General features: G+C 40.7%; 15 protein-coding genes, 7 long non-coding RNA genes and 2 other non-coding genes across 121 annotated transcripts; 11 read left to right on the forward strand and 13 right to left on the reverse strand.

Annotated features, from left to right (window-relative positions):
* The first annotated feature begins 42,644 nt into the window (after positions 1–42,644).
* KLF7 (KLF transcription factor 7) lies at positions 42,645–106,559 on the forward strand. Of its 6 annotated transcripts, XR_015289159.1 has the most exons (6): positions 42,675–42,786; positions 43,066–43,319; positions 73,343–73,955; positions 94,338–94,461; positions 100,763–101,912; positions 103,280–106,559. XR_015289159.1 is itself a non-coding variant. In XM_086897340.1 (5 exons), exons 2-5 carry the CDS (start codon positions 43,218–43,220, stop codon positions 100,812–100,814), a joined length of 891 nt encoding a protein of 296 aa, XP_086753466.1. In that variant the 5' UTR covers positions 42,645–42,727; positions 43,066–43,217; the 3' UTR covers positions 100,815–102,468. The 6 variants fall into 6 exon arrangements, 3 of the variants coding, with proteins under 3 accessions (XP_086753466.1, XP_086753465.1, XP_023786628.2); XM_086897340.1 differs by lacking the exon at positions 103,280–106,559 and having other exon boundaries at positions 42,645–42,727; positions 100,763–102,468; XM_086897339.1 differs by lacking the exon at positions 103,280–106,559 and having other exon boundaries at positions 100,763–102,468.
* Positions 106,560–112,910: 6,351 nt separating this feature from the next.
* LOC147652216 (uncharacterized) lies at positions 112,911–120,248 on the forward strand. Its single transcript, XM_086897341.1, has 4 exons — positions 112,911–113,072; positions 113,196–113,468; positions 114,790–114,950; positions 120,133–120,248. Exons 1-3 carry the CDS (start codon positions 112,962–112,964, stop codon positions 114,814–114,816), a joined length of 411 nt encoding a protein of 136 aa, XP_086753467.1. The 5' UTR covers positions 112,911–112,961; the 3' UTR covers positions 114,817–114,950; positions 120,133–120,248.
* Positions 120,249–131,500: 11,252 nt separating this feature from the next.
* Positions 131,501–157,789, forward strand: LOC147652217 (uncharacterized). Its single transcript, XR_015289161.1, has 6 exons — positions 131,501–131,629; positions 134,342–134,462; positions 137,057–137,148; positions 149,814–149,962; positions 151,014–151,120; positions 157,706–157,789. It is a non-coding gene; the product is annotated as an uncharacterized LOC147652217 (long non-coding RNA).
* On the reverse strand, positions 136,130–160,086 carry CPO (carboxypeptidase O). The gene is made up of 12 exons (XM_023930861.2): positions 159,750–160,086; positions 153,367–153,481; positions 149,863–149,938; positions 149,321–149,445; positions 146,750–146,864; positions 145,602–145,703; positions 144,609–144,713; positions 143,999–144,109; positions 142,760–142,850; positions 141,976–142,178; positions 140,945–141,029; positions 136,130–139,735 (listed from the first exon to the last, which is right to left on the reverse strand). The coding sequence occupies exons 1-12, from the start codon at positions 159,949–159,951 to the stop codon at positions 139,467–139,469; spliced, it is 1,599 nt and encodes a 532-aa protein (XP_023786629.2). The 5' UTR covers positions 159,952–160,086; the 3' UTR covers positions 136,130–139,466.
* A 4,883-nt stretch (positions 160,087–164,969) lies between these two features.
* On the reverse strand, positions 164,970–175,672 carry FASTKD2 (FAST kinase domains 2). 5 transcript variants are annotated; one of them, XM_023930864.2, is made up of 12 exons: positions 175,458–175,672; positions 174,183–174,948; positions 173,677–173,780; positions 172,188–172,296; positions 170,724–170,847; positions 169,453–169,592; positions 168,999–169,171; positions 168,450–168,613; positions 167,739–167,957; positions 166,716–166,800; positions 165,573–165,687; positions 164,970–165,114 (listed from the first exon to the last, which is right to left on the reverse strand). In XM_023930864.2, exons 2-12 carry the CDS (start codon positions 174,840–174,842, stop codon positions 164,995–164,997), a joined length of 2,013 nt encoding a protein of 670 aa, XP_023786632.1. In that variant the 5' UTR covers positions 174,843–174,948; positions 175,458–175,672; the 3' UTR covers positions 164,970–164,994. The 5 variants fall into 5 exon arrangements, with proteins under 5 accessions (XP_023786632.1, XP_086753457.1, XP_086753456.1 ...); XM_086897331.1 differs by having other exon boundaries at positions 175,558–175,652; XM_086897330.1 differs by having other exon boundaries at positions 175,306–175,627.
* On the forward strand, positions 175,640–183,036 carry MDH1B (malate dehydrogenase 1B). Of its 7 annotated transcripts, none has more exons than XM_023930873.2 (9): positions 175,640–175,732; positions 176,130–176,242; positions 177,203–177,337; positions 177,487–177,629; positions 178,292–178,794; positions 179,732–179,873; positions 180,844–181,007; positions 182,116–182,255; positions 182,965–183,036. In XM_023930873.2, exons 1-9 carry the CDS (start codon positions 175,711–175,713, stop codon positions 183,019–183,021), a joined length of 1,419 nt encoding a protein of 472 aa, XP_023786641.2. In that variant the 5' UTR covers positions 175,640–175,710; the 3' UTR covers positions 183,022–183,036. The 7 variants fall into 7 exon arrangements, 5 of the variants coding, with proteins under 5 accessions (XP_023786641.2, XP_023786642.2, XP_023786649.2 ...); XM_023930874.2 differs by having other exon boundaries at positions 175,643–175,732; positions 177,206–177,337; XM_023930881.2 differs by having other exon boundaries at positions 175,711–175,909.
* A 3,774-nt stretch (positions 183,037–186,810) lies between these two features.
* Positions 186,811–209,529, forward strand: DYTN (dystrotelin). 6 transcript variants are annotated; one of them, XR_015289154.1, is made up of 16 exons: positions 186,811–188,860; positions 190,881–190,955; positions 191,905–192,106; positions 194,152–194,237; positions 194,804–194,892; positions 195,001–195,048; positions 195,575–195,646; positions 195,987–196,150; positions 197,012–197,123; positions 199,259–199,404; positions 200,987–201,155; positions 202,826–202,896; positions 204,949–205,108; positions 205,759–206,230; positions 206,760–207,274; positions 207,384–209,529. XR_015289154.1 is itself a non-coding variant. In XM_086897332.1 (16 exons), exons 1-15 carry the CDS (start codon positions 188,842–188,844, stop codon positions 206,861–206,863), a joined length of 1,989 nt encoding a protein of 662 aa, XP_086753458.1. In that variant the 5' UTR covers positions 186,811–188,841; the 3' UTR covers positions 206,864–206,906; positions 207,384–209,529. The 6 variants fall into 6 exon arrangements, 4 of the variants coding, with proteins under 4 accessions (XP_086753458.1, XP_086753459.1, XP_086753461.1 ...); XR_015289153.1 differs by having other exon boundaries at positions 206,760–207,479; positions 207,686–207,949; XM_086897332.1 differs by having other exon boundaries at positions 206,760–206,906.
* A 1,088-nt stretch (positions 209,530–210,617) lies between these two features.
* FAM237A (family with sequence similarity 237 member A) lies at positions 210,618–215,331 on the reverse strand. The gene is given in 2 exon segments (XM_023930883.2): positions 210,618–210,766; positions 214,805–215,331. Coding segments are annotated over 2 exon segments (627 nt in total). The 5' UTR covers positions 215,283–215,331.
* Positions 215,332–228,357: 13,026 nt separating this feature from the next.
* ADAM23 (ADAM metallopeptidase domain 23) lies at positions 228,358–295,565 on the reverse strand. 13 transcript variants are annotated; one of them, XM_086897318.1, is made up of 27 exons: positions 295,325–295,565; positions 294,064–294,290; positions 284,940–285,016; positions 274,750–274,813; positions 272,529–272,611; positions 271,791–271,854; positions 269,452–269,524; positions 268,878–268,951; positions 267,948–268,013; positions 265,422–265,493; positions 263,111–263,277; positions 261,097–261,181; positions 260,254–260,344; positions 258,618–258,666; positions 257,015–257,114; positions 255,086–255,157; positions 254,266–254,352; positions 254,033–254,113; positions 252,513–252,563; positions 251,974–252,037; positions 250,610–250,715; positions 249,048–249,167; positions 247,907–248,075; positions 245,984–246,095; positions 237,774–237,864; positions 235,559–235,613; positions 228,358–231,608 (listed from the first exon to the last, which is right to left on the reverse strand). In XM_086897318.1, exons 1-27 carry the CDS (start codon positions 295,476–295,478, stop codon positions 231,495–231,497), a joined length of 2,568 nt encoding a protein of 855 aa, XP_086753444.1. In that variant the 5' UTR covers positions 295,479–295,565; the 3' UTR covers positions 228,358–231,494. The 13 variants fall into 13 exon arrangements, 12 of the variants coding, with proteins under 12 accessions (XP_086753444.1, XP_023786201.1, XP_086753454.1 ...); XM_023930433.2 differs by lacking the exon at positions 295,325–295,565 and adding an exon at positions 295,114–295,307; XR_015289152.1 differs by lacking the exons at positions 235,559–235,613; positions 237,774–237,864 and adding an exon at positions 245,099–245,236.
* Positions 231,608–233,817, forward strand: LOC147652218 (uncharacterized). Its single transcript, XR_015289162.1, has 2 exons — positions 231,608–232,802; positions 233,452–233,817. It is a non-coding gene; the product is annotated as an uncharacterized LOC147652218 (long non-coding RNA).
* Positions 295,566–314,056: 18,491 nt separating the features above from the next.
* Positions 314,057–329,483, reverse strand: ZDBF2 (zinc finger DBF-type containing 2). Of its 7 annotated transcripts, none has more exons than XM_086897348.1 (9): positions 329,339–329,440; positions 327,811–327,917; positions 327,114–327,165; positions 326,938–326,996; positions 326,499–326,550; positions 325,835–325,940; positions 324,851–324,978; positions 320,914–323,491; positions 318,272–320,636 (listed from the first exon to the last, which is right to left on the reverse strand). In XM_086897348.1, the coding sequence occupies exons 7-9, from the start codon at positions 324,925–324,927 to the stop codon at positions 320,595–320,597; spliced, it is 2,697 nt and encodes an 898-aa protein (XP_086753474.1). In that variant the 5' UTR covers positions 324,928–324,978; positions 325,835–325,940; positions 326,499–326,550; positions 326,938–326,996; positions 327,114–327,165; positions 327,811–327,917; positions 329,339–329,440; the 3' UTR covers positions 318,272–320,594. The 7 variants fall into 7 exon arrangements, with proteins under 7 accessions (XP_086753468.1, XP_086753474.1, XP_086753473.1 ...); XM_086897347.1 differs by having other exon boundaries at positions 320,779–323,491; XM_086897342.1 differs by lacking the exons at positions 318,272–320,636; positions 326,938–326,996 and adding an exon at positions 314,057–315,509 and having other exon boundaries at positions 320,685–323,491; positions 329,339–329,478.
* A 6,462-nt stretch (positions 329,484–335,945) lies between these two features.
* Positions 335,946–353,545, forward strand: CMKLR2 (chemerin chemokine-like receptor 2). 12 transcript variants are annotated; one of them, XM_086897463.1, is made up of 5 exons: positions 336,447–336,532; positions 336,647–336,702; positions 337,488–337,547; positions 341,273–341,419; positions 351,938–353,545. In XM_086897463.1, the coding sequence occupies exon 5, from the start codon at positions 351,954–351,956 to the stop codon at positions 352,998–353,000; it is 1,047 nt and encodes a 348-aa protein (XP_086753589.1). In that variant the 5' UTR covers positions 336,447–336,532; positions 336,647–336,702; positions 337,488–337,547; positions 341,273–341,419; positions 351,938–351,953; the 3' UTR covers positions 353,001–353,545. The 12 variants fall into 12 exon arrangements, with proteins under 12 accessions (XP_086753586.1, XP_086753589.1, XP_086753585.1 ...); XM_086897459.1 differs by lacking the exons at positions 336,447–336,532; positions 336,647–336,702 and adding exons at positions 336,716–337,203; positions 339,201–339,288; XM_086897460.1 differs by having other exon boundaries at positions 335,946–337,203.
* Positions 353,546–357,427: 3,882 nt separating this feature from the next.
* EEF1B2 (eukaryotic translation elongation factor 1 beta 2) lies at positions 357,428–360,679 on the reverse strand. The gene is made up of 6 exons (XM_023930434.2): positions 360,553–360,679; positions 360,246–360,368; positions 359,382–359,505; positions 358,935–359,001; positions 358,146–358,271; positions 357,428–357,626 (listed from the first exon to the last, which is right to left on the reverse strand). The coding sequence occupies exons 1-6, from the start codon at positions 360,630–360,632 to the stop codon at positions 357,472–357,474; spliced, it is 675 nt and encodes a 224-aa protein (XP_023786202.2). The 5' UTR covers positions 360,633–360,679; the 3' UTR covers positions 357,428–357,471.
* On the reverse strand, positions 358,490–358,623 carry LOC111932353 (small nucleolar RNA SNORA41). The gene has a single exon (XR_002866107.2). It is a non-coding gene; the product is annotated as a small nucleolar RNA SNORA41 (small nucleolar RNA).
* LOC111932351 (small nucleolar RNA SNORD51) lies at positions 359,074–359,153 on the reverse strand. The gene has a single exon (XR_002866105.1). It is a non-coding gene; the product is annotated as a small nucleolar RNA SNORD51 (small nucleolar RNA).
* Positions 360,418–375,808, forward strand: NDUFS1 (NADH:ubiquinone oxidoreductase core subunit S1). 7 transcript variants are annotated; one of them, XM_086897497.1, is made up of 19 exons: positions 360,418–360,748; positions 361,757–361,824; positions 362,046–362,137; positions 363,557–363,664; positions 364,614–364,690; positions 364,778–364,859; positions 364,968–365,098; positions 365,807–365,992; positions 367,365–367,499; positions 367,886–368,000; positions 369,029–369,174; positions 369,651–369,779; positions 370,803–370,932; positions 371,423–371,583; positions 373,156–373,310; positions 373,874–374,049; positions 374,775–374,909; positions 375,107–375,179; positions 375,461–375,808. In XM_086897497.1, exons 2-19 carry the CDS (start codon positions 361,761–361,763, stop codon positions 375,550–375,552), a joined length of 2,187 nt encoding a protein of 728 aa, XP_086753623.1. In that variant the 5' UTR covers positions 360,418–360,748; positions 361,757–361,760; the 3' UTR covers positions 375,553–375,808. The 7 variants fall into 7 exon arrangements, with proteins under 7 accessions (XP_086753623.1, XP_086753617.1, XP_086753620.1 ...); XM_086897491.1 differs by having other exon boundaries at positions 360,706–361,290; XM_086897494.1 differs by having other exon boundaries at positions 360,719–360,859.
* A 9,276-nt stretch (positions 375,809–385,084) lies between these two features.
* Positions 385,085–444,790, forward strand: INO80D (INO80 complex subunit D). 33 transcript variants are annotated; one of them, XR_015289188.1, is made up of 14 exons: positions 385,150–385,507; positions 386,815–386,884; positions 394,571–394,666; positions 394,774–395,020; positions 401,196–401,944; positions 404,984–405,092; positions 411,083–411,307; positions 413,233–413,342; positions 415,209–415,342; positions 416,847–417,064; positions 417,444–417,601; positions 418,565–419,757; positions 443,940–444,071; positions 444,161–444,790. XR_015289188.1 is itself a non-coding variant. In XM_086897467.1 (13 exons), exons 4-12 carry the CDS (start codon positions 394,803–394,805, stop codon positions 419,731–419,733), a joined length of 3,090 nt encoding a protein of 1,029 aa, XP_086753593.1. In that variant the 5' UTR covers positions 385,085–385,507; positions 386,815–386,884; positions 394,571–394,666; positions 394,774–394,802; the 3' UTR covers positions 419,734–419,757; positions 430,299–431,641. The 33 variants fall into 33 exon arrangements, 25 of the variants coding, with proteins under 25 accessions (XP_086753593.1, XP_086753602.1, XP_023786665.1 ...); XR_015289187.1 differs by lacking the exons at positions 443,940–444,071; positions 444,161–444,790 and adding exons at positions 429,355–429,554; positions 430,299–431,641; XR_015289192.1 differs by lacking the exons at positions 385,150–385,507; positions 443,940–444,071; positions 444,161–444,790 and adding exons at positions 385,515–385,556; positions 429,355–429,554; positions 430,299–431,641.
* Positions 439,027–446,000, reverse strand: LOC147652219 (uncharacterized). Its single transcript, XR_015289195.1, has 2 exons — positions 443,735–446,000; positions 439,027–443,093 (listed from the first exon to the last, which is right to left on the reverse strand). It is a non-coding gene; the product is annotated as an uncharacterized LOC147652219 (long non-coding RNA).
* A 529-nt stretch (positions 446,001–446,529) lies between these two features.
* Positions 446,530–456,069, forward strand: LOC147652220 (uncharacterized). Its single transcript, XR_015289196.1, has 3 exons — positions 446,530–446,618; positions 448,797–448,962; positions 449,122–456,069. It is a non-coding gene; the product is annotated as an uncharacterized LOC147652220 (long non-coding RNA).
* A 10,808-nt stretch (positions 456,070–466,877) lies between these two features.
* Positions 466,878–555,935, reverse strand: NRP2 (neuropilin 2). 7 transcript variants are annotated; one of them, XM_086897500.1, is made up of 17 exons: positions 555,704–555,916; positions 543,860–544,037; positions 527,214–527,395; positions 522,753–522,983; positions 522,060–522,215; positions 520,024–520,193; positions 518,818–518,973; positions 510,266–510,410; positions 509,615–509,964; positions 508,350–508,494; positions 504,519–504,635; positions 501,835–501,987; positions 492,061–492,323; positions 489,936–490,032; positions 487,426–487,446; positions 470,956–471,024; positions 466,878–470,337 (listed from the first exon to the last, which is right to left on the reverse strand). In XM_086897500.1, the coding sequence occupies exons 1-17, from the start codon at positions 555,774–555,776 to the stop codon at positions 470,033–470,035; spliced, it is 2,811 nt and encodes a 936-aa protein (XP_086753626.1). In that variant the 5' UTR covers positions 555,777–555,916; the 3' UTR covers positions 466,878–470,032. The 7 variants fall into 7 exon arrangements, with proteins under 7 accessions (XP_086753626.1, XP_086753628.1, XP_086753627.1 ...); XM_086897502.1 differs by having other exon boundaries at positions 466,878–470,286; positions 555,704–555,913; XM_086897501.1 differs by having other exon boundaries at positions 466,878–470,286; positions 487,405–487,446; positions 555,704–555,913.
* An 18,388-nt stretch (positions 555,936–574,323) lies between these two features.
* LOC147652221 (uncharacterized) lies at positions 574,324–577,000 on the reverse strand. The gene is made up of 2 exons (XR_015289202.1): positions 576,755–577,000; positions 574,324–575,247 (listed from the first exon to the last, which is right to left on the reverse strand). It is a non-coding gene; the product is annotated as an uncharacterized LOC147652221 (long non-coding RNA).
* A 1,711-nt stretch (positions 577,001–578,711) lies between these two features.
* On the reverse strand, positions 578,712–970,844 carry PARD3B (par-3 family cell polarity regulator beta). 5 transcript variants are annotated; one of them, XM_086897516.1, is made up of 24 exons: positions 970,561–970,828; positions 945,192–945,293; positions 853,156–853,324; positions 837,663–837,769; positions 807,504–807,595; positions 797,394–797,480; positions 793,743–793,868; positions 788,816–789,171; positions 787,060–787,199; positions 786,137–786,265; positions 772,176–772,361; positions 766,057–766,227; positions 762,524–762,653; positions 756,829–756,928; positions 754,638–754,753; positions 746,790–746,810; positions 743,050–743,094; positions 714,699–714,905; positions 713,494–713,722; positions 673,669–673,779; positions 657,860–658,156; positions 628,227–628,362; positions 608,106–608,185; positions 578,712–581,969 (listed from the first exon to the last, which is right to left on the reverse strand). In XM_086897516.1, exons 1-24 carry the CDS (start codon positions 970,678–970,680, stop codon positions 581,615–581,617), a joined length of 3,612 nt encoding a protein of 1,203 aa, XP_086753642.1. In that variant the 5' UTR covers positions 970,681–970,828; the 3' UTR covers positions 578,712–581,614. The 5 variants fall into 5 exon arrangements, with proteins under 5 accessions (XP_086753642.1, XP_086753643.1, XP_086753644.1 ...); XM_086897517.1 differs by lacking the exon at positions 746,790–746,810 and having other exon boundaries at positions 970,561–970,844; XM_086897518.1 differs by lacking the exons at positions 743,050–743,094; positions 746,790–746,810.
* On the forward strand, positions 802,464–803,519 carry LOC147652222 (uncharacterized). Its single transcript, XR_015289203.1, has 2 exons — positions 802,464–802,643; positions 803,062–803,519. It is a non-coding gene; the product is annotated as an uncharacterized LOC147652222 (long non-coding RNA).
* Positions 905,485–914,124, reverse strand: LOC147652223 (uncharacterized). The gene is made up of 4 exons (XR_015289205.1): positions 914,024–914,124; positions 910,019–910,083; positions 909,702–909,770; positions 905,485–908,908 (listed from the first exon to the last, which is right to left on the reverse strand). It is a non-coding gene; the product is annotated as an uncharacterized LOC147652223 (long non-coding RNA).
* Positions 970,845–975,175: the final 4,331 nt, after the last annotated feature.

A 975,175-nucleotide genomic window follows, 5' to 3' on the forward strand; every position in this document is an offset into this window, starting at 1 on the left:
GGTAAGTAATGTCACTCAACGAGTCACAAATGGAAGCCATGTCGGCTGGCATTGCAAAATGGATCTATAACTGGCTTTTTGTCCCTCAATTTGACATGATTTAATTTGATTTCTGTGATTTATGGCTGGGAGGAGGATGCTTGCTGTTCCCCCATCTCCTGGATGCACCCAGGCTTGATGTCTTCTCCTCTTCTGAATACTCTGGCTTTTGGAGGTAATGAGTGTCTGAAAGGGCAGTGCACGTATTTTCTGCCTGAACTGATTTTTAAAGCAGTAACTGTGAGAGGGAATTTTTTAACCTGTCCTTGCTGACATCTCAGGATAACACGTATCACTCATGCCAGCCCTGAATTTGGAGATTATGGCAAAACTACATTTGTAAGAAAAATGAGTGAGGCATTTGGGATGAGTTATGGAGACCTGCAAGAATTTACCGCCACAACATGGAGCTGCCAGTGACAGTAGTGGCACCTGGTGCCTCCCCAGGCTGCTGCTGCTTGGAAGGCTCCTCTGCATGTTTATTTACTCACTTAGCTCTGACACAAAACCAGCCATGTCAGTGAGTTTCCGTGGGCTTCAGTGGGATCAAAGCTGTGACATACAACAATAAACTGTCTGTAAAATGTCACAAGCTGCTACTTGGGCAAAGAAAGAACTATCACTGATTTAGCAAGAGGTGTTGCATGCCAGTATCAAATACAATAAAATTCAAGATAATCGTGCACATAGAGTAGAGGGCCAACACATTCAGCTTTGTGGATGCAGTGTGTTAAGGTCCCTGCAGCCAGCTGAGGCACTCCTATTCTTGCTGCCAGTGCAGAGGCAACAGCCTCGATACACCACGTGCACCTGAAAGATGGGGCTCTTTGCAGCTCACCCCGACTAGAAGCCTGAGCATCAATGAAATCCATTCACTTTAACATCCCCTCTTCCCCTGTGCCTGTGCTGGCCACTGCAATCTCCCCTTCCCTGGAAAGCAGCAGCGAGCCCTTGGCTCCCAGCTACCAGGCCTGCAGGCTGTGTGTTGGTGTGGTGTGCAGGACAGGGGCCAACCCTGGGCACACAGGGGCTCTGCTCTCACCTGGGCACTGCTGTGCCACACACACTTACACATGTGCACACGGGTGCACGCAAGCACTGCTCCTCTGAACTGACCCCAGCTGGCAGCACTGGCACAGTAAATCCATGCTGCCAATCTGAAACCTCTCTTCCTGCTCACCAAATGCAGTGCTCTCCCTCTCTTGTGCTGTGACAGGGTGTGGACGTGAGCTGCTCACCAGCTGCGGGTCCCAGCAATGGCGGTTTTGGCACTCAAGGAGCTCCTGGAGCTGCTGGGGTGGAGGCGCCCCATGAAAGGAGAGATGATCATCCTTCATCTTGCTCATCCCACAGACACTCATGTCACTAGCTCTGTGAACAGCCCCAGGTAAGCTCCATTCTAACCTTGCCAGTCAGGATTTTAGGAAGAAAACATTCAAGGCTGTTGTTGTGCATCCTGTGTCCAGGCCACCCACCGGGCCCCCACACCACGCACCTGTAAAATCTGGGCAAAATTTACTGCTGACTTTGCAGTAGTAGGACAGACAGACTACTGCCATGACCCTGCTGGGTCATTTACAGCTTCCTGTTACCCTCTTTCCTTGCTACATTATTCTTGAGTCATGAATATATGTATTAACCACAGAATAGTCTTAAGCAAACATTTATCTTGCGGAGCAATGGCTGTTGTTAAAGACACTGGGGATGGATGTCTAGGAAAACAAGCCCATTTGAGCACAGCACTGGAAATGAGGACGTCCTCACAATAATTTCCTCCTTGGGTTAACAGTTTCCAAATAAGCAGGTGAAATGGTCTGAGGTGATTAAAGCAATAGAGAAGATTAGTTTTGTTATATGTAATCACCTTTGCTTCTCTTTTATGTGTGGAGTGATTTTCTCAGCAGGATGTGTTATCTATTTTAGGGAATGCTAGTCTTTTTGTTATTCCCTTTTTTTTTTTTTTTTTTTTAAATGTAAATCAGCTTTTAAATATTTTTGTGTCAATTTGATAGACTGTAATAGCAAGTCTGTTTGGTAGTAGATTCCCCCCTTCCCCAAGCACTTCTTTGCCTTTAATTGCCTTAATTGTTCTAATTTGAATAAATCTGGGATCACACCTTAGCTTGTGGAAATTTCCTGCAGATCTGCTGTGTTCTGCATGGAGTCACTCCTTCATATTTCTCTGTCAGTTCTCTTAGGTGGGATGGCAGGGGATGGGGGAAGGTGGAAAACCCACGTGGTGCCTGATCTTGGCAGTGAGAGGGTACAAATGCTCGTCTAGGTTGAGCTACATATTCATCTCAACTCTATTTCGCTCCTGCTCCTACAGTGAGTGGAAACATCCTGCTCCCCTGGCTGCCCCCATCTTCTCAAAGAGATGAAGTTTTGAGCTAAATCAGGCAAACCTCAAAACATACGTGCTTTTTTTTAGTGTTGCAACTTCTTCTCGGGGTATGTGCAGTGCTGGGGCACTAATTTCTGCAGGATTTCCTCTCCCGTGCCTCAAAGGAAGGCATGGATTTAAAGTGCTTATTTGAAGTGACACAAAGCAGTAGTGGCTTTTCTCACCAGTGCTTAGCTCTGGTGCTCCCAGCACTCTCCTCATTTTGGAGGGAGGATGCTCATAGGGGATGTTCTGTCTGAACCCCTGTGCTGCTCGTTGTCTTGGGAAGCTGCAGACCTCAAGCTGTTGCTCCACTTTGGATCACAGACAGAAAGAAGGAAAAGGTGTAATTTGGCATCCTTGTGCATTTTGTTGGTGAGCTGAGATAATTTTACCCTGACAAAAATACATATCTCCATCAATCCCTAGACTTTGGTGGGGCATCTTCACTGAAAGAGGCAACAAGAAGATAATGCCTCCATCAGTACGGGATGTGTTCATGCTGGCGTGTGAGCTGATACAGCCTGTCAGGTACATGACAGGGTGGAGAAGAGCCTGAGAAATTATTTCTCATAGATCACTTGGAAAACAGTCCCCAGAGCAGCCCAGATGAGAAGGGCTCCCTTGGGAGCACTGGGAAATGAGCATTCATCTGTCAGGGATGTCTTCAGGAGGTGGAGACAGCTGTGGGCCTCCTCCTGCACTCCCTGGCTCAGACAGGGGAACCTGCGGATGGTGACGGGTCCCTGCTCTGGGAAGCTCCAAAATCAGTGAGAAGCTAGAGAGGGGTATTATTTCCAAGGAAATTGTGCCCAGAAGGCACAGGGCAGCACAGAAGAGTCAGTCCTCCTTGCTGAGTCTGTCCCTGTGACACCCAACTCAAAAGCTGCTGGGACTGGGGGGAAGAGCTCTTTTGACTAGACTGCCATGGAGGCACTTGCCAGCTGTGGGGTCACTGCCTGCTTGCATAGAGCAGTTAAATGTTATTGGGAAGTAAAGAAGGAAAATTCTAGATGATTACCGTGGAGGAAAAAAGGTTACAGTAAAAAAAAGAATTAAGAGAAAAGTAACAAGTTGACCATTATTAGGGAGGGAGATGCAAAGAGATAATGGGGGGAACAAACATCTAGTACAGTATATTAGACTTGGGTGCGGATGTAAGTATAAAATGCTCCACAAGTCCTGTAATTGAGAAAATCCATCAAATGTCCTGACAGCTGTTCCAGCATTTCCAGAAGCGATAAAACTTGAATTTATTTCACTTCTGGAAAGGGGGCAGTATCACCTTCTGGCGGCTCTAATGAAATGCTATAAAATTTGAGGAAAAACTGTGCTGTAAAGTAATAAAAAAGGCCAGTCAGCATCGAGTTGTTTGCTGAAACACTGTGGTAAGGGACGTGGTGGGGCGGATCTGCTCCCACTGGTCACAGCACCCAAGCTGGGGGGATGGCCCCGTTCCCTGCAGCCACAGCGCTTGCAAGGGACCAAAGCAGAGCTGAGCACAGCTGGGTCTTGGCCCTGGTCAGGAGGCACAGAGGTTCCAGAATAACCATCAGCTTGTGCCAAGCTCAGGCAGGGCTGCAGAGGAGCTGGGAGAGGCTTGTGTGGCATCCCCCAGCAGCTGGGCCAGTTCCGGGCAGAGGAGGGCTGCAGAGTGCAAGCCCTAAGGAAATTTTCTTAATTTGAGTTTTTTATTAACTGAGTCATTTGGTGACAGGAGAGAAGGTCATTGCTGTTTAGCTTCTACGGTAGCTGCTAGGCAATAAGCTTGTTTTCCCATTTAATTCGTTAATTGAAACTAAATTTGTAATACAGTGTGTAAGTTATTTGAAGGCTCTTGAACTCTGTAATTTAACCTTAATTTGTTGGCAGGAGAGCACACCTTTTGCATACAGTTTTCTTTTTGGCTCACCATCATCTCTAACGTAATTGCTGAGACGGTTTTCTTCCATTGCCTAATTTCATGTAAATGCCGCAGGCACCTTGGGAGCCAGTGTTACTACCCCCAGCTGGCAAATACTAGGGATCTAGGTAATATATTTAAACAAGAGTGGGAGGAGACATCTAAAAATAGAAGGGAAGGAAGAGCAGCGCTCGCTGTGCAGAGGGACCCCTTTCCTCCTTCTCACCACTGTCGGGGCTGGGGCACAGGGGTGACCAGTCACACCTTGTCTTCCCTGGGTGACACAAGGGAAAAGTGGCCAGGAAAACAGACAAAGAGCCACCAACTTGCTGCCACTTAAAGGTTAGTAATTTAAAATCCTCCGTGCCAGATGAAAAGCTTTGGATGAGACCATAAGGATGACCTGGCTAACACATTCTGGTCCTTACGAGTGGTAAAGCACTGCTGGTTTCTGTTCTGTGAAACCCTGTGCCCAGGCACTGCAACCATGGTCAGTGCTGCATTTCCACCAGTGTCTCCCACTCTTGGATGCCTGCTGTGGCTGGTGGACCTTTTAGGGGGTAACTGGGACGACTGTATAGGATGAGAAGTCTGTACTTTGGGCAAGACTGTGGTTCCCAGTAGCTTGGCTGGAGGATGAATTGTAGGAGTAATGGGATTAGGAATCTGCTGGAGGGGGCTCAGGTAGAGGGAAGCATCTCATTGCCATTGTGCAGGAGGTGCAGCTGCTCCTGCTGCACAGCATACTGAGTATTTTACTCCACAAACCAGAAAATAAAGAAAGACAAAAAGGTGATTGGTGAAAGCAATATGAAATTCCTAAGTGGGCTTGTCCTTTCACACATGCACTGGTGTATATTGGCCAAATTGGAGAAGCTGAGCTCTGCTGATAACCTGTGTGCTTTATTCTGTGCTCTCAGCCAAAGTCCCTGCTGCTTACAGAGGTGTTGAAATGAGCATGTTGAATGATTGTCTTCAGCCCACCATGAGATTTCAGAGCCCTTTTCTCCCAGCAGGCTGCTCGTGGTCTCTGTTCTCTTGCTTGGCACTGTGTGCAGTGGGAACCAGAGGCATCCTGTGGTGTCTGACCAGGTGGCACAGACATTTCCTAGACTGCTTGCTGAAAAGAGCTTCTCCACAGTGAGTACTCTGAGGCAGCCCAGGACTCCTAGTAGGAATTACCTGAGTTAGGGAGAGGATTTCCCAAAGCTTAGGTGACAGTGTATTAGAGCTAGTATTAGCTGATACTAAAATAACCTCCAGCAGGGCAGAGCAAACCCCTTTGCAAGGAACAGTGCTGGCACTGCACGGGGGGGAAAGCCCAGCTCCTGCCCAGCCAGGGGAAGGATCCTTCTGATTAACCCAAAGTCCAGATTTCTACACGAGAGTTCCCATGGCAACCAGGCTGCATAGATTAAATATTTAAAAATATGGAAGTGATGCTGGTGTGAGAGGCGAATGAAGGAACTTTAGGGCAAGTGGTGTCCCTCTGTTCCATCCACATGGATGGTTTGTGGCACACACCATTGTCCTGCAGCCCAGCCACTGCTATCTCACCTGGCAAGGCTTCTCCAGGCTGGGAGCAGCCACTCTGCCCATCATCCTGCCCACCAGCATCGCTGTCCACACCCTCTTCAGGACAACCCCTCTCTCAAAATGATTTTCCACACCAAAAACTTCAGGACATGAGGCTGGCCCCTTTTGGCAGTTGCTTCCTTTGATACCAGTGCTCTTTAAAAAAGAAAGATGGAAAATGCAATTTAAATGTTGAACAAACCTTCCCCAAGCTTCTGCCCAATGAAACATCATTTGTAGAGAACTTCAAAGTGGTTGCCAATAATTTGGGGTGGGAGGGGAGCAAAGCAAAGAACACTGCTGATTTGCCTTCATTGTACAGCTGTTGGAAAGCAAATGCTCTGTGGGAAGTGATCAGTTTAATGATGTTTTGATGGAAAATTTCTAATCCATTAGAAAGGAGCGATGTACTTTGACCTTGTTTTGCTTCTGACATACTGTTTTACACAATGTGAGTGACTTAGGTGGCACTGGCCCTGCTCACTGCACTAAGATTATTCTCCCAGCTCCATCAGTACGCATCCTGTGGTAAACCAAAAAATACCACTTACAGCAACACAGGATCTTCACTGGGAGTTGCACATTTCAAGCTTAGCGTAGTCATGTCTTTTACCACTAGTCAACGGTAATTTATTGATCCAGCAACTGAGTAATAGTGGCAATACTGAAGGAAGGTGGTGCCAGCATTGGAGCATCCGCAGGGAGGTACAGATGGCCTCTCCAGACACAGCGGAGGTTTAACGGCACCACAGTTTCAGCTCCCGTCTTTGGAAAAGAGATATCTCATCTCTGAAATGACTGGAAAGTTAGGGAAGTTGAGTTTTTAATGGCACCCACCATACCTATATCCACTTTTAACATTTCAGCCTTGTCTCTAAGGTAAAGAAGAGTGAGACTCATTAGAGCCCTTTTCCTAATTAGCTGCTGCAAACAGATTTTATTTTATAAATGCCTGAATGTAAAGTTATTTGTGTACCTAATTTCTTTTTTATGTTACATTTATTTTTAAGTGTAATTCACAAAGGCTTCACATTTATAATTCTTTCAGGGGCATTACAACCAGCGATGCACATTTATTACAACCCCTTAATTTGCTGCATTTTATTTCCATATGCTTTTGAATTGCCTTTGAGCTTGTTTCATGCTCTTCCCATCGTTAAATTGTATTTTTTTATTGTACATAAATGGTAAATAATTGATACCTGCCATCTGGTGCTAATCATCCTGCCAGCCCTATGTCTCCACCCTGTCCTTTCATTTCTTGCTAGCTCTCCCCATCAGTTCTTCCCCTTTCTTTCCCAATTTTCTCTGCATCTTTGCTCCCTGGAGGTGCTTGCAGTGATGTGGTGCCAAGAAATGCACTGCCCTTCATCTCTGCTCAGTCCAAATACTCCTGACATCTTCCAGGGGAGGCAGTTTCCCTAGGGATACTCACTCTGCCATCCTTGCCCAAGCTCCCCTCGTCCTCATGGTCTGTCCAGTCCCATCACCCAGGGATTGCTGCAGACCCCTCAGTTGGAGCCACTCTGCCCCAGCAGTGCTGGGCTTTGCAAGGGATCTTGTGTGCTGCCCATGTGCCTCATTGCTTCCTTGCCAGCATTTCCTCCTGCATTGGACCCCTAAGAGATGAACACTGAACTGCTGGGCTGGGTTTCTCTCAGTGTAGACTGGGCTGGAAGAAAATCAGCCAGACATTAGAGATCAATGCCAGCAAACCTCCAGTGCTGGTGGCTTCAGAGAGAAGCAGCAAGCCAGCAGCCACGATGCTGTGACTACCTCCTGCCCTGTCACAAAGTTCCTCTGACTCCTGAGATTGCTCAGCAGTGAGTTACATGGGTTATGTACTCTAAAAATCACATTTGTGAAGTATCCAGTTGCCAAAGTAGGGAAAGCCCAGAGCTGCCAAAAACTAGAGTCCTTTCCATGAGCAAAGCCACTTCTTTGTCTTAGCCTGAATGAAATCTTTCTAGACATAAAAAAAAATCCAACTCCTTGTCAGCAGATTCTTGGGATGGAAAATGTCTGTCTAAATGGTTAACTGCTGGGAGTCCAGCAACCTTGTGAGTAACCAAAAGCAAGGCTTGAAGATGGGGAATACCTGGGAAAATTAGGAGCCACCATTATTGCCAGCCCAGCCGATAATAACAGCTGGTGCTGTGCAGATATGTGGCCATCCGTGCTGAGCTAATTGTTGATAAAATCCTAGGAGTTATAATTAGCCCCCGTGGGACTCCTCGTGCTGCTAAAATGAAGCACATGCATCCCTGTTTGCAGGGAAGAGCTGCAGGGCAGGGGGTGGCCCAGCACCCTCAGGGTATGGGGTGCAACCTGGCGGTGCAGACCCTGCCAGGCAGTGCTGCCCCCAAAGGAGGGAAGGCTGGGGTATTGGAGGGGATTGGAATAAAGAAACAATAGAAAAGAACCCACCTTTCCACACGATGGCCAAAATGGGCTGTTATAGGACCATCTTTCCCTTGCCAGAGTACAAGCCCTCCCACTGCTTCTACTGCTGCAGGACAAAAAGATTTTGGGATGCTGTACCTGAGCATCCATCTGTCCATCTGTGTGAGCTCTCCAAAGGGGAGGGCACTGCCAGCCCTGAGTCAGAGGCAACAGCCTCCGTCATGACCAGTGGTCCTAAAAGATGGAAAACTGGCTGAAGGCTAAAGGCATCACTCCTGAGGGATTGATGCCTGCAGTGTATTTAGTAAAGAACCAGGCTCCTTTCCATCCTGCCTGTATTTTAGTGCACAGGGAACAGCCCTACTGAATGTGCCTCGAGCAACTAACACCCAGAGAGACACAGATGGGCTTTACTCTGTCCTGAAACCTTATTTTTGGCAATCTCGCTTCACTGGGGGGACCAATCAATCAATAATTAAAACACAGGATAATTAAAATCTCATAAAAACCTTCTCTGGGTCCTCAAAGTGAAATATATCAGTGTTTCCACTAGCTACACTGCTTGTCCTGATTTTTTGACATCCCCCACACTTGGTGATCTGACCACAGTTTCTTGCTTCTATGGAGAGCAGGAGCTGACAGCCTCCAGGAGCACCAGTCGCCAGCGGCCCCCTCTGGGGCTCTGATGCATTTCCAGCAGTGGTTGCATCATTTGCAGTGTGGCTGTGTGCAAGGACATGCTCATGTGTGTGCATGCCAGCTTTTGTTTGGGAAACAGGGCAGTTTTAGCTGCTTACGTGTACCAGAAACTGCAAGCTCCGGGGCTCCTTGCAGCTCAGTGAAGCCCCCACCAGACCTGAGCAGAGTCACTGCAAGAGCACAAAGTGAAATCCCACCATGACAGAGGAAGACTAAAAGCATTTTATCTGTTTACTGCCAGGTAAAAGGTGACCATTCTAAGAGCTGAACTTGTAACATGGGCCATTTTCTAGGTGTTCATAAATCTAGTGATGAAAATAAAATGGCAGTTTTCCTACAGAAAGCATTGACCTTTTCCAGACATCTAAGGGTTAAAACACAACAAGCAGACTTAGAGCCCCGAAAGAAAGCCCCTCTGCCCAGGGAGCTTTCCTGGGCACATTCAGGGCTCTGACACACTCTAGCTAAATGGCATTCATTAGTTCAGAGGAATTTCTTTAGAGGAAAAAGCCCTGTACTGGAGCCAGGTGCTGCCAACGCGTGATTAATAGCAAGTGGTGGGGTCTGTGCTCGTCAGCTGAGCAGGGGGACGTGGGGGGATAGAAAGCTCTTTCCAAATGTCTTTGGCACAAGCCTCGGCAGCTCTTTCTAAGCTTTTCCTGAAACCTAGCTCACACGTGGGATTAAAAAATGCTGCTGCATCAACAGCTGTGCTTACGGGAGCAGGTGAGACGCAGCACTGACACTTCGAGGTTATCCAAGCAGGACAGTTCCTGAGCGTAGCTTCGCCTGGATGCTGACGCTGGCTGTCCCCGCATCCCCCAGGCACGCAGAGGAACAAGCTGCGGGCTGGGGAGCTGTCGCCCTCCTCCAGCCGCCCGGCCACGAGTGCTGCTGCGGGTCCCGCCGGGAGCGCGGCTCCCGGGGCCGGGCCGTGAGCCCTGCAGCCTCCGCATCTCTGCGGGCCACGGCAATCTGAAGAAACGGCTGTCATTGCCAGAGCTGCTGGTGCCCAGAGCTGGCACCGGGGCTGCTGCCGCGTCCAAATCCTCCCACGCCCCCGGCGAGGCTGCGAGGCTGGCACGGTACCCGGCGGCTTCGCGGCGCGCTCGCAGGGAGGGGGAGTGCGCCGGCTCACGGGCCTGAATTTTCTCACTTGTGTCTGATGGGCTAATTATTATTGATTGACGTTTTTGGAGGTTTTGGGGCACTTTGGGGAAGCGTAGAGTGTGGGAAGAGGAATATGTTGACAACTTTTTCACATAATCCTTTCCAGCCCCCTCATTTTTCAGTCAGCCGTGGAACGCGTCCAAATATCTGGGATTTTAATGAAACTAAAAGCAAGCGGACTTTCAAAAATCCCTTGAAAAATACAACAAACCACACACAAATTTCTGTTTCCTTCCTCTCCAGCTCCCATACCACAAGACTGGGGTGGATATCTGAGGAGGTTTGGCAGTGATCTAGGGAGGCTGCCCTGGCCCTTGCTCCCAGCCCCACAGCAGGGCAGCTGTCCTGCAGCCATGGCACTGCATGGCCACCCTACTTGGGTGATCATGTGGTGTTTGGTGAGAGCATCTTTCCCTCCTCCCATGGTCTGCCACCTGTGATAAGGACTATTTATGTGACAGTCCTGCTCACACCGACAACTGCGTGGCACCTTCAGTAGCGTTCTGAGGGAAGGTCCAGCACTCCTGTGTGCTGAGCTTAAGCTTAAGGAACATTTCAGGAGTTACAGCTGCTGCTGTGTATTTATCCTAAGCCCTGAGTGAAACCCCGCCGGGAGCTGCACCTCAGTACACGCTGCTCAGGATCCCCAGAGGGCTTCAAGCATGTTTGTCACAGGAAAAAAAGATAGCTCTCGATATTAATAACAGCCTACTTTAGCTTAACTGAACTGAAGCAAGCAATTTGCATGGCATGTGCTGTAACAAAGCAGTTAAAGCTGGTTACAAGAGACAAGCAGTCACAGGCGGCACACAGGAGCGCCGGCACGTGCAGCCTTCTGCCTCAGCTGCGGTAAATGCATTCATACAGGTTTAGCCACCGCTGCAGTAGGTAACTCTCCTACTGCATTGTGAACAGTGAAAACTGTTGTACAGTAAATAGCTAACCGGCAAGCTGGGTTTTAAACACATTTTCCTTGGAAATGGCAACCCAAACTGCCTGCATGGCTGGGAGCATTGCTGCTTCCTCGCTGCTGTGGCTGCTGGCGCCAGGCAGAGCCAGCATGGCGACGTCTCCAAAAGATGCTCCCGTTGCGTGCTAATACTGTGAAGGTACAATCCAGACACAGCTGGAGCTCTGGCTCCTACAAGATATTCAAACCTCAGCCTGAAAACACATATTCTTTCTATTTTCCCCGGGCAGCTTGCTTAGCCTTTAGGCTTCCTGGGTTTTGAATTGACTCTGCCTTTTGAGTGGGAGTTTTAAGAAAAAAAAACCCCAGCAGGTTGAAAGCAAAGGAGCCGGCTGTGCTGACTAACCTTTTTGATTTAAGGCAAATGTGGGGAATACTGAGGGGAGAAGCAAAGCCTGTGCTTTGTGAAGAGCGCAACAGCAGTCAGTGCAGCACGCGCTTAAAATGGATCCCGATGCCTGCTGTCCTCAGCTCAACATTATTAATGTTATTTAACCTAAACAGGACCGGACAGGAGGATTTTCCCCCAGTATGGATTAGTGAGTCAGGAGAAAAACGAAATTCAGCAGAAATCCTCTTACTCATTTTTATCAGGGATAGATTTTCACATCTGAATCTCAGCTGCCAATTTGCATGGATAATCTCAGATTAGTTTTAGTCCGTGGCTCATTTTTTTGTTTCCCCCCTAAATAAGCCCACTTTTGCAGTGACAAAAGAGGCGAACAATTCTTTAGAAGAACGGCTGTGACATCTAAATAACAATGATAAAAAAGTCCATCTAAAAGCAAGCAGCTCGGCACTTTCAGCTCCCCCCTCTTCGCTATGCATTATTCATGGTAGACAACAGGACCAAATGTGTATGCTCCCTGTGCAATTACCAGGAGAACATATTCAAAGACATATGCTAGTGCCTCTTAGTGAAAGGAGATGTGCAAGTACCCATTATTTACTAGGCACTGTTATAAAATCTGCAAGTTTGACTCCAAGGTTGCAGCTTAATTGACTCCCCCTGGTAGCTCTTGTCATCCATCTAATTCAAGCCATGTGAAAGCCTGGTTGTTGTTTTGTGTGTGTACAATACACTGGGCTGCTTTGGCACATGCTGGTGGAAAAAATGTGGTTTGCATCAATTAACCTTTTTTATAGCAAGGAGAGTGGCTGAATGACAGGGCTTCTGAGAAGTGTGTAAAACTTCAGCGTGTCACTCACAGCAAATCCTCACTGAGGTCATCCGTGTTATCATCATGGCTGCCTTTGGCCCCGCTTCCCCCAAGCACAGAAGCCTCGATAAGGATCATCTGCTTGGTTTATTGCCTTCTTGATCCAATAAATACATTTCCTGTGAGAAAACCCTTCTGTGGGATTTATTTAAATCAGCCTCCCCAAATTCATCTCTGCAAACTTCCTTCCTCTTCCTCCCACACTGTTTCTCTCTGCATGCCGTAAGCTTTAAGGATCTCTGCACTGATTCCTTTCCATATCCCCTTCCCAGGCAAGCAGTAACCTCTGTGGAAATAATTTTCCTCTAATCAGCCATAGCAGTCCAGCTCCTTTACTTCCCACAGCACATCCCACTACGATGCGTGCCCCTTTAGAAATGGTGCACTGAGGGCAGCGGGAGTGCCCAAAAAAGGAAGGACAGCATTGAACAAAGTTTTGGGAAGAGACTACAATACTGTTCCTTACTCAGTCAAATGAATGTAAGAATATGTATGGAAACCCTCATCCCAATTCTGAATAGGAACAAATTCAAATAAATAGGTGTGTTTTGGAGAGTATGTGTGGAATAGGCACATTTTCTTTTCAGAGCAGTCCCACTCTCTGCAGTGCTTTGGGAGGTGAAGCATCACTTCCAGCTTGCCGAGACTGGGAGGAGTGACAGAGCGGCGATCCGGTGTTCTTTCCACGCAAGCCCTTAATGTAGACATGCTGCAGCACCGCAAAAGGGAATTGACTTCACTGCAAATGAAGCAAGGCCTTAAGTGCTTTGTTGAACAGCAGCCGAGCTCTTTGGTAATGAACAACAGTGACAAAAGAAATAAAGGAGCAAGCCGTGATAGCCCGATGTGGCTGCAGTGGAGTAGCTGTTCCGATGGCTGCTGGCGTGAGATGACATGTGAGCACAATCTATCTCCACACGCTGCTGCAGTCTTTCACCAGAGGCTAGCTTAAAAACCTTGAAGACTTGGCAATTAAGAGGACCTCTAATTGAAATAGAACAACGGTAGCATTTTAATTGCCATGCAGCTCCCCTCCAGAGCATTGTGGTCTAGTAGAAATTCAAGGTTTTCACGAGGAGCTTTAAAAGCAGGTTTTAAAAATCATACAGAAACCACGTCATGTGTGTTTTGCCTCAAGAGCCATTTGACTCCTTGGGGAAGGGATTAGTTACTCCACAACACCAGGGCACCAGGGCCACACATCGGGGTAGAAAAGACACGTTGCTTCAGTGGGTGATACATACCCAGGAAACATTCTTGCTGGAGGACAGGGATGCCAGCTGCAAGTACCAGGCAATTTAAAATGCATTAAACCATGCACTGAAGCCCAGGTTGGAGCTTCCTTTAAAAAACCCACTGGCTGATAGTGGTTATCAGCTGGACAGAGACAGGGACAACTGATTGGTATTGGTGTCATGCAAACTGGGATGGTGGTATTCTGATGTGCCCTATGGGGATGTTGCAGAAGTTCAAATCACATTAAAAAAAACAAACCAAAAACAAAGAAACAGAAGTCTGGGTATTCCTTCTCATTACCTGTATTATCCTATTGTTTGCTAGCATTCACACAGGGCTCTTCAAGAAAGGAATATTCATTCCTCCCATAGCTGGGAAGAGAAACACTCCAGGTAGCACTAAGAGTGATAATAAATGGGATTGCAGCAGCAATCTCACCCCAGGGCAGAGTGTGGACAGGGACACTTCAGGGAATGAGGGAGATGCTGGAGGTGCTGGGAGCTCTGCCAGCTTCCCCTGTGGCAGGTGCCAGGGCCCGTGCTGGGCAGGAGCCGCTGGCAAGTGGATGTTGTAATATATTAATATACTTTTATAATTCCTTTCATTTCCAAGAGCCCCGAGACACACCGCAGCAGATAATCCTGCTGATTAGCCAAATCAAAGCTTTGTGAGCAAACCCCGCGCACTCTTTAGGGAGCTGTGCAACACGAAATCAATGTATTGAAAGAGCACTCTCCACAGCAAGTGCTGCTGATTCACAGCCCTCGCCTGCTTCCCATTTCAGAGTAAGTGACATCCAAGGAATGGTCGTGGTGTTGTTTTCCATTATTAATTATCTGCTGGTCCTGGTCTGGATGGCATTTGGGACGTGAAAGACACCATTCCTTTCCCAGGGAGATGAGAACCAATGCAGAGGGAAAATCCAGGCCAGGAGTGGAGGTTTCTGCTGTGTATCTCTGGGAGACACCCCACCTAGGCTGAAGCAGCAAATGCATGTTAGGAAGAAGTCTGTAAAAAACAGTGAGCAGGTGTCTGGCACAGCGAGGAGAGGAAACACAGAACAACAGATGAAGAATAAAGGTCTTTTCCTCTAACCAAAGCTGTATGAGGACTCTAAAACCAGTTAAAGCCAAACCCCTCACTGGGAGCTGGGCATTCACCGCTTGTTTTTCAGGAAACCCCAACGTCAGGTGCTCCCGCCTGCAGCTGGTTCCCAGTGCTCATTTTAAAACTAGATCTTGGTCCTCCTTGAGGGAAACAACAGTGCTGGGGGGAGCAGCACCCTGCAGGACCCCCTTTTCAGCCCCCCCTTTTCATCACACCTGGCGAGGCTACACCAGAACCCTTGTTTTTGTCCCCCCCTGCCCCTGGCAGCACCGAGGCAACCTGATGCTCCACCGCAGGAAGGACCTATTAGATAATTGACTGCATCCCCTGCCAAGGCAGCAGGTAGTCTCCTGACAGAGGCTGTAACAGATATTAAACATACTGCTCTTGATCTCAGCAAAAAAAGGCCACTGGAGTAATTTTTTCTTTAACCCACTAAGTAAAAGCTTTCTAGCTCATCTTAATAGGTTTTATCTGATGAAAACGGTACATTCATCATGGAAAGGCTTTTCTTTTTTTTTCTTCCCCATTAAACTTTCGAAGAAATGTTTTAATTTTTTTAAGCTGTCATTGATTTTTTGTAAGCAGAAATGGACATGTTGAAGCAGAAAAAAAATCCATTTCATTGTAAGCCAATTTTCATTTAGGGGAACATTTCAACATACAATTTCCAATTTGGTCTCGTCACATCCTCCTTGTCCTGCTGCTACACAGGTCAAAACATTACCAGAGATTGATAAAAGTGCAAAAATGTAAGCTTGTTTTAGCAGTAATTGGTACTTTTATATTTGTTTCCCGACAGTTTTGTCTAGCTGCTTTCCTCTTTTTCTGACAGCCCAAGAGAATAACACCCTCAGGTAGCTGCATGTTGATGCCAGGCCCATGATGGGGAGCTTTGTTTCTCTCCCGTTTCTAAACAGCCTCTTCAACCAGAAAATGGATTATCACCTGTATTCAGGTGAGCAGACACCAACACCACCGGCACACCAGCACACGTGATGACTACAAAGTAATTAATTTCTCTGTTAAAATCAATCCCCTTGCTGAAACACTGTCTGTCCCACACTCCCAAAAGCTTTGGTGACCTTGGAAGCCTTTCCCTGCTGTCACTTCCATCTGGGGTCATGGGGGATGAAAGCGTGGGGTGGGGGGCTTTTGGGGGTAGATCCCTGTCAGGGCCCTGTTCCCAGTGTCTCAGAAGCACAAGGTCACAAGCATGGTGAACCGCTCTGTACCTGGGTAACATCTTCTGCTGGGCTTCTGAATATCGCAACAGCCCCTTGGTGCTGCCAGCCCTGCAGCTTTGAGCCCTGTGCACCTTGTGGCCTCCTTAGCCCCAAATTATGTCCAGCCAGGGCCAATCCCCAGCAGCCAGAGCTTCCTGTTGCCAGCTCAGCACCTCTGCCTGCAGCCTCCGACATGTTTTGCAGCCGTGTCCGTTTGGTACCGACTGAAGGCAAAGAGGGAAAAGGTGAAAAGCAAGGAAACGGCTCCTGCATTGTTCATCTCCAAAGGAGGAGGGAAGCTGCTGCTACAGCCCGCAGGGGCACCATCTGTCGTGAGTCAGCAACCAGCCAGATTTACTGCCGATTGATTAAATTAACATTTGTTATAAGCCAGGGAAGGGAGGAAGGGGGGAAGAAATCCTCTTCGCTGCTCTTGAATTATTTATGCCCTGGAAGCCTCCATGCCATGCTCGGGGCAGGCAGCAGCGACATGAGCTGCAAGTCCCCGTGCAGAGGGACAGGCTGGGCTACTGCAGGTCCCCCTGACCTCTGACAAATTATAGCAGCACAGGTGGTATGAGGTGTGCAGGAGGTGCCATTCCAGAGGGTGTTTTCCTCCCGTTGTTCTGGCCACCAGCTCTGTTTTCCCAGTAATGGTGTGAGGGATGGTTGTCAACACCACCACACTCCTCATGCCTGCATTAAGTCTTTGTGGCCCGGTGAAAAAGCAAGGGCAGGTTTGTTTGGGCAGGACAGGCTGGGTGGCTTTGCTCCACACCCCTGGTAGGTGCGGGACAAAAAAACCAAGCTGAATTCCCACCAATTTGATGAGGTACTTTTTTCCTAGGTGCTGACAGTGATCTGAATGGAGTCAGCTGGGTGCTCTTGGGTCGCATTGAAAGCTGCCTCCACGTGGCTGAACTCAGGGTGGGCTCCTGCTGCTCTGCAGGGGCTGTCTGGACTTGCCATATGCCTGGCCAGGAGGGGGAAAAGACGTGGTGGAACTGCTGAGAGATGTATTACATGGGCCATACCTGAGCAGGATGGACCTGCCAGGAGAAAACATCTGTGCAAATTTGGACCCACAAGGTGCCAAGCCAGTGAGGACAGGGGCTGTGGGCCTTTTGTTCTTGTGGCTCAAGGTGGGTTTCAGAGCCGGGCAGCCCCAGCGCAAGGCCATAGCCCTGACCATCTCTCTGCAGAGCTGGCAGCCAGCCTGCCTGAGAAAGAAGGCAGCTCTTCTCTTCCTCCCACAGCCTAATAAGCTCTGTGCAAACATAGAAAGGATGTGTTTTCCTTCTGTCGGCTGACCTGTTGTACAGGGATGAAGGCCCTTGTGCCCCCACAGGGTGATGGGTGAGAAGTGTGCTCCCCACAGGGATTGGGACACAGTGAGGACAGGGGAGCTGAGGAAGGACAGGAAGAGTCACAAAGGGGTGAAGGCAGCAACCGGGATGACCATGGGAGCAGTGCCACCTCCTGTCCTCACCAAGCCTTCCTAAAGCCCAGTCACTGCCCAAGCCTTTGGAAGGCCTCACCCCACAGCCCATGCTGGCCTGTGAGTTCTCCTTGCACCCCCAATGACCTGCATGGCCTCCCCAGACCTCCCAAGTCCCAGGCTGCCACACAACTCCCTGGCAACAGCAGGGCAGTCAGCGTGCCTGTACCAGAGAATGAATTTAGGTATTTAAACTTGTTACAGTCAGCCATCAAATATTCATAGTAACAAATAAACGAGGAGAGGAGGGGCAAGCCTATTTTGCAAAAGGGCTGAAAAGGGAAATAACTTTTTACAGCCAGACCATTAAGTTATAAATCTGTATACATCCAGGATTTATTTACCATGTTCTCTGAATGTAAGCATGCCGAAGCTGCAGCGGCAAGCAAGGGCAGGAGGTGTGTGCTTTGTCCAGCCCTAGGATCAGAGTCAGAGAGGGTGGTAGGAGGAGTTGAGGCCAAGGAGGAGGGGAGGCTGGTGTTGGGGGTACAGGCAGAAGGCAGTGAGGAAATCAAAGAAAGGCATCCCTGCACATTGCTGCGCAGCCTGCAAGGGGACATGGCAAGGGTGCATGGCAGTGGGGGGTGGCGGAAGGACAGATGTCCACTGAGCTGGGGCTCTGGGCTGGTCTCTCCCTTCTCACTTGCCCTGCTGTTTCCAACTTCAGGATGGTATAGTCCTACCTGATGGGATTTAAGCTGAGGACTCTGGTTGCTACTGCAGCACAGATGAAGAAGATAGAAAACGCTGAGACGGAGTGCAGGCCACCATGCCCCTGCCCACAGCTTCCTAAAGAGCCATTGCCCACAGACCATTTCCCACCACTGTCACCTGGGAGGGAAAAGATCTTTCTTCCCAATGCCTGCTGCAAGAAGGAGCCCTTCCATCCTGGTTTGTAACGGTGCATATTGAAATGTTGCAGGGAAAAAGCCATGTTCTTGACATGAAGGGATAAAACATCGCACCAGGGAGGAGCTACATCTACTGGCACCAGCCAGAAGATGCCCAGGCAGTCTCTGCATCCCCACGGGGGTGGTTTGGGTTTCCAAGCAGCTGCTCAGCCTGAGCTCACACCCCGGTGCCTGGAGGGACACCGTCATGACCTGTTTCAGCAGAGTTCCTGTTACCAGGGAGAGGGCAGCAAGGAGGGAGCTGCCTGCTCCCTGCTCTCTGAGCCACTGGCAGGCACAGGTGCCCCAGCAGGTACACAGCAACCCCAGAAGTCACCAGCAGACTTTTCCCCATGACTGATAGAAAAAGGGGGAAGTGGTGTGGGAAGGCTGCTCTCTTGCCACACACCCCTTCCCCAGGGCCCTCTCCCCATCCTCACTTTGCCCCGATGGCAGTGCCCACCATAGAGGCACTGGTCAGTGCGGAAACCTTGCAACAAAGTGGGGACTTTGCAAGGCTTATTATGCACAAGGATTTTCCCTCAGCCAGGCCAGGATTTCCTAACCCTCCAAGGCCCATCCCTGTAAAGGTCAGGGCGTATCTCAGCAGCGCAGTGCATCCGGCACGGTGAGCGGATGTGGCTGGTGTGGATTCCTGGACAATGCTGCTTCGTGAAGCTCCAGGTCCCAGGGAGCAGAGCCGGCAGGGAGGGTCGGAGGCATGCCAGGCAGAGTTCAATCCATGATGAAGTTTCCAGTCATATTCTATTTTAATGTTGAGATCCTTCATTTGTTCAATTCTTAAAGGTGACCCACAAAGGAAAGTACAATTTGGGCCCATGCCCAGTGTTTGCTTCCCTGTGCTGAATAAAAAGACCTGGAAGTAGGTATTTTTATAAAGCTACTTTTTGGCATTAGAAATGTGCATCTTTGCTTTACCTCAATACCCTGGGGAGGCAAAAGGGCTCGCCTATGGTGTGGTTACAAAAATTATAATGATGTGAGCTGAGCTGCTGTGACGTGACTGGAGCAGGCTGTTTGCTGTCCAGTGTTTCTGTTTATTTTGTAATTAACGTCACTTAATTTCAATGACCAGCTGACATTTTGGATAAAAAGCCTTTGTTGAAGCCTCAGCATCTTGCCTCCCCCTCCTCTGGTACATTTTCCATAGGTTCATCTTCCATCTGCTTCAGCAAAACTTATTGACTGTCAGTTCCATTAGCTAAACCAGCAAATGGGAAACATCTTTAATAGCTTTTTCCCTCCAGGACTTTTGGTCATACAGAGAAGATACCTACAAGACAGAAACTCAAATAAGAAAAACCCAGTCTTAGGCCTCAGGGCCCCCCTGGCTGTGCAGGGCTCTTTGCTCTTCCACGAGCCGCAGGCAAAAGAGAGCACTGTCCTTCCATGAGCACTGCACAACAACCCCCTGCACCTCATTTTCAGGCAGAATTTATGGCTGTTCTGCCATCAGAGACTGCTCACATGAAGCCTGTACAACTTCATGCAGGCTTTTGTCTCGATCTGTGTGTGTGTCCTTGGGAGCTGTATCCCTATCACTCCTGCATGGACATCCCCACTACTCTCCTCTCACCTCTGCCTTCTTTCCAGAGCCACTGTTAAGAGCTGGGGTCACTTCTGTCCCTGGGTGTATGCCTATACAGTTTACAGCAAAAGCACTTAGGGAATATAACCGCTCACAGAAACCCAGTTCCCATGGGCTGACACCACTCTTTGATGCATTGAGGTTTTCCTTGCCACTGTCCCACCTTTTCCAGTCCTTGCTGCCAGGCCAAGGCTGCTGCCAGCTTGGGTAGAGCATGGTAGGCATGCTGGCAGGCGGCATGAGGGCAGTGGTGCAGGGCTGGGGACGCTGCTGCAGCTCTGCCTGTGCTGAGTCACACCCACTGGACACTCCTGCATATCCCTGCTGGGAAGGTACCAAGAGCATTAGCATTGCAAGCCCAATCTCTGCGAAATGAACCTGATTGTTGCAGTAGCTCCTGTTACAGCCCGTGGCTCCCTGCCCTGTGTCCTCCAGCCATCCGTGCTGGCCAGGTCAGGAAGCCTCCCTTTGGTGTGTAGTGCGTGCCTGATGTTCAAACCAACGTGCTTGGGTCTTCTCCAAAGAAAGCCCTCAGGCTTGGTCAGCTGCTGCCATAGCTTATTTACAGACTGCTGTTCTCCCTGCTGTGCTCCTGTCCCCCAGCAGTGATGGCTCCTGCCTTTTCTGCTCCATCTCATGGTACTGCCTCACTGCAGGCTTCTCTACATCTGTGCAAGGACCAGACAGACACCAAAGAAGCTTCAGCAACATCAGAGACTGGGAGGTTGGCCTTTTGTCAACCTTTGCAAGTGCAGGGGAGGCTGGGAGGGACTGGCCTGTGCCCCAGAAGGCTCACAGCCCACGAGCTCTCCTTTGCTTCAGCCACAGGCAAGTGATTTATGGTCTGAGCCTCCATTTCCTTGCCTGGGACCCAGAAAAGCATATTCCTCCCTCTCAAGGCTGCTGTGACGATGGCTGTGTTTAAAACTCGAGGCTCCTGGGCACTATAGCAACGTGGCCATACAAACACTTTGGGCTGAGCCACCCTTTGTTTGGCGTTTCTGGAGCTCTGCTATGACTGATGAGCTCTCATCAGACCAAAACCATCTCGAGCAGGCTCTGCCGGGGCCAGGCTGCTCTTGACGTCAGTAGGTTTTGGATCCAGGCCCGTCTTTCAGAGGAGGTGAAGCCAAAGCTGCTTTCAGATTGTGCTGCTTCTGCCGACAGTAGAGAGGACAGAGTGGGGTGCAGGCCCACACCGTGGCTGTGGCAGGATCCTCCAGGGATGGAGCTTGACCAAATCCCCTCACTTTAGCTGGCTGACCCTTCCCACCACCTTGCCCTCAAGAGCCTGAGGCTCCTGGTGTGGGCAGTAGAGCTGGCACAACCCCTGCCCTGAGAGCCCTGAGACACGGCTTCCTCTGCCCAGTTCCTCGAGCATCACCCATCAACCCTCCATGTCTTCCTTTTCCAGCAAGGTTTCCTGAGGGGACAAGGTTACTGCCACCAAACTCTGCTGACAGCTGGGGGACTGAGAAGCCACAGGACCAGTTCTGCTTGGCATTCACACTGTGGAAGACACTGGAGAGACAAATTGCAAGGTGCCATGATCCCAAAGATGTCTCTAAGGCTATACTGCAAATGCCAAATAACCAGCAGTTCAGGCTGTTCCAGAGGGCCTTCCCTTCCTGTTGGATATCTAAGTGTCTCTCCCACTCTGAGTCCTTATTACAGTGTCAGAGACAAGGAGAAGGTCTGCAGACAGAAAACAATCTACTGCCCATGGCGTCTCCTCCTCAGCTTGCCCTTCCTATGCCCCAGGGCTCCTGGCTCTGGCTCCTGCTCTCCTGTTTTTTGGTCTATACTGGGCCCTCTCTGGGCTCTCCCACACCCCCAGGCTCCTGGAGCTGCCAGGCCACCAGCCCATTTCCCCGGGCTGCCAGAGCAACAGAGGGTGTCTGGGGACCTACAAGGCACAAAGGAAGGGGACAGCAGGGGTGCCGTGGGACACCTGTCAGGATCATCCTGGACAGACGCACAGAGCCTTTGCTGATGCTCCAACCCCGCTGCTCCAGGTGCTCCGGATGAACTGGTGTTTGCCAATGGTGGTGCTCCTCTGGGCACGGCTTCCTAGCACCTGCTGCCCAGGCTGCTGGCTTTGGCTCTGGGCCTGCCCTGTGCCTGGGGTCCTGCTCCAGACTGGGGGTTGCTGAGCAGGATGGAGTGTAATTAACCGCAAAACTTCCTACTCCCCGGATTTGTTCAGCTCCGAAAGGACTCCCTGCTGCTGTTTCCAGGCACTTCATTTTCTCCTGGCTTCTTCTTGCTCACCTCCTTCCATCCCAGGGCTGCTCTTTGAATCCACCAAAGCCACTACACAGGTCTTACACTAATTTTAACAAAGGCTCTTGTTTACCCTGGGGATTTTGTTAGTGTCTCTGTCAAAGCTGCCTTTGAAAGCTTTGCTACTCATGCTCACTAATAATTTAGTGTTTGGCTTCTGCATGGCTTCCTACTGTTCTTCTGGCTCCACCAGTCTCCCTCCTGCTTCACTCATCTTTTTCCTCATGCAGGTTGGGAGCAGGAACCAGTTAATATTTGATTTCCCCTCTTGACTGCTGTGTCTGGGGATCAGCACAGCCACCCAGGGATGGGGCAGCAGCCCCCCTAGAGCTATTTGCAGCCCTCCCAGATGTCTGACTTTGCTGCCTTTGTGCCCCTTGATGCCTCATTGCCCCCTCGTCCCTCCCCACACCCACCCTCTCAAGGTCTGTTCTCCCTGTTGATAATCCATTATCTACATTTAATGCCTCACTAAAGTCCTCCCCTTTGTCTGACGGTGAAACCCCGACCAGATGTGAAGCTTCTTCTGTTACTAATGGCAAATCCTTTTGCAATAGCTGGTCAGAAAATGGGGAAATCTTTATAATTAAATAAAAATTGAATCACCAGGCTAATTTTCATTCTGTGGGTCACACCAAGGAGCAGTGGGTTTTTAGCACTACTTTTATCTTTTTACAGAAAATCACTCTTTAGAACTGTGGCTCAGAAGATGGGTTTGTGTTGTCGGTATGCACACCACTAGACATTTCCTTTGCTGTGCTGGTATAGTTATTATTGCTCTCATGGTCCACTCAGCTCTGAAAAAAGAAAAAAACCAAACCAGAAAGGGAACAAGAGGTGGAAGAAAAAAAAATGCAAATATTCTCTTATGTGTTCAGACTTCAGAAACCTGAGGCATTAGTAGCATTTCCAGAAGCAAGACTTCCCTCTGTGCCTGCTGAGCACACCCAGATGGATGCACAGATAGGCTCCAGGAAGGGGATGAAGTGTGTCTCAAAGGAAGGTCTCCAGTTAACCCTCAAACTGTGTTTTTATCATTTGGCATAATTTCCAGAGTCTTTCTGCAAACCTGCTTGCTGCTGTAAGGTGTTAGCTTGTCTCACAGTGCCATGCAAATGGCCACTAAAATGCAGCAGCGGCAGCTGCAGCGCAGCAGCAGAGCTTTGCAGCTCCAGCAGCAGAGCTGCAGTACCAACACAGCACAGGAGCCCCTGGGCAGAGCCCTGCCACAGTGGCCAGCATTCCATGGAGACCCACAAGCTGGGGGGTCGCAGATAAAATGTCAGCACGTGAGCCTTTCTGGCGAGCCGGCACTAGCACAGTGTTTTGGTCTTGCATTTGGGCTGCATGTGCTGGGATCTGCACTGGTTTTTTTGCTGAGACAGGTGGTAAGAGGAGATCCTGGACCACAGAAACTACAAGTATTGCCATCAAGCTGGGAGAGAATTGTCCTCCCGACCAAATGCTTATTCCCATTACTGCACATGTGCCTATCTATCTTTTCCTTCAGATGAAAGCACTCATTTTTGCGGCTAGTTAGAAATGCACTGACAAATGCCAGCCTGAAACGTTTCATCTCCTGCTCAATGAACTGTCGCTGAACCAAAAAATAAAAAAAAAATTCACAAGGACATGCTTGCACTACTGGTGGGTCTGCCCAGAGCCAGGATTTGAGAACTTCCCAAGCTCACTTACGACATGCTTCCAGCTGGGGGAAGTCTAGCTAGTTGTTAAGTTTCTGTCTAATTCAGAAAGAATTTTTGCTTTTAATTTCTGGATAGAGTGGCACATCCTGTGAACTGTAAAGCTCGTGTACCAGCAAAACTGTGTGAGACCTTTGGAGGTTCTTGTGTCCTGTCACTTGGAATAAAGAAGTTGGTGAACTCATCTGATACCCCAAACAGCTGAAACAATCAGCAACATATGCACAGCACAGACACACAAGGAAAACCAATGCTGCCTGAGAGATTCAGTGGGAGCTGGTGCAATGAAGGTGCTTGGCTGTGACTATGAAGATGTCCTGGGGCAAGAAGAGCAGGCAGACAGGAAAGCTGTGAGGAAGTGTGAGAGCAAGCTGGCAGAAGAGCCTGAATAGAGAATAGAGGGAGAGATGCAGAACCACACACCAGTAAAACCAGCCCTGGAGATGTGAGCAAAGACATTTTTCCCCATGTGATTTTTCCCAGGCACAAAGAAATATTTTTTTGTGAAGGTAGAGGTTGGCAGCAGAAGTGCTTCCTCTCACCATTGTTTTCCCTCTCCAAGGCCCAGAGCTTGCCAGGCACTGCCTTTTCTGTTCCCCACCATCACCAAGGAAAGGCAGGCATACATAAAATGACTGATTTCAGTGAAACCATGGTTCACTGAACCACCCAGCTAAAGGTGGTTTTGGCCCAGAAGGAAAAAAACCCTGAAAGGAAAAAAACCCTTGGTAACAGTGACAGCATCTTTGCCTGGCTTTTACTCTGAAGATGAAAGAAGTGGCAGTAAATGCAGTGATAGGAGCTACAGGACAGCCCTCCCTAGGCCTGCCATCCTTCAGTCCCCTCAGCATGGCCCACAGCTGGCTGTGTTTTGCCCTTAACAGCAAGGCTGGGGGATCTCACAGGGTGAGATGGGCACTGTTGGCTGCAGGATGCCAGCGGGAGATGTTCTTTGTTCCCCTTGCTTTTTTGCAGTTCCATGTTTGCTTGCTTTTTTTCCTGGAAACTTTTGCTGCTGAGATGCCCTCTCAGTCGGCAGGAGCAGAGCTATCCTGCACACAACAGTGCCACCAGCACAAGGCACGCACTGGGCATTGCTCCACCACTGCGGAGTGAAGAAAAATAGGTCAGGAAAGTAGGTTTGATGGAGCCAAGGACTGGACTTGTCACCTCAGTTGCCATTGGCATGGGAATTGAGAACTGCCAGAGCCAGCCAGCAAGTGGAACAGGCAGCATCCAGGATGCCAGGCAGAGCGGGGAGCCCCTGCCTTCCCAGAACATGGCACTGCATGCAGCCCCACTGCTGAGCTGTGGTGGCTGAATACCTCTGTGCTGAACTTGCCTGACTGATAACTGAAGCAAACTCCTGAGCCCAGGGAGAAGGTGCTAATTGCAAATACCTACTGCCTCTCTCAGAGTGGCAGGACAGCACTCCTCAGGCTGGTGTGTCACTGCCCAAGGGAAGGGTCTGCTGCTGGTCACTGACAGGAGAACAGGAATCACTGTATGGGGCCCCCGATAGTGCAATTTGCCCCATTAGCGAGTCAGACAATCAGCCACCACGCTGCTGCCTGCTGCTTTAGAAGGTGTGCTCCTTTGTTTAACACACTTTCTAATGGATGTGCTGCAGTCACCACAAGTGTTTCTGTGACGCCCCCTCCCAAGGTCCTCTGAACATTTGGGGACCCCAGTACTCTTGGCTCTGGGATGGGACTGGACTTTGCAGGTCAGAGCAGCAGGAAGGATTTATCACCAAGACAGATGGGATGGTTAGCACACAGCAACTTCCCGAGAACAGAAGTTACCTGCGACAAACCCCACATAAGGCAGAGAAGATTCAGGCCTTGTGATCTCCAAAGCAGCTCAGTGCAGACACAATGGTTGTATTTTGGCAAGCAGGGCCCTTCTGCCCGAGGTGGGGGTGGCGGCGGCAGTCAGCTCCAGAAAGACGGATGCAGTCAGTGCCTACAGAAACCCCTGTCACGGGCTGCCCCCCTGCCTGCAGCTGCCTGTGCAACTTTTTGGGGGCCGAAAGCAGTGTCGCTCCCTGCTCGCTCCTGGCTAATGGCTTTAATGCCGGTCAGCTTTAATGCTGCCTCGCTCCCACCCGCCGCTCATCATTTATTCACAGGCTGGAGCCCCCGAGCAGTGTCCTGCTGGGCACCACGCTGCAGGGGCTGATGTGGGGAGGCTGGCTGGCCACCGAGAAGGATGACATCATTTTTGTGTTGGGAGCCAGGCACGCAGGGCTGGGGGAAAGGCATAGCCCACTTATCTTCCGACGTACACCTACAATTTTCCCTTTCAATCTCCTTCCAATCTGGCTACTCCCACGTGAGTTACTAATATAGGACACGCAACGGGGCTTCTCCCTGCCTGGCCTATCCTCATCTATTTGACTAATTAGCTTGGTTTCGCTGGGGGGGGTGTGGGGGTAGAGAGGGGGAAAAGAGATGAAAGGGAGGGGGAAGCCTTGTCCAAAATCCACCCTTCTGCTCCATCTTCCCTAACCCCTACACTGGTCAAGCTGAGCACAGCTCTGCTAGTAGTGTCCATCAGGACCCACTGCAGTGCTCGGTAGCTCTAATGCCAACCCAGTGCCTTGCAAAACTGGGGGGCAACATTGGTCCCTTTCCACTCACCCTGCCAAAATACCTGCCTGCAGCAGCCTGCAGGTGCTGGGGTGATATTTCCTCTGCTCTGGGAAAATTACAGCCCCCAGCTGGCCATCAAGGCAGGGTAGAAAAAGAGAGGGGCAAAGAACAGAGGGGTACCAATTTGTTTTCCTCCTACCCCTCCTGCAGCTTTTCCCTGACACAGGTCTGAGACAATCAAGAGGTCTCAGGGACATGTCCCCCTGGGAGGGTGTCCCTGACCTCCCAGCACTGGGTCTCATCAGCACCAAAACTACCTGGAGCCGGACCTGTGGCATCTGAGAAGCTTTATGAGTTGTTCGGCAGGGAACGAGTGGTTAATTACCATGTGCCACTGCTGTTAACCTCTGCAAATAAGTCTAATTATCACAGATTAATGAACAGAGCACAGGCACATCCGAGGAGCTGTCACTGAGGGTCTTCCAGGGGCCACATTTCATTATTTTTCCAAATGTGGCTATCCTGTCTCTCACCCCGCCCCCCCTGCCGTGTATCCTACTGATGCTCCAGCTGGTCCCTGAGAGATGTGGCCCCACAACTCCTGCACCAGCACGGCAGTGGAGAGATCCCAGGAGGTGTGCCAGGGAGGCATAAAATCAGGGGACAGCTGCCAGGGCTCATCCCATAGACATCAGTGTGGCCCTGCAAGGGTGCTTGCACATCAGGGCCATCTCCTTGCCTGGTGTTACAGGGAGCCCATGATGTTTGGGTTGTGCCTACCCCAGAGGCACTAGCTTTTGTTGGGTAAATAATCCAATGAGATCCTCCTGTCTCATCTGGGAAAGAAAAAAAAAAACCAAACCAAAACCTAAAGCATATCATTAGCTCTTGTGGTTGCAGGGAAAAGCTCAAGTGAATCTCCCAGGCTGAGAAAGCAGACAAAGGGAAAACAGACCATGGTTATTGATTTTTGTTTCTAAAAGTCCACTCCTTCCCCACCACTGCCTTACAAGAGCCTGTGGCTGGGAAGAGGGAGGGTCCTGGCACCTGCTGTGGGATGGACAGCAGTGTGGGTAGATGGCAGGACACAGCTGTGGGACCAGGCTGAAGACGCCAGGAGTGGCAGAAGGCTGGGGAAGGTACATGATGTAGCCTCAAAGCGAGGAGCATTAATAAATGATCAGATTTTACGATCGTGACAGGAAAGCTTACACTTCCAGCATTAAAATAAATAATGAAACATATATTTTTTTATAGCTATTCTGGCTTATTTTCAGCACTTGCTGAATGGCTGATGCTTTCTTATGGTTGCTTACCCAGCACTCAAGAGCATCCTTTCAGATTTGGACCAATTAGCCCACACTCACCTTGACAAGCACTGCTACAACACAGGCACACGACTGCTGTACTGAGGCTCCTGTGCCAGCAAATCGATGGAGCCTGCTTTTGTTACCCTTAGGAAGCTGATAGCTCCATCTTCACGTGTCTGACACCAGGAAGGGTTTGCCAGTGGAGAAAGGAGATCCACACCTGGGCATGCGCTGCCTTTGCAGCCAGCATCTTACTGCCCCTGCAGAGGAACCCCGCTGGCCTTGACCGTGTTGGGATCGAACGTGTTCCATCACATCCCTCGTGGCAGCTTTGCAGCTGAGCAGCACAAATGTGTCCCAGCTTCGACATACTGTCACAAGGAGGAAACCAGCAGATGCAAAGGAAGCTGAATGGGCAAATGAATGTTAAAATAATTGGAGCCACCATTTCAGACTTGATGAATATGTTGCTCAAATTACAGCTCTGCCTTGAAAACAAAACAAAACAAAAGCCCTGATGAATGTAGCATTAATTTAATAATAGTGAAACTTGTAAATAATGTAATGCTCATCTAAATGGTTGCTCCTGCAATATCTCTTGAGAGGAGAGTAAGGGACTTTAAAATGTTGGGGCTGGGATGACACATGTTCTGTAAAATGTGATGTTTTATTCAACAGCTCCCCCAAGAGCTGGCAGGGCAGTGGGGTCAGGGCCGAGGCACTTGCAGGCAGCCCCCAGCCCTGCCACTGGCTGCACTAGTGCCCCCCTCCTCCTCACCAGTCCCTTGGGTTTCCCCAGCACTGTCCTTCCTTGTGCCTGGGTACTGGCAACTCCTCCAGGGCTCCCTCATCCTGGTGCCCATCTCTCCCATCCTGTGGACATCTGCGACATCCACACATCTCAGACTTCTCTCCTCTCTTAGCTGAAGCTTTCTGAAGCTTTTATTTAAATATTTCTCTTATCCTTCACCTTCCACTATGAAGCAGAATTAAATTCACAGAAAAGCAAAAAATGCAGTCCATGGCCAAGTCCATAAACACCATCAAACCCAGAGAAAATCAGAGCAGAGATACTCAGTTCCACTCTTTGTCCCTTCCATTTTTTTTTTTTCAGTTGCCCTTTTTATTTCTCTTTTACTGCTGTAAGAGCCTATTACCAGCATCTACAACTTCCTTTCACCAAGGACCTCTGGGTTTTTCCTTGCCTGCTTCCTCTGCTTTATTTATTGACATATTCAATAATTCAGAGAAATCTTATTTTAAATGCACGGGGCAGAACTCACCCCCAGGTTTAAAAAACAAATCCTGTCACATTTGGCAAACAGCTGCACACAGAAGGCAGACATCAAACATATATATATCCAAATATGTAAATTCAAAGAATCAATAGATATGGAGTATTCTTTATTTTAATTTTTCATCCAGAAATAAAAACTTATTGCTGTATTGATTTCCTTGCAGTAAGGATCATCCATGAGACGTGATAAGATTTCCTCCTGGATTGAAGGTCAGCCTGCTGCCATGAGGACTATTCTTACATGACCAAAAATGCTTGATCAAGAGCTGATTCGCAAGGCTGGGCTCTAACCTAGTGTGACCAGTCTTCCTCCTCCTCCTCAGCACAGGAGGCACCTCAGTGCCAGATACAGGAAGCACCACAGTGCTCCCCCAGCAAACACCTGGGGTCTGACCTGGTCCCACAGTGGCTGAGCCTGCAGATTGGCACCACCATTCATGTGTCCCCCAGCCTATACTGATGCCACACGCTAAATTTATTCTGCTCCAGTATGCTACTTGGAAGGTTCCCTCTCCTCTTTTATAGCCCACAGTACACTTATTTTTCACTTTCTGGTGCCCACCATGTTACACAACCTCAGAGTTGATCAGCACTCTCCAGCCAACACCCACCATCAAACTGCCCCGACTTGTTTGTACATAATTGAGAAATAGATGTAAATGTGCCAGGATGATTAAGATATACACAGGTGGTGTATGTCACCAGAAACAGGAAAAAAAGAGCGAGCATTCAGTGCATGTGAGAGAGCAGACCGTGCTGCTTCATACTGACTCATCCAGGACTGTTAGCATCCAGATGATGGCAAAGAGGCTGCCTTGCAAAACCACTGGGCTGTGCCTCTGGGATTTCTTCATGCATTATCATTTTCATCTTGCTGCTGTTGGCTATAAAATAAATGTGTACATCAATACAGTAGTGGAAAGAAAGAGTCTGTTTTGAAGAGATGTTGGCATTGTTTTCTAAATGTCAGCAGCTGAACAGCAGTGGGCTCTGTCACCTGCTACCGCTTCTATCACTTCCCGTCTATTAAAAATACATATTGACAATAGAAGCTCTGGCTAAAAAAAAAAGCCCCTCCCTCTCCAGAAGAAAAACCTTGCTCTGCTCTTCTTGGAAAATCTTTAAACATGTGCCCTGTGAAATGACCTTACACATCTTCTCCCCTCCTGTGAATGCCATTGAAGTAACCCTTTTAAACCAGGCAGTAAAAAGTGAGGCTCCTGTAAGTGGTTTAATAGCAGTGCTCCTTGCAGCCACAGCAGCAGTAAATGTCTGAGCTTTCTAAAATCCTGTATTTGTCCAGCCTGCCCCGCTCCGGGCCAGGCTGTGCCGTGCCAGCCTGTCAGTGCACACATCTGCACAGCACACAGCCCCTGACCCCTCCCCATGGGTGCTCTGTGCCCGTGCAGGTCAGAATCTGGGCAGATATGGAGGTGAATTATCACATCACCAAGGCACTGTGGATGGCACTGTTATTGTTTTACAATGGTATCAGTTTAAATTATTTTATCCTTTTTGGTAGGTAGATTAAGTTTTAATTGAAAATTATTTTTAAAAGCATTTATTTCCTTTCTAGTTAATACAGGAGAGAGAATTTAGAAGAGCATCCCATGAAAGCAAATGGGTTTCATTTCAGCAGTACCTGCCTAAAACCTCATTATTTGAATTTCTGTTCCTTCTTTACCGCTTTCCTTCATTGGGAGTCTTGAGGAAAGAAGGCCAGCGATGTTTACAGCATGCTGCCCACTGAGCAGTCCAGACTGTCACACATCTCTCAAGTTTACAGTGGACACACTGTAAAACATAATGGTCATGCCTGCAGTGTGCATCCTTTTATATCTCTACAGCAGGGAACTGGAAAGCAGCAAATCCCAATACCTTCACAGAAATCCCAAAAAAAGTACTTGGTTCAGGAACTTGAGCACATGAACACTGTCACATAAATGTCAATCACTCTAAATCCTAAACATTGGCCATTTGTAAACTATTTGACTGCAAGTCAAATTGTTTTATGGTTAGAGGAGCATTTAATACACGAGAAACAGTTTAAAGTTAGCATTTCATACTCAGAGTGATTAATGGCACCATATTGTATTTCAATTACTATGAGATACTTCCCCGTAATAAACGATGACAATAATATTCACATTAAGTCAATAAAAAGCATCTCTGAAGTGTGATGTATACATGCCATTACCACAGCCCAATGTGAAAGCATCATACAACCAGTTAGCAATGCTGATAACAGAATCCTCAGCAGCCAACCCAGATGTCTGTGCCAGGCAGAGGCACTGCCCTCTACCTTAGGAACCTGCACCACCTTCTCCATTGCTTCTGGGCACAGCCTCATAAACTCCAGCCTGGGAGCTGATCAGAAGCAAGCACAGACATCCTGCAGTCATTTCCTAAGCACTGCTACTGCTACACAACAGGTCACACCAAAGCCTTTCATCCTATCTTTCTTCTTCCACATGAAACCTCATTAACTGAAAAGGGAAATTATTTTTTCTCATACTCTTTTTAACCTGCTTGCTTGCTTTTTAATTGCTAGCTCTGATTTGAGAGCCCAAGAGCACACTGACTGAAAACAGGCGACTTCCACAGCAGCCTCACACCTAGAATATAGTTTCCCATCAGAAAGTGGAAAACTAAAAAAACCCCTCCAAACGAAAAACAAAAAACCAAATGAACAAGACAAACAAAAAAGCCCAAAAAACCCCACCAACAATAACAACAACAAAAAAAAGAGCAAAAAACCCAACAACCCCAAAAAACCTAAGAAAATATTTAGTTCCAATTAACATTGAATTGTTTTGCCTTGGCATTTAAACTTAATTTTGTTTAATTTGACTAAAATAAAAAGGCACTTGGTTTAGATGTCAAAACATGACAGCACATATTAAAAAACAGATATGATATGAAATAATATCTAGAAAAAGATAATGATAAATCACTAACTGTTTTTAACAGTGTGTTTATAGTTAGCAGAAAATGTAGTAAAATGAGAAGGTGGAAGTAAAAAAAAATTTTCATCATGGAAATCAAAGCAAGACATTTCACCATTATCAAAACAAGAGAAAAACCCAAATAATTCACTTTGACTTTCCGGTGGAAAATTATGTCCAGATTGGAAAATTCTCACAAAATGCTTCAATTAGAAAAAATGCTGCATGTTTTTCAGATGAAAATTCCCTTCTGCTGGGGACCTTCACAGCCACTGCCAGTGAAGGTCTCAGGAGAACAGGTATCTCTCATCACACCTGGCACCTTTGTCCTTCCAATTAAGGGTTTGCATCCCCTGCCTGAGACCTGCCTGTATACAATCCTCTGCTCAGTGGAGGCTCACCTTAACAGTCCACTTGTTTCTAAGGTAAAATATCAGCAAGTTTGTCTCCCCCTCTGTACAAAGCAAGGCTCACCCTTTGGTGCAACCCTGAGAAGCAATGAGCAATATACCGATAACAGTAGTATTTCATAAAACTACTACAAGGAATTTTAAAAAAACAATAAAAAAAGACAAAGGCGAGAGACAATGAGAAAAACATTTTTCTTTGTAGGTCAGCTTTAATGCACCTGGTATGAGGCTTGTAGGAGTGAGAAAATCTCGGAGGGAGTCATTATCTGTAGATCACTGCCCGGGCAGACCCTAATGGCCTCTCCCAAGCTGTTAGAGGCAATTATTTCAATACGTATTTGTCCTGCAGTGCATGGCAAGACACATGGCGGTGCCTGTCCAGCCTCCCTGCTGACCAAGTGGGGAGGACACGGCCCTGGGGCGGTGGGTCCTGAGGGGATTGCAGCCCCTGGCCAGAGGATGCTCTGGCTGTCAAGGACTGTGCCATGCCTGTTGCACAGGTGGGGTCTCACCCTGCAGGGCTTCCCAGGTGGATCTGAGGTGGCCAGTGTCCTTCTGAGACTGGGCAGCTGTAGCTGCCGCCCACAGTCACGTCCTTTCTGCAGTCCTGCATGGACGGTTCTCCACCAACACGCTCTGTGGAGCATTGCTGAGCTGTCCCACACCTCATACAGCCACAGCTCCACACTACAGACAGTGCTGTTTATAAATCCCTGACATTATCACCAGTGCCTTTTACTAAAACAAGTTAGGCCTGGCTAGAGCTCCCAGAACTGCCTCCTGGTGCTGCAGCAGCCAAGCTCTGCCCAGGTCCTGCCATGACACATGGGGTGACCACGCAGGCTAGGCTGGGGACCACAGCTGCACTGAAACCCTCCTAAAGTGCCAGCTTCTCTAGGGGCTCAGGGAATCTTCACCCACTTTCCTGCAGCCAACAAGAGCTGTGTCTGGGGCCAAGCACCATGTCAGCCCTAGGCATCAACTCATCACAGTAACAGCAACGCGATTTTATTAACTGTTTACTCTGCTCTGACGAAGAAAATAGCAGCTGCTTCAACAAGCCTCTATTAAGGAATTTCTTTCCAAAGATCTCTTTCATTTTCACTCCTAGACTTTCCTACCAGCTTGTTCAAAGCAGGAACAAAACATGCATGACAAATACAGAGGCCATAAGCCCTGACATACACTCTGTCTAAGCCTGGTTTAAAGTGGAAATTACCAGCAGAAAACAAAGAAAACTCCATAGTTTATCAGTCTTAATCCCATTAATGCTAATAATATTTACTAATATTTACTAATTATAATATGTAATTCTCTATGACACAAATCAAACTTGTACCGCTTAATGTACATCTGAGAGATGGAGGCAGATGTAGCAGTAAAACACAAGTTGAGTCTCCAGGTCAAACCAGGCCATGTCCTGAACACACCACCCCTTGCTTTTCAAGTTTCACATTATTCATTTCTTGAAACACATGTTTCTACTTAAGCCAATGGGAAATTTGCCATTGACTTCAAAGGGACCCAGAGAGAGCTCCTGCAGCAGTTGCCCTTCTTAAGGAGATGGGCTGTGCATCCCCAGTTTTGGCAAGGCAAGAGCAATCCTGCTGGCTTAGGAAATCACATTTAACAGCACAAGTGCTGGGTGAAACTTTTTTCAGTAATACTCTGCTAACCTTTATTATGGCAACTTAATGAAAACCACTCCTGAACTTGTGCAGAATTCAGCAAACAGGTTAATAAAAATTATGAAAAAGTGTATATACACATGCTATAGTGACTCTGCCCAGAAAGGGATTTGTTATGGTTTCTCAGCACACTCTGCAGCAGAACGACATGCTTGAAAAATGCAAGAGGGCAGAGGTTCAGACCCCACAGTTGGTCTCCCTGGGTGGCCCCTGGTGAACTGGAGGGTGGAGAAGCCAAAGGATGGAAAGTTTATGGCCAGTGCTTTTCCTTCTTATCCGAACACGAGAAGGGTCATTCGCCAACAGAGTTGGTACTGACAGCAAGGCCATGGCAGCATTGTATGTCACCCATGCTTGCCATGAAAGCCCTTGAGACACCCCTGTCAAAAACTCAGTGATGTCTTTGAGTGTTACCACAGAGAAAAACTGATGTCAGAGACTGAGGCAGCCACTGAGCTGGCTCACCTGCTTCCAAGAATCTGTAAGAATTTCTGGAGAGATGTCTCCCTCACCCTTTGCTCCTCCAAAGTTCTGCATCTCTGTCTCTCAACTCCTGGTTTTGGAAATCAGCAGGGATCCATCTGGCATGAAAGGCACCTGTCTTCTGCTTGGCAAAACTCTGGCAGGAATGATGAGACTCAGCATCTCTATGCCTGGCCACCCACAAACCAGCTCTCAAGGCAGAGTTTTGCAGAACAAGGCTCAGAGCTTTTTGGCTACCACTTTATCACCTGTATAACCTCTTGATTTCTTTCCTCAGAACAACTTCTCAGCTCAGCTTCTGCAGGCAACTTCCACTTCATAAAATTATTTCCCCCACTCCTCATAAAATAATCTCATAACATTCCCTGTGGCTTTACCAATAATAACACTTACGCACTGTCAGCAGGAATTACTATGGGTACAAAGGGCAGGGATGACAAACTGCTGGCCCCCTTCTGAGCACTGTCCCAGAAGAAAGGACAGGTCAACAGAGCTTCCTCAACTACCAAATCAAGTTGGGCAGCCAGGAGTCTTCTCCAGCCAGAGAGAACTCAGAGGGAATCAGGTATAATGGCCACTGTGCATTAATCTGCAATTTGACAGGATATGGGTTTCTGTCTGGGTTCTGATGATTTGTCACTTTGGACTAAGCTTTGTCTCTCATGCTTAACCCACAAACACTTGTGTTCTGCAACCAACACCCCAGGAATAATGGAGTGCTCTTGAAGTTACTGCCTTTGTTCCAGCAGACAGGTATCTGTCTCACCCAGCAGTATTCCACAGGCTGAATGAGTATGAGATAATCTGCCAAGTGCTGTTCATGCTATAGACAGAGCCATGTAGACCCTCAAGCGAAATCAAAGCCAAGAAACAAAGACTGTAGTGGGAGAGAAGCCCAAAGACTGACTCTCCCTCTTGAACAATATCTACTTTCCTTTCAGCAGTTCACAGTTGCCCAGCAGACAAGGACTGCGTCCCCAGGAGAGCTCATTTGTGAGGAATTTTTTTTTTACAGGTTATGTGTTGCAAGGCCTTGTTCAGAGGTCCCTCTTCAAGCAGGATGGGAATGCAGAGAGGGAGAAGCCCTGAAGATGCAGCTGCTGTTGGGATGGGAAGAGGCTGCCCAAGGAAAAAGATGCTTTCATCTTTTTTCATAACAGGAGTGAGATGCTCTTTAGAGGGGGAAATGCTGTGGTACCCAGGTGATGCTCCTGTGTCATGCCAGCAGAGCCAGCAAAGCCCAACTCATAAACCAGAGCAGAATTTGACTGCAGTATTTTTGTATGAATCCTGGCCACTGCTTTGCCAAGCCAGGTACTTTACCCTCCATGCACCTCTGCTGGGGAACATGACAAACTGGCCAGCAGGCGGGCAGCACGGGCTTGCTTCCCTGCACGCCAGCATTTCCTTATTAATTCACACATCCGCACTTGACTGTGAGAGCCACATCTTCAGCAGCTTCTCGTAAGGAAGAGGACTATAGGGAAGCCCCAAGAGGATGTGAAAACAGAACTGTGAGTCTTGCAGCTTCCAGCCAAAGACACGCTTTGCTCTTAATGCACTGCATCTCCTTCCTCTACAAAAGTCTATGGAGAAACCCCCAGTGATGCTGCTCCAAGCTCATTTCTAGAGAACCTTCTTCTTCCCACAGGCCCCATGTGCTGTGGGTGTTTTCTGCAGTGCCGCAGAAGAGCTGTGCACAGCAGGCCCCCTCTTGCTGTTTATGCTACCTCTGCTGTGATTTCAGCTCTTAACAGGGCTCTTTCTGGCTAGAGCCAAGTCAGACCAACATTTGTCCTGAGTAACGTGGGTAATAATACAAGCAGGTCCCCAGTTACCATCTACTGAATCATGCCAACGTTCTCATGTGTTACTGTAAGACTTCCTACAAACAACCAAAGTGTGATGTGACCCATTCATTAAAAGGGCACCAACTCAGAGATGCAGCACACAAGTGTGTCTGCTGACAGCTGCACAGCATCTCCCAAGGCTGCTGGGACCCCCAGTCCAGGCCACTCTCCAGCAGCACCACTGCACTGCAACAGCAGCCCAGAAGATCTACAGAGTGGACTTCTCACGTGGAAGCTGTAGGAGCCCAGCCTGAACTTGAGACTCAGAGGGCTTCCTTGCAGCTCATTATTATTTATTATTTGTACTGCAGAAGCACCTGAGAGCTTACTAATATGATCAGAGACTCTTTATGTCAGATGCTGAACACCAAAAGAATAGCAATGATAACTGCCCTTGCCAAGTGGTTCAGAAACATACAAATCACTTTGGGCAGAAAAGAGGACTTGAAAGACAGCAGAGAGAGTTGTTAGATCCAGATGGGTTCCAAGTTCTTGGTGGGACCCAAAAGAAATCATATTTCCTGCTGGTTTCAGTGGGGTTGCATCTCTCTGCCTTTGGAAGCTTTGCCCCACCATCATACATGCACAACCACAGTGCTCTTCTTCACTATGGTTTTATGTCCTGGCTTTGAAAACTGGGAAACAGAGATTGATCATAATGCAAACAGCTACAGCCGTAAGGTAAAGATTATTACAAGAAATACAAAAACCCTAGAGCACCTGAACAAACCACAGCACATGAAGGTTCCTTCTCCACAGTGGAAACTCAATCCTGCTACATGCTGCGCATGCTCGCTGCTTTTTCAGGAGAGTGGGACAAAAAAAAAATCCATGACAGATCTGGATCAGATGCATTCAACTATGATTTCTAAATTTTCCTTGAAGAATAAGGTGGGGCTATTTTTTGTTGTTTCTTTGGGTCTGTTTTGGGTTTTTCCCCCGCCTCTCCTCAGCCCAGAGAACTGGATGTTTCTGCTTCAGGATGGCATGTCATGTTTTCCCATCAAACATCTGTGTCTGGCCAGTGATCAACTTGCAAGTCCACTGAGACTTTTGAGTGCCCTAAGCTGTGATTTTGGGTTAGACCCATTCCATCTCCAACCCTGGAGAGTGCTCATTAGCTGCCCTGCAATTAAGCTCTTTACAATGTCCATGGGGCACTGATTTGAAAGAGAAGGTGCATGTTTTTTGGAAGGAGGGGAGGCACAGGAGCCTGCTGTGCCATATTCTTTTGTCTCCTTTTGCCGCTGAAGATCTGGGGAACAGCCTGTGACTCACTGGAGGCCAGGAGGCACCTCCATCCACTCACATCCAGCACAGAGATGCCACCACCCTGCTTCAGTGTGTCCTGTCCAGGCAGAGTCAAGTGCCACTAATAGCTGCAAGTTACAGCCATGCTGCTCCCCAGCATGGAGACCGGAAGAGAAATAACCTCTTCCCTGTGTCTTGGGCTGCATCTGCCAGAAGGAAGCATGAAATACTGAACAGTGCTCCATGTCACCGAAATGTTGCTGTGCAGGCATGGGGCCAACAGTATCAACCCTTCTCCAGGAACATGAGGTCTGAGGAGATGAGAGGTTGGGAAGGAGTGAGGCATCCAGCTGAAGGAGGAATGGGGGATTTCTGAGGCCTACAGAGAAGTGCTTCACTGTAGGAAAGGAAGTTGTCTCCCTTTTTGTTGCTTGTTAGGATTTTGTTTCTCATTAGATGTGGACATGGATACAGATGCACAGGCACATCAGAGTATCAGGAAGCAGCAATGCTGAACAGCAGGATCACCTTTGATCTCTTCTGCTGTGCCTCTGACAGCTACCTGGCCATAAACCACCACCACAAACCCTCCACTTCCCTGGCAGCAGCTTATGGAGCATCCACTTCTGGTGAGGCTGAACTGCAAATCCAAGCATGCTCCAGTGCATTTATCAGTACTTTTCTCCCTCTTGGATCTTTGCAAGGCTTTACAACCAACGGCAACCTCAACCCTACCAAACTGCAGGCACAACCTCTTTCTCTCCAGGAAGGACACAGCCTGAAGAATCAACACCTCTGAATGACCTTGTCACAGGCTCTAAGCACAGCAAAGTTGTATTAGCTCAGTCTGAGATGGAGGAAAGGAAGAGATGCAGCTGGCAGCCTAAACTCAAAAGTGATGGTAGAAGAAACTGCTAGCCTGGACACCCAGACCAATCTGTCCTAGCAGGAAAAGTGTTTTAGCACTTCTGTTGACTATGCAGAAGGCCATAGGGTTTACAATTGCATCATGAGTTATATACAGGGTAGCTGTTGAAACATCATTGGTACCAAAGAAGGTGTATTCAATGAAATGTTTACAGTATGAATTGATATGATTGCTTTATGGCATCTTGTTTCTGCCCAAGCCAATGCCAAGAAACACAAAATCAACATCCAAAAGTCCCCTGCAAATCAGCCTTCTCTAGTGAGTCCCCACTAAGCATCCCTTGCCATTGCTTCTGCAGCAGTGGGGACACAAATATCACAAGGGAAAGCAATCAGAGCAACCAAAATTGCGGTTCTGTGCACACCAGTACCTTGCAGGGACCCAGCAAAGTACTGGGAGTGACTCTGCACTCCTTACTTTGAGAGGGTAGAAAAGGTTGTTGCCAGAGGACCTATGTCAGACTCTGATAAATTCAAGCTTCTCAGAGAAAGTAGTGGAGACACCATTCCTCTTTCTCTTGAAGAGCAGAAGGAGCAGGGAAATATTTTTTTTTTTCTTTTCACAAGGATTAACTGTTCTCATTGCCCCTTAATGTAAAAAATATAACCACTTCCCCTTTCCAGGTGCCAAAGAGCTGGAGCTATAGCACAACCAGCCATGCCACTTCCCTGCATTTTTCTGACACTTCAGCAAGTCACAGGAATGATGAAGCCTTCTCCTCGTGCAAGCTATTTTCTTCACCTGTTATGGGACAGATCTGTGCTCTGGCTGAAATGCCCATCCCTACTCCCTGCAGGTTCAGTCTGCTCCATTTTTCTGAATTTTTGTGTAGTCCTCTATGTCCTTGAGCCCAGCTGTGTAGCAGTGGGGAGATATTGCTCCTCCTCCACATCTGATTGCGTTGCTCTCCGTGATGGGTGGCGTGGTTGGGCCAGAGTAGGGAAAGTGGCGATCTGCCAGGAGAAAGGTCAGTACAGCCTGGGAAAGGAGAGCTTGGCAGAAATCGACCTCCGTTACCTCCGGGTTAGCACAGGTAGATGCCACCTCCGGTGCTGGAATAACAGTTTTATACTCAGCGTACCACCACATTCTTTTTTTGTCTAGGCTTTTCTACTTCTGCCAAGTGACAACCCCATTCTGCTTTCTCAACTGACCTCCAAAGCAGAGTATCTGAGACAATAAAAATGCAATGTCTGCCTGGAAACCACCCAGGCAAGCGGCCAGATCTGTAGCCCAGCTCTTCACCTCAAGGCTCACAGCCAAAATCCTGCCCTCAGACACAATTCCTCCTGAAGCCAGCCAGAGAAGCAGAGCAGCACCTGCTCATCAGATCTGTCCACCAGTTACAGTGCAGCCTGGGCACAGTCTGGGCTCTTTGCTGGTGTAGAGCAGCTGAGCTCCACAACTGAGAACAACCTCCTTCATGAGGGTGGAAAGCTGGCAGTTCCTACAGGACATGCTTTCAGCAGAAAGTTCAGGATAAAGCAGACAACTAGAAATATTTTAATTTATTCAAATGAGAGCTACTCAGTGGCAAGCAGAGGTGACTATCAAGCAGAGGACTCCTGGGCTGCCTGTACATCAAGCTTTGCAGTAAATCAAAGCATAAGCAACCCACAGCTTGCACAGGTTAGAGGGGAGCTTGGACATCAAGCCACTAACACTTCTACATATTAAAATAGTAGCTGTGCTAAACAAGGTCAGAAATAAAGCACCAAAATGTTTTTCAGCTATGAGAATTACAAGAATTCAAAGACCAAAAGCTTAAGACATTTAGCTATTTAAGCAGCTGAGAGCATAAACCTTCACTGCTTGTGTCCTTTATTTCTCTGCCTAGGTCAGAAAAGCCTCTGCATATGCATTTGGCCTTGTTCTGACAAGCTGTTAAGTATAAATGCTTATAGACAGCTTTTTCTGAAGCAGGTATTTCTGTAACCCTCTCAGTACAAGAGTGCATTATGATACGCAAGTGCTGCTTCTTTCCACAGCCGACCACTTTTGTCAAGTTCTCTCTTCTACAGTCTCCAAAAGTTTTCCCTTCCCAAGGTGCCCAGGAAAGGTGTTGCTTTGCCAGATTGAGGCGTGCTTGGAATGGGTAACGATGGTCTGCAAGACCTCTCCAGCAGTGCTTGCTGCGCTAACCTTCCCTCTCATCTTCCCACTAACATATACATTTACACATTTATGGGTATATTTATGAGAAAGAGGAGTTTATTATTCATGTCCAGCCTCACACACAGCTTCTCCACTAAGCTAAAGATGGCAGGAATGGTCCTGTTTGAGACAACCTATGGCTCTCCAGGTGAAGGCTGGGGATGGCATCATTTTCACAAGCAGCTCACAGGAGACATTCAACTTCAAGGGAGCTGCCCCTGGACCATCCAGACCTGCAGCCTCAGGTCAGCACCTGAGCAACAGCTCCCGCAAGTCATCCTGCTGTGTCTTCAATGCAACCACAGAGTGTTTTTGTAGTGATGAGACCATTTATTTGAGAAAATTGCCTATGTCCAGCTCTGTCCTGATTACTGCAGTTCTTCAACAACTTCATTCGCTCTTTTACCTCTACGTTTTGACCCCACAGACGAGAGGGGCTGACTCTGCCTCATTCTTCTTCACAGCACCTACAAGAACTCGGGACTGGTGCAGCCATTATCTGGGCCTTCTGTAGAGGTTTATTCTGACAAGTCTTCTTCAAATACGGTTTTCAAAATTGTCAACACAGACCCAGTTTTGGAAAAGGCAATTTGTCTTCATTGCCAAGAAAGAAAACATACCATGAACTAATCAGCACTGGTGAATTCTACGGCCTCATAGTTTCACATCAGTCTGACTGGGACATCTGGGAAGAGATGTGTCTATGCTACTGACATTGCAACAATTAATTTATCAGCTGAGACCAGGCCCTGGCACACTCATCCAGGTGCAAAAGGAAGAGAAAAGAAAGAATAGACATCTTAGTCATGGCAAAGAAAGTGTGATGCAACTGCTCTACAAGGAGACAGTTTTGCAATCTGTGGCAGCATCTGCTTGCTCTGGTACCCAGTCCAACTTACAGTGCTGACAACCCAACATCAAAGGGCACCAGAGGGATGTTCATCCCGCAGCCTGGTGGCCAGATACAACCTTGGCAATGCAACCGATGGGACCATAGGGCCCTCTGAATTTGAGAGCAACAAAGAGAATATATTTCTTCTATTACTGGAAGCCCCTCCCCACCCCCATCATCTTCAAATGAGCAGTCAGTTCTGCAATCCTTCCAAAAGCAGAAATGCAACTCTGCCCAGTGCCAGAGAGATTTTGGGGAAGCTCTGCACCACACTAACCATTTAAGGTCAAACAGCTCATTAGCCAACCCAAACTAGCACTTAGAGAGGCCTCAGCCCACATCTCAGCCTGATTAAATGCCATGATAGATGCCTTAGTAAGTGCACGTGCATTTCTGGGGACGGCCTGGCTGGATTGGCACTCAGAAGCCGGGCTCCTGCGGTCCGCCCACACAGGCACCGTGCACGTGCTCCTGATGCCGGCGGCTCCGGCTCGGGGTGTATTCCCACTCCTACTCCTTTCCAACACCCTCATAAGCCGCACATCTTTCCCCGTTCATCTGCGACGGGTCTGGCTATCCTCAACCCCGGGGTACCGAGCGCTAGAGGCTAGGGGGAAGCAGAGGGGTGCACAGATTGCAGGAAAGGCGGGAAGGGGGGTCCGGCAGCCACCGCCTGCGGGGCAACCTCAGGCCGGGCCGCGGCTCGCCCGGCGCCCGCAACCCGAGCGCGGACACCCCGCGCCGCCCCTCAGCGCACCGCGCTCTGCCACCACCGCGCGCCTCACCGCCCTCTTATATAGCGCCCTAAAAATAGCTCGCCGCGCGCCGCCTCGCGAGCCTCGGGGAAGGGGCGGGAGTAGCGCTGCCGGCCAATCGCCGCCGGCGCCGGCACTGAGGCCCCGCCCCCCGCGCATCGAGCGGCGCCGCCATTGGGCCGCAGCGTGTTCAGGCGCGCGGCGGGCCCGCCCCTCCCGCCCCGCCGTTTACCCTACATGGCCACGCGCTGCCTGAGTGGGGCCGCGCGGCTGCGCGCGTGGGGGGGGGGGCCGGGCGGGGCTTGCTGAGGGAGGGTGAGAGGGAAGCGGGGAGGGAAGCGGCGTGAGGGGGGGCGGGATGTGGGATGTGGTGTCCCGAAAATAAAGAGGGGAGGGGGCGGCGGGGAGGGCGGTCGCGAGCGCGCATGGCCGCGGCGCGGGGCTGCGCGGAGCGCGGCGGGGACGTGCCCCGGTGCGGCGGCCGCGGGGTGCTCGGTGCGCGCCGGCGCCGCTCGTCCTCCTCGGCCCGGCCCCCGAACCTCGCTGTCCCTCCGCGCTGATCCTTTTTCTCTCTCTCTCTCTCTTTTTTTAAAGTGTGACTGAAACAAAACAAAGCCAAAGGGACGCTGGATCTATCATTGGTTGATTTTCCTCCTCCTTTTTTTTTTTATGACCAAAAACAACCCCCCACCCGAGCAAACAAACACACACAAAAGCAGAAAGAAAGGGTCTTGCTCAGCAGCAGCATGGATGTCTTGGCTAGTTATAGTATATTCCAGGAACTCCAGCTTGTCCACGACACCGGCTACTTCTCAGCTTTGCCATCCTTGGAGGAAAACTGGCAGCAGGTGAATCATTTAAATTACTCCTGTAAATCTCTTAAGCGCAGACAGTCGATGCATTGAGGCTGCATTTCTGACTTTATTTTATTTTTGTTCTTTAATTCAGGGTTGGGTGTTTTTGGTGGTTCTTTTTTTTTTTTTTTTTTTTTTTCCGCGTGGGTAGACCTTTAAATCTCTGTATTTTTTACCGTGACAAACTGAGCAGTCCATTCAAATCTGTCTGCCTTCAGTCCTTTCGAGCACACCCGACAGTACCTGAGATCCGGTGGCATCTTTAGGGTTTTGTTTTAATGATGACTACTATTTCTTTTATTTTTGAGTTTAGATTTATTTTTTTTTTGCTTTTGTTTTGTTCTTTTAAACAAACCTGCTCACTTCTAGCCAGTGCTGACAACTGGCAGCTGGTGGAAATGGAATAGATCATTCTTATTTTCAGGTAATTAGTATATGTCAATAAAAATCGTAGCTTAAGTCGGACGTGGAGGGTGGGCAGGTATGTGGAAGCATTAGCAAAAGCTTTAAGGCTAAGTTCAGTAACTAGGAATGTGACTTATTTTTCTTTTTTTTTTACCTTATTTTTTTCCCCCCCTTTTTTTCTTGGAGGATGAGTAGAAACGCACACTTCTTGCTATCTTGAAACAATGACGCCTTAGGCTGGTTCCAGTAAACCAGTATGTTTTGAGGCACTGTAGGGCTAATATGCAGACAGAATAAGGATAAAGATGGAAATCAAGTATTATAAATGCATTAAAATGATGACTGGTAGCATGAATACAAGTAAGACCAAGGGGAAGAGTAGGTTACAGAGAAGAGCTATATAAAATACACAGTTGTGAACTATAAATAGTTATCAGCTGGGATATTGAGGGAAAAGGAAAGACTGCATTTTTTATGTATGACCGAACGTTGTGAGGTAGTCCTGTTTCTTGATGTGATTTTCTGGTGGAGGTGATACACCCCATGAAATTCTGGAAACTGGTGTCTCTTTAAAAGAAAAAAAAAACATCTGCTGGTGGGTAGAAATAGTGGAGTGTGGCTGGGATGACATGTGGTGCTATTGCAGCGCACGGACCCGTGGCACTATCAGTGTGAGAATAACGAGCCACTGGATTTCATCTTGCCAGCCTTTACCTGAGTCTTGGTTAGTGTAAGGGTAGCTCATGTTAGGTCTCCAGTAAGTGACAGTTTTGGGATGTTCATTTCATTTTTCCTTAGAAGTGTGTAGGGGTAGGAATGTGGATGGCAGAGCTGGGGAGTATTCAGCCTGTAGCATTGTCAGCCAGCTGGACCTGGGCTGGATCTTCAAAGGTTTACCATAGTAAAATCATTTTGGCTTCAGCTTTGTGTGTGTGTGCACACAAAGCAGAGGTTTATTGTCAGCTACAGGATGAACACATTCAGGGTTTATTTTGCAAAATGACCGAACCAACTTTGCTTTATCCTCCAAGGGGGAGGGGATGCTTTTTTGTTATTAATATTCAGTGCACACATCCATGATGGTCACATCTGCTTTCCTTTTATATTTTTAACATGCTAATTAAAACTGAAGAGGTTAATATAATTTAATTTAAAAAAAAATATTTCATAGTATTGTTGTTGGATCGGTTGCATATTACTAACAGTCCAAACAGTCCAAAGCGACATAGTGTGTTGACATAGCCAGCATGCTTCAGGCAGTGCTGCGAGTGATACTCTGTCTCCTTCTGCCTTCTTTTATGTGTGGAAGAGAAGCAGTTTGTTTTATACAGTAGCATGTACCTACCCAATCCCACTGTTACCATTGCAGAATTTAAAGTCATGCTCCTGGTTAAACCCCACTGATTCTCCACGTATGCTTGAAAAGAGAAGGTATGAAAATAATTTGCTATGTTCTCCCTTATTTCCTCTCATATCCTGCAACCAGTGCCCAATGTTTCATAATGTATCCTGTATTTACAGTTTGTTCCCCTGTTGCTGCCTGGGCTCTCCTTGCAAACAACAGGCAGCAAAACTGATGTGTCAGTGGTGGGAGCAGCTGTGCAGAGACCATGCTGTTACACAAGCTTGGCAGACCCACTGACACAGAGACCCCATTTTGATTCTTCTAAATCACTTGCAATGTAATCAGGTCTTGGAGATTTACTTATTTTAGGCAAACTGTAGCAACTTGGAGGCAAAGAATATGTGTGTTTCTAAAGTATCCTTTAAAACTAAAGGCTGTAGTTGAGACTCCAGGGAAGAGAGCTGGCAGGGTAGTGACTGATCCCTATGGGATGTGTTATGAGTGGGAAACAGCAGCTTTAATTTTGAGTGAAAACACTTGAACAAGTCTTGCCTCTGCTCCAAAGATGTTACAGAGGCTCCAGGGCAGTGCTCCTCCCAGCAGCAAAGCAGTGCCCCAGGAGATTACTTCAGTCTCTTAAAAAGGCAGGGGTTGATGGGGAAAATAGATGTGTGGGTTAAGAACAAGCTTCTTTATCGTGTTGTGAGCTCCAGTTTTGTGATCAGCAGCTACTAGTGCGTGATGTGCAGAGGCTAGTCAGTGCCAGGTCCTGCTCTGAGAAACAATGTTTACTGTGATACCGTGGAAGATGCACCTGCCCCACTGAAAATCAGAACATGCCTTGGTGTGAAAGCATTGACACAGTTCTGTCTTCAGTTTCTCTTGAGCCTGGAAAACAGTCTGGTAGCTGCTGGCTGAGGAATATACAGCTGGGCCAGTTGCTCGTATTTCGGATTGTGAAACACCCATTACTCACAGAGGGCACTGACAGCACAGGCAGGTTGCTAAATGCTTGCACACAGTCAGCTGATCTCTCATTTTTCCTTCCCACAGCAAGAGGAACGTGAGCAAGTTTGGTATCTGTGCTTTTGACAATTAGTGTTGGAGCTGAATGAGTGCAACCCAGCAATATGTACAAAACAAACAGATTTTGTGTAGGAACAAATTATCTCCTTTTGTGTAGATTTCTGTTTTAAAAGGCAAAAATACAAAGAAACCCTTATTCCACCTTGGACATAGTTTGCATTGTGGAAGTGGAAATATCCAAAGTGGAAGCTGGAAATGAACCTGTGATGTGTTTGATTTTTTTTAAAAACACATGTTAGGAAGGGAGAGCTTGATTTTTAGGCAACAAAAGCTGAGCTCCTCTCTGAGCTTTGGGTGTGCTCCTTCAGGCAAAACACTTTTGAGGTCAGGAGGATTTTTCTTGGAGTGGGGACATCAGAATCTAATGAGTAATCAATAGGACAATTTCATCAGGAGAGAGAACTTTGTTTAGCTTTGCCAGCAATGTTGAGCCTCTGTGGCACTGAGGAGAGATTAAAGGAAGAGGTGGGCTGTGTGCATCGGGAAATGAGTCGTTTGCTCTAAGTCAGCTGGCTGGTACCTCGTGTTTCTGCCTGGTGCTTCATCCTGACTCTGATTGAACCGTCCTAGTTCTCTCTGTCCCTGCGAGCTGACTCTGCAGTTCAGGGCCAGGGCTGGGGGAGATTTCAGCACCTGCGTGGCTGCTGTGCTGCTGCAGGAGGACCTCTGGCCACATATGCCACTGCTCTGGGGTGGCTGTCTCATGTGGCATCCCTGAGATTGGAACCAGACTGCTGGGAGAGGCAGCACGAGGCTGAAGAGTGCCTCATTACTCTGCAGAGGAAGGAAGTGGGTAGGAGGCTGTTTTTGAGGGAGATAACTGAGGAGCATAGCCTGTGTAGCTGCACGTGGTTCCACTTTGTGTGCCAGGCTGCAGAGATGGGGAGAGCAGGGCTGAGAATTTTGAAGGGGTGAACATGGGACTTTACTCTGTTCTTCCTGCTGGGCCTTCACAATGTCATTTAGGGGGTCATTGAAAAATCAGGGTGGAGAAGACATCTTTTTTAATCAGAGAAGCCTTTTCCTAGGGGTGACATTTTCAACATCCCTATTGTCCTCCATAGGCCCCTTGATGGACGCAGAACTCACTGTCTTATTGTGAAGCAGGGGTCTGATCAGGAGATATTTTGGGGCTGTTTTCATATTCATGGAGAGCGTAGGGCAGTCTCTAGCATGGTAGTTCCCATAATGTCAGAATATGGGAGCACAAAGAGCAGGTGGATGCACAGAGTCATCATGTGTAGTTGTTGCAGCTGTATAAAACTAGCAGGGTTTAGGTGCCAAACCCTCATTTATTCTGGAGGAGATAGCCTTTCCCACATCTGTCAGCAGGCAGCACAGGTCTAATTGGCTGGCAGAAGTGGAAATGGCATTATATTGTTTGCTGATAACCATTGGCTGATAACATTTCCTTTTGCCTTGACTGACCCAGCTGCTCTCAGCTGCAGCAAACAATGATCCTTTCAAGAAAGATGCACATTTCCTGTAAAGCATAGGATGGAGGAAGCCTTTGTATTTCTGTTGATCCTTTCATATAGCCTTCTTTGCCTGTTTTTAATCAATTCTTCAGGCCTCAGTTTCCCTCTTTCTGAAGTGACTGACAACACCAATGTTAAGGCCTAATGGTTTTTGTGGAGCTCTGAAGGCTGAGTATTGACTCATTCTGGAAGGGGGCTTTGAGATTCCTGTGCTGTGTGAGAGCAGAGTATCCCAAGGTGACTAATCTAGCAGAATTTTTATATCTTAATGCTGACTTTTGCTTGGCAGATGGGGTCATTTTCAGGCCTATAGGAAAAATTTCCACTCCTACTGGAAAGGAATAAATCACACTGAAGAACATTCCTGCCTCCCCATCGTCTCCATTGTTCTAGTTTAATGGCATAGTTGGCCACTACATAAACTAAACCATCTCTTTTAATATTGCTATTTCATCTTGGTTCCAGTCACAGTGTAACACATTTCTTAAGTGCTTATAGTACATCATGCCTCTTGAGAATAACTTTCAGAAATGGTTGACTTCCAAGAACAGCCACATGTGTAATGCAGTGTATTTCAGACTCTGAACGCCACTCCATTTATACCTGCAGTCCCTCTGCTTGCTCTGTGGGCTGAAAGCATGCTCCTGTCACCTTACAGAAAAAAATGGACAAAGAGAGGAAAGATAAACTTGAAACTGCTGTCTCTATTGTTACATGATTTCTTAATTATAGAATCGATTGTTAAAAGTGATTATTTCTTGGCATTCTGAAAGCATAGAGTCTCACAATCCATGTTATAGATCTTAAAATAGCAGATTATGTGAATGACTTGTATCAAGTGATTTTGAAATGGGGTAAATACCTTTAAGCAATGCACAATCATAATGTGGGTACTCAGCTGGAAAATATTTTCTCTTACTTGCTTGGGATGCTTAAATCTACCCTCCCCCAAGCCGGTACATTCCTGTGTGTCCTACTGAATAGGCAGTGCATAAATTAGAGTGGGCTACATGAAAATCATGATACATAGCCAGTCTGCAGTGTGATAATTCCATGTTGGAATGGCAGGTTTTCAGTTCCAGATAGTAATTTCATACTTAAGCTCTCCAGGGTTGAGGCAAATGGTATCTTCTGGATATTGTTGGGGAATTTTTTGAGGCTTTGTCAAATGATTCTTCACTGAGAAATATCCAGTGTGTTGTTTCTCTATTCTGAGTTAGGAAACATTATAGGGAAGCAAGAAGGAAGCTGGCTGCTTCTCTTTGATTGTAGCTGCATGCGAACGACCTTGATTGCAGCTGTCCTAATGAAGCAAAGGGATTTTGCTCACTGACTGAGCAATACTGCTGTTTAGTACATTAAGCAATGGGTTAATAGTGGGTTGATCTCCTATCAAGTTTGTCACATTCTGCAAAGGGGAAGAAAAATTGTAGACTAATGATCATCATGCTCAAAACCTCAGTAAAAGTTACACCCAGGCATTGCAATTGATGGTGGTTTTCTTTCTTGATGCTAAACCTGAATTTTTTGAGAATTAATAAAGGTGTTTTCAAGAGTAGTGCTGAGTTCCTGTTTCTGCTTCCCTGGACTCTCAAGTGCCACCTGTCCATTTCCTACATCTACAATGGCCCCACCACTTCCAAACTCCTGGCAGCTCCAGGAGCTGGGAGTGCCATTTTTGTGATGTCTTTTAGACTGACGTTGCAGGAATTACTCACCTGAATTACTGAATTTCTTCTCCCCACATGTCCTTTTTGTACTATGGGTGCTTCTGTGTTGGTCAAAATTAGCGTGGATTCATTTGAACTACAGAGTTCAGCGGATTCTGTAGCAAGCAAACAAAACAAACCTGCCAGGAAAAGAGCCTCCTCCAAACATTGCCATTGTGAGTTAAAAAATCGTGCCTGGTTCCCAAGACACTGAGATTGTTTTTAAAGTCACAGACCTTTTATTTTTAATTTGATATTCTTTTATACTTTCTCTGCATTTGAGCCACTGAAGATTTGTTTTGTTGTCTTTCATTATCAAAAGAACACCAAACAATTTCAGATTTCTAATTCTTACTCGATTCCAGCAGCATTAAGAAAATGGAAGTACTGTGGCATTTATAGGTGTGTACATCAGGAGAAGCTCATGTATTGCTTTGGTCATCAGGCTGTGTTTACCATTCCTGTTCTGGCAGCAGCTGGTGAGGAAGACTGCTTCACTGCGCAGGTTGTTAGGCTGCCTCTGAGAGTAAGCTGCCTGTGAGTTCATGTTTCAGCCTTTATGCTCAAAGATAGTTAGACATCTTGGATTTAATCAGGACAAACCTCTGCTTTTCAGTTCTTCAGTTACAAGATGCGTTGGCAACTCCTGTGTTCTGATATGCTACAGTGGGGATTCCTGTTCTGGGTTTGTGGTGCTTGGGCACGGTGGCTGGGGCAGGGGAGGGTTGTGTGAGGCTGTGGGGACGTGGGCAGCCAGCCCCTCTGCAGCTGTGGGCCCAGCCACCAGAGAAGTCCTTGGCAGGGTGTGGTGTTGCCTCTGAAAAAAATCAAAAGAAGATTCTGAAAGGTAAGCTTAAATACCCCTTCCCAGAGGTCTGGGTTGTCTTTGTGACAACCTGTGCAGGGCACTGATTTGACCCTTCTGAAGTTTCTAAAAGGGGTTGGAGGAGGAGTTGAGTGTAGGAAGGTTGGGCAGAAGGCATTTAATTTTTTTTTCTTTTAATGGTTTAATATATCAACTCTGATTTATTAAGCTGCTGTGATGCTATTAATCCTTTTGAAGCAGGTACCCATCCACTCCCTGTTCTTGCTTGATCCTTTCCAATCCAAAGCATTTCCACTCAGTGCAACTGTATTCATTACATGTATTACTTTCTGGAGGACTGTTAGGAGTTGTGTAGTACATACAACACACAGCAAAGAGTCTGAGTCATTTATGTAAGACATTCATGTAATTTATGCTTGCTGAAGGCCCACCAACCATACTTACTTGTTATAGTAGTTTTGAGCATGATGCTTACAGGCGATGTGTCACATCTCCTAATCCTCTTGTTATTTCCCAGTATTGTGGACCTGAGTGCAAAGCTGGAGTTTAAATCATACATGGGGCCAACAGCTCCTACTCTGCAAAGGATAGAGAAGTAGACAGTGACACAGGCAAGCTTGGGAGACAGCGTGATTTATGGGAAAGGATGCAAAGGAGAAGGACACTGGCTTGTGAGAGGCTCTTCTGAGACATTCCAATTAGAATCTTGATTTATAAATCCTGCCCTTTAAACCTGTAGCCTCAGAAGGTCAGTTTTAAAGGGATGCTGACATAGGGTTGATGTTTGACCATAAATGACCTTTGTAAGGTAGCATATTCTGAAAGAAACTGCAATCAATGGAAGTATCTCCACCTGGATAATCCAAAAAGCCTTGGAAACAGGTTTGTGGTTTTTGGACAGGATCATCTGGCCCACCTTCTGCCTTTGCAGCTCTGTCACTGCAGCATTCTTCTGGTATAACTGAAGTGACTGGGAATCATAGTGAAAATAAGTGTTTATTTAGATTGTGCAGTGAGGAAAAAGGCATGTGTCAGGACAAGTAAATTGGATTTTAAAAATGCTTTCACTACTGCTAGGTGTTAGGCATTTGGTTTTAATCCTGCCTCTTGAGTGGGCAAAGTCCACTTCGATGCATAAGGAAAGTTCCTGGGTTTTGAACATTTGCAATTTCTGCTGACTTGCCTTCAGCCCAGGAGGGAAATCAGCATTGTGCTGAATTGCTTTGTGCTAGTGGGGGAGAAGTACGGGACTGCCTTTAATCGCCTGCCTTTGTTTTCCACCAGGGCTGGAAGGAAAACAAAGGTTCTAGTGATCAAAGGCCACGGTGAAAATTGTGCACTGCGTGGCAGAGTAGAAGGGGCATGAGAGGTACTCCCGTCTGCTTGCTTTTTACACCCAAAATGCACATCACAGCACTTAGGTGTGAGTCCCAGAATTGAGTCACTCCGTGTCTTGATTCAAGCCCTTACACATTACATCTTGGATGTGTGACATATTAGTGGATAGCATGTTGACTCAGAAATTAATATATATTCCAATAAAAGACTGGACAAGAATGTATTTCTTTCCTGAGAATGTTTGGTAGAAATCTTTCAGTGAGTTGTACTTCTTAGAATTTCCTGAAGGCCTGGCACTTTTCAGTGTGAGAGATTTAGTTTGGCTGACATCTTCTACTTTGTTGTCAATTTTAGCTTTTCATTTCAGGTCTTGTGCCCCTAAAAGTTGATTAATTTTTCCCAGTTATTAGCAATTTGGCTAGTCAAAGGTATCCAGACTTCATCCTGTAACTGTTGCACCTTTGGAGAACCGCATCCACAACACCGTGTGATGCCTGAGCAGTTTCTGGATACTTCTGGACTCTTACCTAAATGCCTGCTCTCCTTTCCTCAGAGAAGGGCCTGGCAAGAGAAAGGCCTGTTGATACACAAGATGAACAAAAGCAGTGCAGTCCCATGTGTTCCTTGTCTCCTTGCAGCTGTTGGTCTCTCCTCCTTTGCTCAGCATCGGTGCACTTGCCCTGCCTTGGCACCTCTGGCTTACTGCTGGATTCTGGATCTGAGGTGCCCCCCATCCCTGGGTGCAGGGTGGGCTGCGTAGCTCAGGAGCTTTGTTCTTTTCCTGTGGCTGTGCAGTGGTTTGAAGTGTGCCAGCCCTGCAGAGCTTGCTACCTGCTTCAAGCTGGTGAAAAATACTAAATAATTTTTGTTGGGGTTTTGGTTTTTTTTCCTTTCTTTTTGCCTTCCGTGTCAGCCTGGAAAATTTGTGCTGCTCTGAAGAAAGCAGTCTGCTCATCTGCAACCTACTACAGCTGTTGTGTGAGTAATTAAGTATGGAAAGGAGGAAGGCAGAGGGAAGAAGAAAGATGGGATCTAGTGTTTCATATGGAAAGCATCAGGCCAGAAGTGGCTTTGTTTCTGACACGTGGACGGTGGAGAGGCTGTATTTGCTGCACAATGGAAAATCGGTGCCAGTGGAAAAAGCCTCCCTCATTAGTGTCTAGATCAGATGGGGATGGACTTCAGAGTCTCTTGTTTTTATTTTTAAATTTGTCTGCATTTTAAGGTAATAAGAGAGAAGCAAAGAGCACTGGACTGATATGAGAATACAGCCACTTTGGGTGAAATAGCTCTTTTCTGGCTCCTCCTAATGTTGCTGTCCCAGATAATTCTGGTGGTATCACAGTCCTCCCCCAGTTGTTCATAAGCTATGCCAGCACCTCAGAGTGGTTGTGATCATCTGAAGGTTGCTGTACCTCAGATTCTTACCAAGGTATGTGTTTCTTCTATTTATTTTTGGGTTTTGATCTCTCAGAGTAGTGTTGAATTATGTTAGGCTTTCCTGCACAATTGAGGAAACTTAGAGCTTGGCTTTGGTGCTGAGAAAGGTAGTTTTGATGTAAGCAGAAGTCTCTGAAAGTTGGGGTTCTAAGAAACCTGTGAAAGGCGGGGGGGTGGGGGGGTGTGGTTGAAGTCAAATAGGGAGAATAAGGCATGTTTCTGTCTGGTCAGACCAGAGGAAGAAAGCACTTAGAGTTTTGGAGGTCTCCAGTATCTTGGAGGGCAAGGTAGGCTGCTTTAAGTGATGCAACTCAGTGAAAGCTTGTACGGTGCATTTCTTTCAGGGCTGAGAATTTCAGGATGTCACCTGGAGTAGTTTCCTACTTTCTACTGCAGGGAAACACTGTAGACTTCTCTTACTGGTACTTCTCTTACCTCTCCTGTGTTTTGAAAGTGCAAAGAAAGATTCTTGTAGGCAATCTTTGAAAACAGAAGAACTTGGTTGCACATGAGGAGATTTTTTAGAAGGAACGAGTCAGTTAAGGTCAGGGGAGCTTTGGTGCTTGTTACGTTGATTACAGGTCGAAACCTTACACACACAGGCTAAAACACCTGTCTCCAGTGCCTTCTGGATGAAGCTGTGTGCTTGAATAAAGTCCCCTCAGAATCTGGGGTGATTTGGGGTTTAAAAGGTGATATGAGGACCTTGGCACCACACTGTACTTCTGAGTTGGCTGCAAAGCTCATGCTTTCTTTTCAGGCAGCCTTGATTTTCTGTTCACTCAAGACAGCTTTCTGTTTTCTGGGAGTGATTCCTTTATTAGCCTTTCTTGGACGCTGGCAAGTAAGTTTCAGGGTGCCCAGTTTAAACACTTTTTACTGAGTATGCCTAACTTGTCTTGGGCTGAATTCTTGGGGTTTGTTTAAAATATGAATAAACCCCAGTAGTGTGATTCCAGTGCGGAGCTACTTTCTGGTGCGACAGACTTGTAGACAGGTGACTGTCTGGTTGACTTCCTAGCATTGTTTCTGAGTGCTGAGAAGAATGCCAGTAGGTGCACAGAGCTCTACAAAGGCTGCACTGAGATTTCTTTTTCTCACGTGAGAAGTACATTTCTTGTAAGAATACATTTGAGGGAGAGCAAGGGAAGCAAGGCGTGGGTGGTTTCTTACTCCCAAATACCTCTAGTGTATGTGATTCCAAGTCCTGAGTGCCCTAGCTGCACACTGAGTGGATGCTCTAGGTTAAAGGCTTCTCCTCACTGGGACTGTCTCATGAGAATTATGAGAGCTATGCCATATACCATTCAGTCAGTTTTGTTTGAGCAAGCTGTATCTCTGGTCAGGTGATGTTCCAATATGGTGTAAGGTGGGAATTCTGTCTCATTTCCATTTCTTTAAGTAGAAAAGGTCAAGGAGACTTTTGGCATTCAGTTCTGAATGGTTTTTCTCTTTGTAAATGGAAAGAATAGTATCCACATCACATTGGGGATTTCAGATCAGTCAGTGAGTGCAGATCTGCTGAAGTTACAGTGAATTTATGCTGGGCCAGTGTCCACAAAGTCACTCAACACCTTTCAGGAGAATAGTCTATACAAATCCCAGATCTTGTCAGGATGTGGACTAAATATCAGAATGTGGGCAGAAAACTGCATACCCATGTTAATGATTCGATTAAAACAATCTTGTTGCTCTATAGCTCTCATAAATGTATTTTCGCTGGTGTTGGGGAGGAGATATTCTCAAATGCTGTAAAGCAAGAGTACATTTTTAAAAATGTTGCACAACAGGCCACTGAGTTGTGCTGTAGCTATATTGACTTACTCTGTTTTATAGTGAGCATGGCCTTAGGCATCCTATAAATACCATTTCTCCCTCGACCTTCAGCTAATAAATAATGGAAACTGTACAGAAAGAAATTTTCTTTCCATGAAGGAATGAGAGGTCCTGAGCTGCCCTCTATAAAACTGAGGGTGAAGCATGATTTGTTTTCACTGGTTTTATAAATGAAGAAAATGTGGGTGTGGGAAGGAACTAGAAGATGTTTCTAAGAGCTAAATATGGCCTCCCCAACAGTGCAAGGTAGGATAATGTCTGGTGTAGGCACAGCTTCCCCCAGGACAGTCATACCCATCTGTGAAATGATGACAGGTGAGAGAGGTCTCTTGAAAGTCTCAATGCATGGATAGAAGCGAGGTTCCCATTCTGATTTACCCTCAGACTTTCATACCTAACAGCGGAAACCAACCTGAAAGCGGTTATAAATGGGTGTCATTCAAGGGAGCTTTTTGTGCACTTCAGTGAACCATGTCATCCAGAGGTGAGACTAAATTATCAGAGTGGCCTTTTTTGATATTAAAATCCATTTCTGTACAGAAGTCCTCTTTGAGGCCTTTTTGCTGTTTTACTGATGTTGAAATGCTGTAGTATAAACACAAGTCATGAAGGGTCCCTCTTTGTGCACATATGGATAGCCACACAGATTTCATTTTGAGAATCTGTCACATGTATATTGTGTGTCAGGTTGGAAACACATCTCAGAGGAGAGACCAGGTTCATGGAAGTGGGGTCTTCCTCTTCCTCTGGCTGGAATGCAATGTGAGTCTGTGTTGTGTTGTGTCATGTTATGTCATGGGGGAAAAGGACACATTTGCACTGCAGCTTGGTCTCTTAAGGTTAGGGAAGGGTCAGAGAAGACCTTGTGTTCAGCAAGTGGGTTTTCATAGCTGATTTTGAAGGCAAATGAGGTTCAAGAGCAGGGTGCACATGACGAAAAACATTTTTGGTCTCTGTTTTCATCCAGCAGCAATAAACTGCATATAAGCAGATTTGGCCCAGAAACAAACAAACAAATTCTGGAAATTGGCACTGTTAGATAATGAAATTCTGCCCAGGTGCCATTTCTTAATGTGTGCCTCAGTGGTGCTTTCCAGTGTCCTTTGAAATCCACCTGGTGTGAAGCCTTGTATTCCTTGGAAGCCTGTGCTCAAACCTAATTTAAGGGAGGAATATTTAACAAACTTGTCTTTTGCTGCCCAAGTCTTCTCCCTCCCATATTCTCTCTATTCTCCATGAGCAAGTCCGTTGCTCTGTTTGGATTCACTGTGTTCGTAGCTGCACAAAGCTGTGATGCTTTACCCCACCTTCATCTATATTACCTATTTCATGGATTTTTTAATCTAAATGTGAAATGAGACCCCTGCTCATTGACTGGAGATTAAAACTCTGACTGCAGAACAGATGCGATAAATAGTAATAAAGGTGTATGTCCCTTTGAGTTTTGTCATACTTTCCATATCTCTGTTCCCTCCAGTTTTCCTGTGTATCAGATGCTTAGAATGTGTCCTCAAAGCTATATTGGCCTTCTCTGTGTCTTATCTGTTCTAGAACTCTTGTCAGCCTTACTGGATCTCTGCTTTGTGTTAGGTGTGCATGTTGTGTTGCTGTTTCTTCCATAAATGCATTAATTTGTGTTTTTCCAAATTCAGTCTCAAGGATTTATTTCCTGCCACTATGTGGTTTTCTTTATAAACTGCCTCTTTCTGCTGGCATCACAGAAAAATGTAGTATTTCCTCCTTAAGCTCTTTTCCCTGCTTTTCTTCACAATCAGAGCTTTTTATGAGTTTCCTTAGTTTTCCAATTTGTTTTTATTAAGCATGTTTTTATAACAAGGGCTGTGATCCATCAGAGTAAAGGCAAACAAAAAAAAATGATGCCAAATTTGTGTTTGTTTGTTTAATGAAACAGACATTAAATAGGATGAAGTCAAATTGGTGTTGATGACTTGATGGTAGCTGGTTCTAAGTGCTGGCTTTTTACAGTGAGTCATGAAAGATCTCAGTATTTCAAAGAGCCTAAAAGCACAAATATAGCTGTGGGGTGGTATTAGTATTGGGAGAAGTTGTCAGGGCTGCTGTACATTGTTGACCTTGTTTTGGGAAAAAGTATCTGTATGCTGGTTAGTTAGTTAAACACCACTGGCTTTGTGGTTGATGGATGTGAAACAGTGTTTAACCTGGACCACAGTTAAAGAGTAAAGTCCTCTTGAATTTGGGCACCCACCCAGTACACCTCTACCCTTCTCTTTGCAGAATCACAGACTGGGTAAGATTAGAAGGGCCCACAATCTGTCATCTGGTTTAATCCTGGAACACATAGAACAGGATTGTGTCCAGGTGGTACTTGAATATCTCCAGTGAGGGAGACTCCACAACCTTGAGCTCCCTCAGCCTTTCCTGATAATAGAGATGCTCCAGCTCCTTAATGAACTTTGTTGTCATCCTCTGGACTTGCTCCAGGAGCTCCACGTCTCTCCTGAGCTGAGCAGCCCAGACCTGGACACAGCACTCCAGATGTGCCTCACCAGGGCTGAGCAGAGGAGCAGGATCACCTCCCTTGACCTGCTGGCAATGCTCTTCCTAACGCACCCCAGGATCCCATCGGCCTTCTTGGGCACAGGGGCTCACTGATGGCTCAGGAACAGCTTAATGTCCACCAGGATCCCCAGGTCCTTTTCCACAGAGCTGCTCCAGCAGGCAATCCCCAGCCTGTGCTGGTGCATGGGGCTGTTTCTCCCCAGGTGAAGTTCTTCTCAAGTTCAGGACCCTGCATTTGCCTTTGTTGAACTTCTGATTGTTCTTTGCTGCCCACCTCTCCAGCTTGTGAGGTCCTTTCAAGGGCTGCACAGCTCTTCAGAAAGGGAGTTGCTCCAATATGGACAGGAAGCAGCCTGCCTGAAATGCTATGTGGTCAGTAATGGGGTCCCTCTGTTGTCCCTCTGGAGGCTCCTCCACTCTCCACTATCCACTGTAGTGGCCTTGAGCAGTGTGGCTCCATGCACTGTAAAAGAGGATTTGCCAAAGCCCCTCACGTAGGGCAGAGGAGCCTGTCTGAGCCAGGGGAGGGATAGAAGGGGGACACACAAACCTCAGCTGCACTAGGCTATGAGGTGTTCTCCATTTGTAGGCTGGGACACCCTGAACTCTGGGCCTTCCTGCTGTGTTTGTCCATGAAAAGTGCTGCTTAACCATCTCTGCTCCTTTGAGTCAGCCTGAGCTGCTTGCATGACAAAGAAATATTTTCCTGGCGTTTCAGAAGATGGGTGATTCCCTTTCCTTCCTGTGCGGAGGGAAACTGCTGGCTCCATGCAGGGTCTGCTGGGGTTATAACAAAACAGTGGGGCCTCATCAAATAGCAGTGCAGCACACAGCTGGCTGCAGGCAGTGGGGCTCTCTGGGTTCTTGCTTCATTCTGCTTCTGTGAAAACTTCTCTCAGAAACTGTAATCTACCTCCCTCCTATTCAAAAAGCTCTTAAGCTGTGGGTATCTGTGAAAGATTTTTGTGTGGAACATGAGGCCTGTAAAAAAACAGGTCCTAAACCAAGAGCCAACCATTGCTAATGATTCTGGGGACCAGCATGTAAAAAGCCAAATGTTTTAACAGAAATTGAGGAGTGGAAACAAAGGACTGCTACAATGAGACATCACATGATACCATCCTTATGACTTGATCATGTGATTGCACTGTCTACATCCTGGGTGTATTTTTTCATCTAATGACTTCCCTGAAAGAGTTGAATATGCAGAAAATTCACTGTTCTCTCTGATGCTAATCAGAACAGAGGTTGAAGTTCAGAAATAAAATGTGAATGACAAAATAGTGGAAAAGCAGTTCTCTCTGCCTAACTCTTACTTCAGTACCAGAACTGTGCTGGCAAGTTTGAGCAGTCTGTAGCAGCAAAAATCCTTAGCAGTACCCCAATAAGTCGGAGAACCTGACACCTAGTCTTGGAAGCAAAACTTGCAAGTTGCCTTTTTGAAGATCAAATTTTCCAAGATCAACGACAGAGCTGTTTCAGCAGAGAAAAATACATGCCCTTTCATCCAAGATACGGAGGTTTAGAGCATTCAGATATCTGTTTGATTTGATGGTTGGGCTTTGAACAGATAGGATGCTTCACAGCCATTGTCCTCAGAAAGCAGAGAATCTGTAGCATGCCGATTTTATAGGCTGGGAAACTGGGACACCCAAGCTCTCAGTTGCTGGAGAGAGGAAGTCAAGAGCAGAGCTTGAAAACGATACCAGCTCCCTGATCTCCATTTTAATTAAATTATTTCTGTAATTGTCTTCCCTGGCAGTTTGACTGGTGGAATGTGGTCTAGCAGAGGAATTTTTGGCTGCAGAGTTTACAGGAGTATTTTTCTGGGCCAGATCCTTGCTCAATGTAAATTAAGATGACTCCACTAGCTACGATTATGGCCCCAGCTATTTACTCTTCCTTCTGAGAATCTGGCCCTGCTGTGCAGACAGTGGGCAGTGTCATATAATTTGTTCTTTTTAATTTTAGTCTGTCTAGACACTTCTGCAGCACCCCTTTCTGGAAGAACTTTGTGCCAGCAGCTCTGAAGCAGCACCACACTTCTCTGGTGAGAAAAGCTTACCAGACACAATGTGGAGGTGGGCTGGTGTGCTCAAACTCAGCATTTTTAACCTTCTTGGTATATGGTTTGGACTTGATGGTCTCAGTGTTTTTTGGTGGAGAGGTGGCAGAGGGAAAGAACAGCAGGTTTTCTTCCCAGTGAAGAGGGAGTGAGTCTGTCGTTTTCTGGTTTTGATGATGTGTTGTCCCATATGAGTGCTAGAGAAATGTGGCTGATGCAGATGCACCATTTCTGTGGTAGGGGTTTTTTTTCCGGCAGTGGGTGAGACCTGTCTCACCTTCTTGTAGGTAAGAAGGTCTTTCTTGTGATTTTAAGGGCTATTTGCCAATCTTTTGTTTATTATTAGTCAGTTGTTCCTCCCATGCCATTACTAACACTTAGTCTTTAGCTTCTCTGATATATTTTCTCCCAATCTGAGTTACCTGGCATATAGGGGTGATACCTCTCTAGCTTTCTGCAAATTTGTCACCAGGCACACACAGGACCTAGTTTTTACAGATTCTCAGATTTGTTGGCTGTGGTTAAGCAGGTGATAGGCTAGGATTGTTTTTCTTCACCTTCCCATTCTCTTGCCATTCCTGAATTACCAGGCCTGTCTGTAAATGTGTTTGTCAAGAGCCAAACACAGGCCATGATTCTGGCTGGGGCTCAGGAGCAGCAGCAAGATATATGTATGTATCTATATAGAGAGATATGCCTTTTTGCTACTAATATTTCTGTTTGAATCCAAATGTGCTTAATTGCTAATTCTCATAATATTTTTGAAAAAATTGCTAACCATTAAGTCCTGCCTCTGTTGTTAACCACCTACATTTGTGTCTATACCCAGCCCCCACAATGGAGGGTATTCATGGCTGCAGAAACAAAAGCCTGAAGATAGAGATCCTAAGTTGTTAAAAACAAAATTTATTTTTAAGGAACCCATAAAGCACATACTATTTCTAGGATTCCACCCGAGCTTGATCAATACTAGTGAAGCAGAAAAGCTAAAAAAGCAGCTCCCAAAAAAGCAGCTTCCATGAAAATGGGTAAGAGATTCTTTGTGCAGGCTTAATGATTTTGAGAGACGTTTCCCCTGTGAATTGTTGTAGGAGTTTTCACCCCTTCCCCCACTCTCAGCAGAGGCAAGAACATATGACTATCCTCATGTAAGGCAGTGCAGTGTTAATAATGCTGCTGTATTGATCAAATTGGGCTGCTTTCTCACCAGGGACATCTCGGAGGATTTATTCTGACTCCTAAGGCTGTGCCTCCTAAAGTGCATTTTCCAAGCCTTTCACTAGGCAAAGGGTGTGCTGTGCTTGTTGTCTAAGCCTGCAGGAGCAACATTTTCAAAAGATTTCATGGTGTCCCGTCATCCACTGCCTCTATCACTGCTTCTCACAGGGCTCCCACCTCACTCCCACTCACAGCTGGATGTGGCTCAAGTTCAAAATTGCATTATGGCAAGATCCAGTTGTTTGCCCTTGGAGAGCACCTGGAGGAGCAGCCACTGGTTGCTGGAATGTGGATAAACACAGGGTGCCAGGAACAGGAGAGGCTTCCTCTTTGCTTAGAAAGTGAGAACAACCTCTGTAAGAAAGCAGCACAGAAGGGAAAACATGTGCAGGATGGTTTTATTTTTCCTCCTGTGCCCTTAGCTGATATTCATGACCTTGTTAAAAAGATCAGACTGCTTCAGAGACTGCACGTGGTCATTTTTAAGTGTAGGGAGAAACCAAATGTGGCTTTTATTTTTCCATCTGATAAATTGCCAATTGTAGGTTTTACTTACAGAACACTCTGAGTAGTCTGAGAACACTATCACCTTGATATTATATTTATGAGTAAAAATGGTATGAGGCATAGAAAGCTCTTAGCTCACATGTAAAGAGGACTTTTAATGCAGTTTTTGCTTCCAGGAATGCATCATTACTTGTGGCAGAGAAGGGACACATTAGCAAGCTTGACAGGAGGACTAAAATGCCTAGGGGTACTCGGGGGCTTGGAGGAGCAATTTGATATCATGCTTCTTTGACAGGTGTCAGGAGCGTGGTGCTGGGTAGTGATGGGACATCTGCAGAGCAGGGAAGGGTTAGAGGCACTTGAAACAGAGGAAATCCCTTGAAGCTTGCTGTGGTGATGGTCAGAGCACCTTGGAGGTGCTCTGAATAGGGCCCACATGATCAGAATTGCTGCGAGGTATCCTGCTGGGGCTCAAGAGTGACAACCAGGTCACAAGTCATGCCAGGAAAATTATCCTGGATGCACAGGCTGCCAGTAGTGCTGACTATAGCTAAAGAAACACAGTTTGAGTGTGTGAGGGTCCCTCTCTGAGTCCCAGTTCCTGGACTGCAGGATCTGAAGCAGACCCATCCAGGAGCCTAGGCCACCACAAGGCATTAGGGCTTTCCCTTGAGCTGATGCCGTGCAGCTGCTTGGGAGGTGCAACTGCTTGGGAAGCTAAGCACTTGGGAAGGAGAGCTGGCTGGAGGTGAAGCAGCAGAGTACTCACAGGAATGTCCTTGCGAAGCAAAGACTCAGCCTGTGGCTGCCATAAAGGCTACCTTTGTATGTTTATAACCAAAATAAAATTGCAATTCCTGAAAGCTGTAATTTGTACTTGGAGGAACATAATGTTTATGTTTGCAGTTGCAGGGATTGTACCAAAGCATGGTGACAGAGATCTGCAGTGTTTGGGATGACAAGAGCTGGCTGCAGACCCCACCTTTGAAGGCTACTAAAAACCAGCTTTAGTTAAACAGTGTTAATGATAAACAAAATGCCAGGAAGGATTGGCTGTACCATGAGAGGACCCCTGTCCTGTAGTTGGAGAGGCTGTCCTTCCTTACTTCCCACCCATCCCCTTCCTGCAAGCCATGCCAAGGAATCTGGCCGTAGTCTTCCAAGCCATGACATTGGAGACTTCCATCACATCTCAGAAAGACAATAGAGGGAAGGAGTGATATAAAGCCAACCCATAAAGTCAGGCTTATCTTGGGAGATGCTGTATGGAAAAGGGAAACTGGGGAAAATAGGATACTTAAGGTAAACTAGCTACATTTTTAAAATATCTGAGTTGGAAATATGCCAGATAACATGTCCACTGCTGGGCTTATAATGACTACAATATGTTTCCTCTTTTCTTTGTTGGTAAGTGGGTTTTGTTTTCTTTTTGGAGCATGGTGGGGGACTGCAGTTCTCTGCAATGCATTTTCAGTACTGAACTGGAGCTTTTTGTCGTGGCTTAGTGGGTAATGCTGTAGTGCTGTGAACATGACATCTTCCAATTCCTGGCATCATCATTTGGGCCTTTTCCTCTTAGGGAAAGATGAAATGTTGAGTTTCATTAGGTTTGCTCAAGGAGGATACTTAAGGATGGGGCTGGAAAGCTGAAAGCCTCACAGAGAGCCTTTCAGCAGTGTGAGTACAGGCAGAAGGGATGCCAAGAGCCTTGCCAGTGGAGAGATGCCTTCCTACGGTATCACCTCTGCAAGTTGGTGCTGAGTGTTGTGCTCACTGATGCACCTGGAATTAATTTGGGAACCCTTCCAATTAATTTTAGGGGGAAAGGTGCCAACACAAATGAGTCAGGGTCTGGTGTTTTTCACAGTATTCTCCAATACATTTCCAAGGATATTTTGCTAGGAGAAACGGAAGGTTTAAAAGAGAACCTGAGAAGGGACAATGACTTGCCTTGACTATGAAGCTCCTGCCCACGTAAAGAGTGTTGCTGAGGAAATGCAGTGTGAATAAAGAAGGGGACAGTTGATAGGAAAAGAGAGCTTGAAAATTAGAGCCTCTCTGAGGTCCTGGAGGCAGACAGGTTTCTAAGAAGGGCTTAAACAGTTTCTGTCCCATCCTTGTCTTTCAGGAAGTGTAGACCTTCTCCTAACCTGTTACTTCTGATGCTTTGTCACAGCACTCAGCCTCTGCTTTTCAACAGCCTACTTAGGGTAACAAAATACCACCTTTTGGGTATCTCTGCATTGTAGTCTCTGTGGACTGCTGCAGTATGCAGGTCTTATGAAATTATGTCACAATGGCTTATCATATAGTGACAAAATACAGGCTTGTGCATAGAAACGTCTTGAATTAACCCTGGTGGTTTCTTGGATGCTGGGAAGTCATCCTATCTTCCAGGAATGCCAAAATATTGCATTCCTTCTAGACTATTTTCTGGCTGCTTTGCTATTAATAACTTTGTCCTGAAATAGCACTTTCATATTGCAGCATATTAAAATCATAACAACGGGGTGGGTGTCCACAGTCAACAGACTGAAGAAAGTGAGCCAGTGTGCGAGCTGTGGTTGTGTCAATTGGCTCACAGAGGTGTGCTGACTCTGAGCAGCTAGGGTCTGACCTGCTGAGCTTTCTCAAGTCAACAAATGGCAGGGCTCTTAACAGGATCTCCTGGCTTCCCATGCCATGTGCAGTCAGTACTGTACGGCCTGCTGGGAGCTGACATGAGGCTGATCTGTGATCCTCTCACAGGGAGTGAGCAGTGCTTTGTCCAGTTCTGACAGCGCACCTTGTGCTGCTAATGATATCCACAAAAAGCTGTGCCAGATCTCCTCTCTTTTTTTTTATCTAATGCATTTTGAGGATACAGATCTCAGATGCTGCTGAGCATTTGAGCCAATACTGGCAGGCTCTTAACCAATGTGCTCTCACAGATTGCTGTTAAAGAGGACCATGCTGCTTTTATCAGGGTGTGTAACAGCCTGAGTCCACTGCCTGTGAGATTTTGAGGCTGATCAAAATCCCTGGTGGCTAAGGGTTTTGGAACAAGAGCCTTGGCAGAACAGTGTAGAAATGAAGAGCAATGGAAAAACACCTTTGACTGTAACATAGCATCCTTTGGAAGGCACCTGGCTTTAAACGGAGATGCACATTTACTTGCAATGGGACATTCAAGCACGGAAGATGTTGTTTCTGTGCACAGATGATGGAAACTCCAGCCTAGAAGTGGCAGAATCAACTTTGTGAATACCTCATATAGATGACCCAAACTTTAATAAAAGAGAGATAGAGAAAAGAAACAAATCTAAGCATCAGGATGTCTGAGAGTTGTTTTTAAATTCTTCCTATTTTCCCATTTAGGTCACACTGTCCCTAATAAAGTAGACGAGATTTGAAATAGAAAATAACCATCTCCAGCCATCAAAAAACATGTTGAATTCCGTTTAATGTAAGCCGCAGAGTTAAGTGGTGCTAATCAAGAGCAGCATTTCATGGATTTTGAGTGTTGGCAAGGTCCCCAGCTGATGTAAACAGGAACCATGAAATCAGGGCTGCTCTGTGCTGATTTACCCCAACTGAGAATCTGGTTGTGCTTCCCATCACTTTGTTTCTAGATTTTTTTTTCTTGGTGCAACAGCAAAACTCAAGCCTGTTGTCTTCTCTTTTCCTTGCCCAGATTGGCATATTTATCACAGTAGCACATGCATCTTCTTGCTCTTGTAAGATAACAAATTGCCCAAATGATTAAAAAGAAATCAAAGAAAAAAAGCAGCAAATGGCTTTTTGTAAATGCACTTGGACAGTTGCTGTGCTCCAAATAAAGTCTAAACTTCAGCCAAACAGCCCACTGCCCCCCACATGGCTGGAGGCAGGCTTTGGTCCTATATGTTTATAATCGTTTAGAAATTGTATAAATGCTCTTTTACTCTTTTTTGTTCTGCCCTTATTCTACAACACATTCCCCTCCTGCTTCCTGTTTCCCAGACAGGTCCCCACCTCTTCCTCCCCACAGCCAAAAATAATACAAAAGGGAACATACAAAAGATTTTTTGAGCCCTGAGATGTGATAATGAATGGGCGTCATGTGCAGGGTAGACACTGTAGTCCCAGCACAAAAATGTTGATCATGCAAAGTCAGGATGAGGAACTGCACATTTTGAGTTAGGAATTCAGTGTTATGCATCCTCTAGTTTAATATGTTTTTAGGTTAGAGCAGATGAGATGACTCACAATCCAGGACTCTTACGAAGCGTTCCATATATTGAGTGTATTGATCACATCTCCAGGTTTGGTTTAATAAGCTAATTGTGACAGACTGTGCTTATGAATGCGCTGCTGCCTGAGAGTGCGCAAACACAACTGCTGTGTATGTTTGTGTCAGCTGTTGAGTAAGAAATGTTCAGATAGCTCTGGATCTTAATAAAATGTCTCTAAAGAATACATTTTTTCATTCATGAACCTAACCAGAGTAATTATAAGAGATCCAATTCTGCTATGTAACCCCCCCACCCCTGCAATACTTTCTAAGGATGAATCTTAATTGAAGATTCAGACCTAAAATATTGCTCTGCTTTGTACATTCCACAGTCGTCAGCATTTGTTCTTGCGTACCCATTTCCTCTGAAAAGTTTACCATGCTCTGGGGCATGCTTTGAACCTGATCCTTTGATTTCAGTGGGAGCTAGGACTGACAATTCAAGGAGCTAATTGTGCTTTTTTGCTGTTTATAAAGCAAAACCAAAGCTGCTTCCAAACTGGGCAACAACAGGTTAAATGCAGGCCTGATGAAGTTTGGAGAAAAGTTTGCAGTGAGGGCCACTAGCCAGCTCACTCAAAGCCATCCAAGGTTGTTATATAAATAAATGCTCTCTTCAGAAACATTTTGAAGCACTCTTACTTTATATATAATTTTTCAAATGGTCTTTGTGTGGCTACTTGCTGTCTTGACTGTATGGCAGCATGCAGGGTATGTAGTGGTGTACAAGCACACATGGCTTTTATTATATTTTGATACTAGCACAATGGACTGCTTGCACTTTTGAATTCTTGATTTGGCTATCCTTAATCCTTTGCTGACATTGATGCTATTTTTTGTTGTTGTGACTGGTCGCAGATATTTTTTCTGTCTTTATTAAACGGTCAAAAAATAACAAAAGCCCTCCAAAGCCCTGGTTCAGTGTTTGCAGATTTCTTTCATCCTTTTTTTTTCTTTCTATCTAGATGCCTATCAAATTCAGCCACGCTTAGCTGCAGCCCTTTGTTTGGTATCTCATAACCAGTGCACTGACATTCTCTATGCTTAAGGCCCAAATACCACAGATTTTTAGGGGAAAAAAATTGGCTTATCCGTTCGAAAGAATATTTGTTAGATAAAGATGTATTTCATTATCACCAAGTTAGGGAACAAAGCCTTATTTAAACTCCTTGGTTAGACTTACAGGTTCAGACTTTTTTCCTATTTGAGACATTCGTTACCACCATTTCTGCTGGGGAAAATTGGTAATTTATGGTAAAGTTGATTTTGATCTTTTGATCTTTAGAGTCTGATTAAAATCTTTGATAACCCTGGTTACATCGTACCCCCGAGCTACAGGAAAATGAATCATGTTTATATGGAAGTAGTGATTCTGTTCTTTATATTCACATTTTTACTTTAAAATTATCTTTGCTGAATGCAGTTGAGGCTTCTGATTTTAGCATTTCTAACACTCTGAAGAAGTGTAAGAGAAGATCCAGGGAGAAAGCCATCTGAATCATGGTAGGAGAGTTTATTGAGAGTGCTGTTGTGCATGAATAACAGTGAATGGGCTGGTTTGGCTAAATACACTTCCTTAACAGTTCATTCTTTGGGCTGAGACCAAGAGGGAAAATGGGCACAGGCCATTATTGTATTGAAGAAATTAGCAAACAGAGACTTTCATCCTGTGTAGGGGAGTCAAGAATTAATAGACTTGTCCATTTGAGATTGGTGGCTGGTGTGACCCATTCAGATGGTGTTAGGGAGGACTGGCCTGATGCCTCAGTTACCACAGGAAAACAAATCTTTGCATATCATATGATTATTCTTTGCCAGATGTGCCTGTCTCTGCTTTTTGCACTTGGCAAAAGCCTGTTTGTTGAGCATGCAAACTTCATTTCCATTGTATATACAAGGGATTAGGAACATGCCTACAAATGTTTACTGCAAGTTAGCTGTCAATAAGTATCTTATTGTTGTATGTGAAAAGTGTTTTTAGCTCTCTTTTTCCCAATGAACTATATAACACATAGGCAACATGTGCTGTCAGGTGACTAGTTTTGTCTTAAAACCTTTGCAATAGAAATTATTTGTTATTGCCTGAAGCTTTTTCTTATATATGTTCATTTCAGGCTGCAGTTTTCCATTTTTCCCAAGTGTATTTTGCAAAACTACTTATTTTAATACTAAAACTCTGTTTATTTTATTCTGTCCCAAATGTTAAGCTTCTGATGTGCTGCAGCTTTTTCATGACTAGCAACTGCCCAGTAAAAGTTGCCAAGAGGAAAAGCTGGAGGTTTTGGCAGCTGGGTGGGAACAGATGACAATCTTGGAATAGATGGGCAAGAGTATTGGGCTTTGTTGTTGTTGTTCAGGAAGTAATGAAGGCTTTTGGCAGTGGGAAGAAGATCCATCGTTCAAATCTTGTTTTAGGGTTAAGGATAAAAAAATAGCATGGCATTTCAGGGGAGGCATGTAAGTTTTGAATCTCATATTGCTCTTAACTTCAGGGCTGCCCCACGACATCCAGTTCAATTTCTGTCTGTGGTATCAGCAATGCTAGTGTCAGTGTCGCTCAGAGCTTTTGCTGTTCTGCTGCACAATGAAACACTGATACTGAGCACTGAACTTGGTGCCACTGTTGGCTGAGTGTGAGTGAATGGCGACAACACTGACCTTACTGTTATTGTTTTGGGTTGTCTTCAGTTGAAGACAGTTTCTCCTCCAATGCAGCCTTGAGATTTTCACTGTTTTTTAGAGATGAGGCCCTTTTTTTACATGCCAGTGGAAAGCAATGGGGTCATGATGGAAGCTGAAATTTAGCCTTCACTATTGCATGTGTAATTCTGCTTTGCTTGTGTAAATTACAAAGAGAATCCTTTCAAGTATTGTAAACAGACCTGGTAGATCAGACCTGCTTGTCAGCCACATTCAACATTTTCATTTTCTGTCACAGCCTGATCTAAGTATCCAACTTCCTAATTAGGTTTTGGATAACTTCCAAGTTCAGTGCTTGATGTCCAATTATATCTGCAGTAAAATGGCACTTAGAAGTAACTAGCACTTCCAGATAAGAACTTCTTATGATCTGCTAGAAAAATTCAGAATCAAGATATTATAAAATACTTCAGCATCAATAAAGCAGAGGAAGCCAATGAATATATTGATAAAGTGCCTTCCCTGCTGTTCTGTCCTCAAATTATTATAAGTGTTTGGGTTTTTTTTTTACCCATGGCAGAACCTTACTGTTCCAGGCAATATTGTCCTGTATTTACCTGTGCAAAGCATCCAGAAGTTTAATTGCCTTAAAGACTTCACAACATGGGCAGGTGCTTCTCAAGTGATCTGTTATTTTTCAAAAGTCTGTATGTATGGGTGAAATTCCAGTACATAACATGGCTGTCAACCAAAACTAGATCTTTGCATTTCATTGGAGCAAGTTTAGATTTATACCCTGAGAACTAGGATTATATTTTGGTTCATCAGGTAGAATTAGGTTTTCCAGAGCTGTCTGAACCTGAGCCTAGATAGCAAACTTGTGTCCCTGCAAAGGCTCCTGGCCTTTGGGCATGTCTTTCCCCTGTCATTCTCTAAAGGGGAGATACACTGCTTTGAGGCTTGGCACATTGATGATGGTGGTGGTTCCAGCTAGAACCTTCCTCCTGATTCCTCTCTGGGAGAGGGATGAAGTCAAACATCAGGATCATGAGTGGTGACTCCAGCTCCTTCATGTCTGGATTTTGAATGTTTTGGGTCAACTTTAACCTGGATAGCTGATAGACACCTTAAAATATAGACCCTGAACCAAATCAAGTATCTGCGGATCTAGGTGGGGATTGCAGAGTCTGAGGTTTGTCTTGTTGTTGCAGTTAGTGGCAAAACTGTCTTGATTTCTGCTGGCTGTAGAGTTAGATGAGTACTAAGCTCTGCTGAAAATGATACAGAAAGTATCACATCTCTGCTGTCAGAGGCACATGTTGGATTTTCCTTGTGTTTGATTTCATAGTGGTGAGCATACTCAATGTGTTTCATAAATAATCTTTTCTTTCAGTAAATGAGCTTTAGAGGTAAGAATCCAGCTAGATTAGAGGTCATACCTTTCTCAGTTGACAAATGTACCGAACACTGAATTTTCCTGGACAAGTGCTACTTCAAACTCTGAAAGGACTAACAAGAAGTAGGTCCTTACCAGACATAGAACAGCTCTACAGTGGCTGTCTTGTACTGTCTGAAGGATCTGGTACTGCACATGGAGGTGTCATGGTGTGTGGTTTACATGTATTCTGCCACTCCATGTGCCCCAGAGGACTTGGATGATAGAATAATATGGGGAGCAAAGAGATGTGTTGAGTTACTGGGAGTGAACACAGCATTTCTTGCAGGTGATGGAAATGTTCCTCTGCTGGGGAAGGGAGAACTGGGGAATTTTGCAATTGTATCTGAAACTGAAAAATCAGAGGAAGGCCTTGACAGACAGGATTGTCCACGTGCCAGACTGTTGTCCTTTTCTAACTGGCTTACTTCAAGTATGTAGGGTCTCACAAAGTCACATCCTATTATTTGTCTGCCATGAATCATCATTTCTTTTCACTGGTCAAATTGAGGACCAAGGTGTAAGGAGAATGGCCCTCATTAATCAGGACAGATGGGTTGAATTAATGGGTTACGCTTTCTTATACCTAGCCAGTGGAACTGGCTTGACAGCCAACAGCAGTCTAATGGATCTTCTTCTTTTGCTCCTGAAGGGAGCCATTTTCTTCTTCCCTTTTCAATTTTTAGAGTCTTTACTGCTGTGTATAGTACTGGCGCTGGATAAGAAAGTTTAATACCCACCATGTTGCCTGCAGTGTAGCAAGTGAAGGGTAGTGGGACTTTGTGTCACATGTGATATACTCCATCTGTTACACAAAGCTCCCTGTCTTGCACAAGTGGTGAGAAGCTGGATGTCCATCAGAACTTTGATAAGAGCATGACAAGAGCAGCTCACTCCTGTCTGAGATATACTTGAACTATTTTCTGACCAGGCTGCTGTGGGATATCTAGAGGGTAGACAGTGGTCAATATCCTGCTCCTCCCACAAACAAACCCCAAAACAAAACAACAGAATAACCCCAGTAGTTTTTTTATGTGCTCAGTGGCAAATAGCTTTGTGGGAATGGAGACCAGAGAACTTTCCTGCCCCTCCTGGTGGTTCACCAGCCTGGAGTGGGGACCTTGTTGGTCTCAGCCTGACTGATTTCTCCAAGTCAGAGCTCAAGACAAGGTGGTGGGCTTAGTTTGCCTAAAAATTTTCATGCCAGGGCAAGGAGTGAAGAAAGCAGGCTGGTTTCTAAACCCTTCCTCACCACTCCCTGGGAGATTTGGACCACAAGGAGAGAAGGTCGCATAAGGTACTTGGCATAAGCTGGGAAGTGCATATGGGGAAAGATGCTTTGTTTCTGCCACCAAGAAAAAGTGCAGCAGCAGGTAGGGCCCTGGCGGGAGGTAAGCGAAGGGCTGTGGCCATAACCCCTCGCCAGGCTTTGTCTGCCATGCAGATTAGGTTCAGGGCTTTTCTGGCTCAGCGTTGCTAGGCTCTTCCCTGCTATTGATGTGGTGGAGAGGCTGAGGGGGGTGGGTGGGAGGGACTGCATTACATTGTTTCTTTGAGTTGTTTTTGTCCCCCCTTCTATGGGGAGATGGGCTTGATCCACTGGTTTTGGATTTCAGAAGCAGAAGGCAAGACATGACCAGCTGGTGTCTTGAAATGGCACAGGTGCAGTGGCTGCGGGAGGGGGGAGCCAGGAATAATTACAGGTTTGTGAAGCATCAGGCTTTGCCTGAAAAGGGCTCATCGAGAAACTGCTCTTTATGGAAAATTAATGGTGAAGCTGGAAAAACTGTCAGGCCCACTATTGTTGTCATGGGGTAGTGATGCCTTAAAGGAGCAGCACCTCCTGCTCGCTTCCCTTCCATGGGCAGCCCAGAGCTGGCATGCAGCTTTCTGATCCCACTGCAATTGAAATTTCATGTCACTGTCATCAGATTTAATGGCCTTGAGTCCTTGTCTCCCTGCTGCTGCCCTCCCTCTCCCCCGTCCCCAACCTTTCCACCCCTAATTTGTGATTATGCTTGCTCTTTCCTTTGGAAGCCTTTTATTTTATTTGGCCCCTAAACTTGTTTCTGCCCCATTGCATGAAGGCTAAGTGGACCAGAAAGCCCAAATTACATGATGTGGAGAACGCAAAAGCATTACCTCTCCTGGTGGTGGGGGTTATTACTGAAAGACTGTGTGTCATGTTGGAAAGCTTCTCCCAAAACCCTTTAGGATTTATTTAGGGAGAGACCAGATTCCCTTCTAAAGCTGTTTCTCATAGTCCCAAAAATGCACCTTATAAAGAAAATGGAAAGGTTGCTTAAGGCAAGTACAATTAAGTGTCCCACTCCCAGGCCTGTGTGCAGATAGTCTCATACCTCTGAATATAACATACATGCTGAAGCATAGCATGTCTCACCTTCATATATTTTGTTCTGTTGCTTTTTGTCCACTTCTACAGCTCAGATCTCTAATCAGCAATTATTTAAAAAAGGAACAACAGTGTGGCAGATTTTGTTGTGAACTTGAAAGTCATCCCACCACGCAGTATCTGCAACCAGCAGTGCTGCTTCTTGGGAGCTTTGAAAGTAATCTCAAATGACCTGGCAGTTCCTAGAGAGCCATGAGTGGAGCCTCCTTACATTCCTGTTGGTGGGACCTTTATTCTCAGAAGGCAGAAGTCTTTCTCTCCCCTCTGGTCATATGAAGCTTTAATTTCTTAATCAGATGCTGGACTCGCCAGATTGAGATGCAGTTGGGTCACCAGCTCCCATAGATTAAAAAATTTTTACTAAAATCCCCTTCTTAATATTGGTAGAAGTGTTCTCTGAGGAATAGTTCTTAGAGGTTTCTAAAATGTATTAGTTAGAATGTCTCTTTCTCCAAACCTTGTGAAATCACAGTGGGTATTAAACCAGCTGTCCTTTCAAGCTGCAAGAAATGAAAAACAGTGCTAATAAACTCCATTAAAAGCTCCTGAAACTACAGCAAATGGTTCTCTATAAACAATAAAAGTTTATAATGTTGGCTGTGGAGGACACTGGGGCAGTGCTTTGGTAGCTGAAGGCTTTATTTGGGCAAGCTCAGGACACTTCATATTAAGGTACATTCATGTAGGAGGCTCATCCCATTCTTGTGCTGATGATCACTGCTGCGGAGGTGCAGGAGCACATTTTAATGTGGCAGCCTCTTTGACTGCAACTTCACCTACTTTTTAATAAAGAGGTGTGTGTATGTTTGTGTGCAAGTCTGGTGTCCTGTATATAGGAAGCTCCATTTGACCAGATGTGCCAAAACTCCCTCTAAAACTGATCCCTTTTTTTCTGTCACTTTTCCTTCTCTCAGGCCCTTTAAACAAGCTGTGGTCTCACTGGAAGCTTTTCTTCCTCCTATCTCAAAAAGCCACGCTTCAGATTTGTACTGTTTAAGGAAGATTGGGCCCCAGCCAACTGCACCAAGTTAAATTTGGAGAGAAAGTTAATGTTTGTGAAGGAAGAGGAAGCAGTTATTTGGAGAGGTGACTTTTTGTTTGTACGTGGCCAAATGATGAGTGTATTAGGATAGTTTCATATGGAAGTGATTGTCGGACAGATTACTTAAAGTTGAGAAGGCCCTAGTACTGTACAGACTCTAATGGAAATGTAGTGGATGCTTTCTGGTTGTTGCATCTTCATTTCTAGTGTAATATTTGCTGCCATATGTGGGTTTTCGCAGATTATCTCTGAGTAGCCTCAAACAAGTGCCAAATCCTCATGTCTCCCTAAGTGTGACCATCTCACGAGAAGATGTTGGTGTTGATGAGTGCTGTCTTGGAATGCCTCTGGACCATGTTCTCCTGCCCTCAGTGGCAGCTATGCTGTAATACCTCTCTAACAGAGGTTTCTCTCCCTCCCCTCTCCCTTTCCCTTCTGCAGACATGCCTGGAGTTGGAGCGATACCTTCAGACTGAACCGCGGAAGATCTCTGAGACCTTTGGTGAGGATTTGGACTGCTTCCTTCATGCCTCCTCAGCCCCAGATGCAGAGGACAATATACGACGGCTGGACCCCATCCTTTTGCCAGTGGAGACCAATACATGTGACAAAAGCGCCAACATGGACATTATCCTCTCCCGTGACAAACTGCTGTCTGAGACGTGCCTCAGCTCGCAGTCCACCAGCTCTTCCACAGAAGGCTACACAGCCGTCAACCAGGCCCAGCTCAATGCAGTGACCTCATTAACCCCCCCTTCCTCTCCGGAGCTCAGCCGCCACCTTGTAAAAACCCCACAGACTCTCTCAGCGGTGGATGGCACAGTGACGTTGAAACTGGTAGCCAAGAAAACTTCACTCAGCTCTGTGAAAGTGGGTGTAGCAACAGCGACTGCGGGGACAATAAAAAGCGGGCAAAGTGACAGTGAGCAAGGAGGTACAGGGACAGAAGCATCCCCAGAAAACAAGAAGAGGGTTCATCGCTGTCAATTTAATGGGTGCCGGAAAGTTTATACAAAGAGCTCCCATTTAAAGGCTCACCAGAGGACTCATACAGGTACTTATGTAGGATGCTTCTCTCATCTTGTCTTCCTGACACCTACCTGTAACCATCTCCTTTTATTCTCATTTAGAAAAAGCAAAAATCTCTTCTGAAAGTCCAAGATTCTGTCTATGAAACAGGGCAGTGGAAAACATGGTAGGCCAGCAAATGTATCCATTATTCAGTAGAACAGAGGAGTTCACCATCTACCATTAACCTGTTGGGATTTCATATGTCTTATGTGTCTTGATGCAGAGTAATTTTAGGATACCTAAGAGATGTAGATGTATCATTCATGTTAAAACTATGTGCGTGTCACTTTGGGTTTTTGGCACTCACTTCCCCAAGATGACTTTAAAAATGTAAGGTTTAGTCAAATGTTATTTTCTTCAAATAGAAAATAGCGTGGGTAGGTTTTTGGTGCCTTTTGTATGGGAGAAAGAGAAATGTGTTTCAGATTTTAGATATGTGGTTTAGGAATAATCTGTGCATGAGGCAGCGTGTGTAGATGCAGACGTGTAGGCACGCAGAGGCCTTACCTTCATATACACATACCCTTCAGATACTCATGATCTTGGACTTCTCCAGTGCTAAAATATAGTGAGAACAAATAAAAGAATGACATGGAGTTTGAATGAAATGGTGTAGTTAGAGAGGGAATAGGATGTATGGATAAATGTGAGGCTGTTATTTTGGGTAACATTTACAAATGCTGCATATATATATATATATATATATATATATATATATGTGTGTATGTGTGTAAGCTGGTTGAAGCATACTGAATTGGCTTAGGCTGGCTGTTCAGGTTCCCTCCTCTCATTTCTTCATAGTCCCCAGCAGCTTTTCAGCTGCTATTCATTGGCATTAATAGCTATGCAGTTCACACACGTTGCTGCTTTGTTCTAAGCTTCACACGTGATGAGAGATGATAAATTCCCATTAGCACTGTCTTATCATGTGATTATTCTTGTTTCCAGAGGGATTGCTGTAATCAGTTTTCTCAATTTTACTGTAAAATGTGTGGTCTCTTACAATAACTGCACAATTAGTTCACGATCTTATCATGCAGGCAGATTCCTAGAAGCAAGGTAGTTCTTGCAAGGTAGAAAATAACACGTTGGGCCATTGCAGTAAATCAGATAAATATGTGGGTTGTTAAGAGAGCTGCATCCATCACATACTGGGCAGCACTGTAAAAGTTACATGGTCTGAAGTATAAATCACAGTAAGACATAAAAGGCATTGATCTTTTTATATGGGCTTTCTAGTGCTTTTACTGGGGATAGCCACCTTGCCAGGAGTGACCTCACCTGTGATTCAGTGATTTGAAAGCCAGTGAAAGTAGTACAGAAATTTTAAAATCAGCATCAAGACGGTCAGAATGTTGGTTCCTTGTAGCACCAATGCCGCTGTGAGGGCTTGTCCCTGCTGGAGCTGGCCAGTGGGACATCCCAGCCAAGGCCTTCCAGCAGACAATGGAGCTTCCATGAAAGCACAAATGAAGAGTGTGAGAGCTATTGACCCAGTGATTTTGTCTGTTCGGATATAACCCCCATGTTCATCCTCAAGCTCAAAGTGATGGGTCTGACACTGCTTTTCCTGAAGTTAGTCAGGGATAGGACACAATAGCCTGGAAAGGGTGAACTTGTGAAGTTTTTCTGGTGTTGTCACTCAAATGGGATATGGACAAGGAGTTGCGAGGAGCACTTGCAAAAACTGTTAATCTCTCTGCATCTTTACCCTTTGGTGTCAAAATCTTGTAAGAGTTTGCATGCTTTTGAACTCAGCCTTAGGCCTGGTTGAATTTTCTGGGGCCAAAACCTTTCCCCTCTAACATTACCACGTGGAATGTTACATTTTAAAATTAATCCATGAAGAGAAACATTTCTCACTGGCCCTGTGATCTTTCTGTTGAATAGCCTTGGATTTTGTGTGGTGCCATGATGTGCTGAGCCTTCCCATCCACAGCAGTGCTTGATGTGGTGAGAAAGGCACATCTGCTTTGCTGGCAGATAGGGAAGACCTTTATCAAATGATGTGGCTGCAGCTGCCTGGGTGCGGAGCCCAGACCTGCCATTCCCAGCACTTCACCTGGTGGGATCAGTACTCCTCTGGTCTTGCCTGTTAAACCATCAGTGGTTTAAACATCCCTGAATTATGGGAGTGTTTCTGTTCCCATTCACCATGTCCTGAGCAGATAGCATAGGTTGTTAGGAAAGCAGGAAGGCAAAAAACAAGAGGGAATACAAACCTGGAATGATTATCTCTCCTGTTCTAACAGCTGCAAAACCACCCTGCCCCTGCCATGTCCTAGCTGTGCACAGTTTTGTAGAAGGCATGGTTTCTCTTTGTGATGAGGACTGAATACAGCCTTCTTGTTAAAACACATCTTTGATGCAGAACCTAGGAGCAGGAAACCTGTCTCTCATCTTTGTCTGTGGAAAGCAGGTAGTTTAAATACTTGTGAACATTTACATCCTGGGAGCAACCTGAGTAAATCAAGGGCAGCTTAGGCTTACCTAAACAGCTTATTTGAGTCTGGAGCACAAAGTCATTCAGAGCTCGTCGCACTGCTTACATGCTCGGTTCCCTAAAAACACACTGACCATTGGATGCCTTGAATGAGAGCTGGTACAATCAAGACATTTAATGGGTTCACACTGACCTCTTCAGTGGGGCTCCCCACAGGGATCTCCTGCCTCTGGTAAAAATATGGGACAGAGAGGAGTAGCTATGGATATTTGGGACTGAATTATAAATGTCAGGGCTGTGTGCTTTCCCATGCAGACTTCAGGGCATGGGACAAGGAGCCCTTTTCTCCATGGGTGCTTTGTTTTTTTCATGCCTGAACTGAATGTGCTGTGGGTTGCGAATGCACCCAGCAGTGCCAATGGCTAGTAGCCACTTGGCTTAGTCCGTGGCTGAGCCAGAGGGTCAGAAATGATTGCAAGATATTTTCCTTTGGCTGGTGGTTTGTTAGTGTGTCGTGCAAGAGCAGTCTGCCAGTGTGGGCTCTGTAAACGGGTGTGAGTGCCCCGACAGACAAAGAGCTCCCAGTGTGGGGTTCACAGGCAGAGAGGCAGATGTGGGCTGGTCACTCAGCTTGCACGTGCAAAGTCCACTTGCGGGATCAAAGGGATTTACTGCAGTGCATGAAAACAAGAAACCATGGGCTGGGGCGCGGGTGAGGGGTGGAAGGCAGCGGAAGGAGGTTGCATTCCTTTCCTTCATATGTAAGGCTGACCAGACAGACGCTGGCTGCTGTTCCTCGCTGCTGCGTGATGAGCCAGGCTGGGCTGCAGGCAATGCAGGCTGATAGCAGCTTGCTAGATTGGAAACAATCCTCTCTTGGGGTTTTACTTTGCTGGGAAGCCCAGGGACCCCCACATTACACTTGGGGCGTCTTCCACATTACTGTCCCACATCTCATCTGCAAGAGAATCAGAACAGCACTATAAGGCCCATCAGTGGTCGAAGTGGTTATGAAACCACCTTCTGGATGACCTTTGGAGAGGGAAAAACAATCATCTGTGTGGGAGAGAATTTAATCTGGAAGGGAAAGGGAAAAACACTGTCTGTATGGAAAGGGAAATGAAAATATTTGACTGAACTCAAAGCAATCTGGGGCATCTAAAGTTAAGGGTGTGTAAAGGACCTAAGAGCAGTGGTGGACTGACTGTTGGAGTGCAGCAAAGAAGCCCCTCAGGGAAGAAATAGCAGCTGGGCCTGTAACCAGGAGGAAAAGGTGAGCTGTAGGTTTGGAAAAACCACACTGCCAGTGTGAGGGTAAGGTAAAAACATCTAGAGAAGGAGCAACCAGGACTGGCATGGTAATTCAACCCTGGCACATTCTCTCACAGTTATTTGTGGAGCAGACATCAGTGCAAACAATGGTATTTTCTCTCTTTTAAGAGAGGAAAATTTTCATCCTGCCTTCACACATGCATGGAGATGAATTGTCAGTGTAATGGAGAGTGGAGAGGGAAAGAATTCCAATGAGCCAAACCCCATGTATAATCATCAGTACTTCCTAAATTAGAAAACAGGATATTGCTGGAGAGCGTCTGAATGCAAATAAGTCTAAGGGTGAGCTGGCCTGTGACCTATGGAAAGATTAGTCATGGGATGTGACTGTGTCTCCCAGATCAAAGACTGCTGGAGATTTCTATCTCCTGACAAAACCATTCCTATCAGCCTTCCTTGCAATAATGTGCAGGGGAAGGTATAAGATGGCATGGATACTTTCTGACTGGGCATGATGCATCACATAAAAACTGCCCAGGAAATCCTTAAGATTGGGACAGTGATAAAAAAATTACCTTTATGAGGTTCTGCTAGGATTTGCATTTTGTGAGTATCAGAAGATTTGCTTTTTTTTATTATTCTTTTTTTTTTATTTTTTTTTTTATTTTATTTTATTTTATTTTATCCATCCAAAACCAGGATTGGAATCAACTGAAGCTCAAGTCTGAGAAACAACAGTTGGGCACCTCACATCTATCTTTAGGTTTCTAAGGGCTAAACAAGTGGGAAATACCATTGTAAATAGATGTTGCTAGTCTACTTGAGATTTTGAGATAGCACTTCTTCAAGTGGGGTTTGTTTCACATTGCCAGGACATCTTATTTTAAATTATATAGTTCTTTGATCCAAAATGCTGGGTGAGAGTAACTGAAACAAACAAATCCATCCTACAGGAAAACGAAGTACTACATTTGCAGAAAAAAAGATGAGACACATGAGAGATTAGAAAGAGCATTAACCAACAGAAGGTTTTTGAGATGGCATATAAAATAATAGAGAAAAACTTTCCCCAAGTGTTGGAGATGAAAGAGAAAATATCTGGAAATTATTGGACGGGACAAAGCTGAGGAGACTAGGCTGGATGACAGATAAAGAAGATTAATACAAAGTAAAGGAATACAGAGAAAATAAGGATTCTGTGTCAGTGGCAGCACATGAATGGGAAGCTTCATTGCTGTATTGTTTTAGTGTAGTAGCATCTGTGAACAGAAAGCCAGTGAAGATAAGGAAAAAGCAAGTAGCCAAGCACAGCCCCAATTCTGCAGGATGCAAGACTGAATAATGACTTAGGGAAAAGCATTGGGGAGAACAGTATTGGTAGTATAGGAGAAAGCCAAAGCCCAAGATGTTTTGCAGTACAGAGACCCATAGCTTTGTGGTGAGTCCACAGCTCTGTGTGCAGGACTGAAACCTGCCAAGGGGACATGGAGAGACATAGAGGATCCTGAAGCTCCACTGGCAGCAGCTGAAGCAACAGATGAATACACTGCTGGAAATAAGAGCCAGGGAATTGAAGGAGGGAGGATATATGAAAGACCTTCATTTAGGGCTGCATTTTTTTGGGAGTTAGCCATTTGGAAAGATGTGTTTTTGTTGTGATGTTGGACTTTTTTAAAAGTTTTTTTTTGTGTAAAAACAGAATAAGTCTTTATCAAAGCTGATTAAAATAAGCCCAGTTTGATCCTGAGCTCCTTATAATTTTCTGATCTTGAAGCCTTTTAGCCATTTGGCAAGTTTGGAGGGGAGTGTTGTGATTTCATTGTGGAGAGTTACAGCCTCACTTCATTGTTACAGCAAGAGCTTAGACTTAGGAAATTATCTTTAAGAACCACCCAGTCAGCAGGAGGATGACCCCTGCCAAAAGCAGCCCTTGCCATTTAAAACACCAGTAGTGTTCATCCATAGCTTAGTTGTCAATACCTGGATTATCAGTCCTGTGTTTCTGCTCCATCATTTTCCAAATCAATAGCATGGGACAATCTTACTGTTTGGGTTTGAAAATGTAAATAGGTGTTATTTCTTTGTTTGTTTGCCATGTGAGACGATTTCTGGCACAAGGTAGACCTAGAAATTGATGTTTTCTGTCTGTTCAGCAGCTGAAGGAGGGCAAGTGCAGGTGCCTCCAAGTGTTAAAGCAGTCTGCCTTGGTAAGACACAGAGGAGCCTTCTTGAGTTTGTAATTTAGTGTTTTCTTTATACCCATCCATCCACTCCTGAGCCCCTGTGAATCACCCAACCAGTGGGCAAACGATAGAGATAACAAAGAGTCTCAAACAAAAACCCACCCATTTGTCTTCTGCCAGTTTCCCTTTGTGTTGTTGCTGTCCCACACTGGATAGAATTGGCAAGTTAACAACAAGAAGCTATGATTTTCATGTCCATTTGTCCAAAAACACTGTCATTTCTAAAGTATTTGAGGTCACGCCAGGGATGAATTGGAGATGTGTGCTCAGAAATGCTGTTTTAGGCTGAGGTGGGCATGACTGGGAGACCTAAAGTGCTCTGGGCAGGAAAAGCCAGGTGTACTACCTCTCATCTGAAAGGCAGGTGCTGGGTTAGAGGCTTTTCCTAAGCACAGTGTGGGTGTTTGAGTCTGGGTCATATCTGGGCAGGTAGTAGCCGGCAGCCTGGAGGGACCTCTCCTAATCCAGGGCCTGTCTTTCACACCCCATGTGGACACAGTCCCACATACCTACATACCAGCAGCAGCTACTTGAAAGCAGGAGCAGATGAACTACAGGGCTTCATGGAAGCTGACCTAAATACAGCAGAGGTGTCCATGCTTTTGCATAGGTGGTGGAGATCCCAAATAAAACCATGGGAAGAATGGCATAAGCAGAACCCACCTTATAGCAAAAACCATCCGCAGGTAGGGAGACCAGCCTGATGGGGATAGGGAATATGAGACACCTATTCAGTCCCATGCTGTCTGGCCCAGGTGTCTGTGAAGCTATTTTTGAAATAAGTTCTATTGTCTGACTCAGGTTCCATGTCACCACAGGACTTGCTTTTCAATGCCCAGGATGGTGTTCTGGGCAGTGGTGTGAGGCACGGGGTACATCTCCAGCCATCCAGTTGTTGTGTCCACCATTATCAGCATGTAGTGCCTGGCTTGGGGGGTTTGTGGGAGTGTGATGTAATTGATATGCCAGGCCTCTCATGTTTCAGCCATTGTCCCCTTATCACAAAGGCTTTATGCTTGGCCTGCTTGATTGCAGCCCATGTTTCACAGTTATGGATAAACTGGAAGACACTGCCTGTGCTTAAGTCCACCCCTAGATCATGAGCCCATCACATTGCATCTCTTCCCTGATGACCTGAGCTGTCATGGACCCACCATGCCAAAAAAAAATTCACCTTTATGTTGCCAGTCCAGATCCATCTGAGACACTTTCATCTTAGCAGCCCGATCCACCTGTTTGTTGTTGTAGCGTTCTTCAGTAGCCTGGTTCTTGGGTATGTGAGCATCTCCAAGGTGTACTTTTACAGCTAACTTCTCTACCTGTGGCAATGTCTTGCCACAATTCAGCAGCCTACATGGGTTTATCTCTGCACTGCCAATTAGTCTAGCCAGTCCCACAGAACATTTGACAGGAACAAAGGCATTAATATTCCTTGGCTACAAGTCATAGTCCATATTATTAATTCATTAACAATTATTCAGTCTTTTGGTTAAATTATTTCCTCCTTTTGCTCAGTCTTCTTTGTCTTTTGAGTTCTTGAATCAGTATGCCATGAGTCGATGGGTCATAATCTCCCTCTGCCAAAATTGCCCTTTCCCTAGTTTGATGAGCTGGCATTGTTTTTCCCTTGTAATCTGTTTTTATCTTGGTTGTTTTGTCAATGGTCTTTGGTTCCTCGGTTTAGAAGAGCTCTTTCATGTGGAAGTGGTAGAAAAGCCTCATGGTCCTGGGTGGCAGGCTGTTTTTTTCCTCCACCCTGTAGAATTATTTGAATCACCTCAAGGTGCTCTTTTCCCAGCAGTCTGTCCCTACTGAAGATGAGGACATCCATCACCTTCCCTGACCCTGAAGTTTCTTCAACATTTCTCCAGGTACAGAAGGCAATACAAGCCATCCTGAGCAGCCCCACAGGTTGCCAGGCTGTATGGAGCAACCAGGTCATGTCAAGGGGCAAGGTGGCTCCAAAACTGGCACAAAGGGTGGGACATGCTAGAGGCTGCACTCTCTGGGATAGTGGGTGTTTGCTTCAGTCACTCAGGAGCGATGTCCAGCCTCTCCCTGACCTGGTCCTGGGAATTGCAAAGGCCGGTGGTGCTGGTCCTTTCAGCAGTCATGCTCTTGGTGAGAACAGGCGGTTTCTTTGCACCCTCGGGAATGATGTCCATCCTGAACCTCACCCAGTCTTTGGGATTGCAAGGGTCGAGGCTGCTGGTCCATTCTTCAGCTGTATACGTGGCGGTGATGAAGGACAGAGACAGCCTGTGGAACACTATGGTCAGGAAGACCAACAGGATGAGCCTCATTCTGGTCTTTTGCAAGGATGACATCTTAACATGTGTGCTGCCTCGGCCTGCCATGCTGGTCGGAGTTCAGGCTGGGATGTTCCGGGCTGAGCAGCTGCCCAATTTCTCTGTTCCTGCACGTGTTGGCAATGTGACATCATGGGCTGCTGTCGCACAGGGCTCTGTGATGTCATGACATGTTTTCTGTCTTGCCAACAGGCAATGAAGGCCAAAATGGAGCTGGGAAGGACCTGGGTAGATGGATTTTGAAGCCTGTCCCACTGCTATGCCTGCTGGCAGGTGCTGAGCCCAGCAGTGGAGTGGCACTGTGTCCCACAGGATTTGCACTGTGAGCTGTGCCCAGACTCCATCCAAGCTGCATTCAGTGCTGTGCCCCAGCTGGGCAGCCATGATATGTTTTCACACAAAATCCTCTTGAGGGCAAAGTGACAACCCATGTTAAGAGGAAAGCAAAAAATTCATGCATTTTGACAAAAGATCTTAACCCCTCTTGAGCAGGGTCTTAGAAAAACTGACCTGTACAAGGAATAACAGATCACTCTCAACATACCATTGCCTTTCGCATGTGTTTAATAACCTTTTACCACCGCAGTGTCAGTTGAATACAGTCTACCATATAAAATTTCAAAGGGACTTACTCCCTTCATAACACATGCAGTGATTCAGATTCTCACTAAAGCAATAGGCAACGTATCTACACTCACCTTTGTGGATTTGCCACCCAGCACCCCTTTCTGCACAGAACTGTAAATAAATACATCAACTTTGTGTGTGGATCAACTTCTTGCACAGTGGGTGAAGCCACCTGTTTTCAAGACAATGACTGCAGAGCCAAAATCTTTCCACTGGTCAGCTTTAGACATTATAAGAAGGCTTAATAAGAAGCAAAGTCTTTAAAACACTGGAGGCTGGTTTGCAATCCCAGAAGTGCCCATTTGCAGATAAGCACACAAATGTTGTGTTAGGTAGATTTGTTCCTGAAGATGTCTGGCTTTCAAAACTCAGGACTGAAAGTTGCAGCTGCAAAAACTGAATGCTGAGAAAAACATTTGCAGGCATGCTAGCTAAGCTAATGATTGCAAACATGAGTTAGAAGATAAAAGCTGATGCCCAGCTGAGTTCTGAAAGAAAGGTATACTCAACTGTATGGTCCTGCACATTTGGGGACTTAGCAAGGATTTATTCCTTCCTTCTGTACATCTGGACACGCAGAGAGATCTTAATAGTTTACTTAATATAAACTTCCATTTGTACATCTTGTTGGTCACCTGTAAAGTTTGCAAAGCCTCTCCTTCTTCAGAGTGAAATTTTCCACATTTGTGGTTTTTTCCAGTATGGTGGTTGTTTGTTATTTTAGAAATTGGAGTATGTGTGTTGGATAGAGGCAGGGAGAAAAGAACTCTGTGCAGTGTAATAATTTCAGCTAAAAACTTGGCCCATGTAGTTGAAAATAATAGAAGACTTCTATCTGTGAATATCTGGGTAAAAATTAACTTGCATAGATTAAGTTATGCTCCGTTGTAAACTGACTTCCATATGAGTGATATTTTATCATTATTTCTTTGTGAGATCTATAGAATCCCAAAGGTGATTTTTTCTTGGGCTTTGTTTGGCTTTGAATGTGTGTCAGTAAACATGTTTCGTACAGAAAATCTCTTTATTTTTTATTTTTTTTCTCCCTGAAGACACAGTGTTACCCAGCAATGGAATGTTGTAATACATTTGTGTTCTTCTTTGGTTACTTACACTTACCTGGCAGCATGAATGATGTGGGTGGTTTCCAGCTGGTTGCATGTAACCCCCTTAGAGCTAAGAACAGGTAGTCCTTTGTTTCCTTTTTGGAAAAAGATTCCTTTTTTCCTGAATCCAGGTGGGGAAGCTTCCTAGCTGGTAAAATTAATTATCTTTACTTGTTGCCTTGTGCTTTTGAGATTAGTCTGCCTGGTTCACCAAGGGTTGCCCAGCAGCATTGCCAAGGCCTTTTTACTGAGCCCTGCTCAGTGTGGAGCATCAAGGCGCTCGTGTGCTGCTGGGTGCAGCCTGCCAGCTGTGCCCAAGGACAGAGAAAGCACCAGGAAGGGTGAGATCTCCTTCAAACGTGCCTGCCAGCATGGAGGTAGCTCTGCCTTGGCACCAGGACAGACTTCTTGCCTTCTTCTGGCAAGAGAACTTGCCAGTGTATTCTTTAAGCCCAAGCACATTATTTCCCTTTTGCATCTATCCCCAAATCAGATTCAGTATCTGAATGATTGAGATCCTGGATCTTTTTCCATTTTTGTTGTTGACAAAAATGGGAAATCAGAAGGAATGTATGTTCTTTCCCCCTCGTATTTTATTCCTATGCTGACTCTGCCAGTCTGCATTATTTTTTTGGTAATTCTTTTTCTGATTTTCTAGTGACTAAAGGGAGAAGATGGTAAATGCTGAAAAACACCAGCACTCTAATAGTTTGAATAAGCAAACCTCACATTTATTAGCAAAAATATGGAACAAAACCATTTAAAATGTTAGCGTCTGGAAAAGGGGAGTCTGTTCTCTTAATTTTTTTTGTCATTTCTGAACACGGTCCGTGATATATGCATCTCATATTTTTCCTGGCCTATTTGCCTTTATATATAGTCTGGAATTTCTCAGAAACTCTTGACCTAAACTGCAGGTTTCCAAGGGACACATCTTTCTTGCACTGCTCTGGATTATGTAAATATGCACCATATCCCTTAAAGGCTATCTCATTGTCTATCCTCTAAGATACCTTACAAAAAATAAAAGGAAGAGAACATGTTTCAGAGTGCTGGAAAAATCTGACCCAGTGAGCTGCTGAATTTTCCTTTATCATTTGTTCCTTCTGCTGCTGCTATGTTGCTTTGCATCTTTGAGCTTGCAGAGCTCTACAGAATCTGAAACTAGACGCCCTTATTAAAGGACATTTTTAAAAATTTCTTGCTGCTCCTCTGGGGACCGAAGTAATGGCAGCTTGAAGCAGCAGAGAATGTGTAATTAGGGCAAACAGCGATGCCTCGCCTGATCGGGAGAAACAGGAGGAGAGGAGGGGAAGCGCAACAGCCTGGCGTGCACAGGCTGTTACTAGGAGACCCCGGCACGAAATGCATGAGATGCGGGGTGCTAATGGGCCGGCCCCGCCGCCTGGGTACCAGCCCGACCTGCTGCACAGCTGCTTCAGCCTGCCCGTTGCCAAGCAACTCTTCCTTTCCTTTCCTTTCCTTTCCTTTCCTTTCCTTTCCTTTCCTTTCCTTTCCTTTCCTTTCCTTTCCTTTCCTTTCCTTTCCTTTCCTTTCCTTTCCTTTCCTTTCCTTTCCTTTCCTTTCCTTTCCTTTCCTTTCCTTTCCTTTCCTTTCCTTTCCTTTCCTTTCCTTTCCTTCCCCTTCCCCTTCCCCTTCCCCTTCCCCTTCCCCTTCCCCTTCCCCTTCCCCTTCCCCTTCCCCTTCCCCTTCCCCTTCCCCTTCCCCTTCCCCTTCCCCTTCCCCTTCCCCTTCCCCTTCCCCTTCCCCTTCCCCTTCCCCTTCCCCTTCCCCTTCCCCTTCCCCTTCCCCTTCCCCTTCCCCTTCCCCTTCCCCTTCCCCTTCCCCTTCCCCTTCCCCTTCCCCTCTTTTCTCTCTTTTTCCTTTTCCTCTCCCCTCCACACTCCCTAGTTCTGGAGCCTTACTTGGGTAGTTTTGCTGCTGGTGTTGCTGCTGGGTGCTTGCCTGTCCCTACTGCTCTGCTACTGTCCCTAAGGCCCGGCCCAGGGGAGGGTGTGCCAGCAATTAATGGGGCAGAAGCTGGGCTTGTGTGCTCAGGCTGGCACCAGCATCTGTCCCCCAGCCCTGCTCCACACCAGCCAGGAGGTTCCTTCAAAGAGGAGCTGTGGAGAGGGGTTTGAACCGGGAGCACATTGCAAAGGCTTTATCCCTCTCAATGGGAGCCTTGCACAGACCCAAAGAGATAAAGCCAGGTGTTCCTCCCCTCCTTCAGGGCTCAGTATGGATGGCAGTGTGTGCTTGTTAAATGCAGCCTCTTGAGTAGAAAATGGAACATTTCCATTTCTTTGAATGTTGCTACATGCTTTGCTTTTCTCTGCTTTTCAGCTAGGCAAGTGAGCTTTGTGGATGTGTGTTAGGTGCTTGTGTGTGCATAAGACATAATGCTGCAAAAATTGGTTTCTTTTGTGTCCTGAAAGGCTACATGCTGAAGACTGCTGCTGGCTTGATAGACAAGCCTTGGCAAGGCCCTTAGGAACTAATCCGGAGCTTTGAAGTTTGTAGAAAGACTGATTGGACATTGGGTCTGCTTCTTAACCTCTTTTTCCCCCATATCTAATATAGATATGATCAGAGTCACCTCTCTATAAGGGCACTGCTGACCTTTTTGGATGAAAGGAGCTGTACATCATTCATGGAAATGTACTGCTTTTACACTTGATCATCCCTGCCCTTCTAAAAATAGGTACAACCTTCTCACATTGTGTATTTCACAATCCTGTCACATTCCTCTTCTGCCCCATACTGTCTTCTGCCAGCTTTTCTCTTGTGCTTTGTCACCCTTTCAAAGGCTTTTCCATTTTTCCAGCAGGTGGCAAAGCTGAATAAAATGCCAATTTTAATTTTTTTCTTCACTTTTTTTTTGCATAGAAAACATTGGTGGGCCAGTTAAGCACTGACCATTGCCCCCTCCTTTGCATTCCTTTTAAATAATAAAAATATTAATTAGGCTTTCTATTCTCCAGCAAAAATCAATTAGGAGTATATTGAGGAATGAAAGACTCAGAAAAGTATCTGAAATTGATTTTTGTAATTAGTTTTACTGGTTGATGGGTTGCACGCACATACGCTTGGATATTAGCATTGATCTCCAGAGGATGTGTGTATTAAATAGCCTGCTCTTCCTTTTTGCTAAAGAAATGAACTTATTAATCTTAAAAAGAGGCTGATGTTGTTGTGCTCTGGACTGCAGCTGCTCACCAGCTTTTTTGTAACCTCAACAGCAGAGCCGCTGCCTGAGCCATGTCATGGTAACGTGCTGAATCTGGTGTGAAAGTGGGGAGCGGGTCTGGAGTAGCTCCTCTTCTGTGTCTCACATTTGACAAAGTGTGTATGTGTAATGAGGGAAGACAGGCACTGGTGTTAAGGAGAATTAAATCTCATATAGCATTTTACATAGGAAGAGAGGAGTGACCAGTAACATTTTCTGTTGCGCCATGTGCTGTGTGCTGATGTTAGGCTAATTAAAAGAATGATGGCTTGGCTTCATTGGTATGCCATGTATGTAGCTTGTAAAGCTCTTAGGGACCCTTGGAGATGAAGAGTGCTACATAAATATAAAATATTGGTAATGTGAAGTTCCACATTAGGCATCTCATTGTGCTGAGGCAGACTTTCATCATAAACTGCAGAGCAGCTAGGAATGCCTGCCTGGCATTTTTCTGCAAGGTGCTCTGGGGGGCTGCTTCTCCCCCCAAAAAAACTACACCAGCTACTGGCACTTCTGAGCGACTCATGTCTGCAGCAGCAGCATCCCCACAGGCACTGGCCTCTGAAGGATGCCTGGGTTCCTCCTGCAGTGACACTGCTGCTACTGCAATGGCATGGTCCCACTCACCAGCCCAGGAACAGTAGAACCCAAAAGGATTTCTCAGGAAGGGTAGCAAGAAAAATCATTAAAACACTCTTAGGCTAGCAAGGAGATTTATTGAAACACTCTTAAAAAGCACTACTTGATTCTTCAAACATTTCTTCATACATCTCAGACCCCCAGAGCTTCCTTATAGGAAAAATACAAGCAAGAAATCTTGCATTGAATTCTTTTTTCAGTTGTAATTTCACAGTTTGTCTAGTTTTCTGGGAACATCAGTCTTGAAACAAGTATTGCTGAAACTATCTTTCAATACATATTTTTAGACATTGAGACTTTTAGATCTAGTTTCATTTTAAATGGTTTTTAAATTACAGATTATAAAAAGGAAGGAAATATTTGTGTTTCAGTCAACTTTTTCTTGGATTTTGAAACTATATATAAAAAAATCTCAGTGGATTAGAACACGTGCTAAGTTTTTTCTGTTGTTTTCTTAAGCACACTTTCACGTGCTAGCTTTGTGTAGCTGTGTAATATTAAGCAGCTCTTCAAACATAGTGCAGCGAATGTCTGCTTTGAATGACCTTCAAAATATGCATAAAGACAGAATTTGGGGGTTTCCCCTCAGTTTCTTTAAACATTTTTGGCTAAATCACAAAGGCATGTCAAGGGACTAAAGGAGTCCCACGACACTACCACATTTTAGCACAGAGAAGTATCAGCAAGGATTTTGACTGTGATTCTCCTCTGAAGCCTCACTGCAGGACTGGGAGCTTAAACTACTTGATTGTTTTTTAAGTGCCCTGCAGGAGAGTGCTGGGGTAAGGAAATAGATATGGATGGATGGATGGATGGATGGATGGATGGATGGATGGTCATAATATCTTTGCTTTCAATTCCATAGAGATACAGGATGAAACTTGAGCCTAATGAACATTTTTCCAATGACTTGGATGGAGACAGGGTTTCACCCCATCATACTGGAGCTCTGTGATCCTTATTATGCACATCCCAAAATCTGGAGGGATTTCTTCTTAAAATCACTGGTGTTGAAATTTGGGAAATAGAGAGAAAATTTCTTCCTCTGTATTTCAAAATAAATGTTCCTAGCCTGCAGGACTGCAAAGAGAGGTTTAAAACCATTGCCCTAGGATATCTACAGAGCAGAAGGCAAATTGCATCTGAATATTATTGTTTTCTTCTTTAAAATCTCATTATTTCTGTAGAAGAGTGCACTCGTGACTTTTTAACCCTTGGTATTGACAGTAAATAATCCAACTATAAGAAGCATAATGTGCCCATTGTGTGCTGTGGTTTTGTGATTGTGTCCTCCGCTGATCTTGAGTAGGTACCTCTGTGTCCTGTAACTGTTTCTACTAATCACTCTGCTGAAACAGCCTCTCTGAGATGACATAGAAAACACTGCCTTACTTTTGGACAGAGAAATATGTCTGGGACCTAAAGGATACCTATGGGAGATAGGTGGTAAAGGGCAGGGGGTCTTGGGATCTTGAGAAGAGACAACATCCCCACGGGTGTGTTTTGTGAGGAAATACTTGTTGTGAAGGTTTGTACAAGAGTTTACAATTTAAATATGTGTTGGAGCAAAAACCTCATGTTCTCTGGTTTGTGCCTGGAGAGCAAAGATGCAGGTGCATGCAGCTGAGCTGCTTGCCTGGCCCCTTGCACCATCAAAGCAGAGAAATTGACCTCCAAGTCCAGTCTGCCTGGGTATGATGTGTCACAGTTCACCCATGCCTTTGCCTCCCCATTAAGTTGAAAAAGAATGCCATAGATGGTAGTGTCAGATGATGGCTTTCAATATCTAAAACTGCATGAGACAAAACTCACCAAGAATGCCCAAGGCTGGAAAATAGAAGAAGTTTCAAAGACCGTTACAGAACCAGCTCAGCTCATCATAAGCCTAGCATGTGTTTGCCACAGAAGTGTAAATGGGATTGTGTGCTCGGTTTTTTCATATTTCAAATGATAAATTTTTGGCTTTCAAGAGAAAGCTGTACTAATCATTTGTTTATTTTTGTAACTAGATGCCTAATATTTAGTCTTGTATTCATCTTAGTGACAAAAGGATTAGTGACCCAATTTCAGGGCTACTGGTGGATTTTTTGGTATGACTTATAATTTTAGCTTCACTATTGCATGTTTTCCATAAATTTTCAAAGGTCTTTGTCCTCCAGTTACCAGATTGGACCAGGCTGGATGAATATAGAGGATGGAGGGCCAGACTGTACTGAAAAGTGCTTTGGGGATATTTTTAGAGGAAGAGCTCAGTTGGGTCAGGTGCCATAAACAGAAGTGGAACAGAGAGCCTACTCCCCAAGCATCCCAGTATAAAATGTGCTCCGGGAACATGAAAAGGTTAAAATGAGGTATGGACCACAGGACAGAGCCATAGTGAAGAGAGGCTGCTTCACAGAAGCATGCAGTAACGATGGCCTGAAACCCTAAGGCACATCTGAAGGGCTAACAGCATTTCTGTAGGACTGTTTTGGTGATACAGCCCTTCTAGACCAGTAGGTTTCAGCACATAGCTCTGTGCACAAGCAGGTGTGTGCAGGCTGCTTCTCCAGGGTTCTCATCAGGCAACTCAGATGTTTGATGTGTTTCCTGCTGATGAAGTGACCCATTTTTGATGAGGCTTTGGTTGCTCCCATTCACCGTGCTTTGGGTCAGCCTGGCCAGAGTGTAGACATGGGGTTTTTCTCCTGTCCCAGGAGCTGCTGTGTGAGTGCACAGCTGGCGTGCATCACCTGCGGCCCAGCTCAGGCCACAGTACAAGGTTGTGACCAGCCAGAAATAATACCCTTCCAATGCACAGTGTGGTTGTTGGGTCTTGTGCACCCACTGTCTCACTGCAGCTCTCCTTCACTGTGCTGAACTGCTCCCTGATGCACGTGCTGCCCACAGAAACTACAGGTCAGTAAACCTGAAATCACTGGGTAGTGTCTCTGATTCCCAGGGGAAAAGGTAGAAACAGCTGAAAGCCAGTATTCCATGTTGCTTACAGATTTTCCATAAGCAAATTATACATTTTTTTCAACACAAGTGCTCATCTAGGAAAATTGCATCATTCACTGCTTGAAAGTGTCTGCACTGCTTCCAGGTGCATTTATGGATGTGTGGAATCTGAACCAGCCCCATGGCCTGGAGTAAGTTCTGAACTGAAAGAACTGAGAATTTAACTTGTTCCTAGGTATTGGCTTCTTTTTGGATGAGGACTGGCTCCTCCATTGAGTGTGTTTATATAAATGTGGATTTATGGATTTGTTTAAGGACTGCCCAGACCCTTGTGTTGAATAAAGGTGACTTAAGGAGTAGAGCCTCCTTCCAGGGTGTAGTTTGCAGGCACAAGTTTTAAGTGTAGTTTTTAATTTGAGAAATTAGAAAAAGAGTCAGTGTGGCACAACTCCGTGATGTTCCTATTTTTAATTGGATTTTGCAGCTCATAATTAATTTCTTAAAAAGAGGGAGATCCTGGCCCTGTAGGAGTGAGTAGGAGTTTTGCCATTGCTTTCAGCAGAGGAAGATTTCATCATGTATCTTTTTAGTCTCACTAATCCTCTGAATAAGAGAAGAGCAGCCTAACGCATGGAAAGGATCCTTCCCGTTTTTTCTCCCCGCTATTGCCAGCAGGGAGGTAGGAGGATCCTCCCTTCTTTTTCATTCCCATGCTTTCTACATATGTGCACCTTGGCAAGATACACTTCCATTTCAACTTCATGTCAGGTGAAAGCAGCCATTAAAGGAGCAGTTTGTTCTTAGTCTTCACATACAAGGAGAGGCAGATCTCTCTCCTCCTTCCCTCCTGTGTTTTTGAGTAGCTGCAGGAGGGCAGGAAATCTAACCTCTTTGAGGTCTCTGGGTCAAGGAGCTGTCTGACATGGCTTTAAAGGTCACCCTGCTCCTTTGCATTTACCTTGTGCACTGGGAGCACAGATGGCAGCGTGCAGTCTGAAGCACTGAGAGGTACTGTCTGACATTTTGCTGAACAGGGCTTGGGTTACAAAGGAAAAACAAAACTCAGCTCAGGGCTGTGCAAGGCCAGAGCCAGAACCTTAGGAGAGGAGCCCCTGCAGCAAGTTACCAAGATATGTGTCATTCTGTGGGTTTACCAGTAAACGTGCTTGGCTTTTCTGTCTTTTGTAACCTATATACAGCACTGTATATATTCAAAGCTCTTGGCAAGTTTTAACAAGCCAAACTCCACTTCAATTCTAGTAGCCTATATAGTTTCATGGAAAGCCCAGAATGCTTTTCCTTCACCCTTCTGCTCTGTAGATGACTGTACCCTTCAGATTAGCTGAGTAGTTGTCTTCTGCGTTTGCTTTGCAGAACGTGTGCTGCAAGGCAATTTCTCTGCCTGGCTGTCTCCACTCTAAGGTAGGCACTAGAGAGCGTCAGAGAACCAAGGAACTGTTTTATCATTGAGGCTTGTTTACTGACAACTTTTTAAAATAATGCATGAACTGTTCAGACAAAACTGGTGCTCCATCACAGGCACAGGACCAGGCATGAGAAATCCCGTTTTTCTGAGGAGAGCAGATGCTGTTTGCCAGATAGGGTGTAAAGAGCTGGGGGGAGACTGCTGCAACTGCAGCTCCAGTGCATGGAGCCAGCACTGGTGACAGTGTTTGAGGTACAGTTGAGTAACCAGCCCAGAAACAAGACCAGTGCCTTGCTCACTAAGAAGATTCTAACTTCTTATTTTCCTGAAGAAATCCTGTTTGAAGAATAAAGGAACAAGAGGTGAGTCTGCAGAGATGACCAAGCATCTAAGCGGAGTAGTGTTATTGGCTCAGTCCATTGTCCTGTTGGGCATTTTCCCATGGGGGACTGTGACTTGCACCAGGGTCATCCAGGCTGGCCTTTCTTCATTCAGGGACTGTGGGATAAATGGATATTTTGGTGTAGTCTTGCCAGCTGCTGCCCCCTCTTCTCAGCTTCATTCCAATGAATACTTTAATTGAACTACTAAGCCAAAGAAACTTCTCAGAGGCCAGTAAAATGGCTCAACTTCAGTTAAGGTCTCAGCCCATTCTGCTGTTCTGTCTGGGGCAGCAGAGCTGCCTGTGCAACAAGAAGTCTGCAGAAACTCACAAACCAAAGAAAAGCATTTTTAAATGTATTTTTCTGCAATTTTCTTTCCCTTTTCACTTTTCTTGCTTTTTTGCCTCTCCGGTTCATCATCATGATATACATAGGTCTCCTATAATCAGATTTCACTCTTCTGCTTGCTGAATAGACACACTAAATATTGCAGTCTGTGTCTCTGCATTGTCTGCTGTGGTCAAGTGATTGTTTCATGTAACTGGCCTAGAGGAGTCTTACATATTGCAGCCTTGGTGTGGCCTGTGGTGTGTTTTTTAAGATTACCTTCTTAGCAATTTTAAGAAAAAATAAATAAATAATAATCTGCTAGAAGCTTGGTAGTCAAAGTGATTTCTTGTCTGAATTTTATCTCAACTGACTGTATGGGGAAGAGTGACATGGAGTTGATATAGGAGGAGATGCACTGGAGCATTTGTTGTTGGGGGGAGATGTTAAATTTGAAGGCACACCAATGCATTGAGTAAGGAATAGGGAGTCATGACTTGGGTTTCTTCATCAGAAGATATTAATGACTCCACAGATGTTTCACCATGTCAGACTTTGATCTACAGGGACTGATGTGCACTAGAAGATAGTTAGATATGAAAATCTGTCATAGAATATCCTGAGTTGGAAGGGACCCACAAGAATTATTGAGTCAAACTCCTACCAGCAGACTAGAATCTCTCCTGTCTTACCACTACATCATTTCACTGCCTTCAGTGGTATTGTTAATATTTTGGGGCAGAATAACAGCTGATGAAGGTGTAGTAGGACTGAAGGACCAGCCGATTCAAAGAAGTAAAAATGTATCCGCTCACACTGGATGACCTGCCACGTAATTTCTTGGTCCTAGGAGTAAATTTTGTTGTGAGAAGCAAGTGAAAAAGATACAGTCCTTGGGAACAGCAGACATGAATGTTTGAAGGGAATAGATGTGAGGCTGGCCACACAAAGGGTAAATAGAGTCAGGGTAAAGTGTATGATGCAGTAGTGGTGGTCAGTCAGGGGTGGTGCACACCTGTACCATGTTCAGGTGTTAATACAGTCACTCAGGTACCACAGTAATACGTCTGGCAAGGATAGAGTGAGCTGAAAAGCTGTTTGAAGATCAAGCTTCACCACACAGCTGCTTAGGTATTTGAAAACATTCTTAGGGCTTCTTCAAAGGCCAGTTGGTTGGTTTTGTTAGAAACAAGATATAAGGTTGTGCAAGAATTTTAGCTGTGGTAAAATCTGGACTGGAACTATCCTCAGTACAATACATCACAAGCCCTAAATTATTTTCATCCCACACTGACCATGAATTGTGTGATGGGCTAACCTAACCAAATGGGTTAGAAGCAGAGTGGGAAGACACGGGGCTTTCAAGTTGAGTGTTCAGTAATGTTGCTGCCATGCTGACTGTTCTCTCCTCCCCTCTGCAGGTGAGAAGCCTTACAAGTGCTCGTGGGAAGGGTGCGAGTGGCGTTTTGCACGGAGTGACGAGCTCACGAGGCATTACAGAAAGCACACGGGTGCAAAGCCCTTTAAATGCAACCATTGTGACAGGTAATGCAGCTCCTAACGTGGCATTCAAGTGTGGACTTTTGTGGCTGGCATGGAGCAGATTAAATACCCAGAGACAAGAGACCAGGCTGCCAGCACAGAGGCCCCTTCTACCCCACTGCCTGGATCTCTGTACCATGGAGGGACCCTCTGCTCAGCCCCTGTCCTCTCTGCCTCAGCGGCCAGGCAGGCTGGCAGATGGGCAATTCTTCCTAAGCAGTCTAAGCTGTTTCCATCCCACAGCACAGAACAAAATGTGGGATCAGGTGTAGGGCTGACTGAACCCTGCTGGTGTCTGTTGTGGGCACAGGATTCAGTTCATAGGGCAGCTCTTGTTAATACTCTTAAAGCCGAGGAGACATCCAGAGGACCTTAGACCATTTCAGTGATGGACTTCACAAAGCATCTCCCCAGTTTTCTGTCTCTTGATCCTGTATAAACCTGCTGTGCTCCCAAAGGCAGAACTCCCTCTATTTGCTCTGCTTCAGGGACTATCCCAAGCACCACGGCTGGCTACCCACATTTTGGCAAGGTGGGCCTCACAAAAACATTGGTGTATGGCAGGAGGAATCACAGTTGTGTGGCTGTTGTGCCACAAGTGATCCAAATCTATAGGAAACCTCTGGGGAAACAGCATTTAATTTCTGTAATGATCGTGGTCTTCTCTTAGCACTGAGTCCAAGGCTCCTAAAGAAAAGACAACAAAGAGCACCATTTTCAAAAGCCTAAGAGTGATTTAGACACATTTTACTGTTCCAATTCATGGGATTGTTTTGTGTAAGATCAGTGATCTCTGCACATTCCTGCTAATTAGTGAATCTTTTCCTGCAGTTTTAAATCTCACTCTTGACATCTGTTTGAAGTGGGTAATACTCTGCACCTTCATTCCATGAGGGGCCAGATTTGAAAGGCTGACAGGTGCGCAGGGCCGAGGATCCTGAGGAGCCTGGTACGAAGCAGTGCTCTGGGCACGCAGAAGTGAGGTGTGAGCTGAGCACCCAGCAGCTCCCTGGGAGAGCCGCCCTTACGGCCGCTCACCACCATTCCATTGTACAGTCCTTGCTGCTTTAGCTGCTTCAATAAATACTGAGCTTCTCTGAAAAATCTGGTCATCCTCGCTCGGTGCTGAGTGTTTTTGAAAGCTGTGTTCTTTCCATTTAGAAACAAAACCAAAAGAATACCCTTCTCCACATCCCCAATCCCAATTGATAAGAAATCAGGGTGGAGAAAAAGCAATTACCCCTGTAATGACACTTGACAGCACTGACAGGATCGAACAATGAGCACTTCTCCCCCACTCACCCCCCCGGTTGAAGATTGGCAGTGCCCTGGGTGAAACCTGGATCCACTATTGAGTAATCAAATAATGTGCTTGCATCTGAACATGTTATCCAGCTAATCCTATTTATATATATTTTTAAAAGAGGCTTAAGAAAATTACCCATCTTTTTAATGCAGCACTAAGGTTCTCAACTGTGATAAGGAAACGTTTTGTAATACAATAAAGCCTCTAGGAAGCCTCTGGGTACACCAGACCAACAGAGAATATGCGTGGAGAGAGGATGTGTGGGACATAAACAAGGGACCCCATCCTTTTATGGGAAGGAAATTTGATCATTTTCACATCCTGCCTTTCCAAGAGCTTCATCTCCTTAAGTGCTCTTCTGCCCTTGCCTCCCCTCTTCCCGTCCCCCTTCCCCCTCGGAGGGCTTCCTCTTGGATTATCTTTTGTTTTATCCCTGGATCATCTTTTGTTTGCTCAGAATGACGGACAGGATAAGCCAAGTAGAGACCTCTGCAGTTCTGCTTTTGTTTAAGCACTTCTGTGAATGAGAACAATTATGTTCTCTGTTTTAAATATAGAGGCCTTTCTCTTTTCTTTCCTCTGAGTGGCCCCACAAACACACGCACACACACACATATACACACAGCCCCAGGGTTTCTGTGTCAGGACAAACAATATTTTTAGCAGAGATCTAAAGAAATACAGCCAGTATTTTCAACTCCTTGGTCTCTTTGTTAAGCGTTCGTTATTCTCCTTCTACATATTATCCCTTTCTACCTAGCTTTTCTCTTTGGCAGCAAACTCGGTCACTGCAGTCAAGAGATATATTCCTGTAATCATTTAATGCATTTTCTGCTCTTCTTCTGAATCTGTAGATGAAAAACATGGTTAACAAAATTTAGAGTGCCGAGGATTGTGCACTGTTAAACTCTATGCCCATACTGTTTGTGTGCGGTGATGGTGATAGGAGGCAGATTTGTCCTTACTCCCCCAGTTATTTGTTGCAAGGTTTTGGAGTGACTGTGCCTGTTCTTTTGCTCCACTTTGCCATCCTACTGTTTTTCATTCTTTTCTCATTCTCAGGCCCCTTTGCTACCAGCTATTGCAGAGGTCACCTCAAGCAAGCACTGAAACATGAGCCTAAAACTGCCTTTAGCCATTTAGGCAGACTTCTAAAGATGGGCATTCCTAAGCCAGGGTTCCAGATGGAGAACAAATTTTCTGTATTTGAACTGCTACCTTTATTGCACTCACCATTATTGACAGAAGCTGTGGCCACTCTCAGACATGCTGGCTTGTTAGGTTTTAAGGAGCTGATTGGCGCTGTTTTAACAGCACTGATGTAGCACAAATCCTATGTGTGTTGTTCGGAGCTGAAGGCTGTATCCTGGCAAACAGCATGGAAGGGGTGATTCAGATAGCAGAGGGGGATGTTGTTCACTGTCTGGCTGCAGTTCTCTTCCAAGACTGTTTTTAGATGTGTTTGTGTCTCTCACCTTCTGACCAATGTCAAAGGAGTATTAATGTTCTCTGTGTAGAAGTCAATTTTGTAACAAAAGAGATAAGAAGATGAGATTCTCTTCTGCTGTCCCAGCCCTATCCCAACACCATGCAGCCCACAGATCATGTTGTTATTCATTGCTGGCAAACTACCACTGCTTGGAGTAACATCAGGTGTACTGCAAATGGTGTGTGGCTTTGTGGCAGCAAGAGAGGAAGGAGAATCAGCTAAAGTGCTGTGGAAAGCACCCCAGAGAAGTCCTTAGTGCCTTCCAGATGCCAGTTATGCTGGTTATTAGCATTCCCCAGGAATTTTGGTCTTTAGACGTGCAGGCTGGGGTTGTTCCTCACAGTGCAAGCCCTCAGCACTTCAAGGGGAAGAGTTTGACAGGGTAGTGGCACTTGCTGATTCTCCAAAAATAGATGTTTTGGAGACAGCAGCTTAGTGCCACACTGTTGAGATGTATATTCCTCTCTGCATATGTGCACATGTGCACATGGTTTTCTTGTTGATAGCAAGCTAAGAGTGCACTTAGCTGGAATGAACACATCCCACAGTGGAAAATCCACAGCTGGTAGTAAAGGTGGCTGAGCAATACATTCTCTCTCATTGTACTTACCTTCCCTTTTTCTTCTTCAGAGGTTTCAGTGCCAAGCAGTATTGTGTTGCTAAGGAGATACAGGAAGAGAAAGGAAGGAATCATGTTTGGGAGCAGGGAATTTGTGTATCACACATCCCTGTATGACTTTTATAATTAGAGTGTTTTACTCTAGCATAAACTATTCTTTCTAGGGAGAGCTAGACTTGTGGAAGGATGATGGAGAAGGCTGTGATGGGCCCACGTGTGATGTGCAGAGCTGCTCTGGAATTGAAAGAGGTGTAGAGCCAGAGGGGCAGAGCAAAGTCTCGTGTCATGGGCAGGACTAGAGACCAGCAAGCCCCTGTTCCTTGATTTCTCAAGAGAGTAGTTTCCTTTCATAGCTTATCCTGTGAAGCCTCTTCCAATGCTATCTCTAGTCCCAGAAAGAAAAAAAAAAGTGTGTCCAGTAATCAATAGGCTTTTTGACAGTGTGATTTAGCTGCAAAAATTTTGTACAGACTGTTTTACAGTTGAAAATAAATATCCACATCCACCACCCTTACCAAGAGATAGAACTAACCAAATTAGCCAGCAGGAGAATGTCAAGAATTAGTATTGTACTATTTTATTAGCTATAAACTAGCAAATATGGTACCATTTTATTACCTATAAAAATATTATAGATGCTAATACGGTAGTTACTGATGTGAAACAATGTACTGAATCTATCATTTTAACAGATCTGGCTATGGTGTGACTCAGCATACACTTTCCTGGGTTAGCTCTATGAAAGAGACAATTGGAGAGGAAAAGCTGTGCTTGGGTGGGGGTCTTATGAGTAGTCCTAGACTGAAGTGCCAGCTGGTGCATGTCTTTTTGGCAGCCACTCAAGCTGTTGTTTTGTTTTGGCAGCCCTTGTAGCCAGAGCATGCTGCTTTCTCAGTTTAAGACTGATGAGAGAGACGTTGGTCCAGGGGTGTATTCTGTCACTCTGGGGCTAGAAAATTCTAGCTCTGCAGAGCCTGCTGTGTCAAAAGCACAGTGTCCATTGTCAGATTCATGTGTGTCTTGCTGTGCCTCATGTAGGACCTGGGAGGAATGCCTCCTCCATCCTATTTTGAAGTCTTTAATTTTTGCCATTCTGAAGGTATTAACTTCCTTGAAAGCCCTGCAAGTAGAGATGGCTTGAGCAGAACTATGCTCATTGCTCATTCACAGAAGTTGAGTAAATAACTTTTCTTGTGGAAGTTGTCTTGTTTTAAGGTTTCTTTGTCTTAAAAATGTACCTCTTGGTCACTCATCTCTGTGTAGATGCAGATCGATTACATGTGCAGTGGAATGCTTCAGCAGGACAGAAAAGGTTCCCTAACTATTTAAAATAGCTTAATTTTTATTGTTCTTCTCTTTCTCAGCCTTTCTCTGCTTAGGGTGTTTCTCCTTTGGGTATTTAGATTGACTGTTCTTCTTTTATCTATCAGTATTGTCTTTTCTGGGGGGTTCTTCAGTTTGTTCTTTGGCTTCTTCTTTCTGAAAATTACAAAACTCTCAACTACATCTTTTTTAAAAATACACTCGGTGCCCATATGTGAACTATGTTGATCCTCACAATAAGCCATTTGGATATTCTTCAGACCATTACTGGTGGCTTGTTTTATACTCTACTTCTGTGGAGCACTGAAAAGACATACCAGGCAAATCAGTTCTGCAAGTAGTTTTTTCTAGTGTTTTTGGAGCTTACCCAAGTTTACTCAAAAGCCACAGGTATGTGGGGGTTGGTGTGATATTTGTCATAAAGGTTTTTAAAATAAATAGGCCAGTATCTTGTGGCTTAAGGTGGAAAGAAGGTAAGCCAGAATTTGAACGCAACTTGAAAACCTCCTGATTTTAAATGCTCAACTGAAGTTTCTAGTAGAAGTTTGATTTCTGAGTGTGTCTAAGTCTTGCCACTGTGGCATTTTAGGTCTCCATTTTAGGGCTCTGGGGTAGGCAGCCAGAACCACTGCCTGTTTCTCCTGTGGTTTGCAGAGCCATATGTATCTTAAATGACACTGTGATAGTGGGTGTAATGTATTGGTACTTTCAATCCCATATCTAATGGGTAGGCAGTCTATCTCATCAGGATCCAGCTACATGTTCACAAAACATTCTATTTTATTATGAGATGGAAAAGTCGTGGATAAAGAACAGAAGCTGAAAGCCCAAGTCCTGGCTTTCTTTTTTTTTATCCCTGGTTTTACCTGTGATTTACAGCTTCCTTGCCTTCTCTGTCTTTCAATTGTCACTCTTACAAAATAGGCATAATATCTTCTGTCAACATCCTTCAGAGAGATAATACTCATCAGAATCCACATATTACCACCCAGATTCCTGGCTGAAAGGAAGGAAAAGATATGAAGCCTGATGGATTGTCAGCCTCCAAACTCTGAGGCAGTTTTCCTTCCAGTTTGGAGTTAGAAATGAGAATTCAGCTTTCAAAACTAGCAGCATTCTCTGGTGCTTTTTGCAAGGAGTGGGCACTTGAGAAAGCTGGTATTTTTAAAAATGGTGTTGCTGAGTACTTGAATAAAATGAATTTTTTTTTTTTTTTTAATATGCAAACACACACATACTAAATATTTGGTTTTATAGTACAGGTGCACAGATGAGCAGTCTTCCCTGATGTTTGACTCAGTGAAAGAAGCGAGAGGGAGAGAAATAGGGAAAGGATAAAAGTCGCTTCTTTAGCTGCTGAAGAGTCAGGATAGTTGCCTATCCATGGTCACAGAGGTCACATCAGTCCGTGGTCACATCAATCACACAGGCTTTGGTGGTGATCCATGGATAATCCAAGGAATGTCTTTAAACTGAGATCTTCTCCTATAGATAACAAGGAAGGACCAGAAACCCTGTTTTCCAAAATCCTGTATTTATTTTATTTCCTACTTGCTTTATGTTGCAGGTGTTTTTCCAGGTCGGATCACCTTGCCCTCCACATGAAGAGACACATCTAAATTTCAGTCATCTTGGCATGGATGTCATCCGGGCTAAGTGTTGTGAGATGAAAGTGGAACTGAAGTTACAACGTGCTACCTTAACACGAGAAGAGAACTTGATCCCATGTAATCCTCTGTACAGGGACCACACGCTCACAGTGTCATGCACCCAGTTATACTTCAATACCTACATCGGTTCTTTTATGCCTTGCCCCAGCTGGATGGGAGAAGATGCAGGCGAGGAAATGGTATAGAGGTGAAGTCAGTGAAAAAGAACAATTACTTACAGTACTTCATCCCTCTTGGATTTGTTTCCTGTTTTTGCCAATGGAAATCAAAGAAAACAGAGGAGGCTTCCCTGCAGGACGGCAGTAGGAGGGGCTTATCTAACTTGCTTCTCAGCGCAACTCAGTAGAAGAATATGTCGTCTTGAAGTTGCATATTTGTAGCACTAACTTTCTTTCTAAATAGATGGGGGGAAAACAATGACCTAGAAAACCAAATCCCAGTTTGGTAGCCAAAATTAACCTCTCAGTTTTTTTGTTCTTTCTCTGAGAATTCCTAATGTTCAGTGCATCAGACTTCTCACAGACACTTTGACCTGTCTTGGTTTTGGTTCTTCTTCCTAGAACTGAGCTATTGAGATCCTTTTAAGTCAATACCAGTGGCCTTAATGGCAGTAGACTGTGGAGTGACACTTGTGACACAAACATCCTCTTTTTGGCCTGAGTTTATGTAGACTTCACGGAGGATTATATTTTTGTTTGGTTGTTGGTGGGTTTTTTTGGTTTTTTTGTTTTGTCTTGTTTTGGGTTTTTTGGCTATTGCACAACATATGCACTAGGGACTCTGGAAGCTGCTGCCACAATGGCTAAGCAGCCAAGGGATAAACCCCTGAGATACAGCACCTAATATCTCTGTAAGCCTCACTTTATTGCCATAGCTAGGACTTCTTTTTTAATTTTTGAACAAAAAACTTTAAAAGCTTGTTTGGAAGCTTAAACCTTTTTTCTCTTTTCTCCACAAACAAGTGATCTTCAGAACTCCTTGTCTTCACCTGGATATCTGTCTGGGACTGGCCACACAGGCATGACTACAGGATTCCTTCGACATCATGTGAGCATATTAGCCACAACCCATGGTGATTTAGTGGTGAATTATGTTGTTTTTTCTTGCAGTTCTTCTATTAACCAATTTAAAACATTTGCCTTTTGTTTCTGTAAAGAGCATCTGCAGACGTTTTAATTTAAACCTATTTGTTGAGCATCTTACACACAAAAAAAACCCCCAAGCCAAAAATCCTACTCCAGTCTCCGAGTAGGAAATCAAGAACCTCTTCCAAGTACAATGGCTTCATTCAGCATTAGCCTGTTAAAGAAATTATCAAAGTCCTGCTTTTCTGTTTATCAAGTTGATGCTGTAGCCCACTCCTATATGAAAAAATGTAACCATGTGGGCGGGGAAGGAAGGGATTTTACATACAGCAGTGAGGCATTTGCAAATTGGAAATTGGATTGGTCTAAAGTATTACTAACCTAGAGGTCCATTTTTGGCCTACGGTGTGAACCATCAAGGAGAAGTGGAGGTCTCATGCTCACCCTTCCGTCATATTGATAATTTGATTTCTTTGGCTCAAAGTGGATTAAAGTCTTCATTACAAAAGGAAAAAAAACCCTAAAAAATGTATTGCTATAACTTGTATTTGAACCTATTTGGCACTGGCCCTGACTCCAAAGACTGCATTTAGGACCATAAAAATGGCCTATGCAAGCAGGCAGGTGGTCATTAGGTTGTATATTTTGTATATTCTTGGACCATCCCTACAAGATGTGTCTAGAAATGAAACAAAATAGCGCGTGGTCCACAAATGGTTGCTGCTCTTTTATAATGTATTAGCCAACTGCCCTTCTTTGACTGTTTTGACTCATTGACTGTTAAATATTTCCCTTAATTTATGTTTTGGGAGGTAAAATTGTACTCTAAGGGGAAAAATGAGCAAACAAGAAACTCAATAGATGTTTTTAAGAGCTGCCACCGGGATCCTTGGCACTTGAATTCTCAGCATTTTGCAACCTTTGGTTCCAGTGAGAGATTGAATTTATTCAAAAGATGCTGGTTTTCCTCACAGTTTTCACAAAACACTGTGACTGTCAACTGAACACTTTGGGGACAGGGGGGAAATACGATGTCTGGCCCATATGGCATGAAATATGGACCAAAATCTAACCATCTTTTAGGGACAATGATGTAATATTCATGTTAAGAGCATGAGAGAGAGTGAAAGTAAGTCAGAAAGAAAGAGAGAGAGAAGAAAAATTGAATTTATTCCAAAGATTTAAAACTAACTATACTCTATATGTGTATATATATATGCTTATATATATATATATGTATACATTTAAAAATTGCAGAGCACTGCTTGCTGACAATCTCGTATTTCTCTACTTCTGTATTTGCATACTTTTTATGGCCATTCCACCCAGCTGTTTCACTGGGACTGAGGGCCCTAGAATCCAATTTGTGTTGGAATATATAGAACATCCTGCCAGATCACAGAATCACAGAGTTTCCTGAGTTGTAAGGAACCCACAAGTATCATCAAGTCCAACTTCTGGCCCTGCCCAGGACACCCCAAGAATCCCACTATGTGCCTGAGTGTGTTGTCCAAATGCTCCTTGAGCTCTGGCAGGCTTGGGGCTGTGACCACTTCCCTGGGGAGCCTGTTCCAGTGTTCGACCACCTTCTGGGTCAAGAACTTTTTCCTGATGTCCAGCCTGAACCTCCCCTGACACAGCTCCATCCCATTCCCTTGGATCCTGTCACTGGTCATCAGAGAGTAGAGATTGGTGCTGCCCTTCTGCTGCCCCTCAGGAAGATGTCTAATGGGAAGTGAAACCTCAGCTATGTGAAACTGTAGACATCCAGTGAGTGCATTAAATTAAAAAAAAGTATAAGAGAATCCTAGAATCTCCTTACTGTAGTGTGCTAAGCTTTATGCTCTCAAATTCTCCACTACGATATTCATTGGCTGTGAACCTGCATAAATATTCTCCTTTGCCGTCTGAACACACCTGCCTTTAGATATGCTATCAGTAGTATACAAACCTTAATTACTAAGTGATTGTTTAAACACCAGACTCTATTTAAATTGGAAAAAGTCAAGCAAGACTGCTTTTTAGTTCCAGTTGCCATTTACAGTCTTGTTGGTATCTTATTTAAATATGCCAGAACAAGAGCCATGGGGAAAAAATGCTGAAATATCTCTTTATTTTGTTCAAAAGGCAGGCCTACATCTAAATCCTGGATCCAAATAGCCTAAAAAACATAGAAAAGAGAGGGGTTAAAAGGCAGATTTCAAATTTCTCAGGCTTTGTAGCAGGTCTTGAACTCTGAAGCCAAAATTTGAGCTTTAGAACCACCTCTTGTGTTTGAAAAGGGAGATATTTTTCAGCTGTATATATGGTGTACCCAGTCTTGACTTCAGTTTTTGGGCACTCATAAGCAAGTGTCTTTGTCCTTGCTAAAACTTTGAACCGTAACTTTGGTATTTTATAGAAGCAGTCTCCATTTTGGAAAGGCATAATGAGTGACACATTCCAGGATTGGTTTTTTTCCAATGACAAGTTTTGTTTCTTTGCAGATATTTTAAACTGTGCACTTCGAACTTGTGTAGTCTGCTATAGTTAGTTCCTTTCTGGGCCTGTGTCTCCTTGCTGAAGTTGTACAGTTGTCCTCTGTCTGTAAATTATGAGTAGAATCAGACTAAAGAGGAAAGGCTCTGTGTAAGGCTTCTTGAAAGCAAACCCATAAATTTGGTGACAGTTGAGGACTGAGTTATCCAGCTAGAAAGGAGAAGCTTTACATTGTTTCCTTTGATGTGAGATTTATGCCTATTTGCAAAAGAGAAGCCATTATAAGAAAGTCAGATTGTGGTTTCCAAGGCCATGGAACTATAGGATGAAAACAAATTGAGCTAAAAGTCTCAAAAACATAGTGCACACAGAGGAAGCAACTAAAACAAATGTGAATTTTTGTGATTAGCTAAATAGTATTTTGGATCAGAGAAGTCAATCATAGAATCATGCATGTGGAAAAGGGCCTCCAGAAGCCATCTTAGCCAATCTCCAACTAGAGCTGGTTGCTCACGGCCATATCCATCTCAGTTTTAAATATCCTCGAGAATGGAAATTCTGCAACCTCTCTGTGCAGCTGTTCCAATATTTAACTATTTTCACGGTAAAAAAAAAACAACAAAAATTCAAAAATCTGTGTGTCAAATAGGAATTTTCCATTTTCAAACCTGTTTTCAGTGCCTCTTCCACTGTGCACCTCCAAGAAGAGTCTGGATTCTTCTCTACAGTCTTGGTTAGGTATTTGGAGATAGCAATAACATCTACACTTACCCTTCTTTTGCTCAGGCTGAATCATGTCTCTCAGCCTCTCTTCATCCATCATGTGTTCCACTACCTTTGTAGTGACTCTCTGCTAGACTTGCTCCCATATGTCAATCACTTTCTTGTAATGGGGTGACCAAGACAGAATATTCCAGGTGTGCTTAGTTTGTGACAGTGTTGATAAAATTTGTTTAGTCTGGATTTTTCCATTATCTGAGACAAAATCAAGATTCCGTTTTGAAAACTGACTAATAAAAATAATTCAGGAAGCACTGTTATAAATAATTTTTAAATCAAATTTTCTGGATCTGTGGATAAAAATATGCTTATAGAAATGTACTTCTGTACTGACAGCTTGAGGGCTGGCTAGCAAAATTCTGTTTTTCTCAATATGATCACTGGTGGTTCACTTGGAACTAAAAAAAATATTGTTTCATTTGTACTGTATGAAATATGAAGACATATGATGCTGTATTTTAGTCACTTCTTACACTAAAACAGCACTTCAGTTCATCTTTGTTCTGTTTGGTTTTCCCCTTAGGAGATAAGGAGCAACATAAAATACCAGGTATATTTTATAGAGCTTAGTCTAAAAGTGGATGGAAGAATCCAGAGTATTTTTCATTATCTCTGAGTTGTTCTTTTTCAGTAGCTAGTACTCAGTCCAGACAATGACATTACCTAGCTAAACTGGCAACTGAAGTCAAATTCTAGATTCTTTCAGTGTCTTGGATGAGGCCCTGAGCAGTCTGATCTCACTAATCTTTCTTTAAACAAAGAGTTGCATGTTGGATTAGGTGACCTCTAGAAGTACCTTCCAATATTAATTTTTCTGTGTTTCTATGATTCATTTCACAGCTCCCACTGATTAAATATGTACTGGTTCTATTTCTTCATAGTCTTGTGCTGTTGAAACAGACTGTAGGGCAGATCTGTAGGCTTTTTTGCGAATTCTGAGAATTTCATCCTTGTTAAACTTTATGAGGTTTCCTCATGAAGGAGACCTAGAAGAAATTTTTAAAAACCCCAAACCCTTAGCAAACCCTTAGTTTGAAGCAGTATCATACCTTGATATGTGTCACAGCTGCAGGGACCAGACAGATATTACAGAAACAAGTTTGCTAGTCTGGAAGATCCATGTGATGTCTCAGAAATGGTTTCCAGGACCTGAAATCTAAGCCAACAGATTTCTACAAAGGTGAACTTTATTTTTCATTCATTTTTATTTTCCTCAGTCTTTTTGGAAATGCTGTTTTTCTTGGGGTAGCACATTTTCCCTTAATGTGGGAAACACTGACCGAACACAGATGGAGAAGAACTTGAATGCAAGAGGATCCCTCAATCCTTGCTTTCAGAATTGTTTTAACTTCAGGTATAAAAAAATTAACTCATTACTAGGGGGTATAGCTAAAATGGAGTTGATCAATGTGATTGTTACAGTGATTGAGTCTATCTTAGCTGTGACCTTTCTGATATCTACAGAATCGGTTTTCTCCCTCATTTTTATCTGAACCTAGACAATTTGGGGTTTGTATCTAATATAAAGGTTGCTCCTCCTATTTAACACACTTTGTCTGTATACAAAAGAGGTGGTAATTGGTACATTTGACAAAGCTGATTAAGTCCAACTTCCTTAAGTGTTTCCCTTCCTCTTCTCTTAATGTATGTCAAAATCTTTAAATTTAAAAAAATCAATAAGAGGAAAATTTTGTAAATAATTTAATGTTATGAGGCCAGCACTCAGTGGATCAAGGGCTTTTACTCTTGATTTCATTCAGGACTTGGCACATTCTGTCATTCCATCCAGTAGGACTGTTTTTGAGCTTTCATATCCGGGGTGATGCTCTAACCCAGAACTTCTAAAGTACTTTTTGCTGATTTCAGATAGAATTGCACTTGTAAAGATATCTACATACCAAGAAAAAACCCAGTGCTTGACAATAACTATTTAACTCTGTCTTGAAAAATGGAAATATTTTTCTCCCAAGATATTACAACTACTCATTGACAAGTCTTGCCTGTCTTTCATTAGCATTTAACCTACTATTCATGACTGATCTTTTCCAGATCAAACTTGGATAGTTTTCTTCCTTTTGTCACACTTGTGTCTCTTTTTATTAATAGTTATGGGATGACTACTGCAGTCTTTCTCCTCCACAGCTCTGCACAAGCTTCAGTAGCAAGACTTAGCATAGTAAGGACTGTAGGATCTGGCCTACCAGGTACTATGATCTGTGTTGTAAAGCTGAGAATTTCCTCCTCTCTTGGAGGAAGAGGTCTTGAGAATACTTGTGCTATATAAGTTATATATATAATGATATAGTTGTATATATAAATTATATACATAAAAATGTCAAAATGAGGAGTAGACTGCCTTTATCACCTCAAGAATGAGTTTCCCTACCTGAAAACTTTCAAATGCAGGCATCATTTTAGAAACAGGGTTTTATAGTTTTCCTTAATGGTTGTTGATTGCATTTTTGGTGTAATAATTGAAGTTGGAACTCTGCGATTTTCAAAATGAAAGCTTTGATGATTTTTTTTTAAGTGCTTTGATCCTAACTTCTATATACTGCCAGAAAACAGGTTCTCTACCCTGTCTCTGTGTGGGTGTGGATGTACAACAGTATACTGTATATACCTACACAGAAGAGCAAACCGAGCTACTGACTTACAGTTTGTAGTAGCCAACCGTGCCTATTGCTTTCATTTAGGGAGGGCACTTGCTGTTGCCACTGCATTTTAGGAATCATGTCAGCTCCTGTAAGAAAGTTTTCAACAGTGCTGGGAAATACATGTTGCTGTGTACTGTGAATGAGTAGGCTGCAAATTTGGGGATTGGGAGGGGAGGTGGGAAGGGTGGGGGATGAGGGCTTCGCATGTACACACTAAAGGGAACTAGAATGGACAGAAACATGGCAATTTTAGCCTTTATTGTTGGGCTTTCTGGGAAATTAAAAGTTAACACGCAGTCCCTGGAAGGCCTGATGGCTGAAGGGCTGATCTTTATGTTTTGCAACGTATGTTTTACCCATCACTTTGTATTTAAATCCCCAGACCTGTCAGATTCTGGAAGTAGATCAAAACACTGGTTTAAACACTACTTTGTTACCAAGGCCATGTCTCTACCAGGGAAGCTGCCCTACATTAGAGTCAGTCTAGCTAAATCCCTTTATAGCTGCACCTGTTGTGTGATTGCCTGGATCGTTTGCATTGGCATCCTGTGCAGTTAAGCTGACATGTAAGAAATGCTTCAATTAATTAAGATACCTCTACAGAAAGGTTCTTGCACCAGTTTAAGTACCTGGTTTTGAAATCACTGCATATAAACCAATAACAGCTTTTCTCTTAGAAACAAGGCCTTAGTTTTGCATATTTGCTTATCTAGTTGAAAAAATAATAATGCAGGCTGAGAATTTTATTTTTTTTTTCATTGCAAAGTGACCTGTTTTCCCTCTTGTTCTTTGAAACTTTTCTTGCTGTCTGCCACACATTAGATTTTTGTTTGGGGAATTTTTCTTTAATAACAACAAAATGCATGAATGCTCCCTATTTAAATAAAAAAACAACAAAAAAACCAAACAAAAACAACAAAAAAAAAACAACATTGCTTGAAGGACTTTCATTTTGCACTATAATTTTTCTTTTACCAGATGTGTCTGACAAGTGCATTTCAGAGATGCCCTCGGTCACGTTCTCTCAGGCCTACTCTGGTATTTCTAATATATCACAGAAGTACCCAATCTTGTAGCCCTCAGTTCTGCCTTTTTTTGACATTTTATTTTTTTTAAGCTTTTTATATATATATATATATATATAAATATATTACTTTGTCAGTTTTTTTGCTGTACAAAAAGTCTTAAGATTTAAAAATATTATTTGTATTATATGATGGTGGTATGTTAATGTTACAAAATTATTAATGAAGAAAAAATTTATTTTTGTTACTGGTCTGTTTCATAATTCTTTTTTAAATTGGTATATTGTAAGATATCTATGCAAAAATGTTATGTGACGCATTTTTATTTAAGAATGTAATATGTGTAATAAACAGTAGAATGTGTTTGGCCCGACAGTATTTAGTGTGCCTTGTACATCATTTCTTTATAAAAACTTCTGTGAAGAGTGAAATGGCTTTTGGAGTAGCAGTTAAGGCTATGGTTCTGTAAACAGTTATTGACATAAAAATACAACTTCTAAGTGTGCTTTAGCCCATGAGAAACATATTTCTGGATTTAAGTAATTTATTTTTAATGTATTTTGTAACAGTTCAAGTGTTGCTTATATTCATGCTGTGTCACATGTTGCTTTTGGAAAAGATGCTCAGGAAGGAAGTTCTTATTCTTAAAAGCTGACTGAATTTGGCTTGTAATCCTGCTTCTTTTGGAGTCAGTGATTTCTGTTATTTGATAGTTTACACTTGTTGGAGATTTTAGCCAGTATTATTTTTGTAAAAGACACAGAGAACAGTTGTGTTTTATTTTCCATGCCTAGCTTTACAACATTTGTCAGTCAGTGGTCAAAACAGGACTAGACTTTGAGGCTCCTGAGAGCTTGTGCTGTGCTCTAGTCCGTGTGTCATGCTGTCTCACAGGAGTGCAGCATTGTTCTCTTTCCCCGCCTCAGTCATTTAGTCTCCCTCGTTAATGTCTGCAAAATTGCAAGCACAATTGAATCCACCTGGATGCTCAAGTACTAAAAACGCATTTAGGCAGTAAAACCAGTTATTTTGAGCACAAATACTTCGCAGTGTCATGACATAAAATGAAATTACATTTTCAAGACAGGCCAATATCCCTTTAGGTTTTTCCTGCCTTGTGCTCACATACTGCATCAATCTCAGTGGGCATTGCAGCAGGACATTCTGTAGGGCCCATCTGATGCCAGCTGGCTGGGTTTCATTTCTGGGACAACATGCCTCACTTGCCCTGTTGGGGAACCTGCTGGTATTGTTTATGTCAGACAGACAGACGGTAGGATTCCCCTCCTGACTTCTGCATCTAGAAGTCAGATGATCACTCTAGCCTGCCTATACTCCCTCTGTAGCTAATGAAGAGAGACATATTCAGAGGTAACCCACTCCAGGGGATAAGTTGAAGGCAAAAGGAACTGGGGTGTTGTGAAGCATTTCTGAAAAACCATATGGTCAAGTTGGAAGACAATGAAGAAGTGATGCCCATGGCTGCTTTGGTCGCTCAGGTTGTACCAGGTGTTTAATGATGGATGTAATTTGGGTATATGTTAACAAACAGCTCTTGAGCACTGAAAAAGGGCTCAGCACAGGTCCAGATTTTTGGCTTGTGTTCCAAATGATCAAAACTGGACCATGTTCTGTCTGCTTCAATGTGACAGTGGTATCCTGGTGTCACAGAGTTTGAGTGATTGAGACAGTTGTCAGAGTTGAAAGAAGTGGTCTCTTTGTTGTGGATTGATTTGTATGATGTAAGTATGAATGGAGTTTGACAGAATTATTTCTGCAAATAGAATTTCCACATTATAGCTTTTTTCCTTGTAAAAACAAGGTCTAGGTTCCTTTACTTTCTCTCTTCCTTGAGAACTTCTGGAAGCTTTTAGCATCTCACCTACCTTGATCTGTCTGGTAGTTGCATATTACATGTCTGTACATCTAGACAAAGATACTTCTAGTGTAATTTAGTCCTTTGCTCTCCACCTGTGAGAGGGACATCCAAAGACTTCTGGAAGAACCTTCTGAAGGGCAGCACAGCCTGAAACCCAGCTAGAGGGATGATTATCAATTACAGGTAAGCATATAACCTGCTTGTTTTCCAGGAAGTTTCAGAAAATACAATGCTTTGCTATCAAACACATCCATTTAGAAGCAAGTAGCTTATTAGTCTGCAGGAATAGCTGTCAGACACTTCCCTGGGCTGGAGGAAAAGGCGTAAAGTGAATTAACTCCTCTTCGAAATTTTTCAGTAGCACACAGTCACACACCTTGGGCAACTCCTGCTGTTTGGTACAGTTTTTGGAGGAAAGAAAAATTAATTTACTCCTAGGGTTAAACTGTATATGAGTCTGTTGAGCTCATCTGATGCAAGCTCACCATGTGCAAACCAAGCATGACTTTTCAGACAAAGAGTCATAAAATAGGTTGGGTTGAAAGGGACCTTAAAGATCATCTGGTTCCAATCCCTCTGCCATGGGAAGGAAGGGATGTTACCCACTAGGTCAGGTTACTCAGAGCCCCATCCAGCCTGGTCTTGAACGCTGCCAGGGATGGGGCATCCAGACCTCCCAGGGCAACCTGTTCCAGTGTTTCACCACACTCGGAGTAAAGAATTCATAATACCTAATCTAAGCCTGCCCAGTTTTAGTTTAAAAGCATTACTGCTTGTCCTGTCACTATCTGCCCATATGAAAAGTCCCACCATGCTTTTTATGAAACCTGTTAAAGTACTAAAAGGCTGCAGTGAGGTCTGTCCCAATGCCTTCTCTTTCCCATGCTGAACAACCCCAGCTCTCTCAGGTTTTTCTCTGCTCTTTTTTTTAAAAAAATCCTTCTTTTTTATTATGGTTTTTGTTTTTGGCTTTACTTACCTTTTTCTATTTAGAGTAAACAAGAGCAACATTAAATGTGAATGAAAGCAAAGGTTTGCTGACTTATTTTACTGCTTTTTACAGATATTTATGATACTTCTGGGTTTAATTGGTTTTTTAAGATGTCAGTTTTGATATGAAATAAACAGTTTTTCATTAACAGTTTCTGATCACGTGGCTGGAAATCTTTCCAAAGGCCTAGTCACAAGCCATATCTACTGAGTGAGAGCTTGAGTGCCTCATCATATGCCTCTGTGGTACTGAGAGCTAATGAAGATTACTGGAACAATTACTTCCTGGGGCCTTCTGTGTCCATGGCTTGTCCATTGACTTCACTTTTCTGGAACTCTCTTGTCTGAAATCATAACAGTCACATCCTGTTTTCAGAGAGTCTTCCTCATGTACCCCTGTGCATGGCTTCAGATTCATTGTCTGCTTCTGTTCTGTCAGTTTAATATTCACTGATGAGAGGCAATAAAACTGAACAAGGCAAAGATGATGCAGCTAATTAGCCTTGAGGTTAAAATTCTTCTGGGCTTTGAATACTTTTCCAAACTCAAATTTACCTTTATCTGCTGAATTTCTGCTGGACTTTTTGGAGGTGCAGACTGAAGAAAAGTATCTCAAACAGGTAGAACAAGAATTCAACTTGAGATCCCCAAGTAACATAGAGTGTGGAAACTGGAAAGCAGAGTCCCATTCCAAGCAAATGTTTGCCTTCTGGTATGAAGATCTTATCTAGTATTTCTAATTTACTGAGGTAATCAGGAGGCCCTTCTCTCAGGATTCAGTCTAGCTGGTGTCATGAAACCTAGGACTAGTACTAAGCCCACAAGCAAAGAGAAGTGTAGTTAAGTTATGATACCATTTTAAAATAGTTTTAGAATATTCAGGAAGGATCTTTGAGAAATAGGAACTTTCCTGCCCTTCAACAGGTTTTTTACCCTTGAAAAATAAATACAAGTAGCTAAAATTCAGCAATGAGAACGTTTGGCCTTCTCAGGTGAATATTTTTTGGTCCCAAAAATAAATGTTAGTTTACACCTCTTTCCTGTGACCCTAAAAGAGTGTGGCTGGCTTATGGTGCAGAAGGAGCTGCTAGAAAGAAGATAATTTGGAATAAGAAGGAGGGCACAGCCCTCATGATCAAAGAACACCACCTGATGCTCTGGGAAACAGTGAGAGCTCCCAGCGTGTAACCTAAATACAGTTCATGAGTTGTGGCACAGAACGGAAGGACTCAGCTACAGATCTTTGTCTCCATGTAAGGTCACATAAGGAGCACCAAGGCGTCCCCTCAAACACCCTGCGATCCCAAGTAATGGTAATTAATAAACCTTAACTGGTTCCATTCTGCTTTTATTTTCTGATGCTTATCTTGCAAGCATTTCCCCAGATCATCTCAGCCCACTCATTTCTCTCCTTTTCCATCTTGTTACGCTGCCAGGTGACAGTTTCCCTTCCTAGCCCTGTGGAGAGCAGGGCCCACAGCGGGGCCCTCAGGCGCCTCACAGCCGAGGCCCTGAGGAGAGCCCAGAATGGCACCTGTCTCCCCTCAGCTGTCATGGCACAGCCGGCCTGTCCTGTCCTGCACCTTTTGGCATCGACTGTGGGAGCCAGCCCTGCTCAGGGCCTCAGCAGCAGGAGCATGGAAGTGGGGCCAGCAGCAGCAGGAGCATTGGGGTTGAAAGGAAGCACAGATGACATGTCCTCCCATCAGGTGGGTCTTTTCCCGGTGCATGGAAGCCATGCTGCCCTTTCCCTGTACAGTGATTCTGTCACCCCTCTTCTGCCACCCCCTACCTCACTCTTTTGAGTTCCCCCATTGCAAAGCTGTCCAGGTTTTTGTAGAGCCAGGAGGGGGTTTATTTTCACCAAAGAATTATAAAATGTAACCAAAGAATTATAAAAAGCCACACTTTTAGTGGTGGGCATTGCTGTTACCCCCTCGTCTGCTTTTCTATCAGCATTCCTAATGCTGGGTGCCTGCTCACCTGAGCCATGGTATGGATTGAACTCTGCCACCACCTAGGCATCCACAAGTCACATTTTCATTAGTAAACTCAACACAGAGCCACAGTCTGGTTGTCCCTAGTGTTAAATTGTTGGTATGGTCCTGTCAGACTCCCCCCGCAGCCTTGCCTGTGTAGTACCCAGAGCCAGTGGGTGCTCAAAGGCAGAGACGTGAGCACTGTTTTGGGAGATTGTGTGGGGAAAGACAAGAGATTTCAGTGGTGTGAACTGTAAGCTCTGCTGAGCAGGCAGCCCCAGGAGGCTCCAGGTGCATCTCCATGTCCACACGAGTACTGCCAACTCTGCCACAAAGCGCCATTTCCTCCAGCAGCTGCTCTTAGGCTCTCCTGACAGGCACAGCTGTCTGTGAGGAGAGCACCAGGAGATCACAGGAACTGTGTCACTGTGACCAGGTGTTGACCAAAATTCAGCAATCTGCGGTGGGAGAAGTAGCTGCCCTGCTTTCTGCAGCCCCTGACAGCTAGGCCACCTCAGCTTGGTGGCTCAGATGTCCAGCAGCAGCCAGGCTGGGCTGGCCTCCTCCTTCACTGCCACTGCCTGCACTGTGTATTACTGGCAGCAAGAGCCAGGCACATGCTCCAGAAGGAGGCTGACCCACAGCAGCGGGCAGGTGAAAAAAACATCCAGAAGCTGAGCAATTCTGTTCAGCCCCTGAGCAAAAGACCAGCCCCCTGGGTAGGTGCTGCCTGACAAACTTAAGGAGGGCAGCTTTTTCTTTGACATTAGTGGAGTTATGTTATATACAGATCAAGAGGAGAATGTGCCCCTAATTAATCAGGTATCACTTTCAGTGAGTCACTGTGTCAAAAAGATTTTGGCCAATTATCCTTCACTTTTCAGAAGTACCCTATTTCCACATACAGAATTACTTGCTTGAAAGCTGCTTAAACAGATGAAAAGCAGTCAGCAGCTCTAAGAAAACTGCTTGTATGTTTGTGTCAATTTAATAGAAAAATTTACACTCAGATTTAAATGCCTTATTATTTTTTTTTAATTTTTTTTTACAGAAGAGAAAGGGAGGAAGAGGACTATGAAGACAAAACATTCAAAGAAAACCTCAACTCAAGTTTGATTTTGAGTAGAGCAAGATGTTATGAGGCGCTGTATGAGGAACTGTACGAGGATGTGGAAGAGCCAGATTGTACCTACACTACTGCAGACATTTTAGGTAAATAGCATAAGTACAGAATGCCCATGGAATTCACTTGCTCCACGGCTCTAGCAGACACACAAAAATGTGTTAATATCTGTGCAGACATTTTGTCCAGCTGATTCTGCTGTGAAAGCCTAATGCTGGTTTCCTCTTTCTGTGGGGAGGATAGAGATGATACACTTAAAAGAAGTTCAAAAATTAACAATAAGCAGTGAGGAAAAGGTTTCTACTGACAGTGGGCAAGCCCAAGAGGATGGTTTAAAGTATAATTTTTTATTACTGAATTCTATGCAAAATCCAGTTTCTAGAAATTCACAGCCTAGTCTGCAGGGGACTTGAGTTGACTTTAATACCAAGTTGGGAGCAGCATCTCTCCTTGACCAAAACCAATTTCATGTAACTCTAGCCATTGATACAATACCCTCTGTTATAAGTACAGTGATTTTACATTAAGGCAGAGTAATTTATTTTTTCCTTGTGTTGATTTTTCTGAGAAGAATTTGTAAATAGTTTCAGAAAAATCTCTGGTTCCAGTAAAAGGATGTGACCCTCAGACTGTGCCATAATTTTTATTCATCTGATTTGGGTGCCAATTGTCTTACAGTATGATGGGACTGAAAACAAGGAGAGTCAGATGCCAAAACCACTTTATGCTTATGAAGTTTTTTTGTTTTGCTTTGTTTGGTGAAAAGTTATGGCTGGTGAAAACACTTGACAGTTCAAGGATGTTTATGATTCTTCCTTCACATGCCTTATGCCCCACAGCTGACCCAGAAGAACTATTTTTTAGTACTATTTGAGGACTAAACTACTTTCTGCACCACTTAAATTTAAGGCTTATTGACTGTAGCTGCTCTTAGCTATGCCAAGCTTCTCCAGCTGTGCAAGGGGATACACACCTATTAGGAACCAGACTGACATGTATTTTGTGTGCTAGCAGCTGTCAGAGTGAACAGCTAGTCCCCATCAGCACCATCACTGCTTTCTGTGTGAACCCACGTATGTGCACATGTATTTATACATTCTTAGGAATATTAAAGTTTTTATGTTCCCTCATTACCTTTCTGGTGGTACCACAATCCTTAAGAACATCCTCCTACCCCACCCCTATAGTTAAGCGATGTCAGGAGAGGAACAAAGCTCTTCTGAATGTAATACATGTGTGGTATTAAGAAACTTCGTGTGTCAAGTCAGATACTCCTGTGCCTCTGTAAACTTGTCACATTGGTCCAAATTCACAGTAGAATTCAATACCTAAATATCTTTATTGGTATTTGGAGTCTTTAGCCTCCCATTAACTTCCTAAACCAGGGATGATAGCATTCTTCTACCAGACAGGGGTACCTGCATTAAAGAAATTATCAGATTCCAAAGACACTGAGGCTACAGACTGATTTCCCATGTCTCACCTGTCTGCTAATTTGTTTACAACACCATGCCATTCCTGGTTTGTATTGCCTTCAATCAAGTTATATCCTGTTATACTTCTCCTTTCTTGTCTGCCAAAGGGCTGAAGTGATAGCTTCAGTGGCAGCACCAGGTAGGTGACCTACCAATACTGGAGCTGAAAGTATGGCTTGCCACAGTTTTCCCCCCTCCCTGCCTTGTCCTGTCTGCTGTGTTCTTTGTTGGGATTGTGTGATGCATTACTCGGGGCCTGTGTGTAATCTGGAAAGGACCAAACGTGCTTGTGAACTGGATGAGCTCTCTGTCTCAGTAGGACTTCTTGTCACACAGACATAAATATCAGGGTGCATATGTATTCAGTCTTGGCTGAGGCCATGCTGATGTGATACTGATAAATGTTTTGTGATGCCAGTGCACCTCTGCCCAATCATCTGGAAAGGAAGCAGTGCTAAGAATTCTGTCAAAGGTGGCTGTGCAGATCAAACATTTTGAGGGCAGGAAAAGTAAAACTAAGATTCTTTTTTTGTTTGGTAGAAATAGATATTTTTTGCTGTATCCTTGAATCTCTATTGCCATAAAAGACAAAAATGTACCATGGTTATGTAACACACTGTGCGTTAATACACTACAACCCACTTAAGAAAAAAAGAGGGTATGTATGGAAGAGATTGTATGTGATACATCTTTGGGAGTGCTTAAGGGCATAAATGCAAACTCCAGTCTCTTTCTTTGTTGAAGAATTGTAAGAGGGTAGGTGTTAAAGTTTGTGATCCATATGTATTTAAGAAAAGGAAAGGGACATTAGGGTATTTAGGTAGCAGTTATCCAGTCTGATGTTTATGGAAAGAGAGATTCCAAAGAGAGGAAGATGTTAAGTTCCAGTGTGGCTGAGCAGATAGATTCTTATGGATCACTCTTCAGGGCTGAATAGAGAAAGAAATTTCTTTTTCTGAAAAGTCATCTTAAGCCTGGTGTCTGAGCTAAAGACCACTAAAGCTATTAGGTAGGTTTTCAACTTAAGTAGCACTTAAACTCCAACCTTAATTCTCAGTCCTGAGTATGGAGATCTTTTGATTCTTACAAAACTTTCTGTATTTTGCCATACAACAAAAAGATTTTTTTTTTTTAAAAACACCAACAAAAGTGCTAAAAGACAGCAAACATAGTTTTAATATTTCTGTTGGGACCCATTCTTTTTGCCCCATAAGTAGCTGGCTTCTCCTGTGGCTCTGGTCTTCCACATAGTTCTGATTTTAATAACAGGAGGAGGTATATAGGGAACATAATGTTTTCTGACGGGGACCAGTCCATGCCTCAGCATTACAAATGTAGCAAATTAACAGCCTTCCTCAAGAACTGCTCCCTTGTCTGATGGCAGTTCAAAGTGCTTTATTTCCTACAAAACCACAGTTTATGAGCAATGTGCTGGTCAGATGCTACATGTACATTCATTTCAGTGATGGCAGTAGCGATGGAGACATTTTCCAAGCTTTACACAGACCTTTTCTTTCCATTTATTTTTTTAAAAAATGAATTATCAGTTCATCTTGAGTACTTATTTTTTCCTCATCTAACTGTCCCCATGTCCCTCCACACCCGTTAAGCTGTGTGAAGCCTTTCCAACGAGACCTAAAAGCATGTGATATCCTCTTGGATTCATGTTTCATGTGGAATCTCAAGCTGAGAGAGGCCTCAGGATAGAGCCCTTACTGACAGGGGGATGGCAAGGCAGTCAGGATTGTGTAGGCGTGCAGAACTGAGGAACCAGGCCTGCTCAATATGTTTTTAATGAAACTAATAAATACAGCCATTGAATGAATAGAGCTGATTGACATGGGGAGTTCCTGGTTCTCCCCTTCCATCTGCAGTCTTTTCAGTAGCAGAACAGAATAAAGAAGTTTAAAAGGAAACTGGGACATGCATTTTCAAAGAAATGTTATACAAAATTGAAGCAAAATCCTGGATAAAAGCAAAATTGTTCTTTTGCTACAAAAAGCCTAGTAAGGTTTTTTCCATGTTCTTTCCACAGAAAAGAATCAAACCCTCTCTCACAGTTTCCAGTGAGCCAATGGAAGGTTCAGTAATGGAATAGCTGAAAAAAAATTCAGAGTAGAAATTGTTTTTCATTATCATTTTCCTGACAGGGAAAAAATTGCTAGGTAAAATCAGCTGTCCCATTGCTTTTAAAAAAAAATTTAAAAGGGAAAATAAAAAAGAACAAAAAAAAGAAAAATAAAAAAAGAAATGTGAGCTTTTGAGCTTTGAAATGTCTTGATAATAAAGAGGGGCATTTATAAGGGAAAATGCAGCACTTATCTAATTATGGGAAGGGGTTTGTGGCCACACAGCTCAGATCTCATTGCAGGATCATGCAGGAATTGTCTACACTGGGTAGGATGTGAGTAGTCATGTTTTTGGGTAAAAGAGTGCCTCCATTTCTATATATCTTCCCCCCATTTGCATCTTAACTCTGTATCCAGTTCTAAAAGGTAGGAACAGGGATGATGGATGACATTGGGGAAAACTAAACTGAAATCACAGTGGTATATTCTGAAGCAGGGAGCTAAGCAGAGGAGCTGTTAAAAATAGGTAGAAGGCTAAAGGTAAGTAATATCAATGTCTGAATACCACAAGCTTAAAAATAATAACAGATGAAGGCAGAGTGTTATGACCATGGAAGGAGAACTTGATGTAATAGGTGTTCCTGGAGAATGAGGGAGCGTTAAAATAAAAGGGAATATTGGAACACTTCTTATAATCTCAGGAGTGAGGACACATTAGATTGTGGAGAGAAGGGTAGGAAGAAGACTCTGCAGCTGCCAGACACTTCTATATAAATAAGATTTTAGTAGATGAAGAAAACCAGATGGTAAAAATAGTTATCTATTAATGCTGACAAGAAGCAATTGAAGTTAGGAGTAAATAAAAGGGACCATGGCATTACTGAGCAACCTCCTCTGTGTAAACAGCATGATAAAGAGTAGCTTGCAAATATTCAAATTCATAAAGGAAGAATTTTCTAATAAAAAGTACAAAATCAAATGGAGGAACTAGTGAACAAGTTATAGAACTGCAAATAAGGATATTCAAAGCCTTAGGCTGAGCAAGGAAGTTTTTTCTGAGTAACTTAGTAATCACAAATAACATACAGTAGGTTTTAAACTCTAGATTATCTAATGATGGCTTCTCTACCTTCCCATCACATACCCTAACTTTACACTGAAATATTTTCTAAGATATTCTTCTTTCTGCTAGTCCTCTTTTTATCTTCTTCACACAGCACTAATATGACAATAACCCAGCTGTTTTCTTGCTGCTGTGGATATCTGTAGAAGACACCCACACTGCTGTGCAGATGACAGACCAGAATGTCTCAAAGCATCCTTGAGCTGCTTAATTTTATACCTTGCACATGCTGAAATGAAGGAATTAAATATGGGAGGTGTAGAAGGCTACTTTGCAAAATTTAAGGTCAAATATTGGAACAGTTCTTTGTGGGAATAAATGTCCAAATGTCACGTAAAAGTAAAAAAAATAAAACAAAAGCAAACCAAAAAAAGGCAAACCAAACCCCAACCATGTTTATTCATAGTTACAACAGAGATTATTTGTATTTGAAAAATTATATGACCAGTGCCTGATGGACAATGGCTAATATTTTATTCCATAACTATAGTTATGGAACATAACTAGATTAGTCTTGCTGGCTCTCCACTGAATCCCACAAATATCCAAATTAAACTACAGTAGTTCAGAACAGATTTTCTGTAACTCTCACTTTTCATTCTAGATCCTGAATAAATAGATGCATGGTGTGCATCAAATGAAATCGACTGCAAAGCTGAGCACTGACCAGTCAATGAGAAAAGTGTATTTCAGGGTGAAGCTCTCTGGTGTCAATGGAAGGTTTGTCTTAACAGTGAAAGTGGATCAGAGTCCACTCTTACAAATGCTTGTGCTATTAATAGACTATTCAAGGATGATGACTTTTTTAAGTGCAGGCAAAGGAGTCAGGAAAAAAGAATATTAGTTGCTTGGAAAAACCACTTGATTAATTAACCCCCCTTCCCCAATTCTTACTTCTCTTTGTTCTAGTGAACTATCTATTGAATCAGGGAGCATTCATGAGATGAGTGGCTTTTGCATACACAGGCACTTAGTTCACTGCTTGTCAGAAATTTGGCTATCAGATCTTGATACTCTTCAAGATTTATTCCTCCTATGGACAAACAAGCTGGAAACCTTGTGATAAAATGAATCCTCATGAGTAACCCTTATAAAAACATGAGATTATCTTTAAGGAAGTGACTAGATTCCTTTCAAGTATTGTAAGTGAAATACACCCAAACTGAATCCTCCAGTTCATGAATTACATTTCTAGAATTTTGCTCCCTGAAACTCAGATCAAAAAGTCACAACTTTAGCCTTTGCTAGGGCTGGATCACACTTTTGTGAAGATCAGAATCATTGCATTGGCTTTACAGGCAACACATGAAGGCTCTAAATGTCTGATTAGATGAGAGTTTTCTATTCAAATATTTTTGAATTTTTTCCACATTTGCAACATGTGGCAGCATTTTTTACCATGATCAGAAACATTTAAAATTAGATGGGTATTCAAAAGATGTCCCAGAGACATGGGAAGGATAAAGCTTTGCATGGAAAAAAAAATAAAAAAAAATTCTTCTTTGCTTTTCTTTTACTTGCAATTTGTGCAGCTTCTCGGTGCTCATTTGTGGTTTTCAGAAACTTATGTAATTAATTTATAGAAGAAAAATAATTAATTAAAAAGCTAGGTACAATCTTATGTGTACTCAGTCCTCAGGCCTCCAGAGAATTTTTAATGTTTCAAAAATACAAATTCCTGTTAAAAAGATAGGAATATGCTTCTATTTTTATAACTTATTCCCCCACCATATAATTTAAATAATTGTCTCCTTGCCCACTCACCACGTTTAGGAAAGAAAAGAAGCTTGTATCGTTGCATTACGTATGACAGGGAAAAAAGAAAAGAGGAAATGTTAATTTAAAATAAAATATGAAGAAAGGAAAATGAAAAAGGGAAAAAGGAAAAAGGAAACACAACCACACAAGCATGGAACTGCAAAGAGAAGATGTAATCTCCAGTTCCAGAAAAACTTCCTGTTACTAAAGAAGTGATTAATTGTGCTTAAAGATAAGCACACACTTACGTGCCTTGCACAGCTGGGTTATAGGAGGAAATTGTGTGCTGAGTAAAACATCCCGATCTTATTTCTTGAAATGTATTCTTGTTTTTGAGATCGTCTGATGGGAGAATTTATAATCACAGGGAAAAATCAATCTAGGCTCTGGAGCAACTGATTACCAGCAAGTCAACTGAAGCACATCCTGCACTGAGGACTAATTGGAGTTTTCCAGTTGCTAAGGGAGCTGCTGGAGAAGACTGAAACCCAGCACATGTACTTCAGACTATACTAGTACTGGGACAGAAATTGAGAAGAGATCCTCATTCTTTATGTCCATCCACGCTTGCAAATGTCAGGAGCTGGAAAAAATATTTATGGACAAATTCTTATGTATATTCTGGTACTTTTATATAGCTGGGTAGAAGAGCCTTTATGTAGAATTAAAAAAAAAAAAAAGGCACTGAATAATAAAGTGTTATAAATAGCTTTTCTGTAAACGTGACTCTGACCTCGAGTACTAGGAGCTCCAGAGTGAAAGAATAGGATTGTTAAACGATAACTAGGCAGAGAGGCTTAAATTCAGATACCTAATTGCTTTGCAGACATTCAGCATGTAAAAATACAAGACAAAAACTTGTTAGGAAGGGTAAGACAGTTTGATACATAAAGACATCTACCTCTAGGTAAATCAGTAGTCCTCCTGTAATCAACACATTGGTGTAAATTGATCCTGGAGCAAGATAGGACTCTGAGATAACACTTCTCAAATAACTTCCCTTAATATCGGAACAATTGTCAGCTGCACCACTGCAGCACAAGAGGATAAAAGGAGAATGCTTGGGAACTAATTAACAAGTTGCCAGCTGAGTGGGTCTCATTATTTTGAAATGTAAATACTTTTGTTGATTAAATCTGGATAATTAGCTCTGGTCTTTGATAGAGGAAGTTTCATCAGAAGTGAAAAATGAGGAAGCAAGGAACTTCGTGGTGTTATTGAAATGTCTGATCCTTTGGGAAATGTCCCAAGAATGTACAGTGAGCTGAACACACAGGCTTTAATGTTTGAACTATCCTGTGTTACTGGAACTGTGAGAGGCTCTTGCTCTCTTCAGACTACTCACGAAGAAAAACATGACTTACACTAACCAGCAGTTACCAGTTTAATGACAAGACAAATTCCTGTTTAGCAGGCTTTTGGTAATGTTGCACGTAAATGTAAGCTCTAGCATAAAACACACAAAATTTTCTTGTCAGATTCTTAGCAATAGATTTTAGCATCTACTTCAAATGCTTGATGTTGCTGTTCATGAAACCAAATTTCTGCATGTGTAAAAAGACATGTCATGGATTTAAACACCTTCCCAACTGACTTTCATAAGAATAATAATTAATTTAAACACCTACTGAAAGGCACATTTTTTTGTATACCAGGTCAGTTGGTATCCTGATTATAGAGCAGGGTTGAGTAAAAACATTGAAGTGAGCAAAACAACCATGGGTAGCAAAGCTGTCCTTTCAAAACTAATGGTGTTGTGCTGTGGATTTCTAGATCTGAGATATGTGTTCAACTTCCAAACAGCATATTCTTGACCTGTGTCAGGGAGCCAGGACCATAGTATTTCGATTTTGCAATCCACTTTACTTCTGTCTTCTTTCCAAGTGCAGCAGGCGACTCCTCAGGCATTTTATTACCAGAATCATAGTGAACTTCCATCTACCTTGGGGGACTGTAGTATGAAATACAGTTACCTATATACTGAAGGACCAATGGGGTGAACTGAAATATTATTGCACTGAGCTCTACAGCTCAGTCACCCTGTCAAATTACCATACTCTGGGTACTGCAGCTTCATGCAAATAGTGAGCAGTGTTTTTCATAAAGTTTGTGGTGAAGGCTTTGGGTAAGCTGACCAAACTTGCAATTATGGGTTTATCTCCACCTCCACTATCACTAATTATTGCTCAGGTTCTGGATTTATCACATGACTAGCGGTTGTTTTCAGTGCAAAGTAAAATGCAATGAAAATAGCACAGAGTAGGCATACAAGATGATTTTCGTCTCTGAGTTAGTTAATACATCTCTAGTAGAGTATTATCCAAAATGACTTACACCCTCTCAAACAATGATAGCTCTAGAAAAAAAGCAAATATTGACACTCTGATAATGTTTGTCCAGCAATCAGTGAGTGATTGGTGTATACATCATTCAGGACATCTGTGTTGCAGCTATCTATCAGGAAAATGGAGAACTGAGGTCTTCCAATTAGGGGTATGTAATAAATGCTGACACAGAAGATGTTCACTCTGAATGCTTCTTAAGTTATGCATTCATTTTACTCTCAGTCATACTACTACTGCTCCAGTTGACTACCTCCTAGTATCCATACTTTCCATTTTAATGTTACCTCCCACATGTGAAAATAGATGTTTGTCACCCTAGGTCCACAAAGCATCTGTGGTTTCTGCCTCCAAAAATGATCACTACCAGCTTTATCACAGGATATAGTCCTGCATCTAGGGAGATATTGAAAATATGCTGCCATGGAACGTTTCCTCCTATTCCTTTTAATTGCATGGTGTCCTGATATAGACTTCATATACTTTGATTACATACATCCATCTTCTCCCTAAAAACATTTGTTTCCTTCTCTCTGTTTGAATGATAGTAAGATTTGTCTTCCTGTGTACCAAAATGTTGAGATTTGAAAATAAAGGGCTAGAGTCTTGAGTAAATTCTCCCTCACCTCTTTAAACTGCTGGGGAGGCAAGGGAATCAGCAGTACACTTCAGACAGTGAGGGCTGGGCTTCCAGCTCTTTTGTCTCACTGGAGCACTCAAAGCAGTTACAGATCAGGGCTTCGAGCCCCTCCTGTTCAGTGAAAGAAAGCAGGTTCCAGTTGTTTATATCTGCAATGCATGGAGTTTTGAGCCTCTTACAGGAGAGATTCAGCAACAACTCTAAGCAACTCCATCAAGGACAGATTGTTAGTCTATTTCCTGTATGCTATTTTCTGATTCTGTGAGCATCCATAAATGTCTCAATATGCAGCATTTTTCCATTACAACCTTCATAATTTTTCACTGCTTCTTCCAGGACAAATACTTGCTGTGGAAAGATGAATCTGACTGGCTTTTCTTTTTTTAAGATTGTAGCCTTTTCCTTTCCTTCTTTTCTGATAGCTTCATTGTTGTTTTTGGTATCTGAGTCACAAAAAGATGTTACACAAAGGGTATTTACTGTATAATGAGGTTCAATGATGTTGAAAGCTAAAGTTCATTAGCCTCACATTTAAGACTATTAGAGCAGAGAGGCTGTAGAGAAGCATTTGTCATTTGCACAATGTTTCTGAGAAGCAAACAGCACAGATTCTCTGGACACTTACTGGCTTCCTTTCTATCCTTGGAGCTCATCCTCACTGGCAATAGTGTCCAGTATTGCAGACTGGAGATTGATGGAACCATTCAGCACAGTGTCAGCAAGTGCACGTCACCTCTGCTCTGACCATTGCAAAGTTGCCCGGAGAATGACTCAGAAAGGATTTGAGCAAAAGATGTTGTCGATACCATAGTGACCATGCAGTTGCTAAGGATGTGATTAGCAGGAACGGGAGAGTTAATTGCTGTGTCCTCATTCAATTTCTCTAGGGGAATACCTGTTTGCCAGTTCAACAAGACAAAAAACCCTCTGCCTCTTGATTTTACAGCATCTGAAGCCAGCACCTGGTTGACCCTGAACATCTCTATTATGCAACTGGAATGTATAGCTGTTATCCCTAAGTGCAGCACATGCAATGCTAACAATTGCCCTTTTACTCCATTTTTATTTGCTATATTTTCCTCCTCTCATGCACAGCACTCACAGTCGTTCCTCTCTGGAAGTTTGATTTTTTAATTTTTTTTTCTGGGAGTCTGAAATGCAGCTATTAAGCTGAAGAAGGCTCAGGGAAATGAACTAAAATGTCTAGTGGGAAGAAAAATGGCACTGTAAGGAAGGGATAAAAAAAAAAGCTCAGTGTAATAGAGATTGATCACTCAATCTGTCCATGCCCTCAAATAAAACCTAGTGAATTTAACATGTTAGGTTACAGTTAAGAAGCTGAGTTGTTTTTGTGGATAAAATATAGTTTCAGATTATCATGGGGAGCCATTTATTTATTTTTGCATATGTGAGTCATTTAGGCAGTCCCTTTATGTGAGTGAAAATATGTTTATTTTCCCACTCCCTGCTGGTGTGTGTTCTATTAATATCACACTAGTTGCAATAGATGGATACACTAGAAACTATTTGGTTTTGAGTTTGTTTTTCACGTTTCTTTTTCTCTTCTTTTTTTCCTTCAAGCAGCTATTTTTATAAACCAGTTCAAAAGCTTCCAGACACTTTTCATACAAGTTTTCCTCCCCTTTTAAGACAGGCCTTAACCCTGCAATAACAATCCACAAGGAAGCAGTAGCCTGTGTAAGGTCTGCAATGTTTTTTATCCCTTTCAGAGGAGGTGGAAGTGAAACTGTATTTTCCCAGCTTCCCAAAACAAAGCATTGGGTACTCAGAAGTGGCCCCACTTCCAACTGCTTCTATTTGATTAAAATAGAGGGGAAAAAAGGTAGAAGCTGAAAAAAGAGAGGCTAAAATGAATTTTAAAAGGACTGGTGTTGTGAGATACACAGGTGCCTGTTGTTTACCACCAACCACAATTACCATCTCCCTCCCCTTCACTAAGGACATTCCTGATAGCTGCTGCCACAGCTGTTGCCCCTTTCCTCATGGTAAAAGGTAATGTAACACTGATAATTTTTTTTTCCTTTTTATGCTCCCCATAACCTCTCAGAGTTGTTTTTCTTTCCTCTGCCCTTCCTATAACTCTGTTTGGATTTTTGTAAATTATGGACACTCCAAGAAAGGATCTGGTGCCATATCATACTTGGCGCTGTACATACAGACTACAGTGAGGATACTGAAGAACTTACTATCTAAAGAAGTGGGGCACAACAGGTTTACAAAGGAAATCAGCGAAGAAAATGGATGTGAAGTGTTCCCAGCTGAGCTGAGCAGTTCCCAGCTGAGGAAGGTAACAGACAGATGAGATCTCAAAGTCCAGGAGCTGGAGCCATAAGACCTGACTTTCAGATCTGACTCAGCTATTCTTGCTTACGTTAAAAATTAGGGGGGAATTAAAGCAACCGTACTTCAACAAAACTCCCTCCCTGTGATAGGGGCAAGGGGAGTGTACTGTCAGTTCCAGGCAGCTATCTATGAGCTCCTGAATTCACACTGTGCTATTCCTACTGCCTGTAGCAAAGCAGGATGGCAATGAAAATGAAATGTGCTTCACACCCTCAGCCAGCATGACCCAGTTAGCTTGCAGCAGACATCAATCAGGATGTTTGCCTCTGCCTGTGACTGAACAACAAGCCTGCTCTAGTGTCCCTGGCTTGGCTCTTGCTTTGCCCCCCATATGTCTCCCATTTGCAATGTGTCACTCTCCTTATGCTGCATACTGTCTAGGCTGTGAGGTATGTGCTATCTATGAGGAAGAGGAACTGTCTTTGTTTTAAGTGTCACTACACCTTTTATAGCATGGCCCTGACCCCTTGGTATTGGTCTTAAGAGCTACAGAAATAGAAATTAATACATAAATTCTCCCAACTTAACAATAAAGAAAAGGTGGGCTGGTCATGACCCTGTGTCTTCAACCATAGATTGTCACTCCACGATGGAACACGTATTTTGAATGTAACCTCATCTGCTTTCTTGTTTTGGGAAAGTGCTTTAGTCTCTGTTCTTTCTTGATCATATATTTTGGTTCACATACAACCCATCTATGTCCTTGCTTCTGCCAGTGGGAAGACAGTAATTTTGAAAGGGCATTAACAGTCTTATTGTTTTGTCCATGCTTCAGATAGATCATTGAAAGTGCCAGCTCTTCCAAAGATACCACTGGATCATAAGCAAATGTTATGTAAAGGAGAAGAGCTACCCTGGCTTAGGCAAACAGATATGAAAACATGAATATCTTCCTGGAGAGGGAATCTAAAAAGACAAGTCACAGGGAGCTACAGATAGGAAGAATGCAGTGGAAAAGAAAGCAGGAAATTAAGAACAGCTATAGTGGTGTCAGTCCTACTTTCCTGAAGTCCAAGGGAGATGTGTCAGCATCTACAAATAAGAGCAAGATCAAGACATAAGAACTTATCCATATTGGATATGCTGATATTATCTGCTTTCTCAGTCACTTCATTCAGCTAAGGAAATAATCATGGTAAAATGTGTCATGTGCCTTCCCCAGGAACAAGTTCACAACATCTGAGTGTTTTTGATCTAGGACATAATTTTCCTCTGGTGTTACTAGCAAAATCGGTGGTATAACCTTATGAGTCATCTTGTACAGCAGAAGTTTTTGAACGTGTTCTGCTTCCTAATGCTGCATAACTTTTAATAAGTCTTTTTCCAAAGTCCTCAGGCCCTAGGAAGCCAATTTATAACACATCCTTTTTTAAATGCATGTGCCAGAAACCCACGCTTTCAGCATGTCAAGAACAGGAGCCTGACATTAATTTCTTAAACCTGTAGCTTGGATCCTAAAATTAGAACCAGAATTTTCAAGAGATTTGAAATCTAAAGAGCTTCAACTCATTATCAAGGTATTACCCATTTGGTCGTTTTAAAAAATGAGAAAATAACAAAAGACAGGGCTTGTAATGCAGGATTCATTTTCTACCACACATGAAGTGTTGTACAGAATTTTACACTGGTTTCTCTTTAGAGTGATAGTCATGACTCTAGTCATTAGAGGACTGGACCGGAATCCAGGAATTTTCAGCATCTCTATTGTTGACCAAAGCTCTTGGCTGCAGTTCCACCTTCTATAAAGGGAGAGGTGGGAAGGGAGGATAAAAAAATGGGAAGAGAGAAAATTATGATGACCAGTCTCAGAAAGCAGGTTGAGATCTCTTGATGAAAACATGGCAGAAAAGTTATTGTGGGGCTTCATAATCATAGTGAACTAGAATGTGTACTAAAAAACCTCCTGGGAAAAGAATTTGATTTAATATTTACATGGGAAAGTATAATTATTACAGAACTACACAGTCCTGATGTATTGACAGGGAAATTGCTGCTCTGACTATAATGAAATTATGACTGTCTTCCAATCAACCCTCTACCACAGAAGTCATTGCCCAGTTACATGATTCAGCTGGAGAAACTTCTGTTACTGCTCCAAAAATGCAAAAAATAAATCTATACTACCTGGCTTTTGGAGAGCAAACTGTGTCTGTGCCTGAGAAGTGGCTTCCTTGGCAACTATTTATACTAATACAGCATGTTCCTTCTGTGCAGGCAGATCCCAGGAGGCAAGAGCATTCAACATTCTGTAATTTGGGATAGCAGTGGCAGGACTGGGCCTTGCTGGTTTTTTGTGTGTTGTGGGGTTTTTTGTTTGTTTTTTTTTGTTGTGGTCTTTGAGTTTTTTATTGTTTTGTTGTTGTTTTGTTTGTTTGGGGTTTTTCTAAATTTTGTTTTCTTTGTGGAGTTTTTTCATGACTAGCAGTCTCCTAAGCAACAAAATGGGTAGGAGGAAAAATAGCAACTAGGCTAATAACAAAACTAAGGGAAATCCTTGCCTGAGTCATTGTAGGAAAGGGAATTAGTAGTCCCCTTGAGCCTTGTGACATGCAACAGAAAAAGTTGTTCACATTATCATCCTGTCATCTCATGAAGATATGGGGTATGTGTTTAACAGATCTTCCTTGTAGAGCAAAACTCCCTCCCCGCCTTGCCTTCTGTTTGCTTTTTAAAAAGCAGTCGTTTAACAATTGAAGAGTGAGACAGTCTTTTCAGCAGGAGCTAAATTTGTAGAAACATGGTTTTATTCCCAGATTGCCTTTAAATTGGAAAAAAGGCCATCATTTCTACAGGCATGCTCTTTCTTTTCAAGCCTCAAATGGGAGCAGAATCTGACTCTTCAGTCACTTCCATAAGGGCAGCTCCTGCGTAGTTTATAACTTCCTCATTTCTCACAGGCCTCATCTTAGATCTGTCTGAAGGATGTGGTTTCTCAGGGCTGATGCTTGCTTTATCTCTAAGCATTTATCCTGATGCGCTAAGCATATTCCTACAAAACTGAAACTTGTTGAAGTATGTTTCTAGAGCATGCAATGGTCAGCTCTGAGTTAATATTTCCACAGGAAGCCACAGGAAGTGCAATGCATAAGGTCTTTCAGTTTGTCCAGCTTCCCAAGGGGTCAAGGAACTCTCAGAAAACCTTTGGCTGAACTCAGGTATGTCCAAAAACAAGCACCAATTTATGAAGGTGCCAGCCTTACTCTAAATGACCTTTCCTATTTTTGGGTGCATTCAGCACATACATTACTTTAGTCAACATGCAGTGTGAGTTATATGTTGATATTGGCTCTTCTTCTGTATGACATTTTGCACGGTTTCTCAGTATTGGAGCTTCTTTTCTCATCATCCTCTTGTGGTTTTGTTAAGGCCTTTTCATGTTGGTAATGCAATTACCAGCTATGTCTAATAATCCTCATAATTTTTACAGAAAACAATAATACAACCAAGCAGCAGAATTAATGAAGTCTAGTTTTCTCAGAAATTGCGTCCCTGCCCACACACAGTCTGTAACCCACTTCTCTTCAATTTCTATCATAAGTGTGCCAAAAGGCACTCACAATTTCCTCTGCTCTTCTCTTGAGGAGTCCCCCCAGCTCTTTTCAAACAAGTCCTAATTACTGACCTCAAAGTGCACCCCTTTCCCTCTCAAAGGCACAAACATGGAGTTTGTGCTTCATGCAGCCACCTTTTTTTATGGAGCTTGCAAGAACTTCTTGCTTTTGTGACCTCTTTCACATTGCCAGTTTGGCTGATGGCAGCCAGCTGGTTCACAAGTTATTAAGGAGAGGCTGGGAGATAGACAGTATGATCTCTCAGGCCTTATTTCTTGAGGAAAAGAGGATAAAAACAGAAGGTGATTAGAGCCTAAGTGTTTATGTCTATGGCCCTCGGCTTTTAGAGGCATCTTTATACCACAGACCTGGTGATTTTGTTGAGGAGTTATTATGTGTACTCCTGCATATTATCTAATCATTACATTTTATCATCATCCACTAAGGACAATATAAATGTTTTAATATAATGGTTGATTTGTCTAGTTGGCTGTGAGGGACTGGGAATTTCATTAACCAAGGCAACAATTCCCTTCTTTTTAAAACAGCTTGGAAGTTTCCAGGGACCTTGTCTGACTCCTGATTCCCCTCACTTACTGTTCCCTGTCCTCTAAATTGGCTCATGTTGCCAAAAGTGCCTGCTGCCCAAGGAGTGGATGGCATGGCTTCCTGTAGGGCTGTCAACATTGTTCTTTTAATCAGTCAGGGATTTGTTGCTGAATGAAAGAAATCTCCCCCGGACATCTTTCAAGTGAATGGTTTCCACAGAATTCCCTACCCAATTTGCCGTGGGAAAGTGGGTAAAAAAAGTTTTAGAAATCAAGCTGTGGGCTCAAGTATGTTAGGATTTACAGGGTCACATCCAGCATTGCTAAGGCCAGGAGAAGTCTGACTGTGGACTCAATGAGTGCAGGATTAAGCCCATTGCCACCCAGCTACCATGGTGACAGAAACCTTAGAAATTTCTTAGACACTGTTGGTGTGCTGGACTAATTTCAAGCTTAAATTTGGAATAGTTGGCACAGCAAGTTTCACATTGCCTTTTAAATTGCAGTCAGCTATCTTTTCCACTTGAACATATTAAACAATACCTATTTACAATATTTACATCTTGGAGGTACATTGTGGTTTTACAAATTCCCTTATTTTTCATCTAGAAAAAATGACTGCTCAACAAAGAGGAAGATTTCTCCTTAAGCAGTTTCTGAATCCACTCTTGAGAAAGAAAATGCTGTTGTTCTTTAGTGAAGAGTCATCTGAGACACTCTGCTTTCTGTGAGGTCAAAACTCCTTATGAGCTCACTGCAGCCTCCTCCTGACACAGCATCATAGTAATGCTGCTGGTGGGATTCTCTCAAGTATTTGTGTGTTTTAAGCTGACAAAGGGGTGGAGTCAGTAATCTGAAAGAATATGATGGCACCATGTCAACATTTGGGTTCAGTCCTGTAAGTAAAACCTGCTGCACTGCATATAGAAATCCAAGGTCTCTCAAAAAAAATGACCTTTAAGTAGGTTTATTTCACTGATATACCTGTTAAACATTCTATCAAATGCTTTTCATGTTTTTTTCTTTAGAAAAGCAGAATGAGAAATTTGCACTACATTATTAAAAATACTTTGTGGAAGAAATGTGATAGGCAGAAAATATTGATTAGCTCCAGGATGCTATGTATTTTCAGAGTAGATCTGAGCTTGGATTTCCTTTGAAACCCTTTTTAATTTTAAAGCTCTGTGTCTCAGTTTGAATACAGGGCTGTGAGTAGGGCCCATTCTGTGCTCTATGGTCCATCTTGCCAGGTGCCTTATGCAAGTGGGATCTCTTTCCCTTCAGTTCACATGTGCTTTGTTGAATAGTTTCACTTTCTATGAAGAGTAACACTTTCAGTAGACATGTGGGCTTCACTGTGTTGGCCTCACTGGAGGTACTGAAGTCATTAAAAAATACTTTTGCTGTTCAAACAGAACCCAAAAATAGTTCTGCAGTAGATGTTGTATTTCATGTACAGGGTAGTAAAATAAATGGTGTCTATCCCTGAAAGTTTACAGCATGGTAAAGTGCCATGTTAGCTGATTCAGAAAATAAATAACTTGTTCTTTTCTGGTTGCTTTTGCATAAGCATAGATCCTCTAAGAGGACCTTCACCTGGACTGAAGAGTAGCATCAATGGGGCTGACCAGACTGCCCAATTTGAGTGACCCTACATCAGTAGGTGTAGGGCTAGAATAAGCATTGTCTCAACAGCTAGCTTAGTTAGAGCACTCAAATGGAGTTCCTGATTTTCCTTGGCAGATAGTTGAAGAACTCAATTTTCTGCTGATATTTTAAAGAAAGCATACAGTAGACAAATATCAGATTGCTAGTAGCCTGGACAAAACCTATGTATTACTACTGAAAAAACCTTCATTATCCATCTTGTCCATATAGTCTAATGGAAGTGACAGTTTCTAGAACTATTTTTTTTAATCCATGGGACACTGTGTGTCACAAGATAATCAACAGGTGAAGCCAGTGGCTGTCCTGGACCTTTGGAAGTCCATGAGATCCACAGAAGTGACTAAGACAAGTAAACCCTGCTGAACGAAGCAAGTATATATATGAAAACTGTATCTGCTGAACAGAGTCATACACATTGGAAAACGTTGAAAACTGAAGGGCAAAGGTACAACTCCACAGCTGAAAAGAGAACATAGAAGAGGAAAGCTTGAGGTTTTTATTGACTCAACTAAACAACCACACCCAGGAATGCACCCCAGAGAGCAATCCTAGGAGACAGATAGAATTCCATTTTCCATTTCTAATTTGTTTGATTCCATACATTTCCATGGCCTTTAAATAGAACAGGACTCCTATCAATCTTTTTATCTGTTCTGCTGGCACACACAATGACAGTCCTATATGCAGATGAAGCCATAAGGGTTTTCCTGACTTTTTTCCCTAAAAATAATGTGTCCGAACTGCTTTTGGATTCACTGCTTCTTCACTTCATCATTCTGCTACTTCTTTGCTGATTACCTTGCATGACTTCTCTCCTACCTGCAAGATATATGCTTTACTTTATAATGTTTCTTATGCACTTAAAAAAATACTAAGTCAAGCAGTTACCAGAGCTGGAAGGTCTAGCCTTCCTCCAACTGGCATAGCCATCATGTAAACTTTAAGTATGATTTATTGTTATGGAGCTTGTAGTACCTTGGCTGTTTGCCCAGCATGTCCTTGATAAGTCAGGGTCACAAAAAGTGAATAATACTCTGGTCCTACTCAATAAGACACATGATCATCATGATGGAGATGCCCTTACCATTCAAAAATCCTTTAAATTTGGCACTCCAAATTATATGAAAAAATGGTTTCGATTGCTTTCCATGATTAACTGCTATTAAACTTTATTCTTAACCTTGCTCTTCAAGACTGCTATTGATTCCCAGTTGCTTGGATGCTAAGAATATTCTTGGATAATATTTTTGGAATTTAGGACACTAACAAGTTTCTGAAATGAATGGGATTTTCTAGATAGTAAACAAAATACATCAAGATAGATTTGTCCATGCACAAATAGCTTAATACCTGTCTCTGAGATGGGAGCAATGCCAAGCAATGCATTTTGGCTGCGCAGTCTTGTGCAGTCATGTCCCCAGTGGAATTACATTCTTCTGGTGTGGGATGGTTTGTTATCCCTGTGTATGACCCTTTTATAATATTTCCTAGTGAGCTGTTTGACACCAAGCTGGCTTTCCCAGATTTCTACATCTAGATAATGGTCCCTTTAAATGTTTTCACAATCACACCATGATTGGTTCAGGCCAGTGTCACAGGTAACTGCTGAAGCAAACACCAATGAATCCACAAGCAATTCCTGTATCACAGGTGGTCAACCACAAGGGACTCCAAGTGAAGACTCATTTTTCAAGCAGAAGCAAAAGCATAAGCCCCCACAAAACCTGAATAAAAAAATCTCTTTCATTTGTTTTTAACTGGGTAGTTTGGGGGGAAAAAAGTCCCAAGAGGCAAATCTAAAGAATTTGCAGGAACAGTGACTGAAGTGAGAAGATAAAATTTGGAGTAAAGTGGCCTTTTCATAGATAAATTAATTTCTCTTTTGTGTTTAGAAGCTAGGAACACAGACATAAAACACAAACATACATTTTTTGTGTGTTAGGTGGTGGCAACGGATGGGGAATACTTGCTGTATTTTGATTGACCTGCCCTGGCACGAGCAGTACATGACATAAAGGCCTGCACTGCAGTCTCAGGATGTGAACTTCTGTTATGTGTCTCTGGTAAATAGACTTTTACACCTAATTATCACGGAGTGTGTTGCCTATTTGTGTGCTCCTTGCTGTCTGGTTATTGCTTGTGCTCAGTATCTCCCTCATTAATTTTATCCTTCTTCCGTCCTGTACCTCACTAATCAGAGATAAGTAACATTTATCAGTAATCCTTTTCCTCCTCAGAACTCTCTTAGGTAAAGCTGTATGGGTGTTTGAGAACAGGAAGAGTTTGCATTTTGAAAACAAGGGCTGTCTTTTCTAGACACTCATGCAGAAGAAGCTAAAGCTAGGAAAGTGGCATGATTAGTCCATCTGTGACCTATCCATTTTCTCATTCCCACTGCTGAAGCCAGGGTACTTACACCTTTGTCAGCACAATAAATATCCAACATTTTCACAAATGCTATCCATCCTCTAGGAAGTTTCCATTGCAGGTGATACTATGCAATCTTAACCACCTAAATTACGTTGCCTTCATTTGAGGTATTTCCACAAAACAGAGTGCAGCTGTGATGGGATGTGACTTAGGTCAGAGTACTGAGGTGAATGAAAAGCTGTGATGATGACATTGCACTTACTCTTTCCGCTTGCCACTTCTGAATAGTGCACTCATATTGTTTGCCAGCTTTCAGAAAAGAAGTGGGTTTTGTGAATGCCTACCATGCACATAAACAGACCCTACGAGATTTGGCAGGCAGGAGCAAGTGATGATAGGTTGTTATCAAATTATTTCTTGGTATTTTATACCAACAAGGATCATACAGATTTGTTGGAAGACAGATACAATAAATATAAAATGTATTCTAGACAAGATCTTCATTAAGAGTACCCAAGTTTACTAACCCTGATGCCCAATCACAATCCCTGGTAATTTTAACCTATTATTTGTAGCCTCTCAGCTTAGTGATAATGAAAACAAAGCAGCCTTAGCCAGCCATTTATGAGAAGGAAATTATTAGAACAGCATGTCTCAATAAAGCAATGGGTTCTGCTGTTGTTTTTGTGTATGATACAACTGGACATCCCAGACATTCCCAGTCAAGGAAACCCAGCTCTAGGTGAAGACAAAAGAAGACATGGGCAATGAGATAAAGCTTACCAGGATCACGTGTACCTACAGCTTTCTGGCTAAAGGGAGCCCAAAACCAGCTCAGGATACTTTAATTTTCAATCAGAGCTTGACCTTTCTGTCTGAAGTAGGCCTCCAGACTATGTTTGGAAAATTGTCTGGAACATACTGAGAACATTCTGTGTTTCTGAGCAGGTTTCTTCTGGTTAAGACTCCTCCCAGTTTTCATATGCAGATATTTAAGTCTGAGAGTTTTTCACTCGGAATAGAATCTGCACAAAAGAGTGATATTTGGAACATAAGCAGCTTATCAGGAAGTAACAACTTGAATTGCAAATGCATCCCCAGCAGGTGATCTGCTAGGGGTGTTTTCTACCATCCTCTCAAAACTGTAGGTTTTTGCTCTTCTGTCATGTGATGCTCTAAGAAATGAGGCTACACACATTCATTTAATAATATAGTTCCCTTGTGATATGTTCACTTTCCCTAATGAGGGCAGTGTTGCTAACTTGTTAGAGCCTGAGGACTGTATGAAATTAACATAGCATAGAGGAAAAAATAGCAGAGAGAGGAGCTCCTTGTGTGAAATGTAATGAGGTCACCGATGGTCCTTTTGTCAATCTTTATTTTTGTACTAGAGACAAAATGTTAACAAGGATGATATAGAACACTATTACTCCTAAGTGGAATTGCCCTTTCAATAACCTGAATGACCAAAAGTAATTAAACCTTCACAGTACTGATTATATAATAAAGCAGGCACAATACAGGTATTTAACGGTGAGAAAAAGGGGAAGGAGCATGGATCTTGGTAAAATCACAGGGAGAAATTACAATGAATAGACAAATATTCTAGTTCTCCATGACAAATTTTTGTTTCACATATGTTTACATGGGTGAATCTAAAGTCCTACTATAGTCTTAGTAGGATAATGCTGTGCTTCCACTAATAATCAAGAGACCAGAATGAAGCTCTTTCCATATTTCATATAAAGTAAAACTGTCAAGGGCCAGAGAAGGCAACAAAGGAATGCAGAGGAGAGAAAGTCAGGATTCATGAAGTAAGGGGAATTTCAGCAGAGACAGCCACACTACATTTTTGTTTAAAATTTTCCTTTGCAAAACACAGCTGATAAAATACACCGTCTCTGCAGTGATTTTTGTCAGCCATACACGTCACTCTTGTACAAGCTCAACAGATACACAGAGAAGTCAGCAAACTGGGAGGGTATGTGAAATATAGATCCCATGTAAAATTTTTAACATCAGTTTGCTGCAGTTTTGGCCTTTTAGTGATTCTGCCTTGCTTGTGCAGTGATAGTTCCTAAGACGGGCTGTAAGCACTGCTTGCAGGATGTCTGTTCTGCAGTGTCAGTGGGGGCAAGGTGCTGCTTCCACAAAACATTGATTTGTGGTTTCCCTGTGCAAAGCGGGTGACCCATTGCTAAAAGAGCAAGGAGCTGTATCAGTCTATCTGCATAATGATCAGACATTCTTTTAGGTAATGATTATTGCCTTTTTTTTTTCCTGGCAGAGACTTCCTCTTCACTTCTGTGATTCTTGAATGCTGGCAATGCTGGAGGTAGAATCCCCCCATATCCTCTTGCTTCAGAGCCATGTTCAGAGGTATCTTTCTATGCCTAATGGATGTTATTACAACAAGAAGAGCTAGTGAGGGACTGAGCCATTCCACAGAAGCCTGCTAATTAACTTTAGGACACACCTGCTTGTATCTTTTAGTGATAAACGTTTCTATCAAAAAGATACCCACAATCAGCAAAACCAGCTCGCTTCCTCTCTGGCTCTAGGCACAGAAGCTGTTCAATGTCTCTGAATCCAGAAAAGAAGCCCTGACTGGCAGCATTTTTCTACCACTGTAGTCATGGGTTAGATATGGAAAGTGTTTTGTGGCAACCCAGGTTGGGCTGGCTTTGACAAGGTCAGCATGTGGGCATCGTTTCCCAGAGGACACTGCCATCTGCTGCTGGTGGCACTGGGGACCTTCAATGCACCTCACCAGCAAATGGCTATGGAACACTTGTGGTCAAACCTCACTTGCTTAAAGATAGCTCACAGTCATGGGCCAGATGGACTTGTCTGGTTTCTTACATTTCCAAAAACAGAATATATAAATACAAACATAAAGACTTACAAGTCACATCCTAAACTAAACAGAGGTTTAGGGAATGCAGCTTCTGTGGGGAAAGATGCTAATTAGTGACACCTGCTCCAGTGCCCAGCAACAGACGGGTCTTACTGTAAATGAGTGGTTGGTCTGGAAAGACAATGCTCTGGGGAACCTGCAGGAGTTAGGCAGATTTAGTTACATCAATTGGTAATAATCTGTGGACAATAAACACAGAAGCTGAGATTTGTCAGCTAATAATGCAGACAAAATGATAATAGGATGTGCTTTGGAAAAATTACTGCAAGGTTGTATCTTATATTGTGGGGTTTTTTAACCATACTACAGTAAAGTAATACAAATCCTTCTCTTGGCAACACTGGAAGAGAATTGGACAGCATTCTCTTCCCCAAAGCTGGAAATATTTTGTTGAAAAATCTCTGGTTAGCACTCTTGAAATTTTCAAGCACTATCTTGACATTTGCTAAGAAAAGCAGACATTTCATACTTTTTTTTTCCTATTCTCTGGATTCTTCATTTTCTATCACAACAAAACTCCCCATCTGTTATCTGTAGTAGCCAAGCCTGGTGGACATATTTCTGGGATATTGGATCCTGGATTCAAAAGCAGAGTACAGGTTAAAATAGCCCTTCTCTGTTTCAGTGAATGCCCTGCACCCTCTGGGGTTGGCTGTGACAACACAGAGGCTCTTACCTTGGCATTCCTTTTTGAGTGGCTCAGTTGGAGAGTCCCTGCTAAATGGGCTGAAATATTTCCTTTCCTCTGGCACTCCACTGAGCTTCCAGCTTTGCATGAGGATCCCAGGCAATTCCCTGAAGGCTGCAGGCTCTCCCAAATGTTGGAAAACAGACAACTGGGCCCATTTCTGTACAGTCAGCTCCAAAGGATTAAGGTGGTTGGTAAGAAAGAAACCTTGTAAATAGACTTTAGTTATGTACAATCTGTGATGAAATCTCTCAGGAGTCTAAATTAAGGAGGATAATTGTCACCACCAATCAATTCTGGAAGTTGAAAATGCAAAAAAGTAACACTCTGGTCTCCTCTGTAGGAATAGCACCCCATCCTTATCTTTCTTTTCCCTTTCCCTTTCAAATTTTTGGAGGATTTGGGCACCTTCTGTCTTCAGTAATCTGAGTGCACCTAAGAGACAGGGCCAAACTTCTCTGTCCCTACATGCTTGCACCAATTAAACTCTTTAGCTTGTTCCAGGCTGTTGTAGATGGTTTCCTGATCATGACATTTCACCAGCTTTTGAGGCCCTGTATTTTCTAGCAAATCCCAGTGTGGCAGTTTAGGGAAGGAAAGCAGAGGATAAGGAAGCCATCCAATTTTCTGTAGTGGGATTTCAGAACTTTTAAATCTCATAGGCATCCTGCTAAAGCCAATAACACAGAGAAGTCTACAGATTCAGGCAGTAAGGAAAATTGTGAGATCAGGACTGTGGCTGACAGAAGGGCTGCACAGGCCTAAGCAAGACCCCGAAAACATGCTCCAAAGATCCAGGGAGTAATGGTGCTCTGTACCCAAGGGTACTTGTCATGAATGAATGTTTTAAGGTCGCTTAAAGAATTAGCAGAGCCAGCAAGTGAAGCCTGGGAAGTTGCCACTCCTCTTTATCTTTTCCTTCTTCCAAAAACATAGCTATCAAATCACAAGTCCTTATATTATATGGGATGATAATTTTTACGATTATTGAAATACTTGACATTAAGTTCCTTTGCTGATGTAACTTTTTTTATTTTTGAGGGGAAATTGTATTTTTCATGGGAGTCTCTTGCTGGGTTCTCTAAACGGTTTTTAAGAAACGGTCAATATAAATACAATACTCAGGCAAAGGCTCAGGCCCAAGCTGCTGGAGGTCAGCACCACATCTCCACCTGGGAAGTACTTCTTATCAACATAGTCTATGATAGTTGTCACAGCCAACATAGTCTCCTCACACGTGGGCTGGATTTGGTTAGGAGGGAGAACAAATCCATGAGTACCCGTGTCTCGCAGTTCAAATGTGTAAGACAGCGGAATGCCAATAGTGTGGGCCCAGTCCCGTGAGGAGCCTGAGTTACTGTCTGTGAATTTAAAAATAGAGAGGAGATATTTGTATTAAGCATGGTTCTTTGAAAATACTTCTCGTTATAGTTAATACAAGTTTATACCAGAATCCCTGAACTAAGCAGTAACCATATATCACTGTGACACAGAGAACAGTTTCTAGGTGCTGTAATTCTTAGCTATACTAAAAGTCTCCCCTGGAGTTTCCTAACTGACACAGTTCTTCATAACATGGTATTGTACTATAACAGGAGATGAGTTTCAGGGATTCTGTGTTTTTAGCATTTTACTGTGACTAGTGTGGGGTACAGGATGGACTGGACATTTATCTGTTCTTGTACTTCATTTTCTACATGAATACCGGCTAGAATTTATTTTTATTTTTTTAAGAATAATTTTGGTCAAATCTGAAAAATTTCTGGCTTCTCCCTCCATCTCTGTTCATCTTCCTTGTGGATTGTTTTTCTTATGTATTCAGTATAGGTACAAACCCTGGCAAAATGCAGCCCTAAGCACAGGCAGGTTGCATTACACTTACAGCACATTGCTCATGCAGCCTGTGACTCAGGGACTGGCGCTTGGGGACGGGTAGAGACAGGCACTGGAATATGCAAACTGCATGGGTTCTGGAGCCAACTACTTACTGTTCTCACTGACTAGCGTGACTTATTGCTTACTGGGAAAATATTTGGTTTACTAGGCAGTCTCTATGGCCCTCAATCCTCTTTGCAAAGGCTGTCAACTCATATTAGCTATGATGTGTTCGTGATGTGGCCATCCAGTCTATTAGGAACAGGGCTGAAACCGATATATTTCACACAGAATTGCAAGCAGCTGCCATGTGATAATGGCTGATGGAGTAACTGTAGACCTGATTGGGATTTTAATTCTTGCTTGATTCCAGTGAAGACAAGTAGGAGTTTTGTTGCTGACTTCAGCAGGATCAGGATGATCTATCACCAGTCTCCTTCTGTCCCCTGTGATGGATCTGTGAGGAATCCATGTAGGAACTAGCTTCTGATCAATGCTTTGTTCATTCTTGCAGTAAGCATTATAACTTCCAGAGTTATCTTGTATTCAAATGACTGCTGCTGACATGTTGCACCAAACTAGCCCTTTAAATATTACTCAAAGTAGAAACTCAGCAAAACAGTACTTGCTAATGGATGTGACACAACAGTTCTTTGAAACACAGAGCATTCAAAGCGAAACATGAAAAAACTTACATAGAATTAAAGCAGTTGATCCTACTCTATAGCTGGTCCCATACTTTGCTGTCAATGCAGCAGCTGCTTCCTTTGCAACTTGCATCTGGAAATTCAGAATAGGAACAGCATTGGTATCAGTGGCAGTACCTTTGGCAATTACTTGAAGTGGACCAAAATTTTTGTCACTTTCAGCTCTACATTTACATATGATCAGCTTTAAGTTTTGATATTCCTTCAGGTCTTTAGAGGAACCCATTAGAAACATTTGGACGAATTGTTCTTGATTGTTTGTAATGCAAATTGTGTTAAAATTTTAGAGATTACTCTGCTACTAGGTGGAGATGTTATTTGCTTTACTGTAAAGCTAGAGCCTGTATTTTGGAGAATATTTTGGAGTCTGTGCTGTATAACACACTGGTACTGACTGCAGCAATGATTGACCTCTTACTCGTTTTATTGCCATAGACTCTGTAGCCCACCATCCTTAGAAACTGATCCATAAACAAAGTAAATGACTTCTTCAATGACTCATATGAAGTCCAAACCCATATCCCTCACTGTCTTGACTAGTGCTCCAGCTCCTGGAATCTTCATAAATACACACATTAAGTGAACTTAAATCAGAACACTCAGAAACTGAGGGAAGAAGTAACCAAGAAACAGGTGCTTACTTTGCTCCCATTTCTCTGAGAGCATGTTTGGACCCTTGCTGGACACAATCATGATAACCATATGTGTATAATATGTTGGCATCCTAAAGTGCAAATTCATTCTTGTATGCAGCAGAAGTTGGCATTCTTCTCCACTTACCTTGCTGTGCATTAACCCTATCTGTAGTAGTTCAGTTTTCCTGTTTTAAGATGAAGAATTAGGATTTCTGAGGCAAATAAACCTTACTGATGCTGAACAGAGAAGTAGTAACTGGGATCCAAGTCCCTGAACAAGCCCAGCTTCTCTGAAGGAAAGGCAAGAGTGCAAGTAAAGTTGCACCACATGCTACTGCTTGTACTTGCTTTCTAGAAAAGTAGAAGATTAATGTTTTGCCCTACCAGTTCTTCGTTGTTACTTGGAGGTTTAGTTGTGGAACCATATGGAGTGAGGATGAGCTGTCCATAGGAGTGAATTGTTAAATAACACAAAATGTCACTCTTCTTGCTTTTGATAAACTGAGCCACAGCTCTTGTCTCAGGCTCTGATTCTGGCCCAGATCCACAGAAGACCTCACTGCTGCAGTTAAAAGATACACCAACACCTGGGGAGTAATACAAACGCTGAATCAATGGAGAAATATAGAACACTGGTTCAGAGGGAACTGGGAAATTTACGTTGTGGTGTTAAGGCATGTGTTTCTGTGGGTAGGGGACTAGACAGCTCAGTGGGACTTTAGCATTGCATTCAGTAGGTAGCAACTAAGATTTGGTACAAGACTGAAATATTTATTGCACATTTACATGATGTCTGCAATGAAAACACTCTGACACCATCACAGTGCACCACACACCAGGAAAGCTTCGGAGGCTCCTTGAAACTCATGGCAAATGTAAATACTGACTGTTAAGTGACTAACTCCTAACATGCCTGCCTAGAGCTGATGCTTGCTCCTGTAGTGAGTTAGAGGTATAGTTAGATAAGAGAAATTTTCTGCTCACAAAAATAAGTACTGGTTGAAAGTCAATGAGTTATTATTCTGAAAAAACAGGATTTTATTTTTACATATGCCTTGATGACAACACAAAGAATATTCCTTTCTTATAGGACTATATTTTATTTCAGAAACTAGTTATTACTCTTGCTTTACTTTTGTGTTCATGATATGAACTACTTCAAACTTACTGCCCCAGGATGAATTGAAGTTTCGGTTCAGATCTGTGCCATAGCAGGTGCCATTCCCATATGGAGAACGGTTTTTCCTCCACAAACGCTCCTGAAGAAAAGTAACTTCCGTTACATAATAAAAGCTCAGTGATAGATATGGCCCAGTGGTTATATTAGTAGTATTTACACTACTTTATTTTTGATCTCTGCATTCTAACTAACCCTGGTATTGTAAGAATACAACTCCATGTGCAAGGTGATAAAACTCAGTGACAGAATGGTTCATCTACTACAGCCAGGTTGTCATCACAAACCTGTGTGCACCTGAAATAAGCCTTCTGACCCTCTTTACTTTTTTTTTAAATGCTTTTTCTGTAGTTCTCAACTGCTTTTGTGCAGTGTGGCACTCTAAGCAAAACTTGGCATTGTGAGCAATAAGAGACAATAGTATATTTGAAATTCAGGAAGACTAATTCAATTTTTGTTAGCTGATCTTACTACTCCTCCTTAGTTCCCTGCTATACTCATGGCTATATGTGGTTCTTTGCAGACCTCACTGTGCTGCCTGTGTGAGCTTCCCAGCTGAATTATCTGTGCATCCAAGTGCAGTGTTTGATACACCCCACACCTGCTGGGGAGCAAGCTGGGAGGCAGCCCAGTCCTCATGGTGGTAGCCATGGGCCACCCAAAGGTCCTGCATTAAAAAGATGCTTCTGCTGGGCACAGGGGCCTGGAAGCATGGTGAGAATGGCTGAAGACCAATATTTTGAATTATTCTCCATATCAGAAAAGGATGATTATTTGGGAAGGCACACCTATTTCATAGCCAAATAGCCTGATATTTGACCAAGTCTCCTCCTGTCCTGTGCAAAGGTGCTAAAACCCATCTGCTACTTGGCATCTTTTATGAGGAATGAATGACTCTTCCAGACATACTTAAGTCCATTAACCAGGCCTTGAGCTGTTATCAAAGAAGTAATCCCATCCCCAGAAACCCAAAAACAATTGTGGTTTTGTCTTTGCAAGTCTCATGACATTCGCTAGGAATATTTAGCTCTGCTGTCTCAAGTGATCACTGATTTGCCAGAAGAAACAAAATCTCTCTGCCATGAGAGGATTTAGTGAGTATAGCTGTTTTTTGTTTAAGTATAATTTTAAATATAATTTTAAGTATAATTGCTATGACCCTCTCTAAAATAACAATACATGCTGGGCACATCTAACTTTCAGCCTAGTTCCTGGATTTTCACTACTTACTTTTTCCCAGGAATAGATGTAGCCATCAATATTGAGAACTGGCAAGACATAGAGGTCTAAATTCTGCAGAAATCTACTTATCTTTGGGTCAGTTTTGTAATTTTGAAGAATCTGAAAAGAAAAAATACAGAGCACTGGGCAGAGAATTTAGTGGTAATCACTGAAAAGAGCTAGTTTAGAACTATCATCAAGTGATCACTCACTCCTGGATATCACCATGGAACCCAACATTTACTTGATCTCCAGTGGGCCAGGTACTTTCTATACACATGGAACATTGCTATATCATAGATTAGGGTTTCTTTATTTCAGGAGGACTGTGATTTTTGGTGCAGAGAGGCTTGATCCAACAGCACTGTGGGAAAAGGAGAGGATTTACCAAGTTCTGGAAGGCTTTGGAGATATTCAGGTGGACAAACTGGCGCATCAATATTGTCCCATATTTCAAACCATGATTTGGACTTTGGTCTCCACAGACATCTGTACTGTAATTTTTCAAATCACATTTTAACAGAAAAGCATAATTCTTGGTACCACAATAGGAAAGAGAACTGAAGTGTCAAAAGTGATATGGTTTTCTTATTATTTAAATGGAAGAGTAAGGACTCACTTCTTTTACAAACCACTGACAGAAGGCTGGAGAGATCCATTCTCTGGCATGAATCCCACAGTCCATCCAAATTATCTTTTTGGGTTCATTTGATGGTTGGCTGATCTGAGAGAACGTAAATATGATAATTTAAAAACTGTTACATTACAATAAAATAGCTTAATGTAAAACAAAAAAGTAAAAGATGTGCCTTGATATGCCATTGAGCCATCTAAAGTACTATTATTATTATTATTATTATTATTATTATTATTATTATTATTACTACTACTACTACTACTACATACATCTTTATGACCAGCTCTTTTTCCAAATAACCCCATCTCTATAATATCACAAGGCATGAGTTTTAAAGCATTTCTTGAGCAGGAGTGTCAATAGAACAGTTAATAGAACAGTTCAATTTTTTCCTTTTTCATTTGTATTCTTCATTCACAGGAGTGCTTGCTCCTAGTTGAAGATTTTTAAATTATTTTTTTAGAAAGGGAATAACAAAAAGGTAGGGAATCTACCTACTCAGTGATAGGAACAAATAACTATACAATACAAATACAAATACAAATAACTATACAATTAGACAATAACTAACCCAAATATTAAGACTATGGGTTTTGCCAGTGTGTCCAATTTAAAAAAAAGTCATGGAATATTGCTAGCAGAAAGGCTATCTGCTGTAAAAAGTAATAAAAATAACAAACCAAAAGTCTTTATCCTCACACACCGCTGTTGCCAAGCTAGTTTTAGATTGATTTGTATTTCTAAACAAGGCTTCAGTTAAATTTGTTTTTTTCAGTACATAATAGCAATAGCAAGCTCATAATGATAGTGTCTGTGAGAGTTGGCAAATCTTACCATAATGTGGAGGAGTAAAACCATCTCCTGTTCAGTGAATTGGGATGAATGCTATCTTAGGAAACATCTGAATCCTGCCTTCTCCTGAGTACTTTTTTTGTTAAGATATATTCTATTATTAAGGGAAATTTCCTCCCTTACCTGTAGGTAATACATTGCTCGATTCTCAAATGTCTTCCCCAGGAAGTGCTGAGTCACCAGCTCACTGTTGTTCTTCTGAATCTGAGTCATCCACTGATAAATCTGAAATAGTTGCAAAGAATTCTTGGTCCAAAGTAGGAGTTTCCTTCTCTTCCCCACTTCCATTTCCAGCTTAAAGCATTTTCTTTTTTTTGGACAAGCAATATTTCCCTCAGAATTTATTTCAGTCTGTCATTCACTTACAGGCATGGAAGGTGTTTCACATGCCTCTGTGCAAAGGCATGGCCATATGTCACTGGGTGTTAAAAGAGAACATTTCTGCAATATAGCAATGGATACTCCATTCTGGATCTCATTCAACACGCCCATCCTATTGGGCATCATCTTGTTGAGTGCACCAGACAAGAAGCTACACCATCAACTCTTCAAAATAGTATTGCAGTCTCTTCCCTGTTAGCACTGATTTTCCACATCTGAGTCAGCAGCAGTCATCCTCAATGGGTAGCTCAAGAAAAACATATGTGAGGGTTGTCTCTGTTCTCTCACTTTTATTATGCAGCTAGGAGAAAGAATCACCACTATGCTCTGCTTTTCTCCAGGTTTGCCAACTGGTGCATGAAACATGGCACTAAGAAACCATCACTGCCTACCCCATGACATTTTTTTCTCCTAAAGAGTCAAAAACCTGCCCTGAAATGACATCTTTCTAAAGATCTTACACTGTTCACCTCTTCTTCCTCAGTGGAATTCCAAACACCACAATAGTCATTTGACTCAGCATCAAACAAACTGGGACTTAATAAATACTAAAGAATGACAAGGTAGGTAGAAAGGTAGCAAAGCAAATGAACCACAGAATATTATCTGCAAAACAGTGCAGCTATTTCACACAAAGAATTTATATTTTGTTCAGTAAAGAATTGAGGATTTAATCAAAATCAATGGCAAATCCATATTCAATTCAACTAGGCTAGGATTTAAGTCAAAGAGTAAGGACTGATTCTTTAAAGAAGAAAGTCAGAAAGAGGTCCACCTCATTAAAGAGGTTTGACTTCAGCTGAGCTTTCTGCAAACACAGAGTTGCCTGCTGTGACATTTACAGAACAGAAAACAGCAAAGTACACAAGCAGACTTAGGTTCCTCTTTACCTCTTCCATTGGATGGTACTCAGTGTAGGCATAACCTCCTGAGACCTGTCTATGGCTGCTCCTCTCCCTTGGCATGCTCTCATCCACAAGTTTCTGCACATCAGGTATTAGGACTCTGAAGGATGGGGAAAAGGGAAGATAGAAGAGAAAACAATCCTGAACATTCTAGAATTGCCATGGTGGATACATTGCTTATATCAGCAACCTAAAGGATTTAACCTCTTCTGCTGTGATTTGCCTGGCAAAATCATCAGCATTATGGTTACTTTCAAGTAAAACAAAGTTCAAAGATGAGATTTTCACAGGGTTTTAACAATAATAATTTTTACCAGATTTTTTCAAGTTGTTAATTTTCTACCAAGAAAAAAAAGTTCAAGATTTTCTTTTCTTCACTGTTTCTATTTTTGAGCAAAACTCTGAAAATACCATCTTTGGGAAAAGGAAGTGAAGGAGAAAAATTTAAGATTAGAGTTTCATTATATTTTATTGCGACATTTTCAATTTGTAAAAATTTCACAGAAATATTCATTGCAATTCGCAAAAATCAGAACAACCCCCTTATTTCCTTTAAATAGCTCTTTTTGGTTTTTAGCTACAAAAATAGCTCAGCAACTAGTATAACACAGGCATGATTCCATGATCCAGGGAGTCAATGAACCTTTTCCTTGGCTTCAGTGAACTTTGCATCAGAGGCCGTTCTTTCTCACTGCAATCAGCCGCTTGTAACTGCTGCAAATCTGCACTCATTGTAAATGCTTGTGATAAGACAATTGAAAAGGTAGCTGCAACACCATTGATCTCAAATGCTGGAAATGCTAACAGGCTTTTCTGCTGACAGTGGTACTTATCAGCATCTCTGGAAACTGCACATAAGAAACTTTTAACAGCAGTTACAGCTAACTTTCTGAGCTTTGATGTTTATTCACATCTAAACTTCAAACTAAAATTCAGGCAGTGAAAATTTCCATGAAGTGAAACCACACACACAAAATACCTTATCAATGCTCTGGAGAATTGAAACCATGGAGTTTGACACAATTGGATTATTGATGTCCTTATCATAATTTGTCATTTATGTCTCTATGATCATATACCTGTCATGTTACCTTCCCTGCATGGCAACTGCCTTCTAAAGGGTGGCTCCTGCTTTGAATCTGTTATGGGAACTTTGTTACTGTTGTACTCAGCTTCTTTGCAATACAAACACAAAATTTTCATCTTGACTAATAATTATTCCTCTCTTTCTTCAGAAACCTCTAAGGTAAATACAGTGTTGGCCAAGGGAAAACAAAGCTGAGCTGCTAATTTCAGTTTAGTGTTTAAATTTCCACTAGAATCAGTTGAAACCATTAGAAAATGAAGAGTCTTGACATAAAAAAGAGGCTGAATGGAATGTTGTCGTAGCACTGAATATCTAAACCTCATGCTAGATAATTTGTACTGACTCCAACCTTCTATCTATTCATCTCTGGTTGTCAGGGCATCACACTTGCTAAAGGAACTTGTCAGGCAAGATGCAGGATGTCAAGATCAGCTTTAACTCAAAACAGCTTTGAAGTGACACCAATCCTTCTTAAACTCATCTTTGATTGGTAAATGTCAGTATATGTCCATAGGCCATTTGTCAGCCGTGGATGACTACAGGTTATTTATATTAAATACAGCTAAATTAAATTAGCTAATGGTTACCTTAAAAAGTCAATTCCGAATGGGAACAGGACTGTGTGAGAAATAGATCTTATTTAATCCCATTTGCCTTTATAAACACTCTTTGTATCTGGATTAGATTTCCTGGTTGTAAGTTAGGGAAGATGTGGCTGCGTAGGTGTGATAAAACATTGTGGGACATTTGCAGGTTGTGGCTCCCATTTGTGTTCACAGTGCTCATCAGCCACTGGGATCTTTGTCCCAAGCTGGGATGTCTCTCTTTGGCAGATGGTACCAGGAAATTCTCACCAGCCTGGTAAAGGGGATAGGGATAGATAAATGAAGCTTTTGAAGAAAGTAGCTGAATATTCACTTTGAAAAGCCTCTTCTCCAAAGCAGAGGAGTTAACAAGAGACAGGGAAGGGAAAAGGAGAGCTGGAGACTGCTTCTCTGCAGTGACACCAGTTAAACCTTTGGGCTCTCCAGAAGCGGAAGGACCCTCCATTCAGATATACATGCTTTCCAAGAGCAAAGCATGCTCCTATAAGTGGTTACACCAGTGGTTTGGCCTCTTGAGTTTAGACTAAAAAACTAAGTCATATATCCAAGTGCCATCCTCTCAGTGACCACAGAGAAGGTCGTAGCAGGAAACTAGACAGATTGGGCTGTGTCAGGTTGCAGCTCCAAATTCACAGCCAGGATAGGTGGAAGGTAAATACATAAGGCAGAGGGGAATGAACTTCTAAAGATTCATACAGCATCTCTGTGTTTGCCTGGTCAAGGTAAGTCAGAGGCATTTGGAACAAAGGTCAGGTCCTATTGCCAGTATTAGCTGACTGTTTATCAGACAGGACTTGGTCCTTTTCTGATAGCAAGGAAGATTGTTAGAGCCAACCTTCCCCATCAAGGTATTGGAGATTGTACCTGTAAGAGATCATATGCTGATCTAAGCTGTCTTTCACCTCCTGCACCAGAGGGGCTGGGACCCTTATGTGCAGGTCTCCCCCAGCCCTGATGTCTTCAGGCAGCAGGGGCTTCCACAAATCCAGCTGTGCAGAGAAGAAAGAAATGCACAAATGAAGCTCTGTTTTCAGAATGAGAAATATATTAGAGAGTTGCCTATCAGCAAATGAAAGAAATTTTCCTTCAAATTGTCCTGATAACTCTCTAGTCATCTGTTCATAGAGCACACAGCACAGGCTTAGTGTTTTTATCGACTCAGGCACCACTGATAAGGAGCAGCACTTTAACAGAGCCATGCAAAGAAACTAATGTCTTCACATAAATTTCTTTGAGTAGTAGAAGGGCAATTCCACACTGCACTAACACCAAAAAAAAAAAATAGTTTAAAAAAGCCTTTTCTAGTTTTCTTTAACCTTTATTCCTATCATAAGCTGTATGCATATCTATTTTACAGGCCAAAACCCCATTCTGCTCATTGGGCACATGTAGTTATTTTAGCTTACCATTAAAGTACCGCAAAGAAGCTGAAGATGCTGGACTTGCTGAAACGTTTCTGGCATAATATGCAAAACCTGATCCCTGAAAATACAGTAGAGAAATAAGGTAAGTTTTAAAGTCTGTTCAAGTATCCATGATTTTATAAGTCAAAAGGATGGATTTTGTTATGTAGAAGGAAAACAGAGCATGTAACAGTGCTGTTCCAACAAAAACACAAATTATGAATTTGTGGAATGTTTTGGCTGCAAGTAGAACTGAGTGATATGACTTTTCTGTTACTAGAACATTAGCCACTCTGCTTCCTTGCCAGTGGCAGTGCTTTATTCACCATACCAACTTCACAGAAGCCAACTGCTGGCATGAGCCCAGTTGTGTGTTTCTGCCTTTGCAGGACCAGGGCCAAAATGAGGATATTGGTAGTACATTATAAACTCTTTATTTGATAAGATGTCACTTTTTTTCTCTCACATTTGGGATTTATTCAATTATTCCAGATTAACTTTTTGCTTGGTTGGTCTATTTCAGCATGTAGAAACTTTTGCTAGTCATGATAAATTAACATTGCTAAGAACTTGAGATGTCCACAAACTGCTTGTCATGAGAATAGCAAATTTATTCCAAAATAGTGAATATTATGGTCTCCAGAACTGCATATTCTTACTCAATTCACATGAAATAAAAATTTCCAGTTCAGAATATAACATTTTCTATTTCTAGAAAAGACACACAGAATCCAGCATCTTAATATATGTTTTCATGAGATCCCATGAAACTTTCATGAAAGATGAAAGCTAGTAGATGATCCCATGAAACATTCATCTACTACATCTACTTCATTTACATCAGATTGAAAATATTTAAATGAAAATATTTAAAATATATAAATATTTTTAAAATATCTCTTCTCCAAATCAGAGGAGTAACAAGAGACAGGGAAGGGAAAAGGAAAGCTAGAGACTGCTTCCCTGCAGTGACACCAATTAAACCTTTGGGCTCTCCAGAAGTGGAAGGACCCTATGTATTTATCTTCCACCTATCCTGATGAAAATATTTAAAGTTTACAAAGAACAAATTAAAATTATAGAAATGCAGGAAAAGCAAATCATGTTTGTTCTGTTAAAAAGGCCCTTGTAGGATTTTTTTATTATTTTTCCAGTGTTCATTCAGATCAGCTTTCCAGGACTGAGAGCAAGGGTGATGTTTCTAGTGGAAGGGTTTCAGAGTGAGGAGTGGATGTTGATGACTACAGTGCATTACTCAAAGGTGGGAGACCAGTTATACAGTACTGATGAGAACAGAATAGAATGAGGAACACTAGAAACTTCCCTATCTGCTAGCAACAAAAAACTGCTTCACAGTCTCTTTTAGAGAGTTCAATGGAGTCTTTACTGGACAAGTGTAAAAAATGAACATTTTACATTTTAAAGCTTTTGTAACAGAAATTCTTGTTGCAAAAGCAAGCCATGGTCATTATAGTCATCAACATAATATGTTCTCATCATCTGAACTGCAACTGCCATCTTTTGTGCTTCCATGCAGGAATGTACAATTATCAGCTTAATATACATACAAATAGAATTCACTATGCATTCACTTTATCCCCAGAAAAATAGGGGTATTTCTGGGTTTTTTTACATCTCCCTTGAAAATATCACCTTTGCTGAGTAAGAACTTGATAGTTAAATCAGGCAGTTTACTACTGGTTTATGAGATGCTGATAGCCCCATATACGTGGGGCAAAATGATTACATTTGTATTGCTCACAGCAATGGTACAACAGTCATGATGTCTTTGTAATAAACCTTGTAGAAGCAGGATAAACATCTTTACTAGCAGAATAAACATCTCAGCTGCAGTTCAGAGTTTATTCTCTGTAAATGCCTAGGCTTGCTTTGCTCTTTGTCTATCAGGAAGGGAAACAATATCCTGTAATATCTTTCTATCCTCATTGACATTATGTCTTAATTATACCAAATCAGAGAAATTCCAGACAGTCAGATTGCTGCCAGATGGCCAGCTCTTATTTACTGATAAATCTTTCACAATAGCCAGTGTGGAGACAAACCATTTTTAATAGTAAACTAAGATTAGAAAGCATACATTTGTTTGTAATTATGGACTAAGTTTCTCATTGGAGAAGTGCAAAGTCAGCCCATGTGACCCCATGAGAACTACAGTTTTTAAAACTCTACAGTTAACGTTTCTTAACAAATTAAAGAACTGTTCTTAGCATAAGCTGTATGTCCTTGGATGCTCATAGGTTGGATATTTCATTTCATTGTTAAACAGAGCAGAGGACAATGCAAATGGGCTTTACTAATAATTTGGTCTTGGTGCAGGTGCTGCACACCCGAAGTCACACCATTCAATACCTGTTTTTAAATTCCATGCAAATACTCAACATGTTCAGTTCTGGACAATAATTAGAAACAAAAATGGAAAATACATTAGCAGGGATCTGCTGAATTCTATTCACTGAAATCAGGCTCTAACTGCATCTCTGATACAAATCTAAAGACTAAATATTATCCATGGAAATAACACATTTGAATTAGAGACTCTGTATGCTCTGCTTGGAGATTTTCCAGGAGAGCTGCTGAATGGGTACACTATGAGGGAACTTACTTGCTGTAGGTATTGCTTGGTTTTCTGTCCTTTTTATGACTATATTCTAGGGATATAATTCATCTAGAGGCATTCAGTACCAGACTACTTTCTCCATTTACTTTGGAAATTTCCATGTATAAACTTATATGTGGATAGGTGGCCTCCAGACAATGCTCATGCCCAGCCTGCAAATCCTAGCTGCCACAATGGCAGTAACCTATCATTCCTTGAAAGTTGAGGGTGAATGAAACAAAAATAGTTTAGATAGGCAAACAGAATAATTTTACATCACTCATTTTCTGAACTGGCAGGGAGAATGGAAAATAAAGCATAATTAGAGATTTCATACTTTTCAAAACATTAACCTGTAATAAAAAATGTGATAATCTCATCTTCTGAACACCTTGGAGTGAAGATGGACTGGAGTAACTCACTTAGCTTTTTTTTTTTTTTTCTTTGTTTCATATCTCCAACAAGTCCTCACTATGTTTTTCACATAACTTAATCTGTCTTTTATTAATAGATATAATTTTGCTCAGTCATACCCCTTGCTTTATGCTCAGAAAAAGCATTTTACTCCTGCACCATCTGGTTTCAAAGTTCATTATGAAAGAGGCTAAGCCAAATTAATTTCAACTAATGGAAGTAGAGCATCCTGAGATGCATTTGAGGGCCATTCTGTGGCTCCTACAGCTGTAGCTATGTCTTTGTTGGCTTGGATTTGATTCTCTCATTCTTCATTTCCTGTCTTCATGTTTTCTTTCCCAATCTTGCAAAGCTTGCAGCTTAGTAATCCTGTGTCCAGTTTTTCAGCTCATAATTGTTATTATTATTCTTACACCATTTCTGTGACTTTCACTGCACACACAATTCTTCATGAAACCCCGATCACTCACACTCACCTGTCATATTGCAATTTCAAGCTGAATTTTCCAGGAATTAGTATCCCCAGAGAAAAGATGATTCCAAGAGGAAGCCACATCTTTGTGCGAAGAATCCAGCACTGACAGTGTAGAACTAAAGAGGAGGAGGACAGACCTGGACTGAACACATGATTTATACAATTATAATATACAACTAGACTTATCCTGGAAGACAGCCTGCCCTTGATGAATCATTAACTTAATTTGTAAATAGTTCTACTTTTTCTTAATTCTTAATAGTATCTTCCATACCCCAAAACCACAAACACAATTAGCAACTTTCTTACTGAAACACTTTTTCTAATTACTAACTTTGAAAATGTTTTGTGGCAAAATTGGTAGTATTTCAAGAAAGCGTTACTTGCAAGATCTACGGCAAATCATGGTGGTTAGTTTGGAAGAGCATAAAAACAAGCTCCATTCTTACTCTCTTTCTTTTTGTGTTTGTGCCTTTATGGAACACTTCTGTGACCTCTTAAGTGCAGTTCTGTCACTTTCCTAACTTAAAAGAGGACACAAAAGAACAACCAATGCTCCTGTAAATGGGAAATATTGAGACATCAGAGTCTCATCTAAACCACTCTCAGTTGGCCCAGATCAGTCTCTGGCCACAGACTTAAAACTCTCATTAAGAGTGTTTTTGTTATATATTAAAAAAAAAAAAAAAAAGTGGGCTGGTTACTATCTGAAATATTTAATGTCTTGTTTAGTTCACATAGCAAGAGTAAACATTTGTTGGCTGTAGTTAGACGTATAGCACAGTTCTTCAGAAAGAAATTGTTTCCCTCATCCTCTCTCTTGGATTAAAACTATCTTGTGATTTGATGAAGAAAACTGCATGGATTTGGGGTGCAGAGACTCCAGTAAGTCAGTTTGTGTACATATGTAATGGACATAACACCATGCTGTAACTGTGGGATATTTATAGAGTCTTCTCATCAAAGTATGAAGTCCTCTTACATTTTTACAAAGGCTGTTATCAAGGAAACAGGCAGCAGAACTGTCCCAGTATGAAAGAGGAACAGCTTAGCTCAAAAGTATGTTCTCACAAAACCAGGCTGAAGGCAAGAGAAGAATATGCTCTTTTTCATAAATCACACCAGACCACTTCTGTTTTATTGCAAACTTCTCAACAGCCTGGGCCTGAAAATGCTGAGTATTTCTCTCTAAGTAGATATCCAACCCACAATGACTTCCAGAAGAGCTGAAAGAAGTCAAGTTTATAGAATTAGATGCAGCTTCATTTGTGAGGAATCAGCTAAAGAAATGAATGTTTGAAGTTCCTATTAACACTCAGGACATCTGCTCAGATAGCTTTTGCTTTTGTTTCCTGTGTCTTCACCTCTGCTGGTAGGCAGACTAATGTTTTTAAGACTTCTGCAGTGTTGTCTGTGCCCTTTTAACATACCTGGCTTTGAACTGGGGTTCAGTCCCTTGACAGGGATTCAGAATCTAGGCACAAAAAAAAAATAAATACGGAGGCATAAAGAGAAAAGGAACAAATTACAATAAGCGCTAAAATTCAACTCCAGCCCAAAGCTTCCACCTTCATGTTGAAAGCAGAAGCTGTTTATTCTCTGGTGAAACCCTCACTCCTATGATGCCAAGTAGTTATGAAGATAGATAGATAGATAGATAGATAGATAGATAGATAGCATAATTTTGCTTAATAAGTATCAAATTCAGAAGAAATGACAGTTGCTTTCTAGGTCTTTGATTCAGATTCTTTTGAAGTCTAGTTGATTTTAATGGGTGTTAGATGAAAATCCTGTGCAAATAATTACGGACATTTCTCCGATTTAAGAAATGGACTTATTTTGGGGATTTCAGGAGAAGGTTTGTTCGTAAAAGACAATACTTCATCTTGCAAACAGCACTTCTGAATTCAGAATAAAAGCCATTAGAGACATTATTCCACCAGCAATGCAAAAAAAATGTCTTGGGATGAACAGTTGACTTCAACAAGACTATTGCCCTCTTGGGCATAAATAATGTGTCTCTTAGTAATAAAGTCTGTTCTTTGGTCAGGTTCTTACTGGCAGCTGCTTATCTTTCTAGCAAATGTGGAAGGCAGCTTAATCCATTTATTCCCTCCTTGATAATAGTGAGGAAAAAGGAACGGGACATTCTGGGGAGAGAAAAGGTCATAAATATGTGGTACAAACATGCCACATGAAACCACATGATGTCCTTTTCTCCAAACAAGTTTACTTTGCACATCTTCCCTACATTCTTCTCAGGGCTTCAGTGCACTTTTTTCAGCATCAGTTTAGCCTCTCAACTGCCCTGTTAGACAAGCAAATATTATTTCCACTACTTAAAAGATTAAGAAAAAAAGGGGAAAAAGTGACTCCCCAAGGTGACATAGGAATATTGCTGCAGAGCCAGGAATAGAATTCAGATCTCCTGACTCCCTGTCTGGTGCTTCCTTAAATATATGACCATCTGCTGTACTGCTGGAAGTATAGATACTATATGCTGACTCCAACAAGCTGGCTGCTAAGCCTGTTAGTTTATCCTCTTTTTATCCCATACTGATATCATCTCCAGCTAAGCTTTTGGCCTGGAGTCAAAGTGATTTCCAGTGTTTGAATGATTCGACCTGCTTGTTATTGTTTTAACCTTGCACCACACATATGCTCAGCTATTTGTGACTTATCTGCATACAGTCTGTGTAGCAGCAGCCACAAGCTAGAACTGTTTTGTTTAAAGATTGCATACTGAAGCATACCACATGTTTTAAACAATTATCATATAGCAATGAGTTTGATCCTGGTAGCTACCTGCACCTAGATTCCCTACTGCATGTCACTTTCAAGGACAAAGAGCTCGTTAAAAAGACAACAAAATGTACACACTTGTGTGTCTCCACAAACATCAGTTCATCATGTTAAGCTTTCCCACTTCACAGCTAAATGGCATACTGAAACTAAAAACCTAACTAAACTAGATTGAATTAAAAACTATCAACAGTTTTTCAAATCATCATTTGGATTCAGAGAAAATAATCCTCCATTAAATTTTCTTCTCTCTCATTGCTGCAGAAAACTCACCATATGTGTCCAAAACAGAATCATCACTCAGTGGAGTCAAAACAGTAGCAGACTAATGTGCCTTAAATCCTAGACTTCAGCTCCACTGAAGAGGGGGGTAGATAATTCACCTATTTAACTAAAATATCTTCTGGTTATTACTGTAATTTTACTTGGGGGAAGCACACAATGAATTGACAGGTCTGTCTCCGTTGTCTTGTCAGAGGAGATAGAATGTTCTATAGGTATTGTCTTTTTCTAGGAGTACCAAAAGATTTCTGGTTTTATGTGTTCAAAACATTCCAATTCATTCTACAAGTTTTTATATACACATACATACATACATACATACATACATACATATATATATGTAATTCTGTAGCATTTGTGTATTCAGGAATATGTGGTGTGGTCTGCAGTGTGAATCATTGTTCCACTCAGTATTCCAAGCCTTCAGCTTCCACAGCTCCGTTACAGAAAGGTTTTACTGAAAGTCTCTGGACTCCATTGTGATTTGGCAGTGCTAAGTGTTCTCAAACATCATTAGTTCCAGCAACAATCTTAGGATAAATGGAAATATACTGGAAACCATGCTGAGTGACAACAATTTCGTTCTAGAGTCATCTTGCCGACATTTCTTTGTCCTCTCTGTCTCTGATATTACAATAAAAACACCCCATTAACCTTACATTTGGGACTTTAAAATAATCACAAACCAGGAAGAATTCCAGCCAACATACACCAGATTAGAATTAAATTACTAGCAAACCTTAAAATTAGTTCCATTAAGCCAACATTAAATGTCCTGCAGACCATCAAGCAACACAGGATACATAAGCTTTATCTTAGTGGGATTAATTTGACTATTGGCACATGATCTAGCAATTTCAAGAAATACACATTTACAGACACTTTCAAGGATGTCTCAATAGATTTTACAGCATTTATGGACATGCATATTTGTACTCATATATTTGAGAACAAGTGTAATAACCAGCGTGTTGTATCAGTATGGAAAATAACACCTGCCTTTTCTCCACAAGTCCTGTGATACAGCTTTTGGACAGCTTTCCTATCAGAAAGGAGCTTCAAGCACCCATTCAGTAAGCAGCTCTTTATGGAAGTGGATGAAACCAAGCTGACAAAACCTGTATTGGTCTAATTAGCTAGACAGACCAGCTTCCTGAAACACCATTTTCTTTAACCAGGAAATAAAAATGTTAGTACTGAATTGTCCTTCCTTAACAAAGGATGGCCTGAATGATTATTTTTACTTCATCCTTTAGACAGCAAAATATCACTGCTTAAGGATCTTGACCTTTAACATACAGTCTGAATCCAAGATGATATTTACCACATGTTACTCAAAGGTAACAAATTCTTTTGGTTCTATATTAGGAGTTAAGGGTGATCATGTTTACAAGGAATTGTGCACAAAATCCTACAATCCTTATGTAAACACAAATCCTATGGGAAATGATTCTTCATAAGCATTGTGCAGTCAAACTTTAAAAAGTATTAGCAGTGCTTTCCAGGTGCAATGGTAAATCGCTGAACCCCAAGTCCACATATACAAGGCTGGCTGCAGATTATTTTTCTTGTAGTTTGCTCAAAGATTCAATTTGCTCAAAGATTTTAATATGCTTGAATCAACTGTCAGAAAAAGAAGTTATTTTTTAACTCACCTTCTCCAGTCCTAAAAATTTTCCTTTATAAGAATACCTTCTGATGACAGGATTAGAACTCATGATTTCAAAGGTGTTGCTCTAGGGGGAAAGAATCTGCAGAAGTGTTTGATCCTGTGTTGTTGTTCTGAGTGGGCAAGAATTAAGCAAAAATCCTCTATTTTGTGAAGAAACAAAACATGTTGTAAAGCTTTAGCTGTCATAATAATGCACTTTTTGTTTTAATTAGGTCTTTTTACAGAAGATGTCATGTAACATTAAAAATCTGGCTTGTATTTTTAAATATAATAATTACCTTTGTATGTAAATAAATTAGTATTATAGTATTCCTACTAGCAGAATTGTAAAGGACATCACATAAGTCTCCATTATTGCTTAACAGTTAAAAAACAAGCTTACTGCACTGTATCCTAGAATAGCCAAGATTATTTTTAATGAGTTCTGTTACAAGCACTAAAATACTTTATGATTAGATGTGAATATGCTTGCATACGATTTATTAAACACAAACAATACACACTGCACTGTAAGTAATTAGCTTTTGCAGCTATAAAACATGTTCATATTAACCTTTGTCCTTCATTCTATCAACAATGACAGACACACTGAGCTTTCTGTGCAATGCCAGCACCACTGAGTGTAAATGTATTGTTTGCTTGCATGCAGTTATGTATGTGTGGCCATACAAGGGAGTAATGTCCAGGTCCCTCAACTACCATGAGAAACTATTAAAAATGCTTATGATGTCCTTGAAGAATCACAGAGATAATTAATGAGGTCAAAAGTACCTGACAGAAGATCTCAAAGTGAATCTTGCCCAAGTCAAACAAGTCCATTCTGCGTAACTTACAGTCAGTAGAATTTCCAGCGTATTTTCGCAAATGAGCCTTAAAGAATTTGTAAGCAAGGTTTGAAGTGTGATTTGTATGCATGGGTGTGACATGCAGTAGAAACAGCTTGTATTTTGGTGTGTGATTTTGTTAAAAATAATTGCTGCTAATAGTATCTGAGTAATGGACTGGATAGTGTAGCTTTGAAGAGCTTGTTGTGTGACATGACTGGGTAGGTTTGCAGTAAAGCTGTTGACATGGCTTGCGTTAATCACAAGCTTTGGGGTTCTTCAGCAAAGACAGTCAAGACTTTCTCCATCTTCATATCTGAGCTGTTCCTACTCTTTTTACGAGGAGTGGATCTGAAACATGAGCCAACTCTGCCTGGCAGACCTTATAAATCCAAGCAACTCAGCGTGGGGGCATCCCCAATATACAGGCAGGGAACACAGACACCAGGCTGTGCTGGAACTGTGCCTCTGCTGCCAAACAAGGCATTCCTTGGAGTCATGCAAGAATGAGATGGGTGCAGAGCACCAGGAATCTGGGTGTACCCCAAGGACTTTCTCAGTGCCTTTCCTGTGAGAAGACATATAAGCAGTAGCAAGCATGGAGCTGAATTCAGATTCGCCATGTCTGACTACTACCTTGGTGTCAGATCACTTTATCTCTGTTCAGAGACAGTGGTTTTCATACCTTCATTGTTCTCTTTTTTCCCTTCAAATGCTGAGTTATTAGGCTCAGCAAATGAGTATCAAACCGACAGTGGAATTTTTGGAAAGTTATTTCTCTGCATCAGCAGAAATCGAACCCACCTTCATCCTCCTCAATACTACCCTTTGGAGGGATCACTGCCCTCTGAGAAGAAAGTCTTCTTGCTGACATCAGTGAGGTATTCACCATTTTGTACAGTCCTTGAGCACAGGCTGATACAGAGCAAATCTCCAAACACACATGCACACACATTTCAAATGTGGACTCCTCCACGTGTTGTATATTTTCTGAATCATTTCTCATCTGTGTCAGCACAAATCAAGAGTTCAGTGAAAATTGTTGCTATTTACACCAGCCTCTGTGCAGTCAGAGGACAATTCACCAGCCACTCCCTACTGTGCTCACTTAACACTTGAAGTTTTTTGCTTTGAAGTTGTAGAGCCACTGCCTCAGCTGGTGTATATTTACTGCAGTGCCCTGACTTTAATCTAAACCAGCTGAGGAACCTCTCCCCCTTTCCCCACAGTCCCCACATATTTCGCCACCTTTGTAAACCACGATCAAGTACAGGTGACATCTTACGTGCAGCAGAATATGTACCATGAAAATCAAATGGGGAAATACAGAAGATTTCAGAAGTGTCCTTTGTGGATTGAATTGATAAGAAGAAACTATAACACCCACTCAAGAATCAGGAATGTTCAGTAAAATATGCCCCTGTCTGTAGGGATGGATAGAGTCCTTTACCTATAGCAGTGAAAAGTGAAAATAAATTCTCCTGTTTAAAAAAAAAAAAAATTCATCTTGCTTCATAAAGCAAGAGTTTATCCAGGTTTTAATAGGTGCCATGGCAACAATGTTACTGGAGTACTCATAGGAGCATATTTGGAGAGTGGAAATAGGATGAAACAAAAAGCTCACTGGTTATCTGTGGACACAAGGACTTTTGCTGCAGACAAATACAAATTCTCCTTTTTATTATTTCTGGCTGGCTGGCTAAATTTATTATTATTTACAATTGCCACCACAGTCATTATTTTCACTTTATATCATTGTTGCCAAGAAATACTGAAAAAAGGGGGAAAACCTGCTACAACTAGAAGGACTGATTTTAAACATAGTTCAGAATTCCATTATATTTGCATCAGTTAAAAGAGATGAAGAACTACTAAAATCACTGTGGTTACTACAGAAAAAACTCCAATACCACAAGATATACACGTTCAGTAAAACCTACGTTTAAGTACCGTAGTCCCTTTAAAACTATGCATGTCACAACAATCAGATAACTATGGCTCCAGTTTTGTTCTGAAATAACTGATTTCAGCACATTTCACCTAGGAGTGAATGTTCCACCTATTTTTGAGCTCTGCAGTTCTATTTTAATTCCAATATTCTAGTGTCAGTAAAAGGGTATTGAAACTGGAACCTAGTTCATGCAAGCTTACATGCACTGACATTTGTGTGCAAAGAGAATAGCTCAATATTAACAAATGGCAATATACAATAATACTTACTGCAATGACCAGGGGGTGGGGGAAGCCAATTAGTATTTTCTTTGCTTTACCAATTATCCAGAGCCACATTTCTAGGTCTCTGCATACAAAGCATTACTAAACCTCTTGTCCAAGCAGAAACAGTTGTAATACATGAGAAACAGCCTTTAACTCAAGATCCAGTTTGTTTAGATTCTTATTTCTTAACAAAAAAAATCACACTCTTGCAATGAACTTTTAGTCTTTCTTTCCCAGTCACTTATGAGTATCTTTATCATTTTGAGACCAAGGTGGAAATTCTAAAGAGACTTCCTGTGTGTTTCTCGTGAAATGAGTGGACAGAATATTTCATACCTTGAGGCTGGAGTTAGGGTTCAAAAGTAGTTTTAAACATGAGGAAATCCAAGCAGGAGAGAACTGCAAATCATCAGGGTATGCAAATCCATCTGTTTATGGAGAAAATTTGTTTTTCCAAACACTCACTGTTCTCATTTTGCATTGCTTCACAAAATTGGTTTCATTTTTGCTCAGATGATACCTGTTTATTTTCTGTTAATGCAAGAAATTTCCTGACCTTTGCAGCCCACATCTTGTGCCTGTTTCTTGCTTTCATTTTAAACCTCTTCACACATCCTGCAATGCTTAACATGGATCCTTGGGCCTCTGAAATTTGCCATGTAACTTACATTTGTAAATCCTTCTCTCAGTGTTTTGATTTTGTGATATATGACAATGATCTAACCTTGTCACCCTTTTGTATGTACAGCCTTCTGATGACGTGGAGATTTCACAGGGTAAACAGTATACGCATTATTCTCAAGGAAAAAATTACCAGATAATTCAGTTTTATCATGACATTTTACTGTTTTATTATAAGACAAGATTTATGAATGAAATAATGTCTAACAGCAAGGAGCATGTAAAAACCAGGAATCATGAAAGGCAGTATTTGTTTCTGTGAGACTGGCAGGACAAATACTGAAGTCCAGTATTTCATAGCTCAGAATGAAGGAAAGATATGCATCTACTTTCCTGACTTTGTTGTGGCCCAGGAATAAATTACAGTGCCTTCCTAGAGTCTGGTCAAATAGATGGCTGCTTTTTGTAGCTGAGTCTCCTGTCTTTAAGTCACAGATACATAATTACTCCAAGCCCTATACTTTCTTTAATAAGCCTTCAGTTCATTGAAAATCCTCCCCTGCTTCAGCAATTTAGTTTATTTAATGAATTACCTATTTTCATTCCACATGGAGTTGAGAACCTTGGCTTGCTATAGATTCAATACACCCTTTAAGTACCTTTAGTCAGTCAAACATGACAGCAAATGTCTGGGTTTCATCCATTCATAAGATACATCCATGGGCAGTATGAAACAAAGCCATACAGTCCTCATTGAGAAACAATTTCCAGCCACTGCACTTACAAAGTGTTCCAAGTGTGAACAAAGGTTAGCAACACATGTTCATGAACCTGGAGGCAGACTATGAAAATGTTAGAAAAAGATGCAGCTTACATCTCTAGTTAGCCTCACTGACAGGTCAGCTAAAATAATTTATTTTGTACCTGTATGGCTTAGAAAGGGGATTTTGCACCTTCCACAGCAAGCATTCCATGCAGTGACAAACCCCATAATTACAGATGCAAAATAATTATTGTTGATCCTCATTGTGAGTCTCCCACTTATTTTAGTAATGATTCAGGAGAGGAGAATGGTATTCTAAATATGGATTGTAATGCACTGAACAGGGGATTAGATCTTCCTTACTACGTAAGTTAGACACCTGAAAAATATGGGTTTATTTTCAGCAGACTAGCTTTTAGCATATGTAAAGATCCAAGAAACTCACAGCTCTGAAGTCTCTGGCAGTAGCTACATACTGCTTGGAACTCTGAATCAGTGTAGATGACAGAAATTACATAAATTATTGAGAGAGCATAGAGCAAGAAACTTTAGTAAGCAAGGTGATCCTTACAACAGACTACTACACTTCCACACTGATAAGTTTCTACCTACTCACAAGGCATTTAAGAAAGAATATATAGTGACTAGCTAATTTAATAACATGCTGTGCCATTTTGTGCCCGCTGGTGGTTAGTTCTGTCCAGGCTGCTGGCTCCCCTGCCTGTGTTCTGTCCCTGAATTTACATACCTACAACTGAGGACCTGACTGAGAAGCTCAGAGCAGCTGGAGGGAGCAGCTCCCCAGCCCAGGCAAGAGCCATGGCTGACACTGCAGTATTGGTTTGCAAGTTTTCCACTTGAACAGCACCAAGTACTTTCTCAAACATAGCTGTGTGTGCTACCTGGCCCTCGAGCACAGAATATCTCAGACATCCTCGAGTGCCAGTTGGGACCACGAGTCCAGCTCAAACAACAGAACAGCACAGACTAGCCTGCTTCACGGACAATGCTTCCTTAAAGTAGAAGATCCAAACAGGGAGCATAACAAACTTCTCATCCAGTCAAGCAGATGACCTCTGCTCTGGCTGTTAAGTTTAACAATTTCCTCAAATCTGTTTTTCTGCATGCGCTGCATTTCAGAGACTGAAATGCTGAACAGCTCTCTCTGCTTTCTATGCTAGAGAGGTGACCGTGCAGTTCTGGTAGCATTGCTTCCTACATAAATATGCACCATATTCTATCTACATGTTCCACAAAAAGTTGGGCACTGAAATTTTTCTAAGCATATTGTTTCTTTCCACCTTATCTCATTACTGTAATACCTTTTTTTATACCATCATTGCAGCACCTTAACCATGTGTCCATGCTACTTCAGAAAGACAAAGAACACAGTGCTTGTAGCTTAGCAAGTGAAGCAAGGGCACCACGGTTAGGCAGCACAGAGTCACTGTATAAAGTAGTGCTGATTCCCTGCTTCCCTTCATGCCCATGGGCCTGTGACTGCTACAGCAAAATTGTGAGTGAAGATCTGATTACACCGAAGAAACAAGCAAGCTGTTACCAACATGAGCAACTCCAGCAGAACAAAATGCAGTTTTGTCACTTACATGTTACCAAGAACAGGAAAGATGTATCAGTTCTCTCTGCTCCTTCCTATCAAAGGTCCAAAGCTGCTTTGCAGTTCTAGAGCTCTGCCAACATAATCAATTGCACCACTGCATAACAGGTCAGTGCAGATGCATCACAGGGTGTAATGAACAAATTGAGTATTGCAACACCTCTTTGAATAGTTGTGGAGCTACTAATATCAGAGAAACAGAGAAACAGAGAGAAGGAGTCAGCTTATAAAGACACAGCAGATCTGTGTTCTTGCAGTGAGAAGCATCAAAATCTATTACAGTAGCAGTGAAGTAAAGGGTTCAAAAGGAAAAGCCCACAGCAAACAGGCTTAACTGCCTAAACTTCTGAAAACTGAGGGAGATTGATTCTTGCAGTTTCCACATGACTGCATCTTTTAATATGCTACTTAGGCTTAGTTATTTACTGATTTACCATATACAGTTCTACATAAAGAACTATATAGTTGAGAGGAAATCCTTCTAGTGCCTAACTGTAGGCCAGGTTCCAACAGCACTTGAAATCTTTTCCCTGGCCCAGCTCAAGAGAAATTTGACCAGGGACATGCAGGAGGGTAAGCGAAGTACAGACTAAATTAAGACATTGTAACAGCAATAGATCAATTATTTCCTTCCACTAAAGAAAATCTGCTCCCACTTCACAAAAGAAAGCCCCCACTATCAGCAGGCAATGTTCATTTCGCAAACTTTTCTTACTCAGTAATATAGTGGAGAAGGCAGTTGTGTATAAAGTTTTTTATCTCTTCTATTAAAATCCTTACAGTAATTACACAAGAAAAAGAGAAATCAGGAGACACAAAATTAGTTTATTTTAATTATTATCCTGCACAGTTGCTTCAGGAAAAGGGAAAGCATCTTCTGAATAAATTTTTCTTTTCAAAAACTCAATTGCATCTTCATTTTTCATTTCCTGAAACTTCTTGTTCTGGATCTGTAAGAAAGTAAAAGGACAGGGTACATTACTTCTATTGTCCAAACTACCCTGTCCTACAAACCAAGCACTCTACAATGAAAAAGCCACAGGAAGTTGTTGTATTCTGAAAACAAGTTCACTTGAATCATTGATTCTATAAAAATCGGGGAAATAAGCCAAAGACACATTAGTTTCTCAGGTACAAAGCAATTTGTGGCTTGATTTTTTTTCCCCTCAATGATTTATTTACTGCTAATGGTAAGTAGTAGCTTGTCTTTTAGAGTCCCTCTCTCTTTCTCCCTAGTGATAGCATCACTACCCTCTAACTAGAAATGATACACAATTATCATTCTGGAGAAAGCCCACCATTCCTGGTGAACCTTCATACTTCGTAAAACAAGGCCTGATCTACCAAACATACTCATCACTGTGCTGCTAACAGGACTGAAACAGAGACAGTAATGAGCTCCTCTCACCAGAATCACACGATAGCCCAGTTTATTTAGATGCCGCTTCTTCATTGCCAAGTTCCCCCGGGGGTGTGTTGTACCCAGACAGAAGGCAGACATAGGAGCAAACAGAAAAGCCAACCTGCAAACAAGGAAAGTAAGAAGACTTCACTGTACAAATGCAGAATAATCATTTATTAGACAATGATTCAATGATGTCCCTTAGCACTGCAGAATATACATGCGTCTTTCTGGTAGGCAAAAATATCAGGACTGCACAAATTTCATTATCCTCTTCCTTCTTCAGGTTTAACTAATTTAGATTCTTTTCTTCCATGAGGTTCACACAAGTACCAGCATCTACCCAAATACCTACAGCAGAATTAGGTACTTAGATCTCCACTTCTCCCACAATGAGAAGGGAATAGATCATTCAACATTCTCCATTAATTTGACAGATCCTGCATTTACTTTGATCCTTTGCTAATGATATTCAGAATCAGTCACTTCCTGCCATTATAACCTATTTGGAAGGGTGAGGAAAGCTGAATGCCTTGGAACACTGAGTTTCTGTTACACAATTCAGTAGCTCTCCTTTTATCAAAAAGCAAACTGTACAAAATACATTGCTGTGCAGTGATCCAGCACATAAATGTTAAATATTACCCAATTCTGCTTAAGCATTATTTAAATGATATATGTCCCTGCTTCAGTTACTGAGAGGTCAGTCTTCTACACAAGATTAAATTAATCACCTAAAATGTGGATATGATGATCCTTTATATTCAAATTACATTTCAGTAGCTGAATTAACTGCCATAACATATCACTGAGATGTAAATTTTTGAGACTTGAGAGAATAACTGAATGTTTAATTGGACAAACACTTTTTTAAAAATTGCTACCTGCATTCATTACAAGAGTATCAGATCACTGTGATGTTTCCTGCCTCTTTCTCTGAAATGTTAAATGCTAGCCTCTGTTAAAGGAAGGTATGGAGCTGGATGAATTGTTGCTCTGCACTGGTATGGAAACTTTTGGATAGCCCAGTGAGCACAAATAACAACTGAGATATCTACTTTGCTTCTGCAAATCAGTGAACCAAAGTAACTGGATGGGATACATGCAAATAAAACTAGCATGCTAAAAATAACATGCAAAAAAAGACACCTCTGAACATGAGAGTCAGGATGATCATCTGTTGGAGCTACGGGGAGCACTTTCTTTCTGTCTGAATCCATTCTGATTTCAAAATCTGAAAACAAAACAACAAAACATTTAACTCTGCAAGAGGTTAAAATTAATGTTGCCATTTGAACCCATTAATTGCTCAAATTGTTTTCAAATGAACAGCTCATTTGAAAAAGTTAACAGACACCATCAGTGGTCTGTTTCTAATTGCTGTTCTCTAATAATTGAATTATTACTGATAGCTTTTCCCTCCCTGCAATGAATATAAAGCTATAGCTTTCCCATCTCAAGAAAAAAATTAGTTTCTTGAAACTGCAGACTTAAGTTTACAGAGTGAAATCATCATTTAAAGAAACTGCTCTTGATCACTGTCTGTCATGCCTACTCAGATTTTCCCCCAGTCCAATTCCTCATTAGAAATATTTACGAATAAAGTTATTACTAGTACAGAAGAACTGGTAAGCTGGGTGACTGGCAAAAAAAAAAAAAAAAAAAAAAAAAAAAAAAAAAAGGCAATAAGGCAGTATCAAAACATAAGAGAAACCAAAAGAAGTCATATCCCATTTCATAAATGAAAGCAGAGCATAAATCTTAGCCAGAACTTAAGAGAAGAAACAAGAGAAGAAAAGAAAAGAAAAAAAAAGGCAGCTGCTGTTTGGCTTTGTTTCTAGCATGATTTGGTATTAACATGTCAACTCTCTCAAAGTTGCCCACATTTGATTTATGTACAATTAACATCTGCTTACTGATGCCTGAAAAGAAGTCCAAAGTAGTTTTGTAAACAAGAGAAATCATAAGTTTTAGTTAATGGACTTAAAAACTTTAACAGAAGCATTATTAAAAGTATATTCATCAATCAATGACATCATTTGTTAAAAGACTGTATCTTCAAAGTGTTAAACTTTTAATCACTTGCACCCTATGGAAACTTATTACCATCTTATTATTTTGGGGATTATAAATCTGTATTAAAAATAATATGACAGTAATATCACTTCATACCAATATGATATCTGTATGGCAGCTGAACATTTTGCCGAAACATGTTCTCATCTCCCAGAAGTTCTATCAGTGCCTCCTGAGCTTTTCTGAGATTAAGAGATACTAATGAGGACAAATTCTCAGTCAGCACAAATGCAGGCTTTGTGAAAGAAGGGCTGTCAAGCTCCATACACGTTTTCACACAGCGAAGCATCACTGTGTTTTGTTCTTTAAGATCATCTGAAAAAAGATACAAAAAATATTACATGCAATATATTATCCCACAGAATTTTTCATTTTATTATCATTTATAGTCGATTCTAGCATAGCAAATTCCTCTTGACTACTCTACTAGCTGTACAAAATTGTAATGTGGAAACCAAATTCTTCTACAAACCATTCCAAGGACCTTACTATAACTATGAGCATTCCAAATCCCACTTTTACTCACAACTCCAGGTACTGAAGTTTGCAAAGACTTCCTACATTGAAGTGCACACCTACTGTTAAACTGTTGCCATCATGGGGCCCAAGACAATAAGCCCGATTCCCCAGTGCAGACCCAGATCACTCAGATCACCATCACTACATTAGCTTTGTCTTAAGGACTTCAAATTTAATATTAATCATGCTTGTGTTCTTTAATTTCTATCTTCTAACACAATTACAACAAATTACATACACAGACAGGCATCCTGTTTAAAACAAGAACATGACAAAGTAAGGTCTGACCTGACGCTCTAAGTTCACCCTTGCTGTCCTTTTGCAGCAACTCATCAAGTGCACGGCAGGGAAGATATCCTAAGATGCCAAGTGAATACACTGCCTTCAGCAGTTCTGTGCTGGAAATCTGAGGCAGGTACTTATTTAAGCAACTATGAAGAGTCTCAAAAAACCTTTTCCAAAAGGAGAAGAAAAGTATGTAAGTACACAAATAAAGCTATATAAAATACATATTTCAAACAAAAATACAACTTAGAAATCTTTATTATCTTGTATAATTGTATTTTGTATTATTAAACATTAGTGTTTGATTCTTACTTTGAGGATACAGCTACCTATCAACAGACTTAGTAGCCTCGTCAGTCTAGAACCTGGTTAGTCTTTCAGTTAGAGAAAAAAAAATCATATTTAAAAAAAACATGAAAAGACAGCAATTTACCTTACAGATGAATGAAACAGGATTGAGCTCTTTCACAAATAAAATTAAATACTAGTTACAATACATTATTCTGTAATGACTATGTAACATATTGTCAGGCAATCTAAATGAAAACCTACAGGTGCTTTTGGACTCTGGGAACATGGTTGAGTCGAGAATACACTCGAAGAACAATCAAAAGGTTTTTCAAGTTAAGGAAATCAGGGTCTTCTGTCACCTTCTCAGCAAAAATATCCAGCAATTCAGTAGGCTGAAAGCCAAGTGTCTCACAGGCAGAGAGAAAAAGGATTATCTAAAAGAAAAGATAGTTTTATAAGTCAAGAAAATCAGTGAAGTTGATCCTACCTGTTGACTTCATAGAAGACATTTTTAATGAAAGCAAAATTTCCAATACTTTTGTTTCTTTACTTATCAATAAATAGAACAGCATTTAAAAAATGTAACTGTCAGCTTCATCAGACTGGTATCCATAAACATTTGTTCTCCAAAGATCAAGCACAAACATGAAGAAAGATGGAAGCATCAAATACTCTATTAGTACTGCTACAGATTGTTTGGTCTCAAAAAATTTACCTGTCTTTTGTCCCAAAGGTAGGCAGTAGAATGAACATAGTCTGCTAATGCTGAAAACAGTTTTACATTACGGTACTGGAGAGTGTGACAAGCTTCCAGAATGAGAATTAACTGCCGAAATGGAACATCATGGACATTTTCTGTAACAAAAAGTCAAAGAAGGACAAATTATAAAAAGCAATGGGGGATGTAGGTTGAAGACATTGAGACATTGTGGGAACAGTTTGGTTAAGGGATGAAGGAGGGGAAAAATATGATAAGAAACTGTGGAAGACTGTGACTAGCCAGGCAAAGCTCAACTGAGCTAAAACATATTAAGAAACAGAGACAGAAGAAACCCAACTGAACCAGAATCAAGCTACAATACATTAATCAGTAAAAGGGGAAAAATTAACAAAATAAGTAAGAAGATTGTGTTCCCAGGATGTCATCTGTTCTGGGATTTTTGATTTTCAGCATGTACTAAAAAAACATTGAAGAAAGTCACTCCTCCCTCTGTGTTGCCACCTGGCCTGTGTGCTGAGTGTGGTGAAAGTCCTATGGGAGAAACCAGGATGTGCAATTAACCATTGTGTCCTATCATATATGAACAACCAGGACAAATAAAGACTGTATAAGCAGCCTTAAGGCTTCTGAGTAATTTCTATTATGAATTCCATTATGCTACCTTCATGCTTTTTGAGATACAAATTTTTATGTATTTTAAACATGAATCAACACATACTGACCACATATACTTAAGCAATGTATTGGAAAGGTATAGAGAAGAGATAAAAGCATTATCTTTCATTTAATATTTTTATGGGCTACAGCATGAGGTTAAATCTTAAGCAGTACTCAATAATTAAATCCAATAATCAAGGAAATGCTATTCTCCCTTTAGTTTACCAATTAATCACACTAAGTCACCAATCTATCCTGTAAGCTGTCAATTTCCAATTCAGATTTGTTATAAAATTTTATTTGAAATCTCTTTTCCTTGCTAAAATTAAATTCTTTTTTATAGATCTTGTGTACAGAAAAATGTAAAGAAAAATATGTAATTCAGATAAATGTTAAGAAGGGCAGAGATGACAAGGGCTATTTGCTTTTATTATTGATCAGTAATTTTCTGTCCTGCTGCTTGTCAAATGGCTCCACATAACTATAATATCTTGTAAAACAAAGATGTTTCCTGAGTTTTAAAGGAAATCAGAAAAGTGATATGAGACAATAATTAGGAAGAATTTGGTATAAGGAAGGGAAATTTAATTAACATATTTTTTTCTTACCCTGGATCTTTTTACTGCAGGGATTCAGGATTGGAAGGGAACAATAACTCATTGCAGCAAGAGCGAAAAACATACGCAGAGCATTCGGAAAAGTCAAACCATCTATTTCTCTCACAACTGCCATCTAAAGTGAACCAGAGTTTGTTAAATCCATCATTCTTCAGGTATATTATCATTGCTTTCTGGTGAAGACATAATCACCAAAACTTTCCCAAAGTCCTTAGTTCAGAATTATATGAAAGAAAAAGAAGCAAAAAACAGTAAAAGCATATAATAACTACTGTCAATTATTTAATACACAATTATAGCAGGTCAAGTGCTCTAGAAATGTGTCACTACACAAGTTTCCAGCAATTTGCCTTTATATGGTTATTTTAAAAGAAAAAAGTCTCAGTAAATGTCATTTCCAAATACTGTGAATACACATCTTCTACCAACTTCTAAGAAAGTAGCAGAAATAAAACAGACACAGTTAACTTAAAAGTTCATAGTAGTCCAATTATGGTTTTGCACATGCATGGAAGCTGTAAGCCTCCAAAGTGTTTCAACAGTATGTGAGTGGGCTGTATTTTATCCAAACAACCAGCTACTAATGTGGACTAAGGCAGAGAAGGTCAGCTCTGATGCCAGAAAGGATATTTCACTTATCAAAGCCATCACTTGATTGATATAAGTGATAGTGAAAATGAAACTACAAATTATATTGGCTGTTAAAATACAGCATTTTATATTTAAATACATATCAGAGGTTAAATACAAAATGCACCTATCATAAGAAATTGCCCTGTAAAAAAAAATAGCACCCTGTGGGCTCAGAAAATTAAGTGCTCCCTTTAGTTAACAAGTGCAAATGTTATTTTCCTCTCAGTTTTATGGTATTTCATGAATGCTATTAAAACCTCTGATGTCAGAGCCCTTCAGTTACGTGATGAAAACACTAGCAGGCCCTGTTCAAGAGAAGGTTTCCAAAAGGGTTTTTACATCAGGGGACAAAACCCAATACATCCTGCTATAAAACCTACAGCTTGCTCCCAGCCATTGTATTTTCATGGGGACCTATCAGATACACAGAAAAACAAGATCACGAGCTTGGGGAGTTCTGGCATCTCGCTCCCACCAATCCTCCTGCCCTGTACAGTTACTGGACACAGCCCCATCTCAGACCAGCTTTCCGTCACCTCATCTTCAGTCACAGGCTGGGAAAGGGAATCAGGAAACAGCCTGTAAGTGTTTCTATGAAACACCATGTGGCCAATCCAAAGAGGGGAGGGCACTGCTAGTTTACTGCCTCAATGCCTTTTGTTACCAGCCTCCAAATCTAAGTTCTTCCTACAGATATAGCTAGGCAAATACAGTTACCTTTCTATTACACTTTCTGTGTCTGCAAAGAACTATGCACATTTTATAAATGATGGAAGAGCACTGGCTTTGTGGGAGTAAAAAAGAGCCTCCAACTAACTTTACCTCTAATTTCTTTTTCAGAAAAACTGGAGCATCCTTCCCCAGGCATTTCATCAGGTTTTGCAGAATAAAGATGTCTCTGATACTTGAAATGCGCTGCTCCACTAGTAACCTGATGAGGAAACACACACAAGAGCTCTCCTCATTTCAGCAGAAACAGGTAAGTACCTCCATTGATCTTCACGGCTCCTCTCCCATCTTTCTTTTTTTGAAATGCTAACGTTAACTCTGCATGACATAGCTTTAGCACAGATATTTTACACATGGAGACAATTATAAATGCTTTCTTAATGTTAATCTAATAGATGAATGTTGCTGCTGATACACTTAACAGCAGGGGGACCTGACCAGACAGCACATGTGACAGTGCAAATATGAATGCTGTTAAGCCCCAAGGAATTAACAACCTTCTGCAGAGAAAGAAAATTGCACATTTTTATCTTTAAAAATCTTATCTTTTTATCTTGCACATCCACGTGCAGACAAGTTCTGAAAGAGACAAGAAACTCAGGAATGGACCCAGATAACAACTGGATGCAAGTGAGAAATAAAACCAAATAGAGTGCTGGGGGCTCAACAGAAGGAGATAACACAGAGATCAATGTGCGCTCTTAGCACCTCCTTTTCTGGCTCAGTTGGTGGTATTGTAATTGTTATGTCTGAACCACCCTTAAGTATACCTGCACAGGTAAACACACCTACAGAAATATGAAGTGTCACCTTCTAAGGCAGTGAAATTCATCCCTGCAAATGGGCCAGAGCTCTAGACATCAGGATATAAAACTGTAGAAGGACTCCTGCTTTCTACCAACTTTGAAGAACTGTGTACCTGCGCTTCCAGGAAAACCTGGTTTTTGGGTATCACATCCACTTTCTCAAAGTAGAACGTGATACAGGGTCAAAAGTACTAATCCATGGGAAGTTTTGTGATAGCCTCAGTAAAATCAATCTCATGGGAGTGAGCAGATTGGTTACACATGTAAATCACATGTGCTCAGAAAAAAACCAAAGTTATTCTGATAAATCACTACACAGAGGGACTTGCTGGACACAAATAGTCTTCACCTGAATTTTCACTTACTAAACTGTAAGAAAATATTCCCAGGCTGTTAAACAATGTTTTTTATCATGAAAAATCAGACAGGTCCCTAAGCAAGATAGTCTCATTACCTCCTGTCTGCACACAGATGAAAAAGGGATAGATATGTGAAGGGGCTTGATCAACACCACAAGAAAACTACACTGGTGGAGCTGCAGTCAGAACACAATCCCCTGCAGACCCTGCATTACAGAATTCTTTATCAGTGGAAATCCTCCTCCTTGAAACTGCAAAGAGTGCCAAAATTCACTCTCTAACACAGCTCTTACCTCACATGATCATTTAAATCCTAAAAACACAGACCGTATTTTATCTGTAGACATATCCTTGATGATTTCTGACATGCATTCAAACATTTAAATACAAAGGACACAAAAGATGTGTTTTTCTCACTGTAATCCAGCTTGAAGAGCGCTCACATTCTTGTCTTTATCCATCCCTGCTAACGTAGTTGCCAAAACTGAGATACATCGGTTATCCAGTTGATTGAGCTTCTCCTGTTAAAAGTTTTGACAATGTCGGATTACTTCAAACCAGTAAAAGTTTCAGAAAAGAAAAACTGACCACTCTTAATCTGTACCTGCCCTTTTCTTTTTCCCCTCAAAAGTCAATTTACAAGTTTTAATTTTGCAGAGCCCACAAGGTCTCACATCAGGCAAAAATAGTTGTTTTGGAAGTGGTAATGATTTTTGAAACTTCTCTCTTTTAAATCTGAAATCAGGCAGTGGTTTCAAAAGTTAAGGAAATTAGAAGGACACACAAATCAATATGTGAACTGTTTCCATGGAACCTCAGACTAAACGATGGATGTAATCCAACTCTATCTGATGCTGCACAGCTTCCCAGAATGACCCACTGGTAATTCAGCCCAAATTTAGGAGAAGGATTTTCATACTTACTTGGCACACCCTCACCAAGGTCTGGACTAGGAGCGTGTTCTGTGGCACGCCGATGTTCACCAGGGCGTGCAGGCTGAACACCAGGTCCCCACGCGTCATCCTGCGCGCGTCGCGCAGCAGCTGCTGGCACAGCTTCCTGAAAGCCGGGTGCTCAAAGATCAACTGCTTCTCGTAGCGCTGCTGCTCTTCTGACAGGTTCTTGAAGAGCCTCCAGGCCATGGTTAAACAGTTTGTGTAGTGCTTAATGGAAACAGCTGCCTCCGAAGCCAAGTCCAGCGCATCGGAAGGACAGGTGCATTTCCGGAGACTGGTAAAGAATGGGTCACTATGATTCACTACATGCTTCGGTTTGAAGCTCCCAGAATCATCCAACTTTTCAACTTCCAAGGACCTCTGGGAAGCCTTCTCACTCACCAAAGCCTCTGCACCTGTGCTATAAACATCTGTCTTTTGAGATAGAAATCGAAGAGATGACCCATGCAGAGAAGGCAAAATATTTAAAAGTAGTTTCCTGAAGTTCACATTTCCTAAGGGATCTCTGTATCTCCCAATCCACAAAATGTGTTTTCTTGCTGTGGCTGAAGATTTGGGAATGAGCACAGAACCGTACCTATGCACACATCTAACAGTATTTAACAAATAACTTATTTTATTATTCATTTCTACTAATGCCTCATGAATAGATTTGAAATGCCAACTCAAAGTAAGGGATCCAATGACTCTACCAGTGGAAACAGTTCTGGAGAAACTGCACAAGATCACTCATCTGTAAAAACAATTGAAAATTATGGATTAGTTACCATTTTCAATTCCCACCGTTTCAGTTGCCAAATCTGTGCATTCTTACAAAAAGGGAGAAGATTTGGTAAAAGATCCCCGGAAACTGGTTTGCAGAGAGGCTTTTATTTGGTCTCCTACATTTCAGTCAAACATCTCAGCGCAAGAACAGCCCGGGCATCAACTCTTGCTTCCTCCTTGCTGCTCTCCCTGCTCCGGGAAGCAGAGCCTTTTCCTAGAGGACCTTTCCCCATGCACAGGCGTCTCCCGACGGGGCTCTAGAGAGCCCCTACAGACCACCAGCAGCGGGTAACGGGATCCCGCCCGCCAGCCTGTCCCAGCTTGCCTGCCATGCCATAAGGGAAAGCCGCCTTCACTGCACACCCGCGGGCGCTCGCTCTCCCGGCGCCGGGGAGAAGCCGCTGGGTTCCGGGATCACTTCCCGCTGACCCTGGGAGCGCTGCCCAGCAGGCCGGGACAGTACACGTGGACAGAGACCTTTCGGCGGCTCCGCAGCGCCTCGGAGCACTCGGGAGGAACGGCGGGGATGGCGCCGGCCGGGCAGGGCCGGGCCGGGGCTGCCGGCGGCCGCAGTTACCTCGCACGCGGCACCACCGTAACACGGGCCCGCTGACCCGCGAGCTCCCGGCGCGCCGCGCGAGACGGACGGCGCGTGCCGAGGGACAAACTGCCGCGGCGCGCGGCGCGTTGCTAAGCAACGCCGAAGCGGCCGTTGGAGGGAGGCGCGCGCATGGCCAAATTCGTGGTGGCGGGTGAGGGGGGAGCCGGGACCCGGGTGGGGCAGTCCCGGCGGCAGCACCTTGTACCGCGACCCGGGCGGGGGCAGCTCGCCGTGCTTGCCGCAGTTGCCCCTCTCTGCGGGCTCATCCCCGTGGCCGGGGCTCTCCGGGAGCCGTGTCCGCACGGCGCGCAGCCTCAGCCGGTCCCGGGTCAGCGTTCCCCCTCATGCTGTCGGTGAGGCGTCAGCCTCCCTGCTGCTGTCCCCCCAGGAGTGGGCTCCTCGGCCCCTTGGACGCTGGCTCGGGAGTCTGTTTCACCTGCAGAATTACCCTTCCTTAGCTGGCTCACATTAAACAACGTTTACTCTTTTAAGCTCTTATCGGTGAATGACAAAATCATCCAATTGTGCTGCTGTTGCTATGTTCACAGGGAAGGCAAACTGCCCATACTACGCCAAAGCTGAACTCCTGGCTGACTATCTCCAGACTAACTTGCCCAACTTCAGGTTTCACAAGATTACTCAGCAGCCTGACAAGTGGGAGGTAAGGAATTGTAAATCAGGCCGCCGATAGGTGCCCCAGTGCTCTACAAACCAAGAAATGTGCTTATCTGTAGTAGGTTTCTTCTTCTCTTCTATTAGTGGTTTGCTGTGTGGATAGAGGTGCTGCAGAAGCAGCTTTGGCTAGGAGAGCCAGCCAGAGGAAAAGTTACAATGTTTTGAGCAACTGACTTCTCTGAGTTTTACCACAGAAGATAGCCACAAAGTATGCACTAGCCTAAAGCTGTATTATGTCAAGAAAAAGTTCAAGGTGGTTTTGGTTGCTTGCTTGCTTGCTTGGTTTTCTGTTCTTTTTTTTTTTTTTTTTGAGTATAAATGACTGTTCAATCTGTAAATCTTTTACCCACTGTGATTACTGTGATTACCACTGTGATTACATATACCTTCTGTGTCAAGAGCCTTTGGGGCATTTAAGAGTTTTGAATTACAGTGGAAGTAAAAAACAAATATCACATATTTGTTTAAAGTGTGGATGGGCCTTTCTGAGTACGTATGCTGCAGACATGCTGCCTATAAGGCTCTGAAAAAACTGCAGTCTTATTCCATGACATAGACAGTTTTATGGTATTTATTACCTTGTGTATTTTGCTTGACACCTCCACCAAGTAACTTGAGCAGTTCAGTAAAAAGCAATTAACCTCTTCACCTTACTTACCTTCTGTGGCTGAGTAAGAATCCTCAGATTACTTGCTGCTTCACAACACTGCTCGCTTCTGTACCACTAAGACAACTAAGTGAAATCAAGACCTTGAGGTGAGCTATCCCAGTGTATCACCATACCTTGCTTTGTGTTATTCCCCCATTTTGTACCCACTGGTGCATAAATTCTGAAGCACCTTGTAATTATATATTGAGAGGAAATAGTAAGAATGATTATAGCTGTAATGTTTAAATGTTATCAAATATGATGTATTAAAATATCTGGTGGGCATGTTTACATCAGCAGTGGCTTCATGACATTTGTGAAACAAATGGATGGGAACATAGACAGTCTCCTATCATTTGGAGAGAGCTGTTGGACCGTGGAGGGAAGGGTCAGCTTCTGGGAGGACTTAATGATTTTCTGGAATACGCTCAGGTAATAAGCTGCCTTTAATACTGTAAGACCATGTTTTACAACATTTTTTTTCCTTTTTCCTCTTTCAAATGTAAAATAAAGCTATTGTTAGAAATACCTTGATGGGTTTGGGCTATCATTTGATTAGAGATCATCCCTTTTGTTTGTAGCGATATTATGGCATCACTTCCATGATGCTGATGGAAGAAATGTTAGACATTGCTGAGGAGAACCTGCAGGCACATCTTGAAATTGTAAAAGAGGATGAAGAGATTAAAAGTCTTATCAAGCCTATGCAGATCTGGATTACCAGGTGGGAATGAAGAGAGTACCTGTGAACTTCTACTCTGTTCAGAGGAATGCACTTTTTCTTATCGCATAAAACTGGTGTAACCATCTGAAACTAAGCACAAATCCCTGTAATTTGATGATTTGACTTGGGTTCTGTAGCCCTCACTATGACCAATTAGTATATAACTTAGAAATAATTTATTGTTTTGTTATGCTTTACACCAGTTCAAATGAGGGGTATGAACAGGCATCATTTAGACCTCACATCAGTTTAGGGAAAAACAAGTATTTACAAAATAAGCTAGAAATTTTATAGTGCAACTGTCTTGCATTAAGTGTTGTTGGAAATATCAGAGTAGGTAAAGTCTCTTGGAGCTTTAAGAAATTCCTGTATTTCTAGTAGTCCTATTAGAGCACATTAAAAAACTGTGGTTCAAGACATCAATTTTTAAGTGACGGCATCAGCTGAGATGCACAGGATGGAGAAGCCTTCAAATGAAAGGAGAACCCAACTGTTTTAATTCTTAACCTGTTAAAATGACAAAAAGAGCAGTAAAGGATGCAAGCTAGTGGTGTCTTCAAATGTAATTAAGTAAGAAATTAACACTTTTGTATTTATGTAATACTTCCAAACAAGCAGTGGTTCATTGTTAACTGCAACTTTTTTACATCCTCTCTTACCAGCGCATCAGTTCCAATCTGTTATCATCTGATCCCTCTGTTGGCAAATGGAGAAGTGTTTGGGATGACCACAGAAATCAGCATCCATTTGCTTGACACTGACCAGTTTAAGGAAATTCTTTGCGGTATTGTAATGGAAGCTGAAGACATGGCATTCCCACTTCTCCGCAGTATTTCAGAGCACACAAAAATAGACCAGGCTTTTATTGATGCTGATATTATCATTGTTCTTGATGATGTGCCCTTAAACCTTGAAGTCAAATCCCGTGAGAACCACATCAGAGAAGTGAGTGAGATCTGCCAAGTGTATGCTCCCTTGATTGAGAAGAATGCCAAGAGTGAGGTCAAAGTAATTTCATCAGGAAAAACCTTTGCAAACCTTAAGGCAACAATGTTAAGGACATATGGCCCGTCCATTAGGCCTGAAAATATCATTGCCATTGCGACATCCTGGGAAAGTGCAGCTAAAGCCATGCTGGCCAGGAAGCTGAATGTGAACACAGCAGGTGAATGTTTATGTAGCATTTGGGGAATTCAGCAGACCTTCGGGAGTACATATTTCATTCCAGAACACAGTTGATGTGCATGCAGAAATGCACAGCAGTGCACTCACTGAATTTCTTGGCTTTACAGAATGCCAGAGTGTGTTTTGCTTGCTCTGAGATGCAGCCCTGCCACTCCAGTGTATATTTCATGCTGGAAATATGCTAGGGACGACAATTGTTTTGCAGATTGGGAACTAGGACTTCAAGACTGCATTTGCACTCTGTAGTGCATTGTTATTTTGGAGCTGTGAATAAACATGGCAACATACTACTGTGCAGATAATGACAGTAAAGTAGAACTGTGTTGTAATATTATTTTGAGGTTAATTAACTTTCATTTTCAGGTCAATTGTTACACCTTTGTTATATTTGCACAGTTTTGCACTGCATAGCAAAGGTGTGCTCTGACAGTCTGCTCAGCATCAGGATTCCGTAAGTGATGCATAGCTAGAACTGGTCATTGATGACAAGTGTAGATATTTTGGAGCCTAATGAAATGGAAAAGCAAGTTAATAGGCTGAATAGCCGCCGATCAACAAGTTTTTTGAGAAAATCCTTTTTCACCAAAGCAAAGTTTTTATTGTTTTAATTATTGCTGTTATTGTTTATATATTTGCTTTTACAGGATTTCATAAGGAAGGTTGCTGTATGTTTTCAATATGATTTGTTACTGTTTTAAGAGTTAAATTTTGACTATTATTTACAGTAACATGATATAAATTAAAGCTCCTTTTTCAGCTTGTGATGAAGTTTAATGTTACAAGAACTTGGTTGCATTTATCAGATCAAATAATTTCTGCTAGGAAGGCAGGGCACAGATTTGAATAATTCATTTTGAAGAGGATTTCTGAAGCTCATTTTCTTAAAGTATTTGTCTCTTCACTTTCCTTTGTTACAGGAGTTAAAGATGTGATTGTTTGGGGCAATATTACTGGGTCTAACTACATTGATTTGTCACATGCAAAACTTTATGGCTATGACTGTGCTATTCGGGGACCTCCTAATTTTCCACGTCCTTTGTTGAATATGATTTATGATAGGTACAGTACAGATTTATTTCTTTCGAGTAAAGTTAAATAACTGCTTTTAATCCAAGTTTATCTGAATTGTGTAATTAAACATCAATAAAGGTTTTTGTTTTTAAGATTTGTCTTTACTGACTGGCACTGTACATAAAGGAAAACACAAACTGAGGTATTTCATCTGCAAAAGAAGTTGGGTAGTTCCTAGTGCTGTGCCTAGTTCTGACACTCCTGCCAACTCTGTTTATAACTATATTTTTCCTACATTTTAAGTGGATTTCTCTTATATCATGAGCAGTTTATAGGAAGTAATGGAAGTCCAGGTCATGACTTAGATAGATGTCTAGTTTGCATAAAGGAACTTTGAAATAGTATTAAACAGATATTTGTACCTGAATTACCTGGAATAGGCCTGAGCATACTAAAGTTGTCAGTTTCCCAAAACAGATGATTTGTTAATATATGTGAAAAGGAAACCTAGCAGGTAGATAACTTCCTGTGGAAAGAACAGCAGCAGAGAAGGGGTGGGTGCAGTGAGAGGCAGCAGATGTGACATACACCCAGGCCTGGCTATCTGGATCTCCCACTCTGGTCTAGACTTAGCATTTACTGGAGAGCAGACATTTCTGTGTTCTGGGCTTGTACTGAGTCTCACACAGGCAGACTGATTCATGGCTGGGTTTTTACATAAGACAGTAATATATAAATTACGTATGAAATATTAAATTACATATAAAATAAGAGAGGTTATGACTTGAGTAAATGACCTAAGTTTCATAGGAAAGTAGGACTGGTTATTTTTAAGCTAAGTTTTATTAGACTTTTTTTTTTTTCTCTCTGTAAAAATGCCTTGCTTTCAGCAGTGAAGTTTGAGTAAGTTTTGACTATTTTCTTTCCTCAGGTTTAGTTCTTTTTTTCTCTAGGAAACTACTCTTCTTGCAGTCATCTTAGTTTTTCATCCCTTTTTTCTCCATTTTTTTGTTGGTAGTGAGTGGATCCATTCAGAATTTCTGTCTGCACAGAGTACACTGAGTTCCCGGATGTCCCATTGTACAGGAATATTACCCGCTCATGCGGTAGCCACGGTATTGCAATACTGGTACCATGGCTCTCCTTCTGAGGAGATTGTTTCTGTGGGAGTATTTAGTGAAGGTAAAGCTATTTTTGCTTCACATGTTCTCTTGTAGCTTTGCCCTGCATATAGTAGCTTTCCCCTATCTATAATGTTACTTTTTAATCAATGTTTTTAATTTAATAAAAACTTGTAAAACAAATGATGTGAGGCCAGGAGTTTGTTTCATGATAAGAATTTCCAAATCTAATAGAGCTTATGATAATGCTCACTTTTTACAGGCGTCTCTTAGGTTAATATTGTGTTTTTGCAGATTATCTCGTAGTCTTTTAGTTTAAATGTTTTTCTGATTTATGTGTTTTGTGCAAGAGTTCTTTGTAGTTCTTAGAGCCTAGGCTATGAAAGTGTGTTTTTCTTGTGTAGTTATGTAAACCAATAAATGGAATATTTCACAGCAGGCATTTAACCCTTATGAAATAAATTACTTTCCCCCTTTTTTTAAGATGCACAGAAATTGTTTTATTACAACACAGGAAAGACACCTATTGCAGATGGTCCAGAGGAAGGCCACAAAAAAATGATCACAGGGATGAATGCCCCTCTTATGAAAACAGGCTGAGAGTTGAGGTTGTTCAGCCTACAGAAGAAAAGGCTCTTATAACACCGTCCAGTGCTTAAAAGTTCTTACAAGAAAGAAGGGCGTAAACGTTTTGGCAGGATCTGTTGCAATAGGACAAGGGTTAATGGATTTAAAGTGAAGGAGGGTCAATTATGATTAGATATAATTAAGTTTTTCACAATGAATGTGATAAGACACTGGAACAGCCTGCCCAGGTTGAGAGAGGTGAGAGACACCTCAACCATGGAAACATTCAAAGTCAAGTTGGATGGGGCTCAGACACATTTGAAGATGTCTCTGCCCATGGCAGGAGAGTAGAACTAGATACCTTTAAAGGCCCCTTGCAGCCCAAACCCATCTGATGCTATGATTCATGCACATCTAACTAAAAGTACAAAGTTACAGTAAAAAGGACATTCTTTTTCAAGCTGTAGATTGAGAAAGGCAGTCTCCATTTACAATGAGATCTTAAAGTTGTAGATTTTTGCAAGTCTGTAGGAGTTAGTGTTGTCACTGGTGATGTAATCAGAAATAATGTGTTTTGTTATTTTTTTCCCCCTCTTCTTCAGGTCAATTTTGCATTCCTGAAGGAATTATCTTCTCTATGCCAGTGAGGTTCCAGAATGGAAACTGGGAAGTCATGACAGAATTAGAAATTAATGAAACGACCCAAAATGTTCTGGGACGCTTATCCCATGAGCTGGTTCAGGTAAGGGTTTCTTGAGTCTCGTGTATGCCCATTCTGCCACCTATGGGCACATTGTAATACAACTTGGAACACTGAAACCTTTAAGTGTTAGATGTACAAACAGCACACGTGCACTTAGGCACAGTAAAAACAGGGTATTTATAAGTGTAAGGTAGTATATGTGTATTGAAACAAACAGACAACTGTTCTTCTGCCCAAAAAAGAGATGATAAAATAAGTTTACTTATTTTAAGTTTACACTACTATGTAAGTGTAGAGTTTGCACTCCAAAGTTCTGCAGGCTTTTTGCAAAACAGAAATATTGCCCTTTGTTTAATGTTTCCACATTCTATGTTGATTTTGCTTATGTGGTATTCAGTGTATTTCTATGCTAGAAGACATATCTTTTGGCATTTTTATGGCTGTGACTCCTCATAAATGAATGCCAGACCTTACTAGAATTAGGGATTTTTCAGAAAATAAAACATCATTGAGCATTATTTTCATCATGAACTTCTTGTCACTTAGTGAGACAAAAATAATTCATTTGTACTATTGAAACTTTTAAAAAGACTGATCCTAAACTCTACAGCTTTAATCAGATTTTGTAATCTTCAGTCATACTAGTAATGTGTAAGAATTATTGTTTTAACATATTTTAAGTTTGTGCTAGAAATTAGAGCAGATTAAAAGAATGGGTGGTACTAAAAGTGCCTTTTCTTCCATTTAGGAAAAGCTCGTTGCACTAAAGGAGATAAGCGAAATGCATCCATATGAAGCAGAATAAAAACTCCACACCTTCTCCAAGTGTTTCTCGTGTTTCTCTGTTGCTTTTCCTATTTAATTTGCTTTTAAAGTTCTCTGTCCTCATTCATCAAAATAAGAACAGATGGACACTAAAGTTTGTTTTAGTTTTGTTTTTTCACTTTTTCTCTATTTTCAGGTTGTGAAATTCCTGCACTTTTCCAATGTTCTCACCATTTCTTTCTCATTTTCATTCCTACAGACCTTTTCCCTAGTTTATTTTCTTTCTCCCTCCCTTCAGATTCTTTCCAGTGCTTTTATATCAGCCCTTTCTGTACTATGAGCTGTTCGCCATTAAGGACAGGCTGAAGAATGGGGAAACTATTCAGAGTTAGATGCCCAGAGCCTCTACTGAAGCATAAAGCCTTTTGGTCATCCATGCTTGTTTCTTTAGAAAGGACTACAGACACAAAAAGATATCCTTGATGAACACAGAATTTAATTATTTGGCTAATCATGACCTTGTTTAACCCAGACAGGGAATTCCCAATTAGATAAGAGTGTCTGCTCTCTACTTGTGTGGTACTGCTGTTTTGTAGAGCTGTCCTGTTCCTCTTGTGCTTTAAATGCTAAGCAGAGGCCTTCCCACTGGTAGCAGCAATGTGCTCAGTTGTGGCCTTCTCTTGTGACATCAGTGTCAGGTGATCAAGTATTCCCAAAGTGTCCTGCTTTATGTCCTTGCATGCAGAAGTATTTTAGGAGGCTAGCAAAAATAGCTTGTGTTTTTCCTTTTTTGTACAGAAATGGAAACCTTGCCTACTGGGTCAGTTTATCTAGAGTAACTAGAGTCGTCTGGAAGAGAAAATTCTGAAAGTTCCCTTATTAAAATATTGTTTCCATTGCTCAAAAGAGCAAACTAAAAAGGAAGTCTAAACACTGCTGTAGCTTTTGCAGTATTTTCCTCATTAAAAACCCCGGGAAATCTCTAGGTGAAAAAATATTTCAAATCCAGTGTGAATGTAACATTTTTAACCTGTAGACCAAAGTAAAGTTCCTACTGATTTTAATGAGTCTAGGATTTCATTTGCATTCAACCACTTATTTCTTCAGACCAATAAATTATTGTTAAAATATAGTTTAATGCCTAAAATGTTCATATGAAAATCTTGAGCAGGACTGTCACATACAGAGTAGAAGTTCTATAATTCCAAAATTTTTTTTTCAGAGGTACTGAAACACAGTACTTTTTGTAATAAAGTATCTTCTTGGGCAAAATTGTTTTTAACATAGAAATATGTTTATACATCTCCAAAGTGATAAGTTCATCTTTATTTCCATGTTTTTCTTACTTATTTCATGAGTTTCAAGAGAATACTTGTGTGTTTTAAGTCAAAATAATTAAATTCTTGTTTAAAGAGAATTGTGGATCCACTTCTACTTGGATCTTTGGTGTCTTAAATGGAGACTGTGTTAATGAAACGTTTCTGTACTTGCTAATTTTTTATCATATATGTTTAAAACAAAATAGAAAGCTTCCTGTTCTTTGAATCAGTTACATACATTTTCAATGAATTAATTATTTCTGTTCAAATGGAGTTTCAAGCTCTGAATAGGGGAAGACCTCTTATATGAGGAAACCAAGAGAAGTTACTGGCTGAGTAGGACAGGACTAGGAGGGATGTCTCATTGGTCTTTGGAAGAGGAGCTCAGAAACCTGGGGTATCACAAGCGATCTGGGAGAATGTAGGGTTCTGTGTAAAGTGTATATGGGAGAAGCAACATTTAGAGGGACTGAGATGTTATTCTAAGTATCTTCATGAGAGTTCACATGGAAATTGTAGAGGTAGGTGTTGTAAAAAGTCTTGAAGACAAGGGTTAGGAACCATTCATTTAATGGATAAGTGATCTCCAGGGAATTAGTTTCCAGTAGTGTATGCACAGGAGATTGGCTGAGTTTCTGAGGAGCATCTGGAGGCAGATGTCGCAGGAGAAAATAGCAGGGAGGGATGCTACTAGTAGTCTCTACAAACTACCTGATTTTTCTATAATTCCTCCTCCAAGATAGAAAAGTTATCTTCTCTAATGTGTATTTACATTTGGGCTTTTTCTATATGAACAGACTTTAGCAATCTTACTCTTTGAATTTTTTTATTCTGCCTGTCGAGATAGTTCAAACAAACTGCACTTCAAGCACCAACACTACACAGCGGTTAATGAGAGGGAAAATAACGCTTCCTGCAATATATAAGTAGGCTTATCTGACTTCTGAATCACCAGCTGAAAACCTCTCTTCTCAGAGGCTGGGAGCAGAAAGAAAAAGCTGCTTGGGATGTCTCGTGTATCCTAAATTATTCTAACTGGATTTGTCTAGTGGTCTGCATGGAAATTCAGGTCTTTCCTCATTGAAGCAAAAGTGAATGGAAAAGCTTTTTTCCTTAGCTTTTGTTTAGGAGAAAAAGAAAGAAAAAAAATAGGAAAGCTAAAATATGGTAACGTATTCAAAACTGGTTACAGTTGTAAAACAGCAATTGACTTAGTCATCAGTAAGTTTGGGTTTTCTATAAGTAATAAGCAATTTCTGGGACATATTTTTTCATGAGTCTCTAAGTCATGCTGTGTATGCAGGATATTCATGATATTGAGGACTCCGCTATCTGGGTGTTATGGTAACTGTTGAAAAATTAATGAAAAAGGGCTTTAAGTTGTATGTGTCTTACAAATGTTACGTATAGATTACTCATAAACCTTAGCATTTGGGTGTACTGAAGAGCTTTGTGGTTGGTCTGAGCAATTCTTGCTCTTGGACATTACCACTAGGGCTTACTATTTTTCTTCTTTGTATAGCTGCCCCAACTCTTTGTTACAGCACATTGTGCTTTATGCATTACTGTGTCAGCTTCTACCTCATTTTCAATCTCTATAGCAACAGTTTCTCAGCAACCGGGAGATGCTTAGTAAAGGCCTCTCAATATAGAAATATTGCACTCCAACCATAAAAAAAGAGGCACTTTGAAACAAAGATCAAAGAAGTTTTATCTTTAATTATTCAGGATATTTATTACTAATTAATTAGTGTTCTCTGTTTTGACTGCTTAGACAATTACCTGATACTTTGATCTGGGCCTTTGCTAGGCATTTGTTGTGAGCAGCTTTAATTTAAAAGCAAAACCTTTAGAACTGTGTCTTGAAGTCAACTTTTAAGTGCTGTAAAACTACTGGACTTCTCTGGCGATGTCATCTGACTTCTGGACCTTTAGTAAGTAATGAGAGGAAGGTAAGCACAGCTACTGTATTTAAGGGGAGACAATAATTTTGGCCTTTGAACAAAACATAGAATGTTTTCACCCTTCACAGGAAACAAAAGTAATTGTAGGTTCTTTTGTGCATATTTAAGATGTTGATCATAAGTTGTCTGATTTCAAAAGAAGAAAAGTCTCTGATCAAGTCAATTGATCTGCTGGGAGGTTTCTGCCTTCATGTGGCTTGTCTTTCTCTGTACTTTAATTTAATTATGTAGCATGCTTCAAAATACATTTTATTTGCTAAAGTACATATTCTGAGAACCTTTGTAAGGCAAAGTACATATAAGTAATTTTCTTTCGCATTCCACTAAGAGTCAAGAAAAAGGCTCTCTTTGTTGTGCACATAAGAGTATTCATGTTAATGGGACCAGGATTGTTAACTGTAACAATTTATTTCCTGAACATTTGTACATAATTTTTGTTTTTTGTTTGTTTTCTAAAGTGATTTTCACTATTAAAGCACACAAGAAACTGAAATATAACAAATTAACTGAAATAGTGTGTCAATGGGCAAAGTTACTTCAGATTACATAGGCAGCAGACACTGCTTCTGCTTTCATATTCTATTCATGTGCTAATACTAAAGTAGATTCTCTTCATTTCACCCAGACACTCCTACAGCAGTAGAGATCTGGACTGTCTGCAGAGTTTTGTGTATGAAAATGTAGACAGTACATACATTAATAATGTCTTCCATAAATTTTTGGAGGGAGGATTCAAACATATGATGCTGTACAATGATGGCCAGTTTGGTAAAACACATAAACACATGGTTAACTTTGAGACCATTAATAACCTAGGACAAGACTATAGAGTGGTTTTCCATGTGGGTAATTTAAATGTTAGACCTTGTGCTGTACTGGATAGAGATCTGGTCATCTTACAGTAAGTATCAAGCACTCATAGATTATGCATGCTGTATAACTCAGTAAGTCAGTAGATCTGTTCTTATTTGAGTAAGCAAATTCTAATGACTTCTAATTTAAGTGAGTTTAATCTGGAAATTTTTATATTGATCCCATCCAGTTTCTTTATTTTATGTACCTCTGGTACGGAGAAAATAAAGAAGGCAAGCTGTGTGTGTCTAAGTCTACCTTCTAGATTACTACATGTAGCTTTCACCAACACCAATGTTTAATTCATTGCTCTGTGTCTTCTGATTTCATTGATTTCTGTACATGAACTTTTCTGTCAAGCTATGGCAGAGGCTCTTACTATTGCAGCTATTTTAGGAACAGCTGTATCGTATTTTCATATATATTGCATATGAATATATATCTATAGGCAAACTTAGGTGCCTGTGTAAATGCTGGTCAGAGCTGTAGTTCTGCAGAAGCCTTAGTAAGAAAGAAAATAGAAGAGTGGAAAAGAAGCATAGTGGTATTTCTTTCAAAGAAGGACTACAATAAAAATTGTGGCATTATAGTCTTGAATGAAAAAGACTATTAAAGCAGATCTGTATCTCAGTATTTTAAGTATCTAAATTTAGGTTATGACTGAAATTTAGGGACAGAAACACAAAGTTGCAGCTTTCACCAATTAAAATGGTGAGAAGCATATTTATGGTAGACTCAATAATTTTATATCATTGAATACTTACACTTCATAATTGGCCAGTATTCTGTCATGTTTATGACAAATCATCAATGATTACATCAAATGTAAGAAGTGAGCATATGTTTAAGTTCAGATTTAACAACAATTTTTTTACTTAAGTTTTGGATAATTTCCAGCTATCTAATTTTTATTTATTTGAGCAAACTTTCACTTTGTTCTGCACAATAAGCCACATAGATGGCCTTTGGAATCTTGTGTGGCTTAGATCCATTATACCTAGTGCTTTGAAACTGCAGTGTTAGCTGAAAGGTAGTTGCTGCAGTAAATTAATGTTTATATTTCTGTGATTGGAAATGTGATGTACTTTAGAGCATTAGTGAAATAAATCCTGAGGGGAGACATTCAGTTTCCATTGTTACAGGGACATAACTACTTCTGCTTTCACAGTTGTTTAAATAAGTATATTCATGGTTAAGCTTCCTTTTCCCCTTCTGAATCAGCTCAGAAAGAAATAATGCCAGCTCAGCCTAAAACTTTAATTCTGCTTGAAAATTTTAGAAAATACTTTTGAGTAATTGCAATCAATGAATCTTGGAAAGAGTCTGGTGTAGATATGCCCTCTGTGACCTGAAATTGTACACTATGAACTGTGTAGTAACCCTGCATGTAAAATTTGGGCTCTTAATAGTGAAAGATGTCAGCTCCTGTACTTAAAACAGTTTTGAGGATTGGTTTTTCCCTGCTACAATTTTACTGTTACTTGAATTACTCCTATATTGTGCTAAGCAGAGAGCTTGCAATTTGCTGGAATTTTTCTGCACATGGCACCAAAATGATTTTGTTTAATGTAAATCTGTTTAATTTAATTTCTGAAGTGCATACAGTGAATTGTTCAGATTAAAAGGTTTAATTTGAATGGTTCGATATGTCTCTGCCTAGAATATGTGGTTTTACACTTTGGTTTGTTTTGTTATAGAATGCCTAATGCCATCTGTTAATTTCAAATGGATCCAGACTTGAGGGGTAAGGATTTTTCTTATTTTTTCCCAACTTTTCTCAAAAGGAATTTCTGTGTCTTTTTGAACAGAAACTACTGAATTTTAATGAAATCATGCCACCTTGAGAATCTCTGTGCTGTAGCACTTAAATGACAGATTACACAGCTGTAATGTCCTACTTTTATTGTTTGATCTGTCCTGACACCTTCCTTGCCATTATCACACCGGTTTATGGAATGGTCAGGCACACAGGCCCATGATCCCTAATTTATACTAAATGCTAAGTTTTTTTCCGTGCTTTGGAATAGGCATGAAGGATGGCCATACACTCCCTTTTTCAATGCAAAGTCTCAGCAGGTACCTCATCTGCCACAGAGCAATTAGTTCAAAATTCAGAATTGCAGGTAACCAGCTGAAGATGTCAGGAATCACCAGACTTCTGTGTGTTTAGGAACTCCTTTGTCTGCTACTCAGCAAAGGGCATTTATACTTCTTGAGGTGAAATTTGACCCACAGCAGAATGATTACATCCTGGTTTTCTGTCCAGAGGGAAAGCTCCCTTCCTGTGAGAAATGAAGGATTATAACGTCCCTAAATAGCCTCTCATCAATAATAATTTTAAAATGCTTTACTATTTTACTCATGTGTCCTCACAAGTTAATTCTGGAACTGTGCTTGACAGGCACAGAATGCCCCACTTTGGGGCCACATTTTGTCTGTAAGGGTGGACTCGAATTAAGTAGCAGATGGTTAGTAAAACAGATTCCCTTCACTTCGAAAATCATCTTGTGGATGGAAGGTGTTTGAGTTGAATCATATGTATATTTCTAGCATTTGTATTTGAAAATAAGCATTTGGAACTTAAGCCGTAGCCTACTGAAAACTGTGGGAGTTGTTCTGTTGCTTTCAGAAGGGCTTTGGATCAGTTTATTGAGGAAAGGGAACTGATGATGCATGGAAGTCAAAACTCATTTTTCACGTATGACATGCTACACTACATCTCCAAATAATATCACAAAACATAGTATGACAAGAGCAGAACTAAACAGATGGTATAGCAGTTATTGGCATCTTTCTATAGCTTAGACAGCATCTGGGAACCAGCAGAGCCCATAATTTGCTGACTATTAATATTAATCTGGTGTACTTTTTGGAAACCATTGCACACAGATTGGTTCCTTTCCAGACTGAACAGGTGAAGTATTTTCATTTATACGTATTTATTGCTTATCTTTAACCTTAACCTACTGTGTGTAATTCTTCCTTTCTGAAGTACAGGGAGAAAGGGTCTCTGAGGACAGAAGGATAACAGATAAATCCCTTTCTAGTTTCTGAAGTTTAGTGAACAAGCCTTGTTTTTTTGTCTTGAAGTTCAAGTTACGTGTGCAAAGTATCAGGCATAGGTCATGGTCAGCATGTCTTATTTTCCACTCAGAAAAACAACCTTTAGTGATGTTAAAGAAATAAGCTGAAATCATATAAGGGTATGGATTTGGTTAAGGATATTGGGTAGGTTTTCTAAACAGAGATGTCAAAAGTAATTTACTATAGTAAATGTCTTTTCTTCTTCTGCAAGAATCCCACATCTTGATCTTGACAGAAGATTTGCTTAGTGCTTGAAACAATATGCATCCAAAACAATAACCCTGCTCTGCAACTGACAAACTTCCTTGCAGAAGAGCATCTCTGATCAAAAAACCTATTTGCCTGAAGAAATAGTATTTCATTATGATATTGGTTAAAAGTATGTGCAGTGCATAACCCTCACAGGCCTTGTTCTGATCTATGAATAAACTTGATTCTCAAAGAAGCAGATATGATCTCTATGTTAAAATCTGTTTACTCACTGTTTACAAGAAGACTCTTCACCCCACAAAGTTATTTGAAAAAAAAAAGAAAATGCTTCATTTTTGTTTTCTTTTTTTTTTCTCCAAATATTCCTTCAGAGTGCTGATCAACTTGAAACTCCAAATTTGGTTGTTTTGAGTTTTAGTTAGTTTTGAATGAATCACTCTATTGTAATGTGTGTTTGTTTTCTTTCACAGAGGCCTTCAATGGTGTTCAGAGCTCCGTATACAGAACAGCCCTAAAACTACGCTCAGTACAAAGTCTTTGCCAGTGTTAGTAGTCAAAGAGAATCTTATGTGTTTACAGAGAGGAGAATCTGTATAAAATTTGTGTTGTGGTCACCATGAGTTATTGTGCTACTTTGCTCTCTCCTTTTCCACCTTAGAGTTTTAGAACGGATTATGAACACTTAAGATCTAGGTAGTGCTTCATATACAAATTGATTTTTTTTCCTTTTGAATGTCAACGGAAATACATTACTGAAATTCTAAAATTATGAGAGAATCAAATTATTTTTACAATCTGCAACCCTGCTATGTAGACATCAAGGACAATTATTAATCTTTATCTGTGTATTATTATGGTCATGAAAAGTCAAATTCTAATGTGTTTCTTAGGAACTGATTTATTAGAAATAACCATGGCTTATTGAAAATGCATTGACTGGACTATAAGAATTAATGAAAGCAAAATAGAATATGATAGACCAGAAAACTCCATTAGTATCCATTCTCCCTGTCTTTGAAGTGAGGGAGAATTCAGTGCAAGCAGAGTTGTGCAACAAAATCCCAGTCACCTAGCTCACTTTGAAATTACTGAATGTAAATTCCATATTGAGCTAAATTTCATGGAAATCCTGAATTTTCCATTTGAAACTGTGTGTTGCTGAAAATGCACAATATTGCAAGTGAGGTCTTCAGGGTATCACAGAGAGGCTGACTAGTTTGTTTGCCTTGGATATATTTCTTTCATTTGGGGATGCTCTCTTATGAATATTTTTAGTCTGGTCTCAGCCCTAATATGGTTTATCTGCTTGATGCTCTGTGTCAGTGTGGAAGTACCAATTCATACTGGTACTGGTTTTCTTTGTATATGGTGTACTGTTTTAGGCTTCATTTTATAGACTTGTTTTAGCAAGGCATTTCTGATAAAAAAATAGTCATGCTTCTATTCATGAAAAGGCATGAACCTTCATTCATTTCTTCCTTAATTTTCCCACAGTGGATTTGATTGATGTTTCTCTGATTCAGCACATCCTATCAAGTGAACAAAGCCAGAAGGAAGAGAGGATTTCACTGAACATGCAGCAAATCTCTAGAATGCTGATGAAACTGTTCCAAAGGACAAGATTAGAAAAACCAGGCCAGGTAGATCCAAGAGCTGCTGAATTCACATTTAGCTTGCTGGTTGCCATGTATGACAGGTGAGAAGAAGAATAAATGTAGATCCATTGAAGTACCATAGACACAAAGAATGTTTTTTTGGATGGGACCTTAAAGATCATATTGCTCCAAGTAATCCCAAGTATTGCTAGATTAAGTCTGTTTCTACCACTCTCACACAATTTCTGTGTGAAACACTCCCATTTTGATCTGTTTTGCTTTGTATGAAAACTAGGGGTAGTTCAGCTGTAGAAATATGAGTCACAAAACTACATCAGAAAAAGAGTAGTCTGGAAATCCAGACTTTTGCCAGTTCATGCTGACTTTTTCTCTGAAAACCTTTACAGAGTAGTTCTTCTTCTGACTTCCAAGATAATTTGGTATACTCCTAAAAAAGAATCCATATTTGCATCTGGAGAACAGTACCCATGCACAGGTCAGGAATTTGCCAGTCACTTTTCGTTATTCATTTTTCTCAGCCTTAAAAAGTTAATCTACCAATTATGAAACAAAATTGATGTCTCATAACTAAGATGAGCAGATTAGTGAATAGCAAAGTTTCTGAAAATAATAAGGAAACAGCTCTCAGAGTGTATTTTTCTTATGTATTATTTGTGAATGAGTTAATTCACTAAAGGCAGGATTGGTTTGTGATTCTATCGGATTTAAAACACAAAGTTCATTGTACAAGTTATTTACCACAGGTGAAATTTTTCCCATCTACATCAGCAAAGTTTTTTACTGAAAGTAAATGAGATGTAGGTGTTCTGCAGGATTTTTCTTGAAGTATTATTCATTGCTCATATGATCACTACTGCTTAAGGTCCAGCTTTATCAATTCTTTTCATAAAATAATCAATTAAGGCTAAGAATAAACAGTATATTAAGAGACAAAGCTAGAAACATCAAGCGTATTTTGTAATTTGTGTGCACTGTAGGAAAATTATTTAAAAGAAGCTTCTTAAGAGGTCTATCTTGGTCTTTTAGTCTGTTTTCCTAGGACTCTGTCATTTTCTTTTTGCTGCTATTTCTTTTTTTAAAAATAATTTCACGAATTTCTTGAAGTGTATATAAGATAGAAAAAGCTTCTTAAAATTTTCTAATCATGTTTTCTCTGTAGAGTGCTGTTCTCCACTATAAACACTGGAAAGTATTTCATAGGAGGAGCACGTAGGAATTTTCCATGTTTGTGTGGTAGTTTACTTAATAAGCTTGCATAAATATCTTAAGGGAATTTGATTGTGTACTTTAGCTTTAGTCTTGGAGTTTTTCCTTTGAAATTTCTGGAAAAACAACATTTTTCCATGCAGTTCATGCTTTAGACACTATATTGCAGCTTTACACAATGTGGGTTTATCTAAGACTCTTGAAAACAGTTTTATGTAACAATATTTTTAAGCTTTACAAAAGTAATATCTTAAATATAGATTTGCAGGATTTCCTGATTTGTGGTTTCTGATTAATATCTGCATTAGCTTCACAAAAAAAAAATAGTGTTTTTCATTTGGTGCCTATGTCACAAAATTGGGTTCTAAATCTACATTATTTATTATACAATGGTCAAAACTAAATGTCCTGCTCCTCTATATATCCTTTTGATTAAACTGAGTTTCAGTGAAATTAAGTGTAATCAGCCCAAGAGAAGCTCAGTGCAGACTACTGGGGCCATAGTGGAGCTGCCTGATAAGATATGTGAAACTCAGATTTTATCCTTAATTCACTACTGTATTTGGGAAGGCTTTCCAAAAACAAACAAACAAAAAAGTAGAACATACACTGTAAATGTAAAATTACATTTTATTTGGAATGTGAAGTCTTTGAAGGAGATATCTTTTTATTTTATGATTGCATGGTATCTTGGAACAGTTAACTCTGAAGTTATGTTCAGTGATAAAGTGTTCTAGACATAAAATATCACTCAAATGTTTCTTTGGATACATTTATATATTTATATTTATACATTAATATATATATAAAAAGGATACTTGTTTTGAAGTTTTCTTCCTACATAGTAGTATTCTATTCTTTAGAAGTTTCAGTCTTTTTATTCTCAGTGAATGTAGAGTAACTTATTTCATTTTCCTAGGTCTGGAACAGGGTATATCAAAACTAGATCTGCTGCTGCTGCCTTAATTTCGCTTTCAGGAGACACTCTACTGGCTAAATACAGAGGTGGGAAATGTATGATTTTATACACTGCCTGAAATACTGAACACTGAGGAAAATTTCCATTGTAATTTTTTATTTTAAAAGAAAATTCAGCTCTGCCATGAAAAAAGTATATCATGTTGACCGCTTAGTTATAGAGAAAGGTTGATGCAGAATAATGCTTTTCAATCAATATCTGTAGCCATCTTTGCAATAAAGAGCCTCTGAAGAGGTCATAGTAAAGTTTAAGTAGAGCTTCTATTTGCCTAGCAGAAAAGAACAGAAACCCCATGGTTTTAATTAGCAATTCACAATTTAAATAGAGCACTTCTTGTATAAGCATATTTTAATATATTTCCTAATGTTGTAAGAGTGAGTTTGTTGCTTTCTTCCTTGCTTTTATTTTCTTTCCCTCACTATAGGGAGAAGTATGGTCATGGCAGTCACTGATAGCCTGTTAGGTACATAATAAAGTGCAACTTTCTTGAGGGGTTGATTTGTTAGACTGCAATTACCATGGCAGTTTGGAGATAGCTTGAAGAGAGTCGTTGCTCTGCCAGGATTCCAGGGTTTTTTTTCCTTGTTTTCAGCTTTCTTCCAGTTTTATGCTGTCCCTGATGGGAAGGAGACCTTGATTACCCGCAGTGCCCTGAGAAGCCTGCTAACAGACTTAAATCAGGTATTGTTGCTGCAGTGCTGTTACATAGCAGATTTTGTAGGAGTGTACTAACCTAGGAGAAAAAAACCCCTCATGACTGATACTTTTTACATTTGATTATCTTATCAGGGACCAAAGTTAATAAGACACTGTGGACATAGGGAGCTATCATGCAAAGTAGGTAAAATAATCAAATTCTGTTCCTTTTCTCAAAATAACCACTTGCATTAGAGATTGCCTCTTTGCATTCATGTTGCCTGAGCTTATGGGTCCTGGAAACAACTGGATACAACTGTTCCTAAAGCAACTCCAAAATTCAGGTATCTGTACTCAGTAGAATAGCTTGTAGTTGCAGCAAGTTTCCTTAACGTACAGGTATTTCCAGCTGAACTGGTGCTGAAAATGGGATCTGAAAATGACCTCTGAGATTTAAACTCAGTGTCCTTCGGTATTTCCATACTATGGAAACATAGTATGTTTATCCATTACAGTAAGTGAGTTGGAAACAAATCATTCTGACACACCCTGAACTGTAAAACTGTGTACTGATGGTATGAATGTGAATGGGTTTTCTTCAGAACAGTGTATGAAATGACATTGCTATAGATACTTCACCATCTGTGTGCTGTCACTATCACAGCAGAGCATGATGGGAACATCTGTTTTTTATTGAGGTGATTCTGAGCCTTTCTTCTTGATGTAGATCCCAGCCATTGTGGGAGAAGGCTGCACTCTGTCTTGTGTGGAAATTGCGATTCATGACTGTTTCCATGGGGTGAGTGAAATTCTGATGTCCTGGGAAATTATTCTGAATGTTGTTGATTGATTAAAACTTCAAGTGTATCACCACATAACATCCCCAAGTATCTACTTGTAAGACTCAGGGCTGATCATCAGTCTCACAGTATGGGAGGATTTGTATCTATAGAAAAAAATCTCAGTAAGATACTACTGAGGACTCTTGCATTTATTTCAAAACCTTTGGAACCCAGTAATATTTTACATGAATAGAAAATTTATGCCAGCAAAATCCAATATCAGAGCTTTTATTAGAGATTATAGATGAAACACCAGTTTTTTTCAATGTATGATCTTGAGACATGTATTTTTTCTAGGTTTTGAATGCTGCTATTGTTGAAGAAAAATTCCTGTCTTGGCTGAGATCAGAGCCTGCTGTTCTCCTGTGGCTCCCTACATGTTACAGATTATCAGCCACAGAAATGGTTTCTCATCAAGCTAAATGCAGAGTCTGCAATGTTTTCCCCATTACAGGCATCAGGTGTGTCAGTGGTCTTTGGCATCCGCATAATTAGTTCTTACCATTGTTTACATACCTTATAGGCTGTAACTGAAATACTAAGTAACAAACTTTGGACATAATCTAATTTAACCAGAAAAGAGGGATAGGGAGAACAAGTGCAGTCTAATACTGAACCCTTCATCCTACTTCTCTTTAGCTCACTAGCACAGACATGACTATGAAATCTTGCCAAAGGTAAATTGGCAGTCCAAAGATAAAGCAAATTAAACCTGTGTATCTCATTCTTTAGTAATTTTTTTGTAACAAATTGTATTAACTAGCTGGTTAAGTTTTCCATCTTAGCGTCTTGTCATCTAAGTAATGGTATAAAATGGCATAGTGGTATAAAAAGGACACTATCCATTACCTTCTGACCAGAATGCTCAGAAAAGCATTTTACTGTTACTATATTCTCACTAATAGTAAGCTTGCAGGTTTAGTTTCTTGTATTTTTAGGTTTTTGTTTATGAATTCTATCCTATCAATATTACAGTTCCATGGGAGCAGCAAATAGAGGTAAGCTGGTGCATAAGAAGCATAAGAACTTGTAACTTCATTCTGAAAAATGGGAAATGGTGCTAGAACAATGGTTTCTTCTATGGGCTGCATTTGAATGCAGCAAATAAATAAGATCAAAACCATTGGTGGGTTAGGAGAAAAGTCCACAATCATTTGGACAAAACAACTTGAATTCAGAGAACGCTGAGGAAAGTCATTATTCTAACAAAGATGTTACTTTGCATTTCAGGCCCAGGGATCTGGGTTTCCAGTAATCACTTTTACTTACACCAAGTTCTTACTTGTGGGGAGGTAAATAAATCCCTTTGTTTTCCCTCACAGGTATCGCTGTTTAAAGTGTCTCAATTTTGACCTTTGCCAAGCCTGCTATTTCACTGGCCGTCTCTGCAAACCACACAAGAGATCACATCCTGTTATGGAACACTGTGTGCAGGTAGTCCTATTGTACTTGTTCATTTCCCTCTTGAGGTTCTTCATGTAGGCAAGTAGGCAGTAGATTCTTGAACTACATGTATTATAAAATTATGTGTGTATTAGCCATAACAGCCATGACATATTAGCATTATTAGTTTGGTAACAGGGAGACAGGAAAAGGACAAAAGCAGGCTTCTAACTTTAGAATGAGTGTTTTGTTTTGAAGTAACTGAATAGGCTATGAAATATCCCAGTGCAAGTCTTCTTCTTCAGGAATTTTATGGCAAGTTTTTTGTTAGCAGATAAACCTATAAAAGTCCCCTCAATGTCCCAATATTCCTTCATTCCAATCCCAATGCAGACTCATCCAGAAATTAATTAATCCTAAAGTTATACAAACTCCTGCATAAAATGTCTTTCTTTTTCTGTCTTTTCTGAATGTCTTCAGTTTTTCCACTTTATTGTAAACCTTTCTGATTCATTTGTTTCTCTAAGTTAGAGATACAGCACAAAGAGGCAGCATGTGCCCAAGTAAGACCACATACCTGGATTCTGTTACAACTTATGCTATCATCATATTAATGGCAAAGTGCAACACTGGGAATTTGTGTTTGGAAGACCAGATTCTGCTTTGAGCAGGAGATTCCAGATTGTGCGCACAGCAGCAGCAGCACACAGCAGCAGTTGGGGCTTTTTGTGGATCTGTATCACAGCATCTTTCTGTTCCAGTAAATGAGCTGGAAAGCACTTAAGAAAGTTTCCCTAGAAATCTGTATCTCCTGGTCTCCTTCCCAATCCTCTGCAGTTAATGTGAAAGATACCTGGGCAGCCAGTGGCTGCACTAAAACTAAAGACTGTTAGATTGCTCTTGTCACGCATTGTCTGGGTTAGCATTATACTCTTGCCAGTTCATTGCTCTCTGCTTGAAAACAAAACCCTGTTGCTAATGTTGTGAGAAATTATATCTGGATGCTCAATATCTGCATTAAAAATAACAGTTCAGTCCTCCAAATATTCTTCCTCATATTCCATCTGTGAGAAAGTAGGAAAATCAAATATTAACTGACCTCCTCATGAAGAGATTTCAAAGTAGAGACATTAAAATTAGTGTGAATGGAGAGTGAATGGGAGTGTGTGTTTGTGGAAGCGCCAAAAGGAAGGGCAAGAGAGATAAAGCAAGACAGGAGATGTTGCAATCTGGATTGCAGCCACATTGTTGCTGCAGAATTGCAATTTAATCACTGAACTTCGGTTTCCTTTATTAAGCCCTACTCTAACACAAACCCTGTACATATTACTTTATAGGCCAAATATTACAATGCAGGCCAAAATCTATACCAAAATTTAAAAGATAATCTACTCACTATGACAGATACCATTTTTGTATCTGTTTTGTTGGACTTCAAATAATCAGCAGTAAGTTGCTATCCCCATACCTTCCACTCTTAGCAGATGCTGTGCTTACCTGGGTAAATTTTTACACTCTTTATCAGAGATTGAGCTGCTGAGTGGGGGTTTGAAATATCACCAGAGTTTTTCCTTACCCTGCTGACACCTTGTGGTAATGTTACTACCACGTTAAGAAGCACTAGGAGGCATATGGTGTGTTTTCTTTGTTTTCCTGTTCAGTCTGTCAGGGCTCACCCCATGTTCTACAGCAGTCACCTGGGGCAGAACTGGTTTGAATCCTCCAATAGTACAGCTACTGGGCTTAATTGTTCTACATGAGCCTGTCATTCCTGTGATAAATGAATGTGTATTTTACTGTATTCTGTGAGAGTGAGCCATGGAAGGCTATATCTACAAATGCTTTATACTTTTTTAAATACTTGTATAAAAGTATTTTGTCTTAGATACTAGTCAGCAGAATTATTGCTGAGACTGTGAGCTTAATCATTGTAACTACCAAAATCCTGTGTTAGGCATTTCCAGGTTGCCTTTGATCCAGGCAGTATTTTGCATAAAAGAATTGGAGCTGTTCTTGGCTGTGGTCTTGCAGCATTACCCACTTCAGCTCCCCTTCTAGGGCTCAGATAGTAGCCATGAGCCTCATCAGATGGTGAACAGGTGGCCCTTTGCTTTGGAATATGTCTGTTTCTGGGCAGCATCTGTTTGGAAAGTCACTTCCTTCTTTATTATCCCTCATTCCAATAGATGTCAGCAAAGGCCAATGCAAAGCACTTTCTCCGCACTATCAGGAACAACCTGTTTCAAGAGCGCTGCAGAAGGAAAGAGGCTCAGAGAAGGACAGCTCTGGAGTCAGTGGAGGAGAGGCACTTCCCTGCTCACAAAAAGACTTTGTGAGTTTAGGTTTCAGATGAATTTATAATTTCTGAATTATAATAATTATAATTTCAGGCTGTGGAATATTGCTTGATTATGTCTTTTGAGCAAGGGATTTTTTTATGAGAGATACCATGTCATGATTTTTTTATTAAAAAGAGAAGTTGCTGCACGTTGTTCTGTAGCTTAACTATGGTTACCATGCTGACAACCTAATGATCAGTTGTCTTATAAAATATAACAGGCTTGTGTCTTGCTTCCCTCCTTCCTTATGTTGTCTCTTTCACTCTGCTCTGTTTCTTACATTCAGTCTAGCATCAAGCATTGCAAATGTTTGCTGCCTTTACAACTGCATGGGTTTTTAAGCACTTCCTCTGTGACAAATTCATTGGAAATTAACTGTGAATTCTTACCACACATGACCCACAGTGCATTCACTGGCAAGCATTCTACTCAAGTCCCACTAAATTGCAGGCCTGTGGAATTCCAATAGCAAGTAGATGATCTCACCATTCCTCTTATTTCAGACCAGTTGTTTCTTTTGCTTTGGTTAATATTTAAAGTCATTACTGTATTTCCACTGGTCATAGTGGCTAATAGTGAGCATTGGAGGTCATGTTCAGAATTTTCTCAGTAGTTTCTCCTTCCTTGCTATGAGATTCTGGTTGATACTTAAGTATAGAAACTGGAGGGAGATCAGCACTAGCAACATACAAAGGGTGAGATTCCTTCCTGTTTGTATAAAGATCTAGCAACTGTCTTGCATCTCACATGTGTTCTCCAAATGAGGCTTCAGTGAGGCTGAAATAGGGAAAAAATGGTCAGTCCTCTCTAAAATAATTAATTTCATCTTTATGTGAAGGAGGAGAAAAATCTGTTTATAAAACTGGATTGTTCTACTCTAGTAGGTTTTCAGTTAGAAAACAATATTTTATGTAAGACCAATGGATGATATTTACAGTGATCCTCGTGGAGAATATTGTTTCAATGTTTGTTTTTTAGAATGTGGTGAAATGCAAAACATCTTTTGTTGTTAATATTTCCTGTCTTGTATTCAGCAACAAAACAATATTTAATCATTTTGAATGTACTTTAATCTTTCTGGAAGCAATTGAGATTTCTCTTTAATTCTGTAGGGGTTTGTTTACCTACTGCTTGGGTAGCAATGAGACAAAGAATCTGGGGTTGCTGTTACAGGTGTCACTGTGGGGCTAATAAACATCTAGGCTTTTCCTAGCATATGATGGACTGAACAGCAGGATACTTTGCTATTTTTTGTAGCTGAATTTCCTAATATATTTAACTCTTGGCTAAAGGAAGCAAAAACAGAAGCAGCAAATTGGACTAAGAATAAAGTGGGTGGAAAGAAGAGCTTGTTGCTGAGATTCTGTTGGGAGAGTGGAATTCGTTTTCAGGAATTCATTCTTTCAACCAGAATATGCCAGCAGGCATAGCTAAACTTTATTTCTTGCTTAATCAATAGCACATCACTCTGTCCATTTACACTGCATTAGTTTTCTGCATTTGGGTCATCCTGGGTAGCAAAAGCATGTGAGTCCTGATCCTTTCCCTACTCATTACTTCCCTGTTGGTGTACAGTCCTCCTGTGGAATTCAGTGCTTCATCACTGCCAGGTCCTGAAAATGTGTCTTTCCCAGTGAACAATTGTGTCCCAGAGTCAGCCGGGTTCATACCTGAGAACAGGACTGTAATGCAGAAGAGTGAGAATAACAACAAGACACCAGAGCAAGGCAAGACAATAGCTCAGGTGAGTAAAACATGAAGCCGTAACAGTACTAAAGCTGGGAAGAAGACCTAGCAAGTTAATTATCTTATTGCCTTCTAATTCCAGTGAAAATTTAATGGACAGCTTCACCTTTCTGTTAATTTTTTGCTTATTAAAAATGTGGCATCTGTAAACTTAGTGAGGTTTGAATTTGTTATCTTCCCAAGATTTCCCAAGATTAGTCACTAGTTCCTCAACTTCCACGACCTTCAGAAGCACTTGTAGGAATATTTACTTTGGGGTTTTTTGAACTGTCATAGAGTAGCACACTAAAGTCTAGATGAGTCTGGAGTCCTCTTGCTATTCTGACAGTAAAAAAGGCCATCATGTCTTCCTACTGCAAGCAAATGTCAAAGAAGAATGTCTGAATTCCTATTAGACTCAGGCCACTTTTGTTGCCATGGAAATAGCAAGAGGACAGAATGGGCCCTCTTAGGATAAACCCAGAGCAGTGTCCACTCCAACTAAAATAGCTGATGCACAAAAGGTCTCCATTAAACCATTCCCAGCTTCCCTCCAAAGAAACAATGCTGAAAGAATGGGTAGGATAGAATAGCTAAAAATAAGCACATAACAAATTTTTGTTTCTATGTTTTCTGAGATGTTGGTTCAGAATACAGGGAACACTGGGTTGTGTTCTAACCAGATTGTGTCATCCACTCGTTCTTCCCAGGAGCCAAGGGGTGCAGTAGCACAGAGCTAGCCTCTGTGTGTCAGGTCATTCCTTTGGCTCCTACTCCTGTGCTGCCCTTTGGAAGACCTGTCTTTTAGAACTCTGCTTCCCAGCTCAAGGTATAGTGCCAGGCAGCAGATATCTGCAGGAGAAGTTTGGGGCAGACATTGCTTAAACATAAAATTTTGACAGTTGGCATTTGTCATTTTATAAAGCAGCAGGATAGGACTTGCATTCCTGTGCTGGGATTCTCTCAGGTGCATTGCTCTCTTGTTTATTTTCTCTCTGAGCTGAGAATTCCTTTTGAGCAGTTTTGTACTGATTTCTAAGATCTTATAGTGCAGATTATTTCCACTTTGAAAATATGTAGACAGTAAGTCCAATGATTGCTTTTAATAGAATCCATGAATATGGAGGTCCTGGGAGATCCAGCTCTTAGTCTCATAGTTTCCTGGCAGCCCTGATTCCTACACAACTTGCATCATGCCTCAAAGGTATCTTAGCTGGAAAGTGTTTGTCTCCTTGACTTCTGGGCTACTGTTCTCTGTATGGTCCAGAGAATGCTACTTCCATCTAAAGAGCAGGTGTTTCTATTTTCTCTTCTACATACAGTCTCTTTCTCCATCTCCTTGTCTCAAAGCACTGGTGGGACTTGGGAGAGATTGTTCCCAAATCAGAATACTCCATTTTGCAGAAATTCTTGGGAGTATGGATTTTGTTCTAATTTCAAACAAATTCTCATTCACTTAAATTTGTCATAGAACAAAGAACTTGTTCTATAGAATAATTTTCCCAGCCATTAGAAATACCTCAATGCATTAGTTGATTGTAATACACTAAATTAAAAGGTTAACTAGTAAATCTGTTAAACAGACCAAATCCAAAATTTGCCATGCACTTCTAGAATAAAACTTGCATGCAAAAATGAAATGCTATTGCTGATAAAGTTATGAACAGATACTTCTTTTTTTTTTTTTAGACAGTAGCCTCTTTTGAAGCAGATGTGTTAAAAATGCGTGAGTCCATTAAAAGCATTCACAGTGACAGCAGGTAGGTAAATGCAGTTGTACACTGCCTGAAGATTGGTGGGCAGTGCTGCTCCAGCTGGAGGGCTAGAAGACAGATGATTTTTTTCCATACTTTGGAGATTTTGAGATTAAAAAAACTCTTATCAAATGAGTATGAATAATGAAAACTCTGCAACAAAAATTTTAGATTAAGATGACTGGAAAAACAATGGCAAAGCAAAACATTTTGGTTTGCTTTCATCAGCATTTCTGCAATTGCTAATTTACTTTTTTTCTAAAAGTAATTTTTAGGCAAAAAGATGTTCCTCCACATAAAAATGCCAGAATATCATACTTTTTCAAAATTTTCTCTGAATGAATCAAAACAGATTTCATAATTTGCATGAAGCTTTTAAATCAAAGTAGAATTTCTTTCTAAAAATTATGCTCTACATCAAATAGAGATTAATAGGATGAATACAATAACTATTGGTATACCACAGCTTATATAGCTTATAAGTTTATAGCTTATAACAGAAGTTCCTTCTGATAGTCAAATCTTTAACATTGTAAAATAATAATTCCTAAATTAAAAATCTTGTTGGAGGCTTGTTTGCTTGGGTGACATGGCAGGGGGGGAAGTTGGTGTGTGAGCAAGAATGCTTGCCTTTTACTTGCATTTTTGCCTTCCCCTCCTTTGTTTTTTTAGTTGTATATAAAATGTACTCTCTGTAGAACCATGCCTATGACCACTGAAATTGATGGAATTACAGTAAAGTGTAGAATTCGATCCTGAATCTGCTCTCTTTATTTCCTTTGGTATGTTCAGTCCCCTCTGTTCTTGTTCCCTTTCATTCCAAGTACAATTGCTGTTCCAAGTTCACACAAGGGCATGCCAAGATTAGAGTTAAACAATTGCAATTTCACTGGAAGTCTGTTCTCACTTGGGAAAATAAAGAGATGTGGCAAAGATCTTCAGCTTTCTTTTAGATTAGCAATTGTTGAGAGGATATTTGGGACACCTGCTCCTATAATGTTGCTTTGACCCAGAGCTTATCACAGAACTGGGTGAATGAATCATATTACTCATGGGAAACTCTTTATTCTTGTTTGTGGACCAACTTCCAGCATTCACCTGTCCACAGAACTGGGCTCTGAGTTAGTTTTAGGAGGACAGCATTTTATAGTGAAGAACCCTCAAATGTTGTTATAAGGGACCACTGTATTATTAATTATAATTTTAAATGGTCTGACTTGCTGCCCCATTTAGACAGATCTTGCATAATTCAAGTGAAACTGATGGAGCTGTTGTCTCTAAGCTAAAGCATAACCAAAAGAAAGTGAATCAGGTGAACTTCTGAATGTAACTAAGCAAGGCAGATAACTAATCCAGATCTGTGATATGAAGCAATTGTTTATTAATGTAGTGTCCAAAAACATTACTGTCTGCATCTCAGCTGTGAGGAAAGCAAAACTATTTCTACCCTGACTTCTTAGAGAAATCACAACTAGAACAGAATTATGAGTAGTGTTTCTGTCATACTGTGCTCTGAGTAGCTAATTTCTAAATCTCTGATGTGCATGGGACAGTGGCACTTCTAATCCTTTTTCAATGGCCTGTGCAGAAGCTATTGGCTTCATTTAAGAAACTGCAGAGAATACCACGAGCAAGACAAAACTCTATCAAAGGGGTAGAAGCTGCTTTTACTTTATTGTTGCCCAGGCAAGTAATGGGAATCTTTTGCAGGCCAGGAGTTGCTATAAGTAGTTTGCTTCTATACAGAGGGATTGCTATTGTCTCTCCTGTTACAGCCACCTTTGTGGGAAAGGTAAAACCCCAGGATGCAAGGTTCAATCCTGGCCACAGTTCTACTCAGTTCTCATATTTCCTCATCTGGAATATTAATGCTCTTGCTAATTCCATGGATACAGTCCGGCTTCTGAAATATTGGCCTCTAATCCCAAAGCTGACAAAAATTTCCTGAACAGGTAAAGGGGATAAAGTTAGTGCTGAAGTGTTTGCTCATTTCTGTGATTGCATATATTTGTGTATGTCTGGTCTAGCAAAAATCCCACCCTCCTGTATCTCTGGTAGGTATATGAAGAAGCAGTTCAAAAAATGGAAGGACAAAATGCAATTTCTTTGTAACTGCCAGGAAGAAAAAACCTGCAAAATAGAGACAAAACTCCAAAGACTGAGAGTAAGCCATGAAAACCTGCAAATGACACTGCAGCACATGAAAGAAGAAGTAAAGGTATAGTGATAATATATCAGGATAATATATATATATAGTGATAAATATATCAGGAATTGTCACAGTTATGAGCCATTACTGAACACTAACAACTGCTTTTCCTGTAGACCAGCACTCTTAATACCATTTTGTGTACCTTCCACTTGTATTTTCATTCATCTTAGGTTCTTCTCTTCAGGGAAAGCAGATAAGGTCTTTGCAGTAGGGATTTCCTTGTCATTCTGTGTACATCTGGCATCTAGCACAGATATCCATGCTAGCACATTTAAATACTACTGCAATGAAAGTAATGAATATTCCAATAAGTGTTTCCAACAGAAGTGTTAGATACTTCATTGCAGTCTGTTCTTCAGAGAAGAGTCAAAGTGCTGGTATTGAAGAAATAAAATGTTGTTCCTAGTTGCTGTCTTTTACTGGGATGTAATACAATCATCTTATAGAAAATATTTTACTTGTTTTCAATTATATTGATTCTTATAATTACAATTATTTCTGAGATTCTTAAAAGGCCCTTATTTCAAATAAAATGCTTACATCTTTCCCCCCTACAACATATTTGTAGCATTTTCTGCAATGCTGTTTTAGTACTACTGACAAACTGAAATATCAATTATTTTACCAACATATTTTCTGTGTTTTGTCTATTGTAGACCATGTTGCAGTCATCAGAGCATCCTTTTGCACAGTGTCATAATACAATGCCAAGAAATCCACATGTTCTGCTGGAAGGGAGAATGCAGGGTGAATTAAATCCTGCCCAAATAAGGCCTGCTTCCAGAACATGTGCAGAATGGAAATGTTTGAATCCCCCAAACTCTGTAAATAGAATGCAACTTTTACAGACACCTGAGGTTCCCACTGCAGTGGAATTTATGTTCTCAGATGACCCACTGGAGTCAGTGTCCCTGCGGAGTGACAAACCCTTTATGGGACAGCATAACAAAGCAAAAGAAAAACAAACATATCTGCCTAAACTGACAGAAAACTCTCTTGGTGGAATGGGGAGTGCAGTTCTTATTCCCACTGCAACGCAGATACCACCTGATGAGAGGGAAGTCAGAGAGGAATTGGAACTGCTAATGATCAAACTGAAGGATACATTGTCTCTCCAAATCCAACCAGGTATAAGTTCTCCAGTCATCTTGACACTGTTTTCTTACCTTCATCCCGTTTACTCCATAATATTGTTCATAATTATGTAACCCTCAGAGGAAACTCAGAATCTTGCTTTAACCTTTGTAGTATTATTCTATATTGTAAGGTAAAGCATATTCCAAACATAGCCTCTAATGTTGGACTGATTTGGAACTTGATGAATCAAAACTCCTGAGACATAATCACCCTTGGCAGTCAATTAAGTCAATCACACCAAACTTAAACTGGTGAGGGCATGAGAGGTTTTTGCTCTTGCCACTTCTGTGACACTATAACTCTAGTCCTAGGAGACTTCCATCAGTACAAAACCCCTCTGTAAACAATGGTCTTACACAGCAGAGCTTTGTTCAACACTCAGGATGCCTCACTTTTGATAATGAGTATGTAATAAGGAATATGACAGAAAAAGCTGGTCTTAGAGATTTATAAAGAGTTTTCTAGTGCTCTAACAGCATCCAAAAGCTTGGAAAGACTTAAAATCTGTTTTACTTTTCAGCCCAGCAAAGTGCTTTGCACCAGGAGTTCTTCTCTACAGCTGAGCATGTTTGCAGGTCCTTTTCTGACCTCATCAACCAAGTAATTTCACCAGCTTGTAAATGATGGAAACTACCATTCACCTTACAACTTCAGTGAACTACTTATGGTAATTGATGCCATGTCTCTAAAAGATACTCTGTTTAAAGTGTCTCAGATGTTGCCTGTAATAACACAGCATGACAGATTTCTGCATTTACTGACTTTACCTGGAGCATTTTGGAGAGCTATGTATGTGGAGTAGCTTTTCTGTTGGTGATCTCCAGCTCCTGTGCTGTGACTTCCTCAGCAGTGCAAACGATTGCCCATTTCTCTCTCTTTAGCTGTTGATATCCCATGGTCAAGTTACTTCCTTGGAATGTTGCTGTATTCATTGATGCCAGCAACAATGAGAACTTTTTTTTCCTTAAAGAATGACTTTAAAGACCTGAGAAACTGAAATTATTCAGTACCACTTCAGAGAGAAAAAAATATACAGTGAGTTATTTACTATCACTCTTTGGTGGAAGGTGTATAAAAATAGTAAAAAAGTAAGTTATTATGCTCAAAACCAGTTATGGTTTGAGAAAATTTTCATATTTTTAAGGATTTTAGTTATGTCACTGAAATGATACCAGCTTTCCAAGAAAGAAGACAAGAAAGAATTTTTTCTGTGATTACAAAGAAAATCAATTTCATTCAGGTGAGAACAAAATATTTTTGGAAGTTCTGGGAGAAAAGTTAGGTAAGTTTTATATTCTGAAGCTTTGTTTCATATATAATCAAACAATGTTTAGGTTGATATGATTTGAAAAGGCTAATGAAAAGCATAGGGCTTAAGAAAAGCTGCTTAGCACAGAACTCCACATTGATTTTCCATATAGATTTTCCTTGTGTTTTATTTTTCAGAATGAGTTATAATCATCAAGATAAAGGGACTGCCTGATTCATTAAAGAGGCTAGAAATCTTATTTTCTGTTGGTAGTACCTCAGCTATCTTCTTGAAAGACCTTACACTGTGGTAGTAAGATTAATGAACATTCCTCATTCTTTCTGCTAGTTTTGGTCAAAGGAGGCCTGAATGACACATCCTGCAGACACTCAAGAATTTTACAGCAAGAAATAATCATATGCTACTGGAAGCTAATAAATGATTTGTCTCTAGCAAACAAAGTGTAAAGAGGGTGAAAATTAAAGAAAAGAAACTTATTGAGGGAGGAGGGAGGACTCCAGAGAACAAATAGTGATGAGGTAATTGGAAAGTGGATATATCCATGTCATAACATAAACATACTGTGAGATAGAAGTTTAGTAGCTTTGGCAATATGCCAGTGCCAAGAGATGCACACAACAATCCAAGGAACCTAATTGTTGATCATCAGCTTCTGATGAGGCTTTAAATCTCCTTCTAGTGTGTTCCTCTGAATTTAACTTGGAAACTTTAAACTTCATCTGAATTAAACTTAGTTGGAAACAGTAGCAACAAATGTCTGAAGCAATGTTGAACAGACCTGGAGCACAAATTCTTACAAAGAGATATTCCTGGACTACCATGAATCCTTCTTTCATGTCAGTATGTAAATACTTAAAGAATTTTCCATGCTAAGAAGCAGTCGTTTAGCTCACAGATCCCTGTAAGATGAAAGGGACAAAATCACAAGGTCTTTATTTTGTTGTTATTCAGTTCAGCTGACAGTGAAGGAACTTCAGTCAGACATGTCCATGCCATCCTTCTTCTGACACACTGGCTGAGAAACAGTAAGCCAGGAACAGTATCTGCAAAAGCAATCCTAGCTCACTCAAAGATCTGCCATGAAGTTTATAAGGAACAGTGGTAGAAGGCAATATCCTGTCTTTAAACACAATGACATTTTAAAATGTTCCTGTATAGCAGATCTACTTTCATCTCATATGGAGACCCCTTGCTTTTTTTTAATATAGACACTTTTATCACTTTCACTCTGTCACTTGTGGGTTTAAATGTAGTTAGTTGCATCCCCTTTTTTATTTCAGAACAATTAATAACACAGATTGTCTCTTTACACCAGCAGTTTCCAAATGTTCTCCATAGTGTGATCTGTCCTAGAGATTCATCTGTTTTGTCAGTCTTGCCTCTATATCCTTTCCTGCCCTTTGCATCAGAGGCTGAATTTTGCTACAGCCTATTAATTAAGAAGCTTATTGAAGCAGAGAAGTATTGCAAAATTAATTTAAATGTTAAAAATTATTCAATTAAATATCATCTTGGCCCATAGTGCTATTTCTGTCTGAAGGAAGAAAGTTGCCATGAGCCGTTTCCTGAGGGATCCTTTTGTTGCAGGTAGGACCTATATAAAGTGGAAGCACTGGTATCTGCCCAAAGAGCCCTGTGGAAGGCATCTCAATAAACAGGACCTGTTCAGATAATCTGTCTGGTCTCACATTTTCTAGAGTTTGGGAGCATATGGGAACAGGTAACATCTGCTCTACTCCAGGGGCATCCAGCCCTTAACACTCTTTGTCAGGTGCTGGTTGTGGTAGCCTTAGGGACTGTGAGTGAAGATATATAATATCTAACATCGATACAAAGTTGCAACGAGGCTTTTAGATATATTGTAACAATGTAATTAATTAACAACTTCAGTAGAGGAGAGAGCAGATCTGTTGTAACAATGCGCCTGCTGCCCTCCCTCGTAGTAGCAAAGCATTCTCATACCCTGTGTCCGCAACTGGGGGTCTGTTGCTGGCCAATAAACAGTGTGTTCCTGTGTTTATCCTGCTTTAGTGTTCTCTCGTCTCTTGAACATTTAAATGGTTTGCTCTTAGAGTTTTTTATTTGCTTCCTTAAGTCAGGATTTCCCTATATGGGACTGTGATTAAGCCTTATTTTGTTCAGGCCTGTAACCATTTCAAGATTTCTTTACACGTTTTGTTACTTGAACCTATTTCTGCAAGTTGATGAACAACCCGGAAGACAGTTTTTCTGTGGGCATTTGGAAAAATATAGAAACCCCACCAAATATTGCTACATGCTCAAGGAAAGACACTTCCATTGAACAACTAAATGTAATAGTCTATTAAAGATGAAATTCATAGTTTCATCCCTCCAGTCTGGCAATGGAAATAATTTCTATCATAAAAGCAATCGTATGTTACCTGCTGTAAGTTGTTTTGCATTAGTTTAATATCAAATTGCCTATTAGGGTTATCAATAAGAGTCAGAAGAGATTGATTTTTCTACAAAGAACTTGTAAACTAAAAAAGAAGCAAATGCAAATTATGTATGAGAATTTTTGTGATTAAACATTTTAAGTGTGAAAGCAGAGGAGCTGGTAAAACCCGGTAACCCTTTTACTGGAAAACTGAAAACTTTCTTGGAAGGTATTTTTCACGTAGAAGTATGTACTATTTTTCTTTAGTAGGATGATGTTTCTGAGCAGGGGTTGCTCTGTACAAGTGTAGAGCTCTGCATACAACCAAACATCACCATCTCTTCTGTAGTCCTGTCTTGGAGCCAGGGGAGGTTTTTGACAACTTCCTTCTCTGCTTGTCTATATTTTATTGAAGGATCAGTTATTTCCTGTTTCAGCACCAAAAAGACAATAGTTTGAACAGATCACATGTATTGCAAAAAGCCTGATATACACACAGATTGAAGTAGGCAACTGCTTATAAATCATGCAGTTTAGTAAGGAGACTAAATTAATAGGTAATTAAGAAAACCCATAAGTCCAAGTCAATCAGAGATGTAGTGCTTGAGGTTACATGCCTTCTTCCACCACACAAATTGACATCAATGGGGATTAAAATGCAAAACATAAAGAAAAATAGTTTAAAATTATCTGCAAATCAAAAGCTTAGACTAAATGTGTCATTTCCTCTTTTTTCCTAGCTCTCCAGTGGTTCTTCCAAGTAATATAGATCTACTCTTATGTATGTGGATACTTATTAAATCTTCAAATGAGTCTTTCTTCTTCAGAACTGGTGACCTCTGAATATGAGAAAATGTCCCTGAAAAGTGACATGAAAATGCATATAAGTAAATAGTTTCCAAACAGCAAAGAGCAGCTGAATACTCAGTTTCCCACATTAATGTTTTCTCTGCCTTTAGCTGCTGCTTATCAGCATTGCCCCCAAGCCTCTTTCTCTGGTAGCCATATCCCTCCATTTGCATGTCGCCTTTCAGTGTCAAGTCACTTTGATCTTTTCCCAGTATGGACCTTTTCTTTTAGTCTTCCTATAAAACTCTTCTACTTGTGATTAGCAGAATCAAAGTGCTTACGTCTGCTCAGAATCCTACTAACTCACTGGCATGTTATCAACCTCTCAGTGGGTGAGATCTCTCACGCTGTCTAGAAGCACATTTATTATTTCCTTGAGGAACTATATGGCACTTTCTTTGCAATAATCTCTAGAAGGCAGCAGGTTGATTTTCTTTCTTTTAAACATATTTGTCTTGTGAAAAAGCAACTGATTAACACGATACTTGCTTATTTACCAGACCTCAATTTTAGAATAACCTTTGGCTCACTGCCCACCCTGGCATCCTGCAGAGCTGGGACAGCAAATTATGTCTCTCCTGGGCCAGGTGCAAGGGCTGGTCTTGAGCCAAACCACCTGCAGCTGTGAGGGAGGTGTGCACAGCTGAGGCCACTGAGTGGTAATGGGCAGTGGGACTTCTGGGCAAGGAGAAAAGAGGCAGAAGGTTTGTCTTTGTAGTCTTCAGATGTTTCTAGGGAGGATGTGCTATGTGGCTTCTTGAGGAGACTCTTACATAGCTGCTCTTCAGAAAGATTGCTGTGAGTACAAAAGCTATGTTTTCCTTGTGGGTCTAAAGTCTTATTTTGGTTAAGAGTTATTATAATGGTAATGTAACTACAGTGTTGTAATAGATTGGAAATGCATTTATGAAACCTGCTTTTTCATACTGTTTTGATTTTGTTAGGGGAAAGGGATGAGTTACTAAAGATAGCTTGGCCAGGTAACTGAAAAACTCTCTACTTAAAGCTGATTAATGCTTCTCTGCAGAATATCTAGGGAAGTTGAATTGCTGCTGGGTTAAGCAGGCTTTTAGGTAGACTGAGACAGTTTGTCAGATTATTCATATTCAGCTGTTGTGAGTTTGTAGTCTTTGTCACGGACTGTGTAGAGTTTGAGTATCTTCAGAATATGAATGCAGTCAAAAACTTGGAGGGACTTGACTGGTCCAAAAAACAGTGTTTGAATCTGTAAGTCTAGAACTGGGCTACTTCTCCCACTTCTTGATGCACACTTGGGGAGAATTGTTTCCCAGGAGGACCAAGTATGGGTAACTGTGTAAGTGCCTCTAAGATGTGACAAATTAGTTTTGTTTGGGGATTTTTTTGCTCTTCACAAGTAGGAGTTATCTGTTAGTTCTGAAATTAAATTCTAATAATAACACCTTAATATCAGTATTTCTGTGCCAAGTTCAGATTTCTGACTTGCTTTTTCCAATTCAGTGATATGTTTAAGGAACTACAGTGAATGCAGGTTGCAGATTACTCCTCATTCCTGATTTATGATCCTGTTTGCAAAATAAAACAAACCCCAAACAGATAGAAATTTTAACAATTTAAGAGGAATAAGATTAAAAACTCGAGTATGAAGCAACAAACTTATCAGCTGTTGCGAAAGTAACTGCATAAAACAAAAAAAATTTGCTCTGTGTTTGGATTTTTGGAACAAGCGTACTGAAAGCTGTTTACACCCGCCCATGTAGATGTGAAGTATGCAAGGTAATTTAAGTGCTGTTAGTGCTGCTTGTGGGGCTGAGAAAACATGTTTGTACCTCTCTTTATTCATAAGAAGTGGAAATTCTATTCCTCATCATTTGCTATATGATTCCTATCTGCAACTATTACCGATTGATTTCTGCTTTCACTGGTGAAATAAGGCAGTAGGATCACAGGTTACAAAGATTAAAATAACTGGCTTTGTTAAGAAACTGTGGGACTTGGATGAGAAGTTAGATAGTTCTTCCAAAAAAAAAAATAAATTAGGCTGTCACTGCTGTAAGATGCCAGCTACAGACTGTTGCTTATCAGTTGTACAGAGAAACCAGATTAACTGATTACAAATCACAAAAACAAAGAGGATGTGACTACTTAGTACTTAAAATCTCTTTGTATAAGAGTAAAGAGTAGTCAGAATTTATCATAAGACCCTTAATTTGATACTTCAGAATACATCTGACTCTTTAATCTTGAGTGGAACAAAAGCTCTTTGTTTAAGAAAATCACAGTGTGATATAGATATGTGGAGCCAGGTGTAAACAAAAGGCTGAGGGGGAGTTTAGACAGTAATATTCAAAGCTGCAATCCCAAACAAAAGTTAATCTGGTGCTTTAACCTGATGGGTTATCTCAATTTTAGACAATAGTACTGCCTTGTGTGTTTAAAGCTGCATTCTGTTTGCACCCAGAAGTGTGTCTGGTAAGGATTGAGCAACTTGTTGTCTGTGTGATGCCTAAGACCACTTGGAAACTAGAAATGGGTTCTGTGCTGCATGCCAACACAGTAAAGATCCCATTAGAACTCAAATTCTTTGCAGCGCAGGATAGGATCCTGTCCTTGCTTTTAAAATGCAGGTAGTGGTTGTTTGACTCATAGTTTAGGAATTTACCCTGTGTGTGAGAGAGTTGTTCAGTCTGAGGGGGTTGATTCAAACTCCTACCTCAAAGTTCAGGATATCGCCAGTAGGTAATAGGGTAAGGACCTCTCAGTCCTTCCTATCCTAGATTCTAGCTTTCAATACTCAAAAATGTTTTAGGTGGGCAAGAGTGGGATGGGCCAGTGATATATTGTCCTTGGGGTGCGAGAGTCCCGAGTTCAAGTCTGTTTTTTAGACACACTCTAATGGGTACTTGCTCAGAGGGGCTCTTCACTATTCTGTGAACATTCCCCCAATCAAAAATAAGACACTGCTCAAGGAAGTGGAGATAAGAGTCTCAATCCATTGCAGTGTAAAGGCAGTTCTGCCTTCTCGCTGTGGGCCCATGCTCTACACTGCTGGTGATGGCAACAGCACTTCTACCTCTCCATCAAATTATAGCACCTGAAAGTGGATATTCTCCAGGCAAGGATATATCTGTTAGTAGCAGAATCAGAACTGAAGCCTTGGGAGTGAGATTTAGGAAAAGCTACACTGTTATCCTCCTTTTGAGAATGAGGATGGTTATTGACATGTATATGAACCTGGAGACCAGGAATTGCAGCATTTAGTATCACAGGTAGTGGTGTTGTTCCTGGAGCTGTAGTTGTGTCTGAAAGCCTGCATGCATCTAAGTCCTAGGTCTGTTTCCATAGTATGTTGGGTAAAGTTACCAGTATGGAAATGGAAGCTAGCTAGTGGCTGACTGCTAGATGGCAAGTAGAAATACCCTTAGCCTTCTGCCAAAAGGCTGCCACTCTCCCCAAGAGTACAGTGCAATGCATTCCTCTCAGAATGTGGAGTTCAGAACTAGCCTGTTCATAGCAAAACTGTGGTAAAACTGCTGGTGTGGAAGAATATATTGGTATATATTGTTGGATATTAGGAAAAAGTTTTTTACAGAAAGGGTGATGAAGTATTGGAGTGGTTTGCCTGAGGAGATGGTGGAGTCACCATCTCTGGATGCGTCTAAAAAAAGACTGGACATGGCACTTGGTGCCATGGCCCAGTTGAGGTGCTAGGGCTGGGTTGGACTTGGTCTTGAAGGTCTCTTCCAATATAGTGATTCTGTGATTTAGCTGCTGAGCTGCCTTCTTTTTTTGAACCCTCCTGTATTACACTTTCTGCTGCATTTCCTGCCCTATCAATAAGAAACTTAAAAGCTGCTGTTAGAGTTCAGGTTGTTTGGATGTCAAATTTTACTGAGATCACATTGAACATAAGCACAGCTCTACTTCACAGGGAAGAGTAGGGTGTTTTTGCACAGCACTGTCCTCCGTTTCTGTATTATTACCACATAGCACAATAGACCTCAATCTCTTTTCTTTCCCGCTAGACTCTAATTATTGCCAATTAGATGCATATTAAAGGAGTAGTGACCTTGGTTTCTCCCTGTGAACTGAGAATGTATTGCAGCTGTCTTCTGCTCAGCTTCTGCCAGCTGCCTTCTCCCCAGGCCATGGGTTCTGGAGAGCACACAATCCACATAGATATCCCAGAAGAGCTGTGCTAGGTCCCAGAACAAAGCTCCATGTTTCAGGTTCTCTGAGGATTTCAGAAATATCATGAAGTCCCAAAAGCCACTGACAGAGTCAGAAATGCGAGGCTTCCTCATCTCTAGTAAAACAGCAGACGAGGATTCCCAGCACTGGGGGTCTGCCCGCCCAAGAGCCAGTGGATCCATTTGACTGTGGCAGAGGAAAGGTGTCACACAGAACACTGCCATGAGTAGGAGAGAGCAGGTGAGTCTCATGGGGAAGTGAATTCTTCCTCTGCTTCCGAGATTCATTGTGTCACTGAAATATAAGAAAACCAAGAGAAGCTGGAAAAGTCTCACTCTTAGATGCAGGAGTAACATCCTGTTACTTTACATGATATACAAGGCACTCAGATATTGTTTCTCTGCTCCTTAAAGATTTGTGTATGCTTTTTGCATGTATATAAATACTAGAGGATTTGCAGTGCTCTGTGCAGCAGAAACATATAAAAATTTTTAATCATTCTCAGATCTGAATGATGAACTGTCTCATCTGGAAGTTCATAATATTGAAAGTTTTTTGCCATTTTTGCTTTACAGATCCCTAATCTTTTTCAATAAAAATCCATTCATTTTTACATAATTTAAGCTTTTAGGCATCTTGCTTGTCTCAAAATTTTGAGCCCTTTAAAATAGTCTTCAGAATCACAAGGATCAGTGGACAACAGTTGGAAAAATTTTGTTGAAAATGTGTTTTAATGGTTCTAATTATTGCAAGTTTCAGTTTCATCCATTGACTAGAAGTGGTTTAGGTGCTAAAAGGCAGAACAGTTCTGAAAAGAGGTTATAGCAAAGCCATCACATAGCAGCTGCATTGTACAATATGTACCCATGCATATAGAATGATAGACAAGTTCAGGTTGCAAGGGACCTTTAAAGGTCTCTAGTCCAACCCTTCTGCCATTAGCAGGGACATCTTCAACCACATCAGGCTGCCCAAAGTCCTGCCCAACATGACCTTGACTGTTTTCAGGGATAGGACATCTTCCACCTATCTGAACAGCCTGTTCTAGTGTCTTACCACCCTCACTGTAAGAGATTTTCTTCTTTAATCTAAATTGATCCTCCTTCAGTTTGAAACCATCACCCTTCGTCCTCTTGCAACAGGCCCTGCAAAAAGCCTGTCCCCATCTTTCTTATAGGCCCTCTTTAACTACTGGAAGGCTGCAACAAGGTCTCCCTGGAGCCTGTTCTCTTCCAGGTAGAACAGCCCCAACTTTCTCAACTATCTTGTCAGGAGAGCTGCTTCACCTCCTCATTTTCTTGGCCCTTCTCTGGACTTGTTCTAACAGGTCCATGTGTTTCCTGTGCTGAGATGTATTTACATATATAAAAAAAGTGCAGATGTATATTGCTGATCACTAAGAATTGACTGTTAAAACTGTAACATTTACTAAGTAGTGTCTGTAATGGATGGGTAGAATTTCTGACAATGATAATCTTTTGTGGACAGAAAGGCCCAGTTGTCTCTATCAGATTTCATTTCTAGTACGTAATTCTGTTGCATTTTCTAACATGCTTCTAGTATTTTTGATACTGAATGAGTTTGGGTTTTTTTTTAGTGTAGCTCATGACATATGGAAAACTTCCCATTTGTGGAGATCAGCATTTAGAAAAAAATTCTGTTTAATGTATGTGCTGATCTGCTGAGTATTCATGCTTCTACACTTTCAGTTTGGTTGATGGGGGTGGGGAAGCTACTTCTTAATGAGCTAGATAAGCAACTGTTTTTTTGTGCAGAAAGTCTCTTCCATGACTGATCCTGAAGAAGCGTTCCTTCACTGTGTGAAGAAAAATGCCAAGAACCGGATATTGATGTGCAGAGGGACTGTACATGAAAAGTAGTCCAGCCACAGCCTGTGTGTGAGACTAGGGAAGAGCAGTCTGCTTTGTGGAATATATTTCATTGTAGAGCTAAAGGGTTCTTCAGAGATTTCAGTCTTGGCAATGTTGTTCTTACCTAGGCCCTGTCTGGCTACCTGGTCAGGTTCTGTGAACATTTTTGAGGTATTCAGACTTTAATCCCCAGCTGCTTACAGTCACTTTTTAATCTGAGTTTGGGTGTTGTGAGAAGGACTGGCTTGACAGCCCTGGACCTGAACATCGCATTTGAGGAACAAAAGAGGGGACAGCTTGCTCTTCCCACACTGCTCTGCCTAGTGGATGTCACTTATGACAGTGGCAGTAGTAATATGTCCTCCTGCTGCTCCCAAGATTCCCAAGAAACCTCATTCCTCTGTACCGTACTCCACAAGGCAGGCTTTGATTTCTTTCTCAGAACCAAGCCAAAAACATCCTGTGAGTCACTACTTGATTCTTGTTTGTGCATCAGAGCCCTTCCACTGGGCACAGACACCTATGTATACGTGCTATGCAGTATGCACATATATCTGTTTACTGAGATGTTTTCAAGTTAACTTTATCAAGTTTCTGGTTTTCAAAGCAATTTAGCAGTCTCAGATATGACCACGAGGGTGAGAAGACAGACATAGGACAGTGGGTGGGGAGCCCCAACAGTAACGTTGTTCAAACAAAGGAATAATACTAAAAGAGGCTAATAATACTAAATAATACTAAAATCCTTCAAGTGATGGTTCTGTGACTGACAGAGCCCATCTAATTTGTACAGGTTAAAAACTGAACTGGTTGCTTTGCATTTTCTGCTTCCCAGCACCTATTCTAAACTTTATAAGTTTTAAAACTGGCTAAAGACAAGGGTTCTGGATTTGTCGAAACAAAGGGACAGCCCTGGGCAGGGAGCTGGTAGAGCATTTATATGAGAAATGGTGCCCTTGAAAGTATGATGTGCATGGCATTAGTAAGGGCCAGGAACAAAGGCCACTAGTCCTTACGGTCTGGTCAAACTCAGGCAGCACTGTGATGTTAGTCTTCCACAAGGTTCAAGATTGTATGTTTAGATAGTTGAGAGCTGGAGGACATGCCCAGGAAATGACAGACTTCATTCTCCTCTTACCTGTGCATGTGGTGAATGCTTCCATGCAATTCCTCCCCTACACCCTCCAGTCTTTAGGTATTTCTGTCCATACACCGAAGTTTGTGCGTGTGTGAGTGCTATTTATGTTTCCTTGTTCTGACTTTTCCCACCCTCTCCCCATCCCTGCTTCTCCTCGCAGTTTAGTCTCCTGCTCCACTCCCCGTCATGGATAATGCCTTACAACAATAATTTAAAAGTTAATCAGGTAATTTGTTATTATCACGTAATTTGGAGCTCTCACGGATAGTCCGTCGGCCGTGCGGCTGGGGCAGCCGGTACCGGCTCCGGAGCAGCATCCCCGGGCAGTCCCGCACGGCTCCCGGGGCTCCGGGCAGCTCCCGGCTCCGCCGCCGCTCCCACCCCCCGCTCCGCTCCCGTCCCGCTCCGCCCGCGGCTCTCGGCGCTTACCTCGGCGCTCCGGCCAGGGCAGGACTCTCCGAGCCCGCTGCCGCCGCCGCGCTCCTTAAGAAGCCGGAGCGGGCAGCCCCGCTTAGTTTTTACGTCAGGGCTCGGGAGCAGCCCCCACCCCCTGGGCCCGGCCGCTGCTCCCCGGCACCCGGAGCTTCCCTCTTTGCGAAGCCGTCCTTGCTGCAAGTGTGCTCCGCTTCTCCACCCCGTCTGTCCTCCTCTGCTTGAGGACCCCGGCTCTCCCGGGGCAGCCTGGTGGCCGTGCTGCCTCTCGCCGAGGGGAAGGGGCGCTCAGCGGAGTGGAAGAGTAACAGAGCTGGAAAAGCTGCGGTCCTCCCCCTGCCCCCTCTCTTATCAGCACTGCACCGGGGGTGGAGGCAGGAGGGGAAGAGTAGAAAGCAAGCCTACTCTTGGAACTCATGTTGTCCAGAGCTCCAGGTCCAGGTCTGTCCAGGTTCAGACCTCAGGCATCTTGCTTTTTGTGCTTGGCTGTTGCAGATCCCTCCACGCCAGAGCAGGAGTCTGTGTGGCACGACTAGAGCTATTTGCTGGCTAGTGCTCAGCCCACATGCTGCAGGTCAGGCTCTCCTGGAAGCTGAAGCAGAGACCCAGAGAAGAACCACAGATGGGCTCCACTTAAAGGCATTAACTGAAGTAGTTAGGCTGAGCTGCTCACTGCAGCTCAATTTATACAACTTTACCTAAAGAGCTGTCTCGGAGGGCTGTACATTCTCCAAGGGAGGGTTTGGTCTGGTTATGTTTTTCCTCCCAAGAACAATGAAGTGGTCTACTGTTGCTGCATTTCTTTTCTGTGAGGTTCTCAGCTGGATTGTGACTTCTGTGTAGCAGCTGACAAACCTCTATGTATTGGAGAAATGACTTAAGCTAGTAGGAAAGTGAAAGGAAAGCACTGATGAAAAGGCTGTCTCCTGTTACATGCAGCACGGAGAGAAAAGCCTGAGCACAACTTTGTAATTGGCAGCTCTGCCTGTGCTCACTGTGCCTGCTGTGATCCCCTTGGGTACAGAAAACATACTACTAAAAGTGCTGGGGCTCTGTGACCATGCTGATAAGCATTCTGTTGGGCAGAAATTGCTTAACACCAACTATTTGAAGCAGTAGGTAGGTGACACCATTCTTTTTTCCTCACTCTTGTAGTTTATAGGCCAAATCATGTAGCACCTTGATGCCTGTCTGAAGCCAGTGCAGCTGTACAAGTCCATACCAGCTGGGCAGCAAACTACTTGTTTTTCCAAGACTTTCACTGGCAGCTCCCTTTTATATCTTCTAGTGAAATCATAATCCCTTCTCCAGAAAGCAATTGTGCTTCAATAGCATAGGGCTTATCTTAGTTGAAGTCAGTGGGGCCACACTGGTTCTCATCAGCTGGAAAGTTGGCTTGAGATACTGGTTTCTCTGATGTTCATCAATACCTTTATAGTTTGCATTCTTTCTGTGCATCCAGTCCATGTAAATGGAGAAAAAACTTCCTTTCCAAACCCTTGACTTGCAATGTGCCTATGACAATAAGCACTGCTTTTCTTCTGATGCTTTATCTCCTCAATAAGCAATCCCTGTGGAAGTGTATTTTCTGTAGGCTACCGCTTAACAAAAGCACAAGGAACTTTCTGGGGATGAGAGAACACTGACAAGAACCCTTGCAAATAGCTATACTGTAGGAGTTTGGTGAACTTGCAAATGTTCCATTTATTTGGCTAGAAGTATGAGTTTAGGAATGGCAGGAATAGTAGTCACTGACTGCTGAAACAGACTTCAGGATGAACAAGAGTGTAATACATTGCAAGGGGCCCCTTGCAATGTGGTGGGGGAAACCTCTCCTATGTAGCATCTCCAATATTTCTTCTCTGTGCTATTGAGTACAGGCTATTCCAGTAGACTTCCCTCTCCTGGGCTGAAATGATCCTTAGGGATCAGCTTTTGGTTTTATTTGTTTCTTTTTAAAGTCTGCTCTGTACCCGATTCTGGACCCATGTGCAAGCTGCAGCCCCCTTGGCAAGTGAGTAGCCAGTGTGCTTCTCCTTGCCTCTGCATTTGGGGGTTGAACCAGGCAAAGGAGAGAAGGAAAGTGTGCAGGTAAGACTTGGGTGTTGTGATGGAACCTGGAGGCTCCTGGAGGCTGGCCTGGCTGCAGGGGCCAGAGCAGAGCAAGATTAAAATGCCACAGAAGTGTTTTTTGCTGCTGTTTCTGTGTCCGTGGTGTGGAGTTCTAAGGACTGTGCCACATGCTGTTAAGGATAGAGCCAAATGGAAAGGAGATGATAAAATGTTTCATGTGAGTTGATAAATTTCTGTCAACCTGCAACCTTTGTGGATTCATTGTTAAGAAGTGAGTTTGAGTCTCTTCTGGGGTGCGCTTTATCTGGTTTCTAATCAAGAACAACATTGGTTTCATTCCACTCGGAATCCTGGCAGACCCAAGGGTGTTGAACCAGGGGCTCTCACAGACATGAGAGTTGCTGCTCAAGGGACATACTGCTACAGATAAAATAGTTGGCTCCACAAATACTTCCTGAGCCTACTACACTCTGCTCCCTCTGAACCAGAGCACTTATATCCTATTTCTGGGAAAGAGGCTTTTGATAATTAGATTGATCACCTCAGCCTCCTAGTGGAGAAGAAATGTACCAGGACTGGATTCAGTTCCACACACTCCCTCAGTAAAGCTTTCTGTGCCCTTCTTAAGCTATCAATAATCTTTATTTCTCTGCAGCACGTGATATATTCCCCTGGCAGCCAGTGTTCATATCTTCTATGGGTCTCCATCTCTTATGAATTTAATACACGTGAGCTGTAGGTCTTATCCAGAGCCATCTGTGGAAGGATATTTTTATCGAGAAAAGTTGATTGTTTACTCATAGATGAGACAGAGGTTTCAGATCATGTAACACTACAGAAAGGATGCTATTTCTACCTGAAAAAATATAAAAATAAAATAAAAGGTTAAATGATCAGGATAAAGGAATAAGGGATAAGTAAGAAAAGTAGGAAGTCATTTCACTGATATTTGCATTTTGAATAGAGCAAAGGTGTAAATAACTATACACAGAGTTGCTTCCTTCCTGCATTTGCTCCCAGCAAACCTTCTGATGTGGTTTAAAATTAACATTTAAGTTAATAGGCAGTGGCTTATGGTTGCTTGAGCTAAGTAAGAATTTACACACACAAAAAAAGGGGATTCAGCACTGAGACTGAGAGACAGCAATGTGATGGGATGCACAGCTTGCCTGTTACTTCCATAAGCAGCCACACCTGAATGCAGTATTAAGCTTTTCAAAATGTCTCACATGATGAAAGACACCTGTTTTAGGCTTACTGAAAAAAAATGATTTACAGACATATTCTTAGCTGAAAGTTTGTGCTTTGCTGATTTGGGTTCCAAATTATTCCAGCCTTGTATGAAATTTAGCTAAGTGACAGCAAAGGCAAAACTTGTGATTCTCAGAGTGGGGGAAACCCAGAGATCTGTTAGCTTTAAATTCATGGTACTTGGCAGAGGCATGATTTTTCTTCAAAATCCATAAAAGCAGAGTGTGGAATCTTACTCCTATTTTTAACTTTTCCAATTCTCTTTTTAAGCAGAAGATTAAAATGTCATTAAAATTGGCTCCCTGACAAACATACCTAAGAGCTTCTTGGAAATTAAATTAAATACTTGATCTAAAGTCTGCAGCTCTATACTCATTTTTAAAATTATATGTAGAGAGCTTGGAGTATCTAAACATGTTCTTTTAAACTTTTGATGTGTTGTTTGGTTTTTTTTTTAAATTTGGTGGATTGAATCTCTACTCCTGTAATGTTTGATGACCCCACACAACCCTCTAGGTCTATTCTCTGTTGAAATGGCCCGCAGGAAAGTCACTGGGTGTGATGCAACACTTAAGCAGTTCCAACCAGTGGAAAGAAGTAGTTACTTGAACACACAATTCTTTGGTGCTGTACACTATTGCTGATGACCTGAAACATTTCCATGTTTCTGGTCAGAACTGACAGACAAGACATGGGACAGGCAGGAGACCAGGGTATTTCTGTGCCAGGAGCTGGAGTCCTGTGGACACTGCAGCATGTCTCTGGCCCATGTTGAGAAGTGGCCTTCTGCTAGAGGCTTTGAGGAACTGCAGCTCCCCATTAGAATAGATTTGGTTTTCTTTAATAATGTGTGTGTCTCTCTCTACACTTACCAGCTGTTGTACGTGAGCAGTTCTGTCTCCAGGGCCATATTTGGAGTGTTTCCCCAAGAGCAAATTTAGGTGACATGTCAGAAGTGTGACTGGCTTCATTGTTGAAGCCACTTATTTAAATTAATTTGTGGAAGAGGTAACACTTCTCCTGGCAAATGTATTTAACACAGCCTTTGAAAAGATGGAGCAGCTATTTTTACAAGCTAAGCAGTGTTGGTTAAAAAATTAACATATATTTTTGAAAACATAATCTGTTGATATGTGACACTATAAATGAAAATGACCTCTGTAAAGGATGTCACCACATTTCTCTCTAGACTAAAACATTCCAAGAAAATAAGAAAGAACCCCAAACTGATAGTATAATACATTAAAGGTTAATTGCTTGTATCTTTTGGGTAAGTTCTCTTATATTAGCCGTTCAGTTAGAGAGCTTTTTTGGGTTCATTTTAATGGTATTCTGGATATTTATAGCCAGACAACTATTGGTTTTTGAATTAAGGGATTTGTTTCCATTTGGGTGCTGGACTGATACCAGCACATTCCAGAATAGCCATTGGTTCTTCTTGACTCAGCCCTCCTGCTTCCTCACGTTCCCACAGACAATGGAGAAACCCTTCTCACCTTCAGCACTCCAGGCAGACGGGAGTCACCCTGGGGGTGTCCCAGTTAGATGAGCAGTTCAGTGACAAATGTTTTCATAAAACTGCCACTGAAGTCTTAGAAAGCAACGGGATCAGTTTCTCTCAGAGTTACAGTCAAATCTTCTGGGAAAGAAAAGCACTTTGACAGCACATTCTTTCTTGAAGCTGATCAGGATTGCAGTGTGGAGTCTCCTACCTTTTCTTACTCTGAGGCTGTTTCTTTCCTGCAGCTCTTGGGACAAAAAGGTGTTTGAGCACGCTTCCCTCAGGGTGGTCAGTTGGCTGCCAAGGAGGGGTGTCAGCCCTACCACTGTCACACTCACCCTACAGCACAGACACTCCTCTGGCAGCCATGCCCCCGTGCTGGGAGCCTGCACATTCCCACTCAAAGCTGATTGGGAAAGTAGTCTTCAAAAAGAAATTGGAGGGGGATAGCAAATTATTTAGGGCCAAGAAATAGGTAACAGGAGATTCTGTAATGAGGATAGATACTCTGTTTTGTGTGAAAGGGAATTGTGGGATCTTTGTCTCTCCTTGGTTGCCTGCTCATTTTCAGGCTGTTTGCTGGACCATCTGCTTTGCTCTGTGTTCTGCTATTAGTTCCTGCTGGGTTCTTTGGCACTTATAAAGTACTTGCAACTCTTCAAAACACAGATGCAAAACCTTAAAAGTACACTACTGCTGTTGTCAGAGGAGAAAGTTGGGGTTTTTTTAATATGCCAGATCTGCCATGAATAATTTATTGGCTGAGAAATCTACCTTCTTGAATGATTTTTCTGAGTGAAGTACAAGTTCTGTCATTTAGAATACTTAGATGAGACAAAACACATACATTACCAGTAAGGAACCATATGATAGAGGCAGATAGAACATTGGGGTATTCTTAAAAAGTTGAGTATATATTTTATTTATTTTTATCAGGTCAGACCACTCAGCCTTTGAAACTCCCATTTTTATTTCACAAACATACCCTTTGAAACTAATTCTCAAAGGGGATGTGACAAAGGTGATACTAGAGTGGATTTCTATGTAGTGAGTTTAATTTAGAATTTCTGAAAATACTATAGTTTGATTCAACAAGGTCCTTTCTTTCCTATAATTTTACTGATTAGGCACAGCTAAAAAAAAATGCGTATTTAATGAAGATTATAGTTCTTTTGAATAAGAACTATGGGGAGGGGGGTTGTCTCAAACTTATCAGCCAACTAGCTCTGCCTAAACCCAGGGATCCCTGGCCTAGGTGCTAAAGGTCACCTTTGAGGTCCTGTCCTAGAGATCTTGTGTTAGAAGTGAAAAATGCCCAGCCAAATCAGAGGAAGGAAAACTGAAGCAAAAATGTAATGGACCTGAATCTTTTACCTACCTGCCTAGCCCTCTGATCCAACAGCACACAGGAGTCTCTAAGGTAATGGAATTCTTCCTTTTTTTTCTTCCTGCAAATGAGGCAATTTTCAGTCTTGTGTTCAAGATCTCCTCATTACACAAAGCAGAACTTAAAATCTTTAATTTCCTGAAGCTCTTCAGTGAATGCTGGAGGGCACTAAAATTGTTGCATTTCTTGGAACTGCTTTCTCATTGCGCAGAAATCCTGGTCAAGCATTTATTGTCTGTAAACTATGTTATTGTTAACAATATCTGTAAAAGTAACTTCATAATGGAGCAAGTCTTGAAATAGCAATACAGAGTTCAGATGTGCCTGAAAGGAAATAGGGGAGAAGTGACTGACTGCAGAGGAAATAGGCTTGCTTGTGCACTTTGCCTCCATCTGATTTCATTGTTGTGCCACCCTCAGAATGAGGCATGTTGACAAGGGAAAAGGTCTGGAGAGGAAATGGATGGTCAGAATATGTCAAATCCCAACATAAATATATGAATGGAGTATAGATGTTTAGACTGTGGTGCTTGTACTTAAAAGTAACTTGAGCCTTCTCTTTGAAAGAACAGATTGAGACTGTTTAACAAAACCATGAGCATTGCTACTGCAAATTCTGTATGTTTATTCTCTAATTATACAGTTATTAGTGTGTTTTGGAGCAAACCAGATTGCTATAAATCATGTTTTGGGAAGAGGCCCTTGTTAGGGAGATAAACATCTCTGTTTACATAAGCTGATGAGAGGAGTGGAAGCATCTTGGTGCAGTCACACAAAGTCAAGCTTTGCTATAGACAGGTGGAGCTTTAGGTGTCCCCAACACTGTGGTCACACAGCTCAGACCACTGACCAGTGGAAAATAGCGGTGTGTTGTGCCTGTAGGGTCTGGGCACTTCCTTCAGCTTGACAGCATAAGGTGCCATTCAGCACAGCTCCCACCAAAGGTCCTTAGAACCTTGTCAAACCTGCAGGCTCACAGGAATATCAGTTGGTGCTGGTGGTGCCATTTTCTTCTTTAACCCTCAGGTGTAGAAACTTCTATCTTGGCTAGTCTGCAGGTCAGTAGCCAGCTGGGAGGGGAGAAGGAGCGGTTGTTTCTCTAAGCAAATAACTCTGCTATTACAAGTACTGTGCTTTTTTTTGTTTGTTGTTGTGCTGAAGTTCCAAAAGGCACCCAGGTGCCCTATCACCTGGATTAGATGCTAGGGATAGATCCGTTCAGTTTTCTGCAATACTAAATACTCCTTTCTTGGAACAGTAAAGCTTTTATGTGCTGATTAGGAGTGTTCCACTGTGCTGTGAATCCACAGCACCCTGAGTGATGTGTGTTGAGGAATCCCCTCTTAAGAGTGGGTATAGTTAAAACCTCAACAGTCCAAAGACCCTATCTATGAAAAACTGTACTGAATTAATAAGGTCCGTGCTTATTCTGTTTCAAGGCAAGTTACAAGTTGGATGTAAAGTGTGGGCAACATGCATAAGGATATTGATTCTTGTTTCCATTATGCACAAAACACTTTCAAAGAAGTCAAGTGGGCAACCTGGGAGCTGTCAGTTGTTAGTATATGCTTCCTGCAATTTATATGGAATTAGGTTTAGCTCAGCTGTCATGAAGTTATCATTTAAAATTTTTCTTAAGGTTTATGCAAATAGCACTAGGTTTGAGATATTTAGACATTTCATTCATGAGAATAAACTGACCACCATCTCAGCTGGAGATAGGAAACAAATCAAAATTAATTTGCCTGTGGTGTTTTTTGGCTGCACAGTGTCCGGGTTAGACTGCAGTGAAGGAGCACATGTTATGAGTGGGGGAACTTTTTTTCTGCATAAGAGGCAAAACTGATGTTATAACCCACAGCATGTTACTGCTGTGTAATGTAAGGAGTGTGTTATGCTTATGCCTTTGTCACCGGTTAAAATACAGCTGCAATAACCAGTCTTCCTCTCAACTTCTCTGTGTAGTACAGATGCAAACATTGCTTCATACTCCAAGGCAAATTCAAACTTCAGTAACTGGACTGATGGCTGAGGAAATCTGTGAATGTAGGATGTAATATATGTTGTATTTATAACATATGATATACAGCGGTGGAGTGTTGTGCTTATCAAATCTGACAATTGGACTTGGACCATGTAAAATGTGTGTTAAGTTCTTCCATGCTTTGAGATTCCAGCTTTGATAGGGGAAATTCTTATACTGGCTCAGAAAGTGCCACACTAAAGTGTGCTAGTTACAGTGTTAGTGGTAAAGATGAGGACTATCCCAAGACTTATCCCAAGCTTTCTTAGAAGAAAATTTTAATATGAAAAAGTTAACTGACATTTGATTATGGGTTTTCTACAACTTAGAGCATTCATAATTATGCTGCTCTTGGTAGTTTGTGGTTGTTCAGAAATAACACGTTGTGGCTGCTGATGCTGGTCTGATGTGGACCCCTTGTGTCTAGGGGTTGTGTCCCCTCTTGTGTTACCTGTTCCCACTAAATAACTTATTCCACAAACCTACAACAATGTGCTTGCTGAGTTGTGAACAATAAATCACTGAACTGAATTATAGTGGATGTCATTTTAAGTTAAAAGGCTTTTGTCACCTTTTGCTTTCAGTTGTACTGGTTTGAGCATCTCTACTACTAAAATTCTTAGTCATGTTTTTTTTAATTTAAGCTTTTTGTGGGCACTTAAACAGTCTCTATATTACTGATGGATGATTCATGTTAAATTAACTTTTCAGCTCCTGTAGGTAGGAATCTATAGGAACTGCATTTAGAACCAAAGAGGCAGTTTTGGGTTTGTACAACATGGCTTGGTGTTGTGTTGGTTTTGTTCACAGTAGTAGGTGCCCCAGCAAGATTGCTCTTCAGTGTTTTGTGCTGGAATTGAGGGAGTTTTCAAAAACAGTTCTAAGATTTTTTTCTTGTAAAATCAAAAGCAGGTATGCATCTGTCTCTATATTGCTTTTCTATTCATATACTGCAAAAGCCTTAACTTCTATTTTAAGGAATGTCTGTCTATTCTAATTATAGCCAAAATGTTGCATGTTTATATTGAGGTTATAGATAAAATCCTATATTCAAATGACAGGAAATAGAAGTGGATAATAGTGGATCCATTATTGAGAGTGTTCCCTCAGTCTATTGTTCTAAATGAGAAACATGTTTTCATACAGAACCTTGGGAGACACTAACACAAAAGTGTATTTTGTTTCCCTGACTGGAGCTGGAGAAAGCAAAACAATATCAGTAGTTATCTGGTAACTGTGACATGCATGCATTTAATTTTCCCAGGCTGGCTTCACTAGAGTTATTCTGGCAAAAAAATAAAAGGGAAATGGAGTTTCATTCAGTATTCCATTAAAGTGATGGCCATAGTATCTGGTTGTTATGATGTAATTATTTAAAGAATACTTCAAGGGCCTTATATTTGGACTTCTTGTAATTATATGATTCAGATTTTTGAGCTGGAAAAGGCTACCCTCAACTAAGAAAAGCCTCCAGATCTCACTGAACTCAGTGTAGCCAGCAGCTGGGACTTGAAGCAGGCTGGGACCATCCTGGGTGCCGAGGCGCTGGTTCCATGCACGGCAGAAAGGCTGCGTGCAGTGTCCTCCCACAGACAAAGCCTCACTGTGAGATTTGACACAGTTTGAGATCTTTCATAAAAGAAAACTCCATTCAATTTCCAGTACTACAAATGTGATGACACCTTGAACACAGAAATTAAATTAAACTGAGAGAATAAATAAGCAAAAAAAAATTGAAAATTAAAAACTACTCCATTCCATGTTCATGACATTTTTAATACTCATCTTGCTAAGATGCAGAACAAGAACTATTGAATTTCCATTCATTAGCAGCCAACAGGATATGAATGAGTATTAACTTCAAACAAAAACTTGATTTATAACAACATCAAGTTGTGCACTTTAAAAAATAATTACAAATCATTTTTAAAAGGAAGAGTAACAGTGGAAGCAGTAATGAATATAAAACATGACTGATTAGGCTTAAAACATAACTTCAAGTATTCTATGGCATTTCCTTAGACATTTGTCTCATCTGTTTGTGCAATACCCATCTTTGCATAGTAAAGAAAAATTGGTTAGACTCCAGCCTTAAGTGATCTGTTTGTAGAACATGCACCTATACAGCTGTAAATTTGCCTTGCAGACTTCTCTTTTAGGAGTATCAGATCAAATCAGTGAGATCATGCAGCAGACTGGAATGAGCTACACAGTTACCACAGTTTCTTGTCCAGCTGAATAGGTAAATAATGGAGCAAAAGTAGAGTGGATGAAATGGAGGCAGAATCAACCTGGTCTTCTTTTGGTGACGCTTTGCAATGAACAAGTTACTGCTAAATGGTTATGCACTTCCCAAAGCACAGTGAGGGGGATGTACAAAATCAACACCTATCACAAATCCAGTCTTTTAACTGTCTACCAGCACCTCAGCCTGTGCTAGCTCTGGGCTGTGTTGTCACTTGTGTCACGTACACACAGGGCAGAAAGTGTGTTCTTCCCATACACACAGTGGCTGAGGACAGGAGCATTAAATCAGTCAAGAAATCCTAATTGCTATGAAACTGCTGGTGTAAATAAAAATGTTACTCCAGCACTGAACATATATACATAGTAGCTGGGGACCACTGTGGTCTGATCTAAAACATCACACACTAACAATGTTGTTTGTGAAATGCTTCTCCAAGGTTTATTACACAGGTAATTCATGTATATCCAGTTGACTTATTGTAATTTTTGATACCACTGGTGTTTCTGTTGTGGGTTATGCCTGCTTTGGAAGCAGAACCTGAAAAAAGTTAGACATTGTGTTCCCAATCAAAGCATTTTTAGAGAACCATAATAGAGTTGCAAGTATTTTTGGTTTGTCAATAGAGAAATGTCACTATTTGATTCTGATTAAAGCCAAGCAGAAAACTTTCAGAATAAGGTTTATAATTCCTATTAATGTCAACTACCTGTGTGTGCAGCACCTTTAACTTATAATGTAGTAAGTGTAAATGTGATTATGTTAAAGCTGTTTGAAAATATTTAATAACTATGAATCAAAACCAATACATTGAGACTATGGAATTGAACATTATCATAATAAGAAAAATAACTGAAATCAGGTTTTATAACTCACAGGAAAATGTCTGCAGCATTTTTTAATGTTTTGGCTCTTAAAGCTAACTTGGGAAATGGATGTCCTCTGAACAAAGATGCCAGAACTAGTGTAACTGGGCTTCTGTTGTTACTAAGCTACAACTTTTAAATTAGATGCAAAATTACAAAAGTCTTTAATTCTGATTAATTATCAGTAGACACAGCAATTAAATTTTCAGTTATTTCACTTACCAAATGATTTAAGTCAGGTTTAAAAGGATGAGCCAGACTGTTCAGCTCTGTACTTTAAGGGAGCCCTAAACTAGACCTCTTCACAAACCTTTCTCAAGGCAGCTGCAGCCAGGTGAGCCTGGTTTCTAGGGACACAGGACTGCTGCCCAGGACTGCTGTCTAAAAATCTGTGTTTGTACAGAAGGTGTCTCTAAAAGTAATGACAACACACCTGAAATTACCTGGGATTTTGCATATGTTGTGATGGTAACTGGCTACCAGTAGCCAAGGGTCAAAGTATTAATCTTGCATTAAACTTTGAAAAGTGACATGCATCAAAGAGATACAGGGAGTGAGTTAAAAAAGGTCAGTCAATCACCTTTGCAAGCTGCTTCAAATGGATGGGTAGAAGGCAAGGCAAGAATAACTCATTCCAAGCTTTAACTTCTTTTGAGTACTTTAAGGCTTATTTAAGTTTTTATTTTACAGAATCTAGGCAGGAAAAAAAAAGTAGCTTTTCTTAAAAGAAAAAAAAAAAAAAGAGCTTGGCACTTCTGTGATTTGTTTGAGAGTGTGTTACTTATATAATGGAAAAGTCTGTATAACAGCCAAAAAAAGTAATTCAGACTTATAGTCAATACATAGATATGCATTTATACATTTTAATTGTTTTTGGTTTCAAGCATACAAACTTTAGATCACATCTGTTTGGTGTCAGAACTCCCTGCATCTGCATGCTGTTATCTGCCTTTTTTGAGCAAGCCCAGAACATCTGCTGTACAACATGCTACAGAAAAAATGGGGAGGAAAAAAACCCAAAACCAAACCCAACATCAAAAATAGATTTACATAAAGAATAGAACCTTTTTATATGGAAATTCTTTTCTCTCATATATATATAATTTATATATAATCTGTGAAAATGATGCATCAAAATCTTATTTCCATATTTACACTTTTTCCTTCTTGGAAGAATTCCATCCATCATTTACTAGCTTCCATACCCAACAGGCTCCTGTCCAAGGTAGACAGTGAGCTCAAGGTGCAGGGAACCCTTAAGTCCAGCAGCAGAATGCACTGCATGGCTGGCAAAGCTATTGAAGCCTGGCAATGGCTTCCCAGTGGTTTATATTTATTGGGCTGCACATTCTGCTTGGGGTCAGCTTGCTAACTTGGTTGTTTGTATGTGAGCCATGCAGGTTACCCTTTCAAAATTAGCTCCTCATGCCACTGGAGTTTGATAAGAAAAAGGAAGTCATGCGAACTCAAGTGAAATTAGAGTGCCAGCAGGCTGGGAAAGAATCTTTTGCCATTCCATTATTTTGGAACAGTTCTCTTATTGCACTTGGTCTGTGTGTCTCCTTTGTAATTTGAGAAAAGGAAAAAAACACCTGATTTTTGAAGCAGTTTGCTTGTACCACTTGTCAGTTAATGTTAACAGGAGGAAGGTGAATAGAGGAAGTATTTCCAACTTATCTCCAAAGAGGACAATGTTCTACCAAATCACATCCCAACATCCCAACTTTGTGTTTATGGTTACTGTTCTCATGTTCTTCCGTACTGATTTAGTTCCTGTGTAGCTACAGCAAAGACATCATACCCAAAATCCAGTAGTGCAAGAAGCAGTTTTTTGAATGGCATTTCTTCAGATAGGGCCTTGTTGAGTTGGATCGAACCTTCGTTTTTTGACATTTCTTCCAGGTTGCATCAAAAGGAGATGGAAAGAGAAAAATGCAAGACATTAGTTAGATATAACAGGAACAAAGCCATTGCTAAGGCCGTAGTAAAGTAAAAGGCTCACACTGACACAGTTTACCAGTAACTTTTTCAAGGGGTAACTGTTCAAAGAATTTGGTTGCATGCTTTCTTCAGCATGATATCAAGTACTGGCTTCCTTATGCAGTTTAAAGAGCATGCTGGCATACAGAAATCAATAACTTCTGTAGTGCTTCAACTGGTGTTCTAAATTTGTAGAACTTCCCAGCTCCCAATAACCTGTGTGCACTGGGCCAAGAATGCACGCATCTACCTAAAGACAATGAGTCACAAGTGCCAGGAATGGCAATGTTTCAGCCCTGAGGCTTGAGTTCTCAGAGCATGCGCTCAGCTGTGGCTACACCACAATTAAGTTTCTGTAACCCAATGTGACAAAAGTGTGTGTGCCTTTGTGAGCTCTTACCACACCATTGACCATAAATGCTGTGAATCTTAGTTAGGTGCAAAAGACAGCTGAGACATTGCATTCGAAGGAGACTGGACAGCTTTGTCAGTTGTGTGATTAGAACTGAATGTTAACAGTGGGCAGCAAGCTGGTGACATCCAATCTCCTGCGATGTTGATGTCCTATGTCAAACAGCAAGACATTAGGAAGCAACAACAAAAGTTGGGTGCAACCTCCCCAGTATCTGGCTTTATGTGGGGCATCAAGCAAGGGGCTCATGCATTTAGTTTCACCATTGGGCATACACACCACTACCACCACCAAACCAACATGCAAAAAATACAGAACAGGAATTAATATATTCCCTAGAGCTACAGACCAACCCCTGGATTTTCAATCTTCTGCAACCCTGTTAACTGCTACCATTGCTACAATTTTCATTCTAAAGATAAGGTTTAACCAGTGGTTTGAGACTAATACTAAGGCAACATCTTTTTGAGAGGACTTCTAGAGGCTGGTAATTCTTGGGCATCCTTGATTTTGGCTTTTTCCTTGGATGCCTGTGGTTGGATTTGTGCAAGATGAATGCTTAAGAATTGCTAGTTTCTGAAAGAAGATTACTGTATTCATCTTTCAGTCTTTTCCCCTCCAGGATTACTGTACTAAAGCTCCTTTGGAGTAAGGCTGACAACCTCAGTATCTCAATTCCTCGTCCTCTAAACTACAGGTAAATTTGAGATGAGAAAATTAATTTTCAGGCCAACTTGCAAAACTGCCAGATAGGTAGTCTGAATATTAAAAAACTTGGTTAAATGTGAGTTAAAGGCTGCTGTGCATCTGCTTGTCCTGACAATTTAAACAGGAAAAGGACATGTCTGCTTTGCTTCCCCCCACCTCCTCCTTTTAAATACTGTCTAGCATCCTGAATTCAAGTATTACTGATAAACAACTAATTAGTCCTTTTGAATCAACAATGGAGATGGAAAATCCAGGTGACATGACTTGTCCTTCTATTATATAGGAAGTACCAAATTCCCGTTTGCTTGAAGAGAACAAGTCCTTAAAACAGACACTGAATTACATTGTTACCTGAGCTTATTTTAATTAAAGAAATGGACTTTAAAGTCTTAGAACATGGTACAGAGGATAGATGTTATGCTAGCTTCCCAGTACAATCTAACAAAACTCTTTTGACTTTTATCCTATCTGTTCTTTTCTAACCCGATCTTCACTAGTGTACTGTTCCAGTACAAGCCTCATAATACATTCTGTGATCTGTCCAAACCATATCTTTACTTATTTCCTAGTTTTATTCAGCAGAAATACAGTCTTCGAGGAACAAGATACTGACCAAACCACTGCCTTTCTTCACTTAGGATATTCTGCTAACAATGTTGTATGAGAGAGAGAAACGTGAAGAACTAAAATAAGAGCTGAAATACGGAACTATGAGGTACAGTGTCAGTAAGGAAACGGTACACACATGCAAAGCTTTAACAAGAACTGCCATCATAGCACTTCAGAGGTGGGCAGGGAGGTGTTACCCTGTAGGAATTGAAATTCTGTTCTGATTACCTGACCTGCTTTAACAACTTCATCCTGAATTACCAACCATTAATACTAATATTCATATAATATTTAGTATACATTAATACTAAATATTCATTAATACTAAAATGAAGACAATTAGTAGCCTAATTTAAGTTGTCAAATAGAACAAGTCTCCCTCTTCCCCAAGAAAATTACAATAAAGGAGAGTAGTTGAGTAGCAGTTTCTGGATATTTCCACTATTTATAGCTAGAAGTTATAGCAGTACAAGGTTCCTTCTGCTATGTTTCAGTTAAATGGTAAGGGAGCAGAAGTGTCCTCTATGGAAGGACACCCAGGAGAATGATGCTGCTTCCTAGTCTTCTGTTGGTTTATGTGGAAGATCTTAGAACATCAACTTCTTTGCATTTAAAATGTTAATGCCTCTTTTAATAATGAGGGTCAGCCTTTCTGTCTGTAATCCAACCAGAAAAAGAGTCTCTAACAAAAAGAAAAGTATAGCTTATTTTTAATCAAGAAAGCACTCCATGCTACAGCACATCACTGCCTGAAATGGTCATGTTTACAAAAAACCAATATTTCAGAAAAGAAAAACTGGTTTCAGAAAGGGCTGGATGTATTCAAGAAATGCCTTGCTGCAATCTGCTGCATTCTTTTGTGCAACCAACTAGGAATGTGGCCATAGAGTACATTACTGACAAATGTGTGCCCCTGTGTGTGATCATGTAAGTACAAAGCTTTATTAAAGTATTTGCAGATTTTATGCAAACACAGTATTTTAATCATTTCAACTAGCTAATGTTTTCATAGGAATTCCTAAAGCATGGTTCAAATGCTGAAGTAGAGCTTAAATAAATTAACTTTTGCTATAAAACTGATTAAAATTAACAAAATGAGGGATTAAAAAAAGCAGCTTAAAATAAGACACCGATCTTCCATTTATTCCAGTGGTTTGGCAAAAAAATGAGAAAATACCTCATGTTTGATTCTAGCTGCTGTTTGTGCAGTGATGACTGGATTTTGGTCCACAATTCATGCTTGATGGAAATGCTGGTAAGGGACCAAAACCTCCTTCCACATAAAATTGCCACCAGCATTCCACTGCTTTAACTTGTGAAAACCTTTAGGGTCTAAACACAACCACACAGACCAGTGCTCAACCTCAGCATCTCTTATAGCTGGGTAAGTCCTTGGTTCCTCCATTAATCTTCTGTTAAAGAAACAAAACCTTGCAGCTCTTTATTGAAGATCAATTGCTGGAAATAGAATTGTGACTACAATCAATTCTCTATATGCCACTTTTTTATTCTGCTATAACAAGCAGCAGCTTTTCATGTGCGTTTGCACATCACTCTTACTAATATTACCTCTTAGCAGTGTTTTGTTACCAAATTGCTGTTGAAGTCAGTAACAAAAGCATTAATTTACTTGTTATTACTGCAGTAGCGTAGCAGAACTGAGTGCTAGAATATGTGCTAGGAAAAAAAGTGTCAGCCCTGGAGATACTCTCTAATGATAAAAATGTCCTTCCTATATTAAACACTGTATACTGAAACCTTGCACAGACTTGCTGCATCAAAGTTAAGTTCTTACTGCTGTCTAAATACCAACAGATTTAAAAGTACTATGCAAGGCTCAACTGAGTAAAATCTACTTCTTAACAAGGTTTTTAACCACAGCCTTTAAGCCACCTGTAATGTCTAATAAGATTCTATATTCTGCAAAATTGTCAGTTAACATTTTCTTTCCTATTCTGCCCACACATTAACTTGATTGACAATTAACCTTGGATTCATTCTTGAATCTGGAAGTTGTTTGTTGAGCTGTTTTTACTTTGTTTCTCTGAATTTGCATCAAGCCTTCTTTTACACTTCCCCTCCAACCCCCACCCCCCACCTCGGTTCATGAACAAAGTTTGCTTAGTTGCAGCTTACGTTTGATATGGACTTGACACCACAGTACCGTATGTTCATATGAACATCTGATAACCTGTGAAACAGAAATCACATCTCCCAGTTTGTAAAGCATTAGCTATCTTCTCTCATAGTTGCAGAGACTAAATATATCACTTGCTTAAAAAAAAGAAAAGAAAAAATCCCTTTATTATCCTCCTCTGTCCCTCCAGATCTATCTGAAGCCAGGTATCAGGGGTCTACATGTGCTAGCCCTCTTTGTGTACAAGCTGAAAAGCCTCTTCTGTTCCCCTCTGGCCCCCAGAAGAAACATGCACTTCAAGCTGTGAGCTAGGCCAGGCCAGTGTATTTGAGGTTCTGCTACAGAATAAACAGTTGTGTCTTGCTCTTGTGAGAGTAAGAGCTTCAGGAGGCATTTCCAGTGCAGATCCTCTGTAGGGATAATGAACTTCTCCCTTTGAGCAAACAAATGACACCAGGGTGCAAAGCTGACCACTTGTGACAGCAGTTTGAGAATTGTGAAACACAAAGAAGAAATAATCAATTAAATCCTGTATTGTTTTAGACAGGGAGGGATTGTCCTACTCCTCTCTTTTGTGCAAGGTCTCAAGCTCTGTGGCTGCTGGAGGCAGGGGCTGCAGTGCTGACGGCAAAGGGCAAAAGGTGACTTGAAAAGACTCAGAGGAAGAACTGACTATTTTATATTTTCATGACATGTATTTTGTTTTTAGCAAACTACCTTGTGCAGTACAAGCTTATCATCTAGGGATGCACACCCTGTTTCTGCAAAGTCTATGACTTGCTAAGTAATGGATAAATGTCTCTTAGGGTAAAAAACATCCAAAAGGGTAAGCTGACTTTTTCCTGACAGAATCTAGCTTGGTTAATTCTCATGGGCACCCTCGCAACAGGCACTGAGAGAAAAATGAATGTGGCAGGTGCTGAGTCTTTCTGAGAACACCCAACAGTGACAGGCAGTGCAACTGGGAGTAATTGCCTTGTCCAGGAGAAAGGGAAAAGGCTGATTTGCAGTTTTCAGCAGGCCTGAAAAAGATTTTGAAATATTTTGCTTCTATATGCATGTTTAATTAAGGCCAGCTGAAACTTTGAAAATATAAGAGTATAAACCAGAAGTAAAACATTTTCAGGTGACCTTTGAAAGTGAGTAACAAGATAAACTAGACCTTATCACTAGATTTCTACTTTGATAACTGCCTTAATCATTTTTTTCTTCACAAACTTTGACATGAAATATGAGTAGAGCCCATAGAAACTGTTCTTTGTATTATCATTATTATTACTACTACTTATTCTCCTTGAAGAATTATGGCTTATTGTTGTATCATGGCTTAACCTTGATTCCTGTTATTGAAAAGAAACAACAACTTTAAATACCATGAGAAATCACTTGTACTTAATTACTCCCATGATCTGTTAGGTTATAAACACTGATTCTAAAGGGAGATTTTTTTTTACCAAATACAGACCATGCAAGTGGGAAGAATGAACACTACAAAAAGGCTAGGAATTAAGTACCTTTGTACAAGACTCTGTTTCTTTTAACAGTCCCAAGTGGAATGACTAATCTGCTAGTTCATAGTTACAAAACACATCGAACTAGAATGGGGAGAGAAATGCTTTCATCTTTCAGGAGAAAGCTCAAGATTTCAAAATGGTCTCTCTGAACCTGAATTTGTTTTGTTTTTTTAATTGTGTATCAATAATAAAAGTAATTAAAACAGTAACCACAAACAAGTTGGGTCTGCTGTTCCTGAGTCAACTATGTCAACACAGTTGTTCCTGAAAACTACTCTGCTCCTTCCACCTGATCATTTACACAATATTGCTCATTTGTCAAAAAGTTGAGTGGTTTGAAAGTACTACTACATTCAAAATAAGACACATATCTTTTGAGGGTTTTTTAACCAATGTAATCAGCTTCTGAGAACAATGCCACTGAATGGAGGTGAAAAAAGACCTTGTTCCTTAAGTGTTAATTTAATTTTCATGAATTCACCTAATTCTTTCATTGTTATTCAACTTTGCACCCTGGTAACATTTGCTCTTTTCAAATCCATTTCCTCCACTTGTTTACTGCATGTGTAATTTCTTTTCTTGTTTAAAGCCATTTGTTAGAGTCTAGGGAACTCTTGTAGCAGGAACTCAAAATTTAGTGATATAAGCAAGAAATAGAAATGCCAGAGCCACCGAAGAGAAGACATGCGGCATTGCTTACTTAAAGCCCCATCCTGTCCCCCCAAGGACAATAGCTGCTACCAGGATGGCACCAGCGATGGAGCCTATTATAAGATTGGTGGCACTAGGACCTGTGATAAAGGATTAGGGTAAGACAGACATAAGAACCAATGACTTCATTCACATTATGTGAAGCATCTGAAGGGTAGTCAAACAATTCAGGGCATACAGACAGCACACAAGGTGATGCCTCCAGACAGTCTCAACAAGGCCAACTTAACTTATTTTTCTTTAACAATAGGAACAAACAGAGCTGTTGGTCTCTGCATTGTGCTATGCTGACTTCTACCATAGATAAAAACCTGGTATTAGACAGTGAATTCCATTGTAACTTACTCCATTACCTGCTGCATGAACAGTCAGCTGAGGACACTAAGATAGTTGTGAATAATTCCTTATCTCAGAGGGAAAAGTATGACTGCTGTATGTTTTAAGACTACAGAAAATGAGAAAGAAATTAAAAAAATCAAAAACCCCTCTCTTTTTTCATGGAGCTCCTGAAAGGTGTAGATATTTTAAACTGAGCTGAGAGTATCTACCACCACTTATTCATCAGAGTCCAGACTCCCTACAGTTACATCAATGCTAAATTTACAATTGTTTGACAAAAGCAAAGGATTATATAATACAGAATGACAGTTGAAATAAAAGTCTATTTCCACTGAGCTTTCCAAACATCAAAGCATCTCTTCATAATCCTCAAGAAGCTACTGAACAACAGAATAGGGAAGGGTGGAGCAGAAAAAAAGAGCAACAAAAAGAAGCAGCACAAAATATGTTCGTGCAATTTTCTGAAAAGGGCAAGAGAACACCTAAATAAGATTAATAATTGACCCTTAAGTGCTCTGTTTACACAGGACAGAGGAAAACTGACAATAGGCTTGAGTAATGTTTGCTCTGTACAAAAACTTCCTCTTGCAGTCTTTGATGTAAAACATTGCATCTGAATTCAAGGCAAAATGAAAGCAACTCAGTTCTTCTGCAGCATCTCATATTTTTTATTTAACCATTTACATATTCAGGAATAGCCTTCAAAAACAATTCTTATCTCCTATCCCACTCTCCTGAAATCAACCTTTTTACAAAGCAATTGAAATTTCCTAATTAATTATTCTGAAACTGAGTTTGGAAAACTGTCACACAGATAACAGGAGGAAGAGAGAGGAGCAGCCAGAGAGCAGCAAAGAAAGAGCAAGGGCAGCTGCAACAACTGATAGTTTTAAGCTATTAGGTTGGTATCACAAAACCTCCTGCCCAGCCCCACGCACTGCAATAACCACTTACCCTAAGGTTTAAAATTTACTGTGGCCACTTAACTTTATTGCCTCCACTACATGTTTGTCACCTCAGTGCTTCTGGAGATTCTGATTAGCCAAAAGAAAAACTTTTTGAAAAAGTTTTAAAAATTGCTTCCCGCAGTTCCTACACAAAAAATATGCCAGAATATGAATAAAATACTTGGACTGAAGAAAAATATAGTGAGCTTTACAGATGAACAGTGCACAAATATACCAACACAAATCAAAAGGTAATTTTGCACAATTTGGAAGAATGTATCTTATTTGGACTTACCTTTAAGCCACACCTGACTCAAATTAACAGGAGTAAGCATGGTGGAGGGTAAGTGCCATCCTGCAGGCATTGTGGTTCCAATTAAGGCTTGCTAGCAACAGCAGCCTAATGAGCTACCATATCTGACTGAGATCTATGGCTTACTCTGCATTTCATCAAATGATCTCACAGAACAAATGACTCAAAACACAGCAAGTGATTTATCTGTAATTTCTTTAGCATTTTTCAAGGCTTAAGCCAATTTCTTTCTAGCCATAGAATGCCATCTTCTCACAAGAGAGGTACAATGATTAATTGATAGTAACAGTCATAAATTAGATAAAGATGTGCCAAATCACCACCTTTTACATCCCTCTTCTCACTCTGTTCCATGGTTGTTAAGTGCCCAGGGATGTGTATCGATTTAATGGTGCACATCTAATCACCAAACAGCACTTTACTCTTTCAATAAAGTAAATCATTATTGGTTTTATTTACTATAAATATAAAATAATTCAATAATTTTAAACAGAAGATAATATACAAAACAATTATGGTCAGGTAATAGAAAAGGACAAATATAAAAAAAATCAAGCTTGTAGAACAGGTAATATGACTAAACAGAAACCACATTTAAGAGACTGGAGTACTCCAACTGTTGAATCCCAGTTTCAAAATACAGAGATCTAAGAGGATCACTGATAAGCCATTTTATGGACACAGTTTGTGTTAAAAGTACTTAGAAAGAGATTACTTTCATGTGTTGTACCTTACTGTAAGGATCTATGCCTTATGTTTTACTAAGCATTACCAAATAAATTGTATTATTAATAAACCAGAATTTTGCTACCAATAAAGGGGCATTTATGAAGAAAAATAAAAATCCCTGTGTTTCAGCTCAATAAGCCTCTCTAGTCACTGCACTCAGATGCTTGACAAACCAGAAGTAAGAGGAAGGTTTTAATAACCACCATACTGCAGGATCATTTTCCATCCAGACTATCACAGGAGGCAACACTTCGGTACCTTTGTTCTTTCCGCCACACTACTGCTATAACCTGCAGACAAATTTATCAGGAGGAAGCTCCTGCAGATAACTGCCTGGCACACCTTTTCCTGCAAGGACACTGCCTCTGGCATGGCTATCCTACCATCCTTGGCTATCTTTCAGGACCCTGATACAAATCCTACTGAAGATGTTAAAGCAGAACACACCTGTAACTTCAGTAGATTTTAGAGTATTCCCTAAATCTTCATCATCATCAAATAGATCCTACAGGAACTAATACACACCATTTGAAACTCTGCCAGTATTAGAAAAGGCAAGTTTACTGCAGACTCTCCTGCAGGTAACAGCAATGCTGGTGATCTGATGTATTTTCTTGCCAGTCAAATCCTTTGGTTTAAGTTATCAAAGCTAAGTATCCATTTTGGTATGAAACCTGGAAAAAGACCTACTGCACTATTTTATCCCTCATGATTCCTGAAATAAGTTCATAAAGCATTAAGCAATTAAGGTTATTTCAGCACTTTGAACAAGCATTTACAATTTGCAAGTGAAGTGGCGAGGGAGGAGGAAGGACAGGTCCTGGCATCAGGTTGTGGTGATCACACCCTCCCCTGCAGCCACACACAGTAAAGGCCAGCAGGGTCTGAAGGGCACTGGGAACAGAGAGAGAATTTGCATTTCCTATGTGCTTTCTATAACCAACAAAACATAGCAGTGGCTTGCCTTGAATGCACATTTATAGAAGAAACCAGAGGACAAAGAAATATGAGATGCAGGAAAAAGGAATGAAGACAAACAAAAAGAATGAGTCAGGTAGTGAGCAATAAAAGCAGAGGAGAGATGAAGAAAAGCTGGCATTGGTACAGAAGGATACAGCAGCAAGAACAAATGGTCAGGGACACTGGTCAGAGCTGAGTGGTTTGAGACAGCAGGTGATGGAAGAGACAAACAGAAGGGAACAAGGCAGAATGTAAGCAAAAGGCAAGTAGTCCTCAACTTGTAGGTAAATTTTCTGCTCCAGAATTTGTCCCCCAAATCTCTACAGCTTCCACAGTTTTTCTTCAGTTTTTAGCAAGCAGTTGTAAAAGCTACCAGTAAAACACAGGTCTGATCTTTCTCAAGGAAATGACTTATTACCTTTTTCCTTCTATATGTTTTCTAGTAATTGTCCTCTGTGAACACAAAGGTCTCTTCTGAGAATCTTGGATCAGTTTCATGTAAGGACAGGTTCCTAGGGCTGCAGACTCAGACACACAAAGTGCTGCCTCACTGGACTAGAATTGTGTGTGAATGCCTTTGCACTCAGCTGCGATTGGAAATCACAGACTCTCCTGCTAATGAGTCCCCCTTGAGAGAGGTGCCACTGTCACTTGCCAGATGTCATATATAGTACTAGAAACACAGAGAAGTTGGAAATCTCAGAGCAGCAAAATGGCAGTCATAGCATCTGTAATTTGCACAGTGAATGCAGAATGAAGACAGCTCTTACATGGGCCTTTTTATATGTGCATATATACGTAAACACAAATTTATATAAATCATAGCCATTGTTAAAACTGAGGTCTTGGGATAACACTTAGGATTACCATTTCCTAGAACTATGAAAAGATAATAAAAATTTCTCATACATATTCTTTATATATGAATACTACTCTCCAGCACAGTGCTATCTTGAGGTAACAGAATCCTAGCAACAGAACCTTCAGAAGCTTTATTGTAAAACTACCTGTCTGTATGACTATCATCAGCTTTCATCTGCCTAGCTTGATCATTAGACTGAAAGCCCTGCATGTAATGAAACAGTTCACATTACTCAGTCCATTTAGAAAAATAATCAAGAAATTCCATTTTTTCTCCTTTTCCTTTCTTCTTTTTTTTGGTTTGTTTTTTGTTGGTTTTTTTTGTTTGTTTGCTTTTTTTGGTAATTTGGTGTAATGGAAACATTCAGACATTTCATTTTATGGTGACAATGTAAAAATTCACAAACTTTTTGTTTTATGCCCCACATTATCCCAGACAGGAGAAGGTTCAACACTGCATGAGCAAACCACATGACACAGACACAGTCAAATCACACGACAAATACGATCACCACAGGACAAAGCTAAGGGGCAACACAGAGGGCTCAGGTGCATACGGTTACCTCACACACTAAGGCACCAGACAGAGAACTCAAACTAAGAAAAGTGCTTACTCTATTCCCCACCCTGTGCCTCCAAAAATCACCCCCAAGGCCAGTATGGTCCCTGCCACTGCACCTATTAGCCTGTTAGCGGCCATGCTCACTGTGTGGAGGGAAAAGGGAAGAATTTTTCAGGAAATCATCGCATATATGTCTGAAATGAAAACATGAAATAATTCCTCAAAGGAATACTTTATGATATAATTCACTGTTGGATAAACAATTCAAGTCTCCTCACAAACCTTCATTTACCAAATAACGTAGCTTTAAAAACAGTGAAATGAGGTCTATTCAGTTTTCTTTGAATGCTTGCAAATATTTCAATGAAAAGTTTTCCTGTAAATTCCTTTCAGCTTGTGATTCATTATTTACTCTAAGAGGGAACATCCTCAACCTACTGCTTTTTTAAAACAGCCAAAAGGTAAATAAATTGCCAATAAGAAAACTTTCTTTTTGATCACCAGAAACTTACTGTATCCACAGCATAATTAAGAAAATGAAAACATTGTTTGGAAACAATTCCACCTCAAGAAAAAAAACCAAAACAATTTTTAAATCAATTCCTTTACTAATTAGTAATATTTTGCTTTGTTACTGCATTTATCAATAGGACTGTGTTTATCTATATGACCTAAAACCAGGTAACACCTTTTAAAAGCAAAACCTACCCTAGAAACATGCTTCAGTAACACCCTAGATATTTTGATATGTTCGGATAGTCTCTCAAGACATTGAGGCCTTATTTTTAATCCTCAGGGGAACTCTTTTGAGGGAAAAATTCTGTACATCTCCTATGTTAGAAATTAAAAGTTTGATAGATTCATTGAGTCACAAGTCATAAGCAAGGAGCTGAATTCCCTGTCAAATGGGAACCTAGGGACAAAGATTTTATAGACTCCATGCTGAGTGAATTGTTTTAAAATATTTTGGGAATTTTTTTCCTGTTTCATAAATATACACACACAAACACACACACGCACACACTTGAGACATAAGTTCTATATTAAACTAAACACTACTCCACTGGTCAAATAAAGCACTAATTCTGCAAATTAAACTGCAAAGAATAATCTCGTGTATATGGAGTCCCACTGACTTCAAAACTGCTAACCCACACTCTAAAGTAATTAAAAGTTTCTGCAGTAACCAAAAACTAACAGCAAGAACTCTCTGTGTTCCCCAAACTGCTAAATGCTGTGTACATCTGCTAGAACAGGATACAGTAGGTTGCTGAGTTTAGAGTAATTCAAGAGTCTTGTATTAATTAATAGCAACATAATAAAGGACCACAAATTTTTTTTATCCTGAAATAGAGAATGGAGCCAAACATCAACTGATGGATGATGGAAAAGTCTGAAAAGTACAGCAGAATAGCAGTCAATTGTCAATTATCATAACAATACATAAATAAATAGCAACAGTCCCTAACTATACATGTTCTAATTGTAACAAGAAAAATACTTGGAGTTTTAGTGTGAAAAATCTTAAACCTATTAGATGAATTTTCACATCCTGAGTGTTTCACTTCCTCCAACCTTATGGCTAAGGAAAAACAAGTATTTTGGTTTCTGTTTTAGACTTGTAAACTGGCTTATGCCATAGGGAATAGTACGGGATAAAAACTTAATGGAAGCTATTCTTGAGTATGTTGGGTTGTTACGACAAAGAAAAGTACTACTGTACTCTTCTGAAATCTTCTCACAAAGGAATTCCTCTATAAGCACACAGAAAGAGAACACAGTGTTCAGCCACCTAAATTCACTTCTAGGTGATTGAACATTAGTAAATTACTGTAACACCATAAGAAAAATAATCCATCTTTTGAGATCACTGAGCTTTTGAACAAAAGCACAGTCTGCCATTTTGCAGAGGACTCCACTGAAAATGCAGTCTAAACTTTGCCTGTACCTGCTGGCAGAAATCCATGCACAGAATATTAATTTAAGGCTTTTTTGCAGAATATTTCAATGTTCGTGTATTAATTTTCACAAAAAAATATACATCCATTCTGAACTAGATGAGTAAATCTGACTTACAGTAATTTATCAAAGATAAGTGTACCTTCTGTGTTACCCTTCCTATAGACCTTTCCACAGAGGAGGGAATCCTTTCTTACCTACCAGATTTGGAAATGAACAAAGGAAAATTCATGTGCGCTCAGTGTCACAGCTGTAAATCCTGCTCTCCTCATACACACACACAAAGAACTGAACAGCTCTGTAGTGTTGGTCTCCATAATTTATTCTTTTTTAAGAGCCTTTAAGCAGCATTCCACTGTCAGGAAGGTTTTTAGAGGAAACGGAACGCTAAGTGGTTTGTAAGGCAGAGTACAAACCAGGCAGCTCTACACTGAACAGTGTTGGGATTGGGAGTCCAGAAAGCACCTGCACAGATTCCATATACAAATCTTGACTGGTCTATGGAGCCTCCATCACAACAGTAATTTGTTTCAAGATGATCTCTTCAAAACAGTTGTTGGTAAAGGTCTGCTGGAACCATTCTGCTAAAGTGTAACAGAAAAAGGCACACAAGACAGACGTAGTGCGATTCCAGAGGGACATACCTAAATCCTGTCCTTGAAACCTTGGTACTTTTAGTGTCATCAATTAGAGTCTGAGTCCTCAGGACTACATTTTTGAACAAGTCTTTTCTCTATCTGCCTTGCAAATGGAGCCAAAGAACCTGGAACTGAGAACTTTGTCTGTAAAAGCATAAGACTGAATGAATATAGTCTGATGTTGAACAGTGCCCCGATGACAGGAAAGACATAAAAATTGGACAGCACAAGTCTGAAGATATCCAGATATTCTTTGGCAGAGGAGTGAAAGAGAAACTCAAATACTTTCCTTCCTCTTTGAAAAAACTTTTGTATTACTTTCACAATACCTCCTCTTTGTATTTGCACTTTATATGTACTTGAAATATGTACCAAGTACATAAGAACAAACAACACTGATTGTAAGAATAATTCATGTTCTCAAAAATCTTTTTTTCTTTTATTGCAACATGATTTCAAGGAATCTGATTTTACCAGGGACATTCCACTTTTCCCTTTTTTATGCCACAGGTCTCCGAATTAGTTGACTAAGAAAACTGAAAATCTCTAGTAAAATATAAATATTCAATTATCATAAAAAAATAAGAGCTACACTAAGTCAGACTCCAATCACAACAAAAACGACCATTAAAAAATAGAGAATAAGGGACAAAGGAAAAACATTACCTGTTGAAATCTTCCCCAAATTCATATTAGAAAAGTAAAAGTTTTATCAATTCTCAAAGTAGAAAAACCTACTTCCTCTACATGAAGCAGAATTTTACTCTCTGGGTCTAAACACAGCTGTACAAAAGTATTTGCTTTTTATATACTAATTCTGCTACCATATATCAACAGAATAAAACATCATAAATACTTAAAAGAACATAAAAACTGAAACAAAACACAAACCCTTGGGTCCTTCATCCTTCTTGCCACCAGTATCCCTGACAGGATCATCAATGCTGCAGTCTGTCCCAGCCCAGGAGAAATTACAAATGCAAGTGGCTTCATTACTACAAACCTGGAAAGAAAAATAAGTTACAGCAGTTAGTTTTTAACTACCATTTTATTAGCATGTCACACTGCATTTATTTAACATGCAATTAGACATTTAATTAATGGTATAAAACTTACCTATTTATATATTGCAACAATAGCACTTACATAACACACCTGGAAGTTTGCCTTAACCCTCCTAATACTCTCACACTCTAGGAGAAGCAGTACTGGTTCTATCATCACTGGCACTACACACCTGCACAGGCTGTGAAAAATAACAGCAATTTAGCTAGACTAGTTAGATCTTCACCAGCCAGCTACCTGGACTTTGAGCCTGCACGCCCAGATGGGATACAAACATTTGCCTTTGAAAAGGTTTAAGACCTCGTTACATTTTCCAACCTCTCCCACATAGCTTGCTCCCATGTAAAACAAAGTTGATATATTTTCATTGGTTTTGTCAGCATTTTTCCTGAGCAGCAATAAGGAATGCTTGTCTGGCTTCTAAAAGAGAGGGAACAGCTCTTCCTAAATTTACATTTAGCTGAATGACCTCTAAAAAAGGACTTAGCACTTTAAAATTGGCAGTATATTTATTAGATACAAAAAAACCCTATCCAGTGGACAAAACCTCAACCATCAAATCTATACTAAGAGTTAATAGCTATAAACTTTCCATATGAAAGAGAGCATGGAATGGTGTTGCTAGAAGAGGTTACTGTGGAAAAGAGTATGACACAAGAAATAGACAAAGAATGAAGTTTTGATTATAGAACTAGAAATTAAGTTAATCATTAGACAAACAGTTAATAATGTCCTTTGGATGCTGGAGCATAATGTGAAAAAACACAGGAAACAATTTACCCACAAATGATTTTAAATAGCACATGTGATTTTTTAATTCAACTTTTATCATGCTCTGCTTTTAAGAAGCAGTCACTGGAGAATCTTACCTAAGGAGTTGAAGATAAACACATTTTATGGCAGGTTTGATCAACTGAAATACTCTTCTAAAATAAGGAATTGTAATAGTCCAAAACAGAACAGGTAAGATAGTTCACTCACCCTTCATGACACTTGCAAAAAGTACCAAGATGGTTTCTAATCTCCTAGCTACTTTACTTTCCAATTTTAAAATTTTTCTTCTTGATTTTGAACCTAACCCTCTACTTTGAAACATCCAATTTCATATTCAAGTATAGACAACAAGAAGAAATAAGACCTTTCTTGTACAAAGTCTAGCCCTTTAGGCAAGTATTAGTCTCACTGAATCCCACAGCAGAAAGGTTTTATTGGTATTTAAAACAGTGATCTGTTCATCAAAACAAACTAACATCTTAGACAAATGATTTTATGGGTAGAATAACAGAACATAACATGCCTGAATGTAAAATGATACACTTTGCAGCTGTTCAAGAACTCCCTCTCTGCTGAGGACCCACAGTTTGGAATTTTAATTATTTAAGCCATGGGCTATAAATCTATGAACACAAGACCAACTTTATAAAGGTGCTAGTGTGCAGGAAAAAGTTTAATTGAAGATGGCAATTAGTTTGAAATATGGGTAGTATATTACAGAAGCCCTTACAAGAACTAATGTCAAAGGTCCTTCTTGCTACTAACAAACCCAACTCTTTGGATATAATTGCAGAACCAATTTGAGAACTTTTCTTTCTAAAATTATTTTTAGGCATCACAAAATGGCAGTCTTCCCCTGAATCCAGCATTTGTGGTTTCAGATCAAAAGGTCTCAGGAAGACTCTCAGGTGTTAGGATCAGGTAGAGCAGAGAGAGCTGGGGAAGCTGAGCTGCTGATTCCCACTACAGACTCACCCCATGACCAGAACAGACTTTTCCATTGGAACCAATGGGACAGCTGCTTATGTTCAAGGACTGAATTGGCAGGCACTTTTTGTCCAGACACATCATCTGAGGTCCACATGGAGCTCCATCCTCCACGTAACCTAAATCTGTATCATCATCTAAGAGAACATGAGCACCACTAGAAGAAATAAGTTTTAAGATAGTATTAGTATTATGACTGGAATCTTCTCAAAATATTAAAAGCATGTCAGTGTAGACACTAGAAGCCTCACACCTTTCTGTCATTTAAGCATTCAGATAGACTGAATAAACCTAGTTTTTCTGTCTGTTCACAGCAATGACAACGTGTTCCAGTTGTCAAAATAAAAATATATCTAAATTAGGACTAAAGTACTCAAGAAAGGCACCTTAGGCTTTGGAGTTTTTGAAATCTCTGACAGACCATGCTTTTCTTCTTTTTCTTTCCCCAAATGTTGTGAAATACTATTGCTAGAAAAAATACTAAAAAACCAACTTCCTATGTGATGTAAATAAAAACACTAGTGGAATAATGCTAGAAGAATCACTGTTCACTCAGGACCCAACTATGTAAGAGGGCATTCTTAAGGTGACAGCAATGTTGTCAATGTCTTCCAAATACAAACCCCAGTATTGCGCACAGACCTAGTAGTGCAGCAGACTGAAACTCATTTATCTATTCTTTAACTGAAATGTAGCTGAACATCTTATCTTGCCACAACTCTGCAGTTTCCTTTCTCTCAGCCTTCACTTCACTACAGCTGCTTCTTTGAGTATTTAATACTCAAAATCATTATATTTAAAATACTGGTCTTTGGCAGTCACAGACTTTCTCCACCCCACAGAGAAACATAATGCTGAGCATAAAGCTCTGACTGTGAAGTTCTGCTATTAGAGGGATCAAGCAGAAGATTCAGGTGTATAACTCATGTTTTACACTCTTTAAATGTGGAATATTACACTTTTCATAGTTTAGGGATTTTTTATTTTTTTTTAATCAAAAGAAATACCACTCAGAATAATGATTTTCCTGCAATTACCTAAAACTCACAGAAATTCACATTTATGTCTATCTTAACTGAAATGGTTTTGACAGAGATAAATCATGTTGGAGTACTGCATTATCTTTTACCTGCAGTCCACTATGCGTCCTTGATGATAAAAAGAATTTGGGATAATTTCTCCTTGAACTTGACCAACTCGTGGAACTCTAGTAAGATTAGTACAGAGCAAAAAGCCACAGAAAACATCACTGGAAAATGAAAACATAAATTAAAATATTACTGGAATAATATGAGGTAAAGTTACAAAAAGCAAGTCTGGCAATGGTGCTGCTGATCCCAGTAATATATTACCATAAGCCACATGATAGATTTTCAGAGTGCAAGCCTGGAAATAAAATTTTATTTCAATGACAAGAGCCAGAAATAAGTCTTCATTTATTCCAATGCACCAGTGAATGCTCACATGAGCACAGAATGTATCTGTGCTCTAAGAACAATCCAGTACAAGTAAGAGGAGCTAAACTGTAGAAAGCTTTGCCATGTTAGGCTGAATTGCTTTTCCCTCTCTCTGGCAGCTTACACACCCTACATTAATGTCAAGTTTGAAACTTTCATATCATTTTACTTCCCCTGCAGGACAACAGAACCATAACAATTTTTAGTGTGCAGTTGTGTGTGCCCAAGTTTTGGTAAAGAATCTACTTTTTTTAATGTCATTTTATATCTGCATATATTTAAATAGATATTTATATAACATATACAACATGTATTTTATATCTTCAATAAAAGGTTATCAGCTAATACTGATGGTCCTAAGACACAGAAGCAGCTGGATGAATGCTGGAAATTGACTTTGTTAAAAGTGAAAAAAACCATAAATAGCCCTTCAGACAGATCATTGGCCTGCATCTCTCTACCAACAAAGAAAAGCTTTTATAGAAATTAGGGGTTTAACATACACACATTAACATTGGAACACATTATCCTCATCTAAATATTAAAAAATCCATGAAAAAACTCCTTATGATTCTATCTGAAAACGTATAATAAAAAAGCCACTATACAAGCATCAAATAGTCAAAGAAGGAAAATTCTATTCCAAAACTGAAATTTGTATGTACGTAATTAAAAATGACAAAAGAGAAGTAAAGCAGGAGAAAATTTAAGTCTATCTATTAATCATCATTAACATGAAAAGTAAATCTAATAAAATATTCATCTAGTAATGATCACATGGAAATTAATTAGGCCTTTTCCCTATAGAAGCCAAATGTCTAATGGTCCTCTCTGGTCGAAATAAAGGTTGGCACAAACTTGAATAATGTGGTGTCAGTCCCAGAGCAAGTGAACAGAGTGTGGGTTATTTGCAACCTAATTTACCCCTGGCAAGGCAGAGGTGTTCTAATGTTATGAACTTGTGACTTTTTGCTGTCTTGTCCCTCAGCTACTCTGAAATAACTAAAGTCACAGTATATTTATCTGAAAATATAGAATCCTTTACAAGTGTGTTGCTGAGTGATTCATAGATTTGTCAGAGTGCAGCTTTTTCAAGTAGCAAACCTAATGAGGGAAAGAAGATTCAAAATAATGCAAAACAAGCTGCTGAAACATGCATGAAAAAGTAGTAGACAATATTAAACCATTATCAATCTATTTAAATTAGAAATAATCTCTACCAAACTAAACTTACTGTTTGCTGCACTGAATCCATCGGTCTCCATCCTTCCCACAGTTTCCTTTTGTTGTGCCTTCTGTATTAAGCTTTTCATAACAAAATTTGTCAGACCCTGAAGACTCTGTTGATGAAAAAAAAGAAACATGCTTACCACTAGCAACATAACAGCTTTGAAACCTGCATAATTTATTGCAGCCATTCTCTGTATTTTTTAAATATGAAACATCAATTTAAATACACATGTATGCACAAAGATGGTGTTTCCCAGTGACTAAAAGGAAGAACATGCTAAACTGAAATACCTACTGATAGGTTCAAAATATGATCTGACTTCTACAAGTAGCCTCCACACTGTCTGTATTGTATTCTGCATATGAAATTTATGTGTGTTCTGATTTTGCTCACAACAGTTGCACATAGATTTAATCTAGTTGTTTTTCACTGCAATTTTTCCTGGTCTGCATTTCAGATTTTATATAGGACATTTATGATAAGCATATGTTCTGACATCAACTCAATGTTGATTTTATCCTATTTTTCAGATGTTCACAGGAAACCAAGCCTGAACAAAGCATAATTTTTACTTATTTTTAGGAGTAAAATTCTGAACTAATAGGTTTTAAACCCATAATTATTTACTGACGAGCTCATTTGTTTTTTCTAAAAATGAATCTAAAGAAAAAATAGAAAAGCACAACAATTATATAGAGGAAGATAAAATAATAAGACAGAGTGGCCTCAGTAGCAGTTATGATTAGACAAAGTGCACAAGAACACACTAAATGCCAGAGCACAGGATGTCCTGCTAGTTCTACTCTGCTGAATTGTCTCAAAGTCATTACATAGAACATTCAGCCCCTCTCTGCTGCAAGCCAAGGCCACTGCAATTGCAATTCTATTTAACTCAACACCTCTGGACTTAAATCCATACTGTGCATATTTAAGTTCACACCAATGTACTAATTTTCCAGACTTGGAGGATGGTATAGGAAGGTGAAGCAAGCTGGAGCAGCTTTGGCATGAACCACTGATGGGATAATGGAACTGGTGATTGTCATTAAAAAAGAACTCCAAAACATCTGTTTTTGAACTATACCCAAAAAAATCTTCAACCCCCTCCCCCCAGCAGCATTCTCTGCCCTACCCAGATCTGCAGCCACATCACACACAGTGAGAGAACACTCTCACTGACACCACTCCCAGTTGCAGAATTCCACTTGACAATCAAGCCATTCTCCCACTGCAGTCTACTCACTCTACTGATCAGAAAACTTTAACTTGGAGTGACAAGAACAAAAACCAAAAATACGACAAATCCAAAGTAAAAGCAGGTATGAACGAGAAATAAAATACATTTAAGGGAGTTAAAGTAAACCTACTAGATCCCCAGATATATTTGCACTGATTATCTCTTGTCTTGCATTCACCATTATAGCAACGACCCTAAACAAAACACAACATGTTAGGAATGAGAACTGAAAACAACTTCATCTCCTTCCCCTCCCACAACAAATGTCTCATTTTCATTCTTCACACACGTGTTGGGATATAGATTCCATGAACTAGGTAAATGAAGCACAAATTTTGGCCCAGAATCACAAAGCCAGTTTGTATCCAATACACACTGACATTTAAACAGTTGGTTTATACTTTTACATAGTTGTAAAGAACTTATTAACATGAAGCATGGTAAAATATCTACATATAAAAAAGGCAGAGATACCAAGTGGATTTCACTCATAATAAAAATTATTACTATGCACACAGAGTGCATAAAACACAAACAACACTGATGTTTAAAGGATAAAATTTATGAAGAAATATGGAATACAAGATTTTAAAAAATCAATGCTAAAGCAAAACAAGAATGTGTTGATTTCTGTTTGCTGATGGGCAGGGGTTTTAAAACATTGCATACCTGATTAGAATCACAGGCATACCCATCTTGTTTATGAAGATTTGGTGGACACTGAAAAAAATTAAGTATCTTCTTAGTCATGCGTACTGCAATAATACATCAGATTATCACATATGGAATTTTCCGGCTTTTAAGAAAATTGTACAACATATAGAGGTTGAAAACATAATTAATGCAATAATCTTTATAGCTACAAAGAGAAATGAAAAAAAAAAAATGTCTTGAGCCATGAAATACAAGGTTCAAGTATAACTTCCTGAATATTACTAGAAGTGAAGGAGATGGGCCAAAATGACAGCCAATGTGTTCAGGAAAAGGATATTTGGCAGCTAATGCTGGGGGCATTTTTGCAACACTACCACCACATGCATTTCAGTTCCACTACAACAGTGAGGGAGCACCTGGTCACAGCCTACTAATCTATTGCTTCCAGAGCTTCAGGGGGTTTAATGATGTTAATTGTTATGTTCCCTTGGCACTGGAAATTCCTTGGTACAAACAAGTCACTAGGTCCATCCAGAAGCCTCAGACTACTAAGAAAAGGACTTACTTTAAACCATTCTTAGGCTTTTCCTCATCTCAAAGGGACCTGTGAAAATTTGGAAAGAGTATGCTGCTGCACTGGGCTGTGTTAGCCAATACTCTGAGAGCAGCTTGAGAAAGCCCTTCTCTCTCCCCTTGAGAATGCTACATCTACAGAGCAAAAGATTTATAATAAAATATTGGCAATAGCTACTTGTCTATAGAATTGACATTATATATATATATTTATATATATAAAGAGAATAAACATATAAGCATTCAATACTGAAAATGTTGAAAAGGAAGTATATTGAAAAGGAGTATATGTCACCTAAAGCATCAAAGTTGCTGTGAAAATGGAAAATGTACAGAATATTGACTATTTATAAGAACTCAAATAGGTGCAACATTTTGTTTGCTGTTTATTCCTCTATTTTTCAGTATATTAGCCAAATGTTTTCAGGACAAATGTGTAAGACCCACAACTTTTAAAGTTCTCATACATGTGCACACTCTTAGAAAACATAACACATTATACAAGTCTTACAAGGAGTAATTGAGGGATGTGGGATTGTTTAGCCTGGACAAGAGGAAGTTCAGGGGGAACGTTCTCACCCTCTACTACTCCCTGAAAGGAGCTTGTAGAGACAGAGGTCAGCCTCTTCTGCTCAAGTAACAAATGAATGATGAGAATAAATGGCCTTAAGTTGTGCTGTTCTTATTATTGAAGTTATAGACCAGGCAAAGAGTAAGGAAGGATGCTTGACACAAATACACACAAACCCCCAAGAGTTATAAAAAACAAATAAACCTAGAGAAGTCAACTTTTGAGTCCACTTAGATTATTGTTTCATGAGTTTACACTTCATGATTGCATCATCATTTTGGGCATATGACTGTGCAGTTTGTTAATAAAAATTTTCCTGTTAAATAAATACAAAAAAAAGACTTCAAACAAATATTAGCAGTGCAAGCAGAGAACATTTCTGCACACATACCTGTCCAGAATCCCCAGTGCAGAACTCTGCAATGTCACACTCATTCACTGCATATCGACAGTCATAACCTCGTGGGAAAAACTAGAAAATGAAAAATATTTCAGCATTAGAAATACATCTACATAAGCTGCTCCTTTTCCTTCTACCTAAAACACACTTTGAACTTTAACAGGCTGCACATGACTGCCAAAGACAACTGAAAAGAACAATTGATTTGTGGCAGCAACACTCACAAGACATGATGTATTACAGCAGGGTCCATCACTACAATGAGCTCCATTGGAAAGAGAGCATTTCTTACAGCAGTCTGCATAGCATTCCTGAAAAGAAAAATTAAGCAAAAAGTTTAGTTTTCCATTTTAAGCACATTTTTTTTTCTTCACAATCTTTCCAACAACAAACTATTATGTACCAGCAGACAAAAGATTCAGTTTAGCACTGTTGATTTGAAATTAATAGCTGGAAGAAGCCTTTGCAATACTCAAATATTAAAGGGAAAACAGTGACATACAGTGCTATAGCAACACAGGGATTCACATCTTCTGAAGCCTGTTCCAAATTTATGCTACTTAGTTCAATAATATTCAATGCAGAAAAAATATTTAAATACTAGAAAATGAGGACTCAAATATAGAGGGCAGATTTTTGCAAAAACATTATTGGAGTATTTCTGCAATGGAGAAGAAAACAACAGTTTACTTGTTCTGTCTGAACACAGGCACTGGTCTCCAAAGTAACAGTAAGGACTTTCCCACTCCAGATATGCTATCCAGGAAAAGCAAAGGGGTAAGCACTTCTCCAGTGCAACTCAAACATTGCTGGGAAACAGCTGTATCTTGTCATTGGTGTAACAGAAACTGTTCAGAGGACCCTGTCTTTGCACTCATTGTCATTTGAAAAAATGTTTTAAACACAGGCCTTTAACAAAATTGTTCCCAAACAACAGGCAAAACAAATTCATTTCCATAACCTTTCCCCCATCTCTTACCAATCAATTTATCTTAATAAATTTTGTCAGGAAGACTTGTAGTGTATTACATAACCTCTACTTACCATTCGGAAACCGCAATCACATTCTTCTCCTGCTTCTACATATCCATTTCCACACTCAGTGACTTCAAAGAGCTGAAAGAAAAAAGCCCCCAACCCCAAAGTAAGAATAAAACTAGTGTCAAGTGACCTCTTTGTCACACACAACCCATTTCTGCAATGCTATATTACATAAATGTGCTGTCCCAGACAATGTAGGTGCCATTCCTTGGTGACAGAAAGGCAATGTGGTTTTCAAGTGCTGCTCATCAGAATTTTTCAAACATGAAAGGCATACAGCTAAATCACAGGAATGCTGGTCCTCTTTAGGAGTATACTGATCTCAGAAAACCATAATAAATAGAGAGACACTGCAGTAATATTTAAGGGGATGACACTGTAACTTCATTCCTGCTCCATGGACTCACAGTTTTCTGGTAATTCCTTCAAAAAACCAGTCCAAAATATCATTCTTGGGATTTGTGCAAGTACCCACACTTGCTTTATGCAATGATCTACTGTCTGTTCCTGCGCAATATTTGTGCATGAAAATAATAAATAGAAAGAAACACTGCCAAAAAGGAAGTCCCGTGTGCCTTACTACTAAGTTATACACAACCACATACAGATATAGTATTAAACAGCTAATCCTGGAACCAAATACATAAAATGCAAATAAATTCTGCAGTTCAGGGTGGTGCAGATTCTATAGTGGTTTCACATATCATAATTTTGATTAAAGATACTTTTCAGTCTTGTCACAGAAATAATTTTGCAAGAAGCTCATCTGTTTTCAAAATAATTAAAATAATTTAAAAAGCATATAAGAATATCAGGACCAGTTTAATGTTAGCAGTTAAGTTAAAATGTGAACAGATGAAAGATGTGAGTAAACCTTTCTGCATGGGCTTAGTGGAAATAAAGCTGTGGAGAATCATCAAGATATGAAACACAACATGTAATACAACACAAATGAAATCAGATTTTTATTCTGTCAAATTGACTCAAATTGACAACTATCACTAAAAGCTGAAGTTCTGTTTTTCTATTTCTATACTTATTCCTTTGTGCAAGAATTCTTGCATTCTTATTCTATAAGCAAAGATTGCTACCCTGGGAAAAGATTCAAAACCACTCAAGCAAGCAAAATTTTTTTTAGTTAATTGTGCAAGGTGATGGTCCACCAAAGGGTATAGCACAGTAAACAGAACAGCCTAATAGCCTCATGTGGTATTAAATTCTACAAGGACAGCAGTTTGACACTATGATTAAATAGAATATTAATGCTTTGGATTGCTCTTACTTGGCAAAAAGAGCCACATGGAATATTTTTATACTGCTCAGCTTTAGAGGGATGTCAGACTAACATGGTCTTAGAAAATTTATGACCTTGGTAAGTCTTTAGGCAAAAAGGCAATGGCACAAGGAAACCTAGGGTTTCTAGGTACTAGGTGGGACTATGTACTAGGAAATCTAGATATGAAAGATAGAGTGTGCTAGACGTACATTTGAAATGAAATGAAGCTAACGCTGAGAATAACCAAAAGTTACTGCTGTCTACATGAAATCAGCCATGGAATTCTATTTCCTAATGTGGTAACTGGCATTCCTTTAAAACAACCTCAGACACAAAGTCCAAAAACTGAGTGTAGGTGGAGCATACACTATGACCTCACTTCTGGATTTATTTTGCACTATTCCAGCTTAATAAGTAATGTATTTATGCCAGAAGTGATATTTATCATTATTTGATTATGAAGCACTATGGAAAATAAGTAGCATTTGTCTCAATATTATTTTTAAACGCTATTTAAAACATTACAGCTAATTACAACCTCAAGAAAATACTCACATAGATATCTAAATAAATCTGGGAACAGATGATGTCAGTGAAATTATTACATTTTTATTACAATGTGTAGCAGATGTCCTGACTACCAACTTATTTATTACCTTTGTTGGCCTGTTAAAAAGACAGGCACCTCCCCCACGAAGTAAAAATTCTTTGTATTCTGCAATGCTGCATTTGGAGAATTTCCTGGAATGGTATACCCTAAAATGGCAAAGAATTAGGTGAGTAAACACCTTGAAATACCACCACCTACTGGAAAGGGGCAAAGGGGCCAAAATATTTTCTAAATACTGTAAATCCCAGTTTCTTACAACCACTGTGTGCAACAATATGACAACTCAGTCTTATTCTCAAACAACAAAATCAAAACAAAATAAAAATTTTAAAACATTTTGCTTTTTTTATATTTCTACTTTATGAATGTACAGTATAAAACTGTAGCTTTTAAACTTCCTAATAAGGTAAACCCACATCATCATAGTAGCTGCTATTCACCCTTTCTATTGCATGCATAATCCAGTATCCTCTCAGGTTTGAAAATGCTACAGCAAGAAGTCTCACAGCTTAATACAGACTGGTAGAAGAACAATTTCATCCCATTTTGTTCTGTCATATTTGCTAATCTCATTGCATGTCTCCCTAGCTCTTATACTGAAAGAAAGAGTAATCATTTGTTCATGATGTTACAGATTTCTCTCATATTTCTTCAACTCAATCATTTCCCCAGACTACTGAAAATGTAGTTTATTAGTAATTTCTCACTCAGAAATTGTCTGATATGTTTATTAGTCATGTTTTGAGATCTGGGAATGAGATCTATTTACACTATTAAAGATTTGGGTAACCATGCCATAAAGGAGGTTCTCCATTCCTTTCCTAATAGCTCACTGCTGCTAAGCTATTTCCCCACTGAATTATTCCATATAGAAAAATTGTCTCCTGACACTGAGGGAGTTAAGTGAAAAGGCTTTAATGTGCAGCTAATTATTCACTCATTTCATCAGTCAATCCTTTTTCAGCTTCTACATGACCATCCTCTCCTCCTGGCTTTTGTTTACTGTTAACCTTTTCTACAAAACAGGCTTATTCCACAGCCTCTTCTGATACTTCCACCCAAGACCAATACTTTGATGAGTTCACCATAGGAAGGAAGCCAGTATTTATTCTGATCAATGCCTTACCTCAGATTCCAGAAGCAAATTTACACAATGATTTTCTGCTGCATTCATACTATGGCTGACAATTACAAGTGGGAAGCCACAAAGTAACTCTACTGAAGAGACAGTTTCCAAATACCATACAAAGAAACTAAGCTCCTTCTGTCTTATTTACAACTAATTTTCTCTGTGATTTTTGCCATAAAGCTTCCACAGTGAGAAAGATACTGACAGGAAGTGATTTATAAGACCCAAACCTCTGTATTTCAGAAGTTATCCTTTTCTAATCAATTGCTTACAGTATAGAGAAACAAATCTTTGGCAGTGTGTGAGGGTAGAGGGCAATGAAATTCCTTCCATATAGATGTGCTTCCACTTCAGACTTCACTGACCATTTATTTACCTAAAGATTGAGTTCCAACTGTTTCTAGTTTGTTGTTTATTAACACTAAAACACATGGATAAAACTCAATGCATAAATATTTCTGTCATAATGTAAACTATGAACTCATTCCAGAGTCCTCAATTACTGATATGTATGACATACCCTGTTTCCTCCATGATGCAACCACCCCAGGATTCAGTGCAGTCACACTCTTCTCAGACAAGACCAAAATACAACAGAGAAGGAGAGAAGTTATAAATATGCTTACAATAAATATTAAGTACTCACTATAAAAATGGAGCTTGACTAATTATACAAAGATTTGATGGTTGCTTGGCTGTACAACTCTAGCCCCAAAAAGGAAACCAGCCCACTTGAAGATATACTAATGCATTAAATAAATATGGTACTTTCAGATTACCATATCTGCAGGTTCTTAAGACTCAACACAAAACTTCAGGCATTACACAAAACTAAAAATAGTTGGCAAGGTTCTTCGCTGTATGCTCTCAAAACAGGCAGCACAAGGCTGTGTTCAGTACACATAATATTGATGATTTTAAATATTCACATTTTCTCATCCCTAAGAATACAGAATACCCTGAAAGAGGATTGTTACTGGACAGGCCAGGTTTTTTCTTTTTGGCATAAAATTATTAACAGTAATATGTGAATCAGCCAATCAAACATTCATTTGAAAAAGTAGTTGAATGAAAATGGATTTACAGTTTACTTACAGCTATAGCATGTAAGTGAACAGTGACCGAATTCATAACATAAAAACAAAAGATCAGCACCTTATATAGTTGGTAAAACAAGCTGCAAACTACTCATAAAAATGATCTACCAAAGATAGATGTACTGTAGTTTCTACTGGAAATCCAGAGTTTCTCCATGGAAAATATTCAGAGATTATTTTTATGGTTATTTCTACACTCCCCAGGTCTTTCGTTAATTTATCTCTATAAAGGGCATCCAAATAAGGGCACTAAGCTGTCACATCAGAAACCTCTATCTTTCAGTTAAAAAATATTCTGATTTCCAAATTGCTTGAACTCAGTTCTACCTGTAACCAAAAAACAATGATATAGAAAATATTTTAGCAATTTGCAAGTTTACACAATTCAAAAGCAATGCTTTACAAAACAATATTCCTAATCATGGTTTCCTAACTCACAGATTTTTGAAGTGATTCCACAATAAAGTCAATATTATCATTCAGGTTTTTAAAGAGGAAACAAAGAGAAAAGGTAGCCAAGCTGCTTGCAAAATGCAAGTGAAAAACCAAACCATTTTCCTTAGTCCTGAAAAGGGCTTTGCAGCAGTTTTTGTACCAACACTATATGTGTTAAGGCTACACAAATCTGGTCTGGCCATGAATCAGCAAGGTAACAAGTTAAGCAAATGTCACACTGGACTATGTTACAACTCCATACCATTTCTTCAATTTTAAATCATGTATTTTTGCATTTTAAGAAGCCAGTGATTGTTCTATTGGATATACAGATTTCATTATGAGAGAAAAGGAGTTCTAAATTAAATTAATGCTGTTTTTACTGATATACCTTTGAATTTTTGTAACGAATCTAACTTCTCAACACAGGACATCACTTAGGTCATGCAAAATGTTGCTAACCTGGCAGCTCTTATTTTGGTGAAGCTGAAATTTCAGTACATAGATTTTCAAAAGCAGCAATTCTTATTCTACAGTTACAGCAATTCTGGCATTTCTTTCAAACACAATAAAGGAAGTGTTTATGTATTTAGCTAAGGAAGAAAAAAGACACCATGTACATACTCGGTTTCCTGGCAGCTGGCTCCCATTGTATTCCAAGATTCTGAGCAAGACTCTGTGCTAATTCCTGGGCCATGGGCAAAGGGAGGCCATACTGCATTCCAAGAGGAGCACAATTATACAAAAACAAAAACCCATTAGTTATTGCAATGAACACTACACTGGCTCATCCTGGCTTACCATATACCTACGATTTCAATAATTCAGTGCAGTCAATCACAATTCTGTGTGTATATAAGGAAAATAAACTCAATAAAGTACATAACAGATAAAATATTGCTCTCCTTATCTCAGGCAATCTCTCCCCACTGGTTAAACTAAAAAATGAAGTCTATGATATATAAGCAATACAGTTCTGTAGTAGTAGGATTTAACCCATGTAAAACCAGGAGAATTTCATTATCAATTTTACACTACACTGAATAAAAAAAAAACCAACAGTGAAAAATCACAGAGACAATTTGTTTTCTAATTTCAATGTTTAAAAGTTTCAGGAAGAATTATATGCCATTGGTACCTCAGAAGATCAAGTGTCTTACAGTGGTAAGACAAAGATATTCACTGCTGTTTCAAATACCCCTGAGATTTTTGGGTCTAAATTTCTCTCAAATATAATAAGAGCAAGTTTAAGTTCTTTTTAAGAGAATAATGCAGACAGCAGAAATATTTTCTAAAAAGAAAACTTTCCAAGCAGTAGTTTGATGATGATCAAAAAAGGCTGTGAGAATCCTAACTTTTTAATAGCAAGTTATCTTTAAAGCCCTCAATACTGAAACATACAAACTCTTGAGATTATAATGTAGAGATTCTACTTTATTTCACTTTAGTCATGAAAAAAAAAATTACCTCATTCACTCCTACTCCTCTGGCCACAGAGCAAACACCTCCAAAGTAACTTAAGCTGCTCCTTTTGTAATGAAATGTCACATTCCTTACAAACAAATAAAAACGAAGAAACTATAACACATTGACATTGAGCACCAACAGCTTATTGAAACACCATACTCTCACACTACTATGATAGATTTCATGTACATTCTTCTGTTTCTAGCATAAAAAGCAACTGCAAGTTTACAAACAGAACACCAACACTGAAAGAGGTGGTTTATATAAGCTTTCACAAAAATATGATTTTTTTCTCTTGAAGTGTCAGAATCAGTCTTAACCCACAAACAAACCAAGCACAGAAAGCTTAAGTGCCAGATCCCTAAGACAATACAGTGATAACATTTCTCTAAAAAGTTAACAATATATTCAAATTTATAATCTGTCAGGAAGGAATTCTGTCCTGACATGTACCAGTACTGAGAACTTTTTAAATTATTATCTTAATCCAAACCAATTTAAACTCTAGTTTCAAATCCAAATGAAAAGACTGAGAAGTATACCTAAAGGGAAAGTAATTTAATAGTGCTCTTCAATCTTGTCTCCTTTCATTTATTGTTAATAAGCCCCAAATAATTTAGTTAAATAATGTCATCTGGAAGACCTAAATTATTCAATACAATGCCTATAAATTACTATGAATGACACCTATTTTAACTTCATCATCATAACAGGCCTACAAACAACCTACAGTGACACTGCATGATGTATGAATGACCTAATCCCTGAAAATTAATGTTGGTTTGGGCTTTTTTTTGAATGACCTGTATGTACCCCATACAGATATGTATTTATTTTTCAGAACATTCTAACAGCCATCAGAACTTTCAGACTGCACCTTAACTAAACACTAATAGCCAGGGGCTTTATGACAGACAGGATTGAAGTAAGAGCTGAGCCTGACAGGTACTTCTGGAAATGTTCTAGTTCATCTCTCCCCAGCTTCAAGGAGGCTCAGCTGGAGCATGCCATGTTTCATTAGCTTTGGAAAATCTCCAAGCATGGGCACTCCATGGTCCCTCTGTGCAGCCTGTTCCAGCATCTGACCACCTTCACAGTGAAAGAGGTTTTTTTTCCCTATGTTTAAATGAAATTTCTTGTATTTCAGGTTGGATTTGATACATTTCACCATGAGAAGAGCCTGATGCTGGCAAACTCTTCAGCAGGTGACACTAAACATGCATGGAAGTCACTAAGAGTGCATGTCAGCAGCAGTGTGCCTGTATTATGAAGAGCAAAATCAGCATTGTATTGCACTGTATTAAGGAAATCTGGAGGAAATTCTTCATCCACTATTTTTATCTTCTTCTGCAGAAGATGAACTACAGGACAATCCCATGGAAGACTTTAGTTACTCCATCCTTACAGTATGTCATGCTGCTGGGAGGTAGCTTAAGATCTGCACAGCAAAACACACATTTCCTCCTCTTTCCTTACAATGCCATGAAGTAAAATAATCCTTGCTCAAGGCTGAAATCATGCCTAGTGATGCAAGTGGAATTTCCCCTCAATATGCCTTGTGTCTCAGAACACAGCTCTAATGGAGAAAACCTTCCATTAACAAATCATCACTGCAGCTACATGTGTGAATAAATATACTAACTGGAACACTGTTGTGGCAACATATAATCCTGCCAGCTCTGCCCTCTCCTGATCATAACTGGAAAAGCAGCACATTACACACGTGATTAGCAAAGCTAAGTGTCCTTAAGGACTCATCAAAAGACACTTCCCATGTGACACTGTCCCCAGGTTGCAAAGACATTCAAATATCATTATAGATATACATCAACATGACCATGGTATATACTCCACCTATTAAAAACGGGAACTAAATATCAATCAAGCTTCCTAAGGAAGGCAGGTGCTGATTGATACTGGGAATCTCAAGGAATAAAAAAGAAGAAAGAAGAGACAAGTAGAGAAAAGCAGTAGTCAGGAAATAACACTCTAAGCCACTGCCAAGGGTACATACGAGAGCAGGTGCACAGCATCAGCGTGCTGCTTGATGTAGTGCTGCCGGTACTTGGAGAAATCGTGGAGCATCTGCAGAGGGTCAGGGTGAATATTAATGCGATCTCTGTCTGTCCAAGTCTCCACAGCAACGAGAACCACCCTGGTGTTCAGCTGTTCCTTGTATATCTGAGGGCAGAGACAGGACAGGCACAGGAGTAGAACACTGGGTCAAACATGCACAGTTAGCCAGTAAGAATAAAGCGGAAGGACAAGAGGGATAAAGCAGGAGGAAAACATGGGGAAACAGTTAGCTGGTAATGCCTTGCTTTTTCTAAAAGCTGATATTCTGATCAACTTAAATTTTATGTTTTAGAAGGAAAAAGAACAACCCTTGTTGCTCTCTCTTTTTTTTTTTTTTAGCTACTCCATTTTCTTTAAAATTCTCATGGCAAATAACTTTGCCACTGAGTTCTACAGAAAACCTGTGCAAAAATCAGGAAAGAAGAAATGTAAAGGTACACTGGATGATCTTAAAGAAAAAGAAAAGTGACCTCAAAGAGTAGCCAAAGACAATTTTAAAGTTGAGATTAAATAATTTCTCAGTTTTCCAATAAATCTGAATTTTAATTAATGCTTGATTACCATTTATATAGTATGATCACTTAATTTTCACATTGCTTTCATGGAATTAAGGAAAAATATTGATTTTTCTATAAATTTTCTGTAGCAATAGACAAGGAAACAACAATCATATATATATATAAATGAGATAGGGACCAACTAAACTCAGTTTTGTCCAAGACCTTTGAAGGAAAAGAGTATTAGCATGCTTCAGTCTCGAGGAGATAGGCTAAGAATATACACAGAAAATTATTTATAACATGAGAAAACACAATGAAATTAAACTGCCTGAAATGACATGGGATGGGTCAATAAAGATTTTACTTCTGTTTGCTGAGAGAAAAACCTCTATTTCCTGAAGCAAACAGCAACAAAAGAATGGAAGAGGGAGCAGAGAACCTGAAGGCCTCTGAATGCCAATATCCTTTTCCCAACAATAAATCCCTAAGAAATACAGCCCACACCCTATGGACACAAGGGAATAACAAGGCAGAAAATCCTGCTCTTTTTCATGCTTTACTTAAAGAAAAAGCCACTAAGATGTCATTTTGTAAGATCTCTATGAAGGGACTGAATTCTACACAAGAATGAAGCTTGATGTTTCTGCATACACACAGATAAAAATGGAAAAAAAACCAGACATAATAGAGAAAGAAAATATGGATGAAATAACTTTTGTTAAAATGCAGAAGAAAGAAATAATTATCAGATGAGGAAAAAATAAAGATGCCACCTTTTCTTTGGGTCTGTCTAACATAAATTGCAGAAATATTACAATTATTTACATTTTTATCTTCCCTAGTTAACTTTTCTTTAAGGCAATTGGCATTTTGAGATCATTACAGACAAATATTCCAAAACACTTCTAGTATTTCATGTAATGTAAATATATACACCTAAATTTTCAATATATATCCAGTATACTTTATGGGTAAGAGCAAATACTGCATTGTTTCTTCTGAGCCAAACAAACTGTTGACAATGTTTTGCAATGAATCATATCACACAGTTCCACTGGTATCAATAATGTCACATAGAAAAGGAACTCAGAGTCAGAATTTGGTAGCCTTTGTAATCATTCCTACTAGAAAACCTACCTGTTTTCACTACAGACAGAACTCTAAAACATGTGTGATCATTATATGTGTATCAAAAAGAGGAAAATAAACACCAAATTAATTTTACTACAAATATTACTTTTATTTTATATGCTGTATGCAAAATTGTTTTCAATTTAGCACAGATACAAGTATGGTATCTCTGTCAGTTCACCCATGTGTAATGTACTACAGTGGCATTTTGTTTGTTTTTAAGCTATAAATAGAGGTTTATAAAGCAGATTTTTTTACTCAATCACTTTTCCTCCCAATAGATATATGTATCCCTTACGAGCTATACTTGCAGTTTCAATCACTTGTAGTTAGATTCCTTTCATAAATCTAAATTTGATTAAATCTCATTCTTAATTGGTGACAGATACTGAAATCACCCCTGCCAAGGGCAAACTGACAGTTGCAAGCTTTAAGAAAAATGCCACAGATAATCTGGAAGTTTCTTATACATTCATCCCAGGCTATTCTTTTGCAGAGGAACTAGAAGGGCACTTTAATGTGCAATTGAAATTTGGTATCTGAAAAAAATAACATTTTTAATGCAATGCTGAAGTAGAAGTCAGTGAATCAGTTTTCAGAAGAAACATTGATACTTACAGCATCTACAAGGTTTACCACAGACTTTGCAAAATTGTTTGTGTATGCAGTTGAAGAACGGTGCCTTTTGAACTAGAAGAAGAGAAAGTAGAACACAGTGAGAACTTAAATATTTATTAATTCTTTATTTTTACAGCATGAAAGTAAAATTAATATTTTAAGAAAGAGTAAGGGAAAAACTAAAAAAACTTTTCAGATCACAGCCTATATCTCATATTCAAGAATCCCTGGAAGATAAAGGAAGCTATGCATGTTATGCAGCCTTTCCCAACTGTAAAAGGAGCATTTAACCACAAGAAATAGCATGTTTAGAATCAAAGTTCAAATAATTGGTTCAAATAACCAAAAATTACAGGTAAATATGTACATAAACATGAACTCAAAATTGAGAGGATGCATTACCATTAAAACTGCTTAACCTGATGATTTACATATCAGACTGTAGTAACCACATTCCAGCACTTTAATTATAAGACATGAAGCATTATCCTGTGCAAAGGCCTCCTTTTCCACAATAGCACAACAGTTTTGTGGCATGTAGCAGCAGTTATAGGAAAAGGCAAAATGGAAGAGGGAGCACATGGTAAAAGTAAATATGTGTCTGAACACAAAAAGAGTTAAGCTGAATATCTTAAATTCTAACTTCAATTTTTTTTTATTTTTATAGACCTAGATGAGCTGTATTACAAGTTCTGCTTCATAATATCTGTGCTTGTCATCACAAAGCTTTCATGTCTTTCCTCTTCCTGCCCCCTTCTGTTCCAAGTCAAATTTTTTAAAGATGCAGCTATGGTATCTAAACATGAACACATATGACTTTCAAGAAACTGTAAGATTATAAACTGATATTACATTACACACTATGATTTACAGGTAGGAAAAAAAGGTATTCAAAATTTCATAGAAAATGAATGTGAAATTGCTTAGAACAGGGGAAAAAACCTTTATCAAAAAACTTACTAATTCCAACTACCTGATAAAAGCAACAAGTCTCATTGCCTCACAGTGTTCCACGAAAGTGTCAGTTATTCTCTCTATGAAACACAGTACTTTTTTAAGTAAGAGGCCTTGGAAGAAGACACTTTGCTGCAGGGGAAACCTGCCCTCTCCTGGTAAGCAGAAAACCTTGAAAGTACATTTAGTGATCTCTCAGACTGGCAGGCTGTGACTCCTAACTGTGAACACTAACCTAAGTCTATTCATTTTATTCTTTGAAAAAAATGATTATTTGCTTCTAAGTCACTGATAACTATGAAGCAAAAAATCTAGTGGTCTAAAGTTCTAACAAATAAAGTGTGAGAGGAGAAAACAACGTCTGTAATAAGTGTAGTGAACACCTTCATGCATGTTTGAAATACAAGAAGCCAGGGGAAAGAGACAGACATACGAATATTTTCTCTTCATAAGGAACACCAAGCATAGACATCAAACAAAACAACAAAATGGCCATAACTTCAGTTACTGTGCCCTACTGCTAAATAACCGACACCTGAACACTCTTCAAGGAGTTTCCTACCAGGTGGCTTTACAAAGAAAAACAGCTCAAGAAATTTCTCTTTTACTTTTTCCACCCATTCAAATTCCCTCCACAGTGCTAAATTAAACCAGATAAAACATAGTTTATGTTTTCCCAGACCACTTCTATGATTTATTAGAGAGGGGAGGGTACATTATCCATCTATTCAGCACTGGAACAAGTATGAATTACTGCATCCTGTTCTGATATCTTCTATTTCCTGCACTTAAATATCATCCTTCAGTGTTGACAACAGAGCCCACAACTCCACAAAGCACTGGGAAACTTGCAGCAGGGTGAGAGACATAAAAAGCTCTTTACTTGCAAACAAAGTAAGTATAAACTAATGTATCAGCAGAATTTGATTTTTAAAAAAAGAAGTCTTGCTAACAACAAATGTCACAGTCTGACTTTTTCCAGTTATCCCTCAAGACAAAAAGGGGGAAAAGTTGGGCTTTCCACCCTCCATGCATTTTTTTAATGACAAACACTTTCTGAATCAAACAAACAACTTACCTTGCACTCCATTATCACTCATATTTATAAATATGGAATAACCATGAAGAACAATCAGAGTTTTGTCTACATGTTTTGCTGCATTAAAATTTAGATTAGTAAAACTAAACTCAAAGTAACAAATTCTGACCTCTCTCTATATAACTTCAAAGACAGGATGTAATTTTAGAACATTTAGTGTGTTTGTTCTGGACAAAAATGTTTTGTTGTTTTACTTTGTTGGTCATGGGCATATTAATTTATCCATATGATACCAAACTGCTCCAGATTCACTTTAAATATATAATTGCCCCAGAAAATCTTAGGTAATATTAAGCTTCATTAGGTATTATGGCCTATAGTGCGTCTTACAGCACAAATATTAACAGCTGCTGATAAATAAAATCCTGGGCCTTTCAAAAGCAGTTAATGCAGCACAGTGCTGTACATTAGCCTACAAATGGAAGATAAATCAGTCACCAAAAGGAAGATTACCACTGAGTTGATATACTTACCATTTTGTGGTCATTGACTATCATGAGTTCCAGATATTTCATTTCTTCAAAGACACCACGAGATAACTGACAAATCAAAGAAATACTTTGAGAAATCATGAAGATGTAGTGATTTTCAAAAATAACTGCAGCTGATTTTTATTATATATAAATATTAAATATATATTGTTTAGGGTATGTAAACCAGTAAACAACTGGATGAGAAATACAAGTAGGGTAAAGAATCATAGCTCCAGTAACTCAGAGAATCTGAACCACATCACTAAGAAAGTTCAGGGTCTACTCTTTTTGCTTCAGTGCAGATAACACCACTGCTTCCCTCCTCCTTTCATTAAGTACTACCCACCACAGATTTAATGAGGAAGGAGACTGCTAAATACATAAGCACCTTCAAAAATATGGCGTGAATTGTGCAACCCAGTGAAGAAATACAGAATAATTTCCTTTAACTCAATTATTCCCCTAACTGATACATACGCATGTGAAGATCATGAGGACTGCCCATAATTGGAAGATAATGTTCTCCCAGTAACCCAGTTCTAGGTGTCCTCATTTGGATTTTTGATTTAATCATGCTACTTAATGAGCCAAGAGACTATAAAATCAGATATCTACAAAGTAGCAAGAGTTCATTCAAAATTCTTTATTCTCAAGCAGACAAAAAAAATTTCTGAAGTTCCACTACTGAATTTCAATTTAACTGATGCATAACACTGCTGTCACTTAAGAATGTTTATCAACTTTCTTCCAAATTTTCTACTTTTGAAGAAAAGTCTTGTTTTCTCATTTGGTAACTGTATTATGTGACAATATTAAGCTTCTAAAAATACTTGTTTCCTAAAGCCTATGTTCTCTTGACATTAAAAATTACAGAAATTAGTGAGTTTGGGTTTATAAATGGTCTTAACTTAGGGTTACACTTCTACTTACTGCTCTCTTTCTTCTCCTTCTCCTCAGCCACTGCAGTTCAGACAGAAATGGCCATTCAGAACTAGAGTCAGTCTCTGTAAAAATTACAATTTAAAAATTTCACGGCATTATTTTAAACTACTTATGCACACTGTCCAAACCAAAAGTAGCTTAAGATCACCAAAATTAGAACCACCCTTGCTATTCAAAAGCTTATTTTTAAAAAGATGTAAAATATATAAAAACCTCAAATAATTCAGAAATCTTAAAGCATGCAAGAGAGGAGAAGAAATTATAACCTGAGCTTAGAATATACATTTTCTTCCACCTCATTGCCTCAGTAACATTAATATCGCTGATTAAATCCAGTGATTTTCAGAGGAAAGCTAAATACAGGTCTGTGGATGAAAATCTTACAGCTGGCTTTTGAAAAATCTATATTCCATTGCAATAATTGTGAAGAAAAGGCAGATAAATATAGATTTTAAGATTTTCTATATAATCAGCAATTTTAGAAACACTGCTAACCTACTATTTAAATTTTCCAATTTATATGTACAATTATTTCCAATATTTAAAATAAGCAAAAACATACCGAGGTCCTGCAACTGCTTGGAAGCTTGTGTTCCGTAAGTTCTTTGGATGATATGTGGCCTACTTTTACTTTCCTAAAAATAAAAATACGTGAAATTTTCTTCTAATTAATAACATCAAATGAAAGATGTGGCACTTCTTTCAGTATTTATAATTTTTATTATTTTTTCTATAAAATGCAAACAACTATAGTACTAGTTTGGGATAGTACTAAATTGAAGCAATCTATTTACAATCCTGAGCAAATCATAGAGCCTCTCTGCTTCAGCAAATTGACCAATCTACAAAAAAAGCCAAACCAAACTGTCACAGATATCTTTGAGATTACCTTAAAAAGTCCTTCAAAAGCCTTAGCATCAGAGAATAAAGATCCCTTACCCTAATAAATCAAACTAGAATATCTGCATCTGGTTGAAATCTTCCTTCCATAGATGAAAAGCAACTAATACTATTTATGAAAAAAAATCCTATCTAATCGTAGCAAATTGCAAGAAACCAGTCGATATACTATCCTTAAGAGGACCCTTTCACCTCTTTTAGCGGTGTATTCCACACTTTAAAGGGACAAGAATTTTAATGTGTATTTTCTTTAGAAGTCTGACATACCCCAAATTATCACATTTGAGTATCTACTCTAGAAAACAACTCCTTTCTTCCGTAACACCTCCTCTGCAGAGCCTGCCAAAACAAGTGATTCTTCTCAAAGGGTAGGTTGCTACTGTTCTGTAACTTCCCTAAGAAATACAGAGCACACTGAAGGGGAATACCACATATATTTGTTAGATTTTGGGGGGAAGGAGGGGGAGTTTTATATAATATCTGCTGTAGTTAAGATTAATCAAGCTGAATAAAGTACATGCTGAAGGCTGTGTTCAAGATATTTCTCTCACATACTACAATTTAGAAATGAGCCCCTGAAAGCTCTCTGTAACCTGTATTATTTTCAGTAGTTTTGAGAAAATTATGCATCTCATCTGTTTTCTTATTTAGAGTTCAACTTGAAACTTTGAGTTGGGAAATGTTATTTCACTTTTGGTAACCAAAATTTTTACTCCACTCACAATTTTTACTGAAATACCCCTCAGAGAAATATCCTGGTTTCCTTTGTTCACCCAAGTAACAAAATAAGTTTAGTCAAATTTTCTTCTTCCTCATATAAACATAATCTCCATGAATTTACTGCATCTGTGTTGTCTGTTTTTAGACTTGCAACCTTTATGAACATGTGTTACATCACAGACACACAGCATGTACTGCTGTTCCTGGGGAGACTGATTCCTTTACAAGTAATATTTTCCTACGTCTCTGAAGTTTCATTTATAGCCCAATAATTGACTGTCCAAATGATACTGAGTCCTCTGAATGTTGATCCAGTTTTTTGACAGTATTAGCCAATGATTTTGCAGACCTTTAATCAGACTATCATTTCAGCTTCCCAGTCACTAAAACATGTCAGTTCTGCAGCCTTAATTATTTGTCACATACTAGACATATACTGCCATATACATACTAGGGCGAGACAAACTTGAGAACTGTGGCACAGCATCTGCAATACATCCTACAGACCAAGCAGGATAAAAACCTTAAGAATTCTCTGTCTCAATGTTGCAAAATCATTTCACTGAAAATCACTCAAATACTTGAATCATTCAGAAGTTAGAAATATACCTGGTTTTACTATTGTCTGTGAAATTATGTCAGCTGTATTAACAGCTAACGTTTTAGAAACTGTTGTACATATTACAAACAAAAAAAATAATAGCAAAATACTTGCATAAAGGCAGTCCTATATGCTGGCTCAGCATAATCTTATCTTTGAATATGCTGGATCACAATAATTTAAGCTATACAATGATCACTGACTTAAGACATACAAAGTTTAAGATACCTAGATGAAATTATCTACTTAATTGTGCTTTTTTGTGCAATCATGGCAGGCCAAGAGCAATCTGATGCAACTATTTAGAGAGGAATGTATAAATGAGTTCCAGAGATCCTTTCAATGAATTTATAAACACTTTAGTTCAAGTACTAGAGCAAATTGATGAAATTTTTGATAGTCCATAACCATGTGCTATGGGAAACAGTTTTATTTCTCTGTTACCAGCATCTAAATGACCAACAGCAAGTAGGGAAAAAAAGATTAAAGGAAAGCAGAGAAAAGTCATAGATAAAACTACGTATTTGCCACCTTAAACAAATTCAAATCAAGTGTTTTAAAATACTGTTCATTTTCATGAGTGCATGAGACCTATCACTCATTGATTTATTCTAATACTTTGATTTGCTATTTCTTGAGCACTCTCCTGAATCAAATAAATTAGACAAAAAGAAACTTACTGCAGTGTGGGTCAGATCCATTGGTTCTATCAAGTACAAATAACTACTATCTTCAAACATGCCACTAGAACATGGAGAATAAAGAGTGATATTTAGGATTACAAAGCAATCGGTTTGACTCCAGGATATGAATTTTGATATGACAAAACCAAACTTAGGGCTGAAAAACTGACCAATATTAAATATATATTTATTACTACCACATGTAGCTAAAGCCAAGATTGGGGGATTTTTAAGATACCTGGCACATTTTAATGGACTAACACTAAATGTAATGGCAATGCAGTGATAAAGTACCAAAAGGGATAAAGATATGACCTTGGAAAAGGGAAGTCCTAAGACACCACTGAGCACGCAAAATACAATCAACAGCTGAGTTGCACTTAGCAGTAACTAATGCTAATTTCTTGCATTTTTTCCTTGTACAATCTAACAAAAAGATCCATTTTTCTATGACAGAATCCTACATGAACACTGAGCATGCAAACTGCTGAAATATAATTCTTGTTTATCCTTTACCATAGTAAGTCATCTGGGGAAATATTTACTGCAGTTACTGTATTCAAAAGTTTCATGAGACAGCATCAAAACACTAATTCTAATGATACTAATAAAAAAGTTCAAAACATCAAAAAAATTTTGAGCCTGTAGTGTTTCAGTTCCTCCCATATTAAGATACAATATATAAGAATAATAATTAGTTATAGCCTTGTTTAAAAAATGAGAACATGCACTTACTGAAGTCCATTACAAGTTGAAAGAGCAACTTTGGAATCCTTCACACCTCTGATATTTCCATGGTAGTAGCAATGTTCTCCCCCCTAATAATTTTTAAAAACAATCACACACACAAAATTATCTTGATTTAATGTCTGTTGCTTAAAATCAGTGCCAAAAAAAAAAAAAAATCTAACAGTAACAATATACATTTACCTCATTATGTACTTGTCTTTACTGTGTATCAGCAATAAGCTTAGGTAAACTAAAAATAAAAAGTATCCTCAAAAAATTTTATTAAAAATCCTGAAGTGAGGTTGTCTCTCAGCAATTGTTTGTAAAACCTGCTATTCATCATAAAAATATTTTTTAATTCTTGTGTCATGTCATCCAAACTCCAACATGCACATTAAACCCATTCTTTATGCAATTATCGTAACTTGAGACGGTACAAGAATGCAAACACTTTGTCTATGTCAGTATTATTTCCATTTTGCATCTTACTTAATGAGTTATTCAGATTCTGATTGAAATTCCTTACATGTTATTGTGTATAATTAAATCAAAGTACTTCACAGAAAGTAATCATTGTGTGTTTACCCTTCCATCAGTAAGAATGCATAAAACATGCTTTTTAACAGCTAGATTTGATTATGTTTCTCAAAGTTTTTCGAGATTTTTTTTTCTTTAAAAATGATCATCTGAGTAAAGAAATTGCTGTTTGTTCTTCAGTCATTTTTGTAATTAATTACCTCTTTCTAGAAAATACAGTACTTCTCATTGAGATCTCATTTCTTTAGATCCATATCAGGAAACAAAACAACCTTTTACTTAGGCCTAAAAAGTACTACAAGACACTACAAAAGACAGGACACAGTCGTTATTTGACCTCCTACACAAATTGTGTTGGGTTTTGGGGTCTTTTTATTATCTGTAATGACGCCTTTTACAGATTAACATGACCTCAGGAGCTCTATTAGTGCTTCTAAATAAAGCAATTCAGAAAACATCCCCTAGGAAGTTTGGATCAAGTTACTGCAGCATGCAAAGGTACCCTATTTGCTGAATCTGAAGTTCTAATATAATTTTCCAGTCAGATTCATGATTCAGCAACCGCAGTGCTCAATGCTAGTGCTGCAGCTGACAATTGCATGAGCTTGTCTAAATGCCAGAGGGAATTGTTTTCTTGCATCATTTAGCATTTTTGCCCATTCTGCAGAATATTGTGTCTTAATGGAACAACTTCCTTTGTATGTAACACGAAACTATTTTTCTTCTTCAGCAGAAGAAAACAAAACAGTATATTTCAGTAGCTACATTGCAATGGGATTGTTTCATTCTGCCCTAATCTGCCATATCTTATTTTGAGAGTCTCTACAGAAAGGGCAAAATAATAAACCAGACATCTAATATTTGGGCAAACAACAGTCCAGACCTTCTGAAGACATGAATACAAACAGAATGCTTGCTTGCCTCCACTCTAAATACAGACATAATTCACACATAATAAGTTTGCAAGAAATACTTGGCATTTCTACCAAATACAAAAAAAATACTGCAAATGTAGTTTATAACCTTCCTAGGAACCTTCCAGTCCTCATTTTGTTACTACAAACAAATGAAAAGACTGATCTGGCTCCCTTAGGGCTGAACTACCTTGCAGAACTTTAATCTGGCTTTGGATCAATAGCCTATGGCACTGAATTCAATTTGGGAACTAGTCTAACAAACAAAATTAATTGGATGTCTAACAATATGCTGATTTTGTAATAGCTCCAGAGGTCAAATTTTCAGTTAAATTTTTCATTTTCTATTTCATGACTGTATAATTCTTGCAAACAAAAGTCACTGGAAGACTTCTGGGTTTGTTTAAATGTCTTACATTACCATTTTTCTTTCTCCTTGCACTTGTGCTAAGGACATATAAATAATTAATGAAGACTAATCTGACAGTGACTTCAACCCCTCCACTTCCTATATTTCACATGATGTAATTACCCTGGCAGTAATGGATAATCTTCACTACTACCACCTACAAATGCCTACTCCTCACCACAAAACACAGCTTGCCTCTTTTGTACAATTCCTCTTGTATTACTGAGATATCCGTACAAGATGAGATCACAGTTATCTTCTATGTGTGGAAAAACATGTCCAAAGTTTTTAAGTTTCACAAAACTTTTTTTTTTAAAACATTTTATTGGCATTGTTCCATCCAGAAGACAACTTAAGAACATGATACCTTAGAAAATTTTGGTTTTCCATCTTCATAGTGAATCTCCACATAATTGGAAGATAATAAGTCACTGTCAAAGAAAGGATAAATAAAGATGAGAAAAATCTGAGTACTCTTTCTATTGCTATGGATAGGTTTGGAGGGTTTTGTTAGCATTTTCAAATAATTTTTATTTTCCTTGCACATTAGTTTTAAAAAAAACAAAACAAGCCATTTGTGTTCAGTAAATTGTTTGATGGTACACTGGAAGTCAGAGTGCGGTAAAGAAGGCGGAATTCCATTCTGTAATCCCCTGTATTTTAGTTTTACAGTTAGATTAGCAGCCTTCTAAATATGCAAAAAAAAATTATGCCCCTTGGCTTTAAAGCTTTCCTTGCTGATAGTAAATGTATTTTAGTTCATCACCGTTTTCAAACAGGTCTTACATTTTATCTAAAAGTGTATGTTAGGCTGAAAATACACCACTGTTATGAAGACAAAAGTGTATAATCACTTTCACAAAGTGCAAATAGTTGGGTTTTTTTCCAAAAGCAGTAATGTGCCTTAAAAGAAAACACACAATGCAGAACCCAAAACCACATTCCATACTACCCTTTTTCTTACTTACACTTTTTATTTCAGATATCTTTCTCATTCTTATTTTCTTCCTAACTCTGGCAAGAAAATTTCTGAAGCATCATAAAAATTTTCCATAATGTGTAATTTACAGTTCTTTTTTTTTTTTTTTCAACTAAGCTTAGCCAGCCTGTACACATCCTGCAATAACCTCAGTGCCCCATTCACATCTCACCCTGTTACAATCAGGGTTGCAGCAAAATGCCCAGGGAGAGCAAAGCAATTAAAGATGTTAACTGGCCCCACCAAACATGCAAGATAAGCATTTTACTTAATGTCATCCAGAATTCCTAGCATTTTGAAGCCTCTAATGTACACTTCCAACTAAAAAAAAAAAAGAGAAAAATTTAAAAAAATCATTAAAGGCTCTGATACTGGTACATATATCAAAACAAAAATACCATGGCTACAAACAAAAACCATCATTATGGAAGTCTGGTGTGGCAAAATAGCTCTGATGGGAATTTGTGACTAAAAACAGCCTTTGATAATGGGTATTTCAAATTAAGATTAGGCTATTAGCAATCCTGATAACACTTCAACTCCGGGACTCCTGGCTCAACAAATCAATTCTTCATGCCATATTTATCAGGCACTGCTCCCATTAGACAGCATCCTGCAGAAGTCAGTTACCAGTGGTTCTCTTAGAAGTCCTCTCTCATGAAACTGACACAAGGCACTCTGGGCCTGCAAAACCAATGCTAATACCCCTGAAAAATTGCTGAAGTCTAATAATTTGCCTTAAACATCACTGTGAAAGGCATTATTAAAAATATATTTTTTTAAAGTGCAGATTTAAAAATAAATTCACTGGCATGAAATAATTAAAATTTTCTCTATTTGTGTCATAGTAAGCTATAAACTTTCTACAGAAAATACAAATGCTGTATAAATAGTGAATCTTCCTAGAGTGTAGTATTCTTGGATTTTGGTTGAGCTTCTATCGTAACCCAGTTGGTTCCCTCATCTGGCAACTTTTTCCATTCCTTAGCTTCTTGTTACTTCCAACTGCTAAAGAATTCTCAGTTTGGGTAGTGTCCAAATACCGGGTCACACGGGATATCCAATATGGAATACTTATGATGGAATACTCCTATATGTATATACAGAAATATTAGAAGTACAAAGCAGGGATGCAGACAGTTTTCCAGTAGACTACACTTTTCTTATCACTGACTTTCCAACATGTATGGGGTCAGTGTGGCAAGATTTTGGTAGTGGAGGGGACTATAGGAATGGCTCTCTGAGAAACTATTAGGAGCTTCCCCCATGTCTAACAGAGCTGGTACCAGCCAGCTCCAAGATGGATCTTTGGGATCTGCAGGACACAAGGCACATCAATAAAATTCTCCTTGCTGAAGGAATCTCCTCCAAAGAAAATTAAGGCCTGCTGTTGGTGATACACTTCCCAAATGTCAGGCTATAAACAAAATGCAACTTTAATTTGTGAAGCACCCTTTTGGCAAATGTAACACAGTATCCACCACCTAGAAGCTGGAGTAGAAAATCTTTTATAAGACTTTTGAATTTCAAAAAATTGTTTCTCATGTGAGGCTGGACTGGAGTGTTTATCACCAGTTTCTGATCATTATTATGTTTTTAAGCTTGCCACATATAACCATCAAGGTCATGCAAGGGCATGCTTCTCTTAACATTTCCCTCAGGACAGCAAGAATTTTGAACACTCCATCGAAAAAAAAAAAAAACAACAAAACAGTCAGCTGCTCCTTAAACTGTATGCCTCTACCTTGGCAAATACTTGATTTTTGTCAGGTACCTTATATCACTTTTTCTTATTTCAAGTATTTGCCTAGCAGATACTAGCAAAACATCCAAAAGAACACCCTGCTTGCAATCATTGTGAAAGACAGGAAGTGTAAGGAAGTTTGTTCTACATTTTGCTGAACCTCCAGGAATAACAACAGATGTAAAACTATACATAAAACTTCTACTGCAAATTTCCCCTACAAAACTTTTACCTGTTATTAATGCTGACAAATATGACAAAAGACATAAGAAAGTACTAAAGGAAAAGGAAAAAAAATGCTTAACTAAAATATCTTTCAAACATTTTTTCCTACGCAAAAGACATACACAGAAGAGCACTATAATTTCACCAGGAGGTGTGATGGGGTTCTTTATGTAAGTGGCATCTAAAAGAAAGGCCTAGAATACACTTATTAAGAGCTCATGTAGAAGTGCAATTGCCTGAGGAATGAGGCACAGAACTAATGCATAAAGTAGGGGTCTCCAGAGCACAAAGTAACTTTTCTTCCTTCATTATCACTTACAGAATGCCTAAATTTACCTCTGAAAGGCAGACCTGAGTTTTAGAAAATACATTTGCATCTCATGCACAATGGACTGTGTTTTGCCACCTTTGATCCATTTTGCTTAGGGCAGAAATGCACCCAGCACAGCAAATTTGATTTTCAATACGACAAGCACCAGAAACAGTGCAAGCTTTAGCTGAAACAAATGTCAGTCATGATCACATCAGACAAAGGTCTATTTTGGTAGTGACCCAATGGTATGATCCCTTACAATGAACACATCAAGTTGCAACATGTTGAATGAACTCATGACAAAATAATTTGTCTGCTGAGTCCTTTTCTACAGTTCCTTCCACCTTGTTTTGTTTATCTTGGATAACTGTTCTTATTAAGCTGTCTTGCTCCTTGGCTCTTCCATCTGAGTTACACTGAGAAATGCAAAATAAGCAGCAAAGGGATATGCCATTCCCTGTAGCTGCTGCCTTTGAAGGGATAGGCCAGCTGTTAAAGCAAGGAGCAGATGCTTTCTGAAGAACTCACACCACTTCCCTGGCACGTACTTCACTGCTGATGTTTTCATTAGCAGGAGAGCTGCAGAGTAAAAAGTGGCTTACCTCAGCTGGCATCTAACTATCCTGATGAAGAGAATTGATTTGGGTAGGAAAAGGCTATGAAACAACTAAAAGATATCTCACATACAAGTAAGCAAATTAACTTCCAGCAACCTAATAGGCAGCCTGCAGAAAATTAGAGTACAGCAAGAATTACCTTTCTTGCTTACTTCTTAAATTGTCTTTATACTAACCAGGCAATAATTTATTAACTATTCTGAAATGTTTCAAGCTCAGTACCAGTGTCTGAGCAACCTAGTTTAGTTTAATTATTTAACAGAACACCCATCAGATGTTTTTGTCCATTTGACAGATATAGTTTAGTAGCACATAAAGATGGATAAACAGAGACCTTAATGCAGTATTTTTTTTAAGATGAACAAGGCACTGTCATCTAATGCAATGCCGATCTACAGCCTTGTTTATATTAGCAGTTTCAATTATATTCACAAGTTTTGTTGAACTCACTGTTCTTAAAGGAATTTCTTAAATTTCTAGCATACATTTACCATAGTCTTTACTTGGCTGCTGTCTTCAAAGCTGCTCTGGTAGGAGTGTCTCCAAGGAATAAATATCCTGCTAATAGTCATAATTTTTTAAAACAGAGCAAGGCTTTACTACTTTTTCTTATATTGTCTTGAAGGAGCTTAAAAAATCACATGATACTGTGGATCAAGAAATTGTGTTTACAAGTAATTAGCAGAAATAATTGATGATGCAAATGTATAGGTTAACTTTTTCAGAACTATGGAATCAACGTAAGTCCTCACTCACTTCTGCTATTAATGGCATAATGATTCTGTAAAAGTAAACAACACACTTACTTAAAAACCAATTCTTGCATGGTCCTGCTATTGTTTCTTGGTTTTGCTTCATTTTTCTTTGAGGTAGGAAAAAAGATGACCTAACCACAAATTTACAAACTGAAATTACTTAAGTGATCCTCAGACGGGGAATATGTCTCCAAAAAAGACTGACAGGAAAACATGCAATAGAATGTTTAGAATACTCATATAGAATGGTGCAGAAAATGCTGCATATTTTTTTTCTGGATCAGTCTGTCTCTCACAGTGCAAGAAACCCTGAATCAGTTCAAGATACTTCAGGAAACAAATTCATGATTCTTTCTCTAGCTATGTCCTGAACCTCTCTCTCTGGGAATGGAACATGCTGTGTTTTATTGGCTACTTCAGCAAGCATTCTGAAGGCAGCCGTTTGAAGAATTCTTCAGATTATTAACAGTACGTTGGTCAGTTTCCACCATATTTTTGTTTACCATCATGCTGAAGACGGTATCACTTTAAAAAGTGCTATGCACAAGGATATGAACACACAAACAGCTAGACAATATTACAGAACATGAGTTCTATGTCATGGAAAACACTTCAGTGCAATTTGCTATGACAGAAGTTTCCTAGAAGAACAATCAACAACAAATATTTCATAAAAACAACTGCTCAAACTTACTCAATATTGCTTTTCAATCGATCCCTTTTCTTTCCTCACCAGCTCGGAAAACTTATCAGTAAGAATTTTATTAACCTGTAGTGTAAGATTGAGGGCTGACACCTGGCTTTGCCAGAATGGTCTCATCCACTGGTAACTGTATTTGCTAGAGCTTCTTTCATTTAAAGGGAAGTTTTTTAGATACAAGAGAAACTTGTTTCTTCTCCTCTTATGCACGTGACTGAATGTACTAGATGTTCTGATACTTTGTGTCTAATCCTAACACTCCTATTTGAAACAACTCTTTCCATGAGGCAAAAATCCAACCAGATGTAGGTTTTTTCCCACTATTATTTTATTTCTAATATCAAAAAAAGAATGGAATAAGCTTAGTTATACTTATAAACAGCTGACTTGAGCACCTTCAAATCAGATTAACAACTATAGCAGAGCCAGAGGTACATTTCAGCAAACTCAAAGTTTATTTTGGTTCCTTTAATCCATGCTTCCATGTTCAACTATACTGTGCAACTTTAGCTCAGTCACTGAATCAAGTTAAAGTCAGTTACAGAGGCTCCTAGGGACTTGTTTGATGAAGTTAATCACATGCCAGGCATACATAGGCTTTATATTAGCTCCAAATGCAAAGATTTCAGCCTGCCTACAAAGCAGTCTGAGATGCCAGGAATTCACTTCAACAAAGATCTCACTATTGACAAATCTGGATTGTATCAGAAATCAACTGAAACACCTACTAAAGTGGAAAGAAAACAGTTCCTCACCATTGTCAGGGCACAGTGGTTACATGTGGGAATAAGAACATAACCTATGAAAGGATACATCGAGTCAGACAGCTGCTTAGTACTTTGTCTGACAGCAAACACTTCTACACATGTAGCAATCTTCCAGCACCCAGTGATCTGTTTCTGACTAGGATTTCATAAACCAGAGTTAGTGTAATTCTTTACGATGGCTCTCAGTAGATTTATTTTCTGTAAGTTCTTCCAATTCTTTTGTTCCTGTAAACAGTTTAATACGTACAGCAACCTGTAACAAAATTTACCTTTTAATTATTTTTGTGAGAAGCATCTCCTTTCAAACTTCCTCCTGCATTTGATACCAGAAATTGTTACATGGGAGGGAGAAGGCAACATCTTCATCCTGCCACATAGAATTTTACAGCATTGTCATATCACTACAGATGTCTCTTTGTTTTTCCCAAGGCTTGTTGACCCTAACAATCCACCAAACCAATGGCTGTGGTTGCATCTCAGCTGACAGATATTCAAAAAACTGTTCAGATGGATGAGAGATCCACACAATTAAATCTGGGATCAGGACTGCGCAGAATGAAGTTTTCACTGCTCAAGCAAGTGGTTTGTCAAGTGTTACTTTATATAAGGACATGTGGTAATAGGACAAGGGGGGAATTGCTTTAAACTGAAAAATGGATATAAGATTTGGATATAAGGAAGCACCTCTTTACTGAGGGTGGTGAGGGGTTTTTACATCTGCCTCTAAGACTCTGCACATTAAATGCCCACTGAGACAAATGATCATTTTTAATAGGTTGCCTCCAGCTCTGGGAGTAAAGCTCTGTTATCTACAGCTGAGAAGTTCAAGAGTGCATTTACAGGGCACACACATTGCTATAAAATCCTAACACTGAGATCCTTGCATTTCATCTGTAACAAAATCTTTAAAGCCAACTAGAATTTAACTTTTCACAGTATTATTATCACATTTACTTTAGCTTATGTATCTTACAGGAGCCATTTGATACCCTAAAAGTTTAAGTGTTTATTTAAGAAAATGTCATAAATACTCAAAGTTTCTTTCTGAAAAACTGTGACTAACTTTCCCATTTTCATTAAAAAAGAATTATGAAAAAAACCCCAAGAATCAAGTAGTTTCTCAAATAGTTCACTTACTGCCCTATTGTTTTTTAAATTAGGTTAACATTGTAACTTCCTCTGGGACCATTCTCAAGTACAGAAAAACACCACAAAGAAAAAACACCAATTATAAAGTTTAAACTATTAGACAAAATTTGCTGTTATGTTGACTGCACTTCAAAAAAGAAACTGACTTTCCAACAGTTGTTAATGAAATTGAGTATCCGATTTTCTTCACTTAATTGTCATGTTAAAATATTTGCTGTGATATAAACAGCATCTGCAACATAGAAAGTAGGCAATCACATTTTCCAACAGAGGTAAAGAAAACTAAAAACTAGAACCTGTTTGTATGTAACAACCATCATTGATTTTAGCTTTAATTACTTGTAGAGCATTCAAAAAAACCATAGGAACAAAACCAAAATGCAGAGGATACATACAGTGTCAGTGGCATTAACTCACCTTAGAGCATCTGATACAAAAATATAATCATCATATACAAGGGTATTCTCAATTGTTCTGCCTTTGCTTCTGACTCAACATTAGCAGTACCAGCATGCCAACTAAAACCCAACACAGTAGCAAAACACTGCTTTTTGCTGAACACAAACATAACTGAAACACAAGAATGGGTCTTTTTCAAATAATTTTCTATGGGAATTTACAATTTATGTTACAAGTTTTATGACAAGTTTTAGAGAATTATGTCCAGTGAAAAAGCAGGGTAAGTTTTTGGAGTCATTTTCTGGAGCAGAACCAGATAAGGAGTCAAAACCAGTTTATGAGTCAAAAACCACTAAGGAAGCTAGGAGAAAACCTAACATATAAAGAGACAAACAGTGGGGATATCAGTAAGGCATCTGAACACCCTGTGCATTATATATGGGCAGTAAGAACATTCCTGGTATCACAAGAGCAGAACTTCTTCAGCTAAGGTACACAGCAAGTAAGTTGCCTCTCTCTTTTTGAAGTAATAGGCTCTGCACTTCTTGATTGCTGAGAAAGCAGCCATAATTAGAAAATTACTTTTACTTTATAAACCATTTGTTGTTAAAAATAAGCAAGCACAAACAGCAGGGGGATAAGAGCTAACACTGCCAGGATATGGGGAATGTCAATGGGTTTGTGATTTTACTTGGACAATAGCCATTCACCATGGGATTCTGACAGGAAATGCAACAAAACCCAAATCCTAATGAACAGGAGATAAGAGTTCTGGTCTTCATTATTGTCGCTGTTAGGCCACTGACCAATGGGCCATAGAAGCAGCCACTCAGGCATGGTCTTGAAGAGGTTCAGCCAGAACTTTAGAACAGATAAGAAGTAGTAAACAACATAATTTGTCTCCAGGGAAGGAACAAACTTATCTCAGGATGTTTGCCCAGACTTGTGGATATGCGCAATCATTTTTATGGAGCATTCAAGGGAATGTGCCAAGGGTAGAGAAGGTGAATCAGGACAGAACGTGTTGGAAAATGGAGAGGACGTGGCCTAAAAAGGAGTCACTAGTGTAAGCTGCAAGACAGTTGGCTTGTTTGGCACAGCCCTGCACCTGATCACTGCTACTTTGTGCCCTTGCTCTCTACTCTGCATAGGTGTGATCTGCAAGGAAATTCAAGAGTCAGTCAACAACGATAGGGAGATCTGTATCTGGAAAGACTAAGAAAAGGCCTAAGACAGTGACCACATAAGAGATTTCAATCCTAGGCATCAATATTGAATGAACTTAAAGCCTTTGTTAATATTTGCATCAATGTATGCTGGCCTGCCCGTGAATCAGGAGAGGGCTGGTGTACCTTTCACCAGCAAACTTTCAATTCTCATCAGCTTCATGAGCCTGTTTCCTTCCTATTCACCAAAGTGCTGTCAGCATGTTTACGTGGTGCCAGTAAAGGCAATGTTTTTTCTTTGTCACTGTCTGTGTGACCAGCAATACCCTACATACAGTGCCATCTTGGGAATGTGTGCTCACTCTCACTACTTGCTGGATGTGCAGACAGGAACAGTGGAAAGCAGACCAAGAGGAGGAATTCCCTGTAGCTTAGAGGGCACTAAACACTGGTTCCCTTCACAGATATGCCATGATTATCCACTGGAATTACTATGCACAGGTCCAACCCTCACAAAACCACAGTCTTGCACTACACTATATTTTTTCCAGAACCTAGAGAATGCCCAGTTATCTTGAAGTCTTCTTTGTCCTTCAATTCTGTATGACATTCCCAGCCCTCCCACCAATTCATCTTTTGCCAGACACTCTTCACATAACATTTTGAAAGATGGAAGAGCAATCTAATTTCAAAATTATGTGTGGATAAAGGAAAATGTTTCCAGGTCACCTTCACAGCAGCCAAAAAGCAAAATACGCAAATAGAAATTCTGCAAATTTGATAAAGCCATAACTTGCTGCTTTTAAAAGCTATTAGGTTTAATAAGTTTGCATCTTTATCCCTAACATATAGGGATAAAGATGCAAAACATACATGACAGTTTAATACCAAAGAAAGACCTCATAAGAACCTCAAGATCAGAGGAATGCTTTTTAAAATCAGCATGCAATTGTTTCTGTAAATTTGTTTCTCCTTTTTTAAACATGCTCAATCTCAAGGGCCGTAGAAGGGGCAAATGCACTTTTGAGCATTACATTTTACCTGTCCAGTATTTAGTATGAATTTTATACTTCTACCTTATTCTTAAACTTTCAATGGCAAAAAAAAAAGTCATTCTAATTTTTAGAAAATCATAGTTCCATACGTTCAGCAGTGATATAAAAGCATGTGTGACACAAACAACTAAACCACCACTACCCTTCATTGCAAGTCAGTTCTTCTAGACCAAACAATTATGTAATATTGTCTCTTACAGTCAAACAAACTCTAGCTGCACCTTTCAGAGCAGCCACACCATTACAGTTCCCATCTCATTAGGAACTTCATAACTGTAGTGACAATGGCATGACTTCCAGATCATTAAAGTTGAGCCATCCATACAAGTATTTACAATATTCCTACACACTGACTTGAGCAACTAAAACATCTCATGATAATTCAACAATTAGTTAAAAAAAAGCACAAGAAAATCCACACTGTGCAAACACTACCAGTACTGGAATTTCTCTATCTATCATAATTTATTTTACCATGAACAATAAGATTTTAAGGCTAGATATCTACTTTATGGGTGTCAGCAAGGGTTACTGATACCTTACATGAAAAATGTTAAAAGTTGTTTTGTATTAATAAACTTTGACAGCAGCATCTCTTTTCAATAGATCTTGAAATATTACATGCCCTGACCTTGCACCATAAGATAATAAGAGCAGGAGCAAAATAAACTTCAAATCATGCACTTACTTATTCAATGTGAGGTCAAGGATAAATTTAGAGCCAAAGGCCTCAATCTGGAAACTTGCCTGGGCCAGATGTACAGCCTGTAAACAGAAACACACAGTTGTCAAAACATTCACTGAGTTTTATATACAGCAAATGTGACTGTGAAAAACAAAATTATGGAAAACATGCTTATTTTCATGAATCTCATGGGCATATGAAAACTTTAGCCCTTTAAAAGACTGAAATAATTAAAGCATTTGTAATACTTTCAAATAAGAAAATCAAATATGACAAGGCTCATATTACACATGATGAAAAAATCCTTCAAAATAATCCCTTCACAATTAATGGCTTTGTACTTGGCACTGTAGCTAAACCAGTATAAAGAATATTGATGCTGATCAACGTACAACAAATCAACATTAGCTCATCTCGCTTGTTGGGATATTCAGTACTTGTCAGACAAATTGTATTCTGTATTTTTCTCTATACTGTAATAAATGTAGTGAAAGACATTTAAAACACACTTATCTGTTTTCTAGAAAAATAGGGAGATAAGACATGATCCAAGAATTTCTTTTTGTAAAGACACTGTTCCAGCAGGGTTGAAAAGATTAGATCTGAATTTCATAGTATCTTTCCTGATAATGTTCTAATCAAATCATGCTTACTTATTATACACTAATTTGATACAGTATTAATAATTACAAAGTTGGAATATTATGACTAAGCCTGTCAAAAGACAAAAAAACCCTATTTTTGATAAAACACCACAATTAATCTTCAGGTATATCACAAAAAAGATATCAAGTTCCAGTTAGTTTACAGCATAACTTAAATAGTATGAAGGTTATATTTATGGCCCACAGTTCGGTTCTTCTTTGGGAATTTCTCCACAAAGGATAAGGTCTTTATGTTTCTCTTCCATTCTTGCACTACACAAAGCAGCACCAATTTTATCTTTTTTCTCAGCAAAGTTATTCATCATCTTTCAGAAAATTCTTCAGTATAATTTTTTTTAAAGTTGCTATTGTGACTAAAATCAGCTGTGACATTTCCTGTATTACTTTATCATTCTTTGCTGCCAGAATTATAATTTCCCTTTCAACAGGGTCACAGAGCTTTATCATCAAGCTTCTTTTTTTAAAAAATAAAAGTAATGTACTTACAAAAAATTTTAAATACCTTTAATGCCATTAAACAATCTTAGCTAAAGCCTGTCTTTGTTTATTAAAAAAATACAATTACTCTAAACAAGAATTAAAAAAATATTATTCCTAGCTGATATCTAAAATCATATAGAAGCAAACCAGTACTAAACTTTCTCTCTCTTCTATTTTTTGGTAAATGGATATTGCAGTATCACCAGTTCTCCAATTTGCTAACACTGGTCTGGCAGAACTGAGTTTACAGCTGCTCTGAATCAGCAGAGCAGGAGGGTTGTCCTAGTTTAGGGACAAAAAATATAATATATATATATATATATAATATATTTTAAATATAAACACAAACAGGTGGCATGATCTGAGAGACATGCTAGCATGGACATTTCAAAAAAAATAAGTTAAGTGAATGTCAGGTTAAATACATGCCTAGTAGAAAAGGCTTTTCAGCCCAAATCCATTTTTTTTAAGTGAAATCAAGGAAAAAGTATCACAAGGAGCCTTCCAAGCACCTTTACTTTATTTATTATGTTTTAAAAAACTTTATTATGTTTTCAAAATACACATGTATTAATTTTTTTTTTAAAGCATGAAAATTTGTTACAGGAAAAGGACTTCAATTAGTTTTATGCAATAAAGATTCGAGTTACAAAAGCTACTGCTTTTAATCTCTTCCACAGGTAACATTTACCTAAAATGATGTGTCTTCATATATATGCCACAAACAAGATTTCAGTGTCAACTATCTGTAAAATTTACAAGAGCATGAACTATTCCATTAAGATAATTCTGAGAAGTGAGAAATCTCTCCCTTGGCATCAGCTACAGATTTTAGTGACGGCTAGATGGACGACTAGTCTGATCTGCTATAGCTTTTCTATTGTCCGATCAAGCCTGTTCAATGATACCTGTGTATCACCCTTCAAGTTTCTAAGCCACAAACCACGTATTATTTATCTTTCTGCAATTTCAAATTATTAAAAGTAGTTTTTATTCTTGGTCTGCAAAATCATAAAACCCCTTCCTCTTGTATATAGCAACATTGTTGCTTCTGCAAGCAACTACTTCTGCGTATAAAAACACTACTTGCAATCTATTAGTGCGAGTCACTAACAGATGCAGCCTGCACATAAAAGCAATTGCTGCAAAACAGCAGACACTAATTTGATGACCTGCAGCAGGGCATGTTCTCCACCAAACTCAACTGAAACCATTGGTTACAAAAAGATTTTAAATTCCTGCAGTTTAGCTAAAGCACTGATTTGAATTCAGGTGAATGCAATACACTGCTGCTACAGCAAATAGAGATTCCCTTAAGCCAATTTAACAATAGATAACCACCCCCAAAAGCCGTAAACCAGAAACCAGCTGAAGGTAATGAGACAAAATATCTACTCCTGAAACTGATTATTTTCCTGCAATAAGTTAGCATAGAAAGCTACCAGTGAATTATCACCAGGTGTTTTAAGCATTACAACCATCATGTACCACAATGATGGGAGGAAATATTTCAGGAAAGTATCTGCAATTCTGTTATCCACCTTATAATTTCACTGTATTCTCTCATCAGCTACTGTATAATACAAATACCTGAAGCAAAATCTGAAATACAGTGTTCTTCTCATTGGCATAGAAAAATAAATTCAAGCAGGAATGTAATGTAGACCATCAAGTATTTTGAAGAATATATATATATTTTCTCAGGTAAAGTATTAAACGTCATCTTCTTGTACGGCTTGCACACATGCAAATGCTCACACCTGCATAACTATTCTTTATTTACATAAAGATGTGACCAAGTTCCTTTGTCCGTGTTTGCTTATCATTTAAAAACCTCTGCAGAGATTCCTGCTTTGACAGCTATAGCCTATTCCAATGGCAAAGCCAAAAAATAAAAAATTATATGAAGTTTTTCTTCAGCAAAGACTTAATGATGATGTATAAAAATGTGGTTTGAAGAAAGGGCTGAGTCTCCCAAATTCTTCCTGTCGTCATACCCAAATTTTAGAAAAAAAAAAGGTCTTTTTTCCCATGTTTTCTGGAAGCTCAAATTACTGGTGTAGTCATTGTAATAGGAGATTCTTCATACTAGGGACATTCTAAGAATGCTGTAGCTGCTTAGTTGCAAAGTCGCTTAGCTGTAAAGTAGTAGCTCTCAAAATTTTTCCAAGCTAAAAATCCATACGTATAATGAATTCCAGCTTCTTTCAAATCAGTCATTAGGTTAGAGTATGTTTCAATATAAAAATGGCAATAACAGGAATCTCAGTTTTACTGATCTGTCACAACTTGAATTCTTTCATTGTTTTCATTATCACATTTGGGCATCGATAACTCACTTTTTTCAGACTTTCTGGAAATTTACAATTATCATCACCAAAAATAAACTACTATATTCATTTTACTTTCTTCACAGTAAAACTATGCCCAATGCAATCATGTGTTATCCCTTCAAAAATACTAAGTTCTGTCACAAGTCTTTAAACATAAGTAACAGTATTATTTAACTGACTGATGGTAGCTATGAGTCTTTTTGCTATATTCATAAAGATACAATCTCCAAAGGACAAGCTCATTGCTTTTAGAAATCTATTTTTGCTGTTCTGCTGACTAAAATAATGGCCAAAAGCTACCTCTCAGTTTAGAAGCTGAGCAAGGGGTTTCATCACTCTCATTATGGAAATAGAAATGTAAGTCAGATTTAGATGGATTTTACACCATCAAAACAGTTTTTTGCTCTAGACCTTCATTCTAATAATAGCCTAAGTTTTATCACAAGTCAATGGGACTGACTATATATTAGCTCATAATCCTGCTTTTAGCTTGTTGGCCCATCCTCAGACCCCATACAGAAACCATTTCCTCTCTAGCATTTGGTTACATTCTACTGTGTGGCATGTCCACCAAAACAATCTTCCACTACTCCCTGGAAATAAAGCATTTCATATTCAAACAGAATACCTAAATATCCCAGCAATAATTGAAAAGTGATGTTTAAAACATACAGCATTTCAGAAAACCTCCTGTTAATGATTTGTCTCTGGACTTTAACAATAGAGGAGTTACTTTGATGCACTTGAACCCCAAGCCTTGAAGGCTGCTATTTGAAAGAAGGGTTGTGGGCTTGTGAAAAAAGACCTAGATTTGCCTCTGGAAGCAATCCTACTGTTGTGCATCTAAACCCCAGGGGCCAGAACTCACCATTCTCTCCCAATATGGCAATACTTAGATACCCTTCTGTAGAAACACTGGCCATATCCCTCTTGAGAATTGTTTTGTACAACTCCATAAAGTAGTGCATTCCTATCTTGGGCCACCTTCCTGCAGTACCCAGCTTCCCACAAAAGCTAGAAAACCTATAAACTTAATTCATTTCTATTTCAGAACAAGGCATAGTGTTCTGAATACAAGTGTTGCACTACCTAATACTTAGGAAATGAAACCTTCTGGAACTTATTGTGTGAAGATCATGAGAGGACCCAGAAACACACAGAATTTTTTTTAAAAAAAATAATTTAAGAAGTTGTAGAAATAACGACCCAAATTTCAGCTCTAAGAAACAAAGATCTACATCTAGTAGAAGCTGGCATAGGGAAAACCTCCTACTCCCAGAAACCAAAGACAGGAAAGACCAATTTCAATCCTCCTGTTAGTATCTACTGAAGACATTGAGTCAAGATAAGCCTTTTGCATTAACATAAATTCAGTATAGAATAGAAAAAAAATACAAAGTGCACAAAATCTTCCACTTACAAGTAGTGCAAACTGAAGCTGCACCACTGAAAGATCTGGAAAGAAGAAAAAAAAAAGGCAAAGCCAGCTGAAATACAACAAAGATTCTTCAACAATCTAAAATACATGTAAGTCACATGGATTTCATTCATTATTTTGACCAGTTTTCATTACACAGGGATTAAAAGTGAAAACACAGCCTATAATAGGCATGTAAAGAGAAGACTAAATAGTACATAGGATTTTTATCTGGATTTTAGTAAGAATTCACATGATGCCATGTCTTAAGAGTTTACCAATTGTGACTTTTGGTCTTTGGCAAAAAATACCTGCTTTTTCTTCAATACTGCTTCCTTTTAAATGGAAAAGTGAGGTTTTCCTTCATCTTAAGGATGCTTTCCTGCTCAACTTTCATATGCCACATACTAAAATTACATAGAGGACTGAGACAGTACTGTATCTCAACCTTAAAAGTAAGGCAACATAGCAAAGATTACTGCATTCACCTGGCAGGAGTATTTTCTTTATGTAAATGGAAAACAACTGACCTGATCAGAAACACCTGGAGTTCCACCCCATGAAAAATAGTTAAAAATAAATCAAACTTTTTGGGGAAGGTGAAATATCTTCATAGTCAAAAGTCCTCTTCCTTATTTTTTCCTCTTTAGGATCTGCAAAACAGTTTTCCTAACACCTCTCTCCTCCCCAAAATTATATTAACAGCTTATAATTATGCATGAGAGATGGTTTCTTTAGAGCTCCTGAAAATTTGTGATTCAGAAACTGTCCAGCAGGTACAGTGTGCCTTCATAAGCATCCAGTTCAAGCTATTTTCAACTCAAAATTTGCTAAGGTTGCTCTGGGATGTGTTTCTCCAGCAATCCTATTACGTTCAAACATCTTGCACTCCAGGATTTTTCCTTCTGCTGGACATCGCAAGGACTTGCTACTAACCTTTTGTGACAAGTTGTGCCCCATGCAGTCTTCCTGCTAGCTCCTAAAAATCTTGTGTATGTAGCTTATGAAAATGAACCAAAGCAGTCATCTGGTTCAATAAAGAGATTACCTCCAAAACACTACCTCCACCTGCAGAAGTTTAAAAAGACAGAACACAGGTGACTCAGACCTCTTCATCAAGTTTAAGGATTCCTATGAGCTTCTTCCGTGTGTTTTTATAAATAGATGCTCATTTTTGACTATTTTGCACTAAAAATAACTTCAGAAGAACTCAAAACCAGATAGCCTTAATTTGACTGTGAGGAAACAGGTACACAGAATTTAGAGATTTCGAGCATCAAGTATTTAAAATCTGCTTTTTTTAAGAGCACAAAGCTAAAATAAAATATTTACTAGAACCCTGTCCCCCTTGGAGATAGATCACTTTGTCAAAACAATGGTGAACATTTCTTTAACAGTGATAAAAAGCTTTTTCAAAGAACAAGGAATGAGAGAGGGTCTTGATCACGTACACCTTCTCACTGTGATGACATTTCACCAAACAGGGATAGAGAATCAGTGCTAATAAAGTAACTTATTATTTATAGGTTTTTTATTCTCTGGTACACTGTTTTCTCTCTAGTGTTTAATTTCTACAAACATTTCATGAAGAATGTTACAGACCCTTACTTTTGGGACATGACTTTTAAAAAATATTTCAAATAATTTTACATAATTATATTTCTCCAACTTTACCTCTTTCTTCCCACGTGCACACCATTTCTTCTAGTCTCACCCACTCCTTAGAGTGACTCAGCATTTCTGAGGCATTCAGGCCTAATCCCACAAACTGGCCATATTACATTATTATGATCACTATAGAGAAGTTCCACAGAAAGGAGTCTACTGAATATTATCAATAGTTATGGACGGTTTCCATATTATATGCCTATAAATGGCATATTAAGGTTGACAAGAAAATACAGGTTAAAATGTATAGTCCCAAGAACAGTAAAAGAACAAAAACATTTTTTTCCTCAACATTTTTCACTCTATCCATATATAAGGCTGCCTTAACTTTTTTTCACATGGTATTAAAATTAAAAAAAAAAAAAAAATACCCTAAATACAGATGCCTCTCTTTACCTAACTATAAAGGTATTTTGGCTACTTCTCTTTATTACCAAAGAGACATCAAAATACCACAAGTAGGATTTATTACAATATAGCATTTCTTTTAATTCTGGGGAAGAATAAAAGCCAGTACTGAAAAGAATCCTCCCCATAAGTCAAAACCAACCCCTGGGTATCTTTCACAATCAATTGCATTGTTTTATTTATGGGTTGTTTGAGTTGTTTTCCTTTTACACCTTCCAGACTTCCCCCAGGCCTCAATCATTGCTCTACATAGAAGAGTATAGCAAACATTAAACAGAAGAAAATAATAAAATAACAAATATTTTAGCTGTTGTAAAGTAGCTGAAAGGGCAAAGAAATTACATGAAGCAAGGAAAGGCACAAGATGCAAGGTGGGGTGAAGGTGTCAGATACAACAATCTGGAAGCAAGATATTTAAAAATCCATCCAGACAATGGACGTAATCTACTCTTTCCTTCAATTAAATATAAACAATAAATATAAAACAATAGAAATTTCATGCCAGAAGAATTAAGTCAACATAATGTCACCCTCCATGAAGGCCCAGGATTAAGGAACCCTTCTCTGGGAAAAACTGCAGCATTAGCATTACCTGTGCTTAAAAGGGACACAATGAGTAGAAAGAAGATCCACTTTACACAATAGTCAGCAGTAAGCATGCCCAAGGAAATCAATACCAATTCTGTCAGCACTGATTTCTGCAGAGCTTTACTCCAACATGTAGACACATGGTAGGGCACAGGAAGGAAGAGCAACGTTCTTGTGGGCCGTGCTAGGTAAGTGTAGATATTGGTGAACATTGTCCCCTATGGATTTCAAAAAAAAACCCCACATACAGCAACATGGAGGAAGCATTATTCCTAAAGGCAAGTCTGCAAGCACTTGGAAATCCCTTTCTTCCCAAGAGCAACACAGCAAGACCTTAGTGTTTTAAGTGTATTTAAAAGAGTGGCCTCACTTGAAAGAGTAAGAGTTCTGAATGTAGTGCTCTCTTAAGTAGCTCCAGTTTCCAACAAACAAAAAGCTTTTCTGTGCCAGCCATAACATACCGGTATATTGAGATGCATCCAAAGGCACACACCAGTATCCATGTTCAATAAGCTAAGAAGCAACCTTTCTTCCTATTAAAACATAATTAAAACTACGCAGCTATCTCAACTTTCTTTTTGAAAGATTATTCAGCACCTTCTTATTAATTCCACATCTGAAATGGCCCATAATCAATATCACCATAAGTACATATATATTAAGTTCACTGTCTAAAATTTCAAGAGAAATTCTATGCAGTAGGTAGGAACTCCATTATAGCTAAGTCCTTCAGTAATATCACACACACCGATTTGCTTTGCTGTCTCTTCCCTACCATGGCAATCTCTTTATATTCAAACCATCTTTACCTTCACTTTACCTTTTACCTGTAGGAAGAAATTAATTTTTTAAATAAAGATTTACAAAAATAGGATGAAATAAATTTAAAGGGTAATAAGTGATATACTTTAGACAGGTTTATTTCTTTACAAAGTTATTCCACAAAACCAAAGTTTGTTCAATTCCATATAATTTCAGAGAGAAAAAAATCCAAACAACTTACTAGCTGCATCCACACAAAATGGAATATTAGGTCTTGCCACTAAAAATGAAGAATGCAGGTACTGTTTGACAAAAAATGGTGACACTTTACTGTGGTCTTCACTGGCCATACAGTGGCAGGAAATTAATGCTGTATGTATTAAGTGCTGCACAGCACACTCAAAGCTCAGTAATTCATGTTGCAAGTTTAGGATTCCAAAGAAGCTCCCTATGCAGATACTTCTGCATTTGCACTAGAGCTATTATGGAAGAAACATTTTGTGGATGGTACTGTACCAAAAGTAAAGACACCAGAATCTACACTGATTAGTCAAGTCAACTTCATCTAATTCTCATTTGTTTTATCTACGGTTCAGTTTCTGAACCATTCTGAAATTCAAAATAATTATTTTTAAGTTAACACAAGGGAAATTACATTCTTGTTTAATTACATGTACTTCTTTAATTCCTAAAAATTGTGGTAGGGACCACCATTAAGTCTTGAATATCTACAGATTAAAACAAACAGTTTCACATTCCATGTCACTGTTTTGAAAATTCTGCAGATGAGCCTCTTTTTACCCTACCTTGTCATGTTTTTGCTGGTGCCTTGCCCTGGTATCCAGGATATGGTAAGGAGTCTCAGAGTCTCTGTTGATGTAATAGATTAGTCTTGAAGGCAGTGTGATTTCTTTCTGGATTGCATTGCTGTAGCTGTTATTTTTACTGTTACTGCTGTTACTCTGTTGAAATGTATTCTCTTCATCTGCCAGTACTTCCCCTATACCGCTTGCTGTTTCATTCCAGTGCAGGCCTGGGGAAGAAAGATATGCCAGCCGTAAATTCCATGGCAGAATGTGTTTATTTCCATGAAAATGCTACATACTTGCTTGCAGTTTTCTAACATTTTACTAATCACTCAAGCAAACAAAAAGATAGCTTACTCATTGAGCTAGATTTGATTCATTTTTCACACATAAAATGGTTTCAGAAAGAACATTATTTATTTAATTGCATATACATTTTCATATGCACTCATAGATTATAAATATTTTAATATCTCTCAACCTTCAAGAGGAAAAAAAAAAAATGCATATGTAGTTACCCCCAGCCCATCTTGGATAGCTAAATTTTTTCACCAAAAAATCTACAAAAAGCTAAGAATACTCCCCGTGTTGCTAACATACACTGAATTCAGAGTCCATGTGCACTGAATGCTAAACTTCCTATTATGTAAAGGGAATTGATTTCTACTTCTTTTAAGTTTGACAAGACCCCTCTTCAGCAGCAGCTTTTGAAATGAAATCCTGTATCGTTCCTCATCAAAATTTCAAGATAGTCAATCAACGCGATGTAACAACATAACAATATTACAATGTAACGGCAATGTACTAACAATAATAACATGATGCACAGACAGACTGCATTCAGAGCATTCCACCTAAATGCAACCAAGAGCAAATAAACACAGCACACATGAAAATCCGACCCCAAGCAGACAAATTAGCGGATCGCCGTCCACATGCATCGTGACACATACAAAGCCCACCTAAGCTTTTTGCGTCGCATCCCTCACCGGCGTCTTTCCACGCACAGCATCCCTACCCAACACACTGCAGCACCGGCACCGCACGTACCTCTCTTGTGCAAGCAAGCAAGCCAAGGAAATGTTAACTGAGCCCCGGGGTTACACGCGTCGACACAGACACGTACACAAAGCTGGGAGCGGGAAGGGAGGAAGGAATGGTTTGAGGGGGAATGGATGTTGCCGGGGTCCATCGCGGGGGACAGCGACGGAGGGGCCGCAGACACCTCAGGCACACGCACCCGCGCCCCCGCCATACCCACCGGCGGCCGCTGCGGCCGCGCGGGCCCGGGGGCAGGAGGAGCCATGGAGGAGCAGGAGCAGCGAGACGAGGTGGCCGAGGAGCGGCAGGAGCGCGGGGCGGCGGCGGCCGTCGCAGCCAGGCTGCCGCAGGGAGCTGCTGCCGGGCGGCTTCATGGCTCATAGCGCCCCGGGGCGGGGGGGCAGCGCGGCACAGCCCTCACGGCCGGCGGGCTGTGCCCGGGGGGCGCGGGCGGAGCGGCGCGGGCGGGTCCCCGCAGCGGCACCGCCCGTGCGGCTCCTGCCGCTGCCGCTGCCGCCGCCGTGAGGGACACAGCAGCACCTCAGCGCGGGGGCGGGCGGGTCCCCGCAGCGGCACCGCCCGTGCGGCTCCTGCCGCCGCCGCCGCCGCCGTGAGGGACACACCGGCCCCGCCTCGACACCTCAGCGCGGGGGCGGGCGGGCGGCGCGCGCGCACCTTCCGCGCCCGCCTCCGGCCCCGCGGGCTCGCGCAGGCGCGCTCGGGCCGGGCCGGGCCGGGCGGGGCGGCGGCCGCTGTCCGATGTGCTGCCCGCGGGCCCCGCCGGCTCCGACGCGCCGCTCGGACGCGCTCCGCCTGTCCCGGGGGCCGCCGCCCGCTGTGCAGCCGAGAGCGAGGGGCGGCCTCCCGTGAGGGGGTGACCGCCGCTAGCTGTTCCTAGAGCTGCCCCGGGCCGGGGTCCCGCGGCTGCGGTGGGGCGCGGCCGGACGGGCTGAAGCGGCAGCTGGGAGCGGGTGCGCGGCTGCCCGCGGCGTAGACCTCGCCCCTGACGTGGCCACAGCTGCAACCAGCTGGGTTTAGGAATTAGTTCGAAGAACTTTCACTCAGAGTGAAATTACTTTAATAATCCGTCAGCCCTGAGCAAAGTTCGGAAGTCTCCGGAGCCACTGAACAGCAGCAGGGGCAGCTTGTTCTCCTGACAGCAGGGCCGGTCTTCGCGCCCCGGGCAGCTCTGCAAGTTGAGCCATTTCAGAGCTGGCAGTCCCCAGCCACTGCAGAGCGATGCATGAGCAGGCCCTGCTCCGAGAGTTGTGCGGAGCTTCAGGCTTCCCCCTGTCCTCCCTCCCAACGCCTCCAGCTAACAGCTCTGCTCCTTCCATCCCCCCGGCGTTCTCTTTGCTCCCTGGGACCCGCTCATCCTTACTGACTGCAGCTAACCCCTGCAATGAACGGGGGTGGAGGTGAGAACCAAATGTTACCAAAATAAGGTGTGCATATATTACTAAGAAAAGGATGTGTGTACAGTAAACCAAGAGGAAGACTGCAGGGAGGTGCATGGTCAGATCTGACCTGGTGTAAATCCACTCTGTGTTCAGCAGCAGACAGTTTGGACCGCAAACACAAGGACTGGTGCATTTCTGTGCAGTGAATAGTACCTCTCATACTTCCAGTCCAGCATGCCTGAGGTGAACCACCAACATGAAGAATAGTTGCAAAGATAAAAATAACTTCAAAGAGATACGAGAAGATGAATCTTCTGTTTTCTATTCATTCTGTGACTTCAAGAGTCAGAAAACCTGAGTTTAGAGACAAGTCTAGATATGGATTTCTTAGCAAACATCTTGCCCAGCAGACTTCTAATATCCAAGAACAGATATGTTTTATTTTGGTGCAAGGCTTGCTGCTGAGGAATTAAAGATGTTTCTCTTTCTTTCTTTCTTTTTTTTTTTTTTTTGTCTGGATATTGCTTTTTATTTGTCAGTTTATGCCTTCTAATCTGAGTCTGCATACCACATGTATTTCCAGAAAGATAGGTAGTGTTCTGTTCCACATAATTTTCTCTACATTCCAGCCTGATTTCATTATCATTGTTAATTTAGAAAGTATAAGCAGTTTTACAGATCATAACCATGCAGACTACTTTATAACAGTAGTGTTATTCATTTTTTTAAAAATTATTTCTGAATTCTCATGCTGGGTAAATAGGTGCTACTTGTGAAACCTCAAAATCTAGGTGTGTAGCAGCAGACAAACACTTTGAAAAGACAGATCCATAGTATTGCCAGGGATAAAAAAAATATAAAATATGCCATAGGATTTCACTGTTGTCTAGGTCTAATGAGAAAGGTATACCAGTTTTTTACATAAAATGGTCTCCCTTAAATCTCACATCTCCAGGCATTTTCCATGCAGCCCACCCAGCCCAGCTGTTCCTCATCATTAGATATCACAAGAATATTTCAAACTACAAGAATATTTCAAACTACAGCAGCTCATGTTTCTTCCCATAAACATATAAACAGAACAAAGGATCAGTTATGTCACTGCATTCAGATCTAAAATAAATTTTAATTTATTAAAATTTAATTTATTTACAATTTTTAAAAATATTTTAGAGCAAAGAGAAAAAGAGTAGAATGACCATGCAATTTCACCATACACAAGAAAAAAGTCTAGCAACAGTGAACACCGGAAACATCTGCTCTCTGAAGCTATTAGGTCATGAATTTTCTGCCCAGGTTGCGAGGGTAGAAAATAATGATTGCCTTTTTGTACAACGATGGTCTAGGGCAAAGATTTTCTGAAGTTCTTTAAACTCATGTCCAAGCCTGCAGCAGAAATAATCACCTGAAGAACCATCTGAAGCAGATACGCTTACTCTCCAAAGCCCTGATGGGCATGTGGCTCAAGCTGTGCCTCATAAACCTGCTAGAAACCTGCAGTTCACAGAACATAATCAGCTCAAGATGAAGTGTCCTACTATGAATGACAACTGCTTTTTATTTTTTTTTTTTTTGAACTTGCTTTCAACTTTGAATGACACTGCGAAATAATCCCAGATGGATTGCACTGCAGATGTCTGAAAACAAAATACCAGAAGCATGGGTTATTGTAGCATCTGTATCCAGTGAAAGAGATTGAAAATCTAAGTCAGAAAGACACAGGAAACAGCTGACAGCTGGAGCTTCAAGACTTGCTGGGGAACAAATGTGTACCATGCAAGGTATACACATACTTTCAATCAGGGTGTTAAATAGACTTTACATCACAACTTCAGATGATTGCCCAGAGCTTTCAATTCCTTCCTCCTTTATCAGGGTGGGGGGACAGTGAGCACATGGGATGAAATTTCATAGTGTCACAATTCAAAAAACAATGGCTTCAGATGCAAAACTGCTGATTATAATCTTGGTTGTTCATATTGATACTCAGGTGGAAGATGTTGGTCCAGACTGTTAACCCAGCCATAAAGATAACAAACTTCCAACACAATCAAATGCCTTTTCTGATGAAAAAAAGTCAACATATCACTTCTGAGAAAATCTCTGTGTAAAATATGGATTTAAAGAACTTGTTCCTTACAAAGCATAAATAATACTGACCTTTCTGAGTGAGCACAGTAAGACAGTATCCTACTAGAAAATAAAGAAAATTTCTAGATTTCAACAGTAGTTTCTTATCTAATATTTATTTTGAGAATCCATGTAACAAGTCCTGCAATAAATAAGCAAAAAGAGGAATATTTCTGTTGCAGATGGAATATGAAGGAGACAAGTTCAGGAGATGCAAACATGGGTGACTGATTTATCAAAAAGTCTTTGCAGGGATGCCATAAGAACAAATCAAATTTACAACAGTGATCATTACAGAGGAGTAAAGCACTAGCATAGTCTGACACTTTGGTAATAGCGGGTGATTCCAGGTGAGCAGCTCCAGACTGACCCTGGCCAGTGAAAGGTATAAACGCCACGGGGTGCAGGCAGCACAAACAGCATGGCAGAAGCAGCTATTGCTGAACTCTGCTCCCAGAGAAGGGCAGTAGTCAAGTCTGATTCTGATTTACTCACATTACTGCAGCGCTAGCTAGGCTCAGCTAGGGTCCTGCTGTGCGCTGTGCTGTACACACAGGACAAAATGACAGATCCCTGGTAAGAGAAATTTCCTTTTTATTTGCAATAGCAAAGAGCAGAGCCAATGCTGTAAATAACAGAAGAAATCTAATGGCTCTAGGAGGGGTACCAAGCATGCTGCAAGTCTAAAAAGTGGTAATTACACAGGGGACTTTTAACAATAGAACCTCATTAGCTGGCTCTAAACTAATGCACACAACCTGTAATCTGCATGCAAAAGAGTGTGGTAGCCATTCTCAATTTCTCAACAGGAGGTTAACAGTGAAGACAAAGCTGTACTGAAACTTCATGCCACCCATATTTCCTTACTTTGTATCATATGCAGTGTAAGTATGGATAATTTATACTGAGAAGAAACCTGGTAATTGCAATGAACAATACATTGCATTAGCATAACTGGTTTCAATCATTCATGTTTCAATACTCACCAATTCTCCATGTTCAGCTATTCTTAAAGAGCTCCTCAGTAAGTAGAGTGAAAGAGAATATTGCTGTTAGAATTTTTTGTAATTATATGACCATCTCTTGCTACACACCCCACCACATAACAATGCAGCAGCATTTAGTCAGAAAAATCAGTTCTTTTCACTTATTCTGTATATTTTAGCTCTGTAAATACTTTTCAGTAACTGAGGGGGTAGGAAAGCATTAAGTGATGCAGTAATGTGAGGAACACATAAGACAGATTCAGGAAACAGAGCACTGACTAGATTGTTCAGAAGCAGGCATCATTTTCCAAATTGTAGATCTAACAGAACTGGGTTTCCATTATCTTTCACTTTTCCGTCTTTATTTCAACCTCATACACTTTAAAGGAAGAGCTTTATTCTGCTACTTCACAGTTCAGCAGAGCCCTAAAAACAGTTTTCCCATCTATGTACAATAGTGGAACTATGTACAATATTGGACACAACACTATTTTAAACACAGTAATACTATAGAATAAAATGCAGTAAAAAAGTCATTTTTCCCTCAGAATTGTCACTCATTTACTGAGATCTGTGTGCACACCTTCATTAATCACTCTGCTCACCAGTGATACTGCACAAATGAACTCTTTTGTGAGTACTGTATGTTCCAGCACTCCAGGGTAGAATATACACAGAAATTAGGATATACTTGCAAGCCCTCTCCCCTTAACCCTGTGGAATGTTAATGTTAAGGTCAAGTGGAGACAGTAAAATGGTAAAAGAATGTATCTTACCAGTGTTCAGCAGAGAATGAAAGGGAACCCAACTGTGCTGCTAATAACAAATGGGTCAGAGGGTTTATTAATTGCAGTTCAAATTGCATCCAGGTGAAACTTAAAATCAATCATTTAATTCAGGATGAAGGAAAAATTATTTTGAATAAACGTGCCAGACTAATTTCAGAATTAATCCACTGTGTCCTCTTATACATTTAACTAAGCCTTCATAGCCAAAGGACTTTACAAGCTGTTTAGTAGGATTCCTCAGCAGATTTAAGTATTTGCATGTAAGAAACTGTACACAAGACACTGCAGTGAGAGTTTATGCCATCAGTGGAAGTATTCTCATACTAAAAACTCCAATTTTTCACCATATTGTCAAAATTATTAATGAGAGAGAGAGAGAGCAGCAGCAGAAACGTACTGGTCAATGAAGCTACCTAGGACACATTTGTCAACTGTTCTGGTACAGATATACTTAGCAAGTAAAACATATGCCACCAGCAGGGAAAGAAAAGGCTGCCCTTCTAATAAGCAAGCACTTCTAACTCTGGCTGTGACAACAGCCTGCTCCTTGCTAGCTTGTTTCACTCTTGTGAGGTAAAATGTAAAAATAGTGTCAGGAAAGTAAGACGGGGTGGCAGGGGAAATCTTACTTAGATATGTACTTTGATTTATATATCCTTCAAAATAAATACATGGAATTTACATCCCAAGCACTTACCACCGCTGATCAAATATTTCCGAGTGGTAGGTTCTAAAAGAGCTAGATTGCAGCTATTCCAGTGCAGCTTTGGAAAGGGGAGGGATGATGTCATCACTCATTCCCTGACACTCTTGCACAGGGGAGAAGGGGACTGCAAGGGATTTCTGGAATCATCAAGTCCAGCTCCTGGCTATTCCACTGCACAGTTCATTCCATACATTTCCTTCAAGAGTAACTGGGGAGGTTGTCCTTCTACTGCCACTGGAAGATGTTTCAGAAGCTTATGGTTAGAATCAGTAAGCAATCCTCCTCCTTTATTCATTCATGATAAATTTATTCATGCCCAAGAGAAACCCATTTGTTCTTGTGGCCCCCTTTTGTTCCTGAGGCAACACTAGCACTAATAGCTCATTCCCTCTACTGGTAGAAAGGACCAGGCTCTCAATGCTTACAGCATGTAAGCCCAAGTGATAGGTGAAAATTTTATGAGACTGAAGTTGAAAATATCTTTTAGCACAGAGAGGCCCCAAAGAGTAAAGGCTGCATTAGCCTGAGAAGCAGAAGGAATATGGCCATGCCAGTACAACACATGCTTGAGCTACTAAACCTCACTGGGAAAAGGAACTTACTATCTATAGCTACTATTGCTTGGAAGATGGCTCACTGGGTGTGGACAAACAGAATTTCAAGGTGTTACAGCTGCGTTTCTAATGTTCACCCCAAAATAGAAATATTCATCCTTCAATATCTGGCTGGTGCTGAGGTGCTGCTCAGGTACACACAGTCTTGCATTCAAGAGAAACACCTGTGCTGCTGCTGCTGCTGTCATCACTGCTGTCATAATATGCTATAAAAGGTAGGTAAAAATGCTGAGAAGTGGCAATGCTCATCACATGAGGAAAATCCCGGTGTTTCCAAAAAAATGCAGCTCTATGAAACAGGCGGAAAAAACCCAGAAACTGTTATATCCAATTAGGCATCCTGCTTTTTCTTCATAGACAAATTTGGACCAGTTTCCCTGCTCTTTCCCTAATTAGGCATAGGGATGAATCAGACATGAAACACGCTACCCTAAAAGATTCCTATTTGATGCTGTATCTAGGCTTTGGCACTGATTCCCCTAAAGAACCTAAAATATTTAACCATCATTCCTCTAGATACATGGTCTGAATTTTCAAGAAAAATCAGTGCAAAGTATTATCAAATTGTTGCACTAAAGCCTTAGGGTGTCACCAACATATATTAGTTACTACAATATATTTTTTATCACAAAAATATTGCAATATTGGACATGAATCACAGATTGGTGTGTTATGATCCCCACACCAAAGATCTTCTAAACTAATTTCCTTATAAGTTTTATATACAACCAAAGAAAGTCCTCTTTCATCTTCTCCCTGCCAGTCATTCTGGGTCTATGGATTCCCAAATCTTAGAGGTTAGCCACAGATTTGGTCATTCTCATGACCCATCTGTCGAAGAGAGCATCAACATAGTTGTTTTGTAACATTGCATCAAAGTTATGCACAGATCCCAGTGAATGTTTTGCATAATTTCTGCTATTAATCTCTTGCTTCCTGAGGAAGCTCGAGTAAATTTTCAATCTCCCAAAGCACAGAAAGGATCACAATTCAACAATATTTTACTGCTTTACCAGACTCCAGCTGCCAGTGCCATAATGCAGCACAAAATTCAGGGGCATGCTTCCTCTGCTTTGTCATCTTTGTAAAAATGCAAATAAGATCCAAAAAGTCTTTCCCCAATGGAGTATGCACCCCTCAGGCTTCCTGTTAATTTTCTGGACAAAAATCTCAGCCACAAACCTTTAGAGCACAAAAAGCCTGAAGTCGTCACAACCATGAAAGAGGGTAGTCCTCTTTCACACCCACCCTCTTTCACACACAGCCCTCCCATGTGGATTGTCATGTCAAGAACCCACACCTGGGGGATGTGAAATTATGTCCTTTACCCCGCTGCTTTCATTTTTCCTTTCACCCACATGAACTCACACTTAGTCACCCTTCAAAGATCTTATTATTTCTCTATAAGCATATGTTCCCTATGGTTTTCTGGAATTGCTTATCCCACTAGTTAACCACAAGTTTAAACACACATTATTATTTGTTGTTACTATGGAAATGTAGCATGCTTTTTAAGACATCCTTGGAAATGAAAGCATCATTATTTTATCCTGCATGGAGTATTTTTGTAGCATACATGCTTGGAAAAGTGCTACTTTTCCTATACCCCCCCTACCACCACCAAGAACAGGTCTATTATTCAAAACCCATAGTTCAAAAATAACTTTTTCTATTATTACTTCTAAAACTTCTTCTTATGAGGAATTTATTAATTTGCTTTTCTCTCTTAAATTCCATCCATATCTTATGACTAAGAAATGCTCCAACATTAAGCACCTTTCAGTTTCTCATCTCTTCATCCCATTTTTTACTTGTGGACACCAGAACCCCCATAAATAAAGAAGGAGGTTGCTTCTTTTCACAAGGTTGTTGCCTTGAGAAACCAAAGGCTTCAATGTATAATGATGCCAGAACAATTTCTTGGTGCAGATATGCACAAGGGACATACAGCACAGTTGTCTGTACACACAGGTAGAGGTGCCAGCTGCTGCTTGAATACAGATGTCACCAGAAGCAGTCCATACCTCTAATTCAGGTTTAGTTGCACCATCTACAATATCACAGTTAAAGAATTTCAGATAAATATTAAGAAAATCATAGGAATGCATTAACTTGCAGCAGAAAATGTTTGCTTACTGCAAGCAAGTCCAGAAAATAAGCTGTTCCTACTTGTAGCTGAAAAGGAAGAGTTTGCTGATAATCAAAGCATTGCAAGCATCAAGTATCCAAACAAGAACCAAATTTTTCAAAATCTCACTGCTAACAAAATTGGATTTCAGACCAAATAGTATTTCCATATCAAATACATATACAAAACTTGGACCATAGGGCTGCAAAATAAAGTACTTAGTTGAAACTTGAATTATCCTTCATTTTTATGACAGTTCTCATGTGCTGATACTGCATGTGGAGCTTGGATTGCAAAATAATTTCTTAAATAAATAAACAAATATGCTTCAGCTGGCAGAGCTTGCTGGATTGGAGCATTAAACAGCGGGGAAACTTGCCCAAAGGTACAAAGCAGATTAGCTACACAGTCTAAAGGGCAGTCTGACCTCTGCTGGCCAGAGGCATTTCAAGGTCCTTCTCACTGGACAGTGTTTTCCAGCCTGTTTTGGGGGGTTTTTAAACATTATTTTAGCCCCATCCAAACATTTATGGTGCTCTCCAACATAGTTGCATAATCCATGAAACCTCCATTTACCAAAGAGCTCCTGCTGAGCACAAAATATCTCTTTTTGCTCATTCTGCTTACAGATAAATTGACTTTTCTTGTAGAAGAGAAAACTGCTTTTAAACAGCCTTTAGTGTCCATTGTTTAAGCAATACAGCAGTATGTCACAACATTATACCACCTACAAACTCTAAGAGGGAAATAATAGTAGCTGAATGGATGCGGACAAGGAGCATCACTGTAATAAAAAAATAATTCCTAGATCAAAACCAATGTGATCAGAATTATAGTATTTCTTTTGCATTAATTTCCTAAGTAGCAAACACAAGAAACCCATGCAATTCTATTTCTGCTTCTAGCCTCTCAATAACTCAATTCAAAACATCAGCCTGTTTAATTCTAGCTAAAGAATGACCTTATTTTCTTGAGCCTAATTGCTTTAAACCTGACTTTGCCAATCTACAGCCCAACACCCAGACCAGTGTAAAAGAGCACTGGTTACCTCCTAGAAGGTACCACACTTGAAACCTCCCTCTCTCTGGTTTTCAAGTGAATTTAGTTATTTCTATTTTCAGAACAGCCCTTACAGATATGGGCATATGGTAACAGCCCTCAGTCTGGGCTTAGATAAGATACAAATAGTCTTTCAGTGACATTTAAATCCAGGTTTGTGGAACCCTTTTTGGTCACAGACAAATGTGTTAAGGCAACCAGTTGTAGAGCCAAAACTAGAATCTGTACTGGAAGCACTAATGTGCTTAACCAGTCAGGGTAGAAAATGTTATTTGGCTGATATGAGCTGTCATGCAGCTGAACTGCAAGCTCAAATTTAAAATATTCATCATCATCCTAGCAATCTTATCATCCTCTCCCTTCTCCAAGAGAGCAATGAAGAAACAGCCTTACATTTTCAGAGGTAACTGTTTTACAGAGGGAACATCTTTTGTTGCCAAGCCTGAGTCATCCCTACAGATTCATTTCTTGAAGAAGCGTGCACATAGAACTGACAGCTGATCACAAGCTCCCAACTTCCATAAAATCTTATCAGTTTTAAAGCAACCCAGTAAAATTAAGACACAGTAACCTTTTCTTTATACTGGCAAACATTAATAAAATTCTCTGCTACTGTAGTTATGAAAAGGGAAGAATTTTTTATTCATAAAGCAAGGTCACTGAGGAAATAACGTGCTCACATAGCAGGGGCGTGCAGATAGCTTATTTGCCAGCCTGTTACCACAGCTTGGACTGCCCCATTTGCCTCTCAGCTGCTTCCAGTACAGTTCTGGCACTGGACCTTGCAGGGCTCTCAGCAGCAGTGACACAGGCCAGGAGAGATGACCCTGAGCCTGAGAGCTTACCCAGGCATTGCTGTGAGCAGAAAGGAGATCTTGAGGGGCAAGTGAAAAGAGTCAGCACAGAAACTTTTCGCAGCTGGTATGTTAGAGTATTAAGATGGTAAATAGCAGGAGGTAACAACTTTAACTTCTGAAAAGCAGAGATATTAGATAAATAATAATCTTCCTTTGGGTTTTTTTTTGGCTGATGCCACCATACCAGTCAGACTGTGTCAGTATTGCCCACATAAACTGTGAGCAAGGTGGTTCTCCCAGCTGGCCTGCCACAGAGGAGCTCCAGATGCTGGGTTGACAAGTGCCATCAACCTTCCGGGGACAGGCTTGGGCAGGGGGGCTTATTTGGTGAGAATCAGTTTGTCAGAGTAAGTTCCTGAGTAAAAGACTCTGAGGGTGCATAGGGAAAAGTGCTAAACATCACACCCAAGACCTGCAGAGTTTGGGTCAGAAAGCCTTTGCTGGAAATACAAAAAGACAAAAGAGGCCCTTGGGTGATTGGTTCCCTCCCAGAAGGCTCCCCACCACACACTCAGGTAGGTACATACATCAGGCACTGAGCTCCTCCTCTGGCCCATGGCCATCTTCAGGTTGTTCTTTGGAGGAAATCTCACCACCAGTGAAGATGCCAGTCAGCACTTCTCTGAATTTCCCTGCTCCCAGCCAGATCAGGCAGGAGCTGCCCCACAGCAGAACCACTGTTGCAGCCAGGTCACCTTTCACACTCACTGCCATGCTGAGTGGTGGGGCAGGGCCAGATAAGGGCTCAGTAAAGGCAGGAGCTGGGCAAGGAGAGACAGGTCTCAGCAGGTGCTAGGGCAAGCGCTGTCTCCTTTTGTCTTTCTCATCCCTTGGCTTCCTGTCACGTCACTGCTGGAAATGAGGCAGCTGCGAACAAGGATCTTGGATCAGTGCTAGGGGTGCCTTCGCTATTTGTACAGCTCAGGAAGGACCTGAGCTCTCTGGGTTACTTTCATGGTGGGATGTCTCAGGTTTCATTGAGTGATTTTCCCATGTCGGGCAAGGAGATTTTTCTGACCTCTTTGTGGCTCCTTTGCTGCAATGCTTCACTGTCAATTCAATGAAACTGCAAATAATGGGACTAGAAGAGTGAAATGCTCATCTGGTAACCCTCCTACCACATCTTTCACAGGTCTCAGATGGCTGTGTCAGGAGGAGACGGAGATATCCTTTGCTGCCTCTCCTGAAAACTGATTCTGTTTTGATGGAAGCAGTTGTAATCTCTTCCCACTTATCCTGCCAGACCCAAGCTCCACCCAGCATGAATCCTTGGTATGATCTGCATTAGGCTGCCAGCAAGGCTTGTTACTTTTCCAACTGACATTTGGAGATAGTAGAGATTTCTTACTTCGTTGTTTTGGGGTTTTTTTTAAATTTTTACAGTGAAGATGTCCTCAAGGAATTTACATGGAGATCTTTCCATTACATTCTCCAGCAGACATTTCTGCCCCAATAGGAAAGGCGGCTGAATATCTAGAAGGCTCTTTGCTCAAGGCACATAGTAATTAGCATTCCTTGTGCCAGGAGGGAGAGGATTAGACTCTCCCCAGCCATCTGCTGAATATGCCTTGCCAATGTCAGAAGAGCATTTTGCTATATAAACAGCATATATCCATACCCAATTTTGAAATTTAGTAATTTTCCATTGAAAATAAAATCTGCTTTTGCATAGTGCAAAGAGGAATACTGGAAATACAACACAGCATAATAAGACACTGAAAGTAATGTTATTGAATCTTAAATTTTAATTTTGGGTACACTGAGACTAGTTAAAAATGGCAATGTAATGCAAGTTCTCAGAGATTTCACAAACCACCTTCATGACATCCATACTTGTTCAGCATACTCTCATGATTAACCTGCTGAATAGGAAAATTGGAACAGGCATGTGAAATGTAAAACGGGGACTTCTAAATTAGTCTGGAGAAAGTAATGCTGTAGGGCCTTGGAGGAAGAGGCACCCACGTTCTCTCAACTCTAAATTTTTACACCGTCCTTCACCAAAATATTTTCAGTTACAACAGACAAGTTGCACTCTGCAGAAAGGTAATTCCATTTTCTGGTGGATTTTGATATATTCTTGTGGTATGTTTCATTAAAGTTCGGAGCAAAACAGACTTGTTTTGTTTTCAGTTCCTACCAAAGAGGATGGAGCTCCATCTCCATCTGGAAGAGCCCATGTCTTTCCTGTCTGGAAGCTGAGCTGCTCAGGATCTGGCAGACATCATTACAGAGACTTCTTCATGTCTGACCACACTCCACTAGCCCAGGATTTGGAATTTATGGATAAGGTACATTGGTATCCTGCAGGTAAATCATGGAGAATTTGGGAGTAAGTACCTCCAAATATTTAGTTGACAGTAATCCACTTAGCTATGCCCCTACAGCTGGACTTTTCTCCTGTCAGGCCTACAAGCAAAACAAGATCTCAGTGCTTCTCTACCTGCAGCCCCTATTGCAAGTGACAGAAAAAGCAGAAAAGAAAGATGTCATACAGCCTACTGCCAACCCATGCCTTGTGTCAAGGCAGAAAACACTTATCAGTAAATTAAGATTTAAATACCAGTTTTCCCCTTGTTTCAATATTCACAGTCTACTAGCAGTATCCTGAAATATAATAAGAACTTACCAAGAGCTGCTAAACAGCCTCAACATTCACTGGTTTCAGAAGCAGAATATCAAATACATTGCAAGCACCAAAACTGGATGGAGTTTTATGCCTAAAAAGAATGTTTTCTATCTCTAATTTTTGTAATTCCTCTAAGTTTGTACAACAGCTCTGTTCATGAGCCTTGTCACAAGTACAAGCCTTCACACTGCCACATTTTAAAAATAACCAGTGAGTAAGATCCTGCTCTAATTTCTATAAAAACTCCCCTACCGATGATAAAAACTGGTTAATAATTTAACAAAGTGATCCAAGTGTTCTAAAAGTGGCACAGAGCCGTTTATATTTAAAAGAAAATGCTTAGTTATAGGAGATTAATATGTGAGAAAAGTCTATTATTTAATGCAGAAAACTCTTCCAAAACCATTTGCATAGACTCCCAACATCACCTACCCATGGGTAACTATATTCTACTGGCTCCTCATGCTGTCTTACTCTCACATTCAGAGAATGGCTCTGCAGAGAAAAAGACTGGATGTTTACAGACTGAAGTATTATCCACAGGCCTTAGTGTAGTTCAGCCTATGTAATCCAGATCAAAATTCCACAACTTTACCCAGGCCCCTAGAAAGTAGTAAGAAAAGTTGAGTTTCTCCAATACTGATATATTAATCCATAAATCAGAAAGAATTGGAGGGTTTGTGTTTCTTTTGTGGATTTGGGAAGGTTGCTTAACCCCACATGATCAAGGATCTCCATTTATGTTGAATACCAACAATTTTTATTGATATTCATTTCACGTTACCTAGGGCCTGATCCTCATAAAAATCAAGCAAACACTTGGACCGGCATCTAGACCATTACAAACTTCTAGCATTAGTCAGTGTGCATTTTGATTTGAAATTGAAGGTAGTCAAAACTAGTGAGCACATTTAAAATATTTCTCTTAAGCATTTTACCTTACCTCATTTTTCTAGCCTTTAAAACAAGCATAATACCAGTTTCTTACCAAGAAGTACTTTCAAGATAAACAACTAATTGGAAATTATGGAAAATGGGAAAAATATGAATTATTTTATTAGTGCCTCCGCACATCCTTCATGATTCATCTTACAGGTAAAGTATAAAATATTTTTAAATGGTTTTTGACTGTTATCTATATTCCAAAATGTTATAATTTAACAGGGTTGGGGTTTTTTTGTTTTAGCTTTTTTAATATATTATCTTTTATTTTTCAGACAAATTCGAATTTTATAGGCAAATCTATGTATATGGAATACTGAGCTCCTGGATAGCTGGAAGTGAAGTCTGAAAGAAAAATTACAGTTCCAAGGCATTTTCTAATTTGGTTTATAAATAGATGGCTTTGACATGCCACTCATAAAAACAAAGCTATAGTTAGCTTGCCTGGAGCAGCTGCACAGCTGGGAGGAGAACATAGGCTGGCAGCCCGGCTGTGCAGTCGCCTGTGTTGTGATACATGCTATCAAAGCACCAGTTAAGAACACAGGAAGAATTAGCATTTTGGCTTGAAGCAGGGAGATAGGAAGTGTTCTTTGATTCTACTCCATCCAACATGTAAGCCACTGAAGAAAAGTAAGCTAAATAGGTCCTTAATTGGAAGCAGCAGGTAAGAAACTATAACGCAACTCAACTTCTTGGGTTAGGCAGGCAGACTCGTGGCAAAATTGCTATGTGCTGTAGTTGTAAATCTTTTCCTCTGCTGATAACTGTGTATCAAAAGAATTCATATATTTAAGTAAAATGAACAAATATTCTTAGAGTAGGAATAGTGGACTGAATACCTCAGGGAATGGCACATCATGCTTGGTACCTGACCCGGCTCCTTCCTGGCACTGAAGGTCTTTGCGTTGACACCAGGTGATTTCAGCCCAACCACACGGATGAATATTCTGCTCTACCTGCAGTGCTTTGGCTCTGAATCAGCACAAAATGTTACAGATTTCAGATACAGATCAGAAGTAGGTCCCCTTGAACTGACAGGAGAGCTTACTGATGACAGAAGTTAGCTCTTAGATGATCTGGGCTGTAACTTACTGGATTAATGTCCTATTGCCCTCCCTCAGCTGGAACAGACAACAGCAGCACTAAAGTTTCTTCTGTATTTATTAAATTCACATATTCAAACTGCAAAATTAAGATCCACATCCAAACTTTCCAAAATCTCTGTGACTTCAGCATAATTTGTTTCAAATCCATCTTTTGATGAGATTCTTCCTAGCTGACAAATAAGCCCAGTACATGCACAAATATGAATAGATAAAACCTTGACATCACATAGTGAATGCCATCATTAAGGCCTTTCATGCTATATTCAACAACTTTTTTTAATCAAGAAGACTGTTTCCAGCCTCTTAGTACCTCTTCCAACATTAATTTTCAGCGCAGTAGACATGTATTTTGCAATTGCAAGAGAAATTCTATGTGCCTTAAGTGACATAATACAAAGAGGCTGAAAAAGAGCAAGTATCGTCCTACAGGCTGCTTACAAAAATGACATCTGAGATGCTACATGACCTTCACTTACAGCAAGTCATTAAGTTTAAATATTTACTTTAAATAAAAATAAAAACTACCACAACCTTTCCTCAACAAACCAGCCACACTTAACGTACAAATGCCTTCATAATTCATCATTTAGAAAGAAAAATTTTCTTCCTTGAAAGTACAAAGCTGAGAATGTGACACAAACAGTAGTCCTATTCACTTCTAAGTGTTAAAAATATGAAAATTAAAGTTGAAACCAAGTCAACTAGTGCTTGAATTTTACTACTCAGTCCTTTCAAATCCATTTACAGGCTGAGAATTTTGACTGTCAAGATATTGTTAAAAGCGCAAAGTACCTCTTTAAAACATGCCAAAGAAAGAGAAAGGAGGAAAAGCACTCAAACCCACCACAACTTAAGCATTTCACATAAAATTTCACAGTGAGTTGCAAACTCATGCCTTCCCCACTTCTTCAGACATAAGTAAAGAATTTACTAAGTTTCACACCAACTGATGATGGGGAGCTCAGATTTACAAGTCACTTTTTAGCAAATGTTAATTATTTCCCCCTACAAACTTAAGAGAAATAATTATATTAGCAAAGAAAAGATACAGCACTCTCATTCTATCTAAGATGGACTGAGAGAAATAACTTAGACTGATGACAGATACATGCCACAGTATTCAAACAAAAAGAAAATGAAACCAAAATGCCCTCTTAAAGATAAATCTAAACATAAAAGGAGGGACAAGCATTGCAAGCTCTCACACTGTGCATGTTTGTAACTTCATCTCTCTGATATCTGACAAAAATTTATCAAGGTTTTGTTCACAGCAAATTTAGGAGAGTGCAGTGGAAAATGTGCTAATCTAATGTTACTATTCTAGCTGTTCTACATGATTTATAATCTACATACCTATATTTTTACAGACTTGACACCCGTTATCCTTAAGAAAGGAGATAAAGTGACAAAATGATAAAAGGCTGGGTTTTTGCACAATGCCACTAGGGCTGCCTTGGAGAAGGAAATGGGAGCACAAGTCAGCAAAAGAGGGCTCCTTTAACTCCTGCTCCTCCAGCCCTCCTCATTAAAAGCTATTTAATCTAATTATCAGCAGTGGGAAACCAAACAGAAGCTCTTTATGAACACAGGCAAGAAAGTCTGTACAAAAGAAAGAAGCAAAACAAACAGTAAGAAACTTATAGTTTCTTACAAAAAAAGTAAAAAAATCTGTAACAAGCCACAGAAAGTTACCCTGAATGTCAGCTTTGAAAAATATTTATCAAATCAAATGAATACCAAGCCAGTTAGAGCAAAATCTTGGACTCATTGTAAACCATTACAGAAGTCTCAATCAAGAGGAAATGGAGCTAAAAGCAAACAGGAAGAAAAAAGTAATTACGGGAGCATACATAAGAAGAATAGAGAATTATATATAATATGTATATTTATTATTATTATTATATTAATATATAATTATATATGTTTATATATATTTTATATATATATAAGAAAATTGTAGTACATAAGTATTAAGTATTAGATTTGCAGTCAGCAAACCTATAGAACTTCAAATATCCAAGAGAACAAAGGAAAAAAATCTAGTGGGGAAAAAAGAAAAAACACAACAAAAATGCAAACAACCCAACTCCTGTAGGATAAAAAGGAGTATCAAGCCTTAGAAAGTTGGCTTAGAGGACTGAATTTATCCAGGATAAATATTAAATAGTAAATACACCACAGTATCCAGGTAAACCCAGGAAAACCAAAACTCACACAAATCCTCACTGGCACCTTCACCTTTATGAGCTGGGCTCCCCACTTGAAGAAAATCTCCCCGGAACAGCTGGGTGTCAGTGCCAGCTGTTCCCCACAGCCCCTGTGGACTGTGCCAGCACAGCGAGGGACACAAGGGGGCATGAACACTGGTCCAGCTGCCACCCAAGGAACAAACCTACAGAGCATGGTGAAAGGACAAGACACAGTGAGCACAAACTGAAACACAGAAAACTCTGTTTAAACATCGAGATAAAAACCCTTTTAATATGAGGGTGTGGGCGGCCAGGTGCTGGAACTGGTTGCCTATAAAGGCTGTGGAATGTCCATGGCTGGGGATGCTCAGAATCCGTGGGATGTGGCTGAGCAGCCTGCTCCAGCTGAGCCTGCTGTGAGCAGGGGATTGGAGCAGATGGTCACCAGAGGTGCCTGCCAACCTCAGCCCTTACTGCACTTCTGTGAGCTTAGGGGAGATGGTGGGAACACAAGGCCTGCCAAAATATAAGTCAGATTTTTGTTGTTTCTCCTCACATGCACTAGATGTGAGTCTCTTACAGGAAAAAAAAATGGTTGAAAATGGTTTCAACTTATTTTTTCCTGTGAATTAAAAATGGTTGTTTTCCAACATACTGTAGAGCGCAATAAATAAAGGAAAAGAGGGGAGCTGACCCACTGGCTGCATAGGGAGCTCGAGAAGGATGGGGTGGGCAATAAAATTAGACAAAAGGATGAGAACCAAACAGGGATGCTTGGCTCCCCTTTACTCAATGAAAAGGCAGAGGTATTCATAAAGGCATATGCAATAACTACATAATTACATAAAACCATCTTTGTGATACATCTGAATGACACTCATCACACCCTACTCTGAGCAAATAAAGATGGAGAACTCTGCATTGCAGATGAATTCTTATTTTAAAATGGTGGAGTGTGAGGGAGGAAAAATAGAAATTTGCTAAGCACAGAAAAAGTGAATAGTCTCTGTATAATTGGAAATAAAATTACCTAAAATACTATTTCATTAGTGCTCTCCTTTGAGCTCTAAAAAAATACTGTGCTTGTTAATAACAAATACACGTTTATATTCACAATAATATAAATGTATCCATGCATTTTTAAAAATACATTTAACACTAATGTCCAAAATAAGAATAATATAAAGATAATTCTTGATAATATTAGACACTTAAGAGTTCTTTACATCCACAGAAAGTGCTGTATGAACAGTAACTAATTGTGGTAGGTAAAAACATGCTGACTTTGACTCCATTATTACCCCGACTCCAAATTCAATCAGAACTAGAGTGTGTTGGCAATAACTCAGGAAATGATAATTTGCTAGAACAGATCGAAAAATTAAAGCACTAGACACATTTAGAAATCCATAAAATAACTGTCACCACCAAAAAGTCAGTATGTTTATTTTTAATTACATGCAGATTGCATCTAATGCCAATAAAATGAAAAGTGTTTGTATCATCATTTGGGCAACTGATTTATTGCTCATCATTACACCTGAATTTTAACAGAGCTCCTTTTGGCATGTGGAGAAATCTGTTGGTAGCCATGTACTGACTTACAACTTTTCTCTTTAGCCTTCGAACAGATGTACACGCACAATCCTTGTAGTAAATATTTCTCCCCCCTTACCAGTGGCTGAAAGTATAAAACAAGCAGCACTAAAAGTATTATCTATGCATGCAACAAATAAAAGTAACATACCAGAAGATTGCTGAGCTGCATCACTACAGGAGTAGATGGATTTTGAAAACTGGTTCCCAAGGTTCAGATAAACATTAAAAAACCAAAACCAAACAAAACCCCCAAAGCTGAATATTCATTGGTTCCAATCTAAAATACATATTTAAGGCTTATGCATCACTTCTACATCCTTCTTCATCTTAAAATGTCAGTGTAATAAAAAAAAAAGTCATTGCAACCACACGGGATGGAACACATGCCAAGGACTCTGCCTTCAGCTTCTCTGTTCATTCTTACAGCACAATCTCCAGGCCAGCACAGTATTTAAGCTCTCTGCATGGGCTAGCAAGGGTGTATTTTGATTCTGCAACTTTTTTGCACAATATCAATCATAACTCAGTAAGCTATAATCAACATTTTCAGATGCACCAGTACCAACATTAATGCAGTGTGACACAGCAAATATAAAAAGCTGACCAGACTTAAAACATTAAAGTGCAATTATATTTGAGGACACGCGATACTGAAAAGCCTGTTTATGAATCCCCATATTTGGGAAAAGCTATTTTTCAGTTTTCCTTAAGAGCAGAACACTGATAAAAAAGAATCTAAGTTTAGAAATGCTGAAACTGTTAAATCACAAACTGCAATAATGATGTGTTCGTACGTTTCATAAGAAATGCTTCTGCACTCTAAGAAAATAATTATGACTTCCAGAATCATCAAAACACAATAATTATAACACTAATTACTCCAGTGTATCCCAAGCCAACAAAACTATGCTATTAATTCCATCATAACTCCCAAAGACACCACTTTGAACTAGATCTCCCTTATACACTCTATAACCATATTGTTAATGGCTTTTATTTCCCATGAAAGACCAATCACCTGACTTAAACTTCGGTTATGTTTGTAACTCCATGTTTAGATGGCTGAACAATTACATCTTTAGTTAATCATTATTTGATAGCACAGTGTTAACTTCATTTGGCCAACTATATAATCCATGGCTATTTTCAAGTTTGGACTGAAAATTGCGAAGCGTGTCCTGAAATTTTATGACTTACTAAAGCCTCAGGAAAGCACGTGCCACTGCCTCTCAGCCATTTACTGATCTGACGCATCTGCTTGCGCTGCTCCTGCAAAAGATCACACTGGTTTAAACAGGCACTGCTACAAGCAGCAAATGACTACCAAATTTATAGAACAAGGTATTATACCGCTCAAGTAATTCCAGTAATCTGTTTACCACACCCTTAAGTATTGTTGCACACAGCTTTGAAGGGAGTTCTGCCTGCATTAATTCCATCTATGATTACAGATGCCAAACTTTTGCATAAAGTAGAAAGCTGCTTAAGACTATAATACTTCCAGCCCCTGCCCTCATATAGTAAGTGCACATGCTCAAAAACCTCTTAATGAGTAAGCTCTGCAAAGATCTGGCTTGTCATGTGGCTGGGGCTTCTTGGTTTCATGCTGCCAAAATGAAGTTAGACATTTTAAATGTATCTATCATCTTTTCAATGCCATCCTAGGGTGTCACTGCTTCAGCTGGCACAGAATAGGATAAATCTTGGCATCTCTGAGTCAAGATATCACACCATTGTGAAGAGTTGTTTAAATTATGACTGTCTGCCTTCATTCTGCTTATTCCATAGCATTCTGTGGTGTTCTTTCCACAACAAATTACAGCAAACAGCTTCAATGTAATAAAGCTTCCAGAATAAAGAAACTCCAAAAGCACATATTCAGTTTTTATTTTATTAAAACAAGATTTGTTCTGCTGAATGAATGAATGAATTTATTACTGCAAAATAAACAAGGAACAAAACCTTTGCTTCTGGGCATGCTCAGAACTATGCTATTACAAATTTTTCTAAAAAATATTATCAGGAATGCTCTAATTCATCAGATAAAACATTAAAGGCAAAAATTCAGTGATTTTAGTTATGTTAGTGAGAGAGATACATTTTACTTTTCCTATCTTTCCCCAAAACACCAAAAGCTGAAAAAACATTTATTTCCAGTATGAGTTCAGCTTGTTCTCAGGCAGAATGACCCTAAGGGAAAAAGAAAGGAAGACTGGCAAAGGAATCAAGAATTATCTTTCCACTCCTGTTTCACACTATTCAGTGAAGTAAAGCAGACTCCCAAGCACAGGAGCACCTGTGCCAACCTGCTCTCAGCACTTCAGACTGGGACAATGTCCTCTTCTGACACCTGTCACTGATTTACTTCCAAACAGAGCATACTGCCCTGAAATTTAGCAATTTACAATATAAAAAAAGAAATCCAAAAACAGGACTGAGAAAAACAATGAAAACAATAAATCTGAAATAAAATGAGCAAAAGATACAACAGAGAAAGAATATCCAGCAACAGCACTGGATGAGTCTGTAGTAGCGCTGCATCCTTACAAAACCACATCATGTCAAATGACCGCAGGCAGAAGAGATAGAGAAGCAGATAAAAAAATTACAACATCAAGCAAAATTATGCAAAATACATTATCAATAACAAGAATATGAAAACCACAAAACAAATTCTCATTTGGGCAGAAATTTAGCATGAAACTTAAACAACTTCAGATGAAGGCATAGGCTCATAATAAACAGAAATATCTCATTTATCTGAGTCCCAGAGAAGAGTACTTTCATAACACAATTACAAGAACATGGGATACAAACCCATCAGAAAGAACAAGAGAGCAAAAAATCCTATCAGAAAATTAACTGAAGAACTGTGAGGTGCAAGAGTCAGATATCTAAAGTTTTGAGGGATTGCTATTTTATGTTTGGTTAGCACCTGGCACAATATGACTGGGTCACACTCATGATTCACAATACTAGTGAATAATAAAAATCTATCTGCCTAAAATAAGATTGTTTTGAAAGGTTGAATGAGTACTTTATATGTGGAGAGACTTTTTAAAAATTATGAAATGTATAATAAAAAATACAAACTTACAGGTCAAAATTGCATATGTATTGAAGATGACATGGTAACATTTTTCTCAACTATTAAAGAAGGTACTGGTTCTAACTGCGGCCAATCTAATTCAAAAAGCATGACTTTATTCCTCTCTACTCCAGCTCTTTTCTTGCTTCTGTATATTAAGACACGAAAACATACTGACAGAACATTTTGGTCCACTAACATTAAAAGAACACAGTCCCCGCTCCCTCCCCAAAAAAAACACAAAAGGAAAAAAGAAAAAAGGAAAAAAAAAACCCCAAAAAACAGAAACAAGAAACATCACCCAGAAAACAACCAACCTGCCCACCAATTTCAGAGAGAAAGTATTCCAGTTTTCAAGTTTGCTATTTGTGTAGACTTCACAATCATGCTTTGACGTATTGGCCACGCTGCTAATGAAACAATGTTCTATTCCATAAGGGCAGAAAGCGTATTACTTATCTAACAGGAAGTGCTTGCCTATTTCATGAGACCCCAGAATTTTCTTCTTCTTGCACATGATATTGAGTATTTTTGCAATATTTTGGTTTGCAAGTATGTTCATAATTCCTTCCAAAGCAGTTTCTGCATTTACTTCTCATATCACAGTCTTTTTCTTTTTCCTAGTGGTCAGTGAGCATGCACAGAAGAGGTTTCTAAACACTCAAAAGCGAGGCATAGATTAACATCAAAGCCTACAGTAAACCTTATTTTGACAAGGTTAACCACAGAAATGTCTCCAGATTTTTACCTCAAGTCTTATTCTTCTAATAAATTCTTACACTTCATACTTTTTTTTATTTTTCTTTTTTTTTTAAGGAAAATATATGGCTACTTACACTTTTATTTAAATATAACATTTTTCTTCTAAAAACCCCACTCTGATAAGAGGGTGTATTATCAAAAACAACAAAAAAAAGACATTATAGTCTAAAAATATTAGTCATTTTATAGTCCTCAACACATTTTTATTACTCAAGATTTCAAAGAAAAGTTGTGCACTGGAGTAAGACAAATGTACAATGAATGAGTATGGAGAACAGTATTTCGACTCTAAACAAATATACACTAGTGTTCTTAAAGTACAATGTGCATTAAAACTTATTCACACACAAATTCATGCTCTTCACATGTGAAATACTGTGAAAAATAAGATGGAAGAAGTTAGATAGGAAAACATTCTTGTATCATAAAAATATGTTAGAATGGGACTTATCTATAGTTAAAGCTTTGCTTTAAAACAAACTTTATTTAAAAGTCTTCTTTTGCTTTATCTAAAAATTAGCCTTTCTATAAAAACCATTCCTTTAAAACTTTGCTTTAAAAACATCGGTTTTATATTAGACAAAATATTAAATTATACAGGCACAATTAGTTGAGGGCTATAAGACTTTATAATATAGCCCTTCATTTTCCAGTGACTTGCAATACAGTCATACAATTCTGTCTACTGACAACAATAGGAAAATTCATCCATAGAAATCAACCTTTATATAAAAAAAAATAAATTAAAACAAAACAAATTAAAAAAAATCCGTCAGACCACATTTGACTCATAAAGGAACTTGCTTTCCAGCTGACACATGCACATCTTTTATTTATCTAGGGAAATATGCATATACATGAAAAAAAAATCTCCAAAATATTCTCTGAACATGTGGTTTATGATGACAGCTTTTATATTTCCTTCAGATACTGTGTATTAAAATAAACCATTTCTAAGTCTATCTCAGTCCAAATCTGCGACCCTTGACATTTCAGAAAGAACTGAATGAAGAATCAAGAAGGATTTTGTTTTCTGAGGGGAAAATGTGCAGATATGTTCAATGCCAGAGACAGCAGGGTCTGGTCTTTTCCATGTTTTAATTGTGTTCTGAAAAATGTATTGTACCACTAGAGAATTTATGAAGACCTTCAAAGTAAAATAGATTATATAATATATCAAATTGAAGATCTGAAAACCAAAGCCTGGATTATGATGATGTTTAACTACGTGTTTAATTTACTGTGAATGAACCATTAATCTTGGGTTTTAAAGCACAGAAACATCTGTAAGACTGGCTCTATGTCTCCTAACCACATTAAATAAACTGTCATCATAACAACTGAAAAAAAAAAAAAGAAAATTAAGCTAAAACACCCTGGGTTTGGGTTTTTTGCCACAAAACTATAGTAGATGGAACATCAGTGGCCAAACATGAATCTCTATGGAATATGATGTTAATTCAACCAGGTTTTTTAACCAAACATTTGAACTCTAATACATTTAGATGGATGTTGTGTTAGGCTTATTTAAGTATTTTACTGAAAATTCAGAAATAAAGTTTCTATTCTAGTCTGTAAAAATTTAACCAACACAGAAAAGCACAGAACCCCAAACTCAAGGCTGACATTCTGAAACAACTTACTGCTATTTCTTTGCATTAAAACTTTGCCATCCCCCTCACTAAGGAGTGTGAAATTCACCTATAAACTTAATAAGTTATTAAAAACAAATAAACAAAAACCCCCAAACCTAACCCTTTATTTATTTTAGAATTTGAGATTTCACTTCAGCCACCACCATTTGAACAGTCCCCTATGGAGACATTATTTCCTTACCAGCATGGTCCATTATTGCTTGAGGAGAGCCCACAGTGACTTTTAGTCAAAAAAAAATGCTTTGGACATGGTTTCAGAAACAAAGAATTCAATAGAAAAACATGTAAAATTGTATTTCATTTCAAGAAAGCACTGAATTGATCTGAATTGTATCATACTGTATTATTTTTAATGCCATTCCACAGGCAAGTATATATTATGTGTTGAAGGTGCACATATACACAAAAACAAAATACATACATAAATTTCAGCCCCGATTGATGTATCTTCATTAAATTTCTAGCATAGCAATTGAGTCATCTCCTGCACTTTAGAATTATGTGAAAAAATTAAAATAGGCACAATTAATTAACACAGCTTGTAAATTACCCTATTATAGTGCACTGTTATGCATGGATAATACCATAATAACAATATGATACCATTCAAGGTCATTTTGCTGATGTACAGGTGAAGACTAGTCAATATGATTCTAAGTGCTTTTAAATCAAATCCACAATTTCTGCAGCTTTACACAGTAGAACAGTGCAATATATTGTGTCCCCATGTGTCCCCATATTCCAGGAACAAGAGCTGAATTTACAGTTGTATGTGTTTCACATTAGACTGGCTTTGCACTTTCTGGAGCTCTAGCACTTCCCGGAGCTCTAGCACTTCAACCGCGTTGTCTATGACCTCCTTCTTTTCCCCTTCCTTCTTCCAGGTGCTGGCTATAAAAAAAAAAAGAAAAAAAAGTTCTTTTGGTAGCTAGCTCTCACCTGGTAGAACAAGACAGTTTCGAAGTAATGGTACAGCAGAAGTCCTTCTAGAGGGCTGGTTCACAGTGCCAGGATGACCCCGATCTCCACTTACTTCCCAGTTCCTGACTTTGGAGGAAGCTTGCTCTGGTTTCTTGGGAAAAGATTCTGATGCGACTTTCCGCCTTTTTTCAGGAATCCCTGTTACAACTGTTGAGTTCAGAAAAGCCCTTTTTGGTTTCCTCCTCACCTTTAATTTTTTAGCATCAGGCTTTTCTTTCTTAGGGTGCTTTCCCACTGTAGTTTTTCTTGTCTGGCACCTATGGATGGAGAAAGCAGATTTATGGGCACAAGGCTGAAGTTGTCTTCTCATCCCCTCTTTCCGCTGTTTTTTAGATCGGGACGTTTGTTTGCTTGTGGTTACTCTGTTTCCTCTCCTCCCAATAGTACATCTGACAGACTTAGATCCTGCAGCCTTTCTGGGAAAAACTGGTTCTTTATTAGTGCCTTCTTTTCTCTTCCATAGTGCTTTTGGAGTCTCCCTCTCTAACCACTCGCTCCTGATGGAGGTCAGAGGAGTTTTGGTAATTCTATTAAATGGAATTAATCTATAATCACCTTCTATCACAGAATTCAAAGGTGAAATGATTAGGTGTTTAAAAGAGTTCTCAGACGCAAGACAATCTGTTCTTTCTGTGGAAACAGAAGGTCCATCTGCCTTTTGACTTGAGGCTGCATCATTCCCTTTATCTCGATCTGGCAGGAAAGATGCTGAAGAACTACAAAAATCTGACCAATTGAGTGACTTTGATGGTGTGCTTTCTCTCTGTGTATCAGCTAGTTTCTTCATGTTTGCATCAAAGCTGAGACTTCTGAAAAGCTGTCGGACATGAGAGGGCTTTTTGGCCTTCTCTCCAACTGTACTCTTTGGAGGAGTTTTCAGAATTCGATTTGTCAGTGGGTCATAATATTTGAGAGAACACTGTTTGTATTTATACTTTACAGAGTCCTTGCTATCTGTGGAGTGATGATTTTTCCTCATTTTGGGAATATCTATAGGTTTACCTTTGCACTGTTTTACCTCTGGGCATGAGAGCACATACACCACTGTCTTGGGCTGTATAGGACTCATGATCTTGCTATAGGACTCTGGAAGTTTAAGGGCACATAGTCTAGTTTTCATGTTTGGAGTTTTTTCATTCTCCAGCCACGCAATGCTTGCTTTCTGATCAGCTGGATCAGATTCTCTTCTAGACATTTTCCTTTTTGCTACAGGGTAGTTCAGCAGACTTGTTTGGGTGCCATGGCTGACTTTAACCACCTGACACCTTGAAGCCAGGCGCCATGTCCTTTTCCTAGGCATTTTTACAATTTGTTGGTTGCATAGTGTATCTGAGGCTAAAGATGGGTTATCAAAATCAGAGCCACCACTTAAAGCATCATTAAATTCTGGCAACACTTTAACTGGTGCACTTTCTGTTCTATTACCCTCAATAATATCGATCCTTTTTTCATCCTTCTGCTTTTTTTTCTTCGTTCTCTTCCCTGTACATTTGGCTGAGGATTCACTGTTAAAATAGCAGCGAAAACGACCTTCCCTGAAATCACGCACAAGTTCTTCAATTTTTATATCATCTTCATACATTATTTGAGACCAAGTTTTTCCCACAAAAGAAGGAGGCACGTGAGGCAGGGCTGGAAGAACTGGTTCTTCAGTATGAACTACAACATCCTTTTTCACTGCTTCTGTTTTCTCTAATGACTCAGTTTTTAAAACAGAAGAGAGCTGTGTTCCATAGTCTTTATCCTGCAAACATACTTGGACCTCTTTCAGGAATTCTATATCTTTTATAGCTGCCTTGGGTAAATCTGTTCCTACCTGTATCGGTGCATCACAGTCAAAACTCATTTCAGAGCCCTCTAAATTAGTATGGTCCAGAAGTGATGAAAAAGGTACACTGGGATTATTCTCTTCTTTGAAATCAATTTCTTCAGATGTAGTTTCATGGCAGTATTTCAAAATTACATCTTCAATAGTTGCATCCACTGAACTTTCATCACCTCTGACTGTCTTTGCATTTTTGCATCTTGCTAGTTGTGGGGATGTCCCAAGATCTAGGGAGCTGCTGATACCCACAGTATCCCTGAGACGGAGATCAGACACCAAAGTTTCATCCTGAGTTCGTAAACTATCTCGCTTTGAGAGAGATTGACCTGAGGTAATAAAGGAAGAATTACTGTGGCTGCGTGTAGGATTCTGATGAGAAACTGAAGGGCGTTTTGGGTGACCCAGTGCTGGAGCAGGATTCAAGCGTGGGTTCAGTAACACATCGCTATTGCAGACCTCCATTGCTCTGTCATCACATCTGCTACGCGGAAACAGATTTGATGCTGCCAAATCCCTAACATCTTTTCCTGTTTTAGGATTAACAGAGGAACTGTGGCTTGTAGGACTGAGAGAAAACTGCTGAGGTACAGTGCTCACAGCTGTAAACTGACCTTCATGGCTATGATTTGCAATTCGAGCATTTTTCAGAGTTACCCACTTCTTATCACTACAAATGCCAGTAGACTGCTGGGATATTCCTGGAACATGTTCCCGGCCTCTTTGAAGTTTTTGAAAACCTCCTTGTGTAACAGAAATTTTCTTTGTGCTCTCACAAGACAGGCATGGAACAGAAGAGCCTATTTCACGAATGGATTCCTGGTCTTTGCTGGAATTCTCCTGTTTCTCACTGTTCCTTTTTTTCTGCATCTCTTCCGAGGACAGGCGAGAAATTCTAGGAGCCTCCAAAGTGATGGGAAGTGGCATGTCATCATAGGTTGGTCTAAAGGGGAGGGGAGAAAAAACACCTTATATAAATACTGTAAATATGCTTAAAATTTTTTCAAACAACAGCTTGAAAATGGGGTTTTTTAAGAGTCATTACCTAGACTGCATCACTTCTAATGAACAAGCTGAAATTATGGTTTCTGCTACTCTAGCAGAGATATTCAATTTCTTAAAATTATGGAGGGGGATATGCTCCACAAAGCTAAAGATAACAATTTGGGCATTAGTCTATCACCCTCTCTATGTAATCATCAATTAAGAATGGCCAAACATAGATTACAATAATTTTATAAATACAGCAAAGCAGGAAAAGTAAAGAGACTTCCTTTGTTTGAAGTGGTAAGCCTGTAAAGAGATAATTTCACTGGTCATACTATCATTACTTAAAACTGAGCTTTTGTAGAGAAATGGAATAAAATCATTGTTGAGTATTAATGACCTTTTCCCTAAAAAACATGGCTGCCTGATAGGAACTCTGCACATGTGGCCAAGGAATTCCATGTTTATTGTTTCTCACAGACATACCACAGCTTCTGACTCACTCCTGAAAGAAGCCAAGTAAGGATTGTTCAGTCTTGCTGTGACAACAGATTTTTCTGTATTCTGTATCTAGCAGTTCTGTCTAAGACAGCCTCAAACACAAGGGTTTATGACTTCCAGAATTAACACACTGACAGATATGGATTATTTTTCCTATGCAACACAGGAACCCACAAGGCTACAATGTGTAGCAGCCAGGCAAATCCAGTGAAAACAATTTTTAAAATATGTAAATATAACTGAAGAAGAGAATATTGTGTTTCACTCAAAAATTATAACCAGATCTTGCAAGACCCAAATGGATGCTTATTTTAATACATGGCAGGCATCAGCTAACAGAAGTACTGTGAACAAATTTTATAGTACAGCAATTTCCTTGGTTATACAACTAAGACTACATACAGCTAAGGGATATACAAGACTGATTAAGCAAGAGAAATCTCATATAATGAAACACTGGAAAAGAACTATTACTACATGAATGCAAAGTAATCAAATACATCAGATAATTAAACAATGCCTATCATCTGAAGGGCTGTTTTGCCCTTGCATGAATTCTTGGTCACCTAAGCTATCAGTGGTGTTATTTCAAATCCATGAGGGGTGAAAAGAATTGAAAAGTGCAGAGACAACAGTAAAGCAATATACTTGCATGCTGTTTATATAAATACATGTCTTTCTAAATAGTCTTCACTGAGCAAGTTACACCTCAAATGGGCCAAATGTACTGCTCAGCAGTAGAACAGAAATAGGAATTCCCAACACATGCATTCCCACTAACACATATTTAGAAAAAAAGCCTTCTGTATTATACCTGCTGTCATGGTATCTGTGGGGATGATGCTGTAAAACATCTTGAAGGAAACGCTCCATCAAGCTACTGGTACCCATACGATTCCTACAGTATGTTGTGAAATGTCTGTGCTGGGAGCTGAAAATATGCTGGTGAAAGATACAACAGATGATTAGTCTAATGCTACTGCTAACACACATGCCTATTCCTAAAAATTCCTTTCCAGGTTAAACATTACACCATTGCTATGAAAATATTTAAATAAACAGAAAAACCTTCTTTTACTATTTTAAAATCTTAATTGAGATTTTTAAATATGCTTAGGCAGTCTCAAATAATACTAAAATGTATTGAAACATCTTTCTGAGTCAGAACTTGCATTAGTGGTTCTGGTAGCTGCTGACAAATCTCTTCTAACTAGTAAAAATACTCTCACAAATCTCCCAGCTGCTCACAAGTCTCTTAACCAGAACAAATACTATAAATGTAGCTATAAATTACTTATAATATTCTTGAACTTCATATGAGCAAACATCCTATAATTCACTCTAATTAATAAGAATATTCTTAAGTGTAGAAGATTAAATAAGCTTCTACTTCCTAATTTAAAAAGTCTATAAGACAGGAGACTGAAAAAAGAACTGAAAATGGTTGATCAAACATCCCCAGCCTTGATATCTGACATATTACTAGAACCCATATAGTTTAAAATATATAGAGATCTCAAGATTAAAGACAGAGAAAAAACCATAATGGATGCAATGCAGAGCTGTGTGGCACTTTGAAAAAGCAGACTGCAGCAGCTGTGCCACTCCACTGGCATCTTTTACAACAGGTAACAAAATAGGCAAGGTATCTTCCTCAGGCCACGTATTGTGCAATTCACAAACTGCTTATTTTTCACTCAGTATTGGCTGTTCGGTGTAGAAACTGATATTTATTAGTTGATAAGGCCTTTAGTTACTCCCTGCTATCTGCTGCCAAATTATGCAGGAGCTGTCTCACCTGTTCCAGATTACTGTAGTGTACATGGCAACAGTTGCAGTATCCTTGTCTATTTTGCGCAGGGGATGCTCCAGGCTGAGGATGTTCTTGCCCTCTTCTGTGTAAACTGAAAGAAGCAGGTAATATTATGTTGGATTGTTTAATCCATGTCCTTACCATGGAAATTCAAAATATCTATCTTCCTACAGAGATGGGAAAAACTTGCAAAATAAATTTTGCTGTTTCAGACTTTTTAATGGTAAGTGGGACTATGTATTTGAAAGTATTCTCAAGCAAATGTCACTAAAGAACTTCTTCCTTAAATGCAGAACAAAGGATAACAGCTTAAAGGCACAGTTAGCTGAAATCTGAAAATAACTGCCTCTAAAGAAAAGGGCAGTCATCTTTTCATTTGTCTGTTTGTTAGCATTTTGAAATAAAAGAAAAAAAGACCACAAACACTTGACATCCACACGGTAGTTTGGAGCACTACAATGTGCCTTCCCCACAGTTTTTAACAGTACCTGGGTGTAAGATACAAAGGACCTCCAATCATACAATTAATCCATTTTGTGCCACTGTCATCCATTACACAAAGTAACAGATAAGGCTGAAAAGCAGATTCTTCCAATTTTACTCTGGTTAGCGGTAAGCTAGATGCCAGCTAGATCATCACCTAACTTACCTGCTACTGCTGTCTTGTCGTGGAGAGCCCTCAACACCATGTCTTTGGATTCCTACAGGAAAACAAAAACAACCAAGAAATAAACCAAGCAAACACACATACAAAACACGAAAACCAACAGAGTATCAAGGAGATGGAGAGTTTTTACCTGCAGCTAGCTACTTCTCTTACACTGCATTTGTCAAAACTACTTTTAAAGGAAGAGAAAAGGTTTAGTAAGTTCGAAAAAAGCACAGAGATCCTTTTGTCCACAAAGTTCATCCAACAGCTTCGTAAAATAAGCTTTACTCTTTCATAGCTGAGGTGAGTGAGTTTTTCTACTAATCTATCAGGGTTCAAGACTAGGCAATCTACACTGGTACTGCAACATCCATGATCACTGAGATAAAATGTAAAGTGTCTCAAACAGCTTACAACAGGACAAGAAAATTACACCTACATGGAAACTTTGTGGATGATTCAGAAGTCACTCCTTCCATCTAAGTTCCGTAATGAAATCTAAGAAATCAAAGTATGCAACTGAACTCTAGGGTGAACTAATGCTTCTATTGATAGTTATTACATTTTTTAATGTAACTGCAACAAAAACTACTTTGAATTTTATCAGCTTCTTACCTTGTGCTGAAGAAGCAGAAGCTTCATCAGATCGCTTGATTCTCTCAAACATCTGTAAGTAAAAATATTTTAAAGCCAGTCCAGCCTCATACTCACTGTATCCTGAAGCTCCTCCTTCAGTCCAAGCTACAAGCTCGAAACTGTTTCAGCTATAGACCAGTACTTCACAGAATCACAGAATGACTAGGTTGGAAGAGGCCTTCAAGATCATCGAGTCCAACAGATACTTGATTTAAAGAAAGCTGCATTCTAAAAAAAAACTTCTACTTTACTAGGTTATCCTAATATTACACTTAACAGTACGTTTTAGCTTTGCTAGAAGGGGCTAACTTTTAATTATTGAAATCAAATACTATACTTATGAACACACTCTGTAAGGTTATTAAACAATAACCTTGTCAAATTAATTTAATTGCTTAATTTCCTAAGTTACTTTAACAATTAAGACAAGAGATATACGTAAGAAAATCCATATGAGTCCTGCACCACACAAAGTAATTATCTGGGCTGGAAAAGTAATCTTTATTACTCAAAAGATCTGTAAATAAATTTTGAATCTCACAGTTTTTAATAAAAATATGACTGTAGCAACAAGCAGTTACGTGCTTTAGGGTGTCCAAACACAAAGGACTTCCAGGTGTCACACAGGCCTTTTACATGGAACACAAGCATTTTAAATCAGCTTTCTAATACTTACCTTAGAGTCACCAACCTTCCTCATCCACCAAAGCTGACTCCAGACTAGCAAGCAATAAATGTTGAACAAGAGGCCATTTGCAGTGCAGGACACTTCTCTCATCCCATCTGGCAACAAGGAAGTTAAAGAGCTTTTTAAAATAACATTAATAATGCATGTATTACATGCCCCAAGGCATGTAAATTTTTCTGTATGATTTTGCAAACAGTTGAACAAATGGATAAATCTTTTTGAAGTCTGCAGCACATCTTTTTTAATATGGAAGTAATTTTAACAGTCTTTCCTATATAAATGTTAACCATTCCTTCTGGAATAACTTTGTTTCTTCTTTCTTCCTCATGAGCCCTGTGTATTAAACATTGTTGTCATTTGCCAGACTATACACTGTTGGTGATAAAATGCCTGGGCTATAACTGTTACAGCAGTTATGGTCAGAAGGAATATCTTAATAGCTCAACTTTAAACATGCCCCTCACTCCCCAAAACAAAACAATCCACCAAAACACCAAACTCCCTCTACTTCCCATAGTGTTGCAATTTATGTAGTAAAAAAAGGGACTACAGCTATAAATCCACAAAGGATTTTTCAGATGTCCAAGGAAAGACTGTATAATTCTGCCTTAGCTAAGATATTTACAGTGGGAACTATCTTAAACTGTTGGATTAAGAGAAAATAATATCTGCTCAAGATTAAGATTAAATTTTTTACAACCAAAAAAATCCTTTAAATTGTAACAAATGTATAAGCAACCAGTTACATACAGAAATATCTGATTTTGCAAAATTCTAACCAAGATATTTTAGCAGCTGTCTCTAAAACAAATGCTTCGTTTTGGCTTCATTGAATTACTCTGTTTACAGCAGGTAGAGAATGAAAAACTTCAATCATATTTAACAACGCAACAAAAGGGTATGAAATGTACACATAAAAAAAAATATAATAATAATTAAAAAAAAAAAAAAAAAAACAGCGGTGCATTCTGATAGTATCTGGGTGCCAAAGGCATCAGATAAACTCTCCAGACAGTGTCACTCTTGCACCGCAACAAGTAAAATATAAAAGGGTGAAAAGGCAACAAAAACTGCACCTCGAAATACACCTCATAAACACCTCTGCCACCCCTTCACCTGCGAGCAACTGTGCTGGGCGGGCAGAGGGAGAACAGGAGGGGAAACTCTCCCCTAAACAGAGGACTTGCCGTCCCACAGCACTACCACCACCAGGGAGGCGGCAGCTCCTCTCAGGAGCGGCCTCTGCCCCGCGGCCTCACCGCAAGGCGCGGGTCCCGTCCCTGCTGCACCGAGCCCGCCGTGCCCGTCCCGCCTCGCCCCGTCTCCCGCCGGGCCCCGCCGCCCGGGGCGGAGCCGCAGGAGCCGCAGGGCCGGCCGGCAGCCGAGGCACCGGGGCCGGCCGTGCCCGCGGGAGCTCCGCCCGCCCCGCCGGGACCCGGCACCCGCCGCCGAGCGCTGAGGGGCCGCTGAGCGGGACCCGTCCGCTCCCGATTCCCCGCTCCCGGCGCCGTCTCACCTCCATCACTCCCCGTTCGCTCTTCAGCGCCGCGCTGGGGTCAAGGGACGCCATCCTCGGCTTCCTGCTCCGGGTCGGCGGGCCGCGCCCCGCGCCGGGAACGGCGGGAGCTGCAGTTCCCGGGCCGTCGCTCCCGGCCCTGCCCGGGCGCCTCCCGCCCTCAGCGCCTCTCCCGGCCCGGCCCGGCCCGGCCCGGGTGCCTCCCGCCCTCAGCGCCTCTCCCGGCCCGGCCCGGCCCGGCCCGGGTGCCTCCCGCCCTCAGCGCCTCTCCCGGCCCGGCCCGGCCCGGGTGCCTCCCGCCCTCAGCGCCGCGCTCCGCCCGGATCCCGTCCCGCAGCCGCCGCGCGGGCCGGGCTGTGGGGAGCTGGCTCGGCGCAGCTCGCACGGTGCCCCAAAACTTCGCTTTCTCCAGCCCAGGTGCTGGAAAACTGCTCCAGAACACCTCGGGGTGGCGTCTTTTTGTCAGCCCCGGCTGGGTGTTACGGAAAAGTAACCTCTTAGCTAAGTTTCATTTCAACAACTGTACTTGGCATTTTCTCCTTCAAAACACATTATTTCATGTACTTGAGAGCAGGCTAAGCCTTTTTTTTTTTTTTTTGTCTTTATTTTCGGCCAGTAAAAGTAGCTTGCTTTACGTGGTATGGCTTGTTCAAGTAGGTTTTATCAGAACATTAAGATCTGACTTATCAGAGTTAAATGCTAGAGCTGCTTCTCTTACAAGTGGGATTAAGAATGTGACCTTACCTCAGGTTCTCTTACTTTCAGTTACAGGGTTCTGGACCTTTCTCGTCTCCTATGGGAAGCCAGCCGTTGCATATTTGTCTCATGATGCTGAAGCAGCAGGGTATTACAAGCAATCCAGGCAGACACAAAGTCAACACAACACCCTTATGTGTGAAGACAGGTGCAGATACAAGCTTGGATTGTGCAATGGACGGAAAACAATCTTGAATGCACTGTAATACGGAAAATTTAAAGAGGTTGCTGTAAAAAGGCACTGCTGTGTGGCTCTGTGATTATGAAACCATAGCTTAGAAATGTCCACCCACGCTGAGCAAGTAATTCAACACAAATTTCAGATGACAGAAAAGTAGGAGAAGGCCTCTCTTGAGGAGGGTTGAATTTAGTTGCTATTGGAGTCTTTTGATACATGCATACCTATGAGTGTATCTTTCTTGCTGAAAAATAAATACTTATTACAAAACAAAAGTCGCCTGATGATATTTTGTTGCCTAGTATGATACACAACTTCAGAAAACTGGAAGTTTTAGATGAGAGCATTTGCACGCATGGAGGGCTCAGGCATTGTGCCCAAATTATTGCACGTCAGCAGATCTTCATTGTTTAAACACGTGGCAAACACATATATAGACATGTTATCTTGGGCTAAAATAGTTTACTTCTGGTTTATGGCAGGATTAGCGAGTTACTGTGGCTCGGCTAACTCCGTAGCTTGTTGAAATAAAGGAAGCTTGATTACAGCGTTGAGGCACTGAAGTTTCTTTTCCAGAATGGCTCATGTGAAACTGAAGCCCTTTTTAGCAGTGAGAAATCTAGGCAGTCTGTTTTATAATGCCATACAACTTGTCCTCAGAATATTCCTGAATATTTTTGTGAAATAGAATGTAACATTCTATCTCTTAGACTGTCACTCAAAGATAGCAGAACTTAGGCTTGTGTTTGCAAGTATTTTTTAGCTTTCAACTCTTTCTGTATTTATGAGCTTGAGGTTGCACCTTGATTCAAATTCATGTAAGGTATTGGGAGAGATTTCTTTCCTTCAGAGTCCTCTTCCCTACTAGGAAACTACTCCTGACATACATGCATGAACATTGAGTAGGGCTGACAATCTTCCCTGCCCCTTAAAAAATTATACTTTCTCCTGATCTAAGCATCAGATTTTTCTTCTCTTTGATGATATCTTTACTTATGTATTGAGATTTTTAAAACTGCCCCATACCTTTCACTCCTTCCTACTTTTACTTTGATTTGTTGTGGTTTCCACATCTGTTATCCAAATATAAATCAGAGTCATACCTATGAAATCATTAAGACAAATTAACAGACAGACTCTTTCCTAAAGTCTCAAATTTCTCCCAGCAGCTGGGTTCAGACTGGAAAAGAGAGAATGTAATGAAAGAAAATCAAGTTTGGTAGAACTAGCAGGAAAATCTTGGCTAGATTTTTACTTTGTTACATATGTACTTTATACATTCTGATGTTATAAGCGTAATTTATCCTTAAATCGTTGTTTTGGTAAAGTTCTTCAAAGGATCTGAGCTAAGTGTTGACTGACTGACAGCAGTTGAAGGTCTGGGGCTTGAGCCATGCAGGGATTACTTTTGCCAAATGTTCCTGAAGATGGGTTGCCAGTTTTAGCCTGGATTATAACGAGTCAGTGTATATAGTGGATTATAACAAGGCACATGTGTAGATTTTAGAGAACTTCATATTCTGAGTAATCTTGGGGAAGAAGTATCTTTCCAACTTAACAGTTGAGTGGCTGTTCCACAGTGCCTGGCACTGTATTAAAACCTTTAATTCCTAGGAAGTAATTGTTGCCTTCCTCTGAAAAATCTGATGTTAGCCACTAACTGAAATTAGGTATGAGACCTGTGGAACAATTATCTGATCCTCTATGGTATTCCAATTTTCCACTTTAGTATGAATTTTGAGATATTTAATAAGATTTTTCAAAGTAAAAAAAAAATAATTCCTCACGAGTGTAAAAGGCAAGGATAATTTGTTTACAAAACAGAGCTGCTTGTTTTCTTTGTTCTGCTTTACTCAAACAGTTTGCTGGAGTTCACACATTACTATTTCACATTGATTCCTCTCCATAACAAGCATTTTTCTCATTTTTTGAATAAAAAATGTGTTGGAAAAAAAAGGTCTTTTATTTACTTTGATATGGCGTTGAAATGAAATTAAACAATTTTTTCTCTTTCTTTAAAAGAGGCAAATTTATTATGGACATTCTGCTTGCTTTCTCATTATCTAAAACTGGACTTTGCTTTTTGTTTTGTATTCAAAGTTTTTTTAATTTTAGCATAAGAGCTATTACCTGAGCTAATAATAAAAATATCCTCAATATGCAGGATGTTAGCTTAACCTCAAAACTTAAAAGATACTATTAAGGTTGATGGTTTTGCTTCTCATTTTCTTGCCAGAGCAACCTTCTTAAGATTAAAAGTTTGAAACTTAAATTTTCTTAATTGCTTAATTTTTTAATCAATCAAAAAAGCTTGGCAGTTGTGTTATAATTGAAACATGATTGGGTAGTGACCAAGAAAAAAGTTTGAAATATCATTTAGAAGCTTAAAAAGACAGCATTAAAAAATCACTTTTGAAATGAATGGGCTGGGCATTGTCTCCTAAAAGTATTATTTTACTTGTAATCAGGTCTTAAATTTTTAAAAGCTAATTTGAAATACTACACAATTTGACCCTTTTCCAAATATTTTATTAGAAAAAAATTCTCCCCTAGTCTATATTTTATTGTTATCTGGAGGCCATGCTGCTGCTTTCGCAGGCTTATGTTTTCAGTTTTTAGGTTCTACACATTTTTTTGACTAAAATTGTTCTCCATATTTTATTTCTGTATACACGTACAGAATAAAGATATTTTTATAATTATAGTACTGAGAAAAATTCTGGGATGCACTGAACCCAGAGGGTTTTATTACTGCTGTTAGGATTGCTGTTGCTGTTCATTTGCTGGCAGGTTGTTCAGAAGGAACAGCTGAGGAGACAGCTTTGAATGGATTACTTTAAACAGTATGGCTATGAAATGTATCCAAATCCAGGGTTTTCAGAAAGTTTCTGTATGATGGGCTTCTAATCATCTTATGTTAGATTTCAAATCCATACCCTAGCTTTCCTGCAATTGTTTTGAATCTCTCCATTAGCTTAAATTAACTTGTTTTAGGGTGTTCTGATCTAAAAGAAAATGTAAAGAAAATAAATTAGCAGTTGAGAAGTTTGTATGCTAAAGGGCATACGTTTCAGAGAACATATTTTCATCATAAAATGCTGAATAGTTTACTGTTACAGTAATTTCTGCTTTCAGTTAAATGATTGTTTAGTCAGTTAATCTCTCCAAAATAACTCTGCCTGGTTTTTTAGGGAAGTGACATAAAGGAAAGGACTAGGTCAGTAACTAGGCTTGGGGTTGCCTGAAGGTGACTACTCATGAATTGAAGGATATTCTTTGAGCTACATGTTGTGCGTGGAGGTTTTTTTTATAGCCTCAAAAACAGCAGTTCCTTAGAATTTCTCTATTCTGTTTTTCCATTTACCTTCAAATATAATATCAATTTTAAAATTGTCTGATTGATATAGTCAGATTGACCCTTCAGAATTGTAAGATTTTCACATATAATTGTTGATTACCAAATTACTTGGAAATATATGATAATTTCTGACATGTATGTGCTGGAAGATGGAGTGGAAAAGTGTGAGATGACTCCATTTCCTCCATGCTGAAGGGGACTGCAGCCTGGGAGCCTTCAGCTATGAAGGGAGCAGAAACAGCAGTAGGTTCTTGTATTAACCACAGGTGGATAATGTGACTGAAATGCACTTATACTCAGAACTGAATTTATCTTGTCTACATAGCATCAAGTTTTATTTAGCCTGTTTTAAACCATCCTTTTTATTAAGATAAGGTAACAAATGAATGTGGCTTTTAATCAGATGTCAATGTGTCTTGAAATATTTTAAATAAGTACAGTAGATGACTAATACTCCCTTATAGCCTAACTCACATTTTGTCATAGGAGGAACTCATAGCATTTTTACCTAAGTAAATATTAATTCCCATTACTCCAGCAGGCAATAATGTCTTTCTGATACAAAGAGATAATTTTCTCAAATCTGCTTGGAAGGTTATTAATTCTGCTTATCAAGAATTTTCAAGCTCCCAGAAGTTTCGAACCAGCTTTTACCCCTTGTAATATTCTGAATTAAATGTTTATATACATCCATTTTAATGGAACTTTTTTGATTTTGACTAGATAATAGATATTAATTTAAGATAATCAGGAATGTAAAATGCTTCTGCAGCTTCCTTTCTGTAGTGTAATTTATAGGAGTTGAAGAGTTCCAAATACATATTCTATTATGTTGAGTCACTGGATGTTCTGCAGTCAGTTTAAGGTGGGGTCAAAATGTATTCCCAAGGTAGTTAAGTAAGTGTTATTTTTCTCTGCTCTGGCTGTTCTAAATCATGTAAAATTTTTTAAATGTTCCTGCAATAAACCACATAAAATATTTTCTTACATCTGAGAAAAAGTGGATTCTCTGCTTTACCATGGGAATAATTTAAAGAAAGATTTCTTTATCCTATTCAGGAAGCAAGCAGAAATTTAAGCAAGAGTAGGTCTGGGTTTATTTCCCAAGGACGAAACTTAATCTTAGGCTAGGAATGCGCTGGTAAGAAAAAACATTCACCTTTGAAAAAAGTCTCTTTCTCTTATAGTTTGAAAACACAGCGGTTTTCACAGAAAAAAAAATTAAAAGGGAGAAAAAGAACTTTTAAACAAAAAGCCTTTAATTTGATTTGTGTTTCTTCAGCGTTTCACATACTATTACTTTGGATCAGAGTTTAGCCTCTCTCTTTTTCTGATCAATTCTATGTTTTTAGATTGTCTGTGTTTCTAATACTGAAGTAATTGGAGTTCAATTTCTGGTTTGCACCCAAGGTACATACAATTAATGTCATTTTCCTTTGCCTAGTCTCTCAGCCTGAAATGGAGAAGTGTGTGTTCCCTTCTCCACAAGCTTCCTTTCTCTTTTACAAGAAGGGAGACTATTTTTCTTGAAAATACATGTAGCAACTTAAATATCCTTTATATAAAATTCTAAGTCAAATCTCTATATTAATGTAGATTCCATATTGAGGTTCATGCTAAGTGCTGAATTTGGGTCATATAGTCTTCTTAAAAAATAGATTGCAAAGTAAGGAGGATTTAAAATTAATCTTTAGGTGTCTTGATAGAGCTTAAGAATTAGAACTAGAATGGACAAAGAAATATTGGGGGTTTAGCTGTCTCTTTACTTAGGCTGGTGTCCTATGCCTCATCCCTTGAGCCCACTGCTGATTTATTAGACATGGTGGTTTTGCTTTTATTGAAGGCAATGAAAGAGTTAAGGTTGACTTATACACTGAGTCCTTAACTAGTAAAGTGTTTTTCCAAGCATCTAATAATTTGCTTTGCCTCTATCACAATAGCAGGTTTATAGGGATTCATCAGCTCCCAACTCATTAGAGGCTGAGAGCTAGGTAGGATTTAGAAGCAAAATTGTTATCAGAGAGGACAAACGCAGAGCAGTAGACAGAAACTTGCATTGGTTCGCCCTGTCTCACATTAATTTCTATAGATAAATAACTTAAATCCTTGTGGAGTCAGGGTTATGTGTTTCTCAAAATACATTTACATCCACTAAACAGAAAAACAGTCTGGCAAATGTATCTGACTATAAAAAGCAACTTTAAAAGTACAAATGAATATGTGTTGAAACCACCAAGCCAGGAGCATCTCATAACATCTATAGGTGATTGAGCTTGATTTAGATTTGATTTGTGTCAGCTTTGCACTTGGTGCTCAGGAAACATTCCTCATTGCAAGGAACTACTATCCAATTTAAAACCTTAGCATGTTCATAATTCATAAGGAATGTCAGTGGCTGATCAAGTATTGTAAAGAGTAACCAGCAGGCTCTACAATACCACATGTGCACAGGTGTTTCTCTCAGTTAAGATTTTGAGCATTAATGATGCAAAGCCGCAGCCTTGTTTGATCACATGTGAGTCCTGTAGAGGCACCATGACTGTTAGCATATGTTTTCAGGGAACTTCTCAGATTTTGTATGAACATTCCGTTTTGCTCTGTGCCTTTTGCAGGAAAATAGAATCCTTTTCAGTTTCTCTGTCTCCATTTTGTGTTTAAGACCAGCTGCATCTCAGTGATCATGGTAGCCAAGAGCAATAGCCTAATTAAGATTATCTAGTTGTTGAATAGTGAGGGGCAGGAACTGCGATTGTTTCCTTCATGCAAGTCTGCTTGCTTTATGCCTTGTTATTCATCATAATAGCCTTCAGCAACTCGACTGTGAATTGCTAATAGCTGACTGCAGAACGTGAAACAGAAGCACCTCTTGGGTCAGGAGTTTTGCCCGTTGTAGCATCACAATGTAATCCTATTTGAGCTATGGATTTGGGGGTTTAATACAAAGACACATGATGTAAAAGGTGGAAACTGAGTCTTTGCACTTTAAAAGGAAAATAAAATCTCTGTTTGTTTTAAGCAACTACACTGTGACTTGCATCCTGAGTGGGTGGAGGCAACTTAAATCCTGAAGAGGTGTGGTTAAAATTCATCCCTATGCTTTAGGTTTCTTTGAACCTAGCCTGGCTAGGCTTTGGGCAGGTTTTGAGACATATGACTCCATCCAAGCTGCAATAAGTTCTGGCTTCACTCCTCAGACCTGTCTACAGAGGCAGCTCTGGAGTTGCATGTAATTTATGTGAGGTGAAAAAGAACAAGTCGGTTAATCCGTATACCAGTACTGAAGATATGAAAATATTTTGTGAAATATGTAGTGAAACAACTATAGTTTGCATAGCCTTATTTTTGTGTCTCCAATCTCTGTAGATCTCTCTTAAATCATTTTTCCAAACACTGACATTCCTTTCTGTGGGAGGAGACAGCACTTTGGCTAAAATGGAAAAATACTGTTGTTGAATTGGCTGGTTAGCTATTCAGTTAATATAATCTTTAGCACTCAATGACATACATCAGAAGTTTGGTTGTCAAGACACACTCTGAAAATTCCATGGATTTCAAATGTTATCTGAGTGGCAGGTAAAATCTCTTATATTACTGTCATATGAATATAGAATTTGAATACCTATGGTCTGAAAGTTATGTAGAAAATAATTCCTACTTGCTTGTGGAAAATGAGAAAAAATGCACATAGAAAAGCAAAATCTATGTAGGAAAAAGGGTATATCTAATGGTACCTTCTCCCAGGTATCACATAAAAATACATTCTATAATGATACTTTACATACATTATATAATAACATATAGTAATACATCACATGAATATATACTATAATAAATTATTCTCTAATATTATTTCATAGATTGTAACACCCTGCTGGCTGTGTTTGCAGGAGTTACATGAAGTGCTGCAGCTTGAACTGGTATGTACATACATTCATATATATATACATAGCAATAAATGATTGTGTGTCTTGACCTGACTAAAGTAATGAGGAAATATTTTGACTTCTGCAGAATTACTGAAATTCTTCTATGTGTTATACATGAGGATCTTCCAGATCGCTGATATCAGCATAGAAAGAGGTGTGGACCTGCCTAAAGGAGCCAAACCTTCCTTCATGGGGTGGTTTGTTCAAATGTGTCGCTGGAGAATTTTGTCACAGTTGCTGACTCTGTTATATAGTGGGTATTTAAGCCGCAAGTAAACATTACAGCTTCACCTAAAGGATAGGAATGAATAGCCATTAGTTTCACAGGAAGGGAGGAAATGACCTTTTTCCTGATTGTCAGGTAGTTAAACGCAGTCTTTCCAGAGTGGGTTTTAGTCGATGAGGTATTCAAACACTGAGGACAAAGGAACAGTGAAGAATTACTTTTCTAAAAAAAAGAGGCCGAACTGTAAACAACAGTAAGTAGTTGCTTTCTTGTGTTGTTCAGCTGAAATTAACCCTGAGAAATCGAAATATCTTCTGTTTGACTTAATTTGCAAATTCGTGGTTTGTACAATTTAACTGAATTAAGGAACATTGATGGGATGTTGATTAGTGCTGAGATTATCTGCACATACTAACAGGCAACTTGCTAAGATCCAGTGGTCCCAGCAGTGGGTATAATTATCAGAACTATCAGACAATTTTTGGCAATCTAGATAAATTAAAAATTATTGTTGGTTTTCTTTTTTATTGCTTTGTAATTTGTGCTTTGGTTAATATCAGTAAAGAATTTCAGAAAGCTTTTCCAGTGTGTATTTTTTTCCACACATCTTGTGCTTTTGTTTTGTTTTATAGGGTTAAAAAGCCCCCAAAGAATCAGAAGTGCTTTTAAAATTAACTTGCTTTTCAATAGATCCAGTTTATTCGCTGCTGGACGACCCAATGTCTATTATCTGTACACAAATCCTCTCCTTTGTTCTTTTTCCATCAGGTATAAAGTAGTATTTGCCTGCTTTGCAATCTCCACGTGCTCCGTATGCTCATGAATGCATGCCCTTCTTCAGAGCTCCCTGGCACATTGCCATACTTAATGAAGGGTAGAAATTCCAGGGCTTTGATAACCTACCCAGTTGAAAAAACACAAATAACAGGGCAAAATACAATGTAACTTTCAGAATGAGAAAGAACAAAATACAATGTAACTTTCAGAATGACAAAGAAGACATGAAAGTAAACAAGCTTTTTTTTTTTTTTTTTTTTTTTTTTTTTTTATATATATATAGTTCATTGATTTTCTTCCAAGCATATAGCTTTCACAAAATTATCTGGAAAGATCACACTCAGATGATGTCAGTGGTTAATGAGTTGCACAAAAGTGTTAATTAAAAAAGCCATGTAATTTGTGACTCAGCATTCCAGTTTCACTTTGTCTGAGCTTAGAAAGAACTAAAACAATGAAAGATTTAGAGCCTAAGCTTACATTCTTCAAGGGTTTAAGATTTCCACTGTGGTTAATCGAAACTATATATGACTAAAATGCTGTATTCAGATTTAAATAGAAAACAAGCAGAACTAAACCCTTTCAGACTGAATGCAATTTTGTCTGTAAAAATCTGTTTTCTTTTTTCATTTTTCTCCCAGGTATGTTACTATGCTAGTTATACTGTGCAAGCTGGGTAATTACTCATCAAAGCAGAAGTCATTTTCAATGGAAAAGGAGCAACTGTAGGTAGGACAGAGAGGTAGAAAAAATATTTTAAATGCAGTAATCTGCTATTCTTGAAAAAAAATCTCATTTCCTATGAGATCTTCCCTCTGCAAAATTACTTCTGTCATTTTGTATTATGAATATGCCTTTAGCATTCGGTATTTCATATTTGGTGCAGTGGTAAGGAAGGGTGAGGAAAATTGCTGCATGGGGTCTAATCCTCCCTTGGTTCTGAAGGATGTAAGAGCTGAGGTATCAACACCAATATATGTTAGAGTAGCAACACAAACCTGTTCTATTTTGTGGTGAAGTGAACAGCCACTTAAGGACAATTCCTCACTACCCCATGCTGCAAGAGTCTTTTGCACTCTCCAGAATGCTCCCTTCACCAAGAAGGTGAAGAGCATTTGGCAAATTGTGACCATTTGCTGGGGGTTCTATCCTCATGTCTGGGAGTTATCTACCTCTTAATTTCCTCTTTTGTCCTGCTGAAGTAATACTGAGCAAACCTTTGAATTAACTGCCTTAAAATAACTAGACTTGGTGAAATACCTAGAGACACAGACTTAAATGCCATTACAGGTGAAAAAACCCTCAGCAGATCTGCTGTTAAATGGTGCCTGTATTTACCCTATCCCAGTATTTACAAAAGAAGATAATTACTGTTGAAAGAGCTTTTATTAGTGAAGATTCACCAATCAGTTACCTAGAGAAAACAGGATATCTTTAAAATACAAGAAATAAATAAATGAGGTCCTTTCCTCAGGCAACCCCCTCTCTTTGTCCCCATAAATTCACTGCTCCCCTGTCCTTTCCTTATGTTCCAGGGGCTCTGTGCATAATCCCCATGCTCCTTTCATCGAATTAGAGGCTTTCCCACTCATGTACAATGTACATGTGAAACTTTAGTATATGTGTATCACTTTCAGTGTTTAAAGTTATATTGGCAGAGCAAGAAGAACTGTCATGAAGGAAAGAAAAAGTCTAGTTTTTGCTAGAAGGAGTTTTAGGTTCCTGTTAAGAGAACCTGTGAACCTAAAAGAGTTGCTTAAGAACTGATTGTCTTGCTAACCAGATGCTGAAATCCCAGTTTAGATGATCTCATTAAGTACTTCACTCTTCTTTGAGGTTTGGTTGCTTTTCTTTGATGCTTGGTTGGTTTGTTGGAGATTTTTCTTTCTAATTTTTCACTGGAATCAGTGGATTTGATATCTGGAAAATTTGGCCTAGATTAGATTCGATCAGTGTTGAACATGCTATAGGTTTTGCATTAGTGATAGCAGAGTACCACTGTTAAAATGTTAAATTATTTTTTCCACTGGCAGGGTAGACTGACAGATGCTGATTTAAAATTGTATGATTAGTGAGGTACCATCAGTCAGGTAAGCTGTGGTAGGTGGATACTAGTGGGATAATATTTCCATTTTACTGACTGAGAAATTGAACGACAAGGAGATCATGAGGCCTGGCCACAAAACCTCATCAGGCTCTTTACAGAACTGGGAGTCAGGCCCAGTTACCTAAAATCCAGTTCAAATTCCTGACCACTATCTGACAGAGAGTCACTAATTAGTGTTTTGAGGAGCTTACTTCTCTCTTACACACAAAAGGAGATTAATCTACTAATCCTAAATACCAAATGAATGTATCACACTGTACAGTTACAAAATGATGCTTTCAGTGCGACTTTTTAAACATCTTTAAGCTCATTCAACATTATTTTCTATAAACCAGAGTGCTTACAAAGAAATACTGTTCAATCTCTTCTCCGCAGAACAAAAAGCAGCCCACAACTGTAAGGTCTCGTTCCATTCATCAGCCACCACATCTGTTGCTTGCTTGGACACTGACCAAAATGATTCATTCAAATGTCTAACATTTATTTTTGGTGAAATACTGGGATTATACAGCGTGGCAATATTTCAAAAATGGGTCTAGAAAACCAAGGGAAGTTGGAAACAACTTCCTCAGCTGAAAACAAACACGGCGTTATATCATTCTGCAGTTTATTAGAAGGAAGGCAGTAGCCAACTGAAGCAGCTGGAATCACACTGAAGTTACTCTCAGCTCTGCAGATCATTTCGCTCTTCCTCCTGCTACAGACCTCACATCCCTGATTTACAGTGCCTTTTGTTTGAAAGAACTAAGCAAGGTGGGTCAAACTCTTATATTTAAGAACTTTCTCTCCCTTCCCTTCTAAATAGTGAGTCTCTACATCTGCAACAGCACTTGCTGGCAAATGTAAGGTGGTCTAGCATATACTGGCTAAAACAGTTTCTTGAAAGAAAGAATGAGATACTCATTTACTTCAAAGATTACTTTGAACCACCCCAGCACCAAGAAAAGGTATGAAAATGTGTGTGAATTTAATTTTTAATTACTTTTGAATATATTAACACACACTTCAAGGAGTTTTATCCTGTTAGCAAATGGTAAGTGACCTTGACTTAAATCTCTCTCTCTTGTCTGTGTCCCCTAGTGTGTTGGTTTTAATTTTTTTATTTGCTCAGGGATAGTGTGTCTACTACAGCTATAGCAATTTCCAGTATAATTAATTTAAAAAACATCAGTTCTGATCTGAACAGATTCTAGAACAGAAACCAGAAATAATTTCAACTGAAATAGCAGATTAACAAAATACTTGTGAAGAATTATAGTTTTGCAGAATTAAGTAAGGTTTCTGTGATCTCAGCTGGAACGTGTGTGTGTTTTCCCTAACCATTGTGGAATAAGGATATGGATGTAGCTTTCATGAAGTGTATTGGAAGTGACAACAAGATTTGAAGCCTTGTATATTACCACACAATGAGACAGGAATAGGTTCCACCTCCTACACACACTTAGTGATAACAGTGTCATTGTCACCTGTTGCCTTTCTAGGTGTGATCTTGCAAGCCAAACAATATCACAGACCTGCTTTTGTGGACTTAGAAAGCTTGTATACATTGAACATTGTCTGCAAATTAGAGTACATTCGTTTTCTAGCTGAATAAAATTGTATCACTGAATAATATAAAATGCTTACTAACTCATTGCTAAGGAGAAGAGTGACTAAGGGTACGTCAAGGTAAAGGAGTTTGAGCAGATTTGTAGAAACTGATTTCAGGATTATCTTACTTACGATAGGATACTGCACTTTCACTATGGTAATGTTATTGTTCTGCCTCAGAACTGGGAAATGAAAATATTTTGATAACCTGATTTACTTTGGTTTAATGTCACTGCAACTTCTGACTGAATTTAAAGCATTATCAGCAACTTATGCCAGTCAGACAGGATGGAGGTCCTATCAACTTTGCACCAATCCTAGGGATTTTTTATGTGCCCTGAGTGACACCAGAGTCCACTTCTGCTGAACTGAGAATATCTTTGATTGTGGCACAGTGGAAGTTATCTGACTCTGGAGAATGAATTTATCATTTGGATTCTCCAATCACCTTTGTGGAAAAGGATCATAAGTCAGGAAAGCTCTGTCTAAGGATTTCTAGTCAGGATCTGACTACAGATTTTTACTGCATGGGTGAGGGCAGAGGAAAAGTGTTGATCAAAGTAATGCAAATTCTATGTCCCGTACATTATACATTCTTTCTTCTAATTTTAAGAATTTCTTTTTCTGCTGACAGCTAAATAAGCAACTTCTGAAATGTTTTGATTTTTATTTCTGATAGATTAAATCAAGAGGAAAATTTTTATCTATTCCCTATTAAAGCCAGTTGCCTTAAAGAATTTTCTTCTCCTGTTTTTTAACAGACATTTGAAGTTTGTGATCTGTTATTCGATATTAATTTTGTATTAATAATGCTGCTATTCCAAGTGCTAAGCAGCAGCTAGGTTTCCAGGGGATTGTAATCTATTGAATGGTCTTATTATTTGCTTATTTATTTATTTTGTTTTATGGAATGTGCCAGCAGTTCAGCTGTCTCTCTTACTGTGGTGGCTGGTTGTCTGGCTAATTTGCACTCATTATTTCTGATAATGCTTTAATTTATGTTCATTCAGTCTGAAGCTACAGTTTCACAACAGTGCCGGGCTCTGTTGTGGCTGGCTTTGCACAAGAGAGCTGAATGCAAGGAGCAGTTTCTCGTGGCCTCTTAGATTCGTGTATTAGCCCATGGCTGATTTTTTCCAAAAGGAATTTCTGCTGGCTTGTTGCAGCTCTGTTATACCTGGCCCACCGTTTTGTTGCCATTCTTCAGATGAGCTGAATAGACCTGCTGCAGATGCAATAATTTTTCATTACTGAGCTCAGAGGGAAGTTACCCAAACTCTTTGCTGCAAGTTAGGTTAGCTTGCAAGGATTATCTGTGAAGGCTGGCACTATAGAGGTCTCCAGTTCTTGCAGAGATATTAGCTGGCAAAAACTTTGTAGCATTCTCCTACTTCACTTCCCCTACCCAGGCTCTCTTGTCCCTTTTTTATACTTCTTGAAGGATGTATTTAAAGAATCAAAAGGCACAAGTATGAAGAACCAGCATCTTTTCTGTCTACCCAGTGAAGATATTTGCCTCTTTATTCTTTCAGCAAGTTATTCTGCTTCCAACTTTACCCTCAAATTAACTATTTGGCTTTGGGCAAGATATGTCTCATCCTTTCCCTATTCTTCTTGTATGTGTTTATTCTGTTTAATTGTAAACAAAGCAGGAATTGTCTTTCATTACATGCTTACAGTGCCTAGATCTAGTGAGGCTTTGATCTCAAGGACTAAGGCCTTTGGGTACTTTCCCAACATAAAATACTTGCTTCTTTCAGCAAGTATCAGCCTGGCACACAAGTTTTATTCCCTTCTGAGGCCTTCTAGAGGAGAGAGAGAAAGTGATGTGCAGTAAGTCCTGTACAGTCAATGTAATTCTACTTTCTACACTCTCATCTCCTCTTTCTAGTGATGCCCTTTTAATGAGCTGCAGCCCCACATCATTTTAATGAGATATTTTGGAAATGTTAAGAACCATTGCCCATTTAAGAAACCTGAGTAATGTTAAATGAGGGTGTTGTACCATATTTGGCAGAGTCAAGTGAGAAGTGATTTGTAAAGGTAATATGGGAAGCCTGTAAAACCAGTATTTCCAAGCTCCTGATTTAACACCTTAATCATAGGTGCCATCTATTCCTATCAGTGCTGGGGAGTGTTCCCAGTACCAAGTTAGGGAAACAGGTAAAAATCCAGGCCTCCTGAAACTGTGTTTAACAATATAAGTTTTTCAGTTTTGCAGGAATAAAGCCAGTACTTATTATAGACTTGATATTAAAGTAAGAATAGTTGGCTTTGTATGAGTAGGAAAATTAGAGTAACACAGATACAGGAGTAGACACCCTAATCTACTGTACACAGTGATCCTAGTTTATTAACTGTGAGAACATAATAAAGTATGTTATCCAAAACATTCCAGCTGATAAGATATATACTAGCAGTATTTTGGAATTGGATGTTCTGATATATATATGCAAGAGTATATGTCAAGGGTAATATAAGCATAGCAATGTTACATTTATGCTAGAAGAAACTGCTGAGTTATATAAATGAGGGGTAGAATAAACCTAGGAAAACAGAGATCAATTTAGAGGGCAGTACACAACCAAGCATACTGTAATTAATGACTAGGAAACTAATCTGTGAAATTGAATAGGATATAAGAAGGCATATTTGAGGAATGAGTTGTGGTGCTAGTTTCCTCTGGGGTTATTTCTTAACTCTTCTTGTTAAAAGGGCTGTAAATATAGCAGGTTGTACCCTATATTTTATCTGCTATTTGATAGATATTTTGTATCTTGCTGGAGGGTTACTTTGGATTTTTTTCTGTAATGACTGTTGTTACCCTGCAATCCCTTTTGAATGGCTGTCGTTGAATATATGTTTAATTCACCTTAATTAGTCTGCCAAGTCAACTGCAGAAAAGAATCTCTGCATTTACTCTATATTCTCTGCTCTCACTTCACTATTTTTTGTTAGGAAGGAGTTGTGGTCAAAGCATGTGTTTGTTGAAATTGTACAACCATTTAAAAAACATGCTCAGAGCTGCATGATCATGTAACAATCACATGAACATTAGTCAAAATATTCTTTCATCACAGATATATGAAACAGATGCAAAGTAAAAATTCCAAGTAATTTTTGCACGAAAACCTTAAAAAAGCCATAATTAATTAGAAACACAAGCATTCATTATCCCATCAGTCCAGTCACTGTGAAGCTGAGGCACTTAGTTTTTTTTTTAAATCAGATATCTCTGCTGCTCTAGCTATGTAGTTATTATGGTGGCTTATAGCCAGAGAAAGTACTGCTGGCATTTGAGGAGGAATAGAAAACACGTGAAGCTTCCACGGAACAATACTTGATTAGTGTGTTACCTCATGCTGTATCCAGTAGGATACACAGTGGACCTGCTGGGCTCTGAGGTGTATCCTGGCACTGCTAGGACAGAACAGTGGGGATGGCAAGCAAATGCTGGAAATCCAGCTTGCTTTTCTCTTCTGTGCAGAGAAAACAGGCCAGGAGCAGCAAGGGCTGCCCAGGTAAGTGCTGTCTTCCTCCACCACCACGAGCCTGACAGCACAGAAGGGGAGGCTCCCTTCAGGAAGGGAAAGGTCTCCCAGAGGTGAAGCTGTGGTTTCTTCACTTCACCATGAGAGAAGGGACAGTGCTAAGTTTAAGAAGGGAGGATAGGGCTGTGGTTGAACCACTAGGCAGGGACTCTGGATTTAGTACTTGGTTTGATCAGAGACTTCCTGTAGGTCATTCTCAGCATTCTCCAGAAATCCAGACTGATGATACTTCTCACCTGAACCCCATTTCAGTACGGGTTATGAGTACTGAAGCATTGTGAATGGTTATGTAAATACTTTGGCAGTGCTGCCACACACAATACGTTAGGGAATTTTTAAATCTCAAGTGTCACCATTTAGCTGAATTTCTATATTTTTTTGGTAAGAATATTAGAATTTTTTTCTCTAAGAATGGTGCTACTTTTAAGTTTCACAGGTATGACCAGTCATTTTCCTGACTGATGTGTGATTTTTGTGGTTACGTGATTTTTAGTGGCTACATCAACTTACATTCCAAAAAAATATTTAAAATTATATTCTTACTTTCAGCTGTATTAATAGAAGGGAATAAGGCAGAAACAAGTGCTAACTATAGAGTTATCAAGTGCCCTCCCGTTCTCCAGTGCATATCCTGGGGATGTCTGTGTTTTTTTGTCATCTTTGGGAATGGAAGATTTGGTGCTTGGGATCAGCATGAAAATAAATCAGTTTCAGTGATAGACAGTTGCTGGTTGCAGACACTTATCAGGTCCCTGATTGTGGAAATGGTACACTGCTCAATTGCAATCGTTGTCTGGAAGGTATTCTATATTCAGACAAGAACCACTGTGACACTTTTCCTACTACAGCAGCCTTCTTTAGATATAAAGTTGGATTTCCCGTTTTTTTAACATTTCTCTGTGGGAAAAACTGCTGGTCTGAAATTGTAGATTTACCAATATTAACTGAGTCTGTGCTATACAAGTTTGTTAATCCTGTAACACTCTGTTTCAAGTGTTATCAGGCTATCATCTGGTCAAAGGACTTCAATACCGCAGATGAGGTGGTGTGTTATGACTAACAGGGTCGTGTTTGGCCTTGCTCGAAGAAAGTTAGTTTTGGCCTAAGTTCTAGGACATGTCTAGCTAGTACACTGCAAATACATTTCTAACACTGCTTCACTGAGAGACATAATGGAGAATGATTGTTATTTGCATTCCTTTATGATCTGCTAGAACAAATACATCTATATTGTGGCTCAAAAAACATTTCCAGTCACATGTCGTATCTGTTGTGACCCGTTCTAGTTACTGAATTCAGGATGACATATGAAATAGTTATCATATATCTAATAACCATTAAAATGATAGCCAAAAGACAGTTGTTTGTGTATGTGTCTGTGAAAAAGAAAACATTGACACAAGCCTTGATTCTGCCTTTGTGTAGACCAGCTTAAAATGCTCCATACCTAGTAGCTTTGTCTGCAGGGCCAACTTTAGGCTTAATCTGTAGCATAGCTATGATTTAATTTTGTAGTATGAGTCTATCAGGCAACTCCTGCTGTAGGAATGTTTCTGCATAGAGACAAGTGGCTTTGTCCTTTTGAGGGAGAAGTAAGAGTCTATGACAGTCTGTAATTTCATCAGCATTCCTTGTGTGTTTTTGAATCTATCCTATGTCTTTATGAAATGCTTGCCAGAAATACCTCTGTGTACCTCTAATGAATTTGCTCAGCCTCCTGAGTTTTGAACTTTACAGATAAACAACCAGGTGAATTTCATGTTTATGTTTTTGAAGCTAGATAAATTCAAAATTTGTCACCTCCAAAGTTCCAAGAAAAAGTTATGAGGGCCTTCAGCTGAACTCAATACCTGGATAAACCTGTTGACACACAGTATGGCAAGCAGGCTTTAGGTGACCTTCTGTGAAACCAGTTGTTCTCCAACTTTTGACCCTTGCAATGACCAAAGTTGAAGTGATGCAATCAAATAAGCTTTCCTTTAGCCACAGATAGTATACATGGAATGTGATGTGCTCACTGTTGCTCAAAAAGACATTGATAGGAGAGTTTGTGTAGTATCTTCCCTCTAGGAACTGAACTGTTGAGACAGTCAGCCCTCCAAACCATAATTTTCTAGTAAGTCAGGACCCATTACTGTGACCTCTGGAACCAATTTAGCTGGCCAGAGGCACTAAACACTGTTTATCACACTGAGAAAAAAAGATTTGGGGACTACCACTCCAATATTTGTGGTAAATTTTAACTAACATAGACAATGAATAAATTCTTCCCTTCGACCTTTCTTTAAAATTCAAAAGTAACGAGGACCAAATGTGAGAGAGGGAGGTTGTGTGGGCTGAGCCTGAATTTGTGGTAAAGACTGCCACTGTAATTCAGTTAGGTCCTAACTTGTGTGGTGGCCAGGGAACTTCAAACCCCCAGAAGGGCTTTGCTTCAAGTGACGTGGATGGAAATTGCAACTTTTTTGTTTGTTCTCTTCTATTTTAGACTGAAAGCCCAATGTAATTTAATTCCACAGCCCTTGCACTGACCTCAGGGCTGAGGTGTGGAGAGGTCAAACGACTTCCCCTGCTCAAACAGGATGCATGTGGCATAGCCATGAATAGATTCCAAAGAACTGGTCCCATGTCATAAATGTAAGGCCATTCTTGGTGTGACAAGAGTTGTTCTATTTTAGACAGATCCAATCATTTGTCCAAGTTGTCATTGTGGCTTAGCTATAATAGTGGCAGAGGACACGAACTTTAGGTACTTTTAGTAGAAAGCTGTGAGTATGTCAACAGAGATCCAAGTCTGTAATTCCCTGCAGAAATTCCGAGAAAATCTGTTCATGCAACACGTGGTGAAGTCTCTTCCCAGCAGTTCTGTAGCTTTGTATTTTTGACATATTTCCTGATGATCTGTATTTCCTGATAAAGCTGCTTTTTGCCCCAAGATCTAAAATTGTCAAGAGACATCCTAATATATTCCTATAAAGTAATTTAGAAATTTACTTCTGTTTTACAGAAGAGGACAGGAAATGAAACCTCCTGGTCAACTATTTTCATAATTAAGCAACTGAATCAAGGAGGCTCAGTTTTCAGAGCTGCTTGTGGCTCACCAAACAGGAACAGACTCGTCAAACAACTGCTGAGTGTACACTTTACACAGGGTGCTTACTATTTAAAATAAAATTTAAAAAAAAGAACAGGATGAAATTGTAACTTGGTTATATTAATCCATATGCAGTAGAACACTGTTCTGTAACCTGTAGCTGATCCCAAGGCTTATTGGCAGGCCTCTAACCACACTTTCCTGTTTATTGAAAAATGCTTTCCATGCACAGGATCCCCAGACCAGCAGACACTGAGCCAGTGGACAGCACCAAACCTCCCTCACCCTTTTGAGCAGTTGCCTTAAAGCCAAGCAGAAACTGCTGTCTGAAAGTATTGTTTTCTCTACTGAGCCTCAGCTTGCAGACATGTTCATGAGAATTTTTCCAGCTTGGAAAGTAAGCCATTTGTCAAAGTTCAAACAGCTAATTAGTGACAGGATAAGGTATACAATTGCATTTCTTCACAAGACCTAGACTTGAACTGCAAGACAGTTTTGACTCTGGAAATTTATTAAATTCAGAGTTATATATTAAGGGATAATGTGTTTCAAGACCACAGAGAAACAGCCATGCTTAATTACAGTTAATGGAAAAAATCTGTGTCCTCACTGATGTAAACCAGTAGAACTCCACCGAAAATCACCTACTGCAGGACAGGGCTTAACACCACAAGTCCTGCTATAGAAGTGCTTCATATATGTCAGTGTCAGAAGTCTGGGTTTTGCAAATGTAATTGGCAGTCTTTGCTGAGCCCTAGCCATGGAGTCTAATTTCAGCATCTGTGCACTGGGAGCAGTGGTAAAAAATGTTCCCTCTGCTTTTTTACTCCCACTACTAAAGAGTCCCTGCATTGAAGACTAGAGTTAGAGATGAGGAAAAATATAAGCCTGGAAAAATAATTGCATTCTAAAGGTGTGGTCTTCCATTGGAGTTTTAAACTACAGAAGGCTCGGGAAATATTTGGCATTTATTTGGGTATGTATTTTTTTTTTCCTGTGATACATCATCTTTAAAATGCTAAATATAAAATTGACATTGTTGGGCAGTAGGCAAATGTTTATCATTGTCATTATAGTTGGAGGTTTTTTTGTTTAGTTGCATAAATTTGATTTGAAGGTACAGTTTTTTGTATAGGTAAACCCACTTAAAAATCTGGTTTTTAACCTGTCGTCTGAAACTGCCCAAATATAATGTTCCAGATGTTAGTGGTACTGCTCCATGTTTATACTCTTCTCTCAGCAGCTGTTAAGCTGTTTGAAAAAATTACTCAGATGGGTGGTAGTGGTATTTGATGCAGAATCCACCCCCAAGGGGCATGTAATTACATAAATGCAGCCCAATAAGTATCATTTATCAGGACAGCAAACCAAATAACATTCTTTCAGCCTGATGTAAATCACAAATGCTATCATAGCCTCTTGACAGAACAGGCTGTGCTGACTCTTACTACATATTTTTTTAATCAAGACATATAAAATTACACAACCATTTTTTTTCCTTCTCTGTCTATCCACCTACAAATGAGAAGTCTAATCCTGCTAATGCATGTGCACATGCGTAGCTTCGGTGGTGTGAGTGATCCTTTCAAAGTGAGCGAACTACTTTTTGGAGGAAAGGTAAGTAGCAAGTTTGCAGATGTGGTTCTGCAGGCGGTGTGCTCCTGAGACCCCTCTCCTGTTGTCCTTAGCACGTTATAATTGATGGAATTACAGGAATGCAGGGCTGAGTTCCAAAAGTGCGGGCTGAATTTCGGTTTCGGAATGGAGATAGCACTCAGAAATTTAGCGGTAAGATAAATCATAGTATAGCTAATTGACTGCTCTCAGGCACAGGTCTTCAGTGCAGCTAAGTCCAGCCAAACAATTCAGCTTTAAATGATGACAGAGTTCAGCAGAATAATTGTTTTCATCATTGCAGAGACTTTTGTCTGATTGTGGCCACCTGTGATGTGCTGCAGCTTTATTTATATTGCAAACTAAACACTGGGAAATAATACTGTGAAATAACTTCTGTTTTTCTTTCTGTTGTTCAGATTCTGTTTCCTGTCTGTTTTCCCATTAATTTCTTTTTCTCCCCCTCAGTTTTGGTTTATATTCCACTTTCTCCTCCCCCTCACCTTCCACCCACAGAAAGAATTTCTATGTGAAAAATCTTGTTGTAATTGCAAGTTCCAGAAGCTTTTGCAAGAGAAGAAAACTGAGAAAATTCTGTAATTGTCTTGAAAAAAAAAAAGGGCACACGAATATTTTCATTTATAGCTCTTCCAGTGTGTTTTTTGTTCATGGGAAGCTTTATTTTCTTTCATGTATTACCTGTTTCTCAGCTCATTAGTTGAAGAATTCCACAGAGTGTATTATCCCTGCAATATGTTTTATGTATTTACTTCTCTACGTTCTTTTCTGTGTTAAGGAAATCCAGTATGTTAAATGGGTCTGAAAAATCATAATTTCTTGACACAAAGACATACATGAAAGAGATGAATAAACCCATTAACTTTTAGTTGCTGGAGAAATTGCTTTTTGTTAACTATAACTTGAGGCAGGGGCAGTGGGTGAAATTTTATAAAAGTTGGCTTCCTGGCATTTAAGTGAATTTTTTTTCCTACCTACGTGTCTAATGCTCCTCTGATTTTAGATAGATATAATCCATAAAACTTGCTTCACATAGGAAGAGAGCAGTAAAATATGAAACCTGACCAGAAAAGAGTAGCACAATCATACCTCAGTAAAACTTTGTATCTAGTCTCCTAGAAATTTCAGTGGTACTGTCCTCAGTGCTCTGTTAAGAAATTAATGTAAGGAAAACAGTTCTTGAAGATTTCAAGTTCTGTTTTGATTTGAACATTTCTTGAAATGCCTGTGACCAAATTTCTTCAGGAGTTTTGTGCTAGGAACTGACAGATAAAAGGTGACAGGTTTGCCAAGCTAAGGCAGTGCTTTTGGTTTATGACCAAGAACTTGAAAGAATTGCAGTTTACTATTTACAGTGCAGTAAAACATTTCTTCTTTGACCATTTCATTTCTTTTCTTCCCCAGAAAGCCACTCTGCAACATGACATTTGAAGATTTTGAGAACTACTCTTATTTCTATGATCTGCCTGAGGAAGATGAGTCACCCCAGTCCTCCCTCAGCATTGCCCATATTATTTCCCTTTTCTTTTACAGTGTGGCATTTCTGCTGGGAGTGCCAGGTAATGCCATTGTCATCTGGTTTATGGGCTTTAAGTGGGAAAAATCTGTTTCCACACTCTGGTTCCTGAATCTGGCCATTGCAGATTTCATTTTTGTTCTCTTCCTCCCCCTCTATATTACATACGTGGCAATGGGCTTCCACTGGCCTTTTGGGAAGTGGCTCTGCAAAATGAACTCATTCATTGCACTACTTAATATGTTTGCCAGTGTTTTCTTCCTGACATTCATCAGCCTTGACCGCTACGTCCGCCTTGTCCACCCGGTCTTTTCCTACAAATACAGGACTGTGAAGAACACCCTCGTTCTGAGTGGGGTCATTTGGATGTCAGCTGCAATTATTGGTGGCCCTGCCTTATACTTTAGAGACACAGCTACAGTTCTCAACAATGTCACCATTTGCTATAACAACTTCCATGTGCATGACAGGGAACTTATTTTGCTAACACATCACATTCTCATTTGGGTGAGGCTTGCATTTGGTTACCTCTTTCCTTTAGTGACCATGGTTATTTGCTACTCACTGCTGATTGTCAAAGTGAAGAGGAGAACTGTATTGACTTCTAGCAGGCTTTTCTGGACCATCACTGCTGTAGTTGTAGCTTTTTTTGTCTGCTGGACACCGTATCACATATTCAGCATTGTGGAGCTGTCTGCTCACCATGATGAAAAGTTGCATGACTTACTACAGGATGGCATTCCCCTCTCCACTGGCCTTGGTTTCATCAACAGTTGCCTCAACCCAATCCTCTACGTTCTGATTAGCAAAAAGTTCCAAGCCCAGGTCAAGAGCACAGTGTCTGAGGTGCTGAAGCTGGCCCTGTGGGAGATGAGCCGCTCGGGAACGGTCAGCGAGCAGCTGTGGAGCTCAGACAACGCGCCTGTGCACTACTGTGAAACTGCCCAGTGACTGCTCGTGTCACCAGCTCTCTCCAAAAGAGCTGATAGGAGACTTGGAGGTGTTCTTGACTTCGCATCTGCCAGTCAGATGTGCATCTTTACATATACAGGTTTCTGTAAACAGCTGGCTTAATTGCACTTGCTGCTTGAATTGAAGGGTTTTTGAGGGACATGTGATTTGGATGTGTGCCCTTGCAGTGCACATCCAGCCTGAACTGAAGGTTATCAGCATATAACTGGGCTTTTGATGAGGATTATCATTGCAATCCTGTTGGTTTGCTGTGGTTCCATACCTCGCTGATATCAAAAGAACACATAATAAAAATAATCCTCCTTGCCATTGCTGATACCTTTCTTAATTGAGGCATTCTCATCAAAGAGGCTGTGGCCATACATCACTGAGTCATGAGTCTCCTGATTGCCTGCTACTGCCCCAAGCAGGAATCCCCTGGCCACCCACCTAAATGAAGCTATCAGTGGCTCTACTCTGCAGCTGGAGAAGAATCTCAAGATGGAGAACACTGAATTGCTGCCTTCTATTGACAAAAAAAGAAATATATGGAAAAAAACACTGTCTTCTCCCAATGTTCTTTATCTTACACTCAAAACTAAGACAAGAGACCCTGTGTTTTCTGGTAACAGTGTATTTTTAACACCAGCTGGGTGCAAAATACTGAGCAGATGTTTCATATAGATATTAGGCTCATTCACAATGTGCAAAGAATTAGTGAAAATATTTCTTACAGCTTCTGTGCCACACTTATTTTTCTATGTTTAAAATTTTAGTACTACAGAGGTTTTCAACTATTGATTGCTCTTTATTTCTCTTTCAAGCAAAGGTAAAGAAATAATATAACATTTTGTTTGCCCTAATGTCAAGCTAAAAAAATGGGTGGAGTGAATTCATCAGTTTTCTGTTACAAGTCTCTAGCCAAATTTGGACTTCTTTTCCAAATAAGAGGCAAGACAGTTCATCCAGGAAATGGAGTCCACTCCCATAAGAAAGATGAAGTAGTCCCAGTTCTGCTGTGTTCCGTTCCAACTTGTTGATTGCTGCAGAATCACACATGCACCAATGTAAATATATATATATATATATATATATATATATATATATGCTATGTGGAGTGAACCAATTTCTGATGCAATACCACTTAATTAAAAAGTTGAATGTGGGACAAAACTCCACTGAAAGTAAAAGCATAGAGCTTTGGGTAAATTTGAACTGTTTTTTCCTAGTTATTGGCCTAGGCATAGAGAATAAAACTGCCTTTCATATAATTTACTTAGTTTATATGGCCTGACAACACATTAGTAGCATTTATGCTATAATTGAGGCCTTATATGTAAATAGATTTGCTTTTGTATAAAATATATATATGTATACATGCTTGAGTACATCCGATATTGGTAGCTGCACAAATAGAAAAAGCCTGACTCTGGTCTGTAACTATTTCTTTGGGCTCTAGTTTCAGAGTCTGAGAGAGTCAGGCAGGATCAGTGGAATTTCAGTGTATTTCCTTTTGGGCTGGAAAGCTGGTAAGCAGCGTTCTTCCTTTGAGTAATTTGCTGCCTGGTACATAGTTGCTCATCATAATATTTTGGCACCGCGCTGCTGTATGTGCCTAAATCAAACATTTTGCAGTTTTTCTTCACATGTTCCCTAACATCTTTCTAAGAATGACGTACTTTCTTGGCTGTAGTACAAGTGAAGTAATAAAATTTTGTTGTTTCCGAAGAGCATGTTCATTTGCTTTTCTTAGCAGCAATGTATGGTGACTGGCTTTTATTATAGCAGCTCCCTCCCAAAAATTTTGGAAGGTGAAATCAAGCCCTGGCCCTTTCTACTATGGGATTTAAGGTTCATGTCACATTTCTTCACATGTTTCTTGCACACACATGTTCCTATGTACAGCGCAGAGACTGATTTTCCAACTGGGGAGCATCTATGTCTCATCTTGCATAAAGGATCAGAAAGTGTGTTCTGAAGCAGGCAGGAGTAAGAGATGGGATAGAACTGGATAAGGCCAAAATCAGCCTTGATCTATGGCATTAAGTGGATTAACAATTGTGCAATGTAACTGCTATCGTTCACACCAAGATCAGTTACAGAATTATCTAACTCATTTCTCCAAGAGTAATGCAAGATGTCTAAACAGAACAGATAATACTCTAAGTTTCTGTTTCTAAAGAGTATCCAAAACAATACCAACAATGCTTGGACTGAAGAATGCTCATTCAACTCAGCACGGTGGAAAAAAAGGGCCAGAAAATGGAAAGGAATCTCTGTCATCATGCAAAGAGATACTACAGAAATAGCTATTGACACATTTCATAATGGACAGGTTCTAGTTAGTTTTATCTTCTTCCTGGGCAGTTTGTGTTTCTGAAGGATTTAATGTAGATCGGTTTTTATTAAAACTGTTTTCCCAGTACTCCCATATAGAATGCATTGAAGTCATGGAGTTTTCTACTGTTCTCTCTGTTGCAAGCTGCACTTGGGATACTTGCCTCATTTATTCCAGGGTTCCAATTTTTCACAGGCTCAATGACACAGAAATATGTGACCAGCACATACCCAAACACTACCCAAAAACACCTAACACAAATGTATATGGATTGAATGGAATACTCCTGCCCAGATACCTACCTATTTTTTCACTGGAAACACTGTGCTCTCTAGTTTTTTGGTTTTTTTTGTTTCTTTCGTTTCTGTGCATCTTTCTTTTTAATATCAGGGAGAAAAAAAACCCAAAACAACCTGCCAAAACCCAACACACACGAAAACTCAAGAACCTGAGTTTGTACCAGACTGCTTAGCATAAATGTAACACACACAAATCCAGTCTGGCAGGTCACATGGATCACTTGTGTCTGTATTTTAACAAAGTTACCATCTATAAATCAAACCATTTCAACTAATGAGGGCTTATATTTGAAGCCAAGAAAAGAATCTCAAGGCAAGCAGCACATTGAATGGGAGATCAGAAACAGTGATGGCCAAGATAATAAAACCTGGATTTTTGAGGCAGAATTTTTAATAATTTTTCTGATATGGTGTTTGCTAGTTTCTTGCTTTTAACAGCACCATGACAGAATTGGTAAACCTAAGCTATGTGATTTAGCAGAAGCAACAGCTAGAGAATTGCCACAGAAAGGGTACTGTTTAGGAGTTAGGTTTATGGAAGGTGGCAAGTGAGCCTGAAACAATACCCACTTTCAGATCATTAGTAGTGCTTTAAGCCTCTAGCAGGCAGATTTTAATTTTTTTTTCTGAGACAAATTATAAACAAAGCTCTTACATAATCTGAAGTTGGCAGACCCTTAAACAAGGAGAAACAGAGCCTGCTGTGCCAGATAACCACACAGATGCTCTGTGAGAAGAACAGCAAAAGTTACTTAAGCTGCTGCTGTCAGATTTGGACACCAGGAATCTTCATCTCAGAGTGACCAATGCAGCACATGAAAGGATTCCATTTCATGGTCACAAATCCTGTCAGTCCAATGCAAGGCTGAATTATGAATTATGCATTATGAATTTGTTTAAAAGCTACACAGCTTTGACAGCTTCTACATTTGTATCATTCCTATAGAGAGTTTTTGGCATTTATTCCTGATAGGCTCTTCAATCGATAAATGCCAAAATCAGTCTAGAAACCAATCTAGAACTGAGTAAACAGCTCAAACCGCTGTTAATTTCACTACTTTTCGTATCCTTTACAGGTACTTTTTACAGATCCCTGCAGCGGCTGCAGCCGTGGGTAACTCCCGATCCTGCCCCGCTCCTTGGGCAGGCGCCGCACGCCGGCAGCGCTGGGCTCGCAGCGCCGCCCACAGGCACCAGCCGCGCCCCGCAGGGAAGCGGCGCCGGCAGCATTATCTGCTTTGTTAGACACAAAACTCGACGTTATTTCATTGCAAGTGTTTCCACGCCTCACAGAGGAGAAAGAAGAAAAAATTCCAAATGATACAGAACAAGTGACAAGGTACCAGGGTAGGCTCAGGCCTTATCTCTAGAGCACTGCAAGTCACTTGAGCTTCCTCTCACTCCCTCACTAACTTTAGCTAGTAACAAGGGCCATGGTACATTTGGTTAGTCACCACCCTACCTACACAAAGGGAATTCTTAATGTTCACTCACTAAAACACTGCACTTTGACTGAGCTCTGCTTCTTTCCCTTCGTTCATCCCTCCTTCCAGTGGAATCCCAGACATTTCCAAAGAAGCAATTCCCTCCAAAGATGGAGGAAAGAGCATTTCAGTATTTTAAAGCCATGGTATGGTTAACTCTGAAGTGATGCTCTGCTCATGCTCCTGGGTACTACAGTGAGGCATCAGAACAGCCTTGAAATTTGGTTTCAGCTTCTACTTTACCCATTAAGAAAACCTCCCATTTGTGAGCTGGATTACTTTAAGATTCTGAAACAAGCACAGACACGGCACATTTTTTGCAACAACATTTATTCTAGATATATCAAGACTTAAATCTTATTGAAAGCAGCTACATCCATTGATTGTACATAATCTTCAAAAGCTGTTATTCTTTCTTCCAGCATATCTGTTCCAACTTTATCATCTTCAACAACACACTGGATCTGAAGCTTTTTGATACCATAGCCAACAGGTACTAGCTTGGCTGCAAAATAAAAAAAAAAACATTCAGTACTCCTTAATTGGATGAATGTCTTAAACTAAGAATTAAACCAAGAACTGACCAAAGCAATTTGCAGGAATATGTAAAAACAGCCTGTAGTCCATATTATGGACAATCTAATTAACAACCCAGCATTCATTACAACTGACTGAAAAAGTTTCTCTCTGTGGACCTCCACCCCTTCCCCAAGCCAGTGATGTGGGTGGGTAAAGGTGTCTACTGCATCAGGAATTGTACAGGGAGATGCAGGATGGCAGAGCTTAAATTCTGCAGCTTTTAAAACCTGTATTTGAATCAGGTTTTAACCAGGCTGCTACACTAAAACACACCTTTTCTGACCATATAAAGACACTGAAGTACTTGCAGGATTGCAGTTCCCACATTACTGCTACCTGCATTTCAGAGATCAGCAGTGACCACAAGTTCAGCTACTCATATACTATCCCCCAAGGGCCTGCACTCTCCCTCCCTCTCCCTGCTCTGGAATTTCCCCATACTTACAAGATCCCCAGACCAAGCCATCTGCTTGAATGCTTCGAACACACTCCTCTAGTTTGGCCATGTCTGTCTCATCATCCCAAGGTTTCACATCAAGCAAGATTGATGACTTGGCAACAACAGCTGGTTCTGGGGGAAGAAAATTGCCGTGAAAAGGTAGGAATCTTTCAAAACCTCATGAATATACTTGCAAACTGATTTCACAAGAGCACCTTATTAATAATTTCCTGCTCACATTGCTGTGACAGGCTTCTTGTACCAATGTACATTTCAGAAGAACTGCAGCTGTGTACACCCCAACATTCAGTATGTAGATACATTATGTACACACAGATTTAAGTAGCTGACAGTGTCTGTTACATAGGAAGTCCTTTTCAGAACACCCGAGAAGGAGCCTAATGCTGTGTAACAGTTAATTTTCCACAGAGGGAATACTGCAACTGCTACAGTTGTGAACAGTTCCAGTCCAGTAGCTGTGGAGTAACTTGTGTAGTGCAGCAGTTTCTCTAAACTTTTAAAGAAAATCTTTGTGTTGTCTCCATTTACAGAAAGCTCAATCTCTGGAAAGAACAAGCAGGAGTGTCTGAACCAGAACAAAAACCATGTTAACATTCCTATTTGCTATGGGAAGGCTGAGCTCATAGGCAATTCAAGTGAAGCTCATTACTCCTGTCTCATTCCAGTCAAACTGAACTGTTATTACAGTTAATTAGTGTTTCTAGCCATCCTGCTCAAATGCATGAAAATTAACTCATCAAGTGTAAAAGATTAGCAAGTTCTCAGCACACGTACTTTTGGACTTCTTTGATTCATACTGGGCCAGACGTTCTTCCCTCAGTTTCTTTGCTTCTTCACTCTCCTGAAAGAGAAATCTGCAGTTACAGAAAAGCACCAAACCTCTGCATCTCCAAAGCACTACCAAACTGACTGGCATCTACTCAGATAAAAACAAATCATCACAACTGTCAGCCGAAAGATGGTGATTTTTTGTTTTGCTCATCATGCGACCAGTCAGAGTTGGACAGTTCACCCCATTCTGACACATTACTTTCAACCTTTTGAGTTTCTACCTTCCAAGCTCTCCTATTCTGCAAAGATAACTATAGTTGAGGATTTCAAGTAGGACCTGCTATCAAGGTTAGAAATATAAGTAACTTCAACTAAGTCAAGGTGAAAATCTGCATACCTGTGTTAATTTCTAAAAAGCAATAAAAATAATACCAAAAAGGTGACAAGTACCTCCTCATCATCAGATCCAAAAAGGTCAATGTCATCATCATCTTTGCTATCTGTGGCCGCACCTGTTGTGTCCTCAACATCAGCAGGACCATATTTTCCCAAAGCCTTCTTTACTCCTGGCAAGCTGAAAGAAAAATGCAGGTATTAGGAACCTACTCAAACATCAATACAATCACTGCCAGCTTATCAGTGTACCTACAAATGCATTTGTAATGAAAACCTTGTGCTAAAAAGAGTAAAATTCCAATTCTACCTGAAATCAGAACCTCGTGAAACCCCCAAAGCTGCTGACATGGCAGCTGAGCAATCTGTGAATATGGGATTTACTGTAGCTCATCAATGCTGGTATGATCCTGCCCAACTAAGTACATGGATAGGAAAAGCTTCATTTTATCCTTTATCTGCACTACGTTCTGTCTAGGAGGAATTACCAACTTCTTGTTCATGCTTTCCTAGAACTACTTTCACTTGTTTAAGTTTCCTCCAAAAAGCACTGAGGCTCAGAGAAAGCAGTGTAGCAATACTGACCCTACCTATGCTGTACCTTTTCAGAGGCGCCTGCAATCTCCATGGAAGTCAATACAGCACCTTTCACGAACACTTAAAACCACTGAAAGAAAAAAGAGATTCTATTTCCTTTCATATCTCCTGTTCCTTCCGTGTCCTTCGGTACTGCAAATCATTAACTTTGTCCTCCGTACTGACAGAAGAGATATGCCCTATTTCCGGAGCTGTTTGTGTTCCAACAACGTAAAATGCCACGTTGTGCCACTGGAAATCAGTTTTATGCAAACTCGGAAAAACAAACGCAACATTTTGAAGGCTAGCTCGGGGAAATATTACAGTTTCGGAGTTTAACCATACCTTGCCTTTTGCTTTTCATACGACTTAATATGATTGTACCACCGGAGAGCATGGAACAAGTCTGCAGGCGGCGGGGCAGCGATCGCTTCGAACACTGCGATGTCAGCCTGCGAAGGAACGTACCTGCGAAGAACAAGCCAAATTAAGTCCCTTGCTCGGGGCACGCAGGAACACGTGGAGCAGCGGCGGCCACCGAACAGCGCCGCCCGAACAGCTGCCGGGGTGACTCAGGGCCCTCCCGCGTCACCACCGCTTGTCTCCGCCAGGCCCGATGCACCTTCCCCGCACCCCCCACACCGCCTCTCACCCTTCGATGTAGCTCTTGTCGGCCAGGAAGTCGTTGAGGACGCGGAGGCCCGCGGCGGACTTCAGGTCCCCGAAGCCCATGGCGGCGGCGCGCGGCCCACACGCTGCGCCCGCCCTGACCGCCACCGCCGCGGGAAAGGACCTCGGCGCGCCTGCGCCGGCCTTATATAGCTCCAGTATCCCTCCGCGCACAGCAAGTAAGTGTATTCCTCCGCGATAGCGAGCCACGAGGTAGCTCCTCACGGGTCGGCTGCTGCAGTGCAGGGCGTGCAGCGGACGGGACACTAGAGGTGCGGAAAAGCGTCGAGGTAATAAAAGGGAGGCTGACTATAAGCCCTAGGAAGGTTTGCGGCGTTAAAGAGGTTTTGTGACATTGTTCTGTCGCCACACCCCGCCCCGCTGGCACAGCGGAAGTTGCCGGAGTTGGGCGAAGAAAGAGGCGGAAAGGGACGGAAATTGCCGAGGGAAGGGCAGTGCGTGTGACGGTGGCCGAAAGGGCTGTGGGCTAGTGGCGGAAATTTCCCGTGACACCGTTCGCCTTATAGCTTGCCGGAAATACCCGAAGCAGTTCGCTCCGGAGATTGCCGAGCGCGGACTGCCCTTTCCGGAGTTTGCCGAAGAAGGCTCCGGAGATAGCCGAAGGAGGCTGAGGGCAGTGGCGGAAAGGCCCGAGGTCGCCGCCACAGAGGCCGAGGCGGAGCGCAGTCGTCCCGCGGCGCCGCCGCCCGTCCCGCGCCAGGTAACGGCGGTGCCGCTGCTCCGGGCAACTCTGCCGCCGCCGCTCCCGGTGTCCTTGACGGGCCGGGCGCTGGGCCGGGGGCTGCCCGGCGGGCGGCGGCGCCGCCTCCAAGGTGACCCCCGCGCCGGTAGCGCTGTCGCCGGCCGTGCCCTCGGCCCCGGGGACTGCGACACCGGGCCCGCCGCTGCCGAGCTGCGCCGTCCGGTCTGTCGGGGAGCGGGGCCGGGGCCGGCACTCCGCTGCAGGCGGAGAGGCCGCTCGGTGACATTCCTATGTGTGATGTATAGATGGTTAGAGAATCGTATCTTGCGTTTGAAGGAGGTAACTCACTCTCCCATAACTGTACATATAGGCGTGCATACGTGCTCCTTTGCAACTGGTGCAGAAGTTCTTGATTTGCCTGTTTAGAACTTGCCAGCAACCATTTGAACTGATAACAACAGTCCTGTTTTCTCTCTTACCAAAGCACCATGCTTCGACTGCTTGCTGTCCCCAGGACTTTAGCTGGGGTCACCCAATCCTCCAGAGTATGTGGTAAGTGTCTGTAGTTTATATCTGGGTCTCTGGTGATAAATGTTTATTGAAGGGCACATATTCATACTCGGTTTACAGGCTAAGGGATTCTGTGTTGCACTGTTGGTAGAACTGCGATTCTATCAGCACTCTATAACTAAAATCAGGAGTGGGAGGGTCAGATGGTTTCCATCTAGCACTAGGTGAAAGTTGTTTTTCTTTTCTTTTTCCATGTCCTTCAGGGCGTACAACTGCAACAGCAGCCAGCAACCAAATAGAGGTGTTTGTGGATGGCCATCCTGTATTGGTGAACCCTGGAACCACAGTACTGCAGGTGTGGGGAATGGCATTCTCAGTTTTCTGGGACTTGCCATCTCACTTCTTGGCAGCACATTCTGTTTCATACAGTAGAAAACCACTTGTCTTTACATTGTTTCTTACTGTTCTTTAGAGGTGTTTTAACTGACTGTGATGCATTTTAATGTGACATAAATCCTTGGGGGAATTCAGTGTTTGAAAAAAAAAAATATGCCATGGTTCCTTGAAAGAAGATTCATGCAGCATCATTTCCAGCTGCAAAACTTTATGCAATGCAATAACAGACTTTGATAAATTCTGGTTGAACTCCTGTCTCTGAACACTATGTGACCTCTTGCAGAACCTGTACATTTTGTATCTTTTTACAGTGTGTCTTGGGTAAATGAAGGGATTGTCTCCTTATAGTTATTAGTTATTATGATTCAGAGTGCTCTTCCTTACCTGCTTTTATTATTCTTGGTGTGGGAGTAAAGGGAGCCTGAATCTCCCAGCCTGTACTGATCATTGTTACTTTTCAGGCTAACATTTCAAGTAAAGCTTTTTTTTTAAGAAGCCATTAGATGGGGATATGGTATAATGAGTTAGAACATTGAAGTACACAATTTATTTCAAGATATAGCCCTTGCTCTTTGGATGCAAGTTCCTAATTTGTGTAGGCATTAGAATGCTCCCAGCAAGAACCTAGCGTAAATTTTTCTTAAATGCTATTTTTTAAATAAGCCTTTCAGTTTTGTTAATGTGGCTTTTTTTGCTTATGGTGAAAATTGTCAGAAAAGCTAGATCTTGTTAGAGCTTTTTTATTAAATTTGGGGGTAATCTTCTGGTAGTCATAGCTATAATGCTGTAGCATAGGTCCCATTAGCTGTGGGAGTTTTATGCAGGAAAGGCTGTCTTCCTCTGTTCTCTGGAGGTCTGCTGGCTCTGTCCTCCTGTCTCTTCTTCTGTCTTGTTGTCTTTGAGTTTGGGGTCTGCTGAAGTTGAAGATTGTCTGTTCTGGAATACCTTTATACAAAGGATCTGTGTTGCTGAATTATCAGGAATCATTATGCCCATTGTTGCTCTTTTTATGTTTTTCAATTTTTACTTTATTGCACCGTTCTTTAAAGAGTATATGGGTTCTTTAAGAAGTTACTTGTATTGCTAGTGCCCTGTTGCAAAGAATTCTGTCTATTATTGGAGGAAAGAATGAAAGAGAGGTCAGTTCTCATTTCCTCAATCGCTTACAAAGACTAGAGAAACTGTATTTGTAATTGATATCCTGACTTTTTTTTGCTTCGTCACAATTTTTTATTTATGGTCACTTCTTAAGATGAAAGGTCAAGTGCACTCTATTTGTGAGTGTTACTCTTTGAAAAGCTGCATAGTGTTTTCTGAGGTGGAACTGAAAAGTCTAACTAATCGATTTAATTTTCCTTTGTTTCTTATTTTTTTATAGGCCTGTGAAAAGGCTGGAGTTCAGATACCTCGGTTTTGTTACCATGATCGTCTCTCTGTTGCTGGAAACTGTAGGATGTGTCTTGTGGAAATAGAGAAAGCGCCAAAGGTATTATTTATGGAACTGCAATATGGAATATGCAACATGGAATTCAATAGGATTTTTTTGCTGTGCTGGGGCCTACTTAAAGTCTTATAAATAATTGTTGTCATTCAGCTGCTAAAAGCAGTTTTTTACTCATCTCCCCACTCAACTGCAGTGATTGTCTATGAGTAGAGTCAGTTCTCAGGTTATTATGGACTATCTTGCTCTTGGACATGAACATTTGATAGCTGTGTGTTCGTTGTTAGATGCATTTTATGCTTCAAGCTTCAGCCACACATTTTCAGCTGATACTACATAAATAATAAATTTCAGATGCTGTATGAATTTAGCTGTAGGATTGGTACCTACAGGTTCATTCTAAGATTGCAGTTAGTTAGTAGTTTTTACTTTAATGCATTGACATCTGTTGTGATATAGTTGATTTCAGGAGTGAACACAGTCTTCAGCAGTGCTAAAAAATCTGTGCACATTCTTTTGGAGTTCAGTCTTGGATTACACATTTAGACTCACACATAAACTTTTTTAGCTCACCCCAATTCAGTTCCATAGTTTGATGTTTGTATCTTTGGAAATGTTGGGTTATCACTAAAGTTAGAAGTGATGATGTGATTGAAAATTAAGAGGGATTTGTTTACTAAGCAGGAGGTTTTGTTAATCTTGCAGTAATCTTAAGAAGAATTTTATACCAAAGTTTGATACAGTCTTTGTGCAAATAAATGTCTTGTAAATGACTCATACTCTGAATTTCAGTTCTAAAGGTTTTCCAGATGTCTGCTAAAGCTCTTTGATTTGACTTGGATTACACCTGACGTTCTTAATGATGTAACTGCTTGAATTTGGACCAGGAATTGTAGAATTTTTAACTTTAAATAAATCATAGCTAATTTAACTTTTTTATATAGCAGATTACTAATAAATGTGGCTTCTAGTGACTTTATTGTGGTGATTACAGCCTGTTGCTGCTTGTGCCATGCCAGTTATGAAGGGCTGGAATATACTGACAAACTCTGAGAAGTCCAGGAAAGCAAGGTACCTTTCTTTTAGCCTCCTTTGGCTGTTTAGTTGTACTATCTGCTAAATGATGTTGACAATAACTTCATTCTCTGAACCTAACAGAGAGGGTGTAATGGAGTTCCTGCTGGCAAATCACCCATTGGACTGTCCTATCTGTGATCAGGGTGGAGAATGTGATCTACAGGTACAACATCCAATTAAATTGTGTAGACTTAGTTATAATGCTCTTATCTTAGGTGAAATTGTGCTTTCTGGCAGCCTGGATATGTGTATGTTCTATTGTTTGTTGTAGGACCAGTCAATGATGTTTGGCAGTGATAGGAGCAGATTTAGGGAGAGCAAACGTGCTGTGGAGGACAAGAACATTGGCCCGTTAGTCAAAACCATCATGACTCGGTGTATACAGTGCACTCGATGCATCAGGTAAAGTCCTTCACTTTCACTGAGGAGAGTACTAAGCGGGCATGTTTGTGTCAGTTTCTCACTAGTGAAGGAAACCCCATGAGGGGTAGTCAGTTCTTAAAACATTTCTTTTCTGATTGTACTTAAAAATTTTATTTCTGTTAGTGACTGATAGCTGGTTTCCTGAAGCTACCAGACAGGAAATAGAGAAAGATGGCCAATGCATGAAAGTGAATTCAGAGTTCTGCAGGGCAGAACTGGTCCCATGGTGTTGGTGCCAGAATGGATATGTGACTTCCTCAGCCACAAGTTGTAAGATTTATTTATTTTTGATAGCCACTGGTAGCTATATTTATGCTCTTCTATAGCTCTAGAATGCTGTACTGGCCAGCTGGAGCCAGATGGGAAAGAATACAATATATCCAACTAGTTTTAGAAAGAACTTGTTAGTTAGGACTTATCTTGGACTCAGTTTGTGTAATACAGTGAGTACTGAGCTGCTGTGTCTTTTGATACATCTTCCCCTAGTTTTTGTAGCCCTTTCTGAATGAAATTCTGCAGGTGGTACTGCCTGTGATGGTGCTGACTAATGCATCTAAACAATTGTTTTCTTCTTTCAGGTGTACGAACTAATGTTTTATCTTAAGAAAATGAGATGAGGACTGAAAAATGTTCTGTGTTGCAGTTGTACATGCCAGATGTGTTTCTCCTTCTTTGTGCACCTACCAGGTTTGCTAGTGAGATTGCAGGGGTAGATGACTTGGGAACAACCGGAAGAGGAAACGATATGCAAGTTGGTACTTACGTTGAGAAAATGTTTATGTCTGAGTTATCAGGAAATATTATTGACATCTGCCCAGTTGGTGCTCTTACCTCCAAGCCATATGCCTTTACTGCACGCCCATGGGAGACAAGGTAGGTGTTGTAACTCATAGTGAAGCCAGCTTTCTCTGTTGTATACTGTCTTAGAATATGTCCATCTGTGATACCAAGGGCTTTCTCTGATTTTTATTTTCTGTGTTTTTGTTGTAGACTTTCCCGTAGAGTGAATCTAACACAAATTTTGTTACAGCTTATTTAAGAAAAGGACACATGTTATAGCTTGTAGACTGTTCTTCCCTTATTTTTGCCCTAAAATGTTTTGGACTTGCAGGTTGTGCTGATTGCTTAGTAAAAGATGCATATAAAGGAAAATACAAATTCATTAACTCACTAATTGCTGAGGATATTATGTAAAATATCTTGTGAAACTAAGCTGTTCAGCCTCAGTGCAGTTCACTGTGTGATTTTTCTTAACTAGTTGTTTAACCCTAAACAAGACCTGAAATACATTCAAGAGACAAAATCACAGAATGTTAAGGGTTGGAGTGGACCTTGAAGATCATTTAGTCACAACCACCCCTGCCATGGGCAGGGATGCTTCTCACTAGATATAGTTTGCTCAAGACTTTATCCAACCTGGCCTCGAACATAGGAACGTGCTGGTTTGACCATCCCAAGGATATTCCAAATCCCCAAGAGCTGTTGTGATTAGTCTGGAGGAGCAGGGGAAGGCGGAGGTAGGTGCCTCCCCACAGATCGGCTCTCCAGAGGGTGGGGGGTGTAATTACCAACCGTGTCCGCTGGAAGGCTCCCGAAGCACGGAGCCTTGCACTGCGTGCAAGTACCGGATCAGTCTCCACCAGCAATTTTGTCCTGTCACAAACCAGTGGCACACTGTAACAGAATTACATCCTTAACCCACCTTCAAGAGATGAGAAACACCAAACAAGGAACACATCCAGACAGCAAGGTGTTAGGTTACATAACACAGCTCTGAGAACATGTGCAGCAACTCCAAGACCAGTACTTGTTAAAGTAATAAGATGAGTGTTTATAACAAATTTGTTTTCACAACCTCTGGTCAGATCTGGAGTTACTTCAACTCTTCATGCCTCACACTGGATGCTTTAAAAGACTGTTGTGATTTAACTCAGCAGGCAGCTAAATACCACAAAGCCAGTTGCTTATTTCAGCCCCCCATGGGGCATAGGAGAGAAAACCAGGGGGAAAAATATAAAATTTGTGGGACTGGGTGAGAAGCTGTAAAGTCGTTGATGTGGTGTAAATGTTGCTTGGCAACAACTAGAACATCCCTGTGTTATCACACTATTCTCACTATAAATCCAAAATACATCTCTGTACCAGTTACTAGGAAGAAAGCTGTCTCTATCCAGGCCAAAAATAGGACACTTGCTGCTGCTTATATATGAAAGATTGCAAGTGGTTTGTTTGTTCTTCTAAACAGGAAGGTAGAGTCCATTGATGTTCTTGATGCAGTTGGAAGCAACATTGTAGTGAGCACAAGGACTGGAGAAGTGATGAGAATTTTACCAAGGCTGCATGAGGATATCAATGAGGAATGGATATCTGACAAAACAAGGTGTGTGGATGTGCTTATAACCACATATATTTATGCACGCATTAAAGGCACACTTTGCAGAACCAGAAATGTGCACAGTAGCACTGACTTTGGTGTTCAGCTTGGTATTGTAAAGCTACAGTGAAGAAGAATAATTGATAAAATATGTTTTTTAGTTCTATAATTGAAGTCGGTGAACTTCTAATGTTCTAATTTTTGTAACATTTTTTACAGTAATTTTTATTTCTATTACTGATTTGTGTGTTTTTGAGAAGGAGAAGTTAAACTTTCAAAGGAAATATTGCTTGGTTTTCTCTTTTCTAAAAGCTTGCAATTAGAAAATTCACAGAATTATACAAAATTATCTTCGTCTTTACTCTTTTGTAATATTCTTGGTGTTCACTTAGGTTTGCTTATGATGGTCTGAAGCGTCAGAGACTTACTCAGCCAATGATCAAAAATGAGAAAGGAGTATTTGTTTATGCCTCATGGGAGGATGTATTAGCTCGTGTTGCTGGTGTGGTAAGAGCAATTTTCAATATAAGTAGTCTAAAATTAATTTCTAAAGCTGGATGTATTATGAATACTAATATCAAGTGAGTTGTATTAAAAATAATTTTTTCTTTAAGGAACATTTAAGAGGGGAACATTTGACTGCGAATCCATTGTGGTTTCACTTAAATTTCTTACTTTCACTAATAATTCCTGTTTCATGGATTGGACCTTTTAAAGAACCTTTTTCTTTTCATGGGTTCATTTGGAGCACTGGGAGAGAAATGACTTCTTTTTAAATAGGAAAGTAAACTGTTTCTTCAGAAATTTAGGAGGAAGCAATTTCTCTGAATCCTCTGATCTATCTGAAGACATTTATTTTAAATTTATTTAAACTGTGCCAACACCACTTTTGCCATCAAAGACATTAAGTCTGTATTACTTATATCTGAATTGTGCTTTCCTCAGTGCTTTCTCTGCGTGGTGATTGATTCTGCAGCTCAAGTGAAGTGCTGCATGACTGCTCTGGATTTTGATTAAAAATTTTATGTGGGTGAAGTAGAATTGAATAACTGTAATTGAACTTTCCTCAAGGATGTTTTTGCCCATGGTACAGTAGCCTGGTTTGTTACAAAAGCTGCTTCTTCTCAGATAATACCTTTGAATTAAGTTTACTACTTAATTCAACTACAATTAACTACTACCGTGTTACAGGAGTTTGTATTCTGTCTGCACTGTGTCTTTGTTAAAATAAAAGCATTCACCAACCTTCCTCTCTCAGCACACCAAATGAGAATTAGCTACATCTGAGTGGTGACTCAAGGAGGAGAGACCTGCATAAAATACAGAGAGCTCTTCCTTGCTTATCATGCATTCTGAAGGGGCTGGAGTTGCTGCCTGGCAGGAATCAGATACCTCTGATCTGTTTGTGCTGCTCTAGGCCAGCAGTTGCACTGCTGACTTTGGCACACCCTAATATAACAGATATTTACCTGGGCTAAGTGAGAATTTGTTTCAGTGGTTTCTTTTGTTTATGTTTATACTTCCTTTCTCTCCAGCTCCAGGCAGTGGAAGGTAAGCATATAGCAGCAGTTGTAGGAGGGCTGGTGGATGCAGAAGCACTAATAGCTCTGAAAGATCTACTGAATAGAGTGAATTGTGATACGCTCTGCACTGAAGAGATCTTTCCTACTGCTGGAGCTGGGTAAGAGGACAGGCAATGTCTATCTGTAATTAGTATGTTAATAAACTTTCCAGTCTGCAGATCATCTCATGGCAATATTCTGAAATTAGCAAGGATAACAATTGTTGATGCATTAGCAGGATTTATTTGAATTTACAGTACTATCACACACATAGAGAGTATTTATGGATTGTGAGTTGATTTGTAGTCTCTACTCCAGCAAGGGCTACACACTTTACCCCTTGTTATACTGAATGTACGGCTGCTGCAATTTAACAGTGAGTTACTGAAAGCCAGTTACATGCTGTTGTGAGCTGAAAAAGTTAGTCTATTTCTGTTTGTGGTGTGAAAACCTTAGTACAGTTATGATTAGCAGTTTGGATTGAGAAATTTCTTTTCCTGAGATGAAAAAGTATTTTGAGCATCTACAATCTTTACCATAGCTTCATTCCTTCCCTCTACTGAATTCTCATCCTCTTTGTTACATCTTGTTATAGCACAGATTTACGCTCTAACTACCTGCTGAATACCAAGATTGCTGGGGTGGAGGAAGCAGATGTCCTCCTTCTGGTTGGCACCAATCCACGCTTTGAGGCACCACTTTTTAATGCTAGAATTCGAAAGAGGTTCGTATTCCTTGGTGGTGAATAAGCATGTGAATCCATCTGGATTTGATACAGTGCTCAGAGCTGCAGGCAGTAACTTGAGAGTGTTCATTCAGATGGGATCACTGGATTTAGTTCACCTTTTAGTAAAGGGAATGGTGATTTATGTGTGGAAAAAGGGTAGTACCCTGTAGTGTAGAGCTAGTTCATTCTCAGTTTGACATTTTACATTAAGTTCATCTACTCAGACATTTATTCCTTTGTTACATTACACAGACATCTCAAATTTTCTATTTTATAGAAGTCTGTTAAATCATATTCCTTAAAGATTTATTTTCAGCAGCAGTTTATTGCTTTTTGTATTGTAACAAATCAGATGTGCTGAGTTTAGGAGCAGACATTTCAGTTTAACATTTTCTTTGCCAAGTAGTGTGGCTTTCCCAAACTTTTGAATGTAGCTAATTCAGTTTTAATAAGATATATCAGTATGAGGCTAATGAGGTCTATAAAAGCCCTGTCCTTCTTAATGCTAGGATCTTTGAAAATACATAATTTTAAACAGTAATGGCATTGAAGTTTTGAAAGGAGGAAATGCTGTGAGACTTTTGAATGTGTATTTTCATGTATTTTTATAAGTCTGTGCCATGAGAAGCTGCAAAAAAGAAAAAAATGTCTAACCAGCTAAATTTTTCTGTGTTTATCTAAGAAATAAGTAGATTTCTAAAATTGAATTGGCAGAAGCTTGTGGGGAGGAGGGAACCTTTTGTTGTGAGAAATTGTGAGAATTGAGTTGTGAATGTGTCATGTAAGGTGTGTTGCTGTATGGTTTCTGGAATAGATCTAGAGAAATAATCCTTCTAAAAAACCTAGAGTCTTACTTAACAGTCAGAATTAAGCTAAACTCCATCTTACCAAAATGATGAATGCCATTTAAATTCCTTTGCAATCCTGTTTGAAGTTACTGCTGAAGTTACAGTTGGTGGCTTTGCTTGGGTAAAACTCTGTATTTCTTTAATTTTTATAAAATGTTTGTTGTATTTTCAGCTGGCTTCACAATGACTTGCAAGTGGCCCTTGTTGGCTCTCCTGTGAATTTGACCTACACGTACAAACATCTAGGAGAGTCCCCACAGATACTTCAGGACATTGCTTCTGGCAAACATGCCTTCTGCAAGGTACACAGAACTTAAGAGTGTGACTGTGCAATTCCACAGGTATTGAGTAGTAATCTGAATTCTCCAGAGACAGATTTGAAGAAAAGTACCATGTTGTGGATGGGGTTATTTGCTTTTAATCAAATGCAAAGATGAGGTAATGATTAGTGTGCACCAAGTATGTATAAACTGTGTAATATATTCAGGTGTGCAAAACTTTGCAGTACGGGAAACTCCTGGGATATTTCTTGACATAAAACAGCTGTTTCAGGCGCTGCTGTTTCCATACATTTAAATGTATGGTTATTGAGCATACAGTTCTGTACTAACAAGATAGTTTCCTGCTTACAGCAGTTTCTCTTGGCTTTATCTCTAAATGAAACAGTGACCATTTTGGAACTGTATATTTGCATGGAAGACTTAGGGAGAAATTCGGGAATTTGTTACATTATCTGTGGCAAGAATTGTCTTTGTAGCTGTGGAATGAATTTCTGATTCTTGGCTTGCACAGGTCCTCGACCATGCCAAAAAGCCAATGGTGGTGGTGGGCAGTGCAGCCCTGCAGCGCGGTGATGGAGCTGCCATCCATGCTGCTGTTTCCACCATTGCACAGAATGCCAGGACCAAGAGTGGTGCTGGTGATGATTGGAAAGTCATGAACATCCTACACAGGTTTGCTTTAAAACTTTCTTAGGAGCAGCTTGCTTGTGCATTGTGCTACACAGGTTACCACAATGTATGTGTACAGGTTGCTTCATATACCCCCAAGCAGCTTATTGGGTTAAAACCTGTAGAGAATATAAAAACCAGAAATACAAGCTAAACTTCTTTAAAAAAATGTGTTCCTTTACCTGACTCTCCATGAGTTTTATTTATTTATGATATTCAAATGTAGAATTTAAGGTTTTGATTTAGACATAGACCACAAGAGAGCTTAATAACATCTACCAGAGTGCTCAGTAGGATGCACAGCAGACCAGTGTCACTTACTAAATGACTGCATTTTATCTAGAGGAAGAAAAACAAAATGGCAAGAGTATTTAAATAATATTCTTGTATAGAAATACCTAAAAAAAGTTTCTTCATTTGGGTTATTTTAATATTCCTTTTACTATGCAGCTTCTTAACTGACTAGTTAATAGAAAGGTCTTAAAGATTTTCATTTGAGACCTTTTGATCTTAGCTATTCAGTTTGTCATGATATTACTCCCTTTAATAGACAAGCTTCTCTTTGGACAGTCCTTCACCGCTCCCTTTCTAAAATTCTGACTGTCAAATTGACCATCTTTGTAAAGGAGAGATTACTTCACCAAATGTAATGGCTCTCAGTTCTGGAGACTCAACAAGTTTCTCCTGCCAAAAGCAGCTTCATTGATGTAAAAAAGGTATAGTTATTGCAGGGCTTGGTCCTCTGAAGGAAACTCAAATATAACATTCTGTTGCTGAAATTGAAATATTTAGTACCAAAATGCTGATGAGTTAAAGAACACTCACAATACAAGTGTGATTTGGCAGTCTTTCATTTTGACTTCTGTACTTGTGGTGCACCATCCATTCTACCTTAAGTGTAAAAAGCAACTTAATTTACTGCAACCTCTGTGTCTGACTCTGTCAGACAAAATGAGTTACATTGGAAGATCTGTACTCTAGAGAGAATCTTTTTTCTTTTAAGTAAGACTGGCACCTGATTGTGGAGGATTATGCAAAACTGTTGCTTTGGAAAAGGAAGACTGTGAGAAATGAGAATTATGATTTTATTATTTTAAAAGTATTTTTGTGTGTGAGTAAATGAATAGTGATGAAATAGTGGTCTTAAGTCTTTGACGATTTCGAGCAGCTGATGGCCCCAGAGTTAGTCTTTCATCTTCCATGTGAGTGCTCTAAATTAAAGGGCTGATGAGTTCCATTCACAGCTGAAATGCCATCTGCAGCATCAAGCTTCACCAATGAGCTGCCTCCCACTAGGTCCTGACTTTCACTGTCCGCCTTTATTTTTGCTATCCCATCTTAAATAGGTGAGATTCCCTGTGAAAACCTCAAAATTGTGTCAGGTTGTCAAAATGCAAAACTAACTGATACTCTGTCAAAAATTTCAGCAGCCTTTGAGCTTCATGTTTGTCTTGTTACTCTTAGGAACCTCTTACATCCCTTCAAAATATTTAGTCAGAAAAAGAAGTTACGTTGGTTCTGATGGGAGAGGGAGAATTCTGAAATTACTTAGTCATGATGTATTTTTTCCTACAGGGTTGCAAGCCAAGTTGCTGCTTTGGACCTGGGTTTCAAACCAGGAGTGGATGCAATTAGGAAAAATTCTCCCAAAGTACTGTATCTCTTGGGAGCAGATTCAGGTTGTATAACACGTCAAGACTTGTCAAAGGAGTGTTTTATCATTTATCAAGGTAATTAGCATATATAAATTAAGAAATATTGCTATCTTAATAGCTGGAGAAATTGTTGGAAACAGTAGCATAAAACCCTTTGAGAAATTTTAGCCTTTGTTTTCTGCCAGGAAAGGGAACTTCTAACACATAACTGAGATACTGGTTACCTATTTCTTAGGTAAAGATGGGAAACTGTTGATGAGTAGTAAGGGGATACAAACCAGTATAGGGCTTCTGAAATAGAGCTTCAGACCTGACAGGCAAAACAGCATTAGTTTGCAGCTGTTCTATCATACCAAAACATAAACTTATCTTAATCTAAGAATCCTTGCTCTAAGAGCCTCTCAAATCTGAGTTACTACAGAGATGGAAGACCACTTACTCCTGCTTGTTGTCCATTCATTCTCCCCAGACTATTATCCAAGTAAGACCTCAGAGCAGTCAGCCTCATGGGCTTCAGATTACTGGCTAGGCAAAACTTAGAAAATCCCTTTTTTCTGGGAACACAGAAATTCTGTCTTAGTAAAGCATTTATTTTGACTTACTTTTGTCTCATATGTTTCTTCTTTCTATGCATTTAGGGCATCATGGGGATGTGGGAGCTCCCATGGCTGATATTATTCTCCCGGGAGCAGCTTATACAGAGAAGGCAGCCACGTATGTGAATACTGAAGGTCGGGCCCAGCAGACAAGGGTAGCAGTAACACCTCCTGGGATGGCAAGGGAAGACTGGAAAATCATTAGAGCTGTCTCTGAGGTACTTTGCTGCTATAAATTGCTTCTAATAAAAGTATACTGAGAAGTTAAGTTCCTTTTTGTAAACATTTCCCAATGTAAAAAAAGGTAGCTTTTCAGGGAAGCACATAGTTTTAAGAAGTATGTTCTGTATTGAATCCTATTTTAATTCTGTGAGTTAAATCATATTGTTTCCCTTTTGAGGATAGCTCTAATACGGTCACTGTTGTATGCTGTTGGAATGCTTAATGGTTGAAGCTTTGCAAATTTTGCAGGTCTCTGTGAAGTGCTTTAGGGGAAGCTGGTGGGAACATGCAGTTTCTTGCTTTTTAGAAAGAAAACAGCATGGCCCCTGAGGCCAGGATCTGATATCATTAGATGAGGTCAAATATGTGCTCACTACTCAGGGGGAACAAGATGCATTGATAATTGCATCAGCTTTTATCTCATTTGGTGGTAAGCTAAGGAAAATGGAAGTAAGGAAGGAAAAAAGTATTTCCTTTATTTTTATCCTTTGTATAGTAAATAGGACAGCTTGGTTTTTAACATGGGGAAGTGTTGGCTATGTAGGCATCAGAGGTCCAACAGAACACTGACTTTGCTTCAGTTTGTGCATTCTAACTGCCTGTGTTTTCAGGAGTGTAGACATTTTCTCATTTACTTTAGGGGTGTTAATGCATTGGTAATCCAGACCACTATGAGTTAAATCCTTAGACTTGATGGCATTTCTTTCTGTGAATCTCTTAGTTGGCTGGTTTGACCTTGCCTTATGAGAACCTCGATCAAATACGGAAGCGTTTAGAAGAGGTATCACCCAATCTGGTTCGATACGATGATGTGGAAGAAGCTAACTACTTCGTCCAGGCAAATGAATTGGCAAAGGTAAGCAAAACTGAAACATACTGGCATGATTTAGTGCTCTTATATAGTGTAATGCTTTTTTAAAAATCTTCATATTAGTAGTACAAGAAGCATTTTTGGACCTAGACTGGGTGCACTGAATGCAGAATTCACTAAACAAATGCTTTGGCAACAACCTTCTATCATATAGGTGACTTTCTTTTCCTTTCTTACCACAGTTGGCGAAGCAACAGCTTCTTGCTGATCCTCTTGTTCCACCTCAGCTCACAATAAAAGACTTTTATATGACAGGTATGTATAGTGTGGTCTTTACATTCTGAAATCAGAACATTTTACTTAGCTTTACAGTAAGGTCCTTATGATTCATTTAAAGCTTTCTGCTAAGATATATAGGATTACAGTCTTTTGAAGAAACAAAATTTTTTAGTAAAATTATTTGGAATTTACATAAAGCACAGTTTGTATTTTCAGCTAAGTGATTTTATTTATCCTCTTTGTATCCAATCTTGTACTAAATTTCTTTCATATTTTGTCTGTGCACTGACAAGTTTGGATTTTTTTTTTTTTTACAGATTCCATCAGTAGAGCATCCCAGACAATGGCCAAATGTGTGAAAGCTGTTGTTGAAGGTGCCCATGCAGTAGAAGAGCCATCCATCTGCTAGAGACTAATCAGACTGCTACCACCTTCTAGGTTTTTGTTGCAGTTAATTGCTGTGACTGATAACATTTCTTTTTCAAAATCTATTTGACAGGCCATTGTATTTTTTTTCTTCCTTCATTCACATTTCCATCATTTCAAATAGCCCCATCATACTACAGGACTGTTTTTGTCTGAAGGAACATGCAGCACTCAACTTACTGTACCCAGAGGCAGGGTACATGATGACTGTATACAAATAAATTATAAATACCAAGCCATCCATTACGTCTGTAATTCATGTTGCTCATGCTTCTTCCTTGAAAAGAAATCAGTAAGCAACTCAGACTCAGTTGATTTTCTAGGTACAGGTTTACATGGCAAAAAGACTAGATTGTAACTTCTTTCCAGAGTATCCAGGTATGTTAATATTAAACCTTGGTCATAATGTGAGCATGCTATTTTTGTAAAGTACTTTTAAAACAGGTTGTCCCTCATACCTAGTTTATGTCAATGTTCAGACCTATCTCAGCTCTGGATACTTACATGTTTCTTCATTTAGTTTCAGTACTCTTGGAGGAAATACAAATAATTTTGATGTGGAAAAAAATGAAAGTAGCCTTCCTCATACTGAACTGCTTTAAAAATTAGCAAAAAGACTAAAGGCCTTTATACCAGTTCAGATATAGAAAATAATCTCAGAATAGTTTTTCTGTGCATTGATCTTTATGTAGCAAAGTGGGGGCAGGGGTTGTGTGTGCTGTTTTTTGGTTGGGTGGTTGGGGTGTTTTATGCTTCAGAATAACTTCAGAACAGTGACTTTCTCCTCTGTATTATGCTGGTTAATGTAAATTTGGAAGAAGGATAGCTTCCTTTTCAACTGGCTACTAAACTGCAGTTTAATTCTTCCAGGAATTCTGAAAATGAGAACAGTATCATAAAGCCATCATTTCCAACTGTATCATTTTTTTAAAAAAATGTTAATTTTGCAGGAGAAAAAGCTACACTTTTCAATGTAGAATAATACTGAGTACATGGAGGAGCTGCTGTAGAAGTTTTAGTTTTCCATTTTTCTTCCATGCTCAAAATTTTTCAGTAACAAACATGTAACTTTTTAAAAAATTGTTTTCCTTTTGCCCAGGAGAAGACTCATCCTGGTATATCAGAGTGTCCTCACGTGAGTTAAGTCTTAAATGTTGGGCATGGTTTTACTCAGCCTGCCATCTCCAGTTACCAACAGGGGCAGGGTCAGTTCTTGTGGTAGTACAGAAAAGGGTAACTCTTCATTTTATTCAGATACTGATATGCATGTTAGTGAGGGAGACTGCAGTCTGGTTTTAATGTGGCAGTTCACAGGACTAAGTGCAGCATGAAATCCTCCTGTCCTTGTGGAATGTTACTTCTTTTGGAGGAACAGGGGTTTATTTGCACATAGCAAAAGAAAAATGTGTGTGACATATGCCAAAATGTTTAGGAAGAACGAATGTAGTCGAATTCTGTATTCAGAAAAACATTTGCTTCTCAGGCTCCTAAGACGAAAACCTCTTTTCACCCCCGCCCCCGTGTTGTACAAACACAGAGAAGTAACTTCAGCTGTGCAACAAGTCAGTTATCACTTCAACATTTATAAAGGTTCAAAAGCTTTACATGTTTTTTTTCCCTTAAATGTTGTAGCACTACTGGCATGCTTTTTGGTTTTTTGACAGCTCCACATCCTTCAACTAGTATGTATAGTAGATTCTTGTTTCTCTATAAAAACTGGTCCAGCCTTTTTCAAGAAAGGCAAGAAGGGGAAGAAGTACATGTGGTGCTCTCTGTCCTGTTTCTACTTACTCTCTTTCCCACCTAACTAGTCAAGTACAGAATTTTTCAGCCAAATTTGGTAATAGCAACAAGGCTCTCCATAAATTTGATTGTTGCAAACTGGCTAGGAAGGAGAAATCTAAATTAGCGTTCTAATCCACTGAGTTTAGAGTGTAGCCCATCCCTTATCTCTTCTGTTTGCTCTGGTGGCTGGACACTTCGTGCATATGAGGACTTTTACCCAGCTACTGACAAAAGGATAAGAGTGGTCTGCAAATGCAGGGAAGTGACATAGGCTGGGCAAAATACTAGAACAAAAATTGCAGAAACAGGGCTATTCACACAACCTACCTCTTTTTTTAAGAGAAAAAGTTTACAGTTAGTGCTGCTACTTGCTGGTCCTGAAGCTGCAACCTCGGTTAGAGAGTTATGAAAAAGTGGCAATGAAGAGGTGGGGTGGTGGGAGATAAACAAGCTCTGAGTGAGTATTGTTCCTGATGGTTACGGTAAGGGCTGAGCAGCCAGGTGCTAACACTGCCTGAGCCGTCAGTGAGCTGATGCAGCTCACTGCCAGGTGCAAGGCTGCGGGGTGCCTTTATGCCGACTCCAATGGGGTGGGCAGGGGCTTTGTTAGGCTTTGTTTTGGAGCTGAGCACAGCCCCGGAGGAGACGCAATTCCCTGAGTGCAGCCCTGGTTCCACCTGGTGGCTAACTGGCAGAACTTCTCAGCGGGTGCATCACCAGTTACATTCAGGTGCAGTAACCTTCATCTCACCTGCTCCTGTGCACTCCTGCTTGTACAGCCTGCCAAGGAGCAGGAATGTGTCTGGCGAGAAATGGATGGGGTTGGTCATTAAGTGTCCTCCTCTCTGAGCACAGCCCTGTGTAAACAGGGCTCTTGTGTGCAGACTATTAATCCCAAAGATGACTCAGATTAAACCTTGCCTTTTTGTAGTCTTGTCTTCAGCAGGTGCTTTTGGGAAGTGGAGAAGGCAAAGGGTGTGTTAATTCAAGGTAAAATCATACTCTGCAGTTAAAAGTTTCAAGCAAGTTTAGGCCAGGTGCATTCAGATTAAAGAGAAACTGTAACTATAACTGCAGGCAAATTTAAGCATCTAAGTCTAAAGCTGTGATTTCAAACCAAAAACCAACCAACCAGCCAAAAAACACCTCAAAAAACAAACCTCAAACCCTGTTCAGTAGCCACCTTATTGAAAGCACCACCATGGGTGCATCCCTCTAGTTCCAAAGAGAGGGTGTTTAAAACCCTGGGCAGTGTAGTGAGCTGCTTCAATAAAAGGAAACCTAGCAGAATTCAAGTCAAACAGGTATGTCCTCATGAGACTGAAAAGTCCAGCAAAATTAGGCCAGTTATAAAAACAGTTGGAACTGACTCATTTTTAATACATTTTGAAGTATAGCTCAAGGCAGAAAAGAAGGTGTCTGTAGCATTTCCCTAAGAAGTACAAGATTATGGATCAGTGCCTCTTCTGAGACTGGTAAGATTCTTGCAAGACAGTCTGATACATGCTTGACTGAGGGATGTGCTGTACTTTAATGTTGAAAAATACAAAAAAAATAAATGTAACAGAAAAATAGCTCAGGGTCATAGCTCTAAAGGAAAAGCAGGGTGGCAAACTGGCATCAGCCTAAATCCAAAGGGGTAAGGTAATACAACTTCATCTCTGTCCCCACAACCCTGCTCCTCATAAAATACTCCAAACAATGGCTAAGCCAAGACATCCTCTCCCAAAACAAGACAGTCTCTTAGTAATTTGTTGTGTTGTCCTTAAAATATGCAGTAAGATGAAATCACCTTTAGTGCTGAAGGTTTGGAACATGAGTCTTTCAAGGCACTGACAGGACAAACAGAGAAAGTGCTGAGAAGCAAATGGATAGAAGAAGACTTCATGGTGACTACCAACATGGAAAAAAAAGTAGTAAGTAAATGGGGAATTCTGGAGAGCAGCTAAGAGCTAAGGACTTCCCTGACAACTGCAGTAAGCTTTTTATAAGGAGTACAAGAACCACATAAAATGTCAAAATGCCTAAGTTCTCCCAGAATTACCTGAGGAAGGTAAGGAAAACTTAGTTCAGAAATGAACACCAAATCCTTCACTGTGTCTGTTGGTTTATACGAGTCAAGGTCCTTTCTGCTGTGTAAGGTTTTATCCAAAAGAAACTTGAAGTAACACATACTAGTTGATGGAATGATGTCAGCAAAGTGTCCAAAAGTACCCAGGTTACTCCAACTTTCCATAGCTCAGCACCACAGAAAAATGGCACAGACAAAAATAACCTTGTAATTCAAGCAAAATAAGTGAGTCCATAATCAGCAAAGCCTGCTATGCTAAACACTGTTAATAATTATGTTTTTCTCCAGCTATATAATACACGTCTAATCACAGTGTCTAACACTGAGAAGCCTACTGAGATTTAGAGGCATAAGATTTAGAGACATCTCCTCATTCAGCCAATGCTGAAATTTGAATATAAGTATTTCTAAGAAATAGTTTAATTTCTTCTTGTCATCATCTGTACACCTGTGTTTATGTTTGAAATGGATCAGAAATAAGAACCACATATCAAAAAGAAACATACTAAGAGCAAAAAACTTCATGTGTAACAAATAACTTTAAAAATCCACTGGAATCCCATGACCCTAGACACTAATTAATCCTTATGCTTTGATGTTAGTTCAGCTCCAACTATTTTAGAAAAATCCTGTCCTGCATGCTCTTTATTTCTCAATTATCCATCACAGGATATTCCACACCTTTGTTGGAAGCTACTCTTAGAAGACTTAAGAGATGGTTGATTTGGTCCCGAGTGGGAATTCTCATCTTTACAACTTTCAGTGGTGAGCAAGATCCTCTGCAACCTGAATGTAAATGAATAACTGGACTAACAGCAGAGAGGACTGGTGATAAAGCGTGGAGCTTCTTAACCACTACAATTACAGTTAATGAAATATCAATAGACAGAAGCAGATAGTAAAAATACAATAGTATACTTTGAATTAACAGAGGACTTCGCAGGAAAATAGGATGGTATTAGAGCATTCTGTTGGGACAGCTTATTCCGTTCATTTGTCCTCTATTTAAAGAGGTCTCCACAGATGCCCAACGTACTCTGGACAACCTTCCCACAATTAACAGTCTTAGTTTTGTCTTTGCTGAGCTTTAGGAAGACAATACCATTTATTTAATGCAGATTAAAATACACATTGATAATGAAGAACAGATTAGTGAAGTCTTAGTTAATTACTATTTTCAGTACAGTTCACTATCAATTAATTATATTATCATGTAATAGCTAGCATATGTCTGCTCCCAATTGGTTAAATACTTCTGCAGCTATACTCCTACTGAAACCCACAGCAAAATTCCCATTGCTGAAAAAAGCTTTAATGAAGCCTCTAAGAAAGGCTCAGGAAAACAAGGCTAGTCGTGTGTACTTTGTGTTGCTTTGCTAGCACTGGGGGCTTTAAAGTCAAGCAAAGTTACTCTGTTGTACATTACTTGTCCTGTACTTTCCACTGTGCTATCTGCCACACAGGAGTGCACTAAAGCATGAGATTGAAGGAGTTTAGCAGCTGAATTAAGAAGCTCAATTTATGCCATAACTTGGGTATATTTTCTAGAGAAAAATCCTCAGATCCTAGACAGTGTTTTTAACATAAGGACTCTGTGGTTTGGAAAAGTGGCGAAAAGCATGCTGCTTATCAAATACATACAACTGCAGCAGAGTAACTGAAACCCAGATACACAAGAGACAGCCATTGCTATAAAATTTCTGTATTAAAATTGTGGAAAAATAAGAATAAGCAATTTTCCATAATACTAATATGCTGGGATTTAATGGTTAGCTTTACCCCAGAACTTTACACTATTACACAAACTAACACCACATCACAGCTACTCAAGACATTGCTTAGAAGAATGTATCATAGCTTTGGGTTTTATTTAGTTTCTCATCCTTTTCAGTCTGTAAATGCATGAAGACAGGATCTTCTACACAAATGTGGCTCTTCAGATATGAAAGTCTTGAATTAATGTCTATACACTTAGAGTTTTTCTTCCCCTTCACAACATTCACCTGCATTTTAAATAAATTGCTAATCCCTTCTGCAAGCATTTGAAGAGACTGGAAGTATTTCCTCAGTATGTGTCTTTCAAAAAGTAATACCAAGATGCTGACATTATAACACTATCTGTGGAGAATCCAAGAGTTTCAGCACATGCAGAGTCTTAAGTCATGCTCCAGAGATTCTTGAGTCTGTACTTGGGGTGCATACAACCTTGGGAGAGAGTCAAGGTTAATTTCTTGATGCAGCCTCCTCCAGTAACTAGCGTACAACCTAAAGCACCTATTTCATTGCTTTGTTAGACTCACAAAGCTTATTCTCTGCGTCACTGCCCTCTGTCTCACTACTAACACAAGTGAGACACATCAGCACAGAATGCCTCATTAGCCAGAACCTGTGATTTACAGAACATTAATGTTCTCTGACCACTCTGTGCTCTAGTGTACATTTAGTTTACTGGATGGAGCAGTTGGTCCAGGGATGAGGACAATTTAAATCAAGGCAGACAGACCCATTCTGAAGAAACGGAAGTTCCAGAACACAATTCTCAATGTTGTACAGTGGAGCTTTTGTGCTTTGGGTTTACACACTGTCCTTGTACAGAAGTTTCAGAGTCCTATTTGTTCTTCAGTGTAATTTCAGAGCACTGTTCTACCCATCAAAATAATGTATGTCCCAACTTAAGAGTCTTGTCCATAAAGATAAGCAAGAATTTTTTTAAAAAATAATTTCATTCTACATTACTAAAGCTAGCAGACTGCTCCTTTAGGTTGTTACCATGTCGCAGTTTATTTTCATTTCATGTTTTTATTTAAAACAATTAAAATAATATTTGCATTCTTAGTAAGTTACTGAAAAGCAAATTACTCTCAGGTAAATAAAATTTTCTTAAATAAATTTATCTATCCATAAAGTAAAAATTTCAATTTATCTGTTGAATGATTACACAATAATCCACATAACCAAGATGTGGCAAATTTTTCCTCTTTCTCCTCCTTAAAAAGATTGAATTCTTTTTTTTGCACAAGATACTAAAAGAATCCAATTTTAAGTTTTCCTATTCCAAACTTCCACATTCAAAATGTTTCTCCTTTTGCCTGACATTAAGCTCCTGGCTTCACAATTAAAACACAACAAATAGATCTCAGGGTGTCACCAAAATGTGTAATGCTACTATGATGCATGTTTAAATTTAGGCAGCCATGTAATCTGATTAAAGTCAGTTTCTGCAAAGTCAAACACCTAAGCCAAAGAAAAGGTTTAATATTGTTTCTTTGCTCAAGTGCATTCATAGCCATTTCTCTAAAATGTTGAATCATCTGCATCCCATTTAAAAAATACAATTCCAAGATACTAAGTGTGCTGTACAAATATTAAGAGTATCACAGACAGATGCAGCACAGATTAGTTGTTCATGGTGTGCCTCTCATCCTAAAACATCAAAAACATCTTAATAGCCCAATGAAGAGAACGTGAACTGTAGTTGAATTATACTGAATTCAGTTAAAAGTAGCAATCCTCTTGTTTAGCACAATGGTTGTACAGAAACTTTGTACAGAAACTTGAATTTGGTACTCTAGCAAAATCCTACCAACTTGGTAAGAGTTTTATGCAAGCACTTCAGACACTTCTGAATTAGTAAGTGTTAGTAAGGCCTGCAAGCATTTGCAAAACTGGGGTCTGAGAATTTGGCCCTTTATCTATCTATTTAAAGTAAAAGAAAAGGAAATACTAGTTTATGCTGCATTTGTTGAATTCCTAAATCAATTTAGATAATTTATTTGCAGTATTTCTGAGGATTTCCTGTTTTTCAATCATCCCATACCTGACCAACATTTGTAATGCCTTTCATTCCTGCAATAAATTTTAGGTATAGGATATAAAAGTAGTTTTTGTTGAAACAGCTTACAGAAAGCATAATCATACTTCATGCTCTGAAACATACAATAATGACTGGTAAAATTATCAAGGACCCTAATTATTGCATTAGTTCTATACAAAATGCAAACTCTTTTGAAATACAATATAGGAGCAACATATTTGGTTTTTTTGTTGTTGTTTTCCAACATCAGCAGAACTATGCATCTAACAGATTAATAACTGAAAAACAGAAAAAAAATCAAATAACATAAAAAAAACCTCCCACGCAATAATTCCATTGAACACAACACTCTGGATTATTAAAATGAGCTAGGTAGACTAACCGTAATTTTAAAAAAACTCCTGCTAAACAAAAACAATTTGACACAAAGACCAGCTGACTTTTAATTATATTTTAATTAAAACCCATTTATCTAAATGAAAAACCCACTATGAACACATGAACTACGCTCACCATGGAGGCTGGGCAAACTCCAAGTATGTTTTGAAATGCGGATGTACCTAAAATAATTTTTTTTTTTAAGATTACAAGAACTGAACTAAACCAATATATTTCAGATTTGGCAGGGGAGAGGAAGAGGTTGATAACATACTAAGTAATTCAGTACCTTCATCCATATGACCTTAGTCTGCCTGCAGTTAAATTAGTCTATACCACCTGAATAATTTTACAGTGGAAAAAACATAATGTATAGCTCATTACTTTCCTAATTATTTCCTCTCCCTTCGGGACAAATAAAAAGGCATCTTTGCAGTTCATCTCTGAATATGGCTGTGCATAATATTACTTCAAAAAGCATTACCACAGATCTGCTGAATACAGTGATCAGTGTCTTCACCTATAGATACACTACAGCATCTGACGTTGTTTTGACAACATATAATCTATTTTTTACAATCTAATAAAAGAATCTGCAACAAAAAAAATACCATTAATTTATATTACAAGACACTGTAGTATAAATTTATAGCATTTCTCAACTCTGTAGGTAACTTGGTATAATATATAAATATCAAAAACAAAGCCCCCAAATCAAAACAGTAACCTAAAAAGAACCAAAACACATTTTTAGAAGGCTGCAAAGTGCTTTGAAAATATTAAAAACAAAACTCAACTGTTGCCCCAAAATTTCTTGCTATGAGTTCTGTTTTTTCACATCTTATCCTGAAGGGCAGACAATGCTAAATTTATGACAGCACAATTTCTCAGATATTTATCACAGGTTCCTCTCACTCGTATTAAATCCCCCATTATTTCTCTACATGGCCTATTCCAGAAAGACATAAAAAAGTAAAAATTAAAAAATATGTGTTTTTTTTCCTACCTGTATATCCAGTTTTATTTACAACACCTTGAGAGAGAAAGACGTTATGGTACATTTACACCAAACTATCCGACATCAATCTCAGCTGTTTACTAAGACTACAAGTACTAAAAAAAAGTTATACAAACTTTCACAATTACACACTAATTTTTAGAACCATCACACAATGAGAAAAAAGTTATCAACTTTATAAATACAGAAAAAAAAATTACATGGTTTTAAGAACAACGAAGTTACTAAAAATATATATTTTTACCGTACCTCCTTTAATTTTTTTTTTCCCAGAGAGTTGATCTTTACAGGTTATTAAAAAAAAAATTAAATTCTTCAGCCACGAGCCTTTGTATTTTATTTTTATTTAAAATAAAAATTCACATAAATGATAAAATATTTTGTTTTGGCCATTTGGCTCCCTCCTCCAAATTGACACTTTATAAAAACCTTCTGTACTTTTTTTCCCCCTCCCTCTCTCCCTCTCTACTACCTCCAAGATGGTAGGAAAGTTGTTGTTTTGGAGGGCAGAGGAGCCGATCTCTGATGTTATGTCCTCTCGGTGCCTGTAGTGGTGCTATAGGAGGCTGCTGGCTCTCTTCTTGAGCAGCCCCAGCAGCCCTGCCTTCTTTGCTGGAGAATATATTCAGGGATTCCCCTTAATAATCACCTACCCTCTGAGCACTTTGTAGTTTTAAAATAATAAAGAGCCCCCAAAGCTTCCTCCCCACAAAAAGCAGGATCTTCTCAGAGACAGGGGGGCAGCAGCTCCTCAGCACAGAGCCCGAGCACATTCCCAGTCCCTCTGCTGGGGAGGAAACTCTGATCTGTCAGCCCAACAGAGGGAAAGGGGGGAGAGGAGAGAGAGGAGGGAAAAAAAAGCAGCTGGAAAGGTAAGCCAGGCCCGGCCTGCATCCCCGGGCTCGCGTAGCGCGGCAGGCGGTGCGGAGGGTGCAGGGTGGGCGGGGAGGCGGGCTACGCGAGGCCGGGGATCGGCTGGAGTGGCGTAGGCCGCAGTTGGGGGTGCGGGGAGCCAGGGGGGTTTTTGAAGCTTTTGGGCGCCGGGAGGAGCGCCGGAGGGGGGTGAGACGGCTGCCGGGGCCCAGCGGGAGGGTCGGGGCGCGGCGCCTTTGCCCGGGAGGTGAAGGGCGGTGGGGGAGAACGGGGGCGGGGGGGCGCTAGGCCTCGGCGCGGCGCGGCCCGGCCGCTCCGCTCCCCGCCCCGCCGGGCCCCCCGCGCCGGGCCCCGGGCCCAGAGCGGGGCTCGCCCCGCCGCCACCAGGGCCGGGCGGCTGGGGGGAGGCGGTGGGGGCGCCGCGGCTGGGGCCGCTCTTCCCCCCCGAGCCCCCCCGCCCCCCGCGCGGGGCGAAGGGGCCGCGGGACGGGGGGACGCGGGTGGCATTAATTTGTCGAAATGACTTTTAATGAGCGGTGGCGGGGTGGGGGGGGCACCCCCTCCCCCCGCCCGGTGCGGGGCCGCCGCGGCGGAGGCGGTGCCGGTCCCGCGGGGCTGCGCCGGCCGCGGCCTGGAAAGTTTCGCGGCGTTTTTGGGGTGCTTTACCCCCCCACCACCGCCGCCGCCCACCCCCCGCCCGCGGCCCTGGGGACGGTGCCGGCAGGGCGGGGGCACCTCGGAATGCGGCCGCAGGTTCCCCCCCGCCCGTCCCACACTCCCTCCCCCCCCGTCGGTGACCCTCTTAGGCCGGGCCGGCGGCGGGTGCATTCGCTGCACAACTTTTTGGGAGGGAGCGGGGGGTGGTTTTGGGGGTGCGGGGAAGCCCTCGGAGTGTGTCCCCCCTCCCACCCCCGGCCCATAAGCTGCCGGCACGTGGGGCCCCGGGCCGGCCCCCGGAGCAGGGAACGCGGGGCAGGGGTGAGGGGCTGCCCTGGCTACACCTTCTCTCCCCGGCACATGTCGGGGCCGGCGGCTGCCGGAACCCTGCCGGGGCCGGGCTGGGGTCCCTCGGCCACCCCGCTGTCCCAGGACCTGTTAGCGGGACAGGAGCCACAGCCCACTGGCACCTCAGCCAGGGGAGGGGATCGCCTCAGCAGCCCGTACACGGCAAGGGCTGTGTCTGGCCACCTCTCATATCCCAGTGGCCAAACTGTCCCTGTGGCCTGGGGTCCCGCTAGGCTGGGGGGGTCTGTGTGAGGTGCTGCTACCCCCCCAGGACTGAAAATGAAAGGATCATTTTTTTCAGGGAAAAGAACGTCTGGTAGTTGTGAAGTGAGTGCACTGGAAGACCCACCAACGCGCTTCACCCCGCACAGGTGAAATAGCTCTGGTTTCTAATGCGGGAGGTGGCACGTTTTGGTCAGATATTCCTTAATGTGTCTTTTAGGTCAAAATTATAGTGGCTTTGTACAAATAATCTCAAATGAAGTTTGGAAGTGACAGTGATGCTCACCTTAAAGCCTTATACTATCTGAAGTACATGCAGTTAGTTCTAACTTTGTTACTCATCAACATGCAATGCTGGTTTATTTTAAGGCCTTTCAGTTTTTGAGGATTGGGAGGCTTAAAAATAAAATTGACAAAATTAGGGCAATGCACTGTTCCCCTGTAGACAGGTGCTCTCCCCTATGGGCTTGCCTGTACTGGCAGTACTTCATGCTCAGGCCATACCCACCAGGTACCACTGCTGATGGCTCAACTGGAGCACTCATGCTTTGTATGAAGCTGTCACAACCTGGTGACATTCAGTCTTTTGCATGAATTGTTTATAATATATATAAAGATCACAAGTTTTATTAATTGTAAAGCTAAATTATTTACAGAAAGCAACACAATTTATGTACTGGGAATTATTTTGATGTTCAGTATTTTTGTGATGAGTGAATGAATTTGTGTGTAGGGCCTGGTCCTACAGAACTGTGTATACTGTGTTCTCATGGTATGCTGAATAATTGGGAGGTATAAATTTGTTGTAAGACCACACTGAAACTCCAATAGCTTATTCCTGCTGAAAGGCTTCACTGTGAGAAGTTCTATTGGTTTGTTTGTTGAGTATTCCTGCTGAAGCGAGAATGATATTGTATTGTGAGAAATAAGCTTATTTGTCTTTGTAGTATTGGGACTAAAATAAGACAAAGGTATTTTGTTTAACCTTATATGGAAGGGCAGGTTTTCTGTTCTTTGAATAAGTATAAGACTTATTTCTTGTTTTCTCCCAAGTGCAGGTGCAAGGTATGTTGTTGTATGTTTAATCTCTACTTTATCTCAGGATCTTGCTTTTGGTATTTTGAGATAATGTTTTTAAAGTACATTTCTGCCATGTTGCAATGTCCTAAAGGGTCCATTTGTTGTTGTATCTGAAGGCCACCTCCTTGCAGCCCTGCTCATCCTGGCAAAACCCAAGCCTGTTTATAACTGCACTGAAATAAGTGTGCGTTACAAACCCCCCTGTGAGGATGTGATAGCAGGACTGGGGCCTGAGACCTTCTGCTCAAATAGGGAAATCCTTGTTCAAAAGACTTTCTAGGTACAGAGCCCATCTTGAACCTTAGGTCAAGAATAGCCATGTTTAGGAAATTACTTTTTTGAAATCCATATGAATGTACTCTTGGCAGTAGTTACAAATTTTCCTGTGTGAGTTCTTTTTTTTTTTTTCTTTAGAAATTCTCTGAAGTTTCTAAAATTCTCAGAGTCTTAAATGTTTGTTGTTTTTTAGGGTTTGGGCTATCTTTGTCAGGTTTTCTCTAAGGTACTATGAATGAATCAGCTGAAATGAAAATTCCTGCTTAAGTTCATTTGGCGTAGGAAAACAAAAAGAACCTGTTCAGTTTGTGAGCAAAGACTTCTTTTTTTCCTCCTCATAGTTACGTTTCCTGCTCTTGATTGTAAATAGTTATAAGTCTGTAAGTTCTCTAGCTGTTGCTATTATTATGAATAATGCTGAAGTTTAATTCTGTATTTATTGTGTTATATTCTAAAACATCATCAGTGTTGCCTAAAACATTCTGCTGCTTTTCTGTTAATATATTGGACATCCTTATGCAATGTAAACTGCCTTTTGCCAGAGCTGAAGTAATAAGCTTTCTAAAAAGGCAGAATGAGGGCAATATTGCTTCTTTCTTCCTAGGTAGATCTTAACATATGACAAAAAGTAGTCCAAAATACGATTCTAGGTGGTAACTAAAAATACCTTGTAAGATCTTAATATGTTGAATGCCTTGATCTGTCAGGATACTTGCATGTGTGTTGCAGTACCTGCCCTTCAGAGGCCTTCCTGAGTAAGGACTGTACTCTAGTTAATAAAAGTGTTCTGCACAGGAACTCTTGTAGTTGACTTTGGTTGCTTCCCAGTGTCTGAATCCGAATGCTTTTACTGACAAAAAGACTCTTCTTTGCACAATTACAGTATTCTTGGTTTGGTAGCTGAGTGTAGTAGAGAATTGAGCTGTTAAAAGACTAGAACTAAGCCAAACTTATGGTTAGATCACAGCATAGGGACAGAAGTTACAACTTTGTGGTGTTGATGTTGGTCACAATTCGATGTGGTACAGCTTTTCTTGATAGAACAAAACATTTCAAAGAGCGGTGTTAGTTGCTATGAAATAGAAAAAAAAATAATGTTTTAGATTCATACTTAGAAGTATACTTTTTACTAATACTGACTGAAAAGTTTTGCTATAAAATAGCTCTAAGTGCGTGTCTTTTTGTCATGAATGTTATGGCTTCTGTTCATCTTGGAGTGGATGAAATTCCATGTTTCCAAACATCTTGCACTCCCTGTGTTTGGTCAGTTTCAAGAAGTGGGTCTGACAGTGCCAGGTACTTGTTTCTTGGTCAAGAGGAAATGACAAAACTACTATTGAGTTGTTTGTGCTTGTGGGGAAGCTGAGATTCTTGTAGATCCATGTTCAACTTCTGGCCCCAAGCTGATGGTTTTGGGACCATACAGAGATGATTGTACCTTGTCTGTGAGATGTCATGAACACACCAAGCAATTTAACATGAAATTTAGGCTAGTATTAGCAAATACAAACAACACAGTAAAGACCTCTGTAGTTGTGGATTTTGTTTGGATGCAGTGTGTGAAGCTCTGAGCTCAGTCCTCTTAATTATACATCTTTTAACCACCAGCATATAATTGCCTTGCAATTTACAATGCATTTGGGGATTCCATTGCCTAAAAGGGTCTTACGTACATTGAATGTCAAATTCTGAGCATATGTTTAAGAATGCATCAACCCACATGATTTAAAATACTCATGTATTTTATGAAAATATGTTCAGCACAGCATTTGTGCAAAAGTACCGATCTGAGTTTTGAAGCTCTAGTGCTTTGGGCTTTCTATTAGTGAGTAAACCATTAACTTCCCTGGAGACTGCTCACAATGTCAGCTACCAGATTTCTGTATGGCACAATGCTGGTACTTGGCTATGGTTATAGTAAAGATGGTCCTCTGAAGTTTGCTGCTACACTGTTTTCCAGCCTCTCTGAAGCACTGTTTAACTGTTTTGGAGGAGGGTATGTGGAGTGTAGAGCTACAGCTGTGTTGTCTTTGGAGCTGATGTACACTGGAAGGGAGCTGATTATGCCTGTACTGAAAAGCCAGTACTAAAAGCAGCTGGGAGCTGGCTTCTTCCAGAAGGTGGTAGTAGGTATTGGCAGTTGGACAGGTGTGTACCTGTGTGTATTGAAATCTTTTTTTCTGAAAAAAATTTCTCCGTTTGCAGTCATTGTGCAAACCACCTTCAGTTGACTTACAGACTACCAGTGACTGCACTCAGCAGGACAAATAGCTCGGCTCTTAAGTGCTGATGTCTTAGAGTGTGACTTTGCTCTGTGTCCTGCCTGTCCTTGTTATAATGCCTTGCTGGGGTGCTAAGTTTGTTACTCTTCTTCACATGTCCAGATAGAACTTTAGCCAGGGGGAGGAGATTTTATTCCCTTCCCGTCAGCTGCTCAAGAATAAAAAATGGGACAAGGGGAGAAGTGAATGTGTTATAAAGTTGCAAATATTAGTGATAACCTCATAAAAAAATACCCTGCTGGGTCAGATTTGCTTGGATCTAGCCTAATGTTCTGTCTCAAGCAGTAGGAATAACTGATGCTACTTAGGAAGAGGATGAAAGCTCGGACACTTTTTTTGTGCTTTCTTCTCTTTCTCCTCCATCGCCCGTATTTGTTAAATTGGTCATGCTAGCGGGTGCATCACTTATGTTCCTGTTGTCTATGAACTTCTCTGTTGCGTTTTTGAACCTGATGGTACTGTCTGCTTCCATAGTCTCATGTAACAGCAAGCGCCAGCAGCTCACTACCTTTGAGTAGTAAAAATGAAGAAATACTTCTTTGATATGTTTTGAATCAATCTCTTACTAACTTCATCAGATACCCCTAGCTGCGATATTTTGTGATCTGGTATGACTGCTCTGTATTTATCTTTTTCCCTACCATGATTTTTTAAACCTCACTCATGTATTGAGTCATTTGTCCAGGGCACACATTTTTGGATTCCTTTCTGTTCTTAGCCCTGTTGTTTCTGACTAGCTCAAAATCTTTTATTTAGAATCAGTTGTTTAAGGAAAATCTAGGTTCCTCAGGAAGCAGCTTCTGGTTTCTTATTTACAGGTTGTGGCTAAAGTTAGTTTGAGCACGTGCAGGCATAATTTTTTTTTCTTCTGTTGAACCTTCCTACGTCTTCAATGTGGCGTATAAATGCAAAACTGAAAACAGCTTCCAGAAAGTTTTGTATTCCGATATTTTTATAGTGAAGTACAGCTGCTTAAGCATTTGCTTTTTCCGGGGGAAGTCCATGTTTCCGTCATCTCTTACTGAATCCTGTGGGACAAAAATAATTTCTTCCCCACCCACTATTTAGCTAAGTGTAGTTTCAGTTCTCTTCAGTTAAGTGACATGTGCCTATTCCATGCTTGTGCTACTTTTTATGTAGCAGCAAAAAACTCTGTTAAGAACTCCTGTAAATTGTTAAAAATAAAACACTGCATCAGATGAAATCAGAATGAAGAGTTTTAAGTGGCTTTGTTATTTTTATATATATATTTATACACACACACACTCTTGTATGGTAAGCCACAGAAGTTAAAAAAAAAAGAAAAAGCTCTTTTTAGATTAAGTTCAACTTCAGTCTCTGATCCTGGCAGTGTATCCACATAGTGACATGTCTTTACCAATAAAGTTATAATTGCAATTTGGAGAAAATTCCTGTGTTGTTTTTATTTTTTAATGTAACATTGGTTGGCTACTATGTTTATTTGCTTTCTTGTTCCTTGCACTATAGTTGCACTAATTGATTGCTGTCAGGATTTTTAACATGGTTATATTCGCATGAGCTTCTCTTAGTGTATATATAGACCCAAGACCTCACCTTCATGTTTGCTGGTTTTCCTGGAGATTATTGTCAGTATTTTTGTGTGAATGTTTCATATGGCATTGTCTTTGTGCCCTGTATCTCTCGGACAAGTGATAAGTGAAATACTATGCCTGCCTTGACACAGTCAAGTTAAATGCAAAATAAGACTTAATTGTGAGTTGAATCCCAAAATAAGACCGTGGCCACAAGAATAAATCTAGGATTATAGTGGCTGGGAACTGTGGAGCAGTTTCTTTACAAAAGCTTAGTGGAGGTACACAAGGTATGCATTTCTCACTGTTTACTTTGGAACCATCCTGAGGAACTCTTTCTTTGGTCTGTTGCTTGCTAACCTTCAGAAAAGAAATACAGCTGGGTTGTACAAAAGAGGAGAAAGTTAGTGATCCATCAGAAACTCTGCAAAGCATGATAGTAGTAGTTCAAAAGAAGGTGATAGACCAGAAGAAAATAGAGGGCAACATGTGGGTCACCCCAGCTGCAAGATACACTTGGTCTTTGAAGTTTTATGTCCAGTCCAGTATGCCACCTAATACAAACTTTAATAAAGCAGGTGAAGCAGACTCTCTAGCAAAAGGCTTTCTGTCAGCATTGTGTGTGAGATGCAAGTAGTTAAGACTCATTTGATTACTTTTGCTGGCATAGTAATAGAAGGGTCCATCTCTCAAGCATACGGGATACAAACACAGACCACAACTCCTGTATGGGTCATGTTCCCATGGGATTTATGTTTTTCCTTCATGTTGTTGCTGAATAATACTGAAGGATACTGAAGGGTATGTCAGTATCCTGAGCCAAGGTGACTGAAAGGAATATTTGGTCCTCAACATGCTAAAGAAGAAATTGTTCCTTCTTCCCATTCTATCTTTTTGAAGGGCACAGTCAACAATGAACTTTCTTGTTCTTAAGACTGATGTGTTGTAGAAAGTCATACTCCAGTGACTTGTTGGTTTCAAGTATATATATATATATATATATACACAAATATGTGCTTCTATGCCTTGAGAAAAGCTGGGAAAGGTGATTTGAACCAGACTAGGTGTCTGTGCTTACGTTGTGGCTCTGTAGTGTAAGCAAAGCGTGAGGCCCCTGCCTCTGGGGGTGGCATTGAAGGAGAAAATGTGTATCAAGAGAAAATACAAAGTTACCATTATTGTCAAATGATTGTTCAGTCGCTTGCAGTAGTTACATTCTGTAGCACCTGTCTCCATTGCAATGCTCTGTACACCGTACATGTGCTTGTATGGCTGTTCCAAGAATTTTAAAATCTTTTAGTACTCTTCTGTCTTTCTTCTTCTACAGCTAAATATATGCTAATGAAGGCCAGATTTATGCTGTTTACTATATGGGATAGGGTGTTTTGTTTTCCCCTAGTGACTTAATATTGTTTTTCTAGATCCCCCAGTGCCATAGTGCTTTGTCATTTTCTCATGGTACTTTTTTACAGCAGAAAGTGGAGGCTCGTACCTTTACAAGAGGAAAGTACATCTTTCCTGCAAAGTCTGTATAGGCTTCTTCCTTGAAATTCTGCTCTTGCCATTTTGGGTCTCAGGAACAAGTAATTTCATTGAGGTGGTAATCTGTACATTTGTCACATGCCTCTAATTTATTACCTATTTCCTGAATATCACCTCTATGAACATTCCTTTCCTTGGTGTATAAAACGTATGAAACTGAACTGCGTACTGAATGAATACAGTGTTCAAAATAGTTCATTCCAATGCTTCAGGGTGACCTTTCTGAATAAAAGCTACCTTTTGCAGGTTAAGCTTAGTGTATCACAGTAGCTGCAGAATGTGTGTACTGTTAATTTTTTTGAAACTACTTTGGGATGGTTTGGGGGGTTTTGTTTGTTTTTTTTAAAGGATGATTGCCAAAGACTTCCATAATGTTGGGAACTGAAAAAATGCCTTATGGCTGCATGGATTTGCACTGTAGGAATCTACTTTAGGGGCAAAACCACCCATCCTCTGGCTGAATTGACATTTCAGCCCTTTTGGCATTGATGGGAGTACTCACCGATACTAATGCCTGAATTTCCCTAAAATAAGTACACTGAGGTAGGATAAACTTTGAAGAACCATGATGACCTCAGGAGGGACTGCATATGGATGCTTGCAGAAACCGTAAGCAGCTACAAGATCTGAAGGGCTGGTAATCAGGTGTGGTAAAGAAAGCTTTTCTTAAAGAAAAAGCTTTGTTGCACTGACTGGCAAAATAATTTTGCAGAGCAAAGAGTCTGTGGTGGTTTTGTAAGCAAAGATACCTTGAAGTAAACCCTCTGCAATCAAATGGGTTAATCATCTTTCAGCTTGATTTATGAAAGCAAGTGATCTAATCTGACACTTAACCTTTTTCAACTTGTAGCTTCTAATCACTTTCTGGTAGATGAGTGAAGTTCTGTTATTTAAGTGTGGTGGCAGTAGAATTTTCTTTCCCCCAGTAATTTTTTTCATGTTTTCCAGAGAGCTATGACTACTGATTGAAAACTATTGTGCTGTTGTTTTATTGGATGCTAGCTGAATCACAGGCTTTTGGTGACTACATGTGCCTGTTTACTTACTGTAGTAATATTTGTTTTATTCTGACTGACATTGACCCTTTTGATATTTTCCTTAGACAATCTGCTTCATCTTGGTTCATCATCATTCCAGGATAGTGGTATCCTTGGGGCTCTCTCTTGACATTGACATGGTACAGAAAATTTAAAATCAGGTATTGTTTCGGGTCCTTCTTTCTGGCCAAAATGAAACACACAACCTAGAACTGAATGCAGTTTTTCTTTCCTTATGTGATTTGTCTCAATATTTTGGTTCTTTCAGCTGATGTTCACAAGGAATAGAGTCACGTGATGTATGAAGGCAAACACATACACTTCTCTGAGGTTGACAATAAGCCCTTGTGCTCATATAGCCCCAAACTGTGCAAGCAGAGGCGACTTAACGGCTACGCCTTCTGTATCAGACACGTTCTGGAGGACAAGACTGCCCCCTTCAAGCAATGTGAATATGTGGCCAAGTACAACAGCCAACGCTGCACCAACCCCATCCCCAAGTCTGAGGACCGTAGGTGAGTTGTGGTTTCCACTCTGAAAAGTGGGAAGTGGCTGGGACATTTTATTTAAGTTGCTGCCTGGTTTCAGTATGAGGGAGGAGCTGACCTGAGTGAATTGTATTCCAGGATGTTCCTCTGAGGATTTTATTTTAAGACCAGTAAACTTTATTTTATTTTCTGTGGGAGTCAAGTACTCAGCAAGAGGGCAGTAACTTAATCCTAAGGAAGTTTATGGGAGAGTTCACTGCTTTTCTCAAATTCTCTACAAACTGCGGATCAAACCTGCTACACAGTGTCAGCAGTTTCAACTCATTTACTTTGTCACTCACAGTACATGCTCTTAGAAAGGCCTGCTTGTTTAGCCAGCAGTGCCAAAAGCACACTTCCATCTGCCTTTTCAGGACAAACAGTTGAAAATGCTTATCTTTTGGGGAGATCTTTATTCACAGGGAGCAGTGACACATAGGGACAAATCCAGAATTACAATTTGGTGTTGTTGATGTGGTACTGATCTATAGTGTTGTTTTACTGGAATAAAATAAATATTACTTGAGAACAGATGAGCCAGCTGAGAAAGTGCCACATACTGCCTTTCTTCTTTGCTCCCCTTATTTCTCTCCCCATCCCTGTCCAAATGAAGATGCCCAGAGTGCCCAGGTATTAAATTCCTTGCAAAATATAGTCCTTGAAGTTGTTGAGGGCTGGGAATTAAAAGCAGATTTCCTGAATTGCAGCCCATACTGTAACCACAAGGGCATTCTTCCTTGCACTTTAAGATTTCCTGAACACCAGTCTCACTAGTGCTTCTTGGGCTGAAATAGCAGAATTTGTCTAATCTTGTCTGCCATCTATATATGACTTTATTTTTCAGAGCTGTCATTGCAGGTTTTGCCAGTAACACAGTGTTTAACTAATGTATGTGTTAACTATCTGAGGTTTGTTCTATTTGAAATGCTTTTTTAAACCTAAAATATGAACAAAATATGCCAAAAAAATCAAGCCACTGTTCACTGACCTTTCACATTATTAGCTGCCATTCACTAACCTTTTGCATTATTAGCAGTGTTCCCACTGTGCCCTACATATAACTTCCTTCTCAGCTCACAGCTCCCTCTCTTGTCTGAAACAACAGTTGGACTGTGCTCTAAATTAACTTGCACTTCACCTGCCATTTCAGCTGAGGAGACTGATGAAGTGAGAAAAAACATGAATGTTTGTCAAAAGCTGTAGGGCAAATGCTCAAATGGCACAAGATGAATAACTTTAAGCTGTAATTTGACAGTCAGTGAGTGTTTCCTTGCTACTGTACAATTGAGGCTCTTTGGAAATAAGCTCACAGAAATGATCATAGAAATTGTTAGCACAAATGGTATGCTGAAATTTCAGATGCAAGAGCTGACTGAGAGTTCCTGTTTACCAGGGGTCATACTGAAAAACAATAGAAGTAATAGTACTTAATGACACTTTTTTATGTCTCATATGTTCCCATGGAATTTGTGATTTTTCTTTACACCTTGAATTGAGTTCACACTTTGTTCTTTTTGATTTTTCTCAAGTTAAAGTGAAGTGTGGTCATGACATCTGGTGTATGTTATATTAAAATAATTCAATTGCATGTCGAGTGTCACATTACAGTACTTCAACAGGACAGCAGGTGTCTGAAAGAGAAAATAAACTTTTAATTTCAAATGAGAGGATGTGATAGTTTGAAAGAATATTTTAAAAGACTGTTTCTCGGGGCGGAGTTTAATTTTAACAATAACATTTAATGAATGCTAGTGATAAGACCGTGGCTGTTCTAAACTTTTTTTTTGGCAGGCAAACCTGTATCTGTTTCTTAGAAGACTTTTTTCACACTCTGTTGAATATAACGATGTTTGCAGTGTCTGAGTTCTCCACTCATAGCTTCTCGTTTTCTGTGTACAGAATTACTGTCAGATGGTCATTTTGTCACAATTTTAGACACGTAACTGTACATGATCAGAAGCAGGCTGTATGATGCTCTGACAGCTATCTTCTTTTATACTTTTAGAGAGCGTTAAAAAAAGTATTTCAAGAAGACTCATGCATTATATGCCAAAAGCTTCATAGTCTGTCCACAGATAATTAAGAATTATCACTTGACCCCAGACAAATGAGATGCTACTAGCCACAAAGATGGTTAATATGATGCCAAATTATTAGATTCCTTATTAATCATTAACATTCTACAAATTAAATCTGTTAAGTGTGTGACTTCATTGCCTTACTTGAAGTCTGATTTTTCTATTCATTATCTTGTTTTTTTAAAGAATATATGTATGTGGAATGATACACACATGGGTTTCATATCTCTGTTTTCTCTGAATACATCTCCTACTTCTTTCTTAACCAGATACACACAAAGATAATGAAGTGCAACTTGATTTCTAAATATAGGTGTCTTGGGTGGCAATGCAAGAGGTAACCAGATGTATACTATTACCATCTGTTCAAACCAGGTGGGGCAGTGTTCTTTATCTCTTTCACAACCCATCCTCCCTCCAGGGGGATAGCTTCTGTTAGGGGGCCATTGAGTCTCACTGCAGGACTGATAAAATTACATCATCCCATTGGGAGATGCTCCACCCAGGGAGAGGAGCCAAACATTCCTACCTGGATATAATCTGAGCTTTGGAACACTAGTCCGCCTTTCTCCACTGGATTCCCAGAGGACCAGACCCAACTACACCACCACTGGACCTTCAGAGGAAAACTACACCCTTTTACAGGATCACTGTTACAACAGAACCACACCTGTCACTCCAGGAGGACTGCAGCCAGCCATCATTTAATCAGACTGCTACCAACATCCTGACCAACAGGGTGTCAGGTTGTATTGTGACTCTGTCAATGTTTTTTTCTGTATTACTGCATTTTTATTTTAACTTTCCTAGTAAAGAACTGTTATTCCTATTCCCATATCTTTGTCTTAGAGCCCCTTGATTTCAAGATTATAATAATTTGGAGGTGGGAGGGGTTTACAATTTCCATTTTAAGGGAGGTTCCTGCCTTCCTTAAAGGTTCCACCTGTCTTTTCAAACCAAGACAATAGGATTACTACAATTTAGTTGGGTTAAACACTATTTTGTCTCTTAATTCTCTTCACTTAAGAGAATCTTTAAATAATTTGTTAATATACAAGCTGCTCCCTAGTTCATTTGGATCTTCTTTTAAGTGATGGAAATTAATACCATACTGGAGTGCACTAAGAAGCAGAATGTATTTGTAGGTGAAACACCTCACTGTCTGAATTTCTGCCTTCCCAGTGGATGCAGGAAACTGTCCAGCTGAAGTCTTCAGCGCCCATCACATTTTGTGTGCTTAGTGTTATAATTTCAATGGCTATCAACCTACCATATTTGTGGACTTCATTTAACCTTACCTGCACAGAATAGGTGCCTTTGGCACTGAATGAGGAAGGGGAAAAAAACCTGTATTACATACCTACTGTGATACTGTCAGCTGAGTGTAACTCACACTCAGGTTATAGAAGTGACAAACTGAGCCTCTAAGGCTTTCACAACTGGCTCTTGTAGGGCCAGCTTGACCCTAATGGGTTTCATGCTCAGAGCTATGTGAAAAGCACTGTGCTACTTGCAAGTTCAATTCCTGTCTTCCCAGTTATCTGACTTCCATGGAGCTTGAACTACTAGTCCAGATTCTGCAGCACTGTGTGAAGTCAGGGCCAGTTTAGGCCAGGGCCAACTAAAAAACCATCCTGGAATGTGCAGAATGGGGAAGTGTGGGTGCATGCTCCCCTGGCTGTGTGCAGGGCTAGCCAGAGCCTGACAGGGTCAGGGCTGAAGTGGTTTGCCTAACCAAAATTGCCTGTGTGCAGTCTTCTTTACCCAGAGAAGACTTAACTGCTCTTCCTGGTTTCTTCTTGCTCCTGTTTGTCCAAGGTGTAACAGCCTTGGTTACACTGGAAGTTGGGAGTTGACAGAGCCTAAAGCACAGAGCCAAGTCAGTGTGTACTGGAATCTCAATATTGTAGCCTGGCGTCTGTGCGTTTGTATCCAGAGGAGCCAGTTGGCTCTCAATGATGCAGTATGGTCAGCTGTAAGAGCCAAAGCTTTATTCTCTGCCATATAAAAAGGATTCTGCTAAATGAACAAGACAAACTCTTTTAGCAAGCTTATTACCTTTCCACAGACTTACCTTTTCTATGTCTTTTCTTGCTATTTTTGCAATGAAAATGGGCTATGCACTTCTACCTCCTCATATCAGCACAAGCCCAGGATGACAATAATTTAAGTTCTGAACAATATAAGGGAAGCATTTGTGTTAAGCAAAACATTCTTTTTATTGGTTTAAGAGGGAAAATAATTCCCTTGTGTTTGTTTAGTGTGTTTATTGTTTTTTTTCTTGTGTCATACTAAAAATGCTGTTGTAACTGTTCAAACAAAATATTTTAAAAAGGCTTAATTTTAAATATGGAAACATTGCTTGTTGACTTAAGGGAAGCTTTATTGAGCCCTCATGATATAATTTTATTTTTAGAAGTGCATCTCTCAGTATGAATTTACAGTATTCCTGTGTGTTCTAATGAGGACTGCACAAGTTGTTGGCTTTTAGCTTGCCTCCTAAATAAAATAAAAACAAAATAAATGTATCTAAATAGGTTTATTTATTACTTACAGCATAACATAATGAAGAAAGTATTTAGGCAATAATAAGTAGCAATGCTTTTCAGCCTTTTCTGATTTGTGAAACCTTAGGAGTGTGGGTCTCTCAAGAAGCTACATATATGGAGACCATTAAAGAGCATATATGAATTTGCTTTCTCTTTTTTCCCTTTTAAGGACCTTTATGCTGTTCACACACTGTTTCTTTAGAAATGGGTCAGCAAGCTGAAAGTGACTAAACTGAAGTGCTAAACCTTTTTGGGGGTTGTTTTGGGCTTTTCTGCCATTTTTTACTCCATGAAGACCAGATATAATGTAATTTTAGCCTAATTTTTCAAGAAAAATTACCATTCTCAGATGCATAACAATCAGATTTCAAAGAATACCTTCATGGGTATTTCATTATCTTGTCCATAATTACCCTGATGCAGACATCACTCTTTCCTTGTATCTTTGGTCATCTATAACCTTTAAGTTATAGATGGGATTCTGCAAGAGCAAATTTTGATTTTTGTTGGGTTCTACAGAGGGAGGAGTGCTTGCCTGTGGCATGAAGGAAAAGGATCACATCATGGTTCCTAAATTTCTGTCACATGCTGGTTCCAATCAAACAAAAGTTAATTGCTTACTTTTTAGTATGTTATCTGTGGCATAAATTGTAATTATTTTTACTTTTGTAAAAAAATTTTCAAAGACCTTTATGCTTTCTTTTTGTTTTAATAGCATGACTTTGAAAGTTTTTCGTGTTAGAAGAACTTAAAATCTGTGCTTGTGGATTGTATGTGTACATATTTCTGGCATTGTGTAAATGCTTTCTAGCAGCAGAGAATTTGTTTTAAACTAGATTTTTATTAAAGAATATTCAGCTAATCCTCTGGCTTCAAAATTCATCATGTTAAACTGCTAAAACAGAATTTATGCTACTTGTTCAGTAAGTGGAAATAGTGATCTTTCACAGCAGATAGATATCTATGTAGCTTGTCCTTATGAGAAGCTGCTCCCTACTACTGTGGAATTCATCATCATCATCATCATCATCATCATCATCATCATCACAACAATAATAATAATAATGTGTGCATGGATGAAAATATTAACTGCTTCCACTGAAAGAACAGAAAAATGAAAGGAAGTAGTCTTCAATGTACTTTTTCTTAGGAGCTTTTGAACTGATTGGTTAATGGCCTGTGTTCTTGCTGCTTTATGTATCACTATCCATTTATTTTGTTCACTTTGGATTTTGACTCTTTACCCTATTAGAGAGTTAAGATTTTGAATGATTGTATGTGATTCTCCTATGAATAATGAATGAAAAGTCCTATATCGTAAGATTAGAAATAGTTACTTCAGGTTTTTTTTCCTGCTGGTATGGAAGCACCACAGTTACCTGTTGTATTAGAAGCAGTTGCGTACAATTCATACAAAACCTCTTGTGTTTCAGTTTATATTTGCTTGAGATGTGTGTGTGGATTTCTTCTAAGTGATGCCTTCAGATTTTACTTATGGAAATTTAGTTAATAACTGACTGCTTCTACTTTTCAAAGGTACTGCAACAGCCACCTGCAGGTACTTGGCTTTATACCGAAAAAGGAGAGGAAGAAAAAGAATGATCCCATAGAGGAGGTAAAGGTCAGGCATCAGATGGATGCTATGGCCTTCAGTCTGACAGTGCCCACCCTGGCCTTGAAGATGCCCAATGGGCTGGATGGGATGTCCCTCTCCCCTCCAGGGGCCAGGCTTCCTCTCCACTACCTGGAGGCAGAATTAGAAGACCCCTTTGCTTTCAATGAGGAGGATGATGACCTAAAGAAAGGGGCAACAGTGAAGAAAAAGTTGCAGAGCAAGTTGGCTCAAAACCGGCAGCGCCAGAGAGAGACAGAGATTTTAAAAGTTCGCCAAGAGCACTTTAGCCCCATTCCTGCACCTTTGCAGCAGCAGCCTCTGCAGCAGCAGCACTCCCATCTGCCACCTTCATCAGCTTCGTTAAAGCCGACAGGGCTACCGCAGGGCATAGTCTGCAAGTCACCTCAACCTCTGAACACCAGCCTACCAATGCAGGGAGTGGCACCCACCACACACACTATAGCACAAGCGCGGCAGTTGTCTAACAAGAGACCTCTGCCTCTCCTGCCACCCGCCAGGGCTCCTGTCACGGACCCACCAAGGACTGACCGGGTCCTCATGAAAGCCACAGCCTTCTCTCCGCACTCGTCCTGCATGAGCCGGCTCCAGAGACTGGTGAAACTGTGCACTCGAAAACAGCAGCTGGACACTGATCTGTTTCCTCACTTAGGTGAGTAGCTGATAGATGCACTGCAGCTGTATTTTTTAACTAAAGGAGAGTGTCTTCCTAGCCCTGTCCTGAATTCCTCTGTGGTCCTTAAAAAATAACTCTGAGCTAGCTGATCTCTTGGTGTTTTCTTTAGGCCTGTTGTCTATGAAGGGAATGCCTGGACCCATCACAAATGGTTTATGGCATTTTGGTTGTTTATTCTTCTTTATGTTCCATTAACTATTTGAGAAATCAAACTGAGGTGTAGAAAGCATTGTTTGGATTAGAGACCTCATGTAGAAGGTTTGCAAATCAAGTAGTAAAGATGACATTAGCAGTACCTACATGAGTGGACAAAGTTAGATTGAAACATTAGGTGTGTGATAAGTGCATGTGACATAATGAATGTAAGTAAAACTTTGGCAATTTGGACCATCAATCTGCAGATTTGAAATTCCAGTTGACTTAATTGGAAAATTGGAACGCATGAGAATTTTTCTTGACTGGCCCTATTTATGTATAGAATATGGATGAACAAAAGGAAAAGACCACTTCAGGAGAGCAGCATCATTACAGAAGGTAGTTGGAAAGATGAAGTCTTGTCTGCATACCATGCAGAAATAGTCTTCCCCTTACATATAATAATCAGTAGCTGCTTGTGAAAATACAAGCAAATATAACCAAATCGGTGCTATGATGGTAGTGCTCTGTAAGCTTTGAAAAGGCTACTGACCTTGTGGCTGGTTTGTCTGATGGTGAATATAGACCTAGGCACACCTGTCTTCTTTATCTTCCTCACCCTCTCAAATTACTTTTCTGCTTAATTTTAGATTGTACATTTCTAACAAGTAAAATACTCTCAGGGAAGAGGAAATATGAGTCTGTGATATAAGTAGGAACACCATTTATGATGTTTAAAATAAAGAAAGATTTCAGATAAATCTGGACATTCCCTATATAATGTTTTATTTAATTGCAAACATCTGTATTTTTTGCTATTTAAATTAACTTTTTCTTAATTTGCTGTTAAGATCTGCCCTTTGGCACTCATGGGGTAGTTTGACTATTTATTCAGAAGATAATTAGCATCGCATAGCATGTCTCCAGAGGAAATTATTCTTCAGAAAACAGCTTTGATGGTCCTATATATAGTGCAGGTCTTTAGAGGAATGGCAACTCCAGAGGTATTTCTGAGTGTTGAAGACCTCAATAGCTTAGAAAGTGACCTGTGTTTTGAAAGACTGTAGAAAAATCCCTTTCTGTGCTTAATGTTCTACATTCTCAAGTGGTGAAAAGAATATGTTTTCCTCAAAAAGAGGCATAGTAAAAATAAAAAAACCTAACTTCTACATGTACAGTTAGGCAGGTGCATAACTATGTGGATTCATTTAGAACAGTTTATATTTGGCAAAGTAAAGGAATTTACATATTAATTATGTGAGAGTGGAAAATTTATTTGTTATTTATTCATTATAAGCCTTAGTATTAAAGACTAGGTATGCCAGTTCAGAGAATTTCAGGATTTCTTTCCTATATTTGATCAGCACTAGAGATGACTGTACAGAACCTTTCAAAAGATTAATCCAGTTTTATGTGTGCCAACATCAGAGCCATGTAATTGGATATTAATGTAACCGCAGTCTTCAGTGTCAGGATAGCTGAATCTGGATTAGATTTTATTCCTTTTTTTCTGCAGTGCCCAGGAGAAGCAAAACAACTCAATTTCTGATTTTGTTTTTAAACTTTGTGTGAACAGTTTATTATGTGGTTGTCAACTGGGGACATCTTTATTGAATGATTAAGTTGTTTTTTCATTCCTTTATGGAGGAGACAACAGGAAAAGGAAACGAGTTGAAACTATAATTCTGACATTATGTATATCTTAAAAAAGTAAAACAAAAAATAAATTTTTAAGATGCTGAAGTTCGTGAAAATTTGGGTTTCTGATACCTGTGGTTCATGTTAAAGTGCCGGTTCTATATGATGAAGAGTTACCTGATGATTTGTATTCCAAGAATATGTGTGTATGTCTCTGACTCTGAAAGTGCTTGACCAGGTACTGATGCATTTGCCAGATTCAAGGCATCTGTCTTTAGAATCATCTCAGATAAAGTTGTTTAGTTTAGTTTTAGCAAAAATTAAATCGTCCTTAACTCTATCAATTTTCAAGGAGCACACAAGAAAATGAAAAAGCAAAAAATGCTAGCTTGTAAATGCAGCAATGGTATTTTATCCCACCTGCTGCAAGGAAGTGGCAAGAATTTCACTGGATGTGGGAGAGAGAGAGTAGGAAAAACTACAAAAGATGAAGTTCCAGATAAAATGTTCCACCTGAGAACTTAGTGGCCTCTTTCTGGCTGTCCTGTTCAACATCTGTGTATAAGTTGACTAGCTGAGGCTGCTGGAGCACACCATAAGTTGATCATACTCCATTATCATTAAGTGAAAACATGCTGCTTGGTGAAAGTGCAGGAGTGTTTGTATCTCTCTCTTTAGCTCTTTCTTCATGCTAATATGTTCATTTGGCAGGCAATTACAGGGACCGAGCAGAGGAACATCCTGGGTAGCTATCTATCTCTGTCCATGCTGCTGTGTCTTAAAGTTTTCATATTCTTCTATGTTTTGGCACAGAGAAGGGGTCAGAATATAAACAGAAATGAAATTGGCCTATTTAGATCATATAGCATTAAAATTTCCCAAGTAGTCAGTTCTTCATGACAGGGACTTCTCTTTTACCTTGTACTTGGTTACAAAAACTAGTATTTCTTTGTGGGTAAGATAATTGGTTATTTTTCTTCCACTGTTTATGGATAAAGAAGCCAGTAAGGATTTTAAAGGGAAAACTCAGTTATGACAAAAATCAGTGCATACTATTTGTACACTGTAATGGAGCTGTTACTGTAGCTTTTCCTGTATAATTGAGAATACTGCATGATTTAATCAAATGTAATTGTGCTTGCAACTGTACTATACATTAATCTTTTGTGCCAAAGGTTGCTCAGTGGCTTATGTAAGGTGAATACTCTTTTCATCCAATTTCCATGTTTTCAATTCCCTTAGGGCTGGATTGGTCTGAAGACAGTGGAGAAGAGTTGGAGGATTCAGAGCAAACCTCCCCTTACCAGGTTGCGTGGTCTATCCGAGAAAGCCTCGGCTATGAGAGACCTGAGTGAGTATGATTCTTTAGTATTCATGCTGGCCTTTGATGGAATAAATCATGTAAATGTGAGCTTCACTTCAAGTGGAGTCAGTGGAACCTAAGCACTTGTTCGAGTGTTTTGCTGAGACAAAGGATTGTTTGAACTCCTTTGTTTGTAAGAGCTATGGAACAGCTTGTTGCCTTCTGTCCCAGTTTCCAACTAGCTTTAGAGACCTTTGTGCAGTCTGCTATTAGAAGGATGCATCAGGAAAAGATTTAAGCTTGTTTGCCTGAATTTAATTGAGTTTAGTGGTATTTATTAATGAATTTGTGTGCCTTGATGATTTGAGGTCCTGAATTAGAATCAAATGGGGTTGCTACTGGTTTCTTGTCATTCCTACTGGTTGTGAATAACTTTGTCAGTAAACTTGCTACATTTTATTCATTAATCCTTGTAATAATTATGCAGGCTATTGTTTTAATGTGCTTTTTTAGAGGCCATGATATTTCTTTCCACAATTAAGTGTTGAATAAACCTCTGTCGATACTCGTGAGCATTGGAAGGAAATCATAGGATCAAAATGATAAGCAGAGCAGGAATTAGCTGCAGGTGCAGAAAGGCTTATGATGTTCTCTATATAGTGGTATGTCAAAAATCTAAACTTATAGCAGGATATGACAATATAGGTCTAGCAATATAGATTTGAAGGTGCACAGTTAAAACAAAGCATCCCAGGTGTAGTATTGTAACAAAACTGTTGTATGTTATTAACAAACAAATTGGGGTCTCACTAGAATTTGATTATAGTTTCTGTAATATGACTCCCATTCACTGTGCAACTGGGCTTTTTGATACTACAACTTTCCCCCTTTTTTTTTAATTTTTAACTGTCACACTTTGAATAATGGTGTTAACAAAACCTTATTTTGTTACATTCTGAAAATTCTGAAACTTACTAGAATTTCCTGCCATTTCTGAATATTTGCCTCAAGGTGAGCAACAGAGCTGTGTCTCTGTCATCAGGACACACACCAGGATGCTAAATATTAGGGGCCTTCAGTGAATCAAAGCTATTAAGCAAATTGTAGACTTCACTTTTTTAAAATAAAGGGGTCTTTTTTTAGTGATGAATAACTGTTGTTTTTTAGGGCATCAGCAGTTTCCAAGTGAGCTTGCACAAACATTACTTCTAACTTAAAAGGCAACTTTTAAATAAAATGTTTCGGGGAAACATTTCAGACTTCTAAATCATACATAATTTTTCACAGCAGATATATCTATTAAATAACTTCCCTTATACTCTTCTCTCTTTGACATTTGATTTGATTCTTCCATAGATCCCTATTTTTTTGTCAACTTAAAAAGGTCATCATTGTGTGTTTTGTCTTCTATTTGTCTTAACTTCCTTTGGATTCTTCCTACTCTTTTCACATACTGAGAGAAAATAATACCTTATCTTGACATTTTCTGTTCCATTTTAGCATTCTGTGCACCTCAGTTAAATGCTGTCTTAACTATCCATGATGGATAAATTTTTGGATGCAACTGGCTGTTTTTGTACTTCCATCAGCCTGCTCAGTGTTAGCTCTTCAACAACCTTACTAATTTTGATTGTGGCTAAGCATTCACTTGATGTCAGCCTTCTAAAACTTTAGTTCCTGTTCTGCAAACTTCTGTAGAGATTTTTTATTACCTGAAATGTTTCACTTTAACACTTCTGCAGTGTAGTCTGCCTGCTGCTGAAGATGAATTAGTTCAGGCTATTTCTGGGGAGATTTGCTTTGTCAAAATGACTCTGTCTTGCTAATCTGATGGTACAGACTGGTGACTCCTAAAGTCAGCCAGTGACTTATTATAACTCTGGGTTCTGGGGACTTATTTTACTAGAAAACCAATAGAGATTATTTCCCAAAACTTTTAGTTTTTTGAAATCACATACTTAAACTTAGGGGATATACTTGCTGGTTTTCATAGTAAAATTAAAAGTCTTTTCTCTGTTCATTTGTGTGTGAGCTTGTGGTCCCTACCAGCTAACTGCATTCTGTCTTTTTCCTTTTGACTACATGGAAGACAGTGGGAGGAATGCTTTTGAGAATAGACTATTGAAAGAAAGTGAAGAGTTAATTTCTGCTTTACTGGACAGCTAGTTCTCAGCATTTCTGCTTGCGTGGTTGTGGGGGAAACCTCTGTTGAACTTCTTGTGTGATACTCTAGCTGCTCTAAAACTCTCAAAATTTCACCAGATCTGTTTAAAATTAATGTCTTAACAGTGTCCTGGTTTTGGCTGGGATAGTGCTCATTTTTTTTCTTAGCAGCTGGCACAGTGCTGTGTTTTGGGTTCGGTACGATAACAACATTGATAACGCTCTGATGGTTTGGCTGTTGCTAAACAGCCAAAGTCAAGGACACTTCAGTTTCCCGTGCTCTGCCAGAGAAGGGGTGCACCAGAAGCCACGAGGGAGCACAGCTGGGACAGCTGATCCCAGCTGGACAAGGGGATACTCCATGGCCTAGAACGTCATGGCCAGGACATAAAGTGGGGGGAGCTGATCACTGCTTGAAGTGGGCCTGAATATCAGTCAGAGGATGCTGAGCAACTGCTTAGAGAATTACTTGTTTTTCTTGGCTTTATTTTGTTTTTATTTTTTTTTCATTACAATAAATAGGAGTAGTATATTTTTCTTTGTTTCCATTAATAAGCTATTGTTAGCTCAACCCACAAGGTGCTTTTTTCTGATGCCTCACCCTATCCCACTGGTGGGATCAGGGAGAGTGAGCATGCAGGGAGAGTGAGCATGCAGGGAGAGGGAGCATGCAGCACTGTAGTACTTAGTTGCTGGATGGGGTTAAACCATGACAACAATAATACATTTTTTGGTTCACTTGCCTTCTGGCCTTTTAATCTGTAAAATTCATATTGTTGCAATCATCTGCGGAAACACAGGCCAAATGTTTGCTTTTATTATTCTGTGCTTTAATTTTGAAGAATTGTGTTGCTGTGCTCCCAGCATTTTGGGACACGGTGCTTTGAGACAGGCAAAAATGTTTGAGTTCAAATAGCGCAGGAGTTGGCACAGTGCAGGCTGGGTGCTGGCAGAGGTTGCTGGGGTGGGAGGAATCCCTTGTGGGAGCATCAATTTGGAGATAAAGCAGGGGCTGTTCCCTGCTGCAGATTACTGAAGCTTCCCCCTAGATTATTTGATTACTGAGTCTGATATCTTAGAAAGTGCTGGAAAGCAAATTATTTTATTACAAAGTATTTTTTCACTTCCTACACTGAAATATAGCTAAAGCAAACGTTTCAAGTAGCAAGTTTGAAAAAGGAGTGTGAGTCCCTCCTCATACCAACTCACTCAAAGGATTAAATATCAACACTGTCATGTCAAAAGTTTGATTTAACAATTCCCAATAAGTAGAATAACCAAAAGAAAGAAGGGAAGGGTCTTGGAAATGCTCTGTAAGGAGGGATTTAAAGTTTAGTTGCTGGGGTGTCTCAGAATAGAGAGCATGTTCTCCTCATTCCCTGGTGCCTGACTGCTCGTGCTACCCTTTTGCTCTTCCTTTCTGCTTCTTTGTGCTTTGTTTTCTTCACGAACACTCAGCAATAATCCCCCTGATGTTTCCACATGACAGTCTGAAAGGGAAGGGTTGGGAGAAAGCATTTTGGATCATCAAATGGCTCGTGTGCACTTTCAGAAATCTTTGCAAAAATGAAATGCCACATGTTAAGTTGAACTTCAGAAGTTCTATATGCAGCTTAGTAGAATAAACTAAATAGAATTTGGCAAACTTGTTTATGAAAGAACAAGAGAAATATCTTTCATTTTCATGCCTACTGAAGAAAAAAGGTTTTATTTTGATATTTTTAGGTTTCTTTGAACATATAAATGTTTTGGCTAGTCTTACTGGCCTGGGAACAAAGTTCTGAACAGACTTTTAGAAACTGGCTTTTAGAAATTTTGGCTCAAAATAATCCTTTGCCCACTGCAGGCATGATTTCTTTCTATAACTTGATGTATGTCTTCATCTATTTTTAAAAAAGATCTCATAAACTGAATATCAAAAATATTTTACCACGCAGTGACATTTTTTATGACTCTTTCAATGTGAGAGAAGTAAAAAGTCTCAAATATAGAGATATGTACATTAAAAAACACTCTTTCCACATTAAAGAAATTTCTTTCCCCTAAGGAATACTCTTGTTATTCTTACAGTTATTTTTTAACCATATTTAAAATTAAATCAGTAATTTTGTTTAAAAGTCTTGGCCCAGAGCAGTAGTGAAATACCCAAGATATTAAACCTACCAATAAATACATATTCTATCCATGTTTTCCTCTTTTAGTAATACATTGGAAAAGGAGAATCTATATTAAATAGCCCACAGTCAATTTTTTCTAAACAGGAAGTTTTCCCCAGTAAGCATTCTTTCCTTAGAGATCTTATAAGTATATTTTCTTCTAATTTCAGTGTCAAAATATTCTAAACATTAGATATGTTAGATATTTTTAACAGGTTATATTTGCTGCTAAGCATGTAATTGCAGAGGTTAATTACTTATAATTTATGCTTCTAGAAAATAAGCTGTAATCTGTTTTAACAGACAAAATACATAGTATGGTTGGCTTTACATAAAACTTCACAAAATCATGCATTTGTGTAAAAAGCAGTGTTTGCTGCTGCAGAGTTTTTGTGGAAAACCTTAATGGAGAGGTTGCAGTCTGTTCCATTTGGCCTGTGTGTAAAATAGAGTCGGTTTCCGGAAAAGAAAGCAGGTCTTCACCATATTGCGTTTCAGGGCCAGATCTGCTGCCTGTGTTTCTGGATCTTACTTTATTTAGTAAATATCATGGCTGGTATTTCACATCTCTTGTATCTCAGTGGTGGCCTCCTGTGCTGTGTGCAGGTTTGGGTGTCAGCTCATTCAGTCCCACGGGCTCTGAACATTGCCAGCTCCTGATTTACTTAATTTGTTTGGATTTCTCTCCCTTGCCCTTTCTTTGTATCTTTGCAGATAGGAAAGTTGGCAAAAAGTTTTTCTGTTCTGTAAGGAAAAAAATAGAGGAAAAACTGAACAGACTCTGCTTAGATTCAGCATGTGTATTTTGTTGCTCCATGAACAAAAAACTCATTCTGCAAACTAGTGCTTGTGGTGGAGAACTTCTGGGTAGCTTCACAGACCTTGTTATTTTAACAAGTTCCAGTGATGATTTTCTGTTTCATGACTTTTACTTTATTTAACTGAACATGTTGACATGGTTTGATGGTCTTGTTGATATGTGCCTGGATATTCAGAGAGCCAAGATAAATGGAGAAGGGCTTTCTTAAGCCAACAAAGAGCTGGGTTAGGCCTTCATCTGGTCACTGCTTAGCCCTGGTCTAATTTTTCCCTCAGTATCTTTTGTCAAATGTGAATTTCTTCTCTATTATTGTACTGTAACTCAACTGCAACTCTGCAGCAAGGGGAAATCAGTGTTAGCTATTAGCTGTGTTCGCGTGTATTTTGGTTTAAAAAGGAGTACATGGCCTGGCAGAAAAAAAGGAATTGGAGGAAATCAGCAGTTTAGGTACTTGTTAGAATTTGACCGCCTTTTCTAGCATGATCATTCCTCAATAAATTCCTACTACACAATTCCCCATCCTTGTTCTCTCCATTATTTACACTCTGATTTGAGCATTGGTCTCATTTGCTGAGACATTTACAGTAAATAAAGGTTAACAGTATAGATTTCTTTTTGAACAGCGGGCTCTAGACATTTAAGTGTGTCAGACTTGATGATAAACTGATGTAATCTCTAATAATGACATACTAAGAAGGGCAAATACCTTTAGAATTTAAATGGGGTCCTGCTTTTGCTATTTTTCAAGTAGCACTGCCTGATTTCAGTGTTTAGGTGTTTGTGTGTCTAGAAGATGGATGCCAGCTTAACAATTCTATTAGAATGACAAATTAACTTAGTGTGTGTGGGGGAAAAAGTAGTAACTTAAAGCATATTTGTTTTTGTTTTCCCTTTTTCAGGTCCGATGATGACAATGCAGATGACAGGAGTTCCAGGGTGACCAGACTTTGCACTTACTTTCAGCAGAAATACAAGCACCTCTGCCGCCTGGAGCGGGCAGAATCTCGCCAGAAGAAATGCCGGCACACGCTCCGGAAAGCCTTGCTGCAGGCGGCCAGCAGAGAGCCGGAGCGCGCGGGGCAGCTCTTGCAGGAACTCCGGAGAGCTACATGTGCTTGTTCCAGGTTAGACCTGCCCTGTAACTGCAGGAGCCTGGGCCTGGGCCAGGGTGGAGATGGGCTGAGCATCCAGCAGCTGAAATTATGAACTCTGAAACTGGTAGTCATGCACAAGGCAGAAAAAAACTGTCTGTCAGTGGAGTAAAGAAATGTGGCATGCAGAGTTTTCCATGAAGACAGGCCTTCTCCAGCTTTATGTTTTAAAATGTGGATGGCTTGTTCAGCGGTTTCTGGGCCCAAATATCTGATCCTTTACTATGTCAGTAGGTGTGCAGTTTGGTCTGTAGTTCAATTCAGATTTTGTTTCTCAGACAACTTTTTTCGAAAACTCTGTACCTCCTCTTAATTATCTTCCCAGCAAACCAAATTTAAGCTCATGCTTTTTGTTAGAATTAACTCAATCTAACGTTAAATAAAACTTGGCAACAAAATACATAACTTCTAACAAGATAACTTTGAAGGTTATCTTCTCTGGGAATTCTTCCTCGATAATGTCAACATCCCTCCAGCTCTCAGCATATGGAGAGTTGGTTGATCCATATTCGTGCAGGAACAGACTAAGTCTGAACCCTGGTGTTACATTTGGGGTATCAGAAGCATCCTTTTGCTGTTGTGGTTTTGCTTTACAAGATGTGTGACTGTGGGATGCAGTGGATAGTATGAGATGCAGATTGGAGCTAGATACAGAGAGTATATTCTGTTTAATGGGATGCTTTTGTTCCTGGACAGTGGGATGTGGTTCATGACAGTTGGAGGGTTCATTATTGTGGAGGTGGACTGATTCTGAAGAGTTGCTCTGAGGTGTAATGTAGAAGTCCATTACTAATTTACAAAGTTGTGCATAAATTTCTTCAGACCTAAACTACAGCAAAAGACCACCTGAACTGACAAGCTCTTGCTGGTTTTTTTCCCTATTATTTTTGCCTTTGATTAAGCAAAGAAAGTTTACATGGTTTTGGGTAGACCAACAAAGCCAGGTATGCCTGTCATCACAGCTCTGATCAATTTAAGTAACCATGGAGTCTTTTCAGATACAAAATTTTTCACAGGAGTAATACTGCTAACTAAAACTTTGCTCAGTCAAAGTGCAATTGATGACAGAAATGGCTGAAGGAAAACAGTCAGGCTACAGACAGCTTTTTGTCAACCTAGAAAACAACGTGTACAGAGGTGCAAGTCAGCCCTGGAATCGCCAGCTTTATCTCCATGAAGGTGACACATGCCTGGAGAGCAGGCTAACCCCAAGCGAGCTGTGTAACGCTTGAGTACTCGTCCACACTGCTGTCTGGTCGCCTGCTTGCAGCTCAGGCTCAAAGCACAGAGGCTGTGCTGGGGAAGCGCCCAGCCCCGGGCACCTGCTGGTGGATTGGGCTGTAGCACGTTGATGAAGGACAGCTTTTATCCATGTTGAGCACGCTCAGGCTCTGCCACTCCAGAGCTCAGTCTAAGTTTGTCTGAGCACAGGCTTGCATGTAAGCTCTGGGGATGCTCGGCATGTATTGATTTATGAACAGGCTTTGAAGTGCACTGGACTCCCATCTAGGCATACCCAGTACATTGAATTCTATAGACCAACCTCATTCTAAGGGTCACCTGTGTTGACACTCACCTACTGCTGCCCTTTCTGTTGCAAGGTGTTTACATGGTATATTTACATGGTAGTAGCACATACCACCTTTCATTACAATTAAGGCCCTGTGAAATAAGAAATAATTCTGTTACTACAGCCACACCTTCACCTGTCATTGACATCTCTTCTGTGTCCCTGTGTAGAGCCTGGTAGTAGTGTGCACCCATCTGGATCATGACGCACACACAATTGTGTGTTACAATTTTTCATCCTACTGTGCCACATTCCATATAATAATTGAGTTGAGCAACCACCTGAGACTGGGGGTTTGTCTGTAAACTCTTTTATGCTTTCTTTTCAGCACAAGCCAAGCAAGGCAGAGAGATGCAGAACCGACAACCTGCAGTGGGACTTCGAAGGGAGAGCAGTGCACTAACAAGGCCCTTCCATTCACCAGGCACTGTTTTCAGCGTATCCTCTTAACTCTGTTTGGGAGTTGCAATCAGGCGTGGAAGCTCTTCTGTTTTAGGTGCTTTTTTGTTTGTTTGCTAGATTTTTGCATGATACCTAAGTTTTCACAAAGAAATACCTATTTGTTAGTGTGTCATCAACTCCTTTGCTTTTAGTTCAGCTGTGTGATTTGGCTCTGTAGACAGCATGGATAAGTAGTCTGCTACTGTAATAGGAACATCATTTTGCTTTATGGTCTGTATTTAGGGTGTGCAGGAAACCTTTACAAAATGATCATCCTTCACTATGACTTGGTACAAACCATGTGACTTCCAACCTCTTGGCTTTCATACAGGTCTTGGTAGGTTCCAATAGGCCACCTTCCTGTGACAGTTTTATGGAAAAATGTTTTTATACAGAGTATAAGAAGATGGCTTACACTGAAACACTAGAAAGATGGAAATCATACTTTGCATTGTTTAAAGCAGTAGAATAGAAGGAGTCACAGAACCTCATATTCCAAATGAGGAAGGGTTCCCTGTGCTTGGAATTTCAAGCAAAGCCTGGAAAGGATGTTAAAAGTCAATGGCTGAAGATCGCAGAAAGAGAGCACATTAAATGTGAGTTTTGGTTCTGAAGACTATAAAAAGGCAGACTTATGACCTGTAATACTTAAAAAATCTGCAGACTTTGCCTTTTTCGTTTTTAGCTGAAGAATTGTTGGTGCTTTTCTTGGGGTGACTCCTTTTGTTGGAACTTTTGGTTTTGGTATTAAAGGGTGCTGATGTGTTCAGCTACTATCAGTCTGTAGTACCTTTCCAGTCTTTTTGTTTTGCAGATATCTTGTTTTTATTGCTTCATTTTTTGCAGGCCACTTAAAAGCAGTCTGCAGAGCAGTTCAAAACCTCTATGAGAAAGCACCATGGTGTGCAGCTGTGTTTGGGATTTGCCTCATGATTCTGATGGGATTTTTTTGTTTGGGTATTTTTTCTAATTTTAAGGAGTCTCGCTTGTTGCTGTGTGCAGAGAAGAGTAGTGATTTTGCATGTATGCCCATTTTTTCTCTCTGCATTTTCTTCTCTTAAATGAACAGGTTCTTGGTTCTGACCCATCCATCCAAGTCTGCTATCTGGATTGTTCTGCAGGTTTTTCATTTTCTTTGTCCTTTTTTTTTTGTTGTTTTAACATTTTATAAACATATATAGTGATGTTGAGGTCTGAGAACTGTTCAGGATGGAAGGAGTGCTCCTAATGTTGTTTGAAAAAACACACAATGAAATATCTGTTTGATTTGTTGTAAGTCTGGAGACATTTTTACTCCTGCTAAGGATTTTTCTGAAGGAAATCTCGGCAAGCTTACGTGTGGATTTACTTGACCTTTCTGTCTGCTTGCACATCTTTTTTTCAGAGGAGCAGGAAGAATCTTGAAGCTTCTTTGTCTGTACTCTAAAGATAAATGCCAAGAACCTTAAAAGATTGAATTAAGAAATACTCTTTCTTTAATGTTTCAGTATGGATTGTCATTAGTCTGTAAGGAAATAGTCCTGTTGACTACACTGTTCCAACTGCTACTATTGATCTATTGATTAAGGCTCCAGGAAAAGGCTTCTTTTTGCTAAGAACTCATTAGTGAAATGGCTGCTTTTATAAAACTATCTCACTATATAATAAAATCATTAGTGATTCTGCATGAATGCAGTTTTTTCACTTTAAAAGTTGGGTTTGAGCTTTACCTAACTTTGAACTCGAATAGCAAACTTAAGGCACTCATTAAAAATAGTATCTATGGACAGATAGAATTGAAGGCTCTGATCTTTATCAGACTGATAAATCAAAGGGCGTTCCTCCACCACTGTCTTGTGTTATTCCTGACGCAGAAATGCACAGATATCTTACTGAACCGTTCTCAGCAGCTCTTCTCGAGTTGCACAGCCAAGTTTGCAGATGGTCAACAGTGCTCTGTGCCAGTTTTTGACATTACACATCAGACACCTCTGTGCGAAGAACATGCCAAAAAAATGGTAAGTACAAAGCCATCGCTGTATTTATTTGTGTATTGGGATGATCAGGAGTTTTAACCCCAGTCTTCCTGTGAAGTCTTTCTTAACAGTTAGCAAGTTTATGAACTTAAGAGCTTGTTTGGTATTATTTTTCTTAAAAGGGTAAAACTTGCCAAACATTCCCAGTTAGTATAAAGTATGTTGTGAAGAGTATGTAGTGGTAAAGTAGTAGTAGTAAAGTATGTAGTTTTGAGGATATAATAAAGTATACATGGGAATATTCTTCACTGGAGAAAATTTGATTATTTTCCTAAATTGAGAAATAGAAGATTGTGAGAGATTCTGTGGTCATTTTATTTGGGTTCACTCCTGTTCCTTGGATCTGAATATAATTTGAGTGTGGTATTAAGAACACTGCATCTTAAGCAGTCTCAGTTCATGGGGCCTAAAGTACTTTCTAAAGGAAATGTAGATAGCACTTGCAAGGATGCCAGTAATGGGTTTACTACTTTATTTACCTTTTAGTAACTAAGATTTTATCTTTAACCTCCTTCAGGGATCCATCAATCCTAGAAAAAAAGCAATGGCCTACCTCAAATTTAGAGAATAGAGAAATGAAGTTGGTGTCCTCTGCTCTCCTTTTATGACATCAATCTTCCAGAACAAAACCTTTAGGTTAATTCACTAATTAAGTGGGTTAAACCCACTTCTGTCTTGCCCCTCTTTCAGGGCTTCTTGTCCTACCTTCAATTAGGTGTAAAACTGCCTTTTTTCCTTTTGTTTTGTTGGGTTATTGAAAGTTTTTTGTTGCTGTTTTTGTCCAGCCTCTCCAATAATTGTGAATTATGGAGTTTTTTGGATTAAAATGTGAGGGTTTATGCTACACAGATCTTTATGGGGTTTCCTCCTCTTCTAGGCAATCTTCAGTATGTCCCGCAAGGTTTACTTCTGTAGCAAATATAATCCTCTGCCATTCCCTGTATGATGGCAACTGAAGGCTGATGATGGTTTGATTTATTTTTTAATGTGTCAGTGATTGCTGTTCAGAAGCAATGAAGCCATAATTGTTTACCCATGTTCTTATCCTAGTCCAGCAGTATTAATTTTGTCTCCTCAGTGCTGTCCCTCTGTTACGTCAATGGGCACTTGAGGATTCTGGCTTCAGCTGCTGCACATTATCCACATTAACACAATCTCACAACAGTGTTTCGTCTTTAATACTTACTGGACTGCTGCTAAAGGTTACAGTTCTGCACTATTTAATTAGGGTTTGCTATGATAGTTTTTAAAGTGACACTGCACAATCTCGTATTTACAATACCTCATAATTTGGTCAATGTTATTTTTGCCATTGGGGTCAATGAGGAAGGGAACAGCTCAATTTTTGAAACTGTGTCTGGGTGTAAGCTAACAGTCCCTCATGACATGGACTGTCACATATCTGTGTAATGACCAGGGTGAAAAAAGCAAGGAAAGTAATATTTGTTCTTAATATGCTCCCATTGGTATTGTTTTGCTCCTGAAGGATAATTTCTTGAGAGGGGACAGCTCCCGTAAAGTTCAGCACCAGCAGCAGAGGAAACCCAGGAAAAAAACGAAGCCACCTGCACTTACCAAAAAACACAAGAAGAAGAGAAGGCGAGGCCCACGCCGGCCCCAGAAACCCATTCCTCCTGCAGTGCCCCAAGGGAACCTCACCATGCCTGCCAGTGTCTCACTGCCAGTAGAGATACCCCACATACGGTCAGTACTCTTCCTGCCCAGTTTCCCACTGCTGGCCTGAGCCAGTGAGCACTCTACAAAGCTGCCAAACAGCATTGGAGCAGGGCTAAAAATTGCACCTCCATGTGACTGTTGGAAAAAGCCCTTAGAGTGGGTCATTTTGGAACTGAGCAATGACTGGGTTTGGTGGGTAAAATATCTTGCTCATGTTGCCTCTTACGTAATTAATGAGTAGTCTAAGTGTAAACTTCCTAAAGAAACTGCCTAAAAGCATTTTTTTCCTACATAATGGAGTAAAAAATGTGTGGGGAAGCATCCGTTGTAGATGGATATGCTCTGATAGTTGTCCTTTGGAGCAAGCAGAGTTGAACACCAGGGACTAATGTTCCTTTCTGTTCAGGAGCCCATCCACACCAGAGCTCAGTGCCGATGAGCTGCCCGATGATATCGCCAATGAAATCACAGACATTCCACATGACTTGGAATTGAATCAGGAGGACTTCTCTGATGTCCTGCCACGGCTGCCCGATGACTTGCAAGATTTTGATTTCTTTGAAGGTACCATTTCATTTTATGCTAGCATGAACACAGTCAGTGAACTGAAGAAGTGAATGTTTCTAAACTGCGTTTTGAGGAGTTGCTTGCTTTCCTACAGAGGTAATAAATTCTGGAGAAGGAAGTGTGCATTTGCTCTGTTGTTTGTGAGCTCTGAAGTGAAGCAGACTTTAAGAAGGCTGTGTGCATAGTTCTCTGCTTGCTCATATAATTACTGCTCTGAAAATCATAATTGGTTTGGTATTTTAATAATTAATTTTACATTTTTCCTGCCTGTCAGGGTTACAGTTTAATCAAGAGTGTTCTCAGTAATGGCATCTTTCTGCCATTGAGTGGGGCTGGAATCACAGTCAATGTTGGCCTTTGATAAAAAGAAGAGAGTGAGAATAAAATCTTTAAATATATTTTTGAAACTAGCTTTTGATCAGAAATATGCTTGAATTTCTGCATTCTAAAGCTCAGTACCTGTAATATATAACAAAGAAATTTGAACAGCCTGGAGTTGGGTACGTGATTTCTTTGGTCATTTTCTGATGTAACATGACATCAGACTATGTTTGAATTGAAATTAACCTAAATTATACTGTCTGTGTAAATTTTAGGTCCAGACTGCAATGTGGTAAGTAGAAAGAGGGATTGTGAACCATGTGTTACTGCAGCATTGAAGAAGATCTTACTTAAGCATTTTTAAGTCTAGGAAATCTAAGAGGCAACTCCTGTTGTAGTATGTGGAAGAGAAAGGGAAGATGGGGATTTCCATTGAAGAAGAAGGTGTAATTTCATGGTTTTCTTACTTAGCTAGTAAACACTGATGAATGATACTTTCTGTGTACTGCAAGCCATGCTAGAAGGTTATCATATGGTGCAACTCTGTACTGAACTGTCTGTACATCAGCATCCTTTGGGTGCCGGGGCCAGGCTCACCTGAGAGCAGTGCACTAACTGGTGGTGTTCCTGTGTCTGCAGGTAAAAATGGAGATCTTCTTCCAACCACAGAAGAGGCTGAAGAACTGGAACGGGCCCTACAGGCTGTAACTTCTCTTGAGTGCCTGAGTACCATTGGAGTACTTACACAGACAGATGGTGTGCCAGTTCAGGAGCTGTCAGATAGAGCGATAGGGGTGTTCTCTACAGGTGCTGGAGCTCCAGGAATGCAGTCCTTGAGTCGAGAGGTTAACACGGATCTGGGGGAGCTGTTGAATGGGCGTATAGTACACGATAATTTCTCCGGTCTGGAGCTGGATGAGAACTTGCTCCGTTCTGCTACCTTGTCCAACCCACCTACGCCCCTGGCAGGGCAGATCCAGGGGCAGTTCTCAGCCCCAGCCAACGTTGGCCTTACTTCTGCCACTCTGATAAGCCAGAGTGGCCTTGGGGAGAGAGCCTTCCCGGGACAGTTTCATGGACTTCATGATGGCAGCCATGCCTCCCAGAGGCCCCACCCTGCCCAGCTGCTGAGCAAGGCAGATGACCTGATCACCTCACGACAGCAATACAGCAGTGACCATTCACACTCCTCACCCCATGGAAGCCATTATGATAGTGAGCATGTGCCGTCTCCCTACAGTGACCATATCACATCCCCTCACACCACACCCTTTTCTGGTGATAACTTGGCAGCTACCTTCTCAGCAGAGATGCCCATGATGGCACAGCACTTGCTACCAACTCAGCTGGATGTGCCACTTAGCGGGGTGGTCAACCCCAGAACTCACTGGGGAAATCTTCCTGTCAATCTTGGGGACCCCTCTCCGTTTAGCAACCTTCTTGGTGCAGATGGACACCTCCTGTCCACCTCCCTGTCCACACCACCTACCACCTCGCACTCAGAGACCACACAGCCTGCCTTCGCCACTGTGACCCCCAACAGCTCCAGTGTGCTTCCGGGGTTACCGCAGACCAGTTTCAGTGGCATGGGTCCTGCCTCCGCTGAACTCATGGGCTCCACCTCCCCTAAACAACAGCTCCCTCAGTTCAGCGCAGCCTTTGGGCACCAGCTGAGCTCCCACAGTGGCATTCCCAAGGACCTGCAGCCCAGCCACAGCTCCATAGCTCCTCCCACGGGCTTCGCAGTGACCGGTGCCACCGCTACCAGTACCAATAACGCATCCGCGCCCTTCACCACCTCCAACTGAGCTTGTCTGCCTGGCTCCCTGCAGGTAGATGGGGGACCTGTGTTTTCTATCTTTCCTTTTTTCCTTTCTCTTTATTTTGTCTGTTTTCTCTTCCCATTTTTTTTAAGAGGGGGTTGAGAAGAAAACCCCTGCTTCAGTACTGACCAGGGTTAGCCCTGTGTGAACCTTGCTGTAGCATTCACATGTGCTTGTTAGGCACTGGTGCTCATTTATTGCAGGCAGGTTCGCTGTTCCCCAATAATTCTTTAAGGATACAGCACAGTTACTGGATGTAATTGATCTTAGCAGTAAGACCTAGAAATGGGAAGATACCTCAGATCACTGATGCGTGTTACTGTTCCCTAGGGTTCGGATCAGTGCTTGCCATCCCATTAGCATCTGGTAGAAAGTTTTCCAGTGGGCAGAAGTCCCTTGATTTATTTATTTTTATTTTTGATTTACTCTTTTTCCAAAGGTAGCATCTGGCATGGAAAACTTGGCTTCACACATTGATTTGAGAGTGGTGCACTGAAGTCCTAAATCAAGATCATGATTCAAGGATGAGTTTGGCAGTTTCTTGAAATAGTCTCTTGACCTCCTCTGTGTGTGTGTGTGTGTGTGTGTGTGTGTGTTTGGGGTGCAGGGAGCAGCAATTCCTTTTCCTCTTTTAGTGAAAAAGTAGGAGTTGACCCCTTCCAGAACTGGTCACTGTTCTTACTGCATGATGATTTTTGGGTTTGTTTATCATTATTTGTAATTCATTGAGTAGGAAAGTGATCAGTTGACTGGTTGCCCATAAATTTGAAGGCTGATATTGAAATTAGCCCAGGAAAAAAAAAAAAGAAAGATAAACAGAAGGATAGAAATATAGATCATGGATTAGAGAAGATTCCTGTGAGAAATTCCCTTTCTTGCTGAATTACCGTGGCCTTGTAGCATTGATGATTTGCCTTTTCAAGTGTGTCTGTCCAGAACTCTTTGCCTGACAGTCTGACAGGAATTTCCCAGCTGAAACGGGAAGAATTAGGTTGGTTTTCTGCCCATCCACACAAGTCTAGGTCACACCCATTGTAAGTTTCAAATGGATGCATTTCTCACAATATGTCTAACTAGTGAGACTTTCTTGGACAGTTTTTAATCCCCTGAGAGCCATATAGTTTTTCCAACACTTGTAGGGTTTGATGCTCTGTTTGGGAAGCTGAATGTATGTAAGGAAGTAGCAGGTACCTGTCAGCAGTCATGGCTAACCAAAAGAGAAATCATTGAAGCAAAATAGGTAACAATTCCTTCTGTCCGCAGGATGGTTTTGTTTGTACTGATCACCTGCTAACGACAGTATTCACTCTTTGGTAGTAATTGCAGTTCCTAAAGAAAGGAGTCAGCTAGGTTTTAGGTTTTTAAAATAATTACTATTTTTTAATTCTGTTTTTTAAACCAAGAGGTAATAGCAGCAGAAATTCTGAGGTGTTTACTTGCATCTCCTTATCAAGAAGGAATTTGCTTATTACTCTATAGGGCAGTACTTATACTGTACTCTGACAGTAAAAGTAGTTCCTGTTTAATACAAGTCTCTACTCTTTGTTGTTTCAGAGATGCAGATGAGAGAAAATAGTAAATTCTACATTTCAATCTTGTAATCTAAATGATGGATTTTCTTCTACCTTACAGTAAAAAGTCCTACCTGTGTGTATTCTAGTCTATTTCAGGAAATTAAGAGAACCAAGTGCATGTACTAGGGAGGCCTAATAAACTTTCCGAGCAAAGGATCATTGAATGAAGTTTAGTTGCTATAGAAATTAATTTCATTAGCAGCAGTCAGGCACATACCAAAATATCTGACCCAAACCTCTCCTTCCATCTTCCTAAGGAACAGAGTTTAAATGGAATAGGTCTTGTGTCTTATTGTTGTAGCAATCATACTATCCCTCTTTTCTTGAATAATCTGTCCTCTTTAAATACAGAAGAGTATGGATTATGCATATGTCCTTTTCTGAAATTGCAAGTGTATGTGGGTGGAAGAAACAAAAATTATTTTCATGCTTCTGTTGTTATGAAGTCATTATTACATACTTGGTAAAATAGATCTTAGTAATATAAGCCGAATATTTCAAGTGGTGATCTAAATATGTTTGTAACACTTAAATGTTTTTAAATCACATAAAAAGTTTAATTGAAGCCTATGAAAGCCTGCTTGTGATTGTCCTGCTGATTGAGGAATGCCCAGTGATATTGTGAATGAGGCAAATCTGATAAGGCTTTTATTTATTTTTGTATTATGTTTCCCATACTTTGTTGAGGAGACAACTGTTTGATTTGCAGGTTATTTTTGTTGTGCTCGTATACCTTTTTCAATGTGCTGGGATGTCTGACTGAAAAAGAGTGGAGAACTAGTATACCAAATAGTTAATTCTTTGATTTGCTTGTGTATTCATGTAATTTTAGAGGGTGTTAATTTCTATGTATTGGTTTCAGGACCTTGGTCTTGAAATGGTTCTTGTGCCCATCAAACTTCTAATGAAGCTGCAGCTAGTGCAGAGTATATTTGCCCCACATCATATTTCTCTTTCTTAGCACATGCTGGGGGGGAAGAGAGGATGGGAACTGAGAGCCAAGTTCTGCTTGGTTGTGTTGGTATAAATTACAGAGGAGCCTTCTGGTCTAAGGTCACGGTGAGTTTTTACTGGTCTAACTCAGAACAGAACACAGCTCCTAATCTGCGCATTGATTTAGACAGGGAATTTCAAAAGCTGTCAGAGCTATGCAGGTCCATGGTTACCATTTGAAATCAATGGCCTTTATGGACATGCGTTTCTTTAAAGTAGCTTAGGACATCAAGTCTCTTCCCCCACTTAGATTTCAATTTTTGTGTATCGCTTGACAACTCTTCCCTGAAAACTGACTGCGTAACATTTTTCCATGAGCAAACTAAGTTTGCAATAAAGCTGCACTTTCAAAAATAAACTTCCGTTTGTATACAATTGAAATAGGAATCCCTCTGTCCTGTCTGCCACAGTGTTCTGAAATGGGCCACCACTCTTGCCTTTTCCTGGTTCACCTCTCATTTTTTCACTACCACCAATTTCATGGTTACATGGCTACCAAGCAGTTACGGGTCTTGATCTTAGCTTTACAAGGTGGATCATTCCAGATGGGTTTACCTGTTGACTTCAGTGCATCAGTGTCTTGCTGTTGGATGCGAGAGATCTAATTGAGAGGTAGGTGTAGTCAGAGATATTTCACACCTCTTCCTCTGGGAAATCCTGCTGGCCTGGTTAAGGTGGTCCTCAAAGCTGTTATTTTTATGGTTCTTGAGTAGAATCCATGCTCCCTCACAAATGTTTTTGAGTATCAGCTCTTATAGCAATTAGCATTCTTGTCACCCCTTCACCAAAGAGCCAGTGTAGCAATTTCAGATGCTCAATACCTGTTGTGCCCTTTATATGTTGACAAATGGAATAAGGCTAGTTGAACCTAAAAGCTGATTTCTTCACATAAGATTGGAGTTTCTGAAGAATGAAAAAAGTTAGACATAGAATAGGATATAATTTACATAATTTTGGCAATAATAGCACCTCAATTAGTCTCTGTACAAAAATACTTAACACAAGATGAATTTTGACAATGTACAGAGGCTTATCAGGAATAGCTTCGTGCTCTCCTGGTACATAAGGCATTCTTTAAGACATGCTTTGATGTTTCCTTTCACCTAGGAAGACCTTACACCAACTTTGAGGGGACCCATATGTACTTAGATACCTCAAAGTTGATTTGTTCTTTGGCTTCATCATTATAATGCATGAACTTTGTCTCCTCCTGCCTTCTAGTTTCTCCAGGTTCTTGCTTAGATCCTTTCTCGTTAGTAGCATGCTTCTCTCTATGGCTGAGCATAAAGGCTTTAAATTGATAATGCTGAGAGGTAGCACAGTTGCAGGTCTGCCTCAGGCACTGTGGAGAAAATGGCAATATCTAGATTTCCAGCTGAAAATGGGGATTTGCAGTTCTCATTTGGAAAGCACTGAAAGCCCTGAGAAGCTTATTGCCTGCTAGGCAAAAATCAGAGAAAAGAAATTGTCAAAGAGGAATTGTACCTAATAACAAAGAGAAGCCAAGGGTTTTTATTTTATTTTATTTTTTTATAAAAGGAAGATAAGTATTGAAAAAATAGGACATTCTGTTGTGAGATGCCACCGGCTTTAGGGACATGGCTAAGGCAAAAGACCTAGGACTGAACCTGAAAACCAGTAGCCAAATTCAGTTTGATGCTTTGTCTTGCTGTACCTACATCTAAATACAGTCTGGGATTGAATCTGCTTGCCAAGAGAGTCCTGCAAAGGTGTACAATAAACAGTGGGGAATTTTCTTCCCGGAGAAGCTGGCTCTGGTGGCTACCTATGCTGCTTCTGAGCTCCAGCTGTCCCCTGAGCTCCTGCAGCCTCCTTGCTGCTGTGCATCCCTGTAGGCATTGTCAGGCCTCCAAGGGTATTTCTCCCTGTCATTGTGCTGCAGTGGGCTTAATCCACTCATGAATTCTCCAACAGTACGAGCCTTTGGGCAGAGAGGAGGGAAAAAATTTGAGAAGAGCCAGCTACACGCAGTTAACCTTTCAAGATTTGCAGGGCACAGGATGGTGGCAGGAACTGCTTTCAGCCAACAAACAATAGAAAAGATACCTGCAGTGATCTTTGGCAGTGAGACATTTGTGTGGCTGTCCAGGCAGCTTCCCTAGTGGAACTGGGGTATTTTTTCTTTTGTATTTTTACATGTGAAGGAGTCTCCTGTGCAGACCTCTTGCAAGGTCCAGTGGTGGCAGAAATAGTGACTGAAGGAATAGTTTGGGGCTAGTGTGCTGGCCGGATCTTTAGGTCTTTCTCACCTTCTGATCACAAAGTCTTTCGGGTAACATTTAGTGATGGGGATTTGTGGGCTACTTCTTGTACCTCCTTTATTTCCTTCCACTCTACATTCTTCATAATTCTTGCTTCTATTTTTTTCATTCTTAGACCCTCCTCCAATGTAAGTTATGCAAGCTGGTGAGTCTTCTGTGGTTCTGAGCGAATCTGACTGTAAAATGAAAAGGAGGAGAGATTTCTGCAATTCATAACATATATTTGGATGCTAGAATGACAGTGCAATAGATCAAAGTGTTTCTCAGATCAGTGAGTAGGGAGATGTTTCACAGCATGCTAATATGTCATGAACTAGATGCTGAGGATACAACATTGATCATGGAAGTGCACATGCTAGCAGTGAATATACAGGTATTTTTGGCAAGAATTTACCTTCTCAGAAGTTCCTCTTTTGAGATGTGTATCAGTAGAAAGTCATAAATTAAAATTTAAATTACCCTTTCTTAACACGCTCAAGCCCAAATAAAAGTAAGAAGGTCAGGTGACAAAAATCTGTATTTGTGTTCACTAAACTTAAGCTTGGACTTCAAGAGAGGTCTGGACATAAGAGACCTTAGTTCTTATCAGTAAAAGTTTCAGTCTTGTCTTTAAAACACTATTGTTGGGAAGGAAAAGTTTGGGGGAGGAGAAGGAGTTAGAAAAGATGCATCTTTAAACAATTTTCTTACTTGTATCTTCAGCCTCTTTTTTAAAAAAAACCCCAAACAGTAGTGACTATTTTCCCTTTGCTGTCTGGTACTTCTTATGGTTGTTGACTTCTTTGCTTTCCCCTGTTTTACTCTGCTCCTTCACGAGCTACTGTGGAATGAGGTAACGTAGTGGAAGCATGAAAGGACAAAGTGAGCATGGCTGTAAGTTGACAGCAGTAGTTGGAGAAGGCTTTCTTTATCTGTCTCCTTGAAGTAAGTGTTGGCACCTTTTCAGTCTACTCTAGGTCATAGAATTTGGTCTGGAAGTGAGTAGGGTGAAACTTAGGCTTTTGACCATGAAACTGTACTTACTTGCTGTAGAAAAATGCATTCTTCCCACTCTTCCTCTTGCTAGTCCCCCAAACACACACACAGTGAGATGGCCAGGGTTACCTGTGTGTCGACCACATAGGCATGTTGAACTTGGTCCAGTAATGCTAATGTTTAACCTGCTTTCTGTCGTTGTCAGCTGGTGCCCACGGAGATGAACTCTGGATAGGTAACGTTCCCAGATATCCTCTGGAAAACTTTAACTTTGGTGCAGATTGCTCTGATGTAGCTAACTGCGATGGCATTGGCTTCTACCTTGGAGTGGACTGATTTACCCTGAAATGACTCTCTAACCTGCGTCTTAAACAGTGTAGTTGGTTCTGGTGCAAATAGATTCATTCTGAAGTGATGGACATTTTTATTCTCATGCAAAACAGCTACATCCTACCAGAAGGGGTTGAACCAGTTTCTCTGAACAGTGATGACCTTCACTGTACAGTTTTTGGGTATGTCTCAGGGATTCCTTGTGGAAATAAGGGCAGTTAACAAAAAAACAAAAAAACAAACACAAAAACAAACAAAAAAAACAAACAAAAAAAAAAGAAAGGAAAAAAGAAAAAAAAATGAAAAAAAGAAAAAAGTAAATAGTTTTAAAAGTAAATAATAATTTAAGGTAGAGCGTCACCTAAGTGAGAGCGCAAGAAGGAGAAATCTTTGTTCAGTTTTGTAGTCAACAGTGTCTGGCTTACGGACTCTTTCTCTTCTCGGGGCTCTCATCTCAAGTTCAACATACAGAATCTTTTTCATCACGCTCAGCTTTAAACTTTTTATTTAAAGATACCCTTCCCCAATGAGCTTTCAGAATACTTATTGTAGATTTTAAGAGAAATGGTATATTAATTTATGCTATTAACATCACCTCATAAATTATAAGTTTTATACTAAAGCTGTATTGAGTGTAATGAATTATGTTGCATATGTGTTTTTAATAGCTATAAAATTATATACAAGCTTTTTTGGAAAAACAAACTAGTGAAGCACCTTTTTACACTGGATCTTTGCCGTGTCAAGGTGTACAGCTATTCTTTGCTACCTTGCAGATATCTATATCTATATATAGATATATATATAAATAAAATAAAATGGTATCCTGTATCAACAAGTATAGAACTCTTTTTAACCCTTATATTACTGTTCCTATAACTCTTTTTAAATTTTGAGTGTTACATTCTGCAATAATTTATCCGTGGTTTGTACCTATGATTAGAAATTTAGTTACAGGGTAAATAGATCAAATTTAAAAATCCAACTACTGTAGCTGGGAGTTGTGAATCAAGTTTGTAAGACCTTTTCTTTTTTTTAATGTATTTATTTCCAGTTAGCTCTGTGAGTTGGAATTTGAAAAGTTGGAACATTAGGAATCTACAGTGTCTTATTCAGGAATTTTCCCCTCCTTTCCTCACAAAGGAATTCCCACTGTGACTTATAAATAGAATTAGACTGCTTGTGTGCATGTATGTATTATATATACACACAAAAAATATGCATTGGGGGGGATGTATGTGCGATACGAATGTGTATATTGTATGTAGGTCATAGTTCTGTAAAGAGAAAAGTAGTCAAGAGGTGATGGAATGTATTGTAGAAATGTGATTATTTAGTAGGGGGTTGTTATGTCCTCACTGTTGTATAAATAACTGAAACTCTCTACTATATAATCTTCTGTTATAAGGCTAACTCTGATATCATGTCAATTTTACTGTTTTTCAAATGAGTTCCTTTGAGCCCTGTTTAAAATGCCATGAAAATACCAAGCTCCCAAAGACAGCCTTTAAATAAAAAAAATGGGGGAGGAGGAGTGATGGAAGAAATTAGTTTTTTAGGACAAACTGAATGGGAAGGTTTGCATTCAGTGGGATGGAGAGGCGTGAGAATTGCTGTATCTTTTCAAATTAATACCCAAATCTACGGTCTGATTTGGAAAATGTTGTCAATCAGTGTACTTGTGTTTTCCAATCAGATTGTAAGGGGTACTGTTTCTTCAGTGGTCTTTATTCCATAAAAGGATCTTGTCTTCAAAGTAGATTTTTTTTCTCTTCTAAGGATTTTTGTGTACATCAATTTTGCCCCAAAATTGCTGTTGTGGGATTGCAGAACAAAATATGCATTCAGTCAAGGGAGTTTCATTTAGGCTGTGAAATTCTGAATTTGATTATGACCATTTACCTTTTTTTCATAATTGGAGAAGGAAGATTTCTTTATGGGAGCTATCACTTGAAATTTTGAGAAGGCAGAAATATTCTTGCAGATTGGCTTACTCTTCATACTGTTCTATTTAGTTTGGAGAAAATAATCTAATCGTTATTTACTCATACAGTATAATTTTAAGTATGATGATCCTGGTGACTTTAAAAACCTTTTTAGAAAAACAGAGCTTCTAGTATTGAACAGAAATTTGAAATTTTTTTGCAATTGTTTTTAATATTCTCCTCCATATCATGATGTTGATACTCCCCCAGGCATCCCTCCCCCTCTTCTTCTCCCCAAAATTTTTTGCTGGCACATATGCATACAGACAAAAGGGTAGGGAGGTGGAAGTTGTCAGAGGCCTTTTCTTCTGCTTATTTGGTGGTAATGGGAATTAGGAGCACAGATCTTTATGCCTTTTTGGAGGAGAATAGATCCATTTTTTGTGCACACCTGTACAGAGAGATACATCTGTATGTGAGATAATGGTAGAATTTTGCCGAATGTGGAGTTGCCCTCATGATGTACAATAAATATGTATGAATGCAATCAATCTAAATCTATGTATACATTCATACAGATTGATAGATGGAATATACCTTGTATCACACTCCTATACATTAGCTATAACATGAGTGAGGGTGTGAGCTAAAGAGAGGGACTGTCCATATAACATATGTGTAACAGGTAAGCACTTGTGCCAGACAAGTTGTTTTAGATTCTTCTGAGGGGTCTGGATGACTCAGAGACTGATCTGAGCTTGGCCACCATTGTTTTGTGTTACTTCAGCCCTTGCAGTGGAGTTTCTTTGCTTTGTCTCTGCTTTTGTTTTATATTTAGTCTCGCTGAGGCCTTTTGCAAAATGCCAGCTTTTTCTGCTTCTCTGCTCCATTGCCTCTATTCCAGCTCCTCCTTGTCCCTGCATCTCTGCAGTTTCTCTTGCAGCAGCAATCAGCTTTAATGGCCCAATCCAGCTCTGCTTATGCATGAAGGAATTCTCTTGGTGACTGAAGTGGTAGCTGAATTGGGCCCTGAGAACCTGCTTGAACTTATGCAAACTTCCCCAGCTTCAATTGTGATTCAGTAGGACTGTGATTGACTTGCAGATGAATACAAACTTTCCATGGAACATGATGCAAAGCTTCCTAGCATATTGAAAGGTTAACCCAGCATTATATTGAAGTGGTCAAAATGAGAAAACTACACCTCCCAAATACTGTCTTCTAATTTTCAACCTTAGGGAGGAAAAAGAAGTTTGATTTGTGTTTCCCATAACACAGGCACTAAGCAGAAGGCAGCCCTGTGCTCTGTTCTGAGCAAAGGGGTTGTCATTAAACATATCAAAAGAAACACAGTTTATTGCACTTCACCATAAAACATATTTTCAAATGGGGTGCAGAGTTGACCATTAACATGCTAGCACTTTGCATCTAATTGTGTATGGGTGATCTTGCTTATGCAAGTAAATTATGGGCTTAAGTGTTTTATTTTCTGTTTTCTGGCTAAATGGAGCTTCTATATCCTTTTAGCAGAAAGCAGCTGTCAGCAACCTGCTCAGTCACATTGAAGTGCTGTGTAACTTAGGCTTCAGTTTCAGAGGAGAATGCTGCTCCAGTTCTGTCACCGAGCCATACTGGATTCCATGTTTTCAATATGGCTATGGCACAATTTTTCTTGGCCACAGTTCAGCCATGGAATTTTGTCTTCTTTGCATTTCTGTTAGAAAAAGGTAACTGGTGTACTGTTCTATCTGAGCTTTCATGCAGTCATACACAACTTCTCTGATACATATGTTGGGGCGTGTGTATGGGTATGTCTGTGTACTGCGTGTGGGTAATACAGATTGATACGCACACGCCTATTATGCTATTTTGGTTTATGTATGTGGAGAACGTACCTGTTGGTTGTCTCCTGATATTTACTCATGCATACCTATATTAAATATGTATATAGAGTGTAGATGTCCTGCATATACATATGTATATGTTATGATACTTGGTTGGCAATTTTTTTTGACACTTTTTTTGCAAATTGCTGTCCCTTATTACTTATTTTCACTGAATATAGAAGAAATGGAGAAATGTGTTATCAAAGTTTTATTTTAAAAAGGAGACTTTTAATTATCTAAAGCCATTTGTAATAGTCTTTTGAATTTTTTACTAGAAGGGTTGTTATTTTAAAAAGCAAAAGAAAAAAAAAGAAAACAAAAAAACAAAAGCAAGCAGACAAGCCCTTATTCCCACCATCGTTTAGGTGAAAGAAATGGAAACACAAGTTTCTAAGTGTTTATTTCCTTCAGGTGTTTCTGAGGCATACAGTAATTGCATTCTGCCCCATCCCCCTTTTGTCCAATTATAATTAATGATTCATGATTTTCTTTTTCCCTCAATACTTTCATAAATTATTGTTCACCTCCTACATTCAATAGTACTTATATCACTAAGGAGATTTCATGTCCTTCTGTCCTTTTTAGGAGAAATGCCAGTGCATCACTATTGTGTTTCATTTTAACATACTTTGTGGAGGATGGATGTTTTAATTGAAGATGTCTGTAACCCGTCTAACTTATTTAATGTGAGAAGCCTTCATTGGAATCTATCGTCTGTTTGTTTCCAACAAGTTCAAGTTTCTGCAACTGTTTTTTTCACCAACACGTTAAATAATTCCCTTCTTATTTTATGCCTGAGGTTTTAAAATTTGGGTTTGTTTTTTGGGTTTTTTTTCCCTCCAGTTCCCAAAAATGTTTATCTACAAGTGGAGCAAAACAGATGTCAGAAGCTCAATCAATATCCTTTTTGCAGTTAAGGGTAAATATATTTATCCTAGACATAATAAAAGAAGGTGGCAAATGGACAATCTGAAGTGCTTAGAGGGAATGCTCTCTCTTTTTAAGGCTGTCTCCGAGAAGTTTGTGTTTGGTGTCATTTTAAAGGTAGCTTGATCATGCTTTGATATCAGAAACAGCCTTGTAACAAAGAGCCTCATACACAGTTGTTCGGTCACTAGAGTTTAAAATGTAAACAAGTTGCAGTGGGAAAGCAAAGGTGAGGCAGTGTATTTTGAACCAGTGAATTGTAGCTTGCAAACGTACCTGATTTTGAAGTAACTGCATGGTAGCAAGGATTAGCAGTCTCTTACACCCCTTCCTTCTTCCCTCTCATCCCTGACACTTGTGTTCAGCATACCATACATTGGGAAAAATAAACAACTTCCTCCTGCAACGCTAATCTACTTAATGACTGCTTAAAGGGAACATACAAACGGGCACTGCCACGTCCCATCTCATGGTATTAGCTGGAAGACTGGCTAATACGCACAAACAGCCCAGCCCAGCTTGCTTCTGTGGATGTGTCGCTTTGGGAGAGTGTGTGTGGTGCATGGAGATGCCCAAGAAGAAGGGTCCCTTCCTTCAGGGTCCCTGGCAGCAATGGCAACTCACACCACTTCTAGTGCTGGAGGCTCACGGACAGCATTCCAGGGGCGGGGAGGAAAGCTTGTGTTTGTACTTTCCCTTTAAATAGGAAAGGTTGGCTCACATGTTCCTCATACTTCTCAATGAATGTACTGTATTACCATTTAAAAAAAAAAAAAAATTCAATTAAATGATAATAGATTGGTCTCCTTTTGTTATCTGGTCCTTGTTTAATTTGTTTAAGGGTTTTTGTATACAAAAGTTTACATTTTTATGTATATTTTTCTTGTGTAAAAACTGATGTAATATGTGTATAAAACACTGTATGTATTATCTGTATATAGTGTGACAAAATGATTTTCTTTCTTTCTTTTGGATGTATTAATAAATCTTGCTGTGAAGTAGCTGTGTTTACTATGATGAAACCCTCTTCTCCAAGCCATTTTGCCAAGTCCAGGATGTGTGGATATTGCCCAGGATGGAAGCTACTCCATACAGTGATTTTCTTTTTTCGCTTAGAACATATCGTAAGTACAGTTATTAAACTGTCCTTTGCTTAGATTGCTCTAGAGTCTGAGTCAGCTCTTGCTTATTCTCTGTTGCTTTCTAATGACATTAACTAATTAGTTTTGCAAACAACCCAGGGTCTTCAGTCTCAGTCCTGATTCTAATTATAGTGCTTTCTAGCTCTGGATCACTGGTCTGGAGACCAGGTCGTCTTCATCCTGTTTTCTGGTTTGAGGAAGTCTAATTTAAGGGGTACAGAATAGAATTTTCTCATGTATGTTGTTATGTTTTCTGAGATTTAAAAAATATATACCTGCTTCATCAACAAAACTGGTTAAGTTGGAGTTTGGCATTATTTGATGATTAGCATGTGGATGAGAAATGATGGTGCTGTGGGGCTCTCTCTGGTCAGCTCTCAGGCAGGCTTGCCAGGCCGAGGCATGGGTATGACCTACATTGGTCAGACACTGGGAATCGCCACCACCTTGTTCAGACACAGCTGCTGTTTGTGGCACCCTGCTGCAGCTGGTGCCAACAGGACTGCTGTGGCTGGCACTGCCTTCCAGTGCCACGGTTGAACTCCTAGAGTGGCTTTTCCACAGTAGCCTGAAGGATGTCCTCTCTTTAGGCAGAACTACCCCTTGGACACTTCGCAATAAGCAGATGGCTGCTGCATCTCCCTCTCACCATTTGTTTTGTGAAGTCTTTCACCTCTGCTTTCTATGGTTCCAGTGGTTTCTTGTGCTTCCAGTGGTGTTTGCTTTGCTTGTCTCCATCTCCAGTGTGTTTGAGGTTGTGACTCGTGGGGGAGCAGCTGTGTCGTTGGGGAGGCCATCTCCCAGGTTCTGTTTTTCATTAGCAATCTTAATGATGACCTGGTCATCGGAATAACAGCCAGCAGAGATTGATGAGAAAGAGAGATTCAGTAATTTGACTTCTCTTTTAATGAACAGTGGCCCAGCTATTCTAGACAGCATAATTAGGGCAGCATTTCACAGTATTTGGTTGTAATTCAGGCCGAGGGGTAAGTAGTGTCAGTGACTGGTGTAGGCTTTCGTGCCAACATGTGTTGCAAAGGTTTTGTCGCAGAGATGAAACTGTGCTTTAAATCTCACCTCGTGTTCCCAGGAGATGGCAGTACACTGGAAGTGTTGCATCCAGACCTTTATCAAGACAGAGTGATGACAGAAAAGAGCAGATGCCTAAAGTCAACAAAAGAGAGTGCAGCAGTGTAAGTTCAATGCAATATGGATCAAGAAAATCCACCCCAAGCTTGTCCTTTTCAGGGAATTATCAAGGTTATTGGCCTGTGGCAATTGGACACTCTAGGGGTAAGAGAGATGAGAGAGTTCTGGGCTGTTACTGATGCAATTCTGACTGTGCATGTGGATATTATAAAGCTGATCCTTCAAAGTGCTCCACCTCAAGTAGCACTCAAAATGGCAAGAGGAGGAATAGATTCTTCTGCAGAAAATACTTACTTAAAATCTGCTTTTAAGAGAACAGCAAGAGTAAGTTGCTGTTTGGTGTAATATTTGAGGCTGTAAACAGGACTAAGAAGGTGGAAGATAAGAAAACGGGGGCTTTTCCCTGGGGATGACTCAGTTGCAGAAGCTGATGTGTCCACTCTTGTCCTGAGTGGGATATTCCCCAACATGGACTTGATGAGAGAGGGATTGAGACTCCTCTACTGACTAAGGCAGAGACTGACTGACCTGTGGGGTTTTGTCCCCACTATTTTCATGAACAACACAGAAATGCTGCTCTTAGAAAATGATTACATGGCTCTCAGTCTGAAACTTTACAAAAGTGACTGGTCATTGTTCTAGTCCCACATTTCAAAACAAAAATAGGTTTTGTTTGAAGTATCAATTCAGGAAGAATGTGGTACGTTTTTCTCTTTGTATTTTAATAGTCCTCTCAAGCTCCAACAGTAGCTTTTTAATAGCTGGCAATTATTTTCTCAGGAAAGCTCATTTAGTTTGTACTTGAAAAGCAAGTGACATTTTGTTAGAAGAGCAAGTGTTGCTCTGGTATTCGTTGAAGCACTTGGAAGGAGAAACCTTCATTAAATTTGGGAGCTGGCTTCCTGCAGAGGTGAAGAGGACCTCTCTCCCACCATAGTTACAGGCAGTTGTCCCATCTGCAGGAAATAATGGGGCCATCTTCCACAGTATCCTCTGGAGCCTATACCCCAAGCACAGGGCTGGTACTTTGAAGCTGAACTAGAGATACAGGATGCTTGTTTTAAGGGGCTGAGATGGGATTGTCACGTTTGCTGGCATGAGGTTCATCCCAGGAATGGCTAGCTTGTTTTATTATTACTGCTAATTGTGGAAAATGCCAGTGGAAAGTCTTGGTACCACTGAATCTGGGGAAAAAATTGAAGTATTGTGCTAGAAATGTCCCTGAAAGCCAAGTATCTTTGATACTCAGGTGAATTCTTGTGCTTCTGTAGGGTAACAGTGGTACAGAAGTTCTGTGTCTATATCCAATACCTCCCTTGACAGTCGTAGGACCAAGAGACTCAAGTCTTGTTCACCACCCACATCTCATTTGTGATAGCAAACATCTCCTCCATAGTGTGGAGGAGAGTCCCGCAGCATAAACTCAGCCTGGCTCTGATTGTTTCTGCTCAGCTTGTGCACCAGCTTCTGCTTCCTGCCTGTTCAAAGTGGTTACTTTTATACTGTGCAACTCTGGTGGAAAAACCCCCTTGTAATCAGCCAGCCCCAGGGTACTCCTGCAAATCTGACTTGTGGGGCCCTACTCTGGTGCCTGCCAAGCCAGTGTCAGCTGATGCAGCCCTAAATGCTGTCACATTGAACAGTGAGTCTCACAGCTCCCCTGTGTTCAGCAAGCCCACGTTTCCTGGGAGGGTGTCATGCACTTCAAACACTTCCAGCTTCCCCATTGCAACTGTGCTGGATGTAGTGATGGCCCTTTGCAGCAGAAGAGAAAGTGCTCTGGTGACAGGGAAGGGAGAGGGTCTTCCCAGCTGCAGACCAGTGCCATGAGCCTGTGCTGTGACACAGGGAGGGCAAAGGCTTATGTCAGGAGCACAGCTGGCATCTGATACAGCATCCTCCCCTGTCTGTCTAGTCTTGCGTCAGAGTATCTACAGCATAACAGCATGCAGCTCATGCTAAAAAGAACTTCACAGATGAAAAAAATCCCATTTTTCCTAGGATTTTAAGTGTATTGAAACCTTTCTCAAGCTGCAGCTTTCTTGCACCAAGGCTTTGCATGTGCTAAGAGTGGCAGCATTGGGTCCAAACTCCAGCTGAAGGGGTAGCAACATCTCTTCCTAAGCCAACTTATGCCAAAGCATCAGCAAGAACAGAGAGGCTGATTTATGTCAGATCTGGGCCAGTACTCTGCCAAGGTTTGATTTCAAGCTGTGAGTCTCAGTTATAATACTGCCTCATTGGCAGAGCTGGTCCACATTTGTGCCAGTGGAATTTGTGCAGAACCAGTCCCTGAAATTGTTCACAGAATTACCCAAAGTGACTGCTGTTGCCATTTCCACAAACACATGTGGTACGTGGTTACATCTTCCCCGTATCTCTCCATGATGGTGCCAATCCCTTTCAGGGTTAGGAGAACTGCCTGAGTCCCAGGACCATTAAAGTTCCTTCAACCAGTTTTGGGCAGGTCTTAAACCTTTGCTGGATTTTATTTTCCATTTGCAAGGGGAAAATGTTCTTTGCCATCTCCCCATTATGAAGAATCCAGCTGGATGGCTAAAGAGGTTTAAGGAGTGATTCTTTAAGTGCCCAAAAGGATATGGATGGGTGAAATCCAAGACACATAGGGTTCTTCTCTGCATGTTCCTGTTGCCTGTGGCTGCAGATATTTAAACTCACTGCCTGAACCAAGGGAGAAGTATTAGCATCAGCAGAGGATACCTCCTTAAATGTGCATTCTTCTATAATTTGTGCTTTCAGCAATTTGCATACATTTGCTATGGTTGCTTTAGTAAAGAGCTTTTTTAGTCCAGTTGAGTGTTCAAGTCAGTAAAGCCACTTGACTTATTTCTGAGAGCATGTGATTACTGGGTTTTTGTTGGTTTTTGTTTTATTTTGTTTTGGTTTTCCCCCCAACTAGTTTAATGCCTTGTTTAATTCTGCAAAATTAAATTTTTCTGTTTACCAACATTTGCTCAGTGGAGCCCGGCAGCTTCCTCTGTTAATAATCTCATTTTTACTCCTGTTCTCCCTTGGGTCCTACTGTTTAATATAGCTTTTAGGTTGTTTTTTCCTCCTCTTTTATTTTTTTTTTCTCCCAATGTTTTGCTCTTTCTATACAATGTTTCTGTCTTGTCCTCTCCATCTCCTTTCCCCTCAGACTGCAACTAAAATTGTTGCTGAAGAGATTCTGGTAAGCAAAATTAGATTCCTAGAACTCTGACTTGTTCCCTGTCAAAACTTATCCTCTTCACTCATCTCTTTTATCTGCCCAGGTATGAGACCTTGCTTGGCAGAGCTATTCCTAATATCCCTAATTATGAAATTAGAATCAGGCAAGGTGTCAGTTGGCCCTTTCAAAGGTGATGGGGATGAGGATGTTGACAAATAATCTTAGAAAAATTCAGTAAAGCTTCTGTGATATTTTGCTTGTCCTGGTAAGCTGGCTGCCTGTAGCAAATTTTCTGTGATGACATGCCAAAAAGATGATGTCTTTATCAGACACCATTTCCTATTAAAAATGCTTTAGAAGCTACCAGTCCTGCTCATCCTGGTTTGCTGTGATGTTGGCTACTGTCACACAGCCCTGTGCTATGGGGAGCCAAGTGTTTCACAGAGATCAGGCTGTGCCTCTTTGAATACTCCCTGGCTTTGGGCACGCTTTGCCCACAGGCAGCACTGATGCCATCTGCCTTTGCCAGGTGACAGAGAACAAGGCTGCTGGGTGGCAGCTTAACTCTCAATTAATTGAATACTTGCGGGCACTCTTTTCCTTTATTTCCCCGCAGTAACACAGGATATTTATCCACAAGCTTTCTATCTGTCTCTTCCTGCTTCTTGCTGGATTTTATGACTGGTGCTGTTAACCAATGCCAAAATCCCCATTAGGCTGGTCTAAGCCGAGTATGAATGAGACAAACAATGCATAAATCTTCTAGTGACTCCAAATATAATCTAAACTGTACAGAAAATGATGGAGGATATAAGCAGAAAAGAGACAGTGACTCAATGTAACTCAATCTGTCCAGAATCAGTGAGTGACACAAAAAGCGTCTCTTTCTGTTTTCTTTCTGTTCGGGTGTCTGCATCCATTTTGGAAGTCCATCTCAGAGCTGCCCATTGTCCCATGCACCTCAGCATCCCTGTGACACCTGGCAGCACAGCTGGCTTCACTATCCCCTTGTATGCTCTCTGCTCCACGTCTGCCTCCCTGCCTTTGTTCTGTCTTTGTGCTGCTCAGTGACTGTCTCTGGTGAACAAACTACAGATTTTGCTGTCTTAGATCCCACCTTATCCCAGTGGACCAAACTCTTGTTTGCAGTTCTCCAAAGCTCCAGTTTGCAGTCCATACAGCTGTGACAATTATTTTTAATTCACTTGCTGCCTTATCAGGTCCCCAGCCCACATTACTTACCCTGTCCTATATGGGTGGCCATCCTGGTGTGAGACTTCCTGTCTGGAAAACTGGTGGGTTTTAAGCATCACATCCCATCTGTTGTTACACTCTGGTCCTGTAATTGAAATGCAGCCTGTGGTGCAAAATTCTTAAAATACATCAGAACTATAAAAGAAACTCCTCTTTTTGCTTTGGTCATCTCTAATGCCATAAGAACAAATCATCTATATACTTCACAATTCAGCCTCATTTTCTTTCTGCCTCTTGTTTTTTCACGAGCTGTTTGGGACTTGATTTGCAGTGGAAGATGGTGTTCAATAGAAGGGGTGCACTAATGACAGCTAACAGCTTCAACCTCTTGCACTTGGAGTATTAAGTTTTATGGCATTTCCAGTGCCGTAAAACCAACACATGCTATTTTATTTTTCATTTTGGACATAATTTTCTATTTTTCTTCCAAGGTTTTATACTTAGATAAGCATTCTCAGAGTTCTTTGTTTACTGGGAAAATGGCTTGGCAAAGGAAAATATTACTGTGTAAGACCTGCAATGTGAAATTGCTTATTTGCTGTAATTTTAATGTGAAAGATGCCAGACTGTTAACAATCAAGAATTAAGTTTTCTCCATTTATTGTCAAACATGTAATTTGCTAATTATTTACCTAGGGATTGTTCCTTACTAATGGCCTATCTGACTGCATGGCAACCTTTTAACAACCCTACTGTCACGATCTGTGCAGGAGAGAAATGCTGTTCTTCAGGGTGGAGGTGCAGAATGAAGGCATTGGTGCTCTCCTCTGCTGTCACCCCAACAGCAAGTGGTGGAGCAGAGCCCTGGTGTCTCAGAGAACATAATCTGACATTAGCAGTGTTATCTGCAGAGGTGTGTTTGCCCCAGCTGCAGGGCAGGGCCCGGGGGACCAGTGCCTGCTGAGCTGCTCTCCAGGTGGGAGCAGCCTGCCTGTACCCACAAAAAACATGCAGTGGTGGAAGAGTGCAGAGTGCTGTAATCACAGACTTTGGTACAGCTAAGGCAGGACTGTAGGATATTCTTGTTTGAGATTCAGTGAATAAGCCTTGCTGGCAGGGGCTCTCCTGCTTAGTCCTTCCATGCCTGAACTACACCAAATGGAGATGTGTCCTCCAGACCAGACCTGTGCCAGTCTGACAGCGCTGTTTGAAGTGGTCCCAAAGAGTGTGTGGGTAGTGCTGCACATGGTGCTGGGCCCTGGAAGAAGCAAATAATGAGAAACCATGGCCATGGGCAGGGCAAAGGTGCTGCTGTTTGACACAGAGGGGGACTAGACCTGCTTGGTCCATCATCTTTAGATTTGCATTTCTGCTTTCATTTCATTGCCCAAACACTGTAAGGAGCAGCAGACCATTGTAGAAGTTTTTTTTTTTTTTTTAATATAAGTGTAGCCTGAGTTTTTAATAATCAACCCAAGGTAGTTCCTGTCCTGTGCTGGGTTTATTCCAGAGTGGCCATGACAGAGCTGCCAGGTAGCACCTGGTGGTGATGACTGTGACTGTGTGTGTGACCTGTAGAGCTGGGGATGCTGACAAGCACGACAGGGCTCTCAGTTCCAATTGTTCTTTTCAAACCAAGAAATTACATCCTGCAATGTGTGGCATAGTCTGTGCAGAAGCTCACATGTGAGCAGAATCAATGCTTCCCAAGTGATGTGAGATAAGGGAGAGCATGGGGAAGTGGAATATCTTTATTACTTTTTTCAAGGGAAGATTATTTTTCACTTTTCATTTCCTCTTGCATTTCCTTTCTGTATTTGAGCTTTAACATTAAATTTGATTCTGTCTTTATAGCATTCAGGTGAGGACTTACATATTTCATCAGGATTGTCTCTCTTGTTTTCAGAACTTGAAGTCCCAAACAATATGAAGCAGTCACAGCCGTGTATGCATCTGGAGTCCTTTCATCTGCTCCAAAGAGGCACTTTCCTTTATTCCTATTCACTCTCATTACTTAATTTCCTAAAGAGGCTGCAGCTCTTCAATGCCTGAGTATGTATGTCAAAATGTCCCACTAGGCTCTTCCACTTTGTGAAACAGTATATCCCGTTTCCAGAGCTGAGGAAATACATTTCCTTCATTTGAGCTAATTACCCTTTAATAAATTGGTTTTTTTCAATTATCCTGACAACCTTGGTTTTGACAGCTCCATACTCACTGGGAAGCTCCTGCACCTCTGCAAACACCTTTTTTCCTTGAGACTTCTCTATCATCTATCATATCTTTCCTAGGAAGGACTTTTATTTGGGGCTTTTCTTATGTCTGCCACCAAAGGCTGGGTGTCAGCACACAAAACACCAATTGTGAGGTTTTAAAATACACCTGGTTTACAGGCCCCTCTCTGAAAGGTAACGTGTGGCTTTGCAGGCTTTTGGCAATCTCCACAGGTGAGCTTGTACTACCTGCCCTGTCCTGTGCTAATGTAACTTCTATGGCCAAGTTTTATTAAAAGAGTCATCACTTGCATTGTCTGAAATAGAAGCTTAAAGGAAGCATTAGCAAAGATAAACTACCAGGAGCACTGCTCAGCTCTTTCTAATCTGAGAGTCACTTAACCTATCCGCAGGAAAACCCACAGATTGTCTTGCAGGGAGCTGTTTAGGAGAGCTTTCACTTATGACCAGATACAGATGAGACCAAACTCCAGTGTCTGAACACTGTTCTCCTTCCTCCTCTGCACTGTTATTGGGCATGTAGGAAGATGGGCTTCCCCTTTCCCTCATGCTCCTGAGCCTCCTCCACGTTAGCAGCTGGATGAGCGAGCACAGCCCCCACTGTGCTGGTTTGCTCAGAAACTTTTCCCCAGCACTTCGTGGTGTCCTCTGAGGGTGTCTTATGAGGCTCAGGTCCAGGGGGAGAGTGGTCCTGTGCTCAGACACTTGGTCATCTTGTGGCTAAACCAGAAATGTCCTGTGTTCCTGCACAGGCTTCTTGATGCTGTAGGCTGCTAATTGCACCTTCCTACCTCTTGGGAATATCTTGAAGAGGAAGCAAGGAAGCATGTGACTGTGAGGTGTTGCCATGCCTTGTGATGGAGGAGGCAGCAAAGACTGAAATCCAGACCAGTTCATAAGAAGAAAATACTATACCAACACGAGGGATGATATATTTATACTTAATGAAAACCCTGCATTTGAATCCTAGATCTTACTAAACCTGCTTTTTCCCCCAAACTGCTTTACTTCACCTGCACAAAAGTCATGAATGCTATCTATCCCACCTCTCCTAGGGGCTGTCCTGATGCAGCCAGTCATCTGTCTGCTGCAGAAATCCCACTTGCAAGCTGAGTGATCCTTCTTGGTTTCAGTTTCCATCAGCTCTAGGTGAATGACAGCACGACTCCCCCCAGCCTCCATTGGAAAGTAAGAGGCTCCTGGCTCTTTCTTTTCACCATATCTCACCAAGAATTGCATGCTTTACAGTAAAGTTTCCACTTCCTTCACCAGCCCTTTGCTGGTGACACTGGGTAAGATGCATTAATTTGCTGGGGACCTGCAGACAATGTTGATGCTACTCCTTTCCTAACCGCTGCTCTGAACATGTATCTCATTTTAAGGTGTAATGAACCTCTCTAAGTTTTTCCTTGTCTCATATTCCACTCTGAACATTTTTTGGCAGTTACCCATGACAGTCTGATGGGAAAGAAGCTTTACTAGAAGAGTGTATCACCTGCTGGTAATTTTTTCCTCTTTTGTGATGAAAAAGCTCCTGTTGGGTATTTATCACCTGGGCTCTTCTTCAGGAGAGAGAACAGACTGGTTGGCAGCAGCTTCCACACTAACAGGCTGTCAAGTAAATGGGTCTCATGGTCCTTTTAGGGACACAGGAACTGTGCCTGCCTGGCTCTACAGGTGACAACAGCTGCCCTGTCCTGCTGGGATGGCTCTTCTGCAGGTTCATCAGCTTGCCTCAGTTTGATTCTGGGTTTTGTAGCTGTTTTGTTACTGATTTTAAGGCAGCCTCAAAACTGCAGGTGTGCTCTCCTGTTGATAACTCTCTTGCCTCCAGTTAACACCAGATACCAAACTGTGGGGAAAATTAATGGCACCTGCAAATTCTGTGCACTTAAATACTGAGATGCTGCATTTGCAAGTACAATGAGGTATTTTGGTGTCTGAAGCCTCTGCCTCATGTATCTGCATATCTTAAGCATGTAAACAGCTGGAATTTGCTTGGCTTGCAGGCAGGCAGGCAGGCAGACAGGCTGGTGTGGCTGTGCACAGTGTGGTGGGGATGGCTCCTCAGCATGTCCAGTGGCACACATGCTTGCCAAAACAGCAGCTCCTGCTCTCCCCTGTCCTCCAGTGGCTTTGGGAACACTTCTCTATGGTTCTCTTCAGCACACCTGAGTACTGCTGAGGACTCAAAATCACCTTGAACCTCACTCCAGGGTATTCTAGCCCAGTTGAGATGCTGTACCAGAGCCAGAAGGGGAGATTTAGGCCCAGGGGACTACCTGGCCCTCGCTGAGCCCAGAATACCCTTGGTCACTTATGAAGAGGACCCATGTGCCCTCAGCCAAGGGTGCAATTTTCTGGAGCCCACAAGGGCTACATTGCCTGGGCTTTGCAGAAGGGCAGTATGTGCGTGGTGTGCAAGCAGTTAAATCAAGCAGGGATGTGCTGTGCACTCCCCTCCCTGTTGTTTCCCTCCAGCTAATCTCAAGTCATTTTGAAAGCTCATATTTTGATCTCACTGTACACAGAAAACATAACAGCTCCAAACCCTCATTCTGACAGCACACAGGAAGGCCATTGCTGTGTTCTCTGTCAGCACACATGGCTTTCTGTCATGTTCTGGGGCTCTGGTCAGCAGGCAGAGCTCTCCTACAATGCTCCCAGGCTGGCAGGAGCTCAGGCAACTCCAACACCCTCACATCCCACCCAGTGGGATGTCACACTGGGGGAATACAGATAGAGTTTGCTCCCTGGACCTATGTTCCCCTCAGAGACAGGCAGTGACAACAGAAGCTTCAGCAGCGGGCCAGGGCAAGGGTGTGTGGCTGGCCAAGGCAGCAGATTATCCCAGTCTTGCTCATGGCAGCCCTGAGATATTGCCTATGGGGCTGTTGGGGTGGGGCCCAGGAGGCCTGCTTGGGGAAATAGAAACATTGCTCATAGGAAACAAAATTATATGTAGGCACCTCAGCTGCCAGATTGCTTTGTGGGTGAGTGGCAAGGCTCATGGTACTGACCTATCTCTTGGGCTCTCTGCTGCCCAGCCAGGGGCCAGAAGCCCCAGGGACACATGGAGTACAGCACATGGCAAATCGTTATTTTAATTCTAACCTTCAATTGCAGGAGCAGCTGCCTGTCCCCCAAGCTCCTGTGCCCTCCATCCCATAGGGGTACAGCTGAAGAAGTGCCTGCAGTTCCTCCTGCATCTGAGGCTGGCTGGCTTCTGAGCAGATCAGCCCTATGCCTGGCCAGGGGATGTCAGCTGCCTTTGCCTGCCCCCATCTCTTCGCCTCTCAGAAAGGGCCGAGGCTGCCACCTCCTCATAGTCCAGCTGTGGGCAGTGCTGTGCAAGGCTGGCATTCACGGCTTCAGCTCGTCCCTTGCACTGGATAAGAAGGAGATGTATTTCCAAAGCTGAATTGCTGAGGAAACATCAGGTTGAGCACGCAGGTGGGACAGGCAGAGCGAGCTGCCGTGGGGGCTGTTGCTCCGCAGGACAGACGGATGATGTGAAGTCATTAGACAGGCGAGTGAGCTGTGTCAAATAGAGCAGAACTGCCTGCAAATGCAAAAAAATCAAGGTTGTCAGGGAAAGCAGGAATAGAGAAGGGATAAAGAACTCAGCATTAACCTCCTCTTGGGAAGAGTGTCAGGGCAATAATAACTTGCCAGGGCTTTGATTTCTGGTGAATGCCTACGATGTAAGTGATTTGTTCACTGCTGGTGGAAGATTTTGTTGTGGGTAAAGAGACCAGGGGAAGCAGCCCACGCTCATAGGCTCTCTCCAGATAAGGAACATATTTGATAACTAATAAGGAACATTTGATAATGTGGCATCTCTGCCTTCTGAGTGGGGAGAGCTTGTGGACTGCTCTGCACAGGCAATTCAGTCCAGCTGGCAGTATGCAGGGTCCTTTATTACTGAATCTTATGATTATTGTAATTTTTGTTATTATGATTAGTGCTATTTGTTATTACAGACACCTGCCAAGACACACATGCCGTTTTTTCTGCCTTCTTAAATGCCGGTACCTAGAGTTTGTTCACTGTGAATCTGTGGACACATATTTGAGTAAGCCACAGCTTCTCCTGCCAGAGTGCCAATGTGGGGGCCTTTATAAGGGATTTTTCAGAATGAACTGAGCCAGTGTCTTGTGGAGTGTGTGTCTGCATCCATAAAACAGACTGCCATTTTTTTACCTGTCTTGCCCTTTCCTCCATAAGGCAATGTCCAGACCACATAAAATCAAGCTTCAATACATGGAGAAATGTGTTTCTCCATACGCTTTTATATGTCCAAGGCTTGGTGTCTCACAGGGCTGCAGGCTGTGTTCTTTTGAGTCAAGTTCTTGATACAACCTGGGAAAGTCAGAACTAACAGACTTTAAAGTGGTGATGTTTTCAGGTGCAGAAAAGCTGGCTAAGACCATTTGGTATCCTCTGTATGAACTTGTGCCCTGGAGCATCGAATGCGATTTGGGAATCAGGTGCCCAACGCTATTCCTAGAGAGGGTCAGAGCCAACCCCGCTGCAACAGGTGGGCAGCCAGGGCACAGGCAGGAAGGAACATTGCTGGCGAAGCTTTTGCAGACCCTGACTTACAATTTATTCTGTTTTTTCTGGCAGAAGAGGTGGACTCGTTTGATCCAGAAGATGTCTGGACTCGTTTGATTCGCCAGGTGGAAAGAGCCAGCCACGGTGTCGGTGTCGGAGTCGGAGTCGGCAGTGCCTGAGGTCTGTGTGCCAGCACAGCACAGCACCCTGCTGGCTCGGCCATCAGCCCTCCCTGAACCTTTCCAGGTGCAGGTGGCACCGGCTCTGAAACACAGCAGGCACCACGATGGCAGGGGAACCGCAGGAAAGCCTGGGTCATTGATGAGGCTGTTAGCGCTCTCTCAGTCCTTTCATGTACAAGTCCTTACGAGAAGACACTGGCTTAATCTCAGCTCAACTGGAAAAATGCCGATGACTGGAAATGTCATCAGCTGCCTGTGGGCCAGGCTGGCCCTGAGCTGATAAGGAGCAATGTAAAATAAAAATGTCAACGCAAAGCTGGAGAAACACAGAGGGTGGTTGCAGCTCTTCTCCATCCTGTAGGAAGCAGGGCCCCTCTGTTACCTTCTAGGAGCTGAACTTTCCCTAAAGCTTCAGTGACAAACTTTGCTCTTCCTTAGAAAAGAAAGGTGGCTGCTCCCAATGCTGCAGAGAAAAAACTGAACTCTTGCCCCATTGACTTAAATAAAGATGGTAAATAAACTTCTGTTGCTTTCTTTAATTTTTTTAGGGAAACTCTCATGATGTTCTGTGCTGCAACCTTGTTTTCTTTAAGCACTGATAAATGGTGGGGGAAGGAGACCCAGCCAGGAGAAGGGCTGATCCACCTCCCTCTCATCTGGAGTATGGGCTTCAAACACCACCTGGACACTAAATTTGGGCAGCAGCTCCCCTTACCTCATGCCAAATGTGCTCTCAGGACTTCACAAGAACACCAAATACTGTGCCCTCTGGTCAAAAAGCAATGATAGAAGTGACTATCTAACCTCCTCTCTTTGGTGGGAGGGATGTGTTAATTCTCCACGGAGAATGGGGTGCACAGCTCAAACCTTGGGACTTCTGGAGCAGAGCAGTGTCTGAAAATGTCACCTAGGCCTTGAATCTGTCTGCATTCCTTCTCCAAGTTTACAGAGAAAATAAAATCAAAAATATCTAGGGAACAATACTTGAACAGCCAGCAGATTATAAGTAACTTACTTATAAAAGCAACCTGTAAACTTTTCCATGAGTTAGTGAAGAATCTTTGAGAGAAAGAGCCAGAGAGAAGAGACGCAAAGAGTGATTTAGAAAGCCAGCAGCTGTTATCAGTGCTGTTTTTATGTCAGTAAAGCACTGGGGTTTAGAAAGGGGGAGAAGATGCAAACATTCCTCACCCCACCGAATTCCTCGGCTAAACTCTCACCCTGGGATGTGCTTGCTCTGCCCCAGGTACAGCAGCCATCTGAGTTGATGTTATCGTACCTTGGCACGCCAGCCCCGGTGCCAGCTCTGCCCGGGAAGGCCCTACGGGATGCAGATCAGCCCGGCGTGACATTCGTGGGTGATTCTTTTTTCTGGGGCCGCGTGTGCAGCGGGGGGACAGCCCCTTGCCACCTAAAACCACTCTGCCCGGCCGAGTTCCCCGCTCCTTTCGGCAGCACGGGCTCTCCTTGCCTGTCATTATGCCCAGGAGCCTTCTGCTGCCTCTGGTCTCCTCTGCACCGACACGGGCCCTGTGGGCAGCCGAGCGGCGGCAGGGGCTCTGGGCGAGGGCTGGCAGCCCTCGGAGGCAGCGCTGTCCCCGGCAGCGCGGGGCTCTACAGACCGGCCCGGCCCCGCTAGATGGAGCTCGGGGCTCACGCACCGAGCGGGCCCTGCTCTGTGCCCGCCGTGCCCGGCCCCAGAGCTCCGCAGTCCGCCGGGCCCCGCCGGTGCCGGCCCAGAGCCCGAGGGGTCCCGCCGGTGCCGGCCCAGAGCCCGAGGGGTCCCGCCGGTGCCGGCCCAGGGCCCGAGGGGTCCCGCCGGTGCCGGCCCGGAGCCCGAGGGGCCCCGCCGGTGCCGGCCCCAGAGCCAGAGGAGCCCCGCCGGTGCCGGCCCAGGGCCAGAGGAGCCCCGCCGGTGCCGGCCCCAGAGCCCGAGGGGCCCCGCCGGTGCCGGCCCCAGAGCCAGAGGAGCCCCGCCGGTGCCGGCCCAGAGCCCGAGGGGCCCCGCCGGTGCCGGCCCCAGAGCCCGAGGGGCCCCGCCGGTGCCGGCCCCAGAGCCAGAGGAGCCCCGCCGGTGCCGGCCCAGAGCCCGAGGGGCCCCGCCGGTGCCGGCCCCAGAGCCCGAGGGGCCCCGCCGGTGCCGGCCCCAGAGCCCGAGGGGTCCCGCCGGTGCCGGCCCAGAGCCCGAGGAGCCCCGCCGGTGCCGGCCCAGGGCCCGAGGGGTCCCGCCGGTGCCGGCCCGGAGCCCGAGGGGTCCGCCCGGCCCGGCCCGGCCCGGCCAGCACCGAGGCCGCGCCCTGCCCTCTCCTGCTGAAGCCGGACAGTCCCTGCGCTGGGGAGCTGGAAATGTCAGTGTGGGGCTCGGGGGGGCAGCCACGGAGGCGTGGGCAGAAGACGGGTGTGGGACAGCAGGGGGAATGATGCGGTGGTGAAGGTCAGCGTGACAAATGTCATCCTCGCTGTCAGCCACCGCCACGTGCCTTTGAAGCGCTGTGGCAGAGATGGGCTTTAAGGAGGGATGCGTCGGCACAGGGAGAGATGGCCTGGCAGGCACTGAACTCCTGATGTGTAGATGTAGGAGAGAAGAAAAAAGCTTTGTTGAAAAGCTTGCTTTTTGAATGGATAATTTAATCAGTAACATTAGGTCCTTCCAATTATTTCTTTCCATGGGTACTTCCTATTTATTAATTTACTTCATATAAATCCATCAAGCAGTTGCCACACAGCAAGTAAACAAAAGCACCCCAGAGTTTTCTTGGGAAGGCATAAAAGTAATCGAAGAGGTTAATTATCACTGTTAATTAATTGCTTAACAGATTTGGCTGTGCACAGCATCTCCCTTGGTACTGGAAAGCCGGGGCCATGGGCTGGGGTGATGGCAGCAGCAGGGGCACCAGGCAGGGTGCCACTGGCAGGCCACTCACGGAGGAATGATGGTCGGGGATCAGCTATCCAGTCTGGGACAAGGAAGTTTTGTAGAAGCCTCAGGACACCAGGGGTGTGTCCAGCAGCGTATTTCCTTACCTTCCAGAGTGATTTGCTTAATCAGCTATGGCTTCCTGTTCAATCAAGCAGCTCCTTTGGTGGGGCAGTGGGGCCGGAGGGGTTGCCAGGCCCCTTGCCTGGGACCTTGGGGAGAAGAAGGTTCAGAGGCTGGAAAACTTTCTCTGAAGGGAACCCTGAAGGAAGTTTAAACTAATTTAGCATAACAAAGGAAAGGTTAAGAGGTGACTGGATCATCATCTCTATGTACTTATTTAGAAATAAGCCTTCTGGGAGCAGAGAGACGTTTGATTTAGAGGACAAAAGTATAACAATACACAATGCCTGAAAGATGAAGACAGGTAAAAATGGGGTGTCTTCCCTGTTAATGCTTAAGATTCCCTGCTAATATATTTGGAAGGACGGAAGAGTTTCCATCCTTAGGTATCTACAAATGCAGATTGTAGATCTCTCTAAGAGACAAGCTTGGGGTCAGACAGAAATTATGGGATTGTGTTTCTGTGCCCTGTGTCTTGCACGAGTTCATATGAAATGATTTTATCTGATCCTTTAGCTTTCAGATCTATAGATCTCTTCGTAATAACTAGCAACCTCCACAAATGTGCTAATTCCATCCGGTAGTTTGCAGATGACCATAACATGATACATTTTGTGTTTGCCTCTCCCCAAAATGTGGTTCCAATGTACATCCAGGGCCTCTGTACCACTGCAGACTGCAGAGCTCCTCGTGAGCACCTTTTCCCTCAAATGGATTTCAGTGATGCAGCATTTTGCTGTGCTGGTTTTCTGCCCAGGGATGGCTGAAAACTTGTTGCTGCACAGACTGGTTAAAACATGTTTTGTGGTCCAGGCTCTGCTGTTTACTCAGGGCTACTGAGGTATGCAGTATCCCATCATCTGCAGAGACCATAGGACTTTATTTCTGCTGAGCTCTGGCTAGTCTGAAAAGTGACTATCACTGAATTAGCGGGAACAAATACCTGCTTTTATAGAAAATGTTACAGTTTGGGAGAAGGAGTCCTCTTCCCCCAGAAAAGTTTAGGTTTCTGCTGCGTAAGTCTGAGTTTGCCTGATGAGGACATGTAAAAGCTCTCGTTTTTCCAAATCCTCCTGATTTAAGGCAGCTGCATGGCTTGAATTTCTTCTCCTCGGAGTCCTTGAGCTGCTCAGCTGAGCACTGTGTTAATGCTGGGCTTTGAATTTGCTATTCCTCCCTTGAGTGGCTATGCTCTGTTGCCCAACCATGAGGTAGTTCCTTGGCTGGTGAAAATCAGTTTAGCTCCACTGCCTTTGCTCCTCTGTCACATATCCTGGCTTACAGCATCTCCCACAGCCTGGCACCCCAAGGCAGCCACCTCAGCAACCTCACTTGCCCCCAGGGACCGTGCAAAGGAAGGTGAGGTTTTGCTGGAGTTCCAATTAAAGCCCAGTTGGCTGAGGCAGAAATTTGGTGGAGCAGTGCTGTTGTAATCTTGGTCCCAGGGCCAGGACTGGATGCTCATATTTCCTACTCTTTGGAACAGGCAGGTGAAGTGTTGCTCTCCATGAGCCCCCTCAGTGCTGGTGGTGTGGAGCATTCGACCCGGTGAACGTCGTGTATGAGCAGTACAAAGGAAGGCAACATCCCTGCACTAGGACCTTGACTTCAGCAGGCTTCCTGGTGGATTCAAACTTCCAGCATGACTCAGGGTATTGCAGTGAATCTTTAAGATAACATCTTTTGCTTGCCAGCATGTAGGCTGGCTGCCAAAGGTGGGGGAGGAGATCTGTTATGAGTCTTTTGTATGTGCTCATAGTAAATAGATACATGCCAAATTGATTACACTTGCCTTTCTATTTCTCCACTAGGAATTGAAGGAAAGGAAGAAGTAGTCCCCTGTGGTCTGCCCCAAACCACTGCCTCACACGCTTGGTTTCTCAGGTGATTGTAGCTGCCCAGTGGTGCAGCCAGCACACCCCCCAGAAACAACAGCATCAGGATCCAGATTTTGCAGCGTGGATTGAGATCCCTGACTTGCTGGGCAGGATGCTCTCCCACACTCCATGTCTGAATGTGCTGCTGGGCGAGAGAGTGCTGGTGTCCCTGGTGACAGGTGAAGGGAACCAGGATGCAGCCAGACAAAGAGACATGGGGTGCTGCTGGCTGAGGTCCAAGCTGCCCATGGCAGGGACACCCTACCTGGCTCAGCCCTCATTCTGCAGAGCTGAGCAGCATGCTGGGCCAGCTCAGCTCCACCTCATGCCCTTAGTCCTTGCCTACTTGCAAAACACCCGGACAGCGTCAGTTTTTGATCTAGTGTCTCACTGCCAAACCATTAATTTTTCCAGTTTAAATGCTTAATACAATGGCCTTATTTTGAAGTGTGCCAGCTGAGCTGCCTCTGAGCTGCTTAGGACTGTCATTTCCAACTGTTCTCTGGCAAGATGATTTCTCAAATGATTTTAAAAAAAAAAAAATCAAAGTTCTGACCACATCTGTGGCTGCCTTTATCTCTGGGAACAGTGAAAATTAGCTCGGAGGCCATCAGGTGCTTTCTGAAATGGAAGTCTTCTCCTGCAGACGACACAGCTCCTGGTAGTGGAAAGACCAGCCACTAATGTGGCTCTTGCTGAGATTTCTGGCACCAGTGTTCTGTGGCTGAGTGAAAAGAGCAGCCTAAAACCACCTGATTTAGGCTGTTATCCTAAATCAGCTGTGGGTTCTCTTCACACACACCATCCAGCTGTGCTGATGCACTGGCAGGCTGACCTGGTAAGGAGATCTATAGTGTTAGTGAGTGGTTTTACTTAAGTGCTTCTCTTTTCCTATTAGTTCTTCCTAGACTTCGGTATTGGTCCTCCACCCTTTCCTAGCGCAGCTGGCAGAGGAGGCAGCAACACAAATTTTTGCTTCCATGGCAGAGACCAGCTAAGACAGAGAGCACATTTGGTGCCTTCTCTGTGACATACCAATGAGGTTCTACTGGTGTACTGCAGCTGAAGCTCTGTTCCCATCATCTCTAGGAAAAGTTGATTAGGTCCAGTGGATTGCTGACTTCTTTTATGAAGAAGCTGTAAAAAGTTTTTTCTTCTGCTAGTGCTTTTCTCCTGGGAGTTGTTGGCAGCGAGAGAGAGGCGAGTGTCTCAGCAATAATACATTTCAAAGTTATTATGCCAGCAGAAAAGAAACACAAGGGTTTGAACTTGGTAATATATATTCTTTTATGACAGGACAGAGCTCTAAAGGGGCCCTCCTGCTGTGCAGACCTCTCTGGGTTTGCAGGGCTCCTGGCTGGCTGCACTGTGGGGTGACGAAGGCTGCAGCTGGAATCCAATTTCAGGCCTAATCCTGAGGGAGGCTTCTGCCACTGGGTTGGCTGGGGGAGATGGGATTTGGATGGTACTCGTCTGTCCCTTGGGCATGTCCTGTCTTCTGACAGTGGACAGACAGGGGCCCTTCTAACTACACCTACCAGTGGCACATTCAGGTAGCGAGCAGTGCCACCGAGCCTGAACCTTTGTGCTGCTGTGGTAATGGTAGTGCTTTCACATAGGAAATGAGTGTTTTGTCATCTGAGACCTCTTATTTTTGTAATGATTAACCTTCTGCTAATGATTTGCTATAATATTGGGTGACATTGAGTGCTGCAATATTGATGTTTAATGTGTTCCAAAGCAAGGGCTCAGGAAGCAATAAAGATTTACTCCAGCTAATGTGTGAGGGCTGGGTTGTCCCTGGGCCCTGTGCTCACTGATGGCCTGACATGTTTGCCGTGGTGTGGCAGCATCATCTAACAGAAGCTGAATTTCTGGCTAATAATTTAATGAAGGCTTTTCTGTATTTCCAATTACTGGAAAAAGCCATGATTCTATTCTGATATGTGTTATAAAATCAGCCCTTTGTACTAGAAGGAGCCAGGGGAGAGCACTTCATATCTCTCTTCTGGCTCCTGATCAGTCCTACAACAAAGCCTGCCTGCCCCTTGACAACATGCTGGGCTGTACAGAGGTGCTGCCCATGAGTCTGGGAGGCAGCTCCCAAATGGAGGAGAGTAGCAGAGGCAGAGCACCTAAAAGAGGCACCCACCCAGCCCCAGGACCCTCCATGCCGCACACATGGCTGCGGTAGATGGAGCTGGCACAGGCTGACACCACAAATAAGATGGCGTGGGAGGAAAACTTGGAAGGACAAATTACTGTGAGTATTGATTCCCCTGACTGCTTGCAGAGGGATTTCATTTAGCAACACTGCCAATGACATTATGTGCAGCATCTTGTCCATGGCTGGTTCAGTGGCATTAAGAGAATTACTTTGGCCTAATGAATAGGGATAAGAATATTTCAACCTCCTCCCTGGAAAGTAATGGTGGATCATCAAGTGTGCAGCCAAGTTCAGGTCTAGTCACTTGCCAAGTGAATGCAAATGACAGGTTGTTTTATTTAATGGATGCCATGGCGTGTTGGCCAAAACTGTTGTCTCTTTTCTTTGCAGATTGGTTTTCTCCCCCCTCTTCTAAATCAGATGTTGTCTCTGCTCCTGATAGGCTTTTTTTTCTTTCAAGCAGAAGACATTTTTGCTGACTCTTGCACTGAAATCTGTCTGTAGATTGCACCAAAACTCCTCTATCAGCTGTATTTTATGCTGTGCTAAGGGAAGAGGCAGAAGCTGGTATGCTGGTAATGGTCACTGCCAGCCTACAGTGGGGCCACAGCTCCCTGTCTCCTTCCAGCTCAGAACCAGTGAGATGCTCCATCGATGTCACTGCTGCCCCATCACTGGGACCACGGAGACATTGTGGAGTCCTACACTCTGGCACTGGACCATTTGCTGGCACGGTGGCCTGGGAGCACCTGGGCTGTGGTGCACTTGGGTTTGTGTGGAGCCCTTGCTCTTGCAGCACTCCAGAACCTCTGCTGCAAGCTGCCATTCAGCCAGTGCCCCACAGCTGCTCCCCTCCAAAGCCTTTCTCCTCTGGCATGGCTCATGGAAATGCTGCTCATCCCAGCTGCTGTTGTTGTCAAGAGGTTTGCAGGGGTGAAAGTTCCTGTGAATGGCCAGCCCCTCATTTGCTGCACACTCACTCAGTCCAAGAGTGAGGTGGGTGCTCTGAGCTGCAGGGTCCAGATGGTGCTAAAGCACAGCTGCATTCCCAGCACAGGGCCCAGCCAGCCAAGGCCAGGGGCATTGCAGATGGGAGCTCCCATTCCATCGGGGCCTGGATTTAGTGCTATACATACAGTGACTCTTTGAACACAGGCTGTGCCTCACCATGGCTCACAAATTAGATCAGCATGAGATAAAATATCATCACAAACTAATATTTTCAGATGGGACACAGTGTTTTGCTTCATACAGCAGTGAGGATTTGCAAGGGTCAAGGGTGAGCTTTTTCCCTCTTCTTTTGTAAAACCACCAGAAAGTGTTTGCAAAGTAAACTCTGACATTTCAGCTAGACTAGTCACCTTTCAAATGAAATGGCTGTTACTGCTCACTGGCAGTTAATCCTTGCATGGAGATTTTTGCTTAAAGAGCTGGAGAGAGGTGGAGTTTTTACTTATTTGTTCAGAATCAGAGTTCTATCCTAATTAATTTTTTAGTTGACAGGTTTCTGCTTTGTTTCTCCAAGTGTTTTGATGTATGAGCAGAGATGTCGCACGGGATGTGTGTTTGCAAAAGAGGCTGATGGGAAAGATCAAAACTGATTTGTTTTGTTTGCAGAGAAAGAGGCACCAGATCTGTGCAACAGGGCAGGGAGTGACTGAAGGCCTCAGACACCAACATTTTCAAGCTGAAATTGTGACTGTAAGCTGCTGACCAAAGCCCTGCTGACCTTGCAGAAGCCACAATTTCATGTCAGATGTCTGTTACATCCTGGTGCCCCCCTCCCAATCTGCCCTGAACAAAGTAACTCAGCACAGACTTGGGAATGAGCCCAAGGACTTCTCTGTCTCCAAGGCTGAGCACAGAAGGGGCTGCTGAGCGATTTAGGAATGAGCTGGGCTGGGAGAAATGCTAGACAGGTCTCTGACCGTTTGCAAATAAGCTTCAAAATCATGCTTACAATAGGGCTGCAGAGCTGCCTTTTGACTGGAACCATGCCTGGAAAATGTATTTCCCAAGTGGGGACTTCAGCCATTACAAATCCCTGACTGATGTGGTCGAGGAACATGGCAAACACATGACCCATTACCATGATCCACAAGGCTGGATCCTGCTAATGTGCTTGTTTAACCCTCTCCAGCACTACCCAGAAGCTTCTGCCTCTGAGTGTCTCCAGTGTCAGCCCTTCCTGGTGCAAACCCCCATCCCCACAGGCACAGGCAGATGGGAGCTCCCTGGAGGAGAGCTGGCCTGGCTGCTGGGAAAGCAGCAGTGAAGAGCATGGGAACAGGCAAGGAGCTGTCTGCACTACTCCCACGAAGCCTGGGAGTGAGTGCTTGCTTTGAGAGCTTATTAGGGCAGTGGCTTCAGTGCTGCATAGGGTGGGACAGGGGATTGTCACCTCTTTCCTGACACCTGACTTCTGAAAACTATCAGTCCCCCTGGTTCTCTTTTTTCTGCCTTGCTTGCTTGCAGCCTTTGTCCTTCATGGCAAGCTGTTGCCAGGGTGGAGGACTGTGGTGTGGAGTTTATGATGGTCATCCTATTTGGGCTCCATAGCAAAACCTGTATACTTTATGGGCATGGTGTCATGGTTTTGGGGACCTTTAAGGGCATGGGCACCATGTGAGAAGCTCCCTGTCCCACCCTGCAGTTTGCTGAGAATGTTCACCTCCATAGGCAGACAATGAGCTGCCATTGTCCTTCACAGGCTGTTCTAACTTCTTTCTAACAGGGCTCCAAAAGCACAGTCTGCCTGGAATAATTGTCATCCACAGCAGCATTGTGGCTGGGCCTGAAGCTGGAGCCAACTGAGGCACTGGCTGAGATGCACAGACATGGAGCCGGGTGCTCTTGCCTTTCCAAAGAGCTGTGCCACTGTGTCCTGATGTTGGCATAGGCTGGAATTGTCCTTGGTGAATTTAGAGGATGTTTTTACACAGTTGTGGCTGGGAAGGATTGAAGAGGGTTTCTTCATCTTTTTAAACAATAGGTAGCAGCAAAATCCATCCCCTGCCTCTTTTAAAGACAGCTCCTTTTCCTGATGGGTAGATAGATATAATGAGATTCTCAAACTCGTAAATCTGCTGTGACTTTATTGCCTGCATCTGTTGGAGATGATATGAAGAGAACTTCATACAGAGAGGACTCTTGAAAGGTTACAAAGGGAACCAGCAGCCTTCAGAAAATCTTCATCTAGAGAAAGCAGCCAAGAAAACCCACGTAGAAGAAAGCACTTGAGCTGGATGAATAGGTGTCAAGGATGAATGCAAGTGACACCGGCAATGGGGCACCTTGTGAAAGCAAACTGAAGCTAGTCCCCATGTGGGACAGCTGTGGTGCAGGAGCCAGCCTGTGGCTGCTGTGCACAGGCTCCAGCCCAGCAAGGGGTTGGCCAGCACCCCTGCCCTCCCACACAACACCCCTGTGCTGACAAGGTGGGGTGCAAATGGGGCAGAGTGGGAATGTATTGTGGCTTTTTTATTTGCCCTTTGGTGAATGTTGCTCCCATTTCAGCCTCTGCCCCGGGGCAGGGACACTGGTAAGAGGCATCCCTGTAGCTTAGACCCTCCTCCAGGTTTCTGGGTCTGCCACAGTGGTGGGGTGATGGAACATCATGGCCCCACCATATCCCTATGCTGCTCCACCTTCCCTCTGGGCTCTCAGAGGGTCACCTGTGGGACTAGGGATGTGGGAATGGAAAGGGCTGTAGGAAATGGCCACAGAAATAAACTGCATGTTATGCTGGTTGTTAGATCAGTGGGGATCTTAGCAGCACCCAGCTGTACTTGTTGAGGAGCCTTGGTCCAAGGACTGGCAAAACCCTGGAAAGATTCCAGTAGCTCCTGAGCAGGGTGGCTGCTTCTCAGCTGGGCCAATTTGCTCAATATGGCCGTGGCCAGGAGAGTGGCAGGAAAATGAGATGTCCCAGCCTGTGCCTTGCCCAGGACCAGTGGCCAGGAAGCTGTGACTGCCAGGCAGGGGACTGAAAATAGTGAAAATGGGCTGGAGATGATACCAGAAGGTGCAGCCTGCTCCCAGAGCACAAGCTGTCAGGCAAGGTCATGTCTATAGTGTGATACAATGATGTCCTCATGATGTCATAATGCAAGCTAGCAGCTATTTTAGTGGCAGAGCTAAGACTTAAACCTTCCACTTCCCATTGCAAGGGGGAAGATGTGTTTGCTATCTTTCCTGCCCCAGGTAGCCTCTGCTCTTGCTGGCACATCACCCTTGCTGAGACAGGGAGGCAATCCTGAAAGCAGAGCTGCAAGTGGGGAGGGAGCAGATGACATCTTTAAGCTGTGATCATTGAAGAATATTAACTGCTCTTGGGCTTTGTGACTGCCAAAAAGTGATGCTTGAGCAATGTGGCGCCAGGAATCCTGAAGTCACTTTTGTAGCCTTGGAAAATGCAGCTGCTTTGGGATTTCAGCCCAAGACGGCTGTTATTATCCACTGTGCAGAATGAAGCTTCTGTTGGGAGCTTTTACAAAGGCCATCAGTCTTCCCAAATAGTGGTTGTTTTTATCACCTGGCAGTAATGATACTCTCTGGTCCCTTTAATATCTGAGTGTGTTCCCAAAGTGAGACCAGGAAACTCATTTAGGGCTCGCCCCCTCCGAGGGAAACAGCTTACAATTTTCTGCCAGGTAGCCCTACCGTTGTGAGAATGGGCTCGACTCACCTAATAAAAACCTTGCTGACAGACACGACCTCCTGGAGGTTTATCTGAGTCGTTTGTTGCGGACCAGAGCAACATATATCAGGGCTGAAATAGGTGCCAAGCAGCAATCCTAATGCACGCCGTGTCTGCTGTAATTGATTTGCAGGCAGGACAAATACCCGGTGGAGAGCACAAGGGGCCCTGCCTACTCTCCCAGCTAAAGTGTTATAACACTGTGTGAAATCGTATTGCTGAAGCCCGTGGCTAAAATCCATCTTGTGGCCTGGCTGGTTGTAAAGCTGCATGATCCAAAATATCCCCATCCCTGCATGAACTGGCTGGGGCACTTGGGCTTCAGTTCAGAAGGAAACATATTAAAAAATGGATCAAAAGTTATGACTCTTGCCAATAATGCGTGTGCAGCATTGCATGGGCACTGGCTTCCATTTTTTGCCAATGCAGTTTTATTGTTCCTCTAGGTCAATATTGAATGAGGAAAGGCTTAAAACTTGAGAAAGCCATTTAAAACCACAGGGAGTTATGAATTTTAGGGATGGCTAAAGTTGATGGGGATGGCTTGGTGTGGCAGTGTGGTGTAAAGCAGGTGGTGGCTCTAGGAACATCCCAAATTCCCTACACAAGGAAACAGCCTTAAATGATCATCTGGCATCTACTACATACATGTGGGGACAGCTGTGGTACTGCCTCCCCTTTGCTCAGCTGGGGAGCTTGATGGGAGGTGTCCCTGGAGGGGTGTGAAACATTACTTGACTCCTCTAAGCAGTCTCCCCAAAAATACAGGCTGGCTAGGGAAGCAGGCAACAAAGAGAATCTGCCATCTCCTGTGAGCTTCTTAATTTCATCAGCTGTGCAGGGCTGCTTCACCACGCATCCCCCCCGGCATGGGATCAGGCGGAATTAGAGATTTGATCCTTGGGAAGGGCTGGGGGAATGTCTTATAGTGTGAAACTGGAGGAGCTCAGCTTGTTTAGCTTATTAAAAAGAAGATCAAGAGGTGACTTAATTGTGCTGTGTGAGGTACCTTCATGGGGAGAGAAAGGCAGGTATTAAAAAGCTGTTTAATCTAGAGGAGAAAGGCATCGCACGAGCCCGCGCCTGGAAGCTGAAGCCAGACAAATTCAAATTGTGAATCAAACAGACCTTTAAAAAAGCGAATGTTAATAAAGATTAAACTACCCAGGAGAGCCATGCATTCCCTTGCCTTTGATATATTTAGACACAGACAGGACACATTTCTGCCCCATACACTTGAGCCAAGCAGGAGTTACCGGGCTTGGTAAGGAGTAATTGAATGCCAGCCATGGCCCTGCATCAGGGAAGGTCAGGTGAGATGATCTAATGGTCTCTGCTGGCCATCAGTGCTCCCATGCCTGGAGGCTGTGATTTGTGTGCCTGTGATCAGGCAGCTGGCAGGGACACAGCTCTACCAAGAAAAATCAGTGGAGAAACACAAGGAACGTGGCACTGTGTCAGAAGGGATAAGAAGACAAGTGAAGACTGATCTGTATGTGGAGAATCAAAATACTAGAAAGGAAAGGCTTTTAGCCAGAAAAAGGCTTTTTATTAAAAAATCATTAGCAGACATGTACATTTTTTGTGCTTAGCTACCCCTAATTTTCCTCACAATTCATTAAAAATAAAACCATTCCTCAAGTTTCATGTTGACCAGGAAATCAAGGCATTGATATGAAAGTCTTGTTTAGGGAAAGACAAAGACAAGTCATATCCCAATTTCAGGTAAGTAGGGTACAGTGAAACAATACCTGAAAACCTCAGAGACGCGCAGGAGTGACTCAGGAACAACTGCTCACTTGGCAATGCTGAAGTATGTTGTGAACTTTTTTTCCTCTTTATTTTTATGAGCCACTCCCCAAGGCTGGCAGTTGAGTACAAATGCAGAAAGGAGCTGCTCATAATTTTTAATAATATTTGGATTCTGCAGAGCTTATCTCCTGCTCTGTGCCCTGAGTCCCTGTCCTGGCCCTGGGGATGGCCTGCTCAGAACAGGATTCTGAGATGCAGCACAGAAGTGTGGAGGGATGCACTGGGCCTCAGCTGCTCCCAGGCCAAGTGATGGGCTCCTGCAGCAAAGGATGGAGCCCGAGAGAGGATCTTGCTGAGAAGTTGTTGTTCAAGGTGCTTTTCATAATATTTAAAAAATGTGTTTGCTTCCGCTTGCAAATGTTCAAACATCTTTAAAGTGTCTGTGATGCCAAGCTGCTTCTCGCCCTGTTTCAAGAGAAATAAGCTTTCTTTAAAGAAAAGGAGCCACAAAAAGCGCAGCGAGCCCAAAGTTAACAGCGAGCAGACCGAAACTAAATTAACACCAGCAAGATTTCAGCTGCCCCTCCGAAATATTGTGTCTCACGGCAAAGGGTCTGCGAAAAGATGGGAGAACAGATTGCTTTAGCGCATCTTCTTGGTGTCTCTGCAGCACAGATGAAGCTCAGGCTGGGTCCCCTTCCCCTTGCCAAGCCTGCAGTGAGGACTCACAGCCCCCAAAAGTGGACATTCGGAGGGGCAGGCTCGGCAGTGCCATGGACACCCATGGATCCAGTACCACAAGGGGATGCGACTTGGGACACTGTATCCAGAAAGTTTAGAGAAGCATCACCTACAAAACCAGAGTGTGAGCCCAAAAAAGAAGCAGTGAAGGCAAGGGACAGGGAAGGAGAGCCTGGTCCTTCTGTACTGCCATAAATTGGAGGTGAGAGAATGGGAGCGTTAGTTGTTGGCCATGGTGTCACAGCTCCGTGTGGATTACATTGGCCGGCTTCAGTGATGAAAATAGGCAGCCAGCAGTGAGTTCCTCTTTGTAACAGAAAATAGTCAAAACAGCTTGAAAACTATTCATAATGAGAGCTCTGAGAACAGCCAATTCTACACACACGGAGTGAATACTGTCATTAAGCACTCTTTGGATGACAGTCCCAGCAGTTCATTATCCCCCATCACTGCTTGGGGAGGGTGGTGGAGGAGAGAGAGGGGGTAAGTTTTTTTTCAATAATCCTTTTTTTCTTTTTTCTAAATTAATCTCCACTGTAAAGCAGAGCACCAAAGGAGCAGTATAAAGGCAGCATCCTGCCTCACCAGTGACCTCTGATGCTGGAGCGTGGGGCTCTTGCAAAAACCAATGCCACCAAAAACACAGTCCCAACCTTGATTTTATTTAATTTGCTAATGGATTGTATTTATCCTTTCCTTTTTTTTTTTTTTTTTTTTTTTGGTATGGTGTCTGGGTGTATCTTCTTCCTCTGTAAGTGCAAACAAAAGTTTACTTTTAACACCCTAGATAACATTTCTGACTCATATTAGGCAGTGCGTCCAGCAGATGTGAGCTCCAGCCTCACCACCCATTCACCATGAATGATGCAGCAGATGCTGGGAGCCTCCTTCTCCATGTGAAGATACTCTCCTGCAGGTTGTGCCTTCTTTGTGTGGATGCAGGTGGGTGTCTCGGGCTGTAACTGTGAAGCCCCTCTGTGTGGGGACTGCGGGGCAGGGGGACATCCAGGAGGAACAGGTCTCCCTGCCCTTGTCCTGCAGTGGACCAAATCCTGTAGTTCCCTGTGCTTAGGGAAGAGGTGCAGGATGCTGAGCTGGGTATGGGAAATGGTCTGGCAGCACTGTCCATGTTTGCAGGCCGTGCCAAAGTGTATCCTGCCTAGGCTAAATGGGGATGTCAACTGGAAGTGTTTTATAATTAGTTTATAATTAGCCCCTTCTTTGAAGAAATGTTTGTTTCTGTCAGAGACTGTATTACAATGCACATTGGGTCTCCTAACCAGAGGTTTTTAGGATGTGAATATCCCTGCATGCCCAGAGGAGAACTCTGTGCCCTTGCCTGGTCAGAGGAGCCCAGTACCCTACCACTGCCATCCAAATTCACCAGGGCATCCCTTGGCATCAGGAGGAACACTTGTTAAAACTTGTGCAAATATTTCCCCAGCCTGCAAAGTCACCTGGGCAGCTGTGATGAGTCACTGTGGCTGTGTGTGGCTCCCTGCACTTCATCAGCATTATCTTGGCTTCATCTCCAGTATCTGGGGAAAGCATCATAACTTATTCTGGAGTCAGAATGCTGAATCTCTTCAATTTCAGCAACATTGCTGTGTTCACAACCTTGTCATTATCCTGAGGCTGATAACCTCAGGCAGAGGTGTTAATTTTTTAAGTCATTGAGCAATGTCCTAGTTGTGACACTGGATATCCAGAAATACAAGATACAGGAGCCCTTCCCATCCTCCCAAATCACTCACCAAACCCTCTACCTTTCCACCCAGCCTCACTGTCCTCCTCAGCCCTTGAAAGAGATCCTGATTTAGAGCTGCTCAGCAGCAGGTCCCATTACAGCCCCCTGCTCACATGCTGTGGTCTGGCATCGTTGCATGGCACGGACTGCAGAGCACTATTGGAATGGTTTTATCCAAGAGCAGAACACTGCTTGTTCCCAAGTGTGGCACTGCTCTGTTTTAATGAGCTTTGGACATGGCATTGTCAGCAGAGCCCTGGCTGTTTGATGATGGCCACTGGGGATAATTAATCCAGTGTGTGCCCAGAGCCCTGTGCCTGCCTGTGGCCCTGGCTGGGGCAATGCCAGCTGGGGCAATGCCAACAGCACGGATGGGCTGTGGCTGAGATGTGAAACTGCCTTAAAGGGGCTGACTGTTACCCATCTCTTCCTCTTAAATTGAGGCTAACATTGTTTCTAAACTCTTAGTCCAACTTCTTCCTTTAGAAAAAAGGAAAAAATAGACTATTTTTGAAAAACAGATTCCAAGTGGGATTCTGTGACTCACTCCATGATGCTACCAGGCCCAGATTAGGATGCTCCTTGCTGATACATGTGTCTGCACCTGGTGTCCACAGAGCTGGTGGGGGCAGGGGTGGGGCTCCTCATCCCAGGGAAAGGGCTCATGTGCTTTGCACCACCCCCTTCCTGGAATCCCCAAGGCACACAGCCTCATGGGGGTGCCTGGGGAAGGGTTAACTGTGCTGCTGCCTTTGCCTTTGGCCACTTCAGCATGTTTCCTTCATGTTTGTCCCAGCCCTTTGGAGTGTGCTGCTGCTGCAGCTGGAAGGAACTGCTTGAATGGCATTAAGTACTTGTGTATTTGCAGTTCAGAAAAGCAAGAGTTACTGAGATGGCTTTCCCTTTCCAGGAGGAAAGCCAGAACTGGAACTGTTTTTTTCTTCCTCCTTCTTTCCTCTAAACCAAAACAGTTTTTAAACTGCTTCAGCAGGTAACCACAGCCTGTGTGTCAGAAAGAGCTATGGAGAACTCCTTCTGCTTCATGAAATTGAGGTGACACATCTGTCACCCTCCTTGACACAATTGGTCCGCCACGTGTTGGCAGGGAAGCGGCACCTTCCTGACATTGGGATTTTCTTCCAGTGGCAGCAATGGGCAGTGGTAAAGGGACAGCCTGTGGCAGGAAGTGGCACAGCTTTACTGCTTATCCCCATCCTCATCTCTGTCCAGGCTGGGAGGGCTGGTAGGGCTGGGAGGCCTCAGATGTGCTTTTGGCTCAGGGTGTTTAGGCAGGGCCACCACCACCTGGGAAAGCACCCCCAGAAGGCTCCAGGCCAGGTTCCCATCACCCACCTTGTGTGGGTGCACAGGGGGATGTGGTGAGCACAGGGATGGGTGCCACAAGCCACATCTGCTTGGCTGAAACAGCATGTGTCACCCATAGGGAGCACCAGGCCTGGTTTTCTATGTGTTTGCAGAATATCTCCTCATCCAACAAAATAAATAAATGGATAAATAAGAATTGCTGGGCGAGATGTGGTGGCAGGGTGCCAGTCTCAGCACAGCCAATTCATTTTCAGTTCTCATTAATTTGGACTGACCTTTGCTCACATTTCAACCATGAGCACGTTCAAAACAAGGCAGACATTTAACTCTGTTTTGGGCAACGTTACTCTAATGTGGCTTTTTTTTGCATAGCTCTCTCTTTTATGGTAAGCAAATGTACTGCCAACTTTTCTCTTGCTATGTACACCAGCGAAGGGAACCAGATGCTTTGTGTTTTCCTCCGAAATGTATCTGAATGTTGTTTTTTGTTTAGTGTTTCGGAGGGAAGGCTGGCTTACAGACAGCATTTCATAAAGCCAGTCCTCACTGCACGCTGTTTCCCAACTTACAGCGGCTCCTGGCTGCGGCTCCTGGCTGGATTTGCAGTCTCTCCTCACACTGTGGCAGCAGCCCTGAGGCGCTGAGGGGCTGATTCCCAGCTGTCCCACTCTCAGTGGGGCTTGGCTGCCTCTGGGGGAGACCCCACTGGAGGGGTCCCTAGTGAGGTGTGGTGAAAGGTGTGGGGCTGGGCAGGCTCGTCCCACTGACTTCTTGCACAATAGACCATCCATAGCCTGGCCCCGTGCAATGGCCATGGCTCTTGAGGAAGCTCTGGGATCAGCCTGGAGACACATCCCAGGGGGAAAAATCTCCAGTTTAGTAATGGGGTTTGCTGGTGGTGGGGAGCAGGATGTGGGGTTAGCCTGGTGAGTGCTGCTCTGCCTCTGGAAGTGGAGGAGTTTCACTCCCGAAGACAGTGGGGCCGTATGAGGCTGTCTGTGCCCACCCCTCTGTGCCAGGGAGCTCGGAGCTGGTGTTCTGCATGGTGGGGGCTGCTCCTCCTCCTGTCCGTGCAGACCTGAGCTGTTGAAGCCAACTTAAGAAATTCTTGTTGTGCAAGGAAATCATGCAGTCTTGGGCAAGATTGTCAAAAATACCTATGCCACCAGGGCACTTCTGGCCATTTAAAATAATTTTCCTCCTCTACCTCCATCAGTACTTCTGCTGCTATTTTTATAATCACTCTTCTGCTTTCAACTCCTTATCTTCTTTAGCTTACCCTCTCCTTTTCACACTTCATGCCCTAAAATCTTTTCATCTTTTTTTTTTTTTTTTTTTTTTTTTTTTTTTTTGTCTGATTGGGCTTTATTTCTTCTCCTCTGCCAGATTTATGTGAGTTGTCAAGTCCAGCAGCCGTTTGTCTCTGCCTGATGACAGACTTGTGTCCCACCCCCCTCTGAAAATCAGATTCATGGCTGTTCTTTAAGGCCCTTTAATATTTTAATGCTCTGACTATAAATTCCATTTTCTCTAAGCTTCAATCCTTCTGCGGGCCTTCCCGCGGAGGGCCGGCGGCGGCCCCCCCGCTCTCCGCCGTGATTTGCGGTGTGTCACAGGCGGCGTTTGCCATGGCTTTGCTCCACGCACGGGAGAGGAGGGCAGGGGAGGGGAGCGTAGCAGGAATTCGCTTTTCCTTAAGCTCAAACGATTCTTCAAACCTTGACAGGAATTGACTTTTTTTTTTTTTTGCTTTCAAGACATGATTTGTTGTGGGCTTGTTGTGCTTTTTATTAAAATGCTCTCGTGGAGTGCTTAGAAAGGTTGGCTTTGCACAGCCTCTGCCTCCTTCTTTAATAAATGCAGCCTCGGCTTACAGTTTTTCCCTCTGATGTGTCAGCTGGGGGACTCGCTCTCCATCTCAAATACACCCAGACTGCTTAAATCATCCTTATTTCTCTCAGAGGGAAGAGAGACTTTTGCTCTCCAAAACTTTTCACACCCTAAGTTAATAAAACTTCTCTGCTGAAAGGGATGGATGTGACACTGTGCTGAGGATTTCATGGCCGAGTGCTGGATTATTGCAGTAGTGTAAAAGGCTCCCCAGCCTTGGTAAGCACATTAAATGTCTTCTTAAAATATGAGGTTGAAATGCATTTGGCAACGGCTGCGTTGCTCAATACAGCCCATCACTGAGGTGTCCTGTGCCTCTGCTGAAACCACTCTGCTTGGGAGTGTGCTTCTAGGGCTGCAGAGAGAGCTGGGCTGGGAGCCAGGGCACAGTTACTCTGTATAAACCTGAGAGACCATGAGGGCAAAAACAGGGCTAGAAATTTTGAGTTTTTGTAAAGAAGTCAAGTCTGTTATTAAACATGAGATTGGCAGCTGATCCAAAGGGTGACAAAGCAGCCCTGCACTGCGCCAGGAGGGACCTGATAGGAAATTATCAGCAACATCTGGGACAGCTATTTTCTCTAGGTTTGTAAACATTTAACCAAGGAAATGCTAGCAAAGTCTATTGCAGCAAACAGTCCTGAGCCACCAGCATGGGTCGGCTCACCCTGCAGCCCTCCACCCACTGCTGCAGCTCAGGGAAGTAGAGCTGGATTTCTTCCCTTGATTTTTGGCCAAGGTGGGGGTAGAGCTGCTGAGTGTTTAATTCAGTGCTTTCCATTTTGGATATTAGTAGTGCAACTGAGTTATGACACAGGAGCTGAGAGGGGAGTCATTCTCTCTCAACACATTCAGGATTAGTTATTTTCCCATTAAACTGCTTTAGACACAGTGAGATTGTTGCCTCAAACGGGTCACTGCATGTCACAGGAGGAACATAGATACGAAAGCCTAGTCCTACCTGATTAGTGTGAATGACAACAGGGACCTATTGAATTCAATGCAAATTTTGCTACAGATGTATACAGACCAAAACTCAGTGTCACCCTCTGTATTTACATCACAGGGCTCTACTGAGTCACCACAGTAAGGCTGGAAGGACACAGCAGGGACACAGCAGTGGTGATACTGGCTGCAGTCAGGTCCCCAGTGCCCAGCTCACCAGGAGTCAGCACCTGGGGGTTCACCAACATGTCTCATGGCCAGGTGAGTTTGTCCATTTGGGATGTAAAGAGGGAAGATGTGACCTATTTTGATACAACTGTTGAACAGAGCCATTCAACTTTCATAGGAAGGGGTCATTGGGAGTTCCCCAATGGAGAGAAAGTGCCTTTATGGGTGCTTGTCATCATGTTTTAGGGGGTCTGGCAGTTATGGATGCAATGGACAGGCTCCCTGTGGTTCCTTCAGGGAGGAAGTGGAGCACCAGCCTCCCTGCCTGCAAAGTCATTGTCCACGGCAAAGCTGGCACCAGGTTTTGCTCAGTCCTGTTGGATGGCTGGCGATAGTGCCAGTCTCCAGGAGACAGAGGCGTTCTTCAGAGAGAGACAGAAGAGAGTGAGGCAACGGGAGGCTCTACTTGCACCTGCCTGCAATTAATTAATTACGAATCCACTCATTAGCTCAGCCCCATGGCTCCCCTTACTGCCAAGCCCCCAGCTGTCCAGAGAGCAAGTCATTATTTGAAAAGATTTCCCATTAAATCCAAAAGAAAAGGAATATTTGAAAGAAGGGGAAAGAGAAACAGCAAGGGTGCACATACGATTGCAATCAACTCTAAAGGATGTGCTGGAGTGGCTGGATCCCCATCTTGGAGCAGCCCGAGAATGATGAAACCAATTTCATTAGCCTGCCCTGATTACTCTTGTGCCATATGAAACACCCCCCATGGCTCCCCACTTGTCCAGCCTCTGCCTGCAGTGGGTACCTTTGTGTGCGTGGCAAATGCACCGGGGCACTCCGGGTCCCACCCCATCCTGCCAGCTCCATGGCAGCCCCATCCAAGGGCAATCCCAGCTTGTGTGGGAAAAAAACGCCTGAAGATTTCAATTTCCTGAAGTGGGTGCCTGCTTCCCCTTGGTACCCAGGCAGCAGCTTCAGCCCAGCTCACAGGCTTTTAACCTCAGCCAGAGCACACATCTGCTTTGCCCGCTGTGTTTCTATTACCTGCTCTCTGCTCCCTGCGTTAGCGGAGGCTCCCCTTAAACCGCAGTGATTTACAGGCGGTGTTACGGCACGACAGGTCTGACACTGATTGAGTCGCTTATCTGCCGTCTCCGTCCTGCTCTCTGACAGCCTCTCCCCCAGGTATCAATCTGCACATCAGTTCTTTATTCCTAGGTGAGAGGAGAGCTGTCAAGGTTGCAGCTACACTGTCATCTTCATCTAAGCTGCCAGCCACCCTTCATCGCTTAAAGACCCTCTGTAACACACAGACGCTTTGGGAGGGGGTCACCCTGTTGGAGATGGCAGCAAAATTTCATTTGCTCTTAAGTTGCCCAGAGCTTGATGGATTGGCTCTCATTTGTCAGGGTGCCCATAAATAAACAAGAGTTTCCAAGCTGTAGGTTCCCCCCCACAGCTTCTGCTTTCTGCAGCCCTGCAGTGGCTCCTGGCTGCCTGCTACAGGGTACTGGGACCCCTGTGAGACACGAGGTTCCCCTGGGCCTGGGTTGCCACCAGGGTGGTGTGGCAGAGCAGAGGGAGGGCGGAGAAGATAAGTATGTGGAGCCAGGCTTGGCACTGGGGTTTGCCAGAAGTCCCCACTGTCTTTGTGATGAAGAATAGGGCTGAAGCTGAACTTCAGAACATCACCCCCATCCCAGTCGCTGCTCACTTTGGCAGGACAGAAACAGGACAGGGATACGCTGGGATACCAGCACCTGTACCCTCGTGAGGTGGACAAACTGCGACAGGCTGGCCCCCACCAGTGCACTTAAGTTCTAAATGATTTTTCTAAATGATTTTTCTAAATGATTTTTAGCCTAAAACTGCACTCCTCTCTGGGATCACTGGCAGCACTGGGCCATGACACAGGGTGACAGGAAAGGATCTGCATCCACTTTGGGGTTTACTCTCAGGTGCTGCTTTTGGGCCAGAACAGCTTCCAGCCATCCCCAGGTCTGATAGGAGATGCTCTGTGTGTGTGCACTGGGTCTGTGTTAAAACCCTATGTCACCTTGGTGTGCCACGCAGCCTGGGGTAATCCAAAGGGACAGACAGTGCACAGCAAAGGAGAGCAGTGGGCATGGCCCTGTGTCCCTCCAGGTGCACCTCATTTTGCTGGGGCTTCTGCTACCCACAGCCCTCTGTAGTTTGGTCTCCTTGTTTCTTCTCTTTCATGTACAAAAAAGCTACTGAAACAAAAATCTCTACCATAATGTTTATTAAATAAGTAATTTTAAAAGGTTTTTATACAAATCATATAAACACAGTTTTATTTTTTTGTTTTGTTTTGTTTATCTGTTACACCGAAGAATCACAGTAAAAGCTCTTTAAGTCCATAAGTCCTGGCTCAGCCAGTAAATGGTCAAATACCTTGAACTGCAAACCTTGGAAAATTTCCATTTCTGCATATAATTTCTTAATGGTTTAATTCCCGTGCTCACCTCCGGCACCTTCCACAAAATGAAGTCACCCAGAACTACAGCCCGCCCATTAGCAACATGTCCTGCCATGGGAAGCCTGTGGAGGCAACAGCCCATTTAAGCAAAGGCATTAATGCCGATTTTTTGTTTCTTTGCTGAATTTCACAGAGGGAATTGCAATCAGCAAACCTAATCTATTTGCAGAGGAGGACGCAATGAATTGAATGCACTGATGACTTTTCCCCCTCCTCCCTGTTGAAGTTACAATCAAACACAGTTTTCCGTATAACAGTAAAGCACCTGGCAGAGGTAAGTGAGGTATTGGCTGTGCAGCATTATCGGCCTTCTCTCGCCTGGCGAGCTCACAGCTGGGCCCTGCCCCAGCTGCCAGGGGCGAGCGGGACGCGTGGGCTGGGCGCTTCGCTGGGCCCGTGCCACCTTAGTGCCAAGGTCAGCAGTACACTCCTGCCCCAGATCAAGAGATACATTAACACGAGTCAGTCCCACGGAATAAGTCACATACACGATACATACAGAGAATTCACGTGCGTGTGCAAACACACTATTTCTGAATATATGTATATATGAACTCTTCTCTCTGTACGCCTACTAGACACCATAACATCACCTTTTTAATTATATATTTTCACCTATTGTTTGCCTAAGTTGGTTTTTCTACTGTATGGTCCTTTTCCATTCATCCTTCCCCTCTCTGGTGATTTGACGGGGATAAAATCGTTGAGCAGCAGCAATCCAGCTTTGAAATGGTCTGGTACATTTCCTCTCACTGCCTCTGTTTCTTTTGTACAGTAAAATACCCCAGTGGAATTTGTCTGTGAAAAACGCCAAAAGAAATAAGGTGATTCGAAAGGAGAATCAGAGACACATTTACTGCTGTTTTTGTTGGGTGCACAGTGTGAATTAAAAAATGAAAGCCTTTGTGTGTGCGCATCTCTGCGTGTGTGTACGAACCGTGGATGTTCTGATGACGCAGCTGCTGCATCTGCTCCCCCAGTACACGTGCACCTTTCTTACAGCAGAGAAGGGTTTTTTCCCCTAAAATCTTGTTGTCTGAGGGAGCTCTTCATGAAGTAGTAGACAAATGTTCCTATTCCCACAGTACCAAGGAGCAGCTGTGGCACTGCTCATGTGTCCATGCTCATCTCCTCTCCAGATGTTGCTTGTGTGCCCAAACACCTGGACTCCTGCAAGATGTGTTTGTGGGGCTGGGCAAATTTTGTTTCACAACACATCACACCTCTGTCAATCACAGTTGGTAAGGAAAATAATGCCATCCCTAACCCAAACTACTTGCTGTGTAAAATGTAAAAACCAGGACATGCCAGGTATTACCAAAGAGCCCCTGGAAAAGCAAACCCAGTGTGACAGAAAGATTTCATTTTTATGTATATGCAAGCTGATAGAGGTGATCCATTTGTACTGGACTGGAAATGAAGGTATTGGTTTGGGGTTCAGTATTTCAACCCTTTTTCTCCATTCAATTGTTTTCACAATACTCCTCTCTCACAGCACAGTGGTAAGTGGAGAGGTACCAGCTGCCACACAGTGTAGCCAGACCATTTGAAAGTAGAAGGACCAGATTTCTGCTGAGCTCTAACCAGCAAAGAGTGGTGAAGAAGAGCATTTTGTGGGGAAGGATGAAGGCCTCCCTTGCTGTTTGCTACAGCACTGATCATTAGCTGGAGGAAAATACTTCTAAGGCACTTGTTCAAAATAATAAAAAAAAAACCAACAACATAGCTCATAGATAGAACTTGGGGTTTTGCTACTGATCAGGAGCAGCACAGCTTTGCTCCAAAGGGGATGTGGCAGCAGCTGTTTGGTCCAGTGGTGCTGATGGCACCAGCTCACACCCCCAGCTCCAGGGAGAAGGGAGCACCAGGAAGGTGAGGGGGTGCCAGTGGGCACCATGGCCAGGCTCCCCAGGGCTGTGGGCATGGCTCTAGCCTCCTTCCCTGTTCATTTTCCCTTCCTGGCACTTTGGAGAGGCCTCAACACTGTACCTCAAATCAAACCCCAAGTGGAGCCCCCTTTCCCAAAGCCATTGCCTAAGTGCCAGCAACCTGACAGGCTCTATCTTTTGTTTGCTGCAATTTTCTCATTATAGCAAAAAGAAAAATGGCAGGCTCAAGAGGGGTGGGAGATTCAAATAAAGGCCTTCCTGATGAAGGCCTCAGCTGTTGCAATCAAAGATCTGGAATTAATAAATGGCTCTTATTCACAAATCACTTTAAGGCTCTTCAGCTTCTCTCAAAGAGGTGCTTCTACACATAGGGTTTCCCTTCTATTTTCTTTCTTAATGATTTCAGAAAGCACTGTTGTTACTGTTGACAGTAAAGCCAGTATCCTACCTTTCCCCTGCTACCAGGAGAAGGAAAGTTGAAGGTAACAACATTCTTCTGTTTTCAGGACTGCAAACTGCAGCTTCCTGTTCTTAGTGTGAAGTGCACAAATCTCAATAATGATATCTGGACGGAGTCTAAAATGGACAGGGGCTCCGTGTGTGTGTGTGTGTGTGTTATTTCTAAAGAAATCCCTCAGCCTTCTCAGAAAGTTACCAGAGAAAGGAGGTGGGAAATAACAATCAACATTTAGTTTCTTACATCCAAAAGGTAAACCAGGCTCCCTCACCACATCTCAGCCACTCACATCAGCAGAAAATGAAGATGAACCAACAAACAAGGGGCTCAGTAACCCCTCTCACCCGGCACAGTCTGGTTTGCAGGAAAGCCACTTGGTCCTGGTGGAGTGTGACCCGGCAACAAGACCTGGTGGCAGGAGCAGTGCCTCCCTTCACTCCTGCTCCCCTTGTTTCCTGTTATGGCATTCAGTTCCCATAGAAAACAGCAAAAGAAGTACCGCCCTGCCAGCCCACCTCACCAGGCACAATGCCAAGGGTGATCCCCAGGCACCCATCAGGCCTCCGAGCAGCACTTCTGATGGTTCATCTTCACCTTGTGCTTGATGCCATCGTACAGTTCGAAGTTGTAGTTCTCCAGCGTGGTGGAGCTCCGAGAGGACAGCCCGGCGTACGAGCACGTGCAGTAGAGGAGCAGACCAGCGCAGATGGCCCCAAGGAGGACACCAAGGGAGCTCATTGCTATAATGGTCACCAGGATGGGATCCAGGGTGTAGAGCCAGCTTTTCTCTTTGTCCAGCTTCGGGGTTCCTGGAGAGTTAGTAGAGAACAGTGTGTCGTTCCTATCCGATCCAAAGTAATCTGCAGCGGAACGGGCACTTATTATCCAGGGATCACTTTTTATTTTCCCCTCACCTTTATACATTTCTTACTTGGAGCTGTGATGGCTTTACAAAAGCTAAAGTATATATATGGGAATATCTCAGCAGGATTCACTAACCCAGATCTAGAAATATTGCGAAGTACCAAATTACAAAGAAGGTTAGGTACCCTGATCACTTTTAGACATCAGACTGTTGACATAGCATACGAGCATTTTACACCCACTGAAACTCTGGCCCTTCTAGTGCCACTAGGTTCAAAACTATGGAATCAATCTGTCACCAGTCTCAGACTTAATTTTCTTCATTTACAAGTCAAAATGCCATGCAAGCAGGAATTAATGCTTAAAAGATCAGTTTCACTTGTCCTAACACAAATACAATATATTGACTTTGCAAGGTTGCTGGCTGTTGGAAAAGGAAAACAGGAAAAGAAAACCGATGCCTTTGAACACTAAGCCACCACTTCAATGTATGTTCTCAAGAGAGTTCTAGCTCCTAACATTACTAAAACTGAGGTTTGTGAGTAATTTTAGCATCTGATACTGAAACACATGCTGCCACAGCTGAATTGTCCATGTGGCATTTGGATACCAACCTGGATCATCGTTGTCTTCGAAGTCTTGCTCAGAGCTTGGGAAGTCATCCTCCATTCTTGGGAAGTTCACTAGAACAACAAAATGGGAAGCACTGTTTGTTAAAAGAGGCCTTCTGGGGGCATCATTGCCACTGGCCACCAGACTGTGAGACTGGCCAGAAGAAAGTAATTGTTAAACTGCTACATGGCTCTTCCTTGTGGAAGGAGAAGGAACTCTTTTTCTTCCCTTGGCCAAAGTCAATGAAGGCTCTTGCACACTTGAGAGAAGAGGATCTTCACACTACATAACATTTCACAACCACCAAATCATCAGCTTTTAACAAGAAAAGAGACTGAACGAAAAGCAAAGAAACCAGACAATTTGAATAGCACTAAAATATTGTCACTGCTGCCTCCATAATGGCCATAATTCACTATTAACATGCTCATGGGTATTACCCTTACACCTTTGAATAGCATCTTAGTGCCTGTCATTATTTGCCACTAATGCTGGATCCATTTAGCACACACTCTACTTTTCATCTTTTCCCATATGTCTGACTGGATATAGAGCTTCAATGACCCAGTTCCTCTTTGGGTTTCAGATAAATTCATAGTAATTTGAGGAATTTATGTATCTTCATTATATGTTTTAATGCAAAAGCTGGTTGAAATGGAGAGAGAGGCAAATGGGTGTCCATATCTAGGCCCTTATGTTAACATTTCCCTGGACCAAATTCCTTTTAATGGTGACATTTCTTTCTATTGTTCAGCATAGACCAAGGACGAGTAACCAAATGCACATATTATAATCTGAGCAGAAGTAAGTAATTTTCATGTACAGTCTTCCTATAATTTTCTCTGCATACAGTTACCATGGCTCTTTTCCACTTTTCCAAAAGAAAATGTCTTTTCATTTCAATCTGTGAAGAGTTTTCAAAGCTGACTGTAACTTGGGGTCCTCAACTGAGAAGGTGTCTAGAAATGATCAGGAATGCAAAAAATCAGGGACTAGAAAGCGATAGAAGTCACACCTTGGAAGTAGTTGTGGTTGGAACCAAGATTACTTAATGTCTTGTGCCAAAATGTCAAGAAGACTTTAAAGAGGTTACTTATAAACAACCAAAACTAAAGATTGTAACTTGTACCTAACTTGTATCTAAAAAAGCCACATGCAAAGAAATTACTCAAAACCTTATAAAAGAATATTTCTGCATACTTGCATGGATATTTAGGACATGAAAAGGTGTCTTGAATTGTCAAATACATTTTTTTGCTGTCCCAAGACAATTGTGTCAGGCAATCCATGCCAACATTTTAAGGTTCACTTCCAGAGTGGTGTCTCTGCTGAAAGCCATGCTGCCCCAACATCACCTGACCCCTGATGGCAGCGATCCTCTGCTGGTATTAATGATACCCTCTTGTTCCTCAGGCAGAATTGTGTCTGCACCCAAAGAATTAAGGGATTTCTTTGAATTTGCAAGTGAACCTGGCAACGGAAGGCTCGCAGCCCAACACTTGCCCCTCCTTCCAATGAGTTCTGCATCTAGTGAGTCAGGTAGTTACGCTGTCTCAAGGCTGCTGGTACCTTATCAAAGAAACACAGGTGCACACTGCCTTCTGTAAATCCTCACTTCAGCGGCAAATTCACATGATTTCTCAACAGTTCTCGAACTGACAGGCCCAGATGGCAACATCTTAGGGCTGGGAGAACTGCCTGAGGGCCTCTTGCAAACATTTAGAACCAAACATGTGGAAAAATAACTTGCAAAGCAGTTCACACGTGGAGACATCTGAACTGCTAGTCACCCATTGGAAGACAAGCAGTGAGATTTGCCATCCGTGTCACCCACACAACCCTACACAAACTGTATGTTGCTCAAAGATGAGCAGAGGTCGAAATTAGATGACAGTCTGCCCAAGGAGTCCATGTGTGGAGAAAGGCTGTTGGAAGTCATTTGACATTCCATATTGTAGCTGCTCTAAATTTTGTGTGAGAACAAGCTAGAGATTTGATCCTTTTGTAATTTCCCAGGGTAACCTTGAGGGAAAAGCCAGAAATAAAAAAGTATTGGTTAATCAACACTTTCAAAAGAACACCAGTTCTTCCAGCCTGAAAGGAAGGAGCACTGGGAAAACTTGAAAAGAGAGAACATTTATACAAAAAGCTCAGCCTAGAATCTGTTTACTCTTCTAGTGATTTGCTCAATTCCCCATGCTAATACAACTCTTAAGTCCTGCTTAAATGAGATCTTCCTACTTGCCCATTTTCCTTCCTCCTCAGGCCCTCATTTTTCTGTTCCCCACATGCCATTTCATTGCTATTTGATTGTATGTTATCATGCAGGGCTCTACACCCTCTGGAAAGCTTTAGAAAAATATAATTCAACGTTTCTTTTTCCATTCTGGGGCTTCTTGAGTCATTAACTGAATCAGCTCAGGCTGTGTGGGCGTCTGTGGGAATTGAAGCTGGTGGTCTCAGTTCAGTTCTGAATGGAGATGATTTAGGAATCTAGCCTGTCACAGAATCTAGCCTGCTGTTTGTCATCAGTCAGGCTCCTTTGGGCCAAGTCTCAGCAATACTGTCACAAGTGGAACAGGCCACAGAAGGCAACTCCCTTAGAAAGTGGTCCTCAGAAAAGCCCTGCAAGGTGGTGGGCAGAATGGGAGAAACATGCATTGCTCTGTGTTGTGGAAAGCTGCTTCCTTAAAGGGAAGATTTCAGGCACAATTTACCTTGCATTTTAAAAGGGAAAAAATATTCTGGAGAAAGGTAGTCAAGAAAGTTAGGGGGAAAACTGTAATTAAATATGAGAAATTATTTCTTCTGTGTGAGAGGCCATTTTTAAAGCCCATGTGTCAAACGATGGCTGTGAGCACCAAGCCAGTCATGGCCAAAAGATGATATTAGCAATGATGCTGGAAACAGTCAGATGCCAAGAAAAGCTGTTATCTGTTGGATCTGAGAGCACTGCCAGCTAAAAGGCTAATTTATGGGACCAGAAAAAAAAGATAAAATTCTAATCAGATAAGGGCTGATTTAAGTACCATGTTTGTATGAACTCACATGGAGAGGGAGAGCAGGAGAGAATTAGTATTTCCAGAGATTAAAGAGTTTCAGTGTACATCTGTTTTAAAATAGGAGCAGGGATGGGAGGGATTGTGCCAGGGTGGACAAGGGGGGCAGGAGAACAGATAAGGTTCTCTGGTGTCCCACCACAGCTTTTGCAGGAAAGCTCTCCAAACCTGCCCAGGGCAGCTCACCTCTCCAAAGCTGAGCTCAGCATATTTTATGGCCTAGCACCTACTTCCCACCACCACAGGGGCTCGATGCCAGCCCTCCTGCATGGGCTTACCAGCAGCACCACCACCTCTGGCAGAGACCTCCACGCCCTGATTGCTGGAACCTGGACACATTCTTCCAAGGCAAAAGACAACTGTCAAGAACAAAATTCCTGTTTCTTTCTAGCCTTTGTCTGGTTTAAGTGCAGGCACCAGGTGCTGTCTTCTGCCAGGTCACTGAGGAGAGCTCAATCACCCTCGGGCAGATTCCTCGGTCTATCACCTGGCATCTCTCTCTACACAACAGGCATTTACAGATTATCTGTAGTCCCTCTTGGAGTCTTTCTGGCTGAACAAAATGAGCCTCTCAGCAGGAGGTGCCTTTCCCAAACAGTATATCAAACTTGCAGCAATTTCCAAATCTTAGTATTGCCTGCCTTGAGCCACTCTGGCACAGGACAGCCTGGCCTGGAGAGCACCCAGGATGCACTCCCACCATCCCTGTGCTCCTGCTCCCCACTTTCTGCAGAGGTCCATGGGCTCTGGGGTTGAAAGTGATGCACCAGGTGATGGGTGCTTTGTGAGCTCGGCTCCCTACAGTCTTTCATTCCCAATAATATCTGTGGCTGTGCCTGCTGGGACAAAAAAGCAGAGTGTGTAGGAGGAAGAAAAACAAATTGCTGGTTTTGGGGAAATCAGCAGCACATGGTTGTTTCCCCGCTGTGGAAAGGACTCGAGGGCAGCCAGCTACATGCTCACCCCCCTCTCCTGCTGCTACAACATCTCTCTTGGCCAGTGCTATCCTGCCCAGTGAAGGGAGCGTGGGAGGTACACTGCTGCTCTGTTGCCAAACAAGTGCCCATGAGGGTCTGAAACGTTAAACACAGCCAATGCCAGGAAAACGGGGTCAGAAATTGCCATTTCTCAGTCTTGGCATAGAGAGACAGAGCTCCGGCTCCGCTCTCATCCTTGGTTTTCTCTCTTTGCTCATTCCCAGTCCTTTTCTCTCCACAGCAATGGTGTGACTCCAACACACATCATTTTGTTTTGACACAGCAGAGCAGCCGCCGTGGCCTCACCTTGACACCGCTCTGCTTGGCGGCTGCGCAGCGCTGCTCCTCTGGCTGGGAGCCCCGGGGGCTGGGGGTGACACCTCCCACCCTCGGCAAATGGAGAAGCACTTCTCAAAGCAGCAGCACAGGCTCCAGGCAGAAACACTCCCTCTGCATCCCCCACTGCTCTATTTCCAGCTGAAAATCCACCTCACTTCTCTCTTTCCCACTCCTCCAGAAACACAGGACTACTTTAGTTTACAGAAGGGATAAATCCCTGCCAAATTTCAAATTAAAACAGTGCTTTGGCTACAACTGAGCATTAAAGAAAGCAAACAAGCTGCCATTCCCTGGCCTGGCCTCCCTCTGCAATGCAGGAGCTGCTGGACCTTATTCTCAGATTGCCTTGGGGCTGCCCTGGTGGTGGCCAACTGTGCACACCTCAGACCACCACAGAACCATTGTCAAACTGGGGGCATGGGTGAGCCTCTTGCACTCCTTGGGCTTCCTATATGGAGATAAAGTGGGAGCGTATGGCTGGGCAGGTGAATACCCCCCACCAAAAGTGCTTGGAGACATGAAGCCAGGCTGGGTGCTTGGTATAGAGGTGGCCATGAGCAGCAGCTATTTCCAGCCCTGGTGCTGCCCTCCAACATGTGGCACCTGGCCCTGCTGCACACATGGCAGATGGCCAAGGTGGCTACTTGCCAAACCTTCTCTGCAGCAGACATCCCCTGCTGCAGCCTGACCCCTTCTCCAGCCCTGCTTTTGCACCTCTCCTCAGCAGCGCCACCAGGCCAGGGAAACAGCGGTGGTGGCATGTGTGTGTACGGTGTGACTGTGGCATTACACAGTGTAATCCTCTCCCTCTCTCTCAGCTCTGCACAAGCTGGGTAAGGAGTTGACACACAGGTTCTGTGCTCTGTGCTGAGCTCACCTACCCCAAACCCAGCATCTCCTCAGCACAAGGGCAGCACTGTCCCCCACCGCTGCCACACAAGGGCTTGGAGCTGGGGCAGAAGCTGGCAGCTCTGTGGCATCCTGGTATGTTTATCACCCTCCCCTTGTTGCTGTTTGTTTTTACAGTGCAGTGGCTAACGACACGATTCCTCAAACTGGCAGTCACGCCTGCAGTCTCTGCTAAGAGCCGCCAAAGCCACTGATGGAGGAGCTGTGGCGGAAAGCCAAGCGGCTGTCCAAGCTTGCCTCGGGGGCTCGCCTGCTGTCTGCACGCCTCACTCTGCCGCCCTGACACGGGTAAGTGGGGGCTGGCCCTGGTAAAGTCAGTAGGTTTTCACAGGGTTTCTAGAGGAACAAAAATCCAAACATAGCCCCATGCACAGCCTGGTTTCTACCTTGCTCCCTTGCACGTGGCAGCAGAGGCATTTCCATCAGGCCAGGAAAAGCCAACCTCGCCCCCATAGCCTGGAGCTCTGGGGTCCCTGTGCCAAGTGTCATCCTGCAGGTGCCTGCCCTGGCAGGAGACTGACCCAACTGTGCAGCCGGTCCCTCGGCTGTGAATGAGCTTTGCAGCCTGCTCCTGTCCGATCAGCCATCTCGGGCACGCTGACATTGCCAAGCACAGCACAGCCCTTCCCACGGCGCCCTTTGCTTTACCAGGTCAGTGCTCCCTCTCCCACATCCCCATTAGGCACTGGCTTTGCCCCAATGCTTACAAAGACTGCCCATGGACCCCCTTCCGCTTCTTCAACACAACACCAACTGTAGGGATAAGATAAAAAGATTGACACTATCACAGCACGTACCACCAGGGAGCCACACCCAAAGCCTCCCCATGACACACAGGACACAATGCTGTTCCCTGAAAAATAGAGCCCCCACTGCTCCCCCAAAAAGTTTTCCTCTTTTTTTTTTTCTAGTAGACACTTAAATGCTTGAAGTTACTTGCAGAAGAGTTTGCATGAAAATCACACTAAGCTGTATTTATTTCCTTAAACAAAGCATGCTAATTTTAGCTGCTTTCTTCCCTAGGATGTGCTGCAGCCTGAGCAGCACCCAACTCTCTGGCCAATCTGTCTGTGGTGCACGTACAGAATAATTAATCCTGAACGATTTCTCCCTTTTCGTCTGTTTACTTAACAGAATTTTTTTCTTCCTTGTTGGGAAGCCATCAGTCAGTCTCTCCCTCCCTGTTTTTCACATGTGCATATTTGTTTTGAATTTTGCTTGAACAGTCGCTGAAGTGTACAAAATGCAAATTGCAAGTGTAATTTGCTTTGCTGTACAATTACAGAAAAAAAAAAAAGCCCTCTCCCAAAAAAGCAGCATGGGTCCTCAGCTTTGCTTGTGTTTGAATAGCCAGTGTGAGGGATCACATTTGAATTATTTTTTTGTTGATGGCCTGAATTCCTAGTAAAGTCAGGAAGTTTCCTCACGAAGCTGAGCTTTATGCCAGGGTAAAGAATATGAGAGAAGGAAAATAAATGAAGGAGGGAAGGAAAAACCTCTCAGACTGGCAGCAAAATGTATTTCACATGAAATGTGATGCTGCTGGCTCTGCTGAAGGGGTGAAAGGTGCACCTAGGGGAGATGGGAAGCAGAACTGCTGTATCAGAGGTCTCTCTAATCAGTTGGGAGCACTCAGGTGGAGGGAAAGCAGGGGACATACACCTGTCCAAACACTTGGTGCTGTGGCAGCCAGGCTAGTCCTGCTGCACGGGCCCCTGCACGGTCTGACACACAGAAACAGGGACTGTACAGAAGAGGAAAGCATTGCTGTTTTCATTATTAATTTTGGTAATGGCTTACCCGTTTTTTGCTGAGCTCAGGGACAGAGTGTGGCTCAGCTGAGCTGGCAGCCAAGCCAGCCCCAGAGGCCCTGAAAAGTCGGATGTCCTGTCTCCAGGGGCCCCAGCTGGAGAAATTCTGCATAATCACACTGAGCAATTTAGCACTTAGGCAACGCTGGTGAAATCCCCAAACAATCCCAAGAGTCAGTCCAACCTCCCAAAACTCCCCTAAGGACTGGTACAAATGTAATGTATCTAAAAGCTGCTATTAATGGCCCAATCCTGAGTGCAGCGAGGCAGGGAGCACACAGCAGCTGTGCTGCTGGGAGCTGGGTCTGCACGCAGCAGGAACTGGAGCTTCACTTGGCTAAAAGGAATATCCCTGATGCTCCAAAGAGTTTTGAAACTCTGCTTTGCTTCAACCAACAGCATTCTCATTAGCAAAGAAAGAAGAAGAAAGAAAAACCCCAGATATTTGTATAAAAATATCATCATTTTATTACATTCCACACAATACATCTTCAAAGAATTTCAAATTCCACAAGATATTTTTCACACACAGGCAACTGGGCAACGCTGGGGATGTCAGGGCTCAAGGGTTAGGGGAGAACTGGGAGTAAAAATCTCGAAGTGACCTTCTATTTTGTCTTTGGTGATTTTGGTTTGAAAGACAGGGTGCCACATTCTCCTCTCTGACACACCAATGCACACTTGCTAAGTCTGTGGGGGTGAACCTGGTCAAAGTGAGATCATTTGAGCTAGGGAGCCTGAATTGACTTTGGAAACGGGACAATATCATCTGCTGACATGGCTTGGGCTGACCTGAAAATGCAGTAAGCACATGCCAGTATTTCACATCTGTTTTAATTTGCAGCTGACAGGGGGATGGGATTCCACATCCCAAACCAGATGCACTGCAACACCAGTACTGTGTGACGAGAAGGCTCACGGTGAAAGCACCCTGGCCCTGGAAGCCCCTCTCCAGGGACCTTTCAATGGCACTGTCTTGCAGGTTGCAGGAGCTCCCTGGGTCCATTCTGGCCCTGTGGGACAGGCATGTCCCTGCTGCTCTCAAAAACCTTGTGGGAGCCAGGCCTGGGTGCAGTGGTGCCCAGAGCACCCACCACGCCTAATGTGCTCACCATGGCACATTGCCCTGGGCTGTTCTGCACTCCCTGCTTGTTTTAGACACTTGCTGCCTAAAGCTGAGAGGATCCCACTGAAATCTGCTATGAAACCAGCATAGAGAACTGAAACTGGCTACATGAATTAAGGCAAGGAGGGGGATAGAGTGACACCCCCATCCCCTGGGGATAGGGCTATGCTGCAACAGGGACCAATACCACTTCAGCACAGTTTATATTTCTACTTTTTCCCAGACCAAAAGGCAGCTCAAGACTGCAGGGAAGTTAACAGAGCTGCTAATCTTGTTTCATTTTATGCAATATTAATGGGCAAAGGAGGGATGGGCACTAGCAAGTTTAGAAGGGGGGAGGGAATCTGATCACTCATCACAGATGGACACAAACAAGATGGAGAACCTTGCTCACTGGAGGTACTTTTTTGCCTGCAAACAGATTAGGGTTAACAATTCAAACCACTTTTGCATGTCATCATTCAGTAATTTATATAAGGCATTTCCACTACAAGACGCTGGGCCATTCAACAGTCGGAGGCGTGTGGAGGCTCCTCCTCGCCTCCCCAGTTAAAGCAGCAGCAATAGCTGGGCCCCCCAGCTGCACTGGCTGGGCTTGGCTTGCTAGATGTTACTGGTGTTCTAAGGAAGCAGAACATTAGCAAACGCAAAACTGACATTCTAGAAAGCCAACGGGCAGTTTTTATGATTCAGCAGCTATGGATTGGGCAGAAGGGAAAAAAAAACCAAACCAGAAAGAGTAACTATACTGTCCCTTGAGCATTTCTAGCAGAAAGACAAGGAGGAGCCCTCTCCCCCTTCCCCATGTAAAAGCAAAACCATCAGCACCCAGAGTGGGGATGCTTATTAAATAAATAAACCTTCAATTCTCAAGAAACTACGGTATTTAGCATCCACTAAGAACTGCTGAAGTCTATGTGTTATCCTAAGGCTGGCTTTAACAGATACAAACAAAACATTCATTATGAGCTTCTCTGATATAAGGCAACTTTAAATAGATTCACTTGCAGGTGGGGGAAGAGGAGGACTTCCCCTCCCTCTTCCAAACAATGGCTGTGTTATCATGTTGGCTGCAGAAAGAATAAAATGGAGAGATCTTGCTTTTTGCACGTCTATGGACCTCTCTAGGATTCTTCTAGCCATCTGAGGTGGACATTCCTACTGTCCAGCCTGGCCTCTTCTCAATTTGCACCCAAGACATTAACACTATCAAACAAGAAACCCAGCCAAAGCTAGATAAGGCAACAAAAAAGCATTGCTCTCTTCCCCAAGTAAACAAATCAGGGCATTCACCACAAACATGTCCCAGACCTTCCAGGGAGGAGGTGGGAAGGAGGGAAAATTAACAACAACAACAACAAAAACAAAAATAAAAGCATTCCCTGTGCAAGTAGAAGCAACAACAAGCAAATTAAAAAGGGGCTGTTTCTAAATATACATTCAGACAGTCAGACACGCACAGTCCCGTGCACACTCACACACGCAGGTTTAGCACACACGTGCACGAACCTCACACACAAGCTTCCAGGCTCACCATCAGGTTCCCTTGCAGGTTGCCTACTGGGAGGAAGAAAAAAACCCAAAGCCCGAAGAGGCTGACCAACAACAAAAAATACTCCCCAAACAAACACAATGAAACAAAATAACCCCCCACCTGACACCCCAAGTATCCTTGAAAAGTAATAGAAAGGGAGTGTTCACTTCTGAAGTGAAGGGGCGGTGTGTCTCTTCTGGCGATCCAAGATGCAGCATTAATTTAGAGTTTGTAAAAGATTCAGGGAGGGCTGGGGCATGGAGAAGGGGTGGAGATACCTAAGAGTTCACACGAATGCTAGGTAAGGAAAAAAGTGCAAAACTGAGGCAACGTATTTGAAGTCTTAGTTTCTGTCTGTCTGTCTGTTTTGTGTTTTGTTTGCTTTCTTGTTCCTGTTCGGCTCTCAGCAGCGCAAGCTGGGGTCTTGCTCTAGTTTTATGGTTAGGGTGGGCTCCACGGCCACAGGGGCCCCGTTGGCATAGTGGGAGGTTTTGTAGGTGATGGAGTGATCACTCTTCTTGGCCGCATAGCGGAACCGGTGGTAGTGGAGCACAAGGGCCAGCGCGACGGAGACCAGCACCACAACAGCACCTCCGGCGGCAATAACGTAATACCAGTAGGCTGGGATGGGCTGCACTGACACCGTGTCCACTGTGGGCTTGGTCCCTGGCAGGAGGGTTGCCCCTGGGGAGGAGACACAGAACAGGGTTGCTAGGTGGGAGGCATGCAGACGCACAAAAAGAAACACACATGCTTTCAAGAGTACAGCACGGAGCAACACGAGGTCCCACAGCCGCCTCCAGATACAGGGCATGCTCCTTAGGGGAGGGCACAGCCTGGCATTTGCTGAGCCCGCATATTCAAGGGCCTTTCTCTTCCTTTTTAATTAATCAGGCTGCCTGTATTGTAATACAAATTCCATATGCACTGTTATTACTGTTATTTCTGGCATCAATGAATGTTTTTTTCCCTTCTTGATTTTGGCCATCTCCAGATCAGCCACCTGGTTTTGTCTCTACATGGCAGATGTTGTCAAGCAGTGGCAAAACACATCATGTTCGTAATTGGAAGAAAACCATAATCTCAGATGGCCGAGGAAGTTACCACAGGAGACTGGAAAAGAGATTACAGGGAGCAGCATTTGTAATTTTTACTGAGAAGACAGAGAAGTAGTTCTCTGTCTGAAAGTGCTCTGCACACAGGTCTAGTCTCACTAGGTACCCCATTCACACACCTGCACAGATTTCCTTACTATCTCTTGAAGTGAGAAAGGATGGTTGTAATTATTTACAGGGCATGGACTGCAAAACTCAATCCAAAATTCAGACAAGAAACTCATGCTCTCTGCAGCTTCAGCAAGCCAGGACTATGAATTCATGCTGATAAAGCAACGCACCTCGGGAGGGCTGGAAAAACGCCTGCCTCCCTTGAACTCACTGCAGGCAGTGCCCGGACTCAGCGATGGCCACCCCTCCCTCCTCTTGCAGCTGTGGCGTGCTGCAGGGCTCGGCTGCTGTCCCTGGGCAGGTCACACCAGGACAGCCCTGCTCACATCTGCTGCTCAGGCTGGCCCGCAGAGCCTGTGCACACCCGCGCCTCCGGCAGCGCCGGGGTCTGTGCACGCCCACGGCAGGACCGCTCTGCGCTCCTGCACACACTGCTCTCACCTCCCCAGCAACACTCGTGGGGGAGAGCTGTAAATAACTAGTGAGGGATGTATTTTTGCACCATGTTTATTTACTGGTTACTTCAAGGGGGCCGGAGTCCTCAGGGAAACTCTCAGGAGGGTTTGCTCTGCTGCTGGACACAGTGACCCCCCTCCTGTGCTCACCCTCTCCTCCTGGCCCTGGCTGGCTAGTGGGGGGCAGCCCCCGACTCGGTGCTGGCAAGCAGAACTTTGGAGGCTCCCAGGTTTGGTTTCAGAACATTGTTGAGTTCTGTGCTAACTAAACTCCAGCTTGGTTTCTTGAGCAGACTTGGAGGACGCCAAGGGGAAAATACAGAACAGTGCAGGATGCACTCTGCTTTGCCAGCAGCAAGGGCATCTTGCAGCACAGCCTCTGCTCTCCCCTACAAACACTCCCTAACAGCAGAGTCACTGGCTGGGAATTTGGGATGGCAACGGCTTTGATGCTAGTGACACAGGAAATGAGGCAAAATGATGGTTCCTCTGTCACAGGGCTTTTCTCCCATCCCCATTCCCCAAAACCTGGGCCTCAAAACCTGGGCACAGGGACTAAAACCAAGAATGAACACTGCACCCAGATGAATAGCTACAACAACAACAAAAAAACACCTCAAAAGCTAGAAAAAAGCCACACAAGCAAGACAAATCCTGCTTTTACAGAGCAGGAGGCTGAGAACCACCCACGTTTGTCATTGTAGGCAAGAAATTCCGATGTCTCAGGAGAAGCCTAACTGCCAGATCTGCTGCTCTCAACCTGTCTCACCCCAGCTGCTCCTCGCCATCAGGAGTGGGGGTGGCCCTGTCCCTCCTGCCCCCCCAACAGTGCTTACAGAAGGGGGATACAGGCTGGGCTGTGTGTTGAGGATGGTGAAGGAAGGGAGCAAGCACCTCTCTGACCTCCTTCCCTAACTCTGCTGGCCATGCTGGTGTGGGGGAATGAGAGCAGCACATCCCTGTGCCTTCCCCCAAACAGCTGCTGCCCCTCACGCGGCTGCACGGGGGTGGCAGTGTGGGACATCCCATGGGGGCTGCTGCCAGCTCCCTGTGAGGCTGAGCATGTTCAGTGCTGCCTTGAGCCGCACTGATAACCCACCACCGTCTCCCTCCGCAGATGCAGCTGGCTGAGCTGGCCCAGACCTGAATGTGGCCCACCACCATCCCCGATGGATCAGCAGCACCTCTCCTGTGCCTGACAGCACGGGGATGCAGGGCTGACCCCCACGGATATTGTGGGGCTGCTCACTGTGTAGAGGCCACTTGTGTTTACACTCGGTGACAGTCTCTGCTTACACAGCACCTCGTTCCAGCAAGAGATTTACAGACAAACAGCTTCTCACAGCACTGATATGCAGCAGGTCCCCTGGTGGGAGCGGGGGTGAGGAGAGGGGCAGGTGTCAGGGGTGACAACAGCTCCTGCGTCTCAAGAGAGCAGGAAGACGCCTTTCTCCTGGCAGCTGTGCATTGCCCAGTGGAGGGCTGAGCGTACAAAGGCTGGGTCTGGCCAGAAAGGAGCACGTGCCATAGTGCCCAGCCCTTTCCCCTTCCCCATGCACCTCTGCTCTCTGCCAGCCTGGGGATGGAGGGAAGCAGTATGATGTACTGCAGATGATCCTGCTTGTGGGAAAGATCCCAGGGGGAACTCAAGCTGGCTGCAGCTTCAGGACAGCCCCTGCTTGGCCCTGACCCACTCCAGATGTCCCAGCCAGGGCTTCCAGCATGAGGGGTGGTGCAGAGCCCTTCCTCAGCCCCCGTTTCCGCACTGCATGGTCTTGCTGAGGAGATAGCAGAAGTCTGGAGAGTTCATTTAGCAACTGAAGTCATTAAGGAATCACACTCAGTTGTCTCTAAGCCCTAACGAAGCCAATTCCCAACATTAATGATTGTTCTTCCTTACACTGCCAGCCACTAAATATAGCTGCCCATCCACTCAGCACACAGAGCTGATGTTATCTGCTCTGTTTTTACTGGCTCTGCTGCTCTCTGGAAGTTTTCTGTTATATCAGTGGAAAAGTTCACTGCTCAGGGAGATGGAAAAAAAAAATCCATCTTCTTAACTTAATAATTTTTCCACTCCCCTTTGCCTTCTGCCACACACATACTTGCCCTTCCTCATTTATTCACTAGTGCTCTCATCTTAATAAAGAACTGCCTCCTGCTGTTGCTGTCAAGTTTGTGGCTGCTGTGTTTATGGCACAGCTTGGAACACCAGTCAGTGGAAACCTGATTTAATCCCTACAGGGTGGATATTTTATGTTGTTGTGCTGGTGGTGCCCACACCTCCAACCTGGCCAGGTACTGCCCCTCTGTCTTTTCAATAGGGAACACTCTATAGGGACTAGTTTTGGAGTTTTGCAGCGAGAATCAAAACCCAAAGAAGGAAAAGCAATAGTCATCTGGGGAAAAAAAAGGAGAAAATCCTTTCCAGAAAGCTGCCTAGAGGGCTGCCTGCCTTGCTCTGCCACTGCCGTGTCACAGCTCATACTCCTTCCCAAAATCACTGACATTAACTGCTGTGGACAAGCAACACAGCTGGACTTTTCATAGATGACACAGATGAAAGCAAGTATTACACTCATCTAATCTGAATGCCACAAAACCAGTGTCAGTCTCAATCCCATAACTGCTACCTGTCATTGCTCCAGGGAGATATCTCTATCTTGATTTCAGGATACCCACAGGGAGAGAATCCACCAGTCCCAAAGGCAAATTCTCCCCATGGTTTTTCTCCATGGTTTTTCTCCATGCATTCTTTGGAATATATCTCTTATTTTCAGCCTGGTATTTATCCAATTCCTTGCTTCCAGACACTTGTTGTACCCTTTAAAGGTGGAAATGCATCAATGCTCAAATGCAGTACAGTTGAAGCACACTTTCCTGGTCCTGTAAGATCCCGACCCACTATGTGAAACATATTCCACCTACACAAATTCTCTTATTATTTGCTTTGTGACCCTGGAGCCTGTAAGGTTTTACTCCCAAGCCAGGAGAGGAAGGATTTGCTATTATTTTTAATGGCATCTGACTTCTTCAGCTCATCATGTAATTGCACGAGTGGGGGCTGTAGAACATCTCAGTAATTTGTTCATAGTTTTTTCTCTCCAGCTCCAATTTTTTCTCCAGCCAGAGACTTCTTTCCCTCATTTTACCCTCTCCTTCTGTTGGGCATGTCTGTCTCTCCCTCATTTTAATTATTATCATGTAATTGCCTCCAGTGTTCACTTCTTCATCCCTTCCCTCTGCACTGTGCCCTTTCCCAGGTCACTCCATCCCTCTACCTGTCATCCAGGGAAACCTTTTCATCCTTTTGCTGCAATTGCAATTGCTCCCCTGTTATGACCAATGCTAGGATGTCCTTGAGGGAGCTAGGAATGGGCAGGAGCCATTGGAACAAGCTGGCAAGTTCCAGTGGAAAGGGGAGGTGTGCCTGTAACAGCATCTGCCTGTGCTGCTCAGGGACCTCACTGTTTCTTCCCAGCCAGTGTGCCCTAGGGAACACAATGGGGAAGTGGAGGCACTCAGGCAGCAGGGCATGGGCAAAGGCGAAAGACAATCAATATGAATTAGCAGAACTTTAGGACAGACTTTAAAATAGAATGTGAGGACCCAGAGAGAAGTTCAAACTGTAACAAGCCCCAAAAGACAAGGATGGTGCTTTCAAAATAGATAACAGACCAGGCCTAGGAGAATGTAGAGCAATGGTGGAAGTCATGAATGGTTGTGAGGCTTTAACTGTCACCTGAGAATATCACAGCAGCTTTTCAGTAACACCACAAGCCTGAATATCAGATAAATAAGCAGCCTATAAACAAGCAGAACTAAATTTCTAGTTGTTACAGTACGGATGTGGCTGTAAAACATGGTGTTAGACCCTGCACTTGTCCCTCATGTTGGTAACACTCCACAGCCTGAATGAATCCCCAGGGACAGACTTGTGCATGTGACTTCAGTCTCAGTGCTACTCTGCCTTCACTGCCACAGCTTTCAGTTCACACACACAGGAGAGACTGCTCTGCCCACATGGAAATACAGCTGCTTCTAGGGTTGGGCCCAGCCATATCTTACAGCTCATCAGCACAACAGGGGATGGAAAGAGTACAGATATCATGTCTCCATCACAGCAAAGGGCATGTTGATTGAATTGACAAAACAACTCTCAAAATTAAGGGGAGCTCCAAGTTTGCTCTTCATCACAAAACAACCCCCAGACACATTCCTGAAGAGGCAGGCAGGAAAATAAAATCCAATTTTAAAAAACAGGTAAGCCCCTCAGACTAAAGTGATGTCTGCAAAAGATGTTTTTCCCACCCCAGAGCAAGACAAACAGCACCACCACTGAAAAGAGAGAGGCACTTTCTTGGAGTTCCTCACCTTTTCTCCTACCCTGCAGATTTGATCAGAGAAATGTTGGTTTCTATTCTCCAGGTTAGTATTAAAGCTGTTAAATGCACCATTTTCACCTTGTTTTCCTTTTATTTGCTGTCACCTTCAGCACTTCTCATGGCAGTTTGCTCTCTCACTTATACCTCCCAACTCCCTTCCCCTTCCAAGCAGACTGGTCCCACCCTCCTTTGCCAGCACTGGACACTGCCAGAGCATCTATGAACTAGAGAACCACCTTCCCCCACAATAATGTGAATTACTGCCACCAGATTTCACTTTTAATTGGCTACTCTTTTTTTCTGTTTAAGTCAGTTGAAAACTACTCTTTCCTCCTCAGCCTTCCTGTTTTGGGCTTAGCTGCTCTTCAGAAGCTAAGTGCTTCTCATGATGGCAGGTTTCCTAACGCTATTCAGTCCCAAGACAGGGGACTTGCCTGCTTGCCTGTTCCCTGTCACCTAGCAGAAGTCAGAGGATGCCATCTCCTGCTGCTGTGGTGGGGGAGGTTTAGTACACACTTGCCATTTCAGTGCTCAGAACATTTGCTGTTTGTACAAGCACACACATTGCTTTATTTGGATGTAAAAGCCCATGCCAGCAGAACAAAACCACCGAGAGAAGTGCAGTTTTACCTGGAAAGTAGGAGTTCTCACCTGGGAAAGCCGTGATGGGTTCTGCAGAGGAAAAGGAAAGCTCACATTAGAGAATGGAGTATTGCACATCAAGCCCCCAGTTCACATGCCTGTTGATTTGCAGTGGCCAAGCGGGGCAGGCGTGTGGCTGTGCCCCACAGGAGCCACTTGCTGGGAACAGCACGGGGAGCCAGCCAACCTCAGCCAGGACCGCGAGAAACACAGCCCCAGCTGGGGACCAAACAGACACCAAAAGCTTTGACTCAAACACACTTCAGAGAAAAGTATGTCTGAGGGTTGTTTGGATTCAGCCTGGCTGGCTTGAGTCATCCAGTGACAAAGCTTCACCTGGCTCAGTGATGAAACCCTGAAACCCCCTAAATTTCCAAAGGTGGTTTTGGTTTCTGGCTCAGCTTTGGCACTGTTACTCACACGGGAACTGTGTTAATTCTGGGCAGTGATGCCCTGCTCATCTCCATCTCACAGTGACAAGAAACAAAGGCAAGTGGTATTTTTCCTTCTTTCAAGATACTTTGAAGATGTAATCTATTACAAATTACTGGATCTGAAAAGCAATAATCGGTACTTACTACTGATTACTTTCTTGCAGAAGTAATAGACTTCTGATTATTTTTAGATTACTTCTGCATTATGCCTGTGAGTCACAGAAGCAGACTCTGGCTCTACTGAGTGCTATGAAATCATCACTTGGGTTCAAAATGCGAATGACACATTTGTCAAAGGAAAGAATTATTGTGACTTATTAGCGTTCTTTCATGCTAAAAAGGAATCAGATTACTTCCAAGGATTATATCTGAAAAAAACAGTAGCCTGTGCTGGAATCAGCTATTCTCATGGCTCTGAAAGAAAGAGAGCAGCACGGTATCACTACCATTTCATTATTAGTTTAGTGAAGTTGGAAATGACCCCTAAGTTATGTTAAAGTTTGCAGTGGGAGCCCTTTGCTGGAAGTGATCTGAAGCAAACAATACTTATGGGTTTTAAGATCCACATTCAACTTCTTAGATTGGGTAAAATAATTTTGTGTAGTGGTTAGGTGTAGGGTTTTGGGCTGAAAATGCTTGAAACTTTGTGATTTATTAATTCTTTTGTTTTAAAGATTTTGTTATTAATTTTTTTGCTTTGTTTTTTAAGCAAATTTTGTTAATTTGCTTAATATTAAGCTTTAGGTTCATGTGGCCCAAGATACAATAAGACTGGAGCTAGGTGAATTGCTGAACTCCAAAGAAGTTAGGTAGGAAATACTATTAGTGCTAATCATGGGTCTTGCTTCTCTTTAATGCCATAGAAGGCAAGAGATTAAAACACCACTTTCAAGCCTTAAATACTAGGAATTTGACATCTGAAGTATTAGCTTCTTTGGCAGATGGGAGACCAGCAGAGTTCAAAGCATCAAAGAAACGAGGACTGATGGTGCTTAAGAGCCTCTCTGGGGCAGTCCTAGTCCTCTGTTTTATTATCAGTGCTGGTTCCTGTACCATCCTCATCCTCACCTGCCTGCATAGAGGGGAAAGGAATGTAACCAGCTCTTCCCAAGCACAGTTTGTCTGGTGCTTCCTTCCCTGAGAAACACCCCTTGGAAGAGAGTGTTTGTCCTGCTTGGGAGAGGAGGCACTGGAATCCTCCCTTGGTGGGGGTGAGTAGAGCAGCTTCACTGGATGAGCCCTTTTAAAGTACAGAAGGGAGAGAGGCTCTTCTCCGCTTTTTCCATGGGCTTCAGGATGGGTCAGACAGACACTTTCTAGTGAAATACGCTTCTCCCAGGTCATGTAGAAGAGCAGGACCTCACTGCTCTGGGCAGCTCTCAGCACAGATCTCACTTAATTAACTGCTGGTCCCATGCACAGCTGGGATACCTCTAAATCCACACCCAAGCTAGATGGCAGCCAGAGCCACCAGTGTGACTGCCATCAGACAGATATGCCAGCTAGAAGAAAAGTGCAGGGCAATGGCTCCACCAGCAAACTGCTGAAAGATGCTTTTTTTGCTCTTTTTTTTTCCCCAAGTCCTCTCTGTTTTTACCTGGCTTTTAGCCTGGTTTGGGAAATAGTGAATTCTAGGGCAAAAATTTCTTTTGTTATGCTGTTAACATTGCTGTAAAACCTCTCTGCTGTTTTTTTTTCTTATTAGAGAAGACTTCTTTTGAACCCGCCAGCCCCTCTAAGTGTGTAATACTGACTGACAGCTGGCTTCTTTTGTTCAGCACTTTCCTTTTAAATTTGGTGTATGTCCTTATCACATAGAATAGTCCTCAGTAACCCTCAGCTGCTCTTTCAGCTTTGCGTGGCAGAGACATGTGCTTCCTTCTCCTCACACCAACGCAGGCGGAGCCCCTGTCCCCCAGAGGCTGTCGCCCTCATTTCTTTTGTGGGCAATGAAAGTCCCAGCTGAGATCCAGAAACTCCTGGTAACTCAGCCAGGGGATGGGGGCCCACTGACAGCCTGCAAGCCAAGGCTCTCCAGCCTGAGCTGTCCCTCCCTCCCTGACCCCGGCGGGGAGCAGCACGTACCCATGCAGTTCTCCAGCGGGATGTCAGTGCCCAGCCGGATGTCATCCAGGGCCAGCTCTCCCGAGTGGCCATTGCGGATAAATCCCTCGAACACGATCTGTGGGAAATTGGGACAGAAATGTCAGTGCTAAGCTGGGAAGCAGAGTGGCTGGTGCTCCCAAGGGAAAGGGTGGGAAATTTCTCCTGGCTTTCCCTGCAGACCTGTGGATCACCTGACACTAGTCCTGCTTCCTTCCCCTTTCCCAGGGAAAGCTGCTGTGCATGGACAGGTTCAACAGAGAGATCTTTGCCTGTCCTGGCCACTCTTGGCTTGCAATTTGTTCAGTCAAATGCTGCTTATAAGGAATAAAGACTCAGTGAACCCCCCCGCTAGCCCTTGCACAAATGGTGCAAATGCCATAACTGAGCTGCAGCAGCAGCTTTGGTCCACAGTATTAACTGAGCTATGATCACAAAAAGGAAGGGAAGGACACAAAATGCACAGCTACATTAACTGTAAAGTGCTGATCCCATCAACATTACAAAAGTATTGAAATGTCAGAGGAGAAGGGTCAGCTTATTCCTACTTAATCACAGGCAAAATATATTTACAAAAATAAGTAGAGTTGTTAGCTCTAAGAACTGCTGAGTGGAGACGCAATATTTACATAATGACACCATTATTCAGCTAATGCTGGTATGTTCACGTTTAGCACACAAAGTAGTCAGGCACTGCCCATCATTCTTATCTGTAGGCATATTGTGTTTCCTGGTATTTTATTAAAAAGCTAAATCCATACAAGCAAACTAGTCAAGCAGCTCCAGTGCAAATCTTTTGCTTTATATCCTCCTGCTTACTCTGAAGGCATTGGAATAGGTTGCCAAGGGAAGTGGTGGAATCACCATCCCTGGAAGTGTTCAAAAGGCACGTAGATGTGGCACTTGTGGATACAATTTAGTGCTGCACAAGGTGGTGCTGGGTTAATGATTGGACTTGATCTTGGTGACCTTTTTCAACCCCAGTGATACTAGGATTGTAAGGGTCCAAATAATTTCCTAGGGCTATATATTCACAAATCTTCCCTCTCCATATTAGGTGCCCCCTTTCACCCATGGCAGCTGGCAACCATGCCTGCCTGCAAAGGCTGAGCATCTCTCTGCACAGGCAGTGGAACGTCTGGGCTGTGGGTCCCAAGCTCAGGCTGTCAACCCATGTGGGAGGCAGCAGTTTGGAGGGGTCAGGGTCAGGGCTGGGAGCTGGCTGGAGCAAGGCTCCCCACCAGGGTGGTCACTGAAGTGCTGCCTCACGCCTGCAAGTCCATGTTTCCTGTTGCACTGGAGGGTGCTGGATGCTGTGTTGATGCTCATTAACAAGTGACAACAGTAGCGCTGTCTCCCTGGCAAACGGCACTCTGCCCAGAAGGGACAACCATGCCAAAGACACTCCTGGAAGCAGCAGCCTCTCCACGGGGTGCTGGTACAGCTGTGCCAGAGGGGCTCAGATGGCTGTGGCAAGGCAGCACAGCTCCCTTCCTCCCTCCAGCTCATCCCTTCTCTTCTACTGATCTCCTGACAGGGGGACAGGGCCTTGACCCCACAGCCCTGCACACAGCCCTCTGATCTAGGCTAAGGTAACAGAGAAGAGGATTCATGAATGAGCCTGCATTCCCTCTTCCTTCTCCTATGTCAACACTTGCAGCTGAGGCTGGAGAATGGCTGTTTGCTGCCCACCCTTAAGAACTGGCTGTGCTCCCTCCCAGCTTCCCACTTCTCCTGGCTATTGGGTTTGCTCTCTGGAGCTGCACATCTGGCTCTGGTCAGACTATCTGGTAAACTGCATTTGGAGAGGAAGAAAGACACAAAACAAAATGAAAAAAAAAGAAAGAAGAAAAAAAAAAAGAAAAAGGGAGAATATTTGCAAAATGGGAGATCTGAGGCAAGAGAAAGGCAACAGGCTGAACAAAGGCCCAAGTCTGTGCACAAGACAGGCCCTCTCAGAATAACAAACAGTGTAGCTTAGTTACTATGGTAACTTGAGAAACACAATGAAAACAGCCACATTCCCTAATGATGAATGGGCCTGGGCTCTGAAACACTGAAATCAAGAAGTCTACCTGGTCCAGCACACCTTCTGTAAGCATCTTACCCGGTACTCCATGTCGTAGCTTGGCAAAATGATGCGGCCTTCCCTCCACTCCTCCCCTTGGTCCTCTGTGATGACCCACAGTGCCTTGTGCTCCTGGCTGGCTTCCCGCCAGACCCGCAGCATCACCCCATTGCTGCCCCATGCCTGGTACTGGAAAACCATGCAGACAGCACTCTGGGGCAGATAGATGGTGGGGCTGATGAGCCGGGCTCGTTGGCCTTCCCTCCTTCCACTGCTTTGCAGTTGCAGGTAATTATTGACATCTGTTCAGAGAGAAAAACACCATTCTATTATTTTCTGCAGCCACTGGCAACAAGTGTTTCACCTCCTGCCAAGTGGCTTTGGCAGTGCTGCACGGCAGGGCAGCCCCATGCCTGCAGAAGTGGGGTCTCACACCAGCACCCTTTGTGTGCTCATCCAGCTGTGCCACTGCTGCACCCTGTGCAGCTCAGGTAGGGCATCGAGTCACACACTTCCCTCACCATCCACCACCCTCTCCCTGGTTAGGAGACCAACAGCAGAAAGTGGTTAGGAGAAAGACTGACATAATTAGAAGAAGTTAAAAAGCTCGAGCAAGTTATTGTCAGAGAAAGTAATTCCACGATAATTGCACTGGCAGGGGGCGTGTGTGTTTATTCTACTGGGAGCTTCCTCAGTGAACAAGCCTGAGGTGGGTTTTTCTAAATGCCTGTGCTGAAAACTCATCTTGTTTTCAGGATACACACAACAAAATGAAACTCTGGCTCTCAGTTTTTCTGTAATGCAGCAAAACAGCCTCTAAAGCACAGCACAGAGGAAGGACATGGACCCAATGCATGAAACATGCATAGGTGACAACTGGGTGGTTGCAAACTTGAAGGTAGCTGAAATACATACAGCAGAGGATTCACTTGCTCTAATATTACATTTAAATTGTGCCACATTTTTTGTCAGTCCTCAGGGAGGAGAGATTTGATACACTTGATATCCCAGGAGAAGTTCCAGGCTGAGGCTGGAACTGGAGATATTTGATCTGAATACCAATAGCAGCAAAGGCCCATGGATACAAATCCCCAGGCACACCTGACTTTATCTGGAATCAGTGGTTTCCAGCCCTCTCTGATGAAAAGCCTCCTCAAGGAGTTTCCCATTTGCAGCTTGGATGTCTGAAGTCCCTTAGCACAGACTGAAGTGTAGCTGAAGTGATCTTTACCTGTCCCTCCATCATGACCAATGTCAGGACAGAGTCCCTTGGGTCGCTCCAGCTGCAGAGCTGCAGTGCAAGGGGACCCAGATAGGCCAGCTACAGATATTGCTACATTTTGCATTTTGCTCAATAGAGGGATGGGCACACTTGTTCTTGCTATACAGTGGGCAAGTGCCACTGGTGCCTCATGCCAGCATGTGCCAGCCCAGGCACAAGAGGATTATCTCTGCCCCAGAACTACACTGAAGGGTTTGTTATTTCCTTCCCCCATATCTTAGCCTGCTGTGTCTGATGGGTCAAGCTCTGAGGAGCAGCTTGCCCCTGCCTGCCCCGTTCCCCCTGTGGCTTCAGGGCCCACAGCAGTGGCAAGAGCAGCATCTGTACTCAGAATGTTTGCAAAGGGCAATCAAAACACCTCCAAAACTTAATCCAGAGAGACCTGAACTTGGAATCCATGGAAAGACAGGTCCCACCCAGAAAACAGCAGCTGACCTCACTGCTGCTCAGCAGTCAGGCGATAGCAGCCCAAGGGAGATCTATCAATGGTGCTGGCCCTGCTGCAGGATTGTCAGTGCCAGAGAGCAGAAACCAACCACTGCGAGCTATGCAGCCTTCTAAAATAAATTTAGGACAAGATAACAGGAATATTTGCCATCATTCTATTCCTAGCATGTGATCAAAGTACTTCAAAAGCATATCCACTCCTATGAACTTTCACTGATTTTGCTTTGTGAAGGACAAATCCGTTCCCGACTGGCCACATAAAGAAAGAGAAACATTTTTAGCAATATTTTGCAGCACCTATGAAATGTCCCTGGGCCACTTGGCACTTTATGCCAACAAACAGTAGCAGAAAAAAAGATGAAAGTGTGTTTGCCCACTCCTGCTTGAGTGAATCACTTGAAAAAGTACCATGCCGTTTTCTAATGGAGGAGTGTTCTTGTGATTTACCTCAGAGTGGTAGTAGTGGAGGAGGAGATGTGGGAGATAAACAAGTGGAGGAATTAAAAAAAAAGAACAAGCTGTACTCCATGCCTAAGGAGTGATAAGGCATAATAAGTCATCAAGGTCTCCTGAATTAAAATCCTCTTTTTGTAATTCACTACAAGCCTCTTCAAACAAGAAAAAACAGCAACAAGAAAAGAACAGCAACAACAAACAAGGGAGCAAATCAGACTGCAGTCATACACTTATCTCACAGCTGAACTGGTCTCACAGGCAAATCTTTCATAACAGCACTAGCCAGGCTCAGGAATGATCAAATCCAGATCCTCAAAGTTCAGAACCAACTTTTGGCACCAGTATCTAAGCAGCCTGAGAGAATGCAGGGTTTTGAGCCATCCTTGGATCTACCTATAGCCCACAGCTGACCAAAGGGGACTATTCTAATTGCGCAGCTGGCCACCTCCCATTATCCACACCCTGGCATCCAGTGTGGCTGCCTTGCCACTTGAACAGAACAGCCTGTGTGCCTCTGAGTCACATCTCTCCTGCCAGGACTGACACTGACCTTCTGTTTGTTCCCATTTCTATCAAACTGTGAAATCAAAGAAACTCCTAAACTGCAGCCAAAATTAATGCTCCCCTCAGCAACACAGGATCTTTCAGAGACTTGGGAACCCTCTATCTCCTGTGCTCCCTGCTCAACTCTTGCTGGGGCCCATAGAGCTCTCTAGGACCTGCTGTCAGTCCCAAGGGCTGCAAGGAGGCTCAGTCTTTGAGTGGTGATTCCAGCTGCTCCCTGCAAGTAGCAGTGGGTTTGGGTACCATGAGCTCTTATACCAGTTTCTGGGGTGGGAAGTCGAGTGCAGGCAGGCATGACTCTCTAAGTCATTTGAAGATGAAATGGCTGGATTGCTCTAATGGCTAGTTGGACCTTTGGAAAAGCCCTACAAATTTGCTGAGACTGACTGAATAAGGGCACTGTGGAGCTAATAGTTGGAACAGCATGTGGAAGTCCGGTGGTTCCAGTAGTCACTCTGTTTGATACAGTAAATGGAAGCCTTCGGCACAGAAATCATCTGAAAGGCTGATTTCATCTGTTTAAACACTTGAAGGGAGCTTTGCAACGATGAGCTGATCAATTCCTCTAGGATCAGAAATGCATTTTAATCTCTTTCCCAGAACTTTGCTTTGCATTCTCTATTTCTAACACGATAGCTACGTCCCCCACAGAACTGGCACTGGTAGTTCAAAGCACGGGCTCAGAAAAGGCAGGACAAACCCACTCAGGCATTTGACCGCTGTTTTGCAACTGATGCTATGGCGTAAATCTCATGGAAGATTTATGGGATCATCTGGATGTAAGGGAGCCAGTAATGTGAACAAGGAACCTCCTCAGCCAGACGATGGCAGAGCCCCTTGTGTGTGCATGGCAGTGAGTCCTGGATAAATCACCAGCTGGGCTCTGCAAACCAACCATCTGGGCAAAGCAGTTTTCTCTTGGCACACCTGTCCCCTCCTGCCAGGAAGCCATCTGAGAGGACATTGGGGCAGCAGGGGATGAAGCCTCACAGTTTGGGTCAGACTGCAAGCACAAGCCACAGCAGCTGCCCCCTCTGCAAGGTCAGCCTGCCTGTGCTCGGGTCCTGCACATCTCACCCCATCTCTCAAGGAAAGCACCTTCCCTCACGGATCTCAGCAGCACATCTGGAGGTGTTCCAGCAAAACATGTTGGGCAGCATGTACACAAGCAATTACTGAGATTTCAGATTCCCTCTGCATTTCCCCCTCACTGGATGTTGTTGAGTTACAGCTGCTGCTCCTACGGAGGAACCACGTGAATTGCCTTCGCTATGTCCCTCCAAAGGTCGCTGCACTCTCCTTCGCTGCACAGCGTGCTTTAGCTGGCAGCACTGCAGCCCAGAGGCAGCCACCTTTTGTCCATCAAATCCCACAGGCAACCACAGTGCTGTAGGCACTGTCTGCTGCTTGCACAGCCCCAGATGCCACCCCAACCACACTGTGCCATGGCCAAGGGGACATCCCAAGTGAGGCATAATCGCGCTGTTCTTCTGGGGCATGTGAGGTGGAAGCTGCATCAGCTCTTGCCACTCCTGGGGAGCAGATCAGCTCAGATGCCCTCATGACTGCAGGGTGGTCTGGTAGCAAGGGAATGGCAGCTGCATGAATATGCAGATTGAAATTGGATAGTTATCATATTTTTAAATTTTTTGGCAAGTTGTGCAAATTCACCTCAAAAGGCTGCCACTATAATTTCATGACAGGCCTCTCCTCAATGCCAGACTTTCATTTAGGATGGGAAGTCAATCCTCCATAAAACTAATATTTATATTAACTAGATCACTGCATCTACTGGAAAATCCCCTCAATTTTGATTATGTGTTAATTAGCCTGCCAAGTCCTTGCCATTTCAGTCTCTAAATCAGCCCGTCAAAAGGCATAAAATCCCACACTTACCCAGAACCAGGCTCTCAGCCTGCTTTCTGGAGCCTTTCTAATGGACCTGCCATTACGTCCTCTCAACTAATTCTCATGCCCTCAACAGCACAGTGAAACTGTGAGTCCTGCTACCTACCCCAGGGAGTGCAGGGAGGGCACAGTGTCCCTGACAAATCTAATGCCAATTAGAGCCCAACATTTATGCTGAGTGAACTGCCAGCCACCAAAACTTGTCCTTTGGCAGCCTGGTGGGCACCCTGCCTGCCCCTACATGACAGGTGTGCCCAGCCCCAGCAGCCCAGAGCCCGTGCCTGCACAGCTGCAGGCAGGAGCAGGCTGGTGCTGCACTGCACAAGCTGCACGCTGCCGCCTGCTCCTGCACGCATCGCTGTCCCAGCCCTGCTCTGTGACTCACGGCTGCAAAGCCATGGGGTGGTGCTAAGGTTTGAGGGATGCTGTCTTGCTTTGCAGAGAGCATTCCAGCCTGCCTTTTTAAGTGGGAATGTCACTGGCGTTTGGGTCCAAAAAGTGACTGGGGCAAGCAGTGAGCCCCAGAGAAATGGTTTCTTCTCCTCTGCCTCCAGCCCAGCCCAAGCAAGCAGAAGCTTTGCTGGACTGACCATGGCCACACCTCTTTCTCTCATGAAAGACAGTATGGGCACATGGACAGCCAGAGCCTGGCCCTGGCCTGCAGCCAGGGAACTCACACAGACCAGCTGACACTCACCAAACCTCTTGTGATCAGGGTGCTGGGGTGTCCCAGCTCTGCCATGCTGTGGGCAGCCAGGGCAGGAAGGACTTTATAGCATTTGCTGTCCTCCCTGTGCAAATCAGAGTCAGGAGAGACACGTACAACTTTGCTGAGAGGCAATCTGCACCACACATGAGGGGAGCGAAGAGAGACAGAGATGGATATGTGGTCTCCTTCCCACAGTGTGCAGCTGCTCACTCATTGCACAGAAATGCTTGACTTTCATACCACCCCACATGTAAAACTCCTTCCTACTTCAAAGGATACGAGATTGACCTTTGAGGTCAAAATGTGTCCCCAAGGCACAAGCCCTGAGACTCTCATGAGAGTAAGTGCAGACCCACTTCAGTTCAGCCCTGCCCTGTTAACACCACGAAAACCTTTCTGCTGGTTTGGGCACAGTAGAATCAAGGCCTTCAGGCAGCAGTTCTCATGGATTGCAGGAAAAATATGAAACTTTCCCTTTTAAAGATCCCATGGGAAAAACGCAGGAATGGTAAGGGGTCACCATCAGCTTAAAAACAGCTTAACATTTGTTTCTCTTAAAAAATAAGCTCTTACGAAACTTCAGAGGACTATAAACACTCCTCTGCTGAAAACACTTTGAAACAAATAAACCTTTCCCTGCAGTGCCCGCAACCCAAATGAGCAGCATTCCTGACCATCAAAGCCAGCAAGGCCGTGGCCCACAAGAGAAGCTCTCAGTGGGTTTTAGCAGCCCAGCCCAAAAGCTGTGTGGTCAGGAGAGCTGCAAGGTTAAAAGTGCTTCCTGTTCTGTGTGCAGGTACAGCTGCCAACAACACAGGGCTCATGATGCTGCCAGGGCTCTGACCCTGATGCTGAGTTCACCCAAAGGAGAAGCAATACATGGCAAAGCTGCAGATCCCACAGAGCTCTTCTAGAACCACAGGGTATTTACTTAAGTGCTGCAAGAAATGGGAAGGGTAAAAAACGGGAAAAACATGGAGATTCCAGCTCTTCCAGTAGTGGCTTATTAGTGTAGCATCACTGAGAGCATTACAATCACACTGACCAGTTAAGGATACAACCCAGGATCTTTAGACCCTTCAGATCAAGATGCCAGTGAAATTCAAAGATGGTGAAAAGTTGAGGTGCCCAAGTTATCAGCCCAGATTTATTTTCAGGTCTTAAGACCTTTATCTTGACACCAACGGCATGCTGCCACTGTGTGCAGCAGGAGGGGGGATGAAATCTCATTGAAACCTGAACTTGTTGCTCCTTGAAGCTTGCTAGGTACAGCTAAGGGGAATCTTTCCATGGATGGGAAGCATCTGAAAGTCCATAGAGGGAAAAATCCTGACAATCTCTTATGGAGGCATGGAAAAAGGAGCCAATGGTATTTTCTAGGCTTGGAAAGGGCAGGTAGCAGTTGGAACCATGCTGGGCTTCTGCTGAGCTGGGCACTTTGGGTCCACTTTCACCAATGAGGTCCCCAGACACGTAATGGGAGCCCGCAGGAGAGGACGTGGAGTTAATCCATGGTGCGAAGAGCCCAAGGAACACAGGACTAAAAAAAGAAATGCAGAGCTGCCTGAAAGAGTATCTTGGAAATAAAAATAGTGGAATGAGAGCAGTGGGTGTCTTGTCAGTCTTGAGAAGTTCTCCGTGCCAAAAGACAAGGAGGAATTGCATGCAGCGCATAAAATGAAATTGGGAGATATCTGAGGAATTCAGGCCTGTCTCTCAGCAGACTTTTCTAATCAAGTGCTTCACAGAGGATATTTCACCGTGGTCATTTCCTTCCCCCTCTCTCATGCAGACTGAGCCAGGGCTCCTCCTTTCATTATTATTTTTTCCTTTTAAATTTTAATTTTTGTTTTGCCATTTCCAAAAGAAGTAGAAACATCTTCCACATAGCTCTTAAAGGCACAGCACACTTTCTTGCTACTGTGAAGCAGCCATGGCCTCTAGCCTGGGCCAGCACCTTTAATTCAGAGTAAATTTGGCTCCAGCAGCCTTGAGTTCCCCTTAACTTTTGCCCTGCCTCTAACCAAGCACAGCTGCTCTCCTTCACCCAACTGCTCACCCCAGGGTGGGGAATTCACAAGCAAAGACCACCCCGAACAACGGCTTTTCATTCCTTGCTCCCTGGAGTCTGAGCGTGAATTTTCTAACTAGAAACAAAGTGCTGGAGGGAGCACGAGGGAAGGGCAGGGGAAGAATGGGGGAGTGTGAACCAAACAATGCTTTGATTCTGTCCCCACCAAGGAGCTGGCATTGCCTCTTTTTCATGTTTCTCCAGTTGCCTTTAAAAGCTCTTCGGGGAGGAAAAAAGCAAACAGTTGCTTCTTTTTGTGTCATGTCTTCTTAATTTCTAAGAGCAGGACCAAAGTGAGGCATAGCAGTGATGCCTTTGTATTCCAAATCTTCTGCAGCCCTGTGCTGTGGGGGCAAGGCAGTGGATGCCCAGGGATGCCAGGATGGCACACCCTTGCCTGAGGCAGCCAGGAGGCAGATCCATGGCAGTGCCAATGCTGATCCCTCAGCCTGTGCTGGTGTTTGCTGCTGGCTTTCCTCACAGCTGGGTAAGTCACTCCAGCCCCCTGGAGCCACCACCACCTCCTCCTCCTCCTCCTCCCTTGCCCACACAGCCCATGAGTTGCAGGGCAGTGCTGGAGTTCCTGCCTGCAGCCCCTCAGTGCTTCAGTGCCTGACTCTGCACAGCACCCTAAGGGAGAGCTCTCCACACTGGCACAAAAACAGACCACTGAACTCAGTAGAACGACGTTCCCCAGCCCCAACAGTGAAACTGTGCAATTCATAACTGAGAAAAAGGAGAAAGAGCAGGAGAAGGGTAAAAACCAGGACTGCGTGCTGCTGTCTGAGGCAGCACCAGCCTCTCCTGGGCTACAACAGGATCTTCTAAGAAACTATGGCCAACTAATTGTAGAGAGGCTCAGGGGAGAGGAAATGAAATGAAAAATTGAGTCTGAGTTATAAAAATAAGTAATTTTTATCCTACTTGCAGGAGACTTATATTAATTAAACATTATTACAGTGAATGAGATGGGGAGGGTTATTAAGTCTGGGGCTGGCTGTAAGTGTTCTCTCCTGTTGCCTGAGGCTCCACTGAGCTCCAGATATTAATCTTCTAAAGCACTCAAATGCTGAAGAGATAAACACTTGAAATATGAAAATATTTTTCTCCATAGCAGACACTGTATCCCTATATCACGCCAAAGAATTTTTCAGATGTCCATATGGGCTGCACTTACAGCATTACCGTGTCTCTTAGAAAAAAAGCTAAGCACCTCAGGAGCTGAAGAGAGAAATGATGTGTGCATTTGTGTGGGGGTGATTTGTGTGTGGAGATGTAGCAGATTCTCCTCTTCCCATATGTTTCTGGAATACATATTTTCCTCTTTAGCACTGCCTACCAGGTGTTGGCTGCATGGATTTCCAACTGGCTGGCGGCACTGCCAATCTGGCCAGCGACTCTGCCAGGTGGCTAACAGGTTCGCCTGAATGTTTGCATTCCGAGACTCAACCCTAGCCAGGGGAGGGCGAGGAGGGGCCCACACTGTGCATGGCTCCCTGGGTGCAGGACACACAGACACGGGAATCACCGGGCATCAGGGCAGAGCCCAGGACAGGTAGGATCAGCCAGCTCGCCTGCAGGAGCCTTGACTTTCCCAAGCAATGACTGAGAGTGAAGTGGTGCTAGGTGACACAGCCTACTGTTATAAGGAAATTGGCAAATGTTCTTCATGCCAGCCATGCCACAAAGTCAATGAGGGATAAGGAAAGCACGCTAGTCCTGGCGTGAGTTCCAAGACGTGAAGCTGAAGAACTTGATCTATCAACTGCATTGCCAGAGGCAGGCTCCCTTACAACCCATGCCAGCACATCTCAGTGAGGTCCTCCATAAATTAGGCTCTGTCACAGTCATGCAAATTTTCTGCTTCCAGAGCATGAGGAGAAAAAGAGCAAAAGTCAAACAGCAAGAAGCTGGCATTTCCAGCAGTCTTAGAGCTTAGCACATCTTTCACTTAGAGGAGACTGAAATCCAGGCTCTGCAAGCCCAGAGTGCAGAGTAGCTGAAGACTGTAGGCAATCTGAGTAACATATGGGAGAGGAAGACATGAATTCTGGGGAAAAAGCACTGGATCCTACAGGGGACATTTGGATCAGGATGTGGAACAAAGCTTGGGCTAATCTTCACAGTCCCATGGGATTCAAAGCCCTGATTCAAGGCTATCTCAAGAGGACAGTTAGTATAATTCAGTGCCAGCAGTCACAGTCCTATAAATAAGTCATGAACCATACAGTAAAGCATCTGAAAGTTTCCATAAAAGAGGTACAGCTCTGCACAACCCTTGGAACTCATGATAGCTGCGCAATAGTCATTCACACTGTTCACATGGACAAAGCCCCATCAGCTTTCTCTTTCCTGCTGTGGTATTAATCATCTTACCAGGCACAGTGTCAGGGCTTGGTTCAGAGTTGCCAATCCAGGTGCCTGTAGGCTGAAAAGACCACGTATAACCGGTTGCCAAGTCGTGTGACCAACCACAAAGGTCTTCAGGAAGATCAAAGTTGCAGTTGAAGTTCGCAGGGAGCTGGAAATCTTAGAAAAAGAAATAGAAGCAAAATAAAGTTGGGTTAAAAAAAATGACCTCCCAATGAAAGGTTTCTATTAAAAAACAACCCAAAACTAAAATAGTTGGCAAGCTATCAAAACGGAAGAAAGCATGAAATCTCACTCACACTGCTTTTAACCTATCTCACATTTCCTCAGCTCCAAGGATCAGCCTTAAATTCTGCATCATCAAAATGTTCACACCACGCCCTGTGCCTAATCCACCAAACTAAGCAAATATAAAAGCAAGAACCAAATGCTTCCAGACTCTAATCAGCACCTTCTCTTCCTCCCCTAGAGTGGTCAATATTAAATGCCTTTTTAAATGTCAAGGAAGAGTCCTTCTGAGTGCCCCATGCTCAGCAGTTCCTGCCTGGCTCCAAAAGGAGAATCTCAAGTGCTCCAGCAACCCAGCTCCTGAGTGACAGACCTAGCCACTTGCACCAGACGGGAGCTGTCTGTCATCCTGGAGAGCTGTCACTCACTGCTTCCTACCTTCCTGTGGAAATGTTACCAGGGAAAACGTGGGGCCACCATGAGCTCAAGCTTTTGGATTCTGAGTGAGAGAAGCCAGCCTCTATTTCTAGCTCCGCTACGGACTCACCACATGGTCGTTGGGCGAGTCCTTTAACTTTCCATCTTGAAACAGGAGCAGAGTTAATTCCCCTGTGACAACAGCTTTGAAAGCTCTGGAGAGCTTTCCTGCAGAGACAGGGCTGTGGGCAGGCGGGCACATGCCAGGGGCTGCATGTGGCAGTGAGGCAGCTGCTGGCTCCTTCGGCTGAGGGAATCAGTCATGTGCCATGGGGGCTGCAGAAATGGGCTGAATCCATACCAAGCACTCAGCGGACATGTAAGTCTGAGCCTAATTATAGGCCAGGATTTTCCTGAGCAAAGAGGAAGTTTTAAATCACAGTGCCCACAAAATGAGTGATAGCCAGAAGGAGCTGAGTGACTCAAGTGATAGGCATCAGGAGAACTTCACTGCAAGGGGCAGAGGGCTTTTTTTTACATGCTCCCACTCCAAAATAAAACAATGCAGATCATGGATCCTTTTATTCCAATCTAATCTCGTACCCTGGAGAGCTGCATTGTTTCTGTTTGGCTGTCATAAATCTGATTGTCCAGAGAAACACACTCATTGTTTTATGGAGTATGAGAATGAAAATTATTGCTAAAGCTGAGGGAAGCTGACAAGGAGGCTGGTTCCACGCTCCACAGTGTACTCTGCTTGCTCTCTTGCCCTGGATTGCACCCAGGAATTGTGTTCTTGCAGAGACTGTTACTGGCCTAAATTTACTCTCAGCACTTTCCCAAGTGCCTCAATGGTTGCAGGCTTATCACTAAGGCAAAGCAATGAGAATCAGGCCCTTTGAGCTACTTCTGCAACTTCCATTTCTAGAACTAAAGTACAGCAGAATGCCCATGGGAAGTGTGAAAAGGCCAATTAATTTTATAAATTTATTTATTTTAGAACTCATTATTTATTTTTTTTATCTGGGACTGAAAGCTGAAGTGACAGAAGTCCTAGGAGCTGTCTCAGAGGATAGTTTTTCCTTATGAGATTCTTGTTGAAGTCCTTGTGTAAATGCTCCAGTGCTGAGGCCCAGGCTCAGCTGTCGCACCCAGAGGAATGCGTTTCCTGAACACTGCACTATACAACTAACCTTGCACAGCTCTGTCAAGCCCTCTCCTCTTCATTTGGACATTTCACAACCTTCAGATGCTCACATCCCCCTTGCAAGAAGCAGAAGAATATGATGTCTGCTTTTACAGATAGGGATTTGAGGCAGAGAAGATTAGCCATCCCCCAGCACTGGCTCTTAACAAGCACAGCATAGAGTCTAAACTAACATTCAGCTTCTTCCATTGTCAGAAGAAGTAGTCAAGTGCTACAGATACCAAACCATTTGTTGTACATCTGACAGCCATCTAAGACTGGGTAGGTGAAATCCTGGGTGGAGTTAGTGTTCCTCTCTCTCTACTGCCCACATAAGGAGCCCAGACTGTCCTAAATTTTAAGCTGCTGATATTGGGGAAAATGATCCTTAAGCAGATAAGTGTTCAGGACATCGGTCTTCAATACATGTTGTGATTTGCTTTGTGTCTTCTGTGAAAGCAGCCCTAAATACCAGGCAGTCTGAATCACCTTCTGAGTTTATGACATCCAGCCAAGAGGTGATCTGGAATGGAGATGGTTCTAAACGGGGCACTAAATGAGTTTCTTCAGGTCATGTAAGGAAGCTGGGAGACCAGCTCTTCATGTCTTGTACCCTAGGGACTGAATTAGTTGCTATCTCTTGCTCTTCCATCCTTCCTTGATAGAACTTATCAGATTTTGGCAGATTTGTTTATGGGTTGGTTTTGGTTTTTTTTAATCCTGGCCTATCACTAATAATATTACTCAAAGCTTTCCAGGAATCAGCCCCATGTATTGGAGCTAATGGGAAGATAAGAGTATTTTCCTAGCTCTTAACGCATCAGTTATTGAGATAAAGATGTGCTGTTCTGATACATACCCTCCTCTTCTCCGCAGCTATCACCACAGTCGGTTGCTTCTGCATCAGTTGGGTAGGGAGTGGTGGTCTCTTCGCTCTTCAAAGTGGGCACCAGCGTCTCTGCAGTGGGCCTGACATCTGAAAAAAAGGAGTAGAGAAGCTGTTTGCAATAGACAGTACAAGAAGCCCAGGTAGTAGAAACAAGGCAAAAAAAATTCTTTTTTTTCATGTTCCTGTAATGGCAGGAAGAGATAGAACAAGTATACCATGAGATTTCCACGTGCTACAAATGTCAGCATGGCTTGAACTTCAAGTGAACTGTCTTTCCAGATGGGAGTTCCATGGATTTGGAGTTTCCACTGAACAAGCCTCTTCTCTAGACATACATACTACTTCTTCTCTTAATTTTTTAATCTACAATCTACACGGGTGTTGGCAATCCACTTAGCTGTCATTACTGGATAAGTGAGATCACAGGCAGAACATCTTTTTCTTTCATAAAGGCATATGACACATTGAAAAAACACACACAACATTCCCACCAATTGTGCCAATTTATAAAACAAGTCACTCAAACCCGCAAATGATGTAACCGCAAACGGACCCAGAGGATCCCCTAGCGAGCTCTGGCTCACTGCAAAAAGCATCTGGTTTCACACTCCAGGCTCCTGACTATGCTTTCAAAGGGTCTCTGTCCAATTTCCCTTTCTCTAACGTGACCCATGTGTAGCAACCTCCAAGCAGGTGTCAGGGGAAATTTAAGCAAGAAAGGGAAGGATATTAAGATCAACAGTAAATGACATTAGGTTCCAGCAAACTTTCCTTTTATGGGTGCATTAAGTGGAGTACAGCAGACTTGATTCTTTCCACTCTTAGAAAGAGGCAGTTTTGCTCAGTTATGTGTGATTGTGTTTCTTTGTCGGCACCCTTCAGGATATCATTTAATAAAGCCAGAAGCAGGAGGAAATGGCTAAATACATTGAATATTTTCCATAAGCCCCTTTATGCCCTTTTATTTTCCTGTTATTAAACATGTTGTACATAAACTCCCTGGGTTTTTGTACTTTTTTTTTTTCTGCTGTCTTTTGTTCAGGATAAAATACCAAATAACCTCAAAGTCTTTTAATTTGTAAGTTCAAATTTGTTACAACCCCATAAAACTCCAAATGCAACCAAGAAGCAAATTACAAGCAGCCAGTCTCAGAAAAATGTCATAAAAAAAGAAAATAAAAGAAAAAGCAGCAGGTGAAAGCAACATATCAAAAGCTGGAACTTATTTAGAGCTGGTACATTTTTTTAGGTTGTTGTTCCTGTGTATCAGGATTTATAGCTGAAATGTGACAATGTGGAAGGACCTTGAAAGCCAAGTCCCATATGGGACACAGATGCTGAGCGGATGTAAATCAACAGTGTTGCATTACCCTGGACAAGCCGCAGAAATAGATCTTGAAAAATCAGTTACCATGGCAGAGCCGCAACACGATGGTTACAAGAGATAATGAAAATAACAGGCAGGACAGCGTCATGTGTGAAATGGAAAGTGAAAAAGAGAGGTCTTGCTTGCTCGCTTTCTTGCTCCTCCCTGGCCCTGCAAGTGTCTGTTCGACTGGTGGTAACTGCTAATCAAAATGCAAAGTCACTGAGCAATTGAAACCAGATGTTTGGAACTTCAAAGGAGAGAAACCCAGCTGCAAGTGAACATTCATCATTCTGCACTCTTCAGAGGAAAAATTTTGGCAGGTCTTTGAAAGAAGCCAATTGCTGACTGCCTGCTTCCCAGTTTTTGAGTTAGTAGCCAGCTAGTTTGTGGAGCCCAGTTGTGGCTGTTACCTGTTTAACTCCGTAATTAAGATGCTTGTTGCTGATAAGAAACAGGAACACCTGGGCAAGGGTGCACATGGGCTTAGACCCTTACTTGAAAATATTTTTAATCATCTTGTTTTAATTCATTTCTTAATCTTGTTCCCTAACAAGTGCAATCGCCTGGGTTTTCTCAGCCACTTTTGTAACATGCCTGGGTCCTCCCAGCAAAGGAGGGTCCTGTCTGGGGATTGTCAGGGCCTGCTGCATGTAGCCTGCCTGGATTATGCATGCAGATAATGCCATGGGCTATCTCTGCTCCCCAGGTTGCATCAGGGATATAAATGCTTTTTATAACATGGTGAATCCACAAGATTACAAGCCCTACTCTGATTACAAAGCTGAATGCCTGTAGATTAATAAAGCTATGGATATTTATGACCTGGCAGTTGAGTTTTAAACATTACAATGTGCAAAATTATTACCCAGACTGGAAAATGACCATAAAGCACCTTGCCTGGAAAAAACATGTGCTGTTGCTACTGATAATGAAAATGAGTGTGGACACACATGTAAAAGAAAATCTAGGCCAAAAATAGCACAAGAAGTTAGAGATGACAAAACACTCTTATTCTCTAAGCCAGAGGAGTGCAGCGGAAGGGCTGGCATGCATGTGGCTGGAGGTCCTGTGTGACTGCCTCCCTCTGTGGCAGTGATGCAGTCTGTGATGCACCATCCAGCAGTGGTCTGCAGAGACCTGGCAGCTGGACACTCCTGGCAGCTGCAGGAAGCAGCAATGTGGGAGCTGCCTGACCACTTCTGCACACAACCCTCAGCTCCTGCTTCTTGCACCTGCTTCTCCCACAACACCCTAAGATGTTGTAAGATTTAAATTAAGATCTAATCTGATTTAAAGTTTAGATAATTTACAATGGATTGCCAGTCCAGGGGGATATTTACAGTTGACTTCAAGAGTAAAAAATTATTGTTATTAATAGTGTGTACATGTGTTGTGTAGTTTGCTGTTAAGTGTTTGCAATGCATCTTGCAGCATGTCACAGGAGGAAATGCTGGTAAAGACTGCACAAGAGGGTAAAAAAATCTCTGTATCTTTCAAGCTTCCTAGAATGGGAATTCTTAAAAGAAAATGCCTTCTACAGATGTGTTTATAAAATGGAAATCATACCTCTTTATCACTGACATCTGGACTCCAGATTCATACATGAGCGTATTATTAAAAAAGAAAAGATTAAAAAAGAGGACAACTAGCCGCTGGCACTGCAAAGTTGGCATCAGACCAAATGACCCTTTGGGTGCATTTTTTGCTTTTGGGGATGAAACTATGGAGAAATCAATCCCCACTGAACCTCAGAGGGTCAGAGGCACAACCTCTACTGATCTCAGTGAGTGTGTGAAGTCACTATTCATCTCTGTATTAAAAGCAATGGGGGCTGAAAGGCATACCATGTGTGAAGAACAGGTGTGCGAGAGTGAACAAATTTCCTGGGTCTTAGGGATGTTTGTAGAGATGTCATAGAGTTAACTCCCCAACCTTGTCTGCAAAAAGGTTTCTGCACTGGGTTCAGTGAGAGAGGGACTGTTGTTTCTACAGCAAAGCCTTGTTGTGGCAGCTCAGGATATGAAGTACTGGTCACTGCACTTCTGCTTCTCCTCCTACTTTTTGTCTTATTATTTGGATTAGAGTGCCCAAATGTACTCTAACATCAGAGACTGTGGAAGACTGCACAATGTCCAGGTAAATGATCTGCAAGGAGTGTGAAGGCAGTTGAGGACAAATTCTGCATGGGATTCTGTGTGAAAGCTTGGAGTCCAAACATTGCTGCTATATCCTGCATCAAGGCCAGTTCTTTCCAAGGTGGAAATAAGAAAAGGTGAGGCCAAGCCACCCTCCAGGTGCTGCCTTCATGGCTGCAGTCTCCCTGCCACAGCATGGCCGAGGTAGGACAGCAGGAAATAACCTTAAGTTTGCACCTTGCTGGCTTAGTGCTTGGCCCCAGAGCAACCAGCGGGCAGAGGTGTAGGGGTTCCTACCTGTCCAGTCACAGCCCAGCACCTCCAGGCGCATTCCTATTCCCGCTGGGGACCACCTCTCTGGGTGCACTCGGATGTACTGGGCAGGAACGGGGTCAAACCTCCGGACTTCAGGGATGTCGTAGTGGATGTTGCCTTCAAAAAGCTACAGAGAGAAAGAGAGAGAGAGAAAAGGTAAGAGATGTGTGTGTTTCACATTCTCTTAACCAGATTTGATACTTTGGGTCTGGCAGAATGTAGCCACAGTTTGAAGCAGTTTAGCTGCCTGACTCCAGGCCGTTGAGCACAGCTGAGCAGATTTTGGGCTGTTCCTCCTCGGTTTCAAGAGGACCGGCCAGGCTATTTCTAAGAAACTTTCACAATCTTTCCTGGCCTCTGCTCAGAATCCAGGGGTTAGATTCTGATCCAAGCCATGCAGGGGAAGCCTGGGGAATATCCACTAACTTCACATACAAATGAGATCAGATTTGTCCTTTGGTAAATAAAGAGGCTACTGCATGTTCTAGGATGGTGTAAACACTTGGTTTTCCTCACAGTCCAAGAACTGCTGTTTTTCATGCACAAGCTAAAGTCTGTGGGAAATAAACAGAGGGCTATAGATAGCATCAGCCCTCATTTGAAGGATCAGGAAAAATTAAAACTTACCCAAATTTTAAGCAGAAGAGTATGCATAAAAACAGAACAGGCAGTAGGAGAGAATTTATTTCACAAGCCCCCTGTCACTCCCATACCACTAAGCAGAAAGATTATGGGGAACTCCAATGATAAGGAAAAAATTTGGGGAATTTCAGGGTCACATCAGTGTGGCAAAGGGACTTCAGATAAAGAAAATTTCCTAAAGAGGAGTTGTGATTCAACTTCCTCTTTCAGAGGTACACACCACAACAGCCACATCTGTCCCTTTAAAATATGTAATTAGTTTGTGTAAAACGTAATTGTTTTACACAAAACATAATAAAATACACAATCTTTTGGACTCTGACCTGCAGGAGCTGGATGAAGCAGCAGGTGATGTCCACATCTCCATGCCCAGTCCACAACAGCAAATGAAAAGAAATTGCCATCCCAGGGGAAAGCTGGAACTTATGGCCACTAGTACAGATTTGGAGCAGCACCAAGCAACACAGCCTTGGATTTCATGGTGACAACCCCAAGCTCCCAAGTTCTCTGTGGAAGTGGACAGGCAGTTTCCTGAGACCCCATCAGGCAGACTGAAGCTAGTCAGTAACATGTCCAGTTTTGCAGCTGCTCCGGGCAGTGCCTACCTTGGCTTGCATTGTTTTGGGGTCCTGGATGAAGTCCCAGTCCTTTCCATTCATGCTGTAGGCCACCTTAAACTTCTTCACAAAGGAACGGGACTCAGTGGTGGTCACGCTGTCCCCTCCACGGGCCCCCTGAATAATGACGCCTTTGATGTTCTTCGGGACACCAAGGTCCACCTGCAGCCACTCCTCCCCAGGCTGGGCTTGGGGCACACGGGGAAACCAGCCCGAGCGGCTGCTCACCAGGCGGGCCATGCTGGGGGACCAGTCATAGCCTCTGATGGAGGAGGCAGAGATCTGTGAGTCAGGAATGAGGCCAGAAAGCATTCCCAGCAAGCTGGAGCAGGGAGAATCTGCAGGGAAGGAAAGGCCATGGACAGTCAGAGTAATTGGAGGGAAGTGCTCGTGATTCTCCTGACAGCATTAAGCTCTGGACACTAAACCAATACCAGCACTGGGCATTTCCCCCTCCCTCCAGGACCTGGAGTCCTGTCCTTCCAAGCGCATCCCTTGCGATGGGTGTGTCCATGCTAGTCACAGTGTCACCACTCCCACCGCAAGCAGCCACGACAGTGGCAAGGGACAGCACCCTGGGACAGGCTGTTGGAAGGACAGAGAGGAGCAATGAAGCCAAGGGGAGGAGGGGACCCTCACCAGTGATGCGGCAGCCATACAGCTCCAGCCTCAGGGCGATGCCATTGTGCCAGGTCTGGGGACGAATGCGCACGAAGCGTGTGAGCACCGGGCTGTGGATCTTGTTGAGAACCACCTCTGTGGCATCCTCATTGGCCTGAAATGTCTGCAAGGGAAGGTAGGCACAAATGTACATTTGCACACACTGTTACATCCTCACCAGATAAGCTGTCAAAATAATCTCAGCAGGGAAAACCAAGGAAAAGTTTTCTGGTTGGGGCCAGCCTCAACCAGGGCAAGCACCAGGGGCCAGCAGGGAGATGTGAGCTGCTGTCAGGACAGCATGGTGGGCAGACTCACCTAGCAGGCAGGAAGGCCAGGAGCTTTTTGCCTGAATGCCTCTCACAGCACTTCAAGGCACCTCAGACTATCAGGCCTCAGCTGCCTCAAGGCAGCCCCCAGACCTAGATCTGCTCCAGCACAAATGACCAGATGCCCCCAAACAGGCTGACATCCTGATGCATCCTTGCACTGAGCTCCACCAGGAAACATCATGTGCAAGCAGTGGTGTGAACAGGAAGGATGCACCTCTGCCTGGGGTGACAAGCTGCTGCCTCAGCCAGCCCCTTGCCTTTGCCTCTCCCGTGCACGTGCAACCTGCCACAAGGAGACAGCTTTTCGGGAGCTTGTGATCCTATATGGTATGAAAAGGCTGCTGCCTTACCAGATGGCCATAATCAATAACTACCAGATGGATGTTAGATCCACCTCTTCTGCCCATTTTTTAAATAGGCCGGACAAGGACTGGATATATGTGTTTCTATTTTAGGCTGCAAAGCCACTGTGGAAAAAAAAAGGGAGGGAAAGAGGAAATACCCAAGGGGAGGGTAACCCTTTCAACCCTTTCTCTGCCCCAGCATAAAGCACCATAGCTCACTGACCAAGGCTGCAGACATTGCCTGCTTGCACTCCAAGCACTTCAGGACAGGGCTAGACTATCCTCCCATCTCAGCCAGGAACCACATCCACTCTGAGATGCTGGCTGGGCTCTTCTGCAAGCTCCCACTATGTGTATGTATACTAAGCATGAGAGTTCCCAGTAAGTTTATCTCAGGAAAGCAGGAGAGTGTAATCTCTGGCACCAATCTCCTGTGGGAGGCAAGAGTCAAACAATTGAGGACAGAAGAAATGGTGAGGCAGTATCCTGGCCCCTTGCCTTGAATAACAGCTAGGAAGCATTTTGTAAGCCTCCTGTGGCTCTAGGCTTGCAGATGGCACATGTTACTTCTCCCAGGATCCAGCATGGCAGAGGGTGTTTACAGGGCTGTTCACAGCACCCCAGCTAGCTCTGGGCTGCCCCTGCACATCACCATCCACTCCTTCAGGGCAGGGAGCAGCCACCCCACAGAGGGAATCAGTTGCAAATCTGGCTGGTAATTGGGATGAGGGGTTGATGTGAACTTGAGCAGAAATGCTAATCCGGAGAATATATATCATGCTGCTACCGTTTAGCAACACAGCATGGTTTATGTGTTTTTAATATCCTATTTTATCCTGTCTGACCTCACTTCCCATCCTTTTCCTTGCTCAGCAGACACCAAATACCCTTTTTTTCCAGCAGGAGGGCTATAAGAAGAGTGGTTAGTCTGAAACACTCTCCAGGCATGTGTGTGTGTGTGTGTGTGTGTGTGTGTGCGCACGCGCACGTGTGCGTGTGTCTTGTAAACCCATGGGCACAGACACACAGACATATGTACAAACAATTTAAAAGGTTATATTTCCACACCACAGCAGAGCCTTCAGCTTTATGCCAGCACAGAAGCTGACACACAACACCTTACCTCTGAACCTAACACCGGAGGACAGGAAATGTATATCTGAGCCAGCGCAACTATTTTAGCACAAGGAGCAGCGTGTCAGGTCAGACCAAAGGTCCCTTTGTCACAGAGGATGGCTCCTAATGGTGGCCCCAGCAGATGTCCAAGGGCAGCAAGTCCAGTGGAGTCTTCTCCTGGCAACCTCTATTTGCTTCCCACCATCAGCAGTGTGAAGACTCCATGAGCCCAAGGTTGCATATGGACCAGCATGTTTAACAGTCACTGACGAGGTTTGCTGCTCTTTTTGATTTAACATATTTCAAGTTTTGTTCTTTTTTAGCTCACTTCGCACATACGAGCATCAGGGGCCAGAATCCAAATTTACACCAGCATAATTTGTTGCTGACTTCTGCACAGTCAAGCTTGACAGAAAGCAGAAGCAGGACTGAGCCCAAAAACTTTATCACTACCATAGGCATCGCTGAAAACATCTCTTAGACAACCTTGGTCCCAACTACCTGCTTCCAAGAAGAGCAATTGCAATTCTGCTTTAGATTAAGAAATCAGCAATTTACTCAGGCTAGATCACATTCAACAAGCTATGAACTCTGAATCTGGGCCATGACACTCCAGACTACCAGCTTGCGAGGGCAGAATCAGCACTCTACTTCCAGCTCTGCTACCAGCTGTAGGATCTGTTCCATTGAACCTCACTTCTGAACAGCCCCAACTGATCAGGCAAGTCATTGCTTCACACCCTGCTCAGCACAACAGAAAAGGGCCACTTTCAGAGGGCATGTGCTTGGTGCTGCTAGAGACCTGAGGTATTCCCACATGCCTGCTCTTTCAGCCTCCTTCCCAAGTGGAAACATGTTGTGAGCCCGCAGGTCCCGACGCTGCTGACCAGGGTCTGACCCTGACCAGGGTCTGGTTTCCCTGTACTGAAAATGCTGATCCCAGAGCCCCAGCACAGTGTGGAGAGAGGCCCGTTGACTTCAACAGACTCTACATCCTGCCTCAAATTAGCTCTCACAGCATAGGAAGAACTAGCAAGAAAATGTGTGAAATTGGGAGTGCCAAGAAAGCAAAGATTTCTTCCCTCTCTACCAAAATAGAACATTGCTATTCCTCCCATCCTATCTGCTTCCCATCCCACTCAGCACATATTTTGAGCCAAGTCTTCGAATGGTGTAAATCAACATATCACCATTGAAGTATAAGAAGTCACAGTAATTTACACCAGCAGAAAAAAAAATACCTGGCTGTGATCTAGGGAGATAGATAGATAAATAGATATACACTCAGCGGAGAGCACACATGCGTACGCACATGAACACACACTGAAGGGTGGTGGAGCCAGAAGACGAATGGGAAAACCATTAACAGATTAAAAGCATCTTCTAAGAAACAGTCAAGGGAACTTGCTTTCACTGCTGCATCAAAAAGCTGCCTATCTTCCCCCCATACACTGAATGTTTACTTCCGTTTTAGTCCAGACAGCAGGTCTGCATGTGAAATTAAATTGATAATCAATGAGAGCTGACCTGCTTAATTAATTTGCTGCAGAAAGCAAGTGGTAAGGCAGAGGCTGTAAATGTAGGGGACATGATGTCTAGGCTAGAGGAGGACTGCAAAAGTTTTCCACGTGCATACACATGCAAGCTCCACACCAGCATTTACCAGTTGCATTTTTGACATGTTGGAACCATCACAGGGTGATTGGGGGGGATTGCTGAAGGGACATTAGTTCCAGTGGATATGGGAATTGTGCCATTGGCAGCTTGGAGTGAAGGAGATAAAGGACAGAGACAAAAAGTGCCAAGAAGTTGAAAAGGCGGTGAGTCAGGGAGGGGGTAGGAGGTAACCTCTCTCCTTCTCTATTTATTATGCTGCTTGGCCACTATATAGTTTCTTGGGGTGCTGCAGAATGTGGCTGAGGGAAGAAGAGGAGAAGGCCAAGGATGGCAGCAGCCCTGCCTTCGTCCATGTGTATGTCTCTTTGGACCCACTAGATTTACTGCAGGATTATATTACTCCTGTGGAGACAGAGCCCTGGAACAGAGCATGCTAACAGGATTAGGGCTTCAGGATTTAGACAGAGAAGCATGAAGGAGAAAAGTAGGGGAGATTATTTTCCTTGTCAGATAGGGAAGGCATAAAATGGGGCATGTTTGATGGTGGGAGGATTCTGGCTCAAGTGGAGGGTGGATAGTTCTGGATTTATTAAATCCAGGAACAAGGAGTTAAAAGAAAAATTATACTTGGCAACACTCAACAAAGCACAGCGTCTGGGCAAGGCACAGTGTGCTGGGCTGGGCTTGCCAGCTTCGTGTCTTTGAGAGGCTCCACTCAGATTTGGGAGTCATCAGGGACACGAGGAGTGGTACTATGTTAGCCTGCAAAGGAGATATCAGGCCCAGAAATACAAAGCTGCAGCCTTGCTAGGAAAGCCAGGGCTGTAATTCTCCCCAGGTACTGCACCAAGGGTGAATGCGCAAGGCTGCCTTTGGCAAAGCCTGATGTCTTTGTCCTGCCTGAAAAAGCAGCAGAAGCAGGCTGGGACCTGGATGTTTCTGGGCAAATCCTCTGCAGCATGATGTCTCTGTGCAGAAACTCTCATGGCCCTCTGGCTCATTGCACCAGCTTTTCCCGTTTTCCAGATTAAAAAGCCACAGGACTGAAAGCTTTTCTCTCCTTCCTCAGGTGAATAAATACAGGAGACCTGATTAAGAACCAAAAAGACAGAGGAACACTCCTGAGGGAAGGCACAAGGGTCTCCACAGAGTCATCCTCAATATTCACTGCCAGCACCAAAAACCTCTGATGTCCCCAGCTCCAATGTACACCTGAGATACTGCTCTTTGCAGCAATTCAATTTCTGTGCAGCTACCTGAAATGCCACCCAGGAAAGCTAACTAACAACAAACATAAAATGATAAAAATGAGTAAGAAATGAAAAATGCACATCCATGCTGCCATTTCTCATCCATTGATTTCTACAGATTCTGAAAACAAATGTTTCCGTTGTATTTTACACACAGAGCAATGGAGGCAGTGAGAGCAGCACTCATCATGGTCCCAATCCACTCCAAATGCTGAAATCCATCCCATCCCCAGTCCCTTGCCACACTAGATGATTCCCATGAGCTCATCTCTGCAGTTACTAAGATGGAACGGCTCAGACCACACGGGAGCTGGAACCTGAGATGCTACAAAGAAGGAAGCAGATCAGAATGGATAAGAACTTGGTTTTCTGATAAAATCCTCATAGCTGAGACTGTCCAAAGAAAATGGACAAAAACAAAAGGTCAAATCCTGCCAGGTGCTCTTTTCCTTCCTTGGGTTCAAGAAGAGTTGTTGTTTTCTAAAGACATTTGCAAACCATTAGATAAGATCTCGGCACGCACACCAGGGCAGCTGCCTGGAAGATAACCTCAGAGGCCACGGGCCTAGCCCCAGGTCACAGGAGGTGGACTCAACAGAGAGGGCAAGAGCCAGACCAGCTTTTCCACAGCAGGGTTGGTTGGGCCCTGTCCCCTGGTGGGGCCATGCTGGTGAGTTGTAAGGGGCAAGTATGGGATGGCACATGGTGATGGCCCCTCTCCTCCCTGTCTCCCCTCTCGGGGACGCACAGGAAGACAGAGCAGCGCCTCTGGCCAGGTTGCTGGGCTAGCCTTCCCCCCTGGTCCTGCCCTGGGGTCCTGTGCCTGAGGGAAAGATAGGGCACCATCCCCTGGACAGGGGGATATGTGGGCCAGGCTTTGTGGGGAGTGGGCTGCCAGGAAGGGGAAAAGCCTGGCAGGGATGGGGTGGGAAGGGGAGGGAGCGAGTGTGGAGCTCCACTCCTGCCAGCTGCCTTCCTACTGCCTCCCCATCCCAGAAACGTAGCAGTGCTCAGCACGGAAACAGCCCAGCCAGCCCTGTCTGCTGCAAGCACATATTAATCACATTTTCCGCTGCTCCATCCTGCCTTTCCCGTTTCCCTTGCTGCTGAGTGCCAGCAGCTGGGGACTCAAAGGTGAGCCATCACATTTGGCAGGGAAACACCCTGGCCCCACTGTCATCTGAAACACCAGGGTGAGGGGAAGCAGGGGGCAAAAGAGAGGCTACGAGAGCTTCCCATCCTCTGCAGGGAGCATCATACCCTCCCCACCCCTCCTGCACTCGCTGGTTTTCTCTTGCATTAGCTCCCCGATAAATATGTATGTGAATGTTAGCTGACCCACCTATACATGGCAGAGCATTGCTTTTGGCCCACAGAGCTGGCAGAAATTCAGAGCAGTGTTTGGTACGCCCCATATGCCTACGAGTGCACATGCATATGTATCTGTGTGTATGTGCAGATATACATACGTGCATATATATGTATGTGTCTTTATATATATGTACCTATCTGCATGTTTATAGAGAGCCCCTGTCTGTCCACACCTTCCCCTCCCTCCCTGCTCCTCATGGCACCAAATCAAGCTGCGGCAGACTTGACGAATCCCTTTGGCATGGCTTGCTCCAGCGCTGCAGCCCGGGCTGGCGGAGCTCCGCGCTGGTGCAGGGAGGGAGCTGCACCTTGAGCACAGACATCGGGGAGCTTGCTTCGCACAGGAACCGCGGGATTAACGCGGGCACGGAATGGGGGACCGGAGCCCCCGGCACCAGGTCTGTGAGCAAGTGGCCCTGCCCTGGCTCCAGCGTAGCTCAGCAGCTGGCAGCCAGTTGTTTGGCAGGGCAGGAAAGCAGTCACCCGGATGCAAGGGGTAGGCGAGCCACCAAAAAGAAATTACTTATCCTCCAGCCTTGGGAGGTGTCTGCTAAATTAAGACCAGAATGTGGGGACAAACAGAGACTGGAATAGAGTAGTACAAAAGAAGAGGTTTGATTTTTGCACTTTTTTAATGAAAAGAGAAAACAGAGTAGAAAACAGCTGAGAGAAATCAAAGGCCAAGTCCCAAAATGGTGGCAATTCAGGTGGTTGTAGGATTGTTTTGGATTGGCACCAACCAGGCTTTAGCGTCTCGCTGGAGCGATGTAAATTGGCTCAGCAGCACTGAAATCAGTCATGCTGTCCTGCTCCACCCTGGCTGAGGATACAGTCTCCAACGCCCAGGACTGCAAGGCAGGGATATTTATTCTCCTCTGCAACTAAAACCACCCTCCAGGCCAGATTCCTGCTCCAGTTAAGACTTGAAAAGGTAAATTTATTGCCAGTGGTTATTTGAACACTGAGCTGTGTATATAGCTCATCTCTGTGCCCAGCATGATGAGTATCTCCCGTCTGACCCAGCTTTCAGAAAAGGTCCCCACGACACCCCAAAACCACCTGGGGTGAGGAGAGATGGCTCCAGTTCACTGAAAGCTCTGCTGCAACCAGTGGGTCCTGGGAGAGCACAGAGGCTCCACACCACTGCATGGGCACTGTGTTAGGACTGTACATGAGCTCTGCCCTGAGCTACTGTCCTGGAGCCAGCCCAGCCCAGATCTGCAGGAGCCCAGCTGAGAACTCCCCTGTGTCATGCTGGGCTGCCCTGTGCCTCCATTTCCTTCTAAAACAGGACTAACACTCCTCACTGGCACAAGGAGCTTAAATACTCCAAATATTGCAGGTATGAGACCCTGATAGGGACCTCTGCACAGAGAGGACTCATTCTGGGAAGCAGAGGGAATTTGAACCCAAGACACACTTGTGGGGAAGGGGAAATCACACAGCCCGGAAGGGAAGGAAATGTCTGGATGAATCCTGGACAAGGCAGGCTACTGCATTTCATGCCAGCAGCACCCGTGCCAGCAAAGGGAAGGGAGAGCTAATTTAATAGAAGTGCTGAGCAATCAAAAATTACTGGGATGTGTGTTGTGGGGGGGAGGTGTGGGACCCCAGCCAGAGTTCACACAGACACACTTTGGCACATCAGCCAGGAGGACCTGAACACAGCAGCAGTGCTGGTGGGTGCCACAGAAGAGCAGGGAAGCGCTTTCTTGAGGCACCCTTACCCAGGGAACAACCACATGAACAAAGGAATTGACAGAGAAAAACCAGCCCAGAACCATGGCTACCTTAACCCTCCTGCCCATACACCAAAGCTCCCATGCAGACCACTCCAAGTTTATCTCTCCTGGCCACACACCAGCACCCATTTGGTGTGAAATGGATGAACACCCCTATTTACCACCCTCCTTCCTCCCATCTCTGTGGGTGTCCTAGAAACACTGCAAGAGCATGCACAGCTCCCAGGGCTCAATGCACCCTTGCTGACCATGCCTGCTTAGCACAGATCCCACAGCTCTGGCAGCCTGAATTGTTTCTCATTATTTATTGCTCATTTTGTTCTCTGGGATGGTGCAATTGCCTCTTAGGATTTGTGCCCTTTCATTTCCAGGCCTCAGTAACTCCTGAACTACAGTTTCATGTGGTTTTGTGATTGTTAACGCAGCATGCAGATGGGTCTACGGCCATAAAAGCTCAATGAATCTTACATGGCAAAACACAGGCTGGGAAAACATTTTCTCCTTCATTTACAGTCAAAGAACATACTCCCGCCACCACAAAAGATGCAGCAGCAGCCAGGTTTTCCAAGGAAAACCTCTGCTGTGCAGAGGAGAAAGGACTATTTCTGCTCAGGGCATCATCAGTCTTTTAGCTGTCATCAGAAAAAGGGTCTCTCATGGATTAAACCCTCCGGGCCTGCAAAATCTCTCAGTTCTCTTCCCACTTGTTGGCTTCAAGACTCCCCAAGGTGCAGGCAGAAGAGACAAAAAGGACATTACCTTGTGGTTTTTCCCGTGCCGGTACATCATCCAGTCCTCCCCATTGGTGCTGACCTCCAGCTTGTAGGTACGGACATAGTAGCCCTTCTGGGTTTCTCTCGAGATGGCACCCTGTGTAGCAATGGCTGTGAGCACAGTCAGGAAGTGGAGGTCCACCTTTCAGGGGGAAAAGGGGACAAGAAAGAGAGTGGTGACCACCTGAGAGTCCAGAGTGGCTAATTAGTTCCTCTCTGTGTCCTTGAAAAATAAAAAGGTGCAAATTCAGCATGTCTCACTCTATCTGTGGGTGCACAGTTGAACAGCCACGACCCTTCCCAGGGCTGACTTCAGGAGGATAGGACCCCGGGCCAAGAGTAGCTAAGGGTCTTGGTGTCTGTTTATATGGGACCATCACCAAATCTTCTTCCTGCCTCAGACCAAGCAATAGGATCTGCACAGAAGCACATGTCCTTTAAAGCAGGACAGAGACCGACTTTTTCCATGTAAAATAAAAGCATGATATCCAATTAGCAAGTGCTGCAGCTCTTTGTTTTCCCTTGCTGTTTTTTTGGGTTTTTTTTTGTTTTTTTGTTTTACAACATGGGTTGAGAAAGGTCAGCAGAGCTGGCTTAGTAGCCCTGCCATGAATGAAGAATGAGATGTCTGCTAGAGGCAATGACATTCACCACCTCCTGCTCGCAGTGCCCTTTAGCAAGCAGCGTCTCCCGGCGATGTGACACAGCCAGAAGCTGTGTGCGGACACACTGTGGCTCTAACCAGCTCCCAGGGAAAGCCTTTGCTCTGTCAGCCCCCCGCCTGACATCAGCACGCTCACGCTCCCTGCATCACTGATGAGATAAATATTATTCTAGTTGTTTTTCTATGCACCCCCTGGAGACCTTGGTCCTCAGGCCAGTGGCGGAGTCAGTGGCCCTTGTAAGTGGCAGAGGTCTCTCAGTCTCTGTCAGTCTGATGGAAAGTCCATCAAGGTTTGGGCAGAAAGGAGGGGGCGGGAGAGAGACAGCGGATGGAGTCAGTCCTTGTGCAGGCAGGCTAATGGGAGAGCCAGCCTGCCGCATTTCACCGAGGCACTGCAGCTCCCCTGCTGCTTGCTCCCCATGAGCCACAGAGGCAATAAAAAATTCAACAAGCCTTATGGTCAAGGGTCAGTTTAACAGCGTGACACTCCATTTGGTGGAGGAAGAGGAGAGGGGTCTGGAAAGGTACCTGGAGGTACTCTTTGTTGCTGTCTACATTGGGGGTCCAGCCGTTGTCATCACTGTTGAGCCGGCTCTGCTGAGGGGTCCATCGCCCATCTGAGTAGGTGGAGGAGGCACTGATCTGCATGTTGGAGATTCTGCCAGACTCCATCCCCAGAGGCACATTGCACTGAAAGTCTAGAGCAGACACACACATACAGAGATTGGTTTACAGTCTCAGTACTTCACCCCCAGGTGAAAGGCAGCCCTGAACTAATCTGTCCAGCTAACCCTGAGCAAAGCTGCCTGTCTGGACACATGAACAGATCTGCACCATCTTGCAGGTTGTGTGTGTTCACAGATGGCACTGAAAAATTATAGATAGGGCAGCTTTGTGTTTGCATGGTCCTCTGAACACTAATACAGTCTTTAAGTCAGGGAGATCTTTCTCCCTTTCTCTATCTTCACCTTTGCTCAGTTTTGACACAATTCTGTCCCTTCCCTCCCTCCACCTCCACCAAGATGTTCCAAGTAGTCTTGCCACAAAGTTCCCATCTTCTTGAAGGCTGTAGGTGAAATCTAAGCACTGACAAGGCAAGGAATACAGACAGACACATTAGGAGGGTGCTTACTGTTGCCAGCAGGAACATCAAGGATTGGAATGGGCAGCTCTAAAGGTTTTGTGTGCATGTGAGAGCAGGGATGCACATGTGTATGTGTCTGTGTATATCTGCATGCACTCTGTGGTGTATCAGGCCCATTGGGATTAACCAGACAAGATTGTGAAAGACACTGCTATGCTTTTATTTGGATCTCCTCACTTCTAAGGCTTTAAAGTCACAATTAGCTCAGTTTATGGCACATTTCATCTATTTTATGGCAGCTGTCCTGTAAAAGCAATAGTAAAGAAAACAGTGATAGAAAATACTGCATGGGTCCAAGCGTGCTGCTCTGTAAAACCACCAAAATGCCTGTGTTTTTAATGTGGCCAAGTCAACCTTGGGTGGAAATAATGGGCCAAGTTAGGCTGTCAGTGCTATTATTAAAGTTTCAATTCACATCACCATAAATGAAAACAGGCCTGGCACTTTAATGAGGGCTCTTGTGCTTGATTTCTCAAGGTTTGTGTCCAACATCTTATTTTCAAATCCAGAACAGAAAAGGGATTAAAGAACAGATCAACTGAGTGTGGCAATAGGTAATGGTGAAGAGCTCATGCTTGTCTGTAACTCTCACAGCCTCAGCAGAACATCCCTTACTCAGTCACAGAGTAAGAGGTTGTAACCCTGCTGCCCTGGTGCTGCACAGCCCCTACTCTACCCTGCTCTCTGTCACAGGCTTTCAGCGGCAGGTCAGGGACTCCCTCTCTTCTCTGGGACTGAGGGGTGTCCTGAAGGCTGCTTCTGTTGTATCAGAAGTTCACTGTAAGCAGAGGTCAAGAACAGTAGCTCTGAGGCAAAAATACCATGGGAAAACAAATGGAACCTTTCCTTGCCTGCAAGTGTTATCACAAAGAATCAAAACGCTCTTCATTCTCAAAATACATAGCAGCTTACTTACTCACTCCACATCAATTTACCTCCCTTATTAAGGGTTATAAAACAAAATTTGGCTTGAAAATCTTAGAGCTTTAAGCAATCTTTAATTAGTCAGCCAAGAAATTCCAATTTGTGGTTTGGGACTGTGAATTTCTGGAAAACTAGAGAGAGAGAGAGCACATATTTTCCCCCATGCTTTAAAAAATCTGCTGCACATGCTGGGCTGAAGTCTTCCCCTAAATCCTTTGGGCTGAGCACATACATGAAAAATTCTAACCCAGAAGGTATTGAGAAGACTTCACAGGCAAGTGAAAAGTCAACAAAAGGTCAGAAAGTGAAATTCTTACTGAAATCTTACTTCTATCAGAAACAGACAACAGATCTAAGTGAAACTGCTGTCTGCACTGCTGGTGGAGAACCAGCCCCTGGACACACTTCTGCCTGCTTCACTCTTGCATATGCCAAATGACAGACAGGAAACACAGGGGACACAACGAAGTCGTACACACACACATTTCCAACTTACTTTCTGGGACTTCCTGGTGGATCAAGTGGTACTGAGCAGAGAAACCGTCCTTAGCCACCGCCAGGTCCGTGTGGAAGGTGAGAGAGAGGACGCCGGTGGTTGAGCGGATGTCTGATGGCATCTTAGTCCCACAATACCTGCCTATCAAGGGCCCAACTGCAAAAGAAAGAGCAGAGAAGGTAATGCCTGCTTTTCCACCAGCCTCCTGGGTCACCAGCACATTGCTGATCAGGATAAAAAAGATAGGCTTTGGGGATGGGCTATTTTTTATATCCATTGGCCTGGTGCCATGCAGTGCAGAAATACCCACTGCAGCAGGCATTGCTCTGCAGTTGCTGGGAAATGCTCTAGAATGCTCCATTTCTCAGCTTTGCTATAAGGTAGGGAGGTCCTCCCATCATTGCATGAGTGCACTGCCCTTCCCTGAGAGAGAACTGCTGGTGTTTGGAGTGTCCCATGGGGCTTTTCAGACCAGTGGTTACAACAGAGCGGTAGTTTGTGGTTTAATGAATGCAGCCTCCTGCAGGCACACTGTCCCCAAGCTGGGCACAGAGTGCCCTGATAGCAGGTTGCAGGCTGCAGCCACCCTTGGGGTTAGGCACCCTTGGTGCTCAGACTCAGACTCCACAGTTTTGGGGCTTTGTGAGACACCAGGAAGGGCCAAGGAAGGCAGTGCAGCACCCCATGGCTTACCCTGAGGGATGCCATCCCAGATGTCTAGCCAGTCATACTTGCAGTCTCCTTCCCCCGACTGCAGTGGATCATGCTCGAGGTCAAAAAGCAGAAAGTGGAGGAGGATTTCTGTCTTTGGCTTGGCTATGATGGTGAAGATGCAGTCCAGGTTGTGTGGATACTTGTCAGGGAAACCCGGAGACTCAATAGTGCCGTTGGAGGCAGTGAAGTTTCTGGAGCAGTCCTCGGAGCCTGTAGCAGCGGGAAAACCCCAGAGCCTTAGCAACGACAAAGCTTAACACCAACAACTTAACACTTTGGAAACCCCATGCTGAGTTTAGTGAGGTTGTGTATTCACTTCTGGAAATGTCCTGCAGCTCAAGAGCTGTGGGAATTACTGCAAGAAGTGAGATGGTGATTTTCAAAACTTTCCACAGGTGGAGAGACAAGGTCCATGAGGTCACTGTAGTGAACAACATGGTCTGAAATTCCTTAGACAGCTTTGCAGACACGATCTGTACATCACTGCTGACAATTACCTGAAAACCAGGGATAGAAGAGCGATCCTATCCAAAGCCATTGCTGTGATTTGACAGGCCAGCAGCCTGCCACATCCCTCACACCGGTGGTGGTGGACAGGGAGGCCACACCAAGCTGGCCTGTCTTCCCCAGGTGGCCCTTTCCACTCTAAGCCGTCCCCTAAACACTGACCTGGCAGACCTGTGTGCTGCTCCGGAGCCTGCAGAGAGGCCGGCCAGCACGCAGGGAGCTGCTATCCACAGCACTCATGACATTGCTGCTACCTGCAGCCACAGCGGCCCCAGGTCTGACAGAGAGGCCCTGTTTGGGGAAGCAGCTGCCTGGGATGGGGCAGAAGGGCAGAGAGGAGTAATGGGATGCATTCTTTTTAGAAAGGCTGTTCCCATGGGCCAGTCTCCTGCAAACTCCTGCCTTCCAGTACAGATATATGTGCCTCAGTTTCCTCTTGAGAAAATCTGGAAGCACAAATATTTACACAGTGAAAGGGTCTGTGGGAGGGTGCCAAGGTCTCCACTGTTTGCTGCAAACCCTTGGGAAGCACACAGTTAGCCTGCAGCACCCCCCCTGAGACCCACACAAGGGACAGGGCCAGCTCCTGCATACGTCTCCACAACGTGGCCACATTAAGAGTGGGGATAACAGAGGCTGTGGCAGGGGGGTCTCTGCTGAGAGCAGGAACAGAGCCCTCTTTTTCAACAGAATGAGCCATCCACACCAGAAATGCAAGTTATTTCTATCCCTAAGGAAGACCTTTGCGTGGTGGGGAGGACAGACAATGTTGCCTCTTATTTATTGCTGACCTCAGCACTGGCCTCGGCTGCAGCCGGGCCAGCTCAGTGCCCCCTCTCATACAGCCAAGGTGCCTGGGGTGCTTGGGGAAAGGGGAATTTGTGTCATATTCATACCACGGTGACTTTGAAACCCTTGCCAGGACAATAGGCAACAGAAATCTGCAGCCTGGAGCTATCAGAGGAGAAAGGGGGTGTTAGAGAGGCTGCCGGGCACTGCTGCAAGCCGGCATCCGCAAAGGTTTCTGCTTCACTTTTACTGGGACACTCGCCTTCTCCTCTAGAAACCCTTCTGCACCGGCTCTTCCAGGCAGCACGAGCCCTCCCAGGACTAATGGGAGACTTGTTATTCAATTCAGCATTAACCTATGGAGTCAGGCCAGCAGCCCGCAGTAATAGTAGGATCTTGCACTGCATTATGCAGTGCCTGGCTGGAGAGCTACTCAGGAGAGGCTCTTAATTGACTACCTAATGAACAGCCAGCTTTTCTGGTGTGAACCTGTGGGGTAAAATGCAGAGGCAAAAAAAAAAAAAAGGCCAAACACAAATCACAGCATAATGCCACGAGCAGGGATAAGGGTGTCTTTCATTCCAAACAACCTGAAAGATGAACAGATAAGTAGAGAAAATACCACAAGCTCTGAGTTAGGGAGAAAATCAAAGGCTAAACCCAGAGTCAGGGATTGTCCCCTAGAGACAGCAAGGTGTAACTATGCCACCACATTAGACAACAGTTTCTTCATGTGGAGCTCTTACCGCATTTGGCATCCTTGTCTACATTTTGGCTAATGGCAGCAAACACAATGATCAGCTTTTTATAAGGAAGCCACAGATAATCAACGGGAGTCATGCTGGCTTTGGCAGCACAGGCCAGCCTGAGAGGAGACTTTGATGCCCAGTGCTGGGGAGCTCAGGCGGCCCTGCCAAACTGACTCACAAAGGGAGCAGCAGGGAGGCTGCACCAGCCTGGGCAGGCGGCTCTTGTCAGCCCAGACTGCTGACTGATACCCATCAGGGGATTCAAAGACTGGTATGTGGTTGTTTGTATGCAGATTGCTCCTCTCCCACACAGTGATAAGGGAAATTTAGCACAGGTTGGGGAAATAAATGCTCCATTGAAAAGAGCTGGTTTTTTAGGTCACCTTTAAGAAGCAATCTTCAGCCACTACTGCCTTTACTGATGTGGACAATGACAATCTGATGACCTTTAAAGCTGGTGACACCCTTGCTGGTTACCCTGACAGCTCAGAGGGACACTTGGCCCATGCCTGCCTGTCTGCCTGCCAGCAGAAGGCAGGGCTTGTTTGCACTGCAGGACCCTGCAGCCAGCACTGCCCTCTCTGGAGCCCTGGCAGGGACCGGGCTGGGCAGATGTGGGCTGGGAGTGCTCCCTGATCACGGGCTCATCCACACTCCTGTGCCAAAACCTGCCTTGCCAGGCTTGATTTTGTGGGCTTCGACTGTATCTAGAGAGGATGGCTGTCTGCAGGGGTGGGGGTGGCAAAAGGAACCCCAGCACCACTCCAGACCTGAGGGCAGTACTGTGAGGACTTACATTGAGGAACACAGATTCAGCTCCAGCCTCCATCCAATACCTGCTCTCCTCCAGATCACCCCTTCATTCCTCTTCCTCCCTCCCTGTAACAACTTCTCCTTTCCTCATAAATTTGGTCCCTAACTGGCTCCCAACCAGACCGATGGGTTCCTGCCTGCCATCCCTTCCCACAGCGTGGCCGGGCCACCTCAGCCAGCCGGACCACTCCACATTGCCTCATGCCCCGAGTCAGGGCATGGACCCAGTGTGAGGTCAGGCACAGCACAGTCTGCTGTCAGACCTCACGGGAGGTCTGAGAAGGGGGAGAGAGGCAAGGGCGGCTGAGCTGAGTCTTCCCACCTGTATTCTTTGCCATCCTCTGTGATGGCAACTGGTCTTAGCAAACCTCAATATCTGGCTGAATCACTAAACTTTCAGGACTAAGCTGCATCCTAACCATAAACTAGCAGTGGTGGTGAGCTGGCTGCACAACAGCTCAATAGCCAGTAATGCAGTCCAGGCAACCGCCAGCAACAGCACTTTCCTCATCCATCTGAACCTTCACATGTGTCCTGTCCTCATTGATTCACAATTAATTTAGGGGGTCTCATTCTCTTGCAGCAGTCTCCACATTCACATCTACCCATGGTGAGGTTGTGGCTGTCTGTGCACCTCTGCCTGCTGCACAGCTGGCCCAGGGCCCCTGGGCACTGCTGCCTGTGCTCCACATCTTTTCTTTAGAGAGGCTGGACAAGCAACCTTTTTGGTTCTTCCCACGGCACAGACTTTGTTTTTGGTGCTGGATGCAATGACTGAAAGCCACATGTGTTGTCTTCCAACACATCACCAAAGGAATGAGGGCACAGGGCAGGTGCCTGCATACCCACACAAAACACTCTCCTGTTCCCTCAGCATGCAGGCACACCTATCTCACATGCACACAGAGAAGGGGCTATTTGTTCAAGCCTCTTTCTTCCCAGGCACAAAATTCTGGCAAATATTTAGACAGAAACACTGTTAAATGGGCTTTGAGCAGATTTTTCTTTCCTTGATAATAGTTCAGTATTAAACAGAATTATGAGCAGTTCCTCTCATATGAGCCTGGAAAGGCGCTGCCTCGGACTTTGACAGCATTGCTGACAGCAGTCACTTGAAAACTAGAGCTCCCCAGTTACAAACCTCACATCCATGGAGAGAAAACACAGCATCACTGATCAACCCTGAATCACAACTCCACAGGAGGGGGAGCTCCATGCACTTCTAACAGAGGGACAATCCCCTTTTAGCCCTAACGAGCTCTACACATGACAGGGAGTAAAGATATATGTTTCTAGTCCTCAAATCAAGAGAGCATTTAAGGAGGAACCCTGCTTTAATTGCCACACCGTGATCCAAAAATGCACTGTAATGTGCCACTAAAATCTTTAACTTCTTGGAAATGTGATGCACAGACTTGCTTAAATTAAAAAAAAAAAAAAAAAAAAAAAAAAGTCAGTAAAAAAAGTCAGTTATCTCTGGAAAATACGCTAGAAATGACATTGAAAAGGTGGTCAAAGCATCTCAAGATGAAGATAATTGTGTCAAACAGTCTGGGAGACAGGCACTGACTCAGACACTCACCTGTCTTGTAGATCTCATAGCGCAGAGAGAAGCCAGCACCTTGCCGTGCGTAGTCAGAGGTGAACTTGATATAGAGAGAGGGGCCAGAAGAGATGATGGTTGGGGGGGCAATGTTCCCACAGTGCTTGCCCAGCAGGTCTGCCGCTTCACTGTCCCCGTCGCGGATCTCGATGTAGTCGTACCTGCGGAGGCAGGTGAAATGGCAGGGAAACCATCTGTCAGGGAGGTGCTCAGTATGCCAGGTACAAACAAAAACCACTCTTGGTATCTGCATATTTCACAGAATGTCTTCCAGACCGGTACCTGGGACTCTCTTATTCACACCACACCACACACCCCAAAACACGTTCTGTCTTTTGTCTGACTACGTTTATATCCTTTCCTCTGCTGTCATTCACATCACTGATTTATTGCACATAAATCCGATTCACCTTCACAGCCAACACGCAAAATTTAGGACACACTTTACCTCCACTTCCACAAAACTCCTTTGGCATGGGAGAAGCTCAGATACAACTCTCCTGGGGCTGCTCTCCTCCCCATACCTCTCTTCTGAAGTGCCATTGTACTGTTTGGCAGAGCTCACTTTATTCCAGTATCCACGTGGGACTTGGCCACACACGTACCAAGTGTGATACTGTCAGTGTTCAGTCCATGTGAGCAGGTAGCTATTTTGTGCACTGACACCACACTGGTCCTTTAGCAAGCATGGTAAGTACACTCACTTAGCACTTGGACTTTAACATTAGTCCTCTCCTATTAAGTGCTAATGAAGATTTTGTGTGGATGAGACGTTTTGTGTAAGAGCTGGGTACCCACACTTGCTGTGGCTGATCTTGTACACCCTGTAACCTGCCTTTGCTAAACCCTACCTGAAGATGTTCCACCTGCCCACTGGCCTGGGTGTCTGACCGGTCTGGGGGAGGAATGTGAAGGGTTAGAAGAATTGCCTCCTGGTGCAGAGACAAAAGCTTGTTGCAAAGCTTGGCTGGAAGGTGAAACTGCCACACATCCCTTTGTATTTTCTAGGCCATGAGTAGGCAAGGTAGTAGTATCAGGCTCTGCGTGCTGTGAAGAAACAAACAGCTTTTACGTGTACATCTTGTTCTTCAGCTGCTTTCTAACACCCACGTTCTCCCGCCCCTCTCCTCTCTGGCCAGCACGCTGCTATTTACAGAAACTGACCGTCTCTCTAGGACTGTTTATTTGCTTTGTATCAACCTGTTTGAACAACATGCTACAGCTCTCCTCACGGGGCCAGGGAGGAAAAAAGCATTTCCAGGCTGCCAGGAATCTGCCTTTCTTCTTTGTCACAAGATCTTCTGTTTGGGAATGAAGAGTTGAAAGGAGAAGTAGCTTGCTGGATACAGAATGATCCTCATGTGACTCATTCCCGTTCTGCAAAGCACATATCGGCGAGCAACAACCTCAAAACAAACTTACAGGGACTTAGTGTGCTCCTCCACAACGAAAGATGGCCCAGACGGCTTCGGTTTCACTCCTTTCTGGGACTAAATCAGGCTGAGAGCCAGAAGCAAAATGCCTGCAGATAAAGTCCTGTCTATGCTGGACCGAGCACTCAACTAGCTGCAATCGCCCAGCCTTTAACTTCATTACAGACTCAATTGGCTTGGCCAAGGTCTTGAGAAATGGCACTCAAAGAGGAAGAGCATTTGGCTTAGCTGGTCTGTGGACACACAGCAATGCAAATGAAGATCTGCTCCCCCTGCTCTCTCCTCCTCAGCTCTGCCTAGCCCCTATCACCTTGTGACCCCTTATTACCCTGACACCAGTCAGCAGCACCCTGCGTGACCCCACTAATGTCCATCATGTGTGGCTTCATCCTACCATCTCTCTAGGGAGGAGGAACATAGAAGGCAGTGTTAGTGCTTCTTCTAAGTAGAAATTTTTCCTGCTTGTTTGTCTATTTGTTTAAAGTAGTACTGAGCAAACAGCGGGGACATTTTGTTCTCTAAATAACTACTTGCTTTCAGCGTGCTTGCAGCCCTTCCACATCTGAAGTGCACATCTGTGCCGCAGAACTACTGGCTACCAGTGAAATTGTGAGTATGTGGCAAAAAATTAATTTGGCAAAGACATGAATGTTGGCAAAACACAGTTAATGGAGTGGACTGTAAAAGCTGCCATTTTCATGCACAAGCAGAGGTTAGCTGCATCCCAGGGAATCACATCTGTCTGTGTCCTCGTGGGGTTGTACCTCGCCAACACAGTACATGGCTTCAGCTACTTAACTGCAATGATCCTGCTGCTGTAGCCAGCACACCAAATACCCTAATGCTGTCCACATAGCTCCTCAAGCCACACAGTTCTGTAGGAGCCCTGGAATTTCAAAAGCAAGTCCTGGACCAAGAAATTTTTGCTTATTGAATGGGTGACAGACTTCCAATAATACATACAATTAGGGAATATTGCAATCTGCTCATGGGCAATCTGCAAATGGAAAATTAAAAGAATGAATCTAGTAAGTAAATCATCAGGAAGTATTTGCCTTTTTAAATTAAGCCCTATTTGGCTTCATTCAAGCATCTAACTTAGCTTTCTCATACTGGAGTTAATCCTTAATAAATCAAATGTTAAAAACAACTGAAAAAAAGCCCTTAAGAGAAGGTCAGGAAATCATTTTTTGCCAAATGTAAAATTAATATAAATGTGTAAGAGTTTATTCCCTAGTTAAAAAATCTTGGCCCAAGTCCTCTGCTCTGCATGAGGCAAAATTTTTTCTTGGGGTCACATAAACAGAGTGTGATTTGGGGAAGTATTACACTTGGGAGATAGCACCTGCCCAGATAAGCAGGACCCCCTACTTCCTCTGCATCACAGCAATTAAGCTTTAGGCTTTCAAAACAGAACACCAAAGACATCCAATCAAAACTGTTAAACTTCCAAACTTCAGCAAGAATGCCAGCTAATCCCCACCACAGATTCTTTTGGGATCATGCACCTCAGTCATGCCCATGCCTTGGCCCTCAAACAAACAACCTGATAAACCCCATTCTCCTCATTCTGGGTCACTGGACACATTACAATCCAGTTTGGCCAAATCTTTGCTCCTGTTAAGGTTAAGCATGGTTTCTAGGCTTTCTTCTTCCCCTGAGTAAAAAGAAGTAAAACTGGAAGGAAGAAAACCCAACCATGCTTTCTACTCTAACAATTTCTTTTTCAAGTAACTATGGCTTAGGGCACAGCTGGGCAGGACACACTTATGCTGCAATGGTGTTCAAACTGCCTCATACAGTGCCCAGCAATTTGCATTTCACCCTTGCATTGTTCCAGTCAACATGCACCAACATTCTTGTGGGCTGACCTCTCTGGCATTACCTCCACTGGGAAAGCTGCCATCTCCAAGCACATTTCATGGCCACTTCTCCCCACCTAGGCATTGCTCCAAGGAGCCAAGCATAAACATGTGAGGGCAGGGTGCAACCTCTGTAACCCACAAGTATAACCGATTGATTTACCAGCTCTTCTTTTGCCGGGAAGGTGACCACAGTTGGCTGCTCCTCCAGTGGCACAATGGTAAGATATTCTGAGCTGCCACTTGAGTGAGAACACCAGTGAGCTGGCTTGAAACCTCCTCAAACAGCTTTTCACCAGGGAGTTTTGAGGCTAGGAGGCAATGCTTAAGTGCTTTTAACTGCCCATGCAATGGAGGCTGAGAAAGAAGGGAAATACAAGGCTTAGAAGCTCTTCTTGAAGCTGTTTAACAGAATTAAACGAAAAATGTATGATGCTTACAAATATTGCTGCATTTTTATCACAGATTTTTTTAGCAGAAAGTGCTTTGCTGATGTTAAGAAAGCTTCTATAAACTAATTATAAAGCACTTCTACAGCCTGTATTATTCATGCTTGTTTGCTTACTTTTTCCTCCAGTCAACCTCTCTGCTTCCCAGGCTTTCCTTTCTATTTTTCCTACGTCACTTTGCTGGCTCCCCAAATGAGGTGCAACAAAGGCAAACAAGCCCCAGCTGTAGTGATTATGAGAAGACCTCCAGCTTCTCAGTCCTTTTCTGTTGTGAAATAGCTAATCTGCTCCCTGACCATTGAGCTGTGCTCCATGATCCCCTGGGGACAGGACAGACCTCCCAGGTGCTCACCCAGGCACTGCTGAGCTCCAGAAATGCCACAACCTATGTGGGGAGCAGCACCAGAAAGCCTGTGACATTCCTCTGGGTGCTCCTCCCCAGAGGACACTCAACACAAACAGTTTAGTGACCCAGACTGCTGAACACAAAATCAACAACCCTGCTGACCTCCATGCCCAGCTCCCAAGAGATGCTGAGTCCTTCCCCCGCTGAAACATTCTTCAAGGGCATTACAGGGACAGAGATCATGATGGGGAGAAACATGAGGAACAAATTATTTATATGTTCTCAGCCATATCATGAGTCCTCTGAATACATAAATTTGTGCAAGCCTTGCTTCAAAGCCTAAGGAGGACTGGCCAAGCTCTGACCTAGCTGGCAGCTTTCTCCATCTCTCTCTAGAGCTATGATTTTAAGTAGGGGAGGGCTTGCACTCAGCAAAGCCTGGTTTCCAGTGCTTACGAGGATTGGAGAGCGAGGCAAGGCTCTAACCTGAACTTCCCCAATGTTTAATTTGGAGCTATTATTTATAGGCGTTTCCATGGGGCTCATGACTGCGGCTGGCAAACAGTAATGATGGGATTCTCACGAGACCCTGGGAGGTAGGAAGGCAGAGAGGAGCAGACCTGCCCCAAGGTCACACAGGAAGTTTGAGGCACAGCCAAGAATAGAAGCCAGTCTTGACTGGGGAGATTATATTATATTGGAGAAATTTGGCCTAGATAGACAGGGAGACAAATAGGTACAGACTGCATGCCAACAGCCCTAAATTTGGGAATGCCCAGGGCTGACTTGAGCCTTCGAGACCTCTGATCTGCTTGAACCATGTGTCACTGTGTCTTGAATGACTCTGCTGAGGAAGAGAAACTGCAATTCCAGTGAAATTTGGCAGGTGTTCATATTCTGCAGGAAGCTGGGGAAGGCCTGTGCTTAGCCACAATGGCAGCTAGTTAATGCAATTGTTCCCCCTTTAAAAACGTGATGCGGGGTTTATTTCTCAGAAATAGTTATAAAAAGCATAAGGTTTTCTGAACATCCTCTAAGAACGGGCAGTTTCTTAGAAATTAAATGGCATTTGCAGCATAGAGATAGTTAAGAAATGGTGAGCCAGCATCTCTGTGGTTGTGCAATCAAGAGGTGGATAGAATTAATGTCCATTACACGCTAGCTGGCTTAGTTGATTTTTCTGTGTCACCGCCCATCTTCATGCTCTTTTGTATGCCACCTTCCAACCAAATCCTTATTTCATGGGTGGTTACATTGCAAAAGACAAAAAAAACTTTTCCATGATGTTTACACAATCTTGAGCAACTGCAGGACATACCCTTCAGAGGTTAAATTGTTCCAGAAGCTACCGAGGACTTTTAAATGATTTTTTTTTACAGCCTTGATAGCAGAGGCGAGCACCGCTGTTGTCTGATGAAACAAGAGCAATGAAGTTTGATCTTAGCTGCCAGCCCTTAATCAGGGTAATTAATTATAAATACAGCAGATGAATTGGATTCTCCTTTGACTTGAACTGGTTTTACACATGTGTAACTCATCATTTTAAGGGTAATCACTCCTAATTTATCCTGGTGTGAGAAGAGAATCAGTCCTCATAGACACAGGCCCTGATGTGGATTTGTGCACAGAACTAAAAAGCCTGTACCACATCTAGGTTTAGCCAACTAAATGTCCTCTGCTCTCAGTGAAAGCAGATTTCTCACACGCAGCTTGGGATGGGATTAATTGTTCTTCTGCACTGACAACAGAAGTACTTTAAATCACTCTTACTGACTAGATCTAGGCTTTGAGTGTCTGAACAATGCAGAGATGAATCTGATCTCAGTCTCAACCTTTTGGGGCCGTTTTTGCCTATGCTGAGGCAAAAGATGCTCACAGAGCTTGCCCTTGTTTTGCCCTTATGGAAATAACTGACTCTGGCAACAACAGAGAGAAATGTGCTATAATTGCTCTGAATCTGAAGGGATTTCACTGGATTTCAGTGACTAAAATGGCAAAAATCCAATGGCAGCAGAGGGAGAGCTAGGCTGATGTGGGGGGAGTGGGGGGTGATGGCACAGGCAAAACTGCTTAGGATTTCTGGGAAGTTAGTTTTGAATTTGTTGTCTCCAATTACGTCTTGTGTAATCACAGTATTCTGGGGGTTTGTAATCATTCTGCTGTGCTTTGGATTATTTTCTTATCTCCTCAAAAAATCTGACCAGAATTTCTGAGAAATGAAAAAAATCCAGTTATACAGGTAAAGAAAAAAAACAAAAAAACAACAAAAAAAAGAAAAATAGAGAATGAGAAAAAACAACTCTATTAGATTTGAAAACTTCTTCAAAAATGCCTTGAAGACAAAAGTTGGAAACTATAAAGAGCTTCTATTTCTACTCTGGATTGTTGTTTTCACCCCCTTACAAGCACTGTTGATGGGAAAGGCTTTCAGCAGTTACTGCTAACTTATGTGGGGGTGGGGGGAGGGAAAAAGGTAGCCAAAATACTTTGTGCAAAGGGAGGAATAAAACATAACTGCAAAATGCTCCTGAGGCAAGTTCTGCTTCAGGAGGGAATTTCAGCTCCTAGCATGCTGCTGCCCTCCCCTGAGACAGGAGAGCAAGGGCTCTGCCGTTCATCCATCCCCAGGCTGCTTCCCTCAAGCTGTGTTTGCCAGATCGCTGCGGAAAGGCGCGCTGGAGTGGAGAAGTGCTCTCATCTGGGGCATGTCTGGAAAACCAACCGCTATATAAGAAAAGAGATGTGCTAATGTGCACTTCGGGGGTTTTATGCAGGCTGTTGTTCAGGAGTTACACATGCCTGTTTAATTTTATTTCTGTCTCCAAAACCATCTCTATAAATTCTTCACTCTTCTATTTTTAGCTACGGGGGTCTTTTGTTGCAAGATGTCTTTGGTGTTCATTGGTGGGGGGAGAATCATGGTGAAATCAGGAATAAAATATATAAAGCATGATCAGAATAAGCCCCCTTTTCCATGGCATTCTGCCTTCTGTTGCTGCTCTGAGGGAACTGAAGCAACTCACAACCCTTTCATACCCCAAAACGCAGGACACTTGAGAAAATGCATTTGCACTTTTCTCCTTCTGCTACAATCCATCTGTGGAAAAAATTAGACTTTGGTTTCTATGTCATTTTACTGTCACCACTCACAGGCACTTGATCACTAACAGAAAGAAAAAAAATAAATATAATAAAACATAACAACCACAAAAAGAAAATTTACTGCCGAAAAGCAGCAGAGCAGGCAGAAGGCAAGGGCAAATGCTCACTTTGATCTCTTTGCAGTGGGGCAACAGATTTCCCTTTTCTGATGGGATCCAGTGCCTGACAGCCCAGGCAATAGATGGAGATGAGCTTAGATCAGGCTATCCAAGCTCTAGGGTGCTGGTGAGGATTAGGGAATACTCACATGGCCTGCTGTGCCAGCCTTATTCCCAGAGGAGGGAGTGATGTCCCATCACACCTTGCTGGCTGGTGCAGTATCAGTCATGGCCTTAGACATAACACGCAGTGAAAAGCAAAAGGAAAGTCTAAAAACTGGGATCAGATGGGGATCAGAGCTTGGTAGCTGGGCTTTCCACAATCTCTCATTTGCACTGGCTTTTTTTCAGCACGAAACTGAAATAAACACCTCGTTAAGCACCAATTGTATAAAGGAGGTTGTAAGAACAGAGCCCTGACCAGCCTACCCTCACCCTCCTGGCTGTCTACATCCCTCATTAATGATGAATGGTCACCCTGGGACTGGCCCACCATAGGACGACTTTCTGACCTCACATTTTCTCAGACACAGCCTGTTCACAGCCCAGATGCTGCCCTAGCTGATGCACAAGTGAGTAAAGCTTTGCTGCCAAGACTGGCCTGCAGCCTCCACTCTTTGGGCATTCCCACAGTTTGGCTGTGCCAGCTTGTAGTAAGAAGTGTTTCTGGGGCAAACAGTGCACCAAACCTGCCTGATCCCTCCCTGCTTACTGCATAGCACAGCATCTCCTACGCCCTTCTCTCCTCAAAAGATGGGCACCCACAGCTCAATAGCCACCTGAACCAAGCCAAGTCTGAGCACAGTCAATGCCTGAGGGAGGGCGAGTGCTGTGCCACACACGTGCCACACCTTGCTGTGCACTCCCACACGGTTCTCTGTGACAGCAGTGACTATCCGGGGGTGTGGGAGGAATTAGCTGCTGGCAGGGTCTGGTTGGTACCCCTGAGGTGAGCTCAGCCCAGCCCAGGACAGCAGGTCAGAGAGGCAGCCACACCAAGATAGAAGAGGGAGACAGAGACAAGGGAATGGGATGCTGCATGAGGCTGGTAGGTAGCTTTTCTCCTCAATGTGTTCTGGGAGCAGGGGGATGGGATTGTCCCTGATTCTCCCACAAGCAAAGACCCTGTCACTGCTTTGTTCGGAAAGATTTTCTTTCAAGCAACCCTTTGTGTCACCCTCCCGCCACGCCTTCAGCCGTGGCACTGTGTCTGCTTTGTCCTGCCAGCTCAGCCATGGAGTGTTTACAAGCCTCCCTCACCCTTCCAGGCTGTGGTTCAGCTCCATTGACACCGAAGGCAACAGACTCCTCTCTCGGCGTGTGATGAATCAATTACTTCCTCTGACACTCCATTACTATAGCCCTTACATCTCCAGATTGCAGATGAAAAGACAGGCTGAGAAGGGGGACAGGGAAGGGGAGAGGTCTCCTGAGGTCTCCTTCAATTGAGTTGTTGGACATCTGAAGAAATCCCCATATGCCATATTTAAAGACAGAGAGATGTTTTGCTCCTGAATGGCAGAAAAATCAGAGGGTTTCCACAAAAGAAAAACTAAGAAATCAGATGGGTCAAAAAACTTCGGTGAGATGCAGTGAACATAGATCAATGGTGAGTCAGTCCCCCTTGCTGATGGAGATCCCAGACCTTGTTCCCCCACCCATGATTAACAGCCAAACATCGGTATTACTGAAGAGACAATCATTACACTTTCCTTCTCGCTGCAAAATAACAATGTAAATGAAACCTCATACCGACACTCACAGAAGAGGAAGGAAGCTGAGCACATGCCTCAAACTCTCGTGCTGCCGGTGGAGCAGGGAGGGGGAGTACTTCTCCTTGTTGGACATCCATCAACAACCCCAGCTCTGAGGTTTCCCTGGAGGTTTCTAACACGTGGAGCACTTCCCATGCAAACACCCTGCATGCAGCATGGCCTCGGCAGGCACGGGGCTGAGAACAGGGGCTCTCCCACCACCAGTGGATGCGTACTGCCTGGCTCAGGAAAGCAGAACTCCACCTCTAGAGATTCCTCACACCGTGTCTTCTCTACTGCTGCAAGAAGGTGGGGGCAGTCACATAACACGAGCAGCCACCCTCCTAGTTTCTGTGCCATTTGTAGCAGAACGAAGTCTTTGGCAGAGGATTTCTGCTGTCAGACCCCGCTGCTTCAGGCTCTGCTTCTAGAAATTCATTAAACAATAGTATCTCCATGTCTGACCCAGTGTTACTTTAAAACCACACCATACTACCGTACTGTGACTGCTCACTAAGACTGGATGTAGATCTCGAATTCCTTGGGATTAGCAGCGGGGTGGGGTGAGAAACAAACAGAAAAACCCTAGGTTATTCACTCTTACTCATCATCTACTGATCTGCTCACTAAGCCAGCATAAGGAAGGCTTTCAATGGTGGGCTTGAACTGATATATCAAAGACAGTTGCTTAAAACATCCTAGCTGTGATTAGTGGACCATGACTGCTATTAACTTATAAGGAATTCCAGGATCACCAGACTGTGGTTTGCAACATGTTATTACGTTGCCATTCAACGGTGGTGTGTAGCCGCTCGACTTAAAGGAAACAGAGAACTTGCCTCAGACTAAAACCTAACCTCCTCCAATTCCTTCAAATATGTTCTATGCCGAGTTCTGGCCAAAAGCAACCACAGATTTCTTCTGTTTTCAGTCTGCTCTTTGCAGTCTGTTCTTTTTATTTTGCATTCATATTTAATTGCAGAATTCTCACCCAGCCAGAAAAGACTGAGAATGAACTGGTCGTCTTCTGCTGCACTCTGACCTACTCCTGTGTGATGCTGCTGCTCAGCAACCTTTGCAAAGGAGTGTGCTTTGCACTGTTGCTATCTAGATTGTGTTTTATGCCTGCAGATGTCCAGAGATTCTTTTCTTTGTAACACAGGGAATTTTGAGTGATTCACCAAGGCAGGAACACTAAATCAATAGCAGGGAAGGGGAAGAGCCCAAATCTCACAACTCCCAGAAATTAAATTTGCTGGGGAGTCTGCCAGTCCCCTGTTACAGCCTGACAATAGGGATTATATCCATTAAAAAGGCTGCAAGTAGCTAAGTCAAACAGTTGCTCATTAAAAGACTAAACTAGCTCCTATATAAATCAAGGTAAAAGCTTGCATTTCTTTTACTGGGCTTTGCATCTAGTCCTTAGGAAAAAAATAGGATAATTGTTTATATCATCATTCTAGCACCCTTCCCTTTCATTCACTAAACCTAATTCCTGCATCCAGACAACAAACCCATGATGTAGAAGAGCATTGCTAAGCCCACTGGACAACACAAAAAATATGACTAAGACTCATAGTCCCACAGACAGTTATTTAGGGTCCTGAGACCAGTTTGGGGTTTGAGATGGGTGTCATCTGGTGTCACATCGTGGGCTGGAGCACTGTTGCAAAGAGTCAAGGGCCTCAGGCTCTGCTGAAAACAGGAGCACCTCAACACTGTGGTTATCAGGCATTCCAGTGGGATTGCTCCACTCCTATCCTACAGCATCTGCACTGAGCAGGGTCTGCAAAGATGCAAGGGATTTAGAGCTGGAATGTAGCTTACAGTGCTTGCTCAAAAAAGGCACATGTTTCTAACACTTTTAGCTGAATTCTGAACCCACTTAATCAGGAGTCACCACAGCCAGCCGTGTGCCTGCTCCCTCTCCAGCTGCTTTGGGGTCATGTTCCTTGCCTTGCTGGACAGAGAGGCTGACTAAGAAGTGACTACGCCACCACCACCACCACCAGCTTCCTCCTCAACCGCAGGAAGGAGGGGGAGAGGTCTCTGTCTCTAATCCTATTGTTCCCAGTGTCACCAGCTGGCCCTCAATTTGTCATCGTGCCAACAGGAAACAAGGTGCAAAATGAGATCTGACTCCTATGCACCGGATGTTAGTGAGCTGGTGGGTCATAGGAGACCCCCTGAGAGTGTATTTGGGGCCACCACCTTCTGCAGAGCCTGGACTGGGCCTGTCCCTCCAGGGAAAGGCTCTGGGGCATAGAGAAGCACAGCACAGAGCAAGCAGAGATGGGAGGCAGAGAGGAGGGATGTGAACAACCTGGAGCTGTTAACTCATGTGGCTGGTCTCACCTTCACAGCTAACTCATTCACTGATGTTCCATTTCGGAAAATGACCTGGGCTCGACGGGAATTATGAACCATACAGCGGATGCTGGATGGAGTTAAAAAACAGTGGAAGCTCAGTTGAAGACAAGTTGAGCTGCAGTGTCATGTTACCCAGACTGAATTATTTCCTGTACGTTAGAAATGTTGCTTCTGGCTACCCATGCCACAACCGTATGAGCAAGCAAATGCCTTCCTTAACATCTCATCTTTGACTTCCTCTCACTGCAAAGTTAAAGCTTGACTCCCCCAGTGCCTCAGGAGATGCAGCCACTTTCCCTCTCATCCTATCAAAGAACCCCTCCAACTCCTGGCATTCTCTAGTGCTCCAAATGTATTTATTTTCTAAGCATTTTGCCAATCACAAGATGAACTGCATTGTTTCTAAAATGTTTACTAATAAGCTAATTATGCAGACTTTTCAAAGCATTTACTAATTAGCTGTCCATGATTGCTGCCTTGTCTACTCTTAACCTTCACTGATGGAAGGATGGCTTCTCACAATTTTGTGCTCTTGTTTGAAGAAGATGGCAAGAGAGGCAGGCTGAATGCTGCAGCCCCCAGCTGCCTGGCTGGCTGTGGGTACTGGGTTTGGATGCAGCTCTCCTTGCCACCTCAGCTCAAAGGAAACTGAGCCAGTGTCTCTGTGGCTCTCTAGGAAGAATGCAGAGCTGTTTTGTCCCAGTGCCCAGCTGTTTGGACACTCAGGAGATGGCCATGCTGCACTGTCTGTCCAAGCTGCATGTGTCACCCTTTGTGCTGTGGCATGGGAACACCAGCCTGTTGCTGCCGGTGTCCCCTGGCCAGCAGTGCTCTGCGGGATGGGCGCTAGGAGCGTGCTATCTCCCCGGCCTAATCTTGGTTCCCTCTGCTCTTCAGGCTGGGAGCAGACATGTCTCCTCCTGCCATGCCTGCCCTGTATCCAGCACGCATCAGGATGCTGTGCTTGATTCAACTCTTTTGGCACCATTATGGAATTTAGGAGGTTACACTGACCACTGCATAAACTTCCTCATGATAGTGGCCCTGGTTCCTGTTTCTTGAAATCTTCTGGGCTTGACAGTGGGACCCAAAGTCAGAAGGAAGAGCCTGACTGCAGCCCATTTCCAGTTTGTCATCTCCAGCCTATTTTGGGAGTCCCTGGCCTCTGTCTCCAGAAACCTTCGCCAGCATTTGGCATGTGCCACCAGAGGGGGCTGCGAGCCACGGCAGCGGTCCCCCAACTCCTTCCCAGGCAGGGATCCCACCGACTGCAAACCAGTTCCAGCTTGTGCTGGAAATGGCTGCAGAAAAATCCACTGGACATGGCCTGACTACCAGTCAGGCTTTTTAATAATACTGCTCCTCTGGAGCAGATGTTATGACTCAGCTGGAAGGTCGTCTGCTGGCAGAGGAAGCAGGAGCATGTCCACTGCAGCCTGGAGGGACTGTGCCTCTGCTGCACGTGGACCCCCAGCCTAACCCTCTGGTAGGATCAGCTGAGTGTGGCTGGGGGGGCAGAGTCAGCAGCCAAATGCAGGAGGGAGCTTTTAGTGGTCGAAAGAGAAGACCAGCAGCAGGAAGGGGGGGACAAACGGAAAAGGTAGTTGGTCATAAATGCAGTGACTCACACATAGCTGAGGTTTTGGACTTGGATTTTCCAAGCAAGCAGTGCAGACAGAACAGCAAAATGGCAATTAAGGAGTGGACAGCTCAGCTACATGACTGCAAAAGCCAGGGGACAGCTGTCTCTGTTGCCCACCTATTGCAAATGGTTCAGGTCACTCCTGGGATTCCAAATAAACCCCAGCATGCACAAGACACAAGACTGCCCAGCAACCCAGGAGTGGAAACATTTCACCACAGCAGCAGCCTGCTGTTTTCTACTGGATGCCACTTCCCTGTTCATTGAACAGATTCCAGTGCCGTGGGGTGCAGTACCTGAGCTACAGCTGCACTCACAGCACAGAGGGGAACAAGCAGCCAGGCACTAGGATGATCATTTCCAAATACTTCGGCAGATCTTTTATCAGAGCATCAAACTTCCCTTTTGGCTCTGTCATTACTGCTGTGGCCCCACAGCTGCAGGACAGCACCAACAATGGCCGGGAGCCCCATACTCCCTCCCTGTCACAGCATGCCCACCCTCCCTGCCACAGGGATCCCTGCTGGTGCACAACAGTCACAACAGCAGGAGGAGGCCAATTATCTTAACCTAGCATGCTGCCAAAGCAAGACACTTCCTCAGAGCACATTTACAGCACTCAGAGAGAGATGTTCTGGGGCTTTGACTACACCAAATTACTCCTTTCATGGTGGTGGTGATAGAGTGCAGTTACTTCTTAATGCAGCTGGACACAGCTGAAAAATAAAAGCCCAGATGTGCCACCAGAAAACAATAGCAACAAGCAGCACTGAGCAGCCACCTCTGGCTGCCACCTTGGGCATCCATCCCTGGCTGATGCTTCCACCCTCCAGGCTGCCAAAGCTGTTCTCTGCAGCCAGCTCTTTCTCTGGCATCAAGGCAACACCAAGTTCGTAGGCCCCTTCCGGCCAGCTGCTGGCCATGGGGAAATCCCTGACCTTTCTTCAGAGGTCCCCAGGGTGCCAGGCACCATAGAAAACACAGGAGGAAATGCCTCCTGTCCCAAAGGGAAATCTGAAGCAGATACAAGGAAGGCCAGAAGGAACAGAGTAAAAGTAAAAAGACTTTTGGAGGAATTTTTGTAGGCTTTCGAATGGGTTTTAGGAATGTAAATGTTATGCTTTATGAGGGAGAAACTTTAGCCTAATAAGGTAAAATGAAATGTTGAAAGAAGCAACAGAGGAAGGGGTTATGGTGTTTCCCTCTGGCAGCTGGAAACTGGCCCCACTGCTGCTCCAATAGCTGCCAGGTAGCAGCAGCAGAGCAGGGACCTTGTCTGCCCAAAGATCAAGCTCCATAGGTCCATCTGCTTGTCACCTTGATGTGAATGTGCTCTTTATTAATGATGAGATGTCAGAAGGAGAGCTCTGCCCTGAGACTGTGTCTTTGATGCTGATTCCCTGTTCCTGTTAAAGTTCACACCTGCAGCTGCAATGAGGTCTTGGTTTCTTCATAAAAACCCCTCTGATACTCAGATGAGATTTATCACCAGTCAGTCACCTATTATTAATGAATTGTAATGTAAGTATTAATGCTCAAGCTTTACACAGTATTCATATTTGCCTCCTTCTGGTCGGTCACTTAAAAAAATCTCAGTCCTATCCATTTCTTTCAGGCCATGTTTATCATGCACTGTTTCCACTGCTCTGTTACACTTCCTGTCAAGCACTGTCCATGAAGCTCTTTCAAATCCACTCCTATTCAGTGCTGGCTTGAGGGAGCAGGCACCCTAAGTCAGCTTGCCTCTCAGCTCACAGCTGTGGCCAGCAGAAGCTCAAGTGCACAGTGGATAAATCGTATTTCACTTTAGTAAAGGTTCCCTTGTGCACCTACACACAGAAAAAGAAATAATGAGACCACACAGCAGCCACTCAGAAGATTGCCACAGTAAAGCAGAAAGCAGCAAAGGGGTAACCAACACCCCCAGTGCTCAGGCAGTCCTGCTGCACACATCACCTGCAGTTTGGGACCAGACAACGCTATCTCACAGGCAGTAAAACACAGCAGAAGTTGCACAAGATGCTCAGAGCTAAAACTGACGTCTTCCTATGGGTGGAGCCTGGTGCCCATGGAGATTTCCAGCTCTCTGACCAACTTGCCTGACACACTGAAGAGGCAAAAGCTGGAGTCCCTCCTGCCCAGTTTGATCCCTGCCCTGCACACAACACTGTCCTGACCAACACATATGGCATACTCCTCAGACTGCAAATATGGGCCTATACAATTTTTATTACTGTGAATTTGGGAGAACTGCATCAGCTATGAGGAGGCTGTGCAGTTCAACCTATGCAAGCACCAATAAAATCTGATAGCAACTTCTCCATCTGCTGCAAGTCCTTGTGTTCATCTATGCCCACATTAAGCCTTTCTGTACCTTCTCGCTTTTTTATACACAGGCCTGATCCTGCTAAACACCTTGCACACACAGTGACTTCAGGGAGAGTTCATGGTGTTCAAAGCCTTATTAGCCCAGGATTTATCTGTAGGGGGTGACAAGATCCCCAATGACATCAATCAGCACACCTTCATTAGAGTTAGAGGAGCTATGCTGATTTATGATAGCTGAGGATCCAGCTCTGCACTTCATAACCTTCAGTACATCATCAAACCCATGCTGAATTCTTTGTTCTCCACAGGACTGATTCTGCAGCCCCATAAATGCTTCCCCTGTTCCTTTGTCCTTTTTTACAAACAGAATTTCCCTCTCCATATGCAACCCCCTTTTAATCAACAGGACCAGCGTATCTAGCAGGACTGCTATGTCAGGCCTGTTTTAGGAGACCCCAAGCTCCTTCACACTCAGGCATCCTTGTAGCTGGCTGTGGATTCCAGATTAAATCCACAGGTTTATATGTCTGCTGAGACCATGTTATTAACTCAGCCTTTTATGGTGCCCTTTGATGCCATTAATTATTCTTTACTAGTTGTTAATTGTTTTTCCCAGACATCTAGTTTCTGGGCCCTTTCTTAGAAGGGGAAAAAACAAACAAAACCACCCTCCCCCCCAGTTTACCAAACATAGCAGAAAAACTACTATGGAAGTCAGATTCAGCCCAAACAGCTCAGACCACCACACCTCCAGCCTCACATGGCCCACACCTGTGTCTGCAGGGCTCTCAGCCATGACTCTGCCTAGTTACACACCAGGAAATTGCTCTGCTCTCCCAGCATGGTTTGAAAGAACAGGGAGGCTACCGTGACACAGAAAAACAAGTGGCCTTTTAACCAAAGTCAAGCTCAGGCTGAAAGCCAGTTTGGTCTTGCTTTCACAGGTGGTGTCAGACCAAGAACTACAGGTTCATTGCAGAGTAGGCTCATCCCATGTGTCCAAAGCAGCATCTCACAACCTCACAGGCAACTCTTGCTCCTTAAAGGCAAGGAGATGCAGCTCTATGGGGGCTCAGGGTGGTGCTTAATTTCAAGTGCAAGGAAGCACCAGACCCATAACACTAGGCAAAAGCAGGAAGAGGAGGTAACTATGTACTAGAGAGAAGGAGGAAGGCTCTTACTTGCAGTCATGTTTTTCGATTTCAAAGTGGGGGTTGAAGTTGAGGATAATCTTCTGGTTGGATTCAGGGGCGTAGATGACCCATTCACAGTTCTGGTGGGAGGGGTAGTCGTTGGGGTAGCCTGGTGAGGTGATGTACCCGGCATCCTTGGAGTTCAGGCGACCCCCGCATGGCTGAGCTGCAGAGACACAGAAGTGAACAAGGCATTGAAACACGTTCTGGGCATCAGGTGTGCACAGCAGGTCTCCCTGGGCCTGGATAGGGGTGGTCTGATAAAGACCATTCTCCAGGCCATTGACATCCCTTCGGCACTCCAATATTGATATTAATCTCTGGGCAAGGAGAATTATTCTGCAGAACAAACATACTCCTCTCCCCTCCACCTCCTGCCACACTTACATACCACATTTCACACAGACCAGAAAAGAGAAATGAATGCTCTTGCCAAGGCAATTACAGAGCCATAAAGTAAGAGACAGATTGATATCAGATCATCTGGAGCTGCCTCATTTTATCCCTTCTCTTGCCTCCTTTGCAAGCTGCTCTGTGTCAGTCTCCCACAGCTGTCTCAGGAGACACCAAAACTTGGACACTACAAATTCAATCCATCTGCAGGAGGGCAGAAAGCTGTTCTGCTTCCAGGGAAGGAAACTGAGGCATGTCAGGGATGCTGGTGAACCCAGGCCCACCCACACTGTGTGGCAGAGCTAAAGACAGCACCCGCCCCTCCTGGCCCCAGCCTGCAGCCCCATGAAAACCCCTCTGTTTTTGCTGTGCTCTCCCTCCCCAGCCTGCCTGCCCCAGCAAACTCATCTCAGCAGACCTGTGAGCTAACCCATCCACTGGAGCTGCAGACACAGATAATCAGCAGTGGTGGTTTTGTGGGACTAGCCCACAAATGGCTGGCAGTGGCTGCATGGTAAACAGAGGAAGCTCTCTCAGCTTTGGGCTAGAACAGGCCCTAGAGGGTGATTTCATAATCAAAAAAACATTTAATCGCATGAATGCTACAAATCAAATTTATTATTGCATTACTTGCTGCGAGGAAAATCTGCATCACGGGGTCACTTGATAATGCACTACAAATCTCCAAGTCTTTTCTCCATGGAGCCCCCATTGTGTGTCCTGCCACCCCCTTGTATCAGCACCCAGGCCCACAGGCTGCAACAGCTGCCCTCAGAAGACACCATTGCCTCTGCATACCCAGCAAAACACCCAAAACCCACCAAAATGGGCAAAACCCAACAAAACCCTAAGTCCTTCCATAGGGCAGGCTGGCAGACATATGGGGTGACCCTGGTCCCACATTGTGCAAAGTCCTCTCCCTGAAACAAGAATGGGGTACGGTGTGGGATGCAAACCCTCATGGGATGTCCCCACTGTCAGGTTATCCCCACAATGCTGGAGGACCCTGGGCATGCAGGAGGATGCCAGTGGGTTTTCCCAAGGCCCACATGTGCACATCCTGAGACGGGGGCTGCGACACATCCCACACTCTCCAGGGAGCCAAGGCACAGAGAAGCATCACCCTTGATACGGGGGGGTAACCACACATCCCAGCAGCTCCATGAGCGAAAGGAGTGTTCCAGTGTTTCCTGCTGCCTTGGTCCTGAGGGATGTTCCTCTCCCTCTGCAGCAGCACTCACTGCAAAGCCCCAGGACCACCCAGGAGAAGCAAAGCAGTGCCAATTGTGTGGCCTCAGCCCCATGCTGTGGATCTGGCTCTGTTCCTTTGCCATAGGGTTTGCCAGGTCCCAGGGGCATCCCCTGCCAGGCTGTCCCAAGTCCACCAGCTCCCAGTAGGGACACCCCAGTCTGTGCTCAAACTGCCTCTTGCCAGGGCCAAGGCGAGCAGCAGGAGTCAGGCAGGACCCCTCAGCAGTAATGCTTCCTGGGAAAAAAACACTTTAAATAAACAACCTGCTGCCTGCACGCTGCCTGCAGAAAATGCACGTGTCCTGTACAAAAACAAGGGCAACAGGAGGGCCCTCCATGGGCCAGCAAGGCTTCCTTTGCTGTGAAAAACACTCAGTTTCCCCCGTGTTTTTCATGCCCTCTAACACATTCATTCTTCAAAATAACTTTCTTCGCACACACCCAAAGGCAGATTTGCAGCCTTCCCTTTTTCTTAAAATAATCCTGTAAGTATCCTGAAAAATACGAGAGGAAAAAATGCAGCACTGCCATGAAGAGCTGAGAATACCAAAAAACATCTGGTTTTGTTCCACAGGAGAGATTGCTCAACACACAAACATTTACAAACCTACATTCCTGCACAAATATCTTCTCTCAGGAAGGCATATTTGCCCACACATGTGTTTATGTGGGTTTGGAGGGAGGGAGAGAAAGAGACATTCACGTGAAAAGAAGAAATTCACGGACTTGTTGACATCAATGTACAAATAGACGTGTAATTCACACTTCACTCATGTACGCACTTTCACACCTTCTCATAAAAATTCACACCTCGTTTGCACACATGTCCACCCCCTCCAGCAAAGAAAAATATTCAAGCTGCAGATTATTTTTCTTGGAAAGGGCAAAGTCTCAAAACAATGAAAATACAGTCAATCCTTCCACACCTCGTGATTCCCTCCCCGTCTCTCCAGCTTTCACACACATGCTACCCGCTAGGCTGATACCACCAACATCACCCACCACTCAGAAGCTGCTAGCCCCTTACTCATGCTGGATACCGTGAACACCCTGTGAGCCCTTGCAACTCAGCCAGTTGGAGGGGAACTGTCATGTCAGCAGAGGTGTCAGCCTCCAGCTTGCTCCAGCTCTTCCCAAACAAATGAACTCAGGAGCAGAAACACAGTTCTACCCCGACCTTGAAACTTCTCCCTGCAAGGCCATCGCAGTTCAGTGGGACTGAGGTGAGGAAAACCCATAGGTTTGAGCCTAATTTCAGGTCAGCTTGGTGCCCAGATTAGACTGTTGGTGCCAGCGAGGACAGCCAGAGTGAGAGGGGCTGGAGCCCAGCTCTGTGCAGCTGAGGTCTCTCCAGCAAAACAGGACAAGCAGGTGAACCCCCTGAGTAAACAAGAGCACCAGCCCCATCCCTCAGGTGTTCTATCACCAGGAAAATGTCACCATCTTCCTGGAGCAGTGAAAGTCTCCCACCTGCAGGAATGCTTATCTGTGTCTCTCAGAGAAACACATTTTGTCCCTTCATTCATTCCTGCCCAAGAAGGTCCACAGAAATGAAGGGAGCTACTTCAGTAGTGCTGCCTTGCCCACATGGTGGGCAATAGCACACCAGGAACTTGAGGCTTCTTAGAGTTATCTGAAGAGGCAAAATTACTTTAATATCTCTGTAATTGTTCCACTGGGATTTTTCTCTTTTGACTCACAGGTATCTAGCAGGTGAACACCTGCAATGAGAACCAAAAAAATCTATCACCAAGCCCACTGATGGGCAAAGGGTTTGACTCAGCAGTCATGCCAACCAATGTCTTTCTGTATAAAATATGGCCTGCTATGTATACAGTAGAGGCTTAAGCTTCTATGTAAATGGATTCTTACAAACTGATGCAATTCATCCACGCAAAAGAAAAAAAAAAGGGAAGGTTAGTGGCATGGCTACTGCTCAGTCTGTATGCATTGGAAGCAAGATGTGTTCCATAGCTAATGGGCTTCAGCAGCTTTTGCCAGCCCTGAATTCACTTAATAAAATTAAAATTAAATTCTGAAGTACAAGCCAAGTCTGCCAGGTGCGTGGGACATCCCGTTGCTCAGTAAGCAAAATGCAGGCGTTGAAAGCAAACTGCTGGGGCCCCTGCCAGTCCACACGGTAGGGGGGCCAGTGGAGTTCTGTGCCAAAAACAAGGCCACAGGAGAGCAGCAGGGCTCCTCAGGGGAGGCTAGGGAGGTCAATACTCCATGGCAGCGTTGGAGTAGACTATGGTCAGGTTGGGAAATCTGCAGACCCCCCTTTTCATTATGGCTCACCATAACATAAATTATCCCTGCAACCTCCTCCATGTAAGGCCACCCCAACAGGGGAACTATACCAGAGGATGACAACCAAGCCACAGGGGTGGGAAAAGAAGATTTGGAGAAGGTCTTGAGGTGCAAAATCCTGCAAATGCTGCATTGTACAGTGCACAGCTCCAAAGTTTCCCATGGATATGAGTATCAACAGCTGAGCTCCTCACCCTTTACATGGGGCAGACACCTTTCTCTGCCCTGACCTGCTGGAGACACCCAGGCTGACAAAGTCTCCTCCTGCCTCCCCCAGGCCACAATAACCAATCATCACTCAGAGGACTCAAAAATAACAGCCAGGCCCCAGGAACCTTCACCCACACCTGGGGTTTTTCAGCTCTGCAGCTCATCAGGCACATGGTGAAACGTTAGGCCGGGAGCAGGGCATTCTCCTACTTGAATTTCCTGCCGATTAAACCCCTCTGGATTTCCCTCACCCCAGGAGAGCAGGGCTCACTGTTATTGTTGGACCTTCCACACAGAAACTAAAGCCAACTCTGCTTGTAACAGAAATAATCATCACCAGAGAGGCCCATTTCACAACAAACATACATACTACAGCCTCTCAGAGCCTGTAGTGTCCGGCAAAAAACTACCATGTGTTTTGATCTGCTGAGCTCAGTTTACTTTTGGGATATCATTCAGGGCTGCATACAAAAATTAGGATGTTGTGGATGCCTTAGAAGCAGCAGCAGCATCACTGTCTCTGCTGCTTGAAAAGAGCAGCCTTTGAGGACAGCAAAGGAACAAGGGAGAGAGATGTGGGCGTTCCACAGCAGGCAGATGCACTGCCTAGCCTTGTCACTTCTCTTCCTGGCATGAGGCCCTCCAGCCCAACTTCACACTCTCATTCAACCACTTCAGAAGATTTCCATGTCCCAGGATTCAGTGCTGGGCAGAGGAGATTAGCCCTTCCAACCCTCTGGTGGCACAGCAAAATACAGGTGCTGGCATACATGAACCACTTCTCTCAGAGCTGCTGAACTTGGTTTGAGCCCTTGTGCAAAGAAACCCATGTTTCGGTTCTGTTAGTCACACAGCTCTTCAAAGATCACAGGTTTTCAAGGGCCATGCATGTCCAAGCACTTTGCCAGACCCTGGTATGGAGGAGACAAACAGATCTCTTCTGCCAAGGATTCATTACCATTAATGCTCATCCTGCCTCATTCCCTGAGCTCTGACCCTGGCTGGACACAGCTGGCATGGCAGGGGCTCCCAGCCCAAAGCACACGGCACAACTTTTGCAGGAGGCAGGAACACAAATATGAACCCTTGGACTTAAATCATACAGTTTAACCACTGGGTAAGGAGAGAGACAGTGCAGAGGAAGCTAACAAGATTAGATGTTTTATCCCCAGTAGCATAGATCATTTTAGCAGAAGCCTGTTTGCTTTGGATTGCAAGATAAAGCTTCAAAGGCTTCCTGAACAAATTAATGGACAAACACACCCAAACAATACAAGGCTCTTACACGCACATTTCATTCCGGAGCACTACCCACATCCACATCTTGAGATTTCACACAATCACGGAGAGTCCCCCGAACATTTCATTGAGGACTTTTACCAGTTTCACTAAAATTTCATTTAAAAGTAGAAACACAGGGAAGTAGAATTTAAAGACTGCTTTTGTGATTTGAACTAGGATTTTGTTCAATTCAAAGTGTCTCAAGCCTGTCATGAGACAAGCTCATAAAACACTGTCTGGGCTTAAGCAAGAAAGGAACTCGCCAATCCATCAGTTGAGGAATGCAGCCATTTGACTGCTTCCTAAGGCAACTGGGAAGGGATGCAATATATTCATTTTATAGCACTGGACAGCAGTGAAAGGGGAACACCGGAAAGCTCAGCAAATGGAACATTTTAGCTGTGAGCCTTTGCAAAAAGAGATCATTTCAAATTATTTTTAAATAAGAAGGGAATGTTGGAGGGAAGAAGAGATAGAAGGAGATTTGGAGACTTCTGATACCTGCACTTTTTTTCCCCCATGTTAATCCACAAAAGAATTAAGTAGAAACCTTGAAATAGACCTACTCAGGCTTCACCATGGAAAATGAGAGGGCCAAATCCTGCATGCAAATCCAGAAAATTTGCTTTGAAATCACTGGAGTTCAGCTGATTTCTACCCCTGGGGTTCTGGATATCCACCTTCCAGGGGCTGACATCACTTTGTACCACTTGAGCCAGTGACAACCTTGACCTTTAAATGCCCATCCTGTCCAACCCTTCTCCTATATTTTTGATGAGATTTTATATCCTGTTTATCCCAAATTTACTAACTTTATTATTTGTCATCTTAGAGGCAAATGCAATCCCAATAGGGTAACCAACTTAATAGTGTTAGTCTTTCTATAGATATGTGTATGCACAATTCTCCCAGCTTGCCTGCAAATGTAATCTGTGGGTCTGGAATTATGACTCCTGGCTGCTCCAGGAATCGTCCCAGAGAGCATGCGAGTGTGTGCCTACACTTGCAAGGGAGGCAGATTAACTGCATTTTGAACTTTGAGAAATCATGCTGCCTCTCTGTTAGGCTCCCAAGGGCTTGAAATCTCATGGAAACACACTGCCATCTCCCAGGAATAGGTGGAAGCTTTAGGAGACCCTCATGCTGCAGGTCAGGCAGTTTCTGAGTAAAACTCCCCAGTACTGCAGGCAGGGAAACAGATTTGTGGAAGCTTGAATCTTCCTGCATGGCAGCCTGCCACCCTACCTATAGGCTATGAGGAAAAAATACGATGGTGAAAATTTGCTGAGCCACCCCCATTAATGCTGTCAATAACACTCGTTCAAGGGCCATGGAGACAAGAGACATTTCTAGTTGTACACATGGAAAAAAGATTCCCCTAGGATTCCTCTCTAAAGAGCTTCAGGCTTGATGAAAGGTGTCCAATGCCTCTGAAATCCTAATTAGTATTATTACTAAAATTCCAACAAGGAAAAAAAAAGCTTATCTCATCTCTCATCTCCCCCCACACCCTCTCTCAGCTTCCTCACACCTTTTGAACTCATCTGTCAGGGTCCATTCTGAAACTGAATCCTGTTTTCTCCATCAGGCAGTGGCAGTTTACCCCTGCCTCTTCCCACAGCAGCTGGCAGAGTCTCTCAATCTCACAACACCCCTGGCACCCCTCTCTCCCAGGGGCCCTGTTGGAGCCTCAGAGCACAATGCAGTGCCCTGGCAGCAGAGAGCCCCAGGGATGGGATGGGATGAGCCCCTCCTGAGCCACTCAGAGAGAGCCCCACCACGGGTCCCCCATGCACGCTGCCAAGCAGTAGGGGCTTCAGCCTTTGGTGCTAGTGGTGAGGCTCAGCAGCAGCTGGATTTGAACATGCTGTCAAAGTTATTGCGCATTCTGGTGAGTGCCTTAAACACATTGTTACCTGCTAAGCACATATTCAGCAGTCAAACAGAAAGAGAGGAAAGCAGCAGCAAGCTCAGGGTGTGCATGAGGGTGAAAGTTGTCAAGGGGCTCTGGGTTTGTGAGGGATGGCTCAGGGAAGGGGTGGATGCAGAAGTGTGCATGTGTGGCAGCAGCACCCCATGACTGGTGTGGCTCTGTGTGTAAGAGGAAAGGTAGAGAGAGATCTGTGTGCTTGTGAAGAGAGAGGAGGAACCAGGGAGATTATAAGTGTGTGTATATGTCGACATGCACAAGGGGTTTTCCTCCTTCCTCTTTCTGCATGCATCCCTTTAAAAAAAGGGGGTTCAAAGGAGCCTTTCAATAAAATGTAAGCAGAATAAAAGGACAGCATCCTTTGGGCTTCACCATCTTCCTAGAAGGGGCATAGAAGAGGGCAAGCATTGAATCCCTACACAGACAGCACTTCACAGCTACGGGTGACCCACCAGAACAGCTGGGCAGATGTCTTGCCTTTGTCTCAAATGCACAGGGAAAAATGAGGGCAGGTTTCAAAGACATGGAGTCCAGTACTTTGGAGCCCATTTTCTTTGATTCATCAAGTATGAAGAGAGGGGAAGAAGCAGTCAGACGGAAAGTCCTTACAGCTATCCACCCCTGCAAGTTATACTTCAGGCTATTTTGCAAGCCAACCTGTTGCTTGTACTCCTTTTCCCAAACTGCTCGGGAAGAGATCACCTCACCAAGGCTGTAGCTGGAGCCCCAGCCTCCCAGCATTACTCTAGCTGTTCTCCTGCTTGCACATAGAAAGGGTTACAGGTCCAAGTTGTGATTTCGAGCGTTTGGCCCCGTGCCTGCTGACCTCGTGCTGACAAACCTCTCCTCCGTGCCCGTGTTTGTGTCTTTTCACTGCACAGGCATCAAGCCTGGCTCAGGATCTGGTCTTCTGAGATTGCGCTTTGGCTCAGCCACGGAGCAGGCTGACCCTTTGATTCTGAGTGTGATTAAACCCATGCTACTGTAGCGCAAAGCTGTGTGCAACACTGTTAGCAACAGCCCTGATTTATGTTGTTGCTAGTATTGCGGTTTCCACCAGGGTGTAGACAGGGATTTCGAAAATAGCCCAGCTACCTCTTTGTCTGTGTGCTTGTATTATAATTAGAAATGTGTCAAAGGGCTGTTACAGAGTGAGGATGGAGCTGGAAACGTTCACACCCCACTTCTGCCCCCACCCCCGTGCTGACACCATCAGCCCCAGCTTGGGTGTGTGCAGGCACATCAGCTCTCCACACTTCCCGGATTAGACAACTGTATTCCCAAGACCCCACGGGGGCACGGTGGTGGTGACTTCACTACACAATGGAGAACAAGTTTAACAGCTTCCAGTTTGCTCTCAGGCTGCTGCAATCTGCCCCCACCACTGTGGCTAAATGACAACTTTTTTTCTATTTCGATTTCAGATAGGATCATGGGTCTCAGATGCAGACAATTTATTTTCCTAGCACAGCTGGTCTGTCAGAGGTCATATAATTTGGCAGCAATCCCAGTGCTTAAAAATTAATTTTTCCTTATTAATACAACTGGGGGTCCCACAGGATAGGATCCCAGCCTTATCTGAACCTGACAGCTTCCTAAACCCCATGAAGGATGCTTTCTCCTCTCAAGCTATCTGCAGTACAAGGCCACCATGTCCTGGTGCCTGGCAGCACTGGAGGTTTTCTGCTAGGAAACCAACCCACCCGCCTGCCGGGATGGGACGGGAAGTGTGGCTTTCTCCAGCCCAGCAAAGTGGGGTGATTTTTCTTTTTAACCTTCTAAAGCCATGCACAAGGTACCAAACACAGAGAAGATACTGGTAAGGAGGATGGGGGCAGGGGGAAGGGGCACAGAAGGGGCAAGGCAGGGAGATGGGAAGAGCCTCCATAGAGCCCTCTGGGACCAATATGCATGTCTGTCACTCCAGACACCTCACACCGTAATTTTCTGTAGCACTAAAACTAGGAAAACAAAATGCAGCATCCTAACCTGGGTCAGAGCCCCCCACCAAGCTTGTGTCAGTGTCTTTCAGTGATGGTGTGACAACTATCTGATTCTAGTCTAAAAAAGCTTTTGTTTCCAGTAGGAGCTGAGTTAACAGCACACGGGCATAAGGCACTACACTCAGCGCTCGTGTGGGTGTGTGTGTGTGTGTGTGTGTGTGTGTGTGTGCATGTTTGTATGTGTGGCCGTGCACTTGCTTGGAAGCAATTTGTTTTGGTCCCCCTCCCCACCTTGCTACATCTCCTAAGTCACTACTAAAAATAATAGCTTTTAAGTAAACTGTTCAGAAGGCTTCAGAGTGAGCTTTGCTCAGAGCTGCATAAACATCATCTGAACGGCTCAGTACTTGGGTCACTCAAATCTGTTACTTTCTTACCTCATTGCTTTTTACGGGAAAATGAAAAACACACAGCCATCCAACCTTCAGATTTATCTTCACGGGTCTCCCACCCACTCTCCTCCATGGTTATCTCAGGGTTTGCTTGGCTACATACAAATTGGCAGCCGCACTGTTTATCTCTTACTGTAGAAATATTGCATGAGGTTTTTTTCCATGTGGATTATCATATTATTGTCTATTAAAAACGTCTCCCCTCTCTACTAACCTCCCTTAGGGAACCTAAAGAGGGACTTCCATAATGGGGGAAGGCTTTCAGATACACCAGACTGAAACATAAATCCATCTACCTCTGGCATGTTTCCCTTACTAGGCTGGCTAATTTACTGGAGCCGAGTGTAGCCTGATCGAGGTTTGCATCGCATTACCCCGTACCTTTGCTCGCTGTGCTGGCAATAAAGTCATTTGACCGGATTTGCAGCCGCACATCATCATCTCGGCAAACCACCGCTGGTGTCAGCCACAGAGAGACAACTTCCTTGCTGGTTCCAACACCATGTGATGCTCTCCTTAGCCGGGAAAATCCCGCATTCAAATAAACACTGCTTACGGCGCCTGAATGGCCTGAGAGGAGCGGTTTGCTCACAAACCTCTTCCTAGTTAACAGTCCTGATGCCGAACTCGCTCCAGGGCAAAAGGAGCATGGACACAGACACTCGGGCTCAGTGCACCCTCAGGGGCCAGCCTCAGGTTACAGCCCGATCTGCCACGGCACAAAACCTACTCCAGATCAGGCACTGCATCTGCGACAGGGATCATCATCTTGCTCTCAGCAAGGGTCTCCCAGGACACTGCCCTTTCTCTCCAGCCCATCAAGTACCTATTTGCTTTCCTGCTTGAACAAAAGATGGGACTTTTTTTTTTTTTTTTTTTTTTTACCCTTTATAAAGGGATTTATAACCCTTTATTACTGTAAGAAGGAGGTGATGCCAACCAGCAGCTCAATGTTTATCGGCAATGTCTGTGCTTCGCACTGCAACAGAGAGGGATTTTCTCAGGCAGCAGAGATCCTCTCACTTCCCTTTTTTCAAGGGGAAGCTGGGTGGCCACCCAGCTCCGGGGCAGGAGAAGGCAGAACGCACTCTGCCATCATCCAACGCTGCTCGGGTCAGAGCGCAGCTCAGGGCCCTGAGCCATGTCCCGAGGCCCCGACTAACGGGAAGGCAAACCCAGAGCCCAGCAGCTGCTGGCTTGGCACTCCCGTCCTGCCAGGCAGCTCCTGAGCGCAGGAGGAGCCCCGAGAGAGCACTGGGCGGCATATCCTTTTCCTCCAGAGACTATTCCAGATCGGGACCCTGTCGCCTCCACTAGCGAGAATCAAAGCCAGTGGCCGGAGAACACAGGGCCCGGCCTCAGCCTGCCCCGCTCCTGTCCCCATGCCGAGGAAACGCAAAGACGGGTTTCATCCCAGCCCCTCCTGGGTGCCGCTCGGCAGCGAGGAACAGAAAAACACACTGGCGCCCCAATAATGGCCGTGAGCCCGCCGTGTCCCGGGACAGCCCAGCGTTTGCAAAGTGCGGGCAGGTCCCGCACGTACCGCGGGCAGCCTTTCCTGAGGGTGCCGCCGCCGCCGCTAAGCTTCGCCCGCTCCCAGCCCTGCACGGACGGCCCCGGCTGCTTGCTCCCGCCACATTATTTCAATTTCTCACCTAAAGTTTCCCGAGGTTGCAACCGGCGCGGGGCCGCGGACATTCGGATGCGGGTGTCCGACATGAGTCTGGTCCCTACCGCTTCCCCTCCCTATTCCCCGCAGCTCCCCCAAAAACCAGCACGCAACTTTCCAACGCGGCTCCATCCCCTCGCCCCCTCACGCCGGGCGCTGGGAGCCGCGCGGCTGCGGCCGCTGCGCTCCTTGCCGGGGTGCGCCATCCCCGCCCCGCCGCACACACCAGCCCCTCCAAAACCCGTGCTGCGAAAGCTGCGTGGCGAGGCCGATCGCTCATGCGTTCCCTAAATTTATTCCCACGCAAAGCATCTATGCGTGAGACCGGGACCGCGCCCGGGAGCCCGAAAGTTGGGCGGACGGGGACATCCCTCATCCCTGAGGGCGCCTTACCTGTCTCCGCCGTGCCTCCAGAGCCGGGCAAGCACAGCCCTAGAAATCCCCAGGCGAGAAGAAACGTATCCATCCTCCGGAACAAATTATTAAAAAACCCGAAACCCACGAGACAAGACCCGAGGCTGCGAGGCCGGGCTTCGCCTCCCTACCCCGGGCGCGCCGCGCCCCGTGTGGGCGCCCCACTCGCGACCAGCTCCGGCGGGGCTCGGCGAGGGGCGGCGGCGTTCCCCGCGCCGGGGCTGCGGGGCGGGCGGTGCCGGCGGAGCGCCTCTCCCCTAGGGCGACCCGCGGGGCCGGCGCCTCGGCATCCCCCGGGGCGCGGCGGCGGTGGTGCGGGCTGGGGCGCCGTCTGCGCCTCCTCTCCCTCCCCGCCGGCGCCTCGCAGCCTTTTCAGGCAGGGCGGCATGTGGCTGTCAGCGCCGAGCGCCGGCGCCGCCCCCGCGCCCCCCGCCCGCCCGCGCCCCGCCCCGCGCCCCGCCCGCGGGCAGCGCGGCCGCCCCGCAGCGCGGTCGGGGCAGCGCGGGGCGCGGAGCGGCCCCCGGAGCCCGGCCCGGCCCGGCCGCGCTGCCGTGCCGAGGGTGCCGGCCGGCCCCCGCCCGGGCGCTGACGGCCCCGCAGCGCAGGCAGGAACCAAACCCGATGGAAATAACGGCAAAAGAGTCGGCTGTGCGAAGGGAGACACCCAGAAATTGTCGGATGGGGGAGCATCAGGACAAGGATTGTCCCTGCTCGTGGGCTTCCGCCGCTGCCGGCCGAGACCCAGGAGCGCCGAGCCTCGACCAGAGCCTCCTGCCAGAGCGGGGAGCGGCAGCGGGAAGCACACGCTGCCTCGCTCCTGGCACCCACGTTGCGGTGCAAAGGCTGCTGCTAGGGACAAACGCAGATCCCCTCCGGGACTGCACCGCAGTTGGCTTCCACGCGTCAAACGCGTTTTCTCTGAGACGCTCTTTAAAAACACAAACCGAGAGCAGCGTTTACATACACAGTCATCCTAGCAGTGCTCGTAAAGTTTGTTCGCCTTTGCCCCGTGAGGGTGGGGAGTTTCTACCCGAGCTGGAACTGCTGGGACCATGCTTTAACTTGTTGCTTATATTTTCAGACCACAACAGGCTTAAAAACTGGTATCTGGAAAACTGGGGCTAACTCACACCTCCATCCTCTTTGAGAGGTGAAATTTCAAAGCGAGTGAAATGAGCCCTAAAACCCTGCTCCAAACAAGCTATTTAAAAACAATTCCTTTATGTTGTTGATGTGTCCCTAGATTTTAGATTCCAACTTCCAAATAAACAGTAGACAAAACGATTAAAGCTATGTTATCTCAGTTTTTTTAAGTTGGTAATTAGTGAAGAGATACTGGCATGTGGCAGAAGTGAGATACATCATTGTGTGGGTGAGAGGGAAAGTAAGAACATTTCACTGGTATTCATTTAGGGTGATGAGACTAATTATTTTGTACTCTGCTGTCTATCAGTTACGAGTAGCATTACCAGCTCACGTCAATGAAATCACGATGCCAACCTGTTTAAGCACATTCACACAACACAAACGCTTAGAGTTCCTCTGAGGCCAGTGGAAGTTCATTGACAGCAACAGATTTGGCCTGACAGATAGATCTGATATTTCAGCCGTTACCCTGAGGGCTGTAGCATCCCTCTTCCTTCTGTGTGTTTTAATACCTGGTTTTGAATCTTCTGTGACTTGAATGTGCTCCAAAACCCACAGAAGTCTATGCAAAGCCAGTGGCAACAGAGTCTACTGCCTTATTTTGATGTGGAATTATGCAACTATTATTTACTACTCACTTATAGTTAGACTACTATCAAGCTAGCGAAGTGTGATTTTTTCCGTGTATAAATAGCCCTTGCAAAACATAACACAGATATCAGAGTGTAATATAAACCCACAGCATGAATCATTCCTTTCTTAAGACATGCATGGAAAAGGAAGAGGTTACCAAGCCCTAATCAGAGACAGCCCCATCTCACGTACCATATGGCACAGGGGTAATTTTTCTTCCATTATGTTCCGTTTCCCCCGGTTAAGGTCAATAGAAGAGTGCAAACACAACCTTGAGCTGATAACAGCTCTGATCTGTTACTGAATGAAGAGAAGATAACCCTAGGAAAGAAAACGGTGATGGGAAATGAAGTTACCTGCTGCTCCACAGAGGTTTCTCTCAGCTGCTTTTCAATTGCTCTCCACAAATCCAGCCCTATGTTTAGTGTTGGATCTCAAGTCTCCTCTCCCCAACATGCCACTGTCAGGAAAGGAAAAGCACAACTAAAGAACCAGCCAGTGCTGCTGCAGTTTCTACCACTGCAGGTGTTCAGGACACGATGATAATAGAGCTGGTGATACCTGTTACTTCAGCTCAGGTAGAGGAGTGTCAAAAATACTTTGCTTGGGAGCATTTAATACTCTGACCCTCTCTCAGGTTTGAAGGCACTGAGCACAAGGTGATGCTATGTACCGTGAGCTTACCTCTGCCTGCTTCCAGGGGCAGCTGCTGCTGCTGTGGGCATTGCTCTGTGCCCCAAGGGAGGCTGGACCTCATCAGCTCTCCGCACTGGGAAGTCCTGCTTCTGCCAAAGGGCTTAGGGCTGTGGGCTCTGCTCAGTCCTCCTGTGGGTATTTAAAACCCACAAGTAAGCACTCACCAAACCCATCGGGAACCACAGCGTTTTTCCATGTCTGTATGTCAGAAACATCCACAAAACCTCACTGAAAATGAGACAGTATGTAATTTAATGGTACTGTAATATTTAACGTACCATCTGCATTAAATTTGGTTGAAGGAATTTTGCAGCCCAAGCATTAGTCAGAGCTGTGATGCAGTGAAATTTCCCCCATCTCTCCTCCCTTCCAGCGGAAAGCTTCCTCAAACACTGCCTAGTTCCCTGCTGCTGACCCAAGGGCCTGTGTACCTAGGGTTTTCCCTGGCACTCTGCAGCTCTGCTCTTCTCCTCCCTCTAATTGCAGTTCCTTTTAAACATTGATCATGCAGCCTCATTTATTTTCAATCACAGCTTCCTCTTTCTAAATGAGTCCTTCTCTCTCCCCATGAACTGACCATCAGGAGGTGTCTGTAAAGCAGGAAATCCCCAAGTTTTTCCTTAGAGCCTTTCTCAATCCTGATTTAAAAGAAAATAAAATTAAAACCAAGACATCATGTATTCCTGTAACCTTCTCTGGGCTCCAGAGTAGTTGGACAAACAGGGTGTCTCCCCCAGTTTTATGTCAAAACATATTATTTCCAATGCAGATCTTGACAGCCTTCCAGAGAAAACAACACGGCAGGACTGAAACAGGGTTAGGAATGAGAGAGGGGAAAAATGATACCCAGCCCAGATAAAACCATAAGTATTGTCAGTCAGCAGGAGAGCAGGGACTCAAACATTTTTGGCAGGGTATCCAAGGAGCAGGAGCGCAGGGCATGGGGGCAGATGGTGTGGGTTCTCTCCCAATTCCTCACAGAAATGCAGACTTCTTGTTGCACTTTTCCTCCTCCAGACAGTGCTTTGAGATCCTCAGCTAAAAAGCTCTAAGTGCATCATATAAAATGTTTTTATTAGTCTATCAGGTGCATGATTACAAGATCTCATTTTATAGCCACAAATAGCCGATAATTACCTTAGCATCCCATTAGCCCTAGCCTTCAACCAGACTCTTTGCTGGGGAATTTGTCCATACTCAAAACGCAGGACACTACCCCAACTTGGACAAGGCAGTTTGGCATATTGCATTCAAGTCCATAAACTTCCAGTCTAGAGGCGGCTTAATTAGCAAGTTAGCCTGTTAATTTTTCATGGGGAGTACCAGGTCTGCTAATCTGCTAAGCAGTGGCCGTGGAGCAAGCCCAGAGGCTGCCCCTTCGGCTCTTGGATGCTGTATCAGGGAAGTGCTTGCCCACCCCATCACTGCTTGCCCACCCCATTACTGCCCTCCCACCCCACTCCTGCCCACCCTGTTATCGCCCACTCACCCTGCTATTGCTCACTTCACTGTAACACGTCCCCCCATTTTTCCAGCTGCCAGTGGATCTTCCTGGCGGCAGGGAGCTGCTTTCTCCCCCTGCCTGTCCTGCACACAGATGTTTGATACAGGGGGAGCACTGCTGGCGTGCAGCGCTCCCACTGCCTGTCTGTGGTGTGTCCTGGAGCTCGGGCAGCCCCACGGTCCTGGGCATTGCCCTGCTGCGGTGCCAGGAGCTGGCAGCTGGCTCTGGGGAGAGTACTGGAGCAGCACTGAGTGCTGCAGGGGAAATGAGGGGAGTGCTGAGGCAGCCTGGAAGGCAGAAATGAGGAGGGAAAAAAGCAGAGGTAAAAGAAGGGTGGAGAAGGGAGGTGGTGAAAGATACAGAACTAGGGGATGGGGGGGAAAGGCATAAACGGCAGGAAACGGGGAGGAAGAAGACTAGGAGTTAAAATCCGTCCTGGGATTAGCGAGAGAGGGAGGGCGATTCCTGCGGGCTCAGGAGGTGCTGAGCTGCCGGAGGGGTGCAGAGGTGCTGCTGGGGACCTGCTCCCTGCAGCAGACTGTGCGGGGGGCAGCGGTACTGACACGGGGGAGGAAAGAACGTGCATCTTTACAGTTCATAAAGAAAGCTTTCAGACCTCAGCAAGCTGACTAAATTAGGCAGAATATAAGGGTGCTGAATTATTTCTCAATACAGCAGTGGTATGAAAGGAGGCAATGGGTTCTTTTGAAGCAGCTGCTGTGTAATCCAGGGCTTTCAGGTGTACTTCAACCAAATGCTCTCCTGGTTTCAGCAGGTTAACTTCATTAAAGGCTCCATCTACCACTTTAATGTTCACTGAAATCCTACTGGGTGGGTATATTAGGCAGAAATAACTCCCACAGGATGATTGCATGCTGTTGTTTGGACCAGTGAATGGACCTGGAGGAGAAAATGGAGGAGGGGAGGGAGGCACACAGTGACCCAGGCCGGAAGGCCAGATCCTGAATTGCTGTAGTGCAGCAGCAGGCATGTCCCCTTGCTAAGGGCATCAGAAGCCACTGCAACAAAACCCCAAGCCTTCTGTCCCTCCTGACCCCATCTCCACAAATAACCTGCTTGGTTCCTCTCTGCTTTGGCATGTTCCTTCTCCACACACCCACTGCTCCCCAGCTTGTGAGGAAGGTGGTGATTTCCCACAGCTTCTCCTCACTTGCAAAGAGCAGACCATGGACCTGTAAAGGCCATCTGTTCCTCCAACACACCCTGGAAATTCTGTGGGCTTTGCTACTGTGAGCTTTGGCTGGGGCTTGAGTATCTTACCCCACAGTAACTCTTGGGATCAGTTAAGACTCTTGAAAAATCAAAATCTTCTGATGTGAGGTAATCTAAACCTCACATCACAGGATATGTTCACCTGCTAAAATCACCCCAAATGGCCATATTTGCACATGGGCAGTTTCATTCTGGAGAAGCTCCAGTTGAACTACACTCCAGCTAGGGTCAACAGCAGATTTTCCACAGACAGCATTAGAAGGACACAGCTGGGGACCTCCACCCAGTTAGAGTCACAAACTAAGGGCCTCATTTAAAATCTGCTGAAGCTGATGCATCCATCAACTTCACTGATGGCTGGATGTGACCCAAGTGGCTGAGCCCTGCAAAGCCAGTATGATGTCTTTAACTGTAAGTGCTGCCGTTGCCTTCGCCAGGCTGGCTTCCGTGGTGTGCCACGGTCTGTAGTAAGCACTTACAGGGCTGTGTGCTCAGTGTTAGAAAGGGCCACACCACCAGTCTTACTGAAACACCTCCTTAAAAATACAGAAATTCTTAAGTCAGCAAGTCACTTAGACCCCCATTTGCCTGAAACTTGGCAAAAAATTTCTTAGGACAGAAGCTATTTCTTTTTTCTTATAAACAAAATGCCATTACCCATGCTTTGGCTGTTGGCTTGATAGATTCTGGCAAGAAAACACATGTGTGTATTTTAAAGGGATTTCTCTTTTTCTTATCATGGTTTAGCTTTTGACCTCACCCTCCTTCCCCCTCCCTCCCTCCCCATCCCAGGCACATTCCGGCGTGACTTCCGTGGTGGTACGTCACACAGCCCTCCCAGCAGCTGGGGTTAGCAGTTAGCTCCCTCCAGCAGATAGCACATTCTTCTGGAGCACTGTCATGGGGGAAAACCTCGAGCTGTGAAAGGTTTTCTTTCCCTTTTCATCTTTCATTTTCTTTGATGTTCATTTTAAAATAAATTATTGTGCCTTATATTTATTATGGTACCTGGCTGTGCAAGGACCAGGACCTCTCTTCTATCCAAACACAGACTCAGAGACAGTTCTTGCCTCAAACAGTTTACAATCTGAAGAGACAAAGCAGACAAAAACCAAGAGCCAGATACAACATGGATGACAAGCCTGTGGATTACTTTAGCATTTAGTTAAGCTGTAAACTGTTGAGGGAGAGATTGCCATTTGACTATGCCTGTGCAGTATCAGAAGTAGGAACTTCTGATGCTGCTGAATTGTTGTTTAGAGATGGTTTTAAACACAGAACACTTAGGTGAGGATGTCCCAGAAAGTCAGTGATTCCTAAGGGAACCATTGCTTTTCACTTGACTTCACCTAGCATATGTCAGTGACCTCAAAAAGCAGTCGTGTAACAGAAAAAGCTGTGCATAATCTGCTAATAAAAGACAGATCAGAACAGATCTAGAGGATCCCAGCTGATAGCTGTAAGCCATTCTCAGCTGTGTTTTCACCACAGCCAAACACTCCTGTGTTTTGAGAACATTTCAAAGCATGTTTGGCACAGAATTTATGTACATTCTTCCCTTCCTCAAAAGTTCTTAGTGGCACTATGATCTTGCTGGAGACAGCTCTGCTGGACGTATCAGGCTGAAACTCGTCTTCATAATCCTCCCTTTGATATAAGTGCACATCTCAAGTCAGATCCTTCATTTATGCCACTTCCTAGACAAGGAATCCATAATCTTGGAGGAGCCCTACCCTGGTTCCCTTCCATTTCTGTGAATGTTTAGAACCACAGTCATCACCCTTTCCTTCTGGGGATGGGGTTGCTTCCTTGTCATTGCAGAGTAGATCTTTTTTCCCAAGAGGGGTCACCCCTCTCTCCTCAGGATCCTGCACACAGACCCTATTGATTTTTCAGTGTTACTTCTGGAAATCAATGGTGCTACGGCTGCTTCACAGTCAATAAATAGGGTGGCCATGAAGCCCATGCCTCAAATAACTTCACCAGATGGTCCTCCAGGGAATTGGGACTGCAGAACAACAGTCAGGAAGCAGAAAATTTTCTGGCCTGCTTCTACAGCAGGGCAGTGAAAGCACTCTTGTGCTCAGCTGTCTCCACAGGACATTAGGAGCATGTGGCTCCTCTGCGAATTCAGGCTGTGCTTCTCAGAAGCCCAAACCTAGGGCTGAGCAGCAAGAATCTGCTGAAGTAGAAAGGTGCACTAGAATAACTATTATCAGGCACTCTGAAATGAGGGGTGGTCTTGCAGCCATGCAGCTTCAGATATGAAGCTCATATGAGAATGAGTAGGGTCTTTTGGTCATTCTGAGCCAGACAAGTGACCCAAGACCTACTGCCCCAGTGTAATCCTGTGGTTACAGTAGTACCAGACCTTTACCATACTTTGTTTCCTTTCCATGTCAGCAAAATGGGGCAGCTGATACCTTTTCCCTCCCACCCTTTGTCTGACTTCTTTGCTTGATGTTGCACTCCTGGCTGGTTTCTCCCTGTGCACAGCACAGTGGATTCAGTGGTTACTGTAATACAAACAATCCTCAGGTGCAGGTTTTCCTTTTTCCTCCTCAGTGTGCTGCATTTATCAGCATCAACCATGAGACCAGCACAGTCAGCCTTCCCCTTGCTCTCAGCACCTGAGAGCATTTGGGTTCACAAACCTTGCTATTAATAATACATTGTGCAAAGTTGGTACAGAGCTCAAAGTTTTCCGTGTGTGTGCTGCAGTTTGATTTTAACTGTGGGTATCATTATCATCAAAGAGACTGAGGAATGGCAGCTTTTAGTTAAACAAATGGAAAGCTGTATTTAGTCTCTTTTGCCACATTGTGATAGGAAAGAATAAAGGTTTTTAAATATATTTTACAGCTGCTGTTTCTTACGTTTTTCTGTCTTACTATAGTCTCTGTGGTTCTGCCAGGGAAGTTGTTGCAAAAGCTTTTTGTTTTTAAGGCTCCTATTAAAATAATACATATTAATTGTCTCATTCCTGACTTTTTTGTTGTGATGGGAATTTCAGATGTGGAGGGTTGGAAGGATGAGCTGTAAAGCAACAACCGTTGAGAGAGGATGTTCTGGGTCAGTAATGAGAGAAGGGGCCTAGATATCACACTGATAGCAAAGTGTGAAGGAGAAGAGTCGTCTCCCTGGAAATTGAGGAGACAATTGGCAGAGGAGCCCAAAGCTCTTTGTAGGGAGCAGCAGAAGCAGGGTGGGAAGGGGGAGCCAAAAGTGCTCAGCAAGGAAGCCAGGTGAGAGCAGGGACAATGCTAGAAAAGAGCAGCATGAAACTGTAGTCTTTGATGAGAAGAGCTGGACTACTCATCCTGTGGCCACCAGAAATGAGTATCAATGAAGCAACTAGCTGTGTGAGCAGTTGGACAAATGAATGCTGCTTTCCTAGAGGTGCTTAGCATGTGGTTGGATTCATGGATGCATAGCAAAGGCTGAGCTCAGGCTCTTCCTTGTACACTTAATTAAATGTATATAGGTATATCCTAGTACTTGCAACACAGTGCTATCCCTAAGGCTACAGATAGTTTGGGAAAACCATAGTGCAATTACCCCCATTTTACATGACACAACACAGAAATACTAGACCCATTCCAGGCAGAGCAGAAGGCCCCATTCTCCTTACCACCAGCTGCCTCAATCTTAGGTGCTCTAAGAAATATTTTGACCTTTCACCTGCTGAAAACATGAAAGCAGTGGTTTTCTCTTCCAAGTGCTCTGACACTGTCCGTGTGAGATCCCTCCTTCCCTCGGCTCAGCCCCACACTACAACCACAGGTGGCTGTCACCCAGTGGAGACTGGTTACAGTGCTGATGCCAAACAGAAGGTGAGCAGCAAAGAAGCCCCATCTGTTGAACACATGAAAGGTGAATTGATGTGAGTTCAAGCCAAGTAGTGAAATGTAGCTGTGAATCTGAAAACTTTGTTCCAAAGAAACAAAGCCCCACTTTAAAATAAGTCCAAAAAAGTCCCATCCTGCTTCTATTGAAGTCAATGGCAAAATTCCCACTGCTTTAACCAGGAACAGAATCAGGCCACTTCCAGACAGATTTACAGCCAACACATGCTGTAACGCTTGCATACTGCATGTGCTTACTTCTATTTCCAGCCATGTTAAAAAATTATAGCAAATGCCTATGGATTTGTGTGTATGAGTTATTGTGCTGCTAATGAGAGGAAGAATTACCCGAACATGGTTTAGATGGTCATCTGTTGCCAGCACAGATGAAATTGCTGGGTCATCCACTGGCCTCATATTGCTCTTCATCCCATTAGCATTTCCATTAGAATTATTGCAAAATGTAACTCAATTTCTTTTCTTTTTTTTTTTTTTTCAGATGTGAGGAGTGACACGGACTATGTTTGCAATTAGTGCTGCTAAGGAATTGGAGCTGGAGCTGAAGGCACACTCCTGTGCCATACTGCAGCCACTAACACGACAGTGCTCTGACAGGAGCACTTCTGCTTAACTGGGCCAGTAGGAGAGGTTCTAAGTATAGAAACAAACAAAAATGACTTCTTCCAGCTGAAGGCCTCTACACAAGCAGACATGCTTGTGCACTAGAAAGCTTTGCCTAACTCATTCCCACGCGCTCCTTGCTTTGGGCAGCTGCATACATCCCTCATAAATGTTAAGAAGTTTGGAGAAAAAAGATCTGTGTGAGGTTTAGACTGCAGAGTGCTGTCTGCAACCAGTGTGTTTCTCAGAAGCTGCTGTTTGCCAGCTTCTTTGGTAACTAGACCACATATTGTTTGAAGCTATCATTACAAAAAAAAAAGAAGAAAATAATCTCGTGGCTGAAGCCTCCCTCCCCTCACTCCTCCCTCTTGGAAAAAAACACCATCTATTGTTTTCCTGTAATTGATCAAGCATAAACATTCAGCTCTACAGTTTTACGACTAATCACTCTACTTCTAAGACACGTGTTTGCAGCTATGCAAGGCACCAGCTGCTGTCATTCCAATGGATATTAATTTATATTGTCTCCCACTCCCGTCCTCCCTGTGAGGATGCACAAAGGGAGTGGGGTGGTGGCGGGGGCTTTGGATGAAGACATCTGCTTGAAAGGCAGACAGTAGCCGTGCTGCCGAGATCACACCTGGACTTTCACTGGAAAATTAGACACACTAGTTGCTTCCTAGCACTCCAGGCTTTGGTACTCACGCAGGGTTTTGACTGCAGTTATTTACTTATTTACCTTATTTTCAAGGGAAATGAAATATCTGGACAGAGGGAGAGAGGCAGATTTCAGGAGCAAAACAAAGCTGATTGAAATAAAATATCACAGACGTGTGGTGCAGCAGCAGGGGGGGAAGGCGGGTGAGGAGGGGGAAGAGGAAAGCTGGAGCCTCTAATTTTGTCCCCTAAAAAGATTCTTTCATGATGGTTGGTTATGCTGAGCTCCTCCCTGGAGAGGTTAGCAAGTGTCTGGGCTCGTGTGCGGGATGAACCTGCCATCTGCAGCTTTGGGAAGAGGAGGTGGAGGAGAAGAGGACTTGTTGGCTGTCCTTCTGTTAGACCCCACAGAGAGAGATACAGCTCAACACCAGTGGCTTGGGGCAGTGACCCTGAAGCAGCACACACATTTTGTGTCCCCCTCATCTGCCAGTCACCTCCCAATAGCCAAACTAAAAAGCCTAGCACAAATTCACAAGCTCTCCCTCTCTGCAGTGTGATAGCCCTGCACACAGTGGGCACTTGGGAGGCTCCCAAGCCACTGGAGTCTGGCACAGACCTCCTTGGGATTGCTGCAGGCTGCTTCTTCTTCATCCAGCCCCTCTGGGGGAAGTCCTGTGCGTGGGGACACACGAGGGGTAATGTGCCCTTGTAGAACAGGCTGTTCTGCTGAAGCATTCAGATGCCATCTCCCCGATAAAACAAAACCGAGGGCTTCATTGGAGGGGATATGAAAGATTTCTTTCTCCTAAGAGCAGGGCTGTTTCCCAATTGTGTTTGCTAATCAAATACCAATGTGACTGGGGTCACATTACACTATGGCTGTCAGCTTTAAGTGCATTCTGTATTTTTCATGTCCCATCCTGGTCTGCTGTGTTGTGTTGCTGCTTCACCCCAAGAGGCAGCACAAGAAGACTTTTCCTTACTATTTGCTTTGTGATTTTGCTTGGAAACCCTGATCAAGGCTTGGATCTGGTGCTGTCACATCCCATGCAAATGACTAGAGAAATGTTTACTAAGCAAAGTAGTTGGTTAAGCAGTTGCTCTGTGGCATTTAATTACATGAGTAAAGAACTGTGGAACAGTAATGTGCTGTTCAGATGTGAGGTGCTGTCTGCCCATATTTTCTGCAGCAATTTTTCAAAATAGACACCTCTCCTCAAACTGGAGACATATTTCACTCTTTCAAAGAAAGTTTTACTCTTGTGTTCACACAGATATGAAAGTTTGGCATTCTTTTTTATAATGTCTGAGCTAGCAGGGTTTCTGAGACAAATCTAAAAATCCTTTCTTGTTATTACATTACATGCCTGAATTCCCACTGCTATATACCACAAGAAGTCATTTACCCTCTGTGAGTTGGTGTAAAGTACTACGTCTGGTGCAGAATTCATATCTAGGCATGTTTTATTTTTGCCCAAGGTAAATGAAAATGTGGGTGCAGGTTGGAAAGGACAACTTTCTTCCCTGTTTTTTTCATTAGCTTAAGCCTAACCTAGTGATTCTTCTGGCAATCGCTTCAGAGCTCGTAGTTATGGGAGGTTACACAAGAATCTCTTTTTGCTTTGCAAAATTTTCTTTGTTTCCTGAGGTCATGGTTTCCCTCCTCTACTCTCCCTGCAGGTTTCCAGAGATCTCTGCTTCCCCAGGGGTGTGCTGGTTGCAGGGCACCAGCCACGAGAAGCATTAGTGTTCCCTTTACATATACACCCTCAAATAAGTCAAAATATTTTGGGACAGAAAGGTTATTTTTAGCATCCCTGTTCCTTTGCCACTGCCACTGAGAGGAGCACTGACCGCTGTGCCATGAGACAGTTTTGATTGACGAGTCCCACTAAAAGACATGACTCCTCAAAGATGATGCCAGGAAGTTATACATTTTAACAGACGCTCACCACCCCCTTCTTTTCTATAAACAGAGAAGACATCTCGAAGGGGCAGGCTGCAGATGGGATTGTTTGTCTCTTAGTGATACTCATATCCCAGGTTGAAGTTTCATGGGTAATTTTACCCAGGCCACTGGTAAGTCAATATCTCTCATGTGGCATCCATTTAAGGGGCTGCTTTCTAGCTGCACTCTTGGGCAGAGACCTAAGGTCTTGTGGCAGATCAGGGAAGACTCGTATCTTGTGGTCTCATGTTCCCCAAAACTCTTCCGCTGGATTTCCCAGCCCATTACCCACAATTTCTGTCAAGGCTGTCCAGATTTCTAAGAGCTCTGCGCCAGATGATATTGGGATGATTTACTGAGGGTGTGAGATGACAAACAGACTGGCAAGCATTTCCTTGTGGCGTTGGCCACTCAGACAGCTTGAAAAGTGCTTGGGGATTGTGAGAGGCTATGAAGCATGCACAGCACAAACTTCCAGTGCTCCAGCCAATTCCATCTATGTCTGCACAGAAATCCTCACAGAGCATACATACATTGAAGGGATAAGCAGATATTTTTTATATTAAATAAACTCTTAGATGTAACCTGGGACCAGAATCTCAGAGCTTGCCCACACATTGATCTATACACTGCATCTATGCAATACGGCTCTGTGTAGAAACCTGTATTTGAACCAATAGTTTCTTTTTTTTTCTTTGTTTTCCCTGGTTTTTGAGTACCAGAGATATTTTGTGTTCAGCCAGTGCTCCCCCCAACCAGGAGATAAGCAAGGGTCTCTCCCACTTAAAAGAGTTTATTGTGTTTGTAAAGACCTTGGAGAACTCTGGTCTCCAAGTGCCAGACCATTTCTTTCTTGCTCTCACTTCCAAGTGCTACACTTCTGTAGACCAAATACAAGTTACTTTTATACATACTGTCCAAGGGAGAGTAAAATTACAGCTCAGATCTTCAAGCCCTTTTCTATACATACATGGTGCCTTCCTGGGCACTTCTGGGGCTCTTCTGCAGAAGGGACTCTTGTGAGTCAGACTATTGGGGCACTAAGGCTTTGGGGCCACTTGTCTCATGAAGGCACAGAGTAGCTGTAAAACAGCTACACTGAGCACTTTATCCAGCCTCCATCCAGGAGCATCAGTTAATCACCAGATCTGCGGTTGCTGGCACCATCGAGAACCATCCCTTGAAATATAGAGTCCCCAGGGTCTCTTATGGCAGGGTGAAAGGGGACAGCTCAACCTTCCAGGACACAGGCAAATCCCCAAGTGCCCATGACTATCGCCAGACTATCCAAGTCCAGGAGAAATGGAACTGGAAAATTATCCTCTCTGCCCTTCCAACACTCTCCTCTCTCCCAGCTGCTGCATTTCAGCATCTCTCCACTTGCACCATGGCAAAGGCATGAAATGAGACCAAGAAGCCTCTTTCACTGGCTCATCCCAGATATGCAGATGAGTAAGTGGCAGAAGTAGAGGGATGTGCTGTGATGCCTGGCACTGGGGAGCTTGGAGTGGACACGGCCTTGCTGAAGCCAAGAGACGTTGGGAAGCAGGATCTGTCTCGGGAGGCTCCCATATTGCTTCCTAGATAGGGGTGAAAGACTGCAGAAAAGACAGGTGGAGTGCTGGGAGAGGGCCAGGCATGGTCCTGCAGTGGGACTACAGCCTGAACCTCTTCAGCCGTGTTAGCTTGCATGCTTGACCCTGGCTGATCAAAGCCTCAATAGGACATTGCCCTCATCTTCCTGCCTCTCACTGCCAGCAGGGGCACAAGTTATTTGTCTTTTGTGTGTGAGGACCTCCTCCTGGGGACCTCATCTTCCCTCTAATCAAATAATCAGATGTGTTTATTGTTGTGGAAATCATGCCCTCCCCTGAAATGCCTGACCAGCAACAGCTTCCTGGCTTTGTCTGCAGGCCTGCTGCCTGGATCCCACCTCTCTCCTGGTGTGGTCTGGGGGGCTGCCTTGGGGCAGGCAGCCACTGGCTCAGCCAGTCCCATGTGTGCTGTGTCTCTGAGAGAGGGGACCTCCGAGGGGGCCCCCGCTGACAAAAGTAAAAATGCACCCACACCAGGGTTACTCTCTCCATGGCCAACCTCTGTCAGGGGAGAATCATCTACATCCCAAGAGGAGGTTTGCATTTGGAGTAGATGCTCTGTCACTGGAACCCTTGAGTAAGGGGAGAGGTGTGGAAGCTGGCTGAGGAGACTAGAGGCCGTCCTTGCCAGCCCACAGTGGCCAAGGGGCATAACATGCCAGTCCATCCCGCCATGTCCCGGGGTCCCGGAGTGTGAGGGAAGCGGTCAGGAGCTGTTTGCTCACGGCCCTCGCACCTCCTGCCAGGGCTGCCTGAGAGCCCGGCTGGCACCGTGCCTGGGAGCAGCAGCGCTGCCTGGGGCCATCGCCCAGCAGATGTGGCCATCACCTCGTGGCTGTGGGTTTACACTTAAAGACTGCACACGGACTGGCTGTGGGTGACGGGTGGGTGCGGAGCCAGGCCCAGCCGTGCCTCGGTCGGCCCTGTGCGGCCTCCTCGCCCACCTGCAGCCTCGGCTTCCGGGACACTGCCGGGACCTGCTGCTAAGCTGCCTCCTCTCACGGGCTCTCCTGCTCAGCCAACAATGTGCTTGATTGGTCTACTGACCCCCTTGCCCCTCAACACATGTTTCATAATGCATATTTTTAAACTCTGATCCCATATCCTGTCAGGAAAAGAAATGTCCTGACTGCACAGCACCAGCCTGAATTTTTTGGTGTTTATTTTAGTCAAGTTATTTTCCTGTGTTTACACTCTTACAGAGCAGAATTTATTAATTTGAGGATAAGGACAACTTAAAACATCTTGGCTTATGAAGGCTGACAGCAGGGGTAAAAGTAAACTGAGCCCATGCCCCGCTTAATAATCTGCCAGTGCTGACACAAAGTGCCAGGGCAGCTCCACAGGGACCCCACCGCCCTCTCCTGCACACAGACCTGGCAGGAGTCTGCATGTTTGTCCGCCTGCCGCTGAATCACTGTCTCTGGAGCCTGCCTGCCTTGCTCAGGCACCCACTCAGTGTGCCTGTCTGTGCTTGGCAGCTGTTGGGACTATTTTATATTTGCACCCTGACTGGTGTTGTGGCTTGTGAGCTGAGGCTCTTGCTATAGGAAGTGTGGGAGAAGGGCAAGAAAGGAGCAGAGTGAACTAATTGGAAATGTGTGGTTTTTAAATAAATAAAAGATTTCTTAAAAATAAAAAGGCTTAGCAAATTAAAGCAGACAAGCAGGTTACTTGGCAGCTAGAGGATAAACCTGAGCATCCTGGGCATACAAAGCATCAAAGCATTCCCCAGTGCAGAGAGCCCCAAGAGCTGCCCTCTGGGCTCAGTACCCAGACCCACTCCAGTGATGCTGTTTGCAAATTGTGTTTTCATTCCTGTCCTGAGAGCACACTGACAGCAGGGTGTGCCCAGGCCAGTGTTGTCCCCAGGCTCTCTCCGAATGGGGCTGCTGATGGGGGTATTGTTGGCACTCTATACCAAAAGCACAAATCCAGCTGGACTCAACCTCATTGAAGTCGGTGAGAGAACAAGTGCCTTTTGTTCAGCATAAACATCCAAGAGGAGACATGTAACCAAACAACCAAAACAAAAGCTACACTCCTTGAAACACTGCCCCAAACAACTACCCGTGTGGGCCAAGGGTTTCTATTGTTCTCCCAGAGTTTGCAGGGCCAGGGAGAACCTGAAACTCAGCTGGCAGACAGGCTCCTCTCTCATCTCCGAGGTCCAGGAGCATTAGCCAAATGTCACTGCTGCTGGCCAAACCCATGACTGATACAAACCATGTTACAGGGTGACTTGAATCATTTGCTGGCATCGCTGAGCAGGCCCCTGCCAGCAGGACTATAAAGTCCTACAGAAAAGCCACGGTGATAGAGTTGTGGCTGTGAGCACCCTGACCATGCTTTGGGACCTGTTGGTTGCACCTTGCTGACCCCTGTCCCCCTCTCACAGAAACCCTTGGGAGCAGCTGTCCTGAGCTGAGGAAGCCCAGGTACATGGAAACCTCAGTGTGCCCTGTGTAACTGAGCCCATGACTGCACTGCTTCCTGGGAACCCTTATCCCAAACCATGGAGGTGAGCGATGTGTGTGTTACCTCCAATCTGAAAGGAGTCTTAGGGCTCCCTGCTGCCTCCATGTGTAAGTAATTCCAGAAGGGGGAAAACCCACAACCTACGTGAAGCTTCAAGATTTCCCATCTTTTCCTAATGCTAAACACAGAAAAGAATCCACAGGAGAGAGCCTAAAGAAATCAAACTTGGTAAATGCTGTCTCTGCTCTCAGGTAATTTGGCCAGATGTAAACGTGCAGAGGAATGTAACTGCTGCAGAAGACGGTACTTGACTTTCCAAATCCAAGCCCCTAATACACTGTGCTTTGGCTGTGATTTAGCATTTTTCTCTTTCTTTTCTTTTCTTTTCTTTTCTTTTCTTTTCTTTTCTTTTCTTTTCTTTTCTTTTCTTTTCTTTTCTTTTCTTTTCTTTTCTTTTCTTTTCTTTTCTTTTCTTTTCTTTTCTTTTCTTTTTCTTTTTCTTTTTCTTTTTTTTTTTTTTTTTTTTTCTTTTTCTTTTTCTTTTCTGTTTTGTAGCAACAGCAGTCTAAGCACTCTCCAATCTTCACCCCCATCTTCACCCCCAGCCTGGTTCCCCTCACTGCTCAATCCACTCTGTTGTGCCATCAAAGCAATCTGAGGAACTGAGCTGGGAAATGATCCATGCCAAGAACAGCCCAGCAAAGAAAAAACAGATCAGTCTTTTTTTCAATAGCAGCTCAGTTTCCATTGTCCTTTCACAGCAATGAAAATTCCTACAATTGGGAAAGGAGAAAGGACATGGGGATGGGGTGGGACCTAGTGCTAGGAGGGAGGGATGGGACAGGAGGGGGAGCCTGATGGCATGACTGCATTAAATGCACATTGGACTGAGGCCTTACTGTCTTCTTGATATATATAAAGAAAAATTACTGGCTTGGAGGGCTTATTTTCAATGGAGGGGAGAGAGGAACAAAGAAGGAGGGAAGCAAAGACATTCTCCATGGTGAGGAGGATGTGAAGAGATAAACACACTTCTTGAACCTAACACTCCACTAACTGAATTAGTTGTGATTAATTTGGCAAAATGTGAATACAGAGCTGGAAACTGAGCATGGTTAGAGTGCCTTTGATTTCCTCTGCTTGCTGAATTAACCTACAGATTGTCAGGAAGCTTCAATTTAAAGAGCACCCCCATGACTTCTCTCATTTATACTCTGGTTTCAATCTCCCTGGAGGTGCCACACACCCTCCCCGTCCTGGCTGGGCTGTGAGCGCTGCTGCAGTATGGCCCCAGTGAGCACCAGGAGCCCTCACCCACTGCAGCAGCCTTGCCAGTCCTTTCCACAGCTGGGGCAGGGGCTGGCCTGCAAGCTCAGCCCACCTCTGCAAATCATCACTTACAGGGATGCAGGCACTGGAGTGACACGCAGAATGTGGAAAAGCTGCTCTAAGAGCTTCCTCCTTGTTTTGCTTGCAGGGCTCAGTGGTTCTGCACATACATCCACTCATGAGTCAGGTGCTCACCATTTATACTGCTTTCCTCACATACATACATTGCTGTAAATACTGACTCCTTCAGGGAGAGGCTAGAAATAAGCTGTTAAAGTAAACTTGCTTTTAGATCAAAAGCAGCAATACCTAAATATATATATATATATATATATAAATATATATATACACACCTAAGAGGAAAGAAGGGGTGGCTTTTTTAGTTTTATTTACTTACAAACTAATTTCTTCATATTTGTTCTATTTTTTCTTCTTTTCATTCCTAGAAAAAATATGGCAAATGAAACCTCTTAACATCATAGCTTGATGGTTTGAAAAACCAGGCTGCAATTTTGAAGTTGTTTTTTTTTTTTTCCTTTGTACTCTGGGTTGAAAGATGTGATGTATGAAAACTTTGGTTTAACAGGGCCTAGAGACTAAATCAGATTGTGTAGGTAAGGTTTTGGCAGAGAAGCAGACTCTTCTTCCTAGTCAGTACTAAGAATTCAGAGAAGAATGGGGTAGGTTTTAATGTAAGTTTACTTTCCTTGCCATGAATTTTAATGACAGTTTTCACTACTTCTTCTGTGATTCCTATGAGAGAATTAAAAACCTACACCTTGAAACTTATATGACAAAGCTGCTAACATCTGGCAGCTTCTGGCATTATCTTGGAGAACCCTTCAGACCTTTTTCTATGCCACATTGTTTTCCACGCAAATGTATTTTAAATATAAAACATTGAATGCTCATTGCTTCTTTATATCATTTTTATTCATTATCCAGAGGCAAAGGGCACAGTTTTATATAAAAGCCTTATTGAATGTCTCATTTTGCTATTTTACTGTACTGTACATATTTCGCAATAAATTATTTCTTTCAGATGCAAGTACTCTTCTGGAAAAGTGAAGCAGAGCTGTTTCCTCTGCACAGAGGTTTCCTTTTACCATGAGCACAGCCAACTTGTCTGGCTTGGGTTAGTTTTTCAGGCATATTTTGGGAACAGTTTGAGAATTAATTCTGCTTTAAAGACTATAATCACCTTTTTGGCCCTTGAAACTGGTTCAGGATTTTTGTACCAGGCCAGCAATAAAACAGCTTTTGCACATGTCAAATGTTTATTCTAGACAAGCAAAAAGGCAGATGAAATCTGTGTCTTTCTTACAATCTATACCCACCAAGCACCAATTCAGAAATGACTTGTCCCTGTCTGTAATGAAGGCACAGCCCCACCCCATACCATGTGGGTGGTCCATACTTTGATTCTTTCAGGTGCCAGCAAAACTATTGGTGTTGGCTAGCTACTCTCACAGATGGCACATGGGGCTTCTCAGCAGTGAAGGCTAAGGTTGTATTGAAGGTCACTGTGGCTTTGGGGACATCAGTGATCGGGGGAACCACTGGATGAAAGAGGCAGTTAGGAAAGGAGACTGATGTTGGTGGTACCCAGGGAGGTGAAGGGAAGTGTGTGTGGAACAGGCTGTGAGATCTGGGTGCCAGCATGTAATCTAGGGAGGGAACAGTGATGTGTGATGGGTGTCTCTCTCCCCATACTGGTTGATGGGTTTTCCTCACAATTCCTACTTGCCCTTCTGCTTTCTTGCTCAGGCACAGGTACCTTTGTGCTGCTTTGTCACTGGTCTTGACTCTGGACACGGTGGAGGGAGGTCACAAGTCTGGGATGCAAAATGGAAATTGGGGGGCATTAGTCAGCATCATCACAAAATTCCACCTTCCTTGTTAGCTCACACTGGGGACAATCCCCTCTCCTTTGTACCTATTTTCTGTTCAGGTGAGACCCATCCTGCCCCTCTTTTCCAACCTATTTTAATTTCTCATCCCCTTTCCTTTGCTCCATTTCCCACTTTCCACCCCCTCAACTCTTCTTACCCATTCCCAGAGCAATCCTATCTCTCTGGTTGCCTGTGTCAGATCATTCCCATCTAGCCCACTGAGAAAACCATCTGCCAAAATGTGCCCCCTGGAGCAGATCCCACAGTTGGGAATTAGGATCCCTTCTCAGTCTTGTTTCCATCCTTTCCCTAGGCATGCCTCAGCACCTCCATACCTTCTCTGTAGGGATGAGTACACCAAGTGAAGTGAGTCTGAGTACCCTCCTCAGGGAGACCTCCAGAGCCTCTGAGCCAGAATCCTCTGGGACTTACTAGAAACCCTGGACGCCTTCTGGGAGGCTGCAGGAGCTGCTCAGCTCCACTTCAATCTTGATAATGGCATTTTTCTTCCTGAGAGCCTCCCAAGCAGCACAGCTGCCACGTTCCTCATGCCTGAGAGGCTGCGATGCTCTGCCCTGGGTAGAGCAGATTGCAGCAGGTCACTGCTCTGCTGCTGGGGTAACGCAGCTCCGAGACCCTCCGTGCGGAAAGGCGCTGCATCCCACTTTGCCTACAGCAGGATACAGCTCTCAAGAGAGTGCAGTCTCCTTCACTAAAATTAATTAACAGTCAAATGGCTCCACATACTTCTTTATGCAGACAAAGCAGCAACTGCAAAATAGATTTTAACTCAAGACCAGGTCCCAGGGAAGTGAGTGCTGCTCTGGGGAAACTAGAGGAGACTGCCAAGGCAGAAAGGACTATCTCAAACTGGTCACTGAGTCTCCAGCTCTTAATACACTCCTACTTTGTCTTTTGCTACTCTTTGTACAGCTTCAGCAGGAGAAACTGAGGTATCATTTTTATTTGTACAGTTTTTAGCTGTGAGTGCAGGTTATGACCTGACTAGTTCTAAAATTGGCATCTACGTGGTTTATAATTTAATACATGCTAAAACTGACTGACAGCTGTCCATGAGCTGTCTTGGCCGTAAACACCAAGACCTGCATTCAAAATATTTTGGCGTGCAGTACACATGTATTTTTATTGACCCATTCCTGCCATTTCTGTTAAGCTTTGTGTTGTAAACCTACACCTTTCTGTCTATTTTGTTCTTTTATTCTTTCCCTTTTCTTCATAGTAACCCATAATTTCCATCTTAGGCTTCATTATTCCTTCCCCCTGTACTAATGCTTTTCCACTGAAGTTTCTATTTTGAAAATTACTCCACCTAACATAACACTCTTGACTGAATCTCACTGCAGCCCACAGCCTGATCCTACAAAGATCTATGCTTGTGCATAATGTGTGAAAATAAGAGTTATCAGCTTCAGTTAAATGACCAATGTACCTCATGTGAAGAGCCTGTGCAGGACTTTCAGTGCATCCTAAATCTCTGGCAAGGGTCTCCAGCCCTCTCAGTTGGACCTGGCAGTTGCTACAGGCTGCAGAAATGTCTCGGCTGGTACCAACAGCAAGAGAAGAGCTCCATGGTGAGACAAAACTGCCTGGAGAGCTTCAGCAGTGAACACCCAGCTGCCTAAGCTGAAATTCTCTGAGCTGGCAAGGGACTTCTTTCTTGCTTTTCCTTTCAATCCTGGGGTATGGAATGAGGATTCAGGTGATACAACTGAAGACAATGCAGATTTGACGGAATCAAGTTAAGCCCTGGGATGGTTATTTTTTCTTTCTACAAAGCAGCACATGGCTGCTGTGTTTTTGTTTTTGTTAAAAAAGTCATCTTACCAATTCTGATGCAGCTTGGTCATGTATCAAATCACATCCATGGATGAGGATGACTTTGTAGACACAAAGAAGGGAAAGACTTCACATACATAATCATATATAGTCTTAAAGCCTTTATTTTAATGCAAAATAAACCAGGTAAAATTTATATAGCCATATGTAACAAAAGATCAAAATCTTTGATGTGGTACTAGAAAAAACCTGTCAAATTATGTGTTGAATTTCTCCCTCAAAACAATCACACACATGATTTTTAAATCAGTTTCACTTAAACACACAGGTATTGTCAAGATCTCAAGTACCTCTCTCTCCCTCACAGTAACAGAATAGTGTCTTACAAAGTCTTCTTTCCTATGCAGAGATACTGAATAGCACTTCTGATTTTGCATGTAAGGCTTAAGGATCCTGCAGGACAACTGTGATGGGGAGCACAGGTGTGGGGCCTTTTGAAAGTGCAAAGCAGCCCCTGCTCAGAGCAGAGCGTCAGGATGCGGCCCTGGCAGAGCAGTCACTAGGATTCACTCACAGCACTAACTCTCTGATAAACAAATCTGTGATGGCTGGGAGGAAGAGGTAGCACAATTCATCTGTAAAAAAATTAGGCAGCATGTGAAGCTATTTCTAGATCAGGAAGCTGGAGTGAATTGGAATTCAGGACTGTGTGCACTTTTTCAAGGCAAGAGCCTTTTTTTTTTTTCCTTCTTTTCTATGCTCCGTTTTCCCCACAAAGGGCAGTTGATATTTCTTTACGGATTCAAGGGGTGCCTAGAGACTTCTGCATCATAATATATCACAGTGGTAATGTCGGCTCACAGGCCAAGATCATGGCTCACTAGTGGGTGGTCACTCAGAAAATCCACAGGCTCTTTTTCTAGCTCTTAATCTTCCAACTGCTGGGCCTGGCTGGCCCTGTGCCAGAGCCAGAAATACAGGCTGCACGCCACCAGCTCAGGAAATCAAAGCTTCAGCTTCACGTGAGCACGGGCCTCTCTCCCTTGGTCTTGATGCCTGTTCACACACACACACTTAGGGCTGCTCCTGTGGCAAACCCAACTCTCCCTTCACACCCACTATGTCAGTAACTCTACGGCTGGACTGGCACATTTTGGATGAGGGAGTGCGAGGCAATTACGTGTCAAGAGCATTTCAGACTCATAATTTTCCCAAACATATGGACATATGGGAAAAGAACAACTTGTTACTTAACGGCTCTTTTGGATTTTGCAAGTGTGTATTTTCAACCGTCAGTTGTAGCACCTCGTGAATTCTGCACGGTACATATTTTTCCACAATATGGTGCTAAAATCATACATTTTATACTGCAGAAAAGCTGACTATATATACTGTAGTTACACATTATACTTTTGAAAATACTGTACCTCTACCAGATATTAAATCAGGAAATGGCAATTATCTCCTAGAACAATGGCACCAGAGATTGATGAGATGCTCTGTAATAATTTTTAGTCTTGCTCCCCCAGCTAGGTCACACTGTTCTTCCTCCATAGCTCCTTACCTGTAGGATGCATCCATATATTATACTTACAACACTTTCTTTTTAATTTTTTTTTTTTTTTTCTTTTTAATTGGAAGAAGCTCTCTACTGATTTCTGCTTACTGAGCAGAAGCATCATTTAATAACCTGTTGGGTAAGGTAAGATTAACAGCTCAGAAGGTGTTTGTTTGATCTGTCTGCCTCAATTGAGTGGAGCGGATGCAGTCAAGGGGAGCTCTTACAGAAAGATTCAGGTTACGAGGAGACATTGGGCAGGTCCCTCAAAGGCTATAAATAACCTAGAAGCTGTTTCCATCCAGATTTTATTTGGCCCTGGCTCATGAAATACTGTAAATAAGTTCTGTTCACTGTGCTGTGATGCCATTTGAAGGGTTAGTTGAGAGTGATTTACAAAGGCAGTAGCTTATATTCAGAGCTGTTCTTAATTGTGGCCTGGCTTGATAAAGCCACTGTCGCAAACATTAGTTTCTTTACAGCTGGATCAAATGTATCAGGGGTTATATTTCAAGGAGGGAAAGGAAAGTATTTTAATTTGTTTTTGCTTCACTTTCAACAGGCCTTTATAACACTAGCAGCTATCCTGTGGCTGCCAAGTCCTGGCTCAGTATCCTACAACATCTAAAGCTTTCTGAGAGAAGTACAAGGCTGTGCAGAGCACGTACATGACAGGCACGGTTTCCTTGGGGAATGTGCCTTATTTATGGAGGGTACTGAGAGACATCCAGCTTTACACCCGACACTCCCTCCAGAGGTTTTTCCCCTCCTATATTACTAGGGAAGAGGGCAGAAAGAAATGGAACAAGAACCAAACACGCTTACTTCATAATCAGTTGCATTCCTCTTCCTCTCTCCCTCCCACCAATGCTTCCTCCTGACTGGATTTAGAGCTGTGCCTGCCCCTGCCCCAGGGAGTCCAGCCCTCTGTCTGAATCATGGAGGTGTTCCTCTGCCATGGAAAGCTGTCTCCTCTCCCCTGCTTCCCAGCCTGCTGGTGGGTGGAGGCTGGTGGGAAGGCAAGCACTAGAGCCTGCCAGCCACTCAGGCAGCCACAAGTGCTCCAGCCACAAGTGCTCCCTGTGCCTGAGGGTTACACCAGGCTCTAGCCACCACCATTGGCAGAGAAGAAAGTAGGCTGGGATTAAATGCTACTTCTCATCAGGGCCATTACCTGCCAGCAGGACACACTCCTAACAGGACAAATCTTCCTGGTGGTGTTTAACACCTGGGAACTGATCTATGTGATTTAATATGCTGCCAACCAAAGGTGTCAAAATGACATCAAAGAAATCCTTATGCTTAATCCTTGGCCAGGTCACAGTCCTTTCCTGATGAAGAGGGAGGCCTAATGGTTTAGTGACACTCCCAAAAGGCAGAAGCTGAGGAATTAAGGACACTTGGATAACATTATTTCTAGGTCACAATACTGCATGGTTTCCTCATGACAAAATCCTTGAGACAGATCTTTGAGCACTCAGGGCCCTCTCAGGTCAGGTTGCACAGGTCCCTCTGGCTGGGGACACACATTTCTAGCTTCAGAGCAAACTCAGGCTGTTTGGGGCAAAGAACTGGGCATGTACCCCACTGCCCTGTCCCCCCACCACGGCTCTGCTGCGCTGCTGACGCCCCCTCCCCACCCACACCTTCTCTCTTCCCATTCACTGCTGCAAATAACTTGCTACAAACAGCTATTCTCACACCTCCCTCCTGGGCTCCAGGATCTTGAAGCCCTTCCTGTTACTTTCCTTGTCTTTTCCCTCACCCCTTGCTGTGAAAAGCCCCTTTCCCCATGACCTGATGGCCTCTGGCTGCAAGAACTCGAGTAGTTTGGCACTTGGTGCAGTGGGGCCCGGTGCTGCCCAAGGCTGGGCTTCCCTCGAGGACTGAGGGTGGCCCCATGGACAGGTGCCTTCTGGCAGTGAGGGGCTTGCCAGGGCAGGCACGCTGCTGGCAGGCACTTGGCTCCAACACTGCCTGGAGAGGGCCAGGAACGAGTTGGCCCGATGGAGCCAAGGCAGCACCTGACACAGTAACTTAATATGAACCATGGAGTCCATGTCCATAGTCACCTTCCTAGCCACTTCCTTATAGGCCAGCTCCAGTGAAACCCCTCAAGTGACACTTCCTGACAGCAGCTGAGGATCTGGTCTCCAGGGTTTACACTTAAAGACTGCACACTGTAAAACTAACACAAGCACACGCTCCCCCTGCTACAGACACAGGTTCTCAGGTGGCTGCCTGTCCTCTGTGGGCCTGCCCAAGCATAGGGGATAAGGCTTTTTGCCCTACTCCAACTGCAGCAGGTGCAAGAAGAGAAGCCTCTTGATACACAAACTGCAAAAAATGAAGGCTACAAGATAAATGCTGCCACCACCAAAAAAGGCAGAGGAAGACAGAGGCCAGATCACAGATCTGGAACTGCAGCATCCTTAAAGCAGAACTGTTGGTCAGGATGTGCCCGGAATGTGGCCACTATCTCTGTGGCAGTCCTTTGTCGTGATCACACACTAGATACACAAGATGCCCAGCTCTGCAAGAAGTCAGTACTGCTTGCTGTGTTCTCACTTAAAAGGCTCTACAAGCACTCTGAAGTAAACTCTGGTGACTCCGCTGCCCCTGCACAGACAGCTATGTACTGCAAAGGTGTAACTGGATTCAGTAAATAGCCCTGAGGTGTATTAAGTGTTGTGTTTCATTTTCAGCAGCCACTTTCTATTTTTTTAAAGGAATTAAAGAACACTCAACTGTCTGGTACCTCACATATTCAAAACACATCGTACCTGACGTGGCTTTAGCTCGCCTGTTAGAAAGCACCTACGCTGAGCCCAGCTCAGTAAGAACGACTCCAGGTCTCACGTGCCATTCTTACAGGCAGCTACGCTTGGGAACAACTCTACAAGGATGATGTCCAATGGGGCTCCTCCTGGGCTGTGCCAGAAGTCCAGTGCACGGCTATACAGCTGCAGTCATGGGGTTCTTCTGCCTGGGATCCTGTTGCCTGTACTGGTACTGGTCTGGACTGGTCCCACGGTGTCGGATAATTTCATTGTAAGCTGGTGCTCGGTGGGGCTGCGGAGGGGAAGGCGGCACGTCCTGCCGGAGCGGTCCTTTATGCTGGTTTGTGATGGGCTGGGCTGGGTAATACTGAGGGTACCTCAGTTCTGCCACTCTCGTGTCCGGCACACGGATGTAGTTCCCCTTGGATGGGTGGATAACAGGCTGTCCTCCGTGGTAGTAGGGAAGATCTCTCTCTTTGTACGTTACTCGTGGCCCTGTTAAATATTCTAATGGCTCTGCAGGTCCACGCCTGAGAAGGAAAAAACATAATAAAGCACATAAAAAGGCAGTCTACTAGCCCAGTGATACATTATTGTACATACAATCTATGTTTATTTTGGGAGAGGAAATGCCACCTCAAGCATGACAAGTCCTGATGAATGAAAAGAACTTCTGAAGGATAACAAGCTTCCCACCTGCATGTTAAAAAAGTCTGTAACACCCAGGACCCTGGAAGAAAGGTCCAGCGCACATCAGAGCCCTTTTACAATGGGGGAGCACTGGAGCCCTTCAGCTCCCAAAGTCAGTCTCCTGTGATCCATTTGCCATAATGGAAACAAAGCTCTGTCAAACAATGCATGTTTGACTGAATCTTATCTAGCCTGAGGATAAACAGATGAGTTGGGTCTGCAAGTCTGCAAATCCCAAAAGCTTTACATGCACAAATATTCACGCTTTCCAGGCCATTTCCCACTATTCTCTCCTAATATGTCAGCCTGTAAAACTTTCCAAACACCATAGTTGGAAAAAATGGGGAAGAAACACGAGGGATGTCAGACTACAATACCTGTGTTTAATGGGCAAGTTGCCAATGAGGTTTCAAAAAATCTGTGATCTAAAATCTGTGATATTACAACAGCCCTGTAACTTGTCTGCATCAGTATGGATCTCACAAGCCTTAGTTCACATGAAAAGCAACATATGAATGTGTCATCCCTAAGGATGTGCCATGGAGCCCTCTCTGTAGCCTTCTGCATCTTAATTTTGTGATTTGCACTAATGAAGCATTGATATATTTTCTTAGTTCAACTTAACTTGTAATACTTTTGAAATGGCAAAAATAATTGTTCTCACAGACATGTCACCAGAGCATCCCCAAAAGTTCAATTTCATTAGGAGTTTTTGCCAGTCTGACTGCAAATGTCTTTGCACTTTGGACAAAACCTCTCACTGACTGCACAGGAAGCTTCTCTCTGAATGACGGCTTAAGTAAAAAGACAGAGTTTTGACCCAAAACAGGGGCTTGAAGTATAAATCAATTACACCTGCTCTGTGTCTTTGGGACTGAACTCATCAACTGTTTAAATATTCTTTGCATAGATTATGAAAAAAGTCATCATTCTGGTACAGCAGATCAGGTGTTCAAAATTTGTCAGTGACTCTAGTTCATACAGTGATTTTACAAGCATGGTCCTTCTTTCTTAACCTGGGCTCCCAGACTCTGCTGGAACTTGTTTAACATGTAGTAAAACAAAACATGTGGTTTTCTGCAGCACTTGTTTAAGCCCATGGGGTAAATCACGGACACAGGCAATGAACAAACATTATCTGCCTTGAAATGAACCTACAATTCTCCTCCTGGAATAACTTAGTGCAAATGTTTCCTGTTTAAAATGGAAAGAGCAAAAGGAAGCATTCCAGGCCTTGGACTTTTAGGACCCTATGCTCCCCAGAGACTTTCTGCTTTAAAAACAGAACTTTATAAAAGACAGGCACTCCCAGCTTCCCCCCCACCTCCTGGTGAGACAGTCCAGACAAAGTGTTGAAGGGCCTGAAGCCACCCTCTGAGATACCAAACCATCTTAATCGTACGTACTGAGACAATTACTGTCGCTGCTCACACACCTACGCCTTGCAACAAAGCCTCATTTCCCGAGCAGGCCAAAGAGCTGCTCCACATATTTCTGCATGCAGGCTTGTTCACTACTCAGTCCTACCACACTCAGCTTTAATGCCTCTTTGCACAAAAACATACTTCCAATCATAAAAGGCTCTGCAATGGTAGGAACTGCTTTGTGTCAAGCAGCACACCGACAGGAACGAATGTCAAACCTATACCCATCACCTTTTAATATAAGGATCGTGCTCAAAATCCTGTACATTGGCTTTATAAGGTGTTCTTGTCGGCAGCTATAATCAATGAAATTCTTGTGGATCACATTAAAAAAGGACTAAGCTTGGAACCTGATCCAGAATTCACTGAAAAGCCACTTCAAAAAGCTTCACTGGAAGCTTTTGGACAAAGATCTAACTGCAAATTGAATTACTCTAAAAAAAACAAATTCAAGATGAAATGGCACCCAAATGATGGCTGAGAATAGGACTGAGCCATCAGCATGACATACTGAGCTTTCAGTACACAACTCATTCTTCAACTGACACCAGAGGTCTGCAAGGTGCAGGAAAAAAGAGGGGTGTGTTTTGCCATCCAGCCAAAAGAGCTGTTTCCAGGAAAGCTCAGCCAGTCCAGTTTTAGGAATCAGTGTTATACTGCTGCCACAGAAGCTATGACCGTGCACTCAGGCTGCTCTGGCCCAGGACTGTGCAGTGAAGATGGCCTGGGCAATCCAAGTGTGCCAGACCTGAGAAATGGCCCCAAGCTTCCTGAGCTAATGCCATCAGATCTCCACTGCTGTTACCTCTCCTAACAAACTAAACCCACCATCGCTTCACTTGCAGCTAACACCATATGTGGTTGTGTAGACAAGCTGCAGAAGAACATGTGGGAAGAGCAAAATCTTTCTTTAAAAGATAAAACCCCAAGTTGTTGACTGTCAGCACCAGTTCCCTTTCTCTGAGGGCGAAACACCCATAAGTGGTGTAATTCTTGAGTGTCTTGCCCAGAGTCATGAATTTGCAGCTGGGAGGACAGGTTGTACACAGAGACCTGACAGGAATCCACTTCACACAAACCTTTTAGGAAAGCCTCAGGAAGACAGAAGGTATGTGAGTTATTTTAGCAGCCTTGGGGATAATACAAGCAGTGATCTAGCCAACAGTTAGCAGAACTTTTGCCTAAGTAAAACCTTGGGAAACACTGGTAACTGTCCAAAAGGCTGACTCCGGGCAGCATGTCAGAGGGAAATTTCACAAAAGATATCCTTGTGGCTGCTCTGCACTCTCCAGCTCACTTCCCCTAGTGATCCCAGTGGGTGTTACACTTGCAGATACACAAGCTACAATGACAATAATTCTTTTCCCTTTTATTGATAAGCAAAGCATGTTGAAGCCAAATTATTTCCCGAAGATTCATTCTTCCCCACCTACCACCCATGTCTGGTGAAGTTCATTCTCAGGGAGCTGCTCACAGCGCAACCAACCAGCCTACACAGTCTCCATGAACCTCTAACTGACCAGTCTGAAAAAAACCTCAAGTGTGACAAATTAACCATCAGAAAGTTCATCTTTTTAAGGTAGAAGAAACAACTGCAAATACCAAGCTCTGGCTGCAGAAATGTCGTCACCATTAGCAGTAAGTCTGGGACACTGAGGGCAGTTCCCAGCAGGAAGAGGACGGCTCCTCTGAACCAACACCCGATAGCCCATGCTGTAAAAGAATATGCTGCTTATCCTTGAAGGAATTGCCAAAACAAACCAAACCAAACACTTTCTACTTGGCAGTCCCTTGAAGATGCTGTGCTTGTTTCTGCAAGAAGGAAAACAACTCCTACCTTTTCCCTCCACAGACACTGCCACCTCTGAGGAGGTCCTAATGAAATTCTTCTCCTCTCTCACTGTTTTTGTTGGCTTCTGATGAGTTCAGAGTTCACAGGGCCATATCACACCTCCCAAGTGACCCATGGTGTGGGGGTCAAACCAATAACCTCAAGTGGAAAATCAGTGACCCAGGGGAGTGATCAAAAATGCACAAATTGGGTCAAGCAGGTCCAGCCACTCAAAAGGACCAGGCCAGGAGCGTGCCCTCTGAGAGGACATGCTGAGTAGGAGCTGCTCTGACCGTCAGCTGTTTTCCAGATTTTTGGCCAGTTGTTTGACCTGGGGATACAGTGCAATTAATGGCAGGCAGAAGGCAGGGAAGCTGACATAACATCCTGGGAAGGAACTGATCTCAGAGCTCAAAAACTGGTTTTGCTGGTAGTTCAGCTCTGCTGGGTCCCACTGGAAAGTGCCTTATGGATGTGAGTCTAGCTAAAAACAGAGGCTGCTGCTGCAGGAAGCAATTGCACGAAGGAAGAGAGAAGCACCAGGTTCCACAAAGGAGTGAAACTGGTGGGGCAGTGTGAAAACACTCCTCAAAAATGTCATGAGCAATGTGCCCCTTAAAATGTCTGCTTTATTTTAAGGAAGCAAAGTCTCATCTTCCTTCCCCTGCAGAGAAATTAGAGATTACACACAGGCGGTTGTGAACATGTTTCACTTCATATGCTGGTTTGCAGCTCTACCAGTTTATCTTTTAAAATGACTCACCAGTTAACAACTGTGATCCATTTTGAGCATTAAGAGCACAAAGTAGCCTCGCCCAAATAAAGCAGGTAACTTGTGACTGATATTCAATTAACAAGTTGTTATTTTCTCCATGACAAGTAAAGCCTAAAGCATGTTTGTTTTTCTATCTCTGCTTTATTTATCTTCCAAGCACAAAAACTGAAAGTATTTTCTGGCTTTGCTGCAGAATTTTTAAGAGCTTCTGGGTTTATTTAAAACTGAACCACAGGATTTGGAATACTTAGTAAAGACTTCTTTAGTCATAGGTATCTGAAGATTTCAAAAGCCCTAACTAAACACTTTTTGCTTTCTGCAGTTCCCTTTTACTTATTTATTTTTAAATCCTTGTTTTAGCAATTCCTCAACTGTGGAAATCTTACAGAGTAGACTGTCATAAATACCTGATGCTTCAAAAAAACAATCAGGAAAAAAATAATTACATTTCAGGTTTACTGCATTTCATTGATAACCTCCATTTGCAGGTCACCTTTTACATCCTTGGAGATATGTGCTTGGGCTATCTGAAAGGAAAGGAAAGCAAAATGAAGGTCTAACTGCTCGTGCTGTGCCCCATCACGTTGGGGGTTTGGATTTCATTGTGACAAAGGGTTTTTCTTCCCTCTGTTCTATAGGGAGAGTCACAGGGGTCACCCTCTTAGTACCTGGTAAAAAGCAAGGAAGGGAATGCTCTCTTCTTACATCACTATCTCCTCCTTGCTGCTGAGGGAATATTTTGCAAGGGATATAATCTCACATGAAAACCTGCCTTCTTACTTTGTTAGAGAGTATTTCTTGAAATAAACTTCAAAGACAGCCACAGACTAAGTAGCAAATGGTAAACCCACATTTGGCTGCAGTCTCTTTCATGTCTAAGCAAGACATACAGAGACTCTGGGTGATGCCATCAGACAGACCAGGCTGTCATTAAAGAACAGGAGAAAGCAACAAGATCCTATCTGTGTCCAAATTCTCACTGAAGAACTCCATTGTATGCAGTGTGATTGTGTGATGCTTGTTCTCAAGCCAGGAAGATCTACTTTTAAAGAAGAAAAGAGAAGCTGATGTAAGAATTAAATTATGCAAACAAACAATCTTGAAGTATCAAATACATTACACTGTGTCTTTATAAAGCTCTCCTCAACAAACCCTTAAAACAATTAACTGAAAAGACCATGTAGTGCCTATCTCTCCAGATAAAGTATTAAAGATTCTGCAGGGCTGTTTGTAGTCAGTAGCTCTAAGAACTCCTGTTGCTTAATATTCAACATGCATACAACATAGAATAAATAAATTAATGAAATTTCAAATCACTGCAAATTTCAAAGAAATCACTGAGATGCATTAAGGTGGGTCTCTGTATCTTAATAGGTGAGATAATCCTATAATAAATATTCTTTGCCCTTTCAGATCAATACTTCCCATAGCCAAAGAAAGGGTTTGCATTTAAAATTCACTGGGAATCAAATTTGGTATCTTAGTGCTGGGAAGAATCTGCAGCACAAGCAAGTGCTCAGTGGCTGCTGTCTGTGAGAGAGGCTTGTACCCCTCAGAAGAAGGCAGATGTCTAGCGATGTCATACTAACCTCAAACACACCATACACACTTTATTTATGGGCTGAGCTGGTGGAGGTGCTTCCTTCTCCCGTTCTTTTATCAACAATACAAGGCTGAAAAATCAGATAACGTAAACGAATACAATCCCTGGCTCTCATGTAGCACATGCCATGCAGAGAGAGCTGTTTTTAGTTTGAGGACTGTGTTTGGAATTCCTTCAGTGTCAGGTTTTCAGTTACCAGACCCTCTTCCCTGGGCCAGGCACGACTGTGGTTGGACTGGATTAGCAGAACATTCTGCAATGTATATTACACAGCTTTTACTTCTGCAGGCTTTGCAGACCCATAAAAATAATGATCATTTCATGACCTGCATTTGAAGGTGGGGGAGGGGTGTGTATGTGTGTGTGTGAGTGGTGGGTGTAAGAGTAGAAGAATCTCTCTTCCCTTTTTAAAGAATTCCTATTTGGTTTGGAGAAGGACGAGTCCATATAAGTTTGTTTGAAATTCGAGCAATACATTTCAGATGCAATGCAGGCAGGCCTGATTCTCTTCCCTTGCATACAGTTTTGCAAAGTCTACAGTGGTGCTAACTGGCCTGAATGTAAGAGTTTACATGCACAGTTTCTCTCTCCAATATTACAGCTTAAAATATTTAGAAACAAACTGTTAAAGCACCATAATCCCAGCAGGTAAGTGCAGAGACGTGTTTATATTTCTCTAGCTGAAGTCCAGCCTTAAAGCAGCTGGAGAATGGAGTCCTTTATTCTTTGCAGAGGGTTACATTTTGAGGTGTTTGGCCCCAGCTGCTCCCTGGGCCATTCTCAGCAATTGGAGACATTTAGGTGTCACACTTGCTTTTACATCAAGACCACGTGTACAGTGTAGTCACGTATTAGCTTTCCATGCAGGGGAGCAGACTGCAGAAACAACTGTAAAACAGGCAAGCCATGTCTGACAGGTTTAAAACTTTACTACGAGATTAGGTAAGACTTCTTATGACAGCATGAACAACTTATTTTGTCTGCAAGAAAATAGATTGTTCTTAATCCCTAACGGAGCAAACTATGTCACAGATCGGTTAACATCAGAATTTAGAGTGCCATTTAATTAAAACTCCCTCCCATCAGCAACCAAACCATAAGACAGTGTTGCTGCTTTGCTCCAGCACTTGTTTATTTTCCACAGCAAATCTCAGACCAGTTTCTGATAATCTCATCCTGCAGGCAAAGTTCCCCTTTCTTTCCTTCCCTAAATCCAACCTACAAATATAGGAACTGTGACAACCAGGATTAAAACTCTCGAAACAACAAAAACAAAACCCAAAATATGCTAGCTGGTGCTCTGTAAATGCCCAAAAAGCATTCAAAACAACTAGTGCAATAATCCTTCCTACTCAATTCCTCACTTGCTTTGTTCATATGCTCTCAGGCATGGCACATCTCTTCTACCAGAAGGCATAAAATAAAGTAGCACCTATTGAACAAGACATCGCTATTCTGTGATCTCTTCAAGCTTAAAGGGAGCTTAAGTAGATTGGTACTTTAAGTAGCGAGTCATTACAACATGTGTCATTGCAGATGTTACTCATTATTCACCACAACATAATGCCGTGTGAGTCATTAACCTCTGGGCACTGGTAACCTACTCTCAATGCTAAGCAGTCATGCTTGTTGCTCAGGAACCCCCATGCTCTGTTGGGGAGAGACCTGGCTGAGATTTTAAGGTGCCTTTGGTCTTTTGTTTTGCAGATCAGTGGGGACCAAAAGCTCTTCCTATAGACTAAGAAAGTTCTTGGCCTTTGGTCTTCTGAGTCACCTTTCTGAGAAGATGCTGACCAAGTTATGTCTGAGGGGAGAAAACTTCTTTTCAAAGGACCTATGCCTCTTAAGCCAGCAAGAGAAGCAACTGGTTAGGCTTCTCAGTTGAATTTTGCATTTAAATACAAATTCAAACACAAAAAAGCATTGAACACGAGCAGAACTGCCACTACTGGAGCGAGATGCTGAAGTGAAAACTGTACTATGAGAATACTTGCACTGTCTTACTGTGTAGCAACTCCCAAGAGACAGGGGGACCCTGCTGCCCCTGCCCTGAGAACAGCCAGCTGCTTCTCTCAAAAGCAGGCAATCTGTGAGAAGGGGGCAAGATGCAGAGGCAAGACCCCAACACAAGCTTCAGTGCAGCAGCAGCACAAAAGCCAGAAATACTGTCCGGATCCTTTTGCCTCATCCTAACCCCTACTGAAGGTCTCTGCTTTTTTGAAGGCTCTCAGAGTAGAAATTAAGGAGCCTGTGGTGGTTTAGGAGCTTTTAATTTGATTTAAAAGCAATTCTGTTGCCATAGTAAAAATTGCTTTTCAGAAGGAATTGATCACACTGCAGAAGAGCTCCTCCCCAGCAGGGAAACCTCCGCCCTTTGCCTGCCCATTCACAGCACTACTGCTATCCACACTGGTTTTGTGAAGTGCTTTCAGAAATACATAAACCCAAATTCTACCCTGTTCTCATTTTTTATTCAAAATGAATTTAAAGCATGGTGACCATTCAGCTGTACTATTCAAATGATTTTCAACTAATAACAGAAATCATTAAAACAATCTTCCTAAGTAATAATAACCTGGGCCCAGGCCCTTACTATTCAGCCACTGGGACCTTAACATGCTGTCTGATCTTTAGTGAGCTAGTAAAAACCTGTAAGAAGTGGTTATTAATGTTATTACCAAGCTTTTAGGCTTTTTTTTCCTCTTAGAGCATTTCTCATTTAAATTAAAGCATTCCTTGCAGCACTTTCTCCCACTGCCATGATGAAGCATGGCTGTCAATTCTGCTTCCAATGGCACAAACTGGGTAGTAAAACCATGCTTCAGTAGAAAAGGAATATGTAGCTGGTTATTTTTTCCTTCATTTTGTTTCTTTCTGGTCTAGACAGTCTGTTAAACTTACTGTGACATATAATTCTTTTTTTTTTTCCCTTTACAACAAAGGCAAAGCTCGAGACCCAGAGAAGAAGGATGGCTGTTTTGGGGGGGCAAGAGGAACCTTTAAAACAAGCAGCTCTTATTTCTTTCTTCAGGCAGTATTTCAGTCCCCATTGTTTCCCTACTGCTCATGTACTGATTTTCTCCTAACAACACAAACAGCCTGTAAGTACATCCTCCCCCCCCAATATTTTCTTTTGTTAGAACCTTTCATTTCTATACAGGCATTAGATTATACATTTCCTGGCTTGCCACACTCCATTAACACTCTGGTAACCACCCATTTTCCAGCCAGCCATTAAACACCACCTTCCATAATTGAGATTTAAAGGCTCAGGGCATGATAAACAGCTGAAGTTATAACTTTACAGCTGCCTCTATAGAAGTGTGTAAATCTCCAGATTTGGATAGGCAAATCAGTTAATTAGACTTGCGTTAAGCCACAAACTTTGCGGGTGCTCTGCCAGCAGATGTCCTGAAGTTGTGCTTTAAATAACAAGGGTGAAACCCTCAATCCCAGCGGGCCGGGAGAGACGGAAAGGTCCCAGCCGGTGCCCAGGGAGCGGTAGCACCGAGTGCAGCTGCTGTGACTCGCAGCCGGCCGCCAGCGCCCATTCCAGCTGTGTTTATGCTGGCTCCTTCCCGCACAGCTCCTGCAGTTACACGAACAGCAGCACAGCAGCGGCTCCCGACGGGACACGCTCTACCTGCTGCCTCTGCCCGAGACAGCCCTGGCTTTAACACCCCGCGTTTTCTGCCCGCCGCCTCACAGGCTGCTCCCCAAGCCAGACACACAAGTTTTGGGACTGAGCACAGCTTCCCCCTGCCCCTGCCTGCGGCTGGGGACACTACGTGCGTGACCCTGGGTCACTGCTGGCCAGTAAAAGCTCAGAACTGGTGATATTTGGAGCTGCAGCCACCAGTCTCTTCAGGTGCATGGGTAGTAAGAGGTTAACCTTTGGTCGTGAGGCCCAAAGGCCCGTGCTTCACCTCTGCACGAGTTATCTCCCTGTCGTGGCATTTAAAAATACTGGATGTAATTAACTGTTATCAGGTTGTTAAGCAGCATGCTGAAGTGTGAACTTATCATTCAATTGTTTCCTTTATTTACAAAGCCTTGCCATTCTCTTAGGCAGCAGCCAGGGACAGGCTGTTGACTTGCTCAGATGAGGAGGGTTTGACACGCCAGATCCTGGGAGCAGAAGCAGATTCTGGAGAAGTGAGACACTGATTAGAATCTGCAAACACCCCCTTCAAGACGTCCTGTAGAACAGCTGTGCTTGAATGAGATGTACACACGGCACCACTACCAAATACATCACTGTGAGGTTGCTTTGAGACTTGAACCACTGACCATGGAGGAAACACACAATACAGCTCCCAACTGCTTTATGGGCACAGGTGGAGTTTTCACTCATTATATATGGTACTAGCTTCAATGCCTATAGATGTACATAAATACGTTCCATTCACAGATGAAAACAACATAACTGCTGACTTTCATACACATCTGAGCTCACTTCTTCCCCATTTAATTTGCTGGACATTGTTTCCTTAAGCAAATTTGGAAGTCAGAGGTCATCGTGTTAGACCACAAGATGGAGATGGGTGGACAGGACAACAGCACAAGATGGAACAAGATAGTGGACAAGCCACAGCCTCTGCTGTCCACTCTTGTCTCCTTCAGCTTGGATTCCTAGAGGCCATCATGTTTTTTACCACTAGCTCCTCCTGTTCTGGTTACTGTTCTCTTCTTTGCTGTCTTCACCAGCAGCACCAGCCCTGGCAGTTCCAGCAAGGTGTCCCAGATGACATGAGATATCATCAGATCTGTGTGGTTCTCTTCCATGCATTCCTGGCTTGAGGCAGCACCATGCACCCACAGCAGGATTTACTAGCATGGTCGCTGGGCATGCAGCATCCTTTGTTCTTTGGGAACTGGTGCAATCACCAATGTCCCTGATCTACATGCATCCCCCTAACACTTGCAGTAAATGAGATTTCTAGCTTCTAAACAAACTTCTGTGCCATCTGCACACTGTGCTGCATGACAGACGACAAGATAAAATTTGCAACAGTAAAGACCTTAGAGCAAAACATCCTTTTAGAGAGAGCAAGTACAGGCTGTTGTAACAGTTCTATCAGTTTACTCATGTATCTAGAACAGAAGACATCAGGATCCTGAAGCTGAAGGAGGAGCACACAGCTGAAGAAAGAAAAATATGTTTTAAAGACACACCAAAACACTGCATCCTTGGCAAAGCAATGCCAATAGCTGTGAATTAGTGATACCTGACAGAAGTGACAGCATAGCACTTAGAATATAGGGTAGGGGCAAGCCAATATTGAGACAGAGACAGGCTTTGGACAGCACTACCTGGGGTACACATTAATTTCTTTTGAAAGCACACATACATTATGTATCAAAGATGTGCAGCACAGTTACATGCAGGACATGATACTGTCAGCAGCTTCCGCTGACATTACAAGGAACAGAACCACAATCAAAGAGGCATTCCCACTCCACCCAGGAAGGCTGCTATGTGTCATCAGTGAGAAACAGAGAAGCAATAGTGCTTCCTGATACAAAGCTGGTAAGAACCTGGCCAAGATTCCAGACAGCATGTCTCAATTTGGCTGGGGGAAAAAGCTAAATAAAACCACCCTCTAACTTGAAACAATCTTTTATATAATGAACTCATCAATTATCTTTGCTCTACTATGTTCAAATCAAGGGAATCATAATTGAAAATAACAACCAATTTATATAGCTCACTTAAAGCCACAGTAAGCTAGGCTGCTGATTCACTAATGAATAATAAAGGTCACTACTATAACATCTCTCCAAGTATTTTCAGATTGTGTGGTGTGATAGACTTGAAGTGGCAAGTTCATAAAACACCCATCAAGATACTTTGCAGGGGGAAGTAAAGATGGAAAAACATCTGTGCTTTGCCTAGATATCAGACTGAGAAGAGGGAATAACTTTGATGCAACAAAGAACTTTGTGCCCCAGACTCATCCAGCCCCAGCCAAAGCCTCTGGATGTCAATGGAAGCATTTCAATGATTTTTAGATTAGGCTTTTGTATAGAATGGTATCTGAAAGGGGAGGAGAGAATGAAACATCTGTATCCTGGAATGAAATCAGGAAGTTACGGCTTGACAGCCTTAGACAGCAAATAAATACCTTGGGTACTAAATGTATGTTGCTGAAATGCCTCACTTCAAGTGGAAACATTCTTTTTCAGTTGTGTCTTTCAGGTATTCAGAGAAAAGACTGACCAGAATGCTGCTAATTTATGTTTTATTTTTTTAGTGCCCATGATCTAGAAAATGGTACATACATGCAATTACAAAGAAACAAGACATTCTGCCAAGATGAACAGCATGCCTCTGCTGTGTGCACGTTAGATCCATGATTATTAACAGTGTGGCAACTGGGACAATATAGCAGGATGTGCCCTAATCTACAGTATCACTAGGACTAATAGTCTGGGACTATTACCAGAACCAGATGTTTCAGAGGAAGCTGCAATTTGTGGACAATTAATAGTTTGCAAAGGTCTTACAGCATGAAAGAACCTCTCCCTTCCTCCTCAGATGTTAACTCAAACAAAAGCAACTATTGGTCTAAGATTGCAGAAAGGTGATGATTTCAGAAATACAAAACACTTGATGACATTTCTGTACTTGCAGATGTTGGTACCAAAAAACCCAAAACATGATAAAATTTAACCTTGACAGACCTACCACTTGAAACCCCTAGGAAAAAAGCACAACAGAGGAGAGAGAGTGGTGAATTGAGAAAGATGCCTTTTCCAAATCTCAGTGTTAAATCTTTAATGCTGACTTGGGTTCTTCTTAAAAAAAAAAAAAAAAAAAAAAAGTATAAAAAAAAAAGTGTAATTCTACTGCCAGTAAAATAGGATTTCTTTAAAAGAACTTTACAACATTTCAAAGGCTCCTCTTTTTAATGACCAAAAAGTAAAAGAGAGAAAGATCATATTATCTCAAGCACCTACAATATAACCCACAACTCAAGAACATCATTACAGTTTCTAAATCAGAAAAGCAGAAAGTAGCAATATTTGAGGATGCAAAATTGTCTCTATATACTAAAGTCCCTTGAAAAACTTATAAAACATGTTGTATAAACCAGTACAACTGAAAATGAAATATCTAAGGAGGAAAAGACCAGGGTTAAGGGTTCTCTATTGATTTTTTTTCCCCTCACATTGGGAACAAAGTTATTTCAGGTGGGACCCAAAATTACAGATGTAATTATAATTTCCATTTATAGTTTTAGACTGTGTACAAAGAAGTGTAATAATGGATAGCTGAGCATTTTCCATTGTCCATTAAAAATGAAATGTTTCTGATGAAACCTCTCTAAGACCAAGTACCACTGCAGCAATCTCTCAGTAACAGAGCTTGCTTCAGATGTTTGGTGACTGGAGAGAAGGGAGAGTTGCCACCCCTTCATACAAAGAAATTGAAACCAGAATGACATTAAGATTGTTATTCCCCTCATAATACTAAAGAGATTTCAGGTTAAGATTAGTAACAAGTCTTTAAAAAAAAAAAAGTCAAATTATCATTAAATACCCTTTCTTGACATTATTTACAGGGTATGTAACACAAAGCATTGCATTAAGAAGGCATTATTTAAACCACACAAGGGCTAAGGAGTGAAAAAGAGAAATTTCCCCAAGTACCACTGCCTGTCTGCCATCCTTCCTTCATCCTTTACAACGTCCACTTAAGCCCAGGTTTCCTGGAGGTCTCTGATAGAGAGGCAAATAACTGCTATTGAAAAGCAAAATGTATTCAAGGTAAAACAGGTGCTTAAGTGCTCTGATGGATCTGGGCCTAAAAATTCAAGTTGTAAACCCCAACTCAATTTCAAATGACTAATTGAATTTGCCTGTTTTCTTTTTTTTTTAATTCCCTTTTGTTTTAAACCGATCTGCTCTGTGCTTTCTGCCACGAAGCGTGGTGCAGTCAGTACCGCAACACAGCCCGTCCCACCGCGCTGCTCCTGCTCACCATTCCAGAGGGGCAAAGAGATCCATACAGAAACGCTCAAAAATGCTCAAACCCAGCTCGGGTATGTTCAGGCAGCCTAAATTCAGCCTAATTCCCGAGTCAGTGAGAAACCCAGATGCCTTCAGAGACCCCTACAAAGCTAATTAGAAGACTACCAGAAGTCTACGCACAGCGAAGTCATATGGGTTTTCTGAGCACGGCTACTGGGATCCTCAAAGCTTTTAACTGATTCTGGAAATCTTTAATCGCTGAATGTACAGTTGTAAAGTGTGTTTGCTGTTTGAGCATCTTTGGAGGAAGGACTGTTAGCATCATTTTTCCAACATGCTTTGTCCTAGCTATTGTGTTGGCTGGTTGAGTTCAGTTCAAGAGCGTATCACTATTATCTCCTTAAAAAAGCAAAACAAGGGGAGAAACTCTGGCCATACCATGCTTCTAAAAATACATTCTTTCTGTAATGAAGACAATTCAGTTCTCAGTAAACAAACATGCCTTTTCTTTAAAGTGTAGGATCTCAGATTTGCTGTGAGCAAAACTCACAGCAAAAATGCTACGTGAGGGTCCAAAACCTGGTAACACATGGGTATAGATATACAGCAGTGCACTAGCACCTAGATCCAAGCAAAAAGCCAGCCACATGGATTTTCACTGTGAAATCCTGAGATTGGTTTTTCTTGCCAGATTCTGTCATGATCTACAACAGACTGCTCTCAAAGCATCTCCTTTCACCTGTAAAACAAGAGCTATTTTTCTGCTTTAAATGAAGGAAAGTGCCAGCTACTCAATATCCAAGGACCCCTATTGGCTTGGGGTTTTGCTTGATAACCTGGGCTGGGTTTTGTTCACACATTTCCTGCCCTCTGGATGGAACTCTGACTGCCAATTTCCAAGGCACTGTCTCAGACTATCTAGTGCACAGATCCAATCTCCTTGCTGAATTACATCTGGGGTGGAACAAAAATGGCAGATAATTCACTTTCTATTAAAGTTAACACTCTCCTCCACTTGCTTCCCACGTATGTTATACAGTGGACGTGTTTGCATGTTCTGTTCTATTTTTTCAGCTGTTGCAAGTACATAAGCTATCAATTACACTCTATGCAGAGAGAAGATAGTGATTTGAGGAACGGCTTCCCGTTTATATAACTCCTCACCTCATCACTGCTCAAACATTTAAATGAATGCTTTTGGGCAAGAGGCCTGAAGTAGAGAGATTCCTTAGGTGCTCTCTCCCCTGCCATTTCCCCCCTCATTGAATGGTTAATCAGAGCAGCATAATTCTTTAAAACTAATATTTATTCAAACAGCTGCAGGATCCCATCTGCTCACACAGAACAGAGGACAGAAGCAGCAGAGGCCACAGCAATACCAGGCAGAAGCCAGCAGAAGTATGAGTTGTGTCAATATCTCTATATCCAGCCTAAGTTATGTTTGGCAAAGATTTTGAGGACAGCAAAGACATTGCCATTGCCCTAAAGATGTGGTTAAGTTTCTAGCATATGCATTATAGTATTTAATATATTTTCAAAATAAAGCTTGCTGTAAGTCTGACTAGTGGCCTATGTGCTATTTAAGACCAACCATATGCCTACAAAGCTTTGCTGCCGTGTTTTTGGCATATCCATGATATCTTTACCTGCGGTAAAGATGCTCAATAGCTCATGCAGATTTTCCCAAATAAGCATCCACAAAAGAACAGTATCACTGTGCACCTTATGCTTTGTTTATGCCATATTTGAAAGAACTGTTCTAGTAGAAAATTTGGCGCAGGTGCTAAATGACAAAATCAGTGCTAATTTACATAACTGTTAAATGCTAGAACAATGCAATCTTTTCCAAGCCTGGAGGTGAGGGTAAAGATTCTTAAGAAAGCAGGAATTAATCTTCTCTAACAGGGTACAACAGGAGTGTTAGCTCTATGCTTGTTTTTAACAAAGTTACTGGTCCATAACCACTGGTGATCTGAATGTTTGCAATTCTTCAACAACCTTGAATCACATTCATTTTTAAGGACTACTTTTATTTTGCTTATATCTGTGGTAAGATTGGATGGGCTGAGGAAGAACATTTAGAGCAGGAAAAGGTATAGTTCTTTCACTAGGATCTCCAAAATCTGGAGAGAAACTGCTAACATTGGTGAGCAGAATTCTGGGGCAAAACAACAAGTAACCTAATCAGAGTCTGTCAAATTACTACCAGACTGACCCAGACAGCAAAGAAATCAAAGAATATGCTCCAACAGTGGTTGTATTTCAGTCTAAACTGACTGCAGTCATTAGGAGCACATCCATGGATTGCAGTGACTCTGGACCAGGCTCATACTAGCTTCTATTAGTAAATTTCTGGCTGTTCTCAAAGCTGGATCAACACATCCAAGGTATGACTTTTTAAAGCATCATACTTGAAGAGCAACAAAAAAGCCTTCGGTGAATATATGCAAAGACATTTGGACAAAAGCCTCTAAAACTGAACCTTTTCTCCTGATATGTTTAAGACTTCTGTGCAGAGAAATTAAATATGTCACCTACTTATAAAATGGAAGCAGTTTGGCTGCCAATTGTCTGAGCTGTGTTGAAACAGCTGCTCTAGCAACTGTTTTTACTATTAAATTCTTCAGTGATTCTCTTAATCCCAAATTAGATACCTCTTTCCTTTAATCACCAGTTTATATAAAAGCTCTTTCCTCACAAGGCAGGGTTTCACCAAGGATAACAAACAACGGCAGGTCTGCTCAGCACGCTGCCCTTGTGTTTCTCAACTCCTCACATCTCCCCCACCCTGCTTCTCATTTCTCGGTGGGTGGCACACCGAGTGCTCACGACTCTGTCCCCTACATGTTTGTAAAAGAACACAGAACTAGATTTGAGCTCTTAGGATTTCACAGTTTGTCATTACTTTGCAGCATGCAATTAAGACTGTCCACATGCAATTCACTTTCCTACTTCATCATCATAATCTTTCCTCTTTCCTAAAGATGTTACATGAGAATGAATACCTATAACTGACTCTGTTTAAATGGCTTGCTATTAGAAGCTTGAAACTTGCCATTGTGACAGCACACTGGCCTGTAGGGCTGTGATTCTAGTGTGGCTTTTTTCTGGTTGTTCTTTTTTATTTTCTTTTTCTTTTTCCTGAGTCTGCTTTGCAAAGCAAAGATTGGATGGAGACAAAGGAATTGAGAACTAACATGGAGAACTAACTGCAGTGTGCCTCTGAGCAAAGGGTGCCACTGCAAAGCTGCTGTTTGTTCACAGGAACATAGCTGAGCAATGACACAACATACAGGAGGTTCACACACAGAAATGAGAGCTGCAGGAAGCTTGCTCAAAAATTCCTGATCCAACATCCTCAAAAATAATATATATTTACACCTGATACTGTTGGCTTCCTACATATTTCCTTTGTTAGGTGTTTTTAAAGCATGTTTGCTGACAGCCATCTTTCAGCCGCACCTCCAGACGTGTTTATTGAGGGAAAGCCGAAGCCAAGAACTGCAGCAGAGTTGTCTTATTTTACAATGCTCTTTCTCACCTTTGCAGCCTAGAGCCCACACTTTTTGATGAGCTCTGAATTACAACCCAGCATAAGCTGCAACATTTTTATTCGAAATATCCGTACCTACAAAGCAGCCAGCTGAGCTTCCGAGTCTGCCGGTCTCCTGAGCCATTTCAATATCCATCTTAACAATGCAATGGATGTATTTGCATTTTGGAGCACACATCTTATTCCCCAGGTTTCACTCAGCACATCACGCTGTTGACGCATTCTATGGGATATATGCTTTTGGTTTTTAATTTAATCTTCTTCTTAATTTGCATTCACTTATCTTTTTTCCACAGATCCTTCATCTCAACCTAGCCATTTTGTACTGACACTTTTTTCTTTCATTAATATTTTGTTCCCTAACAGTTGTTTTGTTCTTTTACTCACTGGAGGCATAGTTAATACAGCTTTCTTTTCTGAGGCAATGTCTCCAAGACTTCATTAAATTTTATAATATTAATTCAAGCCCTTTTGTTCATATGCAATATTTTCCTCCATCTCCCACATTTTTAAGCGGAATTTAGTGCCCTTAGTTTGAGTGGGAGGTCCTTATGCCTGATTATACACTAAAATTCATAGCAGATCCATGTTTTCTGTAAATGTGACACTTGAAAGTATTTTTATTTACTAGGGATAGTATCTCCTTGCAAAAAGGCTGGCTGTTTAGTTTCAAAATATTAATTGACTTTTAAACTATTCCATATTGCATTAACTGGCTTTTTGCTATGAGGAGTTGACTGACTTATTAGGAAAATTGACAAACCCCATCCCTGTCTGCCTCCTTCTACACTTCCAAAGTATTCTTCTGAGACATCTGGCTTTTAGTGTTTTTTTTTTTTTTTTTTCAAGCTATGTCCCAGTTGTTACAGACATTTTCTTTGGTCAATTTTCTTTAGTTATTCCCATGGAAATATAGAGGTGGCCTGCCAGCTGCAATCCATGATTTAATGTCACGAACCTTGACCTTTCTGACTTTCTAAAGTATACTTTTTCATTATTTAGACTTAATTTGGCTTGGATGGAGGCATCATGTTCATTTCAAGTGATATTTCTATTTTATTAGAAAGCTGGAGGTATGTTTTACAACTAAATCTCCTTCCTTTTGTATTCACTACAGAGATTTCTGAAATTGTGATCCTGTTTACAAATTTCTTTCCTCCTTTCAGTCAAGTCTTGAGAGACACAAGACTATTTTTTGAAAGGTCTGTAGTACACTGACCCTTTTCCTACCTGCTCTGCTTTTAATGCCTGAAATTCTCCCTGCAGAAGGTATATGCAGCTCATTTATGAACTCTGCACATTTTTGGACAAACGTATTTTGACATCTTATATGAAATAAAGTCTTCAGACTTCACATATGGCACTGAGGTGATATTAGGTACCATGACACACCTGAGCAGAGGGATTGAAACTGAGGTGGAACAGAAGTTGCAACAGAGCACTTCCAGCTCTCTGCTGCATTTATGTGTCAAAATATCTGCTGTCCTGTGATAGATTTGGGCTCTGGCCCTGAAATACAATGATTTCCCTGACATCTCCTAGAGCCTGGGTAGTTTCTACAGCAGTCAGTTTTAGTATCTTCCGGAGTTAAGAAAAGTTAGTTAGCTAGATCTTAAAACTATTTGAAACAGGATTTAAGCTAATCTTTCAATGAGCACATCAGCTTGGTTCCCAAGCTTGGGCTCTAGCATATAAGAATAATCTTTTTTCTTTGCCTGTATTTAATCTTGGCTGGTTTATTGCAACATATCTTGGAGGTCCTTGACCAGTATTTCCATTAAAACTGATTCTAAATTCACCTGCCAGCACTTAAAATCCAACTAGAACCATACATATATTTAATTTATAATGAGATGACCACATCAGAAAATACAGACAGACAAGATTTTGCTGCATTTTCAATAAAAGCAGAGCTGTCAAGATAAAAATCATATTAAAATACTATCCCTGAATTACTGATATCATTTTAGATGATTAAAACAGAAGAGAAAGTTAATAATCAAGTATACTGGAGAATATACTGTTTGAATATTATTTATATTTCACATGACTAGGGTGATGAAGTTAGTTGGGCCATTCATTTTTAATTGTAATCCTGTTTAAGACACCAAATGATCAAGCCTTAGTTTTGAAGTTACATCAGGGGAATATTAAAAAAAGTATGATTTATGTCAAAAATTAATTACAAATGGTTCTCAAATATTCCTCTTGACCATCTCCTCTTACTTTACTCAGGATAAGAAACAAAGGAGATATAGATTTTATTCAGCCACCTGGAACTACACAGTATTTTCCCATCAACCTGGTCTTCACCCCTTTGGAGAGAAAATCCTGGGCATTACTGAAAATATTGGGTATTATATCCCACACCAGAAGTTAAGAGGCTCCCCTTGTAGCTGTGTAACCTATGTCCAATAACATGGTTTCACTGACAGACTAAGATGTGGGTGATTCTGGACAGGGCTGATAAATGATTTCACTGCCATTACGGTTTTGGCACCCCTGGCCCCCTCCATGAGAGAGTATCTGCAGATGCTCTTTTTAACCAGGTGAACGATGCTCCAGTTCAAACAGTTCTGCAAGGCAGCAGTGGTATTTACTCCCTGCAGTCTGCATCAGCACTGTCACTCTCTGCCTGCCATAAAGCACCATGTTGGGCCAATAAAACACAGAGGAAATCGCGATTTCAGTAGAGCCATGTAATGAGGTCGACTGATGAGAGAGCAGTGAAAAACAGAGGCAAGCTGTTACCAAGGAGTGTCTGAGCACCAGGAAAGTGTCTGGAAGAAGCCTGGCAGAACAGCAGCTGTGTGATGGGACAGAGGCACACTCAGAGCCACCGAGAACCCGCGTGGCACCGCATGGCACTTGTCACAGCAGCACCCAGCAGGGCGTGCCTCAGCTGATGGCCAGAGCCATGGCTGCCCTGCTGTGTCAATGCTGTGCAACAAACCGCTGCATGCCAAGGAGGAACGTAGATGAAGTGTACAAATAAGAAAGAGGACAGTTTTTTTCCAACAAGTGATGGAATAGGTTAAACCTAAGCGATTCCAAGCAAAAAAAAATAAAAAATAATAAAAAAAAAATTGTGATTTAAACCAGCATGCAGGGAATTTTGATTTAAGTAATTCATTTTAAACCTTGATTTTTCATCTGTGGTCCTTGGCTAGTCAATTCCCAGAGGCTGGGAATGCTCTGACAAGTTGATTTACAGCTAATTATAGTCTGCACTAAAACTGTGATTTCTTTTTTGTTAACCAAGAGAATACACTATATACATATTTAAGTAATGTCAGTATATTAATTTCAGATTCTGCTAGACAATGGTGAATGATGAGTCTTATTTAATAGACAATTAACTTTTTCTCATGATTTGTGTCAAGTCACTTTCTGATGATGTTTTCAGGATTCAATTAAATTACAGAAATCTTGCATTTTGAAATAAACTCAGTAAAATAAAGGCAAGAACACTCAAGTGCAAGAAGCAGCTAATGAAACATGCTAACTAATCCATTTCTTCTTTTGGAGGAACCTTATCTGCTCATGACACAGATATTACCAAAACTTTACTTTTGATTCAAAAGGCTCAAAATGTTTTTGACTCAACTCTGGTGGCCACCTCTTAAATTGACTGCATGGGTACTCTAGCCCCCTGAGTCAATGCTGTGCTCATGTTCTACAGTGTAAGACCTAAGACCTGCTCAATCTATTTAATTTATTGAAAAGGAGGTGAAAACATAACATAAATGATCTCTGCATAGAAATACTCAAGGGAAGAAATTTCACAGGCTTGGCTCTTAAAATCCAGCAGAAAAAAAATGTTTACTGTAGTATCTAGAAACTGAAATTGGATAATGGCAGACTTTCAGAGAAAAAAAAAAGGCATAATCTCTTTAAGCAGTAAAATAATTAACCTCCAAAGAATGTAATGAATTCTTCACAATGTGACATTCTAATTCCAGGTTAGATGCTTCTGTAAATACATTTACAAAAGTAATGGGATGGATCAAAATTGAAATTTAGTTTAATGCAGAAGTGTAGAAAGTCTTGGAGGGCTCAGGCAAGGTGATCAGAAGTGTCCTTCCTGGCATCATACCTAGAAATGGAGAGTGTGCTGCTTTCAGCTACTGCTTTCAGAAGTGCCAAGTTGCATGGTCAACCTGAAGAGAAGCTTCCAGCATGGAAAAACTGCCCATTGCCACTGTAGGGCAAGGCAGGTTCCTTAATCCATTTCCAAGCTTCCCAGTTTCAGGATGCATGCTACATTTAAGAGCATTCCCTCGTGAGCAAATTACCAGTTTGCTCAGCAGTCTCGTCCCAGCCCCAGCAATACAGGGGAACCCATCTACACAGCCTGAACTCATTTTTTCCATGCTAGCAGTTATTTTCTAATGCTCTCACAGCCTTTCTGGCCCTCCCCCTTTTCTTGACATAAATCTGTTCTTCAATAATATGAGAATTCCAGAGAAAGTCTCAAGTACTACATTTCCATTGGAATCAGCATTTGTTATTGGAAAGATGGCTGAACTTTCTAATCCACACTCATCATGTCAACCAGCGTGCTGTCTCAGTGTCTGTCAGTCTGCTTTTGGTCACAGCCAGCTTTTCCACCACCACAGAAAAGAACGTGTCCTTGAACACGAGGCTTCTCCAAACAAGGCTGCCATTAGCAAGACTGTGATTTACATTAAGACCGACTTCCATAAAAACAAGCTCAAAAACAGAACTACGAACAAATGGAACAGCTACAGCTTCATGTATCTGTTCCACAGCTCCATCAGGAAAATATTCTGAATTACACCAAGAAAGTAGGCATTAAACATAGTTTAAAAGATTCAAATGTTTTTCTGACTCCCACAACCTTGCCCTGCTCTTCTTCCCAAAAGAATAGGCTAAGAGGTGAAAGAATCAAGCCATTCTCTTCTAAGCAGGAGGATTTAACATTGCTTAATACTACTACTCAGCACTACTTAGCAATAGCCTCAGGGCAACACACAAGTATTGAGTGCAAAGAACTGTATCTCTCTTGCAAAGCCTCCCATTCTGTCTCTCCCACTTTGCTGCTTTTCTGCAGACAGAACAGCACAATGCAGTGAGAGATGAAGACCTGCCACTCTCCTGCCACAGCCACTTATCATTTAATTCAGATGTTTGCCTCTGCAGACATTTCCAAAGCAAGCCTACAGGCTGGCATTATTTTACCTAGAAGCTTAATGTATACCTACCTATGTAGCTCAGCTCACCACTCCTTAGACCAGTCAGACAGAAAGCCTTTCTCCAAAGGCTGCTGCCTCCTGTTTCCCCTTTTAATTAAACATGTAACCTTACACAGGAACAGATTCCCCCACTCAAAGGAAAAAAGGGCATCACTGACTTCAGTGGGACCAGGACAGTAATTTGCTGTTGCACCTAGTGAAAAGACAAGTACACTTGACAGCTGAATTCCTCAAATAGAGTTAATACAGACTTGTATCACCTGAATTTGGCCCATAATACCTAGACTTCAATTAACAGCTTCAGAGAAAAAAACCCCAAAAAACCCCAACAAACAAAAACCAACCAAAAACCCAAATCAAACCAAAACCAACCAACCAACCAAAAAAAAAACCCAAAAAACCAAAACACACAAATAAAGGCAAAGCCACAATGATGCTTCAAAGCTTAGAATTTTACAAGCTAGCAGCAGGTATGTTCAGATCTGACTTTATGCAGGACACATGCCTTTGCAAGGGAATTGGACAGTGTCTTAGAGGCATCAAACACTGATAAAGATATTTGCTAGGTGAACATTGCTCCTTCTTCTCTGGTGGGGATGAAGACCAAAGCTCTCTTACATAATTTGTCTATGCCTACACACATTGTCATGAGTCCTGGTGGCTTTCAGGTGAGCAGAACAGTTTCACTGTGTAGGTCCCAGTTACTCTTGACACAGCACAGATCCCCTCCTCCCTCCTCATCTTGTGAAACTGGCTGCAGTCCAAGCGTTTTCCTCTCCTTCCTCATGTGTGCCACACCAGAGCGGCAGGCAAAGGTCATATCCTCCTGGACTCAACACAATATTGCAACAGGAATTTGTTTCTCAGCATCTACAACCCTCATCTGAAGCCTCTGTAAGTATCTCTTATTAAACTGGGCTTAAATGGCTAAGTATGCAGACAGTTCCAATCTGTACCAATGCGACTCAGTGGCCTCACCACAGTGAAAACAGCAAAAAAGAAGGGGAATAAACCCAAGGGTGGGAAACTGTGAACTAATACTAAAATGCTGGAGAGAAGAAAGCTACTCTTTTGAGGAAATACTACCTCTTAATTTCTTTCTACATTCCTGTTTCTTTCTCTTAATTTTTTTTTTTTTAAATAATGTTGCTCATTACAGTAGTTTTCATGGCTCCTCCACCGAGAATTGGTTGGCAAATGTGTGGTTTTTACCTGGATTCCTCTATACTCCTGGGCAGTCAGCCATGAGAACAAAAGAAATCACTCATTTCCATTAGTGGCTGGCAATGAGACCGCATCCCCTTCGTCTGGATTTAGACTTCACTGTACAATCTAGTCATTTGTGACTGCCAGGGCTTAATTACTGCAGTAACATGAAACTGCAAAACTTACAAAACTGAAGTATAAAAAGCAGCAGCCGATTGCTGAATTGAAGGCACACCCAAGGGTGTGTGATATCCCAAAGCTCTGCTCCTGCCAGGGTGGAAACCCTCTGGAGACACAGCTTGGCTTGCGTGCAGCAGTGTAAGTGGGCTGGGAAGCACAAACAGCCCTGCTCAAGTGCAGGTCTTCTCACTCTCCAGCATAATCTCCTTAGGCACAGAGAGAAAGGACACTTCCACAGAGTTCTTCAAAAGCTTAGGGAATATTTGGATGACTTTCTAAATGGACAGTTCCCACCAGTTAAATACTCAAATCTGTTCTGAGAGCTGGAGAGTTGTGTCTCCAGCAACTTAAATGGAGGTTTGGGGAGCAATGCTGTAAAATTCCTGATCTTATTCAGGTAAATCTACTTTAAAAAAAAACATAAAGAAAAGCAAAACCAAAGCCCAAAACCCAACCAAACAAACCCCACAAAAACACAGGTGGTGGAGAGGAGCAGTGTATACATCTGGGGAACATGCTGAGGATGCGGCAGTTGGGAAAGGAACAGGACAGAAGGGATAGAGAGAACGCTTACTACATAAAGCAAGGGCACGTCTACATCTGCGCTGTAGTGCTCACTTCTGGTCATTCTCCCTTGAAAGGAATACTGGGGAAATCAAAACAATTCTGGCTTATGGAAGTTCATGGGGAAATTTTCAGTTTACAGCACTTGAAAAAATTTGATTAATTTTCTTAAAGGGAAAATGAATAAAAGAAGGCATGATACACAAATATGAAAATTGCTATAGAGAGTTACACTGGGCACCAATTATGAATTTACTCTTGTAATCCACAGGGAAGTACCCAGCAAAATGGAAGTTGGGTAAAAAAAGGAGTGTGCAAAATTAAAGTACACCTAACTAACATACAAAAATCATTGCTAAAAAGGAAACATGAGTGTTGGAGAACTGTAGGAAAAGATGGCTATTTACCCATAAGAGTAAATACCCACAGTCAGCCAGAAAATACATGCAAGACACGCTGTTGGAAAGCAAGACTCTGTCAGAAAAGCCAGTTACTGCACAGAATGAATCTCCAAGAAAAAATGGCTGACAAATACTATTTTAAGGTAGGAAGTAAACTGCAGACACATCCTTTGGTTTAGAAACCACATACATTAAAAATGCCTACAGACATCCAACAGTGTCTTGTGAGACAGCCTTTATATTCTGGTTAGCAAAAATAAAATATTCTTTGTATTTTCATCTGGAATTGGACAGAACATCACATATTTATCAATCAATCTTTCAGTGTACACCTTCAAATGTAAATAGCTGAGTGGAAAAAGAAGCAGCAAAAAGAAACAATTCACTGATTTCCTAAATTTTCCTAAATTCACAACAAAAAATCTCTTCTTGCTTATAGATACCCATTTTTGCTTTGCTTTTATGAATCAGCCTGCCTGTAGGTCCAAGAAGTGAATTGGACCACGCCTCTTGAGGACTTGCCCAGCCCTCTAATTTTAAAGGGGGAATATTTTTCTGTTTTTGTTTTCCTCTGCCTGCTTCCCACTATCTCTTTTAGCATCCTCTCACTCCTCTTTCTGGCTTGATTTGTTACACTCTGCTATTAGAACTCTCATAGAAACGGGGCTGAAATCCCTGAAATGCTTCCTTTTTGTTATGCCCCACTGGTTTCAGACGAGAATTACTCTTCATTCAGTTGATAAGGATTAAAAATTAAAAAAAGCCCTCAGAGAATTCACTCACATTTCCAGACCATTCAGTTAAAGCACAGAGATGCTGTCATGGAATGGGACTGCAGTCAGACAGCCCTTGCAGCAACAGTGGGACTTTGGTAGCTGTGGCTGTAGCAGTGGAAGCTTTCCACAGCAGTGTTCTGTCAGTGCCAGCTAGGATTATATCACTACAAACTCTGTCATTTATGCCCTGCTATGACCTGTTATAACTCTCCTGCAGAGCCAGCCCCCTCAATGTCACGTTCTCTACCTGGGGATCATGACTCTTGCTGACATGTTCAATGAGAGACCTGTTTTTTAAAAATTCAAAAGTCCACATTAGTAGTAGAGGTACAAAATGGCAGTAAATCAGCAGCAAAAAGTGACAGAAGTGCAGAATAATGTCTCATGTTAGAGCTGGACGTCAGCTGTGGGCTGCTTTCCCTCCCCACCGCAGTGAGGGTGAGGCTGTGTGTGCACGAGGCTCGGTGCTGTACCTGGGTAAGGATGCATACTGCCTTTCCACCCCCTCGAAGTGAAGATTGTAGGAGCTCCCATCTGGACCTTTTCCAGGCACCTGTGGAGAGGAGAGTAATTAGAGATGAAGATCAATTATGCAGCCCAGCTACTAACAATGCATCTCAAAATGATAAGCAGAGAACACATGATGCTGCAACATGCCAAAATCAACAAAAGAAAGACGGGGGCTCAAAGAAGCTTCAAATTCCATACATAATCTTATCACTGCTAACAAGAAAGTATCTGATCAAAGAAGTGTTTAGAGCAGGTACTAATCTTCAGAGCCTTTCCCTCATCTGCCTACTGGCTGGGATACTCTCTCTTCTTCCCTGCCCAGCCTTCCTCCTGCAATTCAGTAACATGAGGACATCATCTAACTCAGCACACCCCTTCTGATTACAGTGGCATAACTACCTGAAACAAAGCTAACATCTTTGTACCAAGTCTGCTTTTTTTCCCCTCCATCAGCTTGTTTTGCTTAAGTATAAAATATGACACAAACAGGTTTTCTTTCATTCTTAACACGAATCCAGAAACTTTCCCTAACGCCACTGCAAAGCTAAGTATCCAGCTGGGAGTTAAGTGCATTTATGATGCTCTGGTGCCATTTCAAAAGTGCAGCATTAGTGCACTCAGTCAAAATGCCAGCGCTGCTTGGTTTGTGTTCAAGATGGCAACCGGCATTGGCTGGGGAGCACAATTCTATCAGGAAGGCTCCAACCGGGTACCAAACGGTGAACTTCAATGCTTTTAGCACACAGGAGCTCTCCCAATTTCACTCGCTCAATGCCTGCTGATGGCCCAAAGTGTTAAGAGCCTTGTTAAAATGGGGCTATTAGTCTTTTCTTCCATAAATGGAGGAGGTGCTGACTGCCTTCAGTGTTTCCTACATTAGTATGTATTCCTATTCCGGTGCTGCTAGAATCAGCAGTTTTATAAAGCAATATACTAAGAGGCCATTTAAAATCCCCTTCCCCTTTTACAGATTAATAGCAGAAAGGAAGATTTAATGCCTTTTCAAACATTTTTAACAATTCATTAAAAAGAAAGTAATAAATCACACCGAGCTTTCGGCAAATGCCTGATTAGAAAAAAAAAGAGAAAACAAAAATTAACATGTTTTTTGCATTCTACAGGTTAAAGTACATTTCTGTCAGTCCTGTAATGTATGCACAACACACCCTTTTCACTGAACAGATGTATAAACCCCTGCAATGACAAAAGTTGTGCATTCAGTGTATTAAGTGTCTCTACCTTTACAAAGCATTTCTGTGTACATTACATGAACCAAGTCCAATGCAAAGAGAGGCAGTATCATTTGGAGCTACGAGGCAGGCTTAGGAATTATTCTGGACAAATTTTGTTATGCACCTTGGCACTCATCAAACATCAAAGATACTTGTAAATGAAAAAAAAATATTTAGTACAGGCCTCTTGCAAGCTTCCTTTATCTCATTCAAAACAGAAAGGCGTCCTCACAGAACTGCTGGCCACAGAAAAAAACCCACCTCTGATTTGAAATGACCCATGCTTTAGCAGTGCCTGACTTTGGATGAACAAAAAATAACAATAATTGCCCTATATTTCAAAAAGAGGGCAGTAGGCTAAAGGGATCATTCATTCATTTTTTCCACCAGAAAAAGTAACATGCAGAGAGATTTTACAGAGTCACTCAGGTGAAGAGTCACAGCCACTTTGGCTGTTCTTATACTACTAATTTCATCATGTTTATAATTTCCCTTAAGTTCCCAGGTACACTAGGGAGAGAAGACCCTCCAGATTTCTCCTGTTTTATGAAGAAGAATGAGGGGAAAAGAAACAAATGTATAATCTGGTCTCTCACCTTAAAAAACATATAGTACATGGTCTACCTGTGCAGCTGTAGATAGGTTATTAATTACGTGCCTGGTAACGTGGCTCATAATTAATATGAGCCTGGTAACGGTGCATTCACAGCCCCCTGTGAGTTTCCTGCACTCTCACACCTATGGGGAGTAACAGCAGCCAGGCAATGTGAAAAAACACACTCAGAATTGTGCCAGCATCAAGCAGTAATCCCAAAACTTATACCAGTCATCAAAAGTAAAAAATATTTACATTACAAGGCCTTTTTTCAGCCTGAAAACACCCCTTTTTTTGATGATTTCCTACAGACCAAATAGAAGGCAATAGCCCCTGCCAGATCTGTTTGTATATATGATTTGAGAGACAGTTACCATAGAAACACCCTGGTGGCGGATACACAATTTTGCTAATTTGGATCCATCGAGCGGCTGAGTCTCCACACCCTATATAAAACCCCCAATGCACTGGAAAAGCATGCTCTGGCTCTGCACAGCTAATTAAAGGCTCAGCCATTTCTTCTGATTTCCCTTCTCCATCTGTCCATGCGACAGTAAAAGTGTATCATCACTCAGCCTGGAGTGCCAAAATGGTGCCTGGAATAAAATACTACCCTGATGAAAAGAGAAATTGTGAAAATAGAAACACCTCCTTAGTAGAAGTTATTTATGTTTCAGGAAGAGTCAAAGAAAAGGGTTCCTTTGCTGTCTTCTACAACAAACTAAGCTAAGAATCAGTGTGAAATGTACTAATTAGTAAGATCAAAATATTGCAGCTTCTCCTCCTCTCCTAAAACAGGACATATGCAGCTGGTCATCAGACCAGGTGTGGAAGCTTTAACACAGTTAATAATCACAACACATTTAGGTGAAGAAACAGTAATCTTAATAAAACAGGATTAAAACCTGGAAGTCCTATCAAATGTGTGGTGACCACGAGGTGACCAGCAAGGGAGCTGACAGAAGGTGCAGTGCTCCTCTGAGTCCCTACAGATGCAGCTGGAAGAGCTTAGGAGACCAACACCCCAATCAACAGAGAGCACGACAGCAGGTGAAACGCACACTTCACAAATGTATGGTAACGCACAACAGAAAAAATGATCCAAAATATGCTCCTGTATTTTTAGGGTTTAAATTAACAACATCAACTTAAATAAGTGCCATCATTATAAACAGTTCATCTCTTAAGAGCGGCCTCAACTAACAAGCAAAACATGAATATGCAAAAATAATGGGCAGAGATAAACACAGAAACAGGCATCATCCTATCAGCGCAATTAAAAAAGCAGCACGCTTAAATCGAGGAAAGAAAATACTATCTTTATCAAAAAACAACTAGCAATTCATGAAGTGTAGCTGTTGCAAAGTACTGATATGGCCAAGGCCTTTGTGGAATGTAAAACTAATAAACCAGATACAAATATGGATCGAACCAACTAACATCCGGTTAGCAGAAGACAGTCAAGTCTTTGGCAGGTGGAAGAGAAGCAAGCCCTCGAGAGAGATGAATGGGAGAGCAGAACCTCTGTACCAGCAGGTTGTTCTCCTAATTGCCCCTCTGGGAGTCCCAGCCACAGCAGTGGCCACACTCGGAGACAGAAAAACTGGCAGGACACTGTGTCCATATAACTCAGCGTAATCCTTCATGGGCAGGATTTTCTGTGTGCCAGAGAGGTGTGTTTTATACATGGCTAGTGAATATTTTTGTTGTTTAAGCCTCTCTTTTTAGAAACAATAATTTTCACTAGCTAACAAGATTTCTGTGATAGAAAGGTATCACTTCAGAAAATATCCTATGACACCTCTGCATCCTTAATTTAACTCCTGCCAGTTCCCAGCAGAAGAACCAGCCTGGTGGAAGTGCAAACTGAAGGACAGAGTAGCTCAAGCGAGAAACAAATATCTTAGAGTGTTCAAACATCTGCAAATAAATTTTAAGATATAAGTAGAGTATACCTGTGAGCAGATGTCTTGACTAAGTCTGGAATTTTCCTACAGGAGAATTCTTGGGTTGCAGAATAACAGTTCTTGAAGGGAAGAGAAAGGATTTATTTAATCCTGAAGCTCCTGACTATCTTGAAAACCATACAGAAAAGTGCACAAGACTGTGTTTTTTTCCCTGGGAGACCCTGCATTTCATTCCCCCTCACCTGTCTTATACTGCCTTCCTCTTGGAGCATTTGTTAAAGGCTACAATTCTAGCTGCTAGCAGAAAGCCTCCCTTGCCCCTTCCTTATGGATCAAGGACAGATGCTGTGGTACAAAAAATAACAACCAGAGTGATCTTTTTTGAAGTTTAACCTTCATGAAACCAGAATTGACTTTTTCTTGTGCATCCACACACAGCTCAAGGTGAGAGCTACCACACTGCAAATAGAAATCAGCAACATCTCCTTGCCTCTACCAGCAGAATTCAGCAGGACAGTGTGTTTTTGCCTGGGGCTCTGCTTCTTACAGATTCCCACCTGACTCCCTGCTCATGGTCCATCCTGAGTGAGGTCAGCACAGTGAAAACTCAAGACCATGGATATTGCTTGTAAGGAAAATAAATGATGCAGAGACATTATCAGGTTGGCTGTCTCATAAAGTTGCAGTTACTGTTCCCTCTCCTGCAGGTGTTTAGACTTGTATATAGAAAACTTCATCATTATTGTAGAAGTCAGTTGATTAAAAAAAAACAACTTCTTAACCAGCTACTCTTCTGCTCAGACTAAAAAGTTTCCCACTGATAAAAAAGAATAATATACAGTGGCTGTTGCATTCAGGATCATTAATTCTTCACTTACATGCTAAGCATCGCTGTCCTTTTACTTTTTAGCCCTTTTTCCCCCTGACTTCTGAACAATAAGCCTCCTCCAAACATTTCAATTACGATTAAGATAAAGAAAATTTGGATAGTGTGCTGCCCACTAAGTAAGTAGCAATAATATAACTTCCTCAAGGCTGATGGGATTTTAGCTACATGTTTGTGAATCCAGGGTAAAACATTGCTGACTTCACTTCAGCCACACCTGACTTAATTAAAATTATGGGTGATCAGGAAAAGCTTAGGAAGATAGAAGTCCTGGGACTCCCAGGTTTTTCACTTATCCATTGTGTATGTTCAGGGAAGTCACTTGAGCTTGTGCACTGTGGTTTTCTACCCATAAAACATGGCAGGATACTGCCATTGTATTTGATATGACTGACAAGCACTGTAAGACAGGAGTCACCCCAGGAAGGCTGCAGAGTGAAGCTTCTGCTCTGCCATCAATCCAAGTGCTTTGAAAATGCCACCCAGTTCTGCTTTCTGCCTGAAAGCCTGTAAACTTTAAACATAAACATGACACATAGAACTGCTGCATTGCTTAGTGCATTTTTCAATAGTCTTGTGATCATCTGCTAAAGGACTTGATTCAGATGCTGGTTTGACCTCTGTTCTCAAAGCTCTTCTTTTGTCTGTGAGTGTTTCTAATCACATGGGTTGAGATTCAGCATGCCAAAAAGAGCCGTGGTATAACGGAATTTGCCCTTTAACCTTCAGGTCTCCCCTCTGCTGAGACACAGTTGGTTTTTGTTTTCAATTAAGTGAAAGCTGAAGAAAAATGGAGAGGTAAAAGTGGATTTTTTCCCCACCCTGGTCTCAATGTTTCATACACAGGTGAAGCATCAAAATTAACCCACTTATTTTTTGCATTTCAACTCTGCCTGGTTCTGGGAACTGCAAGTGAAATTTAAGAGCACAATTTGACTTGCTAACACTTTCTTTAGCTGCTGAAACAGAGGCAGGTGATGTAAGGCAGTGAACTGGATGGTCCATGTGAAATGGAGGAAGTTGATTGATGGGGTCTTCTTAATTCCTTACTGCTGTGATATCCTCATTATCCCACCCTCGAAGACCTCCAGCATTCCCACAGAAAGAAAGGTTTCTTCCATCCAGTTTTTTTATGTTTTGCATCAAAAGGTAAAGATTAAAAATTCTACCAGTGTCTACCATTCAAAAGAATTTTCCTGATGTTTTCCATACATACACAAAGAGGCATATATTTTGCTTTCCTGGTTTTGCAATGAAAGTTGAAACAGTGATTTTGCGTTATTATAACACTCATCATTTCTCCCTCTAATTTGGATGGTTTTTAATAAAGCTCCATTGATTCCTCTGAAAGAAATCCCTCCTGGCAAAAGCAGAACACACACGCTGATTGCTAAATATGCAGCAATTATCATATTCAACGGCGCACTTTAATATCTTATTTATAGATGTATCTATCTATAATTTGCTTTAATTAAGTTGCATTGATTTTAATGGCAGAAGTAGTCCTTGAAGAGGAGTCTAATGTTCTATGAGCCCATTGGTACTGCTTTACCATTGTTTGGATATAATACAGCACCTTTAATATTTCTTTTTGATATTCTTAGTTCCGCTCTTCTTCACTAAGGCTGCAATGGCAAACCAAGATGATGTTCCACAGGAACTCCTAAAACCACCTCCACCACTGAAGAGACAGAGCACTTGCAACTTTCCTGCTACAAACTTGTCTGTTAAAACAAACTCCCAAGAATAAGGAAGCAGTATCTGATCAGCAGATCCTGAGACACCTTGTTTTTCTGTCCCTGACAGGTATCTCAGGACTGTACATGGTCCAGTGTCTTCAAGTTTGTTTTGGGTTGTATGGCAAATTAACATTTTTTGTTTGTGTCAACAGAAAATACAGGTTAAATAATTTGGAAAGATCAATCAGTGGATGGCTATAGATGCCTGTTCACAGCCCAGTCACCAAATCATGACCTTGCAGTCTCCTAAAGTTCTGCTTTCTGGGCTCAGTCCCAGGGAATATTGTGCTTTCTATTTGTTAAGCACTCGCTGATTTTAAGCATTTTAAACTAATCTGGTTTTGAGATTATTCCAAAGAACACTTGATGCTATCAGAAGTGTGACTGAATTTGTAAAAAAAATGTCTTGAAGAACAAAAGCAAGGTATTGCTCACTAGGAGGGTCACACAGCCTTAGTTTCTGCTGGGTGACACCACAAACCCTGGCCCTGATTCAGGAGAGCATGCTAAATACTGAGTGGGGTTTTGTTTTAATTTCAATAGCATCTGATTCCTCTTGGAGGCATTCCCAAAGCTAACATACACCTGCATCTCTCAGTGCCTTTATCTCCTTTTTGAGCAAAAATACACAGGAAAAACATTTATATCACTGTATCCTGAACATGTCTTCACACGTTTGAATACAGCATTCCAATGATGATGATTTTGGCATCTTCATCTCTTAAGTAAATCTGTAAGATATTACTGGTTCATATCAACTGAGACTCTATCTCAGAGACTACCAAGGTAGCTTTATAACTTTACTTATGCAGATCTTAACGTATCATTCCCTATTAGTATTTTTTTTTTTCAAGTAAAAAAAAAAAGTGCTGGCTTTTTAAATCACTGCCTTTTGGAATATATCAGCACTAATTTTATAAGAACTGTTCATGCTAAAATGCAAGGGCATGATCTCAAAGAAAAAGCACCAAAGTAGCTAGGCAAGTACATTTTCAGTTTCTGGTCATCATTTTTCATTCACTGATTATTGCTTAAGTGTTGATTAATAGTTATGTTCATGCTGCTAGAATGCATTTTCCTTGGATGAGAAAAACACCCTTGTCCAAAGAAAAAAAAGATAATAATCAAACCATCCTTCCTCTTCTCTATAAGAAACACAGACACACACTCCAGATTCACTGATGATCTTGGTTTTGCTGTTGAATAGGTTTGAAGATTTTCACTTAGAAAATCAGCTGTATGCAATCAGAACATACTTGGTTGGTCCGATTGCGAGGCAATTAAATGCTCCCCTTCTGACTGTCTCTCTCTACAGATATATACATACGCATGCTCACACACAAATGTTCATACTCAGAGTCACTTGTCCCTTCTCCCTGTGCAATGAACACCAGGAACACTGAAAACAGCAGTGTTCCACGGTGGAATTAAGCAGGGCTGATTATCTTAGGATTTACTTTTCCTCCTCGGTAATGCCCTACCTCTTGTTCAAGTAGGTGAAACTAATGGCTTAGATTTAGAGGGAGCAGAAAATTCTCTATAAGGCAATAGACTGAAGGAAATACAAACACAGATGGGAACTTTAAAAGGGAAACAGGCTGTTCCCATAACAGTTTAAAAACATGGCAACTGCCTTAGTTTTGTAGAAAACAAGCTCTCAGCATTTGCTGTATCTTGCAACACTACAGAGAGAGAAAACAGCAAAGATGGAGGTGAAGGCAGAACTGCAAAGTGTTTTTGCACAGTCCCACAAAGAAAATACTCTGCTTTCTGAACCCTCACTCTACAATCCCCTGATCCCTGGTGCTGGAGAACTATGGTTTCCTTTGACCAAGCAAAATGAGATCATTTCCTGGCCTGTGTCTGTCTCTGTGGGTGGCTTCCTTTTCCATTAGTTGTATAATATGTTTTGGTTAATTCTATCTCTTAATTGTCTTTAATGAGCACCAGATTTGCAACACCCTCACTTGCAAACCTATTCTCAAATTAGAGGCAAACAGAAGTTTCCCTTGAGTTGAGAGAAAATCTTAAAAGCAGCAAAACAAAACAAAAAAACCCACAGCACCCATCAGCATTGACTCTCCTACTACAAGGAGGCATTTCAATTGCTCTTCCCCTGAACCAGGCCAAAGTAATTAATCTCTTCCCAGCCACTAAAGAGAATAACTTAACCTGTCACACAGATACACTTGTGATGCAATATACAGCATACTAATCCATACGTGTGGATATATTTATAAAGCAGGTCTCCTTTCGTTGTTCTGCAATAATTTCTGTGCATAATTCCTCTCCCTCCATGAAACCAGTCCTTTGCTTTAGCCAGTTTGAAACTAAGCTGCTTCTTGTTCCTCCCAGTCTTGCATTCTTTGCTTCTCTTCTCACTGTAATTAGTTTACAAGACTACTTATCCAGATGATTACTGCTTTAAAATGACAGTCGTCTTTTCTTTTACTCCAGTTCATTGTTGTGTATCATTTTGTCTTGCTATCTGAATACCCAGTTCTCTAAAGCATTTTCTCATTATGTTATCTCCTGATATAAAGCATTTTGAAATACTTCATGAGAGACATTGTATGAAGTGAATTGAATTGAATTTTCTCTCAAAGTCAGGCTTTCAGCATCTTCCTCTAAGCTAAGTCAGCAGAGTTCTTGGCACCAATGCCAGGGTGTAATGGCCATGCTTTACAGCTCAGCTATGAGCCTGTGTTCTTTTTAGGGAAAATGAAATGACAGTGTCAGTACCTGGAAAGCAAACAGAGGACAGATCAATATTTCCATTTATGATGAGGATGGAAAAATGAAAATGTTTGGTGTATTTTTGAGTGTTTTAATGCACACATTGAGATAACACTATTTTGCTGTGTCTACCTACATCTGGTTGGTGGTGGTACTGAATGTGCATGCAGGGGGTATATACATGTGTATGTCAGGGAAGAAAAGAGGGAGGGAAGGGGGAAATAGCAGGGCATGGAACTAAATTGCAGAGCAAGTAGTGGAAATAGACAGTGAAAAGCTTCCTGCAGGCAGGCAGCTTCACAGGGGAGAGCAAGCCTTTCATTGTCTATAAAATCATGCCTTGCTGGAGGTCCTCAAGAGTAGAAGGGGTAGCACCTAGAGGCACTAAATCTCTCACTGTTGTATTATTGCATTCTATGCACTTAGCTACTGTACAAACCAGCACACTGCTTCAAGAAAAGAAAAGTAGGAAGAAGGGGGAAAATGACCAAAGGGAAGAAGAGGAAGATGGCAGTAAAATTGGAAAACAACCCCCCCGCCACAGCTCTCCCCTAGAATACTTCACATCAAAGAAAAGCTGCAGAGTAAATCGTCACGGAGTTAAAAGTTAACTTCAACTCCTTCCATTGTGATTTGACACCACTATGGAACAGTACTCCTAGAATTTGAATGGTTAGTCTGTAGCACAGGGTATTAAATCCACCTTAATCCTGTTAAACATAGATGCCAATAAAGAGAGGCGCTCTCTCAATGGCATCGTGACAAAAGCTCTCCACACTGCAAATTCAATATGGTTAACAAAAAAACCCACAAAAAACCAAACCAACAAACCCAACCCCCCCCCCCCCAAACCTGGATTAATACTGAGCAAACAACATCAGCATAAGCAGGCTTAGAGACAGGAATTGCCTTCCATATGCTATGGCATCAGGTTCCTCCGGATCTTCAGATACCAGTCTGTAAATGTTACAGACATTGTTTCTCCTGCTTGCAACTGCTGTTGGGTGGTGACCTTCTTTGCTTGCTGATACCAATTTAGCAGTTGGTACAGTTATTCTGTGATTTGGTACTGTCTGTTGTTTGCTGGTACCAGATGGATACCAGATGGGTAACTGTGGGCAATGGTTCCTCTGTGTTCCAGTCCCAAAAATCACTGCCTATAGGGTCAGTCTTGTCAGTTGACTCCTAAGTGGCACTTCAAAGCAGCATTCTGAAAAACCTCAACATCTGTTCCTTACTCCTAATGACCTTAAAAAAAATGTTTCAGACATACTTTCCTTTAGCCAGGAGTTACTGTGCATCTGCAGGAAAAATACAACCTTACAGATGCTCACAGCCATCAAACTTGCTCTCACTAATGGCAGCTCCAGGAGCCACCACCTCAACTCTGAAAGTCAGCACTGAATGTGAAATATAATCAATATATTCTTTTCTGTGGTAGCTCCAAAATGTAGGAGTTCAGAGATATTTCAAGACATTTTTTCAAAAAAGTACTTTCAGCAGTGAAGTGAAAGAAGAAGAAAAAATAAAAAAGTGGCTTTGAAAGGCAGCAGGGATACCTGAGGGCTAAGTTTAAAGCATGGAGGGAAAGCAAGAAAAGATAAAGTGATGGAAGAGTTCTGTTAACGATTAATTTCTAATTGCTCTTTCAAAACATTGAAAGTTGTCAAACGATAGGAGCTGAAAGGTCAGTTAATGGAGTTGAATACTGTCTATTGCAGTTACCTCCTGTGTTATTCCATACAACTGCTTTTGTTTCTAAGAACAGAAAAAAAGTTCATTTAGGACAGCAGGCAAGTATTTTGGTAAATTCTCTATATGTGCTAGAGCAGAATGCTGTCTACAGAAAAATATAGCTGACATGAAAGCATGTTCCCAACCCCCTATCTTGCTTCATGGAGAAGTTATGATAAACAGGTTATGTGTTCCCTAAGGTTACCATGGAAACTCATTCTTTTCAGGCCATCATTTGCAAAGGTAAAATTTGCATTAAAATGTGATGGAATTTGATTTTGTGCATGTGTGTGTGAAACTCAAGTGGGGTCATGCTACCACGCAGTATAGCTGTTATTTCAAACCCAGGAGCATACACTTAAGAGAGAGATCTATTAATCCGTGTAAACACCTCAGTGACCAAATTACAGTTTAATTGCTAACTTGACAGGTATCTTCCTAGCAAATTAAGAGAAATACATTAAAAATTAGCTTCAAATGCAAATGTAAATGTTCATACTGATCCACTGGTGGGTATCACTAGATACCATTTTGCTAAATTCCCCTATAATCATTCCACAGGAAAGATTGAATTTAGATTGTCAGAATGACTTTGTTTTGATGGTGGCAGACCAGGGATGGAAGGCACAGGCAAGTATTTCAAAATATAAATTTTTATCTTATCTTGAAGAAGTTATCATCAAATTATGACCTGTAGAATATAATTTAATATAACCATGCTTACTGCATTACAAGAAACTCTTGAATCCAAGTGACTCCCTTCGTTTTGAGTCACACAGTAACTTCAAAGTCAGATTTTCACTCCAGGTATCTGCTACTCTGACTTTTCTTGGAATAGCTGATGGTGGAAAGCATAACCTGATCCAGGCTTCCCTAGGGTCCAGGTTCCTTCAGAGCTACTGCCATTGTTTGTTGTCATGTGCAGTAATGGCATTCCTAACATAGAGGGGCATCATTTGCCATAGTAATTTTAACAATCATTATTCCAGCCTAGCAATAAAACAGATTAATGGAATAAATCTAGAAAGATCTTACAATAGTGACCAGACTGCGTTGTAGAGGAGATACCAGTATTTGTTCTGCTGCTCAATTGTACACATTCACAACTTACATGCTAAATCTGATATACTGCTTTATGAAATCTATGCTACTCTGGGTTATTCGCATATCATCTGTCCTGAACAGCAGGACACCCTTGAAGCAGCAGGGTCAGAACTCATATTTCTGCTTGCAAGGCAGACATTCCAGTATCACCTGGATTACAGAAGACTCAATGTCTCCTATCATACAGGACTTACGACACACCCTTCAGCTGCAATGACTCTGCTTAATATTGGGCATCATGACATTTCACACAACAGTCAGGCCATTTGATGAGGAGAAAGCAGCAAAAACACAGGCAGGAGGATGTGTTGTGCTTGCTTTCTTAGTGCTTAGTGTCAAAACCATTTGTTTAACATAAAACCCCCCCTTGATTAGTGTCTCAGAAACACACCAAAAATCAAATCAAAATCGGCCCTTCAGATTAGGCTGCATGGTGAAATTTCTGCTTGCAAATTCAATTTACTAAACCTAGCAGAAATACTAAAGAAATTTTAAGAAACCAAATACACACAAAAATTAAATTGATTACTAACTTTTGAACAACTTCTCAAAAGTGGAAAAAAATCCCCGGAACATATTCCTTCTATCAAATGTGCTTCTATCACCACATTTGATAGAAGGAATGTTTTCCAGTCAGATTCTGTATGGAGCAAGAAGGGAGATACCTAGTGCTCCCTTTTCCAGTGTGTTTTAAGAACCAGACTTAGAACTGAACATTGAAGAGAGCTGGCTTTGAGCAGAACAGTCAAAGTTACATACAGCACCAGCCTTATGGGGTAAATTCAGTTCTCTTTTTCCATATTTTTGTACTTTCTTTTAATGCAGTCTTGATATTAGATTAGCATCTGCACTACAGACCTTAGACTGGGAACTAATAAAGTTATCCACCCAATCTCTCGATGTCTGAGTCACTGACTTTCTTTTTCATTTTAAATAATTATAGCAATGTCGCCTGTTTGTTGAGAAAAATAGGGCCTTTATATATTCACAGATAATTGCTTATACCCAGCACCCACTGATACATTCTAATTACTTTTCACACCTTGGCTGTGAAAAAAATCTTGAACTTTTTAGTGCTTTTCTAACTGCAAGACAACAAGGTAGCCAGAGCACTGACACCCTGACTGCTGAAGCTGCACCTAGGATGGAATTTAACAAGCAGTTCTGCTAATGCATTTTGCAGTGAGGAACTTCAGCAAAACTCAGCAAGACCCAAGGCCTCTACCTCAGATCTTGCACTGCAGTAATGAGAAGTGCTGCACAACAGAAGAACTCAATCCAGAAATCAAAAGTAATGAAAAGTCCATTATTTCAGTTGGCTTCAGTCACATATTTAACTATAACAAATACAAGATCTGGGCTCTCTAACAGCCTCAATGACACAGTTGTCTTACTTGACCCAGCTTCTTTCAAGCTCAACCCTTGACCCCCAAGTTCTGCACACACTGGGTAATCATTGCTGTTTGCCTCACTGAGGTCATTCTGCTTTCCCTGATGTTAAATGGACAAATTTTGCAGTCCTTTGTCCAAACCACTCTCTGTTCTAGCGGGATATTATCCCTAGCAGGCAGAGCTGGACAGTGACCAGCATCTTCAGGAAAGGGGGTGCTGCCTGGGAGTAGCTAGGCAACTTTTGGATTATAGTTGTCTTTTAAGGAGGAGATTTCTTTTTCATCAGCAACACTGAACATGAACACGACCCAGGGAAATTAAGTTGTAGGACCTGAAAAAGAAGTCAACCATGTCAGCATCTATTTGACAAATGCACCGGATACCTGGTAGTAAAGGCCAAAGATTGTGCCTAAAGGGGGTCAGGTTTGAGGCCTGATTTCAGACCTGATCCAATAAATACCTAAGTGCATGCTTAGCTTCAGACATGAATTTCAGTGGCATAACAGACTTGTCTTGTGATTAAAAAATGAGTGTTGTAACTGGGGCCCCCTTCCAGAAGTTGAAGCAGGCCTCTTACTAATGGCCTGAGGAAGAGGAGGTCAATTTTAAAAGGAAGTCTACTTTCCCCCCTCCCCTGTAGCCAGACCCAGAAGCAGCTGTATTTGATCCTGTTGGTGAGTGGGGCACTGAGCTGCTGGGGGTCAGGACCAAGCTGTCACAGAGAAGCATCACTGAGGCTAAGCAAGGCAGGGAAAGCTCAGGGTGCAGAGTACTGGCTTTGGCAGCCTCACGTGCGAAGGCTCGGTGTTAAAATCTCAGTGCTCTTCCAGCTTCCCCATGTGACGCTGGCCTGAGATTTGGCACAGTGTGCACACATGCTCAGGGAAAGTGGCCACACAGTCCCCTGTCTACAGAGTGACCAGCAAGGAGACAGAAACTTGTTGAAGCCTGTACGGGCAGGAGCTTGCCAAACCCAAAGTAAACTGCAAATACCCAGCCACTACTGAGAGCTGTAGTCAAGCCAGATAGATTACAGCTACCTCCAAAATGGCTATTTGTGCCCATTTTCTGTGCCTCACAGAATAAAAAGCCCACAGATAAAAGCTGCAGAGCTGTGGGCTATGTGCTCAAACACAGTAACTGTTGAGCATAGTAAACAGCATGGATTACCTGCTCACAAACTCCTCTCATCAATATAATTATTGGTTAGAGATTTGTTTCTTGCCTCCCTTAACATATTGGCAAATTAGGCAAAATATATACAATAGAAAACCTCTAGGGCCTTTCATATCATATCAAGTTGATCCATGACAGCTGTCATGATCTCTGCAATGTCCCACTCAAATCCCCCATTTGGGCAATATCAGAAGAACCTGTCCTAACTGCAAGGGACATGATTGTTGGCACATTTGGAATCTCTCAGTACTGTGAGCCTGCAAGGACAGCCACAGCCTGGCAGCACCACATGTTTTTGTCTGATTTCTTTCAGCAACTTGTATGAAATAAGAGAAATGCTTAGTGTTTGTCTTCCTCAGAATCACCCCCCTGCACTGAGAAACAACAAAACCCAGCTGTATGCAGAGGCACCTTGTGGAATAGATGGCATGATGAATTTCTGGAATTCACATAATATTGTAGGGTAAAAACAATACCAATGAGCTCTGATAAGACGACATATGGCACCAGAACTGTTTCCCCTGGTAAATGAGAGCATGTACAAAGTGTATGCATGAAGACATGAGCATTTCAGACTCCCCTCTGGTTCAGATAATCTGTGCCAAATCTAACCTTTGTATAAGTAGGAATGATTCCAAACAAGTTATAGAAGTCACTCTTTATTACTAGTATTAATGGAATTGAATTTGGCTCTCCTTACATGTGACATTTGGAATAGTTTATTTTTCACATGAGGTTTGGCAGGGATTTCTCCCAAATAATTTTCCCCTAAACTACCCCCAAAAGCTGGCCTGTAGATTTCAAAATTGCTCTGCTTAGTTAGAAGGAGCTCTGTACAATACCTCCCAAACAGAAACCTTCATTAAGCAGAGATAAGTTGGGACCATAAGAAGTTCTTGATCAGTAAGTTAATCATACATTTTAATAAAATGATTTGTGTACTCTTTTAATAAGTATACGGACAACTAATACTTCTGATCTGGATTTTTCAAAGCAGCTATATGTTAAATACGTTATTGTATTTTTCTTATTTTTTTCTTATTTTTTTTTTTATTTAATGTTTTCTACTAATAGTCTGTGGACTCAGAAAATCTGGAATTTGCATCAGTTTCTGCTATATGTTTCACATAAAATTGTCAGCTTCTCCCATTGCGCTAGAAGACAGGAATGTTACTATTCTAGAAGCTGGAATTCTGGTTTCTAACCATAGTCCAACACAAACGTTTGTGTGCTTTAGGAACCTAACCTATTTGAAATGCAACATCCTGAACCTGGAATTAATTGATCATGAAAAGTACAAACAGCTCCTTATTCATCCTGAAGGAAGCGCAGAACCCTTTGACACATTATGGAAAAATAATGCAGTTATTAATGCTCCTTTCTTTGTTCTCGTTGATTTTTAGGCTTGGAATCCTGCCAGGCACACAATAAAGTACGTGGCCTTTAACACACACAGGCATGATTCTTTTTTCCTACTCTCAACTGGGAGCTGACAAAACTCAATACATTACAGGTTTGTTTCAATTGAAAGGTTCACAGCCAGTTTCCAGGGACAGGTTTTCTTGTATCTTTAGGTTATTTACAAGCTTGCAAATCTGATCTGCAAATAAGGAAATGGCTTTTAGAAGCAGTTAACCCAAGGCTCTGTGCGGTGAAGCTGATGTGGTCCCTAACAGGTGAAGAACTATTTGCAATGTGGCCTGTGTTACATGCAGTCCTTGAATGTGCATTAAAAAGATAAAGTTTCAAGGATTTACTGCCATCCTGAAGGAAAGAATTGATGTTTTAAGTAACTGGATTTGTACAAAGTCTGTAAGACAATCCAAGTAAATCCTCAAATAGATGATTAATTCCTCATTATTTAAATGCACTTAAATACAAGTGCAGATGCTAACTGCATGGCTTTCTCTTGACAGCTCCTTAGCTATTTCTCATGATCTGCTATTAGGCTGTGACTCTAAAGCCCTGAAAAAGACTGCCTGTGAGAAAGCCTTCCAGCTCCTAGAGAGACTAAGTTCTTGCAGCTTACTCTTACACAGTTCTTTCAGGGTCTGATATTGCAGCCATGATAACACTACATAAACATCTGCCTCATTTGGGAGACCTGGATTAGGTTTTTATTTGGTATCTTCGTGAGTGCTTTGAATATCTGATGTCCCACTAAGACATGAGCATGTATGCACATGCCTAAACCCTTTTCAGAGCTGATACATCCCAATATTCCCTAGCTGTCAGAAAATTTTAGGGTAATCTCATTTTACACTGACAACAAAAAGCATTAATTTTCCTAGACAATATTTATACTTATTATCAGCCTGTCCTTTGGCTAACTAGCTGAGGTTTATTTTAAGCCTTGTGATCCACCATACAAAATTTGGTTCATCATTTATCCTAGTTATAAACCTGAAAAGAGGGGGTGGGTGATGGGGGGGGGGCAGAAAGTCCAAAGGATGCAAAACTTGAGAACAAACCAAAGCACAATGGAATAGGAAAATAATTTTAAAGGGTCTGGCTCAATAGCAGAGACAGTGCCATATACATTTGTCTGTTTATGGAAACACACTAAACTGAATTATTCAGTTCCTTACAAAAAGAAAAGGAATAGACTGTGGGGACGAGAAAGCAGAATGAAGGCGCAAGAGAGCAAAAAATTAATCCAGCAACAGATGAGAAGAACAGAGGAGAATTGGAAAATGGATGCAGGGGGGAGGAATGGATGATGAGAGAATAGCAAGCCTATTTAAAATGAATTTTTGACCTTATTTTTAAAACATTTATGGATCCCAATTGCCTGTCATGAGATCATTTTCCCTTACAATGCTAGCTTTTCAGCCGGCTCGGCACTTTAACTTGATTTATCCCACTTAAAAAAAGTAGATTGTTAGAAATACCCCCTTCTATTAGAAATTCTGTCCCATTACAGTGTCAGCTAAAGGCCACTTGTCAATGTCAGCTTTATCAGATACAAATTTGCCTCATGAGTTCTCAGATACTCTTTTGGAGGACAAGACCCAGGGTCCATTTTTGAGGCTGCTGATTTGTGATGGTGTAGTGTCTTCTTGAATTATCCTCTGCTTTTTCCAACTTATCTGTGTATTTCATGAGATGGTGGGAAGTGATTACAGCAGCTGCTGTACATTAGAAAGACATCTTACAAGAAAGTTGGCTTAGGTAAAACAGTTGACTGAGGAAAGTAAGGAAAGGACTAATTGAGTCTTAAAAATACAGAGACCCAGCATCTCTTTCCCAGCTGCAGCTTCCCTGGTGCCATAACCTCCTGTGGGAAGAAAGAAAACTTCTACCAGAAGGTTTTCCTCCTCCTCAGCTGTCTGTTGTCTCTTTAAAGAAAGACTTGACATCCTGAAGATTAGAGTAAGTTTTTATTTATTCGCAATTATGCAATTAGTCATCGGCATGTCTCTTCACTGATAAGTAAAGGTGGAAAAAAATCAGCTGTTGTTCAATCTGTGTTACCACAGCACTGCTGAGGGTCAGCTGCCCGAGGTGGGAATGATGGCATTGCTTAAAAGCTATCTTAAGGACTCTCCTGGCAAGATGCTTTGAGACATTTATTTTCTTTTAAATATCTTGATTCTATTTTTGTTCCTCCTTTTCTGTCTCTGTGGATTGTAACACAGGTATTTCAAGGGTAAAACTACACCCAGGAGTAGAACTTTCGGCCTTGAGTTGGAAGAGAGCAAGTTGTGGCTGCAGTATTTTCCAGACTGAAAGACAGTGTCTATGAAAGCAGGGCTGGATGGATCAATGGGTGATATTGTTGCAATGAAGAGACCAGAAGCCTTTGAAGTTTATAAACTACTTCAACAAGAAGAACTGTTGCAGCAACAAACTTCAGAGTACTAAAGACTTCAAGGTAAACTCTGATTTTTTGAGCAGACTGCCATTCCTCACAACAAAACTGCTTACAAATATTATGCACTGGAAGGACAAAAAGCAACAATCCTGGTGAAATCATTTCAAGATTGAGGTACTTTAAGCACACTTTCAGGTGCTTTGATTAAGGACAACATGTCTCACGGGAAAAGCAAAGCTTTGGAAATCAGTAATCTCTGGGCATTACACCCAACAGGAAAGGCTTATAGAGGATTACCTAGAAGAAACCTTTGTGAATCTTGTGAAACTACACTGGATCATAAATCTCAGCCTCATCTGAACATTAATAAAGCTTTATCAGTTTCAGATAAGAAGTAGAAATCCCCAGGCTGCTGAAGAGGTTGCACTGACTCAGTCTGAGGCCTGTCAGGACACTTATCACAACACAGAATTTCAATGGGAAGACACATTTGATGCATATTCCTATTTCAGTTTACAAAAGTAACTCAGAAGAAGAATGGCAGGTGGCATTGACTCACACATTTGGGTCACAAAATTTAAGGCAGTGGATTAAAGTTAACTGCTTTAAGGAAAGAATTATTTCACTGAAGATGACACTTTTGATAATTGAATCAGAACAGTATATACAACAACAATTTTGGAGTTAATGAACAAATATATATGATCATTTCTGTAAAAACACCCCTTTAAACTCTGTATCTCTCTGTGATTTCAATAAAGTCTACTCTTGCATAGGATTTTTTGTACTATAGCTGCAGTCATTGCAAATTTCACTTCAGCATTCACATCAACAGTTTGGGGACATTAAAACTAATGTTAGTTCAAACTTCAGACATATATAGATTCTTAAGTTTTTTACATATTCTGTCTTTTTTTAAACAAAAATTTTGAATTTAGCATAAATTGCATTTTATCAAAGCTACATTTTTGAATGCTGGTTGATTATAATTACTTCAAAAGAGACAGAGTCCAAGTTCAGAACTTGCTCAGGAAGAGCTCTTGAATACACATGGACTATGGCTGTTGCAATTATTTAACACATTTAAAAATCTGGCACTGTTAATTCAATCTCTGGTTCTTCTACAAGTTATAGGTTACTCTTCAGTAGTGGGGTAGATAGTATGTTTCTGTGTAGTGTAAGTCCTAGATGTAAAACAGGGAATACACCATGCCTGTAACAGTTCTTTGGTGTTCGTAGAATATTTTAAGAAATTTGATGCAGGGGAGAAAATTACTTCATTTTTCACTTTATAAAAATTACATAGGCTGTAACATGGCCAGATTGCTACTGTCCCATGTGCAGAAGGAAAGGTAGGACAGACATGCCTCTATTTCCTCCCTCTCACTTTGCATCTAAGGACAATGAGAGTCTGATCTTCTAATGCTCTTGTTAATCCAGAGACTCACTGGATGAACAGCCAGAGTACCATAAATCCATCTGAAAAGCCTTGATGCTACCACACATAACAATGTTTGGCAGTGTCTCTCTGTCTTTGGTTTAATGGAGGAAACCTGGGTCTAAATCAAATACAGTGAACAGACAAGTTAATTTTAGCCAAGTTCTCATCATTAGTATTTTCTTTTGTGGGCTGGCTTTAGGGATTTCTCCATTTCTATGAATTCCCTAAATTCATGTTCCACTGATACAGGATTTCTGGAAAACACAAACAGCACCTTCTGCTAACTCTGAACGTTGCAGAAGCACTTTGGATCCCACCATGGACCTACCCAGCGCTGGTCATAGTCAGACAGCTGCATCCTTCCCTCGTCATCCTCATAGAAAGGCAAGCCCTCCCGCCGGGCCTGGTGGTACTCCTTCCGCAGCCTCTGGATGCGATCAGCATTCCCACCACCTGTGCAGCCACTGAGGGGAAAAAAAAAAGCTAAATAAAACTCCTATGAACACACATATCTGACACCAGGTACACAGAGAATTGCCAGACCTGAGACAAAGGGATTGTGTTCGATTTTCCTGATTTGCATAGTTCCCACTGGCCCATATCAGCCTTATTTTTGCTTTATTTTTTTGACAAAGCTGCTAATTGTAAACTTGATCTCTGTTTTTATAAAAGGCCATCCCTGTCCAAAGAACTTAGCAATTCCAGTACAAGACAAGAGACAACAGATGGATGCAGACAGATGGGGGAGCACAAGAAAACTTTTAACATTCCTGTGAGCAGCTATAAATGACCATCATATTTTGCTAATAATGATGATGATGATGATAAGCTGCCAAAAAATGTTTTCCTTTGTTCCCATGCTAAATGTGGAATTTCCCTAAAATTACATATGTTCTAGATAAAGAATAAACTATTATTCACATAGAAACACAGAAAAGTTTTTCCTCATAAAAAACCCCAAACTACCTCCCAAGTATACAAAGAACTCAAACATCAACCATGAAAATCCAGGGCAGGCAAGAGATGGGAAAGCACACTATTAAATCTTGACACCATCTTTTTAAAATGGTAATTAAACAGTAATTCACTTAGTAATCCACAAAGAATCACTTGTATGCAGAACTGCATATGCTGCAAACTGCTCTGGTAAATCCACTGGAGTTGCTTAGTTTACCAAGTCAAACACATACCTTTCTGTGGGTTTTGACCCTAGTGAGCTTTCTAAAACCTTACAGCTTGTACAACTGTGGAAGCTCAAGCTATAACCAGGAAGCATTAAATAAAATCCTGAAAATGACTAAGAATTCAAAAAACTGGTCATATTTAAAATTAATAAATTAAAAGCTTCCTGCAGCTATTTCCAGCCCTGCTGTAGTCAGCACTGGGGTGAGTAGTGACTGTATGGCTAAGTAGCATTTACTGGCACTCACAGGGAATTATTAATTATACAATTAATTTGTGGCTGCTCCTAAACTCAGACCATTGTTATTGCAGCACATCACCATATATTCTCTTAATCTACAACCTTAACTCTGCCTCAGAGACAGAGATTTGTTCACACGAGCACAGACTTGGTGGAGCATCTTGCTACGTCATGCTCCACTATGAGTATGCCAGAATCTAAGGAAGCCCTTGATAGGACTTGCATAGCAAAATGAATTTGGGCAGCACACACAAAATATTGGACATTAACCCATCAGTTCAATAATACTTAGTTTCTAGTATGTATCAGCAATCTAGACTGGTTGGAAATTAACTACCAATTAGAAATTCCATGTAGGCTGCAAATGCAACTGAATATGCAGTTAGGATTGGAAATGGTTACTTGCAGCATCAATATGTTTCCATGAAAAATCAAATGACTTCCTTTCCTGAAGCCCAAGTTATCCATCCACTCTAAAAAGTCCCAGAGGTTTCAGGCTTCTCTGGCTGACTTACTGAAATCTTCCAGAGCGCATGAATTTTTTCTCATGATCTGCCAAGACAGAGCAGAAAGCTTGCACAAACTCTGTGGACTACTGAGGGGGAAAAAAGTATATTCCCTCTTCACCTTTGTTCCTTCCACAGATAAATGCCTCTGTTCTTTGCATGAAATCTTGTCAAATAGTGGAGAACCATTTCCAGTTTCGAAACACTGAAACTGAGGTCTAGCTAATGGGGACTATCACTTAGAACAGTGAAGCTTGGTCCATAGCTCATGAGCAGTACAATACCTATGAAATCCCCTGACATTACTTGTGAGTACAGATAAAGTGTGTAATGAGGGCTGCTAACACACAGATAAGGCTCCAAGTATTGTCCCTGTTGCTTTGCCAGCAACATTGCCCAAAGCAGCTAAGAAGAAAACACACTAAGAGGGAAACAGGCAATAGGTCTAGTTTGATTCCAGCCAATCTGGCTCACTGCAGCTCTCCACAAACTGTATAGCACCCATAGTGGTCTAACCCACTTTTTACCAGCAGGTGCTTTGGCTGAATGGGCAATCTGAAAATACCACACACATTGGGGGATCCCTCCCCCCATTTAAAATTAAATCTGAGATTGATATATTGTGCTCCACTGACTGTAGATCTCCTGTAGGTGAACTTCCTTCTGCTCAAACCCTTTGAGCCAGTGCTGCTGCAGAGTTCAAGCTGATTATATATATTACAAGACAGGGCCTGACAGATTTTGCTTTGGCAAACCTCTGCCATGCAGTATTAAACTACAAACCATGAGAATGAGTAGGAATATTTGAATGAAAGATAGCAGCACATGGAAAGTTATCCATCTGGATTAGTGTGAAAACACAAGCGTAATCTCTGTGGAAGCAAGCAGCTCCGTGAAGTCTGATTTCCTGCGCTTCTCTCCTGTGGGTTCTCTCGTGTCTGAAAATGGTTCTCACTGCAGTGTTTCTCCCCAGCAAGAACATTTAACCAGGCCTCTCTAGCAGGCTGCTTATTTACACTTAGTGTAACTTTGTGTTCCAGTATCTCTTGAACATCAAGTGACCAGTCAAGTCTGGTCAAAAATGGCCAGTAAGTTCAGAATTTGTTAGAAAAGTGAAGGGAAACAGGTAGGAAGAGGGCTTCTCAGTACATCCACTTAATATTTTCAGGATACAGTTAAAGCGTCACAACTTTTTTTTCTCCACCAGTTTATAACGTAAAAGACATTGGCTTTTGAAAGAGCTGCATTCTAACTTACCATGGGAGTTTTACCCACTCCTGAGTAAAGTGAGATAAATATGATGCCCTGTGCAATGCTCATGAAACAGTTCTGAATTTCAACTTGGCTCCTGACAATTATGTGAATATATGAACCACATTCAAACTCACCAGATGAATTCAATCAGCACTGTGCAAATATCGCATACATAATCTATTAGTTTACCCCAAAGAAACTGAAGCATTGAATTCAAACAGAATGAAGTCATCAGTAATAAAAAAAAGAAACTGATAAGGCAATATTAAAAAAAAAACCCAACACAATATTCCAAGATTTGCAGAGAAGATCATACATTGACTGTAAACTATTCTCCCATCTGCCTATAAATACATAATTAAAAAATATTGGTTTGATCAGATAGTGGTTCTCAGACAGGGAAACAGCAGATGAATACCAGTTCAAATGTTTCAGATGCATGACTATTTATACTGAAAAAGAACCTGAGCTTACAGAAGAAATAGAAAAACATCACTCCAATCAAACTCAGCTTATATTAAGGACACTTACTGAAGCTTTTCAGCAAGGCTGGTAAGTACAGCAGACAGATTTTTTTACAGTAGCTTTACATTTAATGCAGTGCTCTCTCCTTGAGGAGATATAAATATTACAGTCCTCATCATATGTACAATTTTGTGGACACTTGGCTTCCCTGACATGGCTCTGGAGCCATGCTACATGTTCTTCAGAGAACCATGCAACCACACTTTTACCACTCCCTCCACCATCACATGCTCCCAGATCTGGAATTTAATGTACTCACTGACTTCTCTGTGTCACAAGACTGTGAGAGAACCGTTCACTCAGCATTTCCCAGTTGTTTTCAGTATGATTTCCTGAAATTGTGCTACATGTAAGGAGACTGATTCAGAAGCAGCTGACACTGGGAAGTTCAAAATAATGTCTGTGTGTAGGAATAAATCTCTGAGAAACTGCAAAAAGAGTTGCGAAGACTCAGGTGCTGATTTCAAACAACAGTAACAAACATGTTCAAAATCCCAAGCCATAAACAAACTCAAGAGAAGTTCAACAGTTCTTCCAATAAACTGCACACACTGCAAGGCTGGGTTTTTTTTTGTAATAGAAAAAAACCCCAACAAATGTATGTGAACGCTCAAAGGAGGAAAAAACACATTTCTGACAGTCATTTTGTAGTTTTGTTAAATACAGTCCTTATTGGGAGGATAAGGACTTCTGGCTTGGGAGAAGGAGAAAAACAAGTCTGTGCTGTCGTTGGAACCAACACCATCGTTCTAGTCCAACTGCTGGGGCTGTACCAGCAACTGGATAAACAGTGGCCAGAAATCACCCTCCCCTCCCTGTGCTGCACCTGTCAGAAGCAGCACACAGAGCCCACCTTGCCCACTGTGAGTGCAAAGGGACCGCCTTTGAAACAGCCTCTCAACCAACACAGCTGGAACAGACAGCCCAAGACAAAAGGGGAACCACAACGTAGCACAGACTGAGCTTCAAGCTCTCTGACATTATGTAAAATACGACTGTGAAATTTCACCCCATCATCTCTGAAGAGAGAGATGAACAAGCACCATAGCTATAATATTATATATTCAATATGATAGACTAGGGTTTTTTTCCAAAGAATTGAAACACCATAATCAGTATTTAATACGTATGGCTCAGGTTTTGCACAGTGAAATCTCCTCTGTGTTCTTCCTCTGCGTTGCCAATCTGGATTTCCATCATTCAAGTTCAAATGACATTTTTTAAATTAGTGACTTCTTACTGCAGCTTTCTTGATAACACAAAATTAAAAACAAGTGTTGCACATACAAAGTAAGATGAACCACTTAAAGCTATATATAAATATACATTTAAAGAGGCAAAACCCATTTTGTTTCCAGTGGTTTTCCTAAACACATTAATATTGCACAGGGCTTTTTTGCCAGCCACTTCTTTCAAACACTGATTTCACCCAACTGACTGTCAGTCCCCTAAGCAAACAACTGGTGCTTCCAAGTTAAAATAAAACAAAACAAGCAAATGAAGAAGACAAAAAAGAAAAAGGAAAACTATTCTTTTAGAGGATTTTCCATTAACAAACAAATCCAAGACAAAATGTGATTCACAGACTCTAGAGAATGGACAATCTTCACGATCTGCTAAAAAACAAAACTAATTTTACATACTGAAAGGAACACAGTGGTCTACAAAGCTACTCAGTATAAGGGTGTCCAACAGAGCATGTAAGAGTATCTTTCACTTAGGATAAAACTTCCATTTTGAAGTTATAACAAATAGATATTTCAGTAACTTTCAGTTCCAGCTCTTGCATTTCTACCCTGAAGTATTACATTTCTTATGAAGATATTTTTGCAGCCTCAGTAGTAAGAAGGAATAAAAAGAATGGTGGGAAGTGATAAAAATAAAATCAATGGTAAGAATATATTTCTACTGTAATTCAGTTTTCATCTTTGTAATCACCAAGAGAAAGAGATTTTAGAAAGAAATGAACATTTGCTGTTTTCATATGCACTTGAGTAAGGAAAAGGTATTCCAAGGGAAGACTTGTCAGAAATGCCTTGCTGACATCACTGATGTTGCCTTGAAGGTTCAGGAATAACCTTTGATTCTCAGCCAAAGCCAGCCTGGGTTTTGGCTACACATACCCCACACTGAGGAGCCAAGCTAAGAATGACATCTTTCTAGGAACTGGAACCATGCATAAGGCTTTATTGGTCTCCACAGCACCTGCTTTCTTGCTCTGGGTGGGAACATAATTGATGTATACACAACTACTCTTTTTCTCAATGGAGAGGGGCTCTACAAGGACACTTGATTTGGACTCTTGTGCAAAGTGACTGATTAGGTAGACTTTGAGCCCTGTTCCATTTAGGCAGGACTGTCTGAGAAGGTCTGCATAGATGGACTGAAGTGAAAAGCATTAGATGGATGTGTTTCTCTCTAGATGCATAAATTCATGTAAAGAATCATAAACAAACCACAGAGAAACAAATTACACTGAAGAAGCCATTTACACTTAGTTGTATATTAAAGTATATTAAAGTCCCCGAATTTTAACCTGTTTTATAATACTTTAATAACTCATAACTGTGCTTCAGTGGGACATAAGCTGTCACCTTTCAGTTCTTTAGGCAAACAAAAGCAGTACAACCACATCTGTCCAAAAGGTCAAAGCCTCCTAGGGCAGCACATGACTACCATTTGTCTGGACGTAAATTGAGTCCTATTGACCCTGTAACATCACTACTGACCTCTTGACATTAGGAGCTTAGTGGAAAGAGAGAAGATGATATTCTCAGGTTCCTACAGACTCATTAGGAAGCAAGAAGGAAAGAGAACCTTGCATGATATGAATTAGCAATGTCATTAACCTTTTCTTTCCCCAAATAGCTCACAATATGTTTACAGAAGCCTCAAAAGAACCATTTGAAGATTGAGACCAACAGATTTGTATCACTTTCAGTTTTTCCAAACTGTTTATAAAATATCTCTCAGTGGCTTGACACAAGGCAACCTTTTATGTTTCCCTCCCTTCACATGACATACAACACCTTTTCCTGTTTGTCATGGCAGACGGCCTAGACATAAAAATGAGCATCATCTTTTCAAACCAGCCACTTCTCATCTCCATTACTTTCTTTTATAACTTATAGTTGACTACAGCTGGCCAGGAATAATGGGAGGTATAGCCTAATTTGTTGTTTTATGGAAACAAAATTGGCACACTGAGGTTTAACTTTGCTGTGAGCAGATATGGTATATGCTACTCTAACAGAAACACATTATTTGCAATCAAGTAGAAAGGAAAGAGAAAAAGGAAGACATTTTCTTGTTTGTAGCCTGATTGTCATCTTTATTTCAAAGAAAGGTCATTTTTTTTCTTTTCTCTGTTCAATGTATTGTGCCTCATCAAAGAAGGCAATCACCAGATCTTAACTAATAATAAAAAAAAGATGCCTTTCCAGTTCGGGCTGGTTAATGGCAATGTCTGTTTCTGGCATGGGACCAGTTTACTGCTGTCTTGTTGATGTGAGATGTGCACTTGTCTCTGAAGGGCTAGGAAAGCAGGGAGATTAGGGACTCGGCTGCTGACAACAACCAAACTCTCTATAAACAATACACAATGAAAATAATGAAAAACAGATTTTCCTGGTATTTTCAGTAGCCTCTAGACAATGCAACAGTTTCTGGTTTCTTCACTAAAGATGATATCAATTATGCCTTTTATCCATCATGCAGAAGTCACGTGTGAGGCATAATTGAAGGCCTTCTCTCCAAGGTAATTTCATCTGGATTTACGCGGCAAAGTACTTAAATTGCCTTTTTTGGCACTTTGTATTGCAACACAGCTTGGGAGGGGGTATTTTACTTTACTGATGTAAAGCAGCTGGCATATTTACAATAGATAGGTCACATCAACACAGAGCAGATTTTCAGCCCTCCAAACTCCATTTACAGCAGCTTTAACAATCCAACAAAGCAAATGCTGAATGCTAAACTCCAGGGTAGAAATGTAACTCTATTTCTTAAAGACTATCACACCTGCCTGGAACTGGCAGCTAGGTTTTTTTCACTTACAGGCTATTGCTTTTTGCACTACCGTTTATTAAACTTATCACTAAAGCCGAAATAATAACTACTTTACAAACTTTCAATGAATTAGCCATTCAGGAGTCCCTCAGGAATTCTCTTTACCACACACAAAGCAAAAGCAAGAGGGAGAGAAGGTGACTATTCAGTGAAGTCTTCATTTCTGCACTCCCTTGTGAGAGAAGAATTGAGGATCTAAGAATTACCTCACAGTAGATGCCGCTGCCCTTGTTCTAAAACATATTTTGTAGAAAATTTCAAAGCCCAGAGTAACTATCCATTTCTCTCAGAAATTACTTCTCCAAGTTTCACACTAGAGACTGTATCATCTGCTCTTTGTTACATACGTGCCAATCTATGCCACTGGCAGTGGCAGCAACTAATCCTCTATGTGGTTTGCTTTTTTAATACCTGGCCTAGCTAGAGAGGAGGTAGACAACTCAGCATTAACTAAAAAAAAAGTTCTCTGTGTCTGTAATTCTGTGACAGATCTAGCTTACATTTTAAAAATGAAGAAGAATTCACATCATGTGCAAAGCACCAGGGAAAAGTGCAGCTCTCAGAACCGAAATGCATCCTTACTATAAAGTTGGCTTTTTGGGGGTGCTTTTATAAATGGTCACTACAAGGATAACATTAATTCAGTGTCAGGACTTTTACAGGAAAAAAAAATGTAAATGTAATTTATCTTTTTTAACTGTCAGCCGCATTTCTAACGCTTTCAAATCTGTAGTTTCCAGCGGCCTTTTGTCTTTCTGCCATGGCAGGAATATCTTGGACAGCTGTAAGAGCTTTGTAAGCTATCTTTCTCAAAATCCATTAGCTAATTCAAGGAACCTAATTAGAGCTGCCATTTTGATGGAGCATATTGAATGCTCTGTATAAACTAGTAACACCATCAATGTTTATTAAAAATTGCAAGAACCAAAGCTCTCCGTTCCATATAAATATTAATGGACAGATACACAATACTTATTGAAATATAGAAGGCATTATGACCACAGAAATACACACAGGTATACTTACAACCCTGTGTGATGCATTTATGCACAAAGGCTGAAGTACAGAAGCAAAACCTAGGGACAATTTTACACAAACTGTTGAAAATTGACCAGCTTCCATTTACACTATCCTTATGTGCATTAAGGGAAGTAAAGCACACTAAAGATGATTTGTTTCTTGTGTTTTTTCTGAGTAGTGTGCTGACAATTTGGAGTGCATTTTGAGCTTACCTCAAGAATGCACTCCAGCTGGAACCATTTTATAGCTCCTCTTAAACCAGCCACTCCAATCACTGCACTTTGTAGACATTTACACATACTCCAGTACTATACTGTTTAAGGGTATCCAAAGATTCAAAGGGAATTTGCTCTGTAGAGTTAAAACTCAAATTTTGCTGTAGACAGCAACAAAGTCGGTGAAAGGAGCCAGACATCTGGAGCAGTGCTTTCCTACTTTCTGCTGCATGAAAGCCCAACCATAATGAAAAAACAGCTCGCAGACAACGATACAACACATGAAATACTGACCATTCTAAGAACATACCGGAGACCTAATCAGGTTAGGCTGTACAAGCATATGCCTTTGGCTGCAGAAATAAAAAGTTTTCTGGCTACTTCACAGCTTTGTTTTTAGCTTGATACTTCATAAATGGAGCTGCAGAAAACCTCATATGTTACCATTTCAATCTGACGTTCACTTTCGTATGCATCGAACAGCGCCTGGATTCTATTTATATGTACAACCAAATATACGTGCATAGAAAAATCATCAGATTTGCTACAGAAAGACAGCAGATGCTCTTATTAAGCCACTGGCACATGCAAGGTGAAGCGTGTAAGCCTAATACAGAAAGCATTTAATGTTGCAACTACAAGTTAAAGAAAAGCAGACAACCAGTGAAATTTTTCCTAGCTGATTTTGCTAGCTGTGAGTGCAAGGCACAGCAAAATGAAAGCACTGCTGAGCGTGCTCGAGTGACTCTTATAACACACGGGGCTTCTTGCAGAGGGGTATAATCCACACGCACTCTTCAGAGCATCCTAACTCCAGTGCCATGATCTTAAGTTCACTTACTCAGAATAGCTACTAAAATGACACACGAAATGTTTAACAGATGTGCAAAAGGAACAGGCCTAGTTATATTTTCTACACTGTAATAGTGCACGGGGCTAAAAATTTTATGACAATCTTACCATGGGGACAACCCTGAAGGTAAATCCATTTTGGTTCTCTGATAGGGCAGTATTTCCAAACTACAACTGAGACTGGAGCAGTTTCACAGGAACACACTAGAAAATCAAAACATCAGTTACTGGCTTCTCTCAGGAATTATATATGGCAAATTTAGCTCGTGGTTATTGCTCAACAAAAACCCTGACAGATGCTGAAGCGGTAGATGGATTTTTGCAAAGTTCTGCTGCCTCCAAGGCCACCCTATCTACCTTTCCAGCAGCCTCTCCCGTTGGGCGCTTCCCTCGGTGCAGCTGGGTCCTGGGACCACTGTTGTTTAATTTGCATTTGTAGACTGGGGAGCACACATTCCTTCAACCCACTTTCATCACAAGCTCTATATAAACAAAGTGAACTCTTTATAAGCCAAACTGCATTTTGGAGAAGTTTTCCTGAACTCAGAGGCCTCAAGTTAGCAGTGTAACTTTATTGCTTTGCATTATGCAGGCAGTGGAAGCTCCTGGACATACAGTCGTACATAGTTTTTCTAGCTCCTTCTTACAGTGGCAACTCCACTGCACTTCTGATAGGAAATTACTTCTGCTTTTCCACTTGGAGAACAGAGTTGTTTAAGACTGAAGGTAATCCCTACTCCTTTCTAGTAACTGCTTTGAAAAATGTTAAAATGGAAAAAATGAAGTAATGGAATCTTCAAACTATACAGAACCATTTTTTGGCATACCTTGCCTGGGAAAGGAAGATCAAACCTATCTCTCTGTTTGGCTGGGAGTCCCAGAAATGCTGCAGCAAGTGTTCTGGTTCAGGCTCCCCTCTGCCTCTAGAGAATGATTCTCATGCTTTCCCTGCCATGTTTAGAGACACACCTTACCAATCCTTTCCCATCGGTTTTTGTCTTGCTGCCTCAATTCTCTGTTCTCATCCTGATGCTTAGAAGTCTTTCCCTTCCTTATCTTTCAGCCAAGGATGCCAATTTCCTCCACCCATTATTGGCTTTCCATAAAAGCAGATCTCTGTAGCACAGGTAGCTGTAGTACAGAAACACCTCCCCTGATGCACCTAGGTCAGCATGTCTCCTTCCAGCACTCCTTGAGACCCATTTCCCAAAAACACTTCCCAAAGCAGCTGCCAGTGAGGATGGTGCTGCGGGTGGCACGGGACATCCAACAGCACCTCTTCCTTTTGACACTGGTTGAAATGAGATGCTCATGTCTGACATACTAACAGAGCATCAAACCTGCAGTACTGGTACACTTCTCTCTGCTCTAAAGCATCCACAAATTGTCCACAACTACAGCCTGGCCCAGCACTCCCTTTTATTCTCCCCATCCTAGCCGCTCCAGCCTCTCCTCAGTTCTCATTCTTGTCCTGCCTCTCCATGGCATTTTTAGGGCATACAAAGCAGCTCACCCTTTTCCTCCTTAGAAGGTGGGGTGTTAGGGCTTGGGAACACTGATCATCACTGAACACCCTGTTTACCTCATCATTCCTGCAACAGGAGTCTATCTGGTCCCTGCAGCCAGAACCTGCTACTGGAAAAACATGTACTGGCTCTGGCAGCTCAGGACAAGTACTTTTGGTGAAGTTAGCAGCCAAGTTTCTATCATGTGTGTGGGAAGGACTCTAAATCTTATAACTTAGTCAAACTGTCACTGTTCAAGGGGTGGCAAAAGCCACAGTCTGGTATAAGACTAGGCTGTGTTCCCTTCCAAAATATAAAGACCCCATTCCAGCATATGGAAAGACTATAGATTCTTGTTGGAAGAATATATGCTGCTGCTTTTTACTTTTTGCACAGACAAAACAACTCCTTGTCATCTTCTCCTTCCAGCTACACCCCCCACCCCCCCCAGAAAACCCAGCTGTTATCTGATTCCATAAAAATCCAGCTTTAGCACACCTCCTATGGAGGCATTTTGAACCCAAATGGTTGAAGACTGGTTATCAACATGTGGAAAAACAAGTTTCCAATGGAAGTCAGGCCAGCAGCTCCCCAGGCACAAGTGGCACAGCCTGTTTCCATGGCTGTCCCCCTCCCTGCCCTATAGGACTGCATTCTCCCTGGTCCAGCAGGTTGCTTCTGGCATCTGCAGGATGAGCACTCCTTAACAACAACCACAACACCTTTGAGGGTACAGCCTGGTATGAATGTAGTACTCCTGCATGTGCTCCAGATTAAGCTGTAGTCAGTTTAATGAGAGACTTAATTGATGAGTGCTACTTCCTTCACTTGTCCATTAAGATAAGTACAGCACATGGACATTTCAACCCATCAAAGAAGAGAAAATGCATTAATTTTGGTTTTCTTAGAGCTGTTAATAAATCTGACACTGTCTGGCAGTTTTCTTCATTTCCTACCATTTGACAGATACTGTGATCACAAGTTACAGAAGATGTTTTTCCTCTGAAATTATCACTCTGGTAATACAAGCCAGAAGGAAACTTTATCAAGATACCAAGAAGCTGGGTATCAGTTTTATTTTTAACTTTATGTGGCTGGTTTGTGAATATCTCAATGTGATAAAAAAATAAATTCCATCCGGTACTATTAAAAATCATACACACACACACAAGACACATTACAAATGACTGTATTACAGCAAATAATCACATGGTGTATTTATCAGTAAAAGCCAGTATTCCTCTCATATAATCAGCCTGGCTCTACTTAGACCCCTTTACTGTAAGAGCTCCTGTAACTGTTTTCTTCCTCTTTCTCTCTCACAAATTGACATTTGTATGGAATCAAGAAAAATCTTCCTTAATAATTTTTCATTACTAATGGCTTTTTTTGGTATGTGTATTTGAGAGGAGGGAAGGCAAAGGGCAGGAAAAAGGAGCTTTAAGTGCTCTGCAAATTATCCTCCTGAATCTGGGCCTCATAAATCCTATCAAATGTTATATTTCATCAATAGGCTGGAAAAGCTTTTTTCTCTGCAATGATGAAGCCTGGGTTTAAAATTTATGGTTTCATTTTAGAAATGGACTATAAAAAGAGTCTGACTTGGCTGTCCATCAACTGTAGCTGACATTAGCAAGTTAGGTGTGGACTTTCAAAGTGTGATATGTATTTTTTATTTATTACACAGGTACATACATACATATATGAGTACATGAATATCACTGTGGGTTTGTGCATGCATAAATACACAGCTGGTTTAAAAAAAAAAAAATCTTAAAACCACTTTTTCTTTCAATGCAAGAGGATCTGAGATATTCAGCAGATTAGATTGCAAAGTGATAAAAGTGTCCAGAACAGAGTTGGCTCAAGGACCTGCAGCAACACAAGTAAATTGCATTTTGCTGCACAAATGATCGAGATAAAGTAGTTTAATTTGTTCTCATTCAGGGGGTGGCAAAATGCAATTCAGCAACGGCAATTCAGCAAGGTTCACAAGGGAGACAGGGAAGATTCCAACAGCCTGTGAGGAGAAAAGGGGAGGAGAAAAGGCAAGGACCAAAATGTTTTAGGCAGGGGAACACAATTAGCAAAGGACTGAAAGGTTGGGGAAGAGTGGGTGCAGGGCTTCTGCACCAGTTGTGCATGGAAAGGAATGGCGGGAAGGAGACAGCCTTCAGTCCACACTACTCTCTACTTCTACTGCCTTTCTCCTCTTTTTCCAAGCTCTGGAAACAATTCTGACTCCCCAAAGAGCTGCTCCTACTTGCTCTCCTGCATTGCCAGAGGTAGGAGAGCACTGAGATTATGGCTCCTGTTCCTGTTGCTGCCACTACTGATGAGAGCCATGTGGGTGCCACAGCTGTCCTCTACAAGCCCAAAAGCTTCCTCTGGCAGCCAAAACAGCATCTTCCTCAGATGGAGGAGGAGACAATCTGTGCATGCTGCCGAAACACCCACTCCTCTCCTCCCTTACAATCAGAGCTGGAGGTCTGTGGCCAGTGAATACTACTTAGTTCCACCTATGCTAAAAGGCAGCCTTAAAGACAACACCTCTAATAGAAGCATTACTGCTCCCCAAACCCCTCATACTTGTAAAAGGAAACCACATTTAAAATGAAAGTCAGATAAATAAAGAGACATAAGTGCAGCTGGAGAAAGCGAAGCTCCCTTCTGAATGTAGGGGAGCCCATTTCCCTCCATCTGCTACTAAAAAATGTCATTTTGTAACTCAAAGAATTAATGATGGATTATGTGAAAACAGCAAATCAGATCATGCTGTTGAGGCATTATATGAACTAAACAGAAGAGCAGTTAATCTAAATCGCATGTGGGATGGTTATTATTGTGTGCTGCCATCATTGCTGCTGAGTCTGGCTGTAATATTGGTTTTGGTGGCAACACATGGAAAAACCTGAAAGTCCTGTTCCTCATTACAAACTGAGGAGAAATCCCACTCTGGGGAGCATGGTCAAAGCTGACAAGTGAGCACTGCAGAAATGGCTGGGCAGGGGCTGTGGTTAATGGAAAAGGTACTCTGAGTCAACACTAAGAAAACAAATACCAACTTCCACCACCTCTATTTTGTAACATGAACAAGACAAACAAATAAAAGAACTCATCGTCCATGCTAGGACACTTGTATACTTCTGCTGGCTTCAGATCGCTGTTGAAACTCCCTGCTGAGAGGATGTTTGGCAAGGCTCCTGTCAGCAGCACAGCCAGGGCCAGCGGATGGAGGCACTGCAGGGCACGGCCCCGGCTCAGCTCCTGCTGCAGGGCTGCTGACTGTGCAGGGGAGCTGGCTCTGCTCACCTTGCACAGCGGTGGCACAAGCCAGGAATAAACACTGACGTGGTGTTCCCCAGCAGGGAAGCAGGCAGGGGAAGTATCACCCATCCGCATTTTGCAAATCAGAATGTGTTCTGTTTCTAGCGTTAAGTTTCCACTGTAAATACATAAAATACTCTGTCCTTTCACCAACTTATGGAAATGAGAGGACATGAAATTGCCTGTATTTCCAAAAAAAGGTATTTGTGTTAAGGAAGGGTAACTTTATCGAACCTTGGTCTACAGATAGCCTGTCTCTGGAACTGCACATTTTCTACTGAAAGGTGGTATACAGCAGTGTCACATCCCATCTGCAGAAGTTACTTAGAAAGAAAAACATCTTGAACTCTTTCAGATTAATACAAGTTAACCCCATTTAACAATGACATTCAGGACACCAAACCAATATGACATGGTAGCATTTTCAAACACAAACACACTCATCTCACCATAGATCTAGAATATTTCTAGCAGTATATTATTTCCATAGTTTCCCTGCATGTTTCTCATTGAAGGTTTCAAAATAACCAAGAAATTCAACTTTCCCTGAAACTCTTGAAATTTTTCCAACCTGAGTTAACTCTTCTACACAGATACATATTTCTGCCATTCTGAAAGAGAATGCACTGTCACTGTTCAAATCCTTATTTTTTTCTCTTCTAAAATCTTTTAATCTGCTTTTCCCCTCCTCCCAAAGGGTATTTTGTTTAGTTTTGCTATTCCTTCTTCTTTCTTTATCTCCTTATTTCCTCACTGCTTCCCTGAGACTCCAGCAGTTTAAAATTTTTTGAATTTTTTTTTTTTCTTGGGCTCTTGTGAAATGCTGACCTGCTTACAGAGGGCAACTGGAGCTTAAGGGCTAATGTTTTACCCCCTACTCACCATTGTGGACCTGGCTGCAGTCATCAGTAACTAGAATTCATCATCATCAATGGATTTTCAGTGACAGGCACTGTATTTGCTCAGATAATGGCCCCATATATTGCCTTTGAAACGAGGGTGTGACCACTACTTAGGATATTCTCAGGAGTCAGTAAATGGCACTGCAGGACACATTTGCTTCATGTTTTGAAAGCAGAGCTGCAGAAAAACAGGCTTTGAAGTTTTGGGGTGCTTTGGATGGTACGGTGCTCTCAGGACACACCACCCTTGGTCTGGAGCAAGCTGTTCACCAGCTGGTTTGGACCACAGGGGAAGAACCCACAGAGGCAGCCTCTGAAACTCTCCTTGCAATAGGCTCTGAACCAATGTGTAATCAATAGACAGTCTTGTTCCCACACACAGCAGAGCAATGGAACCAGTAAAAGCAGGCGGGGGAGCACAAGATAATATGGAAACAACACTGGTCCACAGGACGCATGACAATGACACTTGATGTTTTAGGAAGAAGGCAAATGTAACACGCCCACACAGGCTGCAAAGACAAATTCAGAGTTTGTGAGCCTCAGTGCTGCTTAAAGTCACTGTGGACAAAGTACACACTTTTTTATTAAGAAGAGCTAACAACCTGATAGAGCTACTGGACAACAGGACCAAGATGCTTTGGTGTCAGGTAACTAACTGTAAAGAGTATGTGCTGAACATCTGTGAGAATGCAGCCTGAAAAATTACTATTTCCAATGCAGGATAAACATCCCTTTGCTTCTCTAGCCCTCAGCTTTATAAGGTTGCCAACCATCATAAATGTGGATCACAGACTCCATTCCTGGAGCAGCAGATAGTTGGGTATGCTGAATCCAGTCCAGGTATGTTCATTTGTCCCACCAAAAGACAGGAAAGCAAGCTAGCCCATGAGATGTGGGAGAAAGAGCGCTCCCATCTGCTGCATTTTTTCTGCAATGAACAAAGTTAAAACTCCATGGATGTGCCCTATTGCTAACTTAAGCACATTGACCGTAAGATTTTTCCTTCCCTCATTTTTCTGCATTCAAGTATATCTTCCACTAATGCACCAAACTACCCTTTTTCCTCCCCATCTAATTCACTGCTCCCCATGGGATACCCACTGAATTTGATTCATTAATACAGTACATTTACAGGCAAAACTGGGAACAGAGAAACCCCCTCCCCATCACACCACTCTCCAAGAGGGAGCTTGAGACACATTGAACAAAGAAACCTCTAATCTTCTGGCATACAGCTTAGAAATCAGACTGTGATTTCCATTCTGTTCCATTCCATCTCTTGCTTCATTACAGAAGATATGGTCCTTAAAACAGGCAATTTGCTTTGGCCAGTAATGTTTAAGGCACTAGCTTTTAGTTTTGGTTTTCTGTAGATTCCACACCACAGCAGGCAGCTTCCCTCCCTCCAGTCTTGCCCCCCCAACCCCAGCTGCAGAGTGAAGATATCTAAAGGATTCAGGCAGCTGCAGAAAATGCAGGACTCTGGCTCTTGGGCCTCATCTGTGCTTCACTCCTTTCACATCCATCTGGATTTGACAGTCATGCTTATCAGTTAGATCAGCAGATAGCCTCCTATCTGTGTTGTGGTACAGAATTAGGTCAGAAGAGCACTCTGCCAGCTTGTGTTTTGCTGTTTAATCCGGCATAAGTAGTTGTGGACACAGCAATAAAGGACATCTCATCACACTAACCAAATTCTTCACTCCCTAATCCTGGTCAATTTTTCAACCTTGTGAGGAAAATAGAATAAAAATCACACATTACTACGATTTAACTGCCTATTCCAAGAGCATAAATTTTTGAGAATACAAGTGAGGCCAGGAGGCAAGTTTATTTAATGAAAATATATCACATTCAAAGGCAAATGGAATGTTAATAAAATAAAGTCTGAAGAATAGTAGTTCCCAAGTTTTAAGCCATCTTCTTCTGTGATGCCATAGCTGGGTCTTCCAGCCGGCCTCACCAGATGGCTACGTTGGCCACCATCAGAATAGCAGTCTGGAAACAAGTGCCCTACAGCCTTGCCTAAGCATCTTGGCTGGAATACACTCTGAGGGAGCAGTTCTGTACTCACGACTCAGAGATATTCCCAGTGCGCTTGCTTAAGAATTCTTGAAATTTGTGAAGAGATTAAAGCCAAACTTCTGGTCCAGGAGAGGTCAGGGAAAATAACAGAATGTTGGCTACTAGTTTTTAAATGGTAATTGTCACTATTCACACTAAAAACAACCCCTCCCCACACCAGCACACAGTATGAAAATCTGCTCAAAAATAGTAATCATAAAGAAAAAAAAGGAATTTTCCCTTAAACAGTAGGTAAGTTCAGCTGCAGAGTATTTCAGCAGCTACATACAATTTTTTGTTTCATGGAAGCTGTACAACCATTCCTCCTCTTACATACAACTGTGCAAATCAGTGTGTTAGTGATGCTTTTGCAAAGAGGGTTTGACAACAATAGAGAGTCCCCAGCCTGCTAAATAAGAAGTGACAACTCCATTTGAAAGCTGTCTCTGGATGTGTTTTATGTGCAGAAATTATCTGTGACAGTTCAGATCAAAATAGAGTTTTCATTTCATGTGGGAGGTAAATGGACGATAGAATAGGTTACTTTAAATGCTGCAGTCTAGTCCAATTAATGTTTCAGACTTTTCTGTATTCCGTGCTCTAAACTTCGGGGTAAAAAAAACCTTAAAAATAATTTTGTCAATAGCATGATGCAAAGAACAGGCCAAGAGGTAATAAAAGTGGTTAACAAAAGCAGTCATACAGACCTATGGCAGAAATGCTCAAGTTACAGTAACCTGGCTGTGAAACTAATAAGTATAAAACAGAAGAGAAAATATCACTTCATTCTTCCAGGGAGAACCAGGCAGGGGAATCAATTCTGATTTCCCATCTCAATCAGTAGAGATTTTGCCATTTACTTTGATGGAAACAGGACTTGCATATCAGTTTTCTCTCTGAGCAGCAGACACAAATCCACATGCTATCATTTGCTTTTCAGATTGTGCAACATAAATTTACAATTTATGGCTTATGTAACTATACAACTGACATAATTTGTATTTTAAAAAAAATCCAAATCCAAGGTGTTCACATTTGTTACTTGTAAATCAATCAGTTGCTCTCTGACCCATTTTAAAGAAACATGTCTTCTTAAAGGCTTGGACCTTCTGCTGTGTTACTCAGGCACACCAGTGGCCATGGTGGGAACGGTGGTGATACAGTGCCTGTAGCTTTCTAACTATCTTTTTCAAAGTTGGTGGGGAAAGAGGTAGCTCATGCATGGCCTTTTAGATGTAAGCATAAGATACTGTTAGTAGAAAAGGTATGGACCCAAAAGTGAGTGATCTCATCCCAAACAAGGGCCCACGAATCTTACATAATCTATTTTGTTTATGCCATGCTTTAAACAATGCATATTTTGATCTTTTCTGAGAAACAGCATTTTTCTTGGCACGATTTTCAATTTCCATGCACATGGAAAAGCAGGTGTCTTTGTGTATCATTGCTCAACCCTGTGAATAAAGAAAACATTTTAAAAACATGTTCAAATCGTTTTCCTAAAGTCAAGGGACATTAATTTAAGGTTCCATGGGCATTAAAGAACAGACCACTCACTTTAAATGCACTGAGCTAGTAGAAACACAAACTGAGACAAAGCATTCAAAAGATAGGAGACCTCAGTATCTAGCAGCCAAAGACTGAACACTGGTAATCTTATTCTTTGGAGGCGAGTTTTAACACAAAAGAGAAATTAACATCTATCTATGCACTAGAGTCTGGAAAAGAAAAACAACAGAACAATGAAACTGCTCAGACATCTGGTATATTTGCCACAGCTAATAGTAATGAGATGGTGGGCAGGGTGCAGACTAAAGGCAAAAAGGTATGAAAGAGCACTTATTTCAGAAGCCACACAGACATGGAAAAAATACCAGTAGTCAGACTAACGAGTCTAAATTTTGGGAGGAATTCTCAAGCCCTTATCACTTTCAGATTGATAATATGTTTGTCACAGCATTCAAAGAAAGAGAATGAGACTTCTGCCTATTCACTTTTGGAGCCAGAACATGTCACTAAGAGCACAAGACTTTTCAAGCTCTGTAGTAAGGAGGTCAAAGCATCACCACTGATGCAGACAGTGGTATTTACAGAGAAAAGGAGGAAAAGATCAATCCCTTCCCCCCTGGTCCCCTTTACTCTCCCTTTCTGAAGCAGCTGCTTCTTAAACACTGCTATTGTAACAGAGGCACAAAATAATTGCCTCTTGGTTTGTTTTTTGGTTTCCTTTTTTTTTTTTTTTTAATCAGGAACAGCAGAAGATGTTAAAGGGAGAAAACAACACCTTATTCAGGTAAAGGACTACAGACTGCTTGTCATTTGTGTACTAACAATCAATAACAATTAGGAACATGTTTATTGTTCTGATGCTGTTCCCCAACCCTCCTCCACAACTTCACACCCTTTTGCCACATGATGGAAGTATCTGCTGACATGTAAAGCAGGGACTGCAGCCAGAGGAAGCCTCCTCTGACACTACTGAGAGCAGAGCAGAAGCAGCCCAGGTCCCCTGGTCTGCAGCACACTTCCAGCATACAAGTGCTCAGTTAAAGCAGTCCTTTCAGACAGTTATTGAGCGCTATGGTGACTCAGGCAGAGAAAACAGCTGCCCTCTCCCTGCCTCTTCACAAGACCAACCATGTTTTATTTTGTTTCCATACGTCTGAAGATGCCTTGCTCCTTACTTTTCAATTGCCAGGCCGTGTATAACACTTGCATTAGAAACATGTTCCATGCTTAAACTTACATGCTAGTCTCAAAATAATTGTTTTATATGCATTTATGTAAATACCATAATGATCATTTACAGTTTATTCCCATTTACAAGGTAATAACCATATGCAGGACTAAGTAGGCATCTAAGCCTAAGGGCAGAAGTGTTTATAGCAGATAAACTCCATGGCTGAAGGATATGTTCCAGCTAATACTGGTTTGAGAAGAAATGCCCCTAAGATACAATTATGTTGAAAAATTTTATTTAAGATTAAAATTAAATGATTGAAGGCATTAAACCATAAATATGGGTCAAAGACTGAATGATAAGATGCTGTTTGAAATTTTAAAACATTCCTTGTCACTTTTTCATTCCTCCTTCCTGCTACCAAGTCACTGGAGGGATGGGGCTAACAACCTTCCAGAGTGCATGTTCAACAGAGTACTGTGACACTACAAAACTGTCACACTGACCTGCTGGTACACAGGTAGGAAACTAGAGAGAAACAAGGAGCAGAAAAATAAATTAAGAGAACTACAAGCACATTGTATTCGTTGCAATTTTAGCCCTTTTTAGAGGTATCTCACACTCCTCTTGCATCTCTTTTATCGTGGGCTAGTTTTCTTGTTTTTCTCCACTTCAGTTTAGTGGAAAGGAAAAACGAAGGCAGCTACCTGTTTTGCAGGCAGCTGAAGTGTCTAAAATCTTTCATGCAATCACCCTTCACTGCTTTCTAAAAATGGCCTCCAGACATCAAGGATAAGTTAGTGATAAAGAGAGATAACCAGTGTGGCTATCTGAAACAACATGATCTTCTCATGTCCCTCTGTCCTAATGAAAGACCTCTCAGGTGAAGACCACGATGTAGATGAAGACAAGTTGTTTCTTTCATTTTCTATGAGAGTCTAACATGACTCTCCACAAAGCAGTCACAATTCTCTTAGACCATCCCAAGATCAATACTGATACCTTGATCAATGTCAACAAATGCCCTGCTGCTGCATGACCTGCCAGAGAAACAGCTCCTTAGGCACAGTACACGTGGACTCCAGATGGTGCCAGGTCCCCTCGTGGGAATGCAAGGGCAGTCACAGAGGTTCAGAGTATACACCAACTTAACTACATCAGAAGACTCGAGCTGATGAAACAATAAACTATTTCTTGGCTTACTATGACCCCTTGGATTACTGTCTGTGCCAGTGGATTTGTGATCATGGATTGAAAAACAGCACGTTTTAGAGTTTGTCATCGACTGTACACTCTGCACAGCTGTCAGACAATAATCCCAATTATTGTCTTTTTATTCAGCATCCTGGTGCCTATTAAGCCATTTCCATCACATCTCATCATTCTTCCCAATATTTCTGCTAGCACAATATTGAGTGATTTTCAGCTTTTCAAACAACATCAGTTTTTACAGTTTTCTGCTAATCAAAAGATCTGGTTCATGCTTTTGCCTATACTTTCTGGCAACAACGCTGCCAGCTAAGCGCTTGGGTAACTATTGCCCTTGGCATCTTGACACAAACAGGGAACAAGGTCACAGATAATTTTTTGGAGCAGTCATTTTATCCTGCTATTAGGTGCTTGAAACTTCCATGAGAAGATTTCCACTGATTCATTCTGAAGTCAGATCTGTGGCCCCCTTAGACCTTTTATACCTTATTTTGTTGCAATTAAGAGTAAAATCGTAAAGATCTGCCAGTGTAAACTCCAGGTGAATTGTGACTCTAGAAAAATCAGTGTACAGTAAGAATTCCCTACATCTTATGGATACACAGAGATGACAACAATTTCTGCTGTGAGGCTTCCACTACACAGTTAATGTGTGAGTACTCCACAGTGCTGAGCGCTTTGCCTGGACATGAGCAGCCATGCTGGAAAACCCTGCCAGAGTTCCTGCATTGTTCCTGGTGGCAGCAGAATCCGGCAGTGCTGCTGGGTCTGAGAAGCACCCCACGGCTCCCTGTGCTGCAGCTTTCTCACCTGGTATAAGCAGCTTTCCTGGGAATCTAGGAAAGCCAACTGAGTATTTATTGGAGAATGTTACCTCTACAATGTAAGAAATAATCCCTTTCTCCCATTACCTAGCAGCAGCTAGGAAAAAACTGTAGGAGAGGATTTTTCTGAAAGTCATGGTTTTGGATAGAGTGTGAGGTCCCTGAGGTCAGCAACCTAGATTCATCTTACAGTGGGCTACACAGCAAAGCTTACACAAGGCCAAGTCACCAGGGTTTTCTCTGAACTACTTGCACATCCAGAAGCTAGGAGATCATATGGCAAAATGAGTATGTCAAGAAGCTGGGGGAGAAAACGGGAGATGGTTAATAAAAAGATTGGGAACTGGGCTGAGAGAAAGGAAAAACAAAAGAAAAACAAACAGTTTCTTGGCAAAGGACTTGCTGGAAGGACAAGCCTCACAACTGTGAGCAGCATAATGACCTTCTGCTTGTTTCTCTTCAATCAGGGAAATGGGACTAGGCTCATATTCATCATTTAACCAGAACTGCAGTACAGAATAAACCTGACTGAAACATTCTTCCTTTTTTTCTGCTTAGCTACAGAAACTCTGCAAGGCTAACGATGGGGCCAAAGAGACTCATTCTGACAGAAGACAACCTGGAGCAACGAAAAGCTGGGTATTTTGAAAACCCTAAAGTGTATGAAATGCAACAGACTACTGGAAAGTAATGGGAAAACAGAACCACATCAGGCTTAATCATGTCCTCTACACTTTAATTAAAGTAAGACTTAACAATTTTATTTAAGATTACCAAATTCTCAGAGGAAATGCATTTCCCTCTCTGTACTGCTACCAGACAACTGATAACGTGGAAGAAGAAGACACTGTACACAATGTGACATCCATCCATGTTGTGTATCCACTCAGGTAGAGCTCTCTGTTCAAAGAAAATATCTAGTTACATTGCTTGTCTGCTAAATGGAAATACCAAATGCTATTAGGGTTTGCACTTTCAGTATAGAAGTGACTGGCCTACAAACAAGATTTTAACAGCTTCTCTATTAAACAACTCAGTTTAATTAATCGTCAGCCATTAACCATTCATTTAAAAGGCCACTTACAAAATCCTAATTTTGCACATTATCAGCTGGTTCACAAATAGCTATCTATGAGCAGAAGTGTAACGATCTTCCTCTCTCTTAGAGCTTACCAACCTTACAGTCAATTCTGGCTTCTTAATTAACCACACACACATATTAGCATTTAAAATCAAATGGTGTTTTGTTAAAAAAATTGCACAGAGAAAAGTTAATGCACACATCATTCTGCTGCTGGTTAAAGAGGCAAGTATGAGGTTCTGGTCAAATTACATCCTGCATAGAACAGAATTTAGTGTCTCTTGCTCACACTATGGCAGGAACACATGCAAGAGCATATGATTTCATTCCAGCTGCATGGACGATCTCACTTTGTCTTTATTTGTACATTTAAGATGCTGACAACACCATCTGCATTTCACTGTATACTCTTGCTATGGTCTCATCTTCCCAGTAACAGACCTGGCTTTCTCTTCAGGGACCTATCTTTTGAGTTTGCATCCAAACGGCTGAAAGAATGGGACATTACCAGTAAATATGCAGAATTAACGGAAAATAATTCCATAGAATAATGTATCACATAAGAAAAGACAGGGCTGGACGGAAAAAACCCAGCTAAACCTGAATGCTTAACACAGCTGCCAAAACTCAGGCTCCCCAGCATCTGCAGCAGGACAGTCACAAGGGAGTTGTGGGAGTGCAGTATATAAAATTTTACACATCTGTCAATAAGTGAGGTGATCCAAATGCAAAGCCTAGCAGGCAGGATGCACGCAGGCAGATTTGTGACTATTCCTGACAGAATTTATTTCTGCTGAAGAATGCATGGCCTCAAACAAGTATGCACACATTACATGGCAGCAGCAGCAGTTTGACAACTTCCTCCTCCTTAGACACGCTCCAAAGTGCTCAGGGTCACCTGAGTTCCATGAAATCTGGGTTTTTGTGAGAAGTAAATGATAGGGCTTAGGTGCCAAAGTTGGAAGATTTGGATGAGGGGTTCCTGGGAAAAAGCAGAGCAAACTCTAAACATTAAGTAATTTTGCTTGAATGCTACCCAGAGATTTTTTTTCCCCCATATAGGTGGGAAATAAACCCAAGGCTTGTTTAAATATGTCTCCTCAGCTGCTCAACATTTCCCCTGATTGGCACAGTGAGTATGCAGCACCCACACACCCTTTCTGAGTAAGAAAACTGTCAGGAGCATTAGGAGCAAAATACACAATGCACTAACTCCAGTGGTACAGCTACACAGGAACTGGTGGCCAAAGTGCTTTCTGGACTACCCAGCTTCCATGAGCAGGACAGCTCTACTGAGAGCCCCCAGAAACCACAGAACCTCTGCTGTACTGCCAAGGCCAGTCTGAATTTAACTGTTGTTAAATCAGGACAGACAGTAAGTTGCTGAACACTAAGATTTCAGTTTTAACATTATGGGAAGCAGTGACCAGATGGCAGCCAAAGGTTCAGAAGGCCCTGTGGTATGTGTAGAAAGAATAAATTCCAGAGGAATCAGAGGAGAGTCTTGGGATGTACAGTAGTACAGGACAAAGAAAAAGCGCAGATGATTTTAGGACACCAAGCAGAAGAGGTTTTATGGTAAGAGAGACTACCTTGCTTGTATTTGTCACACCTTGTAAATCAAAACATTCCAATGCATGACCATATTTCTCTTTCCACAGCAATGCAAGGTACAGTGGCAAAGGGCACGTAGATATTACATAGCCTCATTTGATTTCCACCTTGCCTCCATGATATCCATCTCAAAGACTAATCTTCCCTGAGTGAAGGACCATCCATTCATTCCTAGGGCAATGGATTGCTTTCATGCTAGTCAGTGATGAAAGGTGTTGCAAATGAATGCATGATGAACAATGCCCACGGTGCTCTAAACTGAGAACAAGAAAATTTCAGCTTCTGGCATATGAGACACACAGGGCCAAGTGCAACACCTGGGCAACCCCAGCTCACCCTTTTTCAACAAATCCTTTTCTGTGCAGCTCAGGACTTCTGTGGCCTTGGACTGAGCAGGATGGGAGTGCCCCATACCTGCCCAAAAGACAAGCGTTTAGCCTTTTAGTAAAAAATGCTCTTTTTGCTAAATTTCAAAACTCTGGACCCTTTTATACCCTCCTCTCAGGCTTACACATTGCTTACATTTAGCATTTAGACACACACAGCAATTTCTTCCTTTGATCCTTTAGAGGGAGAGGCAGACTGCTCAGCATCTCTCTCCTCTCTCTCTCTTGACTCAGGCCAGCTCTGAGAGTGACATATGAAGGACACAGAGGTATGGGTTTCATTTTCCCATTTTCAACTTCGCACGTTGCTAGACTGAGCATTCTGAAAGACTGCAAGCTGCTATAAGGAAACTTTCACCCTGGAACAAGGAAGATCTATTTTTCAATTAATTGGTTAACATTATAGAAATTAAGATCTTGCACAGTGGGCCCCCAAACAGCATCTCCAAAAAAAAACCCCAAAAAACAAAACAAAAAAAACCCACCCAAAAAGCTGGATCAGACTTTGGGGTTTTGGATTTTACTCCTATGTAATAAAACAGTGCTGGTATTTTTATTGGTGTTTTTTTAAAACTGCAACAAGATACAGCTCTGAATCTATTCTTGCTAAACAAAGGAAAACTGTATTCGTTTTTGTCAGACCAGCACTTTGAAATTCCCCAAGATAAGCCACATAAATAAGTGAAGAATTATACTTGGCAGTGAGTTTGGCATCAGACTTTAAGTGCTTCATAGTTCTGGGCTGAGAAAATAAGTTGAGCAAAGTCTCTAGAACCTTTCCAGAGATGTACTTGGGGTGTTTGGATATACTTGACAGCACCATCTTCACAGGAAGAAAAAAGACGAAATTGTTTATTCAAAATGTGAGAAAGGGTTTCACCGTGTGACATGCCTGACATTTAAGTGATAATAGTGTTGTGCATCTGCTCTTTTGGCTTTGGTCTGACACCTAGGCTCTGCCACGGTGCAACTTAGCACTGTCATGGCACAGCCTTGATGACTAAACCCAGAGATGTGACTTACCACCCATTTCAGGAACATATGGGCCACAGATCACTCAGCCTCTGCCGCAGGCTCGGAAATGCACAGCGTCTCAGGCAAAGACCCTGTGAGTTCCCCAGCTGCACAAGGTGGCTGTGCAGGCTGCACCATCCTTAGGGATGCCATTTGCATTACAGAAAATTGTGGCTAATTAGAAATAAACAGAAAAATGCTTGATTTACAAAGAACTGTGTGATTTTGCCAGCTATTTTTTTTTTCCACTCTAACTTAACATTCACAGAATACACTGATCATGCTAATGCTTTCGCTATATTCATTAATAAGGACAATTTACATTTATATAGCACCTCTCTTAGTTAAGAATTCCAAAGCTTTCAGCAAAATATACACAAAAAATTACTTCTATTTCACTGAATATAGTCATCGTTGGAATGAAAATCAACAATTGTGAAGCAGTGCAGAAGAACGTTACACAACAGTTGTAAATAAGACACAAAGCAAAGCCCCCAAAAACCCAAAGCAAAAAGCCCCTGAGATGCCAGATGCAAGTGGAGGTAAATGGGATGTCAGTGCATGAACAGCAATGTGAAGCAGGTCTGTGTGTGCCCTGAGGAGCAGTTTTGGAGGCAGCAAACATACTTCATAATGATTAAAGCAACAGAGCCCATACATGTGCAGCCTGTTGCTTTCCTGCACGCTGAGGGACATTCTCAGCTTAAACTGTGAATCTATGGCGAAGAACGAACCAGGAATAGGCGATGGATTCTGGTGATGAGAGAAGGGAAAGTAAGTGTATGCAAAATGTGAACAGCTCTTTTCTGACCACTAAGCTTCATACCTTACAAATGGCCTCCTGTTTTTAAAAGACATTATTAATTAGGCTAATACATTATTCTGCAAAAACAACATAAAATAAAAATTAACTTGTTTCAAATGATGAGTTTTAATTCTCAGTCATAATAATACATAACTGGAGTTATCAGACTGAAATGCAGTAATCTCTTCTCTCTGTGTTCAAATCCCCCTTCTATTCCTAACCCCATTTACTTTAGTCATTGATCAAGTTTCCATGCACTATGTTACAACTCAAGAGTCATGTGTGGGAGAAAAAAACATCCATCTAAAGTAAAATTAATAGCAAAACTTTGAGAGAAAGCATGCATGTGCTAGCAAGAGCAAAATATAAGTGTTTACATGACCAATGTGTTGATAAATGTTCAGCCCCACAAACGCAAATTAACTGTGGCTTGGTGTACAAGCATCCATTATATAACCCTTTCCCATCATTTTGAGGCAGATAAGGTAGTTTACATACTTGACCCTTGGAAGCAGATTGTTTTCTTAATTAGTGCATTATCCAGGGATTTTTCTTTCCACATCGCTTTCTCCTTTCAATCCTCTCCCTCTAGCACAGAAAGATTTCCTTGCCTGAAGTTGCCACTTTATTCAACAACTGTTGGCTGAGACCTCACGACCCACTGCATAAATTCGCATAGAATTATTCATGTTTGGCACATTTCTGCTGGTGAATAACAACACCATTTTGTCTCTCAGACAAAGAAAAGAAAGACTTGAAAAAAGAACAAAGGCAGCCTAATAAGAATCTCACATTTCCTATTTTTTTCCTAATCTGGTTAAACAGCCTCTACAAGCCTGAGAAATTCAACAAAGCAAAGTTGCGGACTGTTGGTCTCTCAGTACAGACAGAACAGCCTCACAGTGTGACTTCTGATCATGGGCTCAGCTATGAGGTAACTTGTCCTATCTGCTCAATGTTTTTGTTTTAGTTTTTCCAGCTGAGTTTTCCTGTTATCATGCAGCTACAGCTAAATAGCTAAATCCACACTGAAATTCAGGATATCCCAATACCAAATCCAAATTTGGTTGGGATTTCAATCTTAGCAGGTCAAGAGTTCATTCAGTGTAGTCAAAACCACAGTACAATCAATCCACTAGAGGAAGGCAGAATGAAAGACTTGAGCATTTATTTTTTCTGCATGGAAAGACAATCTACAGGCCTCACTTCAAAACTGATGATATATTTAAAACATAAAGCTATAAAGTCCTGTTAAAACTGAAATTACGAAGCAACTTTTATAACAGTGTCTTAGTCCAGCTGAGTTACACACGTATATGCTCATTTTTGGAGGATACCTGAACTTAAACACCTTCCACCAGGAATTCTCAGATCTTGGTTTACTGAGTTGGCACAAATCTGTTTCTGATCCCTTTACTACATGCAACTTTCATGTGACTTCAGTGACAATTGCCTTGAAACCCACTAGCTGGCAAAAAAAGTTGGAATCACTACCTCTTATTTTATGCAGAAGGGGATGAGTTAATAATATGTAAGAAAAAAAAAAAACCTCTGTCATTATGTTTGAAAAGAACTCTACCATACTGTATTTAGGTGAGAGAGAGATACTTGGCCCATTCCCTGCTACGAACTTAGATTTATGCCAGAAGAGTTTTATTCTATTTATAGTATTTATAACAATGACTCAGTAGATGATTTTAAGGACTATGATGCCACAAACTGGAAACACTCCTATATCTGTGCTGACATATTTCTCCAAAATTAACGAGTATGGTATTACATGGCACAGACTGAGGCTATGAGGAGACACTACAGATCGTAATATGAACTCAAAGCATGGGCAGCTCCTCAAGTTCCCCACGTCTGTCCTCTGTCAACTCTTCCTTGCCCACATACTTGTACTTTGGTTTGAAAAAGGCAACATTGATATAGTAATGCCACAAATGAAGTCTCATGTTGTTTTAGCCCCAAATTCCAGAAGCAACAAGTTTTAAAATCATCGGAATGGTGGGTACATCATCAACTCAAAGGATTTTTCGTTTCCCCCTTAACCTAGGAAAAAACTTGACCATCTTTCTTTAATGCTGGAAGCTTGACAGTAAGGATTAAAAATTGTTCTTTCCTCCCCACTTAGTTATTGGAAAGGCTGTGAAAGGCAATCAGTCTTGTGAAGCCACACTTCATAGTCTGCATAAAAATGCCATGATTCTCAGTCTTCTCCCCAAACTAATTGAAAGTGTGTAATATCACACAGCTGGGAAAATTTAAACCATAAACCATACAGTATATCACGCTATCACACAAAACCCGTTACTAATAGGCACTTGATGATCTACAGGATCGAAAGGGATCTGAAAACTGATATTATTTTTGCTGCAGGGTAAGAACTTTTCCCGATTGAAAGAGGAAAAAACACTCTTTCAGCAGTGCAGGAATTGGACTGCAGTCAGTTCATTCATTCTGTTTGTGAAATATGGACTTTTCTTTAATGATTTCTGTTTGAATGCTGTCCTGCTCAGATGCTCTGGGGTTACTGCTGCAGCAAATCTTGCTTTTGGGTAAGAGGAAATTCATGGCTTTCTAGTCAGTAAATTCAGAACAGTCCCATATCTGACTCCCTGCCTAGGCCCAGGCTCCCTGCCCACCAAGTTATCATTTTCTGTAATGCCAGGTGGCAATATTACCTGTCTCCAGAAGTCTGTGGGTAGTGCTGCTTGTTTATTTTTGCATACAGCCCTTCCAAGTGCTCCCTCTCCATTGGTGCTGAGGAAGAATCCCGCAGATAAACAAAGGTTTCTCCTACTGCTGGTGATGAGGGTCTGTAGATGCTTGCTGGTGGATAAGCCTCTCGGAAGTGGTTCACTCTGGCATAGTTTGGATCCACCTCATCATCATCAATGTCAGGTCCTCCAGGACCAGTAGAATAATCACTCAGGCCCCTCAGCTGCTTTTGCCGTAACTCCAGATGCTTTGCACCAATCCTAACAATAAAAAAAAAACCAACAAATATACAGTGGGATCTGCTTCAATGGTAACCATCACACAAATTTGAAACACCAACCCTGAACCAAACCATTTAGAGCTTTCAGTACACTGTGAAAGTGGTGCCAGATAAAACAGAGTGGTGCATGCAGCAGTTTTTTTCTTTATCTCTGGCAATCACCTGTGTAATCAATCTTGGTTGCCATTCTGATGAAAAAAAAGAAATGCTGACTATAGTGTGGCTTTTCACAAGTGTGGATGAATGAACACATACAGGTTTAATTCTATACCTACCTTCCACATTGCAGTTGCATATACCTAACCCAATCCCAAACCTTTTAATCTAAATTAGCCAGTAAAATTGTTACCGATCCTTGGTTACTCGACCCACCTAGACTCTCCTAAATACATTAACTTGTGAAAAGTGGATTAATTGTGAATGTAAATGGAGAGATGGCACATTTGTCTCAAATCAAAGGACCACAATTAATTTGCTGAAGATTTAATTTTTTTAAAAAAATATTTTGGCTACATAACTGTGAAAAACACGGCTTATTATATAGGGGATAGGGATAAAGTAAAACAGCAAAGAAATTAATAGAAATTTGACAGAATTGAATTGGTACATATAAGTGAATTAATGACTGTTACTGGCAGTATTCCACTGTGATAAAGCCTTAAGTGGTATTACAAAATGCTGCTGCTAATCAGGGCCATTGTGTAACCTCTCTGGAATAGTAAAACATATTCAGGTAAATGTCAAGCTAAGATGATATTCAATGATTCAACATTCCTGCTGGAGAAAAAAAATGTATAGCAAGACTGTGAGCTCTTCCGTTAACTGCTCAGCTACTCTTCAACAGAGTGTAATTAAGTGCAGTGAGATGGATCTGGCAGAATGCTGACCATGGTATGTAATAAATATCATTTACAGAAAATAGAGGAGCATGGAATAAGAAACAAGGAACAGAAGAAAGATACAGAGATGCAATGTCTGACAGAAGTCAACATTTGCTTTTGACTGTAACTGGAAGCACAACAGCAATGCAGAAAAACAGTACCACAGGAGTGAAAGTGAAAAGGGTCTGGCAGACTTAGTTATCCCAGTAAGGCTCAATGGTCTCAGGACTCTGTATATTGAAAAATTAAGGTGTTCTGGAGAAAGTCTTTAAAAGGCATGGAGAAAAAGGTTCCCTAGAAAAACAGATGAGCACACTGGCAGCTTCCCTGTGATTGACAGGAACTACTAAGTGCAGAATGGGATTCATACTACTTAGTTTTTTGCTTTGCTTACTAGATTTGTATCATCAAAACAAATGCTAATAATTTGTAGATAAAAAGGTTCACAAATAATTCTAATGAGAACAACATGCATTTCTACATATATACTAGATATGTAGCACTCATGCCATCCAGTTCCACATCTCCATTAACTGTGCTAGGACATATCTAGAGGTGATGCTGGTTTTCAACACTTAAAATGTAATCACACCTTACAGCAGGATGTGTGATACAGTTGTCAAGGGGATGGGTGCCCGCTATGCACTCTGCCTTCCCACATTGAAGCAGATGAACTTTCTCCTCTGTGGTACTCAAATCCTGTGTGCCCCACTTTGAGGACCACATGCTTTGATTGAGCTTTGGGCGCCTCAGCATGAAAAGGACATCAAAGTGTTGGAGTGTGTTGAGAGGAGGGAAACCAAGATGATGAAAGGCCTCGAGGGCGAGACTTAGGAGGGCAGCTGAGGTCACTTGGTTTGTTTAACCCGGGAAACTGTGGAGTGCTTCACCCTCAATTAGTGACCAGAAACCCCCAAACGCAGAATTCAGTGCAGGAATACATCAAGTGAGACACGAATCCTATGGCACAAGCGGGCACATGTACACACAGTACACAGGCAGAAAAATGGGAGGATACTACATTTCAAGGAATAGTCATATCACATGTCAGTGCAGAAGGCATGGCACAGACCCGGGATGAGTCACAGCAATTTCTCAGAAAATGATGAGCCTTCATGTTCTCTGGACCAGTAGATCACTGGTCCCCCAGGTATTTGAGACCGCTTTGAAAGCAAGAGTAGTGCAGCCAGCAGCACCACGCTAATCTTGCTTTCATGTCTGACAGAACGAGTAATTTGTCCTGCTATCAATACTGGTATATTCTGTACAACAAAAGCTGGAATTAGGTCACCACAATTTTCTTTTGTTCCTGTGAATAAGCCTAGCTTCTTCAGCTTCTCCTTCTGAGCGCAATCTTCAATTGCTGCCAGTATTATAAGTCAAATCCTCTCAAAAACAATTATTTCCATTCTATATTATATGGACCAGTCAATACCCAGCTATGTGAAATTCTTTATGATCAATGTTTCATCCTTTCAATGCATCTATTACAACTGCATTAATATTTCTTGTTTTCTTTTTACTCTTCTACATGAATCTATAAAATTTGCTTAGTGATCTCTTTTTCATTTCAATCCAAATGTTCAAATATAGGGAAACAGACTATCAGATGGCTGTTTTTTCTTTCTGTTTACCTGTCTTTTTATGTCTTCTCACACATTTTTCACCTTTGAAATTTCTCACAATTTTGTGAAGTTTTAAATTTCTACACTGCATCTCGGCATCATGTTTTCACATAGTTTTAAAACAATCTTATCCATAGCACACACCAGTAGGTACCCAGGATTTTTTTACTGAAGAAAAAAAAAAGAAAAAAAGAAAAAAATAAAGAAAAAAACCCAAACAATCACAAACTGCTGTTCCTTCCATAATGCTGCTCCTTCTTTAATGCTCTGCCAACTCTACTAAGCAGGCTACTTCTCTGTCTCCCACTCATTCACCATTTCTGCACTTACCTTTGAAATTCTCCCTGTTTGAAACAGCAAAATCTTTATTCCCCATCCCAAAACCTCCCCCAAACCAACCAACCAACCTAAAAAACCAGAAGACTTTTAAATTAATACAACTGTAACTTCAAACAGCTCACTGAACAATTACTACAAGGCAGCCCCCACTTGCAGCACTGGATGGGTCTGGTTAAACAACTGGTGCAAATTTGTGAAGAAAGATAAAATGTCCCTCAGCATTACAATGCTGGCAGTGAAACCAGAGCTGAGGTGAGGTACAGATCACCAGCTCAAAATTTAGTGAGGCACTACACTTCCTACAAACTTCTTAATGAGGGAAAGGGGAAAAAAAAAACCTCGCACAGAATAAAGGGAAATTACACGTATTTCCTTTTAAGGGTCTCATATTAATCTGCTTGCTCTCTTCCACCTCCTGAACACTGCTCTCCAGTTAAACCACTGCACAACTGCATCAACTCCCCTTAGCTGTGTTTCTGTAAAAACAGAGCCTTGCCACACAAGCAGCCAGGACATCAGGAAATGTCCTTTGTTTTTTTTCTTGTGACCCACCTTTTTCATAATAGCATATAAACATGTATCCTGCTCTAGACTTTCTCTACAACAAATACGTTGGACTTGATGATCTCAAAGGTTTTTGCCAACCTAGTTTATTCTGTGATTCTGTGAAATAATTTCAGAAAACATATAGTTTGATAAAAATATATATAACCTTAATATAACTCCAGGAAATTTTCTGAAAACATGTTGCATTTGTAGAAGTCAAATGAAGACAGAATCCATATACATATTGTGCTTCTGGAAGTGGGACACAGTATTTTGAAAACACTTCTGTACACCTCATGTACTGTCCAGTGGCACACCCCCAGAGCTACAAATCAAGGACTATTCTCATTTATCCTTCAAATAATCTTCCCATCTGACATATCTGCACAAATCATGCACGGTCAGTTCTCATCTAGTAACACATGAAAAGATGCACACACGTAGAGTGCAGCATCCATGAAAGGGTTAACAGCCCAAACAGCTCCTTCCAGCTGCAGCTCAGACACACGATTGAGTTACTGTGGCTTAACAAGTTATTGTGTTTCTGTGAGCTACTGTCAATGACCACATATGTATTCACCGCCTGTGACAAACACAATGTAAAACGCTTTAGCCTGACATCAGTGACAGAGACACTGACAGGCGAACGCTGGATTAAAAGACTGCAGAATACACAGAGTGAAGCAGCTGCAGGAAGAGATGTGAACTACCTCAAGAAAACTACAGAAGAGCTGAGCAGAAGTGACTTTTGGAGAAGACCCAGAAATGCTTTTGGGAATGGAATGTGAGGGCTAGGAAAAGCCGTAAGAGATACTTCTCAAATCTTGGCCTAGCAGGTGGAAGCTGGGTGGGTGGGTTGTGAGTGGGTAACAAGAAAATGCTGAAGCTTCTAAGACCCTGTGAAAATTAGAATACAGGACTTAATGCTGCAGCCCAAAGAATGCCAGGGTCATTAAAAGCTGTGGAGTCCAAAGATGGGGACTTCAATGGGGAACGAACAGCAAGACATCAGCTGCAGCCCAGCCTGCACTTCTGAGGGCCCAGCAGCAGCCCCAGCTCAAAATGAGCTTTGTACACTGAGGCACAGGCGAACCAGGGTCACTGGATCAGCATGAGACTTGGACACTCATGTCCTCCAGGCTGGAGACAGGGTGCCTGCTGCCCAACAGGAGACACGAGAAGCAACTCAGTGGCACTGACAGACACTACATCTGACCAGAGTGAAACACCTGCACGGGGCAAGCTTGGCCCAGGAGAGACCATGGGCTCTCTTACTCGGAGACCTGCAAGGCTGCATTTCACATCTCAACAGCTGAGTGTAGGGACAACCAACCAAAACAAGCCCACAACAAAAAGCATCACATCTTCGGAGGTGTTTGAACTCTTCCCTTGCACTCCCTGTGAGCTCTGAGAAAATCCTGTTTCTTTCTGACTTTCCAGAGAATGTAAAGGCAATGTAACTTTTTTTTTTTTTTTTTTACCTTGAACTGACCACATACTTAGTACTGAGCAGAGCACAAAGAATGACATGTTTTGAACCTCAAGGTGCATATCTAAGTAGTTAAATACAGGACTCAAAAACTATTTTCTAACCAAAATAACGTATTTCACCAAGGGACTTTGTACGTCAGATGAATACAGCAAAATTTCTTATGTGGTGGTGTAAAAGTAACAGACTTTGTGGAAGCGTGAGCAAGCACATGAATGAGCAAGGCGCTGGCAAAGTGAATGAAAGATGTTCCTAGGGGAGAAGAATGAGTACAAAGCAGAGACAAAACATGTAACAGAAACCGGGCCATAGGCCTTTTAGGATAATTTCTATTCCATTTGCAATAAGAGAAGCAGAATGAAAGTAGAGAATCAAGTGTGCATACCATCACTTTAATGTATACCTAAACTTAAGAAGATCTAATCCTTAAAGTCTTTTGAGATGATTGAGATGCTAAACATTCTTCTACTCAGTTGTTCCTTGAGAACAGAAGAATAAAAGCCACTTCAGTGCTTTTTTCTCCACTCACGTGACTCTCCCTGAGATCTACATACTGTAATGATTACTCAATTTACATCTGATTGAGTATCTGCTTTTGTGTCTCATTTACCTAATTCATACATATATTGACTAACGGGTTGTCTAGAGGCAAGCAGCCTATTTCTCTAGGAGGTCACTTAGATTTCCAGGGGGTTTAATGTTTTAATTCCTTTTTAGCTGCTAGCAAAATATATTTTGGTAACTAAAATCTTGTTTGTTCATTCATTTACATAACAGTGAAATGAACACATCCTTCCTTTAGACATTCATAAGCCATAATCACTGATGGGAATGGGTATATTTCAGTTGAGCATCTGAGGAGTACACTGCTTTTAATTTTTTTTAAATTTCATAATTGTTTTTCAGACAGACCTACAATGACATTAACAATCCTATTCAAACCTCTTATCTGAAGACTCATTTTTATTTTTTCAAACATCATCACCTAACAAAACTCTAGAGGCAGGCAAGTCCCATAGCTTAAAGAAAAAAAAAAAAAAAAAAAAAAATCCACCTCTTGGCAGCAAATTGAGGACATCTAATTTGGACTCACAAATAATCAAATATCTAATTTAGGGTTATTATATTGAAATAATCAATATCTTTCAGGGTATTCTACTGGTGTCATATTTGTCAGAAACATCCTCTCTACAAGCTATGCAAGTGTTTCTTCATTCCAGCTCATCCTATTGTGCTGGATTTGAACATCTCCTCCAAAATTAGTATCTGTAACTGTAAACAAGAATAGAAACAGTCTCAGAAATAAAGACAGAAAAGCCACAAATTCTAGGGAGTTAGAGACTAACTCAGGTTAACAAGATAGAGCTCATGTAGCCCCATTAAATGTCCCAATGAAAAAAACCCACCAAGTCATAAAATATTGCCTGTTCCATAAAACTACCTGTAAAATACTGAACTCACCAAAGAAGCTGCCTTGGGAGGACAGAAAAACCTAAGGAGATAGAGCTATGCCAACCTTAAAATTTGAAATTAAGAGAAACTAAAGATTAAACATAGTCTTTTCATACCATGAAATGAGAAATGGGAGCTTTAGATAGACAAGACTGAGGTCTCAATGTTCTTCCATTTATTTCAGATGTAACAAGGAGTGATTACCAGCTAACACAGGATCCTGCCCTCTAAAGAAAATGCTGGCTATAATGAGGTCAGCGTGTTTTCTCCTGTCCTATGAACTTGAATGAGAACATGATTTTTACCCTTGCTGTTAAATCAGAGAAAGTTTTTCTGCCTGTCTACATTAGTTGCACATTGGGTGAAATGCAGCAGATTACAGAAAGCCAACTATCAGAAAAGCCAAGTATTTTATGGTCTGTAGTTTATTGCATTATGTAATTTTCTTTACTCACAACTACCCTGGAGTTATTTTCAAATGACAGTATCAGTAAAATTTAGATTGTAAGGAACTGTCTGAAGGTCATCCTGCTCGATCTCTTGCTGAAAACAAGGCTGACTGCACAGATCAGTTTTCTCAGTCTTCTGTCAACAGGATGTTCCTTGTTTTGTGACAATGGGGATTAGGGAGTGGAAACATTCCAGTTTTTCAGAATTACTTTGACATCTTTCACCTGAGATGTTCTGATGCCTTTAACAGCTCCCCCCTGCAAAATGGCCTTGAGTCTGCAGTGCCTCTGCACCCCTTAGCTGCAGTTGCAAGGCCCAGCTCCTGGTGCTGATTTTACAGGTTGCTGTCATTTGCACTTTGCCGTTTAAAAAGACATGTAAGAAGCTGTGCATACCATACCTGAGTCCCTTTTGTGAACATTAACTCATTCTGGAGCAAACAGTCATGAAAAGAGGATTAAAATAACAATACTCTTCGAAAGTAAGACTTTGCTTACAATTTAGACTTTGGGAACTTAATGTCAGGAGTGCACACAATACCAATTGCAGTCAAAGCCACATAATCATCCCTCCAACCTCTCCAAATGACACATCAAACAAACAGTTTCAGAGAAGTTCATCAGATTAACAGAGAACCAGTATAAAGTAACCACAGTGTACCTGCAGGAAAGCTATGGGGAGACAGAGATATCCACCTATGAACTGAATCACTGACACTGACTTACTTGGCTCCAGCAATTATTGTAGCAGGTATCAATCAAAACCACTGAGGATTGATAACACTGTTCTAGGAAAAATACCAGAGACTTTGTAATGACCACGGGAAGACCCAACATTGACCTGACCCCTCATGAAAACCCAGCATTCACAACCAGATGCAGCAACACAACTCAGGACAAACCCAGGAAAACTGGCACCTACTGAGTCTCTGGGCCACCTCTGTCACTAAGGGGGTATTCTTGTAACATCTCCTGCATAGGTACTTGCAGCTCTACTTCCTAGTGACACCTCATGAGTTCACACAACCATCTCTGCAACTGCATGAACATTATGCCTTCATTTGAACGAAATCCTAGTAGTGGAAGGAACAAGCCTAGCCTATCATGTGGCGTGATACTCCATGCACATTTATTCTACACATGACATTGAACCTGGAACCTATTTCTAGATTAGGATTTCCTAGAATTTCTCTGTACAAGAACAGGAACAGTCTCCATCTGTTAGTCTGGGATTCACAGGTTGCTTCTAATTAACAATCCTTGATTTGAAAGCAAAACTCAGCTTTGCCTGAGCAGTCAAAGCTTTAAGACTTTCAGGTATTTTGGTTTAAGATCACTATGGAGATTTACACATGCAAACAGATTTCCTGCCTGTCTATCCCCATGAGTTGCATTCTCATTTTTATGCTGTAGTAGCTAAGGGAATCTGAAAACAGGAATTCTGTGCTGTGGCACTACTTCAAAGTGCATGCCAGCGATTTATGATAGACTGTCATGTATCACAAATGGAAGGGCAAGGAATGAAATGCTGCTTCCAAGTAATTCTTATGCCCTTATTGATTCTGGAGTGGGCAAGAGCTGACCTACATTCAGTACTGCATCAAAGAAATCCCTAGGCCAGGATAGTCCATTTCCTGGAAAGCACTCTTTTAGCTGGGTTGGCTAGTACCTGGGCCAGGTTCACTTTATTAGTTTGGCCTGTAAGTTTCTAGCAACATTTCAGGTTTACAGAACCAAAACAACCATCAAGTAATAAAACTCTACATACAGAAGAGAACCATGCATTGGCCCACTTAAGCCAAGAAAAAGCCAGGCCACTGCCCCTGGCCTGCTCTGGTCTCTTAGGTGGACAGGCAGCACAACTTGTGAAAAGGTGTCTCCAGATGATACTGGTGCCTCAATGATGAGCAAAACAAGGATGCTAAATGGCTTGGATGAGAATTCTGTGAGAATTTTGAGAGCACAGCTATGACACCTAGAAGTGCTATTTCCATCAGTGTGCAACACCTGGAATAGCACTGTGATACTTAGAGAAAAAGGCCAATCCCATGTACCACTCTTGTTATCATCAGTTCTCAATGTTCTTAACATTGGGACAATTTGGGACCAACTGTAGACCCAATGCTGTCTTAAGAATGTCCTCCAGCAATAAAAAAGCCACGTGAAGCAGCTCAGAAATTGCTGTCTGGTTCTAAATGTTACAACAAAACCTGTGAAAGGTAGGTGAGATCCATCTACCTCAGCTACTCGTAACCAAACATCAATCTCCCAGTGTTCCATGGTAGGCTTTTATTACATGTTCTTGTATGCAGAGCAGCAGCAGATCTAAATTGAGAATCATTCAGTATCAATGGGTTGGGATTACTCTGTCCTCCTGTCCAAGTGCAAGTGCTTCCACAGTAATAAACAGAAATCTGATAGCTTCATACTGTCAGCACAAAATGAAACTATGACCTTGACCTGTGCAACAGCACCCAGTAATTTTTTCATAACTTCAACATACCATACTACACAGCTATGATCTAATAGGAATCTAAAAGTAATTAACTGGAATTTTTGAAAACTGAAGCCTTAATCAAATATGTATTCTTATCAGGGTTGCAAGCCAGCAATAAATTGGGACATTTAAAAAACTGGGATCCAATCCAATCCGTGATCTGATCAGGGTTCAATGGTTATAATAAATTGAGAGTATTAAAACTGGGATCACATCCAACACTTTATTTTGTCTAAACCACAGGACCTAGCAGTGCTGTAAAGTCAGGAATACTCAATGAACAGATATACCATGTTGGATTAACCCTTAATAATGATGCACAAGCTCAGGTGTCCCAAAAACATGTGGTTTAGCACAGAGCTTAATGGTGAGAATAGCAATTATGAACATTTTATCAGAGATCAATATGAACTCTAAACAGCCATAATAATGCTTTTAGACTTGGCAGGTGGAATACACAGGAACAAAAGCTACATGGGGTCACCAACAATGCGTGTGTGAATGAATGTGTGCTAAGATGCACTATGCACTTAAAAAAATACTTTGATTTTTGCAACAGTCTGAATTCCAAATTTTTATTCAAAGCAATTTGCCTTTTCTACCAATCTGCCATGTATTCTCATTTTCATTTTGGTTTTCAGTAACATACAAACTGTTTGTAATTAAATATAATAAAATAAATGCTGACAAAAAGGGAATTAAGTTGCACTCCCAAGTACTCTCTCCTCTCTAAGTGGACTCTATATGTTTTTATTTCTGTAAGATGCATCCCTTCGTGCAGAGATCTTGCAGCTGCAAAATTAAACCTCTGTTTGCCAAATATGAAAAACATATGTATTGATTTTTTAGCTATGGGAACAGGCAACAAGCATTAGGGCTGATAAGACAAGAGAGAAATGCTCTTCTGTTGCTGGAAGGTTTCTGAAAAGTAAATGAAAGTCAGTCTTTAATATAAAAACTGAAACCATTTAGTTTTACCCAAATTTCAAGTACAGTACAACTTAAGCATTCAGTTCAGTGAGAAAGCAGGGGCCAGATATTCCTTCTGCTTCTCTAACACTCGACTCAAACCTTAATGCTATTAAAATTTTTCCTCAATTAATTCCAATAAGGGCTACAAAACCAAGACCGTTTTAACAAAACTACTCCCACAAAAATGTGCAGAGGATTATTTTCCACACGGAGGGCCTCCTTATTAACTAACTCTCATGCTACTTAAAAAAATCTTCCCATATTCAACAAGGTGCTTAATTTTGTAAATTTTATTCTTATGTCAAGTAAGTGTTCAATTCTGTTGGAAGACTTAGGTCTCAGTAGGAAAATCCCAATAAAATAGTATTAAACAAACAGGAAAAATATTTTTCTTTCAGTTGATAGTCACTTAATTTGCATTTAAAAGGCAAACAAATTATGATGTGTAAAACTCATGCTTCTAATATATTTTTCCTGTTCATTTTACAACTACTTCCAAATGTTAGAAAATGAAAAGAACTTCAAATGAGTGGGAAAGAAATGGAGGGAGGGATGAAATCTTTTTTGAGGGAAGGAAAAGACAAGGCCTCTTCCAGTATTTAATAATGTAGCAAACATCTTGTCGTTAAAATGATAAATTCTGAGTAATTTACACTGAACACACTAAAAATACAGATTTGAGTCAGCTTGATCAAAATAACCCTCAGATACAGCATTTCTTTATTCCTTTTATGGGCAGATTCTCGACCTTTGAAGCACATGCTTTATTACAGCCAAACTCTTTGAAGCATGAACAAAATGATGAGTTTATTTAAAATAAGGCCTCAGTCCAGTGAAGCATGTGACTTGTGTCAGGAAGGACAAACCACCACCTCAAAGAACTGTACCACCAGTTAAGTCAATACTCCTTAACTATCATGAGCTCCTGTCTTTTTCCACTCAAGTTTCACTGACATTGCATCACCTTGGCATAATAAAACTAAAGGAGGTAGGGGGAGAAGAAGAAAATAATTTAAAGGAGGTGCTAAATTCATATTCAATTGGACACAGATAAGGCTATTACTAAAGAAGGAATGCCTAACATCCAAAGTTCCTGTTCACTACTTGGAGCTCGCAGAAGTAGTAGTCATGTAATAAAGTATTGGCTTTGAAAGAAAGGAAGCCTGGGGCTGAGGTCTGGAATCAATTCTTAGCCTGACAGGGACTTTTTAAGGAACCTGGACAAGCAGCTGCACTGCCTGAATGTCACATTCCCACCCAGAGGACACGTTTTTTTTCCTGGCAGATTTTCTCTCTTCCACCTCAACTGTAAGTGCTTGGGGTCAGGCCCAAGCTTTCCTGACAGCAATGGACACAATGAGACCTTGATCTTGGTGGGGATTGCTAGGGAATACAAGCAGTAAAAAAAAAAATAATGATGTCAGCATTTCAGTGCAGGATGTGGAGCTGCTTCAGAGAACTGCAGCTACAAGGCAGCACAGAGAGTTGTACCGAAAACAGAGACTGGGACAATGTGGAATCGAAATAGAAATTACTAGGTTAGCAAAATCCTAAATTTATTTTCACTTTCTGAGGTTCAAATCTGAAACTTGGCAGCCTATAAGAGGAGTTTCCAGGCAAATTTATGCTGAAGACCAATGTGCAAGCAAATCCTGTCCCTTTGGGAATCATCTGCACTCACATAGAGTGAGCACTGAATACTCTGCCTGCATACGCCCACTAGCTCTAACACATTCTGGATGTGCCAGACTTGTTGCACATGCACTGTTCAATTCCTTCACTGTGCAAGCAGGAAATCCAACCTGTTCCAGGCATGATGGGCTTACACTCATGCAGCACACCTACGTAAGAGCTGATGTTTCCTGTCAGAGCCAGATTCACTGAGCTTGTACTGCACAGCCAGCCCATAACTGTGCAGTGAACACATCTGACATTTTTGCACGTCTAAAGCTCGTCAAAATTTCTGCAAGAAGGCTTCAGTCTTTACAGAAAGCCTATACCTGGGATTTTGTAAAATATTGAGCCTATCCAATATCAATCAAAAAACTCTGCAAAACTATGAGAGACAGCCCAGTCCTGTAAACTGAAAATGCACTTCCTACCAAAAAAAATTTTCTCAGCTGAGATCTTGGAACAGTATTTTGCTTTCTGGAGAGCTGCCAAGCATATATTGCATGCAAAACCAATATCCAAAACCAGGCGAGTTCCACAGCTGCTAAGATGCTGAAAAGCACTTGATCATTAATCCTGTCACACCCAGCCCAAAAATCAACTATTCCAACCTCTATCGCTAGTGTCCAAAATGGACAACATGGCCTCTGAAAAAAAACCCAACCAAACAACAAAAAAAACAAAACCAAAAAAAAAACCCAGATGAAAGATCATAATATCAGTTACTATGGTAGGCAGCAAGCATTTCAGAAAAATGTTTAAGCAAAAAATCTGACTTTAGGATTGTAATAATTGAATTGAGGGTCTGAACAAGAATTAGTTATACAGCTAATCTTGGAAAAGTAGAATTAGATGTGCATTTAAGCTATTCTAGAAAGGCTAAAATGTTAGAAAACCAATTTTAGTTTGTTCAAGCTGTTAAATATAGGATAAATATAGGATCACAGGTATCAAAACTTGCAACATTTCTGTAGTCTGTTCTACTATTACATACCCAGTAGTTTTAACATACGCTCATTTCACTCAACAAGAATAGATCTGAAAATATGAATGTGTTTTACTAAGCTTCAGTTTTATAAATACAAGACCAAGTATGCAGGATTGCAGCTAGTGAAGTCATAGGAGCAGGTGATCTATGGTGTGAATGTTCCACAAGGTTTCCTTTGCCAACGTGTGCATTAAAATCTTGGACTTGAATTACATTATAGAATTATTAAATCTTGGGACAGAGCTATAAAACTTGTCTTTACTGTCTTACTGGGAGTCATCATTAGGTGAACAGTCAACAACTAAGCAAAAGGACCGATCTACCTTCAAGTCAGGTAATGCTTCCTTAGTGATTTTAATCAATTTCCCAAACAGTTCTTACCCATACAGGAAAAGCAGCTTCTTTATATAATTTTTCTCTAACAAAAACAAAGCTTCTTCTATTTTATAACCAGCTCAAGAAGGGTTCAACAGTAAGCCTGGAGGTAGTCTTATGTGGAGTAAGAACCATGCTCTTATAGAAAGTTGAAGCAAATTGCTTGCTTTTACAGCACGTGTTGCATTCCACTGAGGATAACATAGGGAAAATTTCTTCACTATTTTTCTGGGATTTAATTTAAATCCCCCAGAGACAGAAGATATACTACCTGATACTGAAGTATGATATTCCTATTCTCGTGCCTTACAGAAGAAGAATCAAATAAGTGAGTTAAAAATATCATCTTGGTTCATCCACTTCTCAACACACCTGCTGTTCTCCATTTCAGTCACAAACTCTTCCAGGTCACAACTGAAATCATTACTAGAGAAACTAGAATGATGAAGACATTGAGCTGCCAGTTTCTAATGCAGCCGTACCAAGTTACTGTCAATCAGTGACTGTAATTAAAAAAAAAGCACACAACGCTAAAGAAATATTAAGAACAATTATCTTGTGTCCAATTGGAACGTTAGACCTCTAGACAGAAGGGTTCATTCCTTCCAGCCTGCCAACATTTTAGTAAATGACACTGGCCCTTTAACAGATGGGATACATGCTTCTTAGCTTGCCAGGATCCTAATAAAAGACACTGGCTTCTTTAAAATGAAGGACACATACCTCTCAAATTGCCAGTATCCAAATTGGGAGTCAGCAGTTTAATATAAAGCCACTCATCAATCTGGCAAAATCAAGGACACAGCACAGAAATTTTAAAACAAATGGTACAAAGTTTCTCCTGACACTACTTAACTTAGATGAACTAAATACTTAAGCACTGGCTAAGCATATCCAGTAGCAGTGCTCTAGTAACTGGACACCTTGCCAGCTTTTAAAATAGTAAAAATTAGCAGCAGACTTCAAGGATTTGGACTGACTTTTTCCCCCAGTCAAACCCATTAGCTCCCACTTGTAGTGCTGACCATGCACTGCATGACTCTAATGAAAGCAGGGTGTCTTTTCCCTGGGAACTAACCAGTACCACAAAGTACCAGTACCACATTGATCCATGTGGAAATACTGTCTGCCCCAAAGGAACCACGTCTGCTTCCATTCCCTCTCCCAGGAGCAGGATGCACTGGTGAAAGAGAGAGACCTCTGAAAGTTTTCTGTTTGCACTGACAAAATGTATTACTACAACTTGTAAAGTTTTACAGCATCTGCAGACACTTCTAGAGAGCCAGAAACTATAGGCTCTTCAACTTCTCTGACAGCAGTAATCACAGGGAAACAAAGACCTTTTTCAGCATACCAAATACTTCTGGATGAGTTGGGGAAAGGGAAAACGGAGTTTTCTGAATCTTGTTGATACTGACAAACTGTTTCTGGTTTCTGAAGGATAGACATGGGGAAAAGCACAAAACTATAAAATCTCTTAATCTGGAAAGATAAAGAATTCACTAAGACTGGGCATAGGAAAGTATATTTTGTGAACAGGACAGACTCCCAGGGTCTTGCCTCAGAAATACAACTCCAACACACCCAGCTTCTTGCCATGCACCTCTCGCCCATCCCACTGCTGGCAGACTCCTGCCTCTGCCAGCAGTGATTTTAACCATCTGAACCTGACTTCTTCCAGGTGTTTCCTCGGCACAGTCAACATTTGTTGCATACATATTTCTGCAACACGTGGTTTACCAGCAAACACTGTGCAGGAAAGAACATACCAAAGTACAAAAACTACTATTTGATGGCACAGCCAGCTGAAGACAAAGAGGTCTGAAGTGCTGGACAACAACAGCAGCAGCTTTCAGGAGAGAAGGGAGTAGGTTCTTGCTGCAGAGAAGTAGAGAAGAAAATCACTAATTCAGCTGGCCTTGGGAATGAGCAGAGGTGAAACAGGTTTTGAAGGAACTGATCTTCAGCAGCTAAGGCAGAAACTGGGAGTTGAATGTGCCAGTGAAGTTCCCAGAAACTGCAGGAGAACAAGAGGCTCCTGTCACAGAGCAGCTCTGACTCAGCCGGGACTAGCCTATTGCTCTGGCTAGCCTGGACCCGACTGCAGTGGGCATTGTCTGGGACAGGCTGGCTGGCTGCTCCTTCAGGAAACTCCTGGCTCTCAAGTTTTTCACTTGATGAACAAAGATGCTACTGCCATTTACTCACCTTTCACGCTCATCTTTCATTTTCTCCAGCTCCTCCTCTTTAAGCACATCTTGCTTTGGAGTCCCCTTCTGATCTGCCTTCCCACTTTTATCTTCCTTCTTCTTTCCAAATCTGTTAAAGATATCAAAGGAGTCATGAGGAAATAATTACAGAAGAAAAAACAGTACTTTTCTGCCATAAACCACAGAAATTTTAGGCAGTCAAAACACTGAGTTTTTATCTTAGTGACTCATAAATTTCCCACATTGCAAGGTATGATACCAGTATTACCTGGGCCATATGCAAGAGGAAGGACTGCTTAGAAATTGATTTGGACCCTGTACTTTTGAAAGCTATTGCTTGAAACTCAGTTGAAAAACCCCATCAAACCTGAAATTCAGGGCATTGCAGAGCTGGAATATTAATATGGCACATTTAAAAGTGGATGAAGGTTCCTCTTGCCACATGACAGGTGTCTGAAAGTCATCTGCAGTGGCTGTGGTGTCAGCACCCAGACTGGGCCATTGTTCCACTCTTACCAGTAACTATTGTCTCTCGTTCATGACACCCTCATTTTAGGATTTGTTCTTTGTTTAAATGAGGATGCAATCAGAAAGAATAAAATCTTGCTTTGTTCCAAGAGTACAAACCTAGGCAGTTCATAAGAGCTGTTTTTTAAACTTCTGGGGTTTTCTTTGTGCCTAGTAATATACTATCATGTAATATTTATGCTGTGAAAGTCCTCCAGAGGCCCCAATGGGTTTGGGGCTTACACTGTTGTTTTATACACTGTACAAACGTGCATAACAAGTCTGCTTTACCCAGCCTATAAAAGGTGGCTGAACTGGGGAGCTACATTTAATTTCTGGTGAGTTAGACAGAATACGGGGGTCAAATACGCTCATGAATTATGGACCAAACAAAAAGTTTTAAAACCTCCCCTCCTCTTCACGAATTTACAATTCTCAGTTCCACAGGCAAATGATCAACCTGTGTCTTCCCCTCCAAATTAATGTGTCCTTATATGCATGACAACAATGTAAAGAAAAGTAATTACTTCTTGATTAAATATACTCCATTGCAAACTAATTAATCTGACTCAAAACTGCAAACTCTTCTGTGAAAGTCTGCAGCATTGCCTCTGTGATCTTTCTTTTACCCTTTTTATTTTTCATTTATTTTCATGTCAGCCCAAACTGCCTCAAGTGGAACAGCTGAACTACTGTGACTATACATCAGCTGTAAATCATTGACTTTATGTTTCTCCACAGACAAAAGCAGAAATTTTGCAAGTAATCAGACTCATAAGATAATGATCCAAATATTTTGTGAATTTAATAATTAATAATTCTGAGCTTGTAGTCAAATGAAGTTACTGGGAACTCTGCAGGAATTTTTCCAGAGAGTAAGAATTTGGTTAGAAAGGGAATGATGGATGTGAGAGACAGTCACATAGCATGTGGTACTAATAAAAAGGGCAAATACTATAGGTAGTAACATGAGATGCTTTATTGTGTCTGTCAGGGACTGTGCTGGGGAGCAGGGAGTCCTATCAATGCATGGTTTTCTCTCTTTTCCTATGTGTCACAATAGAGATAGATGGTGTCTTGCCTTCTTTGAGGGATCCTTTGCTCAAAACACACATACACCTTGTCTACAAACAATCTTCAGTTCTTCTTTCATGGTCTGTACTCATTTCAGCACTTCCAGAAATACAGTATATAATTTCCACACTTTTCCTTTTCCGAGTGTAGAGCAGCACTCTAATTTCACTGCTTCCTTCTGAGTTCCAGCAGTTCCAAGGAACTAGAGTCACACACCCCATCAGAAGGTGGTGGTGGCAGTGAGGGCAGCAGTCAGGAAACATGAGAGAGAGACAGAGGTTGTACATAGGGTGAGGAGAAACAGAGTAAGGTGGGTGCACAGGTATGAAATGACGCAGGTGAAAAAGAAAAGCCAAATGAAACACTATATATTACTCTCTACAGAGATGCCAGGGAGCCAAACAAGAAATCACCTGGGTATAAGCACCAGCTCCTGAAACACCCCTGCTTTCTGACACTTGCTCATGCTGGGAAGGTCTCATGGCAGTTTTCTCAAGAGGCCATATTAGCACTTGCATCTTGGTCATAATCCAGCTCTGGTGCTTTGTTTATATTCAGTCTGCCTGCTTTCTCTCACAGTTTCAATTTAGGTTTGTGGAGTTTCATATTCAACTGTAGCATATATTGATTTCGAAAACATTATTCTTGGGCATTTTGTATTGCTGCAGGGAGTTGAAGCTGGATATGTTGCACGCTCAAGAGAAATGTAAAAAAAACAAAAGAAAAAATAGTCTTTAGCATGCATCCCTTTCAAGTCTAGATATTATTTCTTGCTTACTGGAGAAATACATTTTAAATAAAATAAAGTGACAATTTTGATTGCGATAACTGCCAACATGACAAACCTTACAAAAACAATACTGTTTGCTGGTAGAGCTGCTCTTGCCATAAATTTGGCAAGTTTCAGTGTAATTATAAACTGGGAATAATGAGTTGGTCTTGACGAAAACAAGTTTTGTTGTTGTGCTGCATTAAAGGCAGTGTGGCCAGCAGGTTGAGGGAGGTGATTCTGCGTCTGTTGTGGGACCCCACCCCGAGTGCTGCATCCAGCTATGGGGGCCTCCAACATACAAAAGGATGTGGAGCTGCTGGAGTGAGTCCAGAGGAAGCCACAAGTCTAGAGGGCTGAAGCACCTCTCTTGTCCAGAAAGGCTGAGAGAGATGGGGCTGTTCAGCCTGGAGAAGAGATGGTTCTAGGGAGACCTTATATCACCTTTCAGTTCCTAAAGGAGGCTACAAAAGAGAAGGAAATGGACATTTCCCGAGGACAAGGAGTGATAGGACAGGGGAATGGCTTTAAAGGGGTAAAAAGGGGTAGGTTTAGAAATTGCTCACTGAGGATGATGAGGCACTGGGACAGGTTGCCCAGGGAAACCGTGGAGGTGCTGGAGGTGCTCAAGGCCAGGTTTACTCAGAGGTGACCTTATCACTCTCTACAGCTTCCTCAAAGGTGGGCGTAGACAGGTGGGGCTTGGTCTCTCTCACCAGGCAGCAATGAGACAGAATGAGAGGACACAGTCTCAAGCTGTGCCAAGGGCAATACAGGTTGGATGTCAGGAAAAAGTTTTTCATGGAAATTATAATAAGGTACTGGAATGGTTTGCCCAGGGAGGTGGTGGAGCCACCATCCCTGGATGTGTTTAAAAAAAGACTGGATGTGGCACTCAGTGCCATGGTCTAGTTGTGGTGTTAGGGCTGGGTTGGACTCGATGATCTTGGAAGTCTCTTCCAACCTGGTCATTCTGCTGAATTCTGTTGGATGGGGCTTTGAGTAAACCAGGACAGTGGAAAGTGTCCCTGCTTACAGCAGGGTGGAACTGGGTGATCTTTAAGGTCCCTTCCAACCCAAACCATTACATGATTCTGTGACTATTTTTTTCAATTTTTTGCTTCAGATAGGATTTGTGCAGGCTTACAATTTTGACTTGTTATACTAAGTATGCAGCATATAGCTCAAGGCTAGGGAAATATTCAGATGTAAGGTTTGTTTTGTGTTTTTGGTTTTTTTTTTTGCCTGTTCTGCACATTGCTATACCATAAAAATCCATTCTCTTATTATTACTGTTTTTCATTCTGTTCTCTTATTATTATGTTTTTCAGCTCAACAAAAATCTTGCACAAATACTAGAAAATAAAAGCAGCACAAAATTTAACACTGTTAAGAAAAGCAATAATATACACAGACAGCATTAAACCACAAAGAACTCAGTATCACCTCTACCTGAATTTATACACCCTGTCCTAAAAGTTATGATCTGCTCACTGATGTGTTATAATTGCCATGGGCTTCTGATGATAAAATTAACTTCCAGCCATTGTAATTTTGCATGGGTTTGTGCACTACAGGCTTAATAGTCTCTACCGCTTCTTGGAACAACAACAAAAAAAGGTAGTAAGAGTACTTGCTGCATGATCAAATTAGGTTTGCTCATATTATCATTGACATCAGTATGAGGGCCTCCAATGATTTCAACAAGAACAGGATAAAATCTGTTATCAAATTATACTATGGAATTAATCAAATCCATATTAAAATTCTATGGAAACTGAATGGCTTTAGGATTTGAAAATGTCAATTCTCCAGGCATTGAATAATTGTACTGTGGTAAAATCTGCCTTCCATATTAATACTATTGTCAGCAGAATAAAAACATTAATGAAAAATTGTACGGTACACAAATTTTTAAAATGTCTGTTTTGCTATACCGTGCACAGTCAAATTCACTTCAACTTAATATCTGATGGATTTATCACTCTGAAAACCTTTTGTAACAAATGGAGAAATATAAGTAGAAGAAAACAAATGGATCAGCTGTATCTTCTCATTCTACAGCCATCTATAATCAATTTATGTCAAATGAAGCCACTGGTCATTGCTGTGACAGTAAGGAAATAAATCCATGCCTTCCCAGGTTGAGTGAGTGCCTCAGTTCTTTGATTATCCACTGTAAATGCCTGGGAAGCACTGTTAAAGATGTTACAGCCCTGTTAACCTTAGTATACTTTTCAGCTGGGAAAGTTAATATTCCAGCTACTCAGAGCACAGTTCTCCTGGAAATAAAAACATAAAGTGATTTTCTTTATGTGAAGGGATCTTAGAGCGCTTTGTGCTTTTGGGAAAAGCCCATATGTGACTGTTCAAAATATGCTGTGCAAGAGCGAGGCATTATCCTATTTCTATTAATTTCAAAGGGTGCCCTGCAAACAACTGAAATTGTTCCCCTCAGAAACATTAAGGAAATAAAGTCTCTGAATACCAAATGTATGTTGTCTTGCAGGATTTATTGCCTTTCTATTGGCTATAGCATTAAAGCGTATGTATGCTTCTTTCCAAGGATTCTAAGGGATAAAAATGAAAACAAACCTACTACAGACCCGCTCTGTTATTACTTGGGATAAATGTCTTGCATGCAAGACCTAAAGCTGTGGTCATGGCAACACTTCGTTTCCGTGTGGAGCCGTGGGCTTCCAGATCTCAAATGTGTTGATATTTGCTTCAAGGATTAAAAAGCAGGCAGGTCTGTAAAGTCCCAGACTTCTAAGCAGCAGAAACATCTGGTGGGTGGAACCTTGAAGCAGCTCCCTGACTAAATTCAGCAATTTGGATTTCTTAGCTAACTCAGTTGCCCAAGATCAGGAGGTTCCACTGCAGCTAACAAGGTACACAATGAAAGTACAAACATCTGTGGGCAAATAATTCAAGAGAGCCTATGACACAGTCAAGCAAGACACAAAGCCTAACATTGTCAGAAAATCTTGACATCTCCAGAAATGACATGTAAAAATCAAGAGTGATTTGTAAAGTACATATAACAAAAGCTCTGACTCTTAGTCATTTCACAGCAAAATGGGGAAAAACGCTGAGATTATTAAAGCAGGTCCCTTATGAAAGGCTAGAAATAACTCTTAAAATTAAATTTAAATGTGAGTAAGAATGAATAAGTGAGAAAGAAAGATAAAGATACTAATAAGGTATGATTTTCAGATCCACACAGGGACTATAAAAAGCTTATTAACTGCCACTACTGTGCTGTGTTTTAAGTTATTTTATCACTCAGCTTTTATGGTAGAAGAAATACTCTAGAAGCAGTGCTGTGCTTTGATTAATTGCTTTCATACATACACTTTTACAAAGTATTAAACATTGCTGTAAAGATCCTTAGTGAATCAGACTTGATGGTGATTACAGGCCAGGCTCATTTTACATTTATGTTAATAGCAGCATTAATGAAATACATCTTTCACATTTTTAGTGGCTCTCTAAATACCTAAAACATTTGTTACTAAATGTTTACTTACTGGGCAGAAGTGTGCCATTGAGCATTACACCAGTGGGATCAAGAGCTCTGCAACAGCTAAAACAACTACAGAAAGAAAAGAACATGTTTTGGCAAAACATGTTTGATAATTTGAGAATGGAGCACACATAGCAAGGGCTGGGCAACAGCGTTCAAATCTTCATCAATATCCCAGAAGACGGAAAGTGCACAAATTAAACATATGGTGAAAGGGCAGCTCTGTGCTGGGCACTGTGCACAGGAGGGGTTTAAGCATCTCTTTTCCTGGTCCTCTGCCAGCCCCTTGCTTCCAGAGAGTGGATCCCATTCCCTCTGTGGAGGATTTAGCCCCAGCAACATCGAGATGCCCTTCCCAGTGTACAACATGCATTACAGCAGAACCTCCTCATGACAAAGCCTTGCCCAGGAGCAGGTTTTGAGCCAGTCTCCTTGCTCTGGCAGGGTGAAAGGAAGGCACCAATAAGATGATGAACACAGGAGAGGGCTGTTTCAGCCCCTACTGCTGCTCCCTGCTTCTGGGTGGGGAGTGCCTCCAATTCTGGGGCAGTCTCTGTACAACTACAATACTGTTGGGTAAATTGGAAAGAGATCTGGGAAGTGAAGAGGGAAAAAGGGATTTTTAGTTAGATTAGGTGAGGTTTGCTTGCAGGAAAGACTTTTGCAGCTGGGCTGCTGCCTCTCTGTTCTTCCACTTCTAGGGCTCACTCCCAGGGCAGCAACAACAGGAGGGCAGCAAAAATAGCTCTCCACAGCCATCAACAGGGAAGCTTAGGCAACGAAAACCAGCTCCCCTGAAAAGGGAAAAAATAACCTAACCTCTGATTTATTACATCAGTGGAGGCATGGAACAAATTGTGCTATTCTACAATTATTATTTGTGTTTCACAAATGCAGCTGAACTTCATGAATGTGAGTATCCTCACATTTAGCCATCTTCAAATTATTTGGGGAGATAATCCACATTATACTAATGCTGTGATCAGAGTTAAAATCATTATGATCAGCAGGAATGCAGAAGTTGCAAATATAAAAAAATCCACCTTATGATGCTCCTGTTTCATCAAAATTAAGCAAACAAGTGCCATTTTTGTATTTTTTAATTTATTTTTTATTTACTGTATCAGACTGCTGGAGCTAGACTAAAATGTCTGAACTTCCAGAACCAGTCAAATGGGAGTAAAACTCATCTTTTAAAAACTCTGATTAAACACAACCTCCCCCCATCCGTTTATTTCTTTGATGCCCAAATTAGCATCTTTTCTGCAGCTTGCTGAATTAATTAGTACAGTGACAAAGAATTAGTCCAGATAAGATCAAAGCTCAAAACATATTTATCTGGAATTTGAAATTAAGAGCAGAGAGTGTTAACCCTCAATACTTCAAGAAGCTTTCCACATAGCACACTTAGTAAGCCTTCTGTGAGTTCATTCAAAATAAATCAACAGTGCAATTCTTTTCCCCACTGAAGTTTTGCTAAAAGGAAAATAAATTTGCCATGAATTCTCCTACAATGCAAAACTGCCTTTAATGCAGACCCTGTACATGCTACTCATTATGTAACTTGTAGGCATCAGTAGAACAAAGCAAACAAAGCTGAGAAAAGATACTTAATCACATTTGTATTAATGCTTGGATTGTCACATTGTTCCCAGACGTAAGGGCTACTGAAAGAATTCCCAGCACTGAATCTGAGAAGCTGCCTGCTGTAACACCTCACAGGTAAATAATCTATAATCTTCAGTGCAGAGGGTCACACACAGAAACGAAATGTCAAACAGAAGCCCTAAATTACACAGTGAAGTTTGAAGTTTACTCTGAGAGTATCAACCATGTGGACAGCAATAAAGGAAAATCTTCATTCCCGGTATCACTGCCTTGGATATTATGTGTTTCAGTACCAGATAAAAGACTGGAGGCTGTTTCCCATGTGACATGCAGGAGCTGATCTTTTGCCTAGAAATTGTAGAATGGATACAATTTAAATAGTGACCCCAAAATCTTCTCACCTATCTTCCCAAAGCCTTTGAGACCCCCATAACCTTATTTTTTTAAATGTTGAACTTGCTCTTGAAAAGACAGAGGTGAGTTACTGTAACTCTGATAATTAGGTACTAGGAAATCCTTACCAGTAGAGCACTCCTGTTCATCAGTACCATATACAAAATCTCACTTCTACAGTATAAAAAATGGCCAAAGAAAAAACCCAATGAGTGTGATGGCACCCTAAGACTTGGACCATCCGAATTGAAGTGTAAACCTACAAAGTCCATCTACTGAACCAATGCAATGGAATAACTCTCATCAACTATGATGTAAACATAGACAACAGAAGGCAGCTGTGAAGAGACATCCTTTATATTTCAAGAAACTTATTTTTAGAAAACATGCTGAGGTGGTCTGAGTTCTGGAGGTAGCATTTATGAAAAGGGGTCACTACTACTACTATTATCTGGCCAGGGAAATGGTAATGTTCAACGGCAGCTATGCACCTGTTCCCATTAAATGATGTTTTAATCACCCACTGACCACACTGCTAGTCCTTTTGATCATCAGGACAAGAATTCTGCATCCTACATTTCCTATATCACAAAAGAAAAATCTGCAGTAAACAAGGACAGCTGTGATTTACAGTTCAATCAGAAGGAGGAAAAAAAAAAATAATTTATTGTCTGTCCAATGCAACAAGCAGTGCCTGTTTGTCCACCAGACTGTGGAATTACCCTCTACCAAAGTAAGAAAATATTCCTATATATTCTTATTTATCCCTGCTTCCATAGAGCAGCAGTTATTTTTCCCTCTTGGTTTCCTTTTACAAGCATGTAATTTCTTAAGAAGCAAATACTAATTCTGTTCCAAACTGTGCAGAGAAACATTGCTGTACCTTCCCTGAAAGGGGTTTGTAAATGGCAACCTGCCAGCCCAGGGGAACACCATAATCCCAGCCATGTCTTGGGCATGGTAACTCCAGATTCAAAGCAAAAGGAAAGAACCAGCCCTTGACTTTGCTTTCCTAATTTCCATTTCATAGCCTCAGGAAGGGGAAAGGGAAAAAGGAAAAGAAGCAGGCAGTTAGGCTTGCTATTAATTTTTCTGGATGTTTGTTATTTTCTGTCATGCAGCAAAAAATAAAGGCAGTTTCTGATTGAACCTATTCCTCTAAGGTGCAGTGAGAAAGGCAAAGTGGGAGACACAGAGAGGCTGTGCAGTCTGCTCATGTTGCCAGCTGCCCCTCCAGAACCACTTGCTGTCTTTGTGGCTTTCAAAATCCTGCAGTCAAGTGAGAGCCAGCACACCTCTATCCCAGCAGCACCTCCAGCCCTCTGCAGGTAGCTGAGAACCACTTAAAGGTGGGACAGGGAAAAGACCAACTGAAGGCAGCTAAAGGGCAGCTCTCTGCATGCCAGACTTGACAAAAACAGGCTGCTGAATTTCTTCTTTTGTTTCAGGTTTTCTCCTGTGCTGGGTATCTCTTTCCCTAATTACCAGCCACATGACCCCAGAATTCACTAAAGTATAAATTACGTGTACATGTACAATATATTATATGTATAATGCATGTTTGTCAGAGGAAGGACTTTTCATTTTTCTCATAACTCTCATGGTATTCAGTGCTTGCCTTAGCATTTTAGCTACTCACTTTGAGAATCTCCAGTTGCACTATGAAACTTTTTGCTCAGCCCTCTTGGCTATGGAAAAACAACATAGAACTGTGACATTATCAGAACTGCAGATACAAAACTCATGAGGCAAATTAAATATACGACATTTGCAAAACAAAACTGAAAAGCTGCTACATTTGCACTCAGAGCCATGATATTTTGAGGTGTCAGACTTCCTAATCATCTCACCACTGCAGGGCTCACCTTCTCAACCAAATCATGTGCCTTCCTCCCCTTACGTGTCACAGTGGCGACTTGTTGGGGCTTATCTGACTTTCATGAAGCAAACCTGCACATTGCAGGTTCCAACAAGATCTCTAAGGAAAAAACAAACACCCTTGAAAAACAGCATGAATACAGAGGACTCCCCTCCCTGTTTCAATTGAGACAACATGCTCCAGTCTCCATGAAGGCTCCATTCTGAGGAACGTAGTGACTTTAATGAGTAGTCAATGTTAAGCATATATCATCACATCCACTCCAATATGAAGAAACTGAGTCACAAAGGGTAAAAATTATGTGCTCAGTTTAAAAGGCCCTATTCTGTCTGTCTACTGATCAGCTCAGAGCTATGATTCCATTATCACTGCATATCCACCTGCCTCACTGTCCGACTAGTTTGCTATGATGCCTTTTCCCCTCGACTATTTCCCCATCTCCCTTAAGTTCTCTCCTCATTCATTTCCTTCTTCCCCCCAACACACTCGCTCTTCTCCTCTTTGCTCCACACTCCTTTCATACGCTCTACTGCTGCACTGCTACAGAAATACCTCTTCCTGGGGATTTCTGCTGGAGATTGCACAAAGGGAACGTGTCTTGGGCACCAGCACTCCTGCTTCTCAGACACTGAGCAGCAATATCCAGTGAAGACATGAGATCTCTCATGTGGCTGAGCTACCACTCTTTCTCAGCAGGATGCATTAGCTTTATTTGAGCCCAGGCTCAGAGTACTTGTGAAACTCTGAACTAAGAGAATTCACTGTAAAGAGATGCTTTCGAAAGGAGATATAAGAGGGAGAGAGATGGCTCTTGAATAGGCAAGGGAGGTTGTAAAGGCAAAAAAAAACCCTACTTGATGACTTGCTTTTAGGTTTCATAATGGACTTCTAAAGCTAAAGCAACACAAATTCTTCCTCTGTGCCTTTACTATAGCTGGCATTTTTACAAAGCAGGAACATTGAAAACAATGCCAAAGTAAGAGAGGAGTTATGTATATACTGTATTTTGAAAGATGTGTTTTGGCATAACAAATAGATGTTTTTTGAATTTTTTAACTGTCAAAATTGGTTCTTCTGATAAATAATACCTTCCCTCCCTGGCCTTGGCTATTGTACATTACTAATTAGACATAGTAGTTTGTGGTTAATATCCTTCCCCACAGATTTATTATTAGCTTGTATATTCTTTTCAGTAGAATTGTGCTAATGGTAAGGTCTGCTGGAGGCCAACTGCATGAAGCCACTGGGAGGAGAAATCTGTCTGCCTGTCAAAACAGTGGCTATCAATTAGAACTGTAAATGTGATTCCTTTAAGTGTCTTGGATGGTTGCAGAGACTTCCAGTGATGGATTAGGGGGCTGAATCACTTTCATATTGTACTAAAGGAAGCTTTCAAGCAAACAGCTATCTGAATGAAACACATTCACCATTTTTTTTGAGCAAGTCTAGAAGAACCTGTGTGACCTGCCAAAATTCCCCTCTGCTATTTTCCGAGAAATCCCCAGAAATATAGCACTTAATGTGGCACACTGACAAAACTGATACTAGATTATTCTGTGGTTTTCTTAGGAAAACTTGGCTTTGGATAGCTCCAGCAACAGAAGAAAAAAAACAATGAAGCTGCTGAAAGACACGAAGCAATGCAATTCCACCGTTCAGTGATTCGGGATGCAGTCCTGGCACACAGATAGCAATTTCCCCTCTGACACAAGCACCCAGCTCTCATTAGCATCACTAAGAATTGTGTGGACATACTGATGGGAATACGTTCCCCTTTACTTTGCAGGAAATTAACACCACTCGGGGACTGAAGGAGGCACTGTCTGTCACTCTCAGACATACCCTCTGCCAGTTAATTAAGCAAAAACCTCTGCCACAACTCTCAAGAGGAAGCTCCTCCTTATTCTCCTCGGTACAGCAAACCCGACACAAAGCGAAATGTCAGGAGCAGGACCTAGGAAATGGGGATGTTCAGGGAAGGTGAACTTCAGCCTGCACTTGCCAAGCTCTTCTGCCACCAAGTTTTGGTGGATTTTGTAAATGGTTATTAGGAATCAGATTGATTTGTTATAACTGAATTTAAGTTTTAAGAAAATATCTTCAGCTCTCATCCCTTATGGCTTTTGGTTACTGGTTATTTTCAGCAAGAGTAATCCTACATGGCACGTATGAAAACCAGCCAGCCAGCCTGCTAACCAACCCTCCAGGACTCCACTGCTATTTTCGTGCCAAGAGAGAGTGACTAACCAATACAGGAAAAAGCAAAGGACTCAAACATATTCACAAAAACGTGGCTCTGGCAGCTGAAGGACAATGGCTGAGGATGAGGAAGGTTTCATCCCGTCATTAAACAACAGGCTTTCTCATCAGGCTGATAAGCTAAGCTGAATGTACTAAAAAATTTCCTTGGTACCACTTTGTAAATAAAAAATAAATATCAGAACTAAGTGACTGAACGTTTTAGTCAATTATATGAACTACACAGCTCTGTCATATCTGTTGGCAATACTATTGGTCATGAACTGTGAGCCAGAAGATTTCTTTGGAAGGTTTCAATGAAAACCTGGCAATCACTCTTGTTTCTTGAATCTTAGAAGAAGTAATTCTGGTGCAATCAGATAAAGAAATACATTTTTTCCAGACAGAGTCAGAGAAAATTGCTAGAATAGTGTTTAAAACAATGAAGGACCTTACTTTGCTGGCTACTACAACCATGTGCCTTGAAATTGTACGAACACCATCAACAGCCCAGAGTCCCAAAACATTTTCCTTCTTGCTTATTTCTTGCCTTCCAGACATTGACTCCCAAACACAAATGTTCATACACTATTTTAAAAACCATTATTTCTTATTGCTGTTAATATTGCCAGACAAGTAATTTTTGTGTGACAGTGTAGGGAAAATCTCTGCTTGTTCAGGTACAGGAACACTTCATCCACCAAAGGCTTCTTTGACTTCTTTTCTAACTACCTCCACAGCTTTTTTTTTTTTTTTTTTTAATAACACAAGGTTATATTCATTCATTCAACTCTCTGCAATACCAAATAACTGGTGCTAATCTTACCAAGAGCCCAAAATGAGAACAGATGCCTTAAAAATTCTGCGTGTTACCATCTTAGCTTCAAGAAGTTATTCTAAAAAAGATCTTCATTATGAGGGTGATTAAAAAAAACCTGTTAAATTCAAAGCCCATAGTGGCACAGAAGGCTGAACAACATAGATGAAGTCTGTATGTCTGTCTATCTCTAAAACTTCTGCCACAGGAGCTGCCAGTATCACTGCATGAATAAAAACTGATGGTGTTGATAAAAACCTATTCTAGCCTGTGTAGTCAGTCAATGAACCTCAGTCTCTTTTGTTTCCAAACTGTGCTTGATACAATCACAGTTTCTCCTGAATGTATTAGACATTAGCTGTTGTCCATCAAACAGTTTGTAGGGAAAAATTCTGGCTTACAAGCTACCCATGAATTACTGCACACAATCAGTATTCAGTACCATGAACATTCTGCTTATTCATCATGAACTGCAAATGATCACATGTACTGTTTCTATTTCTTAACTTGATAAATTGTTGTTTAAAAACTACCTTCACAAACACAGAGGAGGAGAAGCCACTCTGCACTTGAAAAACATGTTTTGGCAATGTGCCCAAAAATTTACTGCATTAAAAACCCTCACAACCATATGAACACAAATTGCACCACACAAGCGATCACAATTGATGAATTACATTTAGCTGAAAGTATTTAAGCTGTAAAACAAACTAGAGACCTGACTGTGAAACAACTTAAGCATCTGCATTTCCATTTCTTTGCTGTATGCTTGGTCTCTTAACATAGGAGAGAGTGAAAAGAGGGCCTAATTTATCAGCTATATATATCACTCATCATTTGATTTCTCTATACCACTATTTATTTTGATTTATTAGCTACAACATTTAAAACATTTTTGTTGTCATGATAATTGAGTTGTCCTTGTAGTCTTATTGTTGTGTATCTAGACAACTGCATTAAAGATGTACAGAATTTCAGAAGAAGTTGAATTATTGATTTAGAGTGCCATGATGATGTTATTTTGTTGTGATCTTATAACTAAAAAGCCCGGTTGTCTGGCTTCAGTTTTTCTTCTCATGTGGGGAAAATGAAATCCTTTTACCCCTCTCCCAGCAGTCATACATCTTCCTGCCACCTCCTGTCTCACTTGTACCACTGTCTCTTTTCTAGCTGCAGCTGAAAGACAAGTATCACTACAATTACAGTCCAGTGATTCCTGGAAAAAAAAAGCAACAGGATACAGGAATACAAAGCAGAAATCATGGTCAAATCCAAGGTCCTGAATTTCAATAACTTGATAAAAATATAGCTGTACGTGTGGAAAAAACATTCCCCCCATGTCCACTCACAATAGCTGGAATTAACTATATCTTTTGTACTGTTAGATATACTTCCTCTAGCAATTAGTTGGCATTGTCTCTAAATAAGCAGAGTTGTAAAGCCAGCTAATACCTTACTGCTTCTATTGGAAATCTTTAACAAAAATCACTAGTATTTAACAGATTAGTTGAAAACTGGTTCCAAATAGGGTACTTTCCTGTTATGCAGAGGACAGTGAGAATTTCATCTTACCTAATGCGACTAGTGGTGTTTGAAACAAATGAAAAAGTAAACAAATGAAGGTGCCCAAAAATTCTTATCTTGCTCTAGACATATCCAGAAGGTGAAATGGACAGTTTGAAAAGCAAAAAGCTGTGCACTAAATATTTTGACCCGTGAGTTGATTTTATGTTTGTTACCTGTGTTTTCTAGAAATGTATTTAGTTGACACCACATTCCAATTTTTCTTACTAGCACAGCTAGTCAAAACCAAATATGAACAGAGGCATGAACAACACCCCACCTGGACATTCCTTCTTTTTCTAGTAGTTGCTCCCTGAATTTGAGCATAGCCTAGGAGACAAGCTCAAGACAAGCTTTCCATGTCATTGTGATTCCAATCACAGTGCATCCTAAGGAATGTTCATTTTCCTGAAGCAAGGCCAAAGGAGAATGGTCTATTTCATTCCAGCCCATCTTTTTAATTCCCACAGTAGATGCAGAGTTTACCATCTCACAGAACAGCAGTTCAGAACAAAACTCAGGAGCTGGCAGTTGAAACTTCTTTATCTGGCTGGATCCTCACAGCTCTGCCTTTCCTACTGTTTCTACCTGTCATCTAGAACAAATTAAATGCAAAGAAAGAAAACAGTACTGTTGTGCACAAGGTCAGTCAGCAAGCCTCTTGATCATCAGGAGAATGGGATGTCCCATGGGCTTCAGGCAGTGACAAAACCTAGAACTCCAGCTGGAATGTAGCAGCAAAGGGCTGCCAAGGAAGCAGTAGGATGCAAAGAGCCTTTCCCACAGTTTTTCTTCTGGCAAAAGGCTGAAGGCCTTATGGTAATGCTAAAGTTGAGGTAACAAGTTATATTAGCTACTCTGAGATTAACCAGTTTTCATCTACGTTGCCTGCATTCTGATCCACCGTTACCCACACCCCTCACCTCACCTCAGTATTGACAGAAGTCAGTCAGTATTGGAAGAAGTGGAACTGAAATCAGAATACACAAGATTGTTCTGATCTGACATTAACTGTAGAGTAGAACTTGTTTTGTTCAATGAGAAAATCAGGCATACCAAAGTTGGAAAAAAAGTGAACGTAGTAAATTTATTCAGAACTTTTTTGATCCAATCTACTTTTACTTCAAGAGCTCTTTGGAACTTCTCATCTGAACTCTTAAAAAAAATCCCCACTCACTCAAGACCATGTCTTGTACAACAGCACATTGAAAAAAGATGTTGCAAGGCTTCTATCCAATTTTCTTTTTCAACATCCTTCTCCCAGGCAGAATGTGCTCAGAGCAGAAATGTCATCACTCCAATTTTATTCAATGCCAGAAATGTACCTATACAAATCTAGAAGTCCACAATGCTCTGTTTGATAATGCCTGCAGAGCAGGCGGACTTGACTGCATTCCATAATGTAGCCTAGCCAGTATTTTTTCCTGTTAGCAATTCACTGATGGTGTAGATTGCTCAAGAGCTGCAGCTGGATAGAGGGATCAGCACCAGCCACTGTCAGGGATGTCTCTCCCAAGGCTGTCCTATGAACACATTCCTCCCAGCTACCTCAGATATCACTTGCTTTCTCACTGCTACAGTTGCAAAAAAATCCCATCCAAATCCTTCCCATCCCATAATCCCAGTATCTTCCCCTTTACACCTTGGATCTGCAACCAGTAACTCTTATGAGTGATTATTATTATTATTATTATTATTATTATTATTATCATCATCATCATCATCATCCTCTTATTGAAGCCTGCATTAAGTACTTGACCTCCCCTTCAAAGGGTTCAAATGACCACCTGCCCAATACATCTCTCAAGCCACCCTGCACAGCTCCAACCAAGAGATGGCTCAGCACTGCAGAAATGAGGGCTGGCACAGCAGCACTTGCATCAGCAAGCAGAGGCGAGCAGAGCTGCAGCCAAGCGCACGGCGGGCTGTGGCCAGGGACTGGCACCATCGGCTCCAGCCAACAGCAGGGCACACACAGGGACCTTCAACACCCACTCTGCACACTCAGCCAGCTGCAAACGTGTCCTTTCTCAACTCCCCTTGGAATTAAAAACAAAACAACCAGCCCAAAGCGGGTTCTGGGGAGAATACATCTAGAAAGTTATCACTTCCAAGTGTCAGGAAGAAGCAAAACATCTATCTTTCAAAACATCATTATTATCTCTCAGGTGGTCAGCCCTGCCTAGTGACAGGGAAGGATGGTGGACTGGCTTAGAAATTTAAAGAGGTACTTCTAATTAAGAGACAATTAGTGATCACTGAAATGATGATCTCTCCTTACCCTGACAAATGCCTAGGTCAAGGAGGTATGGGAAGTGAGCCACGGTGTTCCTCATGGCTGGGAGCTGCTGGAGGTGCTGTAGGAGGTCCTGCATGGCTGGAGGTGCAGTAGCGAGCATCCATGACCAGAGCAACAGGGTCCTGGTGCAGGTGTGGCGTGAATGTATGCTTACTTAAGTATAAATGTATTTAAATATGCACATAATCATACCCATATGTAAACATGCCACATTTTGCAGTACACATTTATTTAAATAAGTACATATTTAAATCGTAGAAATATTAGTGGGAGTCTAACTTCCCACTTTCTGTCATCACTGTGAGCCCAGTCCAATTCCTGATGAAACAAACAGGAATTTATAAGTAGTCTTCACTGAACATTAGGCCTCAGAAGTCCCCCACGGTTCTCTCCTGTATATATACTACCAAAATTCTTTAACAGCTTAATATTTCCTTTGGCCACATATTACAGTGATCAGTTCAGACAAGAGAATATCAGGACACAGAAGCCTTGTGAGAAGAGAGGCCTGGGAGCTTCAGGCTAGTGAGAGGAGAGATTTCCGCCTGTGCTCCTTTCAGCATGTACTTTTTCATCAGATAAACATAAATAAGTAGTACAGCAGTTGTTTAGTGAGCAGCTTAGGGACATATTGTTCCCAGTGTCCTAATTTTCCTGACACAATCGGTAAATTTAGACATCTAATTAACAGTCTGTGCCATTTATCAGGTTACTTGTTGCTGGTTTTTTTTTTAAGGCCGTCAATTAAGCTTTCCATACCTTTGACATATTCTTCATTTCCAGACTGAGTCCTAGGCCTCTCAGAATGATTATGAATGCTTCTAACACATCCCTATTCTGTTTATGTGGGTTTTACACAGTCCCAGGGAGATGAACACCAGGGTCATCTCTACAGCTAGTTTCAAAGTAATTCTGTAACACCTGCATGTGTGGGATGGAGCAGCCCAAGCAGAAGAAAAAAGGAAAGGATTTACATTACATCTCTAAAAAGTCAGCTGGGGTACAAGTTCATTCAGTAAGAGCCATTATGAAACATCTGCATATTTGTTGACATTCTCATAATTACATTTGCAACTCTCACATTTTAGGCCTTGCTACTCTGCATTTTGAAATGCACATTTTTACCTTTGCTTATTTACCCTCCTTTGTCTTAGTAGCTCTTGCCTCTAGCATGTAAGATATTCCATAGTGAAACATTTAATCCAAGTGGTGACATTATTGAAACAGGAGGAAAAAAGGAAAGTAAGAGAATTCAAATAAAAAGGAAGATCACTTTTTTAGATTACAGATTCACTGCCGCACACATACACAAAAGCAGCTTGGAATGCTATGACAGATACATGTTTTATTTGCAAAGTACAAGTCTTTGACCAGACCAATGCTGCAGACCTGCCCTAATGTGAATCCTCCTTACAAACAGTGTGTTTATTGTCTTTACCAAAGAGTAACTAACATTGATGTAGCATATAAAGCATATCCCCACACAGGTAAGGTAAAATGGGTCTTCAATTTTATGCTTAGCTAAAAAAATACAGCTAAATGTGCATAGGCATCAAGCTTCTATAATGATATTCCCGTCTGAGAAAGGTAGATACAGCATGAAAAAGAGAAGGCCCAAGAGAAAATGAAGCTTTCTTCACCCCAGATATTTTGCTCCTGGACCATCCTGATAATTGTCAGAAAACCGCTACCAGATGCAGGCACAAGAAGAAAAAACTCTGCAGAATGATCTATTTGTACCTGCTCAAATGAGACATGTGCTACTTTATTCTGTCAGTAGTAACAACCCAATTAAAACTGGAAGGTAAAGCACCCTCAGGATCATGTGTTGACCACATGAACTCTGTTCACAGAAATGCAGGACACTAAAAATCAAAAAGGCCTGCACTGAATGTTTAGAAGGTACAGACTGCACCATTATGCAGTCCCAAAGAAAGGTTTGCTACACCTTTCTTTTTTGCACGTGCTTTAAATGTTCACTTTTTAGGGTGGAGTTGCTGTTTACTTTGGCAAGTTCTATGAAGCCCCCCACAGACCTCTGCAGAACTGGAAGAAAAAAAAAATCTGACAAAGATTTGTAATAGATTTTTTTTTGCTCAACACCAATATAACATCAAATAAAAACTCTTAGCAGATCACCTGACCTCCTGTAACGAAGATTGACCTTACAGCCTGCAGCTCCAGGGCAGACCAGCACTTCTGCTCTCTGGCATCACAGAGCCTTGGAAGCAGCCATCCAGAGCAGCCCCTGCTGGGATGGTGCCCAAGGAGATGGGAGAAAACCCAACCACCCTGTCTCCCCCCACTCCCCTGCTGGCAGCTTTGCTGCTACCCTGTGGCAGCTGCAACCTGCCGGGAGAAGCCAGGGCTTCCAAGGTCCTTAACTCTACAACTGACCACTTTTGAGTACTCCAGGCTCCCTAGAAAATAGTCTCAGCGTTAAGATTGGGTATTCATGAGTTTTCAAGAACATCACTGATGCTTTTCACAGCCTTCCCCATCCCTCCTTGAAATAACCAGTTTAGCTGGGTTCAAATTTCTGCATTGTGCCTGGAAATCAGGGCTCTTGAGCATAATTCAGTAATAATAAACTGGGCAGCGTATGAGCTTTAAGGCTTTTTCTTCAGGTTTCTTGGTAGCTCCTTCATGCTATGGACAGATTTCTACAGGAAAAGCAGTAACCCAAGTTTGCTGGAATTGTATCACACACATGCTGGGAATACAGTCTGGCTGATATAAAGAAATCTGTAGCATTTCCGATCAAGATATTCACATTGGAGACCATCACAGAACTCCAGAAATTCAGGTCACAGGGAATTTATTTCTCTGAAAGGGATCAAACATTAGGACTAAAGTAGAAAAAGCATCTTACAAATTTAAGCACAAGGTTGTGACCAGTGGCTAGTGAAAATCTACACAATGTCTGTGAAGAAAATAATTATTACTGGTTGCCAAGGTGAAAGCTAGCACCTTTGACTGAAGAGTAACAACTAACTTGGGTTAGCAGAAACCTTGATTGAAACCATTGTGCTTTACTCACTCTCTGTGGTTGATCATGCCTAGGGAGACTTCCTTCATTATATAAAGCGTGTAGGAGATAAATGGAACAAAAATCTCTAGGATAGTTAGGTCAGATGACATGCACCACAGTGACACAATTTCCTCTATGAAGCCAGAAATTTCCAGTCCTCAGACGTGACAGATGTGTCAAGTTTACTTTTCAAGGAATAAAAAAAGGGTGCTGTTATAGTTCTGGCTAACCTTTGTAAAAGCCCTTAATTCACAGAACAAGTGTGGAATCTTGTTTGGGAAAAGCTGATCTCCCACTTTATGCCTTGAAGCTACTACATGCCTTAAGTACCCTGACAAGATTTTGAATCAGACACTAAGGATGAAACAGAGGAAGAGAGTCTGTTGGGGCACCGAGAGGGAAGGGGGGGCAGGATAAGAACAGCAGATGGTAACATTTGTTACATTTCACTTTTAGGGTCCAAATAAGTCTAAAACCCAAAGCAAGTATGCTGCTCCCGTGTAATTAACTACTTCACTAAAGTGAAAAACCTTTCTTTATGACACACATCAGAGTACAGAAGTTGCCTCTGAATGGCCACTCCAAAAAAAACCCACCCTAATCAAAGACATTTGTCAGCCTTATCAAATACAGATGCACAAAGTTAGGGGCTGGAGAACATCTCTGTTAGCAACAAAAAATTGGCAGCAAGTCTTGGGTAGATGCAAGTACCTTAAAACAGAATTTAACTCTTCATCATACAAAATTCTAAATAGAATTGGAGGTTCTTCAAAGTCCATACACACAGAATAATGTTGAACATATGTCTGTTTTCAGTGTACTTTTAACTCAAACTCAAGCATTTAATCCAGACTAGCACTCTCTAGTACATGAGGAATGAGTATGAAGTACTGAATTTAGTGGTGTGGAGGGGGAAATGCAAAAGCTGCAGAGGATCCAGCTATGTTTGTCCCAAAAAGAAGTGCCCAGCTTCCACAGCTGGCTGTTAAGAGCTCAAGAACACCAGTTTTGTAGAGTTACAAGCACATTCCATAAACTTATGAGGCACTGTGCTTACCTCCACAGTAAGAGAAACCACTCTTTTCTTTGGAAAAGAAAACAAACTCAATTTTCTAAAAGACGTCACAGGCAAGACTTCATTCTGTATTATCTGTGAAGAATTAAGTACAGATACCCAGAACACAAAATATAGCTCAAAAGTAATGGGCTCTGTGATAAATTAAGACATTCCTTTCATAGATTATAGTGCATTCCTGTCACATTAAGGCATTTTGAGCTAAAAAGCCAACCTAGAGATTGATTGGACTATTTTTTCAGTAACTGAAGGGATTATATACCAACATTTATATTCCAAACAGTTCCCTTAAACCTCATTGAGGATGTTTTTTCTGAATGTTAAAATGAAATAAAATCAGATTTATGATTAAGCATGGAGTTACCAAGTTAAACTTTGGAGCAATGCTACCAAGCATGAGCAACAGTGTGTGTAACTGACTCATACATTTGGAAAAAAGTAGAAGTCCCACCACTATAAATGGTAATATTAAAAAACTCCTCTGAATCCCTCTACCTCTCAGCAGTGTTTATTAATCTATAATCCATATTATGTACCTATGCAGAAGTTGAAATAAATAAATGGTATTTAAAAATTGACATACAGATTTTTTTTACTAAATTATTACAACGCTCCATTCAGAGTAGACTAGCTAGACCTTAGATGCAATTGAAAAAAACCCACAATAAAAAACTTACTAAATATCTGTTTGCTCTTCAGCCCAGTTCCTAATACCCACTAAGAAATTCAGCTTCCTGAACTCTGCTGCCCAAGTTCCCCAAACGAATACTTGGGAGAGGCAAATAAACAACATAAAACAGTAAAGCTAAAGAGATTACCAATTTCTCTCTTATTTCCTGCTGATCACTGCCAGACTATGTTTCTGCCCCAAAGTGCAGGCTTCATTATTAAAGATGGACAGAATACAAGCATATTCAGCGGAGGCCGGCTGTTCAGGAAATAGCTATAATTTGGTAAATAGCATAATAAACACTTGAGCATCCTTGATGCAATGGGTAATGAGCCAGTGTAGTCCTAAGTATGTACATAACAATGTTAAGAATATACTGCATTTCACATTATGTATCTACACACACACACACGGAGATGTCCATATAATATTTCAATTACTATATATGTTTCCCTTCTCACATACATTTATTACTTTTTCCTCTGTACTCAACCAGTCATTTGTAAAAGAAAGCAACATTTACTTGGATTCTTTGCTCTTTCTCTTTCATTTCATTCCTAGTATACCTACATAAACCATCAGAAGCTTTTGTTCATCATGGCAAGCAAATGCATTACAGTCTGAAGCACCAGAGATCCTGGAACTAAATGTAATCTCACAGCAAGTCATCAGCATGTCTATAGCCCATGCAGTGGAAGGTGATTTAAATCCCCAGTCTGTTCTCCTTGCCACCACAGAGAATAATGACAAACCATAACATATCCCATTCATCTAACAGCTGAAAGGGTAATGAATTACAGAGATAGTTCAGCCACTCATTATTAAAAGATTACAACATTAAAAATGAAGTGTTTTTTTTTTTTAAAGGAAAATGATCATGTTTTCATACAATGCAAGTAAAACTATACAGTATTATGGATTCCCAGCTATATTGTAAGAGGCACCTTGTAACAAAGGCTTCAAATTGAATTAAATTTAAAGTTAGCATTTTTCTAGCTTGAAACTCAATCCCAGTTCATACTGTTTTACTCTAATACTGAAAATATAATTATTTTTAATTGTAGTTTTTAGAATTTCTTGCTATTTTTCTCTGATAGCATTACCCATTTTTCATAAAACATAGCCAATTTTGGTTAATACCGTTCGTAGTCAGGGTTTAAAAAAAACCCCCACAAAACCAAAAAATCAAAAAAACCCCAAACCACCACCACCAAAAATAAAAAGAAAAGCACCAAATCCCTCCACCCCAACAACAACAACAACCCCACCACAAAAAGAAAAACAAACCTGCCCCAAATCAGTCTACATTACACGGTGCCAACGATGAAATATGTAACTGAATTATCTGACATGCTGGGCTTTTAAGCCATACAGCCTATGGTTCCAAGAGAAATATCAGTGGCTTCATTTTAGAACAAACCTGCTAAGTTTCAGCATCAAAAAAAAGTTCTTTATCAAATAAGCATCAAGCGAGCCCTTGCATCCCAGGAATCTGGTTACCCATAGACTTTTCATGTTAATTCAGAGACAGATGAAATATGTACATAACTGAAACTGCTCAGAATGTACCATGTGCAAATGCATGTTTCCACAGGAGACTACTCAGTCATTTGATGCAGGACACAGCATCATCTAATATAAAGAGACTTTTTAATATAGAACATCTGCAACCTTTCTATCAGCTCCATCTAAATGTCTACCCAGGGTCAATTAAAAAATACCTCTGAAGTTTGATTCATAACTTTTTCATTTTCCCAAATACATTTCTGCTGTTTGCAGGGTAGGAATTGCGAGGTGGCGAGAGGTGGGAGGAGAGCAGAAGGTCTACAAGAAAAATTAGGTTGTCAGAAAACGTCAATAGTCACAGCAAATCTTCTGTAAATGATTTCTGAAAGTCTGTTTCACTTTATGTACAGCTGAACAATAACAAGCATAATGCCAACTTTCATTTTGGAAACAAGCTGCGAAGGGCACCTGTATATGGACACAAACTGTAACCAGTTACAACACAGGAAAACCCTGCACTGGGACTTCTTTGAGGGGCAGTCTTTGAAGAAAATATATCCTTGGCTGGCACAGGCAGGGGAAACCTGGAAAGCTACTGCTGTAGGGCTCAAAGGAAGGGAACAAAAAGGGATTTTTTATCCCTAACTGTACATCCTTTATTCATTCATTCATTCACATTATATGGTAGACTTCCTTGCAATGACAGGAAAAGGCTGTTGGTGGGTGGATGCACTTCTCTTGCTGCTCCTTACTCAGCAGGACAGGGCACTGTTGTCATTGTAAACACAGGGTGGGGCTCAGAGGATCCAGAGAGAAGATCACTACTGAGGGAGCCCTTAAATCAGTATTATTCTCTTTAAAGAAGATGCACAGTGTCAGACTCGCTTCTAACAAAATAAGAGGCACAAAGGAGGGCAATGGTATGTCTTGATTTTTGCATTTAGTACTCCCTCTTCAAGCCTGGAGGGTTGCCTTTAATACTTATTTTCATCTTACAACCTTACAGCTGAATCTGCTGAGTGACCTTCCTATGAGTATGTCTATTAGCCCATGATATTTGGTTTGACTTTGAGCAGGTTTCTTACTTTCCTCAGAGCATTCTGAAAGCCACAGTAAATCCTACCAGATCCTCCTGGGCTGCAGCAGGGCCTTGACTGACCATCACCATCTGTTCCTCACAGCCATGAGTCAGTGCCTTATCAGAAGCTTATTATTACTACTAGAGATGTTTTTGGAATCAGGAACTGATTTCACATAAAAGTTCTTTTTAGCTCTGCTCCATGTTCTAGAAGTGTCACTGGCCAGACTTTTAAAATTATTAGTAGCAATGTCTATACAAAAGAAGTTACACTTTTTAGTCCTATCATGCACACTTTTTTATGATGTTAAACCTTGGGTACAATAATCACTCTATGGGCCTTTTCTTGAAGTACTATAAATACCATTTCTCTTTCCCAGGACAGTACACTTTACTAAGAAAACAGACTGTGGAGGTTACTGGGTGCTTGTTTGGTAAGCGATTTCTCTTTGTTCTCCACTAACATCACAAATGGATTTTTTAAATTGTCAAGTTTTCTTGTATTTTCACAGTAAGGGATTTTAAACAAAGTGGTTCTTCAAATTAATATCTATCTCAGTCCTTATTAAAAGGGTCTAAAAATGAGAAGTGAGAACAAAAATGTATATTTTTAACTGACCCAACCCTTTTCTTTTTCAGAATTAACCCAATAAGAATGTTTGAGTTTTGAAACTGTCTGAACACAGGCAAAATATTATAGGAACATCTAAAAATTCCCAGGGACAAAAAGCCTCTCTGACCCAACAATGAGTACTACACAGTGCAAATCACAGATCTGCTGCTTCTGGGAATTCTGCCATATATTAAGTAAATAAATTTTTTTTTATTATTTGAATAATATTTTTTTTTCTCATTTGAACCCTAAACCCCAGCAAAGATAATATTAAAAAACTTGCATTTTGTTCTTTTTTCTATGAATTGCAAAGGCTAAATTCCATCTGTAATTATTCTTGTGAAACACAAGTAGAAACAATGGTATTGTAGAGATGCAACTACAAGATTAATTTGGTCTCAGACATCTTTGTATCTTAGTGAGAATAAATGAGCAGCAGAAATGTCTCTTAAGTTTAGACTGCAGTTTTCAGGATTATCAGTTAAAATATAGTTCTGAAGGAAAAGAAATCTGGTCTTGAGTTAATGAAAGAAACAGGGAACCTCAATATACTGGTTTTAGGTTCTCTGTTCAGGGAAGAAGTCGACTGTACAAGTTCTCACAGTCTCAACGCAGGATTTCCCCAACAAGTCTGAAAAAATATTCATCACTCCAAAGTCCACAAAGAACTGAGACTAGAGTTAATTCTCCTGCACCCTTATAAGCCATAGGAAAAAAGCCTTAATCACAACTTCATGCTGGCTCATTTCAACCTCACTCCTGTTTGTATCCAGGAACACTCCGTGGTTCTCATCCAATACAAGACCTCTATGAAGTTCAGCAAGTTTCCACTGGAGAATTTTGCCACAAAGCCACTACATGTTTGTATTTCTATGGCTTAAGTCCAATCCATATATCTTTGGAACATCTGTTGTTATTTATTTCAGTAAGACTGACAGGCTCCAGGGTGCTCTTCACTACTTATTCACTTATTTAGGTTCCCCAATCCTTCCTTGTGATCACTCTGCTCTGCTTCACTTGGTATTTCTGCTGCACTTCGTGCAATCAGGTCTGATCACTTCTGCAGTTGATCCCTGGTCCTTCTGCTTTTGCCATGAAACAGTAAACATTTTTACCCTAAACCTCACTGCTGGCCATGCAAAATGCAGTCTGACCACCTGAACTTTTTGTGTTGTCATTTAAATGCGCAAATGGTATCTCTGCTAAAATAAGGTTATAAAACCTGAGTGCTGCTGTACTTCATCATCTTTCTTTGTTCTGTGTTTGAGAACTGCTACTGTATATTGACTTTATGAAAGTTTTGTTTTTTCAAGAGACCAGCACAATTATTACAAGTCCAAGTTCCAAAATGGACAGATACAGAACTGAAACTGCTGTATTAAAGGTCTGTAACGATCTTTCTTTGCTCAGCCAAATGGATTGTCATCTGTGTTGATTCAATGCAACTCCTCTGTGCCATTCAATACAATTGATCACAAGATGCTTTTATAGAGCATTTGGTTATCCTTGAAATTTGGTACCCAGGGGTCCTGGAAAATGCCCACAGCTTGAGCTGTTTTTCACTGAATACCTTTCTCTATAGCCAACAGTAAAACTGTTCTTTTCCTCATCTTGCTCCTAAAATTCCCCATCACATTCAGAGAAATTCTGTTTAAGTCTCACTGCCTCATTCTTGATAGCAACATCCACTTGGTATTTTAATTAAATCTCATGGCTTCAATTATCTGTATACAGACACTGTATCAATTTAAGTTGCTTTCCAGCCTGGCTTTTTTTCCCTCCTCCCTGATGTTTTATTTTGGTCTCACTCTTCTGTTTGGTCAGCCTTTGAAACAGGGTCCTTGAGAAAGCTACAAAACACAATTCTTAATTTTTAATTGTTTTTAATATCTCATTTTTGGTCAATATTTACAAACAGAGTGAAAACCTCATACTTTGGTGCTTAATTTACAATATTTTCCTTTTTGCCTATAAATTAGTGCAACATTTTATGCAACTAATTTAGTTTTATACTTTTTCCTCTTCTCTGATCAATGCAAAATACGAAACTTCCTCTGATTTATACTACTGCTTTCCATATCAACCTTTATATTGTAGACTTGGTTTAGGTGTGTAGCTGCTCTGCATGGTGGATATTAAGCAGAAACCTAGACGTTCCACATAATTTTCCATTTACTTATGTGGACATGTAAGGATAGAGCTGGTCTAAACATGGCTGGACAACATAAAATGTTAGCCCCTGTAGACAAGAACTTCTCTCCACAGAAATCATTCTGCTTTCAGTCTGACCTGCATTTTCTAAATACAACACATAAGATTCCCCACAAAGAAATCTTGAGTAAGGAGAGCCCAAATTGACCAAGGAATTTGTTGTTTTCTACCTGGAACTCTGGAACATTCTATTGAGCTTTAATGATTGTGCAAAGTCATTACAATATTACTGCAGTAACTACAGTATCAAAGCCAACAGACACCAGTGCTATCACAGGCAAACAGCCTCCTGAGAGTGACTTAACCTTTGACCAGCAAATTTGATCTGTTATAGGCAATTTGTGTCCCAAGGTACACAGTGAATGGCTGACGTACACAAAATAAACAAAGACTGAGAAAGACAATAAACTGGCAGCCAAGATCAACAAATGGTTTTGGTGTCCCATGAAGCCATTAATAACAATACTCTGTCAAACGTGCTTTTTTCCAGGCGTGGGCTGGTTCAACGTCTTTGAGTGCCTGTGTGACCTTGAGAAGAAGAGGCAGATGTAGTGATGTGACAAGAATATTCTACTGGAAAGAAGCTCCTTTTAACCTATGCAGTGCCTAAGCATCTCCTTGCTCCCCTCCCCTAGAGTATTTATAAAATGCAAACAAGTAAATCCATCACCTCCTCTCCTAATCTTTTGCTGTTCTTTATAACAGACACAGAAATAGTTTGTCAAAAAAAGAGACACAGCCTTTTATTTTATATTCTAGAAACTAACATACAATAGTCTTAAAGATCCATGTGCCAACAGATGAGTTCCATAAAAATAAAAGAATAAGCTAACAGGTTAAAATAGCAAAGGTTGAAAATTTCGAGTTTCTACAAGTGATGACTGAATTCTACTCACCCACACAATCTTTACAGACAACAAATGCACTTTCCAGAAGAGTTACTTATGTATTTTAACTTTAGCTCTCCACTGTAGCTTTTTAGCATTGTGTGAACGTATTGTTTTAATAAAGATCTAGAAAAATGAAACCAAAGCACTTTTAATACACCTGTAGTCTATTGCTTTATTCTGCTGGATTGAGGCCTTAACACTCAGGTGAATCTTAATAACTCACTTATTCTAAACCTGAATCCTCACTTTTTTCCCCCTACTCTAGAGGAATTGGTTACTTTTATTTTTTTTTCTTCTTTTTAATCTTCTCTAGTGAAAGATCATTTTGTCTGTCTCCACTTTCAATTCCACACAAGTGCATGGACAGCAGTTTACGGTATAATGTAAGTTTTCCAGAGGAGATCTAGGGCCAGCAGTGATCCTTCTTCCCACTATGACAGCGACATCATCTTTCAATTTCTTTAAACTCTAGCCTAAAACAAAAAAAGATTAAACTCATTCTCTCCAATCTGAATATCCCCACAAGACAGAGAAAGCTGGTATTTAAACCAGAATAAATGCTAAGAATGAACTAAATAAATATACTGTTATTGGAATAAGTTTGTTAGCATATTTTAGACTGTCTAAAATTTGGTGTGTTTGTTTCCAATTAGACCACTAGAACATATATTTTGCATGAGTGTGGCTTCCTTCCTCCCCTCCAAGCATGCCAGAAACATATAAGTCTTTGCAAAATACTCAAGTATCTCTAAGACACAGATTTTTAATAGTATTTTCCATGCAGGAGATGCAATAACCCATAATTTGCTTCATTTCAGCACTGGGGACTAAAGCCAGTTACCCACTCAGAATTAGCAAGCTCGCATTGCCAAATCAGTTTTCCCTGCTCATGGGGTGCATCAGACATCACAGGCAAGTCAACAAACTGTGCTGTTTAGAGGAGCAGCACCACAGGATTGAGAGGTTCTCACAGGGGCCTTACAGAACTGTGTCAGCATTCACGCCACACGTACGTAAATACAACTTGCACTGTGCAGTTACTGAAATTAGCAAACATCTGACATGTAGGGAGAGAGCAGCTGACACCACTGCTATAGGCAGAGAGGATTCAAAGCAAATCTACACCTAGAAACTTCTCTTCTGATATTCCCGAGCCATTTCAGCCCAGAGCTCCTGGAGCTCTGCCTGATCCTGCCTACAGCACCCTCCACTGCTGCAGATGACTGATGGTTGGGGAAGCGATAAATGACAACCAAGCTAAAATAGCTTAAACAGGAATTAATTACAGAAGAGATGAGGCAGAGGTCTTCAGAATGAAGAGGTACATTAACCTATTGTAGCACTTATAATCATGATAATCTGCTGTTTTAAAGGAAAGAAATATTTGCTAATTTCTTTTTGAATAACTAACTCTCTGGTGTAGCTATACACACATATAGTCAGTAAAATTAACCTGCAGCTGTATTGTGAAGTTTTTTCTCAGAAGCAGTGCAGTTTGGTTTTGTTAAGTCTTAATTTTGAAAAAGATTTATTTAAAAACCTGTTTTTCACATTGCAGCCTGTATCAAACCAAACAGACAAAAAAAAAATCAATAATTTAAAAACATGTATTGCTAAGAAGACTAAATAAATAAATAAAAGTAAGCTTCCTTGAGTGTCCTTCCTTGCTGTCAGTAAAGCTGTTTGTGTGGAAGACTGAGCAATCCAAGAACATGTGAGTGAAAACAAACACTTCTGAACACAGAAGAGGATATGGAAAGCGTATTTGCAGGGGGTGGGGGTGGCTTAAAAAGGAAAGCTAACTTCTTTGAATTGTTTATTTCCTCAATCTAATCTTAATTAAAACCAGAACATTAGGATGTCTGTTATACTGAGCTACTGTAGTACAGATTTCCACATTAGAGGATAAAAAGCTAAACACAAGGATGACTGAGGTAGAATGAACAGTGCCTGACTCATTACTCACTAGGTTTCTTTGGCTGGAAGGAAAATAGCAAACAATAACAGTGGCCTTCTGTCACCAGAAGATAGCTTTAGAATTCTATTTACACATTACTACCAACCAACCTGATGATAATCTCAGGTTAGTGTGGGGCCAGGTATTCACTGCTTTCAAATAAGGGACAATGAATGGCGCACACACACAGTTCATTACTTCAAACCCAATATTGGACTTAAATGCTAAAGAGCTGATACTTAGTGGCTCATGTATCTTGTACTAAATATACACACAGAATTTTTAACACACATAGGGGGACAGGTTTTTTCATGTCAGCATTTGGCTAACATTTTATATTTACCCTGATTACTTTTAATTAATTCTTTACTCTTCTCAACAACAACAAATAAGAGCAAAACTGGAAAGTTGCAAGAACAGAAAAGGGAAAAAGGAGAAGACCTCTTCATTCTCACTTCTAAGAATTATGCCAAGACCTCTTAAAGAGGAAGATCAAATTCTCTCACATGCACCAGGGCCAAGCCAAGATCCTGGAGATGTCATTTGCACTGAATAACGGAAGCAAGCAGGGGAAGATTCTTTGAACCGTGAGTATTTTTGTGAGGGGAGCACTTGATAGCATAATTAACTTGTATGGTAAATGCCAAACAGCATTGTGACCACTGAGAAATCAGAGCAGTTGCTTCTTATGGTGCAGAGTAGAAGCAACTCACTCTGAGGGCAGAGCCCAGACTAAGGAACTCTGCTGGGCTTATTACTCAAGGCTCTGCATAAGCTGGGTGTCAACCAGGAGAAGAGAGATCCCAGGCTGCAGAACAGGGCAGAGAGGAGGAGAAAATAACAGAGGGAGAAACCTGGTGACAAACAAGCATTGTCCAGGATGAAGGGTTACAGCTGACAGGAACACCAGTTACCTGCTAAGTTAACAGCTGAATGAGCTGGAACTGCTGGGTAAGGATCAATCCTGCACCTTTGCATTCACATCCAAACAAATGAGGAGAGGTGGAGGCGAATGGGACACGGCCAAATGTGGTGCAGAGCAGGACGCTGTAAAGAGCTTTTCTCACTGCTGTTGGACAGAGATGGAAAGCAGAAGCTGAGGTAGAAAGGATATAAAGCCTTTCCTCATCATGCACTTAGCTGTGCCAATGTTCATGCACATGGTGGATAGTTTGCAGCAGAGGTAACTCTCAGGGAAGTTGAAAGCTGTGTGAAACACTTTCTGCCCAGACTCACAGCAAATGTTACAGGAGAAGGCAAAGTGCTGCTGAGACAGGCTGGCTGTGAGTGCTCGTGGCTGCTCACAGCAGGTGAGCACACTGGACAGGTAACACAGACCAGAGTAGGAAGGGGACAGAGCTGGACCTGGCACAGGGAGGTGACAGCACTCAGAACCAGGACCTAGCAGCGGGAGCCACAAGAGAGACTCATAATCTGGAAGCAACACGAGTCCAAGCACAAAGGGAAGAAATTTCTACGTGGTCACGTGTTCAGTGTCCTGTGTAGGACGTCAGCAAATTTTAGACCCTGGCCCACTGAATAGATTTAAGGTTCACCGAAAGATAACATCCCATAGAGGGGTTTTGTGAAAGGGAGAAGATGCTGCCAGTCTTCATGATGACAGAGCAAGGCTAACAAGTGGACTAATCTGCAAAAATAGTTTTCCCATGGTAAATTTGAAATGACAATTTTTTTTTTCTAGCAAGACACATAAAATCAGAAAGTCAGCTTTAATTCTGAGGCATTATATTCCAAAAAGCATTTCTGAAGGTGAGAGCATCTGTAGTGAGGAGGTAGTACAGAGAGAAGGAAACCTCAGCTCACCACCACATGCAGTAGCAAGAATTGGTACGGAGAGGAAAATTAGTTTGAGAAAGTCATATGAAGGCTTACTACTTTTTCATTTTCTTAAGAATAAAACTATTTTCCTGGTACACTGTTACAGGAGTAACCAGGCTGGTTTTTAAATGTATTTGATTTTTAAATTGTTTATAAATAAAATGTTGTATAAAGAAGTGTTTAGCAGAACAATGATTATATAAAGTAGGGAAATGTTGCTATGCTCATTTTTACAAGCGCAGAGGATAATTTTTGTGTTAAAACTAGGGCTCAGAGCAGTGGAGTTAACCAGTGATTCCCAAGAAATCCAAAGTAGCAGAGCAGGCATTTGAAACAAAGCCTCTCTCACAGTATCTCCTAAACATTTTCCTACCTAACCCCAAACCTTAAACTTTTGCTATCTCTTAAACCATCTCTTCTTCATTTTCTTTCAAAAATCCTGTGTGGAAAAAAAAAAAAAAGGGAAGAAAGAGACAGAGTAGTTCAAGGGGTCAGGTTTGTTCTGAAGCTAGCATGCTTCATATGCTCTGAAATTGTGACTATCCCAAAAGGAGCTTTCTTTTATATGTCAGCAAAACAAAAGGTCAGCCTATTGAAATATTGGTCAGGTCTGACTTTCTTCTATTAATAACAAGTAGAGACACATTTTTTAAAGTAATAGTTAAATAAATGACCACATGTCTGCAATCATTTCGATTTAAAATGTCAACTGGATTTGAGATGCCATGTGCATTTAATCAATGACTCTGCACTATAATATAAATATTACTTTGGTTTGACTGCATTGTGTGGCATAAATCATAATTCAGTGAGATGAGTATATTTAATTTTCTCTACAGATGGCTGTTAATGGCAATACCTATTAAACCAGCACCCAGCAGCATTCTGCAGTTCAGGAATCTGTCAGGAGTCCCCTTCTGTATCATTTCTCTGTTAATTGTTGTCTCTCCTCCTAACCCCTCAATTTAACACAGTCATGTTACAAGAACTACTGATTCAGAAAATCAGCAAAAACCTGTTGTTTCTTTTGTTAACAAGATAGAACTTATACTCTGCACTGCATTCCTGAGCAAAACTTTGTATTCATTGGTTAAAATGCAGCTCAGGAAGCCTTAATTCAAAATTTTGTGGGCAAGACTAAACCTTCTAGGACCTTTAACCATAATGTATCTGTACCACCCACAGAAATACCCAATGTACTACAATTTATATAAAAAACATGGAATTCAAGCTTTATCCTCAGCTAGATTTTAAGAGGATTTTAGAGCAAGTAACAGCCAATTCTAGTGAATGATAGATGAACACAGTGCTGCAGTGTTCAGTATTCCCCAAGAATACACTTTGCTTTCTAGGACTCTTCTTGCAGAACACATTTCTTGGGAGATTAGAGACAGACACTTAGAAGAAATATCCTACCTCCAGAAAATACCTGGAGTTTACTTTTAGCAGCTGTGGCATGCACAGAGGTCAATATTAAATAGGCGAGTGTCCATTAAAGTAGAATTTGAAGTTAATCCTCAAAGGCAAAGCATGCTGCCTTTTTTTTTTTTTTTTGCTTAGTAATGACTTGAATAATGATATTTCAACTTGAAGTGAACATGCAAGTTTTTCACAAAAAGCATGCTCCTTGCAAACAGTTTGTAATTTTGAGTCCTTTTAAATAGTCAGAGGGAACTTTCTGCTCTGATCTGTTAAGTAAATATAAATCTTGTTATCCAAGTTCAGTAATGAGAGTGAGGGGTCTATTCTTCACTGCACTTGCATACATCTAACGTTAATGAGATTTATGCATGCATATTAAGGGGAGAACAGATGCTTAATTAAACAAATCAGCCTTTAGTAGGCAGTCTGCATGATCATTTTTAGTACAAAACCCCCTTATTTTCTCTGCTTCAGTCTGACTATGAATGCAGTCAAGGAGGAATTAATATAATGGAGGAAAAGAAAAAGTCATACATGTAAAATGAAATGTTTGTTTAGTTTTTTCAGTTCAAAATACTTGAAAAATTTGAGCTAGATTAAATTGACTAGATGCATGCTCTCTCTCATGTTCGTACGCTTCTCAAAGGTAAGTGGAGCTTTATTTACCAATTTACCTAAATGAAAAGTGGGATTTTTATTATCAAAACGAAATCAAGGCCTCTAAATAACTCATCTGCCTCATGAACTGATGCTGCTTTTCAAATACACATGTTCCACCTCAGATAATTTTGCAATTGAGGACAAAAAAACCCTGAAATTTCTTTTAGGCTGAAAAAACTTTAGCCTAATTAAAACATAATTTATATTTAAATTATAAAACTAATTTATATTAGTTGCGGGGTTTTTTTATCTATCAATGTCCATACTGATTTCCAGAATCATACACAGATAAATACATTAAAAAGTTACATACTCCATCTGTCTCCAAGTCACATCTTTATTATTTGTTCCTTCTACATATACTGCTACCTTTTCTTTGACAACACTCAACTTCTAAGGGCAACAGAGTAGAAAAAAAAAAATCTCTCCATAAGTTGCCATAGTGCCATACCTAATGGAAGTCAATATCTGTATATTATGCTATCTACTCTGCAATACCATTACAGGCTCAACAGTGCTGGTTGTAAAAAGTATCATTCTGAGCACAAGGCCTATAATAGTAGTAATGAAAAAAGGGTCATTTCTGTCTTCCAACTAGAATGAAAAATTAAAATCACTAAGGCACTTAGCTCAAAGGAAAATTGGCAAATTAAAGGGACAAAAAATAAAATATTCATGGCTCATATTGTGAAATGGAAGGTAAATAATTTAAGATGAACTATTATGTGGGAAATTGCACTCTTTCTGAAGAGCAAAAAGCAAATCTAACTAATACACACATATATATTCCTACTTCCTGGGCTTGTAGTTATACCTATATGTGCAAAATATGCAAGTCATGGTTGAAGTACAATACTGCTGCGAGACAGACATTTTCTCACCTATGCTAATTTTTAAAATATTTTCTAGTGAAACAGTCAAGTTGACAAGCACTGCTTTATATGAAGAAGGTTGATTGTTTTTTCTTCCCGAGTCCAGCCTAGATGTGAAGACTGAATGAGAGACTGCTCTCCCACAGCACTCCAGTTCAGTACAACTCTTTACTCTGAGTCACCAATTACATATCTGCTCTTAGATTTTTATGCCACACAAAAAAATTATGACTTCAGCCTCCTGGTCTCTGCCTGGGGGAGCTACCTATTAAAATGCCATTGGTGTGGCTGCAGTCCATTAGCTATCTTACCTTCATATCCATAAAACTGAAAGGGCTGCCCAGAATTTTTACAATCACTATCTGGAAAAGGTAGAGAGAGCCACAGACTTATGTTTATTATACTCTAGCACTGTAACAACTGCTATGGGATTAGGATACAGAACTGCACTGCATGCCAGAGGTCACATTTCCCTGGTGATTTAAAGGTTCAGTCTTCTGCCAACTTAATTTAGAAACATGAAGCCCAGCTTTGTTAGAAGAGAATATTTTGATAGTTTTTCAAAGTATGGCAATTCAATAACTATTTACCACAAATTTAAAATCTGGAGTTCATCACCTAGCAAACTGAGGAATAATTTTTAAATTTATTTTATTAGCCTCTTGGTTAGATCAGCTTTGTGTCCTCAGTCCTAAGTGACAATACGTTCTGTGTTAATGTTCAGCATCAGGGATTTCTAACACCCTCTGCCAATGGGTTAATTAACCCTTCCAAACAGCCTACTCCTCATAAAGCTTTTGGCAGTTCTAAACAATGACACTAGACACTACCTTTTTTCGAAAGCAAGAATATGCTGTTTCACTACACTGTTTCTCCTGTAAATACTGAACACCTTAAAAAAGAATTACAGGGAAGCTCCTTTGATGTCTAGCAGTCTTCTAAGACTCACGGTGCCCAGAAAGAATCAGTCAGCTCAATGTGAGAAAAGGGATGAGCCAAGAATCAAATGCGGCATTGTGCAATCTTGCTGCTCTTATGTATTTGCACAGAACTCAGTATTATTTCTGTTCGGAAAAAGATTCAGTGTAGATGCGTGTCACTAGCCTTTCCCTGAGACTGAAGTATACATTTAGTCACAGCTCCAGTAATGAAAGTATTTAATGTACTTGTTTTCTTGATACACAGTATCCATTTACTGTTCTCTCTGTTGTCTAGTGGTGGGTTATTAGTGAACAATGACAGCATGATGTGCCAGAAAACATCAAAAAGTAAAATATAATGCTCCTTGGCCAATGTTAGACAAAACCAGTTAAGGCTCAACTTCTGTTCTTTTGGACACACATATACACCTTCAAAACTAAGGCAGGCAATATATGCATCAGAACCAACAAAGAAACAAAACACTGTGCAGTCAGCACCACAGTGAAACAGTACTTTGGATTATAGAGATTTTAACCAGTGTCATCTGCATTTCAAACCCCCAGTACATTAATCCACTTTGCCCAAATGCCACAGTCATTAATATGCTGCAGCTAAGAGTTTCAGTTAATACAGAGTGAAAAAACAGGTCTTTTAAAAAAACAATGATTACAAAAATAAAAGCATGATTTCTTGATGGTCTCCCTGAATCACAGTCACCTAAATAAAGCTTCAATCAAGGAAAAGCTTAGCAGGAAAGCAATCATTCTTCTTTTTGTATGTGTAAAAAAAGACCAGGAACTACAAGTAAATAGCAGCTGAGCAACAGATGAGGCACTAAGTGAAATCTGTTAGCAACTGCTAACAGCTTTGCTATTTTCTGTTGTTAAATTAAAAAAAAAAAAAGGCAAAAAACCAATGCAGTAGCAATTCCAATATGTTCAAAAATCTCAGATGCAAAAGACTAAAGCTCAACAATTCTTGTACTACAGCTGAGTACTTGGATTTGGTTTTAATATCTTGAAATGCTTTGTTATTGATTATAAAGAAAAAGCCAGCCAATTCACATGGCCCCTATGAAGGTAAAACTTCTTACAGCTGTACGTATGACCCAGCAAGCACAGCACAAAAATCCCACCATAGACAAGTAGGACATTTCCAGCAGCTGTTTTAGCCTCAAATTCTACTTTCTTTTGTCCTTTACATCTGACCCCATGTCATTCACCAGAAAATGCATGTGTCTTAATTAGCACTGAGCTTTCTGGCAAGATCTCTCTTTTTCATTGTCCTTCTGGTCCTGGAGCTTTCACCACAGATGCTCAATTCCTACTTATCTCAAGCCAATTTTGACATGGGTTCAGCAAGTCTGTTTTTCTGTTTGGATGCATCCCACAGCACAGCAGAACCATGCCTGCACAGCTGAAATAGCTCTGAACAAAGCTGCCCATGAGCTACAGGCAGTATGAACATACCAGAGTGGAGGTTCCAGCTCCCGGTGGATTTGTCACATGGCTGCAGTCACCGGACTGGTTGAAAAAATTCATGACATCACCTAGTCCCAGGAATATATTTCCTCTTCTCACCCCTGCCACTTGCTTTCATAACTTTTTTCCCTTGGCTTTATCTCTCCTGTCAGTCTAACAAGGGCTCTGTTCCTCCTTTTGGTGGTTGCACACATGGTGGATCACAGCACAACCACCACTGTACATACAAAATGCGCACTATATACTTCTTCACCAAGATTTCTGCTCCACTACAGTGTTTACATGTGTAATGCCCCCTGTGTGTCAGGTTCCCTTTCTGATTTAAATTCATCATGTCAAAAACTAGGCTCATCTCAGTTTCTAAATACTTGTCTCTACTTCTTTCTCTCAAGATACCAAGAATTAGTAGCCTGCTGCAGAAGCTCACAACTTTTGTCGTCTTAAACTTCTCTCTTTCCTTCCACAGATGTTCTACCAATAAAACATGCCAGTTTCATTCCCGCAATGTCATAAAAAAATCTGGATGTTTCTTTCCATCCATTTTGTTAAAATACTTATCATTCAATCCTCCTTCCCATCCCTCCTGACACTCCTTGCCCTTCACATTAGTACAAGACTCCAGTTGGAAAAGATACCTCTCGAATCTAATATTTAGTTGGTATTTGACCTGCTCTGAATGCCACTATTAGTTCCCTATTACTTCTTTTAAAATTCTTTTAAAAACATTCAGATCAGTTGTTTTTGCTGTTCATGTCATACACGCCAGTTTCTGTCTGAAAAAATACCAGCCTGGATTTGCTCATCTTTTAGCAACTGGGGACATATGGTCCCCAATTCTTTTGTAAACTCACACTGGCTGCTCTTGTTCAAGCTCTGCTTTACAGGTCTGCACCCTTCTTTCACGTCTATCATGTCTAGATAGACATGATATTAGGGAATCATAATACTCTCACCTTTTCAGGACGGAATTTCTTTTCAAGTTTTATATATTCTGGAAAGAAATATCAACAAGGACACAGAACCTCTAAAAACCTCCCAGCTGAACTGTTAGTTCTTACCTACTTCTTCTTTGTTTATTTTAACATGTTGCTTCCATCTTTGTTGTTTTGTAGTGATTTTCAGTGGTGTGGGATAGAAATACCCATTCTATTCTGCCATACAGATAAATATCATTAATACTGTCAGCTGGGAAGACTATCAATCTAAACAAAAGGCAAGCTGATGTAAAGAGCAGATGTATAAACCTTGTGTACTACTAAATTGTGGAATATATTCTTAAAGAGGGAATCACTGCAAATAGTAGCAACCTGTTGTTCGTAGCTTTGCACATTGACCATCATCAGAGTTTCTGTCAACTACAATAGCTTGTTTTGGATTCTGATGTCAGCCCACATTCTTTTTGGCTCAGATATAATACCCCTGTAAGATTTTACAATTCAAACTCTGAATCTTCTATGTATCTTCGATACATGAAACAGTACTTATCCTTTTGTCAAACCTCTGTGCCACTCCCCTCTTCTCTCCTACTCATGCCAAAGAGGTAAAAAGAAGAATGAAAAGAGATATAAAGCTTAAGATACACAAGAGAGTTTTTTAAGTCACCCTTCTAATTCAGTTTTTGACTACCCTTCAGCGTTAAGTCCTATTTATTTAAGCAGCATGAGACAAATGCACGCGCAATGCACAGGTGTGTGTACCTGCCCCCTCGGCTCCTGAAGAGCCCATTTGAAAGCAGACTGGCACAGCCAGGTATATCTTATGAACACTAACAACTGCTGACATGCAAATCTGGCACACAGGCATGCCTGTATATTTTTGACAGTGTCTCCACAGTGTTCAAAAGTTGATAGGGCAGTTGCTGATACATGGAAGAAAGTCAGCTAAAACCTTCCATGTTAATATTACACAAATAATTTTACTCTAGAGAACATAGTGACAGAAAGTTGTAAGGCAGTTCATACATTTTATGTCCTAATGAACACCATGATCAGTGAATGATCTTGCATTTGAATTTCTTAGATTACTAGATAAATGTATCCTTGCCTAAACAATGATTGTGGTTTTTGTATATATGTGTTCTGTCTACAATTCAGCACGGCAAGAAACACCAATAGCTTCCTAAAGCCAATGTTAAGTGTTCAGTGCCATAAGTAACCACACTGTCCTTTAGTCTTATCTCCTCCACGTGACCAAAAAATTTCATCACACGCCCTGTATCAAATGCAAAGAGCTACTTAAACACTTAAATCCTCCACAGAGTCAACAGGTACCAGAGGGAAGGATGTTAGCAACCAGTGCCTACAGCACCAAAGGTTCCAGCAAGACAAGGAAATGAGAACTCTGATTTCTCTAGAGTATGCAGAGCCACAGAACAAAGAGCCACAGCAGAAATCCAAACACTTGCATGCTGGGCAGGGAGGACAGTGAACTTTTGTTCACTGCAGGCAATGGCTGAAGCCATAAAGCAAAGCATTTTTCATAGGTAGTGGCTCTCAACAATTGCAAATGTTAGTAGACCTTTTGCAGTAACACAAGGAATTCTGCTTTCCCAGCAGCTTGTGAAAGAAGCAGATAAGCAAGGGAAGAGAAGGCAAAGGTCTGAGTGGGAGCGGGATTTGTATTACTCAGAAATACTCCCCACAAATCCTTCCCCACCGATACATGCTTGTTTTAAGCCTAAAACCTTGAATCTTTTCTGACATATGGGAATGCATTTCAAAGGCACAAAAAGACATTTTGTCTGCCAAATGTCTTCTGCCGCAGTTACAAGTTTGGTGTAAAAGTATAAACTGCTTTCTTTTTCAATAACATAAACATTATTTGAGTCCAAGTGAAATAATTTTTCCACTACTTTACGAGAGCATTGGTTGTTTCCTATCTTACAGAGAGAATGGGTGGCTGTTTATCTTTGTAAAATGCCATACCTCAACATGACACCAAAGCCTTTCTTCTTTTTCTTTTCTGGATCTTCATTTTCTTCTTTCTTTTTCTTCTCTTTGATTTTAGATTTGCCCTTTTTCTTCTCTTTCTCCCTAGTTTTTTTGTCTTTTTTTGCTTTGATTTCTGCATCTTCTATTTCAGGGTTCCCTGAAGGGGCAGATTCCACATTTTGAGCTTCTTGACCACAGTGAGAGCTCTTATCAGAGCCACCATCTGCACAGAATGAAAAAGAAGCAATGAGGATGGCTATGGGCCACTGAAATGCAAACATGTGAAATACAGCAAGAGTGTCTTCAAAGAGCTCAAATGACTCACAACACTTACTCATTTAATTGAATAATTTAAAAAGCAGACTAAACAGATCCAGTGGATTTAAATAGATTTATATTGTAAATTAAACACAGAATTATTTTAATGAATTGTTTTCTAGTTATTGTTCCTGATATAAAGATCCTGATACAGTAAAGCACTGTTCTATTTGAAATCTAGCTTGTTAACCTTCATCAGCTCAAGAAAACCATGTGCTGAGTTTCAAACAGAGAGCTTACTTCAGCAAGAGATCCTGGTGCACACATAACCAACCTGTATAACAAAATGACTTCATTCCCTCCCTGGAATCCTTCTATTTTAGTGGCTGAACAAGAAATGGATAAAATGTTCTGTCTGGCTGGAAAAGAGCCATGTTATTTCTATTGGGGGGCTCAGGATCCAAGCACAGTTTTATGCTCTATACTAAAGGAGATGCATTTCCAGACTGGGGTCTATAAAACCCATAGCGACAGAATGAGCAGCAGGGTGCTATCAATACACTCTGCCTTATCTACAACATGAAACAAATTTCCTGGCTGGAAAAGGGGGAATTGTAAAACAAGAGAGATAATTTTTAATGTAATCTGAAGAAAGCAGCTGCTTCTTGAAGTTGAAAAACATAATTATTTAAGGATTGAGTTCTAAATCCTCCAACCCACCCCTGCCCCAAAGGAGATCAGTGAAAGACTTTACACTAAACCCAGTCAAGGTTGGATGGGGTACTGCAGAGACAGCTCTATTCAGTGGAAGATGTGAACAGCTTTTTAAATGTGATCAGCTTAAATTGGACTAAATCACTTGCTCATGGTGCTCTATCAAGCTGGCCCTCAGCAGTGCTAAGTGAAGGTGGCTCTCTCAGTGAGTGCCATCAGCAACATACCCTCCTCTCCATCCTCAGGTCCATCGTAAGACTTGTCAATGGCAGCTCGGAAGCTCTCATTGCATCCCCGACCCCGCACCACGTGAGGCCTGGGTCTGTGAAAAGGGAGTTCATTCTTCCTTACTTCAGCCACAGCAGTCTGAAGACTCTCAAGAGAACTGGACTTCTTTAATCCCAGAGTAGGACCAAAATCTTTGCCAGAAGAGTCTGGAACACAAATGGTTAAGTTTTTATAACAAAAACCACATAGAGAAATTCAACTAGTCAGATACATTTAATTGTGTACTTTATTACTTGGGGCCTTTGAAATAGTATGCAATCAATGTAATTTGTTCTAAAAATAACATCAAGTTAAACCTAGTTCAGCAGATATCCCCATTCAGACTTGGAGGGAATGGCACATAATGTACAGACCTGACAAAGTGTTGGGCAGTAGCTGGCTCACTCTGTGCCACTGTAAAGCTCACACCAGTGATGAGAATGGGGCTGCTTCCCCCACCTTTGCCAGTGATGTCTGGCATCACTGCTGGACACTGCTAACAGTCTCAAGGAGAGAATTATCTTTAGACTCACAAAAAACCCCCACTGCTACACAACAAGTGTTTTGCATTTTAGGAGATGGGCTGTATGAATGGTTGATATTTTCAAACACATTTCTCCTGAGAGAAGATACATTATTAGTTTTAAGTTTTACCCAACCTTTTTCTTCAAGCTGAAACTGCTGCTATGATACTAAGATGCACAGCAGCTTTTCCAAGAAACAAGCCAAGCACAGGTTAACATAAATGATGTTGCTGTCACAGCTTCATTCCCTGATAACAGGCTTAAGAAAGCACTTCACAGAAAAACAGAGGAAATACTGAGTGTCCCAAACATTCTCTCTCTTTAAATGCTTGACTATATGACCTTAGAAAGGCTTTATTTTGCGGCAGCATTTGTGTTAATTAGTATTAATAAAATGATAGTGGAATAGGTAAAGAACAAAATTCAATGAATAGATGCACTCCAATCAATGAAGAAATTCACAGTTTAGTTTAAAAGCCTTTGCAGTGTCTACTTAGTTTTTATATGGCAGAACAGTAAATGTGTCATAGAAACACTGAGAGAGTTTGCCTTGCAATATGCCTTCTGTCTTTGAAAACTCAAGTGCTTTTGCTTTCAACTTTTAAGTAGTCCTAACAAAAGCAACAGAAGAACATAACAGAAGCCCTTCACCTACCTGTCCATACTGCCATGCCTGAAGGGATTCAAGGGTCACATAAAAGACAGGAATGTTAGCATGATTTGCTGTGATTTTAGCAATCCTAGAGTGCAAGTAATTCTGAACAGCATGTTCAGTGAATTCTTAAAAGTAAAAAAGCTGAGAATTGGCACCAAATAGAGACTTGTCAGTAGTGTCTTCATAAAGTAATTTACACTTCCCTTACCTGCAGACTGATATGTAGCTGAAAACAAGTGGGGGTTGGGGGTGTGTGTGGAGACAAACAGGTTTAAGGGAAGCCTGGCTGCTCTACCACACAGTGCAACAGTTTTTCTGTTCACTAATTGCAATTCTGGAGACTACCATTATTGACAAATTAACAGGTGCTAAAGCAGAGTTAGAGGAATGACTCTGTAGAACATAAAGGCACTAAAAATCACTAAAAACCTGTGCATCAGTAGGAGGCACTGCGGTGCCTATCACAGGCTGAGAAGGAGAAAAACGAAGGGAAAAAAACCTGGGAAAAAAAGGCCAAGTGGAAGGCACCGATGAGCAGAGAGGAAGCTCTCTCAAGTTGCAGTCACCAGCCAGCCTTGGTGGGCTGCTTGGCCCAGGGCCCAGCAGCCACCAGCAGGGCTGCAAACCGAGGGACATGCTGCGGGCTGAGCTCTCCGGAGGAGCACCCAGCGGGAACAGCTTCACGGTGACTGCAGAGTCTGCCAGGAAGGGCTGGACACATCCCTGCCTCTGGCTCGGCCGTGTGGGCCCATGGCCTCGGGAGGTCCAGCAGCCAGCTACAGCTGCCTGGCCGGCCAGAAAAGTACAGGAGTGTTCACACACACATCCCAGTGCAAGCTGTACTGCACTCAGCTAGTGCTCTAAGCTCCATTACCTGAGAAAACGGCCTCAAGTTAAATGCTGGTTATAGCCTGTTTTATATAAAGGCTGAGCCAGTTCCCCAGACTGGAAAACTGCAGTATATGAAGGCGTGTGAAATCCTATGAATTCCTAAGAAAACCCTACCAACACCTGAAGTTTGGAGTGACGCACTCACACGGCACATGGAACAGACTGAGCTGTGTGCTCAGCCTCCCCCCACACGCCGTGACTCAGACACCCGAGCACACTGAGGTGTCCTCATTTATTCAAAAACTTACTGAGAACCCTTACTCTCAGATTGGTATTGAGCATTCAGCTGACCCGTTCTAAGACTGTAATAATTTAGTATGAAATTTCACTAACAACAGTAAGAACTTCGTATTTTTTTACAATTCAGCTTTTATTCCTTTTTTTCCCCTCCCCTTTCCTTATAGAGCTGCAGTAATCACATATTAGAGCACAGCTGAAGATACAGGAGCTAAAAAGCTTCCCTAAGCAGGGAGACCTGTCCCCTCACTTTCTGAGCCAGCATCTATTACTGGATGCTTTCCAGAAAAATGCACAAGACTCCATAATGGACAAGGACTGCATCCCGAATTAGGAAATTTGCTTCCCCTGCCTAAGCCAGTACCTTTTTCATTTTTGCAGACCTTTAGAACTGCTGTAAGCCTGAAAACGTGATTATTTATATCATGGGTAAAAAAAACCCCAAACCAACAAATAAACAACAAAAACCCTCTCTTATGTTTTACAAGTTATTAACAAGCATTTCTGGGGATACATGGTGTGTGTTTATATCTAGCCTTACCTGGATTTCTAATACAAAACCACTGTTTGGCAATAAGAAATTCAATTTCTCACTCTGTTAAAATGTTTCTTTTTATGGATTTTAAATTCCTGAGCTCTCCTTTTACTGCTTCTTGCAGTACAATGATAAAAAGCCAACTGAAGCATCCACTTTATTGTTTTTATAAATGGTGAATTACTTTATACATCTCTCCTGAATTTGTAAGAGAAAACAACAACTGACATCACTACCTGCCTAGACTGGCTGAAATCAAATTGCTGGTTCTTAGATGCTATCTGTAACTGATCATCCTTTAACTGAAAGACAGTGTTACACATACTTTAATTTTCTGCCTAATGCAAACATGGCTAACACAGATTTTTTAGTTCTAAATGTACTGGTAAAAGTAAACACGCTTTCTGCTCTTTTGTTACTATTATTAGTCAGGTCTTTCCAAGATTATCTTTTTCCCACATCTGCATGTTGCTTTCTTTTTTTTTTTTTGTAGCCCATCTGAAGGAAATATGGCAAAAGCAAGATGCTGGCCATAAAAATAAAAGGGAAGCAAATGACATGGCATTGTGGGCAATGCAAGCCATCCCAAAGGCACGTACAGAGGGAAGAGAAGCCATGAATCACTGTCACTCTATATGAAATACAACTCCCTAGACATTCTAAAGGGTAAACATTTTATATATTTATCATTAACTTTATTTTCTAGATAATGCTGCTTCTTGAAAACCAAAACTATGGGAATATGCCTAAAGGAGAATATTTAGAGGAACATATTTATGTGATCTAGACTGACTTACTATTTACCTTTTGAAAGACAGGTAAAAAAAAAAAGCTATAAAGGAAAAAAGAAGGGAAAACATCACTGAGACTGAGAAAATACAATAAACACAAAGTTGTAACAAATTATAAATAATTTGATTCTGATTTTACCAGTGACCTAAACACACAGTCCTGGTTCCTACTGTGTCGCTAAAGGACTTGGAATGATTCACATAAACATGTCTCAGTGATATGACAAGAAAGGAAGTAACTTTATTCTCTGACTCCAGTATCTATAGATTTTTGACAATGACCAGGGATTGGATAACTAAGTTACCACCTTCCCAATCACACTGGTCATGTGAAATGTCCATCAAAGGATGTTTCTTAGAAGGAATGTGTAAACACTTATATTTACATTACTTTCCTGGGAAAGTAACTAAACCTATGAAAACAAGATCAGAAGGTTTAGTTTTCAGGGTGACACTACTGCATTGCATATAGTGGAGGTTCATGTGGCGAAGAGAAAATAGTAATGAAAACAATGAGTGTTCTACCCTGTGGAGACTGGGAAGCTGGAGAGAACATGGGACTGCTTTTAGCAGGCAAACAACTGTTTGAGCACAAAGCATTGATGGTGGCTTCTTTAGTGGTAGGACTCAGAGTGAGATGTGCCAACAGCTGCGAAGGAAGCAGGTACAGCTCAGTGCCTGCTCTCCTTTGGACACACACCTCGAGTAACACTCATGATGTTCAGCTTAACCCAGGCCTACCCCAACCTAAAGGACCAGCAAGACTGCAACATCATACGGCAACTTAAACTACTTCACGTTCCATTCTTTCTTAACCACTTGTTTAATGTAATTTCATTTATTCTGGTAGGATTCATAGTATGCACAATTACAAAGGATTTTTTCCTCTCACTAATATTTTTATATTCAGCTAGTCCTTCAATCACCCACCAATTCAATGCGAGAATTATTTAGGAAGGAGGAATCTGAAAGTCATTACATCTTTTAGCTTGTGATTTTTAAATGAAGAGCTTTAATATAACAGTTCTGTAGAAAAGTCTCAGATCACACACTAGCTTTTTCTTCAACACTGATTTATACAGGTGACATTGAAAAGATTAAGGGCTTGATGAAAAGCAAGAGAAGAATCACTATCTTGCACTTACATATTAAAGGCAAGATATATAGTTTTTGCTCATTTAATACCTCAATCTAAGCATTCCAAATAATTATCAGAAATACTGAACACAGAACAACCCTGCAACTGACAGAAAAACAAAATCTAATAAAGAGAAATCAAAGCACAGGAGAATTTAACATGTTCTCTGATTGTAAGAGACAGCTACATCTTCAGATTTAAAGATATTTCAATCTATTTTACTACATGTAATGATTGCAATTTAGCCCACATTTGCACAGACTGCAGTTTCAGCTATGAATAATGACAGATCACAATTTGGGGCCCAGAAGGTATGCTGAGCCTTAGCCAGCTGAAAAGGAAATGCTTGGAATAAGGTAGCCATTAGGCAAGAAGTGAAAATGCACTATTGTCATCTTAGAAACCTATGCTGGTGTTGCTGTTTTCTACAGTGCTATCACTAACCAACAACAACAACACTGCAGTGAAACGTGCTACTATTTCAAAAAGAATATGTAAGGCATTTAACATCTCAAAAATGCTAACAAGTTTTCCAGTGCAACAATATTAAAGCTAAGAATTAGAAGCAAAGGCAGAGGTTCAAGCGAAAGGCTCAGTGAAGGGGCACGTGCACTTCTCAGGTTAGTGCTGAATGTCAGACAAAATGCAGCCAAGTCTGTCTTTGCATAGAAACCCTGTGATTTTACCTGCTGAAATAATTATTTTTCTTAATCTGGTTACAGAAGTGTACCCTCTCCCAAAACCTTCTATTTCACAGTATAGCCCTGCATCCAGTGCAGTTTTCCTAGATATCTGAATCCCTCTTTCTCCAGCAAATTAGTGTCCTCCCTCTAGCTGGTACAAACTGGAGCACTTGCCCTTCAAACAGGTCCCAATATAAATCAAGCTACTTGTACGAAGCAGAAGCTTTCTTCTCAAGGATATTTATGTATAAACTGATTTTAGATATAGCTGTTACAACCTGCTAGAGGAAAATTGCAATAGGAGAAGCAACGCAGACAGGAAAAAGTCCAGTTTTTAGAAAACAGATTCCCCAGTGGGACCTTGTAAATTGATCAGTCTGGAACTGAGTAGTAGCAAAAAAATTCCAGTACCCTGTGATTGCTTTATTTCTACTTCCACACCCGCCCTCTGAAAAGGTCAAACATTTAAATCCAGCTTTAAAAGATTGGGAAATGTGACACTTTCTGAGACTAATTGATATAAATGATGCTTCTCAAACTAAACCAACATTTTTGTTCCCAGGCCAAAGTTTAACATGAAGTAAAGAGTCCCTGCACTAATATTTAAACAAAGTCACTTCTGATGGTGTGAGGTTAACATCTAGAGCATTACCTTTGATCTGTGGGACAGATGAGGAAACTTCTTCAGTACCAGAACAGCAGAAAGCAAGCCAAAACTTACATTAAAATCATGGTTATGATCTATTTCGTTAAGTCTTAGGCCTACTTTGAAATAAGCTGCTGAATTATTACTCAGTCGTAATCATCAAGCCTGAAATAATATTTTTAAACATTACTAATCTAAATCAGAAGTAACAAATTAGAAAGATTCAAGAAGTTCATATTAAGCTTTGTGTTTACGTCACTAATTTAAAACTTTTTTGAGTTCTTTACATGTGAATGCAGAAAGAAATTTGAAACAATCATATTGCTTATAATTCAAAGAGTGGTATGCATCAATTTTTGGCCTGGGCACATTTCTATAAATACTTACATAAGCTGCATGTTAAGATTGCTTTAAGTGTTGTTTGGCAATTAATTTAGGCTAATGAAACAAGGAAGATGATTATTGTAAAAAAAAAAAAAAGCCAAGGCAGCAAAGGAAAATATATTTCAATATCAGCAATTTAACTTGCAATTAAAAAAAAAAATTCCTTATCTGTGAACATTAAGAGAGATTTTCAACAAAATAATCAGGAAAAGAATACCTTTTGCTAATCATGGCATTGCTTTTGTACACCTGCCCACACTTTGATCAGTGAATCCTACATGCCTGAGATATTTATGAGCTCTTTTTATTGCTAACCCCACCACCACCAAGCTGCCCAACAGCCGCTCTAATTTAAGATGCACTAAATATTGTTGCCATGGGTGACACATGAACATGGAATAAGGCAAAGCTCTGCTAATAAAAAGGCTTTCACAGCATTTCAGTCCTTGCTCATAAGTAAAGTTAAAATTTATGGCTTTTAAAATACTGGATCTGAGAGAGGTCAGGTTAAATGGCTGCTAGTAATAAAAGGAATCAATATGCCACAGCATCTGAAGCAGCCAGCAAACTAAATAAACACTTCATCCAAATCCACTTGGCCCTGAATTAAAAGAACATAAAATACTGTATTTATTTTGTTTGCCCTCCACCAGCCTGTAGTTCGCATCACTACATCCGCTAGAATTCTACACAGAGCAAGCAACAAGCATATGTTGGCCAAATAGCAATTAAACTGTGTGTCAAGGCTAGGAGCAATTAACTGGGCATTAACCTTATCAGGGAACCACTTCTGGATTAGCCAGCTACAAACAGGCAAACATCTCAGTCTGGGAAGATTCTGCAACGTGTATTTACAAAAGCTTCAGAGGACTCAGACTTTCTGTCTCAGACCCATACAGAGTAAATGAGCCATTTCCAGTAATAACCCTTAATTCATAAACCCTGAACAAAACCAGAATCACCTTTTCCAGTGATTAGTGTGTCCTATTAGCATAGGAATGCAAAACAATTTGTTCCTTACAGCACTTTAAAATAAAGCAGACTAAAAGAAACAGTGAACTTGCATCTTTCACTCCACATCTACATTTCATTTGGTTTATAGACTGACTTCCAGGAGAATTTATGAAAATCTTTTCTTCTGTTGATCTATTTGTATTTCAAAGGAAAGTACATAGGTTACTTTTCAGTTTAAGAAATTAATGCACATTTTGCTTGAAGTTGTGAGCAGATAACCTATAAAGAAGGTAGACATACACCTGTAATCAATCTATCTATCTCTATTAAAACACAAACACAAAGGCCATTCACAAAGTCACTCATATTTTTGGAATTGCTTTGTTTATGAAAATAATATTTGTCTTGAAACAGTTTTTAAAAGTTCATTTCAAAAATCCAGCTCTTAAATGGGAATATGCAGAATTTTGTCAAACCTACTATTAAATAAGAGAAAGTTATCTGACTGCTGAGACTCAAAATCCCTGCAGAATCTGAAAGGATTATGAAGGTTTTCAGGAAAAGTCCTCAGCAAAGGTTCCTTCTTATTTCCTACTGAGATTTTTAAGATCATTTGAATGCTTATAAAGTTGATAGCACTATTTTATTACAGATTCCTCAAAGCTGAATCCATAGTTTTAGTGATACTGGGACTTTAACCAAGCTTCATTTTACATGCTTCAACTTTGTGCTTTTTTCCCCCCCTCAAACTGTCCTCTGTACTGAAAGTTCTCCACTTGCTTTCATTGCGGAGATGAAGATTGTTTTTAGAAAAACAAAAAGCCTCAAAGAATGCAGCTCCCTCTTGCCACTAATTAAAGTGGGAAAAATTCTTCCATTTGGGTAATAATTTTCCCCTCTCTATTCACCAATAACTCAAAATAGACTGAAAGGAAAAAGCTTTGCATGCAAGTATGCTGTGAACCAGATCCTTCACTGCAACTTTTAGGAAAGGAAAGCTTGATTTTCACATCTACATTTCACATTCTTCTACCATTAGCTGGATCTGGGTAAATTTGTATTTTCAAGGCTTTCTTCTACAAAACTGAATCCTTAGGAAAAACAAGACCAATTCATGGACCTAATGGCAAGGGAGTCTTCCTCTGAAGAGCCCAAGCAAAGAATTTTGCTGAACTGTTCTGTAGTGTGCAGGCACAGACTCACACCCAGTAACATCTGGCTGTCTTCTGAGTTTTAACAGACATGAGTCACAACTGGATTACATTATTACACTGCCATTCTTGCTAAAAAAAACAACCCCAAACCCAACAAAATACTACTTTAGCTATAATGGTTAACTTTAAGGCCTAGTCTGTACAATTTACAGCATTACACTATATGTTTCAGCATCTGTACGAAGTTTGCAGCCCCCTTGCTAGGTATGTCATCATGTGTCATTTTAATGGAAAGGCTGCATTAAAAAACAAACCGCTGGAAAGGATAAAAGATATCCTAAATAAAGACCATTTCATAAATCTGTGTATTTTGAAAACGTTACAATCTTAGATGCTTAACAAATGTGCACCTAGCCTGTAATATCCCCCAGGGAAAGGGGAACCTTCCCATATCTCTAAGCTTAGTTTTTCCTGCTGCAACTTTCAGTATTCTCAAGATAGTGTGCTATTAATTACCAAGTTATGTATTAAGGATCTTTCAATATTCAGTTCTGCATTGGTACAACGTGTTTAAATAGCAAATTAGAAAAGCTAATAGAATTGCTGCATGGAACAACTTAGAATATGATTTAAACAGCAAATCAATACAAACTTTTCTTACCCATTTGTCTCACCTGTGTATAAATGTCATTCCTCTGTTCTCTTTCACTAGCCCAATAAATGGAGAGCAGTAAATACACACACATATAACATGGCACCAGACTGCAGAAATGTGGTATCAAAACAGAAGAAAGGGTCTTTCCAATTCTTCTTGGTTATGTCCTTTATCAACCAATGTAGACATTTCTGGAGAAATTACTCAACTTCCTATCCTAAATTATGATCAAAAGTTCTAAATTACTTCAGGATGGTAGGCAGCAGGCACAGTGATACTGCAGCCAGGACAGTTTGGTTAAGCACTTTAATACAGACATATCCAAGACAGCATATCTTAGAAAAATAAAAATCTCCTCTAAGCTAATATTAGCAGGAAACACATCATTCTGTTCAGTGATCCCATACGTTCTTGAAGAACAAACCAGAGTCTAGCTATGAGTAGCTCAGGATGATCCAGTCCTTGAAGAATCAGATGCTTGATCAACTCTGTCAGAAAACCGATACAGTGCCATGGATCAGGTGCAAAACTCAGTGCCCAGTTTCATCTACTTCAGCTATTTGGTGGTTGGATCTTTGGATGAAATTTCAAAATCTGGTATTACAAAGGCAACTTTTCTACAGAAACAGGCAGGTTTTTCAAATAGACAGCAATGCAATCAAAATACATTAGTACAGTGAAATATCCTGAATTAACACTGAACTGTAGTCTTTGTGTGGAACAGTTGACAGTAACTGCAATTTTCAAATGCCTTAATCCAAGATCGATGCCTAGACATGCTCAAGGGACTCCAGATGTAGGACAGGTAGGTCAATTTTCAGTCTGATTCAAGCTTGGTGACCAAATCCTCAGCTGGATTAAATGAGCACTTTTCCACTGTCTGCCATCTTATACCAGCTGTATCTGTCTTTTGATCACTGTACTCTGCAAGTGCCACATTTTGGCATTACTGCCCACAGAGAGGCTGGCAACAATAACTCATTTTAAACAAGTTACAGCATGAGCATCAGATGTTAGTAAGTTCAGCCTGTATGGATTCAAAGCAGTAAGCTGTAGATTAAAAAAAGCTTTTTGTTCTTTTAACAATCCAGAAAGCCATCCTCAACTACACCCTGGACTTGCTAAAAGAGTAAGAAGAAATAAATGGGTTCATGTGCCTTTCAAGGGGAACCTGTTCACTCACTGAAAGCGCTGTTTTCACTTAGTTCAAGAAATCAAATGCCTGGAAAGAAGTTAATAGCTTCAGAAGTATAAAGAGCACCAAGATGCATCATCGTAGATTATCAGCAGTTTTGAAACATTACTTCATGCTTTAAACACATCATCATGTGTGCATTCTGAGGCAAGAGCATCTCTGCCAACTGTAGTTCATAAGAATAGTTTGTTGCAGTATTTCCCCTGGGTTATTTTTTATCTTGTGTGTCCATCTGGTGAGTACAGTCCAGTTTAAAAAAAAAAAAAAAAAGTTAAAATAATTTGGAAGACATTTATCCACATTGCAGTAAATTTTTACTGTGTTCTTTTTCTAGGTATACAGCATTAAAAAATTAAGAAGTATTAACATATTAAAAAAACCCAAACAAACCACACTTTCCAAGCTTTGTGCTTTGACTTGTTCTTTTTCTTATAGTAAGTAATGATTTCTTCCTTTGCTGATGTTTTATTGGGTCTTTGGTCAAGACTGATGGAATCCATCAGATAATGCTAACTTCTGAAACAGGAATCTGCAAATCCTTAATCACAGCTTTAGTTTTCTTTGAGCCTGACAGTTTACTTTAGCAGGGCCTGACCTCTAGTCAGAGCACCTTCATGGAGTCAAGGTAATGATATTAATGTGCCAAGCAGGAGTCACTCTTGATCATCACCCAGCCAGGACATAAATGCTGTCAGATATACAGAACAAATAAATAGAAAAAGCTGATATTTTTATTAACCTTTTTCTGTTAGGCTAATTTGATATTTAGCTGGTGAAAGGTTTTCAAATTCTAATATGATATTGCAGATGACATATTGCCATTTATTACCCAGAATCATTTGCAACAATATTTTCCTTTCTATAGTAATCTCATTTTGAAATTTATATTTTCCTTTTTTAATACTAGAAAGATAGCACATTGATATCTCTTTGTCCCTAAAACACAGATATTGTCTACAGACACAGTTTACTTGCAAATGAGGGCAAATATATTTGGCTGCATAGAGTCATACAACATAAAGCTATAAAACTTCATTCTTTGCAAACACATCACTTCTCTGCTCATGCTATCATCTAAAAGTTAGAATCCACTGCTTATGTTATTAGTCCAGTAGCTTTTTAAAACTAAATAACAAATATTAGTTATAGTCTTGAGATCATAAGCTTTTGCTCCAACTACAATAAGTCAGTCTCATAAACATTAAGAACAAACATTTTGAACAATGTCACAGAAATTAAGCAGCTCTGCCAGATTTCTCTAGCAATATCAGAACATTCTATTTTGCCTTTTTTACAGTGGCTAATGCTGCAGTTAACTTTTTCAAGTTGACCAAGTGAGTAGGAAAAGTGCTGTCATATTCATTGAGTCCTGTACGTAAAAGGCTATTATCATCCATATGATTATGCTAATTTTTTCTTGTGTATCAAGAATGAACATTTGCATCTGTATTCTGCCCTGTATCCTATTTTTCATCAAATATTTTCACCTTCTTTAGTCTTTCACTGTGAGCCAGTATATTCTCCACATTCAGAGGGAAAACTGGTTAATCTGTATAATGCATGCCATTCCATATCCTCAAAAAGATAATGCAGAACAAGCCATACTGTGGCTGAGTACAGACTTATGGCAATCGATCACTAAAGTATTAACACAATTCTTAAAACTTCACGCATATTAGCACATGGTTAATCACAGCTGTTGGGACAGCCTCTATTTCAGAGCTGCTTCTACAGCTCCACAGCATGTCAACCCTCACATTGGATAGTGAAACATCCAATCTACTGAATCTACTTCAGAGCAAAAAGTTAAAATCAGATTTTGAAACACGGAGGCTAATGTTATTAGAATAAAAAAATGTAATGGCTGTTCTACCATATGCTTAATTGCCTCCCCCCCACCCAAAAAAAAAAGCAGTCCCTCAGGAAGGAGCTGAAAGCTAGTGCTTGGGTTCAGATCTTGCTGAAAGAGTAAAAAAAAGAAACGGGTAATCACTTATAATTTCTCTTCACAGCAACAACCCTGATACACATTATGTGAATAAATTTTTTCTGTTGTTGTGGATACTAAGAGTTTACATATGCTAAAAGGGAAGTAAGAAAACTCAAGAGAAACAAGATCTGTTGAAGATTATCAGCTAAAAAGAAGCTATTCTTGTCTTCGGTCTTTAAGTCCTTGAATATCCGAAGGCAAGGAGTGCTTCTGGAGGAAAGTAAGACTAACTTGTCATATCTCTGTATTTCTCAATAGGCATTACCTATTGATACTATCAGGAAGAGGACTTTTTGTCTGATCCAATGTGACTGTTAACTTCCTGGGATGTGTTACAGACGAAGGGTGTCCAAAACAACATCATCCCCACCACCACCACCAAAAATGATGCTGCTGCTTCCTGCTTCTATCAATTCCTCATTGCCTGCCTTATGAAAACACACTGAACCATGGGCCAAAATCCCACTGGTCTTTTACCAACTCAAAAGAATTAATATTTAGTACCTCTGATAATTTCTGATCAATACTACCCATATTACTGGCTCACTTTTGAGTGGCAAGACTATAGATCTCAGCACAGAATTTCACTATGTTCTCTTAAACTGTTTTTGCTATTTCTGTATTTCAAGTCAGCTCTGAGAGAATGGTCCCTTTTTGCATAGATGCTCTTCTCAGAATGGGTTAATTTTTTTCAACATAGATAATAAGAAACCAAACAACCCTCAAAGCTGTTCTAGCACAGAAGCTCTCATTTGGAGTTGGTGTTTTGTGGCAGCTTTAATGCAGTAGTATTGCTATGTCACCCTTCAGTGTCTGTACTCTTTAGAGAAGACTAAGATGACATTCCTGCATGCTAAAGCATATTGCAAACATGCCTTCTATTTCATTCAGTTTGATCTAAACCAGCTACCCCAAGTAAGAACTAATATTGATATTGCCTGATACCACATGACTGTTAAATTTTAATCACTAGGTTCTTCGTCTGATTAAGCAATTAAGTTGCTTAACTGAAAACTACAGGGCAATTGATTTATATGAAGGCACTAAGAAATTCTGTTTGAAGTTTAAGAACAATTCCTCACCAAAGGTTACAAACACATGAAAGCTCTAATTGCAAAAGTATATTTCAGTATTAGTCATTCTAGTATTGTTTTCCTTCTCATTGTTAATAGTTGCTATTTACTACAGGAGTTATTCCTGGCTTCCCTTTTCTAAAAATCACTACTAAACCAAGCACTCTGTTCTGCTAATGCAAATTACAATGCAAATGAAGACCCTCCATGTGCTGTAAACGTCACTCAACATTAAACTTGGAGAAGAATTATTGTTTCTGCTTCTTTAGCTATAAAAACTTCCTTAAAATGTCTAATTTTCCTTCTTTCAATTTGAATCATAAAGTATTTGCTGTAACAAGATCAAAGACAGAAGGGAAGAGGTGGAGCTTTTAATGCCCAGTCATACAGGTCTGAAAGGAGCTATCATTGCAGATGTGTTGCCACTGAGGTCTGAGGAACACTGAAATGAACAAGGCTACCTGCGAGGTGAGAAACTGCTCAAACAAGGGAAGAGTTTGCTCTACATTTTGATCATTTTGCCATTTTTTACTGTAGGTGAGAAGATTCTCTATCTAGAGTTGATATGAAGTACAACACACACAGAAGACTGTCAGCACTTCCCCAAAACTTCCCTAAAAAACCCCAAACCACCATGAAAACAAGGTCCTGTTGATCTGCACAAACAGTGCTAGGAAGTTTTCTCCTACAATGCTGGGGTTTTCTCATCAAACAGAAGTTAAATGAACACATGACTTTGGCTTGAAGAAATCAGGTATATACCCACATCTCTTAACACTGGTAACATTCACTACTACAATATACTTTCTCTGTTGCTTTGGCATCTCGCAGGGTGAAGGAGCAGTAACAAGACAGGTAAGCTAATCACTGACACATAGCACCGGTGACTGCTCAGGTCAGAATTAATTTTAAAAGATTACTGGTGAGCTCTGCCAGGAGGGGAAGAAGGGTAGAAAAAGCAAAACTAAGCAAGCAGGCAGTCTGTGGGATTTTATAAAATATTAAGTACTTGCTCTCAGAAAATGAATGTTTTAAGGTTTTTAGCTTCAATCTTGTGCCTCATAATTCATGACACCCCCATCCCCTTTTTATAGTTAAGATAATTAATCTTTTTATACTATCACTCTGTACTGTTCCAAATCCAGAAGTTTGGTCCAGCACTAGCTGCTTAAACTCAAAGTGATTCTTTATAGCCTATGTGGTTTATGGACTACAGCAGAATCTTTCAGCATAGTGTTTGTTATATTAATAAACTTTTTTATTTGTTTACACATACAGTAATACTGTATCTACTACATACTAAATAAAATGCATAATTTATTTGCATTTTCCCATCTGATTTTCTGAAAAGGCTCATAAAATTTTAATGAAAGTAGTTAAAGCAACAGACTATGTATTGAAATTATATACAAAAAATGACTTTAAAAGAGTACTATTAAAACTGCAAAGTAAAGCGCTTAGGCTTGAAAAATGCTATAACAGAGGTGTCCAATTCCTCTCTCTCTCTGTGTGCACATTCTAATAGACTTTCATTTTAGCTCCCAAATATATCATGATTTTATTTACAAAACTCCAGTTTCTCTGTTTCAGGAAAGGTCTAGTATTTTCTTCCACATGTAGAGCAGTTCCCCTCCCCTCTCTGTACTGAGCACAGACTTGGATATCTGACATCAGTAAACAGCCTTCATGCCTTTCTCTAAGCCTTAGTAGCAGGGGTTTTTCAGTAAGCACTAATGACGTCATTTTAAGACAAACACGCACAAACTGCCTCAGTGACAAGGAACTGAAACAGGACGATGAAGATTCAGCTTCCCAAACCTTCAAACTTATATTCTTCTAATTAAAAAGAGTTTTTATAGAAATTTTTCTACATGTGGGGTGTTGGTGAGGGTTTACTGGTTGTCACTTTTTTTTTTGGTTGTTTTGTTTTTGTGGGGTTTTGTTGTTTGGTTGGTTTTGTTTGTACTTAAAAAACAGTTTTATTACTGCACAGCTGGTTGCCACCTTTTTCTTCCCCACTATCCTAGATCAACACAAGCTGGTCTCCCCTTCTCTCTCAGTCCCTTTCCCACACTGCATCTTCTCTGACATACCCAATCTCCCATTTCCCCCCATTCCCAGCACCCTTTTCTAGCTCCCCTCCAACTCTTCTAGCAGCTTCCTATCTTCCCAGCCTCTAGCTACATATTCCTACCTTTTCCTCTCCTAAACAAAAACAAATATCAGAGTTATTTTAAGAGACAGTAAAAGAACAATCTCTGTCAAAAAAAAAGCAAATAAAGCCCACGCTTCAATTGACACTTGAATGGAAAGTTTTACTTCAAACGGCTCCGGTTTCACAGAATCAGTAATGGGATGTGTCACGCATGACACTTAACAGGTGATAACATAGTGACTACTGCACACTACACCCATACTCTGTACACAAAAAGAGAATAGGAAACCAAACCTGAGTAAAGGAGAGCAAAGGGTTTTTCTTCTGAGACTTAATGAATTATCCATATTTCCTACAGAATGGCAGAAAAAGAATGACTGCAAGATACAGTTTTCTCCTGTATGTTTTTTCTTTAATGTGTTTGCTCTTTTAGTCTAAATTCAGACTGAGAATTATTCTTTGCAGCTATTTTGTGATGGACATTTCAGTCGTAAGCAGTGAGTTATTCCATGCAACTACTGACAAAATTTAGTCTTTCATGTAATGTTCATTTTTTTGGTACCTTTAAAATTAAACTACTGTGCTATTTTTTTAAAAGGAATTAAACTCCAGAAGCTTCTATCAAACAATTTTGTCATTTTGCTTTCAGAATTAGGCATCTGAGAAGATTATAAAGCAATAAAAAAAGAGGCATCTGATTAACTACACTATATTGAATTTTTCTTTTTTAACATCTCTGTTTGTCAACAGCAGCATTACAACTGGCAACCAAAAATACAACTCCTTTTTTGAACACAGGAATTTATGCCAACTGCAGATAGCAACAAAAATTGTAATTACATGGAAGACCCAGACAAATCAATGCCAGATCCTCTGGTCTGGTCCTCCTGCACAGAAACACTTGAAAATTGCCACAGAAAGGTAACAGAGATTTTTATTTGCAATCTCTGTAAGTGCAATTGCCTTTCAGTAATACATGCAAATTTCTAGTGCTGAGTTCTACTTCTGTTCTTCCCTGTTTGCCAGGTCCTGACCCCACTGTGGCACTAGAAAGGCCACAATCCCTATTTAAGCTGCCAGTGCAGCAGAGTCAGTGTCTTGCTCCCATTATGACTCTAAGGAAACCAGCATTTTGAAATTGGGCAAACTGTAGAACTAGATTCTGACTGTCTCCATGGAATTCTCTGCTTTTCCCTGAGGCCATGATTCACACTGGATTAATGGTTCTTTCCTATCCCCTTCAGTCATGAACTGAGCAGCTCTAGAACAGGAGAAGGCCTACTGAAAAATGCTGTGCAGCAACAGTTTACTGGGACTTGACTATGCCCTGCATGCTCCCCTGGTCCTTGAGAACCTGCAGGTGAACCTTGCAGGTCACAGATGTGCTCTCCTCACAGATGGACACTGAGCCCACAAAAGCTGCTTTTAGATAAGAGAACCATTTTGAAGATGGGGGAAGGATTAAGGAAAGAGTTTTCACAACCAAAGGTGAGCAGTCAGAAAGGGCAGGAATCAGTTATAGAACAGCCTCAGTATAGACGTCACTCTGCTTCGGGGAAGGAGGTGTGGAGGGGAGGAACTGGTATTTTAATTTCTTTATAAAACCCCAAGCAAACATATATAAGTTTGATCTCATGTCAAGAGGGACCTTCCGTGCATTCATAGTTAAGGTACCAATGATTATCTTTATTATCTATAGGCCAAATCAGAACCATCAGAAACTACATCACCCCATGCAAGACTAAATAAAAACAAATGAAAAATTTAATCTATTAAGACATCAGGCAGAAAAATTGGTAAACACAAGAGGAGATAGCTTTTGAAAGGGCAGCATGGTGCCATTGCCTGAGGTAAAGGGAAAGTACCTGCTGATAGTCAATGGTACCTCAAGGAAGTGCCTTCTACTTTTCTACAAAATGGTTTCCATTTGGGTTGTCATGGCTATCCACAGAAAAACTCTCCTGCTCTTAGGCTTAGTAGGACACTTAATTAGGGATGATATTCTTGGTACTTTTGGAGTGCTCTGTAGGTAAGTGCTAAGTAGCATTGCTGTATTGAAAGACCCACTAAAAATAATGTTGTTTTATGAGATGTACAAATAGCAGTGTAATTCTTTTCTTCAAAGTTAATTTCTGAAGCATATTGCACTGCACAGCTTTTATTACACAAAAATGTGTATTAATAAATAGCACCAGCAACCCATTTTTTATAATAAAGGCTTATTTCAAATGTTATAGGAAGCAAACATTGTACAAGGTACTACTCCAGAAGTGAGCTGGACTAGAAATATCAATTACCTTCAAAATCCTTTTTATTGACATGGCAACATGATGGGATTTCAAAATAAAAAATGAAGGCCAAAAATCATTCAAAGTGGAGAGTTAAAAACGCTTCCCTATCTATACTCGAGTCTCAGAAGATAATGCAACCGGCAAATACACAGTATAACGACATTTAAAAAAAACCATAAACAAGCAAATTAGCCACAAAACCAAAATCCCAAACAAACCCACAACAGTTAGATCTTCTTGGGGACTATGCAAGTTTTAACTTTCAGTCAACTGATTTAAAATAAGAAAAGTGTACCCTTCCTCTCTTCAGGCAGGAACTCATTTAGTTCAGTGCTCTTCTTTCTACATCTCATACTTCATGCTCCAAAATGTAAGTTAGAGGGCCAGATGTATTATCTGGGAAGTTTTCCAAATTCATTAACTCCTTGGCATCAGTGACTTCAGGATACCCACTGCCAGCACTGAATATTATGCCCAGCAAAAAAAACAGCTCCTGGAGGGAAAGGATTAATAAAATGAGGCATTCAGCAATGGCTGCTGGTCTCTTCGGTCGCAACAAGCAACTGAAAGAATCACAGTAGCTGCCAACACTGATCACAGCCAGTTTTCAGCACCTAATACTCTGAAGGTCTTTCCTGAATATCTGCATATCATTCACCACAAATCTTGAAAAAAACACAGGTATTGCTTGAAGGAACATGAAACCAATAGTCAGAGAAAAGACTGACAGGAAGGCTGTGACTGCAGCTCTAGCTGTAGAGGGTGGTAAATGTTACGCAGGGGTGTTAGAATCACATCATCACTTTCTCCTCAATTACAGAAGACACAGACTGAGGGAATTTGTTTTGATTTCTGAAATGGATGCAGTCTGGCTGTCAACAGCTAAAGGACTGATGACTGAAGAGCCTTACAGAGCCCTAAAAAGGCAGGAGACACGATGGATTCACTTGTTGTTCTCAGCTTTCTTCTTAGGGCCAAGGAAGGAGTTCCATGATGGAAACCAGCTTACTCTCAGTCATGTACTTTCATGAGCCATCTGCTCAGGCGCCATCACCAGAGAAGCTCTCTAAAGATCAACACACACCAAGAGGCCCCTATGAGTTTAAACATTAAACTTGCTTTGCTGGCTGCTGTGCCTTCCTTTGAATCTTCAGTTTTAATAAAAAGCACTGATTTATTTACATTCTTCAAATTTCAAATATAGTGTTGCTTAACCTTTGCTTAGGCCTAATGCCAGTTTTCTTGGGTTTCTGCCATCTCCAGACACTTCAAATTCAGTAACAATTCTTTCTGCATGTGATATTCCAGGATCCTGAGATACCAAGATGTCAGGTCCTAACAACCACTTTTGTAGAACTGCAGTATCTATTACCCTGTGTGAAATTCTGCACTAACATGGTTATACTGCTTTTTCTTTCAGAGACAGCTTTATTCCGGCACTCCTCCTCTAGATACATCCACCATATTTACAAGCTGTCCTACGCTCGTATGAGTCAGAAACAACCTGGAACACAAGGCAGCAGGAAGCTCCAACTCATAGCAGAAACTTTCAGCAAAGACAAGAAATGTGGCAGGCTCAGCACAGACAGTCACAGTGGAAAGTGTTGCCAGGTCTCAGGAAGAGAATGCATGTCCCAAACAGCCCACAGCTGGTAACTCCTGCCAGCACCACACTGGCTCCTAGAGAGGGGATTTCAGTGCACAACAGCCAGAGCTCTGCAGGCACAGCTCCTCCAGCCCACTGCAGGCCGGCACACAGTGGGCTTACCACGGACAGACACGCGTACTTCAAATACCAGCAGTTCTTACGTTGAGTGGATGCATTCATCACAACTGTTAAAAGTCTACACTTCATTTCATTTTATACTACTTCATCATTCTGGGGATTTTAATGCTCTTTCGATCTGCTTCGCTGAATTCTGCACAGAGCAATATTTGGCAATACTGACCTAGGGGAGAAGTGGCAACTACGGAATGTGAACATCAAAACCCACCTCCAAGCCTCAGTCAATACAACAATATGCCCAGAATCACATCAAGAAATGAAAGGAAAAAAAAAAAGAAAAAAATAGAAAAAAAACCCTAAGGAAAAAAAAACCCTACCAAAAAAAAAAAAAAAAAAAAAAAGTAGTATTAGTATTATTGCATGGCTGGAAAAAATACCTGTGTGTCTGATATTTCTTCCTAATCACTTTTTCACTTCTGTGTCATAATGGAGCTGTAACACTGGGGAACTGCTGAGCTTGAAATTTTCCAAGTCACACTAAACAAAGTTCCTATCCTTTTCTCTGCTCCTAGAGCAAAGAATATTCCCCAAGGAAAAAAGGCTGTTGGTTTGCAATCCCTGGATGCAAACGATTCATACTGAGTAATACATAATTCCCCTGTTACTGAGATGTGATTGAAAATAAGCAAATCTTTCACCACTATTGTTTATTTTAGAAGACTGTCGTTTGGATATCTGCCAGATTAGGCCTTCTCCTCTGGCAAAAGGCTGTCCTTTCTGTTATGCACTTGAAGTTTATCCACATTAAAAATAAGGCATTCCTCACACACAGAATCTCTCTTTGGCATCTTGCTCTAATGAACTCATATCACAGCTTTAGCAGGCAGTTCCCTAGCTATGCATTCACAGGAGAAGTCTCTAAAGCTCCTACCTGCAGGAATTTTTAAGTTTTAATTCATGGTTCTCAAATGGAAGTATCTTACCTTGGTCCCCTTTCAGGGCACAAGCTTCCTTCACAGAGAAGTCCAAGCTGTTTAAGACTTCCTTGGGTAGATGTACGTGCACATTAGCTCTTAAAGTGAGAACGTGGAAAGGGTTTTGCTGTTGAAGGCAGGGTTGGTTTACTACCCTTTCATAGTACAGAAAATGATCATTTTCTTGGTGAGACGGAGTGAAATAAATGCTTTTGCTTAACTTAGGCTTTTACAGAGTCATTTACTCTCTAGTTCAGCAGCTTTCTGTGATCAGCTGGACTGAAAGAAACCCTGCGTAGGGTAGGGAACCTAGTCCCTGTGGTTCTTAAGGAAAATTCTTCTTTCTGTCCGAGCTGCCTCTTCACTCCACTTGGCCCTTACGAAAGCTTCTCCCTGCTCATCAGACCCAGCTGCTTTCAAGGACTGCTCCATCTTCTCCCAATCCTAGGACAGGACCAGACCCAGAGCACAGCAGCTCAAACAAAACCAGTCACAGTACACCAACAGCAAGTAAAATCACACAGTCAAAAATACACAATACCAACTTTCACTGGCCATTAAGCAAAGCTCTCAGAAAGTCACTTTCAGTTTAGTCCTCAGGACAATAAAAGAACTCAAACTTGCTCCCCCACTTCCCTTCTTTCAGCACAAAGACATCTCTGAAGATCTGCAAATCTTCTTTCATCTGCACCTTCTCCCTCAGATGTGTCTGCCTACCCCCTCCACCCCAGTCAACTTCTTCAGCTTAGGCTGATCCCAGGATCAAAAATGTCAGTTACAAAATCATTCTTCTCTTCCTTCTCTTCTCCTGAACTTTTTTTTTTTTTTTCTCCCTTGACTAAACCATTATTTTTTGTAGAATTATTTCTCTGCTAGGTTAGCTTCCCATAAGAGCTCATCATGGAATTATAGGAATAATAATCCTGGCATAGAGAGAAGGGGGGCAGAAACACATGGCTCGGCCTTTATGAATACAAGGCTATCATGGGATAACAGGAAAATATTCAGTCAACATGCTATTTTATAAAAACTCAATTACAGGCCTTTGAATTTGCATCTGCACTGCTGTTGGTCTAAATTCAGTTTTACTCTGGATCCTAAATCCCACACAAGAACATGGAGAGAAACAGGTTTCTCCTGCAAGCTTGTTATTGTTCTCAGCAGATCAGATCTATTCAATTTAATAACTGTAATTCAAAGAAAGATCAATGGGCACTGCTCTGTTGTATCTTAATACAAAGCACACTTAGAGTCACAGAACACAAAGCATTCATAAAATCAAAGTGAATAAGTGATTTTAGAAAAGATTCTTACATTCTAAGGATTAGACAGCAGAGATGCTCTTGTTAAGTTTGCAGAGGTTTACTGCTACTTTTTATTCCCTGGTCCTGCCACTGAGAAAGTGGTTTTTATCCATGGTAAGTGAAACAGTGTTAAATAAAAAATTAAAAAAAAAATAAAAAATGCAAGTTTGGCATTTGAATTTAATAAGGATATAGTTTGACATTGTAGATATGCTGATTTGTAGACAGCTGCTGTGCAGTTCTCACATCTATCCACGTGCTGAGCTTTCCTTCTACTGGCATGCAAGCTTGTCTCTCAAATGAGTGGTTCAAGGAGATCATCTCAGCACTATTCATTTTTGTCTTTCTTGTTTTAATTTTTGGCTGGTTTAGCTCTCTTAACCATCTCACCAGCTAAGCTGTGGGACTGGAATAAAGAAGAAATGGAAACCAGGCAGCTGCAATAGGAGGCATGGTGCCCAAGACTGCTTCATTCAGCGGCAGCAAGCTTTTAGATCAACATCACAGCATCAAACATCACCCTCAAGTGAGGGATTTTTATCTACAGACGATTTTCTCAGGACCTAACAAAAAAGGGGTCACAACAAATCATCATCACACAGCTAATAAAGTCTTTAAAAAAACTAAAAAAAAGTAAAAAAAGCTGTCAAAGGAATAGTTACAGCTGGTGAGTTACTGGGAGTATAAAATGATTCTTCTCAAGAGTAAAAATGAGTGCTTGTTTCCTTCCACAGAGGAGAACCATCTAACTACATTATTTGAGAGCTGTTTATCAGCCACATAGACCTGGCAGGCATGGGGGTCTGTAAAGACCCCCAGCCTGACATTCAGAAGAGATTTTGACTTACAGACTGCTTTTCACTAAAATTCAACAGTACAGTAAGTTAGTAAGTTCTGTTCATTTAGAATAATGGTTTGAATCACAGAACTGTAAGTGTCCAGCCTTCCTTTTCCTGAGTCAGTGACCAAGCAAACTTCTCATGCACAAATATATATCATTTTTGTGCAACTAGCTATGCTAATCAAGCTGCCCCATTCCCTCCCAGCTCTAACCAATGAAGATAGTTACAACAACATATAATATACAACACTATTATACATGCTAAAAAATAAAGCCCTTTTAAAAGGATAGCAATGCCATATTTGCACAGAGTATTAGGTAAATTAATGTATCCATCTATGTTCACTAGACAAGTTGTGTTTGAAGGAAAAAAACCAACCCCGCAGCCAGGGATTCAACAAAAGCTGAGCATTTTAAGTTTTAGACTAGAAATTGTTTTAAACCCCAACAATATAATAGATTCAATGTAACATCCTTGACTTTATACTTTGCTAGACATAAATAAAGGAGAAAACATTCATTCCCCAAGTGACCAGAAGGAAAAAAGGAATCTTATTTTTTGCTTCTCAGCTGCATGAACTGATACATATTCTCAGATGAGAATTTATTTGGAGCTGTAAGTTCAAAGCAACACTTTGCTTGGAGAATCATAATCAAAGTTGATGATGATGATAATGTTGATAATAACAGGAACAACAACACTACCACAAGAATATAATAATCCAGGGAGAGATGCCCAAGTGAATGTAACAGGGAAAGAGTGGAAAATCTTGCAGAAATATTCCCCACAATAAAACATCAAACATAACCCACAGCTTAATGATTCAAAGCTTACAGAGGCACGAGTTCTGGGTAATAGAGTGAACTGAAGCATCATAGAAAGGTATTTGTGTTTGTTTGTGTAGCAGTTGCACTGAAATGGCACCAAGCATCACATGGGCTGAATGAAGGGAAAAATCAAACTGCACAGCTTCCAGTGACACCACAGTTTGCTTACATGCAGTATCCAAGCCCAGACACATAGGTCAGGCTACACCTGAGGTATTGCTGAGGTATACCGCAGACTGGGAAGTAGACAGGTCCTGTGCACACTTACAAGAATAATTGAAGCAGCCAAGTATTATACTCCTATTCTCAAAGAGAAATAAAATGAACTAAAATCAGCCTTCTTTTCTCCTCTCAGAAATGCAGAGGGAAGGGTCAGATTCCATATGATATATGCTTTCAGTTAGTAACAAGGCCCTTGTTTGGATAGGCACTTTATTGCCTATGTCAGGTAGCTCAGCCATTTACATGAGTCTTTTCTACTGTGGACCTAGTTACTATATAAATCCTTATGAACTCAGTACTAAACCCAATGCTGCCTTTGAAAATCTGAGCTTTTATGACATCTACAGCAGCAAGAAGGCTCATTTAATAAAATTATAAAGCCTGGCATAAGGAGAGGAGAACAGCACTTCCCCATCCACCTCTTCAACATAATTGTGTTACCTGCAAATCAAACTTATTACAATGGCACCAGCCTCAAACAAGCCCAGCAGCATGCACTAAGCTTTCTCTAGTCTTTCCTAAATCCACTATTAACCCCCCCTAGATTCCTTGACTAAAAAGAAGCTTCTTGTGCTACAAAACTATGCATAAACCACTGGATTTTCCTGGTGTTCCAATAGCTCATGCTTAGCTTTAACAAAATCTCAGTAAAATGTCTTAATGCAGAATACATCTTGGCATTAAAGGATGCAGAAATACACTAAGACCTTTAACCTAAACTATTCCAAACTACCTCCGCTTTCCATCTGAACTGCAGTTTAAGCACAACTCAGTCACCCACACGTGAAGCAGTGCAGCTGTGATGGCACTGAGGCCCCAGGACAGCCTGCCCTTGCAGGATTTAGCTGCACAGCTGCCTCTCCAGGCCTTCTTTCCCAGAACACCAACCCTTACCTACAGGCTGAACAGCCACGTGGGAACTGCACTGGCAGCAAAATTAGCAGTAAGGGGCAGAGCTTGACCAGAAGCATCCTTCCAACTATCCCAATGGGCCTTTTCCTACTAAAGTCCTAAGCCTATCTCTTGCCATATGTTGTGGTTTAACCACACAGCATTAATTCAAATTCAGCTGGGTAACAGAACCACCCCCTATCACTCAGCCTTGCTGGTACTAAGCCATAGCCCAGTCACATGTTCCTCACATAGCAGCCGGCAAGAAAATAAGATCTTACTCATCTTGTCTCAAGACTGTCTTGAAACACAACCCCAGCCAAAAGCATGGTCTAGTGACATTAAAATAAAAATAGGAAAGCTTTTTTGACCATTTTGCTAATTAATATGTCAGCGCTCATAAAGAAAGAGTCATCAGCTTTTTTCCAGCACTGCATCATCTGAAAGAGCTGTGTCAGCAGAGACCTCAGCAGACAGTCAATACATATTAAAAAGTGGCCTGAGCAGTAAATCAGAACACAAAAAAAGAATTCTAGAAAAAAATTAAAATAGCTGCAAAAAATTCGGTACTCAATTTCAGTATTTGATATAAATCAGGCTATATTTGATATGCAAGCCTTGCCCTTTATAAGGGATATTCTCTTAACTATCCTAGAACTGCTTTTACAAAAAGGTAGGAGTTTATGAAAAACTAAGCTAAAGCTGCTGATTTTTCATCTTTGTGAATTTTCAAGGATCTCTGCTTTACAACAGAGGCACCACTTCTGTCTGCTTCTCATTCTCATAATTTGTATTGGCATACCATTGCTGAGCACACGGGAAGGCAGGAAGGTTAGAGAGGACAAATTCTTCTTACAGGACTCAGAGAAGTTGTCTTACACACACACACACACACAAATACACACTCACACACTCTGAAATCTGTTTTTTTTCCCAGAAAAGAACAAGGAGGCTGCGTCAGTACAGAACTCCAGTGCTTTTTCTGATGGCACTGTGGAAAATATTTTCAACACTAAGAACACCTGTAACCACGGCAGGGGTCTTCCATCCAGCAGAATGAAATACAGGCCAGGTATGACAACCAGAATTCACAGGTGGATTTCTGTGAGGGTCATATATATGTTTGGAACAAAGCTCTACCCATCTTTCTATAGAACATCCTTACAAGCTCAGGATATGTCCAGACATACTTCTAAAAATCAAATCTACTTTTTAAGGAGGGTGAGGGGAACAGAACTACTGTTTGTGGGTGCAGCATACAAAGAGACAGACGGGCTAGAGCTACAGATCTTTCTAATGCCTCAGTCTTACGGAGAATTGTGATAATGCTTTTTGAAATTAATGCATGCCTCTAGCTCCTGCTGCTGCTGCTCAGTAACATGTAGTATGTGAGGGATAAAGTAGCTGTTCCAAAAGCTGAGACTAAATGCTTGAAGAGCCACTGCCCCAGAAGAAATAGAAAGGATATTTCCCTAGAGAGAATTACTCAGCTGTGCATTTTATAGAACAAGTCATGTTGAAGGAGAGATAGGATAATTGCATTGATTGTTAGTAGGTGATAATTAATTCTGTAGAGAAATACGTTTAGTTTCCTTAAGTCTAGAATAGGATGGAAACTCTTCATTTTGTAATGAGAAAATAACTGTGTTTTGCTCACAGCACAAAAAGTTGCAATGTCTTCCTTTTAACATTCTTAAGGTACCTACAGGAAGACAGCACAATGAATGATGTTTAAAACAGAAGTTCTGTGGTAGGACTGAATGCCAGACAATTGCACATATGACATATAACTCCAGAAAGCATAGAGTAAAAAGGAACCAGAGAAAAAGAACACCATGTTCTTGAACAGACCTTTAAATTAAATATTTGAATGGAAAAATGTGGAAACCAAAATAGCAGCTTGATTTCTCTTTAGGAAACGTTAGCAAATGGAACATAGAGAGCAGGAGAAATGTTTTTCAATGGTATTTAAACAGTATTTAATGTGGATAGGACCAATAAAAATAATTTACACACCAACTGTCTCAGAAGTTAGCTAGATTCTTTTATTCTTAAAGGGAAAAGAAAGAAACGCCTTGAGGAATCTTTGTATCTATTCCTTGGGTGATCTGAAAGATCTTAGGTATATGTAAGAGAACTGTGAGGAAAAAGTAAAGCAAACAAGTCAAAGTTCAATAAACACAGGTCCACGTGTTCATATAAAATTTGTAGGTATCTTCAAACAGAAAACTTTTCAAAGTCAGTTTTCAAGAATCTGCAGAAGTGTGCAGAAGAAAGATCAAATGCTACTAAAAATTATATTACAAAGCTTAATGTATCTAAAACAATTGACTGCCAAAGAGTTGTAATCTTACCCTTCCCATATTCTTTGATAGCAGTGAATCCCATTGATCTCTGGTAAACTGCATGATATTGCAATGTTTGTAGTAATTTTTCGGAACAGGGAAAAGCCCAAGGGCAACACCCTCAGCTTCTTCAAGTTGACAAGATTGTTTCTTTGAAGCTTTCACATTCCCGAAAGAGAAAGTTGAAAGATTTTTTTTCTTCCCAGGAGTGATAATATTACAAGACATATGAACTATTCCCTGATTCAGAAAGAGAATCCAAGAACTTCACAGGCTTAGGAAAGATGCCAAAAAAATCTAAAAAGAATTTGTCTACTAAGTTCAGGAAAAGGTCTTCAGATAAGGAAAATCCACACCAGAGAACTAAAGGACACCCAGTTGTACAGTGAAAAAACACCATAAACAATCAGGAATCTCATAGCTGACCTTCTTTTACATGAATTCAGCTTAGACCTATCATGGAGTGGCAAAGGGCAATGTACAATGTGCTACAAAGGAGCAGGCTGAACCTTCAGGATTTTCTAACATCAGAAGACACTGCTGAATAACTAAAGTTTTCTATGAAGTTTAAGGTTTCTCATGCCAGCTTACCCACAGATCATGAAAAATTGCAGTCTTATGTGACATTGCCTTGGAAGTTTTTTTTTTTAATGCAACAGCTGCAAGCTGTACAATGCCATGGCACGGTTGGCAGAGCTTAGTTAGTAAGCAGGTACAGTTACTGCAGCATGTTTTTTGTGTTTTTTATTACGATTGCCTGAAAATTATTGCTCCTTCACAAGCACAAGAAAAGGAAAAGCTGTAACATTTTTTTTTTACTCTGTAAAATTTTTTAGTGTTGTCTTCAACATTCCTGGTAATGGAAGTGTAACTCAGAGCACGAAGAAAAAGAAAAGAAATACTTGTATTTCTCCAACTGTGTATTGTTTAAGTCTCTATACTCCATAAGAGTGCAGTTCCACTTTTTTGAAAGTGCATTTTCTTCAATTTACAACACCTGTACTGAAAAACAAAGTAATAGCTCTTCCTGATAATGATTTGGCTACATACACTGCCTGGCTAAGAGCAACCCCTGATTAATCATTGTTCAACTTGGACTCAGTGCTTACAAAGTAATGCCTCAATTTGCAATTGTCTTCATCACCACAGTTTCTGGAAGCTGATTTCATTTACTGCCCATTCTACTTTCAAGTTGCTGACTTTTTCTCCAAAATAGGAGGACAGCTTACCCGATTTGTGTCCGGCCAACAAACCAACTTTGCTTTCATCTGCCACTGGAGAAATAAAAGAAAAGACACAAAGATCAGAAACTTATTTAAATTCACAAGCCTTTGAAACACTGTCAAATTATTTCAGACACAGCATCCTGAGTCTTTAAATTATAATAATCTAAAAAAAAGCCTTTCTTTACCTAATCCACATGGGGTGCTTCAAAGTCCACATATCTGAATCAAAGCCCTCTGAAACCAATAAAAGGACTACCAGCAGTCCTTTTGGGTTACAGATCAGGACCTCAGAACTTACACACTCAAAAGTGAGTTGTCAGAAGAGCAATTGCACTTGTAAATAACTCATCTTGCCAGACAAATCACAGGGCATAGGAGAGTTGTAACAATTTCAGATCAAAGACTTCAATTGTAAAAAGAATCCAGATGTGGAAACCTTCCAATCTGCAAGACATCTCACTGACTCATGGGACCTCTGCAGATAATAAGGTCTCCCGAATCCTGATCTTTTTAATGGCTTATGCATTTTTTTTATGTTATATTTTGTCTATAAATTTGTAACTTTGTAGTATTTCACATCTTATAAGAAAGACATTTGCAGTAGCAACAATTTGCAGACAGTAGTGAAGAAGCAAATTCTGAATGTAAGAGGTGTTGGAAGTTCTGTTCAGAAAATTCAGTTTATCATCATATATCTCAAGAAACTAATTAAAATACTCTCCTGGAGGGCTGAGGGGAAGAACCAATCACTATTCCTTAAAATGAATTCTATGCAAAGAAACAGTGGTAAATGTAATGTTAGGGATGATAAAACAAGAACAGGAAATGAATGTTAGGGTTGAAATCTTATCCTTCAACTCTGTCTGCCCAAGCACTCCCTTATAACTTGCCTTAAAACATAATCTTTTTATATGATAAAATAAATTGTCAAGTCATACCAAAAATTCCATAAATGCAAAACTTAAACAAGCTTTATAGTGGTCACTATAAAAAGTTTACATAGAGGGTTATCTGACATGATACCTGCTATACCTAGGAGACAGCAGTACAGTACTTACTGACATTTAGGAGTTACTACTGGGAAAATAATCACACTAAATATTTTTTTTTATTGCCTCTCCACATTTAGGGAAGCTTTTCCCCTCAAAAATCAACATCAAATTCAGGACTGGGACACACAACTCTAGTCATGAATCCACAAGTGACCACTGGATCTCTCCTCTACTTCTGTGATCTAATTGTCACCTGATTATCAGCAAATTGACATAGTGTAGGGTTTTTATGGGACATAGGTACTAATAAAGGAAGACTAATTCTGATTGCAGCATTATGTAGAGGTTCTGCTAAAGTAAATGACAATAAGACTAGTCAAAATTAGAAGTGCAACCAAAATTCAAGGAAATTCTGCACTCCTTGGTCTTTCAATGTCTTTTAATCCCTGGAAATGATAACTATGGAACTCCTTGCTATGCAGGAGTTGATCCTATAATGCAAAATGACTGGACAAGGATTTACTATAAGGATAGTTCAAATTCCTTTTCCTGCTCCCTCCCCCCAGATTTCTCTCTAAGCAAAACAACTGTGGAAAACTTTGGTCCTAAAGGTTAGTGTTTTGACAAGTTATGATTGTGTGAAAACAAGGGATTATAATGGAAACTGATTCACAACCTTAATTATAGCAGTCACTAGTGGCAACCAGTATAATGTATGGTAATTACTTAAAGCAGGTAATGCTACAGTACATAGGAACTTTAAAAAAAAAGACAAAACCCAAGGTTGACAGTATTTTTTAAAAGCTATGCTGATGACTTGGTTTGCCTGAAACTAAGTTTTACATTATTAAAAGGGATAAATCCATTTAACTTAATCATACTTTACACACCAGCTTCACACACAAAAATTAGATTTTAATACTGGAGGGAAAAAAGGAAGAATAAAATTATTAAAAAATGAAAAATAATCTTACCAAAATACAAGGTTAGCATTATGAGTTTAAGCACACACATGCACAAAATCTGGGAAATGCAAATATTAAAGTTCTATATCAAAGTTTGAGCAAAATACGTGTGCACCTCCACAGGGCAGTTTTCATTTCATGGGTTATTATGCTTAGGCAGAGCCTTCTAGGATGGCCATCTTTCATTAGACTGAACAGAAGTAGCCCAGAAAAGTCCATTGGATAGGAATCCCATTCCTTCCCTTGTTTCCCCCCAGAAACAAAGAGAGGACAACAGAAAAAAACCCAAGCCAAAACCAGAAAAGCTAACAGAAGATTTGTATGCTGAGGTTGAAAACTTTGCAACTAAAGATTTCATTGAGGGAGTACATGGGACATCCTGTTCCACAAAATACCACTTGAAAACACCTCTTTGCACATTGTTCAAAATTGATACATTCAGTTATGACAAAAATAGTCCTTCTCTAGTTATTGACCTTAAAAAGGCAAGAACTAAGAGGAAATTTTTTCCTAAGATTACACTAGTTTTGGCCTGTCTTTGTAGAAAATCACCTGAAAGACTTAAAACTCAAGTAAAAAGAATTCTAATTATTTTTTATTCCAACATCAGAAAGTAATTACTTTGCAAATAACTGAAATTTTTCAGTTCAAGAAGATCACACTTGGTAATATACACAAGTAACTATTTTTATGGAGAACTAGAATTACTATATACTCTTAAGCTAGAATTATTGAGTGCATAACATCTCAAAAAAATTGAAACCGTCAAATTTGGGGACTCCAAAGGAAAAACTCAAACAAAAATCTGGGAAGGATTCATACAAGAGAATAAACAGATTCACAAACAAGAAGATACTTCCCCTCAACTTGTGAATCAAATACTTCAAATTTTGAAATGTCCCTGGAACCCCAGGGATTTGTTAGTTCATGAAGTTAGTAATTTTTGTCTGTAGAAATCACTCTGGCTCTTTTAAAGTAACATCTATTATTTAGGAACCACATTTTCACCACAGAAACCAGTTATGCATTCACTGTCAGTACTCAAAGTAATTGCTGAAATAAAAGATGAAAGAAGTTCTACAGCTACTTAATAAAAACATGGACATTTAGGGGCCTAGCAAGACCACAGATTATGAAAGATGGAATATTACTAAACCAAACAAATCTTTCCAGCTGATACTATTTTTTTAAAACTATGCCAACAATTATGACAGAGGGTAAGGAACCCCATCTCTTTTTGCCATGAATGATCAGAGTTTTTTAGTATTTCCTGTGGTAATACACTGGAGTGCTGTTTTGTCTCAAGAAAATAAATAGCATTGTTTAGCAACATTAAAAGCACCCAGAATGCCTTCCTGTCCTTCACATAAATGTTTTGACTGCCATTTCTGTGCCCTGCTCAAGGTAGCCAAGGTAGCCATTTCATTTGAATTGCATGATTTCCAACGGTTTAGTACACAACAACCTTCTGTATTTCTCAAAGTTTGTGTCAAATCCAGTCCAGGCTTACATACAGGCCAACAATCTAGTTCTAAACTGTAGTTTATAGAAGCACAAATCAATGCTGCTGCCAGCTGTCATAACCAATTTCCCTCCTTCTGCCCAGTTCAATTGCATTATTTTTCCCCAAACCAAAGAGTCACTACCATTCACAAGATACAAGGTGCTGCTATTCAATTTAAGTGACTCCTTTCTGAAGGATCAGTTTTGCACACTAAGAGACACTAAAAAATCTTCTAAACATGTGAAAGTCACGTGTGTTTCTGCTGTACAAACTGACACGTACCTTTGAAGACCAGCTGCAGTTCTGCACTCAGAAAAGAAGCAAACAAGGATTAAAATTACAATTAATGAGGAATAATAATGTAAGACACTGAAACACAAAAGAATTTCCTAGAAAACACATTTCCTAACAGATACTTTTATTAGTTAATAGGAAATCAAACATGAATTTCTTATTGTACATGAATCCATTCACAAGGGCTGTATTCCCAAACTACTTATATGAATGATGTATCTACACTTCTCTGAATCCATCAGTTTATATGTTATAAACATATGATAAAAAAGCAAAGCCTCAAATGGGCCACTGTTTTTTCCTGGTGAACTGTATCCTTACTCAGCCCTTTCATCATAACAAAGACAGTGCACCATCAATTAGTTTTAGTCAGTGATAGTGCCAAGAACATAATTCTCCTGCTGGTTTTATTTTCTGGGTGAAATGTTTCCCCATCCAGGAGTGGCATAAATCACTTGGTGAAATGGTGCCAATTGTTGTCTCACAACCACCACTTAGAAAATGCTGCTTCCTGTCCTAGGTTTGCCCTGAAGTGCTACATACAAAGACCACAGGCTAAAATCTACAGTAGCAATAAAATGTGTGTATCAGGAAGGGTAAAAAAATATTTTCCTTTAGTAATTCCCTCTCTCACCTTTCCTCCATGTAAGGGCATTTGTTCTGGGGTGACCTGGATATCCACCAGCTACTCACTCTTGAAGGTTTAGGAGTCCTTAATAGATTTCTGCTCACTTCAGTGTTGAAAAGTGCAGAGACTACCAAAAAGCTTGCACAAGGGCCAAGGAAAAATTATACTTATGAAGTAGGAAAGAAAAAAGAAAGGTAAACCTTTTCCAAAATGGCATCTAACACAACATTTGGGATGCCCTGTTCAGTACATTCAAAGAAAGGAATAAGTCACATACAAACCATGATTCTGGATTCTTTTTTCTCTCCTGTACAAGGTTTTCTTTAATTAGATTTTTCAGAAAAATTTTGTTAGAACTGATTTAATACTTCAGTTCAATTGTATTCAGAGAAGATCCCCAAGGGATACATCTTGTGTGTCAGCACATGAGAATGAAAATGCTTAAGCTTGCATCTGCAATTGCTACTACTTGTTGAAGAACCAGCAGTACCATTGAGGCTGTCCACTGGGCACATTTAGCTTTAAATGGAAGTTTTTCTCCTGACAGAAAAAAACATTGTTTTACAATTTCCCAGCCAGCATGATACAAATTTCTTCACTTTCTTGTAGTGCCATAACTACTTGTTCTTGAAGGTTACACTGTTAATTGAGGCCATCACGGCTTCTTTTACACTTTTGTTGTCTTTTCTTATCCTCTCTCACCTCTGTTCCAGAGAAACCATACTAGGCTAAAACTCCCCCGCTGTCTTCTGCATGTCATTAACACTTCTTCCAAATTCCTAGGGTTAAACTACAAGTTCTTAATGTAATCTGTCATTCACTGATTGAAAACATTGATAGGGAACAGATTTAAGACAAAGTTTAGACAACATATTTATACAAGTGTTCTTAAAAGTTACTTCATTATCATCTTTACTTTCTTGTAGTAGTTATACATTAACTTAATTGCTATTAAGCAATTAATTTTCTCCCCCTAACACTTTAATAATCTAACTGCATTAACAGATCTACTCAAACTTATGCTAAAGCAGCCTAAAGAAATACCACCTCAAGCATGTGTTACACGTTCTAGCTGTGTCACCATCACAGTGCACACAATGCTCTCTGTCTGCTCCACAACAAACTTCCTTGAGTCCTAGACAATTTCTACAAAACCAGTCCAAACAGTTGATATTCTCTTTTGCCCACTTCTCCCTTTATGCCACAACTCACTGTCTCCTCAACTGATTTGGTATAAAACTGAGTAACAAAATTAGCCTTGTTAAAAGCCTCGCTTTTCATACAGAGAAAACCTAATTTCCATCTCATTTCAATTCAGTTAACAGTGTCCCTATCACTTAAGAAATGATTTTGTTTCATTTCTGACTTACAGATCTTGCAAACAGAAATTTGAAAGTCATTTAAACTATGAAAATGGTAGTGTGTTCATTTGTAAAGATTGATTCTGCAGAGCCTCAGAAAATATACATCTAGTCTGACAGTACTAGAAAGCTACTCATGATGTAAGTTAGAATAATGTTAAAATCTCTTTTGGCCCTTGATACCAAAGATAATCACAGCCATAAGCGATATAGTTTTTCCTTAACCCATAACATTTTTGTTTTTGAAAAGTCTTTCTCTTCCAGAGATGATTTTTATATTACTGTTATAGGCTATTAACATTGAAAAGAGTCTTAGAATTCTGCTCTGTCTTCTCCATTTCCTCATTAGTGCTGTAACAAACCTAACTAGCTCCTAAATGCAGTTCTGAAATTGGTTTCAAGTCAAAGCAAACAAATAAATATATTCCATATATACAACATGGTAAACAAAACAATGACTTTAAAATACCAAACTACTTTTTGTCCCACTAATACCATAACTCTCACTAGGGACCTCCCAAATGTACTCTTTTAATTGTATTTGAATCTAAACATTGCTTGAAAGACCGATCTTCATTAGCTCTGTCTGGTCCTCATTTGCCTATGTTTTGAGATAGTTATTTCAGTTTACAGAAATTACACTCAGAGTAACAATAATCTGCTTCAGAGCAAACCATGAAGCAGCTAATAGCATCTTGATTGCATTTTCCACATCCTTCTGGATACGGGACATGGGTTTCCCTTTGTTTTGAGGCATTTTAAAAGTATGAGCTGTAATTGAATGCATCCCCTCACTAACAAAGAAATTAGCATTTAGTTAAATACTTGCTTCCTTGCAGAATACTGCATACCTTATACCTTGCACATTTACTTGTTAATTATTCCTAAATAAGTAAGTTGCCCCATATTTTAATAAATATGCCCCAAGGTTAAGGGATTCCAAGTATGTCTAATGATGTTTCAGCAAACAATATTTCACTCACATTTAAAATCAAGTAAAGGACATAACCATTTCTTCAGGCTATAGAGCTTAATCAGTTAAAATTTATGGGGTTTTGCCTTTGATGGGGAAAAGAAGAGGGAATTAAGCAGCACCTTGGGATAGTGGTCATGGCTTATTATACCAACATCCTCAAATATAAATCTACACGGTACTTTGCCTGAATTGATGCACAAAAAAATTGCTATATAGTCATATGATTCAATTTCATGTTGCTTCGGGTTAAAACAAGCCACACTTTCATGTGTTTGCATACAATTCCCATGGTTGTAGTTTTTACAGTACATTTATGCACAGCCTAAATCACTCCAGTGCATAAAGATTTATGGAAAGTAAGGGTGTTGGAGATAGATAATAAGACACCTTCTTTCCTTTCGTTTTCATAGAGCACACTGATTTACACTTTCTAATGCAACATTAAAAAACAATTTCATATTAACATTACAAAAATTACCTTTTTAATATAGTTAAAATAACAAACACTATTGAAAATGGATTCTGACAAAATATTATATAGAAATTCTTCTCTAGAGAACTGTGGTAATGTAAGGGAAAATGTGTGTGTATAGAAGGTTGTTAAAAGAAAGGGAAAATCATCCTTCCAGTGATTTATTTAGAAGCCATTGATTTCTTCATTTTCAATCTGCTGTTATGTTCTTAAAAAAGTGTTCCAGTTCATTGTGAAGGGAAAACACAACATTTATTTCCACATTTTTTTTATTTTGTTCTGCTTATTTTTAACACTACGCTCCAAGCACAAGTGCAAGCCTCGCATGCAGTGCAACTCTGGTCAGTACAAAGGCAGACTTTGTTTGGCTCTGCATAAATTCTTGAAGTCACACTTATAAGGGGGATCTTTGCTTTGCTAACATGTGGATGACCATGGGTGAAAAGCAAAACCAAAAAAAAGCAACTGAGAGGATGTATCAGGTACCAGGATCAGCAGAAGAAAACAGAGGGCTGTGCTCTTTTTATCAATACCAGTTCAAAACTAAAGTAGGGAAAGGCAAAGAAATATCTACCATAAGACACAGGATATGAACTCTGCCAGTGATCCAGAAAGTGCTGTCATTATCTCAACATAGCAGCAGGGAAGAACATTAAGACTTATAGCTGACATGGAACTAATCTGTAGCCTATTACTCTGAATGAAGCTATAAATTTTGAGAAGCATTTGATCTCTGTGGAAATGATGGATACTAAAACAGGGAACCAGTCACCCTGCCCCATATACTCTGCACAAGGACATCTGTACAGATGAGGCAAGTTCTACTCATTTCTGCAAAACTGAAAAAATTATTTCCACTGCATGTACTTTTTTTCTATTTTTAAAAAAAAAATTCTACAATAGTAACTCAATAACATATGCCACTTGTTTTTGTTTTATTTTTTCAAGTAGGTTCAAGCAAGGACTAATTCATCTGGAAAGAAACTGAGCTCTTGAAATACACCAACTTCAATCAATGCTACTTTTGGGTTCATGCTATCAGTGAATTTGGCATGTAAGATTTGTGTCAGTCCACAGGACTCACGGCACGACAGCCTAAACAAGCAGGTGGCAGTGGTTCATACCCTCTGCTCCTGCCCAGCTGCCCAGCCAACAGCCCTGACATGCACCAGGTGTCAACAAACTAAACTCCAGCTGCCCCACTGGCACGTAACCCACAGCTGGATATGCCAAGTGTTCCTTTCACTGCAGGGTTTGCAGGAGAGTGACAGCAACAAACTGATGCACAATGGTAGCAGTACAGAACACCTTTTCATCACCCATCCTCATTACCTCCTATCATTCACTGAGGACGTTAATTTATAGCAATTGTTATTTTGTAAATAGCTATGACTGGAAATCAGATTAAACACTCAAAGGTTTCTGGGCCTAAATATATATAAAACCGAAAATATAAACATCAATGTTAAATTATAAAATGCTAAACCTGTGTAATTATAGACTAGTCTTTACTAGATTTGCCTCTTGTATATACATCAGCCCTCATCAAAGCCAGGAAGACACTTACCATATCATTTCACTAGCTCCCTAATTTAATGAATGTATTATTTTCACATGAGATTCACAATCCATATCTGGATTCACATCCATTATTTGCATTTTCTTCTTTACCCACCTTCGATGACCCTTTGGATGGCGATGTCATTAAGCAATCCTGGCCTTTGTAATCAGGCAATAGGTGCATTTTATGCATTTCAAGGTGAAGTAGAATGTTTCCTAAGTGAGCAGCAGTACAGATTTCACATTTATGCCCTGTATTAGATCAATTCTGTTGTCTGCTGAATTTGTGATTGTCATTCTGGGTCTCTAGACCCAACCTCTGAGTGATTTCACAGATCTGTGGAGACACATGATTCAGAGACTACTTGGTTTAAAAAAAAAGAAACTGCATCAGAATCACGTGTTCTAAGGTCTCAGAGCTCTCCTCCTGGACTCCAGTTCTGTGGTTTTTTTCTGTTCACCCTATCATAATTTTTTTTTGAGAGGACTGGCAGAACTTGAGAACAAAAGGAAAGTAGTAAGTGGACAGCATCCCATGAGTACTGAAAAAATAGGATCTAGAAGTTTTCAGAGAAAGGACATCTCTCCTTTGTTACCAAATTTGCTGGAAGATGACTTCCCTCTTTCCTTTTTTCTCAGCAGTGCACTGTAATCAGTAATGGGTACACAGCTGCATGTTGGGATGAGAAGTTACTATTGGTCACGACTGCAGGTAAGTAAGAAGCAAGCAAAAAAACCCTAAGAAAGAACTTCGTTTTCCCAAAAATCCACCCTGGAATGTGTATTATATGAAAGCTCTATTTGGAAGCACATTTTTATATACCAAACTATTGGGATATTATTTGTATTTGAAATACTTTATATTGCAGTTACTTCACTTGAGATTCTCATGTTTCTGTTCTGTTTCCTCTTTCAGACAGTAGCCTCTGCTTAAAATCTAAAAAGGTAGAAAGCCAAACACGGTACTTTCCTGCTTGCTAAAGAATGACTGTAAAAGGCCCCAGCTTTCATCATCCTAATCTTCACTATTTGCCAAGCTACGTTCAAGGAATTTTACCCAATCTATTGTTATTTATAAAACAATATGGTGCAGATCTTTCACAGTCCCTCCTGTTCCTTACATGAGTGTCTCAAGTAGATTTAGCTTCACATATCCAGTCAGACTGGCTATTACCCTTTTTATTTTTTTACTTTTATAACACAAGGGGACTTTTCAACAGCTACCTTCTACAGGCAACAATTTCTGAACACTCTGAAAGATACATTTGTATCCATTTTTAAATTTTTTGCATCCAATTTTATTTTAGTTTTTAGCCACCATGATTTAGTGACTTGTATATTCTTAAAGGATTGCTCCTAGGTGTCAAGAGCAGATTGTGTATAGAATTTGAACTATGAGTTACCTGGCAGTTCTGAATGTGCTCTCACACACGCTCCCATTGCCTGATTTTACACTGATGCTTGTGTGCATTCTTTCCTAGGACTTCTGTGGGAGCTGGAAGCAAATCTTTCTAAAAAAGGCTCAGTAAAGTTGAACATTCATTTTTCTAGTAGACTACATACAATATATGTTTTGACTCAAGTCTATAAACTGAGTCATTTTTTGAGGAGCATTTTCATTCTTTAAGAAATACCTAATCCATTACTCTTTGTCAAAATAGTGGAACAGAAGAGCAAGCGACCTATTTTTTCTGGTCATGCAGTAGTGTTATAATTCTGCCTTAAGACCTTCCTTCAATAATTCATATCCATTCTTATGCATTTCATGCATTAATAACTGTCTGGCTTTCCTTACATGCCATTAGAGGAGTACACACATTTAATGTTACATCAAAATATCCTGTTAAGATTACAATAAAAATCAACAATACAAAACCTAAGACCAGTCTGGAACATTTAATGGAAAAAAAAAACCTGCAAGGCAACAAAAAGCTACCTTGAAACCATGTATGAAATTAATCACTTTCTATTAATGATGTACCAAGTCTGATCCACCAAAGCAAACAAATCTGTTATTAAAGCTACCCTAATGGTAGTCCTCAAAGTTTCCCCATCAACACTGGAATTCAGAAAAAAACCCAAACAAACAATGGGTAAAGACTGAGTGTGGTCAAGAAGAATTAAAAGTAAAAAGAAAACCTTATTTGTTTTTTTTTGAGACTTAACAAGCTTTCTTGAACCCTCATAAAACATGGTGTGGTTTTCAGCTGCAATAACCCTTCAATATTTCACCTGCAAATGCTTTCCTGGTATAGAAAGAGCATTTTACTTTCTACTTCACCCCCTGCAAGATTTCCTGCACAACACTGATAGAGAGAGAACCATAACCTTACACTCTTCAAGCATTTATAAAGATCTACTGCAACACTTTGAATTCCCATGTTTGTCATTGTTAATAAAGAAATAAACACCTTGTGTTAGGAATGCTACCCTTTGTCCAGTGTTATTTTACAAAAATTTATATTCTATAAAAGAAATTACTTTTGTGATTGCTGGTTTTGCTTTATATTTTAGACATACAAAACTTGTACAGCAAGTCTTTCTGCTCATTATTCCATCATTCCCCCTTTTCCTCAGCTAGGATTTCAATACAATGGACCATTACAAATAAAACCCAACCAAACCAAACAAAAAAACCAACAAACTTTCTTCAGCTCCAATAAAAAGGGTATTTGCAAATAGCTGCTAAAGGAGGCTGACCATTGTCCCCATCACTGTAGCTCCTCTGCAGAACTTACTCCCTGATGTGAGTGTTAAAGAAACAAAAGCAAGAAACAGAGATGGTACAGATGGGCTAAGGCTAAAAAGCTGACCTATGTGTCATGCCAGCCTTTCTTACCCAGATCCATGCTTTTTGAGGCTTTCAGATTAATTGATTCAGACTGTTTGGCTGGTGTCAAAGATCTGAAGTTGATGTGCTGATCTGTTAAATGCACTGCTGAATTTATGATAGGGCTGTAGGGAGAAAAAAAAAAGTTATGTAAAATATTTAGGTACCAGTTCAAACCACAAGTGAACTAATTAAAGAAAGCACAAATATACATGTGTTTCTTCCTACAGTTGCTTACAGCATGCATTTTTAAAATCAGATATTGATCCTCAACTCCCTTTTCTGAGACTTAACACTTTCAGTCACCTGGTTTCTCATCACAGATGGAAATATAAATGTAAATGATTAGTAATAATTTTCTTCCCATTTTGCTAGTTCTATCTAACCATGGCATTTCCAAATAACACGCTACAGAATGTAGGAGAAATACTGGTAATGTACCTGGATCAATTCTACTGCATCTGCTAATATAAAATTATTTTACAGCCTTGTACCACTTATGCAGAGGCTGGAGGTCTTATGGAGCGTGCTATGAATGAAGAATTCCAGGGTACTGTGTTTGGTTGCTTTGGTTTTGGTTTTTTGGTTTTTTGTTTGGGTTTTTTTTCATTCTTTTACTTTAAGGCAACTTTCTAAACATTTCAAAATTGCACCTGAGTGAAACTCCAAGTATGTTTCAGCTGAAAATGGAACACCTCAATGCAATCTGAAATCTCACATGTCTCTTTTTGATTAGAATGAAAAATTATTATTCTTTTAAGAACTCTTAGGCAAAAAAGTACTAAGAAAAGCAACCAAAAAGATTATTTCCAAATTGTTCAAAAGGTTTAGTTGTACAGTGTCAAAATACTTTCCTAAGTATTCTCCTATGCATTTTGTTGAAATGCAATTTCGGTGAAATCAGTGTCACTTGATAAAGCAATTCAATTTCAAGAGAACTTAGGTTCTAAATGGAAAAGCCATACAACACTGGAAAACTCAGGATGAGACAAAGGGCCAGAAAATTTATCATCATTTTAATACATCATGAGCATTTAAGAGAATGTTTTTCTCCTAGCTTGCTGGAAAAATTAGGAACAGATTCTAGCAAACCGTTGCAGTTGAGAAAGTAATGCTGAATTGCATTGATGTGTGTAGACTAGTTTGTTTATCATGTCATACATACCTGCCTGGGAGACCAGAAATAACAAAATTATTCTAGTGTAATTACTCTGTGTTAGTGAAAAGAAAATAGTTACAGAAGTCTTGCATGAAGCTTTCAAGGTACCCATAATAAAATATGACACTACATGCAACCCATCATTTAATGGTATTTTTTACTAACACCAATGCACACAAAGACAGACATGTGACTAAATTTTTAGCTGAAATGCATACTTTCTTAATATCATTGCAGTAGATGCATGACTATCAAAACTGAACACCCAGCAAACAAGGAAGCAATGTTCAATGTTGCATTTCAGCGTCATCATCAGGATTGGTTGCATTCCTCATCATCAGGAGAGGTTGAAATTATGCCTTTGATTTGAATCCTGTACTACTTGAGATAGAGTATGAGCCACCGTGAACATCAACATGTTTATACTTTTTTCTGCACCTCCAAACTTCTGTATTTATTAAGGAAATTGAAACTTATAGTTGCTATCAAGCATGTCAGGCTTTGCAAAAGCATTGGAAAAATCTACTCAATACCTTTACAATTGGTAAAGTGTTCATTAATTTTTCTCTTACACATTTCAATTGTTCAGACTTACTGAAAATTCATTTTGTAATCTCAAGAATATCTTTGTGTGACATAAGGAGATTCAGTTTCTTAAAAACTGTGTTTAACTTGGACTTTTAAAGCTTTAAGAGACTTCATTTACAGACTGCATTTACACACTGCACACATAGTACAGTTTTAAATTAACTTTTTTTTTTAATTGGGATTATGCTTTGGGATTTTTTTTGTTTCACTGAACACACGATAGAGATATAATCTGACATGGATAGGAGGTATACTGCAGCTTATATACAACTGAACTGAACAACATACTAAATGCTAAAATAGCATTCACAGCTTATGTTAAAAGACCTTCCAGCTGACTAAAGAAAGTGGTGCAAATTTTTAAAAAAGTGGTTTAATAATCAATTAGAACTATTATCAGAACCACTACTGAGCAATTAGTGCTATAACTATTAAGAAGAGCTGAAGTCCAACCTGTGACTATAATCCTCATTCAGCAGATCCTCACTAGGATGTGGTGGGAGAGGTGGAGGGGTTTCATTTTCACCACTGCCACGATCAGAAACTGGAAACTCTGAAACAAAATTTAGAAAGGGGTTAAAAAACCTGCAGAAACAACTACATTACACCAGTTCACTGATTGATGACTGGAAGGCCTCAAGCAATGCTGAAGTAAATCACAAATTATTCAAATCCCTAAACTAACTAAACTAGAATTAAAATCACACCAAGCAGAAAATACACCCCTTGGGATTTTCCTGAAGAGCTGATTTTCAGATTTGCATATATATAATTAAAGGTAAATATAGGGAAACTTTGTACTTATAGTGAAGTTGAGTGCAAGGCACAAATTGCTTTGCTCCATTTTAGTGGAGTGCTTTACTCAATTTTTAACTTCTCCATAGCTGCATTCAAACTGATTGTAGGCTCATGATTTCAGTCCCTTTGATGGGGAGCATTTATCACCCTTCATGTACAGAAGGGAACCACATTCTCAGCAAAGAGCTCAGAAGTAGAAAAAAATTCTGTTATCCTATAGCAAGAGAACAAAGAGGCATTTCTTAATTACAGTCTTCCTTTCCTACCATTATGGCAACTCCTTTACCTTTACAAACAGCATCCAGCTAACACTAGAAAATTACCTTTTACAAAGACAAATATGAACTACTCAAACCATTCAGTGGTTTGCTAGGCAACAGCACTTAAACACCTGCAATATTTAGTAAGACTGCTGTGCTCACTGTAGGCCAGTTCATTATTGTCCTGCAAAGTCTCTTCTCAGCCCAAAGGTATCTTAGAAAAAGTCCCTGCACTTTTCAATGTAGAATATGTCTCACCCCTTCTCAAACCTAATAGGAAACATGGACACTTCCTTGGATTTCAATGGCAGGTAAGCAATCAAACAACGATGACATGCCACACTTTAACATGACCTGTTCTGTTGCATGAAATGTTGGCAGTCTTTTTGTACAACCCTGTCTGAAAGCACTAACCTATCTGAGATAAAAAAGGGTGGCAATGAGGGATCAAAAGAGAAAGCAATAGATTATATTTATTTGATAAGAGTGCTGATATAACAAACAAAAATATATTGGGGAAAAAAAGTCCAACAAAAAACTCCCCCAAAAAACCAAACAAAAAACAACCCCCACAAACCCACACTATTAGCTCACACTGTTATCTCAGGAAAAGTGTGAGCATCATCAAAAGAAAGTGAGGATAAGCAGATGAGGAGGAAAGTTTCAATGAGACCTTAAAATATGATTGCCAGTCTGATGTAAAATACAGGTATATGCTACCTTACATATACACATGAGCTTCTTGCACTGTGATCCCCATTCTTTCAGGTTTGAATATAAGAACAGGAAACAAATGAGAAGTAAAAGGCAAGTTCTCACAGGAAGAAGAACTTAGAAGAAGAGAGGAACTCATATTTCTTCAATGTGATACCAAATGTAACTACCAAAAGGAAGGAGACTACAAAGTTCTGCAAAAAGACTGCAGGACATTAGTAAGAAATGCAGGTGAAATTCCCTGTCAGAGACTGCCAAGTGCTGCACATGGAAGTAGGGCAAAAACTCCTGAGACTTACACAAAGACTCTTACAGCTCTGGAACAGTACACTGGATGTGCACTGGATTGTTCTTTAAGTAAATATATGCTTAGTGAAGTCAAAGGGAGGCAATCATTTACAAGTGCGAAAAAGTCCAAATACTCCAGCTAGAACTCAACAGTGAGCCTCATTTTTAAATAGTGTCTATGGTTTCATTCTTCCTATCCAAAAAATAATGTAATATAATTCAGAAGCATATTGAAAAGGTAGCAAGGCTAGTGGACACAGGTACAAACACTCCTACAAGGACCACAGATTAGGATTCTTTAGAGAAAGTAGCAATGAAAGAGGATATAAGAGGAGTCTATGACATAGTAGGAGCTATGCATAAGGTGAAAAGGAAGTTTTTACAGTCTCATGCACAGTAACAAGAAGGCAACCAGTTTAACTATCAAGTAGAACACCTAGGACAAACACAAAGTAGTGTTTTTCAGAGAACTCACTGCCATGACGACACTTTGGAAAGAAAATTTAAAAAAAAGATTAAGATATGTACCAAAAGTTAGAGATGTATCCATGGCACAAGGGTCCAGACAGACCTTTTGACTTAGTAAGTCCCTAAAACACTGATTATCAAAAATAGGAAAGAGATGCCTGATGGAAAAAAATTTACCCCTCCTATAAAAAAAAAAAAAACACACAAAAAAAAGAAAAAAACCCCTTAACCCTTCCCCCTCCCCAAACCCACAAAAAACCCAACAAACTAAAAAAATATATAATCATACCACACTTACACTGTGGTTAGCCTTTTTGAACAGACTCCTATAGTCATGGCAAGAGACTGAACATATTTGTAGTTATACTAACTTGGATTCACAGTAATTGGTACGTCATTTCACCAAGGCTGTTTGATCATGGGTTACCACTGGTATTTTTCTTACAGTAACAAAAGGGTACACATAGAAAAACGTCAGACTTCCTCAGTGAATTGGAAATGATCACAAGGGATTACAGCTCCCAGTAAAATGGGAGCAGGAGCCAGAGCATGAGAGAATTTAACCTAAGGGGCAGTCACTGGCTCCAGGTTCAAGACCTCAGGAAATGACCTTAACAGATTCAGATAAATCTAAGCACTGAATAAAATGTATTAAATTTTAAGATATTATACAGACTAAGAGAGTAAAAAACTCAGGCAAAGTAAACAGCATTTACAAGGAAAATCTGAATAATTAAAAATATCACTTCTTAATTTTCTAGCTTGATGTTACCACATATGTATCAAAACAGGTGCTTGTACAACCATGAGGATTTGGCAGTATCTGGTAGTAGAGAAAGTTTGATTATTTTATTACTCAACAGAGAGATGACAGCATTTTCCTTATAACTATTTATAATAAAGGGTTATAAGAAATAGAACCTCTAATGAAACACATCCCAGTAATCTTTCAACACCAGAAATGTAAAGCTGCTGGCACTAAAGTATCAATTCTCAGAGAGATTGTTCTAAAAAACACCGTGCAACAGCTTGGCAGCAAAAGAAGTGAGGACCTGAAGGCAGCAAGTGTTATTCATGTAAAAATAGAACAAACACTGGCATTTCAATACTGGATCACTATCCCCTCCCCCTTTATTTAAATATCTACAGGCAAGACCAAATTTAATGTTTTGGCTATAAGCACTTTTCTCCAGACATTAGATTTTCTTGGTCACATGTAATAAAAAAGACTCCTAAAACAGACAGCAATATTAGCAGGCCAAGCTTCCTGGTATTTTGCTGAGCTTTTATAAGAATTTTATTGGTGGGAGCAGTGAATGGTACTGGAAATACCTTATTGGAAAACATTAATTAAGAAAATGACATTTTATGAAACATAATACAGCTCCTACATTAAATTCTTACATCAGATCCCGTATTATGTTAAAAATCTCTTCTATGTTTTATTATTCTTTGCAAAAATGTACCAATTGCACTTCTATTTTCAGAATGTTGACAGCACAGTGTGAACATGTATTAGGATCTGTTCCTGCCTGACACAAGAAGCTCACTAGGTCTGTGACTCATGTCCTTAAGCGCACACACAACCTAAAGTTCATAGCTGTCATAAAAGAGGATAGTGCACAGCTAACATGTTTCACCCTTACAGATACCCTGAAACACCAAGGACAAAACTTCTTAAGAAACAATGCCCCAAAAAAAAATTTAGACCAGTGATGGAAGGAAATAGGTGGCAGGTTCATATGGAAAGCAGAATGAGCATTAGCTCAATAATAATTAATAGTACGATTTCAAAATAAGAGAAATATTTCTCCAATGTGTGAGAGTACTGTAAGCCCAAATTGTATTTCACCAAAACAATGTCTTATCAGAGCTGTCCCACAGCCCTCCTGCTGCAAGTGCCTGTGCAGTTTTCCTCTAAGATCATTGAAATTTTATTCATCAAATGCCAAATCTTCAACACAAATCACAATACAATGGTATCTTGAGTCAGTGGTAACTACATCTTTGTAGTCTCTTGTCCACGGACTCCAATTCCAATCACTTTCCAGGCCATGGCTCTGAAGACCCAGCCAAGCCAAACCCTCCCTGTGCCAGCAGCTCTCCAAAGCTTCCTTTTCACATGTGACACATTATCTTCTGAGGCCATGACTGTTTTTTTGCTATAATGCCCTCTTACCATAATTCTTTAATTAAAAAGATGCCTATTTAAAATAATTTTATGACTGAGCTGAAAACTAGCCATCCTGATTTTGCATTGCAGTTGAAGAAATCCTTATCTGAAAGTACAACTCATCCACGTACTTTGTTTTGAATTTAAGTGATAGGTTAGCAGTTGCCATTCATCTGCATCAGTGGTTTCAGAGCATTTATTTTTATGGTTTTTAAGGAAGCATTTAAAGGTATTTGCTGCTTTCTGACAGCTCTTTGGTAATGCCTAACTCTACAGGGCAGGCTAGCTCCAAGGATTGGACCCTTTTCTCCTGAAACTACAGAATGAGTGTGAATTCCATACAAGAGAAATGAAAGGTAGATCTAAGCAAAGCATCTGATCTTTGAATATTTACAATGCTCCAGGCTATACCTAATTCTTTGCCCAGAGTCACATTGTCAAAATATTGCAGTCAACACAAATAAGTTACCCCGAAATTCTACGGAATTTTCTCTTCCATTTTAAAAATAAGGGCTCTTTGGTTTTGATTAAAAGTACCCCACACAGCCATCACAGCAGCCTATGAAATTACTTTTTGCAGGCTACCCTGATTCCACAGTTGTCTAGGAAAGTGGGAAAAATCATGCATAAATCAACTACATCAAAGAAAATACTTTTTTCCTGCTGAAAATAATGAAAATTTCCTGCTGTATACTGAAAGGTATCTAGCTATGTGCTTGGCTTGAAGAATGAGAGCACAGTTAAAAGGATAGGGGTCAAGACCATCTCAAATACTTAAACTTTTCAAATAACTAGTACCTTGCTGAGTCAGGAGCAAATTGGACAGATAGTACAGTCTACCATCAGAAATGAAAAAAGACATGAAAAGAAGTGGCCTTAAATGCTCTTACTCATATGCTTCCATATGCTCGCACATGGAAGTTTTCTTTGCACAATTTACACAATTACCTAATTCCTTTTAATGAGTTCATTAATATAATTCCAGTTTGTAAATTAGGCGAATGGTTCTAACCTCTGAACAAATTTTACCTTAAAGTCTAAAATAAGCAAGTGCACTTTTCAAACATCATGTTTTAGTAAAAATTAATTAAGCTTATAATAACCCAGGACATAATCTAAAAATTAAATGTAAAAATCATTGCGCTCATTAAAGATATATAGAAAATAAACATTTTGACAACATATATTTTGCACTCATCATTTGTTTTTTATCCAGCCTTACGTGTTGGGGCAGCGAGCTAGAAACTGTTACTTAAACTGGAATTTGTGCCAGGAATCTCATTCACAACTTCTGAGTCAGCTCTCCCACCCTCGCTGGATCTTCAAGCCTCAAAGTAACATAGTGTGCACTTACTCTAATTAACTGCTTTTGGTGGCTGTGGATTTCAGGCAAGAAAACCACAAAGCGCTCTTTGCCTCAGCACAGAGAAGGGTATGTAGAGACTACCTTTGATTCCTTCCTGAGGACTGCATGTTACAAATTGCTGGAGAATGGTATCATTGCGTCGGGAAGCAGCTGCGAAGTTATGACTCCCGTCAAAGGCTGATTTTTGAAAGACTCCCTGGTCTGAGCGTTCCTAAGGGAAAAACAGAACCACACATTGCAACACCAAATTTACATATTCAACAATGCAGAAGAGCATCCATCGCTGCAGACAGTGCACAGACACAGTGTGATATAATGTGTGCACTGTATATTGCCTCCTCTCAAATGAGAAACTTGAGAGAGCTCTTCAAAACTGCAGTCTGGTTTTGCTGACCATGAAATAAGAACAACATCCAAGCTATAACAACCATTAAGAATGATGCACAAAAATGGAGATTTCTTTTTTTTTTTTTATGACCCACAACTGGCTTCATTCAAATTCTCCATCTGGGAGGGCAGCTTGTGACATTGTCAACACAAGAACATGGGCAATGCCAATGGTATTTTTCTGCCAGCCAGCTGGTTCCCTTCTCCCTGAGACTGAGTGCATATGTTCTGATGATCACACACTAGAACAGTTTTGCAAGTAAGGAGTTACACCAAACTCCCAAACGCAGGTCTTCTGGCTAGCAGCTAAACAAACTCCTGTCACACCTCTAGTCAGCTTTTCTTTTGAGACATTTCCTACCCCACCCCCCCATACATGCCATACCGCCTAATTTATTCTCCTGAGCAGTTGCATAAAGGAAAATAGTTGGGAAAAAAAAAATTAAAAATCACAGTTTCTAAAACTGGGACAGACCCAGAAATACATTTCTGTAGTCATTATTCAGGGAAAACCAAAAACCCACACTGGGGAAATATTATGGCTAGTCTTCAAAGCAACCTTTATATTTTCTGTGATTTTATATCTATTTTTTTTAAGCGGGATCCAACCGGCTTCTATTTTTAAACTGCATGTTCATTATGTCAGCAAATATTATACTAAATATACATTTTTAAAAATTCCATAGTCACATATACGGAAGAAATGCATATATCTAACCCATGTAATTTATTTTTAAAATGATACAAGAGGTTTGAAGTATTGGCAAGTGACTGCCTGCAAACCAAGACATAAGGAAGGACAGCGTGTTACACCTCTTTGCAACCTGTTTCTCAAGCTTAATAATAAACGTAAAATAATGTAACTTAATAAAAATAAAATCGTAATAAAATAGTGGTAGAATAAATACAATGAAAATAAGCATAATAAAATGGAAAGATTGCACCTAAGAACACAAATCAGTGCTGGGAGGCTCATGGTGACAATATGGCTACAAATCTAAGCTTAGTGGACAGGCTGCACGTGTTACATTCTCTTTTCCTCAGTGCAGAATCAGCCATTTGAAAAGGCTATTTTCAACCTCCATACAGAAACACACACATACCACAGACACTGACAGTTGTGTTTCCTCTTGGAACTGGAGTCTTTATTTTACATAAGCTTCCTTAGGTTGTAAAGTCCACATTTACTGCTTTTTCAAAGTCTATCCATTGGAGAGACAGTGGAAGGAGGAAACTTGAATTAACAGCACCAACAAATCTGCTTTTCCAGCTCTTTGATAAATGACACAATCAATATCCCAACAACTGATCAGTAACCAACCTAATTCAAGTATTCAGCTTATAAAACATAGCTGTCATGGAAGACCTCCATTAGTGTCCGGCCCAATAAAAACAATAATGCATTTCTAAACATATTCTCCTTCTGCCAAGCTGAGATGCAGTGCTAGGGTAGCTGTTCTGGGGAAAGGAAAGAATGGGCACTGACCCATTTCTCCTACAGTCTCCAGACTCAAATGGAATTACAATTGAACGCAAAGACTACCCTATAAAAATTAATTCCTGTCTAAAATGAATTTGATTCAATCAAGACCTCATTATGCATTCTTCATAGGGCATGAGTCAAGACTATTTACCTCCTTCATACATCTGGATAATATTGAAAACTATACACTTAACTATAAAAAGCAGCCTCATACTTTTACTAGGTCAATCTGGCATTTGATTGGAAGCTTTTTAAAAAGAAGTAGCTTTAGTTAAGTAAAGAAAACTCAACAGGACTAAACTTTCCTTGAAGGTGAGCTATCTTTCTTATATCCCAACAGTGCACAATAAATATAACATATACTTCATAATTTTTCCTTACAACAGGATGCTGTCACATACAAAAGGAAAGCAAACGTGTGTTTTCCTCTAATATAGTCCAGAATTCCTAACGGATACTTTTCATGTTTTCCTGGCACAATTGACATCATGAGGCTTTTCCAAAGAGTCCTCCCATTAAAATAAGAGCATAATATTTGGTAATATAAAAAATATTTGGTAATATAATGAAGTAATGTATTTCAAAATCCATTTCTCAATCAATAAATGATGGTAGTAAATTACATAGAAAATTATCAGAAAAATATTTAAGAGTCAATTAAGTTACAAGACACCTGCATCCTCTTCCTCCCTCTGGAATTTTATGCAAATACACCCACAGACATGATTGTTGGTAATATTTTAAAATGTTCCAGTAATGCTCACTAAGTAAGAAGCTTGAAATGTTTTGGAATTCTGTAATGAGATTTATTACAATCTTTTACACCCCAAATCCACTTGTACATACTTTCATTTTAAAGAACTCTAGAAGTATTGAAACTTTTCAAAATATTTGCTCAAGGGTTAAAATTAAAGCTGGGGTGAGTAGAAAAGACAGACAGTATGCATGTATAGTATCTATGTAAAGATGAGAAAAGTGTGCATACCTGTGTGCATGCATAAATGAAAGAGGAAGCAAGGGAGATCATAAAACCAATCTTTTTCAGAATAAGAAGTGACTGGTAAACATGAATTTATATGATGTTTAGAAAACATTAAAAATATCTTTCTTTTCTTATTTTGTTATCTTACTTAAAAAGACTTTGTGTTAATCAACTCAGAAACCCATCCTGAAGGAATCTTCATCTGACCAGGAAAAGTAAAATATTTAGTTCCTTTAAGGTCCAAAAAAAAAACCACCGAACAACTAATAAAAAGGCAAGACAAGTCCAGAAAAACACAGTCAAAAAGACAAAAAAAAATACATTAAGTACTAATGAAAAAGAATAAGCTAGAATAAAGTAAAATCCTAGTCACACTAAGATACTCAGGTCTCTGATTATAAGAACAAATGAAATCAGAATAATTTAAATTGCCTATATCCCAGCGATTGCCTTGAGGAGGTAGCAGATAGTCAAAACTACATCAATGTATTAATCCTAAATTAACCTTTTTTTTAACCTTATTTTCTTTTGTTCTAATTCTCGTTGAATCAAAATAAGAATAGCTTAGTCTCAACAAGAACAGCAAGACCAGGAGATATCAACCAGAAACATTTTTTGAGTCCCCTCCCCAGGAGAGAATTAATTCAGGAGAATTAATACAGGAGAAGCTCTCTATGACCAAGACATTAGCTATCATCTCTTATGTGCAAAACCACTGGGACTGGAAAGACATCAGTCTAAGAAATGCATTTACTGCCCCACCTCTGCGTGCACCTCCAGCCTGCGGAGCACGACCAGCTGGATCCTGCCGCGAATGTTGCCCTCCATGGACATGGAGCGCCTGAGGGTTTCCATGGCCTCGTGGTTTGACTTGCCCAGCAGCGACTCCCCGTTCACTGCAACCAGCTGATCGTTCACTCGCAAACGACCGTCCTGCAAGCAGAAAGCAAAGACAGTTTAGAAAACCCCAAGAATTATTAAGCAGAGGTGCTACACATGGGAAAGCATGATGCGGACAATCAGACATTGCTGCTGTAACTCAATAAATGAAAGACTGGACAGTGCCAGAAATAACTTTGTGTCCAGTAATTGGCATTTTTCACCCCTATTTACTACATTTTTGGAAAGAATTCATAGTGAAAATACAAACATAGATGCTCATGCACAGACTGCTGTTTTTCTTGCGTTTGAAATTTTTTTGCATCATTGAAAAAACTACAAATCAAACACACAAAACCAAAATATACAAACCATAAAAAACCCCACCCACTCCATCCATGAAAAAGAAGGAAAAAAATATTTTTTTTAGTTTAAAGGGTCCACACTATAACTATTGGTATCCACACCGCAATCACAAAGGAATACTACAACCTATTTTTCATGCATTATTATCAGCCATTAAGATCTGATAAGAAATAACTCCAAAAATTTTGTCTTACAATCTTACTGGTATGTATCTTGTCACAGTTCCCAAGCCATCACATGGTCCAGTGTCCTCAGTACAGAATGGTCACTAAAACTTAAGCATCCTTACTAATAAATGCTGTCCCTATTTTACAACACCCAAAACTGTTGCCAATAACAAAATTAGGGTTGAGCCGTATCAAGTAACCTATGCTTAAAAAAAGTAATTCAGCTTAATTTGCCAAGGTTAACTGACATTTGTGGGTGTAATAAAATTGTGGACACTGCTATTTTGTGATTTAGGAGTCCTAGTGCTGTTGTCATTATGATCTGTGATTTATTTCTTTTCATAAAAGAACATGCCATGGACTTTCCTCTCTAACAAGAAAATAAGATCTATTTAATTGAGACACAAGAATTTCTTTTAAAGCTTGTCAAGTTCACAGTTATCAGGCTGGCATCAGACCTCAAACAAGGAGAAGGAGTAAGAAACCAAAGACATCTGATATAAGGTGGTGAAGAAACAAAAACAGGGAAGATCTTGCACAGAAATACAGTGCTTGGTTAAGATGAGTCTCATTCATTCACAGGCTCAGCACAAACTCTTCACAAGTCATTCATCCGAACTGTTTACATATTTCATCTGAGCAATACAAATGTATAAACAATCTGATTTCTATTTTTTTTTTCTGCAACTAAGATGTTGAACTCACTGTCCTGCTATTGCTGCCAAGTCTGTCATTTCTGAGTGAGTTACAGTAGCTGTGACACACCCAGCTTTATTGTTATTTTTTGTTGGAACTGCATATTACTACAACAGGGTACAGATAACCACAAACCTGAAGAAAAAACAGTATATAACAAAATCTAGAGTAAACTGGGATGGACAAGAAGATAGAAAGAAATAATTAGGAGGTGAGTCACTCAGAAAAAGGAAAATGAAGAGAAATAAAACTTTTCTTGGGAGGGTGTGGGAATGGAGGATGGAAAACAGAGACACCATTTGGAAGAGATACTGAAACCTCTCTCACCTCTCTGCTGAATATTTTATGCCAACACAGTCAAACTCAGTAAGTAAACCCTACCCTTTACATACAAATGATGCCATCACAAGAGCTAAAGTGTAGAGACAAGAGTTAACATTGCTGAACTGAAAATTTTATCATTTGCACATGTTGCATTTCCTCTGTATTCAATCAAAATTTGCTGAAATGGAGCTATTCAGAGCAACAGGAGTTTGAGGAAAAAATACAGTTTTTTGTAAATTTCTATAAGACTTTGAAAAATTTACAAGTCCTCATGTCCTCCCCATATTGTCCTACAGTTTCTCAGATGACTGTTTCTCCTTTCTGAAAAAAACCCCCACCATGTATAAATATCTGTTAAAGTTTGTTTCTAAAGTGTATTACAAATACAGTGTCAAATGGATCTTGTCACAACTACATCTATTAAGTATGCAACTGTCCTGAACACAGCATGCATTTTTAAATGAATCACTGAGCCTCATAAGGTTCTGTGTTGGCCCAATTTTTAATATTCCTTGTAGTACTTTTGTATGACTGTATTTATTTATTTTAATTACATTACTTCTTAAAGGCCTTCTTTAGATGCATCCTCCCTTCTTCCCACTCTGTTATGTGCAGCACTTAAATGAAAAATTCAACTTGAATTCAACACTTAAATTGTGATTGAAGAAAAAAAGATGTGAATCATTCATAAATGTTGATCAACCACACTTGTTAAGTCACCTGTACAAGACAGGGTGGAAGACAGCTGAATGCTGTTTTCACACAACAGGCAGAAGTTACTTCACAGAAAAACCTTTTGCCTTTTTAGAGACCAGGAAAAAAAAATCCCAACGTCTGAACAGTTTCCAAACACAGATTTTCACATCCCTTGTGTTATGGCCTGGTTTGGAAGCCTGAACTGCAAGAAAATCTGCTTGGCTCAAAACAAGTTAAATGTTGTTTTCACACGTTTCTTCTTTCATCTCTGAGAGGTAGGTTTCTTTGTGGCTTTTGAGTAGGAAAACAACATTTGGCATTTCAGCAGAACAGTTTTCAAATGCCATCTCTGGAACTGCGAGTGAGCTATTCTAATAGAGGCTGATATTCTTCCCTCACTTATTCAAAAAATGCTGGGTTTTTTATGGTGACTCACAGCAAGGGGCAGAATCTACCACCACATGGCTGCCATATTCCTCAGAGTCATTCACAAGATTCCACTTTTTACAGTAGAGCAGGAAGATATAATGCCATGATCTTCAAGGACTTATGTTTTTAATCAAGGCACAATAAGCTATTTCCCTTATCACACCAATGACACTTCTGTCAGAAATGCCCTAATGGCAATTATTGGAATTATCCAATTTCCCCATCCATCGCACACAACGAGCAGTGTTTATTGCAACAGCACACAGAAGGACCAAGGACATTTGAGCTACACCATGTTTGATTTGAACAAATGCACACATAGAAAAGATTACATTATTTCTTGTAATGGCTCTGTTTCATTTCAGCTGCAGTGGATTGCAAGTACCTGATCCCCAGGAATGCATCATAAGTGCAAAGCCAAGATGTCTCAAGGTGAACAAGGCTGAAATCCCCAGAGTTAGGGGGAGTGAAGATACATTTAAACTCAGTCAAATGTTAGTTCTCTTCACATGAAAGGCTCTGCATAAGTACAAATATCAAGTATTCCAGCAACCTCTTTATCTTAGGGATGTTAAAAAATAGATACTTCAAAATTACAAAAGAAGGTTAAGAAGGGACATAATGGTTCAATCAGCAAAAGCAACTGGTTTTATTCCTGCGGGATACAATGTTAGAATACAAACCCGGAACTTTTAAGGCATTTTTATTTTGTCTGATTTTGTAGGCAGAGCATTAAAGAGGACCAAGTCTTACTGTAGCATGTATGACGTTACATGCATTGACATTTTCTACAACCTTTAGCTAGGACAAAAGAAAAATCATAAAAGACAGAACTAAATACTTAAACTTTCCATTATGGTTTTTAAAATATCCCTTACTGTACTTTGCAATGCCACTAACACATCAGAGTTAGATTACCATGTTAATGAAATCAAAAAACTTAAAAATACTAGCGTCTCTTAAGACCTTGGTTCAAGCCAATAATAAGAAAGAGTAACCAAAAATGATGGTCTACATCTCAAAGTCTACTCTTCGTTCTAAAAAACACATGGGTAAAAGAAATTTAATGCCTCAAAACCTTTACACAGCATTAGAAGGATTGAGCATTTACTTCACCAGTGAAATAAATATGATGAAATTCTATGTATTACATTTCCTCTTATGAGGACAAGCAGTGACTGTATAAACAAGGGGATAAAGTTTCAACTTATATTATTATGATACACCAATAGAGAAAATATTTTAAATTCTAAATGCAGAAGTGAGAAATACTGAAAGAATTCTCATGTCAGTGAGCATTAAGATTTCCTCCTGTGACTGTTTCCCAAGAAAACACTGTACACTGAAAAGCAAATGCACATGTCTTAATCCATAATAATCCATGTCAGAGAATACCAATGAACAGCATGGGAAAATGTTCTGGACAACTACCAGCTGGAAATAAAAGCTTTTGATTTCAAAACTTGCTCCAAGAAGAGATTTAAAATAAGGACAATAGGATATCTTTAAATATTTATGTACAAATATGTGCACACTTTTTAACTTGATTAAAGAAATTTTATTAATTGTTTATACACACTGATTAGGTTGTGTTCTATAGAAAGGTCACTAGACAGAAGAAAGACAGCTGTTCTCCATGCATTACACAACAGTAGATTGTGAGTCCTAAAACATTGCCAAAATGACTGCATTCTTTGAGCACTTGTACACAGGACAGTCTCTGAACTGGTCTGGTTGAAGCCAGAGCCTCAGGTACTGTCTTATTTGCTCTGGAGCCTACATTCAGATCCATTTCCACAAAACAGGTCTAATTGCTGAAAAAGTTGTAATGAGGTAGGATGGAGAGCAGGTCACAGGACTACAGGCTATCACAAGACAAAACAATCTCCCAGCCATGGTGACTAACTGTGGCTGTTCACTCGGGGCTGAGCACGCAAGTCCTGCTTTAGTAGTCTCTGGACATCTCAAACCAAAGTAACTGCTCTGGAGTGAGTCTCTGTGGGGGAATAGAGAGTAGCAAACATACAGACCTAGAAAGGGTTGTCTTATGGGTCTGTGATGTGACAAGTCAGGCAGCCAGCCTGCTAATATGGAATATGGCTCCACAGCTTGGCTATTCAAAGCAAAGAGTTTATCCATGGCAATGCACTGTCGCTGCAACTGGTGTGGACACAGAGCTGGGAAAACAAAGAGGGCAGCCTCATTTCCACAGTAAAATGATTCATACTCTGCAGCAGACATGAACATGAATTGAGCTTGTCCAGCCTTAATTTGGCCATATGTGTGTTAACTTGGTTCTGGAGTAATCCAATCAGATGAAGATCCAAGATTTGAAACAACTGTGAGACTAGGACAGGTAAATAACAGAAGCAGGGAACTATTAAACATTCTCATGAAACCTAAAACCATGATTATTGATATTTACTAGCTGCTGTAAATAGATGATCACTGAAGTTTTAATACTGTGAATTGTCTTACTCAGCAGACTGATGTCAGTAGAGCAATTTACATAACACTGAATTAAAAGGTATTTTTACAGAAGAGAGAACTGCAAGGAATTGCTGAGATAAAAGACAAAAATTACATTATGGTTCTACAGGTGTTAAACATACTAGCTCTGAAAGATGAAGTAATTTGTTTCCAATTCAGAGAAACTACCTTTTCCAAGTTTTATTTGGGGGGAAAAAATGCAGTCAACAGATTTCTAAAAGATTAGACAATAACTCAAATACTTTTTAATCATAAAATGTACAATAGTCTTTGTACAGTGCTTAGAAGGAACAGAACAACCCATAATACTGTCATTTACCAATTTAATATTACCAATTCAATCCACCTCAGGAATAACTGATAACTTCTGCACATCTGATGTCAAAGCTCAACCAAGACACATTTTTAATACAGTGATAAAAAATATTATGAATAAAAAAGAAGAAAATTATGAGAGTGTTTTTATTTACAGACAAAGTGTAGGTATCAACTTCTCTGTCACTGAGCCAATCAAACTTTTCTCTTTCTGCAGGCTGTGGGAAAGGTGGAAGACAGCCTCTACACATACCTATCGAGCCATATCCTTCTTCCCCTTCCCCATTTCCTGCAACATCCAAATGTTCTCTAAGGTTTGCACCAATTCACTTTGGAAAATTTTGTTGCTTCACACACAACCCCAGAAACCCTGGGACAAAATGTTAGATTTGTAGTTCATCCAAAGGAATGAGTGACAAAGGTATTTGTACCTAGAATGCTTCTCAAGTGAGATTCAGCACTCAACACAGAAATGGCACAATTCTAACCTATTCAACTCCTGATGTGCTTCTTCCATACCTTAAAAGCAGCACCTCCGTGAATAACTGATTTGATGAAAATCCCAAGATCAGCTCCTGTCTCCCGAGATTTGTTGCCTTTCAAGCTCACACCAAGTCCAGCAGAGCCAGAATCATTCAGAGGAATCTCAAAGGTCAGCTGCTCTGTGGTTTCTGGAGAAAAAATACTGCAGTTTGGCTCTCCTTTCTGTTGGAGAAAACAAGGATAAAAATAGGGGTGAAAAGTCAGCATGAATGGTATCCACAGATTTGTACAATAAGAAATAGTCCTCTTTTCCAGAAAGTAGCTTGAATAAACATCCTTATAATCAACAGTGCATTTAGCTGACATTTTGTCACAAAATCTGGCTTAAAATGTTATTTTTAATGATACCTGGGAATATGCTTAAATAGGAGGTAAAATAGCTTAGTTCCACATGATATAAAACTGATGTTGCAGCAGAATGTAGAAAAGACGTTTATACACAGCTGCATTAAAAATGTAAGCCATAAAACTCTCAACATCTTTACATGCAGCTCACAAACTATAATGACAGTTGTACTGTTAAATCCCATTCCCCTTTGAAAATTGAGTTTCATCCTTAAAAAATTATCCTTCCCTTAAACCTGTCTGCAGAGGAAAGCTGGTGTAACAAAAACGAAGGTGAAAATTGAAAGCACAGTAACTTATTCTGCACTAACTCCCTTAGTACGTACTTTTATTCCATAGAGGTTTGATTGTTCCTTTTTCTTTCTGGTATAGGTTAATCCCAAGACTTTCTCTAGATTAGAGCTGTTTACAAGACTGTCAAGTCAAGCATACACATCTACAGAAGATCAGAAAGAACTGTCTTTTACTCTACACTGTATTTGCAGTTTTGTCGCTGGGCAGAGGGGAAGCGTGTGTGGTTGTCTTTTTAAAAACAGGTTAGAATCATAAAATTAAACAAAATCAAATTTTTGCCTGGAATATTTATCTTGGCACACCTCAAAAATATAAGGACAAGGAGACCTACTATGGAATGAAGTGTTCTTGGAAGGTGTTAGTGCAAAAGACCTTATGCAACACTTTCAATTTTATTCCATTTTTCCCTCTCCATGTAACTCTAAGACAATTAGTAGGCTTTTGTTTCTTGTCATCTGGGCATTTTCTATTTGAAACAGTAGTATTAAAAAATTAATAGGGAAAAAAACTACAAAAAGGTAGCACACAATTACAAGTTGAAAGATGACTGACTGCTGCTTCCAAGGGTGTCAAATTATTCAGCAGAGGCTACCTGCAAGGAGTGCAGTAGCTGGGCCAATCCTCCTCTTCCCCAGCGAGGGATCACTTCCAGGACCTAAGCTGCAGCACATACAGCATCAATGCAATTGTCAGCAAAGGTGCCAGCCAAACAGATGTTTCCTCAGCAGCCAGAGCACACCTGTGCATTCAGATACTATGCTGTCTGATCAACAAAAGCATGACCCCAGAATTAAGGGCAGAAATTAATATCCTGAATAAACAGTAGCACTAAGTATACTTGCACTTATTTCAGATGCCCTTTCACTGATGAAGAGCAACCACTGGGTAGAGAGGAATCAGATCAACCAGAAAACTATCAATCTCAGTCCCAATATGCATCATGTTTAAATTTTTCCTGGAATGTAATTACATGATATTAAAGTCAATACAATTTGCCTAACTGCCAAATATAAAAATGACATAGCACCAACACTGACAATTGTCTTGATACCAGCATTCATCTCCAGTACCTAAGTTACACATGTGTTCTGTTTTTGTTCATCAGGAGTACAGAGTTCTCAGTTACACATCTGTCACTTTTACTTCTTGGCTTTGGATATGGACATCCTGAACATAACCCCGCAAAATCCATACATTTGCAACAACTGTGAACAATACAACATGGTAACTTTTAAACACTCCTCCTCTGACTTCAGAAGAACTAGTGTAAGGAAGAAATCCACTACTAGCCTTCTAACATAACCATTTTGTGTTTAACTTTGCTGTATTTGTCTGAAATTAACTTTCTCAAAGTTTCAGATAAAAGATTTTCACAAAACAGAAGAATCTTTAGTTTTGTTCAGCTTGCACATACATATTCTAGTCAGTTGCTCCCAAACTCTTAAATCAGAAATCTACTCAACTGGCACATCCTGTCAAGATTTAGAAAGAAGAAATTCTTCTCAGGGTCCCAGCATGTGATGACTCCTGCCTTTAGGACAGGACTTTCATGGTCTTTCATGGTATTACTTTCATGGTCCCCTAGGCAAGCAGTTCCTGTGTGTTTCTGCTCTCCTTCCACTTCAATCTGTGACATCTGCACCAGACCTGCCCCTTCTCTATGTCAATACTGTGGTTTTGTCTTTGCCCATACCACAAGAAAGGCAGTGAGGGGGCTGTTAGCACAAAACACAAAGCTCCTGGTGCTCATGCTTGTCTTAACCAGAGCAGTCACAAACTGCTCTATAGTGCTACCTCTGTACAAACTTGGACTTCATACAAAGCTGAATTTGGTCACCCAACAGAGTTACTCAATGTTCTCTATTTTCCAGCTTCCTTTAATATAATTATGCTGTGCATTAGCCCTTGTTAAGTAACCTACCACATCACCTATGCCTGGATGTCTTCAGCAGACAAATACAGCAAACTTTTGTCAATATATCATTTCCCATGTTTTCTTTAGTACTTAATTTGGAATCTGTAACATTTGTCTACCATTTTCCTTGCTACAATTTTCTGTTAAACAGATCACTTGATCATATCAAAACCTCATTAAATTTAATGTAAGCTGCTTTCACCTATTACTGGAGAACTCTAATTTTTAAGTCCTTCACAAGTTTCTTGTTCAGCATAGTCCAATCATCCCAAACATCTCTCCTTTTCATTATTTATAGTCAGCTTTAGCTAAAGATCCAGCAAATGCTGAATGCTGAACTTTGTCTAATGGTACTATCAAAAATTTGTTACCCATGATGAAGACTGAATGACAATTAAAAGATTTCACAGAGATGTGTAAGAGGAAAGGAGATGCATATCTACAAGTCAGTGATTAATTCACTGTAAGGCAATAAACTCTGTCTTTACTCCCTTAAAATTTTCCTCATATACTCATTGTACAGCATCTGATAGCAAATGCCTGGTAGTAAGTCTACAACATCGAGACTATTTGGTGCAAATACAAGACTGAAAATCTTATTTGTGGGAGGATGTGAGAAGCAGCAGAAAGGAGGAAAACCAGAGGAGAAAAAAGGGATGAACAAAACCTAGAAGTTTGATTTCATCCTATACTTGCTGAATGTTTTCAAATTATTATCCTGATCATAATGCTCTTCCCAAGCAACACCTTTTCACTGATAACAAAAAGAGCTCCAGCCATCCTTAAGTTAACAGCTCATCAATTTACTGCTTCATTTGGGCAACTAATTTAATGAATGATGGCCTCTGTTCCTAGAATATGCAGGTATGAATATTAAATGCTGATAGTGACTCACAGAGCTGGATTCCTACTGCTTCTATTTCCCTGACTTTGCTAAAACATTATCCCAAGACATCAATACTTTACAACATAGCAACCACCATCAGCTGAATTATGGTCTGGTAAAGGAAACCCTCTCCAATGCACTAACCCTTGAATTCTATTAGAAAAACTTCTTACTTCAATATCATCCTAGAATCTGAACTCACTCAAACACAGAACGAATGAAATGAGCTGCAACACAAATATATTTGTAGCCTGGAAAAAACTTACAGCTTTATGTTATAAATTACCCAGTCAACAACCACATCATGTATTTTCCATAATAAATGTATCATACCCTGGCAGTTCAGGAATTAAATGATAGTATATTGCTGAAGCTATTCCCCTCTGCAGACATAGGAAAGTAACTCAACTGTAGTAGGATAAACAAGAAATTTTCACATGAATTGAAGTCCAGATAGCTAAGTGGTGATCCCTCTGGATGGTTAGAGCTTTGAGATGGCCTGGCCTGTACTTTTCACACAGTTCCAAAGTGGGCAAGGTTGGGAGGGAGAAGAGTGGGTCATCAGGCCCAGTCCTCTTGCTCAAGCAGGGTCATCCTGGAACACATAGCACAGGATTCTGTCCAGGTGGTTCTTGAATATCTCCAGTGAGGGAGACTCCACAACCTTGAGCTCCCTCAGCCTTTCCTGATAATAGAGATGCTCCAGCTCCTTAATGATCTTTGTTGTCATCCTCTGGACTTGCTCCAGGAGCTCCACGTCTCTCCTGAGCTGAGCAGCCCAGACCTGGACACAGCACTCCAGATGTGCCTCACCAGGGCTGAGCAGAGGAGCAGGATCACCTCCCTTGACCTGCTGGCAGTGCTCGTCTTAATGCACCCCAGGATCCCATCAGCCTTCTTGGGCACAGGGGCTCACTGATGGCTCAGGAACAGCTTAATGTCCACCAGGATCCCCAGGTCCTTTTCCACAGAGCTGCTCCAGCAGGCAATCCCCAGCCTGTGCTGGTGCAGGGGGCTGTTTCTCCCCCGATGTGGGACCCTGCATTTGCTTGTGATGAATTTCAGAAGGCTCCTCCCTGCCCATCTCTCCAGCCTGCCAGGGTCCTTCTGAAGGGATGCACAGGACTAGGGGGGATCAGCCACTCCTCCCAGAGAACCTGCTGAGGAGGCATCTGCCCCTTTACCCAAGTCACTGATGGGCCCAGTATTGAACCTTGGGGGACACCAAGGCCTCCAACGAGCCCCTGTGCCACTGTTCAGCCAGTTCTCAATACACCTCACTGTCCACTCACCCAGTACACACTTCCTGAGCTGGCCTGTGAGGATGTGGTGAGACACAGGGTTGAAAGCCTTGCTGAAGTCAAGGCAGACAATGTCCCTCCTCCATTCAGATACTTGTTTTATTGTAAAAGGCAATCACGTTACTCATGCATGATTTACCATTAGTAAATCCATGCTGACTACTCCTGATTACCTTCTTGTCATCCATGTGAACAGACTTCCCTAAGTCCTTCATGTTGCCCTTTCTGAAGACTGGGGTCAGTCATATTTGCTTTCTTCCAGTCCTTGGGCACCACTCCTGACCACTACGACCTTTTAAAGATGATTGCCAATGGCCTCCACAGCTCTCTCAGCACTTGTGGATGCATCCCATCAGGGCCTATGGACTTGTGGATGTCAGGTTTACCTAGGTGTTCTCTAACCCAATCCCAATCCAATCCCAATTCTCTAACCCAATTGACCAAGGGAAATTCTTTCCAGCATTCCTTTACCCTTGTCTCCCAGATCAGAGAAGGGTGTTTGCCCTCTCTGCATCCTCTGTTACCAGGCTCCCCGTTATGTTTAGTAATGGCCCCATATTATCCTTGGCTTTCCTTTTGTTATGGATGTATTTGAAGAAGCCCTTCTTGTTGTCCTTGACATCCTTGGCCAGATTTAATTCCAGATGGGCCATGGCCTTCCTTATCTCGCTTTTACTTACTCTGACAATCCCTCTATATTCATTCCAAGTGACCTGACCCTGTTTCCATCTCCTGTGTATTTCCTGCTTACACTTGAGTAATGACAGTTCTTTATTCATCCACCAATGTCTCTTGTTCCTTTTGCCCAATTTCTTGCTTATTTCTTTCCTTTAAGAGGGGTACATTGAGAGAGGAATGCTTTTAAGTATTAATAAAATTTACTCAACAGAGACACAGGTTGAAGTTAAAACAAACAGCCCACAACCAAAAAACTTCAACACAAAACCAAAAAATAACACAACATTCAAGAATCAGTGTCCACTGTTCATTTTGTCCTTGCTGGGCAGATCCTTCCTTCAGCTTTGCTAAATCTTTGCCTGTCAGCTTTCAATGGCTTCTACAGCTGCAACAAGCTGTGAACTGGCCCCTCTTGATAAGCACATCTCTGCAGCCCAGTGATTTTTGTTCTCTAATATTTATAGGTGTCTGCCAGCCACAGCTTCTGCTCAAAGCTCCCCCCTGGTTGCACCATCCAGCATACTAGGCAGATCCCAACCTCTCTGAATTGCTTGGGGAAGACAAAGATCTCCTCTCTCTTTCCTGGACCAGAAGGCAACAGACAGAAGCTGTGTAAGAGGAAATCTTCGCTTGCTGTCCACATTTGCTGGTTAAACAGAACAGAGCAAACAACCAAACAGGTACTATCCCTCTCAAGGGAAATCAGGATAGGAATATTTTAATCTACCAATATACCTGCATGCAACTTCAGTAAAATCAATTCTGACATTTGTGGAATCACCAGAAAACAGACAGAGAAGTTCAGTAGAGTTTATAATGAAGGTGAGAGAACAGAGAGTTTGCTAGATATGAAAGCATAAAGCCCTAATAACACAGTACTAAATAATATTCAGCAATGCAGACTGAAAATCTGTATCTAAGGGTCTCAGGATAAATTTAATTAATCTTCTACCAATGATTTTAATTTTTAGAAGCACATCTATACCTCAGATACCTGATTTCTTAATTAAAAGATTATAATAAAGGATTATTAAAAAGAATCTAAAATTTTACTGGTCTCACCAATAAATTCTCAGTACTTTAAAGACCACTTTTAGCCTTCTTCTACTCGCACAATACACATCTGCTCAGTCATCAGAGCGATACAATCAGAAGTATAACCTCTGAAAAAAGTAATGTGCATTTTATTCTTCCACTTTCTACTTAGTCCATGGTTATATCTAAACAATATTGTGTCAATCCTCTGTCTACTATGGGACATTGCTTTCAATTAGTCTTTTTATTTAATCTTACAATGCCTGTTCTCATTGACCACAGCACTTTTAATCTGTGGATTTATGATAATCTAATGCTAATCTCTCACTGGAAAGGTTGCCTTATTTATCCTTATTGTGTTTTTTGCCAAAAGAGAAGCTTACAAAAAAATTAGCTCTCAGGCAGGAAGGAAATAGCATTTGTTTAACACAACAAGAGACCTTTCAGTACCTGTCTGGTGCCCTTGACCAACACACTATTATGGCCTCTCAATATGCTGACTGCCCCTTGCCTGGCTGCTCATTTCTGATAAGAGATGTCAACTCCCTGGGGTGCCATTCAGAGCTGACAGCAAAAGGCAAAAGACCCAGGAGGGTTATTTTCAAAGGTTTGTGAAGGAAATAAGACATTTGCATGCTTTTGCAATTACTTTCTGATAAAAATGTTTAAATTGTGGCACCACATAACTACTATGGGCAGAAAAGCTTGAAAAGAAGATACCCCCTGTTTGCATCATGCTCCATATTCTTTCCAAGCACTTAGCCAATTAAGAAATACTTTGCTGACAGCTCAGTCATTCAGTCACTATAAAATCTGCATGGTATTTTGCAATAGACATATTGTAACACTCTTAAAAGTAATACTCAAAGGTAATACACTGTTGTAATCTTGTCACAATCTAGTAAATAACTGAAATCATTGCTGCATGTATTTGTCTTTACCATATCTGACAGATATTTTCTATTGGCTTCTTTAAAATTATCTGTACTCCATACTGCAATAAAAACTAAATGGCCACTAATGGCACACCCTGCTAAGACAAGAAAGGCAGTAGAAAATCCATGGACATATATGATAGCATGCTTGGATAATTTTAACATTAAGACAGTGCATTACAAATTTGTGTCATGTTAGATAGAATGTGTCTGGTTTGAATTAGGTAGACACGAATTACAGCTTCAAAGACTGACAAAACTAGACTCAGCTCTTCATCCAAGGCAAATACAGATACAATGCATTTCAGAAATGGAGATTCTCCAGTTTGCTTGACTCACCTGTTCAAGAACCCACCAAGGAAAAGGTTTGCCCTTGCAAAAGTTTTGTAATTATAATTTGGTGTGCACTGCTCCTCAATATTAAAAAATGCAGTCTCACTTAACCTTTTAAGCTACATAATTGTAGGAAACAGAGAGAGAAAAATTCATTAGTTCAGTCCTCAGTCAAGATCAGCTCTCTGTGAAAACACCCATTTTCAGCCCACATATGGGGTAAGTGTACTCAATAGGGCTTACGCACCCTACAGAGCTGGAGCCTTAGGCAGTTAATACAACTTGGCACTTAGAGCCTAAAATCTTATCACACATGAAGATGGAAGCCTACATGGTATTTTCAGGGTGAATTCAGGGCTCCTGCTACTGCATCATTTCAGAAAACATTCCAGGCACGGGTCACAACACAGCGATACACAAATCCAACTCTTCTCTCATTTTAGCGCTTACTGTTTTAAAGGTATGGTAAACAAAGCAATAAGCAGTGTATAATTCTTTTAAGTCAACTTCAAACACCACATGCATATGCTTTATATTAAGTCAGCCTAGGAAAACTTTTTTTTCCCCCTAAGTTTTTAATGTATTCTGAGACAGAAAGATTTTAGAAATGTTCATATGGTATATGGAATAGAACTGGTGATCCTTGTAAATGGCAAATCACTACATTTTTTAGCAGGATTTAACAATTGCCCAAATATTCTGGTTTTATTAAATGCAAATACTGTAGACCTGGGTAAATGCATCTAAAATATATGAAGACTCAATTTCTATTAAGACCAGATTTTATATGCCTCTATGCTGGTGTATATATACTTATGATTTCATACATTCAAGTGGGCTTCCAAATAATTTCAGGCAACTTCAGAGCCAAGACATTATCAAGTAATCAGTTTTCATTTTCCAGTGGTCTGAGTTAGGTTTCCTAAACCTAGGAATTTTGGGCAGTAATCTCATAAAATATCTTATGAATATATTATCTCATCGTACAAGTAAGATTATGCTTTTCTCTCCTTACTTGTATCCTCTCTAACTTATTCTTTACCAGCAGGCAGAACACCATCAGAGGTTTTTGCAGGCAATGAAAGTAATGACCAGGTCTTTCAGACCATCCTTTTAAGGTTCCTCATATTTGCTGTAATATAGGAACAGTAGGCTCTGAAAGGCAAATCATTGCTGGATCACAACACTCTGATGGGCCTGACAGAGAAAGCAATAGTAGACCAGATGCAATAAGGTCTCTGTAGCCTCAAAAAGGCTGACAACTGCTATCACATGGAAAAATCACATTTGCTGTGCTGGCACCTTTATGGGCTCTTCACTGCATATGAGAGTTCAAAAAACAACCAGTTTTTAAAGGTACACAGATTACCAAGCAATTTATTCCTTTTTGGTAAATTAGGGAGTCGCACAGAAACCCTGGATAAAGAGGTACTTTTCAGTGTGACAGGAAAGACTGTCACATTCCTTCTTAACACTGATCTCTCACTGACTTTTGTAAAGAGCACAACTAATCAACAAACCTCAAAGAACAGTTTCCAGTACTCTAAAGCATAATGAAATTGTAACCATGTTCTGAAATATGTCATGAAGCTGAAAACCTTTGAGGGCCTGCACTGTACAATGTTTTTCTTTAAAAATATACATTTGTATAGACACAACCTACACTTGCTTCTCAACTATTCCAGACAAAGAGAATAGGTCCAAAAATAAACTTTTCTTTAAAACCCCTAGGATATTTAAAAATCTACATAGTTTATAAACTATGCATAAACTATGTATATATTTATAATGAAAGGTGCCATATGTGCGTTCACAGTATCCCCTCTTCATTACACAGAACACCTTCTTGTGTATGCTATTAAAATTCAATATATACTTATATACTTCTTTTTTTCCCTATCCAATTCATCTCCCTTAGAACAGAGGTAACACAATAAAAAAATGGTATTTGCTGGAATCACTTTCTGACTGAAATTATTTGTCCATTTCTGGATAACTGAGCACTAGAATCACAGTTTTGAACTACAAAAACAGGTGCAAAAATGGTTAAGTCTAGGCTGTAATTTCACCTATTATTTCCTGCACATAAAAAGGCAAGCAACAATTAAAAGGAAGTAATAGAAATTAAGCTTTGAATATTAAAACAAATAGGCCAACTGGTTTTCCTTCAGGCATATAAGTTCAAGGCAGTGGAAGAAATTAACTGGGGGAAGACTAAAACATAAAAGTTAATCATATGGTAAGTAGAAAAAAATGCTTAATTGAACTTGCCACTCATCCTGCTTCCTTCCATCCTGTATAATACAAATGTACAAAAATGATTTAAAGACCAATACCACGTTTAGTACATTGTTGTTCATTTAGCTATTGTTATAAAAATGATGGCTTGTTCCTTTTCACCCCTCATTCTTCAGGAATTGGTTAATATGCCAAGAAACCACAGGAACAGCAATTACAGTTACAACTGGTAAGTCAAAGGGATCTTTAAAATAAAAAATAAAGGGTATGCAAAAATTACAATGTATGTGCTCTAACTTACAGAAAAATGCAATAAAATATTTTTGGTGTTATACTAATTCTGGCAATTGCAGAACAGTCACATTCCTCTGCTCGTGTGCATCATACAGAATAAAGAACTGCAAAGGATCATAGCACAGAATGGGTTGCACCAGAGCTGCTCCCATGCAAATAGTTTCCCTGTTTTACCAGTGCAGGGATAAAGAAAGAGAAGGGGAAGTAAATAAATAAATAAATGGCACTCTCAGATCACACATTTTCCCTAGAGAAAAACATGATGCAACAGACACACGTGATCAAAACACCATATTTCCAAAACATAGCAGAATGATAACCACAGTTTGAAGAGCATTCCATTGACTTTGGGAGGAGCTGGAAAATCTAAACCTATTCAGTTAAACCAGTTTCGTTCTGTAATATTCACCATCCTCTAGAAAAGAGTGTTACACAGTTTAAAACCCAAATGCACCTTAAAGACCACACTAATCACTGGCCACTCCATAGACTGTGGTAATTAAGCTAATCAAGATCTTCCCCCCGAGTTTTGGAATCAGCTCCTTACTTAGCTGCTACATTGTCAACAGCTGGCATGAATTACCGGGAACATTTGGCTAACTCGATAATAAGGAGGACAGCCTGTGGTTGCTCCAAATTCTACTTCACTGATTATTAAAAAAAAGAAAAAAAATCTCATTTGAGCGTCCTTTTCTCTTTTTTTAAAGGAGTAACAACTCTACAAATATTGGGGTTTTAATTCTTTTCCCTTGTTATGCACAGTGTAATTGTGTAAGTCTCAGATGTTTCATGGGCCAGTGTAACCAAAGCCCCAATTCCTCATAATTTAATAATGCTTTTTTGCAACACTGATTCATGCTCATCCCTATCACATCTCAGCTGCTGTGGCAAAGGCTTGCTACTCTGAATATATTTTTTCTACTTACTAGCAATTCATAAGCACAGATCACAGTAACAAAACACCGAAACTCTGTTCCCATCTATCTCACTGAAGAGAAAATATTCCTGAGACCAAGCTTTCCCCAAGCCACAGCTTTATTACAAGGTAAAGTTAAATTATATTATTATAGACCCATGCAACCAAATGCCACCCAGTGTGACTTTATTACTTTATTTGCTTTGTGCCCATGCATTCATCAAATTTTCTCCAGCAAATCCACATAAAAACCCAGTTCTAGTGGTGCAACATGCTCAAAAGCGGTTTTGTGCATGGATTTCTAGTGGGTCCAGCTTCCAAACGTATCTTTAGCACAGGAAGCTGTAGGGAGTGGGTACATTTACTAGGTGGCCCTTCTTTTCATTTCAGTATGAAACAGAGAATCTAAAAGAACCGTCTAGATTACAGTCCCTAGAGAACTGCTCAAAGCAAGAACAAGTCTGAGATAAAGCAATTACTGTATTATTGTCAAGCATTAACAAAATCCCCAAGTATTCAAGGTAAATTCTGCATGCATGTTACACTGTCAGGGCACTCAGATACAACTGTCCTTGAAAAACACTGGATTATCCACTGCTTTTCCTTCCAAAAACAAACATTTAAAGTGCTAGCATTTTTCTCCTCTTTGATAAAACAGTACTGTAACTTTTGAGGTAGCAGAGGATTAGTCCAATGTAATATCACGGCTAAATCTGAAACCAAACAAAAAAGCTAAACCAATTTTATTATTTTTTTTTTTTTAATCTTTGTTGAGCCAGTTCTCAGACACCTCATGAATTCTAACAAGCATTGTGCTAGCATCAACATCTGGTAGCTTAGTGGGATGGTAACTCACACTTTTGCTGTAAGCTACCAGATGTTGCTGAAGGGCTTTTTAATTTAGATGGGCTGGTTCCATAAATTAATGTAATGTATTTCAGTAATTCTCATTTGTATTATGTTGTACTTGACTGAGATAACGAGGAACACAGAGCAGTATTAGAATTCCCACATCATCACTGTTACAGTGAGGACCATGACTTGTGCATCACTCTTTCACAGAGAAAGCAATCTAAGAGAAGGTCAAGCCAGCAGGATAAATGTGGCTACTTCCTGGATTTCAATCATGCCAGTCATAAGTAAATCACCTTTTGAGAGGTAGTTAATCCTTGCTGTAGAGACTAGAATTTATTACCACACAATTGTGGCAAGTAAAAATTATAAACAGCTTTTAGATTCTTCCAGTCTTTTATACCCACACACTGCTATAGTGATTTCCAGCAGAATTTGCACATAATAATGTATATTGTTGGGGGAACAGGAGAGAACAGGAGAGAAAAGAAGAATGCATACTTTTCAAAGTACATTTTCAAAGTAATGTGCTTTATAACTTTAAAAAACTCAGAAAAAAAACACTTAATCGGTAGCTTTTTCAAAAAATAAGCTCTTATTTAGAGGAGCTGGTGACTGAAAAGAAATTCTACATAATAATAATTAGTACTTTAAGACTCAGAAATTTCTCTCTGATCCACACAGACACTGACTCTCAGGGCTTACTCAGCAGAGGAACACAATGACCAACTTTGGTGCTTTGGGAATCACTGACAACAAACACCCAATTACAGGGCTGAAAACTGCCATTATGCTCCTTAAAAATAAGACAATGAAAGAGAAAAATGGATACAAAACCAGTTTTGCTAAGACAGTTCACAACTGCTCACAAGAAAAAGTGGGTACCAGTGGCACATGAGAAAAGACTCACATGAGAGAACCTGAACGCCCCTCCAGTTTCCTATCCTATCTATAATGGGCAACCCTGACCTCAACGAGGTCCAACTGGTAACAGGGAAACAAGAGGAAAACTGTCAGCAATGTTTTGTGAGGAAACATAATGGAGGATTTCTGTAGAAGATCCTGACAACAGTCTAAAGGAAAAGCAAGAAGGCAGCATCTTAAGCAAAGGATGAAGGCGGTTTGTGTTCTTTGAAGGAGATAAAATGAGACAAAAGCAGGAAATGCTGTCCTTCCCTTATCCTGAGGACTTGCTGAAAGGTCAAGTATAGCCATCAATCAAGATAAGGAAGAGGCAACCAAAGAAATGACCTTCTCTGAGGGGAAACAAGCATGTATCAGATAGCACTTTTACTCTGATGCAGTTCTCTATGTGAGAGAAAAGAGAACACAGTTTCATGCCAGTGTTAATGAAAAAACAAAAGTGAAAATTAAGCACTTCAGATGGACAAAAGACAAGCAAAAGCCTCTTAAGTCAAAGGCTAGCAGCCAAGGAAAAGCTTGCTTCCAAAATTTGTGAGGAGTGCAGCAGAATTCTACTCCTCACCACTCCTATGCTGGGCACCTGGCTTAGGAGACATCTCCTGGGGGCAGCTACTTCCACTAGCTTGTTCCTGATAAGCTGCAGGCTCATTACATGCACTTTAAATTTCTGGTTTAAAGCTTGTTGCTTTTTTGAAAGAGAATAATCCATTTTTAGTTATGCTTGACCTCACACTTTCAAAATTAATTTACAGTATTCCCCTGTGAGTTATGCTTCTGCTGTCACTTTTGGGGATGAAAAATCAGATTGTGTGGAATTGCATCTACAGTAGATAAAAATCAAAAACCCCTCAAAATCAAATGTAAGCATAAATACTTCTTGGAAACAAACCTTTTGCTGGCATTTCTCAGCTGACACCTTTCCTATTTCTTGGGCTAGTTTTTAACCATGGAATTGTTTCAAAATCACTCTGGGAAAGAATAACAAGTTTACCAGCTCTCGAGGTAGAAAGGCCTCCTCCTGACGAGCCACAATCAGACAGACAGTCTCGCCTTGCTTTGTGCTCCTCAGCATAGCTACAAGCTCTTCCTGGGTCCTGCCGGTGATGTCCCGTCCATTCACCTACCGGCCGCAAAAGAACAGAGGATATCTTATCTCTGACTGCCTTCAAGCAGGTCTAGTAGGTTCCCCTCACCTAACACAGGTGTCATTCAGTAACTGAGAGCAAAAAAGAATCAGCAACAGCTCCCATACTGTCTCCCCTCTGGCCCTACACAAATTACTTAACCTTTCTCCTCCTCATTTTCACCATCTGTTAAACCAGCTCTGTAGTACTTACCCACCTTGCAGGGGGTTTGTGAGGCTTAATTAGTTTGTAAAGCACTTTGAAGATGAAAGTGCAGAAACAAGACCTTAGTATTAAAACTGTTTACCTTAGGAACTTTTTGAGGTTAGTAATTAGAAATAACCCATTAGATAATAAGATTGTAAGTCACAAGATACCTGAAAACTTTCAACAGACCGATTAAAGAAAAATTGTCTTAAAATAAGCACTTTACCAGCTTGATATTAACTGGAGATTTTTGGATGCGGCTGAAGAGGCAAGACATGTTTTGGTCCTAAAGTGATACATTTATCTACTTTAAAAACCAAGATCTTATCAGGTTCTCTTTGTTCAAACATCCCATGGACCCTTGCAAAAAGAACCATTTTTCCACCTCATAGTGTAAAATACTTGTTGACAAACAAATGGCATAGAAGCTGTGAGAGTGACTTTTTTTTAAACCAAGGGCAAGAATTGTTGTTCTATACATCAATAATGTGCATGAAGAAATAAAAGATTTATGACAAATATGACATATTTATGACAGCGATCAATTTTAAACAATGCAAATACAACAGATGTTTATCCTAACCTCCAGGATTCTGTCTCCTGACTGCAAACGACCGTCTTTTACTGCTGCACCTTTTGGTAAAATATTCTTCACAAAGATTGGACCAGGACCGTGTAGTGAAGAGTCTCTGGTAACCACCGTGAAACCAAGTCCTTCTGGACCTAGAATGTCAGACAAAGAACACACAAAATAAATTTTGACACGTAAACAATGATCATTAAAAGTAAGCAAGCGATGTCAATAAGATATCCCAGAGACTTGTCCAGGTTAACTCTAAGAAAAGAAAGCAAACAAAAAGCTGTAAACACGAGAAAATTTTCTGCCTGGTCTAGAGAAGAAGTCTACTGATGTCAAAACACATACCCTCCTAAAACAGCTACAAATGGAAATACTTGGATAAGCACACAATAATAAAAAACAAGAAAGAACTCTCTTTTTAAAGCATTTACCTTTCCTTTAGGTCATTTCAATAATAGTCTTCACTTTAATGTCAATTGTTTTTCATAGAATCAGAGCAGTTTGAATTGTTTATTTATAAGCATAAATATAATCTAGTTTTACTAACTTAAGTTTTACTGAAGCTTGGTAAATGGGGACAATATCGCATGATTTGAATACGAAACTTGATGATATGCTGTTCAGGAAGAACAAAGTGGTACTTCTAAGCTTCCATTAGTGAAGTTGTTTGCTGCTTGGAAATAAACAACCTCAAATGTTAACAGATAGGTTATAACAAATAATTAGGGAGTAAAACAAATATTAATAGGTATTGCTCATAAGCCACTAAAATCACTGGGAATAGCAGGGTCCATAAAAATCTTTTTATATTAAGCAGTATTACTACTCATTATAGTTTTCAAAGATATCATCATGTCAGTATCACATTGCTATAATTTCTAAAAATAAAAATGTTTCAAAATCAAAAGCATTAAGAATAGGGAAAATCTTAAGCAGGTTTTATTAACACAAAGCTGAAGAGTTTAGAAGCAAAAATGAGTGATTTAAGTAAAGAAACAACAAAAATTAAGAAATGAGAGCTTGATTACATTCAGTTTATGAAAATAAAGTTATAGACAGCTTTCAAAAGGGCCACTTCTAGGATCAAACTCAGCCAAATCAGAGCCAGAAATCAAATAGAAAATACAAATGCTAATTGTAAATTGGTTAAGAACATTTTACTGCATGTTCCTAAACCCGTTATTCTATTCAAAGACAGACAGCTGCATGGTGCAGCAATTAAAGACATACACACAGATTTGGCCTCTTGACAGCTGAATAAATATGATAGGAAAAAAAAAAAAAGGGTTTGCAGAAAATAAAAAGGGAAAGACAGGTAAATCTGTGGTCAAGCTCCTGGAAAACACAAAGTAGAGCAGGGTAGATTTTTGAACATATCTTTACAAGAATGTCATAACAGTGTTGTGGTAAATTTACAGGTTGAATAAAATCATAAACATCACCAGCAAACAGTTCAAACTTTTATTCTATAGTTGTGAAAAGACTGAACTATCTCTTACAATCACTTGTTGCTAATGGAATTGCTTCCACAGTCAGCAACTGAGACATCCTAATCTGTAAATCTGAATAACATACATCCAAAATTTATGAGAAAGCCCGCTGTAGAAAACATTACTTTCCTGTACCTTTTGAGAGTTTTGAAACTTTTATATGGCAAATAACTAGCTTGTATTTTCAAAGTCACTCATTAAATTAAAAGTTAAGGTATCACTACAGAGCATATGACACTGAATTAATCATACCATCTCCAAAGACTTACCTTTTTTCAGGTCTATCTTTATTTTCTTTGCATTTCTCTTATTGCCAAAGCCCATAAGTGGAGACAGTGAGGGAGAAGAAGGCTTTCTACCCAGACGTGGGAGGTTGGGGCTCTTAGCTTGCTGCAGTGTTCCCTGTACACCTGACTCCAAGCTTGCTCCAGAAATACTAATTGTTTTCACAGCAGGTTTTGGATGAAGAGGAGGTGGAATTTTTGTTTTTGTAACTCCTTCTTCATTATTCAGAATACAAAGAGGAGCAATAGCAGACTTCTCATACTGTTCTCGGTTATATGGAGGAAGGACTTCCAAGATGACACTTTGAAATTTCATTGCCTGACGGAAGATATCCTGAGACCTTTAAAAGAAAGGTATGAAAATTCATATGACAAACTAGAAAACTTGAGCAAAATTTGATGTTGTTTACAAAGAATAAGATGAAAATTTATGTTATGTTCACATCTACAGCATTACTTTTTTAGAAAAGTTCACATGAAGTAAGATTTCAAAACTACAGCATTTCCTTACACTTCAAGTAGGAGCAGCATATATGTCAGAATTCCTAAGGCGGTACAAAAACATATCAGCTAGAATAAACTAATGAACACATTTCTTCATGAAGAGCAGAAAGGGAAGTTCTGATGGCAAAAGCTCATCAAAAGACTGCTGAAATTACAGCTTGCTGTTTTTTTCAAGTGCTTGTCTGTTACATATTTTCTTGTTGGCATAGAGGCACACTGAGCACTCATCACCAATTGTTCTGGTGAATACATCTACTCCAAGCAAGCTCAACTCTATTTTTCCCAAATCCAGTCTAATTGCTTCTCAGATTCCTTTTTAATCCCTTCTGCAACTTTGGCTGATTCCACAGGAATAAAATAGGTTGAGAGTATGGGATACATAGACGTTAGAAAAAAAACTTTGTTTCTAAAAGAGTTTTTAAAAAAGTGATCAAAACAGCACAATTATTTGTTTTTCTACATAAATGGTTAAATAAATAGGTCAATATTACATCTTTCAAGCAGTAACCTTTTGCTAAGTGGGTATTCACACTTCACATAATCAATGTTTTTACAGATGTGCCCAAATGCAACACCAGAAACTGTGTTAGAGCATTTAATGGAACTACTCCCCTTAATACTGACAGGGCAGCGGAGATGAATTTTAAGCTAAAAGAGAAAGATTTAGCCCAGACATTAAGAAGAAATTCTTTACTCAGAGGGTCGTGAGGTACTCGAACAAGTTACTCAAAGAAGCAGTGGATGCCCCATCCTTGGAAATGCTGAAGGCCAGGCTGGATGGGGCCCTGAAAAAACCTGATCTAGTGGGTGACATCCCTGTCCATGCTTGAGGGGCTGGAACCCACAGATGAGATGATCTTTAAGGTCCCTTCCAATCCAGACTGTTCTGTGATTCTGTGAACTGATACCATGGTAGTGATGCTGTGCTCAGATACCTGTGTGTCGTAAGGCAATTAAGACAAGTTGGCCAAAAGAGCTGATCATAAAGCCTTCCCTGGATTTTGAATAACCTGTAGATTTGGTATATGAAGTCATGTTACAAACCTTGGATTCTAAAAGAACAAAGGAGACTTCCTTCTATCTATGCTTTCCTCTCCTATCTTCTCTTGAAGTGGACTGACTTTCTTCCATACTGCAGAAGACAAGTCCAGTACAATGCTGAAGCGCATTTTGAGAATGAAAAACTGAAAACTTCTGTTTAGCTGAATTGGGGCAAGAGGGGAAGGAATGGCTACATGAAATTTTAAATAAATCATGGAGTCTTCCTAAGAACATTGTACTTATCTCCTACCCTTCAGTGGTGTGTTTGTCAGTCTGAGTCAGTATTTTGCTGAAGTCTTGGCTTTGGATTTACACTCAGTAACAGGAATCAATGTTGAAAGTATTTATGAAATTTTTATTTTTATTTTTTTTTAGTTTTTTTTTATATTGACACAGGAAGGAAGCCACTGCACACATAAATGTCTTGAAAACACACCTACTGTTTTCCTAGATGAGCAGAGCTATATAGATACACTCTATACCTAGAGTATATCCACCTTGCAGCTGTAGGTGGTGAAAAGGAGAGGCTGTTTTAAGAGGGTTTTCTGTAGCACAAAGACATTGAAGTCAGGAGTCAGTCCCAATGGATACTGCTGTGGGAAAGAATCGTCCTTGCCATACTGAGTGTACAAGCATCAAGAGTCAGAACAGCAACATTCATTGACAGGCGATGCTGCCAGAGAGAAACCTCAAACTTGGAAAATAGAGGGAGCAGAATGTTGTAGGAAAGCATTCTTTTATCATTACCCTCAAGGGATCTGTTTCAGAGCTGTAACAGACTGTGCCCCAGTGCATCTGCAGAGGTTACAGGTTATCTGTTCACCTACAGCCTGTCAAAGCTCTCAAGGACAGACCTTACCCTGATATTAGAAACCATGGCACACTTCCAGCATAAAGGATGTAAAATTTTAACTGTGTTTCTTTCACACCCCATCTTCATCTTTGCAAGTAGCCACTTAGTCATATGTTACAAGGTAATTTAATAACTCAGTTTCGAAAGATTAATATTTAAAATATATGCAAGAGAAAACATAAGATCTCCTTCAAACAAAAATTAGTGGAAATCACTCAAGACATCCTATGGGAAAGTCTAAATGCAGTCTTCAGGGGCAAAATAACTGGCTGCACTTCAAAGGGAAAAAATAATGAATGGAGAAATTTGTATTTCTTGAGACCCCAAGTGCATACTTTAAAGAAATAAGGGAGTCAGTTAAAAGAGGTGCTAGAAACTCTGCAGCACAACAGAATGTAATTGAATAGATTAGCAGCAAATGAAAAAGCAGACCAACAGTCCCAATATATAGCTATTATAAACATGGGAATACAGAAAGTAGGCTGCTGCTGTTACAGCTGCAGAAGAAGCAATTGTCAGGAGCAGTACTAGAAAGTCTCTGCTGAAATTAGAAAGAGACAGCATGTAACAGTCTAAGTGTTAAAACAGCTTTTACTTATGGGTTATGAAGAAATGTCAATTTGAAACTAGCCAACAGATTTTCCTCTTGGAGGAAAATCTGATTGCTATTTCTGGGTCAAGAGTCATTGGAACAATACTTTGTTGTATCTTTTACAATTACTGGATTTCTGTAACTTGGACTTCTGTCAGGTTAGTACAGTTATGTCATGCCAGACAAAAACTAAAATACATATTTACAGAGATTAATTTCAACCTGGAAAGAGTCAGTCTTTAGCCATTCTCCACAGCCAGGGAAGAGAGATGATGCAGAAGGCTATTTTGGAAAATAACCAAATTCAGCAGAACAATGTAAGACTTGGGAATAGGCTAGAGCTCATCCAAAACATTCCCCGCCAGTCCCCAAATAGACATTGAGCTCACAATTCCTGCATTTTTTCTCCTCAGATCCAACACCACTGCAATCATACTACTTGACTTAGCAGCATAAGGAAACTTTGCTCAACAAAATTAGGCTCTGCTCTGAATCACCTTTAAGTCACTTTTCTCTCACCCAGTGACAGTGTCTAACAAGACCGATCTCTCTATGCTAACTCTTGTAAATAATCCTTCCAACCCCAAAACTTCACAAAAGCTTTTAGAAAGTATCCTGCATGTTGTATTTTGAAGGAAAGCCTGACAGAGAACTAGGAAATTTCCTGAAGTATTTCAGATCACCCCAAAATCTAGTAACCTTACAGAAAAACATGCAGAGTCCTCCAATCCACAAACACCTCATGGGCTGAAATCTTTGGAGATCTAGTTACATTCAGAAGAAAACAGAATTCAAAAAAACAATACACAGAAAAAAAACATTCAGAGGAGACAACACATTGTAAAGAAAGGATCAGATATGATTTTGAAAAGAGGTTTGGACTCAAGCGAAACCTGATTTGCGAAATTTCATTACAAAACTGCACAGTGGGGCAATGAATGTTTTAATAAGATACTGACAATTACGTTCTGCTAAATTTGATATCATATTTAGGAATTTCCATGGAAGGAACAATGACATGTACTATAACACAGTAGAATGCAGAAAGCTGTAACTGAAAAGCTTTCAGGAGGGGAAAAAGCACAGTCTGAGAAACAAGAATATGCTACAGAACTACACTGGTTTAATGAAAACCTATTCTGCAAATATTTATTCCTAACTGTGAAATTATGTATTTGATTTTAGTCTAGAAGCCGTGAAAATTTGGCTTACTGTTTAGAAAGTTAAGCCTCGACTCCCTTGACATCTCAATAGGTTTCTGTTATATTATAAACAATCACTCAGTTGTCTAAACATACGGATTAAAAGCAAAAACAAATGACAATTTAATTACTACAGCAAATATATGTGAAATTTGAGAGGCTATTCTTTTGTGAAACAATGCCACTTTAATTCATAGATGATCAAAACAACTTGTTAGTTAAATATTGAGATAGATAACAAATGTCAACAGACTTTTAATAAAAGTCATAAGAAGTGAGACTTTGCATTTAGCTCAAGTAATCATAGTTTGACAGTAGAAGTATTTTTTTTAAAAAATAAACGCTCAAAAAGCTGCAGCACAACAAAAAATCTTATTTCATTTGCAAAAGAAAATTAAACACCATGCTGTGAGATTGACTCATTCTGAAAGTCTTATTAAGGAAAAATTACAAAGAGGTAAAAGTAATGGAAGAACTAGAAAGGGAAGGTAACAATTACAAAACTTAATGCTATTAAATTAAGTAAGCACAGTAAGTTCACTAAAAGTCCTCAAATTTCATTTATTTGGAGGTTTCAGAAAGAAAACCACAAAGTTTCTGTCACGTATCAATTTTACAAGCATTTTTTTTGAAATAAGTATTAATCCCTTTACAAATCACTTAAACAGGGCACTGTAAAAAATCCTGGCTGATTAAAAGTATTAGTAAACCAGCACTTACTGTGCAAAGGTTTTATCTGTAAGGTCCACGTGGTTTATCTTCACAATGCATTCATTTTCATGGAAAAGACCATCACGCCTAGATCTGCTGTTTTCTTCAATACCACGGATGAAGAGTCCCAGCATCCTAAAAGGCAAAACATAGGTGAAAAATATCCTTATTGTGCTGAATTTATAGCAACTAAAAATAGATATTAATCTCTACTGTGTATGAAATCAGAGTACACTGCCTCTCTATATATGAAGTGCTTCACCTAGAGAAAGATTTCAGCTGACTTACTAATGAAAAAGGAGGGGATTCCAAAAAATACCACAAAAAATTGCTGTACACTAATGCTTTACTACTTGCTAGAACTTGGGAAGCATTAAGTCCTGTAGGTTATACTTGGAGAAACAGAAGAAAACACCTAGATCCCTCTCCAGTTAAAAATGGTAGTGTAGCTTACACATATTTTTTTCTGCCACTGCTCCAAAGAAAAGCACAAACAGATTAAAAGTAACTTTCTACCTTGACTGTAATAAAATAAACAGGAGTCAGAATGAGACAAAAAAACCCCTGACTTTTCTACTTCTGAAAACATCCCTGAAACTTTTCAGTTTCCAAGCCCCTTGCTTTGATACAAGACAGCAATACTACTCATCCATGTGGCAGGACAGCAGCGCTACATCATCACCCCAGCTGTCTGTTAATGAAATATGTGCAAGTGAAAACAGAAGTGCAACACAGAATAATGCAGTAAGTGAGCCAGTGTAGGTGGTGCAAAATGCCAGTGTTGATAACTCTGTTGGGAGCACTAGGCTAATCCTGACCTACCTGGAACACCTCTGTATTGCAAACAATAATTCAACATAGCTATATCAAAAGATACCACTACAGTGTCCAAAAAATCCTGACAACTGTGTGTTTGTGGAGAACTTTTATAATCAAACTTTGTCCACTAAATTTCCATACCACTTCAGCATCAAAGATGGTCATCAAAGATGACCTTTAGAGACCATTTCTACTGGTTATACTACATAAAATATTAATGTGCAATTTTCAATGTGCCGGCACTCCAATCACAAAACAAGAAGTCCTGTATTTTTGCCTCATATTCATGACTGCCCCTCCTAAGTCCATTCAACAGATTCACAGTATGCCATTAAGTATTTCAAGTGACACTATATTGACTGAGCATCTGATTTTAGATTTACTAACAGCATTAAAAAAATTGTACTTCTGTCCTATCAATTACTGAATGAAAAATTGGTTTCTACTGAGTATCAGTTCTTTGAAGTATTTAAAAATATATTTTAAAAGTTATTTAATAGCACAAAGACTCTCTTGTAATGAGTGTTATCCTTCCCTAAAGGATTAAAAAGGGCAGTGGTGGTGAGGGTCTACAGCCCCTTTGATGACATTGAACTAGCGGCAATCAAAAACCTTCCCTAAGAACTAATACAACTATGTTAAAATACAAACCAGTAAAAGTAAAGAAATAAATGAAATTACAAATTAAGATGGTTGCTCACTAATCCTGTGTGCTTAGATACTGCACTAATATAACGCAATAGGATTGCCTACTTGTCTGAAACTTGTGTGTACTGTACTGCCCACCGTGGCTCAAATTACACAGACCGAGGCAGCTTGAATTCATTCCTCCATTACTTTTTTTCCACAGCCTAAATTTTAGCATTTTAATGTGCTATTAAATTTTAATTTCCGGGTTTTAATGATATTTAAGTGTAAAATAAAGGGGAGAAATTATTTCTATTACTTTTGTAGTTCCTGTATAAACTAAGATTTTGTAAATTAATATGATGTTTTAATGACTTGTAGAAAAACTTTGGCCTGTAGCAGCACCAGGCTAAAGTCAGCATTACCTTATTAGAAGATAACTTTACAATTGAAATACCAGACCCAGTTAGTCATGGCCAGCACATCCTCATAAATTCTATCATGTCACCAAAAGAAATAAAAGATGGTCTTCTGTACTTTCTCATGTTATGATGAGTTACCATTCATAATGTAGTCTCAGGCTAGATTAAAAAAAGACAGTCAAGCCATTTAAATGAGTCCAGTGCTTTAACAAATGTTTCAGAACACATCTGCCATAGGTCACTAAACTGTAAAGACAGCTGCCTAAACAACCAGTAGTTCCATCAGCCAAAGACCTCTCTACTCCAGCAGATCCCCAAAAGCATTTATTAGTAAGGACATATTAACATGAATACTACGTAGACCTAGGAACCCTTCTTCTTACAAGTCTTTAAAAGCTGTATTCAACACAGAGATACTTGAGTACAAAACTACATTTCAGTCACAACAATTACTGATTTTAATAGTTTGCAGTTTCATCAAAATTGTTTTACTGAAGGATCTTAAAATACAGTGTACAAACAACAACCTTTATGGCACGCCTATATCAAAGAGGTCTGATCTGCCTGTCAGAGTGGGTAAGAAACACAAGTGGCTTTCTCAAGACAAACAGGCAGCCCACAAAGCCAAGGACACAACTCAGATCTCCAGCAGTTGCCATTCAAGACCAGCTTTCTTCTTGAGACAGTGATGCCATTTTTACAGGCAGCAGATGGACATCTATTTTCCCTTTTGCTAGATAAAACAATCTGAATTAGATTGGGTCCACTTACAAATTCAGATCTATCCAAGAAAACAGACCTTTACAAGGTAATTCAATCCTTCACATTCTCTGTCCTACATGAAAGCTGACAAGTAAAGAAACATTTAAGAATTAGACAATTTTTACTTTTGCAATAATTGGCTTTGTGTAACAGGCAACCATTTTACTATAGTGTCATTTATGGCTCTGGCAATTTCACATCTCTTATTCATGGCTGCCAGTGTCAAATTACCTCTCTGGCTAAGCCTCTGTATGTCAAATTTCAGCCTAGATTTTTATTTTTTTTTAACACATCCAAGTTACATAGCTTGGAAAACAGCTATAATGAAAATGCTGACGCAGTCTTAACTACAGCACATCAATATGAGCACGCTGCTATAACAGGCTTTTGTGATCTCAATGGACTTTGTTAAATCATTTATAATTAAAGTAATTGTATTGTGACAAAGAAAGGTTCATGGTATAGAGCACATTTTATAAATGCTATGCAATCAAATCTGAAAGATGGCTTGAAAAATATGAGATATGAGTAGGCAAGCAATTTTTTTTGACTCTTCTTGTCTGGTATGTCACTAAGAAAGAGCCTATGCAGAGATATTCAATTAAGAAAAACAAAACAAGAAACATACAAACAAGCCCACAACAGCACAACACAACCAACCCAATGCCACACAAAACTACTAAGTCCAGTTTACCATTCAGAGAATAAAAACAGAGACCACAAAAAGGGCACATATGAACAAAGCTGCTGGTATTGACTGAAAGTGACTGGACATGACACTTCTTACCATGGTCTAGTTGACAAGATGGAGATCAGTCAAAGGCTGTACTCAAGTATCTCTGAGGTCTTTTCCTACCTGATTCTGTGGTTGCCTTATACAGAACTTGGACTAGTAAATATTTTGGTAATGGAAGACAGTGCCATAGACTAATTTTTGTTTTCCTTTTGGTAAATAGTAGGTATTTTAAGATAAGCACAACTGAAATACTTTCATTTATATATTTCTCGAGCAATGCAGAAAATATCTTACCTTCCACTCAAGGATGAAAAAAAGGGCACTACATGAATTCCCAAGGGTCCACCTTCCCCAGAAATCTCCACTGTTTTTGTCATTTCACTAAAAAAGAGCACAGGGAAACATATCTTGTAAACTTATTCAGAGAGTTCTCCATATTAAAAAAAAAATTCTGATTGACCAGATAGCAGAAAGGGTAGAAAAAATATTTGACTCAGAGCTCAGTAATATATGAAAATAAAATGAAAAGTAAAACAGCCATGAAATCCTTTCATTGTTTTAGATTAGCATTTGTGGTTTTTTAAAAGGGAAATAAATCAAGTACTAGACATTTTCCCAAGTTAACCTTCAAGTAAATCAATTAGAATATTAAAGAATAAGCTTTCAAGTGAGGAGAGACTTCATCATAAAAAAAAAAGGTGAGGGGAGGTTATTTTACATCTTCTTAATTTAAACTCCATGTGAGTTGCTTCAATTTTCCATCTGGCCACGTTATAAACATGAAGATCAGACAGAAAGGGCAATGCAACTTTCAAGTCAAATAATACTTAAATATACTGATTTCTTCCCTCAGTTGCATACAACTGAGTTTTCCTCCCTAATTTGCCCTAAACTAGGACACTCTCTGACAAAGAACAAAAGCAATTGTGATCAGTAGTGCAACTCAGCTCATTTTATCAAGAAGTTTCCTTCCTCAAACACCGTTATTAAAAACCTATGCTGGGTGACCGTGACTTGAAAAGGAAGGTACTTGAACTGGCTAGAATCTTAAAAAAAATTAGCAATGTCTGTATTTCAGCAGACCATGTTCCTTCTTTCCATAACAGTGTCCTTCTTCCAAAACCCTCCCTCCCCTCCCGTGGTACTGAACACCCCCAGCACTCGGGATTGGTGGCCAGCAGACATCTCCTGGGCACACCCACTCAGAACACCCTGGCTCTGTGAGCTGGGTGTGCGTGCCAATCCTACCATGTGGACAAAACACGTGAAACTGAACCGATCGGCCACTTCAGATACTGCCCTGAGTTAAAGATTCAGTATTTCTGATCAAGTGCAGACTTCTAGTGAGAAAGACACTTCTGATCTTTCCCTCTGCACCAGACCTAGAGAGCACACATTTGCTGGATATGATGACAAAGCCAACTCTTTCCTCTCATGCTGCCCTCCCACCCTCAGATGATTTTTCCCTAGTACCACAACTTCCTCTGGCACCAGCTGATATTGCCGACCCGTGATCTTATGATCATTTAATTTGATGTAAGAATCAGTACAAATGCACTGAAACCCATCAGGGCTCTGCTATCACCCTTGATGTGGCAGCACAGTTACACCACATTAGGTACAACATGAACCCACATGGCACAGCTAAGTCTTCTCACAGGGAGCACAATTACTGAAAATTACCTTGGGCAAAATCTGGCATTGCTTCCTAATAACACAGGAATATTGTTTTGTAGTTATGAACCTTTATGCAGTTGCACAATGATTAATGAGAAGCAATTTGCTCTAAATACAATAATTCTTAGCCTGATTGGCTAAATATGGAATAAGACTGGAAAATAAGTTTATACATTTTATTTATTTTTTTTTTAATTAGGGGACAGAGTGAGTTTTGGGAAGCTTTTTTTTTTTGTAAACTGTTCTTCCAAAACCACTGGCACTATAATGAATTTATGTTCTCTAGATATTAAATGGAAAGACCCTGAACAACAAGCCACCACTGATCCCAAATGTAACAGATTTACATGTTACTGTATTTATAACACAGACACCATCAACAGGCATTTGTGGGTTTTTCTTTCCTGCATTCCCCTGCTTCACTAATCAAATGGGGAAATACTGACAAAATCTTCCTGTAAGATGTTTTAAACACATTTTTTTCTGGTGAAGCTGGTTAGAAAAGCTAATCAGGGTGGTTACCAAAAACCTCAACAATGCATGCATAGGAAATTAACTCCTCTTTCAGTTCCATCTTCTACTTCCTCCAATTCTCTTAACACACAAAGAAAGATAATTAAAGGGCTACTTTTATTGTCTTTTGAACTTCTACAAAATCAAAACGCATAAGTAAATTAAGCAGCCAAGCCCTTTAGATTCAGAAAATAATCAGAAGTAGTGAATGGGCTTTCATTTTTACAGGGAAAATTTAAGTAACTTATAGCCGTCCTCAAATAACCCTGTGTGCTCTAGGGAGGAGTTGTCTTCCTAAGCAACTGTAAAACAGAACAGGAATTTTTTTGAGAGCTATCACGACAGACAGGTGAGCTGTCATATTAAATCAATGCACTTACAGTTATAAGTAGGCTGAAAGCCAAAGAAAATATACAAACTTATTTTTAAACTGAACATGAAGTCTACACACTAAGAAAAACAGGCTTCTTTGTGAAAACAAATGGCCCACACACACATTATGTATTACTTTAAAAATTTTTGGTACATCCTAAAACTTATGGATGTTCTAGAGCATTCAGAATAAACATTCAGAATAAGTGTACACTGTTTACATGTATTAAAAACTTTGGAATTATAATTTCAATCAAAAATCCATGACTCTAAATAGATTTCTCCTTATCAAACAAATGGGACTCTTAGTTATATCCAAGAAGAAAACAGCCTTTCACACCAACTTTCATGGATCTTTGGGGACACGTTATTTTTATATTATACCTACAAAAGCATGACAGTTAAAAATTTTAAAAACCAGAACATCTGGGATTTGGTTTTGTTATTTTTTTTTAAATTTAAGAACCTCAAAGATTAGAGATTCAGACATATTTGGTATCATTCACTTGTTCTGTCCCTCTTCAGGCAGGTTTAATCTGCCCACAAGGACAGCTGAACTCAGCACTGTACTATTTCACGCTGGCTTACAGTTTATACTGTACTGGAGAAAGTATTCAGGATCAGGGCATGGCTGAGTGAGATCCTAAATAGGATGAGCTCTAAGAATACTAATTACTCAACTCCAAAGGCACATGGGACACACAGGTGCTAGGACTCCTTGGGTTGACACAGCTAGGTTAAAAAAATTAAAGAAAGGAGAAAGCAGAATTACTGTCTGATGCAGGTTGATAGCAGTGACAACAGAGAATGTAATTAACAGATTTTTTGCAATATTCAAAACATTTTAAAAACAAACAAACAAACACCTAAATAGGAAAAAAATTAATTCCAGAAGTTAGTAACCTACTCATGACCTACTGCTCTTTGAAATCTTCCCTACAGATCTTAAATGCCTTTTGTAGTAAAAGAAAACACAAGTCTGGCCCATCAAGTAGTATAAAAGACCTGGAGTATCTGTATAAAGTTCCTAGCTGGGGATGAGAGGCTGGGAGCATTGGTGAGCGATGCACAGAGGGTGCCTCAGTAGGCTGCACTCTAAGTATCTTCTGCTTGTTCTTCAAGAAGCAGACAGAGCTCCTACCTCAGGAAATCACGTCCTTGCTGAACTTGTCCTTGCTGAACCAGTCTCTGTGGAATACATAGAGATACATTCCTGCAGCAGTCAAAAAGACTGAACTTTTTAAAAGTTTTTATGTCAGTGAAATTTCTGCAAAGTGCAAGGTTCACCCCAACCAGAAACACAGCACTCGGGCTCCTTCCAGTACATGTTGGCACCCCTCTTCCTCTTGCTGCGCTGAAGGTACCTCAGGTCTCACTCATGGGAGACCACCTGTCCAGAATGACCTGATCCAAGATGCTGTACTATTGATTTTTAACCTGAAGAAGCTGTCATCATCTACTATTTAAATTCCTCTTTCTTTGATATTATTGATTTCTGCCAGATTCTTTACCATCTATCACATTTGTTAACAAGGCTTGCCATGCATATTATTAAAAATGCTGGTAAGTACTGTTCAGCAAAGAGATAGAGAAAGTGTACACATGAGTAGTGAGTAGGCACAGCATTGGCAGAGTGGAAAGCAAAATTTAAATGGAGTGCTGCACATTTAGTGGTCATATTTAGTCGTGAACTGATCCGATCCTCAGATTTGCAATGGCCTCACTGTGGAATACTATAGCTCCCTCTCCTGAAACCTCTGTCAGGAGTTAGCAGTTTGTAAGTTACATAAAGGGGAAAATTCTGTTAGCTGAAAGCTCCTCTGCAAACTACCCAAGAACACTGAAGGACTGATCCCAACCACTGAGCATGCAGATGCTTAAAAGGGAACCCTCATCAGAAGTAAATGTTTTGTGTTGCTGCAGCTAGACCTGTTGCAAGTTCACTGAGGTGCCTTGACCATCCCCAGCTACAAATGCTTGGTAGGATTGCTCCTGGAGAATGCAGTAGGCACAGCCTAAAGCAGATCAATTGTTTTGCAACACAGTGAAGACAGTAGCTCAGAAAAGCTGTTTACTGCGTGGGTTACTGGGCAAAACTTGTCATCATGTGTATGTCACAAGAACCTATTGCTTGAGTAAACACAAAGTGTTTACCATTCCAATGGCATTTTCCTTTGCAATTTTAGTCATATTCAACACTTTCTCAAGTGTTTTTAAGAAAAGGTACAGATTATTAAGATGCCATATCTGAAAAAAATCTTTTAGTGCAGAATGTCATTTCCCTTGCAAACAGAAAAGCACAGCTGATATTCTGAACATACTATGTGGTGTTTTTATTGACCACAGCCAAGTAAAAGGCAAATTAAATGTCAGTCAGACGTAGAGAGCTCACAGATGCAGTTATTAAGCTGTATCTCCTTGCTTGTTCTTCACTTGCACCTCCAGTTCCAGCCTCTTCCTCCAATGCTGCCATTCCAGCACACAGAGCATCCATTGACAAAAGGTGTTGATGTTTGGTGGAGAGCACGGGCCTACAGGAGATGTCAAATTCCTACAGTGCATTTTAAAGAGGAAAAATGCACACATTTATCCAAATAAAGAGTGTGATATCTCTGCCATGTACTTTTTTTCACATACTAAACCAGTACAGTTACTGATGGTAACAAAGAATACTGTTTGTTTGTCCCCATTCATCCAGAGAAGGCTACCAGAGAGGTAAGCTAAACTAAACCTGTTTGATTGCTCACCTCCCACCCACCTCCTACCCCTCTTTCACATATTTCCTTCCTTCTTTTCAACTAGGTGCTAAAACCTTTGATGAAAATGTCTTGAAAGCCCTTAAGAAGGAGCCGGAACTCAAGATGTTACGTAGTGTGAACACACTGATCTGATGAAAATTGGAACAATATCTAAATAGGGATAGAGAGCCCTAAAGGGAGAAGAAAAAGCAACTCAGTGTGCTGGCAAGGATAAGTTTTCCAGGTACAGTTAAGGAAACTGGTCACTCTTTTATAAGAGACAAGAATCAGCAGCAGCTGCTCCATTCTACACAACACTAAACAAGCTATCCACAAAGTTCAAATATTTACTATGAAATAATGTCACAATATTCCAGTTTCAGGTTTGAAGAGGAAACAAATCAAAACTAAAATGCATTAATCTAGTTATTACAGACTTCTTTTTCATGCTGAAATTAGTTAGTTCTCACAAGATTAACTCTGAAGTTTTAAAGAGAAATCAGACAGCCTGCAAGCACTGGGGCTTTGTGTCTTTGTTTCTTTAAATCAAATTGTTCCAATTCTCTGTTGTTAGACTAATGAAAGACACAGTGGGTTAAATATAGGAAAACACAGAGAAGGAAAAAATGCTTCAGCTACACTTTAATTATGTATCTCTACAGTGCTTAAACCAAGGAACTGACCCTGACCTCTGCTAAAAAGAAGTGAGAAGACAGCAAAAGCGAACATAATGAAAACACGTAATGAATTATCTATGCATAAATTACCCTTTGCGTTCCAACTAATCCACTGCTATTAAGCTAAACATCCATTTCCAAGCAGATTCATGTTTACTGTTCCTTAACACAGCAGTTTCTACTGAGAAAAGCAAGCTTTTCAAAACCAGTACTCCCATGTATGGTGTCCTAAGGAATTCAGTGCTAAAAATTATGACAAATACATACGTGACCATCTATAGAGCATCAAGGCCCTGTTCTTACAATGAAAAGCTTTCAGAACTAATAGAGAACACAAAAAAAGGCACAGAGAAATACAAAATTTTGTACACTGATGAAACCAGCTTGGCTTCCTTTACCCTGGACATCATCTTTACTCACAAATAAACAATAAAAAAAGCCAAGAGGATTGTCATTATTTATTCCATTAAAAACCATTCCAATGACCCAATGTTTTAAGTCTCTCCTATAGTAAAGTTCAACTCTCAAAATGTCAAATTAAAATTTTCAGACTCTCAAGAGATACAGTCCTGAAAAGTTTCCCAGTACCACAATGAAATGTTTTAAGAGAATCCAGGCAAAGGGACTTCCCATTAACTTCCAAGTAGAGGAGCCAAAACCCCTCCATACTGATACTCATTTACTCCATGTGCAACTGATTTTACCTACTTAAACCAGTGAACTGACTTTCTTCAAATCAAAGAGTTTTCCTGTTTGAGTGAGGAATATAAAACAATCCAAGTCTGGATCTTAAAGTTCAACAGACTAGGCTTCTCAATCATGAAATATTAATCATGGTACTCCTTTTCTCTGCTTCCCTCTGAAATACCCATTATTGGCTGCAGTTAGAAAGGGACTCTGACCTCAGACAGGTTGGTGCTCTGATGAGAGGGCTCAGATAATTTTCTCAGGTGATGAGCTGCTATTTTGCTCAAGCATTATAGGCCTTAAAGCTCACTAAATTCATTGACGGGAAGGAAAGCAGGGAAAGCAGCAGGGCCAGCAGTTTCTCCCATAGTCTTGTCCACAGCATGGGGTAGCTCACAATTAGGCTGAAATACTACCTTTATTAACATCTCTTGATGTGGCATATTTAAATGAAGGGTTAATTAGCTGGTGGTCCCTTATGGCCCTAATGACTTTAAAATTCGACAAGAAAAATACCTGAATAAATGAGAATTATGAGTAAGACCCTTGTTCAGAAAGGAGACAAATTAGATACTAAGATACTTGTTATACTGCTTGTGGAAAAAAAAAAAAAAAAGTTTTATTATTTAATATTGTTTTATTAATAAAACCTTTCTTACTTACAGTCAATCAAATAAAGATAATTGAGACAGACAGATGGTCTCTAGTGACTCATTATTTCCCTTTATAAACCTTCTACTCCTAATGAAAACACTTTTGGAAAAACAGTTTAAAAAACTTGACTTACAAGAAAAAAGCCAAACAAAAATCAAATCATTGCTATAAAATTTAAATTCTTTGACTGCGATTCCTGTGAATAGCACAGAGCTACAAACTAACTTTGCTTTACAAAACGCTGTGTTCAGAATTTTACTTATGTTCACTGTTTGAAGAAAGTGGAATATTTTACAAATATTCCAATATAATTCACAATTTTGATTAAAATTTCCTCACAGTACCCATCTCAATTCTTGCAGACAGAACAGTGCTTTTTAAAATCTCCTCAGGACACAGGAACCACAAACAAGGCATATTTTGGTAGAATTATTCTACTGTGACTCTACAAAAAACTGTTCCTTTCTCTCCATTTCGTTTTGATTTTCATTTGCTATGTTGGTTTTGGGCAATATTTTTCAGACAATGCAATCTCAAACTGGATTAAGACAATTCATCTCAAAAAAAGAAAAAAAAACTATTACCAATGCAAAAAAATTCTTGGGAATACCCTGTTCTGGCCAGCTTTCCCTCTGCTCCCTATCTGTTCAACACTTGATTGACACTCCAGTATCAATAAAGTGGGTCCCAATCTATATTCTTTATCACTTTTCTTCCTGTGCTCCAACATGAAGATAGTTTGCAGAATTCAGCATAAACTGTAAGAGATCTACAGAAACGTAAGCTTATTCTTGTCTGGCTTGTGACATGCCACAGAAGACCTAGTGGCTTCAGAAAACTGAATACCTCTGAAAAGTATCACAAGGGGTTTTGTCATTGTCAATGATTCCAATAACCACCCACTATTGAAGCAAATAAGTATCATAACCTTCTTCTGAAGAATCCCATATGCAAGCAATGAATTGTTTAACTTGATAAACAATAATATGCTCTCAGAAAATTCCTACGAGGACTTAGATAGTCTAAAACATCCCAGTAAAGGCATAAGGAAAACAGTAAATATGAACAGAGTGTGCAGAGAGCTTGATTAATCCCCATTACAAATTAACGGATCAAGAGGCAAATGAGTGCATATATTTGGTGATGCATAATAATTACTTCAGGTGAAACAAGCTGTAGAAGTCTTTAGCAACATACCACGAACAGAAAATATGCATTAGTGACTAAACTAAGTTCTATACCTGCATGATGAACACTAATCAGCAGGCGTGTAACTTAGAGGCCCAGCAGGTGCAGGGAAAGCTGGAAAAGCACTCAAGTTCCTTTTCATCATGAGACCATTCTAAAAATATGTATCAGTATTGGCAGGCAGGAGAAGGAACTACAAAATGGTATAGGCACTGGGTGACAAGGAGGCCTCCAAGAGGGAGGAAAAAACCCAGGCAAATTGAGTTGAAAAACAACTGTATCAGGATGATAAAATTGCCCATTAAATTACTGAAATTCTGACTCAAAGGACAAGAAAAACTGAGAAATTAATTCCCTTGTAAGGAAAAAACAAATTTTTGATATGCTGGGAAAGGAAAGGTGATCCTTCTACACAAATCTTGGCACGGTCCAGATCACCAGCAATGTTCTGACTGCCTGCTCTTGCAAACTTCCCCACAGGCATTTGGGGAAGAGGCATATTCATGCCTCTCTCCCAGACCCCATCTAGATAAAATGGGAATATTAAGACTTGTTTTTTTCTCATATGTTTGCAAGGATAAATGCTCTAAGATTAAGGCATGCAGATACTGTTTATTTCATGAGTTTTATCTTACACTGTTTTGACAAACAACTATAAGCTGCAGAATTATAGCAAATGACTATCTGCCATCATTAAAATAGAAACAGATTAATTTTTCACATTTTAGCTGTCACATAGAAGTTTGTCATGTAACACTTCTTAATTTAATTATACAATGTGCTATACATATCTTGAGTTCTGAAACAAGCACAAGATACTGGACAAAGTACTGAATTTCTCTGCCTACTCAAAAAAGGTGACTTCAGCATGACCTCAATCACCAGTCAAAACTGAAATTTAAGCTTGTGATGAGGTAGAAAAACAGCAATATGAAAACACTCCAACACCACCACTGAGGATCTGACCAACTTACTCTCTGAGACTCTGGCACCCTGGCTTGATAATTTGGTGTAACAAATGCTATCTACAAAACCATTTTTCAATTTCATTTCAGTCATTTAGAATTTTCACTTTGATTTCAGGAGCAACAAACGTTGTTGCTCATTACTAAACCTCTTGAGAACACCTAATTTCCTCTCCTCTTGTTTTGGCTATGCAGCTCTCAAGTTTTATTCCACCGGTTTCCAGTGCAGATTATATATTTACCTAAGTGTTGTTCAAAATTTAGACTGGTTAAAATAAAAGTTATTCCCCAAGATGTCAATGGGAACATGACCACATTCAGATACAACAGCACAGGCCATCTTTAATTTGTTATAAATGAATAGAAGACAAAGATTTATTCCACCTGACTTCTCTACTGAAGGAATGCACAGGGAAATATTGCAAATATTAGCAATAGTTTACACTGTGTATAAAACCAGATACAAAATCTGCTACAAGACATAGCAAAGTAATAACCTTACCACTCAATACTGGAGGTGACACCTAAACTGAAGGAGATAATTTTAGGATTATATGGTTCAGTTAAATAGTTATTTATTGAGATACAATATATCATTTAAGAAAATCCTCTATCTGAAGACATGAAACACTTCCAGGACTGAAAAAAACAGAAACTCAGATTTCTCCCTTACCCTTATATTACAAACAGCACAAAAAAAGCATTCATATTCATTGGTGAGGGTAAGAGATTGTTGTCATGCTCAAATATGTGCTCTGCTATGTGAATCAAATGCAATTTTAGGGTGGGAAAGGCAGGAGGAGGAAGAGATCATGGTGATGAGAAGCACAGTGCAGAATCAGAGGTGTAGCTGGAATGTAGCTGGAAGTCAGTCTTGTATTGATAAATTGATAAATCAGACTTGAACCAGCACCAAACAGAAGATGTTCCTACCTGCTAGGGAGCCGGGCCCTCTGAGGCAACAGCTGTTCTGTGGGTCCAGAGAGGTTCATCTCCCCATCCTGAAAGGATGCCTGGGAAGCACCCTGTTGAGAGATTTCAAAGCACACATTGAAACGATGCAGATAATTATGCATAGAGAACAATGCTGTGTTTGTGGTTTTAAGCCTGTATTTGGAAGAGAAAGTGAGTCATAAAATAACATCATCTCACCGACAGTGAGGACTGCAATCCCTTTCTGGATGGAGCACCTGTGACACAGCACTTGGAGAAATAGGAGGTTTGAAGTCCTTCTCCTTGTGCCAGGCCCACCATCCATCCATTGGAGAAGCTTAACATTGTACTACCTAATGTTAAAAAACTGTACTGCTTTACTTCTCTGCCTATCTAACCTGAATGCCATTCTCTCCCACTCTGAGCCGCCTCCTCTCTCCCAAGAGATCACACAGACTTTGAGTAAACCCAACAGCTTTTTTTTAATGCTCTATCCCTTGGCAGTGTTTATCTGGCAAAGACATATTTTCAGAGTAGCTTCCCAGAAAAAGAAATTATGCAGCCATTTGTACAATCAGACACAAAAATACAGTGTACACAGAGTCCAGACACCAATGCTAAAGTGCTTGAAAATTATTATTTAACTTTCTTTTTGTGATCCTTGCACTCAATGTTTGCATTTTTTTCATACTGGGAGAAGGAAACAGTTACCAATGAGATAAGACTACTGTCAGCAGGTGATGTATTAGCTTTAACATACTGTACTTCATCCCAACCCTTATAGCAATAATGTAAACAGAGCAAAATCTGTAAGACCTTTTTTGGAGAGGTCACTTCTGTCAACTCTGCAACAGGAATAGACCTGGAAGACATAAATCTTCAGCTGTCAACACACTAAGAGAATTCAATACAAAGCCTGATCTTAACTAGATAAAGGCTAAAGTTAATAATTTTTTTTGTTGTTGTTGCAGTGGTACAGTTTTCCAGTGTATACACTTGCCATATTAAGTTGTCTCAAGGCAAAAGGTAGCAATGCTATAAATTAATTTCAAAGAACAAAGCCAACTAGATAGGTAATTTAATTTTCTAAAAAAAATCTACAGTGGTTATTAGAAGTTCTAGCTTCTCTCAAAAGATGGTTCTATTCAAAAGACCAGCTTTAAAGGTTTGGTGTTTCCAGTCCCTCAAAGATTTGTAGAACTTATTTTTAGTTTATAAATATCGAGAGAGTTGAGGGAACGTGTGGGTTGACTTGCACTTCAAAATCATGAGCAGCTTTGCAAGCAAACTCTTGAGATATAAACCAAGCTGGATCCCTATTGGCTCACATGCTGCTTGTGAACCTATAATACCAGTAGTGATGCTCTTTGTGTGTTAATTAGAGCAGAAGCCAACGGACTTGGCTTCATCTGCAAGACCAATACAGTTCACTAAAAGTGAACTTCTGTCACTAATGAAGAACCACTTTTAAAAGCTGTGTATTGAGTATGTGCCATTTCTTCCAATAACTTTTCATGGTGGAACCACATGTCAAGGAACGATTCTTGTTATGTGAAGTATATCCCATACTAATCTCGTAAATCAAGAGTTCGACTTCAAGCAGTGCATTACCAACAGAAAACAGACACACATCCTTCCTATGTTAAAACTTTATCTTGACAAATGCTTTAAAAAAAGTGTTTAGGTAGCAGCAGATGCTGGAAAGCAGGCAAACTGTTTAACAATAATACTCCCAACACTGGTGCTACAAAGGCTCCTCTTTATGGAAAGTTAAATATAGTCACACTGTGAGCAGATTCAGGGTTGTGATTAACTAGACCTTTTTCTCCCAGACACTGGCTGCAACACAGTACATGACAGAGAACATGCTACTCATGCCTCAGAACTGTTTTGCCTCCCTTGCAGCCTACAAAAGCTACGCTATTTCTCTCTTTCTGGGCTTCTGGTTACTGTTGTTTCTGCTGTGGTGAGATTACATCCATGTGTGTCCTCTGTCTCCTATTTCTTGGGAAATAGATTTCCCAGCAATGATAAATACTGATGACCACAACCTCATATCTTGTTTCTGTTGACTGATTCACGTATTTCTTGAAAAGAAAGACAAAATTTTTGGTCAACAAGTATAATCTCATACTTCAATTTGCTTTGTGGCACAGCACAACATTGCTAAGAGCACAGTTACACTCCAAGATAAGTAAGAGGTCCTTACAGAAGAAAGATGGCAACAAACAGCTTTCTCTTCTGCTAAAGGCCAGACCAGCAGAAAGTATCTTGAAGCTGGATAAGAGGATTGTTATAGATACTACAGGTGTCAGACCTTTGGAAGATGTTCTCAAATACAGATTTATAAACATGTTTCATATGTTTCAAGGCATGATCATTCCTGTGCCAGAAAATAATGGGGTAACTGTGTGAGGCACCTGACAGTCATACATGCCCACATTCTAATCTTTCCACAAGTTAAAACTTCTGTGAGGAATTACAGAATGAAGTCTGGAGTCCATAACACTTACAGCTTGTTTTTTCTGTTTCTTTTGTTTATGGTTTGTTTTTGTTTTTTTACATTGGCGTGTTTGTTTGTTTATTGTGGTGTGAGGTTTTTGTTTGTTTAAATTTAAGGGAAAGCTTCTAAAGAAAAGTTATCCTCTCCTGACTGGAGAGAAGTGTGCTGAAGGATTTCAGAAAAAGTTCAGTGTCAGAGTCCCCATCCTGTACACTACTGACTGTTTAGATTTGCAGGAATATAGTGCTCCCACATATCACAGATTATCACATGCTCAAGTCAATAAACACAAAGCCAGATATATTTAAAGGCTTAACTGATCAAGGAAACATGAATCATAACACTGACATTATAAGTGAGCTCTCTGAGAATGACATTAGAGCTCAAGTCACGTACCAATCACTATAAATGGACAAATTCCTTTCATACTTGAGCATGACATTAGAAGCACAGTAAATTTAAACAGATCATCTCCTGACAAACAAGCACAATAATAGCAAACCAAAAATCCAAATTAAAGACACTGTCAAAAGACAGTGATCCAATACACACAAAAAATGCTCAATCTCTTGTTCAATTTTTAAAGACTGATTGTCAGTTTCTCAATGGTAGCAGAATTAAGGACACTGGCTAACAAACCTTGACTCAGATTCAGCTGACACTGTAACAGATTTACAGTGACAGAATTGCAGTTTTCATTTAGGACATAGGAATAAAATGCAAAATGGTGTGGTAAAAACAAAAGCCAAGGAAGCATATGCATCTAAGAACAGTGGAAGCTTTTAAATTTATTTACATAGGGATAATTTGAATTAAGCAATTCTTCTTAGTGCTACTAAAAGCATGCTCTTCAAATTAAGGGTAAGCAGAAGAGAGTGATTCTATTAAATAATAGCTCTCTGCAAACAACTGCAACCCAAATGCTAGGAAGAGTCTTGCATTCATTATGTGACAGCTCTCAAGTTAGGTAAAAATGTACATGAGGCAGTAGAACGAGTGACAGAGCACATACCAGTAGTGACATTTTCTACTTTGTGAACATCCACTCATCTCAATTCAACAGTCAGCATGGGCATATGTTAGCCCCAGTAATAAATATGATGCAGTCAGTCATGGTCTTTTTGAGCTTAGGGAGTATGACCAAGTCTATAGTTTTTTCTGTAATTTTTGAAAAGGCTTATTTCATAAAACCCACAAAATATCAGAGGGGAGAAGCAATAGCGCCACTTTTAAACAGAGACATGAAAGGATCCATTTTTGACTAGAAAAAGAGACACAGAGAGACAGAATTGACTGAAAATGGTAAAACCAATCATTTGTATTACAAAGAAAGGATGCAGCCCTGAGCAGCCAACCCAGCAGTGTCTGCCCAGCCAGGCTGCCCACCAGTCCCACTGCTCTGTTTTCTCTCACTATAATAGCAAACCCAAAAAAGTCTGGATTTTGGTATCTTCAAAAAAACTGCACTACATCTGTTTTCTACCTAAACTCTGGCTGGAGTGTAGTTTTGAATTCCATTTTAGTTGAAAACAAACTTTTTTTTGAGGTTCTTCTGCAGCTGAAGTTTGCACATTCAAGAAAGAGCAGACTGTAACACCTAGCTCAGCAAGAAAACTTTAGCAATATTCACATGCAACCAGTGGCTATAGAAGGGCCCTAAATCACTTCAAGTCTCTCTGGTAGGCTTAGAACACAATTCATTCTTAAGATAAGTAAGTTTTTGGGTAGCATAAAATTGCTAATACATCATTTTTAGGAAAGCTATGTAGCAAAAACCATCCTATCTTCTTTGAAAAAAACATTATACAATAACTGACATTAGAAAAATCATCTCAAAATAGATACATTTAGAGAAAAAGGACTCTAAATAAAGAACTGGAGAAAATACTGAGTTCAGGATACACTTGGAGTATAAAACGGTCATCAAACACTAGCAATAAACTTGAAGGAAATAAGTAAGATCTATTAATAGAAGAAATACACGTATCTGCTCAAATTAGGACTCAAACAGTCTGCATACCCAAGGGAAAGTATCTTTATCTGAGACTTTCTTCTAATGACAAAGTTAAAAGTGAAAATATATGTCTGAAGTTCCAATTTCCAGTACTGTATTCCCTGAGGGCCTCCCTAAAACAAAGAAAAAGTATCCAAATCAAAGAGCAGGTCGTGGAGCAGGGTGGCAAGCTGCAGAGTTCCCTCTCCCTACTTGGCCAACAGCAAACCTTCTTCCAAGAAGGTTCAGTAAGAGTTCAGATCCCACCAACATAAACAGTGAGATGCAAGGAAACCTGGGGGTGAACGGGATGCTTAGTTTACAAATGCAGGAAATGTCTCATCTATTGCTCTCACAACAGACAATTTTAATTACCGTATTTAAAAATTGAACATTTTTAGCAACACTTCCAGGATCATGTGAGCATTTCTGACAGCCAGAATGAGTTTAAAAAGCCATACCACTATATTTAGCTTTAAAAATCAACACTTTCATAAATATTCCCAAACCAATTAGCCTGTGTTATAAAGTTGTTTACCTTTACCTAGAACAACAAATGCAATACTTGACATTGCATACAGAAGACCAAATAACTTATGGAAAGGCCCCATGTTGTTCACTAATAACATGTAAAATAAAAGCACACGTTAAAATATGATAACCCTATCTCAACCAAAACTATACATATCTTGCTGTAACGTCCAGCACTAACATTCTATGATGTTTTCAAGTTTTGGCCACCTGTACATGACTTTTTAGGCCCAAAAGCTTTCTCTGTGGCTCACTTGGTCTGTTGGGACAAAATGTAAGTTGTGTGTTCCTGAAATGGCTAAGAAGCTTCATTCAACCACACTATTCAGCCTCAGTTTGCAAAAAGAAGAATGCAGCACACCACAAGTTTTCAAAATATTTCAGACTGAAAATCAGTATCTCTCTTCCTCCATTAAGCCTTAAAGTCACAATGGGCCTAATTGAAGGTGTGGCACTAAAACCCTTCATAAAGAAAACATTTATCTTATCTTTATTACTTTCCATGTGCAGTCAGGTTATCCCTAGGCCTGGGAACAATCTGGCAAGTGAAATAGATAACAAGCTTCCAGTAAGCAGAGACCTGTACTATAACTGTGGCAGTAACACCTCTGCGTAGGAAAAACCTTTTGTAACTGAGAAATCCTGGTTTGGACTGGATGTAATTAATTTTCTTCCTACTACCTGGCACAGTACTATGTCTGGGATTTAGTAAGAGAATAATGTTGATAAATACTGTTTGTTTGGTTGTTACATAGTGCTTACCTCAAGTCAAGGACACTTCAGTTTCCCGTGCTCTGCCAGAGAGGGGGTGCACCAGAAGCCACGAGGGAGCACAGCTGGGACAGCTGATCCCAGCTGGACAAGGGCCAGGACATCTCCATGGCCAGGACATAAAGTGGGGGGAGCTGGGAGAGGCCAATCATTACTCAGTGATCAGACTGAACATCAGTCAGTGGGTGGTGCAACTGTGTTGGACAGGCCTTGCATTTTGGGTGCTGTTCACAGTCATTCAAGTATTAGGTATGAAGTTGGTGTAAACATCTGTGTTTCATTTCCTCAGCTAATCTTACATTACCAAGGTAATAACAGACTAACTTCCAATCTTCCAGTTCACACAGCTTTACATAACACCCAAAACCACTTCCTAAAATACAAGCAAGAATGGTTTAGTATTGCAAAGGCATGCATAACAATGGCTCAAAAGATTTCCAGATTAATTTTTTAATTTAACATAGCTTTCCTTTTTTCCTTCTAAATAAGGATAATAAAATATAAATTCACACTGTATTGCTAATATCAATACATCAAGGGTGGAAACCAATGCAAAGGAAGCTAACAAAATGCTGCTAAACTGAAGGAAAAGTATTAATGTTTGTTACTGTGTATTTCTTATTTTTACAGTGGTCTGCTTGATTGAAATCACTGTGCCACAGAACGTGGGAAGTATTTCTAAACAGCTTACAATACTTCCATTTCACTTACTGATTAAACTACATCATCCTCTCAACTATTCAGAATGAAATTAATTTGAAATGGATAATTGATGCAATTGTGCTGTATCTACAAATGCAATTAATCACTTGCTAAAGATGATTTTTAGGCAGTCAACTATCATGAAAATAAGAATCACACACCCTCTTTCAATCTTGTCAATTGAAATGTATTCAGCTGGACTGGTAAAAGATATTTTTCAACATAAGAATAGCTGTATGTCTTCAGATATTTTTAATAACATCCAAGAGGATTCATGTTTAATTAGCAGAGCACAAAGAGAAGCCATAATATAGTACGGCTTTTAGCAATTACGTGACAGTTTCAGGAACCACAACAGCAATATTTTTCCCCTCAACTACAAATGGATTTCTTGAATATTGTGAGGTTTTTTATATTGAATAGTGAGTTGTGATCTTAGCATGTAAAAAGTTATTTTAAACCAAGGGCCTAAATGGACACTCTCCTGAGAATTAGTCCGGACTAAGAAATTATTCCCCCAAATTATTTGTTAAAACTCTCTGCTGAGGGTTGTCATTACAGCTGGACTGCACTGGTGGATTACATACTCTCTGTCCAGTGCAAACCCTGAGCTGCATGAAATCCCCCTCCACAGCATGTCCAAGTACTCTGGCTGAGTTGGCACTGAGGCAGATTCAGCACAACTTTATCACATGTGTAGTCCAAGGGAAGTGCTCAGTATCTTTAGGAAGAGTGGGACAGGGACATCACACACACACACAGACATACATTTTTGAAGTTATTGCTTATGCTTTAACTCAGTGGTCAGCAACTTCAGTCAGAATAACATGAGGGCAAATTCTCAGTAGCAAACAGGATGTGCTAAGCCACGACACCCTACTCCTAGATTAAGCATAGTAGGCAACCTCATCTACCCTCCTAACTACTACTGGCCCCAAGCCAGCAGACACCTTGGAGTCCCTGCCTTCTACGTCAGGAAGATATTGTTAGCGTCAAACACAGCTCCCAGGGAGCACCAGAATCAGCAGGAACCAAAACCACACGAGTTTCAGTTCTTCAGGGTCACAAGCTACACCAGCCAGGTTCCCTCCTCTGCAGTCCCACTGAGCATTTCTGGACACATTCAACTTCACATTCAACACCTTGCCAACGTCAACCTTCAAAATGTTCTCCCTCACCTTTCCTGCTATACCTACTCCAAATTTGTTTCCTTTAGTTTAAAATTCTAGCAGCAGAAAGCTCCTCTAGAGCAGCATTCTCTGATTGGAAAAAGCAATGCTCTGTTTCTTAAAGTCCTACAGAAACATTAAGTTCCTTATTGTTAAGAGCACCAACGATTACTTTAGGCCCGGGATCAAAATTGTTACATATGATTTTAGCAAGAGAACTCCACAAATCCTCATATGAAAAGCTTCTCTATCACTGAGAGAAAAAAATCACTGGTTTAAACAGTACTGGAGAGTACACATCTTCCTTGGCAGTTGTTTTGCATGGGTGAAGGGAAGGAAGAGGTGCAGTTAGAGTACCTAAGTGCTTCAGTTTGTGAAGGGCGGAGAGAAAAAGAAAAATGTAAAATAATACCTCAGTTAAGTCTCCAGAAGTAGCTTTCCTACACATAAAACACTGGACTTAGGCCCAACATTTTTAACAATTTCTAGGCTGAGGTGTGAGCAATGCCTTTTCCAAAACAGCAGAAAGCTGCTTTTAAAAGCATTCATGGTATATTGATAAACACTAGGATTTGGCACCTCTACTGGCCAAGAACCAATTCTTAAAATAAATGGAAATGTTCCAGTAAGGGTGAAAAAAACCCCCAAAACCAAACAACCCACACACCAACAACAACCAAAAAACTACTGGAAACATAAGTAATATGGTATATGTTGACAGCTTTTCGGAGCTGTCAATATTGGAGTAATTATCTCAAGGATGCAGTTAACTGGCCAGCCAGATGATCACTGGCACCTTTAAAAAAGAGGATATGTTTATTAGATATCTCCACATATATCATGCTGGTTTTAATTGCATATGAGCTCTCTGCCTGCACTGCAAGCCTACAGAGACACTACAGAGCAATATCAAGAGGACTTTGTGCCTGAGTCTGTAGTATTTGCATCTCAGCGAGATTATTAATTTGAACTAAGCCATGCTTAGAGCACTTGAAATATTTTGGCTGACCTCCTATCTATCTGCTAGGACATTAATATTTTTATTTTATTTACCTTGTAGTGTTTTTATTATACTTTCATATTTTAAGGACTTACTGCCCAGAAATATATGTGTGGCCTTTATTTATAAAGAACATTTAGCAGTGGTGTCAACAGTGCAAGGCAGTATGGTTTTCCCTTCTAAAGGAAGGAAAAACTTCTAAAAACAAGCAGGTTTCCAAGCTAAAATTTGTGATTTTTTCTGTATCATCCATTTGGAGACAAAAACTTATGCTTAAAAAAGGAGCACAAACTTTGGACATCTGACTTACTATATAAATTATTTGTAAGCAATTATTCCCATGGCAACAAGTGTAATTTAAAATGCACTATCATTAGCTCCACAAATGCACACTAATCCTTTCTTTTGGTTGGAAGCTGACACTGGGCAATTAATATTGCAAAAAACCAGGAAAGAAATTAATGTTTCTACAAGAAAATCTACCGAATTTTCTCAGACCAAGAGAACACCAGCATGACCTTTCCTGGCTTGACTCACTGTTTGAAACCTCCCAAGATCTTTAATTGACAAAACATTTTACAAGAGATTTGCAAACTACAAAGCTGCATTTTGATTAATTTCTTCTTTGTTTAGAGAGAAGCTGCTTGTATTCCTTTTTTAAGTAAAGAAAAAAATCTCTCGACCCACTATGCATTTCATCAAGATATCTTCCTCATAAAAGTAGTACTTAGAGGACATCTAAATCTTGTCTAGACAGTATTATGTATGATGCCAAATCCCTACTTTTCCCACAAATAAAATTTGAATTTGATTCCTACCACATAAAGATAGTAATACTGAACACTTAAAAAGAAAATCCCACAAACCTAATGCACAATAAAGAAAAATTTACAAATGTAATTGCACTACTGAATCAAAACTTTCTGCTTTTGTTACAACAATGTGTCCTCAATATTATCTGGAAGGCTTTTAAAAAATGTGTATTATTTAAGTGCTTCATCCACAAGTGATACTTTAACCTTGCATCTCTATTCCTTGCAATAAATTCTTTACTGACTTCACCTGTCTTTTTATCAAAATTTAAATTACACGTGTCTTCACCACCACCAATGACAGAGGGAGTGAACAACAAGGGTTTACAAAATTTAAAACTCAAAATCATTTTCAAAGTTGAAATCGGTCTTCATTAAAGATTGCATTTGATATTTCGCTATTAATTCCCTTTGTGAATGGCATGTATAACAAGTTGCCTTAGAACAGGCTAGGCTGGTCAGCAGGAATCCATAGATCCATTGATTCTGTAACAGCAAGGATAACCACATTGTTACCATCAGCCAACATTAAGTTTTGATTTGGATCACAAACTTCTGCTCATTGCTTTGGAACAGTAAGATCGGTAAGACGCTGCAATGGTATAAGAATGCTTTTTCTTTTACTTCAGCAGTTGCAGCCATAGCTATATTTAAGCCAAGAAGGCAGTCACCTCAGCAACCAACACCAGAGGAAACCATGAAAAAGATTTCCCCATCTTTTCAGACATGTCTCTTTGTAACACCCCACTCATTGGGGATAGCCTGAATATTCCCCGTACCAGTAATCCCCGTGTCACACACCCAAAGTCCACTGCAATCTGGCCCACCTGGCCTCCTCCCCTCCCAAAAGACAAAGCTGTGCCACGGAACACAAGGCCTGCCTGGGGCACTGCTCTGCTCCTGCTGATCTGCATTTGCCCTGTGCATTATGTATTATTATTACAGTGCATTATGTTAAGTTTTCCTCAGTGTGCAATGTATGTTAGTAATTGCTAGTTACGTTACTACTATTCCTCATATGGGATTATCATAGTGGAGCAACAGCACTGATTAATCAATTAGCATGGATTCATTAGAGATGAACGATAGGGCAATGTAATTGTGTTTACTGAACAATGGATGACAGTGTGCTTAAAGCCCAGGATTTCTAATAATGATATAGACATAACATTATGAATATTTAGAGCACCCTCACTGCAAAGCAAGAGAGACAACAATCAGGATGTGATTCCATGTGCAAGTAATGCTGGAGCCTGAAGAACGCATAGATGGGAGAGCCACAAGACAGATGGCACAGTTAGATGACTTTTTTTAGCTTTGACTAAATCTCTGTAGAATAGCTACAGCATTTCCTGTACTCCAGAATGCACAGGCACGTCTGCACAATACAGTGGCCAACAGTATAAACAGTCAAAGCCCCAGGTGTCTCAGAAACAGACCAAGCCATATTAAGCACAAGAACATGAAAAAACTGGCAGAGCCCATTCCATGAAATAAACAGAAGCATACAAGGATAACTTAAAACTTTTTCTCCAGGGGTCTGAGGAGTGCATCCCTTATTGTGTGTCCTTGTCAATGGCTGAACACCAACATTACAAAAGCCATTAAAGAACATGAACACCAAACTTCCAGACCCTTCTCTCAATACATGATTAATTCCTCTTAGGTACTAATGCAATAGTCACAGACCCCTCTTCTGTCTAATTGTAGCATACAGACTCATTAGCAATTCACGTGGATATCAAAGGATGAGACAATTTTTTGAAAATATGGTGGAAATAAGAGATACTGAATTTTAGCTTCTGCTGCACTCTGCCTGAAAGGAAAAACACTAAAAAGGAATGTTAAATGTTACAAGGGAAATATTTCGCTAAAAAGTCAAAGTAGAAAACATGTTCTCTGTTACTCCAGGAAATTAGAATCTTCACATAAGTCCAATATCCAGGTCCCATGAAAGAGCCAATCTACAGCATAACAAGGAATTGAATGCTCTCAGAGATCACTCATCCAGTATTTTCCCCAAATGCTTCCGCAATGTCCCAGGGAACCACAGTCTGTGATTAGCATAGAGCTTCCTCAGCTTGGAATGCAGCCCTTGAATACAAGGTACTAAGAATTACATTGCCTGTTTAGATCAAAGGCACTTTCATTCCTGCAGGGAGTTAAGTATTCCTTCTTCACTTTGTGGGCTGCAAATTTATTTACTTTGCAAAAGATTCACACATTGAGTTAATTTAAGATTTACCAGTTTCCTTCAGCCTAAGCAACTTCCTGAATCAATGACTAACAGTATATTGTCCTGCAGACATCTTTATATTTAACCATTTGTTCCATAAGCTTCGAGATGTTAAAGTCTCAAACTTTTTATATTTGTACTTTCATATATAGTAATACACCTCCATGTGCATATGTAAATGATAAAGTTGTAGATGAGATTTTTCCAAAAATCTTATCTGGTCACAAAGATAATATGGAGGTTTCCCAATATATCTCAGTACAGGAAGGAATTATCTTTAAAAATCCTCTCCTTGGCTCTGGGCATTCTACAAACCAAATTGCCCATCTTCATTCTCAATGAACCTCTCCAACACTCTGGTGAGGAAAATACATGACGGCATAAGGAAAATAGAACACAAATTCGTCTTGCCCAGCCTCTATTTGACAGGCAAACCCTAGACTAGACATACTCTAAATTTCTCTGTTGCCACACTTTAACCCAAATTCTAAAAAAGAATTTGTCAGAGAAAAAAATTAGCCATCTATTCTGAGGATTTGTGTAAGAGACCATGAAAACATCTTAACCTACAGAGCAACAAACAAGTAAATAAGGGTTAAAATGTTGTCTTAAGTCTCTTCAAAGAATTGAGTTGCTTGCATCCAAATGGGAGAAAACATGCTGTCCTACATAAACCCCTTGATCTCAATCCCAATTCTCAGTGGAAATTAAGGCAACTGTGTAGCATTTTAATTCTGCCGAACTGTATACAAAACCTTGTTTTAGGATCTGAAAGTACAGGCACAGTGTTATCCTGAATCTATGAGTGAATATTATTAATAAACCTGAGTTGACTCCTGTGAGCCAAGACATTACTATCATTGGCTTATCTTAAACCTAGCAGGCAATTTAGACTAGAGACAGATCACCTGAGAGTATATTGTTATTTCCAATAAATCCTTATGAAGCATAATGGTATTTTCAACATCTCCTAGGGTTTTTAAAAGTCATCATAAAATAACCTTTCATAAAATGATCTGGTTCCATGTTAATTATTAACTACCTATTGAAATAACAGCACTGGTTAGTAAATAACTTGACAGCACTAAAAATTGTAGTGTAAAAAGACAGGATTTATCACACGACTGTAAGGAAGCTGGGTAGAGAAAATATCTTAAGCAAAGATATATCAGCATATTTGCTGTGAATAAAATAGAACAGCAATTATTAGACCTTACAGATTAATTAAGCTCAAGACATTTTAATGAGCACAGTTGTATCTACTAATCAGATTATGATGGGGACTCTCACAACCACCTTATTTTTTTAATTATTTGAAGAGAATAAGCAAACAAAATCCCATGGGTAACTTCAGTTTCACACTACAAAGTTATTATCACCAGAAACAGCTTTTTAAAGGTTAAAGGTGGACTTGATTGTACTATAGTTGTTGACTAATAGAAGCATCTCTAATTGCAGGAACAAAGGTCAGAGAAGACATTGTTGTTGCTTAGGTGAGCACAACAGGTAATGTGGAAAAATGAGTAACTCTCCAAAAGACACAAAGCAGCAGCAGATACCAACTGTCCTATTTCTTGCACGTGCTCCTGGATAAACATACTATTTCAATTCAATGCCTGTTTCCTTGCTTTTGAGAAAAATACAGGGAATGAATACCAACAGAACTGTTGGTAATAAAAAGGCCTTTCAGCAAAATTCCCAATTTCTGTTTATTCCTATTTTAAAATAAACATTCTCAATTATATAAATTATTTCCTATGAAAAAAAATGTCATAGAGACATATTTAGTAAATAAGTGTTTGCCACAAAGTGGAAAGAAATAGCTATAACCTGTCTCCCTGCATGTCTTTGAGAAGCTCTACCATTTCCTAAACTCTCCACACAAGATGCTCAAGCTGGTTTCAGATACACAGAGAAACTACACTCTGAGACAAAAAAGTTCTCTGGTTCCCAGTTCCTCAGAACTTGGAAACCAAAAGTATGGCACTGAACAGCAGAATAAATCAAGTCTGGCTACCTGAGAGGGCCAAGGTCAGTTACGACAAAGCAAGGAATGTGACAGATGCACGAGTGACAAGGTTCAGTACATCTCAGTTCTTTATGAGGCTTCTCAGCTAAGACATGTGAAGCCAGATTGATTTAAACATGAGTATTTCCTTAATTTACAGTTCCCTTAGTTTTAAGAAATGTGTTGACAGAAAATTTGAGTGGCCTGAAAAGTTAACAAAGTTTTTATACATGTGAATTATTTAAGCTTTAAAACTTCAGTACAATATGCCTAGATACAAAGCACAGTACATTTTATACCAGTGAAACATTTCAAATACTATTACTTATGAAGAAATTCAATGTTACTTATCCAGGTCAGATGGTAATTAGCAATACTTCACAACCAGAAATCCAGGGAGATTGGCAGCATGCTGGGGGTAAGGGTGTGGGTTTATAGATTTTTTTATTTGTCTCACTCCTACTACCTATGCCAAGTTCATCAAAATTTACTATTTAGAAAAACAAATTTTAAAGCATTTTGTAAAGTCAAGTTTCTTCTGCTATCACATAGAACAGCAAAGCTTTTTACTGAAGATTTTATAATTGCCTTATAATAACCCAAAGCACTGTAAGCTACAAGAGTTTGATTGCATCTTTCTTATATTGAGCACTACTGATCTGCATATTTAACAGCTCCACATTACTGTAAAGCATTCTGGGTACTCACAAGTAAAGACTTTACCTTTTCTTCTGGAAAGAAAAGGTAGAAAGAAATAGCTTCAATGAGTTACTTTGTGAAGGAAAGAACAAGGTAGACTTCCCAAAGAAAAGCCTCTCATTCAGAGATGAGCTTTACCAAATTCAAAAGCAACCGAAGGAAGCATTCATTGCTTTCTTCTGAAAATGAGCTTAATAGTCCAGGAGCTGATACAACCTGCAGGCAAGAGCAATACATCTTAGACAAAAGTTGCCCCCAGTAGAAAAGAAGATCATGGAGGGAATGGCATTTTTTCAAGTGTCTCTGCATAATCTCATGCAGGGCTTTAAATTTCAACCAAAAAAAAGCACTGTGAATTAGGCTTAGTATTTTAACAGAAACTACTGGACACATGAAACAAAACAGTGAAATAACAGGGTAATACTGATCTGTGTTGCTAAACTGATGTACTGCTGCATTTTAAGCTACTCAGAGCTTCTGCAATTTACATTCACTCCTGTACAATGGTAATGAAGTGATCAAGCCTGGAGATCACAAATACAGGGGCCTGGGGAGCTGAACTCCAGCTCAGAAACTAGTCTGAACAGTTTCCTCAAGCGTGAACTGACTACAGCACAGTGTCGTGAGCACAGAAGGAGTCCAGGTTCTAAGAGAACAGAGATAAGGCTTTCTATTTGCTCTATCCTCTCCCAGCAAATAACCCTTTCCTGTTTAAATGGTTACAAATTTCAATAGAGACAAGTTCAGACAGTGAATGTTCACCAGAACTTAAAACAGAAACCCAACCAGAATACTTTCAGGTATAATTACACTTGATCTGGACTAAAAATTAATTTGTTTCCTTTGTGCAAGTATCCCCATAGCTGTATCCAACTGCAACACCTAAAAGTACCATCAAGTCTGGAAAACACAAATGGAAGGATTGAGGGAGCTGACTACAAACTGAAATAAAGTTAGAACAGCTTATTTTTGTTTGTTTTTTTTTTTCTTTAAGTCTGAACTGTCTAACATACTGGTAACAATCAGACAGGAACTGTTTAGCATATGAAAGCAAATATTATTTCTGTTGTTATGGCTATTTGGACATCTGATAGCCTCAGGCAACCCAAAGGGGCCCCAACAACAACAGCTCAGCTTAAAAGTCAAAGGGCAGATACCTTTGAAGTGAGGGATGACACAGAAACAGCAGTAGACCTTGAAGTTTGGTCTGACAGAAAGAAGCTGAACATTCACAGTAAATTCTATTCATCCTCTCAATTCTCTTGAAGGCAAAATAAGCACCATGATGCTGAATGCCAGAAAACCTAAGGGCAAAATGCAGGAAAATACAGGAAAGGCTACCAGCATTTCACATGGCTTCTGCAAATAGTGCTGGGAAATGATTTTTGAAGTTATTAATGTAAGTTAATAATACTTTGTGATCTAGCTAACATTTATTTTATTGTCTGGTAAACATGAGTGATAGGGAACCTCTGACAAAGAAAACATTAGCAGTGTCTAGTAAGAGGATCCTTTGATTCTTTGGCATCCAGGCTGAACAGGCATAGAAGTTTTTAAGTAAGAGTGCATGAAGACTAGTGCTCACGAGCCTGTTGACACTACTGGAAAACACAAGACTAGGTTTCCAGTTCTGCAAGTGGATTGATTTTTAGAGACTTACAACACAATTCAGAACACAGATAAGGTACAGTTTGAAAAATAAATGCTGGATTCTAGAAGCAAGTAGTTTCAAAGTGGAAGCTCACAGTTGTGTCTCCCAGATTTTTACCTGTATCCTGCACTGGTGATGATACTGAATGGCACAGGAAAAACAAAATGGCAACTACCTTTCTGCTGGGAAAGGGGAATACAAGCCACTCCTGCACAGGTAAGACTGGTGTTGGGAAAGGACCTTACCCTGCCCCTTAGGAGAAGTCACACTTGCTTGTGCAATTGCTGCTTCTCACCATTAAGGAGAGGTGCATTAATGTGGATAAAAGGCTTCCATACAGATTTAAAAGCTGTTACACATTATATGATTTCAAAGCTGATCTGGGGAAAAACACTTGTCATTCCCCTTTCAATTGAAGATTAACAGTAACTGTGCACCCAAGAGTTGTAACAGTAAGAGTATATTTGCTACTGGCATTTTTTATTTTATTGCTGCAGATGATGACTTCAATTTGTGGTCAACAGACCTCTAAATTCCTTGACTACTTTTAGAACATCATAAAAAGAAACTGTGAAGATCTAGCATACAATATGTCTTCACTGGAAAGTTTTTGGGAGTCAACAAACTAAAAAAAAGTGAAGTTATAAACCATATTTCAGATTATAAATTGGTTGGCATTTCTGACACAGACGAAGACAATTACTTTTTTGGGTGGGTTTTCTTAGTGAAGGGACATAAAATTCCTGGCTTTTGTTTTACAGAGATAAAACTGAAATGTACCAAGGACTACTGCTGGTTTTTCTCCTAGACTCATTTCTGATTTATTTATAGGAGGGCTTTCTACCTTTACCTGCAAATGTCACAACTGAGCTCGTGACTTTTATATAGTTTCTTGGTTTAATAACTATGGTAGGTACAGCACATGTTCTGCCTCTGCCCCTCTCCAAAAATAAACAAAACCTAATCACATCTAAAAACTAGTTTATATCTCACTGTTCATAGCAAATAGAAAGAGTTGGGCACAGATAACCTAATTTTCACCTGTTTCTGCTTACTGCATACACACTAACTCAATTTAGATTGATCTGCTAATGTTTGCAGACTTACTACAGTGGCACAAGGGTACTACATCCATTCAGCTTATTCTTAAAAAAGACAAACCAAGATGAAATGTTGTTCATACTCCTTTTTAATTTTATTTTAGCTCTTTGTTTATCTCTTCACTTCAAAGCGCTTCCAATATGAGGCATAGTTTCAGTGTGACAACTTTGTAAAATTAAAATAGAAAAAATGTGCCAGCATCAATCTGCTTTACATTGGAAAGCACAACAGCCTTGAGACAGAAATGACGACTTGTGAGAGTAAGCTATAATGAACCCAGAAGTGCTATCTGCAGTAGGAAAAATATATTAGACTGGAGGCTGAACACTCCTGAAACAATTTCTCTTCCTCAATAGGAGTCTCCTGTTCCCCAGTTGCAGTGTATAGCCAAGTCTGAGTCCAAAAGCAAGGGAAAATTATCAGTATGAATCCCCACAATTCTGTTGGCTAGCATTTCTTATTTGACTTGGAGCTACTTGAAGTCCAAATAAAAAAAAAGTACAGCCCAGAATAAAGCTGAGTCTGCCAGGGACATCCCCCACCTGTGACCAGTAACTGTCTGGGCAGGAAGACAGGAAACCACCGTGGCAGCAAGACCTCCACAGGGTGATCCCACCAAGCCAGGGACAGGTACTGAGCCCAGGCACAGGCCTGGAAGGTGGCAGCTGAGGCAGGGCAGCAGCTGCCCAGATAACAAGATAACAGATGAGGCTGAGCCAGCCTGTCTGTCCTAACCATGGGCCTCTGAACCAACAGAGCAGGGGAAAAGCCCAGCACACAGGAGGACACCTGCAGCTCCATCCCCAGCTCCCCAGTTCAAAAAAGCCCTAAGTCGTGGCAGGACAGGCACATTAGTAAATATGGTCCTAGTCAAGAGGGAGGCTGCACAGGGTCCAGGAGCTGATCTCAACAGTACCAGTCAAGATCCGTGGCAGGTGCACCCAGGTAGCCAGGCCCTTCTCAAATTTCGGTGTTGCTAGAAAGTAAGTTTTACCCTCTAGTGAGCTGTATTGTCACACTCCTTTGCACAGACATCATTTCATTACCTGTGAACTACAAGATATTGATCCATTTCCTATTATTTTCACACAAGGTACCTGAGGCACAAATTCAGTTCTCTTAAAACACGTTCTTGGTAAAGGGCATCACATGAATATTTATGCTACATATGCATGTACAGAATTAGTGGGTAGCATTATTTTATATGGCTTTCCCAAAGACATGTTTTCATGCTAAAAGGAGCTTCCAGTAGGCTCTCCCAATAGGCAAAGACATTTTTGTGTCTTCTGCTTGAAAATTACTTTTTTCCCTTAGAGAGCTGGTGAAAGCTATGAAGTTACTTTCCAACTTTAATGTGTGCCTTTTAACTAAATACCTGTTCATCAAAAGCCCAGATTATTTTAACTACTTTTATAGAAAAATAAACCTGTTATAAACTGCATATATTACACCAAAGAGTACCTTCCCATGGTTTTTGCTGTCCTGCCAGAAGACAGTTGCCAACCAGCCCTGAATGTGCATGTTTGTTTGTCCCAGAACAAAATACTAGCAGCAACAGAAGAGAAAGCTAGACCTGAAGTAATCTTATTAAACAAATAACAAAAAAGTTTGTATGTGGTAGTCAACATCACATTCATATGAATACAGAATGATATGTAATAAATTCTACATATCAAATAATTTCAAGAAAATTTAAATCACTATAACCTAGAATCTCCACGTGCTCCTGACCTTAACAGGGAACCAACAATCAGACACTACAACTCTGATTACTATAAAAGTAATTTTAACAGAACTAACATCAATAATTTGATGTTTTAGACACTTGTGTAGTATTATAAATACATGTAATTGGCAGCAGATTAATTTCCCAAAGTCTTATAATCTTTTGGCATACTGCCAACATAATTTAAAAGAAATCATTTTATGAGTGCATGCATCTGGTTCTAATGAACTAACTTTACCTGTAAATATCAGTGTTTGTGCAACTGATGACATTAATACAATAAAGTTATCAACATGCCTCTCAAAACAGCCTTTTGAAAGTGACAGCTACACACAAAATAGACAATGAAAGGTAAAAAGGCAGCAAATCACAGCCGGGCATTAAACAATCATCATGTTCAGTGTTTTGTAAACTCAAGGATGGCTTTGTTATCATTAATGTATTACACTAATACTACTAATAATAACAATCACATGGTAATCCCTAATCTAACAATATTTCTTCTGTTCTGAAGTGCTCCAAAGAGAAAAAACATACACTACAAATTCTCTTGCACGTACTAACTAGACTATCAATTTGACCATAAGACAGCATCCATCTCATACCATCCTGTTATCAATGGATGGACTACGAACAGCAATCCAGTTTCCTTTCTCTTCTGCATAATAGGATGGAACATTTTCCCAGGCTTAACAACAGCCAACCAGAGACAGAATTGTCTGAAGACTGAAGTAAAACTGACTTCTTTTACCCCAAGTTAATTCTACTATTTAGAAATTTACAGTACAAATAGTAAATAATAAAAATATTGTGTAAAAACTTCCCTAGCCCATTCTGTCTCTACTCCCCTGAACCTCCTTGGTAGGAACAGAAGGACTTACAATAAAGAATTTTGCATTTTTTTCCATGAGGAGCAAAACATTCTAATTCTAGGTGTTCTCACCACTATACAGCAGACCACCTCAGCCACCAACATATTCAGGGTAACTTTTGTAGAACATTCTTCCCTTAGATATACAACATTACTGAATTCACTCTTGAACAAAAATCCTAAAACATCCAAGGCAGCTTATACTCTCATGAAGGAAATGTGGATACACTTATACATCAGCCACACCAATCTCATAGGTGGTCTTTGTGCCACAGAATTTTCACCAACACTATTAATTAAAAAACCCTACAGCTTTGCAGAAGCACACAGCAGTGTCTGATACCTAGGCAGCTGTGGTGATGCTGCACAGATCTGAGGAAAATGTTCCTATATTCTTTCAAAACAAATATACAGTAAAGACTATACTCCTTGGCTGAAAAGAATACCACAACAGAAACATGTGAGCAACAAACACATTTGTCTGTAAGAACTGTCACTGATTTATTTCTTTTTAAGATGAAACATCTGTATTTTGGCTATGTCTTTTAAAATCAAATTGAAGGGGATATCATTCTACCTGCTGATAAAGAGTTTGGTTTTTTTTTATTTGTGACTTCAAATCCATTTAATCTTATTTTGTTCCCTGTCCTCTCCTCCTTTTATCATTCTTACAATTTCTCACAGAAGTGTTTTATAAAATTCCCCTTGGAATATGCCTCTTCTGCATATTCCCAAATTCACTTGAACTTTTATGGAAAGTGTCAAAAAAAGACACAGCAAAGACTAACTAGCCCTTGCTCAGTAGTGCTGCTTGCAGAACTTACTTTAGCCCAAAACAATGTATTTCTGTCTGATTCTCATCCTGCTGTTAGAAGGACAGAAAAATGTATGCAGATTATGAAAGAGAGAAGTGGGGCTGGAAGTGAATGCCACATCCGAGGAACCTTCACCATATTCTTTGACTGATGTGAAGCCCAATGAAAAGTAGGGGTTCTTTTTGTTTCTGTAAAGCTGACAGGTACCATAAACTTGATTGTATTGGTTATTCCAAAAGGCAGAGGAAAGAAAAAGGAGGAGACTAGCTTATCTCCACAGGTGTTCAGTAATCCTCTTGGATGCACCAATTAGGTCAATGGAGTAAGCATGCTACAAGAAACAGCAGCTCCTTCATTTCAGGTCCAAGTCAATGTCACTCTAAGACAGCTGCTACATAGACAACAGCACAAATACCAATACAGACAGTAATTCTAACTCCAAGATACTGTGATATGCTCTCAAAGATACCACGAGATGCTTCAGTTCAGTCACATTACATGGTACAGTTCCAATACAGAGAAAAGGGTATTATAGCCTCCCTTGAGACTGTTACAAAAGGAAGCTTTTTACTTGAATTTTAGAGAGAAGCTTGAGAATCCATATTGAAACCTATATTAAATGAAGGTTTAAATCCAGATTAATTAAAGGCAAAACTTACTGTTACTAGTAGTATAAAGTAGACAATTAATTTAAAAAAAGGCACAAGCCACTACTCAATTTGTTCAGGAAATAAACCCAACAAAAAATCTTACAGGAACAACTGTTCCTATAAGGTCTCTCTGCGAGGGGGCACTTTTTTCCCCCTTACATTAGTGCTTGGGATGTGTAACACTTTGAACTGGAAAATATGGTTCTTAGGATCTGAAAAGTGTCATAAGAACAAGTGTGCCAAGTGAGACCATCTTTGTATATGTCCAAAAATGGTATGTCCATCTTTGAATACCAGGTTGCCTCACAAACTGCTAATTATTGTCCCTAATAGTACAGAAAAATAGTGGCAACGATTTGCTCTTGCATCAACACAGTTATTCTACAGTCTAATCTCTTCCTTTTAGCTGAAGATTTGCATATTTGCTATATTGTTTATGTGTTAATTTCATTTATTTAAAGTTATTTCAGAGAAATTACACTGCTGATGTTACAACAAAAGGCCACATTAGAGGCCAGAATCAATCATTGCAATTACTGACAAAAATCAAACGTGGGATGTTTGTTCAAAATCCTGAAGCTCACTGACTCACCCTTACTATTTTAGTCTATATTCACACTGATCTTAGTTTATTATTCCTGACTCCAACATGCCAGAACACCTGCAACAGCTAAAGGATACAGTATACAGAAGCACTAAAATATTCCTCCCTTCGTTTCAGTTGTCAGTGTCAGAAATTGTTTCACAGGCATGAAGTAAAATCAGGAGCTGCTGCCATTAAAAAAAAATCTGATGGAATGTGCGAGTTTCAAAGAGACCTATATCATTATTACAGCTCAAAAACCTGGAAATCCAGATTATCTGAGACACCAGCTGTACCTAAGAACCAATCTCCAGATTAAAGTGTCTCCAGCAAGTTGGATAATTTAGTGGCAAAGAGGCCTCATCTAACAAAATAAAACAACAAAAAAGAAATCCCGTCTCCTTATAGTGTGAATAACCGTCAATCCTCTAAGAGAAACAAAGCCACACATCTGACTTCTGGAGAAACACAAATATTAACCAAACAAGAGTAGAACTTCATATGACAGTGCACTGGAAGATGACATAGTAAAAAAATCCAAAATTATTTTTTTTCCTAATGTCACAGCAACACTTGAGTCTAGGTAAAGTATCAAAGATCTTTGCCATTATTCCCTGTTCTCCATTTGATTACTGTATTTATGGAAAAATTACTTAGTAGTAAGCATTTCAGTAGGACACTGAGAACCTATTTTATTTTAGCTAAATGTTTCTAGAGCTTGACAGTAAATGATATGCATGAGCCATGTTGACTGTCATCTTCCACTTTTGACTGTCAGACATGGAAGTAACTTGCTAATGTTTCGTTCCAATTTCAGCACCATGAGCCTGTTGCATAAGCTGCCTGCAAAAAGCTGTTCCAGATGGAATGACAGTATTTTGTAGGACCCCAAAGATGTAGCTATAGAGATGAATATGTGTCAACAGCATTGACAGCATGACCTTTTTTCCCTTTTTTTGTCAACAGCTCTTATTTCCACCCTCTAATTTTTGCACATTCTCTATAAGACAGGCTACACAGGAAAACAAAGAGTTTCAGTCTCTCATCCATCTTGGATCACCTACAATCTAATCTACCTGACTGCACAAGGCAGAGGACAGGGGAGGAAGGTGTATAAACAATAAGGTGCTTTCAAAATTACAGCCAAGGCCCAAAATTCATTTTAAAGAGGAGACAAAACCCACTCTCCTACTAACATAAGAACGACGAAGAGCTTTGATGATTTCCATTAGAGATACTTTCTTTAATGAGTAGTCAGTAAAATGCCGGTACTCCTCACACTGGAAACAACCTGTTAACAATGAATAACAACTTCTACTGATTACACCATTTTTACTGATAATTCATATACTATATTAACATCACAGAACATTCATTATTAGCTCTTAGTACAATAAATCACAAAAAGTCTACTTATCCTGCTGAAATAAAAATATGTAAATTACACCCACTGCTCATTTTAAACAATACAGGTAAAACAATACAATTTTTCCGACACACAGGCTGTGCAAGGAACACAAAGAGCACTTCTCCACACACATATACTGCTTTGCACCCTCAAAAGAGGAAATTACCACAGGGCATTTCTGTGCCTTTTCAGATGAACAATTTAGTATTCTGACAAACATTTAATTTACATTTTTTAGTTTTTCCTCTACAATATAAAATAATTTCTTTTTGACACAGAATGCCACAGCACACCGTACAAGATGGGGGTAAAAAAGCAGTGCAGGGCTGGAAGGCATCAGAGAGAATTGAGAAGGCATGGCTTTTGTTATTTCGACAGCCCTCAGCTTGCAGCATAGTTGGATTTAGAATATGTTCTTTAAGAGCAGCAGTTTTCATGGTGTAAGAGTGCCACACAGCTCTGGTTCCTGCAGTGCTCACACCAACAACTTCAAAACGAACTCACTGCAGATGTCCCTATGATCATCTAATCAGACATCAAAAGCAATATACTGACAAGCTCCTGTGCTGATTAGAAGTGTTCTATATATGTTTCACAGTATAAACAGACACACAGTAGTTGCTTTATAAATGGATTCACCCACATCAGAATTCCCTTTTAAAAATTCCAACTGTTTGGAGCTCCCCAGCTGAATGACAGAAAATCCTTTTAAATCTTCCCAGATCTTCTGTTCAGTTCCACATTGCAGTATTTCAAGAGCAAGAGTTAAATTATTAATAGGAAAACTTTTACCAGAAAAAAGTAAATGTCTTCCAGAATTTAAAAACCTTGCTATTCTGAATGACAGCCTGAGACCACACCACATCAGGGAGGCAGTCTTGCTTTTACCCTCCAACACACATGGTAATATCTAAGATCTATTTCTAAATCTGCTTTGATGTCTGATTATTATACATCAACAAGCACAGATTTAAAGCATTACAAGTGCACCAGCACTGCTAGTTCCTGAAAAAATAGTGTTTCTCCCAATATCTGGTTTCCTTCTCAGAGTCCACTTCCTGCAACACTTAAAGAGGACCTATAAGAAAGATAGGGACATTTTTTAGCAGAGTCTGCTGTGATAGGACCAGGTAATGGTTTTAAACTAAAAGAGGGTAGATTTATTCTAGATGAAAGATGTTTTTTACAAAGTAGGTGACAAAACATTGAAACAGGCTGCCCAGAGAGGTGGGAGATGCCCTGTCCCTGGAAACATTCAAGGTCAGGCTGGATGGGGCTCTGAGCAATCTGGGCTAGTGGAAAAGGTTCATGCTTATGGTAGGAGGGATGAAACCAGATGACCTTTAAGGGTCACTTCCAACCCAAAGTGTTGTATGAGTCCATCACATAACTATGGGTGAATTTCATATTGAAATTCTAACACACACAAAAGAACCAGAAAGTAAAACTATCTGACCTAGTCCAGTAAACACACTGGACAGAAGTTCTATCTTCTAAAATCAGACAGACAATACAACCCTCATAGCAGTATAGTCTCTTAGCTCAAGTCTTAGCAGAAATCTGCTGAATCAAATTATAAACTCTATGGAATTATTCCACCACTGTGCCAAAAAAGACCCTTTCTGCCCTGCCCTACTTTTAAAGAGCACGATTTCTGTTCTTTTTAAAATACTCACACATTTTGAACGTACTGCTGATTATCTCACACCCAAATTTGTAGTGTATGTGTCTTTACCTTTTCATATCTAAAAGGAAGAAATTGTTAAGCTGCATCCTTACACATGTGGATATTATGCTAATTCACAGGAAGGCTAATACACCACAAGCACAATTAACAGCCAGAAGAACCACAGAAGGTTTTGACCCTTTTTAACAAGAGCTTGAAACATAAAAATGCTCTAATTATATATCACCCTTATTCAAAATTGCAAATTACATGTCCACAATGCATAAAATACAGTGAATTTCAAGTCATATCTAGGCAAAAATTGAAACTGTATTGAGCCACTGGAGCGATTCTTCAATTGATCCAGCATCTCATTGTATCTTTAAATATGGATAAATACAATTTGATCTGCCAGTCCTATTGATTAACTCCAAGATAACCTAAGTATTTGTCCAGAAAACATGTAACTATAAAAGAAACTCATGCAGAAAATAGCATACAATAATAATCAGCAAGTTAACAAGAAGGGATGAAACCTTAATCCCATCAGAATTAATGAAAATTATTATCAATTCAAATAGGATCCTCTGTCTAAAACTCATGACAAATCAAATCTCATGACAGTAGAGGAAGTCTGTCCCTGGGCAAAAAGAGAGACAAGCAGAAGTAACAGCTCCAGAAACAAAAGTTTAGATGTTGGCAATTACTGCCTGAATGAAATTGAGCAGAAGCAGCAAAATGCATTCTGCTCCCCAGCACCAAACCAACAGTGCCACACAATTCACACTTTCTGCCTTGCTGCATCTCATCCCTACCATGTTGGGCAGAGGGATCCAGTCAGGAACTTCTGAGTTGAAGAAAATCTGAAACTGCAGCTCCGCTCAGCAAACTGGGGACAAGTGTTGAGCAAGTGTTAAGTGCCCCAAGAAGGCTTGTTTCTTCTGGAAGGTTTCAGCATCTCAATCCCACTCCATGGCCTCGCTCCAGAGGAGATCCCTAGCTGAAGACTACATGTCCATTGCTAAACCCACTTTGTGAGGCCCGACCATTTGCAGCTGGACCAGCCCTTGACCTTTGCCAGAGCAAAACTATGGGCACATAACTTTTCAGAGAAGTAGAATCACAGAATCCTAGAATTGGGTTGAAGGGGCCATAAAGATCACCTAGTCCCAATGCCCCTGATATAGGACACCTTTCACTAGACCAGGATGCTCAGAGCCCCATCCAACATGGCCTTGAACACATCCAGGGATGGGCATCCACAGCTTCTCGGGGCAACTTGTGCCAGTGTCTCACCACACTCATCACAAAGAATTTCTTTCTCATATCTAACCAAAATGTCCCTTCACAGTTTTCACCCATTATTCCTTGTCCTGTCACTACAGTTCTTGATGAAGAGTCCCTCTCTGGCTTCCCTGCAGGCCTCCTTCAGATACTTCTATGAGGTCTCCACACAACCTTTGCCTCTCCAAGCTGAATGGCCCCTATCTTCACAGGGGAGGTGTTTTAAGCTCCTTATGAACTCCATGGCCCTCCTCTGGACTCATTCCAACAGGTCCATGTATTTCCTGTACTGGGGACCCCATAACTGGATGCAGCACTCCAGGTGGGGTCTCACCAGAGTGGAGCAGAGAGGCAGAATCTCCTCCCTCAACCTACCGGTCACATTTTTTTTGCAGCCCAGGGTTCAGATGACCTTCTGGGCTGCAAGTGCATACTGCTGGTTCATGTTGAGTTTTTCATCAGTCATCACCTCTCCTTCCCCTCAGGAAAAATGTTCTCAATCACTTCTGCCCAATCCACAGATGCGCATAATAACATTAAACTAATTCTGTATCCCTGAAGTCCTCTCTGGATACCAAGGGAAGAAAGTTTTCATTCTTGAAAGCCTGGTCAGGGTTCTGTGATCCTAACTAGGCAGAAGAGCTATGGAGTAGCTTTAATAAAGTAAAAAAAACCCAAAAACATTAACAAATACTTTTTTTTCAATACAAACAAAGAATAAATTTTGATGTGTGTTACCCCCATTTTTCCCTGATTACTGTCTCTAAATTTTGCAGTGGCAGCTATCACAATAAGGAAAGAGAGGTTTGGATGAAAAAAGAAACTCAAATTTTGTACCATCTGTTAAATGACTTCCAGTCTGAGGGAACAGATGCTGGACTTCACTATTGGTTTTTGATTGATCTAGAAGTATTTTGTTAATTGGGGCTAAAACTACAGCTAAGATGTGTCAGAGAAAATAGGAAAGAATAGCTCAAATTCTCCTCAAACTACCTGATCATTCAGAACAGGCTTTGCTACTTTTGTAATCATCATATAGCATTAAAAAAATCAGATCTTCCTTTGAATAAATGGGACAGCTGACAAACAGAATACATGCTCTGCTTGATGCCATAAATAATGTGAACAGCTCAAATGATTCATCAGGTTCAACCAGTTCACCTGAATGGGATAGCAAAGTTCTTTCCTTGTATCACTGCATGTTTGCTGTACTATTTAGTGCATTACTCCTTGTACAACTGAAGTGCACTTTCCAGGAGGTAAATCAGTGCTGTCTTCAGAGAATGCCACGGTAGTCACCTCTCAAGAATCTGCTGAAGCACTGGTGCATCAGTGTAAGGCAGCATACGGGAACTGCCACACAGAGCCCACTGCCTGTTCCATGTGTACCACGCACCAAAACGCCCAAAGTGCCAAAACAGCTCAGCTAATTATGAAAATCAGCTTCAATTACAAAATAATTGCTAAGATAATTGTGGCATAAGTACAGGGACTTAATTTTCACTACAAGCACTGAAGAATGTTTCATCTAGAAACAGTTTTCAGGATTCTAACTTGCATGTGACATGTGACTAAAGGAAGCAGTTTAACATTAAAAAAACCTGTCGTTTGTGGCAAAGGAAATTCAGTATTAGTTTTAAATTTTCAGCAGCAATGTACAGAACAAATGAATTTTTTCTGAATACCGCTTTAACACTTGAAAGACTAAAGCTATTTTCAAAATGCAGTGTTCAGTTATTTCTGCCATGTTTTTTCATTTGTCAGATATTGATTTTTATGCATGTTTTAAAACAATCTGTACCTAATTTAACCTATGTTATTTAAGCTTTCTGTGTTTCCCAGAACATTATTCCAAAGCATATTTCAGTATGATTGATGATGAGAGTTTTATTAATGGTAGTGTTGCAAAAATAAGAGTTAGTGTAATGTAATTTTGCTGTAATAGATTTTTGCTTTCACAAAAATACCAGAACAGCACCAAACCACAACTTTCAACTTTCAGGGCCTCCCCCACCTCCACTTTACATGATATATTTTTAAAAAATCCTTCTCCACCCCTATTACTTTTCCAGCTTTGACTGTCACCCCTACAGCTGACAGAGGGATGCTCTGTATTTTAGCACAGATAATTCCTTTAGGCTAGAGGACTCTTTTGTACTGATGCAAGTCAGTGAAGCATGGTGAGGTTTTAACCTCTAAGTATTACTGCAATCCTCATGTAATAGCATAAAATGCACTTGTCACCACTAAAATTACGTTAAAAAACTCAACTCAACAAAATGCTATTTTTTTTTTCTTGATGGTCTATAAAGCATTCAAAACACACCCTGGAATGAAACTGATTTTGCTTATTTTTCCACCTTTTTTTGCCATGTTCATAGTTATAAAATACTGGGGTTCAGTGTTACATACTGACATAATCACTTTATATGTTTCTCAGCTTTGCCAAGAGTGTAAGATCTGCACTGTTAACCAAGAATTCTTCTTTGTACTTTCATTTATCAGACTCAGTATTTCATTAATAAGTAAATACTTGCAACAAACATCAAGAAAAACCTCTCAGCTCAAACAGGTCTGACAAATGATATGTAACTTTGACCAGTTCAGCCCCCTGTAACATCAAAATGTACTTGGAGAGCTACTGAGACTTTTAAAATTGCACCACTTAGCAAATAACACAAGCCATTGTAAAATAAGGTGCACACAAATTACTTAAATGCACATGCATTTGACCATGCAAAGAGAAACAATGAACAGTCAACTAAAACCCTGTGTTGGCCTTCAGAATTGCAGTGGTGAAGTGAGATTCATAGAACATCATCTGCATGCAAGTCGACTGACTATTTACTTCTTTTATTCACATGAACTTCATTGGAAGTTTGGTCTTAAATACACCTTCAGGTGAAAGGTTCCCATCTCCAGGATGTGTCACTGAACCCCAGCTCTCTCCCCCCACTCCCTAATGTGCCAGCACAGCCTTTTGTGGAACATTGCTCTAAAGTAGTTGTGATCTAGTCTGCAACATCCCTCCTGCACCAAACAAAGACTCAGGGTTTCTGAGTGCTGCTTTGTTTTGAAACAAACCAGCAATATATTGTTTTGCACAGCTGGGGACAGGGAGTGAACTGCAACATTATGCAGAGAATCTAAAGGGGAAAAGGCATAAATATTACAAGCAGATGAAAGCAGAGTCACCATTTAAGCCAGCATTCATGTGGTCTAAAGAAGAACAGAACTAGACCCACCAGAGATTTCTGGGCAAAATCTGAAAAATAGCTTTATTCAGCTCAAGGCACTTACATGTCCCAGCTGACATTCAGAGATTCTGAAGAATTTCATTGGTTTATAAGAAATGTAGGAACACTTTCCCTACACACAAAGCTTCAGGTCTTAAAACTGCAAAGTAGAACATGTGGCCCAAGTGTGACTAAGACAGCATCACTTTAAGAAGATTAAAGACAGTCTGCAAAAACATATAATTAAGAGTTACTGCATTTTCACTAATTGTGGCCTTGCAATAGAACTTAGGAATAACTATATTGAAAACAAATTTGTCCTCGAAAGGGAAGAGTCAGGTCAAACAGAGAAGTGAGACAGAGACCATGTAGGATAGCAGCAGGGTACCAAAGATGACAGAAATGCCCTTAGAAAACAAGACAAGTGAAAAAGGGTGCAAGGGCAAAGAAACAATGACAAACTGCAAAACATGATACTGAACAAATAAATAACTGCTGAAAGTTCAGTTCATATTCCAATGCCTTATGACACCACTAAGCTTTATGTAAATCTCTTATAGAACCACTGTTAATTGATTGTATCACCTAAACTATTTTTCCAGAGGAAATTCTCTACTTTACAGAAAATAAGTGTGGTGCATTTGGTTATAGATCCAAATACATATGGAGCTTATAAAACTATTATACTCCAACAGGAAAGAAACGTTTCGGTCTTAAGCAAGAGGTGAGTCACATGACACCTACTGCCACGACATGCTTGAGGCCATAGTCACTGGGATGAGAAGCACTTGGGAAGTCATCAGGTGCACCCAAAGCTGGATCACTGCTCCTCCGTACCAGAAGCGGTGTGCCTGCGAGATAAAACAGAATTTAAAGGTTCGGGGATACTACATTAGCACAATGGAAAGCTTCATGTGGTTAAATAAGAAAAGTGTGCAGCACCCAAATATAAGTCTATCTGTGGTAATATTCACCTGTTAAATTACTAGATTTGATAGGGTTGTATCGTTTCAGATTTACTTAGCTAAAGAAATTATAAAATTTTTACACACCAATGTAATAGATCTCCATCCATAAGCTACCTAAATTAGGTGAAAACTGCTGACAAACAGGAGAAAAAGGCACCTCCTCAGAAAAACAAATGACTAGTTGCATGTATCTGCGACCACATGCACCATTAAGTGAGAGAAATTAAGATTATAGCTGTCAGTTATAACACTAAGTACAGTGGCTGGGGCTGATAGCAGCCATAATTATTAGATCTAAAAAAGAAGTTTGAACATGCAACGGTTTTCTTGTTAGATGCTAACATAGCTGGAGTGACACTACCACATTCACTTTCAGCACAACTTTCTCAATATAGCAGGAATAAATACCAGCACCTGATGAGGGGCAACCAGAGAACCTAATGTTCTTAACCCTTCTCCACGGTGAGCAAGTTTTTATATGCAGGTAATCTCTTCTATGCACACTTCTGCAGGAAATCAGTAAGAAAAGCAGAAGACTTAAATTTGTGTCCCAGTATTAAGGGAATGCTTAAACATCAGCAGGTGAATACTGTTTTTATTGCCAAGTGATTATCATCTTTGTACCAAGAGCTATGCATGTTTTTACAAAGAAGTTGGGTAGAAAGGGATTGATCACCAAATTTGGTGTGATTTTCCAAAGGTGTCAACAGGTCAAAATGAACCAAATCTCTCCACCCAAATCTTCTTGTTCTTCATATGAAGCTGAGGAGAAATTTGTTTCCCCTCTAGGCATATCTGGCAAGAAGATGTACAAAAGCTAAATACAAGTTACTCCCTTCTTTAAGATCACCTTAAAATATTTTTTTCTGTGTATCACTAAAGTTTCTGGTGGCCTGTATCCAATTTTTTTGTCTCTCTTGAATATAACAGTTTGAAAACAGATGCTGAAATATTTTTTATGATTCAACACAATTTAGTGTCCAACTCCTTTTGACACAAAAAACTACAAAGAACTATGGAAAACCATTTGCACGGCTACTTTTATTGGTAAAACTTGCACAACTCAATGAGCATACTGTTCCTTACCCTCTTCAAAGTCATCATTCCAGCCTCTTTCCTCATTTCTGTCCTCCTTTTTCCAAGGTGAGAAATCCACTCAAAAAAAATCCACTTTGTAACTCAAAGAGGGTACAAAAAATTCCCCAGTCAACTTAAGAGGTCAAAGATGGGAACGGAGGGAGATGAGTGACCCCACACAAACAGATCATTTATAATGAGCTTATCCTCCTCCCAAAGCCAACACTCTGAAATTAGATTTCTTCTTTTTCCCTGAGCTGTCTTCTATAACTAACTTCCTTCATTTCTTCCTCATGCCTCTGGCTGAGAGAAAGATGAAGGCTCCCAACCCTGTGACTGCTGGGAGAAAAGACCCCTGCTTGTTCCAGGGCCTTCCAGCAGCTACAGAGCTGGTGAAAGAAGAGGTCTCCTGTACCACACCACTTCAGCACTTCTGTCTGCTCTCTGTATTGATTGCTTCAAGATCCTTCTTCTTCCTACATTCTCCATCCTCAGTTCTGAAGATCTCCTTTCACTTGCTTTTTGTCAGTGTTTTCCAAAGAAACTGAAACAAAATTTACAACTGTCTAAACTTTGAAACCAAAGTCTGCAGGAACAGCAGGATTATAGCAAATACCATTCTCCGGTTCGGGAAGATGGCCTTGCAGCTATTTTCTTTCTTTCTATTCCTGCAAATTTTTGCTTATTGCCATGAAGCAATGAAATTTATGGTGCTCATCTGGAATGCTTCCCAAATTGAAGACAGACAACTGGACTTTTTGGCTATTATATACAATGTTTTCTCTTTTCTCCCAGTATGTTGTAAATTTTAGGGTCCTACAGATAATTTTTTACTTAAAGAGAGAATCAGAGTCAATTTTCTTAATTTTTAAAATGTATTTGCAGACATGTAACATAACTGCTTGTACAGAAATATCACATGTCATAACATCTCTGTGAAACATGTCAGCTGTAGTCTTTAGCTAAAATAATACAAAATGGTCCCTCTGGCCCTTATTGTTTTACATGTGCACACCACAAAAACACAAAATGAACCTTTTATTAGACAAAGAAACTGAACCAAAATGTGCTTGTTAATAGGAGAAAATCCACAGCAAAGAGGACGATTAGATGAAAGAGATGAGAAGAAGCTGTACTGCCCTCCTTTGCAGGAGAGTCCCTTACTCCCTTGCATGAGACAGCAATTCTCAGCAGCTCCTGGAGCTAACAACCTCTGCTCCATCTCCCCTCATCTCCTCTGTGGCTTGGGGCTGCTCCCTGCCATAACAACACATTCCATGCCACTCCACGCGCTCCAGCCTGCCCTCTCCCACGGGCTCCTTTCTTTTTCCAGCCTTTCCCCACCTCCTCTGCACTGCACACTCAGGTCTCTTGAAAGCAGGCACATTCCCTTACATTCCCAAAGAGAAGCCTCCCCACATCTACTGCCCCAGATTCAACCAGACCCAGGAGCTGGACCATGTCCACTATCCATACATACCTTGCATTTGTTCATCCCCATCTTCCTCAGCCATGAACAAAATGTACTGAAAAACCATCAGCAATACTGTTTATTATAGACTGTAGTGCTGTAGAAAATTACGCACATTTTCTTAAGAGATTCTGTCATCTGTTTTCTTCTGTCAGGAAATGGAATGCTGCCTTTTTCCTTACAGCTTTCCTTTAGTCATGCTGTGTTTCTATGCTATTCTACTCACGCTCTTACATTTGTGCTGAACATTTATAACAACCAATGTAAGTTCAAACACAAAATCCATCTTTCCCTGAATGATGAGAGAGAGAAACTCCTTCCTGCATACTAAGTTGATCATAGAAACATGTTTTTTAATAAGCACTACTATTTTGTTCCAGAGTAGCACTTTGTATTTTAAACTTAGGAACTCAGTTTTAAAAAATAGTTATCCTCATCTTGCAGCACTGCATCAGAAGCTTGCAGACAACAGAAACTGAAACACATGTCCAAAATTTTTGTCATAATGACTGCCTTTAACTTCAATCACTTCAGAGTGCACTTCCCATACTTTAAAAATTTGCAGAGTACCTTTTATTATAGTACCATAGCACCTTTTAAGCACGTCAGCCTTATTCACAACACATACTCTTAGACAAAGCTGATAAAGTCTTACTGTTTTCCATGCTTAAAGTCTATCACTTAGTTTCAACCAATGTACATCAATCTTTTCTTTTTGCTAACATCACCCTCAAAAATTAGTAGCTACACAGACTCATGGTTAACAGTGTATTTTCCCTGAACTCTTATGTTTTGGAAATATTTTTTTAACTGCAAATATGGTTGAGACAAGCATATGGTAGAAACCACACTTAGATTTAAATTGGTTGCATTAGGGAAGAAAAAAGAGCCAGAAGAGAGATTTCTGCCATTTGTGTACAATTAAAAAGTGAAAATTTTCATCAACACAATGGCAGAAGAAACACCTCCATACCACATGTAACCCGATTGTCCTAGTTTGTTTTGCTAGTTATTTCAATTTCACCAAAAAGCTGTGCATAGACATTAACACCTACCATGACCAAGAATGTGCTCTGCCTCACTGAAGCCTCCTGGCAGTGCAAAAATCAGGCTAGGAGGGGCCTGACAAACAAGTGATGCATTTAAGAATACTGTGCAACTGCAGGTAAACAATGCAAGGTCTGGATTTCAGGACCTGAATATGGTATGGGGAACCCTGGAGCTCCAGCTGCCCCTGCTGGGGTCCCCCCAAATGTTACAGTTTCCAGGTGCTGACTTCTGGCATCAGATTTCAGGCCTACATTTAGACAGTTGAGTACCACTTAATATGACCAATACCACAAAAAATTATTCCTATCCTTCCTTAATTTCATTAATTTGCTCTTACATCTCTTTACTCAGGAAAGCACAGTCCATCTCCAGCCTGAAATCCCTTTATTCTTTGAGATTTAAGTTGTAGGTTGCCGAAAAATGCTGAAGACAACCAGACTTTATCACCCATGAGAATTTTTGGCAGGCTGAGCCATCCATAATGCAGTCAAATCATGTTCTAAAAAATCAATTTTAGCAATGCTTTGGATGCAAACACTCTCAGATGACTTTTAGGTAAGCTGAAAAACAAAGAACACAGGAAACACAAGCACAGGTGTATTGTTGTGCTACTGCATCACTGACAACTAACATTCTCTGAGGTTGGTTGGTTTTTCTAGGTATCAGGGAAGAATTACTGCAGTGCAGAACTAAAGATACACTTGGACAGAATATTGTGGGCAAAAAGAGATTTACAATACTTCACCATAATTAAAATTCTGCTCCTGAATATAAAAATGCTGACTATGATGGGAAAAGAGCTGTCCATCAAGTGTGTATCAAAGTATCAGCTGCTGAAGGCCATACCAATGACAATTACTCTGCTGCCTGCTTCCAAATTACCATGTTTGGACAGACAGACAAATTATTATCTTATTTGCAGATACCTCCAAATATTTTTTTCAGAGCTCCTTCTGAGCAAATCACAACATTCCAAGTCAGCTGAAACAAAACACCTAAATACTATATGCGTATACACACAAATGTAGAATTGCAGTTCATCATGGACAATTTTCATGGCTAGAAGAGCTCTGAACAAACAAAAAATAAGCAACTTCCATTTGCAGCAAGAAGTCAAAATTGTTTTAAACTTAGCTTGTCATGAAACAGGTCAGACCCTGAAAACAAAGTTACAAGCAAGCTTTTAATTTATATTTAAATACATAAAAGATTAATATGTGCCCTTATTGTTCTCCTTTTCATCAGACAATTTTCACATTAACAGGCATACAGACAGTTCTTCCCAGTCAGCACTTTTTGAGAGCACTGAGCAATCAGTGTGTGTAAATTTGGTCACCCTCAGATATATAGCTTGCCACCACCTGAGGCATCATGGAATGGTTCTGCCACATACTTGAAATGTAGCTGACATGTGCTTGTATGTCCTGCCTTGTGATGGTACTGCACAGCTTTTTTATTTTTGAAGTATGCAGTGCTATGATGATGTGACCTCTATGTTTAAAGCTAACTCAAATTGCTTATAATAGCACCTATCGATACAATTTCAAATCTACAGCTCTGCTTCCCAAAGCGCACAGTGCACTTCTTAAATTCCCATGGACAGAAGATTAATGAACTAGGATGGTGTAACAGTTAAGACAATTGACTTAAACATTCAAGCAGGTGAAAAAGTTCCAGCTAAAGTTCTAGCAGCTCCAGCAAGAGTTGTCTTTTACACATCAACCCAGCAGAAAGTACTTCTCTATCACTCCACATGAGGTGCAGTTTTTCTTACAAGGAAAAACAAAAGCAATGGCCTGCAAGTAAGACACAGGAATGGCTTTAAATAGATATTGTTTTGGGGTGATATTTTTCAGTGCCAGTTCTTTCAAAAAAATTATTTTCTCTGGTTGCATGTGCTAGCATTGTCAGGTTTCAGTTATGAAGGAAAAGAACTGCTCTCTCAGTTTTTAAGACTAGAACAGGGCCTAGTGAAACAACTACAAAATGTTTACATTTACAGCTTTTGCAGTTTCAAAGATGGACATCTAAGAATCACTTACACACATTATTTCAATCATAAAAATCCTGTTTTCAGGACCAAAATCCACACCCATAAGATAAGAAGTTACTCACTTCTCAAGGCACTAGGACATATCCCTCAACAGGGGATGTAAAAATAATGCTGCTACTTTCTTCCCATTTAAACATTTTTCTCAAAAGAGCTTCAAGAAGGACAGGACTTGAGTTTTGATCTTAACCAGCTATTCTTTTCTTTCATTTAAAGTTGTAACACATGCAGAGTAATTTCAGGATCTTCTCAGCGCTATCAACACAATGCTCCTATTTTCAGCTCCTCATCAGACAGACAGGGAGCACCCAGACTTACTGGAGTCCAGGGAATACCTCAACCCTGCTCCAAAGGATCCTGGCTACAGGTACCCCATGGAAGAGACTGGGTAGAGGGGAAGGAGCTAGAGCAGAATCCTGGAGCAAGGGCAAATCAGCTACAACAGGCAGCTGTGATTTTTTTTTCCCCCTCTCAAACTCAAGCAAAATGTGCAACTCCTTCCCTTGCTGTGCAGACTGGTCAAGAGTTTTGTGAAACTGGCTATTACACTGGCTATTACAAAAAAGAAGCAGCACTTTCCAGGATGAGCCAGGCTTTCTCTTATTCTTGTACAAGTGAAGCATCATCATGAATCTCTGTATTTTTCATCTACTGACTGATGCACATCCTACAATTTACATCTTTAGACACAAGATTAAAAGTTACAGCAACTTCAAACATCTTACGTTTTTCAATTATTATTTTGGGGAGCAAAAATGCTCTGCTACATAAGAACTTCCCTACATACATAAATACAGGGGGGTTTTGTTTTGGTTTTGATTGTTTGTTTGGGGGAGGTTGAGATTTTGGGGTTTTGTTTAGGTTTTTGCTTTAGTTGGTAATTTTTTAAAGCTTTATATCCTTCCAATGGCATTCAGATGTCAGAAGAAACTGAACTCCAGATATACTTCAAACACAAGTTGTCTTAGTCATCCAGCTTGCTGAACACAGCAAGAAGTATTCATCTTATTAAACACATTGGGGTTTTAAGCAGTATATTACCTGTAGTTACTGAATTTAAATAAATCATTTTAGGATAATATATCCTATAAGATTTTAAAACTAATAGATCTTTGACTCTCTCACCTTATTTGTATTCACAGATTGAAAGGTGAAAATAAGTATTTCTTCTATTTCAATTCCCAGCCCATTTCTCAACTTCAAATGAAATACTTAATGAACTGTATTAGTTGAATAAACTGACACAAAGAAAATATTCTGCGCACCTGCAGAAGAGGCCATGCTGCCAAAAGCTGGTTTAGCACTTCAGCTAACATCAGTTACAGGTGCTTATGCAGTCACTTTTCCACGGTTCAATGATTTAATTTTCTTTAAAACTTTGGCAGCTAAACTGTACAGCTTGAATATCACTTTGGCAGCATTTTATTGCAAGCAGCAGAGTTGCAAAGTAATTTTTTTGAGTATTTTAATTGTATTTTAAAGAATGATCACAAATTACAGCAGTAGTACACATTTCTGTAATAATTAAATATGACCAGTGTTTTACAAATCTAATTTAAATTAACAATCTTTTCTGTTTTGATACTTCCATAAACAGAGATATCTTACTCTTGCAGATGTTACTATTTTCTATTCTGGTCATGGTAAACTAGTCTTAAATTTAGTCTCTTACACTCTTTTAGTCTTAAATTTCAATCTTGTTCCTGACAATTTTCAAAGATAAAATAGTGAAACCTCCCAAATGTGAAACTTTGTATTAGGTTGCAAGGAATAAGAACATAAGAGGAGCTATACTGGGTCTACCTCACCCAGTATCCCGAATCTAACAGTGGTAGCAAAGACTCAGGGAGAAAGCCTAAGAGTGTAGTCTCCTACCAGCTTGCAAAAAATAACCTTTGAAGTATTTCTAAATGGTGGCATCTAGACAACTGTATTTCAAGATACTGATCAGCCATGTCCCATAAATTTGTCTAATCTTATTATAATTCATCACCTTTCGGTGTGTTACATCAAATTTTATAGTTTAGTCAAATGCTTCATGAGAAAATCAGCATAGGGTTGTTTTGCTTTGCAACTTGTTGAACAATAGTTGTGTTTGCTACTTGAGTTTTTACATGGTGAAGAAACTGAATAAGAACTTCTTATTAATCCAGTACCTTGAAACCTTTAGCTGAAATTCCAGTTGTTTTAACAATCAATCAACCAGGCTTAGTAAGCTCATTTTCTACCTGAAATACACATTTTGCCATATTGCCTCAGAGCTAATACACCACGAGTACTGTAGAGAATTATAAACAGACACACTGTTTTACTCCACACTAGAGGGTACTGACAGAGACTGCACTATGGTTTTGAAGTATGATATCATAGTACAGCTTTTCAAAACCTTCAGCTGCAAATACTTAGCTAAGTGGGTTGGTCTTTTAAAAAGATACTACCTCTCAAACCAGCTATGCTGGTATACCAACAAAACCAGCAACATCACAAAATCTGTAAAACAGGCAAAATCTGAGTAAAAGCACTGACATCAAACAATGTGTGTCAAAAAGCACCGTTGACTTTTATAATGGAATTTATTCCATCATTTTAAGTCCCATTCATTACCTTCCCCAAAACCTTCCCCAAGGCAATAAAAGGCTGGAAATCAACATCTCACCTAGAGAACTACTGCGCAAAGTGTCTAACTTGTGATAGAAAAATATTTTTCTCTCTGGTTAACATATTTTCATGAAGATACCCCTCTTACTCCAAAGTAAGGCATATTAAACGAAGTGCAAAGGGAATAGAGACAGGCAGAATAATTGATGAGGTACAATCTTTGGGGAAATCAGAGACAGAAGGGCTATTAAAAAGAGAAGAGATACTTTGGTAACAAACTATGCACATAAATTTATTACCTACCCATAGCACTAAATTCCTGGGTACAGTGAAAGGAAGGAAAGACTGGCTTGTTTTGTAAACAGGCAGCTCAAAGAAAGAAAATCACATGGAAATTTTATATACATCTTTAGAGAAACCATTACTCTACTCTTTTCTGCAATACAAAGATAAAGCAAAACTCATTTCCATGAATCAAGGACAACTAAATAAGACCAAGCTTAAGTCATGAGGTCAAAATATGCCAGACTTTCCCTCTGACTGAAATGAAAAGTTATCTTCAAACCTTTAGCTTGCCTGAGAACAGAAACCATTTGTTTTGGAAATGCAAGTAGACTTGAATTGATCATCACAATTCTTTTAAAGCAGATTACACTGGATGTGACAGAGGAGAAAAATCTATCAAGTACAGTCTTATCCTCACAACACCTATGGCAAACAGAAGAGAACAACACTTGCTATCATTACTATGAGAGGAGCCCTCCAGTGCAGTAAAAGAGAACACAGCCATATTTCCTTAAGGAAATCAGCAGTACTCCCTCAAACCACAGAAAACAGCATGTTCTTCCATAATTCATTTCTTTTGAAATGTACCAATTTCAAAGTGTTAGTTTTTCCAGAATCTTACAGGAGAGAATTGTTACTTGAATGCAGTACACTCCACATACTGATAAACATCAGAATGCTCAGCCAATAAACTGATACTTAAAGATTAAGAAAAGGATGGCTTTTATGCAAGAAAAAGTGTCTTTCCTACTTACTCTTGTATTCTATATATAAGGCATTAACAATATTTGGTTTATCAGATCAATAGTTTCACATTGTATGTTTTCACAAATTTTAAAAATACATAATAATGTGCTTTCCTCTGTATTTAAAACCACAGTCTGCATATCTGTACTATCTCAACTCCAACTTGAAAGAGGACTAATCAAATATATGTTGTTTAAAATGCCCCCAAGCCTACTTACAATGCTTCCACTTCAAAGAGGATGAGAAAGAAAAGTAATTCTTTCCGAGCTCTGAAGTTACACAGAAATTGTCAACATCCGTACCCTGGAGGTAACAATTTAATCCCTGTCAGGCCTATCAGGGCAGAAACTTCCAAAAAACTCCTGGAAGAAACCTTCCCTTCAATTCCCTTAGACTTCAAACTAGGACACTGCCAATGCAAGCACCTCTGCTGACTGACTTAGCAACCCAAACATATAGGGGCAAATCAAAGTAAGTGTTTTAAACAATCCAATGAAGCAGAATTTAAACTAGAGAAACACCCAAACCACAGGAATACATTAAGCTAATTGAGTATATTCTCTGTCTGAAGCACCTTCAAGGCAATGCTGTATAAGTGCAAAGTAACCTTTCCCAAATGTCAAAAAGACATGGCCAGAACACCACCAACTGCATCAAAAATGGAAAATTAAAATCTTCTAGGCTACTACTCTTATTATCCTGTACTAACTAGCCCTTCTGAGGATTGAAGCATTCCCAGAAATCTCTCTTTTCAGGGAAAAAAATGTTCACTGAGGAGGAACTACATTAAATGTCCAGAACCCAAAGAACTGACTGCTCAAAAGCACAAATGCCTGCATGCATTCAACAATCATTTGTAAATTTATTTTAGGAGATAGACTGTAATCAGTCATTCCAAGCATTATTTGTACCTAAGTCTTCTACTTGCCTAGAACACTGATCAGATGTACATATAAAAGGAGAAAACCTCAGAGATTTTCTATAAAACAAAGCCATGCAAAATTTGAAATACTGAAGTAGGATCTTTCAATGGGAAAACCAAGACACTGCTCTATTCAACAGTGAAAGCTTGCAAAGGGAGTCATTAACTCCTGTAGTTTACAAGAGAATTTTTTAACCTGCTATCACTAACTGTTACAAGGAATTATTTCTTTATCTAATCTCAACTTTAAATGAAGTTACTAGTTTACACTAGTAAAGGTATCAATTGATTAAGAGCATAATTTTATTGTAATAGCCAACAAAGTAATCTAATGGTCTCTGCTTCCAGGCTGTACTCAGAAAACAGCTTCAGGACTCTTCAAATCAGTTCCAAAATAAAGGAAAAAAGAATAAAGAAAAACCAACCCCCCCCAAATAAAATAATAATAATAATAATAATAATAATAATAATAATAATAATAATAATAATAATAATAATAATAATAATAATAATGGAGATGCCTACTTTACACCTTACTTTTTCCATACCTTAGTATTCAAAATCAACAATTATCTTTGAATTCTGCCTGCCTTCCTCCAGGCAAAATCCTGACTACTTAACACCAAGGAAATAAGCAAAACAAAAGCAATAACTAAATTTGTGTGTACTCGACCATCATTTACCAAATGAAGCAAACAAAACACTGAGCCAGCCATGAAGGCATTTCCAGCTCAGAGTGACTTGTCCATAAAAGGAATCCTCCATAAATAAATTAGTGCTCTCTCCTTCCTGCCCATATGGAATGAAAAGGAAAAAACAAATTGACATAATGAAAATAACTCCCCCCTTCCTGTTCTACGACCTACCATGTGGGGAAAACCACTAGAAAACAACAGTAAACGATGAGGTGCAAAAGGAAAACAGGAGCACTATTGGCAGGCTTACAGGTGCACAGAAAATTACAGGATGGTTTATGAGGGCCATAATCTCTTTCCCTGGGATGTGTGTTACCTTACACTCACCATGGGCTGAAGTCATGCAGCTACAAAATATTCAACACACTGTGATTTCACTGCTCATTGCAGGGTTTTGTCTATACACAGCTTATAATTAAGAAATATTGTAAAAAAAAAAAAAAAAGGCGGTGAAGAATTTGCAATGGTATTTGGGGTAAGAGATGTTGAAGTTTACCTGAAAGACATTTTTCAAATGTACATCAGCTATTTCAGCATTTAGTTGCCTGTATCATTCTTTGAAAACTGTTGTCATGGCCACATCATTATTGTACTCTGCCCAAATTCTGCTCACAAGAAACAGTAATACAAGACAAGCTGTGCTGCCATCTTAGCAACTGTCTCAATGCTCTCATATCCACAGAAATAACAAAATCAGTATAACAACTTCTTCCCTGTTTCAAACAGCTGCCTGTACACATTAAACAGATGTGTGCTTCTCTGAATTTTGTCATCTATCTTAGCAGGTGCTTTATACCATTTGTATTCTAGTATGAAATGTTTTCTTTCCCAAGAACAGATTCTGTCAAATTGGGATTTTTGCTTTTTCACTATTAAAAGACACTGTCAGCATCAGAACCTGATAATCCAGTGATGTGGGGCAGGGAGGGAGGCACCTAAATCTTTCTGCACCTCACCTCATGTTATGGACAGAGAAGATACCGTGTCCATGAACACTTGAAGTCTTCCTGCAATTTTCTTAAATTAAATATAAGTACCCACAATTGCACCTCTTTGGGAACAGACCTAGCTTTAAAAGTAGAGTAGCATTTATTCCAGGGAAAAGAAAACAAATAGTTGAATAAATTTCTCAAATGTTTAAAGTAGATATATACTAAGAAAGTAATTTGATATCAAGTAAATTAAACTTACTTTTTTGCTTTAAAATTCTGCCAATATATGAAAGCAATGTAAAATATAAGGTTATTTAAGTTTTTCAGTAAAATATAAGATTGTTTTTATTCTGGCTCACTTTCAGAGTTATAGATGATAAAGGGAAAAATAAAGGGTAACCAATGGCATCATGGAAAAATCTATTATTTCAGTCAGTCAAGCTGATCAGTATTCTGGAATAACAAACAAAAAAATACCCTCAAAGAAGTAGCCATACAATAAAAATACCAAAACATAAAATTATTGCCATCTCTTCTAAACAGGAAGGGCTTTTAAGATTTGGTGTAATATACAGTTAACCTAACTAGGTCACATATACAATTTATAAAAGAAATGTTTTAGGGCAGTATCTCATGTGTCTGTTCTAAGCCAGTGGCAACTCTCTCACATCTGACAAGAGCAGTGTTTAGTTTCACATGCTTATTAAGCACTAAGCTATAAGTATTTCACAAGCAGATCATTAGCCAGACATTGTTTCTACATAAAACCATGGATCTGATTTTGTAAAATATAAAACATTCAACAGAAATTAACAGGCAAAATTGTTCCACAATCTGACAATACATATAACAATGAATTCCCTGCATTTCCCTCCTAAAAGTGTTCTGGAAAAATACTTGGAAAGGTAACTACATGACAGTTCCTGAAGGACAGCTCTACCATGGATAGCAACACTCTTTTCCTACATATATATTCAATCACATCCTTGCTCCCAAAATAAGAATGGCTTTATAAATTAATATTATTTATTTCTGCTAGCAAGTGGGAGTCAATTCAATAATCAGACAGGAAGCCAGACTACTGTGGTTCATGCATCAATGATATTGATGCAACCAAATTGTCCTTCTATTTCTTCATTTATTTTTTCAATTTGCCTCTAATGGAAACAGCCACATAATTTAAGGACCAGGAACTTGTACACAAAAGACAAAGGCAAAAATTAAGTCAAAAGAATTGTAAACCATGATGTAAAATCCAGAAGAGAATAAACACATCAGAGTAAAAACTAAGTTACATAACTAACAGGTAGAAAATCTTTCACCCTGTAAAATAAATCAATATGAAGCAGAGCTGGTAAGACAAACCCACTACATTTATGATCACTTATTTTAAGAAGCACCATTTAAACTTCAAATATATGTTAGCATTGCAATGAAAACAAAACAGAACCCTAACTGCTCTCTGCACATTATATTTCATCTTCTTTATGCTCTACAGTAGGATTTCATAAATACTAGGAAATTAACTATGTGGTAGCTTACTGATGAGCTCAAGAGCTTGAGCACTTAACTGATTTACATAAAATTGTGTGAAGCTGAAGTACTCCTCTCTTCAATCCTCAACTTACATAACAACAGTATGTGAGACAAAACACTTTTTTTTTTTTTTTAAATAGTGCTCAGAGGTATTTGGAGAACAATCTCTACTTTCTGAAACATGCTAAAATGTGGTAATAGTGCAATTTAAAAATATGCAATAAATGGAGTGGCATAACTTTTAACCACCAAACCTTGAGCTACAAGCTATTCCGTACCTCACACTTACCAAAAAACTCAGATACATACAAGTTATGTCAATAATAAGTCTTGTCTCAAGATTTTTAGTTATGAGAAATTCCTGTATGTCATTAAATATTGGAAAAGATTTTTCTATTTCAGAATATAGAAAAAAAAAGATACAATCCATTAACACAGATTTTACTCTAAAAATTCTTGTGCAGCTTGAATTTTAGAATTTTCTACAGCAGGCACAAAAATGAGCACAGACTTCGATTAGAAGTTAAGTTACACAGCTTTATCCAGAGAACTTCAGTTGAAATTTTATTTCAGCTCACTGCTTTTATTAATGAGCCTTTTCCTTTAAAAATGTAATTAAAAAAGACAAGTGGACATTCCATTTCTCAAGTTATAATCAGACTACTCCATGAGAGTAGCACAACCAGAGATAGTACCCCTACTCTTCCCCCAGCTGCTTATACTCAGATGTTATTGCCCAGCATTTGGAGACTGCCAGCAGCACTCAGGAACGTGGGGTGAGCTGGGACCACGGGAACTGGCGAGATGCAGAGCAGGCTCCCCCTGAGCATTATTCATTTGCTTTACAGGCAGTCACAGCACCCACCTTCAATCTGGTTTTGAAAGCTTCTGATCCAGTATTTAGGTGACAGCTTGGCCTACTCTCAATCCAAGAAAGTTTTTCAAACCGCTTTGGGTGCAACATACAAGACTCCAGCTGCTTATAATGGGAAACCAGTCTGAACTCCTGGCCATCCAGGCACACTCAGCACGGGACACCAGAGTTGCAGCAGTTAATGCAGTGCCTCTGATGCAAGAGGGAATTAAGCAGCAGCCTTTCCTAATCACAGTCTGCTCACTTGAAAGTCAGAAAGGCAAATGGGCCCAGTTGTGCAACTTCTTCAAAGGCAAAGAGCTGAACTGTTTGCAACCAGCATATCCCTCTTCGCACCTCCCACACCCAAAACAGGGCTCTAGCTCTAGTAACTGGTAAAAGTACTTGCACACAGCAGTTTCACACTCATTGAACCCAGGTTCCTCAAAGAAAAAGTTGACTTTTTTTCAATGACTGTGGTATTTGAAAATACTTAGCAAAGGTTTCATCTTGTGTGCTCTCAAAATACCATGATGGATTGTCAGCAACTCCTGGACCAGCATAGGACATCCCCAGGAGTCACTACGTGCCAAAGAAAGTTGTTCAAATGCCTCTTGAACTCTGTCAGGCTTAGTGCTGGGGAACCTGTTCAAGCTCCCAACCACCCTCTGGGTGAAGAACCTTTTTCTAATATCCAATTTAAACCTCCCCTGACTCAGCTTCATGTTATTCCTTTGGGTCCTGTCACTGATCAACAGAGAGATCGGTGCCTGGCCCTCCATGTCCCCTCTCAAGAAAGCTCTAACCACAGTGAGGTCTCCTTCAGCCTCCCCTTTTCCAGGGTGAACAGACCAAGTGACCTCAGGCACTCCCCATATGGCTTCCCCTCAAGGCCCCTCACTGAGCTGCAAGGAAAACATTGGGATGAAAAAAAAAAATAAAATCTTTAAATATATAAAATCGGATTCCAGACATACACAGAAAAAGCAAAATGAAATACCCATTATTAAGGGTATATGTAATAATAATTACATATTATTAAGATATACATACCCAGTTTTAGGGCAGAAGGAGTCACTTCAATCTCACCAATGGGCTGAAATGCAGCCAGTTGAGTCGCTACCTCTGTCTCAAAGGAGTCTGGGCTATTTCTGTCTTTCAAATTCCCATTGGTGCCATCAGTCTTACGGGGAGCTTCTTGTTCGTCATAAACGGCAATCAGCTATCAAAATAAAAGATAATGCAGTTTGCATATTTAAAGTATTTCCAAATTTCACTCTGTAAAAAAAACCCAAAAACTTATACTTCCTTTAAAGTACAAAAATAATAATGATCTTATTTCAGAACAGCAAACAACAAACACACTGATTCCAGAAAGCACAGACATTTGTGTTTAGATGCATTGACTTCAATATGACTTAAGTATATGCTTCAGCACTGCCCTGTGCTGACACACATTTCCCAGAGTTAGCATGCTACCATTAGTGAGCATTTTACTTTATTTCAAAACACTTACAGATGAGCATGTTTAAAAACACAGAACAGCATTTAATTCTTGGGGGGTAGAGGGTGTTATTAAGTTTTTTAAAATGTAGAGCTACTGACTGACATGCTGTACAAAGGTAACACAACCGCAGAAGCTGCACTGAGCGAGCAGATGCACATTTTATTTGTAAGAACATAATAACTACATTCCAAGGACAAGATCCATCCAGCACAATGACAGAGCATGAGGCTTCCCTAGCTGTCCAACCTGTGTTTCTGTAAGGATGAACGTTTCTTGGTCTAGCACAGCATACATGCACCCAGCTCTTCTCTACCCACCACAACCCTTCCTCCCATCCTGCCCTGCAAGCCTGGACCAGGTATATGTTTCTGAAAATTGTCACTCAGTCACTGGCTTTTACACTACTTCAGGCACATGGGAAGGCTCCAAAGTCTGCTGTCCAAGGTCACACCAATGTGGCCAAGAAAATGATTTAAAAAAAAACAGATTTTTTTTTTTTTTTGCCTCTGTTAACCTGGCCTTTCAAAAGGATCATCCTTTTGGTCTCTATTAATATAAAGTGATCAGACTTTATGGTTATGCAGCCTCATCAAGAAGTGACTCACACGTGGCTGGGTGTAAATTGTATTAAAGCTCCAGGAAAGCGGTTAAGCATGTCACACCTCTGGGAAAACTAACCAAAATATGATTAAAACAAAATAGAGGACATGATGTTCTCAGCTCTGGGATGCTTAGCACTCCAGAGTCCCCTCCAAAAGCAGAGGAGGTAAGAGCAGCAGTTCAAGTGTTTTCCCTACCCTACCACCTGACATGACATAGCTCTTGTGCCATTTAAATGGCAAACACTTTGCCTAAGGTGCTCATTTATTTTACTTTTCTGAACTCCTTCAGATTATCCTACTGTTTTCCCAGCTAATCATGAAAAATACCACAACACACACAACTGGTTAGGCAACATCAAGACATACACAGAAACAAGTTTAAAGGATTGATTTACTACTTTTTCTCTCTCTCTGTTATTTTAAGGTCTGCATATGCTCTCTCTTATAAAAATATTAGTACATCAAATCTCCTCTGACACTTCCAAGAACTGTCAACAATTATATCCTATGAAAAACAGTATACTGAAACAAACATTTAAACAAACTCATTTGCCCAAGGGAAGAAATGAATGTATGAAGGAAAAGGAAAGAAAAATCCTAAAGTGCTTCTAAAAGGAAGAAGCTGACATTTTCAGGTCTTCCACTCATTTATAATTTGGTTGCTAGAAATGTGTCAGCTCATATTTACCAAGGCACATTTCAGAGACACATAAAATCCTTTAAATAATTAGGTAGAAAATTTGCTCTCTTTTTCCATGTGGAGCCTGTTTCCCTTCCATGGCCATACAACTAAGTTTTTACAATACATAATTTGCTTTTTACTTATCCAAATCCTCTAGAAAAGATTTACTCCAGTAACAAGGACAACTCTCTTTGTAGTTTATTCCTGCATAGTAAAGTACCCAAGTGTTCACACTGCATTCGTTATGTCCCAAAATTACATATAGCCAAAAAGGCTGACTGAGATCCAGATACAAGCAGATCACAGCAATTTTCCCCAGTACCAAGAAGAAACAAATCAAAACCCCCATCTTATTGTATCTTTCATTTGTTACTAAAATGACTATTCATGTTCCTGCTATTCTGGCAGCTCATCCTGATTTAGTAAGTTCCACCAGCATTGTACACCAAAATGTTTGCTTTCTCACTCTCTTTAACTGTGGAAATTTAATTTCCGCAAAAGAGGCTGTTACTAATGAAGAGGAAATTGGTGATTGTGTAGGACTGGGGCACTGAAAGCACTTTAGGTAATAGCAGGATACAAAGTTCATTTGAGCATCCACAGTGTAGAATGGAATACATGGAACTCAGTTGTAATTTGATGGGAACAACCAAATTCCTCAACCAAACAAAACTTGGTTTCACACCACAGAAATCATATTAAATGCTATATTACTTTGGAATATTCTATGCTTACTCCTCTGGGATGTTGCGGAGATGAAAAGCAGGATTTGGTTAAAAAAAAATTAGACAAAGTCATGGAAAACACCAAGAAGAACAGTTAAATACATACGTACAAGCACTACTTCAGTCTCAGAAACCTCCAAAACATGTAGTAGTATAAGCGCAAACCAGGACAAACTGATGCTGTAATTACTCTACTTCTATGTGTTTTCTGCAAGTTTTTTTCCAATGGTCACAGGCAGAGACCAGGGCAGCAGCCATGTACATACTGCAGTTTCTAAGCACCACATCTTTCCTCTGGTCCTCTGAAGTTCCAATGAATCTTGTACAGAAAGGATAATATACAATTATTTTAACAGGCAAGTCAGGTCCCAGACTCCCAACACTGAGATAGGGCAGGCACCTTACCCACCCACCTGCCCCAAGAGGCTGACTGAATCAGGGCCAGCACAGCCTTTCCCCAGCATTCCCAGCAATGCTGCTGCTCCTCACCACAGGCACCTGTCACTGACCCAGGGTGGGTGACCATGTCCCCACAGCTCCTTTCCCCTGTGCAGGGACACAGGTCAGCGGGTGCTGCCCCTGAGGGCTGAGGGAGTCCTGCATTCAGAGGCCCTGCCCTGCAAGAGGCCAGGGGCATCACTGGTGCCCACGCCACCTGCGGAGGGTCCAGGCTACAATAAAGTTTTGATTGCAATGACAATATCCTCATGTTACCGAGGGTCCCTAAAGCACCTGCCCTAGCACTAGGTGATACTGCCCAAGAGCTGAGGTTACAAGTTCCTTCCTCGACACCTGCTCAGAAATGAGCTGGGCTCTGGCAGGTTGAGGGGCAGAAATCACAGTGCTCCAGTTCAGATAAAGCCCCCAGATCTTCTTCTGTGGAAGGATTACAAACAAGTGATTCCATGCTTCTGTCAGCTCTGCCCCTTGCGTCCCTGCCAGGTCCCTGTCCACAAGAAGGTTCAGCACATGGAGACATGCTGGCTCCTCTCCTCCCAACTCCTGCAGCAGAGGCAGGAGAAGAGATGACAACACGACGCCCCTTCCCAATTGTACCCACACCAGCACTCTATTTCCACACTCTGAGCCCAAGCAGACAGGGCACAATTGCAAGCCAACACCTGCAATGCAGCCTGGCAAACAGCTGGAGGAAGATTCCACCTGAGCCAGACCACATCAGCACAACACCTGCCTGAAAACAGGAGCCCTCTTACTGCTGACATTCTGTGAGTGGCTTCTGAGAGAAACCCACAGATCCTTAGTCTACACCCAGGCACTCTTTTGACAGATTTAAAAAAAAAAACAAAACAAGGAAAATCTATCATTCTTTACAGTATGGAACACACCAGTAATTAAGTAACATGATCTAAACTCCCATTTTTTTACAGAGTGTGGAAAGGAGATGCTACACTACTGCCTGTGTAGGTAGCAAAGATATGATGCCTTTCCTCCCTAGTGAAATAAAAAGCCTTTTTCTAGAATGTTTATTTGGGAGAGAACTCCTCAGGACCACAGTTGCAGCAGCTATTCTAACAGTTATCAGTAGCAATTCTAACACAAATACACTGCTAATCAATCAAAGTATTATAAATATCTGTTTCAGCCTTTCAAAGGGAATTAATACAATTAAGGTTATGTAAATTAACTACTCAAAAATAATTCTCATAATTGACTTCTCATTTCCAGTATGGAAAATTCTTTAATTGGAACAGACTGCCAAAATCTTCTGATTGAAAAGAATTTCAGGATGCATTAAGAAATCCCCACAAACATATCAATAAAACACCACCACAGCTTCCAACACTAGTTTATTCTTTACCAGTTTAATATTTACAAATACTGAGAATTCAGTAGATCGGCTGATTAGGGTTTTCTTAACACATTGAAATATTACTGCAGACATTTGTAAATTGATCAATTTGTACAATTTTGTACACTTACTGTAGTCAGGCATCTCTTTTTCAAAGGTTATTTAAAGAGCATGAATATTTATTGTGAAAGGTATTTCTATATAAGTGAAATAGTTTTACAACCATTATTACTGTTATTAATAATATCTATTAACATCCTACTAGTTACACAGAAAATCAATAAATTATCAAAATTTAGTACTAATCCATCATTTCTGATTACTAAATTCTCTCTGCCAATACTGACACAGTCGCAACACAACGCAGCAATGACAAACACTTCCATTTTATTAGCATTTTTGGTGGTACCTTATTACAAGGCATGGTGATACAGCCAAATTTTAACTTTGGATGCTGCCCTATGGCACAGTTCTTCCAATACTTTACTGACATTTCAATTGCAAAGCTTGCAGAAAAGTAAAACAAGATTATGTACAAATTACGTGACCCCATGCCCCAGCACACTCATTGGATTAAGATCCAGCACAGGGCACACACCTCCAGGGAGTGGAGAGACACCACACAAAAGAGGCAGCAAAAGAAGTCCTTCTAAACTAATACTGCAACAGTTTTGTTTCACTCCTTGCTAATTAAGCTTAATTAAACATAACTTCATGGAGTTTCAGAATTCTAAAGAAAAGCATCTTCACCTTTGAGCAAATAGCAGCGATTTAAGGAACTTGTTTGTTAAGTCAGACACAGCTGACTTTACACTGCCCTATACACCATTTTAAATAAAAGGTTTCATAATTATTTCTCTTCAAACTACACTTTTGACAACAAGATTATTGTTAATAAGGTTAAAACCTGTATATTTTACTAGCTTTTCTGTACTGAATTAGAAAATAGACACCACTACTTCCCTTCTGACCCCAAACACCAGGCATTTACATGAAGTACTAAGGAAGAAATGGCAAAATACAAGCTTGTTTGCAATTAAATTAATCAGCTTTCAATTACTGTCAGGATAAAATCACAGAGAAGTTCTCAGGCTAGCACTGGTACATGATTGAAAAGATACAATTTTCAACAGCTGAAATTATATACTCAAATCCACAAAAAGCAATTAAATGCTCAACTTCTATTAAATTTTTCGTTCAAGTTGGATGGAAATATTTCCTCTTAATTTTTTTTTTTCCACATTCACTTTATCTAGATTCTTCTCTTACTTAGGGACAACTGAAGGCAATAAAATTGTGGGTTTATTCCAGACATGTTTGTTTCCTGTTCAGGTACTCTCCATCTATGATTTCAAATGCCCATTTAGGAAAAAAGACTTTTTTTCACCTTATCTTTTTTTCTGATGGCCAGTGCTCTTGTGAGAGTGGTTCTCAGTTGCTCATAAATTAATGTGGCTAAAAAATTCTCCCTTTTTTTGGGTTCATTAGTAAAAGACTTTTCACAGAAAGCACCTGAATTTTAACAAAGAGCTGTAAGGAGGAGTGGATGAAAAGCCCAGTGACTATTTCATTGAGCTTAATGGCATAAGGAGAAGCAATGGCTTCAGCTACAGGAGAAACTGATGCTCACCACAGGACCACATTACCTTGTTCTCTGGTCCCTCAGTTTGGGATCTCTGGACTAATCTTGAATTTACGCCTACACATACATAACAAAGAGATAGAAAGATGCAGAGTATCTCCGTATGGGCTGCACTGATACCAGAACACAGCAACGTTCAAAATAGTATTTTAAAATAATTTTAAAAATCAGAATTTCAGTGAGTTATACTTTTAACTTATGCCCACAAGGGGACAAGAAGACTTTACATCAAGGCAAGAAGACAGAGTAAAGTGTACCATATGTTGAACCAAAAAAAGAAAAAATGTATTCACAAAGACACTGTGAAAGTTCCTTCAGAACTCCACAAACCAATTAATGTAAAATCAGATTTTATATATTACTTATGAAAGAATCCAGTTCAAATGGTTAAAAGATGAAAGCCTGGTAACAGTGCAACACAGAACTAAGGTAATTAGGGTACCTCAAAATGGATGAAAGCGTTATTTAATTTTTCAATTTAAAACTTTCCTGGAGCTCTACAACCTTTCTTCAATATTCTTTCAAGGTATTCTTCTGGTATATAGTGATGAGTGTTTGAAATTGTATTCTTGCATAATAGTATGCCTTGGAATTCCTTAAACTTAAAATAAAGGCTGTCAAGGAAAAATACCAATATACACACCATATGGCAAGCCTTCCTTCACACCTACAGACAAAAACAAATTACAGATATATTACATGAAAGCTACGGTGATTAGCTTATCTTGTTTACCTACATGCCAAAACGACATACACCAAAGTGTCTTCCCAAAGACCACCTGACACTTTTCCTATCCTTGTTATTCAGATTTTTTTTTTGGTAGTGTCCAAAAGCGGCCAAGAACGGAATCCTACTACACACACACAAACACCGGTAGCCCCTGCTCTGAAAAGTTACCATGAATACAAAAATATTAAACAGGAAGAGAAGCAGCATGCCTAGCAGATGCCAGGCCCAGCTCAAGACTCAGCTATTTCAGAAAGAAGGAAAAGGACTTTTTGAAAGGTCATGGAAAAAAACAAACCATTACCTGATTGATAAGCCCTTCTATAATTCTTCTTCCTGTCCAACCTATTCCTCTGTGGGCACATGTGACTGTACTTCAAACAATGCAGCTGATTGGGTACTTAACGTTGATATTTGTGGCAAAGTTTGATGAGCCCTTCAAGCATGACTGAGATGTAATTTTTTAAGCCACTTAGTAACTACTTGAGAGCTGTTATGGAGATCCATAGTACAATACCGACGTTCCTTGAGGGTTGACTTTGGGTAGCTTCCCTGGCAGATATAAATGCTAGTGCTAAAATGTCAAGGATTTATAATTATGATGGCGGATGCATAAAACACATAAAACAAGCCTTATTAGGGTTGATTGAAGTAAATATACCAAAGGACATTTCTCCTTTCTTCTGTACAAGATTCATGTTCAATTCTATTTGTAGCCTGTCACACTCATTATGTTTTCATGTGAAATAGCTACTGAGTTTTGCTAGATAACAAATGCCCTTTGCTTTTTTTCTTCCTCTCTCCAAGTGAAAAAAACAAATTGAAGGAGGACTGTGGAATGCAAGACCGATTATTTTCTTTCTGCTTAACTTGACACTGAGTACTTTCACCTATATGGACTTTACAGAAGACGAGCTAATTTTGAAGAGTCCATTTAAAATGGCACTATAAAAAAGTAGATAATTAATACCAAAGACTGCATTATTTACTAGAACCATGCTTGTCAAATGCACTTATTGGAATCAGTCATTGAAAAGGAAAATTTTACTGTGCCATGAAATACGTCTATACTTAGAAGTGAGACATCATAGTTCCTATATTGTGAACAAGCAGCAATGAATGTTCACTCATGATAGGAATTATAGCAACTTCATAATATGAATTTTACCTTAGCATACCACTTCAACACTAAATTAACTGCTTAGTTACACAACAACACAAGCCTGGCCTGACAGAACAAGCGTGTTTGTTGAGAGAACCCCCCGTAACTCTGGACACTCCCAGCCACACACGGTCAATTGAAGCAGAGAGGGGAAACCAAACGAGGAGCGCTCAAGCTGCTCCCAGTTCCTACTGCGGCACAGGCATTCCCACTCCTAATTTTAGCAGGCACCTTGCCGAGCATTCAGCAGACTTCTCCAGCATCAATGTCTTCTCACACCTTCCCAGATGCTTTTCAAGTCCTGAACTAACTTCAAATAACTTTTGGATTATTCAGGCTTGTGAAAATCTTCAGAAATTTAAACCACAGTAAACCATGGTGAAGAGACATTACACTTCAACTAAGACCAGAGGGCATAACTAAAATTTTTAGGAATTTGAATGGCTCTCCATAGTCTAGGCAATGATTTATGTTAAAAACCAATTTGTATCAAGCACTTCAACCTTCTTATATTTTCCAGATTCCAGTTTAATGAGGGCCCACAGAACAATTTAGGTTGGAAGGGATCTCTGGAAGTCACTGGTCCACTTTTTCACTCAAAGTAGGGCCATACTGGCACTTGGCTCAAACTTAAAGTTGACTCCGGTTGCTCAGAGGCAAATGAATTTTTGTGCATCTCCACAAATGAATATTTCACAAGTCTCTGGGTATCTGTTTTAGTGCTTGACCACCCTAGTACTGTAAACAAAGAGCCTCTCACATCTTAACAATCTTCCTCATGACCATTTAATATCCATTACCTCTTTTTTTCTTGTGGACTTCCAAGAAGGTAGGGTGTAGTCTTCTCTACACTCTCCCTTATCCTATGAAGTTCATTTACCCTTTCTCCCCAAGTCTCATGTTCAATCCCTCATCTTGATGGTGATCCTGCGCTGAGCAGGCTTCAAATATGTCTTTCTTGCACCAAAGGGGATGAAAACTAAATACAACAGTCCAGCTGTAGCCTCACAAGTGCCAAACAGATGAAATTGCTTCCCTTGGCTACAGTCCTGAGTGTGTATTTAGCTTCCTTAGATGCAAACCTGTGACAAACCTAGAACAAATTCTACCAAGTCACTCTTTCTAATTTTCTTTCTCATTGATTTGACAATATACATCATGTGTAAAAATATGTTTTTGCTTCAGCCCCAATTACTCAATGACAGCATATGAATTAGCTGTTTGTTTGGTTTAAACAGCTTTGATCTTTTTAGAGGACATTACAGGATGGGGCAATGGAACTTTGGAAGTAGAAAAAAAAAAAAAGCAGCACAAAAAATGCTTGAATTGTAAAACCCATCAGAAAGTGTAAAACCATCTGTACAGCACAGCACACACAACAACTTCCATTAGTACAGACAGGCTTGATAAATCTTGGGATGTTGCCACACGTCATGCAGTTCTCACACTGTGTTTCTGTCTGTGCAGAAAAACATTTCAGTATTTACAACTGCCAAGAGTCCTATTCCTACTGATGCCTTGCTTAGTGAGACTGCATTATTTGCCCTGTATCTGACAGTTTATATGTCAGGCTCTAGAAAGGCAAAAGTAAGCTTACAAAACTGGTTGTCACCTTGATGAGGAAAGGTCTGTCCCTAATGATAAACTAATGCTATCAGTCTCTTCTCGTTTGCTATTAATTCTGTCAATACATGGTATTCACAGCCACTGTCTAGTGTATTATAATAAAGTATGCGCAGCCCTTTGAAAAAACTAGAAAATAAATACTTTTGCCTTTCACACAGTGACCTCATTTGCGGAAGCATTATGACCCTGTATGCTTCAGTAGTAGAAGTCAGCTGACCTTGACCTCTAGCAATCATGTCTCTAAAGAAAGCTCCTAAACATCATGATGCTCTTATGCATACAATTTGAGACAGAGGAACATGAGGACACATTCATTGTTTCACCATAGCCATTAATAGAAGGCTACAAAGTCAATCATTGTCACTCACAGAAGAATTGTTTTCTTTTTCTTTTTTAAAAAGACAAACTAGTTTATGAAGACTACACCAACTGAAGAAGAAACCTATAAAGTTATGCAGTCTCAGAAGATCAGTAACAGGCAAAATTGTGAAATATTCACGAACTTTAGAAGCAGCACAGTGGTTCCAAACACAAATACATATTCCCACATGAATTATCAGAACAGAAGGGCTAGAAAAAAATTATTTTGACTTGACACTGTAATGCACCATTACTGTGAAAACAATGAAACTAAAAGAAACATTTCTAGAGATAGTCACATCCCTGGCAATAACAGAAAACCCTTCAATAAGAATTACTCATTTCAGCAATCAGTTCATAACAGACATTCTACTGCTGCCTTGCTCATTATATTCCTTAAAAGAATGATCTACATATTATAAATTTCAGTCATTTTTTTACCCTAACATTAGCAGCCCACAGCATAATTGCATAGATAAGTTTCTTAATTTATTAGTAAACAAATTAAATGTTGACATAATGTCCAAGATCCATGGTAAAGTAAAACATCTTTTTAAGGTTTTCTGAGCGTTAAAATTCAGAATTCAACTGAGCAAAATGGCATTTGCAAAGCTAATAGCAGTTATATACGTACACACGTGTGTTGTGCATGTCCTGGACACAAAGGTGTTTGCAAGCCGAGAAGACATCATATAAATACCCTTCTACTACCCATGGAGTGATCCTTGTTATTCATATATGAACACACCCTATTAAAACAGAATGCACAAGAAAAAAATAACACTCAAAAAATTACAATAGCAGCAATGTTCTTGTCCTTCCAAAACAGGATAGGATCCAAAAGGTAAAACCAAAGCATATATTCTGTAAGTGATATTATAATTGCTCATTAAATGGATTTTGACACAAACCTCATTTCTAAGGCTGAATTTCAATACCCTATTAAGTACACTGCTGAACATTTACTTGATGAAAAGTTTTGTGTTACATTTTGCTATAAAAATGTGGACTGCAAGTCTAACCTCTAAGCAATGATTAAAATTATCTTAACATTTCTTAAGAAGACTATTTTCTGCAAGAAAAACCTTGAAAGAAATGGGAACTTTTTTGTTATACTGAATATATTGCAATATACTGAGCATTGTTTCTTACCTACCCTAATTAAAGTAAAAAATGGTATGAGATAATAAAAAACACTGAAGAATACTTTTAGTCAAGATGTAGAATTCAATTAACAGAGTCCTATCACTCCGAATTACTGAACTAATGTGATTCAAAGCTTTCTTTTTTGGGAAAAAATAATCTTAATGCTTTGGGCATAGTTTAATTTTGATTATGGTAGTTTGAATATTCTGCAAAACGGTGATATGTCTTGGAAATGAATGACTTCAGACCATTCAGATCATTACTCAGAAATTTCAAACATGATTTTTCAGAGAGAAGCTTGTTCATCCATTTTCCACTCCTCATTACAAATGATTAAATTATATTCATAAAGCAAAGCACTTTTATATAAAAACCCTCAAAGTGAATGATATACCAGGCTCCACTTTCAAAAGCAAGCTAAACTACTTAATAAACACAATGGGAAAGGCGTAAAATACTTTCAGCTAATAGAAAAGTCTCCCGAAATTTCTCAGTTGTCCTACATCTTCCAAAGTCTTGAACATCACAAAGAGTCATCAAAACTGAAGGCAAACAACAGTTCAGTATTTTAGGCACCTCCACAATAGTGATCATGGTTATTTCCTGACCTATCCAGGCTAAGGTCTCACCAGACCTTGTTTTTGTAGCTTTACTGCTACTGCTTGAAAGGAATCGCAGGAGAAACACATTTGCCTTCCTCACTGCCACATCACCTTCTTACCCAGTATTATTCAAAGGGTCTGAAATACATGAACATTTAAGTTCATAGAAAAAGCTAACAATATTGATTCAGTTGTTTGTCAACTTTTATGGAAGACTTTTTTAAGCATTTTTCTTCCAGTGTGGGAAAAGAAACCCAAGCCATATTATGAGAATGACATTCCTGCTCCTCTGACTCAGTTCTTGCATGCTGATGGCTTTCTGTTCTTCTGTGGCTATGCCACACTGAGCATTCAGTCCCCCCCAGGTAAGCCCCACTTTCATACAGCACACTGTTCTTTGAGGTTTCTAAGGCTTTAGAAAAGCCAAGGGGGAAAAAAATCCACACAGAAAAATTCCAGACAAGTTAACAAATATATTAACTCTGCCTTGAATCCTTATCCTCCAGTCAAATTCTTTTCTGTCCAAGAGACTAAAAGTGTTTTTTCAGTTAGCTGAAATCAACTCTCAGGGATTTCTATTCAATGTAAGTTAAATAGGTTTTTATTAGCAATTCACCCACACACACTGCAGAACTTGACAGTGGTCTTCTCATAGGTCCCCGAAAGTACCTTTACTTCTGATTTAAAGATCTATGTGCCTTTAAAAAAGAAACCAATCTAAAACCATACCTACAAACATACAAATATAAGCCCAAACCCAAACACAATATATTCCATTAGTGATGAATGGGAGCCACAGCTGGCAAACCCCAGGATGTCCACTATTAACTTCAACACAAATTGGAGAGAGATGTTTAACACAAAAAAATGCCACTCCTTTCTCTCCCAGGTTGTACTTTAATCTAGAAGTGAAATCAGGGCCCCACACAGGCTGATGCTGCAGCCTGGTGCCCAAAGGCCAGGCTCAGTTTGGCTGTTCTCACTGGGAGCTCCGTGGTCTAACGCTGACACCAAGCCAGAATGGCATTTCTAACAGCCTGCCCCAGAAGGTCAATGCTCAGGAGAAGCACATCCCCCATGTAGCCCATGCATGGAGATTCAGGGATTTCAGAAAAGCTGAGAAACAGAAAACAACAGAAATTCATCTACTCTTCAAAGACATTACGTGACAAAGTAAAATCTGCCAAATATCTACTACATGGGATATATCAAAACAGAACTGAACACTGCGTGCAGATAAAAGACTTTTTTTTCCCTACATTTTAACTTAGAATTAATTTTAAGTCAGTTTGGCTAACACAAGTGAAACACAAAGACATTATAAAAAATGTGACAAGGGATACATACTCGAAACAGAAGTTCTGACCATATTTGTGGTAAGATTTTTTTTTTTGCTCTTTGCGTTTTCCTATACATGCTGCTTAGGTTACATGGGAATAGCACAGTTTGGAATCAAAAAGACGTCTGCAGAGTTGTGCTTCCAAGTCTTCTGGATCCTTCCCTCTTCAGTAGCCTACTAATGACTCCTTAGTTTTTGGCCACTTGGTCTTCAGGGCTTTAGTACAGGAAAGAGGCAAGGAGCGCAGCTCCATCCTCTACCCTGGGCTCCAGTCCAAAGTCATCACACATTACGAGGACACTTTTGCCTCCTCTCTCATTCTGTGCTTCCACACTATATCAGGAAACTAAAGCCTCTCTTGCCTCATCTGAGGCATCAGTCTTTGGACATACCACCCCATTCCACCAGGATTCTAACTGTATACTAATTTCTGATCTACACTTCAACCACAACTTGGCAGCATGAGACAGGTAGGCTGCTGCATCATCTGTATGGTAATGCAAATTAGACTTCAAAAAAAATGAAGATTCCACAGTCAATTCCTACCCTCCAAAGAACTGCTCACAAGAAGCATGTTCCTGTGCAACATTTGAAAGAAACTCACAAGAGGGAAGGCACAGAACTAGCCTCATGAAACTAAAGCTTTCTGAAGGGATAAAATGACGAGCTCCTGAGAGCAGTAGATGATAATTCTTGGCAAAGGGTATATTCAAATTTCAGTTTATCTAGGCAATTCAACTCAAGAAGAATCACATTCAAAATGAAAAAAAAAATTATCTGATCACTGCAAGTCTGGGAAACTTACTAGTCTTACTTTTTTACAGACTGAAAAACAACTGAATGCTAGAGCTGAGCTCCATTCACTCCAAGACCCTGCGAAATTCCTTCAGGTCTCATCTACTCTATCAGCTGCACAGTCTATTATGCATTAATTGCAAACTGCTTCTATTCAATACATTAGCTTTAAATTCAAAACTCTTCCCAATACACATCCAGAATGTTTCCCATTTTTTCTTAACTAAAATTCATTTCAGTTCTCCACAGCTTTAATTGAACTTCAGTTACTAAAACTAGCTTGACACAAGCCATGAAGAAGGAATTAACAGTCTACTAAATAAGAACTGTCACTCAGCATTTCCTAAGCTAAATGCAAAAATTAAGACTCTGAATAAATGTAAGCTAAGTATCATTGCATAAATATGCATATAATGCATTTTCCTCTTTTAAAGAAGTGTTAAATTTAATGTAAAGACATTTGATTGCACATCAATCAATTTTAGTGGCGATCAATCACTGAAAATCAATGATTCTTTTAAATAAATACAGAAATATATTTAATTGAAATCCAATTACTTTAAATACACTTTTGTTTACTTTTCAATCACTTTAGACTTCAGGCAGTTCATTCTATGGTTAGGAAACAGGATCTCAGGACATAACCCACTAACTATTAAAGTTTTTTCCCTTCTGCAATCAACACAGTTACACTGACAGTGAAATATATCAGCAACCCAAATTTTTCATCCAAAAGTGCATCGCTGAGGGTTTACCCACACTCAATCTCTTTACAGATTTTTTTTAATGCCATTAAAATATTCCAATCCTATTAGAATGCAAATATAAAAGGGTAAAGAGAGCACACATAATACCATTAACATTCAAAGATTTCTTGCTCCCCATTATCAGATATTAATTCTCACATTAACTGATGTTTTGTTAAAAGAAAAAAACAACAAAAAAACCGGAATCCATTAGCAGCTGCATTAAAAGCGAACAAAAGAGGCAACAACCGCTGATGTGATTACGCACCTAACCCTTTCTGAGGAAGTTTCCATATCCAAGAGCACCAAACAAGCACTGCTTCAACTTTCATTTCACACCAGGTATGTAAGTACATGTTCCTGAAAAACAACCTTGACAGGGTTTCCTGCATACCGGTATTTTTAGCTAGCTTTGGAAAGCAACCACTCATTTTTAGAAGTCTCTAGATGATTTCCTTTAAGCTCTTTTAAAGCCACAATATGGCACGTCTGGAGGAAAGAAGAAAAAAGGGGTTTTTTTTCATATAAGCAGCATGTTTCAGTTTCAACTGCACCAAGGTGGCAGGTGCCAGCCAGGAGCCTGCCAGCAGATGGAACAGTCCAGCTCAAGCAGGCACTTGGAACACTGTCAGCCACCAGACCTGGCACACCCTTCCCTTCCCATGCTTCTCCCTACTGCATACGATGGCATGTGGTGCTGGTAGTGGGAACAGCCAGAGCAGCCTGACACTTCCTACAGGAGAGAGATCCCAGCAAACAGCTACACCTCAGCCACAGGTATACAAACAGCATTTGTCCAGCCCAGCCACTACACACCCAGACAAACATTAGCAAATAAAAGGGGATCCTGGCTGATACATCTTCATCATAGCCTGCATTCTCTCTTTGGAAATCTGAGTCCAAGATTCTCAGATCAGTACTATGTAAGCAGAAATCATGTAAATTGAGAGCACTTGTCTATTTTAGTCATATCCCTACTCACTCCTGCAGGACAATACCATTACTCTTTCTCATCTTCAACATGTGTTGACCAACTTGATGGGTCTACAAATCTCCCCATAACAAGGCCACCCAAAACACCAACAGAAATACACAAAGTTGTACTGCACATCCAACAAGATCAGAGCTTCATAAACATCCACTAAGTCACACAACTAATATTCCCTTAGGCATTATTAAAAAGCATGAGTTAAATCATCTGAGTCACTAACAGCGAGTGACTTATCTGTATTGTGGATACTTTCCTCCACCTAACATGAACATGAAGCCTACCAACCAGTCACAGCCCCTCTGAAAAGTCTGGCACTTCCAATATTCCCTCACAGATGTTCACATTACCAATTAATCATCACCACAGGGAGTCTCAGCACAGAGGCTAAGGGTTGAATACACTCACTTCAATCTTACTTTGGAATTCTTTCAGTAATTTCCAAATAAACAACAAAATATAAGTGAAAGAAATAAAAAAAATCACATCCACACCCTAATATATAATGCAGCACAATGAACTGCCCTATAATTTTACCTAAATGGGATCAAATTATTTTAAGATACTACAAATCCCATCCTCAGTTCTATCTCCACTATCATTATATAGATTCAGATGCCTTTGACCACATAAAGGAATGTTTTAGGAAATTTAAAGCATATATAAATACTGTTGAAGGATTCTAAAAATGAACACGAGCAAAAAGCCAGCAGCTCTGCTAATAAACAGGAATTATTTTCTATTGGTATTCAATAATTTTTAAAAACCCCATAATGTTGAATTAATGTCCTACCAAAAGTGTAAGACAGTATGAAGAACTTCCCCATATTCTCAGTGAATGATGTGTTTATGTTATTAAACATTTTTCATTTGCAAGAACAAAAAAATTGCAAGTTACATTACAATTCCTTAATTTCAACTGAAGCACCTAAACCCTAATGTCCAGGAAACTGCACTGGTTTCACTAAGCTTATTTGTTACTGACAGCACACTATCTATGCACTCAACAGAAGGTCACAAAAATAACCAAATACAAGAAGTGCACTGTGTGTATACATACATGTATGGTACATATATGTTTCATGAAGTCTTGTGAAGTACAGCAGAATTATCCTTCCTACTCCACCAGGAGACATAAATGCACAAAGAAATTGATTTATCCGTGATCATACACGATATCCACGACTAACCTGGAGTTCAGCCTACTCTTGCAAATGAAATGAAATTATCTTTTTTCCTTACTAACATTTGCTGTTAATAGCTCAAGTACTTCACAAAGTCTTGAACTTTCAATACAGAAGAACTGATGTGCTACATCAAATCACTTACCCACGACTGGCCATAAAACCAATGAATCATCTCAGAACTGAAGGTCCCACTCCCTGTGTTATCCCCCAGGCCACAACAGCCCTGAAGGTCAGTGTGAGCATTCTGACTGCAAAAAGCAGAAAGGAATTTTAACCTGTTCTTTTTCAAGGAAAGAATTTCAACATCATGAGCCATGCTGCTTCAAGCAAACATAAGCAGATTTCACATAAATAGAAAGGTATCTGAAATCAGAATTCTTTATTCAGGGTTTCAAGTGAAGCTGCAGTTTTTGAGAATCCAGAGCTCTCACAGAACAGACAAAACTGCCTTTTGTATGAAATAACTTTGTTAGAAACCCCCACCAGGTAATGACTTGCACTTTAATTACTTGCAAAGGTGCTTTATTGGGAGCACAAAGTCTGTCTGCAGAGACATGCAAATATTGTTAAGCAGAATTCATATGCTCTCCATAAAGCTTGTTTTCCAGCTTCAGATTTCTTTGTGTGGGAACAGAATTCCCATACCATGAGATGAAAATTTTAGAACTGCTGATTCACTCCACAGAAGATCTTATTCCTAACATCCAAATGTAATCTAAAATAAAGACTCTGAGCTGCAAGGCTCATCTGTAGACACTGCTGCTAGAAAAAAAATCCTTGTCTATGTGGCTGACAAGCATACATTAGTCTGAATCTTTTCAGAAACCATACATTTCTCAAAATTCATCCATTTTATGACAAATCAACACTGCATCCTTTTCCAAATCTCATATTTAAATGCACTCTAAGGGAGAATATATTTGAACAGCCTCTAAAGCATTGGGTCTTTCACAAGCCATCATCACTGTTTCTATACAGCAGCAGAGGAGTACATAGCAGGATTTCGGAGGAGACAAAAACACGCAGAAACCAAAGAAAATGTGTAATTCAGTAGGTAAATATTAACAACCCCAAATTCCTGATACACACTATAGGGACCTATAGTTTCAAGGTCTTCCAGAAACATCCACTTTTCTTTGTTGGAAAAGAAGGAATTCAAGATATACCAACAAAAAACCTATGACCAGGTAACTGGAAAAAAAAACCAAACAAACTAGGGAACATAATGTCAATACAATTAAGGCAAAATTACCTACTTTTGTAGGAGTTAGTTAAGGAACACCTACATCATGCTCTAGTTTTCAATAAAAGACTACTAGATCTTACTGATATTTTAAATATTCAGGGCTCTGTTAATAGGAGCTTTGAAAACTGCAGAGATGTATGAACAGTTTTAATGGGAAGTTGAAACATTCCAAATGAGTAACAGAAAGACTTGAACACTCCCATTAAAAGCCAGCACATACGAAGTGTGTCCCATGAGTTGAACAAAACAAACAAACCAACCAAAAAAACAAACCAAAAACCCCATAAGAAACACCCTGTATTTAAAAAATGGGGAGTGGAGGGAAGAATAGAAGTAGTTTCTCATAGTTTGATCACAAAGAAGGAATTAAATCATAAGTGACACCATTCTAATGAACCAGAACAGATTATAATCTTTTTTCAGGAAAAAGTATGCAATACCAACAAATAAAATGCATCAGAGCTTGATAAAGATCACTACTTTAGCCTCAATGTTATCTACTGCACATCTGCCACACCGCATTATCTTACTCAAGCATCATTTTTGCATTCTAATGTAGCAGCTTCATCAGATTAATGCCCAAGACATTTCAGCTGTGTTTCAAGTAAATAAGTGGACATACAGGAATATTATGCATGGCCTGCACCACTGACACTAAGCAAAGAAAATGTGATTAGCACCAAATTGCATCTGACAGGGGAACCAGAAAGCTGTCAAACACCATGACATGGATTCAGTATTTAGAAGGTAAAAGGGGGAATAAAGAAGCTGGCCAGTCTGGCAATGAGACAGCAATAAAACACAACAGCTATGATAAATTAATTCATTTACTTATGAAAAATTAGAGGCTTCAGTGTGCAGCTCTCATTTATAATCTTGTCAATCTGGAAGAATAAATAAAAAGCCTATACAACGCACAGTGGGATGGAGGGTGGAAAAAAACAAAAGAGGGGGTAAAAGAAAAACAGATTTTTGTATTTAGGCTAACAGAATAATTTCTTGCATTCAATCACACTGGATGAAGCCTTTGATAGGAGTGACTAATGCAAGGATACATTACAGCAGGGATTACTGTGTTAACTAGAGATACACAGTGCTAAAACAACAGGAAGGCTTGAGATCAAACAGTGGCCACACAAAATAAAATTTATTTTTCACATGCAAGAGATGTAATGATTAATAGTCTATCAAAAGGATATCCGGAAGAGCTAGCGGGGCAAAGGTGGAAGTAAACACAAAGGACTGGTCCTTGGGAAAGAACAGGCACTGGAAGGAGGCAATGTCCTCCTAACAGCTGCCTGGTGTGGCCATTAACACCAGTCTGCCTTAGAAATCCTTTGCAGGTGAAACAAGTTCTGCAACATCCTGCAGCTCTGTCTCTGCAGTGCTTTCCAGGATGTTCTCCTGGGATCATCCCCAGGTAGACACAGCAGCTGATACCTCAATAGCAATATGGATGTAGTAATTTTTTCTACTGAGATATTTTTCTACTGAGATCACCGTCATAACCAGAAGATGGTCTTTTAGAGGAGTATTTCAGTGTCTGGCAACTGCCAGTAGGTGAGTCCAGACCAGAAAATAATAAATTTCCTCATAATGAAAAAATCCCCTATCTATATCTTAAAAGAACATGATGGATCACCACCATGAAAGCATCAGCAAGATGAACTACCACCACCAGTGCAGAGGCTGGATTTTGACCTCCCAGCATTTCACATTTGACTGATCACTCTAGATTATTCAAGTTTTACCTATGCTGAGCCACATAACTTGGCCACAAAGCATTCAGGGTACAGTCTATTCATATACAGCTCTGAATACTGGAGAGATTGCTCCAAAACCCAGCAAAAAGAGCTGCCCCTACCACTTGCTAGACGTTTACTCTGCAGTAGCCTAGAAGGTCCCCAGGAGATCAGGCAGCCATTAAGCCCCAGAAATCAGTTTTGAATGCCCACTGCAGTGGCTGACATCAAAAGACAAGCCAGTCACTAACAGCATTCTCCCACTATTAACTACGTGTCCAGCTTACAGGGCAGTGACAGACCAGGGCAGACGAGGTCTTTGCTGACAAGCACACCAGAAGTCTGTGGCAGCACACGTTCTGGGGCAGAGCTGGAACTTCAGTCCATTCTCATTTACGACTAGGACTGATGGCTTAGTCCAAAAACCCCCTTCTCCCTCTCAAATGTAGCTCAATCTACGTAACTTATTTTTATCACCACATGTGGAGTGGTGGAAGAATGAGGAAGGAAAGTGTCACCTCTAAACCAACAGACACAGCACAGAGAGCCGGGTCTGTGGCACACAGCAGTTCTGCCAGCCTTGTGACTAATGCTAGTGTTGCAGCTTGTGTCCTCACCTCCACAGTTAAAAACAATTAGTACTGGTACAGGGCTATTTTGAAATCTGTGAGATCCTTGATCACACATACTTTCTTGTGAGGAAAATCAATTAAATTAACCTATTTTCATAAAATTATTAGCTCTCAAGGTTTTGACTTCTGTACACCTTTAACACATACCTCTAAACCAGTACAATGTTTTTTTTGATATGCATTATTTTTACTAAAATATTTTCATTTTGGTCTACAAAGTACTTTGTACCCAATTCAGTATATACAATTCAATGCACATATACATACTGTTTGACACCTTCTGTTGCAAATCCACAGATTCTAAGTGTTGCAAGGCCAGCTGGGGCTTACTTGTGAATTTCTGCAAGATTCTGATTTTTTTCCCCCATCTAAACTTAAGTATGCAACACTTATGTTTGAAGGACCAGCCCTCCAAACCCAGCCTTTATCCTAGTTACATAAGAAGATAAGGAAAGCAAAGATGGCCATGGTTTAAATGCCTAAGACAAAAACAGTTAAGCAGGACTAGAGGCATAATTGGTCTCCTACCTTTTCACATTCAGAGACCCAGTGAAAATTACATGTTATTGAAATAACCATTTATTTTCCCAGTGTTCTGTATCTCCACAACAAAACCAAACCAATCCTGTAGTATTCCTGTAGTGGCATATTTACTACACTGTCATATGGAAATTATATTTTTAATATAAGAGTACAAAGAGTAGGGGTTTAGGATCAGCCAATACTTCAGGGTCTCTGCCAATTTTTGGCCTGCTTTGCTTTTCCATCACCAAATTTTACTCAACCTGTTGAGAAAGACAATGTTTGTGTACTTTATGATCCCAACACTCAAGGCCCAGAGGAGACCACAAAGTGACCCTGAGGAAGCCATAGGTCAGGCTTCCCAAGAACATTTATTAACTGACCACTCAGCCTTTCATCGGTCAAATTCACAACATGACCTCAAATGAATTTTTAATTACTTCATATCTGATTTTTTACAAAGCTCTGAAAGAGATGATTTAAAAGGCTGTACCGTATGTATACTTGCAACACAACCAGAAATAAAAAACCCCACAGTTATTAAATGATTGCTACATCTAAAATTTTAATATCCAATTTCAAAATTTCAGCCAATTTCAAGCACTGAGTAATGAAAAATGTGTAAATACAGAAGTTTACATGACCTACATGAACTCAGGGCATAACCAGAGTAGGGAGAAAGGGGAAAAAAACCCCTGATGCCTCTGTGTGACGCAGAAGTTACAGGAAATACTTGGTGCCTAGCTCAATTTCTACACCATTTAACTGCCCTTCAAAGCATGCTAGAAGTACACTTTCAAGCATAAATACCTTTTTATTTTGACACTACCTGCTCCACTATGAAAATGTCATATTACAACTCAGAATCACACCATAAAAATCTGGCTTATGATTAAATTTCTTATCCTGTACTCTGGAGCAGAGTTTTTGTGTTGTTGCTTTTAAGGCACACCACTAAAAAAACCAAAATGCCTTACTAAACAAGTATGTTAAAAAAATAACTTCTCAAGACATCTCCAGCTGCAATTGCAAGAAAGTATAGACCAGATAATTGCAGTGCCTCTGTCACTGAGAATTTGCAGTTGGTCACAATACAAAATATCCCCAGCTATAATATATTTTTTGAGCATTTGCTGCTCAATCAAGACAGATTTTGGAAACATTTTCCTATTTTCCTTTCACCTGCACTCTTGCAAGAGAGCAATTTTAACCCATACAGCTGAGAGAAGAAGCAGATCATGGACAGTACAGCATTATTGGAACAAGCATTTGGTCTACAAATTCCAAGAGAGCCATGGATATTAAAGTGCACTGCAAAGAAGTACTGAATTTCAGTCTAAGTAACTTGTTTACATTTCTAACCCACAAGTTCAAGTAACTTAAGCAAACACATAAGTATTTTGAAATACCTAAATCTGAAAATGTTATAGACCCACAAATTTCTGTTAGTCCATTAGGCACAGGCTAGCACCCAGTCCTGCAGTATTTGGCCTATTCAGCAACATTTGGGGAATTAGTCCTGACCTACAGAGGCATTTGAGGACCTGGCAACATCAAAGATGGCTGGGAATTGCAGCTTTTCAGAGTTTTGCCAAAACCACTCTAGCAAAGATGCAGCACAGCACAGTCCATTGTCATACAAAGCCAATCTCACACCTGCCAGCCCACAGGAGGGAAAATAAAAGCACTTGGCAGGTGACTTTCTGCAGAGGGTCCGAGACCTTTGCTGCTCACAGGGAAGCAAAGTAGAGCTGCAGGTTGGAGCTGCTCACTGACACTGTCAGAGGGCATGAAGAGCATCCCCGTGGCACAAATGCTCATCCAAGCTCCTGTGCACTTGAGCTGCAGCTGTAGTCGGAAGGCCAGTGAGGGCAGAGATAAATAATGGCATCACTAGGACCCCAAACAGCTTTAACCTTACCTCTAGCCTAACTCAAAATACATTTTTCTGTGTTCACCCTAAGAACCACTTTTTACCCATCTTTGTCCATCACTGACTGCACCCAATGTCTTCCCTCATGTCTTCTCAGCACTTACAGCCACAATGATTTTAAATAGATGCCACTGATGAGGAACAGGAAAGAGCAAACAGGGAGACTACAGGTGTACCTGAAACTGTAACTCAGCATAATCCCCGGTGATTACATGGAAGATTAAACAAAACAGATGATCCCAGCTTTGGGCAACTCTGTAGGCTAATAAATGCCTGGTACTCCAGAAGTTTAGGATGTAATGTGGGCTCAGTGGGCTATGAACACTGTACTATCTTTTTCTGTAGAACCCACACTATTAGGCATAAAGTTTTTCCCATATTCCCCAATTCTTACACATCTAGCATTATGGTACCAAGGGTGACCCACACAGATTAATCACTTGGCCTTCAATATAAATGTCTTAAAATTTTTATTCCAGCAAAGAACTTGGAATTTATTTTACTGAAGAAAGGCAATGTGACAGTTCATTTTAGAAATGCACTAATACAAAATTAATGACAAGGAAATTGTTTATCTTGTCTGGTTTGCAAACATTTCTTTATATCTAATACAGTATTAGCTAAGAAATTACTGTGATAAAAGTATTTCTCATTGAAATCACATTTATACAAAGGGACTGATAAAACAGCAGCCAAACCAAATATTTAGCTTTAACAGTAAAACACTAGCTGACAAAAAAAAAAAAAACCAAAAAAACCAAACAGTAACCAAACAAACAAAACCAACAAGGAATTGTAAGTTAAGACTCTCTATCTTCACCTTCCAAGTTGCATCTAAACTTCAAGCAGAAAGCAATGTTGCACCACTCTCCGTTACAGTGAGCATGTCAAATACCTTCAACTGTGAGCAGAGCATCAGCTCTTCATCAGCTTTTAATTTCTCTGCTTTTGTCAGTCTGCATTCAAAAAGCAGCACAACTTTGCTGTTAACTGATTCTGTTTGGGCCTTCCAATCTCACTCTACCATTGGACAACACCTTCCCTAAGTTTTCTTAGGAGTGAAGGAAAAGGTCTCGTTTCCAGAGAAGCAGTTAACAACTGAAAACAAGTGTTCCACAGAAGGGTAAAAAAGAAGCATCAGATAAAGACAGAAAAAGTCAAACAAGCTGTTTTTAAGTAAATTTGAATACTCCAAAAACATAATTAAATTTTTGATTAATTTTTCATAAAATAAGTTCACTTTATCTTACAAGAAGCAAAACTTTTAACCATTTTTTTAACCTACTTGGAGCACCTGAGCAGATACATCTTCATAATGATAATGATCCAATATATAATGCAAAGAAATTAACTTAAGAATAATTCCACTTCACAAATGTGGAATACAGAAATATTTTCCAAACACATTCAGATATTAAAAATACTTTAAATAGACAAATCTATCAAAAGTTACCCTTAATCCAAACACAGCTATCATAAAACTTAAATACCAACAAGAACAATTCACCAACAACCACCGGCTTGGGAAGGCAGCTGCAGATCAATCACTCCTGAGGGCACATGGTCACCTGCAAACTTTGGATAAGTCGATTTTCAACACTTCTTATAACATTCACTGCAAATGAGCTAAAAAGTCTATATGAGAACATATACTGACCTAGCAGACAATACTAGTTACTTAAAAAAAATAAAACCATTACTGTAAAAATCTTTGAAGTACAAGCTCTCTCTAAAAAGCTTTATTATAATTTATCAGGAAAAAAAAAATGGCCAAAGCATCAGTTATTTTCAGGTTTACATAAAATTTAAAAGACTAGGAACACAGCTGAGAAATCACATGTAGCACCTGAAATTTTTAAGTTGTCAAAATCAAACCCCATACTGGTACTAACAGTCTTCTGTCAATTAGAAATTGTTGAAAAACATACTCAACATATTGTAATGCAGATCAATCACTTCACCATCTAAGGAAGTATTACGTACCTATTTTCAGCAAATTAAGTCACTTCTCAATCAGTCAACATTTGTCTAATCTCTACTGCTTAGGTAAAGCTACACATCTCTGTTTTGTCACAGATTACTGATTTCAAGGGTTTCAGGAATTTGTTCTTCTAGAATTCACTGGACATTGAGAAATTAGGAAGAGTTTAAAAAACCCTGTCAACAGCTGTTTCTACAGAAACAAATACTGAACCTGCAATAACAAGGTGAAAGTTATTTGCTTAGTGGACTGTGAGAACTCTGTTTAAAATAAAAAGTTAACAGGGTCTTAAAAATCATCACTTCTCAAAACAGAAACTGAAATCTGAATAGGTCTTCTTGATTTTCATTGGAACTGAAAAAAACAAGTGCACCTTTAGATATAAATCCCAGAGCTTTTAACAATAACAACAGTTTACATGCTAAATACAAGAAGCAGTAAGACTTCTGATTAAAAAAAACAACAACAAAAACCTAAAAGAAAACAGAGAACCAACCAAACAAAAAAAGACAACAAAATACCCTAGAAACCCAAGGCAGATAAAATAATGAAAGCCCAGCTTGGGGGATTTAGCCCATGCACAGCCCATGAGCCCCAGCACTCGGCCAATGTCCCACCTGCCAGCACAGCCCTGTGTGCCGGAGCCACAGGCAGCCCTTCAAGGCAGCCCAGAAAGAATTAACACAATCCGGCACATTTTTAACCTACAGCTTCTGCAAATTTGGTTTTTGAAATCTAAATGGTTCAATAAAGCCTAATCTCCATAAAATATATGGTAGCTCCCACAAAATATGGCATCTCACTGGTATTCGCCCCAGGAATTACAGCATCTCAACTCTGACATCATCAATCTGCACACCAGTATAAGGTTTGCTGAGAAAGGAGGTGGCAGCACGGGAACCTGCAGAATGAGCAGAGTCAGCAGCAGATCTGCAGAAAAGTTAACCCACACCCATATTTTGATTTTAGCACTTGGGGTCAAGCATAATTATTTGAAAGCAAACAGATAAAGAAAACGGTGGTTTAGAAGCTACCCTGACAACAAAATCTGTGACAAATCTACAGCAAGCAACGTACACCCAGTATTTCAAGTACAGAGTATTTTAATACTTCTTTAATAAATAAAGAATAGAAATCTGCTCTGAAACAAAGATTAATTGTACCAACTGAAGAAAAATCTCAGACACACATGGAATATGCATTAGATCAAGCATCAAAACTATATTTTAAATAATTAAAATACTTTCCCAGCAAATAAAAATATATTAAATATGTTAGCTTCAAGTCATTAAACCACCAGACCAAAACTTGTGGCATGGGATGGTACAAAACCACTTAAAAAAACCCAAAAAAACAAAAAACAAAATCATTATCTGGGTGTGGAAACTGTGAGTTAATGGAGAAATTTAATTTTCACTATTTAAAAGAGGACACAAACATTCTGCTTTGGCATCTGTTCATAGGTTCTACTGCAGCAGACAACCAGAAAACCACCAGAATTTTAGCTGTCAAAACAAATCCTCAAATTAAAGAAAGGAGGAAGAAGTAAGCACTGAACAATTACACACTTCCAGCACCACAAGTCTAGCATTTAGTCAGAAAAAAAAGTATGCAAGAAGGACGGATGCAGTCTTAACACTCAGCCAAATGCTAGGAGGATGACTAAATTGGAAAGGCACTCAGACACCACACACCCAGTTTTACAACAACGTGCTGAGATCTATGAAAAAACCTGGACTCAGACTCAAGTGTTACTTATCACTGCCAGGGCATCTAAACACATGCTCAGCTTCGAGCACTCCAACAAAATCCCCTTGGTCTGGAGACGAGGCCCAGGGCTGAGCACCTTCTTAGACTGCTCTCTGGACCGGTCAGTACAAGGCTCCTCTTCTGATTTATAACACTGAAACCAGGCAGTGATGTTGAAAAATGATTACAGCAAAGCAAGGAGACACTTTCACTTCAGGAAGGTACAGAACCCCTTTAAGAAATGTTCATGATATTGCTGAATTGAAAAATCCAGCTTTATTTATCACTAAGTGCAATTATTTCTTCTTCACAGAATTTAGCATTTACGTTTCTCATGGTCCTTCTCAGTTTCAGTTTTACTTTCTTCATTGTAACCATTCTTTTATTTAAAGTATTTCGTGAATTGCAATGTTATGACATAGATTCTGTTGCTTTAAAATAAAATTTTAAAAGATTTTAAAAATACACACAACACACTTGATGTAATTACCTTCATGGAAAATCCATACGTGGGTTTTAACAAGTTTCTTCAAGGGGAACACCTGGGAAAAAGACACTGGTGGAAAGGTCACAGCACCATAAACGAGTTGGGACATACTTAACTACCACTTAATGTCCTAGTAAATACTGAACTGGGATGCAAATTACAAATGCATCTCACTCTCCTCCAAGCTTTTGACATCACAGAACCCAAGACCATCACATTGCCTTTGAAGATGGTCACTACAGACCAATTTGAAAAGAACCCCACTGACTACAGCTTTAAACAGATTTTTAGACTTCAACAGGTGATGTTTCTGTCATCTGAGCTGATCTGACTTCCAAAGAAGACAAGGACACCACTGCAGTAGCTACTACTACTGCTGAAGAGCTCGGAGATGAGAGGATCTACATGCAAATAAACAACAGCTTTGGAATCTGAGCCTGCATTCCAGCCTACAAAAAAAAACAACCAACCAAACCAAAACACAGAAGTAAAAACTAGATTTTTGAAATACTGTTTAAATCTTTCTTTTGATGTGTTATAAACAATATTTTTAAAAGGAAACTGTCATAAATGTAACTGAAGTGAATACAAGACCTTGGAAAAACCACTTCTCAAAGTTTTCTAGTTTTCAAGCAGCATGTAAGAGCTGCAGTTGGTATCTGAGGAATACAGCATCAAATCACATCAATATCAGGAACTCCATAAGGGCACATGACTAATCAGACCATCTTGAAATTAATTTTTCCTTCTGCAGAGACTAAAGAAAGGAAACAGTTGTTGAAAGAACAGACTCTTCTCCCAGGGTCTAAATTTTAGAAATAAAATACTTTCAGTTCATTCAAATGATGAACTTCTTTGCGTATATACACATCTTTTCATACTTTTGCTATGAAATTGAAAATTCAGTACTGTCACATTATTAATACCCAGCAATACCTACAATCAGCAGTTACTACTGCATGTGTAAACAGGTGCAAGGCAGTGCATATTTTTCCATATTTTATGAAACACATTCCATGATATTAAGGCAGGTGGAAAAATCAACTGCTCTTCTTCACAAATTGAATTTGATACCAGACTGCTGGCACAAATTAGGTTGTGATCCGATCCAAAATGTTTCATATTAAAAATGGAAAATTCCCAACAGTACTTGAGTTTTTTCTATATCTGAACCATACCAGGCAGACAAGGAAGAACGCTTTTCTGTTTAACTGATCAGATTAAACAAGCAAATTCAGTCTGGAAATAATAGCCTGAAAAGTGTAACAGCCATTCCTTTTTGCTTCACCACGCAATGTCTTTGCCTATAAAAAGGGGAAAATTCACAATTAAGAAGCTCCACTTCTTGACCTTGAACACAAAAAGATCAGTCATTAAAAAGAAAGCTTATTTAATTTGAAATTATGTTGCATCCAGAAAGGTCTGAAGTGACTGTTAGATTTGAACATCTTTCTTCCCCATCTTGCATATAACCATCAATTTAGAAAACCTCATCCAGATTCTAGGGCTAGTTCTGTAGAACTTGCTGCTTGCTGCTTCTTCCTCCCACCCCTCCTCTTCACTGCAGTCTTGTAAGAGCAAAGCTTTAGCCCACATCAGTTGTGTGGGTTATTTGTTTGCTGGTTGCACCAGGAGTAACACAGAACAGACCCCATGGTCACACAATGAGCCATGTCAGAAATCATCCTTAGTGCCTCCTGCGAAGGCCCAGCTTTGGGAGCACGTCTTCCAGCACACCAAACACCGAGGCCAGGTCACTGGCACCAGCACTGCCCATGCAGGTGGGAGCAGGCAAAGCACTGGGCCAAGGCACTGTCAGAAGCTTGTTAGTTGGGACAAGCTCAGGATTTGACCTGAGAAAGCAAGTAATTGACATGTTGGGCTTTGCTTTAAAGGTGCAAGTTTGTCTTCAGCAGTATATTTCCAAACTAAGTGCCCGCTCCAAAAGGCTGCCAAAGAGGCAGAATGGTTCTAAGCTCAGCATTGCCCAGGAAACTCCAACTGCGAAGCAGCAACCCACCCTGCTCAGAGGCACAACCCACCCTGCTCAGAGGCACAGCCCACCCTGCTCAGAGGCACAGCCCACCCTGCCCAGGGGCACAGCCCACCCTGCCCAGGGGCACAGCCCACCCTGCCCAGGGGCACAGCCCACCCTGCTCAGAGGCACAGCCCACCCTGCCCAGGGGCACAGCCCACCCTGCCCAGGGGGCACAGCTCAGATTCTGGAATGCCCCTGGCAGGGGGAACATCACAGCTCAGCACCAACACCCAACTTTTCACAAGGGCTGAGCCTAGGAGCTCTCCTCAAGACACACCTTAGGCAATCAAGGGGCCTGCACTAAAACAGATACAGCCAAACAATTGTTTCTCAAGTGGGGGAAGTTTGATTTAAGTACTTTCTTCCTTATGAAACTTTGATACAGCATTCTGCTCCCTCATTCATGGTAATTTCCTTCCAGCCATTCACTGGAAAATCCAACAAAAACACTTTTTACTGCACTTACTTACATCTCTTCCCAAGTTAAGTTTCAGAAAAGGAATAATTCACCATCAAGTCAAATTACCCAGGGATCAAGATTTTAATAATAGATGTAGGCAGCCTTTTTATCAAAAACAAAATTGAAAGAAGTGTTTGTTTTCATGTATAATAATAATGCAATCTTTACCACAGTGTTGGAATTGACTCAACATAAGGCAGCCTATGAAACCAGGATTCAGATCTGCCTTGGGGAAAAAGATGTGTATTTCAAAAAACAATTAAAACAATTTATGCCAACCCATCTGACCACCCTCTTCAACACTGCAAAGTCAAACTACCCATAACTTGCTGTGAAATTTGGCAGAAAAATAACTTAGCTCAAAAATCTGCTGTATTTGCTGTATTCATTATAGAGACCTTTCCCACAGCCTATGCAACAACTATGTTTACCCTGGGTGCCCATATTATTAAACATCAATACAATCTGTGTTTATATCATCTCCACACTAATCAGATCGATTACTTCTGATATATTGCCCTGTCACACCACCATAATACTAATCAAACAAATGGAGCTGCAGGGAGATGAAGCTGATATATAGGTCTTAAATACTGCTTTTTTCTTATTTTTAGTGCTCAGGAGCACCACTGCCATAGGAAGCGAGTGTCCCAGAGCTGCCAGCAAATCACAAGTAGCACTGCACAATTTTGTTAGGGGCCATCCAATCAGAATATAATCCAGCACACTATGACAAATACAACCTTGAATGAGAAATGAGACTGCTGGTCTCACTGCAGTTCTGAGAGACAATGAGAACAGCTACTTGAGAACTCCCCAAGAGTGCCTTAGGGTAACAGCAGGACACTGACTAACAGCCATTTGCCTTGTCAATCCTTAAAGAGCTTTCTCAAAAGACATACAGAGATAACCTTGCAATAAAGTATGTCTTTATAAACATTATAGTTTTGCAAATTTTTATTACAGCAAGACTCTTTCACAGTTAATCACTGTCTACTATAGTGTTCCTGAACAAAGAAATTTAACTTTCAGAAGTCATTATTTCTAGAACACTATTAATCTCATTTACAGCTAGCAAATCAAGATATAAACTGTATCATTGAAACATACTTTATATATTACTGAGCTGTTGAAAGCATTCCGGTTCATTTCTAGGTCTATTTAAGCCATACTCCATCTTAACATATAGAATGAAAAACTAGCCTACAAAAATTTCTTTCCATGGTCCCAAAATGGACTCCTAAAGATAACAGGGAATGTAAATATATAATTGTTTTTGAATGCTCTCTGATCTAGCTTTATCACTTTCTTCTATGTGTGGAAATATCAATTAATAATATTTTTTAAGAAATTGTTCTTTTCAAAGGTTTTTCTGTTTGCTTTTTTCTTTCAAACTAAAAGAGTTCTTTGTAATAAAATCAGTATTTATACAATGTTTTCTAGACTTTGACATCCTGTTTCCCTGATGAAAACAGGGTGAATTCTAACCACTGGCACACTTGGAACAGTCCAACAGTCCAAGTCACAGAGGACTAACAGCCTACCAGCCCATAATGAGATAGAAATAGGTTATTCCATGAATAAGTCAAAAAACTTCCATAACTTTTCTGTCTTCCATAAAGACAGATGGGTGTTTTTCTTATAGAACTACCATCAGAGCTACTATGCCAGCAGATTGGTCTCTTCAAGCAGAGAGAACTGTTGACCAGGATGCCAGGACAGGTTGCTCTGTAGTGCTGGCTCGCACTTCAGTCCTCTCTGAGCTGATGATCAGTATATCCACCACCTGACCAGAACCGACAGCACACTCCATCACACAAGGAGGTCGTTCAGGACAGGGCTACGATGAACACACAGAAAAGAGAAGGGGTTTGCTGGCCAGTATCTCATTCAAGTTCCAGGGAACGCAGGGAACAAACCCAACGCTGAACGACTTGTGTTCTGTGTATGCTAAAGTGGCTCCTTTAAATGTAGCAAAAGGAGAAAAGAAAGATATTCTAGAACATAGACTAAAAATGCCCTACATCTATAAGCAAGAGCCATAAATATCTAACATGTTTACTGTACTGAGTATTTGACTCCAAAAAAATAAAATACCTATTTTTTGTAAGCATACATTAGTGCTGTTACAAAAGTATTATTACTAATTTCAAAGCACTAGACTTCTTCCATCTGAATAATATTCCCAAAAAAACCCTCTAAGCAAACATAAAACCTGAAAAAATCAGTTACTGCTTAAGCTGAATACAATATGACAATGAAAATCCAGAATATTATTCAGAAATTACAAAAGCTAGCCTTGGTTTCTTAAAAACACATCAACAGAAACTTTAATCTAAAAAAGCCTAGACTGTGGTCTTAACTTTTTTACCTAAATGCTTCCAAATTGCTGGAGCAGTCAACAAACTATGGTCTGACACTATTCATTTGGGCCAGAGGAGTAAAAAACACTCCAGAATACCCCCAGATCTCGAAAAAGCAGTAATATAGAGAAACTATTCAGATGAAGACAATATGTATGTCTGAAATCATTGATTTTTTCAATAAAGAACTAATGAAAGCCAATTGCACCCCATCTAATACATGTTTCTTAAAATAAGAAGGGACACAAGTCTGCTGTGAACTCCAGAGCTAAACATAGACAAGACATACTACAAAAAAGCCTGTAAAGGAGGTAGGAACCATAAAAATCCTGGGCTGCTAAGGGAGCCACATTCTTCACACAAAGAATTAGTAAGAAATCAATATAAATGCATGAAAATTCTGCTACTCCAGATTATATTTTAGCAGTGTGTTTCTGACTCTTCCCTCTCCTTTATTTTTAATACTGATCACTTGAGCATATAAGAATTTGCTGCTCAAGAGCTGATCTATTCCTGCTGCTTATTCCTCACCTAATATCTCAGCTTACCACAGGACCCTAATTAGGGCCATGGAGATGATTAGGTTCAGTCATTTAGGACTAGAACTGGGCACAGCCTGACATTTCCCATTAGGCTGGGGGGAGACAGAGGGAGCACTTTCTCATGAGCCTTCTGTTTTGCTTTGCAGCATACAAAGCCTTCCTCTGTCCACTACGCTTCATTTTGAAGCTTGCCTCAGTTACATACCAAAACATGGATTAACACAAATTTGGTTTAAGATGATTAAACAGGGGCTGAAGTTTCAGGTTCACAGGAAAATCAAGCAAATTCCCTTCCAGCTCCATTGTGCAAGTTTAACGCCACTCTAATTACACTGTCAAGCTGAGGATTGTGAACTCTTAATACACAGAGACCTGTTTTCATGCAAATTTTGCTAGTAATAAAAGGATAGGAAGAAAAATACGTCAGCAGAATTGTTCCAGTAAGCAAAATGTTTTTCAAATGCTTTCCTGAGTTGTCAGCAGCTCTAAATAAAAACAGTTAGCAGGGTAAAGTTTTGCAGTAGCAGCTGAAAGTTTTCAGTCAAACGTTCTACTTGAGACCAGCATAGTGGAAAGTCAAAGGTAACAGCTATAAACACAGCCACAGTGGTCTGTGTGCCAGACTTACACATGAATGGCTTTATTCCCATTAAACCCCATAAAGTGGGGGTGGGGGCACAGCACTTACAAACCCAGTGCAGCGCACACATTCCTTCATCCGTATAGATCACCCACACCGAGCACCTTCACGTTCTGCAGGACACAGCAGAGGGCAACGCATTTCCAAAGCCAGATCTCAACATACTCACCCAGCGTTACTAATGAAGACTGGAGCTACAGCAAAGTAAGTGCACTCTTACAAGACAAGGGCAAGACTGCCATAGAAAAGTCTCATGTTTATTCCAAATAATTCTCCCACCATTGCAGTGTAAGCTGAGGATACCAAAGCATTTAAAGAATAAATAAAATAAAAGTGAAATAATTTGGTTTTAATCTCTTACCTTCTAACTAATCTAATGACAGTTTTGCTTTTACCCAGAATTAATAACAACTAACCCTAATTTAAGAAAGAACTTTTCATAATATTAAAGTACAGATCACCAAGTGGGACCCAGTGAGCCTGCAAGTCTCAGGGCTCCCGGCTGCTCTAAAAAACAGCATTGAAGAAAGCATTTACCTATTGTACAGGGGTGCAGTGACAATTAATTAATGTTTGTAAAGTGCACTGGAGCTGAAAATTACTAGATACCACGCTAAATATTAATTACCACAACTACAACACAGAACCAGAACTGTCATAGTGCTCTCATTGTGAACTCCACTCACTGAACAAGCTGAAAAAAGTTTTCAGCAGCAAGCTGAGGTGAGCACCTTCTCTACAGACACATGAACACCTTTGCTAAACATGCTGTGCATGGCACCTTCCCAAGCCAGGTCCCCCCTTCTGAGCACACTCACACAGGCCATGTGCACGGCACATGGACTCGTTCCTGGGTGTGGCCATGCACAGGCTGACTCTCACAAACATCTGGCTGCAGTTCCTCATCTGTGCCTTGCTTCAGGCCACTGTGGAGATACCAAGAGTCTGACGGTGGTTTTCCAGTGTGCCAGTGGTTACGGATCCCAACAGCCAGAGCAGTCGCCAGAGCGCACTGACTGCTCATGATCCCCCTGCAGAGGTGTTCTGAGAAAGAAGGTAACCTTTTATAGGCACAATAGTTCTAAACCTGGTGGAAACTTTCCATCATAATTTTACAGATTCATCATCTTTTTCCCTTCTGACATAGAGCTCTTTGGAAGAGAATAAGATAACAATTTAAAAACGAAGAAAATGGCATCTTTAAAGCTGATAATAAGCAAGTGATGCAATACACATGGAAATAAAGCATCTATCAAAATATGTTGCACTGTCACCCGTTTGGAGTACCTTAAACAAAGCGAGTTCAAAGGGAAGACAAGAAATGCCCCCGATCTGGATTGGTAGTTGCCACATGCTCTGCATAGAGAATGCAGATGATGATAATCAACAAATTTGAAAATCCTAATCAATACCACATCCATCTATCTCATCATGAGCTTTCTGCACTGAAGGAAATGCTGCAACCTGTTTGTTCTCAGCCAACCACAGGCATAAGTACAGTCAATAACTTGCAGTGATATGAGGTCAACTCATGCAGCAGAGATACTTACAAGTAGGGTTGAAAAAAAACCACTAAACCATTCTTGTTAAGTAAGTGAACAGACTACTTTGCTTCTAGTTCAGTCACTGGGTATTTTAAATAGGAAGATGATAATAAAACATTAATTGAATGTGTCAGAAGAAGGATGTCACAAGAAGCATATCAATACAGAGAGGCACTGCAGCACATGTGCTTTAAAGTAATTGCAGGATGCTGGCTCTGCTCCTAAGTAATCATTACATCAGTTATCTTATTCCCTATAGAGTTATGCAAATTTATTTATTTATTTAAAAAGATAACTTGCCCACAGGAAAGTAATTGCTGCACAGCTACACAACAGCTATAAGTTTCTGAAAAATAATGATGAATTTTACCTCATTGGTTATAAAACATGAATTTTTCTGCCTTCCAAAAATACTGCATGTAACAGGCTACTAGTCAAAGGAAACAAGCAAAAAAGATCCAATTCCACTGATGTCCTACAACTACATTAAGCATTTAAAAAAATCTCCCCCGAATCTCTCCCTCACAGTATAAGAACAGCACTCTTCATTTTTAGACCATTTTGAATGCCCTGTAATAAAGCAGAACAGGGACAATCAGAAAAGGAAAAAAGTCTCAGCTGGAAATGATACAGAAAAGAAAGCAGTTTGGTAAAGGGAGGTAATAGCCCACACCCTTCCTTTCTACAGGGAGAAGAATTTCTTTCCAGATGGGATTTTCTACTCCACATGAGAAGTGAAATGCATCCAAATAGTTACACAACCACCACATCTTTTCCTATTAAGGCAAAGAAAACACTGTGCAGTTTAACTGAGTGTTGCAAGCAGACAGACTTGTCACTCCCTCTGCAAACCAAAATCCCAGCTCACATCAGTATGTGTCCAATTAAACGTGCACTGTGCCTGGCCTTTGTATATGGCTGGCAGAGATCCTTCTCCAACTCGTCTGGTACTGGCAACCAAGAAGCCCACCACAGCCACGCTTCAGAGCTCAGGCTCCTGAGCCCCATGGTGCACAGCAGCCTCAAGGCAGATTTCTCATCTCCCATCTTTTAAAAATTAGTAGGGGATACTCTTCAACACATACCCACAGATCATCAGAAGTACATTGTAAACCTATCAGGATTTCATCAATGACAACTGACTGGCATACCTGGATACCTACCAGATGGTCTTTCTAGCCCTGTGACAAGCCAGTAATCCTTCCTTCTGCAGTGCGAGACACATCCTGCAGGGAGAAACCTGTTTCCTTACCTAAAGCAACTTGGTTGATCCATTCCCACAGATCTCTGCTCACTCACCTCTCTTAAATGCCCTTAAAAAAGATTTAAGCAAGCAATGAAACCACAAAATATTTTTTAGATTCATTCAAACAATATGCAGCCACTAAAAATGGGATCTAACACTGCTAACATTCATATACAAAAAACTAGAACCTAATAATCACACGGGACAACATTTGAAATTTTAAAACCTATATGTTATTGAATAGTTTTTATTTCCCTTTTAGGATATTTCACCAAATATAGGAAGTTCTTTTTAGATTCCCACCCAGTTTCTCCCTCTCACTGAAACCTACCATAAGAGACAGAACCGAGGCTTTTACTCAAAGAGTTGCCAGCTCCCAAAACACATTTGTGCATATCTCACCATAATTGATCTTATCTCCAAACTGCAGCTGTGGGACACATTTTAGGAGATGAAAGTTTCAGCTTTGACTTAAAGGAAGTTTGTTACTTTTTGCAATCTGGAGAAATGCTTCCAGTCATGAGGGTACTTCCCACCAACCAGCAAATTTACAAAGCAAATGAAGACAATGCTTTCTTATTTTCATAATATCATCAGAAGTCATGGAAGGGGGAAAAAAAAATCAAAAAAAAAATCAATCTCAAGGCCAAGAGACAGATTAATTGCTGAAAACAGAAAACTTTAAGACCAGGTGACAGTACATTTTCTAAGGATGGAAGTTAAGACAGAGCATTTGCAGGACAGAGATGTACACTCACACATGCATTAGAAAGACATTAGCAGATTTCATCATCTCAAAAAGAAATAAACAGCACAAATAATCACAGTAACAATGAAGCTTGACAGTAGGAGTACACAAAATAAAAGCTAACTATTAATAAAGTATCATTAACTCTTCTTCTGAGCATCTTCCCAGCTCTAGACAGCACATTATCACTACATTAATCTAGGAGTACTCATGCAGCAGTAAATCACTTCGCTGATTATCTATTTTTATCTGTTCTCTATTATTTCTTTTCCACAATGGAAACAAATAGCCCATGAACAAATTCAAATTTTCTTATTTTCTAGCCTTTGTATTTAAAGAAAAACAAGCTTAAGTATCTTGTTGAAATGATACAATGATTTTCCTTCATCAATAGACATTACAAGACCCACTGCTCACTTAACATACCACCCTATCCACAAGCCTTTACCAGCATCTCAATCTTTCTGCTTTTTCAGACAATGCAATGACCAGCTGTGTTCCTCCAAGCAGCTTGGAAAGCTATCTGACATTGTATCATAAATTTTGCTTCAGTATGAAGAGAGCTTGCAAAAAAACAAGCTTCAGGACACCCAGAGAGAATATGCACACCTATATAAAATGTCAGATGTAATGTTCCTCCTTCTCTCTGTCAAGTACCATTTAGGATATTGCTGAAGTGGTAAGGAAATGCAGTTTCATTGCCTCTCTCTTTTTATTTTGTGGCCAAACCACACATCTGCCCAGATTCTGCTGGTAGAAAACGGAGCAGAAGCTGGGCCTTCCTTATCTCACACACAGAGGTGGCTTTGTGCTGCACTTCGCTCACAACCCAAGAGAAGGTGCTTAAATAGGGACTCTGGCAGTTAAATTCAGCTGGCCATGTTCAAAGGGCTTGGCCAATCTTACTAAGGAAGATGCATTTTCCTGAGCACATGCACAAAGTTATATACCTCATAATCATAAAGAAAGAATACCTTTAGCTATCTTTGTTACAAGCCCATGAGGGAATCCACATGATCTACTTTATACATCACATTTTAAATACTAGGGTTAAGATCTCTGCCTAAAGTGACAAACTCTTCCAGCAAATTTGTCAAAGTACATAATTTACTAGGCTTCTAACACAGGCAAATAGAAAAACACTCACTCTCCCATGGATGCAAACATTTGTTCCAATAAGATAACACTGTAAATACATTTTGAAGCAGACATGAACTTTAAATAACAGCAGATGGTGTCCATCCATTTCAGAGATCTCAGTCTCTCTCTCTCAACAATTCAAGACAAATATATTGACAAAGTACCCTGCGGCCCTTGGTCATCCACATACCTGGTCATCCAGCAGAGCTACAACACACTGACTAAAAATCTCATCTGTGAAAGAAAATTCAAGTTTTATTTGTGGTTTGGATCAAGCAATTCAAAACACACTTGTAGATACTACCATGTTGAAATTTACAGCTGAGCTTCTTGAACAGCTTTTACTCACACAAGAGAAAACATGGTACTAGCTGAAATTTCTCCTATGCAAAAAATTGCAGCAGAGCTCTAATCTAAATCAAGCAAAAGAAACATACACTGAAGATGTTAGATTTTGTTAAAAAAATCTAAGAAATCTATTTTTTAATCTATTTAAAGTAGAATATGGAATATGAACACATGAAAAGAACTGTGGTTCCACTGAAGAATGAAAATATGTAATGAATACTATGTACATTATGACATAAACCAAGCAGTACTTAAAAAATTATTACAAATACCTTGATCCAAAACTAGAGAGAAAGAGTTGCTCAATTAGGATCAGGATATAAAAAAGACCCCAGAGTGCTGGCTTTTGTTCAGCGTCCTGTGACACAGTGTCCTATGCAACTCCAAGCCTCACTTCCTCAACAGCATTTCATGCCCGTAAAATAAAAGCAGTATGATGCCACAGTGCAGCAGTGTCAGCGAGGAAATCATTAGAAACTGTACTCCTGTGGATACTAGGCAAAAATTAAGAAATACAGGAACAAGAAGAGGTAATCCAGAAAATTAATTCCTATCTTCCTTAGAAAGAAACTGACAATTTCATATTCCAGACGAGCATAAACACAAAGATGCCAATGCTGATGGTTCTCTGCCAGCAGACCTACTGGAGACTGGGACACCTCATTCAAGGTGGGCACTTCAGAGGTGACAGGCATCACCTGGAAAAGATGTAACTGCACTACCATTCCCTGGAGTGCTGCCTGTTTTTACTGACAGAAATTGAGCCCTTGGGCCTGTCAAGATAGCATCTTTTGCAATATTCAAACCTCCTAAATTTGGAATGCAGGAAGTATTTTTCTGTTCCTGTGTAGTTCCCATGCCTGTGCCCAGCAAAGTCAAAATAACAGCCAGATAGAAGGAAAAATTTTAAAAAATTAAAATGTGAATATTTTGAAAAGTTGGAGCAGTTAATAAAATACCTAATTGATTCCAGTGGTGTTTGAAAACTTAAAAATTGTGGTGCTCACCATCATGATTATCAGCGTATGTTAACAGCTAAGGACCTGAGCAATCCTGCTAGAGTATCCAACACAGTAATTTATTGTAATTAACTACTTCAAAGGTGACCTTTATTAAACCATCTTACCAATACACAGGCTTCTTACTTGAACAATAAACAAAAAATTTAGCACCTCATGTTCTTTTCCTATCTATTGTACATTGGCAGTACAAAGCAACAGCACAGTTATGACAAAAGGAGAAAATAATGGGGAAAACAGAAGTTAAAACACTGAAGCACTACTAAAAATTGGCTACTAGCTATCACATCCCTATATCTGTGCAGAAGTCAATTCTGCAAGCTACGCCAACCCTTCTATGATTACAACATCTTCAGCAGATTTGCCGGTTTTATCACATTTACGATCCTTTCCAGTATCACTGATGCCTTAAGCAGACTGTCTTCATGATACCTCCGCTGACAATTTTAATAGCACCTTGATGGCCCAGAGGAGCAAGTTTCAAATGAAATTTGTGCCTTTCAAGTAAGGCAGCGGTTGGCTACAGCCACAGTACACTTACATACCAGGCCTTGGTTAAACAGTGCCTCTTCCCTTACCAAGCATTCATGGGTTACATGTGCTCATTCTTCATAACTCTTCAACAGACAAAGGCAGCCCAAAAGCTAGCACAGAAACTTGAGAACTTGGAAGAGTCCCTAGCACTGTACCTATTGACAGAAGATCTTATAGCTCCATCTAGCTCCGTATGGTGGAAATCACTGGGACACCTCAGCAAATGCAACCAAAAACCCAAGGTATCTCAGTCATCATGCACACGTGCTGATGTGGGATAACACTGCCTGTCATATACTAGCTCGTAATGGGAACGGTAGAGACCATTCTTAAAGGTAAACAATTGAACCACTCGTGTGCATGTGTCTCTATTCTCCATTGTGACCACTCTCTTCTCAGCTATGTAGCTCATTTACTGGAACCAGTGCCCTGGCGTCAACAGATGAAACAAAAGGGCTGTGGAGTGGCAACTTTTTGACCTAAAATACCTCTCACTGCTACTGTTTCACATGCATTATAGCAACAGGCCATCACCTGAAAAGAGGCTTCAGTTCTTCCCCAGAAATCCCAGCCATACAAACAAACCAAGAGGTGCAGCAACCAGCTGTAGCCAGCCACAGGCTCTGTCCTACAGCTCAGCAGAGCCCTCTCAAAGCAGCTGCAGCTTGCAACAGCAGGAAGAGATTCCTGCTGGTCCCACATGGGGGTCACTCGCAGGAGAGGACAGCCAGTTTCGATGGATAGCTCCTCAATATTGTTAAGCACGAGGGTACATACTCATTTGCACTGGGACAAAACACTAGCAAGGCAAACACCAGCTTATAACTCCCTTCCCTCTGTGAAAAAATATTAACTTTTATAGCTGAATAATTTTACAAACTTTGTGCCTAACCTAAAGTACTATCATTTTGACTCTTTGGAGTGAAAATATGCAATACTTGAACATGTAAATAATATTTATAAAATACTCTGTCAAAGTTTTTCCTCAATTTATGTTGATGCTTATTTAATTAACAGTATAAATTCAACTATTTGAGTTCTCACATAAAAGATTCTTCAACAAGTCATCACAGTGTGTACTTGTATAAAATTTTCCTGCCACAGGGAAAACCATATCCATTACAAATCCAGAACTCAAATTCAAGATCAGGATAAAATACTAAGATTAGCTCAGATAAAAAAAGGAATAAAACTCTGCTAATTTTCAGTAGGACACATGGCAGGTAACTGGCTTTTGCCAACTACATATCAAAAAAATAAACAGCCTCAGCAATTAAACAAAATAAATTCTCTTGATTTATTGATATGTAAAATTTCAATTCATGAAGAGCAAGCTCTGCATTTTTAAGCAAACCTTTGTGAGGCTTCCTGTTTCATAACTGCTATTAAATCTTAACAAAAAATGAAAAAATATAACTATTAGAAAGAAGAATCTTTTTAAACATCTTTCATGACAATTCTTGTGACTCTTTCAGATTGCCAAAAGAATTTCTATAGCATCTTATAGCTATGGTTTCTTTACGATTCTCCATCATTCCATCTCCATTCCAATATTCTTTCCCTTCTTCCATGTGCAATACTTTGCTTAAAAACCATGAGGTAGCATCAGACAGGTTGTCAGTGTTATTCAGGAAGTTCAATACTTCTAAAAAAAAGGAAAATCTCCAGCAGTATTTTGAATTTCATACAGACTACCTAAGATGTACAGCATATTTACTCACAACCAAAGTAACATCCTTATATATTATGATGTCAAGTATCTCTACCCCCATTTGTGGAAAAGTTTTGATCACAGATTAAACTGACAACATCTGACCACTGTGCTAGAATGATACGTCAAATGTTAGGAGGAATACACTTAAAATGAGTAATCTTCAGGTAAAGAAAAAAAAAAGTTTTTTAGTACCTATTTGCTCTTTTTTCTGGCATCCTTATGATTTGGATTGTTCTCATGCTTCTCAGATGCTGCATCTACAAGAAAACCAGTTCTGCTGAAAGAAATACTAATCTGCACAAACTCTGAGAATGAGCTGAATCCACTGAATTTGGCTCCACTGTAAAGCTTACATCTAATTCCTGGATGAAAATTCTTCCACAATCAAGAAGTCAGTGCCTTTATCAATACAGACTGAGCTAAACAACAGCAACTTGGCTATTACGAGACCCCTGCCTGTAAAGAATAGCTGTAAGTGTTACAGAAAGCAACACTGAAATACTCCAGTATCCCAGAGAGATCCCATGAGCACCTACATGTGACCAGTTCATCTCACTTTTCAGAAAGTTTTAGCACAGATGAGAACAACTTATTTTGCACCACCATCCAAGCAACACTGAGGAAAACCAAAGACCTACTGAAAACATAATCTGCTTTTACACCCAAAACTGCTGGCTTCTAGAATTCGATACTGCTGATGGTGCTGTTCTCAGTCACAGGACAAGGAAGCAGGGAAACCTGACCTCACATTACACTTAGCTCTCTCTGGAACAAAGCCAGAACAGGAAGGAAACTGAAATCTGCTATTCAAAAAATTCTCATCTCTGACCATGGTTCTCCTGAGCCAGTTACAGAAAACTCTCCCTCTACATCTTCGTAGCCCAGTTCACCCAGTTTCACACATTCACCTGTAAAAATCTTCATAAAATAAAGCACCCAGACTAGATTTAGTTTTCCACAGTCATCAGAATTCCAAACAGAAATACATCTTTCCTTTTAATCTATATTTAGTTTTTGAAATAACTGAAGCTACCTTAAGATGCTCATCTGCTCTCACCATGCAGTGTGAAACAATTCCTTCCATACTTCATCATCTCAGTTTTGGGTTTGTTTTTTTTTCCCATGAACTCTAGAAAGATACCTATTGTTGGAGTCTGAAATAAAAAAACAATTTTTTTAGAAAAAATTACACCTATAGAGAAGTCTTTCACCCTTCTTTACTTGTAGGATTCCACATGTGTTAGCTAAGCTAGTGCCTGTCACCCCATGCAGAGCTGAAGGTAATAGGAAAAAAAATGAACACGTGCTTTCTGAACTACATGTCTCTGCTTAGCATTAGAAGTGTTATAACAAAATACTTTGATTAAAATATTAATATTTATTTCATGTCATATCTGATATCTTCAGATAGCTGGGTTTCGGTTTTTGTTTCTTATCTGTTAGCAGAGAAAAACAAGCACACATCACTTGAACTAATAACAAATATCAGTGTGGACCTGCTCTACAGCAAAAGCTAATGGGACCCAGCAGAAGACACATAGGATAAACAAGGGAAGACACACACACAGTCATATTGTTTTCTTAAACGCCAAGGAAAGTTCTGTGAGGGACAGTCACTGCCAAAAGCAATCCTTCATTTGCTAAAGCCTTCTCACTCTGTCTGGGCTTGCATTGTAAGAACCAACACAATGCTGCAGCGAGGAAGCCCTGGCAGAACTTCCCTGTGCAGAAGAGATTCACAACTGCTAACTGCATACCTCTCAAAAAGCACCCCAGTGGTTCATCTTGCTCTTCCCCAGCATCAGAATTAGGGGAAAAAAAGATAAAATTGATGCAACAACATCAACGATCCATCAGCACTTTTCATTTGTAAACTTCATTTCTATTCAATATCTGAAGTAAATTATATTTCCCTGCTACAATTATCTTAATTTCAGTTTCTATTCTTATGAATGTTTGCAAGTCCTGTGCACTGCAAGAGCACAGGTTAATTGCCTCAGTAAAATACATCCAGTGAGTTTTTGCCCAGTAGCTCATGGCATCCTGCTGCACTGTTCCCTTCTCCCAATGCTGTCTGCTAGTCTTTGCATTTCACAGTCCTTTTCACCCTGAGACTACCTTGCCACTCTAAAAACTAACTAAAAACCCTGCAGAGGTAGGAGCACTTCAAACACAGCCCAGATCAAACAGACTTGTTATTTCTGATTTTCAAAAAAAAAGTAAAACACAATAAACCACCACGATGAACAGAAAGCATATTTGCTGTAAACTTTTAATACAGGTCTCAAAAGAATTTAGACAGTTTTACTTTTTTGAGGTTTTTTTACATAAGGAGAAATACTTGACTAAAACTACTGCTGAGGTTTAATGCACACTTTACCAAAACAAGTGACTTTTACCTAAGAATTAACTAGACACTGACAACACCATAAAGCCCGATTCAGGCTGAGCTCTGCTAGTCTTCATATTAATCTTCTTAAAACTCCTGACTTTTAAGAACAAACAATGGTTGCATTACAGGCTTATAACAAGGTTAAGCTTGAGAAGTTCTATTAATACCCTCCCTAAGGGCTACCAGAAAATTCCTTAAAGCAAGTGATTTTTTGCTTTGCTATGATTATGCTCTAGGGTAGTTTATTGAAGCTCCCATAAAATGATGAGTTTATCTTATGTCTGCATCAGCAGCCCATCTCTTTTCGGGGCTGAGACGCTCATCAGGAGTCACAGAATAAGTTAACGGAAAAATCTGGAATTCTGCCATATTCACTCTCTATATCCTGCACATAAATTAAGTTTTAACTGACTGTCAAGCATCTGATTCATTTGTGAGAAATAACAGTTTCATCCGTCTAAACTCCAAGTACTCAAGAGCTGAAGTCCTTAAAAAAAAAGTGGTGATCTGTTGTAATGGATCCATGATAAGTGTCTACACACAGTTAATGCACTAACGCATTGCCCTAGTTTGAAAGGAGTAAAATCAGGGTCACCTCCCTTAACCAGTACTTTTTGCATTTATTTCTTTAATGCTTTTTTTCTATCACAACTGTGACATTTGGAATTTTAATCAAAAAAGTTGCTATAGATATGCAACTCTAAATGAACCTGAAAACTGAGGTACCAGCTTACTGTTAAATAAAACTAAACACACCATTCTTCTCAATTGCTCAGATCACTGCCTGAATCTCATAGAGTTAATGGAAAACAGCTCCAAAATAATTTATTTCAGCAGGGTTATTAGCAAAGTCCAGAGCAACCAAGAGAATCATCTCAAAAGCCTGTAAATAAAACAACTGAGCAGAGCTTAACAGAGCCTGTCAGCTCAGCTGGACTGTGGAGACAGCTGAGTGAGCAATGCATTGCTATTTTAAGATGTTCAGTTTTGTGAATCCACAACTAGTAATTGTTTTGCCTTGTTCTGCCATCCAGAGGGGATGTCTGTAACTATTTAAAACAAAAGAATGGTTGTTGGAGTGCTGCAAAGGAAGGAAATTGGGTGTCCACAAATAAAGCAACATTTACTTCTACTAAGTGATGAATGTGAAGTTCAGCTGAGCAGCTCCCTGCATCCAGGGATGGGAGTCAGCCTTCAGTGACATCCGTAGCTCAAGAAGTAACCTGGGGAGGAGAGGTTTGTTGGTGGTTGCTGGTTTGGGGCAGGGGGAAGCTGAGGGTGATGGTGCTTTTATTTTTAAACTGAACACTGCATTTATGACTTTCCCTGCTTAATTGGTTTGGTCCATCATATTAAAGAGTCTGGGCCTGTGATATGGCACCTTTAATAAAAAGCCTGATAGACTCTTAGTCATTAAAGCAATACAATCTGTATTCGCGTTTTCCTTTTTTTTTTCCCCCAGGTATAAAATGTTGGCACATGCTAAACATTTAGCCATGTTTCTTTGTTCTGAAAAGCCATGGTAATATAAGAATTGTGCTCCCAGTAGAATGAACTCACTGCTACCGACCACTGGTCTTAAGTACTTAGTTGTGTAGACTTCCAAAGCAGTGTTCAATTAATCCACTGAAACCCACTTCAAAAACATTTTTGCGCAAGGGCTGTTCATATAAAACCACACACATTACAAATCTGCTCTAGCTACACTAAAGGTATACCAAGTTTATCCAGAACACCATCATTTTGTGTTGTTTTATTATTTGAAGGTCTATCTTTTCCAATCAGAAATCAGTAACTACAGTAAAAGGGGAAATTTTCCATGCTGAAACAGTACTCTAAATACTCCAATTAAGTTTTGTTCTTTCTTCTTGCCTAGTAAATGCAGTCCTAAGCAATGCATGTTTGAAACTTATTACGATTGCCTGCAATAATTCACTATTTGTAGATAATGTCTGACAGAGTTATAATCCAACCAAAACCCAAAGAATAATCAGGCACTGTATATTTTGAAATATTGACACTATCAAGAAGCATCAACATCCCCAAAGCACAGACCAAACTACAAAATACAATTTGCTAATAGATATATTCCTATTAAAAGGAACATACTGCTACTAGGATTTTTTACTTTTTTATTATTATTATTTTTACTCAAAGCTAGTATTTTCTTCCCGCAATAGCAACAGGGAGGCCATTTCTTTAAGTGGTGCTTACTTCATCAGTATTTCTATTTGCACTAATTTTGGACATTCTATTCGATTTAAGGCACATCTAAGTAGCTGTCAAATATTCCTCATTTTTTAAGGTACCTTCCAAGCTGTTGATTATAGTTTTAACCAAACTAATGAAATTCTTAGCATGACTGTTCTATTGGGAAGCAGTTACACAGGACACTGCAAGAAAGCATCTCCAATATCCTTTTAAACTAAATGTACATTGTACAGTTAATTACAAAAATTATTAGTGCCCTTTTTCTTTTCAGTAAGATTACCTTCCTCATAAGCAGGTCTCTGAAAAATTGCAGACATCTCTGCTTTGAGTCTTTGAAAGTTTCCATGCCAGAATGCCAGTTCTGAGGCACATGTAAGAGACAGGCCACTCCCTCAAAACCAGCTTTCCACGGAGACTCACACTAGAGCGGATGTGGTGAGGCAAATACAGGCTTGAAATTGTGACATCTCCCTTGGCCTCAGCTTTCACATTACTTTCCAGCCTTTTATACCTGGGCTTGTGGTACCAGAGGCTCTGACCAGCTATCAACAGCCACACAATGCATCTGAACACCTGACTCGGGCATCACATTCAATACTGAAGAGCACCGTTTTGTTAAACTTGGTGTAATGTTCACTGAAGCCTTGTTAAGTGACTGCTGATGCTGTCTCAGGAGGAAAAGCACAGCACAGGAAGGGAACTTGCAAACATTGCAGCAACGGTATGATTTTAAAAAACAATTATGTTTTAGCAAGTGAAACACCAAATCTCTTGCTTTCTTATCATGTCCTTTATTCTGTCTTTTTATGGACAGAATAAGTCTCTTTTGTGAGACTTATTTGCTTCATTTAGATTAATCCAGGATGTTCATACCACAATTAAGTTATATGCACAACTTATTTAAGTTAGCACTTAAAAATGGAACAATTAGAACTTTTATACAATTAAGAATCAGGATCCTCCAGAGGACAGTCTGTCTGCAAAACTACTACTTGTCACTGCTACATTAAGGCAGAAGCCAAAGGCAAATTGACTTCGCCTTCTGGGAAATTTAATGATCCCCAGAAATTCTCTGCTTAGAGTTAAGTCAATTTTTGTTCATTAATTCCTTATTCCTGAAAAGAGGTTCTGCTCTAGCTTCACCTTTCTCTTCTGCTCATATCATCCTCTGATGACAAGTTAATTCCCAAGATTTCATTTTTAAAAACAATATGTGAGGGTCAGAGTTGTACAAAGATTTGCCAGGTTCAAACAATTTCATATTTAAAGGGCCTTTTTATGGCACTTTAGTTGCTCTCTCACAGACACGGTACAGAACATTCTGCAGTAAAGCTCTTTTGCTTTTACTTTTTAAGAACTGCAGTCATAAAAACTAGTGACCCAGTTTTAGTGAAGCTTTGCACAATTGAATACAAATACTGTATAAACTGTAGGGACAGTGATGTCAACTAAAAGCAGCACTAATGTGAAAGGAGAATCCCTGCTTTAAGTTTAAAGCAGCCAGTCTGACAGAATGCACAGCAGCCCAGTGCTTCCACAGAACTGCAATGCTGAGAGCTGTGGTTTCTTTCACTGTTGACAGCTTATTATTTTCATAACTATTCCATTTTATCACTGGTTAGAAAAATTAAGAAATCTAGTTCAGGTTCATTGTCTAGTAAGCTGTGTTTCTGTCAGGCTGCCAAAAAGTATGTCAAAAGTAATGGGAGGCAGAAAGCACGCCGGGAATGCATACATGGGAGCTACTGAACTGAAATTTTCAATTCATCTCACACATAAATCTTTCTATTAAAAGTCAACCCAAATCAAATGCTGTTTCAAAACTAAGCTTAATGCTGCATCTTGTGATTGCAGGTTCTATTCCACCTTTTCAAGGGAACATCATTAAAAATTACCCAAATAATTTCATAATTTCTCTGGCTTCATGGTACAAATAACAGTGATCCCTTTGCAGCAAGTCCTCTGTGGAAAGGTAATCTCTCTTCATGACCCAAGAACACAAAAGTGATCTTCATCCTACCAATAACTTGCCTTTCTGACTTGTAAAGTGGAGCTTGGAACTGGAAAATGAAATGTAGGAAGGATATTTGAAAGGTGTTGGACATATCTTGTCTCACTAACATTACAGTATTACATTTTATTGATTTAAATAAGACTACACTTTTTATAGTTCCTTCTTATAATTCAGTTAGCTCTGGAACGTGCTTCCCCAATTTTGTCCTGAATAAATCCGAATTACAAACAGGACATTTTACAAACTGCAGAGTGATTAGATCAGGCTAAAAGCATAATTACAGGTCGACTGGAAGAATTATAAAAACTTGCCTCCGCAGCATTCCAGCAGTTGAGGCCTTCAGTGTGAGCTGAATGAATGGCTCTCGAGCCAAGGCACCAGGACTTCCCCTGCTCTGTCCCAGGGGACCCTGCAGTGCCAGCTGTCCCCAAGCCAGCCTTCTGCCTGCACTCACACTGAAGGAATAGCAGGAACCACCCCAATATCCACACACAGAGCACTGTGCTAAACACGAACCTTGAAAGCAAAATCCCTCCTGAGAATATTGTTTCTCTTTTACAGTTCATACTGAATGATATTAGATATTAGAATATTAGAATAAATTCTTCTCAAGACCCAGATATGTAACAGTTCTTATTACAGAATTACTATATGAATTATTCTTATAAAAATGTTTTAAGAACCTTTATTAATCTTTAATTACTTCTATAAAATTTTAAAACTTTGCATTTACAATATCTAACTTTATTCCTTTTAGACGTGCACAAATTACATTTTTTTAATTCTTTGCTTGTCTCAGTTAAAAAAAGAATTTCACTCCACTATCCTAAAAGTGGTGCTGATGAATGCTTCGATCATTAAAAAGCAGCTTTGAGCTTCACCACTGCTGGATATCCTCAATATTCTATCATACACAATCAAAAAATTAGCCAGGGGAAAGAGGACAGAAACAGTGAGGAGGTCATGACACCTCTGGTTTAATCCCTCCACATCACATCCTGCTGCATGCAGATCACAAACTGCTCTCACCTTCCCACGTGTAAAACAAGAACATCTACTACTGGAACGTGTCTTGAGTTCTCTTACTCTCAAACTTCTAATGCATCTTATCACTATCTTATTATTTTTACATTTCCATTGTTCTGGTAGGTTGCTCTTCACACAAGAACACTGCTGGCTTTTCCTGGGAGTTTTGTTTGTTTTCCTTTTGGGAGAATCTAGAACTAGAATCAGCATCAAAACAACTGGTTTGCACACAGCATTGCTAAGCTACCTGGATTAGTCAGAGAATTACAAGGTTTTGTTGTCTTCACATATGCAAAAAAAAAAAAAGTCTTTTTCCACAGCAAAGACTTATTCATTTGGTGAACAATTATTCTCTTTCATATTAACCAAATCATTAGTAAATTCAAAAGCATAGCCCATAGCATTGCATTCTTCACCTGATCTTGAGACCTTGATTACGTTAGCTGGATTTTTTTTTCTTAAACCTTGCATCAGCCATCCATCCCACAATTTAAAATAACTTCTACAAAAGATGTCAACAAACTCAACTCTCTCAAGCACTAGAATTCAATTCTGTCCATTTAAATTAATATCACTTTGGGTTTTTTTAAAGGGAAAAAAAACCAAACAACTACATCTACTTTTAATTCCACAGCATATAAAGCAGAGATACACAAGCTTTCAGGCTCTTCCTTCTCTGCTAACTATATCAACATCTTTAAAAATTAAGTAGCCACACAGAGGTTCTGACTCCTGTTTTATAACTCCAGAGGCTACATTTAATAGGCAGTGAGAAAAATAAATGTTCTATTATTTACATTTCTGAATTATGATCATCATAGCATGGAATCTCTCTGCAGCCCTCACAAATTACCATGAAACTTTTTGAAGTAATAATTTCTAAGGTTTTTTTTTGTCTTCACAGTGAGTTATTCATATATTAAATTTCCTGTGAAATTAACATGACTTCTGGAAATGCAGTATCCTAAACTATATTACTTCACTTATCTATATGCCTCACTGTGCTTTGTGCATTATTCCTAACAACTTCAGAATATAAGGAAGTTAATTTCTAAAATTACTACATTTTATTATTAATGTTGCTACACTAAAATCAAAAGTATTTAAGTGAAAATAGGGTTCACTGTACACTTTTATAACTCTCTGAATGGACTACAGCTGATAAAATTAAATCTAAGGCTGGTTCTTTTACTTTAGCTGGCCTGGCAGCCTTTGAAAGGCAGGAGGGGACTGTCAGTCTGAAGCCAGGTGGGGTCAGGCAGTTAACTCCAAGCAAGTCTATTCCAGCACTCAGGAGACACGGCCAAAGACATTCCCTTGTACCTGCTTGAAAGAAGAGCTCAGCTAAGGAAGCCTGGCCTCATATTCAAGCCGTATCTTCAGAAAAGGATTTGTATGAAGGCACTAGGCTCATAAAACAAACAAACACCCCAACCCCAAAATACTCAAAAAACAGTCACAAAGAGTAACATCACCCCTACTCCTCCTCTGAAGTATTCACAGAATCACCATGAGAAATTTCATAGCAACAGCTATGGCACCAACACCAGCCATAGCACACTGAATGTCTGGCACGTACAAATTGCACGTGCATGCTGAGGCTACTGTGACTACTGGTGGCATCCTGCAGCTACACAAAAACTACTAAACTTACCGAAATTTTCCTGGGTAAAACTTCAACTGCCATCAAATCTTAAAATCATCCTTATTGACAATATCTACCATTGAGTACTAATCTTCCAAACAGAAGCATTGGAGTGCAATCTAACGAGCAAGAGCTAAAACCAGACAATGAATTCAGGAGTGACAGGAATTTCAGGCTCAAATGTTCTCTCATTGAAACAAACGTGGCTTACCTCATGCTTAACACCGTGCAAACATGTCTGCTGGATAAAGACCAAAGTTCAGGATTCAAGGAAGTTTTAAGAATGAGTTCTGAAGCTGCTAACCAACATGCAAGGTTTACTTAATATTACCAAATAGCATTTCAAAGTTCAGTTGAAGACTACTTATTATAATTGTCTGTTCTGTAGCATGAACATTGAGTTAATCCAAAAAATCATGTAATTTCTTCAGTAAGATATTCAAGGCACATTCAGAAACTCAGGTTTAATGTAATAAAATACATATATTATATTTAATGTAAGAAAATACTTTTTGACCTCTCTTTTGAAAAAGCAGCAGATACATTTTGAGATCAGAGTTTACTTTCTCCTTACCAAGCTTGGCATATATGTAACAAGTCTTAATCCAAGTAGCTGGAAATTGATTTGTCTATATAACATACAGGTGAAAAATAGAAGAAACTATTGGAGGCAAGGAATATGAAAGGCCAAGGAGGAATCTCACCAAAATGTCCACTATTTTATTTTATTTCCTTGCTTATGTAACAGTAAAGGACCTATCCACCAACACTCCAATCCAATTACTTCCTGTGCGGCATTGCTGATTTTTAGAAGTCAATTTTTATCACTCACTGAGTCTGAAGCTCATGCTCTTCACTGAAGCATTTAATTCAATTCAAGTGTTAACTCTGATCTAGAGAAAATAGGGGAGTAGGGGAAGTATCACTGGTAAAGCACCATGTTACTTATCAGTAGAAAAAGAAATGGAAACAACTTGTAACACAAGCAAGTTCACTGGCGTCCTGAAAACCTATTTCCTTGCTATTCTCTCCACACTTCAAACACAGATACAGACAAGGAAGTTATGCCAGAACTGCCTTCCAATGCAATGCGAATCTCCCTCCACCTAACAAAAATTATGTTTTTCCTTGCTCAGGTTTTCCACCTTTGTCCTCAGGGCAATATCATTTGATATGGCATAACAGAGCATAAAACACATATTCAAGTATCAGAATACTTTAATGCTACAGAATGAAATGCAGCACATGCTACTTTAACTCTTTAAGAGAGCCCCTGTAATGGGCTTTTAAAAAAAGTCCTGCACTGCAACAGTAAATTTGTCACTGGTGCCAAAATCTACTGGTTTTGGGTCCACATTGTCATCTGACAAAAAAAGAACTCAGCCCATAAAATCAAGACATTGTGCTGCTGCTATAAGTAGATATCTGGTCTCCCAGTTTGAGAACATTCTCAATAATACTGCTTCAAGAAACTTCTGTCAAAGATACAAGATAGGCACGAAAATCAGGACTAGGATCCTGAACTGGGAAATGTAAAGACCATTAGTATTACTTTATTGGCTTTCATATTTTGATAAAGAAATATGTGATGATTAAACACTAATAAGGGGAAAAAAACAAGCCGTGAGAAAATCAGGAGCATTTGCAACCTACTGTTTTGACAGGAGCTGCTGATGTAAACTCCATCACACCCTTGCTAACTCAGACATCCCACAAGACATCAACCTAGAAGAATCTCAAGCACGCCACTATTAAGAAACCAGTGTGCAGCAACTGGAAATAAGACACAAAAAAGCCTTAAAGAGTTTGACACCTCCTCCTTTTGCAGTTTTCTTTCCTTCCCAATGGATTTTTATTTTTTAGATAAACAGTGTCCTTTTGATAGCTGCATTTGTGAACTCCTTGGTCAAATTCTCCAGAGCTGGGGATTCACAAGCACCTGTGAATTCTCTGTATGCTCTGATGCAGCAGAGCACAAGTCAGTCCTGCTGAGGAAGCACACAGGCACAGTGAGGGATGACTGGCTTTACAGGAAGCACCACACATGCTGAGGAGTATCACCAAGAAACTCCACAGAGCCCTCAACAGCAAGAAACAAACACACCAGCTTTTTACAGGCTGCCATATACATATGTCTACAAACTGATATTCACTGATGTTACCAGGAAAAGACAAACATGATGCAATTGTAGAGAAAAAATACAAAGGCAATTATAAACATTAATAAGGAAGGTATCAACAAACTGAATATTCTCTTTATAATGCTATAAAGAAAAAAAAAATCCCAAAACAGGATCCCAAGGTACCAGACAGGAAACAAAACAAAGAATTTCTATTATTCTGAACATTCCATTAAACCTTGTAAAAGAAGCAGTTTATGTTATCTGCTGTATTTGAAGTTCTACAACATCTCCCCATGCTAAACTTTGGGAGTGAATGATTTTCAATTGATTTCCTTTCATAGTGTGATCTGGAACCATAGAAGCCACTGGTTGAGAACAGCAGGTATGAGGAAATTGGCACCTCCATCACAGATGGTTTTACTGCAGAACCCAAAATCTGTTCCCATTAAACAAGAAGAGCACAGTGACTGCTAACACATAAAAGAACACAGTTCAAAGATGGACACTTGTTTCTTTTTAACTGATTTTATAAACTATTCCCCCATAGAAGAGGAGGATACTTTCATCTAGTAAAGCAGATACCTTTACAATCTATCATAACAGACATTTGTGTTTCAATTACCATCTTAGTGAGGAGCTAAAGAATAGTGTACTGAAAGTACAGATTTGGACAGACTCCTTCAAAACGCTGTAAGGATGTATTAAACCTAATCCTTAGCGGGGGAAAACGAAGCCTATAGTGCTCTGTCATGTTAGATTTTTCTCTTAAGATGTGAGAACATGACAGTTAAATTAACTAAACAAAAAGTTTTGTGAATATTCAAACATTTCAAGTAATGTTAAAGGAGTAGCTTAGACACTGCAGAAAAAGAATATATTCAAAGACAGTATGAAGCTACAAATAAGCTTTAAAAACTAATATGTACCATTTGTCAAACTGACAGCCTAAAGTGGCTCACTTGTGAGAACTCATGCATACTGCACAAAAAGCCAGATTATTAAAAACTAGCGAAGAGTCAAACAATAAATTACAATGTATCTGTACATCATACTTTTGCCCTTCTATCAAAGCATACTATCTGTTATGCTTACTCCCCACCCCTTACAACAACATTTTAGAGATAACATCTGTACATGATTAGAACTAACCAAATGATTAACTACCAGTGGGAAGAAAAGGTTAAAAAAATATATGAAAAAAAAAAGACAAGAAACTGGTATAATGGTCTTTCATTTCCTAACCCAATAGTATTTTCCTACTCTGTGAAGCTTTTGAGAAATTGGGCAAAGCATTATCTACATCAACTATGGTATTGAACATACCAAAGGTCAATAAAAATGTATTGTTAAAATAAAAATTTTGAGCTTATATGTATTCTGTATTTCATTTATAGTCTGTAATCATTAAAAATAAGAGTAAAAAACCCACAGAAGTACTTTCTATCAAGTGAAATAAAAGGAATTAATGGGGAGAGGGTATGGATTCTCAATCTTCAAGGTAAGAACTTAACTGAATTCTTCTAAACCAAATGCCTAAAGACAACTGAGAGAAAGAAAAAGCTACAAAGTCTTAGCAGAAATTTCAATTTATGCTTGTAAGACAATAACAACTTGTTTCCAAGTATTCTTTAGTTCCTATACTACTGCTTTTCCTGTGAGTTGAAGATATATGTTAAATTGGTTGCAAGGAAAATGTACCACTTAATGCTAATTCTAATTAGGAGACTCAGGTATTAGAATAAACCTGTTCTGATTATAGGTGCATTTGGTCAACATGACAAATCTCGTAACCTTTAAAAAGAAATAATAATATTCTCAGCAATGATGCCAGAATCAAATGAAAAAAGGGATGAGCTCCTTTTGGGGAATGACTACTTCATAGTTAGAAAACTTTCTTGTGCAGGGATTCTTCTTTTCTTTTATGCCACACCATTTAACTTCGCCTTCATTGGAAAAATCCATGTCCACTGTGTAGACAGAGTCCCAAAAGACCTGCAAGACTCGGTGCCAGATTATAGATTTCTAGTTTTGCTGTAAATGAAATAAGAAATCGCATTTCTAAACTCTACTGCTAATGGGCTGAAGGTGACACCTTGGGCATCTTGGGAGATGTGATGGGACAACACACCAGACTTATCTTTCACTTAGCCGCTTGCACTCCTACCCTTTTAAACCTCCACACACCCTCTGCATACTCCATGAAGCCTTGAGACCTGCCAGGTCTCAAGATTGTGCTTGAATCAGAAGAAAAACGTCTATTGTCTAAACTTAGAAATTCTTACCAAAACCCTTCCAAGTTCTTGACAACTAAATATTTAGCAAGTTTTTAAATTACTCCATACTGACTGTGTCTTGTGTATGTTACACTCCATATTTGTATGTTACTCCATGTGTATGCCAATACTTACACACAATGTATATTATACTACAATTAAATTTGTAATCAACAGTCTTAATATTTTTAGACATTAGGGTGAATTGTACTTTATATGTAAAGTGCTATGAACTGTGATAAGGTCACAGTCATCCTCTTCACTATGTAGACTTACTCCAAAGGTGAAAACTTTGCTACATGCAGAGCATTAACATCATGAAACTACTTTTACTTAATTAGCAAGTAAGCGTGATCCTGAACTCATCTGGTCTTGGGGAAAAACATCACTGGACAGAAAAAAAAAATATTAATGAATTACTGTGTTTCCTACAACTGCTGGTTACTGCTTACTTCAGTGGGAAAATATGAGAAAGTACAAAAGCCAGTACACCCTTCCTCCACAACTAAAAAGAAGAAGTCTGAGATAAGTATGTGTCATGGCCTTTTGGCTGATTTGTGCTCTTAAAGCAATGCTTTGCTCCTTTCCCCTTTCTTCTACCTTCCACTGCCCCCCATGCCTTCTTGTCTTATAAACTACATAGAATGGGAAGAGACTCATATGAAGTAAGTGCAAAATTTTACCTTCCTCAAACCAGCAAATCACATTTTCCTCCTTTGTAAAAATAGCAACCTTTTTCATGAGATTCCAGGTATTTATGGGACCATGCCAAAATCCTTCCTTGGGCCAGTACTTACCAATAGTTTATGCAGTGATCAACTAGAGTTACAATCTACTCACGGTGGTATCTGGGCAAACACAATGAAATGAAACATTCTCACTGGAAGACAGGAGCCATCATTTTAAATTTGTTTTCACAAACTCAGAGGGCTTAAAAGCAGAGTAGTACCTCTACAACAAATTCTAGAACTGGTTAGCATAAAATAGAGAGCTAATAATGACTTAGAGGTATAATAAATACATTGGCAGGTATGAACTGAGCATTCTCTTACTAAGATTACAACTTGGACTAGCTCTGAGAGACCCTGCTTTGCCATGAGTGGCTACATGGATAGACTGGCAACACAAGAGACAGCATGAAGGTGGAAAGCCACTCATCCATTTCCCATTAAGGGCAAAGGAGAAATCAAGGAAGCTTCAATGGTTGTAAAAGAAAAACTAAAGCTTTTCTGTATTTCAAGATATACTCCAAAATGCACTGCCTTCTATATCAGAGTTTGAAAAACATTGCATGATGATATGATAGTCTTTTGCACAGACCACAATTTCATAATGCATTTTAAACAAACTAATGTCCTTAAATAAGTTTACTGCTGACTTTCTCAAAATACAGCTACAATAAAATTTGAAATTACATACTGAAGTACTTGAAAAGTATTTGGACAAGAAGTCTGCTGAAACAAATTGCAAAAAAAGAAAACATGGGTCATTCTCAGGTAAAAAATATCTAAACAATATCCCAAATCTGATCTGGTAAGCCACACAAAATTGATGAGTCACTTATCATCTCCCAAATAAAAGTCATGTACAATGAAAGATATTTTGAACAAGTTCATTATATTCCCCAGCTAATATACACACCCATTTTGACCAGATGGAATTCCGCTGTCCCTAGAGGTACCTGTACACAACTGTCTGCCAAGCATTCTGCTATGAAAAAATTCAAAGGCATAAAATTACTTACAACTTTTTACAGTGACAAGAAACATTATTGTTAGTCAGAGCTGTCTTTTATCCCCACTCAACAAATTAAAAAAAGTTAAGTTTTGATCTATGGGATTTTATATGTAAATTCTACATGTAAAAACATAAGCAGTGTAGAATGGGGGTCCATAACAGTCACTTGCACAAACCCAATGTTTAGTAACCTCATTTCCTGCACAACAGTGAATACTTACTGGACTTCCCACACTCCATGTACTTATTCCAGCGACACAAAGAAGCCTGAAAAAAAATTCCAAGACTGCAGTAATGTTAGATTGCTTGCATTAGTTCTAGATAGAGTAACTTTTCAGTAACAGTGAGCATGGATCACTGCTTCATTCACATGAGTTACCTCCCTAATCTCATGTTTGTATCCAATAAATAAACAACCACTTAAGATAGTTACTATGAAAACTAATGACCCAAATACACAGACAGGAAAAGCTCTAAGAATTGAAAATTGCACCCAAACCAATAAAATATGAAATCCATCCTTTAAATTTCATTAAAGCATCTACATGTTGTCAAGACTGCTTGTGTGAACAGGGGGAGTTTTCCCATTAATCTAAAAGCTTTCCTCCTTCAAATGAAGGAGGCCATCTTTCTCACCCCCATCTCAGTGCCTCTTCACTCTCAGTTTTACTGCCTGGTACTGCACGGTACCAAATCTCAAGTTTTTCAGCTCTGAATGTCTCCTGCCAGCTGAACTAAGTTGTGCTAACTAAGCTGAACTAAGAGGTGCTGGAGTATGTCCAAAGATGGGCAGTGAAACCGGTGAAGGGTCTGGAGCACAAGTTCTTTGAGGAGGAGCTGAGGGTGTTTAGACTGGAGAAAAGGAGGCTCAGGTCAGACCTCATCACTCTACAACTGCCTGAAAGAAGGCTGTGGCCAGGTGAGAGATGGTCTCTTCCCCAGGATGAGAAGCAATAGCACAAAAGGGAATGGCATCAAGCTGTGTCAGGGGAGGTTTGAATTGTAAATTAGCACTGGATAACCCCAAAAGGGTTTTAAAGCATCTTCCGATGTTTTATGATGTTATATATGTTCCCTGATGAACATGCTGCTCAGGGAAGTTGTGAGGCTACCATCCCTGGAGGTATTTAAAAGATGTGTAGATGTGGCTTTCAGGGATGTGGTTTAGCGGTGGAGTTGGCAGTGCTGGGCTAATGGTTGGGCCCGACAATGATGGATCTTTTCCAGCCTAAACAATTCTATCATACTATGACCATCTATCTCCTTCCAAAAAACACTTGGCTATGTGACACATCTGCATTTAATATAACACAATTTATGCCAGAGTCTGAATAGTGGAATACTTTATTAGAAGGAATACCAAAACTACATTAAGAAACCAATATAAGTATTTTTTCATCTCATAAGTATCATGAAATTCTCAGAGCTACATAAACACAGCAGTGAACCACCTCTCTCACTCAAGAAAGTGCTGACTACATAAGTTACAAACTGTGAAAGTTCAAAGAAAAATAGTCCACGGGGAAAACAGTAAATTTAACATAAATTTAAAAATAAGGAGTGGAAGAATAACTAGCTGGTGAGAAACAGGCCATTTTCACATGATAGAAAACCCAATTAACAGTGTTTTTCATTTATTTCCAACAGATAATTATACCATCTACACACACTTTCTAACCTAGTTCTACATCTGTTTAGTAATGAAACTTTTCTCCAACACAGTTTTCCATAAGCTGTAATTTACATGGGCAGATACTTGTGACATCGCTTTTAATAGCTATTTAAACAGTTAAGCTTTTCTTAAGAGAGCATGAGCTTATTTTGTAAGAAGTCCAAGAATGAATTGGACAACACTAAGTAACAAACAAGGAAGAAAAAATAACATCTGTACTTTTGTAGGGGAAAAAAATCTGAATATTACCATGGCAAAAAGTGAACATAGAAATATATCCCAAGGAAACAATTAAAAGAACACTAAATAGACACAATATAGGCATATTATCAGCTTGAGAAAGTGATACAGTATTTCCAAACAAGATTCAAGTGAAGGACACCAGCAACTAAATAAATTTTTTTCTTACTATTTTAATGAAGGGAAAAGAAAATCTCTTGTATTTCACAGATGAAACCATGTCTTTAACAGCCTTACACATTGCAGAAGACTATTTGGTTGCAATTCATGGGATAAGGTCAATTCACACATACAGCTAATCTGATATCGGTCTGTCAGAGCCAGCTTTTTCACCCCATGACACCCCTTCAATGGACCATGGAATCCAGCTATCACACAGCCATGGAAGTGCAACTATTTAAAACTGCCTTCTTAGAAGGAAAGCCTAGCAGAAATCCTTTGGTGTGTAGAAGCAATCCTGTGCTTCAGTCCTAGCCCACATCTTTATGTTGTGTTGGAACACACAAGTCTCTCAAAATCTTCTGTATATGGCTTCATCCATAGAGCAAAAAGACTACCAAAATCAAACATTCCATGTAGCAATCCCTAAAACAAGGATTTTTAGAAAGGGAAGTCCTCATTAAAGCAGCAATCAGAAGTATCTAACACCCCTTTCTGAATCAAACTATGCATTAACCACAGCTGAGACGCGACCTTTTTTCTTCACATGACATGGCTACTTCTCACTCTGCCTGATTCAGAAGCAGCAGAGGTGCTACACTCCAACTGTAATATCCAACCCTGACTTGATATTTATCTCCAGGGAAGAAAATAATTGGATGTCACACCTACTAACTCAATTTCATTCTGCTAATTATTCTTTAGTGAAATTTTTTTCTTTTTCTCCCTTCATCACTGCATTCTGAATAGGATTAACGAACTCACCGGTGAAATTATTTTGAAGACTATTGATCACATACACACAGTAACTACTCCCCTCACTATCTCCTCAGAAAAAAGGTAGTGTATAAAAAACAGAACAGGATTGATATTTATATTGTAGTCTTCAATAAACACCTAACACATCTATCTACATTTTTACTTTAAAAATGCTTAAGACATGGTTATTATATTTTCACAACATTGAAAAAAAAATCAAAATCCCAACTGTATAAACACCAATGAGCCCTTCAATTCAAGGAAGCTAGTCTTAATTTCCACACCACTCAGTTCCACTGCAGCACAGGCTCCTACATAAGGCCTGGTTTTATTCAATATGGCTCTCCACAAAACCCATAGAGAACAAGCTCCAAAAACTTCAATGTCCTCTCTATTACTGAGAAAGTATGTTCACAAAAAAATAATACATGTATCATTAATGTTCCATGTCAAATATGTACTGGATTCAAGCTTTTAGAAGTAGGAATGTGACTATTTTATCACTTAGCCTGGTGATCCAAAGGCTGAACTGAGAGCAGAGAATATGCCTTAAAAAAGAAAAGATAAATTGCCATTGTTTTGTTTTGGGTTTGGTTTTTGTTTGTTTTTTTTTTTAAGTAAAGTTTTACAGAGGGTTATAACATAACTAAGTCTTTGCACAATTCTAATGACAATCCAATGCCTAAATGCTATAGAATATTTAACATACACACACAAGTGCTAATTAACTGCTGCAACCTTCAACTTCAGAAGGGCTGAAAGGCATAAAAACCAGCAAAATGAAAAAAAAAAAAGGTCAGCCGTGCAGCTGACACCATTCTCCACCTCTCTCTCTCCTGTCCCCACAGACTCTCCACTACAGGACATCAAGAGGCTAAGTGTTCCCAAGGAAAGCAAGGGAGAACATACACACACAAACCTTGGAGGTACCATAAAAACCTTCCTTTTGGCACTCAGGATTCCAGAGCATTTGGTGTTACCCAAGAAGCCCTTAAGGACTGTTGAACCAAAAACAAACCTATGAACTAGGTGCAGCAGAGTGGGGTTTAGGGAACTGCTATACCAGTCTTCTCCACGTTCTGCCACACTCCATGTTTATATTCATTAGTTTTTATTAATTTATGTTAAGCACTTTCACTATTCCAGATTATGCTGCAATAAAACCACAGCTTTTGAGATCCACAGTTCTGACAGACAGATTTCCCTTAAAATGCTGGTTGTGATTAAATACAACCTGCAAACTTTGCCCAACTTAACATCCCATCTCACATTTATACATGTTCCAGTTATTAAAACATCACCATGAGATTAACATATCTGTAAGAATTAAGCTTGTCTCCCTCAACATCAGTTCAGGGAAGCAACAATTTCATACAAAGTATTTATGTGAAGGTACCCTGGAGACACAGCAGCTAAAGAGACAGCTTTGCCAGCAGCCAGCTCTGTCTCAGTAAGCCAGTGGCATCCTGCCAGGGAAACACCTGCAGACTGAACAACCTGCAATATAATATGAGATACACAGAGAGAAGAGCAGAAAAACAAAACAGTGACAGCATTAATTACTTGAACAGCTCAATGATTCACAAGTGGGACAACATTATGGCAAGTCAACACAAGCGTTTCTTCCCACTGGCTAGTTTCAACATTTTGATCCTGCCATCAAAACAAGTTTTATCTGTGCCCACTGCCTTTCTCCCTGTATCCCAATTACCTGCAAACACAGAGAATAGTCTTTCCCAAATCATTCATCTGGACCAAAGCACAAAGGTTTGGGATTTATTTCCTTAAAAAAAACCACCACTGCTAAAACAAGTTAGTTTCTCTTTCTCTCAAAATAGGACAAAATCCATCCTAACATGTTTAAGCAGCATCTTCATTTCCTGTTGTATGTTGTGGTATGCTCTCCCCTGCATTTCCCAGCTCTAGCAACACAGAAACCATCGTGATTATCACTGCTCTGTTCCAGTAATCTACCTCCCCACACAGGCCTGTGCTATAAAGATCATGAAACAACAAGAAGATCTTTGAATACTCCCACCCTTCAAATCAGGTTTCCTTCTACACTTCAGACAAATTATAAAGCAATTTAAACCATGAAGGAATGAGATATATTCCCCCACCACAAATAAAGCACCAAAACACAGGCTGGTAAAAACTCAATCTCACCAGCTCTCACAAATACACAGTTCCTATTTTCAAACCTGCTATTCCAACAGGCCCTAATAGTCTACACCAGTGTTCACATTTGACATTTCTTCTTTTCCCTTCCCATTTCAGCAGTACGTGCTCCTACCACTGTTTTGCAAACTGACACAGAATTTCTTTCAGTACCTCAATTACCAGTGTAAATCAAGTCAAACATTAAGAAATGACATATTAGAAATGTACTGAAAGCAAAACAGAAACAGCAAAGACATTTTATTTGCTGTTTCAGTAAATTTTACCCTTAAATTGTGAATCTGGCCAAAAGGCCATAGTCATAAATGTTTTTACACAAAAGTTTTGGAAAATATGCAAGGTTATCTAAGGACTTTTGTGAGTGCCTAGTAACTCATGCAAGTATTCTATCATTCCTGAACTTGTGCAAACTGATAGTGCTTTTACCACACTGCTACTCAAAATGAAATAACCAGAATTTTACAATCTTCATCATTTTAGACACCAAAATTATTAACCACTGACTCTGGCCAATTTTCTTTAAAAATATGAACTCCACAATTTAAGCTAATAACTATGGTTGCTGAGGTTTCTATAGTTACTCATGAAGGGGTCATAGCTCTCTGAAATACATGCAGGCTCTAATAATAAGCTCCACCACAGTATGCTAACAACCTTTAATGATTAATTACGCAAAGACCAAGTTCCTGGTAAAGCAGAGAATCGCAGTATATTCATTACCTAGTGAAGCAGCAAACAAAACAACTTTGGATTTTCACATAAAACTGTGACTTTAGGTTGCATTCTGGCAAGAGCAAAAAACCCTATGTCCATGAGCTGCCCAGTTAGCCACAGCCCATGGCAGGAACCAGCACAGCAGAGTTCCCACCTGTGAGACACCTCCTTATTTTCCCACCTTTCCTCCCCGATGCCTCCACAGTGAGAGTGATCCTGCATTGGTCTCTGGAATTTTCCTGAAGAGATTACAAACAAAATAAATACCTTTACTGTGCAAATGCTAGCTGGAGTGAAGCCACTCTTATATTTTGTTGGATATTATGACCTCTCTGTCTTTTCACATCCCCAACAATGCTATCAAGTCAAGGTCAAATGAATCTTTGAGTGCTTTGTTGCGGGGCAGACCAATTGGGGGGCAGGTTGGTTGGGTTTTGTTGGGTTCTTTTACTTACTGGAATTTTTCTGGTCTTTGTCAGTTCTACAACATTAGTTTCAATGAGTGCTCTTTTGGGGGTTTTTGTGTATTTCTTAAGCTGAAAGATTACACAGCTAGTTAAAAAGCTGAAAATGCAACGAAACTTTTAACCTGTCAATAATATACCAAATTTGAAGTCAACAATAGTTAATTAATTCATTTCTTAAATCCTCTGGGATGAGGAGATAAGTTTGCTTTGCCTATGAATTGCTCTAAATATTAATTTTTTGCTTGCCTACTGGGACTAAATCAAACACAGTTAAAATGGTTACTGTGGTTACAGTGATGGATCAAGAAAAAACAGAAAAAGTTATTTAACCCTCAAAATACAAACGAAAAGCCTGCAGAAAACAGCAAAGCACTACTGGCATTCACACAACAAGGAAAAATACAGATCCACACCTCATGCAATTTCAGAAAAACAAGGCCTGTGGTCCCAAATCCCTGAGAGGCTAAGGGGTTTTTTTCCCCAATATTTATACAATATAAAATATTAACACATTAACACAAGCAAAAATATATTATTATATCTTCTTTACAATCATTATAAAGCAGAAAGAAATTGTTTATATAGCTAACGAGGAAGGGAAAGAACAATGACAAAATGGTTATATATTCCACTCAAAAGGTAGAATAGTATGTGAGGGGAGACAAGACACACAGAACAGACAGTTTTTATGTAAACCTGCTGAATTCCAAATGAAATTACACTGCAGCAAAATAGTCCATATGAACAGTTCTGGACAATCAATGGCATTGTTCACTCAGCACTAAGGATAACAGCTCAACTCCACAGCTGTGGAACAAGTGCTAAAAAACCAAAGCCCAGCACCCTTGAAATAGTTTATAGATAAATGATGCAGCAATGTTAAATGGTTCTGTAACAAACTGTAACAAGCCAGTAACCAGCACTTAGGGGTGGTGAGAGAACTTCTCTCACGCAGGGCTGGTTTCCTGGCAGTAGCACTGGCTAAATCAAAGAAAGCACATGCAACACCTCCTAGCACAAGGGGCAAAGACACCCCAGAGCTCCTGAAGTGGTAGCCAATCCAACAAAACCAAAACAAGGGAGGAGGGAAAAACAGCTCATTTGAAATGAAAGAAAGAAATCAATAAAATACTGTAACTATTTTAATAGGCATTACAGCAGTGACACGTAACAAGGCTGCATTTTCACACACACAGACTCAAATCTGCTACTCCTTGTATCTACAAATTCTACCTAATTCTGGTTAGTTACTTGTTTACATAACTGCATTTTTTATCTGTTGTATAGATCATTATTTCAAAATAAATGTCCTCACAAAAGTATTACAGTTCACATCTTTAGTAAAATGCAAAAAAATATACAGTGCCAAAAAACTGTGAAGTGGATTCTTTATAACAAAAATGTTCCTGTTTTCTGTGATGCATCTTTGCTTTAATTAGCATGGTTCAAGAAGGGGAAAGCATCCGCTGCTTCTCGCAGTAGAGTGTGTTAAAGAAATAATCACATTCATTACACTTCAGTAAAAAGTTGGAGGACCAAGGATCTAAAAGACATACAATAAGCATTAAATAAACCCAAATACAGACAACCTCGTGCATACCTCCAAGGATTCATAAAGATTTGACATAATCTTCTATACATTTTGATTTCAGGGGTATTAGAGTAGCCATTCCTTGTCCCACTCTCCTGTAAAAGCGGAGTTTCAGCTAACACGCATCTGAAGCTTGGCCAGCTTCTCAGAATAATCTTGCAGTTTCCATGAACACATGGAACAAGACAGTCTGCAGAAGTATAAATATTTCAGTAAACTCCAGTCTTTCTAAATTATATGCATCATCAGTCTGCCATCCAAGGCTAGAGCTACAGACAACTATCTACAAACCACCTATTCTCAGATTTGAACAGAGGTTCTTCTAGCTTCTACTAAAATTCTGCATGTAATAATCCAAGAATGTTGTCAAGAGTTTGCTTGTGTTTTATCATCCCAACATAGCCTCATGCATCATGAAGCTGAAAAAATTCTCAGTTGGCTCTCAGAACTTTACCTGCCTCATTAGTTTTTACTGTTTGTCTCTACAGACTAGAAGTGACAAAAAATATATAAATTATTAAATGCACGCTATAGAGGCTGTGGAATTTCACATCAAGCCCACATTTTTTTGTTGCCTGATTATATTGAGAAGACACAACTCTTAGACAGCTCTATATAGCTGTGTTTCTAATATTAACATGCTTGTTTTGAAGATGAGCCTGCCTTCTCTTTTACTATTGTCTAAAGCAAATACTGAATATTGAAATAGAATCTAATGAATTATTTCTACTTTGCAGAGAGAGGAACACATCCAGAAGTCTTTCATAATTAGGGAAATACTTCTAAATTCCAGTAATACAATCTCTGTCCTGCTGCACAGTTATATCTAAATCACTGTCTTTGTTTCCATCTGCCTAGGTACCATTTCAAGTTCTTATGAGAAAAGACCTGATGTCTTCAAGCAACTCACCAAGTTCTGGGTTACTATGACAGAACATTCTATAGGAAAGGAAAATATGTAAATCACTTGACATAATGCGTCTTTTTGCTTCCGAGTTTATTATTTATTGCATATGCAAATTATGCTTACAGCTAACACTAACATTAAGCTGTTCCCACTGCAGTAATATTGTTGCAATACTGTTCTTAGGTAATGGTTATCATCCACAATACTCACCAGTCTGCTGGAATTCCATTAACCAGCATATCTCCAAGAAGGGCAGAGGGATGTATTCATTTTAGACTAGACATTTTACAGACACTGAACAGTTTCTTTCATTATTAGTTTTTCTGCTGCCTCAGGACAACTGTCAAGAGTTCTTTCCACCTCTCACTGTTTCTTCTAGGAGTAAATATAACCTTTCAGTGCTTTTATTTTCAACAGAAATGGAAGTCTATGAAAAACGGGAAAATATAAAGGAGAACATCACTGCTGTCATTTTGAAGCAGCCCAGCAGCAGAAGGGGAAGAGAAGATGAGATTAGGTGCAACATAGATGGCTTTCTGGGCCATCACTAGGGTAAGAGATTCACTGCATTACAATGGAAAAAAAAAAAAATCTACCCTTTTCCTATTCTTCCTCTGCTAACATTGTACTTCAAAGCCCTAGACACAAAGGAAAATTTCCTATGGAATAACTAGCTATTTCATTCAATAGGAAATAGTTCCACTTGGTACAACACACAATCTTCACTTTGTTCTCTAGTTGTAGAGAATGTGATTTCAGCACAGAACCCACAGTTCTGGGTTATGTAAAAGTCCTTTCCATTATATTAATATCTTTTAAATACAAATAGAACATGGATCATTTGCATGTTTTTCAATGGATTTTTCAAAAGGTGAAGAAACTCTATTCAAAACACAAAAGTAAACAACTGCTTGTCTCAGGGAACTAATAATTGACAAAGGAGATACTGTAACAAAACTATGCTAAAGTATTGGTTACACAAGTGCTGACTCAGTCTACTTGGTCTAAAACAAGCTCCTATTGGGCTTTCCTTTATGATAAATTTAATTAACTGTAAGCCACCCAAGCAAAACAGAGAAAGTACACACATGGAGGTGTACTAAACAAAGAAGAGCCCAGTTCACAGTCCAGCAATTTTAGACAGGTAGGACCAAAGACCATGAAAATAATCTCCTCAGGGACAGCAAAAACCACACAAATCTTTCACCCTAAGATACTGACTCAAGATAAGGAAAAGGGCTAGCACAAAAACAATGCAATATAGCTTTCAAAACTCGCTTCATCTTGTTATTTAAAATATGATCCTAGGATTAAATATTCAGATTTTGTAACCACCTGCATTCAAGTTCATTTAAACAACAGTTTATAGTTTCACGAGAATTGACATCTCTGGGGTTTCTTGCAAAAGGGGCAGATACGGAATTTGCAGGGTCATTTGCCGTGTAAGGCTCCACAGGAATCAATTGCCAACTTGTAACATAGTATTAACAGTTCTGAAGGTGAGTCCATTGCTCTTGTCATCCATCATTCTGCAAAGTGCTTTAAACCAATTCATCTATAAACAGAATCAGTGAAGACTGTATAAACAAAAACCCTCTTTTATTTTTTTTAAGCCACTGTTCTTTAGATGCATACCTGCCTGCAGGCTGTGATAAGCTACAGAACATCTTTGTGAGTAGGCACAAGGAGAAAAGAGCAAACATCTCAGTGTAGTCCCTAGGACACAGGGATAGAATGGTAACACTAGACAAGACACAGAAAGCAACACTGTTCCCAAGCCAGCTGACTCTTCCACCAAATAGCAACATGCTGCCAGCCCTCCATCACAAATAGAATTTCCCCAAGCTGCAGCTAAGACCAACACCCAACAGAAAGACCACAGTTAAGAACTACTGCAACACTAGTAATTTGAAAATTAATTTGAAGGATGAAATTAATTATGGGCAACCCAAACATCAGTTAACTTCTGTAAAGAAGACATCAAAGACCTTCATTAGTTCCCTCATTTTCCTTGAAGATTTTACGAAATCTCTCAGGCAAATAACCCCCGTTCAGCATAATACAAATCAGCTTTAGTAACACACTCCAATTAAGGGCCCTAAGTTCCCCTTGATGACACTTTCAGTTCCGGCTGTGTTACAAGTGTTGAGCGGACAGAGTAACAGACTGGATCCCACCAACAGCTCATGATAACCCAACTGAGAGGAAAGACGAGAGATCAACTAATATTAGAGTCCAAGAGGAGGAAGAAGAAAAGGCTTATTTCTGATTCAAAGGAGTCTGACATACCCCTTTTTTCAGTGGCAGCACTTTCTTCCTCTAATCTGCAGATGAAAGGAAAGTATGCACATAGCAGGAAAGGAAATTCAGAAGGAAGAACTGAATCCACACAAGCAACAGCCTTTACACGTCTTTAAGCATTGACTTGGATTAGATGATCCTGCAAGAAACTACTCCCTTTTCCAGGTTTGGCAACATACAACAGCAGCTCTAAAAACAAAGTGTTCATTGTGACATACAAGAAAGCAAAAAGTACTACTGGGTCAGACTCAGAAGAAAACAGGCCACCAGTTTTTTCAAATTCCTACCCCTGGTAGAAGATAAATTTGCCCATGACTTCTTCAGCACAGACACAGAGCAAAAAATATTTAAGGGAAAAAAAGCATAAACTTTATTTCAAAGTTATTTAGCTTACACCTTTAACTTCTTCCAAGACAAAAGAACACACGTACAACAGTTCACTGCCGCAAAATTGAAAAAGAAAAAAAAATTGGAATGACCATCAGACAACTGCATGCAAGAGCTGACAATAAGACATCACAAAATAAAGCTTTTCCTATGACATATGAAGTCTTTTCCACTTGCCATAGGATTTACACTCCCAGTTCTCTTCTCACTCCTGTCCTTAAAGATAACATTCCGTTAACAGACATTTTCACCAATTCCCAACTCCGACTAAACATTAAAACAAACTTCCTGCTATATAATTTCCAGAGTAAAACCTTTAAATGGTAGGTACCTTTCAGTCATGTATTCTTACATTAAATAAATAAATAAAACTTGCATATGGAAAATGTACAAAATATCATCCTTCCTGTGGAAAAGAATATTCCTGGATTCACCAAGCATTTTATTATTTACATACATTGTTACCATGGTAGAGAACTCCATGTAGCCAGATTTGACATCGTAGCTTTTTATTTTGCAAACACTCTCCAACCTATGTCAAGTTTTCTACACCTATCCTGCAAAAGCATTTGAAAAACTGGATGCATGAAGAATTAAATCTTTTCCTTCCTTTATTAACACAATTTTTCTGTCTTGTCCGTGCTTGAAGGGAGATCTCCTCTGTTTCTGATTATAATAAACTCTAGAAAAAATTCCCTAGCTTTCCTTTCCAACTCTAAATGTTCAAAAGCTGGGGAGCAAATAAAAATGAAAAATTAGAAATTGAAACCCTCGGCCAAAATAGGGAGACTGACGAATACAAGCTGAAGATGTTTTTACAGACAGGCATTTCCTGAATTGTTCATTCTCAATACTGAGACACAGGGGTGGTTCAGGATACTTGAAAGGAAATGGAATAGACCAGACTTTAGTTAAAACCTTGAGCTATCAACACATTTCAGAGACTATCAGCTCTATTCCAGAAGACCCACATAACCTGAACAATGTCACTGTAATCTGGTAAATACAGGGGGTTTTGCATTAAACCTCAGTGAGCAGTTACAAAATACACAGAATAATTATATTTAGCATGTTACCTTGACAAGGTCTCTGAGAGGCTTTCAGCTTTTTCTGTCTTCTCTTGCTCTGCTAGAAATATCTAGATACAGTGGTATTTCTTTAACTGTTCTCTCATTAGGACAGCATTACAGCCATACATATTGGTTAGCTATTCTAGGCATGTCCACACACCTCCAGAATACTGATATTATACACAGTCATATATGGAAACTGTTGTTAAAGCTATGCTTTTGACCCATGACAGGTGCTTCTTCTAGATTCTCACACAGTTTGTTTATAAAGGAACAAAACAGCAGGATTTTCCCATTTTGTCATAAAATGCTGATTCTTGGAGGACAAAACTAGAAGAAAATGCCACATAAATGTACCTCAGATGACAGAAGAAGGAGCAGCACACAAGACTTCATACATGGGAGGGAGACAGAAGCCATTCCTAACTCATCACTTACTTCTATTTTCAACATGACCTCCATCTGACTTAGTGTGAACTTGCAAAACAGAAGGGTAAAGTCAGCATATTTAAACATCATTCTCAAGGTGAAGACTCCAGTGCTGAAAGCTAGGGGGCAAGGCTTGTATCAGGATGTACAGCATACTAAGAAAATTGTAGTTCTTAAAACACATGGCATAAAGCAGACGTTTTCCCTAAAAAGATAGAGATACCAGTACAAATCAGTCATATATGGGCTCTACCACCTTCTCCCTCCCCTCCAACAAGCTTTGCCTTTTCATTGCACAGTAAGATATGTACTCTCCATACTTCTGTTGTCTGAAATACTGATTTTTATTATATGTGCTTAACACCACAGCCTGCTGTCAGCAGAAATCAACACAGAACAGAGCAAGTTGTGCCTTCTGCAAGCCTGCTGCTTCTGAAAATAAGTTGTGACATGCCTCACGTGATTTTTTTTCCTTCTCTTAAACTGGCTTATGTGCAAAATTAGACTGATGTTTAAACAGTGTCAGGCTGTCAGAGGGAGAAAATGACAGTGCTCCTGTGACACAAAACATGACAAGGAGAAAGATTAATCACTTACTCGGAAGTGAAAAGTTGAATACAAAAACGCATAACCATGTGTCTCAAGTTTGTTATAGCAGGTGAAAGACTGAATGCTCATCCCAAGATATGCTTCATAAATTCCAGTTAACTGAATAAATTAGTTTATTATAACAGCAAACACACTTTGAAAACAAAGATGATGGAGTTGAAGGTAAAAGTTCCCTAGTGCAAAAACATTTGCCTCAGGGTTAAAATATGCATACATACACCTGAAATAAGTTAGCTTCCTACTCAGTACTAGAAAAGAATTTCCAAACAGGAAACGGTTCCACTGAGAACAGAGGGGATAAGAACTCAGCTATAAATAAGCCAAAAAAGAGAATCACGGCTACAAACTATTTCAATTGTTTATTCTACTATGTTATGTCACCCGTGCTACAGCATGATACATACCTAAATGTGACTTCTGTTTCCATCACATTTACATTTCTCCCTGAAATCCTGCATCCTTATGCTGGGCATCTTTCAGAATGATTTCTCAGTTTTTGTGCATTTGGGTCATGCATTAGTTTACTAATGAGACAAGTTTGAAGCCTGAAGAGGTTAGTCAGCACTGCTGTTAGTGACTACGTTGGCAAACTGCTGGGGAAACAAAAAGGGAAACAGGAAAGCTAATTAAGTGTATTTATAATGATGTGGTGAGTGATAACCACAACTTGATGATTAAGGATTTTTAATTCTTCATGTGAGAAGATATTTTATTTCAAACTGCAGCACAGCTGAATTACTCCATTGGAGTGAGAGGTATAAAAGCATGGAAATAGCACATTATTTACTCAAAAACAATGCAGAAGAAACCAATACAAAAATATTTTCCCTTTTAACAGAAAGTTCCTGCCTCTGTGGCCCAAGCACATCTAACAAATTTTTTATGTACTCTGTAGTTAAACCACTCTCTGAAAAATAGCTCCCTATCAAACCTTTTTCCCTTTCACACATTTCAACCCAATTAAAGACAAGAAAGATTAGTGTGAAAGAGACAGTTAATTTTAGAAAATTTATGCATAGACCCAAATGTGTTTAATTACTTCACTATTTCCCACATGTAGGAAAATGGCTTTTAAGTAGGCTGCAAAACAGTGTTTTAAAAAGCAAAAGCTCTGTACTGAATTGCTCCTGTCATTGACATCACGTGGATAACAAATGAAAATTTAGCTTCTTAAACACTTATTCTTTTTTTAATCAGATTTTTAAAGAAAATCACAAAACATACTCAAAATTGTTCACTTTTGTGCTTCTCACAAGGACACTGTAAAACTGTAAGGAGTTTTACAATTGAATTATCTCCATCTGTCCCTTTCTCTTTTCCCAAGAAACAAACACTGTGCTTGAGATTAAGCAAGAAAAGCCCCACTTCAGTTTGCCCCCATCCATCTCAGTAACCAGTTCCAGAGCCCACAAGGAGCCTGGGACAGGAATACAACAGAGGGGTTGCAGGATGCACAGAAACATTCAGACTTCTACAAAACAGACCAAGACTGTGCATTTACACAAGTGTTTAAATACTATTTTTTTAGACACTTGGTTTTGCGCCAACCAAAGTCTAAAGTACCTAACATGGCACTGATCATTCCAAAAGCCAAGGACTGTAAGACTTAAAGACTGACTACTTCAGGATCATTCAACAGCACTGGTTTTTTTTCCAGGAAAGGAATAGAAAAAGGAAGAGACAAAGAAAAGTCCATCCAAGCTCAAAGAGAAAGCCCAAGACTTTTAAATAAATTTTGTTGAGCCAGAGACTTGAAGGCTATGTATCCACACATTAGATTTCATATGGAACCAAATCTGTGAATGTCAAAATTCATGTTATTTGTACTTTGAGGATTCCACAAGTCTTGCCAACTTAATTACCCATTTTCCCACAACTAAAATACATACGCCATATATTCTTGTGCATATAAGCACACACAATCCCTTAAAGTTGCCTTGACATTGTAGAAATGAGAAAGACTTAAATAACTAGGCTTAAATTACTGAGAATCAGGGGCTAGAGCATTTGGTTGGAAGCCTGCTTTTCAGCCATTTATCATTAAGACCATAGAAACTCATATTTTGTTCAAATCTGTCTTCATCCTTTCTTCCTTTACCACCAAAAGCACTACCAAGGGCCTTTACTAGCACCAAGTCTCCCAAGTAACAATATAGTCCTTAAACACTTTGGAAGTCCTGCTGTGCACCACTTCTTTCAAATTTATGATTTACTCTAGAATCTAAGAATGTGTATTCAAAAACTGTATATTTAAAATCTATGGGGAAAGGAACATGTGCTGAGGCACAAAGCACAGCACAAGCAACTGTTCAGAATAATCCACAGCCATTATTCCAAAGCATCACACACAAGGGTCAACTGATTGCATGTTCAGATGGTATCAAATTTAGGAATCAAAATATTTCAATTCACCTTAGATTTTTTTTCTCCAAATGTTTCTGCATTATTCAAAGACAACTAATGTATTCGTGTGTCATCCAAAAATCTCCCTTAGTTCAGCTTATTCAGTCCAAGCTTTAGCTGGAGCAGAGGTTTTCAATTGAAATATATAGCACACTCAAAGCAATATGTAACTACACTGCAAGTCACTGCAGACAGAATATCCTTCTCCAAACACTGAAATTTACCCAGATAGATAAATGCAGAAATGCTACCTTGCCATAAAATCTAGTCAAAAAAACCCCAAAAGACATTATCTAAATTATACAAAGTATGTGATCACACTGGTGAGCTGTTAAACTTATTTATGTTTTGTACTGCTGAAAGACAATGCATGCAGTAACAAATAACTGAACTAAATAGAAATTGTTTAAAGAGCCCGTTGCAATTAACAACTGGGAAGAATACATCAATATCTAATTAATAGAAAAGGCAATTGTCGTACAAGTTCAAAGACATTTCTCCTAGATCCACTATAAAAAACTTGGTTACAAATTTCTCAGTACTAGCCAGCTAACAAAACACTAGCTACTAGAAATTTTAAGAAGTGCTACGTGATTCCAATCTGACAGTTGTTCTTCCTTCTCCTGAAAATGTTTAATTGCTTAAAATGTCAGTGCATTCAACATGACGATTAATATTCTACTGCTTAACTGGCTTTTAAAGCTTTCTTTCACAAAATTTTCTTTTTGGGCACACTACATGTACAAAACCGTTTTAAAATATGATGCACCGTGCCTCGGCCAGAAGTACTACATAAGTACTAACACTGTTAGCTAATGAATGAAAGGGGGGAGAGTTATGGTTCCACTAGCATTCAAATGCCACACACCAGGTTACAAAAGTATGGGAAGAGAACATGGGAGCAGCAACCTGCAAGAAAAAAAAGGAATGGTGGCCTAAGGCATCCATAAACATACAAAGCAACAGCAGAAGCCCTGCCAGACTCAACACACACTTTCAACAAGTAAATTTTTTAGTTGATTGCATAATCAGCAGCAGAGCTGATGTTGTTCAAAGCCTTAAAATGATGGAGCAATGTACTCCAGCAGAATCTGTACTGTGCCCCTAGATGTACAAGATGACAGAAGATTGCCACACAATTCAGCGCTGCTCATCACTCAGTACTACAGCATTACCAAGCCCAGGTCCCCCTGCGTGCTGCCCAGCAACAGCTGGAGACCCATCCATGGCACCCAGTGCTGCCCACACCCCAGAGAGTAAGGGAAGGACAGAATTCCTCTGCAGACAAGGTGACAATGCAAAGAGAGACAATGCCCCAGGGGCAGGCTGTGCTGGGGCAGGACTCATCTTAACCCAAGCACAGCTCCATGGTATGGAAGACTCGCAGCTCTGCACACTGCATTTGTGGCTGATCGTTTCCACTTACAATATATTTTATTATTACAAAAACTCTCAAATTTATTATTTCAAGCATGCTCAAAAACTGCCTGAAACTTGCAATGCATTCCACTCTACACCTACAGTCTTCTATAAAGTACAGGTGACAAGGTTTAATAAATCTGTGGTTTGTGAAGAGAAAATAATAAATAATATATATATAAGAAGTTCCTTATGTGCTCCAATACTTTGCCAAGTTTTAGAGATGATTGCCAAAATAAAGGAATCTCAGCTTGGAAAAGCAGTTGTTTGCCACTCTGACAGAGCCTCTCAGACTTTGTGTTAGACTTCATTAAAGAAATGGTCTTGTCTGCAATATGCTCATCCAACCAACTGTCCTGTAACTGTTTTTCCTGGCAAGACAGCAGCTGGAAACAGGGGAATTAATGGGAAAAAGTTAACAGGAATAAGGAATGTATTTTGCACATTTATAAGTTCTCTGGAAAACATGATTTAAATGGATTTATCAATGGTAACAGACAAGTCAAAGAGATAACAGCTTCTACAGATACTAGTTTATATCATAAAGACCATTTTTTAGCCTTTAGCTGTATAGAAGAGCTGAATACAGGTATGTGATGCAAGGAATTTATATAATTAGTAGGATAAATACAAGTGTAACACATGCAGTTCTGAATGTCACACTAAAATGTGTAGGTGTAAGCCTGTATGTAAATGTAATCAGACAGAATGAGGAAAGAAATGGAAAATGGCTGCAGGTTAGAGTGAAGTGAGTGATCTGACTTTAGCCCATTTCGCTTCTCCAAATGCTCAGAGCTGATGACATTAACACGTGTTTTCTCAGAACAAACATTTAGACAATGCTTGCTTATCAAAAAAGAATCAACACTGAAAAAGCTCACACTGGGCACATCCAAACAGGAAAGTAAAATAACACATTTTAACAAGTGACTGTAGCCAGTGCCTTGCCCAGATTAACATACCCTTTTCCAAACCATAAATCAGGAATTGCCTAGTAATTGCACATTAAACAGAATAATGGAGGTAGAGGGGCAGGCAGAAACTGCAAAACAAGCTCTTGGGGTTTTAAGATTATGATGCAGAGATGGAAAACATTGAAATCACTCAATCTGCAAACCACTGCTCCCTAGTCCAGCTAAACCAGTGATGCTGTTACTATTTCCATAATGCAGTAATGGTTTGGAGTTTTTGCTCATGGCTCTTTGATGTTGTTTTCGCTTTTTCTCTCACTTTTTGGAGAAATGAATTTGAGGAGGAGAGGTGCCTCTGCCTAATACAAGAACTAAGATACAAAGAAAGGATCTGCTCTCATCCCTAAACAGTAAGGACATTCCATTCACTATCCTCTTCACACAAGGCCAAGTACTGGATCTTGTTCCTAATTTCCTAGAGAAAATACAGTAACTTGTTAGGTCAGATGAGAAAAGTAACATCGATTTCCAACAATTAGGGACAACAAGTAACAGCACATAAAGACCATAGAGGACCAAAAGATGCTTTGGTTTTTCTTGGGACATAATAGTCTAGGAATTATCTTTACAAATGCACTTACAAAACAATGTACTAGAAAGAAGCAGCTCCTTAGTTTTAACAGATAGTTCAATTTTCTCTGCATCAGATTCAGTCAATAACGTGTCTTCCATTAACTGGATGAAACTATTTTCTACTACTTGAAACTCTACTCCAGAAAAATTAAACAGGCAACTAAGATAGTGTTTATACTGTGTTCTCAGTACAAGTCTGGGTTTGTTTTCTTTTTTCCTCTCCTAAGAGTAAGGAACATAGTGAGGAAAAAGCCAAGTACTAGAAGTCCCAATAACACCCACTGTTTATAATGCAATCAAATGTTAACACAAGATAAAAATACTTCAAATGCTGTTTGTTATTCTTCTTCAGTTCTATCCTATATGACTTGAAGATATTTAAACTATGTTTATATTTTCAGCTATCCTCCACAGAGTGGCTAGTGTTACTAAGTAGACAGCCAACAGCAAAAGGAATGGCTGGAAGTATTTACTCATGTGCTTTAAGCAATTGGAAGAATTTCAAAATTTCACTTTTGAACTAATAAGCCAGAAGAAACCACTCTTTACCTGAATTTCTGACAGCTACACCACATGTTTTTATCTGTATAGGGATACAGGAGTACACGTAGGTCTAAATGGTGTGCCATGCTTCACCTACCATGAAGCTGGACACAGTCATCCTCAACTTTCTTCTTCTACTCTGAGGTTACCAGCCAGGTAGGTCTGCTGCAATATTTGTGCATATTAACTTTCAAGCTCAGTTCTACTTTAACCATCAGAATATGGTTAATTAAAGCAGAAAAGCAGGCAGCCCACAAACACCTGATGGCCAACATTTGTAATGATCCAGAGCATTCTGAACCTTTTGACATAACTCTCCCAGTGCCTGCTGACAGGAATGTACAAGTTTGGATTTTTGAAACAGTTGTTGATCAATTAAGTATCACAGCACAAGAACAGGCTTTTCAGTCCACCCACAGTCTCTATTTCCAGGCTTCGTACCACTTTTCAGACCTCCAAACTGTAGAATTATTCACATCTTCATTAGTTTTAATGAAGAAAAGCTGAAGTTCCAACTGCTGTAATTACCAGGTTTTCCTCTCCTATATATGACCAATCATCAAGTTTTCTAAACTTTGAAGCAGCACAGCTAATCAGCATAGCTACAAAGCCCTTTCGGCTGCAGCATAATACTTCTTCACTTTTTTTTTTTTTTTTTTTTTTTTGGTCCTAGTAAGTGAAAAACAAGTCTTCTACAATACTTTTGACTTCAAGAAATACAGCTTCTTGGTTGCCAAACTACATTTGGATGAAGCAGAATATAGTTGTTTTTTTTTTTTAAAAAATACCCACACACCTGTCCTAAAACCTAATTCTAAAACCTCCTTTAAGAGCCAGACCAGCAGGGCAGGATGAGAAGCAATGCCAGCAGGCACCTTCTTCTGGGTGAACAGACAGAACTTCCAAGCAAACTGGATACAAGAGTAACACTCAGAGCAGGAAGGTACATGAAGCAGCATAGGACAGCTCTTACTACATGTTCTATCACAATTTCCAAGTCTAAGTTATTATATAAAACATTCACATATTCCCTGCCTTCCAAGAAACTAATGAAATTTCCTTGATCAGAGGACAGTGGCAAAAATTAGATTGTGAAATGGCAACAAAATCTCCAAAACCTGTGAGCTACTACAGCAAAAGTAGCACAGTCAAAGGAGTGAATTATTTTCTCAAGGACATGTATTGTCCAATTCTAGTTCATTATTGCTTAGCAACACAATTTGGAACTGAAGTTCTTCCTGTAATGTGGCTGCAAGCAAAGAACAGGACTCAACTCCTGATGTACCACAGCAGCATGACCACTTCATAAATGCTACCAGCAACACCCTCCCCTACACAGAACTGCTGCCTCTCACCACTTCTGGCAAAAACAGAGCCCACCAAAGGAATTAACTTGGAAAACTGTTCCAGGTAAAAACAATTAAGTTTTATGCTTGTGTCAAATTAGTTTAAATGCAGAACTGCTCCTGTACAGTTCAGAGGGCAAGAGCAGCAGGACTGGGTGGGGACAGACAAAACCGTAGCTTTGAAAGCAAATGCACACTTAGGTTGGCTCAAGGTTGCCACCAAGCCACAGCTAAAGGCAAAACTAAGCCTAAGAAACATTCACTGTCTCTGAGTGCCTCTTCTGGAAGAGGAGCCTTCAGCTACTGGAGTAAAAGCCCCTTTTCCAGAGACAAAGGAAACCTAAGAGGCTCTGTAAGCGCAGCCGTACGCAACTGCTGCCACCTTCACTTTTGCATGAGAAGACCTCATGGTGGACAGCATTCTAAAAAGGTTATAGGGAAACAGGAAAGTGGATCACTTATGTAAAATGTAAAGAGACCACATATAGCTACAAGTCCTTTGCTATATCTCAGGCTAGCTTTGTGGAGGCTGGATGGAGCAGGGAAGGTTTTTGAGGAAGGGATTCTAAACACAAAAGTGTTGTATATATGTCGGCTTTCATCTTCACCAAAACAAACAAACAAACAACAACAACAAAAAAAAAACTAAAAAAAAAAACAACCCACCAAACCTTATAGAGAGAAAAAAAACCCCAATCATTCCTGAAGTGCACTTCATATTTTATTTTTTAGATTAACTACTACTCTTCTCCAAATGAATTTGCTTTTCCAGTTTGTGTTTATACATAAGACTCAATAGTATTCTAGCTGTGAAGATGTTACTTAAATAGCCATTAACTGAATGCTGCTACTATACAGAATAACAAAATAGAAGCTGTTATCTAAAAGGAGAAATTGTAATTCTTCACTCCTTTATTCAACAGTTACTATAACCAGTTTGCAGGGAGGAGGCACAGAAATAAGAACTACATTTCTATACAAGGATTATAAATAAAGCCACTGGGTACTTTTAGCTTCATACAAGATCTGGTAACTTGATAACTAAATACACCACACATGGTGATCAAAGCTCCTTACATAATACATTTCATGTCTACCTTCAGCAGTTTAGCTCCACTATCACAAAGGGATAGCAAAATGTCTTAAGACACCTAATTCCTGTTGCTGCATTGTTTGTCCATCTCACTACCATAATTCTACACTGACCCACAGGAACTTCTTGATCATACACATTTTTTCCTTGAGGCTTTGACTGCTACAGGGAGATATTAGATATAAAGGAAAGTTTTGGAAAAACCTTCCTTAAAAGCTGAACATAAAATGATGCAAGAAACATGTCATCTAAGGAAAACTTTCAGAAGTGTTAATATAAAATGCATTAGCACCATATGAAAGATTCCTCAGATTTTAAACACATAAAACATTAAGATCAGGAAAATCTCAGTACTCTGAAATTCAGTTCTTTGATTTCTTATCAGTCAGTAATCTTTGTGTAGTCCCAGGAAGGCAAGCAATCATAACTTGAAAGTGCCACTGGGTCAAGCTTAACCTAGCAGCTCAAGCTTAGGACCTCAGTCAACAGCAAATGAGGACATTTCTTCAGCAAAAGAAGAGCAAGTCTTCATCTTCTCTAATAGTTCTTCCAAGAAAATGATTAGAAACTTGATTACATAAACTTGATTGCATGATCTTCTGTGGTGTATTTTTTTATACTCTTGAGAATTACACCTAAAAGTCAAAAATGCATTGGAAAAGGTGGACTTTAAAAAAAAAAAAAAACAAACCAACCAATTACTGTAATTACTATAGCCTGCTAAATAATCATATAAGAGTAGAACTTCAGTTCATTGAAAAGTTAGCTCTTATTTTGTTTGAAAAGGCAAAGAAGACACAAAATAGCTTCATTAGGAAGAAAGTAACCAAAAAAACCCCACCCTGTGGACAGAAAACTATCTACTTTTAATTAATAAGAAATCACACACCACATGAAGAAATGTAACTTTGCAAAAACAATGGTATAAGTCTATGTACTATTTGAATGCTATTCTAGGAAATTACTTAATGCACGTCTGTACTTGGCTAGCTGTTCATGCATTTTTCTCTTGCATTTTGATTATTGCTAGTCTTCAACTCAATTTTCAACAAAAAGCAACAGAAAAAGCATCCACAAATGAAGTCTTCAACCAAGGTAAAAACTAAACCAAGTCAATTTTTAGAACTGCAAAGGAGAAACTATCACTGCTTTCTGCTGTTACTTTACCACCTAAGGTACAGTAACCTGTAGTGATACAGTTGCACCCACAGTTCTTAGCCTGGTCTTCCACCACAAACCCAAACTTTTGATAGCCAGAGAGATCTGTCCTCTCCTGTGAACTCAGTCCAGCACCTACTGTACCAGTCGTTCTGGAGACACATTGCTTCCTTCTCCACAGCAGCCCCTGTCCTCAGCAAAGGCAATGCTAAGCCTACTCTAAAAATCATTTTTAACACCTCCTTTCCTCCTCACACTGCTTCTTTCACAACGGTCCAAAATGGTTCCAAACAGATAAATTCCAATGATGCATAAGATTCAGGCATCATGTATTGATTCTCAAATCTAAGTGACTTGCAAAACTTATCTTCAGATAATGCAGGAAAATCCTGAAAGCTGGAAACCCTTCAGACCTGAAGAAAATATTGTTGATATTCCTTCTTCCAAATAGCCATTTCAGTTATATGAATAGAAAGGTATACCACTAGATAATAAGAGCTTGAGCATGCACTAAACCCCTACAGAAAACCAACTAGACAATCAAAGATGTATGTACAGGGAAAAGCAGCATCCACTATTGAACAGCAAAAGTGAATTTAAGGAATCATCTGGCATCCTTTTGTGGATAGTTTTGCTCCACACACCTGAACATGGAATAGCCTTTATCATTTCAGAACACAAAATGTTCTGAAACAAAACCCCAAAAATGCTAGCATGCTTTCAAAATGTTTTTCTTATTTCTGCTTCTCAAGTCTTTGACTTCTGGATTACCTGGCATCTCTCATAAGAGGGAAGGAATCTTCAAAACCAAGGATGCTGTTAAATGTCTCTAAAAGTGTCTAGGGTAAAAGAGCAAGGACTGGACTACCAGCACTACAACAATGAGAGAACAGCTCTTAATAGCTTCATCTGATTTCAAAGAAAAAAAAGGCTCAAAATCCCAAAAGAACTTCTACATGTGAAGCCATTATTGAATGAAATCAGTAAAAGGTCTTGTAGAAGTTGTCAGCACAACAAACATATTCTCATTCCAGAAAGTTCCGAGTATTTTAAATAATACTTTTTTTCAACTAGACTATTTACTCCTAGATATCATTTCTTATCACATTTTCCCAACTGCATATTTTTATTAAAGGATTCTTCGGTAACTTTTTTTTTTCCCTGCTAATTAGCTGATCTTTAACCATGTAGTGACAGGATTATATCTTGACCCTTAAATGTGTAATTGTAGACAATTTTTTTTTAAAACTGAAGTTCTTGAACTACCATTCCATCTTTGAAGAGAGAGGAAAACTAAAATCCCTCAAGACTTGAGCCTTTGAATTGACAAACTCAATTTTACTACTAACTCCATTGTCACAGAATAAGAGAAAAAGAAAGCACTAATACTGAACAGAATTATAGAATTATTTAGGTTGGAAAAGACCTTCAAGATAACAGAATCCAAGCATTAACCCAGAACTGCCAGGTCCTCCACTAAGCCATGTCTGTAAGTGCCTTATCTACATATATTTTAAATTCCTTCAGGGATGGTGACCCAACCTCTTCCCTGGGCAGCCTGTTCCAATGCTTGACCACGTTTTTGGTGAAGAATTTTTTTCTAATATCCACTCTCAATTTTCCCTGGTGCAAAATGAGGTTATTTCTGCTTGTCCTATCACTTGTTACCTGGGAGAAGACACTGACCCACCTTACTACAACCTCCTTTCACAAAGGTGTAGAGAGAGAAGATGTCTCCCCTGAGCCTCCTCTTCATGGTTAAACTTCCTCCATGAAAGTTGTAAACAATTTATGAACACAGTCAGTGCTCTGGTACTTTGCAGAAAATACTGCTGAACTCTCAAAAAGATGAAAGCATATTATCTTATTTCTACACCTTTTCAGAAGATATTTACTGTACAAGAGGTACATAAAGGTCCATCCACATGTCTCTATCCCAATGGCCTTTCATACACATCAGCCTCTCTACCCTGCAAGGAAGGAACTAACTCACACTGACTTGGCACTTTCAATAGAAGTCTGCTATGCTTCAGCCACAAAGCTGTCTCCTGAGCTGAAGTATGAAGCCAGTGTCCTTCCCTGCCTTTTGAAGTTAAACTAGGGCATACTTTCTGTTAAAGTCCACATTGCATACTTCAAGAAGCTGGCACATGTGTGCCAGGTTCTATGTGTGCATTTTCGAAGGCAATTTACAATGTATTTTCCTCAAACAGATCAACTATGATTGAATAAATTAAATAAGGGTTGATGTCTCAAACCTGCACAGAAGAATTGAGTTGGGTTTTTTTTAATACTTGCAGGATGTATTCGCTTTCACAATAGCAATGGAATTAGGCATCTCACTGTACATCATCCCAGTTACAAATGGAGAGTGCCAAGACACAAATCCCAAACTGATTGCAACTGCTGAAATATAAGATATTTCTACCAGTGTTTCAAAACTTTAAACAAGCTTTAACTTTCTGGAGGGAAGAGTCACAGGATTTAGAAGAACAGAACCTGATACGGGAGTTGTATATCAGTCTAAAATAAGGAAAGTTCACTATACTGAAGCATTTTCCCAAAACTGCACACAGACCACCATCAGTTCATTAGGCCAGAACATAGTTACTTCTGAAAAGGAATTAAAAACCAATACAAAACTTCTCCTTCACCACAGGTAAATCACAGTAGTTGTTTAATTCCTTGTACTGAAAGAATCTTTGGAGCCCCAACTGTAAAATGCAACAAAAACTCTTTCTTCAATTCATATGCAATCTAAATAGGACACGTGATATAGTAGTATCATAAATAGTTTAGGTTGCAAAGGACCCTCATTGTAAAAACTTCCTTCCTTCTCATCTAGTCTAAATTTGCCTTCTTTCAAGTTTAAAACCATCACCTCTTGTCCTATTGTAACAGGCCTTGCAAAAAATTTGTCCCTACCTTTCTCACAGGCGCCTTTAAAGTACCGAAAGGTTGCAATGAATGTCCCCAAAGCCGCCTTTTCTTCAGGCTGAACAAGTTCAATTCTCTCAGCTTCCAAAACATATCATAATTAAAGAACTGTGTGGAAGTATTTAAGAGCTCAGCTTACTTTATACAGCAAGACAACCCACCAAATTATCTTACCACCACAAGGCTACAGCATTTTAGAATGCATATTACTCCCTTGGTAAGCATTAACATGTGTGTGCTTAAAGGCACTTAAGCATCAACACGTGTATACAGAATTCCAAGTACTTGTTACATCAATGAAAATCACTAAGAAGGAGTAACTCTTCCACCAGGTTATGCTTACACAAAGAGATATTAAGCTTCTTTTTATCAGGAAATTTGAATCTTCATTCAGTTCATTGTGGCCAGATGCACTTAGAATGACCTCCCTCCCTCTCATTGTGCAAGGAACAGAAACCAGACAGCTTCACTTGTCAGATCACCAATTAGCTACAGTACTTAGTGCCCAGATGACAAAACACATTTTCAGGTCAAGAGAAAGTATCCTGGCTGTAGAGCTGAACACTCCCTAAAAACTAAGTGACCCAGAATGTCCCAAACCTGCGTTGCTCTGTGGTTTTAATATTCTCAAAAGCCAAAATACAAATCAGATAGGGGGATCAAAAGGAAATCAAACTAGAAAAGAACAAGTTTCAGATTTAAGCGTCTCTGACATAAAGAGAATTTTAACTCCAAATATCTCCCATTTAGCATTTAAATAGAAAATCTTATTCCAAAACTACCAGGAATTTTATTAGATTCACAGATCTACTGTCATGGTTATTTAACTTCTTTTAAATTTGAAACAAGTAATGGAATACTTATCACAATTGGAAAAAAATCTGGTGGTTACAGATGTTCAGAGAAAGAGTTCACAGTTCAGAATGTTCAAACACAAACATTACACTGGAAAAAACTAAAATTGTGGAGTCCATCTGGTAGGAACCTTCGTGCCTACACTACTGTTAAAGTAGATAGATCTGAAATAAGTAACCCTTGCAAGATGTCCCAATATATCTATTTTAAGAAAAATAACATTACACAGCACTAAATTTGTAAAAGCTTATAAATTCTTCTAGGATAAACAGGAGGTAAATTCATGCATACAGGAACCATGTTATGGCCCTAGACTAAAAAACTGAATTTTCTTTAATAACCTACGCAACATTTGACCAGGTGTCTGTTCTTAAAGCTATGAACTTATCTTCAAGCAAAGAATGCTTCCAGTAACCAGAAGCACATGAGTGTAATTGCACACCCCGGAATGTAATACCACACTTAAAAAATGGTTATTTTAATGATTACGCTAATGAGTCCTGAACTTCCAACCCATGTGCATACAGTTTCATAATTACACAGCTTGAAATCCTCATCAGCAAATCCAAATGCTCCTGAAATCCAAATCATTTTATAATCTTGAATAATGCATGGCACCTCTGCAGCAAGAAATTAAAACAAATTTCATAAAAATGCAAAGCTTCATAATCTGTATTCTAAAAGACAGTGCATTACTAAATAAAGTGTTGCTTAGGAAGTACTAACGATGGTGATTTTTTGCCCCCTTCCCTGGTATTTACAGCTCAGACCCCATGTCAGAAATAAACAGACCGACTCCTACCAAAATACCTTTTTTTTTTACATTTATATGTATATGGTGGCTCACAGCATACACTACTACACAAGAGTGAAATCAGACATCTGTTTCCTAAACAAGCACTGGCTCAAAATTGCATGAAACTTTTTCTTCCTGAAAAGTGTGAAAACATTTTTTTAAAAATAGGCTGCAGCTTGACTGGTTTGCATATTATTTTGTCAATAGCGAAAACACAACTCCATCTTAGGTCATTGAAGGGCCAGCAAATCAAGGTCTACAGTGTCTCTGTAAGAATAACACCAGCCCCAATGCCTTCTTTTTTTTGATTGATTTTGAGCTATTGGTAAACCCTACACAGACTCAGTGTAAATTCTTAGCAAGCATCAATGCTGCCCTTTTGAACAAAAGCCTTGTCAAGATGACAAGAAAAGCCTTTATTACAATCAATAAAAAAATCATAAAATGGTTTTGGTTGGAATGGACCATACAGATCATCCAGTTCCACCCCTCTGTCACAGGCAGGGACACTGTCCACCAGATCAGGATGTGCACAGAGCCCCATCCAGCCTCAGCCTTGAACACTTCCAGGGATGGGGCATCCGCAGCTTCTCTGTGCCAATGCCTCACCCACCCTCACATTGAAGAATTTGCTCCTAGTAGCTCTTCTGTCCCCTCTTTTACTTTAAAAACCTTCCCCCGTGTCCTGTCACTATCTGCCCACATAAAATGTCTCTCTCCCTCATTTTTATGACCTTTTAGGCACTGGAAGGCTGCAATGAGGTCTCCTTGGAGCGTTCTCAAGGCTGAACAATCCCAACTTACTTACCTACCCTGTGTTCATAAAATAGGTGCTCCTTCCCTCAAATCAACTTTGTGGCCCTTCTCTGGACCCTCTCCAACAGGTTCACTTATTTCTTGTGCTGAGGAATCCTGACCTGAACTCAGTATTCCAGATGGAGCCACATGAGAGCAGAATAGAGAGGGAGAAACACCTCCCCCAGCTTGCTGACAATGCTTCCTTTGATACAAAAAAGGACCGAGATCCTGTTTTTTCTTGGATTTTCTTGTGTACCACATTTCCATACTTTAAGGTGTTAACAAGGATAAAGATATTATTTTAAAAAAAGCCCTTTCTAACACTTCCCTTCCTTGTGGACATATGATCTATCACTAACCAGAAGAGCTTCTACTGGGATTCCCTTGATAGAACAGAAATGGAATGGAGATTTTATTCACAACTCTTTTGTTGTTTTGTCTTTATAACTTCATCACTCAGAACTAGATATGAATATTTAAATAAACAAATACTGTCAGCAATAACAATTTCATATCCTAATAACTCTGATTATTGGAAATAGCAGCTGAAACTTATTACAAAGAATTTACACAAGGAAGAAATAGAGTACTCTAAATTTAACAAATATGTTAATACTGTATTATGCTTTTGGAGGTTGTAAACATGCTATTCAGAACAGAAGTTAAATCCATTTTAATTTTTACAATTTAGGGTTGAAAGAAGAATGCATTATTAGTTACCCTTTTGCTAATAGAATTTTAAGATTTCTGTAAGGCATCTGTAGTATCTCATTACTGAAATCACAAATACAAAACGAGAGGCGCTGAGGAAGAGTCACCAACAGGTACATATACTCTGGCAGAGATACTAACCACAACTTTAAAATTATAATAAGGGGAAAAAAAAATCCCAAAATAAAAAAACACATTAAAACCAAATCAAAGAACAGCAGCCCTTACATATGAGTTCTGCCAAATTTCTGTAACTTCATTTCCCTCATCTTGATTGCATCAGGCTTTTTGATCTATTAATCCCTTGGTTTACCTCATTAGCAGCAAGGAGCTAAACATCAAAATTGGCTGCCTCTGGACACCTGTTTTTCTAAAAAGGCTTTCAAATTTTACAGAAGCATAACCAAGACTCTGCCAGAAGCACTAAGTGTCTGAAGCGTGTATTTGCTGCAGCCAGTTCAACAGTCAGCAAAAGCACACACATTAGAGCAACAATGGGCCATGGTATTAATCAACAATTAAATGCCATAAAACTTTGTGTCAAAGCCCTAGTCCAGAGCAATATTAATGACCTTACACGGAAGAAAATATGCAATTTTTTCTTCTTTGATTCTTCTTTTTGATAAAGATTTTACAAAAGACACAGAGCATCCAAGTTATAACATACCATTTTGAACTATCCTGTGTCCATTGCACACTTCCAGTGTTACCTCCACATTACCTGAAACTAACATCATCAAACTGCTTTCTGTGCTACCAGACACCTCTCTCGCATTCTTGTAAAAAAGGGATTTTTTAAACTTCTCCAAGGGAAACTTGCCCAATATGCAGTATTTTGTAGAGGAGTCTACATACAAAAAACAAAACTGCTGCATAATCTTCAACAGGTAAAAAATTCTCAGCTCTAATGAGGTCTCACATCTCTTTCTGTTTTTCCCAAACAAGTACAATATACTATTGTACAACAAACTGAAGAACAAAAAAACACCTCTATTCTACACCCCAGTTATCAAAAAGTTACAAAACCCTAGAGAGCTCAGTTACACAGAAGTCTAGAGTTTGAACAGCATTTCTCTAACTTAAGTATGCATTACTTGCATGGACCATATATTTGAGAATCAAGCCACATGACAAAAAAAGCTGTAAAGTATGACATTTACAGGCTGTGCTGACATGCTGGGAGGTAACAAACCAGCATTGAGGCCTCTGATACCAACATCCAGGGGAAGCTTTTAAAGCAGCAATGCTGGAATTCCATGTGAGGAGAAACTGCCTCAGAATACCCCAGCCTTTTGATTTAAGCTACTGAGACATTTCCATCCACTAGCCTCCTCATTCTCACTTAATTTTGACATTTTTCATTGTGATGTAGAAGTTTTCCTTATCACCTCAGTCTTCAATCAGAGCTTCTATACTTACCTAAGGGTTACTGCAACTCTGATTTACTTCTCTGTTTCACAAGGAATTTGATGGTTGAATAGAATAGAAACCAATCAAAGGTGGAATTAGCTTATTATAATTTAAATACACATTGCACCTTAGAGTACGCCATCACTTTCAGAGTCAACATGACAACCCTGAAGGTCTACAGAGTCAAACCCAGGTCAAAAAATAACTGCTCTACAGTGCTAAACACAGACAGCCATCACTCCCAGTGACTAAACCTGCCTGCAAACAACAGAATAGTTCCAGCTCCACTGACAGAAAACACACCTGTCATGTTGTATGTCATCAGTCTAAGTTCACATCTGCTTCCTTTTTACTACTTTGTTGAAAACAATTCTCCAAACCAGCCACATACTTGCAAAACCATCACTGAAACTAAAGCTACCTGCAAAGGTTTCTGTCTGAAGTAGGGCCTCAAAGAGTTACTCAGCATCTGTGACAAACGCTTCGCTTCAGCCAGACCTTGAGCTTCTCATCAGGAGCATGCATAGGCCCAATAGCCATTTTGAACAGCCTGCAGCTGATTTCCCTAGCATCCAGGAGACATGTTTTCTAAATATTGCATTTCTGCTGGTACTGAGCTGAGAAGAAAGAATTCATTGATTTTCCTATTTAATATTTCATTAAATGCTTAGCTAAAATAGGTATCTGAGCTATACTTAATTCAAACCATTTACTTGATATCATCATTAGAAACACTTAAATGACAGTTGCAGTCACTACAAATGTTGAAACAGTGTCACTATTTCAGCATTTCATTGACGTTGCTTTGTGTCCTTCAAAAGCTTTCGCTGCTGTTAAAAACCCCTACTCATCTATATTTAACGAAGGAGATACCCAAGAAAAAAATAATTTCTAAGATCATATTGCTATCCTGCTATTTCAGTGTCAGCACAATGCCCATCACAATGACTTACTTTTTTTATTCTTTCCACTCCTAAAAAACACACTACGCCACAAAACACCCCTCACTGTTAGCAGTCAAGCTGCCAACAAACAAGTCTCTGGAGAGTTTAAACCCACATCACTTCCTAGGATAACATGCCTAATCTTTTGCCATCAGCACTGATCAGAAAAATGTATCTTTACAAAAATATTCAGCAGCTTTGTTGGCTCAACTGTAGCTACTGCAATACTTGCAAACACAGTCTTATGAAACAACACCCAAGATATCCACAAAAACCAGAAAGTACCAAGCAACAAGAAAAAGACACAAAAGCAAACATTTAAGAAACTACAAAACAAAATCAAAACAACCCAAAGAATCACCCGGCACCCTGACAGTAGACCACCATCTCCTACTTCAGAAGGGCTCTGTTGAAAAAGCACACCTGTAAACATGTTTGGCTTGTATTTAATCCTGTCAAACTATGAACATATGCATAAAGTTTAATAGAAAGTATATTTTCCCCATACACTTCTACATTTATTCAGAAAGCAGAACTGTTCTGATCTAGGAAGCTTGTTGTCCTGTAAGCAAAGCAGGTTTTAACGCAGGCCCTCATTACATCCTCTTAGCCTCCCCAGGTCTTTGCCAGTATATGAAAACACAGTTCCATATAAAATCAGCCAGAAGTCTAAATGGATCTTAACATCAAGTTTATGCATTTAAGACATGTGCCAAGCACAGGGCTTCATGTACTCAGTGCTATGAAGGGAAAAATTTTGTACTCCATCTTTTACACAGTAAAGACATTTTCTCAGAACAATTTCTTGCTCAAGTTTTTTCAAGTGGGAGATCTGTTAAGAACAGTATACGAAGAGGAGACCATTTATAACTTCATTAAAATCACACAACTTAAATATCATGTTCTTATTCTATTGACAAAATTTGGGGATTTTAATTAATTCATCATTCAGATTATCAGGACACGAACCAATTGCTGGATAACTTACTGAAAACAAGCTATTTTAAAGTTAATTCCACAAAATTAAGTCAACTTGCTTTGACATCCGATTCAGGCCACAGATTATTGCTGAGGCAACAGCAGCAAGAGGGACTCTCAGCCAGCAGAATTTCCAAAGCATTTTCACATGACACATTACCAAGCACATGCAATACTAATTTAGATCTGTTTTACAGGCAATTAAAAGATGCCACTCTGTCCAGCATGCAAAGCTGTGCAGTTGACAGCTCTTAATATCATCCACTGAACTGCCTATTGGTTGAACTTTGATTAATTTGGAGTTCAAGAGGAAGCCAGGAAGTTCACGTAAGCAGAGCTCAAAACCACGGCCACTCCCAGTGATGGGCATTATGCATTCCAGCACCGTTACTTCAGGGTTGGAACTTCACCGTTTATTCCATTTTTTAATTCCCTCTTATTTGTTCACTAACCCACCACAGCACTTGCTGCTTACCACATGAGTAGTTTCACCTCCTTAACAGTCTATTGTTAAGCACTGTCAAAAGCTTTTGAAATTCTAAATGAATTATATCTGATAGTACTCTCAATGTTTTGTTGTCACAGTGAAAGAATTCAATAGATTAGCAAAGACATTTTCCTCTGAAGAAACTGTGCTAATTTACTGCTATCAAAGTATGATCTAGAGCAGATTATCTCTTCAAAAAGCACCAGCATTTCCTCTGCCACTGATGAAGAGCTTGATGGTCAGCAGTGCCAAACACACCTTTGGTTAAAGGCACTGAGGTTAAGTACAAGTTTATTTTTATAGAGAGTGACTGATTTAATGTGAAACTATGTCACTGGCTTGAATGCACAGCAAAGGAGGACAAGGGAGCAACAAACCTGTGGCCTATTCATTTACCACATATACAGATAATCATAACCAAAGACAAGCAAAGCACAGATAAATATACCAAAAATTCCTTTATCAATTGAGGGACTTGAAATACCAAATAAAATAGCAGGCCAATCTGGCCTGAATATCTCCTCCCCTTTTTCTCAAAGCTTAAAGATCCCCTAATAGAGATTCTCAGTGTGAAATAATGCTGGTGAAGGCTCAAAGACTAACAGGCCACAGTAAAGCTATCAAAACTATTTGTAAGCCTTTTATAGGGCTGATTCTTTGATATCAGACCACATCAAACTTTGTAAGCAGGTAGTATGGACAGCTTCTTACACATGCTATGGCCCAATTCCACTCTCAAATGAAATAATTCATCAACCTCTCAGACCAGCAGATTCCCTACAACGTTCTCCCTTACTTTAATGAAAAAATTTTTTCACTGCAGCTGCTCTGTTCAGCAAGTCTCTTATTTGTGTTTCACCAAGCCACTCTGAAGAAGACAAGATAATAGTGATATATCCCATGTAATTGAGACATCAGAGGAAGAGAAATTGAGGAGTTTGCTGTATTTCTAAACCACACCAGACCACTTCAAAGAGTACGATTCCAGTTTCCCAGCAAGTTTTCCCCAAGGCAACCTCAGAGCTTCACTTAGCACTGTTATAACTGAGGAAGCTTAGACCCACAGCTGTGACCTAGAAGCTTATTCAGCTACACATACTCAACCAGTGACAGCCACCAACAAGGTACAGCAAAAGCTCTGATCACAAATTAAAAACTGCATGGCATATTAAATATTCTGCACATTGATGCCCACATTTCCCCAAGTGTTCCTCTATCAGTACTTTAAATAGAAAAAATCCTGGATAAACGTACTAATTTTCATTAACTAATGAGACCAGCAAAACATTTCTCTTTAATATCTCATTTTATGGCATTTTATGCTTATGGTCTTATCCTTTATACAAAGCTGTTCAATTTCAGAACTCAGTCTTTTTGTCTCCAAACACTCCTGGGAAAAAAAAAATAGTCTTAAGGTGTCTTAAGTACACTTCCAGTAAATATGGACAAGCAAGAAACACAAATATTATGAAAAGAATCTATAACAGAGTTTCACTGTTTTTAGAAATTCCCACACAAACCAGCCTAAAATGACACTGACGCACACCCTAAACAATTTTCTAAGTTACATAGCAGCATCCCATTAATCATAAGCAAAATGTTCTGCTTTGTATTAAGTCATTGAAGAATCAACACAGCATACAAAACTAGCAATTCTGTTTGCAACATACTAAATTATTTTTTAGGTCATCAAGCATATGGCACTTTAAATAGACAAAGCAATTTGTCTAAAAGCACAAGCATATCCCATGTTTGGATCTTTGGTTTAAAGCCATTAAATATTTTTTCCTCTGATTTTATGAAGAAAAGAAGATAAAATCAACAAAGTTTTATAAATAATACCCCTCCCCCTCTATGCTGAATAAGTCACCAATGAGTTTCCCAAAAGTAAATTTTTCTGACAATTTAAAATTAGAAGAGGTTTCTCTGCAGTTACTACTTCTCTACCAAGTAAGGAAATTTGTCTTATTTTAGTTGAAATTTAGAGACTCGTATCCTTTAAAATGAATAAGGGGCCTGCTAAGACTTTCAGTAGCAAATCACAGGAACTCCCAAAATTTAACAGTTGAAGTAACCACCACAGGATTTGTTTATTTTGTCACACTCAACCATGACATCTGAATGATTCTCAAAATCTTAATTCCATGCAAAGTAAGAGATTATAGAAGATATTTTAAGTGGTATAAAAAAGAAAAAAATGTCTTGTAAAACTTACATTCTTTCACCATGCTATTTGAATATAGAAATAGAAAGAAACACAGAACTGCTTGAAAAGGTTAAGTCCTAAGTGAACTGCTAGGCTTCTCTTCTCACTGCTTGGGTCACGCTTCCCACTCTTTCATTCTACTCCAGAAGGGGAGAGTCACAGCAGTTATGGGCAGATGTTTTTAAGAATATTTAACACCCATTTCACCTGCCAGATGTCAATGAAATGAGAAAGCAGCATTTGTTATTTGAAAAGACACATAATATTTTCATACAAGCTCTACCTTATCTTTGTCTTCCACAACATCTGCCAGCACATCATCTGGGTCCAAGATTCCTCCATCTGTATACTCCAGGTGGTGAATATTTACCCAGGAAGCTGGATCCTGTAAGACAGATACAAGACTTCTTAACCTACCTTTGCATGATTTTAGTGCTGTCAGACAAAGCAGTTTTGTGTCCCACTTGTTTTCCACCTACTTCCCTCTATAGTCATGAGGTAGGAGATTGGAGCTGCTACTCAAAATTGAAACTGAGAGCAAATGAAAACTACAGATTAAAAACAAGCAATACATATAGAACATTACACAAAAAAAATCTTTAAAACATAGATTTTTTTTTACTGATATTGATTCATATTTCCTTATTAATCTTTATCTAATTTGAATAGTGAATTTGAAATAATTTTAAAAAATTCTTTTTGTTCTACAATACTTTATAGATGGACTATTTCAGTTATTATCAGAACAAACGTATAAATAAATACAGATAGATGCACCACTTCTGACATGTTGTGGGGAGGTGCATCTCTATTTTTTTAGATCTATAAAACACATCCATCATTTCTTTCTCTGAAGAAGCAGATAATACTAATGTGGCAAAGATCCCCAAACAAATAAGTAAATCCCAGTTTGCTTTCACAAACAAATACTTTCAAATTCCAATGCAACACTGTGTACCATATTAATAGGGATCATATTAATTCTCAAAAATGTATGCTTTTCTCATACATTATTAACTCCTTCACTTCAATAACCAAGAGTTCAGCCATCATTCCACTGACCCTGAAGCCAAAAGGCTCAAGTGTACTGCTTAACAGCAAATTCTCCCTGACAGGAAATACAAAATTAGAGAATAGAGACACAGTCTGCAGCCACTGCCCCCAGACGATACCAACTACCTGTGTACACAACTTCCAAGTGGTATTTATGGCTGAACTTCCTTAGTTAAGATTTATCCTGCTAGGACAAATTACTGTGGTTTAATGAGCACATGGCAGCTCAGTGAGTCCCAGGGACAAGTTTGAGTGGTATCAGCACTGATGAACGTTGCATCTGCTACAGCACAACGAAGAAAAAAAAACATGCCTAGCTAGGATTATAAAGCATATTTGAGTCCTCCATCAAATACTGTGGAGAATGGCCAGAATATGCTAAAATTGAGGGCCAAGAAAGAGGCACACACAGTTATGAGAAATGTTTCAGAAATGGAAAAAAAAAGATATGACCACTGATGGCCTGCAACTGAGAGTAAAGTATAACTAGATACAGTACAGCTGCATGATAACCACACAATTAACCATCTAAAAGAATGCCTATTTGTAACATGCCCATTTAGTCTCTAATTTACCTCTTACTACAGTTATTTCATTTTGCAATGAAACCATCCACTTGTGAAACAGCAAATGCTTGTTCATTCTAGGTATCACATGTTCAAAATTACAAAACTTAGGAATATCAATTAATACACTTTTTCTTCTGTAAAGTGACAAAGTGTGGACAACTATTGCAGCTCAAATTTCTAATCTTTAAGCTCAGAACTTAAGTATTTTTACCAGAACCATAAAATTCTAAGATGGAAAGGCAGAAAAGAAACATACCTTTATGCAATAAATGAGCAGGTTAATTTAGATCATAATATTTACCTAATGCAGATACCTTGAAAAAAGTGTAGTTTGACCATACCAATAAACTTATAAAATATGATACTCCAAAACCAGAATACATCAGTAGCTACAGATGCTCCCCCTGAAAAATTTAACTAATGTAACCACAAAGCTGTTCATAATTAGCAGCACTAAAACAGCATAATTGAAAATCACTCCTCTTAACTGGGCAAACTTCTGTGGCTAAACCTATTTGGCCAAACACATTTTAAAACCTGCTGTATGTATTATACTATTGAAATGTTAAGAATAAAGCTGAAGTTAAAAAATACGCAGCTCATTAGAATCTTTTGCTTTCAGTGTTCACTTCTATTTGTGATTCAGTAGCTGCAGCAACACAGATGTGTCATTGAAACAGAAACAAAGAAAAAACAAGTGTAAAACCCTATTGTCCCAATAGAATGCTGCAAGTTGGCAGGACAAGCTCAAGACATAGCCACCCTATATTACATTAAACTTAATTAATTCCTAAACATCTTTTACTTTTGGACACAGCAAATATGGTAAATTATTTTTGCTAGTGGCAATACCAAGAGAACATCTCTAAAATAGTCTCAAAAAACAAAAGATGCCATTCCTCACCAATCTTTTGGAACAATGTAAGATTCTTTAAAAGAAGACAATGACAATTCACAATGAAGTACAAGAACTAAAGCAGATCAGGATTCACAGTTTCTTTTGAAGAAAAGTACTTCTTAATGGTTTAGACACATACTTTAGTTCAGGTACACACAGTATGAACACACAATGACTTTCTGATCTCAAGGACTCCCCAATTACAATGACCAGCACAGACTATAGCAAGACTGAATACTTGCTGCCTCAGAAACACACATGGGAATGGCTTCTATTAGCTTATATGAACTTCATCCCTCCAAGTAAAAGCCCATGCTGGGTGCAGGGAGTTTTTTATAAACTTGGTTGATGAAGCAAATAGTAACTAGTGCTAGATAGACTGGGAAGAGGTTCCCTCCACATAGTCACAAACGTAAAATAGTCCACCTGACAGCAAACCCATTCAGCTATTCAAAAAAAATTTCAAAGTCAGAGAACATTTTCTGTTCTTTGTATGAATTCCAAACACTGACATGCATTGGGCATAAAGTGTCCATTAAAAAAACAAAAAACAACCACCCAAAAAACCCCCACCAACTAAAATATATACATCAGTTTCTTCAGTGTTTCTTTAGTCACACCAAGATTCAAGACAGTTTTACTGAATAAAACATTTTAGAAAACTCACCATTCAAAAGAAGCTATTAACTACCAGAAGATGGAAAAGTTGACTATCTAAAATTCCAAATAGCACTGTATCTATATACATATGAACAAACTCACATTTTGCTCATTACTTAGAGTGCAAAAGGAGTAGGTCCAAAATATGGTACATGAAATCATTAACAGAGAAAATGAAACTTGCTCAGGAAAAAATCATCCTATTTTAAGGTTCTTGTGCTTTACTATGATAGAATAATCAAAAGGAGCATCAAGAACACTGCAGGTTTCCATGTGTTTTAAAACTTCTAGGCAGGAGATTGCCGTTCTAATGCAACAGAGTAACTTCATAGTTCATAATGTATACAAGTGGAAGTCTTGCAAAAAAGAGAGTTTGCCGATTCTACAGTGTCTTCTGAATGCTCTGAAATTCAGAGCCCAGGAACAGAGATGGCAGGCTGTGCAAAGGGTCAGTGCCAGACAGCTTCAACAAAATAACACTTCTTGCCTGCTGAAAGCAGCAAATGGTGAATGACACCCCATTTTTGATCAGAGAAGAGATAGATTAAGGGCATACTTACTGAGAAAGCACTTGCTGAGAAGCTATGAAATAGAAAGTAAGGAAAGTAACTGTATTCTAAAATACTAGGACAAGTTTTGGTTTTTTTGTTTGGTTTTTTTTTCTGATTGATTGCTGTTTCTTTAAGTTTCTCTAGACTGAGACTGAAATCTTATTCTAATGAATGACCATGTCTAGAAGGATTCTTCACAGTATCTTCTTAATCATCATCATTAAAAGCTGACATGCCTAAAAAGAAATACTTAGTTTAGAAAAAGCCTCTTGTAGAAATAAAACACTAACAGTAGCCTGGAAGCTCTGGACAGCATTGAGGCATGGTTACCTGAATCTATATCTGCTCCTAAACATTTCTAAATGTTAGAAAATCCATCTTGAAGAAACTGCAACTACGGTTCCAAAATATCCTAGCATCACAAGTGGGGAGAAGTTCTCTTACAGCGTAGTACATAACCTGAGGCAGAAATTCAGCTGAAGTACAAACCTGTAAAAGTCTATGTAAAGAAAATGTATGACTAAGTTACCTGGTATAATTCATAACAGCACTTGGCAAATGAATATTGAACAGTTACTCTAATGTGCATTTTACCTTAGGGCTGCAAGTCATGTTTGTGTTTAACATCAAGCCACTTAAAAGCTGTTTATCATCATTTCCTTTATGTGTGGGAGAACACTTTAGGAATTACTATGCAAATATTTACCAAATGTTAAATTAAAGCCAGGTCACATGAATGCACAAGTGCAATGTAGGCAGAGAAGTGACATAAATTTTAAAAAATGGGCTTGCCATTCATGTTGTTACAGAATCCTGACTTAGTTGTTGCCACATAATACAAAACCATCACTGTTCAAATAGTCTAAAACAGGTTCAAGAATTTTTCTATGCATTTATTTTCAGTCAACATACCAATCAATCTATAATTAAAGCATTCACCTTTATTGTTAGGTTTTTACATAAATCTATAGATTCACATTTTTAATGTATGAAAAAGTTGGAGAGCATTTTTGATTCTTTTTGTTCCCAACTCACCTAAAAATGTATCAGTCTCTTTCCTGAAAACTAAGCAACATATCTAACAAATGTTACAGTCCACATCAGGTATTTCAGACTGTTAAGGAGAATCCTAACTTAAAGACATTTCAGCTGACCACCAATAAAATAAACACCACCACTTAAGGACTTCACGATTAATTATTGTTTGATGCTGTATTCTGTTCCGCTGTGCGGAATGCATAAAATTAATAGCCAACCTTATATTTGAATTCTTAATTTAATATAGTAACAATAGGATGCACAAAAAAAAAAATCAGAAATAGGACTGACTTATTCATGCTGATATTTCTGAAGTGCCTCCACATCAGTGTTTCACTAGAGCAAACAGGCTTCAATGAAATACAGCATACAAATGGAAATCATATATGCCTGTTCCACATACACAACAACAGAATAAATGGTAGGTCAAACTTGGGGGAAGGTGTGGCCTCTGGCCACATTGTTTTCTGTCATTTAGACAGTGTAAAAGTAAAATTAAAAATCCCATAATCATAAACCATTTTCTGACAAATGGATATTTTAGGTTAAGCTCAGCAAAAGAGGTATTCTACCACTTAATCATTTTTAGATTATAAATTGCAATGTGATGCATTACGTCAATATATTAAGTAGTATTTAATGATTTCTATAAGCATTTTAAGGCTACACAATGTATCATTATGCACAAACAGCAATAAGTATTAGTTAACTTATTAGCAATAAGTTAAATACTTATTAGTTACTTAACTAATAAGTATTAGTTATTAACCCTAACTCTCAGACCACAACTTGGGGAAGAGAGCACAAAAAGCAACTCCGAGAGGAACATACGGATGAGACTGGGCACAGCCTCAAGCTTCATCTCTAAATCCTTCTCAAAGTTTACCACTGAATTAGATCTGCCTTAAGCATTTTTGGTTTGCTTACCAAAAACACCTCCAAACAAGCCTGAAGTGGTACTTCATTTAAACTCCATCTCAACTGTCACCAACAGGGCTGCCATCTTCAGTTGTAGTAAAGGTGGGGCTCTGTTTCTACAGCTCTATGAATACAGAGTTTCCCAAATCAAGAGTTGACCACAAAACAGATGTTTGCACACAATAGACTATCACAATCTGGAGCTGAACAGTTAGAGGTCAGCAACAACACAACATATGTGCATTGATGTCCTTGTACAACCTAAAAGAAGCCCCAAGAAAAAATCCAAACCACCCCAATATGCATCACACCCTGTCCATACAGCAGGCAAACAACCACCACTCCTACTCTCTTCATATGCATGAATGCAGAATTGTATCATTGCATACAATATTGTAGGTTACAGATAAAACAGCTTTATGGAATAAAAGGAGCCACAAGAAGTTTCTGTAAAAATAGAAGATGAACAGCTACCTGCACAAATTAAGCCTGTTCCAGACATTACTGAATACAGAAGTTCCTGGCACAGACCTGATCTGAATAAGCCTCCCTATACAAAATACATGAGTATACTCCATAAACACATACATGTATTTACACATGCACACACCTGTAACTGAATACAAATTGGTTCTTCTTTTCATAAAATTAAAAAAATGGAGAAAATGCAATATTTAGGTTTCACTGCTCAGGAAGCTTCCAGAGTTTAGTTTACTTTACACATAACAGAGGATGTTACAAGCTCATATTTCTAGGTCTCACTGTTGAAAAAATTAATTTTCACCATCTAATTAATTACACTGTCTTTATAGCATAACATTAACCAACACATTTTTAACCCTTTCCAGTTAGAAATTCAAAAGCAGCAGAAATCTTTAAGATAACACAAGGAAGAGAAACATGCTACAAAACAGTGAGGTAGTAAAAAAATTCCTTGTGTATTTCATAGTGCTATTGTTCTCCTTCACCAAAACTCTGACTCCGCTTGCATTAGAAGTGAAAATGTAAGATGCTAGAGAGAAGATAAAACTTCTTTATAGCCTTCTACCAGCTGGAGTGGCACACATTCTCTCAAGTTATTAATATTAAAGAAAGATCTATACTCAGTGAGCTCAAAGACAGAAATTAAAGCTGAGGTAAGGGCAAAGGACAAGGTAGTCTGCTCAGAAAGAAAATGCTTTTAAGCATCCAGAAATAAAAACACAGAAGGCCATACAGCATAAATAGTCTTAGAAAGGTGACTGTAAGGGATGCCTCCTAATCTGTCCTCCAAATGAAATAAAGTACTATAAAAACAAAGCAGCACAAGAAAGGATCTCCAGAGAGAAATTTTACCTTAACTGGGGGTTGATAGCAAACAGAAAGAAGTTCATTCCAAGGAAAGTTGTGAGTACATGGAAGACAAAGTTCTTCACTTTTCACAATAAATTTAGCAGGTCTAACAAGCTTTCAAACCTCATGCCAAAACATGATCACAAGAAGTAACACCAGTCTAAGTTGTTATACCCATGATGCTTTGCTTCTGACTAAAGCACACATTTTGATTTTTTTTTAGATAAGTTAGGAAGTTTTCTTCACACAGTAAGATAACACATAAGAAATTTCTCTCCTCTTAAAAAGAATAGACTAAATATTCAAATATAAGGTGAATTAAAGATTATTTTCTTCAAACCAACACAATTTCTCCTACTCTTTAGAAAGATCTCTTTTCAAACTGTAGTAGAGGAAACTATTCCCTGTAAACAAGCTATTTAAAAAACTAAATCTCATTCTATGTATTTTCACACATACTAAATTTTTGTCCAGATTCATTCATTTTATCTCTCAATACTAGTTGTGGAAAACATATTCTTCCCTCAAGCACTTCTTTTTTCAAATCATGATTAGATGTAATATAGCCAAAAGGTATGAAGTAAAAAAGGAGTTCTGAAAAAACAGTAACTTACATAAGATCACTTTAAATATTTAATTTTAAAAGTTTCTGTCTTTGAAAGTGCTAAAAACCAGATGCCAAAAGAGGAACTAATCAGATCAGGTCAACAGAGAAACATTCATCTTTGTCAGAACGGTTGGGTTTATCTCAGTACACTTGCAGTTTTTGCACAGTCTGGTCACACTGCCTTGATGGCCTTTAAGGACAGCAAGGGCATAAAATAGACCCTGGACTACCACAGATTTGTGACTGAAACAATCTGTTAACTATCCCAAAAAAAGCAGAAAAAAAAATTCTCTTGCTTTTTCCAGGCACAATGAACAACCAAAAAGCAGAGCTTCTTTTTAGTCTTTGGAATGAGGCCTAACACAGCACAAATACAGCTCACCATCAGCTTTACCTTTGACATGCTAAATGGTCCAAAATACCATTAATCAATCCCTAGTCACCAGAGGGACCTAGAATATTTCTTGACCTTTAGCCATCTTCAAATAATTATGCTCTGAGAAATTAACAGGACCTAGTATTTCCATGACTAGTAATCAGAACACAACAGCAAGAACTGATGATCACTGCTTTCTGTCTTCACCTGTTCCCTGCACTCCACCATATACCAAACTTCATTTTGGAGGTATGAAACTTTCTTGCACATTTTTTTCCTTCTCTGATTAATTTTCACGTACAGTTAACACATTCTGTTTTACTTGGGAAGACAGACACTCAGTGACTGGTTGTAAGAGCCACCTCATTACAGCAAGATGGGCTTAGACATCAGAGAGCTCTCACGGTGAAGATGTGGGCTACAAGGAACTCAGCACACAGATTATACACAGTTTCAACTGTTAAAAAAGTCCCAGCTCACATTTGAAGATAAAGACCCTGGCCTGAGATCCTGGTAGACAAACCACAGGATAGTAAGACAGTGAAAGTTCTTTACATAGGCTATAAACCAAGGGGAGCAGAGTGAATAGGACTCTTCCACTTGAGCCACTCAACACTGCATACTGTAGGTCACAGCAGAAGGACGGACAGCAAGCCGCTTCTGGCTCTCAAGGGACAGTGCTGGCAAACAGGGACTAGAAGATTCCTTGTCCTTCAGCTATCTGTAAATAATTATGTTTTAAGAAATTACCAGGACTATATACTAATAATAAAGTCTTCATTTTTCACAAGGCAAGGAAGGTACTTCACTGTAATCAGAAAGGAGAAAGAAGAGACGGTTTGAATATGCAGGGGGAAAAAATACCTATCTCCCATATTCAGTCTGAGGAGGAAAACAGAAAAAGCTGCTTCTATCTCCCTATCATGGAATTCTCTGTTTGTCAGAGCACAGACATATAAACCTAAAATGACCCAGATTATTTCAACTAACACTTCAACTTTTACTTGATTTGCAGCACTGGAACCCTCCAAAAATAAGAGCATTCTGATTTTATACTGAATCTGAATGAGAAACCACTCTCTGAATATGGCTGTCTGAATATCACTTGAATAAAATAAGATGTAGAGAGTACATCAGGAGATGATCACATAGCCCAACTTTACATTATAGTGCAACATTTAAGAAGACCATTTCTGTGAAGAAAGTATGCCCGTTTCAGTTTTACAAAGAAAGCTGGAGATACACATTTAGACAGAGGTCTACACACTGCACTTGTAACAACCAGCCAAAATCTCCCCCTCCAAGCCTCAGTTAAAGCTGGAGCACGCTGTATGGCAGGCACTGAATCCAAGTTAACTACACAAATGTAAGAATATAAGTGTAAACTAATCTTCAGTTATAAACTAAGAATATCCTTTAGCTTTTCAAGTCCATAACATTAGACTGCTTCAACAATGCGGAAACACAAAAGACTCAACCCTGTGCAAATTAGCACAAAAGTTCCAGAACAAAACATCTCTAAATAAACCTGCAAGATTTTAAGGCTTACCTTTCATATCCCAAGTCCTCCATGTCAAATATTATCTGCAATATTCAGAGTCGTATTGTTATGCTAATAAGCAAACTGCTACCCAGCTCTAGGCAGCTGGCAAGTAATTAATTTGCATTGAGTGGCTTTTTGTTTGATTTCCTGAAGGTGACACTGCGGGGGCTAAGGACCACAGCAATGATTTCTTAAAATCCAAAATTAAGTGGGCAGACTCTCCATATTAGTATAAAGCCACTCCTTCAAACTGTCATACATCTTTCACATAGAAATGAGAAGGGGAAAAACTTAAGAAAGTAAGAAATGCATGTATAAGAGTAGTGTACTTCAAAAGTAAAGTCCAGGTTAAGTGACTGAACAATGCTGTTATTTTGCCAATAAAAACTGAGGATGCCTTAAATTCAAATCATTCAGTATAGCTACAGATAAAAACGAGGCTGGCTGCAAATTAACACAACTCAAGTTTGTAACAAACTCAGCACTGAAGGATACCAGATCTTCAACAAAACATGATAAATGGTTCACATCTCCAAGGGCAGCCAGCACATCAGCCCTGCATCTAGAAACCATCTAAGATTGTTTTATTTACAACTGTTGGGCCTTTCTTTGATAAAGTGATTAATGCATTTGCAGCTGACACAGGACTGCTTATCAGAAGCAGCTGGGAGCTTTAAAGATGTGATTGAGTAACACAAGATTCTAAACAAAACTGAATACAAATGCCTGTAAGACAATGCAGACCAAGCATGCTGGAATCCTGTCAAACTTTAACACAAACTGAGCTTTAGACAAAGCTCAAGTGAGGAAAAAAAAAAAAAATCATTCTAAACTATAGAAGCATTTCCTTAATTCCTCATAGAAAGCCATCAGATATTTTTTGGAATTCCTTAGAGAACAGCAAGACTTTTCTGCTGCAGTACCACCCTATTTCCTGCATGAGTCAACCACCAACCCGAGATTAGGAATTTTGCCAAAGACTGTCAGATTTATAGTGTCAGTAGGAGTCAGAGCCAGTCAGAGCCCAGACCACCATTCCCTTCTCACACATCCAAACTGGTGAATGTAAGAAATGCCACCAGTTCTCACTGGTCTCACTGCCTCTAACAATCTTAATGAACTCTCTCCATGCTCTCTGAACACCTCCTAGCAGGCACAGCTCATTGCTCCTCTTAGAGAGGAGTTAAAGAAGAGTTAAAGAGACCTCGGGTCTCTTTCCTCACTCAGAGAAAACACATGACCTTTCACAGTACATTCAGTGACTGTGCTCCAAAATCAGGCCATAAGGGCTATGTGCCAGTGCTATGAAGATGCTGAGACAGCCAGGGCAGTTTTAAATAACCAAAGCATTGGAAGCATTTGAAGATGTAAGAAGAGTCCCTTTGAGGCAGAAGTAAGTTCATTACAAATGAAAACAAAAGGAAAAAAAAAAAAAAGTGGAAAGTAATATGATGGTGGTGGAAAGTAATAGACTCAAAATTGGCTCTGCTGGGAGGGAAACAAAGGGTTTTACCCATACAGGTGTGGGAGCAAGGTTTGCAGGTCTGTACTAGATGATGCTGTAACCTATTTTGTTCTCATGTGAAATACAAAATTAACCAGTTTCTCTCCTCCCTTTACTTCTCAGGAGGAAAAAACAACTGGGTCAATAATATTTTGAAGGCACAACTAATAGTAAAGCACTACCTAATTCTATAAAACCTAGTCAGCTTCACTGGTTCTGACTATTGTTTAAAAGAACATAATCAGGAAGTTTAAAAAGAAATACAAATATTTAGCAGCTTAACATTACACTGTGTGGATTATTCTATAACCTGCAATTCTGTGCTATATTAATAAAAATTTATATCATCACAGTACAATGTGGGTAAGTTTTAGTATTTGACTTCCAAGATACTTCCAAATAAACCCAGTGAACAGCTGAAACAACCTCTACCTTTAAACACATTGCCAAAGCCAAGTGATGGAACTGGATGAAACCCAAACAAGGCTCCTGAGAACAATTTCCACCTTCATCTGACTGAAACAGAGAACATGCCAGAATTAATACATCATCAAAACTTGATGCTTAACCTCAACACATGAAGTGAATTTTGGCCAAATAAAAAACAGTGAAGAGACTGGTATTATCCACTTTTTCACTGAAATTTAATACTACTAATGCGCATAACGGTTGGCCCTGCCTTTATCCCAAAGGGCTGATTTCTTCTGCTATTCCAAGTGTCTTCAGGAAAACAGAATCACAAAAGAGTTGGGAAGAAACATCTTCACAGATTTCAGAGCGAAAAAGAAAGCAGCATCAGAGTCACTGCAAAACAACTAACAGACAGGTAGGTCTAAGTAAGTCAAGTACAACATTTAGCCCAAACATGAAAAACAACACCTGAGGTACACGTTCCAGTTACTGTTTGGTAGCAACTTTCTCCAACCCACAGGTTGAAAGGGGTCCACATGGAAAAAAAAAAAAAACCCTTACACAACTTTAACCCAGCCAGTACAACCCCATAATAAAGTAAACATGAAAACAGCTGATAAACAAACTTGTTTAAATGCTGTATTTGTTGAGATGCCATTACAACCTTCATTATAATTTGCAGCTTGATGCCATCCATCACTGATACAAATGAGTCCAATTTACTTTTCCATCAGCTACCTCATTTATTCTCTTTGGGCTCCAGATCTGTACCCACACACATTAGCTCCACATATTATATCATGCTTAAGCACCAACAAAAATAAGAAAGAAAATTAAACAAAGATTTACTGAAAATACCTACAGCTAAGTGGACACAACACAGCCATTATTCACAAGAACGCTCGACCCTAACCGTGTTACAGGAACATTTTAGCACAATGCACTGTCAATAGGACTTGCAGAATAACAACTCCCTTCTCAGTAAGCGATGATCAGATCTGGTTCCCAACTCTCACACACAAAAACAAGTAGAGAGCCGGTCTCTGACAAGTTGCTGAAGGCTTTTCAGCCAAGTAATTGGATCTACTTCCACTAAATTTTATCACTATATGCAGTGCCTGAAAAGGAAACCAGTTCATTCTCTTCTTTAAATGGTTACTAACAAAGGACACTGCCATTGTCAGTTAATAAAAAAAAATTATAACATCAGAATTTACTGGTCTAATGGTCACAAAGTAAGTGATTTGGACTCCTACAGAACCTACAACAGCTTTGGCTGCATTATTAAAGCTATGTCTTACACTATGACATTAGGCTCAAAAACAAAAGCACACCCAAGAAAAACAGCCTGAAAATTCATTAAGTGTGCCTCAGCTTACAACAGTATTTAACAGTTTGCTCACTGAACTGAAGCTTGTACCTTTCAATATGAACTCAACCATCACAAAAATACATGATTCAAACTCACCATTTAAAAGTCAAATCTAGCTTTTTTTCTTCCCCGTTAAAAGCAACTCCATCCCACAAAGCCTCCTTCAAACTTTCTTCCCAGATTCCATTAAAGTATTATTTCACTGACAAAAACCACTAGCATAAAATTTATCATAAACAAGATGTTTCAAAACTGAAACAACATTTTGCAGAACATTAGCAGTCCACTACAATCTATTTCAAAACTACTTTGGTCTGCACCACGGCATGTGGAACTAAGACCTGCACTATCCATCCTGCTTATGAACACCAGCATCCTAGATTTTGCTACATGATCAAGTTGGGGTTTTTCATACTGATAAGCCAAATAGTTAATCTCTAAATACACAATGCATAAAAGGGATCATTTCAAACCAGAAAAATGGAAGACACTTATAATCACCACAGCATTCACATTTGAATGACAGCTAAACATAAAGACACATCAAGCATTCAGCCATCTGGAAATAAGATGGGGTTTTTTTTCATATTGTCTATTCTCAAAGCCTTAAGGCAAGAGTCAGAGGTTGACCAAGACTTCCATTTAGTGAGATGCTCATTTCCTATCTACAGCCATTAACAAACTGCACTATGAACAATAAGCCACTCCTCCACTTTTATTGCATTCAAAGCCAGTTGTGTTATACCAGGACAAACAGTGTGTGCATACTGCCAGATGTACTTTATATTTGGAAAATAGGAAGCTACCAAAAAAAAAAAAATCTATCTAATGTTTTCCTAGTGTCTTTGAATATGGCTTATTTAATAAAATGATGACAGCAATTAATATATTATTTTGTTATGCCAGACAAGAAAAAATATGATGCAAAATTCCTGATACATAAATAAAAACAACCGAAGTATGTATTCAGGCACTATTCAGAGTTATATGGCAGTGAATAATGTTGCAGAAAAATAAACAACAAAAAAAATCACACTTCAAGCACAGCTACCAGAGACCTGGGACAACCAGAGGAGGATGCAGTCCAGCTTTAGCATTACATTTTTAATAATACATGAAGGACCTAATAAGAAAAAAGCACCCTGAATGTACAAACACAAACTATCCAGTCCTCTCACATTCTCATTTGCAGCAATTACTCCCCCACAACACAAAAAATTCCATTTCAATGGAAAACTACCTAAACCAACATTTTCCAGACTCAGGGATTAAGGGACCAGCACTGGCATACTCTGATCCATTTTACTCCAAGTGGAAGTATGTGAAAAGAAGCATTTAGAGCAATTCTGTTCTGTTGACAGTTTGAAAAAGGGACTTGAATACAACAATCACAAGGAGGAAAATACCCTTAGAAATAATATATTTAAAAAGCACAGGTCATGAGTTAGCATGTTCTGCGTGCTTTCTTCTAAGCATTTATGAGATTTGTTGAGTTTTTAGAGCAAAATTTAATTATTGATTTTGTTCTTCACTAAGTCAGTGAACTGGTTTCCATGGGGGCTTTTAGGTAGAGTTAGTACCTCCCATCAGCCAGCAGCTGAATGAGAGCTATCCAAATCACTGCTCCTGAAACACTAATACAAAAGACTTCTCTGGATTTTTACGTGCAGATCTTCTTGCCTCACACAGGAGGCAAGAGTTATTATGACAAAGAGTCATAATTTATCATTGACAGACACCAACCTTAAATTATTTTTTTCAGACACACGTACTTTTTTTTCACAAAAAAAATGCATCTTCCTTTTTATTACCGTCTAAACAACACATCATGACTACTACTACGCAAATGCTGGTCTTTATGCACAGTGTTGAAATGTCAATGAACCTTCTCCTTTCTGTCACCCAAAACAACTATTTCAGGTTTCCAGCTCTTCAGGGGGTTTTCTTTTTGTAGCTTATAATGCCAGGAACTCCTGAAACATTTGTTCAGGATACATTTATTACAGCCAGCAGGGGAAAATTAACTGTGAATTGGAAGCAGTTTGGTTTTTCAAATAAGCCTAATTCTGTAGGGGCTGAGCATGCTAACTCCCATCAGTCCTTGAAAAATTTCAGCAAATCTTTTCCCTCTACACAAGATATGGGAAAATTCAACTGAAGAAAGTAATCACTTCTCCAATGTTCTATTCTTGGAGCAGACAAAGAACAGGTTGAGAGGCGTAAAAGTAACAGAAGAGGACAGTCAAATTTCCAACATTACTAAAAAAAATACATGTGTTAAAAAAAGCAACAGTGAGAAACAGGCTTCTGAAAAATATGCAAATTAAACAAATTTTATATATTAGTACACTGTTGTAACCTATTCTATAGAATGGGGAGGACCGAGGAAGTAACCTAGAGAAAAATACAGAATTTCTATAGAAATCTCAGTAGAATGAATAACCTAAAGAAAATACAATTTTCAAAGTCAAAGCCAAGTATGCTACATTTTTTACCCACTAGAACAGACCAGATATTTCCACAAATTAACTCATACACGGTATGAAATAAACTACCTTGTAAAAAGAATCTAATAGATTGCTGACAACTCCCTACTGCAGCCAATTATTTCATTTTTCAAAAAAAAAATCATTACACCTTAACAAAAATCATCGTTACAGCAAATAGTTTTTTAACTCAGTCTGAGTAGAAGGGACGTGATTTGGAGGCAAACAGCATTCATAGAGTTCACAATATATAAACATTTGATTGACGTATATTGTATTTGCCTCATTTTTTTCCCCTGAAATCTTAACAAATACTGCACTTTTTTTTCTAAAAGCAAGTCCTCTGGAATCTTTACTCAGCAAAAAAAAAAATCCCTTATGACTTCTGGTTTCCATACAGGTTTTCATGTAGACTAACCTGTCTACAGTGACACTAACCCACATAAAACTTTTTTAAAAAATAACTTAAGCAGGGAATGGAAGAGTTTGGGACTATTTATTTCAAAAGCAGAAGCTGTTTCAGTTTAAAAAAATGTACAGGTGAGATGCAGCACCATCACCCAATTTACTGATGATTAAGGTATGACACAAGTTAGAGGAAGTTACTTGGTTTTGCCCAGAATAGAGTGAGGCACAGTTTTCATTGCACAACTGGTAAAAGATAAAGGGTACAATGAGCCATTCTAGACTTAAACTTCTGCAAAAAGCAACATTGCCTTGGTCAGATTTGCAGAACCTCTGAATTACTTCTATTTCTAGAAGAGCTACAGACACATTGTAACAAGTAGCTTTCCCTATTGCTTACCCTACTTGTGCACCACTGTATTTCTGACCTGCCCTTGCAGTGTTTAACAGCTAGGACTGATCAAAAAAAATTCTGAGATCAAACTTCTCCATCAAAAACCTTACTGAAATACTGAAGAAATCCTTATAGAAAAGGTTGCAGCAGGAAAAGAGAGCATTTTAACAGCTGCTGAAGCAGGAATCCATAGGAAGGGTGTTCTGCAACTGACCAGCAGGCAGAAGTAGCACATGGAATTCTGACAAGTTCTGGAGGAAGAAGTTAGTTAGGCAGAGTTCCAGGTCACTTTCTATCATCTTTGCTCATGAAACTCATCACTTACAAAAGGTCTGTATCCAAAGCAGCCTGCAGCCTACATTTCCAATAAGAGCAAAGTCTTTAGAGCTTTAAATTTGTAGTCTGTTTCACTTCTGGCTTGTGCTCAGAAATAAGAATTGGCAAACAGAGAATGTTAGTGGAAAGCTTTCTAACACTTAAAATACTACCTACCAAATCAGTATCACAGAGGATTTTAAAAAAAAAAAAATTATCATCATCATTTTGGGCAAAGGTCACAGCAGGCAAACTGCTTTCAACAAAGAAATGCCTGACCTACAGGAAATGAACTGAATGGTGCCTACATTCAGCCGTAGTAAAACTCCTTAAAACATGGAAAAATGATGCAATTATCCCAAATCTTCACCATGAAATTCTGGTCTTACCACCATTAATGACATACAACATTGCAAGACTACCAAAAATATAAACAAAGGCTAGGAAAGACTACATGGTCTCAAAACTTATAGTTGGAGGAGAAACATAAACAGGGAGCTACTTTACTATGGGCATCATCAATATTTATAACACTTATAAAGACACACTGAAGTCTGCCTGTCCTCCTGGCACACCAGTCAAGAGAACAAGCTACAGAGCAGGTACAAGCACCTTTTCAACCAGCCCCTTCTGTAGCACATCACCACCTGAAGATCAGGCAGACCACCCATGTGCTACTGGACAGACAGAACCTTGTCATGGCAGCTTTCAGAGAAGTGTCAAAACACTTAGCTATTTTACCAGTACCTCTCACGGGTAATGAGAAGGCCTAAAGCCATGCTCAAATTATAAGAAATAACCCTTAATTGTAAAAAGGTCTACAAATGGGTGCTCCAGGGTTTGGATACAGAACAAATACACCACATACATGGGATATGTATATAACAAACACAACATCTACATAGGATTAACCCACAGGGATTTATGACTTGTCTCTCCTTCAAAGGTCCTTCATAGACCTGCTGGATTCTAACTTCTTTTGAGCTGGAACTACTCTTACCTGAACTGTACATTGACACTCAAAAGAAACAGGAGATGATTATATAAAGGTTTTTTTTGTCTCCTCTCAGAAAATCTATAATTTAGTTGTTTAGGTTTGCCAATAAAGACCAACTCAGCTGTTGATGGACTGATGAGAATGAGATGGTATCTTCCACAAAAATGTGAATGTCTTTTAAGGTTCTAGGAAAGAGATACAAGTAGAGAAACTGATTTGTCAAAGTAAAAAAATAAAGCCACACAATTTTCAAGGAATGCAGGTCTCTGTTCTTGGGATTGCATGTAATTCTCCTTTAAGCATTCTATTTTCTTCCACTGATTGAGATAGTACTGCATTTTTGTAAAGGAAAATGATAGGGAGGGTGTGTGTTATGATTCACCAATAGATAATATTTTATTGTTTATATGAAAACCAGTCTATCAGACAAGTTGTACTGCAAAATCATTTGGCTCAATGGAGCCTCATCTTTGAGGTCAAATCCCTAGCCAGGAAAAAGAGAGAGTCCAGTGTCAGCTGTTAGCTTCTACTCATCAGACTGACTGCAACTCCAACTCTCAGTCTCTGTACGAGTACAATCACCCACCTTTCTCCCTATCTACCCTTCAGTCCAACAGTATCCTTGTTATAGGCTATAAGAAACATGTTCATTCAAGCATTCTGTAGTTTCCTTTTCCATACACATAACAGCCAATAAAGAAAAATACTGAGGTAAGTCTCTGTGGCAACAAATGCTGCCAGTGCGTTCTTGTGAAACCAATGAGCAACTTGTCTGGAACCTCCCAACTCAGGAGCATTCTCAAGAGCAAGTCAAGCACCGGAGCAGTGCTGTGACACCTGCCACAAAAAAGCCAAGTCATCAGTTCTGAATGGATGTTCTTAGTGGTGACATCACGATTACAGGTTTACACTGGAAAGGAAGAGACATTCTGATTATGTTAAAATACTACAACAGTTCCCTTAATGGAGATGTCTCTAGCACAATCATTAGGCATAAAGAGGAAAAAAACCCCAAACATTTACAAAATCAAGTCTTACATACTTTCTCTTTACAGTGTGGAAAACAGTCCAAAAAAAGTCCTATCCAGTGCAAACAGTCATTTGTTATAACACTAAGTTTCCTTTACAAATAAGTTATTGAAGTAATCCTATGGAAGTAATAAAGTACTGATAAGAAGGCTTACAAAACTACCAGAGCAACATATAACCTGAGGGAAAAAAAAAAAACGCTTATATTAATGACAATATTATACAAATATTGCAGAGGCTTTTTGCCCAAAAGTTGTTGTAACATGGTGATTTTCTAAATTTCTCATATGAAGCACCTTTCTCAGTTTAACAATGTACTCGGGCACTGTCTAGCTCAGTAGAATTTACAAGACAATTTCTATCAATAAGCCATTCACATGAGCCTGTCATTTCTGCTCAGTCAGTTCCCTGACATAAAATGGGTATATCCTTATGTATAAGATTCAAGAATGGAATAGAAAAATACAAAGCAGAATCTGTTTTCAATGATACTAATTGCTCAAAACTTCAGTGTTATCATATTCATTAAGCATGAAACACAGGCATGTTTATAGGGGGTTAGAGGGAGTTTACAATAATGAAGCAATAGGTCATCATGCCTAGGAAAGCTGCAGTTCTGACATTCAAATCATTAGGAAAGCCTAGAGAATGTTCTGCTCAAAGGGGAGGAAATCTGCTGCTTCAGTAGCAAGATGCCAGACGGCACAGTATGTTGCAATTCAACTGACCTATGAGTAAGGAGGAGAGTTAAGTCACACAACATAAAACATTATGCCCAAATAACTGTATCTGTTAAATTAAAAACATTATGTTTTTCAGAAAATATCAGTAGAACACAACCTTCCATTTTCAGACACTTAAGCAAAAAAACCCTGCATTTTATGCAGCAAACAAAAGTACCTCCCAGTTCCATCCCATGCCAGAAATACCATTTGAGGTTTGAATTCCTTCTCCACAAATTCCTACAAGTCTACTCAGAGTTCATCTTCAACTTGGCAAAGAGCAACAGCAAGCAGTCACTACTTAGAACTCTGTACTGCTCTTTAATGGTTCCCTCCTATGACTAACTTAACATTCAGTTACTACAGAAATCTTTGTGTATCTCTATTAATAAAAGCTGAATAGTGCTTAGAACTTGATAAATATGATCTGGGAGAAAAAAAATGGACCCTCGGTATTATCACATACACTCAAGTCTGACCTGCAGTATTTTCAGGACAGGTTACTCTCATTTTGCCTATCAATTTCCCACCAATTCTATCCAGCTCTACCTTTCAACTGAGCTCCCCTGAGAGACGTTAGCATCAGGTAACTCAGTATTCAGCCAAAAGCCCATTACTGGCAACAGTCAACTCCTTAGAAGAAGGAAAAAGGGGATAATTATTTTTTTTTCATGTTACATAAGTACATAATGTCCTAGAAGACATTTTCTGTGATAATTCTTAATTCAACAGCAGTTTTTCTGTAGAGATTATAAACACCTGTGGGTAAAAAGGAAAAGGAGTCTGAAAACTGACCAAAAATCTAATTACCTCAGCACTAGTGGCTATGATGCGACACAGCAGAAGAAGTTTTACACAAAAGTGATTAAAAGGCAGGCACTTTTTAACTCTCAGTTTTTCTGGGTCACTGTAAAAGTGATACAGAAAATTCTTTAAGGGACCCAAAGTTCTGCTACTTGAAAGATGTTCCCAGTCTCAAAGAAATATTGCCACTAGGGTTTTTAAGTCAATAATTTCTGAAATAACTTGTCTCCTTCTACTTTCTTTACTTTCTCTACTCATATAGCCTGTATTCCTATATATGAGTCAGTTATTCAAACTCATACAATAGTAATGAGAAAGCAGTGTATCAAGTTATATTCTCATTTTTTAGTACAGTATCAGAGTGACAACTCCAAATGCTGAACATAGAAATGATAATCAAGCTGTTCACTGAAATATATCAGTTACCAAAACAATGTATAAGCTCATTAACATAGTGTAGCTGATTAAGCAAACTAAGGAAAATATGGGAATTAAGAGTTAAAATAGTTTATAGGAAAAAAAAAAGTACTTAAAGATAGAACTTAGAATTGTTTTGGTAAGACAAAGATTATGGATTCACCCCATCCCTATTAGAGCAAAAAAATAAAATAAACTAAGACAAACGGGGATAGGGAAAAATACCCAACCTAGAGACCAGGTCCAAGACAAAAGTGCACAAGTGCCACACAAATACAACTCTATTACTATGCCTTTAAAAAGGACTAAATACTTAAAATTTGCCCAAAACAGAAAAAAAAAAGTCATAGAAAGGACGTCTTTCAAAACTTTTCACATATATCTTCTGTTTTGCAAACAACTTTTGTAAGCATTAGAGTCAGAAAAAAATTCTCCCTATCCCAAATATATTTAGAGAAACTACAAGAACATTTAGTTCTGCTTCTGTTTGCTGGCTGATTTACAACAACAATACCTAATTCCAGAACACTAATTGTCATGTGGTCAGCAAGCAGGAACAGAAAGAAACTGAGAAAGTATTTTATTAGTAGAACTCACAAACTTATATAAACAATCCACTTGAAGTACTAGCTCTTTAAATCCATCTAATTTGGGAAGGATCATCAATACAACCCAAATCACCCATTTTTTCCTCATTCTAATCAAAACCACAACATTTTTGAATTAACCTTAACTATCTTACTGCTTCCTGCTCAGTCTGACTGCCAGTCAAAATTCACATCACCATCCCAGGATTGACTGCTGGGTCTCTGTATGTTCTCATGAATGGGAAGACACAGTCTAATGCCTGTTACAAGTGGAGATCAAGTTCCTGGAAAACAAGGCAACTAATATTTCACTGTCTCCGCCCGCATTCCCAAAGGAGGCTCACAAAGGCTGTTGAGAGTGAGCCACTACAGAATTTAACTGCGCCTAAATTTTAAACCACAAATTGCAGTGCTTATTAATTTTGCTGCATGACTTCCATGTCCCACCCATTCAGCTGGCTTCCACGAACAAGACTGCAGGCAGCCAAAGTAGTCACTACAATCAAGCCATCCAGGTAAGTGCCTGGATGCAAATGTATGCAAACATGAGTAAATGAATACACAGATGATAACCACCACTTGCCGATCTCTGGCTCCTCCAGAGAGATAACGAACATCTGGAGCAGCAAGATGCTTCACACATTTTCCTCAGAAAAGTTTCGCTGCAGTTTAAAGAAAAGTCACAGTGGATTTCACTTTGCTAGTTTCATTTCCCTGGGCAGAAAGCTCTTTCTGTACCAACATCATTCAAGGCCTCTGAGACAGCAAGCAAGGATCTCCAGCTGAGCCAAGGGCTCCGCTGCAAAGCTGGTAATTCAGCTCTTGCCTCAAATGTGGGAGAACAGCATTTCTGTTCTGTGGGACAGATGTGAGCACAACAGTGCATCTAGCTTGAGTGCATTTAGTTTCACGTGCATTTTAAGGAATTGCTTTCAACAGGACCGCACAAACCCCACAAACCCTTCCATGCTGACCCAGAACTCCTCTTTTTCCTCTCATTCATACACTTGAGGGAGGAAAAAAGAACTGACCGGAAAACAATCAACAAGGTACCTTGTCCTGCATCCAAGGCTATGTCTTAACAGCTACAGAGAAGGAAACACAGTATCAGGCACAGCAACTCAACTCTTTTGCAGTACATCTGTTCTCACTCAAGCAAAGAATCCTAAATGCAACAGATGACACACAACTGCTCCCCAAGGCACCAAAAAAATCAAGTTAGGGACTGGGCTGATGATAAGGAATCATTAATCCTACTGTATCTACCTGTCAGCAGGAAGCCTTAATGTACATTACTAAACAGCAACAAGACCAGATCCTGAGTTACAAGAGTTCCAGCAAACTTCATTCATTCAAACTTCACTTTCTGAGACAGCAGTGACGTCCCTGAAATTATGAATTATTTACAATTCTCACAAAGCAGCTGATCAACAAACAATTTCTTGAACTTCTGTGACTATTCATATCACAAAATCCTAGACCACAGAAATCTCTTAATTGATACTGTAATACAAAATTCTTAAGACCAGGTAGTTATTGTATCCTCCAGTGAATCAGACAGGATCTGCCCATCTACTGCAGTAGTAGACCAGTAGTAGAACTTCTGCAGTATCTCTAAAAGCCACTAAATTCAGTAGCATCAAGAAATAATTACTGTCTGATTTCTCAACTGAAATTGGCCCCAAGTTTCGGTTCAGTTAACAAAGCAACTTCATTAACTGAGGCAAATAAGCCTTCGTGACCAAATCTTGACAACACAGTCCAGTCAAGAAACCAAATCAAGCTTGCTAAGGAAACACAGGAGGCTACAATAAATTACCCACCAAGTTCTCAGCTATCTACCAAAAGTCTCACAGAAACAAGAGACTTAATAATTTACTGCATCAACTTTCCTCTCATTACAAGTATAAAGAAGTGTGAAGTAGTTTAAACCAATTAAAAAAAATTATTTGTATACGTGTATTCAAGTATTTTACAATATATATCAATTAATACTCTAATCTTGTATCTTCCCCTATGCCAGACAAGTGACTGTAGTGTAAGAGCAAAAGTAGACTTCCAGGATGACTCCCAAAATGCAGAGCCTCTCAAACATTTTTGTGTACATTTGAAAGTACCATAACTAATAAAAAGTTCCTAAAGTTTGTATCCTAGCTACCTTTTTTCATTTTCCCTTCTACAACTACAAAAGAGATTCCTTGTATCAATTCTCCCTCCCTCTCCAAATACTTCAGGCACTTTAACAATTAAATTTTCCACTTGGCTCCTTTAAAAGGTTTTAACACTTGAAAAAAAACTTACAAAAAGAACACTTAACATGCCAACAGAGAGAGCAGCATTCTGTCACAAAGTATTCCAAACATTCTAAATATTTTCAAAAGAAAAACAAATATTCAGTTATCTTTAGCACAAACCTGTTTATGTGCACACCTCACAGCACATTTTAGCTGCTGATTATCCTGAGATAATCCCATTCCTGGTAGAATTTTACATTTTTTAAAGAAAGTTTATTTTAAAAACAGCAAAGAGAAGGAAGGTGGCAACACACCTAATCCATCATGTTACATCAGAGAAAAAAATACTCCAAAAGGTAATAAAATTAATTGAGACATCTGTATGATCTATTTTACCAACCCCAAATTTTCCCCCAGGAAAGCAATCTAATGCTGAATGATGCTTGTCAAGATAAGAAGAAATTTATCTTTTTGGCCAGTTGCACTGCAAACCTTGTAGATTGGAAGCCAGCTAATCAAAGCACTACAACAGAACTGTTTACATTTCCAGGGAACGGGGGAGGGAGAGAGGATGCACCAGGCATAAAAGTTTTCTTTAGCAGCTTGAATGAAAACCTATTCTGCTTTTCAAGTCCTTAGGTTGCTCCCCCACTCTGCCTCTTCACACATCCTTGTATAAACTCTAGCCCTGAAGCTCCATTACTCAGCAATCAGCAATTTTTGAACAAACTGGCCTGTACCTACTTTGTCCAGCTATGACCCAGAATAAGGAACTCAACATTTCTGTAATGAAATAAGCCAAAAACACAAAACAAAACCCCAACAACAGCAAAAACAACCAGCTTATTTGCAAAGGAAGAAATATAAGGTCAGAAACATGTACTACAAGGTCAGAAACATGGACTCTGGCCTCTGGCTGTCCTATAAAGAAGGCTGATGGCTTTGACCTCACACTGAAGGGCATACAGAAACATAGGAGATGATTACAAGGCATAAAAAAAATAAAATTCTTTAGATACTACTTCAATAGCAAATTGGTTACAAATTCTTAAGAATTGTAGCACACCTTAAGTGTCTGGCATTTATCTGAAGCTTTCTCACACTGCTGGAATTTCTATCCTATAATTGCTTATTGAGCCCTCTAGAACAGTCAGGGCTTCACCTCGAAAGGCAGGCACCCTTCTACTCCTTTCTAAAGGAATGAAAAAAAAGTAAATAAAGAGTAGAAGAGGAAAGGGATTTGAAATCCTTATACAAAGGTTTTGTAGGCCACCTTTAAGCCATCGTCATGAGGCTAATTCCAATATCATCACAAGCACAAATCAAAAGCTGAAATCAATTTGTAAATTTCTAAATTCAACACAGCTGAAAGTAATTCTGTTTCTGGTAAAGCCCGTCCCTTGAAGACATATTTTAGTACTCTGAACTATACCTCAGTGCAAAAGAGTTCACTGAGTGTAGACTCTAACAGCAGCAAGAATTCTATAAACATTTTTTAGTTATTACATACAAACAGCATCATCAGGAAAAAAGACTTTTAACGTAAAATATCTATCAAGCTCTATGTGTCTTAAGGCAGGTTGAAGCATGACACTTGCTCAGAAGAACCAACATGGAGACCACAGCAATCTCTGAGCAATCACACTAGAGCAGTGTAAGCTGTTCATTATGTATTTAACATATCAGTAGCAAGTTTTTCCTCAAACTAACTCTGCAAGAACAAGCATTTACTTCCAGTTTTGAATTCAGGACATCAAACAGTTGACCGGGCCCAACTAACTAGCACATGTCACAAAACAGAACCCATAAGATGTTGGCTGGACTTTTTACCCAGACGTTTTAGGAAGATGAACAATCCTGCAAGCCCTTAATTCAGGGCTCATAACTGGAATCTCTTTCACAAAGCAGTATTTGCAACACTAGGCCTTTCATCAATACTGAACAGTATCCCGTTAGCCTTCAGCACCTGCCTCTTGGAGAAAAAAAGAAAAAATATTTTTATGCTCAATTAGGTACAGCCAAAGAAAAACTTAGAGCTCCTTTCATGTAAAGGAAATCACCTTCCCATGTAGATAGCACCTCACCGAGCAGCTGATACCACAAAACACAAGCTTGAATGAAACTGACTTATTGTTGCGCTCCTTTCTGTTTCAAGTTTGTTAGTCAACGCGCCCAGCAGTAAGAGCCATGCCGGCTGTGCAGCTGAGCGGGACACGCTCCCCGCCCGCCGGCATCAGCTGCTCACACAAAGTACCTGCCAGGCTCACTCGGGCAGGGGGGCCGTGCCCGTGTGCCCGTGGCCCCAGGGCCCGGCTGCCCACCCGCCCCTCCGCGTCCCTGCAGCCCGGCCGGCCCCGCGCCAGCCCCGGGCCTTCCCCCCGCCGCCCCTCACCCCGGGCCGGCTCCGCGCACGGCCCGGCCGCCCCTCACCTTCTCCTGGGCCTTGCGGTAGCGCTGCAGCGCCTGCTGGGTCAGGTCCCGCACGCGGAGCTGCCCGTCCTTGCAGGGCACCACGATGCCGGTCCGCCCGAAGCACACGGTCACTTTCATCTCAGCGCGCCGCCATGCCCGCCCTGCCCGCCCACGAACGGCGCCCGGCCCGGGCCGGCAGCGCCGGCAGGTGCGGCTCGGCGGCCCCACGGGGGCGGGCGGCAGGTGCTCCCGCGGGGCTGCGCCTCAGAGCGCGGGCAGCGCCGGCAGCGAGGCCCGGCCGCGGCCTCTCCTTCCGCCGTGCCCGCCCCGCCCCGCGCGGCGCTCCGGGAGGCGCGGGCCGGGCCGGGCCGGGCCGGGCGGGGCGGCCGCGGGCGGCGGCGGCGCTCGCCCGGGGCACGGAGCGCCGGGCCGGGCTTAAAGGGGCCGCGGGTGAGAGCCCCGGGCAGCGGCGCCCATCCCGTGCGGCCGGAGGATGCGTGTCCCCCGAGCGCCGCGCTGCGCGGAGCGGCCGGCCAGCGTGCACCCACGCCGCAGCACCCAGCCCGGTCTGCGCCGGCAGCCAGGCGTGAAATGCTGCGCCGGAGCGCGGGGCTCTGCGGGCCACCGAGAGTTGTGCGCCCGGCTGGCCGGGTAGCCCTCCCGCCAGCGCTGGGCTGGACCGCGCTAGGCACAGAGCATCCTTCGCTCGTCGAGCAGGCCCTGTGGCACACAAAATACACCTAAGAGAGAAACTGTGCCCAGCCTGCTCCGGGGTGCAACGACCAGTTACAGCACAGCCCTTGCCCCACGAAGCTGTGAAACACCTGCGCACAGCTGCCCGCCCCCGACCTTCAGAGGTTGACACGACACCCCACATGCACCTGGCCGCAACACACAGCGACCTTCGAGCACTTCTGAAAACCACATCTGCTCTACAGGATGCAGCAACAGACAGAGAAACTGACTCCAGTGCAGTGACAGCCCATACCCTTCAAGATGTGGTACAGTGAAGCCACACAACTTGCACAGTGGGATGTGAGGCTCTGCAGCACTCCCCAAACACCTGCTATTCTGCAAAGTACACTGTTCTGTACTACATGGTAGCCAAGTAGTGCTCCCTGCGTCTTACCTACCACTAATCCACATAAAACACAGTACAGATACTGGACACCATCACAATCATAACAGATCAGTCTACCCACAGAGATGTGTACTACAGAAAATCCCTGCAAAGCAAAGGCAGTATGAAAATACCACTAAACCACAGCACAACATCACACAGCACAAGGGGACTATTACTGTCCCACCAGTTCACATTAGCAATCAAATAAGCAATCCAAGCCCTGTGCTGTGTGATGTAACCAAATGACAGTACCAGAGATGTTGTAGTGGAAGTGGGCCAGAACTGCATAAACTGAAGGTTGAAGTGAATAGAGAAGTTTTGGAATGAGATGAGGACAGAGCCACATAAACTCCAGCAAGAGGAAAGTTCATCCTGTTTCCTTAGGAACAGGCACAAGTGGTGTGTGGGACTGATGCAGGTGGTAAACATCTCATCCTTGCTTTTTCAAACCCAGAAGTGTCTGCCACCAGCCCGCAGCATTTCAGAGCAAATCCCAGGGAAATAATCTATTAAGCCATATATAGAACTGCTTTCCCTGTGTGTGTACGTGTGTTTGCATGTGTAAGTGAACAAATGTGTGTTGCATATGCTTTGAGCCATAGAAAAATTACTTCTTTTTCCCTCCAGGATCAAAGAAATACAAAGTAATACAAAGAAACAGGAATTTTCTGTTTCTTCAGAAAACACTGTGGGTAAGGCAGCACAGCTTGTAGGCCAGAAACACCTCCAGAGCAGCTAGGACAGTGCTGGGAGCAGCTGAAAGGTTCTCTGGAGTCAGCCCATATGGCCATTTCAGACACACCACTCTGTCCCTGCCAGCTCAGCCCCAAGCCAGCTCACTGCTGGCTCCCAATAGCAGAGCAGAGCTCAATGGTTTCTTGTGGGTCAGCACCAATGTAGAGCATTCATCATGCTGAATGGGCATTCCTGCCAACTGTTAGAAGGACCAGCAAGTCAGATAGGCTACAAAAGTGATTCACATGAAAAATAATCAAGGAGGAGAAAAAGGGAAGCCTTGATATAATCCCTAACCAGTTCTATAGACTGCGTTTGTAAGGAGGGAGCAACAGGGGTACCTGGGTAGGGAGCAACAGCTCCTCACATCTTTCTTTGCTTCTGAGAAATGATAAGGGGGAGAAGTTCCACACAGCAGCCTCAGAGCTGAATCAGAGGGAGCAGAAGGCAGAAGGAGTTCAGGGCACTCCTCTAGTTCAGCTGCCAACATCCTGGTGGGAAGCCTGGGTCCCTGTGCTTTGGTTTTGGTTACTTAGGTTAATAATTGACTGTGAATATAAAGGCTTCTCTCTCTCCTCTCTCTCTCTCTCTCTCTCTCTCTCTCTCTCTCTCTCTCTCTCTCTCTCTCTCTCTCTCTCTTTCTCCCTTTCTCCCTCTCTGTTTATAAGCAAGTCTGACACACTGAGGAAAAAATGTGGTATGTGGTATGATTTTCTTTCTCCCCAAGTTCTGAAAAGTGGAGGTGACATGCACTTTTCAGATATGGAGTTGGGTAGAGCTTGTTGACAAAGGGTGTTGTGTTGTGTTGTGTTATGTTGTGTTGTGTTGTGTTGTGTTGTGTTAGACCAACTGATTTGTCCGAAAAAATTAAAAAGCTTTTTCCCCCAACATCATACCTGAAGCATAAGCAGCAGGTTTCAAAGTGTCTATGATTAGACTATAAGGACCTATAGCTGTTCAAAAATGAAAGGAAATTAAAGGTTGTCTTTAAATGTGTGTGCTTAGTATCTTACAGAAACTGAGATTGTATTTAATTATCACACATCAACAAGGGGGAGTGAGAAAAGGTTGCAGACGAATCACCAGTGTGTTTACTGTCTGCCACTGTTTCTTTGAAAGTTATGCATGGTATTGCTAATAAGACATTATTGTGTTCTGGGTGAATTACACATTTGTTTATGCTGAAACAGTCTGAAAGTCTTTGAAGCCATCTGCTAACAATTAACACCTACATATCAAGGTTTTACCTGTAACTATCCCTGGGACTTCATTCTGCACAACTTCCTGAAAAGAAACCCGTTTTCTATCAGAGAATTGGCAATGATTTTTTTTTTTTTTTTCCTCAGGGGTGGGGAGCACATTTCCAAAAGTAAGTTTCTCCAATGCAGGTAACAGTGTGATAAGCAAAGCTGTCATATTGGCACAGCTAAGAACCCAAGTATGGGAGGACCAGGAGTGTTGAACTGTAATTCAAAGAAAACACCTCTTAAGAAACTACAATATGAGTTGCAATATGGTGAAAGAGAGAAGAGGGTAATTTTTACCTATCAGATCCCTACATCATTTGTTCCTGAATGAGATCATCAGGAATTATAACCAAAAATTACTTTCCTGGAAAAAAAAATACCTCATGGACCTCTGTGAGCTGAAGGCTTCCAAATTCCAAAGCTCCAAACCTGCTTCTTGTTGGGCACACAAAACCTCTAAGAATCAAGTCATCAGCATCCCATCCTTATGTCCAGTTTAAACTTACTCAGAGTAAAATACAGCAACTTTAAAAACTGACTAATAATTTTGTTTTGACATCTTGTTTTTGCTATACTTTTGTGCATTTAAGAGGACCTGCCTGCTTGGTTCCACGACAGAAATCCAAACCATATTTCATTTGAAGCAGATCATCATCCAGCTAATGCTGTAAGCGGCATAAACTGTCTTTGCCCCCTGGAGGAGGACTTCTGCTCCCTTCTGGCCCCAGCTGTTTGTTCCCATCCATTCCCTTTCATGTGCCAGCACGCACAGTTGTAGGTCTGTGCATTGAGATGCTGTGGAAATTAATTTTTTTGCCAGATTAGCTTTCAGCCAAATCAGTTCTGCAGAAACCAGAAAATCAAGATAAATCAGAACTCAGTTCTGTAATGGGCTTTAAAGCCTACACTGGCCCAAGGGAGAACATGGCACAGCAAGACAGCAGCCTTTTTCTTTTGATTTATATCAGGTTACAGTACTCTGCAGGCAGCCTGGTTATGAGTTTCATACACAAATACATATCCATGAGATAATATTCATAACATTCAGGTATCAGTTTCACGAGAGGGGATGAGCAGATTTAACAACTCATTGTCACTGAGGGTTACTACTCTTACCTTCCTCCCTTTCCATCACCCTTTCCCACCTGATGCTTCTTGGATATCTCCATGAGCCATTTCAGTGTATCAGTCTGTTAGAAAGCTAACATGGGAAAAAGGAAAACATTTTCTGCTTTGTTGGCAAGATAAGGCCATGCAGGGAAGATTCCGACACATCCCAGGGCAGGCTAGAGGGCAAGGGCAGAGCCCAACAGCTGGGAGCAGAAGGGGAGTGGACAAGACTTCCACTTTCATCAACCACAGTAAATTCTTTGTCCAAACGACTGCCTTAGCAAATTTCTTGCACTTTGCATGTGAGTTTGTCCTACAGCTGACTGGTCCCCTCTGGCTCCTCTCCCCAAAGGCTATGGGCTGTCAGATCTGTACCCTCAGTTCCTGAGCACTGAATGGGAAACTCTACAGACATGAC

This window comes from Cyanistes caeruleus, chromosome 7 (genome assembly GCF_971803275.1).
Source record: "Cyanistes caeruleus chromosome 7, bCyaCae1.hap1.1, whole genome shotgun sequence".
In the NCBI taxonomy this organism is placed as follows: Eukaryota; Metazoa; Chordata; class Aves; order Passeriformes; family Paridae; genus Cyanistes; species Cyanistes caeruleus.

What these genes read in the sequence shown, in the direction of transcription:
- KLF7 (XM_086897340.1), top strand. Translation starts at nt 43,218, where the DNA reads ATGGATGTCTTGGCTAGTTATAGTATATTCCAGGAACTCCAGCTTGTC. An exon ending in TCACCAGAGGACTCATACAG is followed by an intron (nt 73,956 to 94,337) that starts GTACTTATGTAG and finishes TCCCCTCTGCAG; the next exon opens with GTGAGAAGCCTTACAAGTGC. An exon ending in AAATGCAACCATTGTGACAG is followed by an intron (nt 94,462 to 100,762) that starts GTAATGCAGCTC and finishes TTTATGTTGCAG; the next exon opens with GTGTTTTTCCAGGTCGGATC.
- LOC147652216 (XM_086897341.1), top strand. Translation starts at nt 112,962, where the DNA reads ATGAGTTGTGGCACAGAACGGAAGGACTCAGCTACAGATCTTTGTCTC. An exon ending in CCCTGCGATCCCAAGTAATG is followed by an intron (nt 113,073 to 113,195) that starts GTAATTAATAAA and finishes TTACGCTGCCAG; the next exon opens with GTGACAGTTTCCCTTCCTAG. An exon ending in ATGACATGTCCTCCCATCAG is followed by an intron (nt 113,469 to 114,789) that starts GTGGGTCTTTTC and finishes TTTTTTTTACAG; the next exon opens with AAGAGAAAGGGAGGAAGAGG.
- DYTN (XM_086897332.1), top strand. An exon ending in CTGGTTGCCATGTATGACAG is followed by an intron (nt 192,107 to 194,151) that starts GTGAGAAGAAGA and finishes TCATTTTCCTAG; the next exon opens with GTCTGGAACAGGGTATATCA. An exon ending in AGCATTCACAGTGACAGCAG is followed by an intron (nt 202,897 to 204,948) that starts GTAGGTAAATGC and finishes TATCTCTGGTAG; the next exon opens with GTATATGAAGAAGCAGTTCA.
- CMKLR2 (XM_023930887.2), top strand. Translation starts at nt 345,707, where the DNA reads ATGCTGGAAATCCAGCTTGCTTTTCTCTTCTGTGCAGAGAAAACAGGC. An exon ending in GAGCAGCAAGGGCTGCCCAG is followed by an intron (nt 345,778 to 351,937) that starts GTAAGTGCTGTC and finishes TTTCTTCCCCAG; the next exon opens with AAAGCCACTCTGCAACATGA.
- INO80D (XM_086897467.1), top strand. Translation starts at nt 394,803, where the DNA reads ATGTATGAAGGCAAACACATACACTTCTCTGAGGTTGACAATAAGCCC. An exon ending in CCCAAGTCTGAGGACCGTAG is followed by an intron (nt 395,021 to 401,195) that starts GTGAGTTGTGGT and finishes TACTTTTCAAAG; the next exon opens with GTACTGCAACAGCCACCTGC. An exon ending in AAGAACATGCCAAAAAAATG is followed by an intron (nt 415,343 to 416,846) that starts GTAAGTACAAAG and finishes TTGCTCCTGAAG; the next exon opens with GATAATTTCTTGAGAGGGGA.
- NRP2 (XM_086897499.1), bottom strand. Translation starts at nt 555,776, where the DNA reads ATGGATACGTTTCTTCTCGCCTGGGGATTTCTAGGGCTGTGCTTGCCC. An exon ending in AAGCCCTGACACTGTGCCTG is followed by an intron (nt 492,324 to 501,834) that starts GTAAGATGATTA and finishes CTCTCTGAACAG; the next exon opens with ATGTCAATAATTACCTGCAA. An exon ending in CGAAGACAACGATGATCCAG is followed by an intron (nt 470,338 to 470,955) that starts GTTGGTATCCAA and finishes GTTCCGCTGCAG; the next exon opens with ATTACTTTGGATCGGATAGG.
- EEF1B2 (XM_023930434.2), bottom strand. Translation starts at nt 360,632, where the DNA reads ATGGGCTTCGGGGACCTGAAGTCCGCCGCGGGCCTCCGCGTCCTCAAC. An exon ending in TATGAAAAGCAAAAGGCAAG is followed by an intron (nt 359,506 to 360,245) that starts GTATGGTTAAAC and finishes TTTTTCTTTCAG; the next exon opens with CTTGCCAGGAGTAAAGAAGG. An exon ending in TGAATCAAAGAAGTCCAAAA is followed by an intron (nt 358,272 to 358,934) that starts GTACGTGTGCTG and finishes TTCTTCCCCCAG; the next exon opens with AACCAGCTGTTGTTGCCAAG.
- MDH1B (XM_023930881.2), top strand. Translation starts at nt 175,711, where the DNA reads ATGGCCAAATTCGTGGTGGCGGGTGAGGGGGGAGCCGGGACCCGGGTG. An exon ending in ATTTTCTGGAATACGCTCAG is followed by an intron (nt 177,338 to 177,486) that starts GTAATAAGCTGC and finishes TTTTGTTTGTAG; the next exon opens with CGATATTATGGCATCACTTC. An exon ending in TGTGGGAGTATTTAGTGAAG is followed by an intron (nt 181,008 to 182,115) that starts GTAAAGCTATTT and finishes CCTCTTCTTCAG; the next exon opens with GTCAATTTTGCATTCCTGAA.
- ZDBF2 (XM_086897342.1), bottom strand. Translation starts at nt 327,912, where the DNA reads ATGAGAGAAGTGTCCTGCACTGCAAATGGCCTCTTGTTCAACATTTAT. An exon ending in ACTACAGTAATCTGGAACAG is followed by an intron (nt 324,979 to 325,834) that starts GTGAGACAGCTC and finishes ATCTTTCACCAG; the next exon opens with CATATTTTCAGCTCCCAGCA. An exon ending in AAACTGTCTTGTTCTACCAG is followed by an intron (nt 315,510 to 320,684) that starts GTGAGAGCTAGC and finishes GATCTTTTGCAG; the next exon opens with GAGCAGCGCAAGCAGATGCG.
- FASTKD2 (XM_023930864.2), bottom strand. Translation starts at nt 174,842, where the DNA reads ATGAATAATAAAATAAGTTATTTGTTAAATACTGTTAGATGTGTGCAT. An exon ending in ACCTTTGGGACAAAAGACAG is followed by an intron (nt 169,172 to 169,452) that starts GTAAATTTTTTG and finishes CTTTTCTTTTAG; the next exon opens with ATAATCCTTTTTCTCTCTGC. An exon ending in CCTGACTCTCATGTTCAGAG is followed by an intron (nt 165,688 to 166,715) that starts GTGTCTTTTTTT and finishes CCTTGTTTGCAG; the next exon opens with GTTGGCTTTTCTGTTTGCTC.
- ADAM23 (XM_086897318.1), bottom strand. Translation starts at nt 295,478, where the DNA reads ATGAAGCCGCCCGGCAGCAGCTCCCTGCGGCAGCCTGGCTGCGACGGC. An exon ending in GAAAACCAAAATTTTCTAAG is followed by an intron (nt 272,612 to 274,749) that starts GTATCATGTTCT and finishes AAAAATTATTAG; the next exon opens with GGGGGAGAACATTGCTACTA. An exon ending in TGGATTCAGTGCAGCAAACA is followed by an intron (nt 249,168 to 250,609) that starts GTAAGTTTAGTT and finishes TTCATTTTCCAG; the next exon opens with TGATGTTTTCTGTGGCTTTT.
- NDUFS1 (XM_086897497.1), top strand. Translation starts at nt 361,761, where the DNA reads ATGCTTCGACTGCTTGCTGTCCCCAGGACTTTAGCTGGGGTCACCCAA. An exon ending in GCACGCCCATGGGAGACAAG is followed by an intron (nt 365,993 to 367,364) that starts GTAGGTGTTGTA and finishes TCTTCTAAACAG; the next exon opens with GAAGGTAGAGTCCATTGATG. An exon ending in TAGCTCGTGTTGCTGGTGTG is followed by an intron (nt 368,001 to 369,028) that starts GTAAGAGCAATT and finishes CTTTCTCTCCAG; the next exon opens with CTCCAGGCAGTGGAAGGTAA.
- CPO (XM_023930861.2), bottom strand. Translation starts at nt 159,951, where the DNA reads ATGAGAAATGATTCAGAAAATATACAACACGTGGAGGAGTCCACATTT. An exon ending in CAGCATATGATCTCTTACAG is followed by an intron (nt 146,865 to 149,320) that starts GTACAATCTCCA and finishes CCCATCCTTCAG; the next exon opens with AGTCCTAATACCTGATGTGC. An exon ending in ACATCTATTCCTGGGAAAAA is followed by an intron (nt 142,851 to 143,998) that starts GTAAGTAGTGAA and finishes ACTTTTCTTCAG; the next exon opens with GAGCGTTTGTGGAGGAAAAA.
- PARD3B (XM_086897516.1), bottom strand. Translation starts at nt 970,680, where the DNA reads ATGAAAGTGACCGTGTGCTTCGGGCGGACCGGCATCGTGGTGCCCTGC. An exon ending in CAGGAGACAGAATCCTGGAG is followed by an intron (nt 786,266 to 787,059) that starts GTTAGGATAAAC and finishes TGCGGCCGGTAG; the next exon opens with GTGAATGGACGGGACATCAC. An exon ending in AATGAGGATTATAGTCACAG is followed by an intron (nt 754,754 to 756,828) that starts GTTGGACTTCAG and finishes TTCTCCCTACAG; the next exon opens with CCCTATCATAAATTCAGCAG.